Raw genomic sequence first — 987,897 nt, 5'->3', positions numbered from 1 at the left:
GAAACACACCTGCACTCTGGACTCTTTTTTTTTTTTTTTTTTTTTGAGGCGGAGTCTCACTCTGTCGCCAGGCTAGAGTGCAATGGCATGATCTCGGCTCACTGCAACCTCCAACTCCCTGGTTCAAGCAATTTTCCTGCCTCAGCCTCCTTAGTAACTGGGATTACAAGCACCCGCCACCACACCCAGCTAATTTTTGTATTTTTAGTAGAGGCAGGGTTTCACCATCTTGGCCAAGATGGTCTTGAACTCCTAATCTCGTGATCCACCCACCTTGGCCTCCCAAAGTGCTGGGATTACAGGCATGAGCCACCACGCCCAGCCCACTCTGGACTCTTGTCAAGCTGAGCCCTGAAGCTCCCTAGTCCTTGTCACTCCCTCCAGGCCTCAAGCAGTGCTTAGCCATGGGAGGGCCCAGGAAGTCTTGACATATAGAATCATTTGGGGCCAGGCATGGTGGCTCATGCCTGTAATCCCTATCATTACAGGAAACCCAGATGGGTGGATCACCTGAGGTCAGGAGTTCAAGAGCAGCCTGGCCAACATGACGAAACCCCATCTCTACTAAAAATTAAAAAATAAAATAAAATAAAAATTAGCTGGGTGTGGTGGCCGGTGCCTGTGGTCCCAGCTGCTCAGGAGGCTGAGGCAGGAGAATCGCTTGAACTTGGGAGGCAGAGGGTGCAGTGAGCCGAGATTGTACCATTGCACTCCAGCCTGAGCAACAGAGCAAGACTTTGTCTCCAAAAAAAACAAACAAAAAAAAGAAACATTTGATGGCATGTGGCATGTCAAGGAGCCCAGGGGTGTGCCCAAGAAGGGTGGTCTGGCCTGGGCATGAGGTGTGTCAGTTTTGATATCAGACATCACAGGTTGTGTAAACAAGTCATTTTGCCTCTGTGAGCCCACTTCTTCATCCATATAGTGGGAGACACCCCATGTGGCAGAGGTAGTCTGAAGACCCAAAGCATTTAACACCCTGAGGGAAGACTTGGTACTCAGCAAGGGCTTAGCGAAGGGGAGACAAAAGACTCGGCCATCCCAGCCATCCCCAAGAAGGGCAGGCCCTGTATGCAGACAGACAGGGAAATACTCCTGGAAAAGGGGGAGGGATTCCAGCTCAGTCTTGCAAGGTGAATAGGTTGGGATGGGCATATTAGGGAGGAAAGGAGGGGACATTCTTTTGGGTGAGCATGACTGGAGCCAACGTTTACCCTTCTGAGCCCTGTTTACCCAGCTCTGCCTCTACCTGGGCCCGTTGAACTGGCCCCAGCCTTGGCCAGTGTTCTGTTGTCCCTGCCTCTCTCAGCCCACTCTAACGTACCTATTCTCTGCCTTCTTTGGGCTGTACTCCGTTGTCCCCAAGGGTCCCCAGCTGGGATTCATTCCACATGTGGGCTGACTACCAGCACTTGCAACTGCCAGTGGCTGCCATGGCTAGCCCATCAGTTCCTTGCAGATACCCAGGGATGCAATGCTCCCCAAAATGCCCCTGTCTGAGCATGGTGCAGATGCTTAGTGGCCTCCAGATGCAATCAGGCAGGACCCTACCTCTGGACATGTCAATAATTTTTCAAGGATCCTCGGCGCATTATCAACCGATGGGCAGTTTAGTACCATTTACTGTAATGTATGGAAGGGGCTGGAGTTTAACCCTTTCAGGCATTGCAAGCTATCACTACCTGCACATCAAAGTTAGGGCCAAGTCCCAGGTTATAAACAGTCTGAACCTATACAACCTCCTCATTAGAAAGAGGGGAAACTGGGGCCCGGAAAGGGGAGGAGACTTGCCTGAGGCTGCCCAGTGGTCAATGCAGATCAGAGTGTGGAGCTTTGAGTCTGGATACCTGGGTCATCATCCCAGATCTATCTCCCTATGAACAAGGATAAGCCAGTCAGAGCCCCCAAACCATGCGTCTTGATGTCCCCATCCTGGCCTCTGAAGGGAAGCCCATAACCCAGCATTGGGCCATGGGGAAACCATGCCTCCCTGTACTGCAGTGGAAGCTCCCTAGTTAGACCTCTATCATCCCAAGAGTCACGGAACTCAGATTATTTGAGCAAGGGAGGATGCTGGTTAATTGAGTAGGTTCTGGCAAGTATAAGAGGCTTGATCCTTGGCCCCTGGGAGCTCCCCACTTGGTGGGGGAATGTGATACGCAGGAAAAACATGGTGAGTACCTCAAACCACACATAATTACACCATGTCGGGGAAAAACAGCAAGTGGTCCCTCAATGTTCTGAGGAGGCCCAGGTGATCAGGGAAGACTTCCTGGACAAGAGGACCTTGAAACTGGCACACAAGGGTAGGAAGGGCTTGGACAAATGGATGGCTGGAAGTGGGAGAAAGAGTGTCCCTGGCAGAGGGTCAGAGCAAAGGTCTGAGACAGAAGTGAGCTGGCCCTCTTCCCTGGGGACAGGCACAGCTCCCCTGGGGTGTGTATGCCTGAATAAGTGAGCTCCTGGCAGAGGCAAGGAGAGAGGTAGTATAGCCTCACAGGCAGCATGGGGCAAGGCTCAGCTGGGCAGTATCAGGACAGGACAGCCTGCTCACTCCTGCATCCAGGACTCCAGGACCCTGGGTGGCTTCATCCTTAGAGAAGGAGGAGAAACAAGTTGATCATTGGTTGTGTGAGCACAGGGAAGCTCGGTCTCACCTTCACTGCCTCGGCTACTCTCACAAAACTCAGGTCCTCCCAGCTTCAATAGCTTCAATAGATGGAGATGGACGCAACTGCTCAGCTAGAGGGTCTGCTCCCACCGGAAGCCCCTGCCTCAGCTGTTCCCATTGCCACTAGCAGCTGCTCCAGACAGTCTGGAGTTTTCTTCAGAGAGGTCGGGATCAACCTACTCATTTTATAGATGCAGAAACTGAGGCCCATGGAGGGGCAGGGCTGGTCTCAGGCTTCCAGGAAGCAGAGACACAGGCTCCCGGCTAAGGTCTAAGTTCCATCCTCTGTACCTGGTCCCAGTCACTGGGGTCTTCAGAGCCCTCAGAACCCTCTTTGAGAGGACCCTGGCCCAAACATTTGTGCAGGGGAGGAGGAGGCCCCTTCGTGCCACCCGTGTCCCACGTGCCTTGATACATGTAGTGCAAGGGCCCAGAGCTGGTTTGCCCCTCCCCTAAGGCCTTCATCCCACTCTGGCAGGAGAAAATGAGGACAAATAAAAGAGAAATTTTCCCTTCAGAAGAGCATTAGGTGTCTGAATGGCTTCCAAATAAATAAAAATCTCCTCAGAGCCCCCGGCCAGCACTGACAGCAGCTCTAACTCCTCACAAGATGTGTTTTTCTGCCTCCAGGTGGAAGCGAAGAGTGTCGGTGGTAGGCTAAGCCAGGCTGTAACAAGGCAGCCTTCCATCACTGCCCAACATCCCATCAGCGCCTCAGTGGAATGGCCATGGCAAATTGCCTCCTCTGATAGCTGCCCCTCAAGGCCAGTCAGAGAAGGGTGAGAAGCGGGACCAGCCTCTCCCACCAAGGGGGTTCAGGGAGAGCTTCCTGGTCGGTTCGCTTCCCTGCCCAAGGTTGGGATCCGGTTGTCAGTAATTCTGAAGACAACTGTCCCTAACTTACTCATTTTGCAACTGAGAAAACTGAGGCACAGAGGATTTTGGTGACTTGCTGAATGAAACGAGAGGGCCAGGGATGCATCTCATGAATAAGTCAGCTCTGCCTACTGTGTCAGGAATGAGGGGTCTGCTTCCTAAGAGGAGGCTCCCTGAGGGCAGGGCCACACCTCATGCCATCCACCTTCCTGTTGGTAACAACAGAAGGCACTTGAGTGACTGCCCTAAGTATGGATGGATGTGAAATGGCAGGAGAGATCAAGGCTGTAGACCCAGTGAAGTATCTTCTTCAGCACACAGGTGGGGGAAGTCACTGAGGAAAGTCCTCAAGTCTTCTGCTTCTGCAAAAAGCACCTCTTGACTTCTGCTCATCAACTCCTTAGGGAATTAGCCTCTGCTAGGCAGCTGTGGGGAAGGCAGAACCTGGCTCTACCATCACTTAATTTAACTGATGGCTGCTGTTCCTGTGAGGGGCAGTTAGCACTCCATTTGTTGAACCTGGAAGATGGATGAAGCTAGTTGGTTCTTGGAACCTGCAGGGGAGGGTGGCGCTGTTTGGGGTGGAAGCAGGGCCAGGAGGAGCATCATGTCATGGGAGTCTGGAGGGCTTGAGAGGCAGCCCTGCTGCATTTGGTGAGGCGCCTGCCTCCTGGGGGTGGTGCTGGCACTCAGGCCCCTCCACCTGAGTTTCTTGGATACCGGGCAGGGAGGGAAGGGACACTCTCAGCCAATAATCAATCCAGCTTTCCTATTAGCACGGGTGTAGATCTCTCCACCCCAGCATCATGGCCCCATCTGCAGTCTTCATTGCTCTCCCTAGAGCTGGGGCCTTTGAGACCTCTGCCTGTTTCCAGGTCCGAGGTGAGCTAGGGCGGGGGAGCAGAGAGCAAGGAGGCGTGGGGCTCCTCCCCAGCTGGTTGGAGTAACCTAAGGATATAAACGCTGGAGGAGCCCCTCTCAGTCTGGATCTATTGCCCCAGAAGCCAGGCCACCAACCTTGAACATACTCCAAATGGAGGAGGGCATTTTCCAGCCCAGGCCTCCATAAAACCTTCAATGCTGCTGACCCAAGGGGGAAAGGCTAAGCCCCTGCTGTGGAAGGTCATTCTGGATTGGAGGCTACATTGCTGCCTCGGAGGCACAGTTGAGAGATGGGCCCAGGCAGGGCAGGCCGCAGGGCCGGGAGTTCTGGCTCTTCAGGCCACACAAAGGGGCAAAGTGAGCAGGGCTGTCCCTCCCCAAACTTGGTGGAAACACTCCTCTCTCTCATCTGCTAGCATGAAGTAGTACCTAGTTAAGCAAATGCAAGGAGCATCTGCTCAGGATGGAAGATGCAGGCCATGTGTGGTATGGCAGGAAATGAGGACAGGGATGGGAGTTGCGGGGGATAGACAGGACAGGGGCTGGCCTGGGACCATTGCCCCCAGGTGGGCTAGCTGGGGGAGCGGCATCATTGCCCCAAAGGTGTGGGGTGGGGAAGGGGAGGCTGTCCAGGGTACAAGTCCAGAAATGACTATGGCTTGTCGGAATTCTGGGTCCTGTTCCGCCTGGGCCCTGAGTATCTGCAGACAGGAAACATCCTGGCCACTCTGGAGATGACTGAGCGGCAGAATCCCTTTCAAAGGACAACAGGACCTCTGTGGACCCCTTACTCCATTCCATAGTTGGGCAAACTGAGCCTCAGAGGTTTGGGGTAGGCCCAAAGTTACCCAGTAAGCAGTAGAGACCAGGTCCCAGGTCCCCCTGGGTCATTGCTTGGGGCCATCCATGGCCTTGTCTGATGGTTAGAGCTGGCCCATGTTCCCATCTTGGGTGTCTGTTTTCCACTTGCTGATAAGGGGCTTATACTGAGGCCAGCAGAGCAGGGCAGGTGCCAGGACAAATGCAGAGAGCAGAGGGCCCCTTGGTGGCCTAGACAGACCCTACAGGTCTGGGAGCCCCCAAGGTAGAACTAAACCCTCTCTCCTCCCAGAGAGTTTTGCTGGGCTCTAGGCCCCAGAGGGGATGCTTGGGAGGCTGTACCTGCATAGGCTAGTGAGAGTCCAGAGGAGAGTGAGGAGGCTCCTACCTACTTACATTCCCACCAGCTGGAACCCCCTCCCCTCCACCTGCCATGGCCTTCCTGAGCCCTGCTTGGCAGCTCCAAAGCACCATCTTGCTGAGGTCTTAATTTCTAAATGAGTGAGGAGGAGCTTCAGGGAGGCAGAGCCGGGGGGGAGGGCGAAGGCTCACTGAGAGAGACCTCAGGGAGGATCAGCATGTGGACTCAGCAGTTTGCAACAAGCCACCAAGGTCTTACCTGAAAGTCTAAGCCGGCTGCCATGGGGTGGCTGGGAGCAGGCCATGGACAGGAAAGACTGACAGTAAGTCAGGCATGGAGCAAGAGTGGAAGGTAGAACTCAAACACCAGGGCAGTGGGTATGCCAGGCATGCTCACCCCTCAGAGTGTAGGGCATTATCAAGTGTTGGTGAATGAATAAATGACTATGTAATCATATATCACCTCCATCACGCTGGGGCCTGGGGTCAGGCCTGGTATGTGACCCCTGCCAGTCCTTCAGGTCAGATCCCTGGGAGTAAGATGAACCCTGACCGGGCGCAGTGGCTCACGCCTATAATCCCAGCACTTTGGGAGGCTGAAGCCGGCAGATCACTTGAGGTCGGGAGTTCGAGACCAGCCTGACCAACATAGAGAAACCCCGTCTCTACTAAAAATACAAAATTAGCCGGGCGTGGTAGCACATGTCTGTAATCCCAGCTACTCAACAGGCTGAGGCAGGATAATTGCTTGAATCTGGGAGGCAGAGGTTATGGTGAGCCGAGATTGCACCATTGCACTCCAGCCTGGGCAACAAGAGCAAAACCCTGTCTCAAACAAACAAACAAAAACAACAACAAAAAAAGATGAACCCTGCCTTCAGAACTCCATGTAACCTCCTCCCAGGTTGCCCTGCTGTTCCCTGCCAGCCACATCTCTCTGATTAGATTCAGAGCTCCCTGTAAGCCCCAGCCACTCAATGGCCCCCTCTCCCAACACACACGCACACACACTACTGCCATTCTCCTGGACATGCCAGGGTAGCTGCTGCCCATTCAGGCTGGTCTGGCTGCTCGCATAGAAAGCTGGACAGCTCTAGGGTCTTCTTACCCCAGGCTCTGCTCACCCCTCAGGCCCCTAAGCCTGTTCTTGGCAGAGGCTTGGGACCACAGGGACCACACTGTGACCTCTCTGAGTCTTGCTGCGGTATCCCCATAAGTAGGCCCGGAGGGGCTGGACCCCAGGCTGGAGTGCCCCTGTTCCCAACCTTCTCTGGGGATGGTATGTTCACTGTACAGAGGAAAAGGGCTTGCCCCAGGTCACTGGAGCTTGTGATTTTCAAGTAAGAATTCCTGATGTTTCCTCCAGAATAAAAAACCCCATCACCACTCCCTCCTCTTCAACCCCTTCATCCCCACTTCCTACCAGGAACTGGGCCAGAAGGATGTCTAATTCTCAAAACAGCTTTCCAGGTAGGTAGCATTAGCCCCATTGCCCCATTGGGCAGATGAAGAAACTGAGGCTCCAGTAGTTCTGAGTGGCTTGTTTAAGCCTGGCTGGGAAGCAGCAAAGATGGGCTCCAACTCCCGATCCAGCTCCTCCTGGGTTGATTCATGAGGAGCATATTGTAATCTTTTTTTTTTAGCAAGCCCATTTTATCTCAATATGCAAAACTATGCACATGGCATGCAAATTATTAGAAAAGCTCCCAGGGTGACAGTGCAGGCTTTGGGTTTCACCAGTGATCCAACAATTCAGGGGCCTCTATCTCGCTTTAGCTGAGCCTCTCTACTCTGCCTCCCCACCAAGGTACCTCTGGGGAGGGTGTTGCAGGAGAGTTGAAGGTTTGTTGACACATGGCCAGTGAGGTGAGCAGCCTCAGACCCCATGAATGAGGCAAGGGTCTTATGCCCAGCCCTCTTCCTGCCTCCCCTGTCCCTTATTGGACTCCTTGGGACTCAGCAGAGTTGAACATCTGCACTTTGGTGTGCACGAGGACAGGGGCTGCTTTCTGCTGCCAGAATATAGGAAGGCTTTCTGGAGGTGGAGGAGAAAAGGACATTCCAGATGAAGGGGACATTGGAGAACTAGTAAAAGGTGTCAAGGCAGGATCTGCTCCAGGGAAAGCCAGTGAAGCATTGAAGGTCTGCTATGTTTCGAGGAATGAGGCTTCTCCATGATGAAAGCCCTTTCCACCGAAGCAGGCAGGCCAGGAGGCTGGGAGGCGGGTGGCCAGGTTAGATCCAGACTGCGGCCACAAATCATGGGAGAAATGTCCCATGAGCACAGGGTGGAAAGGACAGTCATCCAGTGCCTTGGCCTGATTCACGGCTAGGGAGGCAGTGGGCATCCACCGGGCCCAGGTAACCTTGAGCTTGTTAGCTAACGTCACTGCACCTCAGTCTTCTTGAAGGTAAAATGGGCTCAGTAAATTCCTCATCTTCCTCTCAGAGCTGCTGGGAGGCAGCTGGGGCCTTCACCCGTTGCTGAATCATAAAGCATTTATGGAAAGGCTGTACCCATGGTGTCCTCCAGACCTGCAGAGGGAGGCAGGGCAGGAGTGCCACCACCACCCCTACACACATCACTCCCCGAGGCGATGAGCCAGGCCTGGCACCTGCCAGACACCCCTAGCCAGCTAGGAACAGAGCCCCAAGCCAAGGTTAGGGCTGGGCTCAGGGTCCATTTCAGTGATAGGTCAGCAGGGAGGGCAGCACGTGGAGGCCACCCTGCCTGTTTCTGAGGTGCACAGGGAAAGTGGGGTGGCCTGCGGTGAGCAATGGTAGAAGCAGAGTCTCAGAGAGAGAGACTGCAAGACAGACAGACAGACAGGGCCCAGAGGTGGGTGGCTGAGCTCAGTCTGGAATCTTACCTGCTGTTAGAAAGGCCCCGGGAGGGTCTGGTAAATTGATCCGACAGGGGCAGCTTCCAGGTAGGGAGGGGATCCATGGAAGCTGGGTCTACCCCTTTCAGGACACTGGATTTCAAACTGGTTTTAAAACAACAAGGAATTCTTTTTAAACTAAATTGGATGCAGATCCCTAATATATGGCAGATTGAAGTAGGGTTGTTCTGATGGAGGATGGTCAGGGGGTCGAGAGTCTCCCAGGACAGAATCAGGGTACATGCCCTGCACTGGAGGTGGTACAGGTGCTGGGCAGAGGCTTATGCCCCTGACAGGGTCTGGACTGTGGTTTCCACTCTCCTAGGACGACCTTGTGAAAAGCCTTTTACAGCCGTGGGCTTCATGTTCTCATCTGCAGAATGGGAGTTCTTGGTACCCCGGCCCCGCTTGCCCCTTAGTTGCCAGAACAACTGTGGGGGCAGAGAGCCCTCTCTCTCAGGCTGTCCCACTTCATGGAGAGGGGGCAGGTATTTATTCATCCTCCCTAAGAACCGAGGTCTTGGCGAACTCATCTGCCTCCCGGCTCAGCTAATTGGAATCACTTCCCCACTTCTCCTCTGCCTCTCAGTAAATTATGCGAATTCCCCCAGTCAGAGGCCTGGGTGATGGACAGCCCTGTCACAGCAGCCTAAGTGTTTAGAGAGCAATTGTTCTGGGAAAGGCTGCCATTCCTCAAGCGTGTGCTGTGCGGGGAGCCACGAGGAGCGCTAGCCCAACCCTGCCGCTGCCCCCGTCCCTGCCCCTGTCCTTGCTCCTCTGCCCGCCCCTGCCCCGCCACTGCCCCTGCCCAGCCACCAGAGCCTGCTCCGCCCAGCCTGCCAAGCACGGGCTTCCGGTACGTTATCCTTGTCATAACAATCAGAGCAGCCGAGAGGTATTGCTCTTAAACCCTCAACACACATTTTTATAACCTTTCTGTTTAATAAGAAAGAGACAGCTCCAATTAGCTGGGAATATTCTGCCGAAATGGGATTATTTTAAAAGCTCTGGCAATATTATAAAATAGCTTCAGTAAGTGAACAGCTGTTGCAGGGCCCTGCCCGCCATGCGCACTGCGCCTCCCACACCCTCAAATCAGGGCTGGGCCCCTTGCCCCTCCCCAGGGGCTCCAGAGTCCCTGAGAACAGTGCTCTGGCCAGCAGCCAGGAGCCCCTCTTCAGGCAGCAGGATGTAAGTTGTGGGTGTGGGGCACAGTCTCCATGGCCCAGACTGGAGGGGAGGGACAGTTCACACCATGCCCTGAGGCTGGACTATGGCCTTGCTGGGGTCCTGCCTGTCCCAGAAAAAGTCATGTGGAGACCCCAGCGTCATCTCTAAAAGGCCTGCAGCCTGTTCTGCTGCCGCTGTAGCCTGGACATGTTCCCTACTTTTAGCAGGACTCCTGTCTGCTGCCCAGGCCTTCGCAGCCTCTCAGGCTCTCCAGTCAAGGGGGCAGGGCAGGCTGCTTATGAATCCGTTTCTCCAGATTGTGTGTCCTGAGTCCACTCCCCAGGCCCACCCCTGGGCCAGGTAAGGATGCTACCGAAGGGGTCCCTACCTCTCCTTCTTGGGGCCAATGCTCATCTCCTCTTTGGCGCCTCCTCCACTCTCCCCAGGGCCCTCTACATTCCTTCTCTCTAGGAGGGGCTGTCTCTGTTTCTTTGCCCATTGCAGCTGGCAGCTTTATCAGTTACTGTGTCTAAGCCCCCAGGGCTGAGAGGCAGGGACCTGGAAGTCCTGGTCTTCCCCCTTTTCCCAAGCCTGCTAGCAAAGCTCTGCAGAAAGGAGGCCTCCGCTCCCACCTCCCAAAGCCCTGGGGCTGGATCTTATCCACAGACTCAGCATTAGCAGCTGCCTCACCTGGGCCATTTGAGGCAACAGACTGATGCCAGCTCCTCCAGGAGCCCGCCCGGCCTCTGTGGGGAAAAGTTGGGGCTGGGGCCTTCTAGGAGGCCCTGGGTCTTCTTTGGCCTGCTGCTTCCTGCCCACTCTGTCCACTTGCCACTTGGCCCACAGCTGTGGTGCCCCCATAGTGCTGGGTCCCCCTGAAAGCTCAGGCTGAAGAGTTGATAATGTTTGAACAACTTTCAGGGAAGGATACAGTTGAAAGGGACCTCAGAGTCTGGCCCATGGAACGGGTCACTGTATAGTTGGGAAAGCTAAATCCAAGTGAGAGGAAGCTCTGAGGCTATATTCTAAGACAGGATGGGAAGCAGGACTCAAGCTGTCAGCTTTAGCCCTGGTGTTTGACGCTTATTGGCCCTGGCACTGGTAATGATGGGATTTGAACTCTCGGCCCTGGTGTGGTGGAACAAAATGAGCCCTGCCTCAACTGCACAGGTAATGAAAGGCAACTCCCTTCCCTCTGAGGCAGGAGTGGGTGAGGCCCTGCTGTGGGGCTGAGGGGGTGCAGATGGGACTCTGGGTCAGGCTGCTGGACAGGGAGACCCCTGTGGGTACTGTGTGGCAGAACCAGGGCAAGGACTGGGCCAACACAGGTGCATTGAGGTGCCCAAATACTCCACTCATTTCTCCAACCAAGTGCCCTCCACGCCTGGCCAGAAAATATGGGGATTCAAGGTCTCCCTTGATGCTGCCAGGAAGAAAACCTCATGGCCAAGGGAATAGCTGTTGTGGCCCCAGCCTCACCAGGCCTAGGTCTTAGGGACCCTGCCTGGGGAATGGGAACAATTTTGGGACATCCTTGGGAGGAGACCGCAGCCTGGGAACTGCAGCATGATGCAAATGAACCATGTGCTAAATGGGGAAAAATGAATTTTACACCCAGACAAAGTGACTTTTATCATGTTAACGACCATGGTTTGCTCATCGTGTCTGGCGCAGTGAAATGGGGCCTGTGGATGTTTTTCTTTTAGTTCTGCTTTTAAATGGAGGCATATTCCCCCGCAGAGCAGACAAGCCAAGGCCTTCAGATTGGGATGACAGAAGTGCCTATTCAGCAAAAACAAAACAGAATTTTTTTTTTTTTTAATCTTCATCTGTGCCTTCCAGCAAAAATAGAGCTGAGAATGAGGAGTTGGGGTGTGGTGTGAGGAGCCCCGGCCAGGAGACAGGAATGTGGCCCTGGCCAAGCTCATCCTGGTATGGCCTGGGACATGCTTCACCCATTCCCAACCTCAGTTTGCCCATCAGTATCAGGAGTGAGATGGGCTGGAGGCAGACGCTCTTAGGATCAGAGAGCTGCTCTGGCCTGGCCCTTGCTCAGATGTCCATGGCAAGCACATCACACTGGGTATGTCTGGGTCTGGAACTGCCTCCTCTCTCAGACTGGGACTCCCAGGGGGCCAGGCAGGGTGGAATCATTGTGGAATCCATGGTGCCCTCAGCGGCCAGAGCAAGGTCCCACATGGAAGGGGCAGAGATTTTTGCTGATGGAGCCAAGGCTACTTCCATGACATCTGTAAGGAGCATCCAAAGGTGGACTCTGTTGGCCACGTCCCTGAGCACCGCACCCCCACAGACTGCACCCGGCACACATCACTGGCACATGGCAACTCCATATTGTGCTCATCAAGTTTCAGGAAAACACCATCTGATGCCTTGTATAGTTGCCCAGCACAGCACCCAGCTTCCCAGAAGGAGCCTGCGTTGTGTGCAGTGAGGGGCTGCTCATCTAAGGCTAATGAAGAGGACACGAGGCTGGCATATCTGGAAAACCCCTGCGCTGACGCCAAGCAGTACTGCTCTGGAAGCCTTGCCCAAGTCAGGCAGGCAAGGCAGAGATCAGTGGACAATCAGCCAGCTCCAGCAGAGGTAATTAATCAATGTTTGGGGCCTTCCATCTGGGAATGCTGTGATCACTGCCACGCCTGTGCTCTGGTGGAAGTCAGGGCCTGGTCCAGGCTGACAGGCAGGGACTCAGTTACTGTCAGCACCCTCACTGCCAGCACAAACACCATTGCGAACACTGCCTCCAGCAGTTCAGTGCTGCTGTTCCCACCATGGTCACACTGCTGTCACCCTTATGGTAGCAGTGACTCCCCCGACCCCACCCTGCCCCACCGGGACTCATTATCACCATGCCCACCCACAGTCACCTGTGCTTACTCTTCCCCGACTCAAGACACTTTTACACTGTTCCCACAATCCCAAAAGACACACAGGCAGCTTAGTGGTAGGGAGACCAAGGCACAGAGAGAGAAAGGACCATGCCATCTAAACAAGAGAGAGAAGCCGGCCCCCTGGCATATAAACTATTGTCACTTCCATCTGACCCCTCCCCTGTTCTGATATCAGCTGCTCCCAGGGAAGATCCTTCCTCCTCATACCAGTCAGGATGGGCTCAGTTAGGTTGCAATGACAACAACTCTAAAATCTTACTGGTTTAAAGTAATGAAGGTTTATCTCTTTTTCCTGCTCCGTGCTCTTCATGGGTCAGCTGAGGCTCTGTTCTGTGTCATCTTCACACTGAGCCCCAGCTGGCCAGACAGCCAAATTCTGGAAAACTGACTGTTGTCATGGTGGAGGGAGAGCTGGCCCCTAAAGGTCCCATGCCAGCGATTAAAAGCCCTGCCCTGAAAGTGCTGCCTCTGCTCACCACTCGTCGCCAGAACCAGGCACACACCCCGCATGACCACCAGGGGGCAGGAAGGTGCAATCCTACCTTTAGCCTGGAAGCAAGGAGATCAGGTGGATTTGGCACTCACCAACAGTGGAGATTTCTCTTCCTTTCCCTGCCTTCACTCCTTGCTCCACCTACCCATGTCCTCCAGCCCCCTGGTCCAGCAGGATTGTGAGGGTTCAGGTGGGGCTTCCTCAGTCCTGCTGGGATCACAGGCTGGGCTTTCTGCTCTAGGTCCCAGCTCCCAGATGCCAGACAGCCTTTCCTCAGGAGGCAGATGGGCAAGGCTCTGGGACTCCAGGACAGAATGCCCCCGGAGATGAGGCTGAGTGAGCCAGCAGCATGTGGGAGCCTGTCCTGTCCCAGGGAAGCCTTGTGGAAAGGGAGGGAGGGGCTGAGCTGGGCTTTGGACAGTGGATCTGGCCATGGGTGTGGTGAGAGTTGCAATGGGAGAGGCTGGGGCAGGAAGCAGCTGGGATTGTCTCAGGAGCGTGCAGAGAGGGAGAGGACGGGCCAGCTTCAGCAAGAAGGCCAAGACAGAGGATGAGGGTGAATGAGGTACGCACAGAGAGGAATGAGGCCTCTGGGTAACAGTCTGGAATTCTGGGGTTCAGATCCAGGTCTCCAGTCCTACAAGGCAGGTCATCTTGGCTGCCCAGGAAGGGAGATGTCAAAGCCAATGGGTATGGAATGGCTGGTGTGGGCTATGAGCCTCCGGGTCTGTGCAAGCATCTATCAGGCACCAGCTGGGGCACCCTAGTCACATGCTGATCCTCCAAATTCAAACCTGGCTGAGGGTCCCTGCAGTATGGTCTAGCCCCAGGGTTTGGGCTGTAGGAGAAGATCCGAGGCTAGGGATTACAGGGAAGGAGAGAGATGGCTTCCTGGGGCCTCTGAGTAACAGTCTGGAATTCTGGGGTTCAGCCCCAGGGCTCCAGATTCCCAATCTGGGGCTTATTTTGCTCCATCACCACAGGCCAAGGCCAGGAGAGGGGCAGTGATGTGTCAGGATGGGGATGGGTCCAGGCAAGCCCACCTCTGATTCTTGCGGTACTGGGGTGCCTGTGCCCCGGCAAGTAGGTTTCTTCCCACATCATCCATCACTAGGCCACAGAAGGCTGGTCAGGATCAATAAACAAACAATTATCCTGTCATTACTGATTGTAGGCCGGGGGCAGGGTGGCAGCTAAGTGGGGAGCACCCGGTAAACAGTGGGGAGCACCCAGTAAACGAGAGTTTCTGATAAGAACAACCCCCACCTCAGGGGTTGGCTCAGGATGGGGGTGCAGGGGAAGAGGACTGTGGAAGTTGCCAGGCAAGGCTGCCTTACAGTGGGGGCAGGGCCCAGGAAGACTGAGCTCTGTCTGGTAAGCCACCCCAGGGGGCTGCCTGAAGGAAGCTAGAGGCCGTACTGGACCCACCCCTCACCCTCTCCCCTCTTTCTGATGTTTCCCTCTTCCCTTTTTCCCCAGCCACCTCAGCTAGGGACAGAGGGCACATCAGGAAAGTTAGTAACTAAGCTATTCCCGCCACAAATTAAGAGTCCTTCTCTGCTGGTCTATTGTACTTCCCTCATCTTGGGACGCCTAAACAGTCAACCAAAACAATAATTTGTCACTGCAGTCCCGCAAGGCATGTCATCTTGGTTGCCCAGGAAGGGAGATGTCAAAGGCAATGGGTATGGATCTGACTGGTGAGGGAGGCAGGAACACCCACAACCCTGTGGCCTGGGTCCCAGCTTCTGGGAAATGTTTGGGGTCTGGCCTGGGAATAGAGGAGTTGCACCCTGAGCTCCTTGGTGGGTGGGGCAGGGCCAAATCTGCAGACTCAACGCAGAGGAGCCAGGGCTGCACATCTCCCCCAGTTCTGTTCCCTGTCCCATTCCCAGCCCCATGGAAGGGAAATCTCTCTCTATCAGAGGAAAGAGACGAGAGGAGAAGTGATTTATTATTCTATTCCATTATGCCTGTTTCCAGAGAAACTAATTATGGTGCATTGTTGTATTAGATACTTTCAGAAAGATTACATTTTCTTACTTTGGCCGATAAAAAAATTAAATCCATCAGTTTTCCTAAACACATTACAGTAAAGACAGACTTGCTCCTTGTAATTATTAATCAGTCAGATTTGGGGACGCAAAGCGTTTGACTTAAGCTCAATGCAGTCACGAACAATGTCCCGGGATCGCATGTGGTATTGAAACAATTTTTCAATTTATTAAAAAGTCATTAAGGCAGTTGGGGTGGGAGGTAAGGAGAGCTGGACTAAGCCGCTGAGTCAGGGTTGTGGATTGGGGGTGTAGAGTCGTCAAGGGGCTTCTGCAAGTGGGAAGAAACCCAGTGTGTCTTACTCCTACACCTGGCTCTGAGGGGCCTGCTCAAGTTGAAATGGGACCCTAAGAAGTCAGCCTCAAGCCTGGGTGCGGTGGCTCATACCTGTAATCCCAGCACTTTGGGAGGCCAAGGCAGGGGGATCACTTGAGGTCAGGAGTTCGAGACCACCCTGGACAACACGGTGAAAACCCTTCTCTACTAAAAATATAAAAATTAGCCAGGTGCAGTGGTGCATGCCTGTAGTCCCAGCTAGTTGGGAGGCTGAGGCAGGAGAATCGCTTGAACCCAGGAAGCAGAAGTTGCAGTAAGCTGAGACTGTACCACTGTACTCCAGCCAGGATGACAGCTCAAAAAAAGGAAGTCAGGAGTCAGGTCCTGCCCCCACCTCAGCGACCTCACACTATACTCATTCATCTGTCCAGAGTCCACTCCTTCAGGTTGTGAGCTCACGGGATGGAACGGTGGCAGTAATGTAGTAATGGGTCACTCAGGGGGAACAATTTGCCCTACGGAGTCCTAAACCCACTCTCCAGTGGTCCTGCACTGACGACTGACAGCCTGACTCCCACCCCTGGCAGGGAAACAGGCCCCTCCTACCAGCTCAGGCCCTTGGAGCCCCCAGCTGGGGACATGTGGCTATTTGGAAGGACACCTGGTGTGGCCGAGTGCCTCGTTCCAGTTGCTGGGCTTGCTCACTCAATCATTTAATTACTCCTCTGACACTTCCTGCTCCCAGGAGGGATTTACAGGAGTTTAGGAGGCTGGCAAGCTACAAGCCCAGCTTAGCCTGCATCCTGGCTCAGGTGGGAGCCGAAGGGCGGCAGTAGGACCCAGGCTCAAGTCATAGCTCAGCCACTTGCAAATTGCTGACCTTGGACAAGTTAGTTAAACTCACTGAGCCTCAGTTTCCACTTCTAGCGAAAGGGGTCCTGTCTCCTCACACAGGACAAGGAGGTTATGAGACCTGTGTCTGCCCCTCCTGGGCAGGAGCTCTGTCACATCACCTCTCTCCCTGTCTGCCATCAGGGCAAAGTTTGGCTCCCCCTCAGGGGCTGCTTCATTCATGTGGTTCCCTCTGACTGGAATACCTACCCTCTCCCATGAGCCTTTCTGCTGAATTCCACTCACCCTTCTTCAGGTGACCTTCCTCAAATCTGGGTGGGGCCCTCTGGGTATTCCTGCCCAGACTAGGGGAAGGTCATTAAAGCAGAGGCCTGAAATTAAATCCATCAGTTTTCCTAAACACATTACACTAAAGACAGATTTGCTCCTTGTAGTTATTAATCAGTTGCATTTGAGGATGCAAAGCATTTGACTTAAGCTCAATAGAGTCATGAACAATGTCCCATGAATGCATGTGGTGTAAGGCATGGGGCTCAGAAAGGCCAGGTCTCATCCCTGACATCCCCCAACAGAGCTGAGACCTGGTACCCCCAAGCCCCATCCACACGAGACTCCCACGAGAGACTTGAACCTTGCTGGATTGGGCAGACCACTCTTTCTGTGGGTGTATTGTGAGGGTCCAGGACCTCAGAACCAGAGGAACAGGCAGTGCTGATCCCTCATAGGCTCTCTTGATCCAGCACTGAATGACCCCATCCAGTTTACGGCCAAGCCGCCCTGAACGTGCCTGATCTCGTCTGAGAGACCCCATCCAGCAACAAGACCTGCCAGCTCTGCTCTCTGCCCCCAGCTGAGTGCCCTGCTCTGGACCTGCTGCCAGCCCCACTCTTGAGATGCCCACACCCTCCAAGAAACTCAGGACGAGGCAGGGGCTGGGGGCCAGGGCTTGCATTGCCACTGACTCCTGGGTGACCTGAGCCAGCTCTGCCACTGTGTACCTTTGTTTCCTCGTAGGTACAATATCCCCACCCCCACCCCATTAGCAGAACAGTGATTGGGCTGGAGATCAAATATCTGAATGGAGGGAGGACTCCAGAAGAGGAAGGAGGTCCTGGGAAGGCTGAGGTTTGAGCATCAGCATAATTGGGGGTGACTGGTGAGGTTGGGGCGGTGTCTGAGCACAGCTGAGCTTCAGGCCTGCCCTGCTCCCAGCTGTCACAGGCCACAGGGCTGCAGAGATGGGCTGCTGGGTGCCTCGCTCCCTGGCCCTTGCCCCTGGGTCTCTCACCTGCGGGCAGGTACAATTGAGCATGCTCCAGACACTCCATTTCCGGGGGATTTATAGAGGGCTTTATCTTCCCTCCTTGATCACTGGTGAGGGGATAGAGAGGGAATGCTTCATTCCCTCCCCTTTAGAGGGGCAAGGAAGAACAGCCTGGCCACCCTCAAGCTTGCAAAATACTGTCTGAACCCCATGTTGGCTAACCCTCCTTCCCCACATGGGGCCTCGTCAGGGCCTGGCGGGTACTAGGAGGGGATGGAAACCATTTAAGCTGTCACCAGCTCCATCAGAGGATTTAAATCACTGACACAGAGTAACAGCGCCGTGGATTACAGTGCGGGAGCCACGCGGGCACAGCACAGCAGAGGCCGGGGGAGGGGGGCAGTGAGGAGGTCCGGGCCAAGAGGCACCTCCTTGGCACCTCAGCTGGGGGGGTTCTCTGCAGCTGAGGCCATCCCAGCAGGGAGCCCCTGAGCATCCCACCTCCCCCTCCACCCAGACTAGTTCCCCACAGAAGCCCCCACACCACTGGGCTGCTTCAGGGCAGCTGGGAACCTATTCTTTGTGTCCTCACATAAGGGCTTGAGGTCTTAACTCATGCCTGCCTCCCCACCCTGCCCATGGACTTTGCACCCAGAGGTCTCACAGTCACAGGCACCCTAGAGAGTGGTGGTGGGGGCAGGGGCACCTGGCAGGGAGCCTGCCTGCTCTCGCTCACAGGCACCCAGCCATTGTCTCTGATTGCATGGTATTAGCCATAAATTACAGCCTTTGAGAGGCCGCATGTAAAAATAAAATAAAATAAATGTCAAAAGACAGAGAAAATGTTGATTCTTCAGGGAGAAGAAAGGATGGCTTGGTTAAATTAAAACTTTGAGAGGAAGTGGAGTGTGGGAAGATGGTCCCTGGGACCCAGGAGCTGCTGGGGCATGGTAGGGGTAGCCTGGAGAACATCATTCAGTCAATCAGCAAACACATTGGTCCTTCCTGAAGTCTTGGCCTGTCCAGGCCAATGTAGGGGAAACACAGGAAAGATGGGGCCCCACCTATTGTGGGCAGCATAGCCATGAGACTCAGCAGGAGGAACCCCAGGCACTGACTCAGCAGACACGTGGCTGGGCTCAGGCTGGGGCCTGGTAGGGTTGTGGGAGCTCTCCGTGGTGCTGAGGCCCATCTACCAGATGAGAGGGCTGCTACCCATCCTGCCCTTCCCGCAGCAGGGTCAGGGGCCCCTCCTTCTCTACCTGAGTCTGGGACCCAGAGAGAGGCCAACAGCTGACATAAGAGCCCAGCTTGCTCCACCCTCTGTTTACCCTCTGCAAACACTCCTCTTCTGGTCCCTCCTCACCCTCTTCCTTGCCTCTCCCACAAGAAAGTTAGGGAGATTTTCCAAGGCTGCCTCAGTCAGGGCAGTGGAAAGAGAGACTGATGGATGGACAGAGCCCCTGACTGCCTGGCAGTTGGACCACGTCCACAGTGATATTTCCCCGGTGGGTGGCATTTCTCACTGGAGTCTGATTCAGACCCCAGACCCACATACCTGAAGGCCTAGGCCAGGAGTACAGTCAGCAACCCCAGTACTCCTGGGCCTTGTAGGGTTGAACTGGGGCAGGGAAGACACTCAGAGAATGAGGGGTATCAAGCCTAAGGAAACAGATAGGATCCCCTGGGAGGGCTGGCTAATAAGGGCTGGAGTGGCAGAAAATACACACCTCTCGCCTCCCCTGCCACTCCACCACACATAACCTGTACTCCCAGGCTGCCCCCTTGGAGGGGCCAGAGCAATTCTGAAGCTGCAGCTATTTTTCTAGAGGTTCTGGTTGGGGGACCCATTTGTTTCTTCAATGAGCAAAATACACTAAAAAGGCATCCAACTCCCAGCAACAGCCTCCAGGCCCTTTGCTCGCCCACCACAGCCATGGGGAGGAGGGATGCTCCAGGCTAGCTATGCTGGGTGCCTATTCCTGTTCTTAAGGGAGTCTCAGCAGGGTCATCTATGGCACACTTGCCATAGATGGGCAGATGACCTGGGTGCAGCAAGGGCTTGGTAGCTGGACAGGGCCTGACCTGGCTCCTGCTGGAGGTGAAAGGGGTTCCTGCAGCAAGGGCACCTCCTCACCAGGCCCAGGAGCACCTGCCCCCACTCATCCAGCTGCTCCCTCATCCCGAGACTGCTGCCCAGTCCTGCTTGACCTCAAACCATTGCAGGACAGGGCACTGAAGTTGCTCGGTTGAATAGGCCCCAGCATGACCCCAGAATGGCCTTCACTCTGGTACCTGCTCTTCCATCAGCAAGTGAGCCCAAGTGTACTGTGGCCTGAGCCCCTGCCTGGCAACACCTCCTCTGGTGAAGGTGCCCACCTGGCACCAGTCTTCTGGTCTGAAAGATTTCTGCCTTCTTCAAGGTGGGAAGGGAGCTGCCTCTGGTGCCAGGAACCCCCCAGCCACCTTCCTGCTCAGCATCCCTGTGGCTGGCCGTGTTTGATTCTCTACTGGCAGTCAAGGCCAAGGTCTAGCCCTGGCCTCCTCTCAACACTTGGGATTCCCTGAACCTGCAACCCATATCCAGCCACCTTTGTATGCCCATGCTGAAGATAACTCTAGGACTCAGGAGGTGCTTGTAGTGGTGACTCCCCAAGGGTCTCACAGGGACCAGGCCTGGAAGCCCCTTCCTCATTCAATGCCTGCATTCTCCTCAACGTGTTCATCCATCCCTGATGTCCCTGAGTCATCCTCGTCTCCCTGCAACTTGGCCCCCAAGGTGGTCTTCTCCCACCCCTCCTTCTCTCAGGCTCCCAAACCCCAGAGCCTCTGAACCTCCTCCTTTTAGCCTCCTCCCCTCTCTGAGCTCCTCTCTTGGCCAGCCCGGGGGCCATACTGACAGATTTCACCTTGAAGTTCCCTTCTCACCATCTCCATCTCCTGCTTGGCCTTAACTGGAGAAAGTCATTTTCTTTGTGCCTGCCCCTAGCAGTGGGGCCAGAGTGAGTGCAAGGATGGGAATGGGCCATGGCAGGTGGAAATTCAAGTGCTAACATCCACAGGCCTCTTCTGTCCCCTCTTCCTGCACCTGGACCCCATGCCAACCCCTCCACTCCTAGACCCCAGGCACAGGCCTGGCCTACCCCAATCTACTGCTCATACCTACACTTACTCTCCCCTCTCACCCTGGACTGAACTTACCAAGCAGACCCTTGGGACACCCCCCTACCCAGTGCAAACATACTCCCTACCCCACTGATCACACAGCATATGCCTGCATACCTTTGGACCCCCACTTTGCCTTGTGCTTTATGCTGGGCACATACTCCAGACAAAAATGCGTATCCACAAACCTGTGCATTTGTCCAACATAGGGCTCCAGAAGATCGAAGCCTAGAGACTCCCAGAAGCTTGCCACCTGCTAACCCAGTCCGGATGCCCTGCTGTATAGGTGGTAAAGCAGAGGCCTAAAGAGGAGAAATGGAAGCAGTCATTCTGAGTGGGAGGTGGAGCTGTCATGTCCCAGGGAGGGGATAGGGGTCCAACTGGTTCCCCTGACTGCTTCAAAGGCAGGTCCCTCTGCTGGGCCACTTGCCTGGCCACATTCCCTCTCCAGCCTCTTTTCCTCTCCAGAGCAAATAAGATTTCAGTGCTCTTCCCTGGGGAGACTCAGCACTCCCCTGTCCCTCAACTTCTGCCCTCCACCAGCTCTCTTTCAGGTCCATCTCATTAGGAAAATCATCTCAGGCCCAGCCATGTTCCAGAGTCCCAGATCCAAGCTCCAGCTGTGTGACCTCAGATAGCTCACCTCAGCTCTCTGAATGTTCATTTTCTCAGCAGATGAGGAAATAACAGAGCTGACCTCACATGCTGTCCAGAGGCTAAAAGGCTCACCTGGAAGGAACTTAGTGCAGTGGACAGAGCCCTGTACCAACACAATAGCAACACCAACAGCAATAATAAAGCCTCTGCCTTTCCCTATATCCCCCTCTCTGGATTCTCACCCATAAAGATCTTTTTTTCTCTATCAAACTTCTTATAAAAGCTGCCTGCATACTAGCTGCCTCTTCCTGTCCAAGCACAAACTCCTACACACTCATGCCTACCCATGGGACGTGCCCGTCACGGGAATAGGCCACAAATCCACACCCTCCAACCTGGCACATACACACATGCTTGAACACATGCATGCACAAACAGTACACAGAATATAATTCATTTGTAAAGGAGACTCCAGTCGTGCTATCCATCTTGAACTAAAATTCAATACTTCCTGGCATGGCCCACTGGGCCTTGATGGAGAGGACAACACTCTGTCCCACGTAGCTGGCTGATCCTTCCTCTCTGAAACAATGGAATGCCAGCCACAAGGGCCCTGTAGGGATGGGTGAGGTGCTGGAGGGGTCATCCCAGCTGTCTCAAGGGATGGATTCTAATGGTCTAGCAGCAGATGTGGGCCCAGAGCAGAAAATGTTCTGCCTTAAGTCATCACATCTGCAGCGTCCTGGAGGGTCAGACAGTCCCTCTCTGATGCACCATTTTTTTTCTGGGTCTTTTGGGAGCAGTGCAGCCTGGATAGGGAGTAGACTAAGCCACCTCCAACTTCCTAGAAGCCAATCCCCATCTCAATTCCACTTCTGCATCCCTAGCCTCTTCCCCTCCCTCAGCCACAGCGGCAATTCATCAACTCCCTCCCTAATAAAATTTCCCCCATCCCTTCCTGAACTCCACCCCTTTAGAGACTGTGGTCTCCTCCCAAGTACCGCTGCCCTTTGGATAGACTGTTTCCTACCCTAAATCAACATTCCTTCCCTTTTTGACCTGGAGAACTCCTCTACAAGATTCAAAGCCCAGGCCGGGCGCGGTGGCTCAAGCCTGTAATCCCAGCACTTTGGGAGGCCGAGACGGGCGGATCACGAGGTCAGGAGATCGAGACCATCCTGGCGAACACGGTGAAACCCCGTCTCTACTAAAAAATACAAAAAAAAAAAAAACTAGCCGGGCGAGGTGGCGGGCGCCTGTAGTCCCAGCTACTCGGGAGGCTGAGGCAGGAGAATGGCGTGAACCCGGGAGGCGGAGCTTGCAGTGAGCTGAGATCCGGCCACTGTACCCCAGCCCGGGCGACAGAGCGAGACTCCGTCTCAAAAAAAAAAAAAAAAAAAAAAAAAAAAAAAAAGATTCAAAGCCCAGCTCAAACACTTCTTCCTCCAGGAAGCCAGCCCTGACCCTCCTGGGAACAGCCAAGTCCAGCCAATCAGGGAGGCTAGAGCCATGGGATGGGGCACTGAGAGAGAGGCCAACTGTCCCTGCCCCACCATGCAGGCCCCTGAAGGCAGGCAGGGGACTCAGATTCAACCCAGGCAATGGTGACCCATGGAAGGGATTAAGGGGGAGCAGTGTAGTCAATGCAAAGTGCCCGGGTGCGGCTTTAAAAGGACAAGCCAGGTCCTTTCCTCACCCTTTCCCTGGGGCTTCCAGTATCACCGTGTTCGGGCCGGCTCAGGGCTGGCTAAGTGAACATTCCTCGGCTGGGGGAGTTCTATGGCCCGCGGTGCTTCCTCCGCAATGGCCTGTGCTGTTTACTAACCCCTCTCCGGCTTGGAAATAGACTGTCTTTCCTGAACGATTTTCTCTTTTCCCATTTACTAAACATTGATTTCCCCCCTCCTGCGCCTCTAATAGAGCAGAAACCAATACGTCTCTGTTTGCTTTTCTCTGCGTTTGGGGCGCGGGCGGCGGCGCGGGGCGCCGGCTGCTGCGGCGGGGCCAGGCGGCTGCTCCGCGCATGTGCACCCGTCCAGGTGGCCCGGCTCTCCTCTGCGGCGCTGGCACGGCAGCCCCGGGCCCGCAGGGTGCCAACATCGGGCACGCAGGGACGGGGGACGGGGCACGGGGGTGGCGGAGAACACATCGGGTAGACAGGCGGTTAGTACCAGGAGCCTGAGTCGTCTGGGGCTGCTGTGAGAGCCGGTAGCAGGGGCACCAGGAAGACAGCCCGTTCCCGCGGATTCCTAACTCTTCTGTGCCTGCAATTTCATTAGTGATGCCTGGCCTCCTCCAGATCCTCCTTTGAAGTCCAGGTGCTTCTGAATGAGAAGCCCATTAGCGCCTGGGGCTGCATTCAGTAGAGGCCAAGTGGGGCTGAGACATTCATTTCTTCTCTCATGTCTTCTTCAGTCACCGAACATATCAGACCACCTGTGGTTTGTTCCCATTCACAGATGAGAAAAGTGGGAGCTCAGAGAAGAGAAGATCTTGCCCCAGTCACTCTGCAGGAGAGAGGCAGAACCCAGAACAGAGCCCAGGCCTCTGACTCCAGGTTGGGGGGTCTGTGGTCATTAGATGGATCAAGGGGAAGAGAGGGCACATCTGGCAGAGATGCCTGCTGAGTGCAAAGGCCTGGAGGCAGGAATGTGTGTGACATAAGCTGGGGCAAATGAGGGTCAAGTTTAATTTTGAAACTTCTCAGGAAGTTGGCCTTAGCTGGTTGTTTGTGACCAAATAAAATACAAAGGGGCCTTCGCAGAAGGGAAAATCAGAGGTTTCAAGGCAGACACATGGGAAGGACTGAGGTCAGGGCAGATGCAAAGAGGGACTTGTGGCAAAAAATCTGACTAGGAGACTCATAGACAGGCTGATAAGCGCAGGCAGGAGGACAGAGGGATGAACAGATGAATGAGAGGATGATGGACAGAGGGATGGACAAGTGGACAAGCCAATTTGAACAGTCAGAGAGCACTGAGCAGGATTCAGCAGAGCCAGGAGGAGAAACAGCATCCCTGGGGGCACCGGTGTGAGCAAAGGCTTGGAGGGGAGGCTGCAAGTGACCTCTGGGCTAGGGGCAGTAGGGGAGGAGGCTGGTGTCCTATTATAGTACATCGCAGAGGCCCAAGGCCATGAGGAAAGCAGAGCTGGAGGGGCAGGTGGTTGGGAGGTGGCTGTGATCCCCCACCTCCCAGTGCCCCTGCCTAACACAGGCAGCCCTCCCACAACAGAACAAAGGCAGTACTCAGGTGGGTCTAGTTATTCACATCCCCCAAGGATCACTGCACCCTGTACAGTCAGTGACCAATGTGTGTTTGGAGCATGAACTTGGATCATGATGCCTTTGCTGCACCAGGGGCCAGGTGTATGGCCTGCCTCTGGAGTAAGGCTGTGACCAACTCAGACAGACTGGGGGCAGGCGGTGGGCAAGCCTTGGCTACCAGGAGGGAACTGGTCACAGCCACAGGCACAGGGAGCCTCAATAGGGGCCTGGACCAATTAGGATGGAAGGGGAGGCAGCAATAATTAAAAATTTAAAACCAGCAAGAGAGAGTGGTTTAAAAATGAAAGGACTGAGTAAAAACAATTAGCAGAGATGAGGCAACAGGACTGGCACGATACAAATGGAGCTGATCACAAAGCACTAATGACATCGGAAAACCTAATTTTTACAGTGTCAGGACTGGGTGATTGAAGCACTGGGCCTGCTCCCGAACCAGGCTGTATGCTGCCCTGAGGCCGGTGAACTTTATCTCCCTCTATACATCTCAGAGGGGCCAGCAGGCAGGTGCAGAGGCTGGTGGGAGAGGCTTGGAGGCAGGAGGCCTAGGGATGGTGCTGGGAGGTCGGGAAACCAAGGCAAGGGCTAGAGGGAGGCAGATACTGCCCCCTTGGAGTGTCCCCACTAACGAAGGCAGCAGTGGTGAAGTCACAATCCTAAGGCACTCGGTTGCCGCGGAGACCAGGCGACCCTCCTGGCAGGGGGAGGCTGAGTCAGTTTGAGTAATGGCGGAGAATGTTGCTGCTGATGGGGAAAAATACATCTTCATAACAGGGTGAACCTTTTGGAAAATGGAATAAGTAAAATAATTGAGAGAAAGAAAATTGAGTTTTTATTGCTTTTTAAGTGTTTAAGTGGAGGTTTCATTTAGGGAAATTATCGTTGCTTTTATTTTTAGCCACCCGGTGGGGTGGGGAGGGGTGAGGAAGCATTGATTTAGGGAGGGGCTTGGGTGTCCTGTCCCTCCCCGCAGGAGTCGCAGGGCACCCTCATTTCACAGAAGAGGGAAGCTGGAGGCCAGCGGAGCGCCTAAAACTGGCCACAGGGCATGGCAGAGCGCCCTCTGGATCCCCCTTGCCTTTTGGGGTCTCCTGGGCCTGCCGTCAGGCCGACCCCTGGGCCTCCTCTCTCGTCAGTCCCCTGACCCAGTCCCACTCCAGCTCATTCTGTGCTTCTGCTCTTGCTGTGGCCTCAGTTTGGAATGCCGCCTTCTCCCTGGAGCCTCAAAAGCTCTTTCTGCCCTGCAACCCCAGTCCCTCTCCCCGGCCTGGCTCCTCCCCCAAGCTCCATGCTCCCCTGAGTCTCCTGACCCTTCTTTTAGGATTTCCTGCTCCCTCCTGCCTGGTCCTCTGCCTCCTGTCCCCAGCCCTGGCAGGAGAGGTGAGGAGGGACTCTCCAGAGAGTCTGCAGAGCCCATGTCTGTGCCCGTAGTGTGCTGTTCGAGCCTCCCAGCCTCCTCTGCCGAGCCCTGGTGTCCTCAGCCTCATCCATACTTATCCCATTCTTCCTCCTGGCCAGCCCTGGCTGTGACCCTTCCACACACCAGAACTGGCTCAGGCCAAGATCACCAAAGACCCTACTGGGCAGATTCCATGATGGGTGAGGTGAGCTGCTTCTCCAGACCCCACTGCCCTCCCCTAGTTCCATGTCTGGCTGCTACCTGGGTCTCTGTCCTGGGCCTACTCTTGTCCTCCCTTGTTTGCCTCTAGGATTAGTCTCTTTAAGGCTCTGTTCTTCCTAAGATCTCCTAGACGTCCTCCTGGTCCCAGGATGGAACCCTGTGCTGGCTGCCCCCTTCGTTTTCTGCTGGCCCCACTCACTCCCTGCTCACACAATCCCCTCTTGCTCAGCCAACCCCTGATCCACTCACTCCACGGACCCCCTCATCTCTGGCCAAGGCAGCTGCTCTGGAAGCTCCTGGCCCGCCACCATTTACACTCCCTGCCCCAGCAGCTACTTCCAATTCCTCAGCAGCATGGAGCTGTTTTCAGGCTGGAGCCTCTGCCCATGCTGTTCTCAATGCTTGGGAAGCACTCTCTCCCCTCAGGCCAGGAGTCAGGAGGGAAAGACCAAGACTCAAGTTACTTCAGTCACAAAATGGAATTTATTGGCACAAGTAATTTAAAAATCCAGGTCTGAGAACTTCAGGTATGGCTGGGTACAGGTGCTCAAACATTATTACTGTGACTTGGCCTCTTGCCTGTCATACTTACCTGAATGTGAGCTCCGTGCCCAGCCAGGCCTCCCTGGTTCTGCTCCTCAAGGCACCTCATTCCCTGATCCCCCAGCTGGAGCCCCAGCCTTGAGTCAGCCACATGCCTGTCCTGGAAAATCACCGTGGGCCTGGAGATGAAGGAAGCTGATTGATTGGCCAGGCCTACGTCAAGGGGGAGGCATGTGACTGTTCCCAACACATGATGATGGGGTCAGGGGTTCCCCAAGGACAACTGAGAGTGAGCACCCGAGCATGGCCCGGCCTCTGCCGAACATCCACAGTGCCTCAACTCCCCTTCCTTGGTTAACTCCTTGAGAGAGTTAATTCTCTTCCTGTCTCACCTCCGCCTAGGCTGTGAGCCCAGAGGCAGGAACCAGGCTGTCCTGTTTACCACAGGATTCCCAGTGTCCGTGAGTGAGGGGGAGCCCTTCATGGTACAGATGGGGAAACTGAGGCAGGGGCTTAACTAAGATCACATATCCATGTTCACGCCAAGGCACCCTGTGCTCTATCTTTATGCCATCTTCACTGCACCAACCCTCCATCTCCCACAGCTCTATGTCATCTGCCCCCACCCCAAACCACCCCCATTCCTCGTGTGGCCTCCAGCTCTGCCTGTCCATGTATCCCTCTTGCCTAAACTCCTGTGGTGTCCTCTCTGTTCTCCACCTCCTCAGTGCCGAAGCTGTCTCATGCTAGCCCCTGCCCAGCCCACCCCTGCTCCCGAGGCCCTGGTGGCCCCATGGACGCTGGCCTCTCTTGTCCCCACAGACAAGATGCCATCTCTGGGGGATATTCTCGTAGGTTCTCTGCCTATGCTGCCGCCCTCCCCAGGGCCTGAGTGCCTTTCCTCCCTGGCCTTCTGCACCAAGCGCTCCTCCTTACCAGGTTAGCTGCCCTTATTCTTTAAGCTGTAGCTCAGGGGTCACAGAGAAGCCTTCTGTGGTCCGCCACTGTCCCCTCCTCTGCTGTAGGATATCTGTCTGTGTCTGCACGTTCTCCCCAGGCACACTCTGCCCCCTTGAGGGTGGCCAGTGTGTGATTCCTCCTGGAGTCGGCCCATGTCAGACCCTGAGCTGGTGCTCAACCGCTCTTGGTGCGTGTTCATTGAATGAATGGATGACCTTCCAGTGATGGGGCCTTCACACCTGGGGCCAGTTCTGCCGGTGAACAATGAGGCATGGTCAAAGATCCTCCTGGGCCACGCCCTACAGAGCCAACAGGGGCAAGTTCTGTGCACATGCTCGGGGCTAGCAGGACCATTGAAGAGGTTGTGAGCTGTCTGGGAAGCTGGGTGATAGACCCGTCCTGACCGCTGGCCCCTGTCCCACCAGGAGAGAACTCCTGGGAAGCTGATGAGACACAAGCTTGTCCTCTTGCTGGCCTTGGTTCTTCCTTACATCTTTCCTATTCTCTGTGCCACCAGCCAGTCCCCTTGCCCCCTTGGTCAGTGGCCTTGGTCCTCATAGTTCCTTTCCTCTCCTTTCGGCTTCTGCTCCCCTCTGCAGGGTGCATGGCACAACCTACTCCAGCGCCACCCCCTCCCATCTTTCACTGCCAGTTCCCCACCCACTCCCTGCTCAGGCTCAGCCTCCTGAAGCCCTGTCTCTCCTTTCCACTAGGCACGGCTGCTTTCCTCCAAGTTAAGTTGAGTTGATCTTCTGTTTAATTACCTGATGTGTTCATTGCCTGCATGGCCTATTGGCAGAGGTGGGTAAGCTGGTGGGCAGGTGGACAGCTGGGATGGCTCAGACCTTCAGTGGCCACCTGCCTGTGTACCTGGGAGTACAGCAGTGCGGGTGTGCCTCCCTGGGATGCCAGGGCAGCAGGAGAGGAGTGCATGCACCCACCCACACACGCATACACACACACAAACACACACACACCCTTGTGTTTCCACACGTATAACACACTAGCACAGTCACACCCCACATCCCACGTAGCCAGCCATGCATGCATACATGCACACACACACAAACACACATCACCATCTCCCACACACACATCCGTACTGGCTGACTGTGCTTCCAGCTACAGCCAACAGCTGTTATTACTATGCCTGTCCTGGGCCTGATATTCGAGGCCTCCATGATCAAACCTCAACAGACCATGCCAGCCACACCTCTCTGAGATATCCCTGGACACAGCAGGGGCTGAGGCACTCTCAGGACAGGGCTGGAGGGGTAGGAGCTTGCCAGCTTCAGGCCTGGCCAGAGAAATGGAGGCTCTCCATCTCTATCCATCAGTCTGTGTGTCTGTGGGGGTGTCAGTCACCCTGGGGGAGCCCCTGGGTCAGACACTCTGAGCAAGTCTCCCACTCAGACATCATCTCCCCTCCTCTGACACCCTGTGCCAGGCAACACCTGGACTCTCACCTGCCCCAAGCTGATCCCAGGAACTGGAGAAGAGGTGGGGCACAGGGAAGGCACCTCCTGGAGGAGGCAGAACTCAGAGGACAATGAGCCATCACTGAGTACGTATTATGTGCTGGAGCTTTCACACCGTGGTTGAAGTTGGTTGTTATCACAGTCTTTCCAGTCTTTCTGTCCCCTGCCCACACATCCCTCATTTCTCCCTCCTCTTGAACACAAGGAATGAGCTCCTCAGGGAGGGAGCACACTTCCCAAGTCACACCCAGACTGCTGGAGCCTCTTCAGTTTCCCTGGCTGAGTTTGCAAGGTCAGGGGTAAAACCAAGCTGCATCTCTTTTTTTTGGTGGAGGTGGAGTATCATTGTCCTTTCTGCTCACTGCTAACCTAGGTTCATCTTGCTGCTTTCAACAGTGATACTCTCTGGTCCTGACTCCTATGGGCAATGTCTGGTATACCAGGCCACTGCTGAAGTCTTCACATGCCCTGTGGCAGAGGCATGCCCCATGACCCCATTGAGCGATGAGGAAAGTAAGGCTTTGGGAGTTTAAGTGACTTACTGGGGAGCTCACAGGTAGAAAGTAGCTGTGGCAGCAATGGATTTTGGTCAGGTCACCAACTAGGCTGGGTCTGCAGCCCACACCCTGGTACAGATGGGACGATTGAAGACCTGAGGCCAAGAAAGAAAGCTGCATGGTGGCCCCTGGCACTGGGATGCTCCACAGTGTGTGGTGTGTGGTATTCAGTGCACAGTATTGTTGGGGTTCAAGAAACATGACTGCAGTCAGATGTGGTGGCTCACGCCTGTAATCCCAGCACTTTGGGAGGCCGAGGCGGGAGGATCACCTGAGGTCGGGATTTCGAGACAGCCTGGCCAACATGAAGAAATCCTACTAAAAATACAAAATTAGCCAGGTGTGGTGGCACATGCCTGTAATCCCAGCTACTCGGGAGGCTGAGGCAGGAGAATTGCTTGAACCCAAGATGCGGAGGTTGTGGTGAGCCGAGATAGCGCCATTGCACTCCAGCCTGGACAAGAGCGAAACTCCATCTAAAAAGGAAAGAAGGAAAGAGAGAGAGAGAGAGAGAGAGAGAGAGAGAGAGAAAGAAAGAGGGAAAGAAAGAAAGAAAGAAAGAGAGAGAGAGAGAGAGAGAGAAAGAAAGAAAGAGAAAGAAAGAAACATGACTCCAGAATGTGGCACCTTGCAGGTCACTCTGCCCTTCTCCAGCCCTCCTTTTTTTCCACTCCTTTTTCTCCCGGAAAGTGGTCACAGGAACTAGAACCCCTCTCCTGGCCAAGCAAACCATAAAACTTAGAAAGGTCACTTTCTGACCTCCTCCCTTCTCTTGTACAGATCCTCATGAGACAGGGGTTCTGGCCTTGGGCAGGGGCGGGGGCACCTCTATCATGCAGAGACCCAGGAAGAAACCTGAACAAATGAGTCTTGCTGAAGCTTTGCTCCCAGCGTATTAGCATTAGGCCATGCCCTTTTGCTTTAAGCATTTTTCCACAACTTCTTTCATCAGACTTAGCATAAAAATATTCTGTTTTCCCAGGCCCTTGGATCTTCATTTCCTCAGGCTCCCCAGTCACTTAAAACTTTGGTGAAATCAATATGTTCTGCTTTTCTGTCAATCTGTCTTTTGTTATAGGGATATCAGTCATGACTCTTGCAATGGGTGAGGGAAGATGTTCCTTTTACTCTCCTGACCTGAAAGACAAAGCTTCCTCCTGAATCCTTGCTGAGGGCTCCAGCTGTGAGGGAACTCATTCAGGCTGCCAGGCCAGACACAAACCCTTTGGGTCCCAGCCCACATTTGCTGGGTAAACGTGCCCCTTCCTATACCTTCTCATCTTCACCATAAAACAGTCTGGGGGCCTCTCTTTGTTGGGTGTAATTAGCTGTTTCTCCCTCACTTGCTCATGATTATATTCTGGTTTAGAAGAAAGCAGCCAAAGAAGTCTTTGTGCCGGGGCTTCTTAGGCTGACCTGGGGTGACTGAGTGCAGTGGCTGCCCCCCACCCTGCAAATCCTTCCTCTCCCCTAGGGAGGACTGGGGAGGAGAGGATGAAAGAAGGAAAGGCAGGAAAGGGAAAGAAGCAGGGGAAGCAGGGGGAGGAAGAAAAGAAGGAGACAGGGAGATAGGAGGGTAGGTTGACTCGGGGTGGGGAGGAAGAGAGGGAAAAGAGGAGGAAGGTGAAGGGAGGAGAGCAAGAAGGAGGGGAGGAAACAGTAGGGAGAGGACACACTAACCTGACCTTCGGGGAGGCTGGAGGGAGGGGGAGCCCGGGCCACAGGGGAGTCGACTATGGCTGCAGGAGACAGATAAGGTTGGGGAGAAAGGCGCAGACGCTGATGGGAGGGCAGGGATTAGGGGCTCAAGGGCCTGTCCTGGGCCTGTGGGTGGAAACCCAGGAAGAAGAGCAGCTGCCCTAGTGAGATGGGAGGAGGGAAGAGGAAGCTATCACTTCAGGGTACCCCTGTGCCCTTGGTGAGCGAGGAGAAAGGCCTCCCACCCCTACCCCATCTCCGCTGCACAGTGAGCTGTCTAAGCAGACCCAGGCCTCTGGACCTGGGCAGGACCAAGAGGGACAGGACAGATTCCCTGAGCTCAGGGCTCTCCTCCAATCAAAGAAGACAAGTCATGACCCATCCCCCACGAGCCTGGAACGATCACACCTAGACGGGCATGCATGTCAGCTCACGGAGACAACAGGGACTATCCCTGCCCTGGTGGAGATTGGCCCATTGCGCACGTGTCCTTTGCAGCCATGTCCTCACACACGCTTGGCCACATCTGGTCTCTCAGATTCCCACACTCAGCTTGGTGCCTGTAGCCTGTCACCTGGGGCAGGTGAAGATAGGCCCATATCAGCATGTATGGCATGCTGTTATTCTCAGAGGCAGATTTTGAGGACACCCCCATTCTCCCCCTCCAGGGCAGGGCAGTGGCCTCTCATGGAGGCCCATGGCCACTGGGCCTTGGGCTTGAGACAGGTCTGAGGCTCCCTGAGCCTGCACTGCTCACGTGGCTGGGCCTGGGGAACCAAGTCCCTCCTGGTCGGGAGAATATAGCTCTGTGTGGGTGGTGGTGGAACCCTGACCTTGTTCACCATGCTGAGCCCAGTGCCCAACGTATGGTGGGCCTGCAGTGGGCACTTGCAGAGGTCTGGGGGTGGATTAACCCTGAGGTGTTAGAAGCTGGGTCTTCTGGGGGCTTGGAGGGAAGGGGTCACTCCTTGAAACCCCTGCAGACTGTGCAGGGGCTGCCTGATTTGGCCTCCTCCTAGGGAGTCCAGCCAATGAGACTGAGAGTGGAGGAAGGGCTGCCCAGTGTCAGCCTCATGGAACGGAGATAGGACCTGCCAGCCGAGAGCCTGGCTGCTGGGAGCAGCTGATGGAGATAAATGGTTCCTGTCCGGGGTGGAGGTCAGGGCCTGGCAAGGCAGTCTTCGGCCTGAGAGATGGCCCTGGGCTGGGCCAGGAAGTCAAAGAGACCTCTTGCTGGGACCCAACTCTCCGTAGCCTGCCTGGGCCATCCCCCGCCACCCCCCGCAGGGGCTGAGAGTATCAGCAGAGATGGGCTGGCTCTGCCCTGTCTCAGGTTGGAAAGCTGAGCCCTGCCAGGCCCTCAATTGCTCTGTGGGCCAAGCCTCTGCCAGAGCAGGGAGTGGTGGGTTTTCCCCATTTGTCAAGTGGACCAAGAAAGACCTCAGGGCAAGGGCTAGGCTGATGGAAAGGCCTGGTTCCAGGCCTTGTTCATTTCTTCATTCATTCATTCCCACATCTGCCCCTGCTGTCCTTTCTGGCCCCTCCACCCAGTGAGGCCAGGCCCTCCCCTCCGCCCTGGCATTTCCTTGCCCATGCTGCTCCCCTCCTGCCACATCAGCTTTCTGCTGTTTCCCCAAGAAGCTTCTGGAACTTTGCTTTTGCTGTGTGTTTTTTTTTTTTTTCCCCCTCATCTGGAACCCTTCTGTCCCAGATCCCTGCATGGCCAGCAACTCTTGACATTCAGGTCTCAGCCAGTGCTGAAGTTGCCCTCCCTCCTTGATCGCCATCAGAAGCTGCCCCCTCCATTTTTATTCCCATGCAGTCCTGGTTTGTTTCCTCCAGAGCCTGAAAATACCTTGTTTATTGACACACCTGTTTATTATCTATCTCACCAAGCCTTGCATAGGAGCCAAGGTCCCAGTTGCTTTCCCCAACCATCCATGAGTGCCCTAGTCCCCAGGGTCATTCAGATCAGCATAAGGCAGGCCCTGGTCATGCACAGGAAACAAGAGGAGTGTTTCCAGGGCAACAGGCTGCCCCATCTCTAAGGGACTCTATGTAAAGGCTTATGGGTTTGGATCTAGGCTGTCAGAGGGGGTTCAGATGGCCAGGACCCAAGGACCTTGCACACCCAGAAAGCAGGTTCCTGGAGCCCTTCCTGGGCTGGCCCCTGTGACTGGAGCCCAGAGTGAGGTGCATGTAGACATTAGCAAGTCAGGGCACCTCCACCCCCAATGATGGAGACAAATGAGAGGGGTGTGGAGCTGTAGTGGGTTATGAGGAAGTTGGTGTAGCCTTATTGATGCAGGGGTTATGCAGGGGGACAAGGCGGGGCAGAGGAGGGCACAATATGTTGAGAGAATCCATAAACCCTCCTGGACACCACCCTCTATGGGGAGGAGGGAAGGTGTGCTCCACAGGTGTGTGTGGGGTGGGGGTAGCTCTGGGGCCCAGCTCAGCTCAGCCCATGGGGGGCCAGTGCCAGAGCCTTTAACACCACCCTTGTGCTGAGCCCTGGGTGGGTAACCAGGCAGGAGAAGTGGAGGAGCCAGCCAGGTCCTGGCTCCTCTTCTCTCCCTCTATACTCCCTGCCTCCTTGGGCTCCAGGAAGGGTCCTCTCTGGTTGACATCTGAGAATCAGTGGGCCTGGTCAGTGTGAGCATCTCAGGGCGCCTAGACCCTGAGGCTCACCCTAGTAGCACCCAGTCTGTCCCTCCAGCCCAGCTACTGCCCCAGCAGCTTCTACAGAGGTGGGGCTAGGAAGGGAGCCAGGGCCACAGGCCCCTCGTTCCTCTGAGATGGAAGGGGTTCCTGTGCCTCGGGCAGTGGCGGGGGCATGACCCCATCTTTCCTCAACTCTTGCATGTCCAGGGCCTCTAGATAACCTCAGAGTCTGTTTGGAGGTTAAATCCACAACTCCAAAGGGTCCGGGAATGGAGTGAGGCAGAGTATGGCTTGCACTTCTGCCACCTGGTGGCTAAAAGAGGTAAAGCACCTAAAACACCTGCTCTTCCAATTCCCAGAAGGAATTGAAGGCGGTGGAGGGAAGGGTGCTCCTCAGGGAACAGAGGCACAGGGAGATAGAATATGCACTCCTTGCTCCAGGTCAGCATCCTGGCCTGCAACTTTTGCCCTCACTCAACTTGGCTCAGAGCTTTCCCAGGTGCCATCAGACATTTGCCCACCAGAGCCTTCCAGAATGCTAGCAAGGCCAATCTAGCATCAGGGATACCTGTTTGGCCTCCGCTATACTGAGGGGGACAGAGGGCCCAAATGACATCCAGGGGCACACACAATGGGTCTTGGTGTCCGGAAGAGAGGGAATAGTGGGATATGGGAGGGAGGCAGGGAGAAGGTGGAGCTGGGAGGTGGGTGCAGCCTAGCCAGGCCCTGCCTCCCCTGTCCTCGCCTTACTCACAAATGCTGCTGGTCTTCTTCTTGCAGGACCTGGAGTGAGTCCCATGAGGCTCTCTTCCACACCCCAGTGTCACCTACTTATGTCATAATACACCGTCCCCAGTTCCAGAGCAGGGGCAGGGGTTGGGGGAAGAGCGGAGGCTTGCTCACGAGCCCCCAGCAGAGGGCCCTCAGGAAGGAACATAGTTCCTTTCTACACCTCAAGCTCAAGATTATGTCAAGGGGCCAGGCATAGTGGCTCACACCTATAATCCCAGCACTTTGGGAGACCAAGGCAGGTGGGTTTCTTAAGTCTATGGGTTGGAGATCAGCCTGGGAAACATGACAAGACCCCATCTCTCCAAATGAATATTTTAAATATTAACCAGGCATGGTGATGCATGCCTGTAGCCCCAGCTGCTCAGGAGGCTGAGGTGGGAGGATCACTTGAGCAGGGGAGGTCAAAGATATAGTGAGGGGTGATAAAGTGAAACCCTGTCTAAAAAAGAGAAAAAAGAAAAAAAAAGATTATGTCAAAGTCACAAAGTCTACTGAAGGAATCCTGATGTGGCAGGCAAAGTTAAAATTGGGTACAAAAATGGACTGTTCCTGGAATCCAAGGGGAAAGTCAAATTCAGTTCCTCCCATGGACCTTTACCTCCCTTTCCTCAACCTCCAGGAGGTAAATCCCACCCAGCTCACCCTGTCCTACTGGGGATGGTGTCCTGACAAGGTTTGCCCCCTTCCACCCACCAGGCAACAGGATGCACTATTTCCCCTCTCATTCACTTCCTAAAGTCTCAACAACTCAGTCAAGCATAACCTCTGGGAAAATATGGTGTTGAAATCACTAGATGATAATCAGGGGCAGGGGGCGGGGGGAAATCCACTTGGATCCCTGCCTCACGCCTTAAAACACCAAAACAAGTTCCAGCTGGATCAAAGGTAGGGGGACTAAAGAATGAAGAAAAAATCCCTAGACAAGTTTGATTTAGTCTAGCCTTTTCTAAATATAACAAAAAACAGAAAAGCCATAAGAGAAAACATGGATACACCTGACTCCATAAAAACCAAACATTTCTACCCGGAAAAAAAAAAAATAATAGCCAGGTGTGGTGGCTCACACTTGTAATCCCAGCACTTTGGGAGGCTGAGGCGGGTGGATCACAAGGTCAGGAGTTCAAGACCAGTCTGGCCAACACAGTGAAACCCTGTCTCTACTAAAAATACAAAAATTAGCTGGGTGTGGTGGTGAGCGCCTGTAATCCCAGCTACTCAGGATGCTGAAGCAGGAGAATCCCTTGAACCCGGGAGGCACAGGTTGCAGTGAGCTGAGATCATGCCATTGCACTCCAGCATGGGTGGCAGAGCTAGACTCCATCTCAAAAAAAAAAAAAAAAAAAGGAAAAAAAATCAAAGTTTAAAGACAAACTACAAGTTAAGGAAAAAATGCAAATTTCATAATATACAAAGGGTCCTTATAAATTGATAAGGTGAGGATCAAGAATCCCATTGAGAAAAGGGGCAAACAAGATGAACATACAATTCACACAAAAAGAAATCCAAAAGTCTCAACCACTGAACCCATGCTTACCCTCATTTCTTTAAGAGAGATGCAAATTAAATAGGCAAAGCCATGAAAGATTGATGCACTTGCTGGTGACCATGGGGAAAATCAGAAACTTAGAGTTGCTCATTGGAATGTAATCTGTGCAGCCTTCATGAAAACAATTTGGTAATATCTATCAAAATTAAAAATGCATAGACCCTTTGACATAGCACTGCCCACTTCTAGGAATTTATTTTACAGACTGACACACATGTGAAATTATGCCCAAGGTGTTGAAACTGCATGATGTTTCTAAGAGTAATTGATTGGAAACAGTCTACCCCAGGAAGGCTGACTGAGTGAATAGGGAGCTTCCTCACCAAATATACTCTGCAATTACTGGAACCAATGAGGGGGAGGCAGAGCCACACGTAGGACCATAAGGACAAGGTGTAGTATAGGTATAGGATAGTGAACTCGTGTTTTTTTAAAAGGAAGAAGGTAAGTGTTCCCAAATACTGCCGGTATCCCCAAGACCTCTCGGCCCCCATCTCCCAGGAAGCTGAGCTGCACATGTGGCATTCGTCTGGCTCTGCCCTCTGGCGTTCAGTTGAATCTGGACAATGGAGACCCCCAGGAGTTTAGCAGGCAGGATGGGGAGGTCGTATTTATTCCCTTGGCCCTTTCCAGTCCACCCTCCACTTGATTTTTCTGACCCTGAGATCTGGTCACATCTCTCCCTGTTCAAAACACTCTGTGGCTCCCCATTGCTCTCTGGATGGAAGTCAGGAGGAGGTCAGATCCCCATCCCCGCTTTTTTTTTTTTTTTGAGACGGAGCCTCACTCTGTCGTCCAGGCTGGAGTGCAGTGGCGTGATCTCTGCTCACTGCAAGCTCCACCTTCAGGGTTCATGCCATTCTCCTGCCTCAGCTTCCCGAGTTGCTGGGTCTATAGGCGCCCGCCACCACGCCCAGCTAATTTTTTGTATTTTTAGTAGAGACAGGGTTTCACCGTGTTAGCCAGGATGGTCTCGATCTCCCGACCTTGTAATCCTCCCATCTCGGCCTCCCAAGGTGCTGTAATTACAGGCATGAGCCACCGTGCCTGGCCTTTTTTTTTTTTTTTTTTTTTTTGAGACGGAGTCTTGCTCTGTTACCCAGGTTGGAGTGCAGTGGCATGATCTCGGCTCACTGCAACCTCTGCCTCCCAAGTTCAAGCTATACTTATGACTCAGCCTCTCGAGTAGGTGGGACCACAGGCATATGCCATTATGCCCTGCTAATTTTTTTGTATTTTTAGTAGAGACAGGGTTTCACCATGTTGGCGAGGCTGGTCTCGGACTCCTGACCTCAAGTGATTCGCTCACCTCGGCCTCCCAAAGTGCTGGGATTACAGGCAAGAGCTGCTGCGCCTGGTCCCCATCACTGCTTTTGAGGGTCTGCTTCTGTGGGCCACTCATCCTGTAGACTCCCTAACCTGGTCTCAGCCCAGTTCCTGCCATCTGCAACCCTCTTCCTGCACACTTTGAGGGGACAGCCTCAAAGGACCTCCTTGTCCTCCGCTGGCTGCTGTGCTCATGCCATCAGTGTCAGCCCCCAGTGTGGTGCCTGTCCTGAAACTGGGCTCTCCAGGGCACTGAAAGCAGGAAGCCCATCCCCCACCCCACCAGGGTGCTCCTGGAATGCAGAGGTTGACTAAATGCACAGAGGTTTTCCCAGGGCTCTTGGCCCTGAAGCCCTCTGGGGTTGTGCTGTGTTGCACAGCCCAGCTCTGGCCCTTCCAGACTTCGGGAAGAAGGTGCCCTGCTTGACTCACCTCTGGGAGGCTGGACCAAAAGCAGCAGGCAGGACCCAGGACACTGGCTTCTGGCCCATCAGAAAGCAAGGCTCAGGGCACTGGCAGGAACAGCTGTTGGTTGAGGCAGGGTAGGAAGGGGACTGTGTGTAATCAGTAAGAAGCCATGTTTTTTAAAAAAATAACTCTGCCGTCAGTAGTGGTGAAACAATATAATAAATATGAAAAATAAATCTCGTTACCATATAATGAACTGCCTTATTAATGTGTTAAACTTGTAAGAAATGCTTAAGTGTTTAATTAGCAACTAATGAGGGTACCAATTAGGGATCATTATACATTTCTTTAAAACTCCTAATTGGCAGGGGGGCATTTCAATCAATGCCATAGGGCTGGCTCCACGGGGACCTCGTCCTGGCAGTACATCTGTTGGTTGTACCTGTAGGGCTACACATCTGGTAGTTAGCCCCATTGGAGCCCACAACAAGGCCAGGGCCACCTGAGTCCAACCCAACTGGACACCAGGACTCAGTTTCTCCTCTGCCACTAAATCCTGCTATTGATCAAAGCACACCTGAAATGGTGCCTGTTAGAAGGCTGCCCAGTCCCTCTCACCAGATGGAAGGACTTGGCCTGTTCCGAGGCCTCAGGAGGCTGTGAGCTCACTTAGGACCATGGTTCTCCACCAGTGACCAGCTCCCCCAGGAGCCTGGAGGAAGAGTCACCAGGAGGCTGAGCAAAGGCTGAGCTGGTGCTGGGGCCACAGTGTGGGCAGTGAGTTCCTGCAGCTAGAGACAGGCTGAGAAAAAATGCTAAGGTGCATCCTGGGGCACCCTCAGAGGCAGGACCTGGGTCTCTATCTCAGCTGAATCCTGGGCTCCTTTGCATGCAATCCCTGGCCCACAGCTGCTGCAGGGCCAGGTAATGGGACTCAGAGTGGACCATCTCTCCTGCCTCCAGGGCTCAACCCCCCTTCCCAGGGAAAGTTAAGCCAAGTAGATCTTTGACCTGGCTGGCGGAAGGGGAGCATCCTAAGCAGCAGAAGCATGATTAATTACCAAATTAATTGCCAAATTAATCACCTGGGTAATTGCCAGAAAGCTGGAAAGATGTCAGGGAGGCAAGGCCCAGCCAGGGGCAGGGTGGGAAGTAACCCTGGCACAGGCATGGGCAGAGAGCATAGAGGCAGGAGACTGGCTGCTGTCTGAGCAGATGGCCTGGGCACGATGGGAGGCAGCAGGTTGAGGACTCTGGAGGCCAGGCTGGGGCGTTTTAGAGTTCAGAAGAAGTCTTGCAGGCCTGAGTGGAGGATAGAGGGGCATTGGCAAATAGGGTGTGTCTGGGAGCTCCGTAGGTGAGGGTGGGAGGCCCAGGAAAATCTGACCAGGTGGTACTTACGTCATGCATATGAGTCTTGTCGGGAGGAGAGCAACTAGCCTTGGGGGCTGAGGGCTGGGGGAAGACCCTGGTTTGTGGCCTGGGGACTAGGAAGACAGTGGGCATCGTTGAGCCAGACAGAGAATTGGCTAGGGAAAGGAGCCAGCCTCTCCTCTGCAGCCTGTGGACCCCCAGGCCTCCTAGGTCCTGAGCCCTTCTGTGGCTCTTCTATTAAGGAGTGATTGGGGAAGTGGCCAAGTAGCCTCAGCCACCCACCAGTTTTCATGAATTTTCAGGAGCCAGAGGGCTCACCCCATCCTCCCCAGTGGAAAAATACTCTATGACCTTGTGGCCCAAGGCTGCTGCTTAGAGCCAGGTCAGAGGGTTCCCTGGCCCCAGAGCTCAGAAGATGGGGCCCATCCTTCTCACCTGCCCCAGTTGCCCCTACTCACCTCTCCCAGGCTGGATCCGAGTCTGGGCTGTGTCTTCAGGAGGCTCCAGGTCAAGCCAGGTGTAGAGCAGGGGATTGCCCCATGACCCTGCCCCCACCTGGCAGTGGGGGACTTGGTGAGGGCACATGCACTGCTAGGTAGAGGCAACTTTAGAACTCGGGGCCACTTCAAGGGTTAGACCTTCCAGACTGTGGAGCCAGGAAGTGTAACCTAGAACTGGGTGGCCCTGCAGCCCCTGTAGACCTCAGGGCTGCCCGAGGGCTGAGCCCGTGTATGGCTCAGAGGCCCCACCCCTGCAAAAGCTCTGTCCCCCGTGGGCCACCTTTCAGACCTTTAGCGTGTCATTTACTAAGCAAATATTTACCTAGTGTTCCTATGCGTCAGGCACTGTTCTAGACCCTCTACACATATGAACTATTTTATTTTATTTTATTTTATTTTATTTTATTTTTATTTTTATTTTTAGAGACAGGGTCTTTAAAGTGGAGAATGTGACCCAGGCTGGCCTTGACTTCCCATGCTCAAGCAATCCTCTCACCTCAGCCTCCTTAATAGCTGGGACTACAGGCACATGCCACCATGCCTGGCTAATTAAAAAAAGCTTTTTTTTTTTTTTTTTTTGTAGAGACGGGGGTCTTGCCGTGTTGCCCAGGCTGGTCTCAAACCCAGGGCTTGAACTCTTTTTATACTTTTTTTTCCATATCTTGGTACTCACTGGCATTGAACTCTTAATTCTGTCAAGTAGGAAGACTTGCCCCACTTTACAGATGAAGAAACTGAGGCAAGAGGTTCAGGGACTTACCTGGAGTTGCATGGTGGCTTAGCTGTGATTCAGATAAGCTCATTCATGTAGCAAGGGGCACTCAGGAGAATGCAGTTGCCCCAGGGCCCTTGGACAGGGGTGTCTGGGACACCTGGCACCAGAACCCATGGTATTATAGAAGGCAGAGCTGACTCGCCATGAGGTATGCCTCTTCTGGAAGCCCAAAGAGGTGTGGGGCCAGTCGCAGCTCCTCCCTAGAGTCCAGCCGCCTGCTGCGCTGGATCACCAGGAGTCCCGGTGCAGCAGCTGCTTGTTTCCTGCTGTCTGCCTTGCTGGAGATGATATATGGGGAAGAGGTGGTACAGTTCCTGCCCTCCCAGTCACAGCCAGGTCGCTGGAGGTGGCAAATGTCCCCATCTCGCTTGTTCATGTTGGGGGATGCAGGAGCCAAAAAGAAGGGGCCCTTGGTGACACACTCAGGAACCCACCATAAGGGATGCAGAGATAACCCAGGCCTGTTCAAGACTGCTGAAGGAGTTCAACAGAACTGGGTGCAAATCCTGCGTGACCTAGGACAAATCACTCAACCTTACTGAGACTCTGTCAGGCAAGGTGGCTGATGGAGCTCATGAGAGCTCTGTGGGGAGGACCTGGGGGAGGGTGGTTGGCGTCTGAGAGCCGCTTTCTGCGCAATGCCTTGGGTGGGCAGGGAAGGGAGCCAGGATTTGAAGTAAGAATGAGACAGGCATTTACAGTGGAGGTCTCAGGGAAGGCAAAGGTGTGCAATGAGAAAAGCCTGGGAGGGAATGATCATATCACTCTGAGAGCCTGGACCCTGACCACTGAGGGGCATGCCCCACCCTCATCTCTCCCTAACCTGTGGCTAGCTAACCCTGCCAGTGGCCCAGTCCTGACAGCACTTACGGGACAGTAGCAGGTGGCCTCTCCCCCTGCTATGGAAGCTGCATGGTGAGGCCTAGGGGCCTGACCCCTGTGTGCCATCCTCAGTGCTTATGACAGGCCCCTTCTGTCCCCCAACTGCCCACAGGGATGCTGCATCGAGTGGTAAGGCCTTGGGGTCGTCTTTATCCCCTGCTGGCGGAGGCTGTCCAAATCCCAGGGCAGGGCCCACAGTTTAGATGCCCTGAGCCCAGATAGGTGGGCCCTGATGAGAAGAACCACCCTCCATAATAAAAGTACAAATAGCTGCACACTTTCACTGATGGCTCTCCACGTGCTTTTAATATGTTAACTCATTTAATTCCCATGAGGCAAGGACCACTTATTCAATTCTCCATTTGATAAATAGCCCTAAGTACCCACTATGTGGCAGACTCAGGATACAGTGGTGACCAGACAGTGTGCCTGACCCAACCCCAGTTCAGACCTGCTTCTGGCAGGGAGGAAGCAAACAGCTCCAATGCAGCAGCCTCCCAGACCCCAGGGCCCTGAAAAAAGCCTCAAGGCCAAATTTCAGGCAAGCCCCTGCCTGCTCCCACCTAATAATCTGGGTCTGCACCGCCACCTGGTGTTCACATTCAGAATGGCTCCAAACACTGTGCCCTTGCCTCCTCCACGAAGGAAACTTGCACCCACCCCACCCACCCAGCTTTGGGATGGTCACCATTTGGGCGATGGGAACAGGCCTCCTGGGCCCCTTTGGAGGGTGTGGAGGCAGGTGTGGTCTCTCTGGGGGAGTCATTTAGCAGCACCTGTTGTCCTGGTGGATCTTACAGAGCAGTGTCCAACAGATCCACTCTCCACCCAGCACCATCGTCTGCGACAAGGGCCTCAGCAGAGCAGACAGGATGAGTATCGCACGGTGTGCTGGCCCAGCACCTTGTGGGCGCTCCATGCCCGCCGGACTCACCTGGTGAGGTCACCATCTTAGTGTCCTGGCTGTGGGGAAGTTCACGTCCTTCACCCCTTGCCCCCTGCCCAGCCTGAAACATCCACCACCACCTTTTATCAAACCCAGCAAGAGGCCCAGCACATGAAAGCCTTGCCTCACCCCCAGGCAGTGGTGTCGGCTCCTCTGGAGTCCCCTGTCCCCAGCTGCCTCTCTGGTCACTTCTTCCTGAGGGGGCTGTTGTTGCTGTCAGTGCTGCTGTCCTGGCTTTCCTGCTGGGGGGTCTCTTCCAAGTCCAGCACCGACCGGGTGCCCCTCAGCACCAGAGCCCAGCAGAGGGCCTGCTGTGGAAGAGCTGGGAACGTGTGAAGAGAATGAATGAGTGGTGTCAGGAGAAGCCAGCTCTGTCTTCAGAGGATATTCTTTCCTTGTTCGGGAGTGTGAACTCGGGTTCACCCACCTGAGATCAAATTCAGGCCCTGCCTTGTGCTGAGCAACCCTACTGCCCTGTGCCTCAGTTTCCCCATCTGTAATGTGGGAGCACAAGGGGTGCCCACTCTGTGGGTTGCTGGGGAATTAAATGGGCTCGGATTCTGTCTGTGAGTGCCCCAGGAGGTCCACACGCACACAGACTCTGGGCCTGACTCATCTGAAGGGATTTGTAGCATGAATCTTCCTGCCTCCTTCACCTGGAGTTTCAGAGTGTCATTTTTATTGACCCATTATCGAGCCGCTGAGAAATCCCTTAAATCTCTCATAATCTGGTGTTCTCAGCCTCCGCTGGGTAAAGAGCTTCCTGATGAGCTTCAGCTGGGGCAGGGTTTGGCCCACACTCTCATTGCTTGGACCTCTGGGGCCTCCAGCCTGCTAGCAGGGTGTGGGAGGAGGGTAGGGGTTTAATATCAGCCTTAGCTAGGGAGGGGCCTGAGATTCGGGTGAGTGAGGTATCCAGGGCATGAGATTTAAGGAGGCACACACATTAATGTTGGTGAAAGTGCAGTGTCAGTACCTGAGAGTGAGTGGCTCCTTAAATTCTGAAGCCTAGGCCCTTCATTCACTTGGCCTAGTCCTGGCCCTGCCAGTTGATTCCCACATCAGGGCCTGCAGTCTGGGGGCTGCTCTTCATGCCACATGTGGGAGAGGCCAAGTACAGAGAAGAGATCTGAGGGTGGGACCACAGAACCCCTGGGCCACCAGACAGGTGACCTGTCTGAGAGTGGCAGTGCCTGGAACTGCAAGCAGGTGGCAGAACAGGCTGGCATGGAAGGTTGGCGGGCAGATTGGGGAGTGAAGTGGATAGTGCCTGCTGGGTGCCCTGTCAGGCCCCTGCACCCGCAGTCTCTGAGGCTTATCTTATCTGAGGCTCCTTTCTAGAATGGTATGGGAGAAGGGCCAGGTCCCTGGCTCTGAGTCTGATGCCCTCAGTCTCTGGGTGCTGGGTCTCCTCCTCTGCAATAGGGGTGGCCGTATACCCTCCCAGGGGCTACTGAGAGTAAAGTGAGATGGTGCCAGATTGCACCAATCAAGGGTAACTTATTAGGACCAGATTCTGGCTCTCAAGGTAGCCAAAGGCCCACTATCAAGGCCCTTCTGGCAGTTCTCTGGAGTTGTTGGCTGGAGCCCCTGGAAGTGCATGTATGGAATTGTTATACATGCCTGGCACCGCTCCTGGTTGGGGATACAGGGGCCTGTGTGCAAAACCACCTTACAGGGCTCTCAGTTCAGCATATAAGAGATATCCTGGGCGAGGTAGATAGAATTGGACTGAACTCTCAAACCAGCCCCCATCCCACTAGCGTCCAGGAAAGTGCCATGGGAAACCATAGCCAGGAAGAAACCTCAAGGTGGGTAGTAAACCAAGAGGGAGCTCTAGGGTCCCAGGATCAGCCAAGAGGTGGTCAGGATGAGGCTTACCTGGGGTGAGGGGCTCTGCTGCTCTTTGAGGAGCCCAGGTTTGGGGAGTCCCATTCGCTGAGTGCCTCACCCGCCGCACCTGGACCAAGGTTAGGGGTCCTATCTCTTTGACAGGGATCTCCATGAGCAAGACCACTTAGTTAGAAAATGGCCTGGAAGATTGTGAAATTGGTGACATTCCTGGGTGCCAGCTATGTGCAGGGAGCTGGCCCTGTGCTCAGGCTCTCCCCGAGCTCTGCCCTTGTGACCTGCCATCCCTGCCTCGTGGCTGCATGGCCAGTCTCACTGCTTCTCTGAGTCCCCCTGTGCTTTGTCTATAAGAGGGGGCTAATGTTTATCACAGGGATTAAATGAGATGATGGGAGGGGAGGGGGTACACAGCAGGCAGTAGGTGCTGTGGGTGGGGTAGGAGTAGAGATCCCCGTGGACAGCCCCTCTCAGGGTACCAGGCCCAAGACAGGCATGGGCTCAAGTCCAAGTGGGAACTAGGGACTCAGACAGGGCTTAGACCAGCCCAGGCACTTGCCTTCATTTAGAGTAAAGAGAGAACATTGGCCAGGACAAAATTCAAAGAGAAGGTGAAGATGAAGGGGCCAAGGCTGAGGAGCCTGAGGGATCAGGGAGAGCCACAGGTGAGGGACGTCCCAGGGAAAGTCCCCATGAAGTTAGCCTGAAGCCAGGGGCTTCATGTGTTCTCCGTGCCTTCCCTGCCGATGGCTCTGGCACAGGGGACAGCCCCCCGCCTGCCTTGGCCTCCAGCAAGAGCGCACCCCCGGCAGGAGGGTGCACCAGGCCCCTGCCCTGCCAGCCCCTCCAGCTGGACTCCAGGCTTTACCCAAGCTCCAGCCACTGGCTGAACTTTGTCTCCTTCTGTCACTAGGACAGACGGACAGAGGTGGTGCCCAGGAACCCATCAGGCAGGCCTCCTTCTCATACTCACCACCCTGCCCCCTCCAAAATCAAAGATATGAGGTCCCCAAGGAGACTTCATCCAAATCCCCCCTCCAAGGTCCCCTGCTGAGAGACAATCCTTGTCCTTCACTTTAGACCTGGGAGACTTCAGGGCCTGGGAAGCAGTTATATTTGGTGTGGCTGGAGAAGCTCCGAATCGTTATCTTTGTCCCAGGTTGTCTCTCCAAGGTTCCCAGTGAAGGAGAAGCACCGAGTGACTCTGAGCCTTGTTGGAGCTTGGCCAGTCTGAAGGTGGGTCCAGATGACAGCCCCTAGCCCCTTCCCCGCTCCACCTAGGCCTTCCCTTTTCAAAGCCTATCCGACCAATTCCTGCCTCCCACCTCCCCGTGCCTGGGCAGAAAGAAGGGCAGGATTACTTTGTCCACTTTACAAATGAGTCAACTGAGGGCCAGAGGAGGGAACAGATCCTCCCTCCTGGTTTGGTCAGTTCATGCCAAATCCAGGACTGGGGCCTGAACCTTGAGACTCCTGAGGAACAACCTCCTCACCCCCATTTCTTGCTCCCTCTATGGCCCAGGACCTGCTCTTTCTCAAGCCTCCACCCCAGCTCCCCTCCCCATCGCTCTGCCCACTCACCCAGGCTGGAACCATGGGGCCATCTTCTTCTGCAGCCCCCAAAGTCCTTAGCCAGGGCAAGCCTGAAGTTGGTACCAAGAACTGTGGTAAGGGGCCAAGTGGCTGCCAGCTTCACTTTCTCCCTTGGTGTTGTGGGAAGAGCAGACAGCTCCACACAGTGGGGCAATCATGGACACTTCATTCAGCCCCTCTGACCACCCAGTTCCTCATGGGTAAACGGGGCTGGGCACCTCTTACAGGTCTGGCCCACTGGGGCCATCCATCAGCTCAGGCCCGGTGGCTTCTAACTGGTGACCTGCCCTCTTAACACCCCTTGGTGGGACTGGCTTTTATGTTATTGAGTCTCCCAGGCTGGGAATGAGGGGCTGCTCTGCTGGGCCATGACCTGGACCCAGAGAAGGGAAGCTGGTGTTGCTGCCACAGGAGGATCAGCCAGGAGTGTGGCACCTCCTGGATGCTGCTGTGCCTGCTGGAGGAGAGAGCAGCACTCCACTGGGTTTCTTGGGAAATGCCACGGGTAGAGAATGTTTCTTATTGGGTTCTGTTGTTCTGTTCCACTGCTAGACAGCCTGTGTCACATCTGTCACAACCACAACCACACCCACGGAATAGGCAGCAGAGGCTGCCACATCCTGGCCTGCAACCCAGGTCCTGGTGAGTCAGGCAGAAAGTGAAGGCGGCTGGTGCTGCTCCTGTGCCTCCTCCAGGCAGGCCTCCCTGAATGCAACTCTTGGAGTTGGGAGCAACTCAGTCAGCACACTTTCTCCTACCAGCAGACTTGGCTCTCAAGGGCAGCAAGCACACCTCCAAGCACATGGTTGAGCATACCGAAAGTGCTTAATTCCTCCTGTGGACTCTGCATGAGGGAGACACCAGGGAGGCCCCTGTGTGATTTTTCACTTTGCTTTCAAGTTAAATGGCACGATGGGCTACCTGAGATTTTGCCCAAAATGTGAACATCTGGCTCAGGCTGTGACCAACTGATCAGAGCTGACCTGGCCTACTGAAGGCCTTGGTATCCCCTGGGTGAGGCCAGGTAGGGGGTTCCCTGGCCTCAGAGTAAAGGTTGTCTAGACCTCCCTCCCCTGTCAGCAGATTTGAGTTCAGGGTAACATCCCTAGACAGAAACCTTGGCCCCAGGCTCCCAGAGGATCACCTTCCCAGCAGAACCCTGAGAGAGAGGGGGATTCTTCAAAGCTGAGGGCAGACCTGAGAAGCAGGTCCTCCTCCTCTACCCAGCAGAAGGTCTCTTTGACACAGACTGCTTTCCCCAGGCCAGGCGCTGGGAAAAGGAAACCACCTTCCTAGGTAGGTCTCAGCTCCGCCTCCCTCTCTGCTTCCGCCACAGACCCTCTCCTGGGCTGAAGCCCTAGAGTTTTCTCTGGGGTGGGGGAGGTGACACCCACTTCTTGTTCCTCCCTGTATGCCTGCTGCCCTTCCCCCAGCTCCCTCAGGTTGGGGCAGAGGGGCAGGGAGTTGCTGCTCCTGGGGAGCATTGACACCTGCCCTGATCTTCCACTCGCAGCACCAAAGCACCTGGGGTGAGGGGCAGGGATTGCTGCCAAGGAGTTTTGAGGGCCGAGGGGAGGTGACAGAAGGTGCCACAGGCAGACCCAGGCCCAGGTAGGAGGGCATCCTGGTCCCACCCCACCTAAGGGGTCTCCGTGCTCTCCCCCTCCCTTCCTCCTTTTCCTGCAGCTGACGTCTACACATTTCTTCTTCTTCTCTCAGCAACTCTGGCCTTTTAGAGTGTCCTCTGGGTGACTAAGGCCCCCCTGTCCTGAGCCCTCAGAGGACAAGTTGTGTGGGGATGTCAAAACAGCGTCTCCTGGGGTTCCCCCAGATATCATGGACCATGGCTCTCCACACTGAGGCCTGCTGAGGGGTGCAGCTGGGCAGGATGGGGTGGGGGTGTCTGCCCTCAGCCTATAAAATCCCTAGGCACACCCTGCCCCCACCCCACCTTCTTTTTCCTACAGCTGTACATATAGAGATACATAGACCTATAGAATGTGTGTTATGTGTGTACACACACGCACACACCTTTTTTCCTATTTGACATCTGTCTCCTCCATCTAGAATGGAAATGCAGAGTCTAGGTTGGTTCACCCTCAGGACCGTGATGCCAGGCTCATGATAGACGCTTAGCAATGTTTCTGGAAGGAATCCATAGCAAGGTCGGGCTGCTGTACTGGAGTTTCTGGGCCCTCCCCCACAAGAACTTTCCTTTATATTCTGTAGGCATCCCCAGTGTCTGCCTGCAGCCAGGCAATGGGATTATTTCATTCACTTTGACTCAAAGGTGACATTTCACTTTATTAAACAAGAAGATGGCCTCTGAAGGCGCCAAGCCACGTCTTCAGATACCACCTACCGCAAACTGCCCAGCTTCTGAGCCCAAGCCCTGGTTGCTACTCCCAAGGAAGGGTTTTACTTATGGAAGAGTGTGTGTGTGTGTGTGTGTGTGTGTGTGTGTGTGTGTGTGTGTGTGTATTGTTGGGCAGGGGGCATTTCTCAAAGGGCTCCATTTAACAGTCAATTTCAGGAGCAGTGAGGCAGGCAGGTGACTCCATCTCATTCCACTGTCTGGCTGAGGGTGGTGAGCACACCAGGCTCAAGGCCTCAAGGAGGACACGCCAACCAGAACATTTCATCCCAATATTTATTGACCCCACACTCTGGAAGACCTGGGAACTTGGTTTTCCTGAAGGACTGGGAATAAGAGATAGAGAGCAGAAGGTAGGTGGATGGGGGAGAAGGTGCCTGTGAGGGCACAAGAGGTGTGAACAGGGGCCATGGCACCCACAGAGTCTGCTGCCCTGTGCACATCGTCTAGCCAAGCCCGCTCTGTAGGAGAGAGGCATGGGGCAGGCAGCAGGAGCAGATGGGCACTGGGGTCCTCCTGGAGCCACTGTCCAGGTCCTGGTCCCTGGAAGCCAGCCTTACTCCACAGGACCCGTTTCTTCAGGATCCCCCAGACGCTGGGTCTTCTGCAGCTCCCACATCCCTGGGCTGAAGGGCCACCCAACAGGAAGGGAGGACACAGCCCACTACCACCTCTCCTCTCACTCCATGCCCCTCCAGAATCCTGCCAATCTGTTGAGGGAAGGAGACCTCTTCCAAAGATCAAGGCCATCGCTGACAGGCTGAGCTGTGACCCCAGTGTGGTTGGTCCGTGGGCATGTGGACCTCCCCTCACCTAAGGCACTGTCTGCCAGCCCCTTCCTCTAGCTCAGCCCTCCATCGTGGAACTGGGGGGGTGGGGGGGCTCACCTGCCCCTTATTTTCATGACGCTGGCCTGCAGGCTCAGTTCTCTGGGGAGGCCCTGGATGTCACTTAGAGTTCTGGTCTGTGGGACTTTCAGGGCTAAAACTGGAATAGTCCTGGGAAAAGCAGGATGGCTGGTCACCCTAGTGTCATTCTCCCCCAAACCCTTCTGAACCCTGCAGGTGGGTTCCACACAGATGACCCTAATGGCTTCCCACCCCTCACCCTTCCCCTGTACCCTTGTGCTCCAGAAAAAGCGACACTGTTTTGCTTCCTTTCGTGTTTCAGACTCAGCTCCTATGGGTCCTGAGGTGCCATACCTCCCCCGGGGCCCTTGGGGCTCAAGCCTCTTTCCTCCCCTAGTCCCACAAGGTCCTGTCCAGTTGACCTTTCCACCCTAGGGGGTGGCAGGCCTTGGGACCCCAAGCCCCAGGGCAACCTTGAAGTCAGGGCCAGAGGCATTTCCTCAGATGGCTCAAGAGAAACCTGGGCTGCCACCTCATAGCTGTGATCCAAGCAACTATCCCCAGGCCCCCAACAGCCCCTCACCCATCCTGCCCCTCCTGGGGTTCCACACCCCAAGTGTCACAGGCTCACACTCCCTCCATGTAAACATCTTCATTACATCTTTAATGCTCTCACATGGAGCTGCTCTGGGTGAAATTACAGCTGTATGCATCCTGAATTCCTGGCAGCCTCCAGTCGGCTCAAGTGCTAACATATTTATAGCATTTAGAGGAGAGAATAAATCCAGAACCTTCTTCATGGGGGCTTCCTAGGCCCTTCCCTCCTGACACATGGCATTTGCCCAATGGAAGGTCTGCACACACTACCCCTGCAGCCCCTCCAACCAGCGGTGGACAGTGACAGTGGAGAGGCTGGGCACGGGACATGCCTCTGTGCACGCTTGTGTGTATACGTATGTCCAGCGTAAAAAGATGCTCCGCTCTTGGGGTCTGTCTCTGCCCAATGCCTTGCCAGTACCCCTGGCATCAGCCCTGACCCTCCAAGGCTTATGGAGAGGCCAAGTGCAGGGACCCATCTCCCCACTCTCTAAACACTGAATGGCTCTTCCCATAGATGGGATGGAGGTGGGAAATTCATATACTAGGTTTTTTAGATCTTTTTCTGAGGTGCAATCCCTCACTCAATTTCAGGCAGTCATAACTGCCCCCTCTAGCCTGCAGCCTGTGATTACTGCCTTCAGACCAACAGCCTCTCCCAACCCCAGATCCTCAGTAGAGCCCAAGACAGGGAACCGTTTTCAGAAGCAGGTGAGCCCAGTGAAGCAATGCGGTGGAGAGAGAAACCCTGCCGTGCATGCTTCCCTCTTCCCGACAGTCCCTGAAGACTGAAGGCAGAGAAGATAGCCTCCCCTCATGCTCCGCTACATACCATGGGGTACAGGTCGACTTGGAGGGTGGGGCCAATGTGGACAATCTCATCCTGCCCTCTGTGCTGGGACAGGCACGTCTGCCCATGGGCACACTCATGCACATGCATGAGGCCTCTCAGCAGGTCTGGGGGGCTGCATCCTTCCACTTCTGTTCCCCTACTTCCTTCCCCCTCAGCTCCCATCCTAGCTTGGCCCCAGTAACATATGGTTGCCAAGGATGGGTGGCTGGGAGACCTCCTGGACCCTCTGTAGTATGGATGGACCCTGGGTATAAACTGTCCTTCTCCTGGCATCCTTGCATACTGGGCAGTTTCAGCTCCATCTCTGGGCTTCTCAGGGCCCATAACAGGTGCTGCCCTACCCTGTCCCTGTAACTTGGGTGGTTTCCTCTACCCACCCCAGAGGAGGCTCCAGATTCCAAAAAACAGGTCTGTCCCTAACAGAGGGAAACCTCCCCTTTCCTCTCCCAATCCCTCCCACTCTGTATCTCCCCCGATTTCCTCCACGTTAGCAGGGCAGACCCTAATGTGAGCGATCTGGACAGGAGATGAGGAAGCCAGCAGAGGCTCTTGACCTTCTCAGCATGAGGGATGCCCTTTGTGCCAGGGCCCTCAGGTCAGGAGAAGTCAGTGGTCAGAAGTCCAGCCCAGCCAGGGCCCTCTCTTAGAGCCTAGAGTCAGCAGGTGGGTCTGGAGAACAGCTGGGGCCTGGCAGGGCCCTCTCGTGTCTTGGCAGGTCAGGTCCTCAGAGTAGGTCTTGACAATCAGGGAGTGGGGAGCTCTGTGGGCACCATGGCGGGTCTCTATCAGAAGTTCAGGCTTGTCCCAGGCCACTCACGCATGGATGGCATTGGCCACATCGGTAAACACCAGCCGGCTGGGCCTCTGCAGTGGGCCCTGGGAGGGCAGAGTAGTCTGCAGGAAGACAGGCAGAGGCATCAGAGACCATGGGCAAGGCCATGCATTCACTGGCCTGGTCACCTCCACCCTCACTTCCTGGTGCCTGCTTATGCTTGGCACCAGCAATGGCTTCTGCCTGGAATGCCCTCCCTGTAAGCTCAGCCTAGAAATACTACTTGCTCGGATGACTCCTCCCTAGCTTGCCCTGTCACCTTGGAGGCACTTACTGTGTTGATTTAATTACACATGCATCGCCTTTTCCCACTGGGGGATCAGAGGACAGGACTCTGTACCCCCAAGCCCTAGCACAGGGCCTGGCACAGGGAGGAACATGGGAAACAAGTGTCAAGTGGCCAGCAGTCCCAGCGGCTGGGTGGACCAAGGTTCTCAGTGCGAGTTCCTGAATATCCCAAGGGGGCAATATATCCTGACCCAGGTGATGCAGAACCTTTGGCAAAACCAAAGGGTCTTCAGACTCCCAGCCTGGATTCTTTCTGAGCCCAAGAAGACGCAAAGAGGCTGGATGAGTCAGGGCAGGTCAGGCCTGCTGATGGTGCTCTGGCCCGTGGGGATTTGGGGGAATGGTAGCAAGTGGTCAGGCAGCCCAGTGGCTAGAGCAGGATGGCCACACAGGTACCTATCCCTTTGGACACAGGAGGCAAGTTTGGCTGGGGTCTTCACATGCCTGGGTCTGTCACCTACTGGGAATCCACCAGCCTACTCAGAGGTACTGCTGCCCAAGAGTCTGACCCCATCCACACCCACTCAGGGCCATGGACTCTCAGGAAGCAGAGGAATCTGGGGTCCTAGCCACCAACAATCTCCCCCATTAGTCCTTTCCTACTTTCCTAACCAGTATGTGGGGGCACATGGGGCAAGAATTAGGATTTTCCCTTGTGGATGAGAACACTGAGGCTCAGAGATGCCAGTGGGTCTCCCAAGATCAGCAGGCTATGGGGCAGAGCCAGGCTGGATCCCAGGACTGCCTTGGCCTGGCCTTGTGCTGTGAGTTTGTGTGTGGCCCCAGAGTAATCTGACCACTTTCTGAACAAATCTGGCAAAAGCCATGTACCCAATACCTGCTATCTGACCAGAAGGCAGGTGCTAGAAAGCTGCATGAGAAAGGAGGGAGGGTGAGGGTGGAGGACAAAGGACGCTGCAGGCGGGGTGGGGAGCCTGGTCAGTGCCCACCTTGCCCTGCATGGCCTGCACAGAAGTGGCAGCCTGCACAGAGGCGGCGTCCCGCCCATGTTCCAGCAGCTCCTGCTCCAACTCATCTTGTTCCTCCATGGGGTCGAAGTTGTACATGGGCATGAGCTGGTGGCGTAGCTTCTCCAGCCTGGAGATGGGGGCAAAGGCTGCTGGGGACAGGGCAGGCCCTTCCCCTCCCAGCAGCCCTCCAGGCCTTGCCTGCTGACTAGCTGAGCCATAGCACACAACCATGCTTAGGGCCTTAAGATTTTCCTTGAAATGAGAACAAATGACAGACATTTTTGCACCTATAATATCAGCTCAATCCCTTAAATGGGTAGCCAGGGAGGCAGCAGTTATCCACTCCAGGGTAAGGCTATAGGCCAAGTAGCTGTTATCCATGGGCCCTACAGGGATCACCTAGGTTAGGGCCTTGCTGTAATCCACAGCGTCTGAGTCTCAGGTGGGGTTGGGGAGCCAATAGCAGTCAGCTCAGAGCAGCAGGGCAAGGGTAGTGGGCAGTTGGGTGGGAGTAATCCCAGCCTTCCCCCTCCCTGCCCATCCCCAATCCCAGGGTTATACCCAATTATCTAGAATCCTCACACCTGCCTGCCCTGTGTGTGAGATCCTTGTGGGAGGGGGGCCCTCAACCCTCCCCAAAGGAAAGTGGTCACCCCCAACTGTGAATGGGCAGAAGAGGCCTTGACTCCCTGATCAGCTTTTCACCTACTTCCTTCAGAGCCCAGCCCAGCACTGCCCGTGGGCTCGAGATTTGGTTGGGATTTTGGTTGGGGTGGGGAATTACCTCTTCTTCTTCCTGATGTACAAAACCTGCAAGAGAAGGAGCAGCATCAAATGGCAAGGAGAGGAGGCCCTGAGGAACCCAGCAGCCCTTCTGGATGGGGACATGCTGAGGCTGACGAACAAGAGACCTGTGGGTACCCATCTTAACGACACATACACCCCCCGTTCACCTTCATGCGTCCTTTTTTTTTTTTTTTTTTTTTTTTTGAGACAGAGTCTCACTCTGTCACCCAGGCTGGAGTGCAGTGGCACAATCTTGGCTCACTGCAACCTCCACTCCCGGGTTCAAGTGATTCTCCTGCCTCAGCCTCCCAAGTAGTTGGGAGGATGTGCACCACCACACCCAGCTAATTTTTGTAATTTTAGTAGAGATGGGGTTTCACCATGTTGGCCAGGCTGGTCTTGAACTCCTGACCTCGTGATCAGCCCGCCTTGGCCTCCCACAGTGCTGGGATTGCAGGCGTGAGCCCCCGCGCCCGCCCCATGCCTCCTTTTGACATTGTAGCTGCGGGCCGGGCGCGGTGGCTCAAGCCTGTAATCCCAGCACTTTGGGAGGCCGAGACGGGCGGATCACAAGGTCAGGAGATCAAGACCATCCTGGCTAACCCGGTGAAACCCCGTCTCTACTAAAAAATACAAAAATCTAGCCGGGCGAGGTGGCGGGCGCCTGTAGTCCCAGCTACTTGGGAGGCTGAGGCAGGAGAATGGCGTGAACCCGGGAGGCGGAGCTTGCAGTGAGCTGAGATCCGGCCACTGCACTCCAGCCTGGGCGACAGAGCGAAACTCCGCCTCAAAAAAAAAAAAAAAAAAAAAAAAGACATTGTAGCTGCAGACAGTGCTCAGGCTGAGTCTGGAGACTCAGAGGCTCCCTCCAGCCTGGGAGCCCACACAGTTAGGCCCAGCCTGGGGACTGGTGGGCCCCACCTATTGGCTGAGCTGCCAATACTAACTGTAGCTCCAGCCACTCAGCACCCACCTGTGGCTCCCCAGGACTGAAGAGGAAAGGGAAGACTTCAGCGCGTACCCTCCCCTCAACTCTTCCCAGGCCCAAAGCCACATGCAGGGAAAAAGTAAAGGGACCAGGTAAGGTGGTGCGTGCCTGTAGTCCCAGTTACTCAAGAGTCTGAGGCAGGAGGATCTCTTGAGCCCAGAAGTTTGAGTCCAGCCTGGGCAACATACTGACACCCCATCTCTATAACAACAACAAAAAGAACCAGGGACAGGCAGTGGCCAGACTCTGTAGTGTGTAGAGCAGTGGCTCTAGGCAAGGCCCTGAGCTGGTGGTCTCTGGAGTTCCTATGGGAGGCTGACGGCTCCCAGTGGACTAAGGTAGGGGTGGGGAACCTCAGCCCCTAGGCATCAGCCCAGGTCAATCCCCCAAAGCTCTGATGTAAGAGGAACCCCTGAGGTCCGGTCCCTCAATGTACAACCTTAAAGATGAGGGCCTAGGCAGCCTGAGAAAACATCTAGGACCTCTAGGTCAGAGCAAGAAACCCTGTACAATGCACTGAGGAGAGGAAGGAAGCGAGTAACACTTGTGGGACCACCTTGGGTAGGGAATCCAGGGACTTCTGCCATCATCCTGCTCTTCCCTAAACTGGCAGTTTCTGACTACCAGGAGCATGACTACCTCTGCCTGGGGGAAAGCACAGCCCTGTGGTTTGCTCCAAATCCTCCCACATTCTTTGTGGCCCATTCACAGCTTGAATCTGGTTTGGTTTCCAGCCTGGCCCAGAGCTCCTCCTGCAGGACCCCCAAAACCTAAAAAGAAACTGGGGTATCGATCCTCATTCTCCCCTGCTGTCCAGGGTCCCACGTAGGGGTGCTCCCTTGCTCTCCTGTGGATAGGCTGTGACAGGAACTCTGGGATCTTCTGGCCCAGCCCCTGCCACCATGAGCAAGTGGATCCAGCCCCAGCCCCAGCCTCTGTGGTCCCCACCTCTCAGCCCTTGCCCCAAGCCCTCCTCCCTCCCCTGAGACCCTGGGATTCAGAAGGATCTACAGAAAAGGCCAGAACTTTTACCCAATTTCCATGCCTTTTCCCCTGTTCCTCAGCTAACACCCACCCCCACACCTTCCTTTCCAAATCTTCTCTACCCTTCACTGTCCAGCAGGTGCAGCCCCGCCTCCTCCAGGAACCTCCCCCACCACTGATCCTGGTCTGCCCGTGCCAAGCACTTTTCCCTCCTGGGTAAGGCAGAAAGCCTGGTGCAGATTTGCTCCTCCTTGTACCCACAGCCCTCCTTGAGGCTGGCATCAGGGAAAGGAAGCAGCACTTAGTGAGCACCTCTGGGCCTGTCTGCAGTCCCCAGGAGCTATCTTCTGCCCTCCGCTGCCTTTGTCCTATGAGCTTCCTACCTCTCTGATTTTGGCAAGCAGGCCATCCACCCAGGCCTTCTGAATGTTCCTCTAGAACAAAGAGTAAGAAAGCATTCTCAAGTTCCAAGGACAAAACCTTTCACTGAGAGTAAAGAGGGCAGTTTCTAGGCCCCATTTTGCCCTTAAGGGTGCCTCCATCTGCTTACCCACTGCATGGGTGCCAAGGGAAAACACTGGCATCCTGCCTTACCCCCACCCAGGAGACCTCTCAGGCCCTGGCCTCATTCTGCCTATGCTGCACCCTGGGCCTGCTTGCTGGCTGGCAGTTGCTCCCTGGCAGCAATCTGGAGCCTGTGGGGCCCATATGGCAACCCTGGTTTAACAGCAGCTCCAACCAGGCCATGATGGACCATCCACAGCCCTACTTGTCAGAGCAACATGCTCCTGAGCCCAAGGCCAGCCATCAGAGCCTGCAAGGGGCAGTGAGCAGAATCCTACCATTGCCAGGCACACTGGGGAACTTCAGGGGCACCCCATCCTCCCCAGTCTCAGCCTGCACGATCTCCAGTGGTCCCTCAGTGACATTCTGAGTGTCCATGTATCATCTTAGGGGGACAGCCCATATCCTTAGGGACTGACACCAGATCAAGAGGCGTCACACTCACTACTGGATGATACCTGCAGCCCTCTCCCCAGCCCCCTTCCTTCCTGATGGCTGCCACCTCCACCCCTTCTCATGACATGGAGGCCAGGCTTGCACTTTGAGATCTCAACTCTAATTTTGCTTCTCAGTTGTCCCTAACCACCCAGCCTGGAAAGCTCCTGCTTTCCTGCTTGAGTCCCCAAGTCAGTCCCTGCAGGCTTCCCTTGGAACCCTTGGTTTTTATGTTTCCCACTTCCTGTAAGAACCACAGGGCAGGACCTTGTCTTCCTAGCCTCACTGGGTCCCAAAGGCCTGGTCCAGGGCAGGTACACTCAGTAAAGTGAATAAATGAATGTTCACTGCCAACAGCCTCCCAGGCGAAGATCAGCTCACCCAGACTCTGCTGCCCACAGTCCACATCAACCACCTTTAAGCCTCTTCTCCTATTGCAACCCCATACCCACTGCCCTAACTGTCCTGCTGGCTGCTCACAGAACCTCCTGTCTGCCTCCAAACTTTTGCCCATCAGGACCCTCCACTTGGAACTCCCTGACTACTATGTGGCCTTCACTACCCAGCTCAAGACACCATGTAATTCCCGAGAACCTTTTCTGTTTCTTCCAGTTGGAAGCATTGCCTCTCTGGTCTCTGGTCTCTGGTCTCTGGGCCCCAGTGGACAAATCTCTGTGAGAGAGGAGGACCACACTCTCATTAATAGATTGTTGGCTGGGCGAAGAGGCTCATGCCTGTAATCCCAGCACTTTGGGAGGCTGACGGGGGCAGATCACTTGAGGCCAGGAGTTCAAGACCAGCCTGACCAACATAACGAAACCCCATCTCTACTAAAAGTACAAAAAATTAGCCAGGCATGGCAGCTCACACCTGTAATTCCAGCTACTTGGGAGGCTGAGGCAGCAGACTCGCTTAAGCCCAGGAGGTAGAGGTTGCAGTGAGCCAAGATCGAGCCATTGCACTCCAGCCTGGATGATGGAGCAAGACTCTGTCTCAAAAACAACAACAACCACCACCAGATTGTCTTCTGATTGAACAGGTTCTCTATAAATCTAAACACTGATTATCCTCCCCCAGCCTACCCCAGCTCTCACCATGGCCACAGCCAGGCCTATCACCGTGATGATCCCAAAGGACAGAAGCATGGTACCCACGCCGGCCGTGCCACCAGCCACATCAGGGATTCTGGTGTCATTAAAGGTGGTGGCCTCTGGGCTGAGGGTAGTGGTCTCGGAGGCTGGCCCATCTGTGGCAGGTTCCAGGTCAGACTCAGAGGTGGGTGGGCGGCTGCTGAACCAGCCCCTAGCAGATGCGGTCCTGGAGTTCATGCTGACGCGGAGAGGGCCCTGGCTGAGAGGCTGCCTGAGGCCACTCAACCTGCCCACTCACTCCTGACTCCGGAGTGCCCCAGCCTGTGGTTCTTGCCACCTGTGGTGGCCACCTGCACAGTCACCTCCTTGGATAAAGGGAGCCCCCTGCCTTCCTGGGTGCTAGAAAGGAAAGAATAAGAAACATAAGGCTAAGGACAGGGACTCAGTAGTGAGATGAAGTCTCTCTAGGTTCTGAAAGCATTGGTGAGGTAAAGGTTTGAGAGCAAGGATGAGAGCAAGTTCAGGAGGCATTAGGACACATATTTACATATCTATGGTACCCCTGTTTTTAGGAACAAAAATGAAGCCCTGCATCCTCTGTGGATAAGATGATCATAGTGATCAAACCTGGAAGATATGAAAGACAGCAGGGATGTTTGAAAGAAAAGATCTCCCTCCCCTGATCAAAAACTCCCCCCAACCTGCGTCCCCATATCCCCCACCACCCCACATCCACCGCCTCATTCCCTGCCTCCCACATCCCTCATCCTGCTTGGGGAAAAAATACCACAGCTTTTTCCTTTCCTGGAGGGAAACACTTGCCCAAGAGTCAGACAAGCCTGTCTTTGAAACCTAGCTCAGCCGCTTAACTAGTGATCCCTGGAAAGTCACTCCACCTCTCTGTGTCTCCGTATTCCTGAGTCTACAGGGTCATGGGGTTACAGAAATGGCAGAACAAACAGGTCTCAAAGAAAGACTTAGTTCAGCACAACCCCCATCCACAGTAAGAATCCACTACATGTTAGATTTTCTCCCCATGGCCAACCCAGTCACAAAGGGGAGACATGGGAGCCCCTGGACCCAGTCCACTGTGTGGTCCAGACTATGCTTGGAGTGTGGGTGGAGGCTGATGTGGAAAGACCAGAAGAAGGAGAGAGAGGCTCTGGTTCTTTGGCCGGGCTTCTCTGCAGGCTCTCAGGGACATTGGACTGCCCTTCCCACCCACCAACAATAGAGGGGCTGCTAGGGTCAAGAAGAAAGGCGAGGAAGGAATGGAGCTCCCAGTTTGGGTGCCTTCTCTTCCTTTACCCTCCTCCTCTGGAAGCAGAAGGTGAGAGATCTGCCCAGTGCAGAGGGCCCTAGTTAAGGTGGGGTGGGAAGAGGTCCCAGCCAAGCTGCAGAAGGGGCGGCCTAGGGAGAGGAAGGATACCTAGCTCATGGGTACACACGTCCCTTTCTGTGCTGGTTCATGGGCATTAGTGGGGGTGCCTCCCTGTGCAGATGCATGTACGTGTGTGGGGTGTGTACACACCTCTGGTGGCCCCTGAGGAAGGGGCAAGGTTGGCAGAGGGTTATGGGGTAGAAAGGCTCATCCCTCTTTGCCTTCTCCCTCCAGCTAGGCTGGGCACATAGGAAGTCCCGGGTTCTTTTCTTGGTTTTGCAACTGATCCCGGGCGTGACCTTGGGCCAAACCCTTACCTCTGGGGCTCTGTTTACATCGCCTCCCAAAGGAGAGAAGGGGCCCTACTGACCACTTTCCAGGCCTGCCTCAGGGTCCAAAGGGTAAGGGAAGGAAACCGGGACGAAAGGGGTCGGCACCGCGACCTTTGAGAACCCGCATGCCGTTCTCCACCAGGTCTCTCAGTCCTCCCTGCCCCAATCCCCATGCCCGCCTCCGCGACCCTGTGATGCCTCCCTTCTTGCACAGGAGCAGCGACCTCAGCACTTACTTAATCCTCTCCCGGCGCCGAGCTCAGTTGGAGAGGCTAGGGGTGGTAGTGACTGGCAGGAGGCCGGGGCGGGGGGAACCCCCAGGCCCGGCGTCGGGGGCTGCGGGTCCGACCAGAGGTCCACCCTCCCTGCAAGCTCCGAGCCGCTGGCCAGGCCCGCTACTGCGCACCGGCCTCAGCTGCGAGCGCTGGCTCTGCCGGCCTGAGCCAGGGTGGGTGAGCCAGGGTGGGTAGGGCCAGGACCCACGGCGGGGGTGGGGCCGGGCGGAGCAGCCTCGGGGGATCCCCGAAGCTACAGCGCCTTGCCTCCCTGCACGCTCCGCGCCCCCGGTCCCCGATTGGTTGTCGGGCCTAGAGCCCGCCCAGAACTGGACTGTTCGCTTGTCGCTCGGGTCTGGCTCCACCCCTAGAGGGAGCCTGGAGCCTGGAGCCTGGTTGCAGTTTTTAGAGAGTACCCCTGACCGCGTGGCCTGCGCTGAAGTTGGGCGTGGGACCGTACGTGGCTAGGTCCTTCCCGGGCCAGACCTTGGGACCCCTGCCAGCTACCCGTGCCAGGACAGACTCACGCCCCCAAAACGCGGATGTACAGAGACTTGGGGAGAGCAGTGGACTGGGAGTCCTTGGGCCTGCACTGAACTCTGGCTGACTTTGTGACCTTGAAGAAACTACTTTTCCCTTCGTGAACCTTGGCTTTCTACTCAGATGGGTCCTCTGGTGTGAGGTTCTTGGCAAATGACTCCAACCCCGGGCTAGAAATGGGGAATCTTCGTCCAGAGAAGTTGAGAGTGGGGCGGATTTATTATTGGGCACCCCGACCCAGGCAAGTCTACATATACCCTTACAATAGCTTCCATCCACAGCATGATCAGCTCAGGGAAGGAGCCCTCAGATACTCCTAATCCCTCAGATACTCCTAATCCGCCGGTTTTCAAAGGAGTTTATGGGGGTCACAAGGTAGCCTGGTACAAATGCGAACGCTCCTGTGTCTCCCGGTCTGGGAAGGAGCCAGGGAAACAGCATGTTTAATAGTTTAAGGCCTGGCGTGGTGGCTCACGCCTGTAATCCCAGCACTTTGAGAAGCCGAGGCGATGGATCACCTAAGGTCAGGAGTTCGAGACCAGCTTGACCAACATGGTGAAACCCCGTATCTATTAAAAATACAGAATTAGCCGGTCGTGTTGGCTCACGCCTGTAATCCCAGCTAATTGGGAGATTAAGGCTGGAGAATCGCTTGAACCCGGAGTCCGAGGTTGCAGTGAGCAGAGATCGCGCCATTGTACTTCACCCTGGGCAACAAGAGCGAAACGCCGTCTCAAAAAAAAAAAAAAAAAAAAAGGTAGTTAACAGTACATTCTGGTGGGGGGATGTTGACAAGACACACTTTGCGAGACGCTGCTGTGTATTTTATAGAAGGCGCAACTGAGGTCCAGAGGGGTCCCAACACCTGGACAAAGTCTCTTGATGAGTTGCCAAATAAAGTCAGGATTCGCACCAGGAAAAGAGCGGCCCCTGGGGTCTGGCTGCCACTCAGCTGGCCCCCTGGTGGGCTCGGCCACTGACCTAGGTAGGGTCACGACACTGGGACTGGACCCCAAAGTTGGACCTGTCTTCAACACTGGAACCCGCCTTCGCACAGCTCCACCCGGCCCCCAGGCTAAGATAGACCACGCCCCCGGACATCTGGTCCCCGCCCGAACACACAGGCCCATTGGTGACACGCCTCCGTTCCGGCAGGCTACTGGGCTCTGCCCACACACCTACCAGGCTCGCTTCCTAAAAGCTAGCTCGGAGCAATCCCCTTGGGCTGGAGCCAAATCCCTGATGTGATTTTAAGGAAGACCAGCAGGTCCGGGTCTCCAGGGGTCAACCCCACATACATCCCCCGCACTTTCCTGCATGTAGGCCTGCGGGCGTAGAGGGCGTGGAATTCACAGCCTCCCCACCCATCCGCAGGGGTCTCCTGGGAGGAACCCACAGGCGATGGGAACCCTGAAGCTGGGCTACGGCGTCCGCCCGAGCCTTTTCTTAAATGCGCCAACCCCGGAAGCGGGGCATCCAAGGGAGCGAGCGACGGGCCACGCACGTCCTGGCGTTCAGTACGGGGCAGCTTCTCCGGCTGGTGGGAGGGTGGGGAGCCTCTCAGGCAGGTATGCACGGGAGGTGGGGATCGGAAGGGGATGTTTCGACTGCAACCGCCTGGAGACCTGGCCGGTCCCATTCTCCATAGTGCAGATGGGGAAACAGGGTTGGAGGGAGGGGACCCGGTCTGGGTCGTTAACAATGCAGTGTGTAGCTGTGAGGGAATTTACACCTCTGACTTCGGGCCTTGGTTCCTGGGACAGCGTACTGGTGCACAGAGCCGCTTCTGGAGTCTGGTGGACTTGGGTTCGTGTCTTGCCTGGGACAGTTTCTTTTTCTCTCTCTCTCTCTCTTTTTTTTTTTTTTTTGGAGACGGAGTCTCTCTCTGGCACCCAGGCTGGAGTGCAGTGGCGTGACCTCGGCTCGCTGCAACCTCTGCCTGCTGGGTTCAAGCAATTCTCCTGCCTCAGCCTCCTGAGTAGCTAGGACTACAGGCGCGCGTCACTATGCCCGGCTAATTTATTTATTTATTTATTTATTTTGAGGCAGAGTCTTGCTCTGTCCCCCAGGCTGGAGTGCAGTGGCGCAATCTCGGCTCACTGCAAGCTCCGCCTCCCAGGTTCTCGCCATTCTCCTGCCTCAGCCTCCCGTGTAGCTGGGACTGGAGGCGCCCGCCACCGTGCCCGGCTAATTTTTTGTATCTTTAGTAGAGACGGGGTTTCACTATGCTGGCCAGGCTGGTCTGGAACTCTTTTTTTTTTTTTTTTTTTTTTTTTTTTTTTTTGAGACGGAGTCTTGCTCTGTCGCCCAGGCTGGAGTGCAGTGGCCGGATCTCAGCTCACTGCAAGCTCCGCCTCCCGGGTTCATGCCATTCTCCTGCCTCAGCCTCCCGAGTAGCTGGGACTACAGGCGCCCGCCACCTCGCCCAGCTAGTTTTTTTTGTAGTTTTAGTAGAGACGGGGTTTCACCGTGTTAGCCAGGATGGTCTCGATCTTCTGACCTCGTGATCCGCCCGTCTCGGCCTCCCAAAGTGCTGGGATTACAGGCTTGAGCCACCGCGCCTGGCCGGTCTGGAACTCTTGACCTCGTGATCCGCCCACTTCGGCCTCCCAAAGTGCTGGAATTACACAGGCGTGAGCCACCGCGCCCAACTTACCTGGGACAGTTTCTACCTAAGTGACGTTGGGCAAGTCGCTTCCCTTCTCGGACCCTACTTGTATTTGAAGATGTGGCACTTAGCAGGTGCTCAATAAATGCTAGTTTGGACTTTTATCTGGAAGCAAAGGGGACCACTGATTTTAAACCTTCAGTTAAACTTGCTTGTGACATCTTTAAATATAAAATTGTAAATTTTTTAGGTGGCGGTTTACACTAATGTCCTGGATTATGGGTCAAATTAGGAGGAAATTTTCAGCATATAAATCCATGAGAGTACACACAAAATGTCAGATTCAAAGCTCCCAATCAAAGGCAATCATCTGCCCCTTGTAACATCAGTTAAGATCGTGTAACATCTAGTCTCTACTGTGTGTTGAGCTGCCTCCCAGGTCTTGGATATTCATAGTCTAATGTTTTGCTTGCCATGGGTTTGGTGTGATTTTCTCCCATCTTACGGATTAAGAAAGTGAAATTCAGAAATAATGACTTGCTTAAGATCACACACACTAGGTTAGACACAGATCTATCCTATCCCCAAATATGTGCCCTAACCTGCCACCAACCCATTTATTAGCAGACTGAGCCATGGGCTCAGCCCATTCCAGCTAAAAATGTGAAGAAAACGTAAGTGGCAGGCCGGGCGCGGTGGCTCAAGCCTGTAATCCCAGCACTTTGGGAGGCCGAGATGGGTGGATCACGAGGTCAGGAGATCGAGACCAGCCTGGCTAACACGGTGAAACCCCGTCTCTACTAAAAAAATACGAAAAACTAGCTGGGCGAGGTGGCGGGCGCCTGTAGTCCCAGCTGCTCGGGAGGCTAAGGCAGGAGAATGGCGTAGACCCGGGAGGCGGAGCTTGCAGTGAGCTGAGATCCGGCCACTGCACTCCAGCCTGGGTGACAGAGAGAGAGTCCATCTCAAAAAAAAAAAAAAGAAAACATAAGTGGCCAAGACAAGAATGATCAGATAGGTGGGTGAGGCTCTAAATGGAGTCAAGGGGGTGTCAGCAAGAGCACAACTATTCTCAGGCAATGTATTGGTAGAAGGGGGGGTGTCATACAAGGCTCACCTGCTTTCCTGGTTCCTTTCACTCCCAGAGTGGCAACCAACTATATCTGAGGACCAGAGCCCCATTTTGGGGCACCAGAACTTGTGACCTCTCCATCTCCACCCGGCTGGGTCCAGGGGCCACTCTCAGCACCCACCTCAGCAGCTGACATAAGGCAGACTTGGGAACCTGGAAGCACTCTGGAGAACCTTTTCCTGAGACATGGAGCTTTGGGGCCGTATGCTCTGGGCCCTCCTGTCTGGCCCAGGGAGAGGGGGAAGTACCCTCGGCTGGGCCTTCAGCTCATGGCAACCCCAACCACCTCTGGCTGGGTTATCCAGTGCCACAGAACTGGTCAGCCACTGGACTAGGGTCTTTGAGAAAAGAGGTATCCCTGAGGCCCGGGAATCCAGTGAGTACATCGTGGCTCATGTCCTTGGAGCCAAAACAGTTAAGTTCAGTGTTGTCAAGAGGACAGGAAGAGGGAGGAGGGAGGACTTTGGGAAGAGATATCCAGGTTTTCTGTTCACTAAGAGTTCTTAGCTGAGACTGATGGGATTTTTCTGAAGGAACGTCTTAGCACCTGGCACACACTGTAACAGTTTGTTGGATGAATGAATAAATCTCTGCCTAAGTATTCTGGGATAGACACCTGGAGGCCTGGTATTAGCTGTGTAACCTTGGGCAGGATGCTGCCCCCTCTGGGCACAGATGATGAGAGTGTTGGGCCTCTAGACCAGTGCTAGGCAGGCATTATCCACATAAGACACCTGGGTTGGGGCCCCTGGGCCCAGTGAGCCAGCCACTTACATTCTCTGTGGGGACAGTTTCAGAGCCTGAGGCCAGCACTTTGGACCCAGCCCTTGACCTCTCAGCAACTACAGTGTATCCAGGAGCTGAGTAGCCGTCGATTGCAGAGGTGAGCACCCATGGATCAGACCTGAAGGATGTGTTTGGGGAGCAGCAGTCCAGCTTCCCCTATCCCCACCAAGTTCAGGGAGGAGGAGAATGTCCAAGGACTAAGGAGGTGTTAGGGTGCAGGGGTGGCAAGAGTGGGGCTGGGGTAGTGAATAGAAGAAGGGAGGGAGGGAAGGCTTTGCCTCAGGAGTCCCAAGGCCCTGGAGACATGGTCTTGCCTGATGCCCTTGGCCACAAGTGGTATCTCTCAACCCAGGCATGGTCCTGTTGGTCCTGGCTCTGTCAATGATGACCACCCGGCTGCCCCCTCTGCAGGATGCCGGTGCAGTACATCCTTGGAGAGTGGGACTTTCAGGGGCTCAGCCTGAGGATGGTGCCCCCAGTGTTTATTCCTCGGCCAGAAACAGAGGTAGGTGTGCCACCAGGGCAAGGCAGGATCAGGATGAGGGTGGAGTTCAGGGTACCGGTCTTACCCCAGGCTTCCTCCAGGGGGCACTGGGGCCCCATGACTTCAGGGACATTGCCTTTCTAGACACGTATCTTCTCGCTGTCTGTGGTGGCAGAGCCCAGAGGACAGGATTCCTGTTGGTCCCCTTGACTGTCATGTTCCAAGCTACCACCGCAGCCTCTAGGTCTGGCAATGTCCCAGAGTGCCTCAAATAGTGCTGCCTGAGTACTTAGACTGTTCCGCTGTTTCTCTGGGAGCTGTCCCATGGCTTACCCAACCCACAGGGAACAGTGTCCTCCAGCAGCTTCTCAGGAGGCATAGAGGAAGTGGAGAGGGCTCCAGCTGGACACCTGGAGACCTGGTATCAGCTGTGTGACCTCGGGCAGGTCACTGCCCTACTGCCCTCTCTAGGCCCAGTTGATGAGAGGGTTAGGCCTCCAGACCAGAGAATCTGGTCTACTGACTGGTCTGGTAATCACCCGTGTTGTCCCTCAAATTACTAGGACTAGGGATGTGCGGCGCAAGTGTGCTATCCCTTGGTAAGGCACCCTGGTCCTGGAAGAGACGCTTTCTATGGACCTTCTTGGACTCCCCTCTGACTTTGTAGGTGGCAGAGCTGGGAGCCAGAGGGTGCAGACCAGGGAGTACAGCTGAGTGAAAGCTGGTGGGCAAGTCAGAGGGCGGCACGTTCTGAGAAGGAATGTTTCTAGAAAGACCCAAGCACACAAACATTTCTGGGAAAGATTCCCATTCCCCTGCCGTGGCCAGGGGTCCCAAACCCTTCCTTCACTTTCCCAGCCTCTGTCCCCTAGCCAAGAAACTCTCTGACCCCTCTCCCCTCCATATCATGTGGTTGGGAGGCCAGGTCCTTGCTTCACTGCCCAGTGTCAGGGCAGGGACAGTAGGGAATCTGAGGCCTTGCTGAAGTCACAGGGCTGTCAAGGAAGGGAGCATGAGGGCAGCACTTGGACTTCCTGACTCCCAGGTCAGAGCCCCATCCCTCTCGTGGTGGCTCCCCTATCTGGGATTGGCATGACCTAGGACACAGTATGGAGACCCAGAGCAAGGTGTGGCCTGCCACCTGCAGGCCTTGGGAGGCTTACCTGTGGCTCTCAAAAACATGATCTCTGGCGAAGAGATCATTTGCTGTCTCCAGCTGCCCAGGGTCAGGGCATGGTGACCTTTGAGTTCCTTCAGAGCTGACCTGGCACCAGCCATATGTGCCAGGGTTCTGAGTATCAAGTGTGGACTTTGGCTCCCATGTGGCCCCTGATTCTTAGATTGGTCTGGGCCAAGAGAGCAGCTCTACTGCAAGGGGTGGGGTGAGGGGAGATGCTGCGATTGGGAGGCCAGGTGCTCACCTCACTGTGCAGACATTTCTGAGAACTCACCAGGTTCACCCCATTGTAAAGCCACATCGGGGGATGCCTTACCAAGAACTCAAGAGGACGTGGCCTGTGGCAGGGAGTGGTGAGAATGGGTGCAGAGGATGGTGTCTGATGAAGGAGGAGTCTGAAGTGCAAACTTGCAGGAGGCATGTGACCCAGTGAGTTGGATTTTTCCTAGGGGTGAGAAGGTGGTTCAGCTTCTGGCCTGGCAGTGAGTACAGTAGGAAACTCAGGGCTGGGGGTGTGAACCATTCTCACCTGGCCTGCTGTGAGGCTGTACAGGTTGTGGGAGGATCAGTGTTTTGTCTGTGATTGACTCGAAGGAGGCAATGCCACCTCCTTGGGTCTGCTCCACCAGGGATGCCATCCTAATAGAGGGTACTTGTGGGCACTCAGGTTCTGCTGAGGCCTTGGGCCAACCTCTTGATGGGGTATGAAGTCCATGTTGGGGCAGCAGTTCTAGGCAGAGCCAACAACTGCCTGCCCCTCACCTCCTTCCTGCATGCCCCTGCGCCCCATCCTGTTCTTGAGATTCTTTCCATATTCACCTGGGGGGGTTGCCTTGAGCCTGTGACCAGCTTGGCTTTTAGTCTCCCTGAAAGAGCCACCAGCGTCAGGCTGAGGGAGGCTCTTCACTGGGTGGAGAAGAGAAAGTTTCTGGACTTCTTGTGCTGTTGTCTACCCCTGCCCCAAGTGGCCCTACAACCAAGATGAGCCTCCTGTGCTCTGGAGTATTATGGCAAGCAAGAGGCCACTAGCGGTGGCAGGGGCTCAGTTTCTCAGCTTCTCACCCTCCCCAAGGTGGCCATCCACATATGTGGTGTGTGTCTTTGAGGTCTTTGAGTATCTCTGTGAGGTGACTGGCCAGTGTGGCTGACTGAGGGGTCATTCCCCAGCCAGAGTAGGTCTATGGCCAGGAAACCAAGAAAGGCTCACACACCTGATAAGTCCTGGTCACCCTGCCAACCTCTCAGCGTGTGGCCTCACCACTGAGACCACAGGCTCTCAGCCACAACCCTACACTGCTCACTCTGTACCTGTCCCAACCCTGCAGGCCCAGCTTGCCACAAGTACCCTAGTGGTCTCCGGTAGTGCCTAGCACAGGGCTGGTGAGAGCTAGTGAATATATGTCCTCTCCTGCTGGAGCTGGGCCCCCTCACCCACAGGCAATCATTTGTTTGGTGCAGAAGAGGCTTGGAACAGGGAGGTTTGCACCTGCTGGTCAAGTTCTGCCTGGCTTGGACTTGCCATCCTCAGGGTGGGTGAACATTGTTCCTGGGGTTGGGGGCCTGGAAGGGTGAGATGCTTTTTGGAACCCAGCACTGGGGAACTTATGTGGAAAATGGGTGTGAGTGATCTGGAGCCCTCTGCTCCATTGGGCCTGGCTGATGGCACTGGGGTGTTGGGGAGACCTGGCAGTGTGAGACGCAGAGGGTGGTGCCACAGAGAGTTTGCCCAGCACTTAGAAAGTAGCCAAGAGGGTCGGGTGCCATGGCTCACACCTGTAATCCCAGCACTTTGGGAGTCCGAGGCGGGCAGATCACCTGAGGTTGGGAGTTCGAGACCAGCCTGACAAACGTGGAGAAACCCTGTCTCTCCTAAAAATACAAAATTAGCCAGGCATGGTGTTGCATGCCTGTAATCCCAGCTACTCGGGAAGGCTGAGACAGGCGAATCGCTTGAAACTGGGAGGCGGAGGTTGCGGTGAGCCAAGATTGCGCCGTTCTACTCTAGCCTTCCAGCCTGGGCAACAAGAACGAAACTCTGTCTCAAAAAAAAAAAAAAAAAGAAGAAAGAAAGTAGCCAAGAAGTCTGTCTGTGGGCCAAGCCCTGCCAGTGTGGGACACACTGCGATGAGTCGGACCTCAGGTCTTCCCGATATGGAGTCTGGTGGGAGAGGCACACCGCATCCTTAGGCTAGACCTTAGGCTCAGGGTGGGGAAAGCCACGGTAGAGCCTGGCCCAGGCTTGAGGAAGGCTTTATGGAAAAGGTGGTCCTCTTTTCAGATCAGGGAAGCACCCACTTGCTGCCCACCATCCCTAGCTCCCTGAGCCAGTCTTTCCTGAGACCTGGGGTCCCAGGAGTTCTGACCCTCTGGGAAACATTTTGGCCATTGGACGGTAGGAGCCTTCCACCCTTCACCCCTACCCTATGTTGGTTTGCAGGCATAGTCCTCGCAGGCAGTGGCTGGGTAGGCAAGGCTTGAAACCCTCTTGTTTCCAAAGTGGCAATGTCTGAAAATGTCCTCCTGCTGCCAGGGCAGGCACCTCCCTCTGCACCCATGCCTGTTGAGCTATGCCTGTGTATGCCACAGCCCTCAGGTCCTTAGTCAGGACCATGTTCCCCCATGACCCATCTTCTCCAAAGGAGGGAATTCCCTGTCCCTTTGGCCTAGGAGCCTCCCTGGGGCCTCTCAAGCTCAGCTCTGTCACACCAGCTCCTGATTCTTGGCCACCATGAACCACAGGCTAGGCTCAGGTGGGGCCTTGACCCCAGGCCTCAGTTTCCTCATGGGACACTTGTGAGGATTTAACAGATTAATACAGGAAAAGCTCTGGGAGCAGGGTCAGGCCAGAGGGAGTGGCCAGGAACTATCAGATACAGTTCTTGAGATGGAGTGTTGCTCTGTCTCCCAGGCTGGAGTGCAGTGGCACGATCCTGATCCAACGCAACCTCTACCTCCCGGGCTTAAGCAGTTCTCCCGCCTCAGCCTCCTGAGTAGCTGGGACTAGAGACATCCGCCACCATGCCCATGCCCGGCAAATTTTTGCACTTTTAGCAGAGATGAGGTTTCACCATGTTGGCCAGGCTGGTCTCAAACTCCGAACTCAAGTGATCTGCCCACCTTGGTCTCACAAAGTGTTGGGATTATAGGCGTGAGCCACCGTGCCCAGAATGGGAGGATGTCTGTAAAGGGCTTAGCTGGGGTTGATTAAACACTTAACATGACACAGGTGTGGATTAGCTCATTTAATCCCCACCATATCCCCATGAGGTGGGCTATCCTCAACTGGGCTCAGTTGTACAGATGGGGAAGCTGAGGCGTGGAGGGGCAGGGTGACTTGGCCATGGCCCAGCTGACATGAAGGTTAGTCTGGCTTTGGCTACCTCCCCTTCCTACGTTCACAGGGGTAACTGCTTAGGCCTCTGTACCAACACCCCCAGGCACCAACTCTGATCCAGACCCCTCTGCTTCACAGGAACTGGTTGAGTGGGTGCTGGAAGAGGTGGCCCAGAGGTCCTATGCTGTGGGATCCCCAGGCAGCCCCCTCATTCTGGAGGTAGGCTGTGGATCGGGAGCCATCTCCCTCAGCCTGCTGAGCCAGCTCCCTCAGGTGAGCCTCTCCACCCACTCTGGATAGACTGTGACTGACACTCACTGCCCCTCCCATTAGTGCTTCCCCCACATCCCTCTGCTAGGAGCACTTGAGGGGAAGCAGCTAGATGAGGGAGGACAGGGCTGCCCCTAGCCCACTGTGGTTCACAGACTCTAATGCCTACCACATCTATCTGGCTAGATTTTGGCCAAGAAGAAAAGGCTGTTGGGTATTTCCCTTCTCTTCTGGTGGGGGGTTGGAGGAGGGTCTCCCAGGCCCAGTATCTCCCAGCATCTCTCAGCATTGCCTTCCACATATCCTCTGTTTGTTCTTGGGACAGAGCCGAGTCATTGCTGTGGATAAGGGGGAAGCTGCCATCTCTCTGACCCATGAGAACGCTCAGAGGTAGGTAGGGGAGTTGCACTTTGGGGCCTGATCTTGACTCCTTTTCAGGTTTCAAACTCACTAATGTCTGATTTCTCCTGCCAAGAAGGAGGAAGCAGTGGGGTAGCCTGGCATGGGTCCCATGGGGTTCTGAATGGGTAGTGGGCAGTGAGTATCTTGCCGGTCCAAGAAAGGTTGACTACAAGACCTCATTCTTGTAGTGAAGGGTAGGGATCTGCCCCCGTGCCCACCCCTTTCTCCCTGTCTATCTAGGCTTCAGTTGCAGGACAGGATTTGGATCATCCACCTCGACATGACCTCAGGTACCCTCCCCTGAATGTTCCTTAACATAGGGAGACTAGATACAGGTGCTGCTGGGTGGATGAGGCACTCCGTGGACATGGAAGGAGGGCTTCCCCAAAAGCCACACAACCACACACATGAACACACACAAATGTGTGTGTGTGTGTGGTTGTGTGTGGCAGTTCAAACGAAGCCTTGGCTGAGGACAGACAAGTTGCTTTTGCCTCCTAGGCTGACCTGACCCATAAGGGTCAGGTCAATGAATTCCTCATAACTAATGAGTTAAGGGCTTGCTTGTTGGCAACAGATAAGCAAAAGCTTAAAATAATGCCTTCAGGACCAAAATACTTGAGTGCCCCTCTCCCCCTGCCTGGCCTGGGAAGAAGCGATCCAGGCACTGCACAGCTCAGCCATAGCCTTTACAGTGTCTCTGGGCCTCCAACTCCAGTTCTGGCTCCATTGCCTTACCCATGGGATCCTTGAGCCTCATGTGCCCCCTCCATGGAGTGTGATATACTTGGTGTAGCACCCGGCACAGGGTGAAACCAGTAGTCAGAGCCATCAGGAGTTGGCTGATGAGGCCAGGCCCAGCCTCTATGTACTCTCAGTCCATGTTGCCTATAAGGCTGGTGGAGCTACAGAAGAGAAAGGCTCTTTCCTGCCTAGGCAATCAGGAAGGACGCCCTGGAAGTGGCACTTGAACGGAGTCTTGAGGATTTTTGGCAAGGACACTCTACGTCTTGAAATGAAGGGCTGCGATGTTAAAGCATGCACATTCTCCACCAGGCTGTCAGCTGAGGTCCCTGGGCACTAATTTGCAGGTCTGACTTATCAGATCCAGTGTCAGGCCCAAGGTGTGGCGTGATAAGAGGGACATAGTGGCAGGGGGAGCTACCATCCTTTACCTCCCAATGGGTTAGTCCCTACTGTGTGTCCTCTTCTTTGACGACAGAAAGGAGCTGGACACACCTGCCCTGGGGCCCTGTGGACCTGGTCGTCAGCAACCCTCCCTACATCTTCCACCAGGACATGGAACAGCTGGCCCCCGAGATCCGCAGGTGCTAAGCAGGGTGGGCCAGGGAGGCCAGGCCTGGAAAGGCCTAATGGGATTAGTCTGCCCTCGAGGACCACATCATCTAGAGGGACAGGGGAGTTGGTGCTGAAACAGGCAGTGGTGTTACGTGGACGCACTGGAGAGCCCACAGTCCTACCTAGATTCAGCATCTGCCTCCCTACTTAAGGCTACTGAACAGCCACCGAACCTCTCTGGGCCTGTTTCCTGCCTCTGAAAAAAGGGAGGTAGTGCTCTGCAGGGCCATAGGAGGACTCAGTGACGACTTGAAAGCATCAAACACAGTGGAGGACTCATAGGGGGTGCTTTGTAGATGGGCACATCATTTTATAGAATACTGAGGCCCAGCGAGGGAAGGTGTCTTGTCTGTGGTCACATGGGGGCTCGGTGGGAAAGCTGGGACTAAAACTTGGCCCCAGGCTAGCTTTGCGCCAGGTGATCCTGCTCTTACACAGGGGCTGAGAACCAGGGGCAGCCCAGGAGTCCTGGATGGGACAGCAGTCATGTTGGATGGGATTGGGGTGTTGGCCCTCCCTTTCTGGGCTCTCAGGAGTGGTCAGGGCTAGCCCCAGATCTCCCAAACCAAGAAAAGGAGCAGCCTTGTGGGGAGACATTCATGCCCTGACATGAGTCAGTCCATCAGGAGAGGCCATCAGCCAGTGGGATTCAGCAAGCACGCCTGGCACTGCCTGGCAGGGTGCTGCCCATGAGAGGAAGGGAAGAGAAGCTGCCACCCATTTGGGACCCTCCTTCTCTGGGTCCTCAGATTTGCCCTTCAGTCTAGAGTGTAAGTTCCACAGGGCCCCATTTGTGGAGGCTCTGCCCACACCCTCCATGCATTTCAGATACCCCTTCCTCAGGCTGTCACCTCCTACTGCTTTCCCTTTCAGCTATGAAGACCCTGCGGCCCTGGACGGTGGGGAGGAGGGCATGGACATCATTACCCACATCCTGGCCCTGGCACCCCAGCTCCTGAAGGACTCTGGGTATGAATGGGATGGGTCTCCTAGGTCTGTCCCCAGCAGCCTCCACTGCTCCTAATGTGTACTGGGCAGGCCCTGGCAGAGATGAGCACAGGACCCTCACCTCACCAGCCCAAGCAGCCCAGAAGGGCAGGCCCCAGACCTGTCCTACTGAGCCCACCCATTTCTCCCCCATGTAGTAGTATCTTCTTAGAAGTGGACCCAAGGCACCCGGAGCTTGTCAGCAGCTGGCTTCAGAGCCGGCCTGAACTGTACCTTAATCTTGTGGCTGTGCGCAAGGACTTCTGTGGGAGGTGAGCTCCTACCCCTCTTTAGCCCTGTAGCATGCTGGTCTTTCCACTGGGGCCATCCTCAGCCCTGGCTGTCAGGAGAGTGTGCTGTTCCCACTCCCTGCTCATTCCCCGAGGCCCAGGTGGTAACCAGCCCCTATCCCTGTCTCCTCAGGCCCCGGTTCCTGCATATCCAGAGGTCTAGGCCATAGTGTGGCTGCCCTGTGGATGCCTTGTCAGTGGCGCCAGCCTGACCGGAGGGAGGTGGATGGCACTTTCCAGAACCCAAGTGCTTATGGCATTTCCCAAGGTTCTGTGATTTCCCCATGCTCTGCATTTCTAGGATATTTCTAGGACACCTGGGTAGACCCAAGTTCTCAGTCTGGCTCCATCACATCAGGGTGGCTGAGGGCAGTTGCTGTGTGTTGGTGAAATAGATGTGGGAGTATTGGGGGATATGGCCAGTAAAGTATTGAGAGACTAACAAATGGTGACCTAATGATTTGTTCCATGACTTGCAGGTCACCTGACCCCTTACTCCCAGGTAGCGCCAGGGTGAGAGTTTCCTTCTGCCCCAGCAGGGCTGGCCGTCAGTCCCCTGCTTGGTAGGGGTGTGCGGGTGCAGCGTGGAGGAAGGCACGTGAGTCCTCACTCCTGGCCTTGGATACCATGGGGCCTGGTGTAGAGCAGCTCACTCGCGGGGACTGATCAGTCCTCCACTGCCCTGGGTGCATGCGAACACACTTCCCTGGCCAAGCCTGGCTCAAGCACAGGAAGCTCATCTGCATTTCAGCTCAAGGATGACTGCCTGCTTTCTGGAGGGGAGGGCCTGGAGGTCCTTGCTGCACAGTTCCTGGGTCACACATCCACATTCATTTAATGGAAGGCTTGAGCCGTGAGGGGTGTTTCCTTTTTATCCCCATAGCTTTTAACTAAAACATCCCTTCTGAGTTGACCCCCTGGGGTTTCAAATAACCCATGTGTACCTGGTTGGGGCTGGGGAGAGTGAGAAACTGAGATACTGGGCACAGGATTGTGGCCTCCACCCCAGCTCTGGTCTGTGCAGACTCATGGCCACCAGGAGGCCTGCAGATCCAGCCTTCCTATCAACAGTGACAGGAAATCTCTAGGTTGGTGAGTACTGGTGGTGTGAGCCTGCTTCAGGGTGGGTCCTAAGGAACATGGCAAACCAGGCTGGCTCATTCCACTAGACTGCCCCCTGCCACTCCAGCACTTCCCAGGGCCTGGCAGTATGGTCTGATGGGCAGTGTGGTCCGATGGGCAGCATCCTTTGCTGCAGCCAGGAGAGCTGAGTTCCAAGGCTGTGTCCTGCAGTGGGACCTTGGGCAGCTCCTTTCCCTATAAGAAGCTGGCTCTTCTGAGTCCAAGGTTAGCGCCAAGTGGCAGCCTCTTTCCTCTTAGCCAAGTGGAATGTGCATGCTGGCATCTGAATGTCCATTCTCCAGGCAGAGAGAACAAGAGAAGGTGTGAACTGCCTGAGGTCCCATGATAGTGGCCAAGTGGAGATAGTAAGTTAGATCCGTCCCTTTGGGGAGCCTGTATTGCTGGAGTCACACCCAGCCTAAGTGTCGCCCTGCACTATGGCTGGAGGACGCATTTGGCAGAGGTCACGCTACAGCTCCCAGTGCCCCAGTGGCCTGCCCCATGCCCAGCCCCAGCTGCATGAACCTTGAGCTGCCCCTGGCTTCCTTTGAAGAGGCTGCTCCAGAAGGAACTCGGGTTGGGAGGCGAAGGGGTGCACAACCAGGGCGAAGCTCCCCACTCCCTGAGTCCCCTGTGCTCACAGACCTTTGCCTGCTAAGGTCCTCACCAGTGTTGCCCTTTCTGTCTTCCTCCCTGTGCCCTTTGGCTCTTGCTGTCTTCAGCAGCATCTCAGGGTAGTTGCCGTGACCTTAGTGCAGTCTATCATCCCCCACCCCTCAGCCAGTCCTGGCTTCCCTGATGGTCTCACCCTCCTGGCCTCAGGCCCATTCCTGAGGAAGGGCCTTGGCGAGCTTGTGGATGTTGCACCAAAAGAGAGTGCAGTGTTGGAGAGTGACAGTGTTGGGGCAGCTGGGGCCACAAGCAGGAGCGGCCCTCAGGGACAACTTTCTGCCCAGAAAAATGTGCAGCTTGACTCTGCTGAGGAAAAGGTCCAAGCCAAGAGGACTGGCAGGTGGGGCCTCAAGCCTGCAGCCACTGGCTTGATTGGGCCCTGGACACTGAGCCCTGATGTTGTAGCCACACCAGCCTGGATTTCAATCCCAGAATCTGCCCCTCACCACAATGTGACCTTGGGCAGATGACTTCACCTCACTCAGCCTTGGCTTCTAAGACTGAGAAATGTGACTAAATGCTTTATTTCATAGGATGCGTGTGAGGAGCCCATGGAAGGTGCCTGGCTTGGCACATTGTGGCATTTTTTCTCGCCTTCCTCAGAGGGCAGACACAGGGAGGAAGGACCTGGTGCTCTCAGGCATCCATCTGATGCTTGGGACCAACATAAGGCAGGCAGGGATACAAGGCAGTCTGGAAAGAAAGGTAGGCAGGAGTTTCAGTCTTGGGCTCTTGACTCCTCATTGTTGTCTAGAGATGGAGCCAGCAGGCTGGTAGCCTGGCAGCCCACATCTCCCCTCAGCCCCTCCTCACTATGGCCCCAGTGCCTTGAGGCCCAGGCCAGGGCAGCCAGTGGCTCCAGCTCAGGGAAAGCCAGGCTCACCTGCCCTATCCCCTCCCTTGCTCCTGAGGCCAAAGCCAGAGACTCGAACTACCTCCCCACCACCACCAGCATATGTCAAGGAGCACTTGCAGGCAGAATGGGAGGAGGACATGGAGCTGATGCCGGAGTCCAGGCTGTGCAGGCCCCTGAGGTCTTGAGAGATGTGCCTACTGCCCATGCAGCCTCCTTCAGCCAGAGCCCAGAGCACAGACAGGAGTGTAGGAGTCCCTGTTTGATGTACTCTGGGAAAGTAATTCTATCTCCTCTTCTGATAGTTGGGGAAACTGAGGCCTTATCTCACAGTTGGATGCTTTTCCCAGTTGTCAATGGGTTTCTCCATGGGTCTCATCCGGCTGCCTTATTGAAATATGCCTCCAACCCTGTAAATGCAAGAAATCTACTCTTTTTGGCTCCTTTACCACCACCTGGGCCCTGGGCCATTGGCTGCTCCCAATCCCTGCCCCAAACACTTAGCTGGCTCCCCATGACTTAAGTGTGTTCTCTTGTGTCCTATGGAATCCAGTTCTGAAGAGATGGGGGAGGACAACTGTGGGAAAAGCCCTGGGGGCCCTTCCAAGGCTCCATCTGTGCTCTGAGTAGGCTGCCATCAGAACAAAGGGTTCCACTGCTGACAAGGTTTGAGAACTGCTGGCTTGAGGTGGGAACCCCTTTAACCTCTGCGGGACAGCATGTCTTTCCCTATCCACCTTCGATTCTTTTCTCTCTTCATTGGCTCCTTCTTAGTGGATTCTTTTCTCTACTGCCCTGGGCTTCAGCCTTTGTGCAGCACTGTTGATGCCCTGAACACACACCTTCCCTCTGCCCAGGCAGTGCAAACGATCCACTTCTTCAAGCTCCAACACAAATGCTGCTTCCTTTAGGACACCTGCTCTGTGCTCTCCCTGCCTCCCCTAGCTCATACCTCTGCTGGCACCAATGACCTTCTGTACCATGCCTTCAGAAACCTTATCCCCCTCATCTCTGGGGCCCCCTGTGGATCTGGCATACCCAAGTTCAGTAAATGTCTACCGGTAAGCTGATGGTACATGCATTTTCTAGAATAGAGCTGGGACTCCCCATGTGGCCCACATCTGACCTGGCGGCCCATGTATTCCGGTCATTAGGGAGAGGAAGCATGAGGACCTGGCCTTCTGCCCGACCCAGGCAGCCATTCAAGTTGAGCAGTGGCCACTTCGAATGCTTAAGTGCACCTGATCCCTGCGCGACAGCCATGCCAGGAGAACAGGCTGTCCTTGGCGGCAGTAGGAGCAGGCGCCAGGTTTCCTGGAGCTCTTGGCTTCAGCCAGCTCCCAGCCAGAGTCCTGGCTAGGGCAGAGACCTGATCTCCCCCTCATGACTTTCTACCTCGGACAAGCCCCCTGAACTGGATTTGAGACTGTCAAAGCAACTCTACCACTGCTTTGGTAGGCTGAACAGTGACCCCCCAAAATCGCAGTGTCTTAATCACCTAATCCTTAACATGTGACTATATTACCTTCACATAGCAAAATGGACTTTGCAGATGTGATTAAGGATCTTGAGATGGAAAGAGTATCCTGGATTTTTCAGGTAAACTGAGTATAATCACAAGGGCCTCTGTAAAGGAGGCAGGAGTTTCAGAGTGACGGAAGAAAATGTATGTAACAATGGAAGCAGAGGTCAGAGTGATGCAATTGCTGGAGGAAGAGCCATGAGCCAAGGAATGCAGACAGCCTTTTCTTCCCTGGGGCCTCAAGAAGAATGTAGTCCTGCCAACACCTTGATGTTAAGCCCTGTGAAACTGATTTCAGATTGCTGACCTCCAGAATAGTAAGATCATAGGTTTGTGTTGTTTTCAGCCACTAAATGTGTGATAATTTGTTACAGCAGCCATGGGAAATGAATACAGATTGTGGTGCCCAAATTAGTGCTGCTGTAACACATGCCTACTGACTGAAGTGGCTTTGGAATTGCAATGTGGAAATGGGCAGAGGCTGGAAGAATTTTGAGTCATGATAAATTGCCTTAACCACCTCTCTTCAGATAGGTGATGTGGCCCGGGGAACTCTTCCTCAACCTTCAGACCTAAACTGCCCAGGCTCCCCATTTTTTACTCTTATTTGGAGAGAGGTGGCCCTTTCTCACAGTGAGAAGAGTGGAAGACTGACCAGCATGGGTCCCAGAAGGGAGTGGGTGAGGAATGGTACTGGGATGTAGGGAGAGAGTGCAAGGCTGGCCTCCATGACCCATCTCCAGAGACTGGGTCCAGAGAGGACCTCAGAGACTGGGGCCAAGCCTGTTCCTGCTTTCCTGTGGAGTTAATATGACTGGCCCAGGACCCCTTGGGTGTGTGAGGATGAGCAGGGGCCCTATACTCTCTGGGTTGCAGGTACTGCATCTGTGAAATGAGCACAGCAGCCCCTGACTTTGAGGTAATGGGCCTGGCCCCTCCATGTAAGTCATAGGCCTGAGCAGAGCTGTGTCACCATTCTGTTCCTATGGTGAAATGGGGCTATCCCTGGGGTTCTCAACCTCCTGGTCCCTAAAACTGAAGTGGCCAACTGGTGCCCTCAGCCCTGTCCCTGTCCAGGCTGGGACTAGGACCTCCCTCTCCAGGGGTACTAAGGGACTCTGGAGACACTATCCCACCTGGCCAAGGCTTAGGGCTCCTGAGGCCAGTCCTAACCCAGGAGCCATATGGAGAACTACTGGGAAGCCAGACATGGGCCTCATGCTGGGTTTCAGAGCTGAGAAGCTAGGGGACAGGGAGCATGGACACCTGGGTTCAAGGGTCAGCTTGGCCCCAAATCATCTGGATACACTTTGGATGAAGCCAGGAGGGCCTGTTTATACTGGAAGGGGTGGATCTTGGCAAGACTTATGTTCAATCCCTGATCTTTTTGTCCCAGAGAGGGATGGGGCTTACTTGAAGTAACACAGCACTTGACTACTGACTCCCAGTGTGGTGCTCTCATCTACCATTGCTTCCAAGGGTCTGTGGTTAGTTAATTAAGTTAATTAGGTGGTGCTCATATGGCTGTCCTTGTAGCTACTAAACCCAGGGATTCAGGCCCATAAAGCCCTCTGGGCCAGGTTTATGGGCAGGTAAGAGCCACATTAGGCCAACTGTAGCCCCTGGGTGTGCAGACAGATCTGGGTCCCATCAGAAACTCTGGTAGCTGTGGGAGGAGAGCAGGATATCCCCCGCTTGCGGAATGAGTGGGCGCCTTCCCCTCTGAGGGAACTGACTGTACAACCCCCAGCCTCTTCCCTCCCAGGGCCCTCCTGAGGTGTCTGGAAGGACCTTTGGGATCTTTGGCCTCATAACCAGGAATCAGAAGCTTCAAATTCTAGGGGCCCCTTTTCTTCCAAAGACTACCTCTCACACATACAACGGTCCTGCAGGAAAATGGTCAGGAAAGGCCCAGTTTACAGCTCACAGAGTGGGAAAGGCAAGGAAGCCTACCTCAGCCTCACTGAAAGCCCTGAACTGGGCTGACCTCCACCTGCTCCAGCTATGCCTAAAGGGGGAGGGTGCGACAGCTCAGAGTAACTATGCTCCATGGTAGGCAGGCCTGGCTAAGTGGCCCCCTTCCCAGGGTCTGGAGTCTACCTCAGACACTCTAACTCTCAGAGCAGAGGATGTCACCTTTTTGCTCCGTCTTGTACTAGGTCTGCAGCCCTCTTCTGGGGCATGTGGCTGGGAAATGGTGGGATCAGATATCCCCTACTGAGCCCAGAGAGCAGATGGTTGGTACCTGAAACAGAGATCCCTGCACTACAGATGAGAAAATTCAGGCTTAGCAGGACAGGAGCAGAGTTGGGGCACAATCCCAGGTCTCTTCTCTGGCTCCAAGCTGCCAGTCTTTCCTTTGCCACCCGAAGACCCCCCACCCTGCCTTGCTTTCCAGGAACAGGCCTGCCTGCCTGGAGAGGCGGCCAAGTCCCTCTGCTGTTCCTGGAAGTCAGCGTGAGGCTGAGCTACATGACCAAGCAAAGCAAACTAGGACTACAGGTGCGAACCACCCTGCCTGGCTCATTTTTAATTTATTTATTTATTTATTTATTTATTTTGTAGAAACAGGGTCTCTTGATGTTGCCAGGGCTGGCACATGGGGTTTTTAATTGTCCCTACATTACAAAGTTGAGGACATCAAGGCTCAGCAGGATGCAGTTACGGATCAGGTTGCATAGCTAGACTGGAAGGGAGGATGAGGCTGCCATTGGTGCCCATTTGACTATCAGAGACACTGAGGCCAGCATAACTAGGTCCTGGGCTGTCCCCTACAGAGCTTAGTGCAGAAGTCACCTGGGCTTGTGGACCCTTGGAGCAGGAGCAAGGGTTTCCAGGGCTGTCCCTAGAGGGCTTTCTAGAAGACCTGCAGCTGCACCTGGGTGCGTCTCCTGAGGTATAGGGCCAACAAGGCCTCAGTCTCTCAAGACCTGCTATGTGTCAGGCACCAGGGAGATGATACCAAGTGGAGGGTCCTATAGAATATGGTGCATCCTGTGCCAAGTACTTCCAGGATTATCTTACTCAACCTTCATGACATCCTGAGAGATGGAGGCTGTGAACCCTCTCGTTATACCGACAAGGAAACAAACAGAGGGTCTAAGAAACTTGCTTGTATGCTGTCTGAGCTGTGATTCTGGCACAGGCTGAGTGACCTGGAGCTGGACGCCTTAGTCGTCACACCAGGCTTGAGAGGGGCGGATAGGACAGGAATATACCAGGCCGTAGGGACAGTCTGGACAAAGGCCTGGAGTTCTGCAGACACACGGGTAGGGATGTGTAGGGGTAAGCTGGTGCTGGGGGGTGCCCTTGGCTGAGCTCTGAATGCATTTCTGGGGACCAGGACCCTAAAGAGGTTTTTGAGCTGAGTTACAGAGTTAGAGAGGCATTGAGGCTGCTCTTTCTGGCTTCCAGGAAAAAGGGACTGGGGCAGGAGGCTGCAACTGTCCAGGGTCTGGAGGCTGCTGGGGTCTGTAGCAGTGGCATCAGATACTCTGGAACAGAACTGACTCAGCCATTGCTGAGGGGTTGGATGTGGGATGGCCAGGACCACAATGGGCCCAGGGCTCTGATTGGGATGTGGAGGAAATGGGGCCACCTGAGTTGGAGACGGGTGCTGGAGGGGGACAGTCGGGGAGCTTGACAGCATAGGATGCTTCCAGAATATCCGAGAGGCAGCATCGGAGTGTCTGGAGATGCAAATGTGACCATGTGGGGACACAGTCCAAAGGCAGCCCTTGAGGTAGAGTTGGGAAGAACACTCTCCTAGACCTGAGTGCTGACAACAGTACTGGGCACCTGCAGTATGTAAACTAGTGCCAGGTGCCGCACACACTTTGTCATAAATCTTTCTGTTGGCACATCAGGGATCCCTTCCTTGGCCCACTGTATGGATGAAGGGACTGAGGCTTAACCTGCCCAAGGCCACACAGCCAGCAACTGGCCATGCTGGAGTTTGAACCTAGTCCTCTGACGTCCCAGCCAGGAGAGGCGTGAGCAGGCTGCAGAGGCCAAATGCAGCCCAGAGCCTCAACCCCCAGAGGGGCCCCAGGAGCCAGTGAGGTGCCCCACAGCCAACATGGGCTCCAGAGTGAAGGGGAAAGTGATGAATCAAACAGAAAGCAGCAGATGCAGACTGAGCTCTCTCCCCGTCAGCCCGGGTGCCAGATTTTCACGCCCACAGCAAAGGGGCCAGGCAGAGCACTAGGTGTAGGGCAGGAGAGGGCAGCGAAAGTGGTTGCCACTGAACCCAGACTCATATACTCCGGATATGGGTGGCGCAGACTGACAGACACCCAGCCCAATTCCAGACTGAAAGTTGAGTCCATCTCAGCATGTGAGGATATGAAGTTTGCCTTGTCACGAGGAGCATTTCAGGTCCTTAGGCCTGTGAGGTTCTGGGATGAGGCACCAGATGCATATGTCTAAAAACCCTTGTTGAAGGCACTCCACAGCTCAAGAACTGACCATTGCTGCCTACTTTCTTGGCCCGCACTGAAAACCACTGTTTCTTCATCATTTTCCTCAGCCCTCCTGCCTCAGTCCCCCAGAACTTTGGAGCTCATTCTTTCAAAGCACGTTTCGTGTGCAACTCAAATATATATTTTTAAAAAGATAAAATGAGCATCTTGTTAGCATAAATGTATTTTGCAAATGCAAATTATTTCTCAGCATACAATCCATCAAGTCGAACAGCAATGAACACAAATGTTTGAACTGGGGGCTGGGATGGTAGTTGTAGTCTTATGTTGGTCTCAATGTCCAGTTTCTTTCAGTGTTTGATTTTGGTAGCACAGGATGAAGTGACCGCTGATTCTCACAAATAAGTGTTTACAAATGCTAGCACTATGTCTGAAGCCCACCTTGCAGTCTCTTTGATTGACAGGGACAGCAAGAGAAGCCTTATTTCAAGCTCAGCACAAACCCTGTTCTCTGAGTACATGGGAAGGATTTTAATGTGTCATAATTTGGTGCTGTGCCCATTTGAGTCTGTGCGTGGTTTTAAAAATTGGATTTTTTTTCAATAATTAAAAATATGAGCTGGGCATGGTGGCACATTCCTGTGGTCCCACCTACTTGGGAGGCTGAGGCAAGAGGATTACCTGAGCCCAAGAGTTTAAGACAGCAATGAGCTATAATTGTACCACTGCACTCCAGCCTGGACATCAGAGACAGACCCTGTCTCTAAAAAAATAATTTTAGACTGGGCACGGTGGCTCATGCCTGTAATCCCAGCACTTTGGGAGGCTGAGGCAGGCAGATCACTTGAGGTCAGGAGTTCAAGGCCAGGCTGGCCAACCTGGTGAAAACCCGTCTGTACTAAAAATACAAAAATTAGCCAGGTGTGGTGGCTCACGCCTGTAATCCCAGCTACTCGAGAGGCTGGGGCAGGAGAATCGCTTGAAACTGAGAGGCAGAGGTTGCAGTGAGCCAAGATCACGCCATTGCACTCCCACCCAGGCAACAAGAGCGAAACTCTGTCTCAAAAATAATAATAATAGGCCGGGCGTAGTAGCTCACATTTCTAATCCCAGCACTTTGGGAGGCCAGGGATCACAAGGTCAGGAGTTTGAGACCAGTCTGGCCAATGCAGTGAAACCCCATCTACTAAAAATACAAAAATTGGCCGGGCACGGTGGCTCACGCCTGTAATCCCAGCACTTTGGGAGGCCGAGGCAGGCGGATCACGAGGTCAGGAGATCGAGACCATCCTGGCTAACACGGTGAAACCCCGTCTCTACTGAAAAATACAAAAAACTAGCCGGGCGAGGTGGCGGGTGCCTGTAGTCCCAGCTACTCCGGAGGCTGAGGCAGGAGAATGGCTGAACCCGGGAGGCGGAGCTTGCAGTGAGCTGAGATCTGGCCACTGCACTCTAGCCTGGGCAACAGAGCCAGACTCTATCTCAAAAAAAAAAAAAAAAAAAAATTAGCTGGGCCTGGTGGCGGGCTCCCATAACCACAGCTACTCAGAAGGCTAAAGCAGAATCGCTTGAACCTGGGAGGCAGAGGTTGCAGTGAGCCGAGATCACATCACTGCACTCCAACCTGGGCGACAGAGCTAGACTCCGTCTCAAAAAAATAAATAAAATTTAAAAATTATAGTAATTTTAAAAAATGTTTTAAAAATGAAAGAAAAGGGGCTGGGCACGGTGGCTCAAGCCTGTAATCCCAGCACTTTGGGAGGCCGAGATGGGCGGATCACGAGGTCAGGAGATCGAGACCATCCTGGCTGACACGGTGAAACCCCGTCTCTACTAAAAAATACAAAAAACTAGCCGGGCGAGGTGGCGGGCGCCTGTAGTCCCAGCTACTCGGGAGGCTGAGGCAGGAGAATGGCATGAACCCGGGAGGCGGAGCTTGCAGTGAGCTGAGATCCGGCCACTGCACTCCAGACTGGGCGGCAGAGCGAGACTCCATCTCAAAAAAAAAAAAAAAAAAAAAAAAAAAAAAAAAAAAAAAAATGAAAGAAAAGGAAGAAGGGAGGAGGAAGCAAGAAAGAGAGAAAGGGACTGCACACAGTGGCTCACGCCTGTAATCCCAGTATTTTGGGAGACTGAGGCGGGCAGATCAACTGAGGTCAGGAGTTCAAGACCAGCCTGGCCAACATGTTGAAACCCTGTCTCTACTAAAAATACAAAAATTAGCCAGACGTGGTGGCTCATGCCTGTAATCCCAGCTACTTGAGAGGCTGAGGCAGGAGAATCTCTTGAACCCAGAAGGCGGAGGTTGCAGTGATCTGAGAAAGGAAGAAGAAAAGAAAGAAAAGGAACTCCTGTGGGGTGGGGCATCTGGGGCACTTGATGCCCCACGTGACCATTCCCTTCCTGGAGGTCTGCCCCAACTGCTCCAGCCCCCATAGCCTGAGGCTCCCAGCGCCTCCCACCCAGCATCTGTCACAGCAAATGAATCTGGGCCACACGCTCCTGAAAGGTCCTGGGAGCCCCACCTGGTTCCAGTGTGGATGCTCCAAGTACTCCATCCCTGATCTGGGGCAGGGAAGAAAGCCCCGAGCAGTAGACATGGGCTAGGGACTTCCCCAGGCCCTTGGTGGTGCCTCCAAGGGTGGAAAGACTGGGGAACCTTGTGCCCCTGAAAGCCCAGAGTTTCACTGGTTCTGGGTACCTTCATTTCTGGGAACTGACTGTGCTTTGGAAAGAGAGAAATGAGAAGCAAAACCCTAGGGCCCCAGTATCACCCCTCCTTTCTTCCTTCCGCTTAGTCACAGCCAAGAGCTCAGTATCTGAGCCTCCCTTAGGGCCACTGGGTGGGGCAGAATTCAAGGTCAGGCCAGGACACAGCATCTGGGACGAGTCCTCCTTTCCTGCCAACAGCCTCCGTGAGGGGTCCTGGGATTGCTGAGGGCTGAGACTGCCTTCCCAAAGTTGGGAAAGGGGTAACTGAGGTTCTCATCTGACCTGTCTCACCTCCTACTTGCAGGCCAATCATTCCTGCATAGTCATTTATTAGGCACCAACTGTAAGCCAGGCCCAGGAGGTTGGATGGTTCAGGTGGGACCCTGTCCTTGCAGAACTTATGGACTTGCACATAGAGTCCTCCTGACAGGCCCCTCATGAGTGGCTGGGTCTTTATGAGTTTTCTGGTGAGCAATGGGGAGCCATGGGAGGCACTAGGCTCTGGGGAAGCCAAGCCACATCGCATGTACATAGCACAGAGACTCACACGCCCCTGCACAGGCAGCCACATGTACATGTATGTTCATGGGCGTGGGCCTTGAGCACTGGATCCCGTGAGCCACTGCACCTGGCCAACTGGGTCCATGTCCATAATCACAGGTGTCCACGCAGGGCCTCCCTTGGATCGGGGAGCTCCAGGCTCTGGAAACCAGGTCAGGGCTGCATGCACACACACGTGTGTGTGTGTGTGTGTGTGTGGTGTCGTGTCACTCTGCCTCAGAGGCCCAACCACTGCCTCCAAGTCATGGGAGTGCAGAGCCCATGTGAGCTCAAACACTGCCCCATGTCATAGAAAACAGGGCCAAAGCTCAGAGAGGGCCCATGACTTGCCCAGTGTCACACAGCAAGGTGGGGCCAGTCTGGGAGGGAAATGAACCAGACCTTATCCACATCCCTGACCTTTTTGCTTCATGCTTGGAGCTTGGCACCCCCTGCGAACCACACTCCATTGACCTCTGGGAAATGGAGACTGGTGATTCTCCCAGCAAACCCACCTGGGAACTAACCACAGGCTCCTCCCAGCCTTCACTAACCAACCCCAGGATTTCCAACACCAGTGCTTTGCTTAGCTGTGCTGGGCACCTGAAACTCATTCTCCCTGCCACCCTCCCTTCCTGATTCCTTGAATAAGATTCAGCCTTCCAAATTTTACTCAAATGCTTCTACTTTCTCTGACACCCTGGAACTTTCCCCTGTCGCCAGCCTCCCTCCAGCATCTGTCCCCTCATTCTTACCTCCTGTTTACTTCCCCACAAAGGCCAAAAATTGACCCCTAGAGCCCGAGACTCTGGGTGGAGGATCTTCTTAGCTGGGACCACACCCAGAACAGCCCAGCCCTTCAGACTCTTGCCAGTCACAGTGGGGTGGGCCCTGGAGCTGAAAGAGGAAACAGCCTCCACCAGAGTCACCACCTGCCCTCAACCCTGCTTCTCCTCCGAAGGCCCAACAAGGTCCTGTGTGCCCTCCAAGGGCAGAGGAGGCTGCTGGCTGTGGGAGGAGACCTGGAGCACTGGGCCCGAGGAGTTTGCTATTCCAGCTTTTATTTACTCCTCTGTACCCTGAGCACCATTAACTGGGTGTCAGGCCTGTGCCTGTATTTGGCAGGGTGAGGGGTGGGGGCCAGACAAATTGTAGAGAAGCCTCAGGTCTTTGGGGTGTTGCCCCTCCACTACATGGCCCCAGACCAAGTTCTCTGCCAGTTTGCAGAGCTCTTCCCTTCCACTTGGTCTTGAGGAGAGGCCAGAGAGGCTGCCTTTACCCCATGAGCTCTGAACCCTCTCACTATCTGGCTGTCCCCTCATTCTCTCACTACCCACTCCCACTCCCGATGGGAGCCTCAGGCCCGGCTTAGGAACCCTGCCCATAGCTGTACTGATGTCCTTGGCTTTGCTATAGGGAAAGAACACAGCCACTCCACACTCTAGGACAGCCAGCTTGCGTCCAGTCCCTAGTGCAGAGGGGCTAGTTTAGGGAAGGACATTAGGAACCTGCCCGTGCACCTGACTCAGGGGCCCCAGAGAAGATTTAGTGGGCTAAGGGTGGGCAGGAGAATACAACTCTCAGCCAAGCAGAAGGTGGCTTTCAGCTCCCCGCTTCTCATTTCGTTTTACCCTGGCTGCACCAGGGCCATGCCCCTCATGGAAGGTTCGCTTTCCTGCTTATCTAGTCTCAGGTGTTACAGTTTTTCTTGTTATGTATTACACAGAGAGATGGCCTAACTGGTTCTTGCTGCTGCAAGGTCAAGTCATTAATTTACAGGGGTTTATCTTATAACTGGACAGCTTTTTGGTTTCTCTTACAAGATGTGCTGGTTGTTGCTTCTCTTGGATTTTCTACATTGACATTTTACCACTGAAAATAATGACAAATTTGTCTTTTCCTTTCTTTCTTTTCTTTTTTTTTTTGAGACGGATTCCCACTCTGTTGCCCAGACTGGAGTGCAGTGGTGTGATCTCCACGCACTGCAACCTCCGACTCCCAGGTTCAAGCGATTCTCTTGGCTCAGCCTCCCGAGTAACTGGGATTACAGGCATCCACCACCATGCCAGGCTAATTTATTTTTTGTATTTTTAGTAGAGATGGGGTTTTGCCATGTTGGCCAGGCTGGTCTCGAACTCCTGACCTCAAGTGATCTGCCCACCTCGGCCTCCCAAAGTGCTGGGATTACAGGCGTGAGCCACCATATCTGGCCTGTCTTTTCCTTTCTAATACTTATGGCTCTTATTTATTTTTCTTGTTTAATAGTTTGGCTGAAACCTTCAATACAATGTTGAAAAACAGTGACAGCTAGAGCATTTGTATATTGTTTCTCCCTTGGGGTGCCTCTGGTCCCTCCCTGTCGAGTGCATTTGCTATTAATTTTGGATAGATGGCCCTTTTCTACTTAATGGTTCAGTCTAGTTCTGGCTGACTCTGATTTTTGTTTTAGAGACTTTTTTTTTTTTTTTTTTCATCTTTCATTCATGCAACAGACCTTCAGTGAGCTGATTGCCAAGACTACACTGTCATACTGTGGTACCAAAGAAAAATTGACATGGTCCCTACTCAAAAGGAGTTCATGGCCTGGTGGAGGATAGATAGAGGCAGGCAAATAGTTCCTTATCCTTAGGCCATGGGGCGTGCATTCAATCACCATCTGCTGGCAATGTGCCAGGCACCAGGAATGGGCACTATTCAGACAGGCCCCCATCACAGTCTGATGGGGTCTAAGCAGCTCACATCCCCTCTCACTCAAGTTCCCACAGAGTAGTTGCAATGGTGAGCTGAGGTTTTCTCTGCTGCAGAGGCCAGGTGGGTAAGTAAACAAAAGTGCCCAAGAGCTAATCCCCCGGAGCAGCCTGAAACCAAGGAAGAGAGAGAGTTGGTAGACACATGCCCAGCTCCCTCACCCCTTGCATGGGACAACCATGGCTTGTGTTTTCTGCCAGCTCTCAACTGAAGACTGAGCCTCAGTTGCCTACAGAAGGAACCCACTCATTAACCCACCTATCTCCTTTGACTGCCTTTCCTTCCCTGTCTCACCCCCTCTCCCGTTTTACATCAGTAAGTGTGAAGGCTGAGATTTTATCCAACTTTCTTTTTTTTTTTTTGAGACAGAGTCACACTCTGTTGCCAGGCTGGAGTGCAACCTCTGCCTCCCAGGTTCAAGCGATTCTCCTGCCTTAGCCTCCCCAGTACTGAAACTACAGGCACAGGCCACCACGCCCAGCTATTTTGTATTTTTTTTTTTTTTTTTTTTTTGAGACAGAGTCTCACTCTGTCGCCCAGGCTGGAGTGCAGTGGCATGATCTTGACTCACTGCAAGCTCTGCCTCCCGGGTTCACGCCATTCTCCTGCCTCAGCCTCCCGTGTAACTGGGACTACAGGCACCCGCCACTGCGCCCGGCTAATTTTTTGTATTATTAGTAGAGACGGGGTTTCACCGTGTTAGCCAGGATGGTCTCAATCTCCTGACCTTGTGATCCATCTGCCTCGGTCTCCCAAAGTGCTGGGATTACAGGTGTGAGCCACCGTGCCTGGCCTATTTTGCATTTTTAGTAGAAACGTGGTTTCACCATGTTAGCCAGGATGGTCTCAATCTCTTGACCTCATGATCTGCCTACCTTGGCCTCCCAAAGTGCTGGGATTACAGGCATGAGCCACCTCACCAGGCTTATCCGACTTTCAAGCAAACAAGTTAGTCTGTCATATTCTCAAGGATCATGGCAGAAGGCACAGAACTCCTGGTTCAGAAACAGACAACAGATTATTGTTTACAGTAACGGCAGTAGACAGAGTAAAATCATTTTCTTGCACCACTTCCTTGAACCCCAGTTCCCACAGAGTGATGTGTTGATGGCCCGGTGATGCCTGCATATGCATTGGGTTGCATTACAGTGGAGAAACTGTATGCTGAATTTAGGGGACCCACATCTTGTATAATAAGCTGCAAGCAAACCTGCCCAGGTGGGAGATGTTATCTTTAGTATATGGGACAATAAACAAATCTGCCTTTTGCCCTGGAGGGAGATACTACCTCTATCTTCTAACGCTACTCACTATAATAATCACCCTTGTAAAGATAGTTTAGAACAAGGGCAACCAGTGCCTCTACTGGCAAATGTGCAGAAATAGGAGAGAACCATGGGGAACTGTCTCTCAATACCTTACTGGTGCTTCTTGGCATTACTTCCCAAATAATTTATTTGCATTTGGATGCTTGTCTCAGAGTCGTTTCTGGGGGGAAAAACCCAAGATGGAGAGATAACACTATATAAGCATCGGTGTATTTCTGGGGTGACTCTCTTTCCTCCAGACTTGTCCTGCAAACATCGCAGGGGAGCCACACAAAGGAAGAGGTTTCCACACCTAGGATTGATACTGCTGGGACTTCAGGGCAGGTGCTCTAAAGGACTCTTAGAATTTCATTTTTAATGTTTAATATTTGGTCCATCTAGAATTTATGGTGGAAAGTGTGAGGTAGACATTGCACTTTTTTTCCCTCCAAGTTGCTCCAGTATCACTGACTGGAAATTGTGCTTAGTCTCTTACCACTCTCTTCTAATCTGCCTGTAGCCTGTTCCTTAGAGTGTATCACAAACATACAAGTGATCAATTTCAAATAAATTGATTAAAGAATTCATGTGCATTCCCATCACTGGGATTTGACACTCAGTGCTGGTGCAGTGTGAGACAAACCCAAACACACACACTCATGATAACATGCGTTCTAGGGCAACGCATGGAGGTTGTGCTTTGGCTAACTGCAGAGCAAACACTACTTCAGCCTTCACAGAGAATTTGACTGTGAATACTGAAGATTTCTTCTCTCTCTTTCTTTTTGAGAAGAGTTTTGCTCTGTCAGCCAGGCTGGAGTGTAGTGGTATAATCATGGCTCACTGCAGCCTCGAAATCCTGGGCTCAAGTGATCCTTTGGCCTCAGCCTCCCAAGTAGCTGAACTGCAGACGTGCCCTGCCATGTTTGGCTAATTTTTAAAATATTTTTTGGAGAGAAAAGGTCTCACTATGTTGTCCAGGTTGGTCTTGGACTCATGGACTCAAGCGATCCTCCTGCTTTGGCCTCCCAAAGTGCTGGGATTACAAGTGTGAGCCACTGCACTCTGCTAAGGTTTCTTTTTATAAAAACATTTAGCAATATTCAATAACAATTTCAAAAAGTTAAGTAAAATTTTAGTTTGAAATCTTCTTAATTTAAATTTTAATACAATTATAACTTATAGTTTGTTTTGCCTCAATTTTACTAGGTGATTTTGATTATTTAAAAAATAACTTTTTAGGCTGGGTGTGGTGGCTAATGCCTGTAATCTCAGCACTTTGGGAGGCTGAAGTGGGTGGATCGCTTGAGCTCAGGAGTTCAAGACCAGCCTGAGCAATGTGGCAAAACCCTGTCTCTATAAAAAACCCTGTCTCTATACAAAAATTAGCCAGGTGTGGTGGCGGGTGCCTGTAGTCTCAGCTACTCAGGGAGGCCGAGGTGGGAGGACCCCTTGAGCCCAGGAGTTTGAGGTGTCAGTGAGCTATGATCACACTACTGTGCTCCAGCCTGGGTGACAGAGCAAGACCACCCCCTCAAAAAATAATTACAATTAAGGCCAGGCATAGTGGCTTATGTCTGAAGTCCCAAAGCTTTGGGAGGCCGAGGCGGGAGAATCCCTTGAGCCCAGGAGTTTGAGAGTAGCCTGGGAAACATGGCAAAACTCCATCTGTACAAAAAATACAAAAAAATTAGCAGGATGTGGTGGCACACACCTGTAGTACCAGCTACTTGGGAGGCTAAGGTGGGTGGATCACTTAAGCCTAGGAGGTCAAGGCTGCAGTGAGCCAAGATTGCACCACTGCACTCCAGTCTGGGCAAAAGAGTGAGACCCTGTCTCAAAAAATAATGATAATAATTAAATTAATTTAAAAATAAAAATAACTTTTTGGACTATAACATATTTTGAAATTTTGCTATATCTCATTTAACATATTTTTATGTTATTTGAATGTAATATTTTATTTCATTATTTTATTTATTTGTTTGAGATGGAGTTTCACTCTTGTCACTCAGGCTGGAGTGCAGTGGTGCAATCTCGGCTCACTGCAGCCTCTGCCTCCTGGGTTCAAGAAATTCTCCTGCCTCAGCCTCCCAAGTAGCTGGGATTACAGGTGTGCACCACCATGCCTGGCTAATTTTTGTATTTTTAGTAGAGATGAGGTTTTACCATGTTGGCTAGGCTGGTCTTGAACTCCTGACCTCAGGTGATCCACCCACCTTGGACTCCCAAAGTGCTGGGATTACAGGTGTGAGCCACTACATCTGGCCAATATTTTATTTTAGTCTTTTTAAAAATTATTATTATTTTTTTTGTAGACAGAGTCTTGCTCTGTTGCCTAGTCTGGAGTGCAGTAGTATAGTCATAGCTCACTATAAACTTGAACTGCTGGCCTCAAGCAATCCTGTCACTTTGGTTTCTCAAAGCGCTGGGATTACAGTGTGAGCCACCATGTCCAGCCTTATTCTAATCTTTTGAATCATTACCACGAAAAGAACAGTAATAGTGTAGGAGTCTTGACTGTAACAACATAATCAATCGTTTTACTAGAATAAAGATGAGGAGAATCAATGTTACAGAATAAATACAGAATGTCTTAGGCATTAGGCAAGTCTTCATTCTCTCACTTAAACCTCAGGTCGGCCGGGCGCGGTGGCTCAAAAAAAAAAAAAAAAAAAAAAAAAACAAAAAAAAACCTTAGGTCACTGAACACCTGGACATGAGTGATAATTATTAAGTTCCATCATTTTGGATATCTGCTGACTTTCAGACATAAAAACCATAGATTTACAGATGTTTTTACTGCTATGAAAGCTTATTTGTTCAGTAGGAGGATAGAACACATTTTATTAGCAGCTTGATTTATGGTTGTTTAATATTTAGACTCTGGTATATGGGCCTCCATTTGTCCTTTTGCCTGGAGCACTGCAAACATCAAGGCCCGTGCTCCAGTGTGCCCACAGGTACTTCTCGCTGCAAGAGAGACCAGAGAAAGAGCTGTCCTGGGGCTCATGTCTCCATGGGCTCATGGTGAAGCGGGAGCTGGAGGGGTGAGGTGGGATCCAGGGGAAGACTCCAAGGAGAAACAAAAATCACCAAGTCTACACATTTCCTTCTTACAAAGATTCCATAAGGAATATCACTTGATAACATTGTCCCCAAAACAGAGGTGGAGGCCCGGTGCAGTAGCTCACATCTGTAATCCTAGTGCTTTGGGAGACTGAGGCAGGAGAATTGCTTGAACCCAGGAGTTCAGACCAGCCTGGGCAACATGGTGAAACTAGATCTGTACAAAAAATTGGTAGTGTGTGGTGGCACACACCTGTAGTCCCAGCTACTTGGGAGACTGAGGTAGGAGGATTGGTTGAGCTCAGGTAGTAGAGGCTGCAGTGAGCCAAGATTGTGCCACTGGACTCCAGCCTGGGCAAGAGGGTGAGACCCTGTCTCAAAACCAAACCAAACCAAACAAAACACCAAAAGCAGAGTGAGAAACTGAGGCTCAGAGTGGGTTCATGACTTGCTCAAGTCACGACGCAGGATACCTAGTTCTAGAACCACGTGCAGCAGGGCACCAGAGTCCTCTGCAAACCTATAGCTCTTTTCACTCAGGTCAGATGGTCCCCAGGTCAGTTTCATCCACAGCAGGTTCTTTCCAGCCACAGCCAGCCTGACCTGGGTGCAGGCACCAAGGCCTCTAAGTGACAGAGAATGCAGCATTCCCGCCCACTGCCAGCTGCCCCAGGTAGCCTTTGAGAACTGGCCGCTGCAAAGTACAAGCACAGCAATGACCTGTGTCCTTGGGTTGCCCCACTGCCCTCCTACAGGGGTGGGAGGACCTCTCTGCCATAGCCCCACCTCACAGCTGCCACCCACCCACTGGGTCCTAGCCCTTCTTAACCCCAGCATCGTCCCTGCCTTCTCTGTGACATTGGGGTGGGTGGGTAGCAAGCTTGGCGCTGTGCTCGGTGAGGGCCAAAGAGTGACCTGAGGGTGGGAGGGGAGAGGCAAGTTCTTGCTGACACCCCTGTCCAGCCTTGGCCAGGGGAGGTTCTCCATTCTGAAGGTAAATGGGTCACGAGTGGTTAAAAGGTTGTCCTAGTGCCTCCCAGCTATGCGACCCTAACCTGCTCATTCAGCACCCTCAGCCAGACTTCCAGTCCGCTGCTCTGACAATGCTGCCCTTGGGATCCTGTGATGGGAACACTCATGGCCATTCCCTTGAAATGTGGCCAGACTTCCACCCAGTCCCAGACAGGTGTCGGTGCCCACCCACTGCAGCCTCTCCTCCGCATTCTCCAGGCCATTCTCCAACAGGCTGGATGCATATCCTGGGTGGCTTGATGCTGAAGCTGGGGCCTAGCTGTGGGACGGGGAACTGTGGGTAAGACAAGGTTGGCCTGGAGTGACTAGAGCCAGAGGCTGCCTGCCCACCAGCAAAGAGGGCTCAGTGAGCAGGGCCTGGCACTGCTGACCCCACCTTGCTTTCCCTCCTACTCTCCCTTGGAACTTCACACCCCCGGCTGCCCACTGGCCTAGGCAGGACACTCCTGTCTAACCTCCTGCTTTCACTGTGGACCCACACCCACATGCTACCTCCACAGGTATACATGCCCTTTTTTTCTCTGCTAACACCTGTTTCTCGTCATCCACTCTGCCAGGCTGGACACTGGGCACTTCAGAGGTCATGCCAGATCCAGCACAGACATGGAGGAGTCTAAGGAGGCACCTGCAGTCAGGGAGGGCTTCCTGGAGGCAGAGACTCAAGCTAAGGGCTCAGCACCCTCTCCCCCCACTTACCCCAGGTCATTGGCTGTCCTCTGAGCCTCACTCCCTGGAAGGGCCAGCAGGTTCCAGGAAGTGTCCCCTCGCCCTGCAGTGCTGGTTCCAAGAACTGCAGCTCTTGGCAGCATTTGCTTAGGATCCTTTCCTAGAATTCAAGGCTTGCTCTGCCCAGACTGCTGGGGTCTCAGAGGGCAGCCAGTGGGGGTAGTGGGGGAAGGGGGTGCCCTGGGACATGTCTCTGCAGGGAGAACATCCCATGGACCAGACACTGGGAGGTGGACCTAGGCTGTCAGCCAGGAGTGGTTGGCCACACTAGGGTGGGAGACAGGAGGTCGGTGAAATGCGGGTGCTTTGACTCCAGTCAACCATGGGGTGCGGGCCCATGAGTTCTCCCTGCACAAAAAGGAGGCTCACTCCCTAGGTCCAGAACTTCCACCAGCTTGCCACATGTCACCCTCCACGCCCCCATCTCTCCTCCCCCCGCTAGCCTGGTACCAGGGTCCCATACAGAATCAGCACAGGTCTTACCCTCAGAATAGGCTCTCATCAGATAACCTCCAGAGGACAGGCCAGGGTGCAGGACAGGCAGGTTCTGAGCAGGGAAAGGGGATGGGATCGTCAGTCTTGGGGCCCTTGGAAGGCCATGACAATTGTGTTATTAATCCTGTTATGGTTTTACCTTGCCTGGTTAGAACTGCGTAAATCACCCCACCTCACACCCCCCAGCAAGTTGGGTCAGGTGAATGGGGGACAGGCCCTGATAAGTGGTCAAGGACAGGCCCCAACTTCCCTCAAGGTCACTGGGCCTTCCCCTGGGGTGTGTCCTCCACCCGCCACCTCTGAGCTGGCACCAGGCCTGCCCAGCCGCCTGGGACCTGCCAGATCACGTTGAGCAACCAGTTCCTGAGAAGCGTTGAAGGCAGTGTGGTTTAAAATTAACTCCCCCGCTTCCCCTCCCGCCTGCGGCCTCCTCTGAGTTCTTGGAAGAGGCGCTCTGCTCTTCCTGGGAAGAGGCCTCCAGCCGCAGCTGCTGCAATTCTGGTGAAAACACCTCACCCAGGCTGGGGGTGGGGGGTGCCCACGTCAGGCCTTCTCTGCCCTCCGCAAGGCCCAGGGATCCTCTGGAAGCTAGCATCCACCCCAGTTACTCACTGAGACTCAGAAGAGAAAGGGGGTGATTGTCAAGGTGCTGGGAGGGGCTGCTTCTGCCCCCAAAGTCCACAGCTCCCAACCAGGCGTCTCTGGGCAGGAGAGAGAGTGAACTGATCCCACAACAGCAAACCCAGGACCCTGGCCTACTCTGAGCCATATATGTCCCGGCAAGATGCAGCAACTTGCCTAGGGCCACCCAGCTTTGGCTGCCCTTATAAGCTCAGCCTGCCCACTAGGTGCCAGGCTGATGGTGCTGATCTGGCAAGGATGCCCGGGAGCATGCCCCTCAGGCACTCACACACCAGGGTTAACAGTGATCTCTGCCAGGGGTCTCTCCTTGTCTCTCACCCACACCCCTCGAACTGCCCTTGGAACACCTCTCCTTCTGGTTAAGCCTCATTTTCTCATGTCTCGTGAGCTCCGTGTCTCTGGGGCTTTGGGGGAAATGTTTCCTGAGAACCTACTCTCCTAGCAGCTCCTCCTCCCACAGCCATCCACTTGAAGGAGCTGAGAAAAACAAAGGCATGTTGGCCAAGTGGAAAGGTCAGCACACGCACATACGCGCGCGTGCGCACATACACACACACACACACACATATGATGTCGCTGACATGAGGCTGGTAGGGGTGGGAGCAGTGAAGTGCTTCCTGGGAGGAGGCTGAGGGTTGGGAGGTACTTTGAAGAACAGAGCTTTGGCCCAATCTGGACTATGAGTGCAACCCCCACCTCAGGTGGAGGAGCCCAGCTCCGGTGACAGGAAGGGCTCCATCTGGCTCATGGGTGCTGGGCGTGGGGAGAGTCCCTGGAGCAGGACTCTGCCCTGAGGAGCATTTGCCGGATACCACCCTCCCATCAAGCATGCCATCAGGGCATCATCGGTGCCAGCACAAGCATCTCACTAGTAGGGTCTGTGTGGGTGAGACAGTCCTGGAGGGCTGCCTGGAGGAGTCATGGCAGTCCTAGGTTCCTGTAGCCCTCAGAGGCCCTGCCTGCTTTAATGAGGCCCGGGTCATGGAAGCAACTGTCTTTCCACTGAGCAGGAAGCTTTGACCACATCACAAAACTCCCCTGCCCTGGGCCTGCTGTGTCTCCTCCTGCTCAGAGCATCAGTTTCCATTCACTCTCCATTCTCCAGCATCGAGGCCCAGCCACTCTCCAACCACTCTGAGGTCTGCATTCTGACCAAAATTAAACCTCCAGGGACCTCCTCTAGCTTGAGTCTCAGATGTGGGAACTCCAGCCTGCTGCCTGAGTGACTCTTGGAGTGACCCCTTGGGTGTTCCACGTGAGCCAGGGAGGGGTAGGGAGGACGCATCCACCATGAGAGGCTGTTGAATTTCTGGCAAAGCTCAAGCCTACTTTATATTAAAACTGGTCTAGCAGGTTGGTGTCAAAGGCTGCCCAGGCTTGCAGAGGGCCTACTTCTCCTGGAGGAAGAGGGCCTTTATGAGAGCCCAGGAAGTCTGGCATGTCCTGTGCACAGACCCTGAGTCTTCCTGCCTTCATAGTCAGGCCTCTAGGCCTTTAGGCACCCGGCCCCTCACCTTCCACTTCACTGTGGGCAACCGTGCAGGATGGGAGGGTCCCCATCTGAGAGTGAGGTGGGCCTAGTCATGGCCCCCAGCCCCACTCAGATGTGTGTTCAGACTTGGCCAGGAGAGATTTGCTCAGTCAGTAGATTAAAAGTCCAGCCTAGGTGTAGGTGCAGGGACCTGGTGAGATGTATACACTGGCACCAATGATACCCCAGTGGCGTGGCTTGAAGGTGGCTGGTATCCAGCAAATACTCCTTGGGGGCAACAAGAAATACCTGGATGGCTTAGTAGCATCTCTGTCCCAAGGTCATTCCAGAGGGAGGCTTGTGAATCCAGGGAGGGACACCACACAGAATCAATCTCCAAACCCATTTCCCACCTGGAGACAGAATCCTCTAGGGCCCAGCCCCTAGACCAACTCTTCTAGAAAACCCTCCTGAATCTCCTCACCCTTCTGCATGCCTTCTGAACCTGTGGGTGCCTAGGCTTTAGCAAGCCAGCCCCTTGGAGGCAGAATAGAGCAGTGGTTACATAAACAAGGTCTGGAATCAGGATGTGAACTCTGGCTCTGCCTCTCACCATCCCTCTCTGAGCCTTCCCTCTCCAGCTGTAGATGAGGACAGCCTCTGCTAGTGGAGCAGGAACCCCATCCAGAGTCACAGAATTGCTGCCCTCACCTCTTCCTGCCCCTGCTCCCACACTCTACCCTTCAGATCCTTCTTTCTGGCCTCCTGCCTCCAAGCCCTCATGAGTACAGATACCTCCCTTAGAAATGAGGTTCAGATCACAGCACTCCCCTGCTAGGCTCTGAAGAGGTGCTTCGCCATCCTCTGCTTCCTTTGCCCTTCCCGCCCCTTCTGGGCAGCCATTCTGGGCTCTAGGTTTCTGCCTCAGGGCCACTGCACTTGTAGTTCCTTTCACCTGGGACATCCCTTCTGCACGTTGTCTGCATGACCAGCTCCTGCTCTTTGCTTGGGTCTCCAGGCTCAGTGCCACCCAAAGTTGCAGAGCTATCCCCAACGCCCTCCCAGCTGTAGGGTGTCCCTGTACCCAAAGTTACTCTCCCTGCACCCCCCTGCTTTTCTGTCTTTATACTCTCAAAGCTTGTCCTGTGCACCCATTTGTTCACTAGTTCACTCTCTGTCTCTCCCACTAGCCCATGAGCCCCATGAGGGTGGGGACCGTGTCTGTCTTGTTCCCTGCTGTCCCCAGGACCTAGATGGAGTCTGGCCCAGTTGGTACCTTTGGAGCAGGTGTGCTGGTGGAGGACTTAATGGTAAAGTGTGACCTTCGTTACTGTTTGTATGTTGTGCGGGGTCCTCGCACCCACCAGAAAGCTCATCCCTTTGTTCCTGGCTAGTGTCAACATGTGTGCCCCTTTTTCTAGGCCAGGACCACCCAGTGGTGATCATGTTGGCCAGCGGATCTTCAGTATCTGTTAGGCTGAATCTCTGATTGGGGTCTGGGCAGGCATCATTCGCTACCCTGGTAGGGAAACAAGAAAAGATGGAACCTGGAACATGTTGGGAGTCAGAAGTAGCTGGCAGCCCCTCCCCAGATAGGAGCTGGGCCCTGGCTTGAGCTGAGGCCAGGGTGAAGAGAACAGGACCTTGGTGGCCAGGCCAGTGGCCAAGAGCTCTCAGTAGGCAGGGAGACCAGGAGATAGAAAACAGCATCCAAGAGCAACTTGCCTGGAAGCCGCCATCCCTGTTCTCCCCATCTCATGTAGTAATCCAGAGGACAAAAGGTCAGTCAGGACCCCCAAGGGTTGGCTCTGCTCTGAGCCCCACTTGCTGAGTGGCCTTGGTCAGCCCCTTCCCCGCTGTGTGCCTCGGTTTCCTCATCTGTGGAGCGTGGGTAATATTTGGACTTGACTCCCACAGTTGTGGTGAGTGCTGTATGAGGTGCAAGCCCTCGGCCCATGCCCAGCACCTGGCAGGCACCTTGAGACTTTTCTCTCTGTGGACAAAGCAGTTTTCTGTGCTTCCTCTCACCACAGCAGCTTTCTGTCCAGGCTGCAGCACCAGGTGAGGAAGAGCTTGACACTGGCCCCTCTGTGTCCACTACCCGTCCACTAGGTGACAAATCTGGGGTGAAGCAGACAGAGGGGTTACCTCAGGTATTCTGGAAGCAATGAAGCAGCTGAAATTCAGACTGAAGGAATGAGGAACTGCAAATACCCCTGGCTGGGTCATGGTGACCTGAAGGAAGTGTGCCATCTGGCCCTACAGACAGCCAAGTGCCCAGGCCGCCGCCAGCAACAGGGAAGGCACGTGGCTGGCCACCTGGGTCTGGGCGCCACATTCAGGAAAGACAGCCCTCCCTCCATCACCCAGCTCTTGCCCACTCTCACCAAACGTCAGGCCTATTCTTTGCCATGACAGACTCCATGTCCCCAGGGTCCTGTGTGAACTCCATTGTTCTTGCTGTCTATCCTCGTCCTCACCCCTCCCTGTCATCAGCCTGTCACTCCTCACCCCTTCTTGCTCTCAACTTGCCAACAAGTGTCTCTTCTACTCTAAGACTTCTAATTGCTTGAGGGCTGAGACGACAGGAAGGTTAGGATTGTTTCCAGAATAAAGGTTAGAAAGCTTTAGAGAAGCTTTCCTGTGGGGCCCTCAAGCAAAGGTGCAGAAAACTTCAGGACATAGGGAGATTGCAACAGATAGTGTTCCAAAGTCAGACTGTCTGGTAAAGGATGGTGTTTTCATTGTAATTGCTCTTCCACACACTTCTGGTGTGCTGAACCCTGAGAGAGAAGAAAGGATGCCCCAATTCCAACCAGTGTGGACCAGAATCCAGACAACCCCGCCCCAGGCCAGACTCCGCCAGCTCACTGGCCCCTACCCTGATTCAGTTGCCCTGCCCCACTGCAGAGCAAGCCCTCCTCAGGTCTCTGTGTCAGGAACACGGGCCTCCCAGTCATGCCTCGGTGCCTTTGCACTCACTGTACCTTCTTCTGGGAGAACCAGCCCTAATCTGACTATTGGCTTCCTCATCTCAAGACACTGACTCCAGGAGTGGTCCACAGCTCTCTCCCCCTGGATATTCTCCACTTGTGATTTGGAGTTGGCATTTCTTGTTTACACATCTCTCAGGGCTGGTGCCCCTCTGCCAACCTCCCCCCAGCCCCCGCCTGGTAGTGGCCAGGACAATCACCCTGCAGGCAGTCTAACTGGCCTTCGTCTCCTAGCTCCCATTTCCCAAGGGGACCCAGGGGAGACGACAGGAGAGGCTGCTCCCTGCCTCTTCCACTCCTCAGTGAGTCCCCAGCCGGGACTGCTCAGCCACATAGGGTTTCCGGGCCTCTCCACTAGCTCAGATATCAAATGGGGGCTAATGATAACAAGATCAAAGGGGATACATTGTGTACACAACTCAAAAGTGGCCCCATTGAAGGCTCCATACATGAAAGGTATCATTTTATTATAGAGGTAATAAAATAAAGAGGTAATAAAGGTATAATGTCATTACAGAAATATCAGTGGAAAAGAAAAGACCACCAAGCTGTTCTTTGTTATAATTATTATTTCATGAAGTCTTATCAGATGTGTATTTCTCTCCTTCTCTCATGTGCAGGCACCCTCCTGGGCAGGAAGCAGACCCAGCAGAACTGCAGCGGCGGCCCTCAAACCAGCACCCCCTCTTCCTGACAGCACAGGCATTTCCCCGGGGCCTGTGCCACAGTGAGACCAGCTCTATGCAGACACAGCTCTGTCCTGTGAGGGGGTGAGACACAGGCTCTGCTGGGGACTAAGGCTCTGGCTGCATTTTCTTATCTATTGTAGTTGTCCATCCTCCCCAAGTATGGCTGGGGGCAGAAGAGAGTGAACACATTCACAGACAGGTGGGTCAGTGCCAGGACATCCAGGATTGCCTTGGTTCCAGCAACATGTCTCAGGGAAGAACCAGAGAAGCCAGGGCAGAGTTAGGGTCTCTGGACTACCAGGGCTCAGGGCATAGAGGTGGGCTTGGTTCACCCCTGACACCAACCCCAAGGAGAATAAATAAATAAATAGTATATAATTGTGCAGTCCCCTAGCCTGGCTTACCCCTCAACAAGGGGTCACTAGTCATGGTTGACCTCAGTTCCTCTGCCTGTCATCCTCCCAGAAATGGAGGCTGGCTGCCGGTAGGAGTCCTACCCGACCCTGGGGATTGAAAAACCAGGTCTGAGAGTGCCCATACAGTTCAGGTGGCCAGGGCAGGCAAGCGAGTGGAGGTTTGGGCCCAGCCCACAGGTGAGACAAGGTCCTGCCTGTCTCCCCATCCTCTGACACATGGTTCAGTGTAATGAAGCCACATGGGGCCTGGGGGCATTTACCTCCAGGTTGTGTGACACCTCCCCTCTCCCATGCTTTGTTCTTGCTGGCTCTTCCTGGGCCAGCTGCCAGAGGTATGCAGGCACCAGGATGCCTGGAGGAGGGACAGTGGGAGCCCAAGTCCAGCTGGGGCTGATGTCCCCTCCAGGGTGCGACTGGGTGAGGCTGGGCAGGGTGCCTGGCCCAGTCAGAGCTGGAAGGGGTACTGTCGGAGGTAGTCGGCCATGCGCCGGGGCAGTGGCAGGCAGTCCACGTCGGTCACCAGACGGTTGATGACAAGGCGGCACAGGTGTTGCAGGCTGCGGGCACTGCTTCTGCGTACAAAGGGCTGCACCAATTTTAGGTGTACAGCAGTGGCTGGTGGAGGAGCAGGCAGTGCTGGATCATTAGACGCATCTTCCTTAGGCATAGGCAGGGCCGGGGTGGGAGCAGGATCGGGGCTGTCGCTTCGGGTGTCAGCAGCGCAGGAGGCCACATAGTGCTGCACAAGGCTGACCACATCCGGAAAGGCCAGGATGCGTGGCCTGGACAAGCAGTTGGAGTCCAGACGGAAGCTGGAGTCAGCATACTCAATGCGCACATTGGTGGGGCCACGAGCAGTTTTCACTGACAGTGTGAACAGGTAGCTGGGGTGGGTGCTGTCACGTACTAGGAACGTGCCCTCTGGCATCTTCTGCAGGTGTTGCCGGGCCTCGCTGGCCGTAATGGAACCCCAATACCAGCCTAGGCAAGTGCAGAGGGGGACAAGGGACATAGTGGAAATTAGCTGGGGGTACCAATCCAGGGTAAATCAAGGCAGTGCCTCTCGCTTCACACTTCCCTGGAGAGGGCTGTGCCTCTCCCATCAGACTCCCCTGGGCAGGGCTATGCATTGCAAATCAGACTCAATGGCAGAACTCAGCTTCTTCTACCAGACCACCCAGGAAAAGGCCTGCCTCCCCCCTCAGACTCACCAGATTCCCGAAGGTAGGAGAAGGTCTTGGCTATGCACAGCAGATCCTCCTCGGGGTCCAGCACCTTTGGCTCACTCTCTATCTGGGCTGGGGTCCCCTCTGCCACCTCCTCCAGGAAGGCCCCAGCAGGCAAGGGCTGCATGACTGTCTCGAGCAGTTCCAGGGACTGGGCCCACAGGGGCCGCTGCCCAGTCCGCTCCACAGCCAGCAAAGGACGAGGTCTAGAAAGCAGTGGATGAGCAGTGAGTGGAGGACCCATGCTTCTCCCATCTCCAGAGACCCCCCTATGCCCCAGACTAGTTGCATGACCTCTGGCTGGCCCATCTCACTATAAGCCTCAGCTTCCCCTCTACCCAGCCATGGGCTCAGTTAGTCCAGTATCTCATTCCCCACTTGTCATCACAAAAGCCCCCTTGTTTCCATGTGGGGAAAGATTTTCCTCTTTTGAAAGATTCTTTTCCACTGCCCTGCACTTACTAAACAGTAATTAATCGCTCTCTATTTTACATCAACCAAAAACACAGATCATTCCCTATAGGCATTTCTAATGTTCTTGCCACACTGATAGGATTCAGTGCAAAGTAGCTTCACGTTTGTGCCCTCCTGGCTGAGGTGGGCTGACTAAGTGGCCCACTGATGAACAGTCCTAGTTGAGCGATAGATCTACGATAGACAGGTAGATTTATCCTACAATAGATCTATGTGGGGTCCTCCAGAGAAGTCCCAGGATTATGGTAGGCTGCCTGAGGTCACATGCTACCTCCCCATGGATAGGAGTGTCTCTCAGAGGGACCTAGGTCCACAATGGCCAGGACATAGAGACTGAAATAATCCCCTACCCATACAAGTCAGCCTATCCTGGCCTCTGCTTCTCCCAGTGGAGGGTGTGGGGTGGACAGTGGCCTCTAAAGGCACTGGCAAGTCTCACCTCCTGTCAGTATGAGCTTCCACCAAATAGCAGGGACCTAGCCCACACTCCAGATCCCACCGTGGCAAGCCAGCCCTATCAGGCTCTATGATCTTGTACAAAGCTTGCTCTTCACTGGGCTTCAGTTTCTCTTTCCCAAAATAAAGGGTCCCACGAACCCATACACTGAGAGGTTCAGTAACACCATATTCTTGGATGGCTGGGGTTGAGGGAACTAAACCGACCAAATTCTGAGTAGGGGGATTTCTCCTAGGGGAAGCCCACCCAGCATGGTGATACTAGGGGCTTCCTCCTTGGGAAAGCAGCAGGGACTGGCTCTACTTCCCCAAGAAGACTGCTGCTCCTCCCTCACTCCTTGCAAAATACATCTCCAAGCCTCAGTTCTGGGTCTAGTCCCTGGCTGGGCCTCAGGACACTGAGATAATGAAACCATGGCCTTGCCCTCAAGGACAACCAGACTGGCTGGGGAAGATGGCACTAAGAGTAATTATAATGCAAAGTCATAAAACTGCAGGTGTTGTGGGGGAGTCAGGGTCTGCTTGCTCCTGAGCTGAGTCTTCCAGGACAAAGAAAGGAGCTGAGGGAAGGGACCTCAGGCAGAGAGGACAGCATGGGCAAACAGCGCCAGTATTGCTTATGAGGCAGGGAGGGGTAGGCAGGAGCCGGTAGCAGGAGCCAGACCTGCCTCCTGTGTAGGTTATAGGTGACCCCCTAGGTTCTAATAAATCATGGCCCTATGACCACTCACAGTGAGAAAGGGCCACACAACTCTGGCACACCACAGACTGCTAAAAACTGTTCCACACCTACCCTGGCTGTACTGTGGGAGCTCGGAAATCCCTCTTGGAGAACTGGAGGCCAAATTTTGAGATGACCTGCCTGCTGGGGCCCAGAGTTACCTTCCCAGGGGCATGGTTGGTGGCTAGACAGTCAGGCTGGAACCTCTGTGGGTGGCCATGTCCAGATAGCTTAGCCGGTCCTCAGACAGATTCCACCTGTGGGTGTGGGCACCTCTGGGGCTGACGTGGTAGCTGGGTGTATGAATAGCTGTGTTGATCACCACAAGCTCCTGGTGAGTGACTGTGTACCTGGGCAGGGGTGTGTCCATGGCTGTGTCATCATGGTGGGGACAGTGGCTGGTGTATTCTAGGTACATGTGTGTGCCTGCTTTGGAGCCCAGCAGTCTGTTAAAAACTTTGTTCCCCGACACCCAACACTGGCCCTGAGCTTATAAGGGGGTGCTTAGCTAGGGTAAAAAGTGAAAGAGCCTATAGGACCCCAGAATGCAGGGGGAGGCTTCTGGGGAGGAAGATAGTGGTGGGGCAGGTGTTCAGGAGTCCCCGAATGCAGACAGGAGGAAGGAACTTGCTGGAGACAGCAAGGGAGAAGTAGTCTTCCCAGCACCTTCATGTCCTCTTCCCTGGCCTCACCTTCCACCCTCCCTCACTTGGCACCAGGCCAGTTGTGATAAGCACAGCCACCCAGTTCTCCCTGAGTGCAGAACACCCATTTATACCTTCTTCTTCTCTCCTTGGAGCTCCCTGAGCTCCTGTCAGATCACCATGGCCAGCATCAGACCCTTTGGTTGAAAGGGTTGCTCCCAAGAGTTGCTGACCATCAGGTGCCAGCCTGAGGAAAGGCAAGGATCTCGGGCTGTCTTCCCAACAAGAGCCTATTTGCTAGCCTAGGGCAGGAGAGGGGACACCAGGACAGAGGGGGCCAGGGGCTGGTCCAAGGTTACTAGCAGGCAGGGCAGCCGGCAGGCTAGTGTAGAGTGCTCTGGGCCCAGAAGAAGATCTGGGATTGTTGGCCACATCTTGGTGGACGCCCTGCCGTTGGCGTCCATCTGCTCCAGTGAGAGCCCAGGCTGAGACCCACCCCGTAAGTTCCTCCTGTAGCCGGCCAGCCCCCGGTTTCCCAATCCACAGTGGGAATTGAGGTGAGTGTGTGGGGGTGGGGAGTAGGAGTGTCACAGCCCCACACAGAGCCTCGCTCCCGAGGTCTGTCCGCGTTCAGTCACCTCTGGCCCGTCAAGCCCTCCCAATGCCCGGCAGCTAGCACATGGCCCCTGTTCTCCCGTGCGCCCCTCTTGGTGGCCGGGCGGGGGCAGAGAGCCGCGCTTACCCCTGAACGCAGAGGACCATGTCCCCGCGGCAGCGGCGACTCCGGAGTAGGGACTCGGCTGGACGGCGGCGGCGGGAGGGAACCAGTGGGCGCGGAGCGCGTGCAGGGTAGGCTCCCGGGGCGCGCGGGCGCAGGGCAGGGACTGAGAGGCAGTGGCGCGGACCGCCTGCGAGGGCAAGGTGGGGCGGGCCGGACGAGCGGGGCGGGGCGAGCTGCTGCCTAATCCTTTGTCTGCCGCGTCCCAGCCCTTCCCGGAAGCGGCGTCTTCCTAGAACCGCAGGCTGAGTGGTGGGGCCCGGGCGGGGTGCGCGGGCGCAGTCGCCGGGTCTGGGGCCCTGGGCAGTGAAAGGAAATACTTTGACAGATTTCCAAGAACTTTCCAGGAAAACGGGGCGGGGCCCTGCGAGCCGACCAATCGCGACGCTGAAGGTGGAGCCGAGCGGTCGGGGAGGGCCAATAGCAGCGCGTGGACCCGGGGCTGACGCTACCCAGCGGGGTAGGACGGAGAGATCAGTAGGGAAAGACCGGGTGGGGAAAGTTAAGGAGGGGCCCGGGCTCAGCAACCCGCGCCCAGATTGCCTCTGGCATTCTGCGTCGTTGGAGAAGGGCCCTCTTATCTCGCCGTGGAACTCCTGGCAGGGCGGGGGGCGGAGTCCCGGCCTCGTCCTCCCTGCTAGCGACTCCTCCTAGGAGGTCTGTCGGCGTGGGCAAACGCCCGGTGTTGGGACGGCCGCTCCTGGACCCTAGGACTCTGTGTGTCGGGTGTCGGATTGGGTGGCATGGGGTGAGGTCTGGAGCGGGACTTAGGGCAGAGTGGGGTGCAGAGGACGGTTCCAGAAATGAGTGGGTCCACTGGGGTCAAGCTGGCGGTCACCACAGCCAGAAAGATCCAGACAAGAACGTTTTCTTTGAGAGTTGAAGGAGAAAGCACATCCCAACTTTTCAAATTCTGGCCGGCCCGGCCAGTCAGGGGAGAAGAGACTACAGATTGAAGGAAGCAAGCAGAGACAGCCCCAGATGGCCCGGACTCTGGGTTGGTGCCGCCCCCCCCCCCCCCAAAAAAAAAATGCTGAGAGAGAGAGAGTCCTGCAGCTCAAAACATTGGGAGATAATCTGGGAGCAGGGTAGTAGAGGTTGGGTCAGGGTGGCAGGGCAGAGTAGTAACACTCACTCTTATCTACAGGGAGTACTTGCTGCATGTGATCCTCTACAACTCGTGTTGCTCCCGTTATGCAGACGGAAGACAGTCCCAGGGAACAAACGCTAGGAAATGGCAGGGTAAGAGCTTGATCCCAGCTCTGAATCAGAAGCCCACACTCCTACCAGGACCCTCTCCACCTGTTTCAGTTCACTGGATTCACTGTGGAGCATCTATGTGGGGTCTGTGTGACTCTCCTCCAAATCCTTGGGCCAGAAGAACTGTGGGATTTGGAGAGGTCGCAGGTCCACTCCCTACTCCCCACCCCTACCCAGTGTGTGCACCAGGGTCCTCAGAAAGGAGGCTAGCTTTGAGATCCTGGGCAGGGATGACAGACCCCTGGCTGTGTTGAAGGGCCTGAACGATAGCATCTAGGGAAGACAGAGCTCAGCTTGCTCTGCCCAGAATGGCAGAAGGCAAGAGACCTGAAAGCAAAACCCTATGAAACTGGGGGAAAAATGGTTTAAGTTTCAGACTTCAGGGCAGTAACTTCTCTGCAGCTTTCCTAAAGGGAAGCCAGGCTTCATCAGTGCAACTCTGCCAGCCCCCTTCTGAGTTGGTCAGAAGCCAGTTTCTTGGAATGGGGGTAGAGGGGATGGATACCTTATAACCCACCTTGAGGGGTGGGATACCTGGATAGCCTGGTATGGGGCCCCTGTGTGGACCACTGACTTGGCAGTAGGAACTGTCCACTGTCTCATTACTATGAAGACAAAAGGACTTTACAGCTGCCAGGCAACAGAGTTACAATTTTGAACTTGGGTCTCTTATGGGGCCAAATCCCAGGCTCTCTACCAAAACTATACTTCTTATCCCTCACCATGACTATTCAACTGAACACTTACTATGTGCCAAGCACTCTCAGCAATTTGCAGCCTCATGTCATTGTCACAACTACCACATATTATCTCCTCTTTACAGGTGTGGAAACTGAGGCATGGAGAGGTTACAATATACCCTAGATCTCCCAACTGGCAAGTAATGGTTGAAGTCAGGAGCCTACACACTTCCTCCTACTTCCTCTGTGGGTGCTGGTGATCTGCCGACTCCTAGACATCCAGCTTTAAGGTCCTCAGTGAAGCTTCTCTGCCCCCAGGCCTGTCAATGTGAGAGCACCATGGGTGTCCCTTTGAAAGCATCTCCTACAGAGGTCAGTGATTATGCGGTCTATGTGTAAACCAAAGGGTCCCAAGGGTTTTGGCCTTCCAACTAGTTTTGTGCGTGCGTGACTATGACAGCACTGCGCACCTCACCTGCATGCTGGGAATAGTGATGTGCCCCTGTTCTGCCCCAAGTGCCTGCCTCAGGCATTGTGGGTCCCTCTGGCCAACTTAGTACTTAATTCTCCTGCCCTGGCTGCTCCCTAGAAGCCCTGGCTCTGATTGCTGGGCCCACACTGCCACCTAGCGGTGCCACCTCTCATGCCCTCACTAGCCAAATCTCCATGGATTCCTCCCTTCTAGGATACCTTCCCCTGCACTCCAGGGATTGACCTTACTGCAAGATTCCCCTGCCCCTCCCTACCCAGAACAATCACAAGATGAGTCACAAGAATACACAGCAGTGCCTTCCCCAAAGTCTCCCTCATTTGTCCTCTATCCTTTCATCATGTGCAGCCTCCCCTCTCCAGGAAGGACATAATGTGTGTGTGTGTGTGTGTGTGTGTAGGATTTAGCCACCTTCACTTTAAGCTATTCCAAAGTCTCTGTCCCCTTGGACACACAGCTATATGAAGGGCTATGTGGCAGAGTCTGCCACCATGAACCCACTCCTGACCAGGCCTAGCCATCCCACATGCCAAATCCTCCCATCATAGTGGAGGGGATGTGGCAGGTGGTTGCTGGAACATGAGCACTAAGGGAAAACCACATATTCTGACTTTCCTGGGCTAAGTGAGTAGTTGCAAGTCATCTCTCTGATGGACCCATGTGGGGAATGCGTGTGCCTATGGAAGCGTGGACACTGGTTATAGGGACTGGGAGGGGAGAAGCAGCACCTTTGCTTACTTTTCATACTTCTGTATAATTTGAATTAATGACAATGAGCAAGTTTTACTTATGCAATTTAAAATTTTAATAAAAAGAGACAAGCTTAAAAATACAATTATAAAATTTTTAGAGCAATTATACTCTAACTCCATTTTAAAGAAACGAGACATCTTCACATAACATTCAGTGAGATGCCTTTGGCTGAGGCAAGGAGCCAGCCTCCACCCTCAGCTGCCTAGCCTTCTACTCATCCAGAATGACATCTTGCTCAGCCTCAGGTTCACCAGGCTCAAACTAGTTGCCTTTACAGAGCAGAGCCTTCTTCGGTGCCCCCAGCAGTAGAAGCTTCCAGATCATAGGGCTTTCTAAGAGGCTCTGAGATCTTGAATCAGATTCTTAGGTTGGGCTCAGGGACATCAGTCCTGGGTCCAGCTGGGCATAAATGCGTGTGTGTGTACACATGTGCATGTGTATCTGTGTGCATGTGTGTTATATGAATGTGTATTTACACATGTATATTATATGCATGTGTATGCACATGTGTAAAGGTGTGACTGCATATGTACATGTGTGAGAGTATGTTTGTACATGTGGCTGTGCGAGGAGCCAGAAAGGACTAGGAGAGGAGGCCATGGTTTGAGGATAAGAGCCTAGCCCTGAGGTTGTGCTTTGGAGTTGGAATGGGGGCTCTGTCATGACAGCTGCTGACCTCAGACAGGTCACCTAACCTCTCTGGGCTTTTCTGTCCTGTGTGTCTGTAGTGTGGGGCGGGAGGGATAGTGTGACCTCCTCCAGTCTCTGTAAGGTCAGGGGGTTCCAGGGAGAGCACCTACCCAGCATCTGGTCTACAAGAAGTGTTCACTATGGCCAGCTGAGGCTATTGTCTGGAGCCTCCTGCTTCACTGAATACTGCTAGCCTGAAGGTCGCCTGAAAGAAATAGGGGCAGAGCCCCCAAACCCGTCTCCACTCAACATCTGCACACAGTGGGTACCCACGAATAAGTTGTAGCATCCTTTCAGTCACTCATTCACTCATTCATTCACAGGACGAGCATCTTTCCAAGAGCTACTTCTCTGATGAGGCTGGACATGCAGCCCAGGGGTCCGTGAGTGTGTGTGTGTTAACCAGTGGGGCTGAGGGGTAGGCGCTCACTAGGCCTAAATTCCGACGCCAGGAGTAGGATGGCTGGGAGATGCCTCTGAGTGGGACGGAGGTCCTGGTACCTGCAGTCCTGTAGATGGCCTGTAGATGACAGCAGAGGCCCACGCAGAGCCCCTGCCCCGAGCCGCAACCTTCCCAGTCCCAAGTGAACCAGCTCGCTCAGGTCCCTCAGCTTCCGGATTGGGGGAGTGATGTGCTGTGCGCGAGTAGCTCAGATCTGTCCCAGGAGACAGCCACAGCCACCCTCCCTATGGCTCTAGACAAGTTGTTTTCTCCCCAGGGGCCCCAGTTTCCTCATCTGTGAAATGAGAGCTGTTTAACAGCCGGTATTGGGAAAACTGGCTCAAAATACGTAATGTGGTCTAAGATGGGCTTAACAGAGACTTAAATGTGCAAGGCAAAACTAGAAAGCTAATGGAGAATATCTGTCACTCGGATGCGGGGCAGAGACTTTTTAAACACGACGCCAAAAGCCCAAACCATAAGGTGAAAGGTTGGCGGATCTGACTAAATGGCAACTCGGATTTCTGGTCCCCAGGACGCTGTATATACCAAAGGGAAGCAACGAGTCAAGCGGGAGCTGCACAAAAGGGGGCAGTCGCCAGTGCTGGAGACGCCCAGAGCCACCAGAGGCTAAAGAGTGGCGAATTCAACAACGACGAGATGCCACTTCCCTCAGCATGTTGGCAAAAATTAAAAAGTTGAGTACTCTGAGGGTTGGCCACCACTAGGCAAGTCGGAAGCCTAGCAAGCCATACTGGAGGGCCACTTGGCAGCGTGCAGAGCAAACACCTGACTCAAGGAGAGCTTTCAAGAGAAAGAAGACGTCCTGCGCTGTCACGTTCTAGGTCGCGAATAAAACCCGGGACCCGCACAGTAGCGGACTGCCAGTGCAGGAGCCTCCCTGGGTATCCCTGGAAACCGAGGAAGTTACCGCCCCCTCGGGAAACCACGCCTCCTATTTTGTTCCGGCTCGGGGGCGGGACCCAGTCGAGGCCCGCCTGGCCCTTTAAGGCTGACCTAGCGGGGCCCCAAGTTGGGATGACGCGCAGGGAGCTGGGGGTGGAGGGCGGGGGAGGTCACGTGGGCGCCGGCAGCGCGACTCTCGGCCCTGGGCGCTCCGCGGCCGCCAGCTCCCGCGACCGCCGCCCCTGCCCCTCGCTGGTGCCTCAGCAAGGTGCGTTGCCGCCAGGTACGCCCTCGCCAGGTACGCCTTCCTGGGTCCCCTCTGCGGCCTCCTCCGGGGACCTCGCGGCCATTAGGCGCCCGGCCCCTTCCCTTCTTGACACGTGCCCGGGCGGCGCTCGCTTGTACCCGGCCGCGCGACCACCGCCCCCTGAGGCAAGTCTGTACTCTCTGGCCGTTCGTCCCTCACTCCCAGCTTGCCCCGGGCTAGCAGCCCAGCCCAGTTCAGAGGCTCCAAAGCTGGGGTGTGTTGGAAAAGTCTGGGCTGGACTCACTCTTCCCCTTTCCCCCAGGTGCCAATAGAAGCGCCAGGCTGGGGCCGCCTCTGAGCGCCCCGCGGGGGCCATGGATGGTGAAACAGCAGATGAGCAGGGGGGCCCTGTGCCCCCGTCAGTTGCACCCGGCGGACCCGGCTTGGGCGGTGCTCCGGGGGGGCGGCGGGAGCCCAAGAAGTACGCAGTGACCGACGACTACCAGTTGTCCAAGCAGGTGCTGGGCCTGGGTGTGAACGGCAAGGTGCTGGAGTGCTTCCATCGGCGCACTGGGCAGAAGTGTGCCCTGAAGGTCAGTGAGCCCTCACTGAGGCCTGGGCTATCCTGGAGGGTCCACAGCGGAAGCCTGTGGGTGAAGCTATGTCTAGCGCCCCTGCTAAGCTTCCTATGCTCAGCAACATGTTTCATCCTCATACTCTCCTGTAGGGTCAGGCTCGTGGTCCTCCCTACTTTACAGATGGGGAAACTGAAGTGTAGTCTAGCTAAGCTTTGGGTGTCCCAGTGAGCAAGGGGTGGAGCCAGTATGGCTAGAGCTGCTGTACCCGGAAGCAGGGAAGGGGTGACTCCTGACTCTGGGGTTCTGGCTGGACCCATGTGTTCAGGCCCAAAGGGGGTCTCTTGTTCAGCTTGGCTGCCCCTTCCATGTGAAGCTCCTCTGACTGGAATGGATCTGTTTCCCTTTGCTGGAAGCTGAGCCCTCACCAAGGCTTGGGTGGGGCTGCTTCTTCCCTGTGGCCCCTGCCTGTCTGGGTTGGAGTGGTGTGAGCCTCCCAGGGCTGGCCAGAAGACAAGGCTGATGCCCACTGCACCTGTGGAGTCTCAAGAGGCTGCTGATGGACTCCTGTTGAGTCACTGGTCCCATGTTGAAAGGGACAGGCCCTGGTCCAACCCACCCCTGGTTCCTGGGCAGAGGGCGGGTCAGCCGTCTAACCACCTCAGACTATAGGCTCCCTGGAGACCTGGCATGCTGATATAGGTGGCATGGTGGGGATCAGGGGGATGCGGGGGTTGGGTACCTAGTTCTAGCTTAAGGCATACATCTGGGCCTTGGGCCACACCCCATACCCAGAATCCCTTGAATCTGTCATCTCTGGGGTCTTTACTCATCGGTAGCTTGTGCCAATAGATAGGTAGAGCATGGCAGGGATAGTGACTCCTGGAGGCTAGAAGTACAGCAAAGGCCCTTCTCAATTTTTTTTTTTTTTTTTTTTGAGACAGAGTCTCGCTCTGTCGCCCAAGCTGGAGTGCAGTGGCGCAATCTTGGCTCACTGCAAGCTCCGCCTCCCGGGTTCACGCCATTCTCCTGCCTCAGCCTCCTGAGTAGCTGGGACTACAGGCACCCGCCACAGCGCCCGGCTAATTTTTTGTATTTTTAATAGAGACGGGGTTTCACCGTGGTCTCGATCTCCTGACCTTGTGATCCGCCTGCCTCGGCCTCCCAAAGTGCTGGGATTACAGGCTGAGCCACCATGCCCGGCCAGCCCTTCTCATTTTACAAGATTTTTTTTTTGTTGTTTTTTTTTTTGAGACTCCGTCTCTCTCTGGAGCTCCGTCTCTGGCTCTGTTGCCAGGCTAGAGTGCAGTGGCACGATCTTGGCTCACTGCAACCTCTACCTCCCAGGTTCAAGTGATTTTCCTGCCTCAGCCTCCCAAGTAGCTGGTACTGCAGGTGTGTGCCACCATGCCCAGCTAATTTTTTGTATTTTTAATAGAGACAGGGTTTCACCATATTGGCCAGAATGGTCTCGATCTCTTGACCTCGTGATCTGTCTGCCTCGGCCTCCCAAAGTGCTGGGATTATAGGTGTGAGCCACTGCACCTGGCCTTTACACAACTTTTAATTATGAGTCCAAGTGCAGAGTCCTCTAGATATGGCTAATAGGTATCCTGTGTTTGCCAGTTTCATGACCTTGGATGATATCCCAGACTCTTGAAGCCAGGTTTCTGCATCTATTCATGGGGAAAGATAAGGAGTTGTTGTGAAGATGAAATGAGATTATACGTTTAAAGCACTTGGTACAGGACCTGATACAGGTCTGGAGAGGTTACAGGACTTATTTAAAGCACAGGATCTTAAAGCATCTGAGCAGGGAGCTGGGCCCAGCTCTCTGTGTCTTTCCCAGGACCACTAGGGCCAACAGAGGAGGTTGTCTCCGAGATTGCCTTTGAGGGGATCATGCGGATGGTTCTAGGAGAGGATCAGGGTTGGGCTGGTGGGGCTGGGCCCCAGGTATAGCTTCTTTGCCCACTAACCCAGCAGTCGAATGGGGTGCGGGAGATTTTCAGAGTCTCAGGAATGGGATTCTCTGAGTCTTTTAGGGAAAAAGTGACTCTTCTGAGGGCAGACGGGGATTCTGAGGGCAGACGGGGATAAGGGGATGAGGAATGAGAGTTTTCATCCCCCTCTGGGCACCATTTAGCCCTTCCACCTGTGCTATGATTGAGGGCAGTCTGGGTGGTGAGGGATTGAGGCCAGAGACCCACTTCTTAATACCAAGGCTTTGGCCCTGTGGGCCAAGACTGAGCTCTGACCAGCCCCTGTGGTGTCCAGATGCTGTGGGTGAGTCAGGGTTGGGGTGGGAGATGAGAATTTGTAGGCCCACACAGTGCCAGTTATAAGTAAGGCTGGACTTAACCCCTTCCCCATAGATGCTATGTCTGATGAGTTACTTGGGGTAACTTCTGACTGCAAGAACTTCCATAGCACCTCATCAGTGCTCTCCTTGTTCTGGACTGGGAATTGGGTCAGGCCTGGAGTGAGTTTCCCTCTGTACCCCTTTATGGGTGAGCATGGCTGGGGCTACTAGCGTGGGACCTTCAGGATCTGGCCCTAAATTGGCGCTCAAAGGGGACATAGATTAGATGTGGCTCCCACTCCAGGACCTTCCTGTTCTTGGTATCCCTAGTGACCAAGCCTAGAAGTCACTACCCAGCTAAGTAGGCATTTACTATCTCCCAATATTGGGCTAAGCACAACCTCTGGTACAGTCATTTTACCTGTCTTGTGAGTGGTAGCTGTGGCCATGAGGAGGAAGGTGGCACTTCCCCACTTATAGCTTCTGCCCATTGCCCAGGAGGGCCAGGACCTGGGGACCTCAGTACATGGGCAGGCCTGGGCCCAGGGAACTTAGCCAGCTCGTGATGGATCACAGTCCTTTCCTTACATCTGCCTAGCCCTCTCCCCCCAGTTGCCCCAGCTCAGCGTAGGCAACAGTTATGGGCTCTGTGTCTTTCTGCCTCCCTGGTGATGTGCCCCAGGTTACCAGGCTGGCCTGTCCTTGTTTTATAACCTGAACTTGTTCAGGCCATCTCTGCCCATTTGTCTCATGCTCATTCTCTTGACTCTGTTGCAGCAAGATGGCAGATAGTGCTTAACAGGAAGCCTGAAACTCAGCAAATACTCATGAAACAGGAAGAGCTGTGGCCACTGTCCCTGTAACTGTTGCTATTCTGTGGAGGCCCTAGAGGAACAGGTCCCTCCCTCCCAGGGAGCTGGGCCTCTTCTGCTTTCCCTTAGCCCCTGACCACCTGCTAGGTTCATCTTGGCCTCAGTCATACTCAGTGGCTCCCTCCCAAGGCTACCTTCTGCTGCCAGTGCAGCCATTCTACTCCATTCTACTCCGAGCACTCATTGCTATCCTCTTGGCAGGAACTGGAGGACTGCCTTTCTTGGAGAGGGTGTATGGGCCAGGCAGTCCTCCAGTGTCTGTTTCTCCTGACCTCTTGCTTGTGCCCTCTCCCAGGCTTAACTAGTTAATTAGTACCCTTCAGCTTTCCCTTTAACTGGGCACAGCCCTGCAGATTTATCACAAATCAGTTACCCCACCACATCCAAGACCCAGTCCCTCAAACTTTATCGTATATGTGAAAATTGGGACCCAAAGTGAGTCACATGGCTTGAAGTGGGGGGTGTAGCAGAGGCCATAATTTTCTCCCCTCCTGATTTCCTGCCCAGCCCTCTTGTGGTTTTTGGCCTCTTGGCAGGCAGAAGTGACCATGGCACTTAGTATCTCTAAATAAAAGCAATAGGCTGGGTGCAGTGGCTCGTGCCTATAATCCCAGCACTTTGGGAGGCTGAGGCAGGAGAATTACTTGAGTCCAGGAGTTTAAGACCAGTCCTGGCAACATAGTAAGACCCCTATCTCTATACAAAATTAAAAAATTAGGGCTGGGTATGATGGCTTATGTCTGTAATCCCAGCACTTTGGGAGGCCAAGGTGGGAGGATCACTTGAAGTCCAGAGTTCGAGACCAGCGTGGCCAACCTGGCGAAACCGTGTCTCTACTAAAAATACAAAAATTAGCTGAACACAGTGACTAGCGCCTGTAATCCCAGCTGCTGGGGAGGCTGAGGCAGGAGAATCGCTTGAACCTGGGAGGCGTAGGTTGCTGTGAGCCGAGATCACGCCACTACACTCTAGCCTGGGTGAGAGAGTGAGGCTGTGTCTCAGAAAAAAAAAAAAAAAAAATTAGCCAGGTGTGGTGGCACACACCTGTAGTCCCAGCTACTCAAGAGGCTGAGGTGGGAAGATTGCTTGAGCCTAGGGGTTTGAGGCTGCAGTGAGCTGTGGTCATGCCACTGTACTCCAGTCCGGGTGACAGAGTGAGACCTGTCTCAAAAATTGAAAGAAAGAAAAGCAATAAAAGGCCTTACAGAGACATAATGGTGGGGTCTTCTTTCCTGCCCCTGTGTTCTGGACTGTGGGGCTGGGGGCTCTTCCCCTCTGACCCCTAAAACATGTTGGAAGCTCTTCTGGGCTCCCAGTGCCCTCTTCCCTTCTTTGTTAAGGAGAGTAGAGTGGTGGGGTGGTGGATCCACATGTCCAGGAGACCCCTGCAGAGTCCTCTGGGTCAAGTCTCTGTAGCAGGCATCTTCCTTCTGGTTCCCAGGATCTGGGGAGGTTGCTGGAGCTGCCTTCTCTGGGATAGTTTCCTTCCCCTTGATGCCAGTTGGCTTCCGTGAGCCAGGCTGCTCTGCATGTGGGATCTCAGTGATGTCCCAAAGCACAACACAGAAGAGGGCATATTTCTCCTGACAGACAGGAAACTAAGCTCTGGAAACCAGGAGGAGATCTCACAGGGATTTGAGATTACACAGGGATTTGGGGACTTGGCTGTATATGTTCTGAGCCTCTAATTGTGGCATTCAAAGCCTCTGCAGTCCAACCCACCTCCCTTTTCTACCTTAGGTGACATCTTTCCTTCTCCAGCACTGAAGACTTTCTTCCCATCTGTCAAGATTCAGCCCCAGTGCCACCTCTTCCAGGAAGCTGCCCAGAGTTCCTGGCTTTGGGGCAATGGAACCTTCTTTGTTTGACCCCTAAAGCCATAATACTCCCCTTTGACTCAAAGCACCTTTATAGCACCTGGGCCCAAGGCCTGGCATGTATCAGGGACTCATGAGTGCTTATGAAAATAACCAGGCTCTGGCCCCTCTGAGCTTTGGAAGGAGCATCAGGAGCTGGACTTTTTCCAGGTTACACCTTCTCCACAGGAGAGGGGTTCTTGGATTGCAGCTCAGAGATAAGCCACAGAGAAATGTTATTTCTCCTCTCCTAAAGTCTGAGAATTCACATTGTTATTGGAATCTAACAGTTCCACTGCCTCAACAGACCTCATGGGGAATTCCTGGGAGAAAGGAAATGCCCATTCATGAGGCCGTTTCTGCCTACTGCCTGCTGTCCAGGCTGCACCTCTGAGTAGACAGAGGGTATAACCAGAATGCCGAAAGGAAGATAGAACATGATGGATGCAGAGACTGGGAAGCAGTGGATCCAGAGCCCAGTACCCTGGATGCCTCACTCTTCCTGGGGGGATGGTGCCCACTGCTCCATGGGTGAGGCTGGCCTGTTGGGGCTAGTGCTGTTGAGCTGGATTTGAAGCCAGGTGAAGCTTCCAGGCAAGCCAGGCCCTTCTTCATTTGGCAGCCACCAATCCCTCACCTACCATCTCCAGACCGGTCAGATCAGCCTCTGCAGGGCCACTCATTAGAGTCAACAAATCAGGAGGCACATGGAGGGCCTGGCAGCCCTGTACAACAGAGTCCCTTAAAATAGTTTCACTGCCTCCTGCGTTCTCCCAACGCTGCTCCTTACCTGGAAGGAAAGAATCTGAGGAGCCAGAGTGTTAACTGCCAGGGATGGGCAATTTGCTTTTTCATGAAGATCCTGGGGAGGGCATCAAACCCTACAAAATGCAAATAGTGGAATTTTAGGCAGAGGTTGATTGTTCTGAGATGGTTCATACCGTGCCTGGCTGGCCTTGCTTACTGTTTTCGAAGCTGTGCTACCGGCCTACTCTGAGGGTCACCTCTGCTGGGGCTTCTAGGATCTTTCCCCATCCCATCTAGGAGCTGATGCCAGCTCTCCAGGATTCAGGCCTTGGTGCTGTGGATTCTGATACCCCCATAAACGGCTAACAGTTTTTCACAGCATTCTGCCCAGCAGGTCCTGTCCACAGTGCACAACGATGCACAGCATGAGTTATCTTACCTAACTCTTATCACTCCCATTATATGGATGAGGTTCAGAGGTCAGCAACTTGCCCAAAGTGCACAACTAGTGGGTAGCAGGGCTGAGCTGTGAGCCTAGGCAGTTTGATGCCAGAGTCCTACCATCTAAATCATCTCACTCCTTATGCAAGTCTGTGGGAACACAGGAGGGTCTCTGAGACTTGGCCCTTGGAGGGATGCTGGCATTGTCCTCTCTGCTCCACTGGGATCCCTGGCAGCCCCAGCTGGGCCCTGAGTGTTGCTGCCAGTGTCTGCCTACATCTGCCCAGTCCTCCTCACTGTATGGAACTCTATGCCAGTGATTGGACAGGTGGCAGTCCCGTGAGGCCAGCACACAAGGACCATGATGACTGTGGAGGCTACCTCAGAAAGGTCATGTGCCTTTTCCCAGGCCTTGTGAGTCTCAGACAAGTGGAGCTGAGCAGAGCCCAGAGCACTACGGGCAGGAAGTCAGACTGGTGAGTGGGCGAGTGGAAACTGTATCTGGGCTGGGCCAGCTAGGAGAGGCTTCCTGGAAGAGGTTGCCAGTTTAATCCAGACCTCTGGTTTGAGAAGGATGTGGATGACAGAGGAAGGCACAGGGTGTATGTGTGTGCCTGTGTGCGTGTGTGCGCGTGTGCACGGGTGTGTGTGTATGTGTATGTGTGTGTGCGTGTGTGTCACAACATGCCTGGTTTAGACATTCAGTACCTGCTGTGGAGTACCAGTTTCCCACTCGCAGGTCTGTGTTCTGGCAGGATGTGGTTGACCTCAGCAGGCCGGTGTCAAAGTCCTGACAAAGCCTGGGAAGCTGAGGGAGGACCAGAGGAATCTGTGGAGGAAGAGGCATTTGTGTAGGGCTTTAAAGGGTAGAGCACCATTGCTGAGGGTGCTGCAGGGACTCCTGGCTCACCTGGGCTGTTGTTCAGACTATGTGGGAAGGACTCAGTTTTCATTACAACAGAGGTCTGTTATATCTCTTCTGAGCTTCACACCTGGGGAGGTGGAGTTAGATCCCTCATCTTTCTCTACTGGGGACATTATCATGGAAGACCCCTGGGTGGAGGCAGCAGTTGGAACATCTGGCTCTGTAAGCCCGCAGCCTCCCTTGGCTCCAGGCTGCCATGTCTAATAGTGAAGGCCCACAGGCAAGAGCTGAGGACATCCCTAGGTGAGAGACATTCCAAGCATACCTGTGCCGTGAGAGTGTGTACCAAGCGCTTCCTGGAGAGCTGGCTCTGCTGCTCTCAGGGCAGTGAGACCATGGCTCCTGTGAGCGCTGGTGTTTTCCCTGGAGAACATTAGTTCTACTGCCCTCCCTCCATCTGTTGGACATCTTGTGTGGTCCCAGATGAAAGGCCCCACCTGGGGTTGAGAGAGGAACAGTGCTCTCAGCTTAAAATGTTTTCTGCGACATTCTCTCTAAGTGACTTTGGACTAAACGCGGTTTCATAATCTTTTGCAAAACCGTCATCTTTGTGGTGCAGTTGAACCCTGGGTTTGAATATGTGGTGGGGAATAGGATCCAGTCTCGGTGACTGTTACTATCCCTGCATTCATGCTATGAGACAACATAGGCCAGCAGACACTCTCAGAAGGCAGGGCTCTCATTTGGGGTGGCCTGGGTGCATTTGCTGGTGAAACATTATTGGTTTTTTTGAGGGTTCACCCTGCATCTGGGGAAGCCAGCCCCTTGAGGGACAGGAAAGAATGGTGTGAAGGGAGCTCTGGGTCCTGGTCTCTTCCCCACCCTCCTGCCCTTTTGGAACTAAGTGGATTAGGCCCTGTGCAATTGTGATTAAAATCCTGCTGTGTGGGAACCGTGGAGGTTTTGCTTAGAGCAGGAACACGAGGCTCCTGTTTGGGGAACAAGGAGCCTCAGGAGGCCCTTTCAGCACTAGACAGGCCAGAGATGCGGAAAGATTGCTTTTGTTTTTGAGGCGAGTTTGGGATTAGGGTTGCCTTTTTCTTTGGATAGGGCTTTGTCTTTGCTGCCTTCTCATGGCACTAGCGATCTTTCTGTTCTCTGCCTCCTCGTCCCTCTCATTTCTCCTTTTCCACCTGTTTCTCCTGCTATTGCTCTGTCCCCACTCTCCTGGGCCTTGCCAGTTTGCCTGTCTCATGTGTTTCAGGCCTGATGGCCTCTTTTCTGCAGCCCAGCAGGCTGAGGGCAGGCGGAGGACAGAGCAGGGCCAGGTCAGGTGCTGAGAACTCATCCTGGTCAGCAGGCAGCTCACTCCCCCACCCCCACCCCAGGGGAGGGTGGGGGTGGGGAAGGAAGGAGTGACTGCTGTACCCATGCCACTCACAGTGTCCCCTCCTGCTACCCGCCTTGACCAGGTGTCAGCAGCCTTGGCAGTCAGAACAGTGGAGTCAGGAGTTCTTGGGCTGAGCTGTAACCTGAGGAGGTCCCCTGCCACCCCCCCATGGCTTGTGTGAAGTCAGCTTCAGCTGCAGTCTCTACTGTTGGGTCTCCTTTTACGGCCCAATGGTCTGAGACTTCTGCTTGGGACAATTGTGTGGGACTAGGCACAGTACGACCCCCAAGGGTTCCCTGGCCACAGTCAGGTATAGATGGGGCTGAGATCTGACCTGAGTCAGAGCCTTAGAGCCAGCCAGAGGAGCTGGTGGGAGTCTGGGAGGGCTGAAGGTGTGAGGTACAACCTGCTTCCATTTTTACAGAGGGCATAACTGAGTGTGAGCTACACCTGCACTAGCTGGGGTGAACACTCAAGAATCTCTAGCTGGCACCCTGCACCTGACCGCCCTCGCCCTGCTAAGGCTCAGAGGCTACATTCAGGGGCCTGTGGGACCAGGACCTTGAGCTGCTACACTCATTGCCCCATTCGTAAGGGTTCAGCCTCCACAAGAGACCCATAGCTCATCCAAAGATGCTCACCCAACATTAACAGCCCCCTTCTCAGGATGTGGCAGAAGAATTGGCCTCTCCATGCTTTCTGGCAGGCAGTGGCACAGGGGGCTGGGGGATGGCAATAAGGGTGCCCACTTGCTGAGTGTCTCCTACATGCCAGGCGCAAACATGGCAGAATCAGAATGGATTATCACCCCCATGCCATGGATGCAGACAGGTTCAGAAAAGCAGAGTAACTCACCCAGGGTCACGTAGTATGGACATGGCCCTGTGCTGGAACCCAGGCCTGGCGCTCAGCCATTCCTCCCTGCGTGTGTGCTCCTCTGGGAATCGGGAGCCACAGTCTGCTCATCTGCAAAATGAGAGCCTGGGCCGGGTGCGCTGGCTTACACCTGTAATCCCAGCACTTTGGGAGGCTGAGCCGGGTGGATCACCTGAAGTCAGGAGTTCGAGATCAGCCTGGTGAAACCCCGTCTCTACTAAAAATAGAAAAATTAGCTGGATGAGGTGGCACACGCCTTTAATACCAGCTACTTGAGAGGCTGAGGCAGGAGAATCACCTGAACCTGGGAGGTGGAGGTTGCAGTGAGCTGAGATTGCGCCATTGCACTCTAGCCTGGGCGACAAGAGTGAAACTCCATCTCAAAAAAAAAAAAAAAAAAAAAAAAAAAAATGAGGGCCTGGGTGCTCTGCTTGGCAAAGGCCTCCATTTTGGTTGTGAAGACATGTTAGGTGGGCAATGATCATCGGCAGTACCAGGGAAGCAGGCAGGTCAGGGGGGCCTGCCTTGCCCACTGCTGGGGCTGATCTTGCAAGTAGATAGACAGCATAGAGACTGGTCAGAGAGTGCCCCAGGATGCCTCTCCCACACCAGTCAGCAAATGGTGTTGTCAGGAGGAACATTTGTCTATGGTGATGCCACCAGCAAGGGCTATATTCTGCCAGGCTCAGGAGCTCTGGGGGTTATGACTCAGGTTTGGGGACCCCTTCTGCTGTACTTCATGGCCTAATTAAGTGCTTGAGTCAGGCTGAACCAGTACCAGGGTGTGTCCTTACCCTAGGCAGGCCCAGGAGGGGGAGTGAGTCACTGCCACCTAGTCTCATGGCAGGAACAGGCAGTGTCCCTCAGAGCTGCCAGGCCACCACCCTGGTCCCCTAGAGGGCAGGGCCTCCCCCTCTTCCTCTTAGCTATGGCTCCATGGTGTGATCAGAGACTAGGAAAGCCTTCTGGGAGCCAGCTGGGTGTCAATGCCTTGGTTGAGCATGAGCAGGAGGGGAGAGGGGCCAGGGACCAAGGGAGACTGGAAGCCTGGATGGCCAGTGCTCCTGTTACCCCTGGGAGGAGCCTGAGGAGAGCGATGGCTGCCTGTGCTCACCCAGGCCTGTGTGGCGAGCTGCAGAGACGTGAATGAAGCCAAAGGATGAGGGAGAGATGCTGAGCAGATATGAGATAGAAGGTCGGTGTCGGGGGTGGGGATGGAAGGTTCCCTAGGGCCTCTGTGCCATGCCTCTGGGGGTGAGCCAGTGCATCTCCTCACGCCCACTTCTGATTCCTTTGTCATCTCTGTGACATCTCCTCCGGGTGAGGGAGACCAGCTGTCATTCTTCTGAAAGCTGGAGGGTGTTGGGTCCCCTCTCTCCAGAGCTGACCAGAGGCCTGAGCTGCTGAGTGCTTCAGCATGGGTCACCTAGGCATGACCTCACTTGCCCTGGCCACCCCTGTTAGGGTGGGTTCTATGGCCATTTGTAACCCTGTGGCAGCTATGTGGGCATCACTGCCACACAACTGGCCAGTTGGGGGCACATATTTCATAGCTGCTGTGGAGTCTCTTCATGAAGAGAGACCGCTGATGGGACATTGTTTCTGAGATTACAACAAAACACTTGTGTTTGCTAAAATGTTCCAGTCTTATGATGAAAATGTCCTATTTTTACACTGTCATAGAAGAAATAGAACCAGGGTAAAGTTTCACAGATTATGTAGCTGATTTTGATAGAAAAATCCCCTTTTCCTCTTTGAAGTTAAAGGAAGATACCAGAACCTAGATCTGAGTATGTACTCAGGGGGCTCACAAGTGGTCTCTGCGGCCTCCCCCAGCCCTCTGTGGGAAGGCCGTGGGCAGAATGCTGGGATTCCACACCCGTCAAGGGCAGAGGGAGTTCTGATCCTGCCACTTTCTCACTGTAGAACCTCTAGGGGAGGGGAGGAGGCCATAGCTGTCTCTGGGTCTCTCCCCACCTGTAACACAGGTGCCATGTGGGAGGAGAGTGGGTACCCAGTTCACAGATGCAAGCTGGGGTTTAGGAAGGTAAAAGGACTGGCCATGGTCACACACTTTGCAGAAGGGATATTGTTCAAAAGGATGCGAGGAGTTATCGAGGGGTGTAAAGGTGTCTGCTACCTGGGAGAGTAGGGGGCTTCCACACAGAAGTGAAGATGGGCCCCCTCCTGTAGTTGACCAAGCTTGAAAGCTGGGTGAGTTCCCTGTTGGGGGTCTCCATCCTTTCAGTCTTGGTTCCCATTCCCCAGGGTCCCTCCCCTGAGATCAGCCACCCTCTCCACCCTGGAGGGTCTTCCCCTTTCTTATTGAGCCTTTCACAGCTAAACAGGATTCATGGACTCAAGGTTCTTGGTCCATCTTTGAAGAGCCCAGTCTGGCCGTGCACCTCTGAGGATATGAGACCATTTCCTGTGACCTGCTGGATTGGAGGGGTTCTGCCTCCCCCAGGTCCCCAAGGCTGCACCTCGCTTTCCCTGAGTTCTGGGAAACAAGGAGGGGAGGAGTGTAAGGCCATTTCAGGAAGACCCAGGGGAATCCTGAAGCCAGGAGTCCCTAAGCAAACCCGGAAGCTGTTTTCACCTGTACCATCATGGCCCCTCAATTCCTTCAGTGTACACCCGACACCGAGTTCATCTGAGCTCTTTGCGTGTGCTCTCATTCCCTCCTCATGGCTCCCTGGGAACAGTAGTATTAGCACCATCTCCACTTTCCAGATTGGGCCCGTGAGGCTCAGAGAGGCTGAATGGCCTGCTTAAGGCCACAGGGGAGTTGGGGACAGACCTGGACCCCTGTGACTGCAGCTAGTCCTGCTGTGCATGGTCCCTGGTCTGGGGCACTGGGACCCCCTAGCACTCACATTCCCACTGTTCTTCCCTCTTCCTTCCTGGGAGCCTCCCTCAGGTCCCTCTTTCTAGAAGCATTTCCCTCCACTCTTCCCATCCCCCAGACTTAGCATTTCAGCCTTTGTTTCCAGGTTGTCTGGGGCTGGTGGGAAGCAGACCAACTAAGGCCATCAAAATTTAGTAAATTGGAGGAATCTTGTCTTCCTAAGACTTGAGGATTTCTTTTTTTTTTTTTTTCTTTTTTTAATGTGAGATGGAGTCTCGCTTTGTTGCCCAGGCTGGAGTGCAGTGGTGCGATCTCCACTCACTGCAAGCTCCACCTCCTGGGTTCACACTATTCTCCTGCCTCAGCCTCCCAAGTAGCTGGGACTACAGGCACCTGACACCACCATGCCTGGCTAATTTTTTTGTATTTTTAGTAGACACAGGGTTTCACTGTGTTGGCCAGGATGGTCTCAATCTCCTGACCTGGTGATCCGCCCACCTCAGCCTCCCAAAGTGCTGGGATTACAGGCGTGAGCCACCGCGCCTGGCCTAAGACTTGATGATTTCAAAATTTGTGTTGGCTGTCCTGTCAGCAGAGCTTCCTGAGAAGACACTAGGTTTGGAACCTCAGCTACTCCCTGTCCCCCCAAGAACTCTAGTGGGAAGTGGTCAGGTGGAGGTTCCCAGCCTGTCAAGCTGCCCCCTGCCCCCATCAGGTGTCCTGGCCTTGGCCTAGAAGGGGAGTGGTTGTTCAGGCATCTTCCTTTCTTGTGAGTTCCCTCAGGAGGGGTTGGCCTTCCCCATCTCGCCTGTTCTGCCAGGTTCTGGTTCTGGAAAGAAAGGAGAAGGGAAGGGAAGGAGCCAGGACCAGTTTCCCAGGTGTATGTGTCATCATCAAGCATCCCAATTGGCAGTGACTCATCCATAGACCCCTGAATCCTTGAGGACAGAGTGCCCATGGCAGCATTCCCAGTCCCAGCCCACCTAGCCCCCAGACAGGGCCAGTACATGTTTGCAGGAATTGGGAGGGGATCTGTACATGGGCAGGCCTCCTTGGGGATGAAAGTTGAATCCTGCTTCCCAAAGAACTCTGACTCAGAGGTGGCCATGTGCAAACCATGTGACCCAGAGAATCCACAAAGCCTCCCTGACCCTCAGTTTCCTCATCTGAAAATGGTGGCTAACAATGGAGTTGTTGAAGGGCAAGAGCTAATGGGTGTGACATGCCTGGTACAGGGCAGGGCTCCGTGAACATCTGCCATTATTGTAACAGCCACCAAGCAGCAGGGCCTGGTCCAGACCAGGGGCGTGGGCCAAGCTCTCGGAAGGAGTGGCAGGGCCTTCTCTGTTTGTTTTCCCCAGGCTGGTGTTGTGGGGATGAGTGCCTGCTCCAAGCCTTGAAGCTGCATGGAAAAGGGGTGAAGCAGCTGTACATGGTTCCCAGTGCAGGGCACAGGTCCAGGTTCAAGTCTTGACTCTCACTGCCCAGCTGTGTGACTTTGGGCAAGTCACTTAACCTTCCAGAGGGACATTTCCCTACAGGTAGAAGGGCACTGCTGATGCTCGTTGGGTTATGGTGAGCACTGTATGAGGTGGCCTCAGCACAGTACTGGCCCAGCACCAGGGACAGACTGTTGTCATGTAGCGAGAGCTAATCCTACCTGACTCCATCATTCCCTCAGCACCCACCTGGGGCCTGGACGTTTGGGGTCAGTAGTATCACGTGAGCTGCCCTCCTTGGAACTGAGCCTCTGAGGAGGAGAGGTCAGTGGGCAGGGTGAGACAGAGGACAGGATGTGGTCAGAACTTAATGAAGTGAGGTCTCATCTGTCAGGAGGCCAACTTATCCATAGCTGCAAAATTGGTTCCATTAGCTCCTTTAATGAGATACAAAAGCTGGGAAAATGAGTGTGTGAGAGAATAATGGCACAGGTCTGCAGCTCTGATTTGAAACTGGCTAAAAAGTTAGATATGACACTACTTCCAGCTCTCCAAATAGCACCGGTGCCCTTGGTGGGAGGGAGAAGGAGGACACGGGGGGCAGGAGCGGGGCTCTGGCATTACAAGGAAGATGCTGAAGCCTTAAGAAGGAAAAGCCTGCCTCTGAACTCTAAATTCAGGGTCAGTCCCATCCTGACATCTTCCCCACAGAGCAGAGGCTGAGGCTGTGACCCATTCTCTGAATGGGCAAAGCAGCCCGCAAGGGTCACACTGGCTGGCAGGGCCGAGTGTGTTCATTACCCGCACAGGTGCCAGCACTGCTGGCAGGGGTTTCAACAACTGGCTGTAAAATGAATTCTGCTATTCCAGTGGTGTCTCTTACATCATTTGAGATGTGATCCTCATGGGAAACAATCACAAATAATCATACAACTGGGAGCTGGGAGAGATCTTAGAGATGGCTGAGTCGAAGACTTGTCAAGGAGGAAGTATGGTAGGTTCAAAGTGCTTTGTCTTATTCATGGCTTGTCTCTGTAAGAATAGGGGTTCCCAACAATGAAACCTAAATTTCCCTACAACATTCTCCACAGTTTTGCTGCCTGAGATTTAGTGTTGAGCACGTGTGCTGAGATTTAATCTTCAGCATCCTGGCCTGCCTTTGCCTGAGGCTGGGACGAGACCCTTAGGTGGGACAGAAGGTGTTGGAGGCCATGATGGTCCCTGCTGCTCCTCTCCTCCCTGCCCTCCGGCACAAAACAAAGCTGGAATCCCAAGAAAATGAAGGTCTGGTGATGTTATCTCAGCACTCCTGGCCCACATGCCAGGCAATAGCTGAGGCCCATGTGCTGGCGTCAGTCTTCATAGGGGAATCCATATTTGATATGTTCATTTGAGTCTATATCTTTTGCAAAATTGCTGTTGAAGGTGTTGTCAGAAGGTTTTCTCCCATATAAGGTTTGATGTGAAATCCTTTTTAGAATTTTGTCTTAGAAAATGTTCAGTGAATGTCTATGCTCCTCTTCATGGGGTAATAAAAGCAGCAGAGCCTAACTGGTTTCCTTCTTTGCCAAGACTTCCAGGAAGCTCAGAATTAAAATTTGTCCTCATTTATAGTTTTGAACTTGCATGGGTTTCTGGTGCATTTTATCTTTTTCTTCATTCTAAAGACAACCTGCTGTTTTTGTTTGGTTTGGCTTTTGTCTTATTTTAGAATTATAAAATGTCTGAAATACTGTTGTTAATAAGCAGGGCTTGCAGAAATAATGGGGCTTGGAGGGCCTCAAGGGGTGGTGAGAGGAACTAGAACCCTGGCCTCCAGGAGGAAGTTCCCTTTGCTGTAGGGCTGATGTCTCTCATATTGTGAGTTGTCACAAAATCCATAGCTTCAGCTTCTTAATTTATTACTGCTTTGTTGATGGGAGAGATAAGTCAGCTGTCTTCCCCCGGAAAGAGTGGGTGTTCTGGCAGAGACCATACATATAGCAGCCTGGCCGGGGCTGCAGGTTAATTGGCCAGGGGTATGGAGGTTGGGGTGTGGCTGCAGGGGGTGTTGGGGAAACTGCTTTTCCAAGCTGGTAGCCTGGGCGCTTCCTGTATGTGAGAGACGGAGATACTGTGGGCACTTTTACTTGAGAAGAGCCCAGCACTGGGGTGAGCTGGATGGGGATACCCATGTGTGGGTGGGTGGACCTGGATAGGGGGCCCTCCCTGGGAAAGGAGGTGGCTGGAGGAGGGTGTTGGGGACTGGTTCCCAAGAGTCACTGCAGACATCCCAGCTTTGTTCGATCTCTAAGAAGACAGACAGAGTGGTTTTCCAGTTCTGGGCAAAAAGAAGTGTTAGGCCCTGCCATGGAGATGGGGTCCCAGTGGGAGAGGAGGTCTGAATGCTGAATGGAGGCATCTGGGCTTGGTCACCTTCTGTTTTTTTTTTTTTTGAGACAGAATCTTGCTCTGTCGCCCAGGCTAGAGTGCAGTGGTGTGATCTCCCCTCACTGCAAGCTCCACTTCCTGGGTTCACGCCATTCTCCTGCCTCAGCCTCCTGTGTAGCTGGGACTACAGGCGCCCGCCACCACGCCCGGCTAATTTTTTTTTTTTTTTTGTATTTTTAGTAGAGATGGGGTTTCACCGTGTTAGCCAGGATGGTCTTGATCTCCTGACCTCGTGATCCGCCCATCTCTTGGTCACCTTCTTGCACAGGCTGTCCTAGGTTGAGTTGTAGCAATAAGACCCCCCAATGTTTCTTGGGCACCTCTCTGTGGCCGGTTCTTTGCTAGGTACTTTGGAGAAGTAGAAAATACTAGATGAACAAATGGACAGATGGATAAATCCTGTTCTCTGTGAGTTCAAAGTCAACATTGCAGAGACTGGAGACACACATATGCCCATGGGCCCACACACCCACTCCCATATGCCCCACACACCCATGCACACACCCCTATACATGGATGTACACATGCATGTACACACTCATGTTCCCACGCACACACATGCCCCCACATACCCTCCTCATACCCCTACATATGCACACACCCACTCACTGATGCACACATTTATTTCGGAACAAGCTTCCCCAGTCTTGTGCAAGCTGTGGATTTGACCAGTGCCTCTCCAACTTGGGGCCACCCCCTCCTCTCATCTCCCCTCAGGGAGGGGTTGTCTGGGTGCTCTCTCAAAAGTCCTGTTCTCCTTCCTTCTCCAGCCTTGCCATCCTGTAGCCAGGTGGCCCCAGGGCAATGACTTCATCCTCCTGAGCCTGTGTTTCCTCAATTTGTAAATTGGGGCTAATGGTTCCCACCCTGCTTGCCTCACAGGGTGGCGCCAAGGATTTCCATGAGATAAGGGACAGCAGAGTGTTTTGTAAACTGCAAATTGTTTTCCAAACAGGCAAATGGTGCTGTAGTTTTCCCAGCTATGGAACTCAAGAATTCCTCCACCCACAAGTAAACCGTGTCCTTGCAAGGGTGGGAAGGGACATAGTGGGGTGATAGGGGCCTGGCCTGTTTTGAGGCCCCCACATTCCACCTGGTGATGCTAGAGGGGCACTGGCCCTTCTGCTCTCAAATTTTGCTGGGACTCACTAGCTGGTGAAGTCAGTAGGGGTCTTGGCCTCTAGCTGCTGGCTCTGGGGGCAAGAAAGAGAATCTGGCAAAGCAGGATGAGGGGAGAAGGGGGAAGTGAAAACCAGTACATCAAAGCCTGAGGCCTGCGGTCACTCGCTAAAGGAAATGTCATCTCAAATTCAATGCTCATTGAGCTTCAGTGGGGACCCACACCTCAGGTGCATGGCCAGGAATCCCCTTCTTCAGGAAGAAGCGCAGTTTCCACCTCACAGGGGTGTATGTGTGTGTATGTCTGTGTGTGTGTGGTGAGTGTGTGTGTCTGTGTGTACCTACTGGGCACTAGCTAGAGCTGTGGAGCTGCCCAAGTGCCATCACAGACCCTCCAGTTCTGATGGACCGCTGGGGAGCTCAGGGAACATAGGAGAGGAGTGAGGCAAGGGTAGGGGCCTGTTGGGTTGTCAGAAGTCCCCTCCTATCTTCTTCTTCTTCTTTTTTTTTTTTTTTTGAGACGAAGTCTCATTCTCTCTCCCAGGCTGGAGTGCAATGGTGCAATCTCGGCTCACTGCAATCTCTACCTCCCAGATTCAAGCCATTCTCCTGCCTCAGCCTTCCAAGTAGCTGGGATTACAGGTGTGTGCCACCACACCCAGCTAATTTTTTGTATTTTAGTAGAGATGGGGTTTCACCATGTTGGCCAGGTTGGTCTCAAACTTCCGACCTCAGGTGATCCTCCCGCCTCGGCCTCCCAAAGTGTTGGGATTACAGGCGTGAGCCACCGTGCTTAGCCCCCTCCTATCTTCTTGTCTTCCCAGCTGTGACTGGGAACCATGACATCATTGCCCATTCCAGGTAGCCCCCAGTGGGCTCAGGCATGTGGTGTGGAGGCCATGGGGACCCAGAGGCTGCTCCATGGGGGCAATGATGTGGGAGTGGTACTATGGTAGGTACTTTGCAAGGAACCCCTGTCTAGAAGTCCGCCTTGTTACCCACTTCTCTCCCCCACCCTATGTAGCCCAAGTCCTACAGCTTAACACTGGGGAAACAGAGGCCCAGAGAGGAAAAGGGATTGGCCTAAGGTCATACTGAGAATAGGGATAAAACCTGGGCCTCCTGTGTCCTGGCTCTGTGCTCATTCTCATACCTGGGAAGATGGAGCTCTTACTTTGGGACCTCTTTTGTGAAGAGTAGTGTGGAGTCATGTACCTATGTGAAGGAGGCCAACTTGCAGCAATGCCTTGTGGAATGGAGCAGTCATGATGGGCTCCCTGGAAGAGGAGGTAAAGCCTGGTTCAACAGAGCGGGTAGGTGAGGTACAGGCTGCCCTTGGGCAGCAGGGAGAAAGTTTGGCCAGGTTGTCATGTCTCCCATTTATTGAGCCTCACTGGGGCCTCCTCAATTTAATCTTTTTTTTTTTTGAGACGGAGTCTCAATCTGTCGTCTAGGCTAGAGTGCAGTGGCACGATCTCAGCTCACTGCAACCTCCACCTCCCAGGTTCAAGTGATTCTCCTGCCTCAGCCTCCTGAGTAGCTAGGGTTACAGGTGCACATCACCACACTGGCTAATTTTTGTATTTTTTAGTAGAGACGAGGTTTCACCATGTTGGTCAGGCTGGTCTCGAACTCCTGACCTCGTGATCCACCTGCCTCGGCCTCCCAAAATGGTGGGATTACAGGCGTCAGCCACCACGCGCGGCCAATTTAATCTTATCTTGTCCTCATGATAGGTTGTGAGAGGTTTTTCCCCTCATCCTTACTCTATAGATTTATTAAATCTACCAATATTAACAGGTGCAGTGGCTCATGCCTATAATCTCATTGCTTCGGAAGCCAAGGCAGGAGGATCACTTGAGCCTAGGAGTTCGAGACCAGCCTGGGCAACATGATAAAACCCCGTCTCTACAAAAAAAAAAAAAAAAAAAAAAATTAGCCATGCGTGGTGGCATACACCTGTGGTCCCAGCTACTTGGGAGGCTGAGGTTGGAGAATCATTGAGCCCAGGAGATCGAGGCTGCAGTGAGCTATGATTGTGTCACTGCACTCCAGCCTGGATGACAGAGCAAGATTCTGTCTCAAAAAGAAATCTACAACTATTACCTGAGTTAGTGCTCTGTGTCAGGCCCTGTATCCCAGTACTGGGACCTAGAGGTGGCCAGGCAGACTGACCCTGCCCTGTGGGCCCACAGTCTGATGAGGGATCAGCCATGTGATTTGGGGCCAATTACTTTCTCTCTCTGTGCCTCAATTCCTCATCCAAAAAGTGGCGATAATGAAGTCCTTTCCTCCTAATGTTTATAAAGTACCCCAAACAGAGCCAGGCACATTGAAAGTACAATATCTGTGTGTGTGTGTTTGCTTAAAGAGTTATCAAAGGAACAAGCTAATTGCAGGTTGTGAGCAAGTGCTGTGCAGGAAGTAAAAAGGGCAATGATGTGAGAGCTTTCTGGGGAGCTAGGAATGTTTTCCAATCTTGATGGAAGTTTGGGTCCCAAGGGTGTGTGCAATCGTCAGAACTCATTGAATTGGACCCTTGAGACCTGTGCATTCTACTATATGTCAATTACACCTCAATAAACGAAGCATGTATTGAAAGAAAGAAAAACAAAGGATGAAGAGGGAGGGCTTCTGAGATGAGATGACATTGAGGTGGACCACACTGAGGGGAGACCTGGAGGAGGAGAAGGCTCTGGCTAAGGGGAAGGAATATGAGAAAACTGAGGCTCTAGGAGGTTTTGGGCTATGCTCAGGTTCAACTCAAGGGATCAGGAGAGACAGCTTAGGAGATTTCTTGGCAGCTGGACCTGGGCCCAGGCTGAGGGGTCTGTCTCCTGTGATGTGCTCTGTAGAGAGTCCAGTGGGGCATTTATTATATTTTCCGGAAACAGCCCTCTCCCCTGCCCCTGTGCCTATTTTCAGGGCTTTGGCACTTGTAGAAGGACTATTTTAATCCATGTGGGAAATGGGTTCCTAAATATGGACTCAGTGGGGCAGGAAGCCTCGAGAGGCTCCAGCTCAGGGCAGCTCCACCTGCTCCTCTACCTCAGCAAAGCACAGGCTACAGGCCCAGGCTGGAAGGCTCTCTGGCGGCTCCTTGGCCATCGATCGCCCTCCCTCTCTCCCTCTCTCCCTCCAGTCCTGGGCCCATCCTCCCATCCTTTGTTTGCTCAGGAGCCCAGTGTTTCCTGCCAGGCTCCAGCCAGGGACCCCCAGGTGAATTTTACCTGCCTCTGTCCTCAAGCTGCTCCCAGGCTGATAGGAGGAACAGAGGCAAAACCAGTAAGAAAGGTACTGGGAGGATTTTCCACAGAGAGAGAGAGAGAGAGAGAGAGAGAGAGGGAGAGATTGATTGATCGATCTGAATTGAGCCCTGAAGATTCCTCAAAAAGAGGGAGTTGACCCAACAGAGAAGATGAGGCAAGAATGCACATGACAGGGACCAGCACAGGCCTAGACACAGAGGCCTGGGAGAGTAAGGCCTGTTTGGGAACAGCACATGTATTTTTCTGGCCAGAACAAGGTGGTTTTGGCCCAGAGGTAGCAGGAAGTGAGGTGGGAAAGGAAGGTAAGCCCTGCGTGCTGGGGGAGGACATTTATTTGGAAGATGTGAGGAAGTGTCTGTGGCCACAGGTGGATTACAGTCATAAAGGGAGAGGCAGGGCTGAGGACCCTACTGAAAGCATTCCAGCTGTGAGCTTGGGCTTTTAAGAGAGAAGAGGAGGATTCTGATGTGGGAGTGAGATGCCACAAGACGGGGAGTGAGGAGGGAGTGTGGGAGCCAGCCTGCTAGGCCTGAGAGGAGATGGTTAGCTCAGGCTGGGGAGGAGGGGATCAGGCAGGGGGAAGGGGAGGAGGCAAAGAAGGAACCAGGTGCAGGGAGGGAGGATGGTGCCTCTTGGCTCCTATGGCTGAGGATTGGGGTACCCCCAGCTAGAGCCACCCCAGGACATGGTGGAGGCGAGTTGGGGGCACTGAGCTTTCTGGTCCCAGCGCTGAGGAAGAAGCTGGTGATTGGGAATTGTGCGGACACCAACCTGAGGGGTGTTCTGGAAGGCAAAGGCAGCATAAGCAAGGATCCAGTGTCCAGGCAGGAGTGTCTGCCCACAGCAGCCTTGACACATACCCCCAGCCTGCTCTGGGTAATGGAGCAGGGGCACAGAGTTGCTGGAGGGCTTGTCCAGACCCTGGCTCTCTATATTCCTTGCACTGCCTGTATTCCCAGGCTAGAGTTGACGGGAGTAGCTCCAGAAAAGGAGGGACAGCCAAGGGGCAGCAGGCTCGAGAAACCATTGCCTGCCTCTCCCCTCTCTGGGACACTGCCCTCCCCCAGTTTGTCTTTACCTAGAGAGCGTGCGTGGTCCCAGAGCCTGCCCCCAACAGTGCCCTGTGTAAAGTGGCCTGGCTGTCCGCATCCTGCAGAGGAGGAAATTAAGGCTGGGGCAGCCCAGGGTCCTACGGATGCTGAGCAGTGCTGATCCGAGCCCCAGTCTTGAGCATCAGCCCTGGTCCCCAGCCCTCCTCCATTAGGAAACACAGTGTCATGGCTGGTCCTTGAGTGAGCAACCCTTTTGGGGAGTGGCTTGTCCCTGCTGTCCCTATTCTGGGCCATCTCCTCATGCATGCTGACTTCTTCTCCCCCTACAGCAGGGCCACTGTGAGACCTTGTTCATTTCTGGTGCTGGTTGGCAGCCACAGTCCAGGGCTGAGTTAACCCGAGCAAGGATCCTGATGCCCGCCCACCGGATGCTTGCCTTGCTGGGATGCACCCTGTGGGAATGACTCTGCTATTACTCCATTTTACAGAGTTGTGGGCTGCAGCTTGGAGCTGTGAATGTTTGCCTGAGGTCACACCGAGTCATCGGAGGAATTCAATCCCAAACCCACATCTCACTCCACTCAGCTGTCATCTCCTTCAACTAGGGTCCTCTCTGCCCCAAGTCTATACCTCTAGGTCCTCACCGGAGATCTGTAAGCATGGGATGAGGGTGGAGGCTAGGCAGCTAGGTCACCTTGAGATGGCCCCACCTCTCTCACAGCAGGATGACATTGTTGCCCTGGTATTGTATAGCAGCTCCCAGGCAGGCTACAAAGTTACCTTGGGAGCTGGGGACTGACTGGGTGGTCATGACCAAGCAACTCATTTTAGAAGCACTTTACTTGGTAGTGACAGTTTTGTTCTCGCTCCCACTCCTGGAGAATTTGAAGTCTTAATTACTTTTACCCCTACAGGAGTGTGGTCTTGTCTCACTCCACTCTGGGCCAGTTTCTTTGTGGGAGATAGATTGACAGACACAGGCCTTAACCTCTCCTGCAGGAAGTCTTCCTTCCCACTCCAGCACTCTCCTGATCATGCTGCGGCCTGTAGGGCAGATTTGTGTGTTAGTGCACCCTCTCCCCTCCCCAGCCTTTCCCCAGCACCTTCTACATCTACACTTATGTTTCTCATAGATGTGCTGGGTGAGAATCACAAGGGAGGCACCAAGGGCCTACTATGTGCCAGGTGCTATCCTGTTCAATTTACATGTACAATTTCCAACCCTAGCCTAGGAAATGGAACAACTGTGTCATCCTCATTGTAAAAATGAGGCTCAAGGGATGTGTGGCCCCTGGCTTGAGGTCCCATGGCTGCTGTGTGATTAGAGTGGGGTTATAAAACCCACTCAATTTCCATCTTATTTGCAGTCCCTGAGAAGGGAGGCAAGGGCTTCTTTGGCCTCTGAGCCCCTCGAAGCAGTCAGCCACCTCCCAGAGACTCCTTGAACTACCTGCCAAGCTGCTTGAGCCCAGGACTGACCCTCAAGTCCAGAGGCTCATTGGACCACAAGTCAGAGAAACCTGGATTCAAATTCTCATTCTGCTCCTTATAAGCTGTGTGACCTAGGGCAGGTCACAGGCCTCTGAGCTTATATGTTTTTGTCTGCAAAGTGATGGTAGAGGGCCCTGAGCCTGATGCTTTCTATGCCCACCCACCCACAGCTCCTATATGACAGCCCCAAGGCCCGGCAGGAGGTAGACCATCACTGGCAGGCTTCTGGCGGTCCCCACATTGTCCGCATCCTGGATGTGTATGAGAACATGCACCATGGCAAGCGCTGTCTCCTCATCATCATGGAATGGTATGCTGGCCTGCCCTATCTCCATACCCCCTCGGCATCCCTGTGGCCCCCAGGCTCCCTGCCATGCTTCTAGAGACTTTCTTTGTTTTCCAGGTAGCAGATCTGGGTGCCACTGTAGCCCCTGAGGGGCAATGGAGCAGGCAGCCACAGGCCCTGCCTGTGGATCTATGGAGTTGGCCATAAGGACATTCTCTCAAGGGTGGACAAGAAACCATAGGGGTTAATATGGCCTCCCTGAGTGTGATTTCTACTCTGTGAGGAGGACTAGAAGAGCTGTCAGAGAAGCCTCCCAATCCCTGAATATGGATGGATGGGGGATTTGGGGAAGAACAGGACCCACACAGTTCCCTCAACTTTCTCTCCTTTTGACCTGGATATGTGCTCACATGGTCCCACCAGGAATTGGGTGCTTGGGGCCTAGAACCAGGAGCCAGCAGCCTTCTCCACCCTGGGCTTCTTCCTGTAACACTGTGGCTCAGCACCAGCTGTCCTTAGACTCTGGGTCCCCAGCTCCTCCCTGTCTGCCTGTCAAGTCCCCCCTTCCTGTACCGGTTAGCCAGTTCTTCAGATTTGGGGTTCAGATCCTGCCTCTGCTACCCACTAGCTGTGTGACCATGGGCAGCTCTTAACCTCTCTGAATCTCTGTAACTCAGATGTAAGATGTGGGGAAGATCTTAATGTAGCTGTGATTTCCAGGTAGCAGATCTGGGTGCCACTGTAGCCCTTGAGGGGCAATGGAGCAGGCAGCCACAGGCCCTCCCTGTGATTGACTCCATTCTACGTGGCCCATGTGTATTGCATATTCAATCTGCATGACTATGGGGTTGGTGCTGTCATCCCTATTATACAAAAGAGACAGCTGAGGCACAGAGAGGTGAAAGAACCAGCCCAGGATCACACAACAGCACTCATGAAACGTGGATCCCAGGGCATGGCACATAGTAGGTGCCCAGAGAACAGTGGTCATATGATGATAATTAACATCTCATCCCACATTTGGGGAAACAGAGACTTGAATAGGGTTGGGAGTACCCAAGCCCTCACAGTCAGGTAGGGGCCGTGCCACTGGGAACACACAGGCTTCTTGGCAGGGATCAGAGCCCACCACCCTCTTCTAGTTCCAAGAGTTCAGTTCAACCCACCCAAGCTGACAACCCACCATGCACCAGGTTCTGCAAGGGACAGGGAGGGTGACAGTGGCTGTTCAGTAGGGGAGGAGCGGAGTGTTAGGGCTTGAAGCCTGGGCCTGTGATTTGGGGCAGGGGCAAGGGTACAATGATGTGCAGTTTCCCCCTCTCTGCTTATAGTCACCTCTTTTACAGCATGGAAGGTGGTGAGTTGTTCAGCAGGATTCAGGAGCGTGGCGACCAGGCTTTCACTGAGAGAGGTATGTGCATGTAGCTGGACCAGCAGGAGGATTCAGGGTAAGAGGTATGGACCAGAGAGTTGTGTGTGATGCTGGGCAAGACCCTGTTCCTCTCTGTGCCTCAGTCTTCCCATCTGAATAAGAAAGGGTGGGACTCAGTGTCCAACCCCACAAGGGACTCTCTGAGTCTGAGACACTTTGTCGAAGATGGACTCTCTATGGCTTTGGGATGGAGGCCTCAAAGCCTCTTGGTGCTGCCTTGCAGTTGAGCTGGGGAGAGGTAGTTCAGGACTGAGGAAAGAAGTTTAGATGGGTTGGGGGTATCCTCGGAGGAAACTGGGGTGTCTGGGGTGGGGTAGACATCCCGGGATAGAGAACCTGGATAGCAGGAGTGCTGTCACTGTCTTCTTGTCTTGTGCTGGCCAGCTAGACTGTGTCCAGGAGGGATGATAGGGTGGGAGCTTGACCTTTGGCATCACTGACCCCCTCCTCTTCTGTTTCTGCAGAAGCTGCAGAGATAATGCGGGATATCGGCACTGCCATCCAGTTTCTACATAGCCATAACATCGCCCACCGAGATGTCAAGGTGAGGCTCTAGGATTCAGGTTGGGGACCCAGGGAAGAGGATATTGTCACACTCCACAATCCCTGATGGCATCCAGGACCCACTGGGTGGAGGCCATATTCCATAGTCACATTCAAAGCGTCCGCTCTGTGTCCCAGACTGCTCTTCTCAGCCTCTTCTCTGGTTTCAGCATACTCATTCTGTTCTCACCAGATGGGTCCCCTTGTTTCTTTCAAACACTGAGTAATCCCAATAGTAATAAGAATAACCGAGTGCCTGCCTGAAGCTAGCAGGCCCTGACAAGCAATCTAATTTCATTCTCACCCAGCCTTGTGAGACAAGTGCCATTACCCATTTTACAGATGAGGAAAACAAGGCTCAGAGAAAGATTAAGTGACATGCCCAGGGCTGTGTAATTGCTGCACTGGGATTCATTCATTCATTTGTTCACTTGTTCAGCAAGAAATTTTGTGTGCATGCAACCTCAGGAAGGGGCTGCCTGATGCTATTGGGGTTTTTTGTTTTGTTCTGTTCTGTTTTTTTGAGACAGAGTCTCACTCTGTCACCCAGGCTGGAGTGCAGTGGCACGATCTCGGCTCACTGCAGCTTCTGCTTCCCGGGTTCAAGCGATTCTCCTGCCTCAGCCTCCCAAGTAGCTGGGACTACAGGCGCCCGTCACCACGCCTGGCTAATTTTTGTATTTTTCGTAGAGACGGGGTTTCACCATGTTGGCCAGGCTGGTCTTGAACTCCTGACCGCAGGTGATCCACTTGCCTCGGCCTCACAAAGTGCTGGGATTACAGGTGTGAGCCACTGCACCTAGCCCTGTTGGGGCTTTTGTGAAGTCACAGCCATAGCTTTGATAGACCAGGCCCTCTGATACCAGCATTTTAAGGGAAAGAAGCCATTTGCTGAGCACTGGAGGAAGGAACAGAGATAGTGCCAGTTGTTGGGCCACCTTCCAGTCTTGAGGCTGGAAGCTCAGCTCTCCAAATTTTCTATCCTGGGAGAACTGGGTCTTAGAGGTCATCTGGATCAGATGGATGAAATGCAAACCAAGGCACTCTGCATGTACAGCACACACATGCACGTGCACACATAAGCATGTGTGAGCACTATCAGAGCAGAGTCTGCTTCTCCTGGACCCTCTGCCCCAAGCCTAGAACATTACCTTCCTTGGCTTATTTCCTCCTCAGACTGGGCAGAGGCGAGCTGAGGTTCCAGTTGCTGCATCAGGTCCTCCCTCTGGCTGAGCACCACAACCTGTAAATCCTTGCTTTACTTGGACCCTGGCTTCTTTTTTTTCCCAAAGAGAGAAAAGCCTTCTGCAGAGGAAATTCCCTTGAATAGACTAAAACTGCTTTTCTGTTTTTATCACAATTTTTATCACAATTGAGAAGGTCAGATCTTCTCAAACAGAACCTGAGAAATAGCATCCATTGGTTCTAAACCACCACCCCATCCTTCTACCAACACCCCATCCTTCTACCCCAGCTCTGCTTGGGGGTCTCTTCTGCTCCTCTCCATGGGCCTATATCCTACCCATTCATTAAAAACCAGTTTCAGGGACAGACCTCCCCACTGCCCTCATCTGCCAGGCCCCTGGCTACTCCTGGGACACAGGAAGATTGCCCCTGTGCAGCTCCTGGGGTCTGAGCAACCAGGGCCTTCTCCTCTGAGCAACCTCAGTTGGGGCTGTCCTTCTAGCCCTGTAGGATTCACTCTGGGCTGGGTATGGGACATGTGCTTGGCAACACTGACTTATGAGCAGCCTGCCTTCCCCTAGCACCCTTGCTGTAGCATTTCATGGCAATGTCACCAACTCAGGATCAGAAGTTCCTGCCCCAAGACTTTCTATGGCACTTGGTCATTCACAGCCTTGGTTGAACACCTGCCTTGCTTCCCCTTTTGTGAATGCAGGTAGCACCTTGGATGTCTCTGTATTTGACCCATGTTGGTGGGCAAGGCCCAGGTCTTTTTATAAATGGACCTGGCTCCTTCTGCACTGGGATGGAGTCGGGGAGTCTGGCTGAAGATCACCTTGGGGCTCTGCTCCTGCCTGGTTCCTAACTCCAAACCAATGTTTTCTCTTTCTGGCCCAGCCTGAAAACCTGCTCTACACATCTAAGGAGAAAGACGCAGTGCTTAAGCTCACCGATTTTGGCTTTGCTAAGGAGACCACCCAAAATGCCCTGCAGACACCCTGCTATACTCCCTATTATGTGGGTGAGTCCTTGGGACATGATTTGTAACTCCTCACCCCAACTTATACAGCTGTATTGTAGGGTAGCCGGTGGGTTGCAGAAAACAAAGAGTTAAAGCCCAGCAAGGAGGGAGGGGGAGAATTCTGTCTGCATGGAGGCGGGTGACGTGGGGGGCCGGAGGCTGCAAAAATATTCTCCCAAACTTCAGCTTCTGCTTTTGAAAATAGATCCAGGAAAATTCTGGCTGTGGCCTGTGAGCTGAATGACATCACAGCAGCTCTAAATATATATGTGATAAAAGGCTGCCATCAGCTCGGGACGGAGCCCAACCGCGGTTGTTTTTCTCTAGTTTTTGTCTTCCTGGGATTCATATTCAGAAAGCGGGCAGGCATTTCCTCCTAACCTGGAGGGACAAAGGGTACCAGTCACCTGCCTTGTGGGAGAGAGTCACTAAAGCCAGGGCTTGGAGGTGTGCACATACTCATGTTTCCTGGAAAAGTTCCTTGCCCTTCTGCAAGTGGGCAACCCCCAGATCTGAAAATGCTCCTTGCCAAAACTGCCCCCTAACCTGAGAGTGGGCCGATGACAGAGGGCTTTTCTTCCTCAGAAGAGGTCTTCCTGGAGGGCTGCTGAAGGGGTGGGAAGCTCCCTGAGATAGTTGAAATGGCACTCTGTTAACTAGGATGTGTTTTGCAGTATTTTAACTTAGAAATCTTCTAGCCTACCCACCTCATTGCACAGGGAAGACAGGCCCCATGGATTGGTAGCCAAGCTGATGATGGAATGCAGAGCCTTGCCCCTGGTTCCTCCTTGCCTGTGACCTAGGCTGTGCATTCTGGGAGGCAAGGGACACAGGACAGCTGGCAGGCCAAGACCCTCTCACCTACGACAGTTTCCCACCAAGCCCCAGACTGGCCTTCTCTTATTTCACCAAGGTTGAGACTGGCAGAGGGGCCCAGGCCCAAGGGAGCTAGGGGTATGTCTGAAAGTGGTTGATTTTTTTCCGGGAGCTTTCTCCTCCCCCAGCTTCACACACGTGCTGCCTTTCCAAAAGGTGCCAGACGCCAGTCTGCTCCGCCCTACCTCCCAGCCCAGGTACCTGCTCCCCACCTCGCCCAGGCTTCAGGCTTCTGCCTGGGCTTTAAGACCCTTGGGTCTGAGAGCCCTGCTGTCCCTCTGCCCTGGCAGCCCCTGAGGTCCTGGGTCCAGAGAAGTATGACAAGTCATGTGACATGTGGTCCCTGGGTGTCATCATGTACATCCTGTGAGTACCTTCCCCACCCCCTGCCTCCATCTCCTGCCCTCACCCCCACTGTGAGCCCTCAGGACCACTTCTGTCCCCCTACCCCCATGTCTTTGGTGAGGGGCTTGTGTGTGTCACTCCTCATGCAGGCTGCCCTTCCCTTTTGGTCATGGGACACCACTCCTTCAGGTGCCTGAGGGTCTCCCCATGCCAAGGGCTGATGGCATTCCTGGGATATGCCTGGGAGTCCGGAGGGCTGGTATTATTGCCATGGTGTCTGGTTGCCTGTCTCCCCAGTCAGGGACTTTTGAGGGGAAATGGGTCTACCCTGGCACTGGTCCCACCCTATGCCAAATGACTCACCCCTTCCCCCAGCCTTTGTGGCTTCCCACCTTTCTACTCCAACACGGGCCAGGCCATCTCCCCAGGGATGAAGAGAAGGATCCGCCTGGGCCAGTATGGCTTCCCCAATCCTGAGTGGTCAGAGGTCTCTGAGGATGGTGAGTGAACCTCTCTGTCCCAGCCTGGCCCCTGCAGCTTTCATTCTGGGAAACATCACTTTGGTGTCAAACTGACCTGTGTTCAAATCTTGGCTCCCCCTCTTCCCAGCTATGGGATCCTAGGCAAGTCCCCTAACCTTCTTGAGCCTCAGTTTCTACATCTGTCAAACAGGCTCAAAACTTGCTTCCTCAAAACTCCCTCTAACTCCTATTCCTCATTCATATTTTCCCTTCTGAGGACCACAAACAAGGCTGCCCTGTATGAGTTATCTACTGCTGCTTAACCAGTTATCCTGGACACTTAGTGCTTCAAAACAAGAAATAGTTGTTAGCTCACTCTTTCTGTGGGTTGGGAATTTGGGAGCACATGCAGCCCCTGCCTCAGCAGAGCTTGTGGTCTATGGGGAAGGGTGGAGGGGCTGGTTCTGAGGAACTCTGCAACCTCACCTCTCCCCTCTCTTCCCTGGCCTCCCTAGCCAAGCAGCTGATCCGCCTCCTGTTGAAGACGGACCCCACAGAGAGGCTGACCATCACTCAGTTTATGAACCACCCCTGGATCAACGTGAGCCCCTCCTCCTCCCATGGCAGGCAGGGTGTCCAGCTGGAGTGGGACTGCCGGGCAGGAGGGTGGTGGCTCTGCTTTGAGGCCCCAGTACAGGGTTGGAATGGGCCCATGCGCACAGGTAGATAGTAGGGCCTCACCTACAACCTGGCTTTGCCACTGCCCCATTGAGGCTCCTTACCCACCCCAAGCCTTAGTTTTCCCATCTGAGACTGGGAGAAGGGGATGGAGTTGGGGGAACCAGTGCTGTCCCAGGTGCCTCTAGTTTCTAATCCATGGGCATGGGGCTCCTTCCAGCAATCGATGGTGGTGCCACAGACCCCACTCCACACGGCCCGAGTGCTGCAGGAAGACAAAGACCACTGGGACGAAGTCAAGGTCGGTGGGCTCTGCCTCAGTCTCACTACAGGTGCCAGGATTTGGGCAAAAGGGACTTCAGGGGGGTGGTTACCCAGAGTCTGGGGTCTTTGGCCCCTTTCTATGCCTGGAGGACAGGATGTCAGTGACTGTCACAGTGGTCCAACCATGGTACTCCAAGGATTGGGCCTCACTACCCCATTCAGTGTGGTGCTCTTGGCTTACTTCCTCAGTGAAACAGGGCTTTGGTACCAAGCTTGGATGATGACCTCTCTTATAACCAACAACATTTGGGAGGGTGGTCAGCCTGGTTTAGACCCAGCAGAGGCCACATTTGAATATATGGGGTAGCAGCTCCAGTGGCACAAACTCCAGGCCCCAGTGTGCTGGTTGCCCAGCGAGATGGCATTCTCTGAAGGTCTTGTGGTTCTGTGGTAGAAGTGGTTTAGTTCACTATCCCACTTACCCTTGGTGTGGTCCCAGGGAATAACTCTCTTTTTGTGCCTTTGTGAAGAAGCTCAGTGTCTGCCACAGAGGACTGTAGTGAGGTCCCTCATGTGATGCAAAGGGCTTGGCCCAGTGCTGGGCACACAGTGGGCACAGAAGCAGCACAGGCTGTCACTGACACTGTTAAGGGGCTGCCCAGGCAGGGGGTGATAGTTCCTAACGTCAGTACATCCTGACCTCTTAGTGCCCCCCATCCTGTCTGTCCCCAGGAGGAGATGACCAGTGCCTTGGCCACTATGCGGGTGGACTACGATCAGGTGAAGATCAAGGACCTGAAGACCTCTAACAACCGGCTCCTCAACAAGAGGAGAAAAAAGCAGGCAGGCAGCTCCTCTGCCTCTCAGGGCTGCAACAACCAGTAGCTCATGGGACCTTGGAGGAGCCTGGCCTGTCAGCCTGCATGACAGACTGGAATGTGCTGAGGCCCTGGCCAGGAGGGCCCAGGGTCATTCTTTTAACAAAAGGATTATTTTGTTGTGTTTTAATTTGTCACTTGGAACTTCAGGATGGAGGACCCTGACCCTAAACCTCCTTCAGATCTCTGGCCCAGGCTCAAGCCCTAGAGACGGACAGGGCCTAGGGGCTGGGAGCTGCCTGCTGCCATAGCAGCACCTTTAGCCAGGATGGCCTGAGTGAGGCCTCCATGCTGTCCTGCCCTGGTGCATGGCCTTAGCTTTCTAGGCCACTGGGAGTTGTGGCTGGTCTTCCCATCTTCCACGTCTTCCACAGAGACATCCCCCTGCAGGGTGGGCAGATGGGCCTGGCCTTGAGAAAGGCATTGGCCATTGGTTGCCATGGTGACCAGGGACCACATTGCTGCCTGTGAATGCTGAGTGAGCGAGTAAGGGAGGAGGGGCAACTAAGGGTTCACCTCTGCCTTCTTGGGGAGGCTGATTTCTCGCACACTGGCTGGTCTTCTCAGTCTCACTCCTCCTTGGGCTCCCGGAGGCTGCTGGATCCGGTCTGCCTGCCTCCCTGTGCAGTCCAGCCCTGCCTTGCTGCAGCCCAGCCCAGAGGGAACACAGCACTCTCCCCTGAGGGAGTCCCTGGGCCTAGCTATCCCCTCACTACTCCCTACCCAAATGGTGGCTTTTCATCTGAACTTAAGGTGGGGGATATTTTTAACCTTTTTCCACTTTGGAAAATGTCACTGTGAGAAAAGCCAGTATACTTTCCCTGCACCCATCTGCTCACCAGATCTCAGGCAGGAAAGCCCCTCTCTGTTGATGTGAGGGGGCTATCTTTTGGTGTACTTATGTGAAAGTGGCTGGTTGGGAGCAGGGCCAAGAGGCTTCCCATTAACCTGAGGTCTCTTTCTTTACTCTGGGTCAGACCTGAGGTTGGGGAAGGCGACCGAGCCATGCTCAGAACATCTGGTCCTGGCTTGGGCCTGAGTGGGGCAGAGAGGGCCTTTCCTGGCTGATCAGGACTTACCAGCCCCACCCCACCATGGTAGCCTCAGGGTGCCGAGTCCCTGGTGCTGCCTGACAAGTGCCTGACACCCAGCCTAGTTCCTTCCTGGCCCCTCTCTCACTGGCTGGAAAACCCTAGACCATGTCAGATAGGACAACACTGCTGGGTTTTACATCCAGATAGTAATAAACACCATTTCATCATTTTCTCCTGGCTCCTAGGTTTACTTTTTGTCTACAGGGGTGGACAAAAGTGGCCCAAGGGCAGCTTCTCAGACCCAGTAGTGATTTCACCCCAGCTGGAGGGGGTGCCTCAGGCCTGATAAGCATGCCATGCTAACTCCAAGGCCACTGAGTCCTCGCTAGGCGTAGAAAGGTCAGAAGAGCTGAGGGATGGCAGCTGCCACATGCCCCCAGCTCTGTGCCGCCCCTGTGCAGTGTGTGTGACACTTACCTCCGGTCCTGTGTGTGCCAGTGTCTGCCCACAGTGGCCACCCCCAGCTGCGTGCCAGCCTGCTGAAGGGCGGGCAGAGTGCCTGCTGCAGCGCTGAGCTATTTTCAGAAACTGCCAGATTTCATTTGGCAGTGAGAATATCGAGGAGGGGAGGGGGCGGCGTGCTGCAAGACTGTCTTTTGACTACTCCAGTAACAGAGCACTCTCACCCCTCAGGAGCCCTTGCGGGCAGCCTCAAGGAGGGCTCTAACTGTGGCATTTCTCTCCCAGCTCCTATCTTGAAACTCCCAGTTTTTCAAGAGCTCATCTGCTGCCTGCAGCGCTCGCTCCTCCACCCCGCTTCCTTCAGGGCGTGGGGGAGGGTGCAGAGCTGCTGGAAAGCAGGGGACAGGCAAACACGCCTGAGATGTTCTGCTGCTTCCCAGCCTGGTGACCTTGGGCAGCTTTCTTGGCCTCAGTTTCCTCAGCTGTGTCCTGGTGATGATAGTGCCCATCTCATGGAGTTGTGTGGGGGATTTGAGCAGATGATGTGTGTGAAGTACTTAGTGAGGTGCCAGGTGCGTGGCTTATGCCCCACAGTCATTAGCTACTCTAACATCCTTAGTCGTCAGGAAGGAAGGAAGTATCTAGAGTTACATCTAGAGTATCTAGAAGTCTCTAGAAGAAAAAGCAGCCCCAAATCTACCTCAGGAAGGAGAGAATATCTAGAGTTATATCTAGAGTATCTAGAAGTCTCTAGACTTCTACCTCAGAAGGTAGAAGGTAGAAGGTAGACTTCTACCTTCTATCCAGACAATCAGGCCTTCCTCACCCATGGGGTTTTATTTCCAGAGCAGCATCATGTGGGCCTCCTGGGCTTTGGTTCCAGTACTGGGCTTCCAGGAGGGTGGCCAGATAAGTTCAAGAGACCTCATGGAGCCTGTGGTTCAGCCCAGCGTTCCTAGTGTACTCTACATCTGGAGGAATGCTGGCCAGATGCAAAGGTAGACGTAGTCCATCTAGTCACAAAGCTGTGGAGGCACAGATGGCCTCCCTCGCTTGGCTACCAAGCATCCAGTGTACCTGAGATGCTGTGCTGGGTGCAAGGAAGGCTGCAGTGAGAACTTCGGACAGGGGGCTTACCTCAAGGTGTTTACATTCATGTGGGAGAAGGTGAAAACATCACATGTTGAAAATGTTAAATTGGCCGGGCGTGGTGACTCACGCCTATAATCCCAGCACTTTGGGAGGCCAAGGCTGGCAGATCATGGAGTCAGGAGATCAAGACCATCCTGGCCAATGTGGTGAAACCCTGTCTCTACTAAAATACAAAAAGTTAGCCAGGCGTTGTGGCAGGTGCCTGTAATCCCAGCTACTTGGGAGGCTAAGGCACGAGAAACACTTGAACCCGGGAGGCACAGGTTGTGGTGAGCCGAGGTCACGCCACTGCACTCCAACCTGGTGACAGAGCAAGAGTCCATTTCAAAAAAAAAAAAAGTTTAATCAAGGTCTTGATATGGTCTGTGATGGAAGAACATGGCTCCAGGAGAAGGAGGTGTCATGGGACAGTTTGAGCCAAAGAGAGAATGTATGCATCCCAGTGCTGGGAAAGGTACCTAGGTGCCTGATAGGATACAGGGTTACAGGCAGAAGTGCAGGGACCAGGGCCTCAGGGACAGAGGGACTTCCTGTTCTAGGACTTCTGTCTGCCACTCCTCTCTGCCAGTCTGTGCTTCTCCCTGGGGCTGGCCTTGATCCTCTGCCTGCACTAGTGGTTTTTTTTGTTTTGTGTTGTTTTGTTCTTTGTTTTTTGAGACAGAGTCTCGCCCTGTCGCCCAGGAATGCAGTGGTGCCATCTTGGTTCACTGCAACCTCCGCCTCCCGGGTTCAAGCGATTCTGCTGCCCCAGCCTCCCAAGTAGCTGGGATTACAGGTGCGCGCCACTACACCCAGCTAATTTTTGTATTTTTAGTAGAGATGGGGTTTCACTATATTGGTCAGGCTGGTCTCGAACTCTTGACCTCGTGATCTGCCCGCCTCGGCCTCCCAAAGTGCTGGGATTACAGGCATGAGCCACCGTGCCCAGCCATTTTTTTTTTTTTTTTTTTAACCTCCACAGCTCTGGCAAAACCAGAGCTGCAGAAGTCCTAGCTGGGGAGGTCATCTGCTCAGGTGTCCACATGTCAGTTTCAGGGGAGGGTTCTTATTGGTCACATTTGGCCCCTTGCTGTTGTTGGGGAGAGGGTAGGGCCCCTCCTGTAACTAGGTGGGGAGGGGTGCCCTAGAGGCGGTTAGCAGAGGAGCAGATGGAAGGGTTGCCTCATTATCTCCCACATCTTTTTGGCCACTTCCAGGAGCCCATGAGGATCCTGATCCAGCTGCTAGCCCAGCCCAGGGCCTGGCTCCGTGATCTCCAGCATCAGGTGTTGCTCTTACAAGCCAGGACCGGGAGGCTGGATGCCTGGCCAAGTCATACTCCTTTTTGGGCCTCAGTGTGGCTGTCCATGAAATGGGCGCAAATCTCTGACAATCAGCTAGTATTAGGTGAGCTAAGAAGCCAAGTGGCCACTTGTTCTCATCAGCGAGTCCAGACGCACAGGCATTTGCATGGGCTCTATGATAGCTTCCCTGGCAGCTTTCGGTAAGGAATTCCATAAGAAGCTACTTGGAAGGCTGAGGCAGGAGGATAGCTTGAACCCAGGAGCTTGAACCCAGGAGCTTGAAGTTATAGTGAGCCATGATTGTGCCACTGCATTCCAGCCTGGGCAACAGAGCGAGACTCTGTCTCTCAAAAAAAAAAAAAAAAAATGGCAGTGCACGGTGGCTCATGCCTGTAATCTCAGCACTTTGGGAGGCTGAGGCGGGTGGATCATGAGGTCAGGAGATTGAGACCATCCTGGCTAACATGGTGAAACCCCGTCTCTACTAAAAATACGAAAAATTAGCCGGGTGTGGTGGCGGGCGCCTGTAGTCCCAGCTACTCAGGAGGCTGAGGCAGGAGAACGGTGTGAACCTGGGAGGCGGAGCTTGTAGTGAGCCGAGATCCCGCCACTGCACTCCAGCCTGGGCAACAGAGCCAGACTCTGTCTCAAAAAAAAAAAAAAAAAAGGCCATAAAACATATATACACACGTGTGCACGTGCATGCGTGCGTGTGTGACATCTCTTCCCAGTGATGTTTCCCCTGACCTGGCCAACCGCCCTGATTCTGTCCTCCAAACCTGATGCTGGCTGGCTTCCAATAGCCTGGCTCATTGCTATTCTACACCAGCCCCTCTCTGCCCTCAATTCAGCCCCTTCACTACAGTGTCAGAATTGAGCCTCAAAATGCAGCCTGCTACAGCCTCTGCAGGGGTCTCCATGCTTCCAAGCCTGCTTGAAACTTTCTTTCTGGCCGGCATGGGGAACGGGGGAGGGCAGGCTGTGTGTGGCTGTCACCAGACCTGGCCGCCTTGGGCCTGGCTGCTTTGGGCTGAGCCTTTGCATCCGTCGTGGGTCCTCATGGCTGCCCACAAACCCAGCAGGGTAAAATTCTTCGTTTTGTCATACTGAGCAGCCAGCATGCTTAACCAGCAGGCAGGGAAGGGTCTGGCAAGCCCACCTCCCCTGCTGTGTGTGGGATGGAGTGGGGTTGTCTAGAGCCAGGAGACCTGAGCTTTGGTTTACATGAGGCCTTGAGCAAGGCAGTTCTTATTTTTGAGGTTGTCCATCAGTAAAGTGAGAGACTGAATCAACAGGACCAGATTATTCCAGCACCCTTGACAGACATATCACTACCAGTTGATGGATTGTGAGGAATGCTCTATGTTCAAGCAGATCATGCATTTTTCCAAGCCTCAGTTTTCTTATTTGTTAGCATAATTCTCACAAGGATGGGGCAGGGCTGCAATGAAGACAGGGAGAGGGATGGCTCAGCCCAAAGGCCTTGGTCACCAGCACAGCCCAAGCGTCTGCTAGGTGATGCACTAAGCTGCGCAGCACTCTGCCAGTTCTACCCTCTCTGTGTCCCCTGACCAGGAGAAGGCAGCTGTTGACTCAAGGGAACAAGTTCTCTGGGGCTCAGAGGAGCTGGTAGAGAGGTTAATTGGGGTGTGGGGCCACCTGCTGGTCACCTGGATAAGCATTCAGTGGGCACCTACTGTGTGCCACAGCCTGAAGGAGCTGTGGGGCAGGGGAGAGACCACAGCACCATAATGAATAGCTGACATTTATTGAGTGCTTACTGTGTGCCGGGACTGTACTAAAGCTTTATATGGATCATCTCAGTCCTCACATTCTCATCTTACAAATAGAGAAACTGAGTCCCAAGCTCTTAGCTGCTGCTCTCTGTGCTAGAGGAGGTCAAAGGAAGGAAATGCTATTTTTGGCTAGGGGCAGTCACAGAAGACTTCCAAAAGGTGGTGACAATATGAACTCAAAGGGAAAGCCAGATTTGGATAGACAAACATTTAGGGACTTAGCTGGCAGGTACACGGGGAGGCAAGGCATTTTGTGTGAAGAATGGAGAACAAGTCTATTTACTGGGCGAGAGGCAGCTGTGGCACAGGGGTCTCTCATTTGCCTGTCCCACCTGTAGGAAGTCAGAATGGGGTGCTCAGGGATGAGACAATGGGCCCCTGGTAACAGCTCCTCTTTCTTAGAGCCCCCAGGGTTCTCCCATGGGTGGTGCATTCCCCCTCCACATGTGCACCTCTGGCTCCTCTGGAGATAGACCCAGCCAATGTGTCAGACAATCTATCCATCCCCTCTTACTGCTCTAGCATTTCTGGTTGATTTCAGAGTTGGCTGTTAGAGTTGGGGCCAGATCTTTTCACATTGGACTCCCTGAACTCCCCAGGATTTGGTGAAGGAGTCCTAGGGCCCTCCACTTTTCCTTCCAACACAGCTATTTTATAGATTGGTGTCCTGAGATTTAATTTGAACAAGTTTACACGCGTTAAAAAAGTTTATGGAACACTGAACTAGACATTAACAAAACTGATCTCAAATTTTGCAAGTCAGGCATTAAGATCTCCATTTTACAGATGAGAAACCAAGGCTTGGAGTAACTAAGTGGCTTGCAGAGGTTCATGGCTGGTGAGGACAAGAGGCAGGGCTCTGATGTGGCAAAATGGTTACAAGATTGTCCTTTCTCCCATGGTTCCTGCCCTCAGAGAGTCCATACTTCATGGGCACAGGCACCTGCCGACATTGTCTGGTGGGGCATCAGTGGTGCTGACAAGGGGAGCAGAGATGACTGGGTGGTCATGGCTGTCTTAGGCAGGCTTGCTTTCTCCTTTCTGGAGAGTTCACTCTGGACAGAGACAGTTGGGGCAGAGAGTGGGTGGTGGGACTGAGGCAGCAGGGGAGGCACTGGGAAGCCTGCCTTAGCCTATAAACCCTGCCCCAGTGTAGAGGCTGTGTAGATAAAGCAGATGACACCCCCATTCCCATTCCTGACCTTGATCTGTGTTCACAGCAAGCCAGGGAGTAATCAACCCTCAAACCTGGCAGAGATGCCCTGTGTGGGAATGAGGCAGGCCCCTCAGCCACCTCTTGAAGCAGTGTCCCCCGTGCAGGGACTCTCCCCACCCCAGCCTCCCTTCCAGGTGACAGTACCTTCACTCATGGGTCATGTTTCCCCCATGGGAAACATGGGCTGGATGGAGGGTCTCAGGGCCCCCTGAAAAGGCCCAGGGGGGTGAGGGGCTGGGCTCTTAGCTCTGGGCCTGTTTGAGTCATGCCTTGGAGCTCATGTTTTAGCACATAGTGTGTGCCCGACATATCTCATACTTGACTTTGTTTACTTTTCTGTTCTTCTAGTAGCCCTCCCAGGCAGAGATCATGCCCATTTTGCAGATGAAGTCATGGAAACTTGAATAGTAGCAGAAGAAACTTCCTAGGTTCCTATGAGTGGTGTGTGGTAGGACCAGGGTCTGAAGCTAGAGGCATGGAGCTTCACAATCCCCTTCCTAATGGGAAGGCTATCCCTGCCCAAAGAGTTCCAATGTCATCTGACCCCTTCCCTGATCTGGTCTAGCTGGAGAAGACGTCACAAACCCATTCCTCCTGTGCCCTGAACTTCTATGCCCCTGGATGCCAGAGGAAGGATTCTTGGGGGTGCCCTTCTATGGCCTCTGGTCCCTGAACTTGGGCAAAGAGTGCCTGGCACCTCTCGGGATGCTTTAAAGTCAGAGTGCTTCCCTGCAGAGGAGACAGATGTTGGGTCTGAGTCACACAGCTTGGGATCCCCTTCTGACTCCACTCTGCGACCTTGGACAACTCCCTTAATCTCTCTGAGCCCATTTCCTCATTAGAACACATGGATAGCAATGCCTGCCCCCCAGACTGTGAGACTGGGAGAGGTCAGGCACGACAGTTTGCTGCGCTACCAGCATGTCACAGTCCTGAAAAAATTCACCTCACATGAGACCGCGTGGGGTGGGACGGTGTTTAAGGAAGTATTGAGTCACAGGTTAAAGCCTTCAGAAAGGAGGCTGACTTCCTGGGAGAAGCTGCAGTCAGAGCTCCTGTCTAACTGAGCCGCCCACCTGCCCTTGAGGTCTGGGTCGGTCTCTCTCTCTCTCTCGGTTCCTGCCAGGCCAGGCCCTAGTAGGCTGCGCAGTGGGACTGGCCAGGGCTGCTGTGAAATACAGGTGAAGCAGGTGAGGCTCTGCCCAGTGGCATCAGGCAGGTACAGAGAACCCCTCCTTACAAGGTCAGGAAGGGAGCCAGAGACTGTGAGGCATCGTACCAGCTAGTGACGGGATGGACTGGCCCAGCGTGCCTCCTTTGGGCAGGTGTCTCTGTGCTGTTGGCTGAGTCAAGTTAAGCAGACAGGACTCCTTCTACAATGATGGAGCCAACAGCCAAACAGTGGAGTGACAGAGAGGGACAGAAGGGTCGGGGGTGGGGGGTGTCTCTGAGAAGGGGACACTCAGCCAAGGATGAATGACAAGAAGTTGATTATAAGAAAAGAGAGGTCGAGGCCGGGCGCGGTGGCTCAAGCCTGTAATCCCAGCACTTTGGGAGGCCAAGACAGGCGGATCATGAGGTCAGGAGATCGAGACCATCCTGGCTAACACAGTGAAACCCCGTCTCTACTAAAAAATACAAAAAACTAGCCGGGCGTGGTGGCGGGCGCCTGTAGTCCCAGCTACTCGGAGGCTGAGGCAGGAGAATGGTGTAAATCCGGGAGGCGGAGCTTGCAGTGAGCCGAGATCTGGCCACTGCACTCCAGCCTGGGCGACAGAGCGAGACTCCGCCTCAAAAAAAAAAAAAAAAAAAAAAAAAAGAAAAGAGAGGTCGGGCATGGTGTCTCATGCCTGTAATCCCAGCACCTTGGGAGGCTGAGGTGGGCAGATCACCTGAGGTCAGGAGTTCAAGACCAGCCTGGCCAACATGGTGAAACCCTATTTCTACTAAAAATATAAAAATTAGCCAGGTGTGGTGGCATGCGCCTATAATCCCAGCTACTTGGGAGGCTGAGGCAGGAGAATTGCTTGAACCTGGGAGGCAAGGTTGCAGTGAGTCGAGATCGTACCACTGCACCCCAGCCTGGATGAAAGGGCGAAACTCCGTCTCAAAAAAAAAAAAAAAAAAAAGAAAAAAAGAAAAGAAGGGCATCCCAGGAAGAGAGAATAGCAAGCGCAAAGGCCTTATAGTGGAAACAGCCTTTGAGATTCTGAGGAGCAGAAAAGAGCACAATATAGAGAGCGCTGGTCTCGTCTAGCCTCCTTCGGACAGAAGTGAGCATGTGGGCATTCTTATGGGACCCAAGGAAGTCAAGCTTTTTGGAGGCATCTTTCTCTAGATTCTGCCACTGACCACCCAGAACAGAATGAGTCCAGGGCTCAGGATGGGTTGGCCAGATGTGAATCAGCCCCCACCTGGCCCTTGACTTTACAGATGGAACACCAGCTCCTAAGATGGCTTTGATATCTAATTGCTGGCAATAAATTAAACCCACAAAACTGTGGATGCACAGCTCACTGGGGCTGTTAACATCAGCAAAGCCAGTGGCTGTGCCTGTTTTCACACCAAGATGCAATAAGATACAACTCACCTCTGGAGATAGATTACATGGAGATAGGGCTCTGCCCTTTGGGCCTGGAAGAGAGAGGTGGATTCCTGCTACTGAGCTCCTGTAACTAGGCTTGATCTTATCACAGTTATATGAATGCTTGGGAGGGAGATCCTGGAGTAGAGGTGAGCAGAGATTTTCAGCAATAGTCACACACTCTAATCTCAGCAAGCAAGAGACAAGCCCCTCCTCCCTCTAGCCCATGAGTCAGTGCAGGTTAGGGGCCTGGGCTAGGAGCACTGCCAAGGGATGAGGAGATCCCAAGGTGTTCTTCCTGGGACAGCCATCTTCCTCCTATGGCCACCTTTCCCAGCCTGCCCTGAGAAGGTTTTCTTCCTTCTGTTGCTCTGGAAGTCAGGTGGGTTTCTGAAAGAGTTAGTTCCATGGAATAAATACTTCCCACCTGAAGCTGGGAGGGCTGCCTGGAGGAGGTTAGGATGCCGTGCAAGTGTGAAAGGGGGTTTAGGGAAGGAGCAGACAGCCAGTTTCCACACTCTGGAGAGATGATAGTCAGAGGTCAGCTGAATTGTCCAAGGTTGCCCAGAAGGTTAGTAGCTGGATCTACGAACAAAAGAAGGCTCCCTGGAGATGGTCTGAATCATAAGGGCAGAGGAAGAGGGCATCGGGACTGGAGGGACTTAGAAGAGCTTGCAGTTGGCCGGGCGCGGTGGCTCAAGCCTGTAATCCCAGCACTTTGGGAGGCCGAGACGGGCGGATCACGAGGTCAGGAGATCGAGACTATCCTGGCTAACACGGTGAAACCCCTCTCTACTAAAAAAATAAAAAAAAAAAAACTAGCCGGGTGAGGTGGCGGGAGCCTGTAGTCCCAGCTACTTGGGAGGCTGAGGCAGGAGAATGGCGTAAACCCGGGAGGCGGAGCTTGCAGTGAGCCGAGATCCAGCCACTGCACTCCAGCCTGGGCAACAGAGCGAGACTCCGTCTCAAAAAAAAAAAAAGAGCTTGCGGTTCTAGCTTCAGGACTTGTGATGATTCCTCCTTAGAGTATGATTACCCTTAGAAAAAGATGGTACCTCTTCGGCCTCTGCAGTTTCTTGCCTCCATGTTTGTCCTCTTGGACTGGCCAAACCCAGTCCTCCAAGGATGGAAGTGGATCCAGGAAAAATGAAAGTTGACACAGGCATGGTTCAGAAACAGCTTGAGAGCTGGAATGGACAGGCAGTTCTAAATAGACTTCAAGACGGTCAGAGCTGGAAAGTACTATTTGATTTTCATTTTATAAATGAGAAAACTGAGACTCAGAAGCCAGCTACCCAGCTTCAACTATCTCACCCAACATTGCAGCCCCCTGACCACTGGCTGGGCCACCTTGCCTTCCCTGGTCTTAAAGTTCTCTCTCAGGTCTTTCTGGCTCTCACCTTCTCCTGTAGAGCTGTTTTCCATTTTTGCTTATTCCTGAAGGGGACTGTATCAGTGACTGTTTTTGTGGCATCCATAGCTCTTAATTAGGCTTCCTTAGGCCTCCTTTCAAAAGGCTTTGAGTGAAAAGACCATCAGTATTTGGCACTGGGATCAGTGTAATGAGCTCTGCCCATAGCATGGAGAGAAGTGCAGATGTGCAGGGAGACTAGTGCTGAATTACTGGGGCCTAGAGAGCCTGGAGGCCTGAAGAGGGTTTTTCAGACCCCATCCCATGCATGTTCTGCTGGAACCCAGAGGCCCTTCAAGCCTGAGAGCCCTGGCTTCTGGGCTGGCTACTGGTGTCCCCCTGCCTACAACTCTCAGGACTACAACTGCCCAAAGGCTGGACACAAACAGGGATTTCTTGGGTGCATTCTGTGGTTGGAGTGGGGCTGTGGAAATGTTGGATGCCATGGCCTGGCTGAGTTGAAGTCCCTACTCTCCGGCTGGAAATGCGGCCACTGCCTATAGGCTCTACGGCATAAGGATGTCTTTCAGAGAATCAGGGCTGTGGAGATCATGAGAGGAGAGTGGTAGTTTTGCTTGGCCTTGGGACTTGAGGTGGGTTTGGAAGGAATGTGGAAGGTCAAAGCAGAGAGGGCACAGCATGACTCTGGGAATAGTCTTGCTGATTTGGGTGTGGAGAGTGTGGCTAGGAAAGGGCAGGGCCTCTCTTAAGCTTTAAGTGCCCAGCCTGGGGTGGAAAAATAAATGCCAGGCTCTGGAGGCAACAGGGAGCCATTAGGGTCTCTTGGACTGAAGAGAAGTGACAAGAGAGTGGTTTAGGGCAGCTTAGCCTGGGAATTGGCAATGACGAAGCCAGAGTGGAGGAATTCTCCTCACAATTTCTCCCAGATTCAAGCAGCACAGCCTCAGGGTAGATGTTCCTCTCCAAGGGTGACTGGGACTGTGGATGGATGCTCAGAGACAACCCAGGATGATTCCCATGCAAATCATCATTAACCCCTGGCTCATGTCCACCCTTGGTTAGAGTCTTCCTTGACAAGCTCTCTCTGCGGCATTCTTAAACCAGCACCAGGTGTGTTTTCCAGGTGAGCCAGGCAGTTCTCATGCTGCCAGACCTGAGGTTCCCCACAGCCTAGGACTTCCTGTCCAATGGAAGGAAAAAGGAAAACTGGCATTATTGACAGATGGATCCTGAACCCCTCAGCTCATGTAATCCTTGCGGCAGTCAGAGGCAGGTGCCATTCGCACCCATTTTATACCTAACATCTCCCGATGAGCCAAGTCTTCTCAGACTCCACAGTCCCTACTGGTCCCTTGACTCTGGGGTTCCCCTGGCTCTGGGCTCCATCAGAACCTCCCTGGGGCCCCCACCTTGAGAACCTGCTTGAGTGTGGATGGTGCCTGCATTTACTGTAGGCTTCTTGAGTGATACTGCTCCACAACTGGGTATGGGGAGGTTGGCCCCAGGTGGCCACCTCTAGCGGTCTTTTTCTGGCTGGTGGTTGCCAGCATCAAGAACCACCATCACTTCTCCCACCTTTCAAGAAGCCCTCAGGGTTTTCTCTGCATTTAGAAAAGAGCACAAAAACATAGACTATATCCTGGAAGTGGGCAGGGGATAGGGGAAAGCCTCTCCCACTTTCCTCTTCCCCAAAGTATCTTCCACAGCTTCCAGACTTGTCACTAAGACTATGTCACAGTCTTAGGTTTGATAGTGCCCACTCCAGGTTCTGCAAAAGTTTGAAGGTCAGCCTCTTAAAGATTGTGGTTGCTGATTTCCCTGGATATAGAGAAGGGGTTTTGGTGTCGGGAAGTCCTCAGAACTCTGGGGATGGCTGCTATGGCTGATCTTGGACAAGTCTCTTCTGTTCTTTGCAATCTCAGTTCCCTTGACTGTAAAATGGCCAAAATTATGCTCACAGGATTATTAGGAGGATTTCATGTGAGAATACATGAGAAAATACCATAATTACAGAGTCTGGTGCTCCAAGAATAGAATTACTTCAGGTTAGAGGGGAGTTGGGGGGCCCTGGACCAGCTCTACAGAATGGGGAGGCGAAAGGGGCTGGAGGGCAGGTAGCATCTGATCTGACAGAGAGGGCCAGAGCAGTTATATTCATTCAGGGGCTCCTATGCTGTGCCCAGGTTTCTGCTGTACAATGCCTGCCCTGCAGACATTGAGGGTAGTCTGCTGTTTACCTAGAAGAGTTTATATAGACAATAGTCAAAACCTTGGGGTCCAGGGAGCCAGTACTGGGAGGCCAGTGGCCAGCCTGGAGGAAGAAGAGAGTAGGTGGAAAGAGCTAGAGACATAGTGCTCTTTTCCAAAGGCCACACCTATGCTCATGAACTTGGGTTATGCTTCAGGCCTTGGGTGCTGGGGGACAGCCCAATAGGAATGAGAACGTTTCCTAAGCAAACGATAAACTCTGAGAGCACTACCTGGTTCCAGGCCCAAGGAAGGCATGCTTTCAGCCCCCTGTTCCAGCCTCGTCCCCCAGCAGTCCTTGTCCATCTTACTAAGTGCAGATCCACACGCCTCATGCTCCCCAGGGCCAGTTTTGCAAGCCCAGAAGTCAAGGCCTAACCTGAACCTGATGAATGAATCAGATCAAATACATGCTGTATGCTCCCAGGCCTGATTTCTCCAACTCCTCCAGGCCACATCCAAGGGGGAGCTACAGAAATGTCCATGCCTCAGTTTCCATGAGGAATAGGATTCAGCAGTTAAGGTCTGTGATGGACTCTTAAGAACAGTGCCAGGGCTGGGCGCGGTGGCTCACGCCTGTAATCCCAGCACTTTGGGAGTCTGAGGCGGGTGAATCATGAGGTCAGGAGTTTGAGACCAGCCTGACCAACATGGTGAAGCCTCGTCTCTACTAAAAATACAAAAATTAGCTGGGCGTGGCATGTGCCTCTAATCCCAGCTACTCAGGAAGCTGAGGCAGGAGAATCGCTTGAACCCAGGAGGCAGAGGTTGCAGTGAGCCAAAACTGTGCCACTGCACTCCAGGCTAGGTGACAGAGTGAGACTCTGTCTCAAAAAAACAAAGAACAGCGCCATAGGTTTGTCCATTGGTCACTGTCATGATCAAACAAGTAGCTTCCAAAAGGAGCCAGCATGTCACATGGCAAGAGTGCAAACAAGAGAGAGAAGGCGGAGGTGTCATACACCATTTTTTTGTTTGTTTGTTTGTTTCTTTTTTTGAGATAGAGTCTCACTTGTTGCCCAGGCTGTAGTGCAATGGCACCATCTCAACTCACTGCAACCTCCGCCTCCCAGGTTCAAGCTATTCTTGTGTCTCAGCCTCCAAGTAGCTGGGATTACAGGGGTGCACCACCACACCCGGCTAATTATTGTATTTTTAGTAGAGACTAAATGTTTCACCATGTTGGCCAGGCTGGTCTGGAACCCCTGACCTCAAGTGATCCGCCTGCCTCGGTCTCCTAAAGTGCTGGGATCACAGGCGTGAGCCACTGTGCCTGGCCTTCATACACTTTTAAATAACCAGATCTCAGGTAAACTCACTCATCACCACTGGGATGGCGCTAAGCCATTCATGAGGGATTGGCCCCCATGATCCAAACACCTCCCACCAGGCCTTACCTTCAACACTGGGGATGACATTTCAAAGTGAGATTTGGCAGGGACAAATATCAAAACCATTTCATCATAGATGGACATGTAAGAGGGAGAGAGGCACCAAGGTGACTGCTAGAGTGTTGCCTTGGGCTGCTAGAGAGATGGAGGTGCTGTCTCTTAAGATGAGAAGACTGTGTGTGGAGGGGATGGTTTGCAGCACTGGCCACTCTCAAGATATTCAAGGTGACATTCGAGGTGTCAGGAAAGCAGTTGGAATGATGGAGCTTGGGGCACAGCTTTGGGAGACATCATGATTTATAGGGGGTCCAAACCCACAAGATCAGACAAGAGGAGAGAATGTGGAGAGAGACGAAAAGGGAACTCAATCCTGCGGCAGAGGTTGGGGAGATATGAAGAATCCAGAAAAGTAAACTGAGAGGGAGCAGCCGGCTAAGAGAAAAACTAAGAGAGTATGGTTTATTGGAAGCTTCTGAAAGCAAGTATTATAAGAATAGTCACGGCTGGGCGGGTGGCTCCTGCCTGTAATCCCAGCACTTTGGAAGGCTGAGGTGGGTGGATCACGAGGTCAGGAGATCGAGACCACCCTGACTAACACGGTGAAAACCTGTCTCTACTAAAAATACAAAAAAATTAGCCAGGCGTGGTGGCACGCGCCTGTAGTCCCAGCTAATCAGGAGTCCCGAGGCAGGAGAATCGCTTGAACCCGGGAGGCGGAGGTTGCAGTGAGCCGAGATCGTGCCACTGCAATCCAGCCTGGGAGACAGAGAAAGACTCTGTCTCAAAATAAAAAAAAAAATAAATAAATAAAAAAGGGATGGTCACTGTGTTGAATGCTGTTGCACAGGAAAAGTAGGATGAAGACAGAGAAGCAATAATCAGATTTGCCAATAGGACTGGAACTCCACATGGGGAGAAGTGGGAGCTGTAGATATGGAGGTGGAGACAGTGAATGCAGTGAAGGGGAGTGGCAGCCTTTTTCCAGGCACACCATGAGGAGACTTGAGTTCTGGGCTTCTCCTCTGACTGACCAGAGCCCTCAGTGGCCAAAGAGAAAGACAAAAATGGGTCCTATGTCCTGGAATTCAGGGCCTGGGTTGGCCAGAGTGGATGAGTAGATGAGCTAGGCTGGGAAGGATGAATCAGGTAAAAGAATCCATGTTCAGTGCTGTCACAGTTCTCTGTCACAAGAGCTTAGCTTTGAAAACTACTCCCTGCTCATTAGCAGGAAGGATGAGCTCCAAAGTGGGTGGACTGCAGAGTACAGGGTGGCCAGTGCTGCTGAGCTCCACGTCCCGTCTGTGTGTATTATTCTCCTGAGAAAGTGGTACTGCTGTATACAGGTAAATTTGTCAGAGAAGCAACACATAATCATTGGGAAATTGCAGAAAGGAGGAAAGGGTCTTTTCTTGGTATATTTTACTCTGGTTTGTATCTACATGTGATTGTTCTTGCATAATTATAACCACATTGTGAACAGAGTTTTGGGCCTGATTTTTTTTTGCTGAATGTGATATACTAGCATTCTCTTTGTTGATAGATGGATTTCATGGTTGTTATTGGTTGCATACAATTACATGGGGTAATGTCCCATGTTCAATCACTTCATCCCTTACTGGTTGTCACTGGGATTATTTCCAATATTTATAGACAATATTACATTGGATATCTATAGAAATGAAACTTCTCTCAATCCATTTTCACAGAACTAACATTTTTTTTGGGGGGGGGGTTCTTGATACCCACTTGCCATAGGTTGGTGGGAGGGTCAACCTGGACCCTCCCTGCTTGAAATAAGTAGCCTACTATTACACTAACTGACTGCACACAGTCATTAAATTTTTTTTTTTTTTTTTTTTTTTTTTTTTTTTGAGATGGAGTCTTGCTCTGTCACCCAGGGTGGAGTGCAGTGGCATGATCTCGGCTCACTGCAAACTCCGCCTCCCAGGTTCACGCCATTCTCCTGCCTCAGCCTCCCAAGTAGCTGGGACTACAGGCGCCTGCCACCATACAGGGCTAAATTTTTTGTATTTTTAGTAGAGACAAGGTTTCACTGTGTCAGCAAGGATGGCCTCGATCTTCTGACCTCGTGATCTGCCCACCTTGGCCTCCCAAAGTGCTGAGATTACAGGTGTGAGCCACCGTGCCTGACCCAAATAAAAAAATTTTAATGGGCTGGGCACAGTGGCTCACACCTGTAATCCCAGCACTTTGGGAGGCTGAGGCGGACGAATCACTTGAGGTGAGGAGTTCGAGACCAGCCTGGCCAACATGGTGAAGTAAGTCTCTACTAAGTAAATAGAAAAATTAGCCAGGTATGGTGGCCTGTGCCTGTAATCCCAGCTGCTCAGGAGGCTGAGGCGGAGAATCGCTTGAACCTGGGAGGCAGAGGCTGCAGTGAGCCGACATTGCACCACTGCACTCCAGCCTGGGCGACAGAGTGAGACTCCATCTCAAAAAAAAAAAAAAAAAAAAAAAAAAGGGGCCAGGCGTGGTGGCTCACACCCGTAATCCCAGCACTTTGGGGGGTCGAGGCAGGCAGATCACAAAGTCAGAAGATCGAGACCATCCTGGTTAACACGGTGAAACCCCGTCTCTACTAAAAAAAAAAAAAAAAAAAACCACAAAAAATTAGCTGGGCGTGGTGGCAGTCACCTGTAATCCCAGCTACTCAGGAGGCCGAGGCAGGAAAATCGTGTGAATCCGGGAGGCAGAGGTTGCAATGAGCCGAGATCACACCGCTACACTCCAGCCTGGCGACAGTTGAGACTCCATTAAAAAAAAAAAAAGGAAGCCGGGCGCGGTAGCTCATGCCTGTAATCCCAGCACTTTGAGAGGCTGAGACGGGCGGATCACGAGGTCAGGAGATCGAGACCATCCTGGCGAACACGGTGAAACCCCGTCTCTACTAAAAATACAAAAAAATTCGCCGCGCGTGGTGGCGGGCGCCTGTAGTCCCAGCTTCTAGGGAGGCTGAGCCAGGAGAATGGCATGAACCCGGGAGGCGGCGGAGCTTGCAGTGAGCAGAGATCGCACCACTGCACTCTAGCCTGGGCGACAGAGCGAGACTCCGTCTCAAAAAAAAAAAAAAAAAGAAAAAGAAAAAGAAAAAGAGAAGGGGTCTTCTTGTAGCTTCAATTTGTCTTTCTTGATAGTTAAAGAAGATGTTCATTTTCCCATCTTTTCATTTGCTATTCTATTTCTCCTCACGGGAGGAAGCAGTTTCCATCAGGTGACCCAAATGTGTACCTTTCCCCAGGGGCTCTCTGAATGGCTCATCAGCCCTGCTAGGGCTGTCCTCACCAGCTGGAATGATGCAAGGTCAAATCTCTGTGTACTCCTGCATTGTCTCCATGCCTTCAGCCAGTCTTCACAGTTGCACTGCTCCTCCTAAATGCCTCATAGCAGCCTCTTGGCCTGCCCCACAGACTCTCCTCTAAGCCAACATTGACTATCCCCAGCCACTTCCCCTGGACCCTGAAGAGCCTTCAGAAAATATACCTTGACCCACTGACTAGTTTAGTCTCTACTGACTACTCAGAATTCTTCATAGTCTGCCTCCACCCACCTGCCATCCTGCCCCCGCCCCCAAGGAAGTCTTGGGCTCTGGTCACACTGGCCTTGTCATTGCATCCCATTCATCTCGCTCTTCCTGCCTCTGTGCCTTGGTTCATGAGACCACCCTGAGAGTCATATCCATTTAAACTCATCCTCTGAGATCTCGCCTCCTCAGCCGAGCCTTCCCAGATTTTTCCAATCCACTCAGCCTCCCCTACCTCTGAACAACTGAAGGATTTATAATCTATAGGGGCTTTCTGAGATGGTCCCCAATAAGTAGTCCTCTTTACCTCATCCAAGTTCTGAACAATGGAGAGATAAAAACTCAGATGGAGGCCAAAGCATTTTCTTCTTTACTGAAGAAGGCTTAGAGGAGGAAGTGGCTTAGTGTGAAGTCACATGGGTCTGTGTTGGGCTGACTTTCCCCCTTCCCCTAGTCTCACTTGTTTTGGGTAAGTGAGGCCCCACACATCCCAGCAAGTGGAGACCCACACATAGAAGAAAGCATGGGAGTGGGAAATCTGCTCCCCTCCTCACAGTTCATACCCCAGGAGCAAATGCTAAATCCTGTCTTGAATTAATAGTTACTGTGGGTTAGCTGGGCGCTGTGGCTCATGCCTGTAATCCCAGCACTTTGGGAGGCCAAGGCAGGCGGATCACGAGGTGAGGGGATCGAGACCATCCTGGCTAATACGGTGAAACCCCGTCTCCACTAAAAAATACAAAAAAATTAGCCGGGCAAGGTGGTGTGCACCTGTAGTCCCAGCTACTCGGGAGGCTGAGGCACGAGAACAGCGTGAACCTGGGAGGCGGAGCTTGCAGTGAGTCAAGATCACGCCACTGCACTCCAGCCTGGGTGACAGAGCGATACTCTGTCTCAAACAAACAACAACAACAAAAATAGAGTTACTATGGGTTTTGTTGCTTCAACTATGCTGGACCAACTATATAAAGTCCTTAAAGCCCAAGGTATGTACAGCTTCTTATCTTCACAGTGCCTTCGAGCAGGTGAAGAGGACTCCCTCTTAGCAAGCCCTTCCTTCTCCATGCACACTCACCCCAGTTAAGTCTAAAATTTGGTTCTGAGGACCTCATTTCCCTATGGACGCTGGTCTGAGTGGGCAGGCAGAACCATGGGAGCAGGCAGGGATATAACCAGTATCATTCACTCAGGCCTCAGTCAAGGGGGTGACAGGGCCTTTCCTGAGGGCAGTCTTCCATGGGGTGCAGGGCATGAAGGCACAATTGCCCTTGGTGCCTCTGTACTAAGATCAAGGAGAGAGTCAAACAAGAGGTTGGGATGGCATAGACATGTTTTGCTTAACTCACAATTGTATCAAGAACCTCCTTTGGGCTTTTACTGGACCGATGATAAGTGACTGGATTATCCAAAGCATGAGGATTAATTATTTTGGGCTGGACAGAAGAGTCCATGGACAGAGTCAGGTTACAAACTCCACTGTTTCACTGGCTGTTGCTTTCTAGAGGAATGTGAACCCTCATACAATTTGGAACCCACCTGGTAATGCCTGGATTCCAGAGCTGTGGGTGCACACACATCATTGCACCATGTAGAATTAGAAAAAGATTTCTCTAAAAATAACTACCAAGGAATATTTAATTTGATAGCAAGACTATGACTAATCCATGAAACAGAGAGTCTGTGTGACAAGACACAGTACAATAATGGGGAGAAATTCATGTTTGACCTTTAAGCAAGTGCAAAATGAAACAGATCTATGCCTTGGCAGCTGAGGACCCTGTGGCTCTAGGGAGAGTGACTGTGAGCAGGGGGTTTGATGGTCATGGAGGAGAACTGATGCAATACGTAGTTCTCAGGGGTGTTGCATCATGGAAATAGCTTAGGGAAATCAATACCTTTTGGTGTTAAATAGAGAGAAGAGGCTCACGCTGAGTTAAGTGCTGGCTGGTAAGAGGCGGATGCAGGAGGCCAGCCCAGCTGCAGAGGGGTGACCAAACCAGCTCTCACAAGCTAACTTGTAGGAGAAGTAGATTCCACAAATACAAGGAGACCCAGCATTTCTGGGAAGCAATTTGAGCCAGTAGGAGGGGAGCAAGGTTCCAAAGTTTTGTGAACATTAACCTTGTGCCAGGCTCTGTGTTGAGAACTTTGCAGGCTTTATCCTCAGAAGCATCCCTGATGTAGAAGCCATTAAACTGGCTTCAGAGGGATTAAGCTACTTGCCTGGGGTCGCCCAGTTAGGAAGTATCTATCTGGAGCTGGATGTGAACCCAGCTCTGACTCCAGAGCCCTCAAGTTCTATTCCCTGTTGCTAGGTCACCTGAAACTTGAAAAAGCCTGAGGCTGTCAGTGGGTTGGAGTGACAGACTGGGGCTGGGACAGGCTGAGTGCAAGTGAGGTTTGGCCAGGGGCCGCCCCATGTTGAGTTCTCATGAAAAATTGCCATGGCTCCCGGAATGGCAGATTTCTGAATCAGGATCACTTCTCTGATTGTTCTGTAATTCATAACTGCATATTATAAATTCTGATCCATCACCCTCAATGCTAATTGGAGAACAGAATAGTCCCCATTTCTTAGAGTTGCTTTTCCTCAGTGGTGACAGGGTGAGTACTATTCCTGCTGCTCTCTGGGTCAGGGCCCTGCATGTTCTGAGTAGAAGTCCAAGGTTTGATCTTGTGAGAGAGTTTTCTAAAGATTTCTCTTTGTTGGCATCCCCTACTAAATGTTCTTCAAGGAAGAGGTTAGCCATAATCCTTGATCAGATTCAGGGCCAATTGCTTGTTGGTGCCCCTGGCAATGTTCTTTCTCTGGACCCTTAGCATGGGCAGCCGTGTGATGGACAAGCAAGGTGTTGAGACCACAGCTAAAGCAGTGGGTCACAGAACCTGGAGAGTGGGCTATGTAGGGACATAAGCTGTGCTTCCCCTCCAAACCTGGGAGATGAGTGCTAGACCCTGGACATAGGTGTGCCATCTCGAGAACAAAGGAAAGATTGGCTCAAGGAGGAGAAAGAAGCCTGGAGTGGTCCTGTGTGAGCAGTGGTCCTAGATGCTTCTGGGCAGACTTCGTTGGTACTCAGAGAATTGGGGAATGTGCAGTGGTGCCTCTGAGCCCAGGACTCAAGAGGATAAGTCTTCCTCCTAGGCTGTTCCCTCAACAAGCCCAGGATCTCCTTGAGGGGAGATCACGTTCTTATTCATGTCTCTCATCTCTGCTTCTGATCCAAGGTCTGTCAATGGTTGGTTCCCTAATGTCATGGGACATGGCAAGACCCCAACGGCTGCCCTGTCTCCCACTCTAGTCCCCACATTTCTCCCCACTCTCTACTTGCTCACTCACACATCACATCCTGGTCACACTGGCCTTTCCTTTCCTTGGATACGTTAAGCTCCTTCTTCACCAGATTCACCTCCCCCAAATGCTACTCCCTCTGCCTAGAACACTTTTCTCTTCTTTACTTGGCTGATTTGTATGTATTGTCAGCCTCCAGTTTAAATAGCATTTCCTCCAGGAAGTTTTCCCTATTTGCAAACTAGATCAGAACCCCTAGTTGAGGCTCCCTCTGTACATGTACACTTTCTCTTTCTCTTCTCTCCTAGTACTTGTCTCTCTCTTCATTTTTTTTGTTTTGTTTTTTGTTTGTTTTTTTGTTTGTTTTTGTTGTTGTTGTTGTTGTTTAGATGGAGTTTTGCTCTGTCACCCAGGCTGGAGTACGGTGGTGCAGTCTCGGTTCACTGCAACCTCTGCCTCTTGGGTTCAAGTGATTCTACTGCTTCAGCCTCCCTAGTAGCTGGGACTACAGGTGCTTGCCACCACACTGGCTACTTTTTGTATATTTATTAGAGATGGGGTTTCGCCATGTTGGCCAGGCTGGTCTGGAACCCTTGGCCTCAAGTGATCTGCCTTCCTCAGCCTCCCAAAGTGCTGGGATTTACAGGCGTGAGCCACTGCGCCTGTCCTGTGTCTTTCATTAGATGTGATTATTGGTTCAATGTCTCTTCACCTAGCTAGATGTTAAACTCCATGAAGAGAGGCTGGACGCAGTGACTCCCTGTTATTTATTTATTTATTTATTTTTTTGCTCTGGACCTGGCCCATAATAGGTGCTCAATAAATTTTTGGTAAATAAATGACTCAAATTTTGTACACTTCAAGATAAAAAGTAGGAAAAGTTGGTGTGGATAGTCTCAGTTCTTTTCCTAGCCCCAGTCCCATAGCATTTCAGAGATGGGGTAGGTGGTGCTACACTACACAACAGGCTTTTGCTTTTTAACTCATTTAACTCAAGTGAGTTGGTGAAGGCATTTCCATTGGTGGCTTTTTATGTGTAGATAAATTACCTCTGTCCTGATTTGGAATATCTGTGCTATTTTGGGCTGTTTTTCTCTTTTGGGCCTATTTGTATTGTAGCAATACTTTCACCATTTGGCTATGCAGAGACCCAATTAATATTACAAATATGGTCCCATAAAATTTGCTTCTTGACATCAGAACGTTTTGTTGCTAATTACTCTCCAAGGTTTTTAATTTCAAGCCCTCCTTGGTGACTTAGTGCAGAAATTTAAGGACATAATTATTTCCCCCAAGGGAAAAGAGAACTGGGTAATGCCAAGTTTCCATCTACTTGCGCTTCCTTCCAGGGGGTATCTTGTTTTTGATTCTATCTCCGCCCTTTCTTCTGGACAGAAAATAAACAAGCAAACAAAAACTCTATTGGAACAAAAATATGAATTTCTGGAAAACATTAAAAGCACTAATTTACGAATACATTCATCCAAACAACATTTACTGAGCACCTACTATGTGTCAGATGTTGCGTGCTAGTCACTAAAAATAAAAAAGAATATAGCATGGTGCTGTCTCCAGGTAGCTCACAGTCTTGAGTGGGCAGGACAAAAGTGCTGAGAATTCTCTGACACATCTGGACACATCTGGGGGTGCTTCTCATGGGGGGGCTTGTTCATTAGACCCCATCCAGAAGTGCCGTATAAGTCTCCAGGAATTACAAACAGGAGAGATTTGACCATTTATCATTTGAAGACCTTGGCTAACTGAAATAAATCCACATTTTAATAATATTTTGAATGGGTTGATAAAATAGGAACAGATGGTTAAAGTGTGTCATTTTAGGGAAAATAATGAAATATTGCACTGCTTAATCCATCTTCCTGTCACACTCTTCCCTATCCCCTCCCTACTGAAAATATATTCAGATGCAACAAAACTTAAAGCAAAACACTAATATCTTCTTAGACAATTTAGGTCTCTTCACCTGAAGGGGCTCTAACTGTGTCAGCCATCTCTGTGTTAACTTCATCTTTTTTTTTTTTTTTTTTTTTTCAGACTCCACCCAGGCTGGAGTGCAGTGGAGCAAAATCTTGGCTTACTGCAACCTCTGCTTCCCAGGTTCCAGTGATTTTCCTGTCTCAGCCTCCTAATTAGCTGGGACTCCAGGTGTATACCACCATGACTGACTAATTTTTGTATTTTTAGTAGAGATGGGGTTTCACCATGTTGACCAGGCTGGTCTTGAGCTTCTGGCCCCAAGTCATCTGCCTGCCTCAGCCTCCCAAAATGCTGGGATTACAGGAGTGAGCCACTGTGTCCATTTGTGTTAACTTACTTTGAATTAGCCCCTTATTCTAAAGTTGCCTCCTGAAAGGAGGCTTCCTAAAAGGTGTTGCTTTGGGATAAATAAGGGGTGGTGGTGAAGTGGCACTAGCTTGCGCGTCTCTCTGCCACGAAGAAAATTAGCTATGCAGATGTTTTACAACCACAGCAGACCCACTCCTTGAAGAACCCAGAAGGGCAGAAGTAAGTTGGGTAATGTGTTCTTGAGCCTTCCATTTACCTGACCCTGGGGTTCATATGGGTATAAGCTCCAGCTGCTGGCACTTCCTGATCAAGAGAAGGCAGAATGTCACCACTATCACCTGCACTTTGTTTGGATTTGCCTCTATACCCATTGCATTTCTCTGAAGATTTTTTCTACCATTCTGCTTGGACAGAGCATCAGATGAAATCAACTGCTGAGAGAGGGAAGTGAGTGCTGTGGTGGCACCGTTGCCAGAACTCTTGAGAATGAGCATCGTGTGCCACTTACCCACTGCTTGCCGACTTCAGTAGCAAGAGCCTCCAGAATGCTCATGGATAAACATCATCTTTGTGGCCACACATTGTTTTATGAGCTGAGTCATCAGACTGGCTGGCTCCTTAAGTGCTGCTGTGTGATTCTCCAGGCAGCAGAAAATAAGGAGAGAAGATTAGAAGTGTATCTCATCGAGCTTTGCAAAGGGCCAGTATCATTCACCAAAGGTGATGGGGGATTTACCGTTATGGAGTTCGCTCGTGATAAAAAAATTATTGATCAACTTAAACTCTAAGAGAAAAAGATGATGCTGTCTGCATTTCTTGTAAATCATTTATAAAATTTGTTTGGTTATAGGCTTTTTTTTTTTTTTTTTTGAGACGGAGTCTCGCTCTGTCACCCAGGCTGGAGTGCAGTGGCGCAATCTTGGCTCACTGCAAGCTCCGCCTCCCGGGTTCACACCATTCTCCTGCCTCAGTCTCCCGAGTAGCTGGGACTACAGGCGCCCACCACCACGCCCGGCTAATGTTTTGCATTTTTAGTAGAGATGGGGTTTCACCGTGTTAGCCAGGATGGTCTCGATCTCCTGATATCATGATTCGCCCGGCGCGGCCTCCCAAAGTGCTGAGATTACAGGCGTGAGCCACTGTGCCCGGCGGTTATAGGCTGTTTTTAACAGCCACCAGTCTTAACGAATTTCCTGTAGAAAACTTGATTCCTTTCTTGCTCATCGAGTTGCAATTTATCATCTAAGGTAATGAGTTAAACCTAAAAGTAACAGTGACATAAGTCAAACTGTTTGCATACTTTGTTTCTTAGATAAATTGCTCTATCATATTTATCTTTTATATAGCTACTCAATAAGACATTGCAATGAATTTTTAATTAAAACCAATATGTCTATAACAAAGAAATTTAATTAATTAGAGTTTCTGAGTTTGCAGATTTGTGACTTGCTGAGGTAAATATCTCAGTTCTCTCTTCCAACCTATTTCATTATGGTCTCAGAAAACATACAGGGAGATCATTCACCCAAGACTGTATGTTAAATTCACGTTAGGTGGTAGGCACTATGTTAGTCTCTGTGTAAGGTAAAAATAATTGAAGAACAATCCTTGTCACTGAAGAAAAAAACAGATGTTTGCCAATGTGAGAAGCAGACCCATTTGATTTCTTGGAGAAGGGTGGAATGAGTAAGTGCTACAGGAAAGGACATAATGGGTGTGAAAAATCTAGCTGAACTAACGGCAGTTGGGGAAGTCTTCCTCAGGAAAGTGGCCCTGAGACAGCTCTTGGAGGATGATGCAGATGTGTGGGTTTCAAGACTAGAGGACACGAGTTGAGGGAAACTGTATGCAAAAGCCCAGCCAGAACCAGGCAATGGTCTGAAGTTGGGATGGCCCTGGGAAATTCTGGGAAAGTAGTTTCCAGGAGGTGATAGTGTCAGAATGCAGACCTTCAGGTGCTGAGAATCAAATGAATTACATTGAAATAAAAGGATTTGGAGTGGATGATTCTCCTTTGTAGTCAGATGGAGAGAGGAGGAAGAGAGAGGAAATGGGGGGATGAGGGTACCCATAGGGCAGGTCTTCCTGGGACTGCAGAAGGAGTCTATGGAGCAGGTCAGGGTGAAAATGGGAGATGGGGCAATGATAGTTGAGGATCCTGAGAAGCAGTAGGTAGTGAGCCTGGTGGTGGCGAGAACACAAAGCAGAGCGATTGGAGAGGAGGGAAGGTTACTATGCTGAGGGTCTTGATTTTCAGAGGCAAGCTGGAAGGTAGCTCATATGCTGGGAGAGTGTGTGTGTGTGGTGTGTTGAGTAGACTGGGAGCCTGAGGAAGGAAAGGATCAGAGCAGATGCTAGGGGGATAAGAGAGCAGGTGCACGGTCCTGCTGAAGGCCAATGTGTGCTATGCCCTTTTGCTTGAACTCACACAATCTAAATTTATACAAATAGCAAGAGTGTAGGAATCCAGGCTTACTAAGTCCCTTCCTTCTCACTTTGGTCCCTTCTTTTTCTTCCCTGGTTGGGTTTAATGCCCTTCCACCCTGGAGCTGAGATGTGCAATCATGGAGAATTTTCTTCATCTGGGAAAGTCATAATCTAAGATGGATTCAGACTGGGAAAAAGAGTATAAACTTTGGAAAAACTGGCCCTAGGCTCTGTGACTGTCATCACATACAGCAGACAAGGGAGTGAACTTAGAGGATGAAATAAGAGCTTTAAGGTTGTTCCCCGAAGGCCTGCGTAGCTCAGCCCCACTTGTTGACTAGCTCCCTGGAGAGTTCTGTAAGAATGTGGCTTCATTCCATAGTATACTTCCATGGTGGCCACTGGGGAGGGGTCTGTCTTCTCGGACAGTTAGCTCTTTCGTTATGTTGTTGGACATCCCTGCTACCCCTTATTAGAAGTGTATCTGGCTATTGAGAAATTCTGTCATTCACAGAACAGACATTTTCTGGGCAGGAGTGGGCAGCTATGATTAGTGAGGGGAGGAGCCTAAAGATCGGAAGGTGCAAAGGGGTGGCCATAACCCAGGAGAGCACAATCAGGCCTGGGAGGAGTTACCAATAATGACACTTAGAAGGAAGAATCAAGATCTGTTGATTACAAGATATTCTTGTACTAGTCTGGCTTCCCATGCAACAACTATACACCAGGTGCTGGGTTGGTGGTGAGGGGTTAGAAAGATGATTTTAGCCTGGAGTTTGCCTTCTGGGAGCTGACAGTCTTATAAGGGAAATAAGACAAATTGAACATAGCTCCAATTCCAGACAAAGAAGGAAAGGAGCCTATGGGTCAGGGCAGGCTTCTTGGAGGTGAGGGGCTGAGCTGGACTTTGAAGGTTGTGGGGGTGTCTGAGAGTGCTAGTGAAGGATGACACTAGGGTTTTGACTTAGTAATGCTAGTAACAGAGATGGGCAAATCTGCTGGGATTAGGGCATGTGGTCCAAATGTAGGTGTAAAGGAGAAGTTCTGCAGTTCATGGTCTTTGGTAAGTGGTTGACTTGGGGGTCACAAGGTGACATTTACAGGCATCAGAATGAATGGATTCTTAGGGAGGAGAGAGAGCAGGAGTTTCCCGTAGGAGCCTGTACTTAGGGCCCCAAGGGAGGCAGACACCCAGGAGCAGCAGAGGCCGTGTCCTGGGTAGGAACCTGAAGGGCCCAGTGAAGTGCTTCTTTACTAGCAAGGCAGCTGTGATTGTTCTGGCCCCAAACATTCACCACTCAGGCCAACTTAGAGAAGCAAGAACCCAGGTGTCAGCGGCCTCAGCCCAGAGTGTATCCAGGAGAGTGCACCCCACCTAGTTCCCTCGTGGCGACTCCACCCTGCGGACCCTGGGAATGCACAGGGTGGCTCCGGGGACCTTTCCGACAGCACTGTGGGTGACACTGGGATGGGTCTGAAAATGGTGTCGTTTCCTCCTTTTCCAGATCTCCCCTCTCCGAGAAGGAGGCCTGTGGCCATCTCCGGGCGCCGGCAGGAGGCACTGGAAGCGGAAGCGAGTCTGGAGTCCGGGTAGAGGGAGTCGCCCACCTGACCGGCCTCGCCCCCTCCGGAGTTTGCTGCAGCTGAGGGCCCCAGACCAGCGAAGAAGGCAGTCTGGGGCCGGGCAGTCCAATCGCTTTTCGCGTATTTCCCTCCGCTGGCGCGCAGCAGCGGCGCGTGGATTCGCGCGCGGGCTCGGGACGGCGCGAGCCCGGGCAGCGCGAGCCCCTGCGCGGCAGGGAGTGGCGCATGCGCGGGCGTCCTGCGAGCCCGCTGGGGCGAGCCGAGCCGCGGCGGCGCCGGGCGGCGGAGCTGTGAGGCAGCAAGCGGCGGCACTGGAGCAGCGGCGAAGGACAGGTGGCGAGCCTTCGCCCGCGCCGCCAGGGGCTGCTGGGCCACCCGCGGAGCCTCGCGGTCCAGACGTGGAGGGGGTGGTGGCGGCATCCCGGACGGCCTGTGAGGGATGCGCCGCCCACTGCCCCGCGCCGCCTGACCGTCCCCGCCTCGACTCGCGGTGCGCCACAGCCGGGCCCGCGGCCGTCCCCGCCGCGTTGTCGCCCGGTTGCCGCGCCCGCGGGGCCGCGCCCGGCACGGTCATGTGGACCCCCACGGAGGAGGAGAAATACGGTGTAGGTAGGTGAGGCTCCGGCCTGGCCTTGACTGGGGTTCTGAGGGACGCGCCCAGCTCCCGGCCCCGCCTGGATTCGCATCCTTTCGCCCCCGCCCCTGCCCGCAGGCTGCGCGGCCTCGGCGCCGGGCTAGCGCGGGGTGGGGGCGGGTGCGGATGCGGGTGCGGGGGTGGGCGCGGGTCTCTATGCAGAGAGGGCGGCAGGGGGCGCTGGCGGTGCGGCCTTGGCAGGTGCGGCCCGCGGGAGGGGTGGGCAAGGCCCGGGCAGTTGCCCGAGGTTTCTGGTGTGGGCCACGGGGCAATTTTACCCGAGAAGCCAAATTCTGGGAATATGTTTTTTTCGCTCCAGAAGCTCAATTTTAATGAGTTTCCGCACCTGAGTTGATGAACCCGGTGGCTGTTTATTTTTGGTCTGGAACCTTAAACAGATGAAAAACGTTGACATCATTTTCTCAGTTCAAAAATTTGGACATTTGACTGCAAATGTTTGATCTGTTTTGTTTTGCCGTTAGTGTTAGAAATAATACTTTACAATGGGAAATGTTTTTGGACATGTATCAATGTTTAGATATTTTATAGACACGGGTTTTTTTTTTAAAACCTGTTTTCAGTTGAGACCCTATTCCTCTTAGAAACCTTTTTTTATCTAAGTGTTAAACTCCAGAAGCTAAATAACTCTTACAGTATTCTACTTTAAAAAGAATATTCAGTAATTTAAAGTATTGAATGTTTTACAATTTTAGTTTTTTGTGTCAATTACATGATAGAGTTAAGCCTCATTGCATCACCTATCATCTTGTTCAGTTAGAAACAGATTTAAAATGTTGAGTGTACAGGTTTTGTTTTTCCTAAGCTCGTAATGGAAAATTTTAGATAGGAAATCTGTCTAAACAGATTTTTGTGTCCCATCTTTACTGCAATTTAGTCAAGATTTAGTTCACAGTTCACTACCAAATAACTTGAAACTGCGGTGGTAACGAGTGTTTTGGAATGCTATTAGGCAGGTTATCATGTGAAAATGAAATTTATTTAAATTTGAGGACCAGCAGAGAGGTCTTCTATTCTGGTAGAAAGTCTTGTTTTAAAAGGAAACTTTGTGAAACAATTAGCTATGCTAGGATGGAGGTGATAACGGGAGCTCTGGTCCTAGAGTCTCTATTGAGAAGGAATTGGGAAATGATGCGAAGAGCTAGGATTCACCTCTAAGGACATTTTACCCCTTAGAGTATTCCCTGAATACTGAATTGATTCTGTAAAATGAGGAATTGGTGGTTTATCTTCTCCATAACTCGCTCCCAGAATAACAAGTAATTAATGTGAGTGGTCAACTCCCCAGTGGCACCCCATGATTGAGTTTTTTGGAGGGGAGAGGAGCCCTTTTTTTGGGGTGGGGAGGAGCCCTTGAATAGTGAACAAAGTGGAATTCAGAGTCCTAGCTTCTCTTTACTGGTGGTGTGGGCAAGTAATTTAACATCATTTTCTTAATGTATAAATTGGGGATAATGTTTACCTATCTTACAGGGTTGTGAAAATGAAATGAGAACATGCGGAATGCCTAATAAGCGTTAGTTTCTTCTTTTTCCCTTAGTATTTAGACTAATAACACTAAGTGTGTTAGTTCTGAGACAGAGCCAATGCAAGGTAATCAAGATAGGTACATGTGAATCTGAAAGCACTAGGATTTGGTGTGTGATTTACCCAGCAAGATGCAACGGAATTCTTGCATTCCTAGGACTGTGTGTTTAGCTTTAGAAAAATTGTTACACCCTTTGGGAGGCCACTGCATTGGGCTCAGGGCAGAGCTTAAATGCTTGCTAAATGGGAGAGACAGTTACACTGAAGATATTTTCATAGCAGCTGTGGTTTAGTATAATTTAGATGCCTTTTCTACCAAACCAAGCAACTCTCTCCCTGTTTATCTCACAGTTTTCTACTGTCCCCTCCTTAGTTATGATCTAAAAGTTTTTGTGTAAATTGTTTAAAACTCAGGACACAATTTTTTTTTTTTTCCCGTAAGGATGTTAGGGCTACACTTCTAGACCTTTTCATAAAATCCGCTTTATAAAGTAGCTTATACATTATACTTATGAGAAAAATAGTCAATTAAAATGGCATTTTTGCCGCATCATTTAATTGCTATGAGGGCTAGCTTGAAAATTTAACCATTATCATTTTCCTGTGAGAAAATGTTTGAGTTTCAGCTTTGATTTTTATGACTAAGTTGGAGCACAGATTTCTGTTTCTGTTTGTCAACCTATAACCATATAGCAGGGAGGGAAACCCCTTATATTTAACTTCCTACCAGTTTGGAGAAATTTGTGGAGGAGGGCCTCGAGGGCCTCCTTTTGCCCTGGTATTAGTGAGGGAAGGAGTCTCCTGTTGCAGCAGTACAAAGGGTTTTTTCCACTGCAGCTGTTCATTTGTATTTGACATTGGTAAGGCTTTGAGATCCTATAGTAATATCTTATTAAATTTTTTATAATATAGGAATTCTGTACAGGTTATAACATGACTGAATTGTTTGGTTTATTCATTTAGGATGAGGTGATTACTGAGCTCCCCTTTCCATTGTAATATTCTGTGAGTGACTTTAGGCAGTGGGGAGGACATTATCCTTTTCGGAGGGTCAGTGATCGGCCTGTCAATGTGCTCGGGACTCTCACTTAGGTAACCCCGTGTCGATTCCCAGAGTAGTCTTAAGACTATCACAGATGAAGAAACTGAATCCCAAAGATTGTTAATTTTTTTTTTTTGTCTTTCAACGATTGTATATTTTCCTTAATTTTCTTCTTGGCAGTGGGCAGTATTTTGTGATATACTTGGCTGTCTTGCTTTCTTTCTCTGGTACTGTAAGGTACTGTTCTTTACCGTACCCATTGGCCCGTGTTTTGACTTCTTATGTCTCTTTCCCTCTTAGAGAATCTCTGCTTTCCTTTCTGTTGCTATGAATGCTTGGAAAGTCCTGCATCCTTCCATTCTTTATTCTACCTTTCCAAGAAGCTTCCTGCTCTAAAGTGTATTAGCTGAGAAAAATCCAGCTATTTTTGTGAAACACCTGTCTTTCCCTATACTGACTGTACCCAAAGTACCAAATGTAGAATACAAAAACCAAGAAAATACTTTTCTTACCCTCTAACAGGAGCAACAGCAGGAGCAACAAACACCAAACAATTTTAAAAACAAGAATGTTTGTAATTAAATTCCTTGAATAGAGAAGCGGTAAAGGTTTGAGTATGTATGTATTAGTTTGACGTCTTAGAAGTGGAAGCTGCTTCAGGTCATCTTGTTTATTCTTCTGCTGTCGTGGGCAATTTTTTTTTTTTTTTTTGTTTGAGAGATGAGATCCTGCTGTTGTCATCCAGGCTAGAGTGCAGTCGCATGATCATAGCTCTCTGCAGCCTTGAACTCCTGGGCTCAAGCAGTCTTCCCACTGTAGCCTCCCAAGTAGCTGGGACTACAGGTGTTTACCACCTTGCCTGGCTAATATTTTTTTTTCCTTTTTTTGAGATGGAGTCTTGCTCTGTCGTCCAGGCTGGAGTACAGTGGCGTGATCTTGGCTCACTGCAAGCTCCGCCTCCCGGGTTCATGCCATTCTCCTGCCTCAGCCTCCCGAGTAGCTGGTACTACAGGTGCCCGCCACCATGCCTAGCTAATTTTGTTTTTGTATTTTTAGCAAAGATGGGGTTTCACTGTGTTAGCCAGGATGGCCTCGATCTCCTGACCTCATTATCTGCTGGCCTTGGCCTCCCGAAGTGCTGGGATTACAGGTGTGAGCCACCATGCCCAGCCTTGCCTGGCTAATTTTAAAATTTTAATTAAAAAAGTATTTTTTAGTTATATGGTCTTGCTATGTTGCCCAGGCTTGTCTCAAACTGCTGGCTTCAAGTTATCCTCCCATCTCAGCCTCCCGAGTCACTGGGATTATGCCTGTGAACTGCTGTGCCCAGCTAAGGCAAATTTTTAAATAATTTAGGGCATTTATTGCTTATTTTTTCTTAATCCCTTTTAGTAGAACATGAAAAATTTTTTTCATTACCAATCTGAAGACCTTACATTTTAGTTTTGTAATGTTATATTTTTTCCTATTTAAAAAGTAATGCATATTTTATGCATTATTTTTACCTAATTTCCTTTTGGTTAGGTTTCCCCAGATAGGGAAGAAAAGCACTTAAAAACAAAAAAACGAAACAAACAAACAAAAAAAAACGAACCCTGAGTCCTTAAAAGAAACTTGTAAAGATCCTGTGGTGCAGGAAAATAATCTGAAGGTGGGGAGAGAATAGATCCTTGAAACCAGATCTGAAATAATTAGTGTTCACAAAATTTGAGTAAATCTGTTGGTAAATGTACTAGAATTCACACTGTCTGAAGACAGTATGCTCTTTAGGTATTTATTCAGTGAGGGAAGCCCAACCTTTGCAACCTCTGGAAGGACCCCAATACCCCTTTAGAGGTAAAGACATCATCCACTAGGGGTAGGAAAGATTTCGTATACCTATAACTTTATTTTGTTCTGAAAAGTGAGGATGTGCTTGATGTCTTGTTTAGTGTTTATGGGGAACTTCCACATTCATGATTCTGCTTGAGCTTTACACTATATCACCACCTCTCCCCTCTTTTTTAAACAGATGAGAAAGAAGCTTTAGCTGAGAGAAATTAAGTAACTGATCTAAGGTACTTTAGATAGTAAGTGCTGAGTTGAGATTTGAACGTAGAACTTTGAGATTCTAAGCCACAGATTGTATTATTACACTGTGTCCTCTGAGAGGAATGTGTCAGTAGTATGACTCTGGCTTGAAAGATGAGATATACTCTACAGTTTTCAATTTAAACTGGATAGTTACATTTAAGGAATTTTATTTCTGTATTGGACTTTTTAACTTTTTTTTCCTTTTTCTTTTTCTTTTTTTTTTTTTTTTAAAGACAGAGTCTTGCTGTGACGTCCAGGCTGGAATGCAGTGGTGTGATCTTGGCTCACTGCAATCTCCACTTCCTGGGTTCAAGTGATTCTTCTGTCTCAGCCTTCTGAGTAGCTAGGATTACAGGTGTGCACCACCACGCCTGGCTAATTTTTTTGTATTTTTAGTAGAGACAGGGTTTCACCATGTTGGCCAGGCTGGTCTCAAGCTCCTGACCTCATGTGATCTGCCCGCCTTGGCCTCTCAAAGTGCTGGGATTACAGATGTGAGCCACTGTGCCCTGCTTTTTTTTTTTTTTTTTTTTTTTTTTTTTTTTAAAGACGAGGTCTTGCTTTGTTACCCAGGCTAGTGTGCTATGGCATGATCGTAGCTCACGGTAACCTTGAACTCCTGGGCTCAAGCCGTCCTCTCCAGTAACTAGGACAACAGTTCCATGCCACCATGCCCAGCTAATTTAAAATTTTTTTTTGTAGAGACTGGGTCTTGCTATTTTGCTCAGGCTGGTCTTGAGCTCCCAGCCTCAGGAGGCCCTCCCTCCTGAGGAGTGGCGGGTTTACAAGTATGAGCCACTGTGCCCAGCCTGTCGCCTGCTTTTTTTTTTTTTGAGATGGAGTCTCGCTCTTGTCTCCCAGGCTGGAGTGCAATGGCCGGATCTCAGCTCACTGCAAGCTCCGCCTCCTGGGTTTACGCCATTCTCATGCCTCAGCCTCCGGAGTAGCTGGGACTACAGGCGCCCGCCACCTCGCCCGGCTAGTTTTTTGTACTTTTTAGTAGAGGCGGGGTTTCACCATGTTAGCCAGGATGGTCTCGATCTCCTGACCTCGTGATCCGCCCGTCTCAGCCTCCCAAAGTGCAGGGATTACAGGCTTGAGCCACGGCGCCCGGCCTGTCGCCTACTTTTTAATGGGGTTGTTTGGTTTTGCTGTTGAGTTCCTTGTATATTCTGTATTTTAGTCCTTTATCAGATAAATAGTTTGCAAATATTTTCTCCCATTCTGTAGATTGTCTCTTTACTGTTTGTTTCCTTTGCTGTGCAGAAGCTTTTAGTTTAATGTAGCCCCATTTGTCTATTTTTGTTTTTGTCGCCTGTGCTTTTGAGGTCTTAGTCATAAAATCTTTGCCTAGATGAATGTCCTGAAGCATTTTCCCTATGTTTTCTTTTAGTAGTTTTATAGTTTTGGGTCTTATGTTTAAGTTTTTAATCATCTTAAGTCTATTCAGTAGACTTCAGATTTCTAGTTCATTTTATCATGCAGTATTAGACTATGATTTAGAAACATTAAACTAAATTGTAAACATGGCACCTATTTCTGTGTAGTATTAGACGCATTCTGAAGCAGGACAGTCTCAAAAGAATGGTCATTGAGTTTGAAACTACTTTATCTTCATACCATATTTTTATATTGGTGCTAAATTTTAATTTTTAATAGCTTGTATTTTGAATTTTTTAAAATTTTTGTGTCTTTATTCTTTAAGAATGATCTGAAATTATTCCCAATATGTGAGCATTATTGGATATGCTATATTAGGATTTTAATTCCAATGTTATGCTTTTATTGTAATGAACAAACCAAGCCTGTTTATGATTATGCATTTAAGTGTTTGCATACCCCCTTTTGACAGCTTTTGCCTGGAAAAGCAAGTACTTTTTTCACATATTTTAGCTCTTAAAACCTTAAAATTTTTTTTTGTACATCACCAAATTATTTTAGCTAAGTACTTGCAGTTGATTTGCTATATCACACCTTAGGATACTCTAGTACAAAGATAATTACTATGTTGGGAAATGTCGTTCAGCAGCTTTCCATTTTCCTGCTTATCTACAATGGAATAAAATCCCATCCTCCTACTTCAATATGATTCTCCCTCTCCCTTTGGAACTCATTCATGAGCTCTTGCTAATAAGTGAGAACCAACATGACAGAAGAATTAGAGTGTGATAAACACAGAACTTGATAGTACTGATTTAGTACCATACCTTCAACAGATATGTATTTGGCCTATATTCAAACATATCTATTGCCAGTGCCCTCACTACTTTTTGGGACAGCCCATTTTATTGTTAGCTGTAATGAGAACATTCTTTCTTATTGAGTAGAGTAATGAATCCCTGTAGTGTCTTATAAGTCCTTGTTCTGTGCCTGCATATAAATAACTTATATCATAGCTCTTCAGTAAGTCATAAATTTTAGAACTCTAAGAAATCTTAGAGATAATATGGTTTAAGGCCCCAGAGCTAAGACTAGTTGGAATAGCTAGCATTCATGGTTTATCATGTATCCAACACTTTCATGTTATGGTTCAGATGTGCATGTTCAGCCTCATCCACTGACTTTTTAATACTTTACACGTTAGCCAAACTGAACTTTCCTCAGGTTCTTCTGTTTGTGCTTAACTTATAACCAGTGCTGCCATGTCCCAGGACCATTAAACACTTATTTGCTGCATCATGTCTTTGTTCATATTGTTCCTTCTACATAGAGTGCCTTTCCCCCATGTCTTTATTTCTTAAATTATTTCCAGCCTGCCAAGACTTCTCTTATATATTGTTATGTCTGTAAATCCTTTCCTAGATTCTTGGCCCTACCCCTCTCTTTCTCCAACCAGATATATTTTATTCTGTTAAATCCTGTTATACTTTGTAGTTTATGGTGATATGTATACTTTATCCTGTTCATTAGACAAATGTCTTTCCAACTTTTGACTATGACCTACAGTAAAAAAATACATTTAAAATTGTTATCTTGGGCCAGGCACAGTGGCTCATGTCTGTATTCCCAGCACTTTGGGAGGCCTAGGTGGGTGGATCACTTGAGGTCAGGAGTTTGAGACCAGCCTGGTCAACATGATGAAACCCCGCCTCTGCTAAAAATACAAAAATTAGCTGGGCATAGTGGTGCACGCCTGTAATCCCAGCTACTCGGGAGGCTGAGGCAGGAGGCTTGAACCTGGGAGGCAGAGGTTGCAGTGAGCCGAGATCGCACCATTGGACTCCACCCTGGGTGACAGAGTAAGACTCCGTGATCCTCCCAAGTGTTGGGACTACAGGCGTGAGCCACCGCACCTGGCCTGTCTTTGTATTCTTGGCCGATGCACCTCAGAACCAGGCATGCAGAAGGTTTTACACACATATTTGTGGCACTGAATTGGACATTTTTGTTAATGTGATATAAAGACTGATTTTTAGAGACTTCTGAGCTGCCATTTCACACTAATTGCTGATACTGAAATTATAACAACTTTAAGTTTTATTTTATATGAACTGAGGTCAAGCTATATCCCCTCCATCCTGAACTTGTATGATATTAAACAGAAATGTAAAATTTTAGTTTCATTTAAATAATATTTGTTGGGGTCCGCATGTTTCCTAAACAAAGGAATGAACACACAAGACAACACAAGACAAGACAAACATGGCAGCCGTCCCGAATGGCACGCTCTGCGTTATTTTATACAGTCGTTTGTGAAATGTTGCCAAGTCACAAGACACATTGTTGTTTTTCTGACGTTTCCCTGACTTTCTGGATTTTTAAGATGTTTACACATAAACAAGCCCCCAGGGTCTGCTGTTTGCAGCTGGCTCCTTTGTCCTCCCTGTTTGTAGGGAAGGAAGCCCTGCTTCGTTTGCAAGAGCAGGACTTATCAGGAACGCCCTGCTTCGTTTGCAAGAGCAGGACATACCTGGAACGTCTCGTTTGCGAGCACGTAGTCCTGTACAAATATTTTATATTTCTGTTAACATTTTAACCACTGTATTTGGCTCGTGAGTACAACCTGTCAAATCTTTTTGAAGCTTAAGTTTGTGATCCAAGATATTACTGTATTTTCTTTTGAACCTTTACACAGTTTGTCTTCTATGTTTTTCCAAGTGGTTAATAAAAATGTTGGACAGGGCCGAGCACGGTGGCTCAAGCCTGTCATCCCAGCACTCTGGGAGGCTGAGGCAGGCGGATCACGAGGTCAGGAGATCGAGACCATCCTGGCTAGTATGGTGAAACCCTGTCTCTGGTAAAAAAGAGAAAAAATTAGCCGGGCGTGGTGGCGGGTGCCTGTAGTCCAAGCTACTCGGGAGGCTGAGGCAGGAGAATGGCGTGAACCTGGGAGGCGGAGCTTGTAGTGAGCTGAGATCATGCCACTGCACTCCAACTTGGGCGACAGAGTGAGACTCCTTCTCAAAAAAAAAAAGAAAAAAAAGAAAAAAAAGGGTTGGACGGGAGAGGAAGAAAATTTTATTGTCCTAGGGAGAAATTATGTCTAGTGTATAAACAAGTAGTGTTTGCAGTGTTGTGATTTGAATGCAGATTATCTGTGTGAACATTTTTTTGATAGTGCCAGCTGTGCCACCTTTGTGAACTTGATAATGTTTGGGGTTAGGATGGGCTCCTTAGTCTTAGTTCATGGCTATGGTGTTTTAACAAGGGGCAAAGATGCTACTAAAAGGTCTGTGTGGACTTACTAAGGCATGGGGAATGAGAAAGAAATATCAGCTTTGAAAAGATGTTAACTTCCCATTTTCGTCTTCCTGTACAGGAGGAAGGGTGGCACTAAACTTTTCTCAGAGTTTTGTTTCTGACATTTTCTCTACATTTTCTCTCCCCTCCCCTCCTCTTCTTTCCCCGACCCCCCTCCCTCTTCCCTCTCCTCTCTTCCCTCTCCTCTGTCCCTTCTCCCCTCTCCCCTTTCCCCTTTCCCATCTCCCCTCTCCCCATTCCCCTCTCCCCTCTTCCCTCTTCTCTTGGCTGGTCTTGAACTCCTGACCTCAAGTGATCTGCCTGCCTTGACCTCCCAAAGTGTTGGGATTACAGGCGTGAGCCACCGTGCCCGGTCTCTCTCCGCATTTTCTATGCTCTAGATATGCTGGGCAACTTACCCTTTTCCAGACAGGGCTATAATGTTCCTACCTTTATTGCTTTGCTCAGGGTGTTGTTATATCATTGGAATCCCATGATTCCCTTTCTCTGCTTGGGGAATGTTAACTGAAAAAGCTCAAATGTCATCTCTTTTTTATGCCTTTTCCCACTCTGCCTGATATAAATAAGCATTGCTGCTTCTACTGCAGTTGGTACCAACCTCTAGTATGGCATTTAGCCTTTTAGATCATGCTTAATTGCATCTCTACCTCAGGGACTGAGGATAAGGAACTTTGTCTTCATGTTTGTATCATCAGGACCTAGTTCATAGTGAGTGACTGGTGAATGCTTAATTAAGAATCCAACCTAGTGAAGAATTTTATTTTGTTTTATTAATCCTGATGGTATTTTAAAAGGCAGGCTGTAAACGTAATAATATTTGATTGTTAGAAATTTGTGACATCATGAGTATACTTCTTTTTTTCTCTTGCCCTTTCTCTTTCTTGAGCCTGTTAGAGAGGTTTAGTGCCTATGGCTAAGTTCAAATGACAGATTTTGAGTGGGAGCCTTAGGATTCCAGTATGAATCCCTCTCTCTCACCTCCAGTTTCACAGTCATTACAACAGTGATCCAGAAGTCTTACAGCAGGTAATTGGGATGCAGTTTGAACTTATCCTGACAATACCTCTTTTGTTTGACATCTTTGGGGAATGCTGTGTTTTGGAGGAGTGACTTTTCCAGGGAATTCAAGGTTAAACCTTTAAGAGCACCAAGAAAAGATTTTGTCTATTTTTGTTATAATTTTTTTCTAAAATATGACATATTTAGGCTTTCCTATATTGTGAATTCAGTATCTTGAATACATTTGAGCTTTTTATTTTCCTGTGTAACAAATCCTTCTGATTACATAACATATATATCATTACAGAAATGTCAGTAAATACAGAAAAACATACAAAAAAGAACATAAAGGTGATGTCTTATTTTCGTTACCCAGACAGTACCTCTCAACATATTGGCATATCTTTTTAGTTTTTTTTTTTTTGTATATACATTTAAGTAGGCATTTAAAATAAATTTGGAACCGTACTGCTTATATTGTCTTATGATCTACTTTTATTTTAAATCTATTGTATTTTGAACATGTTCTTATATCTGGATTCTTCACTCTTTTAAGACTGCCGTTCTGTAATATATACTGTCCTTTACTTATTTTCCTACTTTTGAGCAGTTGGTTGTTTGAAATTAACTGTTGCCAGATTGCCCTCCAGGACAGTGAGAGTACTTGTTTTCTGCATCTTTGTTATAATAGGGCATTATTTCCTCCGCAGATTTGCATTTTGAAAAATTCCGGCTGGGCTCGGTGGCCCACGCCTGTAATTCCAGCACTTTGGGAGTCCGAGACAGGCGGATCACGAGGTCAGGTGATCGAGACCATCCTGGCTAACATGGTGAAACCCTGTCTCTACTAAAAATACAAAAATTAGCCGGGCGCGGTGGCGGGTGCCTGTAGTCCCAGCTACACGGGAGGCTGAGGCAGGAGAATGGCGTGAACCCGGGAGGCGGAGCTTGCAGTGAGAGCAGAGATCGCGCCACTGCAATCCAGCCTGGGTGACAGAGCGAGACTTCGTCTCAAAAAAAAAAAAAAGAAAAATTTCAAAATTGATACATGCTTGAGAGGAGTAAATCCTCAAGCATGACAAAAGTAAAAGGTCCCCTACTACCAGTTCCGCTTCTTGAGTATCAATTGTTTAACTGAGTTTCTGGTGATTTGACATTATTAATACAGACAACTGATTACGATGGTTATGACATTAATACAGGGATATTTGTTTCTTCCTTGCTGACATCCATAGGAAAATTGCTAGTTTTTCCTATGGATGTTGCCACTCCATTATGAAAATTGCCACACCATTATGGTGTGTTAAGTCACCACCCTGACACAAAAACTCTGGAATATTTATATGAAAGCAGGAACCCTTATTACCAAATTGTTTTTCTCCAGTGGTTGCAGCGTGAAAGTTTTCTGCTGTCTTTGGAACTTTATCTGCAAACAGCTCAAAGGACACGTGGCTCAGGGGCTGTCCATGGCCTAGAGCATGGTGGGGTTGACCATGGCTGGTGGCAGGGAGCTTTCAGGGGCAGTGGCATCTCCAAAGCCTTGCCCATTTTCTAATTGAGTTGTTTGGTTTTTTGTTGTTGAGTTATAGGAGTTCTTTATATTTTTTGGATAGTAATCCTTTATACAGCAGTCCCCAACCTTTTTGACACCAGGGACTAGTTTTGTGGAACGTAGTTTTTCCATGGACAGGATGAGGGGATGGTTTTGGGATGATTCAAGTGCACTACATTTATTGTGTACTTTATTTCTATTTTTATTACATTGAAATGTATAATGAAATAACTATACAACTCACCATGATGTAGAATCAACGGGAGCCCTGAACTTGTTTTCCTGCAACTAGATGGTCCCATCTGGGGGTGACGGAAGACAGTGACACCAGAAGTGTGTTGCTTATGTCTAGTCAATGCCTTAGTCTCGCCTTGGTTGCCATCACTCCAGAAAACTCTGCTGCACAAAAATAAGATGTTGGAAATGGAAGCAGGCTTTTCAGTGCTTTTGTGGAAATCTCAGGATATTCCACCTTGACTCTAATCCAGAATGTATGGAGATTTGAAGTTGTCCCAAGCATACTATTAAGGCTACCGTCATTTCTAATCTCAAGCAGTTGATACTCTTCTAGCACGCACAAAGTCAGTTCACCTGGTTTATTCACAAATGGGTCGTGGATTTATTCCTTCCCAGTTTGGGGGCCTTTTGTGGTTCGGAAATAATGCTCAGACTCTTTTGAAAGCTGAGATAGGTGATCATGCACCAGCTGGGAGAAAGAAGGCCCTGGCTCAGTCTCTTTTAAAATCTCTGCTGGCCGAGTGTGGTGACTCACAACTATAATCCCAGCACTTTGGGAGGCCAAGGCAGGTGGATCACCTGAGGTCAGGAGTTTGAGAGCAGCCTGGCCAACATGGTGAAACCCCATCTCTACTGAAAATACAAAAATTAGCTGGGCGTGGTGGCATGCACCTGTAATCCCAGCTCCTGGGAAGGCTGAGGTAGGAGAATTGTTTGAATCTGGGAGGTGGAGGCTGCAGTGAGCCGAGATTGTGCCACTGCACTCCAACTTGGACAACAGAGCGAGACTCCGTCTCAAAAACAAACAAACAAACAAAAAAGGCCAGTGCGGTGGCTCATGCCTGTAATCCCAGCACTTTGGGAGGCCGAGGTGGGTAGATCACGAGGTCAGGAGATCGAGACCATCCTGGCTAACATGGTGAAACCCTGTCTCTACTAAAAATACAAAAAAAATTAGCTGGGTGTGGTGGCAGCCTCCTGTAGTCCCAGCTACTCGGGAGGCTGAGGCAGGAGAATGGCATGAACCCGGGAGGCGGAGCTTGCAGTGAGCTGAGATTGTGCCACTGCATTCCAGCCTGGGCGACTGAGCAAGACTCTGTCTCAGGAAGAAAAAAAAAAAAAAAAAAAAAAGCTGGGCACAGTGGCTCACTCCTGTAATTCCAACACTTTGGGAGGCCAAAGTGGGAGGATCACTTGAGGTCAGGAGTTTGAGACCAACCTGGCCAACATGGTAAAACCCCGTCTCTACTAAAAATACAAAAAATAGCTGGGCATGATGGCAGATGCCTGTAATCCCAGCTACTCGGGAGTTTGAGGCAGGAGAATCACTTGAACTTGGGAGGCGGAGGTTGCAGTGAGCCAAGATCACGCCAATGCACTCCAGCCTGGGTAACAGAGTGAGACTACGTCACAAAAAAAAAAAAAAAAAAAAAGAATTCTGCGAAATCCCAGTGTTCACTCATCGCCCTCAAAATTCCAGTTTGGCTTTGAATGCAGCTACTTTATCTGCTGATTTGAACACAGTTGTTGTTCTCCCTTGAAGTGACAGATTGAACAGGTTGAATATGTCACAGAAGTAAGCAGTTTGTGTCCCATTCTGTGTCACTGAAATATGCTGCCAGTGGTGACTGTTTTTCTAAAAGAAATCACTGGAGCTGCTCTCATAACTCAAAAACTCTGGCCAGTGATCTACCGTTAGAAAGCCATCTCACTTCTGTATATAAGAGAAGACATGTAAGCTCTGCATCCATCTCCTCACAGAACTGTGCAAATAGATGTGAGCTAAGGGCATGTACTTTAATGTGGTTGATAATTTTAATCACATCCTGTAAAATGTTAAGTTTAGGTGACCTTTTTTTTGGTCATTTTTTGACACAGTGCATAGACTCACATTCCGAAGTGACCTCTTTGACCTGAGTAGTGAAATTAGAAAGCTGTCCAGTTATGGCAGCCATTCCGTCTGTGCATATACTGACACAAAATGACCAATTCAATTTTCCTGATATGTAATCAGAGACTTGAATAGTTCTGCAGCTGTGGTGCTGGTTGGCAACAAAGGTACACACAACATATCCTCATGTGCATCCTCCTGAAAAATATATTGCACAAAAGCAAGCACTGTTGCCTTGTCAACATTGCTGGACTTGTCAACCTGGATTGCGTACCACGGTGACTCAGTCCTCTCTTACAGTTGTACCTCAATATATTCTGCTATTTTATCTATTTGTCTAATTATAGTACTAGCCGAAAGAGGAATGTGTGCCACCTTTTGAACTGCAGCCTCTCCTAAAAGTTCGTGGCAAATGTCCTCAGCAGCAGGCAGGATCAACTTTTCACCAATAATAAAGGGCTTCTTAGTTTTAGCGATGTGGTTAGCCACTAAGAATGATGCTCTCAAGTGCAGACACATTTGATCTGCACTTGGCCTCCAGTAATTGCTTCTATTCCTAGTGTTTCATTTTTTTTTTTCTTTTGAAAAACTCTGAAGGCTTGTCTTTTAATGCAGGGTGCTTGGTCTCCATGTGGTGAGACAGTTTTGAAGGTTTTCATGGCTTTGTTGGATAGCTGGTTGCCACATATTATACAAAGCACTTGGAGAATGTGAATCATTTGTTGCAAGGAACCTGTAATGTAAGTAGAACTCTTGGTATTTTCATTAATTAATTGATTGATTTGTGAGATGGGGTCTTGCTCTGTTGCCCAGGCTGGAGTACAGCCTCTGCCTCGCTGCAACCTCTGCCTCCTGGGTTCAAGTGATTCTCCTGGCTCAGCTTCCCGAGTAGCTGGGCTTATAGGCACATGCCACCACACCAGGCTAATTTTTGTATTTTTAGTAGAGACAGAGTTTCGCCATGTTGGCCAGGCTGGTCTCAAACTCCTGACCTCAGGTGATCCCGCCTGCCTCGGCCTCTTAAAGTGCTGGAATTACAGGCATGAGCCACCATGCCCAGCCGGTATTTTCTTTTAAATGCAGATTTCTTTATTGTTGGCATTCTTAGAGTGTCTTAGAGTCTTCTGTCTCATCATTGAGTCTTCCCCACTTTTCAGAGAAGCTTTCCAGTGATGTTTATTTTTTACTCATTTTGGCTAGAGCTAGCTTGTGGGCTTACCAAAACTGTGACTGAGACAAATACACCATGTGGGAAAGAGGCATGGACTGTAAATAAAATAATGGGCGGGCCATTTAAGGACTAAATTAAGTGTCGAATTGTGACTTAAAGCCTGCCACCAGATACAGCTGTGTTAAGTACATTAACTCACTTGCCACTATAAAGCCTGCCACCCGATGCAGCTTAATTGTCACTTGCCACTCACTGATAGGGTTTCAAATGAGTCTACAAGCAATTGATTGTCAAACCTCTCTGCTAATGTTAATCTGTATTTGCAGCTGCTCCCCAGTGCCAGCATCATTGCCTCAGTTTCACCTCAGATCATCAGTGTCTTAGTCTGTACTCATGGTGCTAATAAAGACGTACCTGAAACTGGGTAATTTATAAAGAAAAGAGGTTTAATTGACTTGTAGTTCAGCATGCCTTGGGAGGCCTCAGGAAACTTAAAATCATGGCAGAAGGGGAAGCAAACATGTCCTTCTTCACATGGCAGCAGCAAGGAGAAGTGCCGAGCAAAAGGGGGAAAAGCCCCTTGTGAAACCATCAGATCCTGTGAGAACTCACCATCAAATCTTCATGAGAACAGCAGCATAGGGGTAACCCATCCCATGATTCAATTACCTCCCACCAAGTCCCTCCCACGACACATGGGGATTATGGGAGCTGTAATTCAAGATAAGATTTGGGTAGGGACACAGCCAAACCGTATCAGCCAGGCATTAGATTCTCATAAGGAGCATACAACCTAGATCCCTTGCATGTGCAGTTCACAATGGGGTTTGTGCTCCTGTGAGAATCTAATGCTGGTGCTGATCTGACAGGAGGTGGAGCTCAGGTGGTAATGTGAGCAGTGGGGAGTGGCTGTAAATACATACCGATGTGGCTTTGCTTCTTTACCCACTGCTCACCTCCTGCTGTGTGGCTTAGTTCCTAACTGGGATAAAGCAGGGTTGGGGAGCCCTGCTTTATCAGATAGGTGATCTGGAAATATTTCTCCCATTCTGTGGTTGTCTTTTCGCTCACTTGATGGTGTCTCTAGATGTATAAAAATTTTAAATTTTGATGAAGTCCAATTTATTTTGTTGTCTGTACTTGTGGTGTCATGCTATGAAACTGTTACCAAAGTCAGGATCATGAAGCTTTTCCTCTATGATTGTTTATAATTTATTTTTATTGTGGCAAAACATATGTAACATAAAATTTGCTGTTTTTACCATTTTTTTTGAAACAAGGTCTTGCTCTCTCACCCAGACTGGAGTGCAGTGATGCAGTTATAGTTCACTGTAGTCTCAAACTCTTGGGCTCAAGTGATTCTCTGCTTCAGCCTCACCAGTAACTAGTACTACAGGTGTGTGCCACCATGCCTGGCTAATCTTTTAAATTTTTTGTATGGATGGGGTCTTGCCATGTTGCCTAGGCTGGTCTTGAACTCTTGGTCTCAAGAGACCCTTCTACCTTGGCCTCCTAGAGAGCTGGGGTTACAGGCATGAGCCATTGTGCCCTGCCCATTTTGAAGCATATAGTTCTGTGGCATTAAGTGTGTTCACAGTGTTGTGTAACTATCATCAAATGTCTATCTCTGCAATTTTTTTGTTATCCCATACTGAAATTCTACACCAGTTAAATAACTCTTTATTCCCCCTCACCTCCAGCCCCTGGCAACTACTGTTTTTCATTCATTCATTCATTCATTCATTCATTCATTATTTTGATATGGAATCTCGTTCTGTTGCCCAGGATGGAGTGCAGTGGTGTGATCTTGACTCACTGCAACCTCTGCCTCCTGGGTTCAAGTGATTCTCCTGCCTCAGCCTCCTGAGTAGCTGGGACTACAGGCACGCACCAGCATGCCCAACAGATTTTTGTATTTTTAGTAGATATGGGGTTTCACTATGTTGGCCAAGCTGGTCTCAAACTCCTGACTTCGTGATCCACCCACTTCAGCTTCCCAAAATGCTGGATTACAAGTAAAGGCCACTGTGCCTGGCCTCTACTTTCTATCTCTGTGATTTTGACTGTTCTAGGTAACTCATATAAATATAATCATATGGCTGGGCATAGTGGCTCACACCTGTTATCCCAGCACATTGGGAGGCCGAGGTGGGCGGATCATGAGGTCAAGAGATCAAGACCATCCTGGCTAACATGGTGAAACCTTGTCTCTACTAAAAATACAAAAAAATTAGCTGGGCGTGGTGGCGGGCGCCTGTAGTCCCAGCTACTCGGGAAGCTGAGGCAGGAGAATGGTGTCAACCCAGGAGGCGGAGCTTTCAGTGAGCTGAGATTGTACCACTGCACTCCAGCCTGGGCGACAGAGTGAGACTCTGTCTCAAAAAAAAAAAAAAGTAATCATACAGTGTTTGTCCTTTTGTGTCTGGCATATTTCACTTAGCATGAGGTCTTCAGAGTTTATCCGTGGTGTAGTCTATGGAACTTTGTTCCTCCTTATGTCTGAATGATATTTCAATGTATGGGTATACCACATTTGATTTATTCATTCTTCTGCTGATGGACACTTGGATTGTTTCTACCTTTTGGCTATTGTAAATAATGCTGCAGTTAACATTGGCATGCTAATACTTGTTAAGCTCCCTGTTTTCTATTTCTTTGGGTATATACCAAGAAGTGGAATTGCTGAACAATATGGTAATTCTGTCTTTAGTGCTTTTAGGAGCTAGTGTACTGTTTTCTGTAGTGGCTGTACTACTTTACATTCCCACCAGCAGTGCACAAGGATTCTAGTTCCTCTGCATCCTCCCCAGTACTACTTGTTTTCTGATTTTTGATCATAGCCTTTCAAATAGATGTGCAGTGGTGTCTCATTGTGGTTTTGATTTGTATTTCCCTAATGATTAGTGATGTTGAGAATCTTCTCATGTGCTTGTTGGCCGTTTGTATGTCTTTTTTGGAAAAAATGTCTGTTCAAATCCTTTGCCCATTTTGGAAGTCAATTTAAAAGGTTTTTTTTTTTTTTTTTTTTTGGAGACAGAGTCTTACCCTGTCACCAGATTGGAGCGCAGTGGCATGATCATAACTCACTGCAGTTTCAAACTCTTGAGCTCAGGGGATTCTCCCATCTCAGCCTCCTGGCTAGCTGGGACTACAGCTGTGTGCCACCGTGCCTAGTTAATTTATTTTTTATTTTTTAGAGGTAATAGTCTTGCTATGTTGCCCAGACTGGTTTTGAACTTCTAGCTTCAAGAGATCCTTCTGCCTCGGACTTCCAAAATGTTGAGATTACAGGCATGAGCCACTGTGCCTGGCCTCAATTTTGTTTTTGTTTTTGTTTTTTTGTTGTTGAAGTGTAGGAGTTCTTTATTTCAGTAGTCTGCAACATTTTTGGCACCAGGGACTGGTTTCGTGGAAGACAATTTTTCCACGGACCACAGAGGGGATGGTTTCGGGATGAAACTGTTCCACCTCAAGATCATCAGATATTAGATTCTCATAAGGAACGTGCACCCTAGATCCTTCACATGCACAGTTCACAATAGGGTTCACACTCCTATGAGAATCTAGTGCCCCTGTTGATCTGACTGGAGGCAGAGCTTAGGCAAAAATACTCGTTCACCCACTGCTCACCTCGTGCTTTTGCGGCTCGGTTCTTAACAGGCCATGGATTGGTATTAATCTGTGACCCAGGGGTTAGGGACCCCTGCTTTATATATTCTGGATATTAATTTCTTATCAGATATATGGTTTGCAAATATTTTCTCTCATTCTGAAGCTGTTTGCCTTTTCACTGTGTTGATAGTGTCCTTTGATGCATGAAAGTTTTAAGTTTGATGAAGCTGATTTATCTTTTTTTTATTGCCTGTGTCTTTGGTGACATATCTAAGAAATTACGGACAAATCCAGTGTCATGAACCTTTCCCCGTATGTTTTCTTCTAAGAGTTTTTTAACTTTAGCTTTTATGTTTAAGGCTTTGATCCATTTTGAGTCAGTTTTTATAATGTGGTATTATAAGGTTCTGATTTTATTCTTTGTGGATATCCAGTTTTCCCAGCACTGTTTGTTGAAGATACTATCCCTTTCCCATTAAACGGTGTTGGCACCGTGGTCGAGTATCATTTGACAGTATATGTGAGGGTTTATTCTGGGCTCTGTATTCTGTTTCATTGGTCTGTATAGTTCTGTCTTTATGCCAGTATCACGCTGTTTTGATACTGTAGGTTTATACTAAGTTTAAATATCAGAAGTGTGAGTCCTCCAACTTTGTTCTAATTTTCCAGATTATTTTTGCTATTAGAGGACCCTTGAGATTCCATGTGAATTTCAGGATGAATTTTTAAATATTTCTGCAAAGAATATTGTTGGAATTTTGGTAGGGACTGAATTGAATCTGTAGATTGCTTTGGGCAGGATTGTCATCTTAACAATGTTAAGTCTTCCAATCAGTTAACGTGGGCTATCTTTATTTAGGTATTTAATTTCTTTTGGCAGTGTTTTGTAGTTTTCAGTATACAAATTTTTCATTTTTTTGGTTAAACATATACCTAAGTATTGCATTTTTTTATGCTACTGTAAGTGGAATTGTTTTCTTCCTTTTCATATTGTTAATTAATTTCCTTTCCTTTTCTTTTTTTATTTATTATTTATTTATTTATTTATTTTGAGACGGAGTCTCGCTCTGTCACCCAGGCTGGAGTGCAGTGGCGCTATCTCGGCTCACTGCAAGCTCTGCTTCCTGGGTTTACGCCATTCTCCTGCTTCCGCCTCCTGAGTAGCTGGGACTACAGGCGCCCGCCACCTCACCCAGCTAATTTTTTTGTATTTTTTTAGTAGAGACAGGGTTTCACCATGGTCTCGATCTCCTGACCTTGTGATTCACCCGCCTCGGCCTCCCAAAGTGCTGGGATTACAGGCGTGAGCCACCGCGCCCAGCCTTTTTTTTATTTTTTCAGACAGAGTCTCACTCTGTCGCCCAGGCTAGTGTGCAGTGGCATGATCTTGGCTCACTGCAACCTCCACCTCCTGGGTTCAAGCCATTCTCATGCCTCAGCCTCCGAAGTAGCTGAGACTACAGGCACCTGCCACCATGCCTGGCTAATTTTTTGTATTTTTGGTAGAGATGGGGTTTCACCATGTTAGCCAGGCAAGTCTCGAACTCCTGACCTCAGATGATCCTCCCACCTTGGCCTCCCAAAGTGCTGGGATTACAGGTGTGAGCCACCGCGCCTGGCCTTCCTTTTCATATCATTCTCATGTTGTTCATATACAGAAATACAACTGGTTTTTGCATGTTGATTTTATGTCCCACAACTGCTGAATTCATTTATTAGCTCTAATAGGCCTTTAAAAAATACTTTAAGGTTTGCTGTATACAAAATTGTTGGCCGAGTGTGGTGGCTTATGCCTGTAATCTCAGCACTTTCGGAGTCTGAGGCAGGAGGATCACCTGAGGTCAGGAGTTTGAGACCAGCCTGGCCAACATGGCGAAACCCCATCTCTACTAAAAATACAAAAAATTAGCCAAGTGTGGTGGCAGGCACCTGTAATCCCAGCTACCTGGGAGGCTGAGGCATGAGAATCGCTTGAACCTGGGAGGTGGAGGTTGCAGTGAGCTGAGATTGTGCCACTGCACAGCAGCCTCGGGGATAGAGTGAGACTTTGTATCCAAAAAAACTAAAAAATAAATAAAAATAAAAATAAAAGAATTTAAGAGTTTCTAATACTCAGAGGCAGATATCCCTAAAAATGTAGATTTCCTTTGTAGATACAGATTTCTTTTACAAAAGAGTTTCAGGATAGCCAATTAAATTCCAGAAAGGTGTATTTTAGTTCAATAGGGTATTCTTTTTAACATAACTACTGTTTCTTAGCTAAAATTACTGAGTTCAGAGTAATGGTTGGAGCCCATTAAAGAATGGGGCCAACAGGCTGGGTGCAGTGGCTCACTCCTGTAATCCCAGCACTTTGGGAGGCCAAGGCGGGCAGATCACTTGAGGCCAGGGGTTCAAGACCATCCTTGCCTACATGGTGAAACCCTGTCTTTACTAAAAAATACAAAAATTTGCTGGGCATGGTGGCGCATGCCTGTAATCCCAGTTACTTGGGAGGCTGAGGCATGAGAGTCACTTGAACCGGGGAGGTGGAGGTTACAGTGAGGCTGAGATCACTCCACTCCACTCCAGCCTGGGCGGCAGCGCCAGACTCTGTCTCAAAACAAACAAACAAACAAACAAAAAACAAAAAAACAAAAAGAACTCAGTATAAATAGATCTGAAAAAGAAGCAAGCCTATTTTAATTGAGGGCCTACCTTCATAAACACCTTATCTAGGATAGCTTTCTTTTCCCCTTTGGGGCAGGCTAGTAACTAAGCCAGAAGTTTAGCAGATTTAATTTTTAAAAAAATCAATTAGTCACTTAAGGTTTTTATTTGCCTTTGGTAAAGTCTTTAGATAAAAATATTGCAATCTTTTTAGAAGCTTCTGCATATCAATAGGCATCCCTAGATAAGACTAATTTGGGAGCCCCCAATCACATGCGCTTCAGTTCAGTGTTGTTCCTTTGGAACGTTGCTCTGTAACTTAACTTTAGTAAGATTTCACTATTTCTGTAAGACTTTGCTGCCTGCAGAGCCTAATACTTATGCATGTATAAGCCGGAAGGAGCTCAGTTCTTCACAAATTAAGGAGCCTCTTTTTACCTCAAATACTGGCTTTGCTCTCAGGTTCCCTAATCAACTTAGCTAATGTTTTTTTTCTAAGTACACAAGAAAAATGAAATGGGGTAGAACGCACAAATCCCTGTGAATTTCCAAAAGCCAGATTTTATAACCCCTCCAATTATTGCCATTTACTACCAGTTTCTTTCTGACCCAGTCAAATGTAAGAGGCCTCTAACTGGATCCAGGCCAGTTAATATCAGATGTAATCTGATCCCAGACAGTCCAGTTTCTGTCATGACCTCCAAACCCAGTTTGGATCAGAAATTTGCTCAAATAAACTTGAAGAGCGCTAAACACCAATCTGTGGAACTTAGGAATCCGAGAGAGAACTTAACCACGATCCTCAGCTGTTCTGAGAGAGGAATGGACACAGTGGGCCTGGTGGGTACCTCGCTTGGTCACTCAGTGCTCCTGGGGGTCGCTAGAAGCTCTACTTCGGATCCCACTTCTGACACCATCTGTTAAAAGAAAAACTTCAACTGAATTCAATTTAAAAGACTTTAATTGAGCAAATAATGATTCACAAATCGGGCAGCCTTCTGAGCCAGAGTCGGCTCAGTGACTCCAGCCCAGCCACATGGTAGAGGAGGATTTATAGACAGAAAAAGGAAAGTGATGTACAGAAAATGAAGTGAGGTACAGAAGTGGCCAGATTGGTTATAGCCTGGGGTTTGTCTTATTTGAACATGGTTTGAACAGAGTCAGGTCCTTAAGGCATCAGGACCTCTGTGTCTCCATTTGATATCTTAGTGTCTATGTGTTGCTTGCTTTCTTGCAGTCATTAACTTTTAAAAATTTACTCCTTTTATTATTGGGGACCATAGCTCCTGCAGTTCTGGATACATGTTTACAACAGCATGATGGAATAGAAAAGAGCTGTTTCCAGTCAGGAAAACTTAAGGGAATGAATGATATGGCCCAGTCTACTTCATATACCCAGTTATTGAAGGGTCCAATTGATAGCCCCACTGAAATCACTAGAGTGGGGGAGATTTTGTAAAAGGTAAGAATTAGGAATGCTGAGCACACAGAACAGTAAGGAGACAAGACTACCTTATGCACATTGCGTGCACAAAGCTATTGTAAATGTCAAACATGTACAATGGATAGAAGTAGAATGTGCTGTAGGAGTTCAGAGCTTGGGGGCATACAAGGCAATATCCCTAAGAGTGAAAGTACAACTGAGTGTTGATGAGTGAATAGGATTTTGAGTGAAAAAGAAGCATGAGAGCAAATTCAGGTCGCAGGGGACAGTAAGGTATGAAAGATTTGTGCAAGGTGTTTTGGGAGGACCATGTTATTTGCAGCTACCATCTTCCCTTTAATCTAGTGGTACTTTTTTGGGGGTGGGGTGGAGTAGGTGTCGATTCCATTTTGAGAATCTGATAAATGCTATGGGAAACCCACATATACACAAGTAAAATTTTACTAGTCGTGTCAAAATATTTATGGACTTCTTGTTGCTTATATTTGGACTCAGGTTAAGAATCTCTACTTCAAACATTTTAACTTGTCTTTTTTCTCTACATTGTGTGTATACTTTTTAAAGGCCACCTTTATGCTCCTGATTTTCCGACACATAGCACTGAATTCTTTTTTTTTTTTTTTTTTTTTTTTTTAAAGAGAGAATCTCACTCACTCTGTTGTTCAGGCTGGCGTGCAGTGGCGCTATCTAGGCCCACTGTAACCTCTACCTCCTGGGTTAAAGCAATCCTCCCTCTTCAGCCTCCCGAGTAGCTAGATTGCAGGTGTGCACCACCATGCCTGGCTAATTTTTGTATTTTTAGTAGAGATGGGGTGTCACCATGTTGACCAGGCTGGTCTCAAATTCCTGACCTCAAGTGATCCACCTGCCTTGGGCTCCCAAAGTGCTGGAATTACAGGCATGAGCCACTGTGCCTGCCCATAGCACTGAATTCTAGTTTCAGAATTTATTTCTGTCATTTACTTAATTGAAATGAAGAGTTTAAAGGAAAATGCAAGTCTGGGCATGGTGGCTCACGCCTGTAATCCCAGCATTTTGGGAGGCTGAGGCAGGTGGGTCACCTGAGGTTAGGAGTTCAGGGCCAGCCTGGCCAAAATGGTGAGACCCCGTTTTTACTAAAAATACAAAAAATTAGCTGGGGGTGTGGTGGCGGGTGCCTGTAATCCCAGCTACTTGGGAGGGTGAGGCAGGAGAATTACTTGAACCCAGGAGGTTGAGGTTGCAGTGAGCTGAGATCGCGCTACTGCACTCCAGCCTGGGCAATAAGACCAAAACACCGTCTCAAAAACAAACAAACAAACAAACCCCAAAAATGAGCCGGGCACAACCTTAGCCTCTAGAAGATTGCTTTTTTGTCTTGTTTTGTCATTTCTTCTTTTATTATTATTATGGACTCATGGGTTTTTGTTTATTCAGTGTGACTCAGCTCGTCATTATAATTCTCTAATGCTTTTAAAGTTCTTCTGTGATGACTTCCTGTGACTGGAGAGACACCTGTTTTTGTCTGCTGCTTTGTTGTGATAATTGATTGTATTTGGTCTTAGGTCCTAAAATCTTTGCTATTTCAATTTTTTTGAGGTAAAAATCAGTTATATAAAATTTATTCTCATAATAAATTTTCTTCCATGATGTTTATCATCTTTTGCTTACTATTTTTCTTTTTTTATCTTTTAAAAATAGGGTGTTGAGGTATAATTCACATACCATATAGTTAAGCCTTTAAACTGTACTATCCCATTATTTTTAATATATTTGTAGAGTTGTGCCTTCATCAGCTGTATCTAATTCCAGAACAGTTTCATTACCCCTGAAAGAAATCCTATACCCATTAGCAGTCACTACTCATTCTGTCTCCCCCACCCTGGCACCCCCAATTGACTTTTTGTCTCTAAGGATTTGCATATTCTAGGCATTTCATATGAATGGAATCATGTAATATGTGACCTTTTGTGTTTGGCTGTTTTCACTGAGTATGTTTTTAAGGCTTATCCATGTTTTAGCATGTATCAATACTTCATTCCTTTTTATGGCTGAATAATATTCTATTATATGGATATACTATATTTGTCCATCTACCAGAATGGATGCTTGGATTGTTTCTACTTTTTCATTTTTCATCATTATGAATAATTATGCTACAGACATTCATATACAAGTTTCTCTGTGGATGTATGTTTTCAGTTTTTTTTTTTTTTTTTTTTTTTTTTTGGCTGTATACCCAGAAGTGGAATTGCTGGATCATATGGTAAATTTTTAATTTTTTGAGGAACTGTTAACACTTTTTTTTCGGTAGAGGCTGCACTGTTTTTCATATGTGCCCACTAGCTGTGCACAAGGGTTCCAGTTTCTTCATATCCTCACCCATACTAATTGTTTTCTGTCTTTTAAGAAGTGGCATCTCATTGTGGTTTTAATTTGCATTTCCCTGATGGCTAATGATGTTAAGTCTCTTTTTGTGTGCTTATTGGCCATTTGTATCTCTTCACTGGGGAAATGTCTGTTCAGTTCCTTTGCCCATTTTTGAATTGGGTCTGTTCTTTTGTTGTTGAGTTTTAGGGGTTCTCTACATATTCTAGATACCAATCCTTTATCAGATAAGTGATTTACAGATTTTTTTCCCATCTTGTAGGTTGCTTTTTCACTTCGTTGATAGTTTGCTTTTATGAAGTTCAATTTGTGAATTTTTCTTTTGTCATCAGTGCTGTTGGTGTATCAAGGAAATCATGGCCAAATCCATTTTAGGTCTTTTATCCATTTTGAGTTAATTTTTGTATGTGATAGTAGAGAAGGGTCCAACTTCATTCTTTTGTATGTGAATATTCAGTTTTTTCAGCACCATTTGTTGAAGAGGCTGTCCTTTTCCCATCAAATGAGATCTTGGCACCCTTGTCAAAAATCATTTGACCATATATGGGGGGGTTTATTTATGGGTTTTCTATTCTGTTTCACTGGTCTATTTGTCTGTCATTACACATGTGTCATACTGTTTTGATACTGTAGCTTTGTCATAAGTTTTAAAATCAGGAAGTTGAGCCTTCCAACTTTGTTCTTATTTTTCATATTATTTTGGCTATTTGGATTCCATGTGTATTTTCAGATGGACTTTTTCTATTTCTGCAAAGAATGTTGTTGGGCATTTTTTTTTTTTTTTTTTTGAGACAGATTCTTGCTCTGTTGCCCAGTCTGGAGTGCAGTGGCATGATCTCTGCTCGCTGCAACCTCTGCCTCCTGGGTTCAAGCAATTATTTTGCCTCAGCCTCCTGAATAGCTGGGATTTAAGGCACTTATCACCATGCTTGGCTAATTTTTTTTTTTTTTTTAAATTTTTTTAGTAGAGACAGAGTTTCAGCATGTTGGCTGGGGTGGCCTTGAACTCTTGATCTCAGGTGATCCCATCACCTTGGCCTCCCAAAGTTTTGGGGTTACAGGTGTGAGCCATCACGCTTGGCCTGTTGTTAGGTATTGGATAGGGCATTGAGTCTGTAGATTGCTTTGGGCAGTATTGTCATCATAACAGTTTTAATTCTTCAATTTTTGTAAGCATGAGAATCCCTTTCATTTGTTTATATCTTCTTTGTTTTCTTTCAGCAGTGTTTTGTAATTTTCATTATACAAGGCTTTCCACACTTTGGTTAAGTTAATTCCTAAGTATTTTATTCTCTTTGATGCTATTGTAAGTAGATTTTTTTCTCTATTTCTTTTTAGGATTATTTATTGTTAGTGTATAGATATGCAGCTGATTTTTGTGTGTTGATGGTGTTTTATCCTGCTACTTTACTGAATCCTTTTCACATTTTTTGGTGCAGAATCTTTAGTTCCATAGATAAGATCATAATACCAGCACATAGAAATAATTTTTAAAAAACTGTCTACTAAATTATAGATGAAGTAAAAATATGAAAGTGATCTTGAGTTAGTTATGGTGGGTCATGCCTGTAATCCCAAAGCCCAGCACTTTGGGAGGCCAAGATGGGAGGATCACTTGAGCTCAGGAATTCAAGACCATACTGGGCAACATAATGAGACCACATCTTTACAGAAATAAAAAAGTTAGCCTGATATGGTGATGCATGCCTGTTGTCCCAGCTGCTTAGGGGCTGAGGTGGGAGTATTGCTTGAGCTTGGGAGATCAAGTCTTCAATGTGCTGTGATTGTACCCCTGCATTCTAGCCTAGATGACAGAGCGAGACCCTGTCTCAAAGTGATCTTGATTGGTGACATTCACAGGTACCTACTACCACAGATCTCCATTAAAGTTCTAAAGGTTGTATTTCAGGGAGAAGAAAATAATCTAAGCCAAAGGATACAGATTCACAGCCAAAACGAAGAGATGCATAGGACAAGGTGTTGGGGAAGGAGTGTGAACCATCCATGTTCTCTCAGTGTATCGCCCTCCAGATGCCTTCATATGTTCAGTGATCCAGGGGTTTCTGATTGTACTTCTTTCTTACCAATTTGGTTGCCTTTTTTTTTTTTTTTCTTGCCTAGTTGTTCTGGTTAGAACTTTCAATACTATGTTGAATAGAAGTGGCAAAAACAGGCATCCTTCTTTTGTTCCTGATCTTAGTGGAAAAACTTTGTTTCACCATTGAGTGTGTTAGCTGTGAGTTTTTCATATGTGACTTATTATGTTGTAGTTTCCTTCTATTCCTGATTTGTTGTGTGTGTCTGTGTTTTAGTCTGGAAAGGGTATTGTATTGCTAGATGCTTTTTCTGCATCAACTGAGATAATCATGTACTTTTTTCCCCATGTATTCTGTTAATGTGGTATATTACATTGATCATTTCTTCTTTTTTTTTTTTCTTTTTTGAGGCAGGGAGGGACCCACTGTGTTGCTCAGGCTGGAGTGCAGTGGCATGATTATGGCAGCCTTGACTTCTCTGGCTCAAGTGATTCTCACGCCTCAGCTTCCTAAGTAGCTGGGAAACAGGCACGTGCCATCACATCCAGTTAATTTAAAAATTTTTTAAGTGATGGGGTTCTGCTCTGTTGCCCAGGCTGGTCTCAAACTTCTGGCTCAAGTGATCCTCTCACGTTAGCCTCCCAAAGTGCTGGGATTACTTTCCTGGTTACATTGATAATTTTTCATATGTTGAACCATCCTTGTATTCCAGGAATACTTTCTACTTGGTGATGATGTATAATCCATTTCACATGGTGCTGAATTCTGTTTGATGTGGAAATCATCAACAAAATACTAGTAATGTTCATGATGGATGTTGATCTATAGTTTTCTTATTGTGCCTTTGTCTGCTTTTGGTATAAGGGCAATGGCAGCCTCAAAATAAGTTAGGAAGTGCTTTTTCTCAGCAGTTGTTTTGAAGAGTTTGAGAAGGATTGGTGTTAGTTCTTCTTTAAATGTTTGGTAGAATTTACCAGTGAAGCCATCAGATCCAGGGCTTTTTAAATTTTTCTGGGAGGTTTTTGATTATTCAGTCTCTTTACTAGTTATGAGTCTATTCAGATTTTCTATTTCTTCTTCTTCTTTTTTTTTTTTTTGAGACAGTCTCACTCAGTTGCTCAGGCTGGAGTGTAGTGGTGCAATCATGGCTCACTGTGACCTTGACCTCCCAGTTGGAAGTGAATCTCCCACCTCAGCCTCCTGCATAGCTGGGATCACAGGTGTGCACCACCACGCCTGGCTTATTTTTTATTTTTTGTAGAGATGGGGTCTCTCTATGTTGTCCAGGCGTATCTTTAACACCTGGGCTCAAGTGACCCTCCTGCCTCAGCCTCCCAAAGTGATGGGATTACAGGCGTGAGCCACCATACCTGGCAGTGATTCATTCTTGTTAGGTTTTGTATTTCTAGGAATTTACTGATTTCACTTAGGTTATCCAGTTTGTTGGCATACAGTGGTTCATAATGCAGTGTTTTTTTTTTTTTCTTTTTTTCTTGAGACAGGATCTCACTCTGTTGCCCAGGCTGGAGTACAGTGGCACCATCATGGCTCACTGTAGCATTGACCTCCCTGTAGTCTCAACCTCCTTGGACTCAGATGATCGTCCCATCTCAGCCTCTTGAGTAGCTGAGACTACAGGAGCATGCCACCATGCCTGGCTAATTTTTGCATAATATTTTTTAGTGCATTTTTTTTTTATTGTGGAATTTTTTTTACCTGGAATTTTCACATAGAATTTACCATCTCAATCATTTTTAATTATACAGCCTAATAATGTTAAGTGTATTCATTGTTGCAGAGCACATCTACAGAACTTTTTCATTTTGCAAAGCTGAAATTTTAAATTCATTAAACAATCACTCCCCTTTTTCTAGACCCTCCCCCATCCTCTGGTAACTACCATTATGTTTTCTGTTTCTATGAATTTGACTACTTTAGATATCTTATATAAGTGGTATAAATATAGCATGTCTTTTTGTAACTGATTTATTTCACTTAACATAATGTCCTGAAACTTCATCCATGTTGTAGCATGTGACAGGATTTCATTCCTTTTAATGCTAACATTTCTTGTATCTAATACTATATTTTGTTTATCCACTCTTCCATTGATGGATATTTGGGTTGCTTCCATTTCTTAGCTATTGGGAATAGTTCTGCTGTGAACATGGGCGTGCAGATATCTCTTCCAGACCCTGCTTACAGTTCTTTTGGATATATATCCAGAAGTGGGAGTGCTGTTTCATATGGTAGTTCTATTTTTATTTTTTTTTGAGAAACTCCATACTGTTTTCTATAGAAGTTGCATCATTTTATAGTCCTACCAACAATACACAAGAGTTCTGGTTTCTCCACATCCTTGCCAATGCTTGTTTTCTGTTTTGTTTGTTTGTTTTGTTTTTTCTTTGATGGTAGCCTTTCTAGTGGACGTGAAGTAATATCTCATTGTGGCTTTGATTTGCATTTTTCTGATAATTAGATATGTTGAGCACCTTTTCATATGCTTTTGGCTGTCTGTGTTTCATCTTTGGAGAACTATCTGTTTAAGTCTGTTAACCATTTTTAAATTGGGGTATTTGATTTTTTTTTGTAATTGAGGTGTAGGAGTTCTTTCTGGATGTTAACCCATTTCAAATATGTGATTTGCCAGTCTTTTCTATTTTGTAGGTTGCCTTTTTGCTCTGTTAACTGTCTTTTGATGCACAAAAGTTTTTAAGTTTGGCATAGTCTTTTGTGTTTTTTGTTGCTTTTGTTTCCTGCGATTTTGGTGTCATCGAAGACATCACCAAGCCTAATATTATGGGAGATTTTCCCCTATGTTTTCTTTACGTGTTCTATAGTTTTGGGTTTTATGTTGAGATATTTAATCCATTTTGGGTTAATTTTTGTATATGGCATAAGATAAGGACCCATCTTTATTCTTTTGTATGTGAATATTCAGTTTTTCCCAGAGCCATTTGAAAAACCTGTCTTTCCTCATTGAGTGGTCTTGGTATCCTTATGGAAAGTCATTTGACTGTATATGTGAGAATTTATTTCTGGGTTCTCTGTTCTATTTCATTGGTCTATATGTCTGTTTTTATGCCAGTACTATACCTCTTTAGATTACTGTAGCTTTGTAATATATTTTGAAATAGGAAAATGTGAGTTTTTAAAAACTTTTTTGTTTCACAGTTGGCTTGGTTCTTTGGGGATCCATCAGATTCCATTTGAATTTTAGGATGGTTCTACTTCTGTAAAAAATGATACTGAAATTTTGATGACAATTACATTGAATCTGTTGATCACTTTGAGTGGTGTAGACATCTTAATAATATTATGTTTTCCAGTTCATGAACATGGGATATCTTTCCATGTATTTCTGTTTTCTTTGATTTCTTTCAGTAATGTTTTGTAGTTTTCTTTCTTTCTTTTTTTTTTTTTTTTTGAGACGGAGTCTCGCCCTGTCACTCAGACTAGAGTGCAGTGGCGCGATCTTGGCTCACTGCAAGCTTCGCCTCCCGGGTTCACGCCATTCTCCTAACTCAGCCTCCCAAGTAGCTGGGACTACAGGCGTCTGCCACCATGCCCAGCTAATTTTTTGTATTTTTAGTAGAGATGGGGTTTCACCGTGTTAGCCATGATGGTCTTGATCTCCTGACCTTGTGATCCGCCTGTCTCGGCCTCCCAAAGTGCTGGGATTACAGGCGTGAACCACCGCGCCCGGCCTGTAGTTTTCAATGAACACATCTTTTACCTCCTTGGTTAGGTTTATTCCTAAGTACAGATGGTCCTTGACTTATGATGTTTGACTTACAATTTTTCAACTTTAGAATGGGGCAAAAGTGATGTGCATTCAGTAGAAATTATACTTTGAGTGCCCATGCAACCAATCTGTTTTTATTTTTATTATGGTATTTCATAAATTACATGAGATATTCAACACTTTATTATAAAACAGGCTTTTTATTAGATGAATTTGCCCAACTGTAGGCTAATGTGAATGTTCTGAGCATGTAATGTAGGTTAGGCTAGGTGATGTTGTTCAGTAGGTTAGATGTATTAATGCATTTTCAACTATTTTATACTTATGATGGGTTTCTCAGGACATAATCTCATCGTAAGTAGAGGAGCATTTGTATCTTATTCTTTCGTTGCTATTGTAAATGGAGTTGTGCTCTTTTTTTTTTCCCCACATGGCTTCAAGTTATGTGTAATGTTTTTTCATTTCAACCCAAATGACTCCCATTAGCATTTCTTGCAGAGTGGGACTAGTAGTAACAAGGTCTTACGGCTTCTGTTGTCTGGGAATATCTTAATTTCTCCTTCATTTTTGGAGGGTAGTTTGGCTGGATTCTTTGTGGACAGTTTTTGTTTTTTTGTCCCCTTCAACATGTTGAATCAGCTAAATCTCTTCTGATCTTGAAGGTTTCTGCGAGAAATCTGCTGATAACTTTATGACACTTCCTTTGTGATGAGTTGCTTCTCTCTTGCTGCTTTCCAGATTCTCTGTCTTTGTCTTTCTAAAGTTTGATTATAATGTGCCACATTGGGAGTCTCTGAGTTTATGCTGCTTGGAGTTCATTGGGCTTCTCAGATGTTTATATTCATATCTTTGACCAAATTTTGGAAGTTTTTGGTAATTATTTCTTCAAATAAGCTCTCTGCTCTTTTCTCTGTCTCTTCTGGGATACCCACAACTTGTCTGTTGGTCTGCTTGATGGTATCCACATGTCTCTTAGTCTCTGTTTACTTTTCCTCAATCTTTTTTGTTTCTACAGACTTGATAATTCCAATTTTGAATGTTTTTTTTTTTTTAAATTTTTTATTTTTATTGAGACAGAGTCTTGCTCTGTCTCACCCAGGCTGGAGTGCAGTGGTATGATCTTGGTTCACTGCAACCCCTGTCTCGTGGGTTCAAGCAATTTTCCTACCTCAGCCTCTTGAGTAGCTGGGATTACAGGCATGCCACCACGCCCAACTAATTTTTGTATTTTTAGTATTTTGTATTTTTAGTTTCACCATGTTGGCCAGGCTGGTCTGGAACTCCTGACCTCACATGATCCCCCCCACCTCAGCCTCCCAAAGTGCTGGGATTACAGGTATGAGCTACTGCACCTGGCTGAGATGCTTTGCCTTTTAAATATCAGGTTGTCTTTTTTTGTTACTGAGTTTTCAAAGTTCTTTATGTATTCTAGTTAAAAGTTCCTTATCAAGTATAAGATTTGCAAATAGTTTCTCCATTTTGTGAATTGTCTTTTCACTTTCTTGATGGTATCATTTGTAGCACAAAAGTTTTAAATTTTGATGAAGCCTAGTACTTTTTCTTTTGTTGTTTGTGCTTTGGGTGCTGTATATAATAAGTCATTGCCTATTCTAAGCTCATGAAGATTTACTATTATGTTTTGTTTAGGCATTTTATATTTTTAGCTCTTACTTTTAGGTCTTTGATATATTTTGAGTTAATTTTGTGTATTCTCTGATGTAGGAGTACAGTTTTATTCTTTTGCATGTGAATATCCAATTTTTCTAGTACTATTTGCTTAAAAGACACTTTTTTCCTTATTCTTGAGGAAGGGCACCCTTGTTGAAAATCACTTTACTGTAAATGTAAGAGTTTATTTCTGGACATCCAGTTCAATTTTGTTGAGAGTTATACCATTATCACACTGTCTTGATTACTGCAGATTTGTAGTAAGCTTTGAAATTTGGAAATTGGTATAACTTTCTTCTTTTTCAAGATCTTTTTGGCTATTCTAGGTTTTGTATTTCTCTATGAATTTTAAAGACCAGCTTGTCAGTTACTGTAAGGTCAGCTGTGATTTTGGTATTGATGGCATTGCATCTGTAGATCAGTTTGTGAACTATTGCCATCTTAACATTAAGTCTTCTGAACCATGTATTTGTAGTTTAGTTCTTCTTTAATTTTTTTTCAGGAACATTTTAGTTTTCAATGTACGTATTGCACTTGTTTTTAGACACTTTGTACTTAAGTATTTTATTCTTTTTGATTCTATTATAAGTGGAGTTGGTAGGAAAGAAGTCATGTGCTCAGTCTTTTGACTCTGTCTTGGCTTCATAAGAATGGGCCTTGGGCCTGGAATATGTCCTTAGACGAGAAAGAGTCTTCAGCCTGTGTTGGACTTATCCCCTTGTATGGGAATATCTCCCTTTTTAAGACTGTGTGTATTCCCTTGTTCTGCTTAAGTGTATATATCATATGGCAACTAGTCAACTTTGTTACTATATCTGTCTTCTGCAGAGAGGGGACAAGGTTCTTTTACTGCAGCGCAAGAGGCTTGCAGTCAAACCTATTGCCCTGTGTCAGCTATCAGGAAGGATCCACTAGCCATGGGAGACAAAAGTCTACTACTGAAGCTGATCTTGCTCTATTTCTTTTTCTTTTTTATTGATATGTAATAATCGTACATATTTATGGAATACATGTGATATTTTGATACATGCATACAATGTTTAGTGAGCAAATTAGAGTACGTAGGATATTCATTACCCCAAACATTGATCATTTCTTTGTACTGGAAACACTTCAAATGTCCTTTTCTGGAAGGGAGTGGTGGCAAACACCTGTAATCCCAGCACTTTGGGAGGCTGAAGCAGGCAGGGTCACCTGAGGTCATGAGTTCGAGACCAGCCTGGCCAACATGGTGAAACCCTGTCTCTACTAAAAATACGAAATTAGCCAGACATAGTGGTACATGCTTCTAATCTCAGCTACTTGGGAGGCTGAGGCAGGAGAATCACTTGAACCCAGGAGGTGGAGGTTGCAATGAGCGGAGATCGCACCATTGCATTCCAGCCTGGGTGAAAAGAGTGAAACTCCGTGTCAAAGAAGACAAGACAAAATAAATATTATCTTCTAGCTTTTCTGAAATATACAATAAGTTGTATATTACTACTGTGCTGTCCAATGCTAGAACTTATTTCTTCAATCTAACTATATGTTTGTACCCATTGACCAACCGCCCCTTTGTTCCTCCCTGCCTTTTCCAGCCTTTGGTAACCATCATTCTACTCTCTACATCCATGAGATCCATTTTTTTTTAAAAAGCTCCCACGTTTGAGTGAGAACATGTAATATTTGTCTTCTGTGCCTGACTTATTTCACTTCACATAATGACCTCTAGTTCGAACTGCATTGCTGCAAATGGCAGAATTACATTGTTTTTTTATGGTTGAATAGTATTCTATTGTGTGTATATACCACGTTATCTTTATCCATATCCACTGACAGACACTTAGGTTGATTCCGTATCTTGGGTATTGTGAATAGTGCTGTGATAAACATGGGAGTGCCAGTATCCTTTTGATATATACTGATTTCCTTTCTTTTGGATAGATACTGGGTTGTGAGATTGCTAGACCATATGGAAGTTCTGTTTTTAGTTCTTTGAGAAATCTCTATACTGTTTTCCATAATGACCATACTAATTTAGATTCCTACCAACTGTGCATAAGAGTTCCCTTTTCTCTGCATCTTTGCCAGCATTTGTTATTTTTTGCCTTTTTGATAATAGCCATTGTAACTGGGGTGAGTTAATAGCTAGTGGTTTTGATTTGCATTTCCCTGATGGTTAGTGATGTTGAGCATTTTTTCATATGCCAACTCACCATTTGTATGTCTGCTTTGGAGAATATCTACACAGATTCTTTGTGGCTTTTTTTTTTTTTTTTTTTGAGACAGAGTCTCGCTCTGTCGCCCAGGCTGGAGTGCAGTGCTGCGATCTCAGCTCACTGCAAACTCCGCCTCCCTGGTTCACGCCATTCTCCTGCCTCAGCCTCCCGAGTAGCTGGGACTACAGGCGCCCACCACCACGCCCGGCTAATTTTTTGTATTTTTAGTAGAGATGGGGTTTCACCGTATTAGCCAGGATGGTCTCGATCTCCTGACCTCGTGATCCATCTGCCTTGGCCTCCCAAAGTGTTGGGATTACAGGCGTGAGCCACCGCACCTGGCCTTTTTTTTTTTTTAAAGACAGGTTCTTACTTTGTCACCCAGGCTGGAGTGCAGTGGCAGGATCATGGCTCACTGCAGCCTCGAATTCCTGGGCTCAAGCTATCCTCTTGAGTAGCTAGGACAACAGGTCCACGCCACCACAACCAGCTAATTTTTAAATTTTTTGTAGAGACTGGGTCTTGCTATGTTGCTCAGTTTGGTCTTGAACCCGTAGCCTCAAGTGATCTTTCCGCCTTGGCCTCCCAAAGTGATGGTATTACAGGCATGAGCTTGCTGTTGCCCAGCTTGCTGCCTACTTTTTAATGGGATTATTTGGTTTTGTTGTTTAGTTCCTTGTATATTCTGTATGTTAGTTGCTTACCAGATAAATAGTTTGCAAATATTTTCTCCCATTCTGTAGGTTGTCTCTTTATTTATTGTTTTCCTTTGCTGTGTGGAAGCTTTTAGTTTAACGTAGCCCCATTTTATTTTTGTTTTTGTCGCCTGTGCTTTTGAGGTCTTAGTCATAAAATCTTTGTGTAGACCAATGTTTTCTTTTAGTAGTTTTGTAGTTTTGGGTCTTGTGTTTACGTCCTTAATCCATTTTGAGTTGATTTTTGTGTGTGGTGAGAGACAGGTGTTTAGTTTCATTCTTCTGCATATTGATACCCCCAGTTTTCTCAGCACCATTTATGGAAGAAAGTGTCCTATCTCCAGTGTGTATTTTTCGCACCTTTGTTGAAAATCAGTTGGCTGTAAATAGGTGGATTTATTTCTGGTTTTCTCTATTCTGTTCCAGTGGTTTATGTGTCTGTTTTTAATGCCAGTACCATGTTGCTTTGCTTACTGTAGTTTTGTAGTCCAATATTGTGATGCCTCTAGCTTTGTTCTTTTTGCACAAGATTACTTTGGCTATTCGTGGTCTTTTATGGTTCCATACACATTTTAGATTGTTTATTCTATTTCTGTGAAGAATATAATTGGTACTTTAATGAGGATTGCATTGAATCTGTAGATTTCTTTGGATAGTATGGTCATTTTAACACTATTAATTCTTTTGATCCATGATTATGGGCTTTCTTTCCATTTCTTTGTGTCCTCTTCAATTCTCCCTTCAGTGTTTTGTCATTTTTTGTTGTAGAGGTCTTTCATCTCTTTGATTAAATTTATTCCTAGGTGTTTTATTTTTCCATGTGTGTTTTAGCTAGTTCATTAGTGGCATATAGAAATGCTACTGATTTTTTCTTTCTTTTTTTTTTTTTGACACGGAGTCTTGCTCTGTCACCCATGCTGGAGTGCAGTGGCACGATCTCAGCTCACTGCAACCTCTGCCTGCTGAGTTCAAGCGATTCTTCTGCCTCAGCCTCCCGAGTAGCTTGGATTACAGGAGTGCATCACCATACCCAGTTAACTTTTTTTGGTATTTTTAGTACAGATGGGGTTTCACCATGTTGGTCAGGCTGGTCTCAATCTCCTGACCTCAAGCTGTCTGCCCATCTCGTCCTCCCGAAGTGCTGGGATTACAGGCGTGAGCCACTGTGCCCAGTCTGATTGTTGTATGTTCATTTTGTATCCTGTAACTTTGCCAAATGCATTTATTAGTTCTAAGACTTTTTTTTTTTTTTTCCTGTAGTCTTCAGCTTTTTCTGTGTATAAGATCATACTGTTTTCAGATGAGGGACAGTTTGACTTCCTTTTTCTCAGTTTGAATGTCTTTTATTTCTCTTGCCTGATTGCTGTAGCTAGGACCTGCAGTACTGTGTTGAATAAGAGTAGTGAAAGTGGGCATCCTTGTCTTGGTCCAGATTTTAAGGAAAAGCTTTCAGCTTCCTTAAAATTGTTGAATGAATTGGGAAGGATTCCTTCCACTTCAATTTTTGGAATAATTTGAGAAGAACCGGTGTTAGTTCTTCTTCATAAGTTTGGTAGAATTCAGCAGTAAAGCCATTGATCCTTTTTCTTTTTGGCAGACTTTTTATTATTGATTCAATTTCATTATTTACTATTGAGGATCTCTTCAGGTTTTCTGTTTTTTTTTTTCTTGGTTCAGTCTTGGTGGGTTTTATGTGTCCAAGAATTTAGATATTTTCTTTAGGGTTTCCAATTTGTTAGCATATAGTTGTTCATAAGAGTCTAATGATTCTTTTATGTGTCTGTGATATCAGTTGTGATGTCTTCTTTTCTGTTTATGAACTTATTTGGGTTTTCTCTCTTTTCTGGGTTACTGTAGTTGGCTGTTTATTGATTTTGTTTATCTTTTTAGAAAAACAAGTTTTCATTTGTTGATTCTTTGTATATTTTGGTTTCTTTTATTTAGTCCCACTCTGATATTTATTGTTTTTTTCATCTGTAATTTTTTTGTTCTTTTCTAGTTCCTTGGAGGTACATTGTTAGGTTAACTTCTACTTTTTTGACATGGGTGTTTATTTCTATAAACTTTTTTCTTAGCTTTGTTTTTTCCATATCCCATAGATTTAGGTATTTTATTTTTCCATTTTGATTTGTCTCAGGAAAGTTTTTGATTTTCTTCCTAATTTCTTTATTGACCCAGTGATCATTCAGGAATATGTTGTTTAATTTTCATTTATTTGTACAGTTTCCAAAATTCCTCTAGTTACTAATTTCTAATTTGTTTTATTGTGGTCTGAGAAGATACTTGATATCATTTTGATTTTTAAGAATTTGTTGAGGCTTGCTTTATGGCCTAACATATGGTCTATCCTGGGAAAACTTTTATGTGCTGATGTGAAGAATGTGTATTCTGCAGCAGTTGGATACAATATTCTGTAAATCTCTGTTAGGTCCATTTGTTCTACAGTGCAGGTTAAGTCTGAAGTTTCTTTGTTTATTTTCTGTCTAGGTGGTCTGTCCAGTGCTAAATGTGAGTGTTAAATTCCCCAGCTATTATTGTACTGGTATCTCTCTTTTTAGTTCTGTTATTTGCATTATGTATCTGAGTATTCCAGTGTTGGATGCATTTTATTTATGGTTGTTATATTCTCGTTATATAAGTATAAAGTAACCATATAATGACTCTGTTACTATAATTACTCCAGTATGCGTGGAAACATGTTTTTTCCATCTCTTCACTTTCAGACTATGTGTGTCTTTATAGGTGAAGTGCATTTCTTGTAGGCAGCATTTTTTTTTTTTTTTTTTTGAGACAGAGTCTCACTCTGTCACCCAGGCTGGAGTGCAGTGGCTCAATCTCGGCTCACTGAAACCTCCCCTTCCTGGGTTCAAGCTATTCTGCTCCTCCTGAGTAGCTGGGATTACAGGCATGTGCCATGACGCCCGGCTAATTTTTTTTTTCTTGTATTTTTAGTAGAGACAGGGTTTTGCCATGTTGGCCAGGCTGGTCTCAAACTCCTGACATCAAGTGATCTGTCTGCCTTGGCCTCCCAAAGTGCTGGGATTACAGGCGTGAGTCACCACACCCGGCCTCTGTATCTTTTAATTCGGGAATTTAAGCTGTTTACATTCTAGGTTGTCACTGATAGTTAAGGACTTATACCTCTCCGTTTGCTACTTGCTACTTGTTTTCTGATTTTTAAAAATCTATTCCTTGTTCCTTTCTCCCTCTCTTATTGTTGGCCTTTATGATTTGGCGGTTTTCTGTAGTGGTTTGACTCTTTTTCTCTTTTGTGTATCCTGTTCTACCAGTGAGTTTCATATTGTCATGTTTTTTCATGATGATATGTATCATCTTTTGCTTTGAGATGTTGATATGGTTTAGCTCTGTGTCCCCACCCAAATCTTGTCTTGAACTGTAATCCCCACGTGTTGAGGGAGGGAGTTGATTGGATCCTGGGGGCAGTACCCTCCACGCTGTTCTCTTGATAGTGAGTGAATTCTTACGAGATCTGATGTTTTTTTTTTTTGGAGTCTCACTCTGTTGCCCAAGCTGGAGTGCAGTGGCATGATCTTGGCTCACTGCAGGGTTCAAGCAGTTCTCCTGCCTCAGCCTCCCAAGTAGCAGAGATACAGGCACGCGCCACCATGCCCGGCTAATTTTTTGTGTTTTTAGTAGAGATGGGGTTTCACCATGCTGGCCAGGCTGGTCTCGATCTGACCTCTTGATCTGCCTACCTCGGTGTCCCAAAATGCGGGGATTACAGGCATGAGCTACCCCGCACAGCCGAGATCTGATGGTTTTGAAAGCGGCAGTTTTCTGGCTGGGCATGGTGGTTCACACCTGTAATTCCAGCGCTTCGGGAGGCTGAGGCAGGTGGATCACTTGAGGCCAGGAGTTCAAGACCAGCCTGGCTAACATGGTGACACCTCGTCTCTACTAAAAAATACAAAAATTAGCTGGGTATGGTAGTGCACGCTTGTAATCTGAGCTGCTCGGGAGGCTGAGGCATGAGACTTGCTTGAACCTGGGAGGCAGAGGTTGCAGTGAGCTGAGATGGCACCACTGCACTCCAACCTGAGTGACAGAGTGAGACTCTGTCTCAAAAAAAAAAAAAAAGGTGACGGTTTTCTCCTGTATGTCCACTTCTCCCTCCTGCCACCTTGTGAAGAAGGCGCCTGCTTCTCCTTTGCCTTCTGCCATGATTGTAAGTTTCCTGAGGCCTCCCCAGCCATGTGGAACTATGAGTCAATTAAACCTTTTCCTTTATAAACTACCCGGTCTTAGGGAAGTTCTTTATAGCAGTGTGAAAAAGGACTGCTACAGATGTGGGACTCCCTTATGCATTTCTTTAGGGCCAGTATAGTGGTTATGAATTGTTTCAGTTTTTGCTTGTCTGGGAAAGACTTTTATTTCTATTTTGAAGGATAGTTTTGCTGAATATAGTATTGTTACCTAGCAGGTTTTTTCTTTCAGTACTTTGAATATATCATTCTGTTCTCTCTTGGCCTGTGAGGTTTTTGCTGAGGAAGCTGCTGTCAGTCTGATGAAGTTTCCCTTATATGTTATTTGATGCTTTTTTCTTGCTGTTTTTAGAACTCTGTCTGACTTTTTACTGTTTGGGTAAAATGTGCCTTGGAGAAAACCTTATGGGATAGAATCTATATGGAGACTTTTAAGTTTCCTGTGTCTGGATGTGTTTGTCTTTTGCAAGACTGGGAAAGATTTCAGTTATTATCTTGTTAGGCAAGTTTTCTATACCTTTGCCCATCTCTTCTCTGGAACTCTCAAAATTCAATTATTTATTTGCTTTATGATGGTGTCTTGTTTGTCTCATAGGCTTTCTTTACTCTTTTATATTCTTTTTTTTGGTCTGACTTGGTTATTTGAAAAGAGAAAAGTTCTGAATTTTTTCTGTGTCCCCAGCAAATCTCACATTGAATTGTAATCCCCAGTATTGGAGGTGGGGCCTGGTAGGAAGTGATTGGATGGTGGGAATGGTCCTTTATGAATGGTTTAGCACCATCCCCTCAGTGCTGTTTTTATGATAGTGAGCGAGTGGGTTGTTGTGAGATCTGGTTGTTTAAAAATGTATAGTGTTCATCTCTTCCCTCTCTCTCTTTCTCCTGCTTTGGCCATGTGAAGATGCCTGCTCTGGCTTTGCCTTCTGCCATGAGTAAAAGCTCCCTGAGGCCTCCCCAGAAGCAGATGTTGCCATGCTACTACCTGTGGAACTGTGAGCCAGTTTGAAACTTCTTTTCAAAATTACCCAGTCTTGGCCAGGTGCGGTGGCTCACGCCACCAGCCTGGCCAACATGGTGAAAACCCGTCTCTACTAAAAATACAAAAAAATTAGCTGGGTGTGGTGGGGCACGACTATAATCTCAGCTGTCTGGGTGGCTGAGGCATGAGAATCACTTGGACCCAGGAAGCAGAGGTTGAAGTGAGCCAAGATTGTGCCACTGCACTCCAGCGTGGGCAACAGAAGAGAGACTCCATCTCAAAAAAAAAAAAAAAAAAAAAAAAAAAAGACCCAGTCCTTGGTATTTCTTCATAGCAATGCTAGGACAGCCTAATACATCCCTGTATGGTTTCTTTGGCTGTAATGAGTGTCAGCATTGTCTGTGAATTTCTCAGTGGCTTAGGCTGTGGTTGTTAGTGGAAACTGGTGAGTCTTTGGTGGGGATGGGGATTTCAGATGGGCTGGTCCTTGGGCAGTGGTAGCGGGAGAGATTTGCTAGTCCTTGGGCCACTGGGCAGTGTATGTGTGTATCTGTAGTTGTGAGTCTGAGCTGGGTCAGTTCTTGGGCCTTCTGGTGTCATTCTCAGGTGGTAGTGATTACAGTGGTGGGCTGAGTGGCCATTGCCATAGGCCCCTGGGTGGTGTGCATGATGTTGGTGGTGGCAGTGGCAGTGGTGTGCCACCTTTAGGCCCTGATTGGTATGCATGGATGCCAGTGGTAGTGGTGGTGGGCTGGGCAAGACAGTCTCCTGGCCCCCAGGTGGGGTATGTGTGTGGTGGTGGTGGTGCAGTCTTGGCATGTTGATCCCTAGGCCCCCGTGAGGTGCACATAGGTGTTTTCAGCTAGATGGGGTGGCCCCCTTTTTATACCTTTGGACAGCCCACATGTGCGTTGCTAGTGGTGGGCAGAGTGGCCCATCCACACACACTTGGATGGCATGTGCAGGTGTTGACAATGGTGGTGGTGGGTAGTGTGGGCAGTCCTCTGGCCCTGCTAATGGTGCATGCAGGTGGTGGTGGGCGGTGTGGACCTATTTTCAGTTCCTGGGATGGCATCCAGGCAGACTGGTCTCTAGGCACTCTAAAGGTCCTTGAATATTCATGGGAACCCTGCTGCTGGAGGGGTTGAGGTTGCTGTCAGTGGCAGTGGCCCTGTGTAGGTGGCTCTCAGGCTGTGGGGAGTGCATGCTTCTGTTCTTTTTGTCTTTGGGGCAGCCTCCCTGGTGTGCTGTGCTGCCCATTTCTCAGGATGTAGGGCAATGCATTGGCTGTAGTGCAGGGGACCTGGTTGCACTACTGGGTCCAGGTGGTGTGTCTTGATGCTTCAGGTGGACATGGGAGGATGTCACTGGGGCTTTAGGGATGTGGAGATTTAAGGGTTGTAGGGCCCTAGTGGAGGATGTAGTCTAGTGGGGGCTGTGATTTCAAAATGGCACTATGCTGCGGATGCTCGTGTCTCTAGTGGGTATGTAGGACCTGACAGTAATGCCTTCTCTGCAATAATGCCATTGTGTGGGCTCCTGGGATCTCCCTTTAATAGTCTTAGGGTCCACAAGGGCCTGGGGGCTCTCCCATGGCTACGATTGTGGGAGTCTGCAATGGGAATTTGCATCACTTGGGGATCTCTCATTTACCTTTTTTTCCACAATGAGGAGTGCCTCCTGGCACTGAGCCAAACCTGGCTGGCTGCCTTGCTTTCCTTTCCTTTCATGCCTCAGAGATTTCTTGTCACTTCTATGCTGAATTTCAGTGTTCTTCCTTAGAAGCTCTTTTTGATGTGTGGTTATCTACTTAGTGTTTTGGTGAAGGAAATGAGCCTTAGTCGCCTCCAGTCAGCCATCTTGAAGCCCACCATCATCTCTCTGTTCTGTTTTCGTTTATGCAAGTAAAGCATTGTTCCATCCAGTGCTCGACTTTGTTGTGTTTTCCTTGGCAGCTGTGATACCAAGATGCAATGGACAAAAGTGCTGAGACTCCTAATCCTGATAGTAGTCAAGGGATGTCACTTGTTAGACATTTGTTAGTGGAATTCTATTTATTTATTTATTTATTTATTTATTTATTTGAGACGGAGTCTTGCTCTGTCGCCCCGGCTGGAGTGCAGTGGCGCAATCTCGGCTCACTGCAAGCTCCGCCTCCCGGGTTCACGCCATTCTCCTACCTCAGCCTCCCGAGTAGCTGGGACTACAGGCGCCCGCCACTGCGCCCGGCTAATTTTTTTCTATTTTTTTAGTAGAGACGGGGTTTCACCATGGTCTCGATCTCCTGACCTTGTGATCCGCCCGCCTCGGCCTCCCAAAGTCCTGGGATTACAGGTGTGAGCCACCGCGCCCGGCGGAATTCTATTTAAAATAGGAATTGTTTTCTTCACTTTATTTTTGGATTGTTCCCTGCTAATTCATAGAAATACACTTGACTTTGTATATTGATCATCTGTCCTGCAACATTGCTGAACTTGTTTATTCTAATAGTTTTTTTTTTTTTTTTTGAGATGGAGTCTAGCTCTGTCACCCAGGCTGGAGTGCGGTGGCTGGATCTCAGCTCACTGCAAGCTCTGCCTCCCGGGTTCAAGCCATTCTCCTGCCTCAGCCTCCCGAGTAGCTGGGACTACAGGCGCCTGCCACCTCGCCCGGCTAGTTTTTTTGTATTTTTTAGTAGAGACGGGGTTTCACTGTGTTAGCCAGGATGGTCTCAATCTCCTGACCTCGTGATCCGCCCGCCTCGGCCTCCCAAAGTGCTGGGATTACTGGCTTGAGCCACTGCGCCCGGCCTCTAATAGTTTTTTTAGTGGATTCCTTAGAAATTTCTGTATAGAAACTCATACCATCAGCTACTAGAGATAGTTTTACTTTCTTTCTTTCCAATCTGGATGCCTTTTTATTTCTTTTTCTTACCAAATGGCTTTTCTTCCACTATAATGTTAAGTAGAGCTGACAGTAGTGAACATTTTTGTCTTGTTCCTGATCTTAAGGGGAAAGCATTCAGTCCTTCACCATTGTAGTATTAACCATGATTTTTTTTTTTAAACAGGTTGGGCTGGGCATGGTGGCTCACACTTGTAATCGCAGCACTCTGGGAGGCTGAAGTGGGCAGATCACCTAAGGTCAGGAGTTCAAGACCAGCCTGGCCAACATGGTGAAACCCTGTCTCTACTAAAAATACAAAAACTAGCTGGGTGTTGTGGTGGGTGCCTGTAATCCCAGCTATTTGGGAGGCTGAGGCAGGAGAATCACTTGAACCTGGGAGGTAGAGGTTTCAGTGAGCTGAGATCACACCATTGCACTCCAGTCTGGGTGACAAGAGCGAGACTCTGTCTCAAAAATAAACAAACAGGTGGGCTTTATCAGGTCAAGGAAGTTCACTTCTATTTTAGTTTGTTTAGTGTTTTTATTGCAAAAGGATGCTGGAAGCTGAGCATGCTGATGTTTGCCATAGTTCCAGGTACTTGAGAGGCTGAGGTGGGAGGATCACTGGACCCAGGAGTTTGTGGCCAGCGTGGGCAACATAGCAAGTCTCCCATCTCTTTAAAAAAAAGACCTGAAACCAAAAATTTCTGCAAGATAATATCAGAAAAACTCTTCTAAACATTGACTTAGGCAAAGAGTTCATGACCAAGAACCCAAAAGCAAATGCAACAAAAATAAAAATAAATAGATGGGACCTAATTGAACTAAAAAGCTTTTGTACAGCACAAAAAAAAAAAAAAAAAAAAAAAAAAATCAGCAGAGTAAACAGACAACCCAGAGAAAATCTTTGCAAACTATGCATTTGACAAAGGACTAATATCCAGAATCTATGAGGAACTCAAATCAGCAACAAAAAGAAACAAATAATCCCATCAAAAAGTGGGTAAAGGACATGAATAAACAGTTCTCAAAAGATGATATACAGATGGCCAACAAACTTATGAAAAAATGCTCAACATCACTATCAGGGAAATCAGATCAAAACTACAATGAGATACCACTTTACTCTGCAACAATGGCCATAATTACAAAATAATAAAAAAATAGATGTTGGCGTGGATGTAGTAAAAAGGGAACACTTTTTAAATTGGTGGTGGGAATGTAAACTAGTACAACCACTATGGAAAACAGAATGGAGATTCCTTAAATAACTAAAAGTAGAAATACCATTTGATTGAGCAGTCTCACTACACAAAGGAAATAAGTCATTATATGAAAAAGATGCTTATAGATCCATGTTTATAGCAGCACAATTTGCAATTGCAAAAATATGGAACCAGCCTAAATGCCCGTTAACCAATGAGTGTCTAAAGAAAATGTGGTATGGACAGCATGGACTACTGCTCAGCCATAAAAAGGAGCAAAATAATGGCAATTGCAGCAACCTGGACGGAGTTGGAAACTATTATTCTAAGTGAAGTAACTGAGGAATGGAAAACCAAATACCATACATTCTCACTTGTAAGTGGGAGCTAAGCCTTGAGGATGTAAAGACATAAGAGGAGGGATAAAAGACTTCACATTGGGCACAGCATACACTGCTCAGGTGATGGGTGTACCCAAATCTCAGAAATCTGCACTAAAGAACTTATCCATATAACCAAGAACCACCTGTTTCCCAAAAACTTTTGAAATAGTAAAGAAGGTCACTGGCTTTTTTCTTGCATACATATATTGTGATGACTATGGTTTTTGTCCTTTATTAATATTACATAGTATATGAATTGATTTTCATATATTGACCTGACCTTGCATTTCCTGGAATAAATCGTACTTGTAATGTTGCTTAGTCCTTTTTTTTTTTTAGACAGAGTTTTGCTCTGTCGCCCAGGCGTGTGGTGATGTTGGCTCACTGCAAGCTCTGCCTCCTGGGTTCGCACCATTTTCCTGCCTCAGCCTCCCGAGTAGCTGGGACTACAGGCGCCTGCCACCACGCCCGGCTAATTTTTTGTATTTTTTAGTGGAGACGGGGTTTCACTGTATTAGCCAGGATGGTCTTGATCTCCTGACCACATGATCCACCCTTCTTGGCCTCCCAAAGTGCTAGGATTACAGGCGTGAGCCACCGCGCCCGGCGTTATATATACCTTTAATTGTAACTTTTTTTCTAGTTGATTATCTTGGGTTTTTTGAGTTTGTGAAATCACCTGCAGAATAGTGTTTATTTTTTCCCTTTCTGTCCACACCTGATTTTAATAACAAAGTGTCTTTGTGTTTACCTTTTTTTGGGGAGTAAAATGCTTTTATTTTTGAAATCTTTTTTTCAACTCTTATTTTAGATACGTGGTGTACATGTGCAGATAAGTTACATGGGTATATTGCATTCAAGTAGTGAACACAGTACCCAATAGGTAGTTTTTAGATTCTTCTAGTAATTATTATTATTATGTTAGACGGAGTCTCGCTCTGTTGCCCAGGCTGGAGGTGTTTACTTTTTTTAAATTGAGATGGAGTTTCACTCTGTTGCCCAGGCTGGAGTGCAGTGGTGTAATCTCAGCTCACTGCAGCCTCCACCTCCCTGGGTCAAGTGATTCTCCTGCCTCAGCCTCCCGAGTAGCTGGGATTACATGCATGCGCCACCATGCCCGGCTAATTTTTTGGTATTTTTAGTAGAGTTAGGGTTTCACTATGTTGGCCAGGCTGGTCTATAACTCCTGGCTTCAAGTGATCCGCCCACTTCGGCCTCCCAAAGTGCTGGGATTACATGTGTGAGCCACTGCAGCCAGCCGTATTTGTGTTTACTTTTGCATTATTAAATAATTTTATATTCCTTACTTGGTTTGTGTTATATTAAGCATTCACTATATATATCAAGTATATAAGAATATCTAAATAATATACTTTGAATTCCAGTGGTTACAGATGAGGCCATCAGCACCTTTAATGTGCCTCTCACTTTCTTTCCTTTTCAGTTTTTTCTTGTGTGTGTCATTCTACATTATCAGGGCATATAACATTTATATCCTGTCTGTCACTCTAATCTCCGTATTTGTTTTATTCTTAGTTCAGCTATCAAATTTATTCAGTGCTCATTGTCAGCTCTTTTTTGTGAAATTTCCTCAAAACTATCCTGTTTCCTCAATAAGAGATCATGAGCAAGATATTCCGAGTTTTTAGGTGTTCAGAACTGTTTGTAGCTTTTATGCTTTATTCTTTAAGGACATCTTGGTTGAATGGAACATCTTTTGCTTATATTTTCTTTCCTTCAGTATCTTTAAAATGTTTCTCTAGTGTCTTTCAGTGTTAGATATTGCAGTGGAGAAATCTGAGGCTAGTATGACTTTAACCTCTTTTATTTTTCTTTTTAAGTTTTAAAGTCTAATAAATTTTCTAGGTTATGTCTTGTGTGGAGCATTCTGTGTCAGTGTTTCTTGACTCAAAATATATGTTACAGTATTTTTCATCCTCCCACAAGAAAACCTTCCTGAATTATATCTCTGTAATTATATATCTGAATTAATCTTCTCTTGTTTTGGGTTTGTTTAGGAATTTCAATTTGCATATATTGGATTCCTTTTGCCATCCTCTCTAGCTATAATCTCCCTTCAAGTTTGTGGGTTGATTTTTTTTTTTTTTTGAGACGGAGTCTTGCTCTGTCACCTAGGCTGGAGTTCAGTGGTGTGATCTTGGCTCACTGCAAGCTCTGCCTCCTGGGTTGACACCATTCACCTGCCTCAGCCTCCCGAGTAGCTGGGACTACAGTCGCCTGCCACCATGCCCGGCTAATTTTTTGTTTTGTATGTTTTAGTAGAGATGGGGTTTCACTGTGTTAGCCAGGATGGTCTCAATCTCCTGACCTCGTGATCCGCCTGCCTCCGGCTCCCAAAGTGCTGGGATTACAGGCGTGAGCCACCGCACCCGGCCGCGGGTTGATGTTTTTAATCAGTTTGAGGAAAATATCAGTCATTATCTCTGTGAATATCGTTTCTCTTGTATTCTCTTTTTTTAAGGACTCTAGCTGTAAGGTTTTTAGATCTTTTGATCAAGTTTCACATGTCTATTATACTCTTACTTGTTTTTCCCTCTCTATTTCAGTTTAGGTATTTTCTTTTTTTTGTTAGTTTTTATTTCATACTCTTAAACTTAACTCTGCAATCCAACTAGGCATGGAAGAGAATAAGGAAAATATGGAACCCAAAGAACTGCAGCAAGAGCACAGTGATTATAGGATGCTGTGAGCAAATGGGGTGGAGGGTGCTCTCTTGAACTGCAGGAGGAATGGTTTGATGGTTAAGATAAAGCACAAGTCAAATTTATTAGAATTGTCCACAGTCAGTCATGGTGATCTTCTCACTGTTCTTGCCATTTCTGGATGCAGAGCACTCTATGGCCTGCATGATATTAATGCTATTATTTACCTTGCCAGAGAGCACATGCTTGCCATCCAACCACTGAGGTCTTTGCAGTGCAGATGAAAAACTGGGAACCATTTGTGTTGGGTCCAGCATTTGTCACAGACAAGATGCCAGGACTTGTATGCTTCATAATGAAGTTCTCATCATCAGATTTCTCCCTATAGATGGACTTGCCACCAGTGCCATTATGGTGTGTGAAGTCACTACCCTGACACATAAACCCTGGAATAATTCTGTGAAAGCAGGAACACATAACCAAATGCATTCTTTCGAGTGCTCAGAGCATGAAAGTTTTTTGGAACTTTGTCTGCTAACAGCTTGAAGGAGATGCAGCCCAAGGGCATACCATCCACGGTGATGTCGGAGCTCTGGGTGGTGTCAATGTCTACAAAGACAGTTTAGATATTTGCTATTGATCTGTCTTCAAGTTCACTAATTCTGTGTTCTGCTTTGTGGTGAAAACATTTAAAATCTACTCTTTTAATAATGCTCTAGAATAGTGTTTTTCTTTTTTTTTTTTTTTTTTTTTTTTTTTTTTTTTTTTTGAGACGGAGTCTCGCTCTGTCGCCCAGACTGGAGTGCAGTGGCCGGATCTCAGCTCACTGCAAGCTCCGCCTCCCGGGTTTACGCCATTCTCCTGCCTCAGCCTCCCGAGTAGCTGGGACTACAGACGCTCGCCACCTCGCCCGGCTATTTTTTTGTATTTTTTACTAGAGACGGGGTTTCACCGGCTTAGCCAGGATGGTCTTGATCTCCTGACCTCGTGATCCGCCCGTCTCGGCCTCCCAAAGCGCTGGGATTACAGGCTTGAGCCACCGCGCCCGGCCAATAGTGTTTTTCAAAGTGTAACATACAAAGTTGTTACCTGGAATCTTATTTTCTAAAAATTTTTATTTTAGGTTCAGGGGTACATGTGCAGATTTTTTATATAGGTAAATTTTGTGTTATGGAGGTTTGTCGTACGATTATTTCGTCACCCAGGTAGTAAACATAGTATGCAATAGGTTGTGTTCTATTCTCACACTCCTCCCACTGTCCACCCACATGTGGCCCTAGTCTATTGTTCCCTTCTCTATGTTCGTGTATACTCAGTGTTTACCTCCCACTCATAAGTGAGAACATGCAATATTTAGTTTTTATTTTTCTATGTTAGTTCACTTGGGAAAATGGCCTCCAGCTCCATCCATGTTACTGTGAAGGACGTGATCTCATTCTTTTTTATGGCTGTGTAGTATTCCATGGTGTATATGTACCACATTTTCTTTATCCAGTGTAGCATTGATGGGCTTTTAGATTGATTCTGCGTCTTTGCTATTGTGAATAGTGCTGCAAAGAACATATACATGCATATGTCTTTATGGGAGAATGATTTATATTCCTTTGGATATATACCCAGTAATGGGATTGCTAGTTGGATATATACCCAGTAATGGGATTGTTTGTTGAATATATACCCAGTAATAGGATTGCTGGGTTGAATGGTAGTTCTGTTTTAAGTTCTTTGAGAAATTTCCAAACTGTTTTCCACAATGGCTGAACTAATTTACATTTCCACCAGCCGTGTATAAGCGTTCCCTTTTCTCTGTAACCTTGCCAGTGTCTGTTACTTTTTGACTTCTAAATAATAGTCATTCTGACTGCTGTTAGATGGTGTCTCATTGTGGTTTTGATTTGTACTTCTCTAGTGATCAGTGATATTAAGCTTTTTTTCATATGCTTGGCTGAGTGTATGTTTTCTTTTGAAAAGTGTTCATGTTCTTTGCTTACTTTTTTTTTCTTTTTTTTCTTATTATACTTTAAGTTCTAGGGTACATGTGCACAACGTGCAAGTTACATATGTATACATGTGCCATATTGGTGTGCTGCACCCATTAACTTGTCATTTACATTAGGTATATCTCCTAATGCTATCCCTCACCCTTTCCCCCTCCCCACAATAGGCCCCGGTGTGTGATGTTCCCCTTCCTGTGTCCAAGTGATCTCATTGTTCAATTCCCACCTATGAGTGAGAACATGCGGTGTTTGGTTTTCTGTTCTCGCGATAGTTTGCTGAGAATGATGGCTTCCAGCTGCATCCATGTCCCTACAAAGGACACGAACTCATCCTTTTTTATAGCTGCATAGTATTCCATGATGTATATGTGCCACATTTTCTTAATCCAGTCTGTCACTGATGGACAATTGGGTTGATTCCAAGTCTTTGCTATTGTGAATAGTGCTACAATAAACATACGTGTGCATGTGTCTTTATAGCAGCATGATTTATAATCCTTTGGGTATATACCCAGTAATGGGATGGCTGGGTCAAATGGTATTTCTAGTTCTAGATCCTTGAGGAATCGCCACACTGTTTTCCACAATAGTTGAACTAGTTTACAGTCCCACCAACAGTGTAAAAGTGTTCCTATTTCTCCGCATCCTCTCCAGCACCTGTTGTTTCCTGATTTTTTTAATGAACACCATTCTAACTGGTGTGAGATGGTATCTCATTGTGGTTTTGATTTGTATTTCTCTGATGATCAGTGATGATGAGCATTTTTTCATGTGTCTGTTGGCTATGTGAATGTCTTCTTTTGAGAAGTGTCTGTTCATATCCTTTGCCCACTTTTTGATGGGGTTGCTTTTTTCTTGTAAATTTGTTTGAGTTCTTTGTAGGTTCTGGATATTAGCCCTTTGTCAGATGAGTAGATTGCAGAAATTTTCTCCCATTCTGTAGGTTGGCTGTTCACTCTGATGGTAGTTCCTTTTGCTGTGCAGAAGCTCTTTAGTTGAATTAGATCCCATTTGTCAATTTTGGCTTTTGTTGCCATTGCTTTTGGTGTTTTAGACATGAAGTCCTTGCCCATGCCTATGTTCTGAATGGTATTACCTAGGTTTTCTTCTAGGGTTTTTATGGTTTTAGGTCTAACATTTAAGTCTCTAATCCATCTTGAATTAATTTTCATATAAGGAGTAAGAAAAGGATCCAGTTTCAGCTTTCTACTTATGGCTAGCCAATTTTCCCAGCACCATTTATTAAATAGGGAATCCTTTCCCCATTTCTTGTGTTTCTCAGGTTTGTCAAAGATCAGATGGCTGTAGATGTGTGGTATTATTTCTGAGGGCTCTGTTCTGTTCCATTGGTCTATATCTCTGTTTTGGTACCAGAACCTGGGAGGCGGAGGTTAGAGTGAGCTGAGATTGCGCCACTGCACTCCAGCCTGGGTGACAGAGCGAGACTCTGTCGGGGGAAAAAAAAAAAAATTAATTGGACATAAATTTGAAGGTTATCTCCCGGGACACCCCCCATCCTGCCGGAGTCTTAGTTGTTTTCTTTTGACATAATTCTATCCTATGCCACTACCACACTGTCTTCACAATTGTAACTTTATAGTAAGTTTTGAAATTGGGAAGTGCAGATCCTTTATATTTTGTCCTCATTTTCAAGATTGTTTTGGATATTCTGGATCTCTGTATCTCTATTTTTTTATGGTGCTTATATATTACCACAGTAAAGAAAAGATGTATAATTACATTTACAGTTTTAACCATTTGAAAGTATACAGCTCTGTCTGTGGCCATACCACCCTGAATACACCTGATCTTGTCTGAAAGTGTACAGTTCGCATCATCAAGTACATACACACTGTTGTTAAATAACCATCTCCACCATCTATATCTAGAACTTTTTCATCTTCCTCAACTTGAACTCTGTACCCATTAAACACTGACGCTTCATTCCACACTTTCCCAGCCCCCAGCAACCAAAATTCTACTTTGTTCTTTATGAATTTGAGCACTCTAGGAACATTATATTACAGATACTCCTCTTTTGATGAGGGTACATCCAAAAAGCTTATTGTAAGATTGAAAAATCATGAATTGATTTTGATAAGTTGAGGATCGTCTATAGTGGAATCATAGAAAATTTTCCTTTTGTGACTAGCTTACTTTATTTAGTGTAGTACTTTCAAGGTTTATCCATGTTGTAGCATGTCAAGATTTTGTTACTTTGCAAGGCTGAATAATATTCCTTTGTAGGCACATATGGTATTTTGTCTGTTCATCTATTCATCTGTCAGTGGACACTTGGATTGCTTTCACCTTTTGACTATCGTGTATAATTGTGCTAGAGCATGGGCATACAAATATCTGTCCTTGTCTCCTGCCTTTGGATATATATGCAGAAGTGGAATGGCTGGATCATATAAGTCTGTTTAATATCAAATTAAAATTAAATTTGTTAAATAAAATTAGGTATTTAACTAAATTAAATATTTAATTTAAATTCTTTTTAAATTAAAATAATTATATTTGATTATTCTGTTTAATTTTTTTAGGAATTGCTATAATGTTTTCCACAGCGGCTGCACCATTTTACATCCCCACCAGCAATGCAAAAAGGTTCTAATTGCTCCACACCTTTAACATTTGTTCTTTTTTATTTTTTGATAATAACCATCCAGATGGGTATGAAGTGGCATGTCATTGTGCTTTGATTTGCATTTCTCTCATGATTAGGGATGTTGAACATCTTTTCATGTGCCTGTTGAGCATCTGTGTATCTTCTTTGCAAAAATGCCTACTCAAGTCTTTTGCCCATTTTAAGAATCAGTTTGGATTGGGTGTGTTGGCCCACACCTGTAATCCCAGCACTTTGGGAAGCCAAGGCAGGAAGATTGCTTGAGCCCAGGAGTTCAGGACCAGCCTGGGTGACAAGTAAGACCCGGCTCTACAAAAAAATGGAAAAAATTAGCGGGGCATGGTGGCACATGCCTGTAATTCCAGCTACAGGAAGGCTTGGGAGGCTGAGGTGGGAGTATTGCTTGAGCCCAGGAGTTCAAGGCTACAATAAGCTGTGATCATGCCACTGCACTCCAGCCTGGGTGACTGAGTGAGATAGTCTTGAAAAACAGAAAAAAAAAAGGAAAAAAAAAAAAGAAAAAAATCAGTTTGTTTATTGCTGATCTGTGGGAGTTCTTTATCCTGTCAGTTAATTCCTTATCAGATATATGATTTAAAAATATTTTTTCCCATTCTGTGGATTGTTATTGATGTAGCCTTTGATGCATAAAAGTTTCAAATTTTGATGAAGTCAGACTCTTCTTTTTCTTTCCCCTGTACTTTTGGTCATGAAGAAATCATTTCCAAGCCCAGTGTCATGAAGCTTTTCCCTTTTGTTTTCTTCTAAGAGTTTTACAGTTATAGCTTTTACTTTTAAGTCTTTGAGCCATTTTTAGTTTATTTTTGTATATGATGTGAGATAAGGGTCCATCCAGCTTACTCTTTTGCATGTGGCATCCAGTTTTCCACCACCTTTGATTGAAAAGACAGTCAGTTCTTTGTTGAATGGTCCTGGCACTCTTGTCAAAAATCAAGTGATCATTTATTTGAGGGTTTGTTTCTAAGATCACAACTGATTTTTATATGCAGATGGTTCTTGACTTAGGATGGTTTGTCTTATGGTTTTTGGACTTCACTATGGTGTGAAAGTGATGTGAATTCAGTAGAAATCATACCTTGAATATTCATAGTACCATTCTGTTTTCACTTTCAGTATAATGTTCACTAAATTATATGAGACATTGAACATCTTATAAAATAGGCTTTGTGTTAGATGATTTTGTGCAGCTGTAGGCTAATTGAAGTGTTCTGAGCATGTTTAAAATAGGCTAGGTTAAATTATGATGTTCGGTAGGTTAGATATTTTAAATGCATTTTCAATTGAAGATATTTTTAACTTACAATGGATTTATCAGAATGTAACCACATTGTTAGTTGAGGAGCGTCTGTACAGACTGTGTATCCTGCAATCTTGCTGAACTAGTTTGCTACCTCTAATAGTTTCATGCGGATTTTTTCTTTTCTTTTCTTTTTTTGAGACGGAGTCTTGCTCTGTCTCCCAGACTGGAGTGCAATGGGGTGATCTCGGCTCACTGCAAGCTCTGCCTCCCAGGTTCATGCCATTCTCCTGCCTCAGCCTCCTGAGTAGCTGGGACTACAGGCGCCTGCCACCATGCCTGGCTAATTTTTTGTATTTTTAGTAGAGATGGGGTTTCACTGTGTTAGCCAGGATGGTCTCGATCTCCTGACCTCATGATCCTCCCACTTCAGCCTCCCAAAGTGCTGGGATTACAGGATTGAGCCACCGCACCTGGACGGATTCTTTATTTAGAAAAAAAAATACACACAAGATCCTGTCATCTTTAAATGGGAGTGGTTTTGTACCCTACTTTCTGATCCTGCTCTTACAAAGCATTCAGTTTTTCTTTTTTTTTTTGAGACGGAGTCTCGCTGTGTCACCCAGGCTGGAGTGCAGTGGCGCGATCTCGGCTCACTGTAAGCTCCGCCTCCCGGGTTTACGCCATTCTCCTGCCTCAGCCTCCGAGTAGCTGGGACTACAGGCGCCCGCCACCACGCCTGGCTAGCTTTTTTTGTATTTTTTAGTAGAGACGGGGTTTCACCATGTTAGCCAGGATGGTCTCGATCTCCTGACCTCGTGATCCACCCGCTTCGGCCTCCCAAAGTGCTGGGATTACAGGTTTGAGCCACCGCGCCCGGCCCTTTTTTTTTTTTTTTTTTTTTTTTTTTTTGGAGTTTTTCTTTAGTAAGTGTGATGTTACCTCTGGGTTGAGGAAGTTATATTGTATTCCTAATATTCTGAGTTTTTTTTTTTTAATCATGAAAGGGCATTAGATTTTGTCAAATGTTATTTCTGCATTCAGAATAAATCTCATTTCATCACATGTAATCATCTTTATATGTTATGGATATTTTTTTCCTTGTGATATGTTTGTTTGGTTTTGGCATGAGAATAAGTAATAATTGCCTTGGGAGTTGTTCCTTCCTTTTTTTATTTTTTTGAAAGTTTTTTTGAAGGATTAGTGTTCTTTTTTAAGCATTTGGTAAAGTTCACCAGGACAGATGCCCCTTGAATTACAGTGGGGTTATTTCCTAATAAGTTCATCATAAGTGGAAAATATTGTTAAGTTGAAAATCCATTTGAAAATACCCTGATAAACCCATTGTAAAGTCAAAAAGTTGTAAGTTCAGATGCTTTTCAACTTACAATGGGGTTATATCTCAATAAACCATTGGAAAGTTGAAAATTATATTTCTAACCATTGTTAAGTCAGGGACCATCTGTCTGGTCTCGCACCTGTGAGAAGCATTATGATTACTGCTTCTGTCTCTTTTCATAGTAGAGATCAATTCAGAGTTTTCTGTTTCTTCTTTTTATTTTTATTTTTGGGATGGAGTCTCACTGTGTTGCCCAGGCTGGAGTGCAGTGGTGAGATACTTGGCTCACTGAAACTTCTGCCACCTGAGTTCAGGTGGTTCCTACTGCTTCAGCCTCGTGAGTAGCTGGGATTGCAGGTGCATACCACCACGCCTGACTAATTTTTGTATTTTTAGTGGAGTTGGGGTTTTGCCATGTTGGCCAGGCTGGTCTCAAACTCCTGACCTCAGGTGAGCCACCTGCCGCGGCCTCCCAGAGTGCTGGGATTACAGGTGTGAGCCACCGTGTCTGACCTCTGTTTCTTCTTGAGTCAGTTTTGATCATATGTTTCGTTTTAGAAATTTGTCCATTTAATCTAGCTTATCGAAAATTTTGGCTTACAGTTGTTCTAAGTATTTCTTTTAAATATTTTTTATTTTTTTAAATGTTGGTAGTAATAGCTTCACTTTCATTCCCGATATTAGTAATTTAAATCTTCTCTCTCTTTTTCTTGGTCAGTCTGGTTAAAGGATTAATCAATTCTACTGATATTTTCAAAGAAAGTAACATTTGGTTTCATCAATTTCTTTGCTCTGTTTTCAAATTGACTACGGATATTGGTCTATATGTATACAACTCTTAGAGCACTTGTTCTCACCAAAATGCTAATGGTCTTGAACAAGTTTGTATTCTCAGGACATATTTCTTTGCTGTGATCAAACACTGTTTAATTAATTCATTATTTGTAGGTGGCTTTCCTTGTACGACTAGCTAATGAGCTACTCAGAAATTTACTTTTGCTGGTTTTATTTTCATTTCTATTTTTGTGATGTTCTGTGATGAGATGTTGTATTACATTTTTTTTTTCCTTATAGATGGTTTCCTGTGAATTGGGAATATTGTGCTTAGTGCTTAGTCTGGTAATGCTAACATGTATTCTTTTAGCACAAATTTCATGTTATTGCATAATAAACAGAAATAAATATGACAGAAGCTGTATACAGTTGGCCCTTCATACCCTTGGGTTCTGCATCTGTGGATTCAACCAACAGCAGATCAAAATTAGAAAACATAACAATACCATGAAAAAAATACAAAATTATTACAGGCATACAGAATTTATACTGTATTAGGCATTATAACTAATCTAGAGATGGTTTAAAGTATACAAGAGGATGTGTATAGGTTATTTACAAATACTACACCGTTTTATATCAGGGACTTGAGCATCCATGGATTTTGGTATCTAGGAATTCCTGGAAACCATCCTCTATGAACACTGAGGGATGACTTTGTGGAATTATGCTGTAAATACTGTTTATAACTCTTTCTACTTAACATAGTATGAAAAAAATTGAAGTTAATAAATATCTACAAAATTTAAGAATTAGTGGCTCAGTATGATGATACATACCTGTAGTTCCAGCTGCTTGGGTGAGGCAGGAGGATCACTTGAGCCAAGGAGTTTGAGACCAGTCTGGGGAACATGACAAGACCCCATCTGTTTTTTTTTTTTTTTTTGAAACGGAGTCTCGCTTTGTCGTCCAGGCTGGAGTGCAGTGGCATGATCTCGGCTCACTGCAAGCTCCGACTCCCGAGTTCACGCCCTTCTCCTGCCTCTGCCTCCGGAGTGGCTGGGACTACAGGCACCTGCCACCGCACCCGGCTAATTTTTTTGTATTTTTAGTAGAGACGGGGTTTCACCGTGTTAGCCAGGGTGGTTTAAATCTCCTGACCTCGTGATCCACCCACCTCGGCCTCCCAAAGTGCTGGGATTACAGGCGTGAGCCACCGCGCCCGGCCGACCCCATCTCTTAAAATATTTTTTTTTTCTCTTTTTTGAGACGGAGTCTCAGTCTGTTGCCCAGGCTGGGGTGCAGTGGCCGGATCTCAGCTCACTGCAAGCTCCGCCTCCTGGGTTTACGCCATTCTCCTGCCTCAGCGTCCCGAGTAGCTGGGACTACAGGCGCGTGCCACCATGCCTGGCTAATTTTTTTTAATTTTTAGTAGAGACAGGGTTTTACCATGTTGGCCAGGCTGGTTTCGAACTCCTGACCTCAAGTGATCTGCCCGTCTCAGCCTCTCAAAGTGCTGGGATTACAGGCATGAGCCTCCAAGTCAGGCCTTTCTTAGAATTTATATAGTATCTGACAGACACAGTCGGGAACAGAGCCAAACAATCTATTAACTTGTAGATTTATTCTTCATGATATGCCTGCAGATAAAGTATAGGCCTGAAAATGGATCCATGATTATAGGGAGAAAGCTCTACTCTCTTTCAGGCTCCCTGCTTTTCTAGCAGGCATAATTTATTTTTTTCCTCCTCTTTTTATATTAATTAAAAAAAATTAATTCATTTTTAAAGTTTTATTTTTAATTGACACATAATATGCATATTTATGGGGTACAGTGTGATGTTTTGATACATGTACACATTGTGTAATGATCAAATCAGGGCTGTTAGGTTTTCCATCACTTCAAGCACTTGTGATTTCTTCCTGGTGAGAACATTCAAAATCCTCTTTTCTAGCTATTTTGAAATATACAATACATTATTGTTAACTGTAGTCACCTTACTATGAAATAGAACACCAGATTGTATTCCTCTTATCTAACTGCAACTTTGTTTGACCAAACCTCTAACCATTCCCCATCCCTTAACCACCCCCAGCCCCTGCCCCTGCCTCTGGTAACCACTGTTCTACTGTATACGTCTGTGGGATCAACTTTTTAAAACTCCACGAGTGAAATAATACAGTATTTGTCCTGTGCTTGGCTTATTTCACTTAATGTCTTCTAGTTTCATCCATCTTTTGCAAGTGACAGGATTTCATTCTGTTTTTATGGCTGAATAGTATTCTATTGTGTGTGTATATATATACCACATTAAAAAATTCATTCATCCGTTAATGGATACTTAAGTTGATTCTGTATCTTGGCTCTTGTGAATAGTGCTACAATAAGCATGGGAGTGCCGATATCTCTGACATACTGATTTAATTTCCTTTGGATATATATGCAGTAGTGGGATTGTAGAATCATATGTTATTTGTATTTTTTAAGTTTTGGAAGAGCCTCCATACCATTGTCCTGAATGGCTATACTTATTTACGTTTCTACCAGCAGTATATGAGAGTTTCCTTTCTCTTCACATTCTCATCAGCATTTTTTTTTAGTCTTTTTGATAATTGCCATCCTAACTGGGATGAGGTGATAACTCATTGTGGTTTTGATTTACATTTCTCTGATGATTAATGATGTTGAACATTTTTTGATATGCCTGTTCATCACATGTATGTCTTCTTTTGAGAAATCTTTTGTTTATTTTTAATTGGATTTTGTTTTGCTGTTGAGTTGAGTTCTTTATATTCTGGATATTAACATCCCTTGTCAGATGCATAGTTTGCAAATATTTTCTCCCATTCTGTAGATTGTCTCTTCACTCTGTTGTTTTCTTTACTGTGCAGAATTTAGTTTAATGTAATCCTTTTTTGTTAAACATTTCTGGCCTGTGCTTTTGCCAGACTAATATTATGCATTATTTCTCCTATGGTCTTTACTGGTAGCATTCAATAATATTCAATATCCCTTCATAATAAAAACTCTAAACGTGTTAGATATATTAATGGAAGGAACGTACTTCAGCACAGTAAAGTCCGTATATGACAAACCCATAGCTAACATCATACTGAATGGGGAAAAGTTAAAAGCTTTTCCTTTACAATATGGACCTAGATGAAGATGCCCACTTTGACCACTCCTGTTCAACACAGTACTAGAAGTCTTGATTGAGCATGGTGGTTCACACCTGTAATCCTAGCACTTTGGGAGGCTGAGGCAGGCTGATCACTTGAGGTCAGGAGTTCGAGACCAGCCTGGCCAACATGGTGAAACCCTGTCTCTACTAAAAATGCAAACATTAGCCGGGTGTGTGGTGGTGGGTGCCTATAATCCCAGCTACTTGGGAGGCTGAGGCAGGAGAATCACTTGAACCTGGGAGGTGGAGGTGACAGTAAGCTGAGATTGCGCCATTGCAGTCCAGCCTGGGTGACAGAGTGAGACTCTGTCTCAAAAAAAAAAAAAAAAAAAAGCGTTTTAGCCAGAGCAATTAGGCAAGAGAAAGAAATAAAGGGTGTCTAAATTGGGAAGGAGAAAGTCAAATTGTCCCTGTTTGCAGATGACGTGATCTTATATATTGAAAACTACAGACTTCACCAAAAAAACTATTAAAACTAAGAAATGAGAATTCAGTAAAGTTGCAGTCTACAAAATCAACATACAAAGCCTTTCCTCTAAGATCTGAAACAGGACAAGGATGCCCACTTTCACCAGTTATTCAGCATAGTACTGGAAGTCCTAGATAGAGCAGTCAGACAAGAGAAAGATATAAAGGGCATCCCAGTTGGAGAGGGAGAAGTCAAATTATCCATATTTGCAGATGATATTATCTTATATTTGGAAAAATCTAAAGACTTCAACAAAAAAAACAATAAGAACTGATAAATTTGGTAAAGTTGCAGGATACAGAATCAACATACAAAAGTCAGTAGCATTTCTATATGCCAAGAGTGAACAATCTTAAAAAGAAAGAAAAAAGTAATCTCAGTTGCAATAGTTACACCTAAGATTAAATAGTTAAGAATTAACCAAAAAAAGTAAAATATCTCCATAATGAAAACTATAAACACTGATGAAAGAAATTGAAGGGGACACAAAAAATGAAAAAAAATTCCATGTTCATTGATTGGAACAATCAGTATTTTTAAAATGTCCATTCTACCCAAAGAAATCTACAGATTCGAGACACTGCCTATCAAAACAGTGATGACATTCTTCACAAAAATAGAAAAAAAAAATCTCAAATTTATACGGAACCACAAAAGACCCAGAGTAGCCACAGCATTCCTAAGCAAAAATAACAAAACTGGAGAAATCACATTACCTGACTTTCAGATTATGCTCCATATAGACGCACAGACCAATGGAACAGAATGGAGAACCCAGAAACAGGGTTTGTCTAACCCTAACCCTAGCTGTAACCTTAACTGACTGGTTAGGGTTAAGGTTAACACACCTATAGCGAACTCATTTTCACCAAACATGTCAAGAAATACACTATGGAAAAGAGTCTCTTCAATAAATGGTGCTGGGGAAATTGGATGTCCATATATAGACGAATGAAGCTAGACACCTATCTCTTGCCATATACAAAAATCAAATCAAAATGGATTACAGCCTCAAACTATGAAGCTACTACAAGAAAACGTTGGGGAAAATCTCCAGGATATTGGTCTGGGCAAAAACGTCTTGAACAATACCTCAGAGCACAGGCAACCAAAGCACACATGGACACATGGGATCACATCAAGTTAAAAAGCTTCTTCACAGCAAAGGAAGCAATCAACAAAGTGAACAGACAACCCACAGAATAGGAGAAAATATTTGCAAACTACCCATCTGAGAAAGGATTAATGACCAGAAAATATAAGGAGCTCAAACAACTCTGTAGGAAAGAAATCTTATAATCTGATAAAAAAAATGGGCCAAAGATTTGAGCAGACATTTCTCAAAAGAAGTTATACAAATGGCAAGCAGGCATATGAAAAGGTGCTCAACATCATTGATCATTAGAGAAATGCAAATGAGACCTACAATGAAATATTATCTCACCCGAGTTAAAATGGCTTATATCCAAAAGACAGACAATAACAAATGCTGGTGAGGATGTGGAGAAAAGGGAACCCTTGTATGCTGTTGGTGAGAATGTCAATTAGTACAACCACTATGGAGAACAGTTTGGAGGTTCCTCCAAAAACTAAAACTAGAGCTATCAGCCAGGCGTGGTGGCTCACGCCTGTAATACTAGCACTTTGGGAGGCCGAGGCAGGCGGATCACGAGGATCCAGGAGAATGGCGTGAACCTGGGAGGTGGAGCTTGTAGTGAGCCGGGATCGCGCCACTGCACTGCAGCATGGGCGACAGAGCGAGACTCTATCACAAAAAAAAAAAAACAAAAAAACCGGAACCTAGAGCTACCATGTGATCCAGCAATCCCACTGCTGGGTATATACCCCAAAGAGAGGAAATCAGAGATATCTACACTCCCATGTTTGTTACAGCACTGTTCACAATAGCCAAGATTTGGAAGCAATCTAAGCATCCATGAACAGATGAATGGATAAGAAAATGTAGTACACATACACTACAGACTACTATTCGATCATAAAGAAGAATGAGATCCTTTTATTTGCAACAACATGGGTGAAACTGGAGATCATTATATTAAGTGAAATAAACCAGGCACAGAAAGACAAACATCACATGTTATCACTTATTTGTGGGATCTAAACATCAAAACAACTGAATTATTGGAGACAGAGTGTAGAAGGATAGTTACTAGAGGGTGCGAAGGGTAGTGAGTGGCTGGGTGAGGGGAGGTGGAGATGGTTAATGGGTACAAAAAATAGTTACAAAGAGTGAGCAAGACCTAATGTTTGATAGCTCAACAGGGTGACTATGGTCAGTAACTTAATTTACATTTTAAAATTACTTAAAGAGTGTAATTGGTTTGTAACTCAGAGGATAAATGCTTGAGAGGATGGATATTCCATTCTTCATGATGCACTTATTTTCACATTGTATGCCTGTATCAAAACATCCCATGTATACCATAAGCATATACACCTACTGCGTATCTACAAAAATTAAAAATAAACGTAAATTAACATACAAAATCTGTAACATTTATATATGCTACGAATATTCAGTCACAAGAAAACAATCTCATATACAATAGCTAAAACAAAAAATACCTAGGAATAAATTTAACCAAAGAGGTGAAAGATTTCTACAATGATAAACTAATGTTACTAATGACAAAAACTGAAGAGGACACACATAAATGGAAAGATCTCATGCTCATGGATTTGAAGAATTAATATTGTTAAAATGTCCATACTATTTCAAATGATATACATATTCAATGAAATCCCTATCAAAGTACCAATGACATTCTTCACATAAATAGAAAAAAAAAAATCCTAAAGTTAGTATAGAACCACAAAAGACCCTGAATACCTAAAGTAATGTTGAGCAAAAATAACACAGCTGGAGGCATCACACTACTTGTCTTCAAAATATACAGTAAAGCAATATTATCCCAAACAGGGTGGTACTAGCATAAAAACAGACACATAGACCAATGGAACAGAATAGAGAACCTAAAATAAGTCCACAATTACAGCCAACTTAATTTTGGCAAAGGTGCCAAGAATACTGATTGGGGAAAGAATGGTTTCTTCTATAAATTATGTTGGGAAAACTGGATATTCACATGCAGAATTATTAAACTAGACGCCTATCTCTTACCATTTACAAGAATCAACTCACAATGGACTAAACCCTTAAATGTAAGACCTGAAACTCTAAAACTACTAGAAGAAAATGGGAAGCACTTCATGACATTGATCTGTATTAATTTTTAAAAAATAATTTGAAAGCCAATGTAGAAGGAAGATTGTTATGGAAATGGAAAGTTTACATGGGTTCTCTGAATACACATGAAACACTCAATTTTTTTTTTTTTTGAGACGGAGTCTTCCTTTGTCACCTGGGCTGGAGTGCAGTGGCACAATCTTGGCTCAGTGCAAGCTCCGCCTCCCAGGTTCATGCCATTCTCCTGCCTCAGCCTCCTGAGTAACTAGAACTACAGGTGCCTGCCACCACACCCGGCTAATTTTTTTGTATTTTTAGTAGAGACAGGGTTTCACGGTGTTAGCCAGGATGGTCTGGGTCTCCTGACCTTGTGATCTGCCCGCCTTGGCCTCCCAAAGTGCTGGGATTACAGGCGTGAGCCACTGCACCTGGCCGAAACACTCAATTTTAAACAATGAAGGCTGTTGTTAATTTACATGTTCTTGTTAATTAGTGATGTAGATAAGAAGACAGGAGTGGTGGTGAGTGTTCCGGAGATTGAAATTTAATAGTAAGGGCCTCAATAAAGAGTTTGTTAAAGAGTAAAAGAACTGCTGATGTTAAATTTTTAAGTGCTTATGCAATTCATTGTAGTTTTATTTATGAGCCATGCTTAGAATACGTCTTTGATCTTAGACAGCTATATCATTGTTAATTTGTGGCTACCTGCAATGACTTGAGACTACAGAACCTAATCCTTTTCCCTCCCCGTTGGAGGGTTCAATGCAGTAAATCCTAGGGTAGACCATTTCTTTTTCACTTGGTAGTCAGAGTAAGATACCGATGAGTATCTGATGTTTCTTAACAGTTCCCAAGTCTGTACAATATTAAGTGAAAGCTTGGTATAACTGTTTTTTAAAGTTTTAAAAAATTTGAGAAGTTTTTGTTCAGAATTTATTTTCCAAATACATTTAAGAATTTAATTTTATTAAATTAATTAAATTGTTTTAAATTTGAGAATTTAAAACATTTACAGATTTATAATGCTGCAAGTATTTGAAAACATAGCCAAATATTCCCACAGTATACAGATTACCAATAGCAGGTTTGATGTCTTCAGCAGAGATCAAATATAAATATACACATATATACACATGCAAATAGACTCATGGTATATACATTTTTTTCACAGCTTATTTTCTTTGCAACTGAAAGGCTTGATATCTCTTAGTATATGTTCACTTCCTTCATCCTTTGCATTTTTATACACATTTTAGAATCAGTTTATTGATTTCTACAAAAAAGTTTATTAGGATTTTGATTGGGATTGCAGAGAATATAATGATCAATTTAGGGAGAATATATATTTTTATGCTATTGAGTTTTCTAATTCATTAATATGATGTATGCTTTTATTAGGCTTTTAATGTCTCTAATATTTTATAGCTTTTTGTGTAGAGTTCTTCTACATGTCTCATTAGACTTATTTCCAGTTACATGACATTTTTTGATGTTGTTTTAAGTGGTGTATTTTTCAAAACATTTAATTTTCTAATTGTTTATTGATATATAGACTTAAAAATATTCACTTTGTATCTAGTGACCTTGCTACAGTCATGTATTTGTTGTAATAGTTTATGTCTGTATTCTTTTTGACTTTTTTACATACACAGTCAGACCTGCTGATGAAGACAGTTTTATTTCCTCATTTCCAATTATTACATCTTTAATTGCCTTATTTGTGTTGACTGGTCCTGCATACAGTGTTGAATAGAAATAGTAACAGTGACTGTCCTCTTCTTGTTCCTAATCTTAGTGATAAAATGTTTCATATATCACCGATGTATATGATGTTTGCTATAGACACATTGTAGATGCTCTTTATCGGATTAAGGAAGTTCTCTTCTAGTCTTATTGTGTTAAGAATTTTTGTCATGAGTGGACTTTGAATTTTATCAGTTTTTTCATATATAGAGATGATCATATGATTTTTTTTCCTTCATTGATTTTCTAATATTAAACCAATCTTGCATTCCTGGAATAATCCCCAATTGGTCATGATACTTCATCCTTTTTATGCTTAATTGGATTTGATTTGCTTTGTATTTTTTAAAAAAATATTTTTGTTTATATTAATGAGAAAGATTAGCCTGTAATTTTCCTTTCATCTCATGTCCTTCTCAGGCTTTGCTATCATGCTGAGTTCAAAATAAATTCCCTCTTTGGAAGAGATTATTTATGATTGGTGTTATTTTTTTCAGATATTTGGACAGATTCACTGATAAAGTCATCAGGACCTGGTATTTCATTTGTGGGAAGTTTTTAATTACAGATTCACTTTAATAAATATAGGACTATTTAAATTTTTAACTTCTCTGCCAGTTTTTGTAAATTTTGCCTTGCTGTAAATTCATCTCTTATGTACAATTTCAAATTAGTTGGTATAACTTTTGTTGTGTAATATCCTTTTATGATGATTTTAATGTTTTGATTGCTGATATTGATAATTTGTTTCTTTTCTTTTTTTCCTAATTAGTTTTTCTAGATATCTGTCAATGTTAGTGTTTTCAAAGAACCAATTTTTAGATTATAAGGCTTGATTTACGGTAGTGGAAGTTCTTTAAGATTGACAGGGAGTTTCTTCTTAGTTTTTTCAATAGTTTTGAGAGTACGGGTAGGCTTTGGTTACATGGATGAGTTCTTTAGTGATGAAATATGAGATTTTAGTGCACCTGTCACCTGACCAGTGTACACTGTGTCCAATATGTAGTCTTTTATTTCTCAGCCCCTTCCAACCTCCCTCCACCAAGTCCACAGAGTCTGTTATATCACTTTGTATGTCTTTGTGTCCTCATAGCGTAGCTCCCACTTGTAAATGAGAATATGCGGTATTTGCTTTCCCATTCTTGAGTTTCTTCACTTAGAATAATGCCTTCCAGCTCCATCCAAGTTGCTGCAAAAGATATTATTTCATTCCTTTTAATAGCTAAGTGGTATTCCATGGTGTGTATATACCACATTTTCTTATCCACTTTTTGGTCAGTGCGTATTTAGGTTGGTTCCATGTCTTTGCAGTTGCGAATTGTGCTGCTATAAACATGCATGTGGATGTGTCTTTTTCATATAATGACTTCTTTTCCTTTGAATGGATACCCAGTAGTGGGATTGCTGGATCGAAAGGTAGATCTATTTTTAATTCTTTAAGGAACCTCCATACTGTTTTCTGTAGTGGTTGTACTAATTTACACTCCCACCAGCAGTGTAAAAGTGCTCCCTTTTCACTACATCCATGCCAACATCTATTGTTTTTTGATTTTTAAATTATGACCATTCTTGCGGAAGGTGGTGTCTTATTGTGGTTTTAATTTGCATTTCCCAGATGATTAATGATGTTGAGCATTTTTGTTTTTCATGTGTTTGTTGGCTGTTTGTCTATCTTGTTTTGAGAACTGCCTATGTATGTCCTTTTTCCACTTTTTTATGTGATTTTTTTTTTCTTGCTGATTTGAGTTCCTTGTAGATTCTGGATACTAGTTTTTTTTGTCAGATGCATAGTTTGCAGATATTTTCTTTGTGGGTTGTCTGTTTACTCTGTTGATTATTTCTTTTGTGTGCAGAAGCTTTTTAGTTTGAGTAGGTTCCATTTATTTGTTATTGTTTTTGTTGCATTTGCCTTTGGGTCTTACTCAGGAATTCTTTGCTTAAGCCTATGTTCAGGAGAGTTTTTTTCGATGTTATCTTGCAAAATTTTTAAGGTTTCAAGTCTTGGATTTAAGTATTTTATCCATCTTGAGTTTTTTTTTGTGTGTGTGTAGAGATAGATGGGGACCCAGTTTCATTCTTCTACATGTGGCTTGTTAGTTTTCCCATCACCATTTATTGAATAAGGTGTCTGTATTAATCCGTTTTTATACTGCTGATAATGACATACCCAAGACTGGGCAATTTACAAAAGAAAGAGGTTTATTGGATTTACAGTTCCATGTAGCTGGGGAGGCCTCACAATCATGGTTGAAGGTGAAAGGCACTTCTCACATGGCAGCAGACAAAGAGAAGAGAGAATGCAAGCCAAGCAAAATGGGTTTCCCCTTATCAAACCATCAGATCTTGTGAGACTTTTTAACTACCATGAGAGCAGTACGGGGAAAACTGCCCCGATGATTCAGTTATCTCCCACCAGGTCCCTCCCACAACACGTGGGAATTATGGAAGTACAATTCAAGATAAGATTGGGGGGGGGGCGGACACAGAGCCAAACCATATCAGTGTTTTTTTTTTCCCAGCTTATGTTTTTGTATGCTTTGTTGAATACCATTTGGCTTTATTTCTGGGTTCTCTATTTTTTTTTTTCCATTGCTTATTTTTATTCCAGTATCATGCTGTTTTGGTAACAATAGCCCTGTAGTATAATTCAAAGTCCCATAATGTGATACTTAATATTGCTTTGGCTGTTCAGGCCTTTGTTTGGTTCCATGTGAATTTTAGGATTGTTTTTTCTAGTTCTTGGGGAAAATGATGATGATATTTTCATGGGAATTGCATTGAATCTGTAGATTGCTTTTGGCAGTACAGTCATTTTTACAATATTGATTCTTGTTATCTGTGAGCATGGCATGTGTTTCCATTTGTTTGTGTCATCTGTGACTTTTTTTTTTTTTTTTTTTTTTTTTTTTTTTTTTTAGCAGTGCCTTGTAGTTTTTCTTGTAGAGATCTTTAATTTCCTTGGTTAAGTATATTCCTATGTATTTTATTTTTATTTTTTGCAGCTGTTGTAAAAGAGATTGAGTTCTTGATTTGATTCTCAGATTGGTTTTTGGTGTATGGCAGTGCTACTGATTTGTTTCATTGATTTTGTACCTGAGACCTTACTTTACTGAATTAATTTATTAGATCTAGGAATCTTTTGTATGGCGGGTTTTCTGGGTGTATCATTATATCATTGATGGATAGTCACAGTTTGTCGTCTTCTTTTCCAATCTGGATGCCCTTTATTTCTTTCTCTTGCCTGGTTGCTCTGATTAGGTCTTCTAGTATTATATCAGAGACAAGTGAAAGTGGGCATCCTTATCTTGTTCCAGTTCTAAGGGGGAATGCTTTAAACTTTTCCCCATTCAGTGTGATTTGATTGTGGGTTTGTCATATATGGCTTTTATTACTTTGAGGTAAGATGGGGCTTTTCTTTATTCTTTGTATTCTTATATGAATTTTGGAATCAGTTTGTCAATTTCCTTAAAAAAGTTATGGGATTTTGATTGTTATCTATAGATTTTTTCTGTTGTGCGTTTGCTTTCTATTTCATTAATTTCTGTTCATCTTTATTATGAGATTTTTGCTTTTCAAAGCATGATCAAATTTATTTGATGATTCTTTTAAAACATATCTATTTGCTTGCTTGTGGTAGATAAGAAGCTCCTAATATTATTTTTTTCTTAAGTAATTGATACAAACTTGCTGAAAAAGGACACTCGAACAGAGGATATCCAAGGGACAGAGACTCTGTTAATAGAAGTGTTTTTCTACAAGCACACATGAACCCACCACTCATGGATAGCAGTTTTCCCACAATGTGTCTTATTGTCCCAAACTGCTAATATTATTTTTCAAAACGTAGATTAAATGGAAAGGGGTTTACACTTTAGAAAGAGGAATTAGTAAAGAAGGGAAGGTATACATTTAAGAAAATTTAGTGCTTAATTCAGTGATTCTGACCCTGTCTCAGTGTTTAAAAATGCTAATTGGTGTGTTTATCCTTGCTTTTCTAGTGATATGCAGCTTTCGAGGATCTGTCCCTCAAGGGTTGGTCTTAGAAATAGGAGAAACAGTCCAGATTCTTGAAAAATGTGAAGGTGAGTATGGACCTGCAAAGCACATAAATTGTGATCATTTTTGGCAGTATTATATACATTTATTTTGTGCTAATAAGATTATAAGCAGTAATTCTGGAGCCATAATTAGTCACATGATGAAATAGTGTTATATAAAATTCTTTCTGATCTATGTTCAGCATAAAGGTGTGAGCTTTTTTGATTCTAATGTTAGCAACAATTAGATAATTAATTTCTGGCTGTCAGAACATGTTTTTTACATATATTTATGGGGTACATGAGATACTTTGGTACAGACATACAATGTGTAATAATCACATGGTAAATGTAGTATCTATCACCTCAAGCATTTACTTTTTTTTTGTGTTGCAAAAGTTCCAGTTGTACTCTCTCAATTATTCAAAAATGTGCAACAAATTATTGCTGACTGTAGTCACCCTATCGTGCTATCAAATACTAGATCTTACTCATTGTATCTAACTGTATTTTGTGCCCTCTTATTTATTTTTTACAAATAGGTAATCTACCCATGCTTAGCTGCCTTTGAATAGAACTACCTTATAGTCCATTCATTTGTGTGTTTCCATCTGATTGACTGGGCATGTTTAGTCCTAATTAAAACAAGCCCTTAAATATTTTTTGATTTTTATTTATAATTTTTTTTGAGAGGGAGTCTTGCTCTTGTTGCCCAGGCTGGAGCACAATGGTGCAATCTTGGCTCACTGCAACCTCTGCCTCCCGGGTTCAAGTAATTCCCCTGCCTCAACCTCCCTAGTAGCTGGGATTATAGGCACCTGCCACCACATCCAGCTAATTTTTGTAGTTTTAGTAGAGATGGAATATCACCATGTTGGCCAGGCTGGTCTTGAACTCCTGACCTCAGGTGATCCACCTGCGTCAGTCTCCCAAAGTGCTGGGATTACAGGTGTGAGCCACTGTACCCAGCCTAAATACGTTTAAATGTAGTTTGGCTTGACTGCTATCCTCTTCTGTGGCGTATATGGGTATTTCTACTGTAACATTTACACATTCTTGAGATGGATCATGTTCTCCAGAATCTGTACTTAACTCAGTAAGATATGTGGGAAAAATAAATTTAGAGAGAAATTACACAAAATCAGAGTATTAACAAAAGCAAAATTGATGCCATGGGAAATAACTTGGACAGCCTGGACTAGCAGTTCAGCATGGCTACAAGCCATCTCAGATGATATAATGAAGTAGAACTGTTGCAGTGTGGGTATAGAACCAATGTATATGGGAGTGGAGCTCTAATCTAGTTGGGTTACTGTTAAGAGGGGTATGGGGGGACATGTAACCTACCATGACCCAGGAATCATATATATTTAGGAATGCACTTTTTCTGGAAAGTGAGCTACACCCGTTCAAAATTTTTTAAAGAACAGAAGTATAAATCGGCACCCTTTTATGATAACAACTCTAAGGAAACTGAGAATAGAAGGTAATTTTCTTTATCTAATAAAGGGTAGCTACTAAAATACCTGTAGCAAACATCATATTCAGTCGTAAAGTATTGAAAGAGTTTTCACTGAGATCTGAAAGTGAGACAAGAATACCTACTGTCTTATTCTGTTTATTTGTTGTTATAAAGGAGTACTTGAGCCTGTATAATTTATAAAGAAAAGGGGTTTATTTGCCTTATGGTTCTGTAGGCTGTGACACCAACTTCTGCTTCTGGTGAGGGCCTCAGGAAGCTTCCACTCATGCCAAAAGTCAAAGAGAAGCCTGTACGTGCAGAGATCACATGGCAAGAGAGAAAGCAAGAGTGAGGGGCGGTGCCAGGCTCTGTTTAAAATTTTTATTTTTTAATTGACAAATGTTAATTGTATTCATGGGTACATAGTGATGTTTTGATACATATATAGTGATCAGATCAGGGTAACTAGAATATCCATTATCCTAAACATCATTTCTTTTGGTTGAGAAAGTTCAATATTCTGCTTCTAGCTTTTTGAAACTATATATTATTATTAATTATAGTCATATGGGATAGAACATTAGAACTCATTCTTTTTATCTAGTTGTAATTTTGTATCCTTTGACAAATCTCTTCAAATCCTCCCTTACCCCTCCCCTCCCAGTGTCCTTGGTTCAGGTTTTTTTTTGTTAGCTTCCACATATGAGTAAGAATATGAGGTGTTTAACTTTCTCTTTTTGGCTTATTTCACTTAACATAATGTCCTCTAGTTCCATTCACATTACTACGAATGGCAGGATTTCAGTATTTTTTTTATGGCAGAATAGTATTCCATTGTGTATATACAACATATTTTCTTCATCCATCTGTTATTTGACACTTAGGTTGATTCCATATCTTGAGTATCTTTATTGGTGACAGGGTCTCATTCTGTCAGCACGATGCAGTGCAGTGGTGCCATCACAGCTCACTGTAGCCTCGACCTCCTTGGGTTCAGGTGATCTTCCCACCTCAACCTCCTAAGTAGCTGGGACTACAGGTGCACCATGTCACCAGGCCTGGCTAATTTTTGCATTTTCTGGTAGATACAGGGTTTTGCCATGTTGCCCAGGCAGGCTGGTCTTGAGCTCCTGGGCTCTGCCCACCCCAGCCTTCCAAAATGCTGAAATTAGAGGCATTAGCTAGCGCACTCAGCCATATAGAGTTCTATTTGTAGTATTTTTTTTTAATTGGAATATTTATTTATTTTAAGTTTTGATTTAGGTTCAGGGGTACATGTACATGTTGTTATATTTGTAAACTCATGTCACAGGGGTTTGTTGTACAGATTATCTCGTCACCCAGGTATTAAGCCTAGTATCCATTAGTTATTTTTCCTGATCCTCTCCCTCTTCCTACCCTCCATTCTCTGGTAGGCACCAGTGTCTTTTGTTGCCCTCTATATGTCCATGTGTTCTCATCTTTTAGTTCCCAGTTGTAAGTGAGAATATGTGCTATTTGGTTTTCTGTTCCCATGTTAGTTTGCTAAGGATAATAGCCTCCAGCTCCATCCTTGTTCCTGCAGAGGACAGGATCTTGTGCTTTTCTATGGCTGTATAGTATTCCATGGTGTATGTGTTCCACATTTTCTGTAGTCTGCCATTGATGGACATTTAGATTGATTCCATGTCTTTGCTATTGTGAATAGTGCTGCAGTGAACATACACATGCATATGTCTTTATGATAGAATGATTTATATTCCTCTGGGTATATATGTAATATTGGGATTGCTGGGTCGAATGGCAGTTCTGTTTTTAGGTCTTTGAGGAATTGCCACACTGTTTTTCACAATGGTTGAACTAATTTACACTCCTGTCAACAGTGTTTAAGCATTCCTCTGTCTCAGCAGTCTCACCAGTACCTGTTATTTTTTGAGGTTTTTGTTTTTTGCATGTAGCTTTTTAAAAAAAATTATTTTTAAGTTAAATTTTAAAATTTCAATGGGGTTTTTGGAAACAGGTGGTGTTTGGTTACATGAGTAAGTTCTTTAGTGGTGATTTCTGAGATTTTGGTGCACCCATCACCCGAGCAGTGTACACTGTGCCCAATGTGCAGCCTTTTGTCTCTCACCCACCTCCCACTCCTCCCCCAACCGAGTCCCCAGAGTCCATTGTATCATGCATATGCACTTGCATCCTCATAGCTTAGCTCCCACTTACAAGTGAGAACATACGATGTTTGGTATTTCATTCCTGAGTTACTTCACTTAGAATAATGGTCTCCAGTTCCATCCAGGTTGCTGTGAATGCCATGATTTTTTTTTTTTAATGGCTGAATAGTCCATGGCCTGTGTGTGTGTGTCTGTACCACCACATGTTTTCTTTATCCACTCATTGACTGATGGGCATTTGGGCTAGTTCCATATTTTTGCAATTGAGAATTGTGCTGTTATAAACGTGCGTGTGCATGTGTCTTTTTTGTATAATGACTTGTTTTCCTCTGGGTAGATACCCTGTAGTGGGATTGCTGGATCGAATGGTAGATCTACTTTTTGTTCTTTAAGGAATCTCCACATGTTTTTCATAGTGGTTGTATCAGCAGTATAAAAGTATTATCTTTTCACCACATCCATGCCAGTATCTATTATTTTTTAATTTTTAAATTATGACCATTCTTACAAGAGTAAGGTGGTATCTCATTGTGGTTTTAATTGCATTTCTCAGATGATTAATGATGTTTAGCATTTTTTCATGTGTTTGTTGGCCATTCGTATATCTTCTTGAGAAGATTCTCAATGGACAATTCTTGAGAATTGTGTATTCCTGTCCTTAACCCATTTTTTGATGTGATTATTTGTTTTTCTCTTCTTGATTTGTTTCACTTCCTTGTAGATTCTGGATATTAGTCCTTTGTTGGATGCATAGTTTGCGAAGATTTTCTCCCACTTTGTGGATTATCTATTTTCTCTGCTGATTATTTCTTCTGCTGTGCAGAAGCTTTTGAGTTTAAGTAGGTCCCATCAATTTATCTTTGTTTTTGTTTCATTTGCTTTTGTGTTTTTGGTTATGAAGTCTTTGCCTAAGCCAGTGTCTAGAAGGGGTTTTCCAGTGTTACCTTGTAGAATTTTTATGGTTTCAGGTCTTAAATTTAAGTCTTTGATCCATCTTGAGTTGATTTTTTTTTTTTTTTTTGAGATGGAGTCTCACTCTGTTGCCCAGACTGGAGTGCAATGGCATGATCTGGGCTCACTGCAACCTCTGCCTCACAAGTTTAAGCAATTCTCCTGTCTCAGCCTCCCGAGTAGCTGAGATTACAGGTGCCTGCCACCACGCCTGACTGATTTTTTTATTTTTAGTAGAGATGGGGTTTCACCATGTTGGCCAGGTTGCTCTTGAACTCCTGACCTCAAGTGATCCACCCGCCTCAGCCTCCCAAAGTGCTGGGATTACAGGCATGAGCCACTGCACCCGTCTTTGAGTTGATTTTTGTGTAAGGTGAGAGATGAGGATTCAGTTTCATTCTTTTACATGTGACTTGCCAATTATCCTAGCACCATTTGTTGAATAGGGTGTGTCCTTTCCCCACTTTATGTTTTTGTTTGCTTTGTCAAACATCATTTGGCTATAAGTATTTGGCTTTGTTTCTGGATTCTCTATTCTGTTCCATTTGTCTATGTGCCTATTTTTATACTAGTACCATGCTGTTTTGGTGACTATAGCCTTATAGTATAGTTTGAAGTAGGATAATGTGATGCTTCCAGATTTGTTCTTTTTGCTTAGTCTTGCTTTGGCTGTGTGGGCTGTTTTTTGGTTCCATATGAATTGTAGGTTTGTTTTTTTTAGTTCTGTGGAGAATGATGGTGGTATTTTGATGGGAATCACATTGAATTTGTAGACTGCTTTTGGCGGTATGTTCATTTTCACAATATTGATTCTACCCATTCATGTGCATGGGATGTGTTTCCATTTGTTTGTGTCATCTGTGTTTTCTTTCAGCAGTGTTTTATAGTTTTCCTTGTAGAGGTCTTTCACTTCCTTGATTAGGTATATTCCTCAGTATTTTATTTTATTTGCAGCTAGTGTAAAAGGGGTTGAGTTCTTGATTGATTCTTAGCCTGGTGGCTGTTGGTGTATAGCAGTGCTACAAATTTGTGTACATCAATTTTGTATCCTGTGGCCAGGCACGGTGGCTCACGCCTATAATCCCTGCACTTTGGGAAGCCAAGGTGGGCGGGTCACCTGAGGTCAGGAGTTTGAGACCAGCCTGGCTAACATGGTGAAACCCTGTCTCTACTAAAAATACGAAAATTAGCCGGGTGTAGTGGTGCACGCCTGTAATCCCAGCTATTTGGGAGACTGAGCCAGGAGAATTGCTTGAAGCTGGGAGGCAGAGGTTGCAGTGAGCTGAGATTGTGCCATTGCACTCTAGCCTGGGTGACAAGAGCAAAACTCCATCTCAAAAAAAAAAAAAAAAAAAAAAAAAAGATTGTATTCCAAAACTTTTCTGAGTTTATTTTTCAGTTCTAGGAGCTTTTTGGATGGGTCTTTAGGGTTTTTAAGGTATATGATCGTGTCATTGGTGAGCAGTGATCATTTGACTGCCTCTTTACCAGTTTGGATGTCCTTTATTTCTTTCTCTTGTCTGATTGCTGTGGCTAGGACTTCCAGTACTATGTTGAAGAGAAGTGGTAAAAGTGGGCATCCATGTCTTGTTCCAGTTCTCAGGTGGAATGCTTTTGTCTTTTCCTCATTCAATATAATGTTGGCTGTGGGTTTGTCTTAGATGGCTTTTATTAAGGTATGTCCCTTCTATGCCAATTTTGCTGAGGTTTTTTTTTTTTTTTTTTTTTTTTTGAGACGGAGTCTCGCTTTGTCGCCCAGGTTGGAGTGCAGTGGCCGGATCTCAGCTCACTGCAAGCTCCGCCTCCCGGGTTTACGCCATTCTCCTGCCTCAGCCTCCCGAGTAGCTGGGACTACAGGCGCCCGCCACCTCACCCGGCTAGTTTTTTGTATTTTTTAGTAGAGAGGGGGTTTCACCATGTTAGCCAGGATGGTCTCGATCTGCTGACCTCGTGATCCGCCCATCTCGGCCTCCCAAAGTGCTGGGATTACAGGCTTGAGCCACCGCACCCGGCCTTGCTGAGGGTTTTAATCACAAAGGGTGCTGGATTTTGTCAAATGCTTTTTACGCATCTATTGAGATGATCATGTGGTTTTTGTTTTAAATTCTGTTTATGTAGTATATCACATTTATTGACTTGCCTATGTTAAACCATCCCTGTGTTCCTGGTATGAAGCCCACTTGATCGTGGTGCATTATCTTTTTGATATGCTGTTGGATTCAGTTAGCTAGTATTTTGTTGAGGATTTTTACATCTATGTTCATCAAGGATATTGGTGTGTAGTTTTCTTTTTTTGTTATGTCCTATCCTGGTTTTGGTATTAAGGTGATGCTGCCTTTATAGAATGATTTAAGGAGTGCCTCTTTCTCTGTCTTTTGGAATAGTTTCAGTAGGATTTTTACCAGTTTTTCTTTGAATGTCTGATAGAATTCAGCTGTGAATCCTTCTGGTCCTGGCCTTTTTTTGTTGGCTTTTTTTTTTTTTTTTTTTTAATCATTTCTGTCTCACTGCTTGTTATTTGTCTGTTCAGAGTTTCTATATCTTCCTGGTTTAATCTAAGAGGGTTGTGTATTTCCAGAAATTTGTCCATCTCCTCTAGGTTTTCTAGTTTGTGCCCATAAAGGTGTGCATAAAGGTGTTGAATGATCTTTTGTATTTCTTTGGTATTGCTTGTAATATCTCTCGTTTTGTTTCTCATTGAGCTTATTTGGATTTTCTCTCTTCTTGGTTAATCTTCCTAATGGTCTTTCAGTGTTATTCATCTTTTCTTTTTTCTTTAATCAACTGATATGAAATTATAAAATTCCAGAAGTCTTGAGTATTTGAAACTTAAAAAAGTCACCAGAAAATGCAAGCAAATTAGGCTTTAGTTTGGTGGTTCCCTCTGTGAGCTCAAAGTCGTCTTCTTGTTCATTTCCTTAGATCTGTTGTTTCAATGACAATGACGGAACTCTTAGTGGAGGCTGAGGAGAGTCTGAGAACTAAAGAAACACCCACCGACTCTCTCTGTGCACATTCACACATGGGAATGTATCTCCTGGAGAACACACTTAAGGAGATGGATGTTGGTGATGGTGTGCTGAACTGTTCTTTGCCAGCTGCCGCACAAAGTTGTTCTCTCTCTGGCCTTTATCATTTAAAGTTGTCCTTACTCTGGCCTTTTTGATTTATGAAATCTTTTGCCACAGATTTCACAGATAAAGGGTTTCTCTCCAGTGTTTGTTTTCATGTGTTCGTGAAAATACTGCTTCATGTTGAAATCTTTGCCACACCACTGGCACATGAACTGTTTGTGCCCAATGTGGATGCTCATATGGGTGTGTAGCTGGTAATTGTACTGAAACCTTTCATCACAGTTCTCGCCTCTGAAGGGCTTCTCTCCAGAATGCTGCAGGGAATGTGCCATGAGTGGCATACTGCATTTGAATGATTTTCCTCAGGTTTCACATGTAAATGGCATGTCTGTCATGTGTGCAACCATGTGTTTTCGCACATGAGCCATGGTATAGATTTTTTTCTCACACATTTCACAGGAAAATTTCTTTTCTGCATAACCATGGATAATCTTGATATGTTAATGAAGGATACAGTTTCTTGAACCATTTATTACAGGAAACACACTGAATGTTTTTTTCACAGTCTGTTTGCCGGTGAAGGTACAGCTCGCTTTCCAGGACAAACTTCTTGCCACATTTATCACAAATCCGCATGTGCCTATGAGTAACGTTCATGTGCTTCTCCAGACACCACCGAGTGTTAAATACCCTGGGGCACATGCTTGTAATCCCAGCACTTTGGGAGGCCGAGGCGGGCGGATCATCTGAGGTCAGGAGTTTGATACCAGCCTGATCAACACGTAGAAACCCCGTCTCTACTGAAAATACAAAATTAGCTGGGTGTGGTGACGCATTCCTGTAAACCCAGCTACTCGGGAGGCTGAGGCAGGAGAATCGTTTGAGCCCGGGAGGTGGAGGTTGTGGTGAGCTGAGATCATACCATTGCACTCTAGCCTGGGCAACAAGAGTAAAACTCTGTCTCAAAAAAACAAAAAACAAAACAAAACAAAAAACCCTGGGGCACTTCTCACAGGTCACACTTAGCTTTCTGAACTGGTGCTTCAGGCTCCTTTGTGGCCTGCTTCTTACACCTAGGTGACTCTACGCTCTTCCTGCAACCTCTTGTAGTTCTAGGAGTAGGGAAAGTGGTAGCTGCAGCAACAGAGGCTGCTCTCCTTTCTGTAATTCTGACTTTCTCTATTATCTTCTTCTTTTTCTTCTGCTTTTCATTCTCTCCAGTCATTGCTGTTATCTGTGGCCCCTTCCTCACTCTCTTCCTCCTCGCTGTTGAAGAACAGGAGTCTCTTTGGATTGAGAAGAGGTACCCTTTTCCCCTTTAGGTACATTTAATGTTTGATTATTAAGGTTTACCTCCACTATGATCTGCTCCCTTTTGCAAGAGACTTCTTCCTCTTCTTCCTCCTCTTCTGTGTCATCAGAATTCTCCTGGTCTTCCTTAATAGCATGCCTGTCAGACTCTGCTCTTGTCTCCCTGAAGTATGTTCTTTGTTTCATTGAGATGTGGTTTACTCATCGTGGTGTCCACAAATGTAGAATAAGGACTTCCTGATTCCCCGTGTTACACTTTGGTGGATAGGTCAAGTTCCTTGTTGGCACCATGATGAAAGCTTGATGGCACTTGCCCATGATGGCTATCTTCTTGTGCCATTCCTGCTATACTCACAGCACAGTTTTCAACTAGCTCCTGATGAGAAATGTCTGTGCACCTTGTTAGTAAATGGTTCCATTTATTAAGCAGTTCAGACTGTAAAGAAAATAGCTTTAAAACAAAGTAATTATTAAGACTAAAATATTTTTCCATCCCAAATAATCACTCAAATGAAAAAAAGATATTCCTGGAAACTGAATTCTTCCAGTGTTGCAGCACCAAAGCGTAGGTCAAAAAGATTTGGTATTATGGCAAGAGCAGACCACTAGTGATTTTTCTTCTGAACAGAATTACAAGGGACTTGGAGCATCTCTTCTGGGCTGGGCACTTCCACCACCTAGATCAAAGCCTTGGCAGTCTGTCCCTGCAGTGGGAGGACTGTAGCCAGAGTCACAACCTCCAGCCAGTCTGGCCCCTCACTACTGCCCAATGTCTGTCCTCAGGGCTGCTCCTCAGACCCGGCATTGGCTGCTGGCCGCTGTGCTATGTGGCCACCGCTCCCATGTCTCTGGACTTCCTTCTGAGTGTCTGAGGGCAAGGAGGGCGGCAGGTGGGCAGAGTGCAGGGAGGGAGGCAGGGGAGGGAGTGTGGGTGTGTGGATGTGCGTGCAGGGAGGGAGGTGAGTGGCTGCGAGGGCGTGTGCCCGCCCCGTCCCCTTCCTTTATTGGCCACCCCCCTTTATTATCTTTTCAAAGAACGAGGTTTTTGTTTCATTTATCTTTTGTGTTGTTTCTTTTTTGTTGTTTGTTTCAATTTCATTTAGTTCTGCTCTGATCTTTGTTATTTCTTTTCTTCTGCTGGGTTTCAGTTGTTTGTTTTTGTTTCTCTAGTTCCTTGAGGTTTCACCTTAGACTGTCTTCTTATTTCTCTTTCAGACTTTTGATGTAGGTGTTTAACGTTAAGAACTTTTCTCTTATCACCTCTTGCTGCATCCCAGAGGTTTTGATTGATTGTGTCACTGTTATGCAGTTCAAATAACTTTTAATTTCCATCTTAATTTCATTGTTGACCCAATCATCATTCAGCAGCAGATTAGTTTCCATGTATTTTCATGGTTTTGGGGGTTCCTTTTGGAGTTGATTTCCAATTTTATTCCACTGTGATCTGAGAGAGTACTTAATGTAATTTTGATTTTCTTAAATTTATTGAGAGTTGTTTTGTGGCCTATAGTATCTGTCTTGGAGAATGTTCCATATACTGATGATTAGAATGTATATTCTGCAGTTGTTGGGTAGAATGTTCTGTAAATATCTGTTAAGTTCCTTTGTTCTAGGGTATAGTTTAAGTCCATTGTTTATTTGTGGTCTTTCTGTCTTGATGACTTGTCCAGTACTGTTAGTGGATTATTGAAGTCCCCCACCAATATTGTGTTGCCATCCATCACATTTCTTAGGTCTGGTAGTAACTGTTTTATAAATTTGGAAGCTCCAGTGTTAAGTGCATATATATCTAGGATTCTGATATTTTCCTGTTGGACTAGTTTTTTTATCTTTTTGTTTGTTTTTTAGATAGTCTCTCTCTCTGTCATCCAGATTGGAATGCAGTGGTGTGATCTTGGTGTCATGTGCCTTCTGGGTTCAAGCGATTCTTGTGTGTCAGCCTGCTGAGTAGCTGGAACTATAGTTGTGCACCAGCATGCCCGGCTAATTTTTGTATTTTTAGTAGAGATGCGGTTTCACCATGTTGGCCAAACTGATCTGGAACTCCTGGCAACAAGTAATCTGCCCACCTCGGCCTCCCAAAGTGTTGAGATTACAGGCATGAGCCACCATGCTTGGCCTAATCCTTTTATCATTGTATAATATCTCTCTTTGTGTTTTTAAACTGCTTTTGCTTTTGAAGTTTGTTTTGTCTGATATAAGAATAGCTCCTCCTGCTTGCTTTTGGTGTTCATTTGCATGGAGTATCTTTTTCCACCTTTTTACCTTAAGTTTATGTGAGTCCTTATGTGTTAGGTGAGTCTCTTGAAGACAACAGATACATGGTTGGTGAGTTCTTATCTATTCTGCCATTCTGTGTCTTTAAAGTGGAGCATTTAGGCCATACATTCAATGTTGGTATTGAGATGTGAGGTACTATTCTGTTCATCATTCTGGTTGTTGTCTGAATACCTTGTTTGTTTGTTTTTTCTCATTTGCTATTGTTTTATAGGTTTTTATAGGTCCTGTGAGATTTATCCTTTAAGGAGATTCTATTTTGGTGTATTTTGAGGTTTTGTTTCAATATTTAGGGCTTCTTTTTTTTTTTTTTTTTTTTTTTTTTTTAGCAGTTATTGTAGTGCTGGCTTGGTAGTGGCAGATTCTCTCAGCATTTGTTTGTCTGAAAAAGACTATCTTTCCTTCATTTACGAAGCTCAGTTTTGCTAGATAAAACATTCATGACTGATAATTGTTTTGTTTAAGGAGACTAAAGACAGGACCTCATCCCTTTGAGTTTGTAGGGTTTCTGCTGAGAAATCTGCTTTTAATCTGATAAATTTTCCCTTATAGGTTATCTGATACTTTTGCCTCACAGCTCTGAAGATTCTTTCCTTTGTCTTGACTTTAGATAACCTGATGGCTGTGTGCCTGGGTGATGATCTTCCATTCTGACTGGTGTGAGATGGCATCTCATTGTGATTTTGATTTGCATTTCTCTAATGATCAATGATACTAACCTTTTTTGCATATGCTTCTTGGCCACATGAATGTCTTTTTTTGAGAAGCATGTGTTCATGTCCTTTGCCCACTTTTTAATGGATTTTTTTTGTTCTTGTAAATTTGTTTAAGTTCCTTGTAGATGATATTAGACCTTTTTCAGATGGAGAGATTGCAGAATTTTTCTCCCATTCTGTAGGTTGTTTACTCTGTTGATAGTTTCTTTCGTTATGCAGAAGCTCCTAAATTAATAAGATCCCGTTTGTCAATTTTTGCCTTTGTTGTGATTGCTTTTGGTGTCTTTGTCATGAAATCTTTGCCCATTCCTATGTCTAGAATGGTATCGCCTAGGTGATCTATTACAGTTTTGGGGTTTACATTTAAGTGTGAAATCTATCTTTTTTTTTTTTTTTTGAGACGGAGTCTTGCTCAGTCACTCAGGATGGAGTGCAGTGGTGGAATCTTGGCTCACTGCAACCTCTGCCTCCCAGGTTCAAGCGATTCTTCTGCCTTAGCCTCCCAAGTAGCAGGGACTACAGGTGTAGTCCTGTATGGTGTAGTCCATAGTTTCACCATGTTGAAATGGGGTTTTACCATGTTGGCCACACTGGTCTGGAACTCCTGACCTCAGGTGATCCACCCGCCTCGGCCTCGAAAGTGCTAGGATTACAGGCGTGAGCCACTGCACCTGGCCAAATGTTTAATCTATCTTGAGTTGATTTTTGTGTATGGTGTAAGGAAGGGTTCCGGTTTCAATCTTCTGCATACGGTTAGCCAGTTATGCCAGCACCACTTATTGAATAGGGAGTCGTCTTCAGTGCTTGTTTTTGTCAGGTTTGTTGAAGATTGGATGGTTGTAAGTGTGTGGACTTGTTTCTGGGTGCTCTGTTGTTTTCCACTGGTCTCTGTGTCTGTTTTTGTTCTAGTACCATGTTGTTTTAGTTACTGTGGCCCTGTGGTGTAGTTTGAATTTGGGTAGCATGATGCCTCCAGCTTTGTTCTTTTTGCTTAAGATTGCCTTGGCTATTTGGGATTTTGTTTGTTGTTGTTCCATGTGAATTTTAAAATAGATTTTTCTAGTTCTGTGAAGAATGTCATTGTAGTTTGATAGGAATGGCATTGAATCTGTAAATTGCTTTGGGCAGTATGACCATTTTAATGATATAGATTCTTCTTCTCTGTTAGCATGAAATGTTTTTCCATTTGTTTGTTGTGTCCTCTCTGTTTTTTTTTTTTTTTTTTAGCAATGTTTTGTAGTTCTTTTTGTAATCATCTTTCACTTCTCTGGTTAGCTATATTTCTAGGTATTTCATTCTTTTTATGGCGGTGAATGAGATTCTGTTCCTGATTTGGCTCTCGAGTTGGCTATTGTTGGTGTATAGGAACTCTAGTGATTTTTGCACGTGGATTTTGTATTCTCAGAGTTTGCTGAAGTTGTTTTTCAGCTTAAGGAGCTTTGGGGCTGACACCATGGAGTTATGTAGGTATAAGGCATGTCATCTGCAAAGAGGGATAGTTTGATTTCCTCTCTTCCTATTTGAATGCTGCTTCTTTCTTTCTCTTGCCTAATTGTTCTGGAAAGGACTTCCAATACTATGTTGACTAGGAGTGGTGAGAGAGAGCACCTCTGTCTTGTGCCGGTTTTCCAGGGGACTACTTCCAGCTTTATAGATTCATTATGTCGTTGGCTGTGGGTTTGTCATAGATGTCTGTTATTATTTTACCAAGCTTATTGAGAGTTTTTATCATAAAGGGGTGTTGAATTTTACCAAAAGCCTTTTCTGCATCTGTTGAGATGATCGTGTGGTTTTTGTTTCTAGTTCTGTTTGTGTGATGAATCATGTTTATTGATTTGCATATGTTAGAGCAATCTTGCATTCCAGGAATAAAGCTTAGTTTGATCATGGTGGATAAGCTTTTTGATGTGTTGCTGGATTTGGTTTGCGAATATTTCTTTGAGGATTTTTGCATTGATGTTCATCAAGGATATTGGCCTGTTCTCTGACAGGTTTTGATATCAGGATGATGCTGGCCTCAAAGAATGAGTCGAGGAGGAATCCCTCCTCCTTAGTTTTTTAGAATTGTTTCAGTAGGAATGGTAATAGCTCTTCTTTGTACATCTGTTAGAATTTGGCTGTGAATTTGTCTGCTCCTTGGCCTCTTTTGGTTAGTTGGAAGTTTATTAAAATTCAGTTTCAGAGCTCATTATTGGTCTGTTCAGATATTCAGTTTCTTCCTGGTTCAGTTTTGGGGAGGGTGTATGTGTCCAGAAATGTAAACATTTCTTCCAGATTTTCTGGTTTATGTGTATAGAGGTGTTCATAATAGTTCCTGATGATTATTTGAATTTTTGTGGGATGAGTGGTAATATCCCTTTTGCTGTTTCTAATTGTGTTTATTTGGATATTCACTCTTTTCTTCTTTATTAGTCTAGCTAGCCATCTATTTTATTTATTTTATTATTTTATTTTATTTTATTTTTGAGGCAGAGTTTCGCTCTTGTTGCCTAGGCTGGAGTGCAGTGGCATGATTTCAACTCACTGCAATCTCTACCTCCTGGCTTCAAGTGATTCTCCTGCCGCAGCCTCCCAAGTAGCTGGGATTACAGGCATGTGCCACCATACCCAGCTAATTTTTGTATTTTTTAGTAGAGACAGGATTTCGCCTTGTTGGTCAGGTTGGTCTCGAACTCCTGATCTCATGTGATCCACCCGTCTCGGCCTCCCAAAGTGCTGGTGTTACAGGCATGAGCCACTTTGCCTGGCCTGTTTTATTAATATTCTTTTCAAAAATCCAACTGCTGCCTTCATTGATCTTTTGAATGGTTTTTTGTGTTTCCCTCTCCTTCTGTTCACCTCTGATTTTGGTTGTTTCTTGTCTTCCACTAGCTTTGGGCTTGGTTTACTCTTGGCTCCCTAGTTCTTTTATTAATGTTAGATTGAGACATATTTATTTTTGGTGTGGGCATTTAGTGCTATATATTTTCCTTTTAACACTGCCTTAGCTGTGTCCCAGAGATTTTGGGTATATTGTATTTTTGTTCTCATTAGTTTCAAAGAACTTGTTGATTTTTGCCTTAATTTCATTATTTACCCAGAAGTCATTTGGGAGCAGTTTATTTAACTTATGTGTAATTATATGGTTTTGAGTGAATTTCTTAGTGTTGATTTTTAATTTGATTGTGCTGTGGTCTGAGAGAGTGGTTGTTATGATTTCACTTCTTTTGCATTTGCTGAGGAGTGTTTTGTGTCCTGAGTATATGGTCAGTTTTAGACTGTGTGTGATGTGGTAATGAAAAGAATGTATATTTTGTTGCTTTTGGGTGGAGAGTTCTGTAAATGTCTATCAGATCTGTTTGATCCAATGCTGAGTTGAAGTACTAAATACCTTTGTTAATTTTCTGCCTCGATGATCTGTTGAATGCTGTTAGTGGCATGTTGAAGTTTCCCACTATTGTTTTGTGGGAGTCTGTCTGTCTTTGTAGGTCTCTAAGAACTTGCTTTATGAATCTGGGTGCTCGTGTGTTAGGTGCATATATATTTAGGATAGTTAAGTCTTCTTGTTGAATTGAATCCTTTACCATTATGTAATGCCCTTCTTTGTCTTTTTTTGATTTTCATTGGTTTAAAGTCGGTTTTGTCTGAAATTAGGATTGCAACCCCTGCTTTTTTTCTGTTTTCTCTTGCTTGGTAGATTTTTCTCCATCCCTTTATTTCGAGTCTGTGGGTGTTTTTACATGTGACATGGATCTCTCGAAGACAGCATATTAATGGATCTTGGTTCTTTGTCTAGCTTACTACTCTGCACCTTTTAATTGGGGCATTTATCCCGTTTACATTCAAGGTTATTATTAATATGCGTAGATTTGATCCTGTTATCATCATGTTAGCTAGTTATTATGGAGACATGTTAGTGTGGTTGCTTTATAGTGTTACTAGTCTGTGTACTTAAGTTTGTGTTTGTTGTGGCTGGTAATGGTCTTTCCTTTCCATATTTAGTGCTTCCTTCAGGAGCTCTGAAAAGGTGGGTCTGAGGGTAACAAATTTCCTTAGTGTTTGATTGTCTGAAAAGGATCTTATTTCTTATTGGCTTATGAAGCTCAGTTTGGCCAGCTATGAAATTCTGGGTTTGAATCTCTTTTTTTAAGAATATGGAATATTGGCCCCCAGTCTCTTCTGGCTTGGGTTTTTCCTGAGAGGTCCACTGTTAGTCTGATGGACTTGCCTTTGTAGATTACCTGATCTAGCTACCTTTAACATTTTTTTTCTTTCATTTTGACTTTGAAGAATCTGATGATTGTATTTCTTGGAGATGATCTTGTGAAGTATGTTACTGGGGTTCTCTGCATTTCCTACATTTAAATGTTGGCCTGTCTAGGTTGGAGGAAGCTCTCATTGTTGATATCCTGAAATATGTTTTTCAAGTTTCAAGTTTCTTACACACTCCCCGTCTCTTTCAGGGACACCAATGAGTTATGGATTTGGTGTCTTTTTTTTTAATTTATTTTTTATTTTTTGAGATGGAGTCTTGCCCTGTTGCCAGGCTGGAGTGCCATGTGGCATGATCTCGGCTCACTGCAACCTTTGCCTCCCGGGTTCAAGTGATTCTCCTGCCTCAGCCTCCTGAGTAGCTGGGACTACAGGTGCGTGCTGCCACCACACCCAGCTAATTTTTGTATTTTTAGTAGAGATGGGGTTTCACCATGTTGGCAAGGATGGCCCTGATCTCTTGACCTCGTGATCTGCCTGCCTTGGCCTTTGGATTTGGTCTCTTTACATAAGCCCATATTTCTTGGAGATTTTGTTCCTTTTCATTCTTTTTCTCTGTTGTTTTCTGACTGTTGTATTTAAGAAACCCAGTCCTCAAGCTCTGAGATTCTTTCCTCACCTTGGTCTGTTCTGCTGTTGATACTTGTGATTGCATTATCAGATTCTTTTTTTTTTTTTTACTTTACTTAAATAATTTAATTCTCAAGTGATTTTACAACATAAGCATTATGCTTGCTTTCTGCTTAGATATGAATAAAACTGGGTTTACAAACATTAAATAACATTCCTCAGTTAATAATGATGATTGAGCAAGATTTCAATTTGTCTATACTCTTTCTCCTCCTCCTGACAACAATGGGTAGGGGATTGTCTGAAACTGTTGACTCCAAAATCCAAATACATATGGGTTGTGAATGTTGAAATATGCAGAAATCTCAGGAGCCTGTCCTTTTTCCACAGCAATAATTCTAAAATAAAAACAAATTAGATAGAGTAAAAGCCTCATCACCTATTTTAATTTTAAAGCAATGTATGATTTACTTATCAGGTTAATTAACTTTGCTTCTTAAATTCTTAAGTTTTTATGAAACAGTGGTTATGTTACATGAGGCATTGGTAATTTTCTTTTTTTTTTAATTTTTTTTATTTTTTATTATTATTATACTTTAAGTTCTAGGGTACATGTGCATAATGTGCAGGTTTGTTACATATGTATAGTTGTGCCATGTTGCTGTGCTGCACCCATCAACTCGTCAGCACCCATCAACTCGTCATTTACATCAGGTACAACTCCCAGTGCAATCCCTCCCCCCTCCCCCCTCCCCCCCCCACGATAGGCCCCGGTGTGTGATGTTCCCCTTCCCGAGTCCAAGTGATCTCATTGTTCAGTTCCCACCTATGAGTGAGAACATGCGGTGTTTGGTTTTCTGTTCTTGTGATAGTTTGCTAAGAATGATGGTTTCCAGCTGCATCCATGTCCCTACAAAGGACACAAACTCATCCTTTTTTATGGCTGCATAGTATTCCATGGTGTATATGTGCCACATTTTCTTAATCCAGTCTGTCAGTGATGGACATTTGGGTTGATTCCAAGTTTTGCTATTGTGAATAGTGCCGCAATAAACATACGTGTGCATGTGTCTTTATAGCAGCATGATTTATAATCCTTTGGGTATATACCCAGTAATGGGATGGCTGGGTCATATGGTACATCTAGTTCTAGATCCTTGAGGAATCGCCATACTGTTTTCCATAATGGTTGAACTAGTTTACAGTCCCACCAACAGTGTAAAAGTGTTCCTATTTCTCCACATCCTCTCCAGCACCTGTTGTTTCCTGACTTTTGAATGATCGCCATTCTAACTGGTGTGAGATGGTATCTCATTGTGGTTTTGATTTGCATTTCTCTGATGGCCAGTGATGATGAGCATTTTTTCATGTGTCTGTTGGCTGTATGAATGTCTTCTTTTGAGAAATGTCTGTTCATCTCCTTTGCCCACTTTTTGATGGGGTTGTTTGTTTTTTTCTTGTAAATTTGTTTGAGTTCTTTGTAGGTTCTGGATATTAGCCCTTTGTCAGATGAGTAGATTGCAAAAATGTTCTCCCATTCTGTAGCTTGCCTGTTCACTCTGATGGTAGTTTCTTTTGCTGTGCAGAAGCTCTTTAGTTGAATTAGATCCCATTTGTCAATTTTGGCTTTTGTTGCCGTTGCTTTTGGTGTTTTAGACATGAAGTCTTTGCCCATGCCTATGTCCTGAATGGTACTACCTAGGTTTTCCTCTAGGGTTTTTATGGTATTAGGTCTAACATTTAAGTCTCTAATCCATCTTGAATTAATTTTCGTATAAGGAGTAAGGAAAGGATCCAGTTTCAGCTTTCTACTTATGGCTAGCCAATTTTCCCAGCACCATTTATTAAATAGGGAATCCTTTCCCCATTTCTTGTTTCTCTCAGGTTTGTCAAAGATCAGATGGCTGTAGATGTGTGGTATTATTTCTGAGGACTCTGTTCTGTTCCATTGGTCTATATCTCTGTTTTGGTACCAGTACCATGCTGTTTTGGTTACTGTAGCCTTGTAGTATAGTTTGAAGTCAGGTAGCGTGATGCCTCCAGCTTTGTTCTTTTGACTTAGGATTGTCTTGGAGATGCGGGCCCTTTTTTGGTTCCATATGAACTTTTTAGCAGTTTTTTCCAATTCTGTGAAGAAACTCGTTGGTAGCTTGATGGGGATGGCATTGAATCTATAAATTACCTTGGGCAGTATGGCCATTTTCACGATATTGATTCTTCCTATCCATGAGCATGGTATGTTCTTCCATTTGTTTGTGTCCTCTTTTATTTCACTGAGCAGTGGTTTGTAGTTCTCCTTGAAGAGGTCCTTTACATCCCTTGTAAGTTGGATTCCTAGGTATTTAATTCTCTTTGAAGCAATTGTGAATGGAAGTTCATTCATGATTTGGCTCTCTGTTTGTCTGTTAGTGGTGTATAAGAATGCTTGTGATTTTTGCACATTAATTTTGTATCCTGAGACTTTGCTGAAGTTGCTTATCAGCTTAAGGAGATTTTGGGCTGAGACAATGGGATTTTCTAAATATACAATCATGTCATCTGCAAAGAGGGACAATTTGACTTCTTCTTTTCCTAACTGAATCCTCTTGATTTCTTTCTCTTGCCTGATTGCCCTAGCCAGAACTTCCAACACTATGTTGAATAGGAGTGGTGAGAGAGGGCATCCCTGTCTTGTGCCAGTTTTCAAAGGGAATTTTTCCAGTTTTTGCCCATTCAGTATGATATTGGCTGTGGGTTTGTCATAAATAGCTCTTATTATTTTGAGGTACGTTCCATCAATACCGAATTTATTGAGCGTTTTTAGCATGAAGGGCTGTTGAATTTTGTCAAAAGCCTTTTCTGCATCTATTGAGATAATGATGTGGTTCTTGTCTTTCGTTCTGTTTATATGCTGGATTATGTTTATTGATTTGCAAATGTTGAACCAGCCTTGCATCCCAGGGATGAAGCCCACTTGATCATGGTGGATAAGCTTTTTGATGTGCTGCTGAATCCGGTTTGCCAGTATTTTATTGAGGATTTTTGCATCGATGTTCATCAGGGATATTGGTCTAAAATTCTCTTTTTTTGTTGTGTCTCTGCCAGGCTTTGGTATCAGGATGATGTTGGCCTCATAAAATGAGTTAGGAAGGATTCCCTCTTTTTCTATTGATTGGAATAGTTTCAGAAGGAATGGTACCAGCTCCTCCTTGTACCTCTGGTAGAATTCAGCTGTGAATCCATCTGGTCCTGGACTTTTTTTGGTTGGTAGGCTATTAATTATTGCCTCAATTTCAGAGCCTGCTATTGGTCTATTCAGGGATTCAACTTCTTCCTGGTTTAGTCTTGGAAGAGTGTAAGCGTCCAGGAAATTATCCATTTCTTCTAGATTTTCTAGTTTATTTGCGTAGAGGTGTTTATAGCATTCTCTGATGGCAGTTTGTATTTCTGTGGGGTCGGTGGTGATATCCCCTTTATCATTTTTTATTGCGTCTATTTAGTTCTTCTCTCTTTTCTTCTTTATTAGTCTTGCTAGCGGTCTGTCAATTTTGTTGATCTTTTCAAAAAACCAACTCCTGGATTCATTGATTTTTTTGGAGGGTTTTTTGTGTCTCTATCTCCTTCAGTTCTGCTCTGATCTTAGTTATTTCTTGCCTTCTGCTAGCTTTTGAATGCGTTTGCTCTTGCTTCTCTAGTTCTTTTAATTGTGATGTTAGAGTGTCAATTTTAGATCTTTCCTGCTTTCTCTTGTGGGCATTTAGTGCTATAAATTTCCCTCTACACACTGCTTTAAATGTGTCCCAGAGATTCTGGTATGTTGTATCTTTGTTCTCATTGGTTTCAAAGAACATCTTTATTTCTGCCTTCATTTCGTGATGTATCCAGTAGTCATTCAGGAGCAGGTTGTTCAGTTTCCATGTAGTTGAGCGGTTTTGATTGAGTTTCTTAGTCCTGAGTTCTAGTTTGATTGCACTGTGGTCTGAGAGACAGTTTGTTACAATTTCTGTTCTTGTACATCTGCTGAGGAGTGCTTTACTTCTGATTACGTGGTCAATTTTGGAATAAGTGCGATGTGGTGCTGAGAAGAATGTATATTCTGTTGATTTGGGGTGGAGAGTTCTATAGATGTCTATTAGGTCTGCTTGCTGCAGAGATGAGTTCAATTCCTGGATATCCTTGTTAACTTTCTGTCTCGTTGATCTGTCTAATGTTGACAGTGGAGTGTTGAAGTCTCCCATGATTTTTGTATGGGAATCTAAGTCTCTTTGTAAGTCTCTAAGGACTTGCTTTATGAATCTGGGTGCTCCTGTATTGGGTGCATATATATTTAGGATAGTTAGCTCTTCCTGTTGAATTGATGCCTTTACCATTATGTAATGGCCTTCTTTGTCTCTTTTGATCTTTGATGGTTTAAAGTCTGTTTTATCAGAGACTAGTATTGCAACCCCTGCTTTTTTTTGTTCTCCATTTGCTTGGTAAATCTTCCTCCATCCCTTTATTTTGAGCCTATGTATGTCTCTGCGTGTGAGATGGGTCTCCTGAATACAGCAGACTGATGGGTCTTGACTCTTTATCCAGTTTGTCAGTCTGTGTCTTTTAATTGGAGCATTTAGTCCATTTACATTTAAGGTTAATATTGTTATGTGTGAACTTGATCCTGCCATTATGATATTAACTGGTTATTTTGCTCGTTAGTTGATGCAGTTTCTTCCTAGCCTCGATGGTCTTTACATTTTGGCATGTTTTTGCAATGGCTGGTACCGGTTGTTCCTTTCCATGTTTAGTGCTTCCTTCAGGGTCTCTTGTAAGGCAGGCCTAGTGGTGACAAATCTCTAAGCATTTGCTTATCTGTAAAGGATTTTATTTCTCCTTCACTTATGAAACTTAGTTTGGCTGGATATGAAATTCTGGGTTTAAAATTCTTTTCTTTAAGAATGTTGAATATTGGCCCCCACTCTCTTCTGGCTTGTAGAGTTTCTGCCGAGAGATCTGCTGTTAGTCTGATGGGCTTCCCTTTGTGGGTAACCCGACCTTTCTCTCTGGCTGCCCTTAAGATTTTTTCCTTCATTTCAACTTTGGTGAATCTGGCAATTATGTGTCTTGGAGTTGCTCTTCTCGAGGAGTATCTTTGTGGCGTTCTCTGTATTTCCTGGATTTGAATGTTGGCCTGCCCTACTAGGTTGGGGAAGTTCTCCTGGATGATCTCCTGAAGAGTGTTTTCCAACTTGGTTCCATTTTCCCCCTCACTTTCAGGCACCCCAATCAGACGTAGATTTGGTCTTTTTACATAATCCCATACTTCTTGCAGGCTTTGTTCATTTCTTTTTCTTCTTTTTTCTTTTGGTTTCTCTTCTCGCTTCATTTCATTCATTTGATCCTCAATCGCTGATACTCTTTCTTCCAGTTGATCGAGTCGGTTACTGAAGCTTGTGCATTTGTCACGTATTTCTCGTGTCATGGTTTTCATCTCTTTCATTTCGTTTATGACCCTCTCTGCATTAATTACTCTAGCCATCAATTCTTCCACTTTTTTTTCAAGATTTTTAGTTTCTTTGCGCTGGGTACGTAATTCCTCCTTTAGCTCTGAGAAGTTTGATGGACTGAAGCCTTCTTCTCTCATCTCGTCAAAGTCATTCTCCGTCAAGCTTTGATCTGTTGTTGGCGATGAGCTGCGCTCCTTTGCCGGGGGAGATGTGCTCTTATTTTTTGAATTTCCAGCTTTTCTGCCCTGCTTTTCCCCCATCTTTGTGGTTTTATCTGCCTCTGGTCTTTGATGATGAGGGTGACGTACTGATGGGGTTTTGGTGTAGGTGTCCTTCCTGTTTGATAGTTTTGCTTCTAACAGTCAGGACCCTCAGCTGTAGGTCTGTTGGAGATTGCTTGTGGTCCACTCCAGACCCTGTTTGCCTGGGTGTCAGCAGCAGAGGCTGCAGAAGATAGAATATTGCTGAACCGCAAGTGTACCTGTCTGATTCTTGCTTTGGAGGCTTCCTCTCAGGGGTGTACTCCACCCTGTGAGGTGTGGGGTGTCAGACTGCCCCTAGTGGGGATGTCTCCCAGTTAGGCTACTCAGGGGTCAGGGACCCACTTGAACAGGCAGTCTGTCCCTTCTCAGATCTCAGCCTCCGTGTTGGGAGATCCACTGCTCTCTTCAAAGCTGTCAGACAAAGTCGTTTGCGTCTGCAGAGGTTTCTGCTGCTTGTTGTTTAGCTGTGCCCTGTCCCCAGAGGTGGAGTCTACAGAGACAGGCAGGTTTCCTTGAGCTGCTGTGAGCTCCACCCAGTTCGAGCTTCCCAGTGGCTTTGTTTACCTACTTAAGCCTCAGCAATGGCGGGCGCCCCTCCCCCAGCCTCGCTGCTGCCTTGCGGTTAGATCGCAAACTGCTGTGCTAGCAATGAGGGAGGCTCCGTGGGTGTGGGACCCTCCTGGCCAGGTGTGGGATATAATCTCTTGGTGTGCCTGTTTGCTTAAAGCGCAGTATTGGAGTGGGAGTTACCCGATTTTCCAGGTGTTGTGTGTCTCAGTTCCCCTGGCTAGGAAAAGGGATTCCCTTTCCCCTTGCGCTTCCCAGGTGAGGCGATGCCTCGCCCTGCTTCAGCTCTAGCTGGTCGGGCTGTAGCAGCTGACCAGCACCGATTGTCTGGCACTCCCTAGTGAGATGAACCCAGTACCTCAGTTGAAAATGCAGAAATCACCAGTCTTCTCGCGCTGGGAGTTGGAGACTGGAGCTGTTCCTATTTGGCCATCTTGCTCCGCCCCCCCATCAAATTCTTATGGTGTGTTTTTCAGCTCTGTCAAGTCAGTTACATTCTTTTCTATACTGGCTATTTTGACTTTCAGCTCCTGTATCAGTTTATTGTGATACTTAGCTTCCTTGGGTTGGGTTTCAACGTATTCTGTTATCTCAATGATCTTCCTCCCTAACCATGTTCTAAATTATATTTCCGTCATTTTAGCCATCTCAACCCCGTTGGGAACCCTTTCTGGAGAGGTGGTGTGGTGGTTTTTTTTTTTTCTTTTTTTTTTCAGATGGAGTTTTATTCTTCTTGCCTAGGCTGGGGTGCAATGGTGTGATCTTGGTTCACCACAACCTCTGCCTCACAGGTTCAAGCTATTCTCCTGCATCAGCCTCCCGAGTAGCTGGGCTTATAGGCTTGCGTCACCATGCTCAGCTAATTTTGTATTTTTAGTGGAAATGGTATTTCTCTATGTTGGTCAGGCTGGTCTCGAACTCCTGACCTTAGGTGATTCACCTGCCTCGGCCTCCCAAAGTATTGGGATTACAGGCGTGAGCCAGCATGTCCAGCTAGTATGGTTGTTTATATAAAAGAAGGCACTCTGACTTTTTGCGTTGTCAGAATTATTGCACTGATTCTTTTTTATCTTTGTGGGCTGATGTTTCTCAGTCTTTGAAGTTGCTGACCTTTAGAGTTTTTTTTTTTTAAATCCTATTTGATGACCTTGAGGGTTTTGATTGTGTTATAAGGTGAATTCAGCTGACTGGCTTAGTTTGCAGATTTTAGGGGACTAATGCTCCACTCACAACTTCTGGGCTGTATGCTCTAACTCTGGGTGACTTGTGTTGGATCCTGACTTTGCTCTCTGACTCCTTGAAGTTAGGAATCCACTGTGCTGGTGGGGGTGAGGGCTGAGGTGCTCCTGGACCACAGGTCACTTACACCCCAATTGGAGTGCATTTTGTAGTGTGGTGACAGCAGGATCCATGTTTGTTTGCATGTGCTGCCAGCAGCAGCAGTGACAACATGGTAGAGTGTACACTGCTGCAGCAGCGTGCTGGTGAATCCTGAGGTTCTTGCCTTTGTGCAAGCATTCACCACAGCAGAGGAGGCAGTATGACTGGGGGAGGTTGGGGCTTCTGTTGGTGACTGTGCAAATGGGTGTGCTGGTGGTGATGTGCGGATGGAGGTGGGCGCTGTCAGGTGCAGGCCTGTGTGTTATCGGGTAGTCACTCAGAAAGTGGGAGAGTCTGCTCTTCTCTAGGCCTAGTTTCACTCCTGTGGCAGTGTTGGTGCAAGGGTGGGGCATCGGAAGGGGTGGGTCTGCCTTGCTCTGTGCCCCGCAAGGCTCTGACTGCAGTGGTGGTTCAGCTGTGTCTGGTTGGTCATCTTGGCCTCTCTGTTGTCCCAGACAGCAGATGAGACCCAAGGTGCAGCGCCTTTCCAGCTAAATGTCAGTGCTTCAGAGGCTTCTCTGCTTCTGTGTTCTGGAAGAGCCATTTGTAGTATTTTTGAGGTGCCTCCGTACTGTTCTCCATAGTGGTATACTAGTTTACATCTCCAGCACAGTGTATAACAGTTCTGTTTTCTCTGCATCCTTGCCAGCATTTGTTATTTTTGTCTTTTTGATGATAGCCATTTTAACTGGGGGTGAGATGATACCTCATTGTTGGTTTTATTTGCAATTCTTTGATGATTAATGATGTTGAGCATTTTTTTCATATATTTATTGGCCATTTATATGTCTTTTGAGAAATGTTTATTCAGATTATTTGCCCATTTTCAATTTTCATTGTTTTAGCCTTTAATATCAACATTAATTGTATTTTCAAATCTAAAGACGAATTACAGATAGAGAAATTTATGAAAATTATGGGGCACAGCATTCACAGCATTAGACAAAGAATACAAAACACTGTAACACATATGTCACTCTTCTTGTAATGATGAACAAAGAAAGAATAGCTAATTTTGTATTCTGACCACAGTATAAATAAATGCAAAAATATACGGCAGTTAAGCAATAGCCGTTAGGTAGAAAGTATTGATCATAGGCGGAATGTATTGCATGGGAGGAGGGAAATATATCAAGGAATTTAGTTAACAATGCTGGAAAAACCATGCCAGTCAACCAGATCTTGAGGCAAGAGTCATACTTCACAGAGAAAAAGAGCAAAATGTAGAGAAAAACCAGGTCTCACTATGGAATGGTCTGTAGTCTTTTAACCACAGTGCCGTAGAAGGAACTTGACCAAGCACTGCCCATGATCTGCAGAGTTATGTGCATAATACTCGGTTTTCCTGCTGGGGATACCCCAGTTCATGACAATGACAAGAGAATGAGAAAGGCCACCTGCAAATGAAATGAGATCATCCCACCTGCAATAGCAGATATGGTCATCTCAGGGGTTGTGCCACAGAAAGAACCGTGTCCTGGGGAAGGAGATCAGATATTAGGTCAAGCCTGCATTCTCACAGGAGCTCATTTGCCCATTTTGTAATTGGATTTTTTTTATTTTGCTTTTGAGATGTTTGAATTTCTTGCATATTCTGGTTATTAAGTCTCCTGTCAGATGAGTAGTTTCAGAATATTTTCTCCCATTCTGTAGGTTGTCTTTTCACTTTATTATTTCCTTTTCTCTGCAGAGCTTTTACATTTTATGTAATCCAGTTTGTTTATTTTTGCTTGTGTTGCTTATGTCACTTGAGGTCTTATTCATAAAATCTTTGTGTAGACCAATGTCCTGAAGCATTTTTCCTGTTTACTTATAGTAGTTTTATAGTTTTGGGTTTTACATTTAGGTTTTTGATTTACTTCAGTTGACTTTTGTATAGGGTGAGAGGTGGAAGTCTAGTTTCATTGTTCTCCACATGAATATCCAGTTTTCTCAGCATAGTTTATTGAAAAAACGGTCCCTTTGCCAATGAGTGTTCTTGGCACTTTTATCAAAAACGAATTGGCTGTAGATATGTGCATTAATTTCTGGGTTCTCTATACTGTTTTACTGGTCTGTGTGTCTGTTTTTATGCCAGTATCATGCTGTTTTGGTTACTATTGCTTTGTAGTATGTTTTGAGGTGTAGTAGTATGATGCCTCTAGCTTTGCTCTTTTTGCCCAAGATTGCTTTGACTGTTTGGGATCTATTCTGGTTCCATGCCGATTTTAGGATTTTCCCCCTTATTTCTGTTAAGAATGTCATTGGTATTTTGTTAGGGATTGTGTTGAATCTGTAGATTGCTTAGGGTAGTATAACCATTTCAACAATATTTATTCTGCTGATTCATAAACTTGGCCTTTCTTTCCATTTCTTTTTGTCCTCTTCGATTTCTTTTATCAGTGTTTTGTAGTTTGCCTTGTAGAGATCTTTCACTTCCTTGGTTAGATTTATTCTTAAGTATTTTTTTTTTTTTGTAGCAATTGTAAATAGGATTGCCTTCTTCATTTTTTGGTTCTTTCATTGTTCCTGTATAGAAGTGCTACCGATTTTTGTTCATTGATTTTGTATAATGCAAGTTTACTGAATTAGTTTATCAGTTTTAAGAGATTTTTGGTAGAGTCTTTAGGTTTTTGTATATATAAGATATGTCATCTGCAAACTGGGACAATTTGGCTTTCTGCTTCCCAGTTTTGATGCCTCTTACTTGTTTTTCTTGCCTGATTGCTCTGGCTAGGACATCTAGTGCTATGTTGAATAATAGTGGACATCCTTGTCTTGTTCCAGTTCTTAGAGGAAAAGCTTTCAGTTTTTCTCCCATTCCAGAAGATGCTAGCTGTGGGTTTGTTATATATGGCCTTTGTATATTGAGATACTTTCCTTCTACACATAATTTATTAAGTGTTTTCATCATGAAGGGATGTTGAATTTCATTAAGAGCTTTCTCTGAGTCAACTGAGATGTTACGGTTTTTGTCCTTCATTCTATTGATGTGATGTATGATGTTTATTTCTTTGCATGTGTTGAATTATTCTTATATTCCTGGGATTAATCCCACTTGGTTATAGCTATCTTTTTGATATGTTGTTGGCTTTGGTTTGCTAGTATTTTGTCGAGGATTTTTGTGTCTGTGTTCATCAGGGATATTGGCATGTAATTTTCTTTTTTGGTTGTGTCTTTATGTGGTTTTGCTATCAAGGTAATGCTGGGCTTGTAGAATGAATTAGTGAGAATTCCCTGCTTCAACATTTTGAAATAGTTTGAGAAGACTTGGTATTAATTCTTCTTTAAAAGAATGATAGAATTCTTTGGTGAAGCCATTGTTTTTGGACTTTTCTTTGTTGAAAGGCTTTTTATTACTAAATTGATCTCATTACTTGTTATTGGTCTGTTCAGATTTTGTTTCTTCTTAGTTTACTCTTGGTATGTTGTAGGTGTCCAGGAATGTATCTGTTCTAGGTTTTTAAATTTATTGACATATTTCATAGTAATCACCAATGAGCCTTTGTATTTCCGTGGGTCGTGTTGTGCTATCTCCTTTTTCGCTTCTGATTTTATTTATTTGGATCGTTTCTCTTTTTTCTTAGTCTAGCTAATGATTTACCAATTTTATTTATTTTCAAAAAACCAACTTTTAGTTTTGTTGATGTTTTGTTTTTAGTCTCAATTTTGTTTTCTGTTCTGGTCATTATTTCTTTACTTCTGCTAACTTTTTGTTTTGGTTTGTTCGTGCTTTTCTAGTTCTTTGAGGTGCACCATTAGGTTATATGAAATCTTTCTAGTTTTTTTGATTTCAGCATTTATTTCCCTAAAGTGTCCTCTAAATACGGCTTTTGCTGTGGTCCCTAGGTTTTGGGATCTTAAGATTCTATTTTCCTTTCAAGGAATTTTGAAATTCATTCTTAATTTCTTCTTCTAGCCATTGGTCATTCAGGAGCATGTTGTTTAGTTTCCATGCATTTATATAGTTTCAGATGTTTCTCTTCCTATTGATATCTAGTTTTATTCCATTTTGGTCTGAGAAGATACTTGATATGATTTTGATCTTGTTATAAATAAAGTTTTGGTGTCGTAAAAGAAATAGCACTTGAATATACAATTTTCTTTTTTTTTCTTCTCAGTAAGGCAATTTACTTCTATAGAAGGGCGCGCCCTCACAGATGGAGCAATGGTGAGCACACACCAGGACAAGGGGGAGGGGAAGGGGTTCTTATTCCTGACACCTGTGGCCCCTGCTGCTGTGTCATTCCCTGTTGACTAGGGTTAGGCCACACAGGCTAAACTAATTCTGATTGGGTAATTTAAAGAGAGTGACATGGTGAGTGGTTTGGTGGGAAAAATGGTTATGGCAGAGCAGGTAATCGGAATGAGTCAAGGTGGAGCAGGTTATTGGAATGAGTCAGGGTGGAGCAGGTGATTGAAAAAGGTTGCTTTATGAGGAAGTTAAGTTTAAAAGTAGAAGGCAAAGAATTGAACATACGGACATACTGATTCTTTGAAGAGAAATTTAGAACTAATATCTAACAATCTTAATTTTTTTTTTGAGACTTGTTTTGTGTCCTAACATGTGATTAATCCTGGAGAATGTTCGGTGTGCTGATGGGGAGAATGTGTATTCTATAGCTGTTGGGTGAAATGTTCTATAAATATCTGTTATGTCCATTTGGTCTGTGGTGCAGTTTAAATCTGATGTCCCATTGTTGGTTTTCTGTCGGGATGATCTGTCCATTGCTGAGAGTGGGTGTTGAAGTCCACAACTATTATTGTGTTTGGATCTATCTCTTCATTTGGGTCTAATAATATTTGTTTTATAAGTCTGGGTGCTCTGATGTTGGGTGCATATATATTTATAATTGTTATATTCTCTTGCTAAATAGATTGCTTTATTGCTATGTCACCTTGTCTCTTTTTACAGCTTTTAACTTCAGGTCTTTTTTTGTCCAATATAAGTACAACTATTCTTGCTAACTTCTGGTTGTCTTTTGCATGGAATATCTTTTTTATTCCTTCAGTTACAGTCTATGTGTGTCTTTGTAGGTGAGGTGAGTTACTCGTAGGTAGTATATATCATAGGGTCTTTATTTTTTATCCATTCAGCCTATCTGTATCTTCTAAATGTATATTTAATCCATTTGTATTCAAGATTATTATTGATAGGGGAGGATTTACTCCTGTTATTTTACTGTTTTCTGATTGTTTTGTATATCCTTTGTTTCTTACTTCCTCTCATTATTTTTACAGTTGAGTGGTGTTTCGCAGTGATAAGGTTTTCTTTTTCTCTCTTGTTTGTGTATGAGTCCTACCAATGAGTTTTATTGTTTCGTATGTTTTATTGATGGTGGTTATCTTTTTACTTCCAGATGTAAGACTCTCTTGAGTATTTCTTGCAAGATCAGTTTAGTGGTGATTAATTTTCTTAGTTTTTCTTGTCTGTGAAAGATTTTATTTATTCTTCATTTTTAATGTCTAGGTTTGCTGGGTGTAATATTCCTCATTGCCATTTTTAATTTTAATTTTTTCTTTCAGTACTTTGAATATATCATCCCACTCTCTCTTGGCCTGTAAGTTTTCTCCTGAGAAATTTACTGTTAGTCTAGTGGGGTCTCCTTTATATGTGACTTGACACTTTTCTGTTGCTGCTTTTAAAATTATTTCTTTGTCTTTGACTTTTGACAGTTAGATATATAATATATGTCCCTCAGTGAGGACCTGTTTGGGTTGAATCTGTTGGGGTTCTTTGAGCTTCCTGATTCTGGATGTCCATATCTCTCCCAATACTCAGGGGAATTTTCTTCTATTTCATTAAACATGTTTTCCCCACCTTTTCCTTCTCTTCTCCTTCTGGAATATCTATAATACTTTATTCACATGATGGTGTTCCATAAATCCTGCAGACTTTCTTCATTTTTATAATTTAGTTTTTGTCTGCCTATGTTATTTCAAAAGACCTGTCTTGAAGTTCAGAAATTCTTTCTTCTGCTTAGTCTAGTCTGTTCTAGAAGCTCTTGATTTTATTTTTTGTTTTAGTAATTGAATTCTTCAACTGTAAGATTTTTTGTTTGGTTTATCTTTTCTTGAATTTCTTATTCAAATCATGAGCTGATTTCCCCAATTTTATTGAATCATCTGTCTTCTCTCGTATGGCACTGAGTTTCCTTAAGATTAACATTTAATTCTTTTTCTGGCATTTCACGTATTTTCTTATATCTGATAATTTGTTTTTCTTCGTAAGTGACGTGTTTTCTTGCTTTTTCTTGGTTGATATGTCCCTATATTGATTTGTATCCATCTAGCAGAAAAGTCGCCTCTTCCAATTTTATGGAGTAGGTTTCTTAGGGAAATTCTAATTTGAATGAGTCTTGGGGCATTGGTTTGGTGGGGTGTATTGACCTAGTTTCCATGTAGTTTTTTCAGCTGTAACCCATAGTAGTGGAATTTGCATGTTTCTGAGTGGCCTAGGCTGAGAGAGTTTGTGGTGATAATGGTACAGGTTTTCCAGGGATGGGCTTGCTGGGGCTGTTTCTCTGGGTGGGGCATGTGTATGTACACAGTAGATCAGCCAACTTGGGGTGCGGTCAGCTGGGGTTGGGGTCATGAGCCATTCCTCTGGTTTTGAACATGGGTATACAGTTGCTTGGCTGGTTGGTGGACATGCCTTCCCGGAATGTCTTGGGCTGTTTCTCAGGCCCAGGATGCAGGCAAGCAGCTGCTTAGCTGGCCGGGGGACATGTCTGCCAGGGTCTGCCTGCAGGGTCTTTTCTCAGGTGCTAGATGTGGACACAAGACTTTCTGACTGACCTGTGGGATTGTCTATCAGGCGCAGCCCACAGGGCTGTTTCTTCGGCTTAGGACACAAGGCTACTCATCTGATCTGGATTTTGCCCACCATGGACAGCCCGTGGAACTATTTCTTCGGGCTTGTATGTGGGTGAGTGGCTGCTCAGCTTTCCTGGGTGCATGTCTGCTGGAGGTGGTTCACTGGGTGTCTCTGGCTCATGATGTGGATGTGCACCTGCTTGACTGGCCTGGGTCTGTGTCTGCCATTGGCAACCTGTAGGGCTGTTTCTGAGGCCTGGTATGTGCAAGGCTGCTTGCCTCACTTGGGGGAATACATCAGGGGCTGGGGGGCAGACTTAGGGCTGTTTCTCAAGCCTGTGACGTGGCTGCAGCTGCTCAGCTGGCCTGGGGGTGCTTCTGCAGAGGGTGGCCCACAGGGCTGTTTCATAGGCCTGAGATGCAGACACAGGATTGCTTAGTTGGCCTGGGAGCATGCCTGCTAGAGGTGGCCCACAGGCCTGTTTCTTGAGGCTGGGATGTGGGTACACAACTGCTCAGCAGGCCTGAGGGTATGTCTGCCAGGGGTGGCTTATGAGGCTGTTTCTCAGGTCTGGGATGCAGGTGTAAAGCTGCTCAGCCAGCTCAGGGGTGTGCTTACTGGGTGTGGCTTGCAGGGCTATTTTTCAGATCCAAGACTTGAACTCTTTGCTGTTTGGCTGGCCTGGGGGCATGCCTGTGAGGGTGGCCTGTGAGACTTCTCTCAAGCCCTTATTGGGAGCATAGGACCTTTGGGTAGGCCAGGGGCATGTCTGTGGTGGGTGGGAGTGCTGCAGGCTTGTAGCCAGGCCACTGGCCCCAGGGAATATTGGCTCCTTGTAGGCTCAGGGACCTCTTCTGCTTGGGGGAGGGTGGGCAAGGACGTGACTGGCTCTCAAGGTCATGTTCACCCTGGGTGGGAATGGCAGACTTTCTTCTGGCTGGAAGTGTAGCAGCAGGCATTGGTTTCCCTGCCCTGCAGTACCAGAGTCACAGGCAATCCTGAGCCCAAGCTTTGTGCATCTGGGGTTGTGGCATTTAGCCATCTGTGGGTGCTTGGTATAATGAAGATGGAGCCCCAGTGTTGGAGAGGTACAGTGCCTACTGTACCCCAGAGGAGGGAGCATTCCAGAGGTGGCTCTAGTCTCAAGATGGTGTCTTGCTACAATAACTTGGCTCACAAGGGTTGGGTTAGCACACGTTGTGTTCCCAATCTGGAGCAGTGTAGTTGCATGAATTTCTGGCAGCTTTCCAAACTGGGCTCAGGGCGTGTAAGGACTGTAGGCCTTTGCAGTGGTGGTAGGGGATGGTGAGGATCTTCTGCTTACTTTTCCCTTACAATGGGAAGTCCTTCCTGTCTTTGGGCTGGTTTGGCGAGACGGTGCTGCAGAGGTCAGATGCCTTTACACTGCCTTCTTGGATTTCCAGTCACCACAGATGCATCTCCACTCCCCTGTGGCATTCCGCTTTTCTTTCTTCAACACTTCAGTCAAATCTTAGCTATTTATTTTTTTACCTTTGTTTGTTCTTGTGGAGGAGATAAGCACCAGGTGTTTCTAGTCGGCCATCTTGCTCTGCCAAGCTCTTTTTTTTTTTTTTGAGACAGGATCTTAGTTCTGTCACCCAGGCTGGAGTGCAGTGGTACGATTATAGCTAACTGCAACTTTGAACTCCTGGGCTCAATCTTTTAACAACCAGCTCTCCCAGGAACTAACAGAGTGAGAACTCACTCACCTTCCCCCTCCTGAAGGGCATTAGTCTCTTCATGAGAGATCCGCCCTCATGACCCAGACACCTCCCATTATGACCCACCTCCAACATCGGGGATCAAATTTCAACATGATGTCTGGGAGTACAGACATTCAAACTACAGCACCTGCGATCACCACAGCTGTTGAACATAGTATTATAAGTACTAGCTAGTACATACAGTAAGGTAAGAAACATACAGAATGGAAAGGAAAAGTTAAAATAATCATATATATTTGATATGATTTTATGTGAAAAAGTGCAATAGAATCTGTAGAAAATACTGAGAATAACTAAGGGAATTCGATGGCTACAATGTCAGTATTGTATTGATTGATTGATAGATGCAAAGTCTTGCTCTGTTGCCCAGGCTGGAGTGGAGTGACACAGTCACAGCTTACTGTAGCCTTGGCCTTCCCATGTTCAAGCAGTCCTTTCACCTCAGCCTCCTGAGTAGCTGGGACTACAGGTGTGCACCACCATGCCTAGCTAATTTTTAATTGTTTTTATAGAGTCAGGATTTCGCCATGTTGCCCAGGCTGGTCTCAAGCAGTCCTCCCACCTCAGCCTCCCAAAGTGCTGGGATTACAGGCATGAGCCACTGCACTTAGTCAAAACGTCAGTATTTTAAAAACACATTGTTTTTCTCTATGTTTGCAAAGAAGAATTACAAAATGAATAAAACAATACTATTTATAGTAGTATCAAAAGTATCAAATGCTAAGCAATGAAATAAAAAATATTAGACATTCATGTTGAAAACTACAAAAATATTGAAAAAATTAAAATCTAAACAAATGGAAATATTTACTATGTTTACAAATTGAAAGACTATCATAAAGATGCCAGTTCTCCCCAAGTTAATCTAATGATTTAATGCAATCCTGATAAAAATCCAGCAGGCCTTTTTTGGGTATGGAAATTGAACAGCTAATTATGACATTCATATGAAAATGCAAAAGATTACAAAGAACATGATAATCTTGAAGATTATCTCAACTAGAGGACTTATGCTGCCAGATATCAAGATTTATTATAAATTAAGACTGTGATTTGGGGTGAAAGACAGACTACTGAAACAGAATAGAGGAGCCAGAAATAGACCCTGGAGCCACACCTGTGGGCTAACTCTGGCTCACTGATGTCTTTCCAAAAGTTGCTCTGCCAATCAGCAGGTTGTTACTAGAAACTAGCTCCAACCCAAGTGCCCTGGGAAGTTGTGCCATCACCAGCAGGCTGCATGTTCTTGTGGAAGCCATTCTCTTTCCCACAGATTCTGGATCTTAGCCTTGAAGAGAAAGGGGTTCTTTTAACTTCTCAGTTTCTTGCTTGTCCACTCCGTGGACATATATCATCCACTGATGTATGAGAGAAGTGACCTTGTAGTGCAGTGGAGAAATGATGCCCTTTACAATAAGTGATGCTATGCCAATTGAAATTGAAAATGATTACCTATCCAATAAATGATACTGGACCAATACTGAAAGCAATGAATATTGATTCCTGCCTCACAGAATATACTCCAAACTCAATTCCAAGTAGATGGTAGATCTGAATGTGAAATGTAAAAATAATTCACCTTGGAGAAAGCGTAGGAAACTGTTCTTCTTGACATTAGTGTATACAAGATTTTTTTATAAAGATATAAAGAGCACTAACCATAAAGGAAAAGATGGGTAAGTTATACTTTATTAGAATGAAAATTTTCTTGTTCAGAAGATCATTAAGTAGAGGGAAAAGGAAGTCACAATGAGTTATTTTACAAAAGGCTTGTATTCAGAGCATATAAAGAATGGCTAGAAGTCAAAAATTAAAAGATAATCTAATAGAAGAGCAGGCAAAAGGCTTGAGTAGACTCCTGAAAAAACACATATCCTGGTGGCTCAAAAACATATGGAGGGTGCTTAATCTCAGTCATCAGGGAAATGCATATTAAAACTATAGTGAGCTACCACCAGATGGCCACCTTATCGACTAAGAATTAAACCACTATACCAAGTGCTAGTGAGAATGTTGATTGGTTGTTACTCCCAGACATTACTGATGGTGGGGAAAATGTTATTAGCACTTTGGAAAATTCCTTGGCACTATATACTAAAGCTGAATATACACATACCTTATAATTTAACAATTCTACTCATAAATATGAACCCAATAGCAAAATACCTATGAAATGTTAGTATCAGCTTTGTTCATAATAGCCTCAAACTGGAAAATGTTCATCAGCAGCAGAATGGGCAAATATGTGGTATATTCATACAACTGAATGTGATATAGAAAGGAAAATGAGTTAGTTATTGCTACGTACAATACGATGACCCATCACAGACATGTTATTGAAAAAAGAAGCCAGATATGAGAATTAGTGTTGTTATGATTTTGTATACAAAAAGGACAGAATCAGGCAAAACTGAATCAGGTGATATTTGTCAGATTAGTGGTTATTGATTGGGAGCAGTAACTTGTGCCTGTAATCTCAGCACTTTGGGAGGTTGAGGCAGGAGAATCACTTGAGGCCAGGAATTTGAGAACAACCTGGGTAACATAGCAAGATCTTGTCTCTACAAAAAATTTAAAAATTAGCATGGTGGTGTATGCCTGTAGTCTTCGCTACTCAGGTGGGTAAGGTGGGAGGATTGCTTGAGCCCAGGAGTTCCAGGCTGCAGTGAGCTATGACTGTGCCATTACACTTTAGCATGGGTGACAGAGTGAGAACCTGTCTCAAAAAAACCTTTTTAAGGGTGTGTGCATTGTGTTGATGACTGGAGGAGGTACTGGTGGCTTTTAGGATACTGCTACTGTTTTATTTATCTAAGTGGTAGGCAGACAGGTATGTATACTCTTTAAAAATTTATTTAGCTAGTGGGGTGCAGTGGCTATGCCTGTAATCCTAGCACTTTGGGAGGCCAAGGTGGGTGGATCACTTGAGGTCAGGAGTTTGAGATCAGCCTGGCCAACATGGTGAAATTCTGTCTCTACTAAAAACACAAAAATTAGTTGGGTGTTGTGGTGGCCACCTGTAATCCTAGCTAGTTGGGAGGCTGGGGCAGGAGAATCACTTGAAACCTGGGTTGCAGTGAGCTGGTATTGCACCACTGCACTCCAGATTGGGTAACAGAGCAAGACTCTGTCTCAAAAAACTGTTTTTTTATTTAGCTGTACACTGATGATTTTCACACTTACGGATGTTACATATTAATAAAACATTTATTTTAAAAAGTAAAACAACTTTGTAAAAAGTTGATAAAAGTATAAAACTAAACAATATGGAAAAATCTGAAAAATATATTAAACAAAAGAACACAAATAAAAGTTTACATTCTGTATTGATTCCATTTATATGAAGTTCAAGAATAAGCAACACTACAAATCTATGGTGATAGAAACCAGAACAGTAGTTGCTTCTTGGAAAGGGTTGACTGGAAAGAAGTATGAGGAAACTTTCAGGGTGATTAAAAAGTTCTATATCTGGATGAAATGTGGGTTATTACATTTGTCAAAGCTCATTGTACTGTATGTTCATGATCTGTATTTTTTACTCTATGTAAATTATGCATCAATGAACTGGATTAAAGGTTTAAAAATAAAAAATCAAGTGACAGATAAAAACATTTTTGCAGTGATACAACAAAAATAAGCAATCAGAATATAAAAGATGTCTTATAAACCAATAAGAATAAATAATAGGTGAGTACCAGATATGGTGGCTCATGCTTGTAATCCTCAGTGGAGGCTGAGGTGGGAGGATCACTGGAGGCCAGGAGTTCAAGACCAGCCTAATCAACAAGTGAAAGACCCTGTCTCTACGAAAAAAGAGGAGAGAGAAAAGAAAAAATTAGGTGGGTGTGGTGGTGCATGCCTGTAGTTCTGGCTACTCAGGAGGCAGCCTGTGTGACAGAATGAGATCCTGTTAGGAAGGAAAGAAGGAAGGGAAGGAGGGAGCGAGAGAAGAAAAGAAAAAAAAGAAAGAAAAAGAGTCATTCATAGAATAGCAAGTTAAAATCAGAATGATGAATGGTTTTATACATATCAGTTTGAGAAAACTGAAATGTCTCACATATTCAGATATTGGCACAGATATGTTACCACTGGAATGCTTATATGCTGGTTGTATCTTGTGGAGTTAAATGTGCATGTCCTATGACCTAGCCATTTAATTCTTAAGTACATACCTTAGATAAATGTTTTTCAAGCTATCTTTATCAAATCATTAGGGGATTATTACGGTTATATTTAGTGGCTCAGTTTTCTGTATGAATAAAAAAGAATAGAAAAATATCTAAATATATTGCTATAACAATTATCGAGAGAGAAATCACTAATTTGAATAGAGAATATTTAATATAAATAATTGTTAACTAGTAAAAAGTAGTTAACTGCTAAAAGGGCTAAAGGAAGACTCAAAGGAATAGCAAATGCAGAAATCAGCTACTGCCTGTAGGGCTGGGAGGGAGTGGAGAAGCAAGAAACTAAGAACTTACCCGTATCTTTCTAGCCTAAGATTCAGAATTTATGGGAAAGAGCATGGATTCCATAGGAATGTGTAGCCTGCTGGTGGCGGTGAAACTTGCCAGAGGGCATGCGTTGGAGCTGGTCTATAGGAGCAACCTGGATGGTAGAGAAACTTGTGGAAAGGCATGAATGAGCCAGAGCAGATTCATAGGTGTGGCTCTCCAGGTGGTAGAGAAACTTGCCAGAGAATAAGGGCCATAGCTAGTGTGTGCAGGTGGCTAAGATAAGCACTGCTGGGCCTCCAGTGTTACAAGTCCCCTGGGTAGAGTGCTTACAGTAAAACAGTAGCACACTATATCCCTTCAGCACACTCTCTTAAAGCCCAACTCCCCGTGAGCTAGCAAAAGAAAAATGTTTATAGGGTTGTATTAGTCTCTTTTCAAGAGAAGGCTTTTGTGTGTGTGTGCTCTGGAATATTTGTTTCTGTGGAAAACCCAGACTAATACATCTATATATAAATAAAAGATATTACGGAGGCTGAGAAGTCCCAAGATGGGCAGTCAGCAGACTATAGACCCAGGAGAGCTTTCGGTGTAAGTTCTAGTCCAAGCCCAAAGGGCAGAAGACCAGTGTTCCAGCTCAGAGAGAATGGCAGGCGGAGCAAATTCTCTCTTACTCTGCCTTTTTGTTCTATTCAGGCTTTCAGAAGATCAGATGTGGGCCACTCACATTGGGGAGGGCCATCTGCTTTATTCAGTCTATTGATTCCAGTGTTAATCTCATCCAGAAACACCCTCACAGGCACATCCAGAATAGTGTTTAATCAAATATCTGGGCATCCTGTGGCCCCAGTCAAGTTGACACATAATAGTAACCATCACAGGCTCCAACTCCGGTATTACTAACCAGGGCAAAGAAGGGTGAGTTTAGTGCTGAGGGGCAATAAATTGGTAACCGGCACAATTGCATGTAGCATCATTAAGTTTTTTTTCTTCATGAGATTTGCTTCAATTTTATGTGAATGGGGTTATGATCTAAAACATATTTCTAAGTCTGGGCCATGGTAAGAAAAAAATACACAAAAACGGATCTGGAGAAACTTCTACACATGTACACATGAAGACATCCACAGAATTGTTTGTAGTAGCAAAAGATTGGTAATGTCTTAAATGTCTACCAACAAGACAAAGTTGGAGAAATACAGATGCTCCTTGACTTACAGTGGAGTTATGTCCTGGTAAACCCATCGTAAATTGAAAATATCATTAGGTAAAAAGTGCGTTTAACTGATACAGATCACACCTGTAATCCTAGCACTTTGGCACACTGAGGCGAGAGAGGATCACTTGAGGCCAGGAGTTTGCAACCAGCCTGGGCAACATAGTGAGACCCTGTTTCTACAAAAAAGAAACAAGAATTAGGTGTAGTGGAGCATGTCTGTAGTCCCAGCTACTCAAGAGGCTGAGACGGGAGGATTGCTTGAACTCAGAAGTTTGAGGCTGCAGTGAGCTGTGATCATCACTGCCTCCAAGCCTGGGTGACAGAGTGAGACCTTGTCTTAAAAAGAAAGAACAAAAAAAAAAAAAAAAAAAAAGAAAAGAAAGAAAATGCATTTAATACCTCAATAAATATATTTTAAAGTTGAAAAATCATTTAAGTTGAACCACCTTAAGTTCCTATGCTTCTTGACTTATGATGGGGTTATGTGTTGATAAACCCATCATGAAGTTGAAAAATTTTAAGTAAAACCACCTTAAGTCAGGGACCATCTCTGAATCATGGGATATATTTTACAATGAAATAGTATTCAAAATGAAATGAATGAACTGTAGCTCACATATTAATATAAACAGACCTCATAAACATAACAACATCAATCAAAAACTAAGTGTGCAGAATACTCACTATATGAAGCTATTTCTATGAAGTGTAAAAGCATGCGAAAGAATACTGTGTGTATGCATGAAGGCTATACTATGTAATGAAAGTAGAAATAAACAATGCATAAGAATAATAAATACCAAGTGCAATGTATCTGGGTAGGGGGTACAAAATGTATGGGCACTGCTTCTTTTCTTAGTTGTGGAGTGAGTACATGGCCTTATTATAATACTAATATTTCATACCTTTTCTTTCCCAAATACTTCATGATAGATTTTAAAATAAAACTTTCTGTTTTGGAATAATTTTAGACTTTTAGAAGAGTTACAAGATAGTATATAGTTCCTGAATATCTTTGTTCATTCAGTTTGCCTTAAATGTTTCCATAACCATGATATAGATAGTACATAGTTCCTGAATATCCTTGTTTATTCAGCTTCCCTTAAATGTTATATTTTTCCATAACCATGATAAAATTATTAAAAGGAAGAAATTAGTATTTGTAAGTTATTATTATTGGGACAGGGGGTAGCCCTGTCACCCAGGCTGGAGTTCAGTGGAGCAATCTTAGCTCACTTCATCCTTTGCCTCCCAGGCTCAAGCCATCTTTCCATCTCAAGACTCCTGAGTAGCTGGGACTACAGGCACATGCCACCATGCCAGACTAATTTTTTTTTTTTTTGGTAGAGTCTGGGTTTCATCATGTTGTCCAGGTTTGTACTGAGCTCCTGGTGTCAAATGATCTCCCTGCTTTGGCCTCCTAAAGCGTTGAGATTTACAGGCATAAGCCACCACACCTGGCCTGGTGGAAAATTAGGAACTTAACCATAGACTTTGTTTGAATTTGCTCACTGCTGTTTCTTTTCTGTTCTATAATCCAGTCCAGGATGATAGATTTTTGAAGAGGCGTTAAAACTGGATATAAAATGCCTTTTCTCTTTCAGTTTTGTTTATCTTAAAGAATTATATTTCAAAAGTCAATTTTTTTTAGTTTCTTGTTTCTGCTGGAATATACTTTCATATTTTAAAATAACATGCTTATATTTCTATTTCTTACTTTTTTCATTTTTATTTTATTTTATTTTATTTTATTTTTTGAGTGGGAGTCTTGCATTGTCACCAGGCTGGAGTGCAGTGGCACAATCTTGGCTCACTGCAACCTCTGCCTCCTGGGTTCAAGCAATTCTCCTGCCTCAGCTGCCTGAGTAGCTGGGACTACAGGTGTGTACCACCATGCCCAGCTAACTTTTGTATTTTTAGTGGAGATGGAGTTTCACCACTTTGGCCAGGATGGTCTTGATCTCTTGACCTTGTGATCTGCCGGCCTTGGCCTCACAAAGTGCTGGGATTACAGGTGTGAGCCACTGTGCCCGGCCTCATTTTATTTTTATATATTCACTCTGCAGTATAAATCAGGACTTCTGCTCTATTATTATTTCCTATTCCAAACATACTTCTCCTTTCGTTCTTCCAATATATTTACCTTTTTTGGTTAATTTAGTATTTGGCTTATGATTAATTCATAACTTAGCTATATAGCATCTTATGATTATATCTTGTATTACTTTTTGTTTTCTTTGGAATTAATATTTAACTTATTTTTTCATTTATCTAGTTTTTCATGTACCTATCAATTTCTCCCCAAATTCTTTGCTGGAAATGAAACTGTTAGACCATTCAGATGTTTTGGATTTTGGTTTTTGTACCTCACTTCATAATCATGAAATTGACCTTTGTCTCTTTTCATGTTGGACCCTCTCTATTTCCTAGGTCCTATTCTAAACTTTTTCTTGGTCAGTTTTCTAATTTTTGTCCTCTGGGAAATCCCCTGGGAGTTTCTTAAGAAAAAAATGTCACGGAAGGCTTTTTTTTTTTTTTTTTTTTTTTTTTTGAGTGTTTGAATGCCTGAAAGATCTTTATTTTGCTCTCATGCTTTATTGATAATTTCAGTGGGTGTGGACTCCTAGGTTGGGAATTATTTATCCTACATTTCAAGGCATTGCTTCATTTGCGTTGCGTTATTAAGATGGCATTCTGATTTTTGATCCTTTTATTACCTGGAAGCTTTTTAGACTGTTTTTATTTGCAGGATTCTGACACTTTACTGTGATATACTTTTGGGTATGTCAAAAGACAAAATTACAACAGATTTACTTATAGATCTCTTTGGCCTTTATTTGTGAGTCATGAGTTGGGGTAGCCTTTGTTCTACAGAATAGAGTGAGAGCTCCCACTAGGCAGTAGCAGAATGTGCATTTTGTAAAGTCGGAACAGAGAAATGGAAAAATAGAAAAAACGCTTGACTGGTTAATGTTAGCTTACTTTTTTGTAAGGGTTAAAGCATAGAGGACTTTTATTAAACACTGACTCAGGTAGTCTGGAATCTCTTGTGTTCAGCAAAAACTGGTCTTTTTTTTAGATCTGTCTGCTTTATTCAAGTTTCAGTTTGATTATGTGGCACTTAACATGAGTAACTTCATTTTGATTTGGTTGATCTGTTGCACCTCCTAGTGCAGGAGCTCAGTCCAAAACAATGGCCTTTCATAATTTCGTCTAATAGATATGTATTATTTTTCCCCTTATTATTTTTTTGTGCTGAGTACTCATTCTGGAAGCTAATGTTTTTCCATTCTCAGTTTTTTTTTTTTTCATTGTTTTTAGGATTATTTTCTCCCTTAATGTTTTTTTCTGTTCTTGTAACTCTTTTTTTTTTTTTTTTTGAGACAATCTTGCTGTCACCCAGGCTGGAGTGCAATGGTGTGATCGCGGCTCACTGCCATCTCTGCCTTCTAGGTTCAAGTGATTCTCCTGCCTCAGCCTCCCAAGTAGCTGGGATTACAGGTGCCTGCAACATGCCTACCTAATTTTTGTATTTTTAGTAGAGATGGGGTTTCCACCATGTTGTCCAGTCTGGTCTCGAACTCCTGACCTTGGGTGATCTGCCCGCTTGGCCTCCGAGTGTGCTGGGATTACAGGTGTGAGCCACCATGCCCGGCCTCTTGTAACTTCTGTTACTTGTATTGTGCCTCTCCTATCTAGGCTGAGTCTGTAATTGTCATTTTTTCTTAATCTTTTCTTTGTTTTTATCTTTTTATTCTTTGTTCTGGTATATATAGGTAATATCTTCCAAGCTTTCTATTGGATTTTTGTTTCTTTCTTTTATTTTCATTTCTTTTCTTTCTTCTTTATTTCTTTGAGATGGGATCTCACCTGTCCCCCAGGCTGGAGTGCAATGGCATGATCACAGCTCACTGCAGCTGTTACAGGAAAGGGGTCTCAATCCAGACTTCAAGAGAGGATTCTTGGATCTTGTGCAAGAAAGAATTCAGGGCGAGTCCATAGACTCGCCCTCAAGTGAAAGCAAGTTTATTAGGAAAGTAAAGGAATAAAAGAATGGCTACTCCATAGACTAAGCAGCCCAGAGAGCTGCTGGCATTTTTATGGTTATTTCTTGATGATATACCAAACAAGGGGTGGATTATTCATGCCTCCTCTTTTTAGACCATATAGGGTAACTTCCTGACATTGCCATGGCGTTTGTAAACTATCATGGCACTGCTGAGAGTGTAGCAGTGAGGACAACCAAAAGTCACTCTTGTGACCTGTATTTTGTACCAACTTCCTGTCTCATCCTGTGACTTAGAATGCCTTAACTGTCTGGGAATGTAGCTCAGTAGATTTCAGCCTTATTTTACCCAGCTCCTATTTAAGATGGAGTTGTTCTGGTTCACATGCCTCTGACACAGTCTCAACCTCCCAGGCTCAAGCCATTTGCCCACCTCAGCCTCCTAAGTAGCTGGGACAGCAGGCATGAGCCACCATGCCAGCTAATTGATTTTTTTTTTTGTGGAGACAGTGTTCCCCCTGTGTTGCACAGGCTAGTCCTGAACTCCTGGGTTCAAGTGATCCTCCCACTGTGGCTTCCTAAAGTGCTGGGATTATAGGTGTGAGCCATTGCACCTGGCCATATTTTCGTTTTCTAAGAGCATTTTCTCACTATCTAAATGTTGTAACTTCTTGTTCTTGTTTTATGGATGTAAATCTACTTTTTCTCTTTGGGGCTATTTTTTTTTTCCACTTGCTGGATACTTTCTCCTCTGAGTCTCCTTTTTCTGTCTTCCTCAAATCTTTCTGTTTTCACTTTTGTGCTTTGTGCTAAAGGCTTTGTTTAAATGGCTGCTGAGCATTAGTTTTGCAAGTTTGAGGCTGAGAAGAGGGCTTTATGCTAGTACTTGATTAGCTAGCTACCTTGACATTTTCATTTCATTTGAAGTTTTTGCCTCACTCCCAGCCCAACTGCTACTATCCTTGTCTTTTTCTCTTTACCTAGTTATCTTGACTAATCCTTCAGTATTACGCATGGAGGTAGAAGCCTCTGCCATTGTCCTGGCTGCCCAATAGGAATAGGGGTTGGAATCTGTTTTCAGATTGGTGTCCATCCCTGATACTCAGCAAAACCTAGGTCCCTGAACCTTGAGCCTGACTTGTCCAAATTCTCTAGGAGTGATTATTCTCTTTTCAGATTGGTGGTGGACACATGTCTAGCCCTACTTGGTGGGCAGAATAGAGGAAGAACCATAGAGTTCTGATTGTTTTTCTTGAACAGTGTCAACTAGTTCTTTTGTTATCAGACCCATTCCATACCCAGGCCTCCTGAATTGTCTGATGCCTTGAATTCCTAATATTTTCTGGGGTTTTATAATGGGAATTGACTCTTGTTGACTTCTCTGCATGTGGGCTTAGATTTCAGTATTTGTCTTCTGAGTCTTACGCTTCCAAATGTTTTAAGTGCTTCTTGTTTGCTGTCATCTAAATTATTTTGTCCTAGGCAGATGCCTGATACTTACCGCGTATAAACCCTTGCTGGGCTGGCTCTGGTGATACATAATGTTATAGTTCCTCTGTCTGCCTACAAGGAGTGCATGTCGGCTTGGGGTGACAGATAAATATAAATATGAAGACATATTTATATTTGAACATGTTAGGCAGAAGTCAAGTGCAGTGTATTATGGATACTACACTGAGGGTCTGAGCTGTTGGCTTCACTGGGACAGGAAGGGAGAGGGGAGAAGAGCAGGGAAGATTTTAGAAATTATTTGGTATTGAACTGCCTTGAAAGAGAAGTTTACCGTGTCTTAGAGGTTGATGGTGTTTGGAGTAGTTATAAATTGCTTGTGGTGGCAGTCAGGTGCCCTCAGACCATTGCATGATGTTTGTTGGTTATTTAATGTCATTTTCCCTGTCCTAATTAGTGTTAGAATCTCTTTGTTTCAAGAGCCTATTCAAGTAGGTACCTTGTCTTCATTACATCACCTCTAAGCCAGGATTCTTCTTAATAGGCACTTCCTGGGCTCATTCTCTAGCTTAAGTATTGCTAGCTTAAACATCCTCTTAAATATTGATATATTATTTGTTTTTTTAAAATAAATGCTTTGTGCTGGAAGACTGGTACCAATGATCCAAACTGCATCAGTTTGTTGGTTTGTTCTCCATATAGCTCCCTGAAGCCATCTTTCTCATGTCCTAGCTTAATCTAGACTTGAGTTTTGTATCATACTTTGACTTTGACACTTGCATGTACTTCTGCTATAGATTTTTTGCTTGATTCCAGCTTCCAGTTTACCTGGAGGATTTCCACCTTCTACCTCTTCTTTCTTGTTCTCTTAGTGTGATTTGACTTAGCTGCCCATTCCTGTGCTGCCTGTAGCAGTAACATTGATGTTGGCTCTTCTGTAAGAACATTTCTACCATCAAGCTGGAGAGTGTAAATCTGACTTTTTTCTGAATCATAGATAGTTTCACACATATTTGATAGCAGATTTCTCTTTTAAAGTGTATCGAACACATTATTCCTTAGATTAGCCAAAGTTTTAAGAATAACAGAATCTAGGTGTGGCATGGTGGCTCACGCCTGTAATCCCAAAGAAGCCAGTCAAAGCTCACCAGAACCAGACGGCGACAAAAGCGATCTCTAGTTGTCCTCATTTCTCATTATACACTAATTATAATGCATTAGCATGTTAAACAACACTCCCACCAGTGTGCCATGACAGTTTATAAAGGCCATGGTGGGCTGGGCACAGTGGCTCATGCCTGTAATCCCAGCACTTTGGGAAGCCAGGGCAGGTGGATCACTTGAGGTCAGGAGTTTTGAGACCACTCTGGCCCACATGGCGAAACCCCGTCTCTACTAAAAATACAAAAATTAGCCAGGCATGGTGGCACACGCCTGTAATCCCAGTTACTCAGGGGGCTGAGGCAGGAGAATTGCTTGAGCCTGGGAGGTGGAGATTGTGGTGACCTGAGATCGCACCACTGCACTCCAACTTGGGTGACAGAGTGAGACTCCATCTTAAAATAAAAAACAACAACAACAAAAAATGCCATGGCAACATCTAGAAGTTACAGTATATGTCTGAAAGGGGGAGAAAGCCTCAGTTCAAGAACTCCCCACCCCTTTCCCAAAAAACTCATGAATAATCCACTCCTTGTTTAGCATATAATCAAGAAATAACCATAAGTATACTCAGGCAGCCCATGCCGCTGCTCTGTCTATACAGTAATCATTCTTTTATTCCTTTATTTTTTTAATAAACTTGCTTTCACTTTACTCTGTTGGCTCACTCTTAAATTCCTTCCTGTGTGAAGCCAAGAACCCACATGGCCTCCCACCTAAACCCCAATTTTGGGATTCACCCTGTGACAAGTAGGAGCGATCACATCTCATTTTTTATCAGTGGAGTCTTTGTGACCTGTACATTGTGAAATCAGTCCTGCCAAATTCCTGTCTCACACTTATAAATGAGAACATGTGTATTTGGTTTTCTGTTCCTGTGTTAATTTGTTTAGGATAATAGCCTCCAGCTGCATCCATGTTGCTACAAAGGATATGATTTCATTATTATTATTATACTTTAAGTTCTAGGGTACATGTGCATAATGTGCAGGTTTGTTACATATGTATACTTGTGCCATGTTGGTGTGCTGCACCCATCAACTCGTCAGCACCCATCAACTCGTCCTTTACATCAAGTATAACTCCCAATGCAATCCCTCCCCCCTCTCCCCTCCCCATGATAGGCCCCGGTGTGTGATGTTCCCCTTCCCGAGTCCAAGTGATCTCATTGTTCAGTTCCCACCTATGAGTGAGAACATGCGGTGTTTGGTTTTCTGTTCTTGTGATAGTTTGCTAAGAATGATGGTTTCCAGCTGCATCCATGTCCCTACAAAGGACACAAACTCATCCTTTTTTATGGCTGCATAGTATTCCATGGTGTATATGTGCCACATTTTCTTAATCCAGTCTGTCACTGATGGACATTTGGGTTGATTCCAAGTCTTTGCTATTGTGAATAGTGCTGCAATGAACATACATGTGCATGTGTCTTTATAGCAGCATGATTTATAATCCTTTGGGTATATACCCAGTAATGGGATGGCTGGGTCATATGGTACTTCTAGATCCTTGAGGAATCGCCACACTGTCTTCCACAATGGTTGAACTAGTTTACAGTCCCACCAACAGTGTAAAAGTGTTCCTATTTCTCCACATCCTCTCCAGCACCTGTTGTTTCCTGACTTTTTAATAATTGCCATTCTAACTGGTGTGAGAGGGTATCTCATTGCGGTTTTGATTTGCATTTCTCTGATGGCCAGTGATGACGAGCATTTTTTCATGTGTCTGTTGGCTGTATGCATGTCTTCTTTTGAGAAATGTCTGTTCATATCCCTTGCCCACTTTTTGATGGGGTTGTTTGTTTTTTCTTGTAAATTTGTTTGAGTTCTTTGTAGGTTCTGGATATTAGCCCTTTGTCAGATGAGTAGATTGCAAAAATTTTCTCCCATTCTGTAGGTTGCCTGTTCACTCTGATGGTAGTTTCTTTTGCTGCGCAGAAGCTCTTTAGTTTAATTAGATCCCATTTGTCAATTTTGACTTTTGTTGGATTTCATTATTTTTTATGGCTGCATAGTATTCCATGGTGTGTATGTTTCACATTTTCTTTATCCAGTCCACCAGTGATGGGAACCCAGGTTGATTCCATGTCTTTGCTATTGTGAATAGTGCAGTGATAAACATGCGAGTACATGTGTCTTTTTGGTAGAATGATTTGTTTTCTTTTGGAAATGTACTCAATAATGGGATTGCTGGGTCACATGGTAGCCTTAAGTTCTTTGAGAAATCACCAGACTGCTGCCCACAGGGGCAGAACCAATTTACATTCCCATCAATAAGTATATAAGTGTTCCCCTTTCTCCACAGTCTTGCTGGCATATATATATATATTTTAAAAGCTTTTAGTAATAGCCATTCTGACTGGTGTGAGATGCTATCTCATTGTGGTTGTGGTGATGATGAGCATTTTTTCATGTTTGTTGGCCGCTTGTATGTTGTCTTTTGAGAAGTGTCTGTTCATGTCCTTTGGCCATTTTTTAATGGGGTTGTTTTTTGCTTATTGATTTAAGTTCCTTGTAGACTCTGGATATTAGTCCTTTGTCAGATGCATAGTTTGCAAATATTTTTTCCCATTCTGTGTGTTGTCTGTTTATTTTGCTGACAGTTTTCATTATGTTTTTTTGTTTGTTTGTTTGTTTTGCTGTGCAGAAGAAGCTCTTCTTGTCAATTGTTTTTGTTGCACTTGCTTTGGAGACTTAGCCACAGTTTGTTTTTGCCAAGGCCAATGCCGAGAAGGTATTTCCTAGGTTTTCTTATAGGATTTTTATAGTTTGAAGTCTTACATTTAAATCTGTAATGTATCTTGTGTAAGTTTTTATGTATGGTGAAAGGTAAGCATCCAGTTTCATTGTTCTGCATATTGCTAACCATTCCAGCACCATTTATTGCATAGGGAGTCCTTTCCCCATTGCTTTTGTCAGCCTTGATGAAGATCAGACAGTTGTAGCTGAGCTTTATTTCTCAGTTTTACAGCTTTGTTTCTGAGTTTTCTATTCTGTTCCATTGATCTTTGTGTCTGTTTTTGTACCAGTACCATGCTGTTTTGGTTACTGTAGCCTTATAGTATGAAGTAAGATAATGAAGTGCTTCTGGCTTTGTTCTTTTTGCTTAGGATTGCTTTGGCTATTTGGGCTCTTTTTTTATTCCATATGAATTTTAGAATTATTTTTTAAATTCTATGAACAATAACGATAGTTTGATAGGAATAGTGTTGAATCTGTAGATTGCTGTGGGCAGTATGGCCATTTTAACAATATTAAGTTCCTGAGCATGGAATGTTTTTGCATTTATTTATGTCATCTCTGATTTCTTGCAGCCGTATTTTGTAGTTCTCCTTGTAGAGATCTTTTACCTCCTTGGTTAGCTACATTCCTAGGTATTTTATTTTATTTTATTTTTTTGTGGCTATTGTAAGTGGGATTGTGTTCTTGATTTGACTCAGTCTGGATGTTATTGGTGTATAGAAATGCTATTGATTTTTGTACGTTAATTTTGTGTCCTGAAACTTTGCTTAAGTTGTTTATCACTTCCTAGAGCCTTTTGGCAGAGTCTAGGATTTCCTAGGTATAGAATTACATTGTCAGAATGATATTGATAAATTATACAATAAAGATATAAGGGTATTTCTAGCTCGGAGACTTTTTTTTTTTTTTTTTTTTTTTTTTTAGAGTCAGGGTTTTGCTCTGTCACCCAGGCTAGAGGGCAGTGGTTCAATCATAGCTCACTGCAGCCTCAAACTTCTGGGCTCAAATGATCCTCCTATTTTAGTCTCCTGAATAGCTAGGACTACAGGCATGTGCCACCATGCCCAGCTAATTTTTAAATTTTTTTGGTAGAGTCTTGCTGTGTTGCCCAGGCTGGTACCATACTCCTGGGCTCAAGCAATCCCCCCTGCCTTGGCCTCCTAAAATGCTGGGATTACAGGCGTGGGCCACTGTGCCTGGCCTTAGGTACCATTTTTATTAGTCTCTACTGTACTTTGGTGGATAAATATATTCCTGCCACTTACTAATGACACTTAACATTTCAAATTTTAATGAGATTATATGGAGAATTGACATTTTCATCTTTTTGATAAGAAAAAAGGCTTCTTGTAGTTATAAAGACTTCATTTCTGTTAGCTCTGGGAACTGATTCATGTTTGAATATTGTCACAGAATTTGAAATCAGCACACTTAGCATACATTTGTAAAATATAGTTTTAAATACTTAACACTATTACTTTTAAATGCATTTGACAGATTTTTCGTTATACTTGCAACTTAATTTTTAAAAATAAATTGGAATTTTATAATAGTTATCATTTGCTCATTAACCACCATGTCTTAGGCACCACTAGTAGGTATTATACATTCATTATTTTAACTAATCTCACAGTAGTCTTGTGAGATATTACTACCTCCATTTTTTAGTTGAGAAAACTGAAAGTGGCTGAGTAGAACATAGGTTATATATGACAGAAGGTGTATTTGCACTCTCTTAATCTGCCTTGAGTATTAAGCTGTTTGGAACTCACTGAGTGACTTAAGTTTAGAAAGATCACTGATAGTCTAGACCAGTATTTTTTGAGAGCCATTTACGAAGTCTGTTGAGTTGTATGGGGCTTGCTCTTTACCCTGCTAGGCTACCTTAAAAAGTGAATAAATGAATACAACGTATTTATGAGGTTTTCTGTTTCTTTACCCTACTAGTCTATTGGGTTGTATGGGGTTTGCTCTTTACCCTATTAGGCTACTTTAAAAAGTGAATAAATGAATACAACATAATTATGAGGTTTTCTATTTTTGAACACATGAGCAATAGAGGTAACTTTGAACTATAGCTCTCTGGTCAGCTGGAAAGCTTTTCATTCATGGGGAATTATATAAGAGTTTGCTAAGTTAGTAATAGACTGTGGGCTATTGGAAAAAGAAGCCTCAGGGTTTGAAGGTTTATATTAATATGTTTTGTCTACTCCTGGGTCTTGAAGATAGCCTGTGGTAGGCAGAGGAAGGTCGTAATTTGTTTTGTGATTTTGTGTACATATTTGAAACCAAATTTTTTAAGGGGTCAAAATGATGTAGATAACCTAAGTCTTTCATGGCCTTTGATGAATGGCTCACAGGCAACTCAAACTGATATGTATCTTTTCCTTGTGCTCCCAAGTCTTGCCTGTTAACTGCCATTTCCTAGTGTACCTTTTTCTGGATATATTATTGGCTTTGTAGAGAGGATAATGGACCAGGGTCTTTTTCTAGCTCTGTTTTGGATGATTTATGACAGTGAGCATGACTTTCTGATGCCTCAAGTTATCCTCTGCCACATAGCTATTTTTCCATGTAAATTTTAGGTGGATAAATGAACTAATAACCTTTGAGCTACGACTAGGAAGATTATATCTGTGCCATGGTTGGTGTTCATTCCAATTTTTCTCTTACATTTGTTTCAGTGCTAGTGTTAGGACTCAAAAAAGAACATGTATCTTTGTATTAATCTTTAATCCTTCTTGTAATTTTGTTTAATATTAAATATCATAAATTAGCAAACAGTTTAAAAGCAAATGTTATAGCATGTACATCTAGAGGAATGTTGTACCTATAACAGGCACTTGGGCAGATTATATAATTATTTTAATAATATTGGGCTTTTATAAAAAATATTTGGAATTTCCCTCAGAGTAAGTTTACAAACTGTCAAAGGATAAAAATTTGCTACCAAGTTGAAAATAATATTTGGAAGCTTTGGGGTTACAATGGAGTATTGAATATCTGTATTTAACTTTGCTTCTCTCTGAAACACTACAAAAAAGAAGATACAGAGATTATAAAATGTCATATACCCATAAGGACAAGGAAATTGGCAAGGCATTGAAGTAGGAACTGTCACTTAGTAGAGCTGAGATAGCCGAATCCCAAGGTGGTAGCAGGAATAGCTGAGAACTAACCTTGTTTACACAGCATATCCTCAAAAAGCATAGTAAATTTTAGTACCAGATACCTTTGGAACTGAGGATGAATATATTTTTAAGTGGTTCTCCTTTACTTCATCTCATTTGATGGCCACTCTTATCTCATCCTGGAAGAAGTTTTGAGGTTTGTTTTTGATGGAGGGTTAAAGTAGAGCATCCTTGGATTGGGAGATTTCATGCACAGTTGAGGAAAAGGGTTCCATATTAAAACTGGGTCGGGGGTGGTCAAGTGACAGTATGCCTACTGAATATTGAAGACTGACAGCCTTCATCCTGTACTCGGCTCTCAAAATCCTGGCAGCCAGTCCTTTCCCCTTTCAAGCAGGAGACTAGAAGACTTTTGTGTGGGCAATCCGTGATAAGGGGAAGGCCCTGGACTCTGCAAAATACATTTTTTCTTTGTCAGCTGAATCTGTGTTAGTCACTGCCAATAAAGGAGTGCAGTAGGGAGGTTATTAGGAAGAAGGGATGTGGTTCTTCATGGTTTTTTTTTTTTTTAATCACAGTGGCAGACTGCTCTGCAAGTAGTTGATACCCACAGTATTTCCCATGGCAAGCAGTGGTCTTTGTTCTGATGCATGACTTTCAGCAACATTCTTTCTCACTGAGCAGTCAGTGGATAGCATATTTCTGCAGTAGTCGAACATTTCCTCACAGATCTGTATCTTAGCCTTTTGGGGCCCCTTTTGTAAGTTGGTAAGCCTTTTTTTTTTTCCTTGTTTACTTTTCCCTCAGCCTTAAATGTGGCAGCTGCTTTCTGTAGTTGCTACCTCCGTTATATATTAGAGCTCTCTTCCATTTTCAGTTGTTTACCATCTTTTACCTATTTAATATTTCTTTATAGTAAATTTTTCCTGTTTGAATGATTGGTATATTTTCTGTCTCCTGACTTTTCCCACTTGATACTGTTGAAGTCTGGGTCTCCACAACAAATGATACACTGAGATCTCTGTGCAGTGAACCATAAGGTCAGCAAGCTTCACCCAACTATTTGGAGCTTCCAGTTAACTTTTTATTTCCTTTGCCTTAAATATGAACTGGCAACCAAGGATACAGGATATTTGAGGATGCCTCTAACATGAAAGATGGCCGTATTTAACTATCTCCCATTCTGTCCCCCAAAATGAAAAATCACTTTGTAGGAAACAGACTGCACAGGGTGAAGAAAGATTACCATTAATATCCTCTGAGAGATAAAGGAAGATATTGCATCTATGAAACAGGAGCAAGTGAGATCTCTGGGGTCTTTTTTGTAAGGTTATTAATTCCTTTTATAAGGGCCCTGTTCTTATGATCCAGTCACCTTTTCAAAGGCTTGATGTCTGGATACCCTTATATTGGGGATTAGGTTTCAACATATGAATTTGCAGGAGGAGCACAAAACATTCTGTCTGTAGCATATATAAATATTAGAATGGTGCAAAAGTAATTGTGGTTTTGCCATTGAAAGTAACAGCAAAACCCCTAGTTACTTTTGCACCAACCTATAGCTTATAGTTTGGGAGTTTATTTTTGTTTAATCTAGCAATCTGGATTATTTAGTCCTTTTGCAGTTTGATATAGTTAAGTGTAAGTGTATCATCTTGGTCCTTGTTTTCTTTTTGTTCCTTAGTTTCTCAACTTATCCTTTCTTACTTACCTTGAATTAACTCAGCATTTTAATTATTTCATTTAGGCTCCTCTATTAGCTTACTGGTTTTACAGCTTTTCCCCTAGTGGTTATCCTAGAGTTTGAAACATGCACTCCTTTTTGTTGTGTGTGTTTTTTTTTGAGATGGAGTCTCGCTCTGTCACCCAGACTGGAGTGCAGTGGTGCCATCTCGGCTCACTGCAGCTTCTGCCTCTGTGGCCTCAGCTTCCCGAATAGCTGGAACTACAGGTGTGTGCCACCACACTTTGCTAATTTTTGTATTTTTACTGGAGACAAGGTTTCACCATGTGTTGGCCAGGCTGGTCTCGAACTCCTGACCTCAAGTGATCTGCCCGCCTTGGCCTCCCAAAGTACTGGGATTACAGGCATGAGCCACTGCGCCCAGCCTTTTACCCTTTTCTTTTTTTTTTTGAGATGGAGTTTCGCTGTGTCGCCCAGGCTGGAGTGCAGTGGCACAGTTTCTGCTCACTGTAACCTCTGCCTCCCAGGTTCAAGTGATTCTCCTGCCTCAGCCTCCTGAGTAGCTGGAATTACAGGCGTGTGCTACCATGCCCAGCTAATTTTTGTATTTTTAGTAGAGACGGAATTCACCATGTTGGTCAGACATGAGGTCAAATTCCTGACCTTGTGATCTGCCCGCCTTGGCCTCCCAAAGTGCTGAGATTACAGGCGTGAGCCACCGCACCTGGCCCCTTTTACCCTTTTCAATTATCTTTTTTATCATGCTTTTACATAGTTCTAGCTGGGATTTATTTATTTATTTATTTGCCATTTAGATACACCTTTTAGTAGTAGTTCTTCAGCGCTGGTTTGCTGCACATTGTGTCACTTTCTGCTTATATGAATCTCTTAAATTTGTCATCATTGTTGAATGATATTTGTCCTCAGTATAAAATTTTAGGTTGATAGGTATTTTCTTTTAGCATTTTAAAGGTTTCATTTAGTTAATATTTGACTTACATAATTTATTTGAAAAGTCACGGTGTTACTGATTTCTCCTAAATGTAATGTGGCTCTGCTCAGCTCTTCAGCCTCTCATCTGCTGCTTTTTGTGGGGTTTCTTGGAGCCCTGTATGCCATTTTGGGAATTGGGAAATCTCAGGAGTGGAGATTATATATAAAATTTTGAATTTACTGTAATTCATTTCTTTCTGAGATTTTTGTCCCTAAGGCTCAGTTACTTTGGTAGCGCTCAATGTCAACATTTTTCTCTTATCTCAATGGAACTATCATTTTCTGCTGGTATGCCCTCAGAAAAAAAGTCAGGTGAATGAGGAGCTCACCTTGATGTGGTTTCCTTCTCTTGGAGATGTTCTGTTGATGATAGTTGCTTTCCAATATCCTTACACAGCTGTTTCATGTATTTTGTCCAAAGCAAAGTTTTTGTCAGGACTAGAACCAGAAGTTGACAAATATATAGTATTATAATTCCAAAAGAGTTTAAAAATATCTTGATCAGTGGCAGTATTATTGAAATTTGCTTATGGCCCTCTAGAGTGACTGATCTCAACAAAATAATGACTCATTTGCAAGTAAAAATTCTGTTTTTAATGTACATTTATTTATTGGTGATTATTGTCTTTAAATTTGCAGCTTACAAATGAAGATTCAATATAATTTTAAACTGTACAAATAAATGCAGATGGTTTTTGTGTAAAATTTTCAGTGCAAATAATGGAAAGAGGATTTTGAATGTAGACCTTTTGAATAATTACATTTTTCTATTTTGTGGCTGAATTCTCTTACAAGTTTCTTATTTTTACAAGTGGTGGGCACTTTGTTTTCTGCCTATCATTAGTTATATAACTGGAAAAGGGATCCAGAATTGGGTGAACTCCATATATTTTTATTGATTCAACAAAGGGAAAAAAAAATCAGTATTTTAAAAAGATTGTGGATTTTGTTTTTGGCTCTTGAATTTACAGTTGGTTGCTTAAATGATCTCTAAAGTGGGTCCTCGTGCAAGTCTTCACAAAGAACCATGGTTTGTTATTAAATTACTTTAAATCATGGAATGGAATGGGAGAGAATTTGTGCTTATCTTCTACCTGTCTCTACTTCCTGTGCAGCTATTAGCCAGGTATTGGATATAAATACATTTTCATTTTTTCCTTTCATCAGTGAGGAATATATGTTAAACCTTTGGAATAAAAAACTTTAATCTTTGAAACTTCTTGTCAAAGGGGTATTTTTTTGTTGGACTGCATTTGATGCTTTTGATCTGGTTTGATTGGTTTGCACCTGGAATCTTTGTAAAGGATTGCTGATTGTTGACTGTCACATGGCCTGATCTGTATAGAGGCTTCATTCTTTTAGGTTCACACTGCCGACACTGTTCTGCAGCTTCTCTGTCAGCACCAATTGTTGTGGTACTGTTGGCTCTTTGGGATAGTATAGCCTCACTTGCATTGAGTGACTGGCAAGGGCATTTCACAATCTAAATAAGAATGCATATTATTTTTATTTTTTTGAAGTGAAAGGAAGTTTATTAGGAAAATAGAGGAATGAAAGAATGGCTACTCCACAGGCAGAGCAGCCCTCCTGGTTGACTGTTTTTATGGCTATTTCTTGATTATATGCTAAACAAGGGTAGATTATTCGTGAATTTTCTGGGAAAGGGGTGGGCAGTTCCTGGAACTGAGGGCTCCTCCCCTTTTTAAACCATATAGGGTAACTTCCTGACATTGCCATGACATTTGTACACTATCATGGCACTGGTGGGCATGTCTTTTAGCATGCGAATGAATTATAATTAGCATAAAATGAGCAGTGAGGACAACCAGAGGTCACTTTCATTGCCATCTTGGTTTTGGTGGGTTTTGGCTGGCTTCTTTACTGCAACCTGTTTTTTTATTTTTATTTTTTAAAATTATACTTGAAGTTCTGGGATACATGTGCAAAATTGTTACATAGGTATACATGTGCCATGGTGGTTTGCTGCACCCATCAACCTGTCATCTACATTAGGTATCTCTCCTAATGCTGTCCCTCCCGTAGTCCTCCACCCACTGACATGCCCTGGTGTGTGATGTTCCCCTTCCTATGTCCATGTGTTCTTATTGTTCATCTCCACTTATGAGTGAGAAGATGCAATGTTTAGTTTTCTGTTCCTGTATTAGTTTGCCGAGAGTGATGGTTTCCAGCTTCATCTATGTCCCTGCAAAGTGCAGGAACGCATCCTTTTTTATGGCTGCATAGTATTCTATGGTGTATATGTGCCACATTTTCTTTATCCAGTTTATCATTGATGGGCATCTGAGTTGGTTCCAAGTCTTTGCTATTGTGAATAGTGCTGCAATAAACATATGTATGCATGTGTCTTTATAGTAGAATGATTTATAATCCTTTGGGTATATATTCAGTAATGGGATTGCTAGGTCAAATGGTATTTCTGGTTCTAGATCTTTGAGGAATCACCATACTGTCTTCCACAATGGTTGAACTAATTTATGCTCCCACCAATAGTGTAAAAGTCTTCCTATTTTTCCATATCCTCTCCAGCATCTGTTGTTTCCTGACTTTTTAATGATCACCATTCTAACTGGTATGAGATGGTATCTCATTATGGTTTTGATTTGCATGTCTTTAATGACCAGTGATGATGAGCTTTTTTTTCATATGTTTGTTGGCCGCGTAAATGTCTTCTTTTGAGAAATGTCTGTTCATATCCTTTGCCCACTTTTTGATGAGGTTGTTTCAACAAACCTGACAAAAACAAGCAATGGAGAAAGGATTCCCTATTTAATAAATGGTGTTGGGAAAACTGGCTAGCCATATGCAGAAAATAGAAACTGGACCCCTTCTTTACATCTTATACAAAAATTAGCTCAAGACGGATTGAAGACTTAAATGTAAGCCCTAAAACCATAAACACCCTAGAAGAAAACCTAGGCAATACCATTCAGGACATAGACATGGGCAAAGACTTCATGACTAAAATACCAAAAGCAGTGGCAACAAAAGCCAGAATTGACAAATGTGATCTAATTAAAGAGCTTCTGTACAGCAAAAGAAACTATCATCAGAGTGAACAGGAAGCCTATAGAATGGGAGAAAATTTTTGCAATCTACCCATCTGACCAAGGTCTGATATCCAGAATCTATAAGGAACGTAAACAGATTTACAAGAAAAGTGCAACCTGTTTTATTTTTTTATTTTTTTATTTTTTTAATTTTTATTTATTTCTTTTTTCTGAGATGGAGTCTCGCTCTGTCACCCAGGCTGGAGTTCAGTGGCCGAATCTCAGCTCACTGCAAGCTCCGCCTCCCGGGTTTACGCCATTCTCCTGCCTCAGCCTCCTGAGTAGCTGGGACTACAGGTGCCCGCCACCTTGCCTGGCTAGTTTTTTTTTTGTATTTTTTAGTGGAGACGGGGTTTCACCATGTTAGCCAGGATGGTCTCGATCTCCTGACCTCGTGATCCGCCCGTCTTGGCCTCCCAAAGTGCTGGGATTACTGGCTTGAGCCACCGCGCCCGGCCAGCCTGTTTTATTAGCAAGGTCTTTGTGACCTGTATCTTGTGCTGACTTCCTGTGTCATCCTGTGACTTAGAATTCCTAAACTCCTGGGAATGCAACCCAGTAGGTCTCAGCCTTATTTTACCTAGCCCCTATTCGGGATGGAGTTGGTCTTATTCAAACACCTCTGACGTATTTTTCTTCTCCCTTTTACAAGGGAACTCTTAAGGTTAGTAGAGGGATGAAGATCCATCTTCTGTAACTTCTTCAGGCTGAATAGGGGCAGTGATATTCCTGCCTAACTCTCAGGGTCCCTTGTATTCATGTTAGAGAGGAACTCAGTCAGAAAGCATTGGTATGTCGAGGGCCATTCATAGCTGTGAGTTTGAAGAAAGGTGATATCTGGAAGATTAACAAGTCTTCAATTTTAAGAAAACATTCGGTAAGCTTATCATGCATTCCTATACAAAGAGTATAACAGCAATATATTGCACAACAGTAAAGCAAAATAAGTAAAATTATCCCAAGTAAACTAAATAAGAAAGCTTTTCATGAACTGGGCAGTTGTTGGAACCAAGCTGATATGGAGTTGCTAGCTGATGCCAATGTGTGCCCAGAATTAGAATATTGATCTATATGTTTGCATTAGTCATCCCTCTCTTTCTTCTGAGCAGCAGTCAGAGATCACTGGTTGGTTCACAGGATAAGCAGGGTTAGTCTAAAATGCAGATAAAACTTCGAAACAACTGATGAGACTAGAATCTAATCAGGCATACCATAGTTCTTGAAACATTTTTTTTTTCTTTAGTCTTCCATTTTTACTAAAGACAAATTGTAATAGGACCAGTTTGTTTGCAAAAATAAGCCTTATTCTTATACTTGGCCTGATTATTTGTTTAAAGTGCAGCAAGAATAATTATTTGTCACATAGACTTTTTAAATAGGCTTTGATGGAACTGTGTTCCATAAGAAATCTCAGATAAGATTTTTTTTAAAGCCAAGCCCAGCCATTTGTTTGTGTACCCTCTAATACCTATGAATTGGGTAAACTCATCTCCTCTTGAGGTCTCAAGACTATTTGGGGTCCCTGGACCTTTCAGAAAGTGACATTCTTTACTTACCAGAGGTCAGGAATCCTGTACAGGGACTGTGTAGGCAAGGTATGAGGTCGGTTTTCCCATGGGGCTTTCATTGCTCTGTATGTCAAATTTGATTCCTTAAAGGAAAGCACACCATTCCAGTCAAAACCTTGGTAAAATAACCAGTTTCTCCAATTTTGTCTTGTTGCAAAAGAAAACATTCTTACTGCACTTATGCAAATAACTATATTGCCATAAATTAAGAATACTCACAAATAGTTTCCAAATTCTGGAGAAATCAGGTAGAGAGAAACAAATATGCTCCAAATTTTTTTCACAGGAGTATACTTAATTGTTAAAAACTGTAAGTAGCTCAAAAGAAAAGTTTTCTTGACTCTAAAAAACAAAACAAAGGATCAGCAACATTTTAAGCAAAGTCAAAAAGATTACTTTGAACTTTTTAGTTTAGTCCTTGCAGTTAACTCCTCTTCTGCTTGATATTCATGAACATTTCAGCTCTCCAGGAGAGTCCTGAAAGTTTTTTCTGCATTCTGATGTTGTAATCTCCAAACTTACCAGAAACCTACATTCAAGAGCACCTGTCAAAGTTCTATAGCTAATTATAAACCTTGAAGAGATTTTTTTCAAGGGATCAAAACAAGAAAACAATTGTTTTTGAAGAGGATTAAAACAAGAAAACAATTGTTCGTGGATAACCAAATTCTTTAGGGAAGCCCCCATTAAAGCTATATTTGACTAGGAGTTTTAGTTACTTCTGTGGCATACAACAATTTTACATAACAATTATAATTATTAATAACACATGCTAAGTCATATCAGACTTATAGGAGTTTTTCATAATTTTGGGACACATACCAATAACATTAACACAAATGTATGCCCAAGAAAGCCAAACACCATTCCTTATTTGACAGTGCTTTCTGTATGGTTTGTATACCAAATAAGCCGAATATGTCATTTTTGGACTTTAGGTGACCTAATAGCTAAAATATTAATTAAGTCAGAGAAAGTCATACTTTATAATTTGATTTTGGAAAGTTTGTCAAATATCAAAGTTTTAAGACACTTCATATTATAAAATAGAGTTTCATGTCACTATAAGTCATTCATTTAGCCAAAATGATAACTCAAACATTTAAAAAAGGCAGATACTAAGAGGGAAGACTTAGCTTTCCAAAGTGTCTTTTTTCTTTCCCTTCTTTTTCCTGTAGTTATTCAAAAGGAGCAAACAAAAATCCTTCATAATTTTTTATTTTTAATTTTTTTTTGAGACGGAGTCTTGCTCTGTCACCCAGGCTGGAGTGCAGTGGCACGATCTCGGCTCACTACAAGCTCTGCCTCCTGGGTTCACGCCATTCTCCTGACTCAGCCTCCTGAGTAACTGGAACTATAGGTGCCTGCCACCACGCCTGGCTGATTTTTTGTATTTTTAGTAGAGACAGAGTTTCACCATTCACAGGATGGTCTCTATCTCCTAACCTCATGATCTGCCTGCCTCGGCCTCCCAAAGTGCTGGGATTACAGGTGTGACCCAATGCTCCCGACCCCTTCATTATTTTTTAAGGTAACATGAAAATCTTGTTCAAGACAGAAAGCCGTATTTCACCCTTGCATTAGTGTACTATTAATGTCACACCCGATTCTTAAAACCTTATAGACAATTCTATTCAATCTTAATCACTTTGACCATAAGGTAGATTCTCATAAACCTTTTTTATAACTGTTTACAAATTTTTGTTACAGAAGGCAGGTTAGTGCTCTGAGAAAACCCTGTTGTATGTTTATTCCATTGTTCACACACAGACTTTTTTTACAAGATTAATTTTTCACAAATGTTTCACAACTTGCACAAATCTTCAGCTATATCCTATCTAACTTAAAACAATCATTTAACTCTTTAAGCTAGGCAAAACTACCTCACATTCACATGCCTTTTTATAATCTTTTACCAAATCACGTATCACTTTCTTTACACATCTTGCATGCAAAACTGTTTTTATTTCCCAAAGATTACTTAAGTCACATGAACTAAAAGGCATTGCACTTTTTACTTTCCTGACAAAATATTTAAGTGCTTATTACCTTTAAACCAATTAATCAAAATCACAGTCTTCAAACTTACCAGACACCTCCATTCAAGAGCACCTGTCAAAGTTATATAGCTGACTATAAACCATCTTTTTAAGAGGATCAAAACAAGACAGTTGTTCATGGATGACAAAATTCCTTAGGGCAGCCTCTATTAAAGCCTCATATCACACATACAGCACATATAAACACACAGACAGAAGAAGATCCAGTACTTGTAAGATTTTTTTTATTCGCCAGTTTTTAGGTTTCTCTTTAAAGTATGCAGTTTTTAGGGCCTAATAAGCAGGCACAACTGGAAGGCAAAACAGATTAACAAAACCCAAAATTAAGGGTTCCATTTTTGTAGCAGATTCTGGATCCCCAAAAGAAAAACATTATGGAACAAGACAGTGCAATGATTTTACTGTGCATTTCATTGCAAAGCAACCCAAAGCCAATCAGCTCATTCTGTGATTAACCCAACCCCATGAGATCTTATCTCTCTCAGTTGTGGGAGAAGGATATCTTCATTCCTTCCAGGTTGCCAAGAGCTTGCTTCTCTTACTTGAACATGCAAAGAGCCAAGTATCCCCCCATAACTGCAGTAGCCATTGCTAAAAATATATTTCCTCCCAAAGTGTATTTTGGTTATCACACCCCAAAGTTCTCTTATAATGTGAAGTAATTTCTGATACACCCAAAAGTAAAAAACATCAGATAACACAATGCAAAACAGAACAGAGCCTTAGATTCTGAGAGGGATCTATCACTTCTAATTCCCAGGGATCCCATTGTGGAGGATGGTGGCTGTCTTCTGACAGCTCCACTAGGCAGTGCCCCAGTGGGGACTCCGTGTGGAGACTCTTACTCTATCTTTCCCTTCTGCACTGCCCTAGCAGAGGTTCTCCATGAAGGCTCTGCCCCTGCAGCAGACTTCTACCTGGACACCCAGGCATTTTCATGCATCCTCTGAAATCTAGGCAGAGGTTCCTAAACCTCAATTCTTGTCTTCTGCATACCCACAGGGCCGATACCACATAGAAGCTGCCAAGGCATAGAGCTTCCACCCTCTGAAGCAGTGGCCTGAGCTGTAACTTTCACCTTCTGAAGCAATGACCTGAGGTGTACCTTTAGTCATGGCTGGAGCTGAAGCAGCTGGGACACAGGGCACCAAGTCCTCAGGTGGCACACAGCAGTGGGGCCCTGGACCTTGCCCAGGAAACCATTTTTCCCTCCTAGGCCTCTGGGACTGTGATGAAAGGGGCTGCCATGAAGGTCTCTGACATGCCCTGGAGACGTTTTCCTCATTGTCTTGGTGATTAACATTTGGCTTCCCATTACATTGCAAATTTCTGCAGCAGGCTTGAATTTCTCCCCCGAAAATGGATTTTTCTTTTCTACCGCATCGTCAGGCTGCAGATTTTCCAAACTTTTATGCTAAGTTACACTCTTGAAAATGCTTTGCTCTTTAGACATTTCTTCGGCCAGATACCCTAAATCATCTCTCTCAAGTTCAAAGTTTCATAGAATCTCTAGGGCAGGGGCAAAATGCCACCAGTCTCTTTGCTAAACTATAGCAAGAGCCACCTTTATTCCAATTCCCAACAAGTTCCTCATCTCTATCTGAGACCACCTCAGCCTGGACTTCATTGTCAATATCACTATCAGCATTTTGGTCAAAATCATTCAACAAGTCTCTCAGAAGTTTCAAACTTTCCCACATCTTTCTGTCTTCTGAGCCCTCAGTCTCTAGGAAGTTCCAGACTTTTCCACATTTTCCTGTCTTCTTCTGAGCCCTCCAAACTGTTCCAGCCTCTGCCTGTTATCCAGTTCCAAAGTTGCTTCCACATTTTTGGTTATCCTTATAGCAGCACCCTACACTCTGCAGTATGAATTTAGTGTATTAGTCTGTTCTCATGCTGCTGTGAAGAAATACCCAGGACTGGGTAATTTATAAAGAAAAGAGGTTTAATTGACTCAGTTCTGCATGGCTGGGGAGGCCTCAGGAAACTTATAATCATGGTGGAAGGGGAAGCAAACACGTCCTTCTTCATATGGCAGCAGGTGAGATAAGTGCTGAGCAAAGGGGAGAAAGCTCCTTATAAAACCTTCAGATCTCATGGGAACTCACTATCATGAGAACACCATGGGGGTAACCACCCCCAGATTCAGTTACCTCACACCGGGTCCCTCCCCCAGCATGTGGGGATTAGATTTGAGATTACAGTTCAAGATGATACTTGGATGGGGACAGAGAGCCAGACCATATTAGTGGGGAGGTGGGGGGAAACTTCTCTCTTCTGTTTATTTATATAGGATGATTGAGGATGGCCTTTCTGAGAAGATAACATTTGGGCAGAGAACAGATGGAAATGAGGAAGCAATCCTGAGATATTCTGGGTAGAAGGGGTTTGAGGAGGGGAAGAATAGTCCAGAAATATGATGCAAAAAGTATAAAGGTGCTGAGGCGGGAGCCAGCTTAGTAAGTTGAAGGAATTGCAGAGAGACTTATATGGTTGCAGTGGATGGATGGGATGGGGAGAAGCAGAGAGAGTGGTGGACGTTGAGATCGGCAGAGGCTCTAATAAAGGGTTTGGATTTTATTTTGATCTGGGATGCTTTTGGAGAGTTTAGAGCAGAGGAGTAACTGAGGCTCAAAAACTTAAACTTTTCTTTTGGAATGTGAAGTTAATACCCAAACCATTTCCAGTAATTCTTTCATTTCCATACATTTGGGTAAAGTGGAAAAAGTCTGTGTTTCTTGCAATCATGTTTTGAGTAACATGCCCCTAGCTTAGAAGTTAGAGAGTTGCAGCAAGTTACTGAGGAAGGGAAGAGCTGGTATTTATAGGTAGAAGGGATAGAAGACCAATAGAGAACTTTTGGAGGCAATACTTGTTTAGCATTTTATAGAATTCAATTATATTTTTCTGACTTAAAGTTAGACATAAATCTTTATAAACTTGAGTGTTGTGAGAATGCCTTCCTTTCTTTAATTTCTACAAAAATTTATATCTGAAAATGTTAGAGTATAAAACTTTGCCTTAATCTTAAGTTCCTAGTGGTAATCAAACCAAAAGATGTTTTACTCACCAAATGAGACTCTGATGTGTTCTTCGGTTAAATGCATATGATGACATTGAAATTGATGAAGACTCAGACAATCTGAACATCAAGGGGAGTTTCACTTTCTTTGCTAGTATTCTGAAATTTTGGAAAGTCAAGATGTTAATGATGAAAATGAAAGGGGAGAATATAATTGCAGAGGTAGATTGTCCAGAGTTCTTGGACAGTAGGTAGATTGACATTTGGAAAATACTTCATTGTACTGGTTCATGAAAAGCATATATTTCCTGTTGATTCATAATGATTTGGGAGATATTTTAGTTGTTTCTTTGAGAGCTTATAAACTTTTTTATTTCTTATGTGAGAAACAAAAATAATGAGTTGTTCTTCCTTTTCTCTTTTCCTTACTGTCTTCAATTCTTCTTAGTCATGGAATGGATAAATTTGGCAAAGCTTGTAGCAGAGTTTCGGTTTTAAGAAAAGGTGATGGCTGAAGTTCACTGAGCAGAATTCTCATGTGCACCTTATAATGGTGGCATCCCTTAGAAATGATAATGTGGTTTTGAAACTACTTAGTGGTTGTCAGGGCTGGGGGAAGAGGTTGGGGAGGAGAGTTGACTACAAGAGAGCATGGTGTCACATTTGCGTTATCATTATATGGTGTTAAATGTATCCACAGTATGCGTTTAAGATTCCTTCAGTGTCTTCTCATGGCTTGTTAGCTCATTTCTTTTTGTCTCTGAATAACATTCCATTGAATGGATGTGCCACAGTTGATTTATTCACTCATCTGCTGAAGAATGACATCTTAGATGCTTTTGAGTTTTGGCAGAAAGTATGATAAAGCTGCTGTAAACATCAATTTGTAGTTTTTTTTATGTGGATGTAAGTTTTCAACTCATTTGGGTAAATATAAGGAATGGATTGCTCAATCATATGGTAACAATATGTTTAGTTTTGTTAGAAACTGCCAAACTGTCTTCCAGAGTGCCTTGTACCATTTTGGATTTCCATCAACAGTGAATGAGAGAGTTCCTTTTGCTTTATGTCTTCACCAGCATTTGGTTTGGGTCAGTGTTCTGGATTTTGGCCATTGTGATAAGGCATGCAGTGGTATCTCATTGTTGTTTTCATTTGCAATTGCTTAATCACACAGTGATATTGAGCATCTTCTCATATTCTTATTTATCATCCTGTATCTTTGGTGAAGTGTCTGTTTAGATGTTTTGCTTATTTTTTAATTGGGCTCTTTTCTTTTCTTTCTTTCTTTTTTTTTTTTTTTCTTTTTGAAATGGAGTCTCCTTCTGTTGCCCAGGCTGGAGTGCACTGGTGTGATCTCTGCTCGCTGCAATCTCTGCCTCTTAGGTTCAAGTGATACTCCTGCCTTAACCTCCTGAGTAGTTGGGATTACAGGCATGCACCACTATACCTGGCTAATTTTTTTTGTATTTTTAGTAGAGATGGGGTTTCACCATGTTGCTCAGGCTGGTCTTGAATTCCTGACCTCGTGATCCACCTGCGCCTGGCCTCTTTTTTTTTTTTTTTTTTTTTTGAGATGGAGTCTCACTCTGTCACCCAGGCTGGAGTACAATGGCACCATCTCAGCTCACCACAACTTCCACCTCCTGGGTTCAAGTGATTCTCCTGCCTCAACCTGCTGAGTAGCTGGGATTACAGGCGCATGCCACCATGCCTGGCTAATTTTTGTATTTTTAGTAGAGATGGGGTTTCACCATGTTGGTCAGGCTGGTCTCAAACTCCTAACCTCATGATCTGCCCACCTCAGCCTCCCAAAGTGATGGGATTACAAGTGTGAGCCACTGCACCTGGCCGGGCTGTTTATTTTCTTGTTGAGTTTTAAGAGTTCTTTGTGTATTTTGGATAACATTCCTTTATCAGATAGGTCTTTTGTAAATATTTTCTCCCAGTTTGTGGCTTGTCATTTTATTTTCTTAACATTGCCTTTCACAGAGGAGTTTTTAATTTTAATGAAGCTCTGTGTATCAATTATTTCTTCCATGGATCATGCTTTTGGTGTTGTAGTTAAAAAGTCATTGCTGTACTCAAGATTACTTAGATTTTCTCCTATGTTATCTTGTTGGAGTTTTGTAGTTTTGCATTTGACGTTAAGGTCTGTGATCCATTTTGAGTTTATTTTTGTGACTAGAGTAATATCTGTGCATAGATTCATTTTTTTGCATATGGATGTCCAGTTGTTCCAGCACCATTTGTTGAAAACTCTTTTTTGTCCATTTTACTACTTTTGCTCCTTTGTCAAATATCAGTTGATTGTATTTATGTGGGTCTATTTCTGGATTCTCTATTAAGTTCTCTAGTTGCCTAATCTTTCACCAATATCATACTGTCTTGATTACTTTAGCTTTGTAGTGTTCTCATTGCTTTTGAGGAGAGGCTCTTTGAAGAGACTTACTCTGCCATACCTCTTGATGTCATTTTCTGTTATGTTTCTTAAAATACTGTAAAATGTCGCATTGGTAAGTTATCATTTTTCAAAAAGGAGAAACTGAGACGCAAGATATAAAATGAGTTCATGAAATTTATTTTTTCAGCTATTGTTCTAAATAGGAGCAAGGCTCATCTCTTTTGTTGTTTGTTATGTTTTCAGGTGAAAAAAGTTGATTTTTTTCATAGCTTTGTTATTTTAAAAGTTAATATATGGGACAAACTGTCAGTGATAACCTCTCAATTAATTTAGCTATCATCAGCAATCTCTTCTTTATCTTCCTTCTTTAAATACAACTCTTGGCTTCCTCTCCTACCCATTGGAACTGCTTCCTTTTAAACCCAAATAAAGAAACTATAGCAAAGCTCTGAAAATAATACATTGAAATTGAGAAAAGTTGGCAGTAAAATTTTCTTTCTCTGAAAATTGTTTTTTATTGTATAATTGAAACTTTTATTAGTATTGCTGAATGTGAATGCTGAAAGGAAATAAATCAAGAAGGTGATCTGCACTAGCAAGAATGTTGACTTTAGCAGCTGGAAGGCAAATAAGTGAGAGTAGTATAGTATACTGCATGGGAGATTGGATGAGACCGTGAAACAGAAAGTCTGGGCTATACTCCCTATCTGCCTTGAAAAAAGTGATACAATTTTAGCATTTCTCTGCCCCAACACCTTTGTGTAGGAATTTTTGTGCTCTTGAATTACATGTCCTCTGAGGTCTTTTCTAATTGCATTTTACTCAGTTGAAAGGGCTTTTTATACCTTGTAATGAAAATTAGAAATGTTTTATTCACCATATGACTGTTCCTTTTGGAGTAAGCTACTATGACAACTCTAGATCCTAATAAAGCCACAATGGGTGATTTAAGGAAAGATGTGCATTTATCTGTTTTTTTCAAAAAATACTATTGTGTCTCTTATTGAACATGACGTTGTGATTTTAATATCCTCTTATGCTTTGTTTTAGGTTGGTACAGAGGAGTTTCAACAAAGAAGCCAAATGTGAAGGTAATGAAAAGTTTATTGTTACCTTTTCTAATGTAGGAAGGAAATACCTTGTACGTTTGTTTGGTATAACAACTCTTAGTGGTTCATCTTTTAATCTTTTACAATAGCCACAATGATTCTTTCCTTTACAAAACTGCAGAAAACTCTTCTTTGTCTCAGCATATTAAAATGTTTCTTCTAAAAGTACAGGAAATGCAAATATGGTAATAGCTCCAAAGCTTATCTTGAAAAAGCCTATTCAGGCTTTTAAATATTTTTTCCTTAAGGTATTTGACAAAAAGTAAATTGACTTATTCACAGGCCTAGTCCTGTGGAACCATATAATTAGATGAATTGTTTTTAAAATGCACAATGGAAAATATTTTCAAATAATCCAATTAGATATTTCTCTAATCATAATTTATTGAAATATGAATTTAAGCAAGGTATTAGTGTAGAATACTAATTTTATGTACTAGATTTTATATTTATTACAATTAATATTAATGAAACATAATATAGTTTAATTAGCAGTTATAATGCAGTTAGAAATAATCTTTCCCAGTAATGTATTTGCAGACACTTCTTTCTGCATATGTTTTCATGTAATTAATATTATCAGTTTTTCTTGTATGTTTCTGTAGCTTATTTGATGCAATATGTTTTTCTTTGTATAGAAAAATACCAAAATTATCACGTTTTCATTCAAAAAGAAAATTGTTTAGAGTTCTAATAATCAGTTTTGCTAGTAGAATCATTCAGTTTGATTAATTTTAAGGTAATGATTATAAGGAAACAATATCTTTATATTTTAATGCCTCCTAGCTGTGGTTTCTCATTCTTGGCACTGTTGACATTTTGGGCCAGGTAATTCTTTATTGTGGGAGACAGTCTTGTGCAATGTGAGATGTTTAGCAGAGTATATGGCTTCTACCTACTAGATGCCAGCAACTCTCTGTCCCTTAGTATGACAGCAAAAGAGGACTTCAGACATTGCTGAATTTGTCTTGGGGACAAAATGGCCCCTGGTTGAGAAGCACTGCTTATAGGTAATTTTTCTTATATTTCTATTTTGAAATACATTCATGAATGCTTCTGTGGGAATAGTTTCTACTTGTGGTTTATTTTTTAAATTTTGATTTAAAATTGTTGAAAAGTTAGAACTGGAATAAATGAGGAATCTTATAAATGAATATTTGTAATTTGTGATATTGCATGCTATTGATTTATTTTTAGTAATATTTGTGATCTTGGCTACCTCCCACTACCTTATTTCCAATACTAGTGTTTGGGATCAGTGTGTAGACTGTGCTTATTAAAATTATTGTATGTTTGTGATTAAAGTATCAGATTGATGCAAAGTTTGTGGCTTGAAAACATTATTGAGACAGGAATGATGATACCCTTAAAATATTAAATATAACTGTTTTGATTATATCTTCCTGTGCAACAAAGTACTCCAGAATTTAGTGAATTAAACTGATAAACATTTTATCTCTCATGCTTTTGTGGCTTGACTGGGTCAGCTGCGTAGCTAGTTATTCTGGGATGTATGAGGTTACCTGTGGCAACAGTCAGCTGTGGGGTCAGTGTCCAAGACATTCTGGTAGGAATGTCCAAGATAGTTTACTCATATGTCTGGCATCTTGGCAGGGTTGGCTGGAAGACTGTCTTCAGCTAGACACCAAGATAACCAGGCGTCTCTTTGTAGTCTTAGGGTTTCCCTGTTTCCATGTGACTTCACGTGGTTTCTCCAGCAAGTAATTAAAAGAGTTTTATTTTAGAGTTAAGGAAAAGTACTTGGAACCTCATACTTAAGTTCTTATTTGTCTTTCTTAGTTTTTGGACTCTGTGGGAGAGGCCATTTTGTGATTACTCTTAGCAGTGTTTTGGCAAGCTAAACAAAATGAGGAACCTAACTCACACTACTCCAAAGAATGTTAGAGCTCTTTTTATCTGATCAGACTCCTTTAATTTTAGTACTTTGGGGGCTAATGTATTCAGAGATTGCATATTTTGGTAATATCTCTATTCTAGAATCTTAGGTTATTACAGCATTTATTAGCAACATGTATCTATATATCTCTTTTTTTTTTTTTTTTTTTTTGAGACGGAGTCTTGCTCTGTCGCCTGAGCTGGAGTGCAGTGGCCGGATCTCAGCTCACTGCAAGCTCCGCCTCCCGGGTTTTAGGCCATTCTCCTGCCTCAGCCTCCCGAGTAGCTGGTACTACAGGCACCAGCCACCTCGCCTGGCTAGCTTTTTGTATTTTTTAGTAGAGACGGGGTTTCACCGTGTTAGCCAGGATGGTCTCGAACTCCTGACCTCATGATCCGCCCGTCTCAGCCTCCCAAAGTGCTGGGATTACAGGCTTGAGCCACCGCGCCGGGCCTAGAAGGATACAATTAAAAGCATACTTTTCAGCTGGGCACGGTGACTCATGCCTGTAATCTCAGCACTTTGGGAGTCCAAAGTAGTGGGATCACTTGAGCATAGGACTTTGAGACCAGCCTGGGCAACATAGCGAAACCTCATCTTTAAAAAACCAATATTTAAGCTCTGACATTCTTTCTTCTGCTTGGTTCAGTCTACCAGTAAAGCTTTCAATTGTATTTTGAAATTCTTTGAGTTTTGAATTCTAGAAGCTCTGACTGATTTCCTTTTAAGATGTTTATCTCTTCAGTCATTGTGTGGATTGCTTTAGAAGATTCTTTGTGTCGGCTGGGCGCGGTGGCTCACGCGTGTAATCCCAGCACTTTGGGAGGCCGAGGCAGGCGGATCACCTGAGCTCAGGAGTTTGAGACCAGCTGGCCAACATGGCGAAACCCGTCTCTACTGAAAATACAAAAATTATCCGGGCATGGTGGCACGCGCCTGTAGTCCCAGCCACTAGGAAGGCTAAGGCACGAGGATCGCTTGAACCCAGGAGGTGGAGATTGCAGTGAGCCAAGATTGTGTCGCTGCACTACAGTCTGGGCGACAGAGTGAGACTCTGTCTCAAAAAAAAAAAAAAGTTTCTTTGTGTTGATTTTAAACCTCATTTTGGATCTTGTTGAGCTTCCTTATAGTCCGTGCTTTGAATTCTTTATCTGTCATTTCTGAGTCTCCATTTTGGTTAGGAACCATTGTTGGAGAGGTTGTGCAATTCTTTGATGGTGTCATTATATTCATATTTTTCATGGTGCCAGAATTCTTGCCCTGGTTCTTTCTCATCTGGAGACACTGGCACTTCTAATTTTAAAAATTATTTTTGTGTGAATAGGATTTTTTCTTTTTGTTTCTTTCCCTATGATATTGTTTTGTTTATTTGTTTTCTCTCTCTCCTCCTTAGGATGTGCAATAGTAGAGAATGCTGGGTAGGGACTTTGGCTTTGCTTCTGTAGCCCTATGCACACACTTTGGCAGGTTTTATATTCAGCTGTGCAGTTCAACCTACAAGCCAATAGATGGCACTTATAGGTAAAAGCCACCTGTGGCCAATGGGACTGAATATGTACTTGGTCCTTGTTTACTGGCAGAAGTCTCTGTTGCTTCAGGCAGTGGACTGATTCATGAAATATACAGTGGTCTGAGCTCCCTGCTCAGCCCCAGGGAAGTGGGGGCCATGATGGGCAGGGTGGACCATGCAGGTCTGCCTGTAGGTCCTCTAGTGCTGACACAAGCACCAGCACTGAGGGAGAGTATAGTAGGTGGCCATCAAGCACTCAGAGAGTACCTAGGTGTGGAGATGGGAAACCTCCTTGGCCCCAAATTCTCTGCATATGAATGGTGGGATTGAGGGTGGCCTAAATTCCTAATTCAGGAGATTGGGTACTCTAGACGCCTGGAGATCTGCCTGGGCATGTAGTGGGGAAGGGCCCCTTTGCACCAGGATTTATGTACAAGAGGGGTGGGGCAACTCAGGCTGCCGAACAAGGCAAGCAGGTGCTCTGAATGCCTGGAGATCTGCTTGGGTGTAGCAGAGAGGGCTTCCCTGCACCAGGATCTCTGAGCAGTAAGGGTGGGGCAGCTCAGGCGGCTGATCCAGATGAACTAGAACTCCAAATGCCTGGAGATCTACCTGGGCGTGGAGTGGAGAGGGTCTTGCTGCACCATGGTCAATGACCATAAAGGATGGGATGGCACAGGCTGCTGATCTAGGCAAGCAGATGCCCCATATGCCTGAATTTCTGCTTGGGGGTGGAATGGAGAGGACCCTGCTGCATCTTGATCTCAGGGAAGCAGGCTGGGGCATCCAGCAATGGCACATGCAGACTGGTTCCAGGTCACCAAGCTGGCCCTGGCTGCCAGTCTCATTGCCCTGGAGAAACCGCAGTTGTAGCAATTCTCCCACCACAGGCTTGTGACAGGGTAAATCACACTTCAAGCACCTACTGTTAATGTGCTTTCCACAGTTCTGGCTGTGGAGGCCTCTACCCTGCTTCAGAACAGGTACTCCGATCTCTGGTTCAACACTAAAATGCCTATATGGTCATGCTGCCAGGTTGCCAAAGAATGGCTTTGTATACACCTGGATTAAAAATGACATTCTGCTTTTGGGCCTCGGCCTGGAAAACTGTATGCATCTTTTCCTGGTGTCTTTTTCTCACAGTATCTCCAAGCCTCTCCCCAATTTAACTCCAGTGCTTGGGTGAAGCAGAGTACTTTCCCTTGGCCTGACTTGCTTAGATCCCCAGTGGAAAGGTAAGTTACAGAGGGAGATTCTCTGCCTCTTGCACGTACTAGGGCTTCACTCACTTTTATCAGCTGGACACTGTCACAGGAGTTGTTTGCTAGTATTTTCCTCCCTGGGATCTGAGGTTTCTTCACAATTCTGGTGGATTTGTATTTTCCTTCTTGAATTAAAGCTCAGAGAGTTGATCTTTATGCATGATCTTGCTGTTTCCAAATGGCTAAGGCATGCTAATAGCCTCCAATCTGCCAATTTCTGAATTCTTCATTCTAAGTACTAGTCCTTCTTTCAATATACGTAGCCTGCGTTTTTGTTTTCTTTTCTTTTTTTTTTTTTTTTTTTTTTTGAGACGGAGTCTTGCTCTGTAGCCCGGACTGGAGTGCAGTGACCAGATCTCGGCTCACTGCAAGCTCCGCCTCCCGGGTTTACGCCATTCTCCTGCCTCAGCCTCCGGAGTAGCTGGGACTACAGGCGCCCGCCACCTCGCCCGGCTAGTTTTTTGTATTTTTAGTAGAGATGGGGTTTCACCGTGTTAGCCAGGATGGTCTCGATCTCCTGACCTCGTGATCCGCCCGTCTCGGCCTCCCAAAGTGCTGGGATTACAGGCTTGAGCCACCGCGCCCGGCCCCGTTTTTGTTTTCTTAATGTTGTGTTTTGAGGAGTAGATATTAACTTGAAGGAAGTCCAATTTGTCATTTTAAACTTTTTGTTTATTATCGAGGTTTCTTATGTTTTGTCTTTATTATGGTTGTCTAACTTCTCATCTGGTTTTGGTCAGTTTATATTTTAAGAAATCTGTCCACTTTACATTTTTGAATTTGTTTTAGTTAATCATACTGTTATTTTTTAATGCATGTGAGGTATTTAGTGATAATCCTCATTTATTTCAGATTTTAGGAATTTTTGTCCTTTCTTTTTCTTGATCAAGTCTAACTAGGTTTTTGTTGCATTTGTCGATGTTTTCAAAAATCAACTTTTAACTTTCTGATTTTTTTTCTGTTATTTAATATGTATCTGCTCTTATCGTATTCATTTTACTGACTTAGGATTTATTCACTTTTATTTTTAAAAGATATTTTTATTGGATATACAATTCTAGGTGAAAATTTAAACACATCAATTTATTGTCTCCTGGCTTTACACTATTTCTTTTTTGAAAATTGATATAGTTGTACATATTTATGGGATACATGTGATGTTTTGGTACTTGCATACAATGTGTAATGATCAAAACCAGGGTAATTGGGATATATACATCATCTCAAACATTCATATTTCCTTTCTGTTGGAAACAATTACAGTTTTTCTTTTCTGGCTGTTTTGAAATATACACTAAATTATGAACTGTAATTTCCCTACTGTACTATCGCACACTAGAACTTATTTCTTTTAACTGTATTTTAGTACCTATTAATCAATTTCTCTTCATTGTCTTCTCCCCCTTCCCTTCCAGCTTCTGGTAACCATCATTCTACTCTCTCTCTTCATGAGATCCACTTATTTAGCTCCCACATAAGAGTAAGAACATGTGGTATTTTTCTTCCTGTGACTGTTTTTTTCTTTAAAATTATGGATTTAGAGGGATACATGTGCAGGTTGTTACATGGGTATATTGTGTAATGAGGGATGGGGTTTGCGCTTCTAGGAAACCCATCATCCAAATAATGAACATAGTACCCAAGAGGTAGTTTTTCAATTTTTGCCTCTCTCCCTCCTTCCCACTTCTTGGAGTCCCCAGTGTCCACTGTTTTCCATCTTTATGTTACGTGTACTCATTGATTAGCTCCTACTTATAAGTGAGAACTTGTGGTATTTGTTTTTCTGTTTCTGTGTTATTTCATTTCAGATAATGGCCTCAGCTGCATCCGTATTGCTGCAAAGAACATGATTTCATTCTGTTTTATGGCTGCCTGGTATTTCCTGTTTTATATATAACCACATTTTCATTATCCAGTCTACTGTTGATGGACACTTGGGTTGATTCTATGACTTTGCTATTGTGATTAGTTCTGTGATAGACATATGTGTGCAGTTATCTTTTCCATAAAACAGTTACTTTTCCTTTAGGTAGATACCCAGTAGTGGGATTGCTGGGTTGAATGGTAGTTCTATTATTATTTTTTTTTTGAGAAGTCTCCAAATTGCTTTCCACAGGGGCTGAACTAATTTACATTCCCATCAAAAGTTTGTAAGTGTTCCCCTTTCTCTGCATCCTTGAGAACATCTGTTATTATTTGACTTTTTAGTAATAGCCATTCTGACTGGTATGAGGTGGTATCTCTTTGTGGTTTTAGTTTGCTTTTCCCTGATGAATAGTGATATTGAGCATTTTTTTCATGTATGTTGGCTGCTTTTGTGTCTTCTTTTGAGACTTGTCTATTCATGTCCTCTGCTCACTTTTTAATGGGGATATTTGTAATTTTCTTGTTGATTTAATAAGTTCCTTATAGATTCTAGATAGTAGTCCTTTGTCAGATGCATAGTTTGCAAATATTCTCTCCCACTCTGTAGATTGTGTGTTGACTCTTGATTGCTGCTTTTGTTGTGTAGAAGCCATTTAGTTTAATTAAACCCCTTTGTCTATTTTTGTTTTTTTCATATTTGCTTTCGAATCTTAGTTGTTATAATTATTTGCCTAGGCTAGTGTGTAGAAGTTGTTTCTTTTTTCTTTTTTTTTTTTTTTGAGACGGAGTGTCGCTCTGTCGCCCAGGCTGGAGTGCAGTGGCACCATCTCTGCTCTCACTGCAAGCTCCGCCTCCCAGGTTCACGCCATTCTCCTGCCTCAGCCTCCCGAGTAGCTGGGACTACAGGCGCCTGCCACCACGCCCGGCTAATTTTTTGTATTTTTAGTAGAGACGGGGTTTCACTGTGTTAGCCAGGATGGTCTCGATCTCCTGACCTTGTGATCCACCTGCCTCGGCCTCCCAAAGTGCTGGGATTACAGGCGTGAGTCACTGCGCCCGGCCGAAGTTGTTTCTTTTACTTCCCTCCCTTCCCCTCCTCTTCTCTCCCTTCCCCTCCCTTCATCTTTTTTTTTTTTTTTATTTTGGTCATCCAGGCTGGAGTACAGTATTGCCATCATAGCTCGTTGAAGCCTTGAACTCCTGGGTTCAAGTGATCCTTCTGCCTCAGCTTTCAAAAGAGTTGCCTGAACTACAGATGAGCAGCATCACCCCAGCTGTTTTTTTTTTTTTTTTTTCCCCTCATTTCACTATGTTGCCCAGGCTGGTCTTGAGCTCCCGACCTCAAACAGTCCTCTTTGTTTTGGCCTCCCAGTGTGTTGAGATTACAGATGTGAGTCACTGTGCTGGGCTTTTCCTATGTTTTCTTCTAGGATTGCTGTAGTTTCAGGTCTTACATTTAAGTTGTTAGTCCATGTTGAGTTAACTTTTGTAAATGATGAGAGAGATCTATTCAGTATCATTCTTCTGCATAGGGCTAGCCAGTTTTCCTAGCACCATTTATTGAATAGGGTGTTCTCTCCCCGTTGTTTACTTTTCTCAACTTTGTCAAAGATCAGTTAATTGTAGGTATGTGGCTTTATTTCTGGGTTTTCTATGTTTCATTAATGTGTGTGTCTGTTTTTGTACCATTACCATGCTGTTTCATTACTATAGCCTTGTAGTATGGTTTGAAGTCAGGTAATGTGATGCTCCTGGGTTTGTTCTTTTTGCTTTGGATTACTTTGGCTATTCAGGTGCTTTTTTGGTTTTAAAAATAATTTTTCAATTATTTTTTCTAATTCTGTGTAAAATGATATTGGTAATTTGATAGTAATTGTGCTGAATCTGTAGATTATTTTGGGTGGCATGGTCATTTTAATGATACAGATCTTTGAATTCGCATTGAATGTTTTTCCATTTGTTTGTGTCATCTATGATACTTTCATTAGTGTTTTATAGTTCTTGTAGAGATCCATCACCTCCTTGGTTAAATGTATTCCTAGGTATTTTACTTTATTTTATTTTATTTTATTTTATTTATTTTTGTGGCAGTTGTAAATGGGATTGAGTTCTTGATTTGGTTCTCAACTTGAATGCTGTTGGAGTATAGACGTGACATTGTTTTTTGTACGTTGATTTTTGTATCCTGAAACTTTACTGAAGTAATTTATCAGGACTAGGAGACTTCTGGAGGAATCTTTAGAATTTTTTAGGGATAGGGTCACGTAATAAGTGAACAGGTAATTTGACTTCCTCTTTTCCTATTTGGATACCTTTTATTATTTATTTATTTATTTATTTATTTATTTATTTATTTATTTTTTCCTTTCAACTTTTAAGTCCAGGGATACATGTGCAGGATGTGGAGGTTTTTTATATAGCTAAACATGTGCCCTGGTGGTTGGCTGCACGGATCATTCCATTACCTACGTATTAAGCCCAGCATCCATTAGCTATTCTTCTGATGCTCTCCCTCCCCTTACCCGCCCTCCCGCCGACAGGCCTCAGTGTGTGTTGTTTCCCCCATGTGTCCATGTGTCCTTATCATTCATCTCCCACTTTTAAGTGAGAACATACAGTGTTTGATTTTCTGTTCCTGTGTTAATCTGCTGAAGATAACGGCTTCCAACTCCATCCATGTCCTTGCAAAGGACGTGATCTCATTCCTTTTTATGGCTACATAGTATTCCATGGTGTGTATGTATCACATTTTAAAAAATCCAGTCTGTCACTAATGGGCATTTAGGTTGATTCCATGTCTTTGCTATTGTGAATAGTGCTGCAACGAACATGTGTGGTTGTATTTTTATAATAGAATGATTTATATTACTTTGGGTATATACCCAGTAATGGGATTGCTGGGTCAAATAGTATTTCTGCCTCTGGGTCTTTGAGGAATCACCTGTCTTCCATAATGGTTAAACTAATTTACACTCCCACTAACAGTGTAAAAATGTTACCTTTTCTCCTCAACCTTGCCAACATCTGTTGTTTTTTGATTTTTTAATAATAGCCATTTTGACTGGCATCAGATGGTATCTCATTGTGCTTTGGATTTGCATTTCTCTAGTGATCAGTGATGTTGGGCTTTTTTTTTTTTTCATATGTTTGTTGGCCACATGTATGTCTTCTTTTGAGAAGTTTTTGTTTATGTTGTTTGCCTACTTTTTAATGTTTTTTTTTTTTCTTGTAAATTTGTTTAATTTCCATGTGAACTCTGAATATTAGACCTTTTTTCAGATGGATAGATTACAAAAATTCTGTAGGTTGTTTATTCTGATGATAGTTTCTTTTGCTGTGATGGCCTTTTTTTTCTTTCTCTCACCTGGTTGCTTTGGCTAAACATTCCAGTAGTATGTTGAATAGAGTGGTGTCTGGGGACATTCTTACCTTGTTCCAGTTCTTAGGAGGCATGCTTTCAACTTTTGCGTATTATGATGTTGGCTGTGGGTTTGTCATCTATGGCTCTTATTATTTTGAGGTATGCTCCTGTGATGCCTAGATTGTTGAGGGTTTTTATCATGAGGGATGTTGAATTTTATTGAATGATTTCTCTGCATCTATTTGAGATGATCATATGTTTTCTAAAAAAAATTTATGTGGTAAACCACATTTATTGATTTGCATATGTTTAATCATCCTTACATCATAGGATCAAACCCTTTAGATAGTGATTAATTATCTTTTGATGCACTGCTGGATTCAGTTTACTAGTATTTTGTTGAAGATTTTTCCATCTATGTTTATCAGGGATATTGGCCTATAGTTCTCTATTTTTGTTGTGTCCTTGCCAGCTTTTTGTTCTAGGATGATAATGGTTTAGTAGAAGAGTTATGGAGGAGTTCCTTCTCCTCGATATTTTGGAATAGTTTTAGTAAGATTGGTGGCAGCTCTTCTTTGTACGTCTGGTAGAATTCGGCTGTGAATCTGCCTGGTCCAGGGCTTTTTTTGCTTGGTAGGTTTTTTATTACTGATTCAATGTTTAAACTTGATACTGGTCTGTTCAGGACTTCAGCTTCTTCCTGATTCAATCTTGGGAGATTCTTTTCAGGACTTATTTATTTCCTCTAGTTTGTGCACAGAAACTAAAGATCTTCTGCACAGTAGAAGAAACTACCATCAGAGTGAACAGGCAAGCTACAGAATGGGAGAACATTTTTGCAATCTACCCATCTGACAACGGGCTAATATCCAGAATCTACAAAGAACTTAAACAAATTTACAAGAAAAAAACAACCCCATCAAAAAGTGGGCAGAGTATATGAACAGACACTTCTCGAAAGAAGACATTTATGCAGCCAACAGACCCATGAAAAAATGCTCATCATCACTGGCCATCAGAGAAATGCAAATCAAAACCACAATGAGATACCATCTCACACCAGTTAGAATGGCGATCATTAAAAAGTCAGGAAACAACAGATGCTGGAGAGGATGTGGAGAAATAGGAACGCTTTTACACTGTTGGTGGGCGTGTAAACTAGTTCAACCATTGTGGAAGACAGTGTGGTGATTATTCAAGGATCTAGAACTAGAAATACCATTTGACCCATTAATCCCGTTACTGGGTGTATACCCAAAGGGTTATAAATTATGTTACTGTAAAGACATGAAGGGGTGGCCTGCCCCTCCACACCTGTGGGTGTTTCTCGTAAGGTGGAACGAGAGACTTGAGAAAAGAAATAAGACACAGAGACAAAGTATAGAGAAAGAAAAGCGGGGGCCCAGGGGACCGGCGCTCAGCTTACAGAGGACCCACGCCGGCCCCGGTCTCTGAGTTCCCTTAGTATTTATTGATAATTATCTTTACCATCTTAAAGACAGGGGAGTGGCAGGACAATAGGATCAAAGAAAAAGAGGAAATCGGCAGTAAGACATATGAACAAAAACCTCTGTGACATGAATAAGTTTAAAGGAAAATGCTGTGCCTTGAGATGCATATGGAAACATTTCCATAAACCTTTTAGCAGCATTGTTTCAGTCTATCACATGGGGAGAAACCTTAGACAACACCTAGCTTTCCTAGGCAGAGGTCCCTGCGACCTTTGGCCGTGTATGTGTCCCTGGGTAGTTGAAATTAAGAGAATGGTGATAACTTTTAACCAGCAAGCTGCCTTCAGACATTTGTTTAACAAAGACACATCCTGCACAGCCCAAAATCCATTAAACCTTGAGTTACCGCAGCACAAGTCTCTTGCAAGGACAAGGTTGGGGGTAGGGTCACAGATTAACAGCATCTCAAATACAGAACAAAATGGAGTCTCTTATGTCTACTTCTTTCTATATAGACACAGTAACAGGCTGATCTCTCTTTCTTTTCCCCACAAAGACACATGCACATGTATGTTTATTGTGGCAGTATTCGCAATAGCAAAAACTTGGAACCAACCCAGATGTCCATCAATGATAGACTGAATTAAGAAAATGTGGCATGTATATACCATGGAATACTATGTGGTCATAAAAAAGGATGAGTTCATGTCCTTTGCAGGGACATGAATGTAGCTGGAAACCATCATTCTGAGCAAACTGTCACTAGGACAGAAAACTAAACACCTCATGTTCTCACTCATAGGTGGGAATTGAACAATGAGAACACTTGGACACAGGGTGGGGAACATCACACCCGGGGGCCTGTTGTGGGATGGGGGGCAGGGGGAGGGATAGCATTAGGAGAAATACCTAATGTAAATGATGAGTTGATGGGTGCAGCAAACCAACATGGCACATGTATACCTATGTAACAAACCTACACGTTGTGCACATGTACCCTAGAACTTAAAATGTAATAATAATATAATAGTAATAAAAAATGTTTAGTATAGGCTCCCAGTCTCTTCTGGCTTGTAGAGTTTAAGCTGAGAGGTCTGCTGTTGCCCTGATGGGGATCCCTTTGTAGGTGACCTGCACTTTCTCTTTATCTGCCTTTAACATACTTTCTTTCATTCCAACCTTGGAAAATCTGATGGTTATGTGTCTTGGGGATGATCTTCTTGTGTAGAATCTTGCAAGAGTTCTCTCTATTTCCTGAATTTGGCTGTTGGTCTCTCTAGCAAGGTTCGGGAAGTTTTCATGGATGATATCCTGAAATATATTTTCCAGGTTGTTTGCTGTCTCGCCCTCCCTTTCAGGGATGCCAGTGATTCATAAATTTGGCCTCTTTTTACATAATTTTATACTTCTCAGAGGTTTTGTTCATTTCTTTTTATTCTTTTTTTCTTTATTTTTCTCTGTCTTATTTCAGAGAACCAGTATTCAAGTTCTGACATTCTTTCCTTAGCTAGATTATTCTGCTGTTAATACTTGTGATTACACTGTGAAATTCTTGTATTGGGTTATTCAGTTCTGTCAGACCCGTTAGGTTCCTTTTTATATCGACTATTTTGTCCTTCAGCTCCTGTATTACTTTATTGTGGTTCTTACTTTCCTTGGGTTTCATATTGTCATCCTCCTGACTCTCGATTATTTTTGTTTCTACTTATATTCTGAATTCTGTTTCTGTCATTCCAGCTAATTCAGCCTGGTCAAGAACTCTTGTTGGATAACTGGTGTGGTTTTTTTTTTTTGAGACGGAATCTCACTCTGTCGCCAGGCTGGAGTGCCAGTGGCCTGATCTTGGCTCACTGCATCCTCCGCCTCCCGGGTTTAAGTGATTCTCCTGCCTCAGCCTCCCAAGTAGCTGGGACTATAGGCACACGCCACCTTGCCCAGCTAATTTTTGTGTTTTTAGTAGAGACTGGGTTTCACCATGTTGGTCAGGATGGTCTCAATCTCTTGACTTGGCCTCCCAAAGTGTTGGAATTACAGGTGTGAGCCACTGCCCAGCCTGGTGTGTTTTTTTTGTAGGACATATGATACTCTGGCCATTTGAGTTACCAGAGTTCTTGCATTGGTATTTTCTCATCTCTGCACGAGGATGTTCCTTTAACTACAGCGTAGATTGAGTACAGTCAGTAGACTTTTCTGGATGTTTTCACTAAGCTGAGGCTTTGTGTGGGGGTTTTATATCAAGCTGACTTCTTGTCTCTCGTTTCAGAGGGGGTTATGTTAGTGATGTATTTTTGGTGTTGAAGCTTGGGGGTATAATCCAGAAGGTGACACTTAGGCTCATTGGTCAGTTGTAGACTCTTGCTCGGTTGTGTGGCTTCCCTGTGTTTCCTCACAGTTGCAGCCATGTTCCCTCTCAATGCTGTGAAAGTGTGGGTTCCTCTCTTTCTTGAGTGCTGGCTGTAATTTATGACTTTGTACTTCTTGACTGCCCACTGCAACTCTGTGCTGAGTGTTTATGTTTCTTTCCCAGCTTAGAGGCAGCAGAGGAAGAGATCTTGGTACTGGTTGTGGCCAAGGGTCGTTTGGTTGACTCTTGGGGACCCCAACCCAGAGAGATGCAGGTCAGAATTTGCTCAGTGCAGTCAGTCCATGATGGAGGGTTTGTGGGCCCAAGTCAGGGGTTTCTTGTCTGGTGATGAGCCGTGGGGGTTGTATGGGACCTGGAGGCGACAGAATGGTCTCCTCTTTTTGGGTCGACTGCAGCTTGTTGGAGGTGTGGATAAGGCCCTTAGGGTCTTTTCTTCCTCTATTCCGAGGGTAGGAAGGGCAGTTCCATTGCAGAAGCAGTGCCAGAGAGTCTTTCAGTTGCCCCTGGAGGCTCCACTCAGGGAGTTGCTGAGTTGGTATTGGCTTGATAGTTCTAGTGGGGGCTGGCTCGAGGCTCAGGCCTGGAGGACTTGCCCAGTGAGGAGTTATGGGAACAGGTACTCATGTAATAGTCTGGCCATTTTTCCAAAGGGCTGCTACTGTATGCTTGGGGTATATTCTAGATACGAACTGGCTGCTGGCCCACAGCCACTTGTAGGAAGTGGCTGGAGACCATGGTTGAGAGGTCCTGTTTGGTGAGGAGTAACGGGTCAGGACCTACTTGAAAAAGCAGGCCATGTTTTGGTAGAGCAGATGTGCTGTGCTTGGGGTCCTGTTCAGTCCCTGCTCGCTTCAGAGACTCCAAAGCCCAAAGTCTGGAATGGCCAAGTCACCCAAACAGCAAAGATGGCAGCCTTCCCCTCCCCCTGGGAGCTCCTTCTTAGGGAGGTTCAATGCCACTACTGGCAGCTGGCTGAAATTCCAAGCCAGTGGGTTGTATCTTCTGAGGTGCCATGGAAGTGGGGCCTGCAGGCAATTGCTGCTGAGCTTTCTGGATTCAGTCTCTTTCCTAGGGGTACATACAGCAGCCTAACCTTCCACTTTGCTGTAGCTCTAGTTACTTTTGCTGGAAGCCCAAGTATCTAGGGCTCCAGGGTCTCCATGCATGCCTGAGGGACTGCTCTGCTGAGACTCTGCGTAGCTCAGACTGAAGACTGAAGGTCCTGGTTTAGTGGGATCTCCTGATCTGAGGGTCGCAAACATCTGTGGGAGAAGCATGGTTTTCCAGGGTTGCTTATTCACTCACCACTTTGCTGGGTGGTGGAGGAACTCCTGGCTCCATGTTGCTCCCAGGTGGGTCGTTGTCCTGTCTTGCTTTTCTTTGTTCTCTGTGGGTCAAGTTGTTTCCTTGATTAATCCCAGTGTGAGTACTTGGATGTTTCAGTTGAAGGTGGTGTATTTACTCACGCCTTTTGTTCCTGTGAGAGACACATACACTAGCTTCTTCTAGTCAGCCATCTTTTCCACTCCCCAATGGTCAATTTTTGAGAGTGTTTCATCTGCAGATGAGAAAAAGGTATATTCTGTGGTAGTTGCCTGGAGTATTCTGTAGATGTCTATTAGGTCATTTGGTGAAGAGTTTAAGTCCACAGTTTCTTTTTTCTCTGCCTCAGTGATGTGTCTAGTTCTGTCTGTGGGTATTGAAGTTCTCCACTATTGCTGTATGGCTCTCTGTCTCTTTTTGTAATTTTGGTAGTATATGTTCTATATCCTGGGTGGTATGATATTGGGTGTGTATATATTTGAGATAGTTAAATCTTCTTTTGAATTGAACCCCTTTGTTGTTGCATAATGGCCTTCTTTGTCTTTTTTTTCTTGTTGCTGGTCTTATGTCTGTTTTATCTCATAGAATAAGAGCAACACCGTCTCTGTTTTTTTGCTTTGCATTTGTGCGATCTTTATCCCTTTATGTTGAGCCTTTGGGTGTCATTACATATGAGATGGCAGCAGAAGGTTGGTTCTTTTTTTTTTTTTTTTAATGCAAATTGCCACTCTCTGTCTTTTAAATGTGCCGTTTCATTTATTTTATGTTCAAGGTTAATATTGCTATGTAAGATTTTGTCCTTGTGATGGTATTGTCAGCTAGTTGCTTTGCCGTCTCAATTGTATAATTGCTTTATATGATATGTGAGCTTTATACTTACGTGTGCTTTTATGGTAGCAAGTATCTTTTCTTTTCATCTTTAGAACTCCTTTGAGCATTTCTTGTGTGATTGATTTGGTGGCGATGATTTCTTGTAGCAGTTGCTTGTCTGGATGTGCATAATCGTTTGGCTTAGTTCCTGGATGCTTTCAGGGGGCCAAGGCTCTGTATGAGTTCCCTGGTTGTGGGTATCTTCGGTGTGGCAGCTTTCTCAGATACTGTTTGTTGTAGTGATGTATTGGATGAATTAGCTTACATATATCCTTCAGGGCTGAGGATACAGAGAACTCAGGAAGCTTAACTTATTTAGCACCAAGCCCTTTGGGCAGCATGTCTTTTATTTGGTGGTACAGTTCAGGCTGAAATCCAGTAGGTGGTGCTTAAGAGTAGGAGCTGGTTCTCCCTTAGATTGGCTGATGATAAGTGTAAGCACCTGTCCTGCCGTGGGGGTGGCAGGAAGCCATCCTGTTGGAGTGTGCTTAGTTCGTAGGGGAGGGGCTCAGGAGTGCATCAGCTCCTCGTCATTATTCGGTAGGAGTGCAGCATGCTTCCCTATCATGCCTTTGTTGCAGGGCTCATGACCTTCACTTCATAAGAGCCTCTTCCCCTAATCCAGAGCAGGCAACTTCATGAATTGGCTGTCCTTTATTGCCAGGACACTGCCATTTTGTGTAGGGAGGGGGAGTTGGGCCCTTCCTTTCATGTAGGCCCGAGTGGCATGGGCTTACATTCAGCAAGGGTGTAGCCACCATGAAAAGCACAAATAACACTTTCTGCAAGTACACATGTGTCTTCCTCCAGTGGGAAGAACTGCTGCTGCTTCTGCAACAATGAATGGGAGCAGTTAGGGTGGGAGAGGACCCGTTCTCCACAGCCATTTCTGGGTGTTGGTGCTGGCCCCTGCAGTGATTGGCACTACTCCTGTGTTTTATTTGTGCCAACGAGGGCTTTGGTGGGCTGCACTTCCCCCTCCCTTATGGGTGGCCTACACTTCCCCCTCGCTTATGGGTGGCCTACACTGAGGGTTAGATCTCCAGGCATCCTGCAGCTTCCCAGGGACTCAGTGGTTCTCTGTGTTTGTCAAAGTCAGAGTGGATTGTAGGGTATGTTTGCAGGGGATCTGGTGGTACTGTGACTCAAGGGCAGAGAGTCCCTGGGTATGATAGTGGCCTACGACAAGTGCGGAACCTCTATGGCATGGTCTGTCTCAGTTCAGGTCTGAGGGGAATGCAGGTAGCCTGTGTGAGCTGACTACCCAGTTCTTTGTCCTTGAGAAGTTCCCAAATAATCACCAATAGCATAGCTCTGTGTTACAAGGGCAGAGGGACTTTCCAGCAGTTTGGCGATTCATAGAATGTTACAGGGGTGAGTGCAGCACAGAAGTACTCCCACCTATCCTTTCCATGAGACTCCAGTTTTCCAGCGGTTGATCTTTGCTAGACTCTTGATACTTTCCTTTTTGAATCCCATGTTCTTCCCATGGCTACTCTGACAAGTCCTGGCTACTTTTTCTCAGTTTTTCTTTTGGGATTTGTCCATTCACCAGTAACTTTGATCTTCTTTCTGAGAAGAGCTGGCACCCAACATCCCTAGTCAGGCATCCTGAGAACAAACAAACTGTGTGACTGTGTTGTTTCACTTAACCTAATGATCACCAGTTCCATTTATGTTGCTGCAAATGACAGGATTTTATTTGTTTTTATCACTGAATAACATTCAGTTTTGTATATGTGCTTTATTTTCTTTATCCCTTCTTGTGTTGATGAACACTTAGGGTGATTTCACATCTTGGCTATTGCCAGTGGTGCTCCAATAAACATAGGCATGCAGCTCTATCTTCTACACACTCATTTCTTTTTCTTCGGATATGTACCAAGCAGGGGATTGCTGGATCATATGGTAGTCCTTTTTAAGTTTTTTGAGAAACCCCTGTGTTGTTTTCTGTAATGGCTATGTCACTTTACATTCCTGCCAACAGTGTATGTGCTGTCCCTGTTCTCTACATTTCTTGCCAGTAGTTGTTATTTTTTTGTCTTTCTAGTAATAGCTATTGTAACTAGGGTAAGGTGAGTATCTCATTGTAGTTTTGATTTACATTTTCCTGATTATTAGTGGTATTGAGCAGCATTGTTTAATATACCTGTAGCCATTTATACATCTTTTGAGAAATGTCCATTCAGGTATTTCGTCCATTTTAAAATTGGATTTTTTTTTTTTTTGCTATTGAGTTCTTCGTATATTCTGGTTATTAATCCCTTGACAGATGGATAATTTGCAGATTATTTCCTTTCATTCTGTAGGTTCTTTCTTCACTTTATTGATTGTTTGCTTTGAAGAACTTTAGTTTGATGTAATCCCATTTGTCTGTTTTTGCTTTTGTTGCCTGTGATTTTTCAGGTCTTCCCCAACAATTTTTGCTCAAGCCAATGTCCTGTAGTGTTTATCTAATTTTGTTTTGTTTTAGTAGTTTAATAGTGCCAGGTCTTACATTTAAGTTTTTAATCCATTTTGAGTTGATTTTTGTATATGGTTGAAGATGGGGATCTAGTTTCGTTCTTTTGCGTAGGAATATCCAGTTTTTGCAGCACCATTTATTAAAGGGACTCCTTTCTCCAATGTATATTCTTGGTTCCTTTGTTGCAAATGAATTGGCTGTAAGTGTGTGGGCTTATTTCTGAGTTCTCTATTCTGTTCTATTGATCTATGTGTGTTTTTATGCCAGTCATGCTGTTTTGTTTACTATCGCTTTGTAGTAGTATATTTTGAAGTCAGGTATTATGATGCTTCCAGCCTTGTTCTTTTTGCCCAGCAGTAGCTGCTTGGGGTCTTTTGTGGTTCCATATACATTTTAAGATTTTTTTTCCCCTTTCTGTGAGGAGTGTCAGAGGTTTTCTCTTTAATTTTTAATGTTTAATTTTGGGGGGTACATAGTAGATTTATACATTTGTGGGGTAAATGAGATGTTTTGATGCAGGCATGCAATGTGTAACAATCACATCATGGAGAATGGGGTATCTATCCCCTCAAGCTTTTATCTTTTGTGTTACCAACAGTCTAATTGTACTATTTTAGTTATTTTTAAATGTACAATCCAGTTATTATTGACTGTAGTCACCATGTTGTGCTTTCAAATTTTAGGTCTTATACATTCTACCTATTTTTTTGTACACATTAGCCATCTCCACCTCACCCTCTGTTTCTCTATGACCCTTCCCACCCTCTGGCAACCATTCTACTCTCTATCTCCATGAGGTCTGTTGTTTTGGTTTTTAGATCCCAGAAATAAGTGATAACATGTGATGTTTGTCTTTCTGTGCCTGGTTTATTTCACTTAAAGTAATGATCTCCAGTTTCATCCATGTTGTTGCAAATAACAGGATCTTCTTCTTCTTCATGACTGAATAGTACTCAATTGTATATGTGTACCACATTTTGTTTATCCGTTTGTCTGTTGATAGATGCTTAGATTGCTTCCAAATCTTGGCTGTTGTTAACAGTGCTGCAACAAACATGGGAGCACATATATCTCTTCGATATATTGATTTCCTTTCTTTTGGCTATATAACCAGCAGTGGGATTGCTGGATCATATAGTAGCTCTAATTTTGTTGTTGGAGGAACCTCCAAACTATTCTCCATAGTGGTTGTACTAATTGACATTCCCACCAACAGCATACAAGGTTTCCCTTTTCTCCACATCCTCACCAGCATTTGTTATTGTTTGTCTTTTGGATATAAGCCATTTTGACTCGGGTGAGATGATATTTCATTGTAGTTTTGAGTTGTATTTCTTTGGTGATCAGTGATGTCGAGTACCTTTTCATATGCCTGTTTTACAGTTGGTATATTTTCTTTTGAGAAATGTCTGTTCAGATCTTTTGCCCGTTTTTTGATCAGATTATTTGATTTTTTTCCTGTAGAGTTGTTTGAGTTCCTTATATATTCTGGTCATTAATATTTTCTCTTATTCTGTGGATTGTTCATTTTGTTGATTGTTTCCTTTGCTGTGAAGAAGCTTTGTAACGATGTGATCCCGTTTGTCCATTTTTTCTTTTGTTACCTGTCCTTTTGGGGTATTACTTAAGAATTTTTTGGCGGGGTTGGGCACAGTGGCTTATGCCTGTAATCCCAGCACTTTGCGAGGCTGAGGTGGGCAGATCACGAGGTCAGGAGATCGAGACCATCCTGGCCAACATGGTGAAACCCCGTCTCTACTAAAAATACAAAAATTAGCTGGGCATGGTGGCATGTGCCTGTAATCCCAGCTACTCGGGAGGCTGAGGCAGAAGAATCCCTTGAAGCAGGGAGTCAGGGGTTATGGTGAGCCCAGATTGCGGCACTACACTCCAGCCTGGTGAGAAAGCGAAACTCTTTTTTTTTTTTTTTTTCAGACAAAGCTTTGACCGACCAGTGACCCGGAGAGTTTCCCCAAGATTTTCTTCTAGTAGTTTTGTAGTTTGAGGGTATATTCAAATCTTTCACCCATTTTGATTAGATATTTTTATATGGTGAGTGATGGGGTCTAGTTTCATTCTGTATGTAGATACTCAGGTTCCCCAGCACCATTTATTAAAGAGATTGTCTTTTCCTCAGTGTATGTTCTGGGCACCTTTATTGAAAATGAGTTCACTGTAGATGTGTACATTTGTTTATGGGTTCTCTATTGTGTTCCTTTGGTGTGTATGTCTATATTTATGCCACTATTTATGCCGATACCATGCTCTTTTGGTTACTATAGCTCTCTAGTATAATTTGAAGTCGGGTAATGTGATTCCACCAGACTTGTTCTTTTTCTTAGGGTAGCTGTGGCTATTCTGTTTCTTTTGTGGTTCTAAATATATTTTAGGATTTTTTTTTCTGTTTCTGTGAATGTCATTGGTATTTTAGTAGGGATTGCATTGAATCTGTAGATTTCTTTGGGAAGTATAGACACTTTAACAGCATTGATTCATGCAATCCATGAACATGGAATGTGTTTTTATTTTTTGGCATCCCTTCAATTTCTTTAGTCCTTGTTTTATAGTTTTTATGATAGAAATCTTTTACTACTTTGGTTACCTCATAGATTTAATTTTATGTGTGGTTATTGTAAAGAAAATTACTTTTTGAATTTCTCTTTTAAATTGTTTACTGTTGGCGTATAGGAATGCTACTGACATTTGTATGTTCATTTTGTATCCTGTGACTTTACTGAATTTATCAGTTCTAATAGGTTTTTTTTGTGTGTGTGTGTTTGTGTGTGTGTGTAGTCTTTAGGTTTTTCTAAATATAGGATTATATCATCTGTAAGGATAACTTGACTTTTTCTTTCCAAATTGGATGCCCTGTATTTCTTTCTGTTGTCTGATTGCTGTACCTAGGACTTCCAGTACTATGTTGAGAAACATGGAAAGTGGGCATCCTTATAGTGTTCCAGATCTTAGAGGAAAGAAAGGCTTTCAGCTTTTCCGCAGTCAGTATTATATTAGCTGTGGGTCTGTCATATATGGCCTTTATTATGTTGAGGTGTGTTTCTAGTTACTTGCTGTTTTTTTTTGAGGGTTTTTTTTTTTTTCCATGAAGGGATTTTGAACTTCAGATGCTTTTTCATAATCAATTGAAATGATCATGTGGTTTTTGTCTTTTGTTGGTAATGATGTATCACATTGATTTGTGTATGTAGAACCATCCTTCCGTCCCAGGGATGAATCTTACTTGATCATGATGAATGATCTCTTTAACATACTGTTGAATTCGTTTTGCTAGTATTTTGTTGAGGATGTTTGCGTCAGTGTTCACCAGAGATATTGGCCTGTAGTTTTCCTTTTTCATGTGTCATTGTTTGATTTTGATATTAGGGTAATAATGGCCTCATAGAATGGTTTGGAAGTATCCCCTCTTCCTCTATTTTTTGTAATATTTGAAAGAGGATTGGTATTAGTTCTTTAAATGTTTGGTAGAATTCAGCACTGAAGCCGTTGGGTCCCAGGCTTTTCTTTACTGAGAGACTTTTTTTTTTTTTTTTTTGAGACGGAGTCTCGCTCTGTCGCCAGACTGGAGTGCAATGGCACGATCTCGGCTCACTACAATCTCCGCCTCCCGGGTTCAAGTGATTCTCCTGCCTCCGCCTCCTGAGTAGCTGGGATTACAGGCACGTGCCACCACAGCCAGCTAATTTTTGTATTTTTAGTAGAGACAGGGTTTCACCATGTTGGCCAGAATGGTCTTAATCTCCTAACCTCGTGATCTGCCCACCTCAGCCTTCCAAAGTGCTGGGATTACAGGCTTGAGCCACTATGCCCGGCCTACTTTTGTTTTTTCTTTGGAGACAGGATCTCACTCTGTCACCCATTCTGGAGTGTGGTGGCATGATTATGGCTTACTTCAGCTTCACCCTCCCTGGACTCAAGCATTTCTCACACCTCAGATCCCCAAGTAGCTGGGACTACAGGCACACACCACCACACCTGACTAATTTTTGTATATTTTGTAGAGTTAGGGTTTCACGAAACATTTTGCCCAGGCTGGTCTCAAACTCCTGGGCTCAAGTGATCCACCTGCCTCAGCTTCCCAGAGTGCTGGGATTATAGGCGTGAGCCACTGCACCAAGCTGATTTTTTATTATGGCTTTGATCTTGTTACTGGTCTTTGCAGGTTTTGGATTTCTTCATTGTTTAATACTGGTAAGTTGTAGGTCTAGGAATTTCTTCTAGATTTCCCAATTTAGTGGTATTGGCATATACTTGCTCATAGTAGCCACTAATGATCCTTTATTTTTCTGCAGTATCAGTTGTAATGTCTCAATTTTCATCCCTGATTTTATTTATTTGGATAATCTGGTTTTTTGGTCTGGCTAAAGGTTTGTCAGTTTTGTTTAACTTTTCAAAAAACCAACTTTTTTCATTTTTAAAAATTGTTTTCTTTGTTTCAATTTTATTTCTGCTCTGAATTTTTTTTTTTTTTTTTTTTTTTTTTGAGATGGGGTCTCAGTGTCACTCAGGCTGGAGTCAGTGGTGTGATCTCAGCTCACGGCAACCTCTGCCTCCTAGGCTCAAGTGATTCTCCCATCTCAGCCTCCTGAGTAGCTGGGACCACAGGCGCGTGCTGCCATGCCCAGCTAATTTCTTGTGTTTTTGGTAGAAATGGGATTTTGTCATGTTGGCCAGGCTGGTCTCAAACTCCTGAGAGCAAACTCCACCTGCTTTGGCCTCCCAAAGTGCTGGGATTACAGGTGTGAGCCACCATGTGTGACCTGATCTTTTTTTTTCTTCTGCTGATTTTGGGTTTGATTTGCTCTTGCTTTGCTAGTCCTTTAAGATGGATTGTTAGATTGTTTAAAGTTTTCTTCTTTATTGATGTAGGTACTTATAGCTGTAAACTTCCATCAAAGTACTGCTTTTGCTGTATTTTTCTTTCCAGAAATTTTTCAATGTTTTAAAAAATTACTTCACTGATCCACTGGTTATTCAAGAGCATGTTGTTTCATTTGCGTATATTTGTATAGTTTCTACAAATCTTTTTGTTGTGATTTCTAGTTTTATTCCATTGTGGTCAAAGAAGATGCTTAATATTGTTTCCATTTTAAAAATATTTTAAGAGTTGTTTTGTGACCTAACATATAGTTTGTCCCTGAGAATAATGCATGTGCTGAGGAAGAGAATGTGTATTCTGCTGCCTTTGCATGAAATGTTCTGTAAATATCTATTCGATTCATTTCATCTGTAGTGCAGATTAAGTCTGATGTTTCTTTGTTGATTTTCTGCCTGGAAGATATCTCCAATACTGAAAGTGGGGTGTTGATGTCTCCAGCTATTATTGTATTAAAGTCTATCTTTGTCTTTCACTCTAATAATATTTGGTTGGTATATTTGTGTTCTCCAGTGTTGGGTGCATATGTACTTAAAATTGTTATATTCTCTTACCGAATTGACACTTTATTGTTATATAGTGTACTTCTTCAAATCTTCTTTTAATTTTTGTCTTGAAATCTATTTTGTCTAAGTATAGCTACTTCTGCTCTTTTTTGGTTTCCATTGGTATGGAATATCTTTTTTCATGTTTTTATTTTTAGTGCACGTGTACCTTTATAGGGTAAGTGTGCTTCTTGTAAGCAAAAGATCATTGGGTCTTGTGTTTTCATTTATTCAACCATGCTATATCCTTTGATTGGAAAGTTTAGTCCCTTTCCATTTATTATTGATAAGTAAGGACTTATTCCTGTTCTTTTGTTATTTGTTTTCTGGTTGTTTTGTTGTCTTCTCTTTTTTCTTTCTTTCCATTCTGCTTTTTTGTGAAGATATTTTTCTCCAGTGATATGATTTAATTTTTTGCTTTTTTTGGATCTCTTGTATTTTTTTTTGTGATTACCATGAGGCTTGCAAATACTACCTTATTATCCATTATTTTTAGCTGATAACAGCTTAACACTGTTAGCATAAACTTACAAGCAAAAAGAAAACTTAGAAAAACTTTAACTTAATTTAATTCCCCTGCTTTTCAACTTTTTGTTTCTTTTTATATTTTATTGTACTGCCTCTCCTGAATAGTTGTTGTAGTTATTATTTTTTGTGGGCTAATCATTTTGTCTTTCTACTTAGAATAAGAGTAGTTTACACACTGCAGTTACAGTTTATATATAATATTCTGTATTTTTCTGTGTACTTAGTATTACCGATGAGTTTCGTACCTTCAGGTGATTACTTGTTGCTTGTCATCATCCTTTTTCTTTCTGATTGAAGTACTCCCTTTAGCATTTTTTGTAGGACAGGTCTGGTGTTGATGAAATCCATCTGCTTTTGTTTATCTGGGAAAGCCTTTATTTCTCCTTCATGTTTTAAATGTATTTTCCCTGTATACGTTATTCTAGGGTAAAAGTTGTTTTTTTCTTCAGCACTTTAAATATGTTATGCCACTCTTCTGGCCTGTAAGGTTTCCATGGAAAAGTTTGTTGTTAGACATGTTGGAGCTCCATTGTATGTTAGTTATTTGTTTCTTTTCTCTTGCTGCTTTTAGGATCCTTTTTTAAATCCTTGACCTTTGTGAGTTTGATTATTAAATGTCTTAAGGTAGTCTTCTGTGGGTTAAATTTGCTTGGTGTTCTGTAACCTTCTTGAACTTGGATATGGATGTCTCTTGCTATGTTTGGAGGGTTCTCTGTTATTATTTCTTTTTGTTTTTTTTTTTTTGTTTTTTTTTGAGATGGAGTCTCGCTCTGTGGCCCAGGCTGGAGTGCACTGGCGCGATCTCCGCTCACTGCAAGCTCTGCTGCCTCCTGAGTTCACGCCATTCTCCTGCCTCAGCCTCCCGAGAAGCTGGGACTACAGGCACCCGCCACCATGCCTGGCTAATTTTTTTTTTTTTTCCTTATAGTAAAGTTCCAAACCCTATTTCTTTCTCTACCTCCTCTTTAAGGCCAACCCTTAGATTTGCTCTTTTGAGGCTATTTTCTAGATCCTGTCATCTTGCTTCGTTGTTTTTTATTCTTTTAATGTTTGTCTCCTTTGTGTATTTTCAAGTAGCCTGTCTTAAAACTCACTAATTCTTTCTTGTGCTTGATTCATTCTGCACAATGAATCATTCTTGATTCAACAGACTCTGGTGCATTATTCAGTATGTCAGTTGCATTTTTCAACTCCAGAATTTTGGCTTGATTATTTTAAATTATTTCAGTCTCTTTGCTAAATTTACCTGATAAAATTCTGGATTTCTTCTGTGTGTTATCTTGAATTTCTTTGAGTTTACTAAAAAAAACTATTTTGAGTTCTCCGAAAGGTCATACATCTCTGTTTCTCTGGATTTGGTTCTGGGTGCCTTATTTAGTTTATTTGGTAAGGCCATATTTTCCTCGATATGGTCTTGATACTTGTGGAGTTTTGTCTGTGGTAGGCATTGAAGAGTTAGTTATTTAAGGTAGTCTTTGAGTTAGTTATTTATTGAGCTTGTTTGTACTTGTCTTTCTTAGGAAGGCCTTCCAGATATTCAAAGGGACTTGGCTGTTGTGATTTAAGCTGTGTCTGCTTTAGGGGAGACCCCAAGTCTAGTTAATGCTGTGGTTTTTTCAGATTTGTAGAGGGACCACCTTGATGGTCTTGGACAGTATCTGGAAGAATTCTCTGTGTTATCAGACAGAGACTCTTGTTCTCTTCTCTTACTTTCTGCCAAACAAGCAGTCTCTCTCTCTGTTTTGAGCCACCTGAAGCTGGAGTCTGAGTGACGCAAGCACCTCTGTGGTCACCACCACTAGGACTGCTGGGTCAGACCTGAAGCCAGGTCCACTGGGTCTTACCCAAGGCCTACTGTAACCGCTCCCTGGCTACTGTATATGTCTGTTCAAGGCCCTGGAGCTCTAGAATGAGCAGGTGGCAAAGCCAGTCAGGCCTGTGTCCTTTCCTTCAGGGTACTGAGTTTCCCCAGTTCCTGGGTGGGTTTAGAGGTGATATCTGGGAGCCAGGGACTAGAGTCAAAAACCTAAGAAGTCTGCCTTGTGTTCTCTTGTACCATAGTTGAGCTGACACCAAAACCACAAGACACCATCTTTCCCCTTCTTTCCTCCCCTTTCCAAAGGCAAAGGAGCCTCATCCTGTGACCCCTGCCGTCACAGGCCCATGGGGCCTACTGCCAGACTACCACCAATATTTTAAGGCCAAGAGCTCTTCAGTCAGCTTGTGGTGACTCTTTCCTGGCCTGAGACTCACCCTTCAGGGCAGCGGGCTCCTCCCTGGCCCAGGACAGGTCCAAAAATGCTGTCCAAGAGCCAAGTCCTGGAATCAGGGACCCAAGAGCCTGCTTTGTTCTGTACCTACCTGTGACCTCGTTGGTTCCTAAGGTGTAAGAGAAAGACCCCTTTACTTTTCCCCTCCACTTTTCTCAAGCAGAAGCCTTGCCTGGTAGCCAACACAGCTGGAAATGTGCTGAATTTCGCCCGAAGCCAGCAAGTTTCAGATTAGAAACCCAAGGCCCTTGATGTAGTACCTGGGTATCACTCCTGGTTATTCAGGGCCCCAACGGCTCTTTAGGTAGCAGATGATGAATTTTGCTAGGATTTTGCCCTTCCTTTCAAGGCAGTGTTCTCTTCTGGCCCGGGGCATGTTTAGAAGTGTCATCTGGGAGGTAGGGCCTGGAAAGGGGACCTCATGACCTCACGACTCTGAGCAGTGCCTTATACTGCTGTGACTGAGCTGGTATCCAAGATGCCAGACAAAGTCTTCTTCACTCTTTCCTCTCCTCTCCTCACACAAAAGGAAGGGGTCTGTTGGAGCTGCAAGCTGTGCAGCCTGGGGGGTTAAGGGAGAGGTGATGCCAGCACTTTCTTAGCTACCCTAGCTGTTCTCTCATTAGATTGTGTGTTTCCTAATCCACTGGCTCTGGGTCTGGTTTGCCACTGGGACTCACCTAGGAGTTACAGTCCTTGTGGCCTAGACTGCCTTTCAAGTTTATTTAGAGCCCCAGAGTCTTTAGCCTGAGGTGGTGAGACTTTCAGGAACTCCAGTTCCAATCACTGAGATCAACTATTCTCCTCTGCCTAGGGCTGGTTTAAATGCTTTCTTCATGGGCACACATCAGCCAAATTTATTCTGGTTTTTATTTCTGCTCTAATGGAACATCTTTGAGTTCAATGCCTCCCAATTTCTATGCGCTCTTTCTCCCCCAGCATACAGAATTGTTCTCTGCACCATGCAGTAGCTGCTATGGGTTGGGGGAAGTGTGGTGTCTGTGATTCAAAACTGTTTTTTCGGCCGGGCGCGGTGGCTCAAGCCTGTAATCCCAGCACTTTGGGAGGCCGAGACGTGCGGATCACGAGGTCAGGAGATCGAGACCATCCTGGCTAACACGGTGAAACCCCGTCTCTACTAAAAAGTAGAAAAAACTAGCCGGGCGAGGTGGCGGGCGCCTGTAGTCCCAGCTACTCGGGAGGCTGAGGTAGGAGAATGGCGTGAACCCGGGAGGCGGAGCTTGCAGTGAGCTGAGATCCGGCCACTGTACTCCAGCCCGGGCGACAGAGCGAGACTCTGTATCAAAAAAAAAAAAACAAAAAAAACCCACAAAACTGTTTTTTCTACCTCTTCATTTTCTCTTTCAGTAACGTAAAGTTAAAATCGGATGCTGTAAGTACTTGCCTGAGTTTTGGTTTTTATGAAGGTGTTTTTTTTTTTCTTTTGTTTTGTTTTTTGTTAAATTGTCCTCTCAGTGGAGTGATCAGTGGAGCCTTCTATTTCAGCATCTTGCTCCATCTTTTCCTCCTGTCATTGGTATTTTGATAGGAATTGCATTAAATGTATAGATTGCTTTGGGAAGTGTATTTTGCTGGATGTGATAGGTCACACCTGTAATCTCAGCACTTTGGGAGGCTGAGGTGGGAGGGTCACTTGAGCCCAGAAGTTTGAGACCTGCCTAAGCAAGATGGCAAAACCTTATGTCTGCAAAAAATAAAAGAAAAAATTAGCTGGGCATGGTGGATGCATTTGTAGTCCCAGCTACCTGGGAGGCTGAAGCAGGAGGATCCCTTGAGCCTAGGAGTTCAAGGCTGCAGTGAGCTAATTGTTCCACTGCACTCCAGCCTGTTGATGAAATGGGACCCTGTATCTTAGAAATAAATTTAAAAAACGAAAAAAGTATAGGCATTTTAACAATATTAATTCTTCTAATCCATGAACCTGGCATATCTTTCCATTTATTTTGTGTCCTCTTCAGTTTCTTTCATTAGTGTTTTGTAGTTTTACTTGTAGAGATCTTCCACTTACTTGGTTAAATTTATTCCTAAGTTTTTTATTTTTTTTTTGGTAGTGATTGTAAATCAGAGAACTTTTTTGATTTTTCACTGGTAGTATGTGTAAATGCTACTAATTTTTGTATGTTGAGGTTGTATGCTGCAACGTCACTAAATACATTTTTCAGTTCTGAGCTTTTTTGTGGTGGTGTCTTTAGGTTTCTCTAAATATAAGGTCATTGTGGCCATAGAAAAGAATGAGTTCATGTGCTTGCAGGCACATGAATGAGGCTGGAAGCCATCATTCTCAGCAAACTAACATAGAAACAGAAAACCAAACACCACACGTTCTCACTCTTAAGTGGGAGTTGAACAATGAGAACACATGGACACAGAGAGGGGAACATCACACACCAGAGTTGTAGGGAAAGGGTGGGAGAGCATTAAGACAAATACCTAATGCATGCGGGGCTTAAAACCTAGATGATGAGTTGATATGTGGAGCAAACCACCATGGCACATGTGTACCTATGTAACAAACCTGCACGTTTTGCACATGTATCCCAGAAGTTAAAGTAAAATAAAAAAAAATTATGTTGTCTGCAAACAAGGATAATTGGATTTTTAAAATTCCAATTTGAGTTACCTTTCACTTCTTTCTCTTGCCTGTTTGTTCTGGCTAGGACTTGCAGTACTATGTTAAATAAAAGTGGTGGAAGTCTTATCCTTGTCTTGTTTGAGATCTCTTTGGAAAGACTTTCAATTTTTCCCTGTTCGTTCAGTATGATTATTAGCTATGGGTTTGTTATGTGTGGCCATTGTTGTGTTCAGGTAAATTCCTTCTGTACCCAGTTTGTTTAGAGGTTTTATCATGAAGGGATTTTGAACTTTATCAATGCGTTTTCAGCACCCATTGAAATGATACGGATTTTGTCTCTGATTTTGTTGATGTGATGTATCATGTTTTTTGATTTTCATGTGTTTAACCATTCTTGATTCCCTGGGATGAATCCCACTTGATCATGATGAATGATGTTTTTGATATGTTGTTGAATTTGAGTATTTGATATTTTGTAGAAGATTTTTCCATTTATGTTGATCAGGATTATTGGCCTATAGTTTTCTTGTTTGTTGTGTCCCTGTCTGATTTTGGTATCAGAGCAGTGCTTGCCTCATAGAATGAAGTTGCAGTCGTCTCTTCCTCTTTAAGTTTTTGAATTAAAAACACTGTTGTGTTTTGAGAGTCTTCGCCTGTTCGCTGTTGAAATAATATGAAACATTTTCTTGATATATTGAATAAGAACAGAGCTGAATAAGCCAGCTCTACTGGAGCATTAAAGAAAATTCTTTACCATTATGTAAGGTTTAAATGTAACTGGCACGAGGGTGCATGCTATGTAAAACATAATAAGATCACTGCTGCTATACCAAGTACTTCCAGTCTCTCCTCAGGTTCTGTTGAAATACTGGTAATATTAATAGTTTTATCAGAATTATTCATGTTAAAAAAACATTTAAAAAGAGAAATCAAAATTCCTCACTAATCATATATTCAACTCAAACTTTATCTACTTAAATTAGTTTTATTTGTCTCCTACTTGTAAACCTGTATTTCACTAAAACCAGAGCAATAAATCTCCATACTTAAGTATCTTCCTTGCCTAATGATTTAAGGGAAAAATACAAAATGATTATTAAAGAAAAATATATGAACTAACACATCCTTTTGTTTTAAATGTTTTAAGGTTTAAAATATTTAGTATTTTATTCAGTATAAATATTTAGTGTTTTATTATAGTTTGTAATTTCTAGCAGGAACACATGATTTGAATGAATATCCTAATGGCAAACCATAGTAAAATATTCAGCTGCATTTGGGAAAGAGGGATAGAGATGTTCTTCAAAGCCTTCTAGTTGTCTTGATCAGAGGTACACTTGTTTGTATTATTGTAACATTTATTAGGTGATCTAGTTTGTTTTTCCTTCACCTAGGGAGTTTTACTTGTCCGAAGGGCATTTTGCTTCACTTAATTGGCTGACAATTTACTGATGAGATTCATAACTTTTTGGTTGCTCTGGTGTTTTGACATATTTGCTGTGTTCTGGGCCACATCCTGGAAGACCACCATAACTTCTGTTTCCTGCATGGCTGCAAGAACCTCTAGATCAAGCTTGTCAAGCCCATGGGCCATATGTAGCCCAGAACAGCTTTGAATGTGGCCCAACACAAATTTGTCAACTTTCTTAAAACATTATGAGAGTTTTTGCGATTTTTTTTTTTAAAGCCCATCAGCTCTTGTTAGTGTTACTGTATTTTATGTGTGGCCCAAGACAATTCTTCTTTGAGTGTGGTCCAGGGAAGCCAAAAGATCGAACACTGCTGCTCTAGATCACTAAGAATTTCATTGCATCCAGACATTTCTGCCATTCCAGACATTGCTCCAGGAAAATTACCAGGCATTCCCCTGGGAAAGCCACCTTGAAAAGAGCCATACTGAGCTCCTGAATGTCATCTGGCTTCTTCTGCCTCTGAGCTCTCTCATGATCTTATGGAGCCTTCTTTAACCCTTTTTATTCTTTCTTTGATTTCTTGCTCTTGATACTTCTATTCAACCTTTCTCTAATGTTCTGCAATTTTCTTGGCCCTCAGTTGAACTTCTTTCAGCATTGCACTAGCATCTTTATCACAATCTAGTTTATAGTCAGGGGCAAGATTATAGCTGCTGCTTTCCAATGGCCCAGAAATTTGTGTGCTTTCCTCACTGCTTGTAAGGCTGAGCCTTATCGGAATTTATTTCATTTGTTCTGTCAGTCTCGAATGGCAATGTTTGGCTTCTGTAATGTGATAAAGACACTGACTCTCTTGACATACAGAATGGTCAAGCGAGGATTCAGCTTGATGGCATCTGTGAACAAGGCAGTGGCTTTCTGTAGTGCACCATTATCTAGGGCTTCAATGGCAGCCTCGCTTCCTCTCCTCTCCTCTCGCCTCCCCTCCCCTCCTCTCCTCTCGCCTCCCCTCCCCTCCCCTCCCCTCCCCTCCCCTCCCCTCCCCTCCCCTCCCTTATCTTTTTTGATATGGAGTCTTGCTCTGTTGCCAGGCTGGAGTGCAGTGGCATGATCTCAGCTCACTGCAACCTCCGCCTCCTGGGTTCAAGCGATTCTCCTGCCTCAGCCTCCTGAGGAGCTGGGATTACAGGTATGCACCGCTACGCCTGGCTAATTTTTGTATAGTAGAGATGGGGTTTCACCATGTTGGTAAGGCTGGTCTCAAACTCCTCACCTCGTGACCTGCCTGCTTCAGGCTCCCAGAGTGCTGGGATTACAGGCATGAGTCACTGCACCTGGCCGCAGCTGCTTTCTTACCATTTGCCTGATCTTCATCTTCTTAGTTATCTTTACAGTTTCATTTCCCATTTCTTGAGAGGCATCAGTGTCTGGTTCAATCACATCTTCATTGTTGATTTCTAGATCACTTTCCTGACTTAATGGTTCATCTATCTTTTTGTTTTCCTTTACTTTCCTACTCTAGTTTTTTCCTTGGTATTTTCTTCTGATTCAACTTTGCAAATAACAGATAATACTTTAGACTCCATGTTCTCCACTCACTTCCTCAGGAAGCGCTTTTTTTTTTTTTTTTTTTTTTTTTTGGTATGCAGAATGTTTGGATCCTGCTGAAGCTAGCTCACTTAGTTGTCGTCAGTGATCAGGATGCAGAGGGCGTGACTGAGGAAGGTGTGGCCTGATGATGGGCCCAGATGCTGGCTCAGTTTGACTGCATAGAAAGGGGCAAGAGTTCTTTACATATTCTAGATACTAGTCTGTGTCAGATGTGTGGTTTGAAAATATTTTCTTCCAGTCTGTAACGTGTCCTTTTATGCTCTTGACGGTTTTCTTTTTTTGAACAGAGAAATAGTTTTTAATTTTGATGAATTCCTATCTGTTAATTTTTCCTTTCATGGATTGTCCATTTGGTGTCAAGTCTGTGGATTTTTGGCTAACCCTAGAAGTTGAAATTTTTATTCTGTGTTATATTTCTAAAAGTTTTACAGTTTTACAATTAAGATGTGATCCATCTTAAGTTAACTTTTATAGAATGTTTTAAACTTAGGTTGAGGGTTATAGTTTTGTTTATGGATGTCCGTTTGCTTTGGTATCATTTGTTGAAAGGGTTATTTTCTCCCATTAAATTGCTATTGCATCTTTATAGAAGATTAGTGGCATGTGTTTGTATGGGTTTGTTTATAGGTTCTCTGTTTCATTGATCTATATGTAAATTCCTTTGTCAATACTGCACAGTCTTGATTAGTTATATAATAAATCTCAAAATCAAGTAGACTGTTATTTTCACTTTATTCTTTTTCAAAATTATTTTTAGCTCTTCTAGTCTCTCTGCCTTTCCATATAAGTCATGTTTATGGGAATCATATTAAACATTTTTACCAATTTGGGAGAATTTGCATCCTTTTATTGAGTCTTCCATAAGCATAGTATGATATTTGATATCTTTATCTGTGTTTTTTAGTTTTCTACGTACAAGTTGTGTGTCTGTTTTGTTAGATTTATATCTAACTAAATCACTCTTTTTGAGTGAGTGTAAATGGTGCTGTGTTTTTAGTTTCAGAATTTATTGCTAGCATATAGCAATATAATTGATTTGTGTATGTTTATTTGTATCTGCAACCTTTCAGAATTCTCTTGTTCTGGGCGGCATTTTAATTTTTTTTGTTTCTAATCTTGTATGCTTTTTATTTACTTTTTACATTTTTACCTTATGGCACTGGATAGAGTTCCCAGCAGTATATTGATACGAGTGTTGAAAGTGGACCTTGCCTTGTTTCTGATCTTGGGAGGAAAATATATACATTCTTTCACCACTAATTAATGTTAACTATAGGGTTTTTTTTTTTTTTTTTGAGACGAAGTCTTGCTCTGTCTCTGAGGCTGGAGTGCAGTGCCATGATGTCAGCTTAGTGCAACCTCCGCCTCCTGAGTTCAAGCAGTCCTTCCACATCAGCCTCCCAAATAGCTGGGACTACAGTATGCCTGGTGAATTTTTGTATTTTTAGTAGAGATGGAGTTTCACCATGTTGCCAGACAGGTCTTGAACTCCTGGCCTCAAGTGATCTGCCCACCTTGACCTCCCAGAGTGCTGAGATTACAGGCATGAGCCACCGCTCCCAGCCAGCTGTAGCTTTTTTTGTAGGTGCTTTCTATCAGGTTGAGGAAATTTTCTGTTTTGGTGTTTCCAAGAATTTTATTTTTATCATGAATATGTGTTGAATTTTGTCATATTTATTTTCTGCATTGATATGATTATATGATTGTTTTCTTTAAACTATTAATGTGGTAGATTACATTGATTTTTCTGAATATTGAAGATGAATTGCATCCTTAGAATAACCCTCACAATGCCTAACTCTTACATATTACTGAATTATATGTAGTAATAATTGATTAGGCATATTTATACGTATATTCATGAGGAATATTAGTCTGTGATTTTTTTATATTGTCTTTGTTCAATTTGGGTATCCGGGTAGTACCAGCTTTTAAAAATGTATTGAAGAATATTGTTTTCTTTTATTCTTTTTAAAATTTTCTTAGAGACAGGGTCTCACTCTGTCACCCAGGCTGGCATGCAGTGGTGTGATCATAGGTCACTGCAGCCTTGAACTCCTGGTCTTAAGTGATCCACCTTAGCCTCCCAAGTAACTGGGATTACAGGCACATGCCACTACACCTGAATAATTTTTAAACTTTTTAATAGAGATGGGGTTTCTACAAAATGCCTAGGCTGATCTCAAACTTCTGGGCTCAAGCCATCTTCCTGCCTCTGCCTCTGAAAGTTCTGGGATTATAGGTGTGAGCCACTGTGCCTGGCCCTCTTCTGTTATTCTATGGTAGAGATTTGGTAGAATTAGAGATAATTCTTCTGCAGTCATTTGGTAGAATTTAGCAGTGAAGCCATCTGGGGCTGCAGAGTTTTTAAGAGTTTTCAAAATATAAATTAAAATTTCTTAATAGTATATAGGACGTTCAAATTATCTATTTTAGATTGAGTGAGTTGTAGTAGTTGGTGTTTTTCAAGGAATTGGTCTATTTCCTGTAAGTTGTCACATTGATGTGTGTGGAGATTTTTATAGTATTTTTAAAATAAACATTTTGATATCTGTGGGATCTGTAATGATACCCTGTTTCTTTCCTGATACTGATAATTTGCATCTTCTCTATTTTCTTCTTTGCCTGACTGGAAATCAATTGATTATATATATATTGTCCAGTACCAGCTTCATATTTCATTGGTTTTCTCTGTTTCTTTTCTGTTTTCAATTTTATTGATTTCTACATTGTATTCCTTCTTTCTGCTTGCTTCAGTTTTATATTTCTCTATTTTTTCTAATTTCTTGAGGTGGGAGCTTAGATTACTGATTTGAAACTTTTCTTCTTTAATAATATGTGTATTTAGCTGTCATAAAATTTCCTTTCAGCACTGCTTTATGTGTGTTCCATAAATTCTGTTATATTATATTGTCATTTTCATTCAGTTTGGTGTGATTTTTTATTTGCCTTGAGAATTTCTTTTTGTGTGGATTACTTAGAGTATATTGTTTTGTTTCTAAACGTTTAGAAAAATTTTTTTTGTTACCGATTTTTAGTTTCAGTGCATTGTGGTTGGAGAAAATATTCCATGTACGATTTCATTTCTTTTAATCTTACGGTTTTTTTTCCCCAAGATATGATCTTTCTTGGTGTATGTCCTCTTGGTATGTGTACTTGGTGTACACACTTGAAGTGAAAGTATATTTTGCTTTTGTTAGGTGGCTATTCAATGACTGTTGCTAGATCCTGTTGGTTGTTAGTGTTGTTGAGTTTTTTTTTATCATTGCTGATTTTCTGTCTAGTTCTATACCTCTCTGTAATTGTGGGTTTACCTATTTTTATTCCTGTCAGTGTTACTTCATATATTTTGTAGCTTTTGTTTGGTGCATACACATTGATAATTGCTATGTCTTGGTGGTTAATCCTGTGTCATTAAATAAGGTATCTTTTTAAAAAAAATTTATTATTATTATTATACTTTAAGTTCTAGGGTACATGTGCATAACGTGCAGGTTTGTTACATATGTATAGTTGTGCCATGTTGGTGTGCTGCACCCATCAACTCGTCAGCACCCATCAACTTGTCATTTACATCAGGTATAACTCCCAATGCAATCCTTCCCCCCTCCCCCTCCCCATGATAGGCCACGGTGTGTGATGTTCCCCTTCCTGAGTCCAAGTGATCTCATTGTTCAGTTCCCACCTATGAGTGAGAACATGCGGTGTTTGGTTTTCTGTTCTTGCGACAGTTTGCTGAGAGTGATGGTTTCCAGCTGCATCCATGTCCCTACAAAGGACACAAACTCATCCTTTTTTATGGCTGCATAGTATTCCATGGTGTATATGTGCCACATTTTCTTAATCTAGTCTGTCACTGATGGACATTTGGGTTGTCTTTGCTATTGTGAATAGTGCCGCAATAAACATACGTGTGCATGTGTCTTTATAGCAGCATGATTTATAATCCTTTGGGTATATACCCAGTAATGGGATGGCTGGGTCATATGGTACATCTAGTTCTAGATCCTTGAGGAATCGCCATACTGTTTTCCATAATGGTTGAACTAGTTTACAGTCCCACCAACAGTGTAAAAGTATTCCTATTTCTCCACATCCTCTCCAGCACCTGTTGTTTCCTGAGTTTTTAACGATCGCCATTCTAACTGGTGTGAGATGGTATCTCATTGTGGTTTTGATTTGCATTTCTCTGATGGCCAGTGATGATGAGCATTTTTTCATGTGTCTGTTGGCTGTATGAATGTCTTCTTTTGAGAAATGTCTGTTCATCTCCTTTGCCCACTTTTTGATGGGGTTGTTTGTTTTTTTCTTGTAAATTTGTTTGAGTTCTTTGTAGGTTCTGGAAATTAGCCCTTTGTCTGATGAGTAGATTGCAAAAATTTTCTCCCATTCTGTAGGTTGCCTGTTCACTCTGATGGTAGTTTCTTTTGCTGTGCAGAAGCTCTTTAGTTGAATTAGATCCCATTTGTCAATTTTGGCTTTTGTTGCCGTTGCTTTTGGTGTTTGAGACATGAAGTCTTTGCCCATGCCTATGTCCTGAATGATAGTACCTAGGTTTTCTTCTAGGATTTTTATGGTATTAGGTCTAACATTTAAGTCTCTAATCCATCTTGAATTAATTTTCGTATAAGGAGTAAGGAAAGGATCTAGTTTCAGCTTTCTACTTATGGCTAGCCAATTTTCCCAGCACCATTTATTAAATAGGGAATCCTTTCCCCATTTCTTGTTTCTCTCAGGTTTGTCAAAGATCAGATGGCTGTAGATGTGTGGTATTATTTCTGAGGGCTCTGTTCTGTTCCATTGGTCTATATCTCTGTTTTGGTACCAGTACCATGCTATTTTGGTTACTGTAGCCTTGTATAGTTTGAAGTCAGGTAGCGTGATGCCTCCAGCTTTGTTCTTTTGACTTAGGATTGTCTTGGAGATGCGGGCTCTTTCTTGGTTCCATATGAACTTTTTAGCAGTTTTTTCCAATTCTGTGAAGAAACTCATTGGTAGCTTGATGGGGATGGCATTGAATCTATAAATAACCTTGGGCAGTATGGCCATTTTCACGATATTGATTCTTCCTATCCATGAGCATGGTATGTTCTTCCATTTGTTTGTGTCCTCTTTTATTTCACTGAGCAGTGGTTTGTAGTTCTCCTTGAAGAGGTCCTTTACATCCCTTGTAAGTTGGATTCCTAGGTATTTTATTCTCTTTGAAGCAATTGTGAATGGAAGTTCATTCATGATTTGGCTCTCTGTTTGTCTGTTAGTGGTGTATAAGAATGCTTGTGATTTTTGCACATTAATTTTGTATCCTGAGACTTTGCTGAAGTTTCTTATCAGCTTAAGGAGATTTTGGGCTGAGACAATGGGATTTTCTAAATATACAATCATGTCATCTGCAAAGAGGGACAATTTGACTTCTTCTTTTCCTAACTGAATACCCTTGATTTCTTTCTCTTGCCTGATTGCCCTAGCCAGAACTTCCAACACTATGTTGAATAGGAGTGGTGAGAGAGGGCATCCCTGTCTTGTGCCAGTTTTCAAAGGGAATTTTTCCAGTTTTTGCCCATTCAGTATGATATTGGCTGTGGGTTTGTCATAAATAGCTCTTACGATTTTGAGGTACGTTCCATCAATACCGAATTTATTGAGCGTTTTTAGCATGAAGGGCTGTTGAATTTTGTCAAAAGCCTTTTCTGCATCTATTGAGATAATCATGTGGTTCTTGTCTTTGGTTCTGTTTATATGCTGGATTATGTTTATTGATTTGCAAATGTTGAACCAGCCTTGCATCCCAGGGATGAAGCCCACTTGATCATGGTGGATAAGCTTTTTGATGTGCTGCTGAATCCAGTTTGCCAGTATTTTACTGAGGATTTTTGCATCGATGTTCATCAGGGATATTGGTCTAAAATTCTCTTTTTTTGTTGTGTCTCTGCCAGGCTTTGGTATCAGGATGATGTTGGCCTCATAAAATGAGTTAGGGAGGATTCCCTCTTTTTCTATTGATTGGAATAGTTTCAGAAGGAATGGTACCAGCTCCTCCTTGTACCTCTAGTAGAATTCAGCTGTGAATCCATCTGGTCCTGGACTTTTTTTGGTTGGTAGGCTATTAATTATTGCCTCAATTTCAGAGCCTGCTATTGGTCTATTCAAGGATTCAACTTCTTCCTGGTTTAGTCTTGGAAGAGTGTAAGCGTCCAGGAAATTATCCATTTCTTCTAGATTTTCTAGTTTATTTGCGTAGAGGTGTTTATAGTATTCTCTGATGGTAGTTTGTATTTCTGTGGGGTTGGTGGTGATATCCCCTTTATCATTTTTTATTGCGTCTGTTTGATTCTTCTCTCTTTTCTTCTTTATTAGTCTTGCTAGCGGTCTGTCAATTTTGTTGATCTTTTCAAAAAACCAACTCCTGGATTCATTGATTTTTTGGAGGGTTTTTTGTGTCTCTATCTCCTTCAGTTCTGCTCTGATCTTAGTTATTTCTTGCCTTCTGCTAGCTTTCGAATGTGTTTGCTCTTGCTTCTCTAGTTCTTTTAATTGTGTTGTTAGAGTGTGAATTTTAGATATCTCCTGCTTTCTCTTGTGGGCATTTAGTGCTATACATTTCCCTCTACACACTGCTTTAAATGTGTCCCAGAGATTCTGGTATATCTTTGTTCTCATTGGTTTCAAAGAACATCTTTATTTCTGCCTTCATTTCATGATGTACCCAGTAGTCATTCAGGAGCAGGTTGTTCAGTTTCCATGTAGTTGAGCGGTTTTGATTGAGTTTCTTAGTTCTGAGTTCTAGTTTGATTGCACTGTGGTCTGAGAGACAGTTTGTTATAATTTCTGTTCTTGTACATTTGCTGAGGAGTGCTTTACTTCCAATTATGTGGTCAATTTTGGAATAAGTGTGATGTGGTGCTGAGAAGAATGTATATTCTGTTGATTTGGGGTGGAGAGTTCTATAGATGTCTATTAGGTCTGCTTGCTGCAGAGATGAGTTCAATTCCTGGATATCCTTGTTAACTTTCTGTCTCGTTGATCTGTCTAATGTTGACAGTGGAGTGTTGAAGTCTCCCATGATTATTGTATGGGAGTCTAAGTCTCTCTGTAAGTCTCTAAGGACTTGCTTTATGAATCTGGGTGCTCCTGTATTGGGTGCATGTATATTTAGGATAGTTATCTGTTCCTGTTGAATTGATCCTTTTACCATTATGTAATGGCCGCCTTTGTCTCTTTTGATCTTTGATGGTTTAAAGTCTGTTTTATCAGAGACTAATATTGCAACCCCTGCTTTTTTTTGTTCTCCATTTGCTTGGTAAATCTTCCTCCATCCCTTTATTTTGAGCCTATGTATGTCTCTGCGTGTGAGATGGGTCTCCTGAATACAGCAGACTGATGGGTCTTGACTCTTTATCCAGTTTGCCAGTCTGTTTCTTTTAATTGGAGCATTTAGTCCATTTACATTTAAGGTTAATATTGTTATGTGTGAACTTGATCCTGCCATTATGATATTAACTGGTTATTTTGCTCGTTAGTTGATGCAGTTTCTTCCTAGCCTCGATGGTCTTTACATTTTGGCATGTTTTTGCAATGGCTGGTACCGGTTGTTCCTTTCCATGTTTAGTGCTTCCTTCAGGGTCTCTAGTAAGGCAGGCCTAATGGTGACAAATCTCTAAGCATTTGCTTATCTGTAAAGGATTTTATTTCTCCTTCACTTATGAAACTTAGTTTGGCTGGATATGAAATTCCGGGTTGAAAATTCTTTTCTTTAAGAATGTTGAATATTGGCCCCCACTCTCTTCTGGCTTGTAGAGTTTCTGCCGAGAGATCTGCTGTTAGTCTGATGGGCTTCCCTTTGTGGGTAACCCGACCTTTCTCTCTGGCTGCCCTTAAGATTTTTTCCTTCATTTCAACTTTGGTGAATCTGGCAATTATGTGTCTTCGAGTTGCTCTTCTGGAGGAGTATCTTTGTGGCGTTCTCTGTATTTCCTGGATTTGAATGTTGGCCTGCCCTACTAGGTTGGCGAAGTTCTCCTGGATGATATCCTGAAGAGTGTTTTCCAACTTGGTTCCATTTTCCCCCTCACTTTCAGGCACCCCAATCAGATGTAGATTTGGTCTTTTTACATAATCCCATACTTCTTGCAGGCTTTGTTCATTTCTTTTTCTTCTTTTTTCTTTTGGTTCCTCTTCTCGCTTCATTTCATTCATTTGATCCTCAATTGCTGATACTCTTTCTTCCAGTTGATCGAGTCGGTTACTGAAGCTTGTGCATTTGTCACGTATTTCTCGTGTCATGGTTTTCATCTCTTTCATTTTGTTTATGACCTTCTCTACATTAATTACTCTAGGTATCAATTCTTCCACTTTTTTTTCAAGATTTTTAGTTTCTTTGCGCTGGGTATGTAATTCCTCCTTTAGCTCTGAGAAGTTTGATGGACTGAAGCCTTCTTCTCTCATCTCGTCAAAGTCATTTTCCGTCCAGCTTTGATCCGTTGCTGGCGATGAGCTGTGCTCCTTTGCCGGGGAGATGCGCTCTTATTTTTTGAATTTCCAGCTTTTCTGCCCTGCTTTTCCCCCATCTTTGTGGTTTTATCTGCCTCTGGTCTTTGATGATGGTGACGTACTGATGGGGTTTTGGTGTAGGTGTCCTTCCTGTTTGATAGTTTTGCTTCTAATAGTCAGGACCCTCAGCTGTAGGTCTGTTGGAGATTTCTTGAGGTCCACTCCAGACCCTGTTTGCCTGGGTATCAGCAGCAGAGGCTGCAGAAGATAGAATATTGCTGAACCGCAAGTGTACCTGTCTGATTCTTGCTTTAGAAGCTTCCTCTCAGGGGTGTACTCCACCCTATGAGGTGTGGGGTGTCAAAGTGCCCCTAGTGGGGGATGTCTCCCAGTTAGGCTACTCAGGGGTCAGGGACCCACTTGAACAGGCAGTCTGTCCCTTCTCAGATCTCAACCTCCGTGTTGGGAGATCCACTGCTCTCTTCAAAGCTGTCAGACAGAGTCGTTTGCATCTGCAGAGGTTTCTGCTGCTTGTTGTTTAGCTGTGCCCTGTCCCCAGAGGTGGAGTCTACAGAGACAGGCAGGTTTCCTTGAGCTGCTGTGAGCTCCACCCAGTTCGAGCTTCCCAGTGGCTTTGTTTACCTACTTAAGCCTCAGCAATGGCGGGCACCCCTCCCCCAGCCTTGCTTCTGCCTTGCGGTTAGATCGCAAACTGCTGTGCTAGCAATGAGGGAGGCTCCGTGGGCATGGGACCCTCCCGGCCAGGTGTGGGATATAATCTCCTAGTGTGCCTGTTTGCTTAAAGCGCAGTATTGGAGTGGGAGTTACCCGATTTTCCAGGTGTTGTGTGTCTCAGTTCCCCTGGCTAGGAAAAGGGATTCCCTTTCCCCTTGCGCTTCCCAGGTGAGGCGATGCCTTGCCCTGCTTCACCTGTGGCTGGTCGGGCTGCAGCAGCTGACCAGCACCGATTGTCTGGCACTCCCTAGTGAGATGAACCCAGTACCTCAGTTGAAAATGCAGAAATCACCAGTCTTCTGTGTCGCTGGCGTTGGGAGTTGGAGACTGGAGCTGTTCCTATTTGGCCATCTTGCTCCACCCCCCAATAAGGTATCTTTTTGTGTTTTGTAGTTTTTTCTTTTTTGCTTTGGAGTCCACTTTATCTGATATTAACTACTGCTTTCTTTTGATTAATTTTTGTATAACATATCCTGCTGTCCTTTTACACTCAGCTAGCTTGTATCACTGTATTTAGAATGAGTTATTTTGTGGACTCCATATAGGTTGGTCATATCTACCTGTATACTCTGACTGTCTCTTTGAGTACATTGATATAATTTACATTTAATGTAATTATGGATGTATTAGGATTTAAGTCTGCCATTTTATTTTATTATATACTGTTCCCGTTTTCTCTATAAAATAATTTTTTATTTTTCTCTTTTCTTTGTCCTGCCTTCTCGTGGTTTAATTGAAATTTTGAAAAGAATTCCATTTTCACATGTACGCATGTCTAGATATATAGTGTTTTTGAATGTATTCGTTTGTAGAGCTCTTTTAGTAGTTATCCCTAGGCTTATATCATATATGCAGAACTTATAGTCAGCTGTTGTTGTCATTTTTTCCAATGGAGTAAATTATAGAAACGTTATCTTCTTGTATATCACTTTACCTCTTTGATAATATAATTGTTTCAGTTATTTTTCTACATAAACTAAGAATCATATGTTAGTATTATAGTTTTTGCTTCAATCATCAAATCTAATTAAGAAAATTCAAGAGAAAAATGAAAGTGTATTATATTTACCCATGGATTTGCTTACATTTTTTTCTTGTTAGTGTAATTCCATGGTTTTTTGTTTCATCATTTTCTTTCTGCTTAGAGAATTTTCTTTCACCTTTATTTTTAGGGTATTTCTGTTGGTGACAAATTATTTTCATTTTCCTTCATCTGAAAATGTTTTGATTTCTCTTCCATGCCTGAAATGTATTTTTGGTAGGTATAAGATTCTAGATTGACAATGCTTTCCTTTCAGCATTTGACAAATGTGCCACTTCCTTCTGTCTTCTATATTTTCAGTGAAAATTATAGGAATTTGTATTTTAAATATTTTATACTTATTTTTCAAAAATCTAGAATGTAAAATACATGTAACATTTACCATGAGTGACATTTAGTACATTCATAATGTTTTACAAACATCACCGTTATTATGCTCCAAAACGTTTTCATTTCCACAAACAGAAACTTCCAAGCCCATTAAGCAGTCACGTTGTTTCATCCTCCTGCTCCTGACAACCATTTGACTTCTTTCTGTCTCTGTGTATTTGCCTATTCTGAATATTTCGTGTACATGAAATTATGTAATAGGTGTCTTTTGCGTCTGCTTTCATTCAGCATATTGTTTTCTGAGTTCATTCATGTACATTCCTTTTTATGACTGAATAATGTTTCACTGCAAGTATACACGATTCTTTTTTTTTTTTATTTTTGAGATGGAGTCTCGCTCTGTCTCCCAGGCTGGAGTGCAGTGGTGCCATCTCACCTTACTGCAACCTCCACCTCCTGAGTTCAAGCGATTCTCCTGTCTCAGCCTCCTGAGTAGCTAGGATTACAGGCACCCGCCACCATGCCCAGCTAATGTTTGTGTTTTTAGTAAAGACAGGATTTTGCCATGCTGGCAAATCTGGTCTCAAACTCCTGACCTCAGGTGATCTCCCCACATTGGCCTCCCAAAGTGCTGAGATTACAGTTGTGAGCCCCCGTGCCCGGCTGGATATATACCATTCAGTAATATGAACAGCTCATTTATTTATCAGGTGATGGTCATTTGGGTTGTAAACAGCTTTTGGCTATTGTGACTGGTGCTGCTATCTTTTATGGTTTCGATGAAAAATTTGCTGATAATTAATATAATTTTTTTCACTATAGGTAAGGTGTTTCTCTCTTGTCAATTTTTTCTTTTCCCATAGTATTCCAAAATGACTATGTTGTAACTTGTTGTGTATTTCCTTGGTTTTCTTCCTGCTTGGGATTCATTCAACTTCTTGAACCTTTATGTCTTTTTCCAAATTTGGAAGTTTTGTGTCATTTTTTAAATTTTACATTTCAAATTAGACTTTATTTTTTAAAGAGTTTTAGGTTTCCAGAAATATTGTGCAGAAAGTACAGGCTTTTCCTCTCCATCCCCCACTTCAGTTTTCCTATTATTAACATCCTGCATTAGTGTGGAACATTTTTTATAATGGATGAACCGGTATTGATACACTATTAATATTATTATTTACATTAGGGTTTACTCTTTGTGTTGTACAGTCCTAAGGGTTTTACCAAATGCACAGTGTTATGTAGCTGTCGTTATAGTACCATGCAGAATAGTTTCACTGCCCTAACAATGCCCTTGTGTGCCACCTGTTCATCCTTTCCCACTTCCCCTAGGAACCTTGGCAACAACTGTGTTTTTTTTACTGTCTCTATGGTTTTGCTTTTTCTAGAATATCATATAGGTGGAGTCATACAGTATGTAGCCTTTCAGATTGATTTCTTTCACTTAGCAATATGCAGTTAATGTTTTCCCTATGTTTTTGTGGCTTTATAGCTCATTTCTTTTTATTGCTGAATCATATTTCATTGTATGGATGTGCTACAGTTTGCTTATCCATTCACCTGTTGAAGGACATCGTAGTTGCTTCAAAGTCTTGGCATTTATGAAGAAAAATGCTATAAGCTTTTGTATGCAGTTTTTTTGTATGGACATCAAATTTTCATCTCATTTGAGTAAATACTTAGGTGTGTAATTACTGGATCATATGGTAAGGCTATGTTTAGTTTTGTATGAAACTGCCAGAGCGTCTTTTAAAGTGACTATACCATTTTGTATTCCTACCAGCAATGAATGAGGTTGCGTCACATCCTCACTAGTATACCATTATTTCTTTATGTACTTTTTCAGTCCAACTGTCCCGTGGGGCAGTTCTGATACCGCCAGAGAAGGCTGATGGAGGGAGTCCTATTAATGCTGGTTAGGGGTGTAAGTCCAGATCATCCAGGCAATCTCCACTGCCACTGTGTGGTGGGAGCTTGTTACTAGCTACTGGAGAAGGTTTTCGGGTCCCCAAACAGCCAGCCACCTCTTATGCTACCCCAGTATAGGTCTGAGTGCTTCGTTACTGCCTGATGATGGTGAAAGTCTAGTATCTCCAATTGACCTTGCTTGTGTGGGTGGAGATTAGGTCACAGTTTTTTGGAGTTGGGGGCAGAAAGGGGTGCTGTTTGACAGCAGTATAGTGGCTATTGTTTAAAAGTTTTCTGTCTTAATAGGATGACCTTTTCCTGGTTCTTTGGCTAGAGAGAGCAAGTTTTTGTTGGAGTTTCTTTCTGTCTGTGCTTGTTGATGCTTCCAGGTTTCCAGCTTCTTCACTTTCAAATAGCCTGATATATATGCAAAAAGATAAACTAGGGAATTCACCACTATGTTTTTTTGTGTCTCCCACAATCCCTAGTTGATCTGCCTTCTTCTCTCTACCTTTCAGAATATTTTTATTTTGGTTATGTATGTATATATATTCCAGAGTTTTTAGGTATGCACTAGGTGTTTATTTGGAGGAAAACTGAAATGTATGTTTCTTTCATCTTCTCAGAAGTGTATGCTAAGCATGTATATTTTAAAGCTTTTTACTATCAATTCCTTTTTTTAAAAACAGATAAACAATAGTCATCATTTAGCTATGGTTACATGCGGTTGCATTTTAAATCCTTTTTTAAGTCCCTCTATTCTCCCATATTAGGAGTTTACGTTAGCATATGCTCTTTTATTATGAGCCAACACACAGAATTTGTTACTGTAGTCTAATTGCTTATAGCCTTCATTGGGATGATTATTGGTGGTAGTGTGGGCCACAGAGTATAAAAAATATTTAGGACGTGTGTGTGTGTGTGTGTGTGTGTGTGTGTATGTGTGTATGTGTGTGTTTAAGACAGGTTCTTGCTCTGTCACATAGGCTGGAGTACAGTGGTGCTATGATAGTTCACTATAGCCCCAACTTCTGGGCTCAAGTCATCCTTCCAAGTAGCTAGGACTACAGGTGTGCACCTCAGCCTCCCAAGTAGCTAGGAGTACAGGTGTGCACCATCACACCTGGCTAACTTTTTAATTGTTTGTAGAGACAGGGTCTCCCTATGTTGCCCAGAGTAGTCATGGGCTCCTGACCTTTAGCAGTCCTCCCACCTCAGCCTCCTAAAGCACTGGGATTACAAGCATGAGCCACCAAACCTGTAAGCCATTCATGTTTTATTTGAAGAGCATTTTATACATCAGGAGATGGGGTGAAACATTGATTGGAAAACTGACGTGTTTTTTTTTTTTTAAATACGCTACTTATTCTTTAGGGATTGGAATCAAATTATGGTAAATAAAGTAGAAACAGTTTTGGAAAGAGTAAAAGAAGACATATTTTAGAAGTTCTCGAGTTGATTCACTCCTGTGAACATTAATGTTAGCTAGAATCTGAGAATTGTTTTTCCAGCTCAGAGCTAGATAATCTGTAAGTTGTTGGTTAGATGATGGTATTAGTTTTGGAGATATGTGACAAGTTTTGTACATAATACTATATCTGGAGAGTGAATTGATGGACCATCTCTAATCTATAACTCTTTTAAAATTAAAATTTAAAGTTTTATTTTTGCAGTGCTAAAGATCATGGTTGTCTCCTGAGGATAGATTTTGATTGCATATGGCCATGAAATTCCTACCTAATATACTTTGTACAGCTCTGCATACTTAATGTGCAAAGTGGTTGCTGTAGCAGGAGATCTACTATGTTTCTGTGCTGAGATCTGATTGCTATTTTTGTATATATGAATGTTAATCACAGTTTATTTTTTCTAATGGGAAATATTTTCTCTTTTACAGGGGATCTTTCCTGCAAATTACATTCACTTGAAAAAGGCAATTGTCAGTAATAGGGGGTGAGTAATTGGCCTTACTAAATTTATTTACAATTTTTATAGGCTATAGAGGAGGATTGTTTTTCTTTTTGGTTCATAGTATAAAATATACCATTGACATGTTTTCCTGGCAAAAATGTACATGCTTTATCATGTAATTCTAAGGGAATAATGTTTTCTTAAAATACAGACAACTTTAATCTGTTTTCTTGTATATGAAAGAAGTGACGTTAGCTGTGAATTTTATAAAATAAATTAGGCATGCAGTATGTTTTAAAAAATTATGTACTATTTTGAGCATAGTCATTCATAGGGTAGGAGTTAAAGAAAAATATGTCATTTTGTTTTTACAAAGTGAAAGAGACTTTTAAAATTTTTTATTTGCAAGTTGAAATTGAAAAAGTTTAAAGGTGTACCTTAACCATAAGAAGACAATATACAAAACGGTTTATCACAAATTTTAAAAACAAAGCAATCTCCCTAAAAAGAGACAAGAAATAAATATATCAAAGTGTTACCACTTGTTTTTGCATGTTGGGAATATGAATGAGTTTTCAAAAAATTCTTTATTGTGTTCTGTTTTTAAAAATAGTAAGTATTATAGTTTTGATTTTATTTTTCAAAATTTATTATTTTAAAACATAAAATGTAGGTACTATATAATTTGTAACCAAGGTAGCTTCCTAAAGTAGAAATACTGTTCTTGACTGGAGGGTGAGTAAGCATCAGAGTAACTAACCTTCTGGTCAGTTAGGGTTCATTCAGGAAAATAGAAACATGAGTCACTTTATGAGGTGGAATTTAATGTGGGAAATTATTTACACACGTTTGAAGAGTGAAAGAACAAAAGAGGAAATCCTGATGTAACCCATAGATTATAACTGCATAAAGCGGCCTACACATTAATGGTGGGGATACAAAAGATAGTGGGTTGGGGATACCGAAACCCAGGAACTCAGAAATTAGATCTAGAGACACTGGAGCTCAGAAATTTGAGGAGGAAATATCAAATAGCTACTGTTGGTATGTGTAAAGAAGGTGGTAATGAGGCTGTTTTGGGGAATGCCAAAAGCAACTGGAGGCTGGAACCAATTTTCACTGAAAGAACTTGTTTACAGGAACAGCAGGAAACACACTTCTTTACCTTCTTTTCCCCAGTATCTTTCTAATGCTCCCAGCTGGCAATGGAGACTGCAGAACACAGCTTGCGGATTTTAGCCTCATGATTAGTACTTAGAAGAATAGATTTGGAGATGATAGTTATTATTAATTGTCTTGTATGCCTTCCAATATAAAATTTGTGTTGGGGAAATAGTAAGAATATAACTTAGAAGATTCTGATATGAATCCACAACTAGCATACTTCTTATTCTTCTCTTTCTCCTTTTACAAAACATGTAAAGCCATAAGGACATAAAAAAGAAAAACAACTTATACATCTCATGTTTATGAACCTTTGCAGCAAATAATCTGCCATCTCAAGTTTATAAGTAAAGACTATCAAAAGTATCGAGCCTGGATAGAAGTGTGAGAAAAGGAAAAGAGAGTATTTCGACTTGGGATTAGCAAAGCATATATTTTGGAAAGTGCTTAAAAACATTTTCTGAATGTGAATGGCTTATTACAAAATTCAGAAATAATATCCTTGATTTATCAGTAATGAGGCTGATCAGAGCTGAAAGTGGGCAGAAGCTATGAGGGACCAAGGTGAGAAAAGGAGATATAGATAGTATCTAGGGATTCTGAAATAGAGTGCCTTAGAAAATATCAGCAAAATCATACACTTTCTGATGATAAGGAACTTACCCTAAGTTCATGAGTCATATGTCCCATTTATAATAGTTACAAAGGACATTGGGGAACACTTTGCTAGCAGAAGAATCCCCACCTGGATTCAGTTTGCTTCAGGAAAGTAAAAGTGTTGTGGCTGTACATAAAATTACACACAGAGAAGCCATATTTGCTGGAAGTGGGATGTAAAGACGGGCGGATCACGAGGTCAGGAGATCGACACCATCCTGGCTAACACGGTGAAACCCCGTCTCTACTAAAAATACAAAAAACTAGCCGGGCGAGGTGGCGGGCGCCTGTAGTCCCAGCTACTCCGGAGGCTGAGGCAGGAGAATGGCGTAAACCCGGGAGGCGGAGCTTACAGTGAGCTGAGATCCAGCCACTGCAGTCCAGCCCGGGCTACAGAGCAAGACTCCGTCTCAAAAAAAAAAAAAAAAAAAAAAAAGAAAGCTATTTAGAATTTACTTCCATATTCAAATGTCCAATAAGTTGGTGGTCCAGAATAAAAATTCTAAAATCTGGAGAAAATATTAAAAAACAATTGTCTACAGGCACTGGAGAACAACTGGTTGGGCAAGACCAATCTTGAGGGGCTGTGATCTTTGATGGAAGGGATGTGCACAAGGAGAGATTCATGATTACTTTGGCCTTTTTCTCCAGAAAATTTTTCATTTTACTATGTTGTAGTGGAATAGAACCCAACCAGAAAGTAGTAGTCTTTCATGACATCAGCAATTTGGCAGAATAAGAAGTTTCAGCTCTCATCCCCCTACAGAAACACAGATTTAACAATGGTATACCAAGAAAAATACCTTTATAAGAGGTCCAGTATCCAGTGAAGAAGTTGCAGTACTCCAGAGGAGCACAAAACAGAGAGTAGACACATTGAAATGGCTAAGAAGAGCAATTTCACTCTTAGCTTTGTCAGTCCCTTCTCCCAGCTGGTTAAGAGAGAATTTGTCCCAGACTGTGACTCCTCCAGTGGGGCAAAGAACAAGTGGACTGTACAACAAACATCTCTAGCATTTGTGGGTGCTGCTTGAATGACCTCTTTCTATCCCACCTCACCCAGAGTGCTGGAGTAGCCAGCATAATTTAAACTTGCGGGGGAAGCTAAGAACAAAGAAAAGGAGTGAGAGGCTCACTGCAGCTTGCTTGTCTCTGCAAGATTGGAAAAAGTGCACAACCCTCAGATTTCTGTAGGAGGGAGGGAGAGGAGTGGGAGCAGTAGCCCATCATTTCAGTGCCTCACTCTAGAGAAAAGTGGAGGGCAGGCAACTGTGGCCAGTAGAGCTCTGCAGGGTTGGGAGAAGGTGCATATCTGTGAGTCTTCTGCTTCAGAAGGGAATGAGAAGAATGAAGCATGCATCCTGGAATTTTAGAGTACTGCCCTAGGGAAAAGAGATGGGCCTCTTACTGTGGCCATCATTTCTTTGTGAGATTGGGAGAAGGCACACAACCCTGAGACTCTCAGGATGGATGGTGGAATGAAGTGCGTACATTCATAGAATAGATTTGAGAGGTTCCCAGAATCTGGTTGAGCTGATTGGTTGAGGGTCTTTGTCTATTGAAGTCAGTCCATAAAGACAAAGACTGGGAGGAGTGGTTGTTTCTTCAAATGTACAGGCCCCAGAGCAAAGCTGCAAGGAAGATGAAGAATCAGGAATACATGACACAATCAAAGGAACAAAATAAATATTCAATAACAGACCCTAAAGAAAAGGAGTTCTATAAATTGCCTACAAGACAACTCAAAATAATAGTCTTAAAGATTACCTAACTAAATGAGTTACAAGAGAACACAGATAGACAACTAAATTAGGAAAATGAAAAGTGAAAATCATGAGAATACCAACAAAGAGACAGAAACCATAAGAAAGCAAAGAACCAAACAGAAATTCTGGAGCTGAAGAATACAATAAATAATACAAAAATTCTATAGAGAACTTCAACAGCATTCTTGATCAAATAGAGGAGTGAGTCAACTTGAAGATAGGTCATTTGAAATGATTCATTCAGAGAATCAAAAAGGAGAAAGAGTGAAGAAATCCTAAGAAACTAAAAGGACACCATCAAGCAAACCAGTATGCTCAATATGGGATTATCAGAAGGAGGGCAAGAGAGAGAGGAAGAGGGAGAGCAGGAAGAGAAATGAGCAGGAAACTTATTTAAAGAAACAGTGGCTGAAAACTTCCCAGATCTGGGGAGGGAAATGAACATTGATCCTTGAAGTCCAAACAACCCCTTTAAGAGGAATCCATGCTGAGACGCATTGTGGTCAAATTGCCAAACGTCAAAGAGAATTTTGAAAGTAGCAAGATGAAAAGGACTTGTCTTATATAAGAGAAACTCCATAAATCTGCTATTAGCAGATTTCTCAGCCAAAACCTTATAGACCAGAAGGGAGCAGGATGATATATTTAAAATACTGAAGGAAACAAAAAAACTCTGTCAACCAGTACCCAGCAAAACTGTCCTTCAGAAATGAAGTAGAGAGAAAGGCTTTCCCAGATAAACAAAAGCTGAGGGAGTTCACCACCACTAGACCTGCCTTATAAAAAAATGCTAAAAGGAGTTCTTTAAGTTGAAACAAAATGATGCTACACAGCAACAAGAAAGCATACAAAAGTACACAATTCACAGGCAAGGGCAAATATATACACATATACAGAATATTTGAATACTGTAAAGATAGTATATAAACAATTTTAGTCTAAGAGTTAAAAGACAGAAGTATTAAGAATATAACTACAAAAACTTGTTAGTAGATGCACAATATAAAATATGTAAATTGTGTCATAAACAATAAAACATTTGTTGTGGAAATTAAAATTGTCAGGTTTTTGGTTTTGATTTTTTTTTTTACAGCATGCAAATCTTTTAAGTTTAACAAATATTAATTACTTTTAAGGGAACTATGAATAATGATTGGTTCTGTTTACATAGTTGGTTAATTAAGCTTTATTCTTATATATTCTTCCCTTCTGTTAGGTCACACAACTCTTAAGTGTTAAAACAATGTTCTGTTGAATTCTAGGTCTCCCAGCTGTTTTTGACTATTTGGTCACAATTCCAAATTGTTATTCTGACTGCTAAGTGATTTATTTTCAAAGTATTCCTCCAGTAATGTTAAAGGTCTAGTTTCTACCACTTCTTCTATTAAAGGAAATTTTAATTTTTTTTTTATCAGTTGGGATAAAAACTTCAAACAAAAAACATCAGAAATGAATCACATAAAAAAGTAATCTTAGTTTTTATTTCAACATCCACATGAAATGCTTTGTTACCTTTATTTTTCCTTTTTATTTTTTTAAAGTTTGAAAAACTTTTTTTCCTTCAACTTTTATTTTAACTTCCAGGGTATAGGGTTGCAGAATGTGCAGGTTTGTTACATAGGTAAATGTGTACCATTGTGGTTTGCTGCACAGATCAACCCATCACCTGGGTATTAAGCCCAGCATTCATTAGCTATTCTTTTTTTTTTTTTTAAGGAAATTATATTTATTCAGGACTGAGCATTGCAGTGGCAGTATGCAGGCCATCATAAACTGTGTGCCCATGTGCATGCTCAGGGAGGTAAGGGGATACAAATATTTTTTTTTTTTAATTTTTTTTGGTTATACTTTAAGTTCTGGGATACATGTGCCGAATGCGCAGGTTTGTTACATAAGTATACATGTGCCATGGTGGTTTGCACCATCAACCCATCATCTACATTAGGTATTTCTCCTAATGCTATCCCTCTGCTATCTCCCCACCCCCCGACAGGCCCCAGTGTGTGATGTTTTCCTCTTCATGTCCATGTGTTCTCATTGTTTAACTCTCACTTTTGATTGAGAACATGTGGTGTTTGGTCTTCTGTTCCTATGTTAGTTTGCTGAGAATTATGGCTTCCAGCTTCATCCATGTCCCTGCAAAGGACATGAACTCATCCCTTTTTTATGGCTGCATAGTATTCCATGGTGTGTATGTGCCACATTTTCTTTATCAGGTCTATCATTGATGGGCATTTGGGTTGGTTAGTTGGTTCCAAGTTTTTGCTGTTCTGAGCAGTGCTGCAATAAACATACGTGTGCATTTGTCTCTATAGTAGAATGGTTTATAATCTCTTGGATATATACCCAAGGGATTGCTGGTTCAAATTATGTTTCTGGTTCTAGATCCTTGAGGAATCGCCGCACTGTCTTCCGCAATGGTTGAACTAATTTACACTCCCACAAACAATGTAAAAGTGTTCCTGTTTCTCCACATCTTCTCCAGCACCTGTTGTTTCCTGACTTTTTAATGATCACCATTCTAACTGGCATGAAACGGTATCTCATTGTGGTTTTTATTTGCATTTCTCTAATAATCAGTGATGATGAGCTTTTTTTCATATGTTTATTGGCCAATAAATGTCTTCTTTTGCGAAGTGTCTGTTCATATACTTTACCCACTTTTTGATGGGGTTCTTGTAAATTTGTTTAATCTTTGTAGATTCTGGATATTAGCCCTTTGTCAGATGGAGAGATTGCAAACATTTTCTCCCATTCTGTAGGTTGCCTGTTCACTCTGATGGTAGTTTCTTTTGCTGTGCAGAAGCTTTTCAGTTTAATTAGATGCCATTTGTCAGTTTTGGCTTTTGTTGCCATTGCTTTTGGCGTTTTAGTCATGAAGTCTTTGCCCATGCCTCTGACCTGAATGGTATTGCCTAGGTTTTCTTCTAGGATTTTTATGGTTTTAGGTCTTAGGTTTAAGTCTTTAATCCATCTTGAGTGAATATTTGTATAAGGATCTGTAAGGAAGGGATCCAGCTTCAGTTTTCTGCATATGGCTAGCCAGTCTTCCCAACACCATTTATTAAGTAGGGAATCCTTTCCCCATTGCTTGTTTTAGTCAGGTTTGTCAAAGATCAGATGATTGTAGACATGTGGTGTTAATTCTGAGGCCTCTGTCCTGTTCCATTGGTCTATATATCTGTTTTTGTACTAGTACCTTGCTGTTTTGGTTAATGTAGACTTGTAGCATAGTTTGAAGTCAGGTAATGTAATGTCTCCAGCTTGCTATACGGGCTCTTTTTTGGTTCCATATTAAATTTAAAGTACTTTTTTCCTAAACTGTGAAGACAGTCAGTGGTAGCTTGATGGGGATAACATTGAATCTATAAATTACTTAGGGCAGTATGGCCATTTTCATGATGTTGATTCTTCCTATCCATGAGCATGGAATGTTTTTCCATTTTTTTGTGTCCTGTCTGATCTCCTTGAGCAGTGGTTTGTAGTTCTTCTTGAAGAGGTCCTTCACATCCCTTGTAAGTTGTATTCCTAGGTATTCTATTCTCTTTTAGCAATTCTGAATGGGAGTTCACTCATGATTTGTCTCTCTGTTTGTCTATTATTGGTGTATAGGAATACTTGTGATTTTTACACATTGATTATGTGTCCTGAGAGTTTGCTGAAGTTGCTTATCAGGTTAAGGAGATTTTGGGCTGACACAATGGGGTTATCTAAATACACCGTCATGTAATCTGCAAACAGAGACAATTTGACTTCCTCTCTTTCTATCAGAACATCCTTTATTTGTTTCTCTTGCCTGATTGCCCTGGCCAGAACTTCCAGTACTATGTTGAGTAGGAGTGGTGAGAGAGGGCATCCTTGTCTTGTGCCAGTTTTCAAGAGGAATACTTTCAGCTTTTGCCCGTTCAGTATGACATTGACTGTGGACTCATAAATAGCTCTTATTATTTTGAGATACTTTCAATCAATATAGTTTATTGAGTGTTTTTAGCATGAAGGGGTGTAGAATTTTATTGGAGACCTTTTCTGCCTCTATTGAGATAATCATGTGGTTTTTATCATTGGTTCTATTTATGGGATGAATTACGTTTATTGATTTGTGTATGTTGAACCAAGCTTGCATCCCAGGGATGAAGCCGACTTGATTGTAATGGATAAGCTTTTCGATGTGCTGCTGGATTTGGTTTGCCAGTATTTTATTGAGGATTTTCATATCGAAGTTTATCAGGTATATTGGCCTGAAGTTTTCTTTTTTTTGTGTGTCTCTGCCAGGTTTTGGTATCAGGATGATGCTGGCCTCATAAAATGAGTTAGGGAGGAGTCACTCTTTTTCAGTTTTTTGGAATGGTTTTAGAAGGAAAGGCACCAGCTCCTCTTTGTATCCCTGATAGAATTTGGCTGAGAATCTGTCTGGTCCTGAGCTTTTATTGGTTGGTAGGCTATTAATTACTGCCTCCATTTTAGAACTTGTTATTGGTCTATTCAGGGATTTGACTTCTTCCTGGTTTAGTGTCGGAAGGGTGTATGTGTCCAGGAATTTATTAGTTTCTTCTAGATTGTCTAGTTTATTTGCATAGAGGTGTTCATAGTATTCTCTGATGGTAGTTTGTATTTCTGTGTGATCAGTGGTGATGCCCCCTTTATCACTCTTTATTGTGTCTGCTTGATTCTTCTCTCTTTTCTTCTTTATTAGTCTGGCTAGCGGTCTACCTGTTTTGTTAATCTTGTCAAAAAACCAGTTTCTGGATCCATTGATTTTTTGAAGGGTTTTTCGTGTCTCTATCTCCTTCATTTCTGCTCTGATCTTAGTTATTTCTTGTCTTCTGCTAGCTTTTGAATTTGTTTGCTCTTGCTTCTGTAGTTCCTTTAATTTTGATGTTAGGGTGTCGATTTTAGATCTTTCCTGCTTTCTCTCTGGGCATTTAGTGCTGTAAATTTCCCTCTACACACAGCTTTTAGTGTGTCCCAGAGATTCTGGTATATTGTGCCTTTGTTCTCTGGTTTCAAAGAACATCTTTATTTCTGCCCTCATTTCATTACTTACCCAGTAGTCATTCAGGAGCAGGTTGTTCAGTTTCCATGTAGTTGTGTGGTTGTGAGTGAGTTTCTCAATCCTGAGTTCCAATTTGATTGCACTGTGGTCTGAGAGACTGTTATGATTTCTGTTCTTTTGCATTTGCTGTGGAGTGTTTTACTTCCAATTATGTGGTCGATTTCAGAATAAGTGTGATGTGGTGCTGAGAGAAACGTATATTCTGTTGATTTGGGATAGAGAGTTCTGTAGATGTCTGTTAGGTCCTCTTGGTCCAGAGCTGAGTTCTAGTCCTGAATATCCTTGTTAATTTTCTGTCTCGTTGATCTGTTATGGACAGTGGGATGTTAAAGTCTCCCACTATTACTGTGTGGGATTCTAAGTCTCTTTGTAGGTCTCTAAGAACTTGCTTTATGAATCTGGGTACTTCTGTATTGGGTGCATATATATTTAGGATAGTTAGCTCTTCTTGTTACATTGATCTCTTTACGATTATGTAATGGCCTTCTTTGTCTCTTTTGATCTTTGTTGGTTTAAAGTCTGTTTTATCAGAGACTAGGATTGCAACCCCTGCTTTTTTTTGCTTTCCATTTGCTTAGTAAATATTCCTCCATCCCTTTATTTTGAGCCTATTGTGTCTTTGCACCTGAGATGGATCTCCTAAATACAGCACACTGATGGATCTTGACTCTTTGTCCAGTTTGCCAGTCTGTCTTTTAATTGGGGCATTTAGCCCATTTACATTTAAGGTGAATGTTGTTATGTGTGAATTTGATCCTGTCATTATGATGCTAGCTGGTTATTTTGCCTGTTACTTGATGCAGTTTCTTCATATTGTCGATGGTCTTTACAATTTGGTATGTTCTTGGAGTGACTGGTACCAGTTTTTCCTTTCCATATTTAGTGCTTCCTTCAGGAGCTCTTCTAAGGCAGGCCTGGTGGTGACAAAAATCTCTCAGCAGTTGCTTGTTGGTAAAAGATTTTATTTCTCTTTCACTTGTGAAGCTTAGTTTGGCTGGATGTGAAAATCTGGGTTGCAAATTCTTTTCTTTAAGAATGTTAAATATTGCCTCCGACCCCTGCAACTCTCTTCTGGCTTGTATGGTTTCTGCAGAGAGATCCACTGTTAGTCTGATAGACTTCCCTTTGTGGGTAACCCGATCTTTCTCTCTGACTGCTCTTACGTTTTCTTCCTGCATTTCAACTTTGGTAAATCTGATAATTATGTGTCTTGGGGTTAGTCTTCTTGAGGAGTATCTTTGTGGTGTGTGGTGGTCTCTGTATTTTCTGAATTTGAATGTTGGCCTGTCTTGCTAGGTTGGGGAAAAGTTCTCCTGGATAGTATCCTGAAGAGTGTTTTCCAACTTGATTCCATTCTCCCCATCACTTTCAGGTACACCAATCAAATGAAGGTTTGGTCTTTTCACATAGTCCCATATTTCTTGGAGGCTTTGTTCTTTTATTTTCATTCTTTTTTCTCTTATCTTGTCTTCTCACTTTATTTCATTAAGTTGATCTTCAATCTCTGATATCCTTTCTTCCGCTTGATCAGTTCGGCTGTTGATATATGTGTATGCTTCACGAAGTTCTTGTGCTGTGTTTTTTAGTTCCATGAGGTCATTTATGTTCTTCTTTAAACTGGTCATTCTGGTTAGCAATTCTTCTAACCTTTTTTCAAGGTTCTTAGCTTCCTTGCATTAGGTTAGAACATGCTCCTTTAGCTCGGAGGAGTTTGTTATTACCCACCTTCTGAAGCCTACTTCTGTCAATTTGTCAAACTCATTCTCCATCCAGTTTTGTTCCCTTGGTGGCGAGGAGTTGGGATCCTTTGGAGGAGAATAGACATTCTGATTTTTGGAATTTTCAGCCTTTTTGCTCTGGTTTTTCCTGGTCTTTGTGGATTTATTTACCTTTGGTGTTTGGTGTTGGTGACCTTTGGATGGGGTTTCTGTGTGGACCTCCTTTTTGTTAATGTTGGTGCTATTCCTTTCTGTTCGTTAGTTTTCCTTCTAATGGTTAGGCCCCTCTGCTGCATGTGTGCTGGAGTTTGCAGGAGGTCCACTCCAGACCCTGTCCCTGTTTGCCTGGGTATCACCAGTGAAAGCTGCAGAACAGCAAAGATTGCTGCCTGTTCCTTCCTCTGGAAACTTTGTCCCAGAGGGGCACCCACCATATGCCAGCCGGAGCACTCCTGTATGAGGTGTCTGTCGCTCCCTGTTGGGAGGTGTCTCCCAGTCAGGAGGCACGGGGTCAGGGACCCACCTGAGGAGGCAGTCCATCCCTTGGCAGAGCTTGAGCAATATGCTGGGAGATTCGCTGCTGTCTTCAGAACTGACAGGCTGGAACATTTAAGTCTGCTGATGCAGTACCCACAGTTGCCCCTTCCCCCAGGTGCTCAGTCCCAGAGAGATTGGAGTTAGATCTATAAGCCCCTGACTGGGGCTGCTGCCTTTCTTATAGAGATGCCCTGCCCAGAGAGGAGGAATCCTGAGAGGCAGTCTGGCTACAGTGGCTTTGGTGAACTGCAGTGGGCTTCGCCCAGTTCGAACTTCCTGATGACTTTGTTTACACTGTGAGGGGAAAACCGCATGCTCAAGCCTCAGTGATGGTAGATGCCCCTCCTCACACCAAGCTCAAGTGTCCCAGGTCAACTTCAGACTGGTGTGCTGGCAGCAAGAATTTCAAGACAGTGGATCTTAACTTCCTTGGCTCCATGGGGGTGAGATCCACTGAGGTGGACCCTTGGTTCTCTGGCTTCAGCCCCCTTTCCAGAGTAGTGAACCGTTCTGTCTTGCTGGCGTTCCAGGCGCCACTGGAGTATGAAAAAAATATGCTGCAGCTAGCTCAGTGTCTGCTCAAATGGCCACCTAGTTTTGTGCTTTAAACACAGGTCCCTGGTGGCATAGGTACCCGAGGGAATCTTCTGGTATGTGGATTGCAAGGACCGTGGGAAAAGTGTAGTATCTGGGCCAGAGTGCACTGTTCCTCAAGGCACAGTCCCTCATGGCTACCCTTGGCTAGGAGAGGGAATTCCCTGACCTCTTGCTCTTCCCGAGTGAGGCGACACCCTACCCTGCTTCAGCTCACCCTCTGTGGGATGCACCCACTGTTTAACCAATGAGATGAGCCGTGTACCTCAGTTGGAAATGTTGAAATCTCCCACCTTTTGTATTGATGTCGCTAGAAGCTGCAGACCGAAGCTGTTCCTATTCTGCCATCTTGCCATAAAGAAAGCAAGCAAGCAAGCAGGTTTTCTTCTTGATCCTTTCTCTCCCACCATCTCCCTGACAGGTCCCAGTTTGTGTTGTTGGCTCCGTGTATGTCTCCTTTTGGGAAATGTCTGTTCATGTCATTTGCCCACTTTTTAGTGTGGTTGTTTGTTTTTTTCTTGTACATTTGTTTAACTTCCTTAAAGATTCTGTCTCCTGTTCTATAGGTTGTCTGTTCACTCTGATGATAGTGTCTTTTGCTGTGCTGAAGCTCTTTAGTTTAATTAGATCCCATTTGTCAGTTTTTGCTTTTGTTGCAATTGCTTTTGGCATTTTTGTCATGAAATCTTTGCCTGTGCCTATGTCCTGAATGATATTGCCTAGGTTTTCTTCTAGGGTTTTTATAGTGTTGGGTTTTGCAATTAAGTCTTTAATCCATCTTGAGTTAATTTTTGTGTAAGATGTGAGGGTCCAGTTTCAATTTTCTGCATATGGCTTGCCAGTTCTCCCAGCACCATTTATTAAATAGGAAATCCTTTCCCCATTGCTTGTTTTTGTCAGGTTTGTCAAATATCAGATGGCTATGGATATTCAGTCTTATTTTTGAGGTTTCTGTTCTGTTCCATCAGTCTGTTTGCCTGTTTTTGTACCAGTACCATGCTGTTTTGGTTACTTGAGCCTTGTAGTACAGTTCGAAGTTGGGTAGTGATGCCTACAGCTTTGTTCTTTTTCGTTAGGATTGTCTTGGCTATTTGGGCTCTTTTGTGTTTCACAGGAATTTTAAAATAGTTTCTTCTAATTCTGTGAAGAATGTCAATAATAGGTTTATGGGAATAGAACTGAATCTATAAATTACTTTGGGCAGTGTGGCCATTTTCACAGTATTGATTCTTCCTATCCATGAGCATGGCATATTGTTCCATTTGTATCCTCTCTGATTTCCTTAAGCAGTGGTTTGTAGTTCTCCTTGAAGAGGTCCTATACCTGTCTGGTTAGTGGTATTTCTGGGTATTTTATTCTCTTCATAGCAGTTGTGAATGAGAGTTCATTCATGGTTTGGCTCTTTGCTGGCCTGTTGTTGGTGTATAGGAATGTTAGTGATTTTTGCACTATTGACTTTATCCTGAGACTTTGCTGATGTCGCCTGTCAGCTTAAGAAGCTTTTGGGTTGAGATGATGGGATTTTCTAGATATAGGATCATGTCATCTGCAAACAAAGATAATTTGACTTCCTGTCTTCCTATTTGAATACTTTCTCTTGCCTGACTGCCCTGGCCAGAACTTCCAATACTATGTTGAATAGGAGTGGTGAGAGAGGGCATCCTTTTCTTGTCCTAGTTTTCACAGGTAATGCTTCCAGCTTTTGCCTTTTCAATATGATATTGGCTGTGGGTTTGTCCTATGTAGCTCTTATTATTTTGAGTTATATTCCTTCAATATCTAGTTTATTGAGAGTTTTTAACATGAAGGGATGTTGAATTTTATTGAAGGCCTTTTCTGCATCTATTGAGATAATCATGTTGTTTTTGTCTTTAGTTCTGTTTATGTGCCTAATTACATTTATTGATTTGCATATGTTCAACCAGCTTTGCATCCCAAGGATGAAACTGACTTGATCATGGTAGATAAGCTTTTGATGATCTGCTGGATTCAGTTTGCCAGTATTTTGTTGAGGATTTTTATATTGATGTTCATCAGGTATATTGGCCTCAAGTTTTCTTTTTTTGTTGTATCTCTGCCAGATTTTAGTATCAAAGTATTGCTGGCCTCATAGAATGAATTAGGTAGAAGTCCCTCCTTTATCATTGGTTTGAAATAGTTTTAGTAGAAATGGTACCAACTCTTTTTTGTGCCTCTGGTAGAATTCAGCTGTATATCCTGGTACCGGGCCTTTTTTGCATAGTAGACTGTTTATTACTGCCTCAATTTCAGAACTTGTTATTGGTCTATTTAGGGATTCAGTTTGTTCCTGGTTCAGTCTTGGGTGGGCATATGCATCCAGTAATTTATTCATTTCTTCTAGATTTTCTGGTTCATGGACATAGAGATGTTCATAGTATTCTCTAGTGGTGGTTTGTATTTCTGTGCGATCAGTAGTGATATACCCCTTTTAATTTCTGATTGTGTCTATTTGATTCTTCTTTTTTTAATGAGTCTAGCTAGCAGTCTATTTTATTAATTTTTTCAAAAAACCAGCTTCCAGATTCATTGATTTTTGTTTTTTTTGGGAAGGGCTTTTTTTTTTTTTTTTTTTTTAAATCTCAATTTTTTTTACTTCTGCTCTGATCCTGGTTATTTCTTGCTTTCTGCTATCTTTGGGGTTTCTTTGCTCTTGGTTCTCTAGTTCTTTTAGTTGTGATGTTAGGCTGCTCATTTGAGATCTTTCTGGCTTTTTGATGTGGGCATTTAGTGTTATAAACTTGTGTCTGAACACTGCTTTAGCAGCATTCCAGCTATTCTGTTACATTGTCTCTTTGTTCTCATTCTTTTCTTTTCTTTTCTTTTTTTTTTTGAGGCGGAGTCTCACTCTGTCACCCAGGCTGGCATGCAGTGGCGTGATCTCGGCTCACTGCAAGCTCCGCCTCCCAGGTTCACGCCATTCTCCTGCCTCAGCCTCCCCAGTAGCTGGGACTACAGGCGTCTGCCACCACGCCCAGCTAATTTTTTTGTATTTTCAGTAGAGACGGGAATTCACCATGTTAGCCAGAATGGTCTCGATCTCCTGACCTCATGATCTGCCCACCTCGGCCTCCCAAAGTGCTGGGATTACAGACGTGAGCCACCACGCCCGGCCCGTTCTCATTATTTTCAAAGAACTTCTTGATTTCTGCCTCAATTTCATTATTCACCCAGTAGTCAATTCAGGAACAGGTTGTTCAGTTTCCACGTGTTGTGAGGGTTGGAGGGAGTTTCTTAACGTTGAATTCTAATTTGATTGTGCTGTGGTCTGAGAGACTGTCTTGATTTTAGTTCTTTTGCATTTGCCGAGGTGTGTTTTACTTCTGATTATGTGATCTATTTTAGAGTAAGTACCATGTGGCAATCAGAAGAATGTATATCCTGTTGGTTTTGGTTGGAGAGTTCTCTAGATATCTATCAGGTTTGCTTGATCCAGGCTTAGTTCAGGTCCTGAATATCTTTGTTAATTTTCTGTCTTGATGATCTAATATTGTCAGTGGGGCATTAAAGTCTCCCACTATTATTGTGCAGGAGTCTAAGTCTCTTTGTAAGTCTCTAAGAACTTGCTTTATGAATCTGGGTGCTCCTGTATTGGGTGCATATGTATTTAGGTTATTTAACTCTTCTTATTAAATTGAACCATTTATCATTATGTAATGCCCTTCTTTGTCTTTTTTGACATGTGGTAGTTTAAAGTCTGTTTTGTCTGAAAGTAGGATTGTGATGCCTGGTTTTTTTTGTTTTCCTTTTGCTTGATAAATTTTCCTCCATCTCTTTATTTTGAGCCTATGTATGTCTTTGCACATGAGATGGGTCTCCTGAAGACGGCATACCAGTGGTCTTAACTTTTTATCCATCTTGCCATTCTGTGTCTTTTAATTGGGGCATTTAGCCCATTTACATTTAAGTTTAATATTGTTATATGTGAATTTGATCCTGTCATGATGTTAGCAGGTTATTTTGCAGACTTGTTCATGTGGTTGCTTCATAGTGTCACTGTTCTTCTGTGTACTTCAGTGCATTTTTGTAGAGGCTGGTAATGGTATTTTCTTTCCATATTGAGTGCTTCCTTCAGGAGCTCTTACAAGGCAGGCCTGTTGATGAATTCCCTCAGCATTTGCTTCTTTGAAAAGGATCTTATTTCTTCTTCACTTATGAAGCTTAGTTTGGCCAGATGTGAAATTCTGGGTTGGAATTTTTTTTTTTTAAGAATGTTGAATATTGGTTTCCAATCTCTTCTGGCTTATAGGGTTTCCACTGAGGGGTCTGCTGTTACACTAGTGGGCTTTTCTTTGTAGATGACCTGTCCTTTTTCTCTGGGTGCCCTTAACCCTTTTTTCTTTCATTTTGACCTTGGAGAATCTGATGAGTATGTGTCTTGGGATTGATCTCGTGGAGTTTCTTATTGAGGTTCCCTGGATTTCCTGAATTTGAATGTTGGCCTGTCTTGTTTGGTTGGAGAAGCTCTCCTGGATGATATCCTGAAGTATGTTTTCCAACCTAGTTCTGTTCTCTCCATCTCTTTCAGGTAACTCAATCAGTTGTAGGTTTGGTCTTTTTACGAAATCCTATGTATCTCAGAGGTTTTGTTCATTCCTTTTCATTCTTTTTTCTATATTCTTGTCTGCCTGTCTTATTTCAGAAAGATAGTCTTCAAGCTTTGAGATTATTTTCTCTGCTTGGTCTATTCTGCTGTTGATACTTGTGATTGCATTGTGAATTTCCTGTGTTTTATTTTTAGCTTCATCAGGTCAGTTGTACTCCTTTCTAAAGTAGTTATTCTCATTATCAGCTCTTGTATTATTTTTTCATGATTGTTAGCTTCTTTGCATTGGGTTAGGATGTGCTCCTTTATCTCAACGAAGCTGGCTGAAGCCTGCTTCTGTCAGTTCAGCCATCTCAGCCTCAGCCCACTTCTGTGCTTTTGCTGGAGAGGTATTGCAGTCATTTGGAAGAGAAAAGGTACTCTGGCTTTTTGAGTTTTCAGCATCACCCCTCCTTACACTCTAGGCAGTGCAGCTCAGGGAGAGATCTCTTCTACTGGTGACACAAGCATTCCTTTGGCTGCCCCATCTCATGTCTTACTGGGTCATGTGCACCCCAAGTCCACCAGCTCTGAGCCCAGCACAGCCCCAGGACTTGCCCAAAGACTGCAGTCCTTGTGGCCTAGATGGCATTTCAGATTTGTTCAGAACCCAAGGGCACTTTAGTGCACTGGCGGTGGGGCTAGCTACCACTCAGGTGCCTACTGCTGGGGTGTAAGATTACCCTCTGGCTGAAGCTGCTCTAAGAGCCCCCTCCATGGGCACTGACCAAATTCTGCCATGTGTTATGTTCTGCTGTGATAAGGAATCACTGAGTTCCAATGCAAAGCCCCACAGTCACTTTGTTCTCCCTCCCCCAAGCACACAGATTATCTCTCCATGTGCCGATGGTGGATAGGGATTGGTGGTGTAGGCAATGCAAGTAAGCCTTTCTTATTCTCTTCAACACTTCTTTCCTGGATATCATGTTAAAACCAGGTGCTCTGTCCACTCACCTCTAATTTTTGGTTCTTAAGAAGGTGCTTTCTTGCATGGGTGGTTGTTCAATTTGGTGTTCTGCAGAGGATGATTGCTGGAGGGTTCTATTTGGCCATCTTGCTATGCCTTCCCTCATTCGTCCATTTTTATTTGGATTGTCTTTTTGCTCTGGAATTGAGTTCATTATATATGGTGGTTATTAATCCTTTGTCACATAAATAGTTTGCAAATATTTCCCCCTTTCTATAGGTTGTTTTTTCACTTTCTTGATTGCCTCTTTTTCTGTGCAGAAGCTTTTTAGCTTGATACAATCCCATTTGCCTGTTTTTGCTTTTGTTATTTTTCCTTTGAGGTCTCACTCCAAAAATCTTTGTCCAGACAATGTGCTGAGAGTTTTCCCAATGTTTTCTTCTAGTGATATCATAGTTTCAAGTCTTACATTTAAGTCTTTAATCCATTTCAAGTTGACTTTTGTATGTGGTGAGAGATGGGGTTTAGTTTCATTTATCTACCCACGGAAATTTAGTATTCCTAGCACCATTGACTGAATATACTGTCCTTTCTCCAATGTATGTTTTTGCCACGTTTGACAAAAATTAGTTGACTTTGTATGTGTGGATTTATTTTTGTTCTCTAGTCTGTTTCATTGCTCTATGTATCTGTTTTTAATGCCAGTACCATGTTGTTTTGGTTACTGTGGCTTTTAGTATATTTTGAAGTCGGGTAGTGTGATGCCTCCAGCTTTGTTCTTTTTACTCAGGATTGCCTTAGCTACTTGGAAAATTTTGTAGTACCATACAAATTTTAGGATTTTTCTATTTCTGTGAAGAATGTAATTGTTTTTTGAGAGAGAGAGAGAGATTGTATTGAATCTGCAGATCACTTTTGGTAGTTTGGTCATTTTTACAATATTCTTCCTATTCATGAACATGGATTTTCTTTTCATTTATTTGTGCCCTCTTCAGTTTCTTTCTATCAGTGTTTAATAGTTTTCCTTGTAGAGATCTTTCACTACCTTGTTTAATTTATTCCTAGGGATCTTATTATTTTTTTGTAGCTATTATACATGGGCTTGCTTTTTGGTTTCTTTTTCTGCCAGTTTATTGATCTCTTGAAGTGCTACTGATTTTGGCAGGTTGATGTTATGTCCTGCAGCTTTACTGAATTTGCCTTTCAGTTATAATTAATTTTCTGGTAGAGTTTGTAGAGATACATATGATCATGTTGTTTTCAAACAGAAACAGTTTTACTTCCTCCATTCCAATTTAGATGCCCTTTATTACTTTCTCTTTCCTTGAGATGAATTCCACTTGATCATGAGGTACCACCTTGATAGTCTTTGACACGATCCAGAAGTATTCTCTGTATTACCAGGCAGAGACTCTTGTTCTTTTTCCTTACTTTCTCCCAAATAAGCAGAATCTCCCTCTCTGTGTTCTGAGCCATCTGAACCTGGGGATGGAGTGACAAGCACCTCTGTGGTCACCACCACTAGGTCTGTGCTGGGTCAGACCTGAAGCTTGCATGGCACTGAATGTCACGCAAGGACTACTATAGCCAAAATCCCTGGCTACTGTGTATGTTTGCTCATGGCCCCGGTGCTCTACAGTCAGCAGGTGGCAAAGCCAGCCAGGCCTGTGTCCTTTCCTTCAGGATGCCATGTTTCCTTAGTTCCCAGGGTCCAGAGGTGATGTCCAGGAGCCAGGAACTAGTAAAAAACCTTAGTGTTGCGGGAAGTCAGGGACCCCGAATGGAGGGACCGGCTGAAGCCATGGCAGAAGAACATAAATTGTGAAGATTTCATGGACATTTATTAGTTCCCCAAATTAATGCTTTTATAATTTCTTATTCCTGTTTTTACTGCAGTCTCTGAACATAAATTATGAAGATTTCGTGGACACTTGTCACTTGCCCAGTCAATACCCTTGTGATTTCCTATGCCTGTCTTTAATCTCTTAATCCTGTCATCTTTGTAAGCTGAGGAGCATGTAAGTTGCCTTAGGACCCTGTGATGATTGCGTTAACTGCACAGATTGTTTGTAGAGCATGTGTGCTTGAACAATATGAAATCTGGGCACCTTGAAAAAAGAACGATAACAACAATGTTCAGGGAACGAGGGAGATAACCTTAAACTCTGACTGCAGGTGAGCTGGGTGGAACAGAGCCATATTTCTCTTCTTTCAAAAGCAAATAGGAGAAATGTCACTGAATTCTTTTTCTCAGTAAGGAACATCCCTGAGAAAGAGAATGTGCCCCTGAGGGTAGGTCTCTAAAATGGCCACTTTAGAGGCAGCTGTCTTTTACGGTGGAAGACAAAGGGATGAAATAAGCCCCAGTCTCCTGTAGTGCTCCCAGGCTTATTAGGACGAGGAAATTCCTGCCTAATAAATTTTGGTCAGACCGGTTGTCTGCTCTTAAACCCTGTCTCCTGATAAGATGTTATCAATGACAATGCGTGCTGAAACTTCATTAACAATTTTAATTTCGCCCCGTCCTGTGATCCTGTGATCTTGCCCTGCCTCCATTTGCTTTGTGATATTTTATTACCTTGTGAAGCATATGATCTCTGTGACCCCCACACTATTGGTACACTCCCTTCCATTTTGAAAATCTCTAATAAAAACTTGCTGGTTTTACGGCTCAGGTAGCATCACGGAACCTGCTGACATGTGATGTCTGTCCTGGACACCCAGCTTTAAAATTTCTCTCTTTTATATTATTTCATTTTATTTATCAGACCAGCCAACGCTTAGGGAAATAGAAAATAACTCATGTGAATATCAGGGGCGGGGTTTCACCCAATACTTTAGAAATCTACTTGGTGTTCTATTGTGCTATGTAGCTGAGCTGTTACTGAAACCACAAGACACCATCCTTCCCCCTTTTCCTTCCCTTTTTCAAAGGCAGAGAAATCTCACCCTATAGCCACTGCTGCTACAGGCCCACAGGCCCACAGCCCCACAGGGAGTACTGCCTGACTACTGTTGATGTTCCCTTAAGTCTTAAGGGCTCTTGAGTCAGCATGCAGTGAATCTTGCCTTGCCTAGGACTCACCCTTCGGGGCAGTGGCCTCCTCTCTGACCCAGGACAGTTCCAGAAATGCCATCCAAGAGCCAAGTCCTGGAATTGAGGGCCCCTAGAGCCCGCTTTGTTCCCTACTGACTGGTGACCAAGCTGGTACCTAAGGTGCAAGAGAAAGCCCTCTTTACTTTTCCCCTCCACTTTTCTCAAGCAGAAGTCTTGCCCTGTAGCCACCAGAGCTGGGAATGTTCTGTGTCTCACCTGAAGGCAGCAGGTCTCAGATTCTCACCCAAGGCCCTTGACATAGTACCTGGGTATCACTGGTATTTATTCATGCCCCAGGGGCTTTTCAGTTAGCAGGTGATCAATTTATTTTGGAATGGATCCTTCCTTTCAAGGCAGTGGGTTTTTTTCTGGCCTGGGTATGTTTAGTTTAGCAGGTTAGTAAGGTCTGAGAGCTGGGACCTGGAAAGGAGACCTTGTGACTGACTGGTGCCCTATCTTGCTGTGGTTGAGCTGTTATTCAATATGCAAAACAAAGTCTTCCCCACTCTTTCCTCTCCTCAAACAGAAGGGAGTTGTCTTTTAGAGTTGCAAGCTGTGCAGCCTGGGGCTAGGAGAAGGGTGATGTCAGCACTCTCTTAGTTGCTTCGGCTCTTGTGCCATTAGGTCTCATGCACCTCCAGTCCACTGGCTCTGGGCCCAGTTCAGCACTCACACAGGAGTTGCAGTTCTTGTGCCCTGGACTGCCTTTCAAGATTAGGGCCCCAAAGCATGTTCACAGTGGTGAGGCTTGCGGGAACTCACATTCCAACCACTGGAATTGTTGATTTCCTTCTGGCTACGGCTAGTTTACAATGATCCCTTCGTTGGTGGGTATCAGCTGAGTTTCGTCTGTGTTGTTTTTGTGCTATAACAGAATAGCACTGAATTCAGTGCCTTAGAATTGCTGCAAGTTCCCTGTCTTCAGTGCACAGGAACCCTCTCTGTACTACTGCTGGGGGATTGGGAAGGAGTGGCATCGGCGATTCATGATTGTTCTTTATACCTCTTTAGTGCCTGTTTCAGCAGTGTGAAGTTAAAACCAGGTACTATATGGAGGTCTTCTGAGTTTTAGTTCTCATAAAGGTGCTTTTTTGGTGTGGATGGTTGTTAAATTGGTGTCCTTGTGTTGCAGGGAGAGGACACTTGGTTGAGCCTTGTATTCTGGCATCTTGCTTTGTCCTCCCTATATTGTCTCTCTTTTTTATTTTATTTTATTTATTTGGGTCTTTTTTTTTTCATGGTTAGTATAGGTAGTAGTTTGTCAGTTTTGTTTACCTTCTTAAAAAACCCAGTTTTTATTTTGTGGCTCTTTGTATTTTTTTCCTCAATTTTATTTCAGCTCTTCATAGTTTATTTTCTTATATTTAGGTTTGGTTTGTTCTTGCTCATCTAATTATTTACACTCATTCTTGTTGTTTATTTCAGGTTGTTCATTTGAGAGCTTTCTACTTTTTTGATATTGGCATTGATTTCTATAAACTTTCCTCTTAATACCATTTTTGCTGTATTCATAGGTTTTGGTATGTTGTGTTTCTATTTTCACTTGTTACAAGAAATGTTTAAATTTTATTGTTAACTTTTTCATTGAGACATTGGTTATTCTGAAACATGTTATTTAATTTGCATGTAACTGTAATTTTGAAAATTTTTCTTGTTATTGATATATAGTTTTATTGTGGTCAGAAAAGATAGTTGATATGATTTAAGTTCTTTTGAGTTTGTTGAGACTTGTGTTATGGCCTAATATACAGTCTGTTCTGGAGAATGTTTCATGTGCTGATGATACGAATGTTTACTCTTCAGCTATTGAATGAAATGTTCTTTAATGTCTGTTTGGTCCATTTAATGTAAAGTATAGTTTAAATCCAATGTTTCTTTGTTGATTTTCTGTCCAGATGATCTGTCTAATGCTGATAGTAGGGTGTTTAAATCTCCAAAACCAATTTGTTGGTTAATTTTTGCTTTTCCCACAATGGGGAGACTTAACCAATGGGATCCCTCTTGGTGTCATGTTTGACAGGCCCACAAGCATTTGCAGTGGTGCTGGATTCTAGGTGGATGTTCTCGAAGTGGCTGTGGGACTAGTGTTCTAGCTTCGGGGTGTCATGAATGTATTGCAGCACCTGGGTCTTGGGGTTTAGGTTTACTCTCTGTGGCAGAGTTGGATATAGATTGCTCACACAGCCAAGATTTGTGAATTTGAGGCACCCCTTAGCAGTATGGGCTGAGTGCCAGGTTTTAGTTGTGATTCTACTTCTGCCTGGCAGGGTACAGCACTGGCTTGACTCCAGGGAAGAGGTGTTCTGGAGGTTTGGGCCTAGGAGCAGGGTCCAGCTGCAGTTTGGCATCCTGATCCAATGGAACTCAGGGGCAGGGCATGAGGCATCTTATAGTAGTGACTCTAGACCATTAGATGGCGGGACTTTGCAGTATCTCAGACTGTGAGGTCAGGTACAGGGGCAGAATGTACCTGCCCTTGTAGAATGGTGAAGCACAGCTGTTGTTTGGTCCCTGGAGGGTACAGGGAACAGTACAGCAATGACTGCCGTCCCCAGGGAGAGCAGTCTTTCAGCAGCGTATGCACTAGGGGACGAGTTCACCTGCATGGAAGGCAGGATGCTAGTATTGCATGGCCTATAGAGCAGGGTATCCAAGTTCAGATACCATTCTGTTTCTCTGGGACATGGGGTACTACACCAACTCAGTCCTGGAATGCGCAGCTGCTCCACTTGCCAGGGCACCAGTTTCCCAGGGGGTGATGTGCTGCTTCAGCTGAGGCCTGGGGAGAGGTCTGACTGTTCTGGGTGACCCACGTATCATTTTCCTGGAATGCAGGGAGCTGCTTCAGCTGAGGTACTAGGGTGTGGAGTCAATTCCTAGTGGCCAAGGCACTGTTTTGTTTCAGCTTAGTTACTGGAGAGGCATGACTGTTCTAGGTGACCAAGGTACCGTGTTTTGAAGATGAGGATACTATTTCAGCTCTGGCCCACAGCAGTAGGGGGAAGTTTAGGTAGAGTGGTCCCATCTTTGCTTGTTTCTATGGGGAGGGGTCTAACAGTTGCTCACAACTTAGCTTGGGGACATCCAGCCATAGGTTTGTGATAGTTCTGTGTTGCCTCAGCCGCAGAGATGAAGGAATGCCACGTCTGCTCACCCCCAAAGCAAGATACACTCCAGCCATAGTTCAGTTCCAAAATGGAGAAGTGTGATAGCCATGTGGGCCATAGGGGATGGGAGATGGTGTCAGCTCCTTCTCTGGGGAAAGCACAGCTATGTGGACTCCAGGCATCTCCCTCAGCTGGGTCTAGTTCCTATGAGGACTGCATTGGCCTGAGTGGTGAGGCCTGCAAGTGTCCAGGGTGTTAATGTGTGTTCCTGGGATCCTTTAGCTTAACTCCTTACTGTTGGGATAAGTTCCTCCTGGTTTCCAGCTGAGCCCAGTTGGGAGATGGGCCCGATGCTTCCTTCCATTCTCTACGTGGCCAAGTTTCTTTTCTCACCAAAGTTTGTATTGCTCCTTTGATGCACTCTGGCACTGTCCCTCAGTTATTTTTGTTAAAATGTAGTTGTCTTGGCCGGGTGCGGTGGCTCACACCTGTAATCCCAGCACTTTGGGAGAATGAGGCGGGCAGATCACGAGCTCAGGAGATCGAGACCATCCTGGCTAACACGGTGAAACACCGTCTCTAGTAAAAATAGAAAACAATTAGCCAGGCGTGGTGGCGGGCGCCAGTAGTCCCAGCTATTCGGGAGGCTGAGGCAGGAGAATGGTGTGAACCCTGGAGGCGGGGCTTGCAGTGAGCCGAGATTGTACCACTGCACTCCAGCCTGGGCGACAGAGCGAGACTCTGTCTCAAAAAAAAAAAAAAAAGTAGTTGTCTTTTAATTGTTTTGTCTCCCTGTATGAGGGGAACAAGTGCTAGAGGCTTTTAGTTGTACATCTTGCTTGATAATCATTTCAAAATACATATTTTAAGAAAGTAGGAAAGACCTATGGAATGTGATAATGTTGAGATATTAGAGGCAAGACATGGAAGTTCCCATTACCTGTCATGGTAATGATGTATTATTTTTATTACACTATTGCTTTTGATTTTCTAGATTTTTGCTTCTGTATTTATGTATGTGATTGGTCTATGATTTTTTCATGTCATATCCTTTACTAATTTGGGTCTAAATACTATTCTAGTTTTGTAGCATGAGTTGAATAACCTTCACATTATTGCTAGACTAAAAAAGTGAATGTAGAGATTAACCCTTCTTTAAAGGTTTGATAAAACTTGTGTTTTAAAATGTCTGGGCCTGCTATCTTTTAGATAATGAGTTGGGTAGTAGGGTGGGTAGGGGAGAAAAACTTGATTACTGGGTTAATTCAGTTTCTTTAATGGTTTTTTAATTTATCCGGGTGTTCTATTTCTTCTTGAGTAAATTTTAGTACTTTATATTTTCCTGGAAATTTTTACATCCATATTTTGTTTTAGATTTACTACTATAAGCTTATTCATTATATTTTTAAGAATATTTTAAAAATTTCAGATCGAATCTATGATTATGCTCATCCCTTTTATACTAATATTGCTTTTGTGTTTTTAAAAATTTTTCTTCACATCAATTTTTTCAGAAGTTTTTCTGCTTTGACTTTATAAAGAACCAGCTTTTTTATTTTGCTTATTCTTAATATTGTTTGTTTTCTATCTCATTAATTTGTTTCGGTTGTCATGAATGATAGTTTGTATTTTGTGTTTTTTCTTACCTCTGAAGTTTTGTACTTTTGTTTTTTGTTCTTGTCAATTCTGAGGTTTATGCACTTAGCAAATTTGTTTTTAGTCTTTAAAAAAATTTTTTTTTCTCTCCATAGGTTATTGGGGAACAGGTGGTATTTGGTTACACGAGAAAGTTCTCTAGTGGTGATTTGTGAAATTTTGGTGTACCCATCACCCAAGCAGTATACACTGCACCCAGTTTGTTGTCTTTTTATCCGTCACCCCCTTCCCACCTTTTCCCTGAGTCCCCAAGGTCCATTGCATCATTCTCTTGCCTTTGCATCCTCATAGCTTAGCTCCCACTTATGAGTGAGAACATACGATGCTTGGTTTTCCATTCCTGATTTACTTCACTTAGAATAATAAACTCCAGTCTCGTCCAGGTTGCTGTGAATGCCATCAGTTCATTCCTTTTTATTGTCTTCCATCGTGTATGTATATACCACAGTTTCTTTATCCAGTTGTTGATTGATGGGCATTTGGGTTTGGTTCCACCTTTTTGCAATTGCGAATTGTGCTGCTATAGACATGCGTGTGTGAGTATCTTTTTTTGTATAATGACTTCTTTTCCTCTGGGTAGATACCCAGTAGTGGGATTATTGGATCAAATGGTAGTTCTACTTTTAGTTATTTAAGGAAACTCCACACTATTTTCCACAGTGGTTTTTATTTTTAGGTTTATCTCATCCAAGAATTGAATATTATGGAATTCCCTCTATATAATACCTTAGCTGTATTCCACAATATTTAGTACTTAATATAAATTTACAAATTGATAGTCTCTCCAATATTCTCCTTTAGTTTTATAATGTTTCTCTTTTGCTATTCTGTAAATTATAGATTTTAGTGTAAAGCTAAACCTTATCACTACCTTTTTAAAAATAGGTGGGGAAACAATCACTGGGGAATGGAAAAGGGGAAAAGTCAATGAAGTTAAATTTATAAATGAATACATGACATAGCAAGGAATAATATATCGTGGATATTACAGACATGTTTCTCTACTTGGTTATAGAAATTAATTTGCATTAGTGATTTCCTTACTTTACCACCCATTTTATAATTTCCTTGCCTTAGCTAGGTACTACTTAGCTGTAGTGTTTGAGCCCTTGATGGTTCAGTATGCAGAGGGATGCTGTACTCTTGCACTAACTTTTACCACAGAGCATGGTAGTATTATGATATTCCCTGGGGATCTTTTGGGTTCCATTCATGCTTCTTCCTACTCTATTATATAGCACCAAAAGTATTTCTGTTAAAGACTTGTAAAAATCATGCCAACCAATGCCAAAACTGCCTCTGTTTTGTTTTTTGTTTGTTTGTTTGCTCAGTGGCAGGGGTAACCTGAACCTGAAATGGCCTCATGGGAATCTCAGCTTCGATATAATTGAATCATATTCTTACCTAGTGTATGCATGTTTCCCTTGAATTCTAAATTAGCAGAGCCAAAGTCCTCAAAGATAGAAAGCAAAAAATTTGCAACTGAGTCATTACATGTGAGAATGAGAAATTATCCTTTACATTTCTACTTCATGTTTCTGGATCCATGTGTTCTGGTTATGGGAGAAACATAACTTTATATTAGTTACTGGTTCAGAATAATTGTCTTAACGTGTGGATTGCCCCAGCCTTTAAAAAGCTAGTATAATGAAGTCTTCTATAGTCTTGTCTATTGTTCTATACAGTGTGTTGCTCTGGGTGATGAAGTAATTAGTGAGATCAGTTAATCTGGTGAGTGTCAGCTCCTTATTTTCCTTCTTTTTGTTTAAAGTGAATTCCTTGCTCATATTCCAGTTTTATATGCAAGAGAGTTATGGCAAATAAGGTATTAAATACTCTGCTGAAGATTATGTTTCCAGAAATGAAGCAGCCAGGGAAAGTAAGTCCAAGTCTCATCCTCTTTGTCATGAATGGGGTCAAAAGCATAAGCTTGCCTGTAGGCAGTTGGCTAATAAACTTGGAGTATGTGTACCACATCCAAGTCTCAGGGTTGCCCACTGCTACCGGTCAGTTCTGATTCAGTAGTTGTGGTGTCAGATTAGCCTCGGTGAGGGAAAGTTCATAGAGTTGAGCTCCTCTGTAGCTGCTATTTCTTTCACAGCGTTCTTTTCAGGATGGCTGGGAAAGTAAACAGATTGAATTTACAGGACACTGGGGACAGTTATGGGGATGGTGTACGGTCTAAGAAAAATGGGCTTCTCTTTGCAAGATAATTCACTCAAGTGAGGTAATCTCACAGTATGTAAGCAAGGCAAGGATGCCCTCATCAGCCCAGAAGGAGGGACTTTTTCTGATGCCAAAAGAAGGTTTACTAGGGGTGGAGCTCAGACTTTCCTAAGTTAGCCCATGTCTTTCTTCTATCTCCATTCTGATTCACAGGTTACTGTTATTTTTATGTTACTACCCTGCCTTTTATCTTAATTTTAATGAAAAGGCCATGAATTCAACTGATCTTGTAATTCAGCAATCCTTAGGATCAAAACTTGAGTTTGATTTTTGGCTATATGAGTGATGAAGCTGAAAGAGAAAATGAACTCTTGCATGAGCATCAGAAAAGTGAGCATTAAGCTTTTTGCAGTCCTGGTTTCCTGATTAGAGATTGTTCTTCCAAGTAGTATTTTGTATATATCAAATTGTCTCATCCATCTGTCAAAGTCAAATAAAAATAGAGAGACAAATCTCTAAACAAAGCATTTTATTTGGAAGGCCAGGCATAGTGGCACATACCTGTAGTCTTGGCTCCTCAGGAGGCTGAGGCAGGAAGATTACTCGAGCCCAGGAGTTCGAGGCCATTGTGCACTATGATCATGCCTGTGAGTAGGCATTGCACTCCAGCCTGGGAAACATAGCAAGACTCTGCCTCCTTTAAAAAAAAAAAAAAAAAAAAAAAAGTTTTATTTAGGAAAGCAGAATTGCCATTCAGGGCATACACACAGACAGGGTAGTCTTCTGTGTGTCTGAAGAAGAAACAGAAGGTTGGGGTTTTATTAGAGGAATGTTACATATTGTTTTGAAAGAAAACTTACTAACACTAGAGAAGTTTTTGGGAGCTGGCAAGCTCTGATTGGTTGGATGAGTGATGGCAGTAGGTAAAACTGTTCTTAGAGTCATGGCAGTTCATTTCAGCAGCTACTAGGTAAAACTAGTCTTTTTTTGTTTTTGTTTTTTTGAGACAGAGTCTCACTCTGTTGCCCAGGCTGGAGTGCAAATGGCACAGTCTTAGCTTACTGTCACCTCTGCCTCCCCGGGTTCAAGTGATTCTGTTGCCTCAGCCTCTTGAGTAGCTGGAATTATAAGGCACACACCACCACGCCTGTCTAGTTTTTGTATTTTTAGTAGAGATGGGGTTTTACCATGTTGGCCAGGCTGGTCTCGAACTCCTGACCTCAGGTGATCCACCCACCTCGGCCTCCCAAAGTTATAGCGGGCCATTTTGGCAGCTGGCTTGTGATAGAACCCTTGGACGGGTGCCTTGTGCCCAAGTGCTTCCCTCCTCCCCCGACCCAGTCTCTTGACATTAATTTAGTTGGGTATGCCAAGATAATTCCAATTCATGTAATCAATTTTTATATATCCATTCTACATATGCTAGATTTGTTAACTCTTAGTTTGGATTAGAGTTAAAGGGAGAATCAGTAGATCAGCAGTACCTGGAAGATTTCTTGCTTTTGAGCATCCAGACCAAGAGTTTTTTTTTTTTTTCGAAAAGTTTGCCTGCCTATTTGTTCATTTGTTTGTTCATCCATTTATTAATTCATTCTGTGACCTCATTCTTGGTCTTATTTAGCAAAGCTTTTCTCAAACTCAATCTCATGCTTTCCTCTAGGATGGAGACAGTATTAGACTCTGCTTCTAGTTATATATATATTTTATTTATAAGTGTTACAGGAACCTTGACATTATCATAACCAGAGAGGGTTAGAGATCTGGGGCTCCAAAGTCGTCAGATGAAAGTGGGAATTGAAAGGGAATTAGCATGTGTGCCCACTATAGCAAGATTGTGAGAGTTGTTGAGAGTCAGCTGCCAAAGAACGGTAGGAAAGATGTGAGCACCTTATGGACTGTCGGTTGGAGTTGGTACAGCATTAGACAGCTGAGAAGAAGGAGAATCTTGGTGTCCTAAATTGTCCCATTATGGCATGGAATGAAAAACAGGTACTTCCTGGGGTTATATTTTCTTGCCTGTGTTACAGCACTGCCTTCTAACTGGTCTCCGTGTTTCTATCCACGTTCCCCTACAGTTTATACTGCAACATAACTGCCAGAGTTGTTCTTTAAAAATATGTTAGATCATGTTACTCCTCTGCTTAAAACCTTCCAGCGACTCCCATCTCACGCAGAGCAAACACTAAAGTTCTTACAAAGGCTTACAAGTTTTATGATGTGGCTTCCTGTCACCCTGTAACCTTCAGTGACACTGGTTTTCTTGCTTTTATTCAGTCATTTCAGGTATGCTCTTGCCTTGAGGCTTATGTTGTTTCTTATGTGTGGGATGCTGTGCCTGATTAGTTTTGTCACTTCCTTCAGGCCTTTTCTGAAATCTTCTCAATGAAACATACCTTGACTGCAGTATTTACTTCTGCCTTCTTCCTTCCCCTCACCACCTTAAAACTGGATGCTCCCACAGGGCAGTGGGGAGTGGGGAATGAGGAGGGATTGGTTAATGGGTACTGAAATACTGTTAGATGGAATAAGATCTAGTGGTTTTATAGCACAACAGAATGACTATAGCTAACAATAATTTATTGTATATTTTGAAATAGCTAGAAGAGAAGATTTAGAATGTTCTCAATACAAAGAAATGATAAATATTTGAGGTGATGGATATTTCATTTACCAAGATTTTCTCATTACACATTGTGTGCTTATATCAGAATATTACATGTACCCCATAAATATGTATAACTATTATACATCCATAAAAAATGAAAATAAAATAAGTACTGCATGGGAAATTTAGAAAAAGACTGCTGTCTCTGGAAATTGACTGTAGCTGCTACCAAGTTGTCTTCTTTTCAGTCTTTGCTTCTTTAAGTCATTGGTTTCCTTTTCTAAGTCTGGGTTGAAAGGAACTTAGGTCATAGCCCTGTGTTCCCCAGATGTAGGAAGGTTGATAAATCAAGCATCCATCATTTTACACTCACAGAATGGAGGACAATCTGTCTCTACATTCCACCTAGGGGAAGGGGATTATGAGGCAGAACAGAGAAGGAAAAAAATAATCCCACAATTGTCTGTAACACTGCCATTTACTACTTTTGGGATACCTATTAGCCGTAGATTAGAGTTTTTCCACCTCTCTCCCATGTACTCTTAAGTACTCACAGATACTTTGGGTCTCTTTTTTTTCCCTGACCTGCATTCTAGAGAGATTTCATCAGTACTGGCTTGCGACTGTTTTCTTTTGAATTCTTTCTAACATATATCCTCTCTATTGAGGTTTTCTTTTTTCACTGGCAATGTTTTTGTGTGATTTTATTGTGGTGAAATATATATATAATATAAAGTTTACCATTTCAGTTCTTTAAGTGTACAAACCAGTGGCATCAAATACATTCACAATCTTGTGCAGCTGTCATCACAATTCATCTCCAGAACTTTCATTATCGCCAAAAGAATCTCTGTCCCTGTTAAATAGTTACTCCCCGTTCTGCCTCTACCCAGCCCCTGGTAATCTCTATTCTACTTTCTGTCTGTATGAATTTTCATATTCTAGGTACCTAATATAAATGGAATCATAACATTTGTCTTTTTGTATTTGGCATATTTCACTAGCATAGTGCTTTGATGATTCATCCATGTTGTAGAATGTATTAGAATTTCATTCCTTTTTAAGGTTGAATAATATTCCATTGCACTTATATAGACCACATTTAAATTTTCCGTTCGTCTATATTGATGGACACTTGAGTGTTAATAATTTTCGTTTGCAAGTTTCTTAGTTGATTCTATTGCATATCATCGTTTCTTGTTTTATTTGTGCTTGGTTCTGTTTCATACTTTTTCCTTTCTGAAATGGAAGTGGTTCTTTTCATTTCTCTAAGCATCCTAAACATTTAAAAATGTTTATCAGGCCATTTCATAAAGTTAATTTTATCTGAAAAGGATTTACAGATGGCCTCCAGCGTATGATGGTTTGCCTTAAGATTTTTCTACTTTACAGTGGTGCGAAAGTGATACGCATTCAGTAGAAACCATACTTTGGGTACCTGTACAAACATTGTGTTTTTCACTGTCAGTACAGTGTTGAACAAGTTATATGAAATATTTAACACTTTATTATAAAGTACACTTTTTGTTAGATGATTCTGCCAAACAATAGGGTAATATAAGTGTTCTGAGTACATTTAAAGGAGGATAGGCTAAGCTATGGATGTTTGGCAGGTTGGGTATATTAAATGCATCTTTGACTTCATGATGTTTTCAACTTACAACGGGTTTATGAGAATGTAACCCCGTTGTAAGTTGAACAGCATTTGTGTTATTTTTAAGCCTTTTAACATAATAGAGTCTTCATGCATTGTAGAATTTTGGTTTTCAGAAGTGGATGATTTTGTTTCCCTTCTCCGTTTTTCCCTCTGAGCATATCTGTCTAGTGCTTGAGCAGTTACTGCTATCTGTCCCCTAACCTCCAGTGTGGAACCAGGTCCTTCAGCAGCATTTTAGAGCTTCTTCCCCACAGTGACATTGGGGCTGTGGTAGATTCTGACCCTTGGCTGAAGTGGGGAGGGGGCTGCTTAAGGTCCAGTCTCCTTAGTCCTGCAGCTTGCTGAAAACCATAGTCCTAAATGAGGTTTAATAGCAGTTGGTGTTGTGCTTCATGTTGGCTTTCTTTTCCAAAACTTCAACCAGTGAATCTGGCCTTGATTCCCATCTCATTTTGAGCACTTTTTCCCTCCTTGTTATCCCCTTAAATTCCTAGTCACCGGTGCTGGCTTTAGACTTCAGAGTCTAGAAGACCTGTGATTTCACCCTCGTTCACTGCTGTGTTTTTTTTGTTGTCATTGTTGTTCTGTTGTTGCTGTACTGAGATATTTATTTTATTTTGGATCTCAAAAATATTTATATTTTACCTACAATTGCTGTGTCTTTGGAGCTGAGGAAATATGTCAAAATAAGAATTTACTGAGCTATTTTGATAAGACATCTGTAAAAAATATATTTAAAGTACAATATAAAATCTAGCTGATTTTGACATTTTATTCTAGAAACTCTTTGCTTAATTGTAAGCAATGAAAATTAAAGATTGAGAGTCAACAACAGCTACCATTTATTAAATATCCTATATACTAATCATTTTATTTGGTACTTCACACTTAACCACATCACACTTTGGTATCCCAGATTCATAGTGGAATTATCCACTTATTCCCGATGAGGAAGGCAAGGCTTTGAGAGTTCAAATACCTTTACTAAAGTAGCATAGCTAGGAAGTGAGGAAACTAGCAGTTGAGGCCAAATTATCAGAAGTCCTATGTCTTAGAACTGTAAGATAGGAACAATCTCAGTTTTTTATAGATCTTAATGATTAAAGTAGCCAAAGACCTAATAGATGAAACTCCAAGGAAATTGTATTTTACTTTCTCTTGCATATCATTTCTGCATTAATCTTACTAAAACATTAATCTTACTTTAACATCGCTCACGTTTCCCTATTTCCGTAGTGTCAAATTTAAAATCTCACTGCCTTGCAGTGAGTGCAGAGGTCCGGATCCACAGCCCCGACTTGGGCAGCTGCAGCCTCACTGGTGCAAGGCTCCTGCCTACTCCTTGCCCCCCAAGAGCCCAGGGAGGCCCAGGTCCACAACCCTGACTTGGGCAGCTGCAGCCATGCCCAAAACGGTGGGGCTGCTACCTGTAGCTCCTGGCCCCCTGGAGCATGCAGCCCCTACTGTGCTCCCTCACAGCCTGGGGCTGGGGCTCCAGGTCCTTGCTGGGTCCCGGCCAGTGTCCAGGGCAGGGGCAACGTCTCCCCGAGCTCCCTCGGTGGCTCCAGTGCTCAGGGGCGGCCCAGAGCTCCCCCTCACCTGGCTTGGGGCCCTGCCCAGGATGGGCATCTCTAGGAGTGGATCGCAGGCCTTGGTCCGGCCATTGGGAGTGATACCGTGCAGACCTATATGGGGTAGACCCTGGGATGCGACCCTGGGCATGTGACCCTGGGCGGGCCTGTGCAGACAGCCTCCTCCAGAGGCGCAGGAACCCAGTGCTCTCTGCGAGGTGGGCATGGTGACTGCACTGCTGGCTGATCCCCGAAGTGGGCACCACTCTCACTTCCTGCCCCTGGCCCCTGAAGCGTGGCTCCAACACTGCCTCCTCCCGTCACCCTCCCTGCAGCAGTGGCAGGAGAGAGCAGTAACTTGGGGAGAGTTTCTGGAGCCGCAGAGGCTCCGGGCCTGGAGCTGGGTCCTGCCCGGCTGTGTAAGGGTGAGGGCAGTGCAGTCAGCCGCCTCCTGGAGGTAGGGCACGGGAGACTCACCACAGCTATTGCTGCTCTTGCAGCCACTCCTGCCTCCACCGCCCACGCCTCCCCACTACAGATGGCCTGCTGCCATCAGTAGCATGAATTCTCTTTAATATACCTTGCTCATTATTTTTTCTGTACCACTTTTTATAGCATAGTACGGTCTTTAGGACTCTCTCTCCACCTGCTTACCTTTCAGATGCAAGCCTCTTCTAGTAACTTCACTTTCTTCATGAATCTTTATCTGTCTGCAACAGTTTACAGTGAACCTTTTTAGAACATTAGATGTTATAGTTGATGTCACACATATAGCATCTATTTGTGCTTTATGTTTAAGTTTTGTTACTGAGATTGTGATTTCCCTGATTGTTTCTATACATCTCCTAATTATCTCCACAGCATTCTTAAGATGTAGTATATGGAAATAACTTCAGAAATTGCAACTTTTAACCAGTAGCTTGAAGAAATAAAGGATGTCTTCTCATTCAATTTAAATTTGTGTAGCAAGTCATCATGACTTTCTTATGACATTTATCATTAGCTTCCTCTTTTTCATCTGAGAAGATCAATATGATCTATTTCAAAAAATGAAAGTAAATTAAACCACAGTTATTTTCCTGCTCCCATCTTCCCTAAATACTCAGCATGCTGATCACCACAATATTCGGGGTGGGGTGAGAAAAGTGAGTCTCTTGGGCAGTGTCTTACATGGCTGGTGGAGTGCCTAATCATTGTGCTTTTACTTTCCACTGTGAGAAATTGCAGGGTTATGGAGTTTCTCTTGTTGAGCTGTGCTGCTTTGTGGGAGGGGTGATGTAGGTAAAATGAAACTTCTTACTCTCTCCACTGCGTCTGTTCTGGGTTTTTTGCCTCAGTAGTGTGCTGAAACTTTTCTGCGGGATTCCTAGACTCCCACAAAGGTGTTCTTGTCCACAAGTTGTTGTGAAAATTGATGCTTCTTGGGGGCATGTGACAATAGAAAGCACCTCTTCTGCCATCTTGCTGATACTACCTTTGTCACATTTTACTCTTAACAAGCCCTTGATGAAGGCTTTTCTATTAATGAGCTTGTAAATTTGATGAATATAGATAATGCCATGGCATTATTTCAAGGTGACTTTTTGTGAGCTGTGGGGGTAAGTCACACAAAATAAGAACACAGTAAAACCATGAGGCATAATCAGATAACTTATATATTCATTGATGCTCAATATTAATGCACTGAGTCATCTTTGAACACAGTGGTGCTTTGTCAGCTGCTGCTTATAGAAACAAATAATACTTGATGCTAATTTTGTGGAATATATTTTCCTGGACTTTTTTTTTTTCAGATGGATGATATTCCCCTTGGCTAATAAATGTGTATAAGTTACCTCAGTATATCAGTATATCAAATCTTTGGTCATATAAAGTATTTTATTAACCCTCAACATTGGTGTAGACATTATAGAAATATTGTCAAGTTAGTCTTCCTGCTTTCAGTAACTTTTCTTTCAGGTTACTTGTGTTAAGATCTGGAATTTTTACTGTCTTTTGAAAAGGTCCTATGAGAGCTGGTCCCAGTCATACCAGCTTTTTTTCATCTTGGATGTGTGAAATTGTTTTCCAACTCAGTGACATCTTACATACTTTTCTCATTTGCAGGTGGCACCATAACTCGTTTTCTCCCTTTGCACACACTTTTCATGTCATGATTTTTTTGCATGTATTGGGCCTTGACACTTCTTCAGAGAAGAGTTTATTGATCTGCTCATTGTAAATTGTATACCACAGCTAAAAATCTTTCATTGTACCTGTATTAGTCTGTTCTCATGCTGCAAATAAAGACATATCTGAGACTGGGTAATTTATAAAGAAGAGATTTAATGGACTCACAGTTCCTCGTGGCTGGGGAGACCTTGCAATCATAGTGGAAGGCAAAGGAGGAGCAAAGTCACATCTTAATGGCAGCAGACAAGAGAGCATGTGCTCGGGAACTCCTCTTTATAAAAACCATCAGATCTTGTGAGACTCGTTCACTATTATGAGAAGAGCTTGGGAAAGACCCGCCCCCATGATTCAATTACCTCTCACCGGGTCTCTCCCACAACACATGGGAATTATGGGAGCTACAAGTCAAGATGAGATTTGGGTGGGGACACAGCCAAACCACATCAGTACCTTTTCATTTTCATTTTAGATTTATTACTGTCCATGTCTGTCTGATTCCCTGTCCAGACCAAGACCTTTCTGAAGATAGTAATCCTGTTCATTTTTGTTCACTGATAAATTTTTGACAGTTGGCACAGGGACTGGCATTATAGTGGATGCTGCTTATGAAGTAGTCAGAGAGAATCCAAGCACCTTTCTGTTACCAGGTTCAGAATTCCTCTACCAGACTTAGAATTCCTCTGCTGACATTGTGTTGCAAGAAATACAATACCAATATAATGGAGTATGCATTACACTTTTCAAAGTTTAATTGTGTGGGTTCCTCCCTGCCACAACCTCCCACATTTTTCCAGATCTTTTTTTTAAACCAAGGGTATGAGCAAACTTTCATGCAGAAAAATGTTAAAGGACATAAATAATTAAAACAAATTAATCTGAGCAAGACTTGGGTAGTATCATGGGTTTTCCTTGAAGGAAAAAAGCTTAGAGACTGTTCTTAAAAAAGTGTGTTTTAAGGATAGTATTATAAAAAGTAAAACTGAGGACTTATACAGTGAAACCCAAATCTCTTTAATTCAGTTCACTTTGACTGTTGCAGTATATCATTATAAAAAGGTCTTTGATAATTAGATATACTTTTTATTTGCATAAATTTAAAATGTGAGTTAAACAAGTAAAAGACAGGAAACAGTTTGCTGAGATTTTTTTCAGAGATAATATGGCTGTCTTTTGTGGCTCTGGTTCTAGGCAGTATGAAACTGTGGTTCCACTTGAAGATTCTATTGTGACTGAGGTTACGGCAACTCTACAAGAATGGGCAAGTTTGTGGAAACAGTTGTATGTGGTAAGTAGTTGATTACTGGTTTATTGGATCATTAAAGTTTAGTGTACCAAGTAAAAATATTAACCTGTGCTAAGTATGCAGTTTTAGATTTCTGAATATTTGCAGTTTATCAAATGTATATTCTTAGTATTTACTGAAACATAGCAGACTGAGTTTTTTCAACCTGAGGAGCACACATTATTGTTCATATGCCTGTAGTTTCTCTACTCCAGTCGCTGGAATATGTTACATAGCACCAGGGATCTTAGCTGTCTTACTCATTGTTGTGTCCCCAGATGCTTTCATAAAACAGATAATTACAGAACAAATGAACCAACTTGAGAGTTATTTATTTTTATCTTTTGTGAACCTAATGGTGGATATAAAGGCCAATAAATTGTGTTAACAGTTTATAGCAGCTACTAAGCTTCAAGGATATGTCATATCTGACACTTTGCTGGCCCAATAAATTAATAGAAAATGTAATAGAAGCCAGGCATGGTGGCTCACACCTGTAATTCTAGTGCTTTGGGAAGCTGAGGCAGGAGGATTGCTTAAGGCCAGGAGTTTGAAACTACCTTGGTGACCACCATCTCTACACAAAATTAAAAATTTAGTTGGGTATGGTGGTGTGTGCCTGTAGTCCTAGCTACTTGGGAGGCTAAGGAATGAGACCCTGTCTCTTAAAAAAAAAGTAATAGAAACCTAATAAAAAAGTAATAAAGTTCTCAGAAAACTTAGAAAGTAGAGAGTGATAAGATGTAGAAATAATCATAATATCTACACTAAAAATAAGTGACAGGGTTTGAACACTGGACAATATGGAGTAAACACATTTTATTTTACTTCTACTAATACAACAAAAAGCCCTGGATAAAGCACATAATTCACCTCCTGGAAAACTCAGAAAGTTAGAAAAAAGAGAATGAACTGCCAAGGGATTTGGGGGCTCAGGATCAAATGAGTTTTCTTTCTCTCTCTCTCTCCTTTTTTCCCTTTCCTTACCTTCATATATCCTGACCTGGTCTCTAGAGAGGCACACAACTTGGAAATGCCAGTGGGTAGAAACCAACAAAGGAAAATTAGTGCCAAGGAAAGCCTGTTCTCTCTAGCCAGAGGATAGCCCCAAAAGACAGAAACTTTTTTAGTAATACTTTACTGTTTTCTAAGAGAACACACAATAAAAGCTGTATTTCCCTCCTACCTTAACAGGCATTTCAGCAGTGGCATCCATAACCAGTGCTGTTTTATACATACATCCTCCCCCTCCTACAGTAACAAGAGGATGCCCCTCTCCAGTGGAGACTGTAGAATGAACTGGAAAAATCTGGAAAAATGTGGGGGCGGGTGGCCGGGAGGAACTCAGAAAATTAGACTTTCACCCCCTACCCTATAGTAATGAAGTGGTGCCCCACCTCAGCGGAATATGAAGTAAGGAGGAGGTAACTTTCCATAGAGAAACCTGTGGTTGGAACTCTTGACTTCTACTTTCCTTGTTGTACTTTCCCCAGCTGAGTCTGTGGGCAAGACTCTGACTCCACCCTCCCTTCCCCACTGCATTGATGAGGCAGACCCTGTGGGATAGTACCCTGTCTTCCATTCTTGCCCTGCTAAAATGAGGCAGTGCTTGTCCCCACGCAAACCCAAACTGAGGAGATAGTGGGGTGAAGTTATATCATCTACATAACACAAATGAGGGAAATTAGAAAAGCACTGCAGAGATTTTTATAACTAGATTGACATTCATCCACAGCTCATAAAGGTGAGAAGGTTGCAGTTTTAAGCAGGTTGACTACTTGCTAAAATAGATGATTTAAATAGGAACCAGAGTGTCATAGTACAATAATGTTCAGGATATGGTGCAGAATTACTTGTCGTGTGAAAAATCAGGAAAATCTAAACTCAGCAGATGCTGATACTGAGATGACACAGATGTGGAATGATCGACAAGGACATTTAAACAGCTTTTGTAAAAATGCTTCAACAAGCAATTACAAACACTCTTGAAACAAACAAACATAGACAACCTTAGGAACAAAGTAAAAACTATAAAGAACCAAATGAAAATGATAGAACTGAAATATATAATAACCAAAATTAAAAATATATAAGCTCAATAGCAGCCTATAGAAATTATAGAGAAATGAATTGGTCAATTTGAAGATAGTTCACTAGAAATTCTCCCATACAAATAATGGAGAGAAAAATAGAAAAAATGAGCTCTGCTTCCAGAGACCTGTGGGACAATAAGATAAGATGTAACACTGTAGCCTCAGAATACTAGATAGAGAGGACAGGATGTGGAGTAAAAAAAAAAAATTTTTTTTTCTTTTTTTTTTTAAATGAAATAATGGCTGAAATTTCCCAGTTTGGCAGAAGACATAAGCATCTTAGATTCAGGAAGCTTAGTGAACTCCAAATGGGAAAACTCCAAAGAAATCCATACTCAGACACATCATAGTCCAAATTCTGAAAATTAAAGCCAAACAAGAAATCTTGAAAGTAGCTAGAGGACATTTAACACATTACCTGTGACAACAATTTGAGTAACAGGTTTCTCATCAGAAAGTATGGCAGACAGGAAGTATCCTATCATTTTTCAACTGCTTAAAGAAAAAAAAAAAAAAAACCAGCAGATTATCCTGAATTGTGTATCCAGCAAAAATATGCTTCAGGAATGAAGGGGTAGTCAACCCATATCAGAAGGAGGAAAGTAAGAAAATTTGTTGACAGGAGATTGGTTATAAAAGAATGACTATAAAGGAAGTTGTTCAGAAAGAAAGGAAGTGACAACAGGATACTTGGAACATTAGGAATGAAGAAAGCAACGGAAAGGGTAGATTAATTCTCTCTTCAGTTTTTAAAGTTATGTTTGATAATACAAAGCAAAAATTATAATGTTGATACAATTCTCAGTGTATGTTGAATTAATATTTAAGAAAACTGTTGGCCGGGTGTGGTGGCTCACGCCTGTAATCCCAGCACTTTGGGAGGCCGAGGTGGGTGGATCACCTGAGGTCAGGAGTTTGAGACTAGCCTGGCCAACATGGTGAAACCCTGTCTCTACTAAAAATAGAAAAATTAGCCAGGCATGGTGTTGCATGCTTGTATTCCCAGCTACATGGGAGGCTGAGACAGGAGAATCGCTTGAACCTGGGAGGCGGAGGTTGCAGTAAGCCAAGGTTGTGCCATTGCACTCTACCCTGGGTGATGAGAGCAAAACTCCATCTAAAAAAAAAAAAAAAACTGTTTTATAAAGTGGAGAGGGAAAAGGACATAAATTATGATAGAGTAATTACATTCTATTTTAAGTATTAAAACATTCGGCTGGGTGTGGTGGCTCACGCCTGTAATCCCAGCACTTTGGGAGGCCAAGGTGGGCAGATCATGAGGTCAGGAGATCGAGACCATCCTAGCTAACATGGTGAAACTCTGTCTCTACTAAAAATACAAAAAAATTAGCCAGATGTGGTGGCGTGTGTCTGTAGTCCCAAGCTACTCGTGAGGCTGAGGCAGGAGAATGGTGTGAACCAGGGAGGCAGAGCTTGCAGTGAGCCGAGGTCGCGCCAATGCACTCCAGCCTGGGCGACAGAGCGAGACTCTGTCTCGAAAAACAACAACAACAAAAATGTAATACCAGTAGACTGAGCAGCTCCATATGTGTACTGCAATCTCTAGAGCAATCATTAAGATATTACATAAAGTGATGTAATAAAAAGTACTATAAGTCAAAATAGAATACTAAAAATGTTCAAATAACCTACAGAAAAATAAGAAAGGGGGTGAAACCCCGTCTCTACTAAAAAAATACAAAAAACTAGCCAGGCGAGGTGGCAGGCGCCTGTAGTCCCAGCTACTTGGGAGGCTGAGGCAGGAGAATGGCGTAAACCCGGGAGGCGGAGCTTACAGTGAGCTGAGATCCGACCACTGCACTCCAGTCTGGGCAACAGAGCGAGACTCTGTCTCAAAAAAAAAGAAAGAAAAATAAGAAAAAGGACATAGAGGCAGGTAAAATAGAGGGAGCAAACACAAAAGTAAATACTAAAATGGCAGACTTAAATCCTAGTATATGAGTAATTACAAGATAGAGTTTAGCAGAATTGTACAATAAAAAAAACGATATGTTGTTTATATGAAACTCACTTCAAACTCACTTGTCTATATGATGATATAGGGAGGTTTACAGATAGAAAAATATATGCTATGCAAACATGAAAGAAAAACAGGGTAATTATATTAATAACATGTCATTATATTGTGAATAATTTTTTCCTTAAATAAATACTATTAATTGTGCTAATATAAGAAAAATTCAATATCAGAGCAAAGAAAACTACCAGGGACAAAGAGACAGTACAAAATGATAGAAGGATCAATTCACTGGGAAGACAGAATAATCTTAATCTAACAGAGGTGCAAAATAAATAAAGCAAAACCTGAAAAAACTGAATGGAGAAAAGAGAAAAAAATCACTGTTGTAGTTGGGGGTTAATGACCCTTTCTCTTTATAATCCGTATAACCACTAGGCAATAGTCATCAGGAATAGGGAAGAACGAAACAGTGCAATCAACCATAGGCTCTAATTGAAATTTATAGAATACTTAATAAAATCAGGATACAGATTCTTTTCAGTCAAACATGTTCATTCACCAAGATAGACAATATCTTAGTTCGTAGAGCAAATCTCAACAAGTTTGTAGTAATTGAAGTCATACAAAGGATATTCTAACCATAATGGAAACAAATTAGAAATCAGTAACAAGAAAAAACAAAAAACCAGGAAAACCTTAAAAATTAAACAACCCACTACTAAATGATCTGTGTCAAAGAGGAAACTGTGAGAGAAATAAAAGATATATCAAAGTGAATTTAAAAGAAAATATATTAAAATCTGTGGGATACTGCAAAAGCATTGTTGAAAGGAAAATGTATGCTTTAAGTCCTAATAATAGGGGGAAAAAAAGCAAGGTTTCAAATCAGACAATTTCAGCTCCTGCTCTACTGTAAGAAACTAAAAAAGGACTCCAGCCTGGGCATCACAGCAAGACTCTGTAAAAAAAAAGAAAAGGCCAAAGCAAGCAGAATGAAGGAAAAAATGAAGAGCAGAAATTAATGAAATAAATAAAAATACAAAAGCAATAGGGAAAATCAAAGCAAAAACTGATTTATAAAAGATTAATAAAATTGATAAACACCTAGCAAAACTGAAAAAGAGAATGAGGGAAAATACTAATTACCAATATATCAAGAGTAAAGAAAGAGATATCACCACAGACATCACAGACATTAAGCAGGCAAAAAGAAAATAATGTAAACAACTTTACATACATAATGATAGTTTAAGATGAATAGGTCAAATTCTTGAAAACCATAAATTGTCAAAACTCACCCAAGACAAAATAGATAATCTGAAAATCCTGCAACTGTTAACATAATTGAATTTATAATTAAAATCCTTCCAAAAAGAACCATCCGGTCAAATAAATGACACTAGTTTTATACAGAGTCTTCTAGAAAATGGATAAGGAGGGAATACTTCCTAATTCATATTATGAGGCTGCTATTACCTTGATACCAAAATTAGACAAAGACAGTACAAAAAGAAAAAAATACGGCGTAGCTCTTATGTCTATAGACATAAACATCCTCAATAAGGTATTAACAACTTGATAAATATATAAAAATAATAATATACCACGGCCAGTGGGGTTTATTCTGGTAATGCAAGGATGGTTCAGTATTTGAAAATCATGTAGTATAATCCATTGTATTAACATTCTAAAGAAGGAAAACCACCTGATGACATTAGATGATTCAGAAAAGTATTTTAGAAAATTCGACACCCATTCATGATAACAATTCTCAGTAAACTAGCAAAGAAGCAAACTTCCTCAGCTTGATAAAGGATATTTATAAAAACCCACAGCAAATGTCATAATGATGATAGACAGTTTGCATTTGAGAACAAGGCAAGGATGTTACCTCTCAGCACTCCTATCAACACAATATTGGAAGATTTAACCAATGGAGCAAAGCAAGGAAATGAGAGATATATAGATAGAAAGGAAGAAATAAAACTCTTCCTGTTTGCAGATTATATGGTTGGCTACATGGGAGATCCCAAGGAATCTACAAACAAGAAGACATTAGAGTTTAAAAAGAAACCTCTTAGAATTAATAAGCAAGTTTATGGTTGGAGATATCCAAACACACATACCCACAGACACACACACACACACACACACACAAAATCATATTTCCACAAATAACAATGAATAATTGAAAACTGAAATTTAGAACACAGTACCATTTATTAGTTGCTCAAGAAAAAATGAGGCCAGGCACAGTGTCTCATGCTTCTCAGTACTTTGGGAGACTGAGGCAGGAATACTGTTTGAGCCCAGGAGTTTGAGATCAGCCTGGGCAACATAGCAAGACCCCATTTCTACCAAAAAAAAAAAAAAGAAGGAAAAAAAAGAAACACTTGGGTATAAATCCAACAGAACTTGTACAAGATCTGTATTAATCACAATGCTAATTAAAAGACCTAAGTAATGGAGAGGCAGTATGCTCATGGATTAGAAGAGACATATTAAAAATATTTGTTCTATCCAGACTATTGATCTGTATATTTAATGTAATTCCTAAAACATTCCTGGCAGGATTCTTTTAGAATAGACAAACTGATTCTAAAATTTATAGGGAAAGTTGAAATTATTTTTTTAAATTAAAACTAAAATTTTAGGGGAGTGCAAAAGAACTAAAATGGTTAAACAATTTTGAAAAGAATAATAAAGTTGGAAGAATCACTCAATGTAATTTTAACACTTACTATGCAGTAATCAAGGCAGAGTAGTACTGGTAGAGGGATAGACACTTAAAGGGACCAAGATAAAGAGCTGAGATGTAGATTCACACAAGTGTGCACAACTGATTTTTGACAAAGGTACAAAAGCAATTAAGTAGAGGAACGATAGTGTTTTCAACAAATGGCGTTGGAATAGTTGGATATTCGTAGGCAAAAGGAAAAAAAAAAGAAACCTGCCTAAGTCTCATCCTTTTTTATAAAAAGTTAACTCAAAATGGATTGTAGGCTCAAATGTAAAATGTAAAACGATAAAACTTTCAGAAGAAAATTTTAGGAGAAAACGTTCATGACCTAGTCTTAAGTGGAGACATGGCACTAAAGGAAATGATCCATAAAGTAAAAAGGCAATACATTGGACTTCATCAAAACCAAAAATTTGCTCTTAAATGACCCTGTTAAAAGGATGAAAAGGTAAGCCATATACTGGAAGAAAATATTTGAAAATTGTATATCCATCAAAAGATTTGTATCTAGAATATTTATGGAACTCTGTAAATGGAACAGTAATATAACAACTCAATTAGGAATTGGGCAAAATACTTGAATAGGGACAAGGAGGATATGTGGCTAGCCAGTAAGCACATGAAAAGATTTTGCCATATCATTAGCCAATAGAGTAATGCAAATAATTGCTACAATGAGATACTAATATATATCTGTTAGAATGACTGAAATAAAAAGTACTGCTAATACCAAGTGATGTCAAGGATGTGGGTCTGGATCTCATACATTGCTGGTTAGAAGGTAAAATGGCACACCCACTTGGAGAAAAATTTGGACTTTTCTTATAAAGTTAAACATATACTTAACATATGACCCAGCCATCACAGTACCGTTTTTACCCTAGAGAAGTGAAAGCTTCTGTTCAAATAATAGCTTTTACATGGATGTTTATAAAAGCTTTATTTGTAATAGCATAAACTGGAAACAATCCAAATATCCTTCAGTAGGTGCGTAGAAGAAAAAACTATGGAATACTACTCAGAAACAAAAAGGAGTAATGATTAATACATCCAGCAACTTAGAGTGATTGATCTCAAGGGCATAATGCTACTTAATAAAATGTAACTTTGGTCAGGCACAGTGGCTAACGCCTGTAATCCCAGCACTTTGGGAGGCTGAGGCGGGTGGGCGGGCAGATCACGAGGTCAGGAGATCGAGACCATCCTGGCTAACATGGTGAAACCCCGTCTCTACTAAAAAAAATACAAAAAATTAGCCAGGTGTGGTGGCGGGTGCCTGTAGTCCCAGCTGCTCAGGAAGCTGAGGCAGGAGAATGACGTGAATCCGGGAGGCGGAGCTTGCAGTCAGCCAAGATTGCGCCACTGCACTCCAGCCTGGGCAACAGAGCGAGACTCTGTCTCAAAAAAAAAAAAAAAAACCAAAGTCAAAGGGTTGCATACTCTATGATTCCATTTACATAACATTCTCAAAGTGATAGAATTATAGCAATTAAGACAGATTTGTGTTTGCCAAGAGTTAAGGTTGAGGTCAGGGTGTGACTATTAAGGCTTAATATGAGAGAGTGTCTTTATGGTGATGGCACCATTCTGAATTCTGATTATGGTGATAGCTATTTGAATTTACACATGTGGTTTCTTTGTAATGGAGTTGATAATACTGTAACAATGTCAGTTTCTTGGTTTTGACAGTGTACTGTGTTACATAAGATCTTACCAGTGGATGAAGCTGGGTAATTGGTATATGGAATTCTCTGTATGTTTTTGGCAAGTCCTGGTGAATATCAGAGTCGTACACACCAGAGGTTTAAAAAGGAATGTTTGCCAGATATTCAGTAATTTAGGACAAAAATTGTCAATGTGATTGACATTTTCTTCCTGATATCACATACCATATGAACAAAGTTAAATTTTAAGCTTCATGGAAAGAAATAGCTTATTTGTGACAGAGATGGTCTCAAAAGTTTTTGTTTAAACTAAAAACTTTTACTAATAAAAATAATAATGGTTTTAGATATTTTTAGCGTGAATTATACTATTATGCTATTATGAATAGCTATTATGCTATGCTATTATTTATGCATGAGATTTTAATTATGATTGGCAGTGTTAACTAAATTGATTCCAAAAACTGTAACATAAATTTGAAGAATCCTTTTTGGATTTGATGTTAATGCTACAAAGTTAACATAAGAGGGTCTGAATTTACTTAACTTGGCTATGGTTTTGAAACTGATAACTGCAGAATCAATAACTGATTACTCTAAAGTCAAATAAATTATTCTAAATTATTCTGTTTGAACCAGAAGAGAAAAACCCCATTCCTCTGAGGCAGTTAAAACCATAATCTCTCTATCCAGTAATCTTGTTTTGATGTGAAACAGATTATCTGAGCACCATCATTTGTGGAAAATGTTGACATTATATTATGCATTCCTGTCAGAACAAGATTTGTCATTACAGATTGAACTCCTTGTTCTTCTTGTTCCCTCTTCTCAATACTGCACTTGACTGGTCTTATAAAAAAGATTGTCATATTTTAAATAGTTATTTATGTTTCACATACTATTTTTTAAAAGCCAAAAGCACACTAGAGGTCACACAAGGAATTTATATTTTTCCCTCTGCCAAGATAGTAATTAAGGCCAAGTACTAATATAAGCTAGAAAATGAATTTATTGCCCAGAATCATCTTTATTCTTTATTTTTAGAGTTACTCTGGCAATAAGAAAAAGGGAATTTTCTAGCCACTAGGAAATCTTCATCAAAAAACTTTATAGGTGAGGCACGGTGGCTCAGGCCTGTAATTCCAGCACTTTGGGAGGTCGTGGTGAGTGGATCACCTGAGGCCAGATGTTCGAGACCAGCCTGGCCAACGTGGCAAAATCCCGTCTCTACTAAAAGTACAAAAAATTAGCTGGGCATAGTGGCAGGAGCCACTGAGGAACAGTGAACTAACTCATTAAATGATTGATTCCCACTGTTTTTAATTTACTAGCTTTTTATGTAATATAGTGCGCTTACCTTCACTACTGCCTGTATTGAAATAGAAATTGATTCTCAAATTATTTGTATAAATATATGTTTTAAAATTTACTTTTTCTTCAAAATATGATTTATTTTAATTTTGTAATATATAGCTTTCACACCAGACATAGTCAACTTATAATAGTTTGAAAGCTTTTAGTCCCCAAGAAGACATGGTAACTCTAGAAGAGATAACCTAAGTAGTCAAATTATTTAGAGTGATTATATGCCTTTTCTACTTGACTAGATTCCAGTGTGAAGTAAATTTCCATTTCAGTTGAAAGCGTTTGCAGGAGAAATAATTTATCAGGGTTATTAGATTACTTTTATGTCATCATTGAGGAATTGTATTAATACAGTAAGATAGCATCAGTATAGTTGTATGGAAACAAAATGTTAAAATTGGATTGTATCTCACATATTCACAAATCCTATTCTGGGCTCCTGAACTACTCCCATTTTCCAAGCAAGATATGCTAATAAACTGAAGCATGTGTGGTTAGCATTAGGTGCGTTTAATGAAATATATGGAATACCTGCACACGAAAAGCTAGACAACACTACTGAAAGAAATTTTAAAAGACCTGAAATAAATGGAGGAGATATGCTTATGGAGTGGAAGACTCAATATGGTTAAGATGTTAGTTCTCTCCAGTGTTGATGTGTAGTGTCAACATAATCCTAGTGAAAATCAAAATTTCCGCAGTTTTTTTTTTTTTTTTGGTACGGAGTCTCACTTTGTCACCCAGGCTGGAGTGCAGTGGCGCTGTCTTGGCTTACTGCAAGCTCCACCTCCCGGGTTCACGCTTTTCTCCTGCCTCAGCCCCCGGAGTAGCTGGGACTACAGGCGCCTGCCACCACGCCAGGCTAATTTTTTGCATTTTTAGTAGAGACAGGGTTTTACCGTGTTAGCCAGGATGGCTTGATCTCCTGACCTCGTGATCTGCCCACCTCGGCCTCCCAAAGTGCTGGGATTATAGGCGTGAGCCACCGTGCCCAGCCTTCGCAGATATTTTTTGTGTGTAGAAATTGATGTTAAAGTTTTAATCTTTTTTTTTTTGAGTCGAGTCTTGCTCTGTCTCCCAGGCTGGAATGCAGTGGCACAATCATAGTTCACTGTAAGCTCCAACTCCTGGACTTAAGATATCCTCCCACTTCAGCCTCTTGAGTAGCTGGGACCACCAAACCCGGCTCATCTTTTATTTCTTCCTTTCTTTCCCTTTCCCTTTCCCTTTCTCTCTCTCTCTCCCCCCCCCCCCCTTTTCTTTCTCCTTCTCTCTCTCTCTTTCTTTCTTTTCTTTCTTTCTTTCTTTCTTTCTTTCTTTCTTTCTTTCTTTCTTTCTTTCTTTCTTTCTTTCTTTCTTTCTCTCTCTCTCTCTCTCTCTCTCTCTTTCTTTCTTTCTTTCTTTCTCTCTCTCTCTCTGTCTCTCTTTCTTTCTTTGTCTTTTTCTTCTTTTTTCTTCTTTTCCCTCCCCCTCCTCCTCCCCCTCTTACTCCCCCTCCTCCTCCCCCTCCCCTCCCCTCCCCTCCCCTCCCCTTCCCTCCCTCCCTCCCTCCCTCCCTCCCTCCCTCACTGTGTTGCCCAGGCTGGTCTCAAAACTACTAGTTTCAAATTATCTCCCGCCTTGGACTCCCAAAGTGTTGGGATTACAGGCATCAGCCACCACATCCAGCCTGATAAGTTGACTCTAAAATGTATATGGAAAAAGTAAATGACTAGAAAAACCTCAGAAGAACAAAGCTGGAGGTCTTTGTGTGCCTGATTTCAAGAGTATAAAATATAGTAATCAAGACTGTGGTATTAACAAAAGGATGGACATATAGATCAATGAAACAGAATAGAGACAATTCATATATGGCTAATTTTAGGTAAAGGTGAGATGGCGCTTAAATGAGGAAAAGGAAGGCTTTTTAATAAATGAGGATAAATGAATATTCATGTGGAGGAAAAAATGAACCCTGTTCCTTACCTTACACCATGTACTAGAACCAAAGGATTCCTAACCTTAGAATAGGCTAGATTTCTTAGTACTTTAGAAGCACAAACTATAAAAGAAAAAAGCTGACATTTTGGATTCTATAAAAAAAACCTTTTGTTCTCTGGAATATACTACAGTGAAAATGGAAACTAATCCCAGAGTGGGAGAAAATATTTATGTTTCATATATCAGGAGTCACATCAAGAGAAAAAAACTCTTGACTCTTACAATTCAATAATAAAACAACCCAACAGAGAAGGACAAATGATTTAAATACACAGTTTATAGAAGAAGAAAAAATAATGACCAATGAAAAGATACTCAACAACATTAGTCATCAGGGAAATACAAATTAAAAATTTCTCCATTTCATTGTTGTTTGACATTAATTCTAGTCTTTATCCATGTTTAGGAGTGAGTTTGGGCTTCAATCCGTTTGCTTTTGTAATCAGTTTTTAAGTTTATGATTATCTGTTCCTTAAACATTTGGTAGAATTCACCTTTGAACTATCTAGGATTGTGTTTTTTTTCTATTAGCCATTTAAAAATTATTGATTCCATTTATCTAATGGTTTGAGAATCATTCAAGGTTTTTGATCAATTTTGATAATTTATATTCTAGGAATTTTTCCATCTTACCCAAGTTTTTAATGGTAAAGCTGTAAAATTGCCTTCTCCCATACCCATAGTTATTTCCCCTTTACATTGCTAGTGTTTATTTGTTCTTCTTGCTCTTGCTAGACTTCTGTCTATTTTAGTAACCTATATAGGAAATACTTTTGACTTTGCCGATCCTCTATTATAGTTTTATTTTTTATTTAACTTCTGTTCTTCATTTCTGTCTCTACATTTTTGTGGGTTTATCCAATTTTTTTTCCAGCTTATAAAGTTAGGTACTTAGCTTATTTATTTTTAATTCTTTTTTTCAGCCATGTCTGGTCTGCTGTTTAAACAGCCACAAGTTCATATTTTATTTATTACAGTTTTCATTTCTGGAAATTCTGTTTGGTTATTTTTCAAGTTTGCCTGGTTCATTTTGACGGTCCTTTCCGCCTGTTAGATACTTTCAGTGTCCTCCTTTATTTCTTTAAACTTATTATGGGTACCCATTTTATATTCTGTATCTGATGATTTCAATACCTTCAGGTTTTGTTGTTCTGATTCAGATTTTTAAAAATCTGCTGACTCTTGCTTTTGTTCACTTGTTTTAGTTTTGTTTTTGACATGTTTTATTTTGAGCTAATATCCCTTGGAACTCTTAAGTGTAGTAATGCCTTGAAACCAGAATTAAAACATTTCTTCAGGGAAGTTTTGCATTTGGTGGTTTTGCCAAGTGCCTGAAGTATTACCTACCTGGAAACACATTAAAATTTAGATTGAAGTTTGTTAGGCCATAACGTAGTAGTGTGGATTTCTTCTTTAAACTCATAGTAGTGCTCATTTGCAGTTAATATTCCTTTTTGCCCTTTATCCCTGAGACCCAAGCTGAGACCCACACCTAGCTTCAGTGCCTCTATGCCTGGTGGAATTTTCCCCTCCTAATTCTAGGAGAGCACCCACTTTTTAGAATTGCAGCCTTCCAGGGTTTAATACCTCCTGATGCCTAGGTTTTGCCTAAGACCTGGCCTCTTGACCCACTTTACCCAAAACCCAGGGATTGGCAGGTGCTCACAGGACAAGGGGAAATCCCATGCTAAAATGCAGTCCTCCTCGTTGCAACGTTACAGTTGTTTTGGTCTTACTTTCTACTCAACCCTATAGTAAATAAGTTTTACTTTCATTTTGATGTTAGCCAACATTTGCTGATATATTTTATGTGGAGGGAATCTCTCTCTCTCTCTCTGTCTCCTGTGATATTCCTACATCTTAGAATAAATATTGTTTGCTTTCGAAAGCTCCTGTTTCTTTTAAAACAATTCTCTGAAAGGGGTTTCTTCCTTCTATTAGTAAGAAATAGCCCTCATTTATTGATGGTTTGCTACAGACACAGCACTTTATACATTTACAGCTATTTTGTTCTCACAATAACCTTGTGAGATGGGCATTGATATCCTGTTTTAGCATTGGTGAGTCTCACATGTAGGAAGTAACTAAACTGACTTGGTAACACACTGCCTCCTTCCTTTTTTCTCTCCTATCAACGAGATTTCACGATAATAGTTGATGGATGAACAAATTTGGGTTATCCTTTTTGCCTCAAACCTTGTCTCCAGCCAGTTCCCAGGAAGATTCACTGTATTACTATGTTGACTAATCTTCATTTCTTTTCCACATTTGGCTTCCTGTGAGTTCACAAATGAAAAATCAGTATTTTTTTCCATATGAGTTCTTTATGGACTATATCATGGCTTTTCTTTAAACCTGTTTAGGGGCAATATCAATGTAAAAATGATACTGAAATCTTGATTTACAGGCAAACGTTTGGTCCTGATTCATCTACATCAGTGGAACAAGGGACGTAAAATAGTATTTAAAATTGCATGATTCTATCTAATTTGCTGTTAGAGCTTTTCCTTCATTTATAGTAGGATTACTCAGACTGTTTTGGGTTGTCAGTTCTTTCATAATTATTTTTAATTTTAGCAATGGTGTTTTAGACTATTGGTTTCCTGGTTTAAAACAGTCTTGATAGAAATCACTGTTAAAGGAGATTATATAATGCTAAGACTGAAAAAAAAAATACATAAGACCTCACTACTTTCATGATGGCATAATGCAGTTGATTTCATTTAACTTACCTTTGTTTGATGCCATTATGACCTGTGGCAGTTATAGCACAACATTCATTTCCAACATTGTCTAAAAATCGGGGCATCCTTCTGTGTAAATGTAATTTGGGCCAACTTATTAGGCCTCTTTTAAGCACATTTTCAATAGAAATACACTTAATATTTCAGACAAACAGTGGTGGGTTGACTGGGGAGCTTTAGTTGTCTCAGAAGCCGCCCCAGTGGAGTTGCATGTCCTCTTATATTTGTGTGCAGAGAATTGGAAGAGCAAATTATACCCAAGGACATTCAGTGAGACATAGCCAGCTCTGAGGCTTGCTCTTTAAATCTGAATTATGACAGCAACATATTAAAAAGATTGGAATAGTATAATACTTTCCTAATTCCTGGGAAATGTTTTTACCTAACAGGACCTAAGAGTGATTTTTTCAGGTGTCAAATGTTCTAAAACTTTGGATCAAAAACGTGCAGGAGCACAGCAGTGTTTAGAGATGGCTCAAAGGATATTAATCTGTTTTTTCACCAAAAGACGAACCTAGGGGCTAAGAAACTAAGAAACTGTTCATAGAAAAAAAGATATTTCAAAGAAAGTAAGTGTCTGGTTTTCTCAAAATTCTCTCCTAAAGAAGGACCTGGTTTTTAGAAACTTGCCTTTAGAAATACCATATATTTTCATGCTCAATAAATATGTATTTACTAACTTATTCCCATGCAAAGGATTTGGTAGTGCCTCCTAGATTGGCCAGCTTCTTCATCCTCCCTTGTCACAACTTCCACCCAGGAGAATCAGTGTCACTGGGTTCCATGAGAGGCCATAATTATCAGGCACAATACCAGTTTAATTGTATGTAATAGTTGGAAGGAGTGGAAAGTACATAGGCTTTTATATTATATACCTGTGCTTGGATCCCAACTCCCCAAATTTCTAGGTTTGTGTGTTACTGCAAATTAGTTAAACACTGAATCTTAGTTTCCTCATCTGTGAAGCTGAGACAAGAGCCAGTATGTTGGGTTATTGTGAAAATAAATAACAAATGAATAACAGTACATGAAGGCCCTTTCCTGAGTATCTGGCATGTTTGAGGTACTGAAGGTTGATGAAACTTAAGTGATTTTCTTAAGATTTTTGGTAATTGCTTATGTGACTCTTACCTTCCTCAGAAGATGTCGTAGCTCCTAAAACCATTCTCTGACTTTCTAATCCCTAACTAAAGATTTTAGAAGTTTTCCTCAGAGTTGATGCATATTGTTTTCTTGAAACTTGATTAATCTTTCTTCTTTAATTTTAGAATAAACACTCTTTTGAAATTAAGCAGAATCAAGTAGACTATAGGGAAAAGACAAGACTCCGGTCTTAAAATGTAATTTTAAAAATTCAGATTTCTTCCTATTTAGAAAATGATGTTTGGTTTCTAGGATAGTCCACAAGTGAATGAATGGCTGGTTGATCTGCTATATTTCCCAAAACCAAAAAAGTGAAGAAGATAAAGTCTTCACATTAGAGCAGTATTCTCAGAGTGGACATAGCAGGGCTTGTGTTCTTCCTGTCTTCCAAGAGAACCATAGAAGACTATTGTGAATTGTCTCATTCCACTTTCCACACCTAGTTATACAGCCTGCCAATTGAGGTCTCATGGGAAGAGGAAAGGTTCATTTCTTAGATGACTGGAAATCTCAGAAAATTCAGTACATTGAATATAAAATGCCTGTGGATGACTCCCAACTGAAGAATGTACTTCCTTAGGAAATATGATAAATACAATTACGTATACAAATACATACATAGATTCTTCCTAGGATATTTTGGGAGGAATGAAAAAAATTTGTTAACATTCATGTGACTATTGTCATATTCTTTAATTCTCTGCTAAAATTTCACCTCCTCACAATAATTTTTGCAGAGTGGGCAAAGAGTGAATTTGGATGTGAGAGGCAACAAATTGCTAACTAGCACAGTTCATTCTTTTGGCTATTAAGCTTTCATATGCACTCTTCTACATATATTTGAATTCTCACACAACAAAACAACTATATATCTTCCTATTCTTTTTTAATTTTTAAAAGTCTTTTTGTAGTAAAATATGACATAAAATTTACCATTTCAACTATCGTTAAGTGTATAGTTCAGTGGTATTAAGTACATTCACATTGTTATGCATTCCCCACCATTGTTGTGCAACCCCCACCACCAGCCATCACTAGAATTTTTTTTCATTTGCCAAATTAAAACTCTATCCTTATTAAACATTAATCCCACGTTTCTCCCTCCCATATACCCTGGAAACCACCAGTGTGCTTTCCACCTCTATGAATTTGACTGCTCTAAGTTCCTTATATGAGTAGAATCATATGGTCCTATTGTGACTGGCTTATTTCACTTAGCATAATGTCTTCTGGGTTCATCCATATGGGTTCAGGATGTGTCAGGATTTCCTTCCTTTTTAAGGCTGAATATTCTCTATCTTATGTACAGTGTCAGTGGAATCTGAGTTTCATATATATAACAATACAGAAAGAACCAGGATTTGGGAGTTAAATATGTATGCTTGGGTTTAAATCCTGTCTAGGTCACTCACATGCTCTATGACCTTGTTGGAGATTTGTAATTTCTCTGAATCTCAGCTTCCTCATCTATGAAATAATGAAAATAAAGCCTTTCTGATGAGACTGCTGTATAAATTATATTATTTATATAAAGTACTCAATATAGTGACTGGCCCAAGGAGAACAATTAAGGGTAAAAGTTCATATGCTTATTGGCTGCATGTATATTTTCTTTGGAAAAATGCCTGTTCATGTCCTTTGTTTACTTTTTAATGAGGTTGTTTTTTTTCTTGAAAATTTGTTTAAGTTTCTTGTAGATGATGGATATTAGAATTTTGTCAGATGCGTAGTTTGCAGATATTTTCTCCCAGTCTATATGTTGTCTGTTTACTTTGTTGATAGTTTCTTTTTCTGTGCAGAAGCTGTTTAGTTAGATCCTATTTGTCAATTTTTACTTTTGTTGCTATTGCTTTTGGCATCTTTGTCATGAAATTTTTGCCCATTCCTATGTCCAGGATAGTATTGCCTAGGTTGTCTTCCAAGGTTTTTACAGTTTTGGTTTTACATGTAAGTCTTTAATCCATCTTGAGTTGATTTTTGTATATAGTGTAAGGAAGGGGTCCAGTTTCAATCTTCCACATATGGCTAGCCAGTTATTTCAGCACCATTTATTGAAAAGGGAATCCTCAGTGTCACTGATAATTAGATAAATGCAGATCAAAACCACAATGAGATACCATCTCACACCAGTCAGATTGGCTATTTTTAAAAAGTCAAAAAATAACAGATGCTGGCGATGTTGTGGAGAAGAGAGAACACTTACACACTGTTGGTGGGAATGTACATTAGTTCAACCATTGTGGAGAGCAGTGTGGCAGTTCCTCGAAGAGCTAAAAACAGAACTATTCAGCCCAGCAGTCTCATTGCTGGTTATGTACTCAGAGGAATATAAATTTTTCTACCGTAAAGACACATGCACACCAATGTTCATTGCAGTGCCGTTCACAATAGCCAAATCATGGAATCAACCTAAATGCTCATCAATGACAGATTGGATCAAGAAAATGTGGTTCATATACACTATGAATGCTATACAGCCATAAAAAAGAATGAGATCTTGTCTTTTGCTGGAACATGGATGGAGCTGGAGATCATTATCCTTCTCAAACTGATGTGGGAACAGAAAACCAAATACCTGATGTTCTCACTTATAAGTGGGAGCTAAATGATAACACATGGACACAAAGAAGGGAACAACAGACACTAGGACCTGCTTGAGGGTGGAGAGTGGGAGGAAGGAGAGGAGCGTAGAAAGAATAACTATTGGGTACTAGGCTTAGAACCCAGATGATGAAATAATCCGTACAACAAACTCCTGTGACATGAGTTTACCTATCTAACAGACCTGCATGTGTACCCCTGAATGGAAAACAAAAGCTAAAAAAAAGGGTAACAGTTGATTGCTTACTACTAACTCTTCTGAAGATGCTTATGTATGCCTGGCCCTCTTTATGTCTTTTGAGGATGATGGTACTTTTGTTGAAATTATCATTTCAAATCAGTATCTGGAATTTTCCCTTTACTCACAGCAGAGTCTACTTTGACTGTGATGCTGAATTTTTACTGAGGTCAGCTGCTTATTTTCTGTGTACCACATTTGTTTTTTTGAAAAGCTGGTCAGTCACCAGCCACTGTTTCATTTGCACTTAGTTCAGAATTTGAGAAGTCAACTGATTTCTTAGCATTGTGTATTCTTAGATATATCAGGTCTATCTGAACTTCATATTGCATTTTATAGAAGATATTTTAGAGAAAGCTGTGGAAAAAGGAAAAAATCTATGGTTGGAGAGCAACTCTAATAATAAATAAGAAACTTTAGTACCAGTGGACCAGTTGTTAGAAGCACAGATATTTTAAGAACCGCAGATTGTTACATCAAGATTCCTCATGTCTTCACTACAACTCCTTGTATAATTAGATGCTATATTTTTATCTTGTGAGTCACAGTATTGGGCTTAATTCATTTTGGCTGTTTATAAGATTGAATTAAAACAAGCAGCCTAGTATTTAAATTTTGTGAACTACAGGTTGGATTTTGGTGATGATTATACCAGTGCATTCTTTTGTCAATTTCAGTGCTTTGCAGTCCATTATTCCATTTTATGTTTACTACATCCCAGAAGGTGGGCAGGGATGATTGCTTTTTCCTCATTCTCTTTGTTTTATAGATAAGGAAATAGAAGACTAGAGAAGAGGAGTGTCATGGCCAAGCTGAAGGACGTAGATTTTGTCTAGCTGAGTAGGCAAAATGAAACTAGAATCTAAGTGCCTTGCTTTGACTCCAAGTTTTCCATTTTAAGAAAGTTAGGTTCAGTTAAAATGAACAGATTCACAGTACTTGTTAACCATTAAGTGTAAAGATTTTAAAATGGAAAAGTTGATGAGTTATTTTATTTTATTTTATTTTTGAGACAAGAGTCTTGCTTTGTTGCCCAGGCTGGAGTGCATTGATGCCATTTCGGCTCACTGCAACCTCCACCTCCTGGGTTCAAGTGATTCTCATGCCTCCGCTTTCGCTCCTGGCCTCAAGTGATCCGCCTGCCTGGCCCTCCCAAAGTGCTGGGATTACAGGAGTGAGCCACCATGCCCGGCCCCAGAGTATTTTATGTTAATCAATTTTTCATTGAAGCATCTGGTCCATGCTAAGTCATGGACAAATTGCAATATTGTACCAGCCCTTTCCTTTTATATTTGTGTATTTATTTGAGATGTTTAATATTGTAAGAAAATTTTGATTCATAATATTGCAAATAAATAACTGTTGTCTAAATACAGAAACAATACTTTCCTGCCAACAAAGAGGAAAACATTTAGAGCCAGGTACTGATATTGAAGTTCCTTTGGTTTCAAATTGATATTTAAGATAAAATAACTTTCTTTTAAAAATGAACATTTAATGAACATTAGATTTCATTTCTAATTACTCCCTTAGCTTCTGTAATCTAGAACTACCTAGTTGCTATTCCAGATCTTGAATATTTTTAGGACTACCTTACTCTGAAAGTTATTCTGCTAACCTATCAAAACCAATGCCAGGAGACTTCCACTGGATGTTGCTACCACTAGACACAGTGCCAGCTTTGTTTTGTCTCATCATTCTGTGAACTTACATAACAATACTTTGTTAGAGTAGAACCAAACATTTCATGGAGGAATTGTTTTTTTAGACGAATAACATTTGTGTTTACTAAATCTATGACACTCAGGTAAATATTGTAAGGAATGCTTTCACTGTTGAACACCAGCCAGAACATCAGACGAGTTTTTATCCAGAAACCTTCTGGTATGTGACAGCTTGTTTGTATTATTCTCTAGCAAGTGTTAGAATAATTCTAGTTCTCTTCGTTTGTTCATTGACTTCACTAGGTTAATTGAGAAGGAAAGATTGTTAAATTATTTAAATTAACTAAAGCCAAAATTTCCACTCCACAATTTCCCTAGTTTATTCTATTTTTTTTCTGTTTGAAAACCTATTCTTTAATTTAGTGTTTTTTGTTTTTCTTGGCCTCTTAAGTTGGTTTCTTTCTGTAGATTCCTCTTCTTTTTCTCTCCTACCCTGCAGACAACAAGTATTTTGTCACCCATACCAGTTCTTCCTTTGATATGTCTTCTGATTTCTCCTCTCTTTGTCCAGTCCCACTGCTATTGTCTAGATATTCATCTCCTCTGATAAGATTTAGTGTGTTTCTTCCTGCAAACTATTTCATGTCACTCTTATTATGTTATTCCTCTACTCAGAAGTCATCCTTGACTGGGTTGTCTTCAGCAGAAAGAATAGCTGCACCTTCAGTTCTCATTCTATATTCATTACCCCTGCTTGCTCAGTCTTGTAGTTTCACAAAAATTATGATTCCCAAAGTATGATGAGTCAAATCATTCCACCAAGCAGCATCCTCCTATTTCCAACTACCTATTGGCTTGTTAGTTATATCTGCCTGCATGTACCACAGGTGGATCTAGGCCAACATGTCTTTTCAGCTTCTGTGCCCTCTCATCTTTTTTATGTCACCAGGCTCTTGCAAGGATCAACTACGATAATACATATGTAAGCCCTAGATAATCATTGCTCCAGATGCACTTCTAAAAGTGTATGCAATTAGTGGTGTGGGCAGTGCTGAGCATAACAGAAGCTGAATTTATGTTCTCTTCAAAGGACATTGATAATTTATTTTTTCATTCAACAAATATTGAATGCTTTCTGTGTTCAGTACATTACAAGGTTGCTCCACATTGCTGCTGGAATACAACAGTAAATAAAAAGAAAATCTTTGCCCTTTTGGAGCTCACTTTCTAGTGTGGGAAAACAAATACAAGAAATGCATTTAAAAAAAAATTTCAGTGAGCCCCCCCACCAAAATGAAATGGATTTAATATATTGTAAGATATATGTTTCACATTTCTGATTTATAGTAGACATTGGGAAGCATTTTTGCCAAATAATTTTGCAATTTACCTACCCATAAAATTCATTTATTTTAAGTATAGATTTACATGATCTTGAGTCGATTTACAAAGTAGGGCTACTATCACCACATCCAGCTTTAGAATATTTCCATCACCCCAAAGAGATCCGTCATTCCTATTTGCCATCATTCCTCACTTTTGCCAAATTTCAGACAACCGTTAATCTGCTTTCTGTTTCTGTAGATTTACATTTTCTGTGCATTTCATTTAAATACAGTAATATAATGCGCAGCCTTTTGTGTCTAGCATCTTTTTAAATAATAGACTGTTGCATTTATTGATGAATAGGTTGATTTTACTGTATGTAGTGTCCATCATGTTTTGACAAACATTTAAGGTGAAGAGATTTCTACTGTCAAGCAAATGAACATACTTTATCATCTTACATAGTTACCTTTCTTTATTTTTTTAATAATGAGAGTATCTAAAATGTACTCTTAGCACATTCCCAGTATGAAATACAGTATCGTTAATGATAGTCTTCATGTTGTACATTAGATCTCTACACTTACTCTCCCTATATAACTACAACTGTCTACCTTTGACCTGCATCTTCCCATTTTCAATCCCTAGTGATCACACTTTACTTTTTATATATGTGTGTGTGTGTATATATATTATTCATTTATTTAATCTGTTTATTTATTTATTTTGAGATGGAGTCTCACTCTGTCGCCCATACTGGAGCGCAGTGGCGAGATATTGGCTCACTGCAAGCTCCGCCTCCCAGGTTCACGCTATTCTCCTGCCTCAGCCTCCCGAGTAGCTGGGACTACAGGTGCCTACCACCACGCCCGGCTAATTTTTTTGTATTTTTAGTAGAGACGGGATTTCACTGTGTTAGCCAGGATGGTCTCAATCTCCTGACCTCGTGATCCGCCTGCCTCGGCCTCCCAAAGTGCTAGGATTACAGGCGTGATCCTCCATACCCAGCCCTCTATGTATATATTTTTAAGATTCTACATGTAAGTGATTTCATGCAGTATGTTTCTTTCTGTGTCTGGCTTATTTTAGTTAGCATAATGTCCTCTAGGTTCATCCATGTCGACTTCTTTCACTTAGCATAATGTTTTTGAGGTTTATTTGTGTCATTGCATGAAATCAGTAGTTCGTGCTCATTTATTGCTGAATTGTATTCCATTCTGTGGATAATGTTTTATCATTCATTGGATTGTTTCCACTTTTTGGTTATTATGAATAATACTGCAGTGAACATTTGTGTACAAGGCTCTGTGTAAACATATGTTTTCCTTTTGTGGGGGTAGATATCTAAGAGTAGTATTTCTGGGTCATATAGTAAATTTATTTCTAATTTTTAAAGAGGCTGCCAAAATGTTTCCCAAAATGACTGTACCATTTTATATTTTCACCAGTAATGTGTGAGGGATCTATTTTTTCCACATCTCTGGCAACTCTTATTGTTGTCTCCCTTTTTAAATCATAGCCATTCTCTGTATGAGAAATGGTATCTCGTTGTAGTTTTTATTTGCATTTTTCTAATGGCTGATGATGTTCAATATCTTGTCAGTTGTTTATTGGCCATTTATGTATCTTTCTTGGTGAAATGTCTACTTGAATCTTTCACCCATTTTTTTTCCATTAGGTTGTTTGTCTTAGTTATAAAAGTTCTTTATATATTTTGTAGATAATCCCTTTATCAGAGGTATGATTTGAAAATATTTTCTGCCAGTGTGTGACTGTTCTTTTCACTTTTTTAATACATATTTTATTTTATTTTATTTTATTTTTTTTTTATTTTTTTTATCTTTTTTTTTTTTTTAAATTTATTTATTATTATTAAACTTCAAGTTGTAGGGTACATGTGCACAACGTGCAGGTTTGCTACATATGTATACTTGTGCCATGTTGGTGTGCTGCACCCATCAACTCGTCATTTACATCATGTATAACTCCCAATGCAATCCCTCCCCCCTCCCCCCTCCCCATGATAGGCCCCGGTGTGTGATGTTCCCCTTCCCGAGTCCAAGTGATCTCATTGTTCAGTTCCCACCTACGAGTGAGAACAAGCGGTGTTTGGTTTTCTGTTCTTGTGATAGTTTGCTAAGAATGATGGTTTCCAGCTGCATCCATGTCCCTACAAAGGACACAAACTCATCCTTTCTTATGGCTGCATAGTATTCCATGGTGTATATGTGCCACATTTTCTTAATCCAATCTGTCACTGATGGACATTTGGGTTGATTCCAAGTCTTTGCTATTGTGAATAGTGCTGCAATAAACATACGTGTGCATGTGTCCTTATAGCAGCATAATTTATAATCCTTTGGGTATATACCCAGTAATGGGATGGCTGGGTCATATGGTACATCTAGTTCTAGATCCTTGAGGAATCGCCATACTGTTTTCCATAATGGTTGAACTAGTTTACAATCCCACCAACAGTGTAAAAGTGTTCCTATTTCTCCACATCCTCTCCAGCACCTGTTGTTTCCTGACTTTTGAATGATCGCCATTCTAACTGGTGTGAGGTGGTATCTCATTGTGGTTTTGATTTGCATTTCTCTGATGGCCAGTGATGATGAGCATTTTTTCATGTGTCTGTTGGCTGTATGAATGTCTTCTTTTGAGAAATGTCTGTTCATATCCTTTGCCCACTTTTGGATGGGGTTGTTTGTTTTTTTCTTGTAAATTTGTTTGAGTTCTTTGTAGGTTCTGGATATTAGCCCTTTGTCAGATGAGTAGATTGCAAAAATTTTCTCCCATTCTGTAGGTTGCCTGCTCACTCTGATGGTAGTTTCTTTTGCTGTGCAGAAGCTCTTTAGTTTGATGAGATCCCATTTGTCAATTTTGGCTTTTGTTGCCGTTGCTTTTGGTGTTTTAGACATGAAGTCTTTGCCCATGCCTATGTCCTGAATGGTACTACCTAGGTTTTCCTCTAGGATTTTTATGGTATTAGGTCTAACATTTAAGTCTCTAATCCATCTTGAATTAATTTTCGTATAAGGAGTAAGGAAAGGATCCAGTTTCAGCTTTCTACTTATGGCTAGCCAGTTTTCCCAGCACCATTTATTAAATAGGGAATCCTTTCCCCATTTCTTGTTTCTCTCAGGTTTGTCAAAGATCAGATGGCTGTAGATGTGTGGTATTATTTCTGAGGACTCTGTTCTGTTCCATTGGTCTATATCTCTGTTTTGGTACCAGTACCATGCTGTTTTGGTTACTGTAGCCTTGTAGTATAGTTTGAAGTCAGGTAGCGTGATGCCTCCAGCTTTGTTCTTTTGACTTAGGATTGTCTTGGAGATGCGGGCTCTTTTTTGGTTCCATATGAACTTTAAAGCAGTTTTTTCCAATTCTGTGAAGAAGCTCATTGGTAGCTTGATGGGGATGGCATTGAATCTATAAATTACCTTGGGCAGTATGGCCATTTTCACGATATTGATTCTTCCTATCCATGAGCATGGTATGTTCTTCCATTTGTTTGTGTCCTCTTTGATTTCACTGAGCAGTGGTTTGTAGTTCTCCTTGAAGAGGTCCTTTACATCCCTTGTAAGTTGGATTCCTAGGTATTTTATTCTCTTTGAAGCAATTGTGAATGGAAGTTCATTCCTGATTTGGCTCTCTGTTTGACTGTCACTGGTGTATAAGAATGCTTGTGATTTTTGCACATTAATTTTGTATCCTGAGACTTTGCTGAAGTTGCTGATCAGCTTAAGGAGATTTTGGGCTGAGACAATGGGGTTTTCTAAATATACAATCATGTCGTCTGCAAACAGGGACAATTTGACTTCTTCTTTTCCTAACTGAATCCCCTTGATTTCTTTCTCTTGCCTGATTGCCCTAGCCAGAACTTCCAACACTATGTTGAATAGGAGTGGTGAGAGAGGGCATCCCTGTCTTGTGCCAGTTTTCAAAGGGAATTTTTCCAGTTTTTGCCCATTCAGTATGATATTGGCTGTGGGTTTGTCATAAATAGCTCTTATGATTTTGAGGTACGTTCCATCAATACCGAATTTATTGAGCGTTTTTAGCATGAAGGGCTGTTGAATTTTGTCAAAAGCCTTTTCTGCATCTATTGAGATAATGATGTGGTTCTTGTCTTTGGTTCTGTTTATATGCTGGATTATGTTTATTGATTTGCGAATGTTGAACCAGCCTTGCATCCCAGGGATGAAGCCCACTTGATCATGGTGGATAAGCTTTTTGATGTGCTGCTGAATCCGGTTTGCCAGTATTTTATTGAGGATTTTTGCATCGATGTTCATCAGGGATATTGGTCTAAAATTCTCTTTTTTTGTTGTGTCTCTGCCAGGCTTTGGTATCAGGATGATGTTGGCCTCATAAAATGAGTTAGGGAGGATTCCCTCTTTTTCTATTGATTGGAATAGTTTCAGAAGGAATGGTACCAGCTCCTCCTTGTACCTCTGGTAGAATTCAGCTGTGAATCCATCTGGTCCTGGACTTTTTTTGGTTGGTAGGCTATTAATTATTGCCTCAATTTCAGAGCCTACTATTGGTCTATTCAGGGATTAAACTTCTTCCTGGTTTAGTCTTGGAAGAGTGTAAGTGTCCAGGAAATTATCCATTTCTTCTAGATTTTCCAGTTTATTTGCGTAGAGGTGTTTATAGTATTCTCTGATGGTAGTTTGTATTTCTGTGGGGTCGGTGGTGATATCCCCTTTATCATTTTTAATTGCGTCGATTTGATTCTTCTCTCTTTTCTTCTTTATTAGTCTTGCTAGTGGTCTGTCAATTTTGTTGATCTTTTCAAAAAACCAACTCCTGGATTCATTGATTTTTTGGAGGGTTTTTTGTGTCTCTATCTCCTTCAGTTCTGCTCTGATCTTAGTTATTTCTTGCCTTCTGCTAGCTTTCGAATATGTTTGCTCTTGCTTCTCTAGTTCTTTTAATTGCGATGTTAGAGTGTCAATTTTAGATCTTTCCTGCTTTCTCTTGTGGGCATTTAGTGCTATAAATTTCCCTCTACACACTGCTTTAAATGTGTCCCAGAGATTCTGGTATGTTGTATCTTTGTTCTCATTGGTTTCAAAGAACATCTTTATTTCTGCCTTCATTTCGTTATGTACCCAGTAGTCATTCAGGAGCAGGTTGTTCAGTTTCCATGTAGTTGAGTGGTTTTGATTGAGTTTCTTAGTCCTGAGTTCTAATTTGATTGCACTGTGGTCTGAGAGACAGTTTGTTATAATTTCTGTTCTTGTACATTTGCTGAGGAGTGCTTTACTTCCAATTACGTGGTCAATTTTGGAGTAAGTACGATGTGGTGCTGAGAAGAATGTATATTCTGTTGATTTGGGGTGGAGAGTTCTACAGATGTCTATTAGGTCTGCTTGCTGCAGAGATGAGTTCAATTCCTGGATATCCTTGTTAACTTTCTGTCTCGTTGATCTGTCTAATGTTGACAGTGGAGTGTTGAAGTCTCCCATTATTACTGTATGGGAGTCTAAGTCTCTTTGTAAGTCTCTAAGGACTTGCTTTATGAATCTGGGTGCTCCTGTATTGGGTGCATATATATTTAGGATAGTTAGCTCTTCCTGTTGAATTGATCCCTTTACCATTATGTAATGGCCTTCTTTGTCTCTTTTGATCTTTGATGGTTTAAAGTCTGTTTTATCAGAGACTAGTATTGCAACCCCCGCTTTTTTGTGTTCTCCATTTGCTTGGTAAATCTTCCTCCATCCCTTTATTTTGAGCCTATGTATGTCTCTGCGTGTGAGATGGGTCTCCTGAATACAGCAGACTGATGGATCTTGACTCTTTATCCAGTTTGCCAGTCTGTGTCTTTTAATTGGAGCATTTAGTCCATTTACATTTAAGATTAAGATTGTTATGTGTGAACTTGATCCTGCCATTATGATATTAACTGGTTATTTTGCTCGTTAGTTGATGCAGTTTCTTCCTAGCCTTGATGGTCTTTACATTTTGGCATGTTTTTGCAATGGCTGGTACCGGTTGTTCCTTTCCATGTTTAGTGCTTCCTTCAGGGTCTCTTGTAAGGCAGGCCTAGTGGTGACAAAATCTCTAAGCATTTGCTTATCTGTAAAGGATTTTATTTCTCCTTCACTTATGAAACTTAGTTTGGCTGGATATAAAATTCTGGGTTGAAAATTCTTTTCTTTAAGAATGTTGAATATTGGCCCCCACTCTCTTCTGGCTTGAAGAGTTTCTGCCGAGAGATCTGCTGTTAGTCTGATGGGCTTCCCTTTGTGGGTAACCCGACCTTTCTCTCTGGCTGCCCTTAAGATTTTTTCCTTCATTTCAACTTTGGTGAATCTGGCAATTATGTGTCTTGGAGTTGCTCTTCTCGAGGAGTATCTTTGTGGCGTTCTCTGTATTTCCTGGATTTGAATGTTGGCCTGCCCTACTAGGTTGGGGAAGTTCTCCTGGATGATATCCTGAAGAGTGTTTTCCAACTTGGTTCCATTTTCCCCCTCACTTTCAGGCACCCCAATCAGACGTAGATTTGGTCTTTTTACATAATCCCATACTTCTTGCAGGCTTTGTTCATTTCTTTTTCTTCTTTTTTCTTTTGGTTTCTCTTCTCGCTTCATTTCATTCATTTGATCCTCCATCGCTGACATTCTTTCTTCCAGTTGATCGAGACGGTTACTGAAGCTTGTGCATTTGTCACGTATTTCTCGTGCCATGGTTTTCGTCTCTTTCATTTCGTTTGTGAGCTTCTCTGCATTAATTACTCTAGCCATCATTTCTTCCACTTTTTTTTCAAGATTTTTAGTTTCTTTGCGCTGGGTACGTAATTCCTCCTTTAGCTCTGAGAAATTTGATGGACTGAAGCCTTCTTCTCTCATCTCGTCGAAGTCATTCTCCGTCCAGCTTTGATCCGTTGCTGGTGATGAGCTGCGCTCCTTTGCCGGGGGAGATGCGCTCTTATTTTTTGAATTTCCAGCTTTTCTGCCCTGCTTTTTCCCCATCTTTGTGGTTTTATCTGCCTCTGGTCTTTGATGATGGTGATGTACTGATGGGGTTTTGGTGTAGGTGTCCTTCCTGTTTGATAGCTTTCCTTCTAACAGTCAGGATCCTCAGCTGTAGGTTGTAGCTGTAGGAGATTGCTTGAGGTCCACTCCAGACCCTGTTTGCCTGGGTATCAGCAGCAGAGGCTGCAGAAGATAGAATATTTCTGAACAGCGAGTGTACCTGTCTGATTCTTGCTTTGGAATCTTCCTCTCAGGGGTGTACTCCACCCTGTGAGGTGTGGGGTGTCAGACTGCCCCTAGTGGGGGATGTCTCCCAGTTAGGCTACTCAGGGGTCAGGGACCCACTTGAGCAGGGAGTCTGTCCCTTCTCAGATCTCAACCTCCGTGTTGGGAGATCCACTGCTCTCTTCAAAGCTGTCAGACAGAGTCGTTTGCGTCTGCAGAGCTGCTGCGTTTGTTATTATTTACTGTGCCCTGTCCCCAGAGGTGGAGTCTACAGAGACAGGCAGGTTTCCTTGAGCTGCTGTGAGCTCCACCCAGTTCGAGCTTCCCAGCAGCTTTGTTTACCTACTTAAGCCTCAGCAATGGCGGGCGCCCCTCCCCCAGCCTGGCTGCTGCCTTGCCGGTAGATCACAGACTGCTGTGCTAGCAATGAGGGACGCTCCGTGGGTGTGGGACCCTCCCGGCCAGGTGTGGGATATGATCTCCTGGTGTGCCTGTCTGCTTAAAGCGCAGTATTGGGGTGGGAGTTACCCGATTTTCCAGGTGTTGTGTGTCTCAGTTCCCCTGGCTAGGAAAAGGGATTCCCTTCCCCCTTGCGCTTTCCAGGTGAGGCAATGCCTCACCCTGCTTCAGCTCTCGCTGGTCGGGCTGCAGCAGCTGACCAGCACCGATCGTCTGGCACTCCCCAGTGAGATGAACCCAGTACCTCAGTTGAAAATGCAGAAATCGCCGGTCTTCTGTGTCGCTCGCGCTGGGAGTTGGAGACTGGAGCTGTTCCTATTCGCTTTTAATACATATTTTAAAGTGGAGACATTTTTAATTTTGGTGAAGTCCTAGTTTATCCATTTTTTTATAAATGTATTGTGTTTTTGGTGTCATATTTAATAATTCTGTCTAACTCAAGTTCACTCTATATTTTCTTCTAAGACTTTTATAGTATAGCTTTTATATTTAGACCTGTAATCCATTTTGAGTTAATTTTTGTGGTGGTGTGAGATAAAAATCTAAATTAAGTTTTTTGCAAGTAGATGTACAATTGTTCCACCATCATTTGTTGAAAAGACTATTCTTTCCCCCCATTGAGTTGTCTTGGCACAGTTGTCAAAAATTAATTGACCAAAAATATAAGGGAAAGTTTATGGACTCTAAATTCTGTTCAGTTCTATATTTCTGTCTTTATACAAATACCACATTTACTTGATTACTGTGGTTTTATAGGTAAATATAGTAAGTATAGTTTTATAGAATTGTAAAACCAGTTAACAAGTGTGAGTCCTTCAGCTTTGTTCTTCTTTTTCAAAATTGCTTTGGCTATTTTGGGTCCTTTACATTTTCATGTAAGTTTTAGGATCAACTTGTTAAAAAATTTGGGAAACATGTTATAAGTTTTTTTACAATTATGGTTGGCATGTTTTTTTCTGTCAAAGTGATGTTATACTGAATAATATCTTAGATTGAGGGAAAAATGGTAAAATATCAAATGAGGATACATGCAAAAGAAAGAATGCAGTGAGAGGAATAGGAAGTTCTAGGGCTGGTGTTGGATTGCTAGTTTATGAACAGAATGATTAGGGAAGTCCTTCATGATATGGTGACTTTTGAGCAGAGTCCTGAAGAAGATGAAGAGTTGAAACTTGATAATATCTGGAGAAAGTGGTTTAGGCAGAGGAAGAACAAGTTCAAAGGCTCTGAGTTAGGAACTTGTTGGACTTATTCCAGGAACAAAAATTAGATCATTGTATGTGTAGCTTTAGGAAAGTGACAGGGGAGAAAGTGGTAAATGAGATAAGAGGACTTTAATTAGACTTTTGAATCTTATTTCTCTAAAGGTTAAATGAAACAAAAGTTAATGAGTACTTATACAGGGAGAATATGATTCTTTCAAAGACAGTGCAAGCTTTACATGATATAATTTATCCCCTTACCCATCTTGGTCTACTCCTTGGTCTTACTAAATCTCTGATCTGTTTAGTATGGTATGTATGAAATGGCTTCATAATTTTAATAGAAAAGAATTATTAATTTTTAAATATTATCCAAGCCTTCTTATGGGGAAAAAATTCATGCATAATCTTGTTTAGTTCGTAGTACACAACTACTAGAAGTTATGAAACCATCGATGTAACATGAACCACTTTTTTATATATATATATATATACACACACACACACACATACACACACATACACTTTAAGTTCTGGGATACATGTGCAGAATGTGCAGGTTTGTTACATAGGTACACACGTGCCATGGTGGTTTGCTGCACCCATCAACCCATCATCTACATTAGGTATTTCTCCTACTGCTATCCCTCCCCTAGCCCCTCGACCCCCAAACAGGCCCTGGTGTGTGATGTTCCCCTCCCTGTGTCCATGTGTTCTCATTGTTCAACTCCCACTTACGAGATGAACCACGTTTTTGCAACAAAAGATATAAAGGTATATTTTATGAAAATCATGATGGCTTATAATGCATATTGAAGTGAAAGTTCCTCTTCTCAAGCCTGTAATCCCAGCACTTTGGGAGGCCGAGACGGGCAGATCACGAGGTCAGGAGATCGAGACCATCCTGGCTAACACGGTGAAACCCCGTCTCTACTAAAAAATACAAAAAAAACTAGCCGGACGAGGTGGTGGGTGCCTGTAGTCCCAGCTACTCGGGAGACTGAGGCAGGAGAATGGCATAAACCCGGGAGGCAAAGCTTGCAGTGAGCCGAGATCTGGCCACTGCACTCCAGCCTGGGCGACAGAGCGAGACTCCATCTCAAAAAAAAAGAAGTTCCTCTTCTGATACCTATCTAAAGGGCTGTTATTTAGTTCCCTGATTTTGGTGTTAAAGTAATTCTTTTGACTTTTTACATCTAGGCAAATCTTGTGTGGTACTGTAGCATTACTCTGTGTGGACTTCTGTTTCTCACTTCCCAGTTTTCATGAGGACTAGATACCTGCCATGGAACACAGTTATATTCCTAGATAGATGTACAGAGCTAGTTCACTCTAAGAGCAACAATGGTTTACACCACTTTTCCTTCTTAGAGCTCAAATAAATCCATGTATACTTTCAGTATTTGAATATTTTTATAAAAATTCAGAATACTGTTCCTAGGTAAGGAGATAGTTAGACCTAGTGAGACCTGTAGCTCAGAGAACATTACTAATGCCTGGGACTTTTAAAAATTTTTTCATCTTGTTCTTTCTTGTACATGCTTTCATCTCTTCTAGGTTCTACCTAATTCTTTTTGGTTATGGGTCTCTGCAACCATATGCAGAGTTTGTAAATATTCCTGCAACCATATGCAGAGTATGTAAATATTCCTGCCTTTATGCAATAGCTTTGGAAGTTTTAAATGCAATAATTAAACTTACTTTGAAAAGAAATTATTTGGGCCAGGCGCAGTGGTCATGCCTGTAATTCCATCACTTTGGGAGGCTGAGGTGGGTGGATCACCTGAGGTCAGGAGTTTGAGACCAGCCTGGCCAAGATGGTGAAACCCTGTCTCTACTAAATACAAAAATTAGCCAGGCGTGGTGGTGCACACCTGTAATCCCAGCTACATGGGAGGTTGAGGCATGAAAATTGCTTGAACCCAGGAGGTGGAGGTTGCAGTGAGTTACGATTGCACCATTGTACTCCAGCCTGGGTGACAGTGAGACTGTCTCAAAAACAACAACAAAAACAGAGAAATAAATTGCTGAGTCCTCTTGCAAAACATCATAATGTATATCCAGACCATCTTACCTGTAAGTCTTGTTTCTTTTGTCAGTTCCTGAAAAGTTTTGCATAAAATTTGTACTTCTGTTTCTGTTGTATCATTCTGATTACTTCTAGTAAATATGACAGGGTGGTAGTGTTGTTTATTCCTCTTCTTGTGGTAGCCATTACATTTATATTGTTTCGTGAACTTAGACATGAAACAAAGTATTCAAATTGAATCCAGATATGTAAAAAGTAACACATCATGACCAAATATTGTTTATCTGAGAATATAACTTGATTTAATATTTAAAAATCAATATAGACTTCTGCTTCTGCCCGTGGTAAAGTCACTGGAACTGTATATGCCCGGACAGTATATACCTTCCCACCTGAACAACAGCAACATCACAGATAAAATGTACTAAATAAGGGTTTTAAAGCAACTGGACATCAAACAAAAAGGATAGTGATCCTTTAGACACAAGAAACAAGTAAGGTGAGGTATAAGATTGCTTCAGCTTACTGCCTGGGGCATCTCCTCTGCATTGCATTACAGGGAGATGGAATTCAAGTGGAATCCAGGGGGTTCCCTGAACTGAGGAGACAGAATTGAGATTCTAGGGAGAACAAGAAGGCAGTTAGAGTTGGCAGAACACAGTGCTGAAGAGGAGAGAGCTTCAAGAGACCTAGAGATCTGTAGAGGGTATCCTCTGTGTATTCAGCAGTGTGCTGATCAGTGCATCATGTGAGGAAACTACTCAGGGATGGGGAAACACTCATAGAATGGATTTAATAGTACAGTGCCTGCATTTACACTGTGCTGCAAATAGTGTTTGTTCCTACAGTGCACACTGAAAAAGCTCATCATTCACAGAGCATTAGGTAGAATACTCAGGAAGGACTTGCTTCAGTAGTGGGGAATTATCAGTACTACATTGAGCACTATAAATAATAAAACAACTGATGAAAGCAAGACCGAAAGGATCGAACTATTTCCAAATGGTTTAACTGCATACCAGAATGAAACCCAAGTTTGAATCTCTAGAGGTAAAAATTAGGTCTGGGATAAAATATACACTGAATGAGATAGTGGCAGATTGAAGAAAGGAGGAGAAAAGATTAGTGAATTTAAAAGACTTAGCAATAGAAATTCTCTAAAATGAAGCTCAAAAGTGATAAAATAAGCCAAAATAATGAAAAGAGCATGAACTAGCTGTGAGACAACTTCAGGCAGCCTAATATACGTGTAATTTTGAGTCTCCAAAAAGGGACAGGAGTTAGATGAAATAGTTAAATAAATAATAACTAAAAAAATCAGATTTGATGAAAACTGCAAACCTACTGTGAAAGATGTTTAATGAATCTCAAATAGAAGAAACAAAATAATATACATCATAATAAAAAATGAACACACCATAATCAGTTTACTCAAAAGCAGTGGTAAAGAGAATAAAAAATAAGGATAACAGGAGCTCTCATCAGAAACAATGTAAATGAGAGGACAGAAGAACAAAATCTGAAAGAAGAACTTAGATTTCTATACCCATTGAATTATGTTTAGAAAATGAAAGCAAAATAAAGATGTTTTAGATAGAAACCGAGCTGAAAGAATGTATTACTAGAAGACCTGAACCACCAGAAATGTTAAAGGAATTTCTTCAGGCAGAAGGAATCAATAAAAGTAATACAGCTCACGTCATATAAAGTATGTTCTTTGACTTCAGTGGAATTAAGTTAGAAATCAATGTTAAAAACATCTGGAAAATCTCAAAATGTTTATAATGTACATACTTCTGAATAATTCATGAGTCAAAAAATGATGATGTATTTGACTAGAATAAAAATGAAAGGTATTAGAATTTGTAGGATGCAGCTAAAGCAGTAGAGAAGAATTTATAGTTTAAATGTCTATATTAGAAAAGAATGATCTCAGTGACCTCAACATTCACCTTAGGAAAATGGAAAAAGAAGGGCAAATTAATTCCCAAGTAAATAGAAAAGGAGAAATAATAAAGATCGGAGCAGAAATAAATGAAACAGGAAAACCAAATAGAGGCTGGGAGAGAGAGAATGAGGGAAATATTGTGAAAAACTTTATGCCAGTAAATTTGACAAATTAGATGAAATGGACAAATTCCATGAAACACGTAAACTACTAAGACTCACTGAAGAAATAGGTGATCTGTTTCTGTATATAATAACTGTAATATATCTATCAATCAAATAAAATTATTTTTTAGTTTAACACTTTCTCACAAGGAAAACTTCAGTCTCAAATGGCTTCCCTTTAGAATTTTACATGTTTTTGGATGAGATTGTACCAGATCTATGCAAGTTCTTCCTGAAATTGAAGACAAAATCAAACATTTTTAAATTAAACATTTTTTAGTTTAAAAATATTTAATTGACGAAGATTGTATATATTCAAGGTGTACAATGGATGATTGGGTGTATTATATACATGTTACATAATGATTATCGCACTCAAAGGACCACATTTATCGCCACACATGTTGTACATTAGATCCCTAGAACTTGTTGATCTTAGAACTGAAAGTTTGTATCCTTTGATCAGCGTTTCCACATTTCCCCCACCTTGCAGTCCCTGACAGCCACTATTCTACTCTCTGTTTCTATGAGTTCTTTTTTTTTTTAGATTCCACATATAAGTGACATAATACAGATTTGTCTTTATGTGTTTGACTTATTTCACTTTGCATAATATCCTCCAGGACGTTTCATTCATGTTGTTGTAAATGGCTAGATCTTCTTCGTTGTGGCTGAATAACATGTTATTGTATATATACACCACATTTTCTTTACCCATGCATCTACTGACAGACACTTAGGTTGTTTCCACCCCTTGGCTATTGTGGATGAATATGGGGGTGCAGATATCTCTTTGAGATATTGTTGTGATTCCTTTGGGTATATACGCAGAAGTGGGATTGCTGGATTGTATGGTAGTTCTGTTTTAATTTTTTTGAGGAACCACTGTACTGTTTTTTCATAATGGTTATGTTAATTGACACTCCCATCTTTAGTGTACAAGAATTCTCTTTTCTCTACACCTTCATCAATACTGATTATCTCTTGTTTTTCTTTCTTTTTTTTTTTTTAAATAGCCATTCTAACACTTACTTGTGAGTTGATATCTCATTTTACTTTTGATTTGCATTTATTTGAAGATTAGTGATATTGAACACCTTTTCATACACCTGTTGTCATAGGTATATCTTTGGGAAAATATCTATAGACAGATGTGGTAAAAGGTACCAGCTACTTGGAGTTTGAGGCAGGAGAATTGCATCCAGGATTTCTGGGCTGTAGTGCACTATGCTGATTGGGTGTCTGCACTAACATGGATGTTAGTATGGTAAACTCCTGGGAGTAGGGAATGATCAAGTTGCCTGAAGGAAGGGGTACAAGCCCAGGTTGGAAACAATGGAACAAAAGTCTTGTGATGATTAGAATCAAACATTTATAATGCCATTTTTTTTCCTGTAACCTTATAGGGGAATGAGGCAGAATTTCACCTTTTCCTTAAAAAAATCTTTTTATTGATATATAGTAATTATAATCAAATTAGTGTATTTAGAATATTTTGTTACCTCAAACACTTATAATTTCTTTGTGTTGAGAATTTTTCATATCTTCTAGCTATTTTGAAATACATAATGTATTGTTAACTACAGTCACCCTACTGGGCTGTTAAACACTAGAACTTAATCATTTAACTGCATATTTGTAGCCATTGACAAACTTCTTCATTCCTGCCCATGTTTTCTAGCCTTTGGTAAACATTCTACCCTGTGCCTCCACTTTTTTAGCTGCCACGTATGAGTGAGAACATGTGATATTTGTCGTTCTGTGCCTGGCATATTTCACTTAACGTAATGACCTCTAGATCCAACCATGTTGCACATGGCAGGACTTCCTTTTTTTATGGCTGAATAGCATACCATTGTGTATCTATACCACATTTTCTTTATCCATTCATCCATTGACGGATTGATTTTATATCCTGGCTGTTGTGAATAGTGCCTTGATAAATGGGAGTGCCAGTATCTTTTAGATTGATTTCCTTTCCTTTGGATAAATACCCATATTAGTCCCTTTTCACACTGCTGATAAGGACATACCTGAGACTGGGTAATTTATAAAGGAAACTATTTTAATTGACTCACAGTTTCGCATGGTTAGGGAGGCCTCAGGAAACTTACAATCATAGTGTCAGAGGAGCAAATACGTCCTTCTTCACATAATGGCAGGAAGGATAAGAATGAGTGCCCTGTGAAGGAGGGAGCCCCTTATAAAACCTTCAGATCTGGTGAGAACTAACTTACTGTCACGAGAAAAGGATGGGGGAACCGCCCCATGATTCATTTATCTCCTGCTGGTCCCTCCCATGACATGTGGGGATTATGGGAACTACAATTCAAGATGAGATTTGAGTGAACACAGCCAAACCATATCAAATACCCACTAGTGGGATTGCTGGACCATATGGTAGTTCTGTTTTCAGTTGTTTTGAGAAATCTCATACTGTTTTCCATAATGGCTGTACTAATTTACATTCCCACTACAGTGTGTAAGAGTTGCCTTTTCTCCATATCCTCAGCAGCATTGTTTTTTATATTAACCATTCTAACTGAGGAGAGGTGGTATTTCATTATAGATTTGATTTGCATTTCCCTGGTGATTAGTGATGTTGAGCATGTCTTCATTTACCTCATGGCCATTTGTATGTCTTCTTTTTTAGTTTCATTTTTCTTTTGAGACAGGGTCTCTGCCACCCAGGCTGGAGTGCAGTGGCACAATAATAGCTCACTGCAGCCTCAAACTCCTGAGCTCAGGAAATCCTCCCAACTCAGTCTCTGGAGTAGCTGAGGCTACAGGCACACATCACCCTGTCTACCTCTGTTTTTAAAATAAATAGATTTCAGGGGTACAAGTGCAGTTTTGTTCTGTGGTTGTATTGTGTAAAGTGAAGTCTGAGCTTTTAGTGTAACTGTCACCGGAGTAGTGTACATTGTACTCATAAGGGTTCATTTATTGGTATAGTTTATTAGAGAGTCTCTCTTAGAATTATTTCTACCTTTATTCTGCTTTTGTCCAAGAAGATACTTTATATGATTTCTTTTTTTTTTTTTTTTTTTTTTTTGAGACGGAGTCTCGCTCTTTTGCCAGGCTGAAGTTCAGTGGCACTATCTTGGCTCACTGCAACCTCCGCCTCCCAGGTTCAAGCGATTTTCCTGCGTCAGCCTCCCGAGTAGTTGGGACTACAGGTGTACGCCACCATGCCCAGCTAATTTTTGTATTTTTAATAGAGATGGGGTTTTACCATGTTGGCCAGGATGGTATTGATCTTTTGACCTCAAGTGATCCACCCACCTTGGCCTCCCAAAGTGCTGGGATTACAGGCATGAGCCACCATGCCCAGCCATGATTTCAATTTTTAAAAAATTTGTTGAGACTAATTTTGTGTCCTGATATATAGCCCATCTTGGAAAATGTTCCATGTGCTAATGAGAAGAATGCACATTTTATGGTTATTGGGTAGAGTGTTCTCTGCATGTCTGTTAGGTCCATTTTGGCCTGGAGTCCAATTTAAGTCCAAGATTTCTTTGTTGATTTCAGTTTCAATTATCTGTCTAGTGTTGTCAGTCGGATTTTGAAGTTCTGCATTGTTATTCTATTGCTGTCTCTTTTCTTAGGTGTGGTAGTATTTGTTAAATAAATCAGGGTGCTCTGGTTTTGGGGGCATGAATATTTGGGATTGTTATAACTTCTTGTTGAATTGTTCTCTTTATCCTTATGTAATGACCTTCTTTATCTTTTTCTGTTGTTGAAGTCTTTTTTATCTAATGTAAATATAGCCACTTCTGCTCACTTTTGGTTTCTGTTTGCATGGAGTATCCCTTTCCACTCCTTTACATTGAGTCTATAAATGTCTTTACAAGTTAGATGGGTTTCTTGTAAGCAGTATATGGTTGGATCCTGTTTTTAAAATTTATTCCGCCAATATGTATCATTTAAATGGTTCATTTAATTCATTTATATTCAAAGTTAATATTGATACATGAGGTTTTGTTCCTGTCATAATGTTAACTGTTGCCTAGTTGCTTTGTAGTCTCAATTTTGTAATTGTTTTATAAGGCCTGTGAGTTTTATACTTTGTGTGTTTTTGTGATGGCAAGCATCGACCTTTTGTTTTCATGTTTAGAACTCTCTTGAGCACTTGTTTTAGTACTGATCTGTTGGTGATTAATTCCCTTAGTGTTTGCTTGTCTAGAAAAGACTTTATTTGTCATTCATGATGAAACTTAGTTTAGCAGGATAAGAAATTCATGATTGACACTTTTTTATTTAAGAACTATGAGGCCTGGCACGTTGGCTCACACCTGTAATCCCAGCACTTTGGGAGGCCGAGGTGGTCGGATCATGAGGTCAAGAGATCGAGACCATCTGGTTAACATGGTGAAGCACCATCTCTACTAAAAATACAAAAAAATTAGCTGGGCATGGTGGCGGGCGCCTGTAGTCCCAGCTACTCAGGAGGCTGAGGCAGGAGAATAGCATGAACCCGGGAGGCGGAACTTGCAGTGAGCCAAAATAGCGCCACTGCACTCTAGCCTGAGCGACAGAGCAAGACTCTGTCTAAAAAAACAAAACAAAACAAAACAAAAAAAAGCAAAACAAACAAACAAAAAAAACAAACAAAACTATGAAAATAGGACCCAGTCTCTTCTGGCTTATAAAGTTTCTGCCGAGAAGTCTGCTGTCAGTCTGATGTGACTCCTTTGTAGGTGATTATGTGCTTTTATTTTGCTGATTTTGGACTTTTTCCTTTATGTTCACTTTAGATAGTTGGATGACTATATGTCTTGCTGAGGTCTATCTTGTAATATATCTTTATGGAGTTCTCTGAGCTTCTCATATCTGGGTATCTAAATCTCTAGCAAGACTATGGAAATTTTCCTCAATTATTTCCTCAAATAGGTATACCAAAACTTTTTCCTTTTTCTTCTCCCTCTGGAATATTTATAACACATAGGTTTGGATATATTGCATAATCCTTTACTTCCTGAAGGCTTTTCACTTTTTGAAATCTTTTTTCTTTATTTTTGTCTGCTTGGGTTGATTAGAAAGACATGTCTTCAAGCTCTGAGATTCTTTCCACTGCTTGTTCTAGTCTGTTGTCTTCAGTGAACCTTTTATTTCCGTAAGTTCTATTTGTTTTTTCTAAAAAGTGTGTATCTCTTCAGTAAATTTTTCATTTATGTCCTGAATTTTTTTTCTGATTACTTTGTGTTGATTTTCAACTTTCTCTTAGATCTCATTGAGCCCCTTTTTTTTTTTTTTTTTTTTTTTAATTTAAAACAGGGTATCACTCTCTTGCCCAGACTGTAGTGCAGTGGTGCAAAAATAGCTCACTGCAGCCACAAACTCCTGGGGTCAAGTGATCCTTCTGCCTCAGCCTCCCAAGTATCTCGGACTACAGGCACATACCACCACACTGATCTGATTTTTTTTTTCTTTTCTTTTTTTAGAGATAGGGGACTCACTGTGTTTCCCAGGCTGGTCTTAAACTCCTGGTCTCAAGTGATCCTCTGGCCTTATCCTCCCAAAATGGTGGGATTACAGCTGTGTGTCATCATGCTCAGCCCCGTTGAGATTATTTAAAATCAGTTTTGAAATCTTCATCTGATATTTCAAAGATTTCATTTTGGTTAGTATGATCTATTGCTGAAGAATTAGTATGATCCTTTGAGGGTGTTGTAATGCTCTTTTTTTTTTTTTTTAATATTTTCAGAATTGTTTCTCTGTTTCCTTCTTGTCTAAATAAACTATCTATTTTTCTTATTTTTGAATTTACTTATGTTGGATGGTATTAGTTTTCCCTCTTGAAGATGTGACTATAATGTATGTTGTATAGGATTGTTAGGTTCTGGATGCTTTTAGTGGTAAAGACTATATGAACTCCTTGTAATAGATAGCCTTTGTGGGATGGTTTTCTTAAATGCTGGTTGTAGTAACAATGCACTAGATGTATGAACAGACTCATACCCTCTTGCGGGGCCAGGATGGCGAGGTCTTAGGAAACTAACCTTGTTTCCTGGTGCTGTGCACTTGTGTCAGCAGATTTTGTATTGGGTTTTGCAGTTCAATATCTAGGCCAGTAGGTGACGCTTACAGGTAAGGGCTGGCTGAGGCAGAAGCAGACGTGTATATGCTAGACAGATAAAGGACTTTATTTACCAGAAGCAGCTCTCTGTTGCCTGAGGAACTGTTGCCTGAGGAACTGGGCTGGTCTGTAGAATACACAGTAGCCTTAGATCCCTGCTCAGTAACCGACGTGGGGAACAAACCAGGCAGATCTGAACCCTCACACTTACTCTCAGATACCCCAATGCCAAGCACAAGCACCAACACTGATTGGAGTGGCAAGGGGAGCTCCTGGTGAAATCTGCTGAGGTCCCTACAGGAGGTGGAGTTGCTGCCCCAGCTCCATGACCTATACAGGCAGAAATATGATCCACTTCCCTGTCATGCTTTTGTCCAGTGCTCAGAACACCAGATTGGACAGACAGTACTTTCTATCTCCAGGCTGCAGTGTAGCCAATAACTGTGAAGATACCTATCCTGTGGCTCACAGTCAGAATGTCTTTTGTGTGGAACCTCCTCCCTCATCCCAAAACAAACAGCTCTGTGGTTTTCTTGCTCTTCACTGCAGGTATGCTGCTGCTGGGAGGGGCCCTGCATTTTGTGCAAGGCCAGGCCAGGTGGGCACACTACCAGTGGGGATGCTGCTGCCCCCTAATAGCCCTAGAATAGGCATCCTCCAGTGTGCCTTCACCAACCTCCTGCAGGAACAGCCATGACTTTGTCTGCAGCAGTGGGTAATGGTGGGAGAGAAGTCTCCCTCTCTATATCTGTGCCTGAGCACTGAGGCTGCCTGGCTTCTGGAATGGAACCACACTTTTCCCTTTTGGAACTAAGCGCAACATGTGCATCTCCACTGGAAGTGGTGTAGTCACTTTTACCCCACAGATGGGCAGCTCTCAGGCAAGGGAAAGCATGCACTATAGTCTCTTTTGTCTCAAGGGGTGCCCGTTTGGTGGGCTGCACACTTCCCTTAGGAACAACATTCCCTGAGGACTGGGACACTGGGAACCTTGCAGCTCTCCTTGGTTCAACCAGCCTTGTATGGCTGCTGCAATTCATGTGGGTGCTGAGAAATGTCTGCTAGGACTCCATTGATGTGGAAACACAAGCGATGAGGTTCCCTGGTGGATTTATTTCTAGTTTCTATATGCTGTCATATTGGTTATGTGTCTGTTTTTATACCAATACCATGCTATTTTGGTTACTATAGCTTTGTAGTATATTTTGAAATCAGGTAATGTGACACCTCTAGATTTGTTCTTTTTGCTCAGGGTTGGTTTGGCTGTTTGTTTTTCTTTTTTCTTTTCTTTTTTTTTTTTTTTAATTCCGTACAAGTTTTAGCATGGATTTCCTATTTCTATGAATAATGTATTTGGTATTTTGATAGGGATTTCACTGAATCGGTAGGTTTTGGGGGGAAGTATGGTCATTTTAACAATATTCTTACAATCCATGGGTATTCAGTGTATTTCAATTTGTTTGTGTCTTCTTCAACTACTTTAATCAGTGTTTTGTAGTTTCCTTGTAGAGGTCTTTTAATTCCTTAGTTGTTTATTTCTAGGTTTTACATTTTTTTGGTAGCTGTTGTTAATGGGATTGTGATATAGTTCAGATATTTGCCCCCTCCAAAGCTCATGTTGAAATGTGATCCCAATATTGGAGATGGAGCTCAGTGGGAGGTGTTTGGGTCATGGGGGTGGATCTCTCATGAATGTTTTGGTGCCCTCCCCATTATAAGAGAGTTCTTGCTCTGTTAGTTCACATGAGCTCTGGGTGCTAAAGAGTCTGGGACTTCCTCCCCTCCTACTCTCTTGCTCCATCTCTGGCTGTGTCACACTTGAACTCCCCTTTCCCTTTTGCCATGATTGGAAGCTCCCTAAACCCCTCACCAGTAACAGACGCTGGTGCCATGCTTCTTGTACAGCCTGCAGAACCATGAACTAATTAGCCTCTTTTTTAAAAAAAACTGAGTTACCCAGCCTCAGGTATACCTTTATAGCAACAGACTGACAGAGATTGCTTTCTCGATTTCTTTTTCAACTAGTTTCTTTTTGGTATATAGAAATGGTACTGATTTTTGTGTATTGATTTTGTATCCTGCAACTTGACTGAATTCATTTATTGCTTCTAAGAGTTTTTTGGTAGAGTCTTTAGCTTTTTCTATATATGTAAGGTTATATCATCTACAAAGAGGGAAACCTTGATTATCTGTTTTCCAACTTGTATGCCTTTTCTTTCTTTCTCTTGCCTGATTGCTCTAGCTAGGCATTCTAGTACTGTGTTGAAAAAGAATGTTTAAAGTGAGCATCTGTGTCTTGTTCCAGTTCTTAGAGGAAAGGCTTTCAGCTTTTCCCCTTTCTAGTATGATGTTAGCTGTGGATTTTTCATGTATTGACTTCATTATTTTGAGATATGTTCCTTCAATGCCTGATTTGCGGAGAGTTTTTGTGATGCAGGTTTGTTGAATTTTATTGAATACTTTTTCTGTGTCTATTGAGATGATAATATTTTGTCTTTCATTTTGTCTTTCATTCTGTTGCTGTGATGTATCACATTTTGTCTTTTGTTCTGTTGCTGTGATGTATCACATTTATTGGCTTGCAGATGTTGAATCATGCTTACATTGCTGGGGTAAATTCTATTTGACTATGATGTATTATCTCTTTGATGTGTTGTTGCATTCAGTTTGCTAGTATTTTGTTGAGGATTTTTGTGTCCATGATCATCAGGGATATTGTCCTGTAGTTTTCTCTTTTGTTTGTTGTGTTCTTGTCTGGTTTTGCTATCAGGTGATGCTGGCCTCATAGAGTAAGTTGGGAAGAATTTTCCCTGCTTCAGTTTTTTGAAATAGTTTGAGAAGAATTGGTGTTAGTTCTTCTTTGTAAGTTTGGTAAGTTCAACAATAAAGCCATGCATTCCTGTGCTTTTCCTTATTGGGAGACTTTTTATAATTGATTCAGTCTTATTACTTGTTACTGGTTTATTCAGGTTTTCTTTGTCTTTCTGGTTCAATTTTGGTAGATTGTATATGTCTAGGAATTTATCAGTTTTCTGTAGGTTTTCCAATTTGTTAGTATATAGTTCATAATTCTCTGTAATTATACTTTATATTGCTTTGGCATCAGCTATAATATCTGCTTTTTCATTTCTAATTTTATTTATTTGGGTCATCTCTCTTTTTTTTTTTTTTGGTTAGTCTAGATAGTGGTTTGTTGATTTTATCTTTTTTAAAAAAAGCTTATTGTTTTATTGATCCTTTGTATTGCCTTTCATCTGTATTTTGTTTAGTCCTGCTCTCATTTTTATTATTTATTTCCTTCCACTAATTTTGGATTTGGTTTGTTCTTTCCTCTGTCATTGAGGTGCATCATTAGGTTGTTTATTATAACTTATTCAACATTTTTATGTAGTAGGCATTTATTGCTGTAAACTTCCCTCTTAGCACAGCTTTTGCTGTATCTCATAGGTTTAGGTATACTGTATTTTAATTTTCATTTGTTTCAAGAAAGTTTATTTTCTTCTTCATTTCCTTATAGACCCAGTGGTCATTCAAGAGCATGTTTAATTTGCATGTATTTGTACAATTTTAAAAGTTTTTCTTGTTATTGATTTCTAGTTTTATCCCATTGTGACAGATCACAGTATATCTGACAACTTACTTGATATGATTTCAGTTTTTAAAATTTTGTTGAAATTGTTTTGTGACTTATCAGATGGCCTAGAGAATGTTCTGTGTACTGATGAGGAGAATGTGTGTCTTGCAGCTGTTGGAGAAAATGTTCTGTCTTATCTATTCAATCTGAAGTGTAGTTTAAATCTAATGTTTCTTTGTTGATCTTATGTCTCAATGATCCATCCAAAGCTGAGAGTGGGCTGTTATAGTCCTCAACTATATTGTATTGGAGTCTGCTCTTTCTTTAGATCTAATAATATTTGCTTTATATATCTGAGTGATCCAGTATTAGGTGCACATATATTTACAATGATTATATCCTCCTGCTGAACCGATCCCCTTTTCATTGTGTAAGGACTTTATCTCTTTTTAAAAGTAGTTTTTGACTTAAAGTTTGTTTGATGTATATGTAGCTATTCCTACTTGCTTTTGGTTTCCATTTGCATGAAATATCTTTTTTCATCCCTTTACTTTGAATCTATGTTTCATTTTTTATTTATTTTATTTTTGACATGGAGTCTCTCTCTGTCACCCAGGCTGGAGTGCAGTGGCGCAATCTTGGCTCACTGCAACCTCTGCCTCCTGGGTTCAAGCAGCTCTCTTCCTGTCTCAGCTTCCCAGTAGCTGGGACTACTGGAGCATGCCACCATGCCCAGCTAATTTTTGTATTTTTAGTAGAGATGAGGTTTCACTATGTTGGCCAGGCTGATCTTGAACTCTTGACCTCAGGTGATCCATCTGCCTCTGCCTCCCAAAGTGCTGGGATTACAGGGGTGAGCTACCGCCTCTGGCCTTAGTCTATGTTTCTTGTGAAGTGAATTTCTAGTAGGCAGGATATAGCTGTGTCATATTTTTAAAAAATCCATTCAGTCTGTGTATTTTAAGTGGGGAATTTAACCTACTTATGCTCAAAGTTATTATTGATAGATCATATTCTATTGTTAATTGTTTCCTGGTTATTTTTCTTATCTTTTGTTTATTTCTTCCTGTATTTTTGTTTATCACCGCAATTTGGTGGTTTTTTGTAGTGGTAATGATGGCAGCAGCAGGCCTTTTGTAGCATGCTGGCTGCAGCGGGAAGGTGCGAGCAGTGGTGGCAGGAATGGCTGCTGCAGCAGCAGCAGTGGAGCAGGAATGGCGGTGGTGAAACCCCTGTGCCTCGTGTCCCTGAGGCAGCCAACTGTGTCAGTCCCAGGCCCGGAGTCTCCACCACTCTAGACCCTGGCCCTGTGTTGCTGCTCTCACCTGCTGCTGCTGCTGAGAGGGTACAGGGAGGAGGTGGAGCTGGGCCTGGGGAGTGCTAGGCTCCATGGAGGCAACATGAACCAGGGACAAGCAGGAGCTCCACCTGAGCCCACCACCCTAGGGATCACTACGATGGGGCTGGGCTGAACTGCCTGCCAGTGGAGGAGCAGTGCGGTCAGGCACAGGGGTGGGCAGAGAGGGGACCAGCGAGGGGACCTGGAGCTCCTGCCCCAGGCTGCAAGGAGACCCAGCCAGGGCTGCCTGCATGCTCCACTGAGTGGGAGTGAGCGGGAGTGAGCGGGAGCCCCACCCTCCCAGGTGCAGGACCTGGGCATCTCTGCACTCTTGGGCACCTGGGAAGACCTCCCATTCCCCAACAAGCTCAAGGGTTTTTACTCTTGCTGCCTGGCCTCTCCCTGCCCCCAGTATCCGCTCAGATCTTGGAGCAGGGTTCGGGCCAAGCCCAGGCACTGTCAAAGCCCAGCCAGGTATGTGCATGCTTGAGGCAATGCCGACATACCAGACCTCTGCTGCCTCAGCCCCCTCTGGACTTCGGGTGCCCCTCTGAACTTTGGGTGCACAGAGGGTAGGGAAGCTGAGGTGGGGCTGAGGGTGGCTCTGGTGCTGGCCTGTAGGTGCCCCTTGGTGCAAGCAGTCTCAGTGCCATGATGACAGGAGGAGGCAGACAGGCTCCTGGGTGGAAGGGGGTGGGTCCCCGATGAGGCCCCACCTTCTGGCTAGGGAGGACCCGAAGGCTGCGGGCTGGGCTGCTAGTCGAGGAACTTGTGGTACCTTTTCTGGGCACACCCATGGCTGCCTGTGGACCAATCATACACATTTCCTCCCCTCTGTGGCCTGTAAAAGCCCAGGCTCAGCCAGAGCTGGACAGACAGTGGGATGACCAGTTGCAGAGAGGAGCTACCGTATCTGCTGATAACTGAACACTTTTTGGGATGACCAGCTGCAGAGAGGAGCTACCCTTTCTGTTGAAAGCTGAACACTAGTCAGGATAGCCTGCCTCGCAGAGAGGAGCTACCTACCCTCTCTGTTGGGAGCTGAACACTCATTTGGACACCCTTGCTGCAGGGAGCAGCTGCCCACTGTGAGTCTCATCTGAGCTGTTCTATTGCCCAATAAAGATTCCCTTCATCTTGCTCACCCTCCACTTGCCTGCATATCTCGTTCTTCCTGGTCACAGAACAAGAAGCCAGGACCCGCCAGTTGGTGAGGCTAAAAGAGCTATAACACAAACAGGGCTGAAACATGCTCCTTGCTTGCCATGTTGCAGGTGAAGAGAAGAGCTGTGGCCCTTTGGGGAGCTCAGTCCTGGGCTATGACTCAAACCAGGACTATGACTCTCTCTTTGGGGCCCTCCTGTTCCTGATGTCTCCAAGCTTCCTGTTGCCACTCTGTTCCCCGGTGCCAGCTGTGGAAGCTGCTTGCAGTGCACCTGGTCTAGCCGCAGCCTTATGGAGAGCTGGCACCTGAAGCTGCCTGCCCGCTGCAGCAGCCAGTATGTCTGACTGCACAGTTGCCAGACCCCACACTTGTTCACACACCCCTTGCCACTCTATGCCTTACTTGCCCTTGGCAGGTGTGGGATCCCGACCAGTTGCATGAGCCCAGTGCAGCCTGCCAGGCTGAGTGACAGAACAAACCCAGTGGACCCAAGCAAAACGAGCAAAGGTGCCACTGGCCACAAAGGTTTCCAGTCAGAAAAGCAGCACCCCAAAGATCCTGTAACAGTAACATTTGAGTTCTTTCTCATTTGTTTGCTTGCTCTACCAGTGAATTTTATACTTTTATGTGTTTTCATGATGGCACATATCATCCTTCCACTTCTAGATGCAGGACTCTCCTAAGCTATTTCTGGTAGGGTCAGTGTAGTGGTGATGAGTTCCCTCAATTTTTGCTTGTCTGGTAGAGACTATTTCGCTTTCATTTTTGAAGGATTAGCTTTGCTTCATATAGTACTTTTGGCTAGCACTTTTTTCTTTCTTCACTGTGCCATCCTCTTTTCTCCTGGCCTAAGGAGAAAAGGTTCCTGCTGAGAATACCACTGTTAGTCTGATGGGGGTTTTCTTATATGTTACTTTATTCATTTCTCTTGCTATAAACTTCAGACTGAAAGGGACCCCTGAATGTCAGGTAAAAATAACCAAAACGGCACTTATTTATATATATATAGTTGGCCCTCTGTATTCATGGGTTTTGTATCTGAGGAGTCGACTGACCACGGATTGAAAATGTTTGAACAATAACAAAATAAAAAATAAATAAAACATAACAGAAATTTAAAAATAATATAACAACTATTGACATAGCATTTACGTTTGTTACTAGATATTATAAGTAACCTAGAGATGATTGAAAGTACATGTGTGGATGTGGGTAAGTTGTGTGCAAATACTGTGCTGTTTTATATAAGTGGGGAGTATCTATGGGTTTTGGTATTCAAGGGGGTTCTAGGGCCAGTTTTCCAGGGATACCAAGGGATGACTGTGTACCCGTGTAAATACACTTACGTTCACACATATGTATAAGTCTTAAATACATAAAATAGAATCACATTATATGTATTTTTATGAGACTTGCTTTTTTCACTTTTGTATTCCTGAATTGTCAGAATTTTTACAAGCAATCACCAAAAATTTTAAAACTGAATGTGTATTGACATATGGATGCATATTAGGTTTTTCTGTATTGGACATATGCTTTTAAATTTTGATTACTATTAAAAGCCTACAGTGAAAATATGTATACAAATTTTCTGCTGTATCCTCAGTTGTCCTTTTAAAGCAGATTTGTACAAGAGTAAGTTTTGCTTTTCAGCAACATTTTTTCATGAAAATGCCTATGGATATGTCATGTGAACTTAATTTTTTTCCTGTATCCTCACATTAAATATTAATATTTTTATTGTTTCTGTTTAATAGATTAAAAACCCCTCTGGTGATTTTAACGGACAGTTGCATGAGCAACATTGTAGAGACACTTTGTTCTGGTTGCATAGCTTTTAATCACTTTCAGTGAAATTCGAGAGTACATATTTGTTTGTTGGACAGGCAGGTATTGGGCTTCCCATTTAAAATGACAACTCTGCTTCTAGTCAGTTCAAAAAATAAATATACTGTGCTCCTTTCATGATGTGCCAGGCATTGTGCTGGGCACCATAACATATGATTAAGACAGGTTATTGAACTCAAGAGACCTCTATTATGTCTTAGGTCAGCATTTTATTTTGATAGGTGTGAATGTATTTCCAGAACTATGGAGATAGTATTTTAAATTTGAATTTATTAATTAAATTAATTAAATAAATTAATAAACCAGGGATGTATTGTCTCTGTAAGATAGCCATGTGGCCCTCTTCTAAGATTTTTTTTAACTAATCTATTTTAAATGTTTTAAAGATTTTATGTCAATATAGTAAATTTTTCTCCTAGGCATTCTACCTTGTGCTTATTTTTTTATTAAATATCTATTTACTCTATATGTTGTCACTCCCCAGTCTGCAAGTATTTGGACTTTGAACCTTTGAGTCACTATTTCTAATACAACATTGATTTGATTCAGTTTCTATTATGTTTAATTAACATTTACTGAGAAGCTACCATGTGTCCAGATCCTCCCTTAGAACCCAGGAATACAAAGATAAATGACCTATGATTTTTATCCTAGAGTGTATAAAGAGTGATGGAAGAGGTAGATGAATAAGCCAATAAAATATTTTGCAAGTATATAGTTACAATCTAAAGTAAAACCCATATATATGCCCATCCTTTTCTCCTTATCACAAACCCCTTTAATGCTATCTAACAAGTTTGCCTGATAGCCTGTGACATACTTCTCCAAGAATGACAAATGTCAGTGAAGTTGACATTCATCTGTGAAGATTAGTTTGGCTACTATAAATGCTGTGTGTAGTATTCACATGTGACAAATTCACCCACATACTCACACACATCCCATACTGTATTTCTACCCAGTTACACAATGACATTTTCTTGGTACAGGATTCTTTGGGCCCATTCCCATCCTTACTAGAATAGCTTTGGAAATTTCAAAGTAAGCCCAATTACAATTTGCATTGCTTTTCCAAATGTTCCAAATAATCATATTCTTTTGGATTTTCTCTCTTAACTTTATACTGAATCTTTTATTTCTGCCTCACACCTGGCATGTTTTATATTTTAAAATGTATATTTTATGTTGTATAAATATCTATGAGACAGATTAAACTATCTAGTATAAAACCAATATACTTTTACACAGAACTCTGTATTCCCTCAGTCTAAGCACAGGCTTGCTTTTTACAAGAAAAGATGTTAAAGATCCTAAAGTTGTTCATACTTTTCCTACAAATTAAATCTCTATGTATCATTTATGAAAGCAGCATGCTGCTATGATCTTAAGGTGCTGGAGCCTGGAAACCCATTGCCTAGCAACCACATACTAACTCTGTCCATTCTCCAGGCAACATTCTCCAATTTGTGGTCCATTTTGTCTTTCCTGGTATTTATGTTTTTCAGTCACAGAGATTTTAATGTTTTAACAAAGTATGTTTCTTATATTTTTGAGTACCTTCCCAAAGGGCCACATGACAAGGGATATGTGTGTTCTTAATTACTATTTCCTTATAGTTTCTTGATCACAATACTGGCTTTTCGCTGTTGAATACACATTGGTAGGATTGAAATGCTAGAATCTGTAAGAAGAGTTTCTTTTTTGTATTGATTTAATATTTAGAAATTCTATTCATAGAGAATACATTCTAGGAATTTTTCCTTGACCTTTTACATTTTATTTTAATGTGTTAATAATGGTAACTGGTAGTTAGTTACATTTTTAAATGACTGTGTATTGATCATTTGCCTGATCTTATTTAATCCTTAGAACAATCTTATGAGTGAGATATAATTATGATTCCATTTTTAGAGGAGGATACTGAAGGACAAAAACATTACAACCTACCCTGGGTTACTTTTTATTACTTACTATTTGTGGTTTACAATACTAACTTTAAAAATTTGGTGGGGCAAGTGGCCAAGATGGCCCACCAGAAGCAGCTAGTATATGTGGCTCTCACAGAGAGGAATGGAAGGGACAAGTAAATAAAACACCTTCAACTGAAACATCCAGGTACGCACATTAGGACTAATCAAGGAAACAACTTGACGCATGGAGAACAAAGAAAAGACAGGATAGTGGCCCACCAGGGAGCAACATGTAGCCAGGGGAACCTTCCCAGCCCAGGGAAGCGGTGAGTGAATGTGCAATCCTGGGAAACTCACGCTTCTTGAGTGGATCTTTGCAACTCTTCGATCAGAAGATCTCCTTGTGAACCCACTCTGCCAGGGCCTTCAGTCTGACAGACAGAGCTATTTGGAGTCTCAGCAGAGCATTTGCTAAAGCATGCATGGAGACCTTGGAGCCTTAGATATTTGGGCTTTCTGGCGAAAGTAGCTGAAAAGTAGGAGTTTAGACCCGTGTATGTACCCTTAGGAAAGAGGCTGAATCCAGGGAGGTAAGCAGTGACAACCTGCAGGCCTCACAAGACCCATTGGCTTGGAATTCCACCCAGCCACTGGTAGCAGCATTGTACCTCCCTAAGAAGGAGTCCCTGAGGGAAGAGGGAGCGGTCATCTTTGCTCTTTGGGCACCTTAGCCATTCCAGCCTTTGGGCTTTGGAGAGTGTGAACCCCCCTGGGGACAGAAGGGACCCCCCCCCCCCCCCAGCACTGCACAACTGCTTTATTAAAACATTGCCACACTGCTGCTTTAAGCAGGCTCCAGATCCTCACTGTGTCATAGCTCCCAATCAGGGCCTTCAGCCACCCCTGTTGGTGTTCTGTGGCTGACAGAAATTTGTAACCTTTGTGGGATGGAGCTGCCAGGGGAGAGGCGGGCCACCATCCTTGCTGTTTGGGCTACTTAGCTCTTCCCACCATCGAGCTTCGGAGTGTCCAAAGTGATAGGGGGCTGAAGTGGATGCCCAGCACAGCACAGCTCCTTTACCAAAATGTGGCGAGACTGCTTTTTTAAGTGGGTCCCTAATCCCGTTCCTCCTCCCTGGATGGGACCTCCCAACCAGGGTCTCCAGCCACCTGCAGATGTCTTTAGGCTGGCAACTGGCCCATATCTCCCTGGGAGAGACTGCCATCTTTGCTGTTTTGCAGCCATCACTTGTGACACCTCCAGGTACTGGAAAATCCAAAGTGACTAGGGACTGGAACAGGCCCCAAGCATACCGCAGCAGCCCTACAGAAAAGTGGCCAGATTGTTATATGGGCACCCATTCCCATATATTCTCACTGGGCAGGTCCCCCAGGCCTGCACCTCCAGCCTCCCCCAGCCAGAGCTATCAAGCAAGTAACAACTTGTCAACTCCCTGGACAGAGGCTCCAGGGGCAATAGAAAGCCTCTCTGGCACTGTTTCTGCAGCGGAACTGCCCTTGCCACCCTGGGACTAAAAAGGGAACAAAGACCCCTGCGTGCTTTATCCAAACCTCCTATAAGCTGCAGTTGACCCAAGAAGAGGCTGGTCTGTCTCCTGTGGGTCTCACACCCCCACCCAGTGCTTGTCACCAGACAGGAAACCCCTGGCTTGGGCCCACAGCACAGACCCTCCTTCCTGGGCTGATTGCACTGAGTAATTGCTGACCTGCATCTCTCTGGGGTGAAGCTCCCGGGAGACACGCAAATGACCTCTGGGCAAATCTACATCTAAGATCCCTTCCTCTGCTGCCTCCAAGTTGGAGGAGGCATAACATAAACACTGAGATTGCCCCAGAGCTACAGTGGGCAGCCCAGGAATGCCAAGTCATGGTGTACAGCTAGCAGTCAAGGGGGAGAGGAACCCACATTTTCACAGCATTGAGAGGGAACATGGCTGCAACCATGAGGAAACACAGGGGAGCCACACAACGAAGGAAGCATCTACCAACTGACCAATAAACCTAAGTGCCACCACTAGCTGGATCACATCCCGAAGCTTCAACACAAAATATCTCTCTTACATACCCACCTCTGAAACCAGAAAGAAGTCAACTTCAAATAAAACCCCTGCACAGCACCTCAGCTCAGTGAAAACATCCAGAAAAGTCTATTGACTGTACTCAATCTACACTGTAGTTAAAGGAACACCCACATGCAGAGATGAGAAAGAACCAATGTAAGAACTCTGGTAACTCAAATGGCCACAGTGTCATATGTCTTCCAGATGACCACACCAGTTCTCCAACAAGAGTTCTTGACCAGGCTGAACCAACTGTAATGACAGAATTAGAATCCGAATATGGAGAGGAACAAAGATAATTGAGAGTCAGGAGGATGGCAAAACCCAATCCAAGGAAAAGAAGAATCACAATAAAGTGATACAGGAGCTGAAAAACAAAATAGCAGATATAAAAAAGAACCTAATGGGTTTGACAGAGCTGAATAACACAGTATAAGAATTTCACAGTGCAATCACAAGTATTAACAGCAGAATGAACCAAGCTGAGGAAAAATCTTGGAATTTGAAGACCAGTTCTCTGAAATAAGACAGTCAGAGAAAAATTAAGAGAAAAGACTAAACGTGAATGAACAAAACCCCCTGAAAAGTATGAAATTATGTAAAAAGGCCAAATCTATGAATCATTGGCATCCCTGAAAGGCAGGGGGAGAAAGCAAAAACGACTTGGAAAATGTGTTTCAGGATATCATCCATGAAAACTTCCCCACCCTTGCTAGAGTGGCCAATAGTCAAATTCAGGAAATACAGAGAACTCCTACAAGTTTCTACATAAGATCATCCCCAAGACACATCACATAACTGTCAGATGTTCTAAGGCTGAAATGTAAGAAAGCCCATTAAAGGAAGCTAGAGAGAAAGGGCAGGTCCACCTACAAAGGGAACTCCATCAGGCTAACAGCAGACCTCTCAGCTGAAACCCTACAAGCCAGAAGAGATTGGGGGCCTATATTCAACATTCTTAAAGAAAAAATTCTTCAACTAAGAATTTTATATCTAGCTGTATTAGCGTTCTCTAGAGGGACAAAACTAATAGGATAGATGTATGTATAAAAGGGAGTTTATTAAGGAGTATTAACTCACATGATCACAAGGTCCCACAGTAGATTGTCTGCAGGCTGAGGAGCAAGGAAGCCAGTCTGTGTCCCAAAGCTGAAGAACCTGGATTCCGATGTTCAAGGGCAGGAAGCATCCAGCATGGTAGAATGATGTAGGCTGGGAGGGTAAGTCTAATGTTTCCATGTCCTTCTGCCTGCTTTTTATTCTGGCTGTGCTGGCAGCTGATTACATGGTGCCCACCCAGATTGAGGGTGGTTCTGCCTCTCCCAGTCCACTGACTCAAATGTTAATCTCCTTTGCAGCACCCTCACAGACACACCCAGGAACAATACTTTGCATCCTTCAATCCAGTCAAGTTCACACTCAGTATTATACCACTATACCAGCCTAACTAAGCTTCCTAAGTGAAGGATAAATAAGATCCTTTTCAGATAAGCAAACATTGAGGATATTCATTGCCACCAGACCTGCCTTACAAGAGATCTTGAAAGGAGTACTAAATGTAGAAAGAAAAGACTGCTACTAGCTAATACAAAAACATACAGACCAGTGTCATTGTAAAGGACCACACAAACAAGCCAATATAATAACCAGCTAACAGCACAGTGACAGGATCAAATCCACACATACCAATACTAACCTTGAATGTAAACAGACTAAATCCCCCACTTAAAAGGCAGTGGCAAGCTGGATAAAAAAGCAAGACCCAATCGTATGCTGTCTTCAGAAGACCCATCTCAAACATAATGACACTCATAGGCTCAAAATAAAGGGATGGAGGAAAATTCACAAAGCAAATAGAAAACAAAAAGTAGGTGTGATTTTTAATTTCAGATAAAACATTTCAAAACAACAAAGATTTAAAAAGTAAAGGGCTTTGTATCATCATAAAGGGTTCAATTCAATAAGAAGACTTAATTTTCTTCAATATATGTGCACCCAGCGTAGGAGCACCTGGATTCATAAAGCAAGCTATTTGAGACCTACAAAGAGACACACAGTTTTACACAATAGTAGTGAGAGACTTCAACACTCCACTGACAGTATTAGATCACTGAAGCAGAAAATTAACAAAGATATTCAAGACCTAAACTCTACATTGGACCAATTGCATCTGATACACCTTTACAAAACTCTCCAGCAAAAAAACAACAGAATATACATTCTTCTTATCGCCACATGACACGTACTGTACAATCCACCACATAATTGTACGTAAAATAATCCTCAACCAATATAAAGAACCAAAAGCATACCAAATACACTCTTCAATCATAGTGCAATAAAAATAGAAGTCAAGACTATAAAAAATCACTCAAAACCATGCAATTAAATGGAAATTAAACAACATGCTCCTGAATAACTTTTGGGTAAATAATGAAATTAACGCAGATATAAAGTAGTTTTTTGAAAGTACTGAGAACACATAAACAACATACCAGAATCTCTGGGACACAGCTAAGGCAGTGTTAAGAGGGAAACTCACAGCACTAAATTCCCACATCAAAAAGTTAGAAAGATCCCAAATTAACAATATAACTTCACAGCTGAAAGAATTAGAGAGGCAAGAATAAATCAACCTCAAAGCTAGCAGATGAGAAATAACAAAAATCAGAACTGAACCGAAGGAAATCGAGATGTGAAAAAACAATTCAAAAGATCAACGAATCCAGGAGTTTCGTTTAGTTTTGTTTTGAGATGGAGTCTCTCTTTGTCACCCAGGCTGGAGTGAAGTGGCGTGATCTCAGCTCACTGCAACCTCCATCTCCCAGGTTACAGCGATTCTCCTGCCTCAGCCTCCTGAGTAGCTGGGACTACAGGCACGTATCACCATGCCTGGCTAATTTTCTTTTCACCGTGTTGGCTAGGCTGATCTTGAACTCCTGACCTCAGGTGATCCGCATGCCTCGGCCTCCCAAAGTGCTGGGATCACAGACGTGAGCCACCGCGCCCAGCCCAGGAGTTTTTTTTTTTTTTAAATAATAGAATAGGTCACTAGATAGAGATAGACTGATTAAGAAAAGAGAATATTCAGATAAACGCAGTTGGGAATGATGAAGGAAATGTTATTACTACTCCACAGAAATAGAAACAACCATTGGAAACTGCTACGAACACTTCTGTGCACACAAACTAGAAAACCTAAAAGAGATGGACAAATTCCACATACATCCTTTTAAGAGCCAGGAAGAAATTGATTCCCTGAACACACAAATAACGAGCTCCAAAATTGAATCAGTAATATTAGCCTACTGATCAAAAAAAGCTCTGGACCTGATGGATTCACAGCCTAAAAACCTAAAATTGTGTTCTTTTTTTGTACTATGCCAGTGATGTGTTAAGTACATTGGGCATCAAATTTGCACAAAAGCCATTAATGATTACACCCTTTAGGGTCATCCCTCTTTAGCAATAGACCATCTCCTCAATCCCTTGGGGGTAATTAATATGAGAGGACAGTTTACTTCTAGTTCTCCTATCTCTGGATTGTAGCCATTGAGGCTCTAGTTGAATATGATGGGACCTCCTATTAGACTCTCCACTTGAGTGAGCTTTCCTATCTGTCCCCTTGGCTAAAAGAGCTGTCAAAACTGTGGTTTTGCTTGGATTAGCAATTGCCCTTGGGGAAAAAGCAGTTTTGGTTACTTGGCTTCTTTTTCTGGGTTTTTGCCTTTTTTCAAAATTTGGCTTAATAATTCCTTGCCATCCTGCTAGCTCTTTGATACTTTTCAGAAGCTGAATTTTTATAATATTTTATCCAGTAATTTTAGGTAATTTCAGCAAGGAGATATAAATAGCTCAGCCTGGAATGACTGGAAATAGAAATCTTCTTAATTAACATCTCTTTCAGATTGTCTCAAGGCAACTCAGCCCTGGACTTTCAAAACAAGAAAGTTCTATCCTCCTCTGCACCCCCAGCATGGTCTTTTTCCAGTGTTCATCAGCTTATTGTGCACATGAAAAATCCATATGAACTCACTATCTGGTTCTCTGTAGTTTTACTAAATATTTCTTTAATCGCTTTACTTCCATTGCTTTCATTCTGATCTGTCATTACTCACCAGTACAACAGTAGTAGAATCTACACCTCCATTTTTAGGCTCCTGTAGTCTGTTCTAGAGATTGTAGCCAAAATTACCTTTTTAAAATTCAGATTTGATCATGCCATTGCACTGCTTAAAGTCCTTTAATGACTTCCTGTGATATGGAGAGCAAAGACCCAAATTACTACTATTGTTGATCAGGCTCTGCTCTGTCTGCCCTGTGCTGCCTCCCAGCCACAGGGCCTTGGAGGTAAAACTGTCTAATACAGGTCTGGAAAAGGCTATTGGTCCTAAATTATAAAGTTTCTTTTTTTTTTTTATGGCAGTGAGGAGTCTGCAGGGAACCACAAGAAAAGACTTAAAGCAGTAGAAAGATATTTCTGCCTCTGTAGCGTTGATACTGGACTGAGTGGCAGGACTGAGGGACCTGTGAAGATGACAAGTAGTGAGGGCCTGGTCCAGGAGGATGGCAGAGGTTTCATACAGAAATGCTTTTTGAGATAGAATTAGAGTCAGCAACTTACTGCATGTGGTTGGTAAGGGAAAAAGAGAAGTCAAAATTATAAAGTATTTCACATGTAAATTTATCAAGCAATTACAATGTTTTGGACACCATTTTAAACATTTTACTATATTCTCTTTTACTTCTCACAGTCATCCTGTGAGATAAGTATTATTAATATCTTCAGCTTTTCAGTAAAGGAGACTCTGACATAGAGATATTAAGTACCTTACCCATTCATAGCTATAGATTGATGGCAGTAAGATTTCAAACGTAGTGTGATGTCAAAGTTGTGCTGTTTCTAACTCAAAAAAGCCAGTGGACATCAGTTGTGTTAGCTAAGATGTAACACCTAAGAATGGGAAAGATTTTGAAGAAAAAGTATGTATATGTCAAAAGATGGGGATGAAAGTGGGAAAACAAAAGATGACTTTATTTCTGGATATCCAGGTGAAGATATCTGTAAACAGTTGGCCATATGGTTGTAGATTGCCAAAGGCAGAGTAGGATTGCAGAGTGAGGTTATGCAATTGTTTGTCAGCGATGTTTAGAGACATGGAAGGGCCCAAGATTCCCCAGGGAGAAAGTGTGACTTTAGAGGCCTGATGTGAGAGTTCAATTAGATAAGGTATATAAAGAGCACATAGCACAGTGCCTGGAGCACTCTAAGAGATCAGTAAATGTTACCAGTTATCATCATTATTGTATACCATTAAAAGACAGTAAGGATGAGAACTCAGATTTCTTATAATTTTGCTAAACATGTATAGCATGATTTTCTTAATGAATTATGTTGGTATGCTAGGTATGTCATGAAAGAGCAGGCATTCTATAGGAGATAAATAACTCAGTGTTTATCTCAATGTTCATATTTCTAAATGAAAAGCATTTGGATTCTCATCTTTAGTATTATTTTAATACAGTGTTTTTATATTTATATGTACTACTGTCACTTTCACATGTTCTTTTATCTTTTCAATAGAAAAATGTTCTTCTAGTGATTACATTCATTTGGAAAAGTCAACTGATTTAAACTTTTACATCTATAATAAAAAGCCTGAATTACAACTGTCTGGCAAAAGGTTGCCAGCTGTTAGTTTCTGTTTAAACAGACTAGGTATGGAGTGTTTTTTAGCAGTTTAATCAGTGCCACCTACAAAGTCTGTTTAATATTTAATGAAGGGGCATAGTCCTTAGCAGTAAGGCTCTGAGATGTTGATGTGTGCAGCAAAAAAGACCTTGCGAACAACTATTATTTGTTGAGCTCATACTCCTTTAAGGTCTCAGTTGGGCAGTTGGAGAAAGAGGAAGAGTGGAGTGTGGAGAATGCACATATAAAATATGGTCCCAGACCTTCAAGTGCTTACAGACTTTGCAGAGGAAGAAAGGTTCACACACGAGAGGTGATATAGGGCAATAAAATATTCGGTCTATTCCCTAACAAGTAGTAGAGACAGTGAGTATTACAGGCCTTCTTGAAAGTTTGAGATTGGTGAGAACAGTTCAGGAGGCGTGGTCAGGAAGAGAAATTATATCTATAAGATTGAAATATTGAAAGAAAGTAGGGGCATAATGGGAAGAAGGGTGTTTCAACCTAGAGAGACTGGGCAGGGTCTCAGAATGTCAGGCATTGGTCCTGTAGAATAGGACCAACATGGTGCGTCAGTTTATTTAGCCACTTATTCTGTCATCAGGTATTGTTGATCTCCTTTTTGGCTGGGGCGGAGGGGACTGAGTCTTGCTTTGTCACCCAGGCTGGGGTACAGTGGTATGATCTCGGCTCACTGTAGCCTCCGCCTCCCAAGTTCAAACAGTTCTCCTGCCTCAGCCTCCCGAGCACCATACCCAGCTGATTTTTGTAATTTTAGTAGATACGGGGTTTCACCATGTTGGCCAGGCTGGTCTCGAACTCCTGACCTCAGGTGATCCGCCCACCTCGGCCCACCAAAGTGGTATGAGTACAGGTGTGAGCCACTGCACCCGGCCATGTTATTGATCTCTTATTTGCAAGACTGTATGCAGGATTTTTTTTCTTAACTTTTTTTTTTTTTTGACAGAGTCTCTCTCTGTCGCCCAGGCTGGAGTGCAGTGGCACTATCTCGTCTCACTGCAAGCTCCTCCTCCTGGTTTCATGCCATTCTCCTGCCTCAGCCTCCTGAGTAGCTGGGACTACAGGTACCTGCCACCATGCCCAACTAATTTTTTGTATTTTTAGTAGAGACGGGCTTTCACTGTTGTTAGCCAGGATGGTCTCGATCTCCTGACCTCGTGATCTGCCTGACTCAGCCTCCCAAAGTGCTGAGATTACAGGTGTGAGCCACTGTGCCTGGCCTTTTCTTAACTATTTGTAATTTATTTTCCTTCTTCTCTACATATATAACAATAAACCCCATTATTTCTATCTCCATAATATACCTTCAGTTTCTTTCTCTTTACCTCTTTTCTTACTGATTTGATTCTTAGGGGAGAAAACTGTGTAACACTAGCCTAAATGAAAAAAGAGAAGAAAAGAGGAAATGGGTAGTGCATGGCATTTTAATTTCCCCTTTCCTTTTATTCTTTCTATACAACAGGAGCCACAAACTTTTAAAAATGCATATGGGAACTTTGTGTCTCTTCAGTGGTCAGCCTTGCAGTGGTTCTGATTGCATTTAGAATAAGAGCCAATCCCTGGCTCTGTCTCTGACTGCACCTCTTTTCTTTTTGCCCATTTGCTGAGGTACTAACCTGTTTCCTACCTGAGATCTTTGCTCATGCTGCTTCTGCTATCTGGATTGTTCATCCCTGGCTCTTCATCTGAGAGGCTTTCCCCAGCAGTCCTATAGAAATAGGTCCCTGGTATTTGTTACGACAGTACTATGTAGATTACCTTCAGTGATCTTTTGTGTTTATAATTTAGCTATTACTGTTTTCCCTGATAATCTGTAAATTCCATGAAAATGAGCACTGTTCTCTTTATCGCTGTGTACCCAGTGCCTAATAATGCACCCTATACAAATACATTTGTTTATTTACCTAATTATTTTTCTTTATTTTATTTTATTTTTTATTTTACTTTAAGTTCTAGGGTACATGTGCATAACGTGCAGGTTTGTTACATATGTATAGTTGTGCCATGTTGGTGTGCTGCACCCATCAACTCGTCAGCACCCATCAACTCGTCATTTACATCAGGTATAACTCCCAATGCAATCCCTCCCCCCTCCCCCCTCCCCATGATAGGCCCCGGGGTGTGATGTTCCCCTTCCCGAGTCCAAGTGATTTCATCGTTCAGTTCCCACCTATGAGTGAGAACATGCGGTGTTTGGTTTTCTGTTCTTGTGATAGTTTGCTGAGAATGATGGTTTCCAGCTGCATCCATGTCTCTACAAAGGACACAAACTCATCCTTTTTTATGGCTGCATAGTATTCCATGGTGTATATGTGCCACATTTTCTGATCTAGTCTGTCACTGATGGACATTTGGGTTGATTCCAAGTCTTTGCTATTGTAAATAGTGCCGCAATAAACATACGTGTGCATGTGTCTTTATAGCAGCATGATTTATAATCCTTTGGGTATATACCCAGTAATGGGATGGCTGGGTCATATGGTACTTCTAGTTCTAGATCCTTGAGGAATCGCCATACTGTTTTCCATAATGGTTGAACTAGTTTACAGTCCCGCCAACAGTGTAAAAGTGTTCCCATTTCTCCACATCCTCTCCAGCACCTGTTGTTGCCTGAGTTTTTAACCATCGCCATTCTAACTGGTGTGAGATGGTATCTCATTGTGGTTTTGATTTGCATTTCTCTGATGGCCAGTGATGATGAGCATTTTTTCATGTGTCTGTTGGCTGTATGAATGTCTTCTTTTGAGAAATATCTGTTCATCTCCTTTGCCCACTTTTTGATGGGGTTGTTTGTTTTTTTCTTGTAAATTTGTTTGAGTTCTTTGTAGGTTCTGGATATTAGCCCTTTGTCTGATGAGTAGATTGCAAAAATTTTCTCCCATTCTGTAGGTTGCCTGTTCACTCTGATGGTAGTTTCTTTTGCTGTGCAGAAGCTCTTTAGTTGAATTAGATCCCATTTGTCAATTTTGGCTTTTGTTGCCGTTGCTTTTGGTGTTTTAGACATGAAGTCCTTGCGCATGCCTATGTCCTGAATGGTATTACCTAGGTTTTCTTCTAGGGTTTTTATGGTATTAGGTTTAACATTTAAGTCTCTAATCCATCTTGAATTAATTTTCGTATAAAGAGTAAGGAAAGGATCCAGTTTCAGCTTTCTACTTATGGCTAGCCAACTTTCCCAGCACCATTTATTAAATAGGGAATCCTTTCCCCATTTCTTGTTTTTCTCAGGTTTATCAATGATCAGATGGCTGTAGATGTGTGGTATTATTTCTGAGGACTCTGTTCTGTTCCATTGGTCTATATCTCTGTTTTGGTACCAGTACCATGCTGTTTTGGTTACTGTAGCCTTGTAGTAGTTTGAAGTCAGGTAGCGCGATGCCTCCAGCTTTGTTCTTTTGACTTAGGATTGTCTTGGAGATGCGGGCTCTTTCTTGGTTCCATATGAACTTTAAAGCAGATTTTTCCAATTCTGTGAAGAAATTCATTGGTAGCTTGATGGGGATGGCATTGAATCTATAAATTACCTTGGGCAGTGTGGCCATTTTCACAATATTGATTCTTCCTATCCATGAGCATGGTATGTTCTTCCATTTGTTTATGTCCTCTTTTATTTCACTGAGCAGTGGTTTGTAGTTCTCCTTGAAGAGGTCCTTTACATCCCTTGTAAGTTGGATTCCTAGGTATTTCATTCTCTTTGAAGCAATTGTGAATGGAAGTTCATTCATGATTTGGCTCTCTGTTTGTCTGTTAGTGGTGTATAAGAATGCTTGTGATTTTTGCACATTAATTTTGTATCCTGAGACTGCTGAAGTTTCTTATCAGCTTAAGGAGATTTTGGGCTGAGACAATGGGGTTTTCTGAATATACAATCATGTCATCTGCAAAGAGGGACAATTTGACTTCTTCTTATCCTAACTGAATACACTTTCTTTCTTTTGCCTGATTGCCCTAGCCAGAACTTCCAACACTATGTTGAATAGGAGTGGTGAGAGAGGGCATCCCTGTCTTGTGCCAGTTTTCAAAGGGAATTTTTCCAGTTTTTGCCCATTCAGTATGATATTGGCTGTGGGTTTGTCATAAATAGCTCTTACGATTTTGAGATACGTTCCATCAATACCGAATTTATTGAGAGTTTTTAGCATGAAGGGCTGTTGAATTTTTCAAAGGCCATTTGGTTTTTGTCTTTGGTTCTGTTTATATGCTGGATTACGTTTATTGATTTGCATATGTTGAACCAGCCTTGCATCCCAGGGATGAAGCCCACTTGATCATGGTGGATAAGCTTTTTGATATGCTGCTGGATTTGGTTTGCCAGTATTTTACTGAGGGTTTTTGCATTGATGTTCATCAGGGATATTGGTCTAAAATTCCCTTTTTTTGTTGTGTCTCTGCGAGGCTTTGGTGTCAGGATGATGTTGGCCTCATAAAATGAGTTAGGGAGGATTCCCTCTTTTTCTATTGATTGGAATAGTTTCAGAAGGAATGGTACCAGCTCCTCTTTGTACCTCTGGTAGAATTCAGCTGTGAATCCATCTGGTCCTGGACTTTTTTTGGTTGGTAGGCTATTAATTATTGCCTCAATTTCAGAGCCTGTTATTGGTCTATTCAGGGATTCAACTTCTTCCTGGTTTAGTCTTGGAAGAGTGTAAGTGTCCAGGAAATTATCCATTTCTTCTAGATTTTCCAGTTTATTTGCGTAGAGGTGTTTATAGTATTCTCTGATGGCAGTTTGTATTTCTGTGGGGTTGGTGGTGATATCCCCTTTATCATTTTTTATTGCGTTTATTTGATTCTTCTCTCTTTTCTTCTTTATTAGTCTTGCTAGCGGTCTATCAATTTTGTTGATCTTTTCAAAAAACCAACTCCTGGATTCATTGATTTTTTGGAGGGTTTTTTGTGTCTCTATCTCCTTCAGTTCTGCTCTGATCTTAGTTATTTCTTGCCTTCTGCTAGCTTTCGAATGTGTTTGCTCTTGCTTCTCTAGTTCTTTTAATTGTGATGTTAGAGTGTCAATTTTAGATCTTTCGAGCTATTTCTCTTGTGGGCATTTAGTTCCATAAGTTTCCCTCTACACACTGCTTTAAATGTGTCCCAGAGATTCTGCTATGTTGTATCTTTGTTCTCATTGGTTTCAAAGAACATCTTTATTTCTGCCTTCATTTCATTCAGTAGTCATTCAGGAGCAGGTTGTTCAGTTTCCATGTAGTTGAGCGGTTTTGATTGAGTTTCTTAGTCCTGAGTTCTAGTTTGATTGCACTGTGGTCTGAGAGACAGTTTGTTACAATTTCTGTTCTTGTACATTTGCTGAGGAGTGCTTAACTTCCAACTATGTGTTCAATTTTGGAATAAGTGTGATGTGGTGCTGAGAAGAATGTATATTCTGTTGATTTGGGGTGGAGAGTTCTATAGATGTCTATTAGGTCTGCTTGCTGCAGAGATGAGTTCAATTCCTGGATATCCTTGTTAACTTTCTGTCTCGTTGATCTGTCTAATGTTGACAGTGGAGTGTTGAAGTCTCCCATGATTATTGTATGGGAGTCTAAGTCTCTTTGTAAGTCTCTAAGGACTTGCTTTATGAATCTGGGTGCTCCTGTATTGGGTGCATATATATTTAGTATAGTTATCTGTTCCTGTTGAATTGATCCCTTTACCATTATGTAATGGCCTTCTTTGTCTCTTTTGATCTTTGATGGTTTAAAGTCTGTTTTATCAGAGACTAGTATTGCAACCCCTGCTTTTTTCTATTCTCCATTTGCTTGGTAGATCTTCCTCCATCCCTTTATTTTGAGCCTATGTATGTCTCTGCATGTGAGATGGGTCTCCTGAATACAGCAGACTGATGGGTCTTGACTCTTTATCCAGTTTGCCAGTCTGTGTCTTTTAATTGGAGCATTTAGTCCATTTACATTTAAGGTTAATATTGTTATGTGTGAACTTGATCCTGCCATTATGATATTAACTGGTTATTTTGCTCATTAGTTGATGCAGTTTCTTCCTAGCCTCCATGGTCTTTACATTTTGGCATGTTTTTGCAATGGCTGGTACCGGTTGTTCCTTTCCATGTTTAGTGCTTCCTTCAGGGTCTCTTGTAAGGCAGGCCTAGTGGTGACAAAATCTCTAAGCATTTGCTTATCTGTAAAGGATTTTATTTCTCCTTCACTTATGAAACTTAGTTTGGCTGGATATAAAATTCTGGGTTGAAAATTCTTTTCTTTAAGAATGTTGAATATTGGCCCCCACTCTCTTCTGGCTTGAAGAGTTTCTGCCGAGAGATCTGCTGTTAGTCTGATGGGCTTCCCTTTGTGGGTAACCCGACCTTTCTCTCTGGCTGCCCTTAAGATTTTTTCCTTCATTTCAACTTTGGTGAATCTGGCAATTATGTGTCTTGGAGTTGCTCTTCTCGAGGAGTATCTTTGTGGCGTTCTCTGTATTTCCTGAATTTGAATGTTGGCCTGCCCTACTAGGTTGGGGAAGTTCTCCTGGATGATCTCCTGAAGAGTGTTTTCCAACTTGGTTCCATTTTCCCCCTCACTTTCAGGCACCCCAATCAGACGTAGATTTGGTCTTTTTACATAATCCCATACTTCTTGCAGGCTTTGTTCATTTCTTTTTCTTCTTTTTTCTTTAGATTTCTCTTCTCGCTTCATTTCATTCATTTGATCCTCAATCGCTGATACTCTTTCTTCCAGTTGATGGAGTCGGTTACTGAAGCTTGTGCATTTGTCCCATATATCTCGTATCATGCTTTTCATCTCTGTCCGTTCGTTTATGGCCTTCTCTGCATTAATTTTCTGGTTATCAATTCTTCCACTTTTTTTTCAAGATTTTTAGTTTCTTTGCGCTGGGTACGTAATTCTTCCTTTAGCTCTGAGAAGTTTGATGGACTGAAGCCTTCTTCTCTCATCTCGTCAAAGTCATTCTCTGTCCAGCTTTGATCCGTTGCTGGCGATGAGATGCGTTCCTTTGGAGGGGGAGATGCGCTCTTATTTTTTGAATTTCCAGCTTTTCTGCCCTGCTTTTTCCCCATCTTTGTGGTTTTATCTGCCTTTGGTCTTTGATGATGGTGATGTACTGATGGCGTTTTGGTGTGAGTGTCCTTCCTGTTTGTTAGTTTTCCTTCTAACAGTCAGGACCCTCAGCTGTAGGTCTGTTGGAGATTGCTTGAGGTCCACTCCAGACCCTGTTTGCCCGGTGTCAGCAGCAGAGGCTGCAGAAGGTAGAGTACTGCTGAACAGCGAGTGTACCTGTCTGATTCTTGCTTTGGAAGCTTCCTCTCAGGGGTGTACTCCATCCTGTGAGGTGTGGGGTGTCGGTCTGCCCCTAATGGGGGATGTCTCCCAGTTAGGCTACTCAGGGGTCAGGGACCCACTTGAGCAGGCCGTCTGTCTGTTCTCAGATCTCAACGTCCGTGTTGGGAGATCTACCGTTCTCTTCAAAGCTGTCACACAGAGTCGCTTGCGTCTACAGAGGTTGCTGCTGCTTTTTGTTTTTGTTGTTGTTTAGCTGTGCCCTGTCCCCAGAGGTGGAGTCTACAGAGACTGGCAGGCCTCCTTGAGCTGCTGTGAGCTCCACCCAGTTTGATCTTCCCAAGGCTTTGTTTACCTACTTAAGCCTCAGCAATGGCGGGCGCCCCTCCCCCAGCCTAGCTGCTGCCTTGTGGTTAGATGGCAGACTGCTGTGCTAGCAATGAGGAAGGCTCCGTGGGCATGGGACCCTCCCGGCCAGGTGTGGGATATAAACTCCTGGTGTGCCCGTTTGCTTAAAGCGCAGTATTGAGGTGGGAGTTACCCGATTTTCCAGGTGTTGTGTGTCTCAGTTCCCCTGGCTAGGAAAAGGGATTCCCTTCCCCCTTGTGCTTCCCAGGTGAGCGATGCCTTGCCCTGCTTCACCTCTCACTGGTCAGGCTGCAACAGCTGACCAGCACCGATTGTCCGGCACTCCCCAGTGAGATGAACCCAGTACCTCAGTTGATAATGCAGAAATCACCTGTCTTCTGTGTTGCTCGCGCTGGGAGCTGGAGACTGGAGCTGTTCCTATTCGGCCATCTTGCTCCGCCCCCCCAATTAATTTTCATTATGGCAAACATAAAAAATGCACAGTATTTATTGAATAAATGAATTTTTATTGAAGTCAAAGATTGTCTAGTATATATTAAATAAAAAAATTATAGAGCAATGTATGTGAGGAAAAATGTTGGTTATATGTTCATATCTTTTAGGAAAAAAGATAATCATAATGTACAGACAAAAACTTGGAAGTATGTGTGTGTGTGTGTTTGTATGTATGTGTGTGTGTGTGTGTGTGTGTGTGTGTGTGTATAGTTAAACCATTAGTATTGGTTATTGTGGAAATGATAATGGGAGTAGGTGTAGGAGAGGCACACTCCAAAAATAGAGGACTTTGAATTTATGTCTATGTTGAGTTTTAAAAATAAGGGTATATTATTTTATAATGAATAAAACATTGGAAAGAAATACACTCAAATGATAAGAGTGAACTGTCCCATTTTGGAAATGGGACCCAGAAAGAACCAAATTCCCCCTGACACCTGAGCCATTGTGCTGGTGGTTGCTTTGGTGCTGCACTGGCTGGGTTGAATGCACCGCCCCACCCACCTCGCTCTTTTTGATGTTGGAAAAATAATTGGCTAGGTATAGGGATCAGTTGGAGGAGTGTTTGGTAGCTTTTTCTCTAAATCAAATTAAAATCCCTATTGTGGCCAATTACCAAGAAGAGAAAATTAGATGTCTAAAATTACTTGCTTAAAATAAAGCAGACTGGAAAGAGCTTTTTTATTTTCTGTTGAAGACTTTGCTGCTTCTCTCAATTGTAATGAGATGTAATATTAAAGAATATAATGTATTTTAATGGGTCTACTTTTAAAGAATATAATGTTGGGGTACTATATTACAAACTTTTTGAGATGAGTAATATACTTTTTGAATGTTTTCTATATATAAACATTATTTTATCAAATCCTTGAAATGGCATTGAAGATAATATTAAACACATTTTACAAACAAAGCAGCTGAGAATTAGAGAGGTAACAAAAATCGCCCTGTGCACAAAGCTAGTAAACAAAGGAGCTAGATTTGTGTTATAGGTCTTCCTAGCCCTCATCCCTCAGCATTAGATCTGGATGTACTCCAGACCTGGGACTTTGAATGCTAGCTCTTGATTAGACTAGTTGGAGAGCTTTTAAAATACGCCCAGGCTGCACACCAAGTATTTGAATCAGAATCTCTGAAGATGGGGCCCAGATTTGTTTAAGAAAAAACAACAGACTCTTCAGGTGTTTCTGATGTAGTGAGGGTTATTGCAGACTATTGGAGCTTGCATCCGTGGTTTACACACGAGTTGATACAATTTCTGGAAAGCTGGGAGGGAGACAATAAAAAGAAGTTTAGTCTCTGATACCTAAGCCATGGGCACCTGGTATTCCCAAGGCCGTGCTCTGAATACTTTCTTCCTAGAAAATTTTTACAAATAGTGTTAAAAATCATAGCATCATTAATATAGCAATATCTTTTAGTTTCTTCAAGACCTAGAGGTCTAACTACTGTATGTCTAATTATTTCCGTGGAAAATGTCCAGATTCTAAATAAACAATGTAAAGATTATGTTATGGCTTTTTCATAAGCAAAGGATTACTTAAATTTAATATACAAAAGTTTAAACATCTTTATTTTATCCATGGAAAACTGTCATTTAGATAAGCACCATAAATCTAGCAACTAATCCTGCAGTATGATTAAAAAGATTACAGAAGTTATTTCCTTTGGATGTTGTTCTGGTTAATTGTAAAACTTGAAATATTCATATCCAAATGTTGGCTTAAAATGTTATTAATCTGTACTTAAGTAATATTCTTCTAAGTTTTATTAAAATTTTAGGCTCATTTAACCAACACTAATGTTCCTCTAGAAATTAAAAATAGTTAAAATTATAGCTTATTGTGGTGTAGCATTTATTGCTATCAATGAAGCAAATATTTCTAAAGAATTTTACTGCTTAAAACCATAGAAATAATGCTTCAAATGCACATTTAGCAGAAAATGACAAGCAAAATAGGAAATGTTTGCATAACCTGTTAAGATGTAAGTGTAAATAACAGTTATTAGTTAATATATTGTCAGTTTTTCAGCTTGATCTGAAATTTCCAAAGAGAGGGATTGAAAGACCATATGCTCTTGAAACTATGGCATAGCCATTGCAGTGGAGATCTCTGGTTAGAGTTAGACACTGTGATAGCAGGCTGTGGGGAGACTCAAAGGAGATAACATCCAGCCCCTGCTTTTACTCAAGTACTTATATTGGGGATTTCTCCAAATAGAAATCTAGTTATTTACATTGAAACATACATTCTATGATCTCTAAAATTTACAGTACCCAGACCTCTCCTTATACCCTAGGTATTATCCAGCCTTGTAGCTTTAAATATTCTCTTCATACTGATAACTCAGAAATTTATATTTCTGGTTAAAACCTTTCTTCATACTCAGGTTTCAGATATCCACTGTCTATCCAACATTTTCACTTCGGTGTTCAATAGGAATCTCAAACTCAACATGTGCCAAACAAATTCTTAGACTCTGCTTCCCACCTCAGGCTTCTCCTTCTTGGTAAATGGCAGTTCAGTCCTGCTAATAGACCAAAATGATTAAGGTCTCTTTACTTTTCAAACTATTTTTGCAAAGACTGCATTCCTTGTTGGGTCACTGAAGTGTCTCTGTTTCTTCAGCTTGGGTTCATCTGTAATTTTAATAGATTTCATTGAATGCCATAAACTAAAAAACAGTAAAACAACACACAATAAAACTAAATAGCACTCCCTTTCTTTGTAGATTGGCCCTGTGCTGGCCACTGCTTCAACACCTAGTTAGGCTTGCAGTGGAACTAGGGATCAGCCCAAAGTGAAAACTGAGGGTCTTCTCTGATCTTTTCTTAGCATGTGTGTGGTTTCTAAATTCCCTTGTATACCTGGATGCTTTTAAATGTTCTAATTTCCCATAGAATCTTTCTCAGGTTTTTGCTTCTGGACCTTGAATGGCCTGTTACATGTTTTGACCCCATGATCTTTTGCCCAGGTGACTATGGTTTGTAAGTTCATCTTACAGTGTTTTTGAACAATGCCAGCCACTTTTTCAGCCTATGTCCAAATTAGGCAAAATAGACAAAAGTGCCTTGTGGCAGCATTTCAGGTATCTAAATAGACAAGTTAAAAAAGACACATAAAGTAATTTGTGAATAAAGTCTCTTCTGCTCCCCTCAGAACCAGGGACCAGAGTCTCATACTGGGAACACAGCTTGCTGCCTGACTGCTACCACTGCTTTAAGACTGTTGCCTTGCTGGGGAAGGGCTAGGACAACGGCAGATAAAACCACCACAAAACTTTCGTTTTCAAGTTGCCTTTTTCTTGGTTTAGCATTTGCTTGGTTTTCAGAGTTCTGACAATGTTGGTTCTAATAGTTTCTTATATTTCAGTGGTTCTATAAGGGAACAAACACTTAGAGGTGCCTGTTCTAACATTTTCTTTTTCTTTTCTCTCTTTTTTTTTTTTTTTTGAAGTAGAGTCTCACTCTGTCTCCAGGCTGGAGTGCAGTGGCACCATCTTGGCTCACTGCAACCTCCGTCTCCTGGGTTCAAGCAATTCTCCTGCCTCAGCCCCCCGAGTAGCTGGGACTACAGGCACGCGCCACCATGCCTCACTAATTTTTGTATTTTTAGTAGAGACAGGGTTTTGCCATGTTAGCCAGGCTGGTCTTGAACTCCTGACCTCAGGTGATTCATCCTCCTTGGCCTCCCAAAGTGCTGGGATTACAGGTGTGAGCCACCACACCCAGCCTGTTCTGCCATTTTCTAACATCACCCAGTTAATTTATTTTTATCCTGAGTAGAATTCTATTTGATGGACATCCCACAATTTATTTATCTACCTGTCGGGAAACTTTTGGATTGTTCCCAATTTTGGTCTTTTTTGAATAAAGCAGTTGTGATGGTTAATTTTGTTTACTTGATTGGGCTGCCAAATATTTGGTGAGATATTAATCTGGCGTTTTTGGGTAGTAGTAACATTTTGAATGAATAGACTGAGTAAAGTATATTGCCCTCCCCATGTGTAGGTGGCCCTCATCCAATTAGTTGAAGGTCTAACAGACCAAAAAGGACTGACTTTCCTGTAAGAAGGAATTTCTCCTGCTTAACTTACAGATCTGGGACATTGGTTTTTTCCTGCATTCTAACTCAAACGGAAACATTTGGCTCTGACTGGGTCTTGAACCTGCTGGCTGTCAGACTGAAACTTACATCATAGATTTTTCTGGTTCTTGGGCCTTTGGAGTTGGACTGGAACTACATCATTGACTCTCCTGGGTGTCAAAGTTGCCAACTGCAGATCTTGTGACTTCTTAGTGTCCATAATTGCATGAGGCAAATCCTGTAATAAGTCTCCTTCTGTATGTAGACATCCTGTTCTGTTTCTCTGGAGAATGCTCACAGTCACGAATACCAGGTGTATGTATTACGTAGATGTATCTTTTTATTTGTCTTGGGTGAATATCTAGGAGTGGAATCACTAGATCATACTGTAAGTATATGTTTTACTTTATGAAACTGCCAGACTGTTTCCCAAAATTGTCACATTTTACATTCCTACCAGTAATATATGAGAGTACCAGTTGTACTTCATTCTCAAAGTACTCATCATTGTCAGTGTATTTTATTTTAGCTATTCTGATAGGTGTGTCTGTCACCATTGTTTTAATTTAATTTTACTAGTGGCTAGTGATATTGAACATTTTTTCATGACTAATTTTTTATTTTTATTTTTAAGAGACAGGGCCTCACTGTGTCACCCAAGCTGGAGTGCAGTGGTATTGCATTCATAGCTCACTGCCATCTCAAACTCCTGGGCTCAAGGAATCCTCTTGCCTCAGCATCCTCAGCAGCTAGGATTATAAACACACACGACCATGCATAGCTATTTTTTTTTTTTTTGGTAGAGACAGGGTCTCACTATATTGCCCAAGCTGATCTCAGACTCCTGACCTCAAGTGATCCTCACACCTTAGCTTCCCAAATTGCCGAGATTACAGGCATGAGCTATCGTACCCAGCTGATTTTTCCTTTGTATATCCTCTCTAGTGAATTATCTAATTTTAAAATTAGTTTATTTGTTGAGATTGTAGAGTTTTTCCTATATTTTGGGTATTAGTCCTTTGTCAGATATTTGATTTGCAGATATTTTCTCTTTGTCTATAGTTTGTCTTTTCATTTCTTAGTTGTAACTTCACGCAACAAAAGTTTCAAATTTTGAAATCCGAGTTTATTGATCTTTTATAGATTATGCTTTTGATATCAAGACTATGAATTCTTAGCTCATCCGCAGCTTATAAAGATTTTCTCCTGTATTTTCTTCTGTAAGTTGTATAGTCTTATAACTGTGATCCAGTTTAAGTTAATTTTTATGTAAGATTCAAGGTTTATTTGGGGGGGGCGGTGGCATTTGGGTATCCAGTTGTTTCAAAACCACATTTGTTGTAAAAGCCTTGAACTTTGACAAATTCAATTCGTTAAAAGGACTGTTTTCTGCACTCAGACTTATCACCCCTCCTACTGTTTATTCCCTTGTCATTTGGGATAAAAAGCTTGTAGCTCCTTTCTGACCCACTTAGTGATCTTAGACAAATTATATTTCCACTTGGTATGACATTTTTTTCTTAAGCTATATTTGACCCTTTCAACCTCAAAGTATTTGAAAAGAAATAACTGATCTGTTAATGTGATTAATTTTAAATGATTATTATTCATTTTGGAAAGCATTATTTAAGTCTATGTGGTATGCTCTGACTCGTCAAATACAGTAAAGAGATTACTCCTTAGATATGGGGCATAGAGTCTAGAAACATAAAGACGGAAACGTGAATATATATTCCTAACATAAAATGTTTCAGATAGCTAGACTCTCTTTGTAGCTCTCTTCAGTGCTTTGCATTTTCCTATTGATTCATTGAAAAGTAGTTAAGGTAAAAGAAGATAAGAAGAAAACCTCAAATAGATCTTAGTGACTCTTCATATTTTTTAAAGAGCTGCTAGTCAGTCTTTTAGCAGAAAGTGTGTCCAGCCTAAGCAATACATTACTCTGTAGTCTGTAGGCTGATTGGGAATGGAAGCAGAGAGCTGTACAGCAAAGCAGGTAAGGAGGTAAGGTCAATTTACAAGTGAAATTCTATCATCTCTGAATCCCTCTCTCTATATATATTGGTGAAACTTAAAAACATCTAGAGATAAATTTTTAGTTATAGTACAGTTTACTGTTTACCAAAACAATTCATAGAGCTGCAAGTGAAAGACATACATTTACCCTAATGATTTATATATATGCATGATGGATCTTACTGAACCTATTTGTTAGTAATAGACCTGATACCAAGTGGGAAATCTTAACATTTTCCATACTGGAGAATTCATAGGTAACTTTTACCCATTTTCTATGCCAACTTTTTGATTTTCTATCATTAATCAGCTTCTCCTACTTTTTGATACAATAGGCTGGTACAATTTCATAACATGTTTGCCTCTTGGAAGGTCTTCAACGTAATTTTCACTTGGACACATTCTATTCAGAGAAAAAGGAAATACATATTTCCAAATGTGTTTGGATTTGAGCAATTTTTGTCCAGGTGTTGGTGAAATGGATTGAGTTCTGGGTTTGCTGGGGAAAAACTGCTAGCCATTAGGATATTACCAAAAAATTAATACACTTAAAGTAAAAACAACAACAAAACAACCTACCTTCCTAAGAATCAAGAAATTTTAAATATGTACGTAGCTGGGAAAGGTAGGTGTGTTAGGCAGCTTCTGAAATGGCCTCCAATTATGCTCATTGACTTCAGATAATTAACACTCACATGAAATACCCTCCACTTGAGTGTGGGCTTGATGTAATGACTTGCCTCTAGTGAATAGAATGCAGTAAAAATGATGTAGGTTGTCATCTTTGAGATTAAGTTATAAAGACTGGAATTTCCATCTTGGATGCCCATTTTTTTTCTCTCTCTCTCTCTTTCTGTCTCTGTCTTTTGGATCAATCACTGTGGGGGAATCCAGCTACTATGTTGTGAGGCAAGCTATGGAGAGGCCCAAGTGAGTGAGTTTAAGAGCAGACTTTACTTCAGCCAAGTCTTAAAATGACAGCAGCCTGGCTAACGTATTTTAATTGTAGTCTCACATAAGATCCTAAGCTAGACTACTTAATTAAGCCACTTCAGATTCCTGATCCATAAAAACTATGAGATCATATTTGTGATTTCCAGGCTCTAAGTTGTAGGGTAATTTGTTATATAGCAATAGAGAACTAAAATAATGGATTAGGTTTAAGTTTCTCTTGTCATAAATATGGTAGAGATTGTGATTCCAACTGTGTTTATGAAACTTTGAACATGATTTTAGTAGTATGATATACTAGAATGATTGTAGTAGATAATTTGTAATACTGCATTATTCTACTGATTTAATTTTATTCTTTTCTCTCCCCTTTCTGCTATAATGCAAACTACATTTTGAAGAAAAGATTTAAGGTTTTGTTTTTTTGTTTGTTTGTTTGTTTTTTTTTTACAAACCTCCTACATAATATCTCATTAGGTGGTCAGACTGGAAATGTAGAACAGTGATGATCACAATGACTTTTGCTATATAGTTATAAGTTACTTAAGTGGAATATATTTTCCCATAGTATTCTTACTCTTAAACTATTACTCATTCAGGCCTACACATCTTTTACGTTTCATATTTCATTTGACAACAACATCTTGGATATATGGAGTTAATCTAATTTTAAACGTCCTTTTATTCATTTAAGATTGGTGGAGCAACTAAGTCTTCTTATTTCTTAATTTATATGTTGTGTTGACTGAGCATGAAACATTCTTCATTTTAAGAGAAAATACTGTTTATGATGTCATATCATCCTATGTTTTGAGTCAGATTTTAAAGAAATTATTTTGAAGGAAACATTAAAAAGAAGATTTAAAAATATTTCTAAGCGGAATTCAGTAGTCTGTTCGCAGAGATGATTACTCCCTTCACTTTGAGATTTTTTTTTCTCTACCTCTAGAACACTGCACTAAGGCAGATTTTTTTCTTCTGACTCACCAATCAATTTTATCAATTTTTTTTTACTGGTTCCTCTTCATCTTTCTATGTTTCTAACACTGCTGACGCCCCCAAACTTAATTTCTGACCTCTTCTTTTCTGTTTATACCCAATCCTGCCACTGTCCCCTCTCCCCATTATCACCATTGACTTCCAAACTTGCAGATTGCTTCCTTGAACTTCCTTCAGTGCATATTGCTTCCTTGAACTCCACACTTTTAACGAAACTTTATCTCTGTTTTGATGTCTAATAAGCACCTCAAACTCGATAGCTCCCAAACAGAATTCCATAATGTATCACCAAAACGGTTCCTTTCTTGGTATTTATCTCAGTCAATGGTTTAGGCAAAAGACATCTGGAATTTCTCATACTGTAACTCCAGTCAAACATTTAGCAGGTTCTGTCAGCTCTACTTTCAAAATACATCTAAATCTGACCACTTGCCACCTCAACTATTCTCACCCTCATATAAGCCATCATCATTGTTTATGTGATGGCTGCAATAATCTCCTAACTGGTTTCTCTCCTCCCTCCCTTGCACCTTCCATTTTTCCCCCAACTAACATCCAGAGAAATGTTTCAAAATCAAAGACCAGATGTCTTTTTTTTTTTTTTTTTTTTTGCCTAAAACCCTCCAATAGCTATCATCTAACCTAGAGTAGAAGCAGAACTCTAGAAATGGTGTCATTGGATCTGCCCTTGGTTATATATATGACTCTATTTCCTGCTTTCTCTTTTGCCCCTTTCTTTTAGTTCACTCCAGCTACCCTAGTCTCTTTTGTATTCTTTAAGTATGTCAGTGCCAAGCAAGCATTGACCTTACAGCCTTTGTCTTTCCAGTTCTGTCTGCCTAGAATGCTCCTCACTTAGTTATCTTCACAGCTCATTCTGTCTCCCTCGTGTCTCTGCTCATGTTGCAGTCTCAGCCAGTCTCCTAGCCACTGTGTTTAAAATTATAAATGTTTCCTCTCACACTTCTTATTTCCCAATTCTCCTCTTTTTTTCTGTAGCACTTACCACCTCTAAGTTATAACCTAGTTATTCAGCTTAATTATCTTTTCTCTCCTTTCCCCAATAATGTAAACTTCATGAGAGAAGGGATTTTAAAAAATTGTTTTGTGTATTGCTTACAGCCAACTACCCACTGTACCTCTCTAGTAGATCCCATTGATACTTCAAATCAATATACTTTAAAATGCTTCTCCTGTACTCCCAAATACTACTTCAGATTCTTTGTAAAGAAACCTGGAAGTTGCCAAAGACTTCTACCTTTCCTTCACTCCTTCAAAAGATTGAGTCTCATCAATTGTACTTCCTAAATACTTTCCAAAGCTACCCATTCCCCTCAAGCTCTGCTTCCACAGACCTTCATCATTTCTTTTTTTTTTTTATATATACTTTAAGTTCTAGGGTACACGTACACAATGTGCAGGTTTGTTACATATGTATACATGTGTCATGTTGGTGTGCTGCACCCATTAACTTGTCATTTACATTAGGTATTTCTCTTAATGCTATCCCTCCTCCATTGCCCCACACCACGACAGGCCCCGGTGTGTGATGTTCCCCTTCCTGTGTCCAAGTGTTCTCATTGTTCAGTTCCCACCTGTGAGTGAGAACATGCAGTGTTTGGTTTTCTGTCCTTGCGATAGTTTGCTCAGAATGATGGTTTCCAGCTTCATCCATATCCCTACAAAGGACATGAACTCATCCTTTTTTATGGCTGCATAGTATTCCATAGTGTATATGTGCCACACTTTCTTAATCCAGTCTATCATTGATGGACATTTGGATTGGTTCCAAGTCTTTGCTATTGTGAACAGTGCCTCAGTAGACATATGTGTGTATGTGTCTGTATAGTAGCATGATTTATAATCCTTTGGGTATATACGCAGTAATGGGATCACTGGGTCAAATAGTATTTCTGGTTCTAGATCATTGAGGAATTGCCACACTGTCTTCCACAGTGGTTGAACTAATTTATACCCACCAACAGTGTAAAAGTGTTTCTATTTCTCCACATCCTCTCCAGCACCTGTTGTTTCCTGACTTTTTAATGATCACCATTCTGACTGGTGTGAGATGGTATCTCATTATGGTTTTGATTTGCATTTCTCTGATGGCCAGTGATGATGAGGATTTTTTCATGTGTCTGTTGTCTGCATAAATGTCTTCTTTTGAAAAATATCTGTTCATATCCTTTGCCCACTTTTTGATGGGGTTGTTTGATTTTTTCCTTGTAAATTAGTTTAAGTTCTTTGTAGATTCTGGATATTAGCCCTTTGTCAGATGGGTAGATTGCAAAAATTTTCTCCCATTCTGTAGGTTGCCTTTTCACTCTGATTGTAGTTTCTTTTGCTGTGCAGAAGCTCTTTAGTTGAATTAGATCCCATTTGTCAATTTTGGCTTTTGTTGCCATTGCTTTTGGTGTTTTAGACGTGAAGTCCTTGCCCATGTGTATGTCCTGAATGGTATTGCCTAGGTTTTCTTCTAGGGTTTTTATGATTTTAGGTCTAACATTTAAGTCTTTAATCCATCTTGAATTAATTTTTATATAAAGTATAAGGAAGGGATCCAGTTTCAGCTTTCTACATATGGCTAGCCAATTTTCCCAACACCATTTATTAAATAGGGAATCCTTTCCCCATTTCTTGTTTTTGGTCAGGTTTGTCAAAGATCAGATGGTTGTAGATGTGTGGTGTTATTTCTGAGGGCTCTGTTCTGTTCCATTAGTCTATATCTCTGTTTTGGTACCTGTACCATGCTGTTTTGGTTACTGTAGCCTTGTAGTATAGTTTGAAGTCAGGTAGCATGATGCCTCCAGCTTTGTTCTTTTGGCTTAGGATTGTCTTGGCAATGCAGGCTCTTTTTTGGTTCCATATGAACTTTAAAGTAGTCTTTTCCAATTCTGTGAAGAAAGTCATTGGTGGCTTGATGGGGATGGCATTGAATCTATAAATTACCTTGGATAGTATTGCCATTTTCACAGTATAGATTCTTCCTATCTGTGAGCATGGAATGTTTTTCCATTTGTTTGTGTCCTCTTTTATGTTGTTGAACAGTGATTTGTGGTTCTTCTTGAAGGGGTCCTTGTAAGTTGGATTCCTAGGTATTTTATTCTTTTTGTAGCATTTTTCAATGGGAGTTCACTCATGATTTGGCTCTCTGTTTCTCTGTTATTGGTGTATAAGAATGCTTGTGATTTTTGCACATTGATTTTGTATCCTGAGACTTTGCTGAAGTTGCTTATCAGCTTAAGGAAATTTGGGGCTGAGACAACGGGGTTTTCTAAATATACAATCATGTCATCTGCAAACAGGGACAATTTGACTTCCTGTTATCCTAATTGAATACGTTTTCTTTCTTTCTCTTGCCTAATTGCCCTGACCAGAACTTCCAACACTATGTTGAATAAGAGTGGTGAGAAAGGGCATCCCTGTCTTGTGCCAGTTTTCAACGGGAATGCTTCCAGTTTTTGCCCATTCAGTATGATACTGGCTGTGGGTTTGTCATATATAGCTCTTATTATTTTGAGATACGTTCCATCAGTACCTAGTTTATTGAGAGTTTTTAGCATGAAGGGTTGTTGAATATTGTTGAAGGCCTTTTCTGCATCTATTGAGATAATCATGTGGTTTTTGTCTTTGGTTCTGTTTATGTGATGGATTATGTTTATTGATTAGGGTATGTTGAACCAGTCTTGCATCTCAGGGATGAAACCCACTTGATCTTGGTGGATAAGCTGTTTGATGTGCTGCTGGATTCAGTGTGTCAGTATTTTATTGAGGATTTTCGCATTGATGTTCATCAGGAATATTGGTCTAAAATTCTCTTTTTTTGTTGTGTCTACCAGGCTTTGGTATCAGGATGATGCTGGCCTCATAAAATGAGTTAGGGAGGATTCCCTCTTTTTCTATTGATTGGAATAGTTTCAGAAGGAGTGGTGCCAGCTCCTCTTTGTACCTCTGGTAGAATTCGGCTATGAATCTGTCTGGTCCTGTACTTTTTTTGGTTGGTAGGCTCTTTATTATTGCCTCAATTTCAGAGCCTGTTAGTAGTCTATTCAGAGATTCAGTTTCTCCTGGTTTAGTCTTGGGAGGGTGTATGTGTCTAGGAATTTATCCATTTCTTCTAGATTTTCTAGTTTATTTGCGTGGAGATATTTATAGTATTCTTTGATGGTAGTTTGTATTTCTGTAGGGTCGGTGGTGATATCCCCTTTATCATTTTTATTGCATCTATGTGATTCTACTCTCTTTTCTTCTTTATTAGTCTTGCTAGCGGTCTAACAATTTTGTGAATCTTTTCAGAAAACCAACTCCTGGATTCGTTGTTTTTTTTAAGGGTTTTTTGTGTCTCTATCTCCTTCAGTTCTGCTCTGATCTTAGTTGTTTCTTGCCTTCTGCTAGCTTTTAAATTTGTTTGTTCTTGCTTCTCTAGTTCTTTTAATTGTGATGTTAGGGTGTCAATTTTCGATCTTTCCTGCTTTCTCTTGTGGGCATTTAGTGCTATAAATTTCCCTCTACACACTGCTTTAAATGTGTCCCAGAGATTCTGGTACGTTGTGTCTTTGTTCTCATTGGTTTCAAAGAACATCTTTATTTCTGCCTTCATTTTGTTATTTACCCAGTAGTCATTCAGGAGCAGGTTGTTCAGTTTCCATGTGGTTGAGCAGTTTCGAGTGAGTTTCTTAATCCTGAATTCTAATTTGATTGCACTGTGGTCTGAGAGACAGTTTGTTATTATTACTGTTCTTTTACATTTGCTGAGGAGTGCTTTACTTCCAACTATGTGGTCAGTTTTGGAATAAGTGTGATGTGGTGCTGAGAAGAATGTATATTCTGTTGATTTGGGGTGGAGAGTTCTGTAGATTTCTGTTTGGTCTGCTTGGTGCAGAGCTGAGTTCAAGTCCTGGATATCCTTGTTAACCTTCTGTCTTGTTAATCAGTTTAATATTGACAGCGGGGTGTTAAAGCTTCCCATTATTATTGTGTGGGGGTCTCAGTCTCTTTTTAGGTCTCTCAGGACTTGCTTTATGAATCTGGGTGCTCCTGTACTGGGTACGTATATATTTAGGATAGTTAGTTCTTCTTGTTGAGTTGATCCCTTTACAATTATGTAATAGCCTTCTTTGTCTCTTTGATGTTTGTTGGTTTAAAGTCTGTTTTATCAGAGACTAGGATTGTAACCCCTTCTTTTTTTTTTTTTTTTTTTTTGCTTTCCATTTGCTTGGTAAATCTTCCCCCATCCCTTTATTTTGAGCCTATGTGTGTCTCTGCACATGAGTTGGGTCTCCTGAATACAGCACAATGATGGGTCTTGACTCTTTATCCAATTTGCCAGTCTGTATCTTTTAATTGGAGCATTTAGCCCAATTACGTTTAAGGTTAATATTTTTATGTGTGAATTTGAGGCTTTCATTATGATGTTAGCTGGTTATTTTGCCCGTTAGTTCATGCAGTTTCTTCCTAGCATTCTTTATAATTTGGCATGTTTTTGGCTCATTCTGTCTTACATTCTCCACCTCCCTCAACAGTTATACCCATCATTCTGTACAATGCTTTCAGAATCAGTTTCCTGAATCTATTTGATAATATTATTTTCTGGTTAAATACCTCCATTGATTTGCTGTCATCTCTCGAATGCAGTCCAGATTCTTCAACGTGGTATACAAACTTTTCATAATCTCTTAAATATAAAATTAGTATTATTAATGTGATTCCTCCAGTTTTGTTCTTTTTGCTTAGAATGATTTTGTCTATTCTGTGTCTTCTGCGGTTCCATACAGATATTAGGATTGTTTTTTTCTATTTCTGTGAAGAATGTCATTGGTATTTTTATAGGGATTGCATTGAATCAGTATGCTTTGGGTAGTATGGAAATTTTAACAATATCAATTCTTCCAATCCATGGACTGTCTTTCCATTTAGTGTCCTCTTCAGTTGTTTCATCAGTGTTTTGTAGTTTTCATTGTAGAGAACTTTCACTTCTTTGATTTAATTAATTTCTAGGTATTTAATTTGTAGGTATTGTAAATGGGATTATTTTCTTGCTTTCCTTTTCAGATTGTTTGCTGTTGACATATAGGAATGCTACTGATTTTCATATTGTGATTCTGTATCCTGCAACTTTACTGAGTTTATCAGTTTTAATAGTTATTTTGTGGAGTTTTCCGGTTTTTCTAAATATAAGGTCATATCATCTGGGAACAAGGATAATTTGACATCTTTCTTTCCACTTTGGATGCCGTTTCTTTATATCTCTGGTCTAATTGCTCCAGCTAGGACTTCCAGTACTATGTTGAATCACAGTGGTGAAAATGAGTATCCTTGTCATGTTCCAGATCTTAGAGGAAAGGCTTTCGGATTTTTCCTCATTCAGTATAATACCAGCTGTGAATCTGTCATATATGGCTTTTATTGTGTTGAAGTGTGTTTCTAATGTACCCAGTTTTTTGAAGATTTTTATTACGAAGGGATGTTGAATTTTGTTAAATTCTTTTTCAGCATCAGTTGATCATATGGTTTTTGTCCTTCATTCTGTTGATGTGATTAATCACACTGATTGATTTGCATATGTTGAACCATCCTTGAATTTCTGCGATAAATCCCACTTGGTCATGACAAATGGTCTTTTTAATGTGTTGTTGAATTTGGTTTGCTAGTATTTTGTTGAGGATTTTTGTATCAATATTTATCAGAGATATTGGTCTGTAGTTTTTATTTTTTGATGTGTCTTTGCTTTTGGTATCAGGGTAATCCCAGCCTTGTAGAAAGAGTTTGTAAGTATTTTCTTCACATCTGTTTTTTGGAATAGTTTGAGTAGTATTGGCATTTATGTTTGGTAAAATTTAGCAGTAAGACCATTGAGTGTCTTTTCTTTGCTGGGAGGCTTTTTGTTATGGCTTTGATCTCATTACTTGTTATTCTGTTCAGGTTTTGGATTTCTTCATGGTTCAATCTTTGTAGGTTGTGTGTGTCTAGGAATTTATTCATTTCTTCCAGATTTTTCAGTGTATTGGCATATAGTTTTTCATAGTAGCCACTAATGATCCTTTGATTTTTCTGTGGTATCAGTGGCAATGTCTCCTTTTTCATCTCTGATTTTATTATTTGAGTCTTCTCTTTTTATCTTAGTTTGACTAAAGGTTTGTCAATTTTGTTTATCTTTTCAAAAAGTCAACTTTTGTTTCATTGATCATTTGTTTTGTTTTCTTTTAAATTTCTTTATGCTGTGATCTTTATTTTTTCTTTTCATTGGCTGACTTTGAGTTTGGTTTGTGCTTGCTTTTCCAGTTCTTTAAGATGCATCGTTAGGTTGTTTATTTAAATTTTTTCTCCTTTAGACATGGATACTTGTGGCTATAAATGTTCCTCTTAGTACTGCTTTTGCTATATCCGATAGGTTTTGGCATGTTGTGTTTCTGTTGTTTGTTTCAAGAAAATTTTCAATTTCATTCTTAACCTCTTCATTGACCCACTGGTCATTCAGGAGCATATTGTTTTCATGTGTTTGTATAGTTTCCAAAATTTCTATTGTTACTTAGATTTCTGGCTTTATTCCATTGTGGTCAGAGAGGATACTTGATGTTTTAAGACTTGTTTTGTGCCCTAACATATGGTCTATCATTGAGAGTGATCATGTGTTGAGAAAATAATGCTAACTTTAATAGACACTGCCCAACAACTTTCCAAGTAGTTATGCAAATTTACTCTTCTATCAACGACGTATGACAATTTTAGGTTTTCTGTATCTTTTTCTTTTTTTTTTTTAACCGAGTCTTACTCTGTTGCCCAGGCTGGAGTGCAGTGGTGTGATTTCAGCTCACTGCAACCTCTGCCTCCCATATTCAAGCTATTCTCCTACCTCAGCCTTCCAAGTAGCTGGATTACAGGTGCCTGCCACCATGCCCAGCTCATTTTTGTATTTTTAGTAGAGATGGGGTGTCACCATGTTGACCAGGCTGGTCTTGATCTCCTGACCTCAAGTGATCCACCCATCTCAACGTCCCAAAGTGGTGGGATTACAGGTGTGAGCCACCGCCAGTTTTCTGTATCTTTTTATCTTTCACCAAAACTCTTGGTTTTGTCAGTCTTTTTCATTTATCTATTCTGCTGAGCATTTACTAACATGTCAATGTTAAGAACACGTTAGCTGAGCGTGGTGGCTCACGCATGTAATTTGAGCACTTTGAGAGGCCCAGGTAGGTGGATCACTTGAGTCCAGGAGTCTAAGACGAGCCTGGGCAACAAAGTGAGACACTATTGCTACAAAAAAAAAAAAAAAAAAAAAAAAAAAAAGGCCCTATTGCTACATTAAATAAATAGTGAGACACTATTTACTTAAAAACAAACAAACAAACAAAAAACACCTTGTTATAAGCTAACTGGCCATTCGGATATATCAGTACAGTTTGAGTCTGTGTTATATAAAATACTTCAGATTTTGTTCAGATTTTGAAATATTTGCATATATATGATAAGATGTCTTGGAGAAGGGAACCCAAATCTAGACACAAATTAATTTATATTTCATGTATACTTTATACATGTAGTCAGAAGGTAATTCTATGTGCTGTTTTTAATAGTTTTAGATATGAAACAAAGATAACAGGTATGGCATTTTCCCCTTGTGGCATCATGTCGGTGCTCAAAAGTTTTGGATTTTCAACTTTTAGATTATAAATGCTCATCCTATATGTTCTTTTGTAAAAATTCTATTCTTCTGTTTTTTGAAAATTACCAGTGTTTTTACTGATTTGTAGACATGTTTTGTTATCTTGGATAGGAATCTTTTATTGTATATGTTGTTAGAAATATAGTCTTCTACACAGTAGCTTATATTTTTAATCCCAGTGGTGTCTTTTTTTGGAGGGAGTGGGGTAAGACATCGACATGAGCTACCACCACTCCTGGTAAATTTTTTTATTTTCCTTTTCTTGTAGAGATGAGTTCTTGCTATGTTGCCTAGGCTGTCAGTGGTGTCTTTGGTGAACACAAATTCTTATCTTTAACGTAGTCTACTTTATCAGCCTTTCCCTTTATACCTAGCACTTTTTGTGTTGTTTTTAAAGAAATCTTTGTTTATTGCAAATTCATGACTGGATTACCACACATACAAACTTTATTGTTTTCCTTTTACATTCAGATCTAATATACACTTGGAGTTGAATTTTAGTCCTGGAAATATGGTATCAATTGATTAGTTGAATAGGCACCTCATGTTAAAAAGAAAATGCTTTTCTCACTATACTGCAGTGTCACCTTTGTCATAAATCTAGTGACTGTATATGTGTGGGTCTCTTTCCATATTCTGTTTTATTTCATTGATTTATTTATATATTCTGTTTTTTCCCTTCAAATTTTATTTTAAGTTCTGGGGTAGATGTGCAGGATATGCAGGTTTGTTACATAGGTAAACATGTGCCATGGTGCTTTGCTGCACAGATCAACCCATCACCTAGGTATTAAGCCCAGCCTCTATCAGCTATTCTTCCTGATACTCTTCCTCCCTCCACCCCCACCTCCAGCAGGCCCCAGTGTGTGTTGTTCCCCCACCCCACCGTGCATCCATGTGTTCTCATCATTCAGCTCCTACTTAAAATTGAGAACATGTGGTGTTTGGTTTTCTGTTCCTGCATTAGTTTGCTGAAGGTAATGGCTTCCAACTCCATTCATGTCCCTGCAAAAAACATGATCTTGTTTCTTTTATGTGGCTGCATAGTATTCCATGGTATGTATATACCACATTTTCTTTATCCAGTCTATCATTGATGGGCATTTAGGTTGATTCCATGTCTTTGGTATTATGAATAGTACTGCAGTGAACATATATGTGTGCATGTGTCTTTATAATAGAACAATTTCTATTCCTTTGGGTATATACCTAATAATGGAATTGCTGAGTCAAATGGTATTTCTGCCTCTGAGGAATTGCCACACTGTCTTCCACAAGGGTTGAACTAATTTACATTCCCACCAACAGTGTAAAAGCATTCCTTTTTTCTCTGCAACCTCACCAGCATCTGTTGTTTTTTGACTTTTAGATAATAGCCCTTCTGACTGGCGTAAGATGGTATCTCATTGGGGTTTTGATTTGTATTTCTCTAATGATCAGCAATGTTGAGCTTTTTTTCATATGTTTGTTGGCCGCATGTATTTCTCCTTTTGAGAAGTGTCTGTTCATGTCTTTTGCCCACTTTTGAGCGGGGTTGTTTTTTTTTTCTTGTAAGTTTGTTTAAGTTCCTTATAGATGCTGGTTATTAGACCTTTGTCAAATGAATACATTGCAAACATTTTCTCCCATTCTGTAGGTTGTCTGTTTACTCTGATGATAGTTCCTTTCACTGTGCAGATGCTCTTTAGTTTAGTTAGATGCTATTTGTCAATTTTTGCTTTTGTTGCAGTTGCTTCTAGTGTTTTCATCATGAAATCTTTGCCTTTTCCTGTATGCTGAATGATATTGTCTAGATTGTCTTCCAGGGTTTTTATAGTTCTGGGTTTTACATTGAAGTCTTTAATCTATCTTGAGTTAATTTTTGTATAATGTGTAAAGAAGGGATCCAGTTTCAATTTTCTGCATATGGCTAGCCAGTTCTCGCAGTACCATTTATTAAATAGGGAATTCTTTCCCCATTACTTGTTTTTGTCAGGTTTGTCGAAGATCAGATAGTTGTAGGTGTGAAGTCTTATTTCTGAGATCTCTTATTCTGTTCCATGGGTCTATGTGTCTGTTTTTGTATCAGTACCATGCTTTTTTGGTTACTGTAGCCCTGTAGTATAATTTGAAGTCAAGTAGCATGATGCCTGCAGCTTTCTTCTTTTTGCTTAGGGTTGTCTCGCCTATTTGAGCTCTTTTTTGGTTCCGTAGGAATTTTAAAATAGTTTCTTCTAATTGTGTGAAGAATGTCAATGGTAGTTTAATGGGAATAGCATTGAATCTATAAATGGTTCTTAGCAGTATGGCCATTTTCACGATATTGATTCTTCCTATCCATGAACATGGAATATTTTTCCATTTGTTTGTGTCCTGTCTGATTTCCTTCAGCAGTGTTTTGTAGTTCTCCTTGAAGAGGTCCTTTACTTTTCCAATCTAGCAAAACAGGCCAACATTCAAATTCAGAAAATCCAGAGAACTCCAGTAGGATACTCCATTAGAAGATCAACCCCAAGACACATAATCATCAGATTCTCCAAGGTTGAAATGAAAGAAAAATGTTAAGGGCAGCCAGAGAGAAAGGCCAGGTCTCCTACAAAGGGAAACCCCATCAGACTAACAGTGAACCTCTCAGTGGAAATCCTATTTATATATTCTTTTAGCAAATATGTCTCAATTAATGTAGATTCATAAGTTTCCTTTTCTAGTAGTATAAATTCTCCAAATTCCTTAAGATTTAAGGAAGTTATTTATGATTTTCTTGGCTATTCTTAGCCCTTTATATTTCTATCCAAATTTTAAAATGAGCATTTCAGCCAATTTACTTTCCTTAATAAGATTCTTTCTAGGACTTTGATTAGGATTGTTTTAAAATCAATAGATAATTTCTGGGAGAATTTACTTTTTTTTTTTTTTTTTTTTTGAGACGGAGTCTTGCACTGTCACCCAGGCTGGAGTGCAATGGCATGAACTTGGCTCCCGGCAACCTCCGCCTCCTGCATTTAAGCAATTCTCCTGCCTCAGCCTCCCGAGTAGCTGGGATTACAGGTGCCTGCCACCACACCCGGCTAATTTTTTGTATTTTTAGTAGAGAAGGGGTTCCACTGTGTTGGCCAGGCTGGTCTCGAACTCCTGACCTTGTGATTCGCCTGCCTTGGCCTCCCTAAGTGCTGGGATTACAGGTGTGAGCCACCACACCCGGCCGAGAATTTACATTTTTTAACAATGTTAAATTATTTAATCAGTGAATGTGATCCATCCCTCCATTTATGTAGGTCATCTTTATATTTCTCAGAAATGTTTTAGAGTTTTCAGTACAAAACTCTTGCTTTTCTTTTATTAGCTTTAAACTTAGAAATTTGTATTTATTTTTTCACTTGTAACTTTTAAGTTTTTTGACAATTTACTTTCTAGTTTTTTATTATAGGTAGATAGACTTGATTTGATTTTATACATTGACTGTGTATTTAGTGACCCTGTTAAATTCATTTATTAAATGTAACGGTTTACTTGTAGATTCTTCTGGAAGTTCTTTACACATAATTCTGTTGCCTTTGAATAATGACAGTTTAACATTTCCACTTTCTCTTGGATTTCAGCACTTTTACTGTAATGTGCTTTGGTCTGGATTTCTTTTTATTTATGCAGATTGGAGTTCTTAGCACTAATTTAATCTATGGCTTGATGTCTTTCTTTGACTTAAAAGAACTATATTTTTAAATATTACTTCTCCATTTTTATTTCTTCTCTTTCTGGAACTCCAGTCACATATATGTTAGATACATGGAACATACTGCTAATGTGTATGTTACTGGCATACACAATAGTTACATTTATTTTATGCATTTAAAATTTCTTAGAGATTCTAGATATTAGTCCTTTTGGGGATGTATAGTTTGCAAGTATTTTCTCCCGTTTTGTAGGTTTCTTATTTATTCTGTTGATTGTTTCTTTTGCTGTACACAAGCTCTTGAGTTTAATTAGGTCCCAATTGTCAATTTTTGTTTTCTTTGCCTAGGCCAATGTCCAGGAGAGTATTTTCTAGGTTTTCTTCTAGGATTTTTATCGTTTCACTTCTTACATTTAAGTTTTTAGTCTACCTTATGTTAATTTTTGTATATGGTGAGAGGTAGGGGCTCAGTTTCATTCTTCTGCACATGGTTAGCTTTTCTAACATCATTTATTTAACAGTGTACTTTCTCCATTGTTTATTTTTGTGGACTGGGTTAAAGATCAGTTGGTGTAGGTGTTAACTTTAGATAGACTGATGAGTATGTGCCTTGGCTGTGGTCTTTTTGAGATTAATTTTCTAGGAATTCTTTGAGCTTCTTATAGGTGGATATCTAGATCTCTAACAGTGTCAAGGAAGTTTTCCTCAATTATTTCCTCAAATAAGTTTTCCAGACTTTTATACTTCTCTTCTCCCTCAGGAACACCAGTTACTCTTAGGTTTACCCATTTTATATAATCTCATATTTCTTGGAGACTTTATTCATTTCCTTTTTTTTTTCTTTATCTTTGTCTGATTGCATTAATTTGGAAGCCTGTCTTTGAGCTCTGAAATTCTTCCTTCTTCATCTATTGTTGAAACTTCCACTGCATTTTGCATTTTCCTAAGTTTGTCTTTCATTTCCATGTTCTGATTGTTTTTTCTTTTTGTTGTTGTTTTTTGTTTTTTGAGACAGAGTCTCGCTCTGTTGCGCCATGGAGTGCAGTGGCATGATCTCGGCTCACTTCAACCTCTGCCTCCTGGGTTTAAGCGATTCTCCCGCATCAGCCTCCTGTGTAGCTGGTACTACAGGTGCACACCGCCATACCGTGCTAATTTTTGTGTTTTTAGTAGTTGGCCAGGCTAGTCTCAAACTCCTGACCTCAGCTGATCTGCCTGCCTTGGCCTCCCAAAGTGTTGGGGTTTGGCATGGGCCATCACGCTTGGTCTGATTGTTTTTTTCTTTATATTTATCTATCTCTCTGGAAATTTTTCATGCATATCCTTGACTGTTTTTTAAATTCATTTTTGTTGGTTTTTCACCTTTCTCTGGTATTTCCTTGAGTAGCTTGATAATCAACCTTCTGAATTATTTTTGTCTCATTTCAAGTATTTCATCTTCATTTGGATCCATATCTGGAGAGCTGTTGTGACGTTTTGGGGGTTTTCCTGTTTTGCCATGTTACCAGAATTACATTTCTGATTTTCTTTCTAATTTGGGTAGCCTATTTTTTCAAATTGTTCTTGAATTTATTTTTTACTACACGGTTTTTTTAAATGGTTTTTTTACTTTAAGGGTCTGACTTCATTGTTTGTAGTAAATTATTTTAGCCTAATTTGATTCTTGGGGCTTCGTTAAGACTCTGTATGAGTTCCTTAGTTATAGAAAGTCTTTGTGCAATGGCTTTCCCAGATGCTGGTTGTAGTAGTTATATACTTGGTGTGTGGACCAGTTCACTGTCTCCTATTGGGTTGAAATGGCAGGGATTCCTTGAAGCTTATCTCATTCTTTCACGGGGTATAGTTTGTTTATTTATTTATTCAATTTTCCCCAGCTAAGTTGATGATTCAGACTTTAGGCCAGTTGTGGAGGTATCCCTGGGTAGGCACTGGCTGTAGCTAAAGCAGGTGGGTAGATGTAATACCCAGTGGTGGGCAGAGGTCCCAGTCTTGATGAAGGCAACAGGGAGGTCAGGGGTTGCTCTCAATTAGATGTTCTGAGATTTTATCAGGGTGAAGGGTGAGAGCTACCTCAGCTTCCCTGCTAGGCCAGCAGAAAAGCTTTCTACCTCGCAGCTTTACTCTTTTCCCAGTGTTCTGGCTGTTCAGATCAGACAGGCAACGTCTTCTGTAGGAATATTGATGTTCCAGGTAGGGAGGAATTGTGACTCTGCCTCTTGTGCAAGCCTGCATTTGGGCAATGCTCCTCCTGTGGGGCTGCAGTCACCCTGAATTTTTCCCTGAATTGGGGAATGTCTGCAAGGGATCAGTGATGTGATATAGACTCTGAGATTCCTTGGTTGTAGATAGGCTTAGTGTGCTGCCTTTCTTGAATGATGGTAATACTAGTAGTGAACTTGTCACATGAACAGACTCAGGACCTTTGGTTTGCCAGGGTGTTGCAGGCAGTGATGATTGCTGAGGTCACGCAGCTCTTTTCTCCTTCTTGGGCACAGTGTAATTCCATCTAGAAATGGTGTCAAGATCTTTGTTGGTTGGCATCCAGCCAGGAGGTGCCACTTTCAAAAGAGCACCAGCTGCCGTAATAACAGTGGGATTTGAGCTTGCCCTAAGTTGCCTAGGGGAAGTATTCTGGTTTCTTAGGTGATGGGTGGGGCTATAAGTCTCCTAAAAGTTTATGTCTTTTGTATTAAGTTACCAGGGCAGGTGGAGAAATACCACGAGGTTGGGTCAGGGTTAGGTGGGCCTGAGCTCTGATTCTCCTTGTGCAAGGCAGCTAAGGCCCCCGTGAGAGAAGAAGGTGGTTCTCAGTTCACTGGGGTAATGTTTCACAGGGGAGTATAACTGCCTCTGCTGCACAGAGGAGTTTGCAAAAGGAGTGGGGAGTAGTGGGCAGCAGTGACCCTTACCTAGTTCCCACATAGTTTTCAAGGTCGGTGTCACTCCTGCAGTGCTCTGGTTACAGCACCTGGTTTAGATCTAGGCAGTCTGCACATGGAACTCACACCTGCCCCAGCCTATACGCTTCCCCACAAAGATAGCAACCACAGCTTTCAGGCCACGCTCATCCTCCTCTTTCTGCAAGGTCAGGTGCCCAACTTCTGCACTCTTGTCTGCAGCTCACTTCCTGCCCACTCCTCAGGTTCTGTTCAGAGCTTGTTTGTCCTCACTTGAGATTATATCACAAAGTTCAGTTGGGAACTGCTTTTACCCTGTAAATTCTCCCTCATTGACTGACTTCCCCAAGGGCCCCTGTGAGATATAGTCAGGAGTGGCTTCCCTTGGTTCACACTGGAGACTGGGAATGCCTGCAAGCCCTATCCCACTGTTGCTTCTATTTTTATATTTTATGCCACTTTCTAAATTTGATCCTGCTCTTGGCAGAGTTAAGGTCTTCCATGGCCTGAATTTTCAGATTCCTCAGTGGGGATGTACTCAGAGGCAGACTCTCCCAGGCTCACACTCTGAGAACTTAGTTTTTCACCTGTTTCATGGAGTAGGCTGCAGCCTGCCACTTGTTTCAAGGGGTCTGTGGCTTCTTTTGATTTTTCTATTAAGTTCCTGTGTTGGTTCTTGCTTAAAAAAAAAAAATTCACAGTGTGAATCTCCACCCACTATTCTGTCCTTCCAAGTGGGAGAGGCAAGCTCACACTGCCTCCAATCTGCCGTTTTGAAAAAATAAAAAATGAAAAAATGAGGGTTTGTATTATGAAGTGATGTTGGATTTTATTCAGTTGTTTTTCTGAGTCTATCGAGATGGTCATACGGTTTTTTGTTTTCAGTTCCATTGATGTGGTGAATCGCATTTATTGAGTTGTATGTGTTTAACCATCCTTGCATCTCAGGAATAAAAGCCATTTGATCATGGTGAATTGTCTTTTGATGTGCAGCTGAATTTGGTTTGCTAGTATTTTGTTGAGAAGTTTTGCATCTATGTTTATCAGGAATATTGGCCTGTAGTTTTCTTTCTTTCTTTTTTTATTGTGTCCTTGTCAACTTTGGGTATCAAGATGATACTGATTTCATAGAATGAGTTGGGGAGGCATTCCTTCTCAATTTTCTTGAAGTAGTTTCAGTATGATTGGTACCAGCTCTTTTTTTGTATATCTGATAGAATTCAACTGTGAATCCATCTGGTCTAGGGCTTTTGTTGGTTGCTAGGCTTTTTATTACTGATTCAGTTTCATAACTTATCATCGGTTTGTTCAGGGTTTCAATTTCTTCCTGGTTCAGTCTTGGGATATTATGTGTTTACAGGAATTTATCCATTTCCTCTAGATTTTCTAGTTTGTGCACATAGAGATTTTTGCAGTTATCTCTGGGAATCTTTTGTATTTATGTGGCAACAGTTGTATTATCATTTTGGATTGTGCTTTTTTGGATTTTCTCTTTTTTCTTTGTTAATCTAACTAGTAGTCTAACAATCTTATTTTTTTCGAAGAACCAAATTTCTTCTTGATCCTTTGTATAGTTTTGTTGGTTGCTATTTTGTTCAGTCCTCTGATTTTAGGTATTTCTTTTCTTCTGCTAGATTTTTATTTAGTTATTATTTTTCTAGTTCCTTTAGGGCACTAGGTTGTTAATTTGAGATCTTTCTATCTTCTTGATGTAGGCATTTAGCAGTATAAACTCCTTTTAGCACTGCTTTTGCTACATCCCAGAGGTTTTGGTGTGTGGTGTTTCTATTTGTTTGAAATAATTTTTTCATTTCTGCTCTAATTTTGTTTTTTATGAAAAAGTCATTTAGAAGCAACTCGTTTAGTTCCCATGTATTTGTGTGGTTTTGAGAGTTCCTCTTGGTATTGATTTCTAATTTTATTCAACTATGGTCCGAGAAGATGCTTAGTATGACTGATATATTTTTTTTTTTTTCTAATTTATGGAGACTAGCTTTTTTGGCTGAGCATGTGGTCAATCATAGAGTATGTTCTATGTATAGATGAGTAAACTGTATATTCTGTGGATTTTAGGTGGGGTATTCTGTAGATGTCTGTTAGTCTCATTGGTTAAGTACCCAATTTAAGTCCCGAATTTCTTTGTTAGTTTTTTGCCTTGATGATTATGTAACTCTGTTAATGGGGTGTTGAAGTCTCCCACTATTATTGTGTGGCTGTGTGGCTGTTTTCTTAGGTCTAGTTGTAATTGTTTTATAAATCTGGGTGCTTTGTTGTTGGGTGCATATATATTTAGGATAGTTAACTCTTCTTGATGAATTTAACCCTTTATCATTATGTAATGCACTTCTTTGTCCTTTTTATTGTCTTTGGTTTAACATCTGTTGTATCTGATACAGGACTAGCACCACCTTCCTCTTTTTTAATTTTTCATTTGCATGATATTTATCTCTACATTGAGCCTGTGAGTGTCATTACATGAGACCATGAGTCTCTTGAATACAGCAGAAAGTTGGGTCTCTCTTTTTTTTTAAATCCAGTTTGCCACTCTACATCTTTTAAGTGGAGCATTTAGGCTGTTTAGGTTCAACCTTGATATTGATATATGAGGTTTTGTTTCTGCCGTAGTGTTGTTACTTTGTAGGCTGGAATGTGTAGTTGCTTTATAGGATCTGTGGGTTTTGTACTTTTTTGTGCTTTTGTGTAGCAAGTGTTGTTCTTTATTTTCATGTTTAGAACTCTCTTAAGCATTTCTTGTTGGGCCAGACTGGTGGTGGTGAATTTTCTTAACGTTTGCTTTTCTAGGAAGGATTGTATTTCTCCTTCATTTGTGAAGCTTAACTTAGTGATACATGAAATCTTGGCTGGCGTGTCTTTTCTTTAAGAATGCTAAAAATAGGCCCCAATCTCTTCTGGCTTATAAGGTTTCTGCTGAGAAGTCTGCTGTTTCTCTGATGGAATTCCTTTTATAGATAATTTAGCCCTTTTTTCTAGCTACTTTTAAGATTTTTTTTTTTCCACATTGACCTTGGATAATCAGAATACTGTCTAACTTGGGGATGGTTGTCTTGTATATCATCTTGCAGGTGTTCTCTTAATTTCTTGTAGCTGCATGTCAACCTCTAGCAAGATTGGGGAAATTATTCTGAATCATACCCTCAAATAGGTTTTCTAAATCGCTTACTCTTTGTTTTTTTTTTTCTCAGAAATGAAAATAAGTCATGGGCTTGGTTGCTTTACATAGTCCCATATTTCTTGAAGGTTTTGGTTTTTTAAATTGTTTTTTCTTTGATTTTTGTGTGAGTGGGTTGATTCAAAAGTCTGGTCTTCAAGCTGTGAAAGTCTTTCTTCTAATTGGTCTAGTCTGTTGTTGAGGTTTCCAATGCATTTTGAAATTCCTGTAGTGAAATTTTAAATCCCAGTTCTGTTTGATTCTTTTTAAATATAGCTATGTTGTCTTTCATATCTTGATCATTTCTCTGGTATCTTTATGTTGAATTTCAACGTCCATGAGAATCTCATTGAGTTTTCTTGCCATCTATATTCTCAATTCTATATCGTCATTTCAGACATTTTAGTCTGGTTGGCATCCATTGCTAGAGAGCTAGTGTGATCCTTTGGAAGTGAAGAAACACTGGCTTTTTGCATTGCTAGAGTTCTTGTGCTGATTCCTTTTCATCTGAGAGAGCTGATGTTTCCTTTTTAAAAAAACTTACTTTAATTTTAATGGGCTTTTTTGATTTTTTATTCTTCTTTCCCTTGAGGGTATGACTGTGATGTATGTTGTGTATGATCATTTCTCTATGCTTTCAGAGGGCCAAGGTTTTGTATGAGTTCCTTGGTTACAGATAGGTTCATGCAGTCATTTTCTCAGATGCTACTTGTAATGATGTATTTTTGTTTAGTTGTGTAATTCAGGCTGCAGTCTGGTAGATGGTGCCTAAGAGTAAGAGCCAGCAGGTAGGCTTTTACTTAGTTCATGCTTGCTCACCCTCTGTGGGGCTGGAGCTGCCATAAAAGCATGAAAAGCTCTCTCTCAGCATGTACTTAGCTTTCAGTGGGGGTGGGGCTGCCAAAGAAGCACAAAAATCGTTCTTTTTCAGTGCACCCTCATGAGGCCCCAGTGGTAAGGGCTTCTGCCATGTCTGCAATAGTGCACGGGGGAGGGGTCTCTCTTCATGTTCATTTCCAGGCTTTGGTGGAACCCCCTGAAGTGATTGGTGCCACACCTGCATTCCCTTTTTCCCAAGATGGGGCTTTGGTGTACTGTACTCCTCCTTCCCTTAGGTGCAGTTTGTGTTGAAGGTTATATCTCCAGGGGACCCACAACTCCCTGGAGATCCAACAGTCCCTCATGCTTGCGAGAGTCAGAGTAGGTGGTGGAGTATATCTGCTGGTGGTCTGAGAGTGCAGTGGCTCAAAGGTGGAGAATCTCCAATCAGGGCAGCGGTACCACATGTGCACAGCTAGCATGGCACCTGCTATCTCAGTCTGCATCTGAAGGGGCAGGTTCAGCACATCTGCTCAAGGTGGCCACCTGGTTCTCTGTTCCTGAGAAGATCTCTGATTGCCACCGATTGTGTTTCCCTGGGTCATGTGGGGCAGAGGCACTCTTCAACAGTTTGGCAGTAAGCAGATTATCAGAGGGAGAAGGGGAGGAGGAAAGCACTCTCTCCTACTCTTTCCATTGGACTCCGACCTCTTTGGAGGTCAATGCCAGACAGACTTTTGCTGCTCATTTTCTATGTACCCCACTTCTTTGATTGGGCATTCCAACAAGTCCTGGCTCTCCACCTTCCATTTTCCTCTCAAAACTTGACCATTCACTAATAACTTTGATCTTTTTTCTGAGGAGAATTTGTTTGTGCTGTTCCTAGTCAGCCATCTTTTGGTCTGTTTCAATTGACTGTTTTTTCCATGGTCGTGTCTCCTGGTAGGCCTGATAATTTTTAATGGAATCGCAGATATCATGTATGAAAAATTATAGAGAATTCGCATGCTGTCCTCTTCTCCCATAGAGTGCTCACTTTATCTCCTGGCTGTTTGAGTGAGGCAGATTCTTTGATGAGGCAGCATTATAGTCATGGTAAGGTACAGTCTACCTCTGATTAATAATCATTTTTAGGATACACTCTCTAGTGGTTCTAGTTGAGAGGCTAGGTTTTTTACTGTGTGTTGTTTACCTTCTTGTCAAGTTCTGAATCCAATTTTTGTCTCCAAAACACTGCTAAAATCTGTTCTACTTTTAGTTTACTTTTCTGTTAGTCATTTTAGTGCTGAGTAATAAGCATTTTAAGAATCAGCAAATGTGTCAAGAGGAATAACATCTCCAAGAGCATAGAGTATACCTAAATAGGCTTCTGTTTTCTTTTATATCTTAGCCCCTCAAATTTTGGCAACCTTGGCAGCACAAATCCCAATTTTTGTCTTCCTCGTCCTGTGTGACTGCCAAAAGCTCTCAACTATTAGTGGCCATCCTCTCTCTGGCTTCTTAGCCTTTCTTGCCAACCCAAGAATCATTAAATCTCTGGGAAAATGGCATGCAGAATGTTGGACTATCCCACTGAGTTTTCCTTCTTTCCTTATATTTGCTTTGTAATTCCTGGCTATCTTGAAAACTCGTTAACTTCAAAAAGATGTGCTTTGTACTTTTTCATGTTTTATAGCTGTACTGACAGGAGCTTTGGGCTGCTGGAAACTATCATCACTAGGACACAGAAATTTTCATACTTTTCAGTTTGATATGTCTATAACAATTACTTTTTTCTTCTATATTTTATTTTCATCCTTTTTTGATCCGCTACTTTGTTGGTAATAGATTTTGGGGTAGGTTAGACCTGAAATCTAAGCTTTAGTGGATAGCTATCCTGATTAATTTTAAGAGTTGAGCCTTAGAAAGGAGAGTACAAAATCATAAAACCATATATTGATCACTGCAGTTTTTGTTATATCTCCAAGAAAACTCTAGCCCATGATTATACCTTTAAACTCAGGGATAAGCAGCATCAGGAGGAAGCTGTCTCCTTATATTTTAATCCACCAGCCTTAGAGTCTCTGAATGGGGAGCAAGAGGATAAAGAAGTCTGTGCCAGCACTTATTTTCATCAGTACTTTGTCCCAGAAAAGCTTGCCCTTTATCCTGATTTTACCATGTTAATAGGGCAACCCTAATTGTTGCTACTGATTTTATGGTGAAAGAACCAGCAGTAATGTTCTTAGTGTTTTTGGAGAGACAACAACAGTATTCAAAATAATGCCTCACATTATTTACCTTCCTGCTATGATTTGAATGTTTGTATCTGCCCCTAAATTCATGTCGAAACTTAACCCCCAATGCAGATTAATGCCCTTACAAAATTGCTGGAGGGAACTTCCAGCATATGAGAACATAGCATTCGTTCCTTCCAGAGGATGTAGCAACAAGGTACCACCTTGGAAGCAGAAAGCAGCCTTTATCCTGCCCTGATCTTAGACTTTCTAGCCCCCAGAACTGTGAAAAATAAATTTTAATTGTATATAAAGTACCCAAGTGTAAGGTATTTTGTTACAGCTGCACAAATTAAATGAAACTAAGACACCACCTTCCACATATACATCAGTTTAAGATAATCTTGAGTGTCCTCAAGTACCTCCCTCCCTCTGTGTGTGTGTGTGTGTGTGTGTATGTATAAGTGTGCATGTTCCAAGAATCTCTATTTCTCACTTCAGTGATTTTTCCAGAGTTTATTTTCGGAGATGTAGCTGGCATCCCAAACTAGTTTGCAATCTTGATAAAACAGAAAGTTGCTTACTTTAGTAGTCTTAATAAGAATATGATTTAGTCCCTACAACTTAAGTTTCATGTTAGTGCCCCCAAATCCTAAATTGATACTCTACTGAACTTTATTTATTGAGAAATAATTTACATGGAATATATTGCATACATTTAAAATGTACAGTTTTCATTTTGACATTGGTATCCTTGTTTTGAAGTTTATCTTATCTTTTAATTTAGCCACTCCAGCCTTCTTATGCTTATTGTGTTTGCATGATTATTTTTTTCTTCCAACTATTTTCAGTCTTTCTGTGTTCCTATATAAGGAGACTTCAAAAAGTTCATAGACACATTTTTTCTTATACTAAATAAAAATGAAAAATGTGGAAGCTGGGTACAGTGGCTAACATCTATAACTGCAGCTACTTAGGAGGCTGAGGCAGGAGTATCGATTGAGGCCAGGAGTTTAAGACCAACATAAGCAACATAATGAGACCTAGACTCTAAACATTAAAAAAAAAAAAAAAAGTTAGCCAGGCATGGTGGCACCTGTCCTGTAGTGCCAAGTACTTGGGAGGCTAAGGTAGGAGGATTGCTTGAGCCCAGGACTTTGAGACAGCAGTGAGCTACAATTGTGCCAGTATGCCCCAGTCTGGATAATGGAGCAAGATCCTGTCTCAAAAATAAAATAAAAATGTAAACTTTACTTCTCAAAATAAGCTCCATCAAGTTTAGACTCTTCTATATCAGCTATTTAGTTCATCTTGAGAACTGAGGGACTTGGAAATTTAACTATGTCAATGTAGTCCTTTCTATTATTAACTGAAGAAAAGTGGGTGCTCTTTAAAGATTTTTTAAGATTAGGAAAGAAGTCAGAAGGAGCCAAATCAGGACTGTGTAAGGTGATGCTTGATTTCCCATTAAAACTTTCACAGAATTGCCCTTACTTGATGAGACGAATGAGCAAGAGCATTGTTGTAGTGGAGGACTCTCTGGTGAAACTTTCCCAGGCATTTTTCTGCTAAAGCTTTGGCTGACTTTCTCAAAACAATCTCATAATAAGCAGATGTTACTTCTTCCGTCCTTCAGAAAGTAAACAAACAAAATGCCTTGAGCCTTCCTTAAAACTGTTTCTATGACCTTCAGTCTTACTTGGTCCACTTTTACTTTGACTGGCCCACTTCCACGGTAGCCATTGCTTTGATTGTGCTTTGTCTTCAGGATCATACTGATAAAGCCATGTTTCATCTCCTGTTAACAATTATTTGAAGCAGTGCTTCAGGATATTGATCACACTTGTCTAAACTTTCTGTTGAAAGTTCTGCTGTTGTGTGTAGCTTTCTGGATGCAATTTAACAGTTTGGGCAGACATTGAGTGGAACATTTGCTGAACTTTAATTTTTCAGTTATAATTGTGTAAGTTGAACCAATTGAGGTTGGCTGCTGTTTGTGCTGTTAATTATTGGTCCTTTTCAATTCAAGCATGAACAAGATTAATTTTTGCCTCACAAATTGTGGGTGGTCTGCGGCTATAGGCTTCATCTTCAACATCGCCTCTTCCCTTCTCAAAACAAGTTATCTATTTGTAAACTGCTTATTTCTTTGGGGCCCAAAGAAATAAACTTAAACTTTAATAAACTTGAACTTTTGGGGCCCAAAAGTTTATGGGTAAAAAGTCTCTATAAACTTTTTGTAAAGCATTGATGATTTCACCATTCTTCCACTTAAGCCTCACAATAAGTTTGTTTATAATATAGAGTTTTTACTCTGTATTATAAAGATTTAATGCAATCATTGATATTGTTTGTATGCCTACCATTTCATTAGCTTTTCCATGTGTTTTTTCCCTTTTGCATCTTCTTTTGGATTATTTGAATAATTTTAAGAATTCTATTATAATTTATGTGTCAGCTTTTAAGATATACTTCTTTGCATTATTTTTTGGTTATTACGGTAGGAATTACACAGTCATAGCTTTTTATAGTCTACTTGGTGTTAGTATTGTTCCACTTCACGTGAAATGTAGATACTTTACAACTGTATGATGAGTATATTTATAAACATACATCCTACTCTATTCTTTGTTACATTTATCATTTCTATTATATCTTTATATATTATGATTCCTTAAGACAGTGTTGTGGTGTTTTCTTTAATCAATTATATTTTAAAGAAATCAGTAGCAAAAATAGTCCTCAATATTTATCTATACATTTACTGGTTCCAGTGTTACTCATTTCTATAGATTTAGGAGTTTCCCCTTGGGAAAGTTCAGTGTGAAAACTTTAGCATTTCTTTTAGTGTGAGTTTGGTGATGTCTCTCAGTTTTCTTTTTCTGCAAATGCCCTATTTCACCTTCATTTTTTTAAACAGTCTTTATTTCTAGATATAGAATTCTGGGATGATTTCTTTTCTAATACATTAAATATGTTATTCCATTGTCATCTGGCCTCAGTTTCTGATGATTGTGTGATATCAGTGATCATGTTCTGCTCTATGTGATCTGTTGTTTTCCTTTGATTTTTTAAGATCTTTATTTTTTTATATTTAGTAGTTTGACTATGGTGTACCTATGCATTAATTCCTTTAGTCTGTTTGCGATTCATTGAACTTATTATTGAATAAATATTATACATTTCTTGTAGTTTAAAATTTCTAAATTTACATGCTTCACCAATATTGGAAAATTGTCATTATTTCTACAAATAATTTTTCTGGATCATTCTCTTTTTGTCTGTTTCTCTCCTCTTCCAACCCCTAGATTCTAATTATGTTAGATATTTTAAATTTTTTCCACAAGTCTCTGAGATTGTTTCTTTCTTTTGTCTTTTCAGATGAAATTAATTCTGTTGATCTTTCAAGTTCACCGTTTTGTCATTTTTGTTCTGCCATTAAGCTCATGCAGTGATCTTTAAATTTCTCATATTGTGTTTCTGTTCTAAAATTAAATCCAAATAGTTCTTTTTTATAATTCAGTTTTTCTTTTGAGATTTCTTACTTTGTCATTTACTAAGGGCATATCATTCTCTACCTCACTGACTGTAGTTTTAGTAACTCTTTTAAAGTATTGCCTGATAATTCCAACATCTTATCATCTCAGGGTTGACATCTGTTGACTGTCTTTTCCCCTGAGACTGGGTAAGCTTTTCTTGGCTTATCAGATGTTGGTTAATTTTTTGTTGTATCCTAAACATTGTAAATGTTATAGAGAATCTAGATTCTTTTTTGTTGATCCTGAGAGTACTGGTGTTTTGGTTGTACAGTTGGTTAATTTGGCTAGACTGAAACTATACACCGTTACGCCTATGGCAGGCAGTGGCTTAGATCTCAGTTCAGTTCTCTAAACCCCAGGTACAAACTGCTTTCAGTTTGCTCTGTGCATGCATGACTCAAAAATCAGCCAAAGACTTGATCTGCATTTAAACACAGAAGTCAGGGTCACCCTTAACAGGCTTTCTCCTTTTTAGTATTTTTTCTCCCTCACTAGTGCCCTGGTTGCCTATAATCTTCTCCTGATTCCTTTGACCAGAAAGGTGACTGGCTTTTTATCAGAGTTTTAGCAGATATGAAGATGGTAGATGTCCTTAGGGCAAAATCCTAAAAAAAAATTTTGAAGGTCACTGGGGATGTGGTGGTATTTCATGGTAGTCACTTGCTCCATACTCCCTTCCAAAATCTACCTGCCTTCATTCAGTCTTCAGAACTCTCATATAGTTGGTGTTTTGTGTTTTACCCAGAGTTTATAGCTGTCATTTATAGGAGGATCAATTTGCTAGACACTTACTCCTCCCTCTGGGGAGTGGAACTCCAACACTATGTTCCTTCTTGAGGGAATGGAATGAAGTACAGTTGTGATCTGCAGAACCCAGATACCTGGTACTCTATGGCTATAATACAGTCAATCTTTCATAAAATTTATCTTTCCTGTTAATTTCTGATTGTAGAGATCAAAATATTCATTGCCTGACAGTCTGAGCAATGATTAATTTAAATGGGTGAACATTCTACTTTTCGGTAGTTTCTCTTATGCTGTAAGTCTTATACCTGTTACTCTCTCATAGTTGTATATCTAAAATGCTACCTTAAAGGTTTAATATGTCTTAAAGGACAGAATGCTGAACTTCATACTATACCTTACTCTGAGACCCTTAGCGCTCTTTCCAGCTAAAGCTCCATTTTTCTTTACTTTAGATGTATTTGGAGTCACAACTAGGTTAATTAAAAAAAAAAAAAAAAAATACTGATATGGTTTGGCTATGTTCCCACCCAAATCTCATCTTGAATTGTAACTCCCACAGTTGCCACGTGTCATGGGAGGAACCAGTGGGAGGTAACTGAATCATGGGGTGGGTCTTTCCCATGCTGTTCACCTGATAGTGGTTAAGTCTGCAGATCTGCTGGTTTTAAAAATGGGAATTTGCCTGCACAAGCTCTCTCTTTTTGCCTGCCGCCATTCATGTAAGATGTGACTTGCTCCATCTTGCCTTCCACCATGATTGTGAGACTTCCCCAGCCATGTGGAACTATAAGTCCATTAAACCTCTTTTTCTTCCTGGTCTCAGGTATGTCTTTATCAGCACCTTGAAAACAGACTAATACACATCTATTTATATGTTTTATATTTTTGATGACCTTTAAGACTTGGGGATTTTTTTTTTTCCTTTTAAATGACAAAATATGCATAGAGCAGAGTATGTAAATAATATAGGTACAGTTTTTAAAAATGTAATGCAAACAGCTGTGTAACAACCACCCATATTAAGAAATAAAACATTACCAGTACTTTAGAAGTCCCCTGTGTTTCCCTTCCTACTGAAATGACCATTATCTTTATTTAAAATTTAAAAAAAAATTTTTTTCCATAGGCTGTTGGGGAACAGGTGGTATTTGGTTACATGAGTTAGTTCTTTATTGGTGATTTGTGAGATTTTGGTTTTGGTGATAATCATTTCCTTGTTGTTTTTCTCTATAGTTTTCTTCCTATGTGAATACTTCATGAGGTTTTTATTCATTCCTTTCCAGAAATATTAGTTTTTTATTACATGCCCCACATTGTTATAGGTTCTAGAGTTGCATCAGTTAATGAATATACACTATCTTTGCCTTCATGGACTTTACAGTTTAGTGATAGAACTTTTGTAGTTAATTTCATTAAATTACCTCTCAGAGAACCTATAAGAAGATTTATTGAGTAGGGTCATATCTGTGGAGCATAATCAAGTGTTTTTTCTTTGTCTCATTGTTTTATTCATTAATCAAATAGTTCTTGAGTACTTAAAGGAATTGTGTTATGCCTTAGAACACAGTCCTTAGAACTATCAGAAATAGATTTCTGTTGTTGAAGCTACCAGTTTATGGTATTTCGTTACAGTAAATGCAGCTGACTAAGACACCTTAGAAAGAGAATGCAGCCTACCAGACTGTTTAGGAACCAGTGTGAATTAATCCAAAGAAAAATGTGTCAGCCAGAAGAGTAATTTTTAAACAATTGAAACAGAAAAAAGAAGGGAGAATCCTCTGGGATATTACTGGGAGTTGAACTGCTGGACTGTAGGGTACATGCCTATTTAATTTTTTCAAATCACTCTCCCAAATTGTGGGCTAAGCTGTACTTTTACCATGATTTTTGCAATTCTGGTGGATAGAATCACAGAGTCAAGTGCTAGTATTGCCTATCCAGATACTTTTTACTAAAAGGGAGCCCTATTAATCTGGCCAACTACTACTTCCATTTTTAAGGTATACCTTTGCTGGTAAGTTAGGGTCTGTATAGGGTATATGAGGTGGGTGGGCAGGGTTTTAGGATCTAGGCAAGAGAGAACTGATTTCAGGAGTCAGCTATGAAATGAAATGGAATTTGAGATTGGGTGAGAAAAAGGTAAAAGCCACGTACTGTAGTAGAAACCAACCGTTCATAATAATCATATCCAGTGGAGATTTCATGAGCCCCAGTTCATAGAAGAGAGGTGTTTGTATAGCAGAGAGAGATCTGGTTTCAATACACTGTGGACATGAATACATCAGTTCATCACACTGTGACTTCTTTAAACATTTAAATGATACCAGATTCTTCTTGTTAAAGTTTATTCCAAATGAGTAAGATTTTGATGTTTTAACTCTCTATGTACAGTGTTGGTAAGGCCAGTGCTAACATCCGGCTCTATTACTGTTTCTCATCATATAGTGATAACTTGGCATATTGTTTTGCTTTTGTTCATTACAGTTTCTTTTGGACCCCAAGTAAGGGTTGAAGTAATCATATTTCCTGGTTCATGGCACATTATTGTCATCAGTCAATTTAATGATCCTCTCTAATCTTATTTATATATGGCTCTTTTTCCCCTTTATTCCATATCCCATCTCCTGTTCTTCCACACATATATTAAGTATGGGCACATATTCTAATATATTTTTTGGATATGCAGTTATTTCCAAAATGTTTTATAAATGTGTTTTAATTTATATAAGTTATCGAAACATGTATTTCTTTACACAGAATAATGTTGTGTACATATTATTTAATATTATTATTATTATTATTATTATTATTATTATTATTTTTGAGATGGAGTCTTGATCTTGGCTCACTGCAGCCTCTATCTCCCGGGTTCAAGGGATTATCCTGCCTCAGCCTCCCGAGTATCTGGGACTACAGGTGTCTGCCACCACACCTGGCTAATTTTTGTATTTTTAGTAGAAATGAGGTTTCACCATGTTGGCCAGGCTGGTCTCAAACTCCTCACCTCAGGTGATCTGCCCGACTCAGCCTCCCAAAGTGCTGGGATTAAAGGGGTGAGCCACTGCACCCAGTGTATTTTTTATTTTTTCTTCTAGTTTGCCTCCAGTTTTCTGACAGGGTAAAAAGTTCTGAGATAAACATCCTTATAAATGTTTCCTCAAGGACCAGTGTGAGAGTTCCTCTGGGATATTACTGGGAGTGGAATTGCTGGATTGTAGGGTACATGCCTATTTAATTTTACCAAATCACTCCCCAAATTGCTGGCTAAGCTGTACTTTTACCATGATTTTTACAATTCTGGGGGCTATAAAGTGGCATCTTACTTTTTCCTTTGCATTTTTCTGATTAGTGGTATTGTTGACAGTTGCTTTATTTGTTATTCAAATTTCTTTTTCTCTGAATTATTATTTGTTATCTTTTGTCTATTTTCCTTTTGGATTTGTTTTTTCTTGATTTGTAGAAACTCCTTATAATTTTTTAGATCTCTCATGGTCAGTTTTGGCTGTTATATATATCTACCCCCAGTCTATCATGTCTACTCTCTACCCACAGTCCATCATCTGTCTGTTACCTTTGCGATTCTTTCATACTGCAGAAATTCTAAATAGTAATGTAATCACCCTCAGGTTTCTGCATTATAGCTTGTGCTTTGAGGTCTTTTTTTTTTTTTTTTTTAACATGTAAGACTTCATTTTATTTGTTTTCTCATTTCAGAGTCACAAAGATATTCCTACTACTTTTTATATTATTAGCTCCATAATTTTACTTTTCACATTCATGCCTTTAAACCATCTGGGACTCACTGTCCAGATGGAAATTTGTAATCTCTACTTTTCTCAATATGATAAGCCAGTTTTCTCTATACCACCTACTAATCAATCTGCTTGTACTTCATTGACTTCTAATGCTATCTCTACCAAATACCAGATTCACATGTATACTTCAATTTATTTCTAGAGTCTTCTTTTATTGTCTGAAATGTGCCAGTTTTTTTATCAAAATGGCTTTGTGATCTGTCTTAATACATGACAAGGCATGTCTTACTACCGGCATACCTCAGAGGTACTGTAAATGTGGTTCCAGATTACTGCAACAAAGTGAATATTGCACTAAAGCAAGTCACACGAATGCTTTGATTTCCTAGTGGATATAAAAATTATGCTGACATTATACGTACCTTCATTTTAAAAATACTTTATTGTTTAAAAAAATGCTAATGATCATCTGAGCCTTCAGCCAGTCATGATCTTTTCTCTGGTGGAGGGTCTTGTCTACGTATTGATGGCCGCTGACTGATCAGCGTGGTGATTACTGAAGGTTGGTCTGGCTGTGGCAATTTCTTAAGACAACAGTGAAATTTGTTGCATCAATTGACTGTTCCTTTCATGAAAGATTTCTCTGTAGCTTGCAGTGCTGTTTGATAATATTTTACCCATAAACTTCTTTCTGAATTGGAGTCAGGCTTCTCCAACCTTTCCACTGCTTTATCAATAAAGTTTATGTAATATTCTAAATCTTTTGTTGTCATTTCAATAATGTTCACAGTATCTTCATCAGGAGTAGATTCCATCTCAGGAAACCACTTCCTTTGCTCATCCATAAAATGCAACTCCTCATTTGTTCAGATTTTATCATGCGATTGTAGCAGTTGAGTTGTCTTCAGGGTCCACTTCTAATTATAGTTATCTTGCTAATTCTACCACATCTATGATTACTTTCACCATGGAAGTCTTGAACCCCTTGAAGTCATTCATGAGGGTTGGAATGAACATCTAAATTTCTGTTACTGCTGATATTCTGACTTCCTCCTACGAATCAGAAATGCTCTTAATGGCATCTACAATAGTGAATCCTTTCTAAAAGATTTTCAATTTACTTTGCCCAGATCCATCAGAAGAATCACTATCTATGGCACCTATAGTCTTACAAAATGTATTTCTTAAGTAATAAGACTTGAAAGTGGGAATTACTCCCTTATCTATGGCCTGCAGAATAGATCTTGTGTTAACACGCATGAAAACATGAATCTCCTTGTGCATCTCCATCAGAGATCTTAGGTAACTAGGTGTACTTTCAAAGAGCAGCAATATTTTGAAAGGAATCTTTTTTTCTGAGCAATAGGTTTCAGCGGTGGGCATGAAATATTCTTCTAAACTAGCTGTAAACAGATAGGCTGTCATCTAGCCTTTATTGTTCCACTTAGCACAAGAAGAGTAGAATTAGCATAATTCTTAAGAGCCCCAGGGTATTTGGAAGGGTAAATGAACATTGTCTTCAACTTAAAGCCACTGGCTGCATTAACCTCTAACAAGAGAGCCAGCTCGTCCTTTGATGCTTTGAAACCAGACACTGACTTCTCCCTAGCCATGAAAGCCCTAACTTACTCACAGCTGAATTCTACCATATGTGCAAAGAAGAGCTGGTATTATTTCTACTGAAAACTATTCCAAAAAATTGAAGAGGAGGGACTCCTCCTTAACTCATTCTATGAGGCCAGCATCATCCTGATACCAAAACCTGGTAGAGATACAACAAAGAAAAGAAAACTTTAGGCCAATATCCTTAATGAACATTGATGCCAAAATCCTCAACAAAATACTGGCAGACTGAATCCAGCAGCACATCAAAAAGTGAATCTACTACAATCAAGTAAGCTTCATCCCTGGGATACAAGGTTGATTCAACACAAGCAAATCAATAAATGTGATTCATGACATAAACAGAACTAAAGACAAAGACCACATAATTATCTCAATAGATGCAGAAAGGGCTTTTGATAATATTCAGTATCCCTTCATGTTAAAAACTGTCAATAAACTAGGTATTGAAAGAACACACCTCAAAATAATAAGAGCTACATATGACAAACCCACGTACTGAATGGGCAACATCATACTGAATGGGCAAAAGCTGGAAGCATTCCTCTTGAAAATGGGCACAAGACAAGGATGCCGTCTCTCACCACTCCTCTTCGACATAGTATTGGAAGTTCTGGCCAGGGCAGTCAGGCAGGAGCAAAAAAATGAAGGCCATTCAGATAGGGAGAAAGGAAGTCAAACTATCCCTGTTTGCAGATGACATGATTCTATATCTAGAAAATCTCATCATCTCAGCCCAGAAGCTCCTTAAGCAGATAAACAACGTCAGCAAAGTCCCAGTATACACTATCAATGTGCAATAACTTTTAGCATTCCTATAGATCAACAGCAGTAGAGCAAAGAGCCAAATCACAAACTCTCATTCACAATTGCCATAAAAAGAATAAAACACCTAGGACTACAGCTGATCAGGGAGGTTGAAAGATCTCTATGAGGATAACTACAAACCACTGCTCAAAGAAATCAGAGATGACACCAACAAATTAAAAAAATTTCGGACTCATGGATGGAAGAACTAATATAGTTAAAATGGCCATACTGCCCAAAGCAACTATAGATTCAATGCTAGTCCATTAAACTACCATTGACATTCTTCACAGGACTAGAAAAAACTATTTTAAAATTCACATGGAACCAAAAAAGAGCCGGAATAACCAAGGCAATCCTAAGCAAAAAGAGCTGGAAGCATCACACTACTGGACTTCAAACTGCTGCAGGGCTACAGTAACCAAAGCAGCATGGTACTGGTACAAGAACAGACACACAGACCAATGGAACAGAACAGAGAACATAGAAATAAGACCGCACACTTACGACTATATGATCTTCAACAAAACAGACAAAAGCAATGGGGAAAGGATTCCCTATTCAATAAATGGTGCTGGGATAACTGTCTAGCCATAGGCAGAAGATTAAAACTGCACCCCTTCCTCACACCATATTCAAAAATTAACTCAAGATGGATAAGAGACTTAAATGTAAGATCCCAAACTACAAAAACCCTAGAAGACAAACCTAGGCAATACCATTCAGAACGTAGGCACAGGCAAAGATTTCATGACAAAGACACCAAAAGCAATTGCAACAAAAGCAAAAATTGACAAATGGGATGTAATTAAACTAAAGAGCTGCACAGCAAAAGGAACTATCAACGGGGTAAACAGACACTCTACAGAATGGGAGAAAATTTTTGCATTCTATGCATTCAGCAAACGTCTGATATCTAGTATCTATAAGGAACTTAAACAAATTTACAAGAAAACAATTAAAAAGTGGGCAAAGGATATGAACAGATACTTTTCAAAAGAAGACATACATGTGGCCAACAATCATGTAAAAAAACGTGAACATCACTGATGATTAGAGAAATGCAAATCAAAACCACAATGAGATACCATCTAATACCAGTCAAAATGGCTAATATTAAAAAGTCAAAAAATAATAGATGCTGGCAAGGTTGTGGAGAAAAAGGAATGTTTATACACTGTTGTTGGGAGTGTAAGTTAATTCAGCTACTATGGAAGGCAGTGTGGCAATTCCTAAAAGACCTAAAAACAGAAATACCCTTTGACCCAGTAATCCCAATATTGTGTATATACCCAAAGGAATATAAATCATTTGATGATCAAGACACATGCATGTGTCTGTTCATTGTAGCATTATTCACAATAGTAAAGACATGGGATCAACCTAAATGTCCATCAGTGATAGACTGGATAAAGAAAATGTGTTATATATATACCATGAAATACTATACAGCCATGCAAAAGAATGAAATCCTGTCCTTTGTAGGGACATGGGTGGAGCTGGAGGCCATTATCCTTAGCAAACTAACACAGAAAACAGAAAACCAGATACCACATATTCTCACTTATAAGTAGAAGCTAAATGATGATAGCACATGGACACACAGAGGGAAACAACACACACTGCAGCCTTTCAGAGGGTGGAGGGTAAGAGGAGGGAGAGGATCAGGAAAAACGACTAATGGGTACTAGGCTTAATACCTGGGTGATGAAATAATCTGTACGACAAACCTCCATGACACAAGTTTACCTATGTAACAAGCCTGCACCTGTATCCCTGAACTTAAAAGTTTAAAAAAAAAAAAAAAAAAAAGCCCTGAATGGCATTTTCTTGTCTTCTTTTAACAGAAGACTGCTTTGTTTTTTTCCAATACAAGGCTGTTTTGAAAATCTGTTGTTTACCCACTTTCATCAGTGATCTTAGCTAGATCTTCTGAGTAACTTGCTACAGCTTTTCCATCAGCACTTGCTGTTTCACCTTGCATTTTTGTGTTGTGGAGATAGCATCTTTCTTTAAACCTCATGAACCAACCTCTTTAGCTTCAGACTTTCTTTCAGCAGCTTCCTCACCTTAGCCTTCATAGAATTAAGAATTAGTGCCTTGTGCTAGATTTGGCTTTGGCATAAGGGATTATTGTAGTCATTTTGATCTACTACCCAGACCACTCAAATTTTTGTGTGTGTTAGTAATGAGGCTGTTTTGCTGTCTTAACATTTTTGTGTTCACTGGAGTAGCACTTTTAATTTCCCCCAACAGACTTTTCCTTTGCATTCACAGCTTGGTTGTTTGGTGCAAGGGGTCTTGCTTTTGGGCTGTCTCAGCTTTCAACATGCCTTTGCCACTAAGTTTAATCGTTTCTAGCTTTTGATTTAAAGTGACAGATGCATGACTCTTTCTTTCCCGTTTAACACTTAGAGACCATTGTAGAGTTATTACTAGGTCTAATTTTAATATTATTTTGTCTAAGAGAATAGGGAGGCCTGAGGAGAGGGAAAAACATAGGGGAATGCCTGATTGGTGGAGCAGTGACAACACAGACATTTACGATTAATTTCTCCATCTTACATTAGTGTGGTTTATGATGCCCCAGAACAATTACAATAGTAACATCAAAGATCACTGATCACACACAGTTCACCATAACATATATAATAATGATGAAAACATTTGAAATATTGCAAGAATTACCAAAATTCCAGAAACACAAAGTGAGTACATACTCTTGGAACAATGGAGCTGATAGACTCACTTGACCCAGTTTTGCAATTTGTAAAAACTGTAATATCTGTGAAGCTCAATAAAGTGAAATGCAATAAAATGAGATATGCCTGTATTTCGTAGGGCAGGTCTATTTTTATTTTTCATCTTTTGCAAAGTTGATGTAACTATTTATGGTCTTAATTCATATGATAACATACTTTGGTTTATAGAATTTATTAAAAAAGCTCCTGGAATTTATAATGGAATAGCATTGAAATTAGGGATTAATTTGGAGATATTTGATTTATTTAAAATATTAAGTCGTTCTTACCATGAGCATCTTATTTTGTCTTACATTTTTTGGGTTGTACTTTTTATTTTGAGATAATTATAGATTTCCAAGCTGTTTAAGAAGCAATACAGATGGGTAGCAGCTCTCCTGCTCGTGGACCCTGACAGCAGGCCTGCAGCACTGTAGTTTTAGTATGCAGTTGGAAGTAACATTGTTATCAGCTTAAAATAGACTGTTACAAGAAGTTTTACAAAAGCCTAATGGTAACCACAAAGAAAAAAACCTGTCGTAGATTTTTAAAAGATATAGAAAAAAGAATGAAATTATATCACTCAAAAAAAAAAAGTCATTAAATCACAAAGGAAGAGAGGAAGAGGGGAACAACATAAATACAAAACAGAGAAAGTAGTTAACAAACTGTTAATAGTAAGTCCTTAACTGCCAAGGATTATTTTAAATGTAAATACATTAAACTCATTAAGCAAAATATGTAGAGTGACTGAATGGATTTTAAAAGCAAGATCTAATTATATGTTGTTTGTAAGAGATTCACTTTAGCTTTAGGAGACACATAAGCTAAAAGTGAAGGGATGGAAAAAATATTCCATAAAAATCGTAATAAAGAGAGCAAAGGTAGCTCTATGTGTACCAGACAAAATAGATATTAAGGCAAAAACTGTTGTGAGAGACAGAGAAGGTTTTTGTATAATGATAGAATCAATTTAACAGGAAGATAGAACAATTATAAATATATATGCACCCATCATGACACCTAAATATATAAAGCAAACATTGGCATATCTGAAGGGAGAAATAGCAATACAGTAATGGGAGACTTCAGTACCCCACTTTCAATAATGGATAGATCAGACAGAAAATCAATGAGACAGCAGTCCTGAACAACTCTATAGACCAAATGACCCAATAGACATATACAGAACATGTCACCCAATAGCAAGAGAATCAGTCGTTTTCCAAGTTCATTCTCCAGGATAGATCACATGCTAGATCACAAAATAAGTCTTACCATACTTGTTTGAAATCATTTTAAATATATTTTCTAATAATAGTGGAATGAAAATAAAAGTTTACAAATACATGGAAATTAACACTCTTGAATAATTATTAGGCCAAAGAGCAAATTAAAAGGGAAATTAGAAAGTATCTCAAGGGAAATGAAAATGAAACAAAGCATACCAAAATGTTTAGAATGCAGGAGAATCAGTACAAAGAGATAAATTTATAGTGATAAATATCTACACTTTTAAAAGATCTTGAATAAACAGTCCAGCTTTATGCCTCAATAAACTAGAAAAAGAAGAACTAACTAAGCCTAAAGTTAGCAGAAGGAAGGAAATGATAAGAATTACAGCAGAGATAGAGAATGGAAAACAATAGAAAAAAATCAAAAAGACGGTTTTTTGAAAAGAAAAATAAAATCAAACTATTAGGTAGACTAAGAAAAAAGAGAGAAGACTCATAAATCAATTCAGAACTGAAAGAGGAGACATTACAGCTGATGCCACAGAGATGATGTAAGGGACTATTATGAATAATTATATGCCAGTAAATTGACAACCTAGAAGAAGTGGATAAATTACTAGAAATATACAACTTCACGAGACTGATCAAGAAGAAAGATAAAGCCTGAACAGACCAATAACAAATAAGGAGATTGAATCAGTAATCAAAAATCTCCCAACAGAGGAAATCCCAGGACCAGATGGTTTAACAGCCGAATTATACCAGGCATTTAGAGAATTAATCCAATCCTTGTTAACGCTTACAAAAAACAGAAGGAGGAGCACTTCCAACTCATTTTATGAGGCCAGCATCACCATGATACCAAAGCAAGACAAAGACGCTAAAAGAAAAGATAACTTCAGGCCTCTATTCCTAAGAACATAGATGCAAAAACCCTCAAAAAAGTATTCAGAAACTGAATTCAGCAGCACACCAAAAGGATCATACATCAAACCAAGTAATCCTGGGATGCAAATATGGCTCAACATATACAAATTAATTGATGCAATATACCACAATGGCAGAATTAAGGATAAAAATCATGATCATCTCAATAGATGGGAGGAAAACATTTGACAAAATCCAGCATTCTTTCATGATAAAAAAAAAAAAAGGCCGGGTGAGGTGGCTCAAGCCTGTAATCCCAGCACTTTGGGAGGCCGAGACGGGCGGATCACGAGGTCAGGTGATCGAGACCATCCTGGCTAACCCGATGAAACCCCGTCTCTACTAAAAAATACAAAAAACTAGCCGGGCGAGGTGGCGGGTGCCTGTAGTTCCAGCTACTCGGGAGGCTGAGGCAGGAGAATGGCGTAAACCCGGGAGACGGAGCTTGCAGTGAGCTGAGATCCAGCCACTGCACTCCTACCTGGGCGACAGAGCGAGACTGTCTCAACGAATTCAACAAATTAAGAATACAGTGAATGTACTTCGGCACAATACAGGCTACATGTATGACAGCCTCACAGCTTATATCATTCATACGCAGTGCTGAAGAGCTAATAGTTTTCTTTTAAGATCAGGAATAAGATAAGGATGCCTACTCTTGCCACTATTCAACACAGTACAGGTTGAATATCCCTTATCTGAAATGCTTGAGACTACAAGTGTTTTGGAATTTTTTGGACTTTGGAATATTTGCATATATGTAATGAGATATCTTGGAGATGGGACCCCAAGAAATTTTAGAATTTCTAAACATGAAATTCATTGATGTTTAGTATATACTTTATACACATAGCCTGAAGGTAACTTTGTATAATATTTTAAATAATTTCATGCAGGAAACGAAGTTTGTTTACGTCAAACCTTCATGAAGCAAAGGTGCCATTATCTCAGCCATCCATGTGGGTAGTCTGGATTGTTTGGTGTTGTCATTATTCCTGACTCTGAATTTATATGCTAGCAATAAGCAATTATTTTCTTAAACTTACACGTAAGTACTTAACAGTAAAAACTATGACACACCATTAATACAATGGAAAATAATGTGTTCAGGGTAACTGACCAGTACAGCAGAATCACCAGAATACCTGTATCAGCTTTTAAACAACAGCAACAACAAACAGTGGCAGGCTTTCAGTCTCTCCTTACAATACTGTGTTTTGATTAAAAGGTTACTGTAGACTAGGCGCCGTGGCTCATGCCTGTGATCCCAGCACTTTGGGAGGCCAGGCAGGCAGATTCCTTGAGCTCAGGAGGTTGAGACCAGCCTGGGCAACATGGCAAGACCTTGTCTTTACAAAACATTAAAAAATTAGCCAGTTGTGGTGATGCATGCCTGTAGTCCCAGCTCCTCAGAAGGTTGAGGCGGGGGAGGATCGCTTGAGCCTGGGAGGTGGTGATTGCAGTGAGCTGAGATTGTACCACTGCACTCCAGCCTGGGTGAAAGAGTGAGACCCTGTCTCAGAAAGGAATAAAGAAAAAGAAGATTACTGTATACTGTATTTTAATTGTTTTGGTGAGAAGAAATACCAGAAGCAGTTGAGGGACCTGGAAGTTGGTCCTGTAGGGATGAGGAGGCATTATGCTGGTTCCTTTTTTAAATGGCTAGCTAACTTTATAGATCAGTTTTCTTTTGGGGACACTAAATAAACTGTTCTGTACCAGTGTTTTGCCTGTGACCCATCATATGGGGTTAGGTGTGGAATTCTTCGCTTGTAATGTCATATTGGTGCTCAAAATTTTAGAATTTTGGAGCATTTTGGATTTTTGGATTAGGGATGTTCAGCCTATACTGAAAGTCCTAGCCAGAACAAATAGACAAGAAAAAGAATAAAAGGTATTCACATCAGAAAGGAAGAAGAAAAATTATCTCTTGTTTTCAGAAACATGACCTTATGTGTAGAAAGCCCTAACAGGTCCACACACACACACCAAAAAAAAACCCCAATATTAGAACTAATAAACACATTCTGTAAAGTTGCAGGATAGAAAATCAACACACAAATATCAGCTGCATGTCTGTAATAAAGAACTATTTGAAATTAAGAAAATCCCATTTATAATAGCATCAAAAAGAATAAAATATTTAGGAGTGAAATTAACCAAGGAAATTGAAGATCCCTGCAATAAAAAAAAATACAACTTTGATGATAGAAATTCAAACAAACAAATGGGAAAGATATTTCATGTTCCTGGATTGAAAAGAATAAGCTGGCTGTGGTAGCTTATACCTGTAATCCCTGCTACTGAGGAGGCTGAGGTGGGAGGATTGCTTGAGGCCAGGAGTTTGAGACTAGCCTGGGAAACACAGTTAGACCCTGTCTCTACCAAAAACAAAAACTAAATTACCTGCACATTGTTGTACATACCTGTAGTCCTAGGTACTCGGGAGGCAGAAGTGGGAGGATCACTTGAGCTTAAGAGTTTGAGGCTACAGTGTGCTGTGATTGCACCACTACACTCCAGTCCAGATTAAATAATAATATTTTTATGTGGCTTAAAACTAATATTCTGTTCAGTAAACATCAGCAGGCCAATTGATACAGGAGATTTATAGAATTATAGCACATTAGGGTTCTCCAAAGAAACAGAATCGATAGGATATATATAGATACATACATAAAAGGAGATTTAGTCTAGAAATTGGCCCACACTGTTATAGAGGGCAAGAAGTTCCATGATCTTCTGTCTGCAAGTTGGAAAACCGGGAAGGCCAGTGGTATAATTCAGTCTGAGTCAGAACCTGAGAAATGAGAGGCAAATGGAGGGCAGGAGAAGATCAATGTCTCAGCTCAAGCAGAGAGTGAATTGACCTTCCTCTGCCTTTTTATTCTTCTCAGGCCTTCAGCATGTTGTATAATACCCATCCATATTAGTTCTTCTTTACTCAGTCTGCTAGTTCAAATGCTAATCTCTTCCAGAAGTACCCAGAAGTAATGTTTTACTAGATATTTCTGCATCCCTTAGCCCAGTCAAGTTAACACATTAACCATCACATATAGCATTATATGAGTATAGATAACCACATATATTTTAATGAAAATAACAAGTGAAAATGTTTTAATTCTTATTAAATTTTTGGTTTTACACTTTGTGATGTAACAGTTTGATGGCAGTTCCTTGGGTTTGGGTCTAGGACTTAGTAATGCTCAATTTATTTGTTTCAGTTTTGAGAAAAAAATGATAAATAGTTTCTGTCTACCTTATTCAGAGTAACATCTTCTTCAAAAGTAAAGGTTGACTTAAGAGGGTACAGAATTTCTTCATATAAAGTTTTAAAAAATAGATAAAACAATTTTTAAAGGGATATATTAAGTAGTTAAATTTAAAGGAACAAAAGGATACTAATTAAGAAGATGGTTACCTGTAGGAAGTTGAAAGGGATTATTATTAGAGAGGTGCACGTGAGACTCAACAGCAAAGGCCAGATGTGGTGTCCTGGAAACACAACTAGAAGACTTGCTGATGTTTGGGAGCCAGGCTCAGAGCAGAGTGTCTTTTGGAGGGAAGTCAAGGAATGTGGTAATAGTCACAATCACAGAGCCCTTACTGGGTACTAGGCACAGTTAACCCCTGTAATAATCCTTGGTAGATGACCTTATTCTTTTTTCTTTTTGTAAAGGGATGAGCCAATTGAGGCACACAAGTAGTTAGTAAATTTACCTAAGGTACTGTAGTTGGCAGAGTTGAGGTAGAAAACCAACCATTCTGGCTCTAAAGCCAATACCCTTTCCCACTGTGTTAGGCCATTCTTGCGTTGCTGTAAAGGAATATCTGAGATTGGGTAATTTATAAAGAAAGAAGTTTAATTGGTTCACAGTTCTGCAGGGTGTACGAGCATGGCCTTGTATTTGCTCAGTTTCTGAGGAGGCCTCAAGGAGCTTTTACTCGTGTCAGAAGGCAAAATGGGAGCAGACACATCACATGGCAAGAGTGGGAGCAAGGTGGTGGGAGAGGTGCCATACACTTTTAAACAATCAGATCTTACATGAACTCACTCATCACCAAGGGGATGGGGCTAAGCCATTCATGAGGGCTACACCCCATGATCCAAACACCTGCCACTAGTCCTCACCTCCAATAGTAGGGATTACATCTCAACATGAGATTTGGAGGGGGCATTTGAACTATATCACCCACTATGCTCTATTATCTTTATATTAAAGAATTATGAAACTCCAGAGAAAGGATGAGTAGTAGGAAGGCAGGAAATGATCTGGATAAATTTCACAGGTTTGTTTGAAGTTCTCAGCTTTCTTTTTTCACGAGGTAAGACAGTCATTTAAAAGGACTAGAGTAGGCTGGGTGCAGTGGCTCAGGCCTGTAATCCTAGCACTTTAAAAGACCAAGGCGGGTGGATCGCTTGAACCTGGGAGTTCAAGACAAGCCTGGGCAACATGGCAAGACCTTGTTTCTATAAAATACAAAAATTTAGCTGGGCATGGTATGCGTATAGTCCCAGCTACTCGTGAGGCCAAGGTGGCAGCATCACTGGAGCCTGGGAAGTAAAGACTGCAGTGAGCCGTGATTGTGCCACTGTACTCCAACCTAGGCAACAGAGCAAGACCCTGTCTAAAAAATGAATGAATGAATGGACTAAACTAGAGGTAGGAGTTAACGCAAAATAATGCCTTTAATAGAGAATTCCTGGATGCCCTTGGAATTTCAGCTCTTTTCGTGTGAAAGGACTGAGCCTGCTGCATCTCTAGAGTTTGCATGCCAGTATGCACCTTCCGCTTTTTTCCTTTCTTTGCCTTAGCAGGGAGACTCAGATCTTGTAGGGGCTTGGTTGGCAGGGTAGCTAGTATCATTTCTGCCTTGTATGTACTGTCACCAATGTGAAAGCTGTGAAGGGACAGATGCTATATGTAATGAAGAGACAGAGCTTTCCCTAGAGCATTCTTTTGCTGTGAAATGTGTGTCATTTCTCATCCACTCTAGGAATGAGATGTATAAATGCTCTAGCTTTTGTGTTGATTCTGAGAGGGATCATTGCACTAGTGCAGATTTGGCTGGTTCTATTTATTTAAAGTAATAAATAGCAGTGAGGGCTAAATTGAGATTCTGCTTAACTTTGTGACCCGTAGCAACCCAATTGGGGTGGAGGATGGAGGAGGTAAGAATTACTCAGTTTCATCTTTTAAAAAAGTCAAAGATATATGTATATATGGATTTTTAAGTCATGTATTACAGACTACTTGGTATTGAACAAATAGCTTTAAATTCCTGGCCCTATTTCTCCCCATTCCTGATTCTCACTCCACATTTTTAAAGCCCTTTTAGCTGTTTCTTCTGGTATTTTACATTTTTAAATAGTTATTTTAATGTATATCTTGATTTTTCTATTTAAGTTATAGTTCAGTGATCTCCTTATTATAGAAGATAGGAATTAAGCTCCGAATGCTCTTGTCCCTACATACATACTTTTACCCTTTCAGTACTTCCAAACTAGTTGTATCACTATTTTTTTTTTCCCCGTCTGGCGGAGTCTCACTCTGTCCCCCAGGCTGGAGTGCAGTGGTGCCATCTCTTCTCATGCCATTCTCCTGCCTCAGCCTCCCGAGTAGCTGGGACTACAGGCGCCAGCCACCACTCCCAGCTAATTTTTTGTATATTTACTGGAGATGGAGTTTCACCATGTTAGCCAGGATGGTCTCGATCTCCTGACCTCGTGATCCACCTGCCTCGGCCTCCTGAAGTGCTGGGATTACAGGCATGAGCCACCATGCCCGGCTGTATCACCATGTTTTGAACCAGTGTTTAGTTGTTACGGTGTCTGTGTAGCCACTTCACATATAGTGAATTAAGGTTACATTTCCTTTCTTGTGTAACTTTGTTTTTCTTATAGTTAATAATTGTTTCTCCTTTTTAATTTGCTTTATTTCCTCTGTTTTCTATGTTTCAATCTTGTGGCATAAATGAAAATCTTTGACTAGGTTCAAGAACTTCAGGTATTTTATCAGTTGAATTTTTTTTCTCAATTATATCCTGCATGGACCCTGCCACCCTCTTTGTTACTCTAACCTGAGAATTTTCTTCGCTTCTCTCCTAGGTCCCTTTGTCTCTTAGGTTAAGTCAGTGTTGCTTTAATTCTTGGTTAACGGTTAACTTCCTCATTTGGTGAAGCACTTTTCCCATAGCTTCCTGAAGAGAAAAAAAAAAAAAAAAAAAAAGTGTGTGGGATAATTTTTATTTCTGAGGTTTTACATATTTAAAATGTGTTAGCTTACCCTTACCTTTGATTGATAGTTTGGCTGGATATATACTTCTTTGTTACAAATAAGATGAAGAATTTTAAAAGCATTGGTTCATTATTTTCTAGCTTCCAGTGTTGCTGAGATGTTCCATGTCCTGTCCCAATGCCCTTCTAGTTCCTGATCCTTTTATTGACAAGTTGTTTTTTATGAAAAATTTAGTATTATCTCTTTGCCCCAGTGTTCTGAAATTTTACAATGATTTGATGTAGTTAGATTTTTTTCATTGGTAATTCTGGCTAATCAGCCAATTCTTTTAGCCTAAAAGCTAATTTCTTTCAATTCTGGGACATTTTATTTGTATTTAGTTTTTCGATACTTCCTTCCTCTTTGTTTTCACAGTCCTCTCTTCCTGGAACCCTTTGATTAGAATTGAACATCTTCAAATGATTCACTAATTTTTTTACATTTTGTCTCCCATTTATCTATTGGATTGCATTACCTTTTCATTCTACTTTCAGGCAGGATTCCTCAATTTTGTGTTTTATTATTTTACTGTTTTTTAAATATTAAATTACAACTACCCTGCTTTTAACTTCCAAAAGCCCTTTTGGGTTTTGGGTGTTATGCCCCTTTATTATGCCCTATTCTTCTTTGGATGAATGTGTTATAATTTCTATGGTCTTATAAAATATTATTGTTTCTTTGAAATTTTCTTTTATTCTTGTCATTATGTCTGTTTCCTCCAATATCTATTTTTCTGATTGTTTTGGTCCCTTCGTGTTGGAAGCCTTCCTTATTATATGGTGTTCTTTGTCCATTCATATTTAAGAATGAGACATTAAAATGTTGACAGAAAGCTCTGTGAATTGGGCTAGTATTTATCAATTGGTGAACATTACTTTAGAGGGATTAGAATAGGGCTTGGCTTTTCGTGGGAAAAGGTAGAGCAGCTGTTAATATTTCTGGATCTTTTCCCCTGGGCTGAGTTTTCCTAAAGAGGAATCTTCTCCGTTCTTTTTCATATGAAGGTATCAGCCTGGTTGTTAAAATTTGGGGAGCTCGATGTGGAAAGGGCAGTGGGCAGGGGTTGGGGGTAAAGGGGGATAATACTTCTAGGCTTCAGAGGTTTCTGATAATACTTCTAGGTTTCTGATAATAGGTTTACTTCTAGGTTTCTTCAGAAGTTTCTGATAATACGTCAGAGGTTTCTGATAATACTTCTAGGCTTCAGAGGTTTCTGATACCTCCAGAAGTAAGACGCTTGCTATGTCTTATTGATTTCTTCCCTATTTCCCACCCTCCTCACTTGTCTTCCTCCACCCTACTCTTAGGGCTTTTTAGTTTTCTATTCTATGACAAGTCATCTGCTTTCCAGCTTTCACCTTTAATGTTTGGTAGAGTGGGTAGTTGTACATAGGAAAGATTGAGGCTGGCTTTTTATTCATCTCCCTAAGAAGAGATGCCTATGGACACATTAAGGACTGACTTTAAGTAGAGATTTGATCTATCCTGTGTAGTAGGAATGACTGTGAGCCTGAGAACGCCTCAGCTGTTTACTGCTCACTGTTAGGTAAGTCTCCCTTGTTCAGTATTGTGAATGGATGCCCTTCACTTGGCATCTGTCCATCCATGAATGGATGACTTCAGCAACTACAGCCTCCATTTTCATATCTCTAATATTTTTTGTACCTTTCTACCTTTGGTGTTGTTCCTTTCTTATGAAGATCTGCTCTGTGGAATAGAAATATTTTTACAAATCTTAGCTCTTCTGCAAATATGTGTGTTGTAAGAGAGGAATAGAGCTATAACGCTGTTTGTTATTTGGAATATCAGCTCTATAATGGAGGATGTATTTGGGCTGGGGGTAGAGTGAGGATGACATCGTGACCCTTGAAATGTGGAGGAGTTAGATGTGTGTGCCAAGGAAATAGATATTGTATAGGTACTTCCTCATATTAGTGAAGAGAAAAAGAATTTTCATATTGTTTCTTTGCGTTTTCATTTGTTGAAAATATGTGCTTGAAAATCAGTGTTAATTAGTTGGGTTTAAGTACTGTTTTGTTTCACAAAAATGTCTCTTTTTTACTCAGTTTCTATGTTGTTCGGCAACCTAAAATGAAAATTTAGATTCCTGGATTTAAAGGTATTTTAAAAAATATCTATCTATCTATCTATCTATCTATCTATCTATCTATCTCTCTATCTATCTATCTATCTATCTATCTATCTATCTATCTATCTTTTGAGATGGAGTCTTGCTCTGTGCCTCGGGCTGGAGTGCGGTGGTGCGATCTCCGCTCACTGCAAGCTCTGCCTCCCAGGTTCGTGCCATTCTCCTGCCTCAGCCTCCTGAGTAGCTGGGACTACAGGCACCCGCCACCACGCCTGGCTAATTTTTTGTATTTTTAGTAGAGACAGGGTTTCACAGTGTTAGCCAGGATGATCTCGATCTCCTGACCTCGTGATCCACCCGCCTTAGCCTCCCAGAGTGCTGGGATTACAGGTATGAGCCACCGTGCCCGGCCGTTTAAAGGTATTTTTGACATAAAGGTCATTAGGGTTCCAACTACTGCAGTCTAGAAATTTTTTCATTATATTGGGTTGAGTTTCGGAATATAAGAAAACATTTGGAATAGGATTAGAGGTTACTTCATGAGAAGAGACTTGATTATTAGTAGTAATGAAAAAAGAATGCTGTTTTGGGAGTTTTGAATAAACCCAAGTTCTTAATGGTTAATTTGTTAAAAAGAAAGTGAGGAAAAACCCATCTACTTATGTATAAATAAAGGAATATTCAAAAAGAAAATGTAAAATAGGGGAGATCTGGTAATCTTCCCACAGCAACTTGAAATTTAAATGCAATGTTTAGCTTCCATTAAATTGATTTTGATATAAAGTTTTTAGTACTCATGGCAGGACACTATTCTCTTTGAGGAGAGCAGTATTTCTGATGTCATTTTTCTTTAATTAGATTTTTATGATGCTGTGTTAGTTTATATTAATTGGTCTTTAAGCATATGTAGTTTTAAAATAAAGGTAATATACTTTCTGGTGAATGCCCTACAACTTTGCTCATTTACTGACTTAGAGGCATCACTGTGGCATAACCTTTCTTTCCATACTGGGTTAAAAATAATTTAGCAAAAATTATCTTTAAAACACAAGCACTAAAACGTATTCTTGTTTTCTGCAGAGCTCCAGGGATTGTTTCACAACAATGAGGCAAATTGTACTTGGCGTGTGTTTGTAAAGTAGTTTAATCATTCTAAATTTATGGTTTCTGGTGACTATTCAGTGTACTTTCCAAATAATCTGTGACTGATCTTGACAAATACTAGCCTGTAGAGTTTTTGGAGAGGCTGGATGTGTTGCTAAGATGAGCTATACAGGTTTTTTCTGCCCAACCTCCTCCTCATGGAATTTTCCTTTTATTTTAGCAGTGACAGGAAATAGGGATGATTGTGCCAGAAAACAAAACCTGTAGTGCCAACCTAATTATACTGTTATTTTAATCCACTGAGGAACAGGTCTCTAAGTAGAAAAGGATTGTTTATCCTGAGTGAGGTATTCAGCTGTTTTGTGGCATCAAATGATTCTAGGTGAATGTATGCTCTCGTGCTAGTCACCCAGATTGCTCACCTTGAGTGATATATACTGTCTTATGCTAACAAACCCAAGAACACAGTGTGGTGTTGGAGCAATGTTGGTGGAGCCTCTGCTGCTAGGGTCTCTGGTCAGAGAGGTCATTAGGTTGACCTGGAAAAAGAAATTAACACCACATTGGTTATAATAACAGTGCTGCTTTACTTAATCCATTTCATTCTTTGTGCATCTTTACACAATTGGTGTAGGGCAAGTAATTTCATTTTCATGTATTTGGAAACACTGATTTTCTATTGTAAAAAATTGTGTAATTGTTTCAATTACCTACATAACAAACCATCCAAAGCTTAGTGGCTTAAAATAACTATATTTTTCATTCTTTTCTGGATATAGTGAACTCAGTTGTGCACTTTTCATTTAGGATTTCTCATTCTGTTGCAGTTGAATATTGGTAGGGGCTGTAGTCCTCTGAAGGCTCAGCGGTGCTAGGTATCCAAGACTGCTCACTCACACCATTGAAACTCCTTACTTATGGCCCCAGCTGCCAAGAACATGCATTCCAAAATGCAGGAATCAGAAGCAGCCAGATTAGTTAAAGGCTGAGAACTGGCCTAGCTCACTGCTGCCATGTCTGTTGGTCAGAGCATTCTCAGGGCCTGCCCAGATTCAAAACTGTGGAGAAATAGACTCCATGTCATGCTGGAAGAGTATCAAAGTGACATTATTGCAAAAGACCACTTGGCATGGGAGATATTGTAGTTGTCTTTGGAAAATGCAATCTGTGAAGCTCTTGATTAAAAAAAACATGTACAATGTCTTAAAAAACTGCATTTGTATATTCTTGCATAGATACTGTATGTGTGCATATGTGGCATAGATATTGTATATGTGTATTGTGCATTTATGTATATGTGTGTATATGTACATGTATATGCATTAATATTCACATAGATAATACATATATGCCATGTTAGTTTGTTGGGCTGCTATAACAAAATTTTCTAAGTTGAGCAGTCTATAAGCAACAGAAGTTTATTTATCACATTTCTGGAGGCCTAGAAGTCCAGGATCAAGGAATTGGCAGATTCAGTGTCTGGTGGGGGTCCGCTTCCTCATAGTTTGCACCTTCTTGCTATGGCTTCACGTGGGAGAGGGGATGAAAAAACCTTCCCTTTGGGCCTATTTTATTTTTTAAGGTAATAAATACAAATATTTAATTAAATATTAATAGGAAATTTGTGTGTATACATATATATGTATAAAATAATTACATATATATGTATATATGTATAAAATCATTTTAACTTTTCTTGTAGATCCGGGGGTACATGTGTAGGTTTGTTACATAGGTATATTGCATGATTCTGACATTTGGGATACGAATAATCCCCTCGCACAGGTAGTGAATATAGTACCTAACAGGTAATTTTTTCAACCCTTGTACTTCACCCTCTCCCCACCTCTAATAGTCCCCAGTGTCTGTTGCTGTTTTCTTTATGTTCATGAGTGCCCAGTGTTTAGCTCCCACTTGTAAATGAGAACATTCGGTGTTTGTTTTTCTGTTTCTGCATTAATTTTCTTAGGATAATGCCTTTGGGCCTATTTTATAAGGGCACTAATCCCATTCATGAGGGCTTGGCCTTTATGACCTAATCATCTCCCAAATAGTTTCACCTCCTAATACCATTTCCTTGAGGGTTGGGATTTCAACGTATGAATTTGTTGAGGGGGAAGCACAGACATTTGGACCATAGCACATATGTACGTGAATACACATGATGCCTCAGTATCAGTGTACTTCATTAGACTTGGCTAGAAAAAAAAACCACACACACACACCCCACATTACTTTTAATTAGTTTTCACAAATCTCAAAACTACCTAGCAATGAAACTAACTTTCCGGTCAATTCGATTTACCACTCCATAAGAGACTGTTTTATATTGTTTCCTCTATTCTCAAATCTCAAATACCCCTTCCCACTCTATTCACTCCCAGCTTATGATGTTGCTTTTTATTTCTCTGGGAATAAGGCAGTCAGAGAAAAATTTTAGTTCTCTTATTACCAGATCTACCAGCTACCTGTTTCACTACCCATATTCTGTATCTTTCCGCTCTGTGAGGAAATAGGTGACACAGAGTATCAAGCCTCTTACCTAAATCAAACCCTCCCCTTTTTCCCCCAGGATCCATCTCTTTATGTCTACTCAAGGATTTAACAGCTGCGTCATCACATTTTCTCTCTCTACTAGATTACTCCCTTCAAAATTTAGTTTGAAATTTTGTCAAATCTTTAAAAAACCCTTCCTTAACCACACAGTCACATTCTGTTACCTCATTTCTCTGCTTTTAGTTACTGCAGATTCTTCAAAAGAGTTGTCTGTGCTCTTTCTCCACTTCTTCCTCTCACCATCTCACTCAAACTCACTCCAACAATTTCATTGAAACTGTTCCTGTAGAGGTCAGTGACAGCCACCACAATGCCAAATCCCCTGGCCAATTCTAAGTTCATATGTATTTAACCGCCCGCCAATGCACTTGACAAAGTCCTCCTTAAAATCCAATTTTCATTTGGCTTTCATGACACATACTCTCCTGCTTTTCCTCTCACCTCACTGCTTACTCCTTCTTGGTTTCCTCTGCTAAATACTTCTCACTTTCCTAACCTCTGAATGTTGGAAATCAGTGTCGGACTTAGCATGTCCAAAATTAAACTTAGTTTCCTTCTTCCAGACATGCTTTCCAGGCCACAAAACAAGAGTGATACTTCATTAGACTCGGCTGGAAAAAAAACCACACACACACACCCCCACCCACCCCACATTACTTTTAATTAGTTTTCGCAAATGATACTGTTCATAACCCACATCTAGTCTGTCAGCAAATTCTGACACCTCTACCTACAAAACATGTCAAAACTCCAAGCCCTTCTTAACATCAGCATTCTTACCTTCATCCAAGCAGCTGTTATGCTGTAAATTGTTGCACTAAATAGCCTCCTGACTAGAATCCCTGCCTTCCTCTTTGCCTTTTTATGGTTTATCTTCAATAGAGCACTCAAGAGTGATGCTTTCAAGACTTACACATCACTCTTCTTCTCCAAATCTCCAGTGACTTCCCATCTTGCTTAGAATAAAAGCCAAAGCCCTAAAGGTGGTTTACAAAATCTCCATTTAACCTGGTCCATGCGCCTCTCTGTGTCATCGTTCTTCCCTTTGTTCACTTCGCTCAAGACACACTTACCCTGTTCTTCCTGAGCATGCCACGTTGACTTCCACCTCAAGGCCTTTACACTTATTTCTTATGCCTGAAAAACGTCCCCAGTTTCCTTAAATGTTGCCACCTTACTTCATTCAGTTGTATTCTCAAAATTCAGCTCCCAAAAAGTCTTTCCCTGACAACTCCACCTAAAGCAGTACCTTCCCCAATTCCCCAACCAGCCTACCCTTGGCCACTCTGATTTTTTTTATGATTTATTACCATCATTAATGACTTGCCTATTGCCTGCTCTCTAGAACGAAAGTGCCATGAGAGCAGGGACTTTTGATTGCAACAAGGTTTTAGAACTCAGCAGGTCCGCACAAGCATCTGTTAATTGGATGAATGAATGAATGCTTGTGGATGTGTACATGCAATGCACTATCATATAGGCTTTGATGGGAAAAAATGATTCAAACTTTCTGTTTTATACTTAAACAGGTGACTTTGTTTTATCAATAAGAAATGTTTGTGTTGGAAACAAATATCACATTGCCTTTATTGCTTAATCTTCAAGATTCCAGTTTTCCAGATGATATAGTTTGCTTGGGCTTTGCTGATTTTTGAGCTGGCAGGAATTTGTGAGTTCTCACCTTTTGCCAGCATTGTGTACCATCAGGATGCTTAACTTTTCTTCATCGGTTAAAGAAAGGAGAAGTTAGAGTGTATGATTCCTAACATCTTCTAGTTTAAAATAATTTCTCTTTAAGATGGATCTTTAAAAGTCTAATGGGGCCGGGCATGGTGGCTCATGCCTCTAATCCCAGCATTTTAGGGGGCTGAGGCAGGAGGATTACTTAGGCCTGAGAGTTTGAGATCAGCCTGGGCAACTTATCAATACCCTATCTCAAAAAAAAAAAAAAAAAAAAAAAAACCAACCAAACAAACAAACAGAAAACATTAGCCAGGCCTGTAATCCCAGCCATTCAGGAGACTGAATTGGGATATTGCTCAAGCCCAGGAGATGGAGACTGCAGTGAGCTATGATTATATTACTGCACTCCAGCCTGGGAGACAGAGTGAGATCCTCTCTCTTAATAGAAAAAAGTCACATTAGATGATTTCTAAGTAGTGTGATATTCTAAATGCTTTCATTATAAGGTCACTGCCACCTCAAAACACTGGCTGATTCTACTGTTTTGTGATTTGCTTTGTAGCTAATTTTATTTATAGCTTCTTTGACTTGAGCTTATTTTGGCAAACATCTTTTTTTAGGGTAAATCTCATACAGATATTTTACTAACATCTTAATCTGCCTTCAGAAGCGTTATTTATAGATCGGTTACATCCCAAGAATTTTAATTATACGGAAACCAAAAGATTCTAAAATCAAGATTTCACGTATCAGCAAATAGGACTTGAGTTTTTAAATTCATACGTTATTTTTAAGTACATCTTTTTTCTGAGCATCTGTTCTCATGACACTTACATTTTTCTCCTTTTAAGGTTAAAACCACTATAATGTCCATAATTAAGTTTGTTAAGATGTTTCCATTTAACTCTTATACAAAGGTGACAATTTTTATTAAAGGGAAAAGACTGGAAATCTGTTACACCAAAGGGAGTCGGGGAACGACACACTGTTTAGAAAAGCTAATTAGAAAATTAGATGAGGCCTAGAAATCAGGAGTGAATTTCACTCCAGGGACTGTGGCTTTATATTGAAACTTCAGTTGCTTCAAAATAGGGCAAATGATTCTTCCTCTCCCAACTTGGATATCCCTCCTGGAGAAACCAGAGTTATTACTGGATGGTTGAAATTTTTGCTTTTATGTGAACTGCAATTTCTATGAGGGAAAACAGCTCTGGGCTCCTGTGTAACATTCTGTTCTAAGTTTAGTAACTTTGATTTCCTAAAGAAGTGAATAATCTAGGATGTGGTAGAGATAAATGCTACTTTTGCGTGATCCAGATCAATTATGTTACTTTCTTAGATGTCACTATGTAGAGATTTTTGGATAGAAGGAGGTAATGACTTTCAGACTTTAAAATTAAGTTCCTCTTTATATTACCTTAGTGGTTCAGAGAAGTGAGCACTATTCACAGTTTAACTATTTCTCTTTTTCTTTTCATTCCTTTTCCATATCTCTTGTATTTCATCCAACACCAAAAATGCCCTTTCAGAAACACAAAGTAGATCTTTTCTACAAACTACGCCATGTGATGAATGAACTTATTGACCTGCGAAGGCAGCTACTGTCTGGTCACCTGACTCAGGATCAGGTGCGGGAGGTTAAGCGGCACATCACCGTGCGCCTGGACTGGGGTAATGAGTAAGTATGAAAATTGTTTGGGTATCTCTAAGTTTCACTTGTGGTAACTCACTCTTCAGGGAGTTTGCACCTATACAAAGCTTCTCTTTAATGATTTGAAGACGATGTTACATTATTCACTAAGCTTTTATCATTTTTGGTAGGAACAGTTGTTTGTCCTAGTTAGCAAAGGGTACTCACTGGTTCTAGTTGCTGAACCTCTTTCAGCCTCTGTTTTTGCTTCTGGAAAGAAGAGGTAAATAATACGACTAGATTATCCTATAAAGTTAAATTTCTTTGACCTCAGATTTCTTGATTCTATACCTCCTAATCAGAATACACTTAAAAAAATTTTTAGTGCTTTCTTCAAATGTGAATTTGGTGTCCTTTACATTTTATAGCCATACAATGAATCTGAATGAGCATAACCTACAAATGGAAACTGTCTACATTTGTACTTCAGAATATTTTTAACTACCTTGTCATTCAGTAATAGTCTTGCATATATGAAATGACTATGATTTGCTATTGCCATCCAAGTACAATTTGAAGACTTTGGTATGGGAAGTTAGGGTATAATTTTCAATTGATATAATTGATATATCCATAATTGATATAATTTTATAATTGATATAAATGTCAGGTGCTTTTGTCTCATTCTCTTAAAATTGGGTCCACTGAACTTTTAAGTGACCAGGTTACCTCTACTTAAAATATGCATTGCCTTAAGTATATTTAAACGTGTGTCTTTAGCTCCTTATCCTTTTTGGGAGGGGTCCACCAATAAATGAGATCTATGAGCCCATTTCTGGAAGCCGGAAAGTAGATGAAAGATTAATGACAGAGTAAGTCCATTATATGTGGAGGAAACCTTAGTTAATGAGAGAGTCAGTCTGCCTCACAGCTTCCAGAATCATGGAAGGTGGGATAGGCCTTGAAGTTTTGTAAAGGGTTTGGCTTAAAAGAGTGTCTAGGGAACAGTCTACCCCAATCAATGAGCAGAAAGCCTGGCCAGGTATTTCCTCTTGGAAAACTGGGCAACAGGGGTGTGAACTGGGACTTTGCAAAACCCTCCACATTCTGGCATTTAAGGACTTTAAAGTATAATGAGCAGATTGCTCCCATTTAGCAGAAAGGGAAACTTGCCAGTCACCTACCCATGTACAAAAAACTCTGCATTTCTTCTGCTGTCTTTTAAGTTTGAATGGACAATCAAGTATCACCAGATGTTTGAAGAAACGCTTCTACAGGAAAGAGAGAGAGAAGATTAACAAAACACCTGTGCCCAAAGAAAGTAAACTGTCCCCAGAGCAAATTGAGATTGATAAAGTACTTTAAAATAAAACAAAACAAAAACACTTTAATATCCTCAAATAGAATCTAGAAGATCTATTATGTAGAATAAGATGCCATGTAAAAGAAATGGAGAATGTAATTTCCAAAATAAAATACTCAGAGAAGATAAATTTTATGTAATCTCTAGGAAAATAAAACAAATATATAGGCAATACATGAGGAAAGAAGTTCAATACAAAGGCTCTACCCAGGGAGGTCCAATATCAAACATTTTGCCTTCCAGAAAAAGAACAGAGGAAATTCTAAAGGAATAATAGAGAATTTGTCAGAGCCAAAAAAAACCAGGAATCTTAAGATTGAAAGGACCCCACCAGATGCTTATAATAAATGGGAAAACAAAACAAACAAAAAAAACTCACAGCGAGGCACATTAAGATACCTTAGTATTCTAGGAATGAAGAGAAGACTATTTCAGGGTTTTAAAGAGAAAAATAGTTCCTCTCACAAAAGTGTAAGAATCATACTGTCCTCAAAAGTTTTATCATTAACTGGGTGCTAGAAGATAATGAAATAATATCTTCAGAGTTCTGTAGGGAAATGATTTGCCAGCCAGAGTTTTATTTTAAAAAACCCAACCATCTAATTAAGTGAGAGGGAACACAAAGCCATAAAGCCATTTTTAGATATTCAGGAATGCACAAAAGTTACCTCTCATGACCCCTTCTTAAGAAGGGACTTGAGGATGTGCTCCTGCAAAGTAGAATAAATCAGGAAAGAGGAGACATGGAATCTAATAAACAGTGGATCACACCCAAATTCTTACTGTTCGTCAGTAGAAAAGAGAAAATGTAACACTAAATTGGTTATTTGTGACCTTTTTGAAGCCACAACATTCTATCCTTGTTTGTTTTGTTTAATTACACCCTCTCATGACTGTTAGTAGGATTGCTTGGCATCTACCACAGACTACCTTCTATAATAGTATATAACATGAATTTAGGTGTACCATAGATCAGTGTTCTCTAAATCTAACTTTGGGGGATAAAAATTTAGTAAAATACAGTATGTTGATGTGCAGCATAGCTACTGATTCTGCCTCTTCAAATGCAAACATTTTTATGTTATAAAATTATGTCACTGTTTTTATTTTTAAGTCAATGATAAGAATACAGAAATTGCAAATACAACATTACTGTGTGGCAAGCAAATTGGTCACACTTGAATTGATGACACTAATAAATGTGTAATTCATTATGTTGCAGTTTAACTGCCACTATAGATTCCAGTAAATAGAATTATTTCAGAACTATGAGTACCTATACCTCTTTATTATGAAACTTGAAAAACAAACCAATCTGATTTTGCAATCAAATCTGAAAATATATAGATGATAGCTTAGAAACAAGTTCAAATTGTACTGGAAAAAGGCTCAGAACATTATAAATACCTCCCAGTAAATTACAGGGCTATTCCAATTTCATGACTAACTTTTTCTCAATGAAATTGTGTGTGTGTGTGTGTGTGTGTGTGTGTGTGTGTGTGTGTCTGTGTCTGTGTCTGTGAGTTGGAGGGGTATGTATATGCATATTTTAATAAGCGAAGGTAAAAAACACAGTTCCATTCCCCTCCCTACTTTTCTTCTCCCTCTTTCCTATTTCTCCTTTTCTCCCTTCCCTACTTTCCGTCTTCTTTCTTTTTTTCCCCTTTCTTCCTCCCCTTGCACTTCTTTCCCTCTACCCCTGTCTTCCTTTTTTTTTCTTGTTTCCTCCTTTCCTTCAGTGGAAAATATAGTCACTTAAAAACCTAAATAAGAACTTTGCAGGAGTGTCATTATTGAAAGGACAAAACATGTCGCACCAAAACTGATAGGACTCTTCTTTCTGGTTTCTCCTTGAGCTTACTTTTTAAACATTTTTCTTCCTATTTTGAAAGAAAAGATGGCATATTGTAAAAACAAAGTCATTTTATACCATTAGGTTATGTAAAATAGACTGTTCCACACAAAAGCTGAGAACAGATGACTATAACCTTTGTTCCCATTTTATTCTGATAGTTCCACACTTCTTGTTCCACCACACTTTTATAAATGCCATAAAACCTTGAAGTTTAGCACATTAACATGTTGAGTCAGTGTTTGCCAAATGTATTTTAATGTTTTAATTGATGTAATTAAATATATGATTTTAAACTCGTATGTCTTTAAGCTCTTACACAGACATTATAGCTCTGCCTTTTCAGAATCTATTTCACAACTACTATTTGTTATTAGTAGTGTATTGATTAAATATGTCTACATCACTGTGGCAAGTACATGGTCTCACTTCATGCACTGTTACAATGAAATGCTACTATGCCTTGGCTGGGCGTGGTGGCTCACACCTGTAATCCCAGCACTTTGGGAGGCCAAGTTCAGGAGATGGAGACCACCTTGGCTAACACGGTGAAACCCCGTCTCTACTAAAAATACAAAATATTGGCCGGCCATGATGGTGGGCACCTGTAGTCCCAGCTACTCAGGAGGCTGAGGCAGGAGAATGGCATGAATCCAGGAGGCGGAGGTTGCAGTGAGCTGAGATCATGCCACTGCACTCCATCCTGGGCCAGTATTTTTAGTCGTTAGGCTATTTGATCTTTGTTCTGTTCTGCAAGTGTGAATACTGTTATATCCTGTGATGTATATCTGAGTAACATTCAGTTAGAACTTCCAAGGATAGAAACTGACCTGGTCCTGTAATCTTTCATTTAGAGTTTTAATTTAGTGAGGAACTCTCCACATCTAGATAACAATTTTTTATTTTGTTTCCTGAGATTAGGAATTATTTATTTGCCCTAAAATTTGAATATTCAGACATTAAACTTATGTGACTTAAACTTATTGGCCTATATGTAGATACTTCATAACTAAAAATTATGAAATTGTATCAAATAGAAACCAGCACTTACTACATTGTGCTCTTATATTTTTAGGAACTGCAATACTAGAAGGGCATAAAGCTGTGTTCAAATTAGTCATCATCTTTGCTCAAGTGTCTTACATAGAGAATTAGTTAATTAGATCCACTCCAAATAAATTTTAAAATAATTTGTCTAGTGATGTAATTTTAACTTAATATTTTCAACATCTTCTCTAAAGATGCTAAGTTTCTTGTGTCTCTGATTTCATCATTACAGTAGCTAGCTAAGTTAAAATTGCATTAACCCAGAACTGACATAGCCTAATTGATCTCTGTCTTAGAAAAATACCTAAGAAATATTTTATTCTTCGAATAATAATTTAACACAAATCACTTATATACATATATATGTATTTATATATGTATATATATATAAACTTCTGGTTCTTTTATTCTCTCTTTCTCCCGCTCTGTCATTTTTTCTTCCTCCTCCCCTTTTCTACTTTCTCATATTTTTACATATTCTAACCCATCTCTATCTCTTTCTTCCCACTTAGTATATGTCTCTCATCAAGGGAATTGCTTTTGGAGTAAGATATACAAACAGTAGTTTAGTTTGTTATATGCAGAAAATATCCCCCAGTGAGTTTCCTCTAAGTAGATTTTTAGCCAGGATCCAGAAAGGTTTGTGGCTTAGTACTTTACCCTTAAGGATATACTGATATTTTCCAACTTTGGGACACCTGAAATTAGCAGAAATTTTCAATGATTTCGCAGTTATGGTTCTTCCCATACCTGGTGGTGTGCTCACTGATCAGTGTCTTGCCCTGTTCACAGTCTGGGATGTCTTGGCTATGTTTAAAGTATGTATTGTCCAAGTCCTGTCAAGTTTATGTTCAGTCGACTGACTAACACACACTCTTACACTGACACTCTTTTGGCATTTTTTCTTATCATTATAACCTGCACTCTGCACTTGGTAGGCACTATGTGAACATATTTGAGTAATAAAGTGGATTTGTTTTCATGCCTGGTGGACAGTTTCCTTTTGGTTTGATGTTTGACACACAGTCATCTTTCAAACAGTTATGACTAAATTGATTTTACAACCACTTGTAGCCATTATTACTTATTATAACTTTCACAGTTATTTTTAAAAAGACAGCAGGTATAATGGAAATACCATAAGTTAAGAATGAGAACAACCCAACTTGAGACAAGCCCAGTTCCACTCTTTTAATATTAAGGCCACTTAGTTAACCTCAGTGGGCCCCAGCTTCCTCTGTTAGAAAATGGGTCTAATACTATCTACTTCCCAAAGTGCTTAGAGATGATGTACATAGACCAAGTAAATGTTTGGGAAAGGGTAGTAATTACTAATTATACCTTTTTATATGTTATGTAAATATAAATAGGCTATGTTTTCATTAGTATAGTTCTTATCTGTATGCTGTTTTTACTATAAGCATTAGAAAAGGGCGCTGCTTCACAAGAAATCTTAACATCTTCATCTTTTCTGAACTGATACTGGATTCCCATCCCCTGGGCTGCGGACCCCTGTTAGGAACTGGGCTGCACATCAGGAGGTGAGCTGCCAGTGAGCCAGTATTACTGCCTGAGCTCCACCTCCTCTCAAATCAGTGTGAACCCTGTTATAGTGAACTGTGATGCGAGAGATCTAGGTTGTGTGGTCCTTATGAGAATCTAATGACTGATGATCTGAGGTGGAACAGTTTCATCCTGAAACCATCCTAACCCTGCACCCTTGCCACCGTCCGTGGAAAAATTGTCTTCCATTAAACCAGTCCCTGGTACAAAAGAAGACTGGGGACCACTGCCTTAAAGTATCCATTGTATATAATTAATTAACTTCAGATTATTTTCTATATTCTGTGCTTCAGATGAGGAGAGGAAAAAGATAAAATAGGACATAGAATACAGAGTATAGAGCATTTAAAAGAAATAGAGATTCAGGGCCTCAGAGAGCTCCACTTAAAGAATATTGGGTCAGGATTATGTCCCTTACTAGCTGCTGTGTCCCTAGGTTCAACATGAGCTTAGCACAGAGTAGGTTCTAATATATATTCGTTGGATTATTGGAATGAATGAATGAATGATCAATGATAGGTGAGAGAAGACCAAGTATTTTTGTGAAGACTGTTTACCTAAATAATTGGTAAGACCATTTCTGAAAACTTAACTCTGTACTACATATGCATGTAGATATACATAGATGTTTGCCCCCTGCTTGCGTTCATCTGTTTAAAGAGTTTTTTATTCAGACGCCATACTTCTTTGATCACAATCCCTATAGTCTAAGCCATTTTTTGGCTAACAATGTAACATAGGGATAATAATTAAAACAACAGTAGCAATTTACAATGCCAGGTACTGTGCTGGGTCCTTTACGTGGATTAATCCTTACAACAGCCTATTATAGTAGATTTTAGACAGTGTGGTTTGGTGGTATACCCAAGATACAGACCAGGCGAACTGACATCAGAACCCATGCTCCTGAATACTGCAATGCAATGCATCTTTTGCTGTGAAGATAGAGATCATGTTGACCATTCCCTGTGCTCGATGTTCACTATTCTTGGAGTAAACCATAGGAAAAAATAGCCAGGAGCCTCTTTTTGAGAGTGAAGTTTGTAGTGAACACATATTGGTTCTCACTGTCCAACATCTCTGCCTTTTTCAAATGAGGATAGTCACTAATATAACTGGCAAACTACCCTTTCTCCATTAAAGATAGTCTTAACAGGAGGAACTCCTTTTGGTTTTTACCAAATCACCCATTAATTATTCTCTTATTTCTCAAGATAATGAAATTAGAAAACTGAAAGATACTGTGCTCTAGTTACTTCTAGGAGAGGGAAAACACTCTGCTCTCAAGAGAAGATTGACATGAAGAATATGAACATTTGCATGACTCAAAGCTACTGTATTCTCTATGTCTAACACCATTGGTAGGATACATGATAGTTCCTCAGAAAGTTCTGTGGGGTGAATGGATATTTATATGGGTGGGTGGCTGACTGTACAAGCAAGCTAAGGTTGCCATGATGCTAAGATAGAGTTCTTATAATACTAGTCTCCAGACACGGCCATCACTGTGTGGTGCACTACCACAGAGGAGCACATACACTCAATTCTAGGCCTAATGACTTAAGTGTCATCTGGATATTTTTTAAACTGTTGTATCTAATACATTTTTTTTTGAGATGGGGTCTTGCTCTGTCATCCAGACCGGAGTGCAGTGGCATGATTTTAGCTCACTGCAACCACTGCCTCCTGGTTTCAAGTGATTCTCACGCCTCCGCCTCCCAAGTAGCAGGGATTATGGGCACACACCACCACACCCAGCTAATTTTTGTGTTTTTAGTAGAGATGGGGTTTCACCATGATGATCTGGAACTCTGACCTCAGGTGACCCACTCATCTCAGCCTCCCAAAGTGCTGGGATTATAGGCCTGAGCCACGGCGCCCAGCTGAAAACATTTTTTTTTTTTGAGACAGGGTCTCACTCTGTCCCTGAAGCCTGAATGAAGTGAGACAATAATAATGCACTGCAGCCTCAAACTCCTGGGCTCAAGTGATCCTCCTGCCTTAGCCTCCTGAGTAGCTGGGACTGCAGTCACATGTCATCACAACCTGGCTAATTTATTTATTTTTTTTAGAGATGGGGGTCTCACTGAGTTGCCCAGGCTGATCTCGAACTCCTAGTCTCAAGCAGTCCTCTCTCCCTGACTTACTAAAACTGTGGGATTATAGGCATGAGCTACCGCACCTGGCCATAAAAAACACCTATTTTGATTATATTATTTACTCATTCTTTTTTGTTGTTGTTGTTTCCTAATTGTAGACTAGTTCACATATATTTTTAGATTTTGGATAATTAAATAATATGTATGAAATGTTGTCTCTTCATTTTTTATTATTTTAAAAAATTTAAATAATGTGACTACAGAAAATTTTGAAAGTGTTTTAAATAGTACTATTTCAGTTTTCTAATAAAAATGCTAATATTCTTGTGATCTTTCCATTGTTTTTCCATATCTCCATAGAAGTATTTTAAATATTTGAGATTATATCTGCAAAATTATCTTTATAATGTCAGTTGCTTTTTTTAAGAAGAGAGGTAGAAAGGATATACTGCAGTTCTCTCTTACACTCCATGAACACTACTGCCTTTGCATGCTCTAAGCGTTAGAAGCCAGAGGCCTGAAATTGTTTCAAGTAAATGAAGAATAGCTAATAAGAGGTGATGGAATTGAGTGTTTCTTTGATATAAGAAGTCAGGATTCCAATTGTAGAAAAATAAAATTTCATAGATTTAAATGCATCAACTTCAGTTGGCATAGTTTTATCATTAGATTGTAAACCATCATGGATAAGGCCAAAAGTTTGTTACTGATCTCATTATGCAAAACTGTGGGTTATTTTTAACATTTGATTCAAAACTTTTTTCTCTTTAAAATCTCATTTTTAAAATTAGTGGATAATAGAAAAAAACACTACTTTGATAGAAAAACGTAAGTTTTTATCCTTTGTCATTTATCCTTTAAATTATCATTTAATATAATAGTTTTTATCCTTTAAATTATCATATAATAACATGTTTTTTCTTTTTTTCTTGCCTGCTAGAAAGTGTACATCTAAATTTTAATTCTTAATCCTAGTAACCATTTTAGCATATGCTATTAGTACATTTGCTTCTATAATACCTCCTCCATATAGGTTTGATTTTCCATTTTTATTTTATCAACCCCACTGCAATGTAATTTTATCATATTTTCCTATAAACGGGGTATAAATTGTAAATGAATCTGAATTTTGGATGTGCACCTGATTTTATTTTTAATGACGAGTTTTATGCACAGAAAGAGCTTACAGATTTAGCTGTGCTAGCATGTTCTAAAATAGTTCATAGTCTAGTTGAAGAGATAAAAAAATCTTTCTTCTTCTATAATCCCATGGAATGCTTTTACCAGACACAATAATTCATAACCCTTGTTTTGTAGTAGGGTGGTCACAGAGCGTCACCAAAATTCTGATGAGAGTTATAGACCCTCTCATCAGAAAAAATGTATAATGAATACACACACAAACTCATCCAGTGTCATAAGTAGTTTCAGAGGTCTACAACCCTATAAACTCCATTGAATTCCTGGCTTAAACTGTTGTCTTAGAGTGTGAAAAAGGAGCTAACGTTTATTGACCATAAATTAGATACCATTTTGAACCCAAAATGTCCAGAGTTATTTCTGCTGCCCAGTACTGCCATTACCATCACTTCTTCTTACTGCCCTAAAGATCCTCCAAATACTATTGTCTTGAGTAGTAATACTTGTTGGTTAAACTTTTATCTAACATTTCTTAAAATATTGGTGCTAATGCATAGCTAGGTCTTTACCAGTATCAGTATTAATTAAATTGAAAATGAGATGAAACTCAGCCAAAATATACACCTCTTTGAACACATGGACACAGGGAAGGGAACAACACACATTGGGGCCTATCTGGGGGTATGGTGAGGGGAGGGAGAGAATTAGGAAAAATAGCTAATACATTCTGGGCTTAATTCCTAGGTGGTGGGTTGTGAGGTACAGTAAACCACCATGGCACATGTTCACCTGTGTAACCTGCACATCCTGCACATGTACCCCAGAACTTAAAAATAAAAAATAAAATAAATGAATAAAGAGAAAAAGATACATCTCTTTGAATTTAGTAACTTTTAAGAGGTGAATTTTATGTGTTTGTCTTTGAATACATCCTGAAGATTTTTTTTCATCCTAATGAAACTAATGCATAACTAAACCTTGAGCATGTTTGTCAGATGGGGAGAAACAGAAAAATAAACATGACTTATTAATGATCTAAAGAAAACTATCCTTAATGAACTCAAGCATGCTGATATAATGTAATACTGAATGAAACCTTTTTACCATCATGAGTGGAACTGCCTGAACTGGAATTGTTCAGGCCTAAATCCCTAGCCTCATTTATTTACCCAGAAGTGAACACAATTAGATGTTGCTTTATAAAGACATGTTCCTGCTAGGACAGTGTCTGATCGTCTGTCCACAAGATGTGGCAGGTATGGGTTCCCAGACACATAAAGAGAGATAAGTAATATGAGTACATGGCATACTGAATGTAGTCTCTCTCTTTACTAGACATTTGGGCCTGGACCTGGTGCCTCGGAAGGACTTTGAAGTAGTGGACTCGGACCAGATTAGTGTCTCAGATCTCTATAAGATGGTAAGAAATCTAATATGAGGTAGCTTGTTCCTGCATACCTCATTTTTTCTCTTTTGTTTATTTTCTCTAATGTTATGAAACAACATTGCTAAAATTATTATTTTTTGCCTCTTTCCCAGTGTATTTAAGTGGTATTTCTTATTCTGGCCATATTTATCACTCTAGCTTTCCAAATGGGATTCCAATGTAGTAACCTACAGATACTCGGCTTACTAGATTATCTAAGCATTACTTCTTTGTTGACTTTCCTGGTAAACCAGAGTTCCTTCAGCCTGCAGCATAACTAAAGTTATGTTTCTTTCCTCTCATCTGTTTAAAAGAGAAAGTTGTTAAAGCTGGAAAGAGCCAATTATTAGGTAATATAGAAATTGAGCCTGGAAGTATTGTACCAGTCTTTCTAGAGAGACAGAACCTGATATAGATTCTTAGCTATCTGTTGGTTATTATAAAAATCTATTGGGTTGACTAATCAATATTACATTTTATAGTCTAGATGCAAAGTGAGTAAATGAAGGGTACAATATTTTAAAGTAAATAAACAGAAGAAACCTTAGGTGGTGGCAGTTATGCTTAGACTAACAGACTGGATAAAAACTTATTTTGAAGAGTATGTATTTGATGAGTATATATTGGTGAGATTTATAAGTTTTAGAGTCTGTTTAAGAAACTGTAATATTTTTAGGGAACTTAGAGGGTACTAAGTATGTTGCCTGGACAAGGACCTAACGAAATTTGCCTAATATGCTAATAACATATCAATTGCTTCTGCATATTTCCTTGTGTGTACTTACTAGCATACCCAAGCAATTGTGTACAGTTGCTTTAACTATGCTGTATGCAATGCAATAGGTTGATAAGTGTGAGATACAGAGATTAAAGATAGCTGGATGTGGTGGCATGCACCTGTAGGTACAGCCAGCTACTCCGGAAGCTGAAGTGGTAGGATCGCTTGAGCTCAGGATTTTGAGAGGAGCTTGGACAACATAGTGAGACCCATCTATTTAAAAAACAAAAAGTATGAACAAGACTTATCTATTCCCTAAAGAATCTCACTATCTAGGATATTGGTTTCTAATCCCTTTTGGGTCATAGAAGATCAGGTGAAACTTTCTCCCAGGACAATGCAAGTATGCTTTGCATACAAAGTTTTATGATCAGTTTTAGAGAATTGATGGATAGTTTCTCCTGATGCTTGCTGTGAAGCCCATGCATGGACCGTATGTTAGAAACTCTACTCTAGTGGAATCAATAGACCACAGTCAAACAGCCATACGTGTGCTGCATATATGTGCTGTGTAGCATAATTTAAGTATACACTGATGCTCTTAGAGGTAGTGACTGGTTTCCTGGGAGTAGGAAAGGAGAAGGAAAGACATTCCAAAAAGGCACACAGCATATGGAAGTAGCAGTTCCAGGAAACTATATAAGATATTTAATAACTTCAGCATGGAGTACCACTAACTCATGTTAGGGGGAGTCAGGCCAAGAAGGAGACAAAAGTCAGACCATGAAGACCTTTGTATTTCTCAAATTAGACTCTATCCAGTAGTCTGAAAGAAGCATGAGAGTGACATAAGCAGATATTGGTTTCAAATGTTGACTCTGTCTAGAGATAATATAAAATGCAAAAGACTGGAATGAGGGAGGAATCCCATGCATAGAATTCAGAGACCCACAGTAGTGATTCAGGTAAGAAAAATGGCTAGGCAGCAATGGACAAGAGATACAATAAGAATGTAGATGTTTGGAATTAAAACTGATAAATTTTGATGATCAATTAAATATGGAAAGTAAAGAGAGAATGAGAGTTTGAAACTAAGAATTCCCCTTGGAATAGTTGGAGGATGCTGTGTTCTTGATAAAGGTTTTGGATTCTATTCTTAGTGTGACAATAAGCTTGTGAAGGTAATTGAGCAGGAGAATCACATGATCAGCCTTACATTTTTAAAAGATGCCTTTGATTGCTGTGTGGAAAAGGATTGGAGTGGAGCAAGAATAGAAGTAGAGAGGAGTCATTCAAGCAGGAGATCTTAATTTCAGTAGCTTGAGCTAGAGCTGGAAGAGTGAAACTAGTAAGAAGTTGTTGGATTTGGAATATATTTTGAAGTCAGAACCATAGTTGTTGATAGATTAAATTGCCGTACGTGTATACAGGAAAGGGAAAGGTCAGAAAAGAATTATACCTGTGTTTTTGACCTGCCTAATTGTATAAAAGTGAAGTGGGAAACCTTGTGGAAGAAGCAGTTTGCAGAGTGAGGCAGGTAAGGATCTATAGTTCTGATTTTCTTTTCACGTTTGAGATGCCTTTTAGACATCGCACCAGAGATGCTGAAAGACTAGAGCTCATAAGTGAAGTTCAGATAAAACAGTTTTAGAGCCATCATATTACATATGGTATATAAAGCTGTAGGGCTGAATTAGATGACCACCCCCTTGCCCAAACCTTCATACAGTGAAACCCGGTGGCCATACAGCACTTCCAACCAAGCATCAATAGACAAAGCTCTCACGTAATGTTCACTATTTGGGTGATGGGTACACTAGAAGCCCAGACCTCACAGTTTTGCAACATCCATACAATGAATCTGAATCTTCAGAAAAGAGAGAGACAGACAGAGAGAGAGAGAAAGAGAAACAGAGAGAGAGACCAAAATGAACAACATATAAAAGGACCTTGGAAGAAAGAGACAGCCCAATAGAAGAAAATGGTGATTGCTGCCTGCAGAGAGAAATGAGGAAACAGTTAGGAAACAGAGTACAACAATCCAAAGAGCTTTACAAAATTAAAAAGCAGATTACTGGATTACACTTGGAATAAAGGTTAGAAAATAGAAAAAAATCTCCCTGAAAACAGAACAACAACAAAATAAAGTAACAGTAGGAGAGAAAAGGTTTAAAAGTTTAGAGGTTCAATTCAGGAAGCTCAGTATTCAGAAGAGAGAATAAAGAAACAAAGACAATTACTGAAGGAATCATATTAAAAACTTTCTCAGAACATGGATTTGAGTCTCTAGATTTAAAGGGCCCAACATAATTATGAAATTTCAGCTCACTAGAGATAGAGATGAGCTTAAAACTTCCAGAGAGGCCGGGCGCGGTGGCTCAAGCCTGTAATCCCAGCACTTTGGGAGGCCGAGACGGGCGGATCACGAGGTCAGGAGATCGAGACCATCCTGGCTAACACGGTGAAACCCCGTCTCTACTAAAAAATACAAAAAAATAAGCCGGGCGAGGTGGCGGGCGCCTGTAGTCCCAGCTACTCGGGAGGCTGAGGCAGGAGAATTGCGCGAACCCGGGAGGCGGAGCTTGCAGTGAGCAGAGATCCGGCCACTGCACTCCAGCCTGAGCGACAGAGCGAGACTCCGTCTCAAAAAAAAAAAAACAAAAAAAAAACAAAAAAAAACTTCCAGAGAACAAAATGGATTACATACAAAGGATTTGTTGTAATAAAAACATTTGGCTTTCTGATAGCAGCATTAAAAATTAGAAAACATAAGAGCATTACCTTCAAAATTCTGAGGAAATATAACATTCAACCCATAATTCTATATTTACTCAGCCACATTATAAATCAAGTGGGAGAGAAGCCTAAAGAGAATTTTGGTCACTCAGAGTCTCAAAACAACAATAATATCAATGCTCTTTAACTCCTTTTCAGGAAACTACTGAAGAGTAAGTTATTCCTTCTAAAATGAAGGAGTAAATCAAAAGATCTACTGTGTGTTATCTGGGAAAGGGATTCTGACACAATGAAAGCCCTGTTTATTTCATTTTCTGCTAAATGTTCTGTCTTTTTTCTCTCATATATTTGCTTTTTCATACAAACAGTTAGATATGATAAAAAAAACAATTAAAGGAGTCCACAAATTTATTAAAAACCACTTAGGATTTATATGTTAAATTGCACAGTAAATGTTTTGGTTAAATCTTAAAAGTTCAAGATTCAAAAGAATATCCTTTTAGAACCTTTTTGTGTTAACATGTAAATCTATTACTGGAAATTATGAATACTTTATATGAAACTTTCTGATTATAATACTCCTTGTCATTGATTTTGGGGAAAAAATCCTATATGAATAAGATTATACTTAAAGTTTACACTCATAGCATTTTTTAATAAAAAAAATGAAGCCTCCTTACAAATGTTGAATGATAATGATTGATAAAAGTCTCTTTAAATACACAGCTGGATTTTGCATTCTTTTTGTTTGTTTGTTTTATTTTGTTTGTTTGTTTTGAGACAGAGTCTGTCTTTGTTGCCATGGCTGGAGTGCAGTGGTGTGATGTGGGCTCACTGCAACCTCCACCTCCTGGGCTCCAGCAATCTTCCCACCTTAACCTCCCAAGTAACTGGGAGTACAGGTGCGTGCCACCATACTCAGCTAATTTTTATTTTATTATTTATTTATTTATTTATTTAGGTAGAGACGAGATGTCGCCATGTTGCCCAGCCTAGTCTTCAACTCCTGGGCTCAAGCGATCCTCCCACCTTGGCCTCCCAGAATGTTGAGATTATAGGCATGAACCACCGTGCTTAGCAGGATTTTGCATTCTTTATGATGAAAACCAGAGGAAGTCCTTAGTGCTCTTCAATTTTGCATCATAACAACTCTAAATCCATTTTAAACAATAGAAAATTGGTGCTGCCGAAAATATAAAGTATTTCAAAAGCACCACAAACTATTTTTGTTAATCTTAATTAGCCATGCATCTTTGTGAGATGTGACACTCAAAAATTACATGAGAGTTTCTAAATTGTGGCGAGATCTAACAGAATGCTCACATTATAGCTCCCTGCTTCATTATTATCCATCCACATTGTCATGTATTGGGATTTATGTTTGCCTGTTGTCTTCTTGTGTTAATATTTTTAATAGCTCAATGTTTATACATTCATTTCTGGGATAAATCAATTAGATTCTTTACTAAAAATCATTGATTTTATATGCTTCATCCTTTCATAGATTCTGACTAGATATACCTTATATTTCCTTGTAAGACTCACAATATTTAACACAATCCCCAACATATATAACAGGCAATTAATTTTGTTATTCAGTTGATTAGCATATTCAAAACTGCATAGCTTCTTTCCATATTGCTAGACTTTTGTAGACTAAATGAACAAGAGACTTTACAGGGCCGAAAATGACTTCTCTACTGGGGAAAAATTGGCAGAGGCAGTAATGTGTTCTATGCATTTCTTAATTAATTTATATTTTGGATGTACATTGCTAGGCACTTGGAATATAAAGATAAATAAGACAGTGTTTTGCTCCTTGTAAGTGCAAAGTCTGGAGTTATGTAGCAAACAGGGAAATAGTGCATTACAACCCTAATAGAGATGATGATTACACTGAAAAGGGAGATACTGGCTGACCAGCTGAAGGCTAGTTGACAAGAGTGCCCAGAAAGAGGTTCCAGAATGCCAGTTCCGATGCGTTTCTCTGGCTGCCCATGTGGTGTGCTTTCAGACTAAATCATTCTCTCAAAATTTAATGACTGAAATAAAAAAAGACTTGTTATTGTCAACAGGGATGTTTCATACTGAAATTAGCTGTTTCATAAACTCCTTCTGTATATAATTCTAATTGAAAATTTATGACTACCAAGATTAGTAGACCTTTTAATGGGTTAACAGTAAATGTACTTGAGAAAAACAGCTTAGTGCAGCTCCTGGATGTAAAGTAAAACAATGGAATTTATTTTAGTCTAGTAACCTTCCAGTGAGATATGAACAGTAAACCACAGAAAACCTGATTTGTTTTTGAACGCTTGAATTTTTTTTTTACTTTTTAAAAACCTATTTTATATGTGAATTTTTCTTTTGTGCGTATATATTCTATATGATGTTTTGCCCAGCTGGTGGAGACTTGATTTTTTTGTATTTCATATATATCATGGGAACATATATTTCCATGAATGAACATTAATACTCAATAATAATTAGTTAATATTGCTAATATATACATGGATATTGAATAATAAGCAAATATAGCTGGTCAGACACATTTAAATTAATATTTAATTTTACTTCTCTTTTATATAGGGTTAAATATATGTGTTTGGAAAAGAAATGGAAACTTCCACTGCCACAACCATTCTTCTTACCCATGTGATATGGAGCAATTCAACAAATGAGTGTGGTACCATACCTCTAGGGTCCAAAAGGAAGCAGGATGAAATCTCTCGTTGTTGAGTTTACCAACACCAGGCACTGAACATTTGTAAATTCACCATTATTCCTGGCCAGGGTTTACTTCTAAATGTGAATGACTTTCTATAATAACTAATTATAAAAAAGAATAACAATTATACTAATAATAAAAATACCAATTGTGGATAATAATTATCAGCCACTTACAGTATGATAGTTAATATGCTGAGTCTGTCTGCTCAAACTCTGTGAGGTTGAATTAGGCATAAAATTTTATACTCACTTTTCAGATAATGAATACACAGATATAAGTGTGAGTCAAGATTCAAAACTAGGCCGGGCATGGTGGCTCATGCCTGTAATCCCAGCACTTTGGGAGGCCAAGGTGGGCGGATCACGAGGTCAGGAGATCGAGACCATCCTGGCTAACACAGTGAAACCCTATCTCTACTAAAAATGCAAAAAAAAAAAATTAGCCAGGTGTGGTGGCAGGCACCTGTAGTCCCAGCTACTCAGGAGACTGAGGCAGGAAAATGGTGTGAACCTAGGAGGTAGAGCTTGCAGTGGGCCTACATCGCACCACTGGACTCCAGCCTGGGTGACAGAGCAAGACTCTATCTCAAAAAAAAAAAAAAAAAAAAAAAAAGGATTCAAAACTAGAGGGTTGCAGGGGGCGGCATCAAGATGGCTGAGTAGAGGCATCAGGCACTTGCCTTCTACTCAGTGAGTAATTAACTACATATTGAATAGAGCATCTAAGACAGAATACTGGAGTTCATCAAGGAAGTGACAGGAAACTTCGGAGTCATGGAAGGAGAGGGAAGTAAAGCAGCCAGCCCACGCAGGATAAGCTTGGAGCTAGAAGGAACTCCCCATTGTGGGGAAAAGGCATTGTTCCAGAGAGAGAGTTTGGGCTGGGCCTCACACTACCTCTGAGATTCAAGCAGCTACAGCACGGTGTCATTTTGAGAGCCTAGATCCCACCAGACTACATTTTTCTACCCTTGGGTCCAGCACACCCGAATCTCCACATCCCTGGAACCCTGCTGACATCCCCCTATGTCCATTCAGAGGGCTGCAGCATCACAATACATACTGGCCCCAGCATTGTGCCTGGGTCTCCAGCACTTTAGCCCACACAGTGACTTACTTGGGGAATGGGTGGTTCAGTGCACCTAGGAGACTGCCCCCATGACAAAGAAAGCTAAAGCTTGTGCTCCCCAGAGCCTGAGAGCTGCATGTCTGGGGCCACTGCCACTGATAGCAACCCTGCTCCCTCCAGTGACAGAGCCTCTGCATACCTGCGCAGACATTCAACACATTCAAGGGGCAGGGGGACTGGTTCACCTGTGTACATTGTCCCGGGGACTGAGGACCAATCTGCCTCATACACTGCCACAGGCACATAAGTGCATAGTCCAAGGAACTGAGGATCGACCCACCTCACCTATCACCACCAGTACCCACACATGCTTTCCAGGACCTGAGTATTGACTAGCATTCCTCCTGCCACCACACCTGTGTTTACCACCTGGGGGCCAGAGAACAGACCTCTCCTACTCATAACTGTTGTCCCCATGTGCCATCCAGGGGCCTGGTGATCAGCCTGGTGAAACTGCCGTAGATGTTGCCTGTGTACTAAGGGACCTGAGAGGTGGCACACCACTGCTACTGCCATTGCTAGTGCCACATGTACCACCTGGGGGCCTGAGTACCCACTCGATCATTATCATTAGCACCCAAGCATGCTGCCTGGAGGCCCAAGGACTGACCTTCCACCATGGAGTCCCACATAAACCACCTAGGGACCTGAGGACCAGCCCATCTGACATTCTTGTTCCTAGCTAAGCCTCACCACAGCATCCATTAACAACTACAATCTAAGTCACTACAGAACTCACAAACACCACTGACACTGATTATAGCTGAAGAAATCGTATGGAGAGTCTGCTACTGCACTCACCTATAATCAAAGCCAAAGCATCCTACGTCACACTAAATATATATCTATAGGAAAAAGCCTTTCCCTATGAAAACCAATCTATAAAATTAGAAAAAGCAGCTGTTACACTGGATGTCCACATACGAATGTAAGGACACAAGAAACATAAAAAAACAAGGATATATGACACTTCCAAACAAAGACAATAGTTCTTTAGTAACAGATCCCATAGAAAAGAAAATATATGAAATCTCTGAAAAATAATTCAAAATAAGATTAAAGAAGCTCAGTGAGATACAAGAGAACACAGATAAATGATAAAATATCAGAAAAGCAATTCATGAGCTGAAGTTTAACAAAGAGATATGCATCATAGAAAAGAACCAAACAGAATCCTGGAACTGAAGGTGTAGTGAATGAAATTAAAAATACGATCAAGAGCTTCAACAACAGACTAAATCAAGCAAAAGAAAGACTTTCTGGCCAAGTGCAGTGGCTCATAGCTGTAATCCCAGCACTTTAGGAGGCCAAGGCAGGTGAATCACCTGAGGCCAGGAGTTTGAGACCAGCCTGACCAACATGGTGAAACCTTGTCTCTACTAAAAATAGAAAAAAAAAAAATTAGCCAGGCATGGTTCTGTGCACCTGTAGGCCCAACTACTTGGGAGACTGAGGCAGGAGAATCACTTGAACCCAGGAGGTGAAGGTTGCAGTGGGCTGAGATCATGCCACTGCACTCCAGCCTGGGTGACAGAGCAAGACTCCATCTCGAAAAAATAATAAATAAATAAATAAAAGTTTCTGAATCTGAAGACAGATTTTTTTGATATAAAACAGATGAAAAGAAAAAAGAGTAAAGAAAGCTTATGTGAGATACAGGATACCAGAAGCAAACAAATATTCAAATTTTGGGAGTTTCACAAGGAGAAGGCATGGCAAAGATATAGAAAACCTGCTAATGAGATAATAGCTGAAAACTTCACAAGTCTTGCAAGAGATAAAGACATCCAAATACAGAAAGCTCAAATATCCCCTAATAGATTTAATCTAATAAGATTTTAAAGGCATATTATAATCAAACTTTTAAAAATCAAAGACAAAGAATTCTAAAAACAGTTAAAAGCATCATATCACATATAAGAGAGTCTCCACCAGACTAACAGTACATTTCTCAGCAGGAAGCTTCTAGACCAGGAGAGAATGGGATGACAGATTCAAAGTCCTGGGGTGAGGGATTGGTCGGGGCATGAGGAGAACTGTCAGCCAAGAATACCACACTCAGCAAAACTATCCTTCTTAAATGAGGTGACATAAAATCTTTCTTAGACAAGCAAAAGCTGAGGGAATTCATCACCACTAGACCAGTCCTACAAGAAATGTTTAAGGGATTTCTATATCTGGAAGTGAAAGGACAACGTCCACCATCATGAAAACACACAAAAATATAAAGCTTACTGGTGGCATACATACACAGATGAGAAGGGGGTTAAACATTACCATCACAAAAAACCACCAAATCTTAAAGGCAAACAACAAGGAAGAAAGAAATGAAGAGTGTATTAAACAATCACAAAATAATTAGCAAAGCAGGAATGAGTCCTTACCTGTCACTAACAACCTTGAATGTGAACTGTTTAAATTCTCCAATTAAAAAATATAGACTGGCTGAATTGATTTTAAAAATCAAGACCCAGCTAGCTATATGTTCTCTACAAGAAACTCAGTTTGCCTATAATGACACACAGACTGAAAGTGAAGGGATTGAAAAAATTCCATGCAAATAGAAACCTAAAGTATGCAATAATAGCTATGCTTATATCAGAGAAAATGGACTTTACATCAAAAAACATAAAAATAGATAAAGAAGGTCATTATGTAATGATAAAGGGATCAATTCAGCAAGAGGATGTAACAGTTGTAAATATATATGCATCCAATACCAGAGCACCGAGATATATAAGCAAATACTATTAGAGCAAAAGAGTTCAGCAGACTCCAATGCATTAATAGTTGGGGACTTCAGCACCACACTTTCAGCATTGGACAGATTAGCCAGGCAGAAAGTCAACAAACATCAGACTTACTCTGCACTATAGAACAAATGTACTTAACAGACATTACAAAACATTTCATTCAACAGTTATAGAGCACATATTTTTCTCATCAGCACATGGAACATACTCCAGGATACAGCACATATTAGGCCACAAAAAAATCTCAACAAATTTTGAAAAATCAAAATCATGTCAAGTATCTTCTCAGACCACAGGGAAATAAAACTCGAAATCAATAAAAAGAGAAACTTTGTATACTGTATAAATACATGGAAATTAAACAGCATGCTCCTGAATGAGCAATGAGTCAATGAACAAATTAAAAAGGAAATAAAAAGCTTGCTTGAAACAAGTGAAAATGGAAACGCAACACATCCGAATTCTATGAGATATGGCACTAAGAGGAAAGTTTACAGCAATAAATGCCTGCATAAAAATTGGAAAGATTTCAAATAAACAACCTAATGGTATGCCTTAAGGACCCCCAAAAAGGAAAAACAAACTAGACCTAAAGTTAGTAGAAATAATAAAGATCAGAGCAGAACTAAACAAAATAGAGCTGAAAAAACCACTACAAAGGATCAGTGAAACAAAAAGTTGATTTTCTGAAAAGATAAAATCAATAAACCACTAGACTAATTGAGAAAAAAGAAGACTCATGCTGAGACCAGCTCTGCTTGGGAGACGCAAACCCAGTGACGCTAGAGGAGTTAAAGACACACACACAGAAATATAGAGGTGTGGAGTAGGAAATCAGGAGTCTCACAGCCTTCAGAGCTGAGAGCCTCGAACAGAGATTTACCCACGTATCTATTAACAGTAAGCCAGTGATAAGCATTATTTCTGTAGATTATAGATTAAAAATATTCCTTACTGGAAACAAAGGGATGGGCCAAAACAAAGTGTTGGGTTTGGCTAGTTGTCTGTAGCAGGAGCATGTCCTTAAGGCACAGATCATTCATGCTATTGTTTGTGGTTTAAGAATGCCTTTAAGTGGTTTTTCCATCCTGGGTGGGTCAGGTGTTCCTTGCCTTCATTCCGGGAAACCCACAACCTTCCAGCGTGGGCATCATGACCATCATGAACATGTCACAGTGCTGCAGAGATTTTGTTTATGGCCAGTTTTGGGGTCAGTTTATGGCTAGATTTTGGGAACCTGTTCCCAACAGATCCAAATAAAGTCAGAAACAAAAAAAGGTGCATTATGGCTGATGCCACAGAAATACACAGGATCAGCCGGAATGGTGGCTCACTCCTGTAGACCCAGCACTTTGGGAGGCCAAGGCAGGTGGATCACCTGAGGTCAGGAGTTCAAGACCAGCCTGGCCAACATGGCACAACTCCATCTCTAGTAAAAATACAGAAATTAGCCGGCCATGGTGGTGCACATCTGTAATCCAAGCTACTCAGGAGGCTGAGGCAGGAGAATCACCTGAACCCGGGAGGTGGAGGTTGCAGTGAGCCAAGATTCTGTCACTGCACTCCAGCCGGGGTGACAGAGTGAGACTCAGTTTAAAAAAAAAAACAAGGGATCATTAGAGACTGCTATGAACAATTATATGCAAACATATTGGAAAACCTAGAGGAAATGGATTAATTCCTGAACACACACAATCTACCAAGATTGAACCAGAAAGAAATGAAATGCTTGAATAGACCAATAACGAGAAAAGAGATCAAATAAGTAACAAAAAATCTTTCAGCAAAGAAAAACCCAGAACTGTATGGCTCTACTGCTGAATTCTACCAGACTTATAAGGAACAACTAACACCAGATCTTCTCAAACTATTCCAAAAAGTTGAGGCAGAGAGGAATTCATCCTAACTCATTCTACGAGACCAGCATTACACATTACATTGATGGTAAGTCAGACAAGGACACAAGAAAAAAAAAATGGACCGGTATCCTTGATGAACACGATGAACACAGACACAAAAATCCTCAGCAAAATACTAGCAAATTGAATCCAACATGTCAAAAAGATTAGAAACCGGGGGGCGGAGCAAGATGGCCGAATAGGAACAGCTCCAGTCTCCAACTCCCAGCACGAGCGACACAGAAGACCGGCGATTTCTGCATTTTCAACTGAGGTACTGGGTTCATCTCACTGGGGAGTGCCAGACGATCGGTGCTGGTCAGCTGCTGCAGCCCGACCAGCGAGAGCTGAAGCAGGGCGAGGCATTGCCTCACCTGGAAAGCGCAAGGGGGAAGGGAATCCCTTTTCCTAGCCAGGGGAACTGAGACACACAACACCTGGAAAATCGGGTAACTCCCACCCCAAAACTGCGCTTTAAGCAAACAGGCACACCAGGAGATCATATCCCACACCTGGCCGGGAGGGTCCCACACCCACGGAGCCTCCCTCATTGCTAGCACAGCAGTCTGTGATCTACCTGCAAGGCAGCAGCGAGGCTGGGGGAGGGGCGCCCGCCATTGCTGAGGCTTAAGTAGGTAAACAAAGCTGCTGGGAAGCTCGAACTGGGTGGAGCTCACAGCAGCTCAAGGAAACCTGCCTGTCTCTGTAGACTCCACCTCTGGGGACAGGGCACAGTAAACAATAACAAACGCAGCAGCTCTGCAGACGTAAACGACTCTGTCTGACAGCTTTGAAGAGAGCAGTGGATCTCCCAACACGGAGGTTGAGATCTGAGAAGGGACAGACTCCCTGCTCAAGTGGGTCCCTGACCCCTGAGTAGCCTAACTGGGAGACATCTCCCACTAGGGGCAGTCTGACACCCCACACCTCACAGGGTGGAGTACACCCCTGAGAGGAAGCTTCCAAAGCAAGAATCAGACAGGTACACTCACTGTTCAGAAATATTCTATCTTCTGCAGCCTCTGCTGCTGATACCCAGGCAAACAGGGTCTGGAGTGGACCTCAAGCAATCTCCTACAGCTACAACCTACAGCTGAGGATCCTGACTGTTAGAAGGAAAGCTATCAAACAGGAAGGACACCTACACCAAAACCCCATCAGTACATCACCATCATCAAAGACCAGAGGCAGATAAAACCACAAAGATGGGGAAAAAGCAGGGCAGAAAAGCTGGAAATTCAAAAAATAAGAGCGCATCTCCCCCGGCAAAGGAGCGCAGCTCATCGCCAGCAACGGATCAAAGCTGGACGGAGAATGACTTCGACAAGATGAGAGAAGAAGGCTTCAGTCCATCAAATTTCTCAGAGCTAAAGGAGGAATTATGTACCCAGCGCAAAGAAACTAAAAATCTTGAAAAAAAAGTGGAAGAATTGATGGCTAGAGTAATTAATGCAGAGAAGCTCACAAACGAAATGAAAGAGACAAAAACCATGGCACGAGAAATACGTGACAAATGCACAAGCTTCAGTAACCGACTCGATCAACTGGAAGAAAGAATGTCAGCGATGGAGGATCAAATGAATGAAATGAAGCGAGAAGAGAAACCAAAAGAAAAAAGAAGAAAAAGAAATGAACAAAGCCTGCAAGAAGTATGGGATTATGTAAAAAGACCAAATCTACGTCTGATTGGGGTGCCTGAAAGTGAGGGGGAAAATGGAACCAAGTTGGAAAACACTCTTCAGGAGATCATCCAGGAGAACTTCCCCAACCTAGTAGGGCAGGCCAACATTCAAATCCAGGAAATACAGAGAATGCCACAAAGATACTCCTCGAGAAGAGCAACTCGAAGACACATAATTGCCAGATTCACCAAAGTTGAAATGAAGGAAAAAATCTTAAGGGCAGCCAGAGAGAAAGGTCGGGTTACCCACAAAGGGAAGCCCATCAGACTAACAGCAGATCTCTCGGCAGAAACTCTTCAAGCCAGAAGAGAGTGGGGGCCAATATTCAACATTCTTAAAGAAAAGAATTTTAAACCCAGAATTTTATATCCAGCCAAACTAAGTTTCATAAGTGAAGGAGAAATAAAATCCTTTACAGATAAGCAAATGCTTAGAGATTTTGTCACCACTAGGCCTGCCTTACAAGAGACCCTGAAGGAGCACTAAACATGGAAAGGAACAACCGGTACCAGCCATTGCAAAAACATGCCAAAATGTAAAGACCATCAAGGCTAGGAAGAAACTGCATCAACTAACGAGCAAAATAACCAGTTAATATCATAATGGCAGGATCAAGTTCACACATAACAATCTTAACCTTAAATGTAAATGGACTAAATGCTCCAATTAAAAGACACAGACTGGCAAACTGGATAAAGAGTCAAGACCCATCAGTCTGCTGTATTCAGGAGACCCATCTCACGTGCAGAGACATACATAGGCTCAAAATAAAGGGATGGAGTAAGATTTACCAAGCAAATGGAGAACAAAAAAAAGCGGGGGTTGCAATACTAGTCTCTGATAAAACAGACTTTAAACCATCAAAGATCAAAAGAGACAAAGAAGGCCATTACATAATGGTAAAGGGATCAATTCAACAGGAAGAGCTAACTATCCTAAATATATATGCACCCAATACAGGAGCACCCAGATTCATGAAGCAAGTCCTTAGAGACTTACAAAGAGACTTAGACTCCCATACAATAATAATGGGAGACTTCAACACTCCACTGTCAACATTAGACAGATCAACGAGACAGAAAGTTAACAAGGATATCCAGGAATTGAACTCATCTCTGCAGCAAGCAGACCTAATAGACATCTATAGAACTCTCCACCCCAAATCAACAGAATATACATTCTTCTCAGCACCACATTGTACTTACTCCAAAATTGACCACGTAATTGGAAGTAAAGCACTCCTCAGCAAATGTACAAGAACAGAAATTATAATAAACTGTCTCTCAGACCACAGTGCAATCAAATTAGAACTCAGGACTAAGAAACTCAATCAAAACCGCTCAACTACATGGAAACTGAACAACCTGCTCCTGAATGACTACTGGGTACATAACGAAATGAAGGCAGAAATAAAGATGTTCTTTGAAACCAATGAGAACAAAGATACAACATACCAGAATCTCTGGGACACATTTAAAGCAGTGTGTAGAGGGAAATTTATAGCACTAAATGCCCACAAGAGAAAGCAGGAAAGATCTAAAATTGACACTCTAACATCGCAATTAAAAGAACTAGAGAAGCAAGAGCAAACACATTCGAAAGCTAGCAGAAGGCAAGAAATAACTAAGATCAGAGCAGAACTGAAGGAGATAGAGACACAAAAAACCCTCCAAAAAATCAATGAATCCAGGAGTTGGTTTTTTGAAAAGATCAACAAAATTGACAGACCACTAGCAAGACTAATAAAGAAGAAAAGAGAGAAGAATCAAATCGACGCAATTAAAAATGATAAAGGGGATATCACCACCGACCCCACAGAAATACAAACTACCATCAGAGAATACTATAAACACCTCTACGCAAATAAACTGGAAAATCTAGAAGAAATGGATAATTTCCTGGACACTTACACTCTTCCAAGACTAAACCAGGAAGAAGTTTAATCCCTGAATAGACCAATAGTAGGCTCTGAAATTGAGGCAATAATTAATAGCCTACCAACCAAAAAAAGTCCAGGACCAGATGGATTCACAGCTGAATTCTACCAGAGGTACAAGGAGGAGCTGGTACCATTCCTTCTGAAACTATTCCAATCAATAGAAAAAGAGGGAATCCTCCCTAACTCATTTTATGAGGCCAACATCATCCTGATACCAAAGCCTGGCAGAGACACAACAAAAAAAGAGAATTTTAGACCAATATCCCTAATGAACATCGATGCAAAAATCCTCAATAAAATACTGGCAAACCGGATTCAGCAGCACATCAAAAAGCTTATCCACCATGATCAAGTGGGCTTCATCCCTGGGATGCAAGGCTGGTTCAACATTCGCAAATCAATAAACATAATCCAGCATATAAACAGAACGAAAGACAAGAACCACATCATTATCTCAATAGATGCAGAAAAGGCTTTTGACAAAATTCAACAGCCCTTCATGCTAAAAACGCTCAATAAATTCGGTATTGATGGAACGTACCTCAAAATCATAAGAGCTATTTATGACAAACCCACAGCCAATATCATACTGAATGGGCAAAAACTGGAAAAATTCCCTTTGAAAACTGGCACAAGACAGGGATGCCCTCTCTCACCACTCCTATTCAACATAGTGTTGGAAGTTCTGGCTAGGGCAATCAGGCAAGAGAAAGAAATCAAGGGGATTCAGTTAGGAAAAGAAGAAGTCAATTTGTCCCTGTTTGCAGACGACATGATTGTATATTTAGAAAACCCCATTGTCTCAGCCCAAAATCTCCTTAAGCTGATAAGAAACTTCAGCAAAGTCTCAGGATACAAAATTAATGTGCAAAAATCACAAGCATTCCTATACACCAGTGACAGTCAAACAGAGAGCCAAATCAGGAATGAACTTCCATTCACAATTGCTTCAAAGAGAATAAAATACCTAGGAATCCAACTTACAAGGGATGTAAAGGACCTCTTCAAGGAGAACTACAAACCACTGCTCAGTGAAATAAAAGAGGACACAAACAAATGGAAGAACATACCATGCTCATGGATAGGAAGAATCAATATCGTGAAAATGGCCATACTGCCCAAGGTAATTTATAGATTCAATGCCATCCCCATCAAGCTACCAATGAGCTTCTTCACAGAATTGGAAAAAACTGCTTTAAAGTTCATATAGAACCAAAAAAGAGCCCGCATCTCCAAGACAATCCTAAGTCAAAAGAACAAAGCTGGAGGCATCACGCTACCTGACTTCAAACTATACTACAAGGCTACAGTAACCAAAACAGCATGGTACTGGTACCAAAACAGAGATATAGACCAATGGAACAGAACAGAGTCCTCAGAAATAATACCACACATCTACAGCCATCTGATCTTTGACAAACCTGACAAAAACAAGAAATGGGGAAAGGATTCCCTATTTAATAAATGGTGCTGGGAAAATTGGCTAGCCATAAGTAGAAAGCTGAAACTGGATCCTTTCCTTACTCCTTATACGAAAATTAATTCAAGATGGATTAGAGACTTAAATGTTAGACCTAATACCATAAAAATCCTAGAGGAAAACCTAGGTAGTACCATTCAGGACATAGGCATGGGCAAAGACTTCATGTCTAAAACACCAAAAGCAACGGCAACAAAAGCCAAAATTGACAAATGGGATCTAATTCAACTAAAGAGCTTCTGCACAGCAAAAGAAACTACCATCAGAGTGAACAGGCAACCTACAGAATGGGAGAAAATTTTTGCAATCTACTCATCTGACAAAGGGCTAATATCCAGAACCTACAAAGAACTCAAACAAATTTACAAGAAAAAAACAACCCCATCAAAAAGTGAGCAAAGGATATGGACAGACATTTCTCAAAAGAAGACATTCATACAGCCAACAGACACATGAAAAAATGCTCATCATCACTGGCCATCAGAGAAATGCAAATCAAAACCACAATGAGATACCATCTCACACCAGTTAGAATGGCGATCATTCAAAAGTCAGGAACCAACAGGTGCTGGAGAGGATGTGGAGAAATAGGAACACTTTTACACTGTTGGTGGGATTGTAAACTAGTTCAACCATTATGGAAAACAGTATGGCGATTCCTCAAGGATCTAGAACTAGATGTACCATATGACCCAGCCATCCCATTACTAGGTATATACCCAAAGGATTATAAATTATGCTGCTATAAAGACACATGCACACGTATGTTTATTGCAGCACTATTCACAATAGCAAAGACTTGGAATCAACCCAAATGTCCATCAGTGACAGATTGGATTAAGAAAATGTGGCACATATACACCATGGAATACTATGCAGCCATAAAAAAGGATGAGTTTGTGTCCTTTGTAGGGACATGGATGCAGCTGGAAACCATCATTCTCAGCAAACTATCACAAGAACAGAAAACCAAACACCGCATGTTCTCACTCATAGGTGGGAACTGAACAATGAGATCACTTGGACTCGGGAAGGGGAACATCACACCCCGGGGCCTATCATGGGGAGGGGGGAGGGGGGAGGGATTGCATTGGGAGTTATACCTTATGTAAATGACGAGTTGATGGGTGCAGCACACCAACATGGCACAAGTATACATATGTAGCAAACCTGCACGTTGTGCACATGTACCCTACAACTTGAAGTTTAATAATAATAAATTAAAAAAAAAACAAAAAACAAAAAACCAAAAGGTTAGAAACCATAATCAAATGGAATTTATCCCAGTGATGCAAGCATGGTTCAACATGTGCAAATCAGTCAGTGTGTGATACATCACATTGACAGAATGAAGGACAAAAACGATACGATCATCTCAATAGGACAGAAAAAGCATTTTGTAAAATTTAACATCTTTCCCTGTTAAAAACTATTGACAGGTTAGATATAGAAGAAGAATACCTCAACATAAGAGCTGTATATGACACATCCACAGCTGACATCACACTGAATGAGGAAAAGCTGAAATACTTTCCTCTAAGACTGGAACAAGACGAAGATACCCACTTTTAATTCTCCTATTCAACATAGTACTTGAAGTCATAGCCAGAGCAGTCAAGCAAGACAAAGAAATAAAAGGCATCTAAATTGGAAAGGAGGAAGTCAAATTGTCCCTCTTTGTAGATGACATAATCTTATACATAGGAAAACCTAAACACTCTACTAAAAATCTCTTAGAACTGATAAATGTATTCAGGAAAGCTGTAGGATACAAAGTCCAACGTACAAAAATCAGTGGTGTTTCTATACACCAATAATGAAGTGGCAGAAAAAGAAATCAGAGAGCAATCCCATTTACAATAGCTACAGAAAAATAAAATACTTAGGAATAAATTTAACCAAGGAGGTAAAAGACCCCTACAAGAAAAGTTATAAAACATTATTGAAAGAAATTAGGACACAAACATAAAGACATTTGATGCTCATGGATTTTAATAATTAATATTGTTAAAATGACCATACTGCAGAAAGAAATCTACAGATTCAGTGCAACTCCTATCCAAATACCAATGACAATCTTCACAAAAAATAGAAAACCAAAAGACCCTAAACAGCCACAGCAGTACTGAGCAAAATGAACTAATCTGGAAGCATTACACTACCTGATTTCAAAACACGCTACAAATCCAGATTAATGAAAACAGCATGGTATTGGTATAAAAAGACTCATAGACCAATGGAACAGAATAGAGAAACGAGAAATATATCCAACTGTTTATAGTCAACTGATTTTTGACAAATGCACCAAGAACATACAGACACCCTTCAATAAGTGGTGCCAAGAAAATTGGATACCCATATCCAGAGGAATGAAATTAAACCCCTATCTCTCACTATGTACCAAAATCAACTCAAAACAGATTAAAGACTTAAGGCACAAAACTATAAAACTAGAAGAAAACATAGGAGAAAAGCTTCAAGATACTGATCAAAGCAAAGATTTTATGACTAAGACCTCAGAAACACAGGCAACAAAAGCAAAAATAGACCAAGAGGACCATATTAAAAGCTGCTGCACAGCAAAAGAACAGAATGAAGAGACAATCTATAGCATGGGAGCAAACATTTGCAAACTGTTCATCTAACATGGGACTAATATCTAGAGTATACAAGGAACTCACACTACTCAACAGCAGAACACCAAGTTATTCCATTAAAAAGAGTGCAAAGGGGCCGGGCACAGTGGCTCACGCCTATAATCCTGGCACTTTGGGAGGCCGAGGCAGGTGGATCACAAGGTCAGGAAGTAGAGACAATCCTGGCTAATATGGTGAAACCCCATATCTACTAAAATACAAAAAAATAAAAAGTAGCCGGGCGTGTTGGCATGCCTGTAGTCCCAGCTACTTGGGAGGTTGAGGCAGGGGGATCGCTTGAACTGGGAAGCGGAGATTGCAGTGAGCTGAGACTGTGCCACTGCACTCCAGCCTGGCAACAAAGCAAGACTATGTCTCAAAAAAAAAAAAAAAAAAAAAAGGAAAATAAAATGTGGGCAAAGGATCCTAATAGATCTTTCTCCAAAAAAGACATATAAATGGCCAACAACTATATGAAAAAAATGCTCAATATCACTGATCATCAGGGAAATGCAATGTCAAAACCGCAGCAGAAAACCACAGTTAGAATGGCTATTATCAAAAAGACAAATAATAATAATAATAATAACAAATGCTGACAAAGAAGTGGAGAAAAGGCAACTCTTTTTTTTTTTTTTTTTTTTTTGATATGGAATCTCACTCTGTCGCCCAGGCTGGAGTGCAGTGGCGCATTCTTGGCTCACTGTGAGCTCTGCTTCCCGGGTTCACGAGAGAAAAGGCAACTCTTACGCACTGTTGGTGGGAATGTAAATTAGTACAGCCACTATGGAAAACAGTATGAGACTTCCCAAAAAACAAAACAGAACCACCATTCGATCCAGCAACCCTACTACTGGATATTTATCAAAAAGAAAGAAAAATCAGTATATCAATGAGACACCAGCACCCTTGTGTTTATTGCGGCACTGTTCACAATAGCCAAGATATAGAATTAATCCAAGTGTTTGTTAACAGATGAAAGGATGAAGAAAGTGTGGCATATATGCACAATGGAATACTATCCTGCCATAAAAAGAATGAAATCCTGTCATTTGTAGCAACATGGATAGAAGTAGAGGTCAATATGTTAAATGAAATAAGCCAGGCACAGAAAGATAAATATCTCATATTCTCTCATATGTAGGAGCTAAAAAACAAAAACAAAACCAAAAAAAAGTGAATCTCTTGGAGACAAAGAATAGAATAGTGGTTACCAAGGGTTGAGAATGGTGGGGTGGTGGGGTTGAAGAGAGGTTGGTCAGCAAGTACAAACATATAGTTAGAAGGAATAAGTTGTAGTGTTTGATAGCACCGTAGGGTGAGTGTAGTTAACAGTAATTTATTGTACATTTCAAAGTAGCTAGAAGAGATTTGAAATGTTCCCAACAGAAAGAAATGATAAATGTTTGATGCAGTGAATATCCTAAATACCCTGATTTGATAGTTATACATTGTATGCATGTATCAAAATATCACATGTACTTCATAAATATTTTAAAATATTATATATCAATTTAAACATTTTTTAAAAATTCAAAACCTAGGATCCTCACTTCTGCACTTAGGTCCCTAACTTCTGTATCATACTGATGCTCATTATGTAATTTGAGCTTCAATAACTTTGTAAGGAAGATAATACAGACTCTTATCTGAATTTTACGTTCAGGAAAGTGTCTCTTGGAGAGATTAAGTGATTTGTCTGAAATTTCACAGTCTATGAGTGGCATAACTCGAACTAGAATCTACTTCTTCTAATTTCAACCAGCCAGCAGTAAAGGAATAGCATGGAGAAGTGTTTGGGAGGGAGCCCTTTATTGTTAAAGGTATCAGTGTGGAAAGTCTGAAGAAGCCGGATCAGGCAGCTCAGAAAGTGGTACAGTATGTGGAGAGGACAGTGGCAAAGCAAAAATTTAGTGGCAGTCACCCACTTGTGACTTGTCTGTTAGTCAGATCTGAAGGGCTAAGGTTTGAATCTGGACTTTGCCACTTTGTTGCTATGTGACCTTCAGCAAATCATGTCCTTACTCTAGGCCTTAGTTGTCTCCACCAAATAATGAGTAACACTTATTTTACAGAGTTATCAGTATCAAATGAGATCATGAATATAAAAGGCATAGTAGACTGCCCAGCATATCGAAAGTACTTAATAAAATTTAGTTTCTTTCCTGGTAGAGTTTATTTTTCTTTCCTTCTTTCCATAGCATTTATCTAGTCGGCAGAGTGTACAGCAAAGCACATCCCAGGTAAGTGGCTTTCCTGGGTCTTCCAGCCTTTCCCCTCAACTTTTTCTATTAAGAGATTACAACATATGAATACACCAGGAAATGACAGACACCACTGACTTCTCGACTGTGTGGTGTCTTTATCTGAGGAGCCTTGACCTCTAAACAGTCTTGGCCAGACTCTACTTCTACTGTGCAAATTTGCATAAGCACAATTAAAGCAGACTGAAACTAAAATGAATCAATCTGGGAGAAAATAAAAATGTTATTTAGAATCGTAACTATTACCGGGTAACAGTGTAAATCAAGTGCATTGGGGTCATAATGGCATTTCTTAAAAATGACTTTGAAAATGGTTTTCTGGGTGGGACGCGGTGGCTCATGCCTGTAATCCCAGCACTTTGGGAGGCTGAGGCAGGTGGATCACCTGAAGTCAGGAGTTTGAGACCAGCCTGGCCAACATGGTGAAACCCGTCTCCACTAAAAATACAAAAATTAGCTGGGCATGGTGGTGAGTGCCTGTAATCCCAGCTACATGGGAGGCTGAGGGAGAATTGCTTGAACCCTGGAGTAAGAGGTGCAGTGAGCCGAGATCATGCTATTGCACTCCAGTCTGGGTGGCAGAGTGAGACTCTGTCTCAAAAAAAAAAAAAAAAAAAAGAAAAAGAAAAAAAGAAAATGGTTTCCTGGAGAATTAAGATGTTTGTCACCTAGTGGAGATCTTTAGTTCACTTGTAAGTTGGAATTACTGTCCCTGTATTTCTTTCACTGTTTATTCCTCCCAGCTGCTTGCTTGCCCACCTCAACCCAAGTCTGTTGATGCAGCATCCCCTACAAGCAAAGAAAACATCTTCATTTTCTCAAATAATCTCCTTCAGTAGTGTGAAAAGAGTTTGTAATTTAGTTTGCACCTTTTAATGATCAATATAAAAACTAAAATAAAAATCACCGGGTTTTCTTCTTCCTCACTAGGTAGATACAATGCGCCCACGTCATGGGGAAACATGTCGGATGCCAGTGCCACATCACTTCTTCCTCAGCCTGAAGAGTTTCACTTACAATACTATTGGGGAAGATACCGATGTCTTCTTTTCCTTATATGACATGAGGGAAGGCAAGCAGATCAGGTGAGAGTCACCTGAAATTCTGGTGAGGTTGTGATTCTATATTAGGATGGTATGGGTCATAGGCATTTCTGACCTTCAGAGAAGACAGATGCACAGAAGAGGCAAAACAAGATAAGGTAACCTCATCTCATTAGCTAGGAGTTTTGGCCCCAATTCCCTGTGTGCCCTTAAGTCATCTAAACCATACCATGGGTGGCCGCCTTTTTTATGCCTTTTTCCACATAGAAGCTCAAAATTGAGTCTTTGCCACCACGTCACAGAGAGAAAAGGATGCATCTATTTAATACCAAGAAAAGTCACAGGAGAAACATAGAACCAGGCAAATGCAGCAGAGACACACAGTTCCAGAGTGCAGGAAGCCCTGGGCCTTGGCTTGTTGCTGTGGAAGAGAGGTTTTGCAGAAAAAAGGGGCTGATGGTGTCTTGTCTGGGGCAGCCCATGAAAGGAGAGCATCTTCTGGGTTTCTTTTACATTGCTTGGAAACTTCTTGTGTTAGGAGTGCTTTATGGCTTTTACTTGCTTTAGTACTTAAAATTTGAAAGCAGATTTTTCACTTTTCCAATTATACATCACGTGGGAAAATTAGAAATGGAAGTTAAAGCAGAATGCAAAAGAAAAACAGTTAATTTGCATGCCCCACAGTGCCTCTGATCTTGACAAAAATATTAATACACTATGCTTTACTTTGGCATAGGAATAAAATGATGCACCCATTGATCAGGACATGTGAATTTTCCTTATCACCAATGGCTCCTAGTATGTGCCCTTGGGACAGTTATTGTAGAGAAAGTAGTAGTGGTATTGATGAAAGCTAAAACTGTTGCACACAGGCAAGACTATGGGCCAGGACTGTGTGGGTATAGATTCTGGCTGTTGTTCTTTTCCTACCCAGATTTTTTGTAAACTCTATTTTGTGTGAGTGTGTGTATGTGAGTGTGTGTGTGTGAGTGTGTGTGTGTGTAAAAATCCTTTCTTCAAGCTAAATTTTATGAGAAAGTCCAATATATGAAACAGATAAAACTATTCCATTATTGTGGCCCGGGCGCGATGGCTCACGACTGTAATCCCAGCACTTTGGGAGGCTGAGGAGGGTGAATCTCGAAGTCAGGAGTTCGAGACCAGCCTGACCAACATAGTGAAACCCCATCTCTAACAAAAATGCAAAAAATTAGCTGGGCGTGTTGGTGGGCTCCTGTAAGCCCAGCTATTCCGGAGGCTGAGGCAGGAGAATCAGTTCCACCCAGGAGGCGGAGGTTGCAGTGAGTCAGGATCGCGCCACTGCACTATAGCCTGACTGACAGTGCAAGACTTGGTCTCAAAAAAAAAAAAAAGAAAAAGAAAAAAGGTGGATTGCCGGCAAGATGGCCAAATAGGAACAGCTCTGGTCTGCAGCTCCCAGCAAGATCGATGCAGCAGTCGGGTGATTTCTGCATTTTCAACTGAGGTACCCAGTTCATCTCATTGGGACTGGCTGGACAGTAGATGCAGCCCATGGAGGGCAAACCGAAGCAGGGTGGGGCATCCCCTTACCCGAGAAGCGCAAGGGGTTGGGAAATTTTCTCCCCTACCCAAGGGAAGCCATGAGGGACTGAGCCTGAGGAACCGTGCACTCTGGCCCAGATACTGCGCTTATCCCATGGTCTTTGCAACCCACAGACCAGGAGATTCCCTCTGGTGCCTAACCCACCAGATACTTGGATTTCAAGCACAAAACTGGGTAGCCATTTGGGCAGACACCCAAATAGCTGCAGTTTTTTTCTCCATAACCCAGTGACACCTGGAATGCCAGCGAGACAGAACTGTTCACTCCCCTGGAAAGGGGTGCTGAAGCCAGGGAGCCAAGTGGTCTGGCTTGGTGGGTGCCACTCCCATAGAGCCTAGCAAACTAAGATTCACTGGCTTGAAATTCTCACTGCCAGCACAGCAGCAGACTGAGATCAACCTAGGCCACTCCAGCTTGGTGCGGCGAGGGACATCTGCCTTACTGAGGCAGTTGCCCCTCTGCGACGAAGCTTCCAGTGGAAAGAACAGGCAGCAATTTAATCCATCTTGAGTTAATTTTTGTATAAGGTGTAAGGAAGGGGTTCAGTTGCAGTTTTCTGCATATGGCTAGCCAGTTTTCCCAACACCATTTATTAAATAGGAAGTTATTTCCCCATTGCTTGTTGCGTGAGTAGGTGGTTTTATGCTCAACAGTATAAACAAAGCCACTAGGAAGTTTGAACTGGGTGGAGCCTACTGCAGCTCAGTAAGGCTGCTGTGTCCAGACTACCAGATTTCTCCTCTCTGGGCAGGGCATCTCTGAAAAAAAGGCAGCAACCCCAGTCAGGGACTTACAGATAAAACCCCTGTCTCCCTGGGACAGAGCACCTGGGGGAAGGAGCGGCTGTGGGTGAAGCTTCAGGAGACTTAAAAGTCCCTGCCTGATGTCTCTGAAGAGCACAGCAGACCTCCTGGAACAGCGTTTGAGCTCTCCTAAGGGTCAAACTGCCTCCTCAAGTGGGTCCCTGACCCCCATGTATCCTGACTGGGAGACACCTCCCAGTAAGGGCCTATAGACACCTCATGCAAGAGAGTTCTTGCTGGCATCTGGCAGTTGCCCCTCTGCGACGAAGCTTCCAGAGGAAAGAACAGGCAGCAATTTAATCCATCTTGAGTTAATTTTTGTGTAAGGTGTAAGGAAGGGGTTCAGTTGCAGTTTTCTGCATGTGGCTAGCCAGTTTTCCCAACACCATTTATTAAATAGGGAGTCATTTCCCCATTGCTTGTTTGTGTTAAGTTTGTCAAAGATCAGATGGTTGTAGATGTGTGGTATTATTTCTGAGGCCTCTCTTCTGTTCCATTGGTCTATATATCTGTTTTGGTACTAGTAATACGCTGTTTTGGTTACTGTAGTCTTGTAGTACAGTTTGAAGTCAGGTAGAGTGATGCCTCCAGCTTTGTTCTTTTTGCTTAGGATTGTCTTGGCTATGCAGGCTCTTTTTTTGGTTCCATATGAAATTTAAAGTAGTTTTTTCCAATTCTGTGAAGAAAGTCAGTAGTAGCTTGATGGGGATGGCATTGAATCTATAAATTACTTTGGGCAGTATGGCCATTTTCATGTTATTGATTCTTCCTATCCATGAGCATGGAATGTTTTTCCATTTGTTTGTGTCCTCTCTGGTATCCTTGAGCAGTGGTTTGTAGTTCTCCTTGCAGAGGTCCTTCACATCCCTTGTAAGTTGTATTCCTAGGTATTTTAGTGTCTTTGTAGCAGTTGTGAATGGGAGTTCGCTCATGATTTTGCTCTTTGCTCATCTATTATTGGTGTATAGGAATGCTTGTGATGTTTGCACATTGATTTTGTATCCTAAGACTTTGCTGAAGTTACTTATCAGCTTAAGGAGATTTGGGGCTGAGATGATGGGGTTTTCTAAATTTACAATCATATCATCTGCAAACAGGGACAATTTGACTTCCTCTCTTTCCTTTATTTCTTTCTCTTGCCTGACTGCCCTGGCCAGAACTTCTAATATTTATACTATGTGGAATAGGAGTGGTGAGAGAAGAGGGCATCCTTGTCTTGTGCCAGTTTTCAAAGAGAATGCTTCCAGCTTTTGCCCATTCAGTATGATACTGGCTGTGGGTTTGTCATAAATAGCTCTTACTATTTTGAGATACGTTCCATCAATACCTAGTTTATTGAGAGTTTTTAGCATGAAGGGGTGTTGAATTTTATCAAAGGCTTTTTTTGCGTCTATTCAGATAATCATGTGGTTTTTGTTATTGGTTCTGTTTTTGTGATGGATTACGTTTATTGATTTGCATATGTTGAATGAGCCTTGCCCCCCAGGGATGAAGCCGACTTGATCATGGTGGATAAGCTTTTTGATGTGCTGCTGGAATTGGGTTTGCCAGTATTTTATTGAGGATTTTTGCATCGATGTTCATCAGGGATATTGGCTCAAAATTTTCTCTTTTTTGTTGTTGTGTCTCTTCCAGGTTTTCGTATCAGGTTAAATGCTGGCCTCATAAAATGAGTTAGGGAGGATTCCCTCTTTTTCTATTATTTGGAATAGTTTCAAAAGGAATAATACCAGCTCCTCTTTGTGCCTGTGGTGGAATTCGGCTGTGAATCTCTCTGGTCTTGGGCTTATTTTGGTTGGTAGGCTACTAATTACTGCCTCCATTTTAGAACTTGTTGGTCTATTCAGGGATTTGACTTCTTTCCAGTTTAGTATTGGGAGGGTGTATGTGTCCAGGAATTTATCCATTTTTTCCATATTTTTCTAGTTTATTTGCGTAGAGATGTTTATTCTCTGATGGTAGTTTATATTTTTGTGTGATGAATGGTAATATCCCCTTTATCATTTTCTTTGTGTCTATTTCATTTTTCTCTTTTCTTCTTTATTAGTCTGGCTAACGGTCTATCTATTTTGTTGATCTTTTCAAAAAACAAACTCCTGGATTCACTGATTTTTTTTGAAGTTGTTCGTGTCTTTATCTACTTCAGTTGTGTCCTGATCTTAGTTATTTCTTATATTCTGCTAGGTTTTGAATTTGTTTGCTCTTGCTTCACCAGTTCTTTTAATTGTGATGTTAGGGCATAGCTTTTAGATATTTCCCACTATTATTGTGTGGGAGTCTAAGTCTCTTTGTAGCTCTCTAAGAATTTGCTTTATGAATCTGGGTGCTCCTGTATTGGGTGCATATATATTTAGAATAGTTAATATATATGCACCCAATATATCAATATCAACAAGATCAGTCTTGTTGCATTGATCTCTTTACCATTATGTAATGCCCTTCTTTGTCTTTTTTGATCTTTGTTGGTTTAAAGTCTGTTTTATAAGAGACTAGGATTTCAACCCCTGCTTCTTTCTTTTCTTTTCTTTTCTCTTTTCTTTTTTCTTTTCTTTTCTGTTCTGTTCTTTTCTTTTCGCTTAGTAAATATTCCTCCATACCTTTATTTTGAGCCTTTGTATGTCTTTGCATGTGAGATGGGTCTCCTGATGGGTCTTGACTCTTTATCCAATTTACCAGTCTATGTCTTTTAATTGGGGCATTTAGCCCGTTTACATTTAAGGTTAATATTGTTATGTATGAATTTAATCCTGTCATTATGATGCTAGCTGGTTATTTTGCCCATTCGTTGATACAGTTTCTTCATAGTGTCAATCGTCTTTACAATTTGGTATGTTTTTGCAGTGGCTGGTACTGGTTGTTCTTTTCCATATTTAGTGCTTCCTTCAGGAGCCCTTGTAAGGCAGGCCTGGTGGTGACAAAATCTCTCAGCATTTGCTTGTCTGTAAAGGATTTTATTTCTCTTTTGCTTATAAAGCTTAGTTTGGCTGGATATGAAATTCCGGGTTGAAAATTATTTTCTTTAAGAATGTTGAATGTTGGCCCGCACTCTCTCTGACTTGTAAGGCTTCTGCAGAGAGATCTGCTGTTAGTCTGATGGGTTTCCCTTTGTGGGTAACTCAACCTTTCTCTCTGGCTGCCTTTAACATTTTTTTCTTCCTTTCAACCTTGGCGAATCTGACGATTATGTGTCTTGGGGTTGCTCTTGTGTCTTGGGGTTGCTCTTCTCGAGGAGTATCTTTGTGGTGGTCTCTGTATTTCCTGAATTTGAATGTTGGCCTGTCTTACTAGGCTGGGGAAGTTCTCCTGCGTAATATCCTGAAGAGGGTTTTCCAACTTCATTCCATTCTTCCCGTCACTTTCAGGTACACCAATCAAACATAGGTTTGGTCTTTTCACATAGTCCCATATTTCTTGGAGGCTTTGTTCATTCCTTTTCATTTGTTTTTTCCTCTAATCTTTTCTTCACGCTTTATTTCATTAAGTTGATCTTCAATCTCTGATATCCTTTCTTCCACTTTATTGATTTGGCTACTTTTTTTTCAGTTTAACCTTTTTTTATTATTATACTTTAAGTTCTAGGGTACATGTGCACAATGTGCAGGTTTGTTATGTATGTATACGTGTGTCATGTTGGTGTGTTGCACCCATTTACTCATCATTTACATTAGGTATATCTTCTAATGTTGTCCCTCACCTTGCTCCCCAGCCCCCAATAGGCCCTGGTGCGTGATGTTCCCCTTCCTGTGTCCAAGTGTTGTCATTGTGCAATTCCCACCTATGAGTGAGAACATGAGGTCTTTGGTTTTTCTGTCCTTGCGATAGTTTGCTCAGAATGATGGTTTCCAGCTGCATCCATGTCCCTACAAAGGATGTGAACTCATCCTTTTTTATGACTGCATAGTATTCGATGGTATATATGTGCCACAGTTTCTTAATCCAGTCTATCATTGATGGACATTTGGGTTGGTTCCAAGTCTTTGCTATTGGAAATAGTGCCGCAGTAAACGTATGTGTGCATGTGTCCTTATAGCAGCATGATTTATAATCCTTTGGGGATATACCCAGTAATGGGATGGCTGGGTCAAATGGTATTTCTAGTTCTAGATCCTTGAGGAATCGCCACACTGTCTTGCACAATGGTTGAACTAGTTTACAGTCCCACCAACAGTGTAAAAGTGTTCCTATTTCTCCACATCCTCTCCAGACCTGTTGTTTCCTGACTTTTTAATGCTCACCATTCTAACTGGTGTGGGATGGTATCTCATTGTGGTTTTGATTTACATTTCTCTGATGGCCAGTGATGTTGAGTATTTTTTCATGTGTCTGTTGGCTGCATAAATGTCTTGTTTTGAGAAGTGTCTGTTCATATCCTTTGCCCACTTGTTGATGGGGATGTTTGATATTTTCTTGTAAATTTGTTTGAGTTATTTGTCAATTCTGGATATTAGCCCTTTGTCAGATGGGTAGATTGCAAAAATTTTCTCCCATTCTGTAGGTTGCCTGTTCACTCTGATAGTAGTTTCTTTTGCTATGCAGAAGCTCTTTAGTTAATTAGATCTCATTTGTCAATTTTGGCTTTTGTTGCCATTGCTTTTGGTGTTTTAGACATGAAGTTCTTGCCCATGTGTATGTCCTGAATGGTATTGCCTAGGTTGTCTTCTAGGGTTTTTATGATTTTAGGTCTAACATTTAAGTCTTTAATCCATCTTGAATTACTTTTTCTATAAGGTGTAAGGAAGGAATCCAGTTTCAGCTTTCTGCATGTGGCTAGCCAGTTTTCCCAGCACCATTTATTAAATAGGGAATCCTTTCCCCATTTCTTGTTTTTGTCAAGTTTGTCAAAGATCAGATGGTTGTAGATATGTAGTATTATTTCTGAGAGCTCTGTTCTGTTCCATTGGTCTATATCTCTGTTTTGTTACCAGTACCATACTGTTTTGATTACTGTAGCCTTGTGGTACAGTTTGAAGTCAGGTAGAGTGATGCCTCCAGCTTTGTTCTTTTTGCTTAGGATTTTCTTGGCAATGCAGGCTCTTTTTTGGTTCCATATGAACTTTAAAGTAGTTTTTTTCCAGTTCTGTGAAGAAAGTCATTGGTGGCTTGATGGGGATGGCATTGAATCTATAAATTACCTGGGGCAGTTTGGCCATTTTCACAATATTGATTCTTCCTATCCATGAGCATGGAATGTTCTTCCATTTGTTTGTGCCCTCTTTTATGTCATTGAGCAGTGGTTTGTAGTTCTCCTTGAAGAGTTCCTTCACATCCCTTATAAGTTGGATTCCTGGGTATTTTATTCTCTTTGAAGCTATTGTGAATGAGAGTTCACTCAGGATTTGGCTCTCTGTTTGCCTGTTATTGGTGTATAAGAATGCTTGTGATTTTTGCACATTGATTTTGTATCCTGAGACTTTGCTGAAGTTGCTTATCAGCTTAAGGAGATTTTGGGCTGAGATGATGGGATTTTCTAAATATACAATCATGTCATCTTGTATGCTTCACGAAGTTCTTGTGCTGTGTTTTTCTGCTCCGTTGGGTCATTTATGTTCTTCCTCTAAGCTCGTTATTGTAGCCAGCAATTCCTCTAACCTTTTTTCAAGGTTCTTAGCTTCCTTGCATTGGGTTAGAACATGCTCCTTTAGCTTGGAGGAGTTTGTTATTACCCACCTTCGGAAGTCTACTTCTGTCAGTTCACCTAACTCATTGTCTGTCCAGTTTTGTTGCCTTGCTGGCGAGGAGTTGTGATCCTTTGGAGGAGAAGAGGTGTAGAGGTGTTCTGGTTTTTGGAATTTTCAGCCTTTTTGCACTTGTTTTTCCTCATCTTCTTGGATTTATCCACCTTTGGTCTTTGCTGTTCGTGACCTTCGGATGGAGTTTATGTCTGGTCATCCTTTTTGTTGATCTTGGTGCTATTTCTTTCTGTTTGTTAGTTTTCCTTCTAACAGGCTCCTCTGCTGCAGGTCTTCTGGAGTTTGCAGGAGGTCCTCTCTAGACCCTGTTTGCCTGGGTATCACCAGCGGAAGCTGCAGAACAGCCGTGTTCCTTCTTCTGGAAGCTTTGTCCAAGAGGGGCACCTGCCAGATGCCAGCCAGAGCCTCCTTTATGAGGTGTCTGTTGACCCGTGCTGGGAGATGTCTCCCAGTCAGGAGGCACAGGGGTCAGGGATCCTCTTGAAGAGACAGTCTGTCCCTTAGCAGAGTTCAAGCGCTGTGCTTGGAGTTCCATTGCTCTCTTCAGATTCACAGACAGGAGCATTTAAGTGCCCACAGCCGCCCCTTCCCCCAGGTGCTCTGTCCCAGGAAGATGGGAGTTTGTTCTATAAGCCCCTGACTGGGGTTGCTGATTTTCTTTCAGAGATGCCCTGGTGGAGGAATCTAGAGAGGCAGTCTGGCTACAGAGGCTTTGCTGAGCGCAGTGGGCTCCACCCAGTTTGAACTTCCAGGTGGCTTTCTTCACATTGTAAGGGGAAAACCACCTATTGAAGCCTCAGTAATGGTGGCTGGCCCTCCCCTTACTAAGCTCGAGCATCCCAGGTTGAATTCAGAGTGCTGTGCTGGCAGCAAGAATTTCAAGTCTGTGAATCTTAGCTTCCTGGGTGGGCTCCATGGCCGTGGGATCTGCTGAGCTAAACCACTTGGCTCCGTGGCTCCCCCTTTCCAGGGGAGTTAACGGTTCTGTCTCGCTGGCGTTCCAGGCACCACTGGGGTACAAAAAAAACCTCCTGCAGCTAGCTCAGTATCTGCCCAAACGTCCGCCTAGTTTTGTGCTTGAAATCTAGGGCCCTGGTGGTGTAGGCACCTGAGGGAATCTCCTGGTCTGTGGATTGAGAAGACCGTGGGGAAAGCATAGTAAGAGCGCACTGTCCTTTATGGCACAGTCCCTCACGGCTTTCCTTGGCTAGGAGAGGGAGTTCCCTGACCCCTTGCACTTCCCTGGTGAGCCAACGCCCCACCCTGCTTCAACTCACCCTCCATGGGCTGTACCCACTGTCTAACCAGCCCCAGTGAGATGAGCTGGGTACCTCAATTGGAAATGCAGAAAAACCTGCCTTCTGCGTTGATCTCGCTGGGAGCTACAGACCAGATCTGTTCCTGTTTGGCCATCTTGCCAGCCACCGATTGGAGTTTTGCTCTTTCACCCAGGCTGGAGTGCAGTGACGCGATCTCGGCTCACTGCAACCTCCGCCTTCTGGTTTCAAGGTATTCTCCTGCCTCAGCCTCCTGAGTAGCTGGGATTACAGGTGCCCACGACCACACCCAGCTAATTTTTGTATTTTTATTAGAGGTAGGGTTTCACCATGTTTGCCAGGCTAATCTTGAACTCCTGACCTTATTATCTGCCTGCCTCAGCCTCCCAGAATGTTGGGATTACAGGTGTGAGCCACCGTGCCTGACCCAAAGTCCCATTCTTATTCTCTTGGAGTTTTTTCAGCATTCAAGATACCCTTGCATAAAATAAACTTTTTGTTGAAAATCAGCTGCTTCTATAATTGAAATAGAGGGCTGTCCCTGAGAGTCAAGCATTCTACCTAAATGAGATAATCTGCATCTGTGAAAATTTTAGGGGACCCTGAAGATGAATTTTATTTTAAAATGATGGGTGAGCACTTTTTTATTAAAGCAAACAGTTTTGTTTCCGTCTGCAAAAGAGGTAATGTATGTAATGCAGCTGGAGCTTATCCGTAGGATTTAGGCAGTCTACTAATAGACCTGCAATTTAGTCTTGGTCCTTTGACCCTAGGCCCCATGGTACAGTCTAGCCTGTCTTAACTTGGTCCAGGACATAGACTCCAGCTCACTAACCAACATTTTCACAAGGATTTTCTGTGAGTTCCAGCAGAAATAAGAGAGGAGCTGGTACCTTGTCTCTGGTAACTGTTAACATCACTTTCTTTTTCTGCCCTGCTCTCTGGTCTGTGATTGTCAGTATACGTATTTTCCCTAAAAATTAAAAGGGTCTAGAGAAATTAATAGTGTTCTCTCTTTCTCTTTCTCACACATCCACAAAGAAAGCTAATGATTTCTGTGCCCTTTGGATGAGGAGGCCAACAAATGGATGTTTAAGTGAAACTTTATAATCCTGTTGCCCTGCTAAGTTTTTCATTAATATATTTTGTTACATAACTCAAAACTGAAAATATAGAGAGAATGAATTCAAATAGGGTTTAAAGCTAAGTATATTTCATACTAGTGGTCAGGCTATTTTGACATGCTTCTACATATATGCCCAACACATCAGCTCTTACTCAGAAGCATTAAAGTGAAAGTCTTTTGAGAGATAGGCATGGTGAAACTTTTACTTTAGATATATACTTTGGCCTATGGTTAAACCTGCCTTTTTCATCTGAAAATAAGATCAGAAACTGCTGTTCTATATATGCCATCCCTCATTATGTTCTGAGTCTAGCTGTTAGGCTGCGAAAAATTTTTAATGTGTCATCCTACAGAGTCTAGTTAAAAACAGTGAAGGAAATGATCAGTTTCTTTAGAGAGTTTCACATTGTTTACAAGAAATTTGACTTCTTCTCTGCCTAAAACATAATACGTAGGACAAAGTAGAGCAGAATAACTGATGCTTTTCACATATAAAAAGAAATCCTGTGTCAGGAGAGGAATGTGGAGAATTAAGTGAGATCAGAGGTAGAAGTTACAGTGTTTGGTAAAGTCATTTATGCACCAAATGTTTATTTTTACACCTGCTATGTGCTTGTGCTGTTATAGGCTCTAGTAATATGGCAGTGGATAAAACACACAAAAATCCATGTTCTCATGAAGCTTACATAATAGGAAGAGACAGTAAATAAAAATAAGTAAATTGTATCATATTTGAAGGGATAAGTGTTATGGGATAGAAAAAGTAAAGTATAAGGGAGATTTGCTATGCTAAATAAGATTGTCAGGGTAGGTACACCTACCATGCAACTACCTTCCAGGGAAGAGACTTAATTTCTCCCATCCTCTCATCCTTTGATCTCTAAATGATTTCTAAATTAATGAGGTGGAGCTAAGGGATCAAATTACTGGCAGCCATGTCATCCTTAGTTACTTAAGGATAAATAAAGAAACTAGATAGAAAGTTTTTGCAGTGACCAGATGACAGACGATGGTGGCTTGGATTCTGGCTATCTTCTAAAGGTAGAACTGTGCTTATTTTATTTCTGGTATGGTGGAGTAAGTCCCTGACAGTCTGACCCTCCTACAATTAACACTGGGCAAAATCCAAAAACTACCTGACAGTGCTGCCAAATGAATAAAGCAGGCAGATACTGTAAGGCAGTAAAAAGTTGGAGAAAAAGACCAACATGAGGCAAATTTTCTGTTTTTGTGGTTTTGATCTGAAAGTGAGCTGTACTCCTAGCATAGTATAGAGTGTCTAAAACTCCATTAGAAAGCCAGCCATATTTTTAGCCTAAGGTACCAAGAGATGGAACCTGGGGCAAGTATGGCCACTAGAGGGAGTTCTGGAGAGAAGAGAGCAGGAAATGGGAATCTCAAATTCTGTATATGAGCTCTGCCCATGTCACTGGCTCACCTCTGAACCATGCATATCCAAGGCAGACGCAAAGCAGCTAGCAACTAAGGCTAAAAAAAAGACTGTTACAGAGCCTGCTATGAGCTGGTAACATTTATCAAATGAACAAATGAATTGTTATAAACTCTCAAGATGGAGTTCCAGCATTAAATCTGTAGTTGCAAAAAAGGCTTCGTGTAGAATGCAGCTGAATTCAGATTAAGGCATTCTAGGCTTTTTCCCATTTCTACTCCTGCCTCAAAGCCAGGCTCACAGAAAAGGTGATTTAAACAGACAGTCACTTCCCCTCCGATCCCAGCATCCACTTGGCTAAACCTCAGATTTACAAAGTACCACTAAAGCTTTTCCAGAGTTGGGGATAAAGGAAAATATGAAGGAATCAAAGAAAATACAAGATTGAAGTTTGCTACCTTTCTTGCACTTATTTTAAAAAGTTTTGTTGTCGTTGAAATATATTTAGCTGGGGAAATTTTAACTAATTTGTGTTTATCTGAAAACACGGTACTTGGAGAAACAACTCAATTGTAAGGCCTGTGGCTGGTGTCTTTGGAGTAACAATCATTGAGGGTCTCTGAGGCTTGAGTCCCTGACACAGACTTCTAGTGACTGGAGGTGTTTCTGTCAGAGCCAGAGCATTTATTCATAAACTGGGGATTATTTTCTCTTCTTTTACATTTACAAAGCAATGTAAAATATCTGCCTGGCTATAGATCAGGATTTATTAAAGATCATCTCAAGACAGAGCAAGATTTTAAAAACTGGATATTTTAATCTTCACATGGAAGTGAAGAACACAAGGTACTGGATCCTGTAAGCAAATCAATCAGTATATCAGGATTTGTATTTTGAGGAATGTGCTAAATGGTGTTTAAAAACAAAGTCTGGATCAGTATATCAAGATTTATATTTTGAGGAATGTGCTAAATGATGTTTAAAAACAAAGTCTGGAGACTCATGAGAGAGAATGGAAAATTGAGTGACATATATGTACACTTGCTGTCCATGGAGTAAGCTGTGTGACTGTTGTTAGGGTAACTAGAAATCAGCTGCAAAAGAACAGAAGAAATAGTGTTGTAGAAATAGCACAAACAAAAGTAAGCCCTGAGACTAGATGGCTCCTTTGCAGTGCATGGGAACCAGGAGTCCAATAATTATGACTCATTAGAAAAAGTTAAACGGTATGAGAGAAAAATGGAAATTTAGAATTTCATACAAAATATATACAATTATGAATTTTAAAAAATCAGTTCTTGGTTAGAAAAGAGAATATTTTGTCTATGTGTAAACTTTTAATGGCTTCTAGAGATATGGCTGCTGGTTTCTGAGAAGGAATGCTCCAAATATCTTTCCCTCTGAGCACATTTAGAACAGAGACTCCCTTGGAAATAGATTCTGCCAGTTGTTTATCTTGAACTCAATTATCATTAAAACTACTATTCACCTCCCACTGCAGGAAAGCCACAATACCCTTTATATATGGACTCTTCAAATCAAAACACTAAAACTCTTTATTGAATGTCTACCTGATTGTTGCTATTAAGTTTTGAACCTAAATATATAAAAAGATATCTTTTTCTTTCAACGGCCTTTAATGGAAAATATAAATATGTCAGCACCCCAAGACATAGAATGGAGAGAGGTATATAGCAGATGCACTAAATCAATGATGGTACGAGTCCAAGAGCTGGAGCCTGTGCTACAGTGAGACTACAGAGCAAAGTAGGTGACATGCTCACGCAGAAAAGAGGGAATAGAACAGAAGAGATAAATTCTAGCATCTCAGAAAGTGAAAGCAAAGCTAGTTTATAAATGGCACAGGAAAACGAGTCTTATTGTCATCCTGTTTATTAGACAAAAATAATTTTACCTTTCTTGATTATCTGCATTTACCAAACTTAGCTCTGAATTACTTTCTGCCATTTCTAATAAATTTACCCTCAAAAAGTTGATGAGCTACTCCCAAGATACTTAAGCCATGTGCAACAGTCTCATAGAAGGTTCAAAACAATTCTCTAAATGCTTAAAGTAGGTTGACTGTATTTAGTGCCTACAGTGTTCCAGGCCCTATTCTAAGTCCCAGATATCAGTGAAAACCAGTAAAATACCTCTGCCTTCAAGGACTTAATATAAATCTATTGCCTTATGTATACAAAGGAAGGATACATTTCTTTGGCCAAGTTGGACTCTGTGAGCTTCCTGAGCTATGTTTGTGCTCAAGGAGAAAAAAAAACTGGGAGGATATTCACTTATCCAACTACACAATGGAATGAGCCCTCTTCTCATGTCCTGGGGATATACTAGGGAGCTAGACAGCAATATTTCTACCCATCATGGGGGATGAGGGAGAAGCAGACAAAAGACAGGATAAGTGGAATACGTAATGTGTTCAATTGTTTATATATAGATATTGTATGTATTAGAAAAATAAAGCAGAGAAGGGAGCTAGAACATGGAATAGGGGAAATTTTTGACAGGATAAATGAGGAGGGAGGTTTACTCAGAGGATGACAGTTGAGTAAAGACCTAAAAGAATTGGGGCAACAGTCAGGTGAATATTTTGGAAAAGAAGTTTCCATGTACAGGGAATCAGAGCAAGTTCAGAAGCTCTCAGGCAGAAGCATGAGCTTGAGGACAGCAAGGAGACCAGTGTCATTGGAACAAAGTGAACAAGGACTTAGGACAAAGTAGACCATGAAGTCAGAGAAACAAATGTCTGGCCTTGGCAAGGGAGTAGTGGAGAACTGTAGGGTTCTGAAGGCCATTGTAAATGCTTTGGATTTTACTCTAAGTGAAATGGGGACCATTGAAGTTTCTGAGGAGAAGAGGGACATGTTCTGACTTGGGTTTTAACCTGTTCACTGTAGTAGCCATATTGACAGTGGATTGTGGGAAGTGCAGGCAAAAACAAGGAGACCAATTGGGAGACTAATATAATCATAGCTGGAGAGATTGGGTTTGGACCAGTGGCGGCAGTAAAATGGCTTTTATGTGGAAATTTTAACAGTGTTCATGATTGCCTCTGAGTGAACAATTTTAGTAGGATTGTGGACAATTACAGCTTTCTGCTTTTGCTTTTAAGTAGTTTCCAGATTTACTGTAGTAAACATTTATAATCTGAGAAAAATATATTAACAACAATGAAGAATTGCTCAGGGTATTGTCAGAATGTCTAGGAGGATTTCCCATTCCTTTTTTAATTTTTAAAATGTTTTTAATATTTTTGAGACAGGGTCTTGCTCCATCTCCCAGGCTGGAGTGCAGTGGTGGAATCACAGCTCACTGAAGCCTTAACCTCCTAGGCTCAAGTCATCCTCTAACTCCAGCCTCCTGAGTAGCTGGGACTACAGGTGCACACCACCACACCTAGCTAATGAGAATTTCCCGTTTCTTCCTGAGGGTTAGGAAAAGTTTTCTGGGAGAGATAGTGGGAAAGCATGAGTACCCCTACTAATCTTGGCACTGAGGGGCAGAAGGTATTCCAAGCAAAGAAGAGAGTGTGAGTAAAGACTTGGGAAATAAGCAGTGGCAGGAAGCACCACAAGCATTTGATATTGTTATAGTATGAATGGTGAAATCAGAGATGAGGGAAAAGAGTCTTCTATGCCAACTAAGGGTCTTGGGCCTTATTTATAAAGAAGATGATAAAGAACATGATTGAATTTTAAGGAGGGGCCTGGCATAGTCATCTTTAAATATCGAATCATCCCTCCAATGGTGAGGATCTCATAGCACACAGATAATGTGCAGAGGTTGGGTCTGAAGTTTAAGTAGTTTCTAACAAAGTCAAGCATATGCCTACTCTGTTTCAGCAGTTCTGCTCCTAGGATATATACCCAAGAGAAACAAAGCATGTGCCCATAAAAAAGACTTAAACAAGAATGTTCACTGAAGCTTTGTTCATCATAGCCAAAAATTGGAAACAAATCACATATCAACAGGAGAATTGATAAATAATCATATCCGTATACATACATTGTATCTATATATAATGGAATATTACTCAACAATAAAGAATGAAGTATTCATACAGCAACATGAATGAATCTTGAAAGCATTATGTTGTGTGAAGGAAGCCAGGCACAGACTCCTGCTCCAAGATGGCCGACTAGACGGAGCCAGAAGAACATTTCCCACTGAGAGATCCAGACATTGAGAAGATGGTTGCACTCCTAGCAGATCTTCAGAGGCAAGGCATTGCAAGCAAATGGAGGGAAGCCATTGAGGCTGGATTGATGGGGGAAGAAGCTGGAAATTCTGCATGGGGCTACCATGCACCAGGATTCATTCCTGACCTTCAACAACTCCTGCATAGGGGGTGAGTTGAACAGACAAGGAACTATCTGCTCTTGCCACAGGCCCCAGGAATCCTGGCAGGAAGAGATCCCTCAACCACCACAGACACTTACATTGACAGGGAAAGCTGCTTAGAGAAGTAGTAGGGGCAGAACTCTGGCCAGGATGGAGCCCAGAGGGTTTGGTGTGGGAGTATGGGTAGTGGAGCATGGCCAGAGATGCCCCTCCTGCTAGGCTTCACTTGCTCCAATAGGAGACTTTAGCCCCTAGGGAAACTGTCTGACCTGAACTCTGCAAGGTGATCTGGCCCATGAGATAGGGCCAGGTCAGACCTGAGCACCCCTCAGTTGGCTAGCCTCTCCCAGGGCCCCAGCCTGGCTGTGCCTGCATCATTGCAGCCTTCAGGTAATTTGTGGGTACCCATGTCATAGCTCCTTCACTGGTGGACCATACTTGACTGGCAGAGAGCTCCAGCACAGCAGTTCCCACTGACAGGCTCCAGCCCACCCACACCCTTCCTCCACTGCAGCCTCCCCATGCCACTTTGCCTGCAGACACTTGACCATGGCCACTCTCCATATCACTTTGCAGGCATGTGTGTGTGCATGCACCCTGCCATACCACACCTGCCTACATGAGTGTACCTCGCCCTTGCCTCCCCCTGCCACACCGCCATTGTTTTCAGAATGTTAGTGGGCTCCTTCCCCCACCAGTGCCTTGCCCCTGCACCAGGGGTGCTGGCACAAAACTAGGCATGGATAACAGTGGACTTGCCCCTAGCTCTGAGCAGCCACTGCTGCCAGCGTCAGTGCATACAGTGGATACACACAGTCCTGTTCCCACCAGTGCGCTGCCCCCGTGCTAACACCACCATTGTGCAAATGTGAGCATAGTCACTAGTAGGAGGGGTTGCCCGCCCCCAGCCATACTTCAAATGCCTGAATGGAGGTTGGCACCTCAGTCCCACTAGCACCCTGCCCCATTGTGCTCCCTGCTGCATTGCTGCTGCCATTGGCACATGAAAACAAGGACAGATTCTGCTGCCACCACCATATGAAGTACTTTGGCACCACCCAGCAGTGTTGTGACCAGCAGAGCACCTTGGCCCCTCCAGTGCAGCAGGTTCCTAACCTCAAGCCAGATTTCAAAGCCAAGCCCGATATCAGTTTCCAGAGTGAAACCACACAATATAGAAGTCCTGAGCTGAGCCTTGGTCTCCTAAAAGCTTCCAGTAATGAAGCTAGTTGACTGAACCCACCTTATATCACAGTCAAACCCCAAGGTCATTAAGTAGTATAAAAGGGGAAAAAAAACGAAAACCCATCCAAAGGATAGCAACTTCAAATAGTGAAGGAACATTAGCCCACAAAGATGAGAAAGAACCAGTGCAAGAACTCTTGACAACTCAGAAAGCCAGAGAGTGTCTTCTTTCCTCCAAACAACTGCAACAGTTCTCCAACAGGGGTTCTTAACTGGGCTGAGATGGCTGAAATGACAGAAATAGAATTCAGAATATGAATAGGAGTGAAGATCATTGAGATTCAGAAGAACATTAAAACACAATCTAAGAAAGCTATGAATCAAAATAATACAATACTGGATAGCCAGTGTAGAAAAGAACATAACCAATCTGATACAGCTGAAAAACACTCTAGAAGAAATATTAACAGCAGAATAGACCAAGCTGGGGAAAGAATCTCAGAGCTTGAAGACTGGCTTTCTGAAATAAGACAGATAAGAATAAAGCAAAAAGAATGAAAAGGAATAAACAAAACTTCCAACAAATACAGGATTATTAAGAGACTGAATCTATAACTCACTGGCATCCCTGACGGGGATGGGGAAAATGGAAAGAACTTGGAAAATATATTTCATGATATCGTCCATGAGAACTTCCCAACCTAGCTAGAGGGGCTAACATTCAAATTCAAGAAATGCAGAAAACTCCCACAAAATACTTTGCAAGAGGATCATCCCCTATACACATAAGTCATCATATTCTTCAAGTTTGAAGTGAAAGAAAAAAATATTACAGGCAGGTAGAGAGAAAGGATAGTTCACCTACAAGGGGAATCCCGTCAAATGAATAGTGGACCTCTCAACAGAAATCCTACAAGCCAGCAGAGATTGAGGGCCAATATTCAACATTCTTTTTCTTTTTCTCTCTCTTTTTTTTTTTTGAGATGGAGTCTTGCTTTGTTGTCCAGGCTGGAGTGCAGTGGCATGATCTTGGCTCACTGCAACCTCCGCCTCCTGGGTTCAAGCAGTTCTCCTCCCTCAGCCTCCCGAGTAGCTGGGATTACAGGCACATGCCTGGCTAATTTTATATTTTTAGTAGAGACAGGGTTTTGCCATGTTGGCCAGGCCGGTATCATCATTCTTAAAGAAAAGAAATCCCAACAGAGAATTTCTTATCTGGCCAAACTAAGCTTCATAAGGAAAGGGGAAAGAAGATCCTTGTCAGGCAAACAAATGCTGAGGAAATTAGTTACCCCCAAACCTGCTTTATAAGAGCTTCTAAAATAAGCACTAAGTATGGAAAGGAAAGACCATTGCCAACCACCACACACACACACTTAGGTACACAGACCAGTGACACTATAAAGCAGCCAGACAAGTTGGCAAATTAACAGCTTAAACAAATAAACATGAATACAGGATAAAAGTTACACATTCAATACTAACTTTGAATGTAAATGGGCAAAATGCCCCAATTAAAAGGCACAGAGTAACAAGGTGGATAAAGAAGCAAGACCCAGTGGTATGCTGTCTTCAAGAGACCCATCTCATATTCATTGATACCCATAGGCTGAAAATAAAGGGATGGAGAAAAATCTACCAAGGAAATGAAAAACAGAAAAAAGCAGGGATAGCAATCCTGATTTCAGACAAAGCAGATTTCACACCAACAAAGATAAAAAAGATGAGCGTTATATAATGGTAAAGGGTTCAATTCAGCAAGAAGACCTAACTATCTTAAATATATATGCACTCAACACAGGAGCAGTTACATTCATAAAGCAAATTCTTAAGAGACCTTCAAAGAAACTTAAGACTCCCACACAATAATAGTGGGAGACTTCAACACCCCACTTACAGTATTAGATCATCAGGGCAGAAAATTAATGAAGATATGCAGGACCTGAACTCAACACTGGACCAAATGGATCTGATAGACATCCATAAAACTCTTCACCCCAAAAAAACAAAATACGTTCTTACCTACACATGGCACATACCCTAAAATTAACTATGTCATTAGACATAAAACAATCGTCAGCAAATGCAAAGCAAGCAAAGTCACACCAACCACTTTCTCAAACCACAGAGCAATAAAAATAGAATTCAAGAATAAGAAAATCTCTCAAAATCATGCAATTATAGGGAAATTGGACAACTTGCTCCTGAATGACTTTTGGGTAAATAATGAAATTAAGGTGGAAATCAAGTTCTTTGAAACTAATGAGAACAAAGATACAACATATGAGAATCTCTTGAACACAGCTTGAATGTAAATGGGCAAAATGCCCCAATTAAAAGGCACAGAGTAACAAGGTGGATAAAGAAGCAAGACCCAGTGGTATGCTGTCTTCAAGAGACCCATCTCACATTCATTGATACCCATAGGCTAAAAACAAAGGGATGGAGAAAAATCTACCAAGTAAATGGAAAACAAAAAAGCAGGGATTGCAATCCTGATTTCAGACGAAACAGATTTCACACCAACAAAAATAAAAAAGACGAGCATTATATAATGGTAAATGTCTGAAATGTCATTCCAGATTGTGTGTTTTTGAATCTCCTTTTCTCTCTCTCTTTCTTTTTTTTTTTTCTTTGAGATAGAGTTCACTCTATCACCCAGGCTTGAGTGCAGTGGTATGATCTTGGCTTCCTGTAACCTCTACCTCTCCGATTCAGGCAGTCCTCCCACTTCAGCCTCACAAGTAGCTGGGACTACAGGTGTGTGCCGCCACCACCACCAACAACAACAACAGAAACTTCAGGCCATTATCCTTGATGAACATTGATGCAGAAATCCTCAACAAAATACTAGCAAACCGAATCCAACAGCACACCAAAAAATGTATCCACCATGATCAAGTAGGCTTTATCTCTGGTTTGCAAGGTTGATTCAACATACTGAGATCAATAAATGTGATTCAACACATAAATAGAACTAAAGATAAAAACCCCATGATTATCTCAATAGATGTAGAAAAGGCTTTCAATAAAATTCAACATTTCTTCATGTTAAAAACTCTCAATGAACTAGATATTGAAGGAACATACCTCAAAATAAGAGCCATCTATGACAAACCCACAGCCAACCTCATACTGAATGGACAAAAGTTGGAAGCATTCCACTTGAAAACTGGCACAAAGATGTCCTCCCTAACCATTCATATTGAACAGAGCATTGGAAACCTGACCAGAGCAGTTAGGAAAAAGAAAGAATTAAAGGGCCTATACATAGGAAGAGAAGAAGTCAGTCTATCTCTGTTTTCAAATGACATGGTTCTATACCTAGAAAACCCCATAATCCTGGCCCCAAGCTCCTTAAGCTGATAAACAACTTCAGCAAAGTTTCAGAATAAAAAATCAGTGTACAAAAGTCACTAGCATTCCTATACCTAACAACAGCTAAGCTGAGAGCCAAGTCAGTAAGGTAGTCCCATTCACAATTGCCACACACACACACACAAAAAAAAGTATGTAGAAATACAGCTAATTAGGGAGGTGAGAGATCTCTACAATGAGAATTACAAAACACTGTTCAGAGAAATCAGAGATGACACAAACAAATGGAAAAACATTCCATGCTCATGGATAGGAAGAATCAGTATTGTTAGAATAGCCAAGGTGATCTTAAGCAAGGTGGACAAAGCAGGAGACATCATGCTACTCTAGTTTGTTCTTTTAAATATATTACAAGGCTGCAGTAACCAAAACAGCATAGTACTGGTACAAAAACAGACACGTAGACCAATGGAACAGAAAAGAGAGACCAGAAATAAGGCTATACACCTACAACTATCTGTTCTTTGACAAAGCTGATAAAAATAAGCAATGCGGAAATGACTCCCTATTCAAGAAATGGTGCTGGGATACCTGCTTAGCCATATGCAGAAGATTGAAACTGAACTCTCCTTCCTTATACCATATGTAAAAATCAACTCAAGATGGATTAGAGACTTAAATATAAAAACCCTGGGAGACCAATGGAGACCCGCAATACCATTGTGGACGTGGGAATGGGCAAAGATTTCATGATGAAAACAGCAAAAGCAATTGCAACAAAAGCAAAAGTTGACAAATGGAATCTATTTAAACTAAAGAGCTTCTGCATGGGAAAAGAAACTCTCAACAGAGTAAACAGACAACTTACAGAATAGGGTGAAATTTTTGCAGTCTGTGCATCCGACAAAGGTCTAATATCCATCATCTATAAGAAACTTAACACATTTACAAGGAAAAAACAACTTCATTATAAAGTAGGCAAAGGACATGTACAGTCACTTTTCAAAAGAAGACATACATGTGACTAAGAAGCATATGAAAAATTCAGCATCACTGATCATTAGAGAAATACAAATCAAAACCATAATGAGATACCATCTCACACCAGTCAGAATGGCTACTATTAAAAAGTAAAAAATAATAATAATAATAGATGCTGGTGAGGTTGCGGAGAAAAGGGAACACTTATACGCTGTTGGTGGGAGTGTAAATTAGTTCAACCGTTGTGGAAAGTAGTGTGGCAATTCCTCAAAGACCTAAAAACAGAACTAGCATTTGACTCGGCAATCCCATTACTGGGTATATACCCAGAGGAATATAAATCATTCTGTTATAAAGACACATGCATGCATATATTCATTGTAGCCCTAATACATTTTTTGGAAAAAAAAGAAAAAGAATAGAGATTATAAGTAAGTAAAAAAGGAAGCCAGACTCAAAAGGATACGTACTGAATGATTTTGTTTATGTAAAGTTCAAGAATAGGCAAACCTGAACTATAGTCATGGTTGGTAGTATTCACTAGAAAGATCACAATGGAATCTTTTAGATAGTGGAATTAATTCTGCATCATGATCTGCCATGGTGGTTCCCTAAGCAAAAATTCGTCAAGTTGTGTACTTAGATTTGTGCCTATTACCATATGTAAACTGTGCTTTGGTACATTTAGAGAGCAAAAGAGAGATGGCATAGTTTGCAACCTGGGTAGTGGAAGTGACAATAAAGATAAAAGGACACATTCAAGAGACTTGTTTTTAGAGATATGTGAATTGGGAGGGGCGACTGTTGAGTGTATGTAGAAGCCATTGGCCAGAGGAGGGTATGCAAAAGGAGTGGACAGGTTTTGAACCAGGAGTTCTTAATCTTAAATGCACATACAATTAAAGTTTTTTATATTCTGGCCACTCTACAGATTAATTAAATGAGGATTTATCAGATGATTTCAACGTGTAGAAAAGACAAAGAACTAGTGCTTGTGACAGCTGAGCTCAAGGACTCTGTTGGATTTTGGGTACAGCTGCTGCACCTAAAAGGTATTAAGAGGGTATTATAAGTAATTCGTTACTAATACAATGCTGATTTGAAAAGCATTTACTTTTTACAAATTTGAGTGGATTTGAGATTATAATATTCTTCTTGTTTATTTATTCAAAACACATTGTATGCCACCATGTATAAGATACTGTTCCAGATGCTGAGGATTCAGCATAAAACAAGACAGAGAAAATCCCTTTATTTTTGTAGTTTATGTTCTAGAGGGGGAGATAGACAATAAATATATACTATAAAACTGGCATTGGGTAAATTCTTCGAAGAAAATGAAGCAATGAGAATCAGATAAATAGGGCATGGCACTTTTTAAAGTAGGGCGGTTAGGCATGACCTCTCTAAAGAGGTAGCGCTGACTCTGCAGGTTATTAAAACACTGAACATTTCAGGACTCCAGTGACTGACCCCACAACAATTCCCCTTCAATTGCAAAACTCTAGGCTTCCTCAGCCATTGACCTCTAAAAGACCCCAGTAATCCACTGGTGTTGCCCCCCACATACTATCGCTAGATGCTGTAACATCACTGAAACGCCGAAGCTTCTTGAATATTAATCCACATACCAGTAACACTAATCCACCCTGACTCCAGAGCTGCTGACAACTTCCCTTGGTCTATAAATCAGACAGACTCCCAGTCATAAGACACTGAGACACTGCAGGACCCCAGATAAATCACTGGACTGACATAGATGTCTCCATCAGTGATCTAATATACCTATTAATCCCTCATACCCCAACACTGATACTCAGAGTTTTCCTCTATTCTGCAGTGTCATGTTCAACAAATCTTTTGTCATTAGAGGTCTTTCAAACCTTGCTATTTGAAGTTTGATTCAAAGACAAATAGCATCAGTAAAACTTGAGAATTTGTTATAAATTGATAGTCACAGCCTGTAATCTCAGCACTTTGGGAGGCTGAGGAGGGAGGATCACTTGAAACCAGGAGTTTGAGATCAGCCTGGGAAACAAGCAAGATGCCATCTCTACAAAAAAAATAAGAATTAGGCAGACATGGTGGTGCATGCTTGTAGTCCCAGGTACTTGGGAAGCTGAGGTGGGAGGATCACTTGAGCCCAGGAGGTCGAGGTTGTAGTGAGCCATGATTGCATCACTGCATTCAAGTCTGGGCAACAGAGCAAGACCCTGTCTCATAAAAAAAATTAAAAAAAAAAAAATGCCTGAATGATTGGAATGTTAGATATGTAGAAAGAGGTCTAGGCCAGAGATTTAGATATTAGCACTCAATGATTGTTGACATCAGAACAGTGTGCCACATAACCAAGGGGGAATATTTTAGATAAAGAATTGGATGAAGAAAGAACTGAGGAAGGAAAAGGAAGAAGACCTAGCTAATTGGACTGTAAAGGAGCGGTCAGACAGGAGAATCAATAGAAGCCAACAAAGGAAATGTTTCAAGAGCAGAGATAGGACGAGGCAGGGAAGCTTCCTGTGGCCAACATTATTTCACACCAACATCAATGCCAGAGACTGCAGAGCAGTGACACAGTGATAGGATTGGATATGGAGGCCATCAGTGGAGATTTTAGTTTAAATAAAGTGTTTTGAATTTTTGGATAAGTAGAAACCTAACCAAAGTTGGCTGAGGAATGAAAGAGCAGTGTAGGAATATACAGGCAGAAATGAGGATAACTCTGTAGAAGTTTGGTGGAAAACAAAATGGACAGGGTTAGGGAAGGCTTTTTTGTTGTTATTTCTTTGTTTTTATTACTATTATACTTTAAGTTCTGGGTCACATATGCAGAACGTGCAGGTTTGTTACATAGGTATACGTGTGCCATGGTGGTTTGCTGCACCCATCAACCTCTCATTTACATTAGGTATTTCTCCTAATGCTATCCCTCCGCTTGCCCCTCAACCCCCAACAGGCCCTGGTGTGTGATATTCCCCTCCCCGTGCCCATATTTTCTCATTGTTCAACTCCCTCTTAATGACTGAGAACATGCGGTGTTTGGTTTTCTGTTCTGTGTTAGTTTGCTGAGAATGATGGTTTCCAGCTTCGTTCGTGTCCCTGCAAAGGACATGAACTCATCCTTTTGTATGACTGCATAGTATACCATGGTGTATATGTGCCACATTTTCTTTATCCAGTCTATGATTGTTGGGCATTTGGGTTGGTTCTGTTGTGAATAGTGGTGCAATAAACATATGTGTGCATGTGTCTTTATAGTAGAATGATTTATAGTCCTTTGGGTACATACCCAGTAATGGGATTGCTGGGTCAAATGGAGAAATACCATTCTAGATGCTTGAGGAATCACCACACTGGTTGAACTCATTTACACTCCCACCAACAGTGCAAAAGCGTCCCTTTCCACATCCTCTCCAGCATCTATTTTTTCCTGACTTTTTAATGATTGCCATTCTAACTGGCATGAGGTGGTATCTCATTGTGGTTTTGATTTGCATTTCTCTAATGACCAGTGATGATGAGCTTTTTTTCATATGTTTGTTGGTTGCATAAATGTCTTCTTTTGTGAAGTGTCTGTTCATATCCCTTGTTCACTTTTTGATGGGGTTGTTTTTTTCTTCTAAATTTGTTTAGTTCTTTATAGATTCTGGATATTAGCCCTTTGTCAGATGGATAGATAACAAAAATGTTCTCCCATTCTGTAGGTTGTCTGTTCACCCCGAGGATAGTTTCTTTTGCCATGCAGAAGCTCTTTAGTTTAATTAGATCCCATTTGTCAATTCTGGCTTTTGTTGCCATTGCTTTTGGTGTTTTAGTCATGAAGTCCTTGCCCATGCCTATGTCCTGAATGGAATTGCCTTGATTTTCTTCTAGCGTTTTTTGGTTTTAGGTCTTACATTTAAGTCTTTAATCCATCTTGAGTTAATTTTTGTATAAATTGTAAGGAAGGGGTCCAGTTTCAGTTTTCTGCATATGGCTAGGCAGTTTTCACAACAGCATTTATTAAATAGGGAATCCTTTCCCCATTTCTTGTTTTTGTCAGATTTGTCAAAGATCAGATGGTTGTAGATGTGTGGTGTTATTTCTGAGGCCTGTCTTCTGTTCCTTTGGTCTATATATCTGTTTTGGTACCAGTACCATGCTGTTCTGGTACCAGTACCATGCTGTTTTGGTTACTGTCACCTTGTAGTATGGTTTGAAGTCAGGCAGCGTGATGCCTCCAGCTTTGTTCTTTTTACTTAGAATTGTCTTGGCTATATGGGCTCTTTTTGGTTCCATATGAAATTTAAAGTAGTTTTTTCTAATTCTGTGAAGAAAGTCAGTGGTAGCTTGCTGGGAATACCATTGAATCTATAAATTACTTTGAGCAGTATGGCCATTTTCACAATAATGATTCTTCCTATCCATGAGCATGGAATGTTTTTCCATTTGTTTGTGTCCTCTCTTCTTCCCTTGAGCAGTGGTTTGTAGTTTTCCTTGTAGAGGTCCTTCACATTTCTTGTAAGTCGTATTCCTGGGTATTTTATTCTCTTAGTAGCAATTCTGAATGGGAGTTCACTCATGATTTGGCTCTCTATTTGTCTATTATTAGTGTATAGGAATGCTTGTGATTTTTGCACATTGATTTTGTATCCTGAGACTTTGCTGAAGTTGCTTATCAGCTTAAGAAGCTTTTGGGCTGAGATGATGGGGTTTTCTGAATACACCATCATGTAATCTGCAAACAGAGGCAATTTGACTTCCTCTCTTTCTATTAGAATATCCTTTATTTGTTTCTCTTGCATGATTGCCCTGGCCAGAACTTCCAATACTCTGTTGAATAGGAGTGGAGAGAGAGGGCATCTTTGTCTTGTGCCAGTTTTCAAGGGGATGCTTCCAACTTTTGCCCATTCAGTATGACATTGGCTGTGGGTTTGTCATAAATAGCTCTTACTGTTTTGAGACATTTAACACAAATACCTACTTTATTGAGTGTTTTTAGCATGCAGGGCTGTTGAATTTTGTCAAAGGCCTTTTCTGCATCTATTGAGATAATCGTGTGGTTTTTGTCATTGGTTCTGTTTATGTGATGGATTACGTTTATTGATTTGCATATGTTGAACCAGCCTTGCCTCCCAGGGATGAAGCCAACTTGATCATATTGAATAAGCTTTTTGATGTGCTGCTGGAATTGGGCTTGCGAGTATTTTATTGAGGATTTTTGCATCTATGTTCATCAGGGATATTGGCCTGAAATTTTCTTTTTTTTTGTTGTGTTCCTGCCACTTTTTGGTATCAGGATGATGCTGGCCTCATAAAATGAGTTAGGGAGGAGTCCTTCTTTTTCTATTGTTTGGAATAAGTTCAGAAGGAATAGCACCAGCTCCTCTTTATACCTCTAGTAGAAATTGGCTGTGAATCCGTCTGGTCCTGGGGTTTTTTTTTTGGTTGGTAGGCTATTAATTACTGCCTCCATTTCAGAACTTGTTGTTGGTCATTTCAGGGATTTGGCTTCTTCCTGGTTTAGTCTTGAGAGGGTGTATGTGTCTAGGAATTTATCCATTTCTTCTAGGTTTTCTAATTTATTTGCTTATAGATGTTTATAGTATTCTCTGATGGTAGTTTGTATTGCTGCAGGATCAGTGGTGATCAACTCTTTGTGATTTTTAATTGTGTCTATTTGATTATTCTGTCTTTTATTCTTTGTCAGTCTGGCTAGTGATCTATTTTTGTTAATCTTTTCAAAAAACCAGCTCCTGGATTCATTGATTTTTTGAAGGGAATTTTGCATCTCTATCTCTTTCAGTTCTGTTCTGATCTGAGTTATTTCTTCTCTTCTGCCAGCTTTTGAATTTGTTTGCTCTTGCTTTACTAGTTCTTTTAATTGTGATGTTAGGGTGTTGGTTTTAGATCTTTCCTGTTTTCTCCTGTGGGCATTTAGTGCTATAAATTTCCCCCTAAACACTGCTTTAACTGTTTCCCAGAGATTCTGGTACATTGTGTTTTTGTTCTCATTGGTCTCAAGGAACTTATTTATTTCTGCCTTAATTTCATTATTTACCCAGTGGTCATTCAGGAGCAGGTTGTTCAATTTCCATGTAGTTGTGCAGTTTTGAGTGAGTTTCTTAATCCTGAGTTCTAATTTGATTGCACTATAGTCTGAGAGACTATTTGTCATGATTTCCATTCTTTTGCATTTGCTGAGGAGTGCTTTACTTCCGGTTATGTGATCAGTTTTAGAATGAGTGCTATGAGGTGCTGAGAAGAATATATATTCTGTTGATTTGGGGTGGAGAGTAGACGTCTATTAGGTTTGCTTGGTCCAGGGCTGAGCTCAAGTCCTGAATATCCTTGTTAATTTTCTGTCTCATTGATCTAAGATTGACAGTGGGGTGTTAAAGTCTCCCACTATTATTGCGTGGGAGTCTAAGTCTCTTTGTAGATCCCTAATAACTTGCTTTATGAATCTGGATGTTCCTGTATTGGGTACATATGTATTTAGGATAGTTAGCTTTTCTTATTGCATTGATCCCTTTACCATTGTGTAATGCCCTGCTTTGTCTGTTTTGATCTTTGTTGGTCTTGATTGTGTTGGATAAAGTCTGTTTTATCAGAGACTAGGATTGTAACCCCTGCTTTTTTTTTTTTCCTTTCCATTTGCTTGGTAAATATTCTTTCATCCCTTTATTTTGACCCTATGTGTGTTTTTGCACATGAGATGGGTCTTCTGAATATAGCACACCAATGGGTCTTGACTCTTTATCCAATTTGCCAGTCTGTGCCTTTTAATTGGGGCATTTAGCCCGTTTACATTTAAGGTTAATATTGTTATGTGTTAATTTCAACCCATCATTATGATGCTAACTGGCTATCTTGCCCATTAGTTGATGCAGTTTCTTCATAGTGTCAATGGTCTTTACATTTTGGTATGTTTTTGCGGTGGCTGGTACCGGGTTTTCCTTTCCATATTTAGTGCTTCCTTCTGTATGGTAGGCCTGGAGAGTGACAAAATCCCTCAGCATGTGCTTGTCTGGAAAGAATTTTATTTCTCCTTTACTTATGAAGCTTAGTGTGGCTGGATATGATATTCTGCTTGAAAATTCTTTTCTTTAAGAATGTTGAGTTGATGGGTGCAGCACACCAACATGGCACAAGTATACATATGTAACAAACCTGCACATTATGCACATGTACCCTAGAACTAAAGTATGATAAAAAAATAAAAAATAAAAAAAAGAATGTTGAATATTGGCCCCCACTCTCTTCTGGCTTGTAGGATTTCTGCAGAGAGATGCAGTGTTTGTCTGATGGGCTTCTCTTTGTGGGTAACCCGACCTTTCTCTCTGATTGCCCTTAACATTTTTTCCTTCATTTCAACCTTGGTGAATCTGACGATTATGTATCTTGGGGTTGCTCTTCTCAAATAGTATCTTTGTGGTGGTCTCTGTATTTCCTGAATTTGAGTGTTGACCTTTGTTGCTAGGTTGGGGAAGTTCTCCTGGATAATATCCTAAAGTGTGTTTTCCAACATGGTTCCATTCTCCTCATCACTTTCAGGTACACCAATCAAACATAGATTTGGTTTTTTCACATAGTCCCATATTTCTCAGAGGCTTTGTTTGTTCATTTTCATTCTTTTTTCTCTAATCTTGTCTTCATGCCTTATTTCAGTAAATTGATCCTCAGTCTCTGATATCCTTTCTTCCACTTGATCGATTCAGCTGTTGATACTTGTATATGCTTCACAAAGTTCTCATGCTGTGTTTTTCAGCTCCATCAGGTCATTTATGTTCTTCTCTAAACTGGTTATTGTAGTTAGCAATTCCTCTAACCTTTTATCAAGGTTCTTAGCTTCCTTGCGTTGAGTTAGAACATGCTTCTTTAGCTCGGAGGAGTTTGTTATTACCCACCTTCTGAAGCCTACTTCTGTCAATTCATCAGACTCATTCTCTGTCCAGTTTTGTTGCCTTGTTGGTGAGGAGTTGTGATCCTTTGGAGGAAAAGAGGTGTTCTGCTTTTGGAATTTTCAGCCTTTTTGCACTAGTTTTTCCTCATCTTCTTGGATTTATCTGCCTTTGGTCTTTGCTGTTCATGACCTTTGGATGGAGTTTATGTGTGGTCGTTTTTTTTTTTGTTGATGTTGATGCTATTCCTTTCTGTTTGTTAGTTTTCCTTCTAACAATCACACCCCTCTTCTGCAGGTCCACTGAAGTTTGCTAGGGGTCAACTCCAGACCCTGTTTGCCTGGGTATCACCAGTGGAGGCTGCAGAACAGCAAAGATTGCTGTCTGTCCTTCTTCCTAAAGCTATGTCCTACAGGAGCACCCACCAGGTGCCAACCAGAGCTCTGCTGTATGAGGTTTCTTCCCGTCAGGAGGCACGGGGATCAAGGACCAACTTGAGGAGGCTGTCTGTCCCTTAACAGAATTCAAGCGCTGTGCTGGGAGATCCACTGCTCTCTGCAGGGCCGGCAGGCAGAAACATTTGTGTCTGCTGAAGCTGCGCCCACACCTGCCACTTCCCCCAGGTTCTCTGTCCCAGGGAGATGAGAGTTTGATCTATAAGCTCCTGACTGGGACTACTGCCTTTCTTTCAGAGATGCCCTTCCCAGAGTGGAGGAATCTAGAGAGGCAGATCTGGCTACAGTGGCTTTGTAGCACTGTGTTTGGCTTCGCCCAGTGAGAACATCCTGGTGACTTTGTTTACACTGTGAGGGGAAAACCACATACTCAAGCCTCAGTAATGGCAGATGTCCCTCCCCCCACCAAGCTCGAGTGTCCCAGGTCGACTTGAGACTTGTGTGCTGTCAGTGAAAATTTCAAGCCAGTTGATCTTAAGCTTGCTTGGCTCCTTGGGGGTGGGATCTGCTGAGCAAGACCACTTGGCTCCCTGGCTTCAGCCCTTTATCAAGGGGAGTGAATGGTTCTCTCTCGCTAGCATTCCAGGTATTGCTGGAGTATGAAAAAGAAAGAAGAAAAAAAACTCCTTCTGCTAGCTCAGTGTCTGCTCAAACCGCCACCCAGTTTTGTGCTTGAAACCCAGGGCCCTTGTGGTATAGGCACCCAAGGGAATCTTCTAGTCTGTGTGTTGCAAAGACCGTAGGAAAAGCATTGTATCTGGGCCAGATAGTACCCTCCCTCACAGCAGGGTCCCTTATGGCTTCCCTTGGCTAGGGGAGGGAGTTCCCCAACCCCTTGTGCTTTTAGGGTGAGGCAATGCACCACCCTGCTTCTGCTCGCCCTCCATGGGCTGCACCCACTGTGTAACCAGTCCCAGTGAGATGAACCGAGTACCTCAATTGGAAATGCAGAAATCACCCCCCTTCTGCGTTGGTATTGCTGGGAGCTGCAGACTGGAGCTTTTCCTATTCAGCTACCTTGCCCAGGAATCCCCGGGAAGGCTTTTAGAGCAGAAAAGAGCTGGCAGAGAAGGGGGACATGGCGATTTCAATGAGGAAAGATTGCTCAGTGGGGCATTATTCCACAGGGACTGGGAAGGAGGGATAGAAATACCTGCAATCATTAATAAGTTGAGTTATGATAAGTTTTAAGGACAATTGGAAGACATTTATATCCAATGATTTGTATTTTTCTAAGAGGCTTAAGGAAAAATGTAAAGGTCTGGATCAGTCTTTGTGGGGAATGAGGGAGAGAAAGGGGCAAGAGTGAACACTTCTCTGAAGTATGTGCCAAATCCTGTGTCAGGAGCTTTACATCATTATTTAATCCAGTCCCTAAATCAACTGAGTGAGGTTGAACAGTTTGCTAGTATCCAATCCAATATTTAAATCCCTGTCGGTGTCTTGCATTATTTTCATTACCTCCTATTGCTTCAGATATTCATAAGAGAATAGCCAACCATATCACAGGATTAGCATGAGATAGAAATCAGAAGCTTTTAAGAGGAACTAATAGTCATAGTCATGGATTCCAGAAGTCCAAGGATCTGTGCTTGATAACTGCTCACTGTCCCTTCTAAAAAACAACAGGCAAGTTTCCCTATCAGCAACCCCCTAGGATATTATTTATTGTTTATGGCCAGAATATTATATCCCTGGAAGCATATCATGAGCTCATATGTAAGGAAAAAATCTGAGGAATTAACTTCCTGATATCAAAATTAAACACTTAGCGCTGGTGCAGTGGTTCATGCCTGTAATCCCAGCACTTTGGAAGGTCAAGGCAGGAGGATTGCTTGAGGCCAGGAGTTTAAGACCAGCTTGGGCAACATAGCAAGACCCGGTTTCCACAAAAAAATTTAAAAGCATCCAGGTATGGTGGTGTGGTGTGCACCTGTAGTCCTAGGTACTTGGGAGGCCGAGATGGGAAGAGCCCAGAAGTTTGAGGTTACAGTGAGCCCAGACAACAGAGCAAGACTTTGTCTCAAAATAAAAGAAAAGAAAGATAGAGAGAAAGAAAGGAAAACAATTAAACATTTGTATGCTTCAGAAGCCCTGGAATACACAATTGTTATATGTCTTAAATAGTTTGTCTTGGATTTTTGCATTCAAACATGTTTTTACTTCCATTAAGAAACGTGTGAAGTATATTAATGCTTATATTGATAAGGCTGAGCACCCTATGGATAGCTTAAAAGGAACAGTTTAACCTAATTTTTTTATTATTTTTATATTATTTTATTATTTAAGTTCTAGGGTACATGTGCACAATGTGCAGGTTTGTTACATATGTATACATGTGCCATGTTGGTGTGCTGCACCCATTAACTCATCATTTACATTAGGTATCTCTCCTAATGCTATCCCTCCCCCATGCCCCCTGCCCACAATAGGACCCGGTGTGTGATGTTCCCCTTCCTGTGTCCAAGTGATCTCATTGTTCATTTCCCACCTATGAGTGAGAACATGCGGTATTTGTTGGTTTATTTTTTTTCTTGTAAATTTGATTGAGTTCTTTATAGGTTCTGGATATTAGCCCTTTGTCTGATGAGTAGATTGCAAAAATTTTCTCCCATTCTGTAGGTTGCCTGTTCACTCTGATGGTAGTTTCTTTGGCTGTGCAGAAGCTCTTTAGTTGAATTAGATCCCATTTGTCAATTTTAACTTTTGTTGCCATTGCTTTTGGTGTTTTAGACGTGAAGTCCTTGCCCATGCCTATGTCCTGAATGGTATTACCTAGGTTTCTTCTAGAGTTTTTATGGTTTTAGGTCTAACATTTAAGTCTCTAATCCATCTTGAATTAATTTTCATATAAGGAGTAAGGAAAGGATCCAGTTTCAGCTTTCTACTTATGGCTAGCCAATTTTCCCAGCACCATTTATTAAATAGGGAATCCTTTCCCCATTTCTTGTTTTTGTCAGGTTTGTCAAAGATCAGATGGCTGTAGATGTGTGTTGTTATTTCTGAGGACTCTGTTCTGTTCCATTGGTCTATATCTCTGTTTTGGTACCAGTACCCTGCTGTTTTGGTTACTGTAGTCTTGTAGTATAGTTTGAAGTCAGGTAGTGTGATGCCTCCAGCTTTGTTCTTTTGGCTTAGGATTGTCTTGGCAATGCGGGCTCTTTTTTGGTTCCATATGAACTTTAAAGCAGTTTTTTCCAATTCTGTGAAAAAAGTCATTGGTGACTTAATGGGGATGGCATTGAATCTGTAAATTACCTTATGCAGTTTGGCCATTTTCACAATATTGATTCTTCCTATCCATGAGCATGGTATGTTCTTCCATTTGTTTGTGTCCTCTTTTATTTCACTGAGCAGTGGTTTGTAGTTCTCCTTGAAGAGGTCCTTTACATCCCTTGTAAGTTGAATTCCTAGCTATTTTATTCTCTTTGAAGCTATTGTGAATGGAAGTTCATTCATGATTTGGCTCTCTGTTTGTCTGTTAGTGGTGTATAAGAATGCTTGTGATTTTTGCACATTGATTTTGTATCCTGAGACTTTGCTGAAGTTGCTTGTCAGCTTAAGGAGATTTTGGGCTGAGACAATGGGTTTTTCTAAATATACAATCATGTCTTCTGCAAACAGGTACAGTTTGACTTCCTCTTTTCCTAACTGAATACTGTTTATTTCTTTCTCTTGCCTGATTGCCCTAGCCAGAACTTCCAACACTATGTTGAATAGGAGTGGTGAGAGAGGGCATCCCTGTCTTGTGCCAGTTTTCAAAGGGAATGCTTCCAGTTTTTGCCCATTCAGTATGATGTTGGCTGTGGGTTTGTCATAAATAGCTCTTATTATTTTGTAGTATGTTCCATCAATACCGAATTTATTGAGCGTTTTTAGCATGAAGAGCTGTTGAATTTTGTCAAAGGCCTTTTCTGCATCTATTGAGATAATGATGTGGTTTTTGTCTTTGGTTCTGTTTATCTGCTGGATTATGTTTATTGATTTGCATATGTTGAACCAGCCTTGCATCCCAGAGATGAAGCCCACTTGATCGCGGTGGATAAGCTTTTTGATATGCTGCTGGATTCGGTTTGCCAGTATTTTATTGAGGATTTTTGCATCGATGTTCATCAGAGATATTGGTCTAAGATTCTTTTTTTTTGTTGTCTCTCTGTCAGGCTTTGGTATCAGGATAATGTTGGCCTCATAAAATGTGTTAGGGAGGATTCCCTCTTTTTCTATTGATTGGAATAGTTTCAGGAGGAATGCTGCCAACGCCTCCTTGTACCTCTGGTAGAATTCGGCTGTGAATCCATCTGGTCCTGGACTTTTTTTGGTTGGTAGGCTATTAATTATTGCCTCAATTTCAGAGCCTGCTATTGGTCTATTCAGGGATTTAACTTCTTCCTGGTTTAGTCTTGGGAGAGTGTAAGAAATTATCCATTTCTTCTAGGTTTTCTAGTTTATTTGCATAGAGGTGTTTATAGTATTCTCTGATGGTAGTTTGTATTTCTGTGGGGTCAGTGGTGATATCCCCATTATCATTTTTTATTGCATCTATTTGATTCTTCTCTCTTTTCTTCTTTATTAGTCTTGCTAGTAGTCTATCAATTTTGTTATCTTTTCAAAAAACCAGCTCCTGGATTCGTTGATTTTTTTGGAGGGCTTTTTGTGTGTCTATCTCTTTCAGTTCTGCTCTGATCTTGGTTATTTCTTGCCTTCTGCTAGCTTTTGAATGTGTTTGCTCTTGCTCCTCTAGTTCTTTTAATTGTGATGTTAGGGTATCAATTTTAGATCTTTCATGCTTTCTCTTGTGGGCATTTAGTGCTATAAATTTCCCTCTACACACTGCTTTAAATGTGTCCCAGAGATTCTGTTATCTTGTATCTTTGTTCTCATTGGTTTCAGAGAACATCTTTATTTCTGCCTTCATTTCGTTATGTACCCAGTAGTCATTCAGAGTAGGTTGTTCAGTTTCCATGTAGTTGAGTGGTTTTGAGTGAGTTTCTTAGTCCTGAGTTCTGGTTTGATTGCACTGTGGTCTAAGAGACTGTTTGTTATAATTACTGTTCTTTTACATTTGCTGAGGAGTGCTTTACTTCCAACTATGTGGTCAGTTTTGGAATCAGTGTGATGTGGTGCTGAGAAGAATATATGTTATGTTAATTTGGGGTGGAGAGTTCTGTAGATGTCTATTAGGTCCACTTGGTGCAGAGTTGAGTTCAAGTCCTGGATATCCTTGTTAACTTTCTGTCTTGTTGATCTGTCTAATGTTGACAGTGGGCTGTTAAAGTCTCCCATTATTATTGTATGGGAGTCTAAGTCTCTTTGTAAGTCTCTAAGGATTTGCTTTATGAATCTGGGTGCTCCTGTATTGGGTGCATAAATATTTAGGTTAGTTAGCTCTTCCTGATGAATTGATCCCTTTACCATTATGTAATGGCTTTCTTTGTCTCTTTTGATCTTTGATGGTTTAAAGTCTGTTTTATCAGAAACTAGGATTGCAACCCCTGCTTTTTTTTCTTTTTCATTTGCTTGGTAGATCTTCCTCCATCCCTTTATTTTGAGCCTATGTGTGTCTTGCGTGTGAGATTCGTCTCCTGAATACAGCAAACTGATGGGTCTTGACTCTATCCAATTTGCCAGTCTGTGTCTTCTAATTGGACCATTTAGTCCATTTACATTTAAGGTTAATATTGTTATGTGTGAACTTCATCCTATCATTATGATATTAGCTGGTTATTTTGCTCGCTAGTTAATGCCGTTTCTTCCTAGCATTGATAGACTTTACATTTTGACACATTTTTTGTAATGGCTGGTACCTGTTGTTCCTTTCCATGTTTAGTGCTTCCTTCAGGATCTCTTGTAGGGCAGGCCTAGTGGTGACAAAATCTCTAAGCATTTGCTTGTCTGTAAAGGATTTTATTTCTCCTTCACTTATGAAACTTAGTTTGGCTGGATATGAAATTCTGGGTTGAAAATTCTTTTCTTTAAGAATGTTGAATATTGGCCCCCACTCTCTTCTGGCTTGAAGAGTTTCTGCCAAGAGATCTGTTAGTCTGATGGACTTCCCTTTGTGTGTAACCCAACCTTTCTCTCTGGCTGCCCTTAACATGTTTTCCTTCATTTCAACTTTGGTGAATCTGATAATTATGTGTCTTGGAATTGCTCTTCTCAAGGAGTATCTTTGTGGTGTTCTCTGTATATCCTGAATTTGAATGTTGGCCTGCCTTACTAGGTTGGGGAAGTTCTCCTGGATAATATCCTGTAGAGTGTTTTCCAACTTGGTTCCATTTTCCCCCTCACTTTCAGGCACCCCAATCAGACGTAGATTTGGTCTTTCACATAATCCCATATTTCTTGGAGGCTTTGTTCATTTCTTTTTACTCTTTTTTCTCTACACTTCTCTTCTTGCTTCATTTCATTCATTTGATCTTCAATCGCTGATACTCTTTCTTCCAGTTGATCGAGTCAGTTACTGAAGCTTGTGCATTTGTCACATAGTTCTCATGTTATGGTTTTCATCTCTATCAGTTCTTTTAAGGTCTTCTCTGTATTGATTATTCTAGTTATCCATTCATCCATTCTTTTTTCAAGGTTTTTAGTTTCTTTGTGCTGGTTACGTAATTCCTCCTTTAGCTCTGAGAAGTTTGATTGACTGAAGCCTTCTTCTCTCAACTCATCAAAGTCATTCTCCATCCAGCTTTGTTCTGTTGCTGGCGATGAGCTGTGTTCCTTTGGAGGGGGAGATGCGCTCTGATTTTTGAATTTCCAGCTTTTCTGCACTGCTTTTTCCCCATCTTTGTGGTTTTATCTGCCTTTGGTCTTTGATGACAGTGACGTACTGATGGGATTTTGGTGTGAGTGTCCTTTCTGTTAGTTTTTCTTCTGTCAGTCAGGACCCTCAGCTGTAGGTCTGTTAGAGTTTGTTTGAGGTCCACTCCAGACCCTGTTTGCCTGGGTATCAGTAGTGGAGGCTGCAGAAGATAGAATATTGCTTAACAGCGAATGTTGCTGTCTGATGCTTGCTCCGGAAGCTTCGTCTCAGGGGTGTACCTTGCCGTGTGAGGTGTGAGGTGTTGGTCTGCACCTAGTTGGGGATCTCTCCCAGTTAGGCTACTCAGGGGTCAGGGACCCACTTGAGCAGGCAGTCTGTCCGTTCTCAGATCTCACCCTCCATGCTGGGAGATCCACTGCTCTCTTCAAAGCTGTCAGACAGGGTCATTTACCTCTGCCAAGGTTTCTGCTGCTTTTTGTTTAGCTACGTCCTGTCCCCAGAGGAGGAGTCTACAGAGGCAGGTTGGCCTCCTTGAGCTGTGGTGGACTCCACCCAATTCGAGCTTCCCGGCACCTTTGTTTACCTACTTAAGCCTCAACAATGGTGGGCACCCCCTCCCCCAGCCTCGCTGCCGCCTTACGGTTAGATCTCAGACTGCTGTGCTAGCAATGAGGGAGGCCCCATGGGCGTGGGACCCTCTGGGCCAGGTGTGGGATATAATCTCCTGGTGTGCTGTTTGCTAAGACCCTTGGTAAAGCGCAGTATTAGGGTGGGAGTTACCCAATTTTCCAGGTGTTGTATGTCTCAATTTCCTTTGGCTAGGAAAAGGAATTCCCTTCCCCCTTGCACTTCCCAGGTGAGGCGATGCCTCGCCCTGCTTCAGCTCTCGCTGGTCAGGCTGCACCCGCGGACCAGCGCCAACTGTCCGACACACCCCAGTGAGATGAACCCGGTACCTCAGTTGAAAATGCAGAAATCACCTGTCTTGTGCATCGCTCACCCTGGGAGCTGGAGGCTGGAGCTGTTCCTGTTCGGCCATCTTGAGCACACCCCCCAACCTAATTTATTTTGACTTGGTTAGTGGTATTTGCATAGGGTCAAAAAGTCAAAAGCCAGACTTTTTGACTTCTGACCCTAAAAGTGGAAAAGGAAATGGAAAAAGTGAAAAAGGAAATGGAGGTATTGACTTACAGCCGGCTTCCCACTGCCCGGAAGAGCATCCTGACATCTGACATGGGCCTGGCAGGATTCATGGATATATGAGGACATAGAGATAGATTAGGAAGGATGCTAAGACCCTTTGCTACTCTCTCCTTAGAAGATTACATGTGCACACAGACACATAATTGTTTACATCCTGCTGTCGAAGATACGTGGATATTCTTAAACCTGTCTCGAGCCCAGATTGAAAACTGTACTTTAAAGCATAAAAGACCCACTTTGGTAATAGTTCCCATGCTGTCATATACCTCATGCCTCAGCATCCACTTCATTTTATCTGCCTACTCTGGCTCCACACTTTGCTTCTGACCAGGGTGTGGTCAGCCATAACCAGTCTGTGGCTTCATTCCACTGCCCCTGAGGATAATTCATCCTACCCATGGTCCATCTCCACCCAACACTAGACCTGCCTGTGGTTCTCCAGCTTCAGCCCCATACGTCAGAACTCATAAGGGTTCCTGAGTTTGACCTCTGAGATCTGTCCTTGTACTTGTCCTAAACTCTGAACTCACACTGCCACTGGCCTTACCTGCCCTACACTATATTCTTTGAGGGTTGCAGAGATGTAAGACCTACAGTCTCTGCTGCTTTGCAGACAAGGACACTGGACTTAAAAGACGTGGTGGAGTTCTCCAAGACCACCCTTAGTGATTATTCACTACAAAGAGCTCATAGGGCTCAGCATATACTTGTAGTCATGGCTAAGACTTATGACAGTGATGTAGTAAGGATACGTAGCTGGATCATAACAGAGAAAGACACAGACTTTGGAGGAATCTATGCACAAGCTTCTTTGTGCTCTCTCTCTCTCTCTCATGAGGGGTCACACAGAGCACTCTTCCAGCAATGAATATGTAGCATTAAGTATGTGGTGTTTCAGCCCTGGGAAGCCCATTAGGGACTCAGCAGCCAAGGTTTATTGGGGGCTGTCACATAGGCACCCTCTGTGTAGCACATGCCAAATTCCAAGCTCCCAGAAGGGAAGCAGGTATATAACGTGAGCCATATTGTTCGCACAGACAGTCTAGGTGTAGTGAGCCACCCTTAATTGTTGGGAACACTCTGAAAGCCAAATACCAGATGCCAGCCAAGGGCCAGCCTTGCAAGCAGACCTTTCTAAGGATAGCAGTCTCAGGCCTGCTGTGTTAACTCTTTTCTGTGCCCCAAGCTCCTGTTTCATAGAATTTTGGCCCACCATGTCCATGTAAACCACAGACTTCTTCAGCTATGCTTCGACTGTTAGGTTTTTAGACGTCAAGTTTCCTCTTGCCATTTTTAAGCCTTGGAGACTAGGAATGCCTGTACCAGAGAGTGCTATTCCTAGATCTGGTCCTCTGGACATCCTCCTTCCAGCCCAAGAACCCCACCTGTGTATCCTGACCTCAGTGCTGCTAGCATTGTAATGTTGTACTTTGGAAATTGATGTAGTTTTCTCTAATATGAGAACAGTGCTGCTATGCAATAGTATAGGGTCTTTTGTCTCAGTGACCCCTCACAGACCCTGCAGGGCTATGCTGTCCAATACAACTGAACTGTTCTATATATGGGGGGCATTTTGGTAGCCACTAGCCACATGTGACTGTTGAGCACTTGAAATGTGGCTAATGTGACTAAGAACTGAGTCTTTAACTTTACTTAATTTTAATGTAAATAACAAAATGTGGCTAGTGGCGACCCCATTGGTTAGCACAGCATAAAACCTGGTGGGCTTAACGATCTGGTAAGCTGGTTGTGCAGGGCCATGGCAGAAAGGATAGACTGAGTGCACAGGATATCAAGAGGATGGAAAGACATGAAGCAAAAGAAGAAAATTAAGAGAGTTCTTTGAAGTCCGGATATATCCATTTGTGCACATTTATAAATATGTAATATTTAGAGAGATGTAGCTGTTTTCAAATGCTTTCTTTTTGATCAATATTAAATCTTATTTTCCCCATTCAGATACTATATCTTGAGAGACAGTTGGAATGAGTACAGATTTTGGAAAAGCCAGGCTTAGGCTAAAATCTTGTCTCTGTAGCTTATTAGCTACAATACTATAATATAACACTGTTTTTAAAATAATGCCATAAAGCTGGGTGTGTTGGCTCACGCCTGTAATCCCAGCACTTTGGAAGGCTGAGGTTGGTGGATCACCTGAGGTCAGGAGTTCAAGACCAGCCTGGCCAACATGGTGAAACCCTGTCTCTACTTAAAAAAAAAAAAAAAAAAAAAGCCAGGTGTGGTGGCACATGCCTGTAATCCCTGCTACTCCGGAGGCTGAGGCAGGAGAATCGCTTGAACCTAGGAGCTGAGATCATGCCACTGCACTCCAGCCTGGGCAACAGAGTGAGATTCCACTTCAAATATAAATAAATAAGCCGTAATTTTTTTATATTAAGGGAGTGTAAAAAATAATTTAACATAGTGCAGTGGACATTCTTATATTTTAAATGTTTCTAAAACCTAAAAGTTCTTAAGTACTAAAAATTTGAAAGCATTTAGGAACTTTCTTTGCTGTTCTTCCCTGAAATTATTCCTGAACTTCCCAGTTGTGTACTTTAAAAGTCTAGAAAATATCTAGTGAAATATCTGACAAATTTAAATATTAATGTGGCTTTCGGGATGGCTGAATTTTCTAGCTCCCATTTATAAACACTCTATATTTGTCTATTTCCTCTGTGTGTGTTTGGTTTCTGTAAGCTCTGCCTTTCTCATCAGGATTCCCTCATTTTGGACTAAGTCTATAACTAGCTGTCTCTTGTGCTGTGACATGTTATCATATTAAACAAGCAAGGCTTTGCCTCATTGAGACACAGAAACAGCAGCAGAAATAGTGAAAAGAACAAGTTAATAAATATAAATACTGTGTATTCTGATATTCTTAGAGGACTTCCGTAATCAAAACAGGACAAATATAGAGGAGTATATATATTACAGGGCAACTATAAAAACCCTTAAATACTGTTATATCTTGTTTTATGCCGAACAGAGAAAAACTTGTATAATGAGTAAAGGGATGAAGTTAAAAAGAACAAAAATGTTCATGTTGTGGTAAGGAACTGGAAAGCACAGAAGATGATTATCAATACCAGCATAGGTAATGAGGGAGAGTAACAAAATCAGGAAGACCGTCAATATTATTATTGCTAAGACAGTGTTTTTACATGAGGCTTTAAGAGAGCAAGCACATTTTAGCACTTGTTTAAATCTTTTTGGTTTATATAGTAAATAAGTTGGAAAACAATAGGAAAACACTAAATCATGTTATCAGTTATTTGCTCTTAAATATGTTGTTTACTTGTGATAGTGCTAGGTTACATATTTATCTAAGTACAGTCAGATTGACTGAGAGAATAGTCTTTTGTACACTTGATGAACTAATTCTAAACTAAATTGGCTTCTTCAACCTTCATTCATTTATTTATCTGATCATTATTTCAGCATGCCATTCAAAACTGCTAGGTCTGGGTTACTCTTGGGAAGTTGCAAAGGCCTCTGTAGGAAAGGTGCATTTTTCTACACCAGGCAAAAGAGTTTTTCCTGAATAAGGAGAAACAGCTGCTATTCTATTAGTAACATTGCTTTTCTGGCATCAAGGGCCAAGCAGGTTTACTTCTCTCTGTAAGTACTTTAGACTACTTAACTTTCAGCTGAGAAATACAAAATGTACACTTCTTTAGTCCCCATAGGTGTGATTAGCAAAACACATGGAAGGGAGAGTCAGTGTTCTCATCCTCCAGCGTCCTCACATGGACACACACCTTCCTCAGGAGCATTATGACCTGAATGTTGGAGACAGCAAAGATGAACTGACTTAGCATTGTGCTGTCCTGTCATCAGAGCCTTACCACCATTTATTCATCTACATGCTTGTTATTGTTAGAATTAGGAGTCTGATCCTGGGATAAGAGCAGAAATTATTAGAGTGAAAACAGCTGTTTGTAGCTCACCACATTAAGCTACCATTTAGTTAATTTTTGTTAAGTACATGGTTTCTTTGTTTTAAGTTTAGGGGTATGTAGGCAGATTTGTCCCACAGGTAAACTCATGTCATGGGGGTTTGCTGTACAGATTATTTCATCACCCAGGTATTAAGCCTAGTATCCATTAGTTATTTTTCCTGATCCTCTCCCTCCTTTCACCCTCCAGTAGGCCCCTGTGTCTGTTGTTCCCCTCTGTATTAGTCAGGGTTCTCTACAGGGACAGAACTAATGAGATAGCCCACAATAGGCCATCTGCAGGCTGAGGAGCAAGGAGAGTAATCCCGAGTTCCAGAACTGAAGAACTTGGGAGTCCCATGTTTGAGGGCAGGAAGCATCCAGCTTGGAAGAAAGATGTAGGCTGGGAGGCTAGGCCAGTCTCTCTTTTCACATTTTCTTGCCTGCTTGTATTCTAGCTGTGCTGGCAACTGGTTAGATTGTGCCCACCCAGATTAAGGGTAGGTCTGCCTTCCCCAGCCCTCTGACTCAAATGTTAATCTCCTTTGGCAGCACCCTCACAGACTTACCACGATCAGTACTTTGTATCCTTCAATCCAATCAAGTTGACACTCAGTATTATGCATCACAAGTCCATCCCTTGTCAAGTTGAACCCATACACATCTCCTGAAATCATTCATAATCTTTGAATAAAGACAATAATAGGGTCATAATTGAGCCCAACATAATACAACTATCCTTCACACAACCGGAAACGCACCAATCCCCAACCCAAATACGATTACATTAAGTTAACAATACTTAAATGCTGATGTGAAGTCAGTAAATCTTATATCATGTGATAAACGAGAAAGAAAATAAAATCAAGATATTTTCTTAGTACAAATGCACAAACATTCTTAACAAAAGGAGGAGGAAATACTTATGACAATTACAGTCCTCGTTTCTGCAGCTGGTCACGTGGTCATAGCTGGTATTGATGACTACCTTCTTCTACTACCCATTGTGTATTCCCTTTGCCTTCAGCAAGCACCTAAGCAGGTCATGGGGTTTTTCCTGGTGGAGTGACCCAAACCTTCATTCCTGTGGGGTCTGGGCCATTTGTAGTCCTGCCTTGATTGGGCCGTTGTAGTTTCCCATTGACTTTAATCACAGGGCATGGTAATACTAGGAGATGCCCTAATGGATCTCCTGTATTCCATGCTTACTCTTCCTTACTTCTGTTGTGGAGCAGTAGACTGATTTCATCTTGATAGTACGGGTCAGTCACCTCAGCCAACAGTGTAACTCCCTTCTGCCTGTTGACTTAAAGGTAGGAGGATCCCAAAGTGTCCAGGTGGCAAACTTAACTTCAGTTTAATGGAATCATTGTATCTTTTGATAGCAGCATTCCTCCCTCTGGAACTAAGACCTCTAGGCCAGCAGAATGTAATGTTGCGGGAACAAGAAGCAGAAATTTTGCTAGTGGATCACTAGGGATGATGGTGAGTGGTGCCATTTCCACTTCTACCCCTTGATTCCTGGACCTGTGAATCCTGGCTATGAGAGAAACTGTACCATATGTTGGATTTTGATTCAGAGCATATACGGCCTTCTAGAGAACTTTGTCCTAGCCCTGCAAAGTGTTGTCACCTAGTTGGCATTGTAATTGTAACTTCAAAAGGCCATTCCACTGTTCTATCTATCCAGCTGCTTTAGGATGATGGGAAACTTGGTAATACCAGTGAATTCCGTGAGCATGAGCTCACTGCTGCACTTCTTTATCTGTAAAAGTGAATGCCTTGGTCAGAGGCAATGCTGTGTGGAATACCATGATGGTGGATGAGGCATCTGTGAGTCCATGGATGGTAGTCTTGGCAGAAGAATTGCATGCAGGATAGGCAAATCCATATCCAGAGTAAGTTCTATTCCAGTAAGGATGAACCTCTGCCCTTTCCATGACAGAAGAGGTCCAATATAATCAACCTGCCACAGCTGGCTGGTCACCTTGAGGAATGGTGCCATATCCAGGGCTCAGTGTTGGTCTCTGCTGCTGGCAAATTGGGCACTCAGCAATGGCCGTAGCCAGGTCAGCCTTGGTGAGTGGAAATCTAAGTTGCTAAGCCCAAGCATAACCTCCATCCCTGGCACCATGGCCACTGTGTTCATGGGTCCATTGTGGGATGACGGGGGTAGCTGGGGAAAGATGCTGAGTGGTGTCCACAGAATGGGTCATCCCGTCTACTTGATTATTAAAATCCTCCTCTACTGAGGTCACCTGTTGGTGAGCATTCACATGGGATACAAATATCTTCACAGTTTCTGACCACTGAGAGAGATCCTTCCACATACCTCTTCCCTAGATTCCTATCCTTTCACCAATTTTCCAATCATGCTTCTTCCAAGTCCCTGACCCTTCAGCCAAACCATTGACTACAGTCCATGAATTAGTACATAATCACACATCTGGCCATTTGTCCTTCCATGCAAAGTGCACAACCAGGTGCACTGCTTGAAGTTCTGCCCACTGGGAAAATTTCCCTTCATTACTGTCCTACAGGGATGTCCTAGAAAGGGGCTGTAGTGCTGCAGCTCTCGACTTTCGGGTGGTGCCTGCATATCGGGCAGAGCCACCTGTGAACCAGGCCCTAGTCTTCTCTTCCTCTGTCAACTGATCCTAGGGCACTCCCCATGAGGCCATCAGTGCAGGTTGGGGGAGAAGGCAGGGTGGCAGGAGTGGAGACCATGGGCATTTGACCCGTTTCCTCATGTAACTTATTTGTGCCTTCAAGACCTGCTCAAGCCTGATCATGTATATTCCACTTCCGTTTGATGATGGAATGCTGCTGTGTATGATCCACTTTATGGCTAGATGGGTCAGAAAGCACCCAGCTCATGATAGGCAGTTCAGGTCGCATGGTGACTTGATGACCCATAGTCAAACGTTCAGTTTCCGCCAAAGCCCAGTAACAGGCGAAGAGTTGTCTCTCAAACGGACAGTAGTTATCTGCAGAAGATGGCAGGGCTGTGCTCCAGAATCCTAAAGGCCTCTGCTATGATTCACCTAAGGGGGCTTGCCAAAGGCTCCAAACAGCATCCCTATCTGCCACTGACACTTCAAGCACCATTGGATCTGCTGGGTCATATGGCTGCTTGCACAGCAGCCTGGATCTGTTGCAGAGCCATCTCCTGTTCTGGACCCCACTCAAAACTGTCAGCCTTTCAGGTCAATTGATAAATGTGCCAGAGTAACACACCCAAATGAGGAATATCTTGCCTCCAAAATTCAAGTAGGCCCACTAGGCATTGTGACTCTTTCTTGGTTGTCGGAGGGCCCAAATGCAGCAACTTACACTTCATCTTAGAAGGAATATCTCGATAGGCCCCACACCACTGGATCCCTAGAAATTTTACTGAGGTAGAAGTTCCCTAAATTTTAGTCAGATTTATTTCCCATCCTCTGGCACACAAATGTCTCACAGTAAGTCCAGCGTGTTTGCTACTTCTTGCTCACTGGATCTAATCAGCATAATGTCATCAATGTAATGGACCAGTGTGATATCTTGCGGAAGTGAAAAGTGATGAAGGTTTCTCCAAATAAGATTATGACACAAAGCCAGAGAGTCAATATGCCCCTGAGGTAGGACAGTAAAGATATAATGTTGGCCTTGCCAGTTGAAGGCAGATTGCTTCTGGTAGGCCTTATGGACTGGAATGGAGGAAAAGGCATTTGCAGAGTCAATGGCTGCATACCAGGTGCCAGGAGATGTGTTAATTTGCTCAAGCAATGAAACCACATCTGGTAAAGCAGCTGCAATTGGAGTCACCACTTGGTTAAGTTTACAATAATCCACTGTCATTCTTCAAGATCCATCTGTCTTCTACACAGGCTAAATGGAAGAGTTGAACGGGGTTGTGATGGGAATCACCACCCATACGTCTTTCAGGTCCTTGATGGTGGCACTAATCTCTGCAATCCCTCCAAGGATGCAATATTGGTTTTTTGTTTGTTTGTTTGTTTTGAGATGGAGTCTCACTCTGTAGCCCAAGCTGGAGTGCAGTGGAGTGATCTCAGTTCACTGCGACTTCTGCCTCCTGAGCTCAAGTGATTCTCATGCCTCAGCCTCCTGAGTAGCTGGGAGTACAAGTGTGCACCACCACACTTGGCTAATATTTTATACTTTAGTAGATGTGGAGTTTCATCGTGTGGCCCAGGCTGGTCTCAAACTTCTGAGCTCAGGCAATCCACCCACCTCGGCCTCCCAAACTGCTGGAATTATAGGCGTGAGCCACTGCGCCCGGGCGCAATAGTTTTTTAATTTACTATTTGTCTAGGTAGAGGCCACTCTAATAGCTTCCATCTAGCCTTTCCCACCATAATAGCCCTTACCCTACTAGTCAGGGAGCCAATGTGGGGGTTCTACCAGCTCCTTAATATGTCTGTGCCAATTATGCATTCAGGCAATGGGGAAATGACCATAGGATCAGTCAGGGGACCCACTGTAAGTCAGACCTGCTAAAACTCCATTAATTACCTGACTTTTGTAAGCCCCTGCTTTAACCGGAGGGCCACAGTGATGTTTTCCGTCCACTGGAATCCACATCAGCTCAGAGCCAGTGTCTAGTAGTCCCCGAAATGCCTGATCATTTCTCTTTCCCCAGTGCACAGCTACGCTGGTAAAAGGCCGGAGGTCTCCTTGGGGAAGGATGGGAGAAAGATTCACTGCATAAATTGTTGGTAATGTAGTGGGGTCCTTCTTTGGGGTACCTGGCCTCCCTTCATTCAAGGGGTTCTAGATCTGTAAACTGGTTCAAGTCTGGAAATTCATTTGGGGCCATGATTCTCTGTTTTTATAATTCAGATTAGTCTTGTGTCTGTTCAACCTAGAAATTTTCTGCTTGTATAAATTAAGTAGGAATGCAGTAGGCTTCCTATCCACTTAACTTCTAGGAACACCGTGATTAAATAGCCAGTGCCAGAGCTCTACATGAGTCAGACTATTCTGATTGCTGCTTTGCCTCCGCTGTCCATCGTGGTAGGCCCATTTTGCCTTTGACAGTTGAGTGCTGCCACCTGGCCCCTGCCACCTCGGGATCCAGTTATTTCCACTGTATTTAAATTTTGTAGTTGAGTGACTGTGGTTCCCACTGTTAGATCTGGCATACAGAGAAGAGCAGTTACAGGGCTCTTCAAATTATAGGACATCTTCAAAATGCAGGTGTTGCCCTCACAAATCTGTTTCGCAAGGCATTGGTCAAGGGTGTAACTTCTGGACCCTCCCAGCTGGGATGAGTAAGTCTAAGGTGACTAATACACTCCACCATCCCTCTCCCTAAGCCTTTGGATCCCTTCCTCTACATTAAACAAAGGGAGATCAGGCATTTCCAGCTCTCTCACAGTGAACCATCTTTTAATCCATACTTCAGCTAACCAAAGAAACTATTAGAACCTTTTTTAAATCCCCAAGCTGCAGCATTAAATGCAGAGTCCCTACTTAGTGGACCCAAATCAATAAATTCAGCCTGACCCAACTCTGTGTTTCTTCCACCATTGTCCCATACCCTTAATATCCATTCCCATCCTGTTCTCCAGATTTCTGTTTATATAAATTAGAAAACTCAAGCAGTTATTTTCAAGTGTAGCACACCTCCTTATGAGTCACACTCTCAACCTTACCTCTAGGGGCCTGCTGGGACTTTAGCCTAGTTATAGGTCTAGAAGCAAACGGGTGTTGGGGTGGGTCCCAAGGAGAATCAACATTATCTTACCTGGCAACTGCCTCAGGAGATAAGACTCTCATTCAGGGCAATCGTAGCAAATTTGAGGCTCGGTATCTGCTTCTGAAGCTGGGAGATAGAATCTCTAAGTTCATCATTTTGTTTCATCACTTTGTCCACCAAACTTAGGAGCAACCAACCAGCTTCATTATGTTCCTGTAGAGAAAGAGCTGGAATTGTGGAAAAACACACAAGCTCTTACCATGTGAGTGGCTGTTCTGCAATAAAAAATGGATGCACAGCTTTGCCAGGTGTCTACTGTTAAAGTGAGGGCATTTATTGGAAAAGAATGGGACCCTGCAACTTGGAATAGGGACGTGTGGGAGGACCCTGATGAAGCTGGGGACACTGAGTTCCTTTTGCCAGAAGGAACACCGTCCCCATCCCCAGTCATGTCAGCATCCCCTCCCCGGCCCAAGCTGCCATCAGCCTTTCCACCTTTGTCTGAGGAGATAAATGCTGTGCTCCCTGAGACAACACTGATGTCCTCCCCTGAGGCAGTTGCCAGGCAGAAAAATGTTGATTTTCCTCAGGACCCACTCCCAATACCCCTGTTTGCGTCTAGAGCTATAACTAAAGTCCCGGTGGGTCCCTAGAGGTGAGGCTGAGAGTGTGACCCATGAGAAGGTGCACTACACTCGAAAATAACTGCTTGAGTTTTCTTTATTATTATTGCTATTATACTTTTAAGTTCTAGGGTACATGTGCACAACGTGCAGGTTTGTTACATATGTATACATATGCCATATTGGTATGCTGCACCCATCAACTCATCATTTACATTAGGTATTCCTTCTAATGCAATCCCTCCCCACTCTCCCCACCCTATGACAGGCCCCGGTGTGTGATGTTCCCCATCCTGTGTCCAGGTGTTCTCATTGTTCAATTCCCACCTATGAGTGAGAACATGCAGTGTTTGGTTTTCTGTCCTTGCGATAGTTTGCTCAGAATGATGGTTTCCAGCTTCATCCATGTCCCTACAAAAGACATGAACTCATCCTTTTTTATGGCTTCATAGTATTCCGTGGTGTATATGTGCCACATTTTCTTAATCCAGTCTATCATTGATGGACATTTGGGTTGGTTCCAAGTCTTTGCTGTTGTGAATAGTGCTGCAATAAACATAGGTGTGCATGTGTCTTTATAGTAGCATGATTTATAATCCTTTGGATATATACCAAGTAATGGGTTTGCTGGGTCTAATTTATACAAACAGAAATCTGGAGAACAGGCATGGGAATGGATATTAAGGGTGTGGGATAATGGTGGAAGGAACATAGAGTTGGGTCAGGCTGAATTATTGATTTGGGCCCACTAAGAGGGAAGGGTGCAGGACTGAGAAGGAATTTCAGAGGTGATAGAATGTTCTTTCATTACCCAGGTACTAAGCCTAGTACCTAATAGTTATTTTTTCTACTCATTTCCCTCCTCCCACCCTCACTCTCAGTGTTCCCCCGTGTCTGTTGTTCTCTTTGTGTCCATGTGTTCTCATCATTTAGTTCCCACTTATCAGTGAGAACATGTAGTGTTTGTTTTTTTGTTTCTGCATTAGTTTGCTAAGAATAATGGCCTCCAGCTCCATCCATGTTCCTGCAAAGGACAGGATCTCGTTCTTTTCTATGGCTGCGTAGTAGTCCATGGTGTGTATATACCCCATTTTCTTTATCCAGTCTACCATTGATGGGCATTTGGGTTGATTCCCTGTCTTTGCTATTGTGAATAGTGCTTCTGTGAACATATGCCTGCATGTGTCTTTATGGTAGAATGATTTATATTCCTTTGGGTATATATTCAGCAATGGATTACTGGGTGAAATGGTAGTTCTGTTTTCTGAAGACTTGATAGGGGCTGTATAATTACAAAAACGTTATTATAATTACTTGAGAATATGTAACAACAGATTTACTCATGTGTCTGTTTTATCTTAGACAAAATGAAAAAAGCCAGTTTTCTGGGATTATTTGCCATTCAAGTTTCTCAAGTTTCTGCTTGTTCTTAAGCAAATCATTATCTACATCTCTTCGGTGGGAATGTCATGAACTTCAAACAAACTGTGCCTCCAGAAGAGCTGGAGTGGGAACGTGGCATAGACTTTCTAGTTGGAAGAGTCAGAGTACATGTAGGTAATAGGAATCCTGTAGATAGGTTTCTTTCATGCAGCACCTCTAGGAGCCTGTGCCACACAGACACTCTTAATCTCTGGAGCAAGATGTGGCTTGCAGCATTTCCCAGGTATATTTTCCCATGGAACCCAACTTTCCACACCCCAACACTTTTTTTTCAGTACTTATTTCATGAGTTGAAATAACAGATAAAGCATGGGCTTTGAGGTCAAACAGATCCAGATTTGAATTTCAACTTTACTACTCTCCACTTTTTCATCTCAAGCCAGGAACTTTGCCTTTCTGACTCTCAGTTTTTTCAGAGGTAAAATACCTGTTGTAAAGATCAAGTGCAATTAGGTAAGAAAAGAAATACTTAAAACAATGCCTGGCACACAAAAAACACTAAAGTGGCTGCTGTTGCAGCTACTACAGCAAAATAATTAATACCAGAGCTGTATCTCCCTCTCACATATTTTCTCTGACTTTCACACGAGTTTTTAGCTACCTGTTTTCTGTTCACATATGTGTTCCACAGAGACCTCAAATTCAGTATGTACACCCGAAATTTATATAATCTTCCTTTATACCTTCTCTGGTTGATACAACCACATCCAGTCAACTGCTAAATCTGGTCAGCTGTGTCTCCTAAATATATCTCGCATCCATTCACTTCTCCTTAGTTTCAAGACTGCATCATAGCTTGCCTGGGCTACTCCTGTTGTCTCTCTGGAGTACTTTCTATGTTGCCTGGTTTCTGCATTGCAGCCCAAATGCTCAGTCTAAACACTTATGGGATCATGCTGCTTCTCAAGTTTGAACTTTCAGAGCCTCTCTAAGGCCCACAGTAGGGTTTTTCAAACTCATAAACCCTAACACCAGTTGAAGTCCTTAAAATTATAGATTCCTGGACTGTCTCTGGGAATCCTTTCCTCTAGAGATTCTGATCCAGATGATCTTGGATTTGGCCCAGGATATTTGCATTTTAAGTAAGCTGCCAGGTACTACAAATGGTAGCCAAATTTGGAAGATCCTCACACATAAATAATCCACACTGTGTTGCATGGCACCTCTGACTAGTTATCCAGTGCTCTCTTTTTAATTTAATTTTATTTTATTTTTAGTTTTATTTTTAGTTTTAGTTTTAATTTTTTGGAGACAGGGTCTTGCTCTATTGCCCAGGCTGGGAGTGCAAGGCTGCATGCGGCCTTGACGTCAGCGGCTCAAAGCAATCATCCCACTTCAGCCTCCTGAGTCGCTGGGGCTATGAATGTATACCATCATGCCCAGCTAATATTTAATTTTTTGTAGAGACAGGATCTCACCATATTTCCAAAGCTATTCTTGAACTCCTGGGCTCAAGTAATCCTCCTGCCTTGGCCTCCCAAAGTGCTAGGATTACAGGTATGAGCCATTGCATGCAGCCTCCAGTACCCTCTTAACTCATGCTCTGAGCTTCCCCATACAATAAGCTACATCATCCTTTAGAAAGTCTGCACTGCTCACTCTCTCCTCCTAGAATACCTTTTTCTTCATCTCTAATTACCCCTTACCAAAAGTCTTTCAAGAACCTGTTCCAGTACCTCCTTTAGGCAGCCTACCCTCATTCCAGTAGTTTGTCGGCCCCCCCCCCTTTTTTTTTTTTTTTGAGACATAGTCTTGCTCTGTCACCCAGGCTGGAGGGGGCAGTGGCGCGCGATCTTGGCTCACTGCAAGCTCCGCCTCCCGGGTTCACGCCATTCTCCCGCCTCAGCCTCCTCAGTAGCTGGGACTACAGGTGCCCGCCACCACGCCTGACTAATTTTTTTTTTTTTTTTTTTTTTTTTTTTGTATTTTTAGTAGAGACAGGGTTTCACCATTTTAGCTAGGATGGTCTTGATCTCCTGACCTTGTGATCCACCCACCTCGGCCTCCCAAAGTGCTGGGATTACAGGCATAAGCCACCGTGCCTGGCCTTGTCAGCCCCTTTCTATGTAATTATAGCATTTTCACATTGTGGTGCAATTTTTTGTTTATGCGTGTCTCTGTTCCACTAGGCTTGAGGACAGGGATTACTTCATTTCTATAGCCTCAGCATTTAGCTCAGTTTCTGCAAAATGATAGTAGTTAGTGAATGTTTGTCAAAAGAATTAAAGGGAAAGAGGAAGGCCAGAAAGAATGTTTGCATTATACCAGTAGTCACAAAAATGTTACTTGGAGTCCTGAAGTGTCTCAAGGAGAATTGGTGGTCAGAGTAGAGGCCTAACTATGGAGGATTCCTGCATTATCCCCCTTTCCTGAAACCCTCACCTCTGATTCAACCCAAGAAAATCTGCTTCTTAAGTTTTTGTATGTTGGTGAACAGGGTAAGGTTTGGTTGAAAAGAAGAGAAAAGCTGACACTAAAAGTAAATTTGGAAACCATAGCCCTGGACCATCATTTGCCTTTATAAAACCCCTTTTTTTTGTGGATTTCTGCTTTCTGTGCTTTAAAATGAAGTGGGAAAACTTAAAGAATTTGAGAAATAAAGCCAAGTGATCTAAATTGGAAAATGAATCTATGAGGGGATATTAGATATTTCCTACTCTGTTGGGTCATACAGTGTAGTATAACCTTGGGGCTACTTGCTTATTTTCAAGCACCTGGCAGGTTATCATGGGAGAGATGCTAAGCAGTTGGCATCCATATTCATGGAGGACTGAACGGGGAACATAAAGATTAAATTGAAAAAGTTGGGAGAATTCCTCTAAATGTATTTGAGAAAACTGCTTCTGTTTCCAAAACAGTGTCTTTAGGATGTACCCTCTTTGAGGATAAGAAACTCATCTCTTCCTTAGTGCCTGGCATGGGCTGGTACCTCATTGGCAGTCACCAAACATTTGTTGAAGGGATGCATGAATTGCCATCAATGAAGGCATATACAAAATGCGGTGCCATCCAAGAATTATCAATCTCAAAAACGGAAGTTATCTTAAAATTAAGACACCATTAGACTTGTCACAGATTGAAATTATGGGATTCATTTGTAAGAACTTGATCAATAATATGAAATTAATGTAACTTCATATGCTGTATGTCCATAGTTCATCATCATAAAAACAACTTAAGGTAGAGTAGTTCCCTTGTAATATTGCTTACTGAAGAGTAAGAATTAACCATCTCTTTTTCTCTTGAAAGAGATCAAATAGTAACTTAGATGGTTTCTCATTCATATAAAGAGAAAGAATTATTCATATAGAGGTGTGAATATTTATGAAATCTCATGGGTAAATTTGACTCTCTTGGCCACAGTTTCTATTACACCTTTGAAGAATACAAGTACTTGCTGTTGCTCTAGTTGCCAAGTAGATTCAGTCAGCATTTATCTACTATGTTTCTACAGACTCCATTGCCTTACACAAAAGTGGGTTGTGGGGTAAAATGTAACCTGTCCCCTTAGTTCTTAAAACATATACTACCATTTTAAGCCTCTGAAAAGTCCTGGAGGGTAGAAACCTGTCTGTTTCAATACAGTATTTCCCAACAATATTTTGCCACTTTTTTTTGTAAAACATCTATTGACAAATCATGAGAACATTGGATAGATTATTTGTCTTCAAATAGTTTGAAGCATTTATTTATCATACCCATTGGGGAAGCTAGCAAAATATATAAACAAACGGGTATATAAACAGGTGTGATAAATAAATGAAATAATTATATGTATGCCATAAGCCCTCTGAAGTGAAAAAAACAGTTATTTTGAGTATTAAAAATCATCAAAAAGGCCAGGTGAAACTAGAGTATGAAAATCTTGAGGAGATATAAAGCTCAGGTTGGCAATGTGAGAACTAATGAAAGGAAAGGGCTTCCTTTCATTATTGAGGAGAAAAAGAGAAGTTCCTATGTTCTGTTAGAGCCAGCAACCCTATTTACCTAGATAGTTACTTCATCTACTATTTTATCTTTGAACAAGACCTTGTGTAAGTCCCTCCAAATAGTACCCCTCTATGGGCAGCTCCAAAAAGCAGCCTGTTGGGGAGGTGTCTGCTCTTGAGAGATTCACAGAGTGTATAGTATGAGGATGAGAGCAATTGTATGTTTTCCTTCCGAAGAATAGTACAGAAGTTATAATAGATTCTCTTGAAAATCTCTTTGAAAGACATAAACTTCCCGAAACCTACTTTTATACTTATGTATTTGTAAAGATGTATTATCACATTATCAGATAATTGGGGATTGTTACGTGCATGGTATACATATTAGAATAGATCAACTTCTGTAACAAATAAAAAATATATTATGGTTCAAACACAATAAAAGTGTATTTTCTTGCTTTTATAACAGCCCTGGGTGGGTGTTTTAAGTTAGTAAGACAGTCTTCATCCACACAATCATTTAGGGACCAAGACTAATGGATAATCTGCCATCATCAATACATAGCACCAAGGTTGTACTGGGGGTCATCTCCACTCCAGCTTTCTAGAAGGGAAAAAGCATGAAGGCACATATATAAGAAATTTTTAGGACTAAGCCTAGAAATTGCACACATCACATTCACATTTTAGTGTCCACAATTCAGTCACATGGCTCCACTCAACTGCAATGGGGAGGCTAAGATGTATACTCTAGCTCTGTACCCAAGAAGAAACAGAAAACATGGATTTAGTGAGCATCTGGGGGACTGTGTCTGTCACAACATACTTGTTGCATCTTGGTCCTTGGTCACCAAATTAGAAGGTTGATTTGTGCTATCTCATTTGCTCCCTCCTGGCTCATAGATGTTTCTGCATAGTGTGATGGTGATGTACCCATCCATTTTATGGTGACCCTCATTAGCAAACTTCCGCATACCACACAGCGATTCTCAGGACATTTCCACCTTTTTCCATTCAACATTTATTATAGGGTCAGGCTCTTAGAAGTACTAGAGGTACCAAGGGGAACAATGTCCTTATCCTTGGGAGTTTATTCTCTTATGTAAGAGAAAGACAATAAAGAAAGAAAATAATTAGTTTGTGCCACATGCTGTAAAAAAGAGAGTAAGTAATGGGAAAGGGTAAAGCAGTACTGCTCTTGCCAACATATCAAAGTTGGCTTCTCTAGGAAACTGGAGGCTAAGATCTGAAGGATGGTAGTGAGCCAGCCACTTGGGCTGAAAGAACAGCATTCCAGAGAAAACAACATGCACAAAGTTCCTAAGGCAAGAATGAGCTTGGCATGTTCAAGAAACTTGTATCTAGGACACCAGTGTGTGTGTGGCGAGTAAGCAAGATAGGCTCATGTGAGATGAGATAGGGCTGTAAGATAGGCTGAGTCAAGTGTTTCACACAAGGCCATGCAGATCTTGGAGAGTTTACATGTTATCTGAGAGTGAGAGTAAACCACGAAAAAGTTTGTTGTTGTTTGTTCTCTGTAACAGCTTTATGTTAATGTAATTCACATACTATAGAGTTTACCCATTCAAAGGGTACAGTTCAATGGCTTTTATTAGAGTTATGCAACCATTACCACAGTCCATCTTAGAACAGTTTCATCAACTCAAAAAGAAATCCCATACCATTTAATAGTCACTCAGTTTCCTCCAAACCCCCAGCCCTAGGCAACTACTAATCTATTTTCAGTCTCTGTAGGTTTGCCTATTGTAGACATTTCATAAAAATGGAATTAGACAGTGTATGGTCTTATGTGATTAGCTTCCGTTACTTAGCATATTGCTTTCAAGGTTCATCAACATTTTAGTGTGTGTCAGTACTTCGTTACTTTTATGGCTGAATAATAGTTTATTATTTGGCTATATCTACCACATTTTATTTATCCATTTGTCAGTGGATATTTTGGTTGTTTTCACCTTCTGGCTACTATTAATAATGCTATGAACATTCATGTACAAATTTTTGTGTGACCATATGTTTTTATTTCTCTTGGATATATACCCAGGAGTAGAATTTCTGAGTCATATGGTAACTATGCTAACCTTTTGAGGAACTTCCAGACTGTTTTTCCAAAGTGGCAATACCATTTTGCATTCTCATCAACTGTGTATGATAGTTCCAATTTCTCCGTTTCTTTGTCAGCACTTACCATTATCTATCATTTTGAATAAAGCCATTCTAGAGGTTTGAAGTGATACCCTCATTGTGCTTTTGATTTGCAATTACCTGATGACTAATGATGTTGAACATCTTTTCATGTGTTTATTTGCCATTTGTGTATTTTCTTTGGAGAAATACCAATTCAAGTTACTTACCCACTTTTGAATTGTCTTTTTATTGTTGAATTTTAAGAGCGCTTTATATATTCTAGGTACAAGTCCCTTATCTGTGTATGATTTGTAAATATTTTTGCCCATTCCGTGGCTTGTCGCTTTCTTGATGGTGTCTTGATGCACAATAATTTTTTGCTTTCACGAAGTCCCTTTTTTTGTTGTTGTTGCTTGTGCTGTTGGTGTCCTTCCTACCTAAGAAACCATTACTTAATTCAAGGTCATGAAAATTTATACCTACATTTTCTTCTAAGGATTTTGTAGCTTTAGCTCTTACATGTAGGTCTGTGGTTCGTTTTTACTTAATTTTTATATATGGAGTGAAATAAAGATCCAGCTTCATTTTTTGCATGTGAATATCTAGTTGTCCCAACACTGTTTGTTGAAATACTATTCTTTTCTCCACTGAGCTGTCTTAACACCCTTGTAAAAAATCAGTTGACCTCATGAAAAGGTTTTAAGCTGGGAAAAAGATATGATCTGATTGATACTTTAAAAGGATCAGTCTCTCCAAGGATGGCTTTTAGAGAGGCAAAAGGGAAGTAGAGCTGGGAAGCTGTTATAATAATCCAAGTTAGTCAAGTAATGGCCAAGACTAGTGACAGCAAAGAAGATGGCAAGCTTTATAAAGATTGAAGATAGTTTGGAGAGAGGATTGCCTTGACTCTATGTTTTTGCCACTTTTTCACTTGTCTGTGTCACAGCTGTCTTTTCTCCTTTTCTCCATTATATTTTCTCTTAAATGGTCTTGAGAATTTTTTGTTATTTTTGGAAGTTTTTTTTTTTTTTTTTTTTTACTTTACTGTTTTTTATTTCCTGTCTGTGATAAAACTCACAACTTATTTGTATCTACACTATTGCTAAAACCACAGCTTATTTGTATCTACACCTATTGTTTCCCTTCTTCACTCTTTCCTGGATTCTATCCCTCTTCACCTACTCAGTGATTTTCCTTTACCAGTTATATCCTGTGTCTTCAGTAGTTCTCCTTCTATAAGCCTTGTCCCATTAGATATACATTTTCTTAGGTGTATTCCATCTTTTTTTGAGTCTGGTTTTTAAAATGTAATTTATACATAGTAAAATTCACCCTTTTTAATGCACGGTTCAGTGAGTCCTAACAAATGTATATAGTTGTGAAACCATCACCACAGTCAAAAATAGAACATTTCATCACTCTCAAAAAGTTCCCTCATGTACCTTTGCAGTCAGTCCCTACCCTTCTTCCCTAGCCCTAGCAACTGATTTGATTTCTGTTCCTATAGTTTTGCCTTTTCCAGAATGCAATATAAATGGAGACATAGAGCCTATGGCCTTTTTTCATTGGGTTTTTTCATTTAGTATAATGCTTTTGAGATTCATCCATATTATTATACATCCCAGTAGTTTGTTTTTTAAAATTGTGAAATGATATTCTATTATGTAGATTATTCATTTATCCCCCTGATGGATAGTTGGGTTCTTACATGTTTTGGCCATTGTGGATGATGCTGCTATAAATATTTATATATAGATCTTTGGGTAATTTTTTTCATTTCTCCTGAGTAAACACATAGGAGGAGAATTACTGGGTCATTTAGTATGTGTATGTTTATAAGAAACTGTCAAGCTATTTTCCAAAGTGGATATACCATTTTGCATTCTTACCAACAGTTTATGAGAGGTTTAGTTCTAGTTGCTCGACATTCTTACCAACCTTTGGTATATTGATTCCTTTTTTTTTTTTTTGAGACAGAGTTTCTCTCTTGTTGCCCGTGCTAGAGTGCAATGGCATAATCTCAGCTCATTACAACCTCTGCCTCCCAGGTTTAAGTGATTCTCCTGCCTCAGCCTCCAGAGCAGAGCAGCTGGGATTACAGGCACATGCCACCATGCCCGGCTAATTTTTATGTTTTTAGTAGAGACGAGGTTTCGTCATGTTAGCCAGGCTGGGCTCCATCTCCTGACCTCAAGTGATCTGCCTGCCTTGGCCTCTCAAAGTGCTGGGATTACAGGCATGAACCACTGTGCCTGGCCAGTATATTCTTTCTTTAATTATAGCTATTCTAGTAGGTATGTAATGGTATCTGTGTTTTTTGGGTTTTTTTGTAATGGAGTTTTGCTGTTTTGCCCAGGCTGGAGTGCAGTGGCATGATCTAGGCCCACTGCAACCTCTGCCCCCTGGGTTCAAGCGATTCTTCTGCCTCAGCCTCCTGAGTAGCTGGGATTACAGGCGCCCACCACCATGACTGGCTAATTTTTGTATTTTTAGTAGAGATGCGATTTCACCATGTTGGCCAGACTGGTTTCGATCTCCTGACCTCAGGAGATCTACCCGCCTCACCCTCCTAAAGTGCTGGGATTACAAGTGTGAGCCACTGCACCCAGCCCTCACTGTGTTTTTAATTTGCATTTCTCTAATGATTAATGATACTTTGTTGTGCTTATTTGCCATCTCTGCACATCCTTTGGTGAAGGGTTTGTTCAGATCTTGTGTCCATTTTTTATTTGAATGTTTATTCTTTTTGGGCATTTTATATGTTCTCAATACAATTTTTTCTTAGGTGAATGTTTTGTGATTATTGTCTCTCAGTCTGTAGCTTGTCCTTTCCTTTTCTCACCAGTGTCTTTTAAAAAGAAAACTTTTAATTTCTGTCTAAATTAAGTCTAATTTATCATTTTGTTGTGATTTGTGATTTTTGCTTAATAATCTCGGGCCGCAGAAAGTTTTCTATGTGCTAAATGTGGAAACAAATGTGAAAAAGATATACAAGATACTTGTCTTCGTTTTTCACTGAGTTTTCTTCTTTTATAGTTTTAGCTCTTGTATTCGAGCCTGTGATACATTCAAGTTAATTTTTATAAGCAAAGGTCAAGGCTTAGTTTTTTCATATGGATTGTTCAGCACCATTTGCTGAACGTGCTATACACCCCACTTGCTACCTTTATTTGAAATCAATTGACTTTGTATATATGGGTTATCCCATATTTTAACAAAGACCTCCCTCAACCCCACATGCCCATTTAACTAAAAATGCATCACTTCCACCTCTTCACAACCATTCTTTAAAGTGTGGTCTAGACTGTGCTTCATCATTTCTTTCTTACTCCTTACACTGGCATCTTTCTCTACCATTTCATTAAAATGGTTCTTGCCAGAATCACCAGTGATCTGTGTTCAAGAGTTTTGTCCTTGTTACATGTGACTCTCAACGGTCTTGGACCTTGCTGACCCCTCCCTCCTCTTTCAAACACTCTCTTCACTTGACCAGTGCAACATGTCACCATCCTTCATATTTTTCTTCTGTTTTTCCATTTGCCCCATGTGTCTCCTTTGATAGTTTTTCTTTACCCATTTCTTAAATGTCATTGTCCCTCAGCATTCTGACCAAAGCCCCTTTTCCTCTTTGTTCTTTGCATGTTCCCTGCTTATTCCCATTTGTTCCCCTGACTGAAGAATCTCAAATTTATGTCTGACCCAAATCTTTCTGAGATTCATTTCTGCATGTCTAACTGCCTACCAGGACCACAGCTGTATGAGGAAAAAGTACCTTGTATATGTCTTGTTCACATTTATATTCACATGCCAAGTACACAGGACTTAATAACAATTTGTAGACTCTGATCAAATGAATACATGAGCAAACTAAACTGATACCACATATATTCCATGAATATATGACTAGAGGCACAAAATAAGTAAGTTACTTTTGGAATCACATACTTTGTCTTCACCATGGCACAGTTTTCCTTTACAGTTGGTAGTGAATCTTCGGATAAAGAGATGGGAATGAGATTCTGCACAGGGGCAGGAAGGAGATGCGAGAGTAAAGAGACATTTCTCCAAACATTGCAAACACTGTTTCTAAAGTTTTCTAGTCTAGTAATTGTAATTTTCTTCTGAAATTATGTATATTATTTGGAGAATAAAATAGTTAGTGGCTCTATTAAATTCTGATTGTAGCTTTAGCTATAACACATCATTCCTTTTTGAATTTCCACCAAAGTTTTTATATGTTGCTGTAACATTTTTTAAGACCTAAAGCAAGCTTGTCCAACCTGCAGTCCACAGGCTACATGCAACCCACAATGGCTTTGAATGCAGCCCAACACAAATTCATAAATTTTCTTAAAATATCGTGAGACTTTTTAAATTTTGATTTTTATTTTTTAGCTCATCAGCTACCATTAGTGTTAGTGTATTTTATGCGTGGCCCAAGACAATGCTTCTACCAATGCGACCCAGGGAAGCCAAAAGATTGGATGCCGCTGCCCTAAAGTGATTCTCAAGAGTTATATAAAACCGCATTCTCCATTGTTTTTGGCCCCAGTGACCAATTTCATGGAAGCTAGTTTTTCCATGGACTGATGGGTGGAGGCAGTGGTGTAGGATGGTTTTGGAGTGAAACTGTTCTATGAAACTGTTCTACCTTAGCTCTACCTTAGATCATCAGGCACTAGTTAGAGCATACAACCTGTATCCCTCCACGTGAAGTTCACAATAGGGTTTGTGCTCTTATGAAAATCTAATGCCACTGCTGATCTGACAGGAGGCAGAGCTCAGGTGGTAATACTTGCCCACCTGCCACTCACCTGCTGTGTGGCCCAGTTCCTCACAGGCCATGGGCCCATACCAGTCTGTAGCCCGGGGATTGGGGACTTCTGATATAGAAGATGTAAATTTGGTAATGTAGATTCTTTCGGATCTAATATGATGAATGGTTTTGTGATGATCTGAGTGCTCACATCTAAGAATGTATATGCTTGTTATGGATTTTGCATCATGCCAGTGCTTTGGGAATATATGGGAGATATTACTGCCCTCCTTACTGCCCTCAGGGAGCACACACCTTAAGATACAGTCCTCCTTACTGCCCTCAGGGAGCACACACCTTAAACAGATAAAACACACAGCTACAATCAGTAAATAAACAGAAGCACCTATCAGGTAGTTTGTAGTATCCTTTGTATGTTACTTAGGAAAAAAGAGGGTATTCTGCCACTAGACATGTGTTTTTGGCCTTGCTTGTCACTGCATGCTGTTATGTAAATATGTTTAGTGTTTTTCCTTATCTGCCCTTTTCCTCTGTTCTGGAGTGTGTTACTCATATTTCTCTGTATCTTTCTTTCCTACATTTCAGTGAGCGGTTTCTGGTAAGACTGAACAAGAATGGTGGGCCAAGGAACCCAGAGAAGATTGAACGAATGTGTGCCCTTTTTACAGTATGTACAAATTCTCTTTTCCTTCTTTGCTGTTGACTCTAACCAGTGGCCTGCTATGTGGATATTGTCACCCTGAAAACAAGCATTTATTCTTATTTCCACACACATGAGAGAGAATAGGACTTGATTTACGTTTCTGTTAGGTTTTAATGAAATATTTATAGAAAACTGAAATTATATACAGTTTTAAACTTAATTTTTATTAATGAAATACAATCAAGTACCTTTCACTGATATAGATTGTATAAGCTATTTCATACAATAGACACTTAAAATCTGACAGAACCAGCCTGGACAACATGCCAAACCCCATCTCTACAAAAAATACAAAAATTAGCCAGGCATGGCATGTGTCTGTAGTCACAGCTACTTGGGGGTCTGAGGCGGGAGGATCGCCTTAGCCCAGGAGGTTGAGGCTGCAGTGAGCCAAGGTCACACCACTGCACTCCAGCCTGGGTGAAAAAGTGAGACCAGACCCTGTCTCAAAAAACAAACAAACCAACCAAAATCTGACATAGGTCTTTCTTACTATTCTTATCCAAGGCCACTGGGAATTTCTCTGAGGTGTATAATTTCTAATGCATAATTTATTTTAAAGGTATCCAACAAGTTTACAGCTTTGTAGTTTGTTAGTGAGTTCATATACAGCAAGACAAACTAAATAGTCCTCTTCCAAATACCAAATGGGGGATATTTTCCTACTGTCATCTGTACTTTTTATATATATATATATATACTTTAAGTTCTAGGGTACATGTGCACAACATGCAAGTTTGTTATATAGATATACATGTGCCATATTGGTTTGCTGTACCCATTAACTCGTCATTTGCATTAGGTATTTCTCCTAATGCTATCCCTCCCCCTAACCCCATCCCACAACAGGCCCCAGTGTGTGATGTTCCCCACCCTGTGTCCAAGTGTTCTCATTGTACAATTCTCACCTATGAGTGAGAACATGTGCTATTTGGTTTTCTGTCCTTGCGATAGTTTGCTCAGAATGATGGTTTCCTGCTTCATCCATGTGCCTGCAAAGGACATTAACTCATCATTTTTATGGCTGCGTAGTATATACCATGTGTATATGTGCCACATTTTCTTTATCCAGTCTATAATTGATGGGAATTTCTGTTGATTCTAAGTCTTTGCTATTGTGAATAGTGCCTCAATAATCATACATGTGTGTGTGTCTTTATAGCAGCATGATTTATAATCCTTCGGGTATATACCCAGTAATGGGATGGCTGGGTCAAATGGTATTTCTAGTTCTAGATCCTTGAGGAATCGCCACACTATCTTCCACAATGGTTGAACTAGCTTACGCTCCCACCAACAGTGTAAAAGTGTTCTTATTCCTCCACATCCTCTCCAGCATCTGTTGTTTCCTGACTTTTTAATGATCGCCATTCTAACTGGTGTGAGATGGTATCTCATTGTGATTTTGATTTGCATTTCTCTGATGATCAGTGATGATGAGCATTTTTTCATGTGTCTGTTGGCTGCATAAATGTCTTGTTTTGAGAAGTGTCTGTTCATATCCTTTACCCACTTTTTGATGGGGTTCTTTGTTTTTTCTCTTGTTACTTTGTTTAATTTCTTTGTAGATTCTGGATATTAGCCCTTTGTCAGATGGGTAGATTGCAAAAATTTTCTCCCATTCTGTAGGTTGCCTGTTCACTCTGATGGTAGTTTCTTTTGCTGTGCAGAAGCTCTTTAGTTGAATTAGATCCCATTTGTCAATTTTGGCTTTTGTTGCCATTGTTTTTGGTGTTTTAGTCATGAAGTCCTTGCCCATGCCTATGTCCTGAATGGTACTGCCTAGGTTTTCTTCTAGGGTTTTTATGGTTTTAGGTCTAACATTTAAGTCTTTAATCCATCTTGAATTAATTTTTCTGTAAGGTGTAAGGAAGGGATCCAGTTTCAGCTTTCCACATATGGCTAGCCAGTTTTCCCAGCACCATTTATTAAATAGGGAATCCTTTCTCCATTGCTTGTTTTTGTCAGGTTTGTCAAAGATCAGATGGCTGTAGATGTGTGGTGTTATTTCTGAGGCCTCTGTTCTGTTCCATTGGTCTATATCTCTGTTTTGGTACCAGTACCATGCTGTTTTGGTTACTGTAGTCTTGTGGTGTAGTTTGAAGTCAGATAGCATAATGCCTCCAGCTGTGTTCTTTTTGCTTAGGATTTTCGTGGCAACGTGGGCTCTTTTTTGGTTTCATATGAACTTTAAAGTAGTCTTTTCCGATCTGTGAAGAAAGTAATTGGTAGCTTGATGGGGATGGCATTGAATCTATAAATTACCTTGGGCAGTACGGCCATTTTCATGATATGAATTCTTCCTATCCATGAGCATGGAATGTTCTTCCATTTGTTTGTGTCCTCTTTTATTTCATTGAGCAGTGGTTTGTAGTTCTCCTTGAAGAAGTCCTTCACATCCCTTGTAAGTTGGATTTCTAGGTAGTATTTTATTCTGTTTGTAGCAATTGTAAATGGGAGTTCACTCATGGTTTGGCTCTCTGTTATTGGTGTATAGGAATGCTTGTGATTTTTGCACATTGATTTTGTATCCTGAGACTGCTGAAGTTGCTTGTCAGCTTAAGGAGATTTTGGGCTGAGATGATGGGGTTTTCTAAATATACAATCATGTCATCTGCAAACAGACTATTTGACTTCCTCTTTTCCTAATTGAATACACTTTATTTCTTTCTCTTGCCTGATTGCCCTGGCCAGAACTTCCAACACTATGTTGAATAGGAGTGATGAGAGAGGGCATCCCTGTCTTGTGCCAGTTTTCAAAGGGAATGCTTCCAGTTTGGGCCCATTCAGTATGATATTGGCTGTTGGTTTGTCATAAATAGCTCTTATTATTTTGAGATACATTCCATCAATACCTAATTTATTGAGAATTTTTAGCATGAAGAGCTGGTGAATTTTGTCAAAGGCCTTTTCTGCATCTATTGAGATAATCATGTGGTTTTTGTTGTTGGTTCTGTTTATGTGATGGATTACATTTATTGATTTGCATATACTGAACCAGCCTTGCATCCCAGGGATGAAGCCAACTTGATCGTGGTGGATAAGCTTTTTGATATGCTGCTGGATTTGGTTTTATTGAGGATTTTTGCATCAACATTTATTGGGGTATTGGTCTAAAAATCTGCTTTTTGTTGTTGTGTCTCTGCTAGGCTTTGATATCAGGATGATACTGGCCTCATAAAATGAGTTAGGGAGGATTCCCTCTTTTTCTATTGATTGGAATAGTTTCAGAAGGAATGGTACCAGCTCCTCCTTGTACCTCTGGTAGAATTCAGCTGTGAACCCATCTGGTCCTAGACTTTTTTTGGTTGGTAGGTTCTTAATTATTGCCTCAATTTCAGAGCCTGTTATTGGTCTATTCAGACCATTCAGCTTCTGCCTGGTTTAGTCTTGGGAGGGTGCATGTGTCCAGGAATTAATCCATTTCTTCTGGATTTTATCATTTATTTGCGTAGAGGTGTTTATAGTATTCTCTGATGGTAGTTTGTATTTCTGTGGGATCGGTGATGATACCCCCTTTATCATTTTTTATTGCATCTATTTGTTTCTTCTCTCTTCTTTATTTGTCTTGCTAGTGATTTATCAATTTTGTTGATCTTTAAAAAAAAAAAAAAACAGCTCCTGGATTCATTGGTTTTTTGAAGGGTTTTTTTTGTGTCTCTATCTCCTTCAGTTCTGCTCTGATCTCAGTTATTTCTTGCCTTCTGCTAGCTTTTGAATGTGTTTGCTCTTGCTTCTCTAGTTCTTTTAATTGTGATAGAGTGTCAATTTTAGATCTTTCCTAGTTTCTCTTTTGGGCATTTAGTGCTATAAATTTCCCTCTACACACTGCTTTAAATGTGTCCCAGAGGTTCTGGTACTTTGGTCTTTGTTCTCATTGGTTTCAAAGAATGCCTTCATTTAGTTATTAACCCAGTAGTCATTCAGGAGCAGATTGTTCAGTTTCCATATAGTTGTCTGGTTTTGAGTGAATTTCTTAATCTTGAGTTCTTATTTGACTGCACTGTGGTCTGACAGACAGTTTGTTGTGATTTCTGTTCTTTTACATTTGCTGAGGAGTGCTTTACTTCCATCTATGTGGTCAATTTTGGAATAAGAGTGATGTGGAACTGAGAAGAATGTATATTCTGTTGATTTGGGGTGGAGAGTTCTGTAGATGTCTATTAGGTCCACTTGGTGCAGAGCTGAGTTTAAGTCCTGGATATCCTTGTTAACTTTCTGTCTTGTTGATCTGTCTAATGTTGACAGTGGAGTGTTAAAGTCTCCCATTATTATTCTGTGGGAATCTCAGTCTCTTTGTAGGTCTCTAAGGACTTGCTTTATGAATCTGGGTACTCCTGTGTTCGTCGCATATATATTTAGGATAGTTAGCTCTTCTTGTTGAGTTGATCCCTTTACCATTATGTAATGGCCTTCTTTGTCTCTTTTGATCTTTGATGGTTTAAAGTCTGTTTCATCAGAGACTAGGATTGCAGCCCCTGGTTGGTTTGTTTATTTGTTTGTTTTTTCTATTTGCTTGGTAGATCTTCCTCCATCCCTTTATTTTGAGCCTATGTGTGTCTCTGCACATGAGATGGGTCTCCTGAATACAGCCCAATGATGGGTCTTGACTCTTTATGCAATTTGCCAGTCTGTGTCTTTTAATTGGGGCATTTAGCCCATTTACATTTAAGGTTAATATTGTTATATGTGACCTGAGAGACCTGGCTGTTAGGAGGAAAACTAACAAACAGAAAAGAATAGCATCAACATCAACAAAAAGGATATCCACACCAAAACCCCATCTGCAGGTCACCAGCATCAAAGACCAAAAGTAGATAAAAACACCTCACTGTCAATATTAGACAGATCAACGAGACAGAAGGTTATAAGCAGATGTTTGATCCTGTCATTTTGATGTTAGCTGGTTATTTTGCTTGTTAGTTGATGCAGTTTCTTCCTGGCATCGATCATCTTTACAATTTGGCATGTTTTTGCAGTGGCTGGTACCAGTTGTTCCTTTCCATGTTTAGTGCTTCCTTCAGGAGCTCTTGTAAGGCAGGCCTGGTGGTGACAAAATCTCTCAGCATTTGCTTGTCTGTAAAGGATTTTATTTCTCTTTCACCTATGAAGGTTAGTTTGGCTGAATAGGAAATTCTGGGTTGAAAATTCTTTTCTTTAAGAATGTTCGATATTCAGAAAACCAAACACCGCATGTTCTCACTCATAGGTGGGAACTGAACAATTAGATCACTTGGACTCGGGAAGGGGAACATCACACACCGGGGCCTATCATGGGGAGGGGGAGGGGGGAGGGATTGCATTGGGAGTTATACCTGGTGTAAATCACGAGTTGATGGGTGCTGACGAGTTGATGGGTGCAGCACAGTAACATGGCACAAGTATACATATGTAACAAACCTGCACGTTATGCACATGTACCCTAGAACTTAAAGTATAATAATAATAAAAATAAATAAAAAATTAAACTAAACTAAAAAAAAAAAAAAAAAGAAAAAAAGAATGTTTGATATTGGCCCCCACTCTCTTCTGCTTGTAGAGTTTCTGCTGATAGATCCGCTGTTAGTCTGATGGGCTTCCTTTTGTGGGTAACCCAGTCTTTCTCTTTGGCTACACTTTACGTTTTTTCCTTCATTTCAACCTTGGTGAATCTGACAATTATGTGTCTTGGGGTTGCTCTTCTCGAGGAGTATCTTTGTTGTATTCTCTGTATTTCCTGAATTTGAATGTTGGCCTGCCTCGCTAGGTTGGCGAAGTTCTCCTGGATAATATCCTGAAGAGTGTTTTCCAGTTTGGTTCCATTCTCCCTGTCACTTTCAGGTACACCAGTCAAACGTAGATTTGATCTTTTCACATAGTCCAGTGTTTCTTGGAGGCTTTGTTTGTTTCTTTTTACTCTTTTTTTCTCTTAACTTCCCTTCTCACTTTATTTCATTAATTTGATCTTCAGTCCCTGATACCCTTTCTTCCACTTGGTCAAATCGGCTATTGAAGCTTGTAGATGTGTCATGTAGTTCTTGTGCCATTGTTTTCAGTTCCGTCAGGTCATTTAAGGTCTTCTCTACGCTGTGTATTCTAGTTAGCCATTCGTCAAATCTTTTTTCAAAGTTTTTCGCTTCTTTGCGATGGGTTCGAAGATCCTCCTTTAGCTCGGAGAAGTTTGTTATTACCGACCTTCTGAAGCCTACTTCTGTCAACTTGTCAAAGTCATTCTCCGTCCAGCTTTCTTCCGTTGCTGGCAAGGAGCTGCAGTCATTTGGAGGAGAAGAGGTACTCTGGTTTTTAGAATTTTCAGCTTTTCTGCTCTGGTTTCTCCCCATCTTTGTGGTTTTATCTACCTTTGGTCTTTGATGCTGGTGACCTACAGATGGGGTTTTGGTGTGGATGTCCTTTTTGTTGATGTTGATGCTATTCCTTTCTGTTTGTTAGTTTTCCTTCTAACAGTCAGCTCCCTCAGCTGCAGGTCTGTTGGACTTTGCTGGAGGTCCACTCCAGACCCTGTTTGCCTGAGTATCACCAGCAGAGGCCGCAGAACAGCAAATATTGCTGCCTGAACCTTCCTTTGGAGGCTTCGTCCCAGAGGGGCACCCACCTGTATGAGGTATCCGTCCGCCCCTATTGGGAAGTATCTCCAGTTAGGCTACACGGGTGTTAGGGACCCACCTGAGGAGGCAGTCTGTCCATTCTCAGAGCTCAAATGCCATGCTGGGAGAATCACTGTTCTCTTCAGAGCTATTAGATAGGGATGTTTAAGTCTGCAGAAGTTTCTGCTGCCTTTTGTTCAGCTATGCCCTGCCCCTATAGGTGGGGTCTACAGAGGCAGCAGGCCTTGCAGAGCTGCGGTGGTCTCTACCCTGTTGGAGCTTCCCCAGCCACTTTGTTTACCTACTCAAGCCTCAGCAATGATGGATGCCCCTCCCCCTGCCAGGCTGCTGCCTGGCAGGTTGATCTTAGACTGCTGCGCTAGCAGTGAGCAAGGCTTGTAAGCATGGAACCCGCCGAGCCAGGTGCAGGAGATAATCTCCTGGTGTGCCATTTGCTAAGACCATTGGAAAAGTACAGTATTTGAGCGTGAGTGTCCTGATTTTCCAGGTACGGTCTGTCACAGCTTCCCTTGGCTAGGAAAGGGAAATCCCCCAACCCATTGCACTTCCCAGGTGAGGCGACGTTCCACCCTGCTTCGGCTTGCCCTCCTTGGGCTGCACCCACTGTCCATCCAGTCCCAATGAGATGAACCAGGCACCTCAGTTGGAAATGCAGAAATCACCGTCTTCTGTGTCAGTCACGCTGGGAGCTGCAGACCTGAGCTGTTCCTATTTGCCTATCTTGGAACGGAATCCCCTTGTTTCTGTACTTTAGTTTTCTCTGAAAAGCCATACTGTTGTTCATGGTCTCTACAACCATGGACCAATCAAGTTAGAAAAGTTTTGGAAACCTGCTGATAAGAAAATACCAAACCTCACAATCCCATCTTGCCTTGTGTGTTCTTCAAGTTTATTCTGATTTACTAATTTGTTTTTACCTTGTTAAAAAAACTATCCAGCAGTATTTATTTGAGTTAATTTATTTACTATGGAGGAAAACAAGACTGTGTCACAATTTTAAACCAGTTTTGATTATTGTGAATTCTTTGATCTGTTTCAGTGATCCTGAGATACATCAAAACCTATTGTGTTGGTTTCACAGTTTCACTGACCTTGCTTATGGTGTGTGATTGACAGGTGACAGATATCGTAATGCTTACATTGGGCCTCTTAAATGCAGATAGGATTTATCTGGAGATCTGATATGTGACTTTCTGTAAAAGATACAGTTATATTTGTTCACCTCACTTTTTAGTTCATTTACTGCAACTTTATCTTTCAAAACATCAAATGATATGCAGAATCAGATACCGCTTTCACAGAGATAGCTTTTATTGATAATACTCCAGATGTGTGGAAAGATTTATAAATCTAGCTAAGGTAAAATAATATTTCATCCATCTTTGAGCTTAGCAGTAAAGGCTTAGGAGATAATACAAGGAGAAAGAACAGGAAAAGCAGACCCATGATGGTGGTTAAGGGAGTTGAGATGTCTTAGTCTGGGAAGATCAGCACTCTGTCTTCAATTGGAAAAGAATGAAAGAAAGAATCTAAATTGTAGTAAATGGGATTTAAGTTAGTCTGTTGAGTGAGAGCTTCTGAAGTGAGAGTGCCTGAACACTGAGGTGGTTTTGTGGGACCTCCTTTCTGAAACAGAATTAGTAAGAGACACCCATCTTCTAGAATGTCTCAGTAACCTTAGGAAGTTTTTCTAAATTCTGATTCTCTGATATTACCTGGTAAAGCATCAAGAGAAATTGTTGATTCCTTGTTTCTTGGATTTGTGGGAACAGAGCTGCATGCATGTACTGTCCTTGAATTCTTGAATATAATGAGTACAGTCCTTGTCTTTTGAAAAATGAACTTAATTAGGGTGGTATTTAAATGTAATTATAATAAATCAAAATTTTCATTTAGCGTTTTAATTATCCATATGAGCCCAGAGGCCAAAGCTATAGCTCCAACTTTATTGCACATAACACGCATGATGTGCTCTTGTTCTGCCACAATGGGAAGGTACAGGGTGCTAAATATACTATTAATACTTCTGTAATTCTATATGCAGTGCAGCCCTGGAATTTTTTTTTTTTTAAATTTTTGTTTCTTTGCAGTAAGGGTCTCACTCTGTGGCCCAGGCTTCAGTGCAGTGGCCTGATCATAGCTCATGTAGAAACCTTGAACCTTTGGGCTCTAAGCGATCCTCCTGCCTCAAGTCTTCTGAGTAGTGGGGCTATAGGTGCACACCAAGCTTGGCTAATTTTTTTTTTTTTTTTAAGAGATGGCATCTTGCTATTTTGTCCAGGCTGATCGTGAACTCCTGGCCTCAAACAACCTTTCCACCTTGGCCTCCCAAAGTGCTGGGATTACAGGTGTGACTCACTATACCCAGCCCAGCCCTAGATTTTTAAAAAATGTCCCAAACATGATTTGAGGAATTTTTACAAAGCACACAAGATTTCTGAACAAGATTATCTTAGCCAGGATTTCTATGTTTTAGTTTAAGCTATATGAGATTATATTGGTGGGACCTGTTTTCTCATTATCTGAGACTTGAGTTCCTCCTATGAACTAAAGGAGTTTCCTAGATTGACGTATGTGCTGCAAAGTCTCAGAATAAATGCAAGAAAATGTAGCCACAACTATGGTTGATGCTGACCTGTTAGCTTACCTTAGAATGGGGAAAAGGGAATCATACAAACTGAGCAGATTACAAGGTTACTCAGCACACTTCAGAGCCACATTAAAGTCACATTATTTGGCACAGCCTTATTCTCTTTGAGGCCTTAGTTTTTCTGACTTGGTTAGATTTTAGGGTTTCCTACCAAGGAAGAATTTTATCCAAGGGGAATGTGTTTTATACTTACATGGATGGCCAATATAATGAGGATTTTGCTGACTTTCATGCTAAACAATGGCTCTATATACAAATGCGTGAAAGTATATCTATCTGTTTTTCCTCATTCTTAGATATTCATGACTTCATACACACTGCCTGAAAGGTGTCAGTAATTGTTACATAAACAAATGAATATATGTTTATTTGTTGTCATATTCAAGTGACAAACTCAGAGAATGAATTTGTACAGTTATCCATGCATTAGTTGGCATTTTATTTTATATATTTATTTATACTCTTCTACATTCCAAGATAGAATTTTAAGTAATGATCTTTTTAGTTCAGAATTGAACTTGATTATTACTATAATAACATTATGTATTAAAATACCTTATTTTCTGCAACTTACATGTGAATAAGCTGGTTTTATTTTGTATTCATGAATCTCATTATCTCTATAGAAGAAGAGTATCCCCAGCACAGGTAAGTTAATTAACTTTTTAATGTTTCAAATGAGTAAGTCTAAGATGCTGGACCCTAAGTCACTGTCCTCAGTTGTCTCTTCTACACATTGTTTAGTTGGGACCAGCTTCCTAGGTAAGTAGGATTAGAGAGTTTGGTCCAGTGAACAAATCTAATTCCTGCCATGTAATCAGGATTGAAATCCTGCTCACCAGATGAATGATAGATACATCACTCTTCTCATCTTGCTTTTACAGGTCATGTGAGTAATTTAACATAGATAACCACCCTTGGTGCTTAGTCTTGAAGATATGTGTTTAACAAACCCTGTGGTAACTGTGTTTAGCCATGCACTTACATTTAATAAGATAGCTTTTATATTGAAATTCTGTGGAACTCACAAATAATTATTTTGCTTAAAATATTTTCTTGCATTAATTATTGTCTTATTTCTATTGATGTCAAATAAATACCACTGAAAGTTCTGGATGCTGTGTACATGATAGTCAGAAAGAGCCCCTACTCAGCCACTTGGAAAATACCATAAATTATACTTAATTCTTCTTTTATTCACTCAGCAGAGCCAAGGGAAACATTTAGTATTTTTGTGTACAATCCATCAGATTAGTTTCCCTTATTTGGACATCTTTGGAAACTGGCTTGAATTCCATAGGTACATTGGAGTCAGTGATTATACGAGTCATTTGATAGTTTGGATGTACATAATCCAGGCTGTGTAGGAGGAACCATTTCACTTTGAAATGTGTTGAACATTTCTATATCCTTTAGTAATCAACATCTTTCCATCCAAAAAGTATATAAAAATGGTAACCTGGTTTTCAGTTTTTACTTGTTTAGTACCACCTTAATAAGTGTCAAAATATAGCATTATTTTAATAATATTATTTTAAATTCCATTTTTAATTAAAAGAATTAGTGTAATGGGTCCTGAAACATCCTTTTTCAATATCAAACACAACTTTCATGTAAAAACATATCTTTATGATTCCAGGTATCAATTTATGTTTTATTATTTTGTAACCTGTTTCATTGTAAACATACTTCATTATTTTAAGAACTTGGCAAAATATTATAACCATCTAAAAGCTTCAATTTCACCACTATGTATTACTTTTTTTTTTTTGTTTGAGATGGAGTCTCTCTGTTGCTAGAGTACAGTGGCACGATCTCAGCTCACTGCAGCCTCCACCTCCCAGGTTCAAGCCATTCTCCTGCTTCAGCCTCCCGAGTAGCTGGGATTACAAGTGCATGCCACCACACCCAGCTAATTTTTGTATTTTCAGTAGAGATGGGGTTTCACCGTGTTGGCCAGGCTGTCTCGAACTCCTGACCTCAAGTGATCCTCCCACCTTGACTTCCCAAAGTGCTGGGATTACAGACATAAGCCGCCACGCCTGGCCCACATATTACTTCTTAATGTCTCCTTTTCTTTCATATGTTCAGGGCCATTTAATAGGGCAAGGCTGGGACTAGGCTAAAGCAAACAAAGCACAGCATCTTGAGAGTGAGTACCTTCTTAAATTTTGCACCTTAGGTGCCTTGCTTGCCTCACCCTAGTGCTAACCCTGCAACAGGGTTTACAAATTAAGAAACATGGAGACTCTGACTCTCTTAAGCTCCTTCCAAATCATGACTGCCATTTGATTGTACCTTTTTTTTTTTTTTTTAATTGAAGAGAGACAGGCATCTGGGGTCAATCAAAAGATGAAAAAGGAAAAGGAAGCAAAACTAAGGGAGCCTTTCCTAGAAGCAAAAGGGAGATCACAGAAACCAGTCACATTAAGGGCAAAGGTTATTCCATCAAGTACCATTAACTCGCAATAATGACTGAGAGAGCAGCAAGTTGATGGCCTGGTGAAAAATCTGAAACAGAATATATATTAAATGAATTTTTGTTATTTCAAGGATAATACATTTAAAAAGCATAATGCATACTTATCAACAAACATTTCAACATATGTTCTAAACACAAATAGAATGATTATCAGACTGGGCATGGTAACTAACACCTGTAATCTCAACACTTTGGGAGGCTGAGGCAGGAAGATTGCTTGAGCCCAGAAGTTTGAGACCAGTTCTGACAACATAGCAAGACCCCATCTCTACAGATAATTTAAAAAATACCTGGGCATGATGGTGCACACCTGTAGTACCACTTACTTGGGAGGCTGAGGTGGGAGAATCACTTGACCCAGAGGACAAGGCTGCAGTGAGCCGTGATCACACCACTGTACTCCATCCTGGTGACAGAGCAAGACCTTATTTATTTTTTTGTTTTCTTTTAAAACTTTTATTCTTTTTTTTTAAAATTATTATACTTTAAGTTCTAGGGTACATGTGCACAATGTGCAGGTTTGTTACATATGTATACATGTGTCATGTTGGTGTGCTGCACCCATTAACTCGTCATTTACATTAGTTGTATGTCCTAATGCTATCCCTCCCCCTTTCCCCCACCCCACAACAGGCCCCGGTGTGTGATGTTCCCCACCCTGTGTCCAGGTGTTCTCATTGTTCAATTCCCACCTATGAGCGAGAACATGCGGTGTTCGTTTTTTTGTCCTTGTGATAGTTTGCCCAGAATGATGGTTTCCAGCTTCATCCATGTCCCTACAAAGGACATGAACTCATCCTTTTTTATGGCTGCATAGTATTCCATGGTGTATATGTGCTACATTTTCTTAATCCAGTCTATCATTGATGGACATTTGGTTTGGTTCTAAGTCTTTGCTATTGTGAATAGTGCCGCAGTAAACACACGTGTGAATGTGTGTTTACAGTAGCATGATTTATAATCTTTTGGGTATATACCCAGTAATGGGATGGCTGGGTCAAATGGTATTTCTAGTTCTAGATCCCGGAGGAATCGCCACAGTGTCTTCTTCCACAATGGTTGAACTAGTTTACAGTCCCACCAACCGTGTAAAAGCATTCCTATTTCTCCACATCCTCTCCAGCACCTGTTGTTTCCTGACTTTTTAATGATCGACATTCTAACTGGTGTAAGATGGTATCTCATTGTGGTTTTGATTTTCATTTCTCTGATGGCCAGTGATGATGAGCATTTTTTCACATGTCTGTTGGCTGCATAAATGTCTTCTTTTGAGAAGTGTCTGTTCATATCCTTTGCCCACTTTTTGATGGGGTTGTTTGATTTTTTCTTGTAAATTTGAGTTCTTTGTAGATTCTGGATATTAGCCCTTTGTCAGATGGGTAGATTGCAAAAATTTTCTCCCATTCTGTAGGTTGCGTGTTCACTCTGATGGTAGTTTCTTTTGCTATGCAGAAGCTCTTTAGTTGAATTAGATCCCATTTGTCAATTTTGGCTTTTGTTGCCGTTGCTTTTGGTGTTTTAGTCATGAAGTCCTTGCCCATGCCTATGTCCTGAATGGTATTGCCTAGGTTTTCTTCTAGGGTTTTTATTGTCTTAGGTCTAACATCTTAGGTCTAACATTTAAGTCTTTAATCCATCTTGAATCAGTTTTTCTATAAGGTATAAGGAAGGGATCCAGTTTCAGCTTTCTACATATGGCTAACCAGTTTTCCCAGTACCATTTATTAAATAGGGAATCCTTTCCCCATTGCTTGTTTTTGTCAGGTTTGTCAAATATCACATAATTGTAGATGTGTGGGCTCTGTTCTGTTCCATTGGCCTATATCTCTGTTTTGGTACCAGTACCATGCTGTTTTGGTTACTGTAGTCTTGTAGTATAGTTTGCAGTCAGGTAGCGTGATGCCTCCAGCTTTATTCTTTTTGTTTAGGATTTTCTTGGCAATGCGGGCTCTTTTTTGGTTTCATATGAACTTTAAAGTAGTTTTTTTCCAATTCTGTGAAGAAAGTAATTGGTACCTTGATGGGGATGGCGTTGAATCTATAAATTACCTTGGGCAGTATGACCATTTTCACGATATTGATTCTTCCTATCCATGAGCATGGAATGTTCTTCCATTTGTTTGTGTCCTCTTTTATGTCGTTGAGCAGTGGTTTGTAGTTCTCCTTGAAGAGGTCCTTCATATCTCTTGTAAGTTGGATTCCTAGCTATTTTATTCTCTTTGAAACAATTGTGAATGGGAGTTCACTCATGATTTGGCTCTCTGTTTGTCTGTTATTGGTGTATAAGAATGCTTGTGATTTTTGCACATTGTTTTTGTATCCTGAGACTTTGCTGAAGTTGCTTATCAGCTTAAGGAGATTTTGGGCTGAGACGATGGGGTTTTCTAAATATACAATCATGTCATCTGCAAACAGGGACAATTTGACTTCCTCTTTTCCTAATTGAATACACTTTATTTGTTTCTCTTGCATGATTGCCCTGGCCAGAACTTCCAACACTATGTTGAATAGGAGTGGTGAGAGAAGGCATCCCTGTCTTGTGCCAGTTTTCAAAGGGAATGCTTCCAGTTTTTGTCCTTTCAGTATGATATTGGCTGTGGGTTTGTCATAAGTAGCTGTTATTATTTTGAGACACCTCCCATCAATACCTAATCTATTGAGAGTTTTTAGCATGAAGGGCTGTTGAATTTTGTCAAAGGCCTTTTCTGCATCTGTTGAGATAATCATGTGGTTTTTGTCTTTGGTTCTGTTTATATGCTGGATTACATTTATTGATTTGCATATATTGAACCCGCCTTGCATCCCAGGGATGAAGCCCACTTGATCATGGTGGAGAAGCTTTTTGATGTGCTGCTGGATTTGGTTTGCGAGTATTTTATTGAGGATTTTTGCATCGATGTTCAGCAGGGATATTGGTCTAACATTCTCCTTTTTGTTGTGTCTCTGCCAGACTTTGGTATAAGGATGATGCTGGCCTCATAATATGAGTTAGGGAGGATTCCCTCTTTTTCTGTTGATTGGAATAGTTTCAGAAGGAATGGTACCAGCTCCTCCTTGTCCCTCTGGTAGAATTTGGCTGTGAATCCATCTGGTCCTGGACTTTTTTTGATTGGTAGGCTATTAATTATTGCCTCAATTTCAGAACCTGTTACTGATCTATTCAGAGATTCAACTTCCTCCCGGTTTAGTCTTGGCAGGGTATATGTGTCCAGGAATTTATCCATTTCTTCTAGATTTTCTAGTTTATTTGCATAGAGGTGTTTATAGTATTCTCTGATGGTAGTTTATATTTCTGTGGGATCGGTGGTGATACCCCCTTTATCATTTTTTATTGCATCTATTTGATTGTTCTCTCTTTTCTTCTTTATTAGTCTTGCTAGTGGTCTATCAATTTCATTGATCTTTTCAGAAAACCAGCTCCTGGATTCATTGATCTTTTTGAAGGGTTTTTTTGTGTCTCTATCTCCCTCAGTTCTGCTCTGATCTCAGTTATTTCTTGCCTTCTGCTAGCTTTTGTATGCATTTGCTCTTGTTTCTCTAGTTCTTTTAATCGTGATGGTAGGGTGTCAATTTTAGATCTTTCCTGCTTTCTCTTGTGGGCATTTAGTGCTATAAATTTCCCTCTACACACTGCTTTAAATGTGTCCCAGAGATTCTGGTATGTATTGTCTTTGTTCTTGTTGGTTTCAAATAACATCTTTATTTCTGCCTTCATTTCGTTATTTACCCTGTAGTCATTCAGGAGCAGGTTGTTCAGTTTCCATGTAGTTGAGTGGTTTTGAGTGAGTGTCTTAATCCTGAGTTCTAGTTTGATTGCACTGTGGTCTGAGAGACAGTTTATTATAATTACTGTTCTTTTACATTTGCTGAGGAGTGCTTTACTTCCAACTATGTGGTCAATTTTGGTATAAGTGTGATGTGGTACTGAGAAGAATGTATTTTCTGTTGATTTGGGGTCGAGAGTTCTGTAGATGTCTATTTGGTCACCTTGGTGCAGAGCTGAGTTCAATTCCTGGATATTCTTGTTAACCTTCTGTCTCGTTGATCTGTTTAATGTTGACAGTGGGGTGTTAAAATCTCCCATTATTATTTTGTGGGAGTCTAAGTATCTTTGTACAACACCTTGTTTTTTAATGAAAAGGAAGAAAGAAAGAGAAAGGAATGATTTTCATAACCCTTTTGTTTGGAAATTAGTTTTGATTCTGGATTGTATCTGTTTAAAGGAAACTTAATTTTTTTCACTAAGATTATTTTCAACTATAATTTAGTACAAATGATAAATATCAGAATTTAGAAATGGAAATCAAATTATTGAGGTTTCACTGATAAATTAATCTCTTTTAAGTGGGACATACTTTGTGTGTAATAATCATCTGTGGACAGAGGAATCAATGTAAAATTAGTGGAGAACAAACTTACAGAATTTTAGTTATTGAAGAGCTTTTTGGTGGTTTCCCATTTTTTTCTGTGCTGAACATTTATTCCTTCTGTTACGGAATGTTTTTATATGATGTTAGAGTAAACATGGAATATGCAATATCATGAAGATTTCTAATGTGAGAACTTTTATAGACTTTTTATTTGTTAAGTGGTTTAAATGAGAGCTAGAAAAATGTTATCAATAAAGTAAACTTCCAAAGGCCTGTAAGATATCCAGACTTTTACTCCAGGCCTCTTATAAACTATTAAAGTGCTATGTGCTATAATTTCCCTTCCCCTACCTGTAACATACAGTAAAAGCAAATGATTAGAGATTCAAAATGAATTTTTAATTATTTTCTGTGTGTTCCTTGCCTGAGTTTACTTATTTTTTTCTCTTAGGATCTGAGCAGCAAAGATATGAAGAGAGATTTGTATATTGTTGCCCATGTGATCCGAATAGGTACTGTTCACCTTACCCATTCACATGACTAAGACTGGCCCATCTTGAAACAAGTATGTCTTGTGCATGAGCTTTGTTTTCTCCCTTGATCTTACTTGTAATTTCAGATCTCAGGATTAGAGTCCAGCTTGTATTGAAGCTATACCTAAGCTCAACTGCTGTGGTAGCTTGGTTTGATATAAATGGATTTGGGGGAGTGGGTTTTGTTTGTGGTTTTTAATCACTTAAAACCTGCTCCCTATCTGTTTTTAGACCCAAAGTTTTTATTTAAAATGGTCTGCTTATAGACATTTCTAACACAGTGCCCTGCCTCTGTACCTACCCTTTCCCTCAGAGATCTTATAGCAGTTTTCCAGAGGTACCAACTTCACAGCAAATGCCATTCAGCACCTATTGGTTGTGTTTTAAATTATGTATCTGTGGTTCTCTCCACAAAATTAGAGTTATTGTCATCACTCCCAACAATGGATGGTATTTCACTTCTACCCCACCCAAGATGAAAAAGTGATTTTTACTACTGTTCTGTGGTTGGTTTGCTCAGACTTATTTCAAGTTTATGATATAACTTTTTGGCCTCTGGCGAACCAAGTCCTCCTTCATAGGTTTGAGTTCTGGCCTATCATGTACATTTTTATCAAAGAATATTTTTTAATCTCTTGCCAGCAAAACAGCTATTTTGCTGTACTTAAAGTGTTTGTTAAGGTTCCAGCATATGCAACTCTTCTTGCTGCTGTAGGCACAGCTTTGGTAAGCTGGAAAAGTAAATATTCATCCACTTTTTAAGTCTACTCTCAATCCCACAGTTGTTCAGGATGATGTTGAACAGCGGAATTTGGTTGAAAGAACACAGTATCCTCCTTGTCTGTACATATGTAGCTTATACCTGGCAGCTAAAATACTAAACTTTGTACCTATAACGTACCTGAGAAGTGTAAATCTATTATTAGCACATTGGTTTTTCTAAGAAATTCATAAAATCACTTTTATTCTCATGTGATTAATAAATGAACTGTTGATATTGATTTAGAGTTAGATAAGAATGATTGATTGAATGTAGTACAGGGAAGAGCTTTGGCCAGAGGCCTCTTTGGTCTTCTTACACATAAATATCCTTGGATGACTCCCTTCAGCCCTATAGTCTTCCAACTTAGAGGATTTCCTAGGTGCCTGTAACTCAGGCATCCTTGGATGACAATTAGGCAATACTGGAGAGGAGCATGCTTTTCTCAATCTGACTGGTGTTTTCTGCTGTGCCCAAGGCCGGATGCTCCTGAACGACTCAAAGAAAGGTCCTCCTCACCTGCACTACAGGCGACCATATGGCTGTGCGGTCCTAAGCATCTTGGATGCCCTACAGTCACTCACAGAAGTAAAGGAAGAAAAGGATTTTGTTCTTAAGGTTTACACGTGAGTAATGGACATCAGGAATATTAATGATTTGTAGCATAAGACATCCCACCACTATCCTTGAGAGCAGCAGTGCTGAAACCTTGAGGACACGGACCACACAGTGGCTCACATCTGTATTCCCAACACTTTGGGAGGCTGAGGTGGGCGGATCACAAGGTTAGGAGATCAAGACCACTCTGGCTAACATGGTGAAACCTCATCCCTACTAAAAATGCAAAAAATTAGCCGGGCATAGTGGCATGCGCCTGTAGTCCCAGCTACTCAGGAGGCTGAGGCAGGAGAATCGCTTGAACCCGGGAGGCAGAGGTTGCAGTGAGCTGAGATTGTACCACTGCACTCAAGCCTGGGTGACAGACTGAGACTCTGTTTCAGAGAAGAAGAACTAAAAAAAAAAAGAAAGAAAAAAGAAAAAAAAAAAAAACACCTTGTGGACATAGAATCACCAGGATGTAGGAAAGGGAGCTTTTTGAAAATGCAGAAGATTGATCTAAGATTTGGGGTGGGACCCAGGCAGCATTGTTTTTAATAAGCTTCCCAGGTAATTCTGAAACAGCTTCGTTTGGGACCTTCTGTCCTAAAGCGACAATGTAGTACACATTTTCTTTTTTCTCCAGAATTAACCAATCTTATATATTTGCCGAAAAGCTAACAATATACTTCCCATGTGTCTTGGCTATGAGAGTCTTATGTGTCTAATGCTTGCCCATCAGTTATTATAACTGAGCTGGCTAATGATCAAGATTGTTTAAAAGAATGATCATGAGTTGGGTTTCTCTATCTTTGAAAGATAGCCAGTTTTTCTGAGGAACCAATATATTATTGTGCCACTGGAGATCGATAAGTCATATCTAACCAGGCATGGCATTATTTTTAGTCGTCTTCAACCAAGGGATATTGTCTTAGATAAGCAGTCCATCTCCTTCTAACTTGTGAAACAATAGGAAAAACACAATAATGAAAAGAAGTACAGAATTCAGTCATATACTTCTTCTTTGCTCATGTAGAGTTAGACACAAATTGTAGTGCTAAAAAATGATCACCGATGACTTATATTAAGTTTTTAAAGCAAGTATATTTAAAACTGTGAGAATTTTTAAAAACTCATCTTTCAGTTTAAACCCAGTATTGTTTGTCCAAATTAAATCAAATACTGCCAATCACCATGTTAATGTATCTTCACCATAATATTGTATAGAGATTTTTCTGTAGTATCTGTTGCTGTTTCTGACTTGGGCATGAAATAAGCTTAATTCACAATATCTGTTAAGCCACATTTGATTAATTTCAAAATAAAATCCCAATCTCCTCATTACCTATTTTCCCTTCAGCTTTGTTCTATTCAGAGTTGTATACTTTATGAGATGAGGAATCTTCCTTTGGAATCATAACTTACAAAGAAAATTTTGGCTGGTTTTCTCCTCCTTCCATGCGTCAGTCACAGGCTTTCTCCATTTACCAAATCCTCACATTGATGGGTGGTGGAACCTGCTAGTTTATGTGCCTTCCTCCCTTTGAAAAGGACCAAACAGAAATCCAAAATCATCATTATCATCTTACTCCACTGTATTCCTTCCAAGGGCAACGGATTTATAGAGAGCACTCCAGAATTGTTATCTCTTTGCATGTATTATCCCTTCCTTGTTTCGGTGCAAATTTTCATTGCAGATAGGAGCTTGCACAGCATTCCTCCTGAAATCATGCTGTCAGGCTCAGTTGGCCTAATTGCTTCTAAAGCAACAGCTTTCTGCGAGAAACAGGATTCACGTATATATTTTTCTTAGCTCCTTCTTACGGGTGGGCTGTGTCTAGTATACTAGTTCTTTTTTTTTTTTTTTTTTTTTTTTGAGGCGGAGTGTAGCTCTGTCGCCCAGGCTGGAGTGCAGTGGCCGGATCTCAGCTCACTGCAAGCTCCGCCTCCCGGGTTCACGCCATTCTCCGGCCTCAGCCTCCCGAGTAGCTGGGACTACAGGTGCCCGCCACCTCGCCCGGCTAGTTTTTTGTATTTTTTTTTTTTTTTAGTAGAGACGGGGTTTCACCGTGTTAACCAGGATGGTCTCGATCTCTTGACCTCGTGATCCGCCCGTCTCGGCCTCCCAAAGTGCTGGGATTACAGGCTTGAGCCACCGCGCCCGGCCTAGTATACTAGTTCTAAAAAGCTGAAGAAAAATATGTTTATAGAGAAGATTTTTTTTTTCAAATTTTCTTTTGAAGGATTAATAGAGTAAAAATGTTCAATAATTTTTCCACTTGAAAATATTAACAGACTTTCAAACGGACTATCAAATGCATGTTTGTGAAATTGATTTTGTGTGCAGTATAGAATTATTCTAGGATTAGTCATTTTAATCCACATCAGCACAGTAAATCTAGCCCCCAGGAGAAGCATTATTTTCCAGTAAGTTTCAGGCAACATTTTTGTGGGTTAGATTGAATTGGAAGCTTAAAGAGTTTACTAATTGCAGTTGATAGTGCTTTAGCCTTTGCTAGGACAGGACTTTACAAAGATGAAAACCTCTTATACAGTTTTAATGAATGAGTTAGCAAATATCTGATTAGTTGTTCACATTCTCATCATTTCTTTCATTGTTCATAGTCAGCCTTAACCAGAGAAAATAGAAACTCCTGTCTGTCTCTGCCAAGGCCACTACTCTGCTATATAATGTTGTTTTCACGTGTGTATGGGAAGGTACTACATCCTTTTAAGAAAATTGCAATAAGAAGCTGAGGCATGAAAACTAGGTCACTTCCTAATAAGTCAAAAGCCTTAAAACTCACAAATAAATAACCATATGTACATTTCAGTCTGATACAGATACCATAGTTTTCTTGACCAGAAGGACAAGGGGTCACAAGCAGGCACAGGGCATGCTGTACTTAGAACCCAAAAACCAGGAGCTAAAGCTCACATTGGAGGAGGTGGGTGTCCGTAAATAATGCATGTAACCAAATACAAGATGGCTTTGAATATGTGATGATCGCTGTCCAATTTTACAATGAAAAATGTCCAAATAAACGTATTTAGGCCAACCTTAATGAAACAGATAAATACATGTTTTGAACATTAAATTTTTAATTTGGGTTACAATATATTTTATATTTTAAAATATGTATTACAAATTATGTAATACACATATAAAATCACATATTATATAAAATTGAGATATATTGCTTATTCTTGACTCTCAAATTTTATGAAAAAATTTATTTAAATTATTCATATGCAGCCATGTCATCAGGTCTTTGTCTTCACTTAAACCACTTTCTGAATTATCTGACACAGTTTTCCGAGGCACATTATTTTTACTCCCATCAGATTGGCTTTGATGCATCATTCTTTGACACTTTCATGACGCTTTCACACTGGAAATTCATCTTGAGGCACAAGATGATACCGCCACTTACTATGCTACTTTTATGGTGATTTTTACAATCGCATTTAACACTTCAATTTGGTGATCATACCCCAACCATAATTACTAATTCTATGTAGCTTTGCTCTTTTTTTAAAAAAAAAGTCAACCAATTCTGCCAGATAACCTTCATAAGCATCTAAAAACTCCCATTGATTGAGGTAATTTCAGGTTAGCATAATTTACCCAAATAGTGCTGCGATGTTCAAAATAAAGAGATTCAGGCCGGGCGTGGTGGCTCACGCCTATAATCCCAGCATTTTGGGAGGCTGAGGCAAGTGGATCACGAGGTTAGGAGATCGAGACCATCCTGGCTAACACCGTGAAACCCCGTCTCTACTAAAAACACAAAAAATTAGCCAGGTGCGGTGGCGGGCACCTGTAGTCCCAGCTACTCAGGAGGCTGGGCAGAAGAATGGCGTGAACCCAGGAGGCAGAACTTGCAGTGAACTGAGATGGTGCCACTGCACTCCAGCCTGGGCGATAGAGCAAAACTCCATCTCAAAAAAAAAAAAAAAAGAGATTCAGAGAATGCCCCATATCATGAAAGGCTTTATGAGACTGGAAACATCAAGTGACATTCACCTACTATGTACCCACAAAAATTAAAAATGTGAAGAAATAAACTTCTTTTAATTAAAGCAATATGAGGTGGCAGCCTCTTCTGTGAGTGATGACTGGAAGGGAACTGCTCCTCATATTTGGGATAGACACTAGGCCTATTCAGGCATTGTTTGAGAATACTGTCTTTGGGTCCTTTGCTTCATAATCACCTTACCCACGAAACTGTCCTAAGAGTACTTGTTTAGGAGCCTTTGTTTTTTTTTTTTTTTTTGATGTGGAGTCTCGCTCTATCGCCGAGGCTGGAGTGCAGAGTGCAGTGGCGCGATCTCGCCTCACTGCAACCTCCGCTTCCTGGGTTCAAGCCATATTCCTCCCTCAGCCTCCCGAGTAGCTAGCTGGAACCACAGGCACTCACTGCCATGCCCGGCTAATTTTTGTATTTTTAGTAGAGATGGGGTTTCACCATGTTGGCCAGGATGGTCTTGATCTCCTGACCTCATATTCAGCCTCCCAAAGTGCTGGAATTATAGGCGTGAGTTACCATGCCCAGCCTATATATATTCTTTATTATTCATCTGTTGATGGCTGCTTGTTTCCATATCATGGCTAGTGTATATAATACTGCAGTAAACCTGGGAGTGCAGATATCTATTCAAGATACTGATTTCTTTTTCTTTGGGATATACCAAAAGTGTGATTGCTGGATCAAATAGTTGTTCTATTTTTAATTTTTTGAGGAACTGCCATACCATAATGGCTATACCAATTTACATTTCCATCAACAGTGTTCAAGAGTTCTCTTGTCTTCACACTCTTGTCATCACTTGTTATCTCTTGTTTTGTGATTACAACCATCCTAAGAGATGTTAGGTGATATCTCATTTTCTTTTTGATTTGCATTTTCCTGATGGTTAGTGATATTGAGTACCTTTTCATATGCCTGTTGGCCATTTTTGTGTCTTCTTTGGGAAAATGTCTTTCAGGCCTTTTTGCCTGTTTAGTAATTGAGTTATTTGTTTTTATGGAATTCAGTTATATGAGTTCTTTATATAGTTTTAGATATTAATCCCCTATCAGTTACATGGTTTGCAAATATTTCTTCTCATTCCATAGATTGCTTTTTCGTTTTGTTGATTGTTTCCTTTGCTGTGAAGAAGCTTTTTAGTTTTATATAGTTCCATTTATTTATTTTGGCTTGCCTGTGTATTTCATGTCGTATCTCAGAAAATCACTGCTAAGACCCAATGTCAAGGAGCTTTTATTTCTGTTTTCTCCTAGGAGTTTTACACTTTTAGGTCTTATATTTAAGTATTTAATATCTTTCGAGTTAGTTTTTGTGTTTTATGTCAGATAAGATCCAATTTCATCCTTTTATATGTGGATATCCAGTTTTCCCAGCACCACTTATTGAAAACTGTCCTTTCCCCAATGTGTATTCTTGGTGCGCTTGTTAAAGACTGTTCACTGAGTTTATTTCCAGGATCTGTATTCTGTTCCACTGGTTTGTGTGTCTGTTTTTATGCCATTACCATATTATTTTGATTACTGTAACTTTACAACATTATTTGAAATCAGGGAGTGTGATGCCCCTAGCTTTGTCCTTATTTCACAAGATTGCTTTGGCTATTCAGAGACTTCTGTGGTTCCATACAAATTTCAGGATTGTTCCTTTCTGTTCCTGTGAAAAATGTCATTGGAATATTGATACAGGCTGCCTTGAATCTGTAGATCACTTTGGGTAGTATATGGACATTTTGAAAATATTAATTCTTCCAATCTATGAACACTGGATATTTTTTCATTTATTTGTGTCTTCTTCAATTTCTTTCATCAGTGTTTTATAGTTTTCAGTAAATAGATCATTCACTTTCTTGGTTAAATTATTCCTAAATATTACATTTTTTGATGCTATCGTAAATGACATTGTTTTCTTAACTTTTTTGGAGAGCTTGTCATTAGTATATAGAAATATTGCTGATTTTTTATGTTGATTTTATCTCCTGATACTTTACCAAATTTGTTTATTCTAACGGTTTTTTGATTGAGTCTTTAGACTTTTTATATGTATATAAGGTCATGTCATCTGCAAACAGAGGCAGTTTAACTTCTTCACTTCCAGTCTGGATGTGTCTTATTTTTTCTTGCCTGGTTGCTCTGGCTAGAACTTCTAGTACTGTGTTGAACAAAAGTGATGAGAGTGGACATCTTTGTCATGTTTCTGATCCTAGAAAAAAGGCTTTTAGCTTTTCACTATTGAATATGATATTAGCTGTGGGCTCATTGTAAATGGCCTTTATTATATACATTTCTTATATATCTAATTTATTGAGAGTTTTCATCATGAAAGGATGTTAAATTTTGTCAAACACTTTTTCTACATCTGTTGGAATGGTCACTCAATGCTATTCCTATCAAACTACTAGTGGCATTCTTCACAGAACTAGAAAAAACTATTTTAAAATTCACATGGAACCAATAAAGAGCCCAAATGACTAAGGCAATCCTAAGCAAAAAGAACAAAGCTGGAGGTGTCATGCTACCTGACTTCAAACTATACTACAGGGCTACAGTAACCAAAACAGCATGGTACTGGTACAAGAACAAACACATAGACAAATAGAACAGAATACCGAGCCCAGAAATAAGGCAGCATGCCTACAACAATCTGATCTTCAACAAAGCTGACAAAAACAAGCAATGGGGAAAGGACTCCCTATTCAGTAAATGGCACTGGAATAACTTTTTAGCAATAAGCATAAGATTGAAATTGGACCCCTTCCTTACACCATATACAAAAATCAACTCAAGAAGGATTAAAGACTTAAACATGAAACCCAAAACTATAAAAACCCTGGTAGACAACCTAGGCAATACCATTCTAGACATAGGAATGGGCAAAGATTTCATGATCAAAATGACAAAAGCCATTGCAACAAATGTGAAAATTGACAAGTGGGATCTAATTAAACTGGAGAGTCTGCATGAAAAAAGATACTATCAACAGAGTAAACAGAGAACCTACAGAAATAGGAGAAAATATTTGCAAACTATGCATCTGACAAAGGTCCAGTATCTAGCATTGATAAGGAACTTAAACAAATTTATAAGAAAAAGAACGCCATTAAAAACCGGGCAAAGGACATGTATAGACACCTTCAAAAGAAGACATACATGTGGCCAACAAGCATATGAAAAAGAGCTCAACATCACTGATCATTAGAGAAATGCAAATCAAAGCCACAATGAGATACCATCTCACACCACTCAGAGTGGTTATCATTAAAAAGTCAAAAAATAACAGATGCTGGTGAAGTTGCAGAGAAAAAGGAACACTTATACACTGTTGTTGTGAGTATAAATTAGTCCAACCATTGTGGAAAGCAGTATGTCGATTTCTCAGAAACCTAAAAGCAGAACTACCGTTTGACCCAGCAATTCCATGACTCTATGTATATGCAAAGGAGTATGAATTTTTCTGTCATAAAGACACATGCACATGTATGTTCATTGTAGCACTATTCACAATAGCAAAGACATGTAATTAGCATAATGCCCATCAATGGTAGGCTGCATAAAGAAAATGTGCCACATATACACCGTGGAATACTGTGCAACCATAAAAAAGAACAAGATCCTGTCCTTTGCAGGAACATGGATGGAGCTGGAGGCCATCAATCTTAGCAAACTAACTCAGAGACAGAAAACCAAATACCACATGTTCTCACTTGTATGTGGGAGCTAAGTGATAAGAACACATGGACACAAAGAGGGGAACAACAGACACCGGGGCCCACCTGAGGATGAGGGTAGGAGGAGGGAGATGAGTAGAAAAAATAACTATTGGATACTAGACCTAGTACCTGGGTAATAATCTGTACAGCCAACCCTTGTGATACGAGTTTACCTATATAGCAAACCCTCACATTTACCCCTGAACCTAAAATAAAAGTTAAAAAAAAAAAAGAAATGGGCGTATTATTTTTATCCTTCATTTTCTTAATGTGGTATGTCACATTTATTGATTCATGTATGTTTAACCATCCTGCTATCCCAGGGATGAAATCTCACTTGATTGTGGTGTATGATCCTTTCAGTGTGCTATTGGATGTGGTTTGCTAGTATTTGTTGAGAAATTTTGCATCTGTGTTCAGAAATTTTGCATCTGTGTTCATCAGACTTGTAATTTTCTTTTTTTATATGGGTTTAATATCTAAAATCTGAAATGCTCCAAAATCTGAAATTTTTTTAGGGCCAATATGATTCTCAAAAGAAAATGCTCATTGGAGCATATTGGGTTTCAGATTTTCAGATTAGGAATGTTCAACCAGTAAGTATAATGCAGATATTCCAACATCTGAAAAAATTAAAAATTCGAAACAATTCTAGTCCCAAGCATTTTAGATAAGGGTTACTCAACCTATAGTATTTTTATCTGACTTTAGTATCTGGATAATGTTGGCATTGTAAAATGGGTTTGAAAATGCTCACTCCTCTTCATTTTTTTTTTTTTTGGGAGGAGTTTGAGAAGGGTTGACGTTAATTATTTTTCAAATGTTTAGTAGACTTCACCCATGAAGCCTTTTGGTCCTGGGCATTTCTTTGTTGGGAGATTTTATTACTGCTTCTGTATTCTTATTATTGATCTGTTTATATTTTTTGATTCTTTATGATTCAATCTTGGTAAGTTGTATGTTTCTAGGAATTTATCCATTTTCTTAGATTATCTAATTTCTTAACATGCTTGTACATAGAAGTTTGTTATGATAACTTTGTACTTCTGTAGTATCAGCTGTAATGTTTACTCTTTCATTTATAATTTTATTTATTCGAGTCTTCTCTCTTTTTGTTCTTGGTTAATTCAACTAAAGATTTGTCAGCCGGGCGCAGTGGCTCACGCCTGTAATCCCAGCACTTTGGGAGGCTAAGACGGGCGGATCATGAGATCAGGGGATCAGGACTATCCTGGCCAACATGGTGAAACCCCATCTCTACTAAAAATACAAAAATTAGCTAGGTGTGGTAACACGTGCCCGTAATCCCACCTACTCGGGAGGCTGAGGCAGGAGAATGGCTTGAACCCGGGAGGCAGAGATTGCAGTGAGCCAAGATCGTGCCACTGCATTCCAGCCTGGCGACACAGCGAGACTCCGTCTCAAAAAAAAAAAAAAAGATTTATCAGTTTCATTTAGCTTTTCAAGAAACCAACTATTAGTTATGTTTATCTGTTGTCTTTCTTGTCTCTGTTTCATTTATTTTTGCCCTAACTTTCATTATTTTCTTCCTTTTGTTAACTTTGAGCTTAGTTTGCTGTTTTTCAGTTCCTTGAGATATAACATTACATTATTTGAGATCTTTTTTCTGCAGGTAGGCATTTATTGCTGTAAATGTTTCTCTGAGAACTGCTTTTTCTGCATGCCATAAGTCTTGATAGGTTTTGTTTTCATTTTCATTTATCTCAAGGTATATTTTGAATTTCCTTCTTTGACCCATTAGTTGTTCAAGAAAGTGTTCAGTTGCCACATATTTGTGAAATTTTCAGTTTTCCTCATGTTATTGATGTCTAGTTTCATACCGTTATGGTCAGAAAAAATAGTTGAGATTTCATTCTTCTTGAATTTGCTAAGACTTGTTTTGTGGGCCGGGTGCAGTGGCTTATGCCTATAATCCCAGCACTTTGGGAGGCCGAGGTGGGCAGATCACGAGGTCATGAGATCCAGACCATCATGGCTAACATGGTGAAACCCCATCTCTACTAAAAATACAAAAAAAAATTAGCTGGGCATGGTGGTGGGCACCTGTAGTCCCAGCTACTCAGGAGGCTGAGGCAGGAGAATGGCTTGAACCCGGGAGGCAGAGCTTGCAGTGAGCTGAGATCTTGCCACTGCACTCCAGCCCGGGCGACAGAGCAAAACTCCGTCTCAAAAAAAAAAAAAAAAGATTGTGAAAGAGTGGACAAACAGTGTCTTAATAAGGTCTGCTGCCGTCAACTTTGTTACCTTTTGTTAAGTCAGCTTTGTCAGGTGACTGAAAAGAATAAGGCAATCTAAAGAGACAGAAAAAGAGAAACCCTATGAACTAGTGAATCAAATAAGAAAGAGATGAAAAACATAAATTATACAACTGGAGGTTCAGAAAATGAGGTGTACTGAAATAATGGGCATGCTGCATGCCATCTAAAATGGTTTGTCTTTTTTTTCTAGTGACTGTTAGTTATTGGTAAGTTCCACTTTTACATTTAAACTACACATCCTACATAATTCCATCAGTAATATCTTAATTACTCCATAGTGGTCACATAAAATGTCACCTGTGTTAATAATAACGCCAGTATACATTTGTTTATTACTCTGTGTACTTTCAGGGCCCTTCTGGATATACAGTTTGAAACCTCATACTAACCCTGTGTAATCAGTCAGGCTTTATGGGGAGGATATGGTCACACCCTGGTTAAGTAGGTGACCCAGCAAGTTGATAACATTTCTTGAAAGAATAAGATAATGCTAGTAATTGTAGTTTTATTTCAAAATTAATTTTTTGTTTAATCTGTGATGATTCAAAACAAAGCAACAATAACCAAAAATGCTAGGGATAGATACCATATCACAGGCTTTATAGAACATGTTACTTTTAAAGTGTTATTCTTCTTTATGATCAGCATTTAGTTTTTATTGCTGTTGGACTATCATACCTCTTATTAACCAATAATATAGGCATACATTAGATCAAAAATAGCATTAATATTTCTATTAGTTAAAATTTAGGCATTCTTTTTGTTTTAGAGGCAAACTATAGGAAAAATTTGTACATTGCTAATCTAGAGGTAACCCCTCATAGAAACAAATGCAGGGCGTATAATTATTCCCCACAAAGGTACAGGTAAGAACGCAAACCGTATAGTTCAAAAGCTGCTGTAAAATAGCATTTAAAAATCAGAAGCCATGAGCAAAGCATAGGAAAAGGCCTATCCTTGTCAGTTACAACAGTAAAGGTAAATAAAATGAAAAAATATGTAAGATAAAAATTCTTGGCCGGGCATAGTGGCTCATGCCTGTAATCCCAGCACTTTGGGAGGCCGAGACGGGCAAATCACCTGAGGTCAGGAGTTCCAGACCAGCCTGGCCAACATGGTGAAACCCCATCTCTACTAAAAATACAAAAATTAGCTCGGCGTGGTGGTGCATACCTGTAGTCCCAGATACTCAGGAGGCTGAAGCAAGAGAATCACTCGAACCTGGGAGGCAGAGATTGCAGTGAGCTGAGATCATGCCACTGCACTCCAACCTGAGAGACAGAGTAAGACTCCGTCTCAAAAAAAAAAAAAAAAAAAAAATCTCAAAATAGTAAAAAAAAAAAAAAAAAGGTCTTAAAATAGTCAACAAACAAAATCCATCTATATGATATTAATAAGAGTTTCACAAAGACTAAAAGTAAACAGGCTGAGTATAATCAAATACAAACAGAATGAAAACAAATGTCACAATATTAATAATATATAAGGTGAAAGATATGAAATGGATGTGTCATGTCAGGCGTATCAGGGTTTGATGGAAAGAGAACATATGCCCACTGTAAGGTTAAATTCAGTTTCTTATTTTATCATGCAAGAAGAACACATGATCTCATGGCAAGCAAAGTGGCCTTTCAGGATTGGCACAAGCATAGCATGTGACATCACCACTCATTCATTCCCAGAATCCCTAGCAGGACCAGCCCCTGATTGCCTGATCTCTGCAAAGTAGAGGGTTGCTCTTTGCTACCCATTAAATTCAGTGTTCACACTCCCATTCTGGAGGAATTTTCCTGACCGTTCATGCACTTCTGTTTAAAGGAACACTGACCAAATTCAGCCTTAACATACCCGCCTTCTTAGCTAGGAAGAGAAAGCAGAGCCAGAACTGGGGGACCTTTGAAGAGTCTGCCTCCAGCTCTTTACTGTTCCAGAAAGCCCCTTTTTTTCTTCACAGGGATAGAAGAGTCATTCCAGTCCATGGTGGAATTTATAGTGAAGATCTAATTGTCATGACCTTAAAGCATATAATAATGTTAACTCAAAGTTATAGTCAATTTATTAGAAATAAAAAGCAAAGACAAGAGTATAGTAAAAAGATATTTTTACTTGCTTCTTGACAGATATGAACACAGAAATAAGTACAGAGAGAATTTGGATAAAGTTGATGTAACAGATAATAAAGGCATCATTGAGCACTCACCATGGGCTGTTATTTTTTCTCTTTTACAGATGAGGAAACAAGGTACAGAGTGGGAAGGAATGTGCCTAAGCAACCCGGTTAATAGACCATGCTTTTAACCACTTTCTCTCTTACCTTTAAATAGGGTGAGCATAACTTAGTCTAAACCAGAACACTGTGATAGTCAAAGGGAGTGGTATTGATGTCAGGGCAACAGGTGTAGAGTATTCCAGGCCATATTGTCCTCCCAGCTGTAAACACATTTTTTTGTCCAACAAACAGAATACATATTTTCCATTGCTTGTGGAACATTTACAAAAATTGTTCATAGAAAAAACTTCTATAATTTTCATAAGGCAGAAATTGCACAGCCTTTACTCTCTGATCCCAGTGCAATTATTGTACATTGCATCATACCAGTCATCCAAAGGTACAATACCATAGTCATCCTGATATCAAAAAAGTATTTGACAGAGGTCAACCTTCATTTTCAATTATTTAACAATTTCAAGTTAGTAAACTATGTTATTCATTGCCATTTGCCCTCATTCTCAATTATTTAACAATTTCAAGAAAACTAAGAATGTTATTCATTGCCTAATGGATATCATAGATCTCCCTGGCTGAGATCAAAACAAATCAAAACGTAGATGTAAAGCAAGTATAGATAAAAATAGACATACAATGTAGAACAGCATAAATATAACTATCTAATGTAAGTAGTAAGTAGTGTGGACAAAAGTGCCACCTTTGCCTGTAATACCAGTACTTTGGGAAGCCAAGGGGACAGGAGGATTACTGGAATCCAGGAATTCAGGACCAGCCTGGGCAACATAGTGAGATCCCCATCTCTACAAAATAAGAAATTAGCCGGGCGTAGTGGTGCATGCCTGTAGTCCTAGCTCTTTTGGAGGCTGAGGTCAGAGGATTGCTTGAGCCTGGGAGATCAAGGCTGCAGTGAGCCATGATTATGGCACTGCACTCAGCTTGGGCAATAGAACGAGACCTTGTCTCAAGAAAAAACAAGTGCCAACGGGCGTGGTGTCTCATGCCTGTAATCCCAGCACTTTGGGAGGCTGAGACTGGTGGATCATTTGAGGTCAAGAGTTCAAGACCAGCCTGGCTAACATGGCAAAACCCCATCTCTATTAAAAATACAAACATTAGCCAGGTGTGGTGACCGGCACCTGTAATCCCAGCTACTTGCAAGGCTGAGGCAGGAGAATCACTTGAACCCAGGAAGCAGAGGTTGCGGTGAGCTGAGATCATGCCACTGTACCCCAGCCTGGGTGACAGTTCAAGACCTTGTATCAGGAAAAAAAAAAAAAAAAAAAAAAGCCACAAGTGCCACCTTTGTTAGCAACAAACTTGAATTTGAGATCATGGTTTAGATTTATGAGCCATGTGGACTTGTGTGTTAGTTTTCTGTGGCTTCTATAGCAAATTATCACAAATTTGGTGGCTTAAAACAACAGAAATTCATTCTCACAGTTTTGGAAGCTAGAAGTCTAAAATCATTATGTCAGCACAATTGTACTCGCACTTGAGGTTGTAGGGGAGAACGTATTGTTTGCCTCTTCCAACTTCTGGCTGTCAACATGCCTGAATGGGACCACATCACTCCTGTCTGCTGCTTTTTCACATTATTGTCTTCTCTTCTGTTTATCTTAAATCTCCCTCTGTCTTTGTCCTATAAGAATATTTGTCATTGGATTTAGGGCCCACCCCGATAATCCAGAATAATCTCCTTATTTCAAAATCCTTAATTTAATTACATCTGCAAAGACTCTTTTTCCAAATAAGGTAACATTCACAGGTTCTGGGGATTAAAATAAGGACATATCTTTGTGGGGGCCACCATTCAACCCATTACAACTTGTGATTAACATGAACACTTAATTAGAAAGACCTTTAAAATCACTGTCAATGTGGAGCCTTGTGGTGGAGAGATTGTGTGCTCTCTGCAAGGAGGTTAGTCCAAAGGAGGGAAGAGGCAGAACTGAGATGTTCATACACATGTCGTTCTAGATGCACTGACAAGAGAATTTATTACTTCTCCCAGTAAGGTGAGTGGGCAGAGAAGCCCTCAGTGTTACAGAAACATGGAAGGAGAAGTAAAAGTAAATGTTTCTGCTAAATTGCTGTAATTACATGTATATTCACATACAGGCTATTTGTCTTTGTTTTAATCGACTATTAAAGTAAATGTGTACAAATTGTAAAATAAGAAATAGTGGCCAGGCGTGGTGGCTCAAGCCTGTAATCCCAGCACTTTGGGAGGCCGAGACGGGCGGATCACGAGGTCAGGAGATCGAGACCATCCTGGCTAACACAGTGAAACCCCGTCTCTACTAAAAAATACAAAAAACTAGCCAGGCGAGGTGGCGGGCGCCTGTAGTCCCAGCTACTCGGGAGGCTGAGGCAGGAGAATGGCGTAAACCCGGGAGGCGGAGTTTGCAGTGAGCTGAGATCCGGCCACCGCACTCCAGCGCGGGCGACAGACCAAGACTCCGTCTCAAAAAAAAAAAAAAAAAAAAAAAAAGAAATAGTTTATGTTTTTATAAATCAATGTAATTTTTAATACATTTCCTGTTAACTGCTGTAAGAACCTTATTCAGAAAGGCATAATAGCCTATTTAATAACATATAAACAGTATATTTATTGTAGATTCAAAACAGAAAGTGATGGAGGAAAACAAATGATAACCACAAAGTTCAGGATAGTGATTACCTCTGAGGAGTTCCTGAGAGAGAAGGGTGCGGGATTGAGGAGGAACTTCAGAGGTGTTAGAATGTTTATTTTCTAACAAGAGCAGTGAGTACACAGGTGTTAATGATACCAGTATTTTATCAGTGGAGGGCTTGTTAAAACACAGTACTGGATGGCACCCCATGGGGTGTCTAATGTGGTAGATTGGGATGGGGTGCAAGAATTTCCATTTCTAATAAGTTCACTGTTGATGCCAGTTCTGCTGGTCTGAGGACAGCACTTCTTATACATTTTATAAATTATCTTTTATATCCATTCACTGTTGTTAAAAAAATAATTTTGTGGAAAGAGTATACAAAGCAAAGTCTGTTTTTTTCACTTCCTGCTCTGGGATAAGGGTGGATTTGCTTTTACTTAATAGTCACAGAGAGGTAGGTGCCTTCCCAGTAGGGCTAGCATAGTTAAAGGTACAGATTCCAGAGCTAAACTGCCTATGTTTGAATCTTGGCTCCACTGTCTAGGTTGTATGACCTCAGGCAAGGGTTTTAATTTGTCTATCCCTCAGTTTTCTCATATCTATCCTGTTGGGTTGCAGTGAAGATCAAATGAGTCAATATAGGTAAAGCCCTTGGTATGGTACCTTGTCTATTAGGAAGGGCCACTTGCTACTAGTAGGTTGGTACAAAAGTAACTGTGGTTTTTGCCACATTACTCTAAGGTATTAGACTTTTTCCCTGGCAGTTTCCATCCTGGAGGTACTCTTTAGTGTATTTATTCCTTGCTTTCCAGAGAGGACCTCCTGTTCAGGTTCCCCATAAGAAGCCACTGGTCTTTCTCTACCTCCAGCTGCCTCTTTTCTTGCTAATAGAGAAAGAGGTACTTGGAGGAAGTAGTATTCTTTGAAACCTTCATATTTCACCTTAAAGTTTTTCTTATTGATTATTATAATATTTGGCTTTTAAACCAACTGAGAAGTGGAGACTCCTCCAAATGGTGTAATGAGAATGAGAGGTTTTCATCTTTATTGCCCTGGATGTTAAGCCATAGTGAAGATTGTGATGATGTTTCTCCTGCTATCAGATACTCTCTCAAATTTTCAAAGGGTTATGTGATTCTTCAGTCAGTTCCAAAAAAGCTTTTATAGACAGAAGCAGAACTGTTTCTCCAGCTCTGTAACTCATGCTTTTAACTTCTGCCAAATTGGTGGTATAACTTCAGTGAGAACTTGAGCAGCAAACAGCCTGTTGCTATTTCCTCTCTGAGTACAGTTTTTGTGCTAATCCTGGCTCACAGACAAATGTATGCACCTGGGTTCCTCGTTAACATCTGGCTAACTTAAGTCTGGCTATCTCCTTTAAGGCATGAACCCTAATTCCCAGAATTTGTCCATCTGCCACTTCCTGTGTGGCCCTTTGTATACTTGAAATAAAATGAATTAAATTAGTTCATTTCTACTTTGAGTATTGATTAGACATTGATTAAGCATTGTCCTCTGATATGAAATTAAATACTTGAGGAAATCAAATCTGCTTTGTGAAAGTACAAACATTTTTATTTACTTATTCGTGGTTGATTGCATGTGCCTAGCATTGTAAAAATTAAATGTATACTAACCCATTCTTTGGTTTCTGGGTGTATTAAAGTGTGAAGGAATGTTGAGATACCAGTGGCGTTTTTACTCATTCTCATCAAGAGTGAGAAGAAGAGCTATCTTGAAATGGTTGCGGGGTGGGACGGGAAGAGTGAGAGGAATAGGAATAGTGGGAGGGACTTTGGGCTGTACATCAGGGAGCTGAGACTCAGATCCCTATAGGGTCTAAATGGTATGTATCCTTTTCTCCTCTAGATTTCTAAAATTCTTTTTACCTCTAATATTCTGTAATTAAAGACATTATCCAAACCTTCAAGGAGTTAACGGTCTCATTGGGAAAACCAAACATAAATTAATTATAATACGTGATAAATACATGATAAAATAGAAGTAAAAATAAAGTTTCACAAGAATAAACACGAAGGAGCAGTTTATGCCAGACTCCTACTCATTCTTAGAGTAGGAGATCATACATAAGCAGGGGCTATAGATTGAAATGCTTCACATAGCAATGGAATAGGGTTGGAGACATTGTATAAACTCATATCTAGCTTAATATAGGTGCATACCGTTACATATTAAAAGATTTTAAATATATTTACATACATACGTTAGTATACACACAAATATTTCCTCACTTTGTCAGCTGAGAGGGCCTACAGGAAACAACACTCCAATTGCAATGACCATACCTAGAGCCTAGACCTTGGTTTCTAATATCATTTTCAAACAAACAAAAAAATACAGACCAGGAGTGGTGTCTCACGCCTGTAATTCCAGCACTTTGGGAGGCCAAGGTGGGCAGATAACCTGTGGTCAGGAGTTCGAGACCAGCCTGGCCAACATGGCAAAACCCCGTCTCTACTAAAAATACAAAAATTAGCCGGCCATGATGGCAGGTGCCTGTAATCCCAGCTACTCAGGAAGCTGAGACAGGAGAACTGCTTGAACCTGAGAGGCAGAAATTGCAGTGAGCCAAGATCGTGCCATTGCATTCCAGCCTGGGCAACAAGAGCAAAACTCTGCCTCAAAAAAAAAAAAAAAAGAAAGAAAGAAAAAGAAAAGAAAAAAAAACCCAGGGCTCTTTAGATAAATGGCTCAGTCTAGGACTAGAGTAGGTAATATACAAAATGATCCTAGAGCAGAAAGTGTCAGAAAGCAAAGACGTGCTCAAAAATTTTTTTAAATTTTAGAAGATCTACAGTGGTGGGAGTGTATCAAAGGAACATTGAAGCCAACTGAAAGAACTTCCAATAGCCAAAATTGGAACAAAAAAAAAAGATACTGAATTTTAACCCAAAGTATAAGATAAATATCCATGAGTCAATACTTGAATAAATAGGATGGAATAAATAACTGAGGGAGAAGGAACAAATCTGCTATGTAGAAGAATTTCAAGTAATGTATGTATATAGATACTCAACCATCAAGGAGGTGGAGCATAATTCCCCACTCCTTAAGTGTGAGATGTACATACTGAACTCTTTCTAAAGAGAACAGTGTGGAAAGGGAGCAGAGGGAAACTACAGTAAAGAAACCTGACAAGCACTACTTCAACCAGATGATCAGGGATAACATCAGGCATAAGTCATGCTGCAGTATGTACCCTTGATATGATATGATGAGACTGAAGTGGTGCCAGTAGAGTGGGGCACTGCTGAAAAGATACCTAAAAATGTGGAAGCAACTTTGGAACTGGGTAACAGGTAGAGAAACAGTTTGGAGGGCTCAGAAGAAGATAGGAAAATGTGGGAGAGTTTGAAACTTCCTGTAGACTTGTTGAATGGGGCTTTGCTCAAAATGCTGATAGTGATATGGGCAATAAGGTCCAGGCTGAGTTGCTATCAGATGGAAATGAGGAACTTTTTGGTAACTGGAGCAAAGGTGACTCTTGTTATGTTTTAGCAAAGAGACCAGCAGCATTTTGCCCCTGTCGTAGAATTGTGTGGAACACTGAACTTGAGAGAGATAATTTAGGGTATCTGGTGGAGGAAATTTCTAAGCAGCAAAGCATTCAAGAAGTGACTTGGGTGCTGTTAAAGGCATTCAGTTTTATAATGGAAGCATAGCACAGAAACTTGGAAAATTTGCAGTCTAACAATGCAAAAGAAAAGAAAATCCCATTCTCTGAGGAGAAATTCAAGCTGGCTGCATACATTTGCATAAGTAATGAGGAGCCAAATGTTAATCCCCAAGACAATGGGGAAAATGTCTCCAGGGCATGTCAGAGGTCTTCACAGCAGCCCCTCCCATCACAGGCCCAGAGGCCTAGGAGGAAAAAGTGGTTTCGTGGGCCAGGTCCAGGGTCCCCGTGCTGTGTGCAGCCTAGGGACTTGGTGCCCTGCATCTCAGCTGCTCCAGCTGTGGCTGAAAGGAGCCAATGAAGAGCTTGGGCTGTGGCTTCAAAGGATGCAAGCCTCAAACCTTGGCAGCTTCCACATGGTGTTGAGCCTGCCAATGCACAGAAGTCAAGAATTGGGATTTGGGAACTTCCACCTAGATTTCAGAGGATGTATGGACATGCCTGGATGTCCAGGAAGAAGTTTGCTTCAGGAGCAGGGCTATCATAGAGAACCTCTACTAGGGCAGTGCAGAATGGAAATGTGGGTTTGGAACCCCCACACAGATTCCCTACTGGGGCACTGCCTAGTGGATCTGTGAGAAGAGGGCCACCATCCTCCAGACCCCAGAATGGTAGATCCACAGACAGCTTACACCCTGCACCTGGAAAAGCCACAGATGCTCAACGCCAGCCTGTGAAAGCAGCCAGGAGAGGGGCTATACCCTGCAAAGCCACAGGGGTGAAGCTGCCCAAGACTATGGGAACCTACCCCTTGCATCAGCATGACCTGGATGTGAGACATGAAGTCAAAGAAGATCATTTTGGAGCTGTAAGATTTGACTGCCTTGCTGGATTTCAGACTTGCATGGGGCCTGTAGCCCCCTTTTTTTGGCCAAAATCTCCTATTTGGAATGGCTGTATTTACCCAATTCCTGTACCCCCATTATATCTAGGAATTAACTAACTTGCTTGTGATTTTACACACTCATAGGTGGAAGGGACTTGCTTTGGCACAGATGCACTTTGGACTGTGGACTTTTGAGTTAATCCTGAAATGAGTTAAGACTTTGGGGGACTGTTGGGATGGCATGGTTGGTTTTGAAATGTGAAGATACGAGATTTTGGAGGAGCCAGGGGTAGAATGATATGGTTTGGCTGTGTCCCCACCCAAATCTTACCTTGTAGCTCTCATAATTCCCACATATTGTGGGAGATACCCAGTGGGAGATGACTGAATTATGGGGGCAGGTTTTTCTTGTGCTGTTCTCATGAATGGGTCTCTTAAGATCTGATAGTTTTAAAAAACTAGAGTTTCTCTGCACAAGCTTTTTTTTTTTTTTTTTTTTTTTTTTTTGCCTGCTGCCATGTTTGTAAAATATGACTTGCTCCTCCTTGCCTTCCACCATGATTGTGAGGCCTCCCCACCCACATGGAACTGTGAGTCCAATTAAACCTCCTTCTTTTGTAAATTGCCCAGTTTGGGGTATGTCTTTATCAGCAGCGCGAAAACGGACCAATACAGTGACTATAGTACAGAATGACTTCTCAGAATGTGCCTTCGTGTAATATGATTGTGGTAGTGAAGGAGGGCAGAGTGGGCATTAGTGACTTATAAGCTGTTAGAGGAAAGAGCTAGACTCAGGATGAACAATGGAGCCTTCCTTTATCTGTTCCCTAGAGAAATGCTCAACATAGTCTTTTGTGCTCCTTTTTTCTCATTTGTATTTTAATATATTTTCATTTTTAAAAATTTCTTCATGAGATGCCCTCATATCTTGGAGGCACATTAGTACCAAGTGGAAAGCAGAGAATTAATGTTATTCTAAGAGAAAATGAAGTTTGTTAAATATGCTAAACATTGTAAGGCTAAAACATATTATTTAAATAGGTTTCACTGAAGACAGCATAGGTTAAACATAGTGATTGTTTTTAAAAATGATATAGGTTTTATTTTCTACAAATGTATGAGGTATATGAGGAATTTCGTTATGTGTATATAACGCATAGTGGTCAAATCAGGGTATTTAGGGTGTCCACCATGCAAGTACAATACATTTTTGTTAAGTATAGTGAACCTACTCAACTTTGAAACATTGAATTTTATCCTCCTTACTGTGTGTTTGTATCCTTTAACCCAGTTGTCTTCATCAGTTTCCTTCCCGCTACTCGCTCTTCCCAGCTTCTGTTATTAATCTTTCCATTCTCTACATGCATGTGATCAAATTTTTTAGTTCCCACTTGTAAGTGAGAGTGTCTTTTCATGCCTCATTTCATTTAAAACAATGACCTCTGGTTCTATCCATGTTACTAAAGGTAACATGATTTGATTCTTTTTAATGGCTGAATAGTGTTTTGTGTTGGGGGTGTGGCTGTGTGTATCACATTTTCTTATCTATTCATCCATTGAACACTTAGATTGATTCCATATCTTCACTATTGTGAGTAGTGCTGCAATAAACCTGTGAGTTCAGATATCCCTTTGATATATTGATTTTTTTTTCTTTGGGTAGACAATCAGTAGTGGGATTGCTGGATCAAATGGTAATTCTGTTTTTAGTTTTTTTAAGAAATCTCCATACTGTTTTCCATAGTGGCTGTACTAGTTTACATTCCCACTAACAGTGTATAAGAGTTCCCTTTTTGGAGGGTTCCAAGATGGCTGAATAGGAACAATTCCAGCCTCCAGCTCCCAGTGTAAGCGACACAGAAGACGGGTGATTTCTGCATTTCCAACTGAGGTACTGGGTTCATCTCGCGGGGGTGTGTCGGACAGTGGGTGCAGGACAGTAGATGCAGCCCACTGAGTGAGAGTTGAAGCAGGGCGAGGCATCGCCTCACCCAGGAAGTTCAAGGGGGAAAGGAATTCCTTTTCCTAGCCAAGGGAAACCGTAACACACAACACCTGGAAAATCGGGTCACTCCCACCCTAGTACTGGGCTTTACCAAGGCTTTTAGCAAACGGCACACCAGGAAATTATATCCCGCGCCTGGCTCAGAGGGTCCCATTCCCACGGAGCCTCCCTCATTGCTAGCACAGCAGTCTGAGATCTAACTGCAAGGTGGCAGTGAGGCTGGGGGAGGGCCACCTGCCATTGCTGAGGCTTGAGTAGGTAAATAAAGCGGCTGGGAAGCTCGAACTGGGTGGAGCCCACCACAGCTCAAGGAGGGCTGCCGGCCTCTGTAGACTCCACCTCTGGGGACAGGGCATAGCCAAATAAAAGGGAGCAGAAACCTCTGCAGATTTAAATGTCTCTGTCTGACAGCTTTGAAGAGAGTAGTGGTTCTCCCAGCACAGCATTTGAGATCTGAGAATGGACAGACTGCCTGCTCAAGTGGGTCCCTGACCCCCGAGTAGCCTAACTGGGAGACACCCCCCAGTAGGGGCAGACTGACAGCTCACACCTCACATGGCCGGGTACCCCTCTGAGATGAAGCTTCCAGAGGAATGATCAGGCAGCAACAATTGCTGTTCAGCAATATTCACTCTTCTGCAGCCTCCACTGCTGATACCCAGGCAAACAGGGTCTGGAGTGGACCTAGAACAAACTCAAACAGATCTGCAGTTGAGGGTCCTGACTGTTAGAAGGAAAACTAACAAAGAGAAAGGACATCCATACCAAAACCCCATCTGTACATCACCATCATCAAAGACCAAAGGTAGATAAAACCACGAAGATGGGGAAAAAGCAGTGCAGAAAAACTGAAAATCCTAAAAACCAGAGTGCCTCTTCTCCTCCAAAGGAATGCAACTCCTCGCCAGCAACGGAACAAAGCTGGACGGATAATGACTTTGACGAGTTGAGAGAAGGAGGCTTCAGACGATTAAACTTCTCCAAGCTAAAGTAAGAAGTTCGAACCCATCGCAAAGAAGCTAAAAACCTTGAAAAAAGATTTGACAAATGGCTAACTAGAATAACCAATATAGAGAAATCCTTAAATGACCTGATAGAGCTGAAAACCATGACATGAGAACTACGTGACAAATGCAAGAGCTTCAGTAAACAACTCGATCAACTAGAAGAAAGGGTATCAGACATTGAAGATCAAATGAATGAAATGAAGCAAGAAGAGAAGTTTAGAGAAAAAAGAGTAAAAAGAAATGAACAAAGCATCCAACAAGTATGGGACTATGTGAAAAGACCATATCTACATCTGATTGATCTATCTGAAAGTGACGGGGAGAATGGAACCAAGTTGGAAAACACTCTGCAGCATATTATCCAGGAGAACTTCCCCAACTAGTGAGGCAGGCCAACATTCAAATTCAGGAAATACAGAGAATGCTACAAAGATACTCCTTGAAAAGAGCTACTCCAAGACACATAATTGTCAGATTCACCAAAGTTGAAATGAAGGAAAAAATGTTAAGGGCAGCCAGAGAGAAAGGTCGGGTTACCTACCCACAAAGGGAAGCCCATCAGACTAACAGTGGATCTCACAGCAGAAACTCTACAAGCCAGAAGAGAATGGGGGCCAATATTCAACATTCTTAAAGAAAAGAATTTTCAACCCAGAATTTTATATCCAGACAAACTAAGTTTCATAAGTGAAGGAGAAATAAAATCCTTTACAGATAAGCAAATGCTGAGAGATTTTGTCACCACCAGGTCTGTCCTACAAGAGCTCCTGAAGGAAGCACTAAACATGGAAAGAAACAAGCGGTACCAGTCACTGCAAAACAAGCCAAAATGTAAAGACCATCGATGCTAGGAAGAAACTGCATTAACTAACATGCAAAATAACCAGCTGACATCATACTGACAGGATCAAGTTCACACATAACATAATAACCTTAAATGCAAATGGGCTAAATGCTCCAATTAAAAGACACAGACTGGCAAATTGGGTAAATAGTCAAGACTCATCAGTGTGTTGTATTGAGGAGACCCATCTCACATGCAGAGACACACATAGGCTCAAAATAAAGGGATGGAGGAAGATCTACCAAGCAAATAGAAAACAAAAAAAGTCAGGGGTTGCAATCCTAGTCTCTGATGAAACAGACTTTAAACCAACAAAGATCAAAAGAGACAAAGAAGGCCATTACATAATGGTAAAGGGATCAATTCATGAGGAAGAGCTAACTATCCTAAATATATATGCAACCAATACAGGAGCACCCAGATTCATTAAGCAAGTCCTTAGAGACGTACAAAGAGACTTAGACCCCCACACAATAATAACGGGAGACTTTAACACCCCACATCAACATTAGACAGATCAACGAGATAGAAAGTTAACAAGGATATCCAGAAATTGAACTCAGCTCTGCACCAAGTGAACCTAATAGTCGTCTACAGAAAGCTGCACCCCAAATCAACAGAATATACATTCTTCTCAGCACCACATCGCATTTATTCCAAAACTGACCACATAGTTGGAAGTAAAGCACTCCTCAGCAAATGTAAAAGAACAGAAATTATAACAAACTGTCTCTCAGACCACAGTGCAATCAAACTAGAATTCAGGAATAAGAAACTCAGAACCACTCAACTACATGGAAACTGAACAACCTGCTCCTGAATGACTGCTGGGTACAAAACGAAATGAAGGCAGAAATAAAGATGTTCTTTGAAACCAATGAGAACAAAAACACAACATACCAGAATCTCTGGGACACATTTAAAGCAGTGTGTAGAGGGAAATTTATAGCACTAAATGCCCACAAGAGAAAGCAGGAAAGATCTAAAATTGACACCCTACCATCACAATTAAAAGAACTAGAGGAGCAAGAGCAAACACATTCAAAAGCTAGCAGAAGGCAAGAAATAACCAAGATCAGAGCAGAACTGAAGGAGATAGAGACACAAAAAACCCTTCAAAAAATCAATGAATCCAGGAGCTGGTTTTTTGAAAAGATCAACAAAATTGATAGACCACTGGCAAGACTAATAAAGAAGAAAAGAGAGAAGAATCAAATAGACGCAATAAAAAATGATAAAGGGCATATCACCACCGACCCCACAGAAATACAAACTACCATCAGAGAATACTATAAACACCTCTACTCAAATAAGCTAGAAAACCTAGAAGAAATGGATAATTTCCTGGACACATACACCCTCCCAAGACTAAACCAGGAAGAAGTTGAATACCTGAATAGACCAATAAGAGGCTCTGAAATTGAGGCAATAATTAATAGCTTACCAACCAAAAAAAGTCCAGGACCAGATGGATTCACAGCCAAATTCTACCAAAGGTACAAGGAGGATCTGGTAGCATTCCTTCTGAAACTATTCCAATCAATAGAAAAAGAGGGAATCCTCCCTAACTCATTTTATGAGGCCAACATCATCCTGATACCAAACCCTGACAGAGACACAACAAAAAAAGAATTTTAGACCAATATCTCTGAACATCAATGCAAACATGCTCAATAAAATACTGGCAGACCGAATCCAGTAGCACATCATAAAGGTTCTGCACCATGATCAAGTGGGCTTCATCCCAGGGGTGCAAGGCTGGTTCAGTATACACAAACCAATCAACGTAATCCAGCAGATAAACAGAACCAAAGATGAAAACCACATGATTATCTCAATAGATGCAAAAAAGGCCTTTAACAAAATTCAACAGCCCTTCATGCTAAAAACTGTCAACAAACTAGATATTGATGGAACATATCTCAAAATAATAAGAGCTATATATGACAAACCCACAGCCAATATCATACTGAATAAGCAGAAACTGGAAGCATTCCTCTTGAAAACTGGCACAAGACAGGGATGCCCTCTCTCACCATTCCTATTCAACATAGTGTTGGAAGTTCTGGCCAGGGTAATCAGGCAAGAGAAAGAAATAAAGTGTATTCAATTAGCAAAAGAGGAAGTCAAATTGTCCCTGTTTGCAGATAACATGATTGCATATTTAGAAAACCTCATCGTCTCAGCCCAAAATCTCCTTAAGCTGACAAGCAACTTCAGCAAAGTCTCAGGATACAAAATGAATGTGCAAAAACCACAAGCATTCTTATACACCAATAACAGACAAACAGAGAGCAAAATCATTAGTGAACTCCCATTCACAATTGCTTCAAAGATAATAAAATAGCTGCGAATCCAACTTACAAGGGATGTAAAGGACCTCTTCAAGGAGAACTACAAACCACTGCCGAATGAAATAAAAGAGGATACAAACAAATGGAAGAACATTCCATGCTCATGGATAGGAAGAATCAATGTCATAAAAATGGCCATAATGCCCAAGGTAATTTATCGATGCCCAAGGTAATTTATCGATTCAATGCCATCCCCATTAAGCTACCAATGACTTTCTTCACAGAATTGGAAGAAACTGCTTTAAAGTTCATATGGAACCAAAAAAGAGCCTGCATTGCCAGACAATCCTAAGAAAAAAGAACAAAGCTGGAGGCATCACACTACCTGACTTCAAACTATACTACAAGGCTGCAGTAACCAAAACAGCATGGTACTGGTACAAAACAGAGATATAGGTCAATGGAACAGAACAGAGGCCTCAGAAATAAAACCACACATGTACAACCATCTGATCTTTGACAATCCTGACCAAAACAAGAAACGGGGAAAGGATTCCCTATTTAATAAATGGTGCTGGGAAAACTGACTAGCCATAAGTAGAAAGCTGAAACTGGATCCCTTCCTTGCACTTCATACAAAAATTAATTCAAGATGGATTAGAGACTTAAATGTTAAACCTAAAATCATAAAAACCCTAGAAGAAAACCTAAGTAATACCATTCAGGACATAGGTATGGGTAAGGACTCCGTGACTAAAACACCAAAAGCAGTGCAACAAAAGCCAAAATTGACAAATGGGATCTAATTCAACTAAAGAGCTTCTGCACAGCCAAAGAAACTGCCATCAGAGTGAACACGCAACCTACAGAGGGGGAGAAAATTTTTGCAATCTACTCCTCTGACAAAGGGCTAATATCCAGAACCTGCAAAGAACTCAAACAAATTTACAAGAAAAAAAACAACCCCATCAAAAAATGGGCAAAGAATATGAACAGACTCTTCTCAAAAGAAGACATTTATGTAACCAACAGACACATGAAAAAAAGCTCATCATCACTGGTCATCAGAGAAATGCAAATCAAAACCACAATGAGATACCATCTCACACCAGTTGGAATGACGATCATTAAAAAGTTAGGAAACAACAGGTCTGGAGAGGATGTGGAGACATAGGAATGCTTTTACACGGTTGGTGGGACTGTAAACTAGTTCAACCATTGTTGAAGACAGTGTGGTGATTCCTCAAGGGTCTAGAACTAGAAATACCATTTGATCCAGCCATCCCATTACTGTGTATATACCCAAAGGATTATAAATCATACAGCTCTAAAGACACATGAACACGTATGTTTATGGCAGCACTATTCACAATAGCAAAACTTGGAACCAACCCAGATGTCCATCAATGACAGACTGGATTAAGAAAATGTGGCACATATACACCATGGAATACTATGTAGACATAAAAAATGATGAGTTCATGTCTTTTGTAGGGGCATGGATGCAGCTGGAAACCATCATTCTCAGCAAACTATTGCAAGAACAGACAACCAAACACCATATGTTCTCACTCATAGCTGGGAATTGAACAATGAGCACACTTGGACACAGGGTGGGGAACATCACACACCGGGGCCTGTTGTGTGGGGGGAGGGGTGAGGAATAGCATTAGAAGATATACCTAATGTAAATGATGAGTTAATGGGTGCAGCACACCAACATGTCACATATATACATATTTAACACACCTGCACATTGCACACATGTACCCTAGAACATACAGTATAATAATAAAAAAAAAGTTCCCTTTTCTTTGCATCCATGCAAACATCTGTTATTTTTTTCTTTTTCTGACTGGGATAAGATGATAGCTCATTGTGGTTTTGATTTACATTTGTCTGATGATTTGTGATGTTGAACATTTTTACATTCATCTGTTGGACATTCATATGTCTTCTTTTGAGAAATTCTGTTCAGATTCTTTGCCCACTATTATTTTTTTACTTCAGTAGCTTTTGGGGTACAGGTGGTTTTGGGTTACATGGATGAATTATATAGTGGTGAAGTCAGATTTTTGTGCAGCCATCACGTGAGTAGTGTACATTGTATCCAATATGTAGATTTGTATTCCTCATCTCTCTCCCACCCTCCCCTTTCTGAATCTCTAAAGTTCATTATATCATTCCTTATACCTTTGCATACCGTAGCTTAGGTCCCACTTGTAAGTAAGAACATACAGTATTAGGTATCTCATTCCTGGGTTATTTCACTTACAATAAAGGCTTTAGCTCCATCCAAGTTTCTGCAAAAGGCATTATTTCATTTCTTTTTTAGCCAAGTAGTATTCCATGGTGTATATATACCACATTTTCTTTACCCACTCATTGGTTTATGGGCACTTAGGTTGGTTCCATATCTTTGCAGTTGTTAATTGTACTGCAATAAACTTACATATGCAAGTGTCTTTTTGGTATGTTGACTTCTTTTCCTCTGGATAAATACCCAGTTGTGGAATTGCTTAATGAAATGGTATATTTACTTTTAGTTCTTTAAGAAATCCCCATACTGTTTTCCATAGAAGTTGTACTAATCCCACCAGCAGTGTATAAGCATTCCCTTTTTGCCACATTCCTGAAAGGCTTTCAATAGGTGCTCCCACACTGAATTCCCATGGGAGAAGCCTCAGCTCTGTCTGCAGTGGTGATGAGAGGGAAAAGATATATCCCTCTCAGGACCCTTCACAAGTGCAAAGGCTTTCTGACTGGTGGGGTACAGCCACAGACTTTCCCCACTAAGCCCAGCAGTTCAGCTATGCCTCTGCTAGAGGAAACTACCCACCACTGGAAAGATCTGAGATTCAAGGCCTGCCATCTGGATTCTTTTGTCCCACAGAGTGTTCCCTTGATGTGATGTACCCCCCTTTCCTTAGGAGTAGGAGTCACTTAGAGCCAGATTGCTGTGAATGCTGCTGCTCTCTGGGTCTACCTGCCCAGTCTGGCCGCCATACTGCAGACTGGTGCTGGTGATCCTATGCAAGAGATCCAGTGATATGACCTGTCCTCAAGTCTCCCACCAGCAGCTATCAGCACCAGCTCTGATAGGCATGGCAGAGGAGTGATGTAAACTCTGTGAGATTCCTTGGTTATAAAGGGCCTTAGTGTGTTGACTTTCTCAGATGCCAGTTATAGTAGTAATGAACTGGTCACCGGAACAGACTCAGGACCTCCTGGTTAGCTAGGGTGGTGCAGGCAATGGTAATAACTGAGGTAACATACAAGTTTTCTCCTTTCCGGACATAGTGTTATTCTATCTGCAGGTGCTGCAATGAACTGTGTCATTTGGCCTCCCGGCTAGGAGACAGCACTAGGAAAAGAGCACCACTTGCTGTAGTAGCAGTGGGATTTGTGCTTGCCTTATGTTACCCAGGAGAGGTGTTCTGGTTTCTCAGGTGAGGGGTGGGGCTAGAGAGCTCCCAAAAGTTGCTGTTCTTCGTGTTATGCTACCAGGGTGGGTGGAGGGACAAAGCCAGGTGGGAACTGGGTTAGGTAGGTCCACACCCTGGCCCTCCACTTGCAGGGCAAGCACTGGCCTCTCTGGAGATCACAGAGATCTCTGTGGAGATTACCACCTCTGCAGGTGGTTTACTGGACACTGAGGTAATGTTCCATGGAGGAAGGTGGCTGCCTCTGCTGCACAGAAGAGATTGCAGAGGGAGTGGAAAGTAGTACGTGAGAGTAAGCCCCACCCAGCTCTTACACAGTTGGCAAGGCAGGTCTCACATCTGCAGTGATCCATTAGCAGCAGCTAGCTAAGTTCCAGGCTGTCTACAATCAGAACTCGAAACTGCCCCAGGCTATAAATCTTCCCCATGGAGACAGCAATTGGGGCTTTCACGCTATACCCCTCCCAGTCCACTCCCACAAAGCTCGAGCACCTGGCTCCTGCACTCCTAGCTACAGCATACTTCCCACTTGTCCCCTGGTTCTGGGCAAGGGATTTTATCCCCACTCAAGATTATATCACAAATTTCAGTTGGGAGCTTCTGTTAACCTGAGACTACTGCCTGAGTTAGCTAGCAGACTTCGGTGAGGTCCCCTGTGATGTAGAATGAGGAATGACTTCCCTTCGTCCAAGCTGGAGACTGGGAATGCTCACAAGGCTCTTTCCCTGCTGCTCCTACTTTTATATTCTTCACCACTCCCTAAACCAGTTCCAGTGCTGGGTAGGATTAAGGCCTTTCCGTATGGTTGAATTGCCAGGTTCCCAGTGGTGGTGTATATCCTGGAGGCAGTGTCTCCCCCTCACACTCAGGGGATTTGGTGTCAGTTATACCTGCTTCATGATATAATGTGCAGCTTGCCACTTCTTTCAAAGGTCTGTGGTTTCTTTTTTTTTTTTTGAGACGGAGTCTCGCCCTGTCGCCCAGGCTGGAGTGCAGTGGCCGGATCTCAGCTCACTGCAAGCTCCGCCTCCCGGGTTCACGCCATTCTCCTGCCTCAGCCTCCCGAGTAGCTGGGATTACAGGCGCCCGCCACCTCGCCCGGCTGTGGTTTCTTTAAGCTATCCTGTTCAGTTCTTGTGTTGCTTCTTGGAAAAAAAGTTCAGTGTGAATCTCTACACACTATTGTCTTTCCAAGTGGAAGAGACATGCTGACACTACCTCCAATCTGCCATCTTGGTAGGAAAAAACACAAAAACTCTTTGCCCACTTTTTATGGGATTATTAGTTTATTTTTCCTGCTGAGTTTTTTCAGTTCCTTGTATACTCTGAGTATTAGTCCCTTGTTGTATAAGTAGTTTGGAAATATTAGTCCCTTGTTGTACAAGTAGTTTGGAAATATTTTTCCCATTCAACAGGTTGTCTGTTTACTCAGGTTTGCTTCTGGTTTGCTAAACAGACAACCTGTTGAAAGGGAAAAATGTTTCCAAACTACTTATACAATATCTCCTATTGTTGTGCAGAAGCTTTTTAGTTTAATATATTACCAGTTGTCTGTTTTTGTTGCCTATGGTTTTGAGATTTTAGTCATAAACTTTTTGCCTAGACCAATGTCCAGAAGCATTTTCCCTAGGTTTTCAAACTTCTATTATGTTTATAGTTTCAGGTCTTATGTTTAAGTCTTTAATCCATTATGAGTTGATTTTTTTGGTATATGGTGAGAAATAGGGGTCCAGTTGCATTATTCTGCTTGTTCCAAAAAAAAAAATTGAAGAGGACAGAACTCTCTCTAACTCATCCTACAAAATCATCACCACCCTGATAGCAAAACAGGCAATAACTCCACAAGAAAAAAAGAAAACTAACAGGTCAATATCCTTGATAAACACAAATGCCAATGCCTCACAATTCAGCCCACAGAGGAAGGCCTTAACCCCACTCAGCACTGGAAATATTTAGGGAGTGGTGAAGAATATAAAAGTAGGAGCAGCAGGGAAAGAACTTTGTGAGTATTCCCAGTCTTCAGTTTGGACCAAGGGAAACCGTTCCTCATTCTACATCACAGGAGACCTCATGGAAGTCTGCTAGCTAACTCAGGCAGCAGTCACAGGTTGAGAGAAGCTCCCAACTGAAATTTGTGATATAATCTTGAGTGGGCATGAATTCTCTTGGTCAGAACCAGGGGCAAATGGGACGTGTGCAGTAGCTACAAGTGCAGGAGTCAGATGTGCAGCCTTGTGGTCATTCCCAGGCTTCAGCTTGGACTAAGGGAAGCCATTCCTGATTCTCCATCACAGGGGACTTCATGGAAGTCTACTAGCTAACTCAGGCTAAATCATCCAACTTGGATGACTGTTAGTTTTTTTCTCTTGCCTGATTGCTCTTGCTAGGACTTTCAGTACAATATTGAATAGGAATGGTGAAGGTGGACGACTTTGTCTTGTTCCAGTTCTCAGAGGATAGGCTTTCAGATTTTTCCCTTTTCAGTGTGATGGTAGTTATGTGTTTGTTGTATGCGGCCTTTATTGTTTCCAGATATGCTCTTTCTATGCCTAGTTTTGTGAGAGGTTTTATAATGAAGGGATGTTGAATTTTATCAATTTTTTTTTTGCATTTGTTGAGATAATCATATGATTTTTGTTCTTTATTCTATTTACTTGATGTATCATGTTTATTGATTTACTTATGTTGAACCATTTTGAATCCCTGGTATAAATGCCACTTGATCATAAAAATGTATTAACTTTTTGATTGGCTCTTAGATTGGGTTTGCTAGTATTTTGTTTAGGATGTTAGCATCTGTGTTTACCAGGGATATTGGCATGTAGTTGTTGTTGTTGCATTCTTGCCTGGTTTTAGTATCAGAGTATTGATAATCTTGTAGGATGAGTTAGAATTCTGTCCTTTTCAGTCTTTGGAGTAGTCTCAAGAGAATTGGTATTTAGTTCTTTATACATTTGGTAGAATTTGGCTGTGTATCGATCTGGTTCTGGACTTTTCTTTCTCAGGAGACTTTTTAATTACTGATCCAATCTTGCTATGCATTATTGGTCTGTTCAGGGTTTTTCTTTCTTTCCAGTTCAATCTTGGTAGGTTGTATGTTTCTAGGAGTTTATTTATTTTCTCTCAGTGTTTCAGTTTGTGAGCATATAGTTGTTTATAATAGTCTCTAATGATTCTTTGCATTTCTGTAGTATCAGTTGTAATGTCTTCTTTGTTTCTTGTAATTTTGTTTATTTGGGGCTTCTCTCTTTTTTTTTTTTTTTCTTGGTTAGTCTAGCTAGCAGTTTATCAGTTTTATTTATCTTTTTGAATAATCAGCTTTTCATTTTGTTGATCCTTTGTTTTGTTTTTCTTCAGTCTCTATTTCATTTTGCTCTTCTGCTAGTTTTGGGTTTGGTTTATTATTCTTTCTTTTTTAGTTCCTTGAGATATGTTGTTAGATTGTTAATTTGTAATCTGTCAACTATTTTATATAGGCATTTATTACTATAAAATTCCCTCGTAGCACTGCTTTTACTGTGTCCTACAGGTTTTGGTATGTTGTATTCCAGTTTTTGCTTATTTTGAGTTTTTTTTATTTCCATCTTAATGTCTTTGTTGACCCAGTGGTCATTCAGGAGTATGTTGTTTAATTTCCATGTATCTATATAGTTTCTAAAGTTCCTCTTGGCTTTGATTTCTAGTTTTATTCCCTTGTCGTTTGAGAAGATACTTGATATGATTTTGATTTTTTTTAATGAGTTGAGGCTTGTTTTGTGACCTAACATTTGGTCTTTCCTGGAGAATGTTCTTTGTGCTGATGAAAAGAATATATATTCTGCAGTTGTTGGGTAGAGTGTTCTGAAATGTCAGGTAGCTCCATTTGGTCTAAAGTGCAACTTAAATCCAATGTTTCTTTGTTGATTTTTTGTCTAGATTATCTGTGTAATGCTGAGAGTGGAATATTAAAGTCCCCCACTATTATTGTTTTGCAGTTTATCTCTCTCTTTAGCTTTAATGACATTTTCTTTATGAATTCAGGTGTTCCAATGTTGGTTACATATATATTTAGAATTTTTTATTAGAATTTTTTTATCATCTTGCTGGATTGATCCCTTTATATAATGACCTTCTTTGTTTCTTTTTACCGTTCTTGACTTAAACTCTGTTTTCTCTTGTATAAATATAGCTATTCCTGCTCCGTTTTGATTTCCATTTGCAGAAAATATCTTGTTTTCATTTATTTATTTTCAGTCTGTATGTGTCTGTACTGCTAAGGTGAGTTTCTTTTTTTTTTTTTTTTTTTTTGAGACGGCGTGTTGCTCTGTTGCCCAGGCTGGAGTGCAGTGGTGCAATCTCAGTTCACTGCAACCTCTGCCTCCCGAGTTCAAGTGATTCTCCTGCCTCAGCCTCCCAAGTAGCTGAGACTACACGCACACACCACCATGCCTAGCTAATTTTTTTGTGTTTTTAGTAGAGACAGGGTTTCACCTTGTTGGCCAGGATGGTCTCGATCTCTTGACCTCATGATCCACCCGCCTTGGCCTCCCAAAGTGCTGGGATTACAGGCATGAGCCACTGCACCTGGCCTGAGTTTCTTGTAAACAGCATATAATTGGATTGTGGATTTTTAAAAATCCATTCCGCCATTCTGTATCTTTAAAGTGGAAAATTTTAATCTATTTATGGTCAGTGTTATAATTGATATGTGGTGCTTTGTTTCTGTCATTTCTTAATTGTTTTCTGATTGTTTTATACAGTTTGGTTCCTTTTTCTTTTACTGGTTGTTGTGGTTTTCTGGACTTCTGCAGTAGTACCATTTGAGTTCTTTCTCTTTCTCCATGTGATTACTTTGCCAAAGAGATTTATATTTTCGTGTGTTTTCTTTCTTTTTTTCTTTATTTGAGACAGAGTCTTGTTCTGTTACCCAGGCTGGAGTGCAGTGGTGAGATCTTGGCTCACTGCAGCCTCCACCTCCTGGGTTCAAGTGATTCTCCTGCTGCAGCCTCCTGAGTAACTGGGATTACAGATGCGTGCCATCACGCTCAGCTAATTTTTTTGTGTTTTTAGTAGAGACGGGATTTCACCATGTTGGACAGGCTGGTCTCAAACTCCTGGCCTCAGGTGATCTGCCTGCCTCAGCCTCCCTAAGTTCTGGGATTAAAGGCATGAGCCACTGTGCCTGGCCATTTTGTGTGTTTTAATCTTGGTAAATGTCATCCTTTCACTTGCAGGTTTAGGACTCTCATGAGAATTTTTTTGTAGGGCCAGTCCAGGGGCAGTGAATCCCCTTAGCATTTGCTTGTCTGGGAAAGATTTTATTTCTCTTTCACTTATGAGGGATAATTTTGCTGTATATAGCATTCTTAGCTGTCAGATTTTTTCTTTTTCTTTTTCTTTTTTTTTTTTTTTTTTGAGACAGGGTCTCACTCTGTCACCCAGGTGGGAGTGCACTGGTGTAAAAACAGCTCACTGCAGCCTCAACTTCCCAGGCTCAAGCAGTCTTCCTGCCCCAGCCTCGCATGTTGCTAAGACTTCAGGCACACTTCACCACACCCAGCTAATTTTTTTTTTTTTTTTTTGTCAAAGATTGGTTCTTGTCATGCTGCCTAGGCTGTTCCGAAACTCCTGGACTCAAGTAAGCCTCCTGCCTCAGCCTTCCAAAGTGCTCTGATTACAGGCATGAGCCACTGCTTTTGGCCAGATTTTTTTCTTTTAGTTATTTAAATATATTATCCCATTCTCTTCTGGCCTGTGAATATGTGAATAGATGATTATCTCTTGCTATTTTTAGGATTTGTTCTTCATCTTTGATTTTAGGCAGTCTGACTATAATGTGTTGTGGAAACGACCATTTTGCATTGTATTTTTATTTTTCTGGGGATTGCTGAGTCTCTTGTATCTGAAATGTCTAGATCTTTTGCTGGACTTGAGATGTTTTCATTTATTGTTTAGTTAAATACATTTTCTAATCCTGTCTTTGTCTCTTTGACCTTGTGGATATTGATAATTTTAATATTTAATTGTCACAAAGGCTTTGCTCAGTCTTTCTTATTCCTTTTCTTTATTTTTGTCTGATGGGATTATTTCAAAAGATATCTATTCATGTTCTGAGATTCTTCTACCTATTCTAGTCTACTGCAGAAGCTTTCAACTTTAATTTGTAGTTCTTATAGTGAATTCTTCAATTGCAGAATTTTTTTTTAATTTTATTTTTATTTTTTATTTTTTTAAATATACTTTAAGTTCTAGGGTACATGTGCACAACATGCAGGTTTGTTACATATGTATACATGTGCCATGTTGGTGTGCTGCACCCATCAACTCGTCAGCACCCATCAAATCGTCATTTATATCAGTTATAACTCCCAATGCCATCCTTCTCCCCTCCCCGCTCCCCATAATAGGCCCTGGTGTGTGATGTTCCCCTTCCCATGTCCAAGTGATCTCATTGTTCAGTTCCCACCTATGAGTGAGAACAGGTGGTGTTTGGTTTTCTGTTCTTGTGAAAGTTTGCTGAGAGTGATGGTTTCCAGCTGCACCCATGTCCCTACAAAGGACACGAACTCATCATTTTTTATGGCTGCATAGTATTCCATGGTGCATGTGTGCCACATTTTCTTAATCCAGTCTGTCACTGATGGACATTTGGGTTGATTCCAAGTCTTTGCTATTGTGAATAGTGCCGCCATAAACATATGTGTGCGTGTGTCTATATAGCAGCATGATTTACAATCCTTTGAGTATATAAACAGTAATGGGATGGCTGGGTCAAATGGTATTTCTAGTTCTAGATCCTTGAGGAATCGTCACACTGTCTTCCATAATGGTTGAACTAGTTTACAGTCCCACCAACAGTGTAAAAGTGTTCCTATTTCTCCACATCCTCTCCAGCATCTGTTGTTTCCTGACTTTTTAATGATCACGATTCTAACTGATGTGAGATGGTATCTCGTTGTAGTTTTGATTTACCATCTCACACCAGTTATAACGGCGATCATTAAAAAGTCTAAATGTCTTTCAAATGGTGAATGAATGAACTAAATACTTCTCAGCATAGAAAAACTACTGATACATGCAGTAACATGGATGAATTTCTCAAAGCATTATGCTAAGTGAAAGGGGCCAGTCTCAAAAAGGTGCACTTTGTTTGATTCCATTGATATGACATTCTAGAAAAGACACAACTATAGTGATGAAGAACAGACCTATGGTTGCATTTGTTAAGTATAGGGGAAGGGTTTGGCTACAAATAGTCAGCAAGATCGAATTTTTAAGATCGCATGATTGTAGATGTGTGGTGTTATTTCTGCGGGCTCTGTTGTGTTCCATTGGTCTATATCTCTGTTTTGGTACCAGTACCATGCTGTTTTGGTTACTGTAGCCTTGCAGTGTAGTTTGAAGTCAGGTAGTGTGATGCCTCCAGCTTTGTTCTTTTAACTTAGGATTGTCTTGACAATATGGACTCTTTTTTGGTCCATATGAACCTTAAAGCAATTTTTTCTAATTCTGTGAAGAAAATCATTGGTAGCTTGATGGGGATGGCATTGAATCTATAAATTACCTTTGGCAGTATGGCCATTTTCACGATATTGATTCTTCCTATCCATGAGCATGGTATATTCTTCCATTTGTTTGTGTCCTCTTATTTCACTGACCAGTGGTTTGTAGTTCTCCCTGAAGAGGTGCTTTACATCCCTTGTAAGTTGGATTCCTAGGTATTTTATTCTCTTTGAAGCTATTGTGAATGGAAGTTCATTCATGATTTGGCTCTCTGTTTGTCTGTTACTGGTATATAAAAATGCATGTGATTTTTGCACATTCATTTTGTATCCTGATGGTTTGCTGAAGTTGTTTATCAGCTAAAGGAAATTTTGGGCGAGATGATGGGGTTTTCTAAATATACAATCATGTCATCTGCAAACAGGGACAATTTGACTTCTTCTTTTCCTAACTGAAAACCCTTTCTTTCTTTCTCTTGCCTGATTGCCCTAGCCAGAACTTCCAACACTATGTTGAATAGGAGTGGTGAGAGAGGGCATCCCTGTCTTGTGCCAGTTTTCAAAGGGAATGTTTCCAGCTTTTACCAATTCAGTATGATATTGGCTGTGGGTTTGTCATAAATAGCTCTTATTATTTTGTGGTACGTTCTATCAATAACGAATTTATTGAGTGTTTTTAGCATGAAGGGCTGTTGAATTTTGTCAAAGGCCTTTTCTGCATCTATTGAGATAATCATGTGGTTTTTGTCTTTGGTTCTGTTTATATGCTGGGTTACATTTATTGATTTGTGTATGTTGAACCAGCCTTGCATCCCAGGGATGAAGCCCACTTGATCGCGGTGGATAAGCTTTTTGATGTGCTGCTGGATACAGTATGCCAGTATTTTATTGAGGATTTTTGCATCGATGTTCATCAGGGATATTGGTCTAAAATTCTCTTTTTTTGTTGTGTCTCTGCCAAGTTTTGGATCAGGATGATGTTGGCCTTATAAAATGAGTTAGGGAGGATTCCCTCTTTTTCTATTGATTGGAATAGAGTCAGAAGGAATGGTACCAGCTCCTCCTTGTACCTCTGGTAGAATTCAGCTGTGAATCCGTCTGGTCCTGGACTGTTTTTGGTTGGTAGGCTATTAATTATTGCCTCAATTTCAGAGCCTGCTATTGGTCTATTCAAGGATTCAACTTCTTCCTGGTTTAGTCTTGGGAGAGTGTAAGTGTCCAGGAAATTATCCATTTCTTCTAGGTTTTCTAGCTTATTTGAGTAGAGGTGTTTATAGTATTCTCTGATGGTAGTTTGTATTTCTGTCAGGGGTTGGTGGTGATAGCCCCTTTATCATTTTTTATTGCATCTATTTGATTCTTCTCTCTTTTCTTCTTTATTAGTCTTGATAGAGGTCTATCAATTTTGTTGATCTTTTCAAAAAACCAGCTCCTGGATTCATTGTCTGTTTGGAGGGTTATTGTGTCTCTATCTCCTTCAGTTCTGCTCTGATCTTAGTTATTTCTTGCCTTCTGCTAGCTTTTGAATGTGTTTGCTCTTGCTCCTCTAGTTCTTTTAATTGTGATGTTTGGGTGTCAATTTTAGATCTTTCCTGCTTTCTCTTGTGGGCTATAAATTTCCCTCTACACACTGCTTTAAATGTGTCCCAGAGATTCTGGTATGTTGTGTTTTTGTTCTCATTGGTTTCAAAGAACATCTTTATTTCTGCCTTCATTTCTTTATGTACCCAGTAGTCATTCAGGAGCAGGTTGTTCAGTTTCCATGTAGTTGAGTGGTTTTGATTGAGTTTCTTAGTCCTGAGTTCTAGTTTGATTGCACTGTGGTCTGAGAGACAGTTTGTTATAATTTCTGTTCTTTTACATTTGCTGAGGAGTGCTTTACTTCCAACTATGTGGCCAATTTTTGAATGAGTGTGATGTGCTGAGAAGAGCGTATATTCTGTTGATTTGGGGTGGAGAGTTCTGTAGATGTCTATGAGGTCCGCTTAGTGCAGACTTGAGTTCAATTCCTAGATATCCTTGTTAACTTTTTGTCTCGTTGATCTGTCTAATGTTGACAGTGAGGTGTTGACGTCTCCCCTTATTTTTGTATGGGAGTCTAAGTCTCTTTGTAAGTCTCTAAGGACTTGCTTTATGAATCTGGGTGCTCCTGTGTTGGGTGCATATATATTTAGGATAGTTAGCTCTTCCTGTTGAATTGATCCCTTTACCATTGTGTAATGGCCTTCTTTGTCTCTTTTGATCTTTGATGGTTTAAAGTCTGTTTTATCAGAAACTAGGATTGCAACCCCTGCATTTTTTTGTTCTCCATTTGCTTGGTAGATCTTCCTCCATCCCTTTATTTTGAGCCTGTCTGTGTCTCTGCACATGAGATGGGTCTCCTGAATATAGCAAACTGATGGGTCTTGACTCTTTATCCAATTTGCCAGTCTGTCTTTTAATTGGAGCATTTAGTCCATTTACATTTAAGGTTAATATTATTATGTGTGAACTTGATCTTGTCATTGTGATATTAGCTGGTTATTTTGCTTGTTAGTTGATGCAGCTTTTTCCTAGCATTGATGGTCTTTACATTTTGGCATGATTTTGCAATAGCTGGTATTGGTTGTTCCTTTCCACGTTTAGTGCTTCCTTCAGGGTCTCTTGTAGGGCAGGCCTGGTGGTGACAAAATCTCTCAGCATTTGCTTGTCTATAGAATAGTCTATTTCTCCTTCACTTATGAAACTTAGTTTGTCTGGATATGAAATTCTGGGTTGAAAATTCTTTTCTTTAAGAATGTTGAATATTGGCCCCCACTCTCTTCTGGCTTGGAGAGTTTCTTCCGAGAGATCTGCTGTTAGTCTGATGGGCTTCCCTTTATGGATAACTTGACCTTTCTCTCTGACTGCCCTTAACATTTTTTCCTTCTTTTCAACTTTGGTGAATCTGACAATTATGTGTCTTGGAGTTGCTCTTCTCGAGGAGTATCTTTGTGGCGTTCTCTGTATTTCCTGGGTTTGAATGTTGGCCTGCCTTACTAGGTTGGGGAAGTTCTCCTGGATAATATCCTGAAGAGTGTTTTCCAACTTGGTTCCATTTTCCCCGTCACTTTCAGGCACACCAATCAGATGTAGATTTGGTCTTTTCACATAATCCCATATTTCTTGGAGGCTTTGTTCATTTCTTTTTACTCTTTTTTCTCTACACTTCTCACTTCGTTTCATTCATTTGATCTTCAGTCATTGATACTCTTTCTTCCAGTTGATCAAATCGGTTACTGAAGCTTGTGCATTTGTCACGTATTTCTCGTGTCATGGTTTTTATCTCTGTCAGTTCATTTATGGCCTTCTCTGCATTGATTATTCTAGTTATCCATTCTTCCATTCTTTTTTCAAGATTTTTAGTTTCTTTGCGCTGGTTACGTAGTTCCTCCTTTAGCTCTGAGAAGTGTGATCAACTGAAGCCGCCTTCTCTTAACTCATTAAAGTCATTCTCCATCCAGCTTTGATCCATTGCTGGCGATGAGCTGCATTCCTTTGGAGGGGGAGATGCGCTCTGATTTTTTGAATTTCCAGCTTTTCTGCCCTGCTTTTTTCCCATCTTTGTGGTTTTATCTGCCTTTGGTCTTTGATGATGGTGACGAATTGATGGGGTTTTGGTGTGGGTGTCCTTTCTGTTTGTTAGTTTTGCTTCTGTCAGTCAGGACCCTCAGCTGTAGGTCTGTTAGAGTTTGCTTGAGGTCCACTCCAGACCCTGTTTGCCTGGGTATCAGTAGCGGAGGCTGCGGAAGATAGAATATTGCTTAACAGCGAGTGTTGCTGTCTGATTCTTCCTCTGGAAGCTTCGTCGCAGGGGTGTACCCCACCATGTGAGGTGTGAGGTGTCAGTCTGCACCTAGTGGGGGGTGTCTCCCAGTTAGGCTACTCAGGGGTCAGGGACCCACTTGAGCAGGCAGTCTGTCCATTCTCAGATCTCAACCTCTGTGCTGGGAGATCCACTGCTCTTTTCAGAGCTGCCTGACAGGGTCATTTACCTCTGCCGAAGTTTCTGCTGCTTTTTGTTTAGCTATGCCCTGTCCCCAGAGGTGGAGTCTACAGAGACAGGCAGGCCCCCTTGAGCTGCGGTGGGCTCCACCCAGTTCAAGCTTCTCTGCAGCTTTGTTAACCTACTTAAGCCTCAGCAATGGCGGGTGCCCCTCCCCCAGCCTCACTGCTGCCTTTCGGTTAGATCTCATACTTCTGTGCTAGCAACGAGGGAGGCTCCGTTGGCGTGGGACCCTCCTGTCCAGGTGTCGGATATAATCTCCTGGTGTGCTGTTTGCTAAGACCCTTGGTAAAGCGCAGTAGTAGGGTGGGAGTTACCCAATTTTCCATGTGTTGTTTGTCTCAGTTTCCCTTGGCTAGAAAAAGGGATTCCCTTCCCCCTTGCGCTTCCCAGGTGAGGCGATGGCTCGCCCTGCTTCAGCTCTCGCTGGTCGGGCTGCACCAGCTGACCAGCACCGATTGTCTGGCACTCCCCAGTGAGATGAACCCGGTACCTCAGTTGAAAATGCAGAAATCACCCATCCTCTGTGTCGCTTGTACTGGGAGCTGGAGGCTGGAGCTGCTCCTATTTGGCCATCTTGCTCCGGGAACTCAATTGCAGAATTTCTATCTGGTACTTTAAAAAACTGTCCCTTTGGTAGATTTCTCATTCATATACTGAATTGTTTTTCTGAGTTCTCTTGTATCTCACTGAGCTTCCGCAAAATCAAAATTTTCAATTCTTTATCTGGGATTTCAAAAATTTCTTTGATTAAGATCTATTTTTGGAGACTTATTCTGTTCCTTTGGAAGTGTCATATTTCCTTGCTTTTTCATGTTTCCTGTGTCATTACATTGAAATCTGTGCATCTGGAATAACAGTCACTTATTCCTGTTTTGAATTTACTTTAGTAGGGAAAGACCTTTTCCTAAAGATCTATGGTGTCTGTGGTGTTGGTTGGGTAGGGTACTTTGGCTTTGACTCTAGTGTGTGCATTAGTGTCATCTCTGTATGATTTCTTTGGCTGTAAACAGCATTAGTGGCATCTGTGATTTCCTTGATAGGTTAGGGTACAGTTATTAGTTAAGGCTGTGGGGAAGTTGTGCTGGGGACTAGGATGGCAGGTGGGCCAGTGATAGTGTCACTGGGCAGTGTATACTGGCAGCCATGTTGGCAATTATTGTTGTGTCAGTTGGTGGGCCTCCACATGGCGTGCTCATATGCTGGTAGTGGCAGTGGTGGATTGTACAAGTGGACAGATTCTCAGGTTCCTGGGCAGTTACATGGCATGAGTGATAGCAGTAGCAGGAGTGGGACAACTCTCTGGGTCCTGAGTGATGTGCATTGATGTTGGTGGTGGCTCTGAAGGGCTGGGTAACCCAATCTCCAGGAACTCAGGTGTCACTTGCAGGTAGGTGCAGATGAGGTGATAGCAGCCAGGAGTTTATGCCCCCAGGAGAAGTACTCAGGTGCCTGAAGTGGTTGGGTTGGGTATTTGCCAGGACCCTAGGCTGTGTTCTCTGTCACACAGCAGAGAGTGAAGCTGGACTCGGTAGGCTTGTGCTCAGACCTTCGAATGGTGAGAACAGCACCAGCTGTCATGGACAGGGCACTCCGAGGCCCCAGATGGAGTGCTCGGGTGAGGGGTGTTAGCAGCTGTGCTAGCACCCTGTCACAATAGAGGCTAGGGTCATCCTCGGTGACCAGAGCCTGGGCCAGCGGGTGGGAATGCACATTCTCCACACCGTAGTCTCAATGGGGCTTGCTCCCTGGCCCTGGCAAGGGTAGCCCACCTCAGCTGCAGGAGCCCCACCCAACTGGTGATCAAGTCCCAGTGGCAAATTTTACACCACTTGCATCCCAGTCTCCATCCTGGTGGCACTCACTTCTCATCTCTAGCACCTACACCCCATGCCTTGCTTGCTTCTTAGCTCTGGCTGTAGGTATGCTTCCAGCATACTCCCCATTCCCAGTAGCGACAGCTCAAGTTTCTGTCATGCCTCAGTTCTGGCACTGCTGGGCTGCAGGACAGCAAGTAGTCTGTCAAAGGCTAGGTTTGAAAATGATATCTTGCTCCTCAGACATTTCAGGGACGAGATGTCAGGGGAGGCTGGAGAAGCAAATAGACTCAGGAAAGTTCTCCACCTCTTGGTGAACCTGCTTCTGCACCTTGCATACCTGCGGAGCTGCTTAACCACAGGTGCTTTTCACTCTGTTCTCTTCACCTCCTTGTTCTGGGATACAGGGACAATTCTCTGGACACTGTGAAGATCTTCCTAGGGATCTCCTGCTAACTTCAAGTCAAAGAGTAACAGAGACTGCAACAGAGCCACTTGGGCCTCTTAGAGCAGAGGATACAGAGCAGTGGGGTGGGTCCCTCAATTCAGTGAGCAGACGAGACAAAGGCTGACTTAGGTTTTATTTTCATCGTGAGCTTGCAGAAATATATTTTTTCTTGATGTTCAGTGATTACATTCAAAAGTTTATTTTGAATGTAATATTATTATTTATCATTCACTGACAGGTCATTTGTAGCTTCACAAAAAAAAAAAAAAAAACAGGGAAAGGGAGGGATGGATCTAGTGAGACTGTGCCTAATGCAATCTGTGTGTGCATTTCTGTGGGTTTGAAAACCCACTTGCTCTTTATACTAATTGAAACTAAGCAATTGTGAGTAAGAATAGCTTTAGAAGGTGCACATCTAGGCTGTGCACCGTGGTTCATGCCCGTAATCCTAGCACTTTGGGAGGCTGAGGCAGGCGGATCCCTTGAGGTCAGGGGTTTGAGACCAGCCTGGCCAACATAGTGAAACCCTGTCTCTACTAAAAATACAAAAATTAGCCAGGCATGGCAGCGGGTGCCTGTAATCCCAGCTACGCAGGAGGCTGAGGCATGAGAATCGCTTGAACCAGGAAGGCAGAGGTTGCAGTGACCCGAAATCGTGCCATTGCACTTCAGCCTGGGCAACAGAGGGAGACTCCTACTCAAAAAAAAAAAAGAAAAAAAGAAGGTGTAGTACATTTATCACCCCATAATGAGGTTTAAGGGTTTAGAAAGCAATTTTACCTGAATATGCCTTTAATAACTACATCAGGTATAACATGAGGATGCTGCTAAAGGAATGGAAGAGTAAGATAGGCATGAAATGATGAAGACTTTTATGGGGTTAGGACTAAAGAGAATAATTTTAAAATCTGAACAATTGGCCCAGGTGTGGTCGCTCGTGACTGTAATCTTAGCACTTTGAGAGGCTAAGTAAGGCAGGAGGATTGCTTGAGCTGCAGGAGTTTGAGACCAGCCTGGGCAACATGGTAAAACCTCATCTCTACCAAAAAAAAAAAAAAGAAGACAAAAATTAGCTGGGCATGGTGGTATGTGCCTGTGGTCCCAGGTACTCTGGAGACTGAGGTAGGAGGATCACCTGAGCCTGGGGAGGTCAAGGCTGCAGTGAGCAGTGATCACACCAGTGCACTCCAGCCTGGGCGACAGTGAGACCCTGTATAGATCAGTCGATAGATAGATAGAAAGAAAGAATTCATTGATAACAGCATATAGTATTTGAAAGTAAGTATTGTATTAAGAGAATAAAAAGAAGCGTTGGTAATTGAAGGTAAATTGATGCCTTTGTAGCAATAACTTGGCAGTTCTGCAAAGCTAAATCTTGTTTATAGCCAGTCATGAGTAGACTGCAAAATTTCGAGAGTTCACTCTTTGCAGCCTGTGAATGAATCTGCATGACATTTGATTTCAAACCATCTTTCCTTTGGAGCTAGCAGGAGCTTCTTTCAAGCATACTTCCAGCCACTAGTGCTCCCATCCTCCTTGATTCAAATAGGCACAAATATGGCCATCCATTTTTCCTTTACTTTTCCCAGAAATGTGATTGTTTTCACTGCTCTTTTACTGTTTTCCTCTTAAGATAAATATAGTAATGATTTCATAAGATGACCATAATGCAGAATGTTTTCCTAAATATCTGCCTTTAGTGTAATGTAATTCTGAGGCAGAATGATGGCAAAGTTTTAATTAGCAACATTTAAGCTATAAGAAATAACCAGTTGACCTTGGCAATTATTCCATTTATGTATTCAACAAATATTATGTTAAGCACTTATTATGTGCTGTAAGTTTTGCTACCTGGTGGAGATGATTAGCAAGACACAGTCCTTATCAACTAAGGACTTGCAGTCAGGTGAAGTAGACAAATAGGTGCCCTAAAATGTAATAGGCATTTTTCTAGAAATCAGAATTCAGGGAAGACCCAAAAGAGGTAGTGGTCAGGTCTAAGGTAGGGATGTTGAGAATGGAGAATAATAGAGCAAGTTGGAAAGGATTCATAGAAAAAGCAATATTGAACTGAATCCTTAAAAAAAAAAAAAAAAAAAAGAGGGGGAAAGAAAGGAAAGAAATACAATTAATAGAGTCTTTGTAAGCTTTTTCAGTGTAAAAGAGATCTGGAGAGGTAAGAGAGGACCCTGATGTGTCTGCCTTAAATGACTTGCTGAAAAGTTTGAACTCTAACCTGTGAAGGGCATTAAGAAGGGTGGCCATATAACCAAATTGACATTCTGGAAAGAAAGATGTGTAAAAGACCAGTTAGAAGATTATTGTACTGGTCCAGAAAAGAGATGATAATGACCAAACCAAGACAATGAAGAGGGAGGAGAGGTCAAATGTGAGATTTGATTATTGCAAAATCTGTAGGATATGGTGAATGCTGGAAGAATATAGTACTACTGAGTTCCTCTCAGTGAGAGGGCATCTCTGGGTCCAGTCAGGTTGGGGAGAAATGAATTTTCTTGGCCATGTAGATCAGGAGCTTAGGATGAATCTGGGCTGGAGACAATGCTTTGGAGCTTGGCAGTAGTTGAAGCTATGGGAATGGTTGAGATTGCCCAGGAATGCTTGTAGAGTGAGAAAGAAATAGGCTGAAGGCAGAGCTGTGAAGGTCACTAATAGGTAAGGGATATGCAAGGCGAGAGGAATGGCAGGAACAGGCTGTCAGTTGTCTAGCATCTGAATTATGTGTGTTGGGTGGAGGGGTAGATGTGAGTGAAGTAATACAGATTGCCACTGTTGGTATGACTGACAAAGCTCCAGCTCCATTATACCACCAAGGGACCAGTGAGTATTTTATTGGAGAAAAACTGAAATTGCCCCATCCAGTAGGGGAGGTAATTTTCAAGGCTTTTAATTTCCTGCTAAGTTGCTAAATCACAAGAGATTGTTTTAAAGGATACTCTTCCCTCTTTCCTTGTTTGGAAGGAATTCTATAGGCAGAAAGTTATTCTCAGAGCCCTGGGCTTTGAGAACCTCCTTTAACCATTCATCACAACAGCTCTGAGTAAATGAGGCATATTTGTATGGCTAAGGAGTCCAAAGAGCCACTGACTGGGTAGCAGTTAGTTAAGCTAGTAACTAACCTGCTTTATCTCTGAGTGGCCTCTATTCCAACCCTTCTATTTAGAGACCTGATATGCTTCATACTATTGGATGGCACATTCTATAACTCTTACTGGGGTGTCCTCTTGGAAGTGGCCATGCTGAACTGGACACATCTGAGTAATCCATGGAAAGTTCCATGGGTTCTCCTTTTTGCATGGGTCCGGTTTTCTGAGATAGGTAGATCCATACCTTCCTAACCAACAGGGGAGGGGGTAGAACCAGGGCTGTGGGAACTCCCTGAGTGTCAAATGGAATTTTCAAGAGTTTACCCTCATCTTTTTCCAATTGTTTTATTAAGGTGTCTGTACTAGCATAAGGAATTCGTAGTCTCTGTTCCTAAACTTTGTTCCAAATGGTTATGTGGTTGCAGTTCTCCGAGAATTGACCTTTAGAAGGAAGACACTAAAACATCGGAATGTAACAGAAATGCACTGTTATTCCTCCCCTCTTTTGTCTCGATCCCATGGTTCCTAGGAAGCAGCTTTATTCCTAGGAAGGAACTTTATTCTTACACATTTAGGCATCAGCTTTGTCTGCTAAGTCCTCCTTCTCCCTGACCACAGAAGACTTCATGGTAAATCAAGCCCACTGCTCTCACAAGCTTTTCTTCTTAACTTGGTCTGGCTGAAACATAGCTTCATGCAAATAGTATCAACATTGCTTATAGCTTAGCAGGGCTGTCCTTTGGGGCCAGTCATAATGACAACTGTATGATAGTAAAAAACCAATGCCAAAGCAGTTTCTAAACAGTAGTACTTGTTGAGAGGAAATGTTTTTCCTCTATCAGGAACTTTCCTCTGGGACCTGTTTATATGTCTGTGCGCACGCATGCAATGGGTGCTAGAAAAGAAACAACTTTTCATGTGGAATAGTGTTACTTCTGAGAGAAGGAATTTTGCCAATTAAATGTTTGTAGGGATTCATTTTAGAGTTTCTATCCTTTGCCCAAGTATGTCTTTTGTGCTTAATAGGAAATGAGCCTTGTTTAATTTAGTAAAACATAACACCATTTCTTTAGGAAAGTGAGGGATCCTTTTCCCTTCGAACTTAAGTGTTACACATTGGAACATCAGACCAGGTGTTTAAAATACTTGAGTGCTATAACACCTGTCCTTCTGTTATAGGTGCAACAATGAGAGTGAGTGGTCCCAGATCCACGAGAACATCATCCGAAAGTCCAGTGCCAAGTACTCTGCCCCCAGCGCCAGCCATGGTGAGGTACTTCTCTGACTACAACATTTTGTGTTGCATTTGTAGTTGCTAATCATACAGTACTTCAGTTGGTTGGTGCAGATTGCCTGCTGTATTCCCTACGGACATTTATTCTCCTGTCCAGGCATTTCCTACTCATTCTTTTTGTAGTAATTTGAGGCTTTCCCTAATATCTGCTGACCAAAATACATTTTCTGCTTTTTCTAGGATGAGTTCCATATGCTTTGATAGGTAACTTGAGTTCTAATTCAAATCCAGAGTGAGCAAAAATGTTGCAGGGTTTGTTACATTGTGAAGTCTATGTTTGCCTAAAAAAAAGATTATACTCAGCCAAATAAATATCTCTCTCTATATATAGGTAGATACCTATATAGATATAGACATCACACACTTCTCTTTTTATTCCTGAAAGACTGACCATAATGAGAATCAGTGATTAGTCTGTCAGTATCAGTCATTCTGAAACTAGAATGGAAAATCTTTATTTCAAAGAAGCTTCATTTTAGCTCAACTTCCCCTTTTCTTTTTCCCGTCCTTTCTTTAAAAACTCTGTTTAAATTTCTATAAAATCTCAGTACAGTTCTACATATTGTATTGTTTTCTAAGTTAAACATTAATGCTTGATTAAATTAGAAACATTATTTAAAAGCCTATGTGCCTTTATAGACCCTTGCAGATAGCTATCTAATTTAAGCAGAACCAGGTTACTCCTGACAGTTTTTACCTCTAAATCATTTTATAACCTCTTTTACATAATCCTCTTTGTTTTAACTTGCATAGACCTTGTTGGAAATCATAAGTTGTCCTTAAATGACAGTGTAAAATCACTGAGAGGCAAGCAGTTTCTAAAGAGTAGTACATGTTGTAGAAAACTTTGGTTTTTCTCTGTTGGGGTGAGCAGATACTCAACTAGGAGGATCCTTAGAGGCGATCCATACCAGAGGCTGCCAAGATTGAGAGCTTCAGCTGTAACAACTTGATTCCTCTAAAACCCTAGTGGGGGGTTAGGTGATATCTGAGAGCCTCTCATTATTTTTAAATGACAGTTTTCCCTTATACATGTGCCTGGATGCCAAGTAGCTCCATGCAGTGTGCTAAATCTAGGCTAAAGCAAGAGACAAATAAAATTTTATTTTGAAAATATAGGAAAGTTACTAGCAATTTGGGAAACTACAATTCACATCCATATTTGTCATGTTCTTTGCTTTATTTACTTATTTGATTTATAAAGAGGTGCCCTTGACTACACATTCTTGGGACATAGTATGATTAAAACATACAGAGAATATTTAAAGAGTACTAATTCGTAAAAGAGCAACTTCTACCATTGCTTCACCTGGTTAAGATGATGAGATTTGTCTTGCTCCCCAGAGCGAGCAGGGACTGTGCCATGTTCTGTGTCTGATTTTTGTCTAGAACTCACAGACACTTGCCATTTAAACAATGTTAGAAAGACCTCTCTGCGGGGCACCACAGACTTCAGAGAGCCTCAGTTGGGATGGCTGTAATGAGAGGAGGTCTCTGTGTAGTTGTGGAAGAGTCAGTAGGAGGAACAGGCTGCTTCTTTTTGAAGTATGTTAGAAGCTAGCTGAGACCTTGGAAATCACCTGTTTCAACCCCCTCATTAAATAAATGAGGAAACTGAAGCTCAGCAAAATGACTTAGTGGCTGAACAAGGATAGAACCCAGGTCTCCAGACTCCAGACCTTTGGCCTTTCTACTCAGTTGCCAAGCTTCTGAGCATGGGTTTTCTACTGCTGGACTCTGGGGTCTTCGTGTCAGAGAATTTTATAGATTGCTCAAGGAATATTTCAGGTCTTTGTTAGTCTGCTTAATTAAAGATACATCTTTATTAAAAATCAGTTTACTTTGCTATAAACTTTTACCCATCTTCGTTAAATATTGTGGGCCGTTCATTGCCTTGCAGTTCTGTTTCCAAAGTCATTAGTGCTTTTCCTTCAAGTCACATAATTTAAAAATGCAGAAGCAATTGCTACACTGGGTTTGAATGCTGAGAGTAAATGTATCATCCAGCAATAACTCTTTTATGTGAACTTTAATAGATGTGGGTCTTCATTTCCATTGTTGGCCTCTTGGATATGTAGCTACAAACTGAACTTTTAACAGTTCCAGTAGTAGCATGAAGACTATTAAGGACAAGTGAAGATAAAGCAGTTGACACACAAGTTTTCTATTTATTTTAAAATGACTGTTAACTACAATTTATTTCCATATCTTGGGCTGACATTAATTTATATAATTAATCCTCATCCAGCATTTCCACAAGGAGGGGTGGGGGCGTGTGGCACAAGAACAGAGTCAAGTTGGTGCCCTCGAATATTTTACACAGGTGTTAATTTGTCCAGTTACTTTTTTATGAGTCAGTCTTTAATCCGATAAGAGGTTCAGTAAGAAAATGGTTTTCTTGTTCAGGTTATCAGTGAGACCAGATTAACAGAGAAATTGTATAGACTTTGTTATTTTCAAATTCTTTGATTTGAGGGCCCCATTGAGATGATAGTCAGGTAGAACATCAAGTGTTGCCAAGGGACTGGTTGCGTACTGGGTGAGTGAGTGGGTCACTTTTCTGAACTATTAATGAAGGCCCTCTTGTGCCCAGAATCATGCCTTAGCATTATTTGGTATGTGCTTCATACCAACACAGGGTTTCAGAACTAGAAAGGAAACCCACAAGTTCCAGAATCCCAACTCTACAAAAGGACATACAGTTTTTATAGCCTCCATTGTTGATTTCTTTCATTCTTTGCATGTCTTTTCATCTGATCTCTTGCATGAACTTGAAGGTTTTCTCTTATTTGTTATGTTTAGAAGTAGAGAGCAGCTCTTTAGGATCCCTTTGGGTAACTCAAAAGCTAACTGTGATACTCTCAGCACCTTTAGTCAACATCTTCTTGAGTTTCGCTTTGCATCTGTAGGCCATTTTGGTTGCTCAGAAAATGCAGAGACAAAAGGCAGTCAGCAAGTACTTAAATAAACCCTTGCCAATGCAGAATGTTTAGAGTATACCCACTGAATTTTCTTTTTTTTTTTTTTTTGGCTTTTGCCCTCCAACTGCAACTCCCTCAAATTATGGAGACTTTCATCCCCAGCTGTTTGCTTCATGCTGGGCTGTCTTGTAAGTCTGATTTCTGTTTACCCAGAGGATATGATTTGATAGCTACGTAAACACAACAAAGATGAATAAGCTAGGGTTATGAGGGGAGGGCAGATATATCCTAAGCTGTTCTCTACAAAGATTATTGTGGTTTTGGTTATGGCTCCCAGCCTTTCAAGTTCATAAACTAATTGCAGTTTAGTCCGACAGTGATTAGGTTTAAGATAATTACTTTAGAGGGGCTGAAATCTTAAACACTGATTATCTAACCAGAATACCAACTGGAATACTGTATGTTTGCCTTTTCAGGGCACTATGATCCTGGTGTTAATGACACTTGAGATACCATGTTTGTAATCCCAAGGTTTCTTGGGAAGCATGAGTTTAGCAGAAGCAACAAGATAATCTTGAGGTTCTGTCTGAGCTGTAGTAGAACCGTAGTTCATCCCTTGGCTCAGCTCTGAGAGTACATATTCCTGGCTACTGGCATACTTTTCTTGCCAGATAAAATATCTGTAACTCTTCTGACTTCTGTCTTTGTCTACTTTTCCATTCCCTCCTCCCTCCCCATTCCTAGACCATTCTTATTTTACAATTCTACTTGTTACTATCTCCATTCCAGCTATTACTCTTCTAATTGTATTCATTATCATAACACCTTATTCCCTCATTTCTATAGATGTTCATCTGCTATTTAGCTCCCAAGTTTATAGACCAATGAGGTTGAGAGAGGGTGCCTCCTCTCAACCCACAGATCAACGCCTAAATTCTTCATCCTGTTAACAGCTAAACCCATTCACAGTTATAGAGGTAGCACTTCCTAATTCCATAGAGGCTTGACTGTTACAGCCTTCTAGTCAGTAGCTGCAGAGGGGACCCTCAGGAGGGTGCTGTGGAGGTGGAAATTTCAGGAGATTCTAGCTTTGTGCACAACTCCAAGGGTATAAGTAATGAGCCAGAAGGCAGCTCACCTGGGGTGATATTTCAAATACTCCCAAGTTTTGATTAAAGATCATGTGGAGGATCTGAAATCCTCATGGAGTCAAGGCTTGGTTAGTCCCACAAAAGCACCCTCTTTTCTTTGCAGAACGTGATGTCTCCTCTGTTGCTAGCCAGTGCAAGATTAAACTAGCAAGTTACTTCCCACACTTTGACATACTCCCAGCATAAAACATAGCACATCTTAGCTTGCTCATTTCTGATATTTGGGATGCCCTGACTGAAGGTCTTCTTTGGCCATGCTTGTTTCTACTCTGTAGATTTCTCTAGGTTCCTAAATATATAACTTATGTAGTTCAACCCTCTCATTCAGTAGGGCCAGGTGGACCCTAGTTGGATGCTGGGGAACAGAGGGAGAGAGAACTTAATCTCCCAGACCTCAGTCTGTGTTTAATAGACTAGTTCTCTGGGTTATTGGGGTCACTTTAACTTAAATTTCTTTAGCTTTCCAAAATGTTTCTTGAAAATAACTTACACTTTCTGCCTCAAAGTTTTTCTCAAGAATTTTGCTGAACTTTGCAAATTTTCTTCTGGAAAATGTGACTATGTCTTTTCTAGTACTATATAACAGGGTAGAACTGTGGTTCTAAGAAAATGCTTTTGGTTTTGCAGGTCTTATCATTTCTCTGCAGCTTCTTCGTGGAGACATGGAACAGATTCGGAGAGAAAATCCCATGATATTTAATAGGGGATTGGCAATTACAAGAAAATTGGGATTTCCTGATGTCATTATGCCAGGTATGCAGAACTGCTTGGGGCTGGGAAGGTAGATGGGTTAGGATGGAGTCTAGTGCTCCCCTCCTGAGAAGTGGTGAACTGTGCTATGGAGGAGACCTGCAGCTATTAAAATCTCCCACATCCCAAGTCAGACTGCTTACTGCAGTCTGCAGTCAATGGCCTTTCAGCTCTTATAGGCATTTGTTCTTTTCCAGAAGCCCCTACATTGCATTCACCAGTGCAACATGACAATCCAGCAGATAGGTAGGCTTTGTTGTCTTCTATGAAGCCTGGATGGTAGGAGTGAATATGAAACCTTCATGGAGAGTTTTTATACTCTTCCTTCTTTTTCTTAGAAGATAATTGTCTCACAAGAACTTCCTGCTTAAGGGGAAGAATATATCAAAATATATACGTGTAGTATCAGTGAATCCCATATGTGTAGGAATAGCAGATACCTTTCCATTTTCATGTATCAGAAAAATAGATCAGGCAAATGGTATAAATTAGACATTGTGAATATAGCACTACCTGGCCAGCTTCTCAGAAATTGTCTCACCCATTTCATCTAATGCCCAGTGGAGAGCCAGGGCACAAATTGGGAATGCATTGACCCTCAACTGTGGTCCCAGTAGGTCAATATCAGGTTCATGTTTTCTAATTAGGCAGACATGGGTAGGACTGGAAAAGTGGATCCAAATGGGGCATCAGAGCCAAGGGAGTTATCAGGAGTGAAGAAGGGGTAGAGGCATGGTTCAGATGGATGGTAGGTGTTCAGATAACCAGAGAAGATGCAAATAAGGAGAAGAAGATTAGAACAGGTAAATGTCTGGTTGTCTGGATAGATTATAGGAGGAGTGGACTTACCCTCTCAGTTGAGTTTTTTGTTGTTGTTTGTTTGTTTTGAGACAGAGTCTTACTCTGTTGCCCACGCTGGAATGCAGTGGCGCTATCTTGGTTCACTGCGAACTCCACCCCCTAGGTTCAAGCGATTCTCCTGCCTCAGCCTCCCGAGTAGCTGGGACTACACATGTACACCGCCACACCTGGCTAATTTTTGTAATTTTTGTAGGGACAGGGTTTCACCATGTTGGCCAGACTGGTCTCGAACTCCTGACCTCAAGGGATCCAGTGCTGGCATACTGGTCTTGAACTCCTGACCTTGGCCTCCCAAAGTGCTGGGATTACAGGCTTGAGCCACTGCATCTGGCCTCAGTTGAGTTTTAATGCTCTGCTAAAAGCTTATTTGCTTTTATTGTAAAGGGCCAGGCCAGACTAGACTGAACTGATTGTGATCACTTTAAATATCACTTATTTGGAGTTCTTCATGGTGGTTCACTAAATTCTCTTGTTGGAAGCATTTGCCAGCACATACACAAAGGGTTGGGTAGCCTGGGCATAGAGAAGGCCTATGTGATGGGTTCCAGCTGCCTTCCAACTTCCCAGGCTATGCCCAGATTTATTTCCTGTCACCTTCATTCTCCCTCCATAGACACTGTAAATGCAGAGCAAGCTGCCACGCACAGCCGTCATCTTCTACTAATGCACACAGGAGTCTTTTGGATGGGAAACGTAGGCTAGTAGATCAATAATGTTTTTCTCTAAATGCTAGGGAGACTTCATTTTTATGAAAGCTGTTGTAGGGGTAATGACCGCCACAGGACACTTCCACCATCCTGTCGTGACACCTTTCTTAGCTCTTTCTGGGCTACTAATTAGGAAAAGAGCCCAAGCATAGTCAGGCTTCTTGACTATGAAAAAAAAAAAAAAAAGGGTCAGACGCGGTGGCTCACTCCTATAATCCCAGCACTTTGGGAGGCTGAGGTGGGCAGATCAGGAGGTCAGGAGATCGAGACCATCCTGGCTAACATGGTGAAACCCTGTCTCTACTAAAAATACAAAAAATTAGCCGGGCATGGTGGTGGGCACCTGTAGTCCCAGCCACTTGGGAGGCTGAGGCAGGAGAATGGCGTGAACCCGGGAAGTGGAGTTTGCAGTGAGCCGAGATCGCACCACTGCACTCCAGCCGGGGAGACAGAGCGAAACTCCGTCTCAGAAAAACAAACAAACAAAAAGTTACCAAAATTGAAAAAAGAATAAATAGATACCAAAATCAACCTGGTGATCTTTTAAAAATTAGATATCTAGGCTTATGTGGTGGAATGTATCCCAAGGGGATATACTTAAAGTCCTTCCTTTCTCTTAAGAACTTTTCTACGATTCAGATACTACCTTCCTGATAGTCTTCACATACTCCTGGGATTAAAACCAAGTGATCAGAGACTAGAAAGGAACAAGCTTCAGTCAAAAATGTATTTAAGCAAAATTTGATTTTAAGTTACATTGTCAAAATCTCATCTGTGGAAAGAAATCTTTTTTAGGATACTCTGCATCTCTTTGTATCATTGGCACACAGCTAGACATGACTGTGGAAATGTGCAATTTCAAGCATTGGGGAGGCAAGCTGAGGTTAAGGGGATTTTCCCTCCTCTGGGCAGCTAAGATATCGTCATATGATTTTCCCCACAAGGCAGAGATACTGGGCAGTCCTGACAGGCCCAGGGTGGGGCTGTGAGCCTGCCTTTGAAGTACTGAGTGCTATAGCCGAAAGTGAGGACTGATTCATAGGCAGAACAGCCCTTTTCCATAATCTTCCATCCTTTCTCTTCCAGAGAAAAGAACTTTTGCACAGATGGCCACTCCCAGGGTTGTGGGCTATTAACAACTCTCATTTCCCCCTTAATATGCCCCAATATACTGTCAGGAGTAGGTTTGCAGTCCCTGGGCAAAGTGATAGGACTATACCTGCAGTTCCTATTGGATCAGCAGGAAAAGTATGCAGGAGTGTTTTACATTGTGGTCAGCCTGTCTTGGGAAACAGTGACTGTTAAGAAGTCCTTAGGAGTCTTTTTCAAACCCTGGCCACATCTCTACCTGCAGCTAGTCCACCCATCATCTGTGAGAGTGTTTTACTTGAGTTGTACAGTCCCTCAGCTCTCACGGTGCTGGTGTGACCAAGTTACAAGAAATTACAACTTCATCTTCTTGACCCATGAACATGTTGAGAAATAAGAAGGAAAGAAATCATGTCAGTAACTGTGACCATGACAGCATGATAAGTCTGAGAAATTAAAGTAAATGAAAAAATTAGAATTATTCATAAACTGTGATCCTTATTTTAAAACTGTCCAGCATTTGGCGGAAACTATCACTCATTTGGAAAGGTCTTTTTTTTTTTTTTTTTTTTTTTTTTTTGATCAGGATGGCCCAGATAAGTCCTTGTCAAAGCATACTGGCAGAGCTGTAAGGGAGAGTTCACACAGGCTCTAGCCACAGCAGTAGCTAACATATGATTTCTAAAAAGATCTTCTTGACATTCTACCATTGCTTTCCATGAGAGCGTACATACATATCACAGGGATGATGTGAGCATGAGATATTCTGCTCTTCCATGACTGAGGCCATGACTACACAGCCATGCAGTTCTGCTCTTGACCCTTGGTAATGAGCAAGAGGCAACAGTGATACTGCTGATGTTCTGGGAGCTAACCCAGGAAATGCCATCTTAGATTATGGAAGAACAAATAGATATGAGAAATTTAGCCACTTTTTAAAAAACTGAGCATATAACCTTTTGTTAGTTGATCACCATATTTCAGTGGATACTTTTTCTTTCCTTCTGAACTCATTTTAGTGAAGTACAAAAGCTAATAATAACTCTATGGCACACTTTGAGTCCTTTTCTAGATTTTTTAAGAAGATGGGCAGGCAAGACAAACAGGACAGGTGTTCCAGGTAAACAAATTGATGTTAACATTGTTTTCTGTAACTCCTGTGTCAGAATTAACTATAATAAAACTTTAAAGAAAACGGTTAGCCAAAAATGTATAACCTGAAAGAAATGATTTAAAACCTCTAACTCGGGCCAGGCTCAGTGGCTCATGCCTGTAATCCCAGCACTTTGGCAGGCCAAGGCAGGCAGATCACTTGAGGTCAGGAATTCAAGACCATCCTGGCCAACGTGGTGAAACCCCATCTCTACTGAAAATACAAAAATTAGCCCAGGGGTGGTGGTGGGCACCTGTAATCCTGTCTCCTCAGGAGGCTGAGGCAGGAGAATCGCTTGAACCTGGGAGGTGGAGGTTGCAGTGAGCCAAGATGGCACCACTGCACTCCAGCCTGGGTGACAGAGCGAGATCCCAACTCAAACAAAAAACTTAAAATAAAATAAAACCTCCTGCTTGGTCAGACGCAGTGACTCACACCTGTAATCCTAGCACTTTGGGAGGCCAAGGCAGGTGGATCACCTGAGGCCAGACATTCAAGACCAGCCTGGCCAATATGGCAAGACCCCGTCTCTAAAAAAAAAAAAAAAAAAGCAAAAATTAACTGGGCACGGTGGCGTGCACCTGTAGTCCCAGATATTCGGGAGGTTGAGGCATGAGAATTGCTTAAACCCGGGAGATGAAAGTTGCAGTGAGCCAAGATAGTGTCACTGCACTCCAGCCTGTGCGACAGAGCAGAACTTGTCTCAAAACCAAAACCAAAACAAAACAAAAACCTCTTGCTCAAGAAGGGACTGTACCCTTCTTCAGACCATGTCTAAGCCAGCAGAGATGTGCCACCACTTGCTATGGCTGTCTTTCTTTGCTTTCCTGGAAAGTCTGTACCCTGTAGTCAGTGGAAATAAAGGGCTTTGTCATGGTTCTTTGGGAAGCACAATGATTTAACCTGTTTTCTAGGCCTTGAATTTCTGAAGTTATCATTGACTGTAGGTGATATGAGCCAAATTTCATATTAAATGGTTTTCTGTCTTGTCATAAGAAGCCCATCTATGATTCATTATGTTGTTCTAACAGATGACTAAGTTTTTTTCCTAAAGCAGTGGTTCCCGAACCTTAGTGTGCTTCAGAATCACCTGCAAGGACCATAAAACAGATTTCTGGGCCCACCCCAAGAGTTTCTAACTTAGTAGGATTGTGGTGGGACCTGGCAATTTGTGTCTCTCGCAAGCTCTCATATGATGGTGATGCTGCTGGTCTGGGACCCCCTTTGAGAACCAAGTCCTAGAAAGTACTCTGCTTATGGATGCTTCTCCCCTTCTTGATTCCTTGTACTCAATTACTGCTCCCCTCTGGACATATCTATTAGAAGGCAGCTATATAGGTATAACATCCTTTTAGAGGATCCTCTGACTCTTCCCCTTGTGCTCAGAAACACACTCTGTCCTTTTCTTTGACTCCTGACAGAAATGTGCATGTTTCATCACTGACCTTCAAGTGATGTTTCTTTCTTTTCCTGTTTGTCTTAATTGTTCTTGTTTTTCTCTGTGCTGTCCCTTCATTTTCGTCCCTTTCTTTCTGATGCAGAGATGAAGATAGTTGGGTGTAAGTTCTGTCTTTTGTGTCTCTGTCTGCTTATTGCCTGCTTTGTTCTCATCTTCATTTGTTTCATGGAATGTTGCAATACTGGGGTGGGGTGTCATGTACATATTAATAATCCTCATCAGCCTCAACTTCTTGGGTAACTGACAAGACATAAAAAGAAAAGCTACCAGCCCATCCTATAGCACTATGTATTACTTTTGAGTATTCACTAAGATCTGAAGAAACTGGGGACATACTGGAATGTCTAGAAAATCTTAACAAGCTTAAGGTGTATAGATACAGGAAACAATTTTTGTATGAGACTGATCAGTTACATTCATTGAAAAGAAAAGGAATCGTACTTACTCCAAGCCACAAAGAATCAGAAAGGCAGAAAGCTTCTCTGTTTGGCTTTGTTGGGACATACTTCACATGAAAAGGCAAACTAACAGAGACATGGTTTTTGGAAGAAAGCTTTCCTCAAGGGGAGCAATGACATTATTTACCACAAGTGGGTTCATAGCGCTCATCAATCTGAGTGTCAAATGAGGCTATGGCAGTGTATCTAAGGGATGGTTTAAGAATAATCATATCTAGTCTCAAAAGAGGTTGGAAGATCATCACATCCCTGATTCAGGAAAGGAAAAACTATATATAGTGATGTCACACTATGCCCATACCTTTCATCCTGTTAGAGCAAAGAGCATCACTGACTTTGTTGCAATGGAAGCCGGAAGTGTGACACCAAAGACATGGTAAGAAAAAGAAAGAATCCTCCTTTCCTGGGTACTCTAAAGAAGTCCTGTCAAGAGCCTTTTTTTTTTTTTCTTTTTGTCTCTTCCTCAGGAAAATAAGAATACTCCATTGGTTACATACCTAAAACCATCAAAGTTAAATGGTAGCTGACATCGCTACATTTCCATGTATACTGTTAGGAGACATCCTTCTATTCTTCCAACAGATAGGCTTGGCATCATCCCAATTGTACTGAAAGAAAGTCAGTTCTCATCTTACATGATCTTAAGGAAGAGAAAGCACATCTATAGAAACCCCTCCTAATCCTGTCTAGAAGTAGGCAAGGTATAAATAATATAGTATTAAATATTATTGGGCAGTGCGTGGTGGCTCACGTGTGTAATCCCAGCACTTTGGGAGGCCAAAGCAGGCGGATCACCTGAGGTTAGGAGTTCCAGACCAGCCTGGCCAACATGGTGAAACCCCATCTCTACTAAAAATTAAAAAATAGCTCAGCATGGTGGCAGGAGCCTTTAATCCCAGCTACTCAGGAGGCTGAAGCTGGAGAATCGCTTGAACCCGGTAAGTAGAGGTTGCAGTGAGCCAAGATTGCGCCACTGTACACCAGCCTTGGCAACAGAGGGAGACTCCATCCCAAAAACACACACGCACACATATTTATATATAAATATTTAAATACTTAAACCCAGAGCCTCCTAATATGAAGTGTGAGTAATTTATACAGAAGGAATGTGGATATAATAAAGAACTCATATCAGATTTTGGCCAAATTTGTTTGGGGCTTGCCAGATTATTTCTGCTGGGATGGAATTCCTCATAGGCTAGCACTAATGAAACATTTGGCTCCAAGTTCCAAGTAGTACTGGAGTATCTGGCAAGAGATTCTCTTGCTAACAAATGTTCTGGTGTCTGAGCTAGACTTCAGAGGTTGGGAGACCTCTGAGACTACTCTCAGAAGAAATCTGCAAACACATCATGAACTGTTTCTCCAGGGTCACCAGGATGCAGGTCTTCAGAGGATCAGACCTGTCACTCGTCTGTCACAGTGCTCCCTATCTATCCCCCTAAGATTTCTGGAAGCTGAACAGCACTGTTTACTTTTAAGATCCGTTACTCCATAAGCACCTCAGAGTATTCCAGGCCAATCCCTGTCATAATAACATAGCCCCAGGTTCATTACCTTGCTTTGTCCCAGTAGCTGTTTGTCTGGGCACACAAGAATCTGTATTTTTGATGTGCAGTTGCAGTGTAGTGCAGCTGTTCTTCACACATAAACGTTTCTAGCCAGGTATCAGTAAACTATAGCCTATGGGCCAAATCCAGCCAACAGCCTATTTTTGTACTTCTTGCCAGCTAAGAATGTTTTTCTTTTACATGTTAAAAGTGTTGTAAAAACAAAGAACACCTGCCAGAGACATGTGTAGCCAACAAAACCTAAAATATTTACTATTTAGTCTTTTACGGAAAACGTTTGTCGACTCCCATAAACTTAAGTGCCCAGTTTTCTGAGTGCAGCTGTATCAACAGATCCTGTGAGACTGTGAAAGGGACAGATATTTTATTCCAAGACCCTCTTATAAGAAAAAACTCAAATCATTCCACTTCATTCAAGAAACTTTATTGGATGTCACCCAGGCACTAACCACTCAATGTAAGGCATTACTGATGCTGTAAGATGCCCTGCCAACCTTAGGAAGCAGAAGGCACTTAACAAAGGGAGTCAGGGCTGCCCAAGGTCCTTCCTAAAAGAGAGACCCATCATCAGGGCTACCCTCAGAAATACCTACTCCTACTTCTTGTAAAGACTCACCCTCTCAGCACTCCTCCATGCTGCCTAAGAGTTGCCCAGTCCCCCACCCCTACCCAAACTCCATCAGTGTCCTCCCAGCAGACCTCCATGTTCTGGTTTCCTAGTGTTAAACAATGAAGAACATCAGAATCACTTGGTGATTTTTAAAAAAATATATGTACACAAGACCCACTGGAATTTCAAGGTGTGCATGCTAGAAATCTGTTTTCAACAAGTTCCCCAGGTGGTTCGAATGCAATCATCCAGGCACTGGTATGCAAACTAACCTCCAAAACCACTGCTCCATCTTTCTCTTTCTCATCTTCATTGTAATGTGCCTGCCCTCATGCCTGTCTCTCCTGGTAATATTTCCTGGCAGTTAGTGCCAGAGTCTACAGGAGCCTCTTGGAAACAGAGCCTTAACCCAAAGGCATGATCCCACTGGTAGGTTTTGTGAACGTGTAACATGCAATAGGGACAGCTGAAGAGCGGGGGAACCATGGAAGGCTATCTGTAAGGTAGGCAGGCAGGCCTGGGTCATTAGATCCCTGGAGCTTTTCACATTTGCTTCTGCTTATGTTTTCTTCTAGTTCCAGGAGAATTAGTGGAGAGCTTGATTGAAATGATCCCCCAGAGAGATTTTGACAAGAAGCCTCTCCCTCCCAGCAACGTTCATTTTCACAAATTGCCTCTCTTGAAATTGAAACCATAATTGCATAATTACAGCCCATAAGCCCAATAGCCTAATACCTAACCTGGCTGAGAATAGTTCTAGTCTAGACAGGTCTGTTCTCCAAATAAAGAGCAGCTAAAGACCTGATGAAAATAAACTGCTTCAGTCTGTAACTCAGAGGGTAAAATTACTTGTATTGATAAATTTTCTCAACTAGTTGATCACCAATGGCATTCTGTTTTTTTAAAAAATGAAAACTACAGGAATATGTAGCTTAATCCTTCCATTTTGAAACTGGCATTTTACCTTAAAATGCTCTGCCCAGAAACTGAGCATATCTCTGTATGGTCAACACAGATCAAATTCTGTCATTAACAATCTCCAAGAAACTAATTTTATTTATTTATTTATTTTTATTTTATTATTATTTTTTTAAGAGACAGTGTCTCACTCTGTCACCCAGGCTGAAGTACACTGGCATGATCATAGCTCACTGCAGCCTCAAACTCCTAGGCTCAAGCAATCCTCCCTCCTCAGCCTCCTGAGTAGCTAGGACTACAGGTGTGCACTACCATGTTTAGCTAATTAAAAAAAAAAATTTTTTTTTTTGAAGAGCCTCACTATGTTGCCCAGGCTAGTCTGGAACTCTTAGCCTCAAACTATCTCCCCACTTCAGCCTCCTTATAATCCATAGCAGGGATTACAGGTATGAGCCACCATGCTCAGCCCCTAGTTTTATATTAGTAATCTATATAATATATAACTAGGAAAAGTTTGAAAATGTTTCATTTGAAGGACATGTTTATTGATTAACCGGTGTATAGAGCCACAGAAACTAAAAATGTTTGTACAACCTACAATAATGTTGCTGGTAGCCAATAGGTAATTGCTTTTAAAAGCCTCATAGATTATTTTGAGAATAACTTCCAGAGAGTTCAAACCAGGGTAGTATTTAAACCAAGCAGCTATTCTTTAGATTAAGCATTAAAATTTTCTAGACTGTTTGACTCAGAAGAGGATAAAAATTAAAATTTTAGAATAAATAATTTAAAAATTCTAGATTATTCACTTTGTGCTAAATCAGTCTACACATTTACTTAAATTCCATAGGAAAACTAATGTGCAATTAAAAGACTTTTATAAGAAGCCTATTTCAATTGTTAAAAATTCTAGGTATAACTATGATTTATCCCACTATACTAGCAATAACCTGACTTTAAAGGAGAAAGTTAAAATGAAGAAAAATAGTAAAGTTCTCAGTTAAGTTTGGATTTTACTTTCAGGACTGACTTTATTCAGCCTCTGTCCTGACAGTAACAGACTGATGAATTTGAGCTTCCTTTCTCGTTCTACCTGTCTTCCCCACCCAAACCTACCGTGTACTCCTGGGTGCTTTAAATAGTGTACCAAGAGGGCCCAAGCAGCAATGTCCAAAAGGAAGCAGATTAAGATTCTAGACTCATCAGAATTTAAAGCAGAGGCACTTCCCAATCCAAGGGTCTGTGCAGATGTGGTCCTCCAGACTATCCCGCATATGCAACAGTGGCATTTTGGTATGATTTTCAAAACACATTTTCTTTTTCCTTCATGGTAACCTCAAGGTTGCTTGTTTGGGAAAGAAGATGGCTTTCACACATTAGGGAAAGTTCTTAGGGCTCCTGAGGGATAATTAATTACTTGTCATGAACTTTTCTTCCCCACTTTAGCTACAGTATTTTGAGAACCTTCATTATGCCACCAAATAACCATGATTGCAAGATTGCATACCTGTGATAGGAAAATGACCTGAATAATGGAAGGGCTAGTCACAGAGACCCTGAAATCCTCAAATATGTGCCAGTCCTGGTCTATTCCTATTTCCTGCATAAGAGAAACTCAGATGCTTCCATTATTAGAGAGGTAGTCAGTGCAAAAAAGAGAGCATTGTCATTTATCTCTGACCAAACCAGAAAGTCCACTTGCTAACCAAAAACAAACCCTGCTTCTATCATTGTGATTCCAGGTAGTAACATATTTAAATGTACCAGTTTTTCTAAGAACCGAAGTAGAAAAAAATATCTGATTTCCGAATTGGCATGTTTTGCAAGTTGTTTCATTACCTCTCGTTTGGTTTCTTCAGGCTGCTAACACATGTTCACTTTGATCTTACCCATTTTCCTTTGCCATTTTTTCCCTTTGAAGTTTGTTGCCCCCACAGCTTTTACTATTTTTTTCATATGAATAAAACTGGTCATGTTAAAGGTTTAGGAACTTAGAGCAGCCTAAGTACACTCTTATACATGAACAGGCAATGCTGTCTCCCCTCAACTCATCACCCTAAAAAGGAAGATATAACTTGGGTCATTTTAGACTTGAAGTTTGAGCTTCTCCTCCCCCGTCTTGAACAACAGAGATGGGCAAATTGGGCTGGAGTCAGAGCACAGGGAAGCAAAAAAGCACAACACATTGTTGCCTCATTGCCTTACTGCCTATGCTTCTGGAAAGTGATCTCCCAGTGCACTTGCAAACAAAAAGAAGAAAAAGTGACAGGTAGTCCAGTGACCTCTACCTGTCACTCCAGCAGGCAATGGGATTTGGAACAAAGCCTCCAGGAGGAAGGAAAAGTAATATATCCTTTAGTCAGAATGGATGTGGATTGCAAAAAGAAAGCATATAAAAAGTATAAATCTATAAAAGAGAAACCCTTCTTGAGGGAAGAGGGATTAGTAGTTAAAACATAGGCATGTTAAAATGTTATTCCTGTTGATTCTAGAATCTTCCCACTTTGGGAGGCTTACATTGCAGCCATTCTCCTGGAGGGGAGAAACACTGAGCAGTCTGAATATCTACAATCTGAAAGATTCTCCACCCTTGACAAGATGTAGTGAACATCTTTAGAATTCAGACTTAGAGAACACATGACTAACCAACCTGGGTGCTGCTGCATTGATACTGGTAGAATGTCCATCATTATTAACCAAGCTTGGAATGCCCTGAGCAGCCACCCAAGCCCCAGAAGATCCAAATGCTAGCCTAGTTCTCTGTGAAAATGGGGCAGTATGGCTTCTGGAGTCAAAGGATGTGGCATTTCTTTCCCCACAGGTGATATCCGCAATGACCTGTACCTAACCCTGGAGAAGGGGGATTTCGAGAGAGGAGGAAAGAGTGTACAAAAGAATATTGAAGTGACCATGTATGTGCTTTATGCAGATGGAGAAATCTTGAAGGTAAGGCTTGCCAGTCAGTCATTTGGGTTGGAGGATAATCCTATAATAATTCTCTGTGGACTTTATCCAGAGGCCCATTCTCTTCAAGCAGGATTAAAATCACCCCATCAACCTTTTTCTCTGCCTTTTTCTTTCTTGAAGAAAACCCTAAAGTGTGCTTTGATAATGACTTCCAGTATTGTACAGCCATTGTGGAAATTTATTCCAGTGTCTGACCTGAATCCCTCTTGCTCCATTTTAGACCTATTCCCTCTAGTTCTGTCCTACATGTTGCCTCTCCTGCCATTCCACCTAGCATAGAGCTGCCTACTTTTGGTAACTGTTATTAGGTCCCATTCTGCCTTTTTATTCCTTGAGCTAATACAGAAAGTTACTTTGGTCAAGGGTGGAACTTAGACAATCACTTCCTGGTACCAACTTATAGGACAAAGAACAGCAGACTCAGGCCCTGGAAGATTAATTAAAGCCAATGTAGTACAAGTGTCCTTGTACTACATTGTCTTCACTGAAAGTGAAGACTTGGAGTGCTATTTTTCTGTTGCATGTGAGTTTTTTCTTCAGTCATGTCATGGTAAAGTCTGCAGTGAATAACAAGGCATCATTTGCAGCCCGCTTGGTAGAAGACAAATCGGTGTTGTACAAACCTTGCTTCTGTGTGTTGGCAGCAGCCCTGTGAGATAGAACAGGAATGATCATTCCCATTTGACAGAGAAAAAAGGTAAAATTAGTCAAAATCATTTCCCAAATCAAGACAGAAATACAGGAGAATGTTGAAATAGTAGTAGAAACAATGATTTGTGTGTCATTTTAAAAACTTAACTCAAGAACCTAAGCCTGTTCACTGTTTGCATGGAGTGTGCCAGTGGCAGGAGAATGGTCAGCTGATCACATCACCCCTGTGTGGACAGGGACCTACACTGGATTATGTGGCCCAAAGCTTCCTGTCATCCAGACAAGGGCATGGGCAGTACTGAGACTGCATCTTCATGGCAATATTTGGGAGATGGGTTAAGTTAAATCTGGCCTAACTTGGTTATATCTAAAGAAAGTCAGCCAAGGGTGACCTAAAATGCCAGTCCAGTGTGGAACTGAGGACAATTAGAAAACAGGCTCTGTCCACTTTGTAATTTAATTTTTTTTCTGATCTGGTAAAATGTTACAAAAAGTTGACTTTTCTCATGCAGCTTGTTGTTTCTCTTCTTAGTGAGGATGAAGAGCCTACCTTAGTGATTTAGATGTACCACCCTGCTTCTCTCTGTTTTTGAGGAGTGCATGTGGTTACTTTCACCCCAAAGAAAACAAGCAGCATTGTGACTGCTGATTTCATATACCATCTACATAACTGTTTCCAAAAGTATTGAATTTAAATCAAATGCATTTTCTTATCTCATAGATGTTGATTAGAGCAAAAATGAGACCTTTAGACAAGAGAAAGAAAAGTGTCCTAGTGACACAGAAATCCAGACATTTCCTACCAGGAAGATGACATCTTATTTTGTTTCTTTCTTCCAGGATTGCATCAGCTTGGGTTCAGGAGAGCCAAATAGGAGTTCCTACCACTCCTTTGTCCTCTACCACAGTAATAGTCCTCGCTGGGGAGAAATTATCAAATTGCCTATCCCCATTGACCGGTTCCGGGGCTCCCACCTGCGCTTCGAGTTCAGACATTGTTCCAGTGAGTTAGACTTCCCCCGCCACACACACACATTCCCTTGAGAATATAAATATAACTCTCTCCTCTCTGGAACAGAATTAAGTGGATTCTTATTATTTGGGCAAGAAAATGAGGAGTTAGGAATAGATAGATACTCAGAGATGGGTTGTCACCAGAGGCTGTTCTTGGGACTGTAAAAGCAGTGATGCAAAACCACAAAGTCTTGTGTTGGCCCTTCCTAGTGTCTGACCTAGTGTCTGAAATTATTATCCATTGTCATTCTCCTTTGAATATTCCTTTGTACCATTATTAAACTCCTTATTAAAGAGACCCTGGTTCATCAAGACCAGCAATTTAGTTTCTTTTTGGGTCTAGGTAGCCTATATGCCTTGAGTATGAATGGAAACTTATTTCAGTACATTCTCATCGTTCCTGCAGTCAGGTTGCCACCTAGTTAAAGAAAGAGGTGAGGAACAAAAGCATAGGTGATAAGCACAAGGAGAATTTCCATGAGGAAGCAGAGTGGAAGGCAAAAAACAACTAATACTTGGCTCTGATTGCAGCAAAGGACAAAGGGGAAAAGAAACTCTTTGGCTTTGCATTCTCACCCCTGATGCGTGATGATGGCACCACCCTCTCAGATGATATTCACGAGCTTTATGTGTACAAGGTATGAAGCCTAGCTGCCTTTCATCCACACCCTTCACCTGCCCTGAGGCCGCTCTCACATATGGTTCTCAGTTAGGTGGTTTTCACTGGGCAGGCCAGAAGACCCAGGGAAGTGCACTGATGGGTGACAATGGGACATCTTTGATCAGGCTTCTGTCTTCTAAGTGCAGTGGCCTTCCTCCCACAAGTAATCCCAACAGGTTCTTTGTTTTCTACTTCTCACTTCACTGGATGGAAATCTATTACCAACCCCTCATTGCCATTGTGGTCTTGTTTAGTACATTCTTAGACCTGCTATTTGAGATCATGGTACTGTTAGCTGCCACAGCATAGCTGCCACGCAAGGTTACTTGCACATCAGGTGGCAACCACATGCCCTACCATACTCTGTTTAAAAGGCACATGAGCTGTTCTAGGGAGTTTCTGAACAGAAAGTACTCTTCCAAGATGACCTGAGGCTCAGTGTTCAGCCTTAGGAAGATGAGAGCAAATATCAGCCCAGAAATTCCTAGGATCTGGTTTTTGCATGTTGCATGGCTCAGGGGACATTTTTTTCTCCATTTTTGCCTACAGTGTGATGAGAATAGCACGTTTAATAACCATGCTCTGTACCTGGGCCTGCCTTGCTGCAAAGAGGACTACAATGGCTGCCCTAATATCCCGTCTAGCCTCATCTTCCAGCGCAGCACCAAAGAGTCTTTCTTCATCTCCACTCAGCTCTCCTCTACCAAACTCACCCAGAATGGTAGGTGATACTGCCTGCACGGTAGTGCCCTCCACCCTCCTCCATTGTTTACTCCACATTACTAGTGCATGTGAAGGGAGACAGAAATTATTCCTTCTTGATGCCATAATAATGAGCTTCTTTTCTTTTGAAGTTGAAGGAATCACTCAGCAATAGCAGCCTACAAGGTTTTCCATGGTTTTAGTAGCTCCACAATACATCCGGAGTTCACAGATGAGTCTTTGGCCTTGATCTCAGTCTGCGGTGATGCTTGCAGCTAGTTCTGTTCCTCTAGATTTCACCTGTCCTTGACTGGGAGAGTCTGGGCCTTGCTTGACCTTACAATAGCCAGGGTTTGGCCATGTGCAGTGACTCATGCCTGTAATCCCAGCACTTTGGGAGGCTGAGGCGGGCAGATCACTTGAGGTCAGGAGTTCGAGACCAGCCTGGTCAACATGGTGAAACACCATCTCTGCTAAAAATACGAAAATTACCTGGACATGATGGCGCATGCCTGTAATCCCAGCTACTCAGGAGGCTGAGGCAGGAGAATTACTTCAATTCAGGAGGCAGAGGTTGCAGTGAGCTGAGATCGCGCAACCGCACTCCAGCCTGGAAAACAGAGTGAGACTCTGTCTTAAAAAAAAAAAAAAAGACGGCCGGGCGCGGTGGCTCAAGCCTGTAATCCCAGCACTTTGGGAGGCCGAGACGGGCGGATCACGAGGTCAGGAGTTCGAGACCATCCTGGCTAACACGGTGAAACCTCGTCTCTACTAAAAAGTACAAAAAGCTAGCCGGGCGAGGTGGCGGGCGCCTGTAGTCCCAGCTACTCGGGAGGCTGAGGCAGGAGAATGACGTAAACCCAGGAGGCAGAGCTTGCAGTGAGCTGAGATCCGGCCACCGCACTCCAGCCCGGGCAACAGAGTGAGACTCCGTCTCAAAAAAAAAAAAAAAAAAAAAGACAAAAAATAGCCAGGGTTCATCCTCTTTTGGTCTTGCTTTCTAGTGGACCTCCTAGCTCTGCTGAAGTGGAAGGCCTTCCCTGACCGGATCATGGATGTACTAGGGCGGCTGCGGCATGTCAGTGGGGAGGAAATTGTTAAGGTATGCCTTCCACGTAATTTAAACATACTGCATGAGGAAGAATCTGGGCAGAAGACCTTGCTTTGTCATGATTTTTGCCAATAACCCTGTGAGACTGTTTCATCAGATTGTTGTTTTTTGTTGTTGTTGTTGTTGTTAGCTTCCTTTTCTTCTTTTGGAATACTTTTGATTTTATTTTTAACTTACAAATAATAATTGTTTATCTGTATGGGATACGATATGATGTTTTGACAATGCAGAATATATGTTCACAATGCAGAATGACCACAACTTTCCCTCATCCTTTGGTATTCCTCATTGCACTTTCTACTACTATATGTTCAATTTTTTATATTCCACATATAAGTGTCATAGTGTGGTCTTTCTGTGCCTGACTTAATTTCACGTAGCTTAATGTCCTCCAGTTCTATCCATGTTGTCTCAAACGACAGGATCTCTCCCGTTTTAAGGCTGAATAGCATTCCACTGTGTTTATATGCCATGTTTTCTTTTTTTATTTTATAATTTCAGCTTTTATTTTAGATTTAATGGGTACTTGTGCAGGTCTGTTACATAAATATATTACATGATGCTGAGGTTTGAGATACGAATGATGCGATCACTAACATACTGAGCATAGTACCCAGCCGTTAGTTTTTCAACCCTTGCCGCCATCCCGCCCCACTCTAGTAGTCCCCAGTGTCTGCTGTTACCATTTTTATGTCCACGGGTACCTAATGTTTAGCTCCCAGTTACAAGTGAGAACATGCAGTATTTGGTTTTCTGTTCCTGCTAGTTTCCGTAGAATAATGGCCTCTAGTTGCATACGTGTTGCTACAAAGGACATGGTTTTCTTCTTTTTTATCTGCATGGTATTCCATGGCATACATGTGCCACATTGTCCTTTTTTTTTTTTTTTTTTTGAGACAGAGTCTCACTCTGTCGCCAGGCTGGAGTGCAGTGACGCAATCTTGGTTCACTGCAACCTCTGCCTCCCAGGTTCAAGCGATTCTCTTGCCTCAGCCTCCAGAGTAGCTAGGACTACAGGCGCGTGCCACCACGCCCAGCTAATTTCTGTATTTTTAGTAGAGATGGAGTTTCACCATGTTGGCCAGGATGGTCTCCATCCCTTGACCTCGTGATCCGCCCACCTTGGCTCCCAAAGTACTGGGATTACAGGTGTGAGCCACCGCGCCCAACCTGTGTACCACATTTTCTTTATCCAGTTCACTGCTGATGGACACCTAGATTGATTCCATGTCTTATGATATTGTGAATAATACCACAATGAACATTCAAATGCATGGGTCTTTTTGGTAGGATGATTTTTTCTTCTTTTGGATATATACACAGTAATAAGATTGCTGGGTCAAATGGTAGTTCTGAGTTTTTTTTTTTTTTAGTAAATCTCCAAACTGCTTCCCACAGGAGCTAAACTAATTTACATTCCCACCAAGAAGGTATAAGAGTTCCCTTTTCTCTGCAGCTTCAACAGCATCTGTTATTTTTTTACCTTTTTTTTTTTTTTTGAGACGGAGTCTTGCTCTGTTGCTCAGGCTGGAGTGCAGTGGCATGATCTCAGGTCATTGCAAACTCTGCCTCCTGGGTTCAACTGATTCTCCTACCTCAGCCTCCCAGGTAGCTGGGATTACAGGTGTGTGCTACCATGCCTGGCTAATTTTCATATTTTTAGTAGAGACAGGGTTTCGCCATGTTGGCCAGGCTGATCTCGAACTCCTGACCTCAAGTGATTCGCCTGCCTCAGCCTCTCAAAGTGCTGGGATTATAGAAGTGAGTCACCATGCCCAGGCTTTTTGACATTTTAATAGTCACTCTGACTGGTGTGAGATAGTATCTCATCGTGGTTTTAATTTGCATTTCCCTGATGATTAATGATGGTGAACATTTTTTCATACATTTGTTGGCTGTTTGTATATCTTCTTTTGAGAAATGTTTATTCATGTCCTTTGTCCCAGTTTTTGATGGGATTATTTGTGGTTTTTTGCTGATCTGTTTGAACTCCTTGTAGATTCTGGATACTAGCCCTTTGTTGGATGCATGGTTTGCAAATATTTTCTCATACTCTGAGGGTTGTCTGTTTACTCTGTTGATATTTCTTTTGCTGCTAGCATCATTTATTGAACACGGAGTTATGTCCTTATTGTTATTTTTGTTGATTTTGTCAAAGATCAGATGGCTGTAGGTAGGCTATTTTATTTTGAGGCTCTCTGTTGTGTTCCATTGGTCTGTGTGTCTGTTTTTGTACCAGTATGATGCATTTTTGGTACTGTAGCCTGGTAGTGTAGTTTGAAATTGGGTGATGTGATGCCAACAGCTTTGTTCTTTTTGCCTGGGATTGCTTTGGCTATTTGGGCTCTTTTTCAGTTCCATATTAATTTTAGAATAGTTTCTTCTAATTCTGTGAAAGCTGATGTTGGTAGTTTGATAGGAATAGTGTTGAATCTATAGATTGCTTTGGGCAGTATGGCCATTTTAATAATGTCGATTCTTCCAACCCATGAGCACAGGATGTTTTTCTATTTGTTTGTGTCATTTATTTTTTCTTTCAGCAGTATTATTTATTTATTTGTTTGTTTGTTTTGAGATGGAGTCTCGCTCTTGTTGCCCAGGCTGGAGTGCAATGGTGCAATCTTGGCTCTCTGCAACCTCCGCCTCCCGGATTCAAGTGATTCTCCTGCCTCAGCCTCCCTAGTAGCTGGGATTATAGGCATGTGCCACCATGCCTTGCTAATTTTTTTTTGTATTTTTAGTAGAGACGAGGTTTCACCATGTTAGTCAGGCTGGTCTTGAACTCCTGACCTCAAGTGATCCTCCCATCTTGGTCTCCCAAAGTGCTGGGATTACAGGCCTGAGCCACCGCAACTGTCCTCTTTCAGCAGTATTCTGTAGTTATGCTTGTAGAAGTCTTTCACCACTTCAGTTAGATGTATTCCTAGGTATTTTGCGTGTATTGCTACTGTAAATGCAATTGCATTCTTGATTTGGCTCTCAGCTTGAATGTTGTTGGTATAGAGAAAAGCTACTGGCTTTTTTTAACATATACCACATTTTATTTATCCATTCATCTGCTGATGAACACCTAGGTTGTTTCCATATCTTAGCTATTATGAATAATTTTGCAGTGAACATGGAAATGCAGACATCTCCCATGTTCTGAAGATGTCCAAGACATCTTCAGCCTACTGATTTCAATTTCTTTGGACATATACCCAGTAGTGGGATTGCTGGCTTATATGGTAATACTATTTTTAGTTTTCTGAGAAACCTCTATACTGTTTTCCATAATGGCTGTATTAATTTACATTCCCAGCAACAGTGCATAAGAATTCCTTTTTGTCCACATGCTCACCAACACTTGTTATGTTTTATCTGTTGGTAATAGCTCTCCCAACTGGGATGAGGTGACATCTTATTGTGGTTTTGATTTGCATTTCCCTGATGATTAGTGATGATGAGTGTTTTTTCATATGTCTATTGGCCATTTGTGTATCTTCTTTTGAGAAATGTCTACTCAGGTCCTTTTTCCCATCTTTTTGATTGGGTTGTTTCCTTGCTAGTGAGTTGTTTGAATTCTTTATACATTTTGGATATTAGTTCCTTATCAGAGATACATGGTTTGGAAATATTTTCTTCCAATCCATGAGTTGTCTGTTTTTTGTATCAGTTTTTGTTGCCTTTGCTTTGGGGGTCATACTCAAGAAATCATACTTTGGGATTTTTTTGTTAGCTTCTGTTTTTAAAGGTATATAGCATATCAGTTTATTAACTTTTAAAAACTATATTTAAGCCTGATATCTTTCTGGCTCTACTCTCCTAATTTTAAGAACTCCAAATACTGCTCATTGACTTGTACCTGCTGATTTTGTCTAGTCTCTCACTTGGAGTCCATAATACCTTCCTTTCTTACCCCTACATTAACTGTACCTTTGTGACATTCCCTATCTAATGGCTTTAGCAGGCTGACATCAACACTGCCGGTCCCCAGTTGCCTTCATAGGGCTTTTCTGGGCAGAGTGTTTCCCCTTAGCTCAATAAAAACCCCAGGCACTTCCTAGTGGTGAAAGCCCATCAGGTGAATCCTACACAGTGGACTAAACTCTACAGAGGAAAATGAAAGTATTTTTCGTTATCAGCAAGCAATGGAATGTAGACTAGAGATTAAATCTGGAGGAGGCATCCTGTCCATAATGAACATTGTTAGCTTTGCCATCGTGTCAAATGATTTAGAAAAAATGCACCATCTAATTTTGCTTTCATAGCTCCATTAACTCAATAATATACAACATAGTGTTTCCAAATGAGGAAGAGTTTTAAAGTCTGTATACCACTGTGTACTTTCATGAAGTTGATGTATGAATGTTGTTTTAATTATGTGATCAGATTATCATAAAAATTTTTAAACTATTCAGAACAATCTAATGCTAGTTTTGAAACTTAAGATAAATTCATACTCCTATTTTCCTTCTAAGAATGTTGAAAACATCAACCAGTAAACAAGATATTAAGAAGTCTGTTGCCTTTTCAAGGGTGAGCTTTTATATTCCTGAGAAGAGAACATCCTAACCAGCATATCTGGTTTTAGCATCAATAATTTGTCTCCAGCTAGCTAGAAGATGAAGGGGTGGCCTGCCCCTCCACACCTGTGGGCATTTCTCATTAGGTGGAACGAGAGACTTGAGAAAAGAAATGAGACATAGAGACAAAGTATAGAGAAAGAAAAAGTGGGACCGGCACTCAGCATACAGAGGACCCATGCCAGCACCGGTCTCTGAGTTCTCTCAGTATTTATTGATCATTATCTTTATCATCTTAGAAAAAAGGGAAGTAGCAGGATAATAGGACCATCGTAGGGAGAAGGTCAGCAGTAAGACATATGAATAAAGATCTCTGTGACATGAATAAGTTTAAGGAAAAGTGCTGTGCCTTGATATGCATTTGCAAACATCTCCATAAACCTTTTCAGTGCATAAAGAGCAGCATTGCCGCTAGCACGTCCCACCTTCAGCCCTAAGGCGGTTTTTTCCTTTCTCAGTAAACAGAACATACAATCAGGTTTTACACCGAGATGTTCCATTGCCCAGGAACAGGCAGGAGACAGATGCTTTTCTCTATCTCAACTGCCAAGAGGCCTTCTTTCCTCTTATACTAGTCCTCAGCACAGACCCTTCACGGGTGTCAGGCTGGGGGACGATCAGGTCTTTCCCTTCCCACAAGGCCATATTTCAGACTATCACATGGGGAGAAACCTTGGACAATACCTAGCTTTCCTAGGCAGAGGTCCCTGCGACCTTTGGCAGTGTATGTGTCCCTGGGTACTTAAGATTAAGAGAATGGTGATAACTTTTCACAAGCATACCGCCTTCAGGCATTTGTTTAACAAAGCACACCCTGCACAGCCCAAAATCCATTAAACCTTGAGTCACCACAGCACGTGTCTCTTGCAAGGACAGGGTTGGGGGTAGGGTCACAGATTAACAGCATCTCAAATACAGAACAAAATGGAGTCTCTTATGTCTACTTCTTTCTATATAGACACAGGAATAGTCTGATCTCTCTTTTCCCCACAGAAGAGAATGTAAAGAGAATGTGCTAGCATTTTGAAATATGTTTACTTCTTACTGGAAGATTTCAGGCATATACAGAAGTATATAGAATAGTATAAAGAACCAACCCAGCCCCAAAGACTGTTAACCCGTGGCCAGTCTTGACCCATCATTATTACCCCTATCTACACCTTCTGCCTCATATTTTTCAGAAATAATTGTAAACATTGTATCTTATAAACTGGAAGAAGGATATACTTGAGTTTTAAAGGCTGCAAGTGTACATCAATATTTATTATTCTCTTCCTTTGTTTTGCATCTAAAAAATAGTCACATGCTCAAACAACAAAAATACTGCCACATTTTTTACCCCCACTGACAGCCCTCATTGACTGCATTCTCCCTTCTCCTGTAATACTAATTCTTAGACCAAAAAATAATGTCTGTAGGTAAAGCCTAGTTTGCCATACCCTTATCCAAATATACTCTATATAGTTAGGCCACAGTAGAGAGCAAGAGACTACTGAACTTTTGGGGATACCAGTAAAGTGAGCTCTTTTTCTCAAAATAAATTTAGCATCAGTATCACTTAGATTGTTTTTATTTCAAAATTGCTATTCTGCATAGGTGTTCTGTGGTTTTTAGGTCATTGCCCTTTCCTTAGACATGTATCACCCACCGAACAGGAAGAGCCTCTCTTAAGTCTTTCTTGGGGCCCTTTGGGCTATAAGCCAACACCCCAAGTCCACCTAGTTATCACTTAGCTGGGTGGAGGGTCAGGGTACTAGATGATTTTTAAGTGGTATTTTGAGATCCTAAGAGATCTTTCACTTTTTTATTGGAAGTTAAATTCATTGGTTTATGGAAGTTTATGCATATAAGGTCCTGAGACATGAACCCTCTGCTTTTTATGTTGTTTCAGTTTCTGCAGGACATCTTAGATACACTCTTTGTGATTTTGGATGATAATACAGAGAAGTATGGCCTGTTGGTTTTCCAGTCTCTGGTAAGTCACCTTCCCGACTCTTTACTTTTATTAATTATTCCTGTCATATATTTCAGAAAATTTAAGGGAAGCAATTTATTAGAGTGAATCAGCACAAGATGTAGCTGTTTCCAATAGAAAAGGGACTAAGGAGTGTTGCCCAAGGAGGACCAAGCAACCAACCAGGCAGATCAAATTTGAAGACTCCAACATGATCAAGTCCAGACCTTGGCTTTATAGTTTCTGGATCTTCCATCTCATCACTATTGCAGTATGCCTGGCCCCTGAAATAGTGACCTCCATGAGGTCAGAAACCCAGAGAGTAATACAAGAAATCAGATGGCCCATTTTTTCACTTACAGAGTAGGTTATAACCATCATGAAAAGCAGAGACTTACCAATGCTGGTCTCTAGAGACCTGTGCAGGTCCAGAATCTGTGCAGTTGTTTCAGAACTAGAGTCTCAGAAGGTTGGTTAATGAAAATGGACAGGGATTTGAATGTTTAGTGCATTTTGCGTAATATATCCAGTCCCACGGAGAGCCACACATTCAAAGAGAGCCAGATACTCTGAGAGATGGGGAGCAGAGGTGAGAGTTGGAATGAGTACTTGCATAGTTTGCCCCTCTGGCTCTTCTTCATCCTAACTTCCCTGTCCACCAGCCCCATTTCTGAAGGGCACAGCCTTTCATAGGCTGATTTGGCTCAGAGGACAAGCTTTTTCTCCTGTCTTCTCCAAGTTTTGGGGGACACCTTATTGTTTATGCCATCTGCACACATATTGTTTTGCCTTTCCCTACCCAGCGTTATTGTGAAGGGAGAGGCTCAGAGTAAATACAGGAAGAGACTGATGAGCCTGGGTCTGAATTAGGAGGCTGGGGTGTTAGAGAAAAGACAAGACAGAAATACAGACACAGAATGGAAATCTTACATTCACTACCCGTGGGGAATGCTAGAGGAAAGCACTGACAATTTGCCATTCCTTGGAGAAGGAAGACTGTGTTTCCTGCTAGGGATAGATTTGAGGCCTCCAGTGAACCCTGGCGGCTTACTCCCGGTATCTCCCAGGTGTTCATCATCAACCTGCTCCGAGACATCAAGTATTTTCACTTTCGACCTGTGATGGACACATATATCCAGAAGCACTTTGCTGGAGCTCTGGCATACAAGTAAGTTCCATTTGGTATCATCATTAGGACTTGCGTTTGAGTAGAAATACAGGCTTTAAAAAAGTTTAACTGCAACCACCATTTAAAAAGTTCAGCTGACTTTTTAAAAACTTTATATTTGTAATTTTGATAAAATACACATAACATAAAATTGACCATCTTAACCATTTGCTGAGTGTAGTGTTCAGTGACATTAAGTACATTCACGTCATTGTACAACCATCACCAGAACTCTATCCATCTCCAAAACTCTTTTCATTTACAAAACTGAAATATTGTAATCATTAAAAATAACCCTCCAGTCTCCCCTCCCCCATCCCCTGGCACCCACCATTCTATTCTACTTTCTATCTCTATGAGTTTGACTACTCTAGGTACCTCATGTAAGTGTAATCACAGTATTTGTCCTTTTGTGAGTAGCTTGTTTTATCCAGCATAATGTCTTCAAGGCTCATCCATGTTTTAGCATGGGTCAGAATTCATTGCTTTCTAAGACTGAATAATGTTCCATTGTATATATTTACCACTTTTTTTGTTGTTTTTTTTTTTTGAGACGGAGTCTTGCTCTGTCGCCCAGGCTGGAGTGCAGTGGTGCAATCTTAGCTCACTGCAAGCTCCACCTCCCAGGTTGACGCCATTCTCCTGCCTCAGCCTCCCGAGTAGCTGGGACTGCAGGCACCCACCACCACGCCCAGCTAATTTTTTGTATTTTTAGAAGTGACGGGGTTTCACCGTGTTAGCCAGGATGGTCTCGATCTCCTGACCTTGTGATCCACCTGCCTTGGCCTCCCAAAGTGCTGGGATTATAGGTGTGATGAGCCACAGCACCTGGCCATTTACCACATTTTTAAATTCATCTATTCACCTATCTGTGGACACTTGAGTTACTTCCACCATTTGACTATTGAAAATACTGCTATAAACACTGGTGTACAAATATCTCTTCAAGACCCTGCTTTCACTTCTTTGGGATGTATACAGAGATGTGGGATGGCTGCATATAGTAATTCTATGTTTAACTTTTTGAGGAAACACCATAGTGTTTTCCACAGCGGTTGCACTGTTTTACATCCTGACAGTGCACAAGGGTTCCAGTTTCTCCACATATCACCAAGACTTGCTGTTTTCTGGGTTTTTGTTTGTTTGTTTGTTTGTTTGTTTGTTTTTCTGGCATGATCATAGTTCAGTGCAGCCTCAAACTTCCAGACTAAAGTGATCATCTTCTCTCAGCCTCCTGAGTAGCTGAGACTATAGGCACATGCTACCATGCCTGCCTAATTTTTAAGAAATTTTTTGTAGAGAAGGGGCCTCACCATGTTTCCCAGGCTGGTCTCAAACTCCTGGCCTCAAGCAATCCACCTCCTCCAGCCTCCCAATGTGTTGGGATTATGGGCATTAGCCACCACACCCAGCCTATTTTCTGGGGTTTTTTTTGTTTGTTTTTTAATTGTATTTTAAGTTCAGGGGTACATGTGCAGGTTTGTTATATAGGTAAATGTGTGTCATGGAGGTTTGTTGTATAGGTTATTTCATAACCTAGGTATTAAGCCTAGTACCCATTAGTTATTTTTCCTGATCCTCTCCATCCTCCTACCCTCCACCCTCCAATAGGCCTCAGTATGTTTTGTTCCCCTCTATGTGTCCATGCGTTCTCATTATGTAGCTCCCACTTATAAGTGAGAACATGTGGTATTTGGTTTTCTGTTGCTGTGTTAGTTTGCTAAGGATAATGGTCTCCAGCTTCATCCATGTTCCTGCAAAAGACATGATCTCATTCTTTTTTATGGCTGCGTAGTATTCCATGGTATATATGTACCACATTTTCTTTATCCAGTCTACCATTGATAGGCATTTAGCTTGACTCCATGTCTTTGCTATTGTGAACAGTGCTGCAGTGAACCTATGCACACGTGTCTTTATGATAGAACAATTTGTATTCCTTTGGGCTTATATGCAGTATTGGAATTGCTGGGTCAAATGGTAGTTCTGTTTTTATGTCTTTGAGAAATTGCCACACTGCTTTCCACAATGGTTGAACTAATTTACACTCCCATCAACAGTATATAAGCATTCATTTTTCTCTGCAACCTCACCAGCATCTGTTCTTTTTTGACATTTTAATCATAGCCATTCTGACTGGTGCAAGATGGTATCTTGTGGTTTTAATTTGCATTCTTCTGATTAGTGATGTTGAGCCTTTTTCATATGATTGTTGGCCTTTGAAAAGTCAGGTCCTTTGCCCACTTTTTTATGGGGTCTTTTGGGGTTTTTTAAAAATAAATTTAAGTTCCTTATAGTTGCTAGATCTTAGACCTTTATCAGATGCATAATTTGCAAAAATGTTCTCCAATTCTATAGGTTGTCTGCTCACTCTGTTGATAGTTTCCTTTGCTGTGCAGAAGCTCTTTAGCTTAATTGGATCTGATTTGTCAATTTTTGCTTTGTTGCAATTACTTCCGGCTTTGTTGTGAAACCTATGCCTATTCCTGTGTCAAAAATGGTATTGCCTAGGTTGTCTGCCAGGGTTTTTATAGTTTTGGGTTTCACATTTAGGTCTTCAATCTACCTTGAGTTTATTTTTGTATGTGGTGTAAGGAAGGGGTCCAGTTTCAATACTCTGCATATGGCTAGCCAGTTATTCCAGCACCATGTATTGAATAGGGAGCCCTTTTCTCCATTGCTTGTTTTTGTCAGCTTTGTCAAAGATCAGATGGTTGTAGGTATGCAGCCTTATTTCTGGGCTCGCTATTTTGTTCTGCTTGTCTATGTGTCTGGTTTTTTTTGGGGTTTTTTTGGTTTTTGTTTGTTTGTTTGTTTGTTTTTTGAGATGGAGTCTTGCTAAGTTGTCCAGGCTGGAGTGCAGTGGCACGGTCTCGGCTCACTGCAAGCTCCACCTCCCGGGTTCACACCATTCTCCTGCCTCGGCCTCCCAAGTAGCTGGGACTACAGGCACCTGCCACCATGCCTGGCTAATTTTTTGTGTTCTTGTAGAGATGGGGTTTCACCACATTAGCCATGATGGTCTCGATCACCTGACCTCATGATCCACCCACCGTGTCTGTTTTTGTACCATGCTGTTTTGGTTACTGTAGCCCTGTAGTATAGTTTGAAGTCAGGTAGCATGATGCCTCCAGCTTTGTTCTTTTTGCTTAGGATTGCCTTGGCTATTCAGGCTCTGTTTTGGTTCCATATGAATTTTAAAATAGTTTTTTTTTCTAGTTCTGTGAAGAATAACAATGGTAGTTTAATAGGAAAAGCACTGAATCTATAAATTGCTTTGGGCAGGATGGCCAGTTTAATGATGTTGATTCTTCCTATCCATGAGTGTGGAATGTTTTACCATTTGTACGTGTCATCTCTGATTTCTTTGAACAGTGTTTTATAGTTCTCCTTGTAGAGATCTTTCACCTCCTGGTTAGCTGTATTCCTAGGTATTTTGTGTGTGTTGTGGCAATTGTGAATGGGATTGCATTCCTGATTTGGCTCTTGGCTTGACTGTTGTTGGCATACAGTAATGTTAGTGATTTTTGCACGTAGATTTTGTGTCCAGAGACTTTGCTGAAATTGTTTATCAGATTAAGGAGCTTTTAGACTGAGACTGTGGGGTATTCTAGCTGTAGGATCATATTGTGTGCAAAGAGGGATAGTTTTACTTCTTGTCACCCTATTTGGATGCCTTTTATTTCTTTCTCTTGCCTGATTTCCCTGGCCAGGACTCCCAATGCTGTGTTGAATATGAGTTGTGAGAGAGCACATCCTGGTCTCATACCAGTTTTCAAGGGGAATGCTTCCAGCTTTTGCCCATTCAGTGTGTTGTTGGCTATAGGTGTATCATAGATGGCTCTTACTATTTTGAGGCATCTTCCTTGAATACCTAGTTTATTGAGAGTTTTTAACATGAAGGGATATTGAATTTTAGCAAAAGCCTTTTTTGCATCCATTGAGATAAGGGGGCTTTGTCTTTAGTTCTGTTTATGTGATGAATCGCATTTATTGATTTGCATATGTTGAACCAACCTTGTACCCCAAAGATAAAGCCTACGTTTTATTTATTTATTTATTTATTTTGAGACAGAGTCTCACTCTGTCACCTAGGCTGGAGTGGAGTGGTGCCATCTTGGCTCACTGCAACCTGCACCTCCTGGGTTCAAGCGATCCTTCTGCCTCAGCCTCCCAAGTAGCTGGGACTACAGGCACATGCCACCACGCCCGGCTGATTTTTGTGTTTTTAGTAGAGATGGGGTTTCCTCATATTGACCAGGCTGGTCTTGAACTCCTGACCTCAGTTGATCTGCCCACCTCGGCCTCCCAAAGTGCTAGGATTACAGGCCTGAGCCACTGCGCCCGGCCGATAAACCCTACTTGACCCTACTTGATTGTAGTGGAAAAGCTTTTTGATGTGCTGCTGGATTTGGTTTACCAGTATTTTGTTCAGGATTTTTGCATCAATATTCATCAAGGATATTGGGCTGTAGCTTTTTGCTGTTGTTGTGTGTCTGCCAGGTTTTGGTATCAGAATGATGCTGGCCTCATTTTTTTTTTTTTTTCTTGAGGCAGAGTCTTGCGCTTCGCCAGGCTGGAGTGCAGTGGTGCCATCTTGGCTCACTGCAACCTCCACCTCCTGGGTTCAAGTGGTTCCCCTGCCTCAGACTCCTGAGTAGCTGGGACTACAGGTGTGCACCACCATGCCTGGCTAATTTTTTTTTTTTGTATTTTAGTAGAGACAGGGTTTCACCACGTTGGCCAGGATGGTCTCGATCTCCTGACCTCGTGATCTGCCTGCCTCGACCTTCCAAAGTGCTGGGATTACAGGTATAAGCCACCACGCCCAACTGCTGGCCTCATGTTTTTGTGCATTTGGTACAATTCGGCTGTGAATCTGTCTGGTCCTGGGCTGGTGGTGGTGGTGGTGGTGGTGGTGGTGGTGATGGTAGGCTGTTACTGACTCAAGTTCAGAGTTTATTATTGGTCTGCTTGGGGATTCCATTTCTTCCTGGTTCACTCTTGGGAGAGAGTGTTTGTGTCCATGAATTTGTTTATTTCTTCTAGATTTTTTAGTTTATGTGCGTAAAGGTGTTCATAATATTCTCTTACGGTTATTTGTATTTCTGTGGGGGTCAAAGAGAATATCCCCTTTTTGATTTCTGACTGTATTTATTAGAATATTCTCTTTTTTCTTCTTTATTCGTCTAGCTAGTAGTCTATTTTATTTTTTTCAAAAAATCATCCTGGATTCATTGATCTTTTGAATGGTTTTTTGTGTTTCAATCTCCTTTAGTTCAATTCTGATTTTGGTTATTTCATGTCTTCTGATAGTTTGGGGATTGATTTGCTCTTGGTTCTCCAGTTCTTTTAGTTCTGATGTTAGGCTGTTAAATTGAGGTCTTTCTAACTTTTTGATTTGGGCATTTAGTGCTATAAATTTCCCTCTTAACACTGTCTTACCTGTGTCCCAGAGATTCTGGTATATTGCATCTTTATTTTAATTAGTTTCAAAGAACTTGTTGATTTCTGCCTTAATTTCATTATTTACCCAGAAGTTATTCAGGAGCAAGTTATTCCATTTCCATGTAATTTTATGGTTTTGAGTGAATTTCTTAGTCTTGATTTCTAATTTGATTGTGCTGTGGTCTGAGAGAGTATGATTTCGGTGATTTTGCTGAGGAGTGTTTTGTGTCCCAATTATGTGGTCAATTTTAGACTATATGCCATATGGCAATGAGACAGATGTATGTTCTGTTGCTTTTGAGTGGAGAGTTCTGTAGGATGTCTGTCAGGTCCATTTGATCTAGTGCCGGTGTAGGTCCTGAATATCTTTGTTAATTTTCTGTCTTGATGATACGTCTAATATTGTCAGTGTGGTGTTGAAGTCTCCCTCTATTATTGTGTAGGAGTCTAAGTCTCTGTGACGGCCTCTAAGAACTTGCTTTACGAATCTGGGTGCTCCTGTGTTGGGTGCATATATGCTTCAGGAGAGTTAAGTCTTCTTGTTGAACTCTTCAACATTATGTAATACCCTTCTTTGTCTTTTGTAATCTTTCTTGGTTTGAAATCTGTTTTGTCTGAAATCAGCATTGCAACCCCTACTGTTTTTCTGTTTTCCATTTGCTTGGTAGATTTTTCTCCATCCCTTTATTTTGAGCCTACTTGTGTCACTGCATGTGAGATGGGTCTCTCTGAAGACAGCATATGAATGGGTCATGGTTCTTTTTTTCTTTCTTTCTTTTTTTTTTTTTTTTTATTATACTTTAAGTTCTAGGGTACATGTGGCTAACGTGCAGGTTTGTTACATATGTATACTTGTGCCATGTTGGCGTGCTGCACCCATCAACTCATCAGCACCCATCAACTCGCCATTTACATCAGGTATAACTCCCAATGCAATCCCTCCCCCCTTCTCCCTCCCCGTGATAGGCCCCGGTGTGTGATGTTCCCCTTCCTGAGTCCAAGTGATCTCATTGTTCAGTTCCCACCTATGAGTGAGAACATGCGGTGTTTGGTTTTCTGTTCTTGCGATAGTTTGCTGAGAATGGGTCATGGTTCTTTATCCAGCTTGCCACTCTATGCCTTTTAAATGGAAAATTTTGTCCATTTATATTCAAAGTTAGTATTGATATGTGTGGATTTGATCCGGTTATGATGTTAGCTGGTTATTTTACAGACTTGTTTATGTAGTTGCTTTATATTGTCACTGGTCTGTGTACTTGTGTGTTTTTGTGGTGGCTGGTAATGGTCTTTTCTTTCCATATTTAGTGCTTCCTTCAGGAGCTCTTATAAGGCAGATCTGGTGGTAACAAATTCCCTCAACATTTGGTTGTCTGAAAAGGATCTTATTTCTCCTTCGCTTATGAAGCTTAGTTTGGTTGGAGATGAAATTATTTGTTGGAATTTCTTTTCTTTAAGAGTGTTGAATATTGGCCCCCAGTCTCTTCTTATGTGTAGGGTTTCTGCTGAGAGGTGCACTTTTAGTCTCATGGGCTTCCCTTTGTAGGTGACCTGATCCTTCTCTCTAAATGCCTTTAATACTTTTTTTCTTTCATTTTGACCTTGAAGAATCTGATGAATATGTCTCTTAGAGATGATCTTCTTGTGAAGTATTTTACTAGGGTTCTCTGCATTTCCTGAATTTGAATGTTGGCCTTTCTAGCTAGGTTGGGGAAGTCTTCATGGATGATATCCTGAAATATGTTTTCTAGGTTGGTTCCATTTTCCCCATCTATTTCAAGGACACCAGTGAGTTGTAGACTTGGTATCTTTACATAATCCCATATTCCTCAGAGGTTTTGTTCATTCATTTTCATTCTTTTTTCTCTGTTCTTGTCTGACTGTCATATTTCAGAAGGCCAGTCTTCAAGCTCTGAGATTCTTTCCCGAACTTGGTCTATTCTGCTGTTAATACTTGCAATTGCATTCTGAAATTCCTGTAGAGTGTTTTTCAGCTCTGTCAGGTCAGTTACATGCTTTTCTATACTAGCTATTTTGTTTGTCAGCTCCTGCATTGTTTTATCATGATTTTTAGCTTCCTTGGATTAACTTTCAGCATACTCCTGGTAGCTCAATGATCATCATTCCTATCCATATTCTGAATTCTATTTCTGTCATTTCAGCCCTTTCAGCCCAGTTCAGAACCCTTGCTGGAGAGGTGATGCAATCATTTGGAGGAAAGAAGGCTTTTTGAGTTGCCAGGGTCTTTGTGCTGGTTCTTTCTCGTCTTTGTGGGCTTGTCACTCTTCAATCTTTGAGGTTGCCGTCCTTTGGATGAGTTTTGGTTTTTTTTTTCCTTTTATCCTATTTGATGACCTTGAGTGTTTGATTGTGGTGTAAGGTGGATTCAGCCAGCTGGATTCATTTCTGGAACATTTTAGGGGTCAGTGCTCAACTCCTAACTCCTGGACTGTGCACTCTAACACAACTTGGAGACTTGTATTGGGCCCCAACTTTGTTCTCTGGCTCCTCAAGGTTAGGAATCCACTGTACTGGGTAGGCTGAGATGCTCCCAGACTGCTGGCCATTTCACTTTGGCTGGGTGGTGTAAGCCAAAGTATTTCATAGTGTTGTGACAGCTGGATCTATCCCCTTTCACATGTGCCAGCAGTAGTGGGTACAGCAGCTGTGGCACAGTCACCTGTGGCAGAGTGCTAGCAGGTGCTGGTGCCGGGGTACCTGCCTCCCTGCACGTGTTGACCAAGGTGGCAGAGGCAGCACAGCTGGGCAGAGCTGGGGCCCCTACCGGCAACTTTTGCACAGTCACAGTAGAGGTGGTGATGGCTCAGGGTTGGGACACTGAAGGTCTGGGTGCTTTCTCTGTGTCCTGCAAGCAGAAGTGGTCACTGAGGATAGGGGAGGATCTGCTATTCTCTGCACAGTGTTAGGGCAAGGGTGGGGCACTGGCAGGGGCAGGGCTGGCTGGCTCTGTGCCCACCAAGGCTCTATCTGCAGTGGTGGTGGGAGCAGAGGGCAGGCTGCACTCCTACATGCTAGCTCACTTTCTAATGGAAAAAGGAAAGCAAAACCTGCCAGTGCAGACACAAGCCAGTAAAGCATTGTGGAGAGTTGCCATGGGTCCTGGGGAACCTGCAGTATGGGGAGGGGGCATGCGGGCTGGTGCGTGGCATAGGGTCGCTGCAGTGGAGCTCTCCCCACCGTCAAGCATGGTCTGTGTAGAAACTATGATGTGGGGCCTGCAGGTCACCTGAGGCTGCCCTGCAAGCAGGTATGGCCAGACTTGGGCCCCAGGAGAGGCCAGCTGATCAAGGAGTGCTCAGGATAGACCAGCCCCATCTGATGAGCAAGACCGTCCTGTAGAGTTCAAGACCAACAGTTCCCCTAGGGCTGAAGTCTCCCATGGGAGCAAGTCAAGCCTAAGGGGATGGCCATCCCTGGCTGTGCACCACTACAGACACTCCCACACCAACACCCCTGGGCTCCACATCAGCTGGTTTGCTACCCCTACCACTTCTCTAAGCAGCTCTCCCTGCCAACTCAAGTATCTGTGGTAGTTGAGGGTTCTCCTTCTGTCCGGGTTCCAGAGGCCATTGGTAAGAGCAAGTTGCTCCTTAATAGTTCACTCACCTTTCCTCCAGAGCCATTGAGGGCCAGGCTGCTTTCTGGGGTTTTTTTTTGATAGTAGCCACCCTAATGGGTGTAAAGTGATATTTCTTTATGTATTTTATTTGTGTTTCCCTAATTATCTTCCTTGGAGAAATGTCTATTCAAGTCCTTCACCCATTTTTTTAAAAGAGGTTATTTGTTTTATTGTTGAGTTACAGGAGTTGTTTATATATTCTGAGTATTAACCCCTTATCAGTTATATGATTTATAAATATTTTTCCCAGTCACTTGGTTACCTTTTTACACTGTTGATTTTGTCCTTTGAGACACAGAAGTTTTTAAAATTTTGATGTAGTTCACCTTGTTTTTTGTTGTTGCCTGTGCTTTTGGTGTCATTTTCCAAGAAATCATTGCCTAATGTCATGAAGCTTTCACCTATCTTTTTTAGAGTGTTTTATAATTCTAGCCCTTACATTTAGGTCTTTGATCCATTTTGAGTTAATTTTTGTATATTGTGTAAGATAAGTGTCTGACTTCATTCTTTTTGCATGTGGATACCCAATTTCCCAGTTCCATTTATCGAAGCTGTCTTTTCCCCACTGAATGGCCTTGGCATCCTTGTCAAAAGGGTGGTACTTTGGCCCCTTGACCATATATGTGAGGCTTTATTTCTGGCCTATTTTTTTCCATTGTTTTATAAATATATCTTTATGCTAATTCAACGTTGTTTTGATTGCTGTAGCTTTGTGATGTTTTGAAATCAGGAAGTGTGAGACCGCAATTTTGTTCCTTTTTTTCAAGACGCTTTTGGTGGCCGGGCGCGGTGGCTCAAGCCTGTAATCCCAGCACTTTGGGAGGCCGAGTCGGGCGGATCACGAGGTCAGGGGATTGAGACCATCCTGGCTAACCCGGTGAAACCCCGTCTCTACCAAAAAATACAAAAAACTAGCCAGGCGAGGTGGCGGGCGCCTGTAGTCCCAGCTACTTGGGAGGGTGAGGCAGGAGAATGGCGTAAACCCGGGAGGCGGAGCTTGCAGTGAGCTGAGATCCGGCCACTGCACTCCAGCCTGGGCGACAGAGCGAGACTCTGTCTCAAAAAAAAAAAAAGATGCTTTTGGCTATTCCAGGTCACTTGTAATTCCATATTAGGATGGACTTTTTTTTTCCTTCAAAAAATACCGTTGGAATTGTGTTAGGGATTGCATTGAATCTGTAGCTCACTTTGGGTAGCATTTACATCTTTAATAACAATATTAAACCTTCTAATTCATGAATATAAGATGTATTTCCATTTATTGCTATCTTTTATTTCTGTAAGCAACATGTGTAAAACTCTTTTGTCTCCTTAAATATGTCCTAAGTATTTTATTCTTTTTGATGCTCTTGTAAATGGAATTGTTGTCTTAATTTCATTTTCAGATTGTTCATTTTTAGCATATAGAAATGTATTTTATTTTTTGTGTTGATTTTGTGTCCTGCAACTTTACTGAATTTATTTATTAGTTCTAACAGGTTTTTTGGGGGGATTCTTTAGGGTTTTCTACATATAAGATTGTATCATCTGAAAACAGAGCATTTTATTCTTCCTTTTTAATTTGAATGTCTTTTATTTCTTTTTCTTGCCTAATGTTACTGGCTAGGACTTCCAGTACTATGTTGAATAAAAATGTCAAAAACGAGCATTCTTATCTTGTTTCTGTTCTTAGATGAAAAGCTTTCAGTCTTCTACCATTATGTTTAATGTTAGCTGTGGGCTTTCAGCTGATATTTCAAACTATAGTTTGTTACATAGTTGCTATACTTTTACTTCTAGGAAATGATGGTAAAGCTGCTAAAAATGTCTTGTTTTTTCCATGAGAAACATTTGAATAGCTAAAATAGCACCCACAAAAAAATGTCAAAGAATATAAAAAGACAGTTCATAAAGGAGTTTATATAACTGGTAAACAAATGTGAGAAACACAGGTTATCTAAGACCATTAAAACAAGCCAGACATGGTGGCTCACACCTGTAATCCCAGCACTTTGGGAGGCTGAGGCAAGTGGATCAGTTGAGGCCAGGAGTTCGAGACCAGCCTGGCTAACGTGGTGAAACCCCATCTCTACTAAAAATACAAACATCAGCCAAGCATGGTCGTGCATCCTCCCCTTCCTGTAATCCCAGCTGCTTGGGAGGCTGAGACGCAAGAATTGCTTGGACCCTGGAGGCAGAGGTTACAATGAGCTGAGATCGCACCACTGCACTCCAGTCTGGTTGACAGAGCAAGTGTCTGTCTCAAAGAAAAAAATAAATAAGACCATTAAAGCAATAAGAAATCACCATTTTCCTCCTTTTTTTCTTTCTTTCTTTCTTTCTTTCTTTTTTTCTTTCTTTCTTTCTTTCTTTCATCTTTCTTTTTTTTTTTTTTTTTTTTTGAGACAGAGTCTTGTACTGTCGCCTGGGCTGGAGTGCAATGGCCTGTTCTTGGCTCACTGCAACCTCTGCCTCCTGGGTTCACATGATTCTCCTGCCTCAGCTTCCCAAGTAGCTGGGATTACAGGCACACACCACCATACCCAGATAATTTTTTGTATTTTTAGTAGAGATGGGGATTCAGTATGTTGGCCAGATTGGTCTCAAACTCCTGACCTTGTGATCCACCCACCTCAGCCTCCCAGAGTGCTGGTATCACAGGCATGAACCACCACACCCAGCCAGAAATCACCATTTTCTTATGCGAAATTAGCATAATTATTGAAAATATAAATAAAAACCCAATGGTGGCAAGGCTACGGAGTCACTGGAACTCTGATACTTTAATGTCACTTTGGAGAGTGGACTGTACTATGTGCTTTATATGCGTCATTCTATTAGTGTTTACAATAACTTTGAGATGTACCATTTCCCCATATTTTCATTGAAGAGAACGAGACACAGGGGATTAAATAACTCATTCAATGATACAAAACTAGATATTGATAGGCTCCAGAATATCCACGGCCTATACTCCTGACCTCTGTGCTCTGTTGCCATATAAATATGCAGACCTGACCCAGTAATCTCATTTCATTCAGATGACTTAGTCCTAAGGAAATAAGATAGATGGGATAGAGCAGGGGTTGTGAATAGGGACTCCTGGGACTGCATACTTTTATTCAGAGTCTACTATTTACTAGCTGGTGTCAGATGTTCTGAAAACCTAGCAATTTAAGACAAAATAAAAATATACACATCCAGTCCAGGTCTTTAGGAAAACTATTTTCTTTTTTTTTTCAGATGAGATCTTATTCTGTTGCCCAGGCTGGAGTGCAGTGGCACAGTCATGGTTCACTGCAGCCTTTACCTCCTGGGCTCAACTGATCCACCTGATTCAGCCTCCTGAGTAGCTGGGACTACAGGCATGCACCACCATGCCTGGCTAATTTTTGTATTATTTTGTAGAGATAAGGTTTCGCCATGTTGCCCAGACTTGGGTGGAAACTTTCTTGTAATCAAAAAGAAATATATGTCAGAGATAGTGGGGAAAAGTTATTTTAATTGCTGTTTAAAATGTGGCAACTCCTATGGACAAAGGGTGTTGTTTGTTCTCAGGTGACCTGAATATTCCAAAGCTATAATGGATCTGCCACTCCTTTATAGCTTATCAGCAGAATATTATTTACTATTTGCCTAATTCAGGGCTACATTTCAGTCTGCTTTACTTTTGAATTAAAGTGGGGTTTCTGGAACTGTTCTCTTTCCCAGGGAGCTCATCCGCTGTTTGAAGTGGTATATGGACTGCTCAGCAGAACTGATTCGACAGGACCACATTCAAGAAGCCATGCGGGTAATGTACTAACCTCTCCATACATGAGAGACCCACTCATGCAATTATTTGTGAGTAATCTCAATGATATAATGTGCAGGACAAATGTTGACATCGCAGTACCTGGCCTGCTTTCAGGAATTACTGTCTTGATCCACATAATTTCTCTTTCTTTACCTTGATTTTGTCCCGGAAAACCTTTATTCCTGGTAATTTTAAAGAAGGAGGGAGAGATGATATGCACATGGCTCCTGGCCATCCTCCCCTGCCTGATTTCTTACCCATAGTATCAGTCCTTTCTACCACTGGCTAAAGTATAGTAACTCCTTCTAAGCCAATGTTGGTGGCAATGTTGATTGAATTAAGATCCTCTAATAGTGTTCTGTTTTTTGGTGGTTACTAAGCATTCATTTTTTGAACTGTTTTAAGTAAAAAAAGCTGAGTGGATGCACTGTATGTGGATTTGTTCAGAAGCAGATAATCTTAAAATTGTGGCCTTAGGAAGAACCTGTGGTCTTCCATGGTCATGACCATTGTCAGCATTCCTGCTTGGACAGGTTCCCTGACAAGGCAGCCCTTTGTATTGCTGGGTAGCTCCAATTGACAGGGGACTGTTCTCATTTTGAGTTAACTCCACTGTCTGGTAACTTCTTTTCATGGCTACTGCTTCTGCAAAAAAAAAAAAAAAGCAAATTAGTTTTGCTTTATTTCTATCCTCTTTTAGTATCCCATCACCTGCACAGAGTAGTACTGGATCTGTGTTTTTGTCCTTTTCCACATGTTTAACAGGTGCAACATAATGTCTTCTCAAACATTATCAGACTGAAAGGGCAAAATTAAATCATAGATTTGCATTTACCCTGCTTCTTCTTTGCACATTCTGTAAAAATCTGAGGCTACAAAGTTCTTTTCTGTCCTCTTTCATACAAATGTCTACTGAGCAGTACCATCTGTCCTAGGGGCTGAGATGCAATGATGAATAAAATCAGCCCATCTTCTTCAAGAACATATCTGCAGTGTCCTAAGGGGAGGCACGAACACAAGTGTAGGGCAGGGTGCTGAGGCATGTGAGGAAAGGGCCTGGGTTCTCTTCTTCTCAGAACCCTAGCACCTGTCAGGTACCTAACAATCTCTGAGTGGATAAAAGTTGAGTTAAATGCAAAAAATTCTATATGAGCCTAAAAAATAATTGCTTAGGGATACTGGAGAAGGCACCACAGAAGTTGATTTCTCCTAAAAATAATTTGTTCAATCATTCAGTCAATGTTGCTTGGTACCTGCCATGCTTCAGACGTTGTACTAACCACTGGAGTTTCAGCAGGGGCCCAAACAAAAATGGCTAGGGTTTCATAGTACTTTCACTCAAGTGGGGAAAGACATACAATATACATAAAACAGATAAATACATGTATTTATCGTAATTCTAATTAATGTTGCCACCAACCTTGGCTTACAAAGTCAGTTAAAAAAAAAAAAAAAAAAAACTTGGCTGGCTGTGTCGACTCACGCCTATAATCCTAGCACTTTGGGAAGCCAAGGCAGGCAGATCACCTGAGGTCGGGAGTTCAAGACCAGCCTGGCCAACATGGTGAAACCCCATCTCTACTGAAAATACAAAAATTAACCGGGCATGGTGGCATGCACCTGTAATCCAAGCTACTCGGGAGACTGAGGCACAAGAATTGCTTGAACCTGGGAGGCGGAGGTTGCAGTGAACCAAGATCGTGCCGCTGCACTCCAGCCTGGGTGACGGAGCAAAACTCCATCTCAAGAAAAAAGAAAAATAGTTGAGTACTATGAAGTAAATAAACAAGATAATGGAACAGACTAGCTGGAAAGGGGGGTTTACTTCAGATCAAGGGTTTGGGAAACCTTCTCCAAGGAAGTAATCTCCGAGCTGAAGTCAGTGTTAAGAGTTAAGGAATGAGCACTCCAGACTGAGGAAACAGAATCTTTAAAAGCCTAGATGGGAAAGGGCTTGGGTTTTGTTTTTGTTTTTGTTTTATTATTATTATTATTATTATACTTTAAGTTCTAGAGTACGTGTGCACAACGTGCAGGTTTGTTACATATGTATACATGTGCCATGTTGGTGTGCTGCACCCATTAACTCATCATTTACATTAGATAGCATCTCCTAATGCTATCCCTCCCCCCTCCTCCCTCTCCCCTCCCTCTCTCCACGACAGGCCCCAGTGTGTGATGTTCCCCACCCTATGTCCAAGTGTTCTCATTGTTCAGTTCCCACCTATGAGTGAGAACATGCGGTATTTGGTTTTCTGTCCTTGCGATAGTTTGCTCAGAATGATGGTTTCCAGCTTCATCCATATCCCTACAAAGGACATGAACTCATCCTTTTTTATGGCTGCATAGTATTCCATGGTGTATATGTGCCACATTTTCTTAATCCAGTCTATCATTGAGGGACATTTGGGTTGATTCCAAGTCTTTGCTGTTGTGAATAGTTGTGCATTCGTCTTTATAGCAGCATGATTTATAATCCTTTGGGTATATACCCAGTAATGGGATGGCTGGGTCAAATGGTATTTCTAGTTCTAGATCCTTGAGGAATCGCCACACTGTCTTCCACAACGGTTGAGCTAGTTTACAGTCCCACGGACAGTGTAAAAGTGTTCCTATTTCCCCACATCCTCTCCAGCACCTGTTGTTTCCTGACTTTTTAATGATCGCCATTCTAACTGGTGTGAGATGGTATGTTATTGTGGTTTTGATTTGCATTTCTCTGATGGCCAGTGATGATGAGCATTTTTTCATGTCTGTTGGCTGCATAAATATCTTGTTTTGAGAAGTGTCTGTTCATATCCTTTGCCCACATTTTGATGGCGTCGTTTGATTTTTTCTTGTAAATTTGTTTAAGTTCTTTGTAGAATCTGGATACTAGCCCTTTGTCAGATGGGCAGATTGTAACAATTTTCTGCCATTCTGTAAGTTGCCTGTTCACTCTGATGAGAGTTTCTTTTGCTGTGCAGAAGCTCTTTAGTTGAATTAGATCCCATTTGTCAATTTTGGCTTTGTTGCCATTGCTTTTGGTGTTCTAGTCATGAAGTCCTTGCCCATGCCTGTGTCCTGATTGGTATTGCCTAGGTTTTCTTCTAGGGATTTTATGGTTTTAGGTCTAACATTTAAGTCTTTAATCCATCTTGAATTAATTTTTGTATAAGGTGTAAGGAAGGGATCCAGTTTCAGCTTCCTACATGTGGCTACCCAGTTTTCCCAGCACCATTTATTAAATAGGGAATCCTTTCCCCATTGCTTATTTTTGTCAGGTTTGTCAAAGGTCAGATGGTTGTAGGTGTGTGGTGTTATTTCTGAGGGTCTGTTCTCTTCCATTGGTCTATATCTCTGTTTTGGTACCAGTACCATGCTGTTTTGGTTACTGTAGCCTTGTAGTATAGTTTGAAGTGAGGTAGTGTGATGCCTCCAGCTTTGTTCTTTTTCTTAGGATTATCTTCGCAATACAGGCTCTTTTTTGGTTCCATATGAGCTTTAAAGTAGTTTTTTCCAGTTCTGTGAAGAAAGTTATTGGTAGCTTGATGAGGATGGCATTGAATCTATAAATTACCTTGGGCAGTGCAGCCATTTTCACGATATGAATTCTTCCTATCCATGAGCATGGAATACTCTTCCATTTGTTTGTGTCCTCTTTTATTTCGTTGAGCAGTGGTTTGTAGTTCTCCTTGAAGAGGTCCTTGTAAGTTGGATTCCTGGGTATTTTATTCTCTTTGAAGCAATTGTGAATGGGAGTTCACTCATGATTTGGCTCTCTGTTTGTCTGTTATTGGTGTATAAGAATGCTTGTGATTTTTGCACATTCATTTTGTATCCTGAGACTTTGCTGAAGTTGCTTATCAGCTTAAGGAGATTTTGGGCTGAGACAATGGGGTTTTCTAAATATGCAATCATGTCATCTGCAAACAGGGACAATTTGACTTCCTCTTTTCCTAATTGATTACCCTTTATTTCTTTCTCCTGCCTGATTGCCCTGGCCAGAACTTCCAACACTATGTTGAATAGGAGTGGTGAGAGAGGGCATCCCTGTCTTGTGCCAGTTTTCAAGGGTAATGTTTCCAGCTTTTACCCATTCAGTATGATATTGGCTGTGGGTTTGTCATAAACAGCTCGTATTATTTTGAGATACGTTCCATCAATACCTAGTTTATTGAGAGTTTTTAGCATGAAGAGCTGTTGAATTTTGTCAAAGGCCTTTTCTGCATCTATTGAGATAATCATGTGGTTTTTGTCTTTGGTTCTGTTTATGTGATGGATTACGTTTATTGATTTGTATGTTCAACCAGCCTTGCATCCCAGGGATGAAGCCCACTGATCATGGTGGATAAGCTTTTTGATGTGCTGCTGGATTCAGTTTACCAGTATTTTATTGAGGATTTTTGCATTGATGTTCATCAGGCATGTTGGTCTAAAATTCTCTTTTTTTGTTGGGTCTCTGCCAGAGTTTGGTATCAGGATGATGCTGGCTTCAAAAATGAGTTAGGGAGGATTCCCTCTTTTTCTATTGATTGGAATAGTTTCAGAAGGAATGGTACCAGCTCCTCCTTGTACCTCTGGTAGAATTCGGCTGTGAATCTGTCTGGTCCTGGACTTTTTTTGGTTGGTAGACTATTAATTATTGCCTCAATTTCAGAGCCTGTTATTGGTCTATTCAGGAATTCAACTTCTTCCTGGTTTAGTCTTGGGAGGGTGTATGTGTCCAGGAATTTATCCATTTCTTCTAGATTTTCTAGTTTATTTGAGTAGAGGTGTTTATAGTGTTCTCTGATGGTAGTTTGTATTTCTGTGGGGTCGGTGGTGATATCTCCATTATCATTTTTTATTGCATCTATTTGATTCTTTATTGGTGTTGCTAGCAGTCTATCAATTTTGTTGATCTTTTCAAAAAAACCAGCTCCTGGATTCATTGATTTTTTGAAGGGTTTTTGGTGTTGCTATCTCCTTCGGTTCTGATCTTAGTTATGTCTTGCCTTCTGCTAGCTTTTGAATGTGTTTGCTCTTGCTTCTCTAGTTCTTTTAATTGTGATATTAGGGTGTCAATTTTAGATCTTTCCTGCTTTCTCTTGTGGGCATTTAGTGCTATACATTTCCCTCTACACACTGCTTTAAATGTGTCCCAGAGGTTTGGGTACATTGGTCTTTGTTCTCATTGGTTTCAAAGAATATCTTTATTTCTGCCTTCATTTCATTATGTATGCAGTAGTCAGTCAGGAGCAGGTTGTTCAGTTTCCATGTAGTTGAGCGGTTTTGAGTGAGTTTCTTAATCCTGAGTTCTAGTTTGATTGCACTGTGGTCTCAGAGACAGTTTGTTATAATTTCTGTTTTTTTGTATTTGCTGAGGAGTGCTTTACTTCCAACTATGTGGTCAATTTTGGAATAAGTGTGATGTGGTGCTAAGAAGAATGTGTATTCTGTTGATTTGGGGTGGAGTGTTCTGTAGATGTCTATTAGGTCTGCTTGGTGCAGAGCTGAGTTCAAGTCCTGGATATCCTTGTTAACTTTCTGTCTCGTTGATCTGTCTAATGTTGACAATGTAGTGTTAAAAGTCTCCCATTATTATTGTGGGGGAGTCTAAATCTCTTTGTAGGTCTCTAAGGACTTGCTTTATGAATCTGGGTGCTCCTGTATTGGGTGCATATATATTTAGTATGGTTAACTCTTCTTGTTGAATTGATCCCTTTACCATTGTGTAATGGCCTTCTTTGTCTCTTTTGATCTTTGTTGGTTTAAAGTCTATTTTATCAGAGACTAGGATTGCAACCCCTGCTTTTTTTTGTTTTCCATTTGCTTGGTTGATCTTCCCCCATCCCTTTATTTTGAGCCTATGTGTGTCTCTGTATGCGAGATAGGTCTCCTGAATACAGCACACTGATGGGTCTTGACTCTTTATTCAATTTGCCAGTCTGTGTCTTACAATTGGAGCATTTAGTCCATTTACATTTAAAGTTAGTATTGTTATGTGTGAATTTGATACTGTCATTATGATGTTAGCTGGTTATTTTGCTGCTTAGTTAATGCAGTTTCTTCCTAGCATCAATGATCTTTACAATTTGGCATGTTTTTGCAGTGGCTGGTACCAGTTGTTCCTTTCCACATTTAGTGCTTCCTTCAGGAGCTCTTGTAAGGCAGGCCTGGTGGTGACAGAATCTCTCAGCATTTGTTTGTCTGTAAAGGATTTTATTTGTCCTTCACTTATGAGGCTTAGTTTGGCTGGATATGAAATTCTGGGTTGAAAATTCTTTTCTTTAAGAATGTTAAATATTGGCCCCCAGTCTCTTCTGGCTTGTAGAGTTTCTGCCAAGAGAGCTGCTGTCAGTCTGATGGGCTTCCGTTTGTGAGTAACCCAGTCTTTCTCTCTGGCTGCCCTTAACATTTTTTCCTTTATTTCAACTTTGGTGAATCTGACAATTATGTGTCTTGGAGTTTCTCTTCTTGAGGAGTATCTTTGTGGTGTTCTTTGTATTTCCTGAATTTGAATGTTGGCCTGCCCTGTTAGGTTGGGGAAGTTCTCCTGGATAATATCCTGAAGAGTGTTTTCCAGCTTGGTTCCATTCTCCCTGTCACTTTCAGGTACGTCAATCAGACATAGATTTGGTCTTTTCACATAGTCCCATATTTCTTGGAGGCTTTGTTCATTTCTTTTTACTCTTTTTTCTCTTAAACTTCTCACTTCATTTCATTCATTTGATCTTCAATCACTGATCCCCTTTCTTCCTCTTGATCGAATCGGCTAGTGAAGCTTGTCCATGTGTTATGTAGTTCTTGTGCTATGGTTTTCAGCTCTATCGGGTCATTTAACGTCTTCTCTACACTGTGTGTTCTAGTTAGCCACTCCTGGCCTCAGGTGATCCACCCACTTCCACCTTCCAAAGTCCTGGAATTACAGGGATGAGCCACTGCACCGGGCCCAAAGAGCTTGGATTTTTAAGGAACCAAAAGGCAATTGATGTGACTAAAGCAAGGGCTTTCAAATGCTAGCTTGGATGTAGAAGATGATAATAAGGGAGAACTGTGACTGTTTCTAAGGGGTCTTTGCTAAATCAGCTGAGTTGATGGCAAGGCTATTTATGGAGGTACAGAATTCTGGGAAAGATAAGGTTTGGGTAGGGAGAAGGAAGAATTCCCTTTCGGGGAGTATTTTTCTGAGGTGTTTTCATATTTGTTCTCACCATTTCACACTTGTTCTGTAATACATCCAACACTAAGGTTTTATCAGTTCATTTCCTCTTCTTTATCTGATTTCAGTTTACATGTCTCCTTCACCAAATTAGTAAGTTTCCATCTAATCCTGTTTTCCTCCTCCTTCATAGGATGCATGCTCCTGGCCTGATACTTCTCATTCCAGTATCAAAAGCCATGAACCAGGAAACTTCTTCCTTAATACTTTTGATTCAATATATCTTTCCACCCATAACCTTATCTCTTCCTTTTACCTTCAGAATCATGACCTTAAAAAAAGTTCTGTTGAAGAAGGTGAAAATAAAAAGTTCATTATTTCTTACTTGGTTTTATTGTTTGTTCACAATGTGAGAGGCATGCCGGGGTGTCGTTGTGGGTTTTAGGGTGGCTCTTCACAAGGTATTCCAAAACAACAGCACACTTTTCCATGCTGTGCTGTATCAGTTCCTTAGCAGGTAGCCACAAGGAGGAAAGAGAGGGCACGGTGGATCTTCTTGGTGATACACACATGGTAATAACTTTTAGGATCTCTTTTCTTACAGGTTTATTAACTTAAGCAAAAATGGACAGGGCAGCTGCTTGAGCCACAGTTAAGTGCTCCATTGTCTCTACACAGTAATTGGAGCACCTTTAAAGCTTGAACAAATTCCACAGGCTCCACCTCTCACCTTCTATTCCACTCCTCTGCCCTACTCTCCTTCCCCAGTTGAATCCGTCAGAGGTGGCCAGCATCACCTGGTCCTGATTAAGATGGTACTGATCCAAAAATTCAAGAGATTCAAGAGGAGTGGGGAAGAGGGAAGTCAGGTACTGACGAATGACTGGAAGTGGCTTTATTTTCCATGTCCTCATCCGGGTTTGCATGGAGACTTCTCTGACATCAGCCTTGTGCTCCTCTGCTAGTTGTCTTATATTGCGTAACCTAATAGTGGAAGGAAGCTCTCATGCCCAAAAGGTGCAAGTCACTTTGCTGTCTAGTTCTACCTCCCTGAAACTGCCGAATGTTTCATGCCACTCATTACATCTCTTGTGGTAGCTGTTTCAAACTTAAAACCAAACAAACAAAAAAGCTTTTTAAAATTAGAAGAGTAGTATGGAGCACATAATTAGATTTGCCTACCTCTCAGGTGTCCTAAAATTGCACTTTTCAAAAAAAAAAAAAAAGTAGTTTATTTTACTGTCTTTATTTCCAGTGCTCCACGTAATTACCAGTCCTTCCTGCATCTTCTGGGGCTTGGGCATATGATAGTAGGATGCTCAATAAGTTCATGTTCTTCTTCTATGCATAATACATTTTTGGTGAATCTTTCCAGGTCTTAGCGTGCTTTTCATTTTCTGTGTGACTTAACTGAGGAAGCAATCCTGGCTTTTTTAGGCTGCTCCAAGATCTATTCTATCTTTTACCTATAGGGATTCTAATCCCTACCTCTAAGGATTCCAGAGTGTCAATCCTGACCCTGTCCCTCTTTTGTCCTCTGCTGAGCCCAGCAAGCCATGTTAATCATACAAAACCAAAGTACCTAAAGGGAAAGGTCAAACCTGCTACCTAGCCATTTAGTTTGGAAAATGCACACGTTTATTTTCTTTATTTTAATAGAAAATACGTCCTATTTCAGTGACTTCAAACTGGCATGACCTAATAAATGAAGCTGGCTCAGAAGCGTATACTTTCTGCTTCATGGGCCCGAAGAGTCACCGCAATATAGACATACTGGAGCAGTGGCAGAGTCCAGCCTGCAAGGGTCTGGGTTTAACAACTGACAGATTTTTCAAGTTCTTTATAGACTAGACATTAAAAAGCTACTAGAACAGAGGGTGTAGCATTTATGGAGACGAGGCCACACACTCATTTCTTCTACAGAATCATCTGGTACAATCCCTGGATGACACATTTTCTAAACTGGCATTCCCCAGTGCCAACTGAATTTTATATGGGCCACAAAATATTAAGTTCTGCTTTTCCAAACCGTCTAACAGCTGGATAGATCATGAAAGGGAGTTTAGGAATTGTTTCCTGTTTATGTTTCAAGTACCTGACTTCTGTTTGTTTCAGCGTTGCATAAGTTTCTCTCCATTATCTCTTCCTTTTCAGTGTCTGGGAAATCTGTGTTTTTTTGTTTTTTTTGTTTTTTTAATTAGAAAACATAGTATTGGGTCTTGAATGTGTTCTCTTAAAAGGAAATTACTCTGTAAGCATGGGCCAAGCATCAGGAACTCCTCAGAATCAGATTCTGCTCCCAAACTTTTTGCAGAAGCTTCATCTTATACTATTTATGAACTGTTTATGGCAGATGTCTTTGTGGAAAGAGGGTGGATACTGGATGTATCAGGCCTATCGGCTGCTGTGCAGCCTGGGACAAGTTTTCCTCAGATTTCTGTGACCCCTGGTGAAAAAGGAGGAACTGTGTCAGGCCCCAGCTATATCTTAAAGATGTAGGAGACTCCTAAGTCTGAGGACTCCTGAGTCCTTTAGGATACTTCCTTCTTGCAGTAAACTTGAGTGTTTCTTACATCCTTGCCTTGTGACCCTTTTATTTCCAGACCTGAAAAAAAATACAAAGAAACTTATTTTTTAAACTCTGAATGTTCTTGAATTCAACTATTTCTATAACAGTTTATGGCTCCTTAATTCCAGAACCTCAGAAAACAGTTGTGAAATTATTTAATAATTCTTTCAATAAGAAGGTAGCTGCTGCTTAGTGACAATTTGGATATTTGAGAAAAAAATTTAAAAAATAAAGTGCCTATCTATCTTCATAGTTAGAACTGTCCATCACCTGATTTTGATATAGAAACTGCTGTTACTTTGCCCTTTGTTTTCTGCTATGTGAGTTCCTGACCATCTTCAACACCTCTCCATCACTTTTTCTCCCATACTTTCCAGGCCTTGGAGTACCTTTTCAAGTTCATTGTACAGTCACGGATCCTGTACTCACGAGCCACTTGTGGAATGGAAGAGGAACAATTCAGATCCAGTATCCAAGAACTTTTCCAGTCCATCCGGTTTGTGCTCAGTCTGGACAGCAGAAACTCAGAAACACTCCTTTTTACTCAGGTTCGCACACTGCAGGGAAGCTTTGCTGCTGGGTTCCTCTTTCTCAGCGGGTGGTTTCTTTGTCTTCTGGTTTTCAGAGATGAAGAAACCCTGCCAGGATCATGTGTGTTGGGTAAGGGGTGATTTATAAGGAAATACCTGATACAACAAAATGCTGCTTTTACAGCAAATCTGGCTGTGCCTCAGCTGCCAGATATAAAACAGCTCAGTGGCTTTATGTTGGAGATGAAGCACAAATTTGTTCTTGTGAACAGTCTTTAGACCAAATTTATTTAGCTACATACTACTTAGTTTTTTATGAACATCTGATTCATAGGAGATAATCAGAATGTATGGGGAATTTTATTTCCTGATTAAGCATTGTATTAACGAAAGTTGGGCACAGTGGCTCACACCTGTAATCCTAGCACTTTGGGAGGCCAAGGCAGGCGGATTGCTTGAGCTCAGAAGTTCAAGACCACCCTGGGCAACATGATGAAACCCCATATCTACTAAAAATACAAAAAATTAGCATGCACCTGTAGTCCTGGCTACTCAGGAGGCTGAGGCAGGAGAATTGCTTGAACCCAGGAGGCGGAGGTTGCCGTGAGCCAAGATTACACCACTGCACTCCAGCCTGGGCAACAGAGTGAGACTGTCTCCAAAAAGAAAAAGGAAAAAAGAAAATTTAGATTAGCTTTTGTCCATTCCAGAAGTTGAATGAAATAATTTGTAAAACAGTAGGATTAACTAGGAAGATTTGGCTAAGAATTAAGATTAAATTAGGATCAGAGGGCTGGCAAGATGGCCAAATAGGAACAGCTCTGGACTACAGCTCCCAGTGAGATCAACGCAAAAGGCGGATGATCTGCATTTCCAACTGAGGTACCTGGCTTATCTCACTGGGACTGGCTAGACAGTGGGTGCACCCATGAAGGGCAAGCAGAAGCAGGGTGGGGTGTCGCCTCACCTGGGAAGCTCAAGGGGTTAGGGAACTCCCTCCCCTAACCAAGGGAAGCCAGGAGAGACTGTGCCTTGAGGAACAGTGCATTCTGGCCCAGATACTATGCTTTTCCCACAGTCTTTGCAACCTGCAGACCAGGAGATTCCCTCAGGTGCCTACACTACCAGGGCCCTGGGTTTCAAGCACAAAACTGGGCGGCTGATTGGGCAGACACTGAGCTAGCAGCAGGAGTTTTTTCCATACCCCAGTGGAACCTGGAACACCAGCGAGACAGAACCGTTCACTCCCCTGGAAAGTGGGCTGAAGCCAGGAAGCCAAGTGGTCTAGCTCAGTGAATCCCACCCCCACGGAGCCCAGCAAGCTAAGATCCACTGGCTTGAAATTCTCACTGCCAGCACAGCAGTCTGACGTCGACCTGGCACACTCAATCTTGGTCAGGGAAGGGGTATCCACCATTACAGAGGCTTGAGAAGGCAGTTTTCCCCTCACAGTGTAAGAAAGGCTGACAGGAACTTTGGAGGGGTCAGAGCCCACCACAGTGCTGTCAAGCTACTGTAGCCAGACTGCCTCTCTAGATTCCTCCTCTCTGGGTGGGGCATCTGTGAAAGAAAGGCATCAAGCCCAGTCAGGGGCTTACAGATCCAACTCCCATCTCCCTGGGACAGAGCACCTGGGGGAAGGGGCAGCTATGGGCACAGCTTCAGCAGACTTAAGTGTTCTTGCCTGCCGACTCTGAAGGGAGTGGCAGATCTCCCAGCACAGTTCTCGAGCTCCGCTAAGGGACAGACTGTCTCCTTAAGTGGATCCCTGACCCCCATGCCTCCTAACTGGGAGACACCTCCCAGTAGGGGACGACAGACACCTCATACAGGAGAGCTGTGGCTGGCATCTGGTGGGTGCCACTCTGGGAAGAAGCTTCCAGAGGAAGAAATAGGCAACAATCTTTGCTGTTCTGCAGCCTCTGCTGGCAACCTATAGAATAGGAGAAAATTTTTGCAATCTATCCATCTGACAAAGGGCTAACATCCAAAACCTACAAAGAACTTAAACAAATTTACAAGAAAAAAAAAAAACATCAAAAAGTGGGCAAAGGAGATGAACAAACACTTCTCAAAAGAAGACATTTACGCAGCCAACAAACATGAAAAAAACTCATCACTGGTCATTAGAGAAATGCAAATCAAAACCACAATGAGATACCATCTCACACCAGTTAGAATGGCGATCATTAAAAAGTCAGGAAGCAACAGATGCTGGAGAGATGTGGAGAAATAGGAACACTTTTACACTGTTGGTGGGAGTGTAAATTAGTTCAACCATTGTGGAAGACAGTGTGGTGATTCCTCAAGGATCTAGAGCTAGAAATACCATTTGACCCAGCAGTCCCATTACTGGCTATATACCCAAAGGATTATAAATCATTCTACTATAAAGACACATACACACGTATGTTTTTTCTTTCTTTTTCTTTTTCTTTTTCTTTTTTTTTTGAGATGGAGTTTCACTCTTGTTGCCCAAGCTGGAGTGCAATGGAGCGATCTCAGCTCACTGCAACCTCCACCTCCCATGTTCAAGCAATTCTCCTGCCTCAACCTCCTGAGTAGCTGGGATTACAGGCGCACACCACCATGTTCAGCTAATTTTTTATATTTTTATTAGAAATGGGGTTTCACCCTGTTTGCCAGGCTAGTCTTGAACTCCTGACCTCAGGTGATCCACCTGCCTCACCCTCTCAAAGTGCTGGTATTACAGGCATGAGCCACCGCGCCCAGCCACACACATATGTTTATTGCAGCACTGTTGACAATAACAAAGATTTGGAACCAACCCAAATGCCCATCAGTCATAGACTAGGTAAAGAAAATGTGACCCATATACACCATGGAATACTATGCAGTCATAAAAAACGAAGAGTTTATGTCCTTTGCAGGGACATGGATGAAGCTGGAAACCATCGTTCTCAGTCAACTAACACAGGAGCAGAAAACCAAACACCACATGTTGTCACTCATATGTGGCATATGTGGGAGGTGAACAAGGAGAACACATGGACACAGGGAGGGGAACATACACACCTGGGGGGATTGGGGGACTAGGAGAGGGATAGCATTAGGAGAAATACCTAACGTAGATGACGGATTGATGGGTGCAGCACACCGCCATGGCACGTGTATACCTATGTAACAAACCTGCACGTTCTGCACATGCATCCCAGAACTTAAAGTATAATAAATAAATTAATTAATTAAAATGAAACTTCAAAAAAAGATTAGATTAGATTCAATATTAGAAATATCGGTATGGGAAGAAAATTTGGTTTCTTATATTAAAACTACCTGGCCAATCACCTGAGCCCAAGAAGTTAAGGCTACAGTGAGCTGTGATTGCACCACTGCACTCCAGCCTGGCCACAGAGTAAGACACTGTCTCAAAAACGAACAAAACTGCCTGGCCAGCTAATCTGTTACCTTTCCACACAGTCTTACCCTAGAACAAATCAAGAATTCATTACCCCAGTCAAAAGGGAAGTATTTTTCCTTATAAAATGAATGTCAGAATTTTTACGTAATGGATTATATTCTTCAACTTTTTGAAGCTAAATATTACGCCAAAACCTGTAAGCAAAGATCAGACAGCCTCTCTCATGTTCAGTCATTCAGTCACTGCCAAGTATATTGTTAGCCCAAGTATATATTTAAACTGTCTCATTTAAGATTAAAATTAAAAAACAAAAAATTTTTTTAAAAATTTTGTTTTCCACTTGCCTCTGTGTTGCCTCTTGATACCAGTTGCCTGTAGGTTTCTCAGCCCAGAGGACAGGTAATCAACTGGGAGTACCTTAAGACTTCCTTGACTCTATAAGGGAATATACTCTATAAGGGAGTCTATAAGGAACTCTATAAGGGAGTACCTCAAGGCTTCCAGGTGCTTCTGTAAGGAAGACACCTGTGATCTCCCCTTCTAAGTACCTTAAGCTGCTCATGTTCCTCTTCCGTTCCCCTCCCACAGCCAGAATACGGAGAGATTAGAGGTAGCTAGCAAAGCAATGCACATATGCTTTCTGGGAACTTGGTAACACAGTAATGCCCTGTACTGAGTGGCACACTCCTACTACATCAAGATAAATAGCTTAGATCTGGTCTCAGCTAAGACCTGTGTGAGAATCTGACCTTCTTCTTTGGTGCAAGGCTCATGTTTCCTGAGTTTCACATATATATGTGTGTGTGTGTGTGTGTGTGTGTGTGTGTGTAGGTGTAGGTATATGTGTGTATGTATATATATATAGAGAGAGAGATACACACACACATATGTATGCATATTATTCACTTAGACTTTGTATCTTTGATTATGACCACTAGAAGATGTCAGGGTGTGAGAGTCCTTCTGTCCTGGTGTCTAAGTACAGGATATTTCACCATTTAAGAGAGCAAATGAGTTACTGTTTGTTATTGATTATAAAGCACCTACTTCACCACTCCTTTGTTTTTTATATCTAAGCTGCTAACAATATGTTTTGTTCTGGTTCTAATTACTGCAAAACAATCTCCTCAATATTCCAGGAGTTATAAATCTGCAGATAGAACTCATATAAGTGCTCCAGGCTGGGCGCGGTGGCTCAAGCCTGTAATCCCAGCACTTTGGGAGGCCGAGACGGGCGGATCACGAGGTCAGGAGATCGAGACCAGCCTGGCTAACACGGTGAAACCCCGTCTCTACTAAAAAATATAAAAAACTAGCCGGGCGTGGTGGCGGCGCCTGTAGTCCCAGCTACTCCGGAGGCTGAGGCAGGAGAATGGCGTAAACCCGGGAGGCGGAGCTTGCAGTGAGCTGAGATCCCGCCACTGCACTCCAGCCTGGGCGACAGAGCCAGACTCCGTCTCAAAAAAAAAAAATAAAAAAAAAAAAAATAAGTGCTCCAGTTGGGCCTGGCCTGAATAAAGACCACAGCACAAGCCTGTTTTCCATGGCATAAATTTTCACTCACTCTAAGCCAGTGTCTGTTGCCTGATGGAGCAGTCAGGAAAACGGCCTTCCCTCCCCAACCTGCCATTTGGGAAGGGTGCATTCTCACCTTTTTGTCTCAAGGTGGCACTCCATTTCTCTTTGTAAATCCTGAGTTAATGGCATAAGGGGACTGAGAAGTGAAAAAAAGTCTTCATGCTGCTTCCACTTCCACAAGAGAAAATCATGAGAACCAGCATATATGAAAGGCCTATTGTGTTCCAGACACTATACTGGAAACTTTATGTAAAAATTTCCCTCATACCAGCATCAAGAAATAAGTAATAGCATCATCCCCATTTTATAGATGGGGAAACAGAGAATTAGGTTAACTTGCCAAAGTTTATGTGTCAGGTAAGTGGTAAAGCTCGAATTTGAACTCATGTCTAATTCCAAAACCCATTCTCTTTCTCCTATAGTGCTCTGCCTCCCAAAGGTTCTGGAACTGTTCTATTATCAGATTGTTCTCAAGAAACTACCTTGTGGTCTACCAGAGCTTACATCCTAGAAGAAAAGCCTAACATGCACACTCGCACTCCCCTTGCTTGGGTGTCTAGGTCGCTGAACTCTAAGCCCACGTCAACAGTCCTCAAGAGTTTATGGCTAACCAAATACACAGATTTCTCATCCTCTTGAATTTACTCTTGAGACTACCAGGCATCACTTATGAAAAAAATAATTTATGAAGCCTTCATATTTCATGGTTGCAAATAAGAATCTCTATTCTGGGGAAATGGTACAGCTCTCAGAACTGGATCATTGGCTGCAGGGCTGTGAACAGAGTTCAGCTGATGCTGCTTGAAGGAACTCAGCTCTCTGCCATACTTTCTTGAGTTTGGAACCAAAATTGGAAAGTTAAGAACTTGATCATAGAGACGAACAAAAGTATAAATACATTTTATGAACAAAAACAGCTGCGGATCTTAAGCCACACTGAGCAGATTTTTCTTTTTTTTTTTTTTGAGACGAAGTCTTTGCTCTGTCGCCCAGGCTGGAGTGCAGTGGCACGAACTCGGCTCACTACAAACTCCGCCTCCTGGGTTTACGCCATTCTCCTGCCTCAGCCTCCCGAGTAGCTGGGACTACAGGCGGCCGCCACCTCTCCCGGCTAGTTTTTTGTACTTTTAGTAGAGACGGGGTTTCACCGTGTTAGCCAGGGTGGTCTCGATCTCCTGACCTTGTGATCCGCCCGTCTCGCCCTCCCAAAGTGCTGGGATTACAGGCGTGAGCCACCGCGCCTGGCCCAGATTTTTCTTTATACCCCATTCTCTTGCCAGCAAATGCTATATGCAAGTTATGAAAACCTCAGATTTCCTGGATCCCAGTAAATTATCTTGTTTTGGTTTCCTTTTTGGTTTTTCCTGCTCCATGCCTGAGTGCTGTAGTCAGTGGCCAGGGAGGAGCCCACCTAAGGCAGAGATGCTACAGTGCCTTCTCAGCCTCTCACCACCTTGTATCATTGTCTGAGTGTGAAAGATAGACACACACCCTAACTCTGTGCTAACCACAGCTTCATTTGCTTCTGCAGGCTGCACTCCTCAATTCTTTCCCAACCATCTTTGACGAGCTGCTGCAAATGTTCACTGTGCAAGAGGTGGCAGAGTTTGTGAGAGGGACACTGGGGAGCATGCCCAGCACTGTGCACATTGGGCAGTCAATGGACGTGGTCAAGCTGCAGTCCATTGCCAGGACAGTGGATAGCCGCCTGTTTTCTTTCTCAGGTAAATCAAGTTTGGATGAGAGTCGGACTCACCTTTCCTTCCTTCTAGGGGTGATAGCCAAGTGATAATCAAAGGATCAGTTTCCTCAACCATTATGCAAGAAACCAGTGACCCTTAAGATGCAGAATATTTTGGTAAACTATAATAGAGAATGTAGCCAAGACCTAGGCCTACTGTCTTACTCGCAGTTTATTCCTAGGAATCCACACATACGGGCATGTCACTGGGGTGGTGTCTGAGTCCATTCAGGCTACTGTAACAGAATACCATAGACTGGGTGGCGTGTAAACAACAAACTTTCTCAGTTCTGGAGGTTAGGAAGTCTAAGATCAAAGCACCAGCAGATTCAGTGTCTGGTGAGGCCTACTTCCTGGTTCATAGACAGCTGTCTTCTCTCTGTGTTGTCACATAGCAGAAGGGGCAAGGCAGCTCTCTGGGGTCTCTTTTTTTTTAAAAGGTCACTAATCTTGTTCATGAGGGCCCTGCCTCCAGGCCCACAGCTTCCAAGAACAGAGCTTGCCATACACTCAGGAAAGGAAGGAGAGGAAGAGAGAAGGGACTATCTCAAGGAAACAAGGATAAGCCAAGAAAATAAAAGAGGCCCTACAGATGACTTGAGGTCAGGAGTTCAAGACTAGCTTGGCAAACAGGGTGAAACCCTATCTCTACTAAAAATACAAAAAATTAGCCAGGCATGGTGGTGGGCACCTGTAAGCCCAGCTACTCAGGAGGCTAAAGCAGGAGAATTGCTTGAACCCAGGAGGCAGAGGTGGCGGTAAGCTGAGATCATGCCATTGTACTCCAACCAGGGCAACAGAGCGAGACTGTCTCAAAAAAAAAAAAAAAAAAAAGGGCCCTGAAAGGGGGCCCTGAGGACCCTGTGCTTTCTTGTTTCCTTGCCATACCGGTCAATACCTTTTCCGAAAGTCTTTGGAGAACCAACAAGGATTAGAGAGAGGAATAGACAGGGAGCTCTTTATGCTCCCCAAGGGGTCAGGACAATCTAATATATTAGCAGCCTAGTCTGTCTTTCACGAAGAACTTCTGGTTTTGTTCCTGAAGCCACATCATATGTGATCAAGTTCTGCCTTGCAGGGACAACCAAATGCTCAATGGCCATATATTAAGATCAATATGAGCCTAATTCTTTAAATATAATATCATTGTGCTAGGATAAACTTCTGAGGCACCAAAATAAATCCAAAACACCAGCAAAACAATTATTAGAATTTTTATAATTTTGGTGGTTAATTTTTTAGGTTTGACTTTTTTTTTTTTTTTAAATGATATGGAGTCTCGCTCTGTTGCCCAGGCTGGAGTCCAGTGGCGTGATCTTGGCTCATCGCCACCTCTGCCTCCCAGGTTCAAACGATTCCCCTGCCTCAGCCTCCCGAGTAGTTGGGACTACAGGCATGCAACACCATGCCTGGCTAATTTTTTTTTTTTTTTTTTTTTGTGTGTGTGTGTGTGTGTGTTTTTAGTAGAGATGGGGTTTCACCATGTTGGCCAGGCTGGTCTCGAACTCCTGATCTCATGATCCACCCATCTCAGCCAGCCAAAGTTCTGGGATTATAGGCGTGAGACACGGCACCCGGCCAGGTTTGACTTTTAAAGTATAAGACCAAAAATTTCTCAGCCCGGTGCTACACATATTTGTAATACTAAATAGGTGTTCCCTTTGACTTAGCTCTGCCAGCGTATGGTATTGCTAGTAGTAGTAAAGCTGCCACCAAGAAAGTCATCTTTTTTCGACCAGTAACTGTTTATGCTGGTAAACAATTCTCTCTTCAGCTCCTATATTGAAGATTTTATTAATGGTTTGGGCACACTGTCACTGAAGGCCACTGTACACACTTGAGCTTTGTGCACTGCTTAAAAGAAAATGCTTTCAGCTGGGCGTGGTGGCTCACGCCTGTAATCCCAGTACTTTGGGAGGTCGAGGTGGGCGGATCGTGAGGTCAGGAGATTGACACATCCTGGCTAACACGGTGAAACCCCGTCTCTACTAAAAATACAAAAAATTAGCCGGGCGTGGTGGCGGGCACCTGTAGTCCCAGCTACTCAGGAGGCTGAGGCAGGAGCATGGCGTGAACCCAGGAGGCGGAACTTGCAGTGAACTGAGATCGCACCACTGCACTCCAGCCTGCGCGACAGAGCAAGACTCTGTCTCAAAAAAAAAAAAAAAAAAAAAATGCTTTCAAAATATGTGGGAAGGGGAACAGCAGACTGCTCTCACTGACATACTTTATTTCTAATATCTCTGCGTGTACTTGCTGCTTCACACAAACACTTAAGAAAAATTTTCTTAATGCTTATGTGGCCTTGGACTATGTAATTAGATTTTAGGTGACAAACACCGCCAAAATTTCGTTTGCATCTCACTTTCATTGAATGCCTGAGTTGCAGCATCTTCCCTGAAGCAAAAGGTTCTTTACCAGTGATGTCCTTCAACCAGCACTGGTATTCTCTAAGTATAAGTTTGGTCTCTTCTTCAGCAGGTTCTAGTAACAAACCACTGTTTTTTTCTGTAAGCAGCTATTGGTTGTTACAAATACTAAGTATGTTGGTATTTTCATCCACACAGTGTGGTGTCAACTTTTTTTATTCAAGCAGCCTTTTAAATCTAGACTAGCTAGTATTCTATTCTATTTGAACATATTCTAAGCATTTGACAAGGCAGGCCCAAATCTCTTATATATCATGTAATTTGTCTTTGACTGAAAAAGATTTTCTGTCTGAATTTCATGTGGAACTCTTAACTAAAGACAGATATGAACGATAAATCCAAAATGCCATGGCTTGTTTGTGTTACTGATAATCTGACTAAATCATGCTGGCCAGATATGATGGGACCTGCAGAGTCACACCATCATTGACCACGTAGGAATACAGGGTGCCAGAAGCACATTCACATTTGCATTTCACTTGTCTCCTAACCTCCCCTGTGAAGTAAATGTATTATAGAAGAGGCCCTTACACCCCATTCTACAGATGAGGAAAATAAAACTCATGAGAGGAGTCAACTTGCCTGAGGTCTCAGAATGAGTTAATAAAGGAGCTTGAAGTAGGACAGCCTTCCTGAATTTGGGATTCTAAATATAGTCACCTTCTGATGAAAGTGCTATTCTGGTAACATTGGGAGAAAGTAAAAAGAAAATCATTTGAAGTGTTCAGTGGGATTGGTGATAAATGTTGGCTAATTATCAAAGTCTTGTGACAATACAAAGGTCGTGCTTCAATTGTGTTCATTGCTGTGTACACACTGAGCAGCAATCTCACAAGGCTTTAGGGGAAAGGGAGCAGGCCTGTTGGCTGTGGCAAGGTAAATGCTCACAGGGGTGGAAGTGTCAGACTACCTACCTAGCCAGGGCATAAAGAGGGACAATCTATAATCCATTTCAAGCCTGCAAGTTCAGTCAGTGTAGTTCATACTAAGTATACCATTTAAATGGAATTTTCACTGTAAACTGTGCTTTTAATTTGGAGTCTATTCATTAAAGAGATTTCATTTGGGACTGGGTGTGGTGGCTCACACCTGTAATCTTAGCATTTGGGGAGGCCAAGGAGGGAGGATCGCTTGAGCCCACGAGTTCAAGACTTGCTGGGCAGCATAGTGAGACCTCATCTCTACAAAAAATTAAAAAATTATTTGAGTGTGGTGCCATCCATACACCTGTGGTCCCATCTGTGTGGGAGGCTGAGGTAGGAGGATTGCTCTAGCAATCCTAGAAAGTTGAAGCTGCAGGGAGCCATGATCATGCCACTGCATTCCAGCCTGGGTGACAGAATGAGACCCTGTCTCCAAAAAAAAGGAGACTTCATTCCAAATGAAGCAGACTCCTAACATTCATCCTGCACAAAATATCATGGATGCTTGGTATTGAAATGAGAACAAAGAAAAGATGGAAGAATAATGTCATGTGATGGCTTATAATTTCCAGGCAGTGAGCTTTCAGGCCCTTGTAAGGTAAGGGGATTACCTTCACTTTTGCTCTAGTCTCAACTCCACCTGCTTTGAGAATAGCTAGGTCTTATAATGCTACTGGCTTCCCACAGTAGCTAGTTCTCCTCTAAAGGCTTCTTCACCTTTGTGTTTTCTCTCCCAGAATCCCGCCGCATCCTGCTTCCTGTGGTTCTCCATCATATTCACCTTCACCTGAGGCAGCAGAAAGAGCTGCTTATTTGCTCAGGAATTCTTGGCAGCATCTTCTCCATCGTCAAGACCAGCTCTCTGGTAGTAGCCCCACACCCACTCCACCCTGCTCAGCTCTTCCCTAGTCTTGTATTAGTTTAGCCAGAGGCAGACCAACAAAGATCGCTTTGTACACTTTTCAGTCACAGATGCTTTCATCAGTGACAGGAAGGTGCCCAAGTGAATGGTGGCCTGTGTGTTCTCAACAGGTTTCTCCGTACAACGTATTCTTGCTATTTTTAAAGGTTGCACTATCAAATCTACCCAGAAATATAGTTATCTGTAGTACCACAAAGCCCAATTCTGTGTCATGCTGTTTCCATCAATAGGTTTTAATTCTGCATTCTTGGGAGTTTTCTGAGAATATTCAGGCATGAGCACAGGGAGGCAGACCCAGACTTGAGAGGTAGCTTGCTTATTCAGGCTCTTCTGTTAGTTTCCTGACAGCTTGATTCCACCCATATGGCGTTCCTATACTGTGCCAAATGAGGTCAGGGCATACAAGAGGTTAATGTTGCCCACCAGAGCTCTGAGCCTCAGCGGATGGTAGAATTGTGCTTTAAGGGTCGAGTTTCAACTGATAACTGCTTTTACCCATTTTCTTTCCTCTTTATTTTTTCTTTTTGAAAGAAATCGGTGGTAGGCGGGGATGAGCTGAGGTAGGGAAAGAGAGAAGAAAAGATATGAATCAGGCACAGGTGAGAGTAGGAATTTATTTTAATGATACTTATTTCTTGTACTTTTGATAACAGAAGAAAGGCATATTACTTATAGAAAATTCAGAAACGATAGGAAAGCATAAGGAAAGAAATGTAAAACAAAAATGGATTTTTAAATTATACCATTTTATTAAGTTGCTAGAGAATAGAATTTCACATGCATTTAAAATGAACGGCAGTTACCAGGTGATAAGAATATGCAAGGATAGGCTAGCTACATGTAGTGGGAGAGGCACCTAAAAAAAAAAAGTGTATTTTGTTTGAGCAGGGGACAGGGACTCAATAGGATACTCTGATGTTCAAACTCAAAGTACCATCTGGTGACAGGGGTCTAGCTTGGCAGAGAGTGACTACGATGGTGATAATGGCCCTATTATTTGCTCTCGGCTCCAGGTAAGACTTGGCAGCTCTTCTTCCCACCAGGCCTCAGAGAAGCCACACCAAGCACATAAGATCTACTCGTAGCCCAAGGTTGTATTGAGGGGGTGGACAGCTTATTGCTAAAGGAAGGAAAGAAATTGAAGCAAAAAAAGAGGAGGAATGGAACAGGAGTGGGAACCAGTAAAAACCTGGAGGCGATGGTTTGGTTGTGTTTGTGGGGCTAGAGTCAGTGTAATGAGTTGCTTATGACTACCCAAAGATACATCACTGGTAAGTGTTATGATCAGTTCGACAGAGGAAAAATGACTTTGGTCCCAAGAGCTACTCAAATTCTTCATGTGGAATGGGGCAGAGTATAGTTAAAATGGATGGATGGGTAGAGGAACAATGAAATTGAAGCTCAATGAGAGCAGAGATATTATCTCTCTTGTTCACCTCTATATATTCAGGTTCACAAACAGTGACTGGCACATGGTAAATGTTTAGTGAATGATAGATTGATGGATGGGTGAAGGATAGACACTAGGACCAGTGATAGTATAAACATCTTAGACAAGGGGCAACAGGAATCTCTTTGTGAGATAATTAAAATCATGCTACAGAATTTGAGATGAATGTGAGAGGTCTATAATAGGAAAACAGATTCTTCCTAAATTAGGAAGTGGCCCTCAGTGAGGAGACATGCTTCATTGTTTTTGTGAGGTGGCCAGAGAAAGATGCCCTGAGGCTGGAGTCCTTCAAATGGACCCTGTAACACGAACGAGAGAGCTGAGGAGCTAGAAGTGGACCCAGGCATATCTAGGCAGCAGTCCAGGCTGGCAAAAATTGAGGGCACCCAAGGGGAAAACCCTGAGGAGAAAACAGGGTGCTCAGAAAGATGAGCTACTTCTGTGCATTAGTGCTATGCACTAGTGAAGGCGCTGCTGCCACACCCTGTAGTGTGAATTCGTCACCATTTCTCAAACTTTATCATTTCCAAAAGTGTCAGCAGAGTTGTGCCTTCTCCTGACTATTCTAGGGAAATCAAAGAAAACATTTAATTCAGGATCTTTGTTTCTGCCCTGTATATCAAAATTAATGTATCTGCTTGAGATTCAAAGTTGCAGGTGGTGTTGAGTTAGGGTAAGACCCCAGCCACCATGCCTGGGCAGCAGTGGCAGTTGTGCCTCACCTCCTGTCAAAGCCATTGTCCTGGGTTCCTTGACACTGCATGTTGGTGAGACTGAGAGCTTGGTGTTGGGAATCCAGAAGACTACTGCTGATGTACCTGACATAGTAAGTGCTGCCAGCTGTACTTCAGCCTGGCTTGGTGCTAACGGTGTGCTCTCTTGCTGCTCGCTCCAGGAGGCAGATGTCATGGAGGAAGTAGAGATGATGGTGGAGAGCCTCCTGGACGTGCTCTTGCAGACTCTGCTCACCATCATGAGCAAATCGCACGCTCAGGAGGCGGTAAGAGGGCAGCGGTGCCCGCAGTGCACAGCCGAGATCACTGTTAGTAACTAACATCCAGGTTTTCTTGCCTTCTTTTCTAACCTGGGGCTTCTCCACAGCACTCCCCCTCCATCTTACCATCCCATCACCTTCATCTCAGCCTCCCCTCCTGCATGGTTGTCAGCATGCTGCCCTCTTCCCTTCTTGAATCTGACTCTCCTCTCCACTCTGAAAGCTCTAGGTTCATATTCCCAGGACTCTTCTTTAGGGCAGATCCGGGGAATGTTTGTTATCCTGTTTTCCTGCTTACTTTGAGCCAAGTCATTTTCTATATTGTGGAATGAAGCAGGGATGTATGTAAGATGTAGTAAGAGGTTGAAGTTGAAAAACAGACTACTACTTCTAGGAACCCCCTCATATAGGTTCTCCTAAATGATGTACAGGACAGAATAATTTTCTCAGAATTGGCTTCTATCTACAAATTAGTTGCTTTTGTCCATTATGTTTGTATCTACATTTTTAGGATTTGGAAAAATGTGATGAGGTAAATTTCACTGGCATTACTGAATAATGATTTTTCTGTAATCTAATTAGAAGAGAAACAAACTGGGAAGGCTTCTCAGGAGGGGCAGAGAGACAATGCCTTGGGCCCCTCATGTACCCCAACTCCAGAATAGACTTCTCAGCCCTGAGGTGGGGACATGATAAACAGTTTTCGTGGAATCTTTCCATTGGCAGATGGGAGATTACAGTGATCTCTCTGAAGAAAACCCTCTGGAGCAAGCCAAGCTACAGCGTGCTAGGGGGAGCAGGGAGCACTCAGGGAGCAGGTACGTGTTCTGAAGCACTGGGCTTGGAAAGAGTGTCTGCTCCTTTAGGAGCCTCTGTTGAAGGCACTCTCACTGTAAGTAAAAAACATATATGTATATGTACCCTGGCATTTCCTGGTAACCCAGCCTTCTGACCAACACTTACACAGTGCTTGCTGTGGGCCAGAATCTGCTTTATGCACTTGTCCAATATTAGCTCATTTAGCAGTACTGAGGAAGTGATTCATTTTATGTAGATTATAATGAGGATGATGATAATTGTAATTTATTTAGTAGCTTTTTACATAATGTACTTTATTCTTAAATGCTTTATATACATTAACCCATGTGACCCTCATGACAAATTACCTATAGCTTTTTATGCCCATTTTTGAGATAAAAATGAGGTTCATGAACATATATATTTTGCACACATGTATTTTTAATAATTTCAGGCCAGGCGCGGTGGCTTATGCCTGTAATCCCAACACTTTGGGAGGCCAAGGCGGACGGATGATCTGAGGTCAGGAGTTCAAGACTAGCCTGGCCAGCATGGCAAAACCCAGTCTCTACTAAAAATACAAAAAAAATTAGCCAGGCGTGGTGGTGGGTGCCTGTAATCCCAGCTACTTGGGAGGCTGAGGCAGGAGAATCGCTTATACCTAGGAGGTGGAGGTAGCAGTGAACCAAGATCGTGCCATTGCACTCTGAACTGGGCGACAAGAGCAAAACTCCGTCTCAAGAAACAAGAATAATAATTTCAGAGACCTAGAAAGGGTTTGAGAGACTAAAAACTGTTGTCACTTTCTCACGAGTTCATAAATATTTGAAAATTGCCCAAGTGAAGTAAATGTTCTCCCTCCCTTTTAAAGAGGTAACTAAGAGGAGGCCATGCTTGTCTGCTCCATGCCAAAAGTTGCAATAAGATGGTTTTTGAAGTCCTTAAAGCAGGATTTTATTCCATGTATCCCAGTTGGAACTTGAAGACATTTTGAACATTGATATTTATCCTTTAATTTCTACTTGTCTTAAAGCCCATAGCTTGTCCCCTCAAAAAGGTCAATTTTAACTCATCTGCCATTCAGACAGGCATATTGATCTGCTATGTTTTGTTTGCCCAGTCTAGTAACCCTGTGCAAATTCTAGGAGATTCCAAAGAAGTCCTTGTACAAGGGCTGCTCTAGCCCAGCAGGATAGGCAGAATCCAAATTCTATCCAGAGAAGGTTAAGCTCTCCCCTGTTCCAAGTATCCTCTATAGACTTAAGTACAGTGCCTTGGCAGCAAAGGACTATTTAGCCAAAACTTTCCTAGGAAAAAAGGGGAGAATATTTGTCTCACTTTGCAATACTACTTTATTATTGTGTAAGATTTTTCACTCCGTAGCCCCATACTGCAGAGACCTTATTCCCCTGCAATCCCTCCAGGCTTCCTTAGCAGAAAAGAAACTTTAGAGGGCCAGATTTGTCATCTTTCTTCCATGATCATTGGGGCCATCTCAGACCCTCCCTTCTCTCCTTGCCCTCTATGGATGGGGGGAACACAGCCCTTGCAATTGGCCATGCTAAGTGTTTTTTTTGGGTTGGTCCCTAGGGCGAATATGTGTCCTGCCTTCTCTCACTGCTCCGCCAGATGTGTGACACCCATTTCCAGCACCTCCTGGACAACTTCCAGAGCAAAGATGAACTCAAGGTAGGCAGTAGAACACCTTTCATGTGGGAGCCAACACTCCCCAGGGGCTTTTTCCCTGTCAGGGGGATGAGTGCAAGTGACTAGCATTGCCACGAGTGTAGGATTTACCAGCCCTACTTTACAGCTGAGTGTTGGCCTCCAGAAGCTGAAAGCCAGCAGTGTCCCCACACAGCTGGACCCTGGTAACACTGCCAAGTTTTCCTTAACTATTGGCAGCCCTGTGATCATATGCCTCTATTAGAGTCCCACACTGGTTGTCGGAAAACCAGGACTCCTTCCTTTCTTAGTAACTTGGCAGTTACCCTTATATTTTGTACCTACAAATTAGGATTTACTGTTTTAATGCCTTTAATAATAATAATGATGACAACTTTTTTTCATTTAAATATATTTGTGGAAGATACCTTTAGAGAGCAAGGTGTGCACTGCTCATTTGCTGCCAGACTCTGGGTCTGGAACACTGAAGGGCTTATTTTTGTCACAGATTGCTATACATAATTTAAAAAGCCAAAGTGTACTATAAAGTTCATAATATAAAACACCTGTTTTTTTTAGCTAGTAGTCCTAGCTACTCTTGAGGCTAAAGTGAGAGGATCGATTGAGCCCAGGAATAATTTTTTTTTAAAATTTAGTGGTTTCCTGGCTCAGCCTGACTCATGTCCAGTCCCTGCTCCACAAAGGCAGCCACTTTCAATTCATTTGCTATTCTTCGGGAAGCTTCTACTACTATTTTTAGCTGTTAGTTATTATCTATTTTTCCCTTTCTATGGAAAATGAAGATGATTCTCCAGAATCATTCCTCTCCCACATACATCCTTTCTCCCATTCTCCCAATGTAGCTTTCATATATTTTTGTTTGCATTGGTTATATTGGTTATCTTTTCTTTATTACAGCTAAATAAGTACTGTGGTGAGCCAAGACTGTCCTGGGATTATGTTTCTTTTCTTGTAGAACAGTGATGTCCAGTCTTTTGGCTTCCCTAGGCCACACTGGAAGAAGAATTGTCTTGGGCCACACATTAAATACACTAACACTAACAATAGCTGATGAGCTAAAAACAAATATATATATATACACACACATATATATGTATACACACATACACACACACATATATATATAAAATATTTTAAGAAAATTTACAAATCTGTTTTGGGCCTCTTTCAAAGCCATCCTGGGCTGCACGTGGCCCATGGGCCATGGGTTAGACAAGCTTGTTGTCAAACTTATTGTTTTTATAAAAATTAATTGCCTCTTTTTTTTTATTTGCTTATGTTTTGTTTTGGTCTTCAAATCTGGTGAGGATTTCCCACTCTTCCTATCATCTTTCTAATGTATCTCTTCTAGCTTGCCTTATGGTCAAACGTATCAGATGTCAGGTCACTTTTCTTTCCTAGAGATTTTCTCCCCTACTGCTTTTATTTATTTCAGTCTCTATCTTTTGTGTTGGAGACTCTCCTCCTACAGACTTTCCTGTAGAGACTACTGGATGATAGTGTGTATCTAAAAGTGAAGTCCTTTAGTGCTGATTACAAACTCTATGTATAGGCAGGGCTTTCTCTAGCAGACTTCCCTATAGATGGCCAAAGAGGATCTGCCCTTTTGGTCAGAGCATTCCCTAATTCCTGTATCTGCAGGACTTGGACTTGTTCATTCCCTAGAGGGGAGTCTTCCACTTCTCCTGTGTTGGGCACAGGAGTTCAGTGTCGCAAAAGATCAACACTGAGACAAAGGATTCCTCAGCAAGGCTAGTTTACTTTCTGCAGAAAGGGTGCCCTCGCCAGCAGTCCAGCCACAAGAGCACAAACAAACAAAGGAGACAGGGTCATCTGTAACCTGACCCATCCACCCTACTGCTGTGTCTGGTTTCCATTGGCTGGAACGGGATCTCACATTCTATACTCGACCCGATTGGCTAGCAACTTAGAACTTCCCAAAAGAGGTAAAGGTAGAGGAGAACAAAGGAAGAGAGGAAGTAACTTGTGGAATGCTGAGAGAGGCAAAAACACTTCCAAATAAGAGAGAGGAATAGGCTATGACCTAATGCTTGCTTGGATTGGTTCAGGCGTGCCAGGGCAAATATCTAGGCTAAAATGTGGAAGCTGAGAACAGAGTATATTGATTTCTTTATTACAGCTAGCAGAATTTGAGAATATTAGCACTGGTCTTTGAGTAAATTTTGCTTCTAAGAGAGGTTACTATCTATTCTTAATTAGACTGGGAGGAAAGTTCCTTTGAAGAGAAACCTCTGTGTATTTCATTTTCTGCATTCTGGAAATGGAGTAACCTACCAATATTTTAGGAACCACATAGCAAAAAGGGGCTGTGAGTCTTCCAGTTCAGCAGGTAAAGTTTCTTTAAATGCCTATTTTCATTTTGGCACCTCAGTCCTCAGCTGTTAATGTGTCCTTGAAGACAGACCCTCAGTGATCAACTCCTCCAGAAAACAGCCCTCAGTACTCTGGCAGGGCAGAGAAAAACTTATTAGCTAGTGACATGAGATAGCAGAGGGGATGTTAGACTTTAATCTTCCTATTCTTAGCCCTCATACCTTAGATTACGGGAGGTGCCTAGTGGCGCTTCAGTTTGTGTGCCTTGCTTCTTATTGTTCTCATCCCCAAAGGCCCTTGGCTCTTGGTATTCCCAGGTCTGTTAAGTCAGTTACCAGTTTCTTCTTTTTCAAGTTTTCAGTATTTGTTGACCTCATTTGCTTACCATCTTCTCCCCTCTTGTTTTCTTTGTGTGGGTCTGTGCATTTCTCTTTCTTGGCTATTATTTTAGAGGTTTTGAGGAGAAGCCACGGTAAGGGAACATGTTCTGTCCACCACACTGAATATGGAGCTTTGTATGTGTTTTCTTTTTTTATGACAGTATTATTGAGATACAATTATACCATAAAATTCATACTTTTCACAAGTGTACAATTTAATGCTTCTGATTATATCCATCTTAAAAAGACTCATCACAAATAGTGATATCAAGTTAATAATTTAAGACTTCCAGCCAGGCACAGTGGCTCTCGCCTGTAATCCCAACACTTTGGGAGGCCGAGGTGGGCGGAGGCAGATCACCTGAGGGTGGAAGTTTGAGACCAGCCTGACCTGACCAACATAGAAAAACCCTGTCTCTACTAAAAGTACAAAGTTAGACGGGTGTGGTGGTGCACACCTGTAATCCCAGCTACTCGGGAGGCTGAGGTGGGAGAACCACCTGAACCTGGGAGGCAGAGGTTGCAGTGAGCCAAGATCGTGCCATTGCACTCCAGCCTGGGCAACAAGAGCTAAACTCTTGTCTCAAAAAAAAAAAAAAAAAAAAAAACCAAAAAACTTCCACAAAGAAAAGCCCAGGACCAGATGCCTTAATTGGTGAATTCTACCAAATTTTTAAATAAGAATTAATATCAGTCCTTTGCAAACTATCCCAAAAAATAGAAGGAGAGAACATTTACCTACTCATTTTATGAGGTCATTAATAAATACTGTGATAAGAAAACTGGACAAAGACATCACAAGAAAAGCAAACTACGGACCAATACCCCTTATGAATATAAACACAAAAATCTCCACTAAAATACTAGCAAACTGAATCCACCAACATAGTAAAGTAAAAGGATTATATACCATGATCAAGTAGGATTTATCCCAGAAATGCAACATTGGCTTAACATGTGAAAATCGTCAAGGAATGGCGTGAGCCACACAGAAAAATAGGAAGCTCCTGACTTCCCCTCCACCCACAGACACCATATAAACATCTATTCATGGATCACTTCCCTCTGAGAGAAGGAGACCAATTGAAAGACTCTTACCCACCAGGCAACTGAGGAAACATCCACATTGAATGGGTAGGAAAAGCTGAGAGGCACACTCAGGCACAGACCCCACCCCTGGCACTGCACCATAAAATCAGGAACGGAATCCTTAACATTTACCTGCTCTTTGTGGAGAGGAGGGTTTGGACTTCACATATATCACCCTAATTCTAAGATTTGCCATGGTTTGGCTCCTAATTCACCAACTCTGGGAGGGGAGGAAATTTGACACATGTAAGCATCTCTAGATCACGAGGAAAAAGCAGCAATTTTATATGGGCACACAAGCACTTCCAGGGCTTCATCCTCTAGAAGCACTCAGAGAAAGGCCTCCAAAAATGCAGCTCCATGTGTCTGTCAGGAACAGACAAATTCTTTCAGTGCACATGTGGCAGTCTGGCTTCTTACTGACTTAGACTGGGGAGTTAAAGGAGCAGACAAGTAGTAGCTTGCTGCTAGCCTGAGCAGCAGATTGGCACTTCCTGAGCCTCCTCCCCCAGCTCACCCTGGTGATAATTTCAAACAAACTCCTCTCCTGGAAGGAGTTTGTCCACACATGGAGCATCCCAACTTTTATAGCTTCTACCCAAGGGAATGCATCCTAAACCTCCCTGTTCTGAGAGCAAAGAGGACTGGCTTCTGTATGTCTCTAGACTACATGAAAAAGGTCATGGTTTCATATGGGCATGCAGGCACTTCTGGAGCTTTATCCTCCTGAAACAGTGCAGAGAAGGGGCTTAAAAACACAGCTCCCGTGTTTCTCCCTGTAAGGGGTGTATGACTACTTGGTGGTCTGGCTTCTAACTCACTTACATTCACGAATTAAAGGGACAGGCAAGTATTGGCCCACCAGCAGCCTGAGAAGCAGATTGGTACTTCACAGGCCTTCTCCCCCAGCTCATCCCAGGAATAATTCCAGGCCTGTTAATCCCTACTGGAAAGAATTGTCCACATATGAGTGCTCCAACTTTTACAGCTTCTACCCGAAGGACTGCATCCTAAACCTCCTAGCATTAGGAACAAAGGAAGCTGCATATATATGAGGCTGTCTAGACCTCAGGAAAAAAAAGTTGCAGTTCTATATGAGCGCATAACTACTTCCAGGGTCTTCATCTCCCAGGATCAGTACAGAAAAATGGCTTTAAAAACTCACCTCTTATTTCTCCCTGGAAGGGGTTTATGCCATGCATCAAGTACCACAACTTTTACAGTTACCTCCCAAAGGACTCTATGTTAAACCTCTTAGTTCTAGGAGCGGAAAGAGTTAGGCATTTATGAATCTCCCCAGATCACAGAACAAAGATGGTTTTAAGTGCGCACACAAACACTTACAGGAGCTAACACCCCTTTGAAGCAGTGAAGAAAAGGAGCAGGAACGTGCAGCTCCAATTTTTCTCTTTAGAAAGGTCTCATGGCACATAATTCCAGTGGCTGCTTTGTAGCTTGGCTTACATTGAACTTGTTTCAGGGAGCTAATGGAGAAAACAAACAATAGCCATTTAGCAGCCTGAGCCAAGGCTCAGCACTTCATGAGCCTTTCCTTTGGCTCACCACAGTGATAAGTCCAAGTGTACCCATTCTTCCTGGAAGGCGTTTGGCCACACATTAAGTACCACAACTTCTATAGCTCCCCCCCCAAGAGACTATCTCCTTAATAACCTAACCCTGGGAGAATGGGGCTTTGCATTCCTGAGTGGCCCTAGATCACGGAAAGCCAGGACATAGACATACAGTGTTTGCAACAAATCCTCTTCCCCAGCTTACTGCAGTGACAGTGGGAGATAAATGCCCATGTTCAACTTTACCATGAAGATACAATAAACTGGAGCATGCATCCAATACTTTAACCTTTGCAGCTACATAACAAGAGTCTGGCTCCTAAGTTATCAGTTTCAGAGTATGGAGAGGACATGGCACATCCTAAGCTCCAGGAAGCCACCCAAAACAGAGACAGCAGTCTGGAGAAACACAAAGATTTGAGAGGCACCTTAGAATCTCTGGATGGATGGATTGGTGAGATCCTTCTACACAAGTCCAATCTGACAAGATTGGGAGAAATAGTTGTCTTATCTCATATGCAGAAATGAACCACAGAGCATCGAGGAAAATAAACAGGAGTATATTTCAAACAAAAGAATAAGATAAATCTCCAGAAACCAGCCCAAGTGAAGTGTAGATACGTGATCATCCAACAGGGAATTCAAAATAATGTTCATAAAGATGTTTACTGAGGTCAGGAGAGCAATGAAAGAATAAACTGAGAAATTCAACAAAGAAATAGAAAGTATACATAAGTACCAAACAAATCATAGAACTGAAGAATACTCTAAACTGAAAATTTCAATAAAAGGATTCAGCAGCAGACTGGATCAAGCAGAAGAAAGGATTAGTGAAATCAAAAATAGGTCACTGAAAATTATATAATCTGAGAAACAAAAAGAAATTTTAAAAAGAGGTAAGTCTAGGCACGGTGCCTCACACCTGTAATCCCAGCACTTTGGGAGGCCAAGGCAGGCAGATCACGAGGTCAGGAATTTGAGACCAGGCTGGCCAACATAGCGAAACCCTGTCTCTACTGAAAATGCAAAAAATTAGCTGGGTGTGGTGGCGGGCACCTGTAATCCCAGCTACTTGGGAGGCTGATGCAGGAGAATCACTTGAACCCAGGAGGCAGAGGTTGCAGTGAGCCGAGATCATGCCACTGCACTCCAGCCCAGGCAACAGTGCACAACTCCATCTCAAATAAAAGAAGAGTTTAGTTTGGAAGTCCTAGCCAGAGCAATCAGGCACGAGAAAGAAAACGCATCCAAATAGGAAAAGAGGAAGTGAAACTATCTTTGTTTGCAGATGTTATAATTCTATACCTAGGAAACCCCATGGCCTCTGCCTCAAAATTCCTAGATCTGATAAACAACTTCAGCAAAGTTTCAGGATACAAAACTCGATGAAAAAAATTAGTAGCATTTTTATACGCCAACATTCAAGCTGAGCCAAATCAAGAACATAATTCCGTTCACAATAGCCACAAAAAGAATAAAGTATCTAGGAATAAAACTAACCAGAGAGGTAAAAGATCTCTACAAGGAGAGTTACAAAGCTGCTAAAATAAATCAGAGATGACACAAACAAATGGAAAAACATTCCCTGTTCATGGATAGGAAATGAAGAATTGATATTGTTAAAATGACCTTACAGCTCAAAGCAATTTACAGATTCATTGCTATTCCTATTAAACTACCAATGACATTTCTCACAGAATTAAAAAAAAAAAAAATTAATTGATATGGAATTTTTTAAAAAGCCTGAATAGCCAAAGCAGTCCTAAGCAAAAAGAACAAAGCTGGAGGTGTGACATTACCTGACTTCAAACTATATACTACAAGGCTACAGTATCAAAAACAGCATGGTACAGATACAAAAAAACAGACACATAGACCAAAGGAACAGAATACAGAGCCCAGAAATAAAGCTGCATACCTACAACAATTTCATTTACAACAAAGTTGACAAAAACAAGCAATGGGTAAAAGACTCCCTAATTCAATAAATAGTGCTGGGATAACTGGCTGGCCGTATGCAGATTGAAACTGGACCCCTTCCTTACACCATATACGAAAATTAACTCAAAATGTATTAAAGACTTAAATGTAAAACCTAAAACTATAAAAACTCTGGAAGATTTTCAAATAACTTTAAAAAGAACTACCTGGACATAGGCCCTGACAAAGATTTCATGACAAAGACACCAAAAGCAATTTGCAACAAAAGCAAAAATTGATGAATGTGATCTAATTAAAGAGCTTCTGCACAGAAAAAAACTCCACAGAATAAACAGGCAAGCCACAGAATGGGAGAAGATATTTGCAAACTATGCATCTGACAAAGCTCTGATAGCCAGAATCTGTAAGGAACTTAAATTCACAAGCAAAAAAACAACCCTGTTAAAAAGTGGGCAAAAGACATGAACAGACACTTTTCAGAAGAGGACATATAGCAAACAAGCACATGAAAAAATGTTCAGCATCACTAATCACTGGAGAAATACAAATGAAAACCACAGCAAGATACTATCTGAGACCACTCAGAATAGCTGTTATTAAAAAGTCAAAAAAAAAAGATTGGGAGGCTGAGGCAGCAAGATCACTTGAGCCCAGGAGTTCAAGACCAGCCTGGGCAACATAGCAAGACCCCATCTTGACAAAAATAAAAATAAAAATTACCTAGACACGGTGACATGTGCCTGTGGTCCAAGCTGTTTGGGAGGCTGAGTTAAGAAGATTGCTTGGGTCCAGGAGATCAAGGCTGCAGCAAACTGATTATACCACAGTTTGCCAAGCTGGGTGACAGGACAAGACCCTGTCTCAAAATAGTAAAAATTAAAATTAAAAAATTAAAAGTCAAAAAATAACAAATGCTGGTGAGGTTGCAGAGAAGAGGGAACACTTATACACTGCTGGTGGGAACGTAAATTAGTTCAGCCATTATGAAAAGCGGTTTTGTGATTTCTCAACTTAAAAAAGAACTGTCGTTCAACCCAGCAATCCCATTACTGGTATACACCCAAAGGAAAGAAATAATTCTACCATAAAGACACATGCACATGTATGTGTTCATCACAGGACTATTCACAATAGCAAAGACATGGAATCAGCCTAAATGCCCATCAGTGGTAGACTAGATAAAGAAAGTGTGGTACATATACATGTTGGAATACTGCACAGCCATTTTAAAAGAACAAGATCATGTCCTTTGCAACAACATGGATGGAGCTAGAGGTCATTGTCCTAAGTGAACTAACACTGAAAACCAGATACCACATGTTCTCACTTGTAAGTGGAAGCTAAACATTGAGTACTCCTGGACATAAGAAGAGAACAACAGGCAGGCTCAGTGGCTCATGCCTGTAATCCCAGCACTTTGGGAGGCTGATGCAGGTGGATCATTTGTGGTCAGGAGTTCGAGATGAGCCTGGTCAACATGGTGAAACCCCGTCTCTACTAAAAATACAAAAATGAGCCAGGCATGGTGGCACATGCCTGTAATCCCAGCTACTCAGGAGGCTAAGGCAGGAGAATCACTTGAACCTAGGAGGCAGAGGTTGCAGTGAGCCAAGATCGTAGCACTGCGCTCCAGCCTAGGTGACAGAGTGAGACTCCGTCTCAAAAAGGAAAAAAAAAACTAAGAGAACAACAGACATCAGGGCCTAAGAGTGGAAGGTGGGAGGAGGGTGAGGATCAAAAAACTACCTATCAGGTACTATGCTTATTGTTGGGGCAATATAATAATCTGGACACCAAACCTCCATGATGCTCAATTTATCTGTATAACAAACCTATACATGTACCCCTGAACCTAAAATAAAAGAAAAAAATTAACATAAAGACTTTTAAATACCTTTTACTCAAAGTAACAAGTGACAAAAACTCACTTAGAATGAGGGAGTAAATGACTAATGGCCTAGTTTTCCTGAAAATGAGTTTGAAAGAAAAGGACCAGAGGAAATGGTCCTGAAGAAAGAAACTGAGAGCATAAAACACTGACTTCCTTGATAGCAGTGTGCCTCTCTGACTGCAGGTAAAGGCTACTCATAAGCCAACAGATTTTATTTTTTATTTCCTAAGCTGAAACAGCCTAGCCCAGGAGGGGGTGTGTGTGTGTGCACACGCATGCGTGCACATGTGTGTGTAAAAGAGAGGAAAGGGAATAGCCTGGGGGAAGACAGATGAGAGACTTGAGTACAAATGACTTAGGACAGGAGTGACAAAATAGAGAAACAACTCTAGGTTATTTTAAAAAAGAACGTATATACCATGGAATTCTACACATCCATAAAAAAGAATGAGATTATGTCTTTTGCAGCAACACGGATGGAGCTAGAGGCCATTATCCTAAGAAAACTAATGCAGGAACAGAAAACCAAATGCTGCATGTTCTCACTTATAAGTGGGAGCTATACATGGACACAAAGAAGGGAACAACAGACACTAGGGCCTATTTGAAGGTGGAGGGTAGGAGGAGGGGAATTAAAGTATAGAGTTTCTTTATACAATCAAAGTTGTTATCAGCCTAAAGTAGCAAGTTGTAAGTATAAGATGTTTTACGTAAGCTACTGAGTAACCACTAAGCAAAAGCCTGTAATGAATATGCAGAAGATAAAAGCATCAAAACATACCACTAGACAGCCATCCAGGCACAAAGGAAGAAAGCAATACAGGAAGAAAAGAACAAAGGATCTACAAACAACCAGAAAACAATTAAAACAGCACTAGTAAATAAGTCCTTGCCTATCGGTAATTACTTTGAATGTAAATCAATTAAATTCTCCAATCAAAAGATGTAGAGTTCCTGAATGGATTTTTTTTTAAAGACCCAACTATATGCTGCCTACAATAGCCTCACTTCACCTTAAAGGACATTCATACACTGAAAGTGAAGGGATGAAAAAAGACATTTCATGCAAATGGAAACAAAAAGAGCAGGGGTAGCTATACTATTTCAGAGAAAGTTGACTTTAGGTCAAAAATTATAAAAAGAGACAATGGGCTGGGTGCAGTGGCTCATGCCTGTAATCCCAGCACTGTGGGAGGCCAAGGCAGGTGGATCACAAGGTCAGGAGTTCAAGACCAGGCTGGCCAAGATGTGAAACCCTGTCTCTACTAAAAATACAAGAATTAGCCAGGCATGGCGGCGGGCACCTGTAATCCCAGGTACTTGGGAGGCTGAGGCAGAGAATTGCTTGAACCCGGGAGGCAGAGGTTGCAGTGAGCCAAGATCGTGCCACTGCACTCCAGCCTGGGCGACAAGAGTGAAACTCCATCTCAAAAAATAAATAAAAATAACAAAAATAATATCTAGAGATAAAAATGGAAACATACCAAATCTTACAGAATGCAGCAAAAGCAGCTCTGGGAGGAAAGTTTATAGCAATAAATCCCTACATCAAATAAGAAGCAAGATCTCAACCCAGTGTCACACCTCAAGGAACTAGTAAAATAAGAAAAAACTAACCCCAAAGTTAACAGAAGAAAAGAAATAAGAAAGATCAGAGTAGAAGTAAATGAAATGGAGACTAAGAAAAAAAGAAAAATCAACTAAACTTAAGTTTATTTTCTGAAAAAACAAAATCGACACTTTTAGCTAGAGTAGAAGAAGAGAGAAGACATTACAATTGACAACACAGAAATATAAAGGATCATAAGAGACTGCTGCAAATAATTATATCCCAACAGATTGGACAACCTAGGAGAAAATGATAAATTCCTAGAAACATATATCTACTAAGACTTAATCATGAAGAGATTGGAAATCTGAACAGACTAATAGCTAGTAAAGAGCTTGAATCAGTAATTAAGAGTCTCCCATCAAAGAAAAGCCCAGGACTAAATGGCTTCACAGTTGAATTCTGCCAGACATTTAAAGACAAACTAATAATAATCCTTCCCAAACTTTTCTTAAAAATTGAAGAGGAGGGAATATTTCCAAACTCATTTCATGGGGCTAGCATTACCCTGATACTAAAGCCAGACAATGACACTACAAGAAAAGGAAGCTGTAAGTCAGTAACATGGATTAATATAGATGCAAAAGTCTTCAACAAAGGACTAGCAAACTGTATTCAACAGTATGTTAAAAGGATTATTCACCATGATCAAGTGGGATTTATCGCTGGAATACAAGGTTGGTTCAACATACACAAATCAATTAATGTGATTTACCATATTAACAGAATGAAGGAGAAAAAAAATGATGATCTCAATAAATGCAGGCAAAGCATATAAAGAATTCTTCATTTCATGATTTTAAAATTCCCAACAAATTATGTATAGAAAGAATGTTCTTCAAAACAATAAATATCATATATGATAAGCCCATATAGTTGACTTCACACTCAACAGTGAAAAACTGAAAGCATTTTTTTTAAAGATCAGGAACAAGACAGGGATGCCCACCACTCTGACTACTTCTGTTCAACACAATACTAGAAGTCCTAGCCACAGCAGTTAGGCAAGAGAAAGAAAGAAAAGGCATCCAAATAGGAAATGATGGAGTAAAATTATCTCTGTTTGCCATTGACATGGTCGTATATGTAGAAAATTTCAATGACTACAAAAAAACCTGTTAGAACTGGAAAACAGATTCAGTAAAGTTGCAGGAGACAACACCTAATTAGTTGTGTTTCTATACAATAACAACAAACTGTCTAAAAAAGAAATTATGAAAACAAGCCAGGTGTGGTGGCTCACACTTGTAATACCAGCACTTTGGGAGGATGAGATGGGAGGATCGCTTGAGCCTAGGAGTTTGAGACCAGCCTGGGCAACATAGTCAGACCTCCTCTCTACAAAAATAAAAGTTAAAGAAGAAGTTACAAAAACCATCCCATTTACAATGGTATTTTTAAAAAACAAAATACTTAGGAGTTAAAAAAAAATTTTTTTTTTTTTAGACAGGGCCTCCCTCTGTCTCCCAGACGGGAGTGCAGTGGCACAATCTTGGCTTAGTGCAACCTCCACCTCCCAGGTTCTAGGGATTCTCCCACCTCAGCCTGCTGAGTAGCTGAGATTACAGGTGCATGCCACCACACCCAGCTAACTTTTTTGTATTTTTTGGTAGAGATGGGGTTTTACCATGTTGACCAAGTTTTAGGGGTACATTTAACCAAGGAAATTAAAGATCTACATGTTTACTGAAAACTATAAAATATTGATTAAGGAAATTAAAGATTATGCAAATAAATTGACAGATATCTCATGTTTATGGATTAGAAGGATTAATATTGTCAAGATGTTTATACTCCCTAAAGCAATCTACAGATTCAATGCAATCTCCATCAAAATTCCAATGTCATTCCTCACAGAAATTTTTTAAAAATCCTAAAACATGTATGGAATCAAAAAAGGCCCCAAATAGCCAAAGCAACCTTGAACAAAAAGAACAAAACTGGAGGCATCACACTACCATATTTCAAAGCATATTACAAAACTATAGCAATCAAAACACCATGATACTGGCACAAAAACAGACACATTGGCTGATAGAATAGGATAGTGAACCCAGAAATAAACTCACACATCTACCATTAATTGATTTTTGACCAAGATGGCAAGAACACACAATGAAGAAAGGAGAGTCTCATCAATAAGTGATGTTAGGAAAATTGGATAAACCACATATAGAAGAATGAAAGTAGACCTTTACCTCACCTCCCTGTACAAGAATCAGCTGAAAATGGATTGAAGACCTGAAATGATAAAGCTACTAGAAAACACATGACGTTGATCTAGGCAGGGCTTTCTTGGATATGATCCCTAAAGCACTGGCAATGAAAATTAAAATAGAAAATAGGATTGCATCAAACTAAAAAGCTTCTTCACAGTAAAGAAAACAATAGAATGAAGAGAAAACCTACAGATTGGGAGAAAATATTTGCAAATTACATGTCAGATAAGGGACTAATGTCCAAAATACACAAGGAACCTCAAGCTACCCAATAACAAGACTACAAATAACCCTATTTTTAAAATGGGCAAAGGACTTGAGTAGACATTTCTTCAAAGAAGACATCAGATATATGAAAAAATGCTCCACATTTCTAATCATCAGAAAACACAAAACCACAGTGAGATATCACGTCACATTTGTTAGATAAGCTATAATCAAAAAGATGAAAGATAAGTGTTGGTAAGGATGTGGAGAAAAGGGAACTCTTGTACACTGTTAGTGATATTGTAAATACAGCCATTTTAGAAAACAATAGGAAGTTTTCTCAAAAAAACTAAAAATAGAATTACCATATAATCCAACAATTCCACTTCTAGGTATATACCCAAAGGAATTAAAATCAGTATGTCAAAGAGATATGTACACTCCCATGTTCATTGTAACGTTATTCACAATAGCAGAGACATGGAAAAAACCTAAGCGTCTATCAGCAGATGAGTAGATTTTTAACATGTGGTATATATACACAGGGAATACTATTCAGCCTTAAAAGAAGTAGGAAATTTTGTCATTTCCAGCAACATAGATGAACCTGGAGGACATTATGTTAAGTGAAGTAAACCAGGCACAGACAAATAATCATGTGATCTCACTTATGTGTAGAATCTAAAAAAATTGAACTTGAGGCTGGGCGTGGTAGCTCACGCCTGTAATCCCAGCACTTTGGGAGGCTTAGGCAGGCGAATCAAGAGATCAGGAGACCGAGACCATCCTGGCTAACACAGTGAAACCCCGTCTCTACTAAAAATACAAAAAAATTAGCCAGGTGTGGTGGCAGGTGCCTGTAGTCCCAGCTACTCCAGGAGGCTGAGGCAGGATAATGGCATGAACCTGGGAGGCGGAGCTTACAGTGAGCCAAGATCGTGCCACTGCACTCCAGCCTGGGTGAAAGAGCGAGACTCTTATCTCAAAAAAAAAAAATAAAAATAAAAATTGAACTCGAAAAGTAGGTAGTAGAGTGATGGTTACCAGAGGCTGGGGGTGGGGGCAGTATACAGAGAAAGGGGAGACGTTGGTCAATGGGTGCAAAGTTTCAGTTCAGGTGTTCTGTTGCACAGCATGACAACAATAGTTAATAATGGATTGTGTATTTCAAAATAGCTAAAAGAGTATTTTCAGTGTTCTCACCACAAAAAACAATAAATATCTGAGGTGATAGATATGCTAATTAGCCTGATTTGTTCATTCCACAATGTATACATGTATTGACGCATCAGATTGTGTTTAATAATTATATACAATTATTATTTGTCAATTAAAATTTGTAATAAGAAAATCAGTGTAATACACCCTTAAATGGTATAAAGGACAAAACCACATGATCGTCTCAGTGAGTGTTGTCTTAGTCCGTTTTGTGTTTCTATAAAGGAATACCTGAGGCTGATTAGTTTATAAAGAAAACGGGTTTGTTTGGCTTACAATTCTAATGTCTGAAAAAGTTTAAGACTGGATCTCTGGTGAAGGCCTCAGGCTGCTTCCACTCATGGCAGAAGGTGAAGGGGAGCCAGTACGTGCAGAGATATCATGGTGAGAGAGAAAGCAAGAAAGAGAGGGAAGGTGCCAGGCTCTCTTTAACAACCAGCTGTCATGGGAACTAATAGAGTGAGAGCTCACTTTTCCCCCAAGGGAAGGCATTTATCTATTCTTGATGGATCCACCCCATGGCCCAAACACCTCCCATTATGTTCTATCTCCAACATTGGGGATGAGATTTCAACATGAGGTTTGGAGGGGACATATCCAAACCAGAGCAAATGTAGAAAAAGCACTAAAAAAATGTGCCAACAATTTTGATATTTTGTAATAACTGAACAAACTAAAAATAGAGGCAAACTTCTTCAGCCTTATAAAGGGCATCTACGAAAAACACACACCTAACATCATACTTCATAACAAAAGATTAATTTATTTCCCCTAAGATCAGGAACAAGGACAAGATGTGTGCTCTAGCCATTTTTATTTACTATACTGGAGAGTCTAGCTGGGGCAATAAGGCATTGTGGGGTGGGGAGTAACCCTTCAGGTTAGAAAGGAAGAAGTGAAACTATCTCTATTCACAGATGACCTGATTCTTTCTTTTAGGAGGTGAGGTCTCATTCTGTCATCCAGGCTAGAGTACAGTGGCATGATCATAGCTCACTGCAGCCTCAAATTCCTGGGCTCAAGTGATCCTCCTGCCTCAGCCTCCCAAGTAGCTGGAACTACAGGCACTCACAACTATGCCTGGCTAACTTTTTAAATTTTTTTAAGAGATGGAGTCTCACTATGTTGCTCAAGCTAACTTGATTTTATGTACGGAAAATTCTAAGGCATCTACAAGAAAATTATCAAAAGTTACAAACAAGTTCAAGATTTCAGGACATAAGATCAATATCCAAAACTCTATAGTTCTATACGCTAGCAATAAATGATCCAAAAAATGAAATTAAGATTAAAATTCCAGTTACAATATCATCAAAATGAATAAAAAAGAAGTTCCAGCTTTATTTTTGCAGAGATTGACAGTCTGAGCCTTCAATTCATGTGGAAATATTGGGGACTCAGCCAAAACAATCTGGAAAAAGAACAAAATTGAAAGATTCACACTTTCCATTTTCAAAACTTACTGCAAAGTAACAGTAATCAAGATTTGTACTGACATAAAGATAGATACATAGATCAACAAAACTGAAGAGTCCAAAAATAAACTCTTATTTAAATTGATTTTTTTTTTTTTTTTTTTTTTTGAGACGGAGTCTCACTCTGTCACCCAAGCTGAAGTGCAGTGGTGCTATCTCGGCTCACTGCAAGCTCCGCCTCCTGCGTTGACGCCATTCTCCTGCCCCAGCCTCCCGAGTACCTGGGACTACAGGCGCCCGCCACCATACCTGGCTAATTTTTTATATTTTTAGTAGAGATGGGATTTCACCTTGTTAACCAGGATGGTCTTCATCTCCTGACCTCGTGATCTGCTCGCCTCGGCCTCCCAAAGTGCTGGGATTACAGGCGTGAGCCACTGCCCCCGGCCACCTGTGTTTTTATATTTTTAGTAGAGACGAGGTTTCACCGTGTTAGCCTGGAAGGTCTTGATCTCCTGACCTCGTGATCTGCCCGCCTTGACCTCCCAAAGTAAATTGATTTTTTGTAATAATGCCAAAGTAATTCTGTAAGGAAAGAAGTGTCTTTTCAACAAATGGTTCTGGGACAACTTAATATCCACATGTAGGGCCAGGTGCAGTGGCTCACGCCTGTAATCCCAGCACTTTGGGAGGCCGAGGCGGGCAGATCACCTGAGGTCAGGAGTTCGAGACCACCCTGGCCAACATGGGGAAACCCCGTCTTTACTAAAACTTTAAAAATTAGCCAGGCATGGTGGCAGGCACCTGTAATCCCAGCTACTCAGAAGGCTGAGGCATGAGAATCGCTTGAATCCAGGAGGCAGAGGTTGCAGTGAGGCGAGATCATGCTACTGCATTCCAGCCTGGGAGATAGAGCAAGACTCTGTCTCAAAAAAAAAAAAGTCCACATGTAAAAGAATGATATTGCACCTCTACCTTATACTACATACAAAATTAATTAACTTGGAATGGATTTTAGACCTAAATGTAAGAGCTAAAACTATGAAACTGTTGGAAGAAAACATAGTAGTATATCTTGTTGTGTTAAGCCGTGGTTTCATAGATGTAACACCAAAGTGCAAACAAAATTTATAAATAGGGTTAGATTTCATCAAAGTTAAAAATTTTTGTGCTTCAAAGGCTACCATCAAGATAACCCACAGAATGGGAGAAAATGTTTGCAAAACATACATCTAGTAAACACCTTGTGGTCTAGAATGTATTCAGAAAGACACCTACTACTCAAAGATAAAAACCCAGTTTAAGAATGGGCAAAGGATTTGAATAGACATTTCCCCAGAGAAGACAGACACATAGCCAGTACGCACAAGAAAAGATACCCACGTTATTACTCATTAAGGAAATGCAAATTAAATCCGCAAGATAGCACTTCACACTGAGAGTAGGTATAACAGGTCAGGCATGGTGGCTCATACTTGTAATCTAGCACTTTGGAAAGTCAAGTCAGGAGGCATTAAGTCAGGAGTCGGAGACAAGCCTGGGCAATAGAGCAAGACCTTGTCTTTACCAAAAAAAAAAAAAAAAATTCTTTTTTTTAGTTAGGTGAGTGTAGTGGTGCATGCCTGTAGTCCCAGTTTAGTCCCAGCTAAATTTGTTGAGACTTTCTTTAGTCAAGAGACTGAGGCAGGAGGATCCCTTGAGTTCAGGAGTCGATGCTACAGTGAACTATGATTGTGCCATTGCATTCCAGCCTGGGCAACAGAGTAAGACCCCATCTCAAAAAAAAAAAAAAAAAAAAGTAGATATAATGAAGAAGACAAATACTGGTATTAATTATTTAAACATTTCATAGATTTTAGTAGTGAAACTATCTTGTCCTAGAATTTTCTTTGTGAAAACGTTTTTAATTATTTGATCTTTCACTTGTGAATAGGTGTACTCAGATTTTCTGTTTCTTCATGAATGAACTTTGGTGGCTTGTAACTTCCTAAGAATTTGTCAATTTCATCTAGGTTATATAATTTGTTGGCATGCATTTGTTCATAGTAGAACCATGTAATCCTTTCTGATTTTATAACGTTGGTAACAATGTTACTTCTTTTGTTCCTAATTTAACTAATTTGAGTTCTCTTTTTCTTTCTTGGTCAATGCAACTAAAAGTTTGTGCATCTTGTTGATCTTTTCAAAAAACCATTTTTTTTTAATTTTAATTTTGATTTTAAGTTCTAGGGTATATATGCAGGATGTGCATGTTTGTTACATAGGTAAATGTGTGCCATGGTGGTTTCCTGCACCTATCAACCCATTACCTAGGTATTAAGCCCAGCATGCATTAGCTATTTTTCCTAATGCTCTCCCTCCCTCCACCTCACTCCCCAACAAGCTCCAGTCTGTGTTGTTTTCCTCCCTGTGTCCATATGATCTCGTTGTTCAGCTCCCACTTATAAGTTAGAACATAACAGTATTTGGTTTTCTGTTCCTGTGTTAGTTTGCTGAGGATAATGGCTTCTAGCTCTATCCATGTCCCTGCAAAGGACATGATTTCATTCCTTTTTATGGCTACATAGTATTCCATGGTGTATATGTAACCCATTTTCTTTATCCAGTCTATCATTGATGGGCATTTAGGTTGATTCCATGTCTTTGCTATTGTGAACAGTACTGCAGTGAACATACACATGCATGTATCTTTGTAATAGAATGATTTATAATCCTTTGGGTACATACCCAATAATAGGGTTGCTGGACCAAATGGTATTTCTGCTTCTAGGTCTTTGAGGAATCGCCACACTGTCTTCCACAATGGTTGAACTAATTTACATTCCCACCAACAGTGTAAAAGCATTCCCATTTCTCCACAGCCTCACCAGCATCTGTTGTTTCTTGGCTTTTTAAATAATTGTCATTCTGACTGGCATGAGATGCTATATCATTGTGGTTTTCATTTGCATTTCTGTAATGATCAGTGATGTTGAGCTTTTTTTCATGTTTATGGGCCGCATAAATGTCTTCTTTTGAGAAGTGTCTGTTCATCTCCTTTGCCCACTTTTTAATGGGGTTGTTTTTTTCTTTAAGTTTGTTTAAGTTATTTGTAGATTCTGGATATTAGACCTTTGTCAGATGGATAGATTGCAGAAATTTTCTCCCATTCTATAGGTTGTCTGTTTACTCTGATGTTAGTTTCTTTTGCTCTGAAGAAACTCTTTAGTTTAATGAGATCCCATTTGTCAGTTTTTGCTTTTGATGAAATTGCTTTTGAAGTTTTTATCATAAAATCTTTGCTGGTGCCTATGTCCTGAATAGTATTGCCTAGATTTTCTTCTAGGGTTTTTATAGTTTTGGGTTTGACATTTAAGTCTTTGATCCATCTTCAGTTAATTTTTATATAAAGTGTAAGGAAGGCGTCCAGCTTTAATTTTCTGCATATGGCTAGCCAGTATTCCCAGCACCATTTATTAAATAGGGAATCCTTTCCCTGTTGCTTGTTTTTGTCAAGTTTGTTGACGATCATATGGTTGTAGGTATGCAGTCTTATTTCTGAGATCTCTATTCTGTTCCATTGGTCTATGTGTCTGCTTTGGTACCACTACCGTGTTGTTTTTGGTTACTGTAGCCTTGTAATATAATTTGAAGTCAGGTAGTATGATGTCTACAGTTTTGTTCTCTTTGCTTAGGATTGTCTGGCTATATGGGCTCTTTTTTGGTTCCATATGAATTTTAAAGTAGTTTTTTCTAATTCTGTGAAGAATGTCAATGGTAGTTTAATGGTAATAGCATTGAATCTATAAATTACTTTGGGCAGTGTGGCCATTTTCACAATATTGATTCTTCCTATCCATGACCGTGGAATGTTTTTCCATTTGTTTGTGTCCTCTCTGATTTCCTGAGCAGTGGTTTGTAGTTCTTCTTGAAGAAGTCCTTCACTTCTCTTGTTAGCTGTATTCCTAGGTATTTTATTCTCTTTGTAGAAGTCGTGAATGGGAATTCATTCATGATTTGGCTCTCTCCTTGGGTGTATATGAATGCTTGTGATTTTTGCACATTGATTTTGTATCCTGAGACTTTGCTGAAGTTGCTTATCAGCTTAATAAGCTTTTAGACTGAGACAATGGGGTTTTCTAGATATAGGATCATGTTATCTGCAAAGAGAGACAGTTTGACTTCTTCACTTCTTATTTGAATACCATTTGTTTCTTTCTCTTTCCTGATTTCCCTGGCCAGAACTTCCAGTACTGTGTTGAATAGGAGTGGTGAGAGAGGGCATCCTTGTCTTATGCCAGTTTTTAAGGGAAATGCTTCCAGCTTTTGCCCATTCAGTATGATATTGGCTGTGGATTTGTCATAAATGCCACTTATTATTTTGAGATATGTTCCATCAGTACCTAGTTGATTGAGAGTTTTTATCATGAAAGGATGTTGAATTTTATCAAAGGTCTGTTCTGCATCTATTGAGATAATCATGTTTTTATCTTTTGCTCTGTTTATGTGCTGAATTACCTTTATTGATTGGCATATGTTGAACCAGCCTTGCATCCCAGGGATGAAGCCAACTTGATCATGGTAGATAAGCTATTTGATGTGCTGCTGGATTTGGTTTGCCAATATTTTATGGAGGACTTTTGCACCAATTTTCATCATGGATATTGGCCTGACGTTTTCTTTTTCTTATTGTATCTCTACCAGGTTTTGGTATCAGGATGATGCTGGCCTCATAAAATGAGTTAGGGAGAAGTCCATCCTTTTCAATTGTTTGGAATAATTTCAGAAGAAATGGTACCAGCTCCTCTTTGTACCTCTAGTAGAATTCAGCTGTGAATCCATCTGGTCCTGGGCTTTTTTGGTTAGTAGGCTATTTATTACTGCCCCAATTTCAGAGCTTCTTGTTGGTGTGTTCAGGGATTCAACTTCTTCCTGGTTTAGTCTTGGGAGGCTGTACATGTCAAGGAATTTATCCATTTCTTCTAGATTTTCTAATTTATGTGCCTAAAGGTGTTTATAGTATTCTCTGATAGTTGTTTGTATTTCTGTAGGAATAGTGGTGATATCCCCTTTATCATTTTTATTGTGTCTATTTGATCTCTCTTTTCTTCTTTATTAATCTAACTAGCAGTCCATTTATGTTACTAATTTTTTCAAAAAGCCAGCTCCTGGATTCATTGATTTTTTTGAAGGCTTTTTCATATCACTCTCTCCTTTAATTCTGCTCTCATCTTGGTTACTTCTTGTCTTCTGCTAGCTTTTGGTTTGTTTGCTCTTGGTTCTCTAGTTCTTTAGTTGTGATATTAGAAAGATTTATTTGAGATCTTTCTAGCTTTTTGATGTGGGCATTTAGTACTATAAATTTCCCTCTTTAAACTTTTTTAGCTGCATCCCAGAGATTCTGGTACATTATCTCTTTGTTCCCATTGGTTTCAAATAACTTCTTGATTTTGGTTTTAAATAACCTGATTTCTGCCTTACTTTCATTATTTACCCAGGAGTCATTCAGGAGCAGGTTGTTCAATTTCCATGTAGTTGTGTGATTTTGAGTGAGTTTCTTAATCTTGAGTTCTAATTTGATAGCACTGTGTTCTGAGATCCTGTTTGTTATCATTTCATTTCTTTTGCATTCACTGAGAAGTGTTTTACTTCCAATTATGTGATTGATTTTAGAGTAAGTGCCATGTAGTGCCAAGAAGAATGTATATTCTGTTGTTTTTGGGTGGAGAGTTCTGTAGATACCTGTCAGATCCAGAGCTGCGTTCAAATTCTGAATATCCTTGTTAATTTTCTGTCTCAGTGATCTTTCTTTTTTCTTTTTTTTTTTTTTTTTTTTTTTTGAGACGGAGTCTCACTCTGTCACCCAGGCTGGAGTACAGTGGCCGGATCTCGGCTCACTGCAAGCTCCGCCTCCCGGGTTTACGCCATTCTCCAGCCTCAGCCTCCCGAGTAGCTGGGACTACAGGCGCCCGCCACCTCGCTCAGCTAGTTTTTTGTATTTTTTAGGAGAGACCCGGTTTCACCATGTTAGTCAGGATAGTCTCGATCTCCTGACCTCGTGATCCGCCCATCTCGGCCTCCCAAAGTGCTGGGATTACAGGCGTGAGCCACCGCGCCCGGCCTTGTCTCAGTGATCTTTCTAATATTGACAGTGGAGTGTTAAAGTCTCCCACTATTATTGTGTGTGGAAGTCTAAGTCTCTTTATAGGTCTTTAACAACTTGTTTTATCAATCTAGGTGCTTCTGTATTGGATGCATATATATTTACAATAGTTAGCCCTTCTTGTTGCATTGATCCCTTTACCATTGTGTGATGCCCTTCTTTATATTTTTTTATCTTTGTTGGTTTAAAGTCTGTTTTGTCAGAAACTAGGATTGCAATCCCTGCTTTTTTCTGCTTTCCATTTGCTTGGTAAGTTTTCCTCCATTCTTTTATTTTGAGCCTATGTGTGTCTTTGCACATGAGATGGGTCTCTTGAATACAGCACACCAATGGGTCTTGACTATACAGTTTGCCATTCTGTGTCTTTTAATTGGGGGCATTTAGCCTATTTACATTTACAGTTGATATTGTTATGTGTGAATTTGATTCTGTTATTATGATGCTAGCTGATTATTTTGCACACTTGTTGATGTAGTTGCTCCATAGTGTCATTGGCCTTTGTACTTTTTTTTGCAGTGACTAGTAATGGTTTTCCTTCCATATTTAGTGCTTCATTCAGGAGTTCTTGCAAGGCAGGCCTGGTGGTGACAAATTCCCTCCTCATTTGGTTGTCTGAAAATGATTTTATTTCTCCTTCACTTACGAAGCTTAGTTTGGCCAGATACGAAACTCTGGGCTGAAAATTCTTTTCTTTAAGAATGTTGAATATTGGCCCCCAATCTCTTCTGGCTTATAGGGTTTCTGCTGAAAGGTCTGCTGTTAGTCTGATGGGGTTCCCTTTGTAGGTAACCTGGCCTTTCTCTCTGGCTGCCCTTAACATTTTTTCCTTCATTTCAGCCTTAGAGAATCTGATGATTATGTGTCTTGGGGTTGATCTTCTCGTGGAGTATCTTACTGAGGTTCTCTGGATTTCCTGAATTTGAATGTTGGCCTGTCTTGTTAGGTTGGGGAAGTTCTCCTGGGTGATATCCTGAAGTATGTTTTTCAACTTGGTTCTGTTCTCCCTGTCTCTTTCAGGTACCCCCATCAGTCATAGGTTCAGTCTTTTTACATATTCTTGTAGGTTTTGTTTATTCCTTTTCATTTTTTTTCCCTCTAATCTTGTCTGCCTTATTTCAGCAAGATAGTCTTCAAGCTCTGAAATTCTTTTCTCTGCTTGGTCTCTTCAGTTATTGATACTTGTGTTTACACTATGAAGTTCTCATGTTGTATTTTCAGCTTCATGAGGTAATTTATGTTCCTCTCTAAACTAGCTATCCTGGTTAACAGCTCCTGTAATGTTTTATCATGGTTTTTAGCTTCTTTGCATTGAGTTAGAACATGCTGTTTTAGCTCAGTGAAGTTTGTTATTACCCACCTTCTGAAGCCTACTTCTGTCAAATCATTCATCTCAGCCTCTGCCCAGGTATTGCAATCATTTGGAGAAGAGGCACTCTGCCTTTTTGAGTTTTCAGTGTTTTTTCACTGATTCTTTCTCATCTTCATGAGTTTGTCTAGCTTCAATCTTTGAGGCTGCCGATCTTTGAGTGGGGTTTTTGTGGGGACTTTTTTGTTGATGCTGTTGTTGTTGCTTTCTGTTTATTTTTGTTTCAATAATCAGACCCCTTTTTGTAGGGCTGCTGTGGTTTGCTGAGGGTTCACTCCAGACCCTATTCACCTGGGTCTCTCCCACACCCAGAGGTGTCACCTGAGGAGACTGCAGAACAGCAAAGATAGCTGCCTGCTTCTTCCTCTGAGATCTCTGTCCCTGAGAGGCACTGACCTGATGCCAGTGGGAATGCTCCTGTATAAGGTGTCTGGCAACCCTTATTGGAGGGTCTCACCCAGTCGGGGGGCATGGGATCTGGGACCCACCTAATGAAGCACTCTGGCTGCCCCTTGGCAGAGGGGGTGTGCTGTGCTGTGGGGGAGTCCCACTTGTCTGGGCTGCCTGGATTCCTCAGAGCTAGCGGGGGAAAGACTAAGTCTGCTGATCCACGGAGACCATGGCCACCCCTCAGTCCCAGGGAGATCAAAGTTCTGTCCCTAAACCCCTGGCTGGAGTTGCTGAAATTCCTGCGGGGAGGCCCCACCCAATGAAGAAGAATGGGTCAGGGTCCGACCTAAAGTGGCAGTCTGGCTGCAGTCTGCCACAGCCAGTGTGGCAGTTTGGGTCCAAACCGTCCAGTCTCCCCAGCACCAGCAGGGGGAAAACCGCAGACTGGAGCTACAGTGATGGCTGCTGCCCCTCCCCTAGGGAGTCAATCATCTTAGGTAGCAGGCAGTGGCTCCAGTGGCACAATCGGTTAGCACGTGGTACTTATAAGGTAGCAGGCAGCCATAGTGATGCCTGCTGCCCCTCTCCTGGGGAGCTCATTTGTCTTAGGCAGCAGGCAGCCATAGTGATGATGGCCTCCCCTCCCCCTCAGGAGCTCAGTTGTCTTAGACAGCAGGCAGCTGCAGTGATGGCTGCCTTGATTTCTTTTTTTTTTTTTTTTTTTTTTGAGACAGGTTCTTGCTCTGTCACACAGGCTGGGGTGCTGTGGCACAATCATAGCTCACTGCCACCTCAGTCTTCCCAGGCTCAAGGGATTCTCCCACCTCAGCCTCCCAAGTCGTTGGGACTACATGTGCACACCACCAGCTAGTTTTTTTTTTTTTTTTTTCTCTTTTTTTAATTTACTGTTGTAGAGATGGAGTCTCGCTGTGTTGCTCAGGCTAGTATCAAGTTCCTGGGCTCAAGCAGTCCTCCTGTCTCAGCCTCTCAAAGTGCTGGGATTACAGACATAAGCCACTGTGCTTTGCAGTTTCTTTAGTTTTGAATGGTAGTTTCGCTGGCTATAGGATTCTTTGTTGATGGTCTTTCATTTCAGACTTTGAATATTTCTGCTGTCTGCCTTCTGGCCTCCATTATATCTGATGGTGTCACCTGTTAATATTATTGAGGGTTATTTGTTGTTTTTCTCTTGTTGCTTTCAAGATTCTCTTTATTTTTGGCTTTTGACACTTTTGATTCTAATGTGACTATATGTGAATCTCTTTGATTTTATCCCATGTAGAGTTTGTTGAGCTTCTTGGCTGTGTGAAGACTTTTTCATCAATTTTGGAAAGTTTTTCCCCATTATTTCTTCCCATTTCTCTTTCTCTTTTCCTTCTGGCACTACCACTATGTGTATGTTTATACCCTTAATGATGCCCCACAGATATCTGAGGCTCTGTTCATTTGTCTTCATTCTTTTTTCTTTTTGTTTTTCTTACTTGAGGTAATCTCAGTTAACTCAGCTTCAAATTTGCTAATTCTTCTGCTAGCTCAGATCCGCTGCTGAGCCCCTTTAGTGAATTTTTCATTTCAGTTATTGTATTCTTCAATCCTAGAATTTATATTTGGTGTACTTTAAGTAATTTCTACCCTTTTTGTTGATATCCTCTTATTTGGTGAGTCATTGTTCTTACACTTTCCTTTAATTCTTTAAGTGTGATTTCCTTCAGTTCTTTGTTTAAAGTATTTTCCAAGCAAGTCCAATATTTGAGCTACCTCAGGAAAAGTTTTTATTAACTTCTTTTTGCCTGTGTATGGGCCATACTTTCTGGTTTTTTTATATCTTATGATATTTTGTTGAAAACTAGACATTTTAAATAATTTGGCAACTCTGGAAATCAGATCCCTTCCCCACATCCCCAGGGGTTGTTATTGTTGCTTTTTATTGTTTTATGTTGTTGATGATGCTTGTTTCTTTTTTCAGTAATATTATTGGACTCATTGCTTTTTGGGGTTTTTTTAGACAGGGTCTTGCTGTATTGCTCAGGCCATAGCGTACTGATGTGATCATAGCTCACTACAACCTTGCCTGGGCTCGAGAAATCCTCCTACCTCAACCTCCTGAGTAGCTTGGACTACAGACATGCACCACCACATGCAGCTAATTTTTTAATTTTTTGTGAAGACAGGGATCTTGCTATGTTTCCCAAACTGGTCTCAAACTCCTGGCCTCAAGTGATCCTCTTGCCTCAGCCTCCCAAAGCACTGGGATTACAGGTGTGAGCCACCATTCTTGGACCCATTCTTTAATATCTGTATTTTTTAATTATATGCAGTCACTAAAGTCTCCATGCAGTTAGTTAATGATCAGCTAATAACTGAACAGGGATATTCTTAAATGCCTTAAATCAATAACTCTCCACATTTTTAAGGGGGTTTTTATATGTATGTGTTGAGGCTCACTGTCATTGCTCCAGCACTTTTCAGTTCAGCCATAGCCTTCACTTCCTACTTACCCAGAGCCTCAAGGTCAGCACTGGTGAGAGATTAGGCCTTCTCAGGCCTTCTCTAGGAATTTGCACAGCCCTGTATACATGTGTAGCCTTCTAGATTCCCAGGAATATGTCAGAGCTTTTCAAGGCCCCCTACAGATATTTCATTCCTCAGATTTTCCTTATATAATTTTTTTTTAGTCGTTCTCGTTTGCCTCAAATGACATGGCTGCTTCATGCAGCTGGGATGTTAAATTATACTTTTTTTTGTTTTTTGTTTTGCTCCAACAAATGCCTTGGGTATAGAGTTTTCCTCACTTGAGTGAGCTCTGAGTCAAGTTAAATTAAGACAAGCCCTATGAGTGGAGTTTTTCCAAGAAGCTGCCAAACAGATCAAATAATAACAATTCTGTGGGTCGGAACTTTTCGTAGGAGTTCCAAAACCGTTCTCTCCCTTCTAATGGCTGCTAGGCTGCTGGTGTTTCATGACTTTCATGATTCTACAGCAGCTTGTTTTTAAGGCTACTGTGGAGGTAGGAGGGGATGGGAATAGTGCAAGTTAAAAATTCAACAAAGCTCATTGTTATTATTCATCCATTATCATTGAATAAACATTTCTTGGATTGTCACAAGCCTTTGGTTAACCAGTGTTAGCCACCCCATTGCTTTCATGGACAAGCAGATTTTCAGAGATCTTTACTCTGCCATTCCTAAAATGCCTCTCCCATCATTGTGTTCTTAATATCCAAAAAAGCATGTTCTTATAATCAAACGCTCAGGGGCCATGCCCCAGAAAATGAAGCCCATGGACTCAGTCGGACACCAGTTTGGCTAGACCTTAGTCTGTCCCATGCTTTGGGCTTTGTGGGTATAGAGTGGGTATAGAGCTGCTTTGGGCATTGTGGGAATAGAGCTACCTCTGTTCTGCCCAGTTTGGGTCTGCTCCCATCTGGCCTGTGAGAGTACCCAGAACTCACTCTCATGTAGCCATCTAAGAAACAACTCACAGAGAGAACCATACCTAACTCACTGGTCCCACCCATTCTCATGATCTAGTGGCCAGGAGTGGCCTATTGAGGAGATGCATATTGTGGTGGTGGTATCTCACATCAGCTTTCCTCTGCTGTCAGGAATTTCTGCTGAAGATTTTTTGTGTGTTCCGGAACCTGATGAAGATGAGTGTGTTCCCTCGGGACTGGATGGTAATGAGACTGCTCACAAGCAAGTGAGTATGGAAGGGCTCTGTGTCAGCATTACTGAGCTGTTCTCAGACTAAGAAGAGTATGTGTGTTTCAGAGAGGGAGCACATGAGCAAGACAAATGAAGGGCAGGACCATTGGAAAAGAGAGGAGAGGGCAAATGAGAAAAACGTTTTTGTGCTTGGCAGATGATGGCACAGTAAGGATAGAGAAGGAAGTTTTCAGGATGTGAAATATAATATCCTGAGAAGGGTTCTTCCTTGAGGAAGGCCTGCTTAGTGTCCCATTGGCCTCTGCTGCCCTATAGGTTTAGGCATTGTCCCAAGCCGCCTTCTCGATTTAAATTGTGTTGTCTACCATAGACAGTGCCAGTTACCCACCTGAGACCTGGCTGCAAGGCTCTGACCACTTCTGATTACTGACATAGAATTTACTCTAAAGATAACCCTAACCTGACTGCCTCATTTATATTTCTAGCCTGTGCTTCCTCCTGGCAAACCAGACAAATGATGCATGTGGTAAGGGGCTGGCTCGTCTGGTCTCTCTCTATTCAGAAGAAGGCTACTTGGCCTGCACACTCTAGCCCATTGCCTCCTCCCACTGATCTGCCTTTTATATTGACATATAAAATATAATGAAAGTATTTGTTAGATATATTAACAAGATACTAGCATGGTCTTTCCACTTTATACCTTTTATAGCGCACTGTAACTTTTTCCAAAATGCAAATGTTTTATAAAGAATAGAAGGATGGTTATAAACAAAGTTGCACAGATACTTCCTCACATAGTGACTTTTCTATTTGAATCCTTCTTGTTTCTATCTCTTAACTCCATTCAGAGCACTTCAGGCTCCCCAGCCTGTCCTGCAAGAGCAGTTTTTTCTTTCAAAGCTGTGACCCTTTAAATTTTTCACCCCCTCTAGTGGTGGGCTAGTGTTTCTAATGCACTGTTTTTGTCATGTTCTTCTGCATCTAAGCAGAGGTGGCCACTATTAGACATAAGTCTCTTTGTCAGGTAGCCAAGGCCCTATGTAATGAAAATGAAACCTACTGTCCCACTAGACTTCCTCTCCATTTCACTCTCTTGTTCCAGCAGGACAGCCTCCCATTGTCCCTTCTGTGTGCCCAGGCTAAGATTGAGAGTGATACTCAAGCTAGACCAAAAGAGCTGAATTCAAATGACACATAGATGAAAATAATAGTATATGATTAAAGCAAAGATTTATTACCTATATAAACCCCTGTTATCCAGTATAATAATAAAATTATGTTCTAAGTCCTACAAAGTGATCATAATATCTGTTGATTACCCAGAGGTCCCCAAAATACTAGAACTACTCTGAACTGAGAGAAACTTTAAAGAACCATCGAACTCCTACCATCTTTTATAGGTAGGGAAAATGAGACACAGAGAGAAGTATGAAGGCCAGGTAATGGCAGAACTAGGTCTAGAACCCAGTGACGTCCCGTGCTGTCCTGCCAACTGTGGGGCATTTATCCAAGACTGGTTTTCTGTAGAGTTTTTTCTATAGAGTTTGTACCATTTTCTCTTTCCTTTATAGTCACATCTTACATAGGAACAAGTTGTACCCAAGAAGCTTGCACACAGGCTATAGACAGCTGATGCCAAGCCATCAGATGCCATTGTTAGTCTTTTAATTCTGCCAATGCCTTGTTTCCCTACTGCAGTATTATAGTCACTACTGTCCAGTACCTGTCCTCTGCACTGCACAAGAATTTCACAGAGACTGACTTTGACTTTAAGGTAGGCACTCCTGAAATCCATCAGTATTATTGCAATAACCTTAGAAAGCCAAAACCAAGCTCACTTGTTTTTGCTTTATTAATAGATTCATAGTATCAAACAGCTTCTAAGCCTGATGATGATTAGAATATGACCTGGGGTACACCTGTTGAAAGTGTTGGTAGCCAGACTTCCATGAGTATGCTTTCTAGTCCAGAATCAACACAATTGGCTTCAGAAGGAGTCAAGAGGGGAAAGAAGAAGAACAAATTCCTGTTCACAAAGATATTTAAAAGGGAAAAAAAATGAGGATCTTAAGATTATAAAATGGGTTCTATGCTACATGTATGTATTTAGTAACTCTCCCTACAAGATTGAGTTCTTAGACTGTCACATTTTCTCTTTCTCTGTCTCTCTAGGTGTGGAATTCTTATTTTAGCCTGGCAGTTCTATTCATAAATCAGCCGAGCCTTCAGCTAGAAATTATCACCTCAGTCAAAAGGAAGAAGATTCTAGATAAGTAAGATAAACGTCTTATATTCATCTCATTACCACTTGGCCAAATAGGGCTATGTGTCCATGAGAGTTCCTTCAGAGGTTCACAGGTTCTCAGCTGGGTGGTTTCCCAGGGGCCAGGTGTGGGAGTTCAGTCGAGAGCCCAATGGCTTAGCGCATTGGGAAGCATTAGAAACAAACAGTACTGAAGTACTGGCCTCATGGGTTTGCAGCCCTATCTTCCTGAACCTTCTCCCACTAACGGTTGGCTCCTGTGTTACTATTCTTAGGTATGGGGACATGCGTGTAATGATGGCTTATGAACTGTTCAGCATGTGGCAGAATTTGGGTATGTTTTTTATCCCTATTCTTCCCTTCTATATATTGCATAGCCAAATAGAAAGTAGCAAGACTAATAACGTCTCCCAGGCTTTATGAATGTTAATTCAGACCCAAGAGATCCTTACATATCTTTCACATAACACCTCAGATGGATGGTGTAGCACATGTGCATAAAGCCCTTGGCAAGGAGAGTTTGGCTGAGAAATAAGACCTCAGTAATATATGTGCAAAATCCCCTTTTTTAGGAACTAAAGTCAAAAGGAAGAAAAAGAAGAGGAGGGCTGTAGTAGTTTTTTTCCAATTTGAGAACCCATGCCTGTAAGATCCTCCATACTCTTCACTTCCCAGTCTGGATGTTGCAGGCTCAAAAGCTTAGATCAGAGATACCCAGTACATGAGCAGAGGTGGCCATTGATTTTAATAAAGATTGAAACATTTCTTGGATCTCTGGTATTCATGCATCCGGATCAGATACTTGACACCAATTGCATGGAGTAATATATGAGAAGAGAACGGCAACCTCTGAGTGAGATCAGCTTTGGCTTTCCTTCTTTGCACAGCTTCTGCTTTGAAAGCTTTGAAAATAGCCACTGCTTTGAATCTAAATTTGTCAGATCAGTGTTTTTGGTAGAATTTCTGGGTTGCCCTGGTGACTGAGTGGGCCATCCTGTGATATGTGGCCTGTCAAGATGCTAGATAACTATTATTATTTCAAGTAAAGTTTGCTTTCAGCTGAGCTCATGGCTCTGAAGCTATAGGAATGATAGTCATAAAATCTCCAGTCCTCTGTTAACCATCCCTACCACAAACCTAGAGGCAGCAAGCAAGATGTGAGGTATTTCTGCCAGTGGGAGGGCCTTCTATTCATGAGTGGGGATGCATTTCCCCAAGCATGACTTTCCAGCACTCTGGTTCACTGTATCCAGCACAGTTTGGAAATGGATTTTAACCCAAAATTGACTCTGAAATTCCCAGGAATGCAGGAGACTGGCTACTGTGCCATGTACCAAAATTGGAATATGCTGAACCAGCTTCAGGGCTAAACATTTGTTTCTTAGACAGATTTTCAAAATGGAAATTTTTTTAATGCCATATTTGCCTGATAAAGCCTTTACTGCCTCATTGCTTTTGGTGGAAATGACATTCTCTGGTCCCCAAGAAATGGTTTTACTTGGTTGTAGCATTTATTGCACAGACCCACAGTTTATCTCCTCCTTAGTCTCTGAAGGACTGAGAGCAGAGCTCTGAAAAATGGTTCACTCCATTTTACCATTGCAAGGAAGAGAAAAATCCTATCCCACCATCCACAGGACTGTCTCTGGCTTCTGGTAACATACCCTAGATGGCAGGCCAATGAGAGGGAAACCCACATCACGCACTTACCATAGAAATGCTTCATTAAGGAAGTTGAGGGTTGAGCTGAGCCAAGTAGGTGTAATGGTACCATCAGAAATGCAATATGAACACAAAGGGAGTTCAGGATGGGTAAAGAGAGAATCTCTAAGCCAGCCTTTTAGGGTAGGGCTGTACAGGAGGCTCCTGCTAGCTCAGGAGGAGGACTTCTTTGGCATAGATGAACATAGGCGGTGTAAAGGTCCATGGACTTATTAGGCCTCTGGTGGCTAGACCAGGGACTGGATATCCTCATCACTTAAATGTCTCTGGGCTACAGCTAGAAACTCCAAGGGAAGTGCATTGTATTTAAGCAGAAATATATAGGTTTTTCCTGTTAAATAAACACTGTGAATAGACCATCTGACACTCATAGGTTACTTAGAAACCTGTTCTGTCTAGAGTAGCAAACTCTGTTCCTTCATCTCAGAGAGATTTTCAGGTAGTTTGTGGGACCTGTCAGGAAGTTCTTTGGAAAAGCAGTTTTGTGACTGTTGCACATTTGCTTTAACTGGGCTAGGCCAACTTTATCCATAAACTAAAAAGTTGAGGGGGAGTATCTCAGAAAACCATAGGGGAGAGCTTGCTTTGCTCTTGGAAGCTTCTAATATAGATTATAGCATGTGTTGTGGCCCCATTTGGGAATCTTCCATGAAAGGAGCAAAGCAGGCATAAACTAATTTGGGTTTTGTTTTTCAGGTGAACATAAGATCCACTTTATTCCGGGAATGATTGGTCCTTTTCTGGGTGTGACACTGGTCCCACAGCCAGAAGTACGGAATATCATGATTCCCATCTTTCATGACATGATGGACTGGGAGCAGAGAAAAAATGGCAACTTCAAACAGGTAAGAAACCTGGCACAGTGTTCAGGGTATTCTCTGGAATGGATCCCTTCTGCTTAGGCAGGTGGCCTAGATGACCAAGCCATGATTCTAGTGGGAATGGGCTGTAGCTTGGCTAATTTGACTCCTGTTCAAGGGTTTTCCCTTACTTGCTAGCCATAATTGATTTGTGGATTTTCTTCATGAAGTTAGAGGCCAGAAAATAATGAGGCCAGCAAAGAATGAACATCACTATAACTTTCTGATCAAGGAGAGAATGATTGAGACTGTAGCCTCCCAGTTTCATTCAGGATAGGGCCCTGGGAGTGTGTGATGTTGTTCCTTTACAGAGGATTTTCACTGTATAGTCCAGGCATTTCTAGGGCAGTAGCCCAGACCAGTTGAGTTCTCATGGCTCAGGGTAGCCCAGCATTTTACAGACTACTGCACAGAGAGGTTGGTCCAGGAGATACAGGCCCCTTGGTTTTCAACTGAGTGGCTTCAGGCTGTCCTCCTGTGTAGTTCTTTTGCCATCACTAAGGTGTAGGACATGGCCCCTGCCTTTATATCTGTAGTTCTAGAGCATAGTACCAGGACCAATAGGGGCTATTGGTGAGGAAGCCAATTTTAGCTAATAAAATAAATAACTTGCTAACAACAAAAACTGTCCACTGTAAGCAGGCCTGCTTTGGGAGATAGAGATTTTCTCTCTTAGCAGATGATCTTCAAGCAGAAGCTCCCAGGACACCTCTAGGGGAATTTTCTATATTGGCTTGGGAATTGTACCAGTTCCCTACTAAGCTCCTTCTGAGCCTGTGATTCTAGGATGAACCGGTGGTCTTAGAATAGGTGACTGTAACAGTGAGAAGTAGACCAGGGAAGCAGTAATTTTTAAATATTTATTTATTTTTAAATTTACATAGAGTAAAATGTATTCTTTCTGATTTACGTTGTATGTGTTTTGGCAAATGCATACTCATGTAACCACCACTGCAATCAAGAGTTTTTGAATACTTAAAAATTTGATCTTGCTGTCTATTTGTAGTCAAACCCTTCCCCTATACTTAACAAATGCAACCATAGGTCTGTTCTTCATCACTATAGTTGTGCCTTTTCTAGAATGTCATATAAATGGAATCAAACAAAGTGCACCTTTTTGAGACTGGCCCCTTTCACTTAGCATAATGCTTTGAGAAATTCATCCATGTTACTGCATGTATCAGTAGTTTTTCTATGCTGAGAAGTATTTAGTTCATTCATTCACCATTTGAAAGACATTTAGACTTCTTAATAATCGCCGTTATAACTGGTGTGAGATGGCACATCAAAACTACAATGAGACACCATCTCACACCAGTTAGAATGGTGATCATTAAAAAGTCAGGAAACAACAGGTGCTGGAGAGGATGTGGAGAAATAGGAACACTTTTACACTGTTGGTGGGACTGTAAACTAGTTCAACCATTATGGAAGACAGTGTGACGATTCCTCAAGGATCTAGAACTAGAAATACCATTTGACCCAGCCATCCCATTACTGTTTATATACTCAAAGGATTGTAAATCATGCTGCTATAAAGACACATGCACATGTATGTTTATGGCAGCACTATACACAATAGCAAAGACTTGGAACCAACCCAAATGTTCATCAATGATAGACTGGATTAAGAAAATGTGGCACATATACACCATGGAATACTATGCAGCCATAAAAAAGGATGAGTTCATGTCCTTTATGGGGACATGGATAAAGCTGGAAACCATCATTCTGAGCAAACTATCACAAGGACAAAAAAACCGGCTTTGCAGACGCTGCCGCCGAGGAAAGTCTTGTGCTACTAGCCATGGTCAACCCTACCGTGTTCTTCGACATTGCCGTCGACGGCGAGCCCTTGGGCCGCGTCTCCTTCGAGCTGTTTGCAGACAAGGTTCCAAAGACAGCAGAAAATTTTCGTGCTCTGAGCACTGGAGAGAAAGGATTTGGTTATAAGGGTTCCTACTTTCACAGAATTATTCCAGGGTTTATGTGTCAGGGTGGTGACTTCACACGCCATAATGGCACTGGTGGCAAGTCCATCTATGGGGAGAAATTTGAAGATGAGAACTTCATCCTAAAGCATACAGGTCCTGGCATCTTGTCCATGGCAAATGCTGGACCCAACACAAATGGTTCCCAGTTTTTCATCTGCACTGCCAAGACTGAGTGGTTGGATGGCAAGCATGTGGTCTTTGGCAAAGTGAAAGAAGGCATGAATATTGTGGAGGCCATGGAGCGCTTTGGGTCCAGGAATGGCAAGACCAGCAAGAAGATCACCATTGCTGACTGTGGACAACTCGAATAAGTTTGACTTGTGTTTTATCTTAACCACCAGACCATTCCTTCTGTAGCTCAGGAGAGCACCCCTCCACCCCATTTGCTCGCAGTATCCTAGAATCTTTGTGCTCTCGCTGCAGTTCCCTTTGGGTTCCATGTTTTCCTTGTTCTCTTCCATGCCTAGCTGGATTGCAGAGTTAAGTTTATGATTATGAAATAAAAACTAAGTAACAAAAAAAAAAAAAAAGGACAAAAAAACCAAACACCATATGTTCTCACTCACAGGTGGGAATTGAACAATGAGAACACTTGGACACAGGGTGGGGAACATTACACACCGGGGCCTGTCGTGGGGTGGGGGAAAGGGGGAGGGATAGCATTAGGACATACAGCTAATGTAAATGACGAGTTAATGGGTGCAGCACACCAACATGACACATGTATACATATGTAACAAACCTGCACGTTCTGCACATGTACCCTAGAACTTAAAGTATAATAATAAAAGAAAGACATTTAGGTTGTTTCCTTTTTTGTCAATTATAAATAAAGCTACTAAAAACATTTCTTTACAGGTTTTTGTATGCATATAAGCTTTCATTTTTCTTGAGTGAATACTTAGGAATAGGATTGTTGGGCCTTGTGACAAGTGTATAATTAGCTTTCAAAGAGGTTCTCAAACTCTTTTCTAAAATAGCTATACCATTTTGAAGTCCCAGCAGCAGTATATAATCAATTGCTCCACATACTAACCAGTACTTACTATTATCTGTTCATTTATTTTAGCCATTCTAATAGGTGTATAGTTGCATATCATTGTGGTTTTCATTTCGGTTTCCCTAGTGACTAATGATGTTGAGCACCTTTTCATGTGCTTATTTACCATCCTTATATTTCTTTGGTGAAATGAGTTCAAAGCTTTTGTTCATTTTCATTTGAGTTGTTGCTTTCCTTATTGTTGAATTTTAGGGTTCTTTATATATTCTGTATGTAAGTCCTTTGTTGAGCATATGATTTACAGATATTTTCTGCAAATCTTTAGCTTATCTTTTCATTTACTAAACAATATCTTCCTTAGAACAAAAGTTTTTAGTTTTTATAAAGTCCAATTTGTCAGTGTTTTTCTTTTATAGATCATGCTTTTGGGGTCATACCCCAAGAACTTTTTCTTAACATAGGGCCACAAAAATTTTTCTCCTATATTTTCTTCTAGAAGTTTTATAATTTTACATTTTAAATTTAGATCTATGATCTATTTTGAGTTGATTTCTGTATAAGGTATGAAGGATGGATCAGGTTCTTTTTTTTATTTTGCAACAAGATGTCCAATTATTCCAGCACCTTTTGTTGAAAAGAGTATCCTTTCTTCAGCTGTCTTTATGCTTTGGTCAAAAATCAATCGCCAAAAAAAAAGAAAAACAAATGGGTTTGGATAAGGAGAGGCTTAAAAAAAAGAAAAAGAAAAAATCAACTGACCATCAAAGGATGCAAAGTTTCAAAGTTAGGAGAAATAAGCTTTAGTGAGTTATTGCACCACATGGTGACTATAGTTAATAATAATATATTGTACACAAATTAGCCAGGCTTGGTGCCACGTGCCTATAGTCCCAGCTACTCAGGAGGCTGAGGCAGGAGAATCGCTTGTACCTGGGGAGGTGGAAGTTGCAGTGAGCCAAGATCGCACCACTGCACTCCAGCCTAGGTGATAGAGCGAGACTCCATCTCAAAATAATAATAATAATAATGTATATTTAAAAATTGCTAAAAGAGTAGACTTTAAAGGTTCTCATTGCAAAAAAAAATTAGGTGAGGTGACAGATAGTTAATTAGCTTGATTTAACCATTTCACAATGTATACATATATCAAAACATCATATTGTACTCCATAAATACATATAATTATTATCACTTAAAACTACTTTAAAAAATCAATTGACCATATTTGTGTGAATCTCTTTCTAGACTCTAGTCTTTCCATAGATCAATGTTTATTCTTTCATCAATACCACACTACCTTATTATAGTAGCTTTATAGTTAGTCTTAAAACTAGGTGATATGAATCTATCTTCCAGCTTTGTTCTTTTTTTTTTCAAGTATTGTGTTAGCTGTCTAATTCTTTTTCCTTTTTTAAATAAATTTTAGAATCAGCATGTCAATATCTATAACATTCCTGCTGAGATTTTGACTGGGATTGCAGTGATTCTATAAGTCAAATTGGGGGCAGGGCGCAGTGGCTCATGCCTGCAATCCCAGCACTTGGGGAGGCCAAGGCAGGCGGATCATTTGAAATCAGGAGTTCGAGAACAGCCTGGCCAACACAGTGAAACCCCATCTCTACTAAAAACATAAAAATTAACCAGGCGTGGTGGCAGCTGCCTGTAATCCCAGCTACTTAGGAGACTGAGGCAGGAGAATTGCTTGAACCCGGGAGAGGGAGGTTGCAGTGAGCTGAGGTCGCACCACTGTACACCAATCTGGGCAACAGAGCAAGACTCTGTCTCAAAAAAATAATATATATATATTATATATATAATATATATATAAATATTTTTATATACTTTATATATATAATATATATTATATATTTTTAAATATATATAATGTATAATATATATTTTAAATATATATAATATATATATAAAAAATTATATATATATATAAAAAATTGGGAAGAATTGATGTCTTAATAGTCCATGAAAACAGTATATCTTTCCATTTATTTAGGTGTTCTTTTATTTCTTTCATCAGTGTTTTATATAGAGATCTTACACATGTATTATTAGATTTTTATGTATTTCCTGTTTTTTGGTGCTCTTCTAAATAATTCCATGCAACTGATTGATATTGATTCCTTTATTATAAATTTTAGACTCCCTTTATTGCCAAGTATGCAGCATTTCAGAAAATTGTTCTACATGAACTTGAAAACAATGGGTATTCTGTGGGTGAGGGAGTAAAATTTATGTTTATCTAGTAGCTCAAGCTCCTTAATTATATTGTTTGAACTTCTGTAGCCTTACTGCCTTGCTACTTGATCCATTAGTTTTAAGAAAGTTCAATTAAAATGTTCCACTTTGTTTATATAAATAAATAAATAATTGCAATTTTTAAATTTTGTTTTATTTTTGTTTCTAGGATATAGAAATTCAATTGATTTTTATATATTAACATTATATCCTGTACCCTTGCTAAATTTACTTATTAGTTCTGGAAGCTTTTTTGCAGATTCCTTGGGATTTTCTGTTTAGACAATCATGTCATCTGAGAAAAGAGAGTTTTATTTCTTCCCTTCTACTCTATAGATCTCTTATTTTTCTTGCCATATCACATCAGCTAGGACCTCCAGGATGATGTTAAATAAGAGCAATGAGAAACTTGCTTTGTTCTTAGGAGAAAGTATTCACCAGTGTTTTACCAGTGAATATGATACTATCCTTATGTGCTTCTCCTATTAAATAAATAAATATGATACTAGCTCTAAGTTTTTTATAGATTCTTTTTATCATGGGTAAATAGTATTTAAGATTAGATCAGTTTGGGAGTGTGTAACTCTAATACCTCCAGGTCTTTGGGAAATAATAACTTCAAACAAAACAGGAACTGTTACTTTTCTGTATTGTCACAACTTGTGCCTTCTAAATGTGCAAAATGCACACCACCTGATTTAAAAAAAAAAAAAAAAAAATTACCAAGAAGTGGATGACATTGCAGAGCTGCACTGTGGGTCATCTGAGTCAGCTGAAAATGGGGCTGGGTTGCATTCCACCATCACTAACACTGACCAGCCTAAAACTACTTTTTCTAATTATAGAACAATATTTATTTAATGTAGAAAAATTTTAAATGCAATAGTGGGCTGGGCATGGTGGCTTGCACCTGTAATCCCAGCACTTTGGGAGGACAAGGCAGGTGGATCACAAAGTCAAGAGATCAAGACCATCCTGGGCAACATGGTGAAACCCCGTCTCTACTAAAAATACAAAAATTAGCTGGGCGTGGTGGCGTGTGCCTGTAGTCCCAGCTACTCGGGAGGCTGAGGCAGTATAATCGCTTGAACCCGGGAGGCGAAGATTGCAGTGAGCTGAGATTGCACCACTGCACTTCATCCTGGCGACAGAACGAGACTCCATCTCAAAAAAATTTAAAAATGCAATAGCTATAATGCAGAATTTTAACACAATCCTACCATTGTTAGGAACTTGGAGAGGAGGCAGTTTATGTCATTTTTAGACTTTTTCTTCTCAATACGTAGGCTTTTTTTAACTTAAAAAATGAAATTGTTAGAGGGCTGGCCAGATGGCTGAATAGGAACAGCTCCGGTCTGCAGCTCCCAACGAGATCAACACAGAAGGCGGGTGATTCCTACATTTCCAGCTGAGGTACCCAGCTCATCTCATTGGTACTGGTTGAACAGTGGATGCAGCCCTCAGAGGGTGAGCCAAAGCAGGGTGGGGTGTCACCTCTCCCGGGAAGCACAAGGGGTCAGGGAATTCCCTTCCCTAGCCAAGGAAAGCCATGAGGGACTGTGAACGGTGCAGTCCGGCCTAGATACTGCACTTTCCCCATGGTCTTTGCAACCCGCACACCAGGAGATTCCCTCCAGTGCCTACACCATCAGGGCCCTGGGTTTCAAGCACAAAACTGGGCGGCCCTTTGGGCAGACACAGAGCTAGTTGCAGTTTGTTTTTGTTTTGTTTTTTTTCATACCCCAGGGGTGCCTGGAACACCAGTGAGACAGAACTCTTCACTGCCCTGGAAAGGGGGCTGAAGCCAGGGAGCCAAGGGGTCTGCCTCTGTGCATCCTGTCACCACGGAGCCCAGCAAGCTAAAATCCACTGGCTTGAAATTCTCACTGCCAGCACAGCAGTCTGAGGCTGACCTGGTACACTCAAGCTTGCTTGGGAGAGGGGCTTCTGCCATTGCTGAGGCTTGAGTAGGTGGTTTTACCCTCACAGTGGAAACAAAGCCGCCAGGAAGTTTGAACTGGATGCAGCCCACCACAACTCAGCAAGGCCGCTGCAACCAGAATGCCTCTCTAGATGCCTCTTCTCTGGGCAGGGCATCTCTGAAAAAAAGGCAGCAGCCCCAGTCAGGGGCTTATAGATAAAACCCCCATCTCCCTGGGACAGAGCACCTGGGGAAAGGGGCAGCTGTGGGCGGAGCTTCAGCAGACTTAAACGTCTCTGCCTGATGGCTCTGAAGAGAGCAGCAAATCTCCCAGCATAGCATTCGAGCTCTGCTAAGGGTCAGACTGCCTCCTCAAGTGGGTCCCTGACCCTGACCCCCATGTCTCCTGACTGGGAGACACCTCCCATTAGGGGCCGACAGATACCTCATACAGGAGAGCTCTGGCTGGCATCTGGCAGGTGCCCCTCTGGGACAAAGCATCCAGAGGAATGAACAGGTAGCAATCTGCTGTTCTGCAGCCTCTGCTGGTGATACCCAGGCAAACAGGGTCTGGAGTGGACGTCCAGCAAATTCCATCTGACCTGCAGCAGAGGGGCCTGGCAGAAGAAAAACTAACAAACAGAAAGGAATAGCATCAACATCAACAAAAAGGACGTCCATTCAGAGACCCCATCAGAAGATCACAAATATCAAAGACCAACGGTAGATAAATCCATGAAGATGGGGAGAAAATACTGCAAAGACAATGAAAATTCCAAAAACCAGAACGCCTCTTCTCCTCCAAAGGATCACAACTCTTAGCCAGCAGGGGAACAAACCTGGATGGAGAATGAATTTGATGAATAGACAGAGGTAGGCTTCAGAAGGTGGGTAATAACAAACTCCTCCAAGCTAAAGGAGCATGTTCTAACCCAATGCAAGGAAGCTAAGAGCCTTGAATAAAGGTTAGACGAATTGCTAACTGGAATAACCAGTTTAGAGAAGAACATAAATGACCTGATGGAGCTGAAAAACACAGCACAAGAACTTTATGAAGCATGCACAAGTATCAATAGCCAAATTGATCAAGCAGAAGAAAGGATATCAGAGTTTGAAGATCAACTTAATAAAATAAAGCAAGAAGACAAGATTAGAGAAAAAAAAAATGAAAAGGAATGAACAAAGCCTCCAAGAAATATAGGACTTTGTGAAAAGACCAAATCTATGTTTGATTGGTGTATCTGAAAGTGATGAGGAGAATGGAACCAAGTTGGAAAACACTCGTCAGGATATTATCCAGCAGAACTTCCCCAACCTAGCAAGACAGGCCAACATTCAAATTCAGGAAATCCAGAGAATGCCACAAATATACTCCTTGAGAAGAGCAACCCCAAGACACATAATCATCAGATTCACCAAGGTTGAAATGAAGGGAAAAATGTTAAGGACAGCCAGAGAGAAAGGTCAGGTTACCCACAAAGGAAAGCCCATCAGACCAACAGCTGATATCTCTGCAGAAACCCTACAAGCCAGAAGAGAGTGGGGGCCAATATTCAACTTTTTTTTTTTTTTTTTTTTTGAGACTGAGTCTCACTTGGTCGTCTAGGCTAGAGTACAGTGGTGCGATCTCGGCTCACTACAAATTCCGCCTCCTGGGTTCATGCCATTCTCCTGCCTCTGCCTCCCGAGTAGCTGGGACTACAAGTGCCCGCCACTACACCCAGCTAATTTTTTTGTATTTTTAGTACAGACGGTGTTTCACCATGTTAGCCAGGATGGTCTCAATCTCCTGACCTCATGATCTACCCACCTCAGCCGCCCAAAGTGCTGGGATTACAGGCATGAGCCACCACGCCCAGCCAACATTCTTAAAGAAAAGAATTTTCAAGAATTTCATATCCAGTCAAACTAAGCTTCATAAGCAAAGGAGAAATAAAATCCTTTACAGACAAGCACATGTGGAGAGCTTTTGTCACCACCAGGTCTGCCTTACAAGAGTTCCTGAAGGAAGTACTAAACTTGGAAAGGAATAACCTGGTACCAGCCACTGCAAAAACATACCAAATTGTAAAGACCGTCAACACTATGAAGAAACTAGCTAGCTAGTTTCTAGCTAATACCTAGCTAGCATCATAATAACAGGATCAAATTCACACATGACAATATTAACCCTAAATGTAAATAGGCTAAATGCCCCAATTAAAAGACAACAGACTGGCAAATTGGATAAAGAATCAAGACCCATCAGTGTGCTGTATTCAGGAGACCCATCTCCCATGCAAAGACACACATGGGCTTAAAATAAAGGCATGGAGGAATATTTACCAAGCAAATGGAAAGCAAAAAAAAGCAGGGTTTGCAATCCTAATCTCTGATAAAACAGACTTTAAAACCAACAGAGATCAAAAGAGACAAAGAACGGCATTACATAATGGTAAAGCGATCAATGCAATAAGAAGCACTAACTATCTTAAATATATATGCACCCAATACAGGAGCACCCAGATTCATAAAGCAAGTTCTTAGAAAACTACAAAGAAACTTAGACTCCCACACAATAATAGTGGGAGTCTTTAACACCCCACTGTCTATATTAGACAGATCAATGAGACAGAAAATTAACAAGGATATTCAGGACTTGAACTCAGCTCAGGACCAAGTGGACCTAATAGACATCTACAGAACTCTCCACCCCAAATCAACAGACTATACATTCTTCTCAACACCACATTGCACATATTCTAAAACTGACCACATAATTGAAAGTAAAACACACCTTGGCAAATGCAAGAGAATGGAAATCATAACACTCTCTCAGACCACAGATTAAGAAACTCACTCAAAACTGCACAACTACATGGAAACTGAACAACCTGCTCCTGAGTGACTACTAGGTTAATAACGAAATGAAGGCAGAAATAAAGATGTTCTTTGAAACCAATGAGAACAAAGACACAATGTACCAGAATCTCTGGGACACATTTAAAGCTGTGTGTAGAGGGAAATTTATAGCACTAAATGCCCACAAGATAAAGCAGGAAAGATCTAAAATTGACACTCTAACATCACAAAAGAACTAGAGAAGCAAGAGCAAACAAATTAAAAATCTAACAGAAGACAAGAAATAACTGAGAGCAGAACTGAAGGAGATAGAGACACACAAAAACTCTTCAAGAAATCAGTGAATCCAGGAGCTGGTTTTATGAAAAGATCAACAAAATAGAATAATAAGAGCTATTTATGACAAACCCACAGCCAGTATCATAACTGAATGGGCAAAACCTGGAGGCATTCCCTTTGAAAACCAGCATAAGACAAGGATGCCCTCTCTCACCACTCCTATTCAGTATAGTATTGGAAGTTCTGGCCAGGGTGATCAAGCAAGATAAAGAAATGAAGGGTATTCAGATAGGAATAGAGGAAGTCAAATTGTCTCTGTTGGTGGATGGCATGATTGTATATTTAGAAAACCCCATAGTCTCAGCCCAAAATCTCCTTAAGCTGATAAGCAACTTCAGCAGAGTCCCAAAATACAAAATCAATGTGCAAAATTCACAAGCATTCCTATACACCAATAAGAGACAAACAGCCAAAACGTGAGTGAACTCCCATTCACAATTGCTACAAAGAGAATAAAATACCTAGGAATACAAATTACAAGGGATGCAAAGGACCCCTTCAAGGAGAACTATAAACCACTGCTCAAGGAAATAAGAGAGGATACAAACAAATGGAAAAACATTCCATGCTCATGGATAGGAAGAATCAATATCATGAAGTGGCCATGCTGCCCAAACTAATTTATAGATTCTGTGCTATCCCCATCAAGCTACCATTGACTTTCTTCACAGAATTAGAAAAAACTACTTTAAATTTCATGTGGAACCAAAAGAGTCTGCATAGCTAAGATAATCTTAGGCAAAAAGAAAAACTGGAGGCATCATGCTACCTGACTTCAAACTATACTACAATGCTACAGCAACCAAAACAGCATGGTACTGGTACCAAAACAGATATACAGACCAATGGAACAGAACAGAGGCCTCAGAGATAACAACATGCATCTACAACCATCTGATCTTTGACAAACCTGACAAAAAGAAACAATGGGGAAAGGATTCCCTATTTAATAAATGGTGTTGGGAAAACTGGCTAGCCATATGCAGAAAGCTGAAACTGGACCCTTTCCTTACACCTTATACAAATATTAACTCAAGATGAATTAAAGACTTTAAATGTAAGACCTAAAACCTTAAAAACCCTAGAAGAAAACCTAGGCAGTACCATTCAGGACATAGGCATGGGCAAAGACTTCATGACTAAAACACCAAAAGAAATGGCAACAAAAGCCAGAATTGACAAATGGGATCTGATTAAACTAAAGAGCTTCTGCACAGCAAAAGAAAGTATCATCAGAGTGAACAGCCAACCTACAGAAAGGGAGAAAATTTTTGCAATCTAGCCATCTGACAAAGGGCTAACATCCAAAATCTACAAAGAACTTAAACAAGTTTACAAGAAAAAAACAACCCCATTAAAAAGTGGGTGAAGAAGATGAACAGACACTTCTCAAAAGAAGACATTTATGCGACCAACAAACATATATAAAAAAGCTCATCATCACTGGTCATTAGAGAAATGCAAATCAAAACCACAATGAGATACCATCTCACACCAGTTAGAATGGTGATCATTAAAAAGCCAGGAAACGAAAGGTGCTAGAGAGGATGTGGAGAAATAGGAACGCTTTTACACTGTTGGTGGGAGTGTAAATTAGTTCAACCATTGTGGAAGATAGTATGGCAATTCCTCAAGGATCTAGAACCAGAAATACCGTTTGACCCAGTAATCACATTACTGGCTATATACCCAAAGGATTCTAAGTCATTCTACTGTACACATGCACACATATGTTTATTGTGGCACTATTCACAATAGCAAAGACTTGGAACCAACCCAAATGCCCATCAATGATAGGCTGGATAAAGAAAATCTGGCACATATACACCATGGAATACTATGCAGCCATAAAAAAGGATGAGTTCATGTCCTTTGCAGGGAGATGTATGAAGCCAGAAACCATCATTCTCAGCAAACTAATAAAAGAACGGAAAACCAAACACCGCATGTTCTCACTCATAAGTGGGAGCTGAACAATGAGAATACATGGACACAGGGAGGGGAACATCACATACCAGGGCCTGTCAGGGGCTGGGGGGCTGGGGGAGGGATAGCATTAGAAAAAATACCTAATGTAGATGACAGGTTGATGGGTGCAGCAAACCACCATGGCATGTGTATACCTATGTAACAAAACTGCCCGTTCTGCCCATGTACCCCAGAACCTAAAGTATTAAAAAAAAATGGCCAAAAAAATGAAAGTGTTGTATATATTGGTTTGTAATCTCCCTTTTTTGGTAGCAACTTGTCATGACTACCTCTTCATGTGAATTAATGCTCCCCTATACTAAACCCGTCAGTTTAGAGGCTATATGGTATTCCATTGTATGGCTGGATCATAACATATTTTGTTAAGCTCCTAATTTAATTTTTTTAATTAATTAATTTATTTTTTTATTTTGAGATGGAGTCTTGCTCTGTTGCTCAGGCTGGAGTGCAGCGGCATGATCTCAGCTCACTGCAACCTCTGCCTTCCGGGTTCACGTGATTCTCCTGCCTCAGCCTCCTGAGTAGCTGGGATTATAGGTGCATGCCACCACGCCCGGCTAATTTTTATAGTTTTAGTAGAAACTGAGTTTCACCATGTTGACCAGGCTAGTCTCAAGCTCCTGATCTCATGATCTGCCCACCTGGTCCTCCCAAAGTGCTGGGATTGCAGACTTTTTTTTTTTTTTTTTTTTTTTTGTTGAGATGGAGTTTCCTTCTTGTTGCACAGGCTGGAGTGCAGTGGCATGATCTTGGCTCACTGCAACCTCCTCCTCCCAGGTTCAAGCGATTCTCCTGCCTCAGCCTCCCAAGTAGCTGGGATTACAGGTGTGCGCCATTATGCCCAGCTAATTTTTTTTGTATTTTTAGCAGAGATGGGGTTTCACCGTGTTGGTCAGGCTGGTCTCAAACTCCTGACCTCATGTGATCCACCCACCTCCGTCTCCCAAAGCGCTGGGATTACAGTCATGACCCACCTCTCTCAGCCCCTAATTTTAGCAATTTAGGTTCATTCCAAATTTTTGTTGTTAATATTGCCAAAATCATTTATTCTTATTTTCTTAGGTAAATTTCTCAACCTGTAATCACTAGATCAAAGAGTCAAAAATCTTTCTTAAGTTTTTATAGCACAATTCTTTGAAATCCAGACTACCTTTTCTGTGTATGTTCCATCTAAGCAATTACCATGCTGAGCTGTGTCAGCTGTCCTACCTGCCGCCTCTGCCAGATGATGGGCTTTTAGGGACCAGGATTATTTCTTGTGCATTTTTATATCTCAGAACCCACCATGGTGCCTGGGACATGGTAGGCTCATAGAGATGAAAATCAAAACTAGCATTTATTAAGTACTTCCCAAGATCCAGGGCACAGTGACACCAAAGAGGAATGTTACCACCATTCCTATTTCACAAACGTAGAAAATTGGGCTTAGAGAGGTAAATGTTAGAACTGTGCATATCATTATGTCACAGGACAAATATTTGTTGAATGAAGATGTCACTTCAGGAATATTGTTTCTATGGAATAAAAGTAACTGCAAACTTGATGGTCAGTGTCACTAATTATGACATAATATGTTTGAAGAACTTATTGTTTGACTTAGAGATGTTGATTTTGCATGTGTTGATATTCAGTGTCCCATGTTTTAGATTTCTAGATTTCTCCTAATAACTTGTTCCTTTATGAGCTCTGTAGGGGTGATTAAGTCATGTCTCCCATATCCTTCAATCACTAGCTTTTTTTTTTTTTTTTTTTTTTTTTTTTTTGAGATGGAATCTCACTCTGTTGCCCAGACTGGAATACAGTGGCATGATATTGGCTCACTGCAACCTCCACCTCCTGGGTTCAAGTGATTCTCCTGCCTCAGCCTCCCGAGTAGCTGGGACTATAGGCAAGGTGCCACCACACCTGGCTAATTTTTTTATATTTTTAGTAGAGATGGAGTTTCACCATGCTGGTAAGGCTGGTCTCAAACTCCTGACCTCAGTTGATCTGCCCACCTCAGCCTTCCAAAGTGCTGGGTTATAGGCGTGAGCCACCACGCCCAGCCCCATCACCAGCTTCTTTGCCTAATACAAAGTTCAAAACACTTGAATAGGTTTCAGAAGCACGTGGAAGACTCATTAAAGCACAGCTTGTGCACTCCCACCCTGAGTTTCTGATCTGACAAACTAGATGAGGCCTGAGAATTTTAATTTCTAGCAAGATCTCAGGTGAAACTGCTGCTGCTGGCCCAGAGACCCATTTTGAGAACCATTTAGATTCCAGTGGACTGTTGTACCCTGTTTACACTGTTGTACGCTCTGCTGCTCCAGGTCCCCTCCCCACCTTTTTGCTGTGTTCTGAAGGCACAATCTACCTATACCACCATGTGTGAAGAGAGATCCCTTGTTATAATCAGGCCCTTCTCCTGGGGGCCTTTTAGCCAGCAGGTTGACCCAGTGAGGCAAGAAAAGCTCTGAACTGGGACTAATCCACTTTGGCTTCTAGATGCAGCTCTATCTGACGTAACATAACCCCAGGCAAGTCCCTGCTTATGCCTTTTCTCCACACAGAGAGAGTGAGAGGGCTTCAATCCCTAAGGACTCCGGGTCTCAGACTTTCTGCTTCTTCTCAAATGTATATTCAAGCAACTCACTCATCCCTGCCCTGGCCATGTAGCAGACCACTATTTAAAAAAAAGGCCTCATTTTCCGGTCATCGGACTTCAGAGGCCCTAATTGCCTTCATTGAATTTACTAATTCAGTTACTCTTTTATTATTTCTTAGCCTTAGGATTCTTTGTTCTCTGTAGAGTGAGAAAGGCTTCTGTTTATAGCACATTATTTCATGTAGCCATGCTGTGACTTTTTTGTTTATATGAAATACTAAATAAATAATGTCATAGTACTATAGTTTAAAGGTTAATAAAGGGGTCGAGTGCGGTGGCTCGACCGCAGTTTGGGAGCCTGAGGCAGGTGGATCATCTGAGGTCAGGAATTCAATACCAGCTTGGGCAACATGGTGAAACCCCATCTCTACTAAAAATACAAAAATTAGCCAGCATGGTGACGCATGCTTGTAATTCCAGCTACTCAGGAGGCTGAGGCAGGAGAATCGCTTGAAGCTGGGAGGTGGAGGTTGCAGTGAGCTGAGATCACACCTGTGCACTCCAGCCTGGGTGACATAGTGAGACTCCATCTCAAAATAAATAAATAAAGGTTAATAAAAGGTTAAAACCATTTTATATCATATCACTTACAACCAGTTTCTCACCTCAGAGTAAATCCAGTGAGACCTGTTAGAAAAGTGGCTGAGATTAGGATAAATAGCCAATGCATCTGAGGCTTAATACCTAGGTGATGCGTTGATAGGTGCAGCAAACCACTGTGGCACATGTTTACCCACATAAACCTGGCACAGATATCAATCAATCAACAATCAAACAGTCAAGCACAGGTATCCCCTGAACTTAAAATTAAATTAAATTAAAAAAAAGAAAAGTGAGTACTGCTGAATGCCCTTGCAAATCCACAGGGTAGGAACAAATATAGTCTTGCTTCTTATGATTTAGGTATCCAATAACAAATGCAGGGGCCCAGTGATGGTCCAGTGATAGGAACAGCAGCCTCAAGAGCTCTAGGTTCTGTGGGTACAAACAGTGGAGCCTGTTATCCTGAAGGAAAATCTCAGGAGGAAACACTCAAATCTCATTCAGCTCCATTTAATGCCAGCCATTAGAGTGAGGACAAGCTCCCCAGAAAGCATCTTTTTTGACTGGCTGACGAGAGGGTAAAGTTCTAACCAAATGTATTTTATGCCTACAAATTATTTTGAATTAATGTTTTTAAAGGGGGAAAAATCTGAAAAAGCCCTCTTTTGAATCCAAAATACTTTTCTCGGTAGGGAATCCTTGCCTTTTGCCCTTAGATGGGAAAGAGTACCTGAGACTTTTAAGTCCTACCTCTTTTTCAAACCACTAGGGTGGGAGGCCTTCTTGATTTGGGGAGGCAGAGTGATTTCTTGGTGCTATAGGTAAGATACTATCTTCCCTGGGATTTCTTTGGAACAAGGACAGAATCAGGAAGTAGTTTACCGCCATCCTCACCCACCACAGGAACTGGATTTCCCATTCTTCTTCTGAGGTCATCTCAGGTTTATGAAGTTTCTGCTTCCTTCTAGGTGGAGGCCGAGTTGATTGACAAGCTGGACAGCATGGTATCAGAAGGGAAAGGTGACGAGAGCTACAGGGAGCTCTTCAGCCTACTGTAAGCTGCTCCAGCCCCAGGCACATCACAATGGGGGATGGGATGAAGTGGGCCAATGAAAAGTAGAGTTTGCAACTGCACTGGCAGGCTTTAGAGTTTGGTCCAAGAGAGACCTGGATTGTTCCTGATGGTAGCAATGCTCAACTTCTGTCACCAAGAAACCAAGCTCTTTCAGGGATTCCCATAGTTGACTGAAAAGATAGAAAACAGGTAACCTCTGAGCTCCTAGATTTGCTGAAAGGAAAAGGATCATTTTTTGTCTTCATAACATGCACTGCATCTGGATGGGGAGCAGACAGTTCATGGAGACTCAGTTCTGGGCTCAATGCTGGCATTTCAAGGTGGAGGATAAATCCTCCTTTGAGAGACAGGTTCCTGATTGCCCTGCTTGGTAAGTTAGTACAGTCAGCTTGAAAAACATTGCAGTGAGCTCTTGAACAAGCTGCAGCACTCTTTCCAGGCCAGTTTTCATGTTTGTGGAATGAGATGGTTGTACTGAATGATGTCAGGGTTCTTCTGGGTCCTCCATTCCATGGTTTCTGGCTTAAGTTGATGGAGGCAGAGACCTGAAGAGAGACCCGGGGAAACTATGGCCCTCCCAAGTAGATAGTGGTGTTGCTATTTTATCTTCCTAAAAAATGAAATCTTAAGATATTTACAGCTCTAGAATACCCTCCCTGTTGTACTTATGTCCAACTTTGAGATGTTCTTTGTTTTAGTTCCATTTTGAAAACAAACCTCTGGCGTATTTTTTCAGGAATAATACTATCCATTTGCTTAGAACTTTCCAGTGTGCAAAATGTTGGCATTTCTTACCTTATTTGATCCTCACAACATACCTGGAAGGTGTGCAGAGTAGAAATTATCTTCCCTCCCACTTGAGAAATAAAGAACTGGGCTCAGGGAAGTGCCAGCATGCCCTCAGTTGTGCCATCAGTAACAGACAGCTCTAGAAGGAGGGCCCAGATCTTCTAATTTCCAGATGGGGGAGTCTTTCCGCTATACCATGCCCACTTTGTTTCTTGAGGAGTCATGAGGTAAAATGTAAATTTATTTTAAATTTAAACAATTATAATTTGTGAAAATGAATCCATCCTTTAGTATTTCTTTTTTAGCCAAAGATTTGTCTAATTGTGGAAACAAGGCAGTGTTCCTTGGCTGCTAACAAATGACTGCTACAAAGGAAAAAGTACAAAAATAATCTGCAATTACTAGTTACCTGACCAAATCATGTTTATAAGCTCTTTTAAAACAATCTAAGAACTGAGAACCACTCATAACATGGAGCAGCATTTTCAAATTTGTGTTTTTGGAAGCTAAAAAAAAATGTAAATCATGGGTGAATTAGTTTAGAAAAGATTCAACTAAGCAAAATTGAACAAGCCTCTTTATTAGGACTTCTCAAAGACTTTGTTGTGCAAAAGGATATGAGCTGGGTGCAGTGGTACTTACCTGTAATCCCAGCTACTTGGGAGGCTAAGGTGGCAGGATTGCTTGAGCCCGGGAGTTCGAGATTATCCTGAGCAACACAGCAAGACCCCATCTCAAAAAAAAAAAAAAAGGATATGAAAAATCTCCAACAGGAGGGTATAGCGATTAGCATTTCCCAATTTCCCATGCTTGTGTGCTCACAGAACATTTCCCCCTGTCCTCTAGGACAGAGACCTCTGCAGAACACAGTTGGAAAATGCTGGTACATTTCTCAATGGATAAAGCCACAGAAGTCAGATTCAGTGTTCTTAACCTTCTCTAACAACAGGAGTTACCTGGAGAACCCTCACTTTCCCAGAAGCCTGGTCTAGGCAGTATGCTCTGTGCAAGGAGACAGTCGTCATTGTAGCAGCAGCATTAACAGCAGTCAGGCTGTGGGTTTGAGTACCCAGTGCTAGACCCCTAGCTGGGTGTGCCACCCCAGGTGACTCTCATGACCTTAGAGAGCAAGGAACAGTGTGGAAAGGAATCAGGAATAAAATTGTATGGAGTGAAGGATGGACCTAGGCTCATCACTGGAGCGAGCCGAAAGAGTTCAAGTCATTGTCCCTTAGGAAAGACCTGTGGGATGGCAGAGGATCTCAGAAGCCAGGCTTTTGGAGAAGCCAGGGGCTGCCCTGAGGTACCAGGAGCATGAGGTTGTCAAGTAAGAAAAGAACCTGGGCATTTAGCTCCTGGCTGTGGCACATTTTGCTTGGGAGCATTCCCTGCAACAGTAGGATGGCCAAGTATAGCACGTGGACTTGCTCACTTTCCCTTATATTGGGGCCCCAAGACTAATGAGAATCTTTCCCTTAGTTTCCATGAAGATGATGGGTTTAGGCTGGGTACGGTGGCTCATGCCCATAATCCAAACACTTTGGGAGGCCGAGGCAGGAGAATCACTTGAGGCTAGGAGTTCAAGACCAGACTGGGCAACATAGCAAGACCCCATCTTAAAAAAGAAAAATTAAAATTTTGAAAAACAGAGCTTGGTTTGTATGTTTGCTGAGGATGACTCTGGGCAGTGATAAAGACAGTCAGCCATTGGCAAAGCCAGGCTTATCCCTCAGTGGGCTCTTGTTCAACTACTCCTTCAGAACAGAAGGTAGTTACAGTGTATGCCTAAGGTGGCTGGAGCCGAGCCCCTCCCTCCCCTCCTCCTCAGTGGCATCCTTAGGAACTTGTACATGGAAATAGAAGATGTGTTTTCATTTGTTGCTGCCAGTTCAGTAACCTCCTTGTCTTTGCTTTCTGCTGCATGGAGTAGAACCCAGCTGTTTGGGCCCTACCCCAGGTAAGACTGCAGTGTGGTAAGTCTGCTGTCTCCAGATCCATCACAGCCTCCATGGGCTCTTGGACTTCACTCTTGTACCCAAGGGAAGGCTCATGAATTGTGTTTGCTTTCTCCACCCCTCCACCAATAGCCTGTTGGAGAAGGTTGAACAAGAAACATGGCGTGAGACCGGCATTTCCTTTGTGACCTCAGTCACCCGCCTCATGGAACGTCTTCTTGACTACAGGTATCTTCTCAGCCACCCGCTCACCTCTTCTTTTGTCAGGATACTCTCTCTAGCAAGGGAATCCCCCTGACCTGAAAACTGAGACCATGTGCCCTTCATGGGGAGCACTGTTGTGATATTGGGTGCCATCACCAGTCAGTAGGAATCTGCTGATGACCAAGAAGAGACAGAGACAGAGACTTTCCCTGGGATTCCCCGCTAAAATGTGGGCACATGTACCCAGGAGGGATCTTGGGGATATATAGTCATCTGGCCTTCCATCCAGAAGGGTTAAGGCTCAGAGGAGTGGGCACAGCAAGAGGGAAGAGTAAAGCTATCTCCAGAGCAGGGCAGGGAACAGCTATAGGTCCTTAGTGCAGACTTTCCTCCAAACCATATGGCAGATGAGCAGAGAAGTATCACCTAGAGGACATGAAGTTGGCTTTTCCAGGGACTAGGGACCCCACTTTTCAATGCCTATATTATTTGTCTAAAGTCTATTTATTTCTGTCCCCTGGTCATGGCCAGAATAGATTAGAGGAAACAGCCTGTGAGCTCAGAGATCTTCATGTTATGTTCAGTCTGGGAGTTCATGTGAAATAAGAATTTTTTTTTTTTGAAGACAGTCTTGCTTTGTCACCCAGACTGAAGGGCAATCATGGCTCACTGCAGCCTCAAAGTCCTAGGCTCAAGCTGTCCTCCCACCTCAGTCTCCAGAGTAGCTGAGGCTACAAGCCCATGCCACCATGCCCGGCTAATTTTTTGTTTTTTGGTTTTTGTTTTTGTTTTTGTAGCGACAAGGTCCCACTGTGTTGCCCAGGCTGGTCTCAAATTCCTGGGCTCAAGTGATCCTCCCACCTCGACCTCCCAAAGTGCTGAGATTACAGGCCTGAGCTGCTGCGCCCAGCCAACATTAGAATTTCTTAATGAAAGTCTGCCTTCTCAGTTGTATCATGGCTTTTGAATTAGTCCAAACATGACAATGAAACCACAATTGCAGCCTTAATCATTCTCTCAGCAGGGTTCAGGTGATGGCTAAAAGTACCTTTTGGGAGCCTGGAGGAAGGTGAAGAGAAATGATAAATGAAACCCAGCTCCAAGCAATAGTTGCCTTCTCTGTGCTATAAGCTGTGCAAATGCCACATGAGGAGAGCATTTTGAGCTCATGGATCAGGAAATAGGAGAGTTAAGCCTGGCTCCAGTTGATGCTGAAGTAGAAGGTGCTGCTGTGCAAAAGACTCAGGTGTCCAATGCACTGGCCTGGATATGGAAATGGAATTCCTGAGAAATGTGCTCTCGTCTTAAGCATCCCCCCATTCTGTAGCACAGCTATGCTTGTGTGAACTTCAGGCCGTTTTTCCTGGGCCTTTCAAGTTCAAAGCTGGCCTTGGGGCCCCTTTTACAGCAAGAGACTTCTTTGTTCACACCAGGTCTGTAGCTTCTTCTGCAGCTACAATTAGAAAGGGAAGAGAGGAGAACAAAGCGCTGCACCTCCCCCTTACCAAAACATTTTCTAAAGTTTGGTTTTATTCACCGTGGCCTAACGAAGGAGCAGAAAATAATTTCTTAGGCTCCAAGGCCTTGTTCTAGCTGCCTGTTTGATTTCTTTAGCTACCTTCTACAAGCTGCTCAAACTCATGCCCAAAACCAACTTCATTCTCTATTTCTTGTCTCGGTGGTGGTATCTACAAAAAGTCCAAAATCCTTAATATGGCATCACTGGCCTTTGCTCACTTCTCCAGACCAATCTTCTGCTAGTCCCCAGTACTCATGCCCTACACCCCAGCCTCCCAGTGTTGCTCCTTGCTAACGTGAAAGGAAACAGCATAATGTTGATGATGACCCCTGTCTATTGAAAATCCACCACTTGAGTGCTCTACATACATTTTCTCTAATCCTATAAGCATCCTCATTCTTTTTATCCATGAGGAGAAATTAAGAGGTACCACTGCTAGGATCTGAATCCAGATCTAGCTGACTCAAGAACCATGCCCTATCTCTTTCTCCATGTTGTCACCACTTAACCACTTGTATTTTCCCTTCAGGTTTCTCTATATGCTGTGTTCTCTCCCAAGAGTGGTCTTCCGACTCACCGCTATTAAGGAAGCTTTCCCAAGCCAGGAGCTTACCTTTCTGTGCACACATTGAATGATGATCATTTATCATCTTTCTGTCTTACCTTACAAAGGAGGACCAGCTCCTTGAGGATAGGAACTTTGTCCTTATCTCCCTGTTCCCCTGTATGGGGGCTGGCTCCTGGCAGGTACAGAGTAAATAATGAGTGATAAACTTGTTGGAAAGACCATGCAGAAACCAAGCAACTCTTTTCCTCTACCTCAATGCAGTTAGTTCAAGAACTTACTAAGAAAAGAGTTGTTGGCCAGGCACAATGGCACATGCCTGTAATCCCAGCACTGTGGGAGACCAAGGCAGGCAAATTACTTGAGCTCAGGAGTTCGAGACCAACCTGGGCAATATGGCGAAACCCCATCTCTATGAAAAACTGGAAAAGTAGCCAGGTGTGGTGGCATGCACCTGTGGTCCCAGCTATTTTGGAGACTGAGATGGGCAAATCACTTTATCTGGGGAGGTCGAGGATGCAGTGAGCCAAGATTGCGCCACTGAACTCCAGCCTGGGTGACAAAATGAGACCCTGTCTCAAAAAAAAAAAAGTAAAAGAAAATAGTTGTTGATACAACTCAAGGAAAGGACATCAAACAAAAAGGAAAAAAATAATTGTTCAGAGTTTTAAAATATATACATTGATTAAACATAATCAACAGATTGTACTCTAGAATTACCTGAACCTGTTATGTAAGATTCAATGTTAGACTGGCAAAACTTTAGATACTCAAAGGAATACCTCGTCAGCTTTTATATCAATGTCTTTAACTTTTGTGTGAATTTCAGACACTCTGTGTCAAACATGAAGATTCTCACTGGTAGTAACTATATTTCCCAGGATAGGAAGCAGGGCCCTAGAAGAGTTTTCTTTGTGCCTGGAACAGACAGGGACAGAGCTAGAGTTGCCAAGCTCTTGTGGCTCAAAGGGGAACCTGTACCTGGAACGGGCAACTGAAGTTTATGAAGCCTGCCTTTCCCAGACCCCTCGGGTTGCAATGAGGGCTGCCTGGTCACTGATGTAGTCCCCAGCCAGGCCACTACCCAGGTGAGCCAGATGCTTCAGAAGCCTCTTTCAGGAGTCTTCCCTGCTCACCCTTCAGAGAAAGAGCAAGAGGGAAAGCAACAGCTGCACCTAAGTCAGACTTTAAAAGGCATCCACCGTGAAGTAGCCACACAGAAGTGATGCAAAGCTACACAAAAAAGAGTTTGCTGTCAGCAGTGCAGAGGAGAAGCAGTCATAGAGCACAGAAGTGTATAGGATGCCCCTGGTATCACAGTGTTGAGGCCAGTTCCTTTCTATTTAAGGGACTTAGCTATGAAGTTCTGGTTATGGCCAAACAGAAGTTAATGCTTGGTAAGTGTTTCAGATGCTTTATAGAAAATACAACTCACTAAATGGAAATGGAATTCCTGGGAAATGTGCTCTTGTCTTAAGCATCCCCCCATTCTGTAGCACAGCTACATGCCTGCCTATAGCTACACTAAATGCTGAAGTGGCTAGGTAAGATCTCACTGCCCTTCATGGGGCCAACTTACTGGGGAGACAGATGCCTTCTACCATTGTGTGGGTTGCTTGGAACAACTTGGCCATCTGACCTCAGGCTCACTCCTCTTGAAAAGTCAAGCAGTTTCCTGGCCCTGCTAGCACTAAAGGGACAGGTTCTGCAGAAGGATGTTCAGGACCCTCATGTCTGGCTACATAGGAACCAAAAGTCTTATGTGGTGATAGGTCAACCCCCCCCCCCCAAGAAAGGAGGGCCTTGGTTCCAAACATCACAAACCTGTCATCTCTGACTGGAGACTTCCGCAGGAAGGACATTTGGCTTTGCAAAATATCATGAGAGGAGTATGGATTTTCAACATCCTTTTCTTTCAAAGGAGTCATCCTGGGGTTCTTCCTCTGCATGATGGGAAAGTGGGGAGAACTGGGTTTGTCAAATGGCCATCCAGAGGCTCAGTGACTTGGCCTAGGGCCCCTGATTCCCAGCTGTACTGCTCTTCACTGGGCCCTGTGCCTGTCAGTGGAGCAAAGCCAAAGACACTCTCCAACCTGACCCTAGAAATCTGTATAAACCCCTTTCTGCAGCTTTTCCCCAGAGCTGCTAATACACAGCTGCACAAGAAACTAGATCTTCTCTAGAGCAGTGTGGGCTGCTATGGAAGGAGACATATCAGGCAGATGGCTCTCTGGCTGGCCGTGTGCATAGGAGACTTCTTGCTGGATTCAACAGTCTGGTTCTCATTCTCCTTCATCTCCTTGTGCCAGGCTTCTGCTCCTTTCCAGAGGAGCTTGGCTTTGACCAACCCTCTCGCTATCTTGGAAAGGATCCATTCTCAGTGTTCCTATTTTCCTGTCTCTCACAGGCCATCCCTGATACCTCCTATACCCAGACCCTGCTAGGTATGAATGCAGCTCAGTCCTGGCTGATGCTTTAAGCACGAGACCTGCTGCTTCTGGTGATAGATGGCTCCAAAGACTAGTACACAGGAAGGAAACCGTAGGGAGAAATGTCAACTATGTGGTGAACATGTACAGAGCCCTGAAGCTAGGGCCATGAAGTGGAGGATCTTGGCTTCTATTCAGCACTCCTACAAAATGAAACCTGTCCTTTAAGGAGAATTCTGTGCCTCCCTTTATGGGAAGTTGAGGATTTGGCCTTTCACTTAATTAATATGCCCTTTTATGCCAAGGACCTTTGTAGGTGCCACTTAATACCCTGATGTAGCTCTGGGCTCTCTCTCTGCTCTGCCACCAGAATAAGGGGCTCAGTTGAAGAGATATTTGAGCCCCAAGAGTGGGTCCAAAGCTGAAGGAGCTCACAGTAGACTCCTCATCTATGGAAACAGTTCCTGTTGGAGGCCATCTCAATCTGGGATTTGGTCATACTAATGCCCTAGTAATAGTACAGTTCTATGTGTTGTCTCAAGGCCCCACTTCGTATCTGGTGCTCATCTGTGCTGTCTCTTCCAGGGACTGCATGAAAGGAGAGGAAACAGAGAATAAGAAGATTGGCTGTACTGTTAACCTGATGGTGAGAGGACATGGGCCCTGACCTCTCTGCCTACTGAAATGGTTTCTCTCCTGTGCTGTGATTGGCTTGGCCCTTCTACATTACATGGCTATAGGCCTAAGGGTTTGAATCAGGACATCAGCCCAGTTACTGGTATCTTAGAGGCCTGCACTTCCCCAGACACATTCCTACTTGGGGAAGGAATGAAACGAGCTTCTCTTTGTACCGAACTCTAGCCTGGCCTCTTGGAAGGGACCCACTAACTCTGACATGCCCCAATTCACAGTTAACCCTGACTCCTCATCTGCTCTGATGCTTTTCCTCTTTCACACTACCCAGGGCTCCCATAGACCTGCCAGTGGTTCCACCCACAGCAGGTGTTCCTTCTGGCTGGTGCTTTCTCCTTCTGGTGCTGTCTGCCTCCAAGAGCCTCCCCCCTCTCTCTCCTGCCCAGCACACCCACGGCTTTGGCCAGCTGCCCAGAGCTTGGCTATGGCCTCCACAGGTAGTTGACAGGTGTTTCCTTCTCTTTATTATAGAATTTTTACAAATCTGAGATTAACAAGGAAGAAATGTATATCCGCTACATCCATAAGCTTTGTGACATGCACTTGCAGGCCGAAAACTACACAGGTAAGTGGGGAAAAGAGAGAGCCATGCCTGACCATGAAGACAAACTGAAGGGATTTGTACAATAGGCAGAGAAAGGCTTCAGGCTGGTGCCTGCCAGATCTCAGCAGAATGTTGGAGCTTGTGCTATCCCCTCACCTCACTCATTTCCCTCAACTCCTTTGTGGCACATGGTAGAGAGAAAGCAGGCAGAACTTCCACTTGTGCCTTTGTGCCATGTCCTCCACTACTTGAGGCTGTTTCACTCTCCTTCCCTCCTGTCCACCCCTCTGAAGTCTCAAGGGTGACCTCCAAATTCTGGTGCACCAGGTTCAGAGCATCCTGAGCTAACTGTCACTCCTTATGAACAGAGAGCCTTTTTTAGGACTTTCAAAGCTGGAGCTAAGGTTATAACAAAGGAATATCCCCCTAACCCTGGAACTTCCAGAACTCACTAGCAGGCCTTCCTTGCAGGCTAGATTCTTCAGACCCTGCAACTGCATAGCAGCCTCACATTGCGCTGCCAGTGCAGAGTATGAAGAGTGTTCATCTGACTTCTTGACAGGCCAGACAGGGCCTGTCATTGTATCTACAATTTAATCCAACATCAAGGCCTTTTCTAACTAGAACAAATTTTAAAGCATTTCAAAGTGGCTGTCACAACTGTTTACTGAGAACCACGCTGAATCAGGGGGTTGTGCGCATGTGTGTGTGTCCTGTCTGATTGACATGCCATCGTTCCCCCCAAAGAACCATTTTCTCCACTGTGGTGACCAGCCATTATGTCTTAGCTCTTAGGTGATAGGACTTGAATTTGTGTGATAGACCAGGAAATTTAAGCTATCCTTCTCTGCAAACACTATTGCAATTAGATAGATTTGTAGAAACAGAGAATCCTCCTTCTTTATCTCTAGCTGTTAGAGAGTGTTTGGCTTAGATGATATATTATCTGATAGCACAGCTTGGCAATAATTAAATCTAAAATGACTGGGCTTTGAATCTTAAATTCAGCTGACTAATAAAATGACTGGGCTGAGTCTACCATTCTCTGCATCCATTTGCACCCATGATCCAGCAACCCTCTGAGAGGGCAGTGAAGAGAAAGACTTTAATAAATGTTGTGTATCAGCAGAAGCATTTGCTAAACTTCTGGGGAACTGGGCCATGACTGAGAGGCTGCGTCAGGGACTTTAACAGAGAAAGAGTGCTAAGCCTTGTCTCTGATGGCTCAGGGAATGACATCTGAAAATAATACAGGCAAGGAAGAAAAAGACGTTCCATGATTTCCTAAGCTCCAGAGGGAGGCCGTGAGTTCCACAAGGCTTGTCCCTAGAGAAAAAAGGCTTCCTGATCCCATGAGGAGGCGTGTACATTCCTTGGCAGGAAGTTCCAGTGGCAAGGGCACAGGCAAAGAGGCAAGGATGAGGAGGAGCCTAAAGAGTGGACACAGGCAAGTTGGCCTAGCTAAAGCTGGAAGTGGGTCAATAAATGGTTAGAAATGAGATTTTTCATAGTCATGGAGAGTAGATTTGAGTAGAACCTTGAAAACCAGGCAGAAGCACAGAAGCTAGAACTAATTAACTTGCCAGTAGGAGATGCCCACTAAAATTGAACAAATAGAACAGAAGAGAAAAAACTGTGTAATGAGGCCCCTGAGCCGTGGCTGTGATTCAGTGTGACTCATCCCTCGGAATGTAGGGAGCCGTGGTATTTCACTGCTGTTGTTTTACATAACCCTCTCTAATTGTTCCACACATAGAGTAAGATGTTGCCAGGCCTTCACTCTGGGTCTAGTATCAATTTAGCTTCCTTTGGTAATGGAGCCCTAAGAGCCAGTTCTGAGAAGGTTGGAAAGGAAGCTGTAGTCAGTTGAGCAGAAAGGAACCCAAGAGCTCTCTCTGATGTGTCAACGTCTCCCACAGCAGAGCCACCTGTACACAGACTTTTGGGTAGCTGAGTCATTCTTTATTAATCTGGAGGCCGGAACAGGTGACCAGGCCATGGAAGGAAGGTGTCTACCAGGATATTTGGCTCCTTCATGCTATGGCCAGGGTTATTGGCTTGCTGAGCAGGCCCACTGTTCCGTCTTTGGTATCCAGTGTCCCTGACCTGGGCTGCACATGACTTGCGCTGGCATTCTGCCCAGCATAGTCCTCTGACACTAGGCTGCTCCTGGGCCCCTGAGCAAGGGAAGCCCCTGGACCTCCGTGCTGTCTGTCCCCACAGAGGCCGCATTTACCCTGCTCCTTTACTGTGAGCTGCTGCAGTGGGAGGACCGGCCACTGCGGGAATTCCTCCACTACCCATCGCAGACAGAGTGGCAGCGGAAGGAGGGACTGTGCCGGAAGATCATTCACTACTTCAACAAAGGCAAGGTACGCATCATTAGGCAAGCCCTTTAGCCTTTCAGCTTCTGCTGTGATGCATGGCATCTTGACACCATAGGGTTAACAGCAGCTACAGGGGGTGGTGTGCGGGGTGGTGAGTGGGTGGGTGCCTATCTATGTGCCTGAGATATGGAGACCACATGATTTTCTCTGAGGGAGAAAAAGACAACAGCTTAATTCTGTGACTTGAAAGCCATATCCAGATTGTAGGTGTTAGAGACTACCCCACATACCAGCTTTGCCTATCTATAAATACGAATGCTTCTACAGCAGGGGCTTCTGGAACCCTGTTTGTTTTTATTGGATTTACTTAAAGAACTGATATGGCTTTCTAATCTGCTGCCATATAAAATATGAGTGGTAGAAATGAATGGATTTTAATCACAACCAAAGGAGACCTAAACTGCTTCTTACTGGTGTGTGTTCTTTTCTTAGATTTCCCTTCCCTACAGCACAGCCAGGGCTCCTCTCGTATTGGGGTTACTTTCCATCAAACTAGTTTCTATGGGATTGGCAGCATTGTCAGCACTGGTTTAGGCTTCCTTGGGGCTCCAGCCATTCTGCTCCCATCTCTGGGAGAGCTCTACGTGGGGCCCTCTGACTACCTACTGTTGGATGTGGCCCATGTGCTGGAAAAACTTGTTGAAGCCATTTTCTCATTACTAAGCTTTGAGCATATTTTCAAGCTGAAATAGGGTCATTCAGGGAACTATAGTAACTGAGCCCCTGACTCAAATGGAAATTGGTTTTTGAGATGAGTTTTTTCATCAAAAAGAAAGATTTAAACATTAATGGCTTTTGCCTATAAATCAGAAAACATTCTTCAGTTTTACATAACATGGGGGACTTCTGTGTTTGTCAAAAATATTCAGTCAGAAAACATTTCCCCATGCAGAGAATGCACTGGTAAGCAGGAACCTTTCCAAAAGCACAGAAACTCTTATGTAACCTAGCCCAGAAAGGATGCCCATGCTCAGCTCTCAGCCAGCCCGTGCGACTGATCCACAAAGCTGACCCAAAACCTCTGGTCCTTGCTGATCCAGGACCTGACACAGAGCCCCTCACTTGCAGTTTTAGGCTGGTTTTCTGGCTCCTGGCTAACCTGGAGCTGCCCCTCACCTACATGCCCAGCAAGCCCTCCTAGCTCACAGGGAATGACATAAGCATGGTGTGAGTATGCATGTGTGCTTCTGGTGTGTGTTCATTCTCATTTCTTTCCATGGGCACAGAGTACAGAGTAGAGAGTTATTCTAATCTGACTGAGTCTGCCTGTGGGATGCATGAGCACTGATGGTCCCCTCTTCATTCCACATTATGGTAATGCATAGAAAAGCAGGATTAAACTTTAACATGGACTAGGGAGTAAAACACAAAGTGTGCCTGAGTACTATAGATGGACAAGAAGGAGAGAAGGACTAGGAGACTCCATAGGCTACCTTCTCAGGAATCTCCTCACTTCTGCAATCCTGCCTTTGCCCTGAATTGCTGGAGGAGCAGAGTCTATGCTGAGTAGAGACCACTCAGTGAGCCCTCTCATGAGTATATCCTCAAAGGAGCAGTCATCAGGCCCACTGTCTTAGGCTCACACAGGAGGCCTACCTTGTCTGTTCCTGTGCCTCAGCTCCTGATGAAACCATCAGGTGAGATTAACCAGTTCTTGAAAATATTAAGGGTTTTCAAGAAGAAAACCATGGTTCTAGAAAAGCAAAACCTAGATGCTATGGGAAAAAGATGTTCTTATGGCAGGGATGCTTGGCACCAAGAGAAAAGCCACCTTGGCAACAAGAGAAGGGCAAAGAAAGAAAGGAGGAACAGGTAGTGAGTTTCTACCTCTCAACACTGCCAGCACACCCTGCCTCACAAGGCAAGCCCCTCCTGGCTTTTCTTCCACACATTACCCCCAAGACCTGCCCCATAGGGACTGCTCATTTAGGTGATGATGGCCCCATGTAGGGCTAAAGATGCCCTGCCTGCTGACAGTAGCTTCCAGTGAAACAAATGTCCTCCACTGGGATCAAGGCTCATCTGTCTTGCTGGCATCTCTTCCCTAGTTTGTAACCCTGCTGCTCCAAGGCACTCGCTCCAAGGCCTCTACTCCAGTTATCTTTAGAATGAACGAGGACAAAGAGTTGTAGAAGAGAAGTGACTGGATTTCAGAGACTGGTAAGACATTTTAGAGTAGCTTTGCTTTCTGCCTGAAGGAGGGAAACCAAGGGAAAAGATGTAGATGGGGATGCATTGCACCTATAGTACATTCGCTACCTCTATGCAGAGGCAGCTCTTAAAACCCCCAGACCCACCATTGTTCCAGTACACCCCTCAAAGCTGGCACATGCTCTCTGGTGTCTGCCTTAGACAACACAATCTCCCTTGGTCCCATGTTTATGTCCTGGGTACCCAAGAGGATTAGCCGTGGCTAATAACATGGCCATAGTCTAGTTCTGGGCCATTCTGTCCTGTAGTGAGGTAGTTGACTTATAAACCTGCTACAAGTTGGACTGGGCTCTGGTCCACAGAGAGTCAGCTCTCCCAGGCCAGACAAGGAGAGAAGGAAACTCCAAAGAGACAGGGTGTGGCAGGGTGAGAGTTGAGAGAAGAAAGGGGTGATGTGAAGGTCAGAACTGGTCCTTATCTCTAGGTGGAGGAAGCAGGCAGGAGGAGAAGCTGGACAGAGGCTAGCAGAGCATCAGGGCTACACCAACCACTTCTGTGGGAGTGGGCTTGAGCTCTCCTGCTTGAGGGTTTACCATGGTCCACACTCTTTTGAAGGAATGACTGTTACTTCTAATATGTAATGTGCAAACAGACTGGTGGCCCATGCTTTTCCCTTCCTTTGCCATTTGATTAGAATGAGCCCTAAGTCAGTACAACTTTTTGTGCTGTCCCTGCAAGGGAGCAACAAGGATATATAAAAGCACATATTAGGCCAGGCAAGGTGGCTCACAATTGTAATCCCAACACTTTGGGAGGCCAAGGTGGGCGAATCACTTGAAGTCAGGAGTTCAAGACCAGCCTGGCCAACATGGTGAAAGCTCGTCTCTACTACAAATACAAAAATTAGCCGGGTGTGGTGGCGCACGCCTGTAGTCCCAGCTATTCGAGTGGCTGAGTCACGAGAATCACTTAAACATGGGAGGTGGAGGTTGCAGTGAGCTGAGATTGCACCACTGCACTCCAGCCTGAGTGACAGAGCAAGACTCTGTCTCAAAACAAAACAAAACAAAACAAAACAAAAACACAAATCTGCAGGAGCTGGTAGAAGTGACTGGATTTTAGACACTAGTAGGGAGTTTTAGAGTCAGCTTTGCCTCCTGCCTGAAGGAGGGAAACCAAGGCGAAAGATGTGGATGAGAATGCATTGCACCTGTAGTATAGTTACTAACTCTGTGCAGAGGCAGCTCTCAAAGCCCCCAAGCCCACCAGTGTTCCAGCATACCCCTCAAGGTTTGCAGGGTGTCTTAAAATTCTTGGTCCTTGTTCATTCTAAAGATAATTATGGTGGGGAGGGATGCCTTGGAGCATCAGGGTTACAAGCTAGGGCAGAGATGCCAGCAAGATAGATGAGCATTGATCCCAGTGGAGGAGAAGACCTGTTTTTATTGGAAGCTACTGTTAGCAGACAGGGCATCTTTAGCCCCACATATAGCCATTGTCATCTAAATGAGCAGTCTCCCATGGAGTGGGTCTTGAAAGGCTGGCCAGAAGTCTCTACACAACTCAGCTATAAATTTAGCTAGCCCCCATGAAGCTGCCAGCCAGATAGACCCTGTTCTGGGTCCATTGCTGAAACCTGCCCAAGCAGCACTTGCAGAGGACTGATATATGCCCTCTTGAAAGTTGTGATAATGGGGGTACAAGAGGCTTTCTAGCTCACTGAGGCACAGGCATTATATTAAAGCAAGGAGTCAGGGTCTATTTAAAATTCTGTTTGGCTGGGCATGGTAGCTCATGCCTGTAATGTCAACACTTTGAGAGGCCAAGGTGGTAGGATGGCTTGAGACTACGAGTTTGAGACCAGCCAAGGTAACATAGCGAGACCCCATCTCTATAAAATATTTTAAAAACTAGCCAGGCATGGTGGCACACACCTAACCCCACCTGTAGTCCTAGCTACTCAGGAGGTTGAGGCAAGAGAATCTCTTGAGCCCAAGCATTAAAGGTTGCATGCCAGTGCAGTCTAGCCTGGGTGACAGAGCAAGACCTTGTTTCTAAAAAAAAAAAAAAAAAAAAACCGCACACAACAACAACAACAAAAAACACCTCTTTGGTTTGTTTTAATCTTTTTAATCGGTCCTGCAGTTTCAATCCATGTGGTGTTAATTTCTTTGAAGGATAGAAAAATATACTCTTTTGAGAAACACAATTGCAAATGAAACAATGTTTTCCTTCTCCCTGATGCTATTTCAAAGAGTATTCTTACAAATATAGTCCTTATGTTTAATGATTTATGCTGAAATATTTACTGGTGAAATTATATCTGAGATTTGCTTCAAATGCTATGGGGAGAAATAAGTGAATGGGGTATGAATAATACAAGATTGGCTGTGAGTTGGTCATTGTTGAAGCTGGATGATGGATAGGGGTTTATTCTTCTAGTCTCTCTACTTTTCTATATGCTTAAATTTCCTATAATAAAAAATTTTTATTAGTATTGAGAAGTTGAGGAGTCTGGGTAAAATATCAAGTAAACTAATGACCCTCAATCTAACCAAAAGTGGTATATATATATATTTTGTTGTTGTTATTATTATTATTATTATACTTTTAAGTTCTCGGGTACATGTGCACAACGTGCAGGTGTGTTACATATGTATGCATGTGCCATGTTGGTGTGCTGCACCCATTAACTCATCATTTACATTAGGTGTTTCTCCTAATGCTATCCCTCCCCCTTTCCCCCACCCCACAACAGGCCCCAGTGCGTGACGTTCACCACTGTGTGTCCAAGTGTTCTCATTGTTCAATTCCCATCTATGAGTGAGAACATGCGGTGTTTGGTTTTCTGTCCTTGCGATAGTTTGCTCAGAATGATGGTTTCCAGCTTCATGTCCCTACAAAGGACATGAACTCATCCTTTTTATGGCTGCATAGTATTCCATGGTGTATATGTGCCACATTTTCTTAATCCAGTCTGTCATTGATGGACATTTGGGTTGATTCCAAGTCTTTGGTATTGTGAATAGTGCCGCCATAAACATACGTGTGCGTGTGTCTCTATAGCAGCATGATTTATAATCCTTTGGGTATATACTCAGGAATGGGATGGCTGGGTCAAATGGTATTTCTAGTTCTAGATCCTTGAGGAATCGCCACACTGTCTTCCACAATGGTTGAACTAGTTTACAGTCCCACCAACAGTGTAAAAGTGTTCCTATTTCTCCACATCCTCTCCAGCACCTGTTGTTTCCTGACTTTTTAATGATCGCCATTCTAACTGGTGTGAGATGGTGTCTCATTGTGGTTTTGATTTACATTTCTCTGATGACCAGTGATGATGAACATTTTTCATGTGTCTGTTGGCTGCATAAATGTCTTGTTTTGAGAAGTGTCTGTTCATATCCTTTTCCCACTTTTTGATGGGGTTTTTTGGTTTTTTTCTTGTAAATTTGTTTAAGTTCTTTGTAGATTCTGGATACCAGCCCTTTGTCAGATGGGTAGATTGTAACAATTTTCTCCCATTCTGTAGATTGCCTGTTCACTCTGATGGTAGTTTCTTTTGCTGTGCAGAAGCTCTTTAGTTGAATTAGATCCCATTTGTCAATTTTGGCTTTTGTTGCCGTTGCTTTTGGTGTTCTAGTCGTGAAGTCCTTGCCCATGCCTATATCCTGAGTGGTACTGCCTAAGTTTTCTTCTAGGGATTTTATGCTTTTAGGTCTAACATTTAAGTCTTTAATCCATCTTGAATTAATTTTTGTATAAGGTATAAGGAAGGGATCCTGTTTCAGCTTTCCACATATGGCTAGCCAGTTTTCCCAGCACCATTTATTAAATAGGGAATCCTTTCCCCATTTCTTGTTTTTGTCAAGTTTGTCAAAGATCAGATGGTTGTAGATGAGTGGCATTATTTCTGAGGGCTCTGTTCTGTTCCATTGGTCCATATCTGTTTTGGTACCTGTACCATGCTGTTTTGGTTACTGTAGCCTTGTAGTATAGTTTGAAGTCAGGTAGTGTGATGCCTCCTGCTTTGTTCCTTTTGCTTAGGATTTTCTTGACAAGGTGGGCTCTTTTTTGGTTCCATATGATCTTTAAAGCAGTTTTTTTTTTCCAATTCTGTGAAGAAAGTTATTGGTAGCTTGATAGGGATGGCATTGAATCTATAAATTACCTTGGGCAATATGGCCATTTTCACGATATTGATTCTTCCTATCCATGAGCATGGAATGTTCTTCCATTTGTTTATGTCCTCTTTTATTTCATTGAGCAGTGATTTGTAGTTCTCCTTGAAGAGGTCCTTCACATCCCTTGTAAGCTGGATTCCTAGGTATTTTATTCTCTTTGAAATAATTGTGAATGAGAGTTCACTCATGATTTGGCTGTTTGTCTGTTATTGGTGTATAAGAATGCTTGTGATTTTTGCACATTGATTTTGTATCCTGAGACTGCTGAAGTTGCTTATCAGCTTAAGAAGATTTTGGACTGAGACGATGGGGTTTTCTAAATATACAATCATGTCATCTGCAAAGAGGGACAATTTGACTTCCAAAAGAGGTATATATTTTTTAAAGGAGGAAATGGATAATATCACCTCTTAATGAAGGCCACTGCAGCCTTCCCTCAGGCTGTTGCATGGGCACATTACTATAACAGGAGCCATACCACAGAAAGCCTGGAATCTAACTAGGCAAGGATCATCTGAAGCCTAATTTAAGGTCAAATAGTTCCATAAAGGAAATTGTCCGACCTACTGCCAAGTCCTTGAGTAGGCATTTTCTTCTTGATTTCCATACTTGTTTTGGAGCTTAAACAATCTTAATCTAAAAATCAGTGTTTCATTAACTTATCAAATAAATCTTTACTGAGTACCTGATACATCCCTGGCATTGTTCTAGTCTCTGAGAATAAAACAAACAGGGTCCCTGCCCTCTTTGTGTTTATCATCTGATTGAGACTAATACAACAAAAAAGTAAGTAATTTTTTTAAATTAAGATAACTTCATAGTAACAGAACAGAAATGGACAAGGAAGTGCCTATTCTTGACAAAGTAGTCAGGGAAGGCCTCTTGGAGGTGGAGACATTTGAGCAGAGACCTAAAAACTATGCTTGAGCTAGAAAGCCACACGGCTGTGTCATGACCCCCAAATTGGTTTTGAGGCATATGTTCTTTGTGACACGAGTTGGAGCTGGCAGGAGACCTTTTGTTGTGTGTCTTCTGATGTATTTAATGTGGGCTTCGGCCATTCTGAGGATGAGATGCTGAAGCCCTGTTTCTATTTCTGACACAGAGCTGGGAGTTTGGGATCCCACTGTGCAGGGAGCTGGCGTGTCAGTACGAGAGCCTCTATGATTACCAGAGCCTCAGCTGGATTCGGGTGAGCTGTGCCCCTCCTCCCACCCCAGCCCTGACTGGCATCAGTTTCTAAATGAGCATTCTCTATGGGCCTAGCCCTTGGTTTAGTGCTGTGGACAATACAAGAGAAACAAAAGCCAAGACTCCTGCCCTCAGGACACTTGCAGTCTGACTAGGAAACCAAAAATAACACCTGAAAAATAATTGTATGATCTGGACCCCAAGAGCCATGGTGCTCAGAGAAGGGAGAAGTGGCATAGGCAGGATAGGATGGTGGTTTCAAGAAGGAGAAAGAGGTGGCAGCTCAGCTTCACAGAGAAGCTTTTCCTGGAATGGTTTTGTTTATGGATGCTTCATCCAAAATCTTTATAAGAGCTTTCCCCACTTTGCTTATGGTCAATTTTAAACATGTTGTACTTGCTGCCTTCTTTGATGCAGAATATTAAAAAATTAAATCAAATGCCCGATGGGCTTTGAAGGTCTGCACCAAATTTTTTCTGGTTGCTGGTGCTGGGTTCTCAATCATAATGGCTGCTGATTTCATCAGCGAAAAAGAGGCTAGCAGTCTCAACTCACCCTTTCTGCACCCTCATCCTTGTGGCTAACTCTCCTGTTCTCTGATCCAGATTGGTGTTTGGGCGTGTTCCTCTAGCAGTGGCTTCTTAACCCGTTCTGGCAGGCTGGCTTGATTGAATGCATTGGAGCTATCTTCCCAATCGAAGTTTCAGTGAGTTTTGTCTGAGTGTGAAGCCAGGTCAGCCACAACTAAAAAAGTTACAGACCTTGGAATGCTAGACATCATGGATATTAGTTAGCTTTTCAAATTTAAAATATCTTAACTTGGAATGAGTACCAGTGCTGTTAGCATCTGAGCCTTCCTCACTACAGTTGTTAGCATCTTTAGTCAGATGATAGATGAACAAGAGTTGGGACTGATACAAAATGGTGGTGAGAATTGCTGATAGCCAGCTACAAGCAACCTAGTCAGGGGTCAACTGGTATAGTGAGTATTGGTCAAAACCAGAAATCCCTGGGCAGAAAAAGTCCATGTTAAAAGTGTGCCTCCCAAGTACAGGAATCTATAGGGCTGAGTCCACTCCCTAGGAAGGACATTCACAGCAGCTACACAGGGCTGCAGTGGGCAGGCCTGTCCCCATCCCACCATCAGACAGTGGTGATGGAGGGCCTTCTCTTCCATAATGCAACTCCCTAGAGAGAGGCTGGTCATGTCTAGAGGCTCACTTACTTCTTATCTAGATTGAGTTGCTATGATCCCTTTCCGGAAGACAGTGTCCAGTTGGGCCTAGGAGAACTTGCTTTGGATACCAACAGCAGTCAAGCCAACCTGAAGACCTTTCTCATTCACAGAAAATGGAGGCCAGCTACTATGACAACATTATGGAGCAGCAACGCCTGGAGCCTGAGTTCTTTCGGGTCGGCTTCTATGGCAGGAAGTTTCCTTTCTTTCTTCGGGTGAGTCCATTCAGATGGTCACAAGAACTTACATAATTTTACACATAATTCACTTAAAACCTGTATTCTTTTCTTCCCCTTTTTGCCTTTTCTGCTGAATACTTTTTTACAGAGGATAGACCAGTTAACAACAGGCATTTGGTTTTATTTGACTGGACTGGCGGCCAACTTCAGACTCTGTTTTAGTCTGCTCTGTTGTTCTGTAGCTACCAGGAATGTGTGAGGGTGGCTTTCTTACCAAATCAATAGAGTTTCTTCAGGAAGTGACCAGGGTCTAAGTATGTCCCATGGGTACCTTCCAACTTCTGCCTCCAGTGCCTGGAACCTCCATTGTGAGTCTTCTCAGCCATACAGGGTGCCAGTAAAGCCCTGACCTTAACAGTAGACTGACCTCTTAGGGTTTGTCATCTGAAATGATGGTTTTTCCTCCTGGCTGCACTGTAGCCAGCATGTGGTTCCTGGGATCCTGAGGGAGCTGCCAAGCACTGCGTTTGGCTGTAGAAAGCCTCTTCTAGGCAGCCAGTTCTCTGACCCAGGATGACAACAGCCTTTTCTCCCTACCATTCCCTGGCAGGCTGAACCGGAATATAAAAAGAGTGGAAAGGATGACTGAGCATAGATCTACTGACACCAGTTGTGATTTTCTTATTTATTCAGCACAACTCAGAGGCTCCAGGAGTAGTCAACATACACTGCAGGCTGAGTCCCATAGAGATGTGTTCTCAGATGATCTAAATGAAGCTGCCCTGATGTGTGGGCCCTGGAGCAGTTGAGACCTAATCTCTGATCACCCCCAGTTCCAATATCTTTAAAGTTCACTGTCCACAAGTCTCAGAAAGTAGCTGGGAAAATTCCCTTTGATACGTTTGGGATCCTGTCTTCTTGGAGAAATTGGGTTAGCCAATGAGCAATAACAAACTTGTTATCCCATCAAAGGTCAACCGGGCTTAATAGCTCCTTAAAAAAAGCTAGTCTGCTAGCGGCAGAGTCCAGGCTAACCACATTGCAGAAGTAAGGCAGGTCAACTTGCACTTTTCTTGGGCAGTAGTCATTCTAGGCTAGAAGGAAAAATGATCTGTGTGGGCACTGGTAATATGACAGGAACAGCAAGCTCACTGCCTAATTTACCTAGTTGTGATCCCCGGGAAGGCTGTAACTGTTCCACAGGAGTGTGTTTCTAGTAGCAGAATGGGACTGAGTAGAGAGAATTTCTTTTTTTTTTTCTTTTTTTTGAGACAGAGTTTCGCTCTTGTTGCCCAGGTTGGAGTACAATGGCACGATCTCAGCTCACCACAACCTCCACCTCCCAGGTTCAAGCGATTCTCCTGCTTCAGCCTTCCCAAGTAGCTGGGATTACAGGCATGCGCCACCACGCCCAGCTAATTTTGTATTTTAATAGAGACGGGGTTTCTCCATGTTGGTCTGGCTGGTCTTGAACTCCCAACCTCAAGTGATCCGCCTGCCTCGGCCTCCCAAAGTGCTGGGATTATAAGCATGAGCCACCGCACCTGGCCGGAAATGAGAAGAGAGACTTTCTTAAGAGGACTAGGCCTCCTTCATCTCTAGTGACCATCCAGCCCAGGCATTTCAGAAGTGGCATATTTACTAGCCCCATCAACATAGATCATATAAGAACAATGGAAGTGGTGGAGGTCAGCAAAAGAAGTAGAAGCAGCTGTACAAGAATTAGAAACCAAAAGTGTTTCCAGAAAGTCCTTTGACAAACTAATGATTCTGGTCTTGTAACTTGCCTTTTTCTCATTTTATCTTTGCAAATTATGCTTTCTTGTCATTTTCTTCTTCTTGTGTAGATCCACAATTTGTACATCAAAATTGAGATTTCACTGTAAAACATCATTATTTTGGATATTACAGAATCAGGCCCTGGTGTCCCCTGTTTCTATTCTGCCAAGCAGGAATGCTCCATCATGGTCCAACCTGTTTCCCACCCTTTCATGCGCATGTCACAGGGCACATTAGTGTCTCAGGGTGCTTGGAGCTTTCTGACGGGTAGGACCTGGCATAAAACCTGCATCTAAGCCATCCAAACCATGCTCACAGGTAACAGTCCAAATGTTCAAATGTGGTTTCAAAGACCCTGGTAATGGAGGAAGAATAACAAGGGGTGTTAGGAAATATCACCCATCAATACATTCCCATCTCCACACAAGATGCAATCTCAAGGGGAGGTATAATGCATGTATAATTCATGCATACAAATTTCCTCGGCCAACCCACATGCTACCTTCCCTTATTTCAGCTGCTCAGTTCATCTGTGGCAACATAATAAGTCCCAGTGGAGGTAGCTCTTTACCTTGCAGATGGTGAGAACCAGGTACAAAGGAGTTGCGGCCAGATCTGTCTTTTGTGGGAATGCTGGGGCTCTTGCCCAGGCGAACATGAAACCAACAGTCAGCCTCAAGGTCAACACTGTACATTCTTCCTGCTGGGCCTTCCCCAGAAGGCTAGGCTACTCTCCTACCATCCCTGAATGCACAGGCCATCTATTACTTTAGCTCTGTCAGCTTGGTTTCTATGGACCATCTGCCTGCTTCCTGTCACAAATGTGATTATTTACTAATCTGCAAAGAGTCAGGAAAACATCCAACCCTCCCTTCTTGAGGGAATTTTTATTTCTCATCATTTGACCCATGAACAGACATTGTCGAGGGTTGTACATATGAATGATATGAAAAGGCCAGTTCTTCACAAGTACTTTCTTTGTCAGTTTTGTTTATCAAGCCAAAGATGTAGAAATGCCTCTGTCCTTTGACTACTGGTCTGTTCCACTGGAGAGGCCAGCCTGTTCCTCCTGACTTTAACTTCCCTTCTAGTGTGCCCTTCCATTCTGATTCATCCAGACATATGGCCCAGGCCAGACGCAGTGGCTCATGCCTATAGTCCTAGTACTTTGGAAGGCTGAGGCAGGTGGATCACCTGAGGTCAGGAGCTCAAGACCAGCCTGGCGAACATGGCGAAACCCCATCTCTACTAAAAATACAACAATTAGCCAGGCATGGTACAAGATGCCTGTAATCCCAGTTACTTCAGAGGCTGAGGTGGGAGAATGACTTGAGCCCGGGAGGCGGAGATTGCAGTGAGCCCAGATTGCAACACTGCACTCCAACCTGGGCAAGAGAGTGAGACTCTATCTCAAAAAAACAAAAGACAATACAGATACATGGCCCAGCCTTAGCCAAGTTCTCCCATAGTGAGAGAGGAAGTAAAAGGGAGACAGAAATCCTATTTCAAGAAGGTCAGGATGTTCCAAGGTCTGCCCTGTGATTAACCCTCTCCCGGGAAGCATATGGCTGGCCCTGTGATGGCTCTCTCTCTCTTTCTTCCTTTGAAGACATGCCAAGAGGGGCTGGCAGTGCCTGATACCATTTTGTTGAAATGGGTCTGGTTAGGCAGTTGGTTGGGCGGACTGTGTCACCAGTGGGTTTCAGGGGAACTTGCTCCAGCCACCCACTCATGACCAGCTATGATATAGGCAAAGCAAGCAGAGTTGGGGGTGCCTTGTCCACGAAGAGAAAAACTGAGACATAACCCAAACTAAATGTGACATAACGTAAAATTTTAAGAAATCTGTACTTAGAATGATGTCTATTTGTTCTGCTGACATGTTTGCAAAGGAGTTTGCTGCCAAAGGGTTATTAATGCAATGAACAGCTACTGAATGCCTCCTGGGCACTGGGCAACATTAGACTGTTTGTCCCAACTAATAAAAGTGATCCTTCAGAATCACACACTTGATCACCGCCCCCCCCCCCCATTTAAATTTATTTGATGGCACCCATAGCAATCACTCCTTGGTAACACTGGAGTCAGGGTCAGGGTCTTCCAAGGCCTGCTCAGTGATTAACCCTGTCCCAGGAAGCATATGGCTGGCCCTGTGATGGCTCTCTCTCTCTTTCCTCCTTTGAAGACATGCCAAGAGGGGCTGGCAGTGCCCCTCTGCCCATCTGCTTTTACCAGTTCTTTACACAGACACCTTCTTTCCAGCTCCACCTTTTCCTGTCTTGATTGTTGTTGCCCTGGTTGTCACGGTATCCACATAGATTGCCCTTCTCCACTCATACCATACCATACCAACCTGACCTAGGTGGACCTTTCAGGACATTTTTTAAACATAATTTTTTTTTAAATCACATCTCCCACCTTGCTCTCTTTCCTGTGTAAGGTTTTTCTCCTTCTTCCAAGCTTCTTGCAGCCTGTACCCTTCCCTCGGGGCTGCCACACCACAGTGTAATTCTCGCTTTGTTTTTCTTCTCCCTCCTTGATTGGAGACTGAGGGCAATGCCCTGCGCCTGTCCCAGGGCCTGATACAGAGAAGGCTCCTAAGATATGTTTGTGATGTATGTAGCTACTGACTCCAGTATGGAGGTTGGGGGCTACAAATAAGGTATACATAGAGTGTGCTCTTATGTTTGTGGCAGAACAAAGAATACGTATGCCGTGGCCATGACTACGAGAGGCTGGAGGCCTTCCAGCAGAGGATGCTCAGTGAGTTCCCGCAGGCTGTCGCCATGCAGCACCCCAACCATCCTGATGATGCCATCCTACAGTGCGATGCCCAGTGTATCTTTTGATACTGGGTGGGAGGACGGCAGGGGCCCTGGGAGGTGAGGTCCACCCAGTCAGCTGCCCTCTACCACACTGCCAGCCATATAGGTTAGATATCCCATAGCCCTAAACCTGAGTGTGTCCTCATTGCTTAGCACACACTTAGAAACGCACTAATGCCTCAAAGAGGAAGCATTGGCGTGCCCTTAGCAGTGGGTGGTCTAGTCATCAGTGGGACTTCAGAAAGGTCTTTATCCCTCAGACTGGCTGCTTCCAACAGCTTAATCCTCACCCTGCCCTATGAGGAGTCTGCCCAGGCAGCCAGGAGCAATCACTGTACAGGGTGACTTGGGGTCCTATCAGGGCTCTTGTCACAGGAATACCACCTGTGCTGTGACCTGCGCCACTCCCATGTGTACTATTATTGTCCCTTGTCTTCGTCAGGCGGACTGGGGCAGGGCCCAAGGATGTGCGGAGCGGGAGAGGATGGGGGAGTTCCTTTGGTTTGGTGGCACTTGGAAGTCTGAATGGAAACACTGCCCTCCCCCTCACCTTTCACACACAGCTTCCTTGGGGACCACATGACAGATGCCATGACTATGGCAAGCTTGTTTCAGAGAAGGGAGGGCAAGTGGACTCTTACCTGCTTTTTTTCCACAAAGATTTCAAACAGTATTTTATTTAAAAGTTGTTCTTCAGTAAATATACTTTACCTATAGAGGGGAAGCCCAGACCCTTGTAGCCTTCTCTCACTCCCATGGGGTGGATGCCTGCATTCCCCTCTTTCCCTTTGTTTCTTAAAGGGGCACCAGAGAACACTTGGCTGTTGACATCTCACCTTGGTTGAGTGCTCATGAAACTCAACTACTAGAGCAGGGAGAGGGAGGGAGCAGATAGAGATTTACCTAACTGTACTTGGGTCTAATCTGCCCCTGGAGATGCCACTGCCTCCACCACTGGGCTGTCAGTAAGGAGCAGGGGCTATGGTGCACTTCTCCCCTTTGAGGAGATAACAGGGGTCAACCTCTCAGGTCCATCTCTGGCAAGTCTGCATTTCTCCTTCACTTCCTGCCCAGACTTGCAGATCTATGCAGTGACACCCATTCCAGATTATGTGGATGTTCTGCAGATGGATAGGGTACCAGATCGCGTCAAGAGCTTCTATCGTGTCAACAATGTGAGGAAGTTCCGGTACGACAGGCCTTTTCACAAAGGCCCCAAGGACAAGGAGAATGAATTCAAGGTGAACAAATCTAGGAAAACAGGGGCAGTACACACAGCAAGTCCAGGGGCAAGCTCAACTTTCTTGGGAACTCACTGTTTTATCCCTCAGGTAGGCAGGGTGTGGCAAAACTTGCCTAACTGCCCACACCTGCCTGTTCCCTCCCTACAGAGCCTATGGATTGAACGTACCACACTGACCCTGACCCACAGCTTGCCTGGCATCTCTCGGTGGTTTGAAGTGGAGAGAAGGGAACTGGTGAGACATGTCTCAGATGAAGCTGAGCTTCACAACTGCTCCCTCGGCCCCAGCTCTGGGGGCCCTTCTCTAAGGACTGAAGATAAAGAGAGCTTCGGCCACCTGCCTGGCCTAGGCTCCCACAGGTCAACCCGGTGCTAGGATCTTTGTGTATCTTCTCTCATCTAATGCATACAACACCCCTGAGCAGCAGGTATTTTCAACCTCCCACTTTACATATGAGAAAACTATTCTCCGAGATTCAAGAAAGCAGAGTGTTCTGATTTCAGAACTAGTGTTCTTCACTATTTGCTGTACTTCCAAGTGCCTATAAATCAGAAAACAGAAGTGGAAAGGGTCCAGGGAGTCTCAAGTTCACAGGAACAAGGAAGGGGAATCAATACCACAGATCTTAGACCCCAGGTCTCAGGAATATGATGAGGGGTTATCATCATTTCTGGGATGACTCTGTGTGCTGTGTACCCCTAGGTGGAGGTGAGCCCTCTGGAGAATGCCATCCAAGTGGTTGAGAATAAGAACCAGGAGCTACGCTCCCTGATCAGCCAGTATCAACACAAGCAGGTGCATGGCAACATCAACCTGCTAAGCATGTGCCTGAATGGTGTCATTGATGCAGCTGTCAATGGAGGCATTGCACGCTATCAGGAGGTGAGCTGTGGCCACAGACCAAACCCATGCAGGCAGCCTGGCTGGGAAGGTGACTCACAGGCTTCTCTTTTCAAGATTGTAGTCTCCTTAGGTAGCCTTCCCTACATGCCCTCTCTTGGCTAAACTAACTTGGGATGGTCCTGGAATGAGGCCCTAAGCTCCCTATCACTCCCTATTTCTTTGGCACAGTTCTCTGGTAGGGCCTTTTCTTCATTTTTATTCTCTGAACTCTGAGATGGGTAATCTGTAATCCTGATTATGGGAAGATGTTAGGTGCCCTCCAAGAGGAGCCTTGGAGCCCAGCCCATCATGAGAAGTGAGTCGTAGGCTGGATAAGAGGCTAGCCCCTACTCCCAGTCCACCAGTCCTGCCTGCCCTACCTAGGCCATCCAGGCTCCATAAGGGACTGGGGTCAGCATCCAGACTTAGATGGCTTGGCCACGTTCAATCCTTCTCAGACAAAAAACACACCTCACCAGGCGCAGTGGCTCACGCCTGTAATCCCAGAACTTTGGGAGGCCGAGGTGGGCGGATCACGAGGTCAGGAGATTGAGACCATCCTGGCTAAGACGGTGAAACCCCATCTCTACTAAAAATACAAGAAAAAATTAGCCGGGCATGGTGGCGGGCACCTGTAATCCCAGCTACTCGGGAGGCTGAGGCAGGAGAATGGCGTGAACCCAGGAGGCAGAGCTTGCAGTGAGCCGAGATCACACCACTGCACTCCAGCCTGGGCGACAGAGCAAGACTCGGTCTCAAAAAATATATAATAAAATAAAATAAAACACACACACCTCTAGTTGCCAGAAGTTCAAACAGGCCAGACTGGTGTATGTACCTATGAGGAGACAGCCTGGCTACGTTTTAGGTGGCATTAGTGAACTCAAATCTCCTGGGCCCCATATAAGTAGTAGTCCTGGGAAGAGTCTTCCTGACTTGGCCTTTCCTTTCACAGGCCTTCTTTGATAAAGATTACATCAACAAGCACCCAGGAGATGCTGAGAAGATCACCCAGCTCAAGGAGCTTATGCAGGAGCAGGTATGTCTTGGAGAGCTTGGGGACCAGCAGCCAGGTGAGAAAAGCCATGCACTACAAGATGGCTTCAGTTCTCAGGGGCTGCTCATGGTTCACAGAGTGGCCTTGTTTGTGACTCTGATAGGTTCATGTCCTTGGAGTTGGGCTAGCAGTTCATGAGAAGTTTGTGCACCCAGAAATGCGACCTCTGCATAAGAAGCTAATTGATCAGTTCCAGATGATGCGGGCCAGTCTCTACCATGTAAGTTAATCCCTGTCCTGCCCCTGCTGCAGTAGAACCAGGTGTCACTTTCTCCAGACCTATATACCACAAGCCAAAGGAAAATAGGAGGGAGAGAGCCTGGGTGGGGGCCGGGTCAGGGAGAGAGGCTGTCCTCCCCACAGAGGGACAGGGGGCAAGGATGGATGCTATATCCAGGGGAAGGATGCTAAGGATCCTCTCACTCACTCACTCACTCCCAAAGGAGGAGCCAGATTCAAGGGCAGAGAACATGTTTCAGAGCACAGGTTTTCATATGTGGAGGAAAAGAGCTAAAGTATATGGCCCACATGTAGGGATCTTTTTGGAGATGTTTTTCATCTCAAGAACCTAAAGAGGTAGGCATGGCCTGAGCCAGCCTTCTCTCCCCATCTCCCTCCTCCTCCTCTTCTCTTTCTCTGCCCTTCTTCATTCTTCTCCCTCTAATCGTTCTCTTTTCCCTCTTTTTACTCTTCCCCCAACTCCCTTTTCTCCCTCTTTCCCTCCCTCCCTCTTCTTCCCAGCTTCCTGTATCATGTCTGGTGATCCAAACTCACATCTGAGATAGTCTAGGATGAGCAGTACTTTGATGCTAGCGGTTCTTAAAGGGGTCAGCCAGGTCCTGGGGCTGGACCACGCTCCTGAAAGTCTCCCTAACTCTGGCCCAGCTCTTCAGCCTCCACAGTAGCATTTGGCCCAAGGACTTAAACACACAAACAGGACTTATATTCCAGGACCAGTATTCCTTGGCAGGGTCTTAGAGGAAGTGCTGACTGGCTGAGGATAGAGCCCCCTAGTCACATACCCAAACCTCATTTTCAACTGTGGGGCCGACTCCAAATGTTTTCTAGAGATCCCTTCCTGCTAAACAGGCTGTCTCCCAGATCTTAAGGGGTATGAGCCCAATTACCTGCTGCTACCTGGCACCCAAGCCAAGTTCTCTTCTCATCACCCAGGACCACTGGGTAGTGGCAGGTCGACAAGAAGTAGAGCTGTTTGAGCTGCACAAGGTTGTCATGAGCAAAAAACATCCCCCTCTAGGGATACCCATGGCCACAGGAGCCCTGAGGGAGGCTGAACTACTTAAACACAGTGGGCCTGACCCATTTGGGGCAGACCTGCTTTGTTCGTGGATGCTGCAGGTTCTGGTCATCTCCGTCCCTCCAGGCTCCCAGTGCAGGTCTCAGCCTGTGTGGACAAGTGTGGATAACATGAAAAGAGAAAAAGAAGCTTGTTGTAGTTTGAGGGGTAGGGGCACATTTTCCAGAGGAAAGCCTGGAGATCCTGAAATTTCTCCCATCTGTTAGGATTCTCCCGTGGTATTTCAAGGTGAAATATGCAGAGAAGCTCTTTTACATCTCTGCCTTAAAATTGGAGTGTCATTTAGTTAGGAACTTGGGCAGTATTGCTGAGCCTGGTGGGTATTCATTCCACTACTTCTCATTCCAAGGTCTCCTGCATACTTCCCCATCACAGCAGGTGACCCAGGCAGGCTGGAGCCTGGCCAGTGGGGAGGTTCTCTGCCATGTGGGTTGCAGCAAAAAGCACAAAACACTTTCCTATATACATCACATTCTTCCATGTGCGCACATATCCTTTATCCAGCTACAGAAATACATTTTAGCCCTCTGTATACTTTGGAAGAAGTGGGTGGAAAACCCGGTGCTTCTTCACACCAAGCTCAGAAATATCCCCAGTGGACTTAGGGCCCCTGTTCACTACAGATTTTGAAGGACTTGAGGAAACCTGAACAGTTATTTCTTCTGAGTTGCACACAGGGATGCAAACAAACATGCTGTCACCTAGTAGGGTTTGAGATCAGAAGTGTGTGCCCAGAAATCTGTATACTTAATATGAATTAATTAAGCTAAAATAGATCTGTGCTATTTTTCAGTTACATACATCAGGATTTTATGTTCTGTCTCCCCGTAGACTGTGTCACAGACAACCCAGGTCACTAAGAGCTGGGCCATTTAGCAGTCTAATAAAACTTGACACCAATCCTTATGTAATTGGTGCCCACTGATTGACAACTAATAATAAGCTCTTCCTCTCCTTTTTCCCAAATCTTGTTCTACTTATTCCATAGCGAGAAAACTTATTAACACACTCCTATGAGCTCAGACCAGCTTCAGTTCATTCCAGATATGCTTCTCTTAGTGTGGAGTCAACCTGGGGCCTCACACACGGCCTTTGGTCTAGGTTCCCATGCAGTTAGGAGGGTGTTTTAGTCATGAAGGGGGCATTGCCCAAAGGAAGCAGTTCAGGTTCAGCCAACCATATGACTCTTTTTTGTTTCTTTTAGATTTTTGACCACCAGTCAGTTCTTCCCTCATATCTCTTAGTTACTTATTTATTCTTTACTCTCTATGAAGGGGCATTCATTTCTCAACAGGAGTTTCCAGGTTTGGATAAGCTAAGTCCTGCATGTTCAGGCACCAGCACCCCACGGGGAAATGTTCTGGCATCCCATAGCCCCATGAGTCCGGAGAGCATCAAGATGACCCATCGGCACAGGTATGGCCTTAGGGCTGGGGAGGGTTCCCTCTGGAGAGGTGAGTCTAAATTGTCAAGGGTCGGACAAAAGAGTCCTTGTGTATACTCATATTCCCTCTTACCCATGCACACAGCAAACACTTATGTGGCTCCTGCCATAGGACCCACACCCTGCAGTCAGTCAGTCACTATCCTGGTTAAGGGAAGTGTATACATGATATTGTGGCAGCATGGAGGAGGGGGCATTTGGGGAAGTCTTGAAGGATAAATAGATGTTTGCTAGGGGTTAGGAGGGTGATAGGGCAAGATCTAGGCAAATTGACTGACACATGCAGAAGCCTCAAGATATGAACAAGCCAGCCTGGTCAGCACTCTGAGTAGAGTCAAGTGGCTGGAGTGCAGGATTCCAGGGCATGGAAAAGGGGATAGGACCAACTCTGAATGGGCCTTGTTCATGCAGGCCTTTGGACTTGATCCCAAGGAGAATGAGGATCACCAAGTCAGTTTTAAGGAAGAAACAGCATAGTGACGTGAACATCAAAGACTGGTTTGCCTGGGCTCAACTGAGAATACTGAAAGTCTCTAGGCCAGGAAGGCCAGGTTGGAGGAGGAGACCAGTGAGAGGAGCCCCTCACTTAGGCTTGTTTTCCAGTGTGAGTGGCAACTCAGCACAGAATGGGCACTTAGGAACAAATGAATGAGAGTTTTTCCTGGTATTGCTAGAGGAGAGCTATTGACAAGCCTTTTGGCCACAGATGTGGAAAGAGGACTGCAGATAGTTCACAACCGGCTATTTTGGTAGCTTCCCACACTAGGAAGAAGCCTCTGACCAAGGAGCAGATCCCATCATGGTGTGGGGGGTGGAGGGGTGGGCACTGACCCAGACTAATACCCCATAGAAAGGGGGACCTGAGATCTTTGACCTGATTTGGCATATCTCTTTATTCCTCCTGAGAAATTGCTAATGTCGTTAAGCTGAGTGGCCATAAGCCATGTAGCTGTAGATAGAGGCTTGTCCAGTGTACCACACCATTGTCTCTCCCAGACCAAGGGCTCCTGAGTAGCAGGGTACAGCTCAGGACTGCTCCAGGCCTCAGATGGGTATGAGCATTGGCTATGGAACCCTCCAAACCGGTGGTAGCTGAAACCAGGGATGACTGTTCCACACATTCTGCTCTATTGTCCCCCTGCCACCTGCCATCGGCCTGACTCCTCCCTATTTCCCACTCTTGCTCACAGCCCCATGAACTTGATGGGCACAGGCCGCCATTCATCATCCTCTCTCTCCTCACATGCGTCTAGTGAAGCAGGAAACATGGTGATGCTGGGCGACGGCTCCATGGGCGATGCTCCCGAGGACCTGTACCACCACATGCAGGTACAGAGCTGTCCAGGGAGAGTGGGCCAGGGCACCATGCCTACAGGACTCACCTTGCTGTTGCAATGTCTGATCTGAGGGCTGGCAACCCTGCCTAATTCTCTAGCTCTGAATTCAGAACACCCCTCATCAGAGCTAGAAAGCCACCTTTCCTCCACACACCATCCTAAGTATCAGTTCCCAGGCCTTATTTCCCAAGAAGAAAATCCAGCTTCAGCCCTGGTTGCTTTAAGAGATCCCATGGGAAAGATCCTCTGCCAGAGTGCCCCCTTGCCTGGCATTCCTGTTGGCTTAGTCCTGCTTCCTCCGTGGTCACTGTAGTATGGCCAGCCCAACAACTTTGTTCCATATGGGTGGTATGGGTGGCCCCTAGTGCCCAACCATTAGCCTGGCCTCCATCAGGGCTCAGGGTATAGCATAAGGCACTGGGGCAGAGCACCTCAGGGCATGAAAAAGCCAACTCTGTGCCAGCCCTAAAGTCCTGGCCATTCAGACCTCTATCCTGCTGATTTTTCTCCCTTTGCAGCTTGCGTATCCCAACCCCAGGTACCAGGGCTCGGTCACCAACGTCTCTGTTCTGTCCTCGTCCCAGGCAAGCCCTTCTTCCTCCAGCCTGAGTTCCACTCACTCAGCACCATCTCAGATGATTACCTCTGCCCCTTCCAGTGCCCGAGGTAAGGACGGCAGAGTGCTACTTGCAGAATGGAGAAGAGAGGTCTTCATGAACCCCACTCAGCTTCCCGTTATCTGTGACTGTGTCTTTGAGAGCAGCCCTGTGACTTAGAGAATACTCATTTGTGCTTTTACCACTAAGGACTCAAGTGTTCCTGCCTCCAGGCCTCTTCTCTGGCTGGCTTTAGACTCCACTCTGAGCAGTGGCTGCTGCTGGCAGCCATTGCATTTCTACCTCAGTGAAAGGACACACAGCTTAGAAGAAAGCTCACTTCTTTCTCATTGAAATTTTTGCTAGAACAAAGATCAAAGTCAAGGCGAAAGTTAGTATTTTGTCTTGAGGAATCAGGCATGATGACAAAGTATGGAAAGTAAATCGGGAGACTAAAATTAACCCTGGAAAATGTTATTCTAAAACAGTAACAGCAACCAAAAAGTTTTTCTTCAGTTGGGAAAGGCTTTCTCAGAAGAGATGGCTCTGTAAAAACCTCTTTACTTTGCCAATTATTACTTGATTTCTAGTTCAGTTGAATAAATATTGTTCTTTGAGAGCCAGCATCTTTTTCACATTCTAATCCTAGTTCCCAAGTGAAAGTTGATTCTGCCCTTGTAGACAGAAACATTTGCTGTGGAATGGAAATTAGCTGTGGTAAATAGGATCTAATGCTTTGCAGGGTAGTGACAGTGGTCTGAACTTGCCAGCCAGTCACTTGCTCTTGCTTCCAGGCTTCAGAAGGAGGGAGTCTCTTTGTTCTTCTCATTATTATGAAACCAAAGGAAAATAGCACAAATTTATTTATTTATTTATTTTTATTATTGTACTTTAAGTTCTGTGGTACATGTGCACACGTGCAGGTTTGTTACATATGTATACGTGTGCCATGCTGGTGTCCTGCGCCCATTAATTCGTCATTTACATTAGGTATATATTCTAATGCTATCCCTTCCCCCTGCTGCCACCCCACAACAGGCCCCAGTGCTGATGTTCCCCACCCTGTGTCCAAGTGTTCTCATTGTTCAATTCCCATCTATGAGTGAGAACATGCGATGTTTGGTTTTCTGTCCTTGCGATAGTTTGCTCAGAATGGTTTCCAGCTTCATCCATATCCCTACAAAGGACATGAACTCATCCTTTTTTATGGCTGCATAGTATTCCATGGTGCATATGTGCCACATTTTCTTAATCCAGTCTATCATTGATGGACATTTGGGTTGGTCCAAGTCTTTGCTATTGTGGATAGTGCTGCCATAAACATATGTGTGCATGTGTCTTTATAGCAGCATGATTTATAATCCTTTGGATATATACCTGGTAATGGGATGGCTGGGTCAAATGGTATTTCTAGTTCTAGATCCTTGAGGAATCGCCACACTGTCTTCCACAATGGTTGAACTAGTTTACAGTCCCACCAACAGTGTAAGTGTTCCTATTTCTCCACATCCTCTCCAGCACCTGTTGTTTCCTGACTTTTTAATGATCACCATTCTAACTGGTATGAGATGGTATCTCATTGTGGTTTTGATTTACATTTCTCTGATGACCAGTGATGATGAGCATTTTTTCATGTGTCTGTTGGCTGCATAAATGTCTTGTTTTGAGAAGTGTCTGTTCATATCCTTTTCCCACTTTTTGATGGAGTTTTTTGTTTTTTTTCTTGTAAATTTGTTTAAGTTCTTTGTAGATTCTGGATACCAGCCCTTTGTCAGATGGGTAGATTGTAACAGTTTTCTCCCATTCTGTAGGTTGCCTGTTCGCTCTGATGGTAGTTTCTTTTGCTGTGCAGAAGCTCTTTAGTTGAATTAGATCCCATTTGTCAATTTTGGCTTTTGTTGCCGTTGCTTTTGGTGTTCTAGTCATGAAGTCCTTGCCCATGCCTATGTCCTGAATGGTATTACCTAGGTTTTCTTCTAGGGATTTTATGGTTTTAGGTCTAACATTTAAGTCTTTAATCCATCTTGAATTAATTTTTGTATAAGGTATAAGGAAGGGATCCAGTTTCAGCTTTCTACACATGGCTAACCAGTTTTCCCAGCACCATTTATTAAATAGGGAATCCTTTCCCCATTGCTTCTTTTTGTCAGGTTTGTCAAAGATCAGATGGTTGTAGATGTGCAGTACTATTTCCAAGGGCTCTATTCTGTTCCATTGGTCTATATCTCTGTTTTGTTACCAGTACCATGCTGTTTTGGATACTGTAGCCTTGTAGTATAGTTTGAAGTCAGGTAGTGTGATGCCTCCAGCTTTGTTCTTTTGCTTAGGATTGCCTTGGCAGTGCAGGTTCTTTTTTGGTTTCATATGAACTTTAAAGTAGTTTTTCCCAATTCTGTGAAAAAAGTCATTGGTAGCTTGATGGGGATGGCATTGAATCTATAAATTACCTTGGGCAATATGGCCATTTTCACGATATTGATTCTTCCTATCCATGAGCATGGAATGTTCTTCCATTTGTTTATGTCCTCTTTTATTTCGTTGAGCAGTGATTTGTAGTTCTCCTTGAAGAGGTCCTTCACATCCCTTGTTAGTTGGATTCCTAGGTATTTTATTCTCTTTGAAGCAATTGTGAATGGGAGTTCACTCATGATTTGGCTCTCCGTTTGTCTGTTATTGGTATATAGGAATGCTTGTGATTTTTGCACATTGATTTTGTATCCTGAGACTTCACTGACGTTGCTTATCAGCTTAAGGAGATTTTGGGCTGAGACGATGGGGTTTTCTAAATATACAATCATGTCATCTGCAAACAGGACTATTTGACTTCCTCTTTTCCTGATTGAATACCCTTTATTTCTTACTCTTGCCTGATTGCCCTGGCCAGAACTTCCAACACTATGTTGAATAGGAGTGGTGAGAGAAGGCATCCCTGTCTTGTGCCAGTGTTCAAAGGGAATGCTTCCAGTTTTTGCCCATTCAGTATGATATTGGCTGTGGGTTTGTCATAAGTAGCTCTTATTATTTTGAGATACGTTCCATCAATACCTAGTTTATTGAGAGTTTTTAGCATGAATCACTGTTGAATTTTGTCAAAGGCCTTTTCTGCATCTACTGAGATAATCATGTGGTTTTTGTCTTTGGTTCTGTTTATGTGATGGATTACGTTAATTGATTTGCATATGTTGAACCAGCCTTGCATCCCAGGGATGAAGCCAACTTGATCGTGGTGGATAAGCTTTTTGATGTGCTGCTGGATTCAGTTTGCCAGTATTTCACTGAGGATGTTTGCATCAATATTCATCAGAGAGATAGGTCTAAAGTTCTCTTTTTTTGTTGTGTCTCTGCCAGGCTTTGGTATCAGGATGATATTAGCCTCATAAAATGAGTTAGGGAGGATTCCCTCTTTTTCTATTGATTGGAATAGTTTCAGAAAGAATGGTACCAGCTCCTCTTTGTACCTCTGGTAGAAATTGGCTGTGAATCCATCTGGTCCTGAACTTTTTTTAGATGGTAGGCTATTAATTATTGCCTTAATTTCAGAACCTGTTATTGGTCTATTCAGGGATTCAACTTCTTCCTGGTTTAGTCTTGGGAGGGTGTATGTGTCCAGGAATTTATCCATTTCTTCTAGATTTTCTAGTTTATTTGCATAGAGGTGTTTATAGTATTCTCTGATGGTAGTTTGTATTTCTGTGAGATCGGTGGTGATCCCCTTTATCATTTTTTATTGCATCGATTTGATTCTTCTGTCTTCTTTATTGGTGTTGCTAGTGGTCTATCAATTTTGTTGATCTTCTCAAAAAAACCAGCTCCTGGATTCATTGATTTTTTGAAGGGTTTTTTTGTGTGTCTCTATCTCCTTCAGTTCTGTTCTGATCTTAGTTATTTCTTGCCTTCTGCTAGCTTTTGAAGTGTTTGCTCTTGCTTCTCTAGTTCTTTTAATTGTGATATTAGGGTGTCAATTTTAGGGCTTTCCTACTTTCTCTCGTGGGGATTTAGTGCTCTAAATTTCCCTCTACATACTGCTTTAAATGTGTCCCAGAGATTCTGGTATGTTGTGTCTTTGTTCTCACTGGTTTCAAAGAACATCTTTATTTCTGCCTTCATTTCATTGTGTACCCAGTAGTCATTCAGGAGCAGGTTGTTCAGTTTCCATGTAGTTGAGCAGTTTTTAGTGAGTGTCTTAATCCTGAGTTCTAGTTTGATTGCACTGTGGTCTGAGAGACAGTCTGTTATAATTTTTGTTCTTTACATTTGCTGAGGAGTGCTTTACTTCCAACTGTGTGGTCAATTTTGGAATAAGTGTGATGTGGTGCTGAGAAGAATGTATATTCTGTTGATTTGGGATGGAGAGTTCTCTAGATGTGTATTAGATCCGCTTGGTGCAGAGTTGAGTTCAATTCCTGGATATCCTTGTTAACTTTCTGTCTCGTTGATCTGTCTAATGTTGACAGTGGGGTGTTAAAGTCTCCCATTATTATTGTGGGGGAGTCTAAGTCTCTTTGTAGGTCTCCAAGGACTTGCTTTATGAATCTGGGTGCTCCTGTATTGGGTGCATATATATTTAGGATAGTTAACTCTTCTTGTTTGAATTGATCCCTTTACCATTATGTAATGGCCTTCTTTGTCTCTTTTGATCTTTGTTGGTTTAAAGTCTGTTTTATCAGAGATTAGGATTGCAACCCCTGCTTTTTTTTGTTTTCCATTTGCTTGGTAGATCTTCCTCTATCCCTTTATTTTGAGCCTATGTGTGTCTCTGCATGCAAGATGGGTCTCCTGAATACAGCACACTGATGGGTCTTGACTCTTTATCCAATTTGCCAGTCTGTGTCTTTTAATTGGAGCATTTAGCCCATTTACATTTAAGGTTAATATTGTTATGTGTGAATTTGATCCTGTCATTATGATGTTAACTGGCTATTTTGCTCATTAGTTGATGCAGTTTATTCCTAGCATCCATGGTCTTTACAATTTGGCATGTTTTTGCAGTAGTTGGTACTGGTTGTTCCTTTCCATGTTTAGTGCTTCCTTCAGGAGCTCTTGTAAGGCAGGCCTGGTGGTGACAGAATCTCTTAGCATTTGTTTGTCTGTAAAGGATTTTATTTCTCCTTCACTTATGAAGCTTAATTTGGCTGGATATGAAATTATGGGTTGAAAATTCTTTTCTTTAAGAATGCTGAATATTGGCCCCCACTCTCTTCTAGCTTGTAGAGTTTCTGCCGAGAGATCCACTGTTAGTCTGATGGGCTTTCTAACCCGACCTTTCTCTCTGGCTGCCCTTAACATTTTTCCCTTCATTGCAACTTTGGTGAATCTGGCAATTATGTGTCTTGGAGTTGCTGTTCTCAAGGAGTATCTTTGTGGCATTCTCTGTATTTCCTGAATTTGAATGTTGGCCTGCCTCGCTAGATTGGGGAAGTTCTTCTGGATAATATCCTGAAGAGTGTTTTCCAACTTGGTTCCATTCTCCCCGTCACGAATAGGAGCAGCTCCAGTTTGCAGCTCCCAGCGTGAGTGACACAGAAGACGGGTGATTTCTGCATTTCCAACTGAGGTACCGGATTCATCTTACAAGGGCTTATCAGACAGTGGGTGCAGCCCACGGAGCAGGGCGGGACATCGCCTCACCCGGGAAGTGCAAGGGGTCAGGGAATTCCCTTTCCTAGCAAAGGGAAGCCGTGACAGATGGTACCTGGAAAATCAGGACACTCCCACCCTAATACTGCGCTTTCCCAACGGCCTTAGCAAACGGCACACCAGGAGATTATATGCCGCACCTGGCTCAGAGGATCCCACGCCCATGGAGCCTCGCTCACCTCTGTCTCAGCAGTCTGAGAGCAAACTGCGAGGTGGCAGCGAGGCTGGGGGAGGGGCGTCCATCATTGCTGAGGCTTAAGTAGGTAAACAAAGTGGCCGGGAAGCTCAAACTGGGTGGAACCCACCGCAGCTCAAGGAGGCCAGCCTGCCTCTGTAGACTCCACCTCTAGGGGCAGGGCATAGCAGAACAAAAGGCAGCAGAAACTTCTGCAGAATTAAACATCCCTGTCTGACAGCTTTGAAGAGAGCAGTGGTTCTCCCAGCATGGAGTTTGAGATCTGAGAATGGACAGACTGCCTCCTCAAGTGGGTCCTTGACCCCCGAGTAGTCTAACTGGAAGGCATCTCCCAGTATTGGGAAACTGACACCTCATATGGCAGGGTGCCCCTCTGAGACAAATCTTCCAGAGGAAGGATCAGACAGCAACATTTGCTGTTCTGCAGCCTCCACTGGTGATACCCGGGCAAAGCGGGTCTGGAGTGGACCTCCAGCAAACTCCAACAGACCTGCACCTGAGGGTCCTGACTGTTAGAAGGAAAACTAACAAATAGAAAGGACATCCATACCAAAACCCCATCTGTACGTCACCATCATCAAAGACCAAAGGTAGATAAAACCACAAAGATGGGGAGAAACCAGAGCAGAAAACCTGAAAATTCTAAAAATCAGAGCGCCTCTTCTCCTCCAGAGGAACGCAGCTCCTTGCCAGCAATGGAACAAAGCTGGACGGAGAATGACTTTGACGAGTTGAGAGAAGGAGGCTTAGACGATCAGTAATAACAAACTTCTCCCAGCTAAAGGAGGATGTTCGAACCCATCGCAAAGAAGCTAAAAACCTTGAAAAAAGAGTAGATGAATGGCTAACTAGAATAAGCAGTGTAGAGAAGTCCTTAAATGACCTGATGGAGCTGAAAACCATGGCACGAGAACTACGTGATGCATGCACAAGCTTCAGTAGCCGATTTGATCAACTGGAAGAAAGGGTATCAGTGATTGAAGATCAAATGAATGAAATGAAGCAAGAAGAGAGGTTTAGAGAAAAAAGAGTAAAAAGAAACGAACAAAGCCTCCAAGAAATATGGGACTATGTGAAAAGACCAAATCTATGTCTGAATGGTGTAACAGCACAAATTTATGACATGAGAAGTCGTTAAGGAAAGAAGCTCTCCAAAGCACAGAAACCCATGAAGCCCACAACTGGGAGTGATGGAGAGAAGCCCACAGTAGGGGTGATGGCCATGTGGCACAGTGAAAAGATGCAGTGACCACCTGGGAAAAGCCTTGGCAGATTGTAGAGGGAAGTGGAGTAAGGTTGCAGCAGGCAGTCAGACTTCCACCTGAAGTATTCAGACCAAGCCCTAATTTCCAGGGCAAGGGGATTAAGGCCACCTAGCCAGTTCATGGCCAAGCTAAGTTTGGTTCACAAATCTTTCACTCACCAGCCCTCACTCTCATGCCCATTCCACTGCCCATATTGCCTCCCTAGCATGGACTCTGAGGTCAGAAAAGGGGAGCCAGCATTTGAAAGCAGACATTTCTAGTACTAAATAGGACAAATGAACCAAAAGATTGGTGCATGCTGAAGATTTGTCAGTATGTGAAGGCTGCAGACATAGAGAAGGAGCAGTGATATGTGTTATGAAGAAGGCACATTGAAAGACAGCCTTGGGAATAAAAAGAAAAGAAACCCTGAGCCATGAATGCCACAGTTGAGGTTCGCATTTACAGTATCTTCAGGTAAATAGTCCTGAACAGAGCTGCAGAAACAGATTTTTTAATCCCTCTGGTTTTGTTTTTTTCCCTAACCTAAAGCATATCTAAGATATGCTCAGACATATCTAAGACTTTATCTGGTATTCTTGCTGAGGACAGATCTCTGAATCATGATGATTGATAAACACAAAAGGCAACCAAGGATGAACATTTGAACTCAATTACACTCTGACATTGGTCAGACACTTCCTCTAGGCTGTTTCAGATACTCAGTGTCCTGAAAAGAAGAAAGAGGAGGAATAAGCAGGCCCTGCTGTTGGGGACCTCACAGGCTGGCGGTTACCACCTTTTCCTTCCAGCTATTGACTGATTTATTCACTTATCAAGCTTTTACTGAATGCTCGTGAGGAATCTGCATGGCTCTTGCCTTAGGGGCAGGTGGTGCACTACGTCACTGCTGAATAGAGAGAAATTATCTTCTCCTTGTTTGGAAATAACTCCTTTTTACTTCAAATGACTTGGTTATCTGTTGCTGCATAATAAACCACCCCCAAAACTTCTTAAAACAATCTATTATCATCTCTTATTCTGTGGGTTTACAGGGCTCACTGAGCAATTCTCACTTGGAGTCAGATGTCACTGGCTGGAATCATCTAAAGGCTCAGCTGGGCTGGATATTCGAGATGGCTCACATACATGGCTGACAATTGATGCTGGTGGTCAGCTGGGGGTGCTGCTGGGGCTGTCAACTTGAGCCCCTACATATGACCTTTCCATGTGACTTAGACTTCTCACAGCATGGCAGCTGATTATCCCCGGAGAAAGCATTCCAAGAGACCTAGGAAGAAGCCTCAAGGCTCCTTTTTACCCAGCCTTGGATGTCCCAGGAAGTCCCCATGTTTCTATTGTCTCGTCAAGTCACTAATGTCAACCCAGATACCAGAGAGGGGAATGAGATTACACCTCATGTTGTAAGGAATGGCGTGTGTGTTTTGGGAGGGAAGGCGTTGATGGTCACCATTTTTGGAGAGGAGCTGTCACAATGGCCAAACTCCGGAATATCACACAGAGGAAGGCTGAGAGAAGCCCCTTCCCTTTTGGGGGTAAACATTAAGTGCAAAAATAAGCAAAATGGTTAACTGGAACTGGGCCCAAAGAGAATAGTGACAAGATCAGAGGAAGTAAGAAAGAAAGGAAGTCCCTTCTAGACCACAACTTCCATACAATCCGTGTGCAGGCTCATCTGGAGAAAGGTGCAGGTCCTACATCTGTCAAGCACGGTGTTAGGCCCTGGGAGACAAAATAGAAGGGTCTGTGTGACATGGCATCATAGAGAAAGACTGATGCTTTCAAATGCATGTAGTAGATGTAGATGCACTCTGGGCTAAAAAGGGAGGAAACAGTCCACTCTGTTTGAGGTTTGTGTTTGGTATTACCAGGGAGGGGAAAGCTTTCATAAAGGTGATCTTGAGGGAAGTCCTTTGCATTGGGGTTACTTTCCCCACTCCCAAGAGTGGTCATGAGACCAGTGGCCTTCCTTGCCATACCCATGGACACTGCTGTGATTCCTGTTGCTTTGGAAATGTCAGAGAGGAATGGCCTGCAAGGCAGTCTAAACTCTTGTGAGTTGACAGCTCCCCCTGCTGATCAAAAGGCTGATTGGAGCTAGGAAACAGGGATTTTGAATAATCCTTAAGTAATTCATTGACACTGGGGTTTACTAGACTACAACTCACATAATTTAGAAGTCCCATGAACACAGAAACCCTTGTGGTGTTCAAATATTTTCATGAAAAGTAACCATCACCTTCTCCTACCATGGGATTGGCTGCCCAGGGCAGAGGGCAGGGGGAGGGAAGTGAAGTGGTACAGGTAAAAAATTTAGTGGTGGCACAGAGCACCCCTTTGTGGCCACCATAGCCAGAGAGACCACCATAACAAGAGTCTGAATCTTCAGCAGAGCCCCTGAGCCCTGGCTACAGCCTTCAGGCTTCTGTATCTCCATCCTAACCCCCTCACACAGATCAGCATATTGAGTATGCAGATGTGGGGCTTTCTTTATGAGCTGTGAGCTCCATGAGGTGAGAGATCACAGACAACCTAAGCAAGACAGTATACCAGGTTCCAATCACATGCTTGGTGTGGAATGGGCATTAGATATGGGTTTGATGTTACTGAGTTGGTCTAAAAGTGCTGTGTTTTTTTGTGCATACTGAACAGAGAGTAGTCCTGTCTAGAGCTGTGGGCTTCAAGGCTCAGGAAGCATTCTGAGAGTTTCTTGCTGGGAAAGTATTATATCAGTCAGTGAGAATAGGTGCTTTTTTCATTTCTCTTTACATAGCCATCTTCTTGAGGTTGCCTGAGAGTACAGGTTCTAAAAGAGAACATAGAAACCAGTAAAATCACAAAATAGCAATTCAGGTTGAGTTTTAAAAATTATACTTTATTCATTCTCTTACAAGTGAAAGAACATTTTTTAACGACTGGGTCTTAAAGCCAGCCCTGAGGTTCTACAAACAGGATTACTCAGACCAACTGTGGAAAAAGTTACATTACTGGTGTTTATTAGGCTGACTTCTTCAAAGTATTTTAGTCTCATCTTCTTGGACTGACATGAATACAAGAGGAATTTCTCAAGGACTCCTGTGGCAAGCTGGCTGAAGAAGACTTATTTTTAGCTGTGTCCTGACAGTGCTGGCACTGCACACTCAAGGGAAAGCCCCAGAGACCCTGAGTTCCAGAGACACAGAGCCTCTAGGAGCTGCAGATTGATCCCAGCTGCAGATTCAGCTGGAGCCCATGGGTTGGTTTAAACTACCCAGCTTCACTCAGATGACACCCCAGACAGGGGTTTCAACCATAAGAGCCAGGCAGAGGTTTGAGGTCCAGGTGATCCTCCTGTGATGGCTCCGATTCCCCCAGTGGTTTCTCATGGATATGCTGGTATCTGGTACAATGAGCACATTTGGAGGGCCTTCCAAATTACCCATTCCCCCAGGAAAGCCAGCAAGTTACTCTTGCTGCTTCTGTGGAAGATCTTCTCAAGGACCATGGGTTGACAAGTTCCTGGACCTATGGCTGAGGCCTGAATCCATGGGGACTGAGTCACACCACATGTGGCTTGGTGTGGCCTCCATAACAGTCCCTCAGGCTAGGGAAAATCACTGCACCCCACAGGAGTAGAACATGAATCAAGTCAACTAAGGAGCCTGGGTTAAAGCCCCATAATTTCCACATTAGTTCCATGAACCCTGAGTTAACGGAAGGGCAAGTGTCACAGAGCAAAACCCCAGAGAGCAACCTGAGTGCAGAGCCCTGGCCCCCAGCCAGCCTGGCTCTAGGGCTGCAGTAGGACTGGCAGGAAGGCAGAGGCCAGGCTCTGGGTACCTAGAATCTGGAGCGGGGGAAGCCTCTGAGAAAAGCCGGTAGGGAGCCAGGTGAGAACAGGGCCAGTGGTGTCAGAAGGTAAGTGTGTAAAGATGCAGTATGTCAAGTAATAACAGTGTGGCTATGTTATCTGAGTGTCTCTGTCTCTGTGTGAGTGTCTCCATTGCAAGCTGGCCTGTTCCCATGCCTGGACCCCAGGAGAGCCCAGCATACAGGCCACACCCATTCCCTGATAGTGCTGGATGCAGGGAGCTCCTAGCCACCCTGCTTCAGTTCTTAACTCTCCTCACCCTCTGCTTCTGAGCATGGTGGGGGCTGTGTCAGCAGATCTGCATCTCACCAGCCTGCCGTATGTCAGCCTTGGCTGGGACATGAGGTGCAGCCATTGCCACCATCTAACAACCAGGCTCTGCTTCATTCCTCCTGTGCTTGCTGAGCTCATCCTCACCCTAACTGCAAGGGACACCTACCCTGGTTCCCTAATCCTGAGGATGCTTGACTGCTGGACCCTCCATCTGTGGCTTGTCATCTGTGCTTGATTGTTCTCACTTGGTTACAGGCTCTCCCTCTCTGCCAGATAAGTACCGCCATGCCCGTGAAATGATGTTGTTGCTGCCCACATACCGGGACCGCCCAAGCAGTGCCATGTATCCAGCAGCCATCCTGGAGAACGGACAGGTAACAGACCCACCACACTGACTGCCCTCTGCTGCAAGCGTGTTAGCCTGTGCTTCCCTCCTTGCATTTGCTGGGCCTTCTGCATTGTTCTACATGCCTCTCTCATTCCGCTGTAAGATCCCTCAAAAGGCTGCTGGGCTCCTGGATATGGAGTGCAGTGAACCTGAGGACCAGCAATCCAGACAGAGTGTAGGCGTGAGTAGAATGGTGGCAGGAACCACCATTGGAACCAGCACTACTCATGTAGCTATCTGTCCTTCCCGCCAGATTCCTGGACTCCTCATCCCTAAACAGTCTAGCGGAGGTAATTGGTTCTTTGCAGCCTGTCCTGAGAAGGCAGTGGTGGACACATTGGTCTGGAAGATGTTCTTCCTCCCTATTTGTGTGGCATCCTCACTGGAGCAAAGTCTGCCTCTTTTATTCATCCATCCAGCTGAAGTCCCTCACTACCTGCTGGGCTGTTCTACATGCCATTTGCACAACTCTCCAAATGCTCTGCCTGGGGGACCTTGATCAAGAAGCTGTAGGGATTAACTCCCTCCCCTGGGCAGTCTGCCCCCACCCTTCTATCAGGGTCCATAAAAGTCACCTCTCAGTGACCATTACCTAGCCTCAGAATGCCAGGAGTTTCTTAGTGGTACCTCCCTGTGCCTGATCGGCTCTGCCAGCTAGAGGGATGAGGTTTGCTTGGCAGCTGCCCATCAAAACAGCAAGTCCTGTCTGTGACTCTAGGCTTGATGCTGTCCTTTCCTCTACCTTCGGCACTAACACGGGCCTGTGCAGGGCCTCTCCAGGAGGCTAAACCTGTCAGTGCTCATGGGGAAGTGGGGATCTCTCTGGCCAGACAAAAGGATGCAAACAGATGCTCCCAGGTAGCTATGTTCTGTTTCTTGGGCCCTACATAAGACAACCTGGGTCCTAGCCAGATACTGGAGGATGATATTGCAAATATTGTGTATAGAAGCAATGAGAACCAGACATCCTGGACAGTCTTTCCTGGGGCTGGCCAGGAGGTCTCAGTATATCTCAAGTGTGAGCTGTACCACTGCTTTGTTTTCCCTGTCTGATCTTGTAATGCCCTGTCTCTTGTGGCCCACAACACTGCCTCCCAAGATATAACTGGTTGTTTTCACTCTCTATAATGTTTATCTCCTTCCTTCAGCCGCCGAATTTCCAGCGAGCCCTGTTTCAGCAAGTGGTCGGAGCCTGCAAACCTTGCAGTGATCCCAATCTGTCTGTGGCTGAAAAAGGTATTGTTCCCCAGGTGGCCTTCCCCCCATGTCTGTCCCCATCCTGAGTGTCTGACTCTTGTCCCTGAGTACCAGCTGGCCAGGGCTAAGCCATACTTCAACACTCAGGTCTGTCTGTCTGTCCAGAATTCTGACCAATTCTTGTGCTCACTATTTAACCCATGTCTGGCTTGATGCTAAGGTTTATATCCTGTATCCCTCCTTCCCCAGGGCCTACCCTCAAAGAGGCCCCAGCTGCCTCCTGCCCTGAGCCCACCTTTATGGAAACTTGGGCTTGTGTGTGCAAACTGTAGACAACTACTTCCCTAGACTCCTCCAAACCACCCGCAGAATTCAGCAGGCCTTGTGGCCCCTTTGGTCCCTCTCAGCTTGGGCCCTCAGGGATCTTTCCTTGGAGCTCAGAATAGGCCATGGCGAAACAAGCCCCAAGAGGAAGGGGAAAGACATGCTATTTCCCAAAGACAGGCTTCTCCAAGTGAAGCCCAGGGTGCCCCAAAGGAGTCCAGTCCTCCTGTTGCCACTGTGGCCAGCAGCTGCTGTGAATTCATCTTTTATTGCCAGGCCACCAACCATACTGTGAGACTGAGCAATCCTCCTTAGACCTGTGGCTGTTTAGAGAGTGGGCATTTTACCCTGTGTTCTGCTTCTGCAAGCTGATGAAAGAAGCAGACTCAGACCTCAGACACAGAGATCTGAGTTAATTTTAACAGAGAGTAATACTAAGTGCAGAGCCTTCCTGCCACCCAGAACCTGGCCTCATATCCACCCCTCTCCTCACAGGTTCTCTGCCTAGCTGCTCCATCTATTGGAGTTTAGGGCACATTCAGTTCCTACCAATACAACCTATCATCCCCTATTCCATCAGAACATGTCCCTCCAAAGCTGTCATCATCACGTTATCATCGTACCTGTTCATCGAGTGCTATGTGCTGTCCCCACTGTTATGCTCTGCCTTTGCTCATCATGGAGGACATACCTCTGTGTCGTCTTTAAAGAGACAAAAAACTGATGGGCACTGAAGCTGGGTGCCCCGCCACAAAGGGCCTGGAGACTGGCTGAAGATGCCTTCATAGCTTCAAGGTTGTATATCCCGAAAACATGCAGCTTCTTGGACTTCTGCACCTGTGACCCAAAACAGAGTGCCCTTTTCGCCTGGAGGGCCAGAATCCACAGTGGCATTTCTTCAGCTGAGATGCAGAGCAACGTCAGAAGTAGCCAAGAGTCTAGATAGGCTTAGAGCTCAAACAGGTGCTGTTGGCCAGACCAGGACCCTATCCCAACCAGATACATTAGTGCTTCAGGCCTCAGGCTAAGGCCAGACTACATCAAGGAGCTGGACATGCCCACTACTAGGTATGGAAGGAAAGGAGGGTTGTCTCAGAACAGAGGTGAGCCCAGAGCAAGCATATCCATACTACAAGGCCAGCATTTAGAGGGCAGCTAATCAGACATTTGCCCAGTGGCAACACACAGGCCGGAGTGTAGCTCCCTAAGTCTCTACCTGGATCCTCCAGGGCAGGAACTGTACATACTTCTCATCATTCTCTTGTCAATCAGGGTTCTGAGTCCCATGAGGACTACATCTCTCACAGGTATCTCTTTTTGCCACGCAGTGACTCCCAGATAAGGTGAGCCTGCCCTCAGGACCATGGGCTATGCACTGGCGGCCTCAGGCCGGTGCTGGACAGTTGTTAATGGTGAGGGAGAGAGGCGACAGGATACAGCTGGGATCACCCCTCCTTTCCTATGATAAGCCATTCCATATCAGCCTTCCCTCTAGCCCAGTGCACATGTGCTACATGACAAAGGTCTACTGGCCCCACCGCTCGCAGACATCAGGCTGCAGGGCAAACTTGATGGTTCCTGGTCTACGTGGAGTCACTCAGGCAGGCACCCTTTTGTAAACCATTACAGCCCTGTCAGCGTTCTTCTCCCATAGCCTTCCTGGCCTAGAGCTCCTTTGAGCCATTGTGGGTGAACATCTGCACCCCTTAATTCTTCCAGGGCTAGGTGTGCATCTGAGATCCTGGGCTGTCAGAACCCCTTTAGGGAAGCTGCCCAGACCCATTTCCAAGCTTCCTATTCCCTGATACTTCTTTGGTGGCTTTTTATGGAGAAGGTGCTTTTTTTGGCAGAGAGGGGAAGGTGCAGGGAGCCTTAGCACCAAGAAGCTCATGCTGCATCTTGTAGAGAGTGTAGGTGAGTGGGCCTGTTCTTGGGATGGCTCAGGCTCTCTGAGGAGGCTATTTGGTGAAAGCCATCTGATGCTCATTAGATGCAGAATTATTTCCTCCTTTCAGGCAACAGCTAAGTGTCTTGCCTGCAACTCAATCGTTGGCACACCCCTCCTTCCTGCCACCAGCAATCAACCATACCAGGAGACTGGGCAATTCTCCTCAGAACTGAGGCTGTTTAGACAGTAGAGTTTTACCCTGTGTTCTGCTGCAAGCCCACACCAGTTCCTGAGCAATGAGGAAGATGATGATGGTGGATGGATGTCACAATCTTATCCCTGGACAGCTGAGGGGGCCCAGCCCTTCTGGCCACATCCTTTTCAAAGGACAGACTCTAGCTCCTTCCCTTCCAAAGCTTCTCAGCTCCCATTAGGCCCTGAAATTCCCCTCTCTGTGTCTAGACCAGGAAGAATCCAAACCTCAGGCTCAATGTAGCTACTACGGCCTGAGAACAAATCCAGTGACAGCACCTGGATTGTGAGCTGCTTCTTTGCTGCTAATAGCCCAAAGGGGAGAGTGGAGCTGCCTGGCTCCAACAGAGAAAGGACATATTTCTTTTTGCTGGTATTTGTTCTCTAGGAGGAGCTGACCAAGAGAATTCACATGTCCACTGCTGCTTCTGCAGAGTGGCACCCTCAGACCCCAAGGTCCAGCCATCATTCCTCTCTCCTCCTGAAAAGTCTGTCATCCCAACTGTGGCTGAGGGGACAGTATTCTGGCAGTAGACTCCTTCTTTAACACACAGAAGGGCACTCTGTGCTTCCCTTTATCCTGGGCCCACTGCACCCTGCATCCATGGCATGTGGGTGCTAGGTACTGGGGTTCTCTAGATGCCAAAGGGCACTCATGGGCTCCACAGCCCTCCCTCCTCCTGTTAGGAAGCAGTGAGTCCAGCTGAATCTGGGCTGCAGTTTCTTCCAACAGGTACCTGTCTTTGCTCCCTGCTTTTCCTACTGAGCCTGGGCAGTAGGAGAGCTGACTCTAGACTTTGGCAAGGAGCTCTATGTCCTGTGTTCTCTCTCTATTCTCTCATTCTCATCTCTACTCTTCTGTCCTGTTTTCTCTTCTCCTGGCGGATCCCAGAGGCCGCAGCTGTTCACTCCTTGCTGCACATTCAGCTGTCTCATCCTGAATACTCTTTAGACATAAGCTCACTCTGTTGCCCTCCTCTTAAGCAGCTTCAATCCCTGGGCAGTCTCCCCTGTGGGCCACAGTGCCTTGCTTGGCCAGTGTTTTTAGTTCCAGGTGCTGGCATGCCCCACACGTGTGCTGGATACATGGTGCACACTGGAGAAGCCACAGGCTGTACTTCTCCCAGAGGGTGGCTCAAGAAGTAACCTCCCTTCATGCCATCTGTTTCCACCCTTCAGCTGTGCCAGCAGCCCCCAGCAGCTGGAGTCTGGATAGCGGAGCCCAAGAGGCCCAGCCCTTCCTGTCTGCCCATATGGGGCGCATCCTGGCCCCCCCAGTGCCTCCCCGAAGCCTGCTGCATGGTAAGAAGACCTCCAGCGGGTCCCCAATAGTCCCTGGTCTCAGACTCTGCTCAAGGGCCACAGCAACAACCATCTAAGCTGAGAAGATGGGCCATTCTCTGGGCCGACTCAGCCAAAGCAAAAACACCCCCACCACAGGAAGGATCCTGCTGGGCTTTGGGGTTTCTGAGTACAGCAGGTTAGCTCAGGAAGGCCATCCCAACTAGAAGGCTGAAGACTATGGAATTGACTTTGCCAGGCACACTTCTCACCAGACTGTTTCATCGCCTAGCAGTCGGCTACAGCTGCCGCTGCCTGAGGCCTGTTCCACAGACTCTGAAGCATTCAACTTTTCTGACTTCCTGTGTGGAGTGGGTTTCTTCTACCCCAGCAGCCTGTGTTTTGGAGAAGGCCAGTGTAAAGAGAGGTTTATCCATAGCCCTCAATGCTGAGGGGTCCCCAGGGGACTCTGCTCATGCCTGCCCAGTTGGCCCAGCAAGATGGTGCTGGCATGAAGCCTGTGCAGGGCCCCCAGCTGAGGCTCTGGTTCTGTTCCCTTTGCAGGTCATTACTCCCTACACTTTGACGCCTTCCACCACCCTCTGGGTGATACCCCCCCAGCCCTCCCTGCCCGGACCCTGCGCAAGGTAATGTACTGAAGCAGCAGCCCCACCAGGCTGTGAGATGAGTCATCTTGTCTGCTCTAGAACCACCCTTGGGGTCTACAGGAGGAACTGGAGCCCTCCCCTTCACCTCTCTCCCCAGCCTGGCAGAAGCTGGGGGTGGCCAGAGCCACACTTGAGCTGCAGTTGCACACTTATGTCCTGCAGCAAATGTGATGGGGGCAGGGAGATCAGAGGGTCCTGGAGACAACAACACACAGTTCCAAGAGTGTGTGGGCAGTGAGCACTGGGAAACCTGGGGGCTGTCAGCCAGCACCAAGGTATCAACACACCATAGTTCGCTAGCTAAACAGATGTTCCTGTGGTGGATCAGAGAGCATTTCAAACTAGAATTCAGTAAAAGAAAGAACTTTATGAAAAACTCAGGAGAGTAAAATTTCCTACCTGTTAGTTTGTCTGCAAATTGGAAAAGACTGAGTCTATCACAGATTTTAGCAGCAGAATACATTCCTCTAGTCCATGGCCCACCAGGGTTCTTTCTGTCCCCCTCAACAGGCCTGATGACCCAGCCTTTATGTCAGTATCCCAGAGCCACCGACGGCAGCCTGGGACCTGGGACCAGGGGGCACCAATGCCCAGCAGCCAGGGCAGGGCCATTTTTTGGTCACTGAAATGCAGATGATTCTGGAGTTCCACTGGCTTACTTCAGGGTGGTGGGAGGAGCTGGGAGCTTGCTGCTGAAGAAACAAGAAACATGCTGTTGGTGAGGGTTAAAGTTCATTCATAAGCAGGCTCTTGGTGTTCCCATGGCGGGCAAGTCAGCCTGTCTGGAGAGAGGGATTCTAACATGCCCACCCTTTCGTTCACAGTCTCCTCTCCACCCTATCCCAGCCTCCCCAACAAGCCCCCAGTCAGGTCTGGACGGCAGCAACTCTACGCTGTCCGGCAGTGCCAGCAGCGGCGTGTCCTCCTTGAGTGAGAGTAACTTTGGGCACTCCTCGGAGGTCCCACCTCGCACTGACACCATGGACTCCATGCCAAGCCAAGCATGGAATGCTGACGAAGATCTTGAGCCACCCTACCTCCCTGTCCACTACAGCCTCTCTGAGTCTGCCGTCCTGGACTCCATCAAGGCCCAGCCATGCCGAAGCCACTCAGCCCCAGGGTGCGTCATCCCTCAGGACCCCATGGACCCGCCTGCGCTGCCGCCCAAGCCCTACCACCCCCGCCTGCCAGCCCTGGAGCACGATGAGGGGGTGCTGCTGCGTGAAGAGACTGAGAGGCCTCGAGGCCTGCACCGCAAGGCTTCATTGCCTCCTGGGAGCGCTAAGGAGGAGCAGGCCCGCATGGCTTGGGAGCACGGCCGAGGGGAGCAGTGAGGGGCAATGAGGCGGCTGGGATGCCGCCCTCAGTAAGCAGCTTGCCAACCACTCCAGGTCTGAAAAGCAAGTCCCCCAGCCCGACCCCAGGGAGCCAGAGAGGCTTGGCACTCAGGAGAGAACCACCCCAAGTCTCCATTCTACTGCCGTGAACTCATGTGTTGCCATGTACAGAGGCCACAGCAGCATGAAGGGTTGTGGCTTCCCTTTTTATTTTTTTACATTTCCATTTCTATGGGTTTTCCTTTCTTTCCTTTATGCAGTAGATGCTTTCTTCCTCCTGCAGTTCTGGACCATGTGGAGCTATATGGAGAAATTGCACAGACAGAATCACTTTGCCACACTGCAGGGCCCAGGAGCGGGAGCCCAGGTCCTCCCTCCAGGGTAGAGATGCACAGAATGGAAATTGCACTAAGGACCTCTTCCTTTGCTGTATGGACAGAAGAGTTCATGGTTGCATTCAGGGATTGCAAGGACCATATAGACATGTCACAGGTGGAAAAAGGGCCACAAGCCGTTTTGCACAAATGCCTGTCCACCTGCCCCTCTTCCATCCAGGAGTGTGCTACTGAGGGGCTGGCTGGACCAACCTGCTGGCTCAGGCACGTGACTGGCCCAACTGCATGCCCAGGGAAGTGCCAGGGTTCAATGGGCCAGCCGTCTCCTACTCCATCTTGGATTTTTCTCTCCATCACATTATTTCTGACCATTTGCTCCCTTCCATTCTTGAAACACCTCATGCCCCACAGGAGCCCCAGTGGTGACTGGATCTGCAAGGGTTATCTCTCACCCTCTGGGGTTTGAGTGGAGGTATGGAGCCAGAGGGGCTATCCTAGCCACCTTCCTCCTAGGGGGAGCTGGTCCCCTTCCTATGTGGTAGAGACTGGTGTAAGAGTGAGTCTGGGGTGTGGCAGGCGCCAGAAATCCTCGAAGCTTTCAGAAGCGTTCAGAATGCCTACCATCAGCTCCTGAATCAGGGATTTTCAGCACTACCTCTGAGCCATGGGGGTGGCTGCCTAGCCAGGCTTCCAGGCCCTGAGGACATGTGGTCAGATTCAGCAGGCTCCTTGGTAAAGAGGGTGGGAGGGGGCTTCTCCTTTTGGAAGCAGATAGCCATGCAGGTAGAATTGTCATCTCCCAAGTGGCCACATACAGCAACCTGCTCCAGGCCATGGGGACCACCACTCAGGGTTTGGGGCTGGCAGGAGGGCAGTTTCTCCAGTCTCCCCAGTCTGTTGGTGTCTTTATAGGAAACTATAAAGCAGAGCAGTGGTGTCTTTAGAGGAAACTCATTCAAGTCAGGGCACTGATTTTCCTCTCAGTTTATTATTTGGGGGGATCGGGTCAGGTGGGTATAGTAGTACTTCACCAGGGTGCTTTTAAGTTACTTTAAAAAAAAAAAAAGCCTACAAAATATTTCTTTTATTTGCTCAAGTTCACATTAATGATGGTCACAAGGCTGCCTTGTTGGGCAGGCATGTTGCCCCCATTTCCTCTTCTGCTGGCCTGTGTGACCTCCACAGCCAGGCCCTGGGCCCGAGCCCCTCGTCCCTTCTCCACTGCCCCTATTTCCAGACAGTAAAGGCCATGGTCAGGGTGTTTTTCACTTGTAAACAAACCCCAGCTTGTTTAACAGAAATGCTAATAACCTACTGGGAAAGATGGAGGTCTGAATTACCTTCAGGGTTTTTCTGGGGCTTTATCATCAGTGTGGGTCCCTTCTGATACCATCAGGTTCACTCCAGGCAGAGTGGGGCAGAAGGCTGCTGAGGATGTGGGTCAGTCACAGCAGCCCTCACCTAAAAGGGCTGGCCTGCTTCTCAGCCTACATTTATTTGCAAGCTTCAATCTCTGGACCATCTGGTGTTCACAGGTGTTAGAGGGTTGGGGCTAGCTTCAGATTTGATTCATAGGTAGGAGGGCTTAGATTTTAAGGCACTACTGAACGTCAATCCCTGGACAAGGCAGTCATCCCATAAGAACAGCTACCTTCTCCACTTCGTGGCACAAGAGGTAAGGAGGGGAGTATGGGTTCATTTGGCTTAGCATTATGCAAGTTGAAACCGTTTGTTTCCCCTCTCCATTTTCCCTAACTGAATGAAAAGGACACATTCTGAAATCCCTTTTGTTGGAGAATTATTCAGTCTGAGGGGAAATGGGAGGCCAGAGATGAGAACCCTTTGAGAAGATTGTAAAATACTGATTTTCATTCTTTCAAGCTTATTTGTAAATACCTATTTGAATGCTGTGTATTTGTACAGGAATTTGAGCAAAAAATGTATAGAGTGTGATGTCCAATTGGTATTCAGCACTATAAATGTGTTTTTAACCTCACGCATTCTGTGCTTATTTAAAACAAGAAAACTTCTAACCATTCTTTTGTGTATTCATGTTTAAAGAAAACAAGTGATTTAAAAATGATCTTACCTGTACCAGAAAAGCAAAGTTAAAGGAAACAAAATTTGTACCACTGTCCCAAGAGGTATTTTACTGTATATATTGTGGTAGCATGTTCAAAATCCAACAAGTAATGTGAATTTTAGATGTAAATATCTGCCACTTGATTTTTTCCCCCTTTCCCCACTTCCTTGACTGCTGTGATGTGAATTAAAGATGAATATCTGATAATGATCCACTGAATTCACTGAATGGGAGCAGAGGATGTGCCCCTCTCCAACCCTTGTCGCTGGGCTCCAAGCCCTTTTTAGCCCCATAGACATGTCCTTTTTGCACTGAGTAGAGCCAACCCTTCCCCAAGGCAGGCAGCCAGGAGGGCACCTGAAAGGAGGGCAGTCGAAATGGAAACATCCTCCAGTGCTTCTCTGCTGATCCCCGGGACCCCACTCAGGAGGCCCCTCAGCAACAGGGGACCCCGAAGGCCTAGCGGGGATGCAGGAGGAGGCGGGCCAGCCACTAAGCCACGCTTCTGAGCTTGTAAGGGCACCTCCCGAGCCCCTCACCTTCCCACTCTGAGGCGACCCCATATCCTCGACCGATGATGCGGCCCGGGCGCTGCCCTCCACGGTCTAGAGTGGCGGCCCAGCTTTGAGATTGGCGCGCCTTGAGCCCTTCCTCCGGATGTCCCGCAGTCCGTCCACCCCGCATGTCTCCAGTCAGCCTACGCACGGCGGGCTCCGGTCAGGTGGAGGTTCAGCAGATGGGCTTCCAACGGTTGGGTCCGTTGCCCACGCGTATGAAAGAAGAAAAAAGGAAAGAGACTTTTTTGAGTCTTGCCTGCGGTCGCCCGCCCTCCCTGCCTAACCTGCTGTCTTGGCTGACCCCAGAACAACTGCGCCACGAGTCTGAGTCCGGGCGAGGAAATCCGCAGGGTTTTTCGAGCAAGCCTGGGGCCCAGAGCAGGGGTACGCGGGTCAACTCAACAGATGTAAGGCAGTGGCGAACCCCATTTCAGCTAGCGGTAGCCAGCCTCAGCAGAGTCGCTGCCCTTACCCAATATGGCGGCCCACACCGCTTCCGTCGCTGCTGTAGCCGCTTCCTGCGGCCGGCCCGGGTTCAATCAGCAGCCGACAACTGTCTAGGGCTCAGACACCACCAGCCAATGAGGGAGGGCAGCGTGGAGCCGCCCGTCTGGGCTCCACGGCTTATGGACCAATGGAGATGTGGCGTGTGGGAGGGCGCGGAGGGCCCCCCGCCAATGGGGAGCTACGGCGCGCGGCCGGGACTTGGAGGCGGCGCGGCGCGGCGGGTGCGGTTCAGTCGGTCGGCGGCGGCAGCGGAGGAGGAGGAGGAGGATGTGGGCTACGCAGGGGCTGGCGGTGGCGCTGGCTCTGAGCGTGCTGCCGGGCGGCCGGGCGCTGCGGCCGGGCGACTGCGAAGGTGCTGGATGGGGGGCCTGGGGCCGCGCTCCGTGACCGTTCTGGCGACGGCGCTAAACCCCACAAAATCACCAGACGGCGGGGGCCAAGAGGGCGAGGGCGAGGGCGAGGGCGGGGGCGGGGGCGACGGGGGGTCCCGGCGGGGCCTGCACGAGGAGGCTCCGGCGCCCGCCCTAGTAAATCTTGCCCGGGCCTAGAAAACATTGGTTCGACGAGGAAAAGTTGAGACTAGATACCGTTGAAAACTTGGCCTGAAATCTCCATCACGCCTGAGTTATTGTCCCCACCACCGTCCAGAGGTTACCGCTCCCCGTCCGACGTCGGGAGCCCCAGGGCTGGCCGTGGGTGCTGCGTCCTGTCTGTAGGGATCACGAAGCTGCACCTCTGGGTCCGCTGTTGTATTTGGAAATTAACAGCAGCATTTTGATGGTTTTTCTCCTCACCTTCCAGTCTCTCCATTTACGAGGTCACAGTGAGTCCCGTCTCAAGGACACGTGTTCACCATGGGCTTAAACTTGATGAAAGGAGCAGGGAGGAGTCGTTTATAGGTCATTGGGTGATGCTTGGTCTTTTGATTCCCTGGGTGTACCAGAGGACCCCTGCCACCTTGAACCGGGTTCCGTCTACCTGTAGGCAACTGAGAAAAATCGGTGATGGAAAAGCTCACCTCAAATGATTCATCCCTATGTCTCCTATTAAAATTGTTGGCGGAGTTCCTTCCTGGTGGATTGGAACAGCTTGGTGATTGCTGAGCATCTCCCGTCCCTCTCTTTTCCAGTTTGTATTTCTTATCTGGGAAGATTTTACCAGGACCTCAAAGACAGAGATGTCACATTCTCACCAGCCACTATTGAAAACGAGCTTATAAAGTTCTGCCGAGAAGCAAGAGGCAAAGAGAATCGGTTGGTAAGTAGTTGGTGACCCTCCCCAACTGGCCCTGGCTCATGTTAACCCTCAGCTTCACTAGCCTTTTGATAAAAGGCCTTGCCCGCCTCTCTATTCAGGAAGCCAGCTACTCTCCATAAACTAATGTGAGACTGAAGTGTTTCTATGTCCTTCCCAAAGCAGGCATGTATTTTGCAACTGTGATTTTTTTTTTTAATCCTGTTAGTCTTTATTAAGCACCTACTATGTGCTGGGCACTGGGAGTATCAGGGGAAAGAAGTGACAGTCAGGCACACACATAATGCAGTGTCTGGGTGTCATGAAGAAAATGGACCAGTAGGCGCTGATTTAGAGTGGCCATGAAGTCTCTGAGGAAAGGTTATCATTGAAGTGAGATAAGAACGTCCCATACAGGGAACAGCAGTGTGAGTGCCCAGAGGCCTGAACGAGTTTGGCATGTATGTGGACAGGAGAAGGTGACAGGGTGCCCACAGGATAGGCAAGGGCCAAATCAAGACAAGAGTCCTAGTGAAGCAATGGGTTTTCTAACTTTAATTTCCCTGGCAGTCTCTGGCTTATCCCTCTGTTAAAGGTTTGAACCCTGATGACACTTAAACTCATTTGGTGGCTGCCAGCTTGGACTGAGCATGTGTTAAGAGTCCAGGGTTTACACTGACTGAATCTGACTACCAGTACACGCAGGGCACTGAAAACTGCAGCTGTGGGCCAGGTGCGGTGGCTCATGCCTGTCATCTTAGCACTTTGGGAGGCCAAGGTGGGAGGATTGCTTGAGCTTAGGAGTTTGAGATCAGCCTGAGCAAAGTGGTGAAATCCCATCTCCACAAAAAAATGTTTAAGCCGGGCACGGTGGCTCACACCTGTAATCCCAGCACTTTGGGAGACCGAGGTGGGTGAATCACCTGAGGTCAGGAATTCAAGACCAGCCTGGCCAACATGGCAAAACCCCATCTCTACTAAAAAATACAAAAATTAGCCAGGCATGGTGGCAGGCGTCTGTAATCCCAGCTACTCAGGAGGCTGAAGCAGGGAGAATTGCTTGAACCTGGGAGGCAGAGGTTGCAGTGAGCCGAGATCATGCCACTACACTCCAGCCTGGGTGACAGCGTGAAACTCCGTCTCAAAAAAAAAAAAAGTTTTAATTAGCTGGATGTGGTGGCCCACACTGGTAGACCCAGCTACTAGGGCGGCTGAGTGGGAAGGATCACCACCCAACAGATTGAAGCTGCAGGGAGTCATGATCATGCCACTGCATTCCAGCCTGGGCGACAGGGGGACCCTATCTCAAAAAAAAAAAGTTAGGCCCTACCAGAGAGACGATGTCTCAAGGTGTCAGTATGTTTGGAGGCGATGGCTCTCAAGCACCTCCTGAAGGCCACTGTCCTTTCTTGATGCAGTGCTACTATATCGGGGCCACAGATGATGCAGCCACCAAAATCATCAATGAGGTATCAAAGCCTCTGGCCCACCACATCCCTGTGGAGAAGATCTGTGAGAAGCTTAAGAAGAAGGACAGCCAGATCTGTGAGCTAAAGTATGGTGAGTACGCCTAGTCCTTACTTAATGAATGCTGTGCACCTTCTGGGTTTATTTCCCATCTGGGAGAGGAAAATGATGAGCTAGAGTCATGAGTGGATTGTATTGTTTGACAGATGGTGCTAAATGCTGGAGGGCTCTGGCATGGAAGTGGGTGGAGGTCAGAATAGGCCTTATTGAATAGGTTATATTTCAGCAAACTTTGAAGGAGGTGAGGATTAGCCAAGAGGCTAACTAATGGAAGAGCATTCCAGGCAGAGGATACAGGCAGGATAAAGGTGGCCAGTGGCATGGCAAGTCAGAGAGCATTGCAGGCTGGTGAGGGCTTTTAATCTGCGTGAAGTTAGGAGCATTAGGAGTTTTTGAGCAGAGAAGTGACATGGTACGACTTGGGTTTAACAGGCTGGTTCTGGCTGCCAGCTCTGAAGCCCCAGTGATCTTTACTATTCTGAAAAGAAACGCTATGTCCAAGTATGCAAGCCCAAGAGTTAGGAACTACAGCATCTCTCTTGCTGACTGGGTCTCTGGTTGTACATAGTCCCAGTCTTCAGAAACAGGGCGTCTTTTGAAAAACTTGAATGGCCAAGGACCTGTGTTCGCCCACTTGGGTCTTCTGAGAGTCATCCTGGTACAGGTCCAGTTGGCTCCAGGTCACTGTGGTCATGGAGAGTAAGTTCCTCAAGGGCCTGAGCAGGGCTGCTCTTTGTCACCAGCCTGGAGCTGTTAAGTCTGTGGTGACTATGTCAGAGGCCCTTGGAAGATGGGAACCACGTTTCTCCTGTAAGGACAGTGTAGCCTCTGTCCCTATCCTTGTCCACACTGCATATCTGTAGTAGACACAATATGTGGCCAGCCTTCCTGGTGAAGAGGCTAGTTCCCTCTTGTGGGGGCAGTAGGCACTGACATGCCTGTAAATGTGTCTGGAAATGTCTCTTCCTCTGAAACCAGTAGGGCTGGTTTGGCCATTCGGGGAGTGATATATTCTGGGACTACTGGGGGACTGCGGCTGCTCCATCCAGCCAGTGACTCTCCCTGCTCTCTCCTCCAGACAAGCAGATCGACCTGAGCACAGTGGACCTGAAGAAGCTCCGAGTTAAAGAGCTGAAGAAGATTCTGGATGACTGGGGGGAGACATGCAAAGGCTGTGCAGAAAAGTCTGACTACATCCGGAAGATAAATGAACTGATGCCTAAATATGCCCCCAAGGCAGCCAGTGCACGGACTGATTTGTAGTCTGCTCAATCTCTGTTGCACCTGAGGGGGAAAAAACAGTTCAACTGCTTGCTCCCAAAACAGCCGTTTTGTAATTTATTTTTTAAGTGGGTTCCTGACAATACTGTATCAGATGTGAAGCCTGGAGCTTTCCTGATGATGCTGGCCCTACAGTACCCCCATGAGGGGATTCCCTTCCTTCTGTTGCTGGTGTACTCTAGGACTTCAAAGTGTGTCTGGGATTTTTTTATTAAAGAAAAAAAATTTCTAGCTGTCTGTGGAGAATAATGGTGAATACTGAAATGGGGTTTTGCCCCAGAAGGTTCGTACCAGTTTATGCTTTCCAGTTGCAAAGTTTGGGGGGATATTCATTTCCATTTATCCCTCAACCCACCAGCGCTGAAAAGACCAGAGCAGGACATAGGGGCTAGGGCCGCTGATGTACCTGGGTGTGTGCCACTAGAGGGCAGCAGGCACCTCAGCAGAAAGAAGGTAGGGGGTGCTGGGCTTGATACTCTGCCGCTTGATACCGTCTGTCTTAGCCACCCAAGAGAGCTGGAGGCCACAGCTTTAGGAGGAGTGAGTCTGGATACATTGGAGGGCCTTAAATTGTGGTTCAGTACAAGCAAGACAGGGTGTGTGGAGTGTGGTTTTCCGCAAGGATGTCTTCAATAACAGTGCATGTCAGCACTGACATCTCGATGCTGTTGGCCTGGCCACTTGCTCTTTTGTCCATTCCAAGCCTCTGATGTCTATTCCAGTTTTTGCAAGACTAGCAGGAGTCAGCTTATACAAGGAGGGAGTGGGAAGCTGCCTTTTGCCTTTGTTTACCCTAGATTAGTCAAACAGTTGAGGTCCAGGGTTTTTTTGGAGTCTGCTCCTTAAGCCACGCTCTGTGGCATTGGTGCTTAGGAAACCCAGTTGTTAGTGTGAGCTGTGGCTCAATGAAAACACCTGTAGAAACCACCTGAAAGGACGAACTAAGAACCAGTGCTTTCCAAGGAACTGCTCTTGCCTTAGATCACTTGTGTCTCCTAAGCTCAGTTTGCCAGTAGGAGGCCTTACAGGCTGCTGTGGAACCCGTTGCTTTCTTCCAAGACCTTTCCCCCTGCACCTGCCTGAGCTGCTCCAGGAGCTGCTTTCTCATTGTGAGAAGATGCCATGACTTGGTGTGCTCTTCCCCATCGCAAGGATTCTGTGTCGGGAATTGGGTCAGGTTCTACCATGGCTCCAGCAACTGTCCTTGAAGAATGAAAGCTTCCTCAATGGGCTTGAGCACCTGGGCACCCTTTCCCTCACCTCACCTGGAGAGAAGAGGTCCTCCTGAAGGTGATGAACAGGAGGGTACTGGCCAACGAAGGGTCAGCGTGGCAAACTGATAACGGCTGGCACTATCTGTGCATATGGCGTCTTCATCCTTAGCTCTTGTGGCCCTACCTTTCCAGCCTGCTGTCTGCCCAGATGCCCACAGAAGAGGGTGGGACCCAAGAGTGGTGTTAGAGAGTCTATTCCAACTGAACTGCAACTGCAGGCTTGTCTCCGCTTACCTGAATGACAACAATTGTCCTCATGGCCTTTTCGGGGACTCCTGCAGGTGAACCTACACGTGGAGAATGCGTGGAATGTGGGCCTTGGATCCTGGACAGGGGCTAAGGAAGGGCATGCATTAGTCCTTGGGGCTGTCATCCCCAGATCCCAGGCAGGAGATGCCAAGGAGGGTGATGCGGGGTTTCCTCAAGCCTAGTCCTGGGACTGAGGGGATGCTAAAGAGACCACTGACTGGGTTAATGCCCCAGACCCCAACGCCCATGGAAACTGCCACTCTTGCTCCAGTCAGCGCGGGTTCCAGCGCCTGCAGGAGGAGGTAGTTGGACCCAAAGCGGCAAAGCACGCCAGTGAGCACAAAGCGTTAGGTCGTCCCGCCGGCCTCTCAGGGTTCCCTACACTCCGCGTAGCCTCAAGCATCTGCCATACAGGCCGCGCGGTGGCGGCAGAGCGCGCGGCCCAAGCCCACTCACCCGGCACTCACAGGGTCACATGGCACTGGGCGACGCTGCGCGATGAGGCAGGCCCAGCGCGGGTCTCGCCCCGCCCGCCGCAGGGTCACGTGGCACGGCCGGCGCAGCTTGATAACGCAATGCCCGGCCCCTCGGCGCCGCTCCCGCCCCGCCCCGCCGCCACCGCCGTGCCGAGTCCTTTTGTCCAAGATGGCGGCGCCGGGGGCGCTGCCTCCTCGGCCGCCGCCGCCGCCGCTGTGAGAAACCTACGGGCCGCCCGCCCGCCGCGCCAGCGCCATGAAGCGGCAGAGCGAGCGAGACTCTAGCCCGAGCGGGCGCGGCTCGTCATCGTCGGCCAAGCGTCCGCGGGAGCGCGAACGGGAGGCGGAGGCGGGCGGGCGGCGGGCGGCGCACAAGGCCTCTGGCGGCGCCAAGCACCCGGTTCCAGCGCGGGCCCGCGACAAACCCCGCGGCAGCGGAAGCGGCGGGGGCGGGCATCGCGACGGCCGCGGCACCGGGGACGCGAATCACCGCGCGAGTAGCGGGCGCTCCTCGGGCTCCGGCGCTGGCGGCGGGGGACGCGGCGGCAAGGCCTCGGGGGACCCGGGCGCCTCCGGCTTGTCGCCCCGCGCGTCTCCTCTGCCGCCGCCTCCGCCACCGCCTGGGGCCGAGCCCGCGGGTCCCGGCTCATCCGCAGCCGCGCCTGAGTACAAGACACTGCTCATCAGCAGCCTGAGCCCGGCGCTGCCTGCCGAGCACCTCGAAGACCGGCTCTTCCACCAGTTCAAGCGCTTCGGCGAGATCAGCCTCCGCCTGTCGCACACGCCTGAGCTGGGCCGTGTGGCCTACGTGAACTTCCGGCACCCACAAGACGCGCGCGAGGCCCGCCAGCACGCCCTGGCCCGCCAGCTGCTGCTCTACGACCGCCCGCTCAAGGTAGAGCCCGTGTACCTGCGCGGCGGCGGCGGGAGCAGTCGGCGAAGTAGCAGCAGCAGCGCCGCCGCTTCCACGCCTCCCCCAGGGCCGCCCGCGCCCACCGACCCGCTCGGCTACCTCCCGCTGCACGGAGGCTACCAGTACAAGCAGCGCTCGCTGTCCCCCGTCGCTGCCCCGCCCCTGCGGGAGCCGCGCGCCCGCCACGCCGCCGCAGCCTTCGCCCTGGATGCCGCCGCTGCCGCCGCTGTGGGACTGTCCCGAGAGCGGGCCCTGGACTACTACGGGCTGTACGACGACCGTGGGCGCCCCTATGGCTACCCAACTGTGTGTGAGGAGGACCTGATGCCCGAGGACGACCAGCGGGCCACGCGCAACCTCTTCATTGGGAACCTGGACCACAGCGTATCTGAGGTGGAGCTGCGACGGGCCTTCGAGAAATATGGCATCATCGAGGAGGTGGTCATCAAGAGACCTGCCCGTGGCCAAGGTGGTGCCTATGCCTTCCTCAAGTTCCAGAACCTGGACATGGCCCATAGGGCTAAGGTGGCCATGTCGGGCCGAGTGATTGGTCGCAACCCCATTAAGATAGGCTATGGCAAGGCCAACCCCACCACTCGTCTCTGGGTGGGTGGCTTGGGACCTAACACCTCACTGGCAGCTCTGGCCCGGGAGTTTGACCGCTTTGGGAGCATTCGGACAATTGATCACGTCAAAGGAGATAGCTTTGCCTATATCCAGTACGAGAGCTTGGATGCAGCCCAGGCCGCCTGTGCTAAAATGAGGGGTTTTCCCTTGGGTGGACCAGACCGCAGGCTCCGCGTGGATTTTGCCAAAGCAGAGGAGACTCGGTACCCCCAGCAGTACCAGCCCTCACCACTCCCCGTGCATTATGAGCTGCTGACAGATGGATACACCCGGCACCGCAACCTGGACACCGACCTGGTGCGGGATAGGACGCCCCCACACCTTCTGTACTCAGACCGAGACCGGACTTTTTTGGAAGGGGACTGGACCACCCCCAGTAAAAGCTCTGACCGCCGAAACAGCCTTGAGGGCTACAGTCGCTCAGTGCGCAGCCGGAGTGGTGAGCGTTGGGGGGGAGATGGGGACCGTGGTTTGCCCAAGCCCTGGGAAGAGAGGCGGAAACGGAGGAGCCTTTCCAGTGACCGTGGGAGGACAACCCACTCCCCTTATGAGGAACGGAGCAGGACCAAGGGCAGTGGGCAGCAGTCAGAGCGGGGCTCCGACCGCACCCCTGAGCGCAGCCGCAAGGAGAACCACTCCAGTGAAGGGACCAAGGAGTCCAGCAGCAACTCCCTCAGCAACAGCAGACACGGGGCTGAGGAACGGGGCCACCACCACCACCACCACGAGGCTGCAGACTCTTCCCATGGGAAGAAGACAAGAGACAGCGAGCGCAATCACCGGCCCACGGAGGCCGAGCCCAAGCCTCTTGAAGAGCCAAAACATGAGACCAAAAAGCTGAAGAATCTTTCAGAGTATGCTCAGACACTACAGCTGGGTTGGAATGGGCTTCTGGTGTTGAAAAACAGCTGCTTCCCCACATCTATGCACATCCTAGAGGGGGATCAGGGGGTAATCAGCAGTCTGCTCAAAGACCACACTTCTGGGAGCAAGCTGACCCAGCTGAAGATCGCCCAGCGCCTTCGACTGGACCAGCCCAAGCTCGATGAGGTCACACGACGCATCAAGCAGGGGAGCCCCAACGGCTATGCGGTCCTCTTAGCCACCCAGGCAACCCCCAGTGGGCTTGGCACTGAGGGGATGCCCACAGTGGAGCCAGGTCTGCAGAGGCGGCTTCTCAGGAACCTGGTTTCCTACTTGAAACAGAAGCAGGCCGCAGGGGTGATCAGCCTGCCAGTGGGGGGGTCCAAGGGCAGAGATGGCACAGGCATGCTCTACGCCTTCCCACCCTGCGACTTTTCCCAGCAGTACCTCCAGTCAGCACTAAGGACATTGGGCAAGCTAGAAGAAGAACACATGGTGATAGTCATCGTCAGAGACACTGCCTAGCCCAAGCCTGTCTTTCCCAGCGTCATGTTTGTGTCACAAAAGCAGTTATTTTAAAAATCTGATCCCCTGTCTACCTTACCACTTTGGTTTGAATTATCTCCTGGGTTATTTTGGTTCATTTGGGTGGGGATCAAAGTCCTGTCCAGCACCAAAACTAAGTTCTTAGATTTTGGGGGAATTTTTTTTTTTTTTTAAACAATGATGAGAAGGGAATCCAGTTATGTTGATTTCTAGTGTACAAGATACTGTCTGCTGTGGTTCTGTATTTTTTTATTTTTTGACCAACTGTATGGAAAGTTGTCAGTAAAACCTTTGTCAGGATGGATTTTTAAACCTGTTCAGAGTCCTGGTTTAATCAAGCTAAGAATCGAAGACTTCCCTAGTGCATGTACACGAATGTCCTACGTCATCTTTCCAGCACCACTGCTGCATAGGTCACTCTCGGCCTCAGTTCTTCAGGCTGAGTCTGGACTCTAATCACTCATTTTTATCTTGGCTGACAGGCAAGCTTCAGTTTGGGCTCTGGACCCTGCTACACAAGCCCGAGTAGAGCCCATGCAAAGGAAGGGATGGGCTGAGCCCAAGGCCTGTGGTTAGCAGCTACTGATGGTTTTTTTCTTCCCTAAACGGTGTGTGTGTCCATCATCAGTTTGAGCTGTGGCTGTTGCACGGGTGCCCACTCAGCATGTTTGGCAGCAGGTAGCCTTCAGCAGCTGTGTAGTCTTGTACAAAGAGAAGCTGTGCACTGTTGATGCCAGGGGGTCTCAGGGCCCCTGATCTGTCCAGACTCCCTCTGTTTTGGCCTCCTTTCTAGCCTCACTCAGCCCGGGGATATCCAGCGTTGGGAGACGGAGTTGCCTCATATTCCCAGGGGCCGAGCAGTCCAAATACTGGAATGGAGGGTTGGAGGCAGCCTTCCTTGGATTTACTCATGAACTTTGCCTAGATGTTTGTGATTTTTGGCTTTCTCTGGGTCGTTCAGGGCTGATGGGTAATAGAGCAGGCCCGTGCCCAGTCATACCTAGAGCTTTGTGGGGGATACTGAACCTCTAGACTGAAGTACTTTTACAAAGCTACAGGGGAGCACAGTGGACTAGGGGATGCCCTTGGTAACTGATGTGACGGCTTCCTAGGTGCAAGATCAGAGCATGTGCCTACACTTTGTACCCTGATGCTGAGGTGGAGCCCATTGGGAAATAATAGATATTTTTCTGGGGGTAAGTCACAAGTCACTGAGGGGTCAGGCAATGCTAGAGGTTGAAGCCACTCAAGCCACTTGGGGAGGAAAGGGATGCAGAGGTGGTGTGGACAGTGTGGGCCAGGGAGGAAAACCAGAGCACACAGTTGTCACCATGAACACCCCAAATGCCATTGTTCAGAGTGTCTGTGTGGCACCTTGGATGTTCAAAGGGAACATTGTGAGGGCTGATGAGAACAGAAGCTCTGGTAAGCGAATGAGCCCCTAGATAACCAGGAACTCCAGATTCTGCTGGCCGTGGCATCCTCTCGCCAGGTCTGGTCCCTTACCTGAGCTGGGATGAGGCAGCATGAGCGACACCTGAGAGTAGAGGCTGGGGCTCAGTGCAGGCTGTGGAGAGGCCACGCTGGTCCACAGGAACACTTGGCAGTGCTCTTGAAGACCCCTCGGTGATGTGGAATGGACAGGCACTTCACAAGAGAGCAAGCACGTTCATAACAAAACAGCAACACAAGGACATGTTAAACATGTTTGTTTATTTGCCTGTTTTTACTTGAGCTGTGGTCACAGCTGCTAGGTACCTACGCAAGTCAGTTGGGTACAGCAGGACATGCCACCATTCCAGGGTAGCTGGTACTGCCAGAAACAGGAGTGGGTCTTGTCCTGTTGAAGGCACACTGCAGGGTTTTTCCTGCAGATCTCCAACAAACGCCTGAGTCACAGGCCAGAGCGGCCTTGGTATGTAAGTCCAAAACTTCTCTGGGCTACCTATCTTCCTTCATGAAGCGGGTGCTCAGGACCCGGAAGAATCTACCTCCCAGCTTTCTGAGACAGAACCAAGTAAAAGGAAACATGCTAGAAAACGTGCCTGGAGAAGACACTTCAACCTTTGCCTTATCCAACCCCTCTTCAGAGAAAGGTGCCCCATGGCCCCAAAAAGAACTGCCAAGTTTTGGTGAGGAGTAACACCCTGGCATGACCTTCCTTCTCTTTCTTGGCCCTCAACCACTTCCTCTGGCTCTTAAGACCCACCAGGTTCTGTGAACTCTCGGGCCTTGGCCACCACTAGTGAGGGGAAGTCAGGTGGTCAATGCCCTGATGATTTTATGAAACTGCCCCAGTGAGAAAACTCTTACTTCAGGCATCCAGTGCCCCTACCCAGGGTTCAGGTCCTGTCTAAGGTGTTGCTTAAAGACAAAAAGGCAACATTTGCCTCACCGGTGGTGTGACACTGTTCTCATGCTGCCTCCTATGTGACTCCGATTTTGAGCCCTGGTAGAATAAGGAAGAGAGCTGATGCTTCCTTAGCCCCTTAGCACATGTTCCTAAGGGTGTGTTGTCAAGCCAACACAAATTCTGCCTCCCTATTATAGTTCCTATCTCCCCCTTAGAGACCTGTGGGTGCTCCCAGCAGAGTTGAGACTGGCTCCACTGAGTTAATGACTAGAATATAGTGCTTTCACTACTTCTTGATTGTTAACCTGTTTTCTTCTGATGCTGGTCAGTACCAGCAGTCAGACTATTCCACTGGTTAAGTGTTAACTACCATTAAAGTGAGGCATGAAGCAAAAGAGCTGAGTCCTTTGCTCTCCAGAGGACTAAGAAATACCTGTGTGACACAGACCCACTTCAGTGTGTACAGCAAATTCTATAGTGCTCCTAAGCCCAGCAGGGCTTTACCTGCCCCTGGAGAGTTTTAGCCATCTTGTGTTTCTTGTTTACTTCACAAATTTGTCCCCTCTTCTCTCTGTTAAGGGAGAGAAGTCACTTTAGCTGGATAATACCTATGTAACAAACTGAGCAGCTGTTATTTGGGCAAAATCAAACGAAGAAAGAGACTATGATCTTGTATTTATTGTGGGAATGGAAAACAGGGTGGGGTGGGTGAGTGAAAAGGTAAAAATCCCTGGTCCCTTGCCTGATGGTTACACAGTTTCACCATAGGCCAATTTTAGGGGCCTCTGAAGTATCTTTCTACAAACGCAGACCAAGCTCCACTACCCCAAACCTGCCAAGACTGCTCAAGTCCACTGTCACAATCCCTCTCAGAAAACATTAGTGGCCGTTGCCCCAGCTACACAGAAGGCCAAAATGCTTTCACTCCTTAGCTTTGCCAGCTGCATCCTCCAAAACTTCCCAGAATACCTCCCTTTCCAGTTCCACCAAATCTGTACTTGGGAGCAGCCTATTGGATCCAGAACATGAGGACAGAGAGCTGCGTCCACAAGGGACACAGCCCTGACTTCTCCTCTCTCCACATTACCCTTACAAAAACAGGTCCTCCCCATGACAGAGCTACAGGGCAGGGGCAGACACTGTGAGTAAGCTACTTTCCTCCCTGGAGTGCTCTATGTGGGCAGAACATGCTCTCCCTGCCTCTCCTGGAAGGCGTCTCCTCTATGGCATGGCCAGAGCTGCAAAAAAGGGACACACCCCACCTGGGTAAAAGAAAATAGGGAAAGGCCATAAACAAAGACAGACTTGTAGTTTATTTTGTATTTTTTTAAAATAAATACACTTTACATTAAAGAAAAAGGCCTTTGATTTGTAATTTCCACATTGGGGAGAAAGGGAAGAAAAAAAGATTTTTGAAAAACTGAATCACAAAGAAAAATAGAGGGAGTGAACTTATATCCTAAGTTCCCTCAACTCCACAAAACCAATATCCACAATGACCATGCTGCCCCCAAACCATGAAGGTGAGTGAATTTAGGCATTTACCCAGCAGACAGAGTGTCTTCCTCCCCCACTCTGGCACGAAGGAAAACAAATTAACCTGACAGCATATGAGGCAACAAAACAGGTTAAAAAATCATATATTATATTTATAATAAAATATTCTTAATCCTTATCAATTTAAGAAACCACGATTTTCCTTTTCATTTAAATACGTATGTAAAAATGCCTCTATATTTAGACATCATTTTCTTCCAAAGAAAATGAAGTGCAGGGACAAGAGACCTGGTGGATATAAGTTCATACCCTCAGTTATAAATGCCTGTTTTTTTTTTCCTTTTTAAAGTTTTATAAAAAACTATTTCTTGTTCTTTAAGTAAAGAACATTATACAAAGAAAATATATTGTGAAATACCCCAGAGACATGTTTTTTTTTTTTCCCCTTGAAAGATAAGTCCATTCTAGGAAATGGTGGGGGGTGGGGGGTGGGGGTCGGGGGTGCAGAGTAGGGCCTAGTCCCTGTTGTCATTTTTGTGGTTGTTATTGTTTCTGGAAGGACTCTCGGGTGCCAATGAGGCTCTCTAAGCCACAATCCTCTGAATGCAGGGCGTGTAGCTCCTTAAAAGACAGACAGCCCTGGGAGAAAGAGAAGGGAATATGTTCTGAATTCATTTGACTCAGTTTCTCGCCTGCCAAGAATCTCTTCCAAGCAGTGATGGTTCCTCACTCATTCAGGGATAAGATGATGTCATCTTCCAAATCAGAGTTGTCAGAGCTGTCAGCTGAAAGGGAAGAACAGGGAGAGACAAGATTACACACTAGGCTTATAGGAAGCTTTCATAAGGAAGCACCTGCACTCATATACATTCATGGTCGAGCAAGGTTAAATACCAGTTTCCAGAAAGAAGAAAACACATCAATTAACTGCTTGGAGCTGGCTCTGGAGAATACTCCTGTTGCTTGGCAACTGTATTCTCCCTGGGACCTTTTGCTCTCCTAAGCGCCTGGACATGGTGCCCCTGCTTCCTGCCTGGGAGGCGCTGAAGGAATCAAGCAAGTGCCATCTGAAGCTTCCCCCCCATGCCACTTTAAATGGCTGCAGAGGGGCAGAGCTGAGGGGACAGTGAGTGAGTCTCTATGGCCCTTGGCCTCTGGTGTCCTTCAAGGATGGGCACAGGCCTGCCTGACCTCAAGAGACCACTACTAAAAAGGCAGGCTAAGACCAGGCAAAAGTGAGAGATGTATCTTTTCTGAAATACCTTAGTCACGCCCTTCGATCCTCAGAAGACCGACCACCAAGACAGAGATAGTCACCCTACATCCATGCCTCTGTAATTTCGGAATATGGTCTGCAAATTATATTCCCAAAAAGGTGCAGGCCAGTTGCAGCAATACAGGAGAAGCAGCTACCCATCCAGAGGCAGGAGGCCAGCAGGAGCAGTGTGACGCCCTGGAAGACAGCACTGTCTCTGATGAGGACCCTCTCTGCTTGACAATCTGCCTTCTCTGGCAGCATAGGACACATTAACACTTCTGGAAGATCTGTTAAGGGGTGAAACTTAAGTGGTAGCAAAAAGGACCCTCGAGATGAGGTAGATACACCATGTCTGGCTGATCAAAATCAGAAAGAAACAGGGTACCTAGCTGTAGGGACTCTAATATTCACTGAGTCAAAGAAAAGGAAAGTTCTCAGTGCCCAATTTGATTACTCGTAGCTCAGGAGGCTATGAAACCATTTTAACCAGGTCCCCCGTAAAACAGACAAACCCTGAGCTGGAGCCCTGCAAATGCCCCGTGTATTAAGAAGCAGTCACTAGATGCAAAGAATCCCTCATCAGCCTTTTCCAGTGCCTAAGAGAATCAACTCTTAGACAAACAGAGAAAGAACAATTCATGTTCCCAAACCTTCCTTCATTCACCATCCCCAAACACAATTTCCTTTAGGAGGAAAACTGAAGTGGACAAAGGAAAACCAAGAAAAGCATTGCAATGATACAGAAAAGTCTTGAAGTAAGCAAAAGAAATGGCTGACAAAACCAGTGTTCCTGGGTCTAACTGGGCACACTGTACTGGTGAAGAGTAGGAAAACAAGATGGAGATGGCAAAGAACTATTATCTAACACAGCTGAACAAAGCAAGCCTCAGCTCCTCTGCTATAAGAGCTACAGGAGGAAGTGTCACAGGAAGGTGTAGGGCCTCCTCCCCAGAGCCAAGTCCAGCACCGTGTCCCCACCCCACACCACAAACTTGCCTGATCCCTGCAGCAGCATCCACTGCATCCCCCAGGACTCATGCTCTCCACAAGCCAACAATGCCAGACCCGCTGGCCTGAGACCCTTCTGCCCAGCAGCTATGCAGCTCTTAAGAACTAAGAATCTTAACCACGCTATCGCACATCTAAGAACTGTAAATGCAGCTTAACGAGATCACAGCACAATCTCCTTTAAGCAAATAACTGTCAGGCTCAGAGTCTGAGAGAAAACCTCCAGAGCTTGGGCACCAACTCCCCTCTGGTGGTCAGATCATAGGACGCCTTTCTCTACCTTCCTTATCCTTTCCCCATTCTCCAAGTGTTGAAGTGACCCAGTCCTAAACCCTGGTTGGGACCTCCCATTCTGAAAGGTCACTAAGGCAAAGACAATCTAGGTATAATTAATCCCTGTAGTGTTTAACCTATCACTCTACAACATACAGGCTTCGGAGGCAGGGCTGACAAGCACAGACACATAAAGATCTCAGAATCAGGCCAGGCGCGGTGGCTCACGCCTATATCCCAGCACTTTGGGAGGCCGAGGCAGGCGGATCACCACGTCAGGAGATTGAGACCATCCTGGCTAACAAGGTGAGACCCTGTCTCTACTAAAAACACAAAAAATTAGCCGGGTGTGGTGGCAGGCGCCTGTAGTCCCAGCTACTCGGGAGGCTGAGGCAGAAGAATGGCATGAATCCGGGAAGCAGAGCTTGCAGTGAGCCAAGATTGAGCCACTGTACTCCAGCCTGGGTGACAGAGCGAGATTCCGTCTCAAAAAAAAAAAAAAAAGTCTCAGAATCAAGGTGTTTCTCTTCCTAGAGCCAGTGCTCTGCATCTGGAATCATCAAGTCCCTGCAGACTCCAAGGCCTATGTAAAGGTACATGGGGGCACATGGGTGTAGTTTTCTATCATTTCTATGACTTTCACCCTATCCTAAAAGGGCTCTTCATAAGCCCAGTAAGGTTCAGAGCTACTGCTCTAAAGGATTAGTGTGAGGCAAAACTATGGGCGCTAAGAATGCTCTGCTTGCTGACAGCAGCTGGGATCTTCTATGAAACACAAGAAGAGCTATGGAGTGTGCACCAGATGCCACTCTGCATCTCCACCTCAATTCTGAAGTCCACTCTGAGACGTCCTCAAGTTGTGATCCATTATTTTCACATTGTAAATATTCTCATAAAGTAACAACATTCTCACAACTGATAAGAGTTAAAGTTTTCCAGATTACCTTTGGCTTGAAAGAAGGAATTTCCTAAACAGCTAAAAGAGGTAGTAATTGTACAGGCCAAATACAAACTGAGTGGCTTTATATTCAAATTAAGAATGGAAAAATTAAAGTGATGCTGTCTTATTTTGGGAGCACCACCATCAGCTGGCCTGCTGTTTGCTGACCCTGCCAACCTGCCCTGCTAACTACCTGTAATTGAAAGGAGGTATAACTTGTTTCCCATGTCTCACTATTCACATATGACAAAAACATTCATTAAAACTTGCCCGATGTCTGACCATGGCTTCGGCCTACTCCACTGAATCACCTCAGCCTCCAAGTATGAAAAAACAGAAGTTGATCAACAGCAGATGAACAGATAGAAGACACTACCCTACCCTCCCACCCTCAAGCTTCCTCAAAATACAGCCTTGGTAAGAAGATTCATGTACAGCTGCAGAGCTAACAGGCTCTTTGAATTATTTGCTGATTTTTGCAGGATTCATTACCATAGTCAGGGGACAACTTGACTTCAGAAACCTAATGGGAAGTAACTAGAAAAACTGGAGTTTGTTCCTCAAAATTTGGATTAAGAAAAAAAGGTAAATAAAAGGAAGTGAATGAACCAGAAGCCAAAGGGAAAATATTTGTCCCTTGGCTGTTAGAAGGGATTAGCCAAAGGGAGACACGAAAGGGCTTCTCCACAAGAAGGCCTGCATTTCTTTATAATTCACCCCAAAAAGAACAGCACCTCATGAGGGGCTACTTCTGACTGATTCTAGCCCTGCCTCTGAGCGGAGAGCTAACGCTTTGGCCTTTCATTCTAAGGCTAATTCTCTAAAGCAGGAGCTGACAAACTACAAGCCCACCACCTATTTTTGCAAAACAAAGTTTTATTAGAACACAGCCACATTCATTCATGTATGTATTGTCTATGACTGCTTTCTCACTACAACAGCAGAGTTGAAGAGCTGCAATAAAGGCCATACGGCCTACAAAGCACATATATATATGTGCTTTGGAGTGCAGTGGTGTGATCTCAGCTCACTGCAACCTCCGCCTCCCAGGTTCAAGTGATTCTCCTGCCTCAACCTCCCAAGTAGCTGGGATTTCAGGCATGTGCCACCATGCCTGGCTAATTTTGTATTTTTAGTAGAGACAGGGTTTCATCATGTTGCCCAGGCTGGTCTCGAACTCCTGACCTCAGGTGATCCACCCGCCTCAGCCTCCCAAAGTGCTGGGATTACAGGCATGAGCCACCGTTCCTGGCTGCATAAAATATTTACTGTCTAGTCTTACAGAAAAAGTCTGCCAATCTCTACTTGAAAGGTAAGAGATGACAGCCATTTGGTTGGGTTCCATAGTCTGAAAGGAGAGGAGGGCAGAGATGCAAAGGTGCTTTGCCTCAAGAGACCAGAACAGTGAATCAAGTTACGGGGCACAGAACCATGGTATGGCTTTGCCCCCTAAGTTGTATAGGCACAAAAGAAGAGATTTTGCCCTGGGTGCCAAGGCTCAGCCTGAACTCTGCCCTATACTTACTATCCCCCAGGATCAGTTCCACCTCCTCATCTGCATCAGAGTCTTCATCCTCCCCGTCCTCTCCCTCCTCTAGAAGGTTTGCTAGCTCCTCATCAGACGGAGAGAAGTCATTGTCCCCATCTTCCCCTGCGTTCTCATTATTGTCATCCTCTTCCAACTCTGCCTCCAGCAACTGGTCAGTGTCAAGCTCGTCTAAATCATCGGTGTCGTCATCATCTTCATCATCATCTTCTTCCTCCTGTTCTTCCTCTTCCTAGTAAGAAAGCATAAGGTTCATTAGTACAAACACAGAGGCCTGACCCATGTGGGACACATGGCAAGTCGACCAAAGGGACAGGGTGGGAAACTGTCAGTAGAAGCGGTAGTGATCTAGACGGACACAGGCTTCATGAGCCAGCCAGACTTGTCAGTGATGACTGAGATAGGCACACATGTCCCCCAAGACTGTCAAAGCACCCCTCAGACAAGGATTAATGGTCACACAGCCCTTATGCAAGGAAACAGACTACTCGCTTCACGGAAGTCTCTCCCATCAATCTTCTAGGAACCCAAGGGGGCTCTTCCTTCTCACCTGCATCAACCAAAGCAAGGGAAATCAGCTGAGGCACTAGAAAAAATCCTTTTACCTAGAATCTAAAATGCAACAGTTTAACAAAATGGAAGAACACAGCTGCTCATTATCTCCTCAGCCCTTCAAGCTCTTGCCCTTGATCTTCTAACCAAGAACGTGGATAAGCTCCTTAACCATGCTATCATAAACATTTGATCAGAACATTGCAACAAAAGACTTAAAATATAGAACACTAACAGAAACCCATATTTCCTGTTATAAGCCAAAAAGAAAAAAAAAAGTATGCTAGAGAAACTATCTTTCTTTCCATTCTTACAAGAACTTGCCAAAGGCAAGAAAATTACCAGAACATCAATGAAATACTTTGTTCTAGGGACCCTGGGCTTTGTAAATGGTACATTCTGGCATCTGCCACAGATTTCAGGTTTGCATTAGAATCCCAACTGTTTCCCTTCAAAAGGGAGAGGACACAAAGATACCCACCTCTTTGCTTTGACAGGGATAACAGGCATTCCCAAGTAAACGTAGCTGCCACTCAGGACACTTATCTTTCTGCTCAATCAACTGTCAGCCTTGCCAATAGCAAAGGATTCTAATTGTTACAATAATAAAATGTAAAATTCATTTAATACATCAACCTAATGAAAGTCAAGATGGAATAAGCCCAACGTAGGCACAAAAAAATTTTTTTGGGTTTTTATTATTTTAAAACTTATACTGAGTGGTTACATCTTTTTTCATTTTAAAGGTGTTAGTGCCTGCCAAGCACTTAAAAAACAAGCATTTTGTGCTTACCCAGCCATTAGAAACCAGTGTGTAACATAAGCTAGGATCATTCAGCAGGGTAGCTCCACTTCGTGGACTTCTGGTAATTTTGGAACCACCACTAGTGACTTTTTGATAAACTGTGTAATTCAGTAATTTAGAGTCTTCAAAATTTCTGCCAGCTATGTTGGAAAAACTGAGCCCCTTTTAAATACCTAGTACTCCTAATACTTGTGCAAGTGCATGTATGGTCTGTACCAGATTTTGTGGGAGCATCTGTGTATGTGCCAACACACGCACACATAGAAGGCCTGAGACTATTCCATAGCCTTGGCCACACATCCCCTCCAGAGGTGAGTGGATAAATACTAAGCATTCACCCACCTCAAAGGAACTATGAGTGTCTGGAGGCAACAATGATAAACTGAAACACAGGCAGGCTCTCAGCCCCTACAAGCACACAAGCTCATACAAATAACTGGGAGAGGAGAGCAGGGTCCAAATACAGGGAAAATCATCCAAGTGCTTACCAGATTACAACTTTTGCCTCTTTTTCCAGGCATATTTTCATAGACTTGACCAAAATTAGCTAATCCACTAACAAAGTGCTGCACTTAAAAGTAAGTAAAGAAGAAAGCATCCAGGGCCCTGTGTCTCTTTAGGCTTCATGGACAGAACATTTATATTTAAAATGTAAGATAGCACAACTAAAGGTCCATGGTTGAGTGGGTACATGAAAGGTTAAACTGCTCAAATAGGCATAGGCTGGCCAGAAAATTCATGAAGACAATTCTCTTTCATTTTGAAGAACATCAAGGGTTAGCTGATCCAGAAGAACTGAACAAAAAGCTTCCAAATCAAGAGCAATCCTGGAAAATTTTCAAGCAGGGTCTAAGCTTTGAACTACATACCATTCCAAACTCTTCCAGCAGCAGACAAACCCAAATTTTACTTAGTTTTATAGCAGAAGAAGCAGATGTATATATATTCATCCCAGAAGGCCACGAACACATCATATGTGACCATGAGAGAGGAGGGGAAATCAGTAGGAAAGAGATCTACCTGAATCTCAAGTTGAACACCTCACTTTGTTGTCTCTACTTTGTATTTATTGCCCAATGCTGATTTCTCACCATGTATTTTGTCACACATGGACATAGTCATAAACTCACTTTCCAAATTTTAAATCTGAAACTGGGATCATGAAGCAGAGGCTCACAAGACCCATCCAAAATGCTGTGGCAGAACCCAAAAGAGATTCTAGGAAGCCATTTTAGGAGCATTCTCTGCTGGTCAAGTAACTGATTGGTGGCATGAGCTCCTCTCCTTCAGATCTAAAGAATAAAGCTTCCAATAATGAGTGGTCCAAAAAGTAAAAACTAAAAATAATTATTTAATGAAAAAGCAAAGCTTAGCTGGGCACACTGGCACGCACCTGTACTCCCAGCTACTCAGAAAGCTGAGGCAGGAGGATCACTTGAGCCCAGGAATTCAAGGCTACACTGAGCTATAACTGTGCCACTGCACTCCAGCCTGGGCAACAGGGTGAGATCCCATTTCTTTTTTTTTTTTTTTTTTTTTGAGGCGGAGTCTCGCTCTGTCCCCCTGGCTGGAGTACAGTGGCGTGATCTCGGCTCACTGCAAGCTCCGCCTCCCGGGTTCCCGCCATTCTCCTGCCTCAGCCTCCCCGAGTAGCTGGGACTACAGGCGCCCGCCACCGCGCCCAGCTAATTTTTTGTATTTTTAGTAGAGACAGGGTTTCACCGTGGTCTCGATCTCCTGACCTTGTGATCCGCCCGCCTTGGCCTCCCAAAGTGCTGGGATTACAGGCGTGAGCCACCGCGCCCGGCGATCCCACTTCTTTAAAAAAAAAAAAAAAAAAAAAGGTTGAGCACGTTGGCTCATGCCTGTAATCCCAGCATGTTGGGAGGCCGAGGTGGGCGGATCACAAGGTCAGGAGATCGAGACCATCCTGGCTAACACGGTGAAACCCTGTCTCTACTAAAAATACAAAAAATTAGCCGGGCATGATGGCAGGCATCTATAGTCCCAGCTACTCAGAAAGCTGAGGCAGGAGAATGGTGTGAACCCGGGAGGTGGAGCTTGCAGTGAGCCGAGATCATACTACTGCACTCCAGCCTGGGTGACACAGCAAGACTCTGACTCAAAAAAAATGAAAACTTTTTTAAAAAAAGCAAATTTTGCTAGAATCCTGACTCAACTCTGACAAACATTTAGATAATGTTTTGGATCCAGGGATATTGTTTTTTTCAATTCTCTAAGACTTCTTTTAGGGCTCCAAGGAATTCAGGGTCAGGCCATTTTAAATTAAGGTACTAATAAATTTCCCTACACAAAGAATTCTAAAACTCTTCTCTCCTTAATTCCACCTACATCAATTTCATGGTTACCCAAAGCTCCCAAACCCTGCAGATAAACAACTCACCCCTTTCCTTTACAGAAAATAGGCCAACTGGCATAAGTTCCTTCTGCTGCTCTCTGGTCCCCTCCACATCTAAACCTGCCTTCAGCCCTGGTCTGAGGAGGAAGCATGCTGCCTACTCCTGCTCTGGATCTCAGCCAACCCTGAGACCCTGTTACCACAGACACTGTTCTCATCCCCACCTCACCACCACCTTCACACTGGCTTCTCACCTTCCACGCCAGTTCTCCCAAACCTAATAAGCTCTCAATCTACATAGGCTTCAGATGCCTTCTATCTACACTTTGATCGGGCATGGTGGTTCATACCTGTAATCCCAGCACTTTGGGAGGCCGAGGCAGGTGGATCACCTGAGGTCAGGAGTTCCAGACCAGCCTGGCCAACATGGTGAAACCTCATCTCTACTAAAAATACAAAATTAGTCTGGCATGGTAGCACATGCCTATAGTCCCAGCTAGTTGGGAGGTTGCGACAGGAGAATCGCTTGAACCTACGAGGTGGAGGTCTGGGCAACACAGAGCGAGACTACGTCTCAAAAAAAAAAAAAAAAGTCATTCAAATCTGATCCTGATCTTTATGTAACATGTCATATTTTGCTACATGTATAAATGCCTACTTTTTAAAAAATACTTTTTCTGTACTTAAAAGCTATAGGTTCACTTTAGGGTCATAAATGTTTGGTTTTTTCCTCACTGGCAGAATCTAACTCAAGTTACATTTTAATTCTTTAGGAAAAAGAGCCTTTCAGGAATCATCACATTCAGCTCCGACCAGGTGTGTGTAATCAGTAAAGACTTTTACCATCTGCTTCTGGGCAGTGGAGAACACACAGGAAGCACGGCACACAGTGTGTCCCAAATGCCAAAATGGAGTGGAACACAGACAGCATTATTCTTTTGTTGAGCTTTTTCTTATAAATTTAAGGTTAAGTATAATTAGCTAAAATGTATTGGCTTGTCAAAATCTAGGAGCAATGATCAATTACTCATCTTCAGTTTTATAACTTTTCTAAAAGCCAAATCAAAGATGAATGATTTCTAAAAACACAGGCACCAGGCCTGGCGCGGTGGCTCATACCTATAATCCCAGCACTTTGGGAGGCCGAGGTGGGCAGATCACCTGAGGTCAGGAGTTCGAGATCGGCCTGGCTAACATGGTGAAACTCCATCTCTACTAAAAATACAGAATTAGCTGGGTGTGGTGGTGGGCGCCTATAATCCCAGCTACTCGGGAGGCTGAGGCAGGAGATCTGCCTGAACCTGGGAGGCAGAGGTTGCAGTGAGCTGAGATCACAACACTGCACTGCAGCCTGGGTGACAGGGTGAGACTCCGTCTCAAAAGAAACAGATACCAAACTTCTAATGGATAATAATGAGCTTTGATAGGTGACTAGCTTATCTCCACTTTCATCAAATGCCTGAAGGTAGGCAGACTAGCAGCCTCGGGAACCAAATATTTATGGCTGTCCAATACATTGTGTAGGTTTTCATTCATCTAGATACAGCTGTACCTTTCATCCTTTCCTCTTAATCTCCAAACTTATTTAAGCATAAGGACAAAGGACAACTATTTTATGGCATGTCAATTATATCTCAATAAAGCTCTTTATATAAGCTGGACCATTTTATTAGATGGCGGCTGACCATTCAGGTTTCTGAATTTATTTCACTATAATGAAAAGGCACATTCAAAGGTGTTGGTCACAGGTGCCTGTATCCTTGAGCCATGTAAGTCATATCTGGAACATCTGAGAAAACCTGAGAACAGATATCTAGACTAGGACAAAACTTTGAATAGCAAATGATTCATAGGAAAATGTAAAGTCTCTAGTTTTAAAATCAGGTGAAGCATACAAAGCAAAGTAAAACTAGAGACTGGTTTTCCTACAAAGGAAAGTGAGTTTAAAAAAAAATCAAGCTGGCACATTGTGCATGAGAGGCAGTGGGAAGAAATCTGATGGAGATAGTTAAAACAGCCAAACCCCACCACAAGATTCTAGAAGGAGCATGGATCAACAGAATTAAGATTACAAAGGAGACCTACTCAAATAGATATGATATTATCCCAGTTGAAACATCTCTAAATCAAAAATCAAAATGCCAAGGGTTTGAGGAGATAAGCAGTTCTCTAACAGAGGTCCTTCAAACATGAAATGCACCAGATGGTCAATAAGGGTTGTAATATCAGTATGGAGTGAAACATGCCTAGATCCTAAGAAATCTGGAAGCCACAATAATAACTTAGCCATGTTGCACACCTACCCTGCCACATAGTCTTCTCTGAGCTAGAAAGCTTTCTGGCTCTTCTACAGGCTGGGCTCCCAGAGCCACTCCTCAGAGTCCTCTTAAGCCTGCCCCTCTCACTCTTGGCTGTCATGCTGAGGCAGCCTCTTGCTTTCCTTCCTGCACCCAAGTCAAAAGTCCTGACCACTACCATATGCCCTTCCTAATATCTTTCTCCCTTAACTTCTCAAAAGTTAAGCAGAAAAAAAGAAGAATTAGTCAGTCTTTTTCCTGACCCAAGCCTCAGGAAATAAGAGGAGTATAACTCTTAAATTATTCCCTTATAGTGGCCTCTTGCTTCCACAGCCAGCCACCAATCACCAGTGCCTTTGCCTCTCACCACTCCATGTGTGCAAAAATAAGGCCAACCCAGAGAATAGCCTTCCAACTCCCAAGGTGTCTAGGGCAATCTTAACATTCCTCTGAGTTGACCTCCTGCTCAAAGACAGACACCAGGCATCACATGGACCCAGGTGATGGTTCCCAGAGAAGACTGCCGCCCACTGCCTTATAAAATGCAAGGATATGGGAGGGCTGGGATAATGATGTTGACAAATAACCCAGTTTTGGCATCAGATTTATGCTTCAACATGTAACATCCAAGAGGCCTGATTCAGAACTGATACCTGGTAGTCATTAATAAACCCATGGAGGACAAAGCAGTCGACAGTCACCCACACCATTACAATGTACACACAAATGGCTTGACAACTGCACCCTCTATATCGACCCAAGAATAAACTATGTCTTGTTTCATGATAACTAACATGAAAAAGTAGGCATTAAGGGAGTGAGGTGTGTAAGGCAGCAAACTGAAGTGAGAATAAAAGAATAGGCAGTATTAAGAAACCCACTCAAGGCAACCACATGAAATTTGGAGGACCTAATACCAAGTTCTGCTACCCAGAAAGACTAGAAACATGTACAAGCTCTAACAGCACAGCGCTCAAGAAAACACTAAAATTCATGTCACAAATAAATCAAAGATCTCAAGTATCCACCAGAAAACCTCTCCCTTCTACGCACATCTCATAACTCACATGAGCTTTAGACACTGCTGGCTCCTCTCAGCCATGAAACCAAGGCCCCCATAGAGCCCATATAGCTGGAAAGCAGCAAAGGAAAGCCTTTCTACACTAGGAGATCCTTGGCAGCATTTGGTGAAGTTGTTTCAAACTCTACAGCCTAATTATCCTTTACCAGGCCCTGAGGAAAGCTCTGCTGTGATCCCACAGTGGCCACCAGCTGCCCACCACACAAGAGTCTCCTCACTCTGCTCAGAAGCCCATTTCTGCAGATCATGAATCATCTCGGGCCTCTAATAAAACGCATGCTTAGGCAGTCAGAACAGTGAAGACCAAGAGAGCACACACAGGGGATTTTAGGTTGAGTCTCTGTTCTAGCTTTTTTACCCAGGTATATTTGATCCAGGTATACTGTGTCATCTTTGATGTACAGGTGATGCAGTATTCAAAGGATTTGATTTACAGAACAAATTATATGCTCATAACCTGTAACGCCCAACAGTAAAACACATAGCTAAATCTCAAACTAGCTAAATCTCAACAAAACACCCTTGCTTAGTCCGTACTAAGTCCTATTAGAAAAAAACATGGGTCCTTTGCCCTAGTATTAGACTTGCATCCTTACAAAATTACCATTTTCAAAAATTCTTGCTTTTAAAGAATTATTTTAAATGTAAGTACAAGCTGTTTCGAAAGGACGCTAAGAGAAAACTATTACATTAGCCCTAACCATTGAGCACGATTTATCAAAAAGTAGGGGAGGGATGAGGGCAAGAGAGTTGTGGCAATGCAAACTGAGGGAATTGTACTTTCCCCGGTCCTGTGATGCCACTGCTCCTCATCCAGAGCACCTCTGTGCCCTTAAAAAGGAGACAAAGCTGGCTGGGCATGGTGGCTCATGCCTGTAATCCCAGCACTTTGGGAGGCCGAGGCGGTTGGATCACCTGAGGTCAGGAGTTTCAGACCAGCCTGGCCAACATGGTGAAACTCCATCTCTACTAAAAAAAAATACAAAAATGAGCTGGGCATAGTGGCACATGCCTGTAATCCCAGCTACTCAGGAGGCTGAGGCAGGAGAATCGCTTGAACCCTGGAGGTGGAAGTTGCAGTGAGCCGAGTTCACATCATTACACTCCAGCCTGGGTGACAAGAGCAAAACTCCATCTCAAAAAAAAAAAGGGACAAAGCACCAAGACTAAAGAATATAATAGTGGGGGGAAAACAGAAATGAACTCAAGAATTGGGAAAGAAAACATTTTCAGTTGCTTTAATATCTGAAGAGCAAAGTCAAATCCTAGTCATTCATTTTCAACTTTATAGTAATCACTCAGCAATAAATACTTCTCAGAAAAGTAGACAAAAGAATCTGCCCTGGAGAGTGTACTCTTGGAAAGAGAATGTGGTGTGAGCCCTGTAGGCTGGAAAAAGTCTGCTGAAACTCAGAAGTTTGAGAAACTCTTCAGAACCCATACTGACACACCACACAGGCAAGTACCTAGCATAATACAACCACAAATTAAAATTCCCTATGAAAACAAAATGCAAAGACTGAGGGACATGATATTATCTACCCACATTTTATATATGTTTAATTTCTCCAAAGCATCAAAATCTTATCTTTACCTCCATCTCAGCAAAGTGACTGTTCTGTTTTTTATTGACATTGGGAGTATAAAGGGATGCTTATCTGAAGCCAGAACAGGGCACAAAGAAATCTCTAAATGAAAATCAGAGATTGCTAGGATGAGTGCGGTGGCTGACACCTGTACTCCAAGCACTTTGAGAGGCCGAGGTGGGCAGATCACCTGAGGTCAGGAGTTCGAGACCAGTCTGGCCAACATTGTGAAACCCTGTCTCTACTAAAAATATACAAAAATAGCCAGGTGTGGTGGTGGGCACCTGTGATCCCAGCTACTTGGGAGGCTGAGGCAGGAGAATCACTCGAACCCAGGAGGCAGAGGCTGCAGTGAGCCGAGCTCGTGCCATTGCACTCCAGCCTGGGCAACAAGAGCAAAACTCCGTTCTCAAAAAAAAAAAAAAAAAAAAAAATCAGAGATTGCTAAGCTTTAAATCGATCTGCAAATGGAATTTACAGGACCATCAGATACTGGTTAAAATCTTGTAATAAAATTTCTTCTGAGTTTCAGTGATCAAGGGTACATGACAAGCCTTATGAATGTGGCAACAGGTAGCAAAGGCTGAAGAGACCTTTAAAACCTCCTACAGCAAAAAGCAGAGCATAACCTCTATTAAGCACTGTTCAGCAGAAAGAAATCTCAAAGACCACTGACCTGGTCCTCCTCTTCATCCTCATCCTCTGCCAGACGCTGCCTGCCCACTTCATACAGCCTGCATACTGTGTCCATGTTCAGGGCATCCATGCTGCCTTGATTCTGAAATAGAACACCCAGTCCATAAGGAGCAGTTAGTTTTCAGAAGGTCCACATCCACGCCTCAGCCCTGACTGGTGCCCATGACCTTGACCCTGTAATTATCAAAGCTTCTGATACCCTAAATTCTTGAGCTGACTCTGAAAATGTTATACCTAGGACACATAAAGGGGAATAAAAACAGAATGAAAAGACTTGGTGAGGAACCATCACCCTGGGAACAAACCCGGTGAGAGATCCAGATTCCTCTGAGAAAGGGATGACAGTGTGAGTCCAGAAAAAAAGGAGATAGGATGCTCTAAGCTGTCTTATATTGGGATTTTCTTACTATTTCTCTTTGTACTGTACATCTCCCAAGCCCCATCAAATGAATAGGTTATCAATAATCTACCTTCAGGAATGTATTGACTTTACATCTTATATCAGACAAAATGTAGTACAACTTGAAAATTATCCTAAACATCAGAACAAAAGAGCAGGGCCTCTGCAAGCTCCCTTTACCTCAATGACAGCAAGATAGCAGTCTTTGGTGTCTGTACACAGGTCAAAGATGTTCCGTTTCACATCAATGGTTGCTGGAAAATAGAACGTGAGAAGACTTGGGATTGGACTATTGCTGTGACCCTAAAACCCGCTTTTCCTCTAAAGGAATTCAGGATGATTGCTCAAAAGTATTTCCATAACTCCTCTGTTTTTCAATAAAAAATTACAGGCCTCCAGAAAATGAAGGACCTTAAATAAGGAACACCAAAACATGACAACATGATCAATGTCTGTCCCTTCCTGCTTACCTATAGGTTTGTAGTCAGTTGCATTAAATGTTCGGAAGGATGACCCAAAGGGGCTTTTCATCCTCTCTTCCATTAAGTCATCTTCATCATCTGCCTGCAACATAGCTTGAGTGGGGGTTGGGGAGGAAACACTATTAAGAATCACAAACATCCCCTCTTCACAAGTGCAGAAAACATTAATGGCCAATCAAAACAATCTACTTGTATATAGGTTTACATACAGATTCCCTTGTACATAAATCTACTCTGCATCTAGTTAGCTCCTCTCAGAGCATCGTCCTTGCATACCCCACCTATTGTGACAAATAATATCCTCAGCCTCTCATCTACCTCCAAGAAGTGTTATAGTACTTACAAGACTTACAACACCACAAGAGAATAAATGCAAAAGCTCTTAAGTTCATAATGAAACACTGGAAAATACTGCATGAAATTTCTTTCCACACAAGATTTCCTTGTTATCTTCAAAGTCAGCTGCCTTTCACCCTAAATCAACATTATTTTCATATCTTTTGTCACCATTTGTACTACCAATTTTTTATCTTTTATGTTACAACTCTCAAATGCTTTCTAGTTCACAAGTGAGAGATGGTTCCAAAAGAAGTATCAAATTAAGTGAAGGGGTAGAGCAGAAGGAAAGAGAATAATGAACAATAAGATTTATTACCTCCATACATCACTGTTCCCGTGTGATTGAACACCACGCGACACTGATCCAGAGCAGGAACAGTATGCAAAAGATGAAAAGTTCGAAGGTCCCACTAGGAGGGGAATGGTCAAGGAAAGCTATTTTACACAAAACTTATCTAATCTCATGGGAGGAAATTCTAAAATATAACTTTTTTTCCTCCTGCCAGGTATTGACACTTTAAAAGTCAATGAGATCAAGGTAAAACAAATACATGTAGAATGCATATTATTGCATGATGTCTCTGAAAATATCCTAGGGTATCCTCATATACAGGAATGCTTTAAGAGCTCTTTTCCTCCCAACAGTAGTACTTCATTTTCCTCTTATGTGGCAACTGATTTTTATAGTGCAAAAGTAAAATCCTTCTGAAGACAGATAAGAGCTAATTGAATTTTTGGAGAATTGGGAGGTAGGAAACTGGTCACTCTTACAAACATATAGAAAACATGCTAGTGAAAGTTGTCAGTAATTACTAACATTGGCAACAGTGCTTTGGAGATTTCACTAACATTTCAAACCAAAGGACAGGCACCATATTATTACCAGTGTGGATACTTTAACCAGGTATTGGTGTAAAGATAGAACATATTATTTCTGCACCACAAACCAGACAACAAATGGAAGGTAAGACATGAGTCTAAAGGATACAATCTCAGTATTAATGATCACCTCCAGTCCATTCGGATGGAAAACACCACTGATGTTCATATTGAACTTGTCAAACTTGTGGATGGCCTGTGCAGAGCGGACATCCCAGAGGACGCCATCATTTAAGACAAGATCATCTGTAGGATTAAAGGTGGCACAGTTCCTCTTGTAGTTGTTGGCAAGATCTGGGTTAAACAGAGTCAACAGCTTGTTGCCAGTCTGAATATCATAAATCTTTAGAGAAGAAGGGGTGGGAAGAGAAAAATCAGACCAATTCATCCACTGACAAATTTAAAGAGAAAATGTGCAAAGCAGTTTCTAAGATTAACACACAATTCTCCACATGGATCAATGATTACCACAGAATACTCCTGAAGGGTTACTTTTTTGGAGAAAGGCATCAATGAAACACCCTTTTCTCCTTAAAATCACCCAATGTACATATTTTAGCCCTGCCATATTAAAAGTTTCCAAAGTCTATATAATGTACAACCCATGCAGAGACCAGATCTTTCTCATCAGCTTATAAATATGCATGCTGTAACATTTCCAATCTTTAAAAAAAAAAAAAATTCTCCGTTAACATAGGAACAAATAAGGAGACACCAGAAGGAAACAATCAAACAAATCCAGATCATGGGAAAAGAAAACTAGCCTGGTCTCTTCAAAAGTCAATGTCATGAAAACTGGAAAAATAGTTCTTGGCTTTAAAACATTAGTAAGACGTAACAACCAAATGCAGTATGTGAACCACGGCTGGATCCTGGTTGACAAAAACAAAAAACAAAAAACTGAAACCAAACACGTCAGGAACAATGAAAAAACTGAGTAAGTATGGACTGGCTATTAGATGATTATGTAGGGGATTATAAATTTTCTTAAATTTGGTAATAGTGTCATTGTGTAATATCATTGTTAGGAGACACATGCTATAAGACTTAGCCATAAAATGTCATGACACTTGCAATTTTCAAATGGTTCACAAAAACACATTTCATAGAAAGAAAATATGACAAAATATTAAATTGATGAATCTATGTAGTAGGTATATGGACTATTCTTTTCGTTTCTTTGTATATTTTAACATTTTCAAATGAAAAGTTGAGGGGGAAAATCTCCCCCCACCACCTCCCTCTTTTTTCTTTTTTTTGGCCAGACTTATGTGAAGTTACTTATTGATACATTTAATCATTTATTATATCACGGAGAGGCTTATACCTTAATTATAGTTGGTAAATAAGAAAAACTATTGACTGGGCCTGGATTCCTGTTGTAGAAGCAGAGATTACAAGGTACCTTCTTTATCAGTTGACCTTGTTGATTTATTTTTAAGTTCCAGGATACGTGTGCAGAATGTGCAGGTCTGTTACATAGGTATACACGTGCCATGGTGGTTTGCTGCACCTATCAACCCGTCATCGAGGTTTTAAGTCCTGCATGCATTAGGTATTTGTCCTAATGCTCTCCCTGCCCCCATGCCACCACCCGACAAGTCCCAGTGTGTGTTGTTCCCCTCCATGTGCCCATGTGTTCTCATTCTTCAACTCCCACTTATAAGTGAGTGAGGACATGCGGTGTTTCGTTTTCTGTTTCTGTGTTAGTTTGCTGAGGATGATGGCTTCTAGCTTCATCCATGTCCCTGCAAAGGACACCACCTCATTCTTTTTTATGGCTACATAGTATTCCATGGTGTATATGTACCACATTTTCTTTATCCAGTCTATCGCTGATGGTCATTTGGCTTGGATCCACGTCTTTGCTATTGTAAATAGTGCTGCAGCAATAAACATACATATGCATGTGTCTTTATAGCAGAATGATTTATAATCCTTTGGGTATATACCTAGTAATGGGATTGCTGGGTCAAATGGTATTTCTGGTTCTAGATCCTTGAGGAATCGCCACACTGTCTTCCACAATCAATGAACTAATTTATATTCCCATCAACAGTGTAAAAACATTCCTATTTCTCCACATCCTCTCCAGCATCTGTTGTTTCCTGACTCTTTAATGATCACCATTCTGACTGGTGTAAGATGGTAGGTACCTCATTGCGCTGTTTTTGTGTTTTGTTTTGGGTTTTTTTTTGTTTTTTTTTTTTTGAGACGGAGTCTCACTCTGTCACTCAGTATGGAGTGCAATGGCGTGATCTCAGCTCACTGCAACCTCCATCTCGCTGGTTCAAGCAATTCTCCTGCCTCAGCCTCCCAAGTAGCTGGGACTACAGGTGCGCACCACCATGCCTAGCTAATTTTCATATTTTTAGTAGAGACAGGGTTTCACCATGTTTGCCAGGCTGGTCTCGAACTCCTGACCTCAGGTGATCCCCCCACCTCGACCTCCTGAAGTGCTGAGATTACGGGCGTGAGCCACTGTACCCTACTCTCATTGTGGTTTTCATGTGCATTTCTCTAATAATCAGTGACACTGAGCTTTTCTTTTCTTTTTTTTTTTTTGAGATGGAGTCTTGCTCTGTCACCCAGGCTGGAGTGCAGTGGCATGATCTCGGCTTACTGCAAACTCGGCCTCCCGGGTTCAAGCAATTCTCCTGCCTCAGCCTCCCAAGTAGCTGGGACAACAGGCGGCCGCCACCACACCTAGCTAACTTTTATTTGTATTTTTAGTAGAGACAGGGTTTCACCATGTTGGCTAGGCTGGTCTGAAACTTCTGACCTTGTGATCTGCCTGCCTCAGCCTCCCAAAGTGCTGGTGGTATAGGCATGAGCCACCGCGCCCGGCCTACGTTGAGTTTTTTTCATATGTTTTGTTGGCCACATAAATGGCTTCTTTTGAGAAGTGTCTATTCATATCCTTTCCCCGTTTTTTGATGGGGTTTTTTTTTCTTGTAAATTTAAGTTCCTTGTATAAATTTGTTTTAAGTTCCTTGTAGATTCTGGATATTAGCCCTTTGTCAGATGGATAGACTGCGCAAGTTTTCTCCTATTCTGTAAGCTGCCTGCTAACTCTGATGGTAGCTCCTTTTGCTGTGCAGAAACTCTTTAGTTTTAATTAGATTCCATTTGTCAATTTTGGCTTTTGCTGCAATTGCTTTTGGTGAAATCTTTGCCCATGCCTATGTCCTGAAGGTATTGCCTACGTTTTCTTCTAGGGTTTTTATAGTGTTGGGCTTTACATTTAAGTCTTTTTGTTTGTTTGTTTGTTTTTTGAGACGGAATCTTGCTCTGTCACCCGGGCTAGAGTGCAGTGGCCGGATCTCAGCTCACTGCAAGCTCCGCCTCCCGGGTTTACGCCATTCTCCTGCCTCAGCCTCCCGAGTAGCTGGGACTACAAGCGCCCACCACCTCGCCCGGCTAGTTTTTTGTATTTTTTTTTTTTAGTAGAGACGGGGTTTCACCATGTTAGCCAGATGGTCTCGATCTCCTGACCTCGTGATCCGCCCGCCTCGGCCTCCCAAAGTGCTGGGATTACAGGCTTGAGCCATCGCGCCCAGCCTACATTTAAGTCTTTAATCCATCTTGAGTTAATTTTTATATAAAGTGTAAGGAGGGTGTCCAGTTTGGTTCCTGCATAAGACTAGCCAGTTTTCCCAACACCACTTATTAAATAGAGAATCCTTTCCCCATCACTTGTTTTTGTCTGGTTTGTCAAAGAAGAAAGCTTCCCTTTACCACTTCATGTCGCTCCCTCAAGCTAGTACCCTACTTCTCTGCTTCATTTTTCAGCAAAACACTTTGAAATAATTGTCTATATTGTGTGCCCATTTCTCCCTTGTTCTCATGAACCAACTTTAATGAGGCTTTTGCCCCACCAGTGTACACAAGTTTTTTGTTGTTGTTGCTGTTTTTGAGTCCGGGTCTCTCTCTCTCACCCAGGCTGCAGTGCAGTGGTATGATCACAGTTCACCACAGCCTCAACCTCCTGGGCTCAAAGTGATCCTCCCACCTCAGCCTCCCAAGTAGCTAGGACTACAGTTTCGCATCACCACACCTGGCTATTTTTTTTTTTGTAGAGACGGGGTCTCACTCTGTTTCCCAGGCTGGTCTCAGACTCCCACCTCGACCTCAGAAGTATTTCTTGACATGGTTAACAATGACCTCCACATTATTCAGTCAAAGGCCACCTCTCAGTTCTCAGCTTATGCAACTCATCAGCAGTTTCTGATCCAGCTGATCAATCCTTCCTTGAAGCACAGTCTTCCCTTGGCTTCTAGGGCACCTCTTTTTTTTTTTTTTTTTTGAGATGGAGTCTCACTCTGTCGCCCAGGCTGGAGTGCAGTGGCATGATCTCGGCTCACTGCAACCTCCGCCTCCCAGGTTCAAGCAATTCTTCTGCCTCAACCTCCTGAGTAGCTGGGAATAAGGCGTGCGTCACCACGCCCAGCTAATTTTTATATTTTCAGCAGAGATGGGGTTTCACCATATTGACCAGGCTGGTCTCGAACTCCTGACCTTGTGATCCACCCGCCTCTGCCTCCCAAAGTGCTGGGATTACAGGTGTGAGCCACCACTCCTGGCCAGGCACCTCTTTTTCTCGGGGTTCCATTCTGCCTTACTGCCACTATATTTGATTTCCTTCCCAAGTTCCTCATTTGGCAACTCCTAAACACATGCCAGGGTTGTGTACCCACAACTCTTCTATAGTCCCCTTGATGATCTCATATAAGTTCATGGCTCTAAATACTATCAGCGGGGGACAGTGACTCATGCCTATAATGCCAACACTTTGGGACACCAAGGAAAGTGGATCACTTGAGCCCAGGAGTTCGAGACCAGCGTGGGCAACATTGGGGAAACGCCGTCTCTACAAAAGTACAAAAAAATTAGCCAGATGTGATGGTGCTTGCCTGCAGTCCCAGCTACTCAGGAGGCTGAGGTAAGAGGATTGCTTGAGTCCAGGCAGTCAAGGCTGTGGTGAGCTGTGATCGTGCCACTGCACTGCAGCCTGGGTGACAGAACAAGACCCCATCTCAAAAATAAATAAATAAATACTGTCAGTATGTGGACAAGTCCCATTTTATATTTCCCAACCCACACCTCTCTCCTGAACTCCCAATTTTTTGTTGTTTTTGTTTTCAGACACAGGGTCTCACTTGTTTACTCAGGCTGGAGTACAGTGACACAATCGTAGCTCACAGCAGCCTCCAACTCGTGGGCTCAAGCAACCCTCCTGCCTCAGCTTCCTGAGTAGCTGGGACCACAGGTCCCAAGCCCACCAAGCCCAGCCAATTTTGTTTATTTTTTGTAGAGATGGGGGGAGTCTCTCTCTGTTGCCCAGGCTGGTCTCGAACTCCTGGCCTCCCACCTCAGCCTCCCAAAGTGCTGAGATTACAGGCATAAGCCACTAAGTCTGGCCAACTCCCAACTTTTGTATTCAATCCCCATTCTCTACTTGAATGTCTAACAGAATCTCAAATTTCATGGGTCCAAAATCCCAGGGCCAAGGCCCTCCATTTCTCATAGCCTCTACCATGCCTACCCAGGCCCAAACCCGCAGCTCCTCTCATGTGTCAAGCGGTACAACTCCCTCTAACCTGGAAGGCTGTTTTTGCTTCTCTCACAAAAACCAGAGTCATACTTGAGGTACTTTACATCCACTCATGTATCCTCTACTCACCCTCCAGTGTGTTCATCTCACTCAAAAGAAACGCTAAAGGTCCTAACTATCACCTACAAGATGCTACCAGATATGGGCCCCTCACTGACCTCAGCTCTCCTCCCACCTCCCAAGCAAGGGCTTTCCCTTGCCATTTCCTGTGCCTCACGCTGTTCCTCCAGGTATCTTCCTGAACCTCGTGTTTCCTTCAAGGCTCTGCTTAAACATTACCCCATCAGTGATGCTGTCTACCCTAGATAACAGAGAAGTCCCCCCACACCACCACCAATTTCCTACCTCTTACCCTGCTTTCATTTTCTCTGAAACACTTACCACCTAAATTCACCATATATTTATTTGCTTCTTTATTGTCTCCCCAAAGAGGGTCCCTAAAGGCAGGGACTTGATTTCTAATGTAAAACTTACTAAGAATTCAAAAATATCTGTGGCGCTAATGACATCTTTCTCAATGTCACGTTGAGCCCTTACACATTTTTCCCATACAGCTCAGAACTATATTATCATACTTTCAGATTCTAACTGGAAGGAATATCATTAATTTCTAGTTGCCCAAAGGACTTAGGTCCTCACATTCTATCAAGATTTCAGTATGAACAAACGGGCATAATCAGCTTGAAAACAGTAGTTATTAAGTACTTACGTGGGCAATGTCTCCTTTTGTGCCAATGACCCGATCCTGGGAGTGCTTACTGAACTCAACATAGTGATCTTCTGTGAAGGAATGCCTATGGACAAACAGGAGCACTGAAGTGACAGATCTTCAGGACACATTCCTGCAACCAACTGAAACATGGGTGACCCCCAGCCTCTTGCACAATCACACTCACCTAAAGATCCTGGACTCCCAAAGAGGAAACAATCATACACTTAGATTACAAAGAAAATTTCTTCTATCAGCTTGTCCAAGCAGATACAAAATAATGAATGGGAATTCCTTAGAGAAATGACAAACAGGGCATATGTGCCTTTGAAACACGCAGCAAAGGGGCCAGCCACGGTAGCTCACTCCTATAATCCCAGCACTTTGGGAGGCTGAGGCAGGTGGACTGCCTGAGCTCAGGAGTTCGAGACCACCCTGGGCAACATGTCAAAACCCTACCTCTACCAAAATTGCAAATTAGCCAGGCATGGCGGCACATGCCTGTGGTCCCAGCTAATCAGCAGGCTGAGGTGGGAGGATCACTTGAGCCTGGGAGGCAGAGGATGAAGTAGGTCATGCTTGTGCCACTGCACTCCAACCTAAGTGACACAGTGAGACCCTGTCGAAAGAAGGAAAGAAAAGAAAAAGCCGGGCACAGTGGCTCATGTCTGTAATCCCAGCACTTTGGGAGGCCAAGGTGGGTGGATCAGCGAGGTCAGGAAATCGAGACCATCCTGGCTAGCATGGTGAAACGCTGTTTCTACTAAAAATACAAAAAAATTAGCCAGGCGTGGTGGCTGGCGCCTGTAGTCCCAGCTGCTCAGGAGGCTAAGGCAGGAGAATGACGTGAGCCCAGGAGGCGGAGCTTGTAGTGAGCTGAGATTGGGCCACTGCACTCCAGCCTGGGTGACAGAGTGAGACTCGTCTCACAAAAAATAAATAAATAAATAAAAAGAAGAGGAAAGGAGAAGAGAGGAGAGAGAAATGGAGAGGACAGGAGGAAAGAGAGGAGGGGAGAGGAGGGGAGAGGAGGGGAGAGGAGGGGAGGGGAGGGGAGGGGAAGAGAGGAGAGGAGACACAGCAAAGACTGCAATGTCCTATGTGAACACGGAAAAATACATAGATTCTGGGTCGGGGTCTGCTGCATAATGAGAATGTATATACCTCATAAAAATATCTAGGAATTAAGAAAGATAAAGTCTTATTAAACATGAGTCTTAGATGAGGAAGAGAGAAGTTAACAATAACTGACAGCATCCTCTTTCCCCAAAAAGCTTCGTCTAAAAACCAAATGAAAGGGGGTATAAACAAACTAGGTAAATAAAGCACAGACTAGGTTCCAAAAGCAGATACATACTTCATATCAAATACTGATTTCATTCCCCAAAGTGCAGACAAAGGCTGGCTCCAAGTAGCAGATGTCAGCAGCAAGGACCCATCCTAAAAGAAGAAGGCGCAAGGTGGGTAACCCCGTGCATTTACATACATGCAGATGTCATTACCTGCCATTAGCATTTTTAAATATATGCATAAAAATGTTGTTGAATTAAAGAGAAAATTTTATAACCCACAGAAACCAAGAAATGGTCAGAAGCCACTAGGATTTGAATACATATACCTATAGTGTCCTAGAAAATAACTAAAGAGAGTATTAAATCCTACTGAACTAGCCACAAAAATAGAATAGATAAAAGGGAGGTGGGAAAAATGAGACGATGTCAAAGATAGTTCCTTTCTTCCTAATAACTTTGCCATATTCCTCAGTCTCCATCTGAAATATGAGTTAACTTCAACCAGACTTTCCAGTTGAGAACTCATTTAAAAGAGAGAGCTCAATAAAGGGTAAGCCTCCTTTACTCTAGTTCACCAATTCATCTTGGAAGAATGACTGACAGCATCCTAGGAAGGAACCCTTACCCTGGAAGGTTCAAGATGTGTGATGGCTGAGTTGTGACAGTTATAGCTGGCCTCCTCCTGTCCACTAAACACATTATAGAGCTTCAGCTGCCCTGTGCAGGTGCCAAGCATCAGGAACCGCTCCCGAGCTGAGAATGCACAGCAGGTGAAGCCACTCTCATCTTCATTGGCTTCCCGGAACACTGAAATAGGACGGAATCTAAGCACAAAAAAAAGGAGAGAATCAGAAGCAAAGAATGTGCAGGGACTCAGAAAAAGCAAACTGCTAGGACAGAAGAAAAAGCACAGAACATTAATGTTTCAAATGGGTTCTTCCAAAATCACAGTGACCTTCAGTGCTTTTTATTTTAAATAAGAAAAAGATTTCCACTTACAAATTTAAGTAACAAAAATTCCCATGTTTAGGCCAGACGCAATGGCTCACAACTGTAATCCTAGCACAGGTGGGGGGATCAGTTGAGGTCAGGAATTCAAGACCAGCCTGGTCAAAATGGTAAAACCCCACCTCTACTAAAAATGCAAAAATTAGCTAGATGTGGTGGCGCCTGCCTGTAATCCCAGCTACTCAGGAGGCTGAGGCAGGAGAATCACTTGAACCTGGGAGGCAGAGGTTGCAATGAGCCAAGATTGCACCACTGTACTCCAGCCTAGGCGACAGAGACACTCCATCTCAAACAAACAAACAAAAAATTCCCATGTTTAAAACCTGTGATCCCATAACCTTTATGTAAGATTTGTCAAGAATCAGAACAGGAAGCAACTTGCAACAGCACAAGTTTGGGAGCCTCCTTATGGACAGTAATGAGGGGGTGTGGGTTCTAGAAAACATACTAGTTGAGATGAGAACACAAAGGATTATATCAATATACTGCCAACAATCACACAAGGAGCCCATGGTTGACAAAAGGTGATACAATTACATTGTTCAAGTATTACACAAAGTGACAATCAGTGGTACTTCAGGCCAACTATGCTGATACTGCCCAGTTTGATTTAAATAAAAGAATCGTTCCAATTCCCAGAGAGTAAGAAGGGGCCTTCTTCTTACCTGCTAAAGATAAGGTGCCTATCAAAGCATCCGCCATCCACCCCTCCATACTTTGGAAATGATGCCCTGCGGTTTAGCCTTGAGGTAAAGTTTATTGGCGCTTGCCGCCTCTGTTTTGGCTCAGGACATTGGTGAGGAGTAAAGAGGGAGAAAGGTGGGCAAGTGGCAACTGGATTCTTGCAGCGAGCATGTTGTTCTCTAAGATACTCTGTGATTATACTGTCCAGCGTAGGTGGGGAAGGAAGATGTCTGTCCAGCTGCTTTTTTATGGCTGGGCTTTGGCTGTAGGCGCCATGGTCCGACTTCTGCCGCAACACTCTGATTTTCCTGCCATTACAGGGTGACGGTCTCTCTCTGATAAAACTGATCCTACCAATCAAAGGGGAGTTGCCAGCATAAGATGGGCCGGGCAGAGCTAGTGGACCCTGGGGAGGCCGTGGCTGAGGATGGGCAGTGGGGGCAGAAGGGGCAGAGGCACCTACGGCAGCATGGCTGCCCAGTCGAGTTGCAATGCCATTAGCGATACGAGGGGTTCGGGGTAGAGAGACAGGAGAAGCAGCAGCAGTGACTGGGGTAAAGGCAGAAGAATGGGAGGCAGCAGTCATGGGCAGGTCGGCCTCTTTTGTCAGCACGGTTGCTGTTTCTCCAAGCCCTTTAGAAATAAGATGGTTTCGTATCAACAAAAGCAGCTCTTTCTCAGGGAAGGAGATCCTTGACTGGGCAACAACATCTGCTTTCTGCAGTCGTGCTAGGGAAACATCAGTGCCAATGAGAAGTGGTTTTCCTGACACCCGTTCAATGAGTTCAGCAGCATACTTGCAGAACTTGACATGGTCACTGCGCTTGTCCTGAAGCACAGGCTCCTTCATCAGCTGCTGGATCTGGCAGCTGCTGAAAAGGGGCAGTTTACTGATGATCTGCCGGACAGTGCTACTGCGAGACAGGCCCACCAGGGCCTTGCAGGCCAGGGCCCGGATCTGGTCTGCATCTGTGATGGGCATCTTAATGGACAGTAAGGACAGGAGCACCTTGATGCCGTTGTTGGACTGAACCACATTCCACATCTTGGCCAGGGTGTGCTCACTGCTTTTGGGGTTCTGAGGCAGCTTTCTCCGAGGAGTACCAGAGATAAATTTACCAATACTGGATATGCGGTTATCTGGGCCACACACACAATTGATGATAATCTGAAGTGCTGACTTCTGAATTTCAGCATCATGGATGAAGAACTCACCCTCAGCCACTCCCAAAATAATGCTGATACCTAATGGGAAAAAAAAAAAATTATGTATTATTCATCATAAAACTAATGACCAATTTCAATAGTTGTTCCAGAGTCAAAATTTGGTGTTCCACTCACTTTGTTTTACTTTAAAAAACTACATTATTTTTGTAAAAACTGCAAGGAATTTTTTGTATAAAGTACAATCAGTTCTACTACAATGTATTTTTATGATCTCATATGCGGTTATTAAATAGGGAAATTATGTCATAATTATGGAAAAGTCATCAAGGTTCGTGTGTAACTTTTTCTGGTTTTATTATTTTTTTGAGGCAGAGTCTTGCTCTGTCACTCAAGCTGGAGTGCAGCGGCACGATCTCGGCTCACTGCAACCTCCACCTCCCAGTTCAAGTGATTCTCCTGCCTCAGCCTCCTGAGGAGCTGGGATTACAGGCGCCCGCCACCATGCCCAGCTAATTTTTGTATTTTTAGTAGAGATGGGGTTTCACCATGTTGGCCAGGCTGGTCTGGAACTCCTGACCTCAGGTTATCCACCCGCCTCAGCCTCCCAAAGTGCTGGGATTACAGGTGTGAGCCACTGCGCTCGGCCTTCTCTGATTTATTAATTTTAATACATTAAAACCTTAGGAATGGAGAAAGCCCTCAGTTGGGCTGCTACTGTGGAAGCAGAACCCTTTCTACTCTATTTTAAGAAAATTAAAAACAAGTGCCTGTGTCTTAGTCCTATCCTGCATCTTGTTCTGTCACACAACTTGCCATGCTCACCCCAGCAGTGCCCTGATCACCCCTGCTCTTAATAATGTATATTATCAAAGCGTATTTTCCTTTTTTTATATATGTATGATGGTTTCTACCCATTTTGAGCTACCTGCCAATTACTAACTCAGGTTACAAAATTGCTTACTTTGTTTTTTTTTCCCTTTTAACTCCTGGAAAGCTGTGATGCTTAAGTTTTTTACTATCTGCCTCAACCTATTTTTCCCATGAACTTTATTTTTAGTGCAAGACTCTTCAGAGTGTGAGCTTTTCAGGAAAGCTATAATATACCATTATAGCAGAAATGCCAGAAAACCTGAGTTTACTAGCATGACTCCCTTAAATCAAACTATCTGGTACTACGTTTGTATTTTTGTTTTCTTTTTTTTTTTTTTTAATTAGTTTCTGATCTGCTGAATGGTAGTCCTTATAAACGACAGACAAGGAGCCCCCCTCTACTACTTTTGTTCTGAAATCCAAAATTAGGTCAGGTAGGTAACCACAACCAGAGTGGCAAAGAAAAAACAAACCCAGACCAAGAAACAACAAAAATGGCAAAATACAACCTACCTACAGTAGAGACTGTAGATCCAGCCTCATCCAACACGTCCACTGATTCTGCCAACTGGAGCTGGATTTTAGGGACCACAGTAAGAATAGCCAGGACATCCAAAGCAAAGCGCACAGTGTCATTCCTGGACAGTAAGAAGAATTAGTCAAAGGGAAATTAGAATATAGCCACAAGAACCAAGAGAGACAGAGATAGAGAGACACAAACAGACACACACACACAGAGAGACAATAAATCAGAACCGCTACCAGTGTGGCTCTATCTTGAGCTGTCACAACAAGAGAGGATTTTATAGTTACAATGACATTACTTCCAAAAAATACAGCAATAGAATTTTTACCTATCAAACTTCTACAATAAAAAACACAGAATAATCCTGAATCCTTTCATTCTAGCAAAAATATATAGACACACACACTCTCAAACTTTTGGTGAGAGTGGAAATTAGCACAATCTTTCCGGAAAGTAATCTGGAGGCCAGGCTCGGTGGCTCATGCCTATAGTCCCAACACTTTAGGAGGCCGAGATGGGAGGATCACTTGAACCCAGGAGTTTGAGACCAGACTGGGCAACATGGTTTTATATTTTTCTATTAAAAAAAATATAGGCCAGGCGTGGTGTCTCACGCCTGTAATCCCAGCACTTTGGGAGGCTGAGGTGGGCGGATCATGAGGTCAGGAGATCAAGACCATCCTAACACGGTGAAACCCTGTCTCTAATAAAAATACAAAAAATTAGCCGGGCATCATGGCGGGTACCTTTAGTCCCAGCTACCTGGGAGGCTGAGGCAGAAGAATGGCGTGAACCCGGGAGGCGGAGCTTGCAGTGAGCCGAAATCGCGCCACTGCACTCCAGCCTGGGAGACAGCGAGACTCCGTCTCAAAAAATATATATTTTATACATATATATATATATAAAAAAGATATTAGCCGGATGTGGTGGCACCTGCCTGTAGTCCCAGCTTCTCAGGAGGCTGAGGTGGGAGGATCACCTATGCCCAGGAAGTTGAGGCTGTGGTGAGCCATGATTACACCACTGCACTCCAGCCTGGGCAACAGAGTGAGAGCCTGTCTCAAAAAACAAAAAAAGAAAAACGAAAAAAAAAAAGAAAGTAATCTGGAAATATGAAACAAGATTCTTAAAATGTTCATAAACCCTGTCCTAGAAATTTCACCTCTAACAATCTGTCCTAAAGAAATAATCAGGCCGAGGCCAAGTGTGGTGGCTCATGCCTGTAATCCTAGCACTTTGGGAGGCTGAGGCGGGCAGACTGCCTGAGTTCAGGAGTTCAAGACTAGCATGGGCAACATGGTGAAATCCTGTCTCTACTAAACTACAAAAAAAAAAAAAAATTAGCCAGGCTTGGTGGCGGGCGCCTGTAGTCCCAGCTACGTGGGAGGTTGAGGCAGGAGAATTGCTTGAACCAAGGAGGCAGAAGTTGCAATGAGCTGAGACCGAGCCACTGCACTCCAGCCTGGGCCACAGAGAGAGACTCCGTCTCCAAAAAAAAAAAGAAAAGAAAAAAGATTCAGGCTGGGTGCAGTGGTTCACGCCAGTAATCCCAACACTGTGGGAGGCTGAGGCAGGCAGATCACCTGAGGTCAGGAATTCAAGACCAGCCTAGCCAACATGTTGAAACCCCATCTCTACTAAAAAATACAAAAACCAGCCGGGCGTGGTGATGGGCATCTGTAATCCCAGCTACTTGGGAGACTGAGGCACAGAGAACTGCTTGAACCCAGGAGGCAGAGGCTGCAGTGAGCCAAGATCACACCGCTGCACTCCAGCTTGGGCAACACAGTGAGACTCAGTCTCAAAAAAAAAAAAAAAGAAAGAATGAATCAGAAGAATTTACGTATTAAGATGTTCATTAGCCACATTAAAATAGCAAAAGAATGAGAAAACCCACATAGACAAGAGCAACATATGTGTTACAGTACACTCATAAACTACAGTCATTGACAATCATTTTCAAAGAACCCTAAAGAATGAGGGAAAGGGTTCAAAATACATCATTAATGATATAAAAATAAAAAATGTAAGATATAAAATTAAAAATCAGACAATACCAAGCACTGGCAAGAAAGCAGAGAAATGTTGGATGTCTTTTGTAGTTAAAAAAGAAAAAAACGGCTGGGTGCGGTGGCTCACGCCTGTAATCCCATCACTTTGGGAGGCCAGGGCGGGTGGATCACGAGGTCAGGAGTTTGAGACCAGCCTGGCCAATACGGTGAAACCCCATCTCTACTAAAAATACAAAAATTAGCTGGGCGTGGTAGTGGGCGCCTGCAGTCCCAGTTACTCGGGAGGCTGAGGCAGGAGAATCGCTTGAACCCAGGAGGCGGAAGTTGCAATAAGCCAAGATCACACCACTACTGTACTCCAGCCTGGGTGACAGAGCAAGACTCCGTCTCAAAAAAAAAAGAAAAAAAAGTAGAGAAATGAAAGCTCCTATATATTGCTGGTGGGGAATGACAATGGCATGAACGTTTTTAGAAGCAATTTGGCAATATCCAATAAAGGTAAGAACACAGACACCCTACAAAACCAGATGCTCTACATCATATCCTCAAGAGAGCCTCCAAAAGGAGGTTCATGATACCATTTATTTAATAGGAAAAAAAAAAATACAAAAACACTAAATTAGCCATCAATGGCAGAATAAACTGCAGTATAGAAATACAGTGTTTTAAATAAATATTAACATATATAAATCTCAAGAATAGAAGTGTAAAAACAGCAAGCTGCCAAAGACAAACTTAGGAAAATAACAATTTAAAAACATGCAAAGCAGTACTACATTATTATTTATGAACACAGCACAGATATATATAGTATAAAAACATGAGTGGGGAGAATATGGTTCAAATTCAGAAGATGAGTGACTCTGGGGAGGCAGAAAAAGAACTGAGGGAAAAGCAAATACAACAACATGCCTATCCTGGTTAATGATGGAGCAGTTGTTATACTATTCTCTGTGCTTTTCTACGTTTTGAAAATATTCATAAAAAAGATGAATTCGATTAAAAAGTATAATATCAATTATGTGTACTTACAAATATTATGTAATGAATGCTAAGTAATTTTCTCTTTAAAAGATTCTGCATATTCTAAAGCAGAAACATTTACTAATTTTATTTCTAAAAATAAACTTTTAAAATCAAGGACTATTTTTTCAATAATCCAAATACAGGCCGGACAGTGTTTCATGCCTATAATCCCAGCACTTTGAGAGGCTAAGGCAGGCAGATCACTCAAGGCCAGGAGTTGGAGACCAGCCTGGCAAACATGGCAAAACCCCATCTCTACTAAAAAATACAAAAATTAGCTGGGCTTGGTGGTGTGCACCTGTAATCCCAGCTACTTCAGAGGCTGAGGCATGAGAATCACTTGAACGTGGGAGGTGGAGGTTGGAGTGAGCTGAGATCGTAACACTACACTCCAGCCTGGGCAACAGAGCAAGACTTTGTCTCCAAAACCAACAAAAATAAATACATACATACCAGTTTAAAAAATGTATTTATACCCTTTCTAGTTATCTTGTGAGCTGTCATAATCTTTTTTTTGGAGACAGAGTCTCGCTCTGTTGCCCAGGCTAGAGTGCAGTGGCACAATCTTGGCTCACTGCACCCTTCACCTCCTGAGCTCAAGCAATCCTCCCACCTCAGCCTCCCTAGTAGCTGGGACTACAGGCATGCGGCAACACACCATGCTAATTTTTTTTTATTTTTGGTAGAGACGGGGTTTCACCATATTACCTAGGCTGGTCTCGAACTCCTGATCTCAAGCATCGAACTCTGCCTCAGCCTCCCTAAGTGCTGGGATTGCAGGTATGAACCACCATGCCTGGTCTGTCATCACTTTTTAAACAATTCTCCAAATAAATATAATAACCTACTTTTCCAATATTCTAAAACAGCACTTCTCAAAGTATAGTCTGAAGACCTCGAGAAGTCTGAGACCCTTTCAGAAGGTCCTGTGAAGTCAAAGTTATTTTCACAATAAGATGTTGCTTTCCTTTTGCACTCTCATTCTCTCATTGCATAGTAAGAGAGTCTTCCAGAGATTATGTGATATCACAAAAACTGAATACAGAAGCAGATATGAGATATTAGGCCAGACATTTTTTCGAACTTGCTAAAATTATCTGGTTTTATTTTGGAAATTTTTCATGAATAATGCAAACATGCAATGGGTTCACTTTTTTTTTTTTTTTTTTTTGAGATGAAGACTTGCTGTGTCGCCTAGGCTGTAGTACAGTGGCATGATCTCAGCTCACTGCAACCTCTGCCTCCCAGGTTCAATCGATTCTCCTGCCCCAGCCTCCCAGGTAGCTGGGATTACAGGTGTGTAACGCCACGCCCGGATAATTTTTCTATTTTTAGTAGAGACGGGGTTTCACCACATTGCCCAGGTTGGTCTCAAACTCGGGACCTCAAGTGATCTGCCCACCTCATCTTTCCAAAGTGCTGAGAGTACAGGCATGAGCCATCGTGCCTGGCCCACATTTTTTTAGTGCATAAATATTTTTACATTTTTCTGTTTTAATTTCTAATACAGTGAACACTGATAGATATATCACAAAAACAAAAGCCTTTTAGAGTTCTCAGTAATTATTAATACGGTAAAGGTATCCTGAACCCAAAAAGTTTAATTACACCTGCTCCAAGAGTACCTCACTATATTTAAACACTGGGATTTAACAAACATACTATATTAAGCCCCTCTTATCTTTATGGCTGTGATTAAATAGGAAAAGAAGGTCAAGCACTCTGTTTATAAACTTTTTTACTATCTTCTCTTAAGATCCCATCTTTTTCAAAAGAGTTTTATTTCTTTTTATATCATCTTCAAATAGAACCTACCCAATTTCCTGATTACATCAGCCACCCTTTTCTGGGCCTTGTCCTGCTCTGCCTTCAACTAATTTGTGAAAATCCTAACAGTGTGTTGAATTCCAAGAGTAAAAGGACAATTTTATATGAACATAATATAAACATTATATATGGTTGTCAAGTACTAGCAAGACACTTAAAGTCTAAGTACTGAAGAATCCTGGACTCTAGCCTCAAGATAAGACTTTAACCCCAGCTCTGCAGCTGTGGCCATGTAAATCACGTACCTTCTCTGACAGTACAGACGCTGATCCTTGCCTATTACGTAATATTTACAATCACCAAGACCATACATATGAACAAGTGTGCTGTAAATTAAAAATCATATTTTCATGCCTAATTTCTCAGTTTCAAGTCCAAAATTTCAATTCAATTCAACAAATTTTGTTAAGCATATACCATGTGCAAACCAACATCAACTTTAGTAAAAAGATGCATCAAACTTCATTTGAAATCTCTCTCTGGTCCCACCTTGCATAATAGGTCTTCCAATTGCAGGCAATAGAAATAAGTTGCAACAAGAGTTGCACACAAGAAAGTTTGAGGAAGACTTCAGCTGGTTCCCAATATAGCTGTGCTGGGCCATATTCTATCAAAAATTCCATCATTTCCACAATCTGTTCATGAGTATATGAGCATGCCTATAAGGAGAGATATACAGTATCATTATTATATATAACTCTACATCTGCCTACTACCTTCTTGAGCGCAGCTCACTGGCCAAGATATTTTATTTTATTTATTTATTTCAAGACAGGGTCTCACTTTGCCGCCCAGGCTGGAGGGCAGTGGCTTGATCATGGCTCACTGTAGCTTCAATCTCCCAGGCTCAAGCTATCCTCCTGTCTCAGCATCCCAAGTAGCTAGAACCATAGGCACATGCCACCACACGCAGCTAATTATTTTATTTTTTGTAGAGACAGGGTCTCATTTTGTTGTCCATGCTGGAGTGCAGTGGCACGATCATAGCTCACTGCAGCCCTGAACTCCTAGACTCAAGTGATCCTCCCACCTCAGCCTTCTGAAGTGCTGGAATTACAGGCATGAGCCACCATGCTTGGCCAAGGTTTTAATTAAAAAGTAAATAATAATACCTTTCAAATTCCACAATTCTTAAGTCAAAAGCCCATATGTGAAATAATGACCATATATTGATTAATCTTTTACCTTATTTATAACTAGACTCACAATATGATTTGTCCAAAAAGATAACAAATTTCCTTTGTGCATATAAGTTATAGCTCAAGAGAAAGAAGCATCATGTGACTGATTTCTTTTCAATTTGTGACTTTTTTTTCTTAAGACTGGGTTTCACTCTGTTGCCCAGACTGGAGTGCCATAGCCTGATCACATGCAGCCTCAAACCCCCAGACTGAAGTGATTCTTCCACCTCAGCCTCCAGAGTAGCTGAGGCTACTCATGACCACCATGCCTTTTTTTTTTTTTTTTTTTTTGAGACAGTCTGTGCCCAGACTGGAGTGTAGTGGTATGATCATAGTTCACTGCAGTCTTGAACTCCTGGGTTCAAATGATCCTCCCACCTCTGCCCCCGAAGTAGCTAGAACTATAGATGCACACCACAGGGCCCAGCCAATTTTTAAAACTTTTGTAAAGACAGGGTCTCACTATTGTTGCCCAGGCTGGTCTCAAACTACTGGCCTCAAGAAATCAGTTGGTGATTTTTTTAAAAACATGCAGCTGGCCGGGTGCGGTGGCTCAAGCCTGTAATCCCAGCACTTTGGGAGGCCGAGACGGGCAGATCACGAGGTCAGAAGATCGAGACCATCCTGGCTAACACGGTGAAACCCCGTCTCTACTAAAACTACAAAAAAACTAGCCGGGCGAGGTGGCGGGCGCCTGTAGTCCCAGCTACTCGGGAGGCTGAGGCAGGAGAATGGCATGAACCCGGGAGGCGGAGCTTGCAGTGAGCTGAGATCCGGCCACTGCACTCCAGCCTGGGCGACAGAGCGAGACTCCGTCTCAAAAAAAAAAAAAAAAAAAAAAAACATGCAGCTACTCATCTGTATCCCAAAACATATCAAACTCCACAATGATAGAGAAGTAGAGTTATAAACACATTTTCAGAAAAGAAATTCTGCATAGAAGGCAAATCATCTAGTACTTTTCATACAAAATAGTTCTTTGCCAGGTACAATGGCTCACACCTATAATTCTAGCACTTTGAGAGGTTGAGGTGGGAGGCCTCTTTGAGCCCAGGAGTTCAAGACCAGCCATGACAACATAGTTGCACCCCCAACTCCACAAAAAATTTAAAAATTAGCTGGGTGTGATGGTGTGTGCCTTTAGTCCCCCAACTACTCAGGAGGTTGAGGTGGGAGGATCACCTGAGCCTGGGAGGTTAATGTTGCAATGAGCTGTGGTCACATCACTGCACTCCACCCTGGGCGACAGAGGGAGACTATCTCAAAAAGAAAAAAAGCAAGCTTTTTTTTTTTTTTTTTTTTGAGACGGAGTCTTGCTCTGTAGCCCGGGCTGGAGTGCAGTGGCCGGATCTCAGCTCACTGCAAGCTCCGCCTCCCGGGTTTACGCCATTCTCCTGCCTCAGCCTCCGGAGTAGCTGGGACTACAGGCGCCCGCCACCTCGCCCGGCTAGTTTTTTGTATTTTTAGTAGAGACGGGGTTTCACCGTGTTAGCCAGGATGGTCTCGATCTCCTGACCTCGTGATCCACCCGTCTCGGCCTCCCTAAGTGCTGGGATTACAGGCTTGAGCCACCGCGCCCGGCCAAAGCAAGCTTTTTTATACACACTTCAGTTAATCTTTTAGTTCTAGAATCCCAGCAACTTACAACTGGAAGCAAAATAATTCCCTGAAATTCACCTATTACATCCATTTTTCAATTGGTTCTGCCTTCAAACAGGGAAGTATACTCCAACAATGGGCATAACACAGAGTCCACTGATCTGAATGTGAGTTTCAGGACTGAGATGCTACAGAGAGGGCTAACAGAACTTTCCCTTTCAAGACAAGGTCCTCTCACCTTGTACGGGGGTTGTGGGTGGACAAGAATGCCACCCTCAGTCCTCTGAAGTGACTGCTTCACTTGTTCCAATTTAATGGCCAGGTGAGCCTCAAAGTATTTGCGCAAGGCCATGCAGGTATGTTTCCCAGTTTGGCGGCTAGCAAATATTTCATCATCACTCAGAAGTGCACCCTGATCTTCCAAATTTAGAATCTCCAAAGTACTGATCTATTAAGATACAAAATATTGGGGTAAAAGAGGGGAAAAGGCAAGAGTTAAGAAAAAAGATTTAAAAATGGGAAAATATTTTAGTAAACTTTTTTTATTTTCCACACACATTCTGCTTATGTATCAGTAAACTTTTATGCTTAACAATACTGACAAATATCAAACCATATTTATGTATATCTATGTATATAACATGATAACAGTAGCTATATGAAAACAAAACATTAAACCCATACCGAAAAATGAACAAGCTTTTAATCACAGCAAAAAATATACAGGCATAAAACTATTGCTTTTAGAAAGATCAAGATCATCAACTGCCAATCCCCGTGATAAGATTACTATATCCAAGGCAAGTCTACAATGGCACAGTGTCCTCAAACTACTAAAGAAAAAGAGAAATTTGTGAAGGAAGGAACAAACAAAACAAAAAAAAAAACTTCACAGAAAGAATGGCAGCAAAACTCCTCTAACCAAAAGCTTCCTTTCTTCAAGGGTGTGCTGTTAAAGGGCAGCCAAGACAACCAGGACCCTTAATCCTAGTGAGAAAAGCACTGAAATAATCTCACCAAGTTCACCAGACGACGAAGACCATCATAGCGGTCAAAGAGCTCCAAGACGGCCCGAAATGAGAAGCAAATTGAAAAAAACATGGTAGCATGGCAGCATCCTGAAGCATGAGAACACTCCATTAACCACAGGGTATAGTTCACCACATCAGACAGAACATTGTGGGGATGCATGCAAACCTGCAAAAAAATACAAATAAAACAATGCTTTTAAATTGTGGGCAAAGGAGCCCTTGAACAGGATGAAAAATTCACCAGTATAGATATCTGCAGAATACAATGACCATTTCCAATCAAGTCACTCTTAGTACAAAGTTTAGGTTATAATACAAAGGCAATTTTAGAACACAATCCATTCCAAACCTGAAAACGACCTAAATTTAGATAAATATTTAAATACAACCTATACTTACTGAGTGCCAACAAATATTTACATTATTTACTGCTCACGAGGGCTCCATTATACAGGTATTAGGATTCTCACTTAAAAGAAGAGGAAGAGGTAAGAACTTCTCCAATGTGATAAAAGTGGCTCAGATTTCTGATCCTAAGTCTAGGAGTTTGGTATTCATTCTCTGATTAATTCACACACATTTTGATGTCTACTATGGGTCACAAAATGAAACTGTAAAGCATCCCCAGGTTTCCTTGATATTTTTTCTCTATCTTAGCCATAAGTAATTTTGTATGTACACACACAGATTAGTTTATTACTCCCAAAAGACTACCTATCTTGTATAAACACCAAAAGAAAAACAAATTAAAACTGATATTATTAATAAGCAAAGATAATGTCATAGCTCAAGAAGAAATTACCCATTTCACTCTACCAGAAAAGACACACCAAATAAGAATATTAGAAAAATGTTCCAGGAATAGAACTAACAAGAACTTTGCTTTCCTAGGGGATCCCAGGAGCCCATCACTTTTCAAATGTACAACCCACAGCCTGGGCAAAATGGCAAAACCCTGCCTCTACAAAACATGTAAAAATTAACCAGGTGTGGTGGTGTGCCCTTGCTGTCCCAGCTACTTGCAAGGATGGTTTGAACCCAGGAGGCAGAGGCTGCAGTGAGCCAAGATCATGCCACTGGACTCCAGCACAGGCGACAGAGTCAGACCCTGCCTCAAAACAAAAACAAAAACGAAAAACCACATACATATGTATAACCCATTTACACTTTTAAAAAAATCACAAGGCCAGGCATGGTGGCTCATGCCTGTAATCCCAGTACTTTGGGAGGCCGAGGTGGGTGGATCACTTGAGGTCAGGAGTTCGAGACCAGCCTGGCCAACATGGTGAAACCCTTTACTACAAACACAAAAATTAGCTGGGCACAGTGGTGGGCACCTGTAATCCCAGCTATTCTAGAGGCTGAGACAGGAGAATTGCTTAAACCTGGGAGTTGGAGACTGCAGTGAGCCAAGATGGCACCACTGCACTCCAACCTGGGCAACAGAGCAAGATTCTGTCAAAAAAAAAAAAAAAAAAAAAAAAGTATAAAAAGTAGCCAGGCATGGTGGCACAAGCCTATAGTCCTAGCTACCTAGCAGGCTGAGCACTTGGGCAATAGGGCAAGACCTTGTCTCTAAAAACACACATATACACCCCTATATACAATATAAATTTGTGTGTGAATGAATCAGTGAGAGACTAGGTCTGTTGTGTGTGGCTTTTTTTTTTTTTTTTTAAACAGAGTCTTGCTCTGTAGCCCAGGCTGGAGTGCAATGGCAGTCTCAGCTCACTGCAACCTCCGCCTCCTGGGTTCAAGCAATTCTCCTGCCTCAGCCTCCCAAGTAGCTGGGATTACAGGCATCTGCCACCACGCCTGGCTAATTTTTGCACTTTTAGTAGAGACAGGGTTACATCATGTTACCCAGGCTGATCTTGAACTCCTGACCGCAGGTTATCCACCCGCCTCAACCTCCCAAAGCACTGGGATTACAGGTGTGAGCCACTGTGCCCAGCCTGTTGTTTTTACAATAACTCATAAACATCACTCCACTAAGACATCAGAAAAGTACCTGAAGGCTAATCTTAATGCCATAGAAATGGCAAAAACTAAATAAAGCTCCCAGACTCCAATCCACCCAGCATTTTCCCAGTAGAGTCAGAAAAAAATAGAATCATTTCTAAACAATTTTACATTTTTAGAATGCTTTATAAAGACTAGATATTCACGTTCCTTGCTTCTTTCATTAAAATTTATTTATTCAACTATTGTTTTTTTCTTATCCAAAAGTCATTCTGCAAATGTGATCTTTTGAAGAGGTTGTCCCCAAACAAATCTCATCCCCACAAACCTGTATAGATGAAACTTACTCTTTCCATGGCATCCTGATTGTAGGATAGGTAATACAAACACATAGATACACCGGTTGCAGCCATAGAAGGACGAGGTATTTCCAGTAATTTCTGTACTCCACCATGCGCAACAAATTCTGTGGCAAATTTGTTATGGAGCAGGAGAGATGCTAGGTGCTAAAAAATGAGGACACAAATTACCACAAAATAACCTAGAAAATTAACAAAATCTCTTGACCTAATATTCAGTTAAGCTGTTAAATACAAAAGTCCTCTAAGGAGACAACCAACCCCTCACAAAAGAAAACCTAATAATATTTAAAATAAACAAAAAGACTAAGATTCCTTAACATTTCTCTTTTCTTTCCTAACACCAGGGATTTTTTTCTTTTTTCTTTTTTTTTTTTCCCAGATGGAGTTTCACTCTTGTTGCCCAGGCTGGAGTACAATGGCGCAGTCTTGGTTCACTGCAACCTCCGCCTCCTGGGTGCAATCGATACTCCTGCCTCAGCCACCTGAATGGCTGAGATTATAGGCACCTGCCACCACGTCCAGCTAATTTTTGTATTTTTTAGTAGAGACAGGGTTTCACCATGTTGGCCAGGCTGGTCTTGAACTCCTGACCTCAGGTAATCCGCCCACTGGGGCCTCCCAAAGTGCTGGGATTACAGGCGTGAGCCACCATGCCCAGCCTGATTTTTTTATGAAGGTGAAAAATATTGCTATAAGGGCTGGGTGTGGCGGCTCATGCCTGTAATCCCAGCACTTTGGGAAGCCGAGGTGGGCAGATCACTTGAGGTCAAGAGTTCGAGATCAGCCTGGCCAACATGGCGAAACCCTGTCTCTACTAAAAATACAAACAATTTGCCAGACATGGTAGTGGGTGCCTGTAATCCCAGCTACTCGGGAGACTGAAGCAGGAGGATTGCCGGAACCCGGGAGACAGAGGTTGCAGTGCGTCAAGATTACACCACTGCACTCCAGCCTGGGCGACAGAAGGAGACTCTGTCTCAAAAAAAAAAAAAAAAAAAAAAAATTTACTATAAGTAATGATATTGGTCAGGTGGCATGTCTCATTCCTGTAATTCTAGTACTTTGAGAGGCCAGGGTGAAAAGATTGCTTGAAGTCAGGAGTTCAGGGCCAGCCTGGACAACACAGCACAACCCCATCTCCACAAAAAATTTAAAAATTAACCAAATGCAGTGGCACACGCCTGTAGTTCCAGTTACTTGGGAGGGTGAGGTAAGAGAATCGCTTGAGCCAGAGAGTTCAAGGCTGTAGTGAGCTAGGATCAATTGTACCACTGCACTCCAGCCTGGGTGACAAAGTAAGACCCTGTCAGTCAATCAATCAATCAGTAACCCTACAACCATTTTACTATTACATATTTAGGTTGGTGAAAAACTGCAGTTTTTGCCTTTGAAAGCAATAGCAAAAACTGCAGTTACTTTTGCACCAACTTAATAGCTTCCCTAACGGACTTTTGCTAACCTTCCCATTTTAATCCTTTTAATATAAATAGCTCTATATCCTAGCTTTTGCTCAATGACTCATCAACTAATGAATTCCCAAAATCTGCCTTCCTTTAAATTGATCAATATATCCCCAAAAGAAGAATCTTGAGCAAATTATCTAAACAAGTATATTTTTAGAACTAACCATGTGCATTTTAAATAGATGTCTTAAAGGTTATCTTTTAAGGTTTTTTAACTGCCTGTTCAAGTCCCACTAGCCTCTCTGGGTGGGCTCTCCTGCACAATGTTATGAGCAAAGAATATAATCCAAGCAGCAGGCTGCTTGATGACTCTGAACCTAGGCCAACATAAACAGGGCCTTGGGAAAGCTAGAGCTCCCCCTACTGTTTCTCACATCAAGGTATCTTCCAGGTACCAACAACATAGATTTGTAATTACATGATTTGATATCTGCACAAATCTCACTAAGGTCAATGGAAAAAAACAGGGATGTGCCCTCTTCAAAAAAGTTCTCTCAACAACCAGGCTCAGGCTAACCCTTATATATAATTCAAATCCCTTCTATCATTACCCTACTTTTTGTTTGTTACACAACACTCTACCACACTTCCACACACTCCTTCCCGCAAGACACAGCTAAACTATGTGACACCCATTATAATTCTCCACATAAAAACCTATAAAAATAGGAACTGCCGGCCGGGTGCAGTGGCTCAAGCCTGTAATCCCAGCACTTTGGGAGGCCGAGACGGGCGGATCACGAGGTCAGGAGATCAAGACCATCCTGGCTAACCCGGTGAAACCCCGTCTCTACTAAAAAAATATAAAAAACTAGCCGGGCGAGGTGGCGGGCGCCTGTAGTCCCAGCTACTCGGGAGGCTGAGGCAGGAGAATGGCGTAAACCCGGGAGGCGGAGCTTGCAGTGAGTTGAGATTCGGCCACTGCACTCCCGCCTGGGCGACAGAGCGAGACTCCATCTCAAAAAAAAAAAAAAAAAAAAAATAGCAACTGCCTAATCCCTTCTTCCACTGCACCCTGTTCAGGACCAGAAATTGTATCTGAAAGCAGTATCGTTGGGCCACTGGAGACAACTTTGACCTCCAGCTTCATCCCACTGTGCAAAGTATAACCATGAGCTTACACACTTAATATACACACCACACGCACCAAATCCCACATGTAGAAACACATTACTCTAATTATGTCTGACCTCCTCCAAACTTGAAATTTCTGAAAGTTGAAAGGCAAATTTCCTCATTTCTATTCCATTTCAAAATACTTTGGAACTATACTACTTTGGCCAACATGGTGAAACCTAGCCTCTACTAATACTACAAAAGTTAGCCGCCCATGCTAGCACATGCCTGTAATCCCAGCTACTCAGAAGGCTGAAGCAGGATAATCACTTGAACCAGAGAGGCCGGGGTTGCAGTGAGCAGAGATCGTGCCACTGCACTCCAGCCTGGGTGACAAGAGCAAAACTCTGTCTCAAAAAAAAAAGAAAAAAGAAAAAAATTATAGGTTTATATGTCTGTATCTCTTAACAAACAAAAAATGACAAAGACTTGATTTATTTATTCGTTGGCCTCCTTGTATCCCTCGTACCTGAACATAAGCATCTGGCCCATAAAAAGCACTCAATAAATGTTCAGTAAAGAACAAACACAAAAATAAAGTTACCAAGTGGTAGTAAAATAAGCAGTTCGGCAAAGGGAAGATAAACTAGAAGATGATTAAAGAAAAAGCAAGAACAGTGTTGTGTCAAGATCACCGATGGGCACATCACAAAAGTTTGATCCAACCTTGGTCCCCAGAGTTTTCACAAATGCTCACTGAAGAAAATTCCCAGGACGATTTGGGGGCCTCTCAAAACTTCTGCTTCAAGACTTTGATAAAGAACCTTAGTAACTTGACTACACATCCTAGTACTGAATTCCCTTACCATCTACCAGAAAATTCACCCCAACAATATACAGGAGCAGTGATCCTCAGGAAGTCAGAGATGAGTTGCTCTACAGGAGAGGGGTAAGAACACTGCTGTCTGTGTAGAAAGAAAAGGATGGCAAAACTGAGATACATGTTACTCAGCAGAGTTCCTAGGCTTGAAAGAAAACTAACAAACAATGGGCTTAAGAGAGTTCAGAATGAATCAAGTAGTGGACCATTCAGATATCGCTGCAGTTTCTGCATGTATAATTGATGAGATCCTTCTGAGGATGCTAGAATACAGAATTATGACACTGAGCCACGTCAGCCATAACCCTTATTCTTGTACTTTTCTTTCTTGCTAGTAATTTTATGTAGCAGGTTGAAAAAGCTACCCCATGCTAGGATAGACTGTATACCGATAATTTTGAAATAAGTTCTACGATGTATTTTTCTTCTTGTATCTTTTCCTTCCTACCATGATACTAATAATTTATAAAGGATCTGCGTAGTTTGAACGTATTTGAGTAACTTCAGTATACTTTAGCTCTACTGTTTGATTTGACCCAAAGAAGCACCAAGAGGACAAAAGTATTCCCATGTGTTTTAGAAGCCCAAAGTCAGTGAGACAAAACCCAACATCAAGAATCTGAAGCAAACTCACTTGTGGGGAAAGAATGTAAAGAGAGCATTGGGTAGTTTAGCTAGAGTATAAGAGATTTTCTGGCTTTCAAAAATCTAGACTGCAATAAGATGAAACTTCGTGCTATTTTTACAATTTTCAGTACAAATAAAGGTATGTATAGAGAAATAACAAAGTTGACATATTTGAGTGTCTTTAAAAAAAAAAAGAAGAAAGAGCCAGGTGCAGTGGCTCACACAATCCCAGTACTTTGGGAGGCTGAGGCAGACCCTTGAGGTCAGGAGTTCGAGACCTGCCTGGCCAATATGGTGAAACCCTGTCTCCACAAAAAATTTAAAAAGTAGCCAGGCGTGGTGGCACATGTCTGTAATCTAAGCTACTCAGGAAGCTGAGGCATGAGAATTACTTGAACCCGGAAGGCAAAGGTTGCAGTAAGCCGAGATCACACCACTGCACTCCAGCCTGGGAGACAGAGCAAGACTCAGTCAAAAAAAAAAAAAAAGGGCCAGGTGCGGTTGCCCTTGCCTGTAATCCCAACACTTTGGGAGGCTGAGGCGGGCGGATCACCTAAGATCAGGAGTTCTAGAACAGCCTGGTAAACATGGTGAAACCCTGTCTCTACTAAAAATACAAAAATTAGCTGGGTGTAGTGGCTTATACCGGTAGTCCCAGCTACTTGGTAGTCTGAGACAGGAGAACTGCTTAAACTCGGGAAGTGGAGGTAGCAGTGAGCAAAGAGCACCACTGCACTCCAGCCCGGGTGACAGAGTAAGACACCGTGTCAAAAAAAAAAAAAAAAAGAGCAAGAAGACCCCAAACTCACTAAAGGGAAATTATTTCCTGGGTTGCAAAAGGGCTGAACATGGGAGAGCAAGTAAGACTAACTCACAAGGTCCCCACTTACCCATGATGACTAAGCTGATCTGAATGGAGCAATACAGTTGAACGAATAACAATGTGGCTACCATACAGTTCTCAACAGGTAACTACTGAGAGATGAGGCCATTAAAGTTACTTACTTATAAAATGTATAACAGGGGCTGGGCACGGTTGCTCACATCTATAATTCCAGCACTTTGGGAGGGTAGCACATGGAAAACTTGAGCCCAGGAGTTCGAGACTAGCTTGGGCAACATAATGAAACCCAGTCTCTACCAAAAATACAAAAAATTAGCTGGGCAGTGTGGTGCACACCTGTGGTCCAAGCTACTCAGGAGGCCGAGGCAGGAGGATGGCTTGAGTCTGGGGGGTGGAAGTTGCGGTGAGCCAAGATCACGCCACTGCACTCCAGCCTGGGTGACAGAGTAAGACCCTGTCCTCAAAAATAACAAAAAATAAATAAAATAAAATGTATAACACAAACAACATTGTTGTAGTCCAGTCACTATGCCAGAAAAAAAAAAAAAAGAAAAAAGAAAGAAAATACTGTAACAATCCTAGAAACCCAAACAAAAGTTATATTCAGTCTCACTTATATATAACAAAGTAACTTATCATCTTTGTGTTCCATTCAAATCTTGGCTAATTTTATACCTGTTACACGTTTATCTTAAAATTTTACTTGTTACATATTCATTCATTCTTTTCTGACTTCTGCATACCCAAGATTTCACTAAAAGTTTGGAGTGGTTATGCTTTTTTTTTTTTCTTTAACTGTAATTTCACTTTAAAATTAAACTTTAGCCTAGCAGAGTAACTTCAGTTTTTCATGAAAATCCTTATTTCCATGGTTCAACAAACAAATATTAAGGGAATTCATTCAGTTACTAAGTGACTACTATTTGTTGATTGCTTACCATATACCAGTCCCTGTTTTAAGCAGTAGAAATTTAAAAAAAAAAAACCCTCAAAATTATATGCAAAGATGTTCACTGCAATGTCCCCTGTAACAAAAAAATGAAACAGCACAGGTATATCACAAAACTAAGAAAATTACAGAGCATCTAATTTGTATAGAACAATCATATAGCTACATGTAAACATTCTTAGGATACAAGTGAAGCTGAACTGTAAAGTCTAGCTAACAATTATTTTCAAAGCAACTGTGTCTATTAAAGATTACAATGAAGCACAAAAATAAAAAGTTATTTTATTATAAGCGAGACTGAATATTATTTTCTTTTGGGCTTTCAGGATTGTTACAATGTTGTTTATGTTATACTATTTTTTTTTTTTTTTTTAGACAGGGAGTTTCAGAGTTTCGCTGTTATTGCCCAGGCTGGAGTGCAATGGCAGGAGCTCAGCTCACCACAACTTCCGACTCCTGGGTTCAAGCGATTCTCCTGCCTCGGCCTCCTGAGTAGCTGGGATTACAGGCATGTACCACCACACCCAGCTAATTCTGTATTTTTAGTAGAAACGGGGTTTCTCCATGTTGGTCAGGCTGGTTTCGAACTCCCGACCTCAGGTGATCCACCTGCCTCAGCCTCCCAAAGTGCTGGGATTACAGGCATGAGCCACTGCACCGGACAAAGTGTTATACATTTTTTTAAAAAAGTAATTTTAATGACCTCATCTCTCAACAGTTACCTGTTGAAGAGAACTGTATGACAGCTACATTGTTATTCATTCAACTCTCTCTCTCCATTCAGATCAGCAGTCACCTTGAATTAAGTGTGGACCTTGTGAATTAGACTTAGTTGCCCTCCTATGTTTAGCTCCTTTGCAACCTTTACTGAATTAGGGTCTGCCTGTCTTGTTTTTTTCCGAGAGAGTCTCGCCCTGTCGCTCAGGCTCATCCTAGTGATCTTGGCTCACTGCAATCTCCGCCTCCCGAGTTCAAGTGATGCTCATGCCTCAGCCTCCTGAGTAGCTGGAATTACACGCGCAAGATACCACGCCAGGCTAATTTTTATATTTTTTGTAGAGACCAGGTCTCCCATGTTGACCAAGCTGGTCTCAAACTCCTGGGCTCAAGCTATCCTCCTGCCTCAGTCTCCCAAAATGCAGGGATTATAGGCGTGAGCTAATGTGCCTGGCCTGTCTGCGACCCTTTTTTTTTTTTTTTTTGGGATGGAGTCTCACTCTGTTGCCCAGGCTGGAGTACAATGGCACATCTCTGCTCACTGCAACCTCCGCCTCCCAAGTTCAAGCAATTCTCCCACCTTAGCCTCCTGAGTAGCTAGGATTACAGCTACCTGCCATCATGGCCAGCTAATTCTGTCTGCTATTTCATTACTCATTTTCTAGTTTATATTTTGTTACCCCTAGGTAATTTAACATATACAATATGTACATAGTTTAGAAAAAATTTTTGTGGCCGAGCGTGATGGCTCACACCTGTAATCCCTACACTCTGGGGGGCCAAGGTGAGTGGTTCATTTGAGGTCAGGAGTTCGAGACCAACCTGGCCAACATGGTGAAACCCTATCTCTACTAAAAATACAAAAAGTTAGCCAGGCATGGTGGCGGGTGCCTATAATCCCAGCTACTCAGGAGGCTGAGGCAGGAGAACTGTTTGACCCAGGAAGCGGAGGTTCCAGTGAGCAGAAATCACGCCACTGCACTCCAGCCTGGGCGACAGAGCAAGACTCCATCTCAAAAAAGAAAAAAAGAAAAAATTGTTGTTAGCTGATACAGGTAATATCTAAAAAGTAGGGCATAAGCAAGCACTATTTCATATTTTTCCTCTCCTATTCAGCCACAATAAAGGAGGCCAACCCATGTCTAGATCCACTTTTTATCTCAACACTTAGCTCTTTAGATTAACACCTAAGTTTCTGTAGAAATACACAGTAAGCCTCCTCTCTTCTATCTAAACAAGAATGTTTTGATTGTTACTATTCTGATGCATCTGGCTATAGAAATATCCTGAGCAATATAATGCAGAGAAATTACATGCTAAAACACACAGGCACATCTCTGTCAATAAAATGGTCACTGACACAGGGTATGGTGGCTCATACCTATAATCCTAGTACTCTGGGAGTCCAAAGCAGAAGGATTGCTTCAGTCTAGTTTAAGACCAGCCTGGGCAACATAGTAAGACTGTCTCTACAAAAATTTTTTAAAAATTAGCTAAGCATGGTGGCATGCACTTGTCTCACTCAGGAGACTAAGGCAGGAGGATTGCTTGAGCCTAGGAGGTCAAGGCCACAGTGAGCTATGATCACCCCATTGCACCCCAGCCTGGATGACAGAGTGAGACCTATCTCTAAAAATAAATAAATAAAGCTTCACCAGGTGTGGTGGCTCACGCCTGTAATCCCAGCACTGTGGGAGGCCAAGGCGGGCAGATCACTTGAGGTCAGGAGCTCGAGTCCAGCCTGGCCAACATGGTGAAACTCCGTCTCTACTAAAAACATACAAATCAGCCACACAAGGTGGCATGTGCCAGTAATCTCAGCTACTCAGGAGGCTGAGGCAGGAGAATCACTTGAACCTGGGAGGCGGAGGTTGCAGTGAGCCGAGATCGCGCCACTGCACTCCAGCCTGGGCAACAGAGTGAGACTCCATCTTAAAAAAATAAATTTAAAAAAAAATAAAGTTTTTAAAAGATCCCCAGTGACCCAATATTTTTAAGAACTTTACCTTTAGTGCCTCAAATGTAAGCAGGACATCATTAGTTTGCTTCAGGTCAATATAGAACATCATTAGCTCCCGTGATCCAAGTTGCATGAATATGGGAAGCAGCTGAAACGAAGACCAAATACAAGTCTTAAATTTTGGTTTTATTTTCATGTATTTCCTATTCCACTCTTTGAGGATAGAAGCCTAAAGAAATGACACACCTCTTCCTCCCTCCCTATGAAGATAAATGTATACACGCACTGTAATCAAACAGACCATATCAGGAACAACCTGCATAAGACTTGACCAGTTTCATGCAAAGTCTTGTTTGTGGCAGAGTTAGAATATATCTTTGTATAAAATGCTACCATAAAATGCCAGAGAAATGAACACAATAATTCCTATGTGTGAACAGTACTCTTCCCAATAAGCTTACCTCCTGATACTCTCCTAGAGGGGTCAAATACTGGAGAATGAGTCGCTGCTCGATAGCAGGAGTCATAGGATAAAGGGTATAATTGGTGCCAATCACCCAGGGGGACATTTCTGACCAGCTGCTGTTAGACAGCTCAACAAACATGCGATCTGGATCAGAAGATGAGAAACCCAACTTTTGCTTGGCTTTCCTAAAGTTCTCTCTGTCACCCTGTTTTGCTGACTTGTTTTTCTTTAATCCTCCATCCTCAGGTTTGGTTGTTGAGTTCACTCTGCTACTGGTCTTGTGGCCTGAATCAAGATGAAAGGAGATCTCCATGTCTCCAGAAGCTTCCTCTTGGTCTCCATCCACTACATCTACAGCCATGTCACCATAGTCCATATCCACAGCCTCCTCATCCAGAGGCAAAAGGGGTTCAGAAGAGAGCTTCCGTGGACTGGGACGCTTGTTTTCCTGCCGCAAAGCCACTTCCTGTAGCTGTAGCTCCCTCAGTCTTCGAAGCACTATTGCCACCTATCAACAGATAATTGGAGAAAAATGGGGTGCCTCTTTATTAAGGATTAAGTAATCCTTAACAATTCTTATTTCCACATAACTGGAGACTCACATAGTGAGCCCAATACCTGGTAACAGCAACAATTTGATAAATATGTTGCTTTGATTCCTACAAATTGATGAAATAAGTAACAGCTAAGTATTATTCCTCATAAAATTTTCCAGAGAACCCAAACCAGAAGATTTGCACATAAAATACATCATTGACAACTGATCTGTTTGGGTCAACTTGACCTGGACCACCACACCTGAAGAGGCAGAAATTAGATATATTCATGATTTTTCTAATGTGTCGTTGAAAACCAAACATGAAAGTTTCTCAAACTTTTATCTACTGCTGGTTGTATTCCATTAGATATTGCCATCTATATTATACATAACTACATTATCATTTTTCAAGTTCTTTTTTTTTTTTTTAACTTCTTAAGTACTTACTTTTTGCGCCAACCCTATAAAGTGGTACTGTGTTTCATTTTAAAAAGAGAGGGATGGCCAGGCGCAGTGGCTCACACCTGTAATCCCAGTAATTTGGGAGGCCAAGATGGGTGGATCACCTGAGACCAGGAGTTGGAGACCAGCCTGGCCAACATGGTGAAACCCCGTCTTTACCAAAAATACAAAAAATTTCCCGGGCATGGAGGCGCTCGCCTGTAATCCCAGCTACTGGGGAGGCTGAGGCAGGAGAATCGTTTGAACCCGGGAGGCAGAGGTTGCAGTGATCCAGCTTGGGCAACAAGAGTGAAACTCCGTCTCAAAAAAAGAGAGGGATTATGTGTGCACTTTACTTTGAATTGCATTTTTTAAATTAGAATAGTGGATAGATAAAAGGAAGGGCACTTGGAAGCTGTTATTCTCACCAAACTAATACAGGAAAAGAAAACTAAACACTGCATGTTCTCACTTACAAGTGGGAAATGAATGATGAGAACACAGGGATACATTGTGGGGAACACCACACACTGGGGCCTGTCGAAGGGGAGTGGGAAGAGAATCAGGAGGAAGAGCTAATGGATGCTGGGCCTATTACTTAGGTGATGGGTTGATCTGTGCAGCAAATCACCATGACACATGTTTACCTATGTAATAAATGTGCACATCCAGGAGAGGTACCCCAGAACTTAAAATAAAAGTTGATGGGGGGGAGGGGGAAAAAAAGGGCAGATGGATGGATATTATAAGTGTTCACAATCAATTTAGGTGATGTATATATGTAGTTGTTCACTGTAAAATGCTTTCAATTTTACTACACATTTGAAAATTTTCATAACACAAATGGTAGAAAGGGAAACAGAGAATGTTACTATTCTTTATTGGCATACAACGTCATCATCCTTGACAAGATTAAAAGTAGCTATTTTATGCCAAACACGGTGGCTCACGCTTGTAATCCCAGCACTTTGGGAGGCCTAGGTGGGTGGATCATGAGATCAGGAGTTCGAGACCAGGCCGACCAACATAGTGAAACCCTGTCTCTACTAAAAACACAAAAAATTAGCCAGGCATGGTAGCGGGCACCTGTAATCCCAGCTACTCAGGAGGCTGAGGCAGGAGAATTGTTTGAACCCGGGAGGCGGAGGTTGCAATGAGCCAAGATCGCATCACTGCACTCCAAACTGGGCAACAAAGCAAAACTCCGTCTCCAAAAAAAAAAAAAGGCAGATATTTTCTATTTTTAAAAACTCTTACGGAAACTAATATTGAAATTATAGCCATGCTCCAGTACAAGGTAATCAATATGATCTACTTATTCAGATTCAGGTAACAAAGAATTTGTGAATACTCTCCCATCTTATACAAAAATTTATTCTAATACAGTCCTTACCAGCTGTGAATTTTCATCTCTATAGTTGGCAGCAATGTCTTGATTTTCCATAGCACCTCCTAACAGTCCAGTAGAGTATGTCCTCAATGGTTGATCAGCCTCTCGGGCCCATTTGAAAAGATTCTCGACAATGCCCTCCTATAGTAAAGGAAATTAAATAGTACATTTCGGAAAAAGTCCACGTTCATGATTAACAATATAAGCAAAGATTTCAGTCTCATGAAAAAAATTTTAATATTTCAATGTTCATAAGTGTAAAAAAAGCACTACTACACCATCTAATAGGTTCCTTAGTTATATAAAGTATCTGTGCAAAAGAAGCCTATTCAGCCAATAAAACTCAATCTATCTCTTTTAGGTTTTTGCAGTCAGAAAAAAATAATTAAAAGATAAATAAAACTCAAGCTAAAAATTAACAATCTCCAGAATATAGTCCTAATCTACATGTTAACTTCCAAAAGGCGCCATATCAACTGGGGATCACTGAAAGTAACCCTCATAGAAACTCACAATAATATATTAATTTAGGCCCCACATACCAGAACCTTCTTTTTTTTTTTTTTTTTTTTTTTAAGCCAAAGTCTCACTCTGTCGCTCACGCTGGAGTGCAGTGTTGTAATCTTGGCTCACTGCGACCTCTGTCTCCCAGGTTCAAGCGATTCTCCTGCCTCAGCCTCCTGAGTACCTTGGCCTATAGGCATGTGCCACCACAGCCGGCTAATTTTTTTATTTTTTAGTAGAGACGGGGTTTCACTATGTTGGCTGTGCTGGTCTCGAACTCCTGACTTCAAGTGATCCGCCCACCTCAGCCTCCCAAAGTGCTGGGATTATAGGCATGAGCGACCATGCCTGGCCTCCCAAACTTATTTCTAATTACCTTTTATTATGAAATATAATACATACAAACATGCATGGTCCAAAGAACTTGAAAATCACCTATGTCCTACTGCCCAGCTTAAGAAATAGAAACTTTCTGTAGGCCAAGATTGATAAAAACATTAAATAAAAATAAATAATACATTAAAATTCTTTTACCTTTTCCAGATCACAAATTTAAAAATAAAAAAATTTTTAAAGACATAGAAACCTCCAATGTACCCCTCCTTATGCCACCTCCTGCAAGGAGGTTTAAACACTCCTAAATTTCAAGAATTTTCTTGTTAAACTTTGTTAACTGCTATATGCCTTTGAACTACATAAATTATGATAGTGTATATATTCTGCTGCAACTTATTTTTTACTCAGCATATGTTTTTTAGATTCATCTATATTGCTGCATGTAGCACACTTAAATAGCACTCAAGACAGGCTACAAATATTAATTTATCTCATACTCATATCAAGCCTGTAGATTGGGCAGGTACTGTATTTACAGATGAGGAAAATGAATCACAATGAGGCTAATGAACCAAAAGTTACAAAACTAGTTAGTGGCAGAGCTAGGATGTGAACCTAGACAGTGTAACCCTACAGATGCTCTTCACTGCCATACTCTGCTATTTTATTGGCTTGACCAATAATGATGATATAAACTATGTTTGTGCTAGCCAAGTATCTAACATACAAACCTAGGAACAGAACTGCTAGGTCATAGGGTATGTGCATGCTCAACTTTACTAGATGAGGCCAAACTTTTCCAAAGTGATCGCAACAATTCACATTTCCACCCATAGTGAATAAAATTTCTCTTCCTTTTTCCACATCTTTGCCAACACTACCACTATCAGTCTGATGGGTGTAAAAATAGCCTTTCATTTAATTTGAATTTCCTTGGTTATTAAGTAAGTTCCGCATTTTTTCATTTATGTGTTGACCATTCAGGTTTTTGCTTCTGTGAAGTACTCTTGCTTTTGCCAGTGTCTTTTGCTAAACAAAAGTTCTTTTTTTTTTTGAGACACAGTCTTGCTCTGTCACCCAGGCTGGAGTGCAGTGGCGCAATCTCGACTCACTGCAACCTCTGCCTCTCAGGTTCAAGCGTTTTCTCCTGCCTTGGCCTCCTGAGTAGCTGGGATTACAGGTGCACACCACCATGCCCAGCTGATTTTTGTATTTTTAGTAGAGATGGCGTTTCACCATGTTGGCCAGGTTGGTCTTGAACTCCTGACCTCAGGGGATCCACCCGCCTCCCACTCAGCTCCCAAAGAGCTGGGATTATAGGTGTGAGCCACCGCACCCGGCCAAATTCTTAATTTTCTTATAAGCGTACTTAAGGCTGGGAGCAGTGGCTCATGCCTGTAATCCTAACGCTTTGGGAGACCAATGCAGGAGGATCACTTGAAGTCAGGTGTTTGAAGTCAGGAGTTTGAAACCAGCCTAGGCAACATAGCAAGACCCCATCTCCACACACAAAAAAAATTTAAAAATTAGCTGGGCATTGTGGTGGACACCTGTAGTTGAAGCTACTTGGGAGGCTGAGGCAGGAAGATCACTTGAGCCCAGGAGTTCAAGGCTACAGTGAGTTAGGACTGCACCACTGCACTCCAGCCTGAGTGACAAAGCGAGACCCCACCCCTAAAAAGAATAAAAATAAAAATAAATTTAAAAATAAAAAAAAATACTGGCTGGGCATGGTGGCTCACACCTGTAATCCCAGCACTCTGGGAGGCCAAGGAGGGTGGATCACCTGAGGTCAGGAGTTTGAGACCAGCCTGGTCAACATGGTGAAACCCCGTTTCTAATAAAAATGCAAAAATTAGCCAGCATGGTGGCGGGTGCCTGTAATCTCAGCGACTCAGGAGGCTGAGGCTGGAGAATCAGAGCCCGGAAGGCGGAGGCTGCAGTGAGCCGAGATTGTGCCACTGTGCTCCAGCCTGGGCAACAAGAACAAAACTTTGTCTCAAAAATAATAATAATAATAATAATAATAACAATTTTTAAATTTTTTTAAAACTTAATATTTTCTTTTTCTTAAATTCTTCAAAAGAGTCATCAGCTCATTCTCCTATATATTACCAAAAGTTTTTACCATTGTTTAAAAATTCCTACTATGGGTTGGGCATGGTGGCTCATGCCTGTAATCCTAGCGCTTTGGGAGGCCAAGGCTGGTGAATCACTTGAGGTCAGGAGCTCAAGACCAGCCTCCTGGCCAACATGGTGAAACCTCGTCTCTACTAAAATTACAAAAATTGGCTGAGTACAGAAGCGCGTGCTTGTAGTTCCAACTATTCAGGAGGCTGAGGCATGAGAATCGCTTGAACCTGGGAGGCGGAGGTTGCAGTGAGCTGAGATTGTGCCACTGCACTCCAACCTAGGTGACAGAGCAAGACTGTCTCTCAAAAAAAAAAAAAATCTACTCTGAAGAACACATTTTTGGAAATTTTGTTGTAAAATTTCTACTGATACAGAATATATTTACCATGTATTTTCAGCATATCTCTTTGTGCCCTTTTTCCAAACAGTGTAAGAAACTTAAAATATTAATTCTATCTATTATCTTCCACTGACATGTTATGAAGAATTCTGTTCCACCTTTTGTCCTCCTAAACTGTTTCTTTTGATTAACAGTTCGAGGTTTACAGGCCAGGCACGGTGGCTCATGCCTGTAATCCCAGCACTTTGGGAGGCGGAGGCGGGTGGATCACATGAGATCAGGAGTTTGAGACCAGCCTGGTCAACAAGGCAAAACCACATCTCTACTAAAAACACAAAAATTATCTGGGTGTGGTGGCACATGCCTATAATCCCAGCTGCTCAGGAGGCTGGGGCAGGAGAATCACTTGAACCCAGGAGGCAGAGTTGCAGTGAGCTGACATCAGACCACTGCATTCCAACCTGGGTGACAGAGCAAAACTCTGACTCAATTTAAAAAAAAAAAAAATAGCCCTATGTTTACAAACAGACACTGAGGATATTTTCTACTGTCTTCTGACCTCTACTGCCACTGTGGCAAAGTCTGCTCTGTTTGATTATTTGCAGGAATTTTTTTCACTCTAGTTGCTTTTAAGATCTCCTCTTTGGTAATCTTCACTGTACTTCCTGAATCTGAATGGTGATGTCTTTCATTAATTTTTAAAATTCTACTGTCATCTCTCTGAATGCTGTCATCTCTCTGAATATGCCTTTGTCCTTTCTCATCTCTCTACTCCTTCTACCTGAAACTCCCTTTAGATATTCTGAACTTTCTAATTCTAGTCCATGTTTCAACTTCTTTTATACTTTTCATTTCTTATTTCTAGGAGCTTCATTATTAGTTATCCTGTCAGATCTTCCAGTCCATTAATTGTATCTTCAGCTCTGTCTAAACTTCACTCTAACTCATAGAGACAGGTGTCTCAACTTTGTTGCCCAGGCTGATCTTGAATTCCTGGCCTCAAGGGATCCTCCTGCCTCAGCCTCCTGAGCAACTGAGACTATAAGCATGCATCCCTATACCCAGCTCATTTACTAAGTTTTTAAATTCCGTAACTATAATTTTTGTTTTTTCATAGAATCTTGGACTTTTCTTAGAGTTCGGATTCCTTATTTTACATCCAATAGTTTAACCATTTTTAAGAGTATAATTCAGTAGGGCTAAGTACATTCACAATGTTAAATAACTATTACCGGTATAGTATCTATTTTCAGAACTTCTTCACTATGCAAACAAAAACTCTATAGCCCTCACTTTCAATTACGATTAAGACAACCAGACAGAAGATCAATAAGGAAATAGAGAACGTGGCCAGGCGCGGTGGCTCAAGCCTGTAATCCCAGCACTTTGGGAGGCCGAGACGGGTGGATCACGAGGTCAGGAGATCGAGACTATCCTGGATAACACAGTGAAACCCCGTCTCTACTAAAAAATACAAAAAAAAATAGCCGGGCGAGGTGGCGGGCGCCTATAGTCCCAGCTACTCGGGAGGCTGAGGCAGGAGAATGGCGCAAACCCGGGAGGCGGAGCTTGCAGTGAGCTGAGATCCGGCCACTCCAGCCTGGGTGACAGCACAAGACTCCGTCTCAAAAAAAAAAAAAAAAAAAGGAAATCGAGAACATGAACAACACTATAAGACATTGAACCTAAAAGATGTAAACAGAAAACTCCACCCAACAACAGCAGATTACACAATCTTCTCGAGTACACATAGAACTTTTTCCATGTTCTTTTACCTTTTTTTTTTTCCAGAGTAAACCATATGTTAGGCCATAAGTCTTAATAAATTTTTTAAAATGATTGAAATCTCACAATCTTTTCTAGTCACAACACAATGAAACTAGAAATCAACAATAGAAAACTATAATATTCACAAATACATGGAAATTAAACATCACTCTTGAATAACTAATGAGTCAAAGAAATCACAAGGGAAATTAGAAAGTCACTTTGGACAAATGAAAACACAACCATACCAAAACCTATGGAATGCAGCAAAGGCGGTGGTTAAAATGAAATTTATTTATTTATTTATTTTTCTTTTTGAGATGCAGCTTTGGTCTTGTTGCCTAGGCTGGAGTGCAATGGCACAATCTCGGCTCACTGCAAGCTCTGCCTCCTGAGTTTGAGTGATTCTCCTGCCTCAGCCTCCCAAATAGCTGGGACTACAGGCACACGCCACCACACCTGGCTAATTTTGTATTTTTAGCAGAGATGGGGTTTCACCATGTTGCCCAGGCTGCTCTCAAACTCCTGACCTCAGGTGATCCACTCACCTCGGCCTCCCAAAGCGCTGGGATTACAGGCGTGAGGCACTGCACCCAGACAGAATGAAATTTATAGCTGCAAACACATACAATTAAAAAAGAAGAAAGATCTCAAATCAAATTCGGAAGTAGGCCTAACTATGCCTTATTCTATATGACACTAGAAAAAAACAATACTGAAAGCTAGCAAAAGAAATAATAAAGATTATAGTGGAGAAAAATGAAATAGAGAACAGAAAAATACAGAAAGTCAATGAAACTACAAGTTCTTTACCAAGATCAACAAAATTGACAAAGTTTTGGCAAGACCGGTCAAGAATAAAAGAGAGGAGTCAAATTACTAGGATCAGAAATGAAACAGGCCTCATTACTATCAACTTTATAGAAATAAAAAGATTTATAAGAGAATACCATATACAATTGTACAACAAATTGGATAACCAAGATAAAATGGACAAATCTACCAAAACTGACTCATAAACAGAAAAACTAAACAGACCTATAAGTAGCAAGGAAATTGAATCAATAATCAAAAACTTCTCAAAACAGAAAAACCCAGGACATGATGACTTCACTAGTAAATTCTACAAAACATCTAAAGAAGAATTAAAGCCAGGTACAGTGGCTTACATCTGTAATCCCAACAATTTGAGAGGCTGAGGCAGGAGGATCACTTGAGGCTAGGAGTTCGAGACAACTTAAGCAACAAAACCAGACCCATCTCTTTAAATAATTAAATAAAATAAAGAAGAATTAACACCAATCCTTCTCAAAACTCCTCCCAAAAACTGACTGGGAAGTAACACTTCCTAACTCATTTTATGATGCCAGCATTACCAAAGCTAAAGACACTATGAGAAAAGAAAACTATAGACCAATATATCACTAATGACTATAGTTATAAAAATCCTCAACAAAATACTAGGAAAAAGAATTCAGCAGCATAAGAGGATTATACATCATGACTAAATAAATTGTATTTCAGGAATTCAAAGATAGTTCAACATGCCACATGACCACTGCAACTGATACCAAAAAAATGTTGACAAGTCAATACCTTATAATGAAAAAACTATAAACTAGAAATAGAAGGAAACATCAGCATAATAAAGGCCATTTATGAAAACTCACAGCTAATATCATACTCAACAGTGAAAGACTCAAAGGTTTTCCCTTAAGATCAAGAAAAAGATGTCCACTTTTTTTTTAAAAGACAAGGTCTCCCTGTATTTCCCAGGATGGTCTTGAACTCCTGAGCACAAGCTATCTTCCCACCTCGGCCTCCCAAAGTACTGAAGTTACAGGCATCAGCCGCCACGCCAGGTCAAGGTGTCCACTTTTGCCACTTCTATTAAACATAGTACTGTAAGTTCTAGTGAAAGTAATTAGACATAAAAAAGGAAATTAAAGGAATCCAGATTAGAGAGGAAGAAGATTACATCTGTCGGCATGTATAAAACCCTAAAGACTCCATACACAAAAAACCTGTCAGTTAAGAAACACATTCGGCAAAGTTATAGGATACAAAATCAACATACAAAAATCAGTTGCATTTCTACACACTAGCAATGAAAAATTTAAAAAGGAAATATTTTTCTTTTTTTTTTTAAGTGACAAGGTCTCATTCTGTCACCCAGGCCGGAATGCAGTGACATAATCATAACTCACGGCAACCTCGAACTCCTGCGCTGAAGCAATCCTCCTGCCTCAAACTCCCAACCAGCCAGGACTACAGCCATGTGCCACCACACTCAGCATATATATATACACATATATATATATGCACACATATATCTTTACAGAAGGGGTCTCACTATGTTGCCCAGCCTGCAGTCAAATACTTTTAAATAAAAATAAATTTTAGCCCAGACAGAGTGGCTCATGCCTGTAATGCCAGCACCTTGGGAAACCAAGTCAGGGAGGATCATTTGAGCTCAGGAGTTCGAGACCGGCCTGGGCAACATAATGAGACTCTGTCTCTATTTTTTCATATATATTTTTAAAATAAATAGATTTTAGGTCAGGTGCAGTGGCTCATACCTGTAATCCCAGCACTATGGGAGGCCGAGATGGGTGGATCACCTGAGGTCAAGAGTTTGAGACCAGCCTGGCTAACATGGTGAAACCCCATCTCTACCAAAAATACAAAAAATTAGCTGGGCATGGTGGCAAGTCCATGTAATTCCAGCTACTCGGGAGGCTGAGGCAGGAGAATCTCTTGAACCTAGGAGGCAGACGTTGCAGTGAGCTGAGATCGCGTCACTGCACTCCAGCCTGGGCAACAGGCAAAACTCAGTCTCAAAAAAAAAATTGTACTGTAATCCCAGCACTTTGGGAGGCCGAGATGGGCGGATCACAAGGTCAGGAGATCGAGACCATCCTGGCGAACACGGTGAAACCCCGTCTCTACTAAAAAATACAAAAAACTAGCTGGGCGAGGTGGCGGGCGCCTGTAGTCCCAGCTACTCGGGAGGCTGAGGCAGGAGAATGGCGTAAATCCGGGAGGCGGAGCTTGCAGTGAGCTGAGATCGGGCCACTGCACTCCAGCCAGGGCGACAGAGCGAGACCCCATCTCAAAAAAAAAAAAAAAAAAAAAATTGTAAAGCTTTTTTTTCAATATCTCTGAAAGTAAAAGTCAACAACTTTTTAAAAACTGTGGCTGAATAAAATCAACTTAGTACACTGAACCAGCATTTTAAAAAAGAAATAAAGTAAAAAAGTATCAGAATGAATTGCACTAAGAGTAAACAGTGTTTTTAAAACTTCTTTTTCATACATACAATGTATGGACTGGGTTTCAAGGTTTTAAAAAAAAGTACATTACTATGTTTCACAAAATTTGAAAAACACTGTCCTAGAGCAGTAAGTCTTTTTCTTTTCTGTTTTGAGACAGGGTTTCATTCTGTCTCCCAGGCTAGAAAGCAGGGGCACAATCACAGCTCACTGCAGCCTCCACCTCCTGGGCCCAAGCAACCCTCCCACCTCAGCCTCCCAAGCAACTGAGACTACGGTGTGCACCACTACACCCACAAAGAGACTCCATCTCTTTGTAGATGAGGTCTCCTTAGGTCATCCAGGCTGAATAACTCTTAATTATAACTTTGAGGAACACCAACAGTCAATTTGTTGAGAAATAATGATTTCTGACTCATTAATTGCTATAATTAAAGTATTTTAAGAAATATTGATTCATTTAAAAAAGCTGCATAAGATACTTCTGAAGAGTACAGATCATCATGTAGGCTTGCAATCTGTTCTCTAAACACTGGATTCAAGACAATTTCCAATCTAATGCACAATGGAGTAAGTCACTTCTCCCAATAAACCATTAATTAAGAAACAATAAAACTGTTCTTGCAGAAAGCTTTATTATTCATAATTTCCCTTAAATAGTGTTTCTAACCTCCAAAAGGCATTCATTTCTTTTTAGATCTACAATGATGAAACTATAAAGAACCAGAGATGATTTTCCTACAAAGACAACATGGAAATTTTCAAAAAGCCCAGTTAAATCATCTGTAATTGGCTGGATGCACACCTGTAATCCCAGCACTTTGGGAGGCTGAGGCAGGTGAATCACCTGAGGTCAGGAGTTCGAGACCAGCCGGGCCAATGTGGTGAAACCCCATCTCTACTAAAAATACAAAAAAAATTAGCCAGGCATGGTGGCAGGCGCCTGTAATCCCAGCTACTCAGGAGGTTGAGGCATGAGAATCGCTTGAAGCCAAGAGGTGAAGTTGCAGTGAGCCGAGATCACACCATCACACTCCAGTCTGGGCAACAGAGTGAGGCTCTGTCTCAAAAAAAAAAACTGTAATCTTAGATAAACCTTGTGTATACAAATACATTGCCATAAATGCTTTTACTATCCTGATTTTCAAAAGAATCCATATCAAAATTTTTTTACAAAGATACAGATTCTTCTAGTCTCACACAGGGGTTGCTAACTGGAGATATCAGTCTATAAGAAATACTGCAAATTATAACGTTAATCACAATGTTATTCTTTAAAATACTTTATGTGGCACAATTATTCTGCAATAAAAGTTAATACGAATTTTCTTAAAAGCTAAATAAGAATCCAGATCTTTCATTTGGGTCATACACTTAACTATGATAAGACTTCCAGGCTGGGTGCAGTGACTCATTCCTATAATCCCAGCACTTTGGGAGGTTGAGGCGGTAGCACTGCTTGAGCCCAAGAGTGTGAGACCAGCCTGGGCAACATAGGGAGACCTCATCTCTACAAAAAATTTTTTTAAAAATTAGCCAGGCATGGTGGCATTTGCCAATAGTCCTAGCTACTTGGGAGGCTGAGGCAGGAGAATGGTTTGAGACAAGGAGGTCAAGGCTGCAGTGAGCTGTGATCACACCACTGCACTCCAGCCTGGGCAACAGAATGAGACCTGTCTCAAAAGAAAAGAAAACAAAAAAGGATTTCCAGAGTGCTTAAGAAGATTAAAATTTTAATAGCTTTAAAAATAAAGCAAGTGGCCAGGCGCAGTGGCTCACACCTGTAATCCCAGCACTTTGGAGGCTGAGGCAGGTGGATCACCTGAGGTAGGGCGTTTTAGACCAGCCTGACCAACATGGAGAAACCCCATCTCTACTAAAAACACAAAAATTAGCCAGGCGTGGTGGTGCGCACCTGTAATCCCAGCTACTCAGGAGGCTGAGGCAGGAGAACTGCTTGAACCTGGGAGGGAGAGGTTGCAGTGAGCTGAGACTGCACCACTGCACTCCAGCCTGCACGACAGAGCGAGACTCCATCTCAAAAAAAAAAAAAACAAGCCATGGGGCATATCCAATTCACACAGCAAATTCTTAAAGCTAAGATACAAAATATTTACATTACTTCTAAACCTTGAATAACTAATTTTTTTTTTCTGTCTCACTCTCTTGTCAGGGCTGGAGTGCAGTAGCATGAATAGGGGTCACCACAGCCTCTACTTCCTGAGTTGAAGCGATCCTCCTGCCTCAGCATTCCAAATATCTGGGACTACAGGCATGACCTACCGTGCCCAGCTAATGATTTATTTTTGTAGAGACAGGGTCTTGCTGTATTGCCAAGGCATATGGCCGGTCTTAAACTACTGGGCTCAAGCAATCCTCCTGCCCTAGCCTCACCAAGTCCTGGGATTACAGATATGAGCCACCTCACCTGGCTCTAATTTTTCTCTTTATTTTATTTTATTTGAGATGGAGTCTCGCTCTGTTGCCCCAGGTGTGTGTAGTGGCATGATCTTATCTCACTGCAACTTCCACCTCCTGGGTTCAAGCGATTCTCATGCCTCAGCCTCCCAAGGAGCTGGGACTACAGGCGCACCCCACCACACCCAACTAATTTTTGTATTTTTTTGTACAGACAGGGTTTTGCCATGTTGGCCAGACTGGTCTCAAACTCCTAGCCTCAAGTGATCTACCCGCCTTGGCCTCCGAAAATGCTGGGATTACAGGCGTGAGCCACTATGCCCAGCCCCAATTTTTTTTTTTTTTTTGGGGACGGAATATCACTCTGTCACCCAGGCTGGAGCGCAGTGTCACAATCACGGCTCACTGCAAGCTCCACCTCCCAGGTTCACACCATTCTCCTGCCTCAGGCTCCCAAGTAGCTAGGACTACAGGAGCCCACCACCACGCCTGGCTAATTTTTTGTATTTTTAGTAGAGACGGGGTTTCACCATGTTAGCCAGGATGGTCTCAATCTCCTGACCTCGTGATCCACCCACCTTGGCCTCCCATATTGCTGGGATTACAGGCGTGAGCCACCATGCCCGGCCAACCCAGTCCCTAATTTTTGATAGTTGAAGTATATGTGCATAGTCACTATCAATTTAACATTTGCTTGTCTTCCTAACACTTACTCTTATTTCAAATTATCAGTTTACTTTTGTTTGCCCATCCCCAAACACCTACATGAATGTAAAGCTCTCATGTTGCTAACAAAATATTCTAAGCCCCTACAACAAACACAGCACAAAAGAGATCTTCTAATATTAGCTACACGAATACTAAATACCACATAGAAAAGGCTTCCTCAAATACAAAGCTCTTCATCACGGGGAAGATCGTTCATCAAGAGTAAGAGTTTGACTGAGATCATAAATCCATTCCAGAAACACATGAGCCAAGCATGGTGTCCCACATCTGTAATCCCAGCACTTTGGGAGGCCAAGGCAGGAAGATGATTTTAGCCCAGAAGTTCAAGACTAGCCTAGCAACATAGTGAGACCTTGTCTCTACAAAAAAATTTAAAAATTAGCCAGGCATGGTGGCACATGCCTATACTCCCAGCTACTCAGGAGGCTGAGGTGGGAGAACAGTTTCTGCCCAAGAGGTCAAGGCTGCAGTGAGCCATGGTGATCTCACCACTTTACTCCAACCTGGGCAACAGAGACCCCATCTCAAAAAAACGCTAGGTGCAGTGGCTCACACCTGTAATCCCACCACTTTGGGACACTGAGGTGGGCGGATCATGAGGTCAGGAGTTCAAGACCAGCCTGACCAATATGGTGAAACCCCGTCTCTACTAAAAATACAAAAATTTGCCAGGCATGGTGGCACAAGCCTATAGTCTCAGCTACTTGGTAGGCTGAGGCAAAAGAATCATCTGAACCTGGGAGGTGGAAGTCATAGTGCACCAAGATCACACCACTGCACTCCAGCCTGGGTGACAAGAGCAAGACTCTGTCTCAAAAAAAGAAAAAAAAAAAAAAAAAAAAAAAACCCACACAACATATAATCTCAAGATTTAAAAAAATACTGTAACGGCCAGGTGCAGCAGCTCATGCCTGTAATCCCAGCACTCTGGGAGGCCAAGGAGGATGACCAGATCACTTGAGTCAGGAGTTTGAGACCAGCCTAGCCAACATGGTGAAACGCTGTCTCTACCAAAAACACAAAAATTAGCCAGGCATGGTGGCAAACACCTGTAATCCCCAGGTACCCAGGAGGCTGAGGCACAAGAATTGCTTGAACCCAGAAGGAAGTTGCAGTGAGCTGAGACTGCACCACTGCATTCCAGCCTGGGCGGCAGAGCGAGACTCAGTCTCAAAAAAAGAAAAAAAAAGTAAATAAAGTAAAATTTAAAATACTGCCTGGGTGCGATGGCTCACGCCTGTAATCCCAGAACTTTGGGAGGCCAAGGCAGTGGATCACCTGAGGTCAGGAGTTCGAAGCCAGCCTGACCAACATCGTGAAATTTCATCTGTACTAAAATTACAAAAATTAACTGGTCATGGTGGTAGGCGCTCGTAATCCCAGCTACTTGGCAGGCTGAGGCAGGAGAATCGCTTGAGCCCAGGAGGCAGAGGTTGTAGTGAGCCGAAATTGCACTATAGAACTCCAGCATGGGTGACAAAGCAAGACGTCATCTCAAAAAGAAAAAAAAAATACTATAGCACCCAAGCAGCAAGTATTCATCAAAATAACTATTTTTAAATTTTTGGCTAGGTGCAGAGGCTCACGACTATAATCCCAGCAATCTGAAATGCTAAAGTAGGAGGATCACTTGAGCCCAGTTGCTCACTGGGCAATACAGCAAGACCCCATCTCAATTTTAAAAATGATAATAAAAAATAAATAATTTTATTATTGCCTATCAGGATCTCTTAGATTTTTATAACATGTATTACTATATGAATAACAAAAACTGTAACAATGATTTTAACCACAAAGACAAATCAAATAGAACATAATTCAATTACAAAATAACATTATGACTTTACTTTTCGCTAAGTACCTTTTCTTGAAAGACAACAGCAGTTTCCAGCCCTGGCATGATGTCTAGTAGGAGTCTGCAAGCTGCAGTGTTTAAAGGGGGCTCTCGGCTTGTCATCACGTATGCATTCACCAGCTATAAAGAAAAAAAGAAATAGTGTTCATCTAAAATTCAACCCAGTCAAACTAAGGACATCTAATAAAACCTCAACATATTCCCATTACTTTCTTAACAGGTATGAAAGAAGACTGTATGTAACTAATTAAACTTTTACTAATAAAACCTTTAATTATTATAAACACTTATGATCCTGCTGAGCCATGATGATATCACACATAATTTCTTCTGCAGCTTTAAAGCCAAATCCCCCCAAAACAACTCAGCAATAATAGAAATTAAAGCTCGAATGCTGACGCCAGTGATGCACACTTGTAATCCCAGCACTTTGGGAAGCCAAGGCAGGAGGATCACTTAAGCTCAGGAGTTTGAAACCAGCCTAGACAACATGGCAAAACCCCATTTCTACCAAAAATACATAAATCAGTCAAGGGTGGTGGCCCATGCCTGTAGTCCCAGCTAAACGGGAGGCTGAGGTGAGAGGATGCCCAGAGCCAAGGAAGTCAAGGCTGCAGTGAGCCCTAATCACCACTGCACTCCAGCCTGGGCAACAGTGAGATCCTGTCTCAAAAAAAAAAAAAAAAAAAAGAATGCCACAAAGAAACCTAACCCCTTCCATATACACTTTATTTTTTTTTTTTATGGACAGGGTCTCATTCTGTCACTTAGGCTGGAGTACAGTGGCACAAGCACGGCTCACTGCAGTCTCAACTTCCCAGTCTCAAGTGATCCCCAGCTTCAGCCTCCCAAGCAGCTGGGACCACAGGTGCACACCACCATGTCCAGCTAATTTTTTAATTTTTAGTAGAGACGGGGCCTCACTACATTGCCCGAGCTAGCCTGTAACTCTTGGCTTCAAGTGATCCTCCCACCTCAGCCTCCCAAAGTGCTGGGATTACAGGCATGACCATCACATCTGGCCCCCACACCACTGCATATACACTTTTTTAAAAGCATAAGCAGGGCAATATGAGCCCCATATTCTTGACAATGGTTAATGAAAAACTCAGATTTTATAATAAATTAGATATATAATTAATACATATAATAATATATATTAATAAAATCTCCATTTGGCACTTATTTACTGAATCTCTAACATTAAGTGGAACTATGTTCTGTGCTGGGCCTATAACAGTAAACAACTGACACAGTCCCACCATCCCAGGATTATCCAGGCTGGGTGTGGTGGCTCATCCTGTAATCTCAGCACACTGGGTGGCCAAAATCTGAGGATCGCTTGAGCCCAGAATTCAAGACCAGCCTGGGCAACTCAGTGAAATCTTGTCTCTACAAAAAAATTAAAAACTTAGCCAGGCATGGTGGCACATGCCTGTGGTCTCAGCTACTCAGGAGGCTGAGGCAGGAGAATTCTTGAGCATGGAAGGTCAAGGCTGCAGTGAGTGATCATACTAATGCACTCAGAATGAGATCCTGTCCCAAAAAAAAAAAAAAAAAAAAAGATGGGTGATTCAATAGAGGTGACATTTGGGAAAACAGGTAATACCATGAGTAAAGGAATCTACAGAAGCCCCCAGGAGGGCACACAACCCCTGCAGAGGAATCAGAGAAGACTTAAGAGAAGAAGGGATTCCAAGCCAGGATGTAAAAGATGAGAAGAAGTATCTAAGGAAACACTGGAGGAGAGAAGGGCCAGAAGGCAAGAACTGAAACTGCAGAGAACAAAGTTCAGAGACAGATTTGGTTTTTATACCAAACTAAGAAACTTGAAATTTATCCTGAAGGTAATAGAAAGCCATTAATGGATTTTAAGCAAGAGAGTACCACAATTTCTGGGCTATAAAGTAAAGACTGAATTAGAGGAGGACAAGACAAGAAACCAGTAAAGACAGTATTTCAGTAACCAAGTGAGAAATGATTGGCTCAACTGTGGTCTAGCTAAAATGGGATCTGGTGACAAGAACAGAACTAGAGAGGTTTGTGAAGTTTAAGGTGAAGGGAATAATGACATCTGTAAATCCACTGTATAAGAGAGTTTGGAGGCGTAAAAGATGCTTTCTAGCTGACTAGACAAGGACATCATTACTGAGCTAGAGAACAAGAGAAAGAAATTATGGAGCAAACGGGGTTAGACACATAAAATTCAAAGTGTATATGGGAGACACCCAAAAGGAAATGTCTAGAAGGCAGTTGGAAGTGATCTGAAACTAAGAAAGACACATTGGTGATACAGAAATAAATCTAGGAGTCAACATAATACAGATAATAATAGCTAACACTGGCTGGGTACAGTGGCTCATGCCTGTAATCCCAGCACTTTGGTAGGCCAAGGCAGGTGGATCACCCAAGGTCAGGAGTTTGAGAACAGCCTGACCAACATGGAGAAACCCTGTCTCTACCAAAAATACAAAAATTAGCCGGGTGTGCTGGCGCATGCCTGTAGTCCCAGCTACTCGGGAGGCTGAGTCAGATGAATCACTTGAAACCCGGGAGGCAAAGGTTGCAGTGAGCTGAGATCACGCCACTGCACTCCAGCCTGGGTAACAAAAGTGAAACTCTGTCTCAAAAAATAAGTAAATAAATAAATGATAATAATAGCTAATACCTATTCGGCCTTCATCATGTGCCAGGCTCTCTGCCAAGCACCTTCATGCCTAATTTCACTCAAGGATTACCAAAAAGGTTTTAAATGCTATTAACTCCATTTTATAGACTAGAAAAATAAGGCTGCGGCGGGGCCCAGTGGTTCACGTCTGTAAACGTGAGCCACCCCAAGGTGGGTGGATCACTTGAGGTCAGGAGTTCAAGATCAGCCTGGCCAACATGGTGAAAGCCCATCTCTACTAAACATACAAAAAAATAAACCAGGTGTGGTTGGCAGGCACCTGTGGTCCCAGCTACTCGGGAGGCTGAGGCAGGAAAATCGCCTGAGCCTGGAAGGCAGAGGTTGCAGTGAGCCAAGACTGTGCCATTGCATTCCAGCCTGAGTGACAGAGCCAGACCCTGTCTCAAAAGGAAGAAAAGAAAAAGAAGGCGGGGAGAAAATAAAGCTTGAAGGGACTTAAGTCTGTCAGTGAAATATGGAGCTGGATTTAAATCCAAAACATGGACTCCCAAAGCCCACGTTCTCAAACATCATGCCATCCCACCTCCAAAAACAAAACTATCAGCCACAATTTGTTGAGCAATTACTACGTCCAGGAGCTGAGTAAAATATGTATATTCTCATTTACTCCTCACATGCCCCTCAAGATAGAGAGAAAGCACCTTTCTATCCCTCTGCATGCCCAATGCATACCCCACAGTGTCAGTGAGAAGCATGCTGTATGTATCACTCTTATTTTTCCATTCAAAAACTCAAGAGGGTCCCTATACTCTCAAATTCAAAATCATTTTGCCCAAGAATGAGCGTAAATACCTTGGGAGGCCTCACCAATATCAAAGTACATACCAAAGAGAAAGCATTATGGCCACAACCAGGACTTTGGCAAAAAACTCTACTCCCAACTTTGTCAAGGCCTTAGGAGAAGGCAAACTATTCATGAAAAAACAATAAAGATACAAAATCTACAGGTGATAATTGCTGGAGAAAAGTAAGAAGCAAACCTACTGCATTCATGAAATCATCATTCTTGAAGAGTATTCTCAGCAAGTGGCCCAGCATACACTCTGGATCAGCTCGACCTACCAAGAGAAGAGGGGAGGAACAAACAAAGGAATGAGTAAGTCACCCCAGTCAAGCAACTTAGACCTCTGGAAAGGCACCTGGGTTGTTACAAAAACTAATAAAATGTCAGCAAAAATAATCAGAAACAAAAGATTATTGTGCTAAATTAGATTACATAAGAAACATGCTTTAGGCTGGGTGTGGTGGCTCATGCCCGTAATCCCAGCACTTTGGGAGGCCGAGGCGGGCAGATCACAAGGTCAGGAGTTTGAGACCAGCCTGGCCAACATGGTGAAATCCCATCTCTACTAAAAATACAAAAATTAGCCAGGTGCAGTGGCGGGCACCTGTAATCCCATCTACTCAGGAGGCTGAGGCAGGAGAATTGCTTGAACCTAGGAGGTGGAGGCTGCAGTGAGCCGAGATTATACCACTGCAATCCAGCCTGGGTGACAGAGCAAGACTCTGTCTGGAAAAAAATAAAAAATAAAAAAAAAAGAAATATGCTTTAAAAATAACAATGTAAAAACCTGAGACACTGCTCTCTAGCCTTCCCATCTCCTAGCATACTGCCTATACAGCACTGCTGAATTAAACAAGTACTAGATCCAGACCAGCATCACCAAGAGTATACAAGGTCTACAAAAGAATCATAAAGGAACCTAAGAGAGAGAAAACTTCTGACTTCCCATCCATAAAAAGGTAGGAAGCATGCTTCTAACCATGGGTGGCCTGGAGAAGACAGGTTCCAAGTCCGACCTCTCCTTCTACTACAATGACAACAGCAACAGAGATGCATCCTCAAACATGTAAGGACACCCTGGGTCAAGGTGACGGGAGTGAATTCCACCAAGCAATCACTAACCCTAAAGATACAGTAACCTTGGCCATCTTAACTTCCTAGCTCTTGTGGAAAGAAAGGAGGCCAGGGGCCTAGGATCAACTCAATGCATAGCCTAATGATAGAAGAATTAGTTGATGGAAGGGAGAATTACGGTTTGTTGTTGTTGGATTTTTGAGACAGAGTCTTGCTCTGTCGCCAAGGCTGGAGTACAGCGGCTCAATCTTGGCTCACTGCAACCTCCACCTCCTAAATTCAAGCAATTCTCCTGCCTCAGCCTCCCAAGTAGCTAGGATTACAAGTGCCTGCCACCACGCCCGGCTAATTTTTGTATTTTTAGTAGAGTCGGGGTTTCACCATGTTGGCCAGGCTAGTCTCGAACTCCTGACCTCAGGTGATCTGCCCGCCTCAGTCTCCCAAAGTGCTGGGATTACAGGTATAAGTCATTGTGCACGGCCTGGTTTGCTTTTAAAGCAGAAACCTCTACTTTATTTCATTTCCTTTCAGAGCATTTAGAGAGGCAAATTTAGTCAAAACATACAATAGAGGATGAAGACAAGATGTGAGCTGCTGATGTTTTTACCAAGCTGTTAATTAGTATCTCAAAGTAATTCACAAAAAGAAACATTAGAGAAAAGCACCACCAAAACAAAAAGGATCATACATTACCTAATGTTAGCTGTTTATAAATCATAAAACTGAAATCCTTATTTTTAATGAAAGAAATAATGCCACTGACAAATATTGCTTAACATTAACAGTTAGGAAAAAATTGCTTTTTAAGCTCTACTGAAAAATGGCATATCTTTCTGTCTCTCCTTTCTTCCTCATTGCCATTTAATCCATCTCCAGGCAATGACACTCAGCATGATCATCTATCTTTTAATGCTTTTCATAATCCTATGCATTATTTAATTTCTGATTTCACATTCACTTTCTTACTTCTTCATGCTCTGATTTGAGTTACTGAAGATGTGGGTTAAATCGTGAATATTCCTCTGTAGTCACAAGTAGGGATATCCAGGACAAGAGCAGCAGATAACATCACATAAGCAACTAGACTCTCAATCTGAAATGCCTAGCTTACATGTGAGAACAAAAGTATAAGAAATAGCAGTAAACCCTGGAACATTCAGGTGAATATACAATGTTCTTATTTTTATAACTCCCACTCATTCACACTCTCTTTCCACACACAAGTTTTCTTTCTTTTTTTTTTTTTTTTGAGACGGAGTTTTGCTCTTGTTGCCCAGGCTGGAGTTCAATGGAGCGATCTCGGCTCACCACAACCTCTGCCTCCCAGGTTCAAGAAATTCTCCTGCCTCAGCCTCCTGAGTAGCTGGGATTACAGGCATGCACCACTATGCCTGGCTAATTTTGTATATTTAGTAGAGATGGGGTTTCTCCATGTTGGTCAGGCTGGTCGCGAACTCCTGACCTCAGGTGATCCCCCTGCCTCGGCCAAAATGCTGGGATTACAGGCGTGAGCCACTGCACCAGGCCAAAATTTCAGACTCCTCTCCAGAAAGGACTGCTTCAGGCTATAGAGCTTATATGCACTATGGGCCCATGAATGACTTCAGCTTTGCCTACTGGTGATCTACTTTATAGTAAACATAAAATGGCAGTCTCAAGTCCCTCATAATTCTGTACCACAGTAGCAAATTCCATACCAAAGCAGGTGCTGTCATGGCCTTAATTAAATTAGCCCAAAATTGGTCAGGCTCAGTGGCTCACGCCTGTAATCCCAGCACTTTGGGAGGTGGAGGTGGGTAGATCACTTGAGGTCAGGAGTTCAAGACCAGCTTGGCCAACATGGTGAAACCCTTCTCTATTAAAAATGCAAAAATTAGCCGACTGTGGTGGTGCATGCTTGTAATCCCAGCTACTTGGAACACTGAGGCACAAAAATTGCTTGAACCCAAGAAGCGGTGGTTGCAGTGAGCCAAGATCGTGCCACTGCACTCCAGGCTGGGCGACAGAGCAAGGCGCCATCTTAAAAAATAAATAAATAAGCCCAAAATAAAACCAAATTAACACGAGAAGGCACACTTTAGTTCTCAAGACACCAAAGCAGACATAAACGTCAAGGTTCCAAATACCAACTTCCTAACTAAAAGCAGGACACTGAATGTTTTCTCAACTATATTTCTCCAACAGTAAAAGGATAATTATTAAAAGGATAATTATTATTAGAAAGATGAAGGCACAGAGAAGAACACCTTTTGCTTTTATGGTTTAAAAAAGTTGGCTGGGCGCAGTAGCTCAAGCCTATAATCCCAGCACTTTGGGAGGCCCAGGCAGGAGGATAGCTTGCGTCCAGGAGTTCGAGACCAACTTGGGCAGCAAAGCAAGACCCCATCTCTACAAACAAATAAAAAATAAAAATCAGCCAGGCATGATGGTACACGCCTGTAGTCCCAGCTACTCAAGAGGCTTGAAGTGGGAGGATAGTTTGAGCCAGGAGATCCAGGCTGCAGTGAGCTATGATCATGCCACTGCACTGCAACCTGGGCAACAGAGTGAGTACCCGTCTCCAAATAGGAAAAAGTCCGAAAGGAAGACCATTTTTCTTTTTAATTCTTTGTCATCATACCAACCGAGTTAACTAAAGTACACCTACTTTTGTTCCTTTAGGTTAGTTAAGTGATATTTAATCGGCAAATACCAAAAATATTTCCAATTTTTTCCAGAAATTTATTTTTCCTCACCGGTTCCACCTTGAGCAACATTTTAACAAATAAAAGGTCTTAAAACTTACCACAGAAGATGCTATTGCAATTCAAAAATATTCCCATAAGCAATTTTTCTTTTTTAAAAAAGAAAAAAAAGACTCTTGCTTTAATAAAAGTGTCTTAAAAGAAAAAAAAGAGAAAAAACAGACCCACACTTAGGAGCACAAGTCTTACCAGGATGTCGATCATCAAATGGGTCTGGATCCCCTTTACGATACTCTTCAGTTTCTTTTTCAATCAATTGAGACATCCTAGCACAAAGGGAACAAGGAGTCAACTCTGGACAAGCATAAAAAAATGCACCACCACCTACAACAGTCAATTCGACAGTCAAGATAGAAAATAAAACCAAAGTTAGAAAAAGGCTATTTCTTCTGACGTACATAGAAATCTAAGCAATTATCTCATAGAACAGTTTCTTCTCCCAAACTCATTTCTTTTTTTTTTTTTTTTTTTTTGATGGAGTCTCGCTCTGTCACTCAGGCTGGAGTGCAGTGGTGTGATCTTGGCTCACTGCAAGCTCTGCCTCCCGGGTTCACACCATTCTCCTGCCTCAGCATCCTGCATAGCTGGGACTACAGGCACCCGCCACCACATCCAGCTAATTTTTCGTATTTTTAGTAGAGACGGGGTTTCACCATGTTAGCCAGGATGGTCTCAATCTCCTGAATTCGTGATCTGCTCGCCTCGGCCTCCCAAAGTGCTGGGATGACAGGCGTGAGCTACCACGCCCCACCCCCAAAACTCATTCTTATATAAACTTTCCCTGCCTCAAAAAATAACATTACCTTCACCTCAGAAACCAAAAACCTAGGAGTCATCTTTAAAATCTTCCTTTTCCTGCCAGGCGCGATGGCTCACGCCTGTAATCGCAGCACTTTGGGAGGCCGAGGCAGAAGGATCACCTGAGGTTGGGAGTTCGAGACCAGCCTGAACAACATGGAGAAATCCCGTCTCTACTAAAAATACAAAATTAGCTGGGCATGGTGGCACATGCCTGTAATCCCAACTACTCAGGAGGCTGAGGCAGGAGAATCGCTTGAACCCAGGAGGCGGAGGTTGCGGTGAGCTGAGATCGCGCCATTGCACTCCAGGCAACAAGAGCAAAACTCCGTATCAAAAAAAAAAAAAAAAAATCTTCCTTTTCTACTCCCTCTCCCACAACAATTTCTATTAGCTCTACTACAAGGTATTTCCTGACTCACATCACTTCTCTAACTCTTTACCACCCCTATCCTCATCCAGACCACCATCATCAAGTGCCTGGATTACTTCCAATGGTCTCTTTACCAGTCTCCTTGCTTCCCGCTTCCATGTCTGACCTGATGCAATTCATTCTCCAACTTCCAATGACTTACCACAATACCCTGAATTAAATCCAAGTACTACTATGGCCTGCAATTATCTGGCTTCTGCCTGCTGCTTCCTGACCATTTCTTCCACTCATCCCCAACCCCCCGCATTAAGCTTCGGTCACTGTTCTTCAAAGAGCCCAATTTCACTCCTATTTCAGGGTTACAGTGCTATTACCTCAGCTTGTAACATTCTTCCCACCATCTAAGCCTCCACCCCTGCCCCAAGTAACTATACATCTGCTTTCTCTCACTGCAGGTGAGTTCTGCCTGATCCAGAATTTTTTTTCTTTTTTTTCTTGTAGAGATGGGGTCTTCCTATGTTGCCCAGGCTGGAGTATAGTGGCTATTTACAAGCATAAACATAGCACACTACAGCTTCAAACTCTTGGCCTCAAGCAATCCTGCCTCAGCCTCCCAAGTAGCTGGGTCTACAGGCACGCAACACTGTGTCTGGCTTGTTCCAGACTTTCACATAAATTGAACCATATATAATCTTTTTACATCTGACTTTCATATAGCGTGTTCTGAGAGTCATCCATGTTGCTGAACGTATGAAAAGTTCTATTTTATTCATGCAGTCTTTTTTTGTTTTTTTTTGAGACGGAGTTTCACTCTTGTTGCCCAGGCAATGGTGCTATCTCAGCTCACCGCAACCTCTGCCTCCCGGGTTCAAGCGATTCTCCTGCCTCAGCCTCTTGAGTAGCTGGGATTACAGGCATGTGCCACCATGCCCGGCTAATTTTTGTATTGTTAGTAAAGATGGGGTTTCTCCATGTTGGTCAGGCTGGTCTCGAACTCCTGACCTCAGGTGATCTGCTCGCCTCAGCCTCCTAAAGTGCTGGGATTACAGGTGTGAGCCACTGCGCCTGGCTATTCATGAATTATTTATAAAGCAAGAAAAATGGCTGGGCACAGTGGCTCACACCTGTAATCCCAACACTTTGGGAGGCCAAAGTGGGTGGATCACCTGAGGTCAGGAGTTCGAGACCAGCCTGACCAACATGGAGAAACCCCATCTCTACTAAAAATACAAAATTAACAGGGCATGGTGGCACATGCCTGTAATCCCAGCTACTCAGGAGGCTGAGGCAGGAGAATCGCTTGAACCCAGGAGGCAGAGGTTGCATTCCATTGTACTCCAGCTTGGGAAGCAAGAGCGAAACTTCATCTTAAATTAAAAAAAAAAACAAGAAAAATTACTATTTGAGTGTCCTAAGACTGACACTGTATTACATGACAAGCCAATACAAGACTATCATACTCTCCATCTAACATGCTCTGTCCTATGTCAAACTCTCCTATGTGCTTATTTCCAGGACACTATACTTTCTAGTCTTTTCTTTTTTTTTTTTTTTTTCAAAGAAACAAGGTCTAGCATGGGTGACAGAATGAGACTCTCTCAAAAAAACAAACCAAAAACCAAAAAAGAAAAAACGGGGTGTTACTCGGTTGCTCAGGCTGCAGTGCAGCAGCACGACTCATGGCTCACTGAAGCCTCAAGTGATCCTCCCACCTCAGGCTCCCCAATAACTGGGACTACAGGCACACCACCATGCCCAGTTAACTTTAAAAATTTTTGGTAGATGGGGAATTTGCTCCCCAGGCTGACTCAAACTCCTGGGCTCAAGCCCACCTTGGCCTACCAAAGTTCTGGGATTACAGGCATTCAGCTGCCACACCCAGCCTTGCTAGTCTTTTTTTTTTTTTTTTTGAGATGGAGTCCCGCTCTGTCACCCAGGCTGGAGTGCAATGGCGCGATGTCAACTCACTGAAACCTCCGCCTCCCGAGTTCAAGCGATTCTTCTGCCTCAGACTCCCAAGTAGCTAGGATTACACACATGTGCCACCACGCCCAGCTAATTTCTGTTTTTTTTTTTTTGTTTTTTGTTTTTTTTTTTTTTTTAGTAGAGATAGGGTTTTGCCATGTTAGTCAGGCTGATCTCAAACTCCTGACCTCAGGTGATCTGCCCATCTTGGTTTCCCAAAGTGCCAGGATTATAGGTGTGAGCCCAGCCCTTTCTAGTCTTAAGAGTTAAACTCTCTTGGCTGGTGTGGTGGCTCACGCCTATAATCCCAGCACTTTGGGAGGCGGAGGCGGGCTGATCACCTGAGGTCGGGAGTTTGAGATCAGCCTGACCAAGATGGAGAAACCTCATCTCCACTAAAAATACAAAAAATTAGCCAAGCATGGTGGTGCATTCCTGTAAATTCAGCTATTCGGGAGGCTGAGGCAGGAGAATCGCTTGAACTCGGGAGGTGGAGGTTGAAGTGAGCCGAGATCATGCTATCGCACTCCAGCCTGGCCAACAAGAGTAAAACTCTGTCTCAAAAAAATACATAAATAAAAGAGTTAAACTCTCTGCAAAAATTACTGGTCCACTCTAATCAAGCTTCAGAAGTATTTCTGCTTTTTCTTCCTTTCCTTCTAAACTCTGAAACCTCTCTTTGACACAAAGGGCAATCACACAAAATAATGTATGTGTACATATTTTTTTTGTTGGTGATGGTTTTTTTTATTTTTTTATTTTTTAAGAGACAGGGTCTCACCGTCTCTCAGGCTGGACTACAGTGGCACAATCGTACCTCACTGCAGCCTCAAACTCCTGAGCTTAAACAATCCTCCTGTGTCAGCTTCCCAAGTAGGTGGGACTACAGGTGTGCATAAGCATACCTGGGTGTTTTTTTTTTTTTTTTTTTGAGACGGAGTCTCGCTCTGTCGCCCAGGCTGTAGTGCAGTGGCGCAATCTCGGCTCACTGCAACCTCCACCTTCCAGGTTCAAGCGATTCTCCTACCTTAGCCTCCTGAGTAGCTGGGGTTACAGGTATACGCCACCATGCCCAGCTAGTTTTTGTATTTTTAGTAGAAATGGGGTTTCACCATGTTAGTCAGGCGGTCTCAAACTCCTAACCTCATGATCCACTTGCCTCAGCTTCCCAAAGTGCTGCGATTACAGGCGTGAGCCACTATGCCTGGCCTTATACCTGGCTATTTTTTTTAATTTTGTATATAGACAGTATCTTGCTATGTTGCCCAGGCTGGTCTTGAACTCCTGGACTCAAGCAATACTTCCACCTCAGCTTCACTAAATATATTTAGAATTATATATTGTAAGATCTACAAGTATCAAAAAAGAAGAAAAAAAAAAAAGATCTACTAGTATCCTCAGTTGAAACTAAGCAATATAGCAGAGAAGTTAAAAATATGGCCTCTGGGCCAGACACAGTAGCTCATGCCTATAATCCCAGCACTTTGGGAGGCCAAGGCGGGAAAATCACTAGAAGTAAGGAGTTAAGAGACTAGTCTGGGCAATATAGGGAAATCCCCCCATCTCCTCTAAAAATTTAAAAATTAGCCAGGCATGGTGGCAACACATCCTATAGTCCCTGCTACTCAGGAGACTGAGACTGGAAGATGGCTTGAGCCCAGGAATTCAAGGCTGCAGTGAGCTATGATAAAACTGCTGCACTCCAGGGCGGGGAGCGGTGGCTCATGCCTGTAATCCCAGCACTTTGAGAGGCCGAGGCAGGAGGATCACGAGGTCAGGAGATCGAGACCATCCTGGCTAACATGGTGAAACCCCATCTCTACTAAAAATACAAAAAAGTAGCCAGGCGTGGTGGCAGGCACCTGTAGTCCCAGCTACTTGGGAAGCTGAGGCAGGAGAATGGCGTGAACCCAGGGAGGCGGAGCTTGCAGTGAGCCGAGATTGTGCCATTGTATGCCAGCCCGGGCGACAGAGGGAGACTCCGTCTCAAAAAATAAATAAAAAAATAAGAAGAAGAAGAAAAATTGCTGCACCATGTCTCCAAAAAAATAATAAAAGTGACTTTTGGAGCCAGATATTCAGGGTTCAAATCTGAGCTCTTCCACAGTGTGAGACACTCTGAGTAAATTATGTAACCTCTCTGTGCCTCAAGCTAATAGTCTACATTAGAGTTTCCCTGGGTTTAAGTTAATTAGAACAAAACCTGACAAGTAAGAGCTCTTTAGGTGTTAATTGTGGGGTTTTTTCCTTCTGTTTAGTCTTCTCTTCTCATTTTCCAAGAGTAATTGGCATTATAAAAACTGGGAATTGGGCCAGGCACAGTGGCTCACACCTATAATCCCAGCACTTTGGGAGGCTGAAGCAGGTGGGTCACTTGAGGTCAGGAGGTCAAGACCAGCCTGGCCAACAGGGTAAAACCCATCTCTACTAAAATACGAAAATTAGCCAGGCATGGTGGTGGGCACCTATAATGCCAGTTACTCAGGAGGCTGAGGCAGGAGACTCACTTGAGCCAGGGAGGCAGAGATTGCAGTGAGCCAAGATCAAGCCACTGCACTCCAGCCTGGGTGACAGAGTGAGACTCCATCTCAAAACAAACAAACAAAAAACTGAGAATCAAAAATAGGAAAAACAGTTAATTTAGGGTAGCTATTGACTGGGATGAGGCAGGAGGGTGCAATCTGGTACTCAAGTTCTCCTATAACTCAATCTCGATAATGGTCTTACAAAAAAAAAAATCCATCTAGCAGAGTACTTTACAGTATATAAATTACATCTCAAAAAAAAAAAAAAAAAAAAAAAAGGCTGGGCGCAGTGACTCATGCCAGCAGTAATCCCAGCACTTTGCGAGGCAGAGGCGGGCGGATCATGAGGTCAGGAGATCAAGACCATCCTGGCTAACATGGTGAAACCCCGTCTCTACTAAAAACACAAAAAAATTAGCCAGGCGTGTTGGCGGGCGCCTATAATCCCAGCTACTGAGGAGGCTGAGGCAGAATAGCGTGAACTCGGGAGGTGGAGCTTACAGTGAGCTGAGATCACACCACTGCACTCCAGCCTGGGCGACAGAGCAGACTCCGTCTCAAAAACGAGACCAGCCTGGCCAACGTGGTGAAATCCCACCTCTATTAAAAAAATACAAAAAATTAGCCGGGTGTGGAGGTGGGTGCCTGTAATCCCAGCTACTTGGGAGACTGAGGCAGGAGAACTGCTTGCACCTGGGAGGCGGAAGTTGCAGTAAGCCAAGATAATACCACTGCACTCCAGCCTGGGCGACAGAGTGAGACTCCATCTCAAAAAAACAAAAATTTTAAAAATTTTTTTTAAAAAAAAGCCCACTCACACAGCTTGGCCCAAAGCCAGCCTCTTTCAGCAGAATCAAGTCAAAAACTAATAAAAGGATGATTCAGGTTACAAAATGACATACATTGTTCTTACGAAACTGTCAAAAGATCATAAAAATAATGGTCAATAAAAAAGCAGGCAGGCCTAAAATTCATTTGCTCTTCCTGGAATACACTAAAACACCCAAACCTGCAGCCAGATGAGGGAAGAAAACAAAAAACAAAACTCTAAAACTATTTTAGAAAATATCCAGTAAACAGACCCACAATTTGGTGAAGGAGGGAAGTTGCCCCCGATTAAAATAAAATAAACTGACCAGCCTGGGCAACCTGGCAAAATCTCGTCTCTACAAAAAAAAAAAAAAATTAGTGGAGCATGGTAACATGTGCCCCAGCCACTCAGAGGGCTGAGGTGGGAAGATCACTTGAGTCCAGGAGGTTGAGACTGCAGTGAGTACAACACTGTACTCCAGCCTTGGGGAAAAAAAAAAAACATTGGAATTGGAGTCAAAACCCAGGATTCTAACCTAAGTTTCCACTGCCTCACTATGCAGTTTTTTGCAAGTAAATCTGAGAATGTCTATCATTTAATGATGTATCTTTCAGAGATACTTTGAGTGACAAATGAGGAAGGGGAAGTTCAGATAAGCGCCTCTTACAGTTCTGACATCAAAACAATATCATCAAATATTTGTTGAGTGGAATGAACCAATTCACTCATTTTCTTTCCATTCTGATAACCCCTTTAGTATTTATAAACCTTCCCATTCCAGTAGGTGTGTTTTTTATATATACACACACACACACACACACACACCACCATACTGCCTGATTTCGCACTTCATCATTATATACTATTTTGTGCTACTATGCATTGTTCCTTATCTGTTAGTTTTTGTTGTTGTTGTTGTTATTGAGAAGAGTCTCTGTTGCCCAGGCTGGAGTGTAGTGGCACAATCTCAGCTCACTGCAGCCTCGACCTACCTGGCTCAAGCAATCCTCCTACCTCAGCCTTCTGAGTAGCTGAGACTACAGGCACGTGCCACCACGCCTGGCTAATTTTTGCATTTTTTGTAGAGACAAGAGTCTCACCATGTTGGGCAGGCTGGTTTTGAGGTCCTGGGCTCAAGCAATTCACCTGCCTTGGCCTCCCAAACTGCTAGGATAACAAGTATGAACCACCATGCCAGGCCTCTGTTAGTCTTAGTTGCTTCCCAGGTAGTTATCTCCTTGAGGACAGTACCCCTCTGTCCAAACAAATTTTAGGTTTTCCATTGCTGAAGAGCATAGCATAGTGAAAAAGTTGAGGATAAAATATGATAATGTAAAATAATGTTGAAAATAAAACATTAAGTACTTTTAGTATAAGTGCTCAAAGAATATTTCTTGAACAAGTGAATGAATCCACATAACCATCTTCATTAACAACACTCTCTTCCTTTCACAGTTACATCAATTATACACGTTAACAGCACAATATTTAGATTCTCTAACTCACTGTGGCTGCATTTCAAGTATCTTGTTTAATAGCTGGTGTTTAATTATTCTTTTTTTGTTTTGTTTTTTAAATTAAGACGGGGTCTTACTATGTTGCCCAAGCTGGTCTTTAACTTGTGGCCTCAAGCGATCCTCCTACCTCAGCCTTCCAAAGTGCTGGGATTAGAGGAATAAACCACTACACCTGGCCTAACTTTCTTAATCTCCAATGCCTCTACCAATTAAAATCCAGTTTCCACCAGTCAGCAATAATCCTGTTCCTTAAAGAAACGTGGTATTCTCACATGTTCCCTATGTATTAAAAGCATTTAGGAACAATGCATTTATCCCCATTTAAACTTTCATAATATCATAGTTCTCCATAAAAAGTAAGAGATCACTGCACAAACACAACAATTTTTTAACAGCTATGGTACTGAAGATGAGACATTAAGGATCCCCACATTCCAGTGACCTTCCCCTTAGAAAACCCATGAGCACCCCTCCCCAGCCTTTACTTTTCACTTTTTCTCCATCTTGACACATTTATTAAATAAAATTATATACCATACATATATACCTACATATCCTAGGCAGTGGACAAATCATCATTTGAGGAGACACCAATAAAAAGACATAGTCATAGGCCAGGCATGGTGGCTCACGCCTATAATCTCAGCACTTTGGGAGGCTGAGGCAGGTGGATTGCTTGAGTCCAGGTGTTCAAGACCAGCCTGGGCAACGTAATGAAACCTATCTCTACTAAAAATACAAAAAATTAGCCAAGCAGAGTGGTGTGTGCCTGTAGTCAAAGCCACTCAAGAAGCTCAGGTGGGAGAATCAACTAAGCCCGGGAAGTTGAGGTTGCAGTGACCCGAAATCACACCACTGAACTCCAGCCTGGGCAACAGAGGGAGATCCTGTCTCAAAAACAAAAAACAAACAAAAAAAAAGGACATAGTCTCTGCCTTCAAGAAGCTTACAATTTAGTGAAGAGACATGTAAAAAAACAATTATAGCTGGGTGGGGTGGCTCATGCCTATAATCCCAGCGCTTTGGGAGGCTGAGGCAGGAGGACCACAAGGTCAAGAGATTGAAACCATCCTGGCTAACACGGTGAAACCTGAGACCCCATCTTTACCAAAAAATACAAAAAATTAGCCAGGCATGGTGGCGGGCACCTGTAGTCCCAGCTACTCGGGCAGCTGAGGCAGGAGAATGGTGTGAATCCAGGCGGCAGAGCTTGCAGTAAGCCAAGATCGCGCCACTGCACTCCAGCCCGGGCGACAGAGTGAGATTCTGTCTCAAAAAAAAAAAAAAAACATATATATATATATATATATGCACACACATATATATAATACAATGTGGCATAATGGGTGAAAATTAAAATACATACATATGAATGATAGGAGTATTAAAACAAAGTGGTGGCCGGTATGGTGGTTCACACCTGTAATCCCAGCACTTTGGGAGACAACATAGAAGGAATGTGTGAAGTGAGGAGTTAGAGAACAGCCTAAGCAACATAGTGAAACCCTGTCTCCCGCAAAAAAATTAAAAAATAAAAATTTAGCAGTGAGCTATAATCACACCAGTGCACTTCATCCTGGGTGACATAGTGAGACCCTGTCACTAAAAAAAAAAAAAAAAAAAAAAAAAAAAACAGTTTTTTGTTTAATGATGGGGAGCCCAAACCTACCTATGGAAGTCAGTCAGTGAAGGTTTTACAGACATGATTCTTGAACTACTTCTTGTAAGGACTAGGCCTGCCATGCAGACATGCCAAGGACAGGCATTTCAGGCCAAAGAAATACCATGTAAAGGCACATAGACATTAAAAAATACGTTAATCCGGCCAGGTGCAGTGGCTCACGCTTGTAATCCCAGCACTTTGGGAGGCCGAGGCGGGCAGATTATGAGGTCAGGAGTTCGAGACCAGCCTGGCCAACACAGTGAAACCCCATCTCTACTGAAAATACAAAAATAACCTGGGTGTGGTGGTGGGCGCCTGTAATCACAGCAACTCGGGAGGCTGAGGCAGGAGAATTGCTTGAACCCAGGAGGCGGAGGTTGTAGTGAGCCAAGACTGTGCCACTGCACTCCAGCCTGGGTAATAGAGCTAGATTTCATCTCAAAAAAAAAAAAAAAAAAAAAAATGTTAATACTTACAGAAAGAGACTAATACTATGAGGGAGAAAAAAGAGGCCATCCTTCTTTTTATCATCCTATGGGGCTATTTATGATGTGATGCCATTTATGACAGGCTGGGATTACAGGTGTGAGGCACCAAACCCAGCACCCCTTGATTTGATACTCCTATCATTCACGTGTACGTATTTTTATTTTCCACCATTATACCACACTATAACTTTTTTTCACGTGTTTCCACACTAAATTGTAAAATTCTTGAAAGCAGATACTATGTCTTTTTATTGGTGTCTCCTCAAATAATGATTTACCCACTACCTGGTACTTAATAACTGTGTGGTACATAATTTTACTGAAAAAAATCTGTTAAGGTAGAAAGAGAGAAAAGTAAAGGCTGGGTAGAGGTGCTCATGGGTTTTCTAAGGAGAAGGTCACTGGAACGTGGGAATCCTCAACATCCCATCCCCAATATCATAGCTGTGAAAACAACTTTTTACACATTGATTTCTTACTTTTTATGGAGAAAGAACTACATTATAATAAAAGTGAGCCACATCATGAATGGCCTCATAGGCCACACTAAAAACTTTACATTTTACTCTGTAGGAAAAAGGAAGCCAGAGAATTATGAATGAAGGTAGGGAAATCGTATTTGTGTATGAGAAAAAGGAATCTTTCAGCAAGGGGGAGGATGTATTAAAAGAGGGTAAACTGGAGACAAACTTATAAGGCACACTGCTTAATGGGCCAGTCCACATGAGCAATACCTAACGAAGGCCAGGCGCAATGGCTCACTCCTATAATCCCAGCACTTTGGGAGGCTGAGGTGGGCGGATCGCCTGAGGTCAGGAGTTCAAGACCAACATGGCAAAACCCTGTCTCTAATAAAAAAAATACAGAAAAATTAGCCGAGCATGGTGGCTTATGCCTGTAATTCCAGCTACTCCAAAGGCTGAGGCAGGAGAATCACTTGAACCTAGGAGGTGGGGGTTGCAGTGAGCCAAGATCGCAGCACTGCCTGGGGCAGAGAGCAAGACTCCGTCTCAAAAAAAAAATAAAAGTAAAAACAGGCTGGGCATAGTGGCTCACACCTGTAATCCCAGCACTTTGGGAGGCCGAGGCAATCAGGTCGCTTGAGGTCAGGAGTTTGAGAACAGCCTGGCCAACATGGCAAAACCCCACCTCTGCTAAAAATACAAAAATTAGCCGGCGTCATGGCAGGCACCTGTAATCCCAGCTACTCAGGAGGCTGAGGCAGGGAGAATTCCTTGAACCCGGGAGGTGGAGGTTGTGGTGAGCTGGTACCGTGCCACTGCACTCCAGCCTAGGCAACAGAGTGAGACTCCATCGCCCCAAAAAATAAAAAATAAAAAAAGTTTTTCAGTTTAAAATCATTTAGTTTAAAACTAAGTAGGGAATTAAAAAAAGTGTTAAGTTATGAATAAATGAGAAGGCACACAGAAATGAGGATGATAAACTCAATTTTGGACATGGTCTCTTTCACGTATCTGTGGAAGAGTCAAGTAGGCCAGCACGGTGGTTTCGCCTGGAATCTCAGCACTTTGGGAGGCTGAGACAGAAGGACTGCTTGAGCCCAGATGTTCAAGACCAGACTGGGTAACACAGGGAGACCCTCCCTCTACAAAAAATTTAAAAATTAGTCAGGTGTGGGGGTGCACACCTGTGGTCTCATCTAGTATGGAGTCTGAGGTAAGAATATGGCTGGAGCCCAGGAGATCAAGGCTGCAGTGAGCTGAGATTATGCCACTACAGCCTGGCAACAGAGTGAGACCCTGTCTCCAAAAAAACGGAGCCAGAAGAGCCAGGTAAAGATATATTCACCAGGACAGGCGCGGTGGCTCACACCTGTAATCCCAGCACTCTGTGAGGCCGAGGCAGGTGAATCACCTGAGCTCAGGAGTTCAAAACCAGGCTGGCCAACATGGTGAAACCCCGTCTCTACTAAAAATACAAAAAATTAGCCGGATGTGGTGGCGCGCACCTGTAATCCCAGTTACTCAGGAGGCTGAGGCAGAAGAATCGCTTGAACCCGGTAGGCGGAGGTTGCAGTGAGCCAAGATTGTGCCACTGCACTCCAGCCCAGGAGACAGTGCGACACTCCATCTCAAAAAAAAAAAGATACATTCACCAAACAGTTACAAAATGAGTCAAATTTTTTTATTTTTATTTTTCTAATTTAAAAATAGGCCGGGCATGGTGGCTCACACCTGTAATCCCAGCACTTTGGCAGGCCGAGGTAGGTGGATCACCTGAGCTCAGGAGTTTAAGACCAGCCTGGCCAACATGGTGAAACCCTGCCTCTACTAAAAAGATACAAAACTTAGCTGGGCATGGTGGCAGAGGCCTGCAATCCCAGCTACTCAGGAGGCTGAAGCAGGAGAATTGCTTGAACCCAGGAGGCGGAGGTTGCAGTGAGCCGATATCATGCCATTGCACTCTAGCCTGGGCAACAAGAGCGAAACTCTATGGAAAAAAAAAATAAAAGGCCAGGCGCAGCGGCTCATGCCTGTAATCCCAGCACTCACTCTGGGAGGAGTCCAAGGCAGGTGGATCACCTAAAGTGAGGAGTTCAAGACCAGTCTGACTAACATGGTGAAACCCTGTCTCTACTAAAAAACAGAAAAATTAGCCGGGCATGGTGGTGGGAGCCTGTAATCCCAGCTACTCGGAAGGCTGAGGCAGGAGAATCGCTTGAACCTGGGAGGCGGAGGTTGCAGTGAGCCAAGATCACGCCATTGTACTCCAGCCTGGGCAACAGAGCAGAACTCTATCTCAAAAAAAGATAAAAATAAAAAAATAAAATTAAGAAAATTAAACAGCTTCGGCCAGGCGCGGTGGCTCAAGCCTGTAATCCCAGCACTTTGGGAGGCCAAGACGGGCAGATCACGAGGTCAGGAGATCGAGACTATCCTGGCTAACCCGGTGAAACCCCGTCTCTACTAAAAAAAATACAAAAAACTAGCCAGGCGAGGTGGCGGGCGCCTGTAGTCCCAGCTACTCGGGAGGCTGAGGCAGGAGAATGGCGTGAACCCAGGAGGCGGAGCTTGCAGTGAGCTGAGATCACGCCACTGCACTCCAGCCTGGGCGACAGAGCGAGACTCCGCTCAAGAAAAAAAAAAAAAAAGAAAGAAAATTAAACAGCTTCAGGAAGTAGGGAAATAAAGACTAAATCTGAGGAAAGAAAAAAATTGATTTAGAATTTACAGTCTAGGTGAAAATGTTCCTATGCTATTCTCCATACCAATTTTTTAAACTAGCTTGTGTGTGTGTGTGTGTGTGTGTGTATGTGTGTGTATCAAGAAATCTAGCATATGAGTGTGTCTGAGGTTTTTTATTAAACTAGGTTTTAAAAAAATTATTCATACCTGGTAAGGATAGGTACCATGTCCTGCCCACTGCCATGTTCCTTTTCCCACTGCTCCAGCAGGGTAGTGAGCTCAGCTTTGGAGTCCACATGTACCACTACTGTAGTCATGGCTTTGCCTAAGGAAGCAAAAATAAAAATTAAAAAAACAACCAATAAGTGAACACAAGCAAATAAAAGTGAAGAAGGGGTAGAAAAGGGATGAGAAAGCAAGAGAAATAATTAAAAAGGGAAATTTAAATTTAACCCCTTGAAACCTTTGGATTTATTTGTGGTACAGCGGAAAACTCAGGATACTCATCAAGCCTAGATACCCATTCAGTCATGATGAACAAGTACTTTCACCTTTCTCAGCCTCAGCTTCAACTGTCAAATGAGGCAAGAAGCTGGATCAAAACAATGACTCTTAACCTTTTGAGGAGCCCCTTTGAAAATCAGACAAAAGATATGGTAACTTTCCCTCATCAAAAATACATTTACTGCCAGGCATGGTGGCTCACGCCTATAATCCCAGCACTCTGGGAGGCTGGGGCAGGTGGATCATCTGAGGTCAGGAGTTCAGGACCACCCTGGCCAACATGGTGAAAACCTGTCTCTACTAAAAATACAAAAATTAGCTGGGCGTGGTGGCAGGTGACTGTAATCCCAATTACTTGGGAGGCTGAGGCAGGAGAATCACTTAAACTTAGGAGGCAGAGATTGCAGTGAGCCAAGATCATGCCACTGCACTCCAGCTTGGGCGACAGAGCAAGACTGTCTCAAAAAGAAAAAAAAAATAGATTTCCCTAATGCCTACCTGTTATACAACAATCCCAGGCCTAGATCGCTGAGGTTTGTGCTTACATTTTTTTAAGTACAAAATGTGGCTAAAACTACTCCTAAAAATATTTTGCTCGTTAGTTCTTTGAGGGAAGTTCTATCAAAGATAAACGGCACACTCCTGGTTTTTTTTGTTTTGTTTTGTTTTTTGTTTTTGAGACAGAGTCTCACTCTGTCACCCAGGCTGGAGTGCAATGGCACAATCTCGGCTCACTGAAACCTCCACCTTCCGGGTTCAAGCAATTCTCCTGCCTCAGCCTCCCGAATAGCTGGGATTACAGGTGCCCGCCACCACACCTGGCTAATTTTTGTATATTTAGTAGAGAGGCAGTTTTACCACATTGGCCAGGCTAGTCTCGAACTCCGTTTTATGTTTTTGTTTTTTTTTTTGAGACAGAGTTTCACTCTTATTGCCCAGGTTGGAGTGCAATGACATGATCTCGGCTCACTGCAACCTCCGCCTCCCGGGTTCAAGTGATTCTCCTGCCTCGGCCTTCCAAGTAGCTAGGATTACAGGCATGCGCCACCATGCTCAGCTAATTTTTGTATTTTTAGTAGAAACAGGGTTTCACCATGTTGGTCAGGCTGGTCTCGAACTCCTGACCTCAGGTGATCCGCCCACCTCAGCCTACCAAAGTGCTGGGATTATAGGTATGACCCACCATGCCCAGCTCTGTTAATTCTTAAGGAGAAGGCCAAGAAATGAAATGGACCCTATTGCCAGCGTGAAAGTGGAGAAGGAACACTATAAACTCATTTATCCTTCAAGTTTCCTAACCTCTCACAGCTGATTTCCTGGAAAGAAGACGCCAGAAGAGAGGCAGAGAAGGTTGGTTGGGTTGAGTGGTCAAACTAGGAATGCAGAAGGGCAGGGAGCTGAGGTGGGCTTTGGAGGTCCAAATAAGACACCCACATGCAAGAAGCTTATAAGGGGATCCAAAAGGGATAAATGAGACGCAAACATCTGACAGGTTATAGCATCAACTTCCTTATAAAACTAGCCTTAAAATCAAAATGTCATATTCTGCCAAGCAAAATGTGTTATCTTCTCAGAAATAGCAACCATTCCATAAAAAGAGCTTCACATCAGAAAAGAATTACTAGCTGATCTAAAATGAACACTTCTAAAGATATCTATCATAAAACCAAATAAAATACATGTAAAAGATGATATCATTATTACATTGCATTATTGCACTGCATTGTAAAACGCAAATAATATTTGTGTTTTCATCAAGTAGACGCAATTCCAGTAGTAGTGATTCACGTCACCTGGGTTACACATAACTCCAAAGGAAAATATCTGCCCCACCCCCAAAACTGAACAAAATCAAAAAGTTTTTGTTTTTTTTCTGTTTTGAGGTGGAGTTTCGCTCTGTCATCAGGGTGGAGCACAGTGGTGCAATCTCGGCTCATTGCAACCTCCACCTGCTGGGTTCAAGTCATTTTCCTGCCTCAGCCTCCCGAGTAGCTGGGACTACAGGCTCGTGCCACCACACCCGGCTAATTTTTTGTATTTTTAGGAGAGACAGGGTTTCACCATGTTAGCCAGGATGGTCTCGATCTCCTGACCTCATAATCTGCCCACCTCGGCCTCCCAAAGTGCTGGGGTTACAGCCGTGAAAACCATGTCTGACAGATTTTTTTTTTTAAGGGTCTCAGCGCGGTCCTAGCTCACTGCAGCAGCCTCAACCACCTGGGTCAAGGGATCCTCTCACCTCAGCCTCCAGAGTAGCTGGGATTACAGTATGTGCTGCCATGCCCAGCTTATTTTTATTTTTATGATTTGTTCAGGTGGGGTCTCACTATTGCCCAGGCTGGTCTCAAACTCCTGGCCTCAAGTGATCCTCCTGCCTCAGCTCCCAAAGGCTGAAACAACAGGCATGAGCCACCACACCCTGCCACATTTTCAGACTTTCTAAACAAAGTCACAAAAAGGAAGTGCTGTAGGTTTGACAGACTAATATGGACTTCTGACTTCAACCTGAGAAAACTCAAGTTGCATATTTTACTGTCTACTAACTATATATACATTGTTATTTTATTTTTTTTGAGACAGCATCTTGCTCTGTCACCCAGGCTGGAGTGTAGTGGCACAATCTCGGCTCATTGCAACCTCCACCTCCCAGGTTCAAGCGATTCTTCTGCCTCAGCCTCCCAAGTAGCTGGGACTTCAGGTGCACACTAGCACGCCCAGATAATTTTTGTATTTTTAGTAGAGACAGGATTTCACTACATTGGCCAGGCTGGTCTCGAACTCCTAACCTCATGATCCGCCCACCGTGGTTCCCAAAGTGCTGGGATTATAGGTGTGAGCCACTGTGCCCGGCCTTGATATATATATTTTTAAAACACATTTTCTTTTTTTTTTTTTAAAACAGAGTCTCACTCTGTCACCAGGCTGGAGTGCAGTGGCGTAATCTCGGCTCACTATAACCTCCATATCTCAGATTCAAGCAATTCTCCCACCCCAGCCTCCCAAGTAGCTGGGATTACAGGTGTGTGCCACCACATCCAGCTAATTTTTGTATTTTTAGTAGAGACGGGGTTTCACCATGGTTGGCCAGGCTGGTGTCAATCTCTTGACCTCATGATCCGCCCACCGCGGCCTCCCAAAGTGCTGGGATTATAGGCGTGAGCCACTGCACCCAGCCAAAACAAACTTTTTATTTGGAGTAATTTTAGATTCACAGAAAAGCTGCAAAGATAACAGTGTTCCCACATACCTCTCACCCAGTTGAGTTTTCGCTAATGTTACCATCTTATAGTGGTACAATGTCAAAATTAAGAAACCAGCATTGTTACATTATTAACTAAGCTCCAGACCTGATCCAGATTTCACCATTTTTCAAATCATGTGCTTTGTTCCACTATCTCATCTAGGATACACTGCATTCAGCTGTCATGTCTGTCTAGTGTCCTCTGGTCTATGAAGGATAGTTTGGGGGCTTGTCTTTGTTTTACATGACCTTGACAATCCTGAAGAGTACTAGCCAGGATGGCAGAATGTGGCAACAATTTAACCAATTCTTTCTTTCTCCTCTCTTTCTTCTCTCCTCTTTCTCTCTCTCTCTCCTCTCTTTCTCTCTCTCTCCTCTCTCTTTTTTTCTTTTTTAAAGAAGGGGTCTCCCTGCCATGTTGCCTAGGCTGGTCTTGAACTCCTGGGCTCAAGCAATATTCCTGCCTCAGCCTCCCAAAGTGCTAGGATTACAGGGATGAACCACCATGCCCAGCCTATCAAATATATATTTTTTTTTTTTGGAGATGGAGTCTCGCTCTGTCGCCCAGGCTGGAGTGCAGAGGTGTGAACTTGGCTCACTGCAACCTCCCCCTCCTGGGTTCAAGCGATTCTCCTACCTCAGCTTCCCGAGTAGCTGGGACTACAGGCATGTGCCACCACGCCCAGCTAATTTTTGTATTTTTAGTAGAGACGGGGCTTTACCATGTTGGCCAGGCTGGTCTTAAACTCCTGACCTCAGGCAATCTGCCCGCCTCGGCATCCCAAAATGCTGGCATTACAGGCGTAAGCCACTGCACCAGGCCTACCAAACATTTAAAGAAGAATTAACACCAATCCTTCTCAAACTTCTCCAAAACCTGACGAGGAAAGATACTTCCTAATTCATCCATGAAGCCATCATCACTGACACCAAAGCCAAATAAAGATATCACAAGAAAAGAAAGCCACAGCCGGATATCCTTTATGACCGTACACATACAAATCCTCAACAAAATACTAGCAAACAAAATCCAACAGTGTATTAAGAAAATTAAGGCCAGGCACGTGGTTCACGCCTATAATCCCAGCACTTTGGGAGGCCAAAGCAGGTGGATCATCAGGTCAGGAGTTCGAGACCAACCTGGTCAACATGGTGAAACCCTGTCTCTACTAAAAATACAAAAGTTAGGACTGGCATGGTGGCTCACGCCAGCGGTTTGGGAGGTCAAGGCAGGCAGATCACCTGAGTTCAGGAGTTCCAGACCACCCTGGCCAACATGGTGAAACCCTATCTCTACTAAAAACACAAAAATTAGCCGGACATGGTGGCATGCGCCTGTAATCCCAGCTACTTGGAAGGCTGAGGCAGGAGAATCGCTTGAACCCAGGAGGCAGAGGCTGCAGTGAGCCAAGATCGTACCACTGCACTCCAGCCTCGGTGACAGAGCGAGACTTCGTCAAAAAAAAAAAAAAAAAATTATCTGGGGGTGGTGGTGTGCGCCTGTCATCCCGGCTACTCAGGAGGCTGAGGCAGAATTGCTTGAACCTGGGAGGCGGAGGTTGCAGTAAGCCGAGATCATGCCACTGCACTCCAGCCTGGGCAACAGAGTAAGACTCCATCTCGGCGCGGGGGGCCGGGGGGGAAGGTAACACTCAATAAACTAGAAACAGAAGAGACCTCCTACAACATGATAAAGGGGATTATGAACAACCCACAACTAACATTATACTCAATGATGAAAGACTGAAAGCTTTGCCCCAAAAATCAGAAACAAGACAAGAATGTCTGCCTTTGCTACTTCTATCAAAACATTGTACTGGAGTCCTCGGCCTGGCGTGGTGACTCACAACTGTAATCCCAGCACTTTGGGAGGCCGAGGCAGGCGGATCACTTGAGACTAGGAGTTTGAGACCAGCCTGGCCAACATGGTGAAATCTCGTCTCCAATAAAAATATAAAATTAGCAGGGCATGATGGGGCACACCTGTAATCCCAGATATTCATGAGGCCGAGGCATGAGAATTGCTTGAACTGAAGAGGCAGACATTGCAATGAGCCACAATTGTGCCACTGCAGTCCGGCCTGGGTGACAGAGTGAGACTCCGTCTCAAAAAACAAAACAAAAAAACTACACTCTACTAGGGTCTTAGCCAGAGTAATTAGGCAAGAAAAAGAAATATAGCCTGGGCACGGTGGCTCATGCCTGTAATCTCAGAACTTTGGAAGGCCGAAGCGGGTGGATCATGAGGTCAGGAGTTCAAGATCAGACTGGCCAACATGGTGAAACCCCGTCTATACTAAAAATACAAAAATTAGCTGGGCATGGTGGTGTGTACCTGTAATTCCCAGCTACAGGGGAGGCTGAGGCAGGAGAATGGCTTGAAACCAGGAGCAGACAGAGGTTGCAGTGAGCCGAGATTGCACCACTGCAATCCAGCCCAGGTGACAGGCAAGACTCCGTCTCAAAAGAAAACAAAAAGTCTGTATGTGTCTGTGTGTGTGTGTGTGTGTGTGTGTGTGTGTGTGGTATCCAAGTGGAAAAGAAAGAAGTAAAATTATCTTTATTCCCAGATGACATAATCCATATACAGAAAATCCTGAAGAATCCACATAAAAATTATTAGAATAAATGAATTCAGCAAAGTTGTAGGGTACAAGAGCAACATGCAAAAATCAGTTGTACTGCTAAACAGTAGCCAAGAACAATATGAAAGTAAATAAAGAGAACAATTTCATTTACAATAGCACCAAAAATATACAAAATAGAAACAAATTTAATTTAAAAGGCACAAGGCCGGGAAGGGTGGCTCACACCTGTTAATCCCAGAACTTTAGGAGGCCAAGGTGGGTGGATTGCTTCAGCTCAGGAATTCAAGTCCAGCTGGGGCAACATGGCAAAACCTAGTCTTTACAAAAAAGGCAAAAAATTAGCCAGGCATGGTATGAAACTGTACAAGGTGTGTACCTGTACTCCCAGCTACTTGGCAGGCTGAGGTGGGAGAATCACCTGAGCCCAGAAAGTTGAGGCTGCAGTGAGCCAAGATCATACCACTGCACTCTAGCATGGAAGACACAGTGGGACCCTGTCTTGACAACAAAAAAGGCACAAACACAAGACTTGTATACTGAAAACTACAAAACATTGCTGGAGTCAATTCATGATGACCTAAATTTTAAATAACCTAAATAAACAAAGAGATATCCTGTGTTCACGGATTAGAAAGCTTAGTATCAATATGGTAATACACTCCAACGTGGTCTACAAATTAAATGCAATCGCTATCAAAACCCCAATGACAGACCAGGCTTGGTGGCTCAGGCCTGTAATCCCAGCACTTTGGGAGGCCAAGGCAGGTGGATCATGAGGTCAAGAGATCAAGACCGTTCTGGGCAACATGGTGAAACCCCATCTCTAGTAAAAATACAAAAATTAGCTGGGTGTGTTGGCAGGCACCTGTAATCCCAGCTACTCGGGAGGCTGAGGCAGGAGAATCACTTGAACCCAGGAGACAGTGGCTGCAGTGAGCCAAGATTGCGTCACTGCACTCCAGCAAAGCAAGAGACTGAGACTCCGTCTCAAAAAAAAAAAAAAAAAAGAGTTGGAAAAATCACACTTCTGATTTCAAAACTTGCTACAAAACTATAGTAAATGGAACAGCATGGCACTGACATAAGGATCAACGTATAGACAAATACAATAGAATTGATAATCCAGCAATAAGCACTCACATTTATGATCAATTTTCAATAAGCATACCAAGACCACTCAATAGGAAAAAAGTATTTTCTTTTTTTTTCTTTCCTTTTTTTTTTTTTTGAGACGGAGTCTTGCTCTGTCGCCCAGGCTGGGGTGCAGTGGCCGGATCTCAGCTCACTGCAAGCTCCGCCTCCCAGGTTTACGCCATTCTCCTGACTCAGCCTCCCGAGTAGCTGGGACTACAGGCGCCTGCCACCTCACCCGGCTACTTTTTTGTATTTCTTAGTAGAGAGGGGTTTCACCGTGTTAGCCAGGATGGTCTCGATCTCCTGACCTCGCGATCTGCCCATCTCGGCCTCCCAAAGTGCTGGGATTACAGGCTCGAGCCACCGCGCCCGGCCGGAAAATAATATTTTCAATAAGTAGTGCTGCCCGGGCACAGTGGCTCACGCCTGTAATCCCAGCACTTTGGGAGACCGAGACACGCAGATCACTTGAGCAGGAGTTCGAGACCAGACTGGCCAACATGGTGAAACCCCGTCTCTACTAAAATACAAAAATTAGCCGGGGGGTGGTGGTGCACGTGTAACCCCAGCTACTCAGGGGGCTGAGGCAGGAGAACTGCTTGAAGCCAGGAGGCGGAGGTTGTGGTGAGCCGAGATAGAGCCACTGCCCTCCAGCCTGGGCGACAGAGCAAGACTCTGTTTCAAAAAAAAAAAACACAAAAAAAAGTACTGATGAGGCTGGGCGCGGTGGCTCACATCTGTAATCCCAGCATTGTGGGAGGCCGAGATGGGCAGATCAGGAGGTCAGGAAATCGAGACCATCCTGGCCAACATGGAGAAACCCCATCTCTACTAAAATACAAAAAATTAGTCAGGTATGGTGACACACGCCTGTAGTCCCAGCTACTAGGGGGGCTGAGGGAGCGGAATCGCTTGAACCTGGGAGGCAGAGGTTGCAGTGAGCTGAGACTGTACCACTGGACTCCAGTCTGGTGACAGAGCAAGACTAGTCTTAAAAAAAAAAAAAAAAGTAGCCTGAGACAATTGGATATTATCACACAAAACAGTGAAGTTGGATCTTTGCCTCACAGTATACGCAAAAATGGGCCAAGTGCTTTGGCTCATGCCTATAATCCAACACTTTAGCCAGATCACCTGAGGTCAGGAGTTTGAGACAAGCACGGCCAACAAGTTGAAACCCATCTATACTAAAAATACAAAAAATAGCCCGGCATGGTGGCGGGCATCTGTAATCCCGGCTACTCAGGAGGCTGAGACAGGAGAATCACTTGAACTCGTAGGGGACAGAGGTTGCCCACTGCACACCAACCTGGGCAAAAGGGTGAGACTCTGTCTTTAAAAAAAAAAAAAAAAAAAAAAAAAAAACGGCCAAGAAACACATGAAAGACACTCAACATCAGTCACTAGGGAACTGCAAATCAAAACCACAATGAGCTATCACCTCTCACCTACTAAGATGACTATAGTTTAAGAAATGAGAAAATACAAGCATTGGCAAGCATGTGAAGAAACTGGAACACATATTGCTGGTAGAAATGTAAAAGAGTATAGTAGTTATAAAAAACAGTTTGGGACTCTCTCAAAAAGCTGTAGGGGTTTTTTTTTAAGTCACATGTAGAATTACTGTACGACCCAGCAATTTCACTACTAGATATATACCCAAAAGAACTGAAAACAGGGCTGGGTGTGGTGGCTCTTTGGGCACTTTGGGAGGCTGAGGTGGGCAGATTACCTAAGGTCAGGAGTTTGAGACCAGCCTCACCAACATGAAAAAACTCCATCTCTACTAAAAACACAAAAGTAACTGGGCATGGTGGCACATGCCTGTAATCCCAGCTACTGGGGAGGCTGAGGCAGGAGAATCACTTGAACCCAGGAGACAGAGGCTGCAGTGAGCCAAGGTCACATCACTGCACTCCAGCCTGGGCTACGAGAGCAAAACTCCATCTCAGGAAAAAAAAAAAAAAGGGAATTCAAACAAAGACTTATACACAAATGTTCAGGGTAGCATTATTCACAATAGCCAAAAAGTAGAAACAACCCAAAAAGTCCATCACCAGATGAACAGATAAACAAAATGTGGTATATTCACACAATGGAATATTCAGCCATAGAAATGAATGTAGTAGTAACATGCTATAGATGTGGAAAAACCTTGAAAACAGTAAGTGAAAGAAACCAGACACAAAAGGGCACATATTGTATGATTCTATTAATATAAAACACTGAAGGCTGGGCGCAGTGGCTCACACCTGTAACCCCAGCACTTTTGGAGGTCAAGGTGAGTGGATCACGAGGTCTGGAGTTCGAGACCAGCCTAGTCAAGATGATGAAACCCCATCTCTACTAAAAGTACAAAAATAAGCCAGGCGTGGTGGTGTGCGCCTGTAGTCCCAGCTACTCAGGAGGCTGAGGCAGAAGCATCGCTTGAACCCGGGAGGCGGAGGTTGCAGTGAGCCAAGATCACACCGCTGCACTCCAGCCTGGGCGACAGAAAGAGATTCCGTCTCATTAAAAAAAAAAAAAAAAAACCTTGAAATAGGTATACCAATATACAGAAAGCTAACTAGTAGTTGCCAAGGGCTTGAAGAAGGGGGAAAATGGGTAGTGACTGCTAAAAGGGTATGAGGTTTCCTTTTAAGGTGATAAAAACATTCTAGAACTAGAAAGATAACAGTTGCACAACACTGTGAATCTACAAATGCCACTGATTTGTACATTTCAAAATGGGTAGTGGTTAATTTTATGCTATGTAAATATACCACAAATTTTTAATGAGAAAAGAATTGATCCAGAAGAGACTGCTTCTTAGATAACTTAAGCAGTTAGATTACTAAAGCACATAAAGACATGATTTTTAAAAAAACACTACCTCTAATAAAGATGAATTCAAGGGCATTAAAACACTAAAATTTTATATTTTTTAAATTTTTTAATTTTTATTATTTTGTAGAGACAGGGTCTCGCTATGTTGCCCAGGCTGGTCTCAAGTTGCTGGGCTCAAGCAATCCTCTCCACTTGGCCTTCCAAATTACTAGGATTGTACCCATGAGCCACCAAGCCTGGTCTAAAACACTAAAATTTTAGAGTTCAACTTAGAAACATATACATATATACTTCTGGAATCATTTTCAGAACTTCCAACTAATCTATGCCTGAAGATAATTATAACTTTGGGAATAAGGCCAGGCATGGTGGCTCACACCTGTAATCCTAGCACTTTGGGAGGCTAAGGTGCAGAACACAAGGTCAGGAGATCGAGACCATCCTGGCTAACATGGTGAAACCCCGTATCTACTAAAAATACAAAAAATTAGCCAGGCGTGGTGGCAAGAGCCTGTAGTCCCAGCTACTTAGGAGGCTGAGGCAGGAGAATGGCATGAACCCAGGAGGCAGAGTTTGCAGTGAGCTGAGATCACGACACTGTACTCCAGCCTGGGTGACAGAGCGAGACTCCGTCTCAAAAGAAAAAAAAAAAAAACCTTTGGGAATAACCATTTGCCCAAGCAAAATATAAACCTTAGTGAGACCTTGTCTCTATTATTTAAAAAAATAATAATAAATAGGCCAGGCGTGGTGGCTCACGCCTATAATCCCTACACTTTGGGAGGTCGATGTGGGTGGATCATCTGAGGTCAGGAGTTCGAGACCAGTCTGGCTAACATGATGAAACCCCGTCTCTACTAAAAATACAAAAAATTAGCCAGACGTGGTGGCAGGCGCCTGTAATCCCAGCTACTCGGGAGGCTGAGGCAGGAGAATCGCTTGAACCCGGGAGGCAGAAGTTGCAGTGAGCCGAGATCGCACCACTGCACTCCAGCCTGGGCGACAAGAGCAAAACTCCATCTCAAAAAAATATTAATAATAATAAAGAATAAAAAAATATAAAGGCAAGGCGTGGTGGCTCACACTTGTAATGCCAGCACTTTGGGAGGCTGAGGTGGGAGGATCACTTGAGCCCAGGGGTTTGAGACCAACCTGGGTAACAGTGAGACCTTGTCTCTATTATTTAAATACATAAATAAAGGAAAATACAAACTTATAACAGACTTAATAATAGCAATGTGAATTAATTTAGTATCAATGAAAGCAGTCAGCAACTGGGTGTGCTGGCTCACACCTGTAATCCCAGCACTTTGGAAAACCTAGGTGGGCAGATCGCTTGAGCCCAGGAGTTTGAGACCAGCCTGGGCAACACATGATGAAATCCTGCCTCTGAAAAAAATTTAAAAATTAGTAATAGTGGTACCTACTTCAATGTTTTTTTTTTTGTTTTTGATTTTTTGTTTTGTGAAACGGAATCTCGCTCTGTTGCCCAGGTTGGAGTGCAGGGGCGCGATCTTGGCTCACTGCAACCTGTACTTCCAGCTACTCAGGGAGGCTAAAGCAAGAGAACTGCTTGAGCCTAGGAGGTGGAGGCCGCAGTGAGTCAAGACTGCACCACTGTACTCCAGCCAGAGCAAAAGTGCGAGACCTTGTCTCAAGAAAAAAAAAAAAAAACCGGCTGGGCACAGTGGCTCATGCCTGTAATCCCAGCTCTTTGGGAGGCCAAGGCAGGCAGATCACCTGAGGTTGGGAGTTTGAGACCAGCCTGACCAACATGAAGAAACCCCGTCTCTACTAAAAATACAAAATTAGGCCGGGCACAATGGCTCACGCCTGGTAATCCCAGCACTTTGGGAGGCCGAGGTCGGTGGATCACAAGGTCAGGAATTCGAGACCAGCCTGGCCAAGAGAGTGAAACTGCGTCTCTACAAAAATACAAAAAAAATTAGCCGGGCATGGTGGCACGCGCCTGTAATCCCAGCTACTCGGGAGACTGAGGCAGGAGAATCACTTGAACCCGGGAGGCAGAGGTTGCGGGGAGCCGAGATTGCACCACTACACTCCAGCTTGGGCAACAAGAGCAAAAAGACAGTCATCTTCACCTTGTTATGCCCAAGACAGTGAGGATGCATTACTCAAGTTCTTAAGTGAGTTATTTAAGTGCTATGAAGAAATGATGGCCTGTCCAATGGTGACACGATAGTTACTAATTAGTGAATATCTAGTATGGAACAGACATTGAGCTAAGTAATTTACTATACTTACATTATTCTGAATTTTCACAACCATCCTACCCTTTTTTACACATGAGGAAACAAGCTCCGAGAGGTCCCCAAGACCAGCTGTACTAGGTAGAAAAAGGATTTCAAGGATTCAAATCCCAATTCTGCTGACATACCTGTGAAGTCTTGGTTATTTAACTTCTCCAAATCTCAATTTCCTTATCTGTAAGATGGAAACAGTTGTTGTGCGGGGTTAAATGACAATATTGTCCCCATGGTGGGATAATACAAAGCCTCAAGAAATACTTATGTAAAATTTCCTTATCCTAACAAGTGTCTGCTAGCGTATTCCACAAAATAAATATACAGATACCACACACAAAAACAGAAAAAATATGGCATAATATTAACAATTGTTTGCCGGGCACAATGGCTCATGCCTGTAATCCTAGCACTTTGGGAGACTGAAGTGGGTGGATTACTTGAGGCCAAAGTTCAAGACCAGACTGGCCAAAATGGCAAATCCGCATCTCTACTAAAAATTAAAAAATTAGGGGAGGCTGAGGCAGGAGAATGGCAGGAACCCGGGAGGCGGAGCTTGCAGTGAGCCGAGATTGCGCCACTGCACTCCAGCCAGGGGGACAGAGCAAGACTCCATCTCAAAAAAAAAAAAAAAAAAAAAAAAAATTAGCCAGGCATGGTAGCACACACCTGTAATCCCTAGCTACTCCAGAGGCTGAGGCATGAGAATCACTTGAACCCGGGAGGCGGAGGTTGCAGTGAGCCGAGATCATGCCACTGCACTCCAGCCTGGGCAACAGGGCAATACTCCGTCTCAAAAAAAAAAAAAAAAAAAATTAAAAACTTGCCAGGCACAGTGGCTCAAGCCTGTAATCTCAACACTTTGGGAGGCCAAGTCGGGAGGATTACTTGAGGTCAGTTGGGCAACATTTCAAGACACAGTCTACACAAAAATTTAAAAATTACCCAATCATGGTAGCCTGTGCCTGCAGTCCTAGTTACTCAGGAGGCTGAGGCAGCAGGCTCCTTTGAGTCCAGGAGTTAGAGGCTGCAATGAGTTATGATCACACTCGAGACCATCCTGGCTAACACACTGAAACCCTGTCTCTACAAAAAATTAGCCGGGCGTGATGTCAGGCGTCTGTAATCTCAGCTACTCAGGAGGCTGAGGCAGGAGAATGGCGTGAACTTAGGAGGCGGAGCTTGCAGTGAGCCGAGATCGCATCACTGCACTCCAGCCTGGGCGACAGAGCGAGACTCCGTCTCAAAAAAAAAAAAAAAGAGTTATGATCACACCACTGCACTCCAGCCTAGGCTACAGAGCAAGATCCTGTATCTAAAAAAAACAATCCAGGTGTAGTGGCTCGTGCCTGTAATTCCAACACTTTGGGAGGTTGACAAGGGAGGGTCACTTGAGTTCCAGACCAGCCTGGGCAACACAGTAAGACTACTGTCTCTACAAAAAATAAAATAATAAAAATAAAAAATTTAAAAACTGTGTAATAGGCAGAACAGTAAAACACTGTACTCAGCAACTACCCAAGAGGTGCTGAGCAAAAAACGATTTCCCTACATTCCCCAAATTCTCTATTATCTCAACATCCAAAAATATATATTTACTCAAAAATGGGTAATGAATAACTGCTATATAGAAAACCCAAATGTTCACATCATTAAGAAAAATACTAAATCGATTCCTAAAATCTACATATACACACTCACATAAACATTAAAGGTAAACTCCAGTAAGCTGGAAAAAGAAAATGAAGGATATTACCAATTAACCTCTCATTCTGTACATTAACAATGCATTTTGAACAGGAAGATGCTACTAATATAAAAAATTAAAACGAGTAAAGACTAATTAAAAGGCTTCATCGAAAAAACAGGGTAAGGAAAAACCGAGACCAACATGACGTGGCCAAGGACAAGTCATTTCTGACTCAAAAATAACTAATACAAACATTCCAAAACTATTTCCTCAGCAAATGGAAAACCAGAGCGCTGCCACTGCAGTAAGAGGAAGCCAGACAGAAAACCGTCTAGGAAGTGAAGTTGTGAAGCAAACGCTTCTGAAACCCCAGTTGAAAACTACTATAACCCCCGGAAACAGACTCCCGGGAAGTTTGGCGGGCACTCTGAGGTTTGACTCCAGGCTGCGGGACCCGCACACCTCTTTCCAACCCTTCCCTTCTTCATGGGGATGTGAGGAGTGACCAGAAAGCTCCGCCCCCGTCGCAAGGTCCAAGAGCCGGGCGGGTGCAGGGAGAGGTGGCACGAGGCCGAGAGACTGGAGAGCCCGCCCAGGTGACTGGAGCTGGAGGCGGAGACACAGTCCGTGAAGAGGCCCGCCGTATAGTACGGAAGATGGAGCCCCCCAAGCCCGTACGGAACAGAGACTAGGAAGATTGGAAGGGAAAAGATGACAAGGGATATGAAATGCGCCCCTCCCTCCAGGTAGGGGCGGACACACCCCGCCCCCCCACTCCGGGCGGAAGAGTTACTCTCGGGAAGCTTCTCGTGGGGAGTGGAGGAAGAACGTGGAGGCCCCGCCCCCGGGACAAGAATCAGGAGGAGGAAAAGTCCTGTCAGGCCCCGGGCCCAGCCTCCCGGCTGACCGGCCCGCCCCCTCCTCGCCGGCGGCCCAAGCAGGTGCCGCCCCTCCCCCAGCCCGGCGCCCACTCTGCCGCCCGGCCAACCACGCGCCCTGCTTCCTCGCGCCCCTTCCGTAGAGTCGCCTCCCTCCATTTCCCACTCACCGTCCGAGGCGGCTCCGCCACTGCCCCCCCCCCGACCCCGCCAGTGGCCACAGTTCACACACACAGCCTCAGGTCCCGCACTCACTCTTCACTCACATACACACACAGCGCGACCACGGCTCCACAGCGGCCCACATATTATGCGTCACTCGCGCGCTACGTGCACCGCGCGCGCGGGCGCGCGCGCCTACTTGGCGCGAGGACAGTGAGCAAGGGGCAGGAGGAGAACGCCTGCACGATCCGAGGAAAATCGAAGAGCCCCGGGGACGCCTGGGAAATGAAGTTCCGCGTCTAGGGGCGGGCCCACCAGTCCCAATTGACGCATGAGCTCTTCGCCCCGCGCATTGACTTCTGGATTTGTAGTTTTCTTGGATAAATGCGAACTGCTGAGTACTCATTGGCTGCTTCGGAAAGCGGAAGTGAAAAGTGAGGGAGTCAATCCTTCCAAGACAGTACTATAATCGCCTGATGCTTTAGTGTCTTGTTCTGACCTGTGTGCGCAAAGAACCTCTGTTTTATTCGGCTGTTTGCCTCATCTTGCCTAGAACATACCGTGATCCAAGAAAATATTTTCTCATAAATATATCAGAAATCACAGCACTCATTAAAACAGAAGGCACTAGTTGTTTTTTATGTGTTTGTTTGTTTTGAGACAGAGCCTCGCTCTGTTGCCCAGGTTGGAGTGCAGTGATGATCTCAGCTCACTGCGACCTCCGCCTCCCGGGCTCAAACAGTCCTCCCACCTCAGCCTCCAGCTGAGACTACAGGTGCATGCCATGACACCCAGTTAATTTTTGTTTTTGTTTTGTGTGTGTGTATTTGGTAGAGACATGGTTTCACCATATTGGCCAGTCTGGTCTCGAACTCCTGGGCTGAAGCAGTCCACCCACCGGGGCCTCCCAGCCTCTTTGTTCTCCGTCCTTTTTTTTTTTTTTTTTTTTTTTTTTTTTGAGACAGAGTCTCGCTCTGTCACCCACGCTGGGGTGCAATGGCGCAATCACAGCTAACTACAGCCTCAACCTCCCGGGCTTGAGCTGTCTTCCCAAGTAGCTGGGACTATGGGTGTGCACCACCACACCCAGCTAATTTTTTAAAATTTTTGTAGAGACGGAGTCCCACTGTGTTGTCCAGGTTGGTCTTGAATTTCTAGGCTCAAGCGATTCTCCTGCCTCAGCCCCCCAAAGTGTTGGGATTACAGGTATGAGCCACTGCGCCCAGCCTCTCTTTTTGTTCAAGACCTAGCCTGTAGGAATCAATAGATACTTATTGCAGGTATTATACGTGAGGCAGAGAAGTGAAAAATCAAAAGCTCATAGATTGAGGCAGGACTGACTTCACAGGTCCCTTAATTCAATTTCTTCATGTTGTTGGGAAAAATGAGGCCCAGAGGGAGTGAGTGACTTGCCCAGCATCACACAACCAATTAACAGCAGAACCAGAAGACTCCTTACTCTGACCAGCGGTCCCTTTTGCGGGGCATAGAAGATAAACATGACTCCACATTTGAGGAGAATCTTGACCTGACAAGATCCTACCCAACCTTCAAGGCCTTACGCAGCTCATTATCTCTCTGGGAATGCTGAGCAAGTCTCCGTGCATTTCAATGAGTCTTCACGGACAATACTGTCACATGAACACAAGACACAGCAAGCCTGCCACTATGCTCAGTGTTCCACAGCTAGTAAGGAACCTGAATCCTGGGTCCCTTGGTTTCACTCCCCACTAGATCCCATTTTCCTCTTTCCAGAAAAGAGACCATCCTCCTTCTCTTAAATGTGTACTCTACTGTGTGCTGGAAGCGCCACAGACATGTCACCTCTCTTCACTTCTTTCTCCTGCGACAACACACAGCTTTCTTCTCCGTGCTTCTGGAACTTTGCTTCTATCAGTAATGGCCGCTACCATTTCTTTCAACTTTAGAGCATGCTGGGCTCTGAGCCAAGTGTTCTAGCCACACTCTCTCATTTAACCCTCACTACCCTGCCACACACACAGGGAAGATATGGTTAATCACCTTTACAGATGAGAAATCTGAACCCAGAGAGGTAGATCAAGGAATGGAACCCACATGCCTTTCCTCCAGCACTCCTTCAGGTGACTTTCCTGGGCCTTGAACCTAAAATGTATGGAGATGGGACATTTAAGCCTTAGATATCTCCCCTCTGTCTATGGTCTAGCCGGCCCAGTGATGACTTCGCCACTGGCTGGGTTCCTAAAAGGCAGAGCCCTTAAGGGAGCTCAAGGCCCAGCTCACCAGCTCCTGGCACTGCCTCAGCCTGCCACCAGATGGCACTGCTTCATTTCAGAAACCCAACCTGGTCAGAGTGCTGTGGCTCACGCCTGTAATCCCAGCACTTTGAGAGGCTGAGAATCTCTTGATCCCAGGAGTTCAAGACCAGCCTGGGCAACATAGAGAGACACCCCCCCCCCCCCCCCCCACTCCACTGTCTCTACAAAATATCTTAAAAATTTGCCGGACATGGTGGTGCATGTCTGTAGTCTCAGCTATTTATGAGGCTGACATGGGAGGATTGCTAGCGCTTGGGAGGTTGAAGCTGCAGTGAGCTGTGATTGTGCCACTACACTCCAGCCTGGGTGACAGACAGAGACTCTATCTCAAAAAAAAATTTTTTTTTATAATTTTTTTTTAAAAACAGAAACCCAGCCTGGGGTCCTGGGTTGGTGATGGGAGCAAGAAGCATTAACAAGGGGCTTTGGAGAAGCTAGGGCCTAGGAGGCAGGGGAAGCAGAGCAGGAGACAAACAGGGCCTGTCCAGCAGCCACACCCTCAGGATTCTGCACTCTTAACTCCTGCAGCCTCGTCTGCCCCTGCCAACACCTCCCCCTCCCCAACACACACACAGGCACACACCTGCAGGCACCTTCAAACACCTCCTTCCCACCTCTGGGAAGGGGAAGAGGGAGCACCCAGGCTTTCCCAACTGCTCACACATTCCAAGTGTGCTTGGTGGCATATTTCACAGTTCAAGTATTACCCACATGTGCCAGATACACAAGCATGCACACTACACATTAGGCACCTAGTCCTCACAACAAATAGTTTCACATCTAAGCATATGCACATACAAAGCTACAGACAATCCAGGCCCACACACCTGGCTTAGTTCTGGCACATGGGTCCTGCACCACTGGGAGGAGATTTATTGGCCTCTTTGGTAGGACATCTCTGGACTCCCTCTCACCTTGCTCTGCCTGTTCCACCCCCTGCTCCCTGGTGTGCTCAAGAAAGAGGAAGCCCCATCTGAAAGAGTGAGGAGTGCTTTGGGGGCTGCCCAGCAGCAGAGAAAAGGCAAGAAGACCCCAACTCTGGCCCCAGGACCAAGGCCTACAGATAGGCATGCTCTACCTACTCCCACCTCCAAGCATGCCCACTCCCTGGCTAGGAAAATGGACAGCACCAAGCCCTCTGAGCTTCAAGCTTCTCCTTCATTCTCCTCCCTCTCCCGCTCCCATCCTTCTGTGAGCTTTCCACTCCCAGCACCTCCTTCTAGGCTTACCCAGGTGCTCCCACCAGCCCACCCTCACCCTGGTGCCACCCCACAACTCCTGCGCTTCCTCCAGCAATTGCCTGGGGCTGGAAAGTGAGGCCAGCTGTCTCATATCCACCCCTGCTCTCCTGTTGGCTAGACAAGACTGCTATTACAAGGGTCCAGGAGTGTTGCAGGAGCTACCAATTAGAGGCTCAAGACTACCAGGCTTTGGGAACACTAGCCTGGACAAAGAGGAAATCCCAATCATTCACTGGGTACCCTGCTCCTGCCTGGTGGCCCCTATACCCCACCCCCATAAAATGAGGAGAGGGAACACCACAACATTTCCCAAAGAGTGTGTAATTATGTCTGATTACATCTACATCCACTACTCTCAATTTACAGAGAAAGAAACAGACTCCAAAGTCAACAACTTAAGTGTCGACATCGGCCAGTGGGCACAGGTAACAGGGAGATAAAAAAGCAAGCACACCTAGCCTCTTTTGCCTCAGGTTCCTGGGGTTGGAACTCCTTCCAGGAGGAAGAGTGGAGTCAACATTGGGATGAGAGTCTGTGTTGGCCTGGCCTCCAAGCTCTCAGAAGCCCCTGAATTTTTATTTACATATTTATTTTCAGCTGGAGCCTCACTCTGTCCCCAGGCTGGAGTGCAGTGAAGCAATCTCGTCTCACTGCAACCTCTGCATCCTGGGTTCAAGTGATTCTCCTGCCTCAGCCTCCTGAGTAGGTGGGATTACAGGTGCCTGCCACAATGCCTGGCTAATTTTTGTATTTTTAGTAGAGATGGGATTTCACCGTGTTGGCCAGGCTGATCTCGAACTCCTGACCTCAAGTGATCCACCCACCTTGGCCTCTCAAACTGCTGGGATGACAGGTGTGAATCACTGTGCTCTGGTCACCCCTGGATTTTTTGAAAGACCATTCTACAAGATTCAGGGATCTCTGGCCTGACCCATTTGAAGGTACTCTGGAGACTGCTGGGGCAGACCCTCATGATGACTCAGGTCAGAAAGAGTTTACCACTCTATCAGTTCTTTCATTTTGAGAGGGCCTGTGCCTGGCACAGTGGCTCACACCTGTAATTCCAGCACTTAGGGAGGCTGAGACAGGAGGATTGTTGAGCCTAGGAGTTCAAGACCAACCTGTTGAGCCTAGGAGTTCAAGACCAACCAACATGGTGAGACCCTGTCTCTAGAAAAAATAATAAAAATAAAAATAATTCTTATAGCCAGGTGTGGTAATAATCCCAGCACTTTAGGGGGGCAAGGCAGGTGGATCACCTGAGGCCAAGAGTTCAAGACCAGCCTGGCCAACATGGCAAAACCCCATCTCTGCTAAAAAATTACAAAAATTAGCCAGGTGTGATGGTGCACGCCTGTAATCCCAGCTACTCAGGAGTCTGAGGCATGAGGATTGCTTGAACCCAGGAGCTGAGATCATGCCACTGCACTCCAGCCTAGGCAACAGAGCAAGATTCTGTCTTGAATAATAATAATAACAATAAAATTAATAATAATAATTTTTTAAATTAAAAAAAGAGAAGGCCTAGAAAAGAATGGCTTTGCCGAATGGGACAAATTCAGAGGTCAGAGACTCACCCCACCTCCCGAAGTAAATACCTCTACCATGGGCCTATACCTCTTGGAGATGTTGCCAGATAAAACCTGGGGTACCCAGTTAGGCCTGGGAGCCAAAATCATCAAGGAGGGGAGTTTCTAGGTATAGAGGGTGTCGTGGGCTCTTACCATGGGGAAGTTCTTCATCCCTTAGAGGTGGAGATGTCTCTCTATGAAAAGTTACATGATGTTCCTGAGGGGAGCCACCTCTGCCCTGCTCCTGCTTCACCAGGTCCAGGCTTCTCACAAGATAGCCTTTTGTGAAGTCACAAAGCTGGTTGCCTCCCCACAGGACCAGGGACCAGGACAACCAGGGACTAGTGGGCATGACTTTAGGGGAGAAAGGACTTCACAACAGCCTGTAGGCTCTGGAGAGGGGTGTGGAGTCTGGAGGGGCTCAGTGGACCAGCCTCAGGCTGTAGTGGGCAAGAAGGGTTATTGGAGACTGAGGATAGAATTAGTTTCTCGTGTCTCAGTGATCGCCAAAAGATGAGAACAGTTGGGGCCTGTGCCTGTATTCCTTGACCATTGTCCTGTCCCTTGAGACCCTAGGGCTGGAGGAGGACTCTTGCCCCTTTTGAATATATATAAGGGTCCTGATCACTGATGTTCTAGGTCATCCATGGAAAAAGGAGGTTAAGGCCGCTGAGCCAGGGACCAGATCTTCTCTCCTCAGTGCCATCCCTCTGTGACCATCCACTTTCTTTTCTTTTCTTTTTTTTTTTTTTTTTTTTTTTGAGATGGAGTTTCACTCTTGTCGCCCAGGCTAGAGTACAGTGGCATGATCTTGGCTCACTGCGATGTGCACCTCCCAGGTTCAAGCGATTTTCATGCCTCAGCCTCCCGAGTAGCTGAGATTACAGGTGCCTGCCACCACACCTGGCTAATTTTTGTATTTTTAGTAGGGACAGGGTTTTATCATGTTGGCCAGGCTGGTGTCAAACTCCTGACCTCAAACGATCTACCTGCCTTGGCCTCCCAAAATGCTGGGATTACAGGCATGAGCCACTGCACCTGGCCTGACCATCCATTTTCTACCTGTTTCCTGGGCAAGCACATGCTACCAAATTCTGCTGCATTGAAAAGCAGCCCTGGTAGTCTTGGGGCACCCCTACCTGTTGGATTACGCAGAGGAAGAAGAGTGTCAAGAGAAGAAACTGGAGCACTCAGTGCCCACTCTCTCCAGAGGGTAGAGACTACCACCTCCTGAAGAGGCAACCCAGGGGAGAAAACAGAAAACAACCCAGGAGAAAAAGTGTCATTCCATAAAATGTGGAAACTCAGTTACTGCCTTGGAAGGTCACACCTCGTAAGTGGGGCATGGGGGCAGCCACTAAATGGAAACCTTGTCTTAAAAACAAGTGGCAAGGTGTGGGTGCCTTACGCCTGTAATCCCAGCACTTTGGGAGGCCGAGGTGGGCAAATCATCTGAGGTCAGGATTTCAAGACCAGCCTGGCCAACATGGTGAAATCCCATCTCTACTAAAAATACAAAAAATCAGCTGGGCGCTCCTGTAATCCCAGCTGCTCGGGAGGCTGAGGCAGGAGAATCGCTTGAATCCTAGAGGCAGAGGTTGCAATGAGCCAAGATTACGCCGCTGCACTCCAGCCTGGGCGACAGAGAGAGACTCCGTTAAAAAAAAAAAAAAAAAAAAAAAAAAAAAAAAGAACTAAACTGTGTTTTAAGTTAGGATTCCTGAGCCCTTGCCCTGTGCCTGGCCCTGCACCCTGTGTCTTCAGTGCTGAGGAGAATGCAGCACAGACCCTGCCCTCAAGGCTCACAGTCTAAGGCCTGAATGACCATGTGCAGCTCCCTCCCTTAAAATGAAGGCTGCTATTCCCAGAAGTCAGGGGCAGCCTGGAACCCAAGAGCCTTGTATCCCTGTCCAGGGCACTACATTTCACGAAGGCAAAAACAGACCAAATCCTGTGGACTTTTGGCGGTTAAGCTAAGACAGTGTCTCACTGCCTCTCAGGGTCTGCAGGTCTGGGTCTTGGTGTCATTATGTTGAGAGTGGCTCACCACCATGTGTCTCCTCCAGACCAAGGAGACCTCTTGGCCATTTTGTGTTCAAGCCATGCCTCCACTGAGGGTTTCTGCCATCCGCTCTACAGAGCCAACAGGCATCCTGTGGGACAGGTCTGGTCTGACGTACAGGAGACTAGATGTGACTCTGGGCAAGTTTCCTCATCCATCCCCCATAAGGAGGGCTTTACTAGATCTATGATCTTTCTTTCTTTTACTTCTTTTCCTTCCTTCCTTCCTTCTTTCCTTCCTTCCTTCCTTCCTTCCTTCCTTCCTTCCTTCCTTCCTTCCTTCTTTCCTTCCTTTCTTCCTTCCTTCCTTCCTCTCTTTCTCTCTTTCTCTCTTTCTTTCTGAGACAGAGTCTTGCTCTGCTGCCCAGGCTGGAGTGCAATGGCACAATCTTGGCTCACTACAACCTCTCTACCGCCCCCGTTCAAGCGATTCTCCTGCCTCTGCCTCCCGAGTAGCTGGGATTATAGGCGCATGCCACCATGCCCAACTAAATTTTGTTTCGCCAAGTTGGCCAGGCTGGTCTTTAACTCCTGACCTCGTGATCCACCCACCTCAGCCGCCCAAAGTGCTGAGATTACAGGTGTGAATCACTGTGCCTGGCCTAGGTCCATGATTTTCAAATTATGTTAGTATTACGATTTTACCACAGAGTCCTTTTGGTCCCAGCGAAATCTTGTATACCTCTTTGTTAAGTAGAGAAAAGGAATGATGCAAGGGATTCTAGGACATGATGTAGCAGAGAAACTCCTAGCGTTACAAGGAATGCAGTTTAAAAATCATGCACCAGCCGGCCGGGCGCGGTGGCTCACACCTGTAATCCCAGTACTTTGGGAGTCCAAGGCAGGTGGATCACAAGGTCAGGAGTTCAAGACCACCCTGGGCAATATGGTGAAACCCTGTCTCTACTAAAAATACAAAAAAAATTAGCTGGGTGTGTTGGCGGGCGCCTGTAATTCCAGCTACTCAGGAGGCTGAGGCAGGATATTTGCTTGAACCTGGGAGGTGGAGGTTGCAGTGAACAGAGATTGAGCCACTGTACTCCAGCCTGGGTGACAGAGCGAGATTCTGTCTCAAAAAAAAAATGCACCACATGGCTTCCAGACCCCTTCAGGTGCTGTGAATCTGTGACTGCAAAGCCTGGGCTTTATGAAAGATGGGAACAGGACAAAGAATGCCACATATAGTGGCCACCTCAAGAGTCCTGCTCTGAATATTTTTGCCACAACTATTTCTTGTTCCTGGTTCCAGTTCAGCTTATTTCCAGCCACCAGCGTGTCCCCAGCCCACCTCTCAGTGGGCCCTCTGCTCCTACCTTTGCTCCTCTCTTACAGGATCTGAAATCAGCATCTAGACCTTAGGGGCTCAAAGTCCACATGGGTTCTAAGTCAGGAGTACAACAGTCACCTCTCTGTACCTGAATCCAATAGGCAGGAGACAGGAGACTTTCTCCAGGTAACATTCATCTTTGCCTAACTCTCTTCTGAGATCCCTGTAGCCTCTGGAATTGTCCTGGTCCTTTTTTGGATGCAAGGCATATTTGATTAAATGGGCTGCCAACCTCATCTGCCAGAAGATGCTCAGACAGCCAGGGTGCAGTACAAAACCTGTTGTCTCCATTTTCTTTTCTCCTAAGATACAGATCAGAGGGAAGACAGGCAAGATGGGCTTCCCACCCCACAAGGCAGGCATGTCTGAATTCTATGAGCTTTTGTTTCAAAGAATTTATGAGAAGCATCATGGCCTTGGCTCATTCTAAGAGCAAGTCAGGAGAGCAGAGTTTTGGTGCCATGAGCCCTGTTGCAGGGAAAGGGAGCTGCATTATAACTGAGAGCAAAGGCTGCTCTCTGCCTTGTGGCTAGTGAGGCAGGGCAAAGAAAAGCGAACATTCCTTAGGGCCAGGCATGGTGAACAAACAAGACTAAGCTGACAGGCTAGTACTAGGTTCTCAACCCTGGCTGCAATCAAACTACCTGCAGAGCCTTTCTGAACCTCTAGTGTCAAAACCCTATCCCAGTTCAATTAAGTCAGAATCTCTAGGGCACAGGCAACAATGTTTTCCAAAGCTCCCTAGATAATGAATACTCTGAATACTCCGCTAAGGCAGAGAACCTCTGGTCTAGGAGGAAGACTGGCATTAAACAGGATGTGGGTGGGCCAGGTGTGGTGGCTCACGCCTGTAATCGCGGCACTTTGGGAGGCTGAGGCGGGTAGGTCACCTGAGGTCAGGAGTTCAAGACCAGCCTGGCGAACATGGTGAAACCCTGTCTCTACTAAAAATACAAAAATTAGCTGGGCATGGTGGCAGGTGCCTGTATTTTTAGTCTCCACTAAAAATACCAAAATTAGCCGGGCATGGTGGCAGTCGCCTGTAATCCCAGCTACTTGGGAGGCTGAGGCAGGAGAATCGCTTGAACCTGGGAGGTGGAGGTGGCATTGAGCCCGGATTGCGCCGTTACACTCCAGACTGCGGGACAAGAACTAGACTTCATCTCAAAAAAAAAAAAGAAAAAAAAAGTAGGATGTGGGCATGATGACCTTTACCCTGAGGTGGGGCCTAGAGGCCTAAAATGTTGGGGTCTAGTAAGCTGGACCTTTCTGTTCCTGGAAGCCACAGGGCTCCCTCTTACCCACCCCTGCATATGCTCCACACACATCCCACACACACCCAGCACCTCTTGTGGGGAAAGCAAAACAGAAGGCTCAGGAACCCAGCTCCAGGGAGGGGAAGAAACATACGCTTTAGGTTAGAATCATGACCCTGGATTCTCTAGTTGTGTGGGCCTGGCAACCCTTTGAGCCTCAATTCCTCCTCTGTAAAATGGAGGTAGTAGGCCGGGCACAGTGGGTCATGCCTGAAATCCCAACACTTTGGGAGGCTGAGGTGGGCAGATCACTTAAGGTCAGGAGCTCAAAACCAGCCTTTCCAACATGGTGAAACCCTGTCTCTACTAAAAATAAAAAATTAGTTGGGTGTGGTGGCATGTGCCTGTAATCCCAGCTATTTGGGACGCTGAGGCAGGAGAATTGCTTGAATCCGGGAGGCGGAGGTTGCAGTGAGCCAAGCTTGCATTACTGCACTCCAGCCTGGGCAACAGAGCAAGACTCTGTCTCCAAAAAAAAAAAAAAAAAAAAAAAAATGGAGGTAGTAATACCTGCTTCGAGGGTGGTTGCAAGGAGGGCAACGGGAAGCACTGGCTTACAGGAAGGGCTCCAGAGATGAAGCTGCTAGCAGCAGCAGCCACAACCCCAGCTCCCTCTGTCATCTTGGACAAAGCTCTAATGATCATCTACCCAGTCCCCTTGTTTTTCACATGAAGATCTCAATGTCCAAAGGAGAGAGGTTTGCTCCAGACATGCAGCCAGCAAGAATCTTAATCTGCCGCCTCCCAGGCAGCTTCACATCACAGCAGTCTTTTTGTATTGAACTTTAGTTTTCCTCTCTCAGCAAAACTCTTAAAATTACTATAGGGGCTTCTTCTCTCTTTCTCTCTCTCTTTTTTTTTTAAACAGGGTTTTACTCTGTCACCCAGGCTGCAGTGCTGTGGCGGGATCATAGCTCGCTACAGTCTCAACCTACCAGGCTCAGTTAATCTCCAAACTTAGCCTCCCTAGTACCTAGCACTACAGGCACACACCACCATGCCCAGCTAGTTTTTTTATATATTGTTTATTTTTTGTAGAGACAGGGTCCCACTGTGTTGCTCTAATTACAGGTGTGAGCCACCCTACCCAGCCTACTGGAGCTTCTAAAGCAGCAAGTAGGGATTTAAAAATACCTTTAGGCTATCTTATCTGAGATGCCTGACTGATCCTTGAAGTAGAAGCCAGTCTGACCACTTGGCTCCAGTCCCCTTTGATGTTCCTGATACAGAGAAGAAGGTACATTACCTCAGTGGCAAGGGTATGGCCATCCCAAGGCTGACGATGACATAAGAAGATGCCACTCTGCCTGGGCTGGGGTTAAGAAGTGGGTGGGGGCCGGGCGCGGTGGCTCACGCCTATAATTCCAGCACTTTGGGAGGCTGAGGCGGGTGGATCATGAGGTCAGGAGATCGAGAGCATCCTGGCTAACACGGTGAAACCCCGTCCTTACTAAAAATACAAAAAATTAGCCAGGCGTGGTGGTGGTCACCTGTAGTCCCAGCTACTCAGGAGGCTGAGGCAGGAGAATGGCATGAACCTGGGAGGCAGAGCTTGCAGTGAGCCGAGATCGCGCCACTGCACTCCAGCCTGGGCCACAGAGCAACACTCCGTCTCAAAAAAAAAAAAGAAGTGGGTGGGGTATGCAGGGAAGAGAGACGCTGGGTTTTCCATATAAGCCTTTTTTGAATTCTTTTACTTTTTTTAAAAAAAGTAAAACAAGGAGTTTTGCTCTTGTTGCCCAGTCTGGAGTGCAATGACGAGATCTTGGCTCACTGCAACCTCCGCCTCCTGGGTTGAAGTGATTCTCCTGCCTTAGCCTCCTGAGTAGTTGGGATTACAGCCAAGTGCCACCACACCCAGCTAATTTTGTATTTTTAGTAGAGATGGAGTTTGTCCATGTCGGTCAGGCTGGTCTCGAACTCCCGACCTCAGGTGATCCTTTGTATGTGTTATATACTCAGGAGGCTGAGGCAGGAGAATCGCTTCAACCCAGGAGGCAGAGGTTGCAGTGAGTGGAGATGGTGCCACTGCACTCCAGCCTGGGCGACAGAGCCAAAAAAAAAAAGAAGGAAGATGAAGTGGCACCTCTGGGAGGCTGAGGCGGGAGGATCCCTTGAGGCCAGAAGTTTGAGACCAGCCTGGGCAACATAGCAAGACCCTGTCTCTACAAAAAGAAAGGAGAAAGAAAATGTTAAGAAAATCAAGCCAGGCATGGTGACCCTCCTATAGTCCTAGATACTCAGGAGGCTGAGGCAAGAGGATCCAAGCTCAGGAGTTTGAGGCTGTAGGGCAACATAGTGAAACTATGGCTCTAAAAAATGTAAAGGAAGAAAGAAAGGAAAGAAAGAAAGAAAATCATAGGAGAAAATACATTTATAGTACTCTATTGATCAATATCGTGAGTTTACAGTATCTGTTTACAATGATATCTGACCGAAATGGGGTTAACCACAGCTGCAAACCTCAATCAAGGAATTCAACTTTTTCTTATAATGTCATGACTTTTCTCAGCTTCTTGGGAGCACTTCCAGCATCAATAGTGATACTTCACATGGGTCCCATGGCGTTATTTGAAGTTTACAGTATTGTACTTAACAGGATGAAAAATACAAGAGAACTGGGGGAGGTCACTTTTAGTGCTATACACAGTTTACTGGAGAGACGAATTACTCATGTGATGATTAGCAGCACATGATGTTTTAAGCTTTAGCTCACAATAGCAACAGGAAGTGGCTAGGAAATTATTACAGTAGTACAGTACGTACTAGTTAATTCTATGCAGTTATGATTTATTTATTTACTTATCATTCCATTATTTGAGACTGGATCTTCTCTCCCTATCATCCAGGCTGGAGTACGGTAGTGCAACTATGGCTCACTGCAGCCTCGATCTTCTGGGCTTGCTCAATCCTCTTGCCTCAGCCTTCCTATTAGCTGGGACTATAGGCACACACCACCACGCTCTGCCAGCAGTGTGTGTGTGTGTGTGTGTGTGTGTGTGTGTGTGTGTAGATGGGGTCTGCCTACATTGCCCAGGCCGGTCTCAAATTCCTAGGCTCAAGTGATCCTCCTGCCTTAGACTCCCAAAGTGCTGGCATTACAGGCTTGAGACACTGCACCTAGCCAATTATGATTTAACACTGCATCTTTACATTTGTTCATATTTCTCTTGGCTGTAAATGGTGCTATATACAGTCTTTAAGTGTTTGCATATATAAGGTTTTGTTTTGTTTTGTTTTTTTGAGACGGAGTCTCGATTTATTGCCCAGGCTGGAGTGCAGTGGCACAATCTCAGATCACTGCAACCTCCACCTCCAAGGTTCAAGAGATTCTTGTGCCTCAGCCTCCCAAGTAGCTGGAATTACAGATGTGTACCACCACACCTGGCTAATTTTTGTATTTTTAGTAGAGACTGGGTTTCATCATGTTGGCCAGGTTGGTCTCGAACTCCTGACCTCAGGTGATCCACCCACCTTGGCCTACCAAAGTGCTGGGATTACAGGCGTGAGTCACATGTGTGGCCTTGTATGTGTAAGTTTTGATAAATTTTAACTTTTTATTTTATTTTATTTTTTATTTTTTTGAGATAGAGTCTTGCTTGGCTCACTGCAAGCTCCACCTCCTGGGTTCCAGTGATTCTCCTGCCTCAGCCTCCCGAGTAGCTTGGGTTACAGGTGTGCACTATCATGCCTGGCTAAAAATTTTAAGTTTTTATAACAGATTTGTGAATATGCTATGGTGGTAAATGAAAAAATGAACTCATATCTACATATATTTTATGCATTCATGATATAACTGTTTCTTAAATTTTAAAAATATTTCTAACCTGTAAGGTTTATCTGCAAGTTTTTTAAATTGTTTCACCAAAATTTTTTCCAATGTATTTATTGAAAAACATTTTTGTATAAGTGAACCTGCACAATTCCTTTTTTTTTTTTTTTTTTTTTGAGATGGAGTTTCGCTCTGTCGCCCAGGCTGGAGTGCAGTGGTGCGATCTCGGCTCACTGCAAGCTCCGCCTCCTGGGTTCACGCCATTCTCCTGCCTCAGCCTCCTGAGTAGCTGGGACTATAGGTGCCCGCTACCTCGCCCGGCTAGGTTTTTTTTTTGTATTTTTTTAGTAGAGATGGGGTTTCACTGTGTTAGCCAGGATGCTCTCGATCTCCTGACCTCGTGATCCGCCCGTCTCGGCCTCCCAAAGTGCTGGGATTACAGGCTTGGGCCACCGCGCCCGGCCTTTTTTTTTTTTTAAATTGAGATGGAATTTCACTTTTGTTGCCCAGGCTGGAGTGCAATGATGAGATCTCTGCTCACTGCAACCTCCTCTGCCTCCTGTGTTCAAGTGATTCTCCTGCCTCAGCTTCCCGAGTAGATGGGACTACAGGCATGTGCCACCACGCCCGGTTCATTTTTGTATTTTTAGTAGAGATGGGGTTTCACCATGTTGGCCAGGCTGGTCTCAAACTCCTGACCTCAGGTGATCTACCTGCCTCGGCCTCCCAACGTGCTGGGATTACAGGCATGAGCCACCACACCCGGCACAATTATTATTATTTTTTTTAATTTTGTAGAGGCCAGGCATGGTTGTTCATGCCTGTAATCCCAGCATGCTGGGAGGCCAAGATGGGTGTATGGCTTGAGTCCAGGAGTTCGCGACCAGCCTGGGCAACATAGTAACATTAGTTGGTGTGATGGCACATGCCTCTAGTCCCAGCTACTAGGGGGACTGAAGCAGGAAGATTGCTTGAGCCTGGGAGGTGGAGGTTACAGTGAGCCAAGATTGCACCATTGCACTCTCACTTGGGTGACAGAGCCAGACCCTGTCTCAAAAAAATTTTTTTTTTGGTAGACACAGGGTCTCACTGTGTTGTCCAGGCTGGTCTCAAACTCCTGGCCTCAAACCATCTTCCCACCTTGGCCTCCCAAAGTACTGGGATTACAGGCATGAACCACCATGTCCAACCAACCCTCACAGTTCAAATCTATGTTGTGTTGTTCAAAGGTCATCTGTATATTTATAAATAAATACTCACACACGCAAACCCTTTCCCATGGGGTTTGCAAGGATTACATGAGCTAAGGGATGTGAAGGGCTTAACCTAGGCCAGATGAGTGTTCGATATGAGTTGGCTTTTTCTTTTATTGCCGCCTCTGTCCCATGGTTCCCTCTCAGCTGTCATTCATGGGAGGGAGATGGTGGGAACAGGTCCCTCTTGCCCTTTATCTCAGTATGCTGAAGCATCAGAGGCTTTGTCACTGGCTCAGGCACATGGCTTAACTGGTGATGCTACAAGCCAGGCCTCTGATGACAGTTACTAATCCCTGTTGGGGACAGAATTCTGCACTCAGCCCAGACTCCTGAGAGGAAGTAAGCACCTACTTTGTGCCAGGTCCTATGTTCAGCCTTCAAATTATTCTCTCGACAGTCTGACAAGGTAGGGTAGGCATTATGTTCTATTTTAAACAGATGAGTAAGATGAGCCCCAGGGAAGTTAAATTACACATTCAAGGCTACTCAGCTACAAGAACAGTCCAGGCAAAGTTTCTGCTCTCCTCTATCAGGAAGGAGGCACAGAAGTGAACCTTCCACCAGCACCCAGGGACACTCCCCAACTGCACACCCTCAGCAGCCAAATGAAAAGGCCACCTTGGAGGACTGCCTCTTCTTCCCAGGGGGGCTGGAGTAGATTGGTGGTTCCAGCAGGTCTGTTGGGACACTTGCCCTGGGGGAAGAATAAGAAAGCCGGGTGCGGTGGCTCACACCTGTAATCCCAGCACTTTGTGAGGCCGAGGCAGGTGGATCACCTGAGGTCAGGAGTTGAAGACCAGCCTGGCCATCATGGTGAAACCCCGTCTCTGCTAAAAATACAAAAATTAGCCGGGCGTGGTGGTGCATGCCTGTAATCCCAGCTACTCAGGAGGCTGAGGCAGGAGAAATCGCTTGAACCCAGGAGGCAGAGGTTGCAGTGAGGTGAAATCGCATCACTGCACTCCAGCCTAAGCGACAGAGCAAGATTCCGCCGAAGGAAGGAAGGAAGGAAGGAAGGAAGGAAGGAAGGAAGGAAGGAAGGAAGGAAGGAAGGAAGGAAGGAAGGAAGGAAGGAAGGAGAGAGGGAGGGAAGGGGGGAGGGAGGGAGGGAAGGAAGGAAGGAAGGAAGGAAGGAAGGAAGGAAGGAAGGAAGGGAGGGAGGGAGGGAGGGAGGGAGGGAGGGAGGAAGGAGGGAAGGAATCTCAATGCTCTCCTTAGGGGCCTGGGTCTGGGGCTGGGGCTGGGGCTGGGTATGCTGGAGCTGAAGGCCTGATTCTCCACAGACTCCAACAGGTTTTCTCTTCCATTCCCCTGATCTCTCCCCTGCTCCTCCATCTAGCCACATGCAGTTTTCTTTCTCTCTCTCTCTCTCTCTCTTTTTTTTTTTTTTTTTAGCTTTTCTTGCTTGGTTCCATTATTATTATTATTATTATTATTATTATTATTATTGTTTTGTTTTTTAGATGGAGTTTTGCTCTGTCACCCAGGCTGCAGCACAGTGGTATGATCTCGGCTCACTGCAACCTCTGCCTCCAGGGTTCAAGCAATTCTCCTGCCTCAGCCTCCTGAGTAGCTGGAACTACAGGCGCGTGCCTCCCAGGTTCAAGTTATTCTCCTGCCTTAGCCTCCTGAGTAGCTGGGATTACAGGCATGCGCCATCACGCCCAGCTAATTTTTGTATTTTTAGTAGAGACGGGGTTTCACCATATTGGTCAGGTCGGTCTTGAACTCCTGACATCAGGTAATCCACCCACCTCGGCCTCCCAAATTGCTGGGATTATGGGTGTGAGCCACCGTGCCCAGCCTCCTTTTATAATTATTTGATTTAGGGCCAGGCACAGTGGCTCATGCCTGTAATCCCAGCACCTTGGGAGGCTGAGGCAGGTGGATCTCCTGAGATCAGGAGTTCAAGACCAGCCTGGCAACATGATGAAACCCCATCTCTAATAAAAATAAAAAAAAATGGCCGAGCATGGTGGCTTATGCCTATAATCCCAGCACTTTGGGAGGCTGAGGCGGGCGGATCATGAGGTCAGGAAATTGAGACCATACTGGCTAAGGAGTGAAACCCCAGCTCTACTAAAAATAGAAAAAATTAGCTGGGCGTGGTGGCGGGCACCTGTAGTCCCAGCTACTCGGGAGGCTGAAGCAGGAGAATGGCATGAACCCAGGAGGCGTAGCATCCAGTGAGCTGAGATTGTGCCACTGCACTCCAGCCTGGGCGACAGAGCGAGACTCAGTCTCTAAATAAATAAATAAAACAAAACTAAAACAATTAGCCTGGCATGGTGGCAGGCACCTGTAATCCCAGCTACTTGGGAGGCTGAGGCAGGAGAATCACTTGAACCTGGAGGCGGAGGTTGAAGTGAGCCAAGATCGCACCATTGCACTCCAGCCTGGGCGACAAGAGTGAGATTTCATCTCAAAAAAAAAAAAAAAAAATTTTTTTTAAATTATTTGATTAAATTAAATTAATTTATTTGGAAGCAGGATCTCTCTCATCCAGACTGGAGTGTAGTGGTGTGATCTTGGCTCACTGCAGCCTCCACCTGCCAGCCTCAAGTAATCCTCCTACCACAGCCTCCCAAGCAGCCAGGATTACAGACATGTGCCACCATGCCTGGCTAATTTTGGTCTTCTTTGTAGAAACAGAATTTTGCTATGTTGCCCAAGCTGGTCTCGAACTGCTAGGCTCGAGCAATCTGTTCCCCTTGGCTTCCCAAAGTGCTAGGATTATAGGTGTGAGCCACCACACCTTGTCCAGTCCTCTCACTTTCAATGTAGGCCACCACCATCTCCCCGAAGGGGCCATTATAGGGTTTCCCCATCCCCAGGCTTCTACTCTTAGTGCCTTTATGGTCCCTTTAAATTGCAATTTGTCTTAAACTTCCTTGTGGCTTACAAGTTCCTGTGTGGCCCTGGCCCTATCTCCAGCCTTGCCTCTTTGCACCTTACTCCTGGAGTTCCCATCCCTTGGCTTTTGCCTATGCTGTTCCCCTTGCTCAGAATCCTCTCCTACATCTTTCACCCAACCCCAATTTCTGGCCCTGGCCTGTCCTGCCTGCTCCCTTCTGTCCTTTACCTCAGCATAGGTTGGGAGCCTGCCTGGCTACTCTTGCCTCAATAAGGACCATTGTAATGGTATCCAGAATGTTTGAAGCTCCTTTAAGCAAAACAAGGAGACGATTGTAAGGATTGTAAAGAACTGATTGTATGGGGGTGTTCTTTAGACTCCACAGGCAACAACCCTTGTCCTTCCCTCCCTCCCTCCTCTGGTACTCTCAGCCCAGGGCTTTCTGCCTGATTGTTTCACAGCTCTCTGCATCTTTGAAACTTGATTCCAAATCCTGGGATACAGAATCGAATTGGCCCACCTGTAATGAAGTAATCTCCCTGGGCCACTCAGCTACTGGTAGGGAACTAAGATTCACTAGACACACAGGGTCTGCAAGCCTCAATCCTGAGTGGGTAAGCAGTTTTACAGAGGGCAAGATGGGCTAAAAAGACCCCAAAGGTGTCTCCTATAGCTCCTTCAGGGAGTATTTACCTTGTGCTCCCCTCTTGCAGTGGTGTAACTACCACTGCCTGCTGCTGTTCTATCTTCCCCAGTGGATATACACGCTTAGGACAGAAGCCAAGTGGTATAAATCCATCTCCAGGGCCAAAGTGAAATTTACTCAGTAAGTATTTGTGGGATGAAATGCAAAGAAAGCACAGAAAAAAAGCTGGCCTTCAAGTTCTTGGAGCCATCACAAAACAGGTGACATTTGGGCTGGGCATTAGAGGGAGTAGATTTACTAGCTGGGAGGGAAAGATAACCCTCTGGCTTGAACTGGACCAGTCACACATTACTGTGCATCCAACCCATTGGGTGACTTTATGGGATTAGGATGAGGCCTGGAAATGGGTGAGGAGTGGCCAAAGGAGGGATTTGACTCCTAAATGTCTGAGGCAAATATTTCCTTTTCTGAACACCCCTGCTGATAGCTCTGTTCTCACAGGAGTTAAGGCTGTATTATAATTATGTTTGTTGGCCAGGCGCGGTGGCTCATGCCTGTAATCCCAACACCTTGGGAGGCTGAGGCAGGTGGATCATTTAAGCTCAGGAGTTCAAGACCAGCCTGGCCAACATGGTGAAACTCTGACTCTACTAAAAATACAAAAATTAGGCAGGCATGGTGGTAAGTGCCTGTAATCCCAGCTACTCAGGAGGCTGAGGCAGGAGGATCGCTTGAACCCAGGAGGCGGAGGTTGTAGTGAGCCGAGATTGTGCCACTGCACTCCAGCCTGGGCAATAGAGTGAGACTCCATCTCAAAAAAAAAAAAAAAAATTATGTTTGTGTACCTGTTTCTCCCAGGGGCCTTAGGGACTGTGAGGTTTTCATCTCTGTATAACAAGTCCCCTGGGTCTGTTGGATGAAACTGAATCCCCAGATGGCAAATGTGTGGGCAGTAGCAACCCTAATATCCTCTTCAGTACGTGCTCACAGAAGCCAATCCTCATCCAGACTTTGGGGCTTTTGGGGCTACTGCGATAGACTGACCTGGTCCCATCTGGAGCAATCAGATACAATTCCAGTAAGAATGGGATGCTATAATCTAGATAACTGCAAAAGTGCAGCTGAGTCTGGGGAACCCAGCTTACTTATGTAATTGCTTTTTTTTTTTTTTTTTTGAGACAGGGTCTTGCTCTGTTGCCCAGAGTGCAGTGGCATGATCAAAGCTCACTTCAGCCTCAAACTCCTGGGCTCAAGCAATCCTCCCATCTCAGCTCCCCCAAGTAGCTGGGACTACAGGTGTACACCACCATGCCCAGCTATTATTTTTATTTTTGGTAGGGATGGGGTCTCACTATGTTGCCCAGGCTGATCTTGAACTTCTGGGCTCAGGGGATCCTCCTGCTTCAGCCTCCCAGAGTGCTGGGATTATAAGCGTAAGCCACCATATGTGGCCCATTTAGCACTTTAAAAAGTGTTTATAGGCATTTCCCCATTTCTCACCACTGCAAGCATGTTATTCCCATTTTACAGATGAAGAACCCAGCTCAGGGTGGTTAAGTAATTTGACCAAGGTCACACAGCATGTGAAAGAAGCTAGTCCCTCCCTCCTATCCCTAAGGAAGATCCTTTCATTGCTTTGAGGGAGTTATGGTCCCTCCTAAACATCCTAAGTTCTCTCCAGACTTCAGAGCCTTATCAGTGGGAATCATTGCTCTTTCCTTCCTCAGAGAAACAGAAATTGTGTGCCTACTATGCAGAAGGCATCGTCCCTTCTCCCTTACAAACACCTGCTCTCAGAAAAACACCAGCATCAGCATAGTGAGACCTTGTCTCTACAAAAAATAAAAAAAATTAGCCGGATGTGATGTTGCACACCTGCAGTTCCAGGTACACAGGAGGTTGAGGAGAGAGGATCACTTGAACCCAAGAGGTCAAGCCTGCAGTGAACTATGATCATGCCACTATAATCCGGCCTGGATAATGAAGACCCTGTCTCTGGAAGAAAGAAAGAAAGGAAGGAAGGAAGGAAGGAAGGAAGGAAGGAAGGAAGGAAGGAAGGAAGGAAGGAAGGAAGGGAGGGAGGGAGGGAGGGAGGGAGGGAGGAAGGAAAAGAGAGAGAAAGAAAGCACCAGCATAACAGTCATTTACCCCGAAATAAGTAAAGGAAATGCACCTGCTTTCTCACAGTGTAACATATGCTTTATTTGAATTCACGGATCTGGGTTCAATTTATGAACCTGTTACTGGCTGTAAGATTCCACCAGTTACTGGCTGTAAGGTTCCACCAGTTACTGGCTGTAAGATCTCACGTAACTCAACCACTCTGAGCTTCAGTTTCTTTTTCTTTAAAACTGTGGTAAAATTCATATAACATAATGTCATTTTAAATGAGGAATTAAGTGGCATTCAGTGCATTCACAGTGTTATGCAACCACCACCTTATCTAGTTTATTTCTTTTTTGAGACAGAGCTTGCCCTGTTGCCCAGGCTGGAATGCAGTGGTGCAATCTCGGCTCACTGCAACCTCCACCTCCTAGGTTCAAGTGATTCTCCTGCCTCAGCTTCCCAAGTAGCTGAAATTACAGACATGCCCCACCAGGCCCTGCTAATTTTTTGTATCTTTAGTAGAGACAGGGTTTTGCCATATTGACCAGGCTGGTCTTGAACTCCTGACCTCGTGATCTGCCTGCCTCCACCTCCCAAAGTGCTGGGATTATGGGCGTGAGCCACTGTGCCCGGCTTTTCTTTTTTTTTTTGACAAGGAGTCTCACACTGTCCCCCAGGCTGGAGTGCAGTGGCATGATCTCAGCTCACTGCAACCTCCGCCTCCCAGGTTCAAATAATTATCCTGTCTCAGCCTCCTGAGTAGCTGGGAGAACAGGCGCATGCCACCATGCCTGACTTTTTTGTAATTTTAGTATTTGCCATATTGGTCAGGCTGATCTTGAACTCCTGACCTCAGGTGATCCACCCACCTCGGCCCCCCCAAAGTACTGGGATTACAGGCCTGAGCCACTGTGTCCAGCCTCTGTCTAGTTTCAAAACATTTTCATCACCCCAAAATAAAATCCTGTACACATTTTTTCTTTTTTGTTTTACATTTTTAAAATTTAATTTAAATTTTAATTTTTTTTGAAATAGGGTCTGACTCTGTCACCCAGAGTGGAGTGCAGTGGTAAGATTACGGCTCACTGCTGCCTCAAACTCCTAGGTTCAAGTGACTTCCCACCTCAGCCCCAAAGTAGCTGAGAGCACAGGCACGTGCCGCCACATATGGCTAATTTTTTAATTTTTTTTTTTTTTTTTTGAGATGGAGTCTCGCTCTGCCGCCCAGGCTGGAGTGTAGTGGCGCAATCTCAGCTCACTGCAAGCTTTGCCTCCCGGGTTCACGCCAGTCTCCTGCCTCAGCCTTCCAAGTAGCTGGCACTACAGGTGCCTGCCACCACGCCTGGCTAATTTTTTGTATTTTTAGTAGAGACGGGGTTTCACCATGTTAACCAGGATGGTCTCAATCGCCTGAAGTCGTCGTGATCCGCCCACCTCGGCCTCCCGAAGTGTTGGGATTACAGGCATGAGCCACCGTGCCCGGCCAATTTTTAAATTTTTTGTAGAGATAGGCTAGGCTGGTCTTAAACGCTTGAGCTCAAGTTTTCTTCCCACCTCGGCATGAGCCACTGCATCCAGCACTTTTCACTTTTCGGATAATGGCTGTGATTTCCCGAACTTTAAATTTTGATAAAATCCAATTTATCTATTTTTATAATGCTTTTTTCTTTTTTTATTTATTTGAGATGGAGTTTTGCTCTTCTTGCCCAGGCTGGAATACAATGGCGCCATCTCAGCTCACTGCAACCTCTGCTTCTCAGGTTCAAGCGATTCTCCTGCCTCAGCCTCCTGAGTAGCTGGGATTACAGGCATGTGCTACCACGCCTGGCTAATTTTGTATTTTTAGTGCAGATGGGGTTTCTTTTTTTTTTTTTTTTTTTTTTTTTTTTGAGACGGAGTCTCGCTCTGTCGCCCAGGCTGGAGTGCAGTGGCCAGATCTCAGCTCACTGCAAGCTCTGCCTCCCGGGTTTACGCCATTCTCCTGCCTCAGCCTCCCGAGTAGCTGGGACTACAGGCGCCCGCCACCTCGCCCGGCTAGTTTTTTGTATTTTTTAGTAGAGACGGGGTTTCACTGTGTTAGCCAAGATGGTCTCGATCTCCTGACCTCGTGATCCGCCCGTCTCGGCCTCCCAAAGTGCTGGGATTACAGGGTTGAGCCACTGCGCCCGGCCTGCAGATGGGGTTTCTCCATGTTGGTCAGGCTGTTCTCAAACTCCCGACCTCAGGTGATCTGCCCACCTCGGCCTCCCAGAGTGCTGGGATTACAGGCGTGAGCCACTGCGCCCGGCCTTTATAATGTTATTTTATTTTAATTTTATTTATTTTATTTTATTTTTATTTTTATTTTTATTTTTATTTTTATTTTTATTTTTATTTTCGAGACGAAGTCTCGCTCTGTTGCCCAGGCCGGAGTACAGTGGCCGGATCTCAGCTCACTGCAAGCTCCGCCTCCCGGGTTTACGCCATTCTCCTGCCTCAGCCTCCCGAGTAGCTGGGACTACAGGCGCCCGCCACCTCGCCCGGCTAGTTTTTTGTATTTTTTAGTAGAGACGGGGTTTCACCGTGTTAGCCAGGATGGTCTGGATCTGCTGACCTCGTGATCCGCCTGGCTCGGCCTCCCAAAGTGCTGGGATTACAGGCTTGAGCCACCGTGCCCGGCCAATGCTTTTTTATTGTGACGAAATATCCATAACAAAATTTATCACTTTAGCTTTTTTTAAAAAAATTTTTTTTTTTTGAGATAGAGTCTCTGTTGGGAGTGCAATAGCGAGATCTTAGCTCACTGCAACCTCCGTCTCCCAGGTTCAAGCAATTCTCCTGCCTCAGCCTCCTGAGTAGCTGGGACTACGGGCGCCCACCACCATGCCTGGCTAATTTTGTATTTTAGTAGAGACGGGGTTTACCACGTTGGTAGGGCTGTACTCAAACTCCTGACCTCAGGTAATCCACCTGTCTCAACCTCTCAAAATGCTGAGATTACAGGCGTGAGCCACTGAACCCGACCCACTTTAGCTATTTTTATTCATTTATTTATTTTTCTCAAGAGGGAGTCTTGCTTTGTCCCCCAGGCTGGGGTGCAATGGTGCGATCTCGGCTCACTGCAACCTCTGCCTCCCGGGTTCAAGCGATTCTCCTGCCTCAGCCTCCTGAGTAGCTGGGACTACAGGTACGTGCCACCACCCCCGGCTAATTTTTTGTATTTTTATTAGAGTCGGGGTTTCACCATGTTGGCCAGGCTGGTCTCGAACTCCTGACCTCGTGATCCGCCCACCTTGGCCTCCCAAAGTGCTGGGATTACAGGTGTGAGCCACCGTGTTCAGCCCATTTTACCTATTTTTAAGTGTACAGTTTAGTGGCATTACATTCACATTGTTGTGCAATCATCACTACCATCGATCTCCAGAACTTTTTCATCTTCTCAAACAAACTCTGTACCTATTAAACAATAACTGCCCATTCCCCACTCCCTGTGGTCTCTGGCAACCACCCTTCTACTTTCTGTCTCTATAAAATTGACTATTCTAGGTACTTCATCTAAGTCGAATATATAATATTTGTCCTTTTTATGTCTGGCATAATTAGCATAATTTCTTCAAAGTTCACCCATATTACAGCATGTGTCAGACTTTCCTTTCCTTTAAAAGCTGAATAATATTCCATCAATTTATACACCACATTTTGTTTATTCATTTATCTGTCTGTGGACACTTGGGTTGCTTCTGCTTTTTAGTTATGGTGAATTATGCTGCTATGAACATGAATGTACAAGTATCTGTTCAAGGCCTGCTTTTGTTTCTTTTGGATATATTTCCAGAAGTGGAATTACAGTGATGCTATGTTTAGTTTTTTGAGAAATGGCCATACTGTTTACACAGTTGCTGTAGTTTTTACATCTCTACCAGCAAGACACAAAGGTTCCAGTTTCTCCACATTCTCACTGAGAATTGTTATTTTCTGTTTTTTAAAAAAAGCGTCCTATATTTTAAAACATCCATCCTAATAAATGTGAAGCAATATCTTTCTGTAGTTTTTATTTGTGTTCCCTATTTAGTGATGTTTGATATCCTTCCCCAAGTTTATTGGCCATTATATAGCTCCTCTTTGGAGAAACGTCCAAATTCTTGGCCCACTTTTGAATCAGGTGTTTGTTGTTGTTGTTTAATTGTAGAAGTTCTTTCTGTCTTTATTTATTTATTTCTAGAAGCGGAGTCTCACTCTGTTGTCCAGGCTGAAGTGCAGTGGCGCAATCATAGCTTACTGCAGCCTCAAACTCCTGGGCTGAAGTTATTCGATCTTCCAACCTCAGTCTCCCAAGTAGCTGAGACTACAGGTGTGCACCATCATGCCCAGCATTTTTTTTTTTTTTTTTTTTTTTTACTTTTTGAGAGCTGGGATCTCACTATGTTGCTAAGGGTATGTTACTCATGGGGTCAAGCTATCCTCCTACCTCAGCTTCCTGAGTACCTGGGATTACAGCTGTGAGCCACCATGCCTGGCTCCTGCAGAAGTTCTTTATATATTCCAGACACCAATCTCTTATCAGACATATAACTTGCAAATATTTTCTCCCATTCCATAGGTTGCTTTTTCACTCTGTTAATAGTGTCCTTTGATGCACACGAGTTTTTAATGTTGGTGAAGTCCAATTTATTTATTTTACTTTGTTGCTTGTATTTTTGTTGTCATTTCCAAGAACTCATTGCCAAATCTAATGTCCTGAAGTTTTCCCCTCTATATTTTCTTCCAAGAGTTTTACAGTCTTCACTCTTACATTTAGGTTTTTTATGCATTTTAGCTTAATTTTTGTATATAGTGTAAGCTAAGGGTCCAACTGCATTCTTTTGTATGTGGATAGCCAATTTTCCCAGCACCATTGGTTGAAAAAAAACTGTCTTTTTTTCCATTTAATGGCCTTAGCATCCCTGCTGAAAATCATTTGACCATATATGGAAGGATTTACTTCTGGGTTCTCTATTCCATTCCATTAATCTATAAGGTGTTCTTTGTGCCAGTACCACACAGTTTTAATTACTGTAGCTTTGTAATAAGTTTTGAAATCAGCAAGTGTGGGATCTCCAACATTGTTCTTCATTTTCAAGATTGTTTTGGGTATTTGGGGATCTCTAGAGAGTTCACATGCATTTTTGGATGGGTTTTTCTATTTCTGCAAAAATATTGTTGGAATTTGATAGGGATTGCATTGAATCTGTTGATTACTTTTGGTAATATTGCCATCTTAGTGACATCAAGTCTTTCGATCCATGAACACAGGATTTTTATTTGTGTCTTTATTTTGGCAGTTTTGTAGTTTTCTGTGTACAAGTCTTTTTTTCTCCTTAGTTAAGTTTATTCCTATTTTTTTTCTTTTTGCAATAGGGTCTTACTTCTTTGCCCAGGCTGGAGTGCACTGGCATGGCCATAGCTCACTCTGGGGCTCAAGCTATCCTCTCACCTCAGTCTCCTGAGTAGCTGAGTAGCTAAGACTGTAGACATTCGCCACTTGGCTACTTTTTAAATATTTTCATGGAGACAGGGTCTCTTTACATTGCCTAGGCTAGTCTCAAACTCCTCACCCCAAGCGATCCTCCTGCCTTGGCCTCCCAAAATCAGGTGCGAGTCACCATGCCTAACCTATTTTGCTCTTTTTGATGCTATTGCAAACGGAATTATCTTCCTTCCTTCCTTCCTTCCTTCCTTCCTTCCTTCCTTCCTTCCTTCCTTCCTTCCCTCCCTCCCTCCCCCTCCTCCCTCCCTCCCTCCCCCCTCCTCTCTCTCTCTCTCTCTCTCTCTCTTTCTTTCTTTCTTTCTTTCTTTTTTTTTTTTTTTTTTTTTTTTTGAGATGGAGTCTCGCTCTGTCGCCCAGGCTGGAGTGCAGTGGCCGGATCTCAGCTCACTGCAAGCTCCGCCTCCCGGGTTTTCGCCATTCTCCTGCCTCAGCCTCCCGAGTAGCTGGGACTACAGGCACCCGCCACCTCGCCCGGCTATTTTTTTTGTATTTTTTTAGTAGAGACGGGGTTTCACTGTGTTAGCCAGGATGGTCTCGATCTCCTGACCTCGTGATCCTCCCGTCTCGGCCTCCCAAAGTGCTGGGATTACAGGCTTGAGCCACCGCGCCCGGCCCTTTCTTTCTTTCTTTCTTTCTTTCTTTTCATATGGAGTCTCACCCTGTCACCCAGGCTGTAGTGCAGTGGGTCAATCTCAGCACACTGCAACCTCTGCCTCCCAGGTTCAAGTGATTCTCCTGCCTCAGCATCCTGAGTGGCTAGGATTACAGGTGCCTGCCACCATGCTTGGCTAATTTTTGTATTTTTAGTAGAGACAGGGTTTCAACATGTTACTCAGGCTGGTCTCCAACTCCTGACCTCAAGTGATCTGCCTGCCTTGGCCTCCCAGTGTGCTGCGATTACAGGCATGAGCCACTATGCCTGGCCTATTTTCTTAATTTCCTTTGAATTGTTCATTTTTAGTGTGTACAAATTAAACTGAGTTTTTAATTTTTTTAATTTTTTATTTTTTAGAGACAGTGTCTCATTGTTGTGTCCAGGCTGAACTTGAACTCCTGGTCTCAAGCAATCCTTCCGCCTCAGCCTCATGAGTTTGAGGGATTATGGGTGTGTGCCACTGCACCTGGCTTCAACTGATTTTTGTGTGTTGATTTTGTTTTTGTTTTCAGACAGAGTTTTGCTCTTGTTGCCCAGGCTGGAGTGCAATGGGCAATCTTGGCTCACTGCAACCACCGCCTCCTGGGTTCAAGCAATTCTCCTAGCTCAGCCTCCCAAACAGCTGGGATTACAGGCACCTGCCACCATGCCTGGCTAATTTTTTGTATTTTTAGTAGACACAGGGTTTCACCTTGTTGGCCAGACTGGTCTTGAACCCCTGACCTCAGGTGATCTACCCGCCTTGGCCTCACAAAGTGCTGGGATTACAGGCTTGAGCCACTGCACCCAGCCTGTGTGTTCATTTTGTATTCTGCAACCTTGCTGCCTTTATTAGTTCTCACAATTTTTTTTTTTTTTTTTGGTAGACTCTTTAGGTTTTCTACATATAAAATCATGTCAGCTGGCTGGGTGTGGTGGCTCATGCCTGTAGCTCCCGCACTTTGGAAGGGTGAGGCAAGGCAAGAATATCACTTGAGGCTAGGAGTTCTGAGACCAGCCTGGGCACATGGTGAGACCCTTTCTCTACCAAAAAAAAAAAAAAAAAAAAAAAAAAAGCCTGGTGTACCTATAGTCCCAGCTACTCTGGAGGCTGAGGCAAGAGCACTGTTTAAGTTTCCTGGAGTCCCAGGCTGCACTTAGCTACGATTGCATCACTGCACTCCAGTCTGGGCAACAAAGTGAGACCCTGTCTCTAAAAAATAAAGAAATTAATAAAAAATCATGGCCATCTGAAAATAGAGATAATTTTACTTTTTCCTTTCCAATTTGGATTTCTTGTATTTCTTTTTATTGCCTAATTGCTCTGGCTAGAATTTCCAGAACTATGTTAAATAGAAGCAGCAAAAGTGGGCATCTAGGCCAGGCATGGTGGCTCACACCTATAATCCCAGCACTTTGGGAGCCCGAGGTAGGCTGGATCACCTGAGGTCAGGAGTTTGAGACCAGCTTGGCCAACATAGGGAAACCCCGTCTCTACTGAAAATACAAAAATTAGCTGGGCGTGGTGGCAGGTCCCTGTAATCCGGGCTACTCAGGAGGCTGAGGCAGGAGAATGGCATGAACCCCGGAGGCGGAGCTTGCAGTGAGCCGAGATCACGCCATTGCACTCCAGCCTGGGCAACAAGAGTGAGACTTTGTCTCCAAAAAAAAAAAAGTTGGCATCCTTGTCTTGTTTCTGATCTTAGAGGAAACAGTTTCAAGTTTTATACTTAAACATGACATTAGCTATTAATTTTTTCATATACAATCTTTATTATGTTTCTTCTCTATTGCTCGTTTGTTGAGTGCTTTTCTCATGAAAAGGCGAATTCAGATGCCTTTTTTTTTCTTGCCTAATTGCTCTGGCTAGAATTTACAGTACAATATTAAATAACAGTGGTGAAAGTGAGCATCTTGTCTTATTCTGGTCTTATGGAGAAAGGGTACAAAGGTTTCAGTATTTCATCATTGAGTATGATTTAGCTGTGGGTTTTATATAAATGCCCTTTTCAGACTAAATAACTTTCTTTCTTTTTTTTTTTTTTTTTTTGAGAGGGAGTCTCGCTCTGTTGCTCAGGCTGGAGTGCAGTGGCACAATGTCAGCTCACTGCAACCTCCACCTCCCGGGTTCAAGGGATTCTCCTGCCTCAGCCTCATGAGTAGCTGGGATTACAGGCACACACCACCATGCCTGGCTAATTTTTTGTATTTTCGGTAGAGATGGGGTTTCACCATGTTGGCCAGGCTGGTCTTGAACTCCTGACATCAAGTAATCTGCCCACCTCGGCCTCCCAAAGTGTGTGATTACAAGTGTGAGTCACTGTGCCTGACCAACTTTCTTTACTAGTTTGCTGAGTATTTTTATCATGAAAGCTGACCCTGCCACCAAAACTTTGGCTCTACAGTGATTTGAGAGTGGCTACTGACTGAGCTGTTGGGAGTCACTAGGAATGGTACATCCTGGCCTTCCCAGACAAACCCTCGAGTCCAGTTAGGACTACCTCTCTCTTGTCTTTCCCACATCCAAGCCTTTTGTCATGCTGTTCTTCAAT

At 43.2% G+C, this 987,897-nt stretch overlaps 8 protein-coding genes, 1 long non-coding RNA gene and 3 pseudogenes across 27 annotated transcripts; 7 read left to right on the top strand and 5 right to left on the bottom strand.

Moving 5' to 3' along the window:
- Positions 1 to 49,933: 49,933 nt before the first annotated feature.
- C22H3orf18 (chromosome 22 C3orf18 homolog) lies at positions 49,934 to 59,970 on the bottom strand. Its single transcript, XM_007984371.3, has 5 exons — positions 59,629 to 59,970; positions 57,683 to 58,078; positions 53,616 to 53,641; positions 52,811 to 52,958; positions 49,934 to 51,634 (listed from the first exon to the last, which is right to left on the bottom strand). Exons 2-5 carry the CDS (start codon positions 57,914 to 57,916, stop codon positions 51,554 to 51,556), a joined length of 489 nt encoding a protein of 162 aa, XP_007982562.1. The 5' UTR covers positions 57,917 to 58,078; positions 59,629 to 59,970; the 3' UTR covers positions 49,934 to 51,553.
- A 1,679-nt stretch (positions 59,971 to 61,649) lies between these two features.
- Positions 61,650 to 100,135, top strand: HEMK1 (HemK methyltransferase 1, mitochondrial release factors N(5)-glutamine). 8 transcript variants are annotated; one of them, XM_073010131.1, is made up of 11 exons: positions 61,650 to 61,775; positions 63,961 to 64,361; positions 64,739 to 64,830; positions 65,145 to 65,238; positions 69,867 to 70,001; positions 70,324 to 70,388; positions 70,641 to 70,690; positions 71,623 to 71,728; positions 72,633 to 72,728; positions 72,905 to 73,018; positions 99,982 to 100,135. In XM_073010131.1, exons 2-11 carry the CDS (start codon positions 64,134 to 64,136, stop codon positions 100,133 to 100,135), a joined length of 1,134 nt encoding a protein of 377 aa, XP_072866232.1. In that variant the 5' UTR covers positions 61,650 to 61,775; positions 63,961 to 64,133. The 8 variants fall into 8 exon arrangements, with proteins under 8 accessions (XP_072866232.1, XP_072866235.1, XP_007982557.1 ...); XM_073010134.1 differs by lacking the exon at positions 99,982 to 100,135 and adding an exon at positions 76,838 to 89,563; XM_007984366.3 differs by lacking the exon at positions 99,982 to 100,135 and adding an exon at positions 73,516 to 74,360.
- CISH (cytokine inducible SH2 containing protein) lies at positions 99,808 to 105,077 on the bottom strand. Of its 2 annotated transcripts, none has more exons than XM_007984360.3 (3): positions 104,730 to 105,077; positions 101,678 to 101,898; positions 99,808 to 101,447 (listed from the first exon to the last, which is right to left on the bottom strand). In XM_007984360.3, exons 1-3 carry the CDS (start codon positions 104,747 to 104,749, stop codon positions 100,912 to 100,914), a joined length of 777 nt encoding a protein of 258 aa, XP_007982551.1. In that variant the 5' UTR covers positions 104,750 to 105,077; the 3' UTR covers positions 99,808 to 100,911. The 2 variants fall into 2 exon arrangements, with proteins under 2 accessions (XP_007982551.1, XP_007982553.1); XM_007984362.3 differs by lacking the exon at positions 104,730 to 105,077 and adding an exon at positions 103,694 to 104,723.
- Positions 105,078 to 110,132: 5,055 nt separating this feature from the next.
- MAPKAPK3 (MAPK activated protein kinase 3) lies at positions 110,133 to 143,040 on the top strand. 4 transcript variants are annotated; one of them, XM_007984374.3, is made up of 11 exons: positions 110,133 to 110,254; positions 110,556 to 110,826; positions 133,976 to 134,115; positions 135,438 to 135,502; positions 135,988 to 136,067; positions 138,149 to 138,272; positions 139,439 to 139,514; positions 139,869 to 139,993; positions 140,470 to 140,555; positions 140,853 to 140,933; positions 141,629 to 143,040. In XM_007984374.3, exons 2-11 carry the CDS (start codon positions 110,608 to 110,610, stop codon positions 141,779 to 141,781), a joined length of 1,149 nt encoding a protein of 382 aa, XP_007982565.1. In that variant the 5' UTR covers positions 110,133 to 110,254; positions 110,556 to 110,607; the 3' UTR covers positions 141,782 to 143,040. The 4 variants fall into 4 exon arrangements, with proteins under 4 accessions (XP_007982565.1, XP_007982564.1, XP_007982563.1 ...); XM_007984373.3 differs by having other exon boundaries at positions 110,144 to 110,269; XM_007984372.3 differs by having other exon boundaries at positions 110,145 to 110,284.
- A 20,894-nt stretch (positions 143,041 to 163,934) lies between these two features.
- On the top strand, positions 163,935 to 166,851 carry LOC140709787 (uncharacterized). The gene is made up of 3 exons (XR_012090511.1): positions 163,935 to 165,667; positions 165,862 to 166,298; positions 166,607 to 166,851. It is a non-coding gene; the product is annotated as an uncharacterized lncRNA (long non-coding RNA).
- Positions 166,852 to 169,693: 2,842 nt separating this feature from the next.
- On the top strand, positions 169,694 to 845,137 carry DOCK3 (dedicator of cytokinesis 3). 5 transcript variants are annotated; one of them, XM_073010128.1, is made up of 54 exons: positions 169,694 to 170,068; positions 238,634 to 238,717; positions 305,658 to 305,698; positions 352,332 to 352,387; positions 388,564 to 388,660; positions 515,112 to 515,260; positions 525,612 to 525,696; positions 547,605 to 547,646; positions 548,598 to 548,752; positions 609,864 to 609,945; positions 626,540 to 626,600; positions 627,860 to 628,007; positions 675,030 to 675,118; positions 679,844 to 679,969; positions 691,614 to 691,738; positions 693,251 to 693,413; positions 693,956 to 694,062; positions 694,635 to 694,806; positions 695,792 to 695,889; positions 702,355 to 702,438; positions 703,485 to 703,585; positions 716,361 to 716,442; positions 726,515 to 726,685; positions 733,159 to 733,351; positions 737,458 to 737,585; positions 739,988 to 740,092; positions 742,475 to 742,573; positions 769,947 to 770,041; positions 771,706 to 771,781; positions 772,180 to 772,280; positions 772,546 to 772,604; positions 774,689 to 774,837; positions 791,345 to 791,430; positions 794,171 to 794,197; positions 794,328 to 794,423; positions 799,498 to 799,558; positions 800,077 to 800,170; positions 802,373 to 802,521; positions 809,977 to 810,063; positions 811,410 to 811,514; positions 815,954 to 816,095; positions 817,157 to 817,323; positions 817,474 to 817,560; positions 818,029 to 818,208; positions 819,164 to 819,247; positions 819,369 to 819,485; positions 821,878 to 821,999; positions 823,218 to 823,356; positions 823,883 to 824,030; positions 835,437 to 835,555; positions 836,718 to 836,805; positions 840,410 to 840,532; positions 841,076 to 841,158; positions 842,004 to 845,137. In XM_073010128.1, exons 1-54 carry the CDS (start codon positions 170,032 to 170,034, stop codon positions 842,511 to 842,513), a joined length of 6,174 nt encoding a protein of 2,057 aa, XP_072866229.1. In that variant the 5' UTR covers positions 169,694 to 170,031; the 3' UTR covers positions 842,514 to 845,137. The 5 variants fall into 5 exon arrangements, with proteins under 5 accessions (XP_072866229.1, XP_072866227.1, XP_072866226.1 ...); XM_073010126.1 differs by having other exon boundaries at positions 739,988 to 740,134; positions 835,455 to 835,555; XM_073010125.1 differs by having other exon boundaries at positions 739,988 to 740,134.
- LOC140709786 (zinc finger protein 652 pseudogene) lies at positions 245,846 to 250,197 on the bottom strand (annotated as a pseudogene).
- Positions 336,051 to 337,731, bottom strand: LOC103228617 (hsc70-interacting protein-like; annotated as a pseudogene).
- On the top strand, positions 776,603 to 777,395 carry LOC103227688 (peptidyl-prolyl cis-trans isomerase A pseudogene; annotated as a pseudogene).
- A 479-nt stretch (positions 845,138 to 845,616) lies between the features above and the next one.
- MANF (mesencephalic astrocyte derived neurotrophic factor) lies at positions 845,617 to 850,270 on the top strand. The gene is made up of 5 exons (XM_007986210.3): positions 845,617 to 845,998; positions 846,078 to 846,350; positions 847,128 to 847,255; positions 848,650 to 848,791; positions 849,837 to 850,270. The coding sequence occupies exons 1-5, from the start codon at positions 845,617 to 845,619 to the stop codon at positions 850,019 to 850,021; spliced, it is 1,110 nt and encodes a 369-aa protein (XP_007984401.3). The 3' UTR covers positions 850,022 to 850,270.
- A 1,897-nt stretch (positions 850,271 to 852,167) lies between these two features.
- On the top strand, positions 852,168 to 855,300 carry RBM15B (RNA binding motif protein 15B). The gene has a single exon (XM_007984395.3). It carries the CDS (start codon positions 852,295 to 852,297, stop codon positions 854,965 to 854,967), a length of 2,673 nt encoding a protein of 890 aa, XP_007982586.1. The 5' UTR covers positions 852,168 to 852,294; the 3' UTR covers positions 854,968 to 855,300.
- Positions 855,301 to 858,633: 3,333 nt separating this feature from the next.
- Positions 858,634 to 959,016, bottom strand: DCAF1 (DDB1 and CUL4 associated factor 1). 4 transcript variants are annotated; one of them, XM_073010130.1, is made up of 26 exons: positions 958,767 to 958,864; positions 956,163 to 956,209; positions 950,030 to 950,121; positions 943,679 to 943,796; positions 930,375 to 930,451; positions 926,568 to 926,641; positions 922,901 to 923,014; positions 909,544 to 909,681; positions 907,167 to 907,679; positions 906,752 to 906,853; positions 898,195 to 898,353; positions 895,872 to 896,051; positions 895,093 to 895,302; positions 892,564 to 892,733; positions 887,197 to 887,321; positions 884,628 to 885,891; positions 883,580 to 883,778; positions 883,020 to 883,102; positions 881,663 to 881,747; positions 875,449 to 875,682; positions 874,777 to 874,870; positions 874,110 to 874,214; positions 873,820 to 873,893; positions 873,220 to 873,321; positions 863,843 to 864,095; positions 858,634 to 859,623 (listed from the first exon to the last, which is right to left on the bottom strand). In XM_073010130.1, exons 4-26 carry the CDS (start codon positions 943,786 to 943,788, stop codon positions 859,565 to 859,567), a joined length of 4,524 nt encoding a protein of 1,507 aa, XP_072866231.1. In that variant the 5' UTR covers positions 943,789 to 943,796; positions 950,030 to 950,121; positions 956,163 to 956,209; positions 958,767 to 958,864; the 3' UTR covers positions 858,634 to 859,564. The 4 variants fall into 4 exon arrangements, with proteins under 4 accessions (XP_072866231.1, XP_007982583.1, XP_007982579.1 ...); XM_007984392.3 differs by lacking the exon at positions 950,030 to 950,121 and having other exon boundaries at positions 958,767 to 959,016; XM_007984388.3 differs by lacking the exons at positions 950,030 to 950,121; positions 956,163 to 956,209 and having other exon boundaries at positions 958,767 to 959,016.
- Between the last annotated feature and the right edge of the window lie 28,881 nt (positions 959,017 to 987,897).

The sequence above is a fragment of the Chlorocebus sabaeus genome, chromosome 22, assembly GCF_047675955.1.
Source record: "Chlorocebus sabaeus isolate Y175 chromosome 22, mChlSab1.0.hap1, whole genome shotgun sequence".
NCBI lineage: Eukaryota > Metazoa > Chordata > Mammalia > Primates > Cercopithecidae > Chlorocebus > Chlorocebus sabaeus.
The sequence above is the reverse complement of the archived record's forward strand: the minus strand, read 5'-3'. Positions and strand labels throughout refer to the sequence as shown.

Excerpts from the sequence above, each read along its gene's own strand:
- C22H3orf18 (XM_007984371.3), bottom strand. The coding sequence starts at position 57,916 with ATGAACTCCAGGACCGCATCTGCTAGGGGCTGGTTCAGCAGCCGCCCA. Across the intron at positions 53,642-57,682 it reads TAGGCCTGGCTGTGGCCATG|GTTTTGTACATCAGGAAGAA; the intron begins GTGAGAGCTGGG and ends CTTCTCTTGCAG. Across the intron at positions 52,959-53,615 it reads TACATCAGGAAGAAGAAGAG|GCTGGAGAAGCTACGCCACC; the intron begins GTAATTCCCCAC and ends CCCCATCTCCAG.
- HEMK1 (XM_073010131.1), top strand. The coding sequence starts at position 64,134 with ATGGAGCTTTGGGGCCGTATGCTCTGGGCCCTCCTGTCTGGCCCAGGG. Across the intron at positions 70,691-71,622 it reads CCACCTCGACATGACCTCAG|AAAGGAGCTGGACACACCTG; the intron begins GTACCCTCCCCT and ends CTTTGACGACAG. Across the intron at positions 72,729-72,904 it reads CAGCTCCTGAAGGACTCTGG|TAGTATCTTCTTAGAAGTGG; the intron begins GTATGAATGGGA and ends TCCCCCATGTAG.
- CISH (XM_007984362.3), bottom strand. The coding sequence starts at position 103,761 with ATGTACCTAGAATACACCAGCCACTGTCCCCACCATGATGACACAGCC. Across the intron at positions 101,899-103,693 it reads ATGGACACACCCCTGCCCAG|ACCTCGTCCTTTGCTGGCTG; the intron begins GTACACAGTCAC and ends ACTGCTTTCTAG. Across the intron at positions 101,448-101,677 it reads CTCCTACCTTCGGGAATCTG|GCTGGTATTGGGGTTCCATT; the intron begins GTGAGTCTGAGG and ends GCACTTGCCTAG.
- MAPKAPK3 (XM_007984374.3), top strand. The coding sequence starts at position 110,608 with ATGGATGGTGAAACAGCAGATGAGCAGGGGGGCCCTGTGCCCCCGTCA. Across the intron at positions 135,503-135,987 it reads CCAGGCTTTCACTGAGAGAG|AAGCTGCAGAGATAATGCGG; the intron begins GTATGTGCATGT and ends CTGTTTCTGCAG. Across the intron at positions 140,934-141,628 it reads ACCACTGGGACGAAGTCAAG|GAGGAGATGACCAGTGCCTT; the intron begins GTCGGTGGGCTC and ends GTCTGTCCCCAG.
- DOCK3 (XM_073010125.1), top strand. The coding sequence starts at position 170,032 with ATGTGGACCCCCACGGAGGAGGAGAAATACGGTGTAG. Across the intron at positions 819,486-821,877 it reads TGCGGGCCAGTCTCTACCAT|GAGTTTCCAGGTTTGGATAA; the intron begins GTAAGTTAATCC and ends ATTTCTCAACAG. Across the intron at positions 840,533-841,075 it reads TCCCCGAAGCCTGCTGCATG|GTCATTACTCCCTACACTTT; the intron begins GTAAGAAGACCT and ends TTCCCTTTGCAG.
- MANF (XM_007986210.3), top strand. The coding sequence starts at position 845,617 with ATGTCTCCAGTCAGCCTACGCACGGCGGGCTCCGGTCAGGTGGAGGTT. Across the intron at positions 846,351-847,127 it reads GCGGCCGGGCGACTGCGAAG|TTTGTATTTCTTATCTGGGA; the intron begins GTGCTGGATGGG and ends TCTCTTTTCCAG. Across the intron at positions 848,792-849,836 it reads GATCTGTGAGCTAAAGTATG|ACAAGCAGATCGACCTGAGC; the intron begins GTGAGTACGCCT and ends TCTCTCCTCCAG.
- RBM15B (XM_007984395.3), top strand. The coding sequence starts at position 852,295 with ATGAAGCGGCAGAGCGAGCGAGACTCTAGCCCGAGCGGGCGCGGCTCG.
- DCAF1 (XM_007984392.3), bottom strand. The coding sequence starts at position 943,788 with ATGACTACAGTAGTGGTACATGTGGACTCCAAAGCTGAGCTCACTACC. Across the intron at positions 895,303-895,871 it reads TTCGTCGTCTGGTGAACTTG|ATCAGTACTTTGGAGATTCT; the intron begins GTGAGATTATTT and ends GTATCTTAATAG. Across the intron at positions 892,734-895,092 it reads ACCCACAACCCCCGTACAAG|GCATGCTCATATACTCATGA; the intron begins GTGAGAGGACCT and ends CTCTCCTTATAG.